The 1,153,433-nt window shown below is 47.0% G+C and overlaps 1 protein-coding gene and 1 long non-coding RNA gene across 3 annotated transcripts; one reads left to right on the forward strand and one right to left on the reverse strand.

The window, feature by feature from the left end:
- The first annotated feature begins 34,988 nt into the window (after positions 1–34,988).
- ANKFY1 (ankyrin repeat and FYVE domain containing 1) lies at positions 34,989–712,340 on the forward strand. 2 transcript variants are annotated; one of them, XM_078679681.1, is made up of 25 exons: positions 34,989–35,340; positions 139,632–139,824; positions 184,319–184,437; positions 255,541–255,676; positions 264,671–264,794; positions 287,226–287,375; positions 289,248–289,413; positions 294,453–294,657; positions 297,590–297,658; positions 345,703–345,902; positions 352,623–352,720; positions 387,854–388,079; positions 404,982–405,080; positions 408,618–408,771; positions 486,877–487,045; positions 498,352–498,470; positions 498,693–498,849; positions 544,824–545,024; positions 546,026–546,202; positions 584,303–584,450; positions 586,941–587,031; positions 587,792–587,916; positions 648,646–648,792; positions 661,577–661,667; positions 711,296–712,340. In XM_078679681.1, the coding sequence occupies exons 1-25, from the start codon at positions 35,331–35,333 to the stop codon at positions 711,426–711,428; spliced, it is 3,507 nt and encodes a 1,168-aa protein (XP_078535807.1). In that variant the 5' UTR covers positions 34,989–35,330; the 3' UTR covers positions 711,429–712,340. The 2 variants fall into 2 exon arrangements, with proteins under 2 accessions (XP_078535807.1, XP_078535808.1); XM_078679682.1 differs by having other exon boundaries at positions 35,287–35,385; positions 139,598–139,824.
- On the reverse strand, positions 668,876–869,976 carry LOC144822320 (uncharacterized). Its single transcript, XR_013608599.1, has 3 exons — positions 869,883–869,976; positions 714,395–714,479; positions 668,876–669,009 (listed from the first exon to the last, which is right to left on the reverse strand). It is a non-coding gene; the product is annotated as an uncharacterized LOC144822320 (long non-coding RNA).
- Between the last annotated feature and the right edge of the window lie 283,457 nt (positions 869,977–1,153,433).

Here is a 1,153,433-nt window from a genome sequence, read left to right on the forward strand (position 1 = left end):
TCAGGCGATTAAATCTGCTTGTAAAAAATTAGAGCGCGAATGGCGTGTCAACTTCTGCCCTACTATTAAAATACAATACAAAAAAGCGCAAAAGGAGTATAATAAAAAAATACGTACCTCCAAAGCCTTGCATTACAAAACCCGTATTGGTGAGGCAGAGAACTCTTCTAGAGAGCTTTTCAAAATCTTTAAAGAGATTTCTGTGCTTACAAATGATAATATGTCCTGCAACGATTCTGTGGAAACCTGCAATAAAATTGCAAAATACTTCTCTGGGAAAATCACTGACATATAGGCCAACTTCTCTGGCAACCTGACTTCTGGCCATGATTTTATGGAAAGCATGGAAGCTAGTCATACTGAGCCCTGTTTGCAATGCTTTTCGGTTCCCCCTCCTGAAATGCTGGTAAACATCTGTAAAAGTGTCAAATCGGGTTCCCCTCGTGATCCGGCCCCCCGAAAGTACTTAGAGCAAGTCTACAAGTACTGGAACCCATTTTTAGACACGTAATCCAATTATCCTTCTCCTCAGCCTCCCTCCCGGGAGATTGGAAGAAAGCAATAGTACTACCTATCAAAAAGAAACCCAATGTAAGCCAGGACATTTTGGAAAACCTACGTCCCATTTCTCTCCTACCTTACCTTGCGAAGGTGACCGAAAAAATAGCCAATACTCAACTTATGGACCACTTAGAATCTAATAAATCCCTGCATAGCTCCCAATCTGGCTTCCGGAAGAACTACTCCACCGAGACAGCCCTCCTGAGAGCGACCGAAACTCTGCGGGCCGGAGCTGATGAAGGTCACACAATGGCACTCATTATGCTGGACCTCAGTGCTGCGTTTGACACTGTAGCACACACCATCTTGCTACAGTGTCTAAGCAAAGCTGGGGTCACCAAGACGGCATTAGGATGGCTAAAAGCTTTCCTTACTGACCGCAGTTTCCAGGTTCAGAGAGGCACTTTTCTCTCAGACAGCATAGCCTTAGAACAGGGGGTGCCTCAGGGCTCTGCCCTGAGCCCCACCCTGTTCAACCTTTATATGGCCCCGCTGGCAGCCGCCGACGATACTCAACTGCTCATCTCCCTATCACAGGCACCCACCTTAGCAGCTGCCAATTTTAAAACCTGCATGCAGGAGCTTGCAGGCTGGATGAACCAACATTGCCTGAAGCTCAATGGCTCAAAAACTGAGGTTCTAGTGATAGGAGGTAATGATGCCAGCTGGACTCAGGAATGGTGGCCTCCCTGTCTGGGTCCCCTACCTATCCCCTGCAAGGAAGCTAAGAACCTGGGTGTCTGGGTTGATCCCAAACTCTCCTTTGAAAGCCATGTCCATAAAGTAGTAGGGAAATGCTTTGGGGTGTTGAAGACCCTAAACCGTACTCTGGACCTTCTTCCTTTAGAGGCCAGACGCACCATGACCCAAGCATTAGTCACCTCCCGTATTGATTACGGAAATGTGCTATTTCTGGGGACAACAGAAAAGAACATTAGAAGGTTGCAGGTTCTTCAAAACACGGCAGCACGACTAGTCCTTAGACTCCCCAAAAGAGCAGCCTCTAAACCCACCTTGGCCGCTCTTCATTGGCTTCCCATAAAAAAGAGGATCCTATTTAAAGCGCTTCTAATATGCTATAGGATAACCTCTCAGAAAGCCCCTGAATACTTGAAGGATCTTGCCATCCCCTACGAGCCCAACAGAGCACTTCGCTCCATGGGCAGGGGTCTTCTTAAAGTCCCCCGGATAAAGAAGGCCAGAATGGGAGGCCGCTCCTTTCGCGTGATGGCAGCCAACTACTGGAATTCCCTCCCTACGGACATCAGACTAGCAGAGACTGAAACAACATTTAGGAAACTTTTAAAAACCCATTTGTTCACCCTCTAGGCTCCTCACTCTACCTACTGCTCTCTCCACAGCGCGGGGACACGCCGGGATGGCGTCACCAGGCGCTTTATAAACCCCTTTATTATTATTATTATTATTATTTGGCTTTCTTCTAATGTCCTTTTATTTTCACTTGTTTGTGGCACTTCAATTTCTGTCTTCTCCCTTTCTGTCTGACTAGTCCCAGGTCTTGTATCTATTTCTTCTGCCTGGTTACTAAGCTGGCCTGGTTCAGGTATATTTTGCGTTTCGCTTTCAAATGTCTCTGTTTGTATGTCCTGAACATGTTCTCCTAGTTCTGTCTGATCCTGCTCGAGCACTTCGATCCCTTGTTTTTCTTCTGCTCGAACTATTACACTATGTCTAGTCTGTCCCTTTTCGATATCAGGAGTCCGTGGAGGAGTATCGATCACTTGTTCTGTCCCTGTCTGACCTTCTTCTCCGTCCTCAGATTTGATGTGAATCTCAATGATCTGAGGGTCTTCGCCTGTGCCTTGCTCGTCCTCTCTATTCCACTCTCTGTCTTCCCTTATTCGCTCTCTTGTTCTCAGTGGATCTCCAGTAAGATCGATTATGGGTATCCAATCTTCTGGCCAAATCCTCTGCAGCTCGTCATCAGCTACTTTCGGACCAACGTCTGTGGGATCCTCGGCAGTACTGGTGCTTGGCCGTACGTCATCGACTACCTCTGGACCACCGTCTAAAGGACCCTCAACAGGACTGGTGCTCGGCCGTCTGATATCAGCTACTTCAGGACCAACGTCTGTAGACCCCTCAGCTGGACAACCTTCAGCTCCAGGCTCCTCGTCTGGTATCACCTTCTTGGTATGGCTGGCATGGATCCACTTGGGAACGCCTGCACACTTCACTGCTGTCGTCGTTACCAGGATTACTTGGCGCTTTTTTCCCCACCTTGGCTCAAGGCAACTTGAACGAGTATGCTTCTTTATCTTAACCCAGTCACCAGGAACCAATTTGTGAACTGGAGTTGTCGGGTTGGCGACGGCGTCTGCCCCAATCTGGCGAGAGATAGAACGCACTTGGTCACCCAGTTGCTTGCAGTATTCAAGTACCAAATCATCAGAAATGCTTAACAGTTTGTATCCTGGTACCCATGCTTGTCTCATCACTCTTCCCATCAATATTTCATGGGGGCTCAGGCCTGTTCTTCGATCTGGAATGCTTCTGAGTCCCATCAGAACAAGAGGCAGGGCATTTATCCAGTTCAAGCCAGTAGAATCACATATTTTTGCCAATCTATTTTTTATAGTACCGTTTATCTGTTCTACCACTCCAGAAGCCTCTGGATGATATGCACAGTGCAGCTTTTGTGTGATCCCAAATGCTTTACAAAGCTGGGCCAAAATTTCATTCTGAAAATGTCAATAAAGACTGGAACCCCAAATCTAGGTATGAACTCTTTTAGTAGGAGCTTAGCTACTGTTATGGCGTCATTCTGTGTGGCAGGGTAAGCTTCCACCCATTTTGAAAATAAGCAGACAATGACAAGGACATATCTTTTTCCCTCACATCGTGGCATGGTAATGAAATCAATTTGTATTCTCACAAAGGGACCCCCTGATCTCCCAATTTTCATCAGTTCAACTTCTGTTTTCTTGCCAGCATTGAACTGCTGACATGTCAAGCACCTCTGGCAAAGGGACTCTGCTACCTTCCTGAATTTCTTGTTGTACCAAGTCTGTTGAAATACCAGAACCATGGCGTCCCTCCCAATGTGTGATCCCTCATGTATCAATCGAGCCATTGAGGCAAGCAGGTGTCTTGGTAACACAGGCATACCATTTGGGCCCACCATGACACCATCCTCACGTCTCGGTTTAAAACCTTGTTCTTTCCATTTCTCTTTCTCTTCCCAGGGCGTCACATGCTGCCATTCTCTCACTTCATCCCAAGTAGGCACTTCTTCAAACATTCTAAGTTGGCAGCTGTTTCCAACCCCACCCCGATTGGGATTTATTCTCAGTCGATCCATAGCACATTGTTTTGCCACCCGATCAGCGAAATCATTTCCCAAAGATACAGGGTCAAGGCCCTTCTTATGAGCAACACATTTGACCACTGCCAATTCCTCTGGTAATTGGATTGCCTCTAAAAGGTCTTGGACAACTTTTCCATTCCGAATGGGGGTACCTGAAGAAGTCAGGAATTCTCTTTGTAGCCATAATTGGCCAAAGTCATGCACAACCCCGTAACAGTACTGACTATCAGTATACACTGTTACTTTTTTGTCTTTTCCCAATTTGCAAGCTCTTATCAGGGCGATCAATTCAGCTACTTGTGCAGACTTTACTCCAAATAGATAAGATGCTTCTTCAATTTTGCCTAACGTGACCACAGCGTAGGCAGCACTTAGGCCTCCTAGTTCATGTCTTAGGCATGAACCATCCACGAACCATTCCACATCATGTACAGGCAAAGGAGTTTCTTTGATGTCTGGGCGAGGTTTGGTACTAAACTCTGTCAGGTCAATGCAGTCATGCTCATTATCTCCCTTATCTTCCATTACCATTGAGTCAGCGAGTAGAGTGGCAGGGTTTAAAATGTTACATCGGGTAATAACTATATTTGCAGCCCCCATGAGAATCCTCTCATATTTAGTCAGCCGACTAGGGGTGAGATACTGAGTTTTTGTACGAGTCAATAGTATCACAACTGCATGTGGAACATATACAGTTACAGGATGTCCCATAATGATAGACTCACTTTGTTCTAAACTGGTGCAAGTTGCAGCCACTGCTTTCAGACATCCAGGTAATCCAGCAGCCACTGGATCCAAAGTGGCAGAAAAATATGCCACAGGCCTTCTGGTCAACCCATGCTCCTGAGTCAGGACTGACAATGCACAATTGTCACGAGTGTCACAGAACAAACCAAACTCCTTGGAGTAATCAGGCATTCCCAGAGCAGGAGCTGTACACAGGCAATTTCGCAACTGTGTGAAAGCTGTTAAGCTCTCGTCATTCCATTCAACTGGGTCCTTTGCTCCTTTCTTTGTCATTTGTATCAAAGGCTTTGCAAGAACTGCAAATCCCACAATCCATTGCCTGCAATAACCTACAACTCCGAGGAACATTCTGATTTCTTTCTGAGTACGGGGTAACTGCATATTTTGAATTATTCTGACTCTCTCTGAGGTGACTTTTCTGATACCTTTTTCTATCTGGTGTCCCAGATATTTCACTGATTTCGAACAGAACTGTAATTTTTCAGGTGCCACTTTATGTCCCTTTTCACTCAGGTGATTCAGTAGGGCAATGGTGTCAACCACGCCACCAATAGGTCGTCAATGTACTGTACCAGAACAGATTTTCCAGGTAAGACTAAAGTTTCAAGGCATTTTTTCAAGATCTGATTAAAGATAGAGGGGCTTTCTGTGTACCCCTGGGGGACCCTGTTCCAGACATACACGTTACTGTTGAAAGCAAATGAGAAAAGAAATTTGCTATCTGGATGCAATGGGATCGAAAAGAAAGCATGACATAGGTCTATCACAGTGAACCATTCAGCATCCCAGGGAATCTGATACAGGATGACTGCTGGGTTTGGGACAATGGGACAGCAAGGAACCACAATTTTGTTTACCTTTCTCAGGTCCTGCACTACTCGGCACTTGCCACTAGGCTTCTTAATGCCCATAATGGGTGAATTACACGGGCTGCTCATTACTTCCTGTATGATGTTTGCTTCTAGCAATTTCTGTATTTCAATAGCAACACCTGCTCTCACTTCGGCACTCATTTTGTAAGGCTTAGTGTTAGGGTAAACTGCATTTTCTTTCATTGTTATCTGTATTGGATCTATATTTTTCATTAATCCCACATCCTTTCCAGTAAAGTCCCACACTTCTGACTTCACTGTCTGCTGGAGTTCTTCAGGCAAGTCCTGTATAGTCATTCGTTTTATTTCTGAGTCAGGTCTAATTAGCATTAGCTTGTAGATACCGTCTTCATCTGGGGTTTGAATTTCGACGCCCTTTGGTGTGCAAAAGATGGTACAATTCATTTTGCACAGCAAATCACGTCCCAGTAAATTTACCGGACTGGTATCACAGACAACAAATCTGTGCATTTGTTTAAAGTTTCCAATTGAGATCTCCATGGGTTCGGTAACAGGTGTACTAATTAATTGATTAGATACTCCTACTACTTGGATTGCTTCTCCCGAGAGGGGTAGGTTTTGAACGTCCACTGTTCTCACAGTAGAACGGGTAGCGCCAGTGTCCAATAGAAAGGTGACATCATTTCCATCAACCTTTCCTTCAATGTATGGCCCTGACTGGTCTACCGGCAAAGAGGCGCCAAGTACGCACTCCTCGTCCTCCCCTCTCAGGCCCCGTCAGTATTGGTCATCACAGAAAAAGGTGTTGTTCAACAAATACTGCGAAGTTGCTGTATTTCTATCCTCATTGCCTCCCCAGACTTCTACATCATCACCCTGTGGTGACTTCCCTTTAAATATAGGCTTTGGCGCTCGTGGCACTTGAATCGTTTTTACCTGCTGCTGGGTCTTTCTTTGCTTTTCATTCTGCGTCTGTGGAATTAAATCAGGTGTTTGGGCATTATCATTTTGTAAATACGAACACTCGTCTCGCCAATGTCCAATTTCGCCGCACTGATGGCAGGGAAATTTCTTTTTGGCTTCCTCCCTACTCATTTTAGGTCGGGGCTTTCCTCCATTCCCTCCCCCAGGACCTTGGTTCTGAGTAACTTTATTTAATTTACTCAGTTGCTTTTCTTGCTGTTCTGCAAGCTTTACTTGAGCCCACATCACCTTCTCCTTCAGGGCCTTTTTCTTTTCTGCCATTTCGTCCTCACAGTACTTTGCGTACCGTAGGACCTCATCTATCTTTTTGGTATGCCAACAGATTTTATTATCCTTTATCCACTGACAAATTTCGGGTCTTAAACCGTTTACAAACCTGTAAATGAAGTGGGTCATGTCCTTCATCTCGATGTTATCTATACCACTGTATGTTTTAAATACCTGCAACAGCCTTTCATAAAAGGAATGCACAGTCTCGTCCCTTTCCTGCGTTTTTCTATCTATCTTAGTCCAATCAGTTTCCTTTGCAGGTACTTTTATTTTCAAATGTTGAATTACTTGTTCATACTTCCTCATCACTTCCTTCGATGGTTCCCCTGTTTTGTCATCTCTCGGGTATTCCTCACTAGGCCAGGCAATGGCTATTTTACACTCAGTCCACAGATCTACAGGGACCACTATGTCGAAGAACCCATCCAGGTCTTTCCATAGGCATTTCTGCACTTTTACGAATCTCTCTACCTGCCGGTACCAGTCGACTGGTTTTTCTCGTAATTTTGGGAAGTCATTTGTGAAGGACACAATATCCTGACGGGACCATGGGACATGTACATATTTTCCCCCTGGTACTTCACGCATAGGGAATAACTGTTCTGGCTTTTCAGCTTCTCTTAGAGCGAATTCGGGAGTTACCTGCCTAGACCTGGCCTCATCTTTCTTCCTAGCCCATCTGGCTTTCCATTTTTCCACGTCTCCCCATTTCTGCAATACTGTCAATAGTTCCTTGACCTGTGCCTTTTTCCCTGACACATTCAGGTTTTCCAAATCTTTGTCTGAAAATTCTGCTCGGTAGGGTTTCTGCAAGGGTTTCGATTTTGAAATGTCTATTCCCATACTAGCAGCAGTATCGGTCAATTTTTCATGAAGTACTCGGACATTGCGGGTAAGACTTTTGCACATAAACAACAGCTCTTCTTCAGAGTAGGTATTTAATCTGTCTAATCCCACGTTTCCTGCCATTAATTCTTCTATTTCTACTCTCAGTTTGTAGAGGTCTAAAGGTTTCGTTTGCAAAGTTTGTTTCTCTAATTCTTGACTCCATCTTTCTATTTCCTCAGGTGTGACCAAAGTGACACTTCTAGTACCCGAAGTCGATTCCATTTGAATCTCCCTCGCATTGAAAGGATTATGTCTTTTCTGCATTCTTTTCCCTGTATTTCTAATGGGCAGATCCATCAGTGAGACTTCAGATTCACACTCACTCGTCTGTTCATCTACAATTAAGGGTTCTGGTCTGGATTGTGCTATTACAGGAGTAATGACTGGAGGTTTTGGACTTTCATGCCGATCCCCGTACAATGAAACTACGGGTCCGATTGTTACTGGGATTGTCAATGCTTCAGGACTGGTATTTAACTGGGTCATTTTCTGAATGATCTCAGCTCTCTGTTTTGCTAGAACCTCCCGCTCCTTTTCTTCCAGTAATCCCTCTATGGATTTGTCATGTAACACCTGCGGGGTTAGTGTGTGAGCATAACTTGGGGCAGTGGGATGAGTCTCACTAGGTCCTTCACCATAATTTGTTCTTGGGAATAAACTCCCTGTACCTAGGGATCTTCGTTCTTCCTCATACTGTGACTGTAATAGCGGCATTCCTGAACTTGAGGGTCTCATCTCGCCTCCGTAGGGAGGTCGAGAACAAAAATCTCCTTCACGGGAATATCCTGTCTCCCCACTAGCTGACATTCTGGGGTAAATGTTTCTGGTATCCACTGGTCCTAGACTCTCGGTATAGGGAGGAATGTGGTAACCCCCTCCTACACTTGCGGACCTAACTTCTTCCTGAGGAGGAAGTCTTCGGGAAATATCTCCTGTACTGGAAGGTCGATGTCCCTCATTATAAGGAGGCGGACTTCTTGTACATATGTCATCTAATAATTCATCATCCGACTCTCCGATGGGTACCCAATGTTTAGATTTTTCCAACCGTTTCTGTCCCCCAGAAGGATCATCTGCTGGCATCATGGGAAACAATCCCTCTACTATCATATTCTGCCTCCACTGTTTCATCTTTTTTGCTCGCGCTTCCTGCTTCAACTTTGGATAAAATTTAGTTAACCCTTTGTCCATCCGTGGCTTATCCCTTTCGAAAGCCTCGATTTCCCATTCCTCTAGCGCTTCATACTGCGTTAATCTAGGTCTGGGATGTAAATCATTCATTCGGGTTCTCAAATTAAATAGAATTCTGCTGTTAAATGTTCCCTCTAACGGAAAAGCCAATACTCCGTCATCTTTCGTGTATTTCACCCAATTCTCCAACCATACACATGTGTTGTACCCTTTATCGAACATCATGAAAGATGCGGGAGTGTTGGGTTGCGGTATGACAACACCTTCTCTAGTTTTAATCGGCTTGTCCTTTTTGAAATAATTCTTCACCTTATTTACAAGAGATACTTTTCTCTTAGTTCCGTACATAATGTCGTTTTTAACTCCTTTCCACTGATCGTTCTCAAATCCCATATAACGTGGATCAGGTCTGGTATGCGGTCTATACGAATGCCACATACGATTTTACGAGTGATTTTGTTTACAAAATCACTCCCAATCCGAGTGCGTCTTTTATTTTTGTGCGACCAATGAAATGCACGAGTTCAAATAATCTCGACCAATGGGTGCGCGGCCTTTTCGCGAGACAGTTCCCACGCTCTGGCGCTCGCCCCTCCTTTACAATTCCAGCTCCGCTACCAGCCCGCTGCGTCTACCAATCCCCGCGCGGCACAGAGTGACGTCAGAGCAGCTTCGCGACTGACTCCCTCCTTCACAAGGTAACGGAAACTTTCTTTCTTTTTAAAGTGCTTAGTGCTTGGTTATTTTACAACGAATACACATTCGCCACTGTGGTCAAGTGTCTAGACAAGAAAGATTTGTTTTACTGCAAGTAAACTACTTCCATTTACTTTTCACTTACTACGAGTAGATCTCTTCTGCCTACCCTTCACACTAGGAGAGATAACAATAGGGGGGGAGAGAGAGAGAGAAGTGAATTCAGTCCCTTCACACTAGCATTGGAGAACCTGTTACTCCCCTAGACTCATCCACCTTTCCGGGATATATCCGAGCCTAAAGTTTCCCTAGCGAACCCCTTTGATTTCACTCGAGCTCCGATGAACCTGCTACTCTTCCGGTGCGACCCTCACTAGGTTATGCCACAGTAGGAATTTTGCCAATGAACCTCGTCACTAACATTTATTCAATCATACATCAACAAAAACCCTAGTTAGTGCTTCCAGTTCTGCCTAACCTGCACCAACTTTCCTTGGGCCAGTGACCTCAAAGCAAGTGGATTCTATTCACCACTCACTATTCAATTCCCCGGGGATTCTTAACAACATGCAAGACGTTTTACGTACGAATGGATTAATACATATAACAGTATGATAAGAAGAATAACAATTTTAAAACATTTCATAATTTTTCAAAGTAAACGATTTTCAAGTGAGTGATCAATTTCCCTTGAAGCGCCTACTCTTATAGCAGCATCCGACTTGGCTAGACTAACTAGTCCTACCTATCCTTTAACTAGTCCCTAACCATCACTCTGCTACCAGAAAATTACTGCTAGAGATCGCCGGTCACCCGACCAATAATTTCGCCACTTCTGGCTTCGGGCCCATATACTTTACTTTATCATATACATTGATCAGATGACAACGCAATCTACTTCCAATAATTGTGATTTCCCTTTCGATTTATTTCCAGTGTACCCAACTTACCATCCACCGTTATGGGTACCTATGACAACGATGGGTCAGGGAGCTAGCTGTAAAAGGAAAAGGCAGCAAAATATACTATTCAACATATGACTTTACTTTTATGAAATGACCACGGACAACTGGAAATTTTGAAAGCTTTATCTTAAATTCAAATAAAGGGCAGTCATACAGCTTTATCAATAGAATACTAGTGCGACAGGGAACCCGCTAAGTGAGAGGAAAACTAAGATAAGGGGCAAAGTGAACACGCTATAAATCTGAGTTACTTTAGTCAGTTTTACGAGAGAAAAACCAAGATCATAACAAGAAGTTGCAAACTGCAATACAGAAATGATTTCTAAAAAGGTAGGGTAACATAGGAACACGCTATGAAATAAAAATGCAAACGATTTTATGAAATGCAATGGTTGCAGGAGAAAGCATGGAAAATTATTCACGTGCAAAGGTATGTCTTTATTAAAGCAAAGACAGAAAAATAGAAAGGTGCAGTTTAAGAACTCAGAGCGATATTTACCTAGACTGGTGTGAAAACCAACCCTGGCCACGGGTCAGTTTAAGGACAGGAAAACCCTCAAGGAAGGATAACCCTCAGTGGGACAGCAGGTGCAGAATGGACACCCCAGGACAGGACAGGAAACCCCAGATTCGGATCAGGACAGGACCACCAGGATACGACCAGCACCCGCAGTTCGTAAGCAACGCCTGCGCTCCACCCTCTCTGCAGCTATCAGTCAGGACCCCGATTGGGTCAGCGAATTCCCCAGCAAAGTGCTCCGCCAGCACTTAAGGTTCAGTAAAACCTTCAGAGTCTATGGTCAGATTTCGGACAGGGAGCTCCGCAGCACCTCTGTATCAAGTCACCTATTGAGTGCGTTGGGTCAGTGACAGGTCAGCTATTCAGACAAGTCGGACAATTTCTCTAGCTAAACCTAGGCTAGATATACTGTTTTGGGACAGGGTACCACCCCCCAAATGTTGCAAAGTGTCAGAATCCTCAATTTGGATTGGTCCTAAAGTAGGATTTGGTTAACACACCAATCAGAACAGACTATTTTAAGGCCTAATTTACATTTTTGGGTGCCGCCTAGCAAGATTGGGGTTCCCACGAGAAGTCGCACAGAATACAATGAAACTTATACATTTGTAACAATATAGGGACATTGGCTCCATCCTCCTGGGTCAGAGGTAATTCTCTCAGGAGCATCTCGACTGTGGCTGCCAGCTGGCTGAGTTCCACGGTCCAAGTTTGTCTGTGGCCTCGCATCTTGAGCATGCGCAGAAAGGACCTTCAAAATGGCTCACGACCCATTCGGACCCCCATTTCCCGTGATACATGAAAAGTAAGCGAAAACAAATTAAAACATAGAAATGAATGAATGTATTACATGTCATGATTTCACATTTCAGGTTTCATCATTATAAAAATATACTATGCATTAATGGTAAGTGCAACGAACAATGTCACAAGAGCAGCAGCACAAGGCTTCACCACGTTATCAAAGCATAGTCATCTTATTGCTTATTACGCATGCGCACCCTTTCCCTCCAAAACTATCTCTACACGAAGTCACGTGAGTGTGACTGACGCATGCGCAGAAGAGGAAAGTCAAGCAGCGGCCATTTTAGAATTACAAAAGTTATTCGTATTAATAAAACACATAAGCAAGCTTCTCTATCATACATATATATCGGAAATAAAAGATATTAGTAAAACGTACAATTCGTTACGAGGTTACAACGGTTTCGAGGTTCATGAATCGAGCAAGTCGCGATGCGAAATCTTGCTCTATCAGCTACGCTACATTGATGATTTATTCATCATTTGGGACGGAAGTCGGGAGGAATTTGAAGAGTACTTCAATGTACTGAATAACAAAGACTGTAATTTGAGATTCACTTATACTATAAGTGAGGAACAAACAATAATTTTGGACACAGAAATCTCTATACATGAAAATCAGGTCCACTCAACTCTGCACCGCAAAACTACGGCTACAAACGCAATTCTTCATGCGGATAGTTTCCATCAACCTAGTACCATCAGAAGTATCCCATACGGGGAATTACTTTTGGGTCAGAAGAATTTGCTCAGAAAAAGCGGAATGGAATAAAAACAGCAACGCTATGTGTGCTAGATTCAAAAAGCGGAAAAAAAACTAAAGTGATATATACAAGCCACCAGAAAACGGCAAAAACTACAAGAACTGAGTTACTGGAGCCAAAGAATAATCAAACCATTGAAGATAAGGATATCCGTCTGATAATAACTTTCTCCACAGAAAACAAACAGATCAAAAAAATCTTAAACAAACATTGGAACATATTACAATTGGATTCGACAGTGGCTGAAATTGTGGGAGCTGCCCCAAAAATAACATACAGAAGAGAATTGAATTTTAAAGACCAACTAGTTCACAGTCCCTTTGTCAACACATCTTTGAAAACATGGTTAAGAACAGTTGGATTTGTAAAATGTTCAAAATGTAAAGTCTGCGCAATCGCAAAAAACATGAAAGAGATAGAAATGGCAAATAATAAAAAATGGAAAATACATCAATCAATCACATGTGAAAGTCAATACGTAATTTACATTGTGGAATGCCCATGTGCTTTGAAATATGTGGGCAGTACTATTTGCGAGCTAAAACATGTTAGAGCAACAACCAATAATGACAGAAGTAATGCCATTGCAAAACATATGGAGAGATATCATAAAAGCAATTGGCATGATCTGAACATGTTATGCTGTGGAACAAGTCCCAATGAATATAAGGGGCGGTGATCGGGAAAAAAGTTTAAGACAGAAGGAATCAAAACACATCTTGATTTTCAGAACACTGACCCCGATGGGATTGAATCAGGATGAAGAATTGCATTATCATTTATGACATTATCTTCTTTCCTTTTCCCACTTCTACGGTTTTAGATTCCAGATATCATTACATGCTGACTGCTCTCAGATATAAATAAAGTGTAAATCAATTTAAGTAATGATTATCGAAGTTGAAATATTAGCCTAAAATTTAAAAATGAAATAAGTTCTAAAATGCTTTCCAAAATTAATATTAATTCTTTTTTTTTATATGAATACATTTTGATTAGTGATTATTTTATGTGTGCAGGTGCATAATTTTCTAAATATTGATATAGGTAATAAGGCCAAGTATAATTGAGTTAGGAAGAAATTATTGCCCAGTGGAGGGCGTGAATTAGATGAGACGGGAATTGTGATTTTCACTATTGATACAAAGATTGATAAGATGCTTAATCGTGGGCCCACTGGAGGGCTAGATTTGTTATTCCGTTTCAGAAAAACATGAAATATATCTTAACATTCGACTATGGATTGAACACAATGACATACAAATCGATATTTATAAATGTGATGAAATTCACAGTGATAAGAATGAAATGCACCGTGTAACCATTGATGATTTGGTTAGGAATAACAGAAATAAAATGTTTATTTTTATAAAAATTGTCTTTTACACTACCATGACCAGAATGCTTAGCGGCAGATCTAAAGGAAATTATGTCATTTGAAGTGTATACATAATGATATGGCCGCTAATGGGGTTTGTTTGTTTTTCCCCCGTGAGCAAGAGCTATACTGCCTCGAAACGCGTAAGGGTGCTGGTTTTGCTGCAAATAAATATGGAGTGAAAAGCGGATTTGGATTTCAGTGCCATTTTTGTTGCGAGTGCGAGGACTTTACTTCTGGCAAAGGAAGTGTTTTGGAAATATTGTCGGCAAGGCTCTGCCGTTTGTCTGTTGCACCACTACAAGAGCGCCCATTGACCGGAAAAGAGGGGCCAACTTGTGGAGATATATATATATTTATATATATATATATATATATATATATATGGTCCAGTTGAAGGCATTCGCCGAAACGCGTCGACCGTCCCATTTGTTTTTTGCACTTGGTGTCAGAGGAGAAAAAATGAAAAAATAAATATATTTTAAAACTTGACTTGCCGTGCTGTGGAATCCCTCTGTGCCATGGATACTCTGGTGGGGGACACTGCCAAGTTGTTCTGAAGATATATATATATATTACGCTTGAACTCTTCGTCATTCCAAGAAAAGATGCAGCACTCAAGGGGGGGTTGTGAAATCTCGGTAGGATTTATTGGGGGAAAGAACCGCACAGACGCGTTTCGGTGTAAGCCTTCGTCAGTGTATCAATTCTGACTCAAAATCAACATGTTAATAAAGTTTTCTTACAATCAATGACATCAACATAGGACTAACCCCTCAGACATCAACATGAACGCCATCTTGGAATGTCCGTGTCAGACATTATTCCACCTACGAAAATGATTTATCATCCACTGATCAACTTCGTATTCATGTAAAGAGGGTATGTTACTTTCAAAATTGTCACAAGATTTTGACAAAAAATAAAGCTGTGGATCGGCTAATGTCCTATGTTCAAGATGTCTCATCATGATTATAACATTTACTGCACTAAAAATAACACCACAATTCATCAAAAATCAACATTGATTGGATCAAGATATTCGAGCCATTACTGAAAGCATTGTTGAAATTACTTGCGCTAACTCAATTAGTAAATTCAATGTGCTCGACTAAAGAGTTTTCAATGTGCTTGACTTAAAAATTCTCATGCATAAGGTTCAGTTCAAATCACAGTAACATTATATTCAAATATTATTCTCCATGCCCTGCAATAACGTCATAGATGGTGGTTAGGTGCAGGGCAGACCTTAGACAAGGCAAAAGACAAAGCAAAACGGACCAAAGCAAAAGAAGGTATTTTACAGGTTGGAACAAAGACTCAGTGTCCCTTCTCTATCTACATGTATCTCTCATTTCTCCTATTCTATCCCTCACCCAGACAAAGATGGGAAATTATGGATACGATAGATCCAGTAGTGACATGATAATGGAAAGTCCCTATTCTATCCTTTAAAGGGATCCCTACCCGGATAATGGTCCACTTGTTACATTGTCACTTCCCTAGATGGAATGCCATTTCTTCTCCACTGTTAAGACTATGGCAACGCTTTGTACCTCGGCCTCCCAAAGAGTTCCATCAACCGTCTTCAGGTTATCCTGAATGATGCAGCACGCTTGATCTTTGGATTGCCGAGGAGGTCTCATGCCTCCCCTCTGCTCTATAGGCTACACTGGCTGCCTATAGCGCAGAGAGTCGAATTCAAGAGTATGTGTATCTGTCACAAAGCAGTCCACGGACAGGCGCCAGCCTATGTAAAAGAAAGGCTCAAGCTATACGAACCAAAGCGTGCCCTGCGATCGTCCGGATCTTTCCTGTTATCCTGTCCACGCTTCAAGTTAACAACTAAAGGAGGCAGATCTTTCTCAGTTCAGGCACCAACCATCTGGAACAAGTTACCGGAGGCGCTGCGCTTGGAACCTAACCTCCTTCACTTTAGAAAGTCCCTGAAAACCTTACTCTTCAGGGACGCTTTTCCATCCCAATAATCGGCCATTAGATCAGACACCCCCGTATTTTTATTCCATCTTTGTTGCTGTACTTGGTCAGTAGCGCTTTGAGACCTGTCGGTGAGTTGGCGCGATACAAAACACAGTTACAAATTACAAATTAAGTCCTCCAGGATATTTGGTGGAGAGGTCTATGATGTACCTTGACTCTAACCTGCGGAGTCTCCTCAGGCGGTCGCCTCCTCTAACATTAGGTGGGGCAATGTCCAACCCAAAGAATTGGAGTTTGTCCCGATTCTTTCCATGCTTTTCAGTGAAGTGCCGGGCAACCGGATAGGCGGGATCCGCCTTTTCGATTGCCCGCAGGTGCTCCAATATCCTCAGTTTGAGTTCCTTAATTGTACTGCCGATGTAGCGGAGGCCACACGGGCAGAGCAAACAGTACACTACAAACTGGGAGCTGCAGGTTATGAATCTCTTGATGGGAAGTGTTCTCCCTGTGTCGGGTATGGTGTACGACAGCACTCGTCTGCTGCCGGCACAGGCTTTACAGCGCCCGCAGGGAAAAAAATCCCATCATCTCTTTTAGGGTATTGGTTTTGGGTACGGGTTTCTCCAAGTGACTGGAGACCAACATGTCACCTAGTGATCTTGCTCTACTGAATGTTAATAGGGGATATGCAGGTAGATCTTCCTTCAATATGCTGTCTGTCTGCAATATGTGCCAGTTCTTATGTAGCATTGCTCTGAGATCATTGGCACCTGATGAGTATTTGAATTTAATTTGAATTTAAAAACATTTGTACAGCGCACGCTTACCCAACGGTTTCATGGCGCTAGTGAAAGATCAGTGGATGGCAGCGGCAACGGATTTAGGGGAAGGCTTGAGTGAACAGGAAAGTTTTAAGATTTTTACGGAACAGGGAATACGAAAGGGAGGTGCGTAGAGCGATTGGGAGGGAATTCCAAAACGTTGGGGCCAGGACAGCGAATCTCACTCCGCCCGACCTCTGCTTTTTAAAGCGAGGGATGGTAAGAAGGGCCAAGTGAGACGAGCGGAGTTCTCTGCCTGGGCAATAAGGTTTGATAAGAGAGCAGATGAATTTAGGAGCAGTGCCCGCTCTGGCTTGATAAGTAAGACAGCCGAGCTTAAACAGGGCGCGCTCTCTTATCGGGAGCCAATGCAGGGTCTTGAGTAGTGGGGTGACCCGATGATGTCTGGGAAGGCCATGGATCAGACGGGCCGCCTGGTTCTGCACCAGTTGCAGACGGTGGATCATATATGCAGGGGCTCCGTTATAGACTATGTTGCCGTAGTCTATCCGAGATAACACCATGGCCATCATGATGATTTTTAAGGCAGGGGGGGAAAAGAAGCGGGAGACCTTCCTAATCACTCTAAGGGAGAAGAAGGATGAGGAGACCACAGAGTTAACTTGAGGGAGAACCGAGAGCTGGGGGTTAAGAAAGATACCCAGGGTCTTCACTTTAGGAACCGGGAGTGGAGGGACACCAAGGGAAGGGGGCCAAAAGGAGGGAGACCAGGGACTGCAGCCACCTCCGGTCAAGACCAGTTCAGTCTTGTCCGGATTGAGTTTGAGGTGGCTGCAGTTCATCCAATCTTGGATAAGGGTCATGGTGGTTTGAACATTCAAAGCGGATGCAGATGAATGGGATAGATCGAAGATTAACTGGAGATCATCCGCATAATTAAATACGGTGACCTCCAGTTGCTGTAACATAAAAATGAGAGGGAAAATATAAAGGTTAAACAAAAGAGGGGAAAGTGATGAGCCTTGGGGGACCCCGCACTCTACCTTGCGGGTGGCTGCTGCAAAATCAGCCAAATGGACACTCTGTGTTCTCTCAGCCAGGAAGGACTGCAGCCAACGGAAGGCTAGGCCCTCAACCCCCGCCGCCCTGACACGGTTAAGAAGAATGGTGTGGTTCACCGTGTCAAAAGCGGCGGATAGGTCAAGGAGAATCAGAGCTTGCGGACGGTTGATGTCGATTCCGTCACGCAGCTTGTCCATGACTGAAATGACCACCTTTTCGGTAGAGTGCAGGGGGCGGAAACCAGCTTGACAGGGGGAAAGGCAGTGATTTGTCTCAATGTGAGTACTCAGCGTGGAGGTGATGTGAGTTTCGAGTACTTTAGCAAGGTAGGGGAGAAGTGAAATAGGACGGTAATTGGAAGCAGAGAGGGGATCGGCGTCCAACTTTTTCAAGATGGGGATGACAACCGCCGATTTATGTGAAATAGGAACGTGACCATGGATAAGGGAATCATTAAGGAGGGTCAAGGGGGGGGAAGGGCAGACTGAATAGATTTCCCTGAGTATGTTAGCGGGGGCAAAATCCTGAGGCGAGCCTGATTTGACCCGTTGAAGCAGGGGAACAAGGGTGTCAGTGGTAAGGAGTGGGAAGCTGGACAGTTTAGCAGAGGGGGGGGGGGGAGAAGGATCCATGAAAGTGGGGGAGGGGAGGGGAATGTTATGTTTAATCTTTTTAACTTTATCTATAAAAAACTCATTGAGCGAGTCACAGAGGAGTTGGGACGGGGGAGTGGTGGACGTGACTCTGGTGGAGGAGGCAAGCTCGTGAATAGTGGAGAAGATTTCTTTCGATTGAGACTCCGCAACCAGTATCCGGTGGGTGTAATATTCAGCCTTAGCTTCCAGAATGGTCTTTTTATAGGTATGCAGAGTGGCCAAATAGATGGTTTTTAAGGCAGGATCGTAAGTTCTACGCCAGACTCTTTCAGCCCTTCTAGCAGCAAGTTTTTTCTCTTTCAGATCGGGGGTGAACCAGCGGTTGGCTGCGTGGGCCCTTTTTACTGAAAGGCGCCTGAAGGGGGCGAGTTCATCTCCAGCCCTCGTAAGCCAGTTGTTAATCGCGGCAAGTTGAAGGCCAGCTGTCAGGCCAGTAAGGGCCGGGCAAGTCGTGGCCAGGGCCGAGCAGAGGGAGGGCATACTGACCTTGCCCCATTTCCGAACCCAGGTATTTTTAGGAAGGGGGGGCTTGATCGGGAGTGATAAACCAAGGGAGAAGGTGATAGTGAAATGATCTGACCAAGGGCAGGGTAAAATGGTGGGCAGAGTGGATGGAATGTTTAGTGTCCAAATTTGGTCTAACGTGTGGCCATGTTGGTGGGTGGGACTGTGGATAAGCTGTACAAAATTCAAATTTTCCATGAGGCTAGTGAATTCCTTGGACTGGGGGCTTTCGGCCGGGTCGGAGGGCCAGAAATTAAGATCCCCAAGGACAAGAACAGAGGAGTAATTTACTACCAGAGTGGCCAGCAGAGTCTGAATCTCAGGAAGGAACGAGGGAGTGAGCTGGGGGGGGCGGTATATGAGGACAAAAGTAAAAGGGGCTTGCTGGGAGGTTGAACGAGCTACAAGAAGGTCAACGTCAGCGATGGGGGGGGAGGGGAGGATATGAAAAGTGATGTCCGTGCGGGCTATTAGCGCCACTCCACCTCCCCGTTTGCCGTCAGAGCGATCCGCACGAATGGCGGAATAGGTAGATGGCAAGGCGGCAAGCACATTGGGGAGGGAGTCGGTCTTGAACCAGGTCTCCGTTAAAAACAGGAGGTCTGGTTCGTTGGTATCAAGATAATCAAATAGCTCATATTGATGATTTACAGCGGACCTGGTGTTGAGAAGGGTAGCCGAGGTGAAAGGTTGTTGAGTAGGAGGGGCAAGGAGTGACGAGGGAGCAGGAACGGGTATGGAGGCAGATGAAACAAAAAAGGAAGCAAAACTAGGGGGGTGGGATGGGGGGGAACAATATAAGCCAAGATGTTGTAGGGTAGTGGTCGTGGAAAAATTTAAACAGCCGGGGGACCATAAGAGGCAAAGCTGAGACGGGGTATAGGTGGTATAACCGACAGCGTCCCGTGCCCCTAGCCCCGGCTGGCCGCGGACGGGCGCAGACGGGCTTAACTCTGGCGCGACTCCGGCGCGCCTTCGTCGCGCCCGCTGCGCCCGTCCGCTGCGCTCCCGGAAGCACATTGCGTTTTGTAGCCTGCCTCCCCGAAAGCGCTGGACCGCTAACTCCGGCCAGGCTTCCCAAACAACACAGCCCAAGATGGCGCCTCGCCCTCCACTCAATCAGCACTGTCAGCTGCGGTGGAACGGGGCGAGGGAGGCCGCAGGAGGGGCAGTAAAGTGCACAAAATGCAGTGAGTACAGTCAAAATTTAAAATTGGTGCAACAGAAGTAAAAGTGACAGTTTTTAAAAAACGAAGGTGCCGGCATCTAAATCATGCCTGCGCACTCTGAGTAGGCAAACTTCCCTTTGTTGGCACCTGCTTTTTTCTCACGACCACCTCTTTGATTATCAGTAGTCAATAATGTTGCCCTATGTGTTTTTCTATCCTTCTTCAATGTTGTATTTAGAAGTTCTTCACCATAACCCCTAATAGAAAAGCGCGCCAAACATTCTGAGGCAGCCGCCTCGAAATCTGAATCCCTTGAGCAATTCCTTTGGAGCCTGAGAAGTTCTCCGTAAGGAATGCTCCTTATGAGCTGGGGAGGGTGGCTACTGCTGGCAAAGAGTGTTGAATTGCCAGCAGTTTCTTTCCTATAGAGGGTAGTATGCAGATGGTACCCCTCGACAAACACCCTCAGGTCCAAGTACTCCGCTGCCACCGGACTTATTGAACCTGAGAAATGCAAGTTTAGGTCATTGTTATTAAGTACCCTGATGAATTCTTCTGCTGTGTTTGTCCCACCGTTCCAGACGATAAATAAATCGTCGATGTAACGATGCCAGCATACTACCTCCCCTCGGTCTTGTCCAACCACACAGCTCCTGGGCACCTGCTCCTCCCACCAGCCCACAAACAAGTTTGCGTAGCTGGGAGCGAAGCAGGTGGCCATCGCCGTACCGGACCTTTGGATGTACAATTGGTCCTCACAAAGAAAAATGTTGTGAGTTAGACAAAATTCTGTGAATTCAAGAATCATTTCATTGTGTTTGGCAAATCTCATCTGGCGCTGATCTAAAAAGTATTTGACTGCCTCCAGGCCGTGCCCATGTTCTATACTTGTGTAAAGGCTGGTAATATCCAGCACCAACAGCAGATATTGTGGGCTCCATCCTAACTCCTGAATCTTGGTTAAAAAGTCCTTAGTGTCCTGTATGTAGGAGTCTAGTTTTACCACCAAGGGAAACAAAATGTTGTCCACAAAGCGGGACATATTCTCCGTCAAACTGCCAATGGACGAGATAATGGGGCGGCCGGGAGGACAGTCCATATTTTTGTGTAACTTGGGGAGGTGGTAGAAGGTGGGTATCATTGGGTTGTTGTTCCTTAAAAAGAGATGTTCATCTTTACCCAGCATCTGAAGACTGTACCACTTCTGGATTAGTGTCTCGTATTGTGTGATACTTTGTTGATATATTGCAGTGGTGCACTTCATGTAGAATTTCTCATCTGCAAGTTGCCTCATATATATATATATATATATATATATATATATATATATATATATATATATATATATATATATATATATAGAGTGTCGCTGGTGTTGAAAGTGCTCTACACTGGAGCTGCTTTCCAACTAAACTTGAGAACTACTCAGAGTTCTCTGCTTCTTTTTTTGCATATATATATAGCCTATAATCAAAACTAAATGTAAACATGCATAGAAACACAAAATTGTAAATAACAATGCGAAAATAATGCTAAACTGCATGTCCCACAATGCACCTGGATAAGCATTTTAAGCTATATAGTTGCAAGTGAAGTAGGACAACTGTTAACACTGCCGTGAGAAGGAACCATCTGGTTCGAAACGCGTAGGCTCTAACAGTGTCTGAATAAAACCTTAATTCCAAAGTGCGGAGTGCTGGTCTTCCTTTCGTGAACAATTATTCACGGGACCCGGTCCTGGTCCCGAACCAAGCACCAACTTGCCAAGCTGTTCCCTCTGCGACAGGATCGTTTGTGGAAATATATATATATATATATATATATATATATATATATACATTGAGGCATGGAAGTGGATGTTTGATATATATACACATTTACAAGGCTACGGAAAATTGGGACAGGCCAGACATAAGAGTAAGGCTAAAGGTTTTAGTCCTACTTGTATGTCTGGCCTGTCCCGGCTTCCCTTCTCAAAATCTGTCCACCCTACTGACAGGTTGGGGGAGCACAGCCTAGTAAGGGTGGATTATGGTCAGGGTTCTAGGGAATGGATTGAGGTATGGTGACAGGAGAGAGGGGGGATGTCAAGGTTGCATGTGTACTAGACAGGTTGTAGCAGGGCACAAGTCGGGGTACACGCAGGTACACAGCGTCCACCCACTATTTTCACAGGGTGGACACTGTCCCCCCCTGCTAAGAAGTTGGGCCCCACAAAAATATACTGAACTTGTCCAGGTGTAATTTTCAGACACCAGGACATGTTCAGCAGCGCCTGTATGTTGTCTGCTTTCTATTCACAGCAACAACATGCATGCAGCAAGGCAGCGTTTTTTCACCTCCAGCTGGGCCGAAGTTAGGGGTCATCAGACCTCTTTTTGTTTGAACATCCTGACAGGAGGCGGCCTGGAACCTCACACCTAAATGTAAATGCCACAGAGGGAAAACAAAGGCAAACAGCTAGTTATTTCTTTGCAGGGACTTGAGAGGCATGTTTTTGTCTTTGTTCAGTCCCTTACATATGAGATGCAGGCATTGTAAGGATGTCAGATGTGTTGGTCTGTCCTAGATTTTACACAAATAAGAATTTACAAAGCACTATTTTATTTCTTTTATAGCTCTACGCAACCCAATGCAGGGTGTCAGAGCTCTATACACATTATACATGGACAATAAATGTATATGTGTTAATCAATGTACAAGGTGAGTTACATGAGACAAGGTTACAAGGTGTAGAAGTTGCATGTACTTAATACCTCACTCACTGTGTATATTACAAGGATTACAATGTATTAACTGCAGGTAACAAAAGGAGCTCTATGTTAAAAGCAGTAATCTACTTTACTATCTACATAAAATCAAATTTGGTCATCTGCATGTTACATGATGTGCTTTGCAGGAGATGCATTAATCCGCTATGCTACCTTGATTCAAATCTGGGACTTCACAAAACACAGATTTCTCCAACAAAAGCGTTCACCTCCACAGTTATCTCACCATTATTACTATTCCCTGAGATTTACTGAGCACTGAAACAGCAGATGGTTTAACCCATAACATATTTTAAAATGCAGACTTTGCGACCAATTAAGCAGAACAGATCTATTGCCGCGTTTCTCCTTGTTGACAATTTCTCTGTGATATAGTTAAAAAATATATATATATTAGTTGAGGACCACATTTTGCATCGGGGTTGCACCATTTTTTTTGGCACAACCCCAAATCTCACTTGTTAAATCTCATAATGTGTGGAAACGTACTCATTATATACCTGATAAACATGTATGAGGTCTTAATATCTGATGTCACTTCTTGTCATGTCACATCCAGTGAGGTCACTTCCTGTTATGCCACGTGCAATGTCGCGTGTTGTGACATCATGCGCTGTGATGACATGCCTCATGATTTCACTTGCATACTGCCTAAGCTGGTTTGTCCCCCCACTTCTTTTTTAGGTCGTGCCTAGCACAGCGCGCATGCGCTGTTCTAGGAAAACAACCTTTTGGAATGGCTCTGGACTTTTCACACCCTTGTGTGTGTGAAAAGGCGGACAGCTTACGGTTACGAGCAGCGGCGCAGCCCCCAGTGTGCCATCTGTTGTGTCAGATTTCACACGAGCGTGCGCACCAATTGCGGGACGCTGCAGCTGCTTTCACTTTTGCCGCCACACGCTCGCGCCTGTTCCCGTTTGTTTTGGTCAATAAAACTGGGATCTAATGACACAGGAGTCTTTCTGCAGTTATTTCCCGAAAAAGTGGGAAGGCAATATATTACACTTTTTGAGTAATAGGCTTTTATTTATTTTTATGTAACACTTTTAAGAGAAAAAATGCAGTTGGACAATATGGAATGTAAAAAAAGCACAGTGAGTTAAAGCATCTACTGCAGACATCTATAGCACGTTGCTGGCATAAATTCTGACATCTTTAAATTTGAGTAATTTACAGGGGAGAAGAACCTCGATTAACGCAGCTTAAAGACGTGAATAGTGTGGTCATATTTTTTTGGGTCAAAATTTATTTTTATTGAGCATCAAACAGAGCATAACAAAAAGGGTAATGACTTCAAAGTCACCCGAGGGTGCGCAGGTTCCGGGGTTGCAATACAGTCAGCTATGATGGTTCAGCTTTATATGATCCAGAGGCCTGTTACAACCCCTTTTAAAATGAGTGATGCTAATTTAAAGGAAATATATCACAAGGAGGTGCCGCAAACCAAATACCCGACCTCTAACCACCCCCCCCCCCCTAAGAAACAAAACCCTCCCGGTGGTGACTAGATTATAATGGAAAAGTAAGAAAATAATACATATGAGGCAAGCTTTGACTTGGCATATTGACTAGTGGGGAGGTTAAGGCAGTCCCAAAGTATACCATAGAGGCCTCAGAATGTCAAAGTGTCGAAAGGGGAACCTATATTTGGAAGAGGTGCATGGCCCTCACTGTCGGAGGGCAAACCACAGAAGGCAGACCCTGAGACAGAAAGGCTACCAGAGGACCCCAGCTGAGCTCAAAGTCTTGGTAATTGTGCCAAAAATGTCCGCAAGACGTTCCATGGAAAGTATCCTCCACAGTCGGGCATGCCATAGCGATGTCGCCGGAGTATCCGCCTTCTTCCATGCAGCTGCAATAGTAAGCTTGGCTGCCCCCAAACACGTCCACATAATCGCCTTGTCGGTTTTAGATGGCCGAGCTAAGATGGGGTCTCTAACTCCAAGGATAGCAAAGTCTATGGATGCCGGAATTGGATAACCCAATATGTCTTTGATATGAGATAAAATCTCGACCCAGAATGCCCGAATCTTAGGGCAATCCCACCATATATGCCTGAAGTCCCCCTGAAGCCCACAACCCTGCCAGCAAAGATCCGAGGTGTCTGGGAAGATTTGTCGAAGCTTAGTGGGGTATAGGTACCAATCATGTAATGTTTTATAGTGAGCTTCTCGAAGAGCCATGGACTTGTGTGTTTGGCAATGTCCCTCCATATATTGTATTGTATTGTATTGTATTGTAATTGCATTTATATAGCGCTTACTACTCCTGACGAGGCGTCAAAGCACTTTTTCGGCGAGTAGTACGCTGCTCCAGGACCCATAGAGGATAAGTGTTGAATTATTATAGTGAAACATGCAAGTACATTTTAAGTGGTGTATAGGTTAGTCAGTTATTTGGATTTGGAATGATAGCAGAAGGATACAGGAGGGCAAAGGTTTGTATTTATATAGTACTTTTGACGCAGGCTATTCAGGAAGCCTACAAAGGATTAGAGGTGAATTAATATGGTGAAATATGAAGTAATTTCTGTGGTGGATATCAGTCAGTTACTTGGAGTGAGAAGGATAGCGGAGGGATAAAAGGGAAGAAAGATTTGCATTCATATAGCACTTGTTACCCCTGATGGGTGTTGAATCGCTTTTCTGGCGAGTAGCACGCCACTCCGGAACCCATAAAGGATTACTGTTGAAAATGAGTATAGTAAAAGAAATATGAAGTCATTTGAGTAGTGGATATATTATTCCGTTATTTGGGTAGTATATTAGAATAGTTTAATATGGAATTTGAGAAGTGAACATGTTAGTCTGTTAATTTCGAATGAAAAGGATAGTGGAGGGATAAAAGAGTGAAATATATATTTTTTTTAGGTCTCAGCAATAGGATGAGGCTTTGGATGAGTAAAAAGGAGTTTGGGAGGGGAGGGCTCAGAGGAAAGAGTTTAGAAAGGTTTGTTTTAGGGGATCGGTATAGAAAAAGAGGTTTCAGATGATACAAGGAGGGGTAGAGTAGGAGAGAGTCTAGAAAGGGTTATTTTGGCGATCATAGTAGTGGTATGGGGTTTGGGATAAATGAGAGAGTGGATGTAGAGGATATATTGATAGCAGTATAGGCTGAGAAATAGGGTAGTGCATTGGAAATGCTAAATTAGAAGAAAGTGATAAATATGTAGATCCATAATTACATTGAAAGTATATAGATACATAAATGTAGATTACAGATATTGATAGAGGCACAGGATGAGAAATAGGGTAGTGCATTGGATATGCTTTTTCAGGAGAAAAGTAACAGACACACAGATCCAAGTACATGGAAGGTACATAGATGCACAATGGAAGTATGTACATGTATACCAAATATGATTTTTATTTATTTATTTATATATATTTTTTCTCTCAACAACATAATTATTTTACATGTTTATACAACGTAATACACAAAGATAGGTACATATCTATAGTGGGAAAAAAAATGTTTGTATACAGAGGGATATGCTGTAAATTTCTGTTTGCGTATGGTGCTTATGTGGAGAAGAGCCAAATCTTGAGTAGTTTTCTGAAGATAAGGTGGTTGTCAGTGGACCTTATGTTGGGGGTAAAGTGTTCCATAGTTTGGCTGCTTGAACAGAGAAAGATGTGCCACCCGTGTTTTTTTCTTGTATGGTGGGATTTTGAGGCGAGATGCTCCTTTAGAGCGGAGGTTCCTTTATTGAATGTGTTTGGTGATTTTATTCCTGATGAAGAGCGGTCCCATTCCATGTATTGCTTTGTGGGTGATACAAAGCAGCTTGAACGTGGATCTTCTGGCAACCGGTAACCAATGCAGGGCTTTCAAGGCAGGGGAGAAGTGATCTCGCGGTTTGATATGCAAGAGTTGTCTGGCAGCCAAGTTCTGAATCCGTTGTAGTCTTTTCATGGTCGTTAAAGGTGATCCGTGGTAAAGGCTATTGGCGTAATCGAGTTTGAACAGACCAAGGGAGATGGTAGCTTGGACCTTGTGTGGAAATCCCAAATGAGGGAAAATTTGTTGCAGCGTTTTTATAGTAGCAAAGCTTAATCTTGCTAATTTATCCACTTGGGCATTCTTCGACAGCTTGGAGTCCATGGTCATTCCGAGGTTTCTTACTTCCTTCGATACTTTAGGCAGTGATCCCAGATCGTCAGGCCATGCAGCAAGCGGTTGTAATGTTTCCAATCGCCACACGTGAGTATTTCAGTTTTTGAAGCATTCAGTTTGAGATGGCTCCAGGTCATCCACTGATCCACGGCTCTGAGACAGCTGAAAATTGGTGATTTTCCAATGTCTTTGGGACATTCCAGTTGAAGGAGTATTTGCGTGTCATCTGCATAGTTATAGCACGTGAGGTGAAATGTATTGATCAGTACTGGTAATGACTTCATGTATATGTTGAAAAGCATGGGCGAGATGATAGAACCTTGAGGGACCCCTGCTTTTGTGGAGTATGGTTTGCACGAGAAAGGTGGGGTATGGATGATATTAGTTCTGTTTCAAAGGTAGGATGCTATCCAGTCTAAAGCAGTTCCCTCTATGCCGGCTTCATAGAGTCTTTGTTTCAGAGTGTCATGGTCAACAGTGTCAAAGGCAGCTGAGAGGTCCAAGAGGAGTAGTGCAGCAACCCCATTGCGGTCAACTGTATTCTTTAGGTCATCATAGATGGCAAGGAGGGCAGATTCAGTGCCTCTTCCCGGACGGAATCCTGTTTGGGAGCCTGAAAGTATGTCATTCTCTTCAATGAATTGTGACATCTGGGCAACGCTGCTCTTTCTATCAGTTTGCCCAGGAACGGTCCATTTGTAATGGGTCTGTCGTTGTCAGGGTTCAGCGAGTCCAAGTTTGTTTTCTTCAGTAAAGGGCGTATGTATGACTTTTTGAGTTCTTCTGGAAATATTCCAGTAGTTAAGGAATCGTTGATGATTCTTCTTACTGGAGTGGCAGCAGAGGTTGTTAAAAAAATTGTCTTGAAAGTTTGTGGCGGGCAGGGGTCAGCAGGGCTGCCGGCAGTTTTAAGTACGATTCCAATGTGTCTGCTTTGTCCATGTAATGAATTTCCAGTTTGTCTGTGAAATCTTGAGTAACAGGATGAGTTCCTTCTAGGCAATTTGGTTTGTGAAATTCATTGAGTATTTTATAGAAATCTTTATTTGCACATTTAGCTATTTGAATTCTGTCTGAATAGTACCTTTTCTTAGCTTTTTTGATGGCAGACTTGTATAATCTGTTAATTTTCTGTAGGTGAAGTTTGCCTTGTTTGGCGTTTGTTTTGAGCCAGGTACGTTGCAGGTTTCTAATTTATTGTTTTATGTCTTTTATTTCTATGTTTCTCCAAGGCGCATTTTTTCTTTTGTTATGTTGTGTGTATCAGGATGTCAAGGCTTCCTGTAGCCACTCATATAGATTTTGAACAGAATTTATGCTTTCCAGATTTGTACTGGATGTTAGTTGTGTTTCCAAGTGTTCCAAATTGAGTTTGTTCCACAGCCGATAGGTGGATGGATGTAAGGTAGTTTTGGTGAGTCGCTTAGCATTGTTTTATGTTGGAAGGCAAACAAGTGGTGGTCTCACGGAGTTATAGTTTGAAAGGTAACTAGTTCAGTATTAGCAAAAATGACATCTAGGATATGTCCAGCGGTGTGTGTCGAATTGTGGACAATCTGATGCAGGTTCAATGCGTCTAGGCCGGTGATTATAGTTTTTGGATGGGTCACATTGGGTTTATCAAACCAAATGTTAAGGTCACCCAGAACGCATAGGTTGGAGTGTATTGTTATCAGGTTTGAAACTGTGTCTAGAAGTGCGTCTGGGAATGTTGCCTTGCTAGGTGGAGGTCTGTAAAGGAGCAGGAAGTTACAGGAGGAAGACGGTGTAGGATTGCATCTTGTTAGAAGAGCCTCACAATTCTTTATGGAGATGTTGTCAATTTTAGTGATATGTATTGTTTGCCTGAATACAACAGCTAGACCACCTCCTTTTTTGGCTATACGATTTTGCGTGATTATTTGATAGCCTAGAGGAATGGCTTCATGCAGGACTGGAGCCATATCTTTTCCCAACCATGATTCAGTAATGAACAGTATGTCTAGTTTTGCATCGGTGAGAAGGTTTTTAGAGAGGGATCGAGCATTTATTAGTAGACAGTTTAGTGAGTGGCCTTTGGTGATAGTGGGACTTTATTTGGTAGAAGAGTGATCAGTATTGTGTGGGTTAGTAGCAGGTGTGTTTTTAGTGTGGGTATTAGCTGTATTAGGAAAGCAATTGTGTAGCTGTTCTGTATTGTGTTCCTCATCCAGCATGCTAAGAAGGCATTTTGATGGGTTTGCATGTGTATGTGTTGGAGATGGTGTTTGAGAGTGAGTTGGAGTGCTGTGTTGCTTTTGTGGTGTAACATTGTTGTGAAGCAGAAATGGGGAAGCAAAGTTGTGAGGTGTGGCATGTTGCTTATATTTTGTGTGTGTGTTTAAGGCGGATGGTGTATGAGTCAGGGGAGGTGGTGCAGCATGTGGGTCATGTAGTAATGTTCTAAATTGTCAAATGGATGAGAGGCGGTTAGAAGAGAGGTGCTGAATTGCTGTATCTGTGTTAGGTGGGGTGGAAGAGTGAGAGCTTGACATTGGAGTTTGTTCCTTTGTGTGGTTTGAAAGGTGGGTATATGTTTGTATTTTGTGATGGTAAGTATTATGAGGTGTTGCGCTTTGAATATCTTGTTGTGCTGGTGTGTGTGATATGTTTTGCTTTTGAGGAGTAGTGATAAGGGGTGCTGATGTATATGTTTCAAACTTGCTCCCAAAAGGTCATGTAGCGTGCCCGTGGAGAACGTATAGTATGGAGCAGCATGCCATAGAGAGCTGAGATAGTCCCTTTCATGGAGCCCGCCCTATGAACCACAAACTTCTCCATTTCCATAAGATCCCTAGTAGCCGCCTCTCTAATGTGAGGTGTCATGACCCAATGTTTAACCTGTAGATAGTGGTAGTGTTCACTCTGGGGGATCGCGAATTCCTTTTTACACTCATCAAACGTCAAGACCTTCCCATTACGAAACGTATCAGATATTTTGTGGCAGTCCCCCTCCCTCCAACAGTCAAAGGGCCCCTCATGTAGCGCCGGGAGGAATACCGGGTTAAAATGGATGGGCATGTAAGGGGATGGGAATGAAGTCCAACCCTCCCTGTGTGTAACCTTATCCCAAATGTTCAGAGTTGTGCGGGTGGGGATTCTAAGATATGCACTGGGAGGACGATCTCTCCTAGGCTTCCAAAGTACATCCCATATATATCGCCCCACAACGGCGCAGTCCATATGGAGCCAGTGCTTTTCTGATTCCCTTGCAGACCACTCAGCTGTCACCCGTAACTGAGCAGCCTGATAATATAAACTAAAGTCAGGCAGGGCCAATCCGCCCTTCTCTTGAGGGCATCTGAGCACATGATAGGGCAGGCGCGCCCTCCCTCCTTGCCAGATAAAGTTAGTGATCAGGGTGCGAAGGCTCGGCAACAAAGTACTCTCCAACTCGATAGGTAGCGCTTGGAATAAATATTAAAATGTTGGTAAAACCGTCATTTTGATTGCATTAATTCTCCCCAGCCACGAAATGTAGAGGGCGACCATCGTTTAAGGTCCTGCTGGAGTTGAGTCAGCAGAGGAGGATAATTCGCTTTGTACAGCTCACCCAGCTTAGCCGTGAGATGCACTCCCAAATAGAATAAAATTACTTTATTGTACAGTTAATTAAAACTCACAAGAATCATTTAAAGCTTGTTTTGCACATATATTATTAAAAGGAAGAAAGGTGTTTAAAAACCCTGTAAAGTCATCATTCTCGGTTGCATTGTCTGTGTGGTCCTTCTCCAAGTTTAAAAAGTGTGGGTCAGTGTGCTGGTACATGATTTTGGCTTGACCGGATCCATAGCAGATTGTTCCTTTATTTGATTAGCAAGCTGTTACATGCTGGTTTTCACTGTGCGATGTGGCTGCCTCTTCAGTCTTATGGCCACAATGTCAAAGAACTTTGTCAGTCTGCAGTTTAGCTGGACCTCTTCAGGTTTAAAGCATATCATCACAGCTTGCCTGCAGCTTGTTATGCCTTTTTGGTTCCATAATGTTCAAAGTAGGGCGCGCCTTATGTCCATCAGGTTCGGGCAGATGCAAATTATGTGTATTAAATCCTCTTTCCCTAATCTACAAAGACGGCAAAGGTGATCTTCTGATCCCCTTTTCCAAGGTGCCAAGTGAGGTAGAATTGGTAGGATGCCAAAGCGCAGATTTAGAAATGTATCTTTTGTCTTCCGCGTGAGACCCGTTTTCAGGTATTCCTGCGGTTTGGGAGCTTTGTAATCTTTCAGCAGAGTCCATCCATGTGCCCTCTTAGCCAAGGTTTCTTTATCTTCAATGGATGATATCAGTTTAGTTACTTTTGTTACCACCTTTTTGAAACTGTTGTTGTCAATCGATGACTCCCAGAGGTTTGTTAATTCCAGGTATTCCAATGATTCTCGTAGATAATTCTTGGCGGGTGAGTTTGATCGTGTTGACAGTTCGTTCCAGATGCGGGTGTTTAGAGATCCTTGCTCCGCGCCTTTGATTTTGCGCCAACTTTTTCCCAAATAGAGTTAAGAGTGTTTAGCCGATTGAAAAGACGTCTGGTTTTTCAAGCAAAGCACCTGTGTGGTCAAATTTTAAGCATAAAATTGTTCTAAATTTCAGTTTTGTGTATCTGGAGAGTAGCATCGCTGGGCCTCCTTTGAGAGGGTTGTTCAGAGAATTCTCCAATGAAAGTCACTGTAGTGTAGGTGACAACTGTTCTTCCTAAGCCTAAAAGGACGCTGAAGTCAATTTTGACTTGGATCAAAGTTGTATATTCGTGCATGAGATTCTAAATGAAACTAATGTCAGGACATCTTAATGTAGCAGCTGCTGTGTGGATTTATTGAATTGTTAATACTTTGAAGGCACTACATATTGCAGAGTTCTAATACAACAGGCTGCGATGAACTTTTGTGCAGGTTGACTGAATGAATGCCACTATATAGCAGCAAATGCCATATTTTCCACCTTACACATTCATATCCCACTCCAAGTGGTGTACCACTAGGATCTGTTCTCGCCTTCCCCTGCTGTTCAACCTATATACGTACCTTTGGAAGACCTCCTGAGCAATCTAGATACTGGCAAACACCAGTATACGTTTGACGTTGTACTTTATCTCAAAATAAACTCTTGTGCAGTTGCAGCCTTTGTTGCAAATTGCCCAAACCAATTCAAACTCGGTATCAACCCTGGCAATGATAAATTCTTACACCTTTTACCATCGGATGACCACTTCCCAGCACAAAACTGGCTTAAGCATCCCGCTCCTCTAGGGATCTTATTTGGTGGAGTAAAACATTTTTGAGTTTCACTCTATATAGTAATCTACTCGTTGACAGTCCCATCAAGAACATAGTGAGAAGGCCCAGTAAGATAAGAGCATTGAAACTGTTCCTTCGCCAGGAATACTCTAAAACTAGTGGTTCAGGCATTGATTCTCACCAGACTTGATTACAGAAACCTGCTCCTCACTGAACTCCCAGATCAAAGCAGTGCTGCATGCCGCCACCGCTTTGAGGCTGGAAATGGTCATACCACTGTGGTGTAAAATGACTTCTGGTCGCTAATCTGAAAGTTAGGATGTCAAGTTAGACTTGCTGGTTTAACGTATAAGGTTGTTCATTTAAACACTCCCACATACTTGGCACATATCCCGATCTGTGGAAGCACATACTCTTTCAGAATAATGGACTATTCCTGGAAAGCCCAAAAAGCCTGAAACAAGTGACCCGTAAACACGCTTTCTCTGGCCCTACTACTATACTCTGAACTTGCTCTGAGCGTAATTTCGACTTTGAGTATTTTAAACAAAGAACTCAAGAACCTTCCTAGGAAACCTATGATGCTGTTAATTAAACAGACTAACTCTGTTACAGAACACCTTCCTCGATATCCATTAAACCAGAATGTTCTTGATCTACCAGCATTATACTTTTGATGTGTTTTGCTTAGACCTTTAACAACCCAATTGGCAACAAACTTCTCACAGTGTATGGGCATGACTAATATTTCAAGGTTCCCTATGTCATGCTCAATTTATTGATGCTTCTAAATTATAGCTGTACCAAACGCATGCTCAGCACTCTGATGCCTGGTCCACACTATATAAAACACAAATATTAAAGGTATGTGAAGTTCATTCTCTTCATGCTCTGTGGACGCTTTCCTAATCGGAGGTCTGAAGCTCTTTCCTGAATTTAGCTATCGATATTCGTACTTGAGTACGGACCTGGCTTTGCTCATGGACTGCCTGCATGATAGCTAGTAGTCCTGCTGGATGTGCAGAGACAGGAGTACTAGGTGAACTAAGCCGGTCTTAGGGGATGGCTCAGTGTGCACTTCGGCAATCGCTGGTGCTCAAAGATCCAGGTTCACAAGGTGCCCCTTTTAGACAAGCTATATGCCATTTGGCACTGCATGGAAACGTTTGCTTAGTGTAGAGTACAAGAATGCGGTCTCTTGTCTGAGCTGTTCTTTAAAGCAGAAGACTCCAATGTATGGTGGCGAAAAATTGAGCAAGGAAATTGTCTCTTGCTCGATCTAAGACATGTTTCCTTGGCTAACACTGTTTCTCAATCTTGGCCAAACATTTGAGATATCTTATCTGCTTTGTGGTCGCAGCAAAACAGGAGAATGATGGAATAGAACTGTTTACGATCGATGTGTTCATTTTTCTATAGATGCGCATATAGTTTCTATGTAATACATTTAGTCGAGCCGGTTTCATATCACATATTTTAGATATTTGCTTTTTTTTGTTTATCCTGAGAGATTTGGTGGGTTCTTGGTAGTTTGTGTCAATTGAAGCATTTTGCGCTCCCTTTTCTGGATAGGCTGAGAGAGCTGTGGTGAATCGGAAATGTTTACAGATTGCAGGGGCCTATGAGTGCATGGAAAATGACTTTGGTACAGCGTTAATAGTGGTAATAGAGTTGTGCCATTGTCTCTAGGAAAGGCAAGGTAGATGTATATTAGGATCCTCACTAGGAACCATTGTGTGTTTTTAGTACGGATGTCCCACAATCTGTTATCATTATGGTTACTTTGAGGGTTGTTTGTGTCCAAATGCTATTTGGCCATCCTCCAGCCAGTGAGGTGCCACTTGTGCGAGTGGATCGATTGTAAAGATCCAGTGCTTGATATTTGAAGAACCCAGTCTGCATGTCCTGATACTAAGCTCTTATATGTGCACTCATTTATTTACCCGTTGCCACGAGAGTCGTGGTTCCTTAATATGCATGCTTTGCTTGTGAAGTAAAATTGGGTGATAGCACCGCATCATGTGTTATTGGAGTATTCAATATTGTTCACCGATGCACCTGAATCAGCTGCATCGCCAAGTTATGAATGACCTCGCAGGCGGAGAGGGCGCTTTTAATGCGCACAGACTGCTCCCAGCCTCGCAACTTTCCCCGTGCGTTCATGCATGATTACCCCGCAGAGGCGGGAGGCGCATGACAGGCCAAGTCGCTTTCAATTTGCGCAGGAAGAAGGAAACGAGGGGCTCTCTTGGGGGTGGGGAGTCTGCAGGGCAGGGTTGGATTGGGATTAAAAATTGTCCCGGGCACGCAAAAAAAACAAGCATTGGCATAGCCAATAGGTCTCGCCTTTTGGGACCTTATAAGTGTTTAGCCATGCAACAGTTGATGTTGTTGCACCAAGGATATTGTGCTGGATAACTAAACACTTATAAGATCCCAAAGGCGAGACCTATTGGCTATGCCAATGCTTGTTTAGGACGTATGCTCTGGGTTGTAGTGTGTGAAGGGTTAGGGGTAGGAGGGTATATGGAGGTGGACACAAGATTTTAGAAGAGGTGGTTGGTTTAAGGAAATAACTTTTTATTAGTTCGATTTATTTAGTTTTAAAGACGCTGAGCCTAGGGAATTTGTGATGTTTTGGGTTTTTCCATAACTTTTCTAGTAACTCGGCCTTTTACAGTTACAATAGTGCGCCGGCTTGCCCGATTCAAAGTCCAGTTAACTGCAGTTGTATTAATTAATATAAGCTGTTCGAGATAATATGTTGAATGCGAAAAAGATGCTCACCAAACAACATGCAAAGGTCAGCCTGCGAATAACATATTGGCTGCATGAGAGACTGCAGTACTTAATAAGGTAGGAAAAGAAATGCTAATTTCTGCTCGGCCGCCGGGTGGTGCTATACACACATTTGTGAGTCTGTCACATTTCATGTTCTAGTTTTCAAAATATTTAATCCTGAATCGAAGAGCGCTCACTAGCTTGCGTCGTGGAGCTGATATTGCACTCGTGCCACCTGCAGCAGCCCTGACCCTGTCCGGATGCGAGTATACACAGCAACCCGTCCACGCATCTCGCGAGAACCACTCTTCCTGTCGCTGCGCGCTGTAGGCTGCCCGCACAGCTCTCGCGAGAACAGCCCGGACCCATCATGGCGGAAGGTATTGCTTGCTTGTTCAGTGGGCGCCAGGGTCGGGTTTCAACGGGTGGTGGGAGGGCGCCTGTGGTTCTGTACATGCTCCCAGCCTCCTGGGGTCACCCGCGTACCGGTCCCGGGTGAGCGGCTGGGTTAAAAGCCCACCATCTTAAGTGTTCTGGTCCACGCCCTGCTGAGGCTGGAGCCGGCTCAGCTGTCATATCATAGATAGTGCCGCTGAAATTTGTGATCAAAATGTCCATTTCCCAACTTTTACACTTGTGCTTCCATCCTTTCGCCCAGCAAAATACAACTACTACTTTGCCTTCAGCAAAACCTGGACTTGCCAGTTACAAACCCTGAAGTCTCAGTAGATTATAGTATGGCTTTACTCTTCAAAGTCGCATCCCGATATTACTATATTTTTTGTACAACCCAGGAGGCATGTTTTGCCTCTGGAAACAGGAAGTATTGCTTTTCCTTTTTTATTTACTTGATTAGAGTTGGGGTTAGTTTAGAAATTGGAGAATAACTTGTTAAATATGGCAACGATCTGTGGCTTAGAGGGGTGGGAGTGCCTTTGTATGAGAAATGTCAATTTGTGGATTTGAACCTCTCTTAAGTGCTTGGAGTTAAACCTGGCTCAGCAAAAAGGGACAACTTACCAGCACTCGCAGACCGGCATCTCTGTAGGTGCTGCATAGAGGTTGTCCACGCCAGGCAATGCAAAGAAAACCCCTACGATTTCATCGATGAATCTTGGAAATGTCCCCACCGCAAACTGTTTTTTCTGTAGTACGTGGTCACCCCTAAAGGCCTGTGACGTAACACAAAGTGAACCCCTGCTAAATATGAAACTGGCTCCTCGAGTCTACGGAGTCATTGGACTTGGGCTGAATGACGTACTTTAACGGGTTGGGTTGGGAGGTTCTATTACCACGATTTTGTTCATGTTCTCTTTGACATGATTTTACTTGTATTGTTAAGACGATTCGCGAGTCCAACTCGCCTTTTTTTTCCTGTTGACATGAATGAAATTATGGATGTGTAGTAAGCTGGTTAAGAAAAAAACTACGTCAAACCGTGCACATGCGGTTCAAGTAAGGTCTATGTTTATCTAAAAAGCCTGAAGTTTTGTAGAAATGCGACATTCCCGAGTGTTTTAACCCTCGTGAAAGAAGCAAAGAAATATACTCGTTTAGACTGCTAAATGTTTCAGTACTTTTGATTAAAGTCGATGAAGCTAAAACAAATCTACTTCCCGCTGTTAGTCTTGGCCGGCCAGATACTGCAATTTGTGTCGATTCAGAGATGAAAGGGGCACCTGTTGGTTAAGGACTGCAGCAGGGTTTAGTTGTTTACTTAATCTTGAGTTTGTATGCTTTTACTGCACACTTCAGCTAGTTTTTCCCATTTCTTTCACATTGTAGTTTATTTGGTGCCAGAGACGCGATTTTATAGTTTATTTTTGGCATATTTCCGTGTAATAATTCATAGCATCTGGTAAGTGTACCTATTAGACAATCTACAGTGTGTTCCTTGTAAGTGCCCTCTTCTTAGATGGGCTTGCTTCATCTGTCAGTAATTCTGCCATATTTTTTCTGAGGGGCAGTGGAACTAGGCCGCTCTGGTGCTGTGGGCAAAATGCCACTCACTGAATGCAAACTAGGGAATTTCAGATTCTTTTGTATTTGCAGGCGGTCCCCTTCATTTTAATAGTTTTCGACGGTTGGTCTTTCTTGCAGAGCTGTAGCCCATTGCCTCAATATATAATATGAAATGATTTTCATGTCAACATTGTGCTGTTAGCAAGAACGTTGCAACCAAGGAGACCTTTTTGTTGCCTCTGTTTGATACTAACTGTTTGCTTGCAAAAAGTTCTTTATTAAAATAAATAATATGCCTTGCTTTTCTTATATGTATCATTTAGGGCTTCTCCTGAATCAGTCATGTTCTAGTCATTACAGTGAATGTTGTGATATAAAGTCGTGCTATTGTTTTCTGCATCTTTGACGCACAGAACTCTAGTCTCCTATAATTGGGTGCTATATACACACACTGCGGGGCACTTGTACCAAGATGTCAATCTCTTAATGTCCCATCGCCTGTACATTTAGTTAACCTACTCCTGTCTTTTTAAAACTGTAAGAAGTACCAATTTAAGTGGAAGTCCCAGCGGTCCCCTTTCCATGCCTCAGACAGGCCTCTGTTGGAGAGGATTCGATGCTTTTGCTACTCCGACCCAACAGAAAGCAATACGTTCAGACTCGTGATTAAATCGGAAATGAAAGTTTAAAAGTGCTGCGTCGTCAGAAATGTTGTCGAGTCATCTTTCCAGTGGAAAAGAAACCTACTTTCCAATAGTTCAACTGCTTTACAGTTTTCACGCAGTCTTTGTACATCTGTGTTCTCCGATTCCCTAGAGTGCATAGATTCGGCCTCTGCCGCTTTCTTTAACAGCGGTTTAACAGTGCACGCTATTTGGTGCCGATGCGAGCTGTGTTTAGCTCGGCAGTTCTGGAAGGGCGTTCCCTGTGCTTTTATGGAAACCAGATGCCTATATTTGCTTGATAAAAACCCGATTGTGCAACGTGTATATTTCATTCATTAAAAAACAGTTGGTGTATTATTCTCTGTGAGCTGTTTTTTTTAATTATTAAATAGAATTCAGGTTGCATAATCTTGTAATAGGACGCTTTAGTGTTGCTGCACCAAACACAAAGCCATTGTAGCGAGCAACACACGAAATATGAAGAAATAAATTACAAAGCTTGGTCTCATTTAGTTAATTTGTAGCTGCAAGTGGTGTGAACTTTTTTTTGGGCTGTAGATATCGTTATGTTTTATGACTGTACTTTTTAAGCACTGATTTAAAAAAAAAATGCACTACCATAAGCTAAAGCAAATGTCCAGCAAGAGCATAATACTTTAATTAAATATTTATGCATTTAGACATCTGTAACGCCCTGAACCAAATTCACAGGAATCAATCCAATGTCTGATATTGCGGATTAATGCAGAGAAGAGGACAATAAATGTAGAAACAGGCGTGCTAAAAATGTAATAGTGATCAATTGGTCTGTGTTAAAGCAAGGGTTAACCCAGGGGCTTCCATGAACATCAAGAAACATATGTATCCCGCATGTTAGTTGTATATATTTTCATGCATCGTTTCAATGAGACAGAAGTGTGTAATCCTCGCTTAAAACAAGGAACATTACTGGAGAGGTTAGGACTGTAGTGTAGGGTATGGCCCAGTCTTAACCCCTTCGGCGCGCATGACGAGCTGAGCTCGTCATGAGTCGTGCCGCTCGCACGCTGATGACTAGCTCAGCTCGTCATTTAACGCGGCTTTTGGAAAAAAGCCGCGTAGCGCAAAATTAACCGCCGCACGCATGCGGTTAACTGATCTAAATAAAAGTTGTGGAATGTGCGTCAACGTTTCGGTCTCCTGTTGTATGAATATGCGAAACCATCCTCAAACTAAGAGTAGTAGATGTTTACTGTAGATGACCCCTGAGAAAGTTCTTCCATTGGAGTGGATGATCGGAGTGGGCTTACTAATTATATATACTTCTGATATTAAAATAGTTGCAAAGAAAAGCAATCCAGAGAATTGGGGGATTTATTCAGAGCACCACAGCATACCGTCCTGAAGGCAGGACAGCAATCAATCAGGCGAATCAATAAGGTGATTTGTTTTATTACTCACCCGTAAGGGTCTCAAGGTGCTGGGGATACAGGTTCCAGTCCATCAAAGAGGGGGTCGGTCGAAGAGCCAGGTTTTGGGGTTTCTTGCGAAGATGCGAAGCAATGTTGTCTGTCGGAGATGGAGCAGATGGTGTTCCAGGCTCTGGCTGCGAGGAAGGAGAAGGAGCGGCCTCCCGATCTGGTCTTTCTGGTGTGGGGGACTATGGCGTAGGAGAGCTGGGCCGATCGTAGGGTCCTTTGGGGTGCGTGGAAATTGACTCGGCTGTTCAGGTATGCTGGTCCGGTGTTGTGGAGGGCCTTGAGTGCGTGGGTGAGCATCTTGAAGGTGACTCTGGCCTCGATGCGGAGCCAGTGGAGTGTGTGCAGGTGCTGGGAGATGTGGCAGTGTCTTGGCAGGTTGAGGACCAATTTTGCGGCGGCGTTCCGGATGTTCTGTAGCTTGCGGTGAGGTTTTTGTTTATTCCAGTGTAGTGTGTTGCCGTAGTGAGTCTGCTTGTGACCAGGGCATGAGTGACGGTCTTTCCGTGTTCGAGGGGGAGCCATTTGAAGGTTTTATGTAGGAGGCGAAGGGTGTGGAAGCAGGAGGACGAGACTTGAGTTGATCTGGCGGTCCATTTTGAGCTCTGAGTCCAGGATGATTCCCCGGTTGCGTCCCTGTGGGTGGGTGGGTTTCTGAGGACGGGGGGCCACCAGGTGTCGTTCCAGGAGTCTGGGTTTGGGCCCATGATGAGTACTTCTGTCTTGTTGGTGTTTAGTTATAGGCAGCTGTTTTTCAGCCATTTGGCGACTGCTTCCATGCCTTCTCGAAAGTTGTGTCTGGCGGAGTTGGGTTAGTTGATTAAGGAGATGAGTTTGGTGTCGTCTGCGTATGACACAATGCTGAGTCCGTATGTTCTGACGATGGGGGAGAGTGGAGCCATGTAGATGTTGAAGAGCGTAGGGCTGAGGGAGGACCCCTAAGGGACTCCGCAAGTGGTTGGTGTAGGGTCTGAGAGGAAAAGTGCAAAAGTCTCTTAAGTGCATTCAAGCACACCCAGGATAAACATTCTTGTGGAATGTAGAATGCACTACAGAGAATAACAAGACATGTGCTGGGGATGCATGCAATACATGTCTGTCAGACCACAATGCAACACATCCTCCCTCTTAGAAAACAACATTAATGAAATATAACATTATAAACATAAGATAAATATAAGCGATATTTACACAGTACTCTGTACATTTTTTATCTTTCAAAATCAGCAAACCTCCCAGGTAAATGTCTCATTCTGTCTGTCCTTTTAACTCTGGAAGACACATAATCGGCTAATACTTCTCCGGTGCCACTTGACTTTGGACTACCATTGTCATTGACACAATTGCAATCAAGTTGAGTTTTTTTGCCAGACTTTACCAGAAAATCTCTGCCTTTTCCCTCGTCATCAAGGTAATTTCGTCAATATTTATTCCCTTAACGGAACACTTTGCGACCTTCTTCACATTCCATACCTTTTATATCTTGAGTAATTACAGAATTGGGAAACACTTTCTGCACTTTTATGGCATTCCCAATCCTCGACAAACCTTTATTGACCATTCCAGGTCTTAGAAATCTCACCCAATGTCCAACCTTTATTATGTGAGATTTTACTTTCCACCTGGTATCATACCATTCCTTAGATTTCTTGTTTTCTCCTCACTCTTTCGGCAATGTCCCTCACACAGCATTCACCTTTCACACCTCCAAACTTCTCCTTAAACCACCAAGGACTCAGATTAGAGGCGAGATTCCTCCCTTTTAGCAACTTGAATGGACTGACTTCAGTAGTGTTATGAGGAGTTATGTGGTAAAGCCATAACTTTTCCCTCAAAGTGCTCTTCTAATTTCCACCTTGTCGATGCGCTTCTACTACATACTCCTTCAAAACACAGTTGAATATTTCCACTTGACCATTCTCATGTGGTTCGTATGAGGCAGTAGTTACATGTTTGATGCCACAAAGTCTGAGGAAAGACTCAATTTCCCCACTTGTGAGCTGAACATCATTGCCAGTAACCAGTACTGATGGGCATCCTCCGCAGGCAAATACCTTCTTTAAGAATTAAACCACTTCCTTTGTAGTAGTTTGTGACACCAATTTGTCCTCAGGCCATTTAGAATGGTAATCAATTAAGACTAATGCAAACCTAGCATCCGTAGGGAGAAAATTAAAAGGACCAGATATGGCAAATGCCACCTTTTGCCAAGGCAACTTGGGCCATGTACAACTTTAAAGAGAAGGTGTACTGAACTTCAACATCTTCCACTACCCGCACACACTTCACACACTCCTACTGTCCTATCAATCATCATATCCATTCCTGGCCATCAGAAATGTATGCAAACAAGTCGCTTTATTGCAGACATGTACCTTGTGAGCCAGCTTGAGAATATTTTCTCGTACATCCATGGGTGGAATACACTTTTCCCCTTTGAACAAAGTCTCCCTCAACCACCAATTCTTCACCCACATTATACATGGAGACACACTCCGGTTTTACTTCACTCTTCTTAGGCCATCCTTCTACTACACATTTGTTGTGGCCTGCCATACTTGTCGGACACTTCAGACTTTCCAGAATTTCCCAGAGATTTCTTCAAATTCATTGTTAGCTACATCCTTGATAGTGGCAACTATCTCATAATCCTCTCCTTTCTCACACGCTATCCTTCTACTCTTTCTTTCCACACTTCTGTGACAGAACACCTCCCACCCCATACATGCTGGCGTCAACAGTGATGATACACTTCTTTCCTATGCAACATTCTTCCACATAGGGGCCTGTACAACCTATTGCTTAATGTTTTCAAATTCTGCTTGTTGTCTGCCTGGCCACATATATGTAACCTCATGCCTCAACAGTTCCTTCAGCGTTTCCATTTTAGTTGCAAAGTTCTCTATAAACTTGGCAGTTGTATTTGCACATTTCAGCAAATGAAAGTAACTGCTCCCTATTAGTAGGTGCAGGTGCCTTGACAATTGCCTCAATATTGGACTTTTTTGGTACCATTCCATTATCTGACAAAGTGTGTCCCAGATATTCTCCGTATTTTTTGATCTTCTTGAATTTGTGACCCTTGAGCGTCAACCGTTTCTCTAACCTGGAACACACTTCAACCATGTGTTGTAAATGCTCTTCTTTGTCCCTTGAAAACATTTTGAATATTATCTTGGAAGCATTTTGCATATTTGTCTGAAAATGTGGAACATGGATCTCTGGAAGACCGAGGCTGCAGAGGCTAAGCCAAACTGCATTCTTGTAAACTGATATAAACCTTGTAGAATGATAAAAACGTCCAGATGCTTGGATTCTTCTGCCTGCACGACTTGATGATAAACTGACCGTAGATCTAGAGTGGAAAAAACCTTTGCTCCCTCCAACATAGGCACTGCCTTATTAATGTTGGGTTTACATTCAATGCCCTCAAGTCAACATACAGATGCAACTTTTGGTCAGACTTGCGGCTCAAAACAGTGGGAGAAACCAAATCAGCCGATTCAATCTCTTCAATGATCCCTTCCTTAACTAATTCATTGAGCATATCTCTCAACTCCTCTCTCACGATAATCGGCACACCCCTCAATTTTTGTCCTGACTGGAATAGCATTATTTCTCAGCCTAATTTTGTGTGAACATTTTTCCAACATCCCCAAATTTTCTGAAAATACTCTTTTGAAACGATCCTTAAGATAATCCTCTCCGTTATCTACCCCAGTGGATGCTACATGTTTCTCATAATCCTCCTCACATAACAATGCCGGGTCTTTGGCACGTGGATTAAGAATTATGCCCAATTTCCACTGGTCTATCTATCCTAACAAATTCACTCCTTTAACAGCAACATAGACCTTGATTTCTGCACTTCTGCCTTTGTACTCCACGATCACATTTATGTAACAGTCCATGACTATAGTTGAACCATCAAAACTTTCAGCCACTATGTCGGACTGGTGTAAACACTCCATGTCCCAAATGCCACCAAACCTTTCTTGGAAATATTTTCTACTAATGATGGTCCAAGTAGAACCTCAATCCGCCATAAGATCAAGCCTCACTCCTGAAATGCACACCTCACACTTTGGAGGATTTCCTACCATACTCTCCTTTAAACACTCTTCACTATCCTGAATGGATAACATTATACCTTTGGTGTCTGCACCCTTTCCACATTCGCACACAGATCTGGTCTTGTGTCTCAGCAGTATATGACACCTTACCTCTTGTTTGGCCCCAGTTTCTTCTAAAAATACTTGCATGCACGACAAAAATGGCCTACCCGCCCACATTTGACACACACACTGTTGACGGCAGGGCAACCATGAAATGATACTATGTGTTTACCACTCCCACACCTACAACATGCAGTAGATTTCTCTACCCTATCAATTGTTTTTCCACCTTACTTTTAACATGGACTATGATCTGATCCCAGATCATCTCATCTTTAATGTTGCCAAAATTAAGTGCATAGATAAAAAGCCCTTAACGCAGTCAAAAGGTAATGAAATGATTCATCATCTTTTTGCTCCCTAGTATAGAATTTGAACCTGTTTAAAGCCACGCTAGTGGTGGGATTAGATCTTAACTCCATCTGCAAAATAGCTTCTTTGTATGTATCTATTTAATTTTGTTCTTCAGGTGGCCTTATTTGAGGTAAAGGTTGTGAACACATCTTGCCCTTCTGGTCTAAGATAATGTCAAAAAAATGTTTTTTCTGTTCCGCTGTCATACGCTCACCATCTATAATTTTTATATATGTACAAAATTCCTCCTTCCACCTCATCCATGGAATGGGGGGGTTCTCCTTAAGATTGTAAAAATTTGGCTGGCAGATCCAGCTGCATGGTGTCTTAGTTGTAACCTGGACAGTACAGTGAGGTATGTTGCTAATATAATATCAAGATCTGGCAGGAATTTCCTCAAATCTGTCCCAGAACATTCAAGACAGAGTTCGTAACTGCAGTAATATAATGTGCAGAACATGTTTTAAAATGAAGGCTTTGCAATTAAATTGTAGCATATACTGATATTGATCTTGTCATTGTTGATAGTGCCTAGTAAAGTAATTAATCACGGGCAGCAGGTAGTAATATCGGCGTGAAACGTCCTTCACAAATATTTAACCATAACTAAAATGGCTGCCAAGCATTGTAATGACTGAAATACGTTATACAGACATAATGCGTTGATAGGTAGAGAACGCGTTGCCTTGGATCGCACTTGCTCACTTTGCCACTGGATTCAAGCAAGCCGGGCTGAAGACGGCTGGAATGCCAGAAACCGGTCCTCGGAAGCTTGTTTCCGGTCCAGGGAAGACATGGCTTGACATTTCGGGCTGGACTGTTCCCATGAGGCACAGGGTCAGACTGATTTGCATATAGCCATGTCTGCACTGGGGTGGCAGAGTGGGCTAAAGAACGGTGATGGATTAAACCCAGATCTTTTGACTGGGTGTGAGAGTTTGATTGATTCAGATGCTCCGTCCATCACTGCCCCCTTTTGGCCGCCAAAAGTGTGGCAGGGTATGCTCAGACGTGAGTCCCTTGCTCACTTTGCCACTGGATTCAAGCAAGCCGGGCTGAAGACGGCTGGAATGCCAGAAACCGGTCCTCGGAAGCTTGTTTCCGGTCCAGGGAAGACATGGCTTGGCATTTCGGGCTGGACTGTTCCCATGAGGCACAGGGTCAGACTGATTTGCATATAGCCATGTCTGCACTGGGGTGGCAGAGTGGGCTAAAGAACGGTGATGGATTAAACCCAGATCTTTTGACTAGGTGTGAGAGTTTGATTGATTCAGATGCTCCGTCCATCACCACCCCCTTTTGTACCGCTTTTGGCCGCCAAAAGTGTGGCAGGGTATGCTCAGACGTGAGTCCCTTGCTCACTTTGCCACTGGATTCAAGCAAGCCGGGCTGAAGACGGCTGGAATGCCAGAAACCGGTCCTCGGAAGCTTGTTTCCGGTCCAGGGAAGACATGGCTTGGCATTTCGGGCTGGACTGTTCCCATGAGGCACAGGGTCAGACTGATTTGCATATAGCCATGTCTGCACTGGGGTGGCAGAGTGGGCTAAAGAACGGTGATGGATTAAACCCAGATCTTTTGACTGGGTGTGAGAGTTTGATTGATTCAGATGCTCCGTCCATCACCACCCCCTTTTGTACCGCCCAGCGCGTTACTCTGCCGTCTGAGTTGTTGTTGAAATGGAATATGGCTACAGATTCCCTGGTGGCATGGCAAACGGTGAGAGCTGCAATCAAAGGTAAACACCCCCCACCGAGCAGCTCCTTGGAGTAAAAAGCTAAAAAAATTCCTTTTATACGAACCTCCGCAGCTTCATGCAATCCACTGGTTGCGATAGTACATCCAAATCCAATAAATGAGAATCCCAAAATGTGAAGAAAGTGTAAAACGACCAAAACTTTCAAATGTAAGGAAGGGTATGTGAGGTAGTCCACCCCTGTGCTGGCAGGGTACCTCAGTAACCCGTTGCTATTTTTGCAAAGAAAAGCAATCCACAGCATTAGGAGATTTATTCGAAGGAGCACAGCATACCATCCTGAAGGCATGACCGCAACAGTTTTTTAGATTTCGCCTGGCGTAGCACTGCGCAGCAGTGTTCGCGCAGGCGAAATCTTATGTTAGACAGTACTGGGCTTTGTCCCGCCTCTCTCTTCCATTGGCTAGCTTCATAAATGGAGGCTAGCCATTGGAAGAGAGATCTGTCAGTCATTGCCCGAGCAGATTCGTGGGCGTTCCGGCGATTTTTACTCACCCCGCCCCTTTTAGAACGCCATTGCGGTGGTGGGCTGTTTATTTTTTTTTTCTGCCAAGCTTTTTTTTTGTCATTCCTCCGAAGACGGCGGCCGGGCAGTAGCCTTCATGGCGTGGTCCGCTTGTTTTCAGAGGTAATTAATGCTACATCCCTTGCCTATTAGTAATCTATGAAAATCCACGTAACTCAAGCCAGAACTAAAAACCATTTGTTGTAAATGGGTTACACGTGGACATTTCCGCGTTGCGCTGTAGGTCTGCTGGGGTTTTTTGCCTGACTCAGTGTTTGCTGCTCTCCCGGGAGCTGGGGGTGTAACTCGGAAGCGGTCACGAGGTGGCGGGGGCATTACTCATGCAGTCTCCCACGGACTGGCGCAGTGTGTGCCGAGCCACGGACCCTCCTCCCCGCAGAAGTGAGGAGAGGCGGCGGCCGTCCTGCTCTCGCACCGCAGTCTCCTCGGCCTCCTCCCTCTCCCACCCCTGTGCCCCCACCCCCACTCTCCGTCACACCCTCTCGCTTCTGCCCAGCCCTGCTTCAGTGGCCTGGCGTCGGCATCTCCGTCTCGAGTAGTCAGCGCTCCACACGTGAGGCGCACTTCATCTAGAAATCCCCCAGGAGCGGGACACCCCCACCACCCCCGCCTGCATGGCTCCCGCCTTCACTCTCAAGAACAGCCGGAGGAATCCCCCGCTGCACTCCCGCTTACACTACGGCACGGATGCATGTCTTTACTTTGACTGAGAGATTTTTCCGGCAGTGCTTGTGGACTGGTGTGAGCTCGGCGGTGGGGGCCAGCCTGAGTGAGGCATTTCAGACTGTACGCGACTCGGGTGCCCCCAAGAGCACAGTTGCGCCCCCCTGCTTCCCGGGTGCATTATAGTAAATAAATGCTGTGGGGATGGTCGTCGCACGAATGCCACTTCCTGACCCTGTCTGCGCGTGTCTCTTTCTCCTGGTGTCTGCCGGTATCCTTCGCGTTGTGTTTTCACTGTAAGCCCCGTCCTTTTCGGATTGAGGGGCGTGATTTTGTTCGTTTCTTTAAAAACACACGCCCCCCAGTCTGAAAAGGACGGGGCTTACAGCGAAAACACAACGTCATGGCGAGTGCTTGCTCCGTTCCTCTCCAGCTTCACACTATGATGTCAGATCAGCCCTCTGGCACTATCCGATTTCCCCACAGGCCTGCCCGACCCTGTCTCACTTGGGGGCATAGTGTTCCTAGTGTATGAGAAACATACCTCTCTTGAGGCTTCGATGACCCCGTGTCCGAGAGATGCACCTCTCTAGCATAAGAGCATATCAGATGTGAGGGTGGCATCCCGTCACAAGGAACTAACCCACCTCACATGAGGGTGCAGGCACTCTGAGGCATAAAAGCAGCAGAGGCCTGATTGTGAACTACGTGTTCCAAGGGCACCGTGACTTCACAGGAGGTATCGGCAAACACAGCCTCGTTAGCCCTGATTTCACCTGGGCCAGTTGCTCCTTGGTATAGGTTCATTACTAATAATAGCCCTGATTTCACCTTGGCCAGTTGCTCCTTGGTATAGGTTCATTACTAATAGGGTGCTTGGCTTTTTTTTGCGCAAACTCGACCCGAAGGTATTGGAGTGCTTTACATGAGTACCAGTTACGTTACACAAGGACACATTTACTTTTGGTAGGCACATGGAGATTAAGTGATGTGCCCAAAACAACAGGATGTTGATACAACGCTGAGGCTCGAACATGGTTCTCCAGCTCCAAAGTTGGCAGCTCTGACCGTTAGGTCACATCCTCCCAGTCAGTGCTTCAAAAGCAGTGAATGCAAGCTCACACTACTTCAGAAAGCAATTCCATCACAAAGGAAGTCCTCCTACCAAAACTCTTCGGTTCACAGGGGGAGCTGGTTAAGAAATATCAGAGTGCCATTCCTCTACTTTTGGAAGCCAGGAGTCTACTTTACTGAAATTTGCTGTTACTGCACCTATTATTTCCTCAAATGGTTACAGTAATATGTGCTTTGTGGGGCTCGCAGTGTGTGGGGGGCTCTGTGGGTGTGTGGGGGGGGCTCGCAGTGTGAGGGGGGCTCGCAGTGTGTGGGGGGCTCTGTGTGGGTGTGTGGGGGGGCTCTGTGTGGGGGGGCTCTGTGTGGTTGTGTGTGTGGGGGGCTCTGTGTGGGTGTGTGTGTGGGGGGCTCCGTGTGTGTGTGGGGGGCTCTGTGTGGGGGGGCTCTCTGTGGAAGTGTGTGTGGCATTTGCGAGAGATTAAGCTATTGGCATTGTAAATGACAATGCCATTTATTTATCTGTTTTCAAAACCAACACATAAATATAAATGTTGTCATTTACAATGCCAATAGCTCTAACTTTTGCAAAGGCGAAACCGTTGCATTGTAAATGCTTGTCTGAAGTGCATTCAAGAACACCCAGGATCAACATTCTCCTGGAATGTAGAATGCACTGCAAAGAATAACAAGGCATGTGTATGGGATGCACCATCCTCAGAACGAAGAGTAAGAGTAAGAGATAGGTAATGTAGATGACTCCTGAAAAAGTTCTTCCATTGGGAGTGAGCTTACTTATTATGATACATGTGGTAGGAATATCCCAAGACTACCTGGGGGAAGGCTTTTTGAATTACTTTTCAACTAGTTACCTCAGCGTGGACCAGTGACTGTAACATGGGACTGCAGAATTAGTCTGACAGGCAACAGCATGCCTCAGACATACAACTCATATGTTTTTGTATAACCCCTTGCGTCGGCCAGCGGCCGTCGCGAGCACTACCTCGGTAGTGCTGCGCACGTCCGTTGGCCGACGCGGCCCCGCCCACCAAATAGAACTCCTGCGGCGGAATTTGCGCCGCGGTAAAGGAGTTAAGGATTGGCTACGAGCCGCACTCTCATCTGGCGGAATATCCTGCAATTTAATTTTTTGTTTCACTAGCAGCAACTGGCTGCTCAATTTTTTTTTTTTTTTACATTTTATTTTTGTAGAAAACACACAATTCAACTTATGAACTTTTACGAAAATCTCCAAATTGTTAATGGAAGCACCTCTATCTTTGTGAATTTTGAATAGATATAAACTTTAGAATGGAGTTGTGGCAATTTTAAAATTAAGAATTTAGCTGCATTCACATTGTGAGATTGGGGTTCAGCATGAGCAGGTTGCTTGGTATCTGAAGTAACTAGGACCCTGAAATTGAATTGCATTAATATTTAGTTAGATTTAATTAGTTAAACCTCTGCTCCCACTTGAATCAGTCTCCGTATTTAACGTTGAGGTGAAATTGGAAGAAAAAAACATTAAACATTCTTTTTCTTTTTTTCACCTCAGTACTACCTAACACTTTTTCTTTCATCTCCCCCCTTCAGTGTTAGAACTGTATTAATGTTAAACTGATTGGAGGAAATTGTATCCAGTGCCAAGTGTACTGCCATTACACAAGTACCTTTACTGGAGTACACTCTTAACCATTAAGAAGGAGTAACTGTTTTAGGGGCACTAACTACATAATCAATCTGATATTATTCTTGGGATATGGAAATGAAGGCTGCAAAGCCTAGAAATGTAGAAACCATTCTCACTGACCAGTGCTATATTCTTAATGAAAAATTTACATTTTATAAGAATTAACACCCAGCTCCAGCTCGTAGCAATCGTGGAAAACACTGGTCTCACATAGATTAATAAATAACCCAGCTGGTGGTACAAGTCGATAGAAACTGAGGTGAAGAAAAAGATGCCCAAATTGCCTTAAATCTCTGAAGAGCCCCTACCCGCTTGGCAAAGCCTTCTTCAAAAGCTTGAGTCCTGGTCCTTTTACTAAACTGTTGATGGTATGATGGAACCACAGCTTTTTTTCAGCACTTCAAGATCAGCGACCGAACCACTGTGAAAGCTTTCTATATAAAATACTGCTGATAGTTACGCAGGTGCGATGAGCCAAACAGTGCCAACATTGGTGTCTGGCAAATCATATTTTGGGTACTAGGACGAATTGTCAGAAATACATCCCTCCAAAATTGCTTTTACCTGGGGCAGTCGAAAAAAAGTGTGTACCCATCCGCCTCTACCGATTGCATTACACCTAAACCACTGGTTAGGAAGAGATGGAAATAACCTATGCAAACTGTGTGTAGTATGCTATCCATCTTGATAAGAACATCATTCTTTTAAAATTCGCAGCACCTAGTGATCTGTGCCCTAACTCCCGAAGAAACTGCCATTCTTTACTATTAACAAGGGGGAAGGGAGCACGCTGCCTCTCATCTCTGCACAGTTCACCCCATTGCATCCTGGTAAATGCAGTACGCTTAAAGTTGCTGTAGTCTTTCACCAAACTTGGTGCCAGTAGTGCTGTTATCGCTAGACAAGTGTTTCTGGGTTTAGCCCGTCATCAGTAGAGAGCAAAAGTAGTAAGGAGCAGAGAAACATCATCAGGGGTTGCTGACATGGTGCCCAAGTCTTCACAGGTCACAGTACCTTTCCACAGGCACACATGTGCATCCCAGGAGAGCTCGTCAGCTCGTTGGCTTAAACCTGCAATTAGTTTCCTGGAAAACCTTTTGCAACAGTTCTGGTAGTAGTCTTTCATTGGTGTGCTGGCATAGCAAATGGTACAAGTTTCTCACTTCTGACATGCTTGGTTTTATTTATACGATGGACTAACACTGATTGGCTTTGTTCATTACCACATATCTGTTTCTAAGAAAACGACTAATCTGATTAAAGCTAAAATGAAGTGACGAATTCTGGCTACCAATTTGTTGAATTGTAGAATCCCATGAAATCAGATTTTCACCATTGTAGAAATCCTCCAATATTTCCAACCACACAGCTTTCCATTACTGTAGAGTTCCTTTAGATCGTGTCAACCCACAGATCTTGCAATCTGGTATTGGGGTACAGGCATGGCAAACAGGGACACCCCAAGATTTAAAAGAATACTTGATGATAGAATGAGCACTACCTTATACCTTGTTTTCTTGGAAAGCTTTGCGGTTCACAAGAAAACCAGCAGTCTAATTTCACTTTCCGTAATCATTTGATCCTGTGGCATCAGGGGAATGATAGAGTAGGACCAGTACTCACTTACCAGCAAGGACACTAGAAACCCAGCTCCCTTGTGCAGTAGCAACTGTGGAACATGTGAGAATTCTGCTTTATTGATGGGCCATCTTGGTCATGAGGTTGGTCTAATCCCAGAGTCTGAAGGGGGAAGAGGAAAACTCGTTGACCTATCCCATCCTGCTCACTTGGAGATGTTAGATGTAGGAAATGTGGTTATTAGTTGAGGAGGTGACTAACCACCTCAAGTAGCAATCACAATCCTTGTTAGGGTGGATCCTTAAGTCACTAAATTAACCTGAGTTAATTTAGCCTGGAACAAAACACACATGCTTAATTTAGGGCAATGTGTAAAGTATTTACTTAGTATCAAAACAGTAATAAAGTCAAAATTCAGAACAATGAAAAAAATCCCAAACTGAATTAGAAACAAAGAGTAAAATCTAATAAACAAAACCACACCAAAATTGGCATAAAAACAATAAGGGGAACCAGAGACTTGAATTTTTAAAGTTTTATGTAGAGGTGGTGCTAAAATTCACAAACGCCAATAATCGGCGATTACCTTAACATGATCTAGGTGCAATTTGAGGCTGTCTGCGATGGTGCGTGGTTCGAATGCACCAACGAGGTTCGTCCTTATCAAAGATTTTGCCTTCTGACTTAGTCCTATAAGTCCCAATCCACCACAGGCATACACTTCCAAAGCCACTCAGGACTTCTGGTATGGCCCTTTGGAACTCGCAGGGTGTCAAACAGAGACCAATGGCAGGGTCCAATCCAGGTCCAGTTGCCAGTGGTTTGCTGGGCAGTTGCAGGAAAGGTCTCTTGTGGCTGGTTGTATCCCTGTGGTTTTAACAGGTCAGCCTATTAACCCCTGGAGTCCACTTCTTATGTCCTGTGTACATAAGAGATCCTCCCAGGTCACACACATCTGTTGTAGTCTTCTTCTGTTCTTTCTCAGGTCAAGAAAGTGTTCTGAAGTGGTTACCTGAAGCTGCTACATTTATGCCTGGAATGAACTAATGGGCTGAAAATGCCCGAAGTTGGTATGGTTGGTGCCAGAAACGCTTACCCTATTAGTTAGGGCATGCCCAGAAGTAATTTCTACCTACTAGTTCATTCCCTAACCAATGTAGTGAAAGTTTCCGGTGCCAACCTTATGCACTTTGGGCATTTCCAAGATAGTGAAAGTTTTCAGCCACACTAAACTTGGGCCGCAAGTGCTGATGATGTTTGTGGGGATTGCACTATTTTAATCCTTGTGCTCCCATATTTACCACTAAAATCCAGTTTGGGGCAGCAACCTCCAATACATTTTGAGACAGAAGTCTAATAGGATAAAAGCAGGGTTTTCCAGCAACCAGGCAGTGGATATGCAAGAATATTCTGACATCCTGTTTCTGACCTTTAAGTGTGTCTCAAATGTTAAATATAAAACCCAGACACAGAAGTCTGATGGGACAAAAGCAGGGTTGTCTAGCAACCAGAGAGTGGATACACAAAAACTGTCTTGACTCCCTGTTTTCTTCCTTTCAAGTGTGCCCTAGGTATTATATTTAAACCCCAAACAGGCCTGTCAAGCATGATTTGACACTGTAATGTCAAAAAGGATACCCATTGCGCCCACCATGAATATTCTGTGAGGTTCTGAGTCCTACTCTCTACTCGTTCAGGTTGACCTGTCAATCACAGTGACCTATTGTGAAGCTCCTGGGAAGAATTTTACGCCTCAATTTTTTAAAATGCTAATCACTGGCTTGGAGACGTTGAAGAGCAAATGCAAATTAGCAAACAGGGAAAAGGTAACTTTCTAAATGTTACTTTTTCTTATTATTTAATTCAAATCTGTTTTCACCATTGAATTTGATTTCTAATAACTAATGCAAATTAATACATTTTCTAGCTAGCTACATTCCTGAGATACAGTATTAAGGTTTTAATCTGGTTTTCTTCATAACACACATAGGACTGTCACAGTGAAAATAGCTTTTGGGTGCTAGTCACTGAATACATGTTCACATTACATTTCTATATGTCCTACTTTTAAATACAATGCACCCTGCTTTGTGGGCCACAATGCCTACATAAGTGTGACTTTAATATTTAAATGGGAGGTTTTGACCTTTCAAACAGGTTTATTTTGAGAGGATCAATTGCAATTTTTACACTTTTACAGTCAAGATACACTGGTAGGCCTGTTTGACACAGTCACTGTAGTGGATGACACAATAGGTGCTGTGGTTTAGTAGCAGGACTCGAAAAATCATAACAATTTTACTAATTTTAATAATCTACTCGACCTAACTGTAATGTACTTGACCTGTGAACATGTCTAAAATTGTGTGATCCTAGGCAAATATTTTGTGTTATGTAGCCGTCTTTTTCTTTATTATCACATAAGAGAGCACCTTTTAATATGCAAGTTCACTATTTCTGCTGTACAAAACTCTTTTTATTTACTAGACTAAATGTTTGCTCCATGTAAAACGAGAATGGAGCCCATATATAGGGTACACATGATTCCTGGCTTGCCTCTTAGTTCACCAATAGCATTGTTATCTGGGCAGGAGCAGTAATACTTCCCAGTTCATGCTTAAAAACTCACTTTTCATAAATATATTACCAAAGCATGATGTGGTAATGCACTGTCTTTTATAGATAGCATATTTTCCATTGAAATGGCCACAAAACATTCCCACTAACATATAGTTTTACTGATATTAGCCCATAAACAATTTTTGGAAATTGGGTTTCAGTAAAAATATTTAAAATGTGCACATCGCCATGTAAAGTGGTCCAATTTGTTTTGATCCTATAAAAATATTTTTTCACCACAGAATTACAAAAATGGGTCTTCATAATTAGTGAAATATATTTGAAATGTTTGAACAGTTCACTTAGCTATTTCAGTGTTATGTTAGAAAAAAGCCTGTCATCATACATTCTTTCATTTAACATGCCTTGCACAGTTCAGTTGTCACACAGTTCACTTAACAAAATCCTCTGACTTAAGTTGCAGAAAAAAAATAAATGTAACAAGATACGCTGACTTTTGACCTCTGTCTCTGAAAGCCAGCAAATGTGACAAAAGAACAAGATTTAATGGTATTTTTATTGCTCTTTCACTTTGTGAGCAATAAAGATGCCTTTAAATCTTGTTATCTTGTCACATTCACTCTGCTTTCAGTGAAAGAGGTCAAGTCAGTTTGTCTTTCCTGAAGTTAGAGGATTTTCCACTTGCCAGAAAGGGCAAGTAGTTCCTAAAAATAGCTTGCCCTGAATAAATCTTGCTGGACAATGTGAGTGGATTTTATAAGCCCTGAGTAGTGTTAACTAACAGGCCCTGGTGACAGTTTGTACCATATAGTAGGAACATATAGGTAAGATAAATATGGCAATTTGGAATGTACTAATTTCGTGAATCTTACTTTTCCACAAAAAGGAAAGTCTCTAGCCTTTTTCAAAATACAGTTTCCAAGTCCAGCACCCTAAGTTCAATCAGAAGTACTTTCCATAACTTGGCGGCAAGTATGGAGGGGACCACCGCCTAGCCTGGATATGTAGAATCTAGCAACCAGAAGAAGGCATTGGTTAGCAAAGAGAAGAGCTCTTGGGGGATGATAGATATGAAACCTATTTGTGGACACACAGAACTTTTTTTGTGAATTTTCTGGAACCAGATTACCAAAGCTTTGAACTGGATCATTCTTTAATAGGAAACCAGTGGAGGTGCTTGACAACAGCCCAAATTGATTGCGTCTTCCAACCTTAAATAAAGCTCTTGCTGCTTCATTTTTGGCCAGTTGAAGCTTCCTAATTAGGTAGTTTGAGGCACCCAAATACAGGGAGTTTGTGTAATCCATTTTAGAGTTGACCAAGGGCAGAATAATTGTTTTTCGAGTCTGGAGTGGTAAAAGATTCAAGATCTTTCTCAACAATTTCAAAGTACTAAAGCATATCTCTGTCAAAGCACTAATTTGGCCGTTAAAGGAGAGTTCCTGATCTAATTTTCCTCCTACATTCTTTTTTACCACGCTAGCCAGAGCTTGTATGGCTCACCAAAAGCTGTTGGCAACTATCGAAACAAGTCAAAGGGGTCGCATTTCCCAAAGAAAAGAAGCTCCTATTTGCTGGAATTAAGCTTCAAACGGTTATTTTGCATTCAGTTTGCCACCTCCGATAGATTACTCTGAAAGTTCTCTGTTCGATACTGTATCAATTTGCTCAAAAGAACAAATAGGTTTGAGTTTTGTCTGCATATGATAATATGTTGAAACACAAATGCGCCACAATTTTAGCCAGAGCAACCAAGTATATTTTAAATAGGGTTGCGCGCAATGCTGAACCTTGAGGACACCCGTGATTAAGGTTCTTTTTATAAACAGAACTAAATGGGGAGGGAAAAACCACCTCAACCTATGAGTTATGTGGGAGTTTAGCCAATTTCTGGCTTCCCAACTATTCGAGTTGACTCCAATTGGTCTACCAGAGTGTCATAGAAAACAGTATTGAAGGTGGATGATAAATCCCATAGAATTAAGATGGCCTTCATACTGAGATCCAGATTGGTTTTAATAAACTCTGAAACCTCAAGAAGATCTGTCGCCATACTGTGTCCCGAGTGGAAGCCTTATTGAGAGGGATCCAGTATGTAAATTTTTTTTTTTTTAAATCAACAAGCTTTTTTTTATCAACTTTTCCAGCATTTTACCTAATGCTGGAAGCCACAAAATCAGTCTGTAATTGCTCATCAGATTGTGGTCAGCATTAGGTTTTAATCCGCATAGGAAGCAATTTTTTGCAGAAAGGAAACTTCCACTGTCAAGTGACTGAATAAACAGCAATTTATTACAGGATTCACAGTGGCGGCCACTAGTTATAATACATGTGGGGGGACAAGGGTCCAAAGGTTAGACAGATGAAGCTGTTTAAATCGCTAATTCGGACTCCAATGCACTAGGGAGATGTTCTTAAATTCAGACAAGACCAGGCCATTTGGCATGCTCACGTTGCCTGTGGCAGAAAGTCCAGAGTTAGCTTTCGTCAGTTTTATAAAGGAGAGATAAATATTGGATACTTTTTTTGGGAAGTAATCAGAGAGGCTGTCACATAATGCTTGTGAGGGAGCACATTTCTGATGACTGGTAGCAGGTGATAAAAACTTACCATCTTACAGATGCTGCAGCTTTATACACTTTCTTGGCCTCCTCATCGTAGGAATTTCTCTACTTCCTTTCTATCCTCTTACATAATGCTTTTTCTTCCTGTTTGGTATGGAAGAAAATCATAAAGCGGATGGATGTTTTGTAAAGCTCTTTCTCAACTAATCCAACTTCTCTATGGCAAATGATAGGAAAGAGTTAAATAAGGTGACATCCATATCCACATCAGCCTTGGGGTTTAACCCCCTAAAATCTTCACCATATCTATCTCGGTGATTTTGTCATTGTTGTATTGGGCTAAGAGGCTTAAGATCATTCTGCAAGATACCTGAAAGTGTCACTAAGAAAGGTACCAAAGAGTGATCTTACCAGATGATGGGAAATGGGGCATCAACCTATAACTCGAAGCTGTTAGAAATGTTTTTTATCTAGCGTATGACACTCTTTATGGGTAAGGCCAGCAACTTTTTGCTGACGGATAATTTCCTCCATAGCCTTAAACAAATTAGATGTATCCTTACAGGAAGAATCATCCGCATCGACATTAAAACCTGCTAGAGTAGTAAAGTTGGAAAATTGAAGCAGGAGAGTGACCACTAACTTAGCAAGTAATTCTCCAAAATGTCCACCATAACCAGGCGGGTGATATATTAGCATTCCTGAGATTGAGTCACAATGAGACCGCTTGAAAGAAAAGTCTAGACCCTCCACTGCCTCCAACCCCTCAAGTTACCGCATTGAACAAGACAAGCGGACTGGTAAATCATATCCATCCCACCATTTCTCTGAGCATCGCAATCTAGATGGAAAATAGAGTAGCCATCCAGTACTTTTTCAGCAATGTCTGGCCCAGAGGAGTTCCCCAACTATGTCTCAGTGAGGAAGAGTACATGCCAATTATCTTCTACCAGTGTTCCAAATAAACTTGTGTTTAGGGAGAGATTTACTATTTAGCAGACCTGCTAAAATTTGTCCGTATCTTTGCTTGGGCTAGGTGGAGGTTGGAAGCACCTAGTTGACTGTACTTGGGGTCAATTTTGTAGTGGGAAACTTGGCATCGAAAAGTGAAGTAGTTTGCAGGGAGAAGATAACATTCACAATTGCTTTCCTCTCTTAACGGCAAAAGAGTATCCCTGCTATGGGTAAATATTACCTAGTTACATCCGTACAAACAGGCAGAATGGCTGGCACTGGTTATGATTCAGGTGCAGACGGGCTTGCCTTTCTTGCGCTAGCACTGCAGTGCTTATTATATGGGAGAAGCTGAATTATCTGGCCAGTCAGAGCCCAACTTCTAGAGTGCAACAAAACAAAATGTTGCCTCTATGTAGAACCGCCAACAAGGTAAACCAGCATTGGCAAAGCCAATCGGTCTTGGCAATGCGAGAGTTATTGACTTTGTCATTGTCAATGTGTTTCAGCATTGCTTGGCCAGCTGGCAAGTGTTCCCCAGTCAGATGCAGCACCCAAGTGCCCGCAGTTGATGCTCCATTACTCCTTTATGTAACCACAGACATAAATGAAAGAGGTATCCCAAATTAAATTTACCATTTGATAGAGAGCAAAACACAATAGGAAATGTGTTGAGTGCTGCCAAAATTACCTAGTGAAATCATGATACTTATTTTGTTTACCGCTCAAGAATAGAAGATACCATCTGCCTTAGTGCAATTCATACTTGTGATTTACATGTTACACACGCACACACTCATGTCTGCTTGAGCCACTCAACCCTCTGAGCTATCCGACTTGCTTGACGTATCGCGGCCAATATTGATCAAAATGCAGAGATCATTGCATGCGTATATTCAAATTCAGGAAACCAATATTAAATGTATTCCCTCTCTCTTCCTACTACATGGTGTTTTGTGAGTCACTGATGTGTCTATTCAGTGAACTGGATTTACAACGACCACCTAGACGTGAAGGCCATTACAAGAAAGTCGTAAGCCAGCTTATTAGGCGACTGTACTGTTATCATTGGGTCACGTGGCCGGATCCTGTCCGGGCTAACGTGGCCTTTGGACATTCTGAGGTAGATCAAATTAAAACTGTTAATTTGTGTAACAGTTACAAATTCTAATTTAGGAAAAAGGGCCTGAGCAGGGTAATGATACGGGAAACACCGGCTGAAAGATCTAGAACATGAATCACTTTACAACATGTGCACGAACGAACATGCAAAATGATATACATAAATATTATTGAATTATTTATTTTGTCATATTTTGTCATATATGTAAAAATCATTTGTTTTCTTCTCGTTTTTGTATATAACGGTATACAAAACTGTTAGGGATGGCTAAATGCAGGAAGAGGCATGACACGTGCATGCCTTGGACAAATGGGAAGAAAGATTAAGAGATAGACAAATGGGAAGTATATACAACTTGTCTCTTTCGAGAATGCTCAGAGACTTAAAAATGGTCACCAATCAATTTTGCTGTTTCATAAGATCATTTGTTCACGTAATAATTCATTTAAATTTAGTTGGCAATTGTTATTCCCTTCAATTACCAGAAAACAGTAAATCACAGGAGGAGGTGCAAAAGCTTTTTTCTACTGGTTAGCAGGAATATAGTGCATAGAGTTCTGAAGCCTGAAAAAATATAGGTTCCATTAAAAAGGCGTACAATTTGGGGTGACCACGTAGAAAAGGTGGATTTCCTACACCTACCATCTGAGGTAGAGTCCATCTGTACTAATATAATACGATTGTAAATTCAGGACCATCTTCAGAATGGTTTAGACTGCTGTTTTCTAGTAGAACCCTGCTACTGTGGAAAACCACAGGCTATCCATATCTGTGATACCTGCAAGATTGGAATAGTCACTGTTGCTTCTTGGAAAGCTGGTGAAAACTAGGAAGTTTAGTCCTGGTGTTTCAAGAAGAAGAAGAATGCTTCTTTTGACAAAGAGTCTATTCATTTTGTCTTTGAGTTCTGCTCCACCCAAAGACGCTGGTCCCCTCAGTGGGCAGGCAAAGAGCGGTTGATTTCTGGGTTACTTCTGCATGCCAGTCCTTTGGGAGAAGAGTACACCCGTCTGCTATTGAAACCCCAGTGGCTGAGGCATGCATCACATCAAATTGGACATTGGAAAGGGACTCGATCTTACCTTTCATCCCTTCCAAAAAAAGCAGCACCCTCTACTCTATCCTTCTGGTTTGACCAACTGTCCCTTAAATTAGTTGCAAGGGATTGTACTGTATATTCCCCATATATACGTGAGTCCCAGAGTGCACCATCGTTGAGTAAGAATCCATTCCGAACAGCATGTTCGGAAATAGATATGTGACCCACTAGACTGCCTACCAAGGAGTCCTAAGAAAAAGATTTCAGTATAAACTTAAAGCCTAGACACAAAACGAGGTAAAGTAGGGCCTGCCTAAGGTGAATGTTTGACTTGCTGGAGCAAAGAGGCAGAAGTAGTTAAGGAGATTCAGACTCTGTGAAACCATTATTCTTCTTCATAAAAGCTAAAATTCCAGGAAGGAAATCTTTGCCAATGTATTTATACATTGTTCTTTGGGGCAACAAATTCATCCCTTTCCACAGGCAGTTTGTCTTTGAAACCTGAGCTCCTGTCAGTGATATCCTCAGTGTGGTAGTAAACATGAGACTTGATTGACGTCAAATTAGCCACAGCCTACAAAATCATGCACTTTCGCCTCTCTTCCACCACTCTAGAGACATGATGTAACCTTTTTCTATGAGGAGGTGATTTAAAGTCAGGGGAGCCTAAGGGCGACACTGTATAATGCCTTTTATGTGAGTGTTTCTCTACAGTGTAGTACACAGCAAGATCAGGAAAGATACAGATTACTTCCAGAGTTTTTAGTTCTTCATAACAATGAGGAACGATTTACCTGGACCACAGCAGTTCAAGAAATAGTAAGTGCTTGTGTCTCACATCTCCCAGCAAAGGAACTTTCTGCATTTGTACTGGCCCCTCAGGATCTGTTGTTTGAACCGTTTACTACAGCCCCAACTGACCCAAACAAGAATTACCACATTGGGAGAGCCTGACTGGAATATAAGAAGCATTTGGGTGTCTTTTCCTTAAATGCTGATCTTTTCTGCGTTAGTCATTTGATTTTTTATGTTTTCCAAGTCTTTAATTTATAAAAATATGTTGATGTTACCCTGATCTGAAAGTTTCGGCACAAAATCTGACCTAAATTTGAAATCACTGTTACTAGTAAATAGGTAGTCTTTGTCTATTTTTTGGCTAGGTCTTCTAAGTTGACATCATCTTGTATTGAAATTAGATTTTGTAAGTCTTGTATCTCTTGCACTGTCATGTCTGTACTGCTTCTTCAATGATCTTATGATTCTTCTTTGACCTTTGCCTCAACGAATTTCTTTATTATTGGATCAGAAAGTACAATTGGTCAATTGGAATTCAGTAATGGTGTTTCCCTTTGAACTAGGATATACTTATATTATTTCTTTGTTGTTGCGTTTATTTTGTTTTGTCAACTATGCTCAGTATATCTTTGGATTTTGCACATTTGGGGTTTTCTTTTGTTCCAGTTCACATTTTAACTCTTGATTGCTCTTATAGAATGATGATGTAGCAACCTTGAAAGACATCTTGGCACATATGGAAAGTGTTCATTCAATTGAAGAATCAAACAATGTAAAATTTGTGATTTTTGGAAGAAACTTTTTTTATGAAATAAAATGTGTATGAATTGACATTTGTGATTTCAATACACAGAGGGGTATGCCAATATTGAAAATCTCTGGATGCCCCAAAATGACAGCAGCTGTGTAGTTTAGTTTCAATAGCCCTGTTTAATACCTCAAATCCGCATGTAATGCATTTATTGATTTCAGGCACATTCTCTCCCCTTTTGTCATTGGGCTTCTTCCGTAGGACCAGAGGGTATCTCCAACTGGCATACTCTATGTAGCTCCATATGGAGTGAAGAACTCCTCTTTCTTTTTTTGTTGCCATGATTCCCTAGCTGTAAAAATAGCAAATGAGTTGCTCCTGGCACGCTTATCCAATTTTGTATAAGGCCATTTCATGCAAAGTTGACTCACTCTGGTCTCAATCCGCTCCCATATAGGCCTGCATACATGGTGGCCTCTCATCCTCCTTACCCCCTGTACTTTGTGTTTCGACTCAGAAATACCCATGTCATAGGAGTGGTTCATTATCAGTCATCAGAACTAAATGTCTCTTTGGCGCATCTGCTACCCACACCATTTCCCCACAACTTATTCAGTACATTTGTGGTTCGGGTTATGCTGCAAGATCAGTGAAGAAATCGTCTCTTGGTGCCACTGGCCTGGGCACTTGGTGCTCCGATATACCCTGCACCGCTACCCATTCATTCATCTGGAGTAACAATGGGCTATAAGTGCCACCATCAGCGCAGGGTTAACTTGTGATAGATCACTCAATTGCAGGTAAAGTGGGCGGCCTTTGCAGTCAGATTTCACTGCCCTGAAGAGCACACCACCTTCTGATCCCTGCATAATGACGAGTGGGTGGTTAGTTAGAGCTTACCAAAGTTGTTGCCATTTTGGGGTTTGACCAGCCTGCCTCTCCTTACTGTGTGATTTAGAGCATACCTTAATAAAGAGTAAGAAGCATTGGCATAGCCAATAGGTTTCGCATTTGGGACCTTATAAGTCTTTAGACATGCAGCACATTAATTTTGAATTATATGGGATGCTTTCCCTCCCATTAGGAATAGGGACTTGCATATGGAGGGGCATTGTACGTGATCTCACCAAGATGGTATAATGGCATTTGTAAGCAGCAGCCTCAGTTGCTTGGTAGCAAGTGTGATCTTGCACAGATTGGCCACTTTAGAGGCCTCGCTGTAGATATCTTTATAAACCCGTTTAGCAGCAACGATGGGAACAGAGCGCTGCAGCTCAAATATCAGAAACATGAATATTCCACAGTGACAAACGGCCAGGTAGGAATACAAGCTGGTTTATTGATCTGTATAGGGCAGTTGCTCCTTGAAGAGACAGCCTACCTATGGGGTAGAAGCTGAGGCTTCTTGAGCTTTTGGGATTCCTTCCATCTAAAAAGCAATTACTACAGCTCGGCGGTTTTCATGCATCTGTCTGGGGCGAAAGGTGTCCATGGCCGGTGCTAAGGCTCCCCCGGCCTGGGGCTCCCTGGGAGCGTGAGTGCGCATCACAGGTGAAGCTTGGTTTGTGCGCGCTGCAGACAGTGCACACGTTGCTGGAGACACTGCATGGGAGCCTTTGTATAGAGTGATAAGAAGTGAACTGCTTTCAATCCTGGTGAGGGAGACTGCACAAGAATGCTCTGTTGATAAAAGAAATGCACACAGCTGCCATGGTAAAAGAAGAAGTGCAGCCCCAGTGCGCCTTTCAATTTTCAACATGGCACCAGTGAGAGAAGAAGTGTGGCGGCTGTGCGCCTTTCTGTTATCAACAAAGTGCCCGCTTCAGGCCGCCGCACTTCATGAAGCACAGGGCCATAAAGTGGGTGACCTGCTGATAAAATGAAAGTGTGCTGCCTTAAGCCAGCACCGCATTGTAACAAACTGAGGATGTGCAGCAACGGAGAATAAATGAAGGGTGAAACAAACTGGGACAAACCCCTGTGTCGTTGCTTTCCCTGTGCTGCCCGGACCAAGCCTTCTCTGCTGTTACCTGGGCTGAGTCAATGCTCCCCTACGAAAGGCAGAGGTGGTGGTTTTCCATCAGAGGCTGCTCCTCACAGTGGTGAGGAGGAATGTAAACTAAGCAGCTATGTTCCCCGCACCCTCTGCCAAGTGCCGGTGATGACAGAAGACGATGGCCTGTAGCATGGCGTCCCTGAAGCGGGTGCTGGGCTGAGAAAATAAAAGCTGCTTTGCGCTCTAAATCTTATTAATAAACAAAGTTTGTGCAATTTAAGCATGCTACACACATTTCCTTCTCTTTATTAAAAAAATATTTTAAAGAGGGCTCTCAAACACACGTTCACCTTAGAACTTTGCCTTCAGGCTGCCTGAGCAGGAAACTAATAAAATGAAAGATTTCCAGACATGTTTTCAGTTGCGCTGGAAATCGAAAGGCATGTGCAACCGCAGGCCAAACAAAAAAAGAGTGCTCAAAGTATTGTAAATAACCTGAAGAGTAAGAGCACGTGACCGGGGAAGCTGGCATTTACAAAGGATAGTAAGAGGAACTTATGAAAAACATGGGTGGTGCTTGAAGCCCATATTGTAGATAAAGCATGTCTCGAAGAAAGAGTGTGCATGCGCTGCCTAGGGGAAACCAAAAAAGGGTCAATGAATAGCATATATTTTGTTTTCACGCAAAAATTTAATTCTCTACTTAGATCATGTAACTAACCAAATTTATAAGAAATCCTTATGAATTCTCTAGGAAAAAAATATTCAAATGTTACCAAAAAGCACTGAAATTTGTCAGTTGCAATTATCTTGGCAGCTTTATTGTACCCAAGTGTAATGCGTATGATACAGGTAACAGCGCAAAAGTCTTGGTTAGAGCCCTGTGAGACCCTCACATGTGCTTTGCTGCATTTTTTAAATCATGATTGATTGGTTACTCAGCAACTCAACAATCCAAAATATAATTTTTACCAAATGTAGAAGAAAATATGCACTGCTGTTTCTGTCTTTATGGCAAGTATGTTGATTATTGTTTTTTTCTCTAGCTTTCACTAAATGTTACGTAACACCTTCGCTGCCACTGGCATTCCGCCGCAGTGGCGAAAAAAATTATGAGTGCGCGATTTGGAGGGCCCCCGGCCGTCCGAAGCACACGCCCACCGTGACGTCAGACGGCCGGGGGCTGTCCGACGCATGGAAGGGGTTGTGGAATATACAATGGGAAGTTGAACTTTTAGGGCTCCATAACTTTCTGTAAAAAGTTTTCCATCCTCAAGCTTGTATACAAGGATCCATTTTCTAGGCTAACACTAAAGAGCACAGCAGCCAGAAAATGCAGATTGAGATCATGGTTACTGCTAGGAATTGGAAGGTCTATTTTGAAAATACAGTGGTTCAAATTTAGATTTTGAATTTCACACTCCTACTTCTAGAGCTGGCAGGCTATTGGCGGGAGATGCTGTGTACATGTTCATAATTTCAGCTATTTTGGATCTTCCCTGTCGCACCTCTGTGCCTTTATCATTAAAGAGTCCTCCCCCCCACCCCCTCCCCCTCCCAAGAGTGTTACAAATAACATTATTTGGGAATTTATTAGCTTTCAAAGGTTCCTCATTATGTGATGTGGATAGGAACGGGCGCAGGTTACCAGTATGTAAGTTTGCAGTAAACTGTGTCACTGAAGGGGGGTTGAAGTTTCTTCATAATTAAAAAGCCTTAAGCTCAAAGGGGAGTCTGAGATTTACAAACACTGCTGCAACTTTGCTCCAGGCAATAAAAGCAGATTGTAAAGATCTAGGCCTGTTTCTAGAAATGGAAAGAAATGGACCTAAGACCATCATGGAAGAAGTGGGTTCAGGCAGTATGACAAATTGAAACATGACAATCTTACTACACTCTGGCATGCAATTTGCCCATTTCAGATGAAACCACTTCTTTACTATGAATAGGCTGTATTGGTCCAGGTGTCATGTAGAAGCTTCTAACTAGTACCCGAGATCTGAGGAACCTGAAGCAGGCCATGTACATTGGTATGTGTGTTCTCTTTCTGAGGTGACCCGGCTTTGCATTTCGGACTGGAGTCTTCCTTTACGAGCAGGACTCTGATGTGGAATTCCTATAGCTCAACGCCCAGGGCATATTGTTTTGGGTCCAGGGCAGCAAGTTTTCATCTTTATTTGGTCCTTGAGACAAGTAGGCCCAACCCCCTGCAGCATAAACCCTTTGGCTGCCAGTTCACAGTGGTATACACCCGTTACAACGGATCTTTTACTCCGCAGACCCATTACAACGCGACCATTACTCCGCATACCATTACAACGCATTGCGCTGGGGGGCGCTCTAGGATAGGGGATAAGTATAATTTACTATCCAACACCTTCCCTAGGGTCCACGGGGACTGGAGTTAGAATAGTAAATTATACTTACCACTATCCAGCGCCCCAAGGCGCTATGCGTTGTAACGGTATGCGGAGTAAAAGTCGCGTTGTAATGGTCTGCGGAGTAAAAGTATGCGTTATAACGTCATACATCCGTTCACAGTACCACATTGTGGATCAGGGAAGTGCACTGTCTGCAGTAAAGATAACATTTTTCTCAGTATGTTAATGCTCAAACTTGTATTTATGGTTCATTATCATTAATTGAAAGCCTTTATTATTAGGGCGAGCGCTCGAAGTAAATGTAAGCTCTGACTGCACTACTGACAGTGGCTCCAGTATAAAGATGTGTACACACGTTTTCAAAGTTTAGCAATATGAGGCTTTGTATAATGCTCCCAGAATGCGCTCTGATTTGATGCAAATATTTGCAGAAGCTTGAAAGCAAGATTGATGATTATTTGCTTACAAAATAAAATGTTGATAAAAAAAGATAGTAGGGAAAAAAAAAATTTGCCAAACTACCTCAAAATGTCAGCTACCATTTAGTAATATGTGTTGATGCATGCTAGTATTTACCTAAGATATTCATAATGGAAAATCAGCGGAACCTGTTTCAATAAGATTATTGTAAACAAATAAACAAGCATTGGCAAAGCCAGTCGGTCTGAAATTGGTGATCAGCTTTTTAGTTTTGTCAATGTGTGACTTGTTTGGCATGGTTTTTGTAAAACCTTTTTGGTGTGGGAGCTCCCGGACCCTCACCATTATAACAAACATTGGCAAAAGCAAAAAATGTTTATGGTCTCAAAAAAGCACACACTGCCACAGTAGTTACTGGCACTGAACACAACTACTTTGTGTGCCGATATGCTCCTTGTGATAGAGCAGAATGCTGTCACTCACAGTGAAGCCAGTCAATATAGAGATAGATAGAATATATATAAACGCAAATGGTCATGGTCCACGCCAGACCAAATTAGGGGCCCAATTATTAAAGAAAGTCTCAAAAGTGCACTCATGGTATATGTCCTTGCATTAAGTGCAGCTATACAGCTTTTGTGAATTCCCAATAATTTACAGAAGTAGGACAAGAAATAGTACTCCTAGAAAAAATGTGTGGACTGCATTTTAGCATGAGCAAATGTGCATGTGTAGATGTGCTCATGCAAAAATATGTGTTTGCAAGTTTACTTTCCCTCCAACCACTTTTTCCCCAACTCTGGAAGAAAGTTAAGGTCTGCCATTGTCGGGAGTACATTATCAACATTTCGCAGTATGGGAAAAGATTAGAGAAGAGTTGTTAAAACCCCTTAAAACATGCAAGTTTGTAGATTTGCACAGACTCAAAAGGGCATTCTAACCCTGGAACTATTGCTTACCATTACCGGTATGTAGATCTGTGGAAACGTGGCAACATAAGGGGATTGCAGGGGGATTGCAGGTATTCAAATATTACTTTGGTATGAGCCCTCGCATAATCTGAGAGGCTATATCCAAGCTCTTATATAAAGAGATTGCTGCCAAAATGTGTTGCCACACTACATGACACCAAGTGGACATGTGGATTTTGTTACAGGACAAGTAGATTTATGAAGCAACCTGCCCCATGGACAAGTAGATATTTTATTAAATTCCACACCCCTGAGGACTCTGCCACGAGTGGCATATTGACCGAAAAACAATGGTCTGCAATGAGGGTATTGCCTGTGGCTGAAAGTTTTTGCAAGCATTCCACTCATCACATTTGTGTTTTCCTCATATATGTACCTTCAGCAACTGCCCTAAGCTGGCTATTCTGGGGCTTTGTAACTAAGACTCTTAAGATCACTGGCAAAGGCATAGGTTTGAGCAATCATGCAAGTATGAGTGGAAAGTATTTAAACATGTGGACTGGGAGCAGAACTTGCTGAGCTTCTTGATGCTTGCCGCTCCAGTAAGCTCTGGCACAGCTCCCTACATAAGGGTTGGCAAGAGCAGGCAAAGGCAGCAGTAGAAAGTGGCATGGTACTTGTGGAGCAAATAACTTTCTGGTCCTGGAGACCCATGAATGCTGCCATATCCTGATAAATCTAGGGAAGTGCTTCCCATCAAGCCAAAAAAATATAATTCTATGATTTATTAAAATGCCACACAGCATAATTGTAGGATTAACTATGTTGGATCAATACCTTTCAAGACGACCATAATGTAATACTAAATAGGTGTTTAATGTCCACCGATTCGCTATTTTATTGCTTCCCATTCAGTACTTGCTGCAGTCATCCAATGTGCTCCAACTTCACTTAATCTAAACTGTACTTTTAAGTTGCATTTACTACTACCATATTTGGCTACATAAGAGGAAGACTAAAATGCAAATTATGCTTGAGATTTAGCATTTGCTACAATAGAGTACACAATAATAAAGTGCACCAGTGCCCAGACTTCATTAATTTGTATTTATACAACCGCCCTATAACTTAGACATACAAAAAATACGTTGTTAACTATAACTGCGCCTAATTTATTATTTATAAATGCCTGTATTTGCACTTAGCAAATCTAAGTATGTCACTTAAAAAAAATATAACATAGTGCTCAGACCTCTAAATGAAATGTATGTGTCCTATAGACATGAAAAGCCTACTACCTAATCTAGCTGTTGCAGATTAACTGTATTTTGTCTGTGAAAGGTTGTGTCAGCACATTGCTGCAGCCCAAAAGAGGTTTAAATATTTGTGTTTTGTATGGTTCACTACAGATAGTTAGCATATAGGACTGGTGAGAAAGTGCTATTGAGTATAAAGTACCACGGTTATTTAGGCTTTAGTTTGTGTTTTATATAGGACCACATGCCTCATGCGGGCTACTTCTGTTGTAATATGCATGGCGAGGGTGCCTGCGATGTGGTAATAATCAAAGAAGAGTATAGTTTGTTGACTGGTCAGTTATTCATTTAGAGTAATATAGTTTTCAACTTCTTGCTGACCTGGAGTCCCTGTTGACATCTGAGCTCGTAAATTAGAACGTTCCACGCTTCAGGGCCTTCGACTCTGCTGCCATTGCTGAGTCGGCTGTCTTTTGTAGAGTTTAGAGGTTTCCTTGTTAGGTTTGGTAGGGCCCCGCATGTGACAATAACCATTTTCAGGCATGTGTATTTAGCATGAACCTAACGTTAAGGGCAGCAGGGCGCTTGACATGCTGCAGAGAGCTGTTGCTTCTCTCAATACATCATGAAAGCAAGTGACATTTAGCAAGGAAGAGATCAGGTTCAGGATTGAGAACAAAGAAGAAAGTGCACTGACAGTATTCAGATTAGTTTTTGATGGGTTGAAAAGACATAGAACCAGTAAACGCAGAGCGTCATTTTTTGGGGGGTACCATACCAACAGAGTTTGAAGTGAGTTTTAAGGTCATCACACAAGTTACAAAAGTATGTTCCTTGGGTAGATGGAAGGCAGATAGATCTGTGCGATCTGATTAAAGGAATAGTGAACAAGTCAGAGTATCTATAATTTACCTCAATATAGTCATAAGCCTACATCATCTTAATAGCTGCACTAAAACATGTCCACAATATAGCGTTACCTTATGGACCATGCCATCCTCTTCCAGAAAATTTCACTAACCTCCCTTTTGCACATCCCAACCAAGAAAATGCCCTGGTCCTTCGCACTTACCATCTTATTTGCCTGAGAGCTTACAGTGGAGAAATGTGGGCCTATTCCCTGTGGTGCCATATTCATGCTCTGGTCCAGTGTTCTCCAGTCAGTCCCGAAGGGCCAGATCCATGCCAGATTTTTATTATATCCCCATTTAGATACATGTAGTGATCTTAAAAATTTGGCATGGATCTGGCCCTCCAGGACCGACTTTAAAGTACCCCGCTGTTGTCCCAAACATGTTCAAGTCATTCCATAGCGCTCACCTGAAATGCTTACATGGCAAGGTTGAACCTTAAAGGTCCACCATAACACATGGTTGCTCTCTACCAACCAGCCATTCACCTCAAGAAACACTTTTTGCGCATGACAAAACCCCCTTTACTTACTTACTTACTTACTTTACTTGATCTCGTTACGCAAATAGAGGGTGGAATCGGTCGGAGCATACCCCTTACATCTGCAGAATCTTGTAGGGGCACAAGCAGTGAAGAAAACGATCTCCAAATTAACAAAAGAATGATCTGAGAACGTCCTAGGAAGAATATTGCACAGTGATAAGTATCTAGATAGTTGTATGGTAATTAAGAAAATGTTAGTTGTGGAGCAAGTGGGGTTGCCTGACTTAGCGAGAGAAATGCCTGGAAGCATATTAAAATTACCACCCCAGATAGTATGATAATCCTGAGTCTGAATAATTTAGCCAACCATTTTATTAAAGAATTTAAGTGAGTCCATGTTAAGTGTCAAACTATTTATGAACAAAACCTTCTGCCCTCGTAGGACTCCAAACACATACACAGAGCTGCCCTCCTTGGCCGTCTATGGTTTATGAGCTGAAAATTTTAACTCAGAGTGTATCAAAATGCCAACACCTCAGAAATATGATTAAGCAAAGAAGCAATGTTTAGAGCTCCACCTGTTGGTAAAAAAGTGACTCGAAAAAGTGAAGCAAGTATTAAGTCCTCTAACATTCCAGTACATAAATGTCACTGAAACTGACCTGAAGACAGGAGTTAATCTGCCCAAGCTCCAGAGCAGTGACTTGTGGTAAATAAATAATTAATTACCGATACTATTTTTCTATACATTAACTATAACAGATAGCTCAATAAATAAGAGGCAGGATCCGTGATATCTGAGTCAGAATGGCTTTAATCGGATGGCTCGAGCCTAAAGACCATGATGTGGCATGCAATGGAATGGAATGGCAGCTGCAACGTCTCATTAACATTACATAGTATATATAGGAAAACATTACAATTGCATTGAATACAGTAGGCGTAACAAGTGACAAACGTAAGATAAGAACATATGGGCGTACAAAGAAGGCGTGCACAGGGCGTGCACAAAGACATGTGATGAAAACGTCACCGAAGTGTCATAAATGGGTGGATACATGGAGGGGGCTACCTGGGCAGCTGGAACCTTTAACCTACTGGTGCGCGCAAACGGGCCATGACGTGTAACCGGGGAGAGCTGGGGGCTCTGACTTCTAGTACTAGAAGAGGAGACTAAAATCTGGGATGTCAGGACGACATGTACCTATAGCATATCTGGTATCTTGTGTTTAGAGTACATGTTGATAGAATCTAAAAGTTATCAGGGCAAAGGCTACTTGACACTAAGGCTGGTGTATGCATATATTCTACATGTATTGCGTGTGCTATGAATCTTCTATGGATATTAATTCAGTAATTCTCTTGCATGGAGACAGGAAGACTAGACTATAGCTGAAGATGTTTATGCGGTTCGTTAGCTTAGGAATGTGAAGCCGGGGAGCTGAACTGATAACTAGAGGCATAACATATTCTTGGCAGACAGGCAGGCAGGCCAGGCCGGGCACCGCGCTGCTTGGCAGAAAGTAAGCGAAGGGTCAGGGATGCGGGAGGGGCTGCATCGCTCCTCGGAGTGGTTTCAGGAGACTGGAGCTTGAATCTGGTGTCCGGGCCCTATGAGGCCTAGAAACGGGGACAACTCGATGCATTAACGTGCACAATATAAAACATTGGCAACATAGGCCTAATACTTGTTGCTTTCACGAGGACTGGATAACTGGCATACTAACGTTGGACACAACTATAATTGCGTCTTTATTCGGTCAAGGGGGAACATATGCATATCGATCATGCACATATAACATATAATGGGGAACACGTAGTGACACATGACAGGGCAAAATTCAATTTTCCTCATTACCTCCTTGTTCCCTACGTTTCCTTCAGGAAACATCAATATTCATGAGACCATCTATCTGTTCATAGAGCATAATTTGCTCGTCTCGAATCTTCTTGGAATGGGACTTAGGACTAGGAATACAAGAGGTAGCGCACAAGCCGCAAATCGCAGGGCCACATTGTAAACATAGACAACAACTGAATATGATCATTACTACTATTCCTAGGAATGACAATACTTTCCATCCCCAGGCAGATATTATACTCCAGAGCCAACCGGACCATGTCCAGGTGCCTGGATTCTGGTGCAACTGATGGGCTATCTTGTGAAGTCTGGTTATAGCTGAATAAACAGACGGTGCGTTATTAGGAATGAAAATGCAACAACTAGATCCGATGACTCTACAAGCTCCGCCCCTATCGGCCAGTATGACGTCAAGAACAAGGCGGTTCTGAAGAACGACAAATCTCATAGCAGATTGCTCTTCTGTTAAGTTACCTAGAGCGGAAGTAGTCTCATTCACTACTGCTTCAAGGGTTCTGGTTAGCCTACGTATTAGCTTACTATTCTGGATAGGTCCTATGAAGAAAAAGAAACCTTTATTGAAGTCTTGATACTGTTCTAAGGCAGTTTCAGTTTGATCGCCAATAGGGGACTCGATCTCCCTTCTATGTCTGACGTGTACTAGATGTGTATTTCTGTGATAATCGGATGGGGCTAGGAAAACTGGTGGCAGTAGGAAGGCAATGTAACATGTTCCATCCCAATCTAGGGGCAGACGTACATATGCGGTCTGACCACATACAAAATATGAATGACGTGAAGCTTTGAAATTAGATTTCCCACTGTCACTATACTCGACCACAGTAGTACAATCACTATGTCCTAGATGTACTGAACCATTCTTTCTGACACATAATTCGCCTTTCAGTGGTAGGACTGTAATAGCAGGCAAATCTGGAGTAGTCTCGGACTGAACATTCAAAACCATGAAATTCGAGGAATAATTACCTAGATCATATACTTCATTTTCTAGATCTAACCCTGTCCTATGGGAAATACCTTCCTTGTCTGGGAAACATGTTCTATTCAGAAGGGACTTATCGTCTGAGGATGATGTTATCGTAAACCATGCTCCACACGAACCATTGTGTGAAAACGGATAGGGAAAGAGTGGCAGAACTCCCTTCGGTGTCTGGAAAGGGGGGAGTCGACCACACACCCAACAATTAGTGGCATTGCTAGTCTGGTGTGAATAGTGTAACATTCGTATGAAAGTATTGTTGTGCATGGCAAGTCTGTAGGATAACTCGTGAGGAGGTAGTTCACTAAAAGTGTGCTCTACTGTATCATTAGAAGACAAATGTACATGTGAATCAATAGGAGGAAAATATACATGTAAAACATAACTTATGCATGTAACCGTAAGACTCAGAAATAACATAAACAATAAAGTGGCGATACATCTGCTGCGCAGATTTTTACAGTAACGTATTTTCTTGGAGTTTCGTCTAACTCTCTCACTATGGGGGTCTATCTCATACATGTCAGGAACCTGTCTAACCGCTTCACCCGAGAGGGACTTAAACAATTAAACTGTCTGACTTGCTAGACCTTAACTTGATTTTATACTCCTGCTGCGGAGTTTTCTCTAACAGGGGGAGTTTAGAGTCAGTATCTGGGCAGTCCTTGAAAAAAGTCTTTGGACGGAGTCCATGAAAACGTTTAACGTGACTGGAGTGGAGCCATCCCTTGCGGCCCTCCACTTTGACGGCGGTCCTTGTGGTCATCAGTACGAGCTTCGGCTCTTTCCAGCGGGGCTCCAGCGGACTTGAACGATCAAAAGTCCGGATCAAAACCAGATCACCTGGAACGACCTTGTGCGGTTTCACCTGGGTGTTGTCTGGAAAGGCAGCCACGACCTGTGAACGACAAGAGAGTAGTGCAGATATCAAGGAAGCTAGGTAATCTGTCAGCATATTACTGTCAACATCAGTAATTTTACGTGGCATTGGTGTACCCCAAATGTTCGGGGGACGACCGAAAACAACTTCGAAAGGTGACAGACCTGAACGGGAGTGAGCGACCATTCTCATGTAAAAAAGGGCGACTGGCAGAGCTACCATCCAATCTACGCCTTTCTCGGCACAAACTTTTGCAATGCGGATTTTCAGAGTTTGATTATGTCTCTCGACGAGGCCAGCTGCCTCGGGGAGTCGTACACAATGGAACTTCCACTGGTACCCTAACAGAAGAGATACTTGTTTCATGAGTTCGGATGAGAATGGCTGGCCGTTGTCTGAATACACGACCCTAGGTAAACCATAGCGCGGGAAATACTCACGAACCAACTGCCTGGCAGTGGTCGCGGCAGTGTAATCTGGGACTGGATATGCTTCTGTCCATCTGGACAAAGCGCATACAACTACGAGGACATACTTGAAACCTCGACATCGATCCATCTGAATATAATCCATCTGGAGGACTTCAAAAGGGTGGTCAGGAGGATGGAATCCACCTTGTTCCACCGGAACACCTTTACCTGGATTGAACTGACAACATATCATACACGTACGTACTTTCTGTTTGGCTACTGTTCGTAAATGCTTGTTAAACCAAATATTCTGGATGCTGTCTAACATGGCTTTCTCTCCTAAATGTGCTGGACTATGTGCGGTATTAATAATGACTTGAACCATAGAGTCGGGGAGAAACCATGTGGCTTTTCCCTTCGTCAACCATCCCTGATCTGTCTGGACCCCTCCTTGTTCAGACCATTTCTTGATTTCGTCTGGGGTAGCATGTGACTGTATGTCTAATACATCTCGTGTAGGGTCCTTTACTGTCATACAAGTAGTCTGGTCTGGAACATCTGTCTTTGTCGTGTTAACTGGAATGTCTGGAGTCTGAGCTGTAAGCTTGGCTGTTTGATCTGCTAGATCGTTACCTTGGGAAATGGTGTCAGTGGCTTTCGTATGTGCTTTGCACTTCATAATAATTTACAACAAGGGGTGGTGATGGACAGAGTCTCTGAATTAAGCAGAGTACTCTCACCCAGTCATGAGATCAGGGCTAGATCCAACACCGTTTTTTAGCTCATTGCACCATCCCAGTTTCAGAACCTGGCTGTATGCAAATTAGTCTGTCCCTGGCCCAGTGCATCATGGGAACAGGGCAGACCAGACTACAAAAGCCAAGAGAACATTGTTCTGGAGGAGGAAAAGCTTTCTTGTAGTCTAGGCGTGTGTGTCTATCAGAAGGTCTCGTCCTACCTACATACGCTATTCTGGAGGGATTCTCGTTGTCTACCTCTTCGTCTGAAGAGTCATTCTCTTTCTCGGTTACTCTCATTGCTTCCTCCTTTTGGTGTATACTTATAATTTCTTTACGAATCTTCCTGTACATGGTTTCTATACTATTTTGTGTCTTGTGTTTTCCTTCTGCTATATTGTCACTCCATCTGGTCAGGACTCTCATCTCTTCTGGACTTTTATCAGGATGATCTTGTTCTCTTATTAAACAATTTATTAAAAATTGCAAAATCATGCCTTGAATCTCGACTTTTCTGTGTACCATAGCTTCGTGAATACTTTCTGGTTTCTCCCCTGTTCGGATGAAATGATATATTCTGTCTAGATGTTCTTTCATATTTGATATGGTAACCAAGAAGCTTGCAACTCGTCGTAAGCGTATGGAATATATTATCATACTATCTTCACCTGGTACTGGATCATATCTACAATCAGATCCGCACTCATTGAAATACTTTCTGAGGGCTTCGTACGTAGTCACTTTCGGCGTACGTTGTAACGCTGCATCTCTCAGCGTCAGGCGTTTTGTTTGAGGCGGGGTGATAGGAATACCTCCCCCTGCCCCTCCTGAACTGGAATTGTCAATTAATACTGAATGTGCGGCTACTGGTAACGTGACTGGTAAAGCAGGCGTACGTAAAGTGGGTTGGTCCTGGGGTACTGGCACATGGACAGGACCAACGACTGGAGGCACAGGAATTACATTATTAACAGGAGGCTGGACTTGAACTTGGACTAGCGGAGTAGAATCTGTATTAGCATATTCGGGGACAGTGTCATCTAAATAGGAAGAAAGGAAAATTTCGGCTGCCGTCGGTTTATGACGCAGCTTAGTCGGGACCAAGGGTGGCGGTAAATTACAGGACGTTTCCGGGGTCGCTTTAGGCAAACCCTCGGCGAGAAGAGGATACATACCCTTAATAAGGGCATTTCTCTGTCTGTCTGATTGTTCTGCTCTAACTCGTTCACCTTCTTCTAGTAACTCCCTTTCTTGGGCTTTTTCTGAGGATTCTCTACTTAATTCTGCTTTTCTGAATTCCTTCTCTGTTCTTTTATGCGATTCTTTACGCCATAATTCTATGGCATCTTTCTGGGATTGTCTGGCTTTCTTTTTCCATAATGCTTCTTCTACTCGCATGATGCACTCGGCATCCCATGTACCTGAAACAGGCCATCTATATTTCTCTTCGAGATGCTTGGTGTAATCAACCCATAAATCTAGATACAGTATGGCATCTAAGCCATGCTTATGATACATGAAATGTCCAGGACTGTCCCTGGGAGGGACAGGAACTGATTCTTCGAGTAACCCTTTTCTGGTTTTTATCTGACGTAACTTCGAAAACAGCGGCATATTTGAACCGTACTTGAACTTGAACACAATACACAATGAACACAGTAATGAATAGCAAAACAATCATTCATACCACGACATTAAGAACACATTAATAACAGTTCGAACAGAATACTACCTGATACATTGAAAACATAATACTTGAATTTCTCGAGAACAAACTTACTAGAATTACTGGATGCACTGCTAAAACAGTACAGAACATACCGGTCTCCTAAAGAGACACGTCATACCGTATCCACCTAGGTGAACACGTCGGACCGGATCTGTGTACCCAAACCCGTCGGACCGGGCACAAATTAATGAACACCCGTCTAGATACCCCCAGCAACGGTACTCACCGGGAAGCAAACTGAAGGCCTCGGACTGGACTGGACTGCTACGACGTCTGGTTACTGCTACGCACTACGCGTGCGCTTCGGGCTTCGGTTACAGGTGGGCCTCCGGATACCTCGGACCTTGCTCTCTCGGCTTGGGCTCTGGTCGGAACGACCCGCCTTCCTCACCGCCTCGTCTGGATGCCGGACCGCAGTCTCCGTCTCCTCCGTGGGCCTGAGGGAGACTTGAGCAGAAATATCTGCAGGTGCGCAGTAGAGGTCCGTCACGGCTGTAGAAGGGTCAGGGGGCCTGCGTTACATCGCCGGCGCGTGGGGAAGGGGCTCGTTCCTGTTCGGGCGCCATTTTATGGGGTAAATAATTAATTAATTACCGATACTATTTTTCTATACATTAACTATAACAGATAGCTCAATAAATAAGAGGCAGGATCCGTGATATCTGAGTCAGAATGGCTTTAATCGGATGGCTCGAGCCTAAAGACCATGATGTGGCATGCAATGGAATGGAATGGCAGCTGCAACGTCTCATTAACATTACATAGTATATATAGGAAAACATTACAATTGCATTGAATACAGTAGGCTTAACAAGTGACAAACGTAAGATAAGAACATATGGGCGTACAAAGAAGGCGTGCACAGGGCGTGCACAAAGACATGTGATGAAAACGTCACAGAAGTGTCATAAATGGGTGGATACATGGAGGGGGCTACCTGGGCAGCTGGAACCTTTAACCTACTTGTGCGCGCAAACGGGCCATGACGTGTAACCGGGGAGAGCTGGGGGCTCTGACTTCTAGTACTAGAAGAGGAGACTAAAGTCTGGGATGTCAGGACGACATGTACCTATAGCATATCTGGTATCTTGTGTTTAGAGTACATGTTGATAGAATCTAAAAGTTATCAGGGCAAAGGCTACTTGACACTAAGGCTGGTGTATGCATATATTCTACATGTATTGCGTGTGCTATGAATCTTCTATGGATATTAATTCAGTAATTCTCTTGCATGGAGACAGGAAGACTAGACTATAGCTGAAGATGTTTATGCGGTTCGTTAGCTTAGGAATGTGAAGCCGGGGAGCTGAACTGATAACTAGAGGCATAACATATTCTTGGCAGACAGGCAGGCAGGCCAGGCCGGGCACCGCGCTGCTTGGCAGAAAGTAAGCGAAGGGTCAGGGATGCGGGAGGGGCTGCATCGCTCCTCGGAGTGGTTTCAGGAGACTGGAGCTTGAATCTGGTGTCCGGGCCCTATGAGGCCTAGAAACGGGGACAACTCGATGCATTAACGTGCACAATATAAAACGTTGGCAACATAGGCCTAATACTTGTTGCTTTCACGAGGACTGGATAACTGGCATACTAACGTTGGACACAACTATAATTGCGTCTTTATTCGGTCAAGGGGGAACATATGCATATCGATCATGCACATATAACATATAATGGGGAACACGTAGGGACACATGACCGGGCAAAATTCAATTTTCCTCAGACTGAGTGGCAAGTGAGAAGGAGCATCAAAAATACTAAATGATGAAGGCTTTAGCAGCTGATGGCCAACGTCCAGAAAATATCAGGAAACTGACATGTAGGGAAATATTCAAGAGCCTTCTGGTTAAGGCAAAGTATGAATGACCCTTCAAAGGTCAGTAAGCCTCCTACTTCGTTTTTATTAAAAATAAAAAAGATAGTAACGTTCACCCACCATCTATGTGGTGCTTCAGTATTGGGTTCCTTCCTTCCATGACCTGATCATTGATATGTGGTTGGCTTCTGAAGAGCTTTTTACAAGGTTTTGTTTTGATGGGTTGTGTGGAATTTCACAACAAGGTGGATAGTATCACACATATGACATAGAAAGGGATAGGGTTGCTCAGTAACTTTTGAGTGGGTTGTGGGGAAGGTCAGGTGGATTTTATTTTAATGTTGGACCGTTCAATCGTATGGTAAAAGTTGTAGTCCACTGGGGATTGTATAATACAAACCCCCTAGAAATGTCAGTGTGTTTCTGATTGTAAGGCCCTACACTGGTGGGGAGCAGTCATAAGGACTCCTCCATAAACCAGCAATAAGCTGCGTTCAGTCACAGCCTCCCTCCCCCGTTGAAGTAAAACAGGGGAAACACGCCATAAAAGCACAGTTCCAAGCACAAATTACAGGTACAGGCGACACAACAATAGCTGGCAGAGAACAGTTGACACTTAAAAATCAGTCAAATATACATTAGAAACTGTTGAATACAGAAACGACAGCATGTAAGCGAAGAACCAGTTTCCAGTGTAGCATTGGAAATGCAATATGTTTAGCATGTAGTGATTCTTTAAGTGGGCTGAATTGCTTATGAGCTCATTGCATAGTTAAAATGGGGTAAACACTCACTTTGTGGCTTTGATAGAATAACTCTCCAGTTTCTGTGGTGGCATGCAAAATGGAGTCTCTATCCCTGCAATTTAAAATTCTTCTGATGATAGGCTTAGGGTTTTCCTTTAGTTTGGGGCCCAGGGAACAATTAACTCTTTTATTGAGGAAGGCCTCAGATATTGTTTCTCAAGTTATGAGGCCCTGCTTCAGTATCTTCACAAATGCTATATGTATCCTGATTTGGCCCTTTTAGGTACCCCAAAAAGGTGAATGTTATTCCGGTCTGGCACCCTTCCTGTTACTTCAGCCTATCTTGAGCTGCCTTGAGGTCCCTGGTTAGCATTTTGCACCCTTTTCTCCAATAGACGTTTTCCCAAGTACCTCTGTGAACCTTCTAGTCATTGAACAGTATCCATTTTGGAAGCTGAGATAAAATGTAGATTCTCCAAATGTTGTTATGTTATGTTAATAGTATCTTATAGAGCGCACGTACACCAAAAGGTTTCATGGCGCTGAGTCTAGCATGTGCCGGGGCCAGCAGAGGATTATACGTGGGCCTGTGTAAATAGCCACGTTTTGAGCAGCCTACTGAAATTTAGGAGGTTGTTGCAGGACCGAATCTCGAAGGGGAGGGAATTCCAAAGTCTGGGTGCCAGAGTCGCAAACCTGCGTCCTCCCTGGCGATTTAAGCTTGAAGGAGGGGGTGGTCAAGAGATGGAGGTTTGCGGAGCGGAGGTTGCAGGAGGGGATGTACCTGGGTAGGAGGTTGTTGATGAATTGGGGGCTGTGGAAGTGAAGGGATTTGAAGATGATACAGGCCGTCTTGAAGGTAATTCGTTGGGAAATTGGGAGCCAGTGGAGATTTTTCAACAGAGGCCTGGCTGATTGCCAACGTGGTTGCCGATGGATCAATCTGGCTGCCTGATTCTGGACCAGTTGGATACGCTTGATAAGGCAGAGTGGGAGGCCTAAGTAGATGGAATTGGCATAGTCCAAGTGTGATAATGCCAGGGCTAATACCACCTGGATCAAGGCCGATTGGGTAAGCATCCGACTGATCTTCCTGATCTTACGGAGCTGGAAGAAGCAGGAGGACACAACCATGCCTAATTGGGTTTTTAGGGAGAGATCCTTGTCGATGATCACTCCTAGGCTTTTTGCAGAGGGAGAGGGAGTAGGAGCAGGGCCGAGTTCTGGAGGCCAGTAGTGTGGGCCCCAGAGTGTCTGACTTTTACCGATAAGGACTAGCTCGGTTTTACCGGGGTTCAGCTTTAGATGGTTGAGATCCATCCATTGGCAGATATGAAGCAGAGTGCCCTGGAACTCCCGGATGGATTCAGGGGAGTTGTCTATAGTAAAGACCAGTTGAAGGTTATCGGCATAGTTGAACGTGGTGGCCCTGAATTCCTTCAGGGGAAACGGGTACAAATTGAACAATAAGGGGGACAGTGAGGATCCCTGAGGGACCCCACAGGATGTGGGGAGCTTGGGAGCATTGAAAGGGGCTAAGCGGACCGCTTGAGTGCAGTCACCGAGGAAGGACCTAATCCAACTATAAGCCGAGTTGCAGACGCCGGCCTGTTTGACACGGTCCAGTAGGATGGTATGATAGAAGAACATGGATTTCCTTAAAGACCCTGGGGTTAGCATTATACAACAAACTCCACGCAGTTCTTCAAAGTAATTCGTAACCATAGTCAAAGTTCCAGATTTAGGACATGACAGTCATTGAAAGCCCCAGCAAAGCAGATTTCATCCTATGAACAGGTGCTCCGAGGATCAAATAAAAAAAAATATTTCAACACCAACTTCAAAAATTAAAAATATTTGACTTCCACGGCTTCCTTTGTGATTACTGTATTTCTGTTAGCAAGACAATCAAAATACCTTTTAAATTTGAAACACAACAGATTAACAAAACACTGACATGTCTTATTAAATCTTTTCCCTTCTTCCTTTGTTTCTTTCTCAATATAAACCTCAATTAAAACAGCAAAAGAAAACCTTTCCCAAGGGAGGGATAATTGTAGCTTCTGTAACTAATGAAGTCCAGATTCTTGAAGCACTACATTTGGATAATTTATATTTTATGCCAAGACCAGAGGCTAGCATTATGTATGTTCAAAACTATGTAAAGCCACAAAGGGAACCTGTTCCAGTTGCTTCAAATAAAGCCTTGCAAATCCTCTAGCATTTGACCAATCAGCCGCTTTTTAAGTCTCCTCTAAGCGCCCTCCTGATGAAAACACTTTACTCACCATAGCGCCTCACACTGAATACGCTCTAAATTTACTTAAATCAACTTTGTCTTTCTTCATATACAATCTCACTTCCACCCTAGATTCATACTCTTTCAAATATATAACTACACATAGCATTAGGTGTTCATCAAACTGTGGATAAAATATTGAAGATGAAAATGTCCTCGCTCTATGAGTAATGTGAATCAAAACCTCATATGCATTATAAACAAGCGTTGGCATAGCCAATGGGTCTCGCCTTTGGGACCTTCTGTGTTTAGCCAAAACTTTTGGCTATGGGATAGAGCATTGTGGCTGCTGTGCATCATGTTGAAAAGATACAATAAATAGTGTTAAGCATTTTTGTTACCTTTTATACAAACCAAGATGACATTATATACAACTGAACAACCTGATTAAAAAAGATTTTAACATAAAAAATGTCTTCTATATTTTTTGTACTTGCACTGCTGGCAACTTCTTCCTGCCTGTTCTCATGCTTGTTAGTTATAATTGTTTTAGTTATGGGAGAGCAGGACATTAATAACGGGGAGTGGAGGTTGGAAAACAGTAATTTAATTGGAACATGAGCAGCGGACGGACACTAGGGGAGAATCAACAGATGCCCGATTCTGAGGGCAGAGTGACGTGATGCTTAGGTGATGCATAGGTGGTCCTCTTATGCAAAATGGTGGTGGTGGTGAATGATGTTTGATGCTCAGGTGGTGCCACTATATGGTGTGGATTGGAGGTATGTTGTGGATTGTGGAGTTGTGGAATTGAAATGTGTTGTTTGGTGTGTCATTTTGTGGTGTGTATTGGAAATGTGTGTTGAGTTGTGTGGCCTGGAACTGTGGTGTTGAGTGAAATTATGCTTGGTGAAATTGTGTCATGGTGTGGAGTACATTTATGTTGATTGGTGGTATGTGGCATAGAGTGCATTTATGTGGAGTGTATTCATGTTGCGTTGAATAGAGTGTAATTATGTGACATGTAATTATGTGGTGCTGAGTGATATTATGTGGAGTGAATTTATGTTGCATTGAGTAGAGTGTAAATATGTGGTGTGTAATTGTGGCACTGGGTGGTGATATATGGAGTGTATTTATGTTGCATTGAGTAGTGTGTAATTATCTGGTGTGTAATTACATGGCACGGAGTGGTATTATGTGGAGTGTATTTATGTTGCATTGAATAGAGTGTAATTATGTGGTAATGAGTGGTATTATGTGGAGTGTATTTATGTTGCATTGATTAGAGTGTAATTATGTGGTGTGTAATTATGTGGCACTGAGTGGTGTTAATGTGGAATGTATTTATGTTGCATTGAGTAAAGTATAATTAAGTGGTGTGAAATTATGTGGTTCTGAGTGATATTATGCAGAGTGTATTTATGTTGCTTTGAGTGGAGTGTAATTATGTGGCATGTAATTATGTGGCACTGAGTGGTATTATGTGGAGTGTATGTTGCATTCAGTAGTGTCATTATGTGGCGTGTAATTATGTGGCACTGAGTGGTATGTGGAGTGTCTTTATGTTGAATTGAGTCGCGTGTAATTATGTGGCTTGTAATTATGTGGTACTGAGTGGTATGTGGGGGTGTATTTATCTTGCATTGAGCAGAGTGTAATTATGTGCCGTGTAATTATGTGGCCCTGAGTGATATTTTGTGGAGTGTATTTATGTTGCATTGAGTGGAGTGTAATTATGTGGTACTGAGTGGTATTATGTGGAGTGTATCTATGTTGCCTTGGAAAGTAGGCCCCTAAAAATGAGTAGTCAAAGGATACAAGTCAATCAATCAAAAATCAAAAGGATGATAAAGAGGTTATGCTCCAGGCGAGGAACAATACAGGAAGAGGAAAGCAAACCACTGAGTAAGAAACTAGCAAATGAGAGTGACATACAGAGGGAAAACTTTAGACATGAGTGCATGGAAAAGTCGAGGGATTCAATTCCCAATACAACTAGAACTGGAAGGAACTCCACACACCTTCAACAACCTGAAAAAAGAACACAACCTACCAGACATAGAACTCTAAAACTTCTTAGCCATAAAAACAGCCCTAACGAAATCAAATCTACATAGACAAACCCCTTCTATCTTCCAGCTCATGGAGAACATAAAGAAGATAGGATACCAAGTCTCACTTCTGTACAAACTGCTCCGACCAACCATGACAAAGCTTAATGATAAAAAAACTGCCTACTGGGAAAGCCAAACTAAGACTAAACTGTCTGAACAAGAATTACAAACTCCGTGGGCTTCCCCATCTAAGAATAAACCAAATTCTGGTTACTACACCAAGCCTATTGGACACCAGCACGCATGGCATCTGTGGGTCTAAAAGACAATGACATCTGTTGGAACTGCGGATTAGAAAAAGGAGACCTCGAACATATCATCTTCAGCTGCACTGAAGTCAAAAACTTCTGGAAACAGGTGCTAGATTTTACAAACAAAACACTAGATTGCACCCCCAAAGAGTCATTCGCCACCATAGCTACAGGACATATCTCACAAGAAGTCCCGACCCAAGAAGACAAAAACCTCCTTGACTTTCTCCTCACTTCAGCAACACAAATTATACTCACAAACTGGAAAGACACCTCCAAGGCCACCTTCAAAAGTTGGCTCCACTGGGTGATCTTCCTAAGAGCCGCAGACATTACCGCCCTCAGAAACCCGCTAGGTAGACACCACTTCAGAGCGATGTGGTCCAAACTGGACAAACACATGGACACCTTCAAACTACCATAGTCAAAGCACACTCTACCTCCAATCGGTGGTACTTTTTTCATGCCCTGAGGGTCCAGCAGACCAAAGGAGAACTATATGTCAGGTGGGCCCCAAACCAAACAAACTCACAGTCTCTGTATAACAACTAGGGTCAAAGCACGACCCAACCTTCAAATGGAATTGCTTTTCGGTCAAATCAACATCATCACCACTAGATGGATTCTGTTCTATGTTCTATGTTTTATGTACAAGTCGGGGGCGAGAATTTAACCAAGAGCCTGTAACTATATGTCTGTCATTATATGTAATTTGTATCTTGTAAATGCCAATAAAAATATATTTTAAAGAAAAGAGTGACAAAGACAAACATGGATAAGCAATGGCAGGCTTTAAGGTCACTAAGTTTTTGGTAAGTTATCAAAAATCTTTTGCAACCAGACCTATCAACACTCTTCCAACCATACATCCCTACAAGGAGTATGGGTAAGCGCTTCAGCGCCACACAAATGGGTAGTAAGTTCTAAACAATTAGCTCAATACAAAGAATGGGGTCATTGAGAGCCCAGGTACTGCATGTAATTAAACGCTTCAATGACACCCACGGCTACAAAGCGCTATATAACTGATACAACAGGCTAGACACTTACTCATCAACCCAAAGCAGTGTTTTAAATTAAAATATAAAAGTGCTGGTACACACTATACAGAATACCTGTTTGCTCCTGAGAAGTGCCAGTAATCTCCCACATACCTGCCAACTTGAAGAACAACCTCACAGTGTGAGGAGGGGCTGTGGCCTTGAAGGGGGCGCGCCTCACGCTAAGAAATATTCAGGAGGCACTTTTGAACCCCACTCCTAAGCCCCCTCCTCCTAAAAAAAAAAAAGCTTAGGGAGACTGGTGCTGATGTCCTCCTGGGGTGTTTTCACACCCCTTAATGTATGTTGGAAGTTCAAAGCCTCCCAAGATGGAAAACCACTATTTATGGTGTTTTTCTGCTCCTTTTCCATGCCATAGCGTGGATATCGGCTCCTCGCCAGGTGATGGGAGCCGAGATCGTGTGTCACACTGTAGCCGTGTGAGTTGACAGGTATGCTCCCATTAAATGTAATGGAATTCTGCTGAGAAGTGCGGGCACTTTGTACCTGACAGCACCTACCCATTTTTAAAGCACTGTCTGAAAGCACTTCAGGCCTCGTTTGGGGTATGCAAATCGTATATAAATAACCATACATAACAATACAATGTCTTATTTACTTGCATATGGTGTTGTTTAAACGTATCCAGTGTATGCCTCTACGTAAAGTGATTTGCGCTATATAAAACTTCAAAAATAAAATAAAAATAAATGTGAGTAGGGCGGGCCAATTAGCATACTGTTTTCCTACAGCCCTGGGTTCTCACATATGCCCGCTTCATCCTGGTATTTAAAAGTTGCCCCATGCCATGGAGACGCCTCCGTGTGCACGCTGTAAGCCCGCTCGCACAACACTTACCACCTTTAGTAGGGGCAGCGCTGTGTTGCTGTAATGTGCTGTTTCAACTTGATATGTATCTTGATGTTGTATCTCTTCTGTGTTCATCTCTACTCTGGGCTAAACTCGCAGTCATTTATCTTTTTTTTTTCATCTATAAGTCCATCTAGCTCCTCTCTGTTCAGTTTGTTAAATGTATTAATCCAGAAGAGTTTTCTTTGTTAAGGAAATCTACGCCCCCCCCTTTCAATTTCTGATATCTGGGCTATCTGATTTTGGCTAGGAAGTTGGGCTACTGTGTAATTCAAATGATTAAAGTATGCTCCTGCTGTTGTTTTAAGGATCTTGTTTCTTAAGTTGCATTCTTAAGTTGCACCTGCGATCTTTTTCCCCCGTTTTGGTTGGCATACATATAGTTTACCAAATGGACATTTTAGGCAGTATATGCAATCCTCAGTATCACAGGTTATATATGCACTTTAAGGTTCCCCATGTAATTTAATCCTTTAGACTGGGTGTAGGAGAGATGCCTTATCTAAAATAGGGATGTTATAAAGCTCCTGCCAACACAGATGAACGTGGCAGGGTTGTGATTGTGACAAGTAACATAAAGGGATGATGCCATTTGTCAATTTAGACCTATGGTATTAGATCTTCAAGGAGCCTATCAGAACAAAGAGGCTCACGTTACCAGTTGCTGCTATGTAAGCGTCTAGGTCACAAAGCCCCAGGAGATGACTTGCATATGTTAGCCTTGATGTCACAAAGGCATTGGAGCTAACCAGTTTCAGGCTTGAAAGGCTGAGGTCAGTTAGTCGTGGGTGATATTTGTTTGGGAGGGCCAGTCCATCAGAGAAAGTGGAAAAGATATTTTTCTGCCATAAAATACTGAACACCTTCTACCATCGTTGGAGAAGACCTAGACTTCAGGACACCCAAGAGAATGTTTCCAGCAGCCAAGCTTTCCCCAGGCTCACCTTGAAGCCACCCAAAACAAAAGCAGAAGGTATGCACTGAGAGAGATAAAATAGAGAGTCCTACCCCGTAAAGGAATATGCTATCTCTGATGTATGCGTGCTGATATAGCCTTCAAAAGAATTGAAATAAATAACAATGTGTTTGCAGTTTCCATTTCTGCAGACCTTTTACATGGGTTCATTGTGAAGTATTCCGTTATTTGCAGTTTAGCGTTCAAGGAAATGGATAACTGTTGCAGCAACATATGGCATTCTAAACGTTTACCGTTTTACTTAGCAGTCCATAGGTCCTTCTGTATGCTGATTCATTTCTGTGCTCTACGAGTTCTGAAACATGCCCCTCTTGAATATTTTGATAGTGTTTGAGCACTAGCTTTTCATTCTTGTATACTACAGGCCCGTCAGGACTTATTTATATACCATTCTGCTGTGACGCCTTCACCAGCTGTTTAACAGGCCAATGTCTGCTTGTCGCTTGTGAGATATCCATTAATATAATGGGGCAACCCAGTGACCCTCAGAACCTGGGTGAATAATGACAAACAAGGATTGGTTCTGTCGGGGAACAATCCTTGTTTGTCGCTTGTGAGAGTCTGCGCCAGCACGTCCCTTAAGTCTGGCTTTTGAAAACCTAAGGTCATTTATAAAGCCGAAGCCTTTAGGTATTGAACTGTTTTCGAATAGACTGTTCTTTCATGACCGTGTACAGCTGATGTAGGCCCACAGAACCGAAGGATTTTCTCTGCTTAGGCATTGGGTGAAAGTGCCAAATATGTTTGCGTGCTTTCAATGCGCAAAATGTACAGTTGAATGAATGCTAGGAAACGAAAAAAATATTCAAAAACGTTTTTTTAACGTTCGTAAATACACAATCACTAGAGAACAGAAGTTTTCAAAATGTAAAGGAAAAGTATTTAACCGTTCTGAAAAAGGTGCTTTCAAGTGTCTAATCTGTGCCCATGTCACTCCAAACAAAGTAAATAAGAGAGTGAATCAACCTACAGGTAAGCATCGTACACTCATCATAAAATGAAGTATTTGTAGAGTTTGTACTGAAATGTCTTTCCTTTTTGCTATATGCCTCTATGCTGGAAAGCAACTTGAAAAGGGAACATAAGATTCTGAAGATGATTGTTATAAGGTAATTCCAACACCCTTCTGGTATATCCTGTGTCCCCAAGTTCCTTGCTGCTCCGCATGTGTGAGTGTGATGCAATAGAATATTCATGAGTGCATGGTTTGAATAAGTGGTCAGTTGGAATGAGTGGGGCTAAGCAGCAGGATGCTGTTCCCGGTGGTGCTGTACTATCTTACGTGTAACTGAATAAACCTACATAATTTACACTGCTGGCCTGATTACTTACAAGGACCATTATTCGTTTAGAAAAGTGACGAGATATGGATCCACGAGAAGTGGGGTTCAAGCCGTCAACCGTGTGCTCCGGAGGGCACGGGCCGCGGCATTGTCTGTGCATGGGAGTTTCCATGATGACCGCTTTCGTGAGCAGCATTCCGAAGTGGCAGCCCTCATCAGGAGCAGCATTCCGAAGTGGCAGTCATCGTCATGAGACATCGGCAACGTCATTGGTAGCAGTTCGCTGCAGCGGGGCTGAATTGATGCCTCGCATATGCTCCAGCCGCTGTGATTGGCTGTGTTGCATCCTTACGTTGAGTTGCTTTGTTTACTATTCCAGTGCATTAGTTCACGTCATTAAGTGCTGGTGTGGCAGCAGGAAGGAAGGTTTTTTTCTGGGGAATATGACTGAATGCAGACACTCTGGGATCATTCGTAAATACTCACCAGAGTGCTGAGACATGCATGTTGGTCCGACATTTAAGGTAAAGTCTTTCTAATACTGTTTGGGGTGGCCTTGGTGTGAGGTCTTTTGACTTTTGGACATTTTTTTTTTTACAGTGTCACATCCATTATAGTATTTTTTTCAACTTCATGCTTATGCCTGTGTAATTTGCCTCATTACTTCTGTTGCACTTACTGTTCACCATATTTAAATCGTTTGCGGTCTGCCGTATTGCTTATTAGACGGTGTTAGAGGTAGTGTTGCACCGGGTTATCCCATACAGTGTGGTCTACAGTGAGTTTCTATATGCATTGTGTGTGTTGGGTTAGGTCTTATGAGTGGGCTGTTTGGGCATGTGGGTTAGAATATATCCCCGGCGTGTGAGGATGGATAGGTGTGGGTTTTTATGTTGAGTCTATGGTTGGAAGATACGATAGTGTGCTGCAGTGGGAACGTTTGCGTTCCTTTCTCCAGCTATGAGTTCTGTAGTGGGGACATTTGCATTCCTTTGTCCAGCATGATGAGTGCTGTAGTGGGAACATTTGCGTTCCTTTGCCCAGCGAGATGGGTGCTGTAGTGGTCCTGCAGTGTGTGGAGTTGTGGGTCCTACAGTGTGTGCTTAAGTGATTTAATTAGTTGTATCCTATGATATATATATATATCTGGTGTTCTCTTTGGGAGCACAAGAAATAATTGATCCTTATATGGTGATCTTCCTTTACAATCTATGGGAGGTAATAATTCTTTATCTTATGTGATCTTAATATACAATTCAAGGGATGTAATGATTCTTCATTGTTACATCATTTTATAGCATCGTTTTTTAGGTCTCGGCAACGAGAACTATTGTCGCCGAGTAAGCTCGCAAGGGAGTACAGAGCGGTGCACGAGCCGACCAGGGTCTGTGGACGCGCACACACAAAGGCAGGCAGGCAGGCACACACCAGACACAGACAGACAGACACACGCACGCACACACACACACACACACACACACACACACACACACACCCTCCCTCTCTGCCCACTCCCTCTCTGCCGCCCCCCCCCCTCTACCCCCACTCACCGGGCTCTTTCCCTCTGCAGCGGGCCAGTCACGCAGCAGGCAGGCTCGGTGTCTTCTCTGGCGATCTTCAGCTGATGTGCACTCTCACGCTGCGTCTCCTGCGTGCCCACCATGCTATTTCGCGCCCGTTGATCCTCAGCTTGTGATTACTACTCCTTCTAACCCGGATTCTAAATTGCTATTTCTTGGTTCTCTAACTCCACTCTGTTGATTCGTAACAAACTGATATTCAGCACATTCCACAGTCTCGCTTTTGCTTCTCATAAATACAATAAGATTATTTTAAGCAATGTCTACCCTGGTTCTGTGCCTATTATGCGAATTATGCTTTGGACTATAGAGTTTTAGAAAGTGTGGTGGAAGATTCCATGATATCAGTGGTGTGCAGAGTGAGTGTGCAGAGTGCAGAGTAGTGAGTGCAGAGTAGTGAGTGCAGAGTAGTGAGTGCAGAGTAGTGAGTGCAGAGTGAGTGTGCAGAGTAGTGAGTGCGCAGAGTAGTGAGTGCGCAGAGTAGTGAGTGCGCAGAGTAGTGAGTGCGCAGAGTAGTGAGTGCGCAGAGTAGTGAGTGCGCAGAGTAGTGAGTGCAGAGTAGTGAGTAGTGAGTGCTGAGTAGTGAGTAGTGAGTGCAGGGTAGTGAGTAGTGAGTGCAGAGTAGTGAGTGCAGAGTAGTGAGTGCAGAGTAGTGAGTGCGCAGAGTAGTGAGTGCGCAGAGTAGTGAGTGCGCAGAGTAGTGAGTGCGCAGAGTAGTGAGTGCGCAGAGTAGTGAGTGCGCAGAGTAGTGAGTGCGCAGAGTAGTGAGTGCGCAGAGTAGTGAGTGCGCAGAGTAGTGAGTGCGCAGAGTAGTGAGTGCGCAGAGTAGTGAGTGTGCAGAGTAGTGAGTGCAGAGTAGTGAGTAGTGAGTGCAGAGTAGTGAGTGCAGAGTAGTGAGTGCAGAGTAGTGAGTGCAGAGTGCAGAGTAGTGAGTGCAGAGTAGTGAGTGCAGAGTAGTGAGTAGTGAGTGCAGAGTAGTGAGTGCAGAGTGCAGAGTAGTGAGTAGTGAGTGCAGAGTAGTGAGTGCAGAGTAGTGAGTGCAGAGTGCAGAGTAGTGAGTAGTGAGTGCAGAGTAGTGAGTGCAGAGTGCAGAGTAGTGAGTGCAGAGTAGTGAGTGCAGAGTGCAGAGTAGTGAGTGCAGAGTAGTGAGTGCAGAGTAGTGAGTAGTGAGTGCAGAGTAGTGAGTAGTGAGTGCAGAGTAGTGAGTGCAGAGTAGTGAGTGCAGAGTGCAGAGTAGTGAGTAGTGAGTGCAGAGTAGTGAGTAGTGAGTGCAGAGTAGTGAGTAGTGAGTGCAGAGTAGTGAGTAGTGAGTGCAGAGTAGTGAGTAGTGAGTGCAGAGTAGTGAGTAGTGAGTGCAGAGTAGTGAGTAGTGAGTGCAGAGTAGTGAGTGCAGAGTAGTGAGTGCAGAGTAGTGAGTGCAGAGTAGTGAGTGCAGAGTAGTGAGTGCAGAGTAGTGAGTGCAGAGTAGTGAGTGCAGAGTAGTGAGTAGTGAGTGCAGAGTAGTGAGTAGTGAGTGCAGAGTAGTGAGTGCAGAGTAGTGAGTAGTGAGTGCAGAGTAGTGAATAGTGAGTAGTGAGTGCAGAGTAGTGAGTAGTGAGTGCAGAGTAGTGAGTGCAGAGTAGTGAGTAGTGAGTGCAGAGTAGTGAATAGTGAGTAGTGAGTGCAGAGTAGTGAGTAGTGCATGCAGAGTGCAGAGTGCAGAGTAGTGAGTAGTGAGTGCAGAGTAGTGAGTAGTGAGTAGTGAGTGCAGAGTAGTGAGTAGTGAGTGCAGAGTAGTGAGTAGTGAGTGCAGAGTAGTGAGTGCAGAGTGTGAGTGCAGAGTGTGAGTGCAGAGTGAGTGGGCAGAGAAGTGAGTGCAGAGTGAGTGGGCAGAGTAGTGAGTGCAGAGGAGTGAGTGCAGAGGAGTGAGTGCAGAGGAGTGAGTGCGCAGAGTAGTGAGTGCGCAGAGTAGTGAGTGCGCAGAGTAGTGAGTGCGCAGAGTAGTGAGTGCGCAGAGTAGTGAGTGCGCAGAGTAGTGAGTGCGCAGAGTAGTGAGTGCGCAGAGTAGTGAGTGCGCAGAGTAGTGAGTGCAGAGTAGTGAGTGCAGAGTAGTGAGTGCAGAGTAGTGAGTGCAGAGTAGTGAGTGCAGAGTAGTGAGTGCAGAGTAGTGAGTGCAGAGTAGTGAGTGCAGAGTAGTGAGTGCAGAGTAGTGAGTGCAGAGTAGTGAGTGCAGAGTAGTGAGTGCAGAGTAGTGAGTGCAGAGTAGTGAGTGCAGAGTAGTGAGTGCAGAGTAGTGAGTGCAGAGTAGTGAGTGCAGAGTAGTGAGTGCAGAGTAGTGAGTGCAGAGTAGTGAGTGCAGAGTAGTGAGTGCAGAGTAGTGAGTGCAGAGTAGTGAGTGCAGAGTAGTGAGTGCAGAGTAGTGAGTGCAGAGTAGTGAGTGCAGAGTAGTGAGTGCAGAGTAGTGAGTGCAGAGTAGTGAGTGCAGAGTAGTGAGTGCAGAGTAGTGAGTGCAGAGTAGTGAGTGCAGAGTAGTGAGTGCAGAGTGCAGAGTAGTGAGTGCGCAGAGTAGTGAGTGCGCAGAGTAGTGAGTGCGCAGAGTAGTGAGTGCGCAGAGTAGTGAGTGCGCAGAGTAGTGAGTGCGCAGAGTAGTGAGCGCAGAGTAGTGAGTAGTGAGCGCAGAGTAGTGAGTAGTGAGTGCAGAGTAGTGAGTAGTGAGTGCAGAGTAGTGAGTAGTGAGTGCAGAGTAGTGAGTAGTGAGTGCAGAGTAGTGAGTGCAGAGTGTGAGTGCAGAGTGTGAGTGCAGAGTGTGAGTGGAGAGTGTGAGTGCAGAGTGTGAGTGGAGAGTGTGAGTGCAGAGTGTGAGTGCGCAGAGTAGTGAGTGTGCAGAGTAGTGAGTGCAGAGTAGTGAGTGCAGAGTAGTGAGTGCAGAGTAGTGAGTAGTGCATGCAGAGTGCAGAGTAGTGAGTGCAGAGTGCAGAGTAGTGAGTGCAGAGTAGTGAGTGCAGAGTAGTGAGCGCAGAGTAGTGAGCGCAGAGTAGTGAGCGCAGAGTAGTGAGCGCAGAGTAGTGAGCGCAGAGTAGTGAGCGCAGAGTAGTGAGCGCAGAGTAGTGAGCGCAGAGTAGTGAGCGCAGAGTAGTGAGCGCAGAGTAGTGAGCGCAGAGTAGTGAGCGCAGAGTAGTGAGCGCAGAGTAGTGAGCGCAGAGTAGTGAGTAGTGAGTGCAGAGTAGTGAGTGCAGAGTAGTGAGTGCAGAGTAGTGAGTGCAGAGTAGTGAGTGCAGAGTAGTGAGTGCAGAGTAGTGAGTGCAGAGTAGTGAGTAGTGAGTGCAGAGTAGTGAGTGCAGAGTAGTGAGTAGTGAGCGCAGAGTAGTGAGCGCAGAGTAGTGAGTGCAGAGTAGTGAGTGCAGAGTAGTGAGTGCAGAGTGCAGAGTAGTGAGTGCAGAGTGCAGAGTAGTGAGTGCAGAGTGCAGAGTAGTGAGTGCAGAGTGCAGAGTAGTGAGTGCAGAGTGCAGAGTAGTGAGTGCAGAGTAGTGAGTGCAGAGTAGTGAGTGCAGAGTAGTGAGTGCAGAGTAGTGAGTGCAGAGTAGTGAGTGCAGAGTAGTGAGTGCAGAGTAGTGAGTGCAGAGTAGTGAGTGCAGAGTAGGTATGTGCAGTGCAGTGCAGTGCAGGTATGTGCAGTGCAGTGCAGTGCAGTGCAGGTATGTGCAGTGCAGTGCAGTGCAGGTATGTGCAGTGCAGTGCAGGTATGTGCAGTGCAGTGCAGTGCAGGTATGTGCAGTGCAGGTATGTGCAGTGCAGTGCAGTGCAGGTATGTGCAGTGCAGTGCAGTGCAGGTATGTGCAGTGCAGTGCAGGCGAGTGCAGTGCAGGTGAGTGCAGGTGAGTGCAGTGCAGGTGAGTGCAGTGCAGGTGAGTGCAGTGCAGGCGAGTGCAGTGCAGGCGAGTGCAGTGCAGGCGAGTGCAGTGCAGGCGAGTGCAGTGCAGGCGAGTGCAGTGCAGGTGAGTGCAGTGCAGTGCAGTGCAGGTGAGTGCAGTGCAGGTGAGTGCAGTGCAGTGCAGGTGAGTGCAGTGCGTGCAGTGCAGGTGAGTGCAGTGCAGGTGAGTGCAGTGCAGTGCAGGTGAGTGCAGTGCAGTGCAGGTGAGTGCAGTGCAGGTGAGTGCAGTGCAGGTGAGTGCAATGCAGGTGAGTGCAGTGCAGGTGAGTGCAGTGCAGTGCAGGTGAGTGCAGTGCAGGTGAGTGCAGTGCAGGTGAGTGCAGGTGAGTGCAGTGCAGTGCAGGTGAGTGCAGGTGAGTGCAGTGCAGGTGAGTGCAGTGCAGGTGAGTGCAGTGCAGTGCAGGTGAGTGCAGTGCAGGTGAGTGCAGTGCAGTGCTGGTGAGTGCAGTTGAGTGCAGTGCAGGTGAGTGCAATTGAGTGCAGAGTGGTGTGTATTGACAATTTAAATGACAATGCCATTTATTTATGATTTAAAGAAAAAAAATGTCATGAGCAATGCCAATAGCTCTACCTTTAATGATGCCGAGACCATTGCATTGTAAATGCTTGTTAATTCTAGGTATGCAATGCTTCACGTATGTGATCATATGCGACCTGATTTTATTTTACCACCTAAGTAATGGAATAATGAATGTAATGTGATATTTTCTTGTGATTTAGGATAAGGAACTGATATTTACAAGAGGTGTGAAATGTTTATTTTTTTCTGTTTCCTAATGTTTTATTGTTTTCTGAAGGAAGGAGATGTATTATATCCTGTGTCGTCTAGTTCCTGGCTGCCTGTGTGAGTGTGATGCAATAGAATGTTCATGAGTGCACGGTTTGTATAAGTGGTCAGTTGGAATGGGTGGGGCCGAGGAGCAGGATGCTGTTCCCGGTGGGGCTGTACCATCTTACTGAACTGAATAAGCCTACATAATCTACACTACTGACTACTAAACTGATTACTTACTAGGGCCATTCTTCGTTTACAAAACCTTCCAACCGTGTCTAGTTTTCAGCCATTTCAAAACTGTGTACACCATTTAAAGTGTTGAGCCATACGAGCTGGCAAAAGGAGACAGGCTTAGTGAAGTATGATTAGAAATGCGTCCTTTTTGAGCTCCTTTGGTTGTGAATTTGGGCATTGTAGACTCATTAGATTGCAGATGGAGGTTAGGGATGTCAAATTATTTTAATTGTCTTTACATTTTCTGAAATATAGTTCAATAATTTCAATGTTTAGAAATTCCTGCTCCCTCTAGCCCGTAGTATGCGTCCCAAGGAGTGGATACCTGACACCAGCTCCAATAATGTCCAATTAAAACTTTCCTAGAGACACGTTCAACAACGCAGAACAAAAGCTGGTTTAAATTCAATTACCAAATGTTAGCTAGTTTGCTGCTTATTTTTTCACTGCTTTACATGCCTATTTACGTGGACTGTCTTTAAAGGGATTTATGTGTTGGTCTTCAGCTATTTTTTTGAAAATTTTCTTTATTACAGCAATAATTAGTGCAGTCATATGTATACGTCTTGTTCACAGGATCATACATTCGAAATTATACAGTCGACTGTGTATTTAACTTCACATTTCTTAGTTTTCTCATTTTATAGAACTCCCATACACTTGTAACTCCCCCCACCCCTTAACCCTTGCACTTTCAGTTCGTACACATCTATAATTTACATGACAAAGTCAAACTTTCCTATCGTATATATCTGCATAAAATGTTCCTCTCGTTAACGCCACCTTTCTCTGCTGACGTGGGTGTCCCCATACAGACGTATTCCGTACTCTGCCGGGCAGACTCACTGTGTTCCCTTACCCAGATGTTGACTATTTTGTAACGAAAACGTTCAGCTTCTTATGTGTAGACCCTCGCTCGATGTCATTATTCTAGAAATGAATCAGCACACATATCAAATTCCGCTAGCATTGTGTCCCATTCAAGTGAGATGTGTGTTTTCCTCATGCCTCTACGTTCCTCCCTGCGTAGTTCCATCCCTTCTGCCCTGCCCCAACGCAGCATCTCACTATACCAGCCCTCCACATCCGGAGGTCTGGGCGATTTCCATCGCATTGTTATCAGCCTTTTCCCTAGTAGCAATGCCAGATCAGTGAAGCGGGAAGCTGCACTCCTTTTCTTTTCCTTGTGGCCAAGTCACAGCAAGCAGTACTATGGCGACGTGTAGGGTCTGCCCGGGGCAATGGTCGCTAGAGTTTTTTGAATCGCTGCACAGTAACTGTCTAACTTGGGGCAATCCCACAACATATGCATCAATCTGGCATCATCCGCTTTACATCTAGGGCATGTGTGCGCTGCGTCCGGGAACATAACATGCAGTTTATGGGGAGTGAGATATGCCCAGTGTACCACCATCAACTGGATAAATTTGAACTTTGGGTTGCGGGACACTTTTTTGGGGAACTTAAGTATCTTTTCCCAATCCTTATCCTCAAGTACTTGTCCCATATCACCTTCCCACCATTCCCGAGTGGGTTGTAGTGTGATCGCCCTGCCTCCTCTAATGCCAGCCGTCAACCACCTCGTCAGGTGGCTTCCCGTCCCCATCAAATATTGCATTGTGAGGAGCGAGTTCGTGGGCGGCTCTGTCACATCTCGTGTCCAGGTCGACGTAATGTAGTGTGTGACTTGCGCGTGTAGTAGAAATAGCGTGTCAGGGGTGCGATGCAACTGTGCAAAGTCTGTGTGTGTCATGATGCAATCTGCGCAAAGAAGTCCCCTACCTGCAGAACGCCTGCTTGCTGCCACGTCCTAAGTTTCCGTTCCGTCAGTACACCGTCTCCCAACGTGTACATCACCCCTGTCCCTATCTATCTCTGTCATACCTATTTCATGTAGGTTACGTCCCGCTAGCCAGTAGGCCAGCCACTGGAGTTGGCAAGCGTAACCGTTGGCGATCAAATCTGGTACCCCCATGCCGCCCCTGTCTGTGGGCAGTTGCAGCTTGGCCAGACTGATACGGCGTCTGCCCGCACCCCATATCAATTCTGTTATCAATGTGTTCATGGTCTTGAAAAAGCTCATCGGAATCATAAGGGGCAAATTCGTGAAGAAATATAGCAGCCTAGGCAATACCACCATCTTCGTGATTGCCACCTCCCCCGCTATCGACAGGGGTAGCGTGTTCCAAAACTGTATTTGTGTCTTGAGCGCGGTGATCGCTTTTCCCAGGTTGCTGTCCAAAAGGTCCTGGGCGCTCCGGTACACCTGTATTCCTAAATATTTGAAAGTCGTGGGCGCCACCTGAATACAGTGCGGCTCAAACCCAATATGCGTGTTTTCTAACGGAGTGTTGAAGCAGTAACCGTAGGACTTCGATTTGTTGATCACTAGTCCTGATATGTCCTTGAAGTCGTTGAATATTTTTGGGAGTGGGTCCAGACCAGCCGTCATGTCTTTAATGTATAATATGATGTCGTTGGCATAGGCCGATATTATGTGAGGTATTGAGTGTCTCTGTATCCCTTTAGCGTACGCTAGCGTTCTCACTTTGATCAACAAAGGTTCCAGAGCGATTATGAACAGTAACGGCGACAGCGGGCACCCTTGCCGTGTGCCCTTCATTATGTCGAGTTGCTCAGAGATACACCTGTTAGTGCGGACACGTGCCGTGGGGTGTAGGTACATCAACTTTATCCAGTCAATGTATTCATGGGGGATGCCAAATTTGCTTAGTATCGCGAACATGTAGTCCCACCTTAAGGAATCAAAAGCCTGCCTTAAGTCCAGGGAGATGCACCCCTCGTTATTGTTTTTAGTACCCTCTAGTGACATTAACTGGCTCAGCCTCTGAAGGTTTAGTGCAGTACTCCTGCCCGGTACAAAGCCGCATTGATCTGGTCGTATTCGTGTCGGGATATATTGGGATAAGCGAGATGCTAAAATCTTACTAAGGATTTTGTAATCCGTGTTCAGTAATGACAAGGGTCTGTAATTCTCCAGTCTGAGAGCATTCCTGCCAGGTTTCAGGAGGGAGACTATTAACGCCTCTAGTGTTGTGGATGGTAATGTGCGGGATTCCATTGATGTGTTGTACAGGGTATGTAAATGCAGGGACACTGCGTCGATGTACATCATGTATAACTCGTCCGGCAGGCGGTCAGTCCCCGGTGCCTTGTTCTGTGGCAGCGCTTTGATGGCATTTCGGCCAGAGTTATCTTGGACACCAACACTGTCCGCTGTGCATCCGTAAGTCGCGGGATGTGTACGTCTGTCAGGAATAAATCCAAATCCGCGTCCGCTAATGGTGCATGCGGTCCATACAACTCGGTGTAGTATGCTTTAAACGTGTTGTTGATTTCCAGTTGTGTTTGTACTACCCTCCCCGACCCGTCCCTTACTTTCACTATTGGAGTGATCGGCGGAGCGTTGCGCACCAATCGGGCCAGTAGTGGACCAGATCTATCTGCCTGTATATGTTGCCTACATGTATATTCTCTGTGGTCAATGACACGTAGTTCCTCTAGCAGCTCCGCATGTTGTATGTGCGCTTCTTGGAGTTGCGTGAGACTGCCATGCGTGCCTGCTGCCTCACTTTCAAGCATAGCTAATTTACCCTCCACTTCCTTAAGCCGCTCCAACACTGAATATTTAATGCCCACTTTTGTACCCATCGTCACTCCACGAATGGTCCCCTTAATAGCGTCCCATTCAATTTGTCGGGACCCAGCTGTGTTTTTGTTCTCAGTAAAATATTTTGTAATCGCGTCTGACATTGTCGCCCCAAAGACAGGGTCTTCCAGTAATTCCGGGGTTAAGCGCCATGTCGGGATCGGAGTAGGGAGCCTCCCCCACTGCATCCCCAGCTCCACCGGGTTATGGTCTGATAGTGTTTTGCCCATGTGCATTACTGATTCAATGGATCCCGATAACGCAGTAGAGCAGAAAAAGCGGTCTAATCTCGTGTGCAGTTTGTGTGTCGGGGAGTAAAACGTGTATTCCCTATGGTTTGTGTATTTGCTACGCGTCTGTCAATTCCCAGCCATTCGCCCAACGTGCCAGCGCTTCCGCTTGTTTCTTGCTCTGTGCTTCATTCAAGGAAGGGTGAGACCTGTCAAGGTACAGGTCCAGCACCACATTACAGTCTCCGCCAATCACCCAGGCATGCTCCGAATCTGACACCACCCCACTGACAGTATCAAAAAATTTCGATTGCTCGGTATTGGGGGCATAGATACATCCCAACACCACTAAAGAGCCATCCAGCAACCTTTTTACGAACACGTATCTCCCCTCTCTGTCTGCCCTGTGCTCCAGCTTTTTAAACGGAACCGTGTTTTTTATCCAAATGGCCGTCCCTCGGGAGAACGCTGAGTAATCGGTGGCATAAAACTGGCCCTTCCATTTCCTGGCCAACTTGGAGCCCTCTGCACCATTTAAATGGGTCTCCTGTAGGCACGCTATTGCCACTTGACGCCTCTGTAGTTGAGCCAATATCCTGTGCCTTTTATGCACCGAGCCCATGCCTCTTACATTCCACGTGCAGAGTTTATATGTGTTAGTTGTGGCCATCACGGCGGATACTTGGTTCGTGTGACTTCGTCATCATCCTTAGTGCGTGTGATGTGTTGTGATACATTACGTGTACTACCTTAGTGCATTCCTTCCCAACTCTAAGGTCCCTTCCTCTTAACTGTCGAGGACCAAACAACAGTACTTAACCGAAGTAAAAACACATATCTATTTTGCCTACGCCGGGGGGGGTGTGCCCCTTCGTTCTGTCCCAGAATCTATTCACAAAAGTCTCTGTACCTTTCGCCCTGCTAGCTGTACAGAACCCATGCTGTATACCCCCTTCTCAGTAAATTCTCTAGGTATATACAAACATTATCACCCTGTGTGTCACAGGCAGCGCAGCAATATACATTACCACCCTGCTTCCTTGGGGCAGCACTTCAAAAATCGTTCGCCATCTGCGCCGTGATGCGCGGAAATAACTGCATACTAGTGTCCGACTCAGATGCCGCTGTACGCGAGCTGCCTTTACTGTTCGCTTCCAGGTCGATGCGGGCATCATGGGCCGCCAAAGCGTCCGTCGTCAGCAGCGCCGCTCCCGGTTGGTGTGCAGGATCCATCCAACGCAGACTCTCTCTCCGTGTCATCCTTCAGGTCCGGACGTACATCCGCTCTGTCAGTCGCGACCGCGCCTGTCTGCTTCATCAGCGGGTCCTGCGAGGAGTTTGGTGTTAGTGCTATTTCAATCCACTCGGAAGTTTCCTCCGGAGAGTCGAAAAAATAGGATTTATGCTCATGTATGACTTTTAGGCGTGCCGGGAAGAACGGGGCATATTTCAGATTGCGATCTCTCAGTGTTCGTTTCACCCCCAGAAAGGAGGATCTCGCCTTCTGGACAGCCGGGGTGAAATCCGTATACAGCGACACAGTTCTATTTTTGTATCTTATCGGGGCCTTCTCCCTTGCAGTTTTTAGAACAGCGTCCCTGTCTTTGTAGTGTAAGAGACGTGCTGTCAAGGGGCGTGGGGGACCCCGGTTTGGGCGGTCTCGAGGGCAGTCTATGAGCTCGTTCCACACTAAACATTGGAGTGAGTTCCTCGGTGGCCACAATTGTCTTCAGCCAGTTTTCCACAAACTGCGTCCGATTGGCACCCTCGCTGCGTTCCGGCACGCCCAGGATATACGTACGTTGTTGCGGCGGGAGCGCCCTTCCGCATCATCCACTCTATCACGCAATCCCTTAATCTGACGTTCCATGTCCTCCAGTTTTGAAGAGTGTTCGGTCGACTGTGGGATTAGGTCATCCAGAGCTAGTTTATGTTCAGTGACATTTTCAGCCAATTTTTTGTGGTCTGCCTTCAGGAGGGAAAACCTGGTAGACATCGCGTCCATGCGGGTTTCCAATGCTTCCCTTGAGGCCCTGATTTCAGTCAGTATCAAGTCCAGTTTTGCCTCCTGTGATTCCATGCCCGTTGGCGGGATAATGTCATTGTTGGAGGATGCCAACGGATCCTCAGAGCTAGCGGAGCGCAACGTGTCTTGTGTCGCCGGGTCCGGCTGCCGGTTTTTATTTCGCACCATGTTGTGTCTGGTGTCGCAAACGGGTCCCTCCACAGAATGTCCCTGCTGTCCTGTAGTGCCATACTCCGCCGTGTCCCCTCCGTATTCCACTACTCCGCCGCACCACGTTGGCCCTTGCACACTATATTGCTGCTTGCGTGAGTCCTTCTCCCAGCTTGGGGCCACCTCAGGCACTTTAGCAACAGGACTTGCTAGCAGTAATCAAGAAAAAATGTCACAGCCGCAGTGCCTGAGATTGGGATTTAACTTTTGGGTGAGCCGGTAAGTGGGCCGCAGATAGAGTCCCTGGTCTGCAGCCCGTTCCTCCGCTCGCTTACTTCCAAACGCACAAAATGGCGGCCGGGGACGCTCCCAGGTTCGCAGGGTAGCAAGTCCTTCGGTGTCTCAGTGCGCACTATCGTTGTTCTCCAGTCCGGTCGGCGCTACTCTGGACGGCTTCCCTTTGGGCTCGATGTTCTGGGCCGTGCACCCGCCTCGCGCCGCTCCGCCTCCTATCGCCTTCGTTCCCCACACATACCGGGCAGATCTCCTCCGCTTGGGAAGTCCTTTCGGCTCCCTCCGGCTACCTCCTCACTGTGACATGTTTGGCCCAGGCAGCCCCTTCCTTTTCCGTTCCTCCCCTGCCGCCCTCTCTCGTCGTCCGTATGCCTCTGATCCGGCCTTGGGTGCCATCCCGCTAGACAGCCGCGCCTGGCTGCACCTTTCACTGTGGGCAGCGGCTTCGGATGCGACACTAGTCCCTTACGCCGCAGGATGTCAGTAGCTGGCTTCCGTAGCCGTCGGGGTCCACCAACTTCGTCGCTCACTGCCTGGAGCCTTGTGCCTGTAATCGGGTGTATTTGTGTTAGTTTTTAGCTTCGGTTCCTAAAGGATAAATTGCTTATTTCCAGGACTTCAGACGGAGCAAGTTCAGCTCACGCCCGCTATGATCGGCTGGTAGCCTCGCCCCCCGTGTTGGTCTTCAGCTAGTGCTGGAAAGTGAACTGTTCCTTTTTAGGTCAAGCCTAGTGCAGCGCACAAGGAAAACAAACTCTTGGAATCGCTCTGGACTTTACACATGCTCGTGCGTGATTTCTTTGGAGCATTTTTTCTATTGGACTTTGCGTGCGTCTTTGTAAAAAGACAGCATGCAATTGGGCAAAGGCGGGTGCATGTCCCACCTTTCTCAGGAACTGTATCCGCCCAGGGCTTGCGGTTACAAGCAGCGGCGCACAGTGTGCCATCTGTTATGCGCACCTCTCGCGGGACCCTGCAGCTGCATTCCTCACATCCCACGGTGTTTTGCCTTCGGGAGCGAGCAGCTGCAGTGCCTTTTGAAGGTGTCTGTATTTATTGGAAAGGTGTCCGCATGTCTTGAAAGCACACAGCTTGGACACTGAGCTCAGATTACCCTCAGAACAGTTCTTGGCACCCCAGAAAGAGATCAGACCTTACCATTCAGTCCATGTCCTCTCCTGCCCCCTCAGTTTACCTTAAGTTATTTAAAAGAAATGTTACGTTGCCTCCTGGGGCACCCTCACAGAGATACTGGCACTATTTCCATATCTGTGAGAAAATACCGCAAGTCGTCCGTAGGGGGCGACACAGGCCTCATTCACGAAAAAACTCTATTCGCATCAAATGGGGTGCTGATGCTGAGATCTTGGCCTTGGGCAGTAAGAGCTTATGTATGTCTCCGCGTTCCCATGTCTGACGTGTCATATCTAGTTCTTGTAGGTTGCGACCTGCCACCCAATATGCTAGCCATTGTAGCTGGCTTGCATAACAGTACGCCTTCAGGTCCGGTACCCCCAACCCCCCTTGTTTTGTACTCACTTCCATATTCATGAGTCCAATACGTCTGCGTCCCGTTCCCCAGATCAACTCAATAACTAAGGAATTCAACAATTTAATACCCCCTGCCGGTACAATTATGGGCAGATTGGTGAAATAATGAAGCAACCTCGGAAGCAGCACCATCTTGGTTATGGCCGCCCTTCCCGCCACCGATATGGGCAGAGAGGTCCAAAATTTAATTTGGGTCTTGAGGGCAGTTATCACACGGGTTAGGTTGCTGTCCAATAAGTCTGTTGTGTCCCAGTATACCTGGATTCCCAGATATCGAAAGGTATCAGGTGCTATGTGAAATTTCCATGGCCCAAAGCATAGCTGTCCACTACGTGTACGGTCAGCAAAAAAATAGGCATAAGATTTATTGACCATAATCGAGAGGCCTGTTATTTTCTGGAATATAGCAAAGGTTGAGGGCAGAGGCTCAAAGTCCGCATCCATATTGTTAATGTATAGGATGAGGTCTTCTGCATATGCAGAGACAATGTGTGTCGTGGGTCCCCTCACTATTCCCTTGTGTCCCACTAGGGTCTGGAGTCTGTACAAAAGAGGCTCCAGCGCCAGTATGAACAATAACGGCGATAATGGGCAGCCCTGTCATGTACCTCTGGCAACACTGTACTGCTGTGAGATATGTCGCAGCGTACGTGCTCGTGCTGTGGGGTTCATGTACAGCAGTCGTATCCAGTTAACATATTCTATTGGTATACCAAACGTAGAGAGGGGCATCCTAACAGGGCAAATGCACTCCAACTTGCAGCAAAGCACCCCGTCTCTGTCCCCCGTGCATACACACAGTAGAATCAGGACCCAGTGGGACCTTGTATGTGCACAGTGGAGTACATGTACACTGACTTGCATCAGAGCCCCGTGTACTCAGATTTTCACGCGCACAGGGTGTGGGATCGGGGACTTGAGGCACCCTACCAGGGCGTGTGAAGAAAGATTGGCAGCAGAGCCCCGTAGCGCCCCCATTCCTGTTTGCACGCACACATGACTGACTCCGTCCCAGTTCTGCGCTGTTTTGAGAAGTGCCCCCTTGTGATGCATTCTCTTGAAATGAATTTCGCCTAAATTACGTCCGCAAACACATCTTGTCCGCAATAAAGTTAGCAATAACCAAATATTCACTCAGCATAACCTAACTTTATGCTGTCTACATCCTGTCGCTCTCCTTTCCCCACATGCCGTTTTTAGGTCGAGCCTAGCGGAAGCAAAAACATACTTCTCTGCGCTCTTCCGAGGTATGTGGTGCTATATTATTTAGGGCTTGCAGTGTGTGGGCATGCCAGTGGGGGGTAATGTACTGCATTGCACTCATAAGGTCCCAAAGGCGAGACCGATCGGCTATGCCAATGCTTGTTGACACTAGCTGTGAAATGCTCTTTGTAAAATCAAAATAGTGTTAGAAGTTGTTATTAAATAATAAGTTCGCTCATGGACACGCCTGCTTTCTCTGTTAGCAAAACCTTTACGTTTGAAAATCCTGTATAAGTTCTGCGTTGGGATGTACGCAAAGCAGAAATCCAGTTTCTTGAAAGTGTATTTCATAGGGGACTTGTCCAGTGTGACAAGGAAATTGATAGATCAAGTGTTAAGACCACTGACTGAGGTGAATGATTCTATCGGAGTCGAACCAGCTCCTTGCCCTGTCCTTCCTAACAGGATTTTTTAAGTGGAGCACTTTTTAGGTTTCGCCCTGGCGTTGCAACTGCGTAGCAGTTGCTCCGCCCAGGGCGAAATCTAATGTAATCTCAATAGTGGGGACTTGAAACCGCCCCTTCTTCCATTGGCTAGCTCCATAAATGGAGGCTAGCCATTGGAAGACACGGTTGTCCATCACTCTTTCCCGGTCAGAACGCGAATCGTGGGCGTTTCTGACTCTTTTTTTAAGTCCCGCCCCTTGTTGCCGTGTGTCCCGGGCCGCGCTGTGATTGGCTGCCGGCCTGGGACACCCCCGTGACGTCATTCCCCGGCCGCGTCGTGATTGGCTGCCGGCCCGGGACCTGACTTGTTTCATTCTCAAGTCAGATACTTTTGTTTTTGGTTATCGGATAACGTCTTTATATTGTCAATACACTCCACGGTCTTCGTGCATTGATTTATATTATGCTGACTAAAGTACTGCTATGATCGCCAAATGGGCCCTTCTCTGACTCAGATTCACCCTGAGAGTGTTCACGCCACTTGTCTTTTGTTGTGAGGACGGAAGCCTCTTTCCTCCCAGACTTTTCTTTAAAGACAACATACTACCGAAAAACATACTACATCTAGTATGCCGCCTGTCGCAGGCACCACAGCTCCACCTGCCCTTTCATAGGTTTTTCAAAAACGTGTAATTTGTATTCAGCTGAGAATAGGTCTGTGTGCTCTGCGCCTGCTGCCTGGGAGGTCAGGCAGCAGGTCACAGGTAGTAAGGAATCCCGAAGGGGCCCATTCAGAATGTCGCCCTTCCAAGATCGATAAAACTCAGAACTTTTGACGTGGGTTAATACTCCGAACCCTGTGCCCTGAAGCTATCTTTTGGTGCTGTATTTAACCGTCTGCTTTGCGCTTTTCCATAACCAACGAAGCTGACCGCGCTTTACAGCCCCGCAAGGTGTGGAAAGGATTGATTGGAGCTATCAGAACAAAGCAGGGACTGCTCCTCCTGCGCACAACGGAAATGCGTTTCTAATGGAAAGAGAGACGCTAGACCGGAAAAACTCCGCTCAAATGGCGCAGACTGCGCTGCCCCGAGCGGCCCCATTTACCGAGCAAGTCGAAAATGCTGCGCGCCTGTGAAGTGCACAGGGCACACACTAACCAACCCATATCCCGGACTGTAGCTACGCCCTCTATGCACACCTCATCAATCAATGAAAATGTACTTAGTTGGATATGGTTGTTGAAAAGATTATGCTGAACAGTGAAGTAAAGTGTTCTTTAGAATGTGGCCTTCAGTAAATTGAATGGAAACGAGTGACGAATCTCTGTGGGTAAGTGCACATTATTTTGTGCCAACGTTTTTTGTCTTCAAATAGCCGTTTTAAAAATGCGTTCATCTGCAAGATTGGGAATTTTAAAAAGCTGCTCGTTGTAATGTTTATCTATTAGTCGACAACTGCTTTTATTGGTGGACTTTGGAATGTCGCTAGAATTATGTAATATCAATCAAATATCCAAGAAACAAATCAAGGGTTTAAAGTGAAAGTAACCGCAAGTAAAACATTGCTCCGAGAATCCTGAATGTCTAATCTATGAGCATCGAGGTCTCGGTTTGCATAGATCGGGTTATAGCCATGTGTGTTCCATCACTTGGTTTAACATAGAATGAATATTCTAATGCTGCGCATTCGGAAATGGACTGACAGAGATGTCTGTTTTTGCAAAGTAAAGGATGTGCCGCATTTGCCACATAATCCAACATCTGCTGCATGCTTTGCAGATTTTAACAAAAAAGAATGTGTCACTCTTGCGTTCTCCCCGTTTTCAGACCCAGGGTTGGCCCAGTGCCATGCGTGCAGTGTCGTTCCAGCCCCCTAGGGTTGACCCAGTGCCAGTGCTGTGGTGGTCCTTCCTGTAGCCCCCAGAGTCTCAGAGATGACCCTTTGTATGAGTGGATGTCCCTCTTTCAGCCCAAAGGATATGCCCAATACCAGTTTTTCAAGGTCCCTCTCTTCAGCTGCTTTAGGGAACCAACACATAAATAAAAAGTTTGTCATTTACAATGCCAATAGCTCAAACTTTTGCAAAGGCGAAACTGTTGCATTGTAAATGCTTGTTATTTAAAGTTGTCTCATACACAGTAATAACTAGAGTGTGGAACCACAGTGAAATTCGTGGAAGCAAGCCACTGGGAGCTACAGTAGAAGGCTGATATGGAGCCTTCATGTGATTAGCTTACACTTTCAGTCTGATAGGGGTCTAAAGTAGGAATGGTTGCGATGTGTTTATTAGCATTGGGAGGCAGGAGTAGTGTTGTGGAATATATACCTTAAGTGACATGGGGTTTAATGGAGTTCAATGTTAATGGCTATCTGCCTCGGTCGTGTTGTGTCAGAATGTGTAATGTGATTTAATATGTCAGATAGCAGTTAGCTGCCACATCTGCTTAACTGTAGTAAGGGAATAAGGGCGGTGAGTTAAGCATATAAAAACACTAACATTGGATCCCGGAGCATTGTGCTGCTTGCCATAAAGTTCTTCAATGCTTCACCATGGATAGTAAGGAGTAGTTTCTGTCCTGTAACTCCAGTTCTGTAGTAGGGGTATCTCTGTTATAGTCATAATCTAGTGAATAGTCCCGCCCATGTGCGTGGACCCCGGAGCAATCAAAAATAATCTCTTACAGTGTCAAAAAATGCAGAAAATGCATAGACACTTAAGAGAGAATTTAAAGACAGATAATGCAGCCAAAAAGGCTACACTGTCCAGTACTTCAACTAGAAATTCCACCATAAAATCCACAAAACAGCAAAGCCTGTACAGATTTCCCTTGCTTAACAGCAAAATCCCTCAGGAATGATAGAGAGAAGAACCTGGACAGACAAGCCCCATAGGCTGCCATTATGTGGCTTAATTAGGATACTGTGCCTTTAAGGAACCTTCCAGAACCTTCTCTCAGTATCCCAGAATGCATAGCAGGTCCAACTTAGCCTCAGTTCTTTTCGAAGGCGTAGAAAACGCCAGACCTGTAGCATTATGATCATGAACAACACTCCACCGGGGAGGCGGGAGGGCGCTTATGACTATAACAGAGATACCCCTACTACAGAACTGGAGTTACAGGACAGAAACTACTCCTTCTGTAGTAGGGGATCTCTGTGTATAGTCATAATCTAGTGAATAGAATGGCAAGCCCATCCCCACACCAAGCGGCGGTGGAGAATAAAATAACGCCACTACTGTGCGAACAGATTCCGCAGCGAAGCCTGCCCAACCTGAGCGTCTGCCCTGGCATCAGTGTCCAGGCAGTAATGCTTAGCAAAGGTATGGACCGACTTCCAAGTGGCCGCCTTGCAGATCTCTGCAATGGGAACATTACGGAGCATAGCTGTCGTAGCAGCCTTGCCCCTGGTGGAATGAGCCTTAGGTTTGCCCCCTAAGGTCTTATTAGCTTTGCAGTAACACAACTGAATGCAGGACACAATCCACCTAGAGATGGACTGTTTAGAGGTAGCAAGACCCGTCCTGACTGAGCCATAATTGATGAACAATTGGTCTGACCTACGAATGTCTTTAGTCTTATCAAGATAAAACTTCAGCACCCTCCGCACATCCAGGGAATGTAAAGACCTTTCCGCCGGAGATGAAGGATTCTGAAAGAACGTAGGCAAAGTGATAGTCTGATTGATATGAAAATCAGAAACAACCTTGGGAAGAAACTTAGGGTGAGTACGCATAACAACTTTAGCATTATGAAATACAGTATAAGGTTCTTGGCAACACAATGCCTGAATCTCACTCACCCTGCGGGCCGATGTAATGGCCACGAGGAACGCCGCCTTCCAGAACAGGTGCTGCAACGAAGCCTTATGAATGGGTTCAAAAGGCTCCTTCATCAATCTGGACAGCACCACATTCAAGTCCCATGAAGGCGAAGGAAGCCTGACAGGAGGGAACACTTTCTTCAAGCCTTCCAAAAAATCTTTGATCACAGGGATCTGGAAAAAGGAAGCCTGTGAAGGTCCTTTCCTGTAGGCAGTCAAAGCAGCCAGATGAACCTTAATGGAATGGACATTAAGGCCCGACTGCGCCAGATGAAGCAGATATGGAAGGATGACATCTTCCTTGCATGACGTAGGGTCATAGTTCTTAGACTTGCACCAGATGCAAAACCTCTTCCACTTGTAAGCATAGGAAGTCCTAGTGGAAGGTCGCTTAGCCTCCTTCAGTATGCCCATACAATCCTCTGGGAGATTCAGATGGCCATATTGCACTATTTCAGGAGCCATGCCGCCAAACTCAAAGACGAGAGGTTGGGGTGCACCATCCGCCCCCCGAACTTCGTGAGAAGGTCCGGCCTGCACGGCAGCTTCATGTGAGGAAGGAGAGATCGGTGAAGTAGGTCCGTGAACCACCACTGTCTGGGCCATTCCGGGGCAATCAGAATCATCCTCGCCCTGGATTGAGACAGCTTGATGAGAACCGCCGGAATCAGGGGAATTGGTGGAAAAGCGTACAGAAAGCTGTTCGACCAGTTGATCCATAACGCGTTCCCCAGCGTCCCTGGCTGGTAGTACCTGGAGGCGAAGCCTCGGCATTTGCTGTTTTCGGCGGTGGCAAACAGATCTACGTCTGGAGTTCCCCACCTTGCGAAGACTTCTCCTAGTACTTCGTCGTTTATGACCCATTCGTGGTTTTCCTGCACGATTCTGCTCAGTTCGTCTGCCTGAACATTCTGCACACCTGGCAGATGGGTGGCCGTTATCGACAGTCCTCGAGCCAGAAGCCAGTGCCAGATCGCCTGCGCCTCCTGCGACAGAGTGCGCGATCTCGAGCCCCCCTGCTTGTTGAGGTAATACATCGTTGTCGTGTTGTCCGTCTGAACAAGCAGAGAGTTGGTCTGAAAGGACGGATGAAAGGCCTTCAGTGCCAAGTGAACAGCTCTCAGTTCCAGGAAATTGATGTGGTACGTGGACTCCGTCGGGGACCACTTCCCTTGAATTTGCAGGTCTCCGGAATGCGCCCCCCAACCTTGGAGAGACGCATCCGTCACGATGGTCTGTGTGGGAATGTCCTTGTGGAAGGGAACGCCTCTGAGGAGATTCTCCTTCGAGCACCACCACTTCAGAGACTGAAGAGCATGTAGAGACAGTCGTATCCTGTCGTCCCAAGAACCTCTCCTCTGGTCCCACTGATCCTCCAAGCACTCCTGCAGAGGTCTCATCTGTAGCCGTGCGTGAGGAGTGAGAAAGATGCAAGAGGCCATCGATCCCAGTAGAGAAGACACCGTCCTCACAGTCGTAGACGGAGTTTTCATGAGAGCCTGAGCCTTCCGAACGAGTGATAAACGTCGCTCTTCCGAAGGAGACACGCTTGCTGACAGCGTATTGATGGAGGCCCCCAAGTACTGGATGCACTGTACCGGAATCGGGACCGACTTGGACATGTTGATGTGCAACCCCAGCTTGTTCAAGAGAACGCACGTCTTCTGGAAGTGTGCTTGAGCTTCCGAGAAGGAGGAGGCTTTGATCAACCAATCGTCCAGGTACGGGTAGACAAACACCTTGTTCTTCCTCAGGTGTGCCGCTACCACTGCCATACATTTTGAGAATGTCCTGGGTGCAGACTTCAGTCCGAAGGGTAGCACCGTGTATTGATAATGATTGGTGCCGACTTGAAAGCGCAGAAATTTCCTGTGTTTGCATGCAATGGGCACGTGGAAGTATGCGTCCTGTAGATCTATGGCACACATCCAGTCTCCTCGTTGCAGCTGAGGGTAGATCTGATGCAACGACAGCATGCGAAACTTTTCTCTGCGAATCCACTCGTTTGCCTGCCGCAAATCCAGAATGGGCCTGAACTCGTTTCTGTCCTTCTTGCGGACAAGAAAGAACCGAGAGTACAGACCTCTTCCTCTTTGAGACAGAGGTACGTCTTCGATCGCCCTTTTCCTTAGCAGAATGTCCGCCTCCGTCTGAAGCTCGCGCAGTTGATACTGCGAGCTGACGGGAGGAATCGATGGAGGAGGGCTGGTGAAACGTAGACTGTATCCATTGCAAACAATATTCAGCACCCACTTGTCCTGAGTAATTTTTCTCCACTCTGCCGGAAAAAATTGAACGCTTCCCCCCACCGGAGCGGGTAACGGACGAGGGGGAAGTAACAGCTCAGGGACGGGACCCGGCCGGGCCCTTGGTCGCGGTAGAGGACTGTTGACGACCTCTACCACCCTGTCGCTTCTGGAAGGGCCGCCTGTACTGCTGCTGCTGCTGCTGCTGTTGATGTTGTCCAGCAGACTGCCCCCTTCCACGACCCTGCGACCCAAACCGACGATGGTACTGTCGGAAGGGTTTCTTTTCCTTGGGCTTCTCCAAGCCCACTGCCGTCAGGGTCTCCGCTTCGGCCTTCATCCTGGCCATCTCATCATCCGCGTGTTTCCCGAAGAGGGTATCTCCGGAAAACGGGAGATTCGCCACGCGTTGCTGTGCTTCCGGTTTCAATGACGTCAACCTGAGCCAAGCGTGGCGTCTCTGGTGAATCCCGTGGCAATATCCGTGCGCGGACAGCAATGATATGTCCGCTGCGGCGCCGATGGCCTGATTAGAGACCAGCATCCCCTCCTTGACGATCTCCACAAAGTCCTCCTTGCGGTCTCGAGGGACAAGGTCTGCGAACTGCTCCATCGAGTCCCACAGGGACCGGTCTTAACGTCCCAGCAAAGCCGAGTCACTGGCAGCCTTCATGGACGAGGCGGATGTCCCACACGCCTTGCGACCAGCAGAATCGATCCAACGGCTCTCCTTGTCCGGAGGCACCGTGGACGCAGGGGAGGTGGCATGAAGCTTCCGTGCAGCAGTCACGATGACCGAATCCGGTACCGGGTCCTTCCTCAAGAAGGCTGGGTCTGAGTCCGGAGCCCTGTACTTTTTTAGGATCCTGGAAGGTACAGACTTCACCGTTGCCGGCGTCAGGAATAGCTGTTCGGCGGGCTCAAGGAGCCCCGGCACCAGAGGTAACAGGGGGCGAGACAAGTGCCTTTTGTGTAATGTCTCAAATATCACCGAGGTAGAAGCCGTAGGTGCTTCAACCTCAATGCCCAACTTCGCCGCTCCACGCAGGAGAACCTCCTGAAATGTGCTTATATCGTCTATCGGAGACACCCTAGTCTCCGGCGAATCGGACAGCGTGGGCGAGTAGGAACGGGTCCCAGATGGAGAACGTGACCTGGACCGACGTCTCTTGTGATGACGCCTGGATCGTGAGGAAGATCCACGGCCACTCCTTGATCTGTCCCGTCTCCCCGAGCGAGACCTCGACCTCTTGGGCCTCGGACGCTCCTTCGGCCTCCCAGGGTCAGGAGTCCTAGGCTTCTTAGGAGTCTTCTTCGGAGGCGTCGGAAACTTAGGCATCGACACCGCCCTCGGTGGGACCGGGGGTGGAGGAGCAACCGGACGCGGGTTCTGCGGAGCCGGCTTCGGAGGTGGGGTAGGGGCCTTCGGAGGCGGACCCTTCGGCACAGCAGGCTGCGAAGGAGGTGTAGAAGGCTTCATAGGAGTATCCACCCCGGAATGCGCCGTTCCCGGCGAGCCACCATCTCTTCCGGAGCGTGGGGAGCCCCCCACAGTCCTGGGCCTGTCCTTAGGACCTCCAGACGTTGAAGACCGGTGTCCAGACGACGACCGATGTCCCCTCGACGTCGAACGGTCCTTCGGCGTCGACCGAATCACACTTCTCGACGTCGAACCGTGTCTCCGTCTCGACGTCGACCCCGACCAGATCGACGAGCCACGAAACCTCGACGACGGGCGATGGTGCCTCGACGGCGACCTCGACCTCTTCGCCGGCCTCGACGTCGACTTCTTGGATCGCTTCGACGTCGACCCTTTGGACCTTCTCGACGTCGACCTCTCTGACCTTCTCGACGTCGATCTCCTTGACCGTCTCGACGTCGGTCTTTTGGAATGCTTCGACGTCGACCTCTTCGGCGCCGGAGACGCCTTCCGTCTCGACGGCGACCTCGACGACGAGGATCCCCTCGACGACGATGTCCTCGACGGCGAACGGCGGTGTCGCCTCGACGGCGAGCGCCGACGCCGGGCCCTCCGATGTCGACCACTCGACGCCGACAGCGACGACGAGGATATCGACACCGGCTTCGACGGCGGCCGGAACACGTTCCTCGACGTCGACGGGCGACGTTTTCTCGACCCAGAGCCCTGGGGAGACCTGGAACTGGCCGTTGACCGTCCCCTCGACGTCGTGGTCAGCGCAACTGACCCAGACGGAGACCTTGGGCGAGGGCTGGTCTTCCTGCCCCTGGGGAGCCCCCCAGAGGCCTCAGCATGGGTAGAAGGAGCCCCTCCTGACCCACCTCGTGCCTTCAACTTTCTCTCCTCAAGTCCCTGAAGCCTGATCTTCTTCCTCTCCTTCAGGGTCCTTCCAGAGAAGCTTCTGCAGATCACACACTCCTCAGGAATGTGGGAAGAGGGAAGGCAGAGAATACAGACCTCATGGGAGTCTGACCTGGCCTTCTTTCTTGAGCACTCAGGGCATTTGTCGAATAATGCAGGCATTATGGACAAAAAAGAGTGCAGAAACACAGAAAGAAAGTCACCAAAGTACTTTAAAAGTACCAAAAATCGAAATCAGTGTAAAACACCAACAAAAACCCTTGAAAAGGGAGAGCTCAATGCTCCAGGGTCCTGCTTGCAGGAGCCGGAAAAAAGAACTGAGGCTAAGTTGGACCTGCTATGCATTCTGGGATACTGAGAGAAGGTTCTGGAAGGTTCCTTAAAGGCACAGTATCCTAATTAAGCCACATAATGGCAGCCTATGGGGCTTGTCTGTCCAGGTTCTTCTCTCTATCATTCCTGAGGGATTTTGCTGTTAAGCAAGGGAAATCTGTACAGGCTTTGCTGTTTTGTGGATTTTATGGTGGAATTTCTAGTTGAAGTACTGGACAGTGTAGCCTTTTTGGCTGCATTATCTGTCTTTAAATTCTCTCTTAAGTGTCTATGCATTTTCTGCATTTTTTGACACTGTAAGAGATTATTTTTGATTGCTCCGGGGTCCACGCACATGGGCGGGACTATTCACTAGATTATGACTATACACAGAGATCCCCTACTACAGAAATGCTACATACATGCAGTTACAATCTGATACAATAAGTAAACTTCCTAGCCTACGCTAATTGAAATACTATAAGTTTCAATGGTCAGGAAGTCAACTGTAGCTCACACAGGCTGCATAATAATGCCCACATACCGCTTGACACTCTTGCACTTACATAAGATAAAATTGCTATGAGTTCTGCCCAGTGCTGTACCAGTCAACAGCCTTTAGCTTACCCATCACCATCTGAACAGCCATGGACCAATTGGAGATCTGCCACATGCTGCGGGCCAATGGAGGACTTTAATTTAGTCCACCACTATAGGTCTCAACAACCTACATGCTGTGCCCGCTTCGTGACATCTCACTATGACAATTCGATATGGGATGATATTAACCAAGTCCATCTCCTCAGACCTCGCCACATTTTCTCCCTCAAACCTATGCCTTCTCAGGATCATAAAATTAAAAAATATCTCAGAACTGATCCCCGGGGAAAGCTGAGTGGACAGTGCCCACAAGAAATACCATGTAGGGATTTGGAGAACTGCTCAAAACTGCCAGTTTATTGAAAATCATAATCTGTGTGGCCTCTCTTTCACTCTTCATCCATGACATTGCTAAGTGCTGCGTCTCAAAACACGATAACTGCATCTCGTTGGTCATCTCGCAGGACATGAAATCACTGCTCACAAAGGATAAAAAAAAAAGACAGCACACTTCCATCTGTACACCCTACATGGTGTAGCGTACTACCCATGTAGGCAAGTGCTTCGGTGCTCCACATAATGGTAGTAAGCACTATATAAATGTTATTGTACAATACCATCTTGTGTGTTTGAGGTTGTGGTGTTTAACTAGCTCTGTGCTTGATTGACGTGATGAGAACATTCTGATGCATCGCTGATTGGAAAAATGCAGTGCTTTGGTTAAGGTGAATATCTGGTGTTGTGACTTTACTGTTGAATAACTCGTGGTTAATGGGTTGAAGCAAAGAATGGGTATAGCGAATTGCCACAAGAATGATGAAATGAGGGACACTAGGTCATTGTTAGAGTGGTGGTAATGTGCAAAAAATGTTGTTTACTAATGTTTAGCTGTGGGCTAATATGTCTAGAAAGGGGAGTCTGTGCTCAGTTGTAGTTTTCTAATTCTGGGTAAGTTGTATTTGTTGTGCTGATAATCGTAGTATGAGAACATGTGTTATGATTTGTGTAGTGTGTTATGAATGATATGAGTGGTGCAATGTTGTAGCGAGGCATTTGGATTGTGTTAAGGCATTCATGTTAGCTGCTGATCACCCTCTATCCCTCGTCCCCCCTGTGGCATCCATGCTTCTGTCTCTATTTTTTTGTCCCTTTTGTCCATGTGCCTGCATCCCTGTATGCCACACACATTTTGGTGAATGTATGTCAATACATCGCATAGTAATACCACGCATGCAATTACAACGCGGGTATTACTACGCGATGTCAATGACATCGCATACCATTACATCGCATACTTTACCTCGTATGCCATTACAACGCAAAGGCATGCGCAGTAAAGCCATACTTGTGGTAAAAGTATGCAATGTAAGTGACATCCCTACCCCTATACAACACACTACTCCCACCCCTACACTACCCCAACCCAAAAACACTACCACACTACACTACCCCCACCCCTACACTACCTTAAACCCTAAAACACTACTACGCTACCCACACTACTCCCACCCCATCTCTACCCTAAACCCTAAAACACTACTCTGCTACCCACACTACTCCCACCCCTACACTACCCTAAACCCTAAAACAGTACTACGCTACCCACACTACTCTCACCCCTACACTACCCTAAACCCTAAAACACTATTACGCTACCCACACTACTCCCACCCCTACACTACCCTAAACCCTAAAACAGTACTACGCTACCCACATTACTCTCACCCCTACACTACCCTAAACCCTAAAACACTATTACGCTACCCACACTACTCACACCCCTACACTACCCTAAACCCTAAAACACTACTACGCTACCCACACTACTCATATAGCCAGATTGTCATTGTCTTTCTGAAGGAGTTGTTGTCTGGAGTTGAAAGCAGGAGATGGAGAGATTCCACAGGTCCACAGTGGTGATAGGGAGCATGTACCTCCTTTCCTTTAATTATTAGGGTTGGTTTCTTGATAAGGTGTGTGCCTTTGACCCTGGGAGTATGTTGTTTACTATATTTAGGAAGATTGATCTGGAAGGACAAAGCCTTTTTGTCATAGTAAGCTTTAGCGTTGTATGCAGAGTTTTGAATTGAGCCTTAAGGTGACATGGGATCCATGGTGAGTTCTTGGAGTGGGTAGAAGTGTTCTATACGGGTTCATGTGGTACATTATTTTGGACTCTTTGAAGTCTTCTCAGCTGGGCCTGCAGGCCCATAAAGAATGCATTTGCATGCTTCAAGTGAGAGGAGTTAAGGGACAGTATTGCTGAAGTTTGTTTCGAGCATACCGAGTTGGAGAATATATTACAGTAGTTGTGGAGATGATGTTAAAATCTTTTAAGGTTACTTTGTTGACTTTCACTCTAAGTTGAGTTCCTACTTCATGGTTACCCCGAGGAGTTTTTGTACTGTTTTGGGGAGCGATGAGCTGGCGATGTTATAAGGCCTCAGGAGATGCAATTGTGCCGCATACAGTAATGTGCAGAATCGTCTACCAGAAAGTGGAAAATATTTTTTTGTATTAATATGTGCATTTTGTATTAGTCTTTTGAACTTAACTGCTTCACTACATGACAGAACTTCACTTAGCTTTAGAAATACACACATTCATTGTCCATGGATTTCTCTCATTTTTGTTTTTTGCTTACTATCGTTTCCCCGTATTAGCTTAGGTTTTAGAGTGTTGTGCCTTACCTACATCCATTTTCACCATTACTAAGACTGACTTATGATTGGTGTACCTAACCTTGTTCAACCCTGTGAAGTTCAGACTATTGGGTAGGAAGACACTTGCAGTAGATGTAGTAGGTATTATCCCTACTGATTCTTTACATGTATTTAACCCAAATGCAGGCTTCTCTTTTAAGTAGATCAAATAACCGCTTTTCTGATGAAGTAAGGTAAAGAAAATGGAGTCTATTATGCAGATTCTTTTCAGGTATAGCTACATCAATATTGTCTATCATCGGCCTGTTATTAAACGTCATAATTTTTGCGAATATATAGTTTTTTTTAGCTGAATACGGAATGATGGGCATTAAATGTAGCCTTTGTATAGCAATTGTGCTGAAATGGAAAGTGTCAGAATCTTTTGTAGTTAGGTTATGGGAAGTTCCAGTTGATGTGCAGCTGGTTTTGTTTGCTTGATTGTGTGCCTATGGAGTATTTCCAGTTTTAGTCTTCACCAGCCCATGGGACTAGTGTTCTTACAGGGTTCCCATGTGCCTTGTCACCTCATTACAAGGGCAAGCAGCTCTCTTCTCTGGTAGTTGCTTAGCATCTGTTGAGAAGCTTCCATTTCTGCACGTAATGAGCTTGGATGCAATTGCCTAGCCATGATGATGGTTAGCAAAAACACAAGCCGCCTAGCGCTGGAATATTTGATAGTAGCCTAGCAAGCTGTTAGTTTATTTATTCACAGTATATATTCATTCCTTCTCCCGTTATGCCTGTGATTTTTCCCTATGATTTTTTTTTTTGAGTGAGCAGCTCCAACTTCAAAGGTTTCTTTATTTTCTTACTGTTCTGACATATTTTCCTATTTGATAGTTTTTGTTTTGTTTAATCCATCATGTTACTGCAGTTTGGTATGTAAATAAAAATAGTTCTTATAATTTCAATCATGTTGTTCATTTTGTACAGTTATTTGCACATGTCATTTGACCATCGTTCGCTTAAGTAGTTGCATAGAGCTGAAAATGTTCATTCTTTGCTTCACTGGACAACAGTCCTGTTAAAATGACATGCTGTAAAGAAATGTAGTCCTTGATGTTGTTGGACTCTTAAAATTGGCTGTTTTGAAATAAAGCTTTTGTTTCTTCCAAAGACTGTGGCTTAAGTGTATTTTTCTGTGAATGAACACCTTATTTTTACACCATGGTCTCTCCAATTAACCGTGTCCTGCTGAGAACTGTTGCTGTCGAAGTGTTGAACCTCTCTTTATATCCGGATATTTGCACCTATTCTGGATAGTTCCCCCTTCAGGCCGTCAGCTTGCCGGTTCAAAATTATTTAGACAACCAACCCTCACTGTTCATTAACTTCAGTATTACATTGGATATTCCAGGCTTCGTGTTTCCTGTCAATTTCACTTTATTTTCACTCATGTTATTAACAAATCAAATTGAGCAATAGTTCCTCAGATCCTACAAGGTATAATATGTAGACAATTGTTATGTCATGGTTGCATTATAAAGCAACCTCATCACAGGGGGCTTACGGGGCAGTGCTCACATTTCAGTTTCTATTGTAATCGACCTGAGAGGTTCTTTAGCTACATGGGTATACCTTGGTATCCCGAGTACGTTATAATTATTAGGTTATAAAAAATACTTAATTTGGCTTGTTTCTATTGAGATTTATTCGCAGGTAGGAGACAATCATTAAATAGTTAGAAAGCTTTTACAAAGCTCATATCAGTCAGACATATAGTGTGCCTGCCACTTTGTATAATATATTATGAACGAGCATTGGCATAGCCAATAGGTCTCGCCTATGGGACCTTGTAAGTATTTAGTTATGCAGCAGTTCCCAAAGGCAAGACCTATTGGCTATGCCAAGGCTTGTTTTATTTGATTCTCGGTCACTTCAAATAGACAGCAGGTAGCCTTTAGTAAAAGCCACTAGGTGGCAGTATGGAGCTTTAGAGATCCAAACTCTTGGGTGTTCATTTGAGTTTCGCCAGTATTTACGGAGGCTTTAGTGTGTAGGGGTGGACTTACCAAAGAGGTGTGCAAGGTGTTTATTTGTATCAATAAAAGCAAACAATTTAGGGGGTGCGGTGCTATGCTATTTGAGGACTGGGTCTGCCCATGGCTTTTTCACACTTACACCGATTTCGGCAAAAACAATCTTGAAACAGTACTTTTCGGATTAAGACTCCTCTGTTGTTCAACTGCATATTAACATCCAGTCAAACAAGTAAGCTCAAAAACAAGACCGTTTCCTTGACTGCTACTCTGCTTTTCTAATTTGCAACACGGTCATCCCCTGGTGTGACATATGTTGAAGGCGCTGGGACAATGTAAAAGGAATGCTGGTCCGTGGAGCGCCCGATCCGAGATATGCTGCAACCAACCGTTCTGTGATTCTAATTACATAGTTACATAATTACACACCTCGTATGGTGGATGCCGTAAACATGGGCCACCCAGAATGTACAGACTCGTCCTGTAGATGCAAAAGACGAAAGTCCCTTGTTGGAACATTTGGCAATTTTCCCCCAAAACATTCGATATCCAATGTAAAATTCACAGTCAGTGAAACTTTGTACAGCTGCCACGCATCTCTATAAACTCACCCACCAGGACTATAGAATCACATCTGCTGCCGGCCAATTCCATAGCAAGTATTCTGCTTGTGAAAAAGATGTTGGACCTATGACAGTTTAAAACAAATCTCATTTTTTATAAAAACACAAGACTGCCCCACATCACCTGGCCGCCCCAGGACCTTTTTAAAATGCATGGGAGACTCGGCGAGGACAAGCGCTCAACATCTGTTTTCACTCAGCCGCTTGTTTATATTTACATCGCACTTTCACTTTCAGTGAAAGCGCCATGCAAAAGCAGATGGCCCCCATGAAGATAAGAAATTGCTTTGCGACAGCAGCAAAGCAGACAACCCTGTCCGGATCGGCGGGACTAAAGGGAGAAAGTGCAGTGGCCTAAAAACCTCATTTCCAATGGCAGGCCACCGTTTAGCATAAACGGTGTCACCAGCCAATGAAAATGAGGGGCGGGGCTTTAAGGCCCCTTCTCAAATTTACTCTCTTACAATATGCCTTGCCGAGCGAGCAGCGCTTTGTGCTGCAACGCGCCAGGCGAGACCTAAAAAGTTGGTCCTTGACTGACTTGAAGGAAGTATTTAAATAGGAAATATTAATGATCTTGGAGTTGCCAGGAGGGTCAACCACTGGTATTGAGTACAATACGCTTATGAACACACACCCTAGAAAAACAATTAATTCCTCAAATAATGCAAAAATGTATATACAAACTACACCCACATGTATTTCAATTGGTTAAGTTCATTGTTGTATATGTTTTTTCATAGTTCAGTACAAACATCAATCAATAGGTAATGTTAACCTCCACAAATTTGCATTCATGCCCTCGTGAGTAATGTAAATAGATTTAAATAAAGATTGTGGACAGGCCTGATAGTACTGGCTCTTATATAGACCAGTGATCCTTTGTAATAAGGAAACAGTGTGTATCTTCAAACTTCCTGATCTTCACTTTTTTCTCACTAGCACTTCTCTTTCCTTTCACTTGTGCAACCTTTTATCAACTCCATGTGGTAATAACATTACCTATTGATGATTGCACTAAACTATGAAAAAACATATAGAATAATGAACGTACCCAATTGAAATACATGTGGGTGTAGTTTGGATATACATTTTTGCATTATTTGAGGAATTAATTGTTTTTCTAGGATGTATATTCATACGTGTATTGTATTTATTACCAGTGGTTGACCCTCCTGGGAACTCCTATAGCATACATTTTTCCTATTTAGATACTTCCTTAAAGTCAGTCAAGGACCAACGTTTTCATAATATATTGTACCCAGGTCCTGTGACCCTTACTGGGTTACCCCATAATTTCATAATGGCACTTTGTATAAACATGTGTATCTTTATTTAGTGCTTTTCCTTGCAATAGCCTTCCCATGATGCATTGTCTTCTCTTCTGCTACAAAACTTTGAACAAGCAGAGAATCTCCTCTGCACACATATGGATTTGATGTATGTATATTGTGAATCTGGTTGCCTTTTGATGATTGATGTTTGATACTGATAATTTAAGCCCATGATATCAAATTAATCCGAGATGAATTGATTTGAGATTAATTGGTTTTCCTACATAAATAATGTCCTTTTTAAATAGCTTGTATGTCAGCAATGTTCTTGGATTCTTTTAGACAGTCAGAGACTGTCAATGGGACCACCTCATCTCCCCTGTTAATAGATCGTGGCAGTCTCTGTGTATAAGCCAGCACGGTTCTCTCTTTTACTTTCTTCTTTACTAGTCTCAAAGATGCACTGACAATCCACTTTGTTGTAGTTGTTGTCTCTGACAAGTTCTGAGCTTTAGTGTGTTGCATTTATTTTTTTGTGTAATGTTCTACACCATATTACAGCCATTGCAGAGCACTGTGAAGGAAGAGTTAGAAGGAGGAGGCAATGAGTTTTTTGAGTCTTTAGACATTCCACAAAGTTTTGAACAGTGATCTTTCTTTCAGCACAGACCAATGCAAAGTCTTAAAGGCGAGAATAATATGAACAATGCGCTTGAATCCAAGCATAAGTTTGGACTTCACAGTTTGTAGTCATGATGCACACACTTTTCGAGCAGTTGAAATACTCCATATTGGAGATCACAAAAGATAACACAAAGCCAGGTTTTGGGGCAAGCAACATCAAAGACAAGTTGCCTGGAAGATGACACATTTGAAGGAACGAAAGAGAGATCTTAGTTAAATTAGATATTCAGATTCTTCACTTGTGGAATTGGTTGCAGAGTGTGCTGAAGGAATCTGGCAGGCAAGGAAAAGGGCAAAGAGGAGTGTTGTCCACAGGTCCTATGTGCAGAATTTATTAATTCAGACTGAGACAATTTTGTTCAACCCAGAGTTTCCTTCATGGTGTTACAACGTGTGGCCTGTCTCCAGATATGTCTCCAGTTTAAGTTGATCTGGATACAAGTACCTGACAACACCCTACTCATCAAGGCTGTTGAAAATTGGCCATGTTGGTGTTGAAGAGGCAGAGTTCAAGGGATGCCTATTGAGGGATACTACGTAATGATGGTAGGTCTGATAGAACGCACTCTGCTAAATTTGGTGCCTGTTTACAGAGACATCCTGGTCAGTAGTGTACATATCCCCTCTTCTGTTGGTGTAAGAAAGAGGCCTCACCCGATTGGCGCTTTCCTCAGAGATTGCAGTCCATGTGTGTTGCTTTCACAGAGTATGTGAAGGTGCGTGTAAGGGAATCTTCTTTATTATCGCAGTGCTCAGGTGGTGTCTATTAGGAGATATGTTTGTGACAAGGCAAGTACACCATGTATTCAACTTGCTTCTTTAGTTTCCATGCTTTCTATATCATTTTAAGCTTGGATCCCTGTCTTGCATGTCCAGTATAATGGTGCATCTGCCACTTTGGACAGCAGCAGCATCATCCTGCTGGCCAAGACCCCAAACTGGACTTGTTTGACCCAGAAGGACAGTAGGGCTGCCCTTAACAGCCTTCACCATACAGATCTCATCAAAGTAGTGACATCTTTGTTATAGTAGCAATTATTTGAGGCATTTAAATGCGTACGTCTTTGTCTTAAGTTTGAGTTTACAGTTCTTTATGATGTTGTTTCATAATGTGCCTTATCCAAAAACGAGGGGAAAAGATGCTGCAGAGATGACTTCCATATCAGCACGTAGGTTTCCACAGTAGTCGTTGGAACAACTGATTTTTAAATTCTGACTCAAACCTCACTAGAAGCAGAGCTATGAAGGAAAATACTTTCATGATAGCTTATTTTTACCGAATATGTTTCCGTAGTCCAGTCTTGATAGTGTTGTCATACTCACAAAATTAAATTCAATTCCATTTGCGTTTTTTGGTACAATATGCAAAGATCAGTTGGAAAACGTACAAGAAAATCCGTGGTTCTGGTTAAATTTAATTGTAGGCCTGAATTGAGCCACTGCAGGATGATGCTCCTTTGGGGCTAGGAAGGACTTTTGTCAGCTACCATCCATGGTATCATCTCAGGTTTTCGTATATTAGATATCATCATATCACTACTTTAGTTTGCCCAAAAGTGGAAATGAGGTAATCTCTTAGCTAGGAGAGCCATCCATCGGGACCCACTTCTAGATGCTAAGATGCATTTTGATACAGAGAGCTGCTGAGAACTTAAAAAAACGCCCAAAAAGTTTTCTACGTGGCTTATCTTAATTTTAAGGTATTGTGTAGTGCATCACTTCAAGTTAAACATCCCTTTGATACTTTTAATATTGAAAACCAGTGCCGCATCTTAAAAGTAAGCTGTAAAATAGGTGCGTTTTAATGCTTCTGTGATACTAAGCTAGTTATAAGGATATGAGTGATGACGACAGTGTATTCCACGTACAAAGTTTGCCACAGAGGAAAGGTAGCCTCTCTTGACTGCTAGGCAGATTCTGGGTACACATGCAAGTGGATGAACTTCAAAGGTTTTGCTTATATGTACAAACCTTTGTTCTCAGTCAGGCAATGGTTAGTACATAGAGGTGTAGAAGCGTCCTGGACTTGGTAGTCACAAGAATAACCTATTTGATGCGGAGTTCTCAAGCGACCCTGCACGTTTGCAATATTTGCAAATCGTAGGTAAGCCATGAATGGAGGAAGTGAAATACAGATTCACTAGTGAATGCTGTAGTATGCTTTGATTTTTCCCCCGTGTATTTCTATTCCAGTTCGACTTGTATTCTTGCGTTTTCATATACGCCTGACAAAATGTATGGTAGATCTGTTTATTTATAATTGGAACATCAACTCATTAGTGGGATCGTATATGATTTGTTTGGGGTTCGGAAAGGCAATTACGAATGAAGAACATCTTTTATGAATTACCTATTTAACATTGGAGATAGGTGACTGCTCAACACAATACCTTACTCCGCTAATGTACATAACTGTAATTTATCTGTGTTTCAGCAATCGCTGGAGTTTCACTACGTGATCCCTGCCGAGACACCGGGATGTAGAAGCCATTTAGGAAGCTTTGAGTTCCCGTCTTACATTTCTCCATCTGTATTTTTTTAAGCACTTTTTTTGGAAGTATTTCTGCATAGTAGTGTTTTCAGTTGAGCTTTTAATTATATACACATATACTGAAGAAACTTAAGATTCCACAGTAATAACAATGAATAAATGGGTTGATTGTCAGGAAAATATGATTAGCATATAGACTTTTTTTGTGGAAGCATTGAGACAGAATTTGTTTTAATCTCCAGTGGGAACAGCAAAAGAGAAATACTTAAAAAGAGCACATAGTGGTTACAATTAATTGTGTGTGCGCAAAATAGCTATGAGAATAAACTTGACTATCATAGCTGGAAAACTGCCATTCCTTCCTCCACCGAATCACAGATCACTGCCTTTGAGTCGTTTTATCACACTGAAAAGCCCCTATAAACTCCATCGGAAGCAAGATGACACAATGACATTTGCATATAATGTGTTAAATGTGCAATGAACCTTTAGCTGACTTGGTAAAGGTGTGACTACATTTCATGCCTGCTGCGGGTTTGTACATTGAGGCCTCAAAGAAAAAGTGCTTCTATAAAATTGTTGTGTTGAAAAAAGATGGTGAGCGATGTAAATGTCTTCCCAAAGCATACCATTACTATTCTACATCGCTATTTGCTCAAATCATCATGTTTCTGACCAGTAAAGCATTCTTCAGGTTAGGTGTCTCGAACGTTTGTATCATTGGATTGCCTCTGGATAGTCCACAAAAGACACACAATTGATGAATGGAATGCAGAACAAATCAACACATTCACCCTCAATCAAGAGATCTGGGTTAAATCCATCATTCTTTTGCTCACCATGCCACCCCAGTTTAGACCTGGCAATATGCAAATCAGTCTTGACCCTGTGCCTCATGGGAACAGTCAAGCCCGAACTGGCCTGCCAGGTCCTCCCTGGACCGGAAACAAGAATCCTAGAACCGGTTTCGGGCACAGGGTCAAGACTGATTTGCATATGGCTAGGTTCAAATTGGAATGGCATGGTGAGCAAACAAACGATGGATTTAGGCCCAGATCTCTGTACTGGAGTAAATGTAGGACATTGTTCTGCATTCTGTCCATCAACTGTTGTTTTTGCACTTGTCACCCCGAGTGGGACGGGTATGCTCAGACGTGAGTCCCGTGCACTCCATGCCACTGGAATTGAGCTATCCTGGCTAATGAGGGCTGATAGCCCGAAACCGGTCCTTGGATGCTTGTTTACAGTCCGGGAAGGACCTGGCTTGGCAGTTCGGGCTGGACTGTTCCCATGGCGCACAGGGCCAAGACTGATTTGCATATGTCTAGGTTCAAACTGGAATGACATGGTGAGTAAAAAACGATGGATTTAGGCCCCGATCTCTGTACTGGGGTGAATGTATGACATTGTTCTGCATTCTGTCATACTGTTGTTTTTGCACTCTGGATAGTCCACAGCAGTGTCTACAGGGCATGCTGCTGTTCGTTTACTATTTCAGAGGTGATAACTGAAAATATTAGGAAAGCAACATAAAGCAGAAGTCAAGTGAAGCCATAAAGGGAGTACTGCTGAAGGAATTTCTTTCAGGGGTAAGATGGTAGAGGAGCATTTGCAAACACTGCCAATTTCATGGACTGAAGTGACGCAGTAAACCTTGTCCAAATTTAGGGAAAGGAATCCCATGAAGAAACATCATTGGCTTTCACACAAAAGGTAGACAATGGCTTTATTTAATGGACGGTTTCTTATGCCTTGACACATGTTCAGCACTTCATGAGAGAAAAAAGTTATGCTCATTCATTGTTAAAAAACAAGAGCGGTATAAAACCGAAATGGCTATATTTAAACACCGTTTCCCCTTAATTCCATTAACTCTTTTGGGCAGGTTGAGACCCCAGTGATTCGAGAAGGGCAGTAAGCATATTAGGTCTTTCTTGTATTACCCACACTTAGTTTTAAGATATGCCATCAATAAAGTATTTCACAAGCCATGCCACTTCTTTTGAATATGTGAGCCTCGCTTATTGTAAATCTAGGAAACCTGGCTTTTCTGCAGAGTCAAATCTGATTTTTCGCCTTTCGCTAGACCCTGTATTGTTGCTTGCTTTAGAGCTATGCTCAGTTTACCCGTGCTAACCAATAGTAGAGTACCTGTGCTCCTCTTTTAAACATGGTCGAATTGCATACTCCTAATTGGTATAGTCCGCTTGTATACATGTTCAGAGTGCAAAATATACCTAAGTGCTTGAAAGGTAAATTCCAGCAGTGGACTGCAGCACCTATCGTTCCATTTACTGCAGCATAACTGTATAATTGCAAAATATGCACTGCAGCCTGTCAAAATGAGCCCTTTTAGGCCAGTAAAGACCTCCCTTTTAAATATCAGTATGTCACCTCTCTGTAAGCCTTGTAGGTCACAAGGTAGGGTGCATGGTATTTAAAAGTGAAACACGTGGAAAGTTAATTTTACCAGGTCCTTGGAGTAATAAGGTTAATTTTACCAGGTCCCTAGAGTGATGATGCCCAAAAAGCAATTTTCACTGTAGCAGGTCTGTTATATGTAGAAAAGCGGAGTTCAGTTCAAAATACTAATACTTTATCTCATGAGTGGGGCAAGCTAGAAGAATAATTAAACCACTATTTTTATAGGTATTATGATTCTAATTCAATGGTGAAGTCAGATTTTAAGTAAATATTACGCAAAAGTAACTGGCTAACATAAGTCTAGGTCAGCTGTCAGTCTGTGCTCTTTCAAAAGAACAAAGGTCCTCAGCTTAGAACAATTTCAAAAAGAGCAAGATAACATAAAGACCACAATCGGACGATATGTACAATTCTTCTTCTACCCAGCCGGGCAAAGAATTTATTTTAGGAATGTTTGACAGGGAGTCAATTCAAATATTACAATATCATATCAAACATAATAGTGTTTGAAGTAAGACACAAGCCTGTGCCGTACTCATCAAGATAAAGAGAAGTTGTGAAAAAGGGTGCAGGAGAAAGAATAGTTTACATCAGGCAAAGGAAGAGTTGAGCAAAACAATGGTACTGCTTTCGGATTTAGATTTGCAGTATTCCCTTTAGTAGATCATACAATATTAATTCACAATACTAGAAATGTATGTCTACATAACAGTGTCGACGGCGTTTCGATCCTATGCTCTACAATAAAAGGATCATCATCAGGACTTAATATGTGCCTGGAATAACATAAAACAATCAAGCCTGTAAGGAAAAACAGGAGAAAACAGAGAGGCAAAAATATTTTTAGAACGCTACTCTGTGTTTTAGCATATAAGAGGTCAACTTAGTCACACTCTAAAAAAACATGCAATTCGAAATCGCAGTGCGGTGACGGTGTTTTCAATGCTGACGGTGATCAATTTTGTAAATTGTGGCTAGGATGTGCCTATTTCGTGAGAGGTAGTCATTTCTGTGAGAGTGAAGAAATGACCATTTGTGTTTGTAACAGTTATTCAGTCGGAGTAAATAAGGTGTGAGACAGTAGTGGAGGAGTGCAAGTCTTACAAATATTGGGCGTGGGAATGGCTAGAATAAAGTTGACTCGCCGACGTACCCAGGGGCGGGTTTGAAGAGGCACTTTCAGTAGTTACTGAACTCAATGCGGGGGTACACTGGGGGCGTTTGCAATGTGCTTCAGGAGGCTGTAAAAAATATAGTCGTTATAGGTGACTCGATCAAGCCCACATACGTGCTCATTTCTAGCCAGATATCAGTTACTGGCTCTTACCAGTATATTCTCAGTGTCCTGGGATGGCTGCCCAGTCTGGAGTACTCGATTTGCGGCAATTTATGAGTGAACGATCTGTTGGGGAGAGGTTGCACGATATTAACAAAAAGCGAAAGTAGTAAATTGTATCAAGGGGTAGAAGCGGGAGCCTGCTCACCTCGGAATGAGATAAGGTAATCCGTACAAGCATCAGATAGCTAAGTAAAGTTCGGTGAGCGCCTTGATTGGCGTTCTCACCCGGTTGACATGGGCTCCGTAGCGGCGGTCGGAAAAATACACGATCCGCTATGGTTGAAAGAGGGAGAATGAAATTAAGATTGCCCACATGCTTGCCGTGTTCTGGTTACGAACTAGGGCAGGGGCAGAGTCTTACCTCGTACTGGGCAGGATGACGGTGCATCTGTTCCACGCAAACGTTGTTGCATCCAAGTAGGGAGGAGTAGACTCAGGGCTTTGAAGGAGTGAGGTCATGTGACGTTAGTCATGTGATCGTTCTCGAATTGTGGCCGCCATATTGGAGTGGTGTTGTGGCGCTCTCAGTGCGTGTCTGGGGGTGAACATGCAAGTATACAGATCTATAACGGTAACATTCGCCTAACGCAGTGTAATAAATATTGAGTGGTTACAAACGTTTAAAAAGGCGCTTGGCAATTTCAAAATTGGCCGGACAGTGGTCATGTAGCAACCAGTAGATTGTGGGGGCCATCTTGGAGTGGTGGGGGAGTGAATTTCGGCGCTTTGGGTACGTGCCTGGCAGGTGAGCAAGCAAGCATGCAGTTTCAAAAACATAAACCTGCAAAGGCACAATATTATATACAGAATGGGTATGTACATCCATGCATGTTTTTAGCAGAAGCCTGGCAAATATTTGCACTACCAGTTTTGTTGCGTTCCAGTCAGAGCAGATTGGTCCAGTCCTCACTCCTATTCAGACCAGTCCTGATAGTGTTGAATTGGATGATGGACTTAAGTTCCTCTCTGTTCATAATTTGAGCCAAATTCCCACCTCTTTGTGGGAGTTTGATGGATTTCAAGATGGTCCACTTGATGTCATCAGCTGTGTGGTTCATCTCTGCGAAGTGTTCCACCATGGGAGCATTCGGCGTGTTGCATCTTATCCTACTCCGATGTTGGCTGATTCGTGTCTTGGCCTTTTGAACTGTCTGACCTATATACATTTTATTGCATGGGCAGAAAATCGCGTATACAACATTGCAGGAGTTACAGTTTGTGAACGATTTCATATCGAAATTTACACCATTGTGACTGATATTCCTGGTCTCAATTGTGAAATCGCAGACAATACAGTGTCCACATTTGACATGACCCCTCAACGGTGGCATCCCCCAAGTTGAATCAAGAGTGGTACGGGGAGTGGGGGTTGGTAGGGCTGCCCTCACCAGATGGTCTTTCAGATTCTTACTTTTTTTGAATGCGAAAAGGGGTCTCTCCAGGGTAAGTACTCCAGCATTTATGGTGGGCCAGTGCTTCAGGATTGATTTTCTAATTTTGTTAGACACGGGGCAAAATGTGGTCACACATGCAATTCTGTCTTTGTTTTCTTTTGGCTTTGGTGTCAGTAGGGCATCCCTTGGACAGTACCACGCCCTTTTTGAGGCTGTTTTAACTATTCTTCTCGGATAGCCACGCATTTTCAATTTGTTTGATAGGATTTTGGCCTCCCTGAAGTAGTCAGTTTTGTTGGAGCAATTACGCCTTATTCGGAGGAACTGCGAATAGGGTAATGAGTCTTTTAATGCTCTCGGGTGACAGCTCTTGTAACTGAGTAGAGTGTTACGCTCAGTTGGTTTCCTGAAGAGGCGCGTGAGTAATTCGCCTTCATGATGGTATATTGACAGGTCAAGAAACGCTATTTGTGATTTGTCATGGGTCATGGTGAAAGTTAAATCCGCACAATTGTTATTTAACCAGTGAAGAAACAGATTCAGTACATCAATGTCATGGTTCCAGATTAGAAAAATGTCGTCTATGTAACGACGCCAAATTGAAATTCCTGCAAAGAATGGATTGCTGTTGTGTAAGATGACACCAGTCTCTAGGGCATCCATGAATAGAATGGCTAGGTTGGGGACAAAAATGGCCCCCATGGATGTCCCCTTGATCTGCTGGTAGAATGAGCCTTCAAACGAGAAAAAGTTCTTTGAGAGACATACTTCAAGGAGTTGAAGAATAAACAGGCTTGGGACCCTGTGTGGACGGGGTCGTGTGTCTAGGATTTTTTGAATCACCAATAAGGCAGCTGTTTGCGGGATATTGGTGTAAAGAGACTCTACATCTAGGGTGCACAATGTATTAATGGCAGGATTGAAGGGATGATGCTCTATCAGATTGATCATTGCCATGCTGTCCCTAACGTAGCAAGCAGTGTTGGGAACAAATTCTTTGATGAAGAAATCCACGTACGCCCCTAGCGGTTCCAAGATCGACCCACAGGCTGACACAATGGGTCTACCCGGTGGGTGGTCAATGTTCTTGTGAACTTTGGGTAGGGTGTAGATTACAGGTATACGTGGACTTTTTACATTTAGGAAACTATATTCCTTTTTGCTGATGAACCCCTCATTTCTAGCCATGGTGGTAATTTCCATAATGGTGGCTTGGATCTCCTTGGTAGGGTTCCCTGGGAGGCGTTGGTAGTGGTCAGTGTTGCCAAGTTGTCTGAGAACCTCTGTTTTATATGCATCGATGTCTTGGAGGACAATCCCGCCTCCCTTATCCGCACTTTTGATTACTAGTGCGGGGTTTAGTTTTAATGTATCAATTGCTTCTTTTTCTGATTTGGAGATATTGTATGGAATGTAGAGTTTCTTTTTCTCTAGTTCTACCAGATCATTTATGACCAGTTTCTCAAAGGTCATAATTTCTGCGGGGATCATACTGGCAGTAGGTAAGAATGTGGAGGGGGGGTGAAAGGGGGTATTAGAGCTATTCACAGGTGAGGGGTGTAGCTGAAAAAAGGCTTTAAGGCGGATAAGCCTGAAGAATTTCAGTAATTCCGCCTGTAGGTCCATAAAGTTTGGACGAATAGTTGGTACGAATGAGAGACCCTTTTTAAGGAGTTCTAATTCTGGGCCACACAAATTGTGTTGAGACAAGTTGAAGATGGGGATTACCTCAGTTGGAGGTTCAATACTCAGCGCACCAACTACCATTGGTAGAAATTGTTGCGGGTCTTCCGCTCGCCGTGCGCGTTGAACCAACGCTGTGTTTTCTTCACCCTCCCTCCTCGGGGGGTGTTCGATTGGCCTCGAGATAAAAAATTTGATTGTGCCCCACCACCACGTCTGGAATTGCTTCCACCTTCCCCAGGGTCCGAACTGTCGGAGGAATCTCCCGACGTCTCTGAAAAACCCACAAGATTCTGTCGCTTATTATATCTACCCCAAGGTCTTGTGTTGGGGTTGAAATGGGGTTTGTTTGTATAGTAATCTTTTTGTAGATATGGGTAATTATTTTCTATACTGTAGGATTTTATATCCTTCTTTACTTTGGTTGATTTTTTATTTTGTTCAATTCTATGAAATTCGGCTACAGTTTTGTCCACTTGTTCCAATAGTTTTTTACACTCAGTGGATAAATCAGAGTCATTTATTTGCTTAAGAACCTCTGCTATTTCTTTCTCAAGGGATTCTAGTGTCTCTGTGGCAATATCGATTCCCAATGCGAGCCAATGTCGTGAGCATGTGGTTCCGATGTAGCTGAAATTTGTTGTGTACTTAGGGTTGTCAGTGAAGATTCCAGGGATATTACGGACCTGCAGGCCTAGGGGAATAACCTCTGCTTTTAGATAATCTGTGAGCATAAGAACCATTAGTTGTAGACAAACCTGTTTCTTCCTAAGCTTTTCCAATTGATCAGGAAGGGAATTGCTGGTGGAGGACGGAACATCTGGGGTTTCTGATAGCAAGGATGGTTTTGTACATAGGTGTTTAATATAGTCAGCAGTATAGAGTGGGACATGGGTTGACATTCCTTAGAAAGAAAGAGGTACAAGATATAGATAAGAAGAACAAAGAATGATAGGCGTACTTAAGGGCACTAGGGTGGCCTTCCTCGGAAACCGAGGTATAAAGATTTTGGAGAAAACCCTTGCAATCCAGCGATTGCGCTCAAGTATTTTAAAGTTAACAAGGGGAACCCACTTAGTGGCTTTGGACCATGGGTATCAGCTATTTCAAAAGAACAAAGGTCCTCAGCTTAGAACAATTTCAAAAAGAGCAAGATAACATAAAGACCACAATCGGACGATATGTACAATTCTTCTTCTACCCAGCCGGGCAAAGAATTTATTTTAGGAATGTTTGACAGGGAGTCAATTCAAATATTACAATATCATATCAAACATAATAGTGTTTGAAGTAAGACACAAGCCTGTGCCGTACTCATCAAGATAAAGAGAAGTTGTGAAAAAGGGTGCAGGAGAAAGAATAGTTTACATCAGGCAAAGGAAGAGTTGAGCAAAACAATGGTACTGCTTTCGGATTTAGATTTGCAGTATTCCCTTTAGTAGATCATACAATAATAATTCACAATACTAGAAATGTATGTCTACATAACAGTGTCGACGGCGTTTCGATCCTATGCTCTACAATAAAAGGATCATCATCAGGACTTAATATGTGCCTGGAATAACATAAAACAATCAAGCCTGTAAGGAAAAACAGGAGAAAACAGAGAGGCAAAAATATTTTTAGAACGCTACTCTGTGTTTTAGCATATAAGAGGTCAACTTAGTCACACTCTAAAAAAAACATGCAATTCGAAATCGCAGTGCGGTGACGGTGTTTTCAATGCTGACGGTGATCAATTTTGTAAATTGTGGCTAGGATGTGCCTATTTCGTGAGAGGTAGTCATTTCTGTGAGAGTGAAGAAATGACCATTTGTGTTTGTAACAGTTATTCAGTCGGAGTAAATAAGGTGTGAGACAGTAGTGGAGGAGTGCAAGTCTTACAAATATTGGGCGTGGGAATAGCTAGAATAAAGTTGACTCGCCGACGTACCCAGGGGCGGGTTTGAAGAGGCACTTTCAGTAGTTACTGAACTCAATGCGGGGGTACACTGGGGGCGTTTGCAATGTGCTTCAGGAGGCTGTAAAAAATATAGTCGTTATAGGTGACTCGATCAAGCCCACATACGTGCTCATTTCTAGCCAGATATCAGTTACTGGCTCTTACCAGTATATTCTCAGTGTCCTGGGATGGCTGCCCAGTCTGGAGTACTCGATTTGCGGCAATTTATGAGTGAACGATCTGTTGGGGAGAGGTTGCACGATATTAACAAAAAGCGAAAGTAGTAAATTGTATCAAGGGGTAGAAGCGGGAGCCTGCTCACCTCGGAATGAGATAAGGTAATCCGTACAAGCATCAGATAGCTAAGTAAAGTTCGGTGAGCGCCTTGATTGGCGTTCTCACCCGGTTGACATGGGCTCCGTAGCGGCGGTCGGAAAAATACATGATCCGCTATGGTTGAAAGAGGGAGAATGAAATTAAGATTGCCCACATGCTTGCCGTGTTCTGGTTACGAACTAGGGCAGGGGCAGAGTCTTACCTCGTACTGGGCAGGATGACGGTGCATCTGTTCCACGCAAACGTTGTTGCATCCAAGTAGGGAGGAGTAGACTCAGGGCTTTGAAGGAGTGAGGTCATGTGACGTTAGTCATGTGATCGTTCTCGAATTGTGGCCGCCATATTGGAGTGGTGTTGTGGCGCTCTCAGTGCGTGTCTGGGGGTGAACATGCAAGTATACAGATCTATAACGGTAACATTCGCCTAACGCAGTGTAATAAATATTGAGTGGTTACAAACGTTTAAAAAGGCGCTTGGCAATTTCAAAATTGGCCGGACAGTGGTCATGTAGCAACCAGTAGATTGTGGGGGCCATCTTGGAGTGGTGGGGGAGTGAATTTCGGCGCTTTGGGTACGTGCCTGGCAGGTGAGCAAGCAAGCATGCAGTTTCAAAAACATGCATGGATGTACATACCCATTCTGTATATAATATTGTGCCTTTGCAGGTTTATGTTTTTGAAACTGCATGCTTGCTTGCTCACCTGCCAGGCACGTACCCAAAGCGCCGAAATATTTGAATTGACTCCCTGTCAAACATTCCTAAAATAAATTCTTTGCCCGGCTGGGTAGAAGAAGAATTGTACATATCGTCCGATTGTGGTCTTTATGTTATCTTGCTCTTTTTGAAATTGTTCTAAGCTGAGGACCTTTGTTCTTTTGAAATAGCTGATACCCATGGTCCAAAGCCACTAAGTGGGTTCCCCTTGTTAACTTTAAAATACTTGAGCGCAATCGCTGGATTGCAAGGGTTTTCTCCAAAATCTTTATACCTCGGTTTCCGAGGAAGGCCACCCTAGTGCCCTTAAGTACGCCTATCATTCTTTGTTCTTCTTATCTATATCTTGTACCTCTTTCTTTCTAAGGAATGTCAACCCATGTCCCACTCTATACTGCTGACTATATTAAACACCTATGTACAAAACCATCCTTGCTATCAGAAACCCCAGATGTTCCGTCCTCCACCAGCAATTCCCTTCCTGATCAATTGGAAAAGCTTAGGTAGAAACAGGTTCGTCTACAACTAATGGTTCTTATGCTCACAGATTATCTAAAAGCAGAGGTTATTCCCCTAGGCCTGCAGGTCCGTAATATCCCTGGAATCTTCACTGACAACCCTAAGTACACAACAAATTTCAGCTACATCGGAACCACATGCTCACGACATTGGCTCGCATTGGGAATCGATATTGCCACAGAGACACTAGAATCCCTTGAGAAAGAAATAGCAGAGGTTCTTAAGCAAATAAATGACTCTGATTTATCCACTGAGTGTAAAAAACTATTGGAACAAGTGGACAAAACTGTAGCCGAATTTCATAGAATTGAACAAAATAAAAAATCAACCAAAGTAAAGAAGGATATAAAATCCTACAGTATAGAAAATAATTACCCATATCTACAAAAAGATTACTATACAAACAAACCCCATTTCAACCCCAACACAAGACCTTGGGGTAGATATAATAAGCGACAGAATCTTGTGGGTTTTTCAGAGACGTCGGGAGATTCCTCCGACAGTTCGGACCCTGGGGAAGGTGGAAGCAATTCCAGACGTGGTGGTGGGGCACAATCAAATTTTTTATCTCGAGGCCAATCGAACACCCCCCGAGGAGGGAGGGTGAAGAAAACACAGCGTTGGTTCAACGCGCACGGCGAGCGGAAGACCCGCAACAATTTCTACCAATGGTAGTTGGTGCGCTGAGTATTGAACCTCCAACTGAGGTAATCCCCATCTTCAACTTGTCTCAACACAATTTGTGTGGCCCAGAATTAGAACTCCTTAAAAAGGGTCTCTCATTCGTACCAACTATTCGTCCAAACTTTATGGACCTACAGGCGGAATTACTGAAATTCTTCAGGCTTATCCGCCTTAAAGCCTTTTTTCAGCTACACCCCTCACCTGTGAATAGCTCTAATACCCCCTTTCACCCCCCCTCCACATTCTTACCTACTGCCAGTATGATCCCCGCAGAAATTATGACCTTTGAGAAACTGGTCATAAATGATCTGGTAGAACTAGAGAAAAAGAAACTCTACATTCCATACAATATCTCCAAATCAGAAAAAGAAGCAATTGATACATTAAAACTAAACCCCGCACTAGTAATCAAAAGTGCGGATAAGGGAGGCGGGATTGTCCTCCAAGACATCGATGCATATAAAACAGAGGTTCTCAGACAACTTGGCAACACTGACCACTACCAACGCCTCCCAGGGAACCCTACCAAGGAGATCCAAGCCACCATTATGGAAATTACCACCATGGCTAGAAATGAGGGGTTCATCAGCAAAAAGGAATATAGTTTCCTAAATGTAAAAAGTCCACGTATACCTGTAATCTACACCCTACCCAAAGTTCACAAGAACATTGACCACCCACCGGGTAGACCCATTGTGCCAGCCTGTGGGTCGATCTTGGAACCGCTAGGGGCGTACGTGGATTTCTTCATCAAAGAATTTGTTCCCAACACTGCTTGCTACGTTAGGGACAGCATGGCAATGATCAATCTGATAGAGCATCATCCCTTCAATCCTGCCATTAATACATTGTGCACCCTAGATGTAGAGTCTCTTTACACCAATATCCCGCAAACAGCTGCCTTATTGGTGATTCAAAAAATCCTAGACACACGACCCCGTCCACACAGGGTCCCAAGCCTGTTTATTCTTCAACTCCTTGAAGTATGTCTCTCAAAGAACTTTTTCTCGTTTGAAGGCTCATTCTACCAGCAGATCAAGGGGACATCCATGGGGGCCATTTTTGCCCCCAACCTAGCCATTCTATTCATGGATGCCCTAGAGACTGGTGTCATCTTACACAACAGCAATCCATTCTTTGCAGGAATTTCAATTTGGCGTCGTTACATAGACGACATTTTTCTAATCTGGAACCATGACATTGATGTACTGAACCTGTTTCTTCACTGGTTAAATAACAATTGTGCGGATTTAACTTTCACCATGACCCATGACAAATCACAAATAGCGTTTCTTGACCTGTCAATATACCATCATGAAGGCGAATTACTCACGCGCCTCTTCAGGAAACCAACTGAGCGTAACACTCTACTCAGTTACAAGAGCTGTCACCCGAGAGCATTAAAAGACTCATTACCCTATTCGCAGTTCCTCCGAATAAGGCGTAATTGCTCCAACAAAACTGACTACTTCAGGGAGGCCAAAATCCTATCAAACAAATTGAAAATGCGTGGCTATCCGAGAAGAATAGTTAAAACAGCCTCAAAAAGGGCGTGGTACTGTCCAAGGGATGCCCTACTGACACCAAAGCCAAAAGAAAACAAAGACAGAATTGCATGTGTGACCACATTTTGCCCCGTGTCTAACAAAATTAGAAAATCAATCCTGAAGCACTGGCCCACCATAAATGCTGGAGTACTTACCCTGGAGAGACCCCTTTTCGCATTCAAAAAAAGTAAGAATCTGAAAGACCATCTGGTGAGGGCAGCCCTACCAACCCCCACTCCCCGTACCACTCTTGATTCAACTTGGGGGATGCCACCGTTGAGGGGTCATGTCAAATGTGGACACTGTATTGTCTGCGATTTCACAATTGAGACCAGGAATATCAGTCACAATGGTGTAAATTTCGATATGAAATCGTTCACAAACTGTAACTCCTGCAATGTTGTATACGCGATTTTCTGCCCATGCAATAAAATGTATATAGGTCAGACAGTTCAAAAGGCCAAGACACGAATCAGCCAACATCGGAGTAGGATAAGATGCAACACGCCGAATGCTCCCATGGTGGAACACTTCGCAGAGATGAACCACACAGCTGATGACATCAAGTGGACCATCTTGAAATCCATCAAACTCCCACAAAGAGGTGGGAATTTGGCTCAAATTATGAACAGAGAGGAACTTAAGTCCATCATCCAATTCAACACTATCAGGACTGGTCTGAATAGGAGTGAGGACTGGACCAATCTGCTCTGACTGGAACGCAACAAAACTGGTAGTGCAAATATTTGCCAGGCTTCTGCTAAAAACATGCATGGATGTACATACCCATTCTGTATATAATATTGTGCCTTTGCAGGTTTATGTTTTTGAAACTGCATGCTTGCTTGCTCACCTGCCAGGCACGTACCCAAAGCGCCGAAATTCACTCCCCCACCACTCCAAGATGGCCCCCACAATCTACTGGTTGCTACATGACCACTGTCCGGCCAATTTTGAAATTGCCAAGCGCCTTTTTAAACGTTTGTAACCACTCAATATTTATTACACTGCGTTAGGCGAATGTTACCGTTATAGATCTGTATACTTGCATGTTCACCCCCAGACACGCACTGAGAGCGCCACAACACCACTCCAATATGGCGGCCACAATTCGAGAACGATCACATGACTAACGTCACATGACCTCACTCCTTCAAAGCCCTGAGTCTACTCCTCCCTACTTGGATGCAACAACGTTTGCGTGGAACAGATGCACCGTCATCCTGCCCAGTACGAGGTAAGACTCTGCCCCTGCCCTAGTTCGTAACCAGAACACGGCAAGCATGTGGGCAATCTTAATTTCATTCTCCCTCTTTCAACCATAGCGGATCGTGTATTTTTCCGACCGCCGCTACGGAGCCCATGTCAACCGGGTGAGAACGCCAATCAAGGCGCTCACCGAACTTTACTTAGCTATCTGATGCTTGTACGGATTACCTTATCTCATTCCGAGGTGAGCAGGCTCCCGCTTCTACCCCTTGATACAATTTACTACTTTCGCTTTTTGTTAATATCGTGCAACCTCTCCCCAACAGATCGTTCACTCATAAATTGCCGCAAATCGAGTACTCCAGACTGGGCAGCCATCCCAGGACACTGAGAATATACTGGTGAGAGCCAGTAACTGATATCTGGCTAGAAATGAGCACGTATGTGGGCTTGATCGAGTCACCTATAACAACTATATTTTTTACAGCCTCCTGAAGCACATTGCAAACGCCCCCAGTGTACCCCCGCATTGAGTTCAGTAACTACTGAAAGTGCCTCTTCAAACCCGCCCCTGGGTACGTCGGCGAGTCAACTTTATTCTAGCCATTCCCACGCCCAATATTTGTAAGACTTGCACTCCTCCACTACTGTCTCACACCTTATTTACTCCGACTGAATAACTGTTACAAACACAAATGGTCATTTCTTCACTCTCACAGAAATGACTACCTCTCACGAAATAGGCACATCCTAGCCACAATTTACAAAATTGATCACCGTCAGCATTGAAAACACCGTCACCGCACTGCGATTTCGAATTGCATGTTTTTTTAGAGTGTGACTAAGTTGACCTCTTATATGCTAAAACACAGAGTAGCGTTCTAAAAATATTTTTGCCTCTCTGTTTTCTCGTGTTTTTCCTTACAGGCTTGATTGTTTTATGTTATTCCAGGCACATATTAAGTCCTGATGATGATCCTTTTATTGTAGAGCATAGGATCGAAACGCCGTCGACACTGTTATGTAGACATACATTTCTAGTATTGTGAATTATTATTGTATGATCTACTAAAGGGAATACTGCAAATCTAAATCCGAAAGCAGTACCATTGTTTTGCTCAACTCTTCCTTTGCCTGATGTAAACTATTCTTTCTCCTGCACCCTTTTTCACAACTTCTCTTTATCTTGATGAGTACGGCACAGGCTTGTGTCTTACTTCAAACACTATTATGTTTGATATGATATTGTAATATTTGAATTGACTCCCTGTCAAACATTCCTAAAATAAATTCTTTGCCCGGCTGGGTAGAAGAAGAATTGTACATATCGTCCGATTGTGGTCTTTATGTTATCTTGCTCTTTTTGAAATTGTTCTAAGCTGAGGACCTTTGTTCTTTTGAAATAGCTGATACCCATGGTCCAAAGCCACTAAGTGGGTTCCCCTTGTTAACTTTAAAATGTCAGTCTGTGCTCAGCATTGGAAAGGCAAAGAAAAGGAACGTCTCAAAAGTGCAGACAATAGGCTGACCTGAAAGGGAAGAGATGACTCTTCTGAACTTTACAGAATATGCAATGTGGGGGCTGTGGGCATCGTTTTTGACACTACACTGTGCTCGACTCTGGGCACACTTGGAAGGGAGAGAAGAGGCAAGACAATTCTTGTGTATCCACTGTCTGGTTGCTGGAGGAAGAACCTGCTTCTGTCCTATTAGACTTTTGTCTCTGAATTTGTTGTGTTATAGTCCCTGCTTTGAGCTGGATTTTGGTGTTCGCTAGTGTCTGGCATAAATGTCACCTCCGGACAACCACTTCAGAACACTTCCTGGACCTGGTGAAGATCAGTAGAAAACTGGTCCTTCTGTCTGAGACCGGAGAGGTGCCCTAAAGGACAGGGCCTGCTCCCTTGTGTAACCAGGACAAGGAAGTGGACTCCAAGGGTCTGTTTGCTGACCTTTTGTGTGGCCACAGGGAGTCAACAACCTGTAAGAAGCCTTTTCCTGGACTTACCCAGCTGACCAGTGGCAACTGTAGGTGGACTGGGCCCTACTATGACCCTCTGCCTGACACACTGTGAATCTCCAAGAGCCTCTCCTGCGGCCCAGGGCACCTGAGAAGTGTACCTTTATGGTTGGGAAATAAAAGACAGACAAACCTGGTGGGTGTATCCAAACTGCGCTCCAATGTGGTCAGCCTCAAATCTCACCCTGATCCTGGTTCACAACAACCATTGATTATCGGTGTGTTGCCCATTTTGGCACTGTTTCGACTAATGAGGGCTTGGGTACAGCATCCTGCTGGTTATACGTCTGGCAATGCGTTTCTTCGATCACCAGCTAAGAAACAATCACAAGATCTGCCTACAAAAATGCATGCATCACACACAAAGTCCTCCATCATAATGCAACACCTTACCTCGCCAATAAACTCTGCATAGCGGGCAGCACTCGACCCCTAAGAAGCACTAACGCTCTCCTCCTTGTCCCACCCCTGCTATAAAAGAAATCCACACAATCCCGCTCCTTCTCCGGAAATGGCCCTTACATCTAAAATGCCCTCCCTAAAAACCTATTATGCAACCCCTCCTACACAGCTTTAAAAAAGACCTCAAAATTCACCTTCTCAATAAATATTGGGGGTCTCTACCTGCGCCTTAAACTCGATCTTCCATATCTGATAGGTATTTAGCTCTTTTCTCTGACTATTTGATATGTATAATCCTGTAGCCTTTTTTTCTGTTATTCCATAATGTAATTTTGTTTTACCGTGTGTATCTTAGATGTGTTAAGCGCTCTGATGTTCTGTTATTCAATGATGCTGTAATTTGTCTCTTACTGTAACTAGCTCTATCATGTAAAGCGCTCTGATACCTCAGGGTCCAGCCAGCGCTATATAAAACCTCTAAAATAAATAAATGATATAAAAACTTCTGAAAGAATCTCAACTCCTGTTGAGTGAGAGTTGTTCTGATCTAAGTTCATGTCACTATTCACAAAAGTTCCTTGAAGATAATGCTGAAAAACGAGTAACAAACTCAGATTGATTAATCTTTAAAAGTAGGGGGAATACAAAAGATGAGCATGTATGATTGAGCAGGTGACACCTTAATAGCTACCAAGATCAGCTTTGACAAAGATGTGTATGTTATTATAAAGCGTATTTAAAAATGTCACTCACACCACCCTTGCTGCACAGTGTGATCCGCCCTTAAAATTCAGAAGACCTCTGGCCACAAAAGATTGTGCAAAGGGGTGTTGTGGTCTCAAAAAGCATGTAACTCGCTCTGTTAGAGTAGTTTTAGACATGTATTCAGTTGTATTGCGTGGAATTCTACTGAAAACCTTTGCGTTTTAATTGTTCGTATGATAGTGAATTGTGTGCAAAAACCGGCAATCCTTTTTAAAATTTTTTAATTATGTGTAATCTCGCTTTTCTCCTTGGGGTTTCTTTCTTTGAAGGAATGATCTGGCCATTACTAGAATGTTCTCCAAATTATATTGTTGCATTCACCCACGAGTGTGAAATGTATAGAAACAGTCAATAGAGGGCATTTATGTGACAGGAGTACCCGCGTATAATGGATGATGCCATTGCTGGTCTTTGTCTCTCCATATGTGAACATATCACCCAGAGAAAGAAGATACATTCATACTTATGTGGACTAAAGAAGGGCTTTCTAATCTAGTAGAAGTGCTGACAGTGTTTCTCTTCTTCAACAGAGGAAGTGGCCAAGTTACAGAAACATCTGGCGCTTCTCCGGCAGGAATATGTGAAGATGCAGCAGAAATTGGCAGAGACTGAGAAGAAATGTTCACTGCTTGCTGCTCAAGCCAATAAAGAGACCTCCAGTGATTCATTCATCAGTCGGCTTTTGACTATTGTAGCCGAACTCTACCAGCAGGCGCACTATAGGTGAGTCACAAATAAAACTGCAGCGTTCTCAGTTTCCTTTGTTTGATGAATGATAGCAGGTACCAACCAGTGTAACTGGGTCGGGAGCTAAGTTGCTGTTTTTGTAGCGCCTAAGTGGATGAATTAAACAGTAAGTGAATTCTTCGATGAATACCACAAGACCATAGCAAATTCTTCTTTTATTAGTTTTCGTGCTTTTGTATACTTACATGTAGGTACATAGTCAAGTCTTTTTCAAATACATTGCCTTTTATTTGGTTGCAGATTTTATTTACAGTATATGTTAATTTTAAAGGGAACAATCTGTCTGGTTTCACAGTCTAACGCACATGTTGACGCATTAGAGTTGGGCATATATTGAGTCTGGCAAGACTGTTTTAGAAACCATTGGCCCCTGGAGATGTGATCTCCTTCATGCTAGCACGGTGTTCTGTGGTGGGCTTGGAAGGGATAGTTCTGTGGTCTACTGTCTGTCCTCTGTTGTGTGGTTGCATTACAAAGAGGAAGGAAAGGGATTGATCTATGTCGTTTCCTCTGAACTGTTGTAGTGAGGAAATACATTTTAGGTAAATGATGTACACACAAGGCTGTAGCACAAGACCTGCTGAGGCAGCCTTTATTGATTTCCTCTTGCTTAATTGTGGGGTGTTCCCTTTTGGCAGGCATTTCTACAGAAATGCACTGGTAAATGACACCTATCAAATATACTGTCTTCAGTAACGTAACTAAGGATGCAGCACTGCATTCTGCACTTGTTTCACTGATACCTTTACGTAGTGTGCTTGATTTTTTTCTTAATCCCCAAATTTCAAAGCAAACTTCCGTTGCACCTCAAATGTGCATATCATTTCCACCGAAAACTGTTAATTTAATAGACACTTGTTGTTTTGGAAATTAAATCCTACTTGTGCGAGCCTTTTGAACTCGTTAAAAATTGTTTGTTTGGTTAACGCATGATCCCCCTTTACCTTCAGAGTTACTACCTATCACTAATCATCAAATGTAAATTATGAGTCTTAAGAAGGTCTTAAGTTGTAAGAAATGTGTGGAACTTAGAATACTAGTAAAAACTGCTTATAAAATCACCTTATTTGGAATGTCACTCTGTGGAGTGTGTGTGTAGAAGTATAGCTTGTCCAAGTTACTGTAATGTTCATACCACAAGGATCAACTGCTGCAGTTCAATGCATGTTCTGCAATGTCCTGTTGAAGTTGCTGTAACATCGTCCCTGTAGTATCACCTACCTACAGCTCTCTCGTGCAAAGCCCAGCCTCGCTCGTGACAGAAGCTATAGTAAAACTATCTAAACCATAGGTCTTCAAGCTCTCTTTGGCTCTGTGCCCCCCTCTTTAAAATAATGTTTAATTCGTGCCCCCTCTACAATTTTATGGCAAGGCTTGGAGGAGCGGGAGCAGGGCTGAGCACAGGGGGTGCGATTATGAGAGAATTTGAGAGGTGCTTTTTCTATAGCTCATAAGCCACACTTAAATGCCTGGCTTATAAAAGATCATCAAATCAATCAATCAATCAAGACATTTGTAGAGCGCACTACTTACCCGGAGGGTCTCAAGGCACTTGGGGGGGGGGGAGGGGGTGCTGCTACTGCTCGAACAGCCAGGTCTTGAGCTTCTTCCTGAAGGAGAGGTGGTCTTGGGTCAGGCGCAGGTCGGGAGGGAGGGAGTTCCAGGTCTTGGCGGCCAGGTAGGAGAAGGACCTTCCTCCTGTTGTCGTTCTTCGGATGCGGGGGACGGCGGCGAGGGCGTGACTGGCTGATCGGAGATGGCGTTTGGGAGCGTAGAAGTTGATGCGGTTGTTGAGGTAGCTCGGGCCTTGATCGTGTAGGGCTTTGTGTGCGTGGGTGAGGAGACGGAAGGTGATTCTTTTGTTGACGGGGAGCCAATGCAGGTCTCTCAGATGTCCGGAGATGTGGCTGTGTCGGGGGATGTCGAGGATGAGTCTGGCTGAGGGGTTCTGGATCCGCTGGAGTCTCTTCTGGAGCTTGGCGGTGGTTCCGGCGTAGAGGGCGTTGCCGTAGTCCAGTCGGCTGGTGACGAGGGCCTGGGTGACCGTCTTTCTGGTCTCGGTGGGGATCCACCGGAAGATCTTCCGTAGCATGCGCAGGATGTTGAATCACGACGAGGAGACGGCGTTGACTTGTCTGGTCATGGAGAGGGAAGAGTCCAGGATGAAGCCCAGGTTGCGTGCGTGGTCTGTCGGTTTGGGTGCGGTGCCCAGGGCGGGGGGCCACCAGGAGTCGTCCCAGGCGGAGGGCGAGGAGCCCAGGATGAGGACTTCCGTCTTGTCTGAGTTCAGTTTCAGGCGGCTGGTCGTCATCCACTCGGCTACGTCTTTCATCCCTTCGTGTAGGCTGGTTCTGGCGGTGGCGGGGTCGTTGGTCAGGGAGAGGATCAGCTGGGTGTCGTCAGCGTAGGAGATGATGTTGAGGTTGTGTTGGCGTGCGATGGCCGCGAGGGGGCTCATGTAGACGTTGAAGAGGGTGGGGCTCAGCGAGGATCCTTGCGGGACGCCGCAGATGACTTCGGTGGCCTCTGACTTGTACGGTGGTAGGCGGACTCTCTGTGTTCTTCCGTCGAGGAAGGAGATGATCCATTCCAGTGCCTTCTCCTGGATTCCGACGTTGCTGAGGCGCTGCACTAGGGTGCGGTGGCAGACAGTGTTGAATGCGGCGGAGAGGTCTAGGAGGATGAGGGCCGCTGTTTCTCCGTTGTCCATCAGGGCTCGGATGTCATCGGTGGCAGCGATGAGGGCGGTCTCGGTGCTGTGGTTGGTTCGGAAGCCAGACTGTGAGGGGTCGAGGGATCCATTCGTCTCGAGGAAGGCGGCCAGCTGTTTGTTGACGGTCTTCTCGATGACTTTGGCTGGAAACGGGAGGAGCGAGATGGGGCGGTAATTCTTGAGTTCGGTGGGGTCCGCTGTAGGTTTCTTTAGAAGAGCGCTAAGTTCGGCGTGCTTCCAGCTCTCCGGGAAGGTGGCGGTGTCGAAGAAGGTGTTGATGATGTCCCGCAGGTGGGGTGCGATGACGTCGTCGGCCTTGTTGAAGACGTGGTGAGGGCAGGGGTCGGTCGGAGATCCGGAGTGGATGGAGTTCATCATGCGGGCGGTGTCTTCGGTGCTGATTGGAGTCCAGGCGCGGAGGGTGGTGGTGGGGGGCGGTAGTTCGGTCGTGGCGTGCGACGGTTGAGTGCTGAAGCTGTTGTGTATGTCTGCGATCTTGTTGTGGAAGTAGGAGGCGAGGGAGTTGCAGAGGTCTTGCGATGGGGTGATGTCGTTGTTTCCGGCGTTGGGGTTGGAGAGCTCTTTCACGATGTTGAAGAGTTCCTTGCAGTTGTGTGCGTTGTTGTCCAGCCGGTCCTTGAATGCAGTTTTCTTGGTGGCGCGGATCAGTTGGTGGTGTTTCCGGGTGGCAAGCTTGAGGGTGGTCATGTTGTCCGGTGTTGGTTCCCTTCTCCAGGCTTTCTCGAGGGCTCGGCAGTTCTTCTTGGAGCTCTTGAGTTCGTCGGTGAACCATGGGGCCTTCTTGCTGCCGGGTCTGCTGGGCGGGGTCCTCAGTGGGGCGAGTTCGTCCGCGCAGTAGCTGATCCACTTCGTGAAGTTGTCGGCGGCCTGGCTGGGGTTCGCTGAGCTGGCGGGAGGGTGCTGGCTCAGGGAGGCGGCGAGCTGGTCGGCTGTGATCTTGTTCCAGCTTCTTCGAGCAACTTGTGGCTGGTGGTGGTGGATCGTCGTTCTTCTGAAGGTGAAGTGGACGCAGCTGTGGTCCGTCCAGTGGAGTCCAGTGGCGTGACTGAAGGCGATGTCTTTGCTGGATGAGAAGATGGCGTCGAGTGTGTGTCCGGCGAGGTGGGTGGGGGTGGTCACCAGCTGCTTGAGACCGAGGTTGGCGAGGTTGTCGAGCAGGGTGATGGTGTTGCGGTCGTTGTTGTTCTCCAGGTGGAAGTTGATGTCCCCCAGGAGGATGTAGTCAGCGGAGGGGAGGGCATGCAGGCTGATGAAGTCGGCGATGTCCTCGCTGAAATGTGTGCGTGGTCTCGGGGGTCGGTAGATCAGGGTGCCTCTGAGGGTGGTTTTGGGGTCCGTGTGGATCTGGAAGTGCAGGTGTTCGGCGGTTGTCAGGGTGTTGTCGGTGTTGGGCTTGATGCGGATGGTGTCCCTGTAGATGATGGCGATGCCTCCTCCAGTCTGGTTGTTGCGGTCTCTTCGGGTGATCTTGTAGCCCTCTGGGATGGCGATGTCGGGCGCTGAGGAGTCGTTCATCCAGGTTTCCGTGAGGAAGGCGACGTCAGGAGCTGTGGTGTCGAGGAGGTTCCAGAGTTCGATGGCGTGTCTGTGGACGGAGCGGGTGTTGAGCAGGATGCACTTCAGGTGGTTGCTGCTGGTGTTCGGCTTGGCGGGTGCTGGTTCGGGGCAGGACCGGATGCAGGTGAACTTGCAGGCGTGGCAGCTGAAGGGTCCGTGGGTTCGTCTCGGGGTGGCCCAGCAGCATCCCGGGAATCGGCCGGTGTTGAGTGCGAAGAGGGTGGCGGCGTCGTAGGTCCGGCGGGTGGGCTGGTGTCTGCGGGGGTCAGGGGTCCTGGCACTGGGCGCGGTCCAGGCGCGGACGGGCGCAGACGGGCTTACCTTTGGCGCGCCTTCGGCGCGCCCGCTGCGCGTGCACGCTGCGCGTTGGCCACTCTGCCATAAGAGGAGAGTGGAGGGGGCGGAGCGAGGGAGGGGCAGCTGGGAGGCGGGAGCGGGGCGGCGAATGGGAAGGCTCCAGGTGGAGGGGGACGGGGCCGCAGGGGATCAGCGGCGGGGAGCGAGGAGGTGGCGGGGGCACAGCGGGAAAAACGGCGGGAAAAACGGCGGACTGGGCAAGAGACTGACCAGAAGATAGAAAGGCTGGGCAAAGCGGGGGAAAGCAGCCCCAACACAGGGGGACAGACGAGAGTGCAGAGGCAGGAACAAAAAGGTCACGCAGGCAGCAGTAAGCGGCGCTGCGCTCCAGAAGCAGAGACCACGCCTCGTGGTCAGTGGCACAGCTGCGAGCAGCGGCGGGAACGGGGCAGCAAGGGCACACCCACGGGGAGTGTGCGCATTGCGTGGAGGAGTGACCGGCCCAGAGGCACAGAGGTCACAGATCACCACTGCGTGCACTCCTCCCTATATGCTCCAGTGGGAGGGAGGGGCAGCTGGGAGGCGGGAGCGGGGCGGCGAATGGGAAGGCTCCAGGTGGAGGGAGGCGGGGCCGCAGGGGATCAGCGGCGGGGAGCGGGGAGGTGGCGGGGGCACAGCGGGAAAAACGGCGGGAAAAACGGCGGACTGGGCAAGAGACTGACCAGAAGATAGAAAGGCTGGGCAAAGCGGGGGAAAGCAGCCCCAACACAGGGGGACAGACGAGAGTGCAGAGGCAGGAACAAAAAGGATTAGACAGCATAACTTCCCTTAACTGTTATGTTGCAAGATGCTCGCACTTCTGGGCCGGAATCCATATCCTTCTGCTGCACTAATGACAGCTGTGGCCTAAGTAGCAAGGTATCTCCTCCACCTGTTTTAGTCCTTCCCCACCATGTTTTTCAGTCCTTACCCACCATGTTTTTCAGCCCTTCTCCACCATGTCTGACCATCACTCCAACAGGCTTACAGTCCCTTTCCGAAACAAATGAGCTCCCACATATTGCCTGCCTTTTGCAGCAAGGGTGTCCTCGGCCCCAATCCTAGCAAGTAAAATGAAAAGGGAGGACTATGCCCCTTTTTTAACCCCTTCAGTGCTGCGCGAATTTCGCTGCAGTGCTGAAGGGTCATAAATCACATTGACTCATGACGGAAATGTTCCGTCATCAGCACCGGAGCACCGACGCTGATGACGGAACCGTTCCGTCATGAGCATGGAAGGGGTTAAAGTAAAGACAGTCATGACCCAGGGTTCCAGTGCTCTGGTGCACTTCCTTCACTAATGATAGCTACTGCCTTGCGTAGCAGGCTTTCTCCTTTCTCCTTTGGTGTCAATTGATGGGATACTATCTTTCCCTAACCCCCTCCCTGCCATCCTTTTCACCTCCAAACTAAAGTGTTTCCCTGTCTGTGCTTACTTTGTAAAAATAAGTAAAAATAAATGTGCCAGTCTCTCGTCCGGAGGCCACTGCAGCTTGCACCACACATTACCTCTCCCAGCGCCTCCAATGGCAGTATTAACACAATTACTAATCATCACACTCCAAGTGTGGCAGGTCAGCCTATTCCAGACCCCCAAAGCTATAAGAATGGCTTGGGCAGCAGTCAATAGTCATTGTTAATGTATATTAAATTAATATACAACTGTTGTTGAGCTCATCTTAAAATTAGCGACAGCACCACCATGTAGCAGACTGTTACAAGCCCCTGTGTTGACTATTAAGTGCTGGTGCCGAGCACCGCAGAACACCGGCTCAAATTAAGCTCTTTCTCTGTTTCAATTCTCCCCTCCCTTGGACCATTGCTCTGAGGCCCAGTTCAAGTTCAAGTTCGAGCATTTATATAGCGCACTACTCACCCAGAGGGTCTCAAGGCGCTTGGGGAGGGGGTTCATTATTTGTCGAATAGCCAGGTTTTAAGTTCTTTTCTGAAGGAGATGTGGTTTTGAGTAAGGCGGAGGTGAGAGGGGAGTGAGTTCCAGGTCTTGGCAGCCAGGAAGGAGAAGGATCTGCCACCCATGGTACATTTTCGGATGCGCGGGACTGCGGCGAGGGCTTGATTGGACGATCTTAGTTGGCGGGTGGGTTTGTAGAAGGACAGTCGAGTGTTGAGGCATTCGGGTCCTAGGTTGTAGAGGGCCTTGTGTGCGTGGGTGAGAAGACGGAACGTAATTCTTTTGTTGACGGGAAGCCAGTGGAGGTCTTTTAGGTGTCCGGTGATGTGATCTTGGCGAGGGATGTCCAATATGAGTCTCGCTGATGCGTTTTGGATGCGTTGGAGTTTTTTCTGTAATATTGCTGTGATTCCGGCGTATAGTGTGTTACCATAATCCAGTCGACTCGTGACCAGTGCGTGGGTGACAGTCTTTCTTGTTTCGAGGGGGATCCAGCGGAAGATCTTTTTGAGGATGCGAAGTACGTTGAAGCAGGAGGATGAGACTGCAGGGCAACACTAGCGCAGAAAGTGAGCACTGGTCCCTAATGCAAGCAAGGAAGAATAGTAAAACAGCCATAACTGAGGTTTAGTTGTCCCCTCATACCTCTGGGCCCTGCTGCCACTGCACCGGCAGCACTAATGAAAATAGCACCTCTCCTAAGTAGGCTGTGTTCTCTGCCAACTCCACAGGGCCACCACGCCTGGGTTTGAGACCCAAAGCAGACTTTTAGCCATTTTGTGTAAAAACTAGCCCCACATATCTCCCCCCTGCTGCTTGTGCAATGTTCGGAGCGCAATAAGGGTGAGCTGGGTCTTAATGCGAGAAATAAATATGAGCTCCCAGTCCCTTTATTCATAGTAAGACAATCAGAATTGTGGTACAATGGCCACTCACTCCCGACTCTCATGCCCAGCACCTCCTGCAGTAATGGGACTCTTAAAAAACATACACATTTTTAAAAAAAGACCCCAATTTATCAACTTTTTCCTCGCGGGCATCTCTCCAAGGAGGCTTTCACTGTCTATTTGAAAACAAATAATGGGCCGTACATAGGCCCCTTCTTCTGGAGCATCTCCTTGACAGTACTCTTGGCTTTTTGTTTTACAGAGTTTTATATAGCGCAAACTTGACCCGAAGGTATTGGGTATCAGAGCGCTTTACATAGCACCGGTTGCGTTACGAGGACACATTCATTTTTGTTAGGCACGGGAGATTACGTGATTTGCCCAGAATCACAGGATGTTCACCGTAATTGCCGAGACTCAAACCTGGTTCCCAAGATTCAAGGTCGACCGCTCTAGCCGTTAAGCCAACTCCTCTCCTTTCCTCTTTTTCCTGGGTCATTAATCTGAGGGCTCGGGTCTGAAAGATCAGGGCTCTGCGTCAGAATGCAACACTGCTGACAGCCTCCCTGGTACCGACTGGACTCGCCTATTTGCAAAAAAAACATCCCAACCACCTTGAGATGAAAGCAAAGAGAGATGTTGGGTCATAGGGGGATGGGGAGGCTACTTTGCTTCATGATTTGGTACATGTGCATTCCTATACAACCACCCTTGGATTTTGATGCAAATCCCTATCTATTTCCATTCGTAGATGGGTATGGGCCAAATCTTTACACCTCCTCAAGGCAGGCATAACAAATGGAAATGTTTTAATTTCTCCTTATTTTTCCAACTTTGCATGTATGCTGCTCTGTACTGCACACAAAGTGGGAAAAGTATCAAAGGATAGCTTTTTGTACTGTAAGCATTCCCTTCCAGTACAAAACCTATGCTTTAGAGATGCATACACCCTTGCACTATGGCGCAAAGGGTGTGATTGTTGGCACATGGTAGCCATCAGTACGCCACCGCGTGGGGAGAGAAAAAATGTGCCATATGTGCATTTGTTTTCTCTCACTTTGACAAATAATAGTCCATCTGGACCATGATCATTTTGAGAGGTAAATAAGAGTGGTATTAGAGTGCCTTTCATGCAGTTAGCTTCCTGCTCTGGTTGTTGACCACTGTTGCCCTGTGTGTGCCGTGCTCACTGGAGAGGTGTGAGCAAGGGCCCAAGTCTCTAAATTCACAGGAAGCCTCCCAGTGGCATCCCCCTGGATGTGGAGAGGCCACAACTTGCTTCTGAGGACAATGGGTAGAAGTGGGGACTAGACTGTTAACCCGAGCTTGTTCTGTGCGAGCCTGTTGTTTGTCTCCCACCTGAGGGATAATAAGCCTGTGATCGAGGTCCATGATTGAGGCGTGATGTGATTGGATGACAGGACGTAGTCTAGTAGAAGATAGCAGCCTCTACTGAGAGTGGGTAACCACGCCCACACTCATGGGGGAATTTGTTTGGCCTCAAGGTGGATGGGGCTGTGACAAAGAAGTGCCAACCTTTGACGGCTATTCAAAGCCAGAGGGGGGGCGTGGCCTGACTAGCAATGGAGTAGGACGTGTGTCGTGGGTGCTCCGGTCCTCCGCCAACGTTTTTAGCATTTTCAGCAGCTTGTTAGCGGCGAGGGGGGCTCCGATCGGGCCCCCCCCCGCATAGCGAAAGACTCTGGGAGTCCGAATTGACTCTCGTTGCCCCCCAGAGTTGTGTAGTGGTGAGCCTACTCGGGGCTTGCGGGCGAGTGTGCGGCCCTGACAGGACATGGTCGCCATCTTAAGCGCCTGGGGCCTACCTGAATCTGGTGTGAGACAGCATCTTCAGAACCCAGTAGGTGCGCCCGAAGGAGCAGAAGATCGCCAGCGGCAGTGTCGGAGCAGCACGGGAGTTGGGTGGCCTCGCGATCGGCAGTGAGGGGGCTGCTTCACCATCACCATCGTTGCTGGGATTGATCGCCCCCGGACGCCTCCGTGACGAGGGACCAGCGCTGCCGGAGGTAAGCGGGGGCCGCGGCCGGGCTGAGCACCGAGGCGCCCGGTCGCCACCGCGAGTAGCCTGCTTGTCTACATACTTCTGCAACCAGCCCGCCTGGGGCTGGGAGGTGCGGAGACGGAGGGCCCGTGGGCGGCCTTCCGGTGCCGCGCGGGCTGTGAGAGTCCCGGCTGCCTGTAGGCGCGCCTGCCATTTTTTCCCACCGGGCGGTGGCGGCCCGCCATTTTATTGCACTGAGCCGCGGCTGCTGCACAGAGGTGGTCATCATTCAGCAGATCCACAGGCGTCACGGGCTGTGTGGAGGTCGCTGGCAATCCCCCGGTATGTACTGTGTATGAGGCGCTGGGGGCAACCGGAGGCTGCTACTGCATATAGAGAGAGGCTGACTTTGCTGACTCGCTACCCACACGCCATTTGGGGCCTGTGTGGCTCTTCTTTGGCCCCTACATCGGCGGGGGCGCTGGAGGCGGGAGCGGAACCATTGGTCTTCTAACCCCATAGATTGGGTGTGTTGCGGGGCTCTCGGTGTGATCTCTCTTTGACCTTGCCCAGCTGGTCTTGGAGTAGGCCCTCTAAGTGAGTGGGGGCCGGCGCTGAGACCGGGGGGCATCAGTGGGAAGCGAGTGCCCCCGACCGCCCTCTAGTGTCTTTCATGCAGGGGGGGCTGCTGGACTAGTGGCGTCTCCTGCTTATCCACGCATAGAGGCTGCAGCTTGCATATGATAAAGGCTGCGACTGGGGAGAGTGGAGGCCCGAGAGGCAGCAGTTGTGGGAAGGTGGTGACTGGGACTCGTGGAGGGCTTCTTGCATCTAGGGAAGCTGCGCTGGGCTACAGCAGGGGCCAGGCCTTTGGCTCCGGTGTGACTGGTTGGACGGGGGGGAAGAGGACTGCCTTTGCCGGAGAAGAGTGGCTGGCGGGGTGCTGAAGGGGAGCACAGTGGATTGACTTGGAAGACAGCTTGGCCCTCTCTGGACTGGGGAAAGGCTGAGCTGCGGATGCGTCTCTCTCTGTGATGTGCATTGGGGTCCCTGGGTGACTGGATCTGGCCGCGGCGCCCCAACCTGCTACTTAAGTCCCCTGGGGGTTGGACGGTGGGTACCCTAGGATTGGGGGTAGGCCGCGCGCCCACTGGGCCACCGAACGCGGACCGTGCTCCCCCGGTAGTAACGGAGTGATAGCGCACCCGCCCAGGGCAGTGGAACCCCGGTACGATAGACTTTTTGGGCTTAGTGGGGATATTGGGGGGTGACTGTGGCGGAGGATGTGAATCCCCCTGGGGGACCCTATGGTGGATAACCTAAACCTTTTTTATTCGCTGCATGGTATTGTGCGTGCTGCTGCGAACCCTTACTGCTTTGGAAAGTTGGCACGCTGTGGGGAACTTCCCGCCTTAGAATGGCGCACTCTAAAGGGAGCAAGGATGCCCCGGGGGCGATTCCCAAGGACAACTCCGTGGTAGCCATGTGGGGCAAGACTAGCGCACCTGCTCCGATTTGAGGCTGGCCCTTCGCTTGGGGGGGACTGGCTGCCAGTCACGCAAGCGTTTATGACCTCCTTCATGTCTAAGTTAAAAATGGAAATTGCCTCCCTGCGCTCTGACGTGCACTCCTGCGTCAAGGAGCTGAGAAAGGAAGTAACGGACCTGGGTGACTGAGTAGATAGCCTGGAAAAGACTGTTGATGCCCGCACGGAGGACCAGGAGCAAATATGGCAGCGCTTGGCCACCTTGGAAGAGCAGCATATTGAACTGCAACTAAAGCAAGAAGATCTGGAGAATCTGAGTTGACGGAACAACCTCTGCATCCGGGGGGTGCCTCTTGGAGCGGAGGGGAAGGACATCCTGATGTACGTGTATCAGCCCCTGCATGAAGTCTGGGGGGACGATGACGCCTCGCCGCCGACCCTGGACCGGGCCAATCGGGTGTCGGGGCCTGCTGGGAGACCGGGAGATTTGCCGGACATCCTCACCAGTGTCCACTTTTTGTGGAAAAGGAAGCCATTCTCAAGGCGGCACGAGCCATTCAGGACCTCACATATGATGGACACAGGATCCAGATTTTTCAGGATTTGGCACGCAATACTTTGCGACAACGGCGAGCCTTTAAACCAGTCACCGACATGCTGAGGAGCATGGACATTCCTTATCAATGGGGGCACCCGTTTGCTCTCATATTTGCCTGGGAATCTAAGCGCAGCTTGATACGATCCTACAGGGAGGCGGCTCAGCTACTTCGAATCCCAGCCTCGCCGCCGACCATTCCCACCCGACCGCCAGCCACAACACGGATTCCTGTGCGTTGTCGCCGGCGATCTCCGCCCATTGATGAGCAAGCAGCATCACAGGCCAAGCAGGACATAATAGAACATATCAGGTCTCTAGAGGGAGATACAGCTGGGCCTACACAACACCGGAACACCCCTAGATTGAATCTCATGCAGCCGCATTATGTTGACTTCATGTCTCGGGGGCTGTTTCTTCCCCCTATTGGGTGGGGCTATTGAGTTACTGGCCTAGTCATTGTGTTAGCCACCTGTGGTTGCAATGTTGAGGGGGCCTGAGCTCCTACCCTGGATGTGCTGGTCAAGGGGTATCGCCCTCCTCTAGCTGTTCCTGTACGAGTGACATCTCTGGGACTATCCGAACCTTGGGTGTAGTATGTCCAGTTCCTGGAACAGGATTGCATGGTCCTGTTGGCAACTGTTGGGTTTTTCTCTTTTTTCTTTCTGTTTCTGCCTCTTCCAAGCTTTTCTTTCTCGCTCCCTCTGAGGAGGAGCCCGCTTTCACCCATGTGTTAGACCCCCGTAGGGGCACTCCGGACGTGTGGCCATCCGCCGAACCAGACAAGCGAGGGTTAACCTGAACTCCTCTTCCCTGCAGGGAAGAGCGTCGGCCAATGAGAGGCGGACCTGGCGGAAGAAAAACCAAACCCGGAAGACGCCGGGAGCCAAGAGGACGACACGCGGAACACTGGCGAGAAGAACATGACATACCCAAAGAAGACTACCGGACGCAACCCAAGGACAACGCCTTCACTGAAGTGGACGAGGACAACGCTGCCACCGGTGAAGCCGAGACCTGGTTTGAGGATTGGTGGACGCCCCCGGAGGACGCCTGTGTGCCGCTGTAACTCCGGAGAGTTGCGGCTTTCGCGGTACGTGATTCGGGCGAGGGTAGGGGGGAGGGTGGTAACATTGCTGGGAGGCTGGGCACGGGGATTTAAAGTGTTGGTTTGTTTTCCTTTCTTCTGTTTTTGGGGTGGAGAGCGGGCGCACCTTTGACTTCATTAGCCCTGCATTTGTTTAGAGGTCCCAATTGGTGTCTGTGGCCGTCAATGCCTCTTAGAATGTATTGGAAGTGTCGTATTCCCGCTCCTTAATATTTGAAACTCTGCATTTCGGCTCTCGGGTATTGGAAAGCCTGCATTTAAGTACTTTGGCATTTGAAGTCCCGCATGTAGTCTCGTGTCCTGAAACAAGGGCGAACTAAGCCTTCTACCCCACTTAACCCATAATTTTGAGCACCCTCTTTACTAACCTCTGCACAGCCCCAACTCCTCGTGCACCCGGGGTTCCTTACCACCTTGGTGATGGTCCTCTTCTACCCAACATAGACCCGTGATAGCCATACTTAACGCCTCTATTTCTTCTCTCTCCACGCTACCCGGGGGAACGTCATCACCACCCACCTGGAGAAGGAGACGTCGGCAGAGGAAATTCAGTGCCATCCAGAAAACCAACCCCAAGAAGACTCCCCTGTGTTTTTTTTTGTTTGTGCACTGTGATTTGAATAAATACGCCAAAATATATCCACGCATAAGACCTCCTAGCTTCTTTTTCCGCCCGTCCCTCTCACACTCCCTCTTGTTTCTTGAGTGTGACAGGCGGGGGATCCTGCGACTGCGGCACATTGCACTGGAGGGGATGGATAGGCCTTTCCGTGCTTGTGCGTCCTCCTTGAGATTGAGCAGGGGGCAGCCGAACGGATTAATTTGGACTTAATCAGGAGAACGACTCTACCTAGCCCTTTGAAGGTCTTAACGCTTAATGTAAGGGCCTAAATTATCCCAATAAGCGGCAGCAGGTGTGGCACTATCTTCTCCAGCATAGCCTGACATCATATTTCTCCAAGAAACTCACCTCTTACCAGCTGATGTGCAGCGCATGGCGCACCCTAGCTACCCCCACCAAAACCGCAGGAGTGGCGATTTTGTGCAGGAATGGAATCAGGCTGGGAAGGCTAAACCCTTTAGGAGCAGGGATGGACGCTTTATTAGAGTAAGTGCTAGGATTAGGAGGCGTCTCTTCACATTGTGTAATGTATACGCACCCAATCAGATGCAGGACGAATACCTCCGGACAATCCTGCGGGAGCACGTGCCGCAGGACGACCCCTCACTGCTCCTGGGGGGGGGGGTATTTTTATCTAGTATGGGACCCTCGAATGGATCACAGTGATGCCTAATTTAGTGGGATGGGAACTATGTCCTCAGCGCTACGCAAGCAGATAGCGGACCTAGGCCTGTTGGACACGTGGAGGTATCACTCCCCGGAGGTGAGGGACTATTCGTACTATACCCATGTCCACCAATTATTTATTTCTCTCCCATGCACTGATACGGGACATGCTAGGAGCTTCCATGTCTGACATCTTGCTCTCTGACCATGCCCATGTTGAACTGCTCCTGCAGGACCCGGCCGCTTGCCCCACCCGTGATATGCGATGGCGCCTGCCACAGAGTATTCTCCGGGACTCGGCAGATGTGGAAAGCATACGGGCCATTGACTCTTACTTTGCTAGTAATGACCTTCCGAGACGCCCTTCCCTGTGGTGTGGGACGCCTTCAAGGCCACTATCCGGGGACACATCATCTCTCTCTCGATGGCGTGGGAGGTCCGGCTTCTGGAATATAACCTCTCAAAGGATATAACACTGGCCGAAAAACGGGATCAGGACTGTTCCCCGCTGGCGCCTAGGCGGCGACTCGCTAACCTCTGGGAACAGCACCGACTACTGCGTATTAACAGGGCTGAAAAATCTTTGTTGGTTCTGAAGCAGCGGTAATTTGAAAGGGGGATAAGGTGGGCAGGTTGCTGGTGAGACGTCTGAGGGCGCGGGCAGCCAAGGCCCATATAGCTAATATCCAGCGAGACGAGAGTTACCTCGGAGAGAGATAAAAGCGAGGCGTTCAGAGCTTACTGCGCCGCACTCTATTCGGCGGAGGCACCGTCACTGTATCTGGTAGCGGAATTTCTGAACCGGTATACCGGGACGCCGATACACCCCCATCACGCCAAGACCCTGGAGGAGCTAACAGCAGCCATAAGGGACCTCCCTCTTGGGAAGACGCCGGGCCCGGGCGGCCTGCCCCTGTCCTTCTACTGCATGTTCCAAGCAGAACTTCGGCCCTATCTTTTGCGGCTGCACAACTCCTTCAACGACACGGACGGACCATTGTCCTCCATGGGTATGGCGGAGATAGCGCTCATACCTAAGCTGGGAAAGGACCCCACGCTTTGTGCTTCCTACCGACCCACAGCCTTGTTAAATACGGGCCTTAAAATGTATACTAAACTGCTTGTGAAACGCCTGGATCCCCACATGCCGGGACTGGTAGAGCCGATCAAATTGGCTTCATCCGCAATCGGCAGGGGGCAGATAACGTGCGCAGAATTGCACACTTAGTTGGGAACGCACACCACTGGAATATACCGGCCTGCCTCCTGTCGCTTGACGCAGGGAAGGCATCCGACCGGGTGAACTGGGCCTTCCTCCGGGTGGTTTTGCAAAAAGTCGGGCTCAGTCAGAACATGGTTTCTAGGATCATGGCGCCATATCTCGCTCCGCTGGCCAGGATTAGGGTAAATGGGCAGCTTACTGCGCCCTTCTCCATTCATAGGTGTACTAGGCAGGGGTGCCCTCTCTCACCCTTCTTGTTTGCCCTTGTGGTGGAGCCCTTAGCGGAGCTGATCCGGCAGGCAACGGATATCCACGGTATCTCCCTTGGACGTTACGAGAACAAGGTGGCGCTCTTTTTAGACAATCTTATCCTTACATTAACGCGCCCCAAAGCGTCCCTCCCAGCACTTCACTCTCTGCTGCGGCTTTTCGAGCGGGCTGAAGGCCTTAAAATTAATCACAACAATTCTTGGGCCCTCAATCTTACCATTCCGAAGGAGGAGATACCGTTCCTAGAGAAGCTTGAGCAGTATCAATGGGCCTCCAATCACATCCGCTATCTCGGCCTCCAGTTGACTTCCTCCTTAGATACATGGACTCAAGTAAACTGGCGGGAGTGTAGGAAGGCTGTCCTAGAAGAGCTACGGGGTGGAAACCCTTGACGATGTCATGGTTGGGCAAAATCAATGCCATTAAGATGTCGATCCTCCCTAAAATGTTATATCTATTTCAATGCCTCCCTACACCTATTCCGCAGCATCATATACAAGGCCTCCAACGCGAACGTACGGCCTTTATATGGGGCGGGAGTCGGCCACGTTTCTCTCATAAGCTTCTTATGTCACCGCGAGACGGAAGCGCAAGCTTCTCTAGGGCTGGCCTGTCCCAACCTTGTGGATTACTACTGGGCCTCGCACCTTCGCTTTGCGGTGGAATGAACGACGACTGAGAGCCAGAAGGCATGGCCTCATATGGACCGGATGGTGACTGGGCGAACCATCTGGGATCTCACGTGGCACCACCGGGCGGCGCGCTCTAGAAGCGCTTATATGGCGGCGCCCACTAAAACGGTCCTGGATATTTGGGACAAAGTGGCTGTACGCAGAGGTCTCACAAAGTTCTCTTCCCCGCATACTCCACTGGAAGGGAATACGTTATCCGCTCCGGTCCATCGCACGCGCCTTTGCTAAATGGGGGCAAGGGGGGTGCAGGGTGATCAGTGATTTGTATGAGGGGGGCACTCTCAAGACATTTGCCCAATGCAGAGAGGAGTTCCGCGTCCCATTGAAGGCAGGAATACAATACGCCCAGCTGTGGCACTGGGTATCTGGGCGGGAGATGAGATAGGCGGCTACCCGCGCCTTCACCCCATTCGAGAGGCTGATCCGTTCTTTTGACGAATCCAAGGGTCTGATAACTCGGATCTATCAGATCCTGCAGCACCCTCCTGCAACGCCTTCCCACCCGTACCAACGGCAATGGCAGTCTACGTCCAGCGCGGAAATCACGCCCTCGCAGTGGCACCAATATCCCCAAAATCTATCTCGGTATCCCGCAGAGGGAGAATGCATAGAAAATTATGCCTCAATGGTACTATACGCCCACGCATCTGCATAAGATGTTTCCTGCGTTCTCTCCCTTGTGTTGGAGGGGTCTGACTGCATCTGGAGATTTCATTCATGTTTGGTGGGCGTGTCCATCTCTGACCCTGTTCTGGAAGGAGGTCCTTAGCCCTATTAAAGGGGTCTTGGGGTTCCCTCCGCCTGAGACCACAAGCACGATCCTACTGGGCATCAAGCCTGCAAATCTGAAGGCACTCACCCGTAGTGACTGGATTCTGGCGCTTCACGTGCTAGGGGCTGCGAAACAGCTCATAGCGTTATACTGTAAATAAACCGAGGCCCCTCCAGTCGCTGCTTGGTTTGTGCGTTTATGGCATGTCATAGCTATGGAACGCGATGCCCGGTTTAAGGCTGTCTGGCAACCTCTGATTAAATATCTTTGTGCAATCGAGTGTGCGCTATATGCCTACAAAACTTAGGACGCTGCGCCTATTCAAAGATGCTATACTGCCACCTGACCCCGGGAGATTGCTGCAGCGGTCTGATTGCTTGCTTAAATAAGCCACTCCCTGGAAACCAGACTCCGCCTGACTGTGTTGGCATACGCTCCCCCCCACCCCCGCTCGCATACACTACTCTCGCTGCTCTGTCTTATCTCTTTTCCTATTCTTTCCTCTTCTCAAGTTCTCTTACCTGCCTACGTCTGACTGTTGCCTTTGGGCTCGTTGCCTGTGCGATAAAATTACAGTTTTTCAGAGGTCTTGCACAATCCCGCGCTTCGATGCTATAACCCTATATACTATGTTAGGCGGCGGGCCCCTCAGGGGTTGTAGGCTACATGCTATGTTCAAATCTGATTCTTGTGTTGGGTCCTTATATCGCCAGTGAAACACCAACAGACGCGGCCGGCTCTATATAGGGTTGTAGGCTTAACGCTGTGTACAACCGGACCTGTATTCTGTGTTTTCGCTTGAAAATAAAATAGATCTGAAACAAAAAAAGCCAGAGGGGGTTCATTCTATGTGCCTAACATGACTGGGGCTGTAACAAGGGAGAAAACAGATGAATCCAGCTGGAACAAAGGGAAAAAGCAATGTTCAAATACAATAGAAACTTCCACTGTTTATAACTGTTAAATAATGCACACCATTCTCGTTAATTCAAGGGGGTCATCTTTGTATCCTACTCTAAGTATAAGGCTGACTCTTATCTATTGCCCCACTGTTAGTGTTGATAAACCAAACCTCTGACCAGAATCCAGTGAAGGAAGGAGCACTGTACACTACACGTGCAAGCTGTGACAAACTGCCGGCTAGTGCATACGACTTAAGCAGTTAATATGAGTGCAGCACAGTGAGTACTGTCAACATTGCAAAATAAAATAAGGGAGCCTGCAGTGGTGCAACCCTGGTTCTTTCATACTATAAGAGAAGATTTGAGAAAGATAACCCAGTTAGCCAAGACTCCAATACAACTTCACACAACCCAATAAGTGAACCACATAGGGTTCAAACAAAGACTTACGCCAGCTAATCTTTATGCTAATAAGCACATTACTGAAACAATTGACACATTGGCCATTGCCATTAGGCTTTTACAACATTGATCACGGGACCAAGGTGCGGCTGCACCGAAACGCGTCGGGCGTTTGTGACCATTTTGCTTGAATAAAATCATCACGCTTAAGAATCTGAGGCTCGAGTTCCCTTCTTTGAAATCCAAAGGTTGGTGCGATATATATATATATATATATATATATATATATATATATATATATATATATATATATATATATATATATATATATATATATATATATATATATATATATATATATATATATATATATATATATATATATATATATATATATATATATATATATATATATATATATATATATATATATCCTGACTCCCCAGTCAAAAGTTATTATATTCATCTAGAACAACTTCATCACCCTTGTTGTGGGCAAATTTATCCTGAAAAGCGTCCAACAATGCAGCCCTGTCAACCGAGCCTCTGAGTGTTCCAGCTTTTATGCATCACCGGAGGGAGTCTCGGGTATTGGGGAATGGTCTCACACATTACTTCTTAGTGCGCATGGTCTGAGACGCAAATGACTGATAAATGCACGCTCTTTAGGTTTCTTAGCAACAAGTGATGGATAAGGACATAATCTATCATCTATTCTGGAGTGACAAGCATGGACATCTGAATAAAATAAGTAATCTCTCTGTTCATGTTGATGAGATCGCTTGGTGCTAATCAACCCCAAATTAGTTATATCTTTCTTTTGCCCTGCTGACGTTGCTCCCATGCTGGATAATCAATCTTTGCTCCCGTCTAATTACAGGTCCCAGACCCAAGTTAAAGTGTCCCCCTATAATGATGTCACCCCTCTCTGCTCCCAGGAGGTCTTTCACGGTTTGTTGCAAGCACAAGCCGTACTTAGGGGCCGATTAGGATGGCGGTTTTTCCGCATCCTCCGGGCCGGCGGAAGTGTCCGCCGGCCTGGAGGATGCGGAAAAACCGCGGCGGAGACTCCAAAGACCCACCGCCAAATTAGGATGGCTGGTGGGTCTGGAAATCCGTCCGCCGCTTTTCCGCCGCGGTCGGCTTCCGACCGCGGCGGAAAAGCTATAACATGGCAGGCGGTGTCTATGAGACACCGTCCGCCATATTATGATGTGTGTGTAAATATGCTTTTCCACGGCGGCATTGCCGCCATGGAAAAGCATACGGACCTTCCCTTCGGGGGCCCGTTGCGGGCCCCCTGGGTGAAGGGGTGGTGGTGGGTGCACATGGGGGGTACCTATGGTACCCCCCTGCATTTGCGTGCACAATGCAGCAGGCACCGCGCGGTGCCTGCCGCTTTGTGCACGCAAATGCTGTGCATGCATTTTTTACATTGGGGCGGGTGCAGCTTGAAGCTGCACCCGCCGCAATGTTAGAAATAGAGGATGTGACCGCCACCCTGGCGGTCACATCCTAATCAGATCGGAGGGAACGCCGCAGCCCATGCGGACGTTCCCTCCTCCTCAGGGGTCGCGGACGGACTCAAGTCCGTCCGCGATCCTAATCGACCCCTTAGTGTTGGGAATGTAAATGTTGAGGAGGGATGTCTGGGATCCTTGCAATGTTAAATGTACCTTAAGGTAACTTCCATCTTTATTTATTTATAAAGTTTTATATAGCGCGGACATGACCCACAGGGGTATCAGAGCCCTTTACAGTACATAATTATCACATGTTATACATACAATCGGGAATCGCATATAAATACAAATGAGGTAGACATTGCTGTTTGATTAAAAGCGGTGGCAAGTAGACTTCAGAGAGTTAAAGGTTTAAGATGTTAATTTGTTCATGAGAAACATTTTCGCTTCCTTTTTAAAGACCGTAAAAGAAGAGATTCTGCGTACGTCTGGGGGAAGGTTGTTCCAAATCTTCGGTGCGATACCTGAGAAAGCTCTGCACCCAGTTCTCTTTTTGTGGAAGAATTGAGGTTTTAGTAGTAGTGAACTTGCACTTCCCGAATGTCTTCAACCTCCCGACCGCTGTAGCTTTTGTGCTAAATAGCTGGGGGTGTTGCTATGTAAGGCTTTATGTGTCATGCAGGCGATCTTTAGTTGTATTCTCGACTCGTATGGTAGCCAGTTCAAGGCCTTCAGGGCGGGGTGATGTGGTTATTTCTTTTTATTCCGCAGACCAGCCTGGCCGCAGCGTTAAGCGATGCCCTGATCAGTGCTAGTTTGTATTTTGGAAGACCGCAAAGAGTGGTGCTTCCATAGACCATCCTTGGTAGTACTAGGGCTTCAACTGCCATTTTTAGATCACTCTGTGGGAGAAAGGGTTCAAGTTTCCTTAAGATACTCAGCTGAAAGTTGGCTCCTTTGGTGGTATTGTAGATTTGTTCCTGCAAATTTAAATGTTTGTCAAGGGTAACTCCCAGGGATTTTGCGTAGTCAATGATGTGAGGGGGACAATCAAAGGAAGTAAAATGCTTCAGCCATAAGTCTATCTTGGGTGTGTGATTGGTAGGGGAGATGTGGAGGAACTCAGTTTTCTTGTTATTAAGCATGAGGTGGTTGCCATTGAGCCACCTTTGGGTATTATGAAGAATGGCGTTGCGGGAGATAAGGTCATCAGGTGAGGACATTTTCAAATCTAGTTGTGTTGTCCGCGTATAGATGATATATATATTGTTTGCAGAACTAAGCGCATTAGCAAGGGGTTCCATGAGTAAATAAAAATTGTAAATTGAGTAGAATTGAGTAGATGAAAGAGTATAGGTGATAATGCTGATCCCTGTGGGAATCCTAGTGTGACCATGGAAGGTTGAGAGAATGATTGCTTCAACTGGATTCTTTGGGTTCTGTTGCTTAGGAAGGAGGTAAACCATGGTAACACTGGACCGGTTAGGCCCATCCTTCGTTCAAGTAGAGATAGTAGATTGTCGTGTTTAACCGTGTGGAAGGCGGAAGATAGGTCAAGAAGTATCAAAAGGCACGATTCGTTATGATCTAACATTTTTAAAATGTCATCCATTATGTGGGTGAGGGCTGATTCAGTACTGTGACCTTGACGGAAACCGGATTGGTGTTTATCTAGGAGGTTGAAGTTCTCAATGTGATTGCAAAGTTGAATCTGTACACATGTTTCCATTAACTTTGCCAGCGTGGGGATGCTGGATCTAGGGCGATAGTTGTTGAGGTCTGTGGAGAGGGATTTGGCTTTCTTTAGTATAGGTGTGACCTGCCCTATTTTCAGACAGTCCGGTATGGAACCTTGCTTAAGAGAGGCGCTGACAATTTTGCCCACAGTGGTAGAATAGAGGACTTTATCATTTGAATACAGATGGGGGTAGGGGATCGGAGAAATGATTGGCAGGGTTGATTGCTAGTTGGTGCTTCAGATTTCGTGTTCAGTGATGGGCGAGAAGGAGTGCCAGTTGGCATTGTTCTTTGGAACTCCTGTCGGCAGGCTGAAAAGGTCCTTGATCTGTGAGTAAAGAGTTTTTTCTTGGTCAGTAGATAGTTGGGGTTCTTTCTTGGATTGAATGTCCTTTTCAATGGTTCTAGTCTTTTCTAGGAAGAATTTGGCCAGCTCGTCGCAGTTAGGGGTAGCTGGGTTGCTTAGCTCCACTACGTTTGCAGAGTTACGCGATTGTTGTTTTACGATTTTGAATAGTTTTTTAGGGCGGTTAATGGCTTGGTTCAGCTGTGTTTTGAAGAAGTCTGTTTTAGCTTTTAAGATTTTTCTGTTGTACGTGTTTTTGAGTGCCTGAAGTTGGTGTAGATGATCAGTGGAGGGTGCTACTTTCCATGCTCGCTCAGCTAGTCTTAATTTGCGCCGGTCCGAGTTAAGATTCTCATTGAACCATGGTTTGGAGATTTTGGTAGAGACATTTTTTTCTTGAAGGGGCACTGTGGTATCCAGGATTTCAAGCATAGTGGTGTTGTAAAAGTCCGTAAGATCATGGACGTCGGCCATGTCTGCTGATGGTGTCAGGGCGGAATTGCAATGGGACACCAACGTGTTGGCATCAATATTCCGGATATCCCTTTTCCATTGTTTTCTTTTTGTGTAGGTTGGTTTCGTTTTGGAGTTACCTCACTGTTGATGAAGAAGAAGATACTGTCATGATCAGTCCAGTCACATGGGGAGATGGATTCTAGCGATATGATGTTTCTTTTTGCTATGATGAGGTCTAATGTCTCCCCCTTGTTATGGGTTGTGCTGTCACAGAATTTAAACAGTTCCTGGTGTGCCAGAAAGGATTTGAGACCGCTTACATCGTGATCGCCGGTATTGCTCCAATGGAGATTGAAGTCTCCCAGAAAGATCTGCAGCGCTTGTGAGTTGGTGTTGGCTGTAATGACTTCCATTAGCTCATCAATGAACTTTGGATTGTCAGTATATTATGTGAAGTTGGTAGATGATGCCCTTGTCGTCCGAGATGTTGGTGCAAAGATATACACAGGAGGATAAGGAGATGAAGTCTGCTTGTTTAACTGTGATAGTGTTTCGATAGATGCAGGCTATCCCCCCTCCGGGTTTCTTAGTTCTATCCATGCGAAGTATATCATGACTAGGGGGACCAGTAGGTCAAGGATGGGAGCAGAGGAACTCTTTAGCCATGTCTCGATGAGGATGATGATGTCCAGGTCATTCGCGAGAATTAGATCATAAATGACCGTGGCATGTTTGTTAGCCGATCTGCAATTGATTAGTGCACACTTTAATTTTCTAGTCGGGTGCGTGAAGGTTGATTGCATTATATTGACCTTTGTGAGATTTTCCATAATTATGCATCTTCAGTTGTGATTGGGTTCTCTATATGGGTTGGGTCGGATGGTGCCATCTAGGGACTGTTATTATGGCTTGTGTATGAGGTGAGAAAGGTTGTGTAAGTCGTTGTCAGGTAGATCATCCATAGTTCTCATTGGTCGATCCGGGTCATAGGGGGAAGGTATTTTACTCCGTGTTATGAAGTCTGGATGTGGATTCGTGGTGAAGTATTGGCTGGTGTGTTGACTAATTTGGTTCACTGTGGCGCTTGTGGCTTTATTAGAGTTTAGGAGTTCATTGGTGATTGATGATAGATTTTGCATTTCATCTTTGAGCTGGGCTAGACCTAGGGTTAACTCATTGAATCGAGCGGTCCAGTCATAGTTAGGGCACTCGGTTAAGTGTGTGGGCGTGTGTTCCCATATAGTGGTAGTCCCTCCATTGTGGTCTGATAGCGTAGAGATCTGGATATTGGATTGGGTGGGGATATCTTTGTTAGTTTTTGACGGGGTTGGATGAGTAAGGAGGGAAATAGGTGGGTCAGAGTGGATGTGGGGGATGGTCTTAAGAGGTGCTAACATGAGAGGGGGTGCTGCATGTAGAAGGGGTATAGTCGCTGGGGATCAAAGTAAGTGTCGGATCGGGGGGGGGGTTAACAGATAGCTCGCCTGCAAGTTGGGTGTATGCAATGTCAGGGATGTCATTTTGGAGGTCGTAATCAGAGTTTATGACTGTCCGAGTTGGACCTGTGTGCCCTGGTGTGGTTTAGACAGTTGTGAGGGACGTGTAGGTATCATAGGGGGTGTGGTGCTCGTTATTTATGCTCATGGCTGTCCGAGCTGGACCTGTGGGCCCTGGTGTGATAGGGTCAGTTGTAAGGGACTTGTAGGAGTCGTTGAGCAGGATATGGCGAGGGATAGGACCACTTGAAGTTGTTAGTGGATTGAGTTGTATAGATTGCATGTCTTCCAGGAAAATGGGAGGAGTTGTGTCATGGAGAGCATTTCTCTTGCTGTTCGCTGCTCTTTTAAGAATTCGTCTATGAGTGCTAGGTTACTATCAGAAGCTTGTAAGAGGATATTACCATTATTGTATATGGATATGGTGGCATTCGCCTTGCAGACATCCGAAGCTATAACCGTCATTTTGAGGGCATGAGGGGTTTTCCTGGTATTTGAGATTCGAAGCAAGAAGTAGAGGGTGTTCCTCCACTGTGCACGTTTTTTGGTGTGGAAGATGAGGTCATTCAATATTATGCCCTTGTTTGTGTAGAAATAGGGATCTGATATCAGTGTCTCCGGGTGCGATTTCAGTATTCTGTGTTTGTATTTCTTGGCTGCGTTTTTAGATAGCTTGGGGGGGTAGAAGATGATGAAGGCATGACAGCCTGATGGCTGTAAGCTTAATTCCATTTTATTTATTAATTTACTCTTTGCCTCTCACTTATCTTCCTTGTTCTCTTTACCCTAACACTTTTGTTCTTATTTCTTTATTTCAATGCACCTTCACTGCTTCCTACTTTCCTGCTTTCAGATATTTGCTGGTGGCTTACAACTGTACAAACACTGTTCTAAGATGTCAGCTGCTTTTTCCATACTATCGCTTTTCATTACTGTGATCCGTCCTCTTTGATCAGTCCTCTTTTTCTGCCTACTACATGGGAGCAGGGAGACCTTGAGGCAAAAAGGAACCCAAAATGGAGGGTTGGATCCGCGGACACCCAAATCCCCCTCCCCCCTGCAGTCAGAAGGAGCGGGGCTAGATCAGGTGAACCGTGATGTAAAACGAACTTTCACTAATGCCGGCACAACAATAGTGGATGCAGGAGGACTCGGGATGTGGGAGACTTCAGGCGGTCCGTGTGGTGTAGCCCTCGTGTGTTGCAGCCCTCGGCGGTGAATTGGTGCTCCCGGTACAGGGGAGAAGGGAGGGCTCATCCATCTAGCCACCGATGGCGACCCCCATACTGGGTACGGGACGGAGGGGAAAGCAACTCTCTGGCAGTGATTCACCCGGTTCTCGTTTCCTGAGGAGTTGGCTGCCATGCGTCAGCATTCAACCATCAACTTCCCCATTGTCCGTTGCACCGGGCTCGCTCCCCTGTAGATCCCTGTAGATTTAGACATCCGGTCTTCCGCAGCTTCAACCAGGCGTCCCTCCTTTATCAGCGCTCAACACTCCTCATCAAGATGGACCGAAATACAGTGAGTGGGGTCTGTGTGTTCCAGGGAGGTGCCTTGGGGTGGTTAGTGGGCAGCAGGGTGATGAGCTGGGTGAAGAGTGGCGGGGTTAAACAGGGATATCTACCGTTTTGGTGATTCCCCAACCCGGAGCTCACTCCAGGAGCTCCTGTCAATCAGCCATCTTTGTCGCTGAACCTTAACATCACCAACACCCAAATATGCTTTGCATAAAATTGCCTCTTCTGCAGTTTTGATAGATACGGGAGCCCAATATTTCAACTGGTATGCTCTGTGTGTCATAGAAAAACGTTTGTGGTTGAGAAGGTTAGTTTCTTGATGGACCATTATATGAGGATCAGCTTTAGTATGAGCTCCATATCTGGTGCGATTTATTGGGGTAAATTAGCCCTCTGTTATCCCAGCGGCAGGTTGAGGCTGGCATTGAGGACAATGCTCTGGCCTGGCTGGAATGCTATCTTATGGATCCATCACAGGCTGTAAGCCATGGGTGTTATCAGTCAGAATTTAAGGTGGTGGTCATGTAGTTCTCCAGAGCTCTGCATTGTGCCTGACACTTTTTAATCGTTTCTGCAGTCTTTGGCATGCTTAACTTTCTACTTTCCTCTCAAGTGTGCATGGTTTGCTGACAGTGCTCAATTGTTGATTTCCTTGGATATTAAGCAGAATAATAGTTTTGAAAACGCATAGTTTTCAAGCCTATGCGCATTGTGTTCCAGACTCTTCATTGGACAGTCCCTCGGTAGCTACAGGACAGTTTTCATCATTGTCTTCTAACCAGTATACTAAGATTTGCAGAAGCTCACTTGTGAACAGTTTCCAAAGTTTGTCAGGCCTGTGTATGAGATAGATCAATTCATACTTTGAAGCAACCAGAATATGCAATTCCCTGCATTTGCATCTTATGATGCATGATTCACTGCTACCTTTCTGCAATGCTCTGCAAACTTGTCTATTTCTCAAGTAAATGGCTTCTGTTTTCTTTTGGTTTAGTTAGCATAAGAAAACCACTCGGGTAAGTTGCAATTAAATTACATTAAATTACATTACAGCAATAATAATCTGAAGAGGTGTCCTTGAGTGGATTCGCTAGAGTGTGAAACCCTTTCCATCTTTTGTTATTTTCCTGACTGTGATGTGAATATGCTCCCTTTCTTGTTTTCAGCTCTACTGCACCCAAAACAGTAATAAAAACTCAAACATGGCGAAATGGGCTTACTCAAAAACTCCAACCATAGCCAAAGAGGTTCATGCATAAAGCGACCAGTGAGCCTGTCCCAGCTCATGTTTTAGTACTATTTCATTAGATCATGGAGAATGGGCCTGTAACTCTTTTATTTTCTCTTGGGATGCATCATCTGCTGCTTTCTGGTGTATTTGTGCAAGATATAGTCTCCCTCTTCACTCAGGAGTCTCAGATACTCGAGTATGTTATTCTTTTGTTTGATGTTTGTGTTACAGGGACGTCCAGGTTCCATTTTCTCCTGCACTGTACGGCATTCCGGACGTAGAGCTGATTGGTTTTTCAGGCCTTTCCTCTCATCTTCCTCTTCCATCTCCTCTGAATGGCCCTAGAGATCTCTGGCTTCTGACATGTCATATCAGAATTTGTTGTTTACCCTTTCAAATAAAAATCAGGTGAAAGGGGTGCCGCCATTGAAAAGTTATATTGTGGTCCTTCAGAAAGGCAGTGACAGGGTGAAAATCTCTCCTTTTCCTCACAGTGACAGCTGAAAGGTTTTGGTGAAACTAGATTTTGTAGCCTTAAAACTCAAGTCCCTTTTTCTCTTCCCTTAATTATTTATTCATTTTCCTCGAAGAAATGCTCTCTGGTGAGGATGTCAGGTAGGAAGTCCTTGTGGTCCAGGGTGATGAGTATCCTGTGTGTGTGATCAAGGCAAATTTGAGTGCACCTCTGGCTAGTTTCTGATGGACTCAAGGGGGTCCTAAACATATCCCTGGATATCTTCATCATCTGCTGCTGTGGGGACACCATGTATGCATATGTTGTTCTAGCAGCTGCAGTTCTTTAAGTCCTCCTCTTGTGTCTGAAGCCCAGTATTTTGCTCCTCAATAGCTAACATCTTTTTTGTCAAAGGAAATTATGATCTTTCGTCCGGGATGCGCTTCAGGTTGTTCACCATGTCCCCCTGCTGAGTGATTTTGCTCCTGCATGCAAGATTTCAGGTTTGTTTTGAATGGATCAGATCTAAGTAATAATCTCTCTGAGAACATGTTCCAGATATGGTTGGGTAATGTTAGGGGGAGAACTCTGTCACTTTCAGGGTTGGATGTAGTGCTTTGCTACTCCTGTGCAATAATCTCGCTGGGTGCATTGCCCTGAGATTCTGTCTGGGGCCACATGTCTAAATTCGATTTCTTATTTTGGCCTCTCCCCTGACCATCATAAGGCTGGAAAGACCAGCAGATTCAAAAGCTGTGAGGACTGTCCCATCTCAGTCAATGGAGGATTTTGCGGATTTAAGGCTGTCTCGGAGACTGTCAAGACATCTATCCTGGGTCTTAGTGGAGTTTTCTTCCTAGCATGGGTGTGATGATGGGGGTATCCGCTTTGAAAACACTCCATACCTGCGAAATCAGGAGGAACTAGATACTGATATAGTTTGTGGTATTACATTTTTTTATTGTCAGGTGTGATTTATGGGAGTGATTACCCCCCTCATGACCTTGAATGTGGCATGCAATCTGCTCTAGACAGTGATTTCAGTTGTAGTTATCATATGAATTCTTTTTATGCTTAGACTATGCCATTGCATATTGGACACTTGAGAGGTGTTGAATACCTTGCCAACGTGTTGAATTCCTTGACAGAGTGCTCCTGATCATGATTAGCTTAAATGACAGTGGGTGCCAGTAGTCATGTTGGCTCTGATTTCCATCTTGTCACACGGAATGCCACTTGGTATCTCTATTACTGTCCGACAGTAATAGAGATACCAAGTGGCATTCCGTGTACTTTGCTCACCACGCTTCAAACGTGCATATCCACACCTCCAAGTATTTGAGTTCTGCTTCGCTATACCTACTAAGGAAATTATCAATATCGCTCTGTTCAGTTGTATTGTACACACGTGCCTTTCAATTTTGGTTCATAACTACGAAGTGACGTATTGGAGAGTATCTCCTCACTCTCATTGACTCATCATTCAGCAATTATTGCCGAACTGACAAGATTTACAGGCAACTACGCTACATCCACCACGAGTCTAGGGCCCTGTCGGGTTGGAATTATCACCGACAGAGCGACTTCCACCATTTGTTCGCAACGCTTTTTAGCCCTGAGGAGTCGCGGGAAGACTGTCCCATAAATGCGACGAAACACGTGTCGGCTGGTTTATATGTTATGAACATTAAAGATACCACCTGCCAACAGAAAGACTTTAAAGATTTCAATCAGTATTACATAATTGATTGGCTTTGTCCTCTCCAAAGTCGACACCATTTGACTGTATACATGATTTAGAGTGTGCAGGGGTATTCAAGTTTTCTGTCTGACCACAGTCAGACAGCATCTACTAAATGTCTTAACTACTTAGCAAAGAACACTCTTGAAATACAAGGAACTTGTACTCTATGAATCCAAGATGCGCCAAAAGTCCAAGACATGGTATGACCTCCTGGGACGTGTCTTCCATCTTGACTCCACCTGCTTGTTTTGTGTGTTGTGAGCATTGCAGACCTGAAGCCTTGCATGAAGCTATGTGCACACTCTACTTCTACTACTGATCACCTGTGCTGTGAAAGACTTGTACACCAATGAAATTTAGAGGAACATACAAATGAGCGGTGACCGCATATCATGATGTTGCAGCCTCAGGTGACCACACAGAGCTCCAATATCCCAGGAGCGAAGCAAGTGTCTTTCCTCTCCTCTGAGATTCTACCACCCTCTAACATAACACTCAGAAGGGTAACGCAGTGTCCCATAGAGTGAAGAAAGAGTTGGACCACCGAGGAACTTCCTTACCCGTCCACAGGACTGAGGGACACAGCGAGAGGAAGAAGGAACCTGTAGTAATAGACAATAATAAAAGAAAACACTGGTTAGGGAGGGTCATATCACTATACCATAAATAGTATAAACTCTGTGATAAGCCAGGCTGTGTACCTTCTCATGCTCACAAAGAATTATAGACGGGAGAAGCGTAGAGATAAGTTCCTGATTAATCCACTCAGCAGGAAACAAAAATAAAAAATATTTGAAACCAGGATATCTTTAGACAAGATAATTGTAGTGGTCCACAGGCATACGTCTGCCAAGTTTCCACTGAATCAGCTTTAAAGTATGGTTAGAACAGACAGTATGATATCACACACACTATTACTGCATCGAGTGAAAACATCAGTTTTCGTAATTGACACAGCAGGAAATAGTTCCAAAAATACTCACAAGACCAGTCTTGGGAAAGTTTGTAGAATAAGCCTCATGATGAGTTCAAAGTAGTTTGTACTGCACAATCCTTCCGTGGAATATGAGCAGTATGTAGCTGGAGCAAGATGTTTTAAAACAAGCATTTGCAATGCAATAGGGCTCGCATTAGTAAAGTTAGAGGTATTAGTATTGTAAATGACACATTTTTTATTTGTTTTTGTTTTGAAAATAGCTAAAGGAATAACTGTCATTTACTATGCCAATAGTGTTAACTTTTGCAAACGAGACACCTATAGCATTCGTTATGCAATATGTGTTGTATTTACACGACTTAGATGTATTAATAACAATGGGTTGTATTTTTTTCAATATTTAATACTTAAATAAAAGTTATTGTAATTTATAATGGCAATAGCTTAAACTTTTGCAAATAACTTTTTGGAAGATTATGTTTAGTGTATTTTATTGGGAAATGCTAATGCAACCATGAGGCTCTCTACTTCAAGCCTGGTGAGACAGAAGTTTACCTGATAGATAGGGTACAGCCGCCGTATATGACTTTGCTCTAATTTAAAAGGCAGTCCTGTTAAGACTGCAAGTTTGTCATAAGGCATGTGGATGGCTTGATAATAGCCGGAGGGCTTGCTGGTAAAAACAAAGTTCTGCAACAGAAAAGAAAACGGAACACGGAGGGACTGCGAGGCAGGCGGCTGGGATGGAAAGCCCAATGAAAAGCAGGGCGTTGTAAAATGATTACCTGCGAGGTAGTAAGTGCCTCCTAGTAATCTTGCATCGCGCCGCTGGTGTGGGGCCGTAAACTTTAAGTGTCTGATAATACTGTAGTTCTGTGAAGGTGAGAAGCACAGAGCACAGTTAACTGCACGCAGGTGGCTGGAGTGAGAAGCCGGCATGGAAGCGATACGCTGCGAGGTCGTTACCTGGTGCAGTAGGTGCCTCCTGATGATCTCGCGCTTCGTGCTGATGTTGCGCAGCTGACGTATACTCGATGAGAAAACGAGAGACCAGGGGGTCTGGCCAATTTATATCTACTGCCACCTAATTGGTCAAGGGCAGGAGACTGGCTGTTCTTAAAGGTGCAGCTGGAGGCTGCTGATGCGCTGCAACGATGGAGCTGGGTATGTCGATATATTTAAAGACACAAAAAGGAGATTGCTAACATTGTATGTCACGCGTAAATAGTATATGACAAAACTGAAGGTAACTGACGCGCTGCATGGATGGAACAGGGATTGTCGATATAGTTACAGACACAGTGGGGAGGTTGCCAACATTCTGTGTCACGCGCAAATAGTAAATAGTATGGAGCTAATGAAATCGCGAATAGGGCAGTTCTCTGTAAATAAAGAATAAGATGACGATGAAATGAAATAAAAAAGCTCTTATAAATTGGACTAATATGGAAACATGGGGTACCTGGCTACCTGAAGATGGGAAAAGGGCAGAAATGGAAACACACCCATATAGTAACAATTCAGAGAATGACGTTTTTTACCATGGGAGCTAACTGTTACATAATCGTAGCTGAAAAACAAAGTTCGGGCAGATTTGAATACTGCTGTCATGCTAGTAAAGACAAGCCCTCGGCATTGCTGTGGTGGGGAGGGGGGGGGGGCGGGGAGAGGCAAGAAGGGAAGAATAGGTGAGAATAAGGGTGACGAGACGCACGGGGAGCAGCAGCCTTTGATGTGCCGGGCGGCCGTGGGCAGTGAATAATTAGGGGAGGAGAAATGCCAGAGCACACGCTGAGGAAAGCTTGTGAGAGGGAGGCTGGTGGCTTTGGTGCTGTGCACGCGCTTATTCACGGGCACAGCATCAAATCGGCCCTTTGGTTAAGCTCTGGATAAGCTCCAATATGTCTCGACATCTGCAATGCTTGCGCATTGGCAGAGGTCGAGCCCTAAAAAAAAAGGAGTAGAAACTAAAGCAAGTGTAAAGAACAAGGACCCCCTGGGTAATGCTATAATAGACTCCTAGGGCAGGGTGAAAAACCTGTGTGCAATATTTCCTAGGCAGTCAAGAGGCTTTTGGATAAAATAAACAAGTGAAAGACCCAACCCAAGGACAATTAATTAGCTGAAGGCTGATCTAAAATCATCAAATTTTAATAAAAATTAAACATATAATTGATATAAAAACAAGCCACCTATGGTGGTACAATAATAGTTGAAACAAGAATAACACAATAATTAAAATTACAGAAAAAAATTACATTTGAAGACAAGATACAATATAAAATTATGCCAGGACCACCAATAGTGAAGGTGTCTGACCGAATTAACAATGCATTACTCGACGCGCGTTTCGGCGATTTAACGCCTTCTTCAGGATATACCCAGATCCATTATTATATTCTATTTTATTCCTTTAGTCGTGTGTTAGATGGCTCCTTTTGGCGTTTACTCTAAGGGGGAGTAGCTTTAAATAATTTACAACTAATGACTCTATATATTGAGTCTCATGAGGATATCTTTATTGACCGTGATTAACTCCCCGTAGCAGGGTTAGAACTAAGTCTTTCGTTCATATCTATTATCATGCCAATAGTGAAGCTAGCCCCTCCCACGAAACCGTCCCTTTCTCATTAGGGATTCCATACATTCTTACCGCGATCGGTGTTAATAGTGGATCGAACGTGATAGAATTTCGTCCATTATACATATTCCTTTCATGCTAACACGCCAAGGTTGCATTCTTGGAATAATCACTATATATTGCATCAATATCTTGATTTCCACCATTCGAATAGAGACGACCACGTCACGAATCACGAAGTCTCTCATCCATGTTGAATGTTCCTCCGGGTGCAGCAAGCCCCGCCTAATAGGCAGCACTTTAGACGAGGGACTATATTTAAACTTCCGGCTATTCGGGTGTCAGTTGATCACTACCCGACACCCGACAAGCCGCATCATTCGCGTCACGGAAGACGCATCATTCGCGCAACGGAAGACGCTCTCATTTTTTATATTTTACATCAGCCAGGTGAGATCTCTCTCCCTTTCCGCGGCCCAAGTTTGACCATTACTGCTAGGTTCCCTGGCGGCTATGTATCAGCAAAGACGAGGTTACTTATTAACCGTCTTGTTTGATGCGTCCATACCGACGGGTTGTCTATTTATATTTTGCAGGTTCGATCCGCCTCCATAGATGTTGACACATTAGATGCCATATCGTTTGGATCTACATTAATTCGACCAAACTACATTACTCCATTGCGAGGTACATACTATTGTCAGCTCTTAAAGATCGTTACCCAAATAGCCTTCGAACAGTGAGACATTGTGCATGTTCTAACTAGGTGTACCATTACCACCAAATTGCATATGTTTTACGTTTGCATACCTCAGTCCACTTTTATATTACTCTCTCCATAAAGTCTCATGATCATGTGTACTATTCTCTTGCTATTTTCATGAATTAAACTACGATATTGCGACTTACATCTAGTAATGTGTAGATAATTGCCTCTAGGTTTTTCAAGTCCTTGGGTGTGAATGTCGTGAGTATCATTTTCGGCACCACCACAGAAGAAGCGTCTAGTTTTTAGAGATATCGCTCTAGAGGTAAACCGAAATTTTCTGCCACCTCTTTTTATGCCCTATTAATTTAGACACGACCATAGTAGATAGAATAATAGGGATGCACTTTTATTTTCTGCCAGACTCATTTCGAAACGGGTACTTCATATGAACGTCCACCAGACAACATAACCGACTTAATACCGCAGTACCGCAGTCTACGTGTATTCATATCAGGTATCAACATGTAGTGTTTATCTTTTTCCCTTAATTTTTTTCCCCTAAACGTGTTGAGGATTGAGCAGCCATTTTATTTATATGACCAGCTTGGGCAAGAATATGTGACTGTTTAGAACGCAACTACTGTTCTTGTATGCCTACATCGATGGCATCTCTTGTGCTCATTTGACTGACCTCTATCCAATTCCAATGACAACATTGGGATGATGCTATATATATTTTTTCCATCTAGATCCAATTCGACACATAATTTTTTCATTTACGAGCATTGCCTGAGCTAATCCCTGGTCTTTATAAAGTAAGTAGAGAATATTTTATAAGTCAAACTGGTTATATGGTTATATGATTGTAATGTTTATGAAACATGTGACATGCAATACATGATATCAACATCTTTTTTCAAATGCAAATGCGTGAGTTGTACTCTTGTATCATTAGCCTATATGTGTCTATCAATCAAAATAAAATAAACAAAGTGTTCCGCTCACAGACCCACCGCCTCCGTAGGCCACTTTACTAGCTGTTATGATGCAATAGTCCTTAAATTAAATCTCTTTAGGAGAACTTAAATACGCTAATTTTAGGTACTTTATTGTATTTCTATCCTTGTTAAATTCAGAAATGTGATGTGTACTGTATCTTATGTTATGTTTTATATAATTTCAGATTGCTTTTTGGCTCCTGAAGAAGGCGTTAAATCGCCGAAACGCGCGTCGAGTAATGCATTGTTAATTCGGTCAGACACCTTCACTATTGGTGGTCCTGGCATAATTTTATATTGTATCTTGTCTTCAAATGTAATTTTTTTCTGTAATTTTAATTATTGTGTTATTCTTGTTTCAACTATTATTGTACCACCATAGGTGGCTTGTTTTTATATCAATTATATGTTTAATTTTTATTAAAATTTGATGATTTTAGATCAGCCTTCAGCTAATTAATTGTCCTTGGGTTGGGTCTTTCACTTGTTTATTTTATCCAAAAGCCTCTTGACTGCCTAGGAAATATTGCACACAGGTAGAAACTAAAGCAACCTTTGCATACTGCAGGAAATGACTGAATGCAACCACAGCACCCGGGCGTTCAAGCGTGAAAGACTGTAATGAGCTCTCAGCGCGTCCTCACACAGGCAATCCAGTCGAGATAAGGATAAAAACAACTGAAGAATAAACAGCGCTACATCGCGCTGCCTCGCGCTAATCAGAGGGAGCTGCAAGTGATCAAAGAAGACACAGCGCGTCTACCGCGCGTGCAAAAAAAAAGGAAAAAAAAATAAAGTCTCTCAGCACATCCTCGCGCTAATTAGCGGGCGTTGTGAAAGTCCGTAGAGACACACGGAGCTCCTGATCGCGTGTTAGCGAAACTGACGAGAAGGATACACAGCTCTTCCTTGCGCTTAACAAAGGTAGAAGGCAGCCTGACTGAAGCGGATTTCCAGAACGCTGGAAACGAGGAAGAAGAGTCCGACGAGAAGCAGAGGCAAGGTCCAACTGGAAAGTAAAGCCAAGCACTCTGGGCTGGGCTATCACTGCTCATAAGCTGTGTGTTGATCAGCTGACAGGAAGCTTGTGCAGTATGGGAAGGCACACCAGACCCTACCTTTCTGCTGCATTATGGGAGGGGTAGTTCTGCATACAGCCTGATAGTTAACACATGACATGAGCAACTCTTAGCAAATTACTTATTTATTTTTTACTTTTTAGGAGATGCAAAGGTGTATATAAGGTGCAGGATAGCGCGGGGGCGTGAGGGGATAAAGGTAATGTTCCAGGCTAACAGAAGTGAGCAGGGAGCGGTGGGAAAGCAGTGGATTAGCAGAGGGGTAATGAACAAAAAATGAGAGTTGGAGGAGTTGTGGGGCACAACATACAATCTGGGTGGGAGAGCAATGTGAAGAGTGCAGGGAGCGAGAATATGAAGTGGGAAGCAGCTCACATTTTAGAAAGAGACGAAAACAAGAAAACGCATCTACTCCCAAAGAGTGTTGAAAGTAAAACAAACAATTCTTTCCCTAATGCAAGTAGTGGAAATATTCAAGCCATTCACATAGAAGGATGGTAAAGAAGTGATGATTCAGGGGAGGGAGCAACACAGCAAGAGGAAGGAAAGTTACTGAATAAGAAGCAAGCAAATGAGATTGAGGGGAAACATCATTTACCACGAAGGCATTACAACTACTAACGTTTACCACGTGACACTTACCACGCAGGGTGCCTTCCACGCAGGGTGCCTTCCACGACGTCTTTACCACGCGAGTGGTATTCCTTCCTGTCGTCGTTCTGCAAGTACGATCTGCGTTGGCTTTGGGGGGCTGGGGGGAGGGGGGGATTAAGGGGCTGGGAGGGGGACTGGGGGGAGGCTAGGGGGGGTTGGGGGGGGCTCCCCCCCCCCAAAAAAAACCAAGCGGATATTAATAAATAAATAAGAAGAACATTTCAAAAACGTAAAAAAAAAACGCTCTACAATGCCTCAAAACGCTGAAGGAAAAGAGCACGTCATAATAGAAGTCCGTTATCAGTTTTGATAGACGTGTTTTGACGCTTGTTTCCGTGGTCGGTGGAAGAAAGGGCTGATGGTGAAAGACGTACAGGGGTAAGATATAAATCAAAACTTTGTAAATTAGGGTATTAATTAAGCGCATTATGAAAAAAATAAAAATATAATGTAAGGGAATCTGTTTATTATTGTTTAAAACATCGATCTTTTCCTTCGTACTGCATGTAGCCTATCAGTATCATTATGTAAATGTAAATGGGACGTCAGATGTTTCGTAACGTTATGATTGCGGAGTAAAAACATGCGTTGTCAAATGCTGCGTGCAAAAGACACATGCGAAGTAAAATTCGCGTGGTAAAGGCATGCGTGGAACTTGAAATCGTTGAATAATCATATAAGAAAGCCGCTGTGATAAGCAATGGACTGAGCCAAGGTCGCAGTGATGAGCAATGAACTGACCCAAAGCCCGTTGTAAATATTGGTAAGTTACAGAGTAGGTCTTTTGACTTTGGCTAAAGCTGCCTGTAGGCGAGTTATACAAATACGAGGTCCTTGGTGTGAATGTTCTGTTATATAATTTCAGTGAGGGAGTTAAACCTGTCTGTATACTATATGAAGTGTGTTCAGGTGTGAGTACAAAGCAATGATTGCCCTGAGAACAAAGTGTAAAACTGATCTGTGGTGTACCTGAAAGACCGGCAATGTCCGTGTGCGCTCACTAAGTGAGGCTGTCTCCCAAAACAAAGTGTAAACTCATGTACTACAAATGTGTATACACGTGGCTTACATGACATCCCAACTATCACACACAATAAATTCAGAAAATAATATTTGGGATACAATTCTCAATGTGCTTAATTTACTATTGAATAAGCTTTCACCTAGATTTGAACTGCTAAAAATATAACGTTTTACATTGGTTTGACTTCAGTGAGTGCATCTTTGATATTAATCTATTATACCAGTTAATTGTGATTATATGCACAGAACTAGACATATATGTGGCGCACAACAAGGAATAGTGGTGAGAGGAGATCTTTTGCTTTATTAATGCATGTTAGGTCCTTGTTGTAAAATAAGATTTTAAGAAAAAGAATAATTTTGCCTTCCTCAGAGAAACTACAGCGTATATTTTGCCAAATATGCAAATGCATTTACATCTCTTTGTCCTACCTCATCCCTTTGACAAGTTATGAAGAACATTTTAATTTTTGCAAGAAGCTAAGTAGATTAAATGGTTAAATAATGAATCGGTTTTATATTCTGTAGGCGTGCCTCTCCAGGTCAAACTATGCAAATATCACATGTATACATACATACTACGAAGTCCATTTTGTAACAAAATCTCTGTTTCGAAAAACCGACCCTCCGCATCGTGCACCCCCTGTTTACGATGCTTTGCATGTACTGGTGGCATCCAAAGTTTTCTTGCAGCGTACTGATTGTTTTGAGCTGGCATCGTTAGACTAGTACAGTGAAGTGACGACGGCCCCATAATCCGAGACACTCCCGCCTTCCTCCTCGGACCTTGGGCTCCCCGCTGACCAACTTGCGGAGCTCGATGCGGATGCCTGCTGCCTGGAGCCGGCTGTGGACGACTGGTGTGCCTGGCGAGGTCGGTGGTTGCCTGCGGGACGTCGCTGAAGTGAACCTGGACCTGGACCATTGTTGGCGCCTGGAGTACGACGGACACGTCGTTGCGGAGTGGTGCTGCCCGCCTGTGGTTGCTGCCGGGACCTCCGGTGTCCTGCTCGCGCTGGGAGCTATGCGCCCTGTCTCGTCCGCTGGGCTCTGCGCCTAGCTGCTCGCTCCGGTCTGACTCCTGCGCCTCACGACGACATCGGAGGAGGTGGGCGCCCGGCGGTCGTGGAGGCAGAAGAGGCGTGGGACGTGGCGGACTGGCGGAGCGCGGGCGAGCGAGGGCTTCCCCGCCTGGCTGATCGCTGCGGGCTGAGTCCAGCGCATCCTGCCCTGCCTAGTGAGCTGTGTGCCTGGCTGCTCGTCCTCTGCCTGCAGCCACCGGCGGGACACTGGAGGAAGCTGGCGCCTTGCTGTCGGGGGGGGGGGCTCGCCGTTCACGCGTGCGCTCACGTTTTTGATGTGCTGCACAATTATAATACACAAGAGCAGAGGCGGCCCCCTTCGGCGCGAGGTGAGCCTGTCGATATGGGCGCCACTGCCACCGTGATCTGCAAACGCTGGCAAAGATCGTCTCTGCCCCTGAGGCTGGGACTGCAGAGCCCATGCTGAAGTGAAGACTGGAAAAGGTATTTACTTTGCCCCACTCGTTTTTGCTGGATAAGGTACTTCATTTGCCCCACTCGTTTTTGTTTTGGAAAAAAAAAAAAAACCTCTTGTGTTCAAAATGGCCGGGGCCATAAACTGAGCACTTAATCCCCTCCTGTACCGCCTGAACCCACGAGGCCCCTCAGCAGCTCCACTTAAGATAACAAAACTGAGATAAGACTCCCCATGGCATGCAAGATCCTGAGCCAGCCGGAATAGAATCTGAAACTGCTCTTCCCTGCTCTGAAAACAGCAACAACTAAAAGAGGACTAATGATTCTATCCCCCCTACTTGACGGCCATTTTTAGATTACTCTTTCTCTCTTTGGCGGCCATCATGGACTAGTCTTTCTGACTACTGTTTACTATCGGTACCACAGACTTTACATAGCTCTGTATTTAAATCTTTGTGTGCTTAAGTGTTTGCCTTTTACTGCAGTATTATATTACTATTGGTATTTTTACACTTTATGTAACCTACACCCATTTTCACTTTTCCTCACTGACCGTGCACTGATTGCTACCTCATATTCTACCGGTTTCTCACTAGTGTCATATTTGTTTATTGCAGTCATTTGTTTGCACCTATATTGGTTCTAGTAATTCATTAGTATTTAACCCTATTTGTATACTGTATATGTTGTAAGCTGCACCCATCTCACTTTTACCCCTATTATTCACTGATCGCTACCTTCAGCTCCCATCTCACTTTAACACTTTGATGCACTGATTACTACCTCATTTATTTCGTTTAGTCTTGTAAGCTGCACCCATTCACTTTCTATTCCTGGATTACACCGATGCTACCTCTTACATTCTGATGTGTCAATTTGGGTCCATTTAACTGATTGCTAACTCTCATATATTGTACATTTTGTAAGCTGCACCTGCGCACTGTTTGTTCCTGGATTGCACCGACTGCTACCTCTTATATTTTCTGCCTACTTTTTTGCCACTCACTAGTGTCACTCCTGTGCTTTGGAACCAACGGCTGATAGTTGTTCTTTGCATATGTGTATTATTATCGTTCTTCCTCCCACACCCACCGTTACAGCCATCCTAACATGGATCTCATCGGCAAGCACACATATAGAATCAACTACCCTTCCACTCTCAGCAAAAAAGCCGCTAAACGCTTTAAACACAACTTCATGAGGTCGCACCCTGAAACCCCCTTTGCCGACACCTACTTCTCACCGGGCAATGGAGCCCTGAACATTGATATCATCTTCCACACCTCACGCAGAGCTCAATGGAGAAAAGCGTCCTAACCCTACTCACCGTCTCCACCACCAGGAAAACCGCTCATGGCCTAACTCTCTCTATCACACCTTCCCAACTCTTCCCTGGCAGAACCACCATTACTATCTACAATAACGGGATTGTCCTAATTCAATCCACAGATAAGAACCTGGAACTACTAGACAACCTGTTCCCCAAGTTCAAAGAGCACCTTTCCAAGCTGCGGACCTCCACCCATAACTCCTCCAGCACTATCACTCCTGACGTCGCAGCCCCCAACCCACAACCCATCTAACATAGCTCAGCAGCGGATCCACACGCACCTCACCTCTACCCCCAGCACCCTAGTCAATAGCCCACCTGCTGTTACCACCCCACGCTCCCCAAGCGCAGTCACAAATATCTCCCCCTCATACACTAGCCGCCCCTCTAACACTATCCCCTTGATCCCCACGCATATCACTCCCATTCCTCTCTCCCCTGACATAACAACTCCCACCCACAACCCCTCTTACCTAGATCCGCACCAGAACGACACACATAACGACAAATCCCACCCTTTGTTCCCCCCCACTCTCAGTCCCCACGTGAGAACACCCCCCCCATACATCCTCGATACCCCCACATCCTCGATACCCCCACGCTCCCTTCCCCCCACCTTACACCCCCCACGAACGCCTCTGAACACACCACCGTCCGGAGCTTATCTCCCCCCTCCTTCCCCCCCCGTGACAGATCCTTCTCCCCCCCCTGCTCCACCCTCCCAACTAGACCCACAGAACATACCACCTCCCTTACCGTAGCATCCCCCCCTCTCTCCCCTCCCATTCTCAGCCCCCACTACCTTCCTGCCACCCACGTTGTCTTCAGCCTTCACTCACTCTTCAATTCATCGGCACCGTCTCCCACCAACGTCTCTACCTATGCCTCCCACCTTCCCCCTACCTCACCCACACCCCTCGCCCACAAATTCTCCCACACATCGAATGCCATCCCACCCAATATCACCGTAGAACCCTCGAATAACGCTAGCATATCCCCCCCCTCGGTACCCTGCTCGCTTTCCAGCTCACTACTCAACCACTCGCCAACGGCTCTCATCACCAACCCCATCCCCAATACACCTCTGGACTTGACTTTATCCACCCTCCAACAAGTCAAAGAGGATCTCCTACAAGTCAAAAAAGATCTCCACGCAATCAAAGAACTTCTCTTCTCACAGCCCAGTCAACCTCCCACCATTCCACTACCCTACAAACGACGCACCCTCCCCACATACCCTCGCCTTCAACGACCCCCGCGCTGGCCGACTATCCCCGCTTGCAATAGCTCCCACCGCCCCCGTCGTGTCCTCAACTCCCTGTCGGACCGCGACTTATGCTCCCTCCTTCGCTCTTATGGCCCAGGTCCGGTAAAACACATAGCCACCACACACATCCCCATACCCACAATTCTCACAAATCCCGAGGCTCCCAACCCTTAGCAACAGAGGTTCCGTCCCTAACAACCTCAGAAAAGTCCCCCTCTCTCTAGAAGGCTCGACCACCCTTCTCACTCCCAAACTCAAATGCATCCTACTCAATTGCAGATCGGCCCAGAGACACTCCTCCGACATCGCTGATCTCGTCTCAACAATGGATCTGGACCTAGCCATTCTGACTGAAACGTGGCTTACTGAAGCCTCTACACCGATAATGGACATACTAGTCCCCCCCCAATTATCACATCATTAGACTGGACAGGCCTCCTGGCAAGACGGGCGGGGGAATTGCATGCATTTTTAGGAGCAACCTCTCCGTTACTAAAGCCACCTCCCCCTCCCTTACTTCCTGTGAACTCCTCTGCCTCGATATCACCAGCGAGGGCAAACAAGTTTGTGCTTTACATCTCATCTATCACCCGCCTGGTGACAACCTCACATTCACTCAACAATTCATGGACACAATCACATCCAATGCCGGTCGGCAGACCACCCAAGTCTACCTGGGTGTCTTTAATCTCCACTGGAACGATCAGAAAGACGCAGTGGTGAATAGTCTCAAAACTTTCCTTAATGCGCTTGACCTCACCCAAATATGCGATAGACCAACACACGACAAAGGCTCGATACTCGATCTCATCATCGCCGAAGAGGACTCTATCCAACTGGAGGCGATCCAACCCTGTGACTGGTCAGACCACCACATTATCACCTTCTTTATCAATGAAAAAGTTAAACTTAACCCGGCTCAACCTACCAAATCCAAGACCTGGAAAAGGGACATGAAGAATCTTAACCCCAATACCCAGCCTCCCCACATCGGCAGTCTCCTCCTTCCCCCTTCAGGTGCCTCGGATGTTCTATCACTGACCAATCACTACCTTGACTCTATGAATTCAATAGTCAACGAAGTCGCCCCATTGCAACTGAAGAGAGTCTCCACCAAGATCTCTAACCCCTGGTATGACGGCAGACTCAATGATGACAGGCGTGCTATGCGAATGGCAGAGCCCACCTGGAGATCTGACCCCTCATCACTGCATCTCAAAACGCTTAAGAACAAGAGAAATGCCTACTTTAGGAAAATAAAGCGCGCAAAGTCTGACTTCTTTAGCCGCCAGCTGGACCAAGCTAAAAACAGGCCAAAAAAGCTGTTCGAACTAATCAAAACTCAAACAAAGACACAACCCTTACAATCAAACAGCACAACAAGCGACACCCCACACTGTGAAGCCTTCTCTGCTTTCTTTAAGCTAAAGACCGACAACATAAGAAATGACCTCATCATGGATGTAAGCCGATTCCCCAGCCACACCAGAATGTCTAACACTCAACTTAAAAATCATGCATCATGGTTGTCCTTCGACACCTACTCGGAAGAAGCAATACACAAACTGCTCTGCACCTTGAAGCCCTCTAATCACCTCATAGACCCCCTACCTGCTAATGCTGTAAAAGACTTCATCCCCCTGCTCCTCCCACTTTGGACCAAAATCATCAACAGCTCCCTTCAACAAGGTCTCATCCCAGACTCCCTCAAGGTGGGGCAAGTCACGCCTATTCTCAAGAAACCTACAGCTGACCCGTCTGACCTGAACAATTACCGCCCTATCACCAATATCCCCACCCTGGCCAAACTGCTGGAAAAATGTGTCCAACTCCAACTAACAAAACACATTGATCAATTTGACCTCCTCAACCCTCATCAATCAGGCTTCCGAGCGAAACATAGCACGGAAACAGCTATGACACACATTATTGGTGACGCCCTCCAAATCCTTGATCGCAATGAGTCCTGCCTCCTCATCCTTCTTGACCTCTCTTCAGCATTTGACACGGTCAAACACGAGAACTTACTGGAGCTGCTAAGCACTAGAATGGGTCTATCGGGAACTGTTCTCAAATGGTTTACTTCCTTCCTTCATAACCGGTCTCAGAAGCTCAAGATCGACAATGTGCCAGCAGATCTAGGTGTTCCACAAGGATCTTCCCTCTCCCCCACACTGTTCAACCTCGTCATGGAACCGCTCGCCGCCTTGCTCCAAGCATCCAATGTTCAATTCCATATGTACGCCGATGACACACAAATCTACCTAAAGCTACGATCCCCGGAAGATATCAAACTTCTGAATTCCACACTTAGTAACACTCAATCTTGGTTGGCCGATAATCACCTCAAACTAAACGCTCTGAAAACTGAGTTCCTACTCATCTCACCTCCGGCGAAAATTACCACCACCCAAACCTGGCTCAATAACCTAACAGCACTCCATGTCCAACCTACCATCGTGGATTCTGCGAAATCCTTAGGCATCACACTCGACGCCAAGCTCAACATGCAACAGCACGTTAGCAAAGCCACACAAGGAGCTAATTTCCAAATCAACCCACTGAGGAAACTTAAACCCTTCCTCCCAGCCAAAGACTTCCAAACTGCTGTACAAGCTTTAGTCATCCCTCGCATAGACTATGGAATTGTGGCCCTCAGCGGACTCCCGCGATCCACAACAGCACCCCTAAGAGCCTCCCTGAACGCTGCCGCGAGACTCATTACTGGCTCAAGAAAACATTCGCATATATCCCCAGACTTAAAATCTCTAAATTGGCTGCCTTTTGAAGCCAGAATACAGCTAAAAATTGCCGTTATGACACACTCGTCCGTGCACCACAAGGCACCCAACTACCTCGCTCAAAAGTTGTCTATACCAGGAGGTTCGAGATCCAATAGAAGTACAAAAAATCTACTCCTGAAACCTCGTAGATTCCGGAAAGAAAAAACATACAAGCGCTCCTTCTCAGGAATGGCACCCAGGATCTGGAATGCGCTCCCTCCTGAAACCAGGCTTATCTCCTCCACTGCACTCTTCAAGAAAGAGGTGAAAACCATCCTTCTGGCCAAGATCTCCTGAACTTTATAGGTGTTGGATCAGAGACTCTGCATCGCTTTGTATTATTGATCACCTGATTGTTTCTTGGCACTATATTCTTACTTGATTGTGACACTATTATGCTACTCCCCTACTATCGACCAATATATGATACACTTTAGTTTGTTGAATCACCCTCCCGATGCCCCCACCCCGTGTTCTCTCTATCCTAAGAAATTGGTATAAGTCATCCCTACATCCAAAGTTTACCTGAACTCTATTGTAGCGGGATCAATGACTTGCGCCGTCTTATATTATTTGTTACCTGATTGTATATCGGTATGTTTTCTTTACATTACTGTTATCCTATTATGTTAGTGACTATTATACTGCTCCCATTATGTCTGTTCAGTCCTGTTGCCCCTACCCCTGTCTCTGTGAAGCGCTCTGATATCTGTAAAGATCTTGTTCGCGCTATATAAAACTTTGAATAAATAAAATAAATAAATCAAGCATGAATATTTTTAGTGACTACATAAAATACATAGTTCATGGAAATTATTTTTTTTCTTTATCTTTCGTTAATCATGCTTTTTACCCCATTCGTTTAGCACTGATAACCAAAAAACAATGAAGTATTCTACCTTTTTCTATGTTCACTCTAGATTTGTGGGTAAAGCCTGCACTGTATTTGTCAATGATTTTTGAAGAGTGATTTTTTTTTCTGTTTTAATTTTCATTAGTGATTTGAAGATAAAGGTTGGTGACCAACATATAAATGCTCACAAGTTTGTTCTGGCAGCCCGCAGCGAGGCATGGAGCTTGGCAAATCTGGCATCAACTGAGGAACTGGATCTGTCAGGTTTGCTCCTATTTAAAATGTTACTTATGTGCAAGTCAGTACAGTTTTGTATTACAACAGGAAAACATTTTGGATTGCTATTTTAAAAAATCTTCCTGCTTCTAGACGCCCATTCATTTTTTCTGCTTCCCTTGCCCTAAATTTTGTAGAACGAAAGCAAGAGCTGAGCTGAGCTACAATTTACATTATCTTAGTAATTTTAAAACCGTGTCTAAACCTTTTTAACAATGAGGTTACAAAGATATTTAACTAGACTGTTATTTTTGCACTTCAGTCATAGTCTTCATATTGTGAGTAGGACATCGACACGTTAAATTTGTGTTTTCAAGAATATGTTAATGTAGGAATATTTATATAAAGCATTCTCCTCAATATTACCAAGCAACTTCCTTCCTCACCTTTTTGCTATTTCGCCTTGGCGGGCAGCAGTGCAGTATGTTATGCATTTGAAAAATCACTTCATCCATTAGATACTGCACATCTCCTTCGATGTTTCTACATCATTCCCCCAAGCCTATTTCCATTCATCTTCAGACTACACACAATGGAAATACCAGTATCTATACTCAAATAGATAGCTTACTTATTCCCCGGAAGAACACAACGAGCCAGGCTCTCGCTGTGCACTTCAGAACCCAAGGACCTCATCTGCATAGTCCTACAGGGATCATCACTCAGCCCCACACACTTCAACTTGTAAAGCGTGGCCAGTAGGATGAAAGTAATCTGCCTTAAGCTCAACGCCGACAAAATTGAAGTGCTGATCTTCGCGAATAAGCACTCACATAGGGACTCCAACTGGTGGCCCTCCGATCTTTTACCCACACCCACCCAACCAATCCCGCTTGGAACCAAGACCTCATGCTGGACACCAACCTTACCATGAAGTGCCAGGTCAATGTCAATACCTGTTCATGCTTCTACATCCTCCACATGTTAGACAAGATCTACAAGTGGCTCCCACTGGACAGCGGACATATCATCACACATGCCCTAATCACAAGCAGATTGGACTTCGGCAACACCCTCTATGCCTGCCTCCCAACAGATCTCCTTCATAGAGTTCAAAGCATCTAAAATGCCGCCACCAGACTCTGTTCGATCTCCTGCACCAAACCCACACCACTCCTCAGCTCCACTGAGTCCCCATCCAGAAGCGCTGCCAGTTAAAACTTCTCATGTACACATTCAAGTCACTACACAACATGGGACCCATCAGGCACCTTCGCTTAGCATCACTCTCCCTTGCGCACTCGATCATTCTAATACCAAGCCACCAAATCCTGGAATGACCTCCCCCAACACATCAGGGCCTTCCTCTCACTTCTTGAATTCCACAAGAAGCTGAAGACCTGGCTATTCAAATAGTCTTCTTGCGGGCCATCGAGATTGTCTATATTCTGGCCCAGCCTCACCACACACCTACACTGCGCCTGGGTACCCTCACGGGTGACAAGCATCGCTCTACAAGTCCACCTTTCATTACATTACATAGTATTTTTATGTTTCTATATTTTTATTGTTGTTACTGTTTATCAATCTGTACACTGGCACCAGAAACCATCAAAGGATGGGAGTCTGCTATAAGGCACTGCCAGGCCAGGCAAAAGGGGACAGAGAAATCTAGATCATGCATATGGGATCAGCAAAACAAAATGTATCTATAGCTTTTCTAAATTAGCTGGAATTGGCTGTGTGATAGATAGCTAATGGTAGCTTGTTCGAGAGCTGGGGCCTAGCAGACCTTTCTGATCTAGTTCTCTCCCACCGCTAGTGTATGATAAGCCCTCTTGGACTTTAGCTAGTTAACTCCTTTCAAACCTTTTGGTTATTTCATATTGGCTGACAGCAGCATAATTTGTTCACCTTCACTTTATTTCACTACATTCCTTCAGTTCTGCATGTCTCCCTCATGGTTCTACATTGTTTCTTTAAACCTTTCTTCAGTAGTATTTTCCAGTCTCTATACTTGTATTATTGTTTGTTTCTTTGACCAGCACCCTTGCCCAATGGTATTGTAGTGCAAGAGACCAGTGAACAAAGGGGAACAGCTAAAAGAGACCGTAATACTAGGAGAAACTTATCAGAGGAGATCAGCAAAATAAATGTCTACAGATCTTTCCTAATACATCTGGGAATGGTTTTCTGATGAAGACTTAGTGGTAGCTTTTTTTGAGAAATATTAAAAAATTATTAAATATTAAATAGTATATTTCTGATCATGTTCACACCCACCTCTAATGTATGATCAACCCTTTTAAATTATTATTGAGTTGTTACTCTCTACTTGAATTTATTTTATATCTCATTAGTTATTGTTTTAGTCACTTATTTGTCCCTACCACCACCAGCTGACTACGATCAGCATTAGTCTGAGGTGATCTGTCCAGTCTGCAATGTTTTTCTACACATTTATCTTCACAGCTGTAAGTAATCACTTGAATGTTATTCTGCAGGAGCATGGTTTTGTATTCCTGGTCCTGTTCTATTTTATGTTGCTCACCTTTTACAGTGGGATAAAACATGATGCTGATTGCGTGTTTACCATGTCTTGGGGAGAGGTTGCTTTATGGTTAGGAAAAGAGTAGGGGAATAACAAGATGGGCTGTCAAGAGGATTCTAAAAACTGGTTGGTTTTACAAGATGAGTTATTGGAAGAGCAAGGTTTTGTTGGTTGGCGCCTTAACTGGAAGATTACCCTTCAGTGAGATATTGTTTGAAGAGGAGGGTCTTAAATGCTTTAAAGAAGGGGAGGAGTACTTGTGTCTGGATGATTAGGATTGGTTTGAGATCCATACCGGAGGGCACAGCAAAAGGACTGGTGTTTGGTCTTCTGTATTTATTCCAAAGGCGGCAGTGCTTTGAACAGTTTATAGCATTCACTAATGTAGTTATTCACTGTGTTGTAGTTTCCCGCCATATAGATGATCAATGTAACATGGTATTCTTTCTACACACAAATGGACTTGTTTTACATTTTTGTTCCGCACAACCCTACTTTTCTTTGAGTTCTAGTTCAATTACTTGGTTTTCATAGCTGAAGCAATATCATGTTTTTTAACTCTGTTGCTATTTCAAACTGTTGGGAGTGTGTAGCTCACATAGTCAAGTCAAGTCAGGGGCATTTGTATAGCGCACAAATCACATCCTAGGAGTCTCATGGCGCTTGCAGCAGTCTCTGACAGAGAGGAGGAGCAGTTAGTTTGCAAAAAGCCAGGTCTTTATCCTTTTACGGAAACAGCCGTGTTCAGGGGGACACCATTTCTATACTTCGCCTCAGGTTACTGGAACCTGGTTGTTGGTCTTCGAACCAGTAAAGTTTGCCAGTGTCCTACTCCTACATTCTACGTACCGATGTTCACCAGATGGCAATTGTATCTTCTGATATTTTTGCTGTCCAACTGTCTGGTTTTGTTTTAGGGACCGATATTTTGGAAATCGGAATTGATCTGCTTATAATTTTGGACTCATTTTTCTGGGAAGGGTTTAGAATTTAAAGAATCCTTGTATTTGAATAAACAGTCAATTCAGAATATCTGTAAACCTGTGCATGCTTGCCGAAAAGAATTCATAGTGAAGTTTGGAATTACATCGGGTCTAGAGGACGTACCATAACACTGTTGCAGATTGGATTATGGCTGCATACTGCAGATTCAGGCAAGGGTTGTCGAAGGATTTATGACTCTCTATATGCTTTTGGGGGAATTGGCTGTTAAAGGAGTTTAGTCTCCATCAGGATCACGCCAACAATGGTTTTAAAGAATGCATGTGACGTTTCTTGACATACAGTTGTGTGCAGAAACATGTTGACATTGTAAGCATGAAGAGTCCTGCCCATGACTCTGGTATTTTTTTATCAAAAACCAGGGGTACATGAATACATATTTTTATTTTTTTAGTTGGGTCTTACTTTGTTGCACTACACACAAGATAATATTCTTCTCCTTTTTCTCACAGAAGTGTAGTGCAAAAAAAGGTGATTGGGGCATTGACGTAATAACGATGCCCTGCGCCTAAATAAAACTAGGTTACTGATTTAGGTTGATAACATAAATTATGTAACTTTGTTGGATGAGTGAACGACATGATGAAATAGGCCACATTATGTAGGTGACTGTTGTGTAACCTGAAAGACAAAGTAGATGTAAAGTTTATGATGTGGAAGTGGCATAGGCCTTACACACCAAGAAGACTGACATGTCTCAGTTACCATAAAGTCATTCTACTGCATTCTGTTTAGGAGAATGTGTGGTGATCTGTTTCAAATCAATCCATCCCACTACTGCCCCTTGAGTTGTTGCCTCTTGATTCAGAGCGAAAAGTGGCGCCGGGCAGCAGAGCTTCAGCATCACACAACCATCTGTGTGAGCAAAATTATAGGTCCTTGGCATACCACCATTATCTTAATGTGAGGGCATTAAGTTGCTGAGGTGCTGGGTTCAGATGCCCTGAATGAGTTTTAGTTCATTATGGTTCTCTGCTGCCACAAGAGGATCAGGATGAAGAACCATTGATGCAGAAACTATCTTGATGGAGCTGGTGTCCCTAGTGGAGCGCATATCTGTTACCTGCATACCTTACAAAATCTGGGGTGCAAAAATAATTTGTGTTACCAAATTTCAGTAGAACCCTCAAAACAAGAAACTGGAGCACGAGTGCATTACAAACATACTGTTGTCTGGTAACCAGCTATGGTCTGTGTTTGTGGTGGTGTGGCTACTCCTTTACTAACCCCTATATGGCCAGTAATTTTGTCTTGGGACTCGAATGGACGAGACTAGGTCAGATTCAGAGACCACCTTCAATATTCTTTACATGTTGGCTTGAAGAACCAATAAGATACACCCAATAGTAATTACAGTCACTTAGCCACACATTTAAGGACATGTTTTGTAGTGGTGCAGATTGTCAGTATTGAGTAGGAGGGTAGAAGGGCTTCTTGCAGACCTTTATTGTAGGCTAGCAGGTAGATAGCAGGTGTCTGTTAGGGCTTGATTTGAACTCTATAAAGAGAGGGCTAGTATATTGTTAGTTGGGTTGTAGCGTCAAGCTTCTTGTATATTTACACACAACAACATAAATTATGATAGGTCTTTCCTTATATTTAGGAATTTCAAATCGTACTGAAGCTTTTTCTCTCAGGCCATGCTGTACAATAATAAGTTAAATACTTTTGGTAACCATGTTTGTAAGGGTGACATCTCTACAGATTCTTAATCACGAGCACATCTTCGGTTACAGTTCTCATTATTTGATTGACATTGTCACGGTCTGTTGGCCTTGTGAGATGCCAGTGTGGCACTCAAAACTAAAGTGGCATCACCTAGTAATGTGACATCACGTTAAAACGGTTTCCACTGTCTCGGCATGAGGCTGGGATATTTCAGTGATTAAAAGTCTCCAGAGAGGATACAGCATAGGTCTGAACCAGTGTTACCAAAGGTTCATAAATATTTGTTGTCCTTCTGTTTAGTGCTCTCTCAAAGCCATTACTCTCTGACTGGAATCCCAAGGGAAACGCTATATGTTGGTCAAGCTGTGAATTTCAGGCAGGGATGGCTTCCTAACATAAAAGGAGGTGGTACGATTCCGCTGTGGAGATGGATGTGCATCTTACCCGTTTTGGGGGCGAGATCTTCTTGCATTTACTGGTCTTGATGACCATTAACCAGGACCTGTTAATTGTTGTTTATGGTTCATCCGCGCAGGCCCCCTTAGCCACCACCTCCTCTCTCAGACCCTTCTTACCTGGGGCCCATCTGGTACTTTACTGGATTGAGCATCATGACCTGGGGCCTATTGCCCTCCTGACTAGTCTTATCTGCCTGTGTTTTAACCTATGTTTGTGTTCGCTCCAGTATTATTGGGTCACACCCAGTAGGTCACCTTTTTAGGTCTCGCTGGAGACCTATTGCAGTTGAGTCGGCTCTCAACGGAGACAGGCCTGGGCACGAGCGCCGAGTGCATCTCGTGGACGCGCCCCCCCCCAGCCGTGCACATATCTTGCTCCACATTCACAGCGGCACACACACACACACACACACACACACGCGCACACACACACACACACACACACACACCACCCCCTTCCCCCCCCCACACCACACCCCACCCCACCCCACCCCACCACCCCCCCCCTTTACTTGAAGATAGTTAGATCTTACCTATTCAGGACTGCAATGGAAGTCCAAAGTGCAATCCCTGAGTGTAGCTTCTCGTTTTTTTGTAGCCCCATGCATCCAGAGTAAACTCCCTCTAGTCTCCGGGGTGAAATCTGGAGCTGCTTACAGGTTTCGGTCGAGCTGGCGATTCCTGTTGGGGTGGGGTGTAAAAAAAGGCATCAGGAGCTGGCCGCGCGCCGACAAGCGCTGTGAGCGCGTACGGCGCAGCATCAGCTTCCCTCGCGTTAGCACAGGACCTGTGCACGAGCCAGCCGACAAGCGCTGTGAACGCATGCGGTGGCGTGCGCTTGTTAAAAAGTGGTATAAAACTGAAGCACACTGCCCATCTGATCGAGCTCCGAGTTTGAAAGTCCAGCTGCGTGGTGGCCAGGCTCCTTACAGCTCCCTTCTTCCTCTTTGAAACCGAAGTCCCGGAGGCGGCTAAAGCGAGCGAGCGGCCGCCGCACATTCCGCGCGTTCCCCGGCCGTGACGTCACGAGGTTCGTTGTGCGCGCTAGGGCCCGGGACACAAAGTATTGCTTGCGCTTCCTGTGGACAGCGCTGTGCAGCGGAGCTTGGAGTCTCTCCTGGTGCTTCAGAGGACTGGACATTTCAACCCGGCAGAAGGCTTTCTCCGCCGCAAGAGCAGGGTTTGTTTAGGAGGTGGAATGTGAGGGGAGCTTCATTCAAACAGGTAAGCCCCGCTTTATTCGCACCAGTGGTCTCTTTTTCAGTGTGGTATGGCGCTGTGCTTGTTGTTTGAGAAACACCCTGCGCTGCCGGGTCTGTAGGGCCACCTGCCTCTTTGTTTGGGAGTCAGACTAGTGTCCCCTCGCTGGGCAGATCTGTGAACTGCTCCTGCAGCAGGGGATATACATCTACCCTTTCTGACTGGTGTCTGCACAACTGAGCACCTCACTCTGCTCCAGAAGTGTCCTTCTGTTGTGTCCCGGTGTTTCGCTTAGTTCTTGGCATTGCCAACGAGCACGGCTGTTTTTATATCACATTTTATTCCAAGTGCCACCAGTGCCTACGTAACATTTGTTCTTGTGCTTGAGTGTCCTCCTTATATTGCAGTATTATACCTCTGTTTATTTTGTACGCCTTTGTAACCGGCACACGTCACTTTTTCCTTCTGTAATGCACCGTTTGCTACCTCGTGTATTTTGTTGGCTCACGATTGTCATTTTTGCTTCATTTAATGTAACGTTTGCTTTTATATTTTGTTCACTTGTAATGTTCTCAGGTATCAGTTATGTTCCTACTGTGAAGCGCTCTGACACCTTCGGGTAAAGTCCGCGCTATATAAAAACGCATAAATAAAGACAATGTATGTGCACTGCCAATGCAGATACTTAGCAGGAGCAGTAGTGACGCATCTTAACGTTTTATTCTGTACTTTCTTCTTTTTCGGACTCTTCCCAAAACAACCCCGAGAGAATAGGGCCAAAGTCTTTTAAACGTTCAGAGTTTTATTTGGCACGTATTAAAATGTTGTTTTACCATCACCTTTAAATGCACAGTACTGAATGAGAAATGTCAGGCTCTTGTGTTAACCAGAGGGAGTGTAAAATGCAGATTGGACTCGTCAACCGAGGGGACGCTTGAGTTGTGGAAATCTGCTTTTCTCATTTGCCTGTTGGTCTTGTGTTTGCAGCAGGTTGGCTCAGCGTGTGTACCTGCACGCGTGCGTATTTAATGTCATCATGGCAAATAGTCCGTTTTTCCTGCGCACTGCAACCGTCCTCCTGTGCTCAGTTGCATTGCAGCGACAGAAGACGCTTTAATGTTTTTATTCTGTCACGGTATTAGCACGTGCTCTGCTGTAAACATCCCGCCATACCTTCCTGTCAGAGGACGGGTACATGGCCCAGTCGGATGCCAGATTGTTGTGTGTGAGTACATTTAGACAGCACGTTCCAACCAGACGTCGGTTGTTCGAAACTATGTCCACTTGTCTAGCAAAAGGACATATGTAACCATATTTTAAAACATGTATTCTGTGGATAAAATGTTTTGGATTTTTTAAATGCCAGAGTAATGTTTAGATCTTCAACAAAACAACCTCACCCAATGAATGATACTTTTGCTTTTCTTTCCAGTATAAAATATCCAAAAGAACATTCAACTTAAAAATAAGTTTGGGAATAAAGTTATGGTCATTTTGACATGACCCCAAAGTATTTGAGGCATTGATTTATGTATTTATTCTGATTAATCAAGTAAGCTGTGACGTAGCGGTACAAACCCAGCCGTGAGACTAGCGGCTTCTCTTGAGTTAGGCCTTATCCCATCTGCTTTAGACAGTTATTGTTGCTTGTGTTAGGTTTGATTGTTACTTAGGAGGCAGAGGGAGATTGTTGGGAACACACTACCTACCTGTTGACATCCACTCCAGCATTACATTCATAACCGCAAGAAAGCACGTGAACAGGGACACGTTATGACTTGTACCAGCCACTTTTTTCCAGGGAGGAAGGTGCTTGAGTCATTTTATGCCAAGGCGCTGTTCTAAACTCGCATTTGATTGATTGAGCTGCTTGTTGTCAAAACTTATACAATTCGTATTTTGTTGGAATATGGAGGTGGCATTCTCCTTGACTGTGTAAGTCTTGCACATTCTAAGCAGGTCTCACATGGCTACTTGGAAGACATTTTTTAAAGGCTGTTTTATTTTGAGTTTTTGTCATGTTTTGACACTGATTGCCCTACAGTGAATTGGTCTTCTGTTTTCTTAAGTATCTATTTTCACAACAACGAAAAGCACAGCAGATAAGCAGACGTGTATTTTTGACATCCTCAGGGGGTTTTGATTAGGTGTTTGCTGAAACTGGAGAGGGGGGTTCCAGTACTTCTATCCAAGCCTTCAGGATTCAGTATCCCCAGATTTGCACCAGCGTAGCTTAGTCACTAAAATTGGAGGGAGGAGTAAGTGTCATATTTTCCTGCTATCATGCTGGCATATATTAAAACATATTCTATAAGAAGCGGAGAATGGGGGGGGGCTTCTACTTAATAGATAATGTATTTATTGCCCCATGCTACGCTGCTGCAGATTTGCCATGGGTAGTCTTCTCCCTGTGTACATTTTTTTTTTTGTTTATTTATATAGCACACTGTTATCTCTTGTGTGGCCTTGAAGTGTTGCTAGCTCACCTTTGGTACCTTATGGGAGCATCCAACAGGAAGAGAGTAGGTTGGTTGGTCTATTGCTTTAGTCAGAATTGGGAGATTACAGTAGTGTTGTAGAAGGAACATTCAGTGTGGCGTGGCAGTTGCCTGTAACAGAAATGGTGTATAGTGGCATATCTGTGTGAAGAAGTGGGTATGTGTTGGTGCTTTGTGTGAGGAGGACCACAGAAGTATTCCGAGAAGTACACATTACTTAACAAGAAGCCTTCATTTGCTTCACTGAAGGCTTGTCACAAGTAGTGACTCTGGGCCCTACATTACTAATAACGGGGCTGACCTAAGGATGGCTAACAGGATAGAGAATGGATGAAGACTAAAAGCAAGGAAGCAGCCAATCACGGATAATATTTGCGTAAATCCAGGTCTGGAGAGAGTCTATACACCCAGTTGTAGAAGGAGACAAGTAAGTTTGCAGTAGGGACATAGAGCCCCCTCAGCTATTCACAGTTCTCTATACACACTGTACCTTGGTGTGGAATGAGTCCGTACACTGGATGTGCCAGGTGCACGAGACAGATGAGCAAGTGGCACTGCGTAGGTCGAACTGGGGTGTAGATTAGGACAGTAGTTCAGCACCAGGCCAGAGAGCTGGTGGCAAATCCAGACAGTATACAGATTATTACAGTATACCCTGGTGCTCAGTTGCAGTTCATTGTTAGAAATATCAAAAGCATTGGCATGCTTCCACGCTCTGCATGTGGGACCAATGCAGATTACACAATACCCATCGTAATGCAGTAGCTTTAAAGGCCATTTACTGGCTAAGGACACTGTTTATGGAAAGGTGTCTCCGGCAGACCTGCTACTGCATAGATGGTTTACGTTTACGCCAGCAAAGACTTGGTTGCTGGCCAGAGGACTCACTTAACCCCCAGGGAGTGGGGTTACTATACCATGTCGACATTCTTCATGATGGATTTATGATTTATACACACAAGATCCACACTTAAAAAAGAATTCTGGAATACACTAAATCTTGGACACAGTAATCTCGGTTGCCCTATACTGTGCAAATTTCACTGGAGTATTAACCCCTTAACTGCTGGGCCTTTTCCCCCCCAGTGCTGAGCCCTTTTTTGGCTATTTGTAGTAGTTCGCGATTAGGCCTCTGTAACTTTTTGACCACATAAGGGATCCATGTCATTTTTGCGTCCTTTTCTTCCAACATCATGGGGATTCTAAAGGTACCCAGGGTTTGTGGATTCCCTTGGAGGGGTCCCAGAAATTAACCAAAATATAGTGATTTTTTAGTTTTTTTCAGAAAAATGGGAAAAACGGGCTGCAAATGAAAGCCTCTGGGGTTTTCCCTGAAAAAGTTATCAAAAAAGGGGTTGTGGGGCTGAAATCTCCATTTTCTCAGCTTTTAGGGAATGACAGTCTTTTGTCAGAGAACCGACATTTTTCACACAGTTTTGGCATTTTTCTGGGACATAGCCTATTTTTGCTATTTTTAGAGCTTTCCACCTCCTTCCAGTTAATGGTAGAAATGAGTTCGAAAGCAATAATGGATCCTGGAAAGCTGTACATTTTCGAAAAGTAGACAAAATTCTGAATTCAGAAAGGGGTCATTTGTCTAAATCCATGAAGGTTTCTTTACAGAAACTAACAGGTAAATATTGGAATAATTGAAAATTTGTTGAAAAAAACAGCCTTTTGTCACGACGTTTTCACCTATAACTTTTTCTAATTTTGACAGCTCTTGGAAAGCAATATACTGTTACATCCGTTAGACCTTCCTGGTTGTGGGGATATATAGGACTTGTAGTTTCACCAAGAACCCGACGAACCCAGATCCAAAAACTGAGCAGCAACTTGCAATGGTATTTTTTTATTTACTGGGTATAGAGCACTTTGTCTTGGAAAATGTATACATGGAAAAATCTGTATGAAAGACACCTATGTATTTCTGAATTGGGTACAAATTATAGAGTTCAGAAACAGTATATAATTGCTAATTTTCAAAATTGGGAATACTCATACTAGCATGAGAATTATTGGTCATTTTTCAAAAATATTTTTTTTTTACACAATGTCTTTCATTGAAAGGGAGAAATGCATGAAAGCTCAATTGGTAATAACAGTTGATTTACAAATCTGAATTACCCCAAGTCTCCCGATAAAAACGGTACCTCACTTGTGTGGGTCGGCCTTGTGCCTGTGACAGGAAACAGTGCAAAATGCAACGTGGTCACACCTAAATTTTGCAGTTACAAATTGACCCTTTTTTGGCAAAGTGCCTACCTGTAGTTTTTGCACCCTAGCTCTGCCGGCACCTAGGGAAACCTAGCAAACCTATACATTTTTGAAAAGTAGACACCCAGGGGAATTCAGGATGGGGTGACTCGACTGCCTACCACCAGGTTTTGTTACCCAGAATCCCTTGCAAAGCTAAGAATTTGACAAAAAAAACACATTTTCTTCACATTTCTGTGGTGGAAAGTTCTGGAATCTGCGTGGATCAGCAAATTTCCACCCACCCAGCGTTCCCCCAGGTCTCCCGAAAAAAAAGGTACCTTACTTGCGTGGGTAGGCATAGTGGCTGCGACACGAAACAGCGCAAAACGCAACGTGGTAGCACCTCAATTTCCCAGTGAAATCTTGCGCTCTTTGGACAAAGATACTACCTTTTGTTTTTGAGCCCTAGCTCTGCCAGCACCTAGGGAAACCTAGCAAACCTATACATTTTTGAAAAGTAGACACCCAGGGGAATTCAGGATGGGGTGACTCGACTGCCTACCACCAGTTTTTGTTACCCAGAATCCCTTGCAAAGCTAAGAATTTGACAAAAAAAACACATTTTCTTCACATTTCTGTGGTGGAAAGTTCTGGAATCTGCGTGGATCAGCAAATTTCCACCCACCCAGCGTTCCCCCAGGTCTCCCGAAAAAAAAGGTACCTTACTTGCGTGGGTAGGCATAGTGGCTGCGACATGAAACAGCGCAAAACACAACATGGTTGCACCTCAATTTCCCAGTGAAATTTTGCGCTTTCTGGACAAAGAGACTACCTTTTGTTTTTGCGCCCTAGCTCTGCCAGCACCTAGGGAAACCTAGCAAACCTATACATTTTTGAAAACTAGACACCCAGGGGAATTCAGGATGGGGTGACTCGACTGCCTACCCCCAGGTTTTGTTACCCAGAATCCCTTGCAAAGTTAAGAATTTGACAAAAAAAACAAATTTTCCTCACATTTCTGTGGTGGAAAGTTCTGGAATCTGCGTGGATCAACAAATTTCCACCCACCCAGCGTTCCCCAAGGTCTCCCGAAAAAAAAGGTACCTCACTTGCGTGGGTAGGCTTAGTGGCTGCGACATGAAACAGCGCAAAACGCAACATGGTCGCACCTCAATTTCCAAGTGAAATTTTGCACTTTTTGGACAAAAAGACTACCTTTCCTTTTTGCACCCTAGCTCTGCCAGCACCTAGGGAAACCTAGCAAACCTATACTTTTTTGAAAAGTAGACACCCAGGGCAATTCAGGATGGGGTGACTCGCCTGCCTACCCCCAGGTTTTGTTACCCAGAATCCCTTGAAAACATAAAAATTTGACCAAAAAAACACATTTTCCTCACATTTCTGTGGTGGAAAGTTCTGGAATCTGCGTGGATCAACAAATTTCCACTCACCCAGCGTGCCCCCAGGTTTCCCGAAAAAAATGGTACCTCACTTGCGTGGGTAGGCATAGTGGCTGCGACATGAAACAGCGCAAAACGCAGCATGGTCGCACCTCAATTTCCCAGTGAAATTTAGCACGATTCGGACAAAAAGACTACCTTTTGTTTTTGCGCCGTAGCTCTGCCAGAACCTAGGGAAACCTAGCAAACCTATACATTTTTGAAAACTAGACACCCAGGGCAATTCAGGATGGGGTGACTCGCCTGCCTACCCCCAGGTTTTGTTACCCAGAATCCCTTGAAAACATAAAAATTTAACCAAAAAAACACATTTTCCTCACATTTCTGTGGTGGAAAGTTCTGGAATCTGCGTGGATCAACAAATTTCCACTCACCCAGCGTGCCCCCAGGTCTCCCGAAAAAAATGGTACCTCACTTGCGTGGGTAGGCATAGTGGCTGCGACATGAAACAGCGCAAAACGCAGCATGGTCGCACCTCAATTTCCCAGTGAAATTTAGCACGATTCGGACAAAAAGACTACCTTTTGTTTTTGCGCCGTAGCTCTGCCAGCACCTAGGGAAACCTAGCAAACCTATACATTTTTGAAAACTAGACACCCAGGGCAATTCAGGATGGGGTGACTTGCCTGCCTACCCCCAGGTTTTGTTACCCAGAATCCCTTGAAAACATAAAAATTTGACCAAAAAAACACATGTTCCTCACATTTCTGTGGTGGAAAGTTCTGGAATCTGCGTGGATCAACAAATTTCCACTCACCCAGCGTGCCCCCAGGTCTCCCAAAAAAAATGGTACCTCACTTGCGTGGGTAGGCATAGTGGCTGCGACATGAAACAGCGCAAAACGCAGCATGGTCGCACCTCAATTTCCCAGTGAAATTTAGCACGATTCGGACAAAAAGACTACCTTTTGTTTTTGCGCCGTAGCTCTGCCAGCACCTAGGGAAACCTAGCAAACCTATACATTTTTGAAAACTAGACACCCAGGGCAATTCAGGATGGGGTGACTCGCCTGCCTACCCCCAGGTTTTGTTACCCAGAATCCCTTGAAAACATAAAAATTTGACCAAAAAAACACATTTTCCTCACATTTCTGTGGTGGAAAGTTCTGGAATCTGCGTGGATCAACAAATTTCCACTCACCCAGCGTGCCCCCAGGTCTCCCGAAAAAAATGGTACCTCACTTGCGTGGGTAGGCATAGTGGCTGCGACATGAAACAGCGCAAAACGCAGCATGGTCGCACCTCAATTTCCCAGTGAAATTTAGCACGATTCGGACAAAAAGACTACCTTTTGTTTTTGCGCCGTAGCTCTGCCAGAACCTAGGGAAACCTAGCAAACCTATACATTTTTGAAAACTAGACACCCAGGGCAATTCAGGATGGGGTGACTCGCCTGCCTACCCCCAGGTTTTGTTACCCAGAATCCCTTGAAAACATAAAAATGTAACCAAAAAAACACATTTTCCTCACATTTCTGTGGTGGAAAGTTCTGGAATCTGCGTGGATCAACAAATTTCCACTCACCCAGCGTGCCCCCAGGTCTCCCGAAAAAAATGGTACCTCACTTGCGTGGGTAGGCATAGTGGCTGCGACATGAAACAGCGCAAAACGCAGCATGGTCGCACCTCAATTTCCCAGTGAAATTTAGCACGATTCGGACAAAAAGACTACCTTTTGTTTTTGCGCCGTAGCTCTGCCAGCACCTAGGGAAACCTAGCAAACCTATACATTTTTGAAAACTAGACACCCAGGGCAATTCAGGATGGGGTGACTTGCCTGCCTACCCCCAGGTTTTGTTACCCAGAATCCCTTGAAAACATAAAAATTTGACCAAAAAAACACATTTTCCTCACATTTCTGTGGTGGAAAGTTCTGGAATCTGCGTGGATCAACAAATTTCCACTCACCCAGCGTGCCCCCAGGTCTCCCGAAAAAAATGGTACCTCACTTGCGTGGGTAGGCATAGTGGCTGCGACATGAAACAGCGCAAAACGCAGCATGGTCGCACCTCAATTTCCCAGTGAAATTTAGCACGATTCGGACAAAAAGACTACCTTTTGTTTTTGCGCCGTAGCTCTGCCAGCACCTAGGGAAACCTAGCAAACCTATACATTTTTGAAAACTAGACACCCAGGGCAATTCAGGATGGGGTGACTTGCCTGCCTACCCCCAGGTTTTGTTACCCAGAATCCCTTGAAAACATAAAAATTTGACCAAAAAAACACATTTTCCTCACATTTCTGTGGTGGAAAGTTCTGGAATCTGCGTGGATCAACAAATTTCCACTCACCCAGCGTGCCCCCAGGTCTCCCGAAAAAAATGGTACCTCACTTGCGTGGGTAGGCATAGTGGCTGCGACATGAAACAGCGCAAAACGCAGCATGGTCGCACCTCAATTTCCCAGTGAAATTTAGCACGATTCGGACAAAAAGACTACCTTTTGTTTTTGCGCCGTAGCTCTGCCAGCACCTAGGGAAACCTAGCAAACCTATACATTTTTGAAAACTAGACACCCAGGGCAATTCAGGATGGGGTGACTTGCCTGCCTACCCCCAGGTTTTGTTACCCAGAATCCCTTGAAAACATAAACATTTGACCAAAAAAACACATTTTCCTCACATTTCTGTGGTGGAAAGTTCTGGAATCTGCGTGGATCAACAAATTTCCACTCACCCAGCGTGCCCCCAGGTCTCCCGAAAAAAATGGTACCTCACTTGCGTGGGTAGGCATAGTGGCTGCGACATGAAACAGCGCAAAACGCAGCATGGTCGCACCTCAATTTCCCAGTGAAATTTAGCACGATTCGGACAAAAAGACTACCTTTTGTTTTTGCGCCGTAGCTCTGCCAGCACCTAGGGAAACCTAGCAAACCTATACATTTTTGAAAACTAGACACCCAGGGCAATTCAGGATGGGGTGACTTGCCTGCCTACCCCCAGGTTTTGTTACCCAGAATCCCTTGAAAACATAAAAATTTGACCAAAAAAACACATTTTCCTCACATTTCTGTGGTGGAAAGTTCTGGAATCTGCGTGGATCAACAAATTTCCACTCACCCAGCGTGCCCCCAGGTCTCCCGAAAAAAATGGTACCTCACTTGCGTGGGTAGGCATAGTGGCTGCGACATGAAACAGCGCAAAACGCAGCATGGTCGCACCTCAATTTCCCAGTGAAATTTAGCACGATTCGGACAAAAAGACTACCTTTTGTTTTTGCGCCGTAGCTCTGCCAGCACCTAGGGAAACCTAGCAAACCTATACATTTTTGAAAACTAGACACCCAGGGCAATTCAGGATGGGGTGACTTGCCTGCCTACCCCCAGGTTTTGTTACCCAGAATCCCTTGAAAACATAAAAATTTGACCAAAAAAACACATTTTCCTCACATTTCTGTGGTGGAAAGTTCTGGAATCTGCGTGGATCAACAAATTTCCACTCACCCAGCGTGCCCCCAGGTCTCCCGAAAAAAATGGTACCTCACTTGCGTGGGTAGGCATAGTGGCTGCGACATGAAACAGCGCAAAACGCAGCATGGTCGCACCTCAATTTCCCAGTGAAATTTAGCACGATTCGGACAAAAAGACTACCTTTTGTTTTTGCGCCGTAGCTCTGCCAGCACCTAGGGAAACCTAGCAAACCTATACATTTGTGAAAACTAGACACCCAGGGCAATTCAGGATGGGGTGACTCGCCTGCCTACCCCCAGGTTTTGTTACCCAGAATCCCTTGAAAACATAAAAATGTGACCAAAAAAAACACATTTTCCTCACATTTCTGTGGTGGAAAGTTCTGGAATCTGCGTGGATCAACAAATTTCCACTCACCCAGCGTGCCCCCAGGTCTCCCGATAAAAACGGTACCTCACTTGCGTGGGTAGACATAGTGGCTGCAACAGGAAACGGTTCAAATCGTACAGTGGTGAATTTACATTACCTTATTGCAAAACTACCTTGATTTTGGGGGGGGGGGGCATCTGAATTTGTGGCCCGGGGCTCGGTGGTATTCTTTGCAAAGTAGCAAACCCAAACAGTTCTGAAAACTAGACACCCGGGGGAGTCCAGGGAGGTATGGCATGCATGGGTCCCCCAATGTTTTCCTACCCAGAACTCCCTGCAAACCTTAAAATTAGGTAAAAATTGCACTTTTCCAAACTTTTTGGCGTGGGATCGCCGTGCCGGCAAAAAAGTCGTACCACCCTGCATTCCCCTTGTTCTCCCGAGTAAAAGGATACCTCACTTGTGTGGGTGCCCCAAAGCAGAACACGCCAAAAATGAATTTTGAAAAAAGTAGTTTTTACTCATATTCACGTTTTACAAATTAAGCACCCCAGCCTAAGTCACATGCCTTTGGCCCACCGACACAAGTGAGGTATCATTTTACTCGGGAGAACAAGGGAAACGCTGGGTGGTAGGACATTTGTTCCGGCAGCGAGATCCCACCCAAAAAAGTATGGAAAAGTGGGTTTTTTGACCAAAATTTCAGGTTTGCAGGGGTTTCTGGGTAGGAAAACATTGGGGGACCCACGCATGCCATACCACCCTGGACTCCCCCGGGTGTCTAGTTCTCAGAACTGTTTGGGTTTGGTAGTTTCCAAAGATGCCTGCCAAGCCCCGGGCCAAAAGCTCAGGTGACCCCCTCAAAAAATAAGATTATTTGGCTAAAGGTAATGTTTTCGTCTCCACAGTATGAATTGGGCCTTTTCCTAAAGCAGCCGCTATGCCTACCCACGCAAGTGAGGTACCATTTTTATCGGGAGACCTTGGGGAACGCTGGGTGGGAGGTAATTTGTGTGAGCCCAGTGATGCCACGCTTTCCCAGACTAAAACGTGTGAAAAAACTGATTTTTTGCATGCAAAAAATGAGGTTTGCAAGGGATTCTGGGTAAAGGAACGTTGGAGGATCCACGCAAGCCATACCTCCTTAGAAGCCCCCGGGTGTCTACTTTTCAGAAATGTGTGGGATTGGTAGGTTTCCCTAGATGGCTGTCTCGCACGGGGCCAAAAACCCAGGTAACCCCTCTTGCAAAACCTGGTGGACTTAAGATTTTCACCATTGTTACATTCACCAGCTTTTGCAAGAGGGGTTACCTGGGTTTCTGGCCCCGTGCAAGACAGCCATCTATGGAAACCTACCAAACCCACACATTTCTGAAAAGTAGACACCCGGGGGCTTCCAAGGAGGTATGGCTTGCGTGGATCCGCCAACGTTTCTTTACCCAGAATCCCTTGCAAACCTCAATTTTAGCAGAAAAAAATCAATTTTTTCACACGTTCTAGTCTGGGAAAGCGTGGCATCACTGGGCTCACACAAATTACCTCCCACCCAGCGTTCCCCCAGGTCTCCCGATAAAAACGGTACCTCACTTGCGTGGGTAGACATAGTGGCTGCAACAGGAAACGGTTCAAATCGTACGGTGGTGAATTTACATTACCTTATTGCAAACCTACCTTGATTTTGGGGGGGGGCATCTGAATTTGTGGCCCGGGGCTCGGTGGTATTCTTTGCAAAGTAGCAAACCCAAACAGTTCTGAAAACTAGACACCCGGGGGAGTCCAGGGAGGTATGGCATGCATGGGTCCCCCAATGTTTTCCTACCCAGAACTCCCTGCAAACCTTAAAATTAGGTAAAAATTGCACTTTTCCAAACTTTTTGGCGTGGGATCGCCGTGCCGGCAAAAAAGTCGTACCACCCTGCATTCCCCTTGTTCTCCCGAGTAAAAGGATACCTCACTTGTGTGGGTGCCCCAAAGCAGAACACGCCAAAAATGAATTTTGAAAAAAGTAGTTTTTACTCATATTCACGTTTTACAAATTAAGCACCCCAGCCTAAGTCACATGCCTTTGGCCCACCGACACAAGTGAGGTATCATTTTACTCGGGAGAACAAGGGAAACGCTGGGTGGTAGGACATTTGTTCCGGCAGCGAGATCCCACCCAAAAAAGTATGGAAAAGTGGGTTTTTTGACCAAAATTTCAGGTTTGCAGGGGTTTCTGGGTAGGAAAACATTGGGGGACCCACGCATGCCATACCACCCTGGACTCCCCCGGGTGTCTAGTTCTCAGAACTGTTTGGGTTTGGTAGTTTCCAAAGATGCCTGCCAAGCCCCGGGCCAAAAGCTCAGGTGACCCCCTCAAAAAATAAGATTATTTGGCTAAAGGTAATGTTTTCGTCTCCACAGTATGAATTGGGCCTTTTCCTAAAGCAGCCGCTATGCCTACCCACGCAAGTGAGGTACCATTTTTATCGGGAGACCTTGGGGAACGCTGGGTGGGAGGTAATTTGTGTGAGCCCAGTGATGCCACGCTTTCCCAGACTAGAACGTGTGAAAAAATTGATTTTTTTCTGCTAAAATTGAGGTTTGCAAGGGATTCTGGGTAAAGAAACGTTGGCGGATCCACGCAAGCCATACCTCCTTGGAAGCCCCCGGGTGTCTACTTTTCAGAAATGTGTGGGTTTGGTAGGTTTCCATAGATGGCTGTCTCGCACGGGGCCAGAAACCCAGGTAACCCCTCTTGCAAAAGCTGGTGAATGTAACAATGGTGAAAATCTTAAGTCCACCAGGTTTTGCAAGAGGGGTTACCTGGGTTTTTGGCCCCGTGCGAGACAGCCATCTAGGGAAACCTACCAATCCCACACATTTCTGAAAAGTAGACACCCGGGGGCTTCTAAGGAGGTATGGCTTGCGTGGATCCTCCAACGTTCCTTTACCCAGAATCCCTTGCAAACCTCATTTTTTGCATGCAAAAAATCAGTTTTTTCACACGTTTTAGTCTGGGAAAGCGTGGCATCACTGGGCTCACACAAATTACCTCCCACCCAGCGTTCACCAAGGTCTCCCGATAAAAATGGTACCTCACTTGCGTGGGTAGGCATAGCGGCTGCTTCAGGAAAAGGCCCAATTCATACTGTGGAGACGAAAACATTACCTTTAGCCAAATAATCTTATTTTTTGAGGGGGTCACCTGAGCTTTTGGCCCGGGGCTTGGCAGGCATCTTTGGAAACTACCAAACCCAAACAGTTCTGAGAACTAGACACCCGGGGGAGTCCAGGGTGGTATGGCATGCGTGGGTCCCCCAATGTTTTCCTACCCAGAAACCCCTGCAAACCTGAAATTTTGGTCAAAAAACCCACTTTTCCATACTTTTTTGGGTGGGATCTCGCTGCCGGAACAAATGTCCTACCACCCAGCGTTTCCCTTGTTCTCCCGAGTAAAATGATACCTCACTTGTGTCGGTGGGCCAAAGGCATGTGACTTAGGCTGGGGTGCTTAATTTGTAAAACGTGAATATGAGTAAAAACTACTTTTTTCAAAATTCATTTTTGGCGTGTTCTGCTTTGGGGCACCCACACAAGTGAGGTATCCTTTTACTCGGGAGAACAAGGGGAATGCAGGGTGGTACGACTTTTTTGCCGGCACGGCGATCCCACGCCAAAAAGTTTGGAAAAGTGCAATTTTTACCTAATTTTAAGGTTTGCAGGGAGTTCTGGGTAGGAAAACATTGGGGGACCCATGCATGCCATACCTCCCTGGACTCCCCCGGGTGTCTAGTTTTCAGAACTGTTTGGGTTTGCTACTTTGCAAAGAATACCACCGAGCCCCGGGCCACAAATTCAGATGCCCCCCCCCAAAATCAAGGTAGGTTTGCAATAAGGTAATGTAAATTCACCACCGTACGATTTGAACCGTTTCCTGTTGCAGCCACTATGTCTACCCACGCAAGTGAGGTACCGTTTTTATCGGGAGACCTGGGGGAACGCTGGGTGGGAGGTAATTTGTGTGAGCCCAGTGATGCCACGCTTTCCCACACTAAAACGTGTGAAAAAACTGATTTTTTGCATGCAAAAAATGAGGTTTGCAAGGGATTCTGGGTAAAGGAACGTTGGAGGATCCACGTAAGCCATACCTCCTTGGAAGCCCCCGGGTGTCTACTTTTCAGAAATGTGTGGGTTTGCTAGGTTTCCCTAGATGGCCGTCTAGCACGGGGCCAAAAACCCAGGTAACCCCTCTTGCAAAAGCTGGTGGTTTTGACAATGGTTTTCCTACTACTCAAAAATGTAAAAGTTTGCCTATGTGAGGATTGAGGTGGGGCGGAAAGTCCCCTGCTACCCATTTTAACAAAAAAAAAAAAAACTCACAAAAGACCATTAAACCAACACAAATATAAATCTAACACTAATTTGATAAAGCAAATCCACCACTTACACAGATTGGTTTTAGCACCTCCAGAAACGATGGCTTCAAAAGACAAATACGTAAAATATTAAAATATTAAAGCCAAGCCTTCTGAAGGGGAGCCATAAAGCCACGTCACGGCACCAACCACTTTATGGTCCATTCACACGCCATTCACACACCACACACAAGACTTCCATACCGCCAGCCACGGGCCCAAACAACCATTTCACTTGCACTCACAGAAAAATACTGCCGCCATGCAAGGGCCCATCACATTCATATGCCACAAGACATAATGACTTTGACTGTATTTTACAAACCTGTTAAGTCTCAACGTCCTTCTACAGAAATGTTCCCAAACACATGCCCAGTGAACCGATACTAATGGCTTTCATGACAGCCACACAAGGCTCAGGAAGACATGACTTTCATGCACCTTTAGTGCACTCACTATGCTAAATCCAACTCCTTCCAGTTTGTGGATGCAAGTTGGGGGGTGCTCGAGTATTCCGCAAGGACATATCTCGAGCTGAGCAAGCATATCTACCTTTGAAACTAAGGCAAACATGCTGAAAATGTTCAAAACATATCATAAGTCATATGCCACAAGACATAATGACTTTTTACCAACCTGTCAAGTCTCTACCCCCACCTTCCAGAACGTTACCAAACGCATGCCCAGTGAACCTATACTAATGGCTTCCATGACAGCCACATGAGGCTCAGGAAGACATGTCTTTCATGCACCGTTAGTGCACTCACTATGCTAAATCCAACTCCTTCCAGTGTGTGGTTGCAAGTTGGGGGGTGCTCGAGTATTCCGCAAGGCCATATCTCGAGCTGAGCAAGCATATCTACCTTTGAAACTAAGACAAACATGCTGGAAATGTTCAAAAAATAACGATATAAACTATGAACGGAGTAATGTGAACCAAGGGTAGTCCGTGACAACGTAGCATATGTGCAATAAACCGTTATGTGCAGTGACTGTAATGCACTTATCATACAGCAAACTGACCATCTACTAAGTTCTAACGGAGGATGAACATGGCAAGCAGCATTGACCCATAAGTGCTACAGGAAATTCAGTGTGAATGTGGCAGCAATGGATTTCAATCCATGGGGAAGAAAAAAGACAGAACGTGTATCTATACTACCTTTACTATCTGCCTTCTACCGTTGCAATATCCATTGGAAAGCATACATACCGTAAGGTGTTCTAACCCGTTTGTGTGTCTGTCCTCAGAGTCCACACTAACCCTATCAAATTGTTAAGAACCTCTATACTAATGCCTTCAATCACTAGCAACTTGAAGCTTGAGTGATCATTTCTGCCACGAGCAATCAATGCTCTCACAATGCTCTATCCAACTCCTTCCAGTGTGTGGATGCAAGTTGGGGGGTGCCCGAGTATGCCGCAAGGCCATATCTCGAGCTGAGCAAGCATATCTACCTTTGAAACTAAGACAAACATGCTGGAATTTTCAAAAACTTCCTAAAGAGAACATCATAAACTACGATGAACGGTGGAATGGGAAACTCCATGACAACGTGGCATATGTTCTGTCCACCAGTATGAGCAGCATGGGAACTATAATGCACTTGTCAATTGGCGAACAGAACAACTACCAAGTTTTGAAAACAGATAAAGGTGTGGCCCACAGACAGTAGGTATCCATTCACACCAACTGAACGGTTAACCTATTGTCAGCTCCACCTCAGTCAATTTCCCAGTATTTTGCTTTAGTGTGATACAACATAAAGCAAGTAGGAAAACATAAGCTGGGCGTACTTGGGCACTGAGGACAGTAAACACGACTCTCCTGCCTTTTTCCCTGCATTGAGCACACTTTACAACGACGACATGGTCGCTCCTTTTTGGCTGTTGCAGGAAGTTTATCGGCAAAGTGTCGCTCCTGCAGCCTTGCCACGTCCTCCAGAACACATGAAGTAGAGGCCTCTGCTTCTGTTGCAGTAAGACTTTCAATCACGGACAACTGAAAGTCAAGGAAAGACATGAGAATTCCTGCGGTGGTCTGACGATAAACAACATACGCATTGTATGTTGACATCTGCATCAGGTGCGTAAACAGTTTCTTATACCAAGTGCGAGTTTTACGACTCGCATTGTATGGCTGAAGAACCTGGTCGTTCTTGTCCACTCCGCCCATGTACTTGTTGTAATCAAGTATACAGGTGGGCTTGTGGACTTCGGCCATTTGACCCCAAACCGTGACAGGGGAAGTGCTCTCATCATGAATTGTAGTGAGCAGATACACGTCACGCCTATCTGAGAACTTGACTGCGAGCAGTTCTTTGGAACGCAACGCAAGGCTCTGGCATTTCTGGAGCTTCTTGCAAACAAGCTCCTGCGGAAATCCTTTGCGGTGACAACGAACTGTACCGCAAGCCACGGTGCCAGCTTTGTAGAGCTCACTGAACAGCTCTACTCCTGTATAGAAATTGTCCACATAAAGGTTATAACCTTTGTGAAGGAGTGGCTGGACAAGCTCCCATACGATCTTTCCTGTGACCCCTAGCATAGGAGGGCAACCTACAGGGTTAAGAGATGTGTCCTTCCCTGTATACACTCTCAAGCTATACACATAGCCAGTCGTGCTCTCACACAGCATGTACAGCTTGATGCCATAGCGAGCACGTTTGCTCGGAATGTACTGCCTAAACAGCAGCCGCCCTTTATACAAGATCAAGGACTCATCGATGGCTATATTCTTTCCAGGAGTACAAACCTCTGGAAACCTGGCAGACAAATGATCCACAACAGGCCGAATTTTGAACAACCTGTCATGGTCTGGATGGTTCCGGGGCAATGCAGCAGAATTGTCATTGAAATGCAGCATGCGCTGCAAAAGCAAAAAACGATCTCTGCTCATGTATGCAGCGAAGATGGGGGTTAACCAAACCGTGCGAGTAGACCAGTAGGATACCAAGGTTGGTTTATGCACTATCCCCATTTTAAGCGTGAGGCCTAAAAATATCTTCAACTCCTCCACAGAAGTGGGAGTCCACTTGCGCACCCTAGAATGAGGCCCTAGAGTGCCTCCTTGCTCCCTCAGAAATTGTTCGGCACGCAAATTTGTTTGCTCCACAATTTTGTCTAGAAAGTCAACCCCAAAAAAGAGAAGGAAGTAGTCGATTGGCAAAAAATTTGCAGTATCAACTTTACATCCAGCATCGCCAGTGAAAGGCGGAATTTGGGGCTGAACTAAATTGGGAGGCTGCCAAGACAGCACACCGTCTGTGCGTGCAGCCGCACGTGCCTGCACTCTGGGTTGAGGTAACCGGTTACGGGTGTCCTGCTGCACAGACTGTGCTGGCAAAGGGACAGCACCACTGACATCGTCTCCTTCAGAATCGCTGGACGATGAGTCATCGGATTGAACTGCGCCGACTGAAAATTCACTCCCAGAATCGGCTCCGTTGTCCTCTCCCTCAGATGCTGTTTCAGTATCTGCTGTTTCAGTCTCTGATCCTGCCTCAGAGCTGGACTCCAGAACCAGATTTAGGGCCTGGGTGGCATTCATCCAACGATGGGCCATCTCTTTTAGTGCCTAAACTATCCTTTTAAAACACTAACCTATGTAGAAGGCAGATAGATTGTTGGTTTTAAAGTGTAAGTGGGTGTGTGCGAGAGTAAAGTGTTTCAATCAATAATGACGAAGTCACCTTACCTTTGCAAAATCAGTACGCTCTCCAAAAAGACTAAGAAAGAAAGAAACAAAAACGCAGTATTACTTTACCTTGCCACATACCCATCATCGCAGCCTTTTAGCGCTGGTGGGAGCCAGTGCGACCATCATTTTGGCACCAAGATGCCTACGGAGGAACGTGTGCTTTACAATTGCACATTATGACCACCTTTGATGCGCCCACTACCATTCTTGCAAACGTGCCCCTCATCTCTCCATAGCCCCTCTCTCACATACACTTAATCTGTTACAAAGTGTTTCTACTGTGTGGCTTTACTAATCCACCTACCTGACTACATAATACAGATCTTCAGCACTAAGAAATATCTCAGTAAATATATATATATATAAATATAACAATTCAAAATGTCAGCATGCTCAATACCTGGTGCAGGCAGCAACGGGTAGAAACCTTACCCAAGATTGAAATTCTGAAACACAAAGGATGCCGCACTACAGGTTTCATAGTTGCTTTATTTTCACCACCACCTGTTGTGGTGAAAATAAAACAACGCAGAAACCAATCTCTGGAGTGCAGCATCCTTTGTGTTTCTGAATTTATATATACCTATATATATATATATCCACATAAATAATTACAAGAAAAGGCGCCCTTCCAGGTGGACCAGTGTTTTGTTGCAATATCACCGCTTTACTATTCCAAATGAAAATCAAGCTATATTATAACTCAAAGGAAGCCCACCAATGACCACCTCTGCCATGGATTCCCTCACAAGCTCCATAGTGCCCCTCAAATTTCAATAACAACTGTGTCTCAGATTCTTTCACTTTTATAATAACACTCACACCAGTGTACCGTGTCAGAGCACTTTACAACACACACATTGCACAGAGACATTTGCACATCACTTTATAGGAAATGCTACATCATACAGGACATGATGTAGTCTAGCAGTAACATGCCATCTATACTGGTAGGCAATATAGTTTGAGTCCTTATACTGGGAAAGCACGAAAAACAAAAGGGCACAAAAGCAGTAACCCACTAACCTCTTCACATATGCACTTTGCTATGTGCATGCCTATGGCTCTCCTGGAAGCCAATGGTGAACCCAACAGAAATTCCAATATTTTCCGATATATATAGATTTTCAGCATTGCCCCCACAGGGGGTCAGCCACTGAGCAGAAGGACCAACCCCCTGCCAATATCACTACCATTTTTCATTACATTTTTCTTTCAATATTTGAAGGGCGATCTCGCCCCCAGTTAAATCCAGGCACATAAATGATCAAGTATGCCCCCATACTTGATTGCAGTCCCCCACAGGGGGTCGGCCACTGATCAGAAGGACCAACCCCCTGTCAATATCAGTACCATTTTTCATTTACTTTCAAAAAAAATTGAGAATCGGGAAGTCACTTCCGCCTCAGCGCCAGACCACCACCTCCTCCCAGGCACTCAAATCTGACCTCAAAATTCTCCTCCTTCAAAGACACTTCCAAATTCAATTCACGCCCTCTCTTTTATCTGAAGGAACCCCTTGCATTATAGAAAATTCTATTCTCCATGACTATGTAAGTGCCTCCTGTGTATTCTTGTGGTTTGAGTGTCTGCCATTTATTGCAGGATTATCCTTCTACTTGTCTTTGGTACTCTTTTGTAACATGCACACGTCACTTTTCTATTACACAGTTTTCTACTCTTACATTTTGTTTGCTTTAGATACTTACACAAGTGCCACCATGGCCTACGTAACGTTTGATCTTGTGTTTGAAAATCTGCCATTTATTGCAGTATTATACCTCTACTTGTACTTTGTATGCTTCTGTAACCTGCACACATATCACCTTTTCCATCCTGTAATAAACTGTTTGCTACCTCTTGCATGTGTTTGCTCACAATTGTCACTTATGCCTCATGTACCCTAATGTTTTGTAAATTGATCAGTTACAATTTTCACATCATGTATCAGTACTGATCCTATTGCGAAGCGCTCTTGACTTTTGTAACATGCACACGTCATTTTTTTTCAAATCTTACATTTTGATTGCTTTTGATACTTGCACAAGTGCCACCATTGCCTACGTAACGTTTGATCTTGAGTTACAGGTATAACACTGCAATGGCAGATACTCAACTTGTACTTTGTATGCTTCTGTAACCTGCACACACATCACCTTTTCCTCCTGCAATGTACTGTGTGCTACCTCTTGTATTTGTTTGCTCACAATTGGCACGTTTGCCTCATGTAATGTAATGTCAGGCGCTCAGAGACCTTTGGGTAAAGTCTGGGCTTCATAAATATACATAGAAAAAATAAATGTCCCCCAGAGGGGGTCGGCCACTGATCAAAAGGACCGACCCCCTGTAAATATCGCCGCCATTTTTTTTTTTTTATTTACTGCGTATTATCAACATTTTGGGGGGTCGATCGCACCCCCCCAGGGAAAGCAAAGACAAATAATTAAAAAATGTGCCCCCAGGGGGGGGGACGACCCGTCACCACAAAGGCCGACCCCCCCAAAAACATCCCTGGTGTCTAGTGGGGTTTCCTGGCCGTGTATCGCAGCGCTGCTGCGATCCACGGCCAGGAAACCCTCTCAGGAAGGCCTCGTTTGAAAGGGGAGATTCTCCCCTTTCAAACGAGGCCTCCCTGAAAGCTGGGGAGGCTGTTTTCACAAAGATCTCCCCCTCGGAGTCGAGCGCGGCCTTACCTGCTGCTGTCCTCGGCTCCGGTGGGGAACTCAGTGACGTCAGAGCGCCTCGTGGCGCGCTGACGTCACAGATGGGCGGGAGGGGGGGCGGGCGATGAAGCTAAAAGCCTTCCACGTCTCCCCCACGGAAAGAAATGATAAAAAAAAAAACAGGTGCGAGGCAGGAAATAATTAATTACAACCCTCCCTGGTGACGTCCAATGGACGTGCGCAGCACCAGGGAGGTAGTGCTTCTGACGGCCATTGGCCGACAGAAGCACTAAAGGGGTTAAAACCCATTCCGGGTCGCAAATACAACCTGAACTGAGGATCCATCCAAAGAGATTAGAGCCCTGAAGAAGTCGTTGCGCACCACAATTAAGTGCAACGTAACACGTGTTGGCTAAGGATCTCTAGATTAAACGGAAGTGACTGTTTCAACAGTGTTGTTTATTGTCGTCAATGATACATAATATAAACTGTCAGCTTGTTCAAGGGACTGTTGTTTTGGTTTATCAGTGGTTATCCACACATTGGGGAAGAGGGTGGCTCTCCCCACCCTTATGCACTGCAATCATAATTGTACACTAGTATATACTCGCTGCGTATATCCCAGGAGCACATTACCCTACACAGTCCACCACCAACCAAGAAGTCCCACTGCCCATTATAAAGATTTATGAGCTGCTTGAAAGGCAAACTGCAGTGGACTGGAGGTCAAAGAGACACCACTAGTAAATGTCACCTTATACTTGAAATCAAAAAGGTAAAGTCGTTGAGCCACTATTGTATTGTAATTGCATTTATATAGCACTTACTATCCCTGACGAGGCGTCTCCTACCGATCTCTGAGACCCAGTGACCATCTTCTGGATATTCAAAGCCTCAACACCATCTTGCTGTCTTTTGGGAAAGATGTAAACATGCACCTGTGTTGCTATTCTGCTGAAAGCTGGCAGTAATCCAAAGGGTTGTTTCATTGGTGTTGGTGATGTTTGCATGGGTAGGTAGCCCTAATAAAAGTTTGGTCATTTAAAATAGGCAATCAGAGTGATAGGCAGCAGAATGAGCGACATGCTTGAAAGTGAAGCGGAAGTGTGAAGTTTCTTTCGTTGATGGGTTGGCGCTGCTCCCACCCTCACTCGATTTGAATTATTAAACAAGTTGTTTACACATTACATACAGCTTCAGTGTGAAGCTGCTCTCTTAGCAAAACTGTTTCTTCTCTAGATCATTTTTTTCATTTCTGTGAAATATTTTTGGGGTGAAAAGTGAGGAATATATTGCGTATAATTGAATCAAGCACGTTCAGTGTTCAGACAGTAAAGCCTGTCCAAGTCGTGTCATTGTACCAACAGCCAGTGCCAATTCTCATTTATTGCCTGACTTAGGGTCTTTTGGCTCATAGAGCATATATATTGTTAAGGAAACTAAAGAATCAGCAAAATAATGAAAACATTGTTTATTGACAAAACGAATAAACTGAATAACCAAGGATATTAACACCTTAGGAGCTCGTAAACAAACCTCCCCAGTGCTGCGCTGTCCATTATCCAGTGCTGAACTGGACGTCCAGCGGTCGCACGCAGCACTGGGGAGGTAGTGCCCGTGACGACCGTTGGCCGACGGCAGCACCTAAAGGGTTAAAAACAAAACGTGCCAACTCTTAAATTCTTTGGAACATGGGTGAGTGTCTCTAAGCAAAAGGCAATGGTTCCTACAAATCCTTTTTTATAAATGATATTGTGATTATTTGGTCTGCAATGTATACTTATCTGGCCTGCATGCATAGTTGAAATGTGAGGGAAAAAATGGGCGTTCAAGATTAACATATGTCTTAGTACATTTCAGCAACAATTGTGGGTGAGACACAGAATGGCCCCTGGAGAAAGTTTAAGGTGCAAAGGTTTCATCAGTATTAACTTGTAAATGTCAACTATGGTTCATAGATCATAGTTATCTGTGGGACAGTTAAAGTAATGTAAGGGACTGCATTGCTACCATTATTTGAGGTCTGGAAAGTAGTTTAATAGAGGCCGTTACGCATGAGTTTTCTCAGTGCGATTGGATTAATGGAATAGCCTCTAAGCAGAGCTAAATTAGTGTAGGTGAAGAGAGTTCAGCTAGTGCATAAAAGGCTGCTCTGCTCCTATTAGTCTCTTCGAGCCTTGAATAGCCCTTGTCCTTTAGGAGACGCTTATAATCCAATTCCACATGCCATGCATGATAGCTCAGAAAAGCTCTGTGCCCAAACACTTGCCGAAACATAATATTGTCCACTCAGCTGCAGTGCACAGCTGAGTTCCTCTGTTACCTGTCTTAGCTGGCTTGTGAACCAGTGTTTATCATGAGACGAAGCCTTGCTGTTCAGGTATTTTTGAGTTCTCACCCAAGTATGTAAAATGCCATCAAAAATATGAATGCACCAAGTTTTATTTATCCAATCACAGGGCTAGGTTGATCTTTTACCTCTGCCCCTTTTTAGGGCTCGCCTGCTGATGCGCTTGCGCATAGCTGGCGAAGCTCTATAGTGGCTTATCCAGAGTTTAACCACTGACGATTCCATGCAGTGCATGTGCGCTTTTTAGGTCATTGCGCAAGCGCAAGCCCTAAAAAGCGCGTGCACAATGCCACCAGCCGCCTGCCTGCCTGGCATTACCTTCTCAGCGTGCACTCTGCATTTCTCCCAGCGCATTTCTCATCCCCTAAGTATTCACGGCCGGCCGGTCGTACTTTCAGTTTCACGGCCGCCAGGCCGTGTCTCCTTTTATGCTCTCTGATGCTTGTTTTTTTTTTAACTTGTTGTTAAATTCCATTCTGCGCCTGTAAACACTTTGCGGAAGAAATAATAACATTACTTGGATAATCTGATATAAACAAAGTAAAAAAAAGAACAGAAATAGCTCTGAGTTAAAAAAAAAAAAGAACAGGTTTGATTTATTCCAGTCTGTGAGAAAGAAATCCTGTCCTCTCGAAACTGAAAAATCTCTGATCAAGGGCTCAGCCGAACAAGAATGAATCCGTGATTTACGGCAAATAATGTCTTTTGTTGAGGTTTCATTCAGTAATTCATGCTGCTTTGAATCGTCTTGAATGTGTCAAACAGGAAGTGCGTTGCACTTGGCGCATGTGAGCCTGGCTTGCCCTTACCGTGGCGTGTGCTGGAAAGCTTGTGCAGCTGCGGTTCGATTCAGTGCTATAGGAAGCGTTGCGTGCTGGTTTCCTTTTTTGTCTGTTGGAGTGCTAAAGGTCATATTTTTTAATACGTGGATGGGCGTTTTGTTTTTAATATATGCAATCAGGGCAGTTGGTCTCCAAATTGTCGCTTTAGTTTTGATGCGCCTTGGATGTCTTTGTGTGGACTTCACATGTCCCCTGACTTTCCGATTTTTTCCTCAATAGCTACAGAAACTGCAAATTGTTTTCGACCAATACCCTTTCGCCAACTGCTTGATTGCTCTCAACGTGATAAAATGTCTTGCTCAATCACACCCTGTTTTTGTCAGGATTTTAAGAGGAAAAACGATGTTCTTTGATTACTTCCCATCTCTATGTTGAAGTACAGGGACATTTCTCCTCTGCAGCCGCGCACCTGGGTTCAGTCACCATTTTCGTACTCTAACATTTATAGTGCGGACACTTATACAGCCCAGGATGGTGGTAATGCTTACAAGACTCCACACCGACACCCCTTAAAGGCACCTTACGTGCTGCAACATGTCTCATCTAGGGACTAGGGCAGAACCCCCCCCCCTATACTGATGGAACTACATGAACTCGCCTTGCCAGCCCACACAATATTCAAAACCAGCTGCATCATTTATAAAATCATCATGACTTTCACCCGTTAACTCGTGGAAAAGCTCACCATCTCTGGTGGCTCTCGGTACACCCGTAGCCAGGCCACTATACCTCTCTCACTTTCCTTCACTTTCCTCTCCCTCTCTCCTCTCTCACCCTCTCCCTCTCTCCCCCTCTCTCTCCTCTCTCCCTCTCTTTACCTTCCCCCTGCTCTACTTTTTCTCCCTCTCCCCTCTCTCTCCCCCCCGTCCTTTGCTCTCACCCTCCCCCTCTCTTCTTACCCTCCCTCTCCCCCTCTCCCCCTCTCTCTCCCCCCTCTCTCTCCCCCCTCTCTCTCCCTCCTCTCCCTCCTCTCCCTCCTCTCCCTCCTCTCTCTCTCCCTCCTCTCTCTCTCCCTCCTCTCTCTCTCCCTCCTCTCTCTCTCCCTCCTCTCTCTCTCCCTCCTCTCTCTCTCCCTCTCTCTCCCCTCTCTCTCCCCTCTCTCTCCCCTCTCTCTCCCCTCTCTCTCCCCTCTCTCCCCTCTCTCTCCCCTCTCTCCCTCCTCTCTCCCTCTCTTTACCCTCTCCTTTTTCTCCCTCTCCCCATCTCCCACTCAGCACCACCACAGCATCACTCAGCACCACCACAGCATCACTCAGCACCACCACAGCACCACAACAGCACCACCACAGCACCACCACAGCATCACTCAGCACCACCACAGCATCACTCAGCACCACCACAGCATCACTCAGCACCACCACAGCATCACTCCGCATCACCACATCATCACTCCGCATCACCCCATCATCACTCAGCGCCACCCCAGCATCACTCAGCGCCACCCCAGCATCACTCAGCGCCACCCCAGCATCACTCAGCGCCACCCCAGCATCACTCAGCGCCACCCCAGCATCACTCAGCGCCACCCCAGCATCACTCAGCGCCACCCCAGCATCACTCAGCGCCACCCCAGCATCACTCAGCGCAACAACAGCATCACTCAGCGCAACAACAGCATCACTCAGCGCAACAACAGCATCACTCAGCGCAACAACAGCATCACTCAGCGCAACAACAGCATCACTCAGCGCAACAACAGCATCACTCAGCGCAACAACAGCATCACTCAGCGCAACAACAGCATCACTCAGCGCAACAACAGCATCACTCAGCGCAACAACAGCATCACTCAGCGCAACAACAGCATCACTCAGCGCAACAACAGCATCACTCAGCGCAACAACAGCATCACTCAGCGCCACCCCAGCATCACTCAGCGCCACCCCAGCATCACTCAGCGCCACCCCAGCATCACTCAGCGCCACCCCAGCATCACTCAGCGCCACCCCAGCATCACTCAGCGCCACTCCAGCATCACTCAGCGCCACCCCAGCATCACTCAGCGCCACCCCAGCATCACTCAGCGCCACCCCAGCATCACTCAGCGCCACCCCAGCATCACTCAGCGCCACCCCAGCATCACTCAGCGCCACCCCAGCATCACTCAGCGCCAACCACAGCATCACTCAGCGCCACCACAGCATCACTCAGCGCCACCACAGCATCACTCAGCGCCACCACAGCATCACTCAGCGCCACCACAGCATCACTCAGCGCCACCACAGCATCACTCAGCGCAACCACAGCATCACTCAGCGCCACCACAGCGTCACTCAGCGCCACCACAGCGTCACTCAGCGCCACCACAGCGTCACTCAGCGCCACCACAGCGTCACTCAGCGCCACCACAGCGTCACTCAGCGCCACCACAGCATCACTCAGCGCAACCACAGCATCACTCAGCGCAACCACAGCATCACTCAGCGCAACCACAGCATCACTCAGCGCAACCACGGCATCACTCAGCGCAACCACAGCACCACTCAGCACCACCACAGCTTCACTGGTTCAAATATGTTCTTTCAATTTTTCAAGCTGTTTTCAAGCTTTATTACAAATCACAAAAAGATGTTAATATTTCACTTCTGTTCTATGATTTTCGTCACAATAAAAAACACTGAACATAATCTTCACAAAAGTTATTTACAAACATTTATGCTATTGTCATTACAAATTAAATAAATTATTTAAGTATTAATTATTAAAAAAATTAAAAGCATTGTTATTTGTAATATCAATACATCTAAGTCACGTAAATATAAAACATGTTGCATTACAAATGCTATAGGTGTCACATTTGCGAAAGTTATAACTATTGCCATTGTAAATGATCAAGCTATTAATTTAACTATTTGAAAAAAATAACACATAAATAAAAAAAAACGTTTATAAGACCAATAGCTCAAACTTTCCTAATGCGAGCCCTATTGCATTTCCAATGCTTGTTCCGTGGAAGTGGCCCGTTTCCACAACGCTGCACTGTGCGTCCGAGGGACCAGAGAGTCTGCAGCCAAACGCCCTCACCAGATCTGACACCAGAACACCTCCTGGTACCGGAAACACACAAATCACCAGGTCCCGAGCCAGGTGGAATACAAAGAAATAGGAATAAACAAAGTTTTAGGACTTTCCATCATTAACACACTATCTAAGTCGCTCTCTATGTGCGCAGGTGCTAACGCGTCTTTAGCCCTTGAGCCCACGCAGGGAGCCCCCATAGTAGAGCTGCCACCACCTTAGTGCCACAGGAGGGCACACCCGACATGCTAGTGTTTGGACCCACTGGGGGTCCTGCGCTGTAAGGTTGAATTTTCCATGAAAAAGTCCCAGCTCTATCGCCCATCAAACTAATCAAGATCAGAAAACCTTCCTATAAGGGAAACTATAATTATGTGATTTTTTTCCCCCCAGCGTTTTCCACATAATTATGAATTTGGCGCATGGGCTATACAATCCATAATCTGCTGCATAATTTACAGATTTTGGGGAATTTTTTTTTTTAACTCAAACAAGTTACTTAATTTTTTTTAAAACAGCAACCCATGTTGCCTTGCAGTGGAAAGCCCTTCACAAAAGTTGATTGGTCATCTTTCAGTAGTTTATTGGTACTGAGGTGAGATCTTTGCTAAAACACTGATAAAAATAGTGAAAATGACAACATTTTGAAGTCATTCTATCACAAAATGTGCTGTATTATGCCACCTAATTTGCCTCTTCTTGCCGAATAATTTAGTCACCACGGCCGCTTAATTTGGTCATCTCCTGATGCTTACTTCCAGTGGCGCTGCCAATAAACTAGACCCCACTCCTAAACATGGTTCCCTATGTTCATTCTTTTATAGTCCCGTTTGTATTTTAAATGTGTTTTTCATGTGTTCTCGAATGCGGGCGCACTGAAGTTGCTTCAAAGTGGAAAAAGCACTGTAAATATGATCTAAGAAATATGTGTTTTTTCTTTTATGATGCAATGCATGATGAAAAGGCTGCGTCTTTGCACCATATGAGCGGCTTCGGTGTATTCCTGAAAATTCTGCATCGAGCTGTCGCCCTGAGTACTTGTGACTCCCAAAGGTCCCTCGAATTCTCTTCTTAAATTTTTCTCAGATAATACGTCCTTAAAATGACTTTGTATTTAATTCAAAAGGCTTGAAAGCCATCTACTGGGCCTGTGAATAGCAGAGGCAATTTGGTCCTTTTAAAGCTAAGCAGTGTTTGTTTCCCCTCCTCTCTCTCCCCCAGTTAATCTTTGATTGAGAGTCCTTATAAATCACAAAAAATATACACAAACGCTTCTTATGCAATCAGTGGGATTAGCAATGCTGACACACGACAGCCCGTGCACGTATTGGTACAGCATGGGCTGCGGCAGCGCACACTGCCCTACCACGGGGTCTCCCCAGTCCTGCCCTGAAGTGAACTAGCTATCTCATGCTCCATTCCCATTCAAGTCCTGGCCTCTCTTCTGAAACCACAGTGGCACAAGCCAAAGTGTGTAAAATCCGGTGAGGGCATAATACAAGCATTTGCAATGCAATACGTCTCGCATTTACACAAGTTTAAGCTATTGGTATTGTAAATGACAATGAATTTTATTTATGTTTTAAAAACCAAAATATAAATAAAAGGCATGGCCATTTACAATGCCAATAGCTCAAACTCGCGTAAATGCGAGACCTATTGCATTGCAAAGGAAATGCACCGCTTTTGTGGGAAAGGAGAACTGGCAGTTGTCTCGTACTCCCCTTCTACCGAGTTATGCACCTCTAGATAAAAAGTGTAAAGAGTCAGACAGAGTTGGGACAGGTATTCTGTTATCTACAGGTGGTGGTAAGTGCCTTCCTCTTTGTGCCCCCAAATCAGTGATCTATCTCTGTGATTGGTGTTTTACTATAATAGGATTTATTTTGCCAACTCTTTCACAAATCATGTATCAGAAAAAAATTGTTATAAACAACTCCACAGATAATATGCGTTACATGTATTAGATATTAAGAGTTCTGGGGTTTTACATTTACAGAACTAAACCCATTCATAAGACAAAGCAGCTCTGTGTTGTGTTCATGACCCCCATGTGGGAAATCCATCTTCCAAGGCTGGCCTTGTGAGGTTAGTTAAATGCAGTGAAGTGTGTTAAGCTCATACTACTAGGAAAAAGGAGGCTAAAATGGCAACATACCATTTGCACATATTTTTGAGGCTGCGTGCGACATGTTCAATTCCACACACATTGACTGGGTCTTATTGTGTGGATAGTCTTTTTTTAATAAATATTTTTTTATTAGCATTATAAACTAAGAAACTGTGGATACACGACAGAGCGAATAGAAAATATTATCAATTCTTTAGGACAGAGAGTACAGCGACGATGTTTGCTAAGGGAAACAGAACATTTTAATCAATCTTCATACATTTGCAGTTAATGAGGGTTACATATGAATTAACTTTACCTATCAACAACAGGTCTAGGATAGCATTTTTCATGAGTCTCTCTCAGATCTGTTTTATCAAATTCCGATCTCTCCACTCCGTCTACCATTTGTAGCCCATTGTATTCTATCCATGGAGCCCAGATTTATCGGAATTTTCGTGGGCATCCCCTTACTTTGTTATTTTTTCCGCCACCTTGTATAGATCTAAGCAGGCTCTCCATTCCTTAAGTGTGGGAAGTTGATGGACACTCCAATATCTGATAAAGATCAATTTACAATGGTCAGGCGATTTCAATAGTTGTTTCCTAAGTTGAATTTGCCCGGCGTAAAACGCCTCTAATACTATACGAAATTACTCAATAAAGAGGCAGGCGCTGGAGACTGGAAGACAGGAAACAAGTTTTATTCCGACGGAGTGGAACACATCAGATCGGACAACAAGGTATCGTCTCGAGGTGCTCTCTCAACTTCTCTGAGAGCTGGTCTTTTATACACTGGTTTTAGACATGTGAACGTCCTTTATTACAACAGGGACATTGTAGAGCATGAGAATGACATCAGAACGATATCCCTGTCACCCCCCAGTTCCGGCCCATTCCAACACATGACAACAGTAGAGACCCTTTCCCCTCATATGATTGGGAGGGGCTATCACGCAGCTGAGTGTTCTGCCGATCTCTTTGGAATGTGTGCGCCTGATCGAATCTCCGGGGGTGGGGATGTCATGATCAATAGTGGCCTCTTTCAGGAGAGGCGAGTGCATACAGTAGGGGGCAATAAACTGTATCCTCGGGCTAAAGGATGACCAGCGGTCAGTGCTGACGTTTAGGCTCAGAGGAAGAGGTTATCAAAGGAGGGGTATTCATGGAGGGACAGGAGGTGTTGGTCAGGCGTGGGGTGCGATTCTTAGGGACAGAGTCATGCGGGAGGGGAGGGCTTATGACTTGTGCATGAGAGAGCGGGGGCAGTTAGGGTGCATGGGGGTCGCTTGCAGGGTCAGGGAAGTGCGCTGATGAGCGATCGTGAACAGGGAGACCATGGTACCTAAAATGGCTGTCGTGTATGCTCGTACGTGGGTCTGCAAGATGGCGTAGATAATGTTTAGTACACGAACTAAATCTCCACAGTCCTCCCTTTAACATGTCTCGCCAGCTTGTCAGTTTGGATCAATCCCCATGAGACCACGCACCTCTACCTCGTATAGGGGACTCATGCGCTCAGGTTTAAAGTTCAAAGTCTTAGAGCACATACAGTTGGAAATAAGTGCACATAAAGGTGGTAAACATTGAATACCTAAACAACATCCACATAGTATCGTGATTGGTATCAATAAAAACGTGAACAGTCTCCATCCCCAGTTCTTTAAAGTGTCCCAGAACCAGCCTCCAAGCGACCATCCTTCCTGTTCCTGGCGAACCTCCGAGGACAGTCTGTGGAGGTGATCGATTGCTTTATAGACTGAAGGTGAGTTATCTGGCACGTAGGTGCAACAGCTGGAGCCGATGACACGGCATGCACCTCCACGGTCGGCCAGAACCACATCTAAAACAAGACGGTTTTGAAGAGCCACCAGGCGGACTGCCTGAAGCTCAGCCGTGTTGTTGGCGAGGACGCCAGCGGTGATGTTAATGGTTGTTTCTAATGCCTGAGTTAGGTGTCGGATAGCGCGGCTATTTGCCATTTGTCCCCACAGAGGAACGAGTCCCTTTGCTGCATCCAGGAACTGTGCTCCGGTGGAGTCGGCTTGTTCAACATCTCCAGCGCGCTTTTGCCGGTGGTGGTTGGCTGGGGCCACATACGTGGGAGGAAGAATGAAGGCGATGTAGCACGTACCCTTCCAGCCTTTTGGGAGCCACGTGTAAGCTTTGGTGCCACAAACAAAGTACATATTCGGGGAAGCAACAAAGGAAGGGGGGTCAGCTGAGGCCAATGGTTTGGTGATGCGGCAAGAACTGTGACCCACCAGCTGTGTTCCTTGCCCTTCGAGGCATACGAGTCCTATGACATTGATGACGGACAGGGCCGTAGTCAGGGTGGCAGCCGTTTGTTTCCGCAGGTGAGAGAAGGTGGATCTGGCTGGATTGTGGAGCACTTGCATTTCGACCCTTTCTTTGGCAGGGATGTTCGTAAGGAAGGTTGAACCTGAAATTGCAGGACAAAAGGGCTTTCCTGTGTTGTTCAACCAAAACCCATAGTGGAAGTGCGACACTGTCTGACCAGAAGCGGCGTTGTCCTTGTGGCTTTCTTGCATGAGGATCAACCAGGCGAGGCAAGAGCCGTGAACTGAGAAAGGTGAAGGAATAAAGGGGATGGAGTGTCCGGTAGCATGTGGGAGCAACCCACAGATCCAGCAGTTTGTGGCATTTGCAGCAAGGTTGTGCTGGTGCAACAGTTGTACAAAGGAATTGTTCCAGAATTCCCTACGCCTTTCTCGAAGCTGAGGTGAAAGGGTGATCAGGTGGTGCTCTTTCACGGTGGTTGGCTGGACAGTGGTCGGCAACATTTGGTGAGCGGGCGTGCTTTCCTCCAGGATCCAGAAGGAAGTCATGAGGAGGAGGCAGAACAGGGAGATAACGAAGAAAGCGATTGTCTTTGAGCTGTGCAATTTGTCAGTTTTTGGATTCCTATAGTGGGTATTTCCTGTTGCTTTCGATGTCTTCTTATCTGGCGCTTCCATCATCTTCTTATCTGGCGCTTCATCTTCATCTTCAAGGTGCTCGGTAGTGGGCAGAACCCCAGACTTAGTTTAGCTTCTCTCCAGGTAACCCTTGGTTGCTTTGGGTCACCGTTCTGAGACTTTTAACTTAGTCAGTGGCCTACTTAGCCGAAGCTCCCTCCTTTCGACGTAGGAAATACCCTTCTCGAGATGGCACAGTGGGATCAGAGTGTTTTGAAAGTTCAAGTGCCTCGGTATCAGGATAACAGTTCAGTGATGGTCGGTCTTTGTTCAGGAGCTCTTCTTGGGTGCTGACGTTGTCTGTCGTGGCCAGGGTTGAGGAGACCTTTTTGCAGTGATGGGCGTGCAGCCAGTGCTTCTTCCCCTCCACTCGAAGAGCCGTCAGAGTGGTGATCAGTACTTGCCAGGGGCCCGTCCACCGGGGTTCCAGACTCTTCGCTCGTTGGAAATTCCGGATTAGGACGTAGTCACCCGGTTGGATATCGTGACCGGGACCCCTGGAAGTATCGGGGATGGCCTGCTGCACCTGTTGATGAATTACAGACAATGTCTTAGTTAACTTGTACAAATAATCTGACAGCAGGACGTCGGGGACGTCATGAATGGAGGTTGGTTTGGGGGCAGTCCAGAGGTTCATAGGCCGCCCAAACACAACTTCGTAGGGGGTCAAGTGATGTTTAGTGGGGGTGGAGCGCATTGATAGTAATGCCAGTGGAAGGGCATCTGGCCACTTAAGCCCTGTGGTGGCCACTATTTTTGACAGTTTCAGCTTCAGTGTAGCGTTGTGTCGCTCAACCAGGCCAGCGGATTGGGGGTGAAAGACCGCATGGAACCTTTGTTTGACCCCCAACCCCTTCAGGATGAGTTGGATAACTTCAGCTATGAAGTGGGGGCCATTGTCGCTCCATAAAATTCGACAAAGGCCGTAGCGAGGGAAAAACTCCTTCAGTAGTACTTTGGCAGTAGTCATGGCAGTGTTATCACGGGTCGGATAGGCTTCCACCCATTTGCTGAAGGCACATACAATGACTAATACGTACTTCAAGCCTTGGCACCTCTCTAGCTGGATGTAATCCATCTGGAGGACCTCAAAGGGGTGGTCGGGGATCCCAAACCCTCCCCGGGGTACCACAGTTCCTTTCCCGGGGTTGTGTTGTAAGCAGATAAGGCACTGTTGGACTAGGCGTTTGGCTGAGTCGGGGATCTTGCCATTGTGCCAGACTTTGGAAATGAGTTCGATCATGGGGGCAGAACCTATGTGTGCAGGGGAATGTGCCATTGTCAGTATGGGGATCAAGTATGCATCAGGCAGCAACCATTTGTTTGTGTCCTTTGTCCGCCAGCAGCCTTCATCGTCCCTTAGACCCACCCGTGCCCACTCAGTCAGTTCGTGTGGTGTGCTGGTCGATTGGATATCCCTGATCGTTTCCCTAGCGTCGGTCCATTGTTCTGCCTGTGACCTGGTCACATATATGCGCGTCGTAGCCCTATTCTCAGCTGTGGTTCGGGCAGTGATGTCGGCTAGTGCGTTTCCCTGTCCAACTAAATCTGTCACCTTTTTGTGTGCCTGGCATTTAATTACTGCTAATCGTTTGGGGAGGAGAACTGCTTCAATCAGGGCGGAGACTAGATCTCCGTGAAGGATGGGTGTACCATGGGACGTCAGGAATCCCCTTTCCCTCCACAGGATCCCAAAATGATGAACCACTCCGAAGGCGTACTGGCTGTCCGTGTAAATGTTCGTCGTGGTTCCTTCTGCTATGATACATGCTCGTGTGAGGGCAATTAGTTCTGCTGCCTGTGCTGATCGTTGTATGATGCAAGCTGTTTCAACTACTGTTCGAGCAGTCGTTACCGCATAGGCAGCAGAAGTGGTGCCGTCTGGGAGTTTGATGCAAGAGCCATCTACCCATAGTTCTCCGTCAGGGTCTGTGAGAGCAACGTCTCGGAGGTCAATTCTACTCCTAGTCTGTTCGTCTGTGAGAGTCACGAAGTCGTGTATAGGGGGCACATCGGGGTCATTTTCGGGCAAGGGTAACAGTGTAGCAGGGTTCAATGTCGTGCATCTCTTCAGAGTGATGTGGGGCGCAAGCAAAGTCAATTCGTATCCTGTCAGTCGTGCACTAGTCAGATGTTGAGTCTTTGTCTGGTTCAAAAGTGTGTCAACTGCATGGGGTACTAGTACTGTGAGAGGGTTCGAAAGTACAATTCCCTCACTCTGTCGGATAGAGACAGCAGCAGCGGCTACTGCTCGAAGACAGGCTGGTAGAGCTCTGGCGACTGGATCAAGAGTGGCAGAGAAGTAGGCACAAGGGCGCTGTTTGGCGCCGATGGACTGAGTCAGAACGGACAATGCGCATCCCTCCCTTTCGTGAGTGTAGAGGGAGAAGGGCTTGGAGTAATCTGGTGTTCCCAGAACGGGTGCCGAGCAAAGGGCATCTCGCATCTCCTTAAAGGATGCTTGGCATTCGGGAGTCCACGGGAGTGGGAACGGAACATCTTTGGCCAACAGGGAAAGTAGGGGTTTTATAATGAGACTGAAATTTGGTAGCCATTGTCGGCAGAAAGAAGTAAGGCCTACTAATGAACGGACTTGCTTCTGTGTTTTTGGAATAGGGGTGTCTAGGATGGTTTGGATTCGGTCGGGTGTAAGTTTTCTCCCTTCTTTGGACAGGAGATGACCTAGGTATGTTACTTGGGACTGACAGAACTGCAGTTTCTTTTTGGAGACTTTGTGGCCATTCTCCGCAAGAAAGTGCAAGAGTTGGATAGTGGCTGTGATTGCAAGTGGAGTGGTGTCGGCCGCCAAAAGGATATCATCGACATATTGGATCAACACCACTCCATCTGGTAGCTGGATGGCGTCCAGCTGCCTTTTGAGGGCCTGGCTGTAAATGCTGGGACTTTCAGTGTAGCCCTGGGGGGCTCTACAAAATCGGTATGAACGGTTTTTTAAAGTGAAGCCGAAGAGATAACCGCTGTCTGGATGGATGGGGATAGAGAAAAATGCATTTTTAAGATCTATAACGGTGAAGGTGGTGGCAGTGGACAGGATGAGAGTCAGAATGGTGGCGATGTCCGAGACTACAGGGTACTGTGGCACCACCACTTTGTTGACTTCTCGTAGATCGATGATGAAGCGGTACGCTTTCTCATCCCCCTCACCTTGCTTCTTAACAATGGGTAGGATAGGACTATTGCAGACATTACTAACCACTTCCTCTACCACTCCTGCATCTACCAAGGACTAGATAATCGCCACCAATGCCTTCTCGCCTTCGGGCGATATCCGGTACTGTGGGAGTTTCGGGAGTATTGCATCTGGTCGAACAGTTATGTGTACAGGATCGATCATCATTCGTCCCACATCTGAGTCGTTTCTGGCCCATAGGTGCGGGGGTAGCGAATCGAGCAAGGATAGGTCAGCATCTGTTAAAATGTACATATGTCGTGCGGGGTAGGGTCCGGACATGTTCGGGTTGTCGTACAGGATGACTCGGACTCCTTCCGGGGAACACCTAATAGTAGCTCGGAAATGTTTCAGTAAATCAATACCCATAATAGCATCAGGGGAGTTGGAGGAGAGTAGAAACGTCGTGTCAGTGGGATTGTTTCCTAGGTCTAAGGAGATAGGTACAGACAGGGGGTTAGTGGAGGGCGTCCCATCGAAACCTATCGAGGTAATGTGTGAGCCAGACAAGGGTGCCCTTGGAATCAGTCGTTTTGATAATACACTACGTGTCGCTCCGGTGTCTACCAAAAATGGAGTCTTTGTACCCAGGACCTTAGCGGTGACATAAGGACCTTGCTGGTCTACACAGAGCTCGACTGGATCCCTCCCTTGCCCCTGGCAGTCCTATGCAGAGTCGTGATCATTGTAGTCATCGGACTGTTGGCACTGATTCTGTCGGGGGCGGTCAAATGTGTTTGGTCTACCAGATCGGTCATTGGTGGTGTCGTGGGTCTGTCCTCGTCCCTGCCCTCCAGTTTTGGGGCCATTTGCCATGTCCCTCGTCTCTTTATTTCTAATCAGTTCCCGAAGGGCTGGGCACTGAGACTTCCAATGTCCAAATTCTTTACAGAATGCACATTGGTTCTCATCAAGGTCGGTTCGTGAAGCGCCAGGGGCAGGGTTGCGGTCTCTAGGGGTCGAATTCCTAGGGGCATTCGACTGGTAGTTCCCCCTATACCGTTCCCTCCCTGTGGTCACTCCCTGTAGTTGTGCAATCATTACTCGTTCCTTTAGGTCCTTTTTCTTTTTCTCAGTTGCCCTTTCGTTCTCATTCTTTTGGTGTTCGTAATACTGAGCCATCTGAAGGATAGCTGCAGGTTTAGAGGCTCCCCAACTACTTTCGCTAGTCTGTAACTTTTGGGAGACCTCTTGCGATAGCCCTTTTACGTAGTTCTGCACGAATAGGTGTTGTCCGGTTGCGGTGGTCATGTCTTGGCCACTGTAGTCGGAGAACACTGTTTCAAATCGTGAGAAGTATTCTGATACGTCCTCCTGAGGTTTCTGGCGGCAGGCCGTGACTATCGACCAGTCTACCTTCTTTTCTGGGATCAACGTTTTTAGCTTCTGCACTATTTTGTCGGGGAGTTCCAGTATGTCTTTTAAAGGTTTCTTTCCGGGCTCTCGCTGCCTATCTAGTTCATCGAGTTTTGTCCAGGTGTGTCCGAACAGCTCTGCGTGGTCAGTTCTCCGGATTTGCTTCCACACATCAGCCGGCAGACACAACCCGAAAAATAAATCCATGTCCGCTAAAGTCATTATAGTTGAGCCCAAGGCTGTGCCTAATTCGGTATAGAATGCTGTAGGGTTTTTTCTTAAATCAGGCAGGGTTTGTCTAAAAGTTAAAATATCTTGCCGATCCCATGGTTGGTAAACCCAGTTGTACACAACCCTCCCTTTGGCGTCTGCATGGTTGATATCATCGTTTGTTCCCTGACCTCTCGGGGGAACCCAATAGGGGGCGGCTTCTCCGATAGGCATCATAGTGTTGGCTGCTCCTAGTGAGGGCTCAATCGTCTCAGGGACTGTGAGCTTGACCTCTGGTTTCTGCTCCGCGAGGTGGCGGAAGACCTCAAGCATTTGCATGAAGAGAGCCGTCATATCGCTTTCAGCCCCATCTCCGACATCAACCTTTCTATATAGGGCCGTCAATTTAGCAGGACCCTTAGTCTGGTACCTATCCTCATACGCGTTCAGGGTGTGGTAGCTGAACCGTAAAATAAAATGCCGTCTGTGACTACCGGCATGCGAGTTGTGCATATTCATCGTATATTCTTCACTCTCCCTCCGTTCTACCAGGGTTTTTGCTATTTGGTCGATTCCATCCCGCTCATCTTTGCTCAACCTATTTGGTCTGGCTGTTAATTGTTTGCCAGTCTCAAGTTCATCTGGTGTTGTTACCGATGCGGCTGGTGCGAAGACCGTAAGAGTCGGGGCACTAGCGCTAGGGTTACCCTCGACTGCACTCTGGACTGGTGAGTGTTGTGCTAGAGGCTGGCAGGGAGCATAAGGAGGAGGCATGTAGATCATTGGAGGACCGAGCAGTAACTCGTCATTTGCCCGTTGTTTGGAGGGAACCTCCGGGTAGAGCGTAGGAGTGGTCCTGACAGGGCATTGACCTGTCAGTCCTGATTCTTGCGATTGTTTAACTTCCTCTCTTCTTCTTATTTCTTCATCTAGTTCTTTTGCGGCCAGATGGGCTGCTTTTCGTAATTCTTTCACTGTTTTTGCTTCCTCTCTTTTCCTGCGATGCTCTGCTTCTCTGCGCCACATGCCGATACTATCGAGCATAGTGGGCGTTGCCTTATTTATTTTTACAGCTGTTTCTAGCGTTTTTATTTTATTTTCATCAAACGAACCTATCAGTGGCCACTGGCTTTCAGGATCCTTTTTTGTATATTTATGCCATAACCTACTATAAGCTATAGCGACTAGTCCTTGCTTAGTAAACATGTCCTTATTAGGGGTGCCCTCCAGTGGAGCTGGATGGTTCATCTCTAATAAGCGGTCCGGGTTGACCCAACTATGAACCAATGGGGAGAAGATAGGCATGACGAATTACCATAGGGGGCAAAAGCCTGCACTACCTATCTTTTCACTATTTGCAAAGGCTGGACAGAATATTCTATTCTACACTATTTGCAAACAGAGAATACCTCCCGAAAGACCCAATTCCAAACAGTCAATGTTTGGTCAAACAATCAATCAATGAGGAACGTAATAGGTACGACGTGTTAAAGGTTTGCGTTACCTACCCTTCACTTTCTGCAAAGGGAGAGAGAATATTCCTATTCTTCCCCGTTTGCAGGCAGAGAAGATTCCTAAGAGAACCAACTTCGAACAATTCAATGCTCGATTCAATCAATCAATCAATGGGGAGAAAAACAGAATAGGCACGACGTGTTAAAGTTTTGCGTTGCCTACTCTCCCCTATCTGCAAAGACTAAACAGAGTATGGCGATTCTGTGTTTGTTTGCAAATAGAGAATTTCTCAGAGACAAATAAGTAATACTAGTATTATCAAACAATCAATCAATCAATTTCGCAATTTTGTCGTGTGTCACGACCTTACCCGGACCGCGTGGACAGTTTCTCGTCTTCCGCTTCCAGCGCCCGATCGTCCTCTACTCTCTGTTGCTATCGCGGCACTCCTGGTGGTTCCCAGTCAGGACCGTAGATCACTCGGGAGAGGTCTGCTCGGAATCAGTGAAGTTCAGATGATCGGCTGTCAGACGAGGGTCTATCGGACAGGAGCTCTTCCGATCGTTGCAGTCGTTCACTCTGTCGTCGGGACCTCTCCCACTGGATCCACGTGTCGCTGATGGGCCCCGCGTTTGGGACGCCAATTGATAAAGATCAATTTACAATGGTCAGGCGATTTCAGTAGTTGTTTCCGAAGTTGAATTTGCCCGGCGTAAAACGCCTCTAATACCATACGAAATTACTCAATAAAGAGGCAGGCGCTGGAGACTGGAAGACAGGAAACAAGTTTTATTCCGACGGAGTGGAACACATCAGATCGGACAACAAGGTATCGTCTCGAGGTGCTCTCTCAACTTCTCTGAGAGCTGGTCTTTTATACACTGGTTTTAGACATGTGAACGTCCTTTATTACAACAGGGACATTGTAGAGCATGAGAATGACATCAGAACGATATCCCTGTCACCCTCCAGTTCCGGCCCATTCCAACACATGACAACAGTAGAGACCCTTTCCCCTCATATGATTGGGAGGGGCTATCACGCAGCTGAGTGTTCTGCCGATCTCTTTGGAATGTGTGCGCCTGATCGAATCTCCGGGGGTGGGGATGTCATGATCAATAGTGGCCTCTTTCAGGAGAGGCGAGTGCATACAGTAGGGGGCAATAAACTGTATCCTCGGGCTAAAGGATGACCAGCGGTCAGTGCTGACGTTTAGGCTCAGAGGAAGAGGTTATCAAAGGAGGGGTATTCATGGAGGGACAGGAGGTGTTGGTCAGGCGTGGGGTGCGATTCTTAGGGACAGAGTCATGCGGGAGGGGAGGGCTTATGACTTGTGCATGAGAGAGCGGGGGCAGTTAGGGTGCATGGGGGTCGCTTGCAGGGTCAGGGAAGTGCGCTGATGAGCGATCGTGAACAGGGAGACCATGGTACCTAAAATGGCTGTCGTGTATGCTCGTACGTGGGTCTGCAAGATGGCGTAGATAATGTTTAGTACACGAACTAAATTTCCACATATCGGGCTATGTCCCGCTTGGCTACTACTAGTCCCAGATTGGCTAACGTGAGTTTATTACGTAGTAAGTCTATCTTCGTGGGGATACTCAACAAGACCTATTTGGCTTCTAGCTCAATTTGTGCATCTAGTATGTTATTGAGGTCCCCCAGAATCTTGGCCCAATATATTTTAATCTTGTTGCACCCCCATGGGGTATGTATGAATGTGCCGCGATCTGTTCCAGATTTGAGACAGTCCGGGGTTTCTTTTCTCCCCATGTTGTGCAGTCTGACTCTGTCAAAGTAAGTCCTATATAGGATCTTTTATTGTATGAGGCGTAACCTTTGCTTTATTGCCACTACACGTGGATGCATGAGGGCCGCCTCCAATCAATGTCTTCCAGTGGGCCTGTAGTTAACTCCCATTTGGTCCTAAGTGATCCTAGTTTGTCGAGCTGATTATTAATCAGTGTTTTAGATATCAATGAAATGGCTTTGGTTAGAATTTCTTCCTGTAAAAGTCTGCCCTCTAGGGGTGAAAATTCTAGCAGCGTCGCAGCATCTAAGCCCTCCGCTCGCCAGGCATGTTGTAGTCTAAGATAGACGTAGGCTTGAGTGTCATGTAGTTGATCTGTAAGTTGAAGTTTGCTAAAGGGTGCAAGGTTGCCTTTCTTTATTATATCCCCCAGTTTGGAGATCCCTATCAAGTCCAACTTCCCAAAGCCTCTAAGCGTTCCAATCTCGGGTAGTCGCTTTCCTTCTCATAAGGTGAGCTCTCTCGTGGGTTTCATAACCCATTTCATCTGTTATTCAGCTCTCTTCCATGCCTCCAACACCCTTTGGGTAGCAGGTAGGAGTTGACTAATACCTTTGCCGCCGTAGATGTAGTGTAGTTGTGTATGTTCCCTGAACTGGAGTTTTTCTAGTACATATGTGGGGTGATCTCTTGCAACGTGATTCCACTCATAAACTACAATTAGGTGGGCTGCTCTATACTAGGCTCTAATATCCGGTAAGGCCAAACCCCCATTGTATGGGTTACGTTGCAGCATTTGCAATGCTGTTCTCGGGTGCGCTTCATCCCGCAAACGTATATGTAGTACATTGTTAAGAGTTGCAAAAAAGCTCTCTGGGATTTTACTATAGGTGTTTAGTAATATATAAAGTAACTTGGGGAGTGTGACCATCTTGTACATGGGAGCCCTTCCCATTATTGTCAGAGGGAGTTTCCTCCATCTCTTGACATCTTCCTGGAAATTTAAAAGAACTCATTTGATATTTTTTATTTATATAGCGCCTGAATCGACCCCCGGAGTGGAATCTCTTTGCTTCGGACAGGCACCAAAGAAGCTAAGAGCTAGAACATAATCCGAAACAGAAAAGGATGGTCTTAAGGTGTTTTCTAAATTGAAGCTGTTTAGGAAATTTTTCTCAAGTGTATGGGGAGCTGATTCCAGTAAAGAGTGCCAAGGTGGGAGAGTGCCTTCCCGCCCAGCCTGGCTTTCCTAATTCGGGGGACCACAAGAAGGAATTTTGATCGAGAGCGGAGGGACCTAGAGGGCATGTATGGCGTAACCTATGCGTTGGACTAGCTGTTTCATCCGTGGTGATGTAAAGGCCAAGTTAGTAGAACCCTTCATGAGACACCTGTAGGTATCTCTGGTAGTCCCGGGTCTCTATGGTGCCTCCTACTGAGTATAGGGTAGATTTACTCAAAATAATCCTGTACTCTGCATGACGACCATATTCTTCAAATATTTGCAGGACTTTTGGGAGTGTCGCGGCCGGGTCTGTAACATATAACAGAATATCCTCTGCATATAGGGATATGCGTTCTTCCTCTAAAAGTTGTTTCTCGTCTACAAAGCCGCCCAACCTCTAATGTTTTCTGACCACACACGCCAGAGGCTCCAGTATCAGGGCGAACAATAACCGGGACGAGGGATATCCTTGCCTAGTGCCCCACTGAACAGGCAAACTCGCCGAGGTCGCCCGTTAACTTGTACTTTGGCCTCAGGTGCTGTGTAAAGGAGTGTCAACCATTCCAGGAATACCGGTCCAAATCCAAATTTTCCAGGGTGTGTCTCATGAATGGCCAATGTACTGTATCAAATGCCTTTTCAGCGTCTAGCGAGACGAGAAAGTGTGGGCTGTTTCTGTTCTTAACCAAGTCCATCCAATTGGCCATCCTACGCATGTTGAAGCGTGTGGCTCGCTTAGGCATGAAGCCTGACTGGTCTCTATGAACCAGTAGGGTAATGACCGCCAGGAGGTGCATCGCCAGAATAGTGGCCAATATCTTTGTTTCTGTATTGAGCAGTGATATGGGTCGATAGGACCCACGTTCTACTGGAGTATTCCCCTCTTTATGGACCACCACCACCGTGGCAGTACGAAGATCAGGTGGGGAGTATCCCTTCCTCTTTTGATGCTAGGAACATATTTAGTAGATGCGGGCCTAGTAAACTAATGTTTTGCTTAAAAAAATTCCCTGGGTAATCCGTTAGGACCTGGAGTTTTCACCGATTTTTGGCATCCAATAGCCTTCACCACTTCTTCCAGAGTAAAATCGTTGTCTTACATGTCCCGTTCTTCCTGTGGGAGTTTGGAGACCTCAATTGCTGCCAGATAACTGGCTATTTGGGTCTCGTTCACCTGTGTTCTGGCTTTATAGAGTTCCGCATAATGCCGAGCGAAGGCCTCCGCTATGTCTTTAAGTGTTGTGTGCGTTTGCCCCTGCTTCTGAATAGACGACACCCATCTCGTCTCCATCTCCTTTCTACTCAACCAGGCCAGGAGTTTCCCCACTCTATCTCCTGTCTCATACAACCGATGTTGTCTGGCTAGCAGGCGAGCCTTTGTCTCTTGGGTTACCAATGCTTGATATTCCTTTTTTGTGATTTCTATCTGTCGGAGGGTGTGGTCATCTATTTTTGATGTCCCATTATTTTCAAGACCTAATAGTTAAAATGCCAGGGCCTCTATCTCCTGAGTTTCTTTTCTCTTTTTATGGGCAATTCTGTATTGCGCCCAATCTCTGATCACTGCCTTAAATGACTCCCATAAGGTGGTCAACGATGCCACTGAGCCTTTGTTTTCTTTAAAGTATAGTTCTGAATCAACACAGATTTCTTTGGCAATTGCTGTAACTCGCAAGGCCCATGCGTTCAATCTTCAGTTCGCTGCCTGTTCCCTCCCCCTACTGTCAACCAAAGTGGTGAATGATCAGAAATGCCCCTCGCTAGATATTCTACCTTTTCTATGGTCTCGACCTCTTCCGCCGGGGCAAAGAGGTAGTATAGCCTAGAAAACACCTTCTGGGTGTCCAAGAAATAGGAGTAAGCACGCATTTTTGGGTTGCTGTCGTCGCCATAAGTCAGTCCAAGTGCATCCTGAAAGTTGGCCAGGTGCGTGGGCCCATGTGTCCCGGAATTTACCTGCGCATGATCTAGAGGGGGGATCGATCACATCATTAAAGTCTCACCTTATAATGTGTGTGGCGGGTTCTGATTGCATGAGTATCTCTGCAAGTCTGTCTAGTGTGCGTTGTTGTAGTCGCAGGGGGCATAAACACTAATAAGCAGGAATTTCTTGCGATTCCAAATCCCCTGCACTGCCAATGCCCGCTCCCCAGGAAGGAGCAGTGGGAGCCCATCAGATGTGTCTCTTATAGGAAGACTGTCACGTTTGAGTCTTTTGAGATAATTAAATACTAGCCCTCTCAATTTTATTCCATAACCCATTGACATTCCATGTCATAACTGTGTATCGACCCTCAACCATTGTAGAGATGTTAACAAGTCACCATAATTCTGACTCTTTCCATCAGTGTTCCAGTCACCTCTCATTCCCATCCCAATCTCTGTATCGATTTAAGTTGGTTCAGAAGGCCCTGAGCAATGTTTCCTCGTGTTGTCCTCTTTCAAATCCGATATTTGTGACCTGCTCTTCCTGGAGTTTGCAGGATGCAGTGGCTTTCCGGTGGTGGTTCTCCATACCCTCGATGCCCGCCACAGATGTTTCAATCTGGGTCTCTCGTGACCCGCTCCTTATAGTTTGTCTGGTTTGAGCATTTCTGTTTGTGGCGTTCTGCGTCCCAGCGAGGGTTGTTCTTCGATCTAGGACCATGCCTCGTCCGGGGTCTGAAAGAACTGTGTAGTATCCTGGATGATGACTTTAAGTTTAGCCGGGAATAGTAGCATGTATTGGATCCCAAGTGTTCGGAGTTTCGCTTTGACTGGATCGAAAGTTAGTCTCTGCTTTTGCACGTCCTGTGAATAGTCAGGAAATACCATTACTCGTGTATTTGCATATTGAATCTCTCCTTTTTGCCTCAGGTCTCGGAGTATTAGGTCACGACCATGAAAATTTGGGAAACAAGCTATTAAGGCCCCTGGTGGAGGGCGAACATTTGGCCTCCGATGCGCCCTCTCTATAATGAAGCATGGCGAAACCTGGGTGTCCGGGAGGGCATCTTTGAAGAATGTCAGAAGGAATTGGCTTGGATCCGTTCTTTCAGCGCCCTCCGGAAATCCAATAAATCGGAGATTGTTCCTGCGGGCCCTATTTTCTGCGTCATCGACTCTCCAGATTACTTCTTTCATTGAGGCAAAGAGTCCTGTCACTTCTTTACGCATGGTATGAGTGGTATCCTCCACCTCTGAGATACGGTGTTCTGCTTCAGTGACTCTCTCAAACTTTTCTCAAGTCGTGACGTAGCAGTGTTACCTCAGAGCGAACCTCTACCATCTTCCCCTATAGGCTCTCTCTGGAAGCATGAATCGCCTGTAATATGGCTGCATTATCCGGAAGAGATACATTATCCCTTTCTGCTCCTGTTGTTGCAGGGAGCACTTTGACGAACTGATCCAGCTTCCCCTGCTTCGTTGACTTAGGTTCTTTGTCTTTTGCCATCGTGATTGATATTTGCAGGTATTTCGTTTGCGGCTTTCCCCTTCAACTTCTATCGGTATCTGCGGTCTACTGGTGGGTGGGTGTCCACGTTTCTTAGTTATCTGGTATTCTTCACATCGGTTTCTGGGTGCCAGGAGGGGTGCACAACTATGTCTCTTTTAGGGACTGCTAGGCTATCTCACTGGGATGCTTTGTGCACTGAACCGTTTCTCATCTAGTCAATAGAGACCTGGGCAGGGAGGCTCTTCTGGGGCCGCAAGTGCTTGGCAGCTGCCCTCCCCGCACTCCGTTATTCCACACCTGGAAGTTGGCAAATTGGCCGGGTTGTCGGTGGGCAGCTGTATACAAATTCTTATGGGGTTTTGTTGCTGCATCACTTGGGGCCCCCACCCCACCTCTGCGTGGTCTCTCTTGGAATTCTATCAGAGATCTTGCCTCCAGTTCGGGCTCCGTACTGGTGGTTCTAGCGTCACCCAGGCTGCCTAATCGGGTCCAGGTCTGTTATGGAACACCGTTATTTCACCCACTGAGCTTATCTCGTAGGAAGGGTTTAGAAACTCACGTCTCCAGCGAATGCTCCTTTTTTCTCACCTCGGGACTCTGAATAATGCGTTATCAGCTGGGCGGGAGAGTCCGGCTCTATGACTCCACGACGCTAATTACAGATATACCTCTCACCGCTTCCCACTTCACAGCAGGCTTGGCAGCCTCTGTCTGTCCCGACCACCTCCCGCAAAAACTTTCCTCGGGACAGACCGCCAAGAACTCTCCGGGAGTTTCAATGTCTAGGCTTCTCGAGGCCTCCGCAGCGGTTGTGACTGTGTATGATCAAATCCGGGATTGGGGTAGGCAAGTCCACAGGACCCCACCTCGTCCCCGTGCGTCGTCCATTGTCTGGGACCTCTTCTTGTGGTACTCCGTATCTTACTGTGCCCAGCGCCATGTCAGGGGGCTCCGCCCGGTCTTCTCACATGGCCGTCCGACACCAGGAGCACTCCACTACTGATTCACAATCTCGCCTCAGGCCCCACAGTTCTCCAAGGGTGCAGTCCACGCAGACTATACGCGTGGGAGTTTCCGCTCGCCTATAACTCGTTTTATGACGTCTTTTGATCCAGGCAGTCCCCCAGCACTCTAATCTTCCCTCGGCAATGGTTCTTTCCCGGAGATCAGCTCAGTCGGACGGCGCCATCTTGAACTACGCCGTCCGAGTTCACCACACAAAGGGCTTTTCTCCTTCCGAGTTTCTGGGCTGTCTCCCCACTTGTCTCGTCCTGGCTTCAGGGGGTGTTCCGATAGCTGTTTCTAGCCTTTTGCGGCGTCAAAGGACAGGATTATTGGCGGGATTAGTTTGGGGCCGGCAGAGCTGACGAGGAGCACAGCTACCCGGCCATGTTGCTGGCCACGCCCCCCTATTGTTTGGATAGTCAAGCTCAGCAGGAGGCTTGCGTGCTTAACGTTTTATTTCAAACTTCTGCTTCAGCTGGTTGCCAACCACCACCTTAGAGGGGAGTACACTGCTGTAGAGCCTCTACATTGCATGGGGTCCACAGCCGTACGTGCTACTGACGAAAAATTGTACTTATCATTTAAGTATAGTTTATAGCTTGTAATGCAGTAGATTCACATGCTCTTCCCCTGAAGTGAGCTCATGTGTCAGATGCACTCTCACATTCACAATGCACCTGAACGCTGTTGTTTTCGAGTTTTATATACTGCAAACTTGACACAAAGGTATCAGAGTGCTTTACATGAGCACCAGTTGTGTTACAGGACACATTCATTTTGGTAGACACGAGGAGATTGTGATTTGCCCAGAATCATAGGAGTTACTCAGGACTTTAAATGGGATGAAAAAACTTGGGAGGGTGGAGGGGGGTCTCTCAAAGGGGCATGGCCAATGTAATTAAGGGCATGGCTTAAAAATACGTATGCTAAAAATCTGTGCTTAGCATAGTGTGCCCCCAACTTATATTTTTCCTTTTCTGTAATTGCATCCAGATATATGATACAACAAGTAACATCATACCTACAACAAGTCAGGACTATTGGCTTTGTCAATGGTTGTTAGTTGCATAAGATAATTAAGCAACAACTATGGCTTGTATATAATATTGAAAAGGCTTCCACTTAGCCCTGGTGAGACCACGACAATGTTGCTGCTCCTGAGTTTCAAAAAGAGAAGGGAAATCCAGAGAGAAAATGACTCTCTTAAAGGAATTTCCTTCCCCACTACAATGCTCACCTGGCATGACGTCATACCGTAACTTCTCCACTAGTTAGAAGTGAGCACGCGCACATGATGTGCCTGCTGTTACCTCAGTCCGGAGAAAAACGGACCGCCGGGGCACAAAACAGCCGGATAGAGACCGGTTTCGAGGCCCCCTTTAAAAAAAACTGCTGGTGCTCAGCACCGGTGAGACCAGGCCCACTTAAAGCCCTGAAGTTACTATATTGCTTTACTCCACTTAGCCACACTCGCCTGCCTTGGCGGGCGTACAGTCTAAGGTGGAGTCTTTATCCTTGGACTTGAGGAAGGAGTCCTGAGATATATTGAGACGGAAAACTCCTTTGAAGAAAAGCAGTTTGCAGATAGTCACACCCAGCATTAAATGGCAGCAGTGTGCAGAGCATATAGATCCACGCCACTACAAACTACAAACCGATAGTTACAGAGTAAGATACATTTTGTCTCATCGCACATTCCAAATCTTTTTATTTCGCCCTGAAAATGCCCAAATGTTGTCAGCCTCACAGTTTATAAGGACACAAGTTACACTTACCTGTACGCCTGCCACCGCCTCTCAGTCCTCTTCGTGAGGAGCAGGAAGGAACCAGGAAGCTCACAGGCTCCCAGACTCCCCTGACCAATCACAACGCTGCCTTACAATAGCATTGTGATTGGTCTGAGCACTAAACAAGAGGGGACTGGGGTCCTGGGCATGTTTTTAACCCAGGCTGTACTACAGTCTCCCCACCTAGGCTGTGATACAGCCTGGGTGGAGAACATGCAACGTGCGTTTGACTGTTCGTCCGGCCAAACATTCATGCGCACCTAAGAGAGTGCCACCCTTGTTCCTGTGACATCCAGCCCCTTCCCCCTAACCAGAGAAGACATGGACGGAAAAATAAAACAATAATAAAGTTAGTTATTATCATTTTCTTTTTTCTTTTTCAACTGCTCAGTTGGCACAGAGACACATTTATTCGCCTCAGCAACTGTGGCATTGGAATGGCTGGAACAACAGGGTCACTTGCTGCCACCTGAGTGGGACAGAGAGCCTCCACTGGGAGACCGACACAGAGATCAAAATAACGCCCAAGTAGACATGCCAGGGAGACTCACACTAATTATTATTATTATTATTATTATTATTATGCGGTCTTATATAGCGCTCGATTACCCGTAGGCATCTCGGCGCTTGCCTTGGGAACCCGTCCTGGCTTTTTCCCTGTGAGATACCCGTAATGGGCATCCCCAAGGTGAAAGCCAGGCATCCCGCCGCGGGTGGGCCGTAGTGGAGATTAAGCAGGCTAATGCCCAGAGCTGCAGAGTGTGAACCGGTTATTCGAGTAGGCACTGAAACGAGAATTATCGAGTCCGTGGATATTTGGGCTCAAGACCCTGCCGCGTCGGGAATTGAACCCTGGTCCCGGGTCTGACCTCTGCTTCAGGGTCTGCCTCCTCTAACCAGTGAGCCACACTTCTCCACTTCTCCACTAAGGAGGAGGCATGTACGGAGAGGAGCAGGATAGTGGTGGAATTGCACCAAACCCTCGGCGGCCCACGGGAAACCGTTGGGAGGTCCTCAATAGAGACTCAGGGACTCTAGAAAATCCAACAGAAGCTCATCAGCCTCTGGAGAAGACGCAGAGGACCCAGGCCTGCCAGTGGTGACCCTCATGCTTGTTTGAGATGGGGATAGACTGGAGGAGACTGGACATGCAGGAGAAGGGCAAAGGCTGTTGATTTTATTTATTTATTTAAAGAGTTTTATATAGCGCTGGCTAGACCCGAAGGTATCAGAGCGCTTTACATTAGGTTCCACAATGTAACAGAAAATGATCACAATTACTCATTTCGTCAAAAAATTAGCAATACATTAAGAGAGGAGAGAAAGGAGAGGAAAACAATGGTGGTGGGGGGAAGGGGAGGTGAGAAGAGGGAGGATGAGGGAAGAGACGACAGGGAGACGAAAGGAAGTGTGTCTAAAGACCGACTGGGTAGGTGACGTCCAAAGAGGGAATCCATGGCCCGTGTCCCTCTTAGCTAAACCAGGTAACTCCATCGGGCATCAGAAAAAATAGCTAAGTCTCAAGTGGCGAGGGAAAACGTTCACAGAAAAACAGGGTGGGGACTAAGGGCAAGGACAGGTGAGGGCAAAGGTCAGGAGCTGGAAAGAGTAGAGTAGAGCGCAGAGGGGTGGGAGTGGGGGGGGTAGGGGAAGTGGGAGGGGGCGATGAGGTCAGGAGAGACGCAGGAGAGTTTGCCCAAAGTCCGGCTGGGTAGGTGATGGTCAAGGAGGGAATCCAAAGTCCATCTCCCCTTTAGCTTGCAAGGGAGCTCAACTGGGCATCAGTCAAAATAGCTAGGTCTCAGCTGTCAAGGGAAGTTCGCAGGGTAAAGGACCTGTTGGGTGGTCGCAAACGGGGACGGGTGAAGGCTGGTCGAGGTCCCGACGATGATCAATGATTATAGACCAGGGGAGGAAAGAGCATCGCAGAGAGTCTCACTGAGTCGGCCATCTAGAAATCAGGCTGGGGGGACGAGTCATACCAGCTTTGATTTAAAAAAGTAAGTGAAATGTCTTTATTATCATTTGTAAAAGTAAAACGAGGATAACTGGTTCTACCTGGTCAGCGTTAAGTCATGGTGATGGTATTACAAAGCTTTTTGATACTCATGCAAGTAAAAATAGGCATTGCCCATCTGGCTGTAAATGGCACTGAGCGTTTTCAAGCCTTCCGTTCCAACTTGAACTGCAGCTTCAAACAAGCATTGGAAATGCAATAGGTCTCGCATTAGAAAAGTTGGAGCTATTGGTCTTGTAAATGTAATAATTTTTTAAGTTATGTTTATGTTTTTATAATAGCAAATGTATCAATTTTGTTATTGTAAATGCCAATATTTATAGAATTTGAAATGTGACACCTATAGCATTATTTAACATCTTTTTGTGACATTTGTAATAAAGCTTGAAACATTGAGAGAACATATTTGAACAAGTGGTGCTGTGGTGGTGCTGAGTGATGCTGTGGTGGTGCTGAGTGATGCTGTGGTGGTGCTGAGTGATGCTGTGGTGGTGCTGAGTGGTGCTGTGATGGTGCTGAGTGATAATGTGGTGGTGCTGAGTGGTGCTGGGGTGGCGCTGAGTGATGCTGTGGTGGCGCTGAGTGATGCTGTGGTGGTGCTGAGTGATGCTGTGGTGGTGCTGAGTGGTGCTGTGGTGGTGCCGAGTGATGCTGTGGTGGTGCCGAGTGATGCTGTGGTGGTGCCGAGTGGTGCTGTGGTGGTGCTGAGTGATGCTGTGGTGGTGCTGAGTGATGCTGTGGTGGTGCTGAGTGATGCTCTGGTTGTGCTGAGTGATGCTGTGGTTGCGCTGAGTGATGATGTGGTGATGCAGAGGGCAGAAAGGCACAAAAAACGAGTCTAACAGAGGGCAGAAGGGCAGAAAAACAAGGGAAAAACGAGTGTAACAGAGGGCAGAAGGGCACAAAAAACGAGTCTAACAGGGGGCCGAAAGGCACAAAAAACGAGTCTAACAGAGGGCATGGAAATTCAATGAAGACTTTCCAGGTGGCATATGGACTCATAAGTACAGCACACAGAAAGTTAACAACGCAAAAGGGTTCCAGGGACCAGAACTCACAATATGGCACGAATGAGATACAAAAGTAGAGAAAAAGCACCCAACCACTTTGATGAAAGCAAATAGAGTATATGAATTAAATACACACGGGACATACAAATGGGAGGAATAGAAGTAAGAAAGCAAGCCCAAGTGAAGTATGTTTGTCTTGAAAGGGAATGGACAGAATTGTGATCCTTGTCCGCTGCTAAATTGCATGTTTCGTGGATGGGCTTGACAATGAGCACACAAGCGAATCGACAAGCAAACCGGATCACCCCCATGTCAACAGCCAGGTTAATAATAATAATAATAATAAAAAAACCATTCATAGAGCGCCTGGTTACACTAATGACAGTGTGTCCCCGCGCTTAGAAATGCTACAGTACCCTGAAGAGGCCGAGGATAGGGGCTAGTCCAGAACCTAGGCTACAGAAAACACCTATTGCTTTGGAAAAAGGTAAGTTTTTAGTTTAAGTCTAAATCTTGTTTCTGAGGGCTCCATGCGCAGGTCAAGAGGGAGATTGTTCCAGTGCTTACTTGCAAGAAAGCGAAAGGAGCTACCTCCCATCCTGGTCTTGTGTACGCGAGGGAGCTGAAACAACATCGCTCCAGCGGATCTAAGGTTCCGGGCGGGGCGATGGATGGTCAAAAGGTTACGCAGGTAACTAGGCCCTTTACCCTGGGCTATGCGGTGAGCAAAGCAAAGAGCTTTGAACTTAATGCGCTCCTCGATGGGGAGCCAGTGAAGTTTTCGTAATGCAGTTTTACCAGAAGCCCTGCGTGGAAGATTCAGTACCAGGCGGGCCGCGGCATTTTGAACACATTGTAGTTGATGTAAACCTTTTCTGCTTAGTCCCAGCAGAAGAGTGTTGCCGTAGTCCAAGTGTGGAGTAACCAGGGCATGAACAAGTGTCTTCCTGGCACTGATGGGGAGAAGATCTAGGACTTTTCGGAGTGTTTTTAATACTCCGAAACATTTACCCGTAATTTTGCTAATCTGTTTCTTAAAGGAGAGCTCCGCATCCAGCCATATACCTAGATTTTTAACAGAGTTAGCGGGGTGAGGAATGGTGCCTAATTCTGATGGCCACCAGTCCTGCGACCAGGCAGAGGAGGATTTACCAACTATCATCAATTCCGTTTTATCGCCATTAAGGCGTAGGCAGTTGTTGTTCATCCACTCTGCCACAGAACGCATGCAGTTGGAAAAATTAATAGCATCCTCTGCCTGATTGTGGGTCAGTTTTATTATCAGTTGGGTATCGTCAGTATATGTGACGATATCCACACCAAAAGTTTCCACGATATGGGCTAGGGGCTCCATATATAGATTAAATAGCGTGGGGCTCAGACTTGAGCCCTGTGGAACCCCATGTTTCAGTTTACGAAGAGATGATTTGTGAGGAGGGCAGAATACCTGAAAACTTCTGTTTTCTAAGAAGGATACTATCCATTTCAGGGCTGGCCCATCTACTCCCAGATCAGAGAGGCGAGACAGCAGCGTTGCGTGCAGCACGGTGTCGAAAGCTGCACTGAGATCTAATAAAACCAACGCTGCCGTCTGCCCCTCATCTGCGAGTTGTCTCAAACATTCTGTGGAGAAGAGAGCCGCCGACTCCGTAGAGTGGCCTGCTCTGAACCCTGACTGTGTAGAATGGAGAAGAGAGTTCTCCTCAGCAAATTTCATAAGTTGACTATTAACTATCTTCTCCACAACTTTCCCACAAAAAGGGAGGAGAGAGATAGGACGGAGATTTTGTAGCTGGGAAATATGAATATTCGCTTTTTTCTTCAGGGGTATTACTTGTGCCATTTTCCATGCATCAGGTACATGACATTCCTGAAAAGATAGGGTAATCAAATGTTCAAACTGCTCAATCATACAGTCCATGACTTCCTTGCAGCGATTGGGGGCAATCACATCAAGGGGAGAGCCGGACTGAATGCTGTTAACAATATTGAGCAGGTTTATCCTTTCAGGAACTGTGAAGTGAGACAGAAGGGCCTTCGTGGCAGGATTTCGTCTCACTCCCGAGTAGTTAGTCGCTATGCTCCCTGTGAAGGTGGCATGTATTGAATCCACTTTATTTATGAAAAAATCTGCGATATCATCGCATAATTCATTAGTATAAGTATCTTGGGCCTCAAGTCTAGTAGGGGCCGTGAGCTCTTTATAAATCACAAAGAGTTCTTTAGTCGGATTTTTGGCGGATTCAATACGACCTTTAAAATGAGCGCCTTTGGCTGCTCTGACAAGTTTGTGATAGATTTTTAATTCCCTCTTATAGTTCAACTTATCCTCTGAGTTATAATTTTTCCTCTAGCGCCGTTCAGTATTCTTACATTTGGCTTTGGCTTCTTTAAGTTCTTTAGTAAACCAGGGAGCAGTTTTGTTTTCCTGGCAGGGGGTTTGGATGTCCATGGAGCAACTGTATCAAGGGCCCTGGACACCCAATTCTCATAGTCATACCATGCCCCAAGCAGGGTGTCATTGGAAGGAGGAGGTTCTTTAATTAGGGCGAATTTAAAATTTTCTTGTGTGAACTTCTTCCAGTTTCTGTGTTTCGAAGGCTTTGTTTTAGTTATACTGCAGTCCTGATGGCCAACTTCAACTTCGAAAGAGATAACGAAATGGTCTGACCAGATAATTTGAAAAGGCGTGGTGATTTTGATTCCTTCCCAGTTGGCAAGAATGGGATCTAAAAGGTGGCCACGTTGATGCGACGGTGCCGTAGATTGAAGTTTAAGTGACCGAGAGTTCAGTGCATCTACCACATCCTGTGCCTCCTTACAATTAGGGTTATCAAAATGGAGATTGAGATCTCCTAATACAAGAAATTTCTTATACCGAAGAGTATACTGAGTTATCAGCTCTGTCAAATGATTGCAGAACTGCGAAGCCTTGCCTGGAGGCCGGTATAGAAGGAGTCCATTTATAATATTTCTGGGGTTAACTTTTATTGTGAAGAAGCCACCTTCACAATTGGGCAACGTGGTCTTTTCTAAGGACGTGGTCTTTTCTAAGGTGCACTGTAATTCGCTTCTATAGATCATTGCCAATCAGCCCCCCCCCCCTCCCTATTTGCCTTTCTCTGTCAATTCTAAGCAGGCTGTAACCTGCAGGGACAGCTTTGAGATTTACAGGGGTAGAAGCCTCATCTAACCATGTTTCTGTTAGGAAGAGCACTTCAAGATTGTCCTCTGATACCAGATCATGTATCTCTTGTTTGTGTTTTTTAAGGGATCTACAATTTAACAAGGTCATCTTCATATTTGTTAGTCTCCCCTCATCTTTCCTCCCCTCCCCAGTGTAGTAACCGCAAGTCGCACAATGTGACATAGGAAAGTCCATTGGCATAGTATGACGGCAGTTTTCATCAACATTGGGGCGGAGGGCAAATAGGTCACTGATAGTATACCTGATTTGAGTCTTGTGTCCAGCTTTAGCGAAAAAATGAGCAGGGGTGCTGGCCCCGTGCCCCGGTCTGCCGCGGACGGGCGCAGACGGGCTTGCCTTTGGCGCGCCCGCTGCGCCCGCCCGCTGCGCGGACGGGAAGGTGTCATCTTTTTATCCAGAGGGAGGTGGGTGGGAAGCGTCCAATTACTGGACCGCAGCCCTATTCCTTCCCCCAAGATGGCGACCGTCCTAGCCTGCCGGCGTCAGCCCTAAAATCGGCTGCACCGGTCAGGAAATGAGATCGAGGAGCCTCGGAGCAAAGCAGATCTTGCCCCGAGGGGTACTTAGTGCAAGCAGGTAAAAATGCACTGTTTAAAATATTTTACAAGTTTTAAAAATTATACTGCAAACACTCATGAAAGTGCCCGTAGGCAAGGGAAAGAAAGAGAAAGCCCCCGGCTTCCGCCTCAGGGATGAACAACAGCAAATCTGAGCCCTTTTGCAATCACCGTGTTTAAATACCTGGTCGGCCGGGCGGGAAGCGTCCTACTACTGGACCGCAGCCCTATTCCTTCCCCCAAGATGGAGACCGTCCTAGCCTGCCGGCGTCAGCCCCAAAATCGGCTGCACCGGTCAGGAAATGAGATCGAGGGGCCTCTGAGGAAAGCAGATCTTGCCCCGAGGGGTACTTAGTGCAAGCAGGTAAAAATGCACTGTTTAAAATATTTTACAAGTTTTAAAAATTATACTGCAAACACTCATGAAAGTGCCCGTAGGCAAGGGACAGAAAGAGAAAGCCCCCGGCTTCCGCCTCAGTAGGAAAAATTAATACTCTACTCCCAAGCCAGCATTGTAGGGCTAAAATCGAATCCCTGGCAAGGTGCACAGTGATGTAAGCAGATGGTAAAAAGACAAGCAAGTGTAAGTACAGGCTGATATCAGCTGGTAAATCCCTAGATGTTAATTACTCTTGCGTGCTGCTACTAGAGAGCATGCTCGTTGCTGTGGATGTCTGTTAACACGTCATCTGATGTTTGCAAGGCAAGCGTGGAGGCATAGAGAGAGGCTTTACACAAGGAGAGCCCTTGCCCCCATTAAAAGGTGCGGGATTCACAGGAATCCAACCATGGCAAGGTGCCTGAACAATATGACGGGGGCATAATACCACGTGCTCTGAGTTGCATTAAACAAATCAATGAATTCTGGGACTTGCAGTTTTTGTTGGCTTAAATTGAACCAACTTAACTAAGAAACATTATAACAATGATTTATACAGAAGGCGAGCGCTGCAACCGATGTCTTCCGAGCAACGAGTGATTTGATAATGCAGAACAAGGAATTATTTTAGTATCCAGTCAGGTGGGGGGTCATTTCAAACGAGCAAAGCCGAGAGGTTTGGCTTTTGTTGAAGAGATTGGTACAGTGCAAACGTGTAGAACGGATACAATTTGGGAACATTTTAACTTTATATCCTTGTTATGTTATGTTATTGTCATTTTTAATGCGCACAGATGCTCCAGCGAAGGAGCGTCCTGGCGCAGGGAAAGGTGGACATAACACAACACTAAAACCAGAAGCAAAAGAAGAAAACAGGAATTTTTAAAACAAGAAGGTTTTCAGAGCCCTACGAAATGTTAGTAAATCATCTAAGAGGCGGATTTCTAAGGGAAGAGCGTTCCAGAGAGTCGCGGCTCTCACTCGAAAGGAGCGTCCGCCCATCCGGCTGAGTCTGAAATGTGGGACAACAACGAGGGATTGACCAAGAGATCTGAGTGGGCGAGTTGGAACATAGGGAGATACCAGATTGTTAAGTATCTCTGGTGCCGACTTTTGTAGAATTTTAAAAGCCAGGCTAAGAGCCTTAAAATGGATTCTACTTTTGATCGGTAGCCAGTGCAAGGACCGAAGAGTATTAGAGGTAGGACAGGTCCGAGGCAAACCGACCACCGCCCTCGCCGCTGCATTCTGTACCCGTTGTAAACGAAGAATCTCAGCTTGGTTTGCTCCAAGAAGGAGAGAACTAGCGTAGTCCAACCGGGAGATAATCATCGCTTGGATGACCAGCTGTCTTGTCGGGGCATCAAAAAATTTGAGCACCGGTCTTAACCCGCGTAGTACACCAAAGCAGCCTGCCGCCACTCTCTTGGTATGGGTCGTAAAGCTTAGTGTGTGGTCAAGCCACACTCCCAAATTCCTGAGTTCCAAGACTGGTATAGGGGCCAGCCCCAGCTCAGGCGGCCACCAGCTGTCCCCCCAGCGGTCCGCATCTCTTCCAACGATCATCACCTCCGTTTTTTTCGCGTTCAGCTGGAGACAGTTGTTATTCATCCAGCTGGCCACCTCTCTCAGCCCGTTTCGGAACCTGGGGGCATCCTGCTCGGCATCCCCGCTGATCGTAACCGCTAGCTGAGTGTCGTCGGCATAAGAGACCATGGTTAGGCCCCACTGCCTGGCAACCTCAGCCAGCGGCTGCACGTACAGATTGAAAAGCGTGGGACTCAGCGAGGAGCCCTGGGGAACCCCCAGGTCCAAAGGATGGTACTTGGACTGAAAAGGAGGGGTGGCAACGCAGAAGGAGCGATCACTGAGGAAGGAGCGGAACCATTGCAGAGCAGGGCCACAGATGCCAATGACCTCTAAGCGGTGTAGAAGGATGCGATGGGACACGGTGTCGAAGGCAGCGCTAAGGTCTAATAGAATAAGCGCTGCCGTTTGACCTGCATCCAACACAATCCGCAGATGTTCAACCATTGCTAGAAGGGCCGTCTCCGTGCTGTGGCCAGCACGGAACCCATTCTGCATGGGGTCGAGGACATTGGCCCGGGTCATATGCTCCGCGAGGGCCTGATTGACATGGGCCTCCATGACTTTGGCCGGCCAGGGAAGCAAAGAGATAGGGCGGTAGTTTTCTGGTTTTAAGGGATCCAAAGATGGTTTTTTTAGGATCGGGGAAACCACCGCTTGCTTCCACTTGGCAGGAACGAGGCCTGAGGTCAGGGAGAGATTAATCAATGAGCACACTATCGTGCGCCCCTGGAAAGCAGGATCCCTGAAAAGGGCAGATCTTAGCGGGTCTGCAGGCGAGCCAGATTTGACTCGCTGTGCCCACTTGGCAAACTCATCACCAGAAAGAGTGGGGAGAGAGTGCAGCGACGGACAACTACTGGAGCCCCTCAAGGGGATCACGGGCAGCGTCGTACTTGGAAACGACTGGTAGATGTTTTTAACTTTGTCCAAGAAAAAAGCGGCTAAGGTTTCACAGTGGGAGATGGAACTATCCACTTGCGGGGCAGCTCTCTTAGCCATCAGATCTTTAATAGTTTTAAAGATGGTCTTAGATGGATTGCTACGAAATTCTGCCGCATATAACGCCGCCCGGGTTCTGCATATAGCTCGGTGGTAGAGCTTGACAGAAGCCGAGTACGCAGTTTTTTTAACGGCGTCATACGTCTTGCGCCACTCCCTCTCTGCAGTACATTGCAGAATACGAGAAGCAGTGTACGTAAAACGGTGTAAATATTTTAAAGAAACGTTAAGGCCAAAGATGCATGGCATGGATTTCGGGAACAAACTTCTCTATGTTCATCCTTCATTACTGACATGGACATATTATTGGACAACCAAGAAACAGCCTTGAAAACAAGCGTTCATGTGAAGCAGGTGAGGGGGAGAAATGCGAGACCGAAAGTACCGCTGCCCGGCCGTGGGTAGTGAATAATTAGGGGAGGAGACATGCCCGAGGCCGAGCGAGCGCATGCTGGGGGAAGCTTCAGAAGCCAGTGGGAGGGAGTCTGATTGCTTTGATGTGGACGCAGATGGTGCGTACAGCACACAGAAAGTTAACAACACAAAAGGGTTCCAGGGACCAGAACTCACAATATGGCACGAATGAGATACAAAAGTAGAGAAAAAGCACCCAACCACTTTGATGAAAGCAAATCGAGTATATGAATTAAATACACACAGGACATACAAATGGGAGGAATAGAAGTAAGAAAGCAAGCCCAAGTGGAGTATGTTTGTCTTGAAAGGTTAAGGGAATGGACAGAATTGTGATCCTTGTCTGCTGACAAATTGCATGTTTCGTGGATGGGCTTCACTATGAGCACACAAGCGAATCGACAAGCAAACCGGATCACCCCCATGTCAACAGCCAGGTTAATAGGAACAAGTTAAAAAAATAAAAGGAGAAACGCGAGACACGGCCTGGCGGCCGTGAAAGTGAAAGTTGGGAGGGGGGGAGGAGAAACGCGAAGTGAAGTGAATAATTAGGGGAGGAGAAATGCCTTCCTGAGGCCGAGCGCACTCTGGGGGAGGCGCGCGCTGGACAGGGAGAGGGTGGGAGGACTTAAAGTGAAGAGCCAATGAAAGAACTTAAAAAAAGTGCATGTGGCGAGAATGCGCGTCTTTGTGTTCACGTGAACTGCATGAAATCGTCCGATGGTTAAGCCCCAATATCTCTCGCAAGCTCGATGCGCAAGCGCATTGACCGGCGAGACCTAAAAAGACACTTCGGCTTGGCAGTTACCAGACTTGCACAGTCTTTCTCCTTCCAAGGCCAGCTCAAGGCATGATGCTTCCATTCTTCGTTCAGCAGCAGAGCAAACAGTCAGCTTCAAAAAGTAACGCTCGGGTGACCTGTGCCGCTTGCAAGTACTTCCAGCGGGATAGCGGGACAGTTCTGTGCATAAAAGAGTCCAACACCTCACTGGGGCCGTGCACGTACTCTCTTGTGATGTTACTTAGAGTCTTCCTGCCGCGATCGCGATCCTTCACATACAAAACACCCTGTTTAGTACGTAACTCCTCTCATGCCGCCTCGCGCTCACCCTGCTGCTTCTTAAACAGCAGCGCAGCCAGTTAACATTCGGAACATTTTCGGAAAAAGGTAATAAATGTTAATAAATGCCGCAATGAAGAGTTTCATATATGCAGGGCTGCCATTTTCTATCGGCCGAGTACGCAGGGTAATGTCAACAGACATGCATATTTTATATGGGCAGATCTAGGGGCATTCACCGATGAATGTCTTTACCGACGCGCGGCTCTACACTTCACAGGTGCCCTCACCCCTGTCCAAGCCATGATGAAGTCTCCGGTCTGCAATCTACGGCGCTGGTGCGCGATTAAAGGAGAGTGGTGGCCACCATTTTGATTTGCATAGCAGACTCCCTGTCCGTCAGCCACAAAGTTGATTTTAGGGTGATTTCAGGATCGGACCGCATAGATCACAGGATATTTCGGGGCCGGTAGTATTCCGATGCCTCTGCAAGTTCAAATAGCATGCCTGTAGGGTGCGGTTATTTTTTTTAGCTGATGTTTGTTCAGGTCCGGCGGAGCAGCACTACCGCACTGCCATCACGCTGTGCAACCTCTAGGGATCCGCTGGGATCCGGCTGTAAATGCTACCAGCGGGGCCCGGCTGCAATCTAATTCTAGTTTGAACCTTTGGACATTTTGGTAAGATATACAAAATGTTGGGGGGAGTGTGACCGACATCTTGCAAATTGGTGGCGCGGGTTGTTCTAAACTCGTAGCACGAGGTGACAAGGAGGTTGGGAAGGTGTGACATATTAGGAGGGGATCTAGACGCAATACAGGGTGACTAACATGACAAGACGGTAGGCACTCGACTCCCAGACCATGGTGTAGATGTAAATATCCAGCGGTTGGGGGGAAAGCACTTCTCTCTAGATCATTTCACGTAATGTGAATGTCCTTGGCAATAAATTAAAAAGAGGGTGGTGGTGATGAAAAGCCCGACGTGTCACTCCCAATATTTGATTTTACTACACTACTGATAGTAGGGGGGAGACTTCAGTCTCACACTACAGAAGGGCCTATTTAGGATGCTTCCGTCAGGGGCGATACCCAGGGACGACTCAAGGCTTTGCATTTTCCTGGGAGCGATGGCACTGGAGGACCTCTGGCAGGCCTCCCACTCAGGGTACATGCAATTCTACCATGCAGCCACTGTGAAGTGCTCCTCTGAGTGACTGGACTACTTCCAAGTACCTAGGGCCAAAAGGCACAGACAAAGGAACACCTCATTCTTGCTAACAGGCATCTCTCTCTGACCACTCCCCACTGTCCACGAAACTGTGGGCCCATGGGTCCCAGATCAATACTGATTAGCACCTAGACCGATGGGAGTTGATGGTTTGGGGGCACCCGGAGACATGTTCAACAAGTGGCCACCAGGTGCTCCAAGGAAAATGATCGGTTGGTGACTTCCAAGTGGTCCTCTGACAGGCATACAAGGTAGTCGCAGCGGGCCAACTCATCTCTCATGTGGCAGGCAAGAGAGCTTTGGAAATGGAGGAAGAGCTATTGGATGGTGAGCCTTGGTACACTGAGAGACCAGACCTGGATCTGGCTTCGACTCTGGCTCACCTTAGGGAGAGCTATAAGCGCCTCGTCCATCAGAAGGCTAGGACAGTCCATAGGACACTGTAGTCCCATTTACATGAGATGGGGAATAAGCTGGGAAAGATGCTAGCCTGGGTTACATAGAAAGATGAAGTCCAGAGTTAGTCCCAGCTGTTTGTACACACCGGGGGAGCCGACAGAGGCAGTAATACAGACATTTGCACGGTTCTTGCGAGAGGACTATGCATCCAGTCTCTCCCAGGAAGCGGTAGCTGATATACATAGATTCCTGGAGGACATCCCGGTACCTCTGCAGGAAAGGGAAGCTATTACGTAGTGGGAGATAGCAGAGGCACTGTTTCACATTACGAGCGGGTAAGCTCCAGGCACTAACAACTTTCCCCTGAGGTTTTCAAGTGTGCAAAGAGCAAGATGATAAAGCCCCTTAGGGAAATGTGCCTAGAGGCATATGCAGGGGGTATACTTCCTGGAGGGGTTATGCAGTCGACTGATGTCCTTATTCATTAGCCATGGAAGACTCCTGAAGAATACGCCTCCTAGAGACAAATTTCTTTCCTAAACATTAAAACGAAAATAGTTGTCAAAGTACTGACTAACCACTTACTGCCAGTGATGGAGTGTTTAGTGACCCTGGATCAGTCTGGCTTCATGCGCCACAGATCCACTTGACACGATTTCCGTTGCCTTTTTGTGTATTAGGGCCGTAGTGCTAATGTACGAGAACTGGCAATACTTCTAGCATGCTGATGCTGAAAAAGCATTCAACTCACCGGAATGGCTTTTCCTCTTAATGCGATTAGAGCGTATGGGCTTTGGACCAATCAATCGGAAGTGGGCGAGTCTTACCTACAGTATGACAACAGCAATGGTATGTGGGAACATAACGCTCTTGAAGGAATTTGAACTCAGCAATGCCACTCATCAGGGGTGTCCTCTGTCCCCACTGCTTTTTGCAACGGTGATGGAACGACTGGCAAATTAGTTGAGATGAGATGCGTTGCTCAGGGAACTCAGGTGTGAGGGACACTGCAAGGATGCTGATGACATTCTATTATGCCTCGTGGACCCAGAGCAATCACTCTCAAGGACTCTGGAAATCTTACTTGTCTTTTGGCTCTTCTCCGGTATTAAGATCAACTGTGGTAACTCCATTGCCTACCCATTGTCAGGGTGGACATCGCAGAAGGATTGGACCAGTCCCTTGATATGGGAGGACGATGGATTCACATACTTCGGTATATATGTGACCACAGATGGCATACTGCTATACAAACACAACCTAACGCGCATCGAAGCTAATTTATGTTGAGATGTGGTTCATTGGCGGAGGCTCCCCCATTCTCTGCTGGTGAGGGCAGCCCTTTATCAAATGATTTACTTGTCCAAGTTCATCTGTTTTTTGCAGAACTGTATGTTCGAGGTCCCAGATCAATTCATCTGAACGGTGAGGTTGAGGTCAGGACTCTTCTGTGGGACGGGGTTACAAAGCGGATAGCCTTCGGGACGCTGAGTAGATAACCAATTGACGGAGGCGTAGCCCTGCCGGACCTGCGCTCGTACTACTAAGAGGCCCAGCTACTGGTGGTTAATGACTGGTCCTTTACTGTGCACCGGGAGCTAGCTGTGATGGATATGTGGGCAATGGATCTGCTTGGCAACACTAGGTGGCTATATGGCGAGGGGGGCGTTTCGCCCTCACAGATCCAATGTCTGCAGTGATCCAGACCTGGAGACGCGATGCACAGGCTGGGCTGAACAGACAAACGGGTGCTGGAGATGCCATTGTGGGAATCAAAAGCTTTGGCGGAGCTCCGGGGAGTGTCGGTCAACTACAGTCTGATAGGATTGGTATCTCGAAGCTAGGGGTCCTAAGAAATGACAGGGGGTGGCTATCCCTCGAGGAATTAGAGACAAAACGACATGCCGGGTGGTCAGTTCCTCCAAGATCTACAACTTAAACTGATCCAGGTCAAAAAGATCATGCTACCTCGTGAGATAGAGGGTGAAAGCCCTGTCGGTAGAATCGAGAATGACCAGTGGGGTGTGTAGACCAGTGGCATATAGATATCCCTGGGAGGTGGCTATCGGATCTTTCCAGCTGATCCTGCTAAAGTTGTTACGCAGGGCGTACTTCACCCCCATGAGGCTGGATACTATAGGCAGGACAGATACAGACAGATGCCTGAGAGGGTGTGGTCGACCAGGGACATGACCAGGGACATTGTTGCACACAATTTGGGAGTGCCCACAAGTGAAGGGTTTCTGCAAGGGCGTTCAACAGAGGCTTGCAGAAGTGGTAAAAGATCCCTTTGTGCTCACTTCCCGGATAATACTCCTGGGCATCTGGCGAGAGGTGAACCTTGACAGATGCACACTCCTCCTTTGCAGCACAGCTCTGACTTTGCTCTACTGGTATCCTAAGAGTTGAGGGAGTCCGACACTTCCGTCAGTGAATAGCTGGATGTCCAGTGTTGAGTGCTGGTGACAAGCTGAGGAACCGATATAGCAGGCCAAGGGATGTCACAGAAGTTTGCAAAGGTGTGGGCCCAATGGACAGATGGTGGGGAGGAGTGATGGGCATGAGGGGAACACACCCAGGATCTGCATTCAGTGGGCTCACTCGACTATAGTGGGAAAAACCAATGGGCGTGGACACCCGGTAACGAGCAGTTGTATGGGGATTAATGTGGACATTTCTTCCCCTGTGTTAGCATGATTATTGCACTCCATGTCTATAGATGTCCTCGAAGTCGGTTTTCATTGATGCACGCTGCAGCGCCCGGGAGTTTGCTTGAAAAAAAAATTCTCAATCTGTTTCTGTTGTTGTGATATATACATAACAAAAATAATTTGTAAACCAACTCAATTACGCTCATAGAACTAAAAAGAAATAATATTGATAAAACTGGAACAATGGTAGAAAACTAATGGATGTACACAGGGTCGGCTTCAGCGCTTGTGGTGCCCAGTGCTACAGTGTTTGTTTGGCGCCCCTAAAAGACCAGCTCCACCTCGGATTCCCTCACTAGCACCAACAGTGTCTCTCAAGTCTCCATAACCCCTCTTCATCAGATGCATTTCATTTCTTTTAAAGCGCCACTCATACCAGTGTAGGGTGTCAGAGCACTTAGCGTCACACACAGAGACAATCAATCATACGTGTGTAAATCGGTGTATAGTAAGTGTTACATAAGACGGAAGACTACAAGGTGTAGGAGTCACATGCCGTCCATACCAGTAGACAGTCTAGTGTAAGAGGGCTTGGTCTGGAGAAGCACAGACTCCAAATTTAAAACGTAACACCATGGTTGCGGTTTCTCTTTAATAATAAGAATTGATCTCTATAAAAGAAGAACCATTTTTCCAACATTAGGATAATGAAAGACTGGGGGAAAAAATCATAACGCTCTAATTTATACCTTGCAGTTTGAATGCAGCACTTAGGTGATAGTTAATAGCTCACTGTCCTATGTTAGGATTTTAACTTACAAGTAACTAAAGGATCTCTGACAAAAGCAGTAACCTACTGGCCTTATTACTATTTAATGCAGTTTGTGATCTGAATGGTGCATGTTCTTTGTAGCAGGCACATTTACTCACTGCTCTACCTCCTCATGAGTCAACACTTCACTAGACAAACCTACGATCTCTCTTTAGGAAGAACATTAATCACATTTTTATTGTTGCCTGAAAATTGCTGGAGGTTAGAAACGCGGCAGCAGGTACTTTTAAAACCATAACTTGCAAACACGATGCCCCCACCCGATGTCACCGCCCGGTGCAGTCGCGCCGCCCTGGATGTTTAATACCTTCTCATGCTGTTTTTATTAATACCATTCAAGTAAGACCTATTACACTATAGGAATGGATAATGACTGGAGAGGTTCCCTATTAAATAATCTAGAGGAGTGAGTGATTCCATCCATACCCAAAATGTAGATTTATCCGAGGCAAGCATATCTGCTATTGTTACCATTATCATCTTTGCTGCTTTTTGTAAAGCTCGATTGTCTCGCTCTTGCCAGATGCTGACCCCGAGGTGACCATGTCCATGCTGCGCTGGACCTACACAGATGAGCTGGAGCTGAGAGAAGATGACGTCTACTTGACTGAGTTAATGAAGCTCGCTAACCGCTTTCAGCTGCAGCTGCTGCGGGAGAGGCAAGTGGTGTCGGTGTGCCCTGGATGATGATTAGTGCCCGGATGATGATTAGTGCCCGGATGATGATTAGTGCCCCAGAACTGGAGACACGTGTTACGGCCTTTCCTATTACTGCCCAGGCTGCAGTAGCTCGTTGGTGGCGGCGCACTGATGCAGCTGATTTGTAAATTTTTTTGTAAAGAATTTGCTTGTACTCCAATTGAATTTGTAGGATAGCCATGCTCAGTAGTTTCCCCCATCACTCCCTTTCAATGTGATTTTTTAGTGTAGTGTCTCATTTTATATATTATTATTTTTTTAATACTTTTGTGTGGGGTTATAGCTTATATGATGATGATCATTAACATAAATATATAGATATGTTTGCTTCTCGTTTTTCTGTGAACCCCATATTAGAGAAACATTTTGAAATGCAGTTACTCAAATAGGTTTATGACACTACTGAGAGGCTAAATAGAGCAATACAGCAGGACCCCCGCACTAAACAGTACACCTTTGTCCTAAAAAAAGTTATCTAAAGTGACTTAAATCAGCTCATTGCTGCTTCCCTAAAGGACAGGTGTGTGTCTGTCAATAACACACATCTATGTAGACTATTCCCGTTAGACATTGGGAAAGGTAATAGGTCATTGACCTTCGAGAACAGTGGATCTTACATATTTAGAATTCAGTGGCCCAAGATTAGTTCTTGCTACTGTGATGGGTTAACTCTCTTTGAAACCGAGGGCGCCCAAACGTAAATCACCATAGAGCAACCGAACAACATATTATTATGTTGTACTTGTAAAGCACCGCTGACCTGAATGGAAATCAGGGCACTAACATTGAAACTGCGAGTGAAGATACACAGAATCTCTAGCCCCATTAGATGCCACTCAAAGCAAATAAGGAGCAACCCCAACAGCTCCACAACATACATTTTGTTTAGTTTAAACCCAGATCATACATTATTAATATTTTGCTTTGACAGAGGAGCATCCTCCTAGGGTCACATTTTCAAAACCTAAATTGGCAAGAAATGTTTCTCTGCTGACTATTAAATGCTCTCAATAGATAATAATGTTATTTTCTATATGTTATCTGCTTGATTTCCTCCTCTTCAAACATCAATGTAGAATATCTTTGGGAGCACTCCGTGAATGCATCTATGCTCGTAAACTTTACAGGCTGTGCAGTTTTATCGGTGGTGAAGCCCTAAGAAAAGCAGTGTGTTCAGGGGTTTGTGTGTGTAACGTCTGCTTGTGATCCATGATCTCTGTAACTCTTACAGGGCAGTCACCCGCTGTATGACGGAGACCTTTGATCATCGCCTTTTCAGGCCTCTGAACTTTTAGCTTTCATGTTTATTTTCTGTTTTTACGTAACGTTTTTGTGTAATAGAATAGAAGGTTTGAGGAAATCACAGGTCTATCGCCATACACTGCTGATTTGGAAGAAGGAGCATGAACGTTTTTCAAAACAAGGCCGAAAATGAGTGAAGATGATGAACTGTAAGGATATGCCTTTCTTTTTTTATTTGGCAAGTTTCTCTCCGCCCATGAAACCCTTGACTAATTCAGTGTTGATACACTCTCCTTTCTTCAGGTCTGGCATAGACAGAGCCTCAGCTTTTTGGCGATCTCGTGTAATCAAACATTCATAAATATAAAAATTTATCCATTGGTCTGCTCATCTGTCGTTCACATTTTGATATCTTTAGTCATTGCATGGGGCAGTAGGTCAGCTCACTTCATCCTTTTCCGCACACACCTTGAGTGATGGCATTTTGCCTAAACAAAGCAAAACCAAAGGAAATGATGGACGGAGCGTTGACAATAAAAGCACTCACCCCCAGTCAACTGATCTGGGTTTAATCCATCACCATTCTTTAGCCCACTCCGCCACCCCAGTTCAGACATGGCCATATGCAAATCAGTCTGACCCTGTGCCTCATGGGAACAGTCCAGCCCAAACTGCCAAGCCATGCCTTCCCTGGACCGGAAACAAGCTTCCCAGGACCGGTGTCTGACATTGCAGCCGTCTTCAGCCAGGCTTGCTTGAATCCAGTGGCAAAGTGAGCAAGGGACTCGCGTCTGAGCATTTCCTTTGGTTTTTCTTTGTTCGCCATAAGTTGGCAGGGTATGCTCAGACGTGAGTCCCTTGCTCACTTTGCCACTGGATTCAAGCAAGCCGGGCTGAAGACGGCTGAAATGCCAGAAACCGGTCCTCGGTAGCTTGTTTCCGGTCCAGGGAAGGTATGGCTTGGCAGTTCGGATTGGACTGTTCCCATGAGGCACAGGGTCAGACTGATTTGCATATGGTCATGTCTGAACTGGGGTGGCAGAGTGGGCTAAAGAACGGTGATGGATTAAACCCAGATCAGTTGACTGGGGGTGAGTGCTTTTATGTAAGTGTGGAAGGAACCAGGAGGAAGAGGTCAATATGAATTTCAGTGGCACATGGGTCAAGACAGACCTAAGCACAGAGGACAAAAGGGCTGTAATATGGGATAGTACAAATTCCTAGCTATTGTAACAGAAAGCTATAGTTTTGCTAAGGACACGGAGGAGAGCATTATGCTTTACTTCGCTTTAATCAATAACATCCATTTTAAACATACAAAAGAACTACTATTCCCATGAACCCTTGGGATTCAAACAACAATTCAACAACCGATGGTGACTGAGTCCATGTAACAGCCAATCAGGGATCATCAGTCTCCAATATAGTCCTTCACTTACTCCCCAACGTCCTCTTTTGGTATGTGAGCCATGCCAATATCCTGGAATTATGCCTCCTGTTTATTCAACTCTGTCCCTACGATAAAAAAGAGCAAATGAGCCAAGTTGCCTTTAAACCGGCAAACAGCCATCAAGTCACCTTATCAAACTGAAATGACGGATAAGACTATCTTCAAATTAGTATGGTACTGTAGAAAACACATCAATTGACTATAAGAAAAATTCAGTACATACTAGTCACAGAGAGGGAAGCTGGATGGTAATATCCTGGGTGGGATAATCCTCGCCTCCGTGTCCTTAATAGAATTGAAACTTTCTGTTATGATGGGTAGGACATTTTAAATTCTGTCAGGACTGGAGACGAGGACTATGCTTGTTCAAAGCTTGCTCACCACCAACTGAGCCATAGCCAGCACTGGCTTGAAGTAGAATCTTTTGAAGGTCTAATCTGATGACCAGTCTGCTTCGTTCATGATATTTTCCAGACATGCACCCAAGCTGAAAGCTTTAGAGGCCATAGCATCTCGAATGGAGTGTACTCCAAAGATTTTCAAATCGATGCTAGCCTCCTTCATACCCACATTTCCCAGCGAGTAATAGTAGGAGATAAGACCGCCTTATGTGGCTTCCTAATGGCAATCAGAAGTTGACGTTCCCCTAGCGGTCAAAATTCCTCCAACATCTCCTCGTACGCTTTGAGACACTGTACCCACACACAGTTTTGGGGATATGGAAAAGCCGGGTAGGAAAAAACTCTGGAATGACATTTGGTTCTACTGACAGTAAAGGACATCCCATTAGGGAAAAAGACCTGCCAGAGATGTCCAAAGCTCGGACTTCAGACACCTGTCTGCAAGAGAAGAGGCATAACCACATTGCAAGTTTTGCAGAGAACTCCTTCCTGGGTTGCCAGGAAAAATAGAGGTTAAGAACCTGATTGACATCGCAAAGAGCAGAGCACCGGGGTTCTGGAGGAAGGGATAGGTGGATCCCTCGAAGAAGTAAGCAGACAAACAGGTGCTCCCCCTTCGGGGAACCATCTACTGGTGCGTCCCCTGCCGATATGGCTAAACAGAAATAGGTTATTAATGGAGCGATAAGCCAGACCTTCCGACGCCAGGGTAGTCAAGACGTTGAGGACTTGTACACCTCTGCGACCACAGGATCAAAACACCGTCGAACGCACCAACAGGTTTATCGCATCGAAGCAAACTTATATCGCTTGACATGGCTATTCGCCTACGCTTTTGAGTGGAGTTCCTGAGTTTTTCGCAAAAGGCCCGGGATGGAGCAGCAGCCCATGTATTCCGCCATGCCATCAGGGACACGGACCCCTCCAGGAGTATCCGGAGAGACCAATAGGAAGATCCCAGAAGAACCAGAAACCACACTTGGGATTTCCAAATGGGAGTGATCATCTCCACCTCTCCCTCCTGGCGACTTATCTGGGCGGAAGCCCGAGTGATCATCACGAATGGGGGATATGCGTAGCCCTTCTCCTGGCAACAGTCCTGGAGCAATGCTCCTGTAGCTACTGCCAGTGGGTCTGGTCTCCAACTGACAAACGTGGCAGTTGATGATCCAGCTTGGACGCAAAAAGTCAATCGAAAATGAAGCCCAAGTGCTCTTGATCTTAACAAAGATCTCTGGTTGGAGTGTCCAAAGAATTGAGTCCCAAAAGTGATGTGAGTGCTAGTCTGCCACCTGGTTCTCCTGACTCGGTAGATATTCGTCTGTGACCGAAATCTGATGAGATAAACAATATTGCCAGAAGCTGGTCGCCACCTCTGAGAGAATTTGGGATTGTGTGCCTCTCAAGTGGTTGATATACCGGACTGCCGATATGTTGTCCATCTTCAAGAGAACATACGACTGAATTCGGTCCCGGGGCCAATATTAGGCCACAAAGGACCCTGCAAGAAGCTCCGAACAGTTTATATGTAATTTCTGTTCTTGAGTAGACCACAAATCTCCTGTGCAATACTGTCCACATCCAGCGCCCCATTCTGATCTGCAAGCGTCTGACTCTATGATCAGGTCCTTTGGCAAAGATTGCCCTTCAGTTCCAAATGTCCATATGGGACAGCCACCAGTGAATCTCGTCTCTCGCTTTTGCTGAGAGGGAAACTTTTTGAGAGTAGGTTGAGACCCTTTAGTTAGCGTGCAACCTTCAGATGCTGTATGTAGGGGCCGGTAGTGCAAATGCCTGGAAAGATCGGTTGGATGGAAGACGAAAGTAGGCCCACCAGACGGGGGATTGGCCTTAGGGAAACATTCTTCCTCCCTAAAGTCCATCGCAATTCATGGCAGATCTTTGTCACCTTACGCGCTGGCAGACTCCGAGTGGCCTTGGTCGAGTTTATCACAAAACACAAGAAGGTAGAGGGAACCAACAGGGATTTCTTGTCGATGACGAAACCAAGATTTTGAAGAAGGGTAACCGCCATTTGCAGCTGGACCGACAATTGTCGTGTCACTGAGCCAACAGGAGCATGTCCTCGAGATGGACAATAAGTCGCATCACTTGCGCCAGCAGATACTCCACTGCCAGTTTGAGAACCTTTGTGAAGCACCAAGGGGCGAAGCAAAGCCTGAAGGGCAGAGTGGAAAATGTGTTTGTTTGGTGGCGCCAATTAAATTGGAGAAATTGCCTGTTAGGAGCTTAAATGGATTCATAGACTAAAAGGAGAAAGTAAGCAACTTTAGGCAAATGTAATAATCCTCCAATATAAGCTTCATTCGGTTCATATACAGCAGACCATAGCTCATAAAAGTGAAGGAATTTACGCTATAGAGAACTGTGCAGCAGAAGTTGCTGTGAAAACAACAGTGTAAACGATCAAGATAGCTGCTGTAACACAATCTGAAACCAAAATCAATGCAGATATTTTAATAGCTGTATAGGCACCAGTGGACGTCGTCTTCGTGCTCGTGTCAGGGAACAACGAGATACCGATTAGGCGTAGCGAAGCAAGGACTGACGTAAATTCGTAGCCCTTCTAATCACAACACGAAGACTGTGATTGATCCATCATAATAAGGTTGTGGTTATTCCATCACAATAATTGAATGTGGAAAACGGGAATATACAAACTGATTATGGTACGGAACACCTGATGGGAATAGTTTGCTGGACGAAATATGCTTTCAATATGCGGTGAATTGGATTGTGTCGTGTTGAGCATTGGCGAGTAGTTGAACCCTGGAGTGAGGGACTCATTGTTTTGCTGTGAGCTTGTATTGCATATGCCTGAAAAGTTTGCCCTAAAGAAGTCCTGTGAAACAGGGACGAAATACGTAGGCTGTGTTCTAGATGTCAATACAATAATGGCCTGGCTTTGAAGAGAGTAAATAATTTTTCTCTCAGGAAAGGCTTCCAACGTGGGGATATCTACCTTCAACCAATCTCTGGCGATATGTCCAGTTTAGGCCAATCCTAAAACCCCCAATTCAAATATCTTAAAAATGAACTGCAATCAGTCAATCCGCAAGTATATACCCTACCCCACAACATGGGAGTGAAATACACATACACATTTTTTTTAATGGAGTAAGTGGGCACCTCACGTATGCGGCACCAGGGATGCTACCTGCAGGTTCTCACCAGTATGCCATCATTGGTTCCCTACTCACTGGAAAAACAGAATTGTGTCCAGTATACAGACAGAAAGAGCAGAAAGGAAAGGAAAAAAAATACTGCCCCAAAACAAAGAACCCCGTCATTTACAAAGGACAACGTGTTCCATCAAATTAAAATTGAGATAAGACTCACCGTTAGATTTACCCTCTTTATTCACGTTCGTGAGCTTATTCAAGTTAAAAAGCACTGCATGTTGCAAACCTTATCAAAGTAGGCCAACATGTTTCATTGCCATTGCTACGTCGTGGCAAATTCGTCAAGGCGCGAGGTTCAATATTTGCCACACTGGACAATAAATTTTGTTTTGTAATGCGGATTGGCAGGTGTGAGCTAAGGGCACTCGTCCCAGATTCCACCATCCCACACGGGGTTGTATTTGTCACAATTCCCCTATTTGAATAGCAGTACTGTTGCTTATCGTTATACCACGTTTCTTTCCGTTAGGAGCGTTGTCTCATCCCCGCGAAAATAGTTTTCATATTGTCTCGCATGCAATATTGGCTTTGATTACAAGTGCATAATATACACTATGATAGTGCGAGCTCTTAGTTAGCATATTGTCGTTGTAGCTGAAAAAAGTTTTATTACTCTAAGTGAATGTGCTCCTCTAATTTTGTATTTCTGAAGTTAAATTTGGGGTTTTCACAACGGTTGACCCTGAGGGTGAGCATTGTTCAAAGTAATAGGACAAACAGTGTGAGGGCAATTTTAGGCCACAGCTGTTCTTGTAATTTTTGTATAGTGAAATGAGGAAAGCCCTCTTATAATTTTCTTTCCAATACTTCTTCATCTTCACTAAAGATAACAATCCAATGGTTTCTATGTATATATCCGGGATGGATATATTCCTAATGAGCCCACCAGGTTAGATTTGATTACAGCAGTTCACGAGGGATACTCTCTGCACATGCTGATTTGTGTTTCTGCAACAATATTGGGGGTCATATGTACAAAGCTTGCAAAAAATATGTGCAGCTATGCACTATTTTCCACACATAAAACACTCTATTGTCACAAAATTGGCCCTGTCTTTCCTTCCTACCTGGTAAACCCTTTGGCCTAATCTTCCTCAACCCCATTAGTCCAAACCGCAGTGTATACTGGTATAAATATATATCGGATGCTGTTGATTCATGCTCTAGATTGCGTTGGCCTTGGCCATAAAAGACTGCCACTATTCTAAGAGTTATTAAAGGCTTGCAATGGCTATTAGCAATGTGAGCAATTCTTACCTTTCTTTCAGTCAGTGGCGCTGCGTTCGCTGCTAAGGCGTTTATGGATGATATTTGCTCTGGAAATAGGCCTGCTATATTTGTACGCTTTCCGCCCAGAAAGTAACAAAGATGGTAAACTCACCAACGGTACGCTTAAATAAGTGTTCATCACTAGGGTATTGGATACAGGAGTGAGCTGGCTACATAATCTATATGGGGTCAATAGAGCAATAGAGCATTAAATACCTTGCCCAGAGGAATATTAGGTGGTCACACCCCATATGAAATGCTCTTCAGAAGGTGGCTCAGTCAAAACATTTGACCCACTGATACCATTAAGTTTATTACAGAATGTTCAAGAAACTAGAACCAAATGTGAAGAACTCTAACTCTGTTACCGTAGAAAATAAGGCTTCTGAAAGCTGTGATGGGTGGCTCCCCAAAATGGGATAGTTATTACAAGAAATAATCTGACAAACAAGTTTTCAGACCACCAGTTCCACTTTTTGTGGTGAAAGGCACTCAAACAGTAATCTTGCCTCCATTGTCTGGCTCAACAATAAACGGGAAGGTGTTGATCGATCACATTAAAAAGCATTGTGTATTCTATTCAGCAGACCTCCACTGGCATAGCAGTGCCTTTGGAGTAGATCAGCACATTCTGTCCCTACGCTGCAAAAGCAATCCCAAGAAGAGGACGTGAAGCCCTACATCCCATTCCGGGGATTGAGGAACCTGCTGTGTCTCCAGCTTTACACAAGGTACTAGATGAACCTGATGCTGTGATTTCAACAATCCCAACTATTTAAACTATTATTGTGGTTTAATATGAGCCACCAAAAGAGCCTACATCTCTTGAAATCATCATGTTATAAGAACCTGTGCTGTATGAGAATGATTCTTATGCAGGGTTTGAAAATAAAGACATAATCCTCTTCCAGTTAATCACCGTAACCAATGACTTGGTGTTTGCTGTTGGTTTCGCAACAAATACCTTCTTCCACCATGGTCATACATCTGGATTGTCCCTGGAGTCTTTTTCCGTTGAATCTGAATTCTAATGCTCATGCACTAGAATAGGGTTTTATTATTTTTAAAATATATCCCTCGTATTCTTGTGTTTTATTCCTTAATGAGAGCGAGTTTGGAGTTCCACTAACTATCCTTGTAATGTCTCATGGGATTGATTGTGCCCTGAAGCATTTTTCACTCAAGTATTGCTTGAGGTGGCATGTTGACTTGCTGCTTAGTGCCAGGGGTTCTAGAAAACTCAACTGTTTTTGTAGAATGATCTAGAAAACTTATTGGGAGCAATGTTATTCTGTCTGCATAAGGCTACAAAATTGTAGTCTTTGTCTTCACGAGAATCTTCCTATCTTGAGACTGTCCACACTAGCATATTGTTTTTTATTTTAATAGGTGTGAAAAGGGAGTGATGTCCTTGGTAAATGTCAGGAACTGCATACGTTTCTACCAGACGGCAGAGGAGTTGAATGCCAATACGCTGCTGAACTATTGTGCGGAAATCATTGCTAGTCACTGGGTAAGTGTTAGCTTTGTACAAAAAAGATGCATATGATGATCAAACAGTAAGCCTCAAGATCTTCTTCCTCACATACACCTACGCAAGCAGCATATGATGATCTAGCACTTGCATCCGTGCAAGCACACAGAGTCTTACAACCACAAATACCTTTTTCCGTGCTGCAGCCTTCCAAGTTCCATTGCATTATTAACTGAGTTTTGTTGATTTTATGGCTGTTCAATACTTGATTCAACACAAATACAATGGCCTTTCTTTAACAGTTTAAGTTGTAGAATGTTAAATGATCATTCCAAACTGTCATTTTTTAATTGTCATTATCTGATTTTCTATACATTTTTACCGAATACAGTATGGAATGCTTTGCTCGATGGCAGAGAGATTTGATGATTCAAAATTAGCAGTTATTGGGGAAAGTCTGTTAAAGATGAAAATCAATGGAAGAAATTGAATGGACATTTAAAATAAAAAATGAGTAGCAAATCGGGGAGACAAAAAATGATCAGCCTTACAATGAGGAGGGAATCGGAGAATCAATGAGTAGTTTACTGTTGCCTTAGACCATAATGTTTTGCAGGAATGGATTGAAGGCATAGAACATGAAGACCTGCATTATTGGATGCAGCACAGTTTAGCAGGGAACCCATAATTGCTCATGTCTCCATTGTCGGGTATAATGTTGTTTTGTCCAGCCTTAATTAAGGAAACCTGTTTTGCCATAGCTTTTCTTTAAAACATGGTAGCTCCTACATCTGGTAGAGTGCCGCATTTGTGTGCTTTTAAAAAAATAGTTGAAGGGGAGAGCCGTTCATACCCCTGCAAGTCTATAAGGACAGTAGACTTTCCATTGTGATCGCTGCATGTATCACCCTCTCCAGTACTGATAAACTATGACTGATTACCAATCATGCATGGCACATTCGATACAGTTGGTGAAGTTGTATAGCTGAGTTAATTCTTTATCTGCTGGTGCCATTTGTACAGGGGTTGGCTCCACAGTGAATAGACCAGACAGCTGACTTGTTCAACTCTCCCCTTGCTCAGCTGTGTGCCTTGCACAAGACTGGCTTTGAGGTATGTATCTAGGTGTGTTTCTGTGGCTGAAAAAGGGCTGACAGCAGAAGCAGTTCTGGCCATGAGGGGATGGCCCTTTGGAGCCCAGAGCTGCGTCGATTGGTGTCTTGGCAGCAGCTTTATATTCCTGAAATTCTTCCAGTGAAGTGCTGTGGCCTAGCTGAGACCGTTTGCTGACTGGATGCCGTGAACTAACCAGCTGAATTTTGGTGAAGGGAGATGAACAAGGAGAGGCAACTGACTTCAAACTTAATGAGCCTCACTGTTGTGGGGGGAGGGTGAAAGGGGAGCACTAGTCAGAGTGGGGACCCGATATGATACTGAACACTGGTGATACCCGATTCTGAATTGTGCTGCTGCAGTGGTATGCATTGCAAGCAGATACAGTGATCAGCACTTAGATTAACTGCAACCAATAGGGCAAGAAGTGACTGCTCCCTCCTGTGAAAATACACCTTTACCATTGAGGTTGGGTCTTGAACCAGAGACCGGAATTGTATACTGTTGGCCCCTGGTTGTGCACTAGACCTAAGCTGGATCTCCCTGTGTGCTGTGGATATGTAAATGTACCGGTATTTATAGAGCGCCCAGCTACTTCCCTGAAGTAGTGTCCCGACGCTGTCCGTATACCGCTTAGGAACCCTTCCTGGTTTTCCCTGTGAGTGTCCACTCCTGGGTACCCCCAGGGTGAAACCAGGCATCCCAGCGCTTTTGGGGCCGTTGTGGAGATTAAGCAAGCTATTGCCCAGAGTCGCAGAGTGGGACCCATGATTAGAATAGGCACCGAGGCGAGAATTATCAGGTCCGAGGAAATTGAGCCCATGACCCGCCGAGGCGGGTATTGAACCCTGGTCCCGGGCCAGACCTCTGCATCAGGGTATGCCGCTCTAACCATTTGAGCCACACTTCTCCACTATATGGTGCAGCAGTGGTACTGCTGAGCGGTCGCTAGGCAGAAAAGGTCAGTGGGATGTGGTGTATGTTTCCGAGGGCAAACGCAGAGCAGTTCATCATTGTCTAAAAAGTGGATCTGTGAGAGTTGAGTCACTGAGGACCCTCTGTAAATACAATGGCACAAGCATCAGGAGAGAGAGCTCAGCTTTAGTGATCCTGCGAGCCATTGAAGCTATGTGCCGAGGATTCAGATAGTAAGTATCAGCAAAACAACATACTTCTGGTGAGATTGGCAGAGAAAGTGGAAGGCCACAGCATGAAACGTTTTGTGGAGGACTGGAAATTATAATTTAATTTTTTAATTTTTTTTAAAGACGTAGTTTATTGGTTTTCTGCACAAAACATACATAAACATTTACATAACAATTGCCATCTCAACCTCATAGTCGATCGAAAACCCCCCATCAGTTATGCATTACATGTTATGTTGATATATCAGCTCTTTGCAAGCAGTGTACCAAATTAAACAAAGCCCTTTGAAATATAGCCCCTCTACTCACTTCTACCAGAACTTTACTCTCCCTCCCTCCTCCCTATCTCCCCATCACCGACGCGCACAACCGTATCTGTTCTCTTCATCATGCATTCACAGGAGTGAACATGTATTGATCTATTTAATGCACCTGTCATGTCTCGGGGCTATCTCCCAATCAATGATCTACTCCGCTCAGTCGACTTGCGGCTCGTACTCTCGCAGTGCCTGCACTAAGGTCTCCCATGCCGTCGCTGCTTCTAACGCTTTATCATTCTTTCGCCTTAAAGCGCTTTCACTGTTGGACCACTTTAGGAACTCGCCCCTCCACCTTTTGCTGCTGGGACCCACTGTTGCCTTCCAATGCTTCGTGATTTCTCGTTTTGCCAGTATAAGCCCCATATCCACAAATTTACTGGTGATCTTATTCTTGGATGTGTGGGGGAACCAGTGCAGAATGCTAATGGCCATATCAAACACCAGTTGCCTCTCCGTTATCGCATTTAGGGTATCTCCCACCTCCTTCCAATAGAGCCCCATCGCTGGGCAGGACCACAACATATGTTCTAATTCCACCCCAGCTCTCGTGCATCTGGGGCATGCCGCTTCTTCTACCTTAAAGTATTTCCGGATCTTCCCTGGCGTCAAGTACGCTCTGTGGAGTATATAGAAGTGTACCAGCTGGAACCTTGCGTTCCTCGTGCTCTTCCAGGCTCTTCGCACTATCTGCGTCCAGGCTGCCTCAGGGATATCTTTTCCTAAATCTATCTCCCACTTTCCTTTCAATGTGTCCAGGGGCGCTAATCCTTCATTGAGCATTCTGGAGTATAGACACGTGACCGCCTTGAAGGTCCCTGCCGCCATCATGGCATACTGGCAGGCCATCGATGTCTCAGGCTCCATCAGTCCTTCCCGCCAGTGCGCTTGTATCGCTCTTGTTAACGCTGCGTGTAACAAGAAACCTCCTCTCGGTAGGTCAAACCTCTCTTGGAGTGTCTGCTAGGGTAGCATAGCTCCATCCTCGTACAGGTCCCCCAACATTTGGAGACCCGCTTCCTCCCAAATCTGCAATTAAGACCAGTCTCTGCCGTGTGGTAGCGCCGTCACCATCCCAAGTGGTATTTCGGGTGCATACGGGTGCAATACTCCCTCCCTAATGGGAGCGGTTCCAACAAAGCCTGAGCGTTTTCTCCTCCGTTAGGAGGTCTAACTTCTGCTGCAACGCTATAAACGAGAGGACGTGGCGCGGTATTCCTCTACCCCTCTTATGTTCCGGTCCTCTAAATTCCCGTGCTATTTCTTGCATGAAGATCTGCAGTTGGGCTGCTAAATAATACAACTCAAAGTCTGGGACCGCCAGTCCTCCCTCGGTCTTAGGCCGTATGAGCGTCGCCTGTGCAACTCTACGCCTGCCCGCACCCCAGAGGAAAGACACTATTAGCGATTTCAGTAATTTAAACGTGGAGCTAGGTATCCACTCTGGCAACGTTCTAAAATAATATAAGAAGTGGGGAAGCGCTATCATTTATCAGAGGGCTATGCGGCCCGTCACCGACAACGGGAGGGTGGCCCAAAAGGCCATGCTGCTTTTCAACGCCCTCACGCCGCGATCCACATTCTCCTCCAGCATGTCCGCCGCCGTGTGATAAATGTGCACTCCCAGGTATTTCAAACAGGTGGGTTCCCACCTCACCGCTCGAACCATGCTGGGTCGGGTCTCCCCCTGCCTTGCCGGGAACAGACATGTCTTGGACCAGTTTACTCTCAGGCCCGAAACTTCCCCAAAGTCCGAGAGCAATCTTTCAGCTCCCGCCATTGCACTGTCAGGGTCTTCAAGGAAGAGCAGTAGGTTGTCCGCTTACAGCGATATGTACTGTTGACCTTCTCTGCTCCCCAGCCCCACATTGTGGTTTCTCGTCCGAATCGTAACCGCGAGGGTTCCACTGCCAAGGCGAACAGTAACGGGGACAGCGAGCACCCTTGTCTCGTCCCTCGTTTTACCGGGTATTGCGAGGATATCAGCGTGCCTACTCTCACTCTGGCCACCGCCGACGTGTACAATACCTTCGTCCATTGTAGATAATCCTCTCCCAAGCCAAAACGTCCTAGTACTTTGTATAAATACCCCCATTCTAAACTATCAAAAGCTTTCTCGATATCTACCGACAGTATCATTGGCTTTTACGCCTCTGGGTGGTCTTCCTCCAGCAGGCGCACCAATCGCCTGATGTTCGCGGTAGTGTTCCGCGTTGGTATGAAACCAGCTTGATCTTTGTGGACTAGCGTGGTCATGTATTGTAACAATTGGGTCGCCAGGATGCTGCTCAATATTTTGTAGTCGGTGGTTAACATCGACAATGGTCTGTAAGAGGCCGTATTCTTACTCTCCCTCCCTGGTTTTAACAGTGGGATCACTAGCGCTTCCCACATAGATTCGGGGAACTGCCCTAACTCTTTCGCCTCCTTGTAGACTTCCTGGAGTCTCGGTGCCAATAGGTCAACATTTTTCCCATAAAATTCAATGGGTAGCCCATGTAGTCCCGGGGTTTTGTTGCGGGCCATATGTTTGATGGCACCTCGAATTTCTCCTAGCTCTGTCTTTACCCAAATCTTTTGCCTGCTCCTGGTCTAGCCCTGGTAAGTGCAGTTCTTCCAGGAAGATATCGATGGCAGGGTCCCCGGCCATTAACTTGCTTTTGTAAAGTGCCTCATAGTAGCGCGTGAAACACTGCAGAATCTCATTTTGGGTATGAACCACCTCTTCTCCCTCCGTTTCTAAAGCTAAGATGTGGGAACTTCTTTTTGTGGGGTTGGCCAACCAGGCCACAGAGTCCCCGCCTTATCTCCCTCCGCATGGGTCCTCATCGTGTAAGCCTTATGGTCAAAACTACGTAAACGCTCCACTTCGTCGCCACCGCTTCCTTCGCTGTACTATCCTCTTCCTGTAGTTCAGGGTGGCCAGGCCTTAATAATTCTACCTCACGTAGCTTATTTTCAGCTTTGTCCAGATCACTTAAGAGTACTTTCCGTACTCCCGCATGTTTCCCTATGCAGAGCCCCCTGATAACCACCTTGAAGGCATCCCCTTCCGTCGCGGTCGTACCAGCATTTTCCACAAAATACTGAGTAATCCCCTCCTCCAGCGCGGCATGGAAAAGCGGGTCATCCAACGTTTTGGGGCGCAATTTCCAAGTAGGGATGCATGGTGACTAGCAAAGGAATATGATCAGATATCGTTCTGGTTAGATATTCAGTCCACACAATAGCCGGCATTACTGAAGGGGAGCACAACACCGCGTCCAATCTTACGTGTAACTCATGCATTCCAGAAAAATAGGAGTAGTCTCGGTCCCTTGGGTGTTGCACACACCAGGCGTCCACCAGCCCCCATCGTGACTGCCAATCTAGCCTACCTTTGGTCAAGCGATGTATCGGGGAATCGGCCAGGGGGAGATGCGATCTATCGATGGAGATGTCCGTAATGGAATTGAAGTCACCCCCCATCACCAGAGGACTCGCGAGATAATGCGCCAGAGACCCAGATACCCTCGCCAGAAAGCTCAACTGATCGACATTAGGTGCATATACACTACAGAAGGCAATGTCCCTACCTCTTAGTTTCCCTTCAATGGCCACAAACCTGCCCTCAGGGTCTATTGTCTGCCTAGTCATCTGAAAAGGGACCCCCGCTCTAATCCAGATCAATGCTCCTCTAGCAAACGCAGAGTATGTTGTGTTGTAAACTTGGCCCCTCCATCTACGCTGCAGCGCTATCCCTTCAGCCTTCGTTAAGTGTGTTTCCTGGAGTAGTGCAATATGTACTCCCCTGCAGACTAGATAGGCGTGAATCTTATGTCGTCTTGTCATAGTATGAAGTCCCCTCACATTCCAGGTTATACATCTCAAATTAGCTGAATCACCCATTCTCCCATAGTTTCCTGTGCAGTCGAAATCGTACCTCCGTTTCTGCATCGGTGATTATCCCTCCCCAACTCCCCCCCAAACGTCCCAACCCTCCCAATCCCCCAAGAACAGGACCTAGTAACTCCCATCTAGTTCCTATCCAAACCATGACATCTACCAAACAACTTCTAGGCCCAACAGCAGACACTGCGGGCATGCCTTAAGGGCAATGAGGGGGGACTGAATACCAACGGGCAGCCGCCACCACTCCTCTAGATCGCACTATCCAACTGAGCCCTCTATAAATGGGCCCCTCGGATACCCCCCCTCCCCCTCAACAGCACAGAGCCAGACCCTCCTGATAGTTCACGCCTGGGAGTCTATTCTGGTTCCAAGTCTGTTATCCGGCCAGCTCTCCATGTTCGTTTACCCCTCGTCCAGCATTCCCTCAGCTGCATCCCACCACCCCCCTTCCCCCACTCCCTGCGGCAATGAGTCCGGCAAGTCCATTACGTCTCGCCATGATTAACCCCACAGCTGCCTCAGCCTTTGTCCAATATCCCGTCTGCCGTTGTCGGCGTGACCTCCGGCAGGTATGCACTGTCCGCTTCAGACTGTTCAGCATCTGACCCATCCTTGTCCTTGTCGGAGTCTGTTCGTTCTGGAGACTGTCGTTCCTGCGAACTCGACCGCGCCATCACCGCATCAAGTGCATCTTTCCGCTCTGCCTCCGCTTCCCGCGGCAGTGGTCTCTTGGAAACTCGTCTGCCGACGTCGGAGCCTCCTTGACTTCCTCAGATGTAGAAGGTCTGTGGGAACCCGTGCTGTTTGCCCCGTCCTATCCTTCCCTGCTCTGTATAGTTCCAACAATGCACAGGCGTCCTCCGGGGTGTCATAGAAGTTTGATGAGCCATCCACAATGACTCGCAGCCTGGCCGGAAACAACAGTGAGTACTGGAGTCCTTCCTCCCTCAGTTCTCTCTTGACAGCCAAAAAGGAGGTCCGGCGCCGTTGGGTTTCATAGGTGTAATCTGGGAATAAGTTTACCTTGCTGTTCCCCACTTGGTAGGGACCGTCCACTCGCACTCTCTGGAGCAGGAGGTCTCTGTCGCGATAGTGTAACAGCCTCGCTACCACCGGTCGTGGGGGTCGTCCTTGTTGAGGCGGTCTGGCAGGCACCCTGTGAGCTCTCTCTAGCGTGTAGAAGGTCGATAGGCCCTCGAAAGCTACCACCGTCTTGAGCCAGGCCTCCAGGTACTTCACCATATCGTCCCCCTCCGTTTTTTCTGGTAATCCCACTATGCGGACATTGTTCCGGTGATTGCGCCCTTCCGCCTCCTCTGCCCTTTTCTCCAGCGCTCCAACTCGATCTAGAACATCAGACATAGTGGCCTTGAGGTCGTTTTCCATCGGTTCAATGGTCTGTAGCGTGCCCTCCACCGCTGCAACTCTGTCCACAAGTTTACCATGGTCCGCCCGCAAGAGACCCAGGCCCGTGGCTAACTGCGCTATATCCTGCTGTAGCGCCACCTTGGAGTCCGCTATCGCCGCCAAGATTTTGTCCAGTTGCAGCTGTATATGCGGGTCGCGTGGTTGTTCCTGCTCCTCCTGCTCGCCGCGTCCCGGTAGTTCAGTGTCCGACTGCTGTTGAGCCCCTTCTTTCCTGCCTTTAGGTTTCCCCATGGCGGGTTGTCGCAGGGGCAAGAACCCCCGTACGTCCAACACAAAGGTCTCCTAGGGTTCCACACCGATAGGGGCGCGCCCAATCTCCCTTCATTATCAGGCCGGTATTCAGCTCACCCCCTAGCAGATCATAATCAAGTGGGGCAGCCATGTGGACCCCGCTCAGGTTTTCCGGACCCTCCAGTCGTCACCCCTGCCTTAGTGCCAGTGCTGGCAGACTCCCCCAGCCTTCTCCCGGTGCCTCCTGTGTTTAGTCCTTCGTGGGACTACCAGATGTGTTCACTGGTGGTGCCTCCACCGCCTTCAATCGCCAGGGCAGCAATCAATTAGGCTGAGATGTGTGGGGCGCCACAAAGCTCAGCGGTCAAATACCTAAGGGGGGATCTGCCGGCTCATGTATGCCACCCCGAGAGCAAAGTCCAGCAGCCAGCCCCTAGCTATGTAGCACTGCCCAGCGGGGACGGAGCCCATCGCTGTCGCCACCAGCCGGCCTTCAAACCCTGGCCCGCAGTCTCCAGGCAGCGGCCGTCAACCCTCCGGTGCATCCAGGTCTCTCAGGGTTCCACCTCCCGGCACTGCATGCCACCTTTCTTCACCTCGGAGGCGGCAATGCTCCCCGGCCCCCAACCGGGCCCTCCGCTTATCACTCCAGCCCTTCTTCACAGTACGCTCCTGTGCAGGACCCAGGAGCACCGCCAGCAGTCACCGCAGTGGGGGTTCCGCAGGGGCTCCGCCTCAGTGCTCCACTGCTTCCCGCAGCTCCACTGCCGTCTTCTCAGGGCAGCTTCGAGGCCTCTGCTGTCCGGGGGAGGGGGGTTCCGCTCTACACTCACCCCTCTCTGGGATCCACACGCCTGTGCCGCGGCATCCACTGTCTCTCAGTCCGCCGCCCGCTAATAGCTCCAGCAGGGCGTCGGTATCCGATCGCTCCGAGTGTCCCTGGGTTTCGTTTTCTCCGTCAGGCCGCCATTTTTGGCCGCTCGTCTCCGTCCCCACCGGCCAAGCTCCCAGGCGCCAGAACTCAGTTTATCGGCTAGGCACATGCCCCAGTCCGGCGTCGAGTAGGCTCGGTCCCTTTGTCTACCACTTCAGTGGGTCACGGGGCCCGGAGAGTCGTATTCCAGGATAAATGCAGGCTCAGTTACGGAGCTCGCGAATTAGGCGGCTTCCATCCGCAGCTCCAAGCCACGCCCCTCGAGGACTGGAAATTATAATGTTTGAACCAGAGAGGCATCTCCACTTTTTTCTCTTTTGAAAGGGCACACATAGCACTGCTACCTTATCAATTGCAGTGGGAACTGCCTAAGGTAGTGATAGCGAGTGTGTTAAACTGCAGGGATAGAGACACTACACTGCAGGTAGCCAGGTGAATAGGCCCTATATTCTACAAAAATGTGGACATGGTCCTGTTTCCAAAGGGCACCTCATTGGTGCAGCAGCAAAAGCGCAGCTAAAATACAGGAAAGAAGCAGCTTCAGGCCATGAACTTCAAATACATGCTGCGGTTTCTGGGCAGACTTAGGGTAGTGGACAGTGACAGCTTTCACGTCACTACACCTGAATAGGCTTTAAACTGGGCAGAAAGCAGAGATTACCTCGAGCAGCGTGACACTGGACCAATCATTCAGAATAGATGCGCTCTGGAATGCTTGTGGTTGGGGGGGGGGGTAGGCAGGTATAACTTGCTCGTTGGCCTGGGAGGTTCAAATTGGATTTCACCAAGAATATGGAGGATCCAGAGAATCGTCTACAGTACTGGGTATGCCTACACTGTCAGTTGTTAGTGAAGTTGGAACATGAAAATCTTGTCTATAGGGTGCAAATTAGGGATGAATGACCGCCTCTTGTGTGGTTCGTTCTAAGGCAAACGTCTAACAGGTCATTGTGCTGGGGCACTTTGGGCATTAACCCAGTTTCTAGTGGGTGGAGCAGGAGCATAGGATATGTACGAGAGGTTGTATGCTTGGCACTGATGGTCAGAGGTGTGGCTGTCCCTGTGCCCTTATGAGATGTCTATCACTGAAATTCTAGCACCCAGACACAAGGCAAACAATGTATTATTATTTTGAGCAGTTGATTTCCTTGCTGCAATGCATCCACTGTCTGATGGCAGTGTGGAGTTTTTGGCCCATTGCTGTATGATGTGTAAGCTAAGCTGTATGTGATTTCTATATGCTCCCATTCCTCTGAGTGTGCCACTTGCCCCTTATATCTCCGTTCCCCTTTTTACCTCAGTGCCCTCTCTGTATCTGATTTTTGTCTGTGTCCCTCCTACCTCTGTGCACTTTGTATCTTGTGTGTTCTTTGCTTCATTTATTTCCTACCTCATGTTGTTATTTCTGTTTGTGCTCCTTGTTTCTGTCTCTCAGTGGCCTTTAAGTCTGTGCTCTATGTGTCTCAATGAGCTTCTGCAGTTTCTTTACTCTTTTTCTTTCTCTTAGAGCTCCTTTCCTAGTTTTAAGCAGGTTCATTCTCCCTGTGCCCTAGCATTTCTTCAGTAGGACCTGGAGGAAAGCTCTTACAGAAGAGGTGGGTGTGTGAAAACAATAGTTTGTATGGTCAGGAATGTTACAAGTCCGACCTGAGACAACACTGATTTATCAGTGTTTTTTCTAGAATAGCAAAAGGCCTACAGATCCAGATTGAGGTTCACTTACCAATGTGTTCATACGTCCTGCGGCTGGCATCACAGTAGTTGCTGTAAAATGAGGTGCATTAGCAGAGCTGTTACTGAGTCTTATACTGCTAATAATAATGCATATTGTGAGCTCAGGGTCGGAAAGGAGAAGCACTGGCAGAGCTTTGGGGCAGTTGGCCCACCCATAGAGCCACTCACACCGCCACTCACTCATACAGCCACTGACACACCCACTTACTCACCAATACCGCCACTCACACAGCATGTCACTAACCCACACAGCATGTCACTCACCCACTTATACACCCATGCACACAAGGATGCATAGTCACTCAACCACTCACTTAATATACATTAGAAGTAGTATCACTCAGTTCTAGTACACCTAGTATACTAATATAACTTTTGTTGTAGGTTAGTATATATTTAACACTCATGAACTCTTGAAAACACTTACTCACTTGATGATGTCCTCAGTGATGTCGTTTGCGATGTCATTCGTGATGTCACTGACCATGTCATGAGTGATGTAATATGTGAGGTCATAAGCAGTGCATTCAGAGGGCAAGATGGCCGCTGAGGGGTTGAGCTGAGCGGTCGCATCATTTTCCTCTCCTGCTCAGTATGACTCAACAGGTTAGGACGCCGTGCTTCCCCTGATGGCTATTGATGCATTGTGGCAAGGTGGAGTGAAAGAATACTGCCGATTTAAAAAAAACAGCTCCGATTGAATAGCGCGGCTGTGAACTGGGTGAAATCGTGCATCTGCAAGCTGGTGAGCGCGATTAGAGCATTCAGAGGTAAAGAGGGTCCAGCGATCGTGATGCCTCCCAGACCGCCGCGACAGGATAAGCCCAGAGAGGTGGCAGATCCAGGGATGAAAGGAACAGAGAATGGAGAGGCGCTGACGGGGAAAAATCTTGGAGCAATCCGTAAGGTGCCTGCTATGCCGCCAAAAAGAAAAATAGAAGTCCGCGGTAAGACCCCGGTGCTCCCAAAGAAGATACCGGATAATCACACAACATCTAAAAATATTAATACATCGGAACGAAGCCTGAAAGAAGACAAAGCGGGCAAATACAAAAAAGACAACGGGATGCGCCAGCCTACCATGGCGGAGGTTTTCTCAGTGACAGCTCCCGGACAGCCTGGGGAGATGCGGGAGACGTAGGCATCAGGAGAGAACGTCCGCGAGGACGCAGCGGAGGCGGCCGACGCCGCAGCTGAGAACCTGGTCGCCAGGCAACCAAACCAGAGCGCTGAGGTAGCAGGACTGAGCAGAGAGGCTACCGGAGCAGCAATGGAAGACGCAGCTCGAGCGCTGTTACAACTGGACCAGGAAACGGCAATAGATTCTACAGAGACTCGAATGGGGGAGTCAGTAGGTATAACGCCATCGCTGGTAAATATGACTCCAGAGAGAGACACGGGGAGGCCCCTTGGAAAAGCCGATATGCTGGGGGCTCTGATGTTGGTAGAGGCGGAGATGAAAGAAGGGAGTAGAACTGCCCAACACCAAAGAGTCAAAACCTGGGGTAGCACTGAGACCGTGGCAATTGAGAGTGGACAGGGGAAGAGCAACAACAGTAAGCAGATAACAGAAAAGCTAGAAGGGGGCTCTATAGAAGGCGAGCACTTTTATTCAGTAAATGAGGACTCAGAGTCAATAATTTCTTCTGAAGAGAGCCAAGAAGAGGAGGTTGATGACGAGATTACAGACTCCGGGTCCAGCACCTCTGGAAAAGCATCCACGCAAAGAAAAAGACTCTCAAAAGTAAGGAGGCGCACCTCAGAGTCTCCCCACCATCACGATAGACGATTACTATGGGATTATTCAGCTACATCCCAGGTCTATCAGGATAGTGGTAGTGGTAGCGGTGGTGGTAGGGGCCCTATTCCTGACACTGTACCCCAGCAAAAATCTCTCGAAGCTCTATTTGATACCCTGAAGGAGATGCAAGCAGAGGCAAGAACTGAAAGTCGGAGAGCAAGACAGGCCTCAAAAAAGATTCAGGGCTCACTGAGAAAAATAAATAAACTATACAAAGAAGTAGAGGAACGCACCGGCAGATTGGAGGATAACGTGGGAAATTGGCAGGCATTTAAGACTGAGCAAGAGAAACTGGCAGAAGACATGAACTGGAAGATGGAGGACTTTGAAAACAGGCAGAGACGTAACAATGTTAGACTCTTGGGTGTGGCAGAGGGGGCAGAAGGGCAAGATGTCAGGCAATTTGTCGTTAATCTCTTAAAAGGAGCTTTCCCGGAGTCCCAGTGGCAGTGGGAAAGGGAAAGGGAAGTACAGAGGGCACATAGATTCCCCTTTACAATAGGGAAAACCAGAGGCATGGGAGGTACAGGTGGTGAGACCCAGGGGAACCTACCCAGGGCAATCTTGGTAAATATAGGGAACTTTTTACTGAGAGAGGAGATAATTGGTAAGGCAAGGCCGGATAGCAGAAGGACCTTTGATGGTACTACTTTCTTCGCCAGGGCTGATTTCTGTCATGTCACCATAGAGAGGAGATGGAAGCTCAGACAGATGATTGCTCCATTTCAGGCTTTAGGCTGTGAAGCATATCTCCTCTTCCCCGCTAGACTCAAGGTAGTTGTAAGAGGGAAGGCCTGGATGTTCTCTTCAGAGATCAAAGCCCAGCAACTTCTGGAAGAGACGAGGAAACAGAAAGGCGGATAAATGAGGAGGGCCGGGGGTATTGGTATATAGCGTACTCCACAAGCTTGCTGAATATAAGTATAAGAAGGGGAGGTAACACAACACATTAAAGGGAGAAGCAGGAGAGGGATGCGATTGGCACAACTCAAGGCGGGCACTCATAGGTCGACTGACCTATTTGCCTGTAAAGGGGAAGGGAGGGTTCAGGGGAGGGGGAGCAGGGGGAGGGGGAGGGGGAGGGGGGGCAGGGGGAAGGGTAGGGAGGAGTAAGGGGGGGAAAGGGCACAAAGGTTTGTTTTTGTTTTGGCATTTCACACTTGTGGGAAAAATGTGATAGAATGTACACAACATGAGAATAGCAATGCATTAGAACCAGAATGTATACAGTACAAGAGGAAGATTGTATGGAATCAGCAGATATGGAATTTTCTCAAACAATTAGTAGGTTCACTGAAAGGACAAAGGGTGCTGCGGTATGGCGTGTAAAATTGCCTCGATAAATGTATGCGGACTTAATGAAATAAATAAAAGACATAGAGTAGCTGCTTTCCTTAAAACATTGCGCCTGGATTTAGTATGTCTGCAGGAGACCCATATAGAGGGTGTTAAAGGTCATCTACTGGAACACCTGGGTTTCTCGTTACTAGCAAACTCAAAGGAAGGGACTAAGACCAGAGGAGTGGCGGTTTTAGGGAGGAGTGGAGATGCAATAGTGCGAAGAAAGAAGGAAGATCAGTGGGGGAGATGGGTTATACTGGAACTAGTTTTTAAAGGGGATACTTTCACGTTGGTCACAATTTATGGGTCAACAGAGGATGACCCAGATATTTTTCAGTATCTGGATGTTGTTAGCTCAGTGGCCCGAGCCAATTGTCTGCTGCGGGGATCTCAATCTACATGACCTTAGTAGCTCATTTGTTCAACCTGGGGGACAATATACAGGGAGGAAAAAAAGGGTGTATAGAGCACTCTCAGATATGGTGTTTCATAATTCCCTGGAAGATCCCTGGACAAGGTGGCATCCACACTTAGATGGTAGTACATTCTATTCAGCTCCACACAAGGTGTTGGTTCGCTTGGACTACTTTTTAATCTCTAAGAACTTAATCACTGATTTAAAAATTGAGAAACTTCCACGGCTAGTTTCAGACCACAGTCCATTGGTAGTAACACTTAAGCTGGGCCAGAATCAAAAGAGAGAAGCTTCATGGACTTTTGAGCGAGCATTACTACAAGACAAGGCATATCGGGATTTTATGAGCATATGGATAAAGGATTTCTGGGACATAAATAGAGGGACAGCATCACCGGGGGTTGTTTGGGATTCATTTAAAGCGGGGGTAAGGAGGGAGACATTGAGTTTTGTGTTATTTAATCAAAAGAAGGAGAAATTAAGGGCTGATGAAATTCGTCAAAATCTTCTAAAACTTGAAGCAGATTTAGCAGTAGCTATAGCACAGAACTCTCCGCTCGACCAGCTTCTGCTTAGGATTACCATAACCAGAGCAGAAGCCCTTGACGGAATGGCTAAAAAAGTAGTGGAGAAGTATTTGACTCAAAGGGAAAAGGCGTATGAGCTTAGTGAAAGGGTGGGGCACATCTTAGCGGCGCGGAGCAGACAAAGGGCAGCAAATTCTGATGTCAAGCAGATTATTGATCCACAGGGTAATTCATTTACAGAGGCTGGGCAGGTAAGGGAAGTTTTTAGACAGTTTTATGTAGATCTTTATTCCTCTGATAACACAGGGGGTGTGGAAGAGATAGAGGGATATCTGAGGGGCGTTCTCCCTCCTGAAATTGAGGCAGAGGATAAAGAGGAGTTAGAAGCCACTCTCCAACTGGAGGAATTTCTCGTGGCCCTTGGTAGCCTACCCTCTGGGAAGGCAGCGGGTCCAGACCAGATCCCATTGGAATTTTTTTAAGTGTTTCAGACGGTATTAGTGGCTGATATGTTTAATGTTATGGTACTTGCCCAGAAGGGGGAATCAATACCCGACTCCTGGGGGGCGGCGGACATCATAGTGATTGCCAAGATGGGTAAACCAGCGCCGGCCCCAGGCTCGTATAGACCTATTACTTTAATGAACGCCGATGTGAAGGTGTTCTCTAAAATACTGGCTAAAAGACTATCAAGGGTTATCGAGAGATTGGTTAGCCCCTTCCAGCAAGGGTTCATCCCAGGTAAGGGTACAACGCAACATGTCAGGCAAGTGATTACGATGTTCGATGCAGCAGGTACTCTAGGAGACCCTATGGCAGCACTCTTCTTAGATGCCGAAAAAGCATTTGATAGGGTCTCCTGGAGTTATCTATGGGCTGTCATGAGATGGAGCGGTATAGGTGATGGATTTATAAAGGCTATACAAACACTTTATAAAGACCCAAAAGCTAAGATCAGGGTCAACAGAGGGCACTCCGCCTGGGTTAAAATCAGTAGGGGGACCCGGCAGGGTTGTCCTTCCTCTCCCTTATTATTTGCGCTGTATTTAGACCCTTTTCTCAGTCGACTAGAACAAAACCCGAAGATACCGGCAATGCTGATGAATGGCTGCTCGATAAAATCTTTGGCGTATGCAGACGACGTGGCCATTAGGACACCCAACCCGGCAGGGGCTATTAGGGAGGTGGAACTGGAAACCAAAAAGTTCGGCCGGGTATCGGGTTATAGTTTAAACTCCTCGAAAACACAAATAGTAGGGAATAGGTATGTAGATTGTAACGATGATAGGGTGGTTGAAGCTGCAGTATACTTGGGAATCGTGATCTCTGCAAATCTAGAAAGCATAGTAAAGAAAATATGACGCCCTTAATGACTCAAGTAAAAACAGACCTGGATAGATAAAACAATTTACATTTGTCACTAGACGGATGTACGAATATAATTAAGATGTTGATTCTCCCTAAGTTTCTCTTTCTTTTTAGATCTATCCCATTATTATTTGGAACTAGTTGGTTTAATGCACTAGAGGTGATTATGAATAGATTTATATGGGCGCAGGAGAAGACACGGAGGGCTTATAGGTTCATCTCCCTCCCTAGAGAGAAAGGTGGGTGGGGAGCACCAGATTTTAGATTGTATTATATGGCCGCATCCTTACAATATATGCAGGGATTAATCGGAGGGGCAAATCTTGATAGAAGAGTATCCAGCTTCTCCACGGAGGTATATGCAACAATACTTGGGGCAGAAGCGGGAAACTACTTGTTAAATAGCGTTGATTTTGGATACTTCAAAAGGACAAGGTTTAAAACAATAGCTGCTGCAGTGAATATTTGGAGTGCTTTTTTGAAAAAGTCTAAATTAGGTAGATACCACAGATATGTTATGATGTATAAAAACAAGTTGTTTCCCCCAGATGTATTTTCAGATATAGTAATGGCAGATTGGGTTGCAAGGGGGATCACACAGATTGGTGACATTGTTAATCCTGATGGAATGATGCAGTTTAGCGATATGAGGCATAGGTACGGTCTGGGCAATAGATGTTTTTTTAAGTATCTTCAAATTAGGAGTTTTCTGGGTAACAAGCAGGGTGGAGCTTCTGGGTTTAGTAGAAATTATATTCTTGAGAAAATAGAGATCTCCGGAGACTGTACAATACGATCCTTTTACGCAATTCTCGTAAAGGGAAAAAATGATGATTTGGAAAAACACAGTAATAAGTGGGCTGAGAAATTGGGTGGTGACCAGGGTTGGTTTCAAGAATCTCTGGAATTAGGTTGGACAGTTCTGTGTTCATCCCCTTTGCAATCACAACACTATAAAACCCTTTTCTCTTTATACTTCACGCCAGCGAGGATTGCAAAGTGGGGTGGTAATACGGGTGTTTGTTGTCCAAGATGTAATTCCTTAGAGGCAGACAGCGTCCATATTTTTGCCACCTGTCCTCAACTGCACACACTAGTGAGGGATATAGAGATGTTTTTACACAGGTCACTAGGAATACAAATTGTGCTCACCCCATCTTGGATAATTTTGGGGGTTGGTGCAGATGAGGAAGAAATACCACGGGATTTTTTGTTTGTAGCTATGGCAGTGTACAGATTAACCATAGCCAGGGCATGGCTTGATAAAAACCCTCCGGGAATGCAAACCTGGCTGGCCAACTTATTATCTGTATATAATTTGGAAAAGAATATCTATGCCCGGAAGGGTAAGAGGAAGAGGACCTTGGGCTTAAAAATATGGGACCCAGTAAACGAGTGGAAAGAAAGAATCGGTAATCACTAAATATTTGGGGTAAAATATTTGGTTTTTTTTTGTTGTTAAAACTGATAAAAGGTTAAATATACTTTGAGCATGTACTGTATACAGGTAAAAGCTTTGAAATGTGGAAATAATAAGTGAAACATTCATGGTGAATTGTAAAAAAAAAAAAAAAGTAAAAGTGTGTATAACTTGGAAAATAAAAACATATTTAAAAAAAAATAATAAGCAGTGCATTCTGGGGGTGTACGTTCTAGTTAGCTCAGGTAACTTTAACTTCTGAATTTATCTGGTTTTGTACGAGTGAAATCTCAGCTGAACTATAGCGTCCCTGTAACCTTTGTCTTTTTTCAGTGAATTTCTAAGGTTTTTCAAATTCTATTTCCTAACAATAACGTCCCTGTAACATTTGGTTTGTTAGAGGAATTTCTATGGTTGTTTAGTAGTCGCATTTGCAGAGTAGTGGAGAAAAGGGACGGTACATCTGATCAGCTCTCAGAAATCCTGCTGAAAGGGACTTTCTGCAGGTAACGGGAGGGCTTCTTGGCCCTCAACTTTTTTTTAAAGGGAGGTGGGCTGCATGGCCCCCCCTTTCCTGGGGACACCATCCTCCAGAGCCCGGCCTCTGCTTTTTTTAAATCATTTAAATGGACAGAGTCTGTGTGCCACCGCCCACCGCCCCCCGCCCCCCGCCCCCCACCCTCCTGGGTAATTTTCGGCCCCAGGGGCCCTATTCCCCAGGGTCTGGCTCGTTAAAAAAAAAAAGAATATAAAAGGTAGGGGGGCCACCAAAGCAGATTTTAACCCTGGAGTCCCCATCCCCTAGGACCCGGCCGCTAGTCTGGTTGCCCTGGTCCTACCCCGGGCACCCAGATACTATGTTGGGGACCGTGGGGAGAGCCTAAAGGCCCCCAGTGTCCCAGCCGGCTCCCTGCATCCTGCGGGAGCCGGCATTGCTTTTGGGCAGAGGGAGCTGCTGAACATGCAGCTCCCTCTGTCCAAAAGCAATTCTGCTCGGCTTGTAGTAAGCAAGAGCATTTTTTCTGCTCTCACTTACTAGAAGCTGAGCAGAGTTTATGGCTATGCAGGAGCAATGAAGCTCCCGCCAAGCCATATCAAACTGCAATCTCCCGGGGGTAGGCACCCTGGGACATTGCAGGGGCTAGCACTTGGGTGTAGCGGCCATCAGGGCATTCTTTGGCTCCAGGAGGGGGCTCCATTGACCCCTCTCATTTGTGTCATTTAGCCCTGGGGAGGTGGTGGTCCCCGGGGGTCCGCAACAGACTCCCCTCCATTATATAGTTTAAGTCTCACGGAGATCGCGGGCCCTGGGGCTGTGGAGGGGCCCTCATGGGGCACCCACATTTCTCAGGGGGAGGTTTCGGTCCCCTGGAGGGCCGCGCGCCCCGCCCCATTATTGAAAGTTAAACCCTGGGGAGGTGGTGGTCCCCCAAGTCGGGTGGGGGTATTTGCCCCAGCTTTTATTTTGAATTATTCCCTGGGGAGGTGGCTGTCACTGGGGCTGGGGGGGGTCCACGCAGCCCCCCCATTATTGAAAGTTAAAGCCCTGGCGATGTGGGGGTACATGCCCCCGCATTTATTTTGATTAAATCCCTAGAGAGGTGGCTGGGCCTTGGGGATGAGGGAGTTCCGCGCAGCACCCCTAATATTGAAAGTAAAAGCCCCGAGGCTTTGGGCATGTGGTGTGGAGGCACGTGCCTCGTCTTGAATTTTTAATAAATCCCTGGGGAGGAGGCGGTTCCAGTGGCTGTTTGTGTGTGTGGGAGGTTTCTACGCAGCCTCCCCACATTATTTAAGTTTCACGCCCCGGGGCGGTGGCGGTCCCCAGCGCTACGGGGAAGGCCATACAGGCCTCACCCCACCTCATCCCCTGCATCAGTTTACTTGTGGTGGTCCCTGGGGCACGTTACCCACATGGAGGCTTAATGAAAAAGACGCGCAGGGACCTGCAAATTTGCTGCAAACATTTTTCTTTTTTTAAAATGCTTTAAAACCCACCATATTTGGGGGTGTCGGGCATTCCTACCCTGCCTCTTTTCTTTATTGTTTAAAACGTTTTTTGTGGGAATCTGCCATTGAACGGATTTACACCAGATCACAATAAGCCCGCTTTCTGAACCAGCATCCAGCTTTCTGTCAAATTAGGTGTAATTCCGTTCATTGGTTCAGGCTGTAGACCTGTAAGAAAAATGAAAAATCCCCATAGACATAACACGGGAAATCGCATTTTGGTACCTCCTTTTATTTTGGGCCCTGCTTGACGTATCACTCCGAAACTTTCAACACAGCAGCTGAACCCAAAAAGGGAAGTTTCTTGAATATTTTATGAAGATCCCTCAAGCTATGCAAAAGTTATTGGCAAAACAAAAAACGCTTTTCCTATGGAAACTATGGTCTTAACTAGAACTACTTACTGGCTATTGCTAGTAGGTGATATATATATATATATATATATATATATATATATATATATATATATATATATATACACATACATACATACATACATACATACATACATACATACATACATACATACATACTGGATCCATAAAAAATTTTCTGACCAGTATTCCTGTGCACCAGTATTTGGCATTGTTCTGCTTTGTGTGGCGTCACCTGCGCCGGAAGTGACGTGTGCGGTCCCTATATGTGCACCACACCAGCACTGTTCCAGTTCTTTGCTTTCCATGCCAGTCAGTGCAGATCCGTAGAACAGCTTAAAGTAAAGTCCACATTTGTAAAGCGCACATCACCCGTAAGGGTCTCTAGGCGCTGGGGGCCGTCGGGAAGATTAAGCGAGCTATTGCCCAGAGTCACATGGTGCTGGGCTAACCTGCCGCCGGAGCCGGGGATCGAACCGTGGTCCCCAGATTCCAGTGTCAGTCGCCCTGGCCGCGGCGCCACACCTCTCCCACTGCTACCTGCAGTCACTTTTAGACTGACCCTTTTTTAAAACTTTTTGTCGAAGATTTTTGAGATTTTGTCTCCTGGTGTGGCAGGGATGTCCGTGATAAAGGTTGGTTTTAAGCCATGTGCTGTGGTTTATGAACAGGCCCAAGTCATCCTTGTAGCTCCACAGTGGGCTCGGAAGTTGTGTATCCCAAGCTGTTGAGCATGGCCATCGGTCCTCCAATCCGGCTGCCCCTTCGGTAGGATCTGCAGTCGCAGCAGATGGGGAGGGTTCTCCACCTGAACCTGTCAATGCTCAGTCTTCAAGCATGGAGATTGAGCAGCGACAGTTGACGGCTATCGACCTCTCGCCTGTGGTTTGTATTGTCCTCTTGGCAGCCAGGCACCCTTCCACAAAAAATGGTATATGCCTGCTGCTACGGCAAATTTAAGACCTGGTGTGCAGAAAAACAGGTTGACCCCTTTTCTGCCCCACTTTCTCAGATACTTCTGTTTATCCTTTCTCTCGTCCAACACGGCTCTGCTTTGGGTAGCGTTAAAGGCTATCTTTGCCAGAGTAGCAATCCCTTTTCAAGCCCCCTATTGCCAATAGGTTTCTGAAAAGTATTCAACATTTGTTCCCGCCTTCACCCTTCATCTTGTGTCAGTGGAACATAAATTTGGTTCTAACATTTTTTGTGTGCTCCTTCCGAGCTATTGCACAACTGTCCAATCAGGCTCCTTACTATCAAGTCAGCCTTTCTATTTGCAATATCATCTGCCCGGAAGGTCAGTGAGCTCCAGGCTTTGTCATCTAAATCTCCGTACCTCAACATCTTCCCACAGAAGGTGATCACTCACTTTCATTTAGCCCAGGCCATCCCCCTGCCGACCTTTTACGCTCTGCCTCACCCCTCCAAGGAGAAGGAGAGACTACATCGACTGTACCCAAAAAGAGCTTTGTCTTTCTACCTTTACGGCACAAGAGAGTTCCAGATGGATGATCTACTCTTCATGGGGTATGTCGGAGCCCAGAAAGAGAGCGGTACAGAATTGACTATCTCCTGAGAGATCGTGCTCTGTATCAAAATCTGTTAAGCATAGGCCACGTAGCAACCCCATGAGGAGTTGCATGCCCATTTCACCAGACCCAAGGCTGTGACCACTGCGTTAGCTTTGCTGCACACACAAGAATTACTGCCTGTACAGTCAGGTCTGTTGGGATGGGCACTTTGCCCAATTTGTCCTGCCGGAATTCCGGGTTTGAATTATGTTTGCAGATCCGCCACCGGGGAGCTATTGCTTTGGTATTTACTCTGAGGGATGGAATCTGCGGCTAGAAGCCTTTATCAGATGAACACGTTACTTACCTTTGGTGTAATGCCTTATCTGGGAGAGACTCTAGCTCCAGATTTCTTACCAACTCAACCATCGTCCCCTCTTTGCAAACAGATTTCTAGGTATAGGGCTGTTCCCTTTTGATGACCCTAGATCCACACACCAGTGGTCCTTTTTCTTTGTGGCTCTCCACTTCTACCTTGGAAAGTCACACAAATAAACTGGCATCTGCATGCTGGGGTGGCGCCTATATAGGCACCCCACAGGTTACTTCTAGTGCTCAGTGTACTATTCATGAAAAATGTCTAGATCCAGTCTGACTGACGCCTGGTGAATATTGTAAAGTAAGGAATCTGTGGCTAGATAGTCTATCAGATAAGGTGTTACCAAAGTTAAGTAACTTGTTCTTTAGGGAGGTATGTAATGGGAAAATGTGCCGAAATGCTGTTAACTAAGGCTTAATTGAATACAAGGTTATAAATAACTTAGGACTGATCCAAAACCTAACGTAGGTGTTTCGCTATAGTTTTCACCATTTCTTTGTTTCTTAATATTTGTTGTCAATTTATTCACAGGATGACCTGCGGAAAGAAGATTTCAGCAGCATGAGTGCACAACTTTTGTACAAAATGATCAAATCAAAGACCGAGTACCCGTTGCACAAAGCCATTAAAGTGGAAAGGGAAGATGTTGTATTTTTGTACTTGATAGAAATGGATTCACAGGTATGTTGAGTATTGAACTTTTTCACCACTACATCAAGCATTACCATTAGAATAAATATTTGATTATGCACACGTATAGGCCCATGTTATTTAACATATTGTCTTTTGCTGTATATATGTTACACATTAATTAATACTACTGGTGTGCTTCAAACAACCAGTACCTGTTCAGTTTTTACCAACTATGCTGGTCAGCAGTATGTATGTCCGCACTTATGTGGGAAGCCAGGGGAGTTGTACGCGATGGCTGTGGAATTTGTTTTACCCATGTCAGTGACGAGTGTAAGGTCACTTTGTCAGGTTTGCTGGTACCCTAGAAAGCGTGGTTGGTAGTAATAGTGTGCCAAGTTCGGGAAGCATTGGGTGAGATCCTCCTTGCATTGGAGATGATTATTGAATGTAGGTGATTCCATAGAGCTAAGAAATATATAGCATTCGTGTAGTGCTCAATAACAACTGAAGTGAATTGATACATCTGGCAGGCTAAAAGTGTGCCTTAACTTGCGTTTTTTAAGTGTTTATAAAGCTATGTAGCTCTTATTTACATAGACTCACATCCCATTACTTCAGATTTTATTGCTTAATTCAGTCAGCTATTCCAGTAGAGACAGATTCATGAAACGTTATCAGAATATCCATTCAGATACATATAAATACTATAATTTATCATCACAAATGTATATTTGTACTTACATTATGAGATGTACAATGAATCATGCCCAATTTGGGATTCCTATCAGTTCATAGAACTAACAATTTAATGATAGTTTACATGTTAAAAATCTAAGTCTAAAAAGCAAGAACAGCCAAGTTTATTAAAGGAAATGGACTACAGAAAGGTTTATGATGAAGGACAAATCTTGCATCATCTGAAGAACCTAATGAGTACGTAATTCTTTCTCAACAATCTGAGAATTTTGTTTAGAACATTAAAAATGAAAGAATATTCCTTTTCAAGCTGGTATTTATCTTGTAGAAAATGCTGAAGAGTTTGCCAGGTTACGTACAATATAGAATGACCCCATGGCCGCTAAAGCAGCACCGTGAGTTTATGACCAGTGCAGGTTATTTAATTGATTTCATGCAGAAACTGAACAGAAATCACCTTGGATCATCATCTAGGACTTGGATGACTCACAGTGTGCAGTTTCATCTCCATTAACAAATATAAATGGAATCATCTACAGTCAGTGGTTGTTTTGAAAACTTGGTTATAGATATGGCCCTCTTGGCTCTACATTAGACAAAGTAACGTCAGGTATTCTAGAACTTTATTTTATGCAGATTATGCACCAGACAAAATATAATGCTTGTATTCTAGGATTTAACACAAAGGCAATGAGTGTTATTGACTGTGTAAGAGGTGTCCCAGGCCTGTTTGCTTGCTTTCCTGCAGCACCCTTCACAATCTTTCAAGACACCATGATCTGTATCGCAAAAATAAATAGATTCCAGAATTGACTTTGTGAGAATATCTTTGATTTAAAATGGGGTTTATGTGTCTTGTATATTTTTATTGAATGTCGTGTAAAGAGGTAATTAATAGTGTGTTGCATATTGGCCGATTGTATGATTTCCAAATAACAAAGGCAAATATAAAAAAAACATTGCCATTATTGGATATACATTTTTATATAGATTTTGTGATTGTTTGAGGTTGTTTGAAGCAGCGTCTATAGTGGGTTTATTTGATGCTCATTATCTTAAACAATATAAAGAGGCGTTATGATTTACTCCTTGAATTTCCCACATGGCATGCAACAGCACTGGCTAGTCATTATTTACTTATGTTACCCTCGTGTATACTTCCAATCAATGAAGTAGGTTTTGCTTATTTGCAGTGAAATAATTGCGTACATTTTTGTTTTTAAGTTGCCTGGAAAACTAAATGAACTGGATAAGAATGGAGACCTGGCCTTGGATCTGGCCCTTTCAAGGAGGCTAGAGAGCATTGCGACTACCCTTGTGAATAATAAAGCAGATGTGGACATGGTCGATAATAAGGGCTGGAGTCTTCTTCATAAAGCAATACAACGAGGTGAGCGTGCTGCATAATAATCTTTCCCCTAGAAAGAGAAATCTTTATCAATTGTTGTGGTGTTCTGTGTTCTCTCAATGGCAGGCTCATTACCTTTCATTATTTGCAGTTTGGCTGCAAAACTTACCATTATTATTGATTGTATACCACTTAATTATTTAAAAAATAATGTAAGTAACCTAATTTATCGGAAAAGCAGATCTCCAGCCAGAATCTGATGTTCTAAAGGAGCAAGGGTTTTCTGTATGATGCAGTGGAGAAGCTCTTAATCAAAATTGCTATTGAAATCCTCAAAACGTCCTTATTTTGTTAACATTACCAGTGCTAATTATTCCATTTAAATACACCCAAGTGTGGTGTAAACTGCACTTTGAAGATCTTGTCATAATAGAGAGCCTACGGAGCTCTCCCATTATGTTTAAAAAAATAACTTGTCTATAAATTACCTCAATTTACAAAGTGTAATTACAAAGTGTAATGACAAATTCGTTTGCTAGCCAACATGCTCAGTCCTCTAATGACCAAACTGGTCCTTTCCTGGTAGAGCCACCTCTAACAACTTCCATCTTTTGGCTATGCTCCATTCATTATGTCAAAGGTTTGGACAGTCTTCGTGCTTCTTGACGCCAAGAAGACCTTTTACTCACATGAATGCCATTTTTTGGTTGCCATCATGCGCCAAATGGGGCTCTGGCAATATTTCAGCTGACTGACGTAACTACTGTATGATTCCCTAATGGTAAGGGTACAGGTAAATGGTTATCTATCCCTTACATTTGATGTGGGCAATGGCACATGACAGGTTGTCCCGTTTCACTATTACTGTTGGGCCTGGCAATTGATCCTCTTGTGTCAATGTTATGGGAGAGACATAGCCAGCGAGGTATTGTTTCCCACACAAAGATTCTTACTCTCCCCATACCCTACAACATCATCTTATTTTCGTATTTGTTAAAAACCAAAAGATAAACCTCAGCCCCATTTTCCATGACATCGTCTGATTTGGTAGTTGTACTAGTCTAAAAATTAACTGAGTAAAGTCCAAAGTATTTCTTCGAGAGTTCCCTCTGTCCTTTTGAGAGGACTCTGTCCGCTATTAGGCGATAGAGGTAAACGGAAATTAGGAATCCATCTGTGGGGAGGACTATGACCTAGTGCTTAATAAGCTTTCGTGTCGGTGGAGTGGTGGTTTGAACTTCCCTCTCCATATCAGGTAGGCGTGCATTATTAAAGATGCTGATGCTCCCTAATCTTTTCATTAATAGACCTATCACCCCAGGGAGAAATGTGTTCACCATTCTCCGCCCTCTTGTCTGGGGTAATAAGGTCCAGTGAGTGAACCGGGAAAGGTTTACACAATCATATGGGCAGGGTAGATTTGCTGTTTCTGATCGTCAACAATGTTTTCTTGGCAGCACAAGCAACGTATGCCATATACTGGGTGAACCCACAAGGAATGAAAGACATCAGCTTGACCCAGTGACCCTTGGAACTATATTGTCCAATAACGCACCTCGACCAAATAAAGATTGAGATTGTTTTTGTGTACAAAATGGACATTATGGTCCTTAGCTGGATGCACTGGCTACCCTTCTGTTTATTCCCCTAAAATGTCAATTGCAAAAAGCCACAAGTTATAGACCTGTTGCTTAATATAATGCTGTCTGCGTAATTACACCGAGCTTTTCCACTCTGCGATATCAACCAGGAAATGGTGAAGAAAATCTGAAGGGAACACAAAATCTCATGAATAACAATGCTTTTTAAGAAACGTGGGCCTCCTATGGGTAGCATTCAATCATTTAGTAGTCTGACTAATGTCATTGATTAAAAAGATAAACCATGTATATCAAGTTCAACACTGTCTTCTGCCTCAGAGAGTCCTCTTTAGCAACGATCTTTCCTGCATCCTACTCCTTTCTCATCCTCAGATAATGCAATACAAAGTCTGTGCTTGAAAAATGTAAATGCAAGTTTCCATTGTTATTAATCTGCCCCTTCCATGTCTCATTCTGAGGAAGATTAGAGACATTTATGGAAAAATGTGAAAACCCTTTATCAATTTTTTCCCCCAATGTTTTATTTATTTTAAATGAGAAAACTAACAGTTGCATTTACAAAACTTCAATGCAACTGCAGTGCCATCTCACCTCCGATATTGCTCGAATATGACTTATTTTAGTCTTGCAATTTGAACTACAAGCATCTTTTCTGAAATTTAGTTTCCTGCATCTTACCCTCTGACCCCTTTCTCCCCTCTGACCTACATTGTTTTTCTTCTCCTGTATTCTGAGGCAATGCTATGTCTGCAAGGTAGTTTTATAATTTGTCGGTATGCCAAACATTTTTGGGTGAAGACAAAGTCTCAGTCTAACCCCACTACTGGGCCACGCCTATTCTGTATAACATCAAATGAAATCCCAGATGCAGTTTGCCTATTTGTGCTTCATTGTTGAGGTACAGCTCGAGTTCCTAGGCACAGCAAACTCAGGCCAACATCTGAGCATACTTTCCCCATGAGAGAGATTTGCAGGAAAGGGTGGAAATGATTGAGACAGCGCTTTTTAGCATTTGGGATACTTCTCTATGTACCTTCCAGAAGGGGACAAACTGAATGCAAATCAATCTTGGCCTTGCCCTAACTAAGCACTCCAGCATGAACTGTTAGGCCACACCTCTTTTGAATCAGAACATAAACAACCTCAACATTTTACCCTCATTGTCGAGCGGAAGGTTGAGTCCCTTGCCTAAGCAAACCTTGGACCCATGTCTGGGTAAACCTTCTCACTCAGGAAGACCCATTTAGACAAAGTCAAAGTGATGACATGGGGAACTATTCACGGTAGGAAGGGCCTATTATGACACATTTCACTCATTCAGAGTAATAAACCAGTCTGCCATGTTGCAAACTATAAACCAATTTACCTGATTAAATACCTTTTTTGATCTTCATTGAGTACCCAATCTTACCTTCACACCGACATATGTTCACATGTTTATACAAAACAACTTACTCACATTTATCGTAATGGCTGCCAGACAGGAGAGTTTCAAGTCATTTGTCACTTCAAAAGGCCTTCTTTTATCTAGTTTCTCCTTTGAGTCCTGTTCAAGTCTGTGTTCAAAAGTTCTGTAAAGCCTCGCTTGGCCTGCCTGGGAAAAGCTCCTAAGCTACTTACAAAGGAAGGACAAAAGCAGGATTGACCCTTGCTAAGCAAGGCCAGATTACGCTTCTGGTGATATATTAGTACTCCCCTCTCACTGGATTCTTTAATCCTTCCCATAATGTAGTGTAGCCAAGAAAAGTACATTTTGATGAGTGAGGAATCCGAAGCCATATTGTTTACGCAGGGTGTTTCTGAAGAGATTTCAAAGTATCTATCAAACTTTGAGTCAGAGGTGATCTCACCTTTATATTGGAAGGAGTTCACAAAATAACTTATGGTTTGCACCACAGAAATAGTCTAGTTTCTCTGAAAAGTGCTAAGCTTTGCTACTTGGAACCTATTCCTTTTTGGGTGTTTTCACACATTGCAACAAAACACTGACCTACGCCAGGGCAAAGACAGAGTCTCTAACTTGTCCCTTTCATCATTGGGGCTCACGTTCTCCTTCAAGAGACCAGGGTCATACTATGCTGCTTTACCTCATGCCTTGATGCCCATCCCTGAAAACTGTGGAACCAGGGTAAGGGTATTAGAGACGGGAACTACAAAAGAGGAACCATTGAGTGTAGAAGCCATTCTTGAAGGACTTTAGCTTAGGAAGGATATACTGGCACATTGATTAAGAGACTCCCAGTGCTGTGCTTGGGACCTTGTCATGTGGTGACCAGTCCTGGAGAATTTTGCTTAATTACTGATTTAGCCTAGCGAGCTTGCCGGTATAAAATCCACCAAAATGACTTGTTTACTGTGCTTTATCGGAGTAACCAAAGCGATTCCATGAACCCAGAAATCGTACATTCATCCCAATCCAGTCCTTGTTTCAACCATTTCTGTTTGAAAATACATCCTTCACCTTTTCCACTGCCTTATTTGAGTTCCTACTCATGCAATATAGTTGAACCTTAGTTAGCTTAGCCCTTTAAACAACTGTCACCACACCTGCTGGGTTGATGCATGTCTTTTTTGTGTGTGTGTTCTTGCAATAGATTGTTGGCAGGCAGAAGCAATTACAAGAAATCTACCCTAAGTATTCAGCTTAGACAGAAGTCTTCTATACTTGATTCATTTGCTACTTCTTTGCCACCCAGCAACTTTCACAGGGAAACTTTAACTGACAACTTGAAGCTACATTAAAATATTTAACATAATTTGTTCTGTTATGTACTGAGATTATCAGTTCTTAGGAGGATGTGATTTATGATTTGTAAAGTAGCATTCTCTGCTGACTCGTGATCTGAAGCTGAATTAGTAGTAGTATAGGAGATAGTTGATTTTGGAGTCCAGCGTATAGTGCTTTTTTGATAACCTCACCATTGAAGGGCAGGTGAGTTATGGGCTGGTAGTGGTCCAATATGTTCTTCAGAAATGGACGTCTCTGGTCTTCTGCGATTATGCCTTGAGTTAGGGAAGTTCTGCTAATGATGAGTAGTGGTGAAAGAGCTTCTCAGTTGAGTGCTTCTGTAAGACTAAAGGAAGAGGTTTGATTTTACAAGTATTATAAATACAAGAGTGCCTAAGGTGAGTCGCTTTTACTACTTTTTCAAATTATCGTAGGGTGTAACCTGGAGACAGTTCGCTTTAACATACTTATTTCATAATATACCTAAAAGTCAAGTATTGTCTTCTCTTGAGAGATAACCATGGCTACTTAATTCCCAGTGTTGAGTATGAAGTACACATGTTCCCTGCGCATTTTAATTATAAGGGACCTTTCACTCCTACAGTCAAAAACTGTTTAGTGCACGAATAATTATAGAAGGTTTGTGCACAAATTTCAAACTTGTAAGCTAGTTCAGGCTTCCTGGAGTTTGACTACAATACATACTGTACTTTTCAAACTACTAATCAATTTTCTCTCTTCCTCTGTGAAAGATGACAGATTCTCTGCCAATTTCCTCATTAAAAATGGTGCCCTCGTAAATGCTGCCATTACGGGTGATCAGGAGACACCACTGCATCTTGTAGCATTAAAATGCCCCAAGAAATGCTCTGCTGATGTGATGACAGAAATGTCACAGATTGCTGAAGCACTTTTACAAGCAGGAGCCAATCCAAACATGCAGGACAGCAAGGGAAGGTGAGACACTCAGTTGTGTTTGTGTGATTTTAAACAGTCTTGGTTATTTAATACACAATTTCAACTTGCAGGTTTCTTTACTTTTACACCTTTACATACCTGCCCCAGTCGCAAAAGCATTTGCATGCTCTATTTTTGAAACCAATACCTTGTACAAGGAATTTTTTATGAGTTTGGTGAAACAAAAGACAGGTATTCCTAAGAATAGAATTGTGTTGGCAATAGGGCAAAAGAGGGGAAACAAAGTGTCTGTAGTTGCACAGTTGTGTACAGTGGCATTGGTCAGAAATGCAGCATATACTTGTGTTGTTGTAGGAATGATAATTCAGTAGGGGCAAATAATCGAAGAATCGTTCATAACTTTCCCTATTGAGAATCCAATTATTTTTACAGTTGTCACAATCTATGGCTAATTATTTATTCTTCCATCTTGTAAATCAAAAAACTGAGTACATGTGTTTGGTCCATTTGGGATAAGTAGAAGCTAGTCTTCATTGATGCAAGGATGAAAAAACAGGACCCTCACACAATCAGAAACCAAGCAATTTATGATCCACTTTGGTATGAGCATGAATGGAATTACAAAGCAATATGATAAACTGGTGTTCTGACAGTCATTAATATACATATGACCTTTCATAAAATCATGAGCTGACGAGATAGTTGGCTGTTTTGAAATTATGGAAGATGTAAGAATGATGACATTTTTTAATATAGCGTACAGATTGAAAATTATGTAATCTGGCATACCTCCTTATACAGCCTATAATTTGTGTTAAAGGGCTCACTGTTGGTTAACAGGATAATGGAGAGATACCTGTAAAAACGCATGTAAAGACAAAGAAGTAGAGAGTGATACAGAAAAGGGTATTCACCCTGCGGTTACACCATGTTGTCCTCTGCTAGACTCCTATTTTCTCTAGATTTATAAGCAAATAGTCTGCAATGTTATAATAGTTTTAAGCCGGTAAGGAGCGCCAATCTGCTAATGCTGAAACCACCCATCCTCAGGAAAAAGAAAACGTACAACAGAGCTTTCACAGGGGCAGCCCCCAGAATATGGAACTCGCTCCCGCCAAATATCAGAAAAATTACAAACACATCAACATTCAAACGAGAAACTAAGATCTTCCTAATGAGTAAGTTCCTGACATAATGAAGACACCACGAGAACTGGAGGTGATTGAGTCCCGGAACCGGGATGAAGAATACACTGTTTAAGAACAAAGTAGAACATTCTGAACAGGAATACAGACTATCCCTTACAAATCGTAGTATATATATATGCCAGGATATTTATTCGGTCTGTACCTCTGCATCCCAGCGGGAAAGACTTATTATAGAGCTCTACACTTATCTACCTCAATCAATATATTAAGTTGCAATGTTATGTTTAAGGGAATTAAGCCTCGACACTTCTACCTCACTCAATATATTATGAGGCAATGTCTACGTTATGTAAGTACATTACCACAGAACAGCATTATCTATTCTAGGTTTTTCCTTTGCTATACCTCGACGAACACCTAACCTAGCTCATGACAATGGGAAATATTTACTGTATAACTCGACACTTATCTACCACTCATTATAATATTGTAATACTATGTTATGTGAACTAAGCCACTCGACACTGATCTACCTCACTATGATATTATATGATAATGTTATGTTATGTGAATCTCATATCGACAGAATGTATAGTTGTCTGTGAAGCGCTCTGATACCCAAGGGTCAAGTTCGCGCTATATAAAACTCTCTAAATAAATAAATAAATAAGCATTTTTCTAAATTGAATTATTGCTTTAGTATTATTCACATATATATTTTAGATTTACTGTAGAAAGGTTTTGTATGTTTTATTCAGATTTTAAGTTAACTTTAGTCCACTAGTCAATAAGAAAGTCATAATATAGTCTGAATGTTCTGAATTACAGTCATACATTTTTTTAAGGAGGGGCACTGCTGGGTTATACTTGTTCTAAACTGTTTTGAAAAAAACTAATCAATGCGTGCTACTGAGGTTGGCACAATGTCCCAATCCCGCCTTGAACATGAAATAATACAACCAAGCAAAACCGCTTACCCTCTGTGCACTGTTGCTAATCCCAATTGGGGCAAAATTAATCAAATGTATTTCATAGTATTATACAAAGTGCTCAACATATAACTTTGTTCAATGCTTTTTTACTGAAAATTTATAATCCATCAGAACATTATTACATTTCATAATATTCAGTATGCATATACGATACAATCCTTTGTGAATCCACTACTTCTTTCAAGAAATGCCCAATGCATTTCGGGCCACACGGCCCTTCCTCAGGGGCTGTATCTGAAAAACACGAAACAATACATTCACAATACTAAAAAACCTCCAATAACATGGGTTACAGTCTAGAACTTCATCATTTCATGTGCAAAGGATTGTATCGTACATGCATACTGAATATTATGAAATGTAATAATGTTCTGATGGATTATAAATTTTCAGTAAAAAAGCATTGAACAAAGTTATATGTTGAGCACTTTGTATAATACTATGAAATACATTTGATTAATTTTGTCCCAATTGGGATTAGCAACAGTGCACAGAGGGCAAGCGGTTTCGCTTGGTTGTATTATTTCTGAATTAGTCATACCTATAAACACCCTGTGCTTCATCATGTTCGAAAACCTAACTAATACGTGTCTAGATTCCAGATGCTTGGAACTGGGTTACATTTTAAGATTTTCCAAGGACAGTAAACTACAGGGTGTTCCAAAGCTAACCGATTTTTCGCTGTTGGCTGTTCATTATCATTCAAAATGTGAACAGTTGTGGGATGTTTTATGCTTCAAATGCTCATGCCTATAGTAACTGATGTATGTTAATTCAAATCGTCTCCTTCCTTCATTCTTTCTTAATAGTTGTTTTTTTATTTTCTTAAAGAACACCATTACACGCTGCAATAAGTTCAAAAAATGAACAGGTTTTTCATCAGCTGCTCCAGTGCAAACAGTGAGTATGGAAAGAAGATTTAATCAATAGAAATATATTGATAGTTGATCCTTTTGGCTGCTTGGCAGCGTTGAAAATGTATTTAGCTTTAAACTGTGTCACAGCAGAGTAGGGTTCGGACATCTGTCCATAGATGAATGTTTTGGGTTTGACTGAACAAAATATAAAATGTAATCAACTTTTCCACTGAGGTGAATTGTTAATGCTTATAAGCAAATCTGTCTTATATATTTTTTCACCGAAAGAAAACCGTTAAAAAGTAAGATATGGTTCTGGCTCAAATGTAACCAATTATGGTTATCAACGTACTTAACCCACACCATATCTCATGTTACCTGCCATAGTGTTACATTTATATCTATTTTTTGTGCTGCATCGAAATTGGTGTTATGAGTGTGGTGTGAGTTATTTAATGTGCTGAGTGCATTGATAACCATAACTAGCGAATTCCAGTTGTTTTATACATTTGAGCAAAAATCAAAGCTCACTTTTTAACTATGTTTTTTAAATAAATTGAATAGTTCCTTTTTAGGTCTCGCCCGGCGTTAGCATCGCAGAGCGCTGCTCTCGCCATGCGCTGGCTTTTTGTAATGAAGTCAACATGTGCACGCGTACGGAAGGACAAATATGGCGTTGGGCTGTCTACATGCGCGTGCATGGTTTGTCCCTCCGTACTCGTGCACTTGTTCAATCGATTACAAATGTACGCACTTGTTGACAGCCCGACGCCAACTTTGTTTACCTTACATGAGAACAAAGCATGGGCTCTCGCTTGTTTTGTTTGCCTCAGTAATAATCGTTAAAGTCTGTCATGAGAATGCTTCTTTACTAATCACACGAGCATGGGCTCTCGCTTGTTTTGTTTGCCTCGGTAATAATCGTTAATGTCTGTCATGAGAATGCTTCTTTATTTATCACAAGAGGAGGCGCAAGCGCGGGCTGCGTGTAATCCTGTCTTCCATATAAGGATTTCAGCAGCATTTCTCTTTAAATTGGCTTTTTGCCCTGGGCATGTTTCTGCTTTGGGCGCACGGCCTTACTTGCCTAAGGTGTACTCCCTCGGTAAACAGAGCTAGACAGGAATGAAGGGTGTTCTCTGACGCTACAAAATAAAAGGTACTGCGGATTATTATTTCCCATAAACATTCCATAGTTTGCTTACACACTTCCTGATGACACACACATAGGTTTAAAAAACAGAAGTTTGCTTCTGTGGCAAGTTTAATGGAAAGGCCTATAGAAAGCCACAGATCGGTACTGTTGGACAGGCCACATGCAGGGCTCGCTCCCTCCCCGCAGGACAGGGCCCGGGCCACCGTCAGCACCATTGCCCGGCCCAGCCGCCATCTTGGACACGGCACCACGCGGCCGTGCGGCCTCAGCCCGACCCCAACCCTGGGCCTGGCCAGGCCCCGACATCCCGGCACCACCCTCCACCCAGGAGGTGAACGGCCCACTTGGCGGGTCAATGGGAGTACGAAGTGTCGATGGCTCTCCCCCGCCAGGTGCCGAGCACCCCCAGCCTCCTCGGGCGCTGGCTCCACCCCCCTGCTGGGTGTCTGGACTCCCTCATCCCGGACCTCCCGACCTCCAAGAGCGAGGGTCCGGACATCAAAGGGCGCCAGACCTATAACTGAGGCGGCCCCAGGACAGGAAGGCAGTTGTATCCTGGAGTCGAGAGACACCGCGACGAACTCATCCTTGACGGACTGTTGGCGCTGCCACAGCCCTGCCTTGTGAACTATTGTCCTGCCTGCTGGCGCTGCCGCGGCCCTCTGCAACCTTCATCCTCGTGGGACCTGCTGGCGCTGCCGCGGCCCTCTGCAACCGTCATCCTCGTGGGACCTGCTGGCGCTGCCGCGACCCTCTGCAACCTGCGTTCTCGTGGGACCTGCTGGCGCTGCCGCGGCCCGTTGTAACCTTCATCCTCGTGGGACCTGCTGGCGCTGCCGCGGCCCGTTGTAACCTGCCTTCTCGTGGGACCTGCTGGCGCTGCCGCGGCCCGTTGAAACCTTCATCCTCGTTGGGACCTGCTGGCGCTGCCGCGGCCCGTGCCACCTACTACCTCTTCGGGACCTGCTGGCGCTGCCACAGTCTGACCCATCCGAACACCGAGCTCGAGGATTGTGAGCTATCACCGTTACACACCCGTACCCGTGGGTACCAAGACTGTCCCGCTACCCCCTTCCCTTACTAGAGACTAGAATTGAGAGGATCATCGTGTCCTGATCGCCCTGTATCGTACCACTCTACTACCCGAAGTGCCTATAAAAGGTGTTACCATAAGCTTTGTGTGGTGTCCATCTGTGGGGGGGAAGTTACCTGTCTGTGCGATCACTCTGCTCGGCCGACCCTCCAGGTCCCCGTCTAACATTGGTGGCTAGCGGCGCGATCCGAACCAACGCGTACCGTACAGACAGTAACTCACCCTACGACTAAAACCACAATGACGACCAAAGAGAGCGGATCGGCGGAGAAGTTCCAGATGGAAAAGCTGGAAGAATACAACCACCGAGAGCTCAAACAATTTTGCATGGACTTAGGCATTGCTACCACCGGGCTAAGCACAAAAGAAGACTTCAAAAACGCCCTAGAGGCCTGGACAGAGACACATACCGCAACCCCCCGGGACCCCGCAGCCCCGGAAGTCAACACCACCCGGACGGAGGGACGGAGACCAGGCCCCTCCCATGAAGAGATCCAGGAGCGGGAAAAAAATAGATTACACGAGTTAGACTTGGCACGACTCAGATTAGACGGAGAGTTGAAACTGGCGGAACAAAAAATAAACTTAGAACACTTACGGCTCAGAGAAGAGCGAGAGGAAAAACAGAGACAGAGAGACCTCGAAGAAAAAAGACTGGCATACGAGCACGAGTGCAAACTAGCGGAGATAGAAATACGCAAACTGAACAAAAACCTAGGGGTGCCCGAGCAACCGCACTCCCCGGGTCCTACCGAGCAGAAGGTCCACATCCCCAAGGATGTGGTCCGAGAATATCACCGGAACGACGACATACAGCAGTGGTTCAAAGCCTATGAGATTGCCATGACCGCCCACCGGGTCGCTCGAAGTGACTGGGGGGCCGGTCTATGGGGGAGATTCATCAACGAGGGTCGTGATGCCCTGCTGCAGCTTCCGGACCATCAAATGACGTCCTATGACCATATGAAGGCCGCCCTCCTCAGTCGATATGGACTTACACCCGAAATGTACCGCCAGAGGTTCCGCAACTGCACCCGGATCCCAGGTACGACGTGGTTGGAATACGTGAACTATTTCAGCCGAGCCTTCGAGGGGTGGATCAAGGGTAACAACGTAACCACCTACGAACAACTCTTCAATCTCATTGTGTGGGAGCACCTCTCCAACAACTGTTTCGTCGAGCTCAGGCAGCACCTCCTCGACAGTAAATTGACTGAACCCCGGCAGCTCGCCACCGAGGCTGACCGGTGGGAGAGCACCCGAGTGGCCCGGAGTGGGCCGAATGAGCAGAACAGAACCAACCAAGGTCACCATCGTCCCCGAGGAGGAGGAGGAGGCCCGGGCCGGGGCAGAGACGCCGCCCCGGCCGCACCCCCGAACGCCACCCCGGCTCCAGCAGGCCGGGGAAACCCCCCCAGCGAGTCGGCCACTATGCCAGTGACCCGACCTGCCCGAAGAACCAGGTCCCCGGGCCCCGCCAGATGGCGGCCGCCGCCCTGGGAGAAGAACAAATCTCCGAAGACACGGAGACCTATGAGTCGGAGCAGTTCGAGTGGGAACCCGCCGCCATGACCCTGGCATGCCTGGGAGGAAGAGACATGGTCCCGCGGACTCCCCTGCCCGCCAACACTCGGAAGTACAGCCAATGGGTGAGCATCAATGGGCGCAAGGCCGAGGCCCTGCGTGACACCGGGGCCAGTGTGACGGCCGTCCGCTGTCACCTGGTGACCCCAGAACAAATCCTACCAAACGTACTTTGCCCCGTCCGATCGGCAGACAACTCGGAGAGCCTGTGTCGGATGGCCTGCGTCCCCTTCGAATGGGGAGGAGTGTCCGGCATGCTGAAAGTAACTGTCCGTGACGATGCCCCCGTAGACTGCCTCCTGGGGAACGATCTCGAGAGCTCCCCGTGGGCCGCCGTGGAAAGAAGAGAGCATCTGGGGATGTTGGGTCTCCCGGACTGGGCCTGCGTAACCACCCGGTCCATGGCCACCCGCACCATCCCTAGACCAGAAGAACCAGAATGGGCAGCGCCTCCGCCCTCGATCACTCCAGAAGAAGACTTCCCCCAGACCGACCACCCGGACCCCACCCCAGAGGGGTCCACACAGCCCCCCGAGCTTCCCGACCTGGCTCAGTGGCGTCAAGAAGGGGGGCCCACCCAGGAACAATTCCGGCAGGAGCAAAAGACCTGCCCCTCCCTCGAGGGATTGCGACAGCAAGCGCTCGCCCAGAGCCAAGGAGACACCACCGGGGCCCACTGGGTTTATTGGGACAATGATCTCTTGTACAGCGAACAGAAAATCGCAGAACTGGGGGCCGGGCGAGTGCTGGTGGTGCCCCTCCACTTCAGAGACTTCCTGTTGACCCTAGCCCACGATGTCCCCCTGGCCGGGCACCTGGGCCAAGACAAGACCTACCACCGCCTGGTGACTCACTTTTTTTGGCCCAAAATGAGGAACGATGTATCCAACCATTGCCGGTCCTGCCCGACCTGCCAGGCCAGTGGGAAGAGCAGCCGCAAACTCAAGGCACCCCTACAACCATTCCCCGTGGTGACCACCCCGTTCGAAAGGGTGGGAATAGACATTGTGGGGCCCCTGGACCCCCGAACAGCACAGGGACATCGCTTCATCCTGGTCCTGGTGGATCACGCTACCCGCTATCCTGAGGCGGTCCCCCTTCGTACGATAACAGCCCCAGTAGTGGGTCGAGCCTTGATGGGGATCTTCTCTCGAGTGGGCTTCCCCCGAGAAGTCGTCAGCGACAGGGGTACGAACTTTATCTCAAAATACATGAAGTCCCTCTGGCAACAGTGTGGGGTCACCTACCGATTCACGACCCCCTATCACCCTCAAGGGAACGGACTGGTTGAGCGGTTCAACCGCACGCTCAAAGGGATGATTGGGGGGTTGGAAGAGCCCCTCCGTCGCCAGTGGGATGTGCTACTACCGTGCCTTCTCTTTGCCTACCGAGAAGTCCCCCAGAAGTCCCTCGGCTTCAGCCCTTTCGAACTCTTGTATGGACACCCGGTGCGAGGCCCGCTCAGCCTAGTCAAAGAAGGCTGGGAAATGCCCCCTCTAAAGAACCCTCCAGATGTTTTCAAGTACCTCCTAACCCTCCGCAACCAGACCAGAAGGTTCAGAGAGATGGCAAAAGCAAACCTGGAGGCCAGTCAGGAGGACATGAAAAGGTGGTACGATAGAAATGCATCCTCCATCGAATTTGAACCTGGTCAACAAGTGTGGGTAATGTCTCCCACCGAACCATGCGCCCTGCAAGACAAATGGACGGGGCCCTTCAAAGTAATCGAGCGCAAGAGCCCTGTCACCTATCTCATCGATATGGAATCTTCCCGAAACCCTCTCCGGGTCCTCCACGCTAATAGACTGAAACCCCACTTTGTACGCTCCGAACTCAGCCTCCTGATGGCAACCGACAATGGAACCGAGGAGGACTCCGAACCCCTCCCTGACCTCCTACGGTCACGGGAGAAGGACGGCTCCGTGGACGGGGTCCGACTCTCGGAGGCCCTCACCCTGGAACAGCGCCAAGGCTGCCGAGTCCTCCTGCTACAGTTCTCCACCCTGTTCTCCCTCACCCCGGGGGTCACCCCCTGGTGCTTACACGACGTGGACACGGGAGACAGTCCCCCTATCCGCCATCGGGCCTACCGCGTACCAGATCGGGTACGGGCCTGCATCCAAGAGGAGGTGGCCAAGATGCTCACCCTCGGGATCATCGAGCCCTCAGACAGCCCCTGGGCCAGCCCAGTGGTACTGGTCCCCAAAGCGGCCGCCCCCGGCACCACGCCGGAGCTCCGGTTCTGCGTCGACTACCGGGGCTTGAATGCGGTCACCAGAACAGACGCACACCCCATCCCCCGAGCAGATGAACTAATCGACCGCATGGGAGCTGCCCGCTACCTCAGCATCTTCGACCTGACAGCGGGCTACTGGCAGATCGGTCTCACACCCCGGGCCCAAGAGCGATCGGCATTCTCTACCCCGGATGGCCACTATCACTTCAAGGTCATGCCATTCGGCATGAAGAATGCCCCAGCAACCTTTCAGCGGCTAGTAAACCAGGTCCTGGCAGGACTCGAAGGATTCAGCGCCGCCTACCTGGACGATATCGCTGTGTACAGCCACCACTGGTCCGACCACCTCCACCACCTCCGAGAGGTGCTACAGGCCCTCCAACGAGCTGGCCTCACGATCAAGGCCAGCAAATGCCAAATTGGCCAGGGGTCCGTGACCTACCTCGGGCACCAGGTGGGAAGCGGTCTGGTGGCCCCTCTGCAACTCAAGATCGCTGCCATCCAGTCGTGGCAGTCCCCCATCACCCAGACCGAGGTCCGCGCCTTCTTGGGACTCACCGGCTACTACCGACGGTTCGTGAGGGACTATGGCAGCATCGTAGGGCCCCTCACGGAACTCACCTCTAAAAACCAACCCAAGGAGGTCAACTGGACCCCAGACTGTCAAGCGGCCTTCGAGAAGCTGAAGGCCGCCATGTGCTCCGCCCCGGTGCTCCAGGCCCCCGACTACAGCCGGGAATTTATCGTCCAAACAGATGCCTCCGACCACGGCGTTGGGGCAGTCCTTTCCCAGCTGAACCCCGAAGGACTTGACCAGCCAGTGGCTTTCATCAGCAGACGGCTCCTGGCCCGAGAACGACGCTGGAGCACCATCGAGAGGGAGGCCTTCGCCGTGGTGTGGGCCCTCAAAAAGCTCCGGCCTTATCTCTTCGGCACCCACTTCCGGGTCCAGACCGATCATCGACCCCTGCAATGGCTCATGCAGATGCGGGGGGAAAACCCGAAACTACTACGTTGGTCCATCTCCCTGCAGGGGATGGACTTCACTGTGGAACATCGACCCGGCCAAGACCACGCCAACGCGGATGGCCTGTCCCGCTTTTTCCGCCTCGACGAGGAAAGTCCCCAAGAAGATGGGTGACTCTCCCCGCCTTCAGCTGGGGGGGACGCATGTTGGACAGGCCACATGCAGGGCTCGCTCCCTCCCCGCAGGACAGGGCCCGGGCCACCGTCAGCACCATTGCCCGGCCCAGCCGCCATCTTGGACACTGCACCACGCGGCCGTGCGGCCTCAGCCCGACCCCAACCCTGGGCCTGGCCAGGCCCCGACATCCCGGCACCACCCTCCACCCAGGAGGTGAACGGCCCACTTGGCGGGTCAATGGGAGTACGAAGTGTCGATGGCTCTCCCCCGCCAGGTGCCGAGCACCCCCAGCCTCCTCGGGCGCTGGCTCCACCCCCCTGCTGGGTGTCTGGACTCCCTCATCCCGGACCTCCCGACCTCCAAGAGCGAGGGTCCGGACATCAAAGGGCGCCAGACCTATAACTGAGGCGGCCCCAGGACAGGAAGGCAGTTGTATCCTGGAGTCGAGAGACACCGCGACGAACTCATCCTTGACGGACTGTTGGCGCTGCCACAGCCCTGCCTTGTGAACTATTGTCCTGCCTGCTGGCGCTGCCGCGGCCCTCTGCAACCTTCATCCTCGTGGGACCTGCTGGCGCTGCCGCGGCCCTCTGCAACCGTCATCCTCGTGGGACCTGCTGGCGCTGCCGCGGCCCTCTGCAACCTGCGTTCTCGTGGGACCTGCTGGCGCTGCCGCGGCCCGTTGTAACCTTCATCCTCGTGGGACCTGCTGGCGCTGCCGCGGCCCGTTGTAACCTGCCTTCTCGTGGGACCTGCTGGCGCTGCCGCGGCCCGTTGAAACCTTCATCCTCGTTGGGACCTGCTGGCGCTGCCGCGGCCCGTGCCACCTACTACCTCTTCGGGACCTGCTGGCGCTGCCACAGTCTGACCCATCCGAACACCGAGCTCGAGGATTGTGAGCTATCACCGTTACACACCCGTACCCGTGGGTACCAAGACTGTCCCGCTACCCCCTTCCCTTACTAGAGACTAGAATTGAGAGGATCATCGTGTCCTGATCGCCCTGTATCGTACCACTCTACTACCCGAAGTGCCTATAAAAGGTGTTACCATAAGCTTTGTGTGGTGTCCATCTGTGGGGGGGAAGTTACCTGTCTGTGCGATCACTCTGCTCGGCCGACCCTCCAGGTCCCCGTCTAACAGGTACGGTGGTCGGAGTTCGAAAATTTATGTGCGACAGTGGTACATTTTTAGACGGTTTATACTGTCTAACCCTAGGCCTCTGCTTTCATACAGCTGGCCCTCTAAGGCCACCAGTATGAGTTGCTCGGAGAAGTATCCCCAGAGCGAGCCCTCTATGAGCAACTAACTACAAGTTCCAGTATTTCAAGGCTCTCAATGGAGTGGTCTCCCTTCCAACCTCAAAATTACAGTCTTGCGCTCCTCTCTCAGAAAAAATTTGAAAAGATGGCTTTTTCGACTGCAACTGTAGGTTATTCATTTTTTCCGGTTTGATCGCTATCTGTTTTTTCCAGTCCCATGACACCCTTTTTGGGGAGCAGTCTGCTCTATAGAACTCTGCTCTGTCCCAGAGAGGGAAAGAGAGATGTGGTGACGTGCCTGCTGCAGAGTTGGTGCGTGTAACCCGTATGTCACCATTTCCGGTCCTTGCCAGGTAGCTCCTTCTCCACAATACACTTAGGCTCTCATTATGAGCTGGCTGGAATGTGGTGTGGGCAGGGCTTTAAGTGGGATAACAAAACTGGGGGGGTCTCTGAAAGGCGCGTGGTCAATGTAATTAAGAGCGTGGCTTACAAACAGGTAAACTAAAAATCTGTGTTTAGCACAGTGTGCCGCCGGACTTGTATTTTGCTGTTCCTGTCATTGCGTCCAGATATATGATACAACAAGTCACACATAACTACAAGTCAGAACTATTTGCTTTGTCAATGGTTGCAAGTTGCATAAGATAAATAAGCAGCAACAAAAGCTAGTGTATAATAATGAAAAAAACTTCCACTTAAAGCCAGGTGACACCACGACAATGTTGCTGCTCCTGAGTTTTAAAAAGAGATGGGAAATCCAGAGGGAAAATAACTCTCTTGAAGGGATTTCCCTTCCTGTACAACGCTCACCACGCGCACATCGATCTGCCTGCTGTCACTGCAGTCCGGGGGGAAAAGAAGCATTGAAAATGCAATAGGTCACACCTTTGATTAAGTTAAAGCCAATTGCTTTGCTAATGGTATTGTATACCAAAGCAAATGGCTTTAACTTAATCAAAGGCGAGACGTATTGCATTTTTAATGCTTGTTTATGTTGCGCTTGATTTCCAACCCCCGGCAGGTATTGATCCCAGCCCTGTGCCCAACCTTTTGTGAGTGTGCACACCCTGCTGCGCAAGCCCCCCAGCCATACATTACTGGGGTTTGGGGCAACCCCCAATGCGCACAGCCTTAATCGACCAGTACTTTGATGTCCCCTAAATGCCACTGTGCAAGGCTCCCAGGCTCTGGCCACAGTGGGTGTTGTGCTCTTGGCCGGGTCTAACCTGTTGTAAGAGGCTGTGCCCAAGGCACTGCCTTTAATACGCAGCAGGATTGGGTGTAGGACTTGTCCTGTGGCTAGGCCCTGCACCAACCCGCTGCAAGTGTCCAATCCCAGCTTTGCATGGCCTCTACGCGATCAGGTTGATGGTTAGCTGCTGGGCCTGGTCTACAACCAGGCCATGTGCCTAACCTCCCACTCTATGAAAACCCTCATTGCAGGATGTGTTGGTCTTTTTTTTTAAGGGACAAAAATGTTCCCATACATATTTCTTTTATACTCCTTGCACCTCCTGGTGTTGGACATCTCGGTGTTGCCCCCACCATGGGTGTGATTGTTTTTTTCTCAATAGCACAAAACATTTTAGTCAGTTATGTCTGACTCATGAGTTTTATGGTAGCCGAAAATACATTTAGTTATTCTCTAGACAATTCCATTTGTGGAAAAATTCAAATGGTGATAGATTGAAGTCATGACCCACAATTTAAAAAGGCATAAATATACCAGTGTTACCCATTTCAAACCTATTAAGAAACTTTTTTAAATGGTTATACTTCAAAGACTACTGAGCAGATTGTATTTCTAACCAGCGTCCCTAGAAAACCAGTTGATCTAGAAGTAATTAGAAGTACATTCTAGCCTTTTCATGACTTTACTACCAGTTCCACATCGATGTTGAGACCTCAGGTACATTGGTTTGCAACTAAATAATATATTTAGATTCTAACCTTCACAATTGACTCACTCTCTCTCCACCTCTCAGATTCTTTTTTTACTCTGTCATAAAATTGCAAGAGCTCCTTCTTACTGCTGTGTAATTCTCTGAAGTCGGTTGCTTCAAGATATGTGATCTCACAGTTTTTATGGCTCACCTATGAGCCAAAATTAGACGGGTTGAGACGTACTGCCTACTTGCTTTTTTTTTTCATGAACACTTCCAAAGGTATACAGTAAAGGCTGAATTGCAAGTCATATGATTTCTGATCTGTTTCAAGTCCTTGTCATATGGTACTTTATATTAGTCTATCTTCAGCATATTCGTGCAAGCCTTACACTTTGAAAAATGCCCCTTTCTTAATCTTCTTTTAGAACTTGTAAGTGACTGTGTGTCTGACGGTTTCTTAAGGATTCTAAAAAGGGTAACCCAATCAACCCTTGTAGGCTTGGGCAATGTTCAGTACAAGGTAAAGTCGTCTACAAGGGATTTGTTTGACCACTATCATTCACATTACTTGTTGAAACCCTAATCAGTGAGATTGTCGTACATGAACTATCTCGCAGGTGTCCACAGAACAACACTTCTGAATCTCTTAAAGCAAAAGTAACACACGCGAAAGCCTATTTATATGAAAAAATATATATTCTGTATTTAATTACTGGATTACAAATACATTAGAGGGGATGCATAAAGTCTTGAATCTAATGCAAAATGTCATGAAAGAGTGTATAAATTAATTCAACAAAACAATTCATTATATAACAACCACTCCTATTAATCAGTTGAGAGCAACTAAAAAGCATAGATCATTATTGCTCTTCCAGACATGAATTTCTTAAGAGATGGTGTGCAGGTTGACGTTTCGGTCTTTGTAGCTGTAGTCTCTAAGACCATCATCAGGAAAAATGTTTTATTGCAAAAAGGGTGCCCCCGTGTGTATACAATACGACCAGGTTATTGATCCATACATCAATTTGCTGAACATATAACAGTCACACTCTTCAGAACATATTTCATCATCATAATATATATAGGAACCGTGTGCTGGGATTGCTAACCCCATTGTTATAACAGACATATATCTAAATGAATAAACATGTCTCTCAGATATTTTCATTATAACCAGAGTGTTATACACCAGATATTACTAAACAAATATTTCAGATGTTTCAAAATTACATGTGCAACATAAATTATCCTAAGTATTTAGCAGTTACTCAGTTAACTACCATCACCCACTGCATCAATAAAACAACAACGCACTTACTTACAGGGTTATTGGGGTGAGCGTATCTATGGGGTTGTGAAGGAAGAATTGTCTCAAAATCTGTCAAAAAACATACGTTCGAGGCATGTGGGCTGCTAAATTCATATCCATAGCATACATCGCCGCCTAGTGTTGGGTCCGGATGATTGCACATTGTTGTCCTGGAAGAGTCTTCGAAGTATCACGAGATAGGTGGCTCCTCCCCTGGACTACAGTGCGCATGGGCATCGACTCCATCCCCAGATTGTTTTTTTCCGCCATTGGGTTCGGATGTGATTTCGACATCTCCTGTTCGGAATCGATATAAAAAACTTTTTCAAGGCCAGAAGGCCTCCTTTTACCCCGTCGGTATTGTTCGCGTTCGGTCTCGTGTATACTCCAACTCGTCGAGTCGGATATCTGAGGAGTCGGGTGACTCTTCGGTCATCGAGGCCCTGTCGACGCAGCAAGACTTTCGACGGCATGGAACGGAGTCCGTTCAAGAACTGTCCTGTGTGTGGTTCGAAGTACCCACACATCGACGTGCACCCTGTGTGCAATAAGTGCCTGTCGCCGGACCACGACGAGGCCAACTGTATGGCCTGTTCGAGATTTCGATCGAAGAAGACGATCAAGCTTCGGCGCGTGGCGCGCCTCGAGGCCCAGCGGTCGGCCCCGGCGCCGGACGACATCTTCGAAAACCCTGAAGCAGACGAGCTAGAGCATCACCTGCAAATTTCACCTACATCGGCGGAGGTCGAGTTCGACTACGGGGCAGACGTCGAAGGACTACACCTAGAGGAAAACGTCGATGAGGTAGGGGACGACGAAGAAGCATATGGGGCCATGGAAGATAGCTCGGAGGAAGAGCTATGCCCCGTTCTTACTCTTACATTGGCTCAGGTCACGGGATCGCCACACGGCCTTACCCACGACCTTACACCTCGTTCCACGGCCCCGCCTTCCGGCCCGGCTACGGACGCCTCAGCGGAGCCGCCATTACCTAAATCGAAACCGAAACTAACAACATCGGTGTCGACGAAAACAAAGATGGACGACGTGCCATCGAAACCAAAGACGTCTGCTCCGCCATCGACGCCGTCGTCTTCGGAGGCCCCAAAGTCTAAAAAGGCTATCGACCAGGCAAAGGTGCCGAAAGTGGTCAAGGAGCCAAGCTCGAAGAAAGTCGTCGAGCCGGTATCCAGCAAAGTGGTCGAATCGAAGTCAAAGAAGACTGTCGAGCCTACTGCGGGCAAGGCTGCCGAGCCAAAAGGGCCGTCGAGACAAAGTCGGCAAAGGGCACCGAGCCGAAGTCTGGAGTCCCGACGCAAAAGGCAAAGGTGGTCGATCCGAAGCTGTCGGCGTCGACGCATAAGACCTCGGATGTTGATCGTGGCGCTTCAGTCGGCGACGCGCCTGAGCCTCAGGCGGCAAAACCGAAGTCATCGGCGCTCGGATCTTCCCCTGGAAGTGGATCGAGGTCATCAATCGGGTCGACGAAACCATCCGCTTCCTTTACGAAGCAGGTCTCAGACTCCCTCAAGCGGATACGGGACAAGGCGTCGGCGTCGGAGCCGAAAACACCTTCAGCACCTAAGCCGTTGGCCCCACCGAAGAAGGCTTCAATGCCGATCCTCTACACTCTACCGCCTAAGGTGGCGCCGAACGCCTTTTCACCACGGATGGTGACCAAGGACTCTGCGGGGTCGACGCAAACTCACCCGAGTGGAAGTTTAAGTCATCGACAACCTGTGCTAGAAGAGCAGTCGGCGCATATCATCACGCCGACACTGGAAATCTCACGCTCTACAAGGGGAAAATCACATCCCAGCCCCTGGAATTGTTTGTTATTCCTCTAAAGTGGAAAAGACCAGCACCAGAGGCACCAGTACTGGTGGAGCAGCTTCTCCCTCACCCTAGGAGGAGTGCAACACCTTCACCCACTTGCTCAGATGGGGAAGAGGGTGAGCAAGATGAGGAGTATAGTTTTCCTGCAAACACTGACCCTGAGGACCAACAGGACTCGTGGATGGACACTGGTGATCAAGGAGACCAGCAGGTTGTCCATGACCCTCAGGTTTATAGCGTGAAAACGTCTCCCACTGAAGACTCTGTGGCATTTAATGCCTTGATTGAAAGGGCAGCTATGAACCATAAGGTGGAAATGCATGCTGACCCTGTGGAGGTTGACTTTTTATTTGACACTTTCTCTGCTGCAGAAAAGACAGTGAAAACTCTTCCTATGCTAAAAGGGGTCCTGAAGCATGCCACAGACATTTTCAAGGAACCCACTAGAGCGAGGGTTGTCAACCCCAGAATAGAGAAGAAATACAGAGCCGCACCTGGAGACCCAACTTACATACGGGGCCAGTTGCCTTTAGACTCTTTAGTAGTCTCTAATGCCCGCAAGAGGGCAAATTCTCAAACAACGGGTGAAGCTCCTCCCCCGGACAAAGAGTCAAAAGTGCTGGAGGCATCTGGGAAGAGGGTGGCAGCTCAGGCAGCCAACATATGGCGCATCTCAAACACTCAAGCTCTGTTGGCTAGATACGATAGGGCACATTATGACACCCTAGAACAACTGTTGCAACACCTTCCAGACCAGTTTAAAGAGGGAGCGGAGATGCTTATACAATAGGGCAAGCTCATCTCCAACGCTGCGATAAAATGTGCGCTCGACGTTGCGGACACAGCAGCTAGAGCGATCAACACTAGCGTGATGTTGAGGCGTCAAGCATGGCTCCGCATCTCAGGGTTCAAGCCAGAGATCCAGACTACTATCCTGAACCAGCCCGTTAACCCGGACAGGTTATTTGGCCCAGACGTTGACACCACCCTCGAAAAAATCAAAAAAGATACTGAGACGGCCAAATCCATGGGTGCTCTCCAGTCTCAGCAATTCAGAGGGGACACTTTTCGTCGCTCAGGCAATCGAGGTGTTACCAGAGGACACTTGGCACAGCAGACGCCATTCAATAAAGGTGGGGCTCAATCCTCGTACCCCAAGCAGGGTAGAGGAGGTTACCGTGGAAACAGCGCCAAGGGCAGAGGCAACAACAACTCCCGTTCCTCTGCCACCAACAAACAGTGACTCCCTGTCACTGCCCCCCGACCATCCAACACCTGTCGGGGGGAGACTCCAGCAGTTCCTGCCAGTCTGGAAGTCCATCACCACAGACAGGTGGGTAAGGAAACTTATCCAGTTCGGTTATTGTTTGGAGTTAACGTCCACTCCACCCAACATACCCCCAAGACAACGTCATATGTCAGCAGAGCACTTGCACTTATTGCAGCAGGAGGTTCTTGTGATGCTGCAAAAAGGCGCAATAGAGCTTGTGCCAGTGGAGGAGGAAGGCCCAGGGGTGTACTCCCTGTACTTTTTAATCCCCAAAAAGGACGGCTCACTCACACCAATCCTGGACCTCAGGCCTCTGAACCAGTACATTCTTTCAGAACACTTCCACATGTTGACACTGCAGCAGGTTCTTCCATTGCTAAACCAGGGAGACTTCCTCGCAACCTTGGACCTCACGGATGCTTATTTTCACATACCACTCCATCCATCCCACAGGAAATACCTCAGGTTCACCATACAAAACAGGCATTACCAGTTCAAGGTCCTACCCTTCGGAGTGACCACTGCCCCCAGAGTGTTCACCAAGTGTCTGGCGACAGTAGCAGCGCACCTCAGGAGACAGAACATACATGTCTACCCTTACCTAGACGACTGGCTCGTTCAAGCCAAGTCGGCACAGCAGTGCGCCGCAGACATGTCCCACACCATTCACCTCCTTCACGGTCTGGGATTTTCACTAAACTATCCAAAGTCGCACCTTCAGCCAGCCCATGTGCGGCAGTATTTGGGCGCGACGATAAATACTCTGGCTGCCACAGCTCAGCCAAACCCAGCGAGGATCGACAACATCCAGTCGCTCATCCAGAGGTTAAGACCGCAACACTCACTCCCAGCGAGAGTGTTCATGTAGTTGATAGGCATGATGGCCTCCTGCATCTTCATAGTCCCGCACGCACGGTTGCATATGCGTCCGCTCCAAGAATGCTTGGCGCATCAGTGGACTCAGGCTCAAGGACAGTTGAAAGGCCTAGTGTTGGTGACCGGTCGGGCATACAACTCTCTGCATTGGTGGAATCCACACAACCTTTGCAAGGGCCGACCGTTCCAAGAGCCTGTACCACAGATTTTCCTGACTACGGACGCATCTCTCCAAGGATGGGGAGCTCATGTGCTCCACTACACGGTGCAGGGTCTATGGACGACGCAGCAAAAGAGGATGCACATCAACTATCTAGAACTGATGGCAATCTTCATGGCACTCAAATCCTTCAAAGTACATCTGTGCAACAAAGTCGTGTTGATCCGGACGGACAACATAACAGCCATGTACTACATCCAAAAGCAGGGAGGTACACACTCTCCACAGTTGTCTCATCTGGCTCAGAGCATGTGGAAGTGGGCCATTCAGAGGAACGTCTTCCTCATGGCGGAACACCTCCCGGGCAAGGACAATCAGATTGCGGACCTGCTCAGCAGGTACAGCCACCAAATGCACGAGTGGGAGATACATCCATCAGTACTCCACCCGTACTTCCAGCAATGGGGTCATCCAGAGATAGACCTGTTTGCCACAAAGGAAAACGCAAAATGCCAAAGCTTTGCCGCCAGGTTCCCTCACCCACAGTCGCAGGGCAATGCGATATGGATGAACTGGTCAGGCAGATTTGCGTACGCTTTTCCCCCAGCACCTCTCATTCCGCTGGTGGCAAGAAAGCTAAAGCAACACTCGATGACGCTCATCCTGGTTGCTCCAACGTGGGCACGCCAACCATGGTACACTACGTTTCTAGAACTCTCCGTGGTACCGCATCAAAGGCTGCGCCTCACACCCAGGCTCTTGACGCAGAACCATGGCGACATTCAGCATCCAGATCCGCAACAGCTCAATCTGGCGATCTGGCTCCTGAGGTCTTAGAGTTTGGCTACCTTAATTTGCCTCCTGAATGCATGGACATCATCCGGGAGGCAAGAAAGCCCACTACCAGAGCTTGCTATGCAGCAAAATGGAAGCGGTTTGTCATTTACTGTACAGAACACAATATCAACCCGCTAGATGCATCCATCCCTAACATCATCTGCTATTTGTTACATCTCTACAAATGCAATCTAGCATATGCTTCCATTCGGATACACTTATCCGCCATAGCGGCTTATCTTCAGAACAGGCAGCATCTCTCTGTTTTCAGGGTGCCTGCCATTAAAGCCTTCCTGGAAGGACTGAAACGGGTCATTCCTCCCAGGACCCCACCAGCTCCGGTATGGAATCTCAATGTGGTCCTCACCAGGTTGATGGGCCCACCTTTTGAGCCTCTACGTTCATGTGAGATTCAGTTCTTGACATGGAAAGTGGCTTTTCTCATTGCCATCACGTCTCTAAGACGTGTTAGTGAGCTACAGGCGCTCACAATACAAGAGCCATTTATACAAATTCACTCAAACAGGGTGGTGCTCCGCACTAACCCCAAGTTCCTTCCTAAGGTGGTGTCGCAGTTTCATGTCAATCAAACAATTGAACTGCCAGCATTCTTTCCAAACCCAGAAACAGTAGCAGAAAGAATGCTCCATACGCTGGACGTCAAAAGGGCGTTAATGTACTATATTGACAGAACACAACCATTTAGAAACACACAGCAACTCTTTGTTGCCTTCTCAGCCCAGCACAAAGGCAACCCCATTTCCAAAGCAGGAATAGCCAGGTAGATCGTTAAGTGCATTCAGATTTGCTATCTGAAAGCTAAGCGCACTTTAACGGTCCCCCCCAGGGCACACTCCACACGCAAGTTGGGAGCCTCCATGGCATTCCTAGGTAACATTCCTTTGGAAGACATTTGTAGAGCAGCCACATGGTCTACACCACATACGTTTACCAAACATTACTGTGTAGATGTGCATTCCAAGCAGCAGGCAGCTGTAGGACAGGCTGTTCTTAAGACACTTTTTCAGACTTCTGCAGCTGGCACGGGCGGCCGCCGTTAATGGAGGGACTGCTATGTATTATATGCTATAGATATGAATTTAGCAGCCCACATGCCTCGAACTGAATATGCTACTTACCAGTATGCATCTGTTCTTGGCATGTAGGGCTGCTAACATTCATATCGCCCGCCCTCCTCCCCGGCGCCCGTAGCGGCTGCAGACTTTTCTTGCATTCAATCATTAGCCTGGACATCACTTACACTATTTCACTCCATCTCTGCCACAATGGCTAAAAACAATCTGGGGATGGAGTCGATGCCCATGCGCACTGTAGTCCAGGGGAGGAGCCACCTATCTCGTGATACTTCGAAGACTCTTCCAGGACAACAATGTGCAATCATCCGGACCCAACACTAGGCGGCGACCTATGCTATAGATATGAATGTTAGCAGCCCTACATGCCAAGAACAGATGCATACTGGTAAGTAGCATATTCAATACAGAAGACATGTATTTTCCTCTATGATATAAATGTAGACTCTCTGTATTAATGTCCAAGTTCATACCTCTTCTTGACTTGGAACTCATCTCAACCAATAAGACCTCAATATCCGGACAGCAGTTCCTGGATAGAGTCCAGAAAAATGAAAGACGTCTCTTCACTACAAATAAACCATATATCCTAATCAATACTGAACTTAAGTGATTCAATCGACACGGTGACATCTCCAACCATTGAGGAATTCCTAACACCTTTAAGTCTTCATGTGTCAAACTGCCCTAATTTATTTATATTATGTCTGACTTTGGAAGGCACATATTATCGACAAACAGCACTAACACGGCACTCCTATATGTTTACAATGCCATGGTTCCTCAAGGGGAAAGATATCTACCAGGCCTGTGGTGTACCAGAGTGCACAGTATATATGAAGCCATCGCCTTCACATCATTTAAATTAAGCCTTACTAAAAAGGACTCTCATTATCTGTACCAACCAAAACCTAAGCGCAACCACATGCTTGTTATGCCATGGTTGCACAGGAAGATCTATATACGCAAGCTATGGTGAACAAAGATACACAATATCTGTCCCAATCTATAGCTTTGGCTGCTCAGTCATGCCCAAATCTCAGAGAAACTAAGGCATGAACGTAAGTCAGCGTAACATACTAGTATTGAAAGAGAGATATAGACATTCACTCCTGATCACAATTGAGGTTCGTAACGGTGGACTGTATTCATTCACTACAACCATTACCACCCCCAAGCCCAAGTCTGTTTAAATAAACACCGTGCATCATACTATACAGCACAGTGTGGAAGAAAGTTCAATAAAGCTGAATTAGACTGAGGTATAAATGCCATTCAGTGCAGCGTGATCATTTAACTACATTCCTGAGAGTGGTTCCCTTGCGCTTCGGGAACAAAAAACGTTGTGGCAGGCAATCTTTAGTCGCATTTAGGCAGGCAATCTTTAGTCGCATTTAACCCACTAACGCCTAACTCAAATTACTTACATGTACGCTTGTTCAAGACGCAACCAACCAACTCGGCCAATAACGGTCCGGGAATGGAGCATGATTGCACGTCGGGTAGAGGCTCTCTTTTTACGTAGCTTGCCCCGGAAATGTTAAGATCGGGAAACATCAACAAAGGACTACTGAAAACGTCCTCATATCAACAACCTACTTCAAAAAACAAAACGGCGGTGCCGGACTAAACCTGTGCAAAGTTATGAGGCAACGCACCATCTTTAAATAGGGATCATTATTCAAGCTTGTTATTGTTTTCTGTGCAGTGATGCGATGGTGATGTTAACAACTGCTCCGCTTGACATATTGGTGCCCATCCTGTCATACATATCTCTACAACAGAGGTCTTTTCTATAATGCAGCTCATATTTCATAATTCACAAACACTGTTGGTTCTGCCTACACATTGTCATCTGTTGTTGCTCTAGTTAGTCTTACAATGCATCGGGGCTCTTATTGTCAAGACTTGATTATGACATAACATTAAAAGCTGTATAAACAGTGCAGTCATTCTATTAAGGTAAGCTACATGGAGTATGCTCTACGGAGTCACTCTTCATTCATATGTCAGTATATCCATATATCAAAATTCATTCGTACAATGCAGATCACATTACTTCAATTACAAAAAGCTGTAACAGCTGACTATACATCGTGTTCTATTATTGCTTTTGGATAGTTCAGATCTGCATCCGATGCTCATGTATTTACTGCTTGATTTAAAATACGATAGGAACTATCTTGCCACGTGTTGCCTCCTCATATATACATATACTTCAAAGAGTTGTGAGCGGCAAGAGTAACATATTGTCATCAACGATGTATATGCAGTCAGAACTTAGTCCATCGGGTAACTCTGAACCTCGACATGTGCTTACAGCAAATAAATCATGCCAAACAAGCTAGAGTGTACCATTCTGTAACAGAGTTTAACCCATTTTTGATGGAGTCCGCTAGACAGATCCATCGTTGTTCCTTGATGGTTAAAATTCGGTCAACATTTGGTTGTCTGATCGTGGATTTGACAGTCTACACTACCCACCCACAATAGTTCTTTTTCAGTATGTTTACTCATGGTAAAATGCTCCACTAAAGGAGCATTTTCAGTGCGGCACCGGATTCTGGACTGATGCTGCAAAATTCGTTTTTGCACTGGCTGCGTGGTATTGCCAATATATTTGAGTCCACAAGGACATGGGACACAGTAAACAACATTGGACGTGTTACAGTTAGAGAAACATTTCAAAGTTATGTTCTTGCCATTCTACTGAAAGCTTTTCAGATTGGTGGTGGTTGACTTGCCGTGCAGTGGTTGCATTTGAAATGGCCAACCACTGGACTCAGTTGTTGCATGTTCTTTATCAGAATGCTTTTAGTGTCCTTACAGGCATGAACAAGACTATCTCCTAAGTTTGACCCACTCTTAAAAGAAAACATTGGTTTCTCAACCATTTCAGGTAGATTAGACAGTATTGACCAATGTTTCAGGACTAGCTTCTTGACCATGTTTGTAGCTGTACCAAAAGTGGTGACACACACCAATTGTGTTGAGGCTGCTTTAGGTTTCACTTGCAATAACGCCTCTCGATCATTGTACCATGCGCGTTTAAGTGAGCGCTTCAGCAATTTATTCGGATAGCCACGGGCATGCAGTTTTTCTTTAAGTTTTCTGGCTTCGGAAAAATAGTCATCCCGCTTTGAGCAGTTCCTGTGAAGACGAAGGAACTGCCCAAAGGGGAGACCATCCTTCAGGGCTTGAGGGTGGTGACTGTTGTATTTCAACAGGGTATTCCTCGATGTTGCTTTCGTGAATAGTGTCGTATATAATATGTTATCGTCTCCAGCTTTTATAGAGATGTCGAGAAAATCCATGCTGGCTCTGTCATGGACTATCGTAAATTGAAGGTTGCAGTTGCGGGAATTAATCCACTCATGGAACTCCAAAAGATGTTCAGGGGTACCCACCCAGACAAAAAAGATGTAGTCGATGTAACGTAGCCAACATCTAATGTTGGCTACGTAAGGATTGCTGAGGGTATGTATATAGGTTTTTTTTCAATCTCTGACACATAAATATTCGCGATATCTCGGGCAAAAACTGCACCCATAGCAACTCCTTTCTGTTGCTGGAAGAATGTTCTCTCGCACAGAAAAAAGTTCTCACAAAGTGAAATTTGAATACACTCAAGTATAAAATTAGATGGTACTGCATGTGGCCTGGGTCTACTTTCAAGTAAATCTTCCAAGATCTGTAAAACATCTACTAGGGGGATGTTCGTATAGAGACTTTCGATGTCCATTGACACCAAAAGTTCATTCAACCCATCAAAGGGGAGGTTTTCCACTGCATTAATCACAGCTGTCGTGTCCCTGATGTAATTGGCTGCTTCAGTAGCGAACGGTCGAATAAAGAAGTCTGCATACTGGGCCAATGGCTTAAGTATGGAATTGCAGCCAGATACTATCGGTCGACCGGGGGGCATGATGAGTTCCTATGGACTTTCGGTAAAATATAGATTACCGGTACCGTTGGTGCTTTGTTTATGAGGAAAGCGGCAAACATCCTTTACAACGCAACTTTTACCACGCAGTGCCTTTACGACGCAACTTTTACAACGCAAACCATTACAACGCATTGCGCTGGGGGGTGCTCTAGGATAGGGAATACGTTTAATTTACTATCCAACACCTTCCCTAGTGTCGACGGGGACTGGAGTTGGAATAGTAAATTAAACTATTCACTATCCAGCACCCCAAAGCGCTATGCGTTGTAAAGGTTTTCGTTGTAAAAACTGCGTTGTAAAGGCATGCGTGGTAAAAGCATGCGTTGTAATGTCATACATCCGAGGAAAGCTGCTTCTTTGTCGCTCAGCCAGCCTCCATCAAAGCCTCTACGGCTCAGTTGCGCTATTTTTTTCTCAAGGCGAGAAGTAGGATTGCCTGGGAGCTTCTGGTAATGGGTGCTCACCGAAAGTTGTTTCTGCAATTCAGCGTTGTAGGCTGTTTGATCCCACAACAGGATCCCTCCCCCCTTGTCAGCTGGCTTTATTATTGTTTCGGGGAGAGACTGAAGGTGTGGCAAAGCCTGTTGTTGTTCCTTCGACAAATTGTAGTTGCCATATATAGGATTTTTAAATAAATTCTCAACCTCCGTAATCACAGCGTTCTCAAAGGTTATGATTTCTTTGGCCACCATGCCAGTCAATGGAAAAAAGGTTGAACTATGATGTAGCCCAGTGGTGTAATGTCGTTTTGGTGAGGGTTTATTCGCAAATAAATTCTTGAGTCCCATGGTTCTAAAGAATTTGTATAATTCTAACTTTGTCTGAAACAGATTAAAAATAGGAATAATTGTATAAAACAACTATTCTGTAGTAGGGGATCTCTGTGTATAGTCATAATCTAGTGAATAGTCCCGCCCATGTGCGTGGACCCCGGAGCAATCAAAAATAATCTCTTAGAGTGTCGAAAAATGCAGAATTGCACAGACACTTAAGAGAGAATTTAAAGACAGATAATGCAGCCTATAAAAGGCTACACTGTCCAGTACTTCAACTAGAAATTCCACCAAAAAAATCCACAAAACAGCAAAGCCTGTACAGATTTCCCTTGCTTTAACAGCAAAAACCCTCTGGAATGATCGAGAGGAGGACCTGGACAGACAAGCCCCATAGGCTGCCATTATGTGGCTCAGAACAGGATACTGTGCCTTTAAGAGAACTTTCCAGAACTTCACAGTATCCCAGAATGCCTTGCGGTTCCCAGTTACTTTCAGTTCTTTTTTCCGGCTCCTGCAAGCGGGACCCTGGAGCATTGAGCTCTCCCTTTTTCAAGGGTTTGTTGGTGTTTTTGCAATTTAAATTCGATTTGAGTGCTTTCAAAGTACTTTTGTGCTGTTCTTCTTGGTTTTTGCTCCCCTTGGATGTCAAATATGCCTGCATTATTTGACAAATGCCCGGAGTGCTCCAGGAAGAAGGCAAAATCAGACCCACATGAGGTGTGTATCCTCTGTCTCCCATCTTCCCACATCCCAGAGGAGTGTGAGATTTGTCAAGGCTTCTCTAGCAGGACCCTGAAGGACAGAATGAAGATCAGGCTTCAGGGCCTCGAGGAAAGAAGGCTGAAGGCGCAAGGTGGGTCTGGAGGGGCTTCATCTGCCTGTGCTGAGGCCTCTGGGGGGGCTCCCTAGGGGCGGATGTCCAGCAAACGTCCCCATTCTCCGTCAGGGTCGGTGGCACTGACCACGACGTCGAGAGGGAGGTCCACGGCCGGCTCCTCGTCTCCCCAGGGCTCTGGGTCGAAGAAACGTTGGGGAGTTACACAGGCCGCCGTCGAATCCTTTGACGGTTTCATCGTCGTCGTCGACGTCGAGTGATCGGCGTCGACGGGCCTGGCGTCGGCGCTCGCCCTCGAGGCGACACCGCCGTTCGCCGTCGACGGAGAGGACGCTATCGTCGTCGAGGCCGCCGTCGAGGCCGCCGTCGAGGCGGAAGAGATCGCCGTCGAGGCGGAAGAGGTCGCCGTCGAGGCGGAAGAGGTCGCCGTCGAGGCGGAAGAGGTCGAGGTCGCCGTCGAGGCGGTCGAGTTCGACGTCGAGGCGTAAGAGATCGCCGTCGAGACACAAGGGGTCGTCGTCGAGATGGTCGGGATCGACGTCGAGGCTTGGAAAACGGTCGACGCCGAAGCATGGCGGACGGTCGACGCCAAAGGGGCGCTCGACGTCGAGGGACCCACGCTCGCCGTCTGGTCACCGTTCTTCGGCGTCGAGGGATCGTGATACCAGGCCTAAGACCATGGGGGGCTCCCCTCGGTCTGGGAAGGATGGCGGGTCACCGGGATCGGTGTACTCCGAAGTGTATACTCCGAAGAAGACTGTTACACCTCCGCCTCTGTTGCCGAGAGGTCCACCTCCGAGGGCTCCAACCCCTCCTCCGTTGCCTCCTCTGCCCCCGCTTCCAGCGGGGCCACGAACTCCTGTGCCAGACAAACCGCCACCGGTTCCACCGAGGTCGGTCTCGTTGCCCAGGCTTCCGACCCCTCCTAAGAAGACGCCTAAGTCTAAGGAACCGCCCAAGCCCAGGACGTCCGCTCCGGGGAAACCGGCAGAACGTCCCAGACCTAGGAGATCGCGATCGCGCTCCGGACGGAGAGGAAGATCGAGGAGTAGACACAGGTCCTCCACTAGATCTCGGCATCGCCATAGGAGGCGTAGGTCCAGGTCCCGTACGGAGTCATCTAGGACTCGTTCCTATTCGCCTACCTTGTCGGACTCCCCGGAGACTAGGGTGTCTCCGATCGACGACATCGGAACGCTCCAGGAGGTTCTTCTGAGGGGGGCTGCGAAGTTGGGTATCACGGCGACGGCTCCTACACCTACGACGTCCGTGATATTCGAGACTCTGCACAAGAAGCACCTGTCTCACCCTCTGCTGCCATTGGTGCCAGGACTGGTCGGACCTGCGGAAGAGCTGTTCCTTACACCAGCGGTGGTGAAGGCCGCTCCCTCCAGACTTCTGAAGAAGTACAGGGCACCTGACTCGGACCCGGCCTTCCTGAGGATGGACCCAGTGCCCGATTCGGTGATAGTGACGGCGGCCAGGAAGTTGCATTCTACCTCCCCATCCTCCACCGTGCCTCCGGATAAAGAGAGCCGCTGGATTGATTCGGCTGGAAGGAAGGCGTGTGGGACTTCTTCCACTACTATGAAGGCCTCCAGCGATTCGGCGTTCCTGGGGCGGTACGACCGTGCGCTGTGGGACTCCCTGGAACAGTTCGCGGACCTTGTCCCACGCGACAGGAGGGAGGACTTCCTAGAAATTGTCAAGGAAGGGATGCTGGTCTCGAACCAGGCCATCAGCGCCGCTGCGGATATCGCACTGTTGGCCGCTCATGGCTACTGCCACGGTATCAACCAGCGCCGCCATGCGTGGCTCAGGCTGACGTCACTCAAGCCTGAGGCGCAACAGCGGGTGGCCAATCTGCCGTTTTCCGGTGAGACGCTATTCGGGAAACATGCCGACGATGAAATGGCCCGGATGAAGGCCGAGGCTGAAACCCTGACGGCTGTGGGCTTGGAGAAGCCCAAAGAAAAGAAACCCTACCGCCAGTTCCAACGGCAGTTCGGCTCGCAGGGGAAAGGACGAGGACAGTCTTCGGGACAACAGCAGCAGCAACAACAGCAGCAGTTCCGGAGACCCTTCCAGAAACGCCAGAGGGGTAGAGGTGGGCAGCAGTCCTCTACCGCGAACAAAGGCCCGGCCGGGTCTCGACCCTGAGCGGTTACTTCCCCTTCATCCGTTACCCGCTCCGGTGGGGGGAAGCGTTCAATTTTTTCTGGCAGAGTGGAGAAAAATTACTCAGTACAAGTGGGTGCTGAATATTGTTTGCAATGGATTCAGTCTTCGGTTCACCAGCCCTCCTCCATCGCTTCCTCCAGTCAGCTCGCGGGATCAGCTGCGCGAGCTCCAGGCGGAGGCCGATATCCTGTTACGGAAAAGGGCTATAGAAGACGTACCTCTGTCTCAAAGAGGAAGAGGTCTGTACTCCCGGTTCTTTCTGGTCCGCAAGAAGGACAAGAACGAGTTCAGGCCCATTCTGGACTTGCGACAGGCAAACAAGTGGATTCGCAGAGAAAAGTTTTGCATGCTGTCGTTGCATCAGATCTATCCTCAGTTGCAACGGGGAGACTGGCTTTGTGCCATAGACCTACAGGATGCATACTTCCATGTGCCCATTGCACACAAGCACAGGAAGTTCCTGCGATTCCAAGTCGGCGCCAATCATTATCAGTACACAGTACTGCCATTCGGACTGAAGTCTGCGCCCAGAACATTCTCGAAGTGCATGGCAGTGGTAGCCGCACACCTAAGGAAGAACAAGGTGTTTGTCTACCCGTACCTGGACGATTGGTTGATCAAGGCCTCCTCCTTCTCGGAAGCTCAAGCGCACTTCCAGAAAACGTGCGTTCTCTTGAACAAGCTGGGGTTGCACATCAACATGTCCAAGTCTGTGCTGACTCCGGTCCAGTGCATCCAGTACTTGGGAGCCTCCATCAATACGCTGTCAGCAAGCGTGTCTCCTTCGGAGGAGCGATGGTTATCACTCCTTCGCAAGGCTCAGGCTCTTTTGACAACTCCATCTATAACAGTGAGGGCGGTGTCTTCTCTACTGGGATCGATGGCTTCTTGTATCTTCCTGACGCCTCACGCGCGGCTGCACATGAGACCGCTACAGGAGTGCTTGGAGGATCAGTGGGACCAGAGGAGAGGGTCTTGGGATGACAGGATACGTCTGTCTCTACATGCTCTTCAGTCGCTGAAGTGGTGGTGTTCAGCGGAGAATCTCCTCGGAGGGGTTCCCTTCCACAAGGACATTCCCACTCAAACTATTGTGACGGATGCGTCTCTCCAGGGCTGGGGAGCGCATTCCGGAGACCTACAGATTCAAGGGACATGGTCCCCAACGGAGTCCACGTACCACTACAATTTCCTGGAACTCAGAGCTGTTCACTTGGCACTAAAGGCTTTTCATCCGTCTTTTCAGACCAACTCTCTGCTTGTACAGACGGACAATACGACCACGATGTATTACCTCAACAAGCAGGGGGGCTCGAGATCACGCACCTTGTCACAGGAGGCGCAGGCGATCTGGCGCTGGCTTCTGGCTCGAGGACTGACGATAACGGCCACCCATCTGCCAGGTGTGCAGAATGTTCAGGCAGACGCACTGAGCAGACTGATTCAGGAAAACCACGAATGGGTCATAAACGACGAGGTACTGGGAGAAGTCTTCGCAAGGTGGGGAACTCCAGACGTAGATCTGTTCGCCACCGCAGAAAATAGCAAATGCCGAGACTTCGCCTCCAGGTACTACCAGCCGGGGACGCTGGGGAATGTGTTATGGATCAACTGGTCGAACAGCTTTCTGTACGCTTTTCCACCCATTCCCCTGATTCCGACGGTTCTCATCAAGCTGTCCCAGTCCAGGGCGCGAATGATACTGATTGCCCCGGAATGGCCCAGACAGTGGTGGTTCACGGACCTGCTTCACCGGTCTCTCCTTCCTCACATGAAGCTGCCGTGCAGGCCGGACCTTCTCACGAAGTTCGGGGGGCGGATGTTGCACCCCAACCTCTCGTCTTTGAGTTTGGCGGCATGGCTCCTGAGATAGTGCAATATGGCCATCTGAATCTCCCAGAAGATTGCATGGACATACTGAAGGAGGCTAAGCGACCTTCCACTAGGACATCCTATGCGTACAAGTGGAAGAGATTCTGCATCTGGTGCAAGTCCAAGAACTTTGACCCTACGACATGCAAGGAGGATGTCATCCTTCCATATCTTCTTCATCTGGCGCAGTCTGGCCTTAATGTCCATTCCATTAAGGTTCATCTGGCTGCTTTGACTGCCTACAGGAAATGCCCTTCACAGACTTCCTTCTTCCAGATCCCTGTGATCACAGACTTTTTGGAAGGCTTGAAGAAAGTATTCCCTCCTGTCAGGCTTCCTTCGCCTTCTTGGGAACTGAACGTGGTGCTGTCGAGGTTGATGAAGGAGCCTTTTGAACCTATTCATAAGGCTTCGTTGCAGCACCTGTCCTGGAAGGCGGCGTTCCTCGTGGCCATTACATCGGCCCGCAGGGTGAGTGAGATTCAGGCGTTGTGTTGCCAAGAACCTTATACTGTATTTCATGCTGCTAAGGTTGTTATGCGTACTCACCCTAAATTCCTTCCCAAGGTTATTTCTGATTTTCATGTCAACCAGACTATAACTTTGCCTACGTTCTTTCAGAATCCTTCATCTCCAGCGGAAAGGTCTTTACATTCCCTGGATGTGAGGAGGGTGCTGAAATTTTATCTGGATAAGACCAAGGATATTCGTAGGTCAGACCAGTTGTTTATCAATTATGGATCAGTCAGGACGGGTCTTGCTACCTCTAAACAGTCCATTTCGAGGTGGATTGTGTCCTGCATACAATTGTGTTACTACAAAGCTAATAAGACCTTAGGGGGCAAACCTAAGGCTCATTCCACCAGGGGCAAAGCTGCCACGACAGTGTTGCTTCGTAATGTTCCCATTGCAGAGATCTGCAAGGCGGCCACTTGGAAGTCGGTCCATACCTTTGCTAAGCATTACTGCCTGGACGCTGATGCCAGGGCAGACGCTCAGGTTGGGCAGGCTTCGCTGCGGAATCTGTTCGCACAATAGTGGCGTAATTTCTTGTTTCTCCACCGCCGCTTGGTGTGGGGATGGGCTTGCCATTCTATTCACTAGATTATGACTATACACAGAGATACCCTACTACAGAAGGAGTAGTTTCTGTCCTGTAACTCCAGTTCTGTAGTAGGGGTATCTCTGTTATAGTCATAAGCGCCCGCCCTCCTCCCCGGTGGAGAGAGATATTCATGTACGGAATGCTACAGGTCTGCCGTGTTACGCCTTCAAAAAGAACTGAAAGTAACTGGGACCTGCAAGGCATTCTGGGATACTGTAAAGTTCTGGAAAGTTCTCTTAAAGGCACAGTATCCTGTTCTGAGCCACATAATGGCAGCCTATGGGGCTTGTCTGTCCAGGTCCTCCTCTCTATCATTCCAGAGGGTTTTTGCTGTTAAAGCAAGGGAAATCTGTACAGGCTTTGCTGTTTTGTGGATTTTTTTGGTGGAATTTCTAGTTGAAGTACTGGACAGTGTAGCCTTTTATAGGCTGCATTATCTGCCTTTAAATTCTCTCTTAAGTGTCTGTGCAATTCTGCATTTTTCGACACTCTAAGAGATTATTTTTGATTGCTCCGTGGTCCACGCACATGGGCGGGACTATTCACTAGATTATGACTATAACAGAGATACCCCTACTACAGAACTGGAGTTACAGGACAGAAACTACTCCTTCCTATTTTTAACCTTTCGAAGCACAATCTCTCTGAAACTGAAATCATGGTTCTATCAGAGGGACTTTCCTTTGTTCCCACTAACAGAAACGATCTGTTAGATATATGTCTGTTATTACAATGGGGTTAGCAATCCCAACACACAGTTCCTATATATATTATAATGATGAAATATGTTCTGAAGAGTGTGACTGTTATATGTTCAGCACATTGATGTATGGATCAATAACCTGGTTGTATTGTATCCACACAGGGGGCACCCTTTTTGCAATAAAACATTTTTCCTGATGATGGTCTTAAAGACTACAGCTACAAAGACCGAAACGTCGACCTGCACACCATCTCCTAAGAAATTCATATCTGGAAGAGCAATAATGATCTATGCTTTTTAGTTGCTCTCACCTGATTAATAGGAGTGTTTGTTATGTTATGAATTGTTTTGTTGAATTAATTTATACACTCTTTCATGACATTTTGCATTAAATTCAAGACTTTATGTATCCCCTCTAATGTATTTGCAATCCAGTAATTAAATACAGAATATATATTTTTTCATATAAATAGGCTTTCCCGTGTGTTACTTTTGCTTTAAGAGATTCATAAGTGTTGTTCTGTGGACACCTGCGCGATAGTTCATGTACGACAATCTCACTGATTAAGGTTTCAACAAGTAATGTGCATGATAGTGGTCAAACAAATCCCTTGTAGACGGTTTCTTAAGGATGGCAATTTTCTGTAAGTTGCTTGTAGATTCTCATTTAAATATTCCCTATCACTGTATCACTCTAAGATATTCCAGTTCTTTTTTGGGGGGGAATTTTCCTAATCTTGTGGAATCAGTTACTACAGGTAGTTACACACCTAACTGTTTTGTCTTGATTTTTGGTAAGATTTTTCTGGTTATCGAAAAATCAGATCTGTACGTGTTACACCTCCTAATCTATTCACAGGTTCGTCTAAGACTTTGTGGGGTAGCCTCTCTGTGTAAAACATATTAGCATTTGTTCTTTCTGTCTTGAACTTTCCAGTGCACTTCGGCAGTGCAACAAATATCCATTTTAGGTTGTTAGGATGTCCTGTATCAGTATGCAAACGACCTCCCACTGTGGATATTCTGAAAAAGGAAGTCTCAATCTTATTATGAATCAACAATTACATCCATGTTTTCTACTCTGATGGTTCTCAAATGAGTCATTTACTGTAAATTCTCTGTGTTTGCATTTAACATCTTTACAACATTCTCTGCACCTTTTTTCCAGATGAAGAACATAGATTGGCCTAGTGCTGAACTTGTGTGTTGCAGCACATAAAGCCCTGAACACCCAAAAGGATTGGACCTCCAAGTACATGCAATCTAAGGCGGATATAGACATCACTCAGTCACCACAACCTGATGTACGCTAGAGCACTATACACATTGCCCTAGGCACATGTCCTATTGTAGCAGTATCTTCACGCATCACCCAGCCACAACAAAAGAAACACAACAGAACTTTAAAGAAGAAATTCTGAGGAACTCTGGGCTTGTCTTGTACATAACAAAACACAGCAGCCACCACTACTGTACCAGCTCCACCAGAGCTTTCCTGCTCTCTACTCAAGTATAATGAGAACTATCCTCTGCCCACTGCTTCCTCTCAGTACCCTAGGGGGATGTGAAAAGCAGCAGGCTGTACAGCACATTTTTAATGTTGATGGCGAAGAGGAAGAGCAACTAAAGCGCTAACCTGTTTGTCTAGTTGATAACACTTAACCACACAACTCAGTTACATGAAGGACTGCACAGCGATACAATGTGTCTTTGTGAATAGATTAAAAAGGCAGCCTCATTAAAACAGAGAAACAGACCAGTTTACATCCATGGTCAAGATCTGGCTCAAAAACTGAGAAGAATTTCAAAGAACCAGTAACAAATGATGATGCTGAGGGTGAAATGAAAATTCAGCTGTACCTCTCCTGTTCCTTATCTTAGACAGGGACCCATTCTACCAGATTCCCTTGTCATACACACATCTAAATAGACATTTCTTGTGCATGGTAGAGGAGACAACCTGACTCATGATAAGGAAAGCAAGAAAATCGCACTGCTGATGGCATTTGGGTTAGCTAAGCAGTGGTGTATTGCTAACTTACTAGCCTTCTTAACAATTATGATAGGCACTAGTCGGAGGAAATGGAGGAACTACCTCAACATTTGCCTGAACCACAACTAAAAAGGACACAGGAGCCTGCTTAAGGGGCTCCAATGGCAGTATTAAGTATGCCTTGAATGCAGTAGAACACCAGCGTTTGTCAGCTATCATGCCTCTCTGCGAATTTCCTTGTTTTGAATGGAAGTCCTTCTGTTTCTCTTGCTTTTTGAGGAGGAACATGTATTCGGACCTCATGTACATGAGTTGCTCAAGAAAATCAGAAAGAACATCAACATGGCAAAGGTCATGGGTGTCTTAAGGCAAAAACAACAGAGGTTCAATTTTCACAGTTACTGATGTCCAGCTGCAAAGAGTAGCACAGGCAGTCTCAGGTAACCATTTCAAACGAAGCAAACTTTTCAAGCTGACAGTCAAACGCAGTACAAGCCAAGGAAGTACTTCAGGGGAATCTTCTGCTCTAAATGTTTCTCTAGGTGCAGAGGTGTCCAAGAAAGAAGGGGGTGCCACCAAACAATGACTTACCGACCATACCCCCGGAACATAAAATACCTGATTGGGAAGACTCGGGTTATGCATTCCATTATTATGGGAGAGCATAAACTGAGATCATTTGGTTCTCTCCACCATACCTATGGATATTGCTTTGAGTTCCATGCAATTCCTCCAATCATGCACCACTATAAATCTAGCAAGTTATCCAGTATTTGGGTGTCTTTCATAGATTCACATGCCTGAATCATTCCCCGTCGTCGAGACGGGAGCCTCCGGTATATAAAATTGTTAAACAGCCTTAAGATAAGAAGTACTGGGTGCAAATTTATCATCTTGCTTGGGCATGAGAAAGTACAGGGAGTACAGTACTAACTCAGTTGCTGGTGAGTAGTTAATGTCTTTATTACTTCTTCTGAGAGTAAAGTCATCACCTCTTCCAACAAAAGCGTGAGGTGTAAGAAATGCGTTACTTACCTGTAACTGCAGTTATCCAGTATTAGTGTCTTTCATAGATTCACATGCCAGAATCATTCCCCGTCGTCGAGACGGGAGCCTCCGGTATATAAAAAAGTAATGTCCTAGAGACATACATAGAAAAGAATAGGCCCAAAGGTCTCACCTTAGTAGCCTATCCACGTCCTTTTGCAGGAAGGACCAAACAGAGCAGGCCCCAAGGGTCCCACTTTGGTGGCCTATCTGGGTCCTTTTGTAAAAAGGACCAAATAAAGTAAAACAGCCAATCAGCTACTACCTCCTTCTAGAACCTTCCTGCCAGAAGCCCAAGTCTCTCAGATTTTCTACCGCACGTTGTGCTAGGGAGTCTCCACCTGAGTTCTCCTCAGGAATTTCTCTTTTTTTCTTCAAAAAACGAATTTAATTGTCTTCTACAGTTATGTCTGATAGTCAGAAGAAGGGTCTTTTCAGAGCTTGTTCCTCCTGCAGCAAGAAAAGACTTCATATTGAGGATAAACATGACAAATGTGTATATTGCCTCTACCCTCACCACCAGGCAAAGGACTGCAAAATATGTCGAACCTTCTCCAACAAGACCCTCAAGGACCGAGAAGGTAGACTTCTGCTGTGGCTCAACAGGCTCAAAACCAAGACTGATGACTTGGTGTCCGAAGGTGAGAGTGTGTCTGGCGCGTCGCATTTTTCGTTGAAGAGGCCAAGGGTTTCTTCCCCTAGCCCCACAGACACCCCTCCTATGAAGACTTCTAAACAGTCCTCAGAGGGCAAGCCATCTGTGTCTGGCAAGGTCCTTCCTGTCCCCAGGAAGCAGCCGCTGGTCCCGACGACGACGACAGCGTCGATGGTGCATTCAGCGCAGAAAACTGTCTCGACGACGACAGTGTCGACGACGACGGCATCGTCGGCTTCCTCCTCGACGACGAGGACGTCGCCTTCATCATCGGCGAGTAGACCTATGCCGTCGACCATCCCGGTCACTCCATCGACGACGAAGATATCGTCGTCGACGACGAGACCCTCGTCGAAGACACGACGACGACGACGCCGTCGACGAAGTCTTCTTCGTCGACGAGGATCATCCAGTCGACGGTGGGAAAGCCGTCGACGACGAGTACACCGTCGACGGTGGGGACCTTTCCGTCGACGAAAATGACGTAGATGAAAACACCGTCGTCGCAACCACCGTCGTCGACGAGTAAATTACCGTCGCCGAAAATACCTGCCATAACACCGTCGACTCCAGCGTCGACGTCTACAGGACCCTGGAAGGAGTCTGCACTCCTATCCCACGCCATGGATGCCTTTCCCCCGCAAGAGAGCCATGTCATGGTGAAAATTACTAAACGGCCTATTACGCCGTGTCAGACATCGCCCGGTAGGATAAAACAACTACCTCCGGCCTGTATACTACAAGGTCAGGAGTCGGACGAGGACTCCTTTACGCAGGCTACTAGTCCATCAGACCTAGTACTGAAGTGCCAAACCACAGACGAGGAGCCGGAAGAGGAAGAAGACCTTCTACAAAAACAGGTCCAACCTCCATCCCAGACACAGGTTACTCCTATGGTGTGTCTCCCCGCATCCATCGTCTCGGACCTGCAATTCCTCATAAAGGATTATAAGGAAAGGTTCCCGGAGAAACCCTCTGCGCCTGCACTTTCAGCTGCACAGGCGCCAGCTCCTTCATCTCGCCATAGACCAACTCCCCTGGTCATTGAAAGGACACAGGTACCCATTCAGGATGCTCCCTCATCTGACGAAGAGGAGAGGGAACAGGAGGAAGGGGAAGTCGATGACGACCAGTCGGACCCGGATGCAGACCAGGACTATGTGGCACATTCTCCAGCCTCTCCGGATCCACAGACCTCGGAGTCTCCACCCGCAGACATCTGTGGATTCCACAACATCATTGAGCGGGCAGCCAAGAGGTTCCATATGTCCATGGAAACTCAGGAAACTGAATGCTTCCTTTATGACTTCAAGGAGCCCACTAGGAAGACCACAAGGTCAATCCCAATTATTGACTATATCTGGAAGCAGGGCAAACAAATCATGCAAACTCCTGCTTCTATACAGGTGGTGGTGCCCAGGCTTGATAAGACTATTACTTCTTCAGGAAATAACTTCCATGCTGCAGAAGGGAGCGATAGAGAGAGTTCCACGGGTCCACAAGGGACAAGGTTTCTACTCTCACTTCTTCCTAATCCACCAAAAAGGAAAGAAGTGGCGACCAATCCTGGATCTCAGGGCTCTCAACGTCTTCCTAAAGAAACAATCGTTTCGTATGGTGACTCTGCAAGAAATCCTTGGTCTTCTGGAGAAAGGGGACTACATGACGTCCTTAGACCTTCAGGACGCCTACTACCATATACCTATTCTCAAAGGACACAGGAAGTTCCTCAGGTTTGCGGTGGCAGGACAGCACTACCAATTTCGTGTCCTTCCATTTGGCCTCAAATCGGCCCGAGGATATTTACCAAATGCCTATCACTCGTGGCAGCATTTCTTCGTCAGCAAGGCCACCAGGTATTTCCATACCTGGACAACTGGTTGGTGAAGGCACCAACAGCGGCCGCCGCAGCCTCATCCTCCAGTGCCTGTCTGGATATTTTCCACCGCCTGGGACTGACCCTCAACACCGCAAAGTCGGCTCTGGAACCCACCAAGGTCATCACGTTCCTTGGAGCGACTCTGGACACGGAGCGTGTCAAGGCTTTCCCCTCTCAGGAGAGAAAAATCAAACTCCTCTCTCTGGCCAAGGCAGTGGCTTCGCGGAAGACTCTTCCGGTACGCATGTTCAAGTCCCTCCTGGGCATGATGTCTTCATGCATACTGCTCATTCCCCACTGCCGCCTGAAAATGCGTCCACTCCAGGAGGCACTGACAAAGCAATGGACCCAAGCCACAGGCTCTTTCGAGGACCGCATACGAGTCACTCGACCCATTATCAACCACTTGCAATGGTGGACATCACTCCACCATCTGTCAAAGGGTCTACCGTTCCTGCTCCCAGCAGAGCCACACGTAATAACTACGGATGCGTCCCTGGAAGGTTGGGGCGCAGTCCTCCAGGAACTCCAGATCAACGGCAAATGGACGACACAGGAAACCAAGCTCCATATCAATCTGTTGGAGTTACGAGCGGTCTTCCTGGCTCTACAGGCGTTTCTTCCACGCATTCGTCACTCCCCAGTGCTCGTCAGGACGGACAACACCATGATGATGCACTACCTGAACAAACAGGGGGGTACACGTTCGATCTCGTTATCTCGAGAATCGCAAGAAATCTGGAACTGGCTTCTGGAACATGGCATAGCGTTGAAAGCAGAGTACGTCCCGGGCAAGGACAACGTCTTGGCGGACGCACTGAGCAGGGAGAGGTCTCCTTCCCACGAATGGGAACTGGACATGGAGGTGCTGGACCGTATCTTCGAGGAGTGGGGCACCCCGACCATAGACCTCTTTGCCACCAGAGAGATCGCCAAATGCCCAAGCTTCGCAAGCAGGCATCACCACTCAGGAACCCTCGGGAATGCATTTTCCATCGCATGGCGCAACGTCTTTGCGTACGCCTTTCCGCCATTCCCACTGATACCCAGGGTTCTCAGGAAGATGAAAGCGGAACCCTGCACTCTGATCCTCATTGCTCCGTCCTGGCCGAGGCAGCACTGGTTCACGGAGCTTCATCGCCTCTCTGCCCGGCCCCCTCTTCGCCTGCAGCAGTTTCCGGCCTTGATCTCGATGTTCCAAGGGCAGGTTATACACCCGAACCTGAGCTCTCTGAAGTTGTCAGCCTGGCTCCTGAATACCGCGAATTCAGCCACCTGAACATCCCGCAGGATTGCAGAGATGTCCTTGCGAAGGCTAGAGCTGTCAGCACTAACAAAACCTACTCACTAAAATGGAAACGTTTCTGTTCCTGGTGTGTGGATCATGGCTTGCACCCCTTCCATGCCACTCCACAGCAGCTGCTGCCATACTTGTTGCATCTTGCGCAATCAGGCCTTGCACATGCATCCATCAAAGTGCATCTAGCGGCGATTTCAAGGTTCACAAGGACGGCTACGGGCCCATCTTTGTGGGCGGACAGGCTCATCAAACCATTCCTAAAAGGACTATTCAGGTCCTTAGCACGACCAGTTCCTCCATCGTGGCACCTCAATGTGGTTCTTCATCAACTAATGAAGCATCCCTTCGAACCCATCCATAAGGCAGAGATCAAGTTCCTCTCTTGGAAAACGGCCCTCCTCCTGGCGCTAACCTCTGCCAGAAGGGTCAGTGAATTGCAGGCTCTATCCATCCAGGATCCTTTTCTTCAATTCAGGGAGGACAGAGTCATTCTGCGGACTAACCCTCGCTTCATTCCAAAAGTCCCCTCGGACTTTCATCTTAACGAACCAGTGGTGCTTCGATCGTTCTTTCCGAATCCTACCACGGCAGCCGAAAGAACTCTACATTCTCTAGATCTAAAGAGATGTCTCAAATTCTACATCGATAAGACACAACACTTTCGAAAGTCATCCCAGCTCTTTATTGCCTTTAGTAGACCACGGCTGGGCATGCCCCTGACGAAGCAGAGTATCTCAAGATGGATCTCTTCTGCGATCACCTTTTGTCACGACAAGGCCGGACGGCCTTTAGACTCACGAGTCAAAGCTCATTCGACTAGAGCCATGTCGACGTCTGCGGCGCTATTCGCTGGAGTGCCGATATTGGACATCTGCAGAGCGGCGACATGGAAGTCCCCGCACACCTTCACCAGGCACTACTGCCTGGATACTGAGCTGATGAAGGATGCAGCAGTGGGCCGAGCAGTGCTTCGCCATCTATTCCAGTGAGGTGAGCCCTACTAAATCCCTCCATCCTTTACTGGTATGCACATTCTCTTACTGTATTTATGTCATTGCATTTGTGCTTTATAGTCATGTGATATGTATTATCTACATAATCATACCTGATATTCATACAGAATGTGCATAAAATATTGCTCGCTACTCTGATTCAGGCATGTGAATCTATGAAAGACACCCAAATACTGGATAAGAAATGCGTTACTTACCTGTAACTGCAGTTATCCAGTATTAGTGTCTTTCATAGATTCACATGCACCCTCCCGCCTCCCCTGGCAGGGCTCACCTTTCTCTCTAATGAGTTTACGCCTAACTAGCTTGGTGCGTACGAAAATCTGAGAGACTTGGGCTTCTGGCAGGAAGGTTCTAGAAGGAGGTAGTAGCTGATTGGCTGTTTTACTTTATTTGGTCCTTTTTACAAAAGGACCCAGATAGGCCACCAAAGTGGGACTTGGGGCCTGCTCTGTTTGGTCCTTCCTGCAAAAGGACGTGGATAGGCTACTAAGGTGAGACCTTTGGGCCTATTCTTTTCTATGTATGTCTCTAGGACATTACTTTTTTATATACCGGAGGCTCCCGTCTCGACGACGGGGAATGATTCAGGCATGTGAATCTATGAAAGACACTAATACTGGATAACTGCAGTTACAGGTAAGTAACGCATTTCTTACACCTCATGCTTTTGTTGGAAGAGGTGATGACTTTACTCTCAGAAGAAGTAATAAAGACATTAACTACTCACCAGCAACTGAGTTAGTACTGTTCTCCCTGTACTTTCTCATGCCCAAGCAAGATGATAAATTTGCACCCAGTACTTCTTATCTTAAGGCTGTTTAACAATTACATCACATCCATCCACTTTAAAAACACCACACTACCAGAGGTCATGTAGCTGCTGAAGCTAGATGATGACATAATGGTAAAACTCAACTGCATGGTTGCCAACTTCCACATTCCAGTGTATCCAGCTCAGTACTTAACGTTTTTGCTAATCATACTGCATTACCAGCTCAAAGTCTTGCCTTATGGGGTTTACCAAGCATATAGCTGTAGTGGCTCCATATTTGTCACAGCCAGATTCATGTGTATCCATACCTTTAGATGACTGGCAGGTAAAGGCGATGACTGATTCAAAGTGTTTCACCAATACATAGCAAAGAGTTCACTTTGTGGATCGGTTAGACTGAACCATCAATGTGAAAAATCACACTTGCAGTTTTAACAAATTCAAATATTTTTAGGAGCCTCACTCAATTCAGTCACTGCCAAGTACTACCCAAGACAGGAATGGGTGATGGCATTTCAGAGATTGCTTTCACTTTACCAGACCTAGGGCCAACTCCATCTGTTGAGCCCAGTAATCAATAATACGTACTTGATAGAGGACTCGAAGAAATAGGTAAAAAAAGATGCCATTTTAAAAGGGACCGCAAGAGAGTTTTGGGTTTGTTTTTCTTGTCGATCAAAGTAAGCAAAGTTGTCTCATGAAAAGGAGGTAGTGGATGCCTCCTGAAAACCTACCGACACTGCTGTGGTCACTGACTGGCTTTAGGCAGCCTGCCACATACAAACATGTTTTTGGACCCCTGGCTGGAAAGCCTCTTCCCTCTGAGCCCAGACACAATGCACATCTTAGGCAGAGGTGTTACACTTCCTCTACCAGGATAGACCAGTGCTCGTAGGGCAAGCTTCAAAGGGCCTGCTGCCTTTGTAATGCGACGTCCAGCCTCTGCTGCTAGCAGCAGATGACAGCCCCCGGTTTACACCCCCACTTTGGGAGTCATACCCGGCAGGAAATGTTAGGAGAATAGGTGCTATGCCCACCTCTGCCTTCTCCACTTCTAAGGTGGGGAGGCGAGGAGAAGCCCATCTTTCTGTCCCCGCCACCTTGAAGATGGTGATACCCCTTCAATCAGGGCTTAGGTCTATGCCCCCTTCAACAGGTGGGAGAAAAAAATGCGGAGTTAGTCACCCCAGATAAGGTGCCCATTGGCCCTACACCCTAAAACGCCCCTAAATTTAGTATTTAGGTGGTTCCCCTAACCTTGAAAATCAAATCTGCGACGACCTAAGAACAAAGAAGACATCCCTGCAGAGAAGACTGAAGACGATGACTGCCTTGACCGCAGCCCTACTGGCCTGTCTCCAGCTTTGACGACCCTGGGACCTGTCATGCAGCCAGCGACCTCTGAAAACCCTGGGAAGACTGTTGCCTTTGAAAAATACTCCAATCTTCCGAGGACATCATCCCTGTCCAGAAGAAATCGACTACAAGGACTCTGAATCCAAGGTGATCCACTTCTCTCGGCCACTGAGCATCCGACGTCCCCGGCCTGAGCCTGAGTGGCTCACCTGTCCAGTGAAGTCTCACGATTGATCCTGACCTTGAATCCAGCATTGGCTCACCTCTCCTGTAATCCACGATAGCTCCTGCAGTGTGAATTCAGAAGCTCCCCCTGTCCACCCCTGCACCCAAAGCGCCTCGGCCTTGGTGAGCTGAACTGACAGTGCCCCTTCGACTCCCTACATCTCTACTTACCTCTGCTGTCGTTGATCGCCTTCCTGCAACCTCTGGTGCAACGCTTGCAGCCTGTTTGTCGAAAGCAGTATCCTCATTCAATCAATCAATCAAGGATTTGTGAAGCGCGCTACTCACCCTTGAGGGTCTCAAGGCGCCAGGCACCGACACAGAATTTGCACCCTGCACCGGGCCGCTGCTCATGTATGTTTGGTGCTGCTTTGTGGCCCCTCCTGTGCTGGTCCTGACCCCCAAAGCTTGGCCCCTGCAACCGACCAACTTACCAACAAACAAGCAATGTCATTCCAAGCACCCCCAGATTCCATTGAAACTCATTGGTCCGAATTGAACCTCTGCACCCGGCTGCCCTTGTGCCGCTGGTGGTGCAGTTTTGGTACTTACCTGACCCCTGCCTCTTGCTGCCCTTTGGTCCCGAAGCCTGGAACTCTAAGTGTAATACTTACCTGTTTAACCGCAGTATTGTTTTCCCCATAGGATAACATTGGACTGTTCAGAAATTGTTCTGTCGATTTTTGAAAGTCAAAAGTATTTATATTTAAAAACGTACTTACCTTATTGCAAAGATCTTGGTCTTAAAATAAAATACAAGAATAGCTAATTTTTCTAAAATTGATGTGGCTCTCCTTTTTAAGTCGTGTATCCATTATTGGTCAAAGTTGTGCAATAAATGTCTTACACTCCTCTGTGTTAAGCCTAAGGCTGCTCGCCCACACTACCACTAATAGAGCACTTTGGGTTTTACATTGTACCCTGTACACTTTCGGGTAACCCCTTGACTCTGTACACGGTATAACCACCTTGTGGCAATACCATATACACAGAAGCAGCTTCCTACACTCTCCTTCATTAGACCATTTTCTCCCCTAAGAACTGCGAGTCTTGGACATTCTTCCTCTAATAACTGTGAGTCCTGAACATTCAGACTATGATCCGGATGTTTCAGCATCGGTCCTAGATCTCCGTGAGGAAGCCTCTGAGGACGCTGGGACTGATGAACTCCAGCATCCTGTTGATCAAGCATGCCAGGTGGAATATGTGGGCTGAACAGTGTGATCTGAAGTCCCAGTGCTCTCTGATCACCTACAGATTTTGCAGTAGACTGCAAAAGGCCTGCAGTGCTGGATGCTGGACCCCAGTTGGGTCAGCTTCAGACCCCTCTCCCTACACCACCCAGAGCTAATAGTGGTGACTAATGCGTCACTTCTGGGTTGGGGTGGCCATTATGGAGAGGTGGAGATCAGGGGCATCTGATCTTCATCAGAGTCCCTGCTCCACATCAACCATTCAGAACTGTGGGTCATCCGTTTGCTGTTGGAGTACTTCCTACTATCAAAGGGAGGCTGGTGCAGGAGCTCAGGGACAACACAATCTCCATGTAGTATTGCAACAAATAGGATGAGGTGGGGCCGTGGACCATATGCCAGGAAGTACTACATCTCTGGAAGTGGCTGGTACACTAGGGGAACACCATTCGATGGGACCGCTGGTCACCAGGGCATACGATCTCCGTCACCAGGACATACTATCTCCGTCACCGAAACCTGGCGGATAACAAATGGCATTCGTACCCAGAGGTGGCTCAAGGTCTCTTCTATGAATTGTGAGAACCTTGGTTCGATCTTTTCACCACTGTCAAGAATTCGCAATGTTAGCCCTTTTGCACATTGCCTTTTCAAGCTGTTTCCCCCTCAAGGACCTGTTCTGCTTGGAGTGGAACTCAGGATGCCTTTATGCTTTCCCACTTATACATCTTGTTCCCTGGGTTCTGAGGAAGTTCAGGAACAACCTGGCCCAAGTCATCCTACTAGCACCAAGTTAGGTAAGGTGGTTGTATTATTCAGAGTTCCTGGGCATTAGCATCCGTTCTCCTATCAGACTGCCGCTTCATGACCCAGGCCTATGCAATCTTCACCTCCGTGCTTGGAGATGAAACTTTGACACCTGACTGCCTTAAATCTCCCTCTCTAAGTTGTAATTGTAGATGTTATTTTGTCATTGGGACAAGTTTGTGGTTTGGTTCGATACTCAGCAGATTGATTACTTCAAGCCAAGTTATCCCAGATTATTGCTTTTTGTGTTGTTCTTAGCCTAACAAGGACTTACTTTGGACACAGTTAAAGGGCTACCCCTTGGCTATTTCAGCCTCTCTTTGGTTGCTGGATCACCCCTTCGTTCTTTAAATTAACCATTATGAAACGTTTTTTGAAGGGGGTGCAACATTTGTTTCCACCCTTTATCATACCTCAGTGGGACTTTAACTTGGTCTTCACTTCCCTAATCAGTCAGGTTTCCTCATCGCTATACATCGGCGTGGCAGGTGAGGGAGCTGCAAGCCCTCTCCTTCAACCTGCAATACACTGCTTTCTTTTCAGACATGCTGGTCCTGAGTACCCGAGGTTCCTTTCTCCCAAAAGTGGTGACTCCTTTTCACGTTGGGCAAAACTCCGCACACTGAATAAAGCCAATTTTGTAGCTGGGCTCTGTCTGTGGGCATGGACAGCCTAGAAAGCAACTGACATCAAATCAGGTAAGTGGTGCCTATATGTGATTCTGGGAGTCACTTCTAGAGTGGAATGGCGTTGGTGCCTACCAGCACCCTGGGGTATTGCTGAAAAGTTTCCAGATCAAGTCTGATGCCTGAGTAATATTCAAAAGGTGATGAGTCTGCGGTTAGATAGAGTAGCTACTAGAAAGAGCATTACCGAAGATAAGTAACTCTTAATTTGGCTTTCAAGGTTACCTAACTCAGTTTTGTTTTCTTCCCTTTTATCAGCCTCTGCATGCATAGTGATTTCACTCTGATCCCAGTAGTGTTTCTGGAGATAGCAACAGCACTGACACTGTGACATGATACAGGACGATCTGCTTTAGCCAAGGGCACGAGTGGCTGTGTGTATCTGCTGCTCCATTAGGAACCAAGAAACGTGCCTTTCAACACTTACTGCGGAGATTGCTCACTATGCAAGAATAGCTGTTCGGATTCAAAAGAAGATAGAACACTTTATAGATAATTTCAAACCCTTGAACCTCTTTTGCTATTCCTTTTCCGTTGCCTTGTGCGTGTAACAGACAGACAGAGACCTATATAGATATATATATATATTTTTTTAATTCTTTTTATTGATCAGCTTGTAACACGTGAATACATATTTCCACAACAGGAACCAACCAGGTCCGCTTTAGCCATATAATAGTACAAGCATTTTGTGTCTGAGAAACACAACAACAAACATACCCTCAACCCACCCCCTCCCTTTCCCAGCACTGCAGTTTCGATTGTGAGATACAGAGCAAGGTATACATCATAATTATGACAACCCACATTTGCATATCTAACCTTTGCCATCATTTGCTACCCGCACATTTATGCATCATGCCTGCTGCAAGTCAGGGTTCTCAAGTAGGTACACAGTCAGCAGAGCCCAGAAGTCTTTCGGCCTCGAGGCCTCGAGTAGTTCCTCTGCATAAACCCCCAACTGTTCCCTGCAATATATTAGATCTTGGATCCACTTTTGCACAGTTGGGGTAGTTTTAGCGCCCCAGCTTTGTGCCACTGCCCGCTTGGCAAACCGGGTCGAGACAGCAACAATTCGCCGGTTGCATGGCTTAAGCATAACACGTTTTCTAATACGACCTCAGTGAGCACTCTTGTCACTTGATTCCAAAATGCAAATATTTTAGCGCAGCTCCATGCCAGGTGCATGACATGTGCATCATCTGCCCACATCTTACACAGCATGCATTCTCCCGTAGACCAAACTGTTGACTTGGTGTGTAATCTAACTGGTGCAGATATTCGAAGTGAATGATACAGAGATTGCAGTTTGCCGTCAGGCGGCCAGTCAGCTCGCAGCAGAACGGCCACTATTCCAGCGACAATGGGGACTCTAAGTACCTCATTCTATTTATTATATGAAGGGTGTTCACTGAGTTCACGCTCGCTCAGTGACGCATTGTACAGTTTAGTTATCAGACCCCTACCTTCTTCTCCTGCCAACACCGCCTGCAGCGCCATCAGTGTTTTTGTTCTGTGGATAGTCAGGAAAAATAGATATAACTGCCTGTCGCACCCTGACGTACGTACAGCCCAGCATTATTCCATGATCCCGCCCGCTTGCAGGTCCCGGAGTGACCAGAACTGGCCATTCTTATACAAATCTCCCATCTGTCTGATCCCTCCCGCCCGTAGTGCCCGCAAGGCCGCCTGCTCTTGGGTCGCGGAGATATCTTGGTGCGTAGCCAGCGGTAGCGCCGGGGCATATAAATAATCCTGCTAAACCCACTTAGCCAAAGTCTTCCATGCCCATGCAGTACATTTAACAGAGTTGATTTCAGGTCTCGGACCGCCCACCCCTCCCGACAGTGTCGCTGCCACCGGTGGGACTGGATGCACAGTGTCTGCCTCAATTGCGGTATGTGGCAAGTACCGCTGCGGGAAGTACCAATAGTGCACAGCCTGAGCACACAAATAGTATAACCTCATGTCAGGCGCCTCAAAACCTTCCCGATCAAATGGTTGTGTGAGCACGCCCCACCTGCATCTGGGTTTATTGCATCCCCAAACAAGAGTCAGTATGGCCGACTGGAGCGTATTGAATAGTGCAATGTTCAGCCAAATGGGGATATTGGCAAACATATAGAGAACTTTGGGAAATATCGTCATTTTTTTTTTATATTTCTTTTTATTAATAAAACATTCATCGGCATAAAATATACAGTACAGAGGAAACAAAGTACACCTTTTGGGTAGCAAAAACATCATCAAATAAAATTGCACAATAGTACATTGGGAATAAATGTTATAGGGTATGGGGCTCGTCCCAATCAATACTACGTGGTGGGTTGCAGATATTCCCTCAGTAGGCATTCCAGCGGCTCCATACCCCTGACCACTTTCTAGGGCACCCTTGCGCCACATAAACTGCCTTTTCTCTATACATACACCAATCTAGATCTGCTTCCCATGCCTCTACTCTAAGTGGATGTGGGCCTCCCACAATTGTGCAAAATTCTTTTTTGCTAGCATTAGTCCCAGCGTGACCCATTGTTTTTTTGCATAGTTGTTGAGGTCTGTAGGTTCCCACACGTTGAAAAGGCATCTCCATGCCTCCGGACGGAGGACAGACATGAGTAGCTCATTGAGAATGTTGTGTATTTTACTCACACATGTGGCCGCATTCCCATATTATGTGCTTAAATGTGCCCACCTGACCGCATTGCCGTTTGCAGTCTCCTCTCTCAACTCTTCCCATGCGCACCAAACCGGGTCCCGTGATATAAACTCTGTGGAGGATTTTTAGCTTGTACTAATCGGCGTCTCGCCGCGATCACCACCACCCTCGGGGAGGACACTGCCTCTTGCCACTCATCATCCAGCTAAATGCCGTCTCGCAGCCATTTTTCTCGGAGCGGCCGGAGAGGGTCAGTCATATTATTGATTAGTTTCTTGTAAATTAAAGATATAGTTTATTCGGGCAGGTGGCCGTCTAGCAGTCGATCCTCAAGTGGAGAGGATTCCGGGGGGTGAGGGGTGGGGGTGGGAGGGAGGAGGTGGGAGGGAGGAGCCTGTCGGCATATGTGAACGTAGGGCATGGCAAATCTGTGCATATCTAAAGCATTCCGAGTCTACTAGGTCATGCTGCTGTTGCAAGGAGGCGAACGTTATCCACAAGTTGCCCAACTACTCAGAGTCCTATAAGGGTTCGCCAGCATGAGAGTTTGGTCCCACCCCAATAATTTATTTGCAGCATGCCACACTTGGACCCAGTGTTTGGTGGCCTGGTGAAGGAGTGACGTTTGGGCTTCGAGTAGAGCGCCGTCTTATAATACCCTACCGGTAGGAGCCACCTATCCATGGCTTATCCCAGAACGTCCGGGTGGCCATAAGTGCGGTGGTTAATAGCCGCAAGGTGAGTTACCCAATAGTATTTTTTGATATCGGGGAGACTAATTCCCCCGTCGCACCAATTCAGTGTGAGTTTGGCTAAAGATATACGGGGCTTCCCGTCCCATAGTAAGTCCAGTTGCAGGCCCTCGATTTCTTTAAAGTACGACGCTGGAACAGGGTCCAGGGAGTTCTGTTGTGCGTATGGAAGGGGTGGCAGGGACATCATTTTAAAGAGGGCTGCTTTACCGAGAAGTGAGAGCGGGAGTGTTTTCCAGCTGGCAATATTGCGTTTCAATCTTTGCAGTGGAGGAAAAAGGTTGCGAAGGAAATGGAGTGTCTGATCCAGGGAAACAAAAATACCCAGGTAAGTAAAGCCAGTCGTGTTGATCTGGATGGGGCAGCCCTGTGGCGGGACAGGCGGGGTCGCCTTTGAGGACGTATAGGAGGGACTTCTTCCAGTTAATGGAAAACCCAGAGTATCTCCCAAATATCGCCAGGATGTCCAGAACTGCAATGAGTGATGCCTTCGGGGAGGCTAAATACAGAAGTAGATCGTCTGCGTATAGAGAAATACGGTCCTCCCATTCGAGGGACCAACGCAGACCTTGTGTCACTAGGTCTTTGCGGATCCATGCAACAAGCGGCTCCAGTGCAAGGGCGAGAGGGCATCCCTGGTGGGTCCCTTGACCCAGGCCAAACATGTCAGATTTCTTATTGTTAACAACGACCTGTGGCAGGGGTTCCGAATATAGGAGCCGCACCCACTGAGTGAAGCCCTGGCCAAATCACAGTTTTGCAAGGACTGCGAAAAGATACAGTCATTCAATAGTATCGAATGCCATGGTCGCATCCAATGATACGATTATTGCTGCTTCCTGAATCGTGGATGCTCTCCCCAACACCCCGTTTACCCTGCTCAGGTTCAAGGCGGTGTTTCGGTGCGTCATGAACCCTGACTGATCAGGGTGGACCAAGCTGCCGATCACCTTAATAAGGCGATTTGCTAGGAGCTTGGCGAGGATTTTGGGCTCTGCATCGAGTAGGGAAATTGGCCTATAAGAGGCACAGTCGTCTACGGTTGCCCTCCGTATGGATAGTGACTAATGTGGCAACTCTTTGATCCATTTGCAGGATACCCAGGTCCCTACTTTCTTTGAACATGCCCAGCAGATATGGGGCTATTTTATCGGGTTTAAGTATGCACAGCTCAATGCGGATGCCATTGGGGCCAAGAGCTTTTCCTGAGTGCAATGACCTAATGGCTTGTGCTATCTCGTCATTCGTCAACTCCCCTTCCAGAAAGTGACAGTTGTCCTCTGACAGGGATGGAGCTCTATATCTTGTAGTAGAGACTGGGAGTCCTCTTCGGGGAATAGCGCAGCGCTGCAGTATACAGCGCTATAGTGAGTTGCAAATTGGTTTACGATGTCTTGTGGGTCAGTCAGGGATTTACCATCCGCGCCTGTGAGCTCCAGCACCAGCCTACTAGCCCATTCCTTCTTGTCGAGCCATGTGATTAACTTACCTGCTTTGTCTCCCAGATCGTATATTCTACCCTGCTTTTCCCTCCCCAGACTTTTAGCCCTGTCCAAGGTCAATGCTTTGTAATAGTCTTGTTTAATTTGCAGTGTGTGGAGTTTTTTGTGCGTTAGCCCCCACTCACTGCACTATGCTTCTGCCACGACAGCTTCACTGCAGGGCTCTTAGCGGACTCCTGTAGGACGGCTCCGGCTGGCCTCCGCACGCCTCGATAGCCCCAAGGTGGGTATAATAGGTCTTCAGGGGCCCCTGCGCACACTCCCGGTAGATCTCGCAGCGATGTAGCCGGACAGGCTCTGCTGTTGTACGGGACTGTCCTCGGGATGCAGGCACAGTTCCACCCACTCACACCTTTTGCGCCTGCGGTTTCCGCCCTTCAGCCAGTTAGCCCTGCGACCAGCCTCACTGCAGGGCTATGGGTGCCTCCATCTTGCACTCTCACCATCGGGCTCCGTCCCAGCGATTATTGGCGATATGATCCTGTGGCTTCAGTATGCAATGTCACCTCTTTGAACCGGATGTCCCGCCGGGCCGGTCAGTCATTTTTGCCACCTAGATGCAGCCGATTTCAAGCAGATAATTGGCGGATTGTAGATCAGCCGGGCAGAGCTGCACTGCAGCACACCAATCTTGCCATGCACCCTCTAGCACCCCAGACCTATATAGATATTTGATGTGTGTTTACAAACTTATTTCCCTGTGCTTTACAGGTACTTAATGTAATTGCAGTGTCTGGTGCCACCTCAGTATTCTTAGACTTGTGTTCCTGTGCCCAGAGTTGCAATTCATGTAGCAATAAGAATGGGATCTACATATTATTTGTAGTTGAGCTAGTAAAATTAGTATAAGTCATAAAGAACTGCCAGCAGTTTTTTTTATGGGAATAAGATTATGTGATCAAATGTAATATTATGCATTACATTGTGTGATTGGACATAGACTTAAAATAAAATTGTATGACCCTTTGTACATTGACCCTGTTTATTTGAACCTTAGCAGGGTGAATTGCTGATGTTTCAACAACGAAAATATATACAGCCTACATATATGATTTACCAATTCATTATTCATTTGTGTTAGACTAGATTTAGAACTGAAGGATCATGAAGGAAGCACGGCTCTGTGGCTTGCAGTTCAGTATATCACAGTATCTTCTGACCAGTCTGTGAACCCCTTTGACGATGTCCCTGTAGTGAATGGAACCTCTTTTGATGAGAATAGCTTTGCAGCAAGACTTATCAAACGGGGCAGCAACACAGATGCACCTGACACAGTAACAGGTAAACTTGAGGTTTGTATTCATGTTAAGGCACATGATTTGCATGTTGTGATTACAGCGTAAATGGTACACTTGCGTTAATTTGCTTTTTCCAAGGTACAAATGCAAAATAAAAACCACTTCATATAGTTCTCTATAATCAGCTGGTTCTCATGATGTCTTACTGAATGAAAATAATGTTGAGTCCTCCTTCTGCAATACCCACACAGCGACTACCATCTAGAGCAAGTTTGGCAGAATGAACCCGTTGATAGTCTAGGTATTGTCATCCAGGGTTGTAGTTCTTGGTTTTCAGAGTATCCACCATTGACCTTTTCTACTGCATCTCACTGATTAACCTTGCTGACTGGACCTCATCTAGAAGTTTGCTCATGGTTTGTTACAAACTATGCCTCGTGTGCTTGGAAGACTGCATCAATAGTCCATGTAGTGTTGCTGGTAATAGCACACTGAACTTTAACATCCTGTTTAATAAAGTACTATTATAATTTCACTTTGTCAAGGTGGGATTCTGATGCGAGTCTTTAGTTACCAAGAAATTTCAGGCTTTTAATGTAATGTAAGGTGCACTTGTATAGCGCGGCTGTCACCCAAAGGGTATCCTGGCGCTTAGATTACTAAGCAGCGAGAAACGGACAGAGAAGGCACGGTCTACTCTCTAGGGAACAGCCTGTTTTTCAGTTCCTTCCTGGAGCAGGACAAGGTGTTCAATTGTCTAAGCTCCAGGGGAAGTGCGTTCCAGAGTCTAGATGCCGTGAAGCTAAAGGTTCTGCCTCCCATTCGCACTTTCTTAACATGGGGAACACAGACCAAATATGCAGAGGATGAGCGTAGGGATCTATCAGGTGAGTACCATACAAATTTCCTTTGAAGTACCTTAGGCCCGATTTTGTGTACTGCCCTATAGACAATACAAAGTGCCTTAAATTGTACCCTTTGTACAACAGGCAACCAGTGTAGATTCATAATGGCCAAAGAGGACAAGGCTCCCCTTGGCCGGTTTAGTGCTAACTTTGCCGCCATTTTCTGCACTCTCTGTAATTTCTTGATCAGAGAGGCTGGGGCGCCCAAAAGCAGTGCATTACAATAGTCTATTCTGCTTAAGACGATGCTCCGAACCACTTGAGATCTAGTGGCAGTGGGCAGAAACTGAAGAATCTTACACAAGGCTCGAAGTAGGGACAGACAGGTGTACACTGTTTTATTCACCTGGGAGTCCAGCTGGAGATTGCTGTCCATCAGTACTCCTAAATTGCGCACTGTATTAGTGGGCATTAAGGAGTTATTAGCCGGGCCAGGCCAGAAGTCTGTTGGAAGGGGATGCTGAATACGACCTGCCGTACAGCACAAGACTTCTGCTTTTTCCTCATTAAATTGTAAGGAATTCATTTTCAGCCAATCTGCCGTTTGATGCAAACAGTTATGGAACTTTTTCAGTGACACTGCATTGTTGCCCTCAAAATTGAAGACAAGCTGAGTGTCATCCGCATAATTGATGACATTGATTCCAAACGATTTTATTAAGACAATGAGAGGGCGAATGTATAAATGAAACAGGATAGGGCGGATCGCCGAGCTCTGAGGTACCCCCTGTTTAACATCTCTGTATTGAGAGAAAAAAAGGCGGCAGAGTCACTACCTGCTGCCTATTGGAGAGATAGGAATGTTTCCAGTCTCGTGCCTTGCCCACAACGCCCAGTTCCTCCAGGATCCGGTGGTTACCGGTGTCGAACGCGGCCGATACGTCAAGTAGCACTAAAAAGGCTGTCTGACCACTGTCGGCCCGCATTCTCATGTCATCCAGGAATGCCACCAAGGCAGTCACGGTCCCATGTGCGGGGCGAAACCCAAATTGGACTTCGTCCAGCAGCTGGTTATCCTCAACATACTTTGAGAGGGATTTGGTTACTACCCTTTCTAGAATCTTAATAGGGTAAGGTAATAGGGTAAGGTAACAAGGAAATGGGTCTATAGTGGAGTGGTGTGGCTCACTGGTTAGAGGCGGCAGACCCGGAAGCAGAGGACGGCCCGGGACCAGGGTTCAATTCCCGACGCGGCAGGGTCGTGGACCAGGGTCAGCGGACTCGATAATTCTCGCCTCGGTGCCTACTCTAACCAGGGATCACACTCGGCAACTCTGGGCATTAGCTTGCCTCATCTCCACAACGGCCCCCCACATACGCGGGGATGCCAGGTTTCACCTTGGAGATACCCAGTAGGGACCATCTCACAGGGAAAGCCAGGACGGGTTCCCCAGCGGTCTACAGCGCAGAGATACTCCTTCGGGAGTCGATTCTAGCGCTTTAGAAACCCGCAATTAAATTAAATTAAATAGTTGGAGGGACTATGGGGATCCAGTGTGGCCTTTTTTAATAAACGAGAGACCACTGCCTTTTTCCAGCAGTCCTGAACTACAGCTGTGGCTAGGGATTGACTGCAGATATGATATAAAAGCGGGAAGAGTTCACCTCCAAACAACCTCCAAAACTTATGAGGGAGTGGGTCTCTAGGGGAACCTGAGGAAACACCAGCAGCAATTACATGAAAATAGTCTCGTGAGGGCAAAGGGAAGTGGTCCAGAACTGTCATGTGTTCCTTATCAATTATACCATTGCTTAATGAGGTAACGTTATCTGTATGTAGGTACCCATCCTCATCAGCCGGGGATTTAAGTCTTGTTAAAATTTTACTGATTTTTTTTCTTCGAAAAAAAATTCCCAGGTTATCAGACAATTCTTGTGAAGCCGCGATAGTAGACTTGGCACAGTCGGGTTAGACAGTCCTCTAAGCTAAATAAAGTTTGTGATTTGTTAGAGGAGTGAAGAATAATCTCCTCAAGGCCTATTAATGCTTTATAGGTGTGGAGCAGATTTTACTTAAATGGCTTGCAAGCTCAAATGAAATAGGACAGTGCTTAAGGTTAAACTCTTTTGCATTAGTAGATATAAAGCATTTTTGTAATTATTACTTTATATTAAATTTTAATTTTGTATTGAAACTGAACGTCCCCTTCAAGAAATTTTCTTTGACAGTCACAAATATCTGAAAATCTCTACTTAGGTATGGGTTCTCGAGACACATTTTCATATATATAAATAATTTTCGTTTTTTTAAAATGATTTCATAATGAATGCATGCCCCATGAGCAGATTCATAGTTTAACACTGTCAAATGCTTTTAGCTGAAAGCTAACTTGAATTTTGCTTCAAGAATAGATAAGCGAGCAGGACAATTTCTCAAGTTAACATTCATCTTTTCAAGGGACAATGGAAGTAGGGAAAATAGGAGCTTTATTGTCTCAGAATGTATAGCAGCATTAGGTAAGCAGTTAATTTTAGTGTTTGGAGCAATGATTCTTAGACTCAAATCTTCCTTATTTAGCCTCTTTTTAGGTCACGTCTGAGCCAGCGCTTGCGATGCTCTGGCGATACATTTAGTGAGGGGGCTTTAAAAAGCTGACCACAGCTTTTTGGGTGGCATAGAGCGTGCGGTTACGCGCACAGTTAAGAGCAGAGGCGCCATCTGGCTTTCCTCTCGGTCTGTCAAGTGCACACACCATGCTCCGCCTACCTGCTTGCTTACGCTTCAATGCCCCTCCCCCTCCCTCATCACAGAGTGCGTCTCGCGGGTCTTGTTTTTTTCTTAGCTTAGCCTCCTCACTTAACCTCTCAATCTCCCTGTACCGTTACCCACACCACCTCACCCCTCCCACAACAATGCATGCCCGGAAACGTCACTTTTGGCATTTTGAAGGACCTGCCGTTCATTGCATGTTCTAGCTGCAAGCTTTCATCTCAAACACTCTGGGAGCTTATTTTGCAAGCACTGTGCATTTTCACACCTCCCCCAGTTCTTTCTGTGCACACATTTTTCAAACGACTAGCCCCAGGTTGCTCGCAGTCAGACGCATAATTTCACTTTGTCTGCAGAGGGGAGAATGCAGTGCCGTAGAAAGGTTATGCTAGATGATCCAATTCTCCCGCTCTCCCCCGCATTGACTTAATTGGGGTGCAGTTTACCCTTGTACCCCCAAATCCGGTACTACTGCACAGTCTACACCAATGATAGCTACACTCATGCTAGAAAGCTAATCTCACTTCCGAGCTGGTGCTGCAGAACCCCACGGAGTTCGAGTGAAATGTCACCGTCAGGTGCTACTCTAAACCCTGCTATCCTAGTGCCAAAACCACCTGCAAATTCTTTGTTGGCTGTGGTGTCTAGCCTGTAAGAACAGTTGCAGATGTTTTGTGCACGGACGCCTGTCAAACCAATGAGATGGAGACTCGAAAAGAAAGTCTGAATTTCTTATTTCTTGAGATTCTGTGATAGTCTTTCCTGTGCATTAGAGATTCAGTTGATCTTTTCCTGGGCGAGGAGAGCGGACATTTTAATCCGGTGTGCAAGCAATGGCAGACAGTGAAAGCATCTGTTGAAGCAGCAATTTTTCAGCCCTCATCCACAATAAATGGGCTCATTAGGATTTGGTTTAACCTCTTTGCAGACTTATTGCATATGGCTCAAAGAGAACATTGTAGAGAAAAAGATATTCACTATAGACCATTTCATCAGTTCTACACAATGCTAGGCGGACTCTCAGTTCATGGCTGTAGCTACAGCACAACTTTGAAGCATTTCTAAAGGTTGAAAGTCACATTGTGATCCTGATCACCAACAAAAAATTCAAATTTGCCTTTCTAGAACTTTTATCGTGAGTGCTTGGTTATGAGGCTGTCCTCAAGATTGAGACTCACTTGGGAGTCTTGATCACCGACATAAAATTCAGAATTTCACTTGCTGTGGAGTTCCTTCACATAAGTACATTCTGGAAGATGAAGATTGAAGCTTAAAGTGTATAATTAGTAGACCTGGTGAAGAAAAAAATAGTTTCTCATTGTTCTGGATAAGAGTATCTAGGATTGCAGAATATTAAATAAAGATAGATAAGTGCTAGATATTCTAAAAAATAAGTACACACTTCAGACATTGGAGCCATAGCACAATATCCAATCTAGAACATCAAAATATTTCTACTAAACTAGCTGGTTCAGGAAGTTCACCATTTAATTCAGAAACAGGTGGTGGGAAAGGCGTGACACCCACCTGTTAAACAAGTAGAGATGCTCAGTGATGGAAATTCAAGTTGCTTCTCTTCCCACAAAAACCTTTAATTGGGTTTAGGGATATATATATACTTATAGTGCAATTATTATTAAACACCAATGCTTTTGGATATCAGGAAGATACCCTCCTATGTATGGTCCCTGTGTTGGAGTGAACTCTGGACAGTTTAAACAAACAATCTCCAACAGTCCCTTCTGTGAGCCGACCTCCTCAACAAAAAGATTGCTGCATTTCTCAAATATTAATAGGGCTTTAAAATATTTTTTGACAGGACTAACAAAAGAAGCAAGACTGAACGGTATTTGCAGATTAAGTTGATCTTCTCTTGTTTTACTATCTTCAAAGAAGTTACCAGCCGTAAATAGGACATTGTGCATGTGCTAGTTATGAAAAGGCTAGCTGTCAAGCACAAAAAGGCCCATTCCACAAACATACTGTGGCTCTCACAATCCATTAACTGAGTTGCCACTTGGAGATCAGGTAACACCTTTACCAAACATTATTACGGTGTCTCTAAACACCATGACCAACACATTGATAGGTCAACCCTTCCTAACTTGTTTGCCTGATGTATCACTGTTTGGTTTGAGTTGAGGATGGAACTTTCTTAATAATTCTGTTGTTTATGAATATCATTGAAGATCCTACTATGGAAATAAGAAAGCTTCTTACTAGTAAAATTGTTTTTCCATCACGGATAACTAAGTTGAATTATTAAACAGCCCATATTAGAAGTGAAGCATAGCGTTAATTAGATCATTATTGATATCCTTCCATCAAAACGAACTGGCTAATTAACATTGTTCTGTAGCAGTCTAGGTTGAGCTCCCGGAGAGGAGCAGCCTTAAACTTTTCAAATAAAAGGGAAATGCATTTGTGCACCTTTTCCTACATTCTATTTTGTTTTAAATGTAATATTAACATACGTTTTCAGTCAAATATATTTTACAGTGCTAAACTTTAATCATAATTGGCTGTGTTTAAAAATAGGCCTTTGTATCAGCATGTATTCAAAAATGTTGTCTTGCAAATATGCTCTAGGTTCCTGCACATAGGTGAAGAATGCCGGAAAGCTTCTTAAATCAACAAATAGACTCAGTGGTGGAAAACTAGGATTTGTAGGAGACTTTTCCTTGTTTTATCCAAGACAAAAATCCGTGGTAGCGCCAAGGTGTTGAAAATAGGATGCCAGTATGTCTTATTTCTAGCTGTGAAGTTTAATACATTGTTCAGTTTAAAGATGTAGTCATAATCTTCATTGATATTTCGTGTGCAAGGCTGTTATATAATAATATTTTGCAAAAAAAGTTGGACAGAAAATACCAGACTACTTCCTAATATCAACATTATAAGTTATAAAATATTGATTGAATGGAGCACTAGTATTCACATTTTTAAACATCTGTAATTGGAGAGCCCCTTTGTACATGAAACTATTGAAACATTTAACAATTTTGAGCTGTTTCATCTTAAAATGCTCTGTTGACGTTTTAGTTTATATGGCATGAAGTATTAGTCTTAACATGATATTTATAGAATGTACAGAGCATGCATACTTTGTTCTTGCATAGTGATGTGTGTTATCACATTTTCTCCATAGGAAATTGTCTTCTTCAGAGGGCTGCTGGGGCAGGAAATGAGGCAGCTTCACTCTTTCTGGCAACCCATGGAGCAACGGTCAATCACAGAAACAAATGGGTAAGGATAAAGGATGTGAACGTTTGGCAAAACTAAAGCGTCCCAAATTGCATGCACAAGTGTGCGTGTGTTCTAGGCAAAATAACTTATTACACTAGAAATGACATTAACATTGTCCGGTGATATATAGCAAGAGAATCAAATCGTCAGCAAACACTAAATGATAAAAACCCGAAAAAATACAAGATATAAAAAACAATTTTTTTTTGTGAAAACTTTTTATTTTTCCTTTGTCAATAACTTGAGCTGATTTTGTACATAATAAATCTGTACATCTCCACTTTTCAACAATATATAGTTCCACATATAGTACATACACTTTGTTCTTCCAAGTAATCACAGTTTTAATTAGACTCCGTCCCTCCATCACCCAAAAAACAAATTTTCAATTTATTCCACAGAGTTTAAAAATTAGTTCATACAAAAAAACAAAATCAGCATTTCATGATTACACTTCAGAAAACAAAGTTGACGCTGCGTTTCGGTGATTCACAAAGATGTTCACCTTCTTCAGGACAGTTTTCTCACATTGCAATTAGGTTACGCCTACTGTCAGTTTAGCTTCAGGCCAATGTAGGCAGGATAAAATGGAGATAGAATTTCATAGAGATATCACCCAAGGTTAATACCAGTGAGTGAGAGACTCAAAGTTTGGAGACCTTCGTTGGAGCCTCCGTATAATATAATAAAAAGACTAATTAAAGCATCACAAGGAACCTTTAATTTGGTGTACTTGTGAGTCGCAACTGGATAACGACTGAGCCTAGGACCTCCCCATAGGTTTGCTCTTCTAGATCCAAGAATCTGGTCTTAGAGTGTAATATACTTGCTGCGCAGGTTATAGGTTCTTCATAGACCTTCGTGATACAAAACGGCCTCCCTGCGTCCAACGTGGTCTCTTCCTGTTGCGGAACTATTATTATTATATTATTATTATTATTATTATTCATGAAACAGTGAACAACAAAATAGCGTTTTTGATAACTTTTCTCCAGATTTATTGCACTTTAAGAAAAAGTGATTTGTGTTTCTTTGCATACAATTTAGTACTCAATCCTATATTCTGGCAAGGCGGACTGTTATGTAATTCTATTGTCCAATTTGAGCAGCTGTCACAAAACTTGTTAACCAGCCACATTGTTTTAGCATTTCCTAAAGTTTAGACTGTTTCTTTTAATACTCCCAGGCCTTTCTGTCCTCCTAGACCCGTTGTGAGGGCCAGCTAAATTACACATCTCACTCACAGATCCAATGCATTTTTAAAATATGGGCGGGTAGTGTGTTGTATTTTATTTCAAAATGCTATAGTGCGCTGGCAAGTTGTCTTCTCACCTGTTAATCTTTGAATGAAAGGTTCTTGGTGCAAAAAATTATGATGAGAATACTGTCAGAAAATGATGTCTGGCAGCAGGCCAGGCTATAAAATGCTATGATTTCTTCAGACTGTATGTTACATTGTGTTTGAATTTCATGATTGCCGGGGCACAGACCCTTATATTGTATGTGACCAGGTAGTCCAAAGGACGACTCAGTTGCTGGTAAAAAGTTGCTTAAAGAGTCATATTTTCTGGTCTTTTCTTTTTTTTAAATTCTTGTATCGGCATTTAAATTGAATGTTGGAACCTGGAAATGCATAGTTATATTTTCAAATCGTTAGTAGTCTCAATGAGATTCATATTTAATCATTTGGCTGGCTCAGTTGGGTCCCTTAAGTTAAACATCGACAATCTATTTATCTGAAATGGAGTGATATGCTGCTGGCGTTCCAAAATAAGCACAATTCTTCAGGATGAAAAAATAATTGAAAGCAGAATAGCCATCATAAGCATAGACCTTAAATAGTATAGCATTAAAAAAAGTAACTTGGTGCTATTTACTTGAGAGGAAGGAAATAACAATAGGATCCCTGAACAGGACCCAGTATTCATGTTGTTGAAACAACATAAGAAGACAGAATCGATAGGGCAAAAAATATAAGTAACAAATCTACAGCATTATAGCCCTGAGATATTCTTGTTTACACAAATAACATGTTTATGGCTGCAGTCTCCACATTCATGCAAGCATGGCAGAGGAGAATTCAACAGTGACTGCTCAGTCTACTACCAATATTCCAATCCTACTTTTCTTTGTGAAAGAGGTCTAGATTTTAGGAGTAAGAGGAGAAATATATTTAAATTGGGACTGGGCGCAAAGAGAAGAAGGGAAGACCAAATGACTTTGAGAAGAAAAGCAATATCGGAGGAAAGAGAATAGAATTGAACGAGACATGAAAGACAGGAAGCCAAACTTATGTTTCAATGATGTATGATACATGAGAACCAGAAGTAGAGGTTGGACATACCTGAAGCCAATTTGGAGAAACAACATGTGGATACAGGCCGGTAGTAGAGTCCGCAGGAGGCAAATAGCATTGTGCATAGAAGTGCATACAAGTAATCAAAGCAAGTAATAACCGTGAGAAACAGTCGAGTTTTGCTAGATGAAGGAAAGAGTGGAATCAAAGAGGATGCAGATTTTAGGCTGAAAAGGAAATCGTGAGACAGAAGAGAGGATTCAAGATGAAGTAAGATGGGAAAGTGATTTGTGGGTAAGCTGCAGGAAAATAGAGAATTTAAGTTTTGCAAGGGTTTATGTTCAGAGCGAGCATGGGAAGACGTATCAGCTTTCAGCTTTAATAGCTGAAAGATAGGAAGAGGTGTTCTGAAGTGTGGGGTGAAGGAGTTTAATAATTTAGTGATCAGCATAAGGTGAAAGAAGGCAATGGTATCAAAGTTGGAATGGTATAGCATAGAATTGTCAAGTTTTGGCGATATTCTTAGCCTGGTCTGTGGAAAGCTATGGAGCGTTACACATCAATTTGAATATAATCTCTAGTTTTTTTAAAGTCTGGTGGGATTATTTCAATGTTAAAGTGACCATTGAACAGTGTGCTTCTTTTAACCAAGCATTGTATCCCAGTCTCACACAGAGTTTCACAACTCTCCTCCTAAAGTATATTATGGGTTTCAAAACTGTGTTTCGGATCAATTCTGTTTATTACCAGTCCCCACATAAAGGACACAGCATGCCGCCTACAACCCGTCCAGCCGGAGAATGACTGGCTTCTCGGGGGATGTCCAGGCTTCCCTCATAGACATGCCCTTTGATGGCACTTATCTTTTTGGAGACAACGCAGAATAGGGGCTCAAGCTTTTTAAGGATTCTCATTCTACAGTCCGATCCTCAGGCCTCTCTGCGGACCCACGTCCACCCCAATCTGCCTTTCACGGCTTCTGAAGGGGCTGCCACCGGTGCCAATTCCAGCCCAGCCATCGCATAGGCTCCCCAGCCTCTGCGTGGTCCCACAGGTTTCGTTGGTTGGGTGGCCAGTGGTCCAGTCAGTCTGCCCCAACCGCCACTGCCACAACCTCCAAACCCTCTTAGTCTGACCCTTTACCACCATGGGCATCCAGTCGGCTGCAGGATTCGCCATCACCTGTCCCGCTGACCGTTCATAACATTGGATAGGTGGGTTTTGCAGATCATCCAAAGGGGCTACTTTCTTCCCTTTGAGACTACGGCACCCCCCATACCACAATCTCATGATCTTCTGACAGGGGATCATCTGACTCTGTGAGGAGGTCACAGCTCTCCTGGCCAATGGAGCCATAGAGAGGGTTCCGGGGTGTGAAGTAGACTGGTGGTTATTCCAGCTGTTTTCTCTTTTCCAAAAAAGGACAAGGGCCTTCGTCCTATCCTCGCTGTCCAAACTCTCAATCTCTTCCTCAAGAAGAAGACATTCAAAATGCTCACGTTTGCTCACATCTTGTCTGCCTTTGAGACTGGATAGTAGTATTAGAATTGCAGTATGCTCATTTTCACATACCCATCCTGCCTTTCCCATCGGCGCTATCTGCGGTTTACTGTAGGCCACAAAAATTTTTAGGTAAACATGCTCTCTTTTAGCCTAACCAGCGCCCATCTGGTGTTAACCAAGGTGAGGGCGGTGGTTGCAGCTCATTTGCGGAGATCTGGGGTGCCTGCCTTCCCCTATCTTGATGACAGGCTCTTGAAGGCGTGCTTGTCCTAGGCTGTCGTCTCCCACCTCCAGCCTACGGCAAAACCCCTGCACTCACTGGGGTTCACAATTAAAGTGCCCAAGTCAAACCTGACTCCCTCTGAAACGCTCCCTTTTATCGGAGCTGTTCTAGATAAAGTGCAGTTTCGGGCTTATCCTCCTGAGTGGCGAGTCCAGGATATTCGGTCTATGATACCAATATTTCAGCCACGCTCTTGTGTTTCGGAGAGGCTGACTATGAGACTGCTAAGCCTCATGGCCCGCTCTGTCCTGCTGGTGACACATGCCAGCTGGCATATACGGGCTCTCCAGTGGGACCTGAAGTTCCAGTGGGCGCAGCATCAAGTGAATTTCCTAGACATGGTCCAAATCTCTGAAGGAACTGCGACCGATCTGCAGTGGTGGATAACGAACACTGAATGGATAAGAGGCAGACCCCTCTATCTTCCCCAACCAGATCTCACAGTAGTGACAGATGAGTCACTTTTGGGATGGGGCGGATATGTGGGAGAAGTAGAGATCAGAAGACGCTGGTCTCTGGCGGAATCCGGGCTCCGCCTCAACCCGAGTGATCCGACTGGCATCTACAGCCTTTCTCCCCTCCATCAGGGGCAGGCTAGTGCAAGTGTTCACGGACAACACCACTACCATGTGGTAATGCGACAAACAGGGTGGAAGGGGTAGTTGACCCTTTGTCAAGAGGCGCTGGGCCTCTGGATGTGGCTGGAACTCCAGGGCGTTTCCTTGGTGGTTCAACATCTGTCCTGTTCTCTGAACACCATAGCGAAGAAACTCAACTGAAGATGTCTAGCGGATCACAAATGGCTTCTCCATCCGGAAGTGGTGCGAGGTCTCTTTCAGCAGTAGGAAGCGCCTTGGTTAAATCTGTTTGCCAATGCCGAGAGCACGCAGTGCCAGTTGTGGTGTGCGCTGAAGTTTCAAAGCGGCACGCACTCGGATGCTTTTTGCCTCTAGTGTATCACAGGTCTCCTGTACTCCTTCCTGCCCATACCAATTCCTTCCAATAGTTTTCAAGGCGATCAAAAACGACCGGGCCGAAGTCATCCTTGTGGCTCCGGACTGCTCATGTAGATTTTGGTATCCCAAGCTACTGAGCATGGACATCGATCCTCCAATCTGGCTGTCCCTTCGGGAGGATCTTCTGTTGCAGCAGCATGGGAGGGTTCTCCACCCAAACATGTGCACTCTCCGCCTTTTTGCGTGGAGATTGAGCAGAGACAGATGACAGCTTTTCACCTTCCTTCCGAAGTCTGTAACGTTATCTTGGCATCAGGCGTCCCGGTACCGAGATGGTGTATGCCTGCCGTTGGAAGAAATTTGTAGGATGTTGTGAAAAAAAACTGTTGATCCCCTTTCTGCCCCTCTTTCTGAGGTTCTGCCTTTTGTCTTGTCTCTTGCCCAGCAGGGCTCCTCCCTGGACACTGTTAAAGGCTATCTATCTGCCATTTCTGCCTTCTTGAGGTTGCCTGATCAACCTTCTTTGTACAAGTCCTCTATTGTACATAGGTTCCTTAAGGGTCTTACTTCTCTCTTCTCACCTTCACCATTCATTATGCCTCAGTGGGACCTTAATTTGGATTTGATTTTTTTTGTGTGCTCTTTTCGAGCCTCTATACAATTGTCCCCTCAAGCTTCTTACCTTGAAAACATCCTTGCTTGTAGCGATTACATCTGCCTGCGGAGTGAGTGAGCTGAAGGCCTTATCATCTAAGCCACCTTACTTCTCAGTCTATCCTGACAAAGTTGTGCTTTGCACTCTGGCCCCCTTTCTGCCGACAGTTATCACTCCTTTTCATGTAGGCATATTCATCACCTTGCCTACTTTTTTCGCTCCTCCACATCCCTCTAAAGAAGAGGAGCAACTCCACCATCTAGACCCAACAAGAGCATTGTCTTTCTACCTTGATCGCACAAAAGAGTTCCGGGTGGACGATCAACTCTGCGTACGGTGTGTTGATGCGAAGAAAGGTTGGGCAGTGCAGAAGTGGTACATCTCCAGATGGGTTGTACTCTGCATCAAAATCTGCTATGCACTGGCCAAGAAGCAACCTCATGTTGGTTTGCCTGCTCATTCCAACAGAGCTAAAGCGCTCACCACTGCGTTAGCATGCAGAGTTCCGGTCCTAGATATCTGCCAGCAAACAACGTGGCCTTGCTGAACATGTTCACCAAAGATTACTGTCTGGACAGTCGGGTCCGCAGGCATGGGCACTTTGCCCATTCGGTCCTGCCTGACTTTCTTGTTTGAAATTGGTTTGCAGACTCTCCTCCGGGGATCGTATTGCTTGGTTATCCATTCTAAGGTAAGGAATCTGCAGCTAGAAGTCTCTATTAGATGAACAACTTACCTTCGGTAATGCCTTATCTAGTATAGACTATGGTAATGCCTTATCTAGTATAGACTATATCTAGCTGCAGATTCCTTGCATACCCGCCTATCCTCCCCGCTCTGTCTCTTTCTAGGGACAGGGATGATCCCTTGCAGGGCCCTAGCTTTGACTCGCCAGTAAAGTGTTCTTCATTGCTCCGCGCTTCTGGTGTGGGAAGTCATGAAAAGAAACTGACGTCAGCGTGCCTGGCTGGCGCCTAAAGGTACTGCAACTTCACTTCCGGCATTGACGATGGTGAATACGGCTGTGGAGCTGATCGACTCTACCTACCGACACACATGGGTACTGCTCATGAAAACTCGTCTGGATCCAGTCTGCCGCCTGGGGGAAACTCTAAGATAAGGAATCTGCATCTAAATAGAGTGTCTACCAGATAAGGCGTTACTGAATGTAAGTAAATTGTTTGTTAAAATTCAAAAGTTGATGTTAAACTGAATTTTTTTTATTCTCACGCAAAACTTCATTAATGGGGCAAGTAAATTGGCTGAAAGCTAGACTATCCTTTAAAGAGTGGTACTTGTACTAGATAAGGGAGACTGCCCTGCCCTGTGTGACTCTTGCACAATGTAGGTTAGTCTGTGTTGCGAGATGCAAGTCTTCAACCTGAGTGAAACTGTGCTCTGTACTCTGTTTTACATTTATTCTATATACAGTATTCTGTACTACAGCTCTCCACTGGACAGATCAAAGCTGTGTTCACTTCAACTACAAAACCACCCTGACCCACAACCGTCCACAACCTATTCCCCGGAGAAACTGGAACAAAATCACCTCCGACCAACTCCTCACATCACTCAACCAAAACCCTCCCACCCTCTCAATGGACCGAAACCAAGCGCCACCAACCTCAGGCAATGGATTACCCACAGTGCTGACGAATTAGCACCCCTGAAAAAGCACCAGATGAAATCAGCCAGCAAAAAGGCTCCCTGGTTCAATGACGAACTTAAAAAATCCAAGAAGCTATGCCGCACCCTGGAGAAGATATGGAGAAAAAACCCAACCTCCGACAACATGGCCTCCCTCAAGACAACCACCCGCAAACACCACCAACTGATTCGTTCCGCCAAGAAATCAGCACTCAAGGATCGTCTCGACAACAACACCCATAACAGCAAGGAACTCTTCAACATCGTCAAAGAATTCACCAACCCCACCGCAGCATCTAACGACATCACTCCCTCCCAAGACCTCTGCGACGCATTATCCTCCTTCTTCTACAACAAAATTGCCGACATCCACAACAGCTTCGAGAACACTCCCAGCGATCAACCCGCCCCACCCCCCTCAGCTCCTACTCCGCCAACTAACAACCTCAGCGCCTGGAACCCAATCACCACTGAAGACACCATTCGCCTCATGAACTCAATCCACTCTGGCTCGCCTACAGACCCCTGCCCCCACCACATCTTCAACAAAGCTGACTCCATCATCGCACCCCATCTCCGTGATGTCATCAACTGCTCGTTCAACTCTGCCACCTTTCCAGAAAGCTGGAAACACGCCGAACTCAGCGCCCTTCTGAAGAAACCCTCAGCAGACCCCTCTGAACTTAAAAACTACCGACCCATATCCCTCCTCCCATTCCCGGCCAAAGTCATCGAGAAAGCCGTCAACAGCCAGCTTGCCGCCTTCCTTGAATCCAACAACTCCCTTGATCCATCCCAATCAGGCTTTCGAGCCAAACACAGCACCGAAACCGCCCTCATTGCAGCGACCGCCGACATCCGAACACTCCTGGACAACGGAGAAACAGTGGCCCTCATTCTACTCGACCTATCCGCCGCTTTCAACACAGTCTGCCACAGCACCCTTATACATCGCCTCAGCAACATAGGCATACAAGGAAAAGCCTTGAACTGGATCATCTCATTCCTCGCTGGGAGAACTCAAAGAGTCCGACTTCCCCCATTCTACTCAGAGGCCACCGAAGTCATCTGCGGCGTACCTCAAGGATCCTCACTCAGTCCCACCCTCTTCAACGTCTACATGAGTCCTCTTGCCTCCATCGCACGTCAACACAACCTCAACATCATCTCTTATGCCGACGACACCCAATTAATCCTTTCCCTCACCAAAGACCCCAACACCGCTAAAACCAATCTTCACGAAGGCATGAAAGAAGTAGCCGAATGGATGAAACATAGCCGCCTAAAACTCAACTCAGACAAAACGGAGGTGCTCATCCTAGGATCTTCCCCCTCAGCTTGGGACGACTCTTGGTGGCCTTCCGCTCTGGGCACAGCACCCACACCCACAGACCATGCACGTAACCTTGGCTTCATCCTAGACTCCTCTCTCTCGATGTCCAGACAAGTCAACGCAGTCCCGTCCTCCTGCTTCAACGTACTTCGCATTCTCAAAAAGATCTTCCGCTGGATCCCCCTCGAAACAAGAAAGACTGTCACCCACGCACTGGTCGCGAGTCGTCTGGATTATGGTAACACACTATACGCTGGAATCGCAGCAAAATTACAGAAAAAACTCCAGCGCATCCAAAACGCGTCAGCGAGACTCATATTAGACATCCCTCGCCAAGATCATATCACCGGACATCTAAAAGACCTCCACTGGCTTCCCGTCAACAAAAGAATTACTTTCCGCCTTCTCACCCACGCACACAAAGCCCTCTACAATCTAGGATCCGAATGCCTCAACACTCGACTGTCCTTCTACAAACCCACCCGCCAACTAAGATCGTCCAATCAAGCCCTCGCCGCAGTCCCGCGCATCCGTAAATCCACCATGGGTGGCAGATCCTTCTCCTTCCTGGCCGCCAAGACCTGGAACTCTCTCCCCACCCACCTCCGCCTTACTCAGAACCACATCTCCTTCAGAAAAGAACTTAAAACCTGGCTATTCGACAAATAACGACCCCTCCCCTAGCGCCTTTGAGACCCTCTGGGTGAGTAGTGCGCTATACAAATGACCGAACTTGAAATTGAACTGGAACTGTTTGGCGATTCACATTCAAGGTGTAAAACAGTGCTCTAAGGTGTGTGGCTTGCACGTCATGAGGGAGACTGCTTCAAAATGTGCCCCTCATGCTTAATAGCTGCGGTTGTGTAACTTGCACACATAAAGGAGGCTGTACATGTGACATAAAGTAAATGTAAAATGTATATCTCCTTAAAAGGTAATACATTTGCATGATCTCATGAGAGGAGGCTCCTGTTATGCTTTTTATTATTGCTGTAATTAAGAACCTGCTGGTTAAAGAGCAAACAAGTGTTTATTAGACTCCTTGGGAAGAAAACAACAACCAGTAGCAACAAAGCAACTTTGACCAGTCCCAAAGAGTAAGCACCTAACTGTATTCTGCTGCAAAATTCAGCTCCTCTTTTCTTGCTGCTGCGTGCAAGGTAAGGGCTCTATGCTCTTCTATTTTTGGCTTTGCTTACATAATCATTTAGTGTCCTTTTTCAATTAAATATAATCACATGGTGATTTTTGTTCCATGTGTTTTTGCACACGTTTTTGATGAGAATAATTTTTCACTCTGCTGCCTTTGGTGTTTTGCATGAGATATGCTTCTCCTAATGGCAAGCTGTCTTACTAGTCTTGACTACAGGCTACTTTTAGGATTGAATATTTGTGTACTACACCAATACTTCAAGTGGGCTTTAGCTCAGGCTTTGCTCACATTATTTTCCCATCTCTTTAGCTTGCTTCTTAGTCAATGGCTTTCCTAACTCCATTTGAGTTTATCTTTCCTGTGGACTATAGCTTTTTTTTTTTTTAATGGATGACTTGTATCCTTCCACAACTTACATTCAGTGAATTCCTTTTCCAATAGCATATCTGGCGGTACTGCTCACATCAGTTGAATAGAGGCGTCTTTTTTAAAGTAAAGTACCTGGTTGTTGCAGCACTAGGGCTGAGATGAAAGCTCAAGCAAATTGCATTACTGGACTTTGTGCTGTAGTGCATTGTCCCAGGGACTACTCCTATCTGTTGAGCAGCCATTAGTTGTTTACAGGTGATCAGTGTATACAGACACAAACCACATTTTCACACGTATGGTTGCTATATCTCCTTTCTTTACCTTGTCCCCAGCCCGCTGACAGTTCCCTCTTTTCTGCTTGTAATCGTCTTCCTTTTGCCCTACGATCAGCTAAAAAAAAGTACTGACATTTGATATTGTGCATTCTTTATGGATTTTCAATTTTGAAGGGGAGGAATAGGCACAAGAATTGGCTTTTGTGCACTATTTTTTATAGGTGTTCCCACATTTGTAGTCCGCCAAGGATTCACTAGTGAAAAGTATTAGAGGAAAATATCGAAAGTGCTGGATATTCCACATAATTCGCAACCCTGATTCATGCAGAAACTTCTGGTTCTGGTGGAACCACTCTGATGTAAGAATGAGGCTAAGAGCCATTGTCGCTGCACCCTACACATGTAATCTACCAACGGCTTTGTAGCCCTCTATGCTCTTATGTTTCCAGCCCTGCCTAATATGAAATACTGTACATGTGCTTGTGCTAAATGACACAGCATTTAATGATTGAGCAGTAATATATCATATTCTAGTTTGTGTGGTGCATATAGTCTGTTCTAAGCAGCCGTTTAAGGCTTTTTGCAATAGATGTATTGTTCAGACTTGAAAGAGGTGTATTATCACATTTGAAAAACTGTTTGCCCGATATACAGAATAAAGCAGTTATCGCATAGAAGGTGGAAACAGGAGTGGTACTAAGGGCAAGTATGAATCCCTGTGGTGAAAAATAAAGGACTCGTTTGCGTCTTTGTTTTCAATAAGCAGGTCTGGAAATCTCCTGTTTCTAACTTGGCAATCTGTCCAGTGGAACTACTGTCCTTACCATTTATTTTATTTTGTATTATTATTATCATTTTATTTCTCATCGGGATAAAGACACACAAACCAAACAGCAAATAACAAATTATGTTATATGCGCTTCATATTTAGGTCTAACATTAAGGGTATCAGAGTACTCCTCTGATACCCTTAATGTTAGACCTAAACATGAAGCGCACAGATCATTATGCCATTCTACGGCCACTATCCTTTTGGGTGAGGCTCTGGTGCACACCTGAGCTATTAGACTATAGAAATGGACTACAAGAAATAATGAGATTGGATTTGCTTAATACCAATGTTTGGTTAAAACATGTGCGCAGTTGGTTAAACAGAATTGGGTTGACTCAGTTTTGGGAAGATGGCTTAAGTTTGACAGAAAGCTCAAAATAATTGCTGAAAACAACTTTTTGGGGCTATATTACACATAGCTCGATCAACGAGCGTACTGGCGGAGCGTTGATAAGTAATTTTCTTGATTTTAAGGATATTCCCTGCTTCGAGGACTTCCTAGATGAGGTCCAACCACCCTTGGCTAAAAGTTTATACATGAAATTTAGGTATGGAATGTTGAAAACCAATTTAACTCTAGTCAGGTGGTCCAGGACAAGTGAAGCAAGGTCCAGTGTGTCAAAATTGTATAAAAGAGGATGAACAACACATCCTCTTTTTCTGTCCAGCTTACGAGATAGCCAGGAAAAAATGGATAAAGCCGCTGTGCAACATCTTAGGATTGCAATCATGCAAAGAGGCGTTGAGGATTATTAAGTCGGATACTAGACAAGTGATCGTATTTGGTGTTAGTAGATTCTTACTCGCAATAAGTTTTGTACGCAATAAGAAGGGTTTAAATCTATAAAAGCAATTTGAATCTAATGTGCTGTACTCTGATCCTATCAATTGGCTTGTATAGACTTATGAATTTTTTAGGGAATAGTATTTTAGAAATGGTGAAAGTAAATTTTATAAATTCCTTTTTTTAATTAAATTATAGGTTTTATTGATGATTTCCTAGCCGCACCAATAGCATCTGTAAAATCATTCGCTCCTCTATATACAAAACGAACTATGTATTGTTACTTATAAAATGTATCATGTATTGTTGTTTTATGCATCTTTTATGGCTCAAATTGTGCCAAAATAAAGATTATTATATATATGTATAACAAATTACATACTATATAAATTATAAATCGCAGAAAAGAATTCTCTCAAGAAATTATCCAATTACCATAAATCAAAATCAAACACAAAAACCGATTTCAAATTAAGCTTAACAAAAAAGAGAGGATTATTAACGATCGCAGTGATTGTGAGATTTTATTACACAATAGCACGTACATAAGACCACAGGAGGCAGTGACGGTCGGGGATTGATGAGAACGAACACTTCTGCTTTGTCCTATGTGTGTAATTAGCTGGTGCGTTAGATCTTTAAGTCTGAGCTTCGATGTAGTCACTATACAAACTCCCCAAAAATTTCGGGCGGCTTCTAGGAGAGAGCAGCTCGCTATATGCTTCTGTTTGCGTATTACAAAACACCATATCTCTAGACCATGAACAATGCATAGCTACTACTCTTTTCGCGACCAGTAGTCCCATGTCGAACAGGGGTCTAAGTTTTTTCCTCAATTTTTTAGAATAGCCCAATATGGCCAATAGCGGGTCAGGGCTTATCGTTTCTTTAGTGATATCGATTAGTTTAGCGATATCGCTTAGTTTAGCAAACACTTGTAACCAGAAGCTAGCAATAGGGGGACAAAGCCATGCCAAATGTAAGAAATCTGCTTCACTCACTCCACATCTCTACCAGTTATTTGTTTTGCGCAATTCAAATCTATGTAGGCGAACAGGTGTGTGGTAGATTCGGTTAAGGAATGTCAATTTTATGAGGCGGTGTCTGCCATTTATGGAAATGCGCTTATTCGACACGCACCCATATCGCCACATATCGTCATCTATCGTAAGTTCGAGTTCAGACTGCCAGTCTAATCTAGCTTTGACGTAGTGGTTGCGACGTAATTCCTGAGTCGTCTTATACATATGTGAGACCAGTCTGTATGGGGAGTCAGCGCACAGCATGGTGGATAATGGGAGTACTTCAGGAGGTTCGAGCAGCTATTCCCCAAGCAGATCGCCCGTAAATAATGGAAGGGTCATGGTGTAGGCGGTTATTCATTTGGCACCAGTTAATTCCAATCTTTACCCTGTCTGCCTCGAAAGAAGGTGCCGATAGTGTCTATTCCTAATATATGTAGGGCCTCTACCATTTTGGGCGTAGTAAGGACTGGGAGCCACGTGCACCATGCAGTAGTAGTAAGGGGGGGAGGAGTATAGTATGGAGAGTGCCTGGCGATTATAGAGGATCTCCTAAGCGTGCGTAGTAGCATTAATCAAATTAAGTATTCCGGTGGTGCGGTGCGCAGCACGGAACAATGCAGTTGCCAAATGAGCAGGAGACAGCGCAATGCATTCTATGTGGAGATGGGGGGGCTGTCTGTTGATGTAGCCAATAGTAGGCGTGAGAGGCTTGGGCAGCCCGATGGTAGAGGTCTAGGTCTGAAACGCCCAGTCCACCTATTGAGTGAGTATGGAAGTGTGAGGAGTTCCCAACTGGCACGCAGCTGTTCATGGGCCCAGGCCAGCTTTATTTGCAGCGTTTTGAGGTGTTTGAAGAAGTGTGCCGGGAGGACAATTGGGATATTGACAAACCGGTAAAGTAATCTGGGCAGGACTACCATTTTCATGATGGAGATTCTGCCTAAGAGTGAAAGGGGGAGACAAATCCATCTAGTAATCTCTTCTTCAAATATTGCAATGGCTCTGCCAAAATTTTCTTTGAAAACGAATTCAGAGTTTGTGTGTATCTGGATTCCCAGGTATCGTACTGGGTCTGTGAACCACATCAAAGGAAAATCTAGGGCTTCAGGAAGCGTCGCGGGGGTAAGAGGAAATGTAATGGATTACGCCCAATTCATTTTTAGTCCTGAAAATTCACCAAATTTCACCACTTCCCGTGGTACTGGGGATATGTTCTGAGCTGTGTCTCGAATGTATAGAAGAGTGTCATCCGCATAAGAGTATTATGCGGATATAAGGTTATACCCAGGAAATCGAATCCCCCTATGTCCATGGTATTCTCTCAGCGCGCAGGCCAAAGGCTCTGCATCAAGGGCATAAAGGAGCAGAATTGTGCTGAATTGCTCCAAATAATGTGAAGTTCTCTGAGAGGCCCAGCGTGATAGTCCACCAATCACCCCAGGCACAGTTGCAGCGACTCGCTGAGACTGCATTGCCAGGCGAGGTCCCAGGTCCAGCAGGCCAATTCAGCACGGGCCTCGATCGTCCCCGCTGCGCAGGCGTGCACCAGGTCGCCCTCCTAGGCCGCCTCCGCAGGATCGCCTCAGGCCGCGAGCAGCCCCAGCGGCATCCATAGCACCGGACAGCAGACAGGGTGCGGAAGCAGCAGAGGCAGTGACCCCGTCCCACAGAAGGGAGGGTCTATATGCACCAGTGAACTCTGATTGCCGTTGTAGAGAGTCTGCGCCTGGGAGCTCCGGTAGCGTGGCGGCCCCTCTCCCCCGTCGCAAAGGTCCGTAGCATGCTGCGCTCGTTCTAGGACAGTCTCCACATTAAAAAAAGGATGTTGGCAGGGAGGTCTTATGCTGCACAACCTGAAACTGTGTGAAACGTTCGGATAGCGGTGCCGATTGGCAGGATAACTGGTGTGTGGTGCTGATGGCTCGCAGAGCTCTGCAGTTACGCTGCCCCCTACTGTCCTTACCATTTGTAACTGCCTACTTCCTTGTCCATTTTCATCTCATATACAGCCTCCAGACCCTGTGAAATCAGATGTACAGGATCACCTAGAAGAATTGGTATCTTGATTAATTAATCCTCTTGTTACAAATGCATTTTTGTGTGATTTTGATCAGCAATGATGCAAGGCTGTTGTAGATTCCGTATACATTTCCCGATTCATGCCCTTATATAGGTATAAGCCACATTGCCCTTATATAGGCATAGCAATCCCGTCCTTATTTAGGCATAGTCCATGCTACTCAAATACAGGCATGGCTACTCCGTCCGTTCATCTACGTCAGAACGATTTCTTGGAAAATCAGATTCTTAAGCCGTTAGGGACTTCCCCTTGCTTGGATATTGATTTTCTCCAAGAACTCATTTATTATGCATGAATATCTATTCCTAAGGGGTTCATTCATGACGTTCATATGCCCGACTTTTAGGTCAATACTGGCATTCCTAAACCCCTTCAAGGTATAAATATACATTCACTTGCTATGGCAAAGCACAGTGTGGTTCAGTGCAGTTCGACTACCTACTTGCACGACGCAGCTCGCCACAGCAAGTACCAAAGGAAGCCAACTATCCAGCTGACGCACTGACTAGACGCTGTCATCCTCCTGCCGAAAATCCAGCTCCAGTGTTCGACTCCCCTTGCGGGGTGTTGGGAGATTGAGTCCAGGGATAGAGATACCAGCGTCTCTCATTCTAAGGTATGGAGCTGATTAGAACCTAGAGAAACCTTTGGCAATTCTTGGCAAAACTAAACCTATGCTAAAGCAGCACCTACTACTTCCCTAGTACTAGACTTAGGTTAGGTACAATGGGCTAGGCGTATTTTAGAAGCACCAGTTGAGTATTTTAGCCTGTGTTATTTATTTATGTATGTGTTTTTATATATGTCATAGCAACGGACAACGCTATTACAGTATTATTTTATATCTCTGTTTACACTGTACGCATTATACTTTGCATTCTTTCTAATGATTGTAGCAGTTCATATCTCTTGCATGAGAAAGAAGACTGTTCAATAAAACCCTTTTTATTGAAACGCCCGTCTCACTATTTCTGTGCAACTCTGTAGAAACTAAGCATGCACGATTGACTGAGTGAAATAGTTATCTATTGTTTCCGCGACTCTGAAGATATTGTTCCGGTTCTAGGGGAAACAAAGTTGTCATGTTTATGCGGCTGTCAGAGACTAATCCCTTCTTGTTTACTCGAGAAAGTTTCTAGTGACCTCTGAGTTAGCTGGCACACACAATTAGGTTTAATATACTTGATAGAGACATACTGACCTCAGTCCTATGTCAAATCTATAGTGTATATTATTCCAATGCGCAGAGCCTATTGGGAATATAGGAACTACACTACATGGCGTCCAACGGTTTGGTAAGGAACTAATTTAACGCTAGCTACTAAAGTAACTCAGTCGTGTTTTTCTCAGAGACCCCTTTTCCCGTAATACTCCAATAGATGTCTGGAGTGGGTAAAGGATAATATCTGCCATAGCTGAGTAGGACGATAAATCCTATGTATTAGTTTTTGGTTTGTTCAACGTTTAAGGATACAGTGTACCAAAATATTGTGCACCTTCTCTTTGTTCACTTGAAACTTGCTCTGCTAACTTTCAGTCAACAAAATGGCCGATGAAGATAATCCCGGGGCTAGTGGAGCTGCAGGCGAAAACACCGTACCAGCTTTCAACCTAACCGGTTTCCAAGAAACCAATGAGAATGCTATAATTATTCCTCAAAATTTAAGGAAAGCCATCACTATAAAGCTTATAAAGCATGACCTATCATCGAGTGGTGTTAGGGCAGTTTTTGTGATAAAGGCACATGAATATCACCAGACAGAGGTATTCTATTCATGGATAGTCTTCCCAGAAGCAAATCCAGTAACACTTATGTTTCACCTCTACAAAGAAGATGATCCACCAGAGGAATATATTCCTTTTGAGGATATTGAAATTCCACTAACTTACCAGGAGCATGAGCTCTGGTTTAACAGCGCCCTAAAACATTTAAATCACATTACCAGGCACAGTCCACTAGGTAGACCAGGAGCAACATGGTCGGCCTTAGCCGGCTACACACCTGACCCTGACATTGAATCAATGTTGGACGAGGACTTACTTCGTAACATACAAAATGTAATAGAATTATACAGTTAAAAAAAGTCTTTACTAAAAACACTCCTACTACTTCTAAAAATAAGTGGGAAAATAGCAAACAAACTTCCAAAGAGAAGCGTTCTCATTCCAGAGGTAGGTCTCCTCAAAAGGAGCCCTCTGAAAGGAGGTATAACCACAGGAATAGGGATAATTTGAAAAAAAAACCTGACAGATATCAAGATACTGATACACGTTCCTCTCGTACCTTTCAGACTTCGTCACAGAAATCCGAAAGAAGAGGACGGTCAGAAAACAAGTAAGAACGTGTGACGTCCAAAGACGATCAACACGTTCAGAAGAATAAAAAAACCTAATTTCACCAAAAAGAAGGTAGCAGGTCTAAAAATCAGACATGCCGAGAATGGGCTCAGACAATGTTGGACAGCGCAGCAGAAGTCACAATAGCTCACCAGAACCTGAAGGATCTTCTGGAGACAGTGGACTTGAATGATGACATTGAAGTTGAAACTACAGATACCAGGGTTAGCTCTCCACATAGGGTATATGAAATAACACTCCAGATAGAGGGAGACATACCAAGAAAAGTGAGAGCACTCTTTTGGGAGCGACTTTCTAAGGGCTATGATATTCTTCTAGCTGAACAAGACTGGCCACCAGAGTTTGTCAGGGAGTGCCCACATGGCTAAGACCTCATTATGCCAGCCTTCTCTAACTATATTCCAATACATTTAAAATATACTTATGCCAGGAAATGGGCAGTCGCCCAAGCTCCAGCACTATATAAAAATCATGTAGGATGGGATGAGGATTTTCCTCACCATAAAATCCAATTAAAAAATCAAACAACTGCACAAAGGCAGTACCCAGTTAAGCAAGAAGCTAAATAACAGGCCAGGGAGATCTTGGATCAACTTGAAAACCAAGGGGTGATTGAAACATGCACTTCATCAATGAACAATCCTTTGTTTCCCGTCTCCAAACCAGACAATACATATCGTCTAGTTTTGGATTACAGACTTCTAAAATCTTGTTGCAAAACATTTGCAGTGCAAAATGCACACAGTATAGCATTAACGAATAACATTGTGCATAAAACATATAAAACCACTTTAGATATTTCGAATGGTTTCTTTTGTCAAAACACTGTTCCAGAAAGTAGGTATTTGACAGCTTTCTCAATAATGGGGACACAGCGTCACTTATGTCGTCTCCCTCAAGGATTCAAGAATAGCCCTGGGTTATTTTCAGCAAGGGTAACCGAGTTACTACAAATCTATGATGATGAAGCATTGTCATATGTCGTTGATATATATCTGACAGACGATGACTTGGACAGGCACTTGAACAGGGTGAACACCATTATACTGGGCTTCGCCTCTGAGGGGTATAAATTCAATTTAAAAAAAAATCAAGAATTGTCAATCTCAACGTCCTTTTCCTAGGATATGAGTTATCAAGTGAAGGCAAAAGCCTGGCAGCTAACTTTTTAGAAAAGTGTGCGCTGCTCCAACCACCAAAAACGCTGAAAAACTTAGTTGAAACTAGGTTTTCTGAATTTCGGAAGAACTTACATTCTGAACTATGCAGAAAGGGGTAAACCTCTCTACGAATTAATCAAACCTGATTTTAAGACAGTAAATTGGACACAAAAACACACAGAAATTTTGCATTCACTCCAAACAGACATGTTAGCTACAAAACATTTGCAAACACGCTTAAACATACGTAACTTAGTGATCTGATTAATTCCAGGTCCATGCAAAGTCACCTACTTAACTTTTAATGAAGGTGAAAAAGTTCCAATAGCTTAGAAATCACATTTTTGTACACAGGCAGAAATGAAATTCACTTCTACAGAAAAAATTCTGACAGCTGTTCAAACCGCTGAAGCAAAAGCAAGAGCCCTAGCACAGGGAAAACGCATAATGGTCATAACTCCTGTACCTGCCTTAGAGGTAGTGACAAAAGCGAGCATTCCAAATGCTAAAGCTTTACATCCAAGATGGATCCAATAGGTTAACTCTCTTACTGCAACTGATGTTGAATACGTTTTCGATCCTTATTTGAAATCACAAGCATTTCTACAATGCGAACAAGAAAGTCCTCAGCCTACTGAAATTCTGCCTCTTGACGAGTATGAATGTATAATTTACACTGACTGTTCAGCACAACCCGTTACGGGAGGCAAACAAGCCTATAGTGCAGCATGTGCGATCGTTAAAGGTCATATGCGCGATGGCAAATTCAGACCTATGGTCACAAAAACGCTATCTCTAGGAGATTGTACAACTCAGCGAGCTGAACTAAAAGCATTCAAAATGGCACTTAAAAATACGGATCGCGAATTCCCCACACTCAAGGTGTGCGATTAGTTTTATTGTGTCCAATCCTACAGTGAATATTTACAGAATTGGCTTCAGAACGGGGTCAAAGATGCAAAAGGTGGCACAATCAAGCATTAAACGCTTTGGGAACAAGTAGTTCAGTTACGAGAAGGACTACAAAACACTCACGTGATACACACGCTGAGTCATCAACGTGATGGCATTCACGTTGAAGGGAATTCATTGGCTGATGAAGCCGAAAGGGGGCTGTGCAATCCAAATTCCGTAGCTGCAATCACAAACGAAAATAGCCAGTGAAATAATGCTGGCTGTCAATGCTACAGGCAAAGGCAGCGGGGCAGTGATAAAGGGTTTCCAGTCAAATACTCATATATAACTGATACAAATAATGTTCCGTTTGCTCATATCCCTGGAGTGGGGGATAGAGTAATTCCAAACATAGAACCTAGATTAGGACTAATCCTAGCAGTACATGAAGGGCTTGCCTCTGCTCATGCATGTGTTTCCGCCACAGTATCGTTATCAAAGCAGAGATACTAGTGGCCACGCATGAGGAAACAGACCAGAAACTACGTCTTGGATTGTGAAATATGCCAAAAGATGAAAGTCTCTACTGTGAAACGTCATGCACAGATGCCCCTGTTAATTTCTGATAAACCTTACAAAGGGATGGTAACTGTAAATATATCATGGTCGCAGTGGATTCGTGTTCAAGGTTCCTTTGGATGTGGCCTCAGCGCTCGGCTTACGCACGAACTGTTAGAAAAGATTTGCGAGTCTTTATCGGCTCATACGCAATCGGCACGCTACATTCTGAACCAGGGTCCTGCATTTAGCTCTCGAGCTTACAAAGAAGCCATGGACAGTTTGGGCGTTGCGGTATTCTAGTCCATTCCATCCTGAGGGAAATTCGGTTGTGGAGAGAAAAAAACGGGACATAAAGCAATCTATAACAGCTAGAGTATTAGGTTCGGGTGACGGGTGGGTCAAACATCTAATAAGTGTCCAAGGTAGTGTTAATAACTTGCCAAGAAGTTCTCTAGGGGGTATCACTCCTTATGAGGTCCTTTTTGAGACAAGAATGTTGGTCCCCGACCTTGATTGTCAGACATCAATGCTGGAACAAAATACATTTGATATCAAAGATCATTTGGCTGTTTTACAGGACTTAAATGAACTAAGAACAAAACAAAACAATGTGTTCCTGAAGCCAACCACCACTGGGGAAAAACCGACCATCCCAGCAAGGCCTGTCTGGATCCCAAAGCTTGGTGATCTAGTCAGAGAAAAGATCGCCGACTATGTTTAGAGCCTGTATCATCCCTGAGCAAATTATGTTTTTGAATGACACTGTCCAACAGATGTCTTGCCTTGGGTTAGCCAAGATCAAAGACATGAACAATCCGTTCATACCTACACCTACACCTGATAGTAGTATAGTAACACTTCGGAGGGGAGGTCGACGTACATACTATTTTGCATCACAACCGAACAGATCCAGATTGGAATAAATGGTTGATCTGACCCACAGACACAAACAACTGTCAAGATAGATTCCTGAACAAAACGCATGGTTTCACATTCAATAGCGATACAAAAGGGGATGATGGACGGAGCGTTTGAGCAAATCAAATTTGGGCCTTCTTACAACCAGTACCTGTCCTAGCAATCCACGGATCAAGAACAGTATTACTGCGCCCCTTGCTGGTAAAAAGGAGAACAGGTTTGTGTCCATCGACCTGATCAAACCACACTATGTGGCCGATACTAAGCAGTAGGCCATGTGGACTCCGACCAAGTAGCAGACATCCTGCTCTAGCTACTATCCAAGAGGTTCAAACTGAGAGATTCATCACAATTGAAGAATCTGCAGTGAGAAAAAAAGGACTACGCAACAAAGCTATGGAACTTATCCCTCTTGAGACCCAAATAACAGTTTGTCATGAAACACCTGTCTACAACGAAGTAACACCTGTCTACAGCGAAGTAACAAGTGATCGAGTGGTTCCAGCGATTTCAACAAATCCAGATGCAATCCCAACCATTGACAGAACTGCCGCTGGCTATTTCATTAACTTTGATACGTTTTCTGAGCATCCTAGCGAACCTGAAACCACGCCAGCAAAAAGAACTTTCAAAGAACAAGCAATTGACTTTTTTCATCACCTGGAAAAAACTTATTTGGTTTCACCATGGATTGAACTTCAGATTGTGTTGGGAATATTTTTTCATCTACTTTGGTTGACTCTGGTAATAACTCTGGGTATGCTGATAAATGGAAGATATATCAAAATGGACACAGCAAGTAAGAACATCAACGTACTCCTCAAGCCACACAAATCATCCCATCGTGAACAAAAAGACTTGGCAACAGTAAACATCACAGCCTTTCCTATACCTGATGGTATAGCCTGGGACAAAACAGAATATGACCTTTTTGGCCCGTCGGAGCTGCTGAAAATTCCACACTTATTCAAGATTTCATTAAGTGACTTTGTTTCATCTAGTACCTTTTCTGATGATTGGGACTTCAAGACTGGTAATATTATGATGTCAGACTTAGAAATGTCTGCAGTATTCACAAATCATGAATATTTAGAAGGTTCATCAGACTATGAACAAATGTATTGTTATAACCATTATGGTCATAATTTCTTTCCCAAATTTGCAAATCCTAGAAATGTATTAATGTATAACCAATGGGAACATTGTCCTACGCCACCAAAGGGTAGCTCAAACACATTTTTTTGAAAATTTCCGTACTATTCAGGGTTCAATGTATCCAATCCAGAATCATTTTACTTAAAAAATGTAAACAAAACAGGAATGAAAATTATGTTAACAAATACCAAGCAAATTTATTCTGCAGCCTTTTATGCCCAACTATCTAAACTAGGTTTCGGCTTTTGGAAAGACAACATTGAGACAAAAACTGAAAGATTGGCAAGTGCAGGGGGTAGAAGCTATGTTTATCATCCCTGAGCAAATTATGTTTTTGAATGACACTGTCCAACAGATGTCTTGCCTTGGGTTAGCCAAGATCAAAGACATGAACAATCCGTTCATACCTACACCTACACCTGATAGTAGTATAGTAACACTTCGGAGGGGAGGTCGACGTACATACTATTTTGCATCACAACCGAACAGATCCAGATTGGAATAAATGGTTGATCTGACCCACAGACACAAACAACTGTCAAGATAGATTCCTGAACAAAACGCATGGTTTCACATTCAATAGCGATACAAAAGGGGATGATGGACGGAGCGTTTGAGCAAATCAAATACTCACCCCCAGTCAACTGATCTGGGTTTAATCCATCACCATTCTTTAGCTCACTCTGCCACCCCAGTACAGACATGGCCATATGCAAGTCAGTCTGACCCTGTGCCTCATGGGAACAGTCCAGCCCGAACTGCCAAGCCATGTCTTCCCTGGACCGAAACAAGCATCCTGGGACCAGTTTCGGATTCATAATCCTCATCACATTCAATAGGCCAGAACCAAGATATGTTCAAAGACAGCACCCTGGAATAGTAATAACATACAGTGTAGGGAAGCTCTGCCTTGATTGGCTACAAAGATCTACACTTAAGGATGTAAAGCAACACTTATTTTCAGTTAAAGATGGCGCAGATCTTAGGGAATTCTTGCTGGGACCAAGAAAACCTGCGTCAAAAACATTTTATATATACCGGTATATATGCTGCATATAACGAAGCATGGAAGATTACGCAAGCAGAAACTGCAGAACGAATACTAGAAATGGATCGTATTAATTTAGAGAAATCTCTCTCTGTAGTCGACAATGGGTTAACGACTCTGTCGTCAGTCGCAATTACGTTCTATCGTGCTATTAGGCTGGACGTTACAAAACCTTCGTTCACGCTATGTGCCTTGGCATTTAATCAATACTACTTCACTGTTTTTAGAATTCAATCTCACTGATACACAGATCAAATTGGCACAAAGAGTTGCAGACTATACGGGGCTGAGCATTGAAAAACTTGAAAGATTACCATTTACGGTAGTAGAAAAACCAGCTACTGAATGGATTATACATGGAACAATCACTTACAATTTTCCATTTTCAGTATTGCCTAAAACACATACCAGCAGGCACATATGAAAGGTTGGGTAAAGAATACATCAAGACATCCTTGGAATTACCATACACACACACATGTTGGAGTGGGGGACGTGAAGTGTTTCTTAGCAGTTCAAACTGTTAAAATGCACTAATCTGTTCTCTCCTTTGTCAGGGTATAAACTTACACGGGGCCTGCGATGGTTCCTCTAACAATTTATCCTGCCACCTGCAAGGTTCACCAGCTGCGGTGATTGATCATATTTTTGGACAACTTTCAAATGGAAGTTACCTCATGTTGAACGATCACAGCTGCTGTGGCATGTTGCCAGGTATACCATATCTAGTAACTGTGTCATCCAGGGTCACTTGCTGTATGCTAGTATTGTTTCCAAAAACCAAGTTAGTCAGGGAGTCGCCACTATCGCCTTCACTGAACATCTCTTCTATACAAATTGATACTCGAGCAGAATGAAAGCCATTCTTTTGTAAAAAAACTGTGCCACTGACCTCTGCCAAAGAGACCTATGATCTACAAGTTGCAAGGACTTCTGCCGATATACATGCCTTTTTAAATACAAACTGCCCTATACATTTCTCAGAAATTTTAAGTCGTATCTTAAATATGTCTGATACGAGCGGTATTGTAAGTGTATTTAAGACCGTATTTTCAGGACTGTTAGCACCTTTTCAAGCAGTCCTCGGAATCCTTCCAAGCTTCGTGCACTCTGTGTTTGGCGGATTGCCCCTCCTTTTCGAACTCATTGCACTGATACTATTTTTGCTCCTACTGCTACGATATGGCAAGCCAAATCACCAGCTACACACAGTTCTCCATGGAGACAACTCTACTGGCGATGAAGTGTCGTGAGCGCATCGTCCACATTTTGGGATTAACTCGTCTACGAGAATTGAATACCACATGGTTTCTGTCATTCAGATCAATTTGGCATGATTGCATCTTACCTGTTCTACGCTGCCTGCTATGTGGAGGAGAATGCGTGCTAGACATCTGTCTCACACTCCCATCAGTCATGACAACCGATGTTGATACGTTGCTTGAACCAGTAACGGCCCATGCTCTGTGTTGTCCCAAGCGGCTACCAATTCTGATGACGGCATTCATTGAGATCTCACAGACGCACAATGCTGATGCTGAGGTGCGAGAGGAAACTACAGGTGTGCACAGGTGTGATACGAACATTGCTGATGCAACCAATGCTGAAGGCGATGCTTCACATCTATGTGCGGTTAATCTTCTAAACGAGGTAATCCAACTTTCACCTACAATGGTATGACTTTTTGTCAACAGACATAGAAGATGTCATGTTTTCTCCAAGCCCTAACACTGACTTTTGAGTTTGGCACACAGTGTTCTGAGAGGCTTTGAATTTAACCTTCATTTTTCAAAACAAGGTTCTAACTTTGGAACTTTTTCCTATGATTAATTTTTATTTTCCAAATTTGTATTTTTTCATTTTTTGGTACGAGTAATCTGCTTATAGTAGAATTAATCATAGAGAACAAGAATTCTTTGAAAACTTCCAGAGACAATATGTGACCTTGTCCACAAATGCAAACAGTTTTATGTAATACGACATGAAATGGTTTCGGCCTTTTCTCCTCTATATTTACGAGCCATTTCATAAATGTATATTTTAATGATTCATTCATTTAGCATTTTATAATATCAATATATGCTTAGAATGAAACATTGGTTTAATGTGTACAGCACCAATGCAATAGTTTGAATACAAATTGACAATGTAGTTTGAAACATGCTTTTAGCACTTCATGTGTAGATTTGATTTAGATAGGTTTAACCCCTTCGCTGCTAGGCCTTTTCCCCTCCTGTGCTAAGCCTTTTTTTGGCGATTTGGGGTAGTGTGCGCTTAGGCCCCTGTAACTTTTTGACCACATAAGGTATCCACGCCAAATTTGCGTCCTTTTCTTCCAACATCATGTGGATTCTAAAGGTGCCCAGGGTTTGTGGATTCCCTTGGAGGGGTCCCAGAAATTAAGCAAAATACAGTGAAAGTTTAGTTTTTTTCAGAAAAATGGGAAAAACGGGCTGCAAATGAAAGCCTCTGGGTTTTTCCCTGCAAATGTTATCAAAAAAGGGTTTGTGGGGCTGAAATCTCCATTTTTTCAGCATTTAGGGAATGACAGTCTTTTGTCAGAGAACCAACATTTTTCACACAGTTTTGGCATTTTGCTGGGACATAGCCTATTTTTGCCATTTTTAGAGCTTTCAACCTCCTTCCAGTTAATGGTAGAAATGAGTTTGAAAGCAATAATGGATCCTAGAAAGCTATACATTTTCAAAAAGTAGACAAAATTCTGAATTCAGAAAGGGGTCATTTGTCTAAATCCATGAAGGTTTCTTTATAGAAACTAACATTTAAATATTGGAATAATTGAAAATTAGTTGGAAAAAAACAGCCTTTTGTCTCAACGTTTTCACCTATAACTTCTTGTAATTTTGACAGCTCTTTGAAAGCAATATACCGTTACATCCGTGTGACCTTCCTGGTTGTGGGGATATATAGGACTTCTAGTTTCACCAAGAACCCGACAAACCCAGAGCCAAAAACTGAGCAGCAACTTTCAATGGTATTTTATTATTTACTGGGTATAGAACACTTATTCTTGGAAAATGTATACATGGAAAAATCGGTATGAAAGACACCTATGTATTTCTGAATTGGGTACAATTTATAGAGTTTAGAAACCGTATATATTTATACATTTTCAAAATTGGGAATACTCATACTAGCATTCGAATTATTAGTCATTTTTCAAAAAGATTTTTTTTTACACAATGTCTTTCATTGGGAAGGGAGAAATGCATGAAAACTCAATAGGTAATAACAGTTGATTTACAAATCTGAATTACCCTAAGTCTCCCGATGAAAACGGTACCTCACTTCTGTGGGTCGGCCTTGTGCCTGCGACAGGAAACGCCGCAAAATGCAACGTGGTCACACCTCAATTTTGCAGTTAAAAATTGACCCTTTTTTGCAAAGTGCCTAGCTGTAGTTTTTGCACCCTAGCTCTGCCGGCACCTAGGGAAACCTAGCAAATCTATACATTTTTGAAAAGTAGCCACCCAGGGGAATTCAGTATGGGGTGACTCGACTGCCTCCCACCAGGTTCTGTTACCCAGAATCCCTTGTAAAGCTAAAAAATTGCGAAAAAACGCATTTTCCTCACATTTCTGTGGTGGAAAGTACTGGAATCTGTGTGGATCAACAAATTTTCACGCACCCAGCGTTCCCCCAGGTCTCCCGAGAAAAATGGTACCTCACTTGCCTGGGTCTGCCTAGTGCCTTCGACAGGAAACGGCGCAAAACGCAACGTGTTTGCACCGCAATTTCGCAGTCAATACTGGTCCTTTTTTAGCTATGTGCCTACCTTTCGTTTTGACAGAAAAAATGCATTTTCCTCACATTTCTGTGGTGGAAAGTTCTGGAACCTGCGTGGATCAACAAATTTCCACCCACCTCGTGTTCCCCCAGGTCTCCCGAAAAAAATGGTACCTTACTTGCCTGGGTCTGCCTAGTGCCTGCGACTGGAAACAGCGCAAAACGCAACGTGTTCACACTGCAATTTCGCTGTGAAAACGGGCCCTTTTTTGGCAAAGTGTCTACCTTTTGTTTTTGAACCCTAGCTCTGCCGGCACCTAGGGAAACCTAGCAAACCTATACATTTCTGAAAACTAGACACCCAGGGGAATTCAGGATGGGGTGACTCAATTGCCTCCCACCAGGTTCTGTTCTCCAGAATCCCTTGCAAAGCTAAACAATTGTAAAAAAGCGCATTTTCCGCACATTTCTGTGGTGGAAAGTTCTGGAATCTGCGTGGATCAAGAAATTTTCACCCACCCCGCGTTCCCCCAGGTCTCCCGACAAAAATGGTACCTCACTTGCCTGGGTCTGCCGAGTGCCTGCGACAGGAAACAGCGCAAAACGCAACGTGTTCGCACTGCAATTTCGCTGTGAAAACGGGCCCTTTTTGGCAAAGTGTCTACCTTTTGTTTTTGAACCCTAGCTCTGCCTGCACCTAGGGAAACCTAGCAAACCTATACATTTCTGAAAACTAGACACCCAGGGGAATTCAGGATGGGGTGACTCAACTGCCTCCCACCAGGTTCTGTTACCCAGAATACCTTGCAAAGCTAAAAGATTGTCAAAAAAAACGCATTTTCCTCACATTTCTGTGGTGGAAAGTTCTGGAATCTGCGTGGATCAACAAATTTCCACCCACTCCGCGTTCCCCCAGGTCTCCCGAAAAATATGGTACCTCACTTGCCTGGGTAGGCATAGTGGCTGCAACAGGAAAAGGCCCAAATCGTACGGTGGTGAATTTAAAATAACCTATAGCAAAATTACCTTCTTTTTTGGGGGGGGACACCTGAGTTTTTGGCCCGGGCCTCGGCGGCAAACTTGTGAAACTACCAAACCCAAACCGTTCTGAAAACTAGACACTCGGAGGAGTCTAGGGAGGTATGGCATGCGTGGGTCCCCCAATGTTTTCCTACCCAGAATTCCTTGCAAACCTTAAATTTCAGTAAACAAATCACTTTTCTAAACTTTTTTGCGTGGGATCTCCGTGCCGGCACAAATGTCCTACCACCTAGCGTTCCCCTTGATCTCCCGAGTAAAATGATACCTCACTTGTGTGGGTGGGCCAAAGGCCTGTGACCAGGATGACCCCAAAACAGTTGAATTCTCTGTGCCTAATTTGTCAATCCTGAATGCTACAATTCCTTAAAAATACGTAAAAAAAAGGGAAACCTTGCGGCCCTAGGCAACAGCCCAGATGCCTCTTGGCCCACTACCGGCACATCAATGTCCTCCTCTACCATAGGCACTTCATCAGCACTAGAAAAAGATTCATCATCCGATGATTCCATGCGAAGAGAAAACTCACTACCTGAATCTTCTGCCCCTACCTCTGGGTCCGAATCGGAGTCAGTCTCTGAACCATGGTCAGAGGAAGACTCAAAAAGCAAACCAAGAACCTGCTGAGCAGTAATCCTGCGAATAGCCATTATCCTTACAAAGCAAGAAGACTGCACACACAAGTGAACAACAACCTACACTGTGCAAAGTAAGAAGTAAACAAGGTTATATTTTCACACAAAGATCTATACAATCCAAAACAATTTAACTCTTACCAAATATAGCTACACTCACCAGCACCTACTCTGCTGAGACACAGCAAAAAAAAATGGTATCCCACTAGAAAGAAAAAAAAAATTACAGATTAGACAACAAAGTACACATCAAGCACTAATGCTGAAAAAAATAAATAAACAAACAAAAAACACAGAGCCACACAAACTGCTAGAAGTACGCCTTTTACAAAAACACATTAATCTAGGGAAAGTAGTACAAAATACATTCACTTACCAAGCACATGCAACTACACAAGCTGCAAAACCATCAGTAACAGAACCGCAACCTACAACAATCCAAACAGCAAAAGCCTGGAACAAGACTTAAATAGAGAAGAAAAAAAAATTACTACTACATTTCGCAAACAATATAACAATTAAAAAAACAACGCACAAATTTGCCCCCCAAATTTACATTCACCCAGATGGGCCATCAAATAGGGCTTAGACCAATGAGGTTTAGGTGAGGTTTTCCATCAAGAGACTGGTTACATTTTTGGACGTTTTTTTCTGCCTACCCCCTTTGGTGCCAGTCGGTCTTTTGGTCCTAACTGTACCCCCCTCACACGGGGGCAGTAAGGACAAAAAAAAGAACGACTGGCACCAAGGGAGGCAGCCAGTAAAAAACATCCAAAAATATAACCACCTTTGGAAGCAAGCCTTCCCCAAGGGCTCATTTCCACACACTACAAAACACAATCCCTAGGGCCTAGGGGGCCAAAAAACAGAAAAGAAAAGGGCCAATTCGCCCCCAGGTGGGTGGGGGTAGAGCAGAAAAACATCCCTAAAACAAGTTGCCTCTAGGAAGCAAACCTTGCCCAAGGGGTCGCCGCCATTACAAACAAAAAAATCCCTGGTGCCTAGTGGCGTATTTCTGCCCGCCCAGGGGGCACAAAAGCTGAAAAAACAGACCTAAATGCCCCCAGGGGGGGGGGAGAAAATGTAAATCTACATTTGACCCCCACCTGTCAGTGACCCTTGCCCAAGGGGTCACTTCCATTGCAAAAAAAACAATCCCTGGTGCCTAGTGGCATTTTTGGCAAAGGGCAAATAAACAGGCCTATTTGCCCCCGGGGGGGTCACAAAATGTACATACAAAATTAAGCCCCCTCCTGGAAGTGACCATTGCACAAGGGGTCACTACTACCTTGCAAAAAAAATATCCCTGGTGCTAGTGGCGATTTTCTGCCCTCCCCCGGGCGCAAAACGGCCAAAAAACGGGCCGATTTGCCCCCAGGGGGGGGGCAGAAAATCAAATTCAAAATTATTATCCACCAGGAAGTGACCTTTGCCCAAGGGGTCGCTTCCAAAAAAAAAATAATGCCCCAAACCATATCCCTGGTGCTAGTGGGGAAGTTCTGCCCCCCCTGGGGTCAAAACGGCCGAAAAAACGGGCCAATTTGCCCCCGGGGGGGTCAGAAAATCGAAAACATATTCACAGCTCACCTGGAAGCGACCCTTGCCCAAGGGGTCGCTTCCTATAAACTAAATTTAAATCCCTGGTGCTAGTAGGGGCATTTCCGCCGCACAATCGTGACGCTGTGCGCGATCGTGAGGCAGGAATGCCCTGCAAAAAGACATCAGGGGAGAGGAAAATCTCTTTCCTCTCCCCTGATGCCTCCATGCGGCCCCAAACCTCCCCAGGCACGCAAAAACCGTACCTGACTCCTCGGCGCTCAGGAAGCAAATGGCTTCCTGAGCGCCGGGGACTCCCTGATGACGTCAGCGCGCGCTGTGCGCGCTGACGTCACAGGACTCCCATGGGTAGGGGCGGGGGGCAGCGGAAGCTCTTCCGCTGCCATCCCCATTATTACAAGCGCAATCGGGCACCCTCGGGGGAGCGCCAGCGCTTCCCCCAAGGGTGGGGCTTATGACGAGCTGGGCTCGTCATCAGCGCACGACCAGTGTGCACCATGACGAGCCCAGCTCGTCATGAGGGTGGAAAGGGTTAACATGTTTAGAACTTAGTAACGCCGTACATAAGAAAGTGGAGTGGGTGTTGTGTATCGATTTAGATTCTGTATTCATTTCCCGATTCATGCCCTTATATAGATATAATTCACACTGCCCTTATATAGGCATAGAAATCCAGTCCTTATTTAGGCATAGCCCATGCTACCCAAATACAGGCATGGCTACTTCCATCCGTTCATCTAAGTCATAACGATTTTTTGGAAACCCAGACTCTTAAGCCGTTAGTGACTTCCCCTTGCTTGGACATTGATTTCTCCAAGAACTCATTTATTATGCGTGAACATCTATTCCTTAGGGGTTCATTCATGATGTTCATATGCCCGACTTTTACGTCAATACTGGCATTCCTAAACACCTTCAAGGTATAAATATATCTTCACTTGCTATGGCAAAGAACGGTGTGGTTCGGTGCAGTACGACTACCTACTTGCACGACGCAGCTCGCCACAGCAAGTACCAAAGGAAGCCAACTCTCCAGCTGACGCACTGACTAGATGCTGCCATCCTCCTGCCGAGAATCCAGCTCCAGTGTTTCTGACTCCCCTTGTGGGGTGTTGGGAGTTCGAGTCCAGGGAAAGAGATACCATCCTCTCTCATTCTAAGGTATGGAGCGGATTAGAACCTAGACTTAAATTAGGTACACTGGGGTAGGCGTATTTTAGAAGCACCAGTTGAGTATTTTAGCCTGTGTTATTTATGTATGTATTTTTATATATGTCATAGCAACAGACAATGATATTACAGTATTATTTTATATTACTGTTTACGCTGTACGCATTATACCTTGCATTCTGTCTGATTGTAGCAGTTCATATCTCTTGCATGAGAAAGAAGACTGTTCAATAAAACCCTTTTTATTGAAATGCCCGTCTCACTATTTCTGTGCAACTCTGTTGGAACGAAGCATGCACGATTGACTGATTGAAATTATTATCTATTGTTTCCACGACTCTGAAGATATTGTTCTGGTTGTAGGGGAAACAAAGTTGTCATGTTTATGCGGTTGTCAGAGACTAATCCATTCTTGTTTACCCAAAAGTTTCTAGTGACCTCTGAGTTAGCTGGCACACACAATTAAGTTTAATATACTCGATAGAGACTTACTGACCTCAGTCCTATGTCAAATCTATAGTATATATTATTCCCATGCGCAGAGCCTATTGGGAATATAGGAACTACACTACACGGCGTCAAGGTCTCCTGCAGAGCATTAGAGTATTTTTTTTACATCCCTCGATCCAAGGTTTATCATCAGAATAACTAACCTGTTCATAAGCATCATTCACCAAAATTGTAAGTTCTTGCCTTATTTAGAATTTGGCAGTCTGGATACTCCGCCAAAATGTGCCTTATATCCTGTCCGCTATAACACAAGTGCCATAGACTATAATACACTTGTAACATGGCGGACGTGACATACTCAACATTTGTTTTTGTTTTTTAAAATTCTTTTTATGAACATAGCTTATAGGACCATACAATAACAGACAATATCCGAAAAGCATGTCAGGGAATAGCATTGAGTATAACAAATCGAAGCACATAAAGACACACAAGGGATACCCAATTTTTGTTGTTACTCCCCCGACTCTCCCTCCTGCCCCCTGTATTTTAACCAAGGCCCCCAAACTTTCCTCCATTTCTTAGGGGAACCCCTACTCCTGTATATAGTTTCTTCGGCCCTTTGACACCAATCAAGGTCCCGCCTCCACTACTCCCATTTCGGCGGTGCCTGTGACCCCCACACTCTGGCAATGTTTCTTTTCGCCACTCCCACAGCCAATGCCAGCCAGATCTCCACATACCTGGACCGTTCTGTGTCCCCTTTAATCATTAGCAACAGCCACTTTGACTCAATCGGGACCATGACGCCCACTACAGCAGACATAGTGTCCGTGACTCTGTCTCAGAAGGGAACCATCTCCGGGCACTCCCATAATATATGATAGAAGGTGCCCTCCCGTTGACAGCACCTCGCGCAGAGGGCCGACTGATTCCTGCCCCAAGCATATAGGTGTGTGCGAGGATCTTTAACTGCACCAACCTAAACCTTGAGCGGATTGCTATTTCATGTGGACTCTGTAAGGCATCCTGCCAGTAGTCGTCATCCAGGCTACCAATATCCCGGGCCCATGCTGCCCTAAGTGACGTCAAAGGGTCCGGCATATTGTTTGAGCGTGCGGTAGATGGTGGATGTGGGCTTTTCTATTATGTGGTCGAGGAGCAGTCTATCCTCCATGGGGGAGTATTCCGGGATTGTTGTGCCACTGCGTATTTGGGAGCGTATGGCATGTAAGAGACGTATGTGGTGGTAGCTTTGCGAGTCATGGAGGTCGTATTCCTTTTTGAGATGAGCAAAGGAGTGGGGGCCCCTTTCCAAACGTCTCCCAAGTATTCAATGCCGATTATACTTCCACCCTCTGAAACCGGTCAACTTTGTCACCTCTCCCAACTGGTCTCCGATCCATAGAGGGGTTCTACCAGTCAGTGTGTCAATCCACCCTAGGAACTTATTTGCCTCCCTCCAGCAATGAGCTACCACCCTGGTGTGTGCAGGCCACTCCATCCGTGACCTCCGGGCGTAGAGAAGGGACTTGAAGTTTCCCCCCGGCGTGACCATCCTATCCACTCTATAAGCAGGTTCAGAACTGGCCGTGAATACCCAGTCGTTGACCACCTGAAGCTGCAAGGCAAAATAATACAGATTGACGTCTGGAAGCGCCAGGCCACCATCGTACACCCCTCTGGTAAACTTGTGTAGCGCTATTCTCGGGGTCCCACCATCCCACAGCAACGTCCGTACCGCTTGCGATATTTGTTTGAATACACCCGGAGGACAGGATACTGTGTATTCTGCAGGATATATTGGAGATTCGGCAACGCAAGCATCTTAAATAATGCCGCTCGGCCCATGACATACTCCACATTTGCGACACAGTATCCCACCCATCGAATTCTAAATAAGGACTCTAACCTTTTGCATATCCTTTTTCTCCAACATTGATCTTCCCACATATTTTCGCAAATCTGAGATTATATCCTAATTCTGCAATTCCACTTAGACTACCTCTTTACTAATATTGAAATTCTTCCTCTAAATCTTGTAGGCCTCTCTCAAAACTACCAGCTGTGTTACTGTGATAACCTGCAAGAGAGGAAAAAGCGTGTACCAACATACATCAGTCGGTGTTTCTTGGAGAGTCTACGTCTCTCATCATCTTTATTGCATGTTAGCTCAAGCTTTGTATCTGCAGGCCAATCTCTTTGGTTCCTAATAGCCTTCTCAGACCAGAGGAACGCTTCTCTATAATTTAGCAAGGCATTCTTCTTGTTCCTCTTCCTATGATACTTCACTCTTCTGTCTATCTATATTCAGGATAGTCCATAGTTCCTTTCGGGCAAGATAACTTAAATGTTCCCTATTATTACTGAATAATACCCATTGTACTTTATTCTTGAATTTACTATAAGCTATCCAGTGGCATTCATTACAGTTCTCTTTTATTATCTTAGATCCTCATTGTATTTTCATGTCCCAGTTTTGCTTTATTCATCAAATAAATCTCACTTATAATGGTTCTACTTTTGATGCCTTTAATTCTCTTTTCCATAAACAAGGGGATTTTTCTAGAACACCGGAAAAACTCTGCTGTTATAAAGAAAATAAACTTCTCTTCCTCCTACAACCAGGTAAATCATTACCTGAACACAGGCATCTGCTTTCTAGAAACATCCATTCGTAAGTGTTTTGCCTTTCAGCTTTAATCATAACTATACTTTTTTTTGTTTTGCAATCTGATTTTTATGGTTAATACCTCAAAAAGACAAATCACATAACTATAACAGAGAATCGACAGCCCCCTGTGCCACTCCTCCTCAGTACCATCATTTCGTAAGACCCAGCAGTCAAATTCCCAATCACATCTGTTCTGTATGCTCTAACAATTGGTTTTCCCGTCCTGGTTGCATGCCAGACTAGTCTTTCAGATATGCAGGTCTACAGTTTTTCAAATATTATGGTGTGCATAGTAATCATTGTGCCTCAGATGTTTGTGTTAATCTACTGGTTGTTGCCACTGCATTAGCTTTCACATGCATATATGTATTTTGTCTGTATCGCACACATGCGGAAATAATGCAAATTTATAAAGTGTATATGGCACACAGTGCCCTACTACAGATTATCATCATTAAAATGTATTTTGTCTAAAATATTATGACAATATATAATAGTCTTGCAGAGTTGCTGCATCTGCTGGAATGTAAAACCACGTGATGTAAGAATTTATTAGAAAATTATTTTATTTGTTTAGGGTGAAACTCCCCTGCATACTGCTTGCCGACATGGCCTCGCAAACCTTACAGCAGAGTTGCTGCAGCAAGGCGCAAATCCAAACATTCAGACGGAAGAAGCACTGCCTGCCACTAAAGGCTCTAGTCATTCCAGTCCAGTAGATACTGTTTACTTACAGACTCCTCTTCACTTGGCCATTGCTTACAACCACCCAGACGTGGTAACAGTAATTCTGGAACAAAAAGGTAAGCATAGTGGCTTGCTTATCTAGTTTGAATTTGATGAAAGAACATACAGTGATACAAACAGATACGCAGTTCACATGCAGTCAAAGACATTTTGTGTAATGGATTTAGTAAACATTCCATGAATATATTGTATTCCTAAACTTCAAAATAGTGACAGTTACATTTTGTAGTTAAGATAAATGTTATCATGCAAGAGGAATCGCTTTAAAGTGTTTTCCAGTTACAGCCAATAAGTATCCTGTAGCTATATTTTTCATGTTTATAAAACAAATATTGGAAGATTGTATTTTATCAGAAAGAGACAATTTTTAAGAAAAGCAACAAATAAGTTAAGCAAAGGGGAAATTATCACTAAAACTTGAGCTGGAGGACAGGGATTTCAGGTTGCGAGTACAGGATAAAAAATATATATTTGAGTAGTGTTTTCACAATTTTTATATCTAGCTGCTGAAAGGTCTAGTTGTTTCCAAGTCATCATGTCATCAGATGTTTAAAAAAACTACATTAAGACGTTCAAAGGGATTTTGGTCAACCCCTTTTAGCCATTAATTTTCATAGGATTTTCATCGTTTGTTTGAATAGCTTAGGTTGGCTGTCCAAGGCCGTGGCATTTGGTGGAAGGTAACATTGTCCCATTTAGGTTCCAGTTGGGATTTGATGATGAGGCTTCATGTTGCAGATTTGACATGACATTTATTTGCTAGCCAGTTTGTTTTTATGAATATGTACTTTGCTTCCCAAAAAGGTTTTTAGGGTTCAGTCTGCGTAAGCCATGCGCATGCACTCTTGCTTGTAAGGCACTATTGTTTACAAACAAGGGTCTGGAGCCCACCCATTACATACCATTCGTTGTCATCAGTGGCGCTCTTCTTTACTGCCTCCGGCCAGATGTCACTTCCGGTTTCTACTCTGGAGCAAGGACCATGCACAGATTGATTCCTCCTGATTAATGTTCGGCTGCTGCTTGCTGATTGTGGTACTATTTCTTGCCCCAGTATTGGAACTTTCATAGATTCCCATGCTTTGTATCATTCCCCGTCGTCGGAATGGGAGTCTCGGTAATAACAAAATACCATAGTAGTAGGTACAAAAGAGAGAGGAAAGGCCTAGGCCTCATTCCCTTTTGTAGCATATCAGCCTCTTTTTGTAAAAGAGACCAAATATTAGGCATCAGCCAATCAGAAGAGCCTCACCCCTGGAACCTTCCTGAAGGAATCTCAGAGCCTCAGATTTTCTACCGCACGTTGTGCTAGGGAGTCTCCATTGAGCTCTGCTCTATTTTCAACTCTTTCAAGTAGATTTCTACAGTTTTTTCTTCAGGATTTCTTCAGTTCTACTTCAGAAATCTCTCCTTTTCATCAGGATGTCTGAAGTTGAGAAAAAAAAAGCTCTTTTCAAGCCCTGTTCCACCTGTGGGAAGAAAAGGCTGTTTGTGGAGGACAAACACAAGGACTGCATTTACTGCCTTTATCCGGATCACAAGGCAGAAGACTGCAAAATTTGCCGCACTCTCTCCACCAAGACCTTGAGAGATCGTGCTGGAAGACTGCTTACATGGCTACAGAGGCAAAAGGAGAGGAAACATGGAGTTTCCAGTGATGAGGAGGAATCGTCTTCATTTACTTCCTCAAAAAGGTCAGTGAAAAGGGGTAGAGGTTCCCCATCTTCCTCTGTAGGGCGCCCCTCAAAGGCTTCAAAAAAGACCCCCAGAGAGTCTGATAGCCGGGGTTCAGAAAGCCCCCCCCCCCACCGCAGTGGGAAGGATAAGGCAGAACTGGTTTCGCCTCCTCAGGGTGAGAAGACAGACCCAGCCTTCAAGAAACCCTCCTCACATTCTTCAGAGAGGAGTTCTAAGTCCTCTACGACGAAGACATCGTCGACGGTGGGTCCATCGACGAAGAAAACGAAACCCAAAATTCAATTGGTCCCGTCGACGGGCACGTCCGCGGGAGAATCGTCGACGAAAGCTTCGTCATCGTCGAAGAAGGTAGCGCCGACGGCAGCGTCGACGAGAGGTACGACGACGACATCGTCGACGAAGACGTCGTCGACGGCTTCATTACATCGTCGACGAAGAAACCATCATCGTCGACGGCAGTGACGACGACGGTATCGACGACGGTGGTGTCGTCGACGAGTGCATCGACGACGACAACAATATCTACACACGTCGGCGGGCTCGTCGACAGTGGTGTCGACCACATCTGCGATTCCAATATCGTCGACGAGAATATCTCCGGCGTCGACGGAACCATCGACGATACTGGCTACGGAGAGACGAGTGACGATTTCTTTAACGAGGATCACTCCGGAAATGACATCCCCGGGAAAGGTGACCACTTTACCGCCAACTTTGTTGTTGGAACAAGGAGAATCTGAGGAAGACGGACAGGATGCTTATGACTATGCCAGTAGCCCGTCTCAGCTGCTAATCAAGAGTCAAGAGACAGATTCGGATGGGGCATACGACCAAGGAGAAGGAGAATATCATCAAGTGGCCCACTCTAAGGGCTATGTGCCACAGGACATGGTTTCGGTACCTACAACATTCCTGCATGACCTCCACAAGATGCTGCAGGACTATAAGTCGAAAGCGGAAAGACCAACACCACGTAGGTCTGCTCCTTCGACACCAGTCAGAACCCCCTCTTCTGTAGTCCCTTTGGTACTTCCGGCACGGACGCCACCTCAGCCTCAGCGGCCGACACCTCAGCTCCGTCAGAGCCAGCCGATGACCCGGAGGGGGATGATGATGATGAATCATCCGATGGTAACCAAGACTCGGATCATGATAGGGATGAATATGATGACTACATCATCCCAGACCAAGCTTCACCTCATCAGGACTTGGTAGATTCACCTCCTGCTGACATCGGCAGTTTTCACCAGCTGATGGAACGTGCAGCGGGAAGATTTAAGCTGGCAATGCCCGCGGAAACCACGGAATGTTTCTTATATGACTTCAAAGAAACACACCGCAAAACAACAAGATCGATTCCAATTGTGGATCATTTGTGGGATGGTTTGAAAGCTATGAAAAACCCAGCGACGGTGGTCCCTGTGCTACCGCGTCTGGATAAAAAGTATAAAGCACCAGATGATGGACCTGCAGCGCTAACGGGCCATCCAAAACCTGACTCTGTCATCTCACAGGCAGCACAGAGGAAGTCGCGGAACCCCTCTGCTCCATTAACGGCCCCTCCTGATAAGGATGGGCGACGACTTGATGACACGGGCAAACGGTATTCATCGATGGCTAGCCTACTAATACGTGCCTCCAATGCTTTGGCGATATTAGGACGATATGATCGCCAATTATGGTGCGATGTAGCCCCATGTCTGAAACTCCTTCCACCGGAGTCACTGGCGGAAGCGAAGAAGACTTTACAAGAGGGTGAGGCGGTCTCTATGGAAATTATAGACGTGCCATGGACATCGCGACAACGTCCTTTCGGGCGTTAGCAGGAGCAGCAGTGTTAAGACGCCAAGGGTGGCTGAAGGCGACTTGGTTTAGACCGGAAATTCAGAACAAGGTCCTTGATCTGCCCTTTGATGGCGAGGCCTTATTTGGGAAATTAATAGATGATACTCTTCAAGAGATAAAAAAAGGACACGGAAACAGCCAGGTCGCTAGGTACCCTCCAGTATCGAAAATCTCCCTTCAGGGGTTCGAGAGGCAGAGGAGGTGGTTATAGAGGTTCATACCAGCAACAGCAGCAACGCTATTCTTCAAACAGCTCAGGATACCAACAAAACCGCCAGTCATACCAGCAAAGACAGGGCCAATCTTCGGGTTACTCGAGGCCTTACAACAAGGGCAAGCAGGCTGCCCGTGGACGGGACGCGTCCAAGCGCCAATAGCGGCCTCCTGGCTCTGCCTACTGTTCCCTCCTCCAAGAAATCATCAGTTGGAGGCAGGGTGTCAAAATTCCTTCAAAATTGGTCCAAAATAACATCGGACCGTTGGGTGATCAACATTATAAAACGAGGACATACCTTGGAATTTATGGAAGTCCCTCCACCCAGGCCCCCGGCAGCCATTCCATCCAAACATCTGCGTCTCCTAAAGATCGAGGTACAACATATGCTCCGCAAAGGGGCGATAGAGCCGGTCCCCTCCAAACAACGGGGCCAAGGTTTCTATTCCAGGTTCTTCCTGGTGAGAAAGACGCTGGAAAAGTGGCGCCCCATCTTAGACCTCAGGGAGCTAAATACCTATCTCGTCTCCCTATCCTTCCGGACGGTATCCCTACAGGACATATTGAAGATGATCAGCCCGGGGGATTTCATGGCCACGCTCGATCTGGAGGACGCGTACTTCCATGTCCCGATTCACCCAGCACACAGAAGGTTCCTACGCTTCACAGTAGCCAAGAGCCATTTTCAGTTCAGAGTTCTACCGTTCGGTCTTCGCTCTGCCCCAAGGATTTTCACGAAGGTGCTGGCACCGGTGGCAGCTTTTCTGCGAAAGAACCACTTCCAGGTCTTCCCTTATCTGGACGATTGGTTACTGAAGGCCCCGTCCAGAAGGTTAGCGCAGGACGCTGTGCAGGCGTGCACCAATCTGTTCAAGAATCTGGGACTCACTTTGAACAGAGAGAAATCCACGCTGTTGCCCTCAAGAAGAGCACGGTTCCTAGGAGCAATGTTAGATTCAAGGCTCTCGAGGGCGTTTCCTACTCAAGAGAGGATAGAGAAGCTGCAACGGTTGGCACGAAACCTTCGGGGAAAAAGGTGTCTTTCTGTACGCAGCTACAAGTCGCTGCTAGGGGTGATGTCATCATGTATTCCCCTAATTCCACACTGCAGGCTGCGGATGCGTCCCCTGCAGGAACAACTGGACCTCCAATGGAAACAAGTGCACGGATCGTTCGAGGACAAGGTGGTTGTCACTCGAGAGATGAAAGAGGCAGTGATTTGGTGGTCACATCACGACAATTTGTGCCAAGGTCTATCCTTCGCAAGCGTACCATCTCCTCAAATACTGACAACGGATGCGTCATTGGAGGGATGGGGAGCAGTGATGCAGGATCTGCAGGTCAGCGGCCATTGGTCTCCTCGCGAGCAAAAACTGCATATCAATCTGTTGGAGCTGAGAGCGATCAGGCTAGCTCTTCAAGCCTTTTTTCCGCGACTCCAGGGTTCACAAGTCCTCATCAGGACGGACAACACCACAGCTATGCATTATGTGAACAAAGAGGGAGGAACGAGATCACTCCTCTTGTCGCGGGAAGCTCAACAGATATGGGAATGGTCAATTCTTCAGAGAATTTCACTAAAGGCGGAGCACTTAACAGGAGTGCTGAACGAAGGCGCCGACAGACTGAGCAGGTTATCCTCAGTCAGTCACGAGTGGGAACTAAAACAGCAGGTTCTGGATCTACTATTTCAGACATGGGGCACACCGGAGGTGGACCTATTTGCAACGCCAACCAACAAGAAATGCTGGTCATACGCCAGCAGGTTCCACCATCAAGGCTCATTGGGCAATGCCCTGTCGTTAGCCTGGACAGGGAGGTTTCTCTATGCGTTTCCACCAATTCCCCTGATTCCACGCCTCATCAGGAAGATGAAAACGGAACCATGCAAAATAATCCTGATAGCCCCAGCATGGCCGCGACAATTTTGGTACACAGAACTACATCTGCTGTCGCTAGTTCCTCCATTGCGGCTGGAGGAGGTTCCGGATCTTCTGACCATGTCCGAAGGACAGGTTTGGCATCCAGACCCAAGATCATTACACCTGACTGCATGGCTCCTGAGCAGCGAGAATTCATGAATGTCCCTCTTTCCAAGGAGATCAAGGACATCCTTTCCCAGGCAAGAGCACCTTCAACAAACAAGACATACAGATTAAAATGGAAAAGGTTTTGTATTTGGTGTAAGAAGGAAAAGGTTGATCCTTTTACGTCAAAACCTCATCAGATCTTGCCTTATCTACTCTCGCTAGCAAAGTCTAATCTGACCCATTCTACGATCAAGGTCCATTTGGCGGCAATTTCCAGATTCAGGAGAGCTGACTCTGGTCCTTCATTGTGGTCTTCAAGAATTGTCAAGCAATTCCTCAAAGGCCTGTTCAGGGTCTATCCACCAGTGAGACCTCCTCCTCCTCCAACTTGGCATTTGAACTTGGTCCTGGCTCAACTGATGAAGGAACCATTTGAGCCAATTCACCCCTCAGACCTGAAATATTTGTTATGGAAATTGGCCCTACTCTTAGCCCTGACTTCGGCTAGGCGAGTGGGAGAGTTGCAGGCCCTTACTATCCAGGAGCCGTTTTTACAGTTCAAGAAGAACACGGTCATCTTGCGGACGAACCCAAGATTCATTCCTAAAATTCCTACAGACTTTCACTTGAACGAACCAGTAATTCTAAAGACATTTTTTCCAAACCCAGTCACTCCAGCGGAGAAGTCATTGCACACTCTGGATTTACAACGATGTCTTAAATTCTACTTGGACCGTAAAAAGGAATTTAGGAAGACTTCGCAATTGTTCATCGCCTTTGGTGGTCCAAGCAAAGGTCTCCCTCTGTCCAAACAGGGGATCTCCAGATGGATTTCAAGTGCTATTCTGCATTGCCACAACATAGCAGGAAAACCTCTGGTGGGCAGGATACGTGCTCACTCAACGAGATCAGTGGCATCCTCAACGGCCCTCTTTGCGGGGGTACCTATAAAAGACATTTGCAGGGCTGCTACCTGGAGCAGCGTGCACACTTTCACTAAGCATTACTGCTTAGTCATTGCAGCAGGATTATGCAGCAGTGGGCCAGGCTGTCCTGAGGAACCTCTTCAAGTGATTGGTGAGCTTTCCTTTCTATCCCACCTTCCAGTGGTAACACATTTTGTGATTTCATTTGTGATGATATACGGTACTTATTTACAAAATGTGTTTATGATGGTTTACTGCTTGCTATTCTGATACAAAGCATGGGAATCTATGAAAGTTCCAATACTGGGGCAAGAAAACAAGTTACTTACCTGTAACTTTGGTTCCCCCGTATTGGTAACTTTCATAGATTCCCATGCGCCCACCCACCTCCCCGGGGAAAGCTCAGCCTTCAGCAAGTAGGGTGTCTTTCACACAACGGCTACGAAAATCTGAGGCTCTGAGATTCCTTCAGGAAGGTTCCAGGGGTGAGGCTCTTCTGATTGGCTGATGCCTAATATTTGGTCTCTTTTACAAAAAGAGGCTGATATGCTACAAAAGGGAATGAGGCCTAGGCCTTTCCTCTCTCTTTTGTACCTACTACTATGGTATTTTGTTATAACCGAGACTCCCATTCCCACAACGGGGAATGATACAAAGCATGGGAATCTATGAAAGTTACCAATACTGGGGAACCAAAGTTACAGGTAAGTAACTTGTTTTCTTTTTTTCCCACTGTTGCTTTTTCAACCCTCCCATTTACCATGTTGAAAGTGTCACTGTGTACGTAGTTAATTCTCGGCCTTGAGCATATACTTATCGCTGAGCTTGTATTTAGCTCTGCGCGGTGCACAGCTCGACACTACTGTAAACGTTTAGCTGTGAATACACTCGCCTCTCTCACGTTCTTATCCCTGTAATGGAGTCTGCACTGCTCAACATGCATGCACACATCAAAGTGCATGCACTCTGGTCTGTGCAGTACTCATCTCAATAACGTGCATGCAGCTGGTAATACTTTCGGGCAGTCCTGACTCGACATGTACATATCACTGCGATTTAGTCCTCCTACGGCAATGTGCTTTGGAGCAGCATTGTCCCTGTGCTTGTATAGTGCGCAAGAACATGCAATCCGTCTCCTACCTTTTTAAGCCCCTGCAAGGCCATGGAAAGATGTTTCAGCTGCAACAGGTGTTGGTATACCTGCCTCTCAGAACTCAACTGAGAACACCGCAATTTAGTGCTTGCATGCTAATTCACACCACAATTAGCAGTGTGGTTTAATAGCACCTTTTTAGGTCTCGCCTGTCGATGCGCATGCGCATCGAGCAAGCGAGACTATAGGGGCTCATCCACTCTTTATCCACACTGCAAGGAATCGTGGCGATTCCTTGCAGTGCCCGTGACTTTTAAGGTCAATGCGCATGCGCATTAAGCTTATGCGCATGCGCATTGACCTTAAAAGTCACGGGCGCGTGCATGTCCGTCTTTGTTTACCCGCTCCGCCCCCTCCCGCCGTGTCGCCTTGCCTACTCTCTTCCACAGCCTCCCCCAGCTCCGCCCCCTCACTACTTGATTGCACGGCCGCTAGGCCGTGCCTCCCCTACTCTCCTCCCCCCTCCTCCTCTCCTCCCCTGCCTGCCTGCCTGCCGCTAGCCTTGCCTACTCTCTCTCGCACCCTCCCCCAGCTCCGCCCCCTCACTACTTGATTGCACGGCCGCTAGGCCGTGCCTCCCCTACTCTCCTCCCCCCTCCTCCTCTCCTCCCCTGCCTGCCTGCCGCTAGAAAGCAAACAAAATGTTAGCGGTAGCAAATAAAAGACAATATTACTGGGAAACACACAAAAAACCAGGCGCGCGTGATCGTGAGTTGTTGCTATTTTTCCTGATAGCACTCTGCAACTTGTATGAGGGATACAGTGCTCAAATTACTGTGCGGCTCGGATAGGATTACCGGGACTCTGCCATAAGCGCTTTCCTGCAAGCTGCAGCTCTCTGAAAGCTCGTCCAGGAAACCAGCACAGCAACCTTACATGACTTATTGCCAGGGGAGGGGGAAGGAAGGCAGTGCTTCCAACCGCGCTGCACTACTGCCACCTTCTGGCGCGCCGTCGCCCATCCCCCACCCCACGGCGGCAGACGCCAGCCCTCCCTGCCTCTTCACAGCCCTCCAGACAGCGGCGGCGACCGAACATGGAAATAAATCACTGATCTCTGAAAACCGGCGACAAGCGCGAAACCTTAGAAAGCAATAGGAAGGCAAGTAGCTACGCCACCCCCTAAAATTACATAAAGTGTAAAAGAGTAAATACAATCGTGTTATGTAATTAAAAATAAAAAAATAACGCTTTCTTTGTGTTGGATTCTGGACGGTAAATGAAACGGCGTAGGGCTCTCACATATGCATCACATGTTCGTTTCGCCACATAAAACGCCACTGAACTGACTGACTAAGAAAGAAGCGGGGGTTTTAGACGAGCACCGACCGTTCTCATTGGATGACAGGCATCTCTTCTGTAAATTATTAAAAAGAAAACAAAAAACCTCCCCAAAAAAAAAGGCTGCTCAGAAATTTTTTGACAGGTTCCTATTCCGTTCACGTCTTCACTGGACAGGCTCACCTTCAGATCTGCGGCTCCCAGAATATGTGTTCATTCGTTTAGGAGCCGTCATATTTCAATCAGAAATGTTGTCCTCACACACATCTTACCATATTGTGCCTCCTCATTCCAAATCTTTTTTTTGTGTGCAAAATATTTACTTTCTGTTCTGGTTTTATGTTTGTTAGCAATTTAAATATTGTTAACTAATGTTTGTCGCACGTGTACATCTGTACATTTGTAAGACTTTCTTCACAGGCTCATGATGGTAGCCTCTAGACTACCCGTGATTTCTCTATGCCCAGTGTCTTCTCTTTTTCGACTTTTTCCACAACTTTCCGTCTCACCCTCACTCACCCTCAACCCCTCACCCTCACACAGTGCAATAGGTCTCGGAGCATTTGAGTTAGAGCTTTTAGAAATGTTTATGGCTTTTTTTTTTAATTCTTTAGCATTGGCTACAGGAAACAAAAATGCTAAAGATTTACACAAAAACCCATAAACAATTCTAAAAGCACTAACTCTAATGCTGCGAGACCTATTGCATTTCCAATGCTTGTTCTTTAAATGCATTTATACTGAGGGTAATGAAAGAGCTTGAATACTAAGAATATTTACAATTACTTTGTATACAGTATTTCCAGCCTCTGTGGTATGATCATATATGTCCTGATCTTCTCGCTAAGTACCCCAGTTTGTGGACTAATTTTTGTCGCTCACATGGCCCGCATAATATGCATAAAAAACACATTAAGCTTAGAGTAATGTTAAACAAGCATTGGCAAAGTCAAAAAGTCTTGCAATTAGGAGATCTATTGGCTTTGTCTGGAGTGTGCTGGCAGACGCCAGAGCTTTAAGCTTCTATTTCTCGATTAAAAGTGGGGTCCCTGGCGAGAAATTGTAAATGCTCATTTTACCAGAGGTACCGGCAACCTTCCCTCTAGTAGGAGCCCTGAGATAGAAGTGTTAAAGCACCTGGAAGTTCCTGATTTGCGCACTGAGGGAGGGACAGTAGCTCAACTTAGTCATATAGAGAGCACCCTCAGACAATGCTCTATGGATACCTGTTGGAAAGAAGATCTTCAGTATCTGACAGTTAAGAGTTCAGTCATCCCTTTTTTTTTAGCTGTGCAGGAGAGCATGGATTTCTTCTCGTATCTATATGCATTTCCAGATAAGCCTTTACAGAACGAAATTCTGCGTCTTAGGTTGTTTATCGACCCGGGATGGTGAATATCGGGGTTAAAAACCAAAGTCGACGAGTGTCATGGCCAATGTCCCTGTAGGTGGGTTAGGCACTATTCAGTTATCCACCTTTTGATGGATTGTGTACTCTCCCTTGAGGAAAGGAAAAAGATTGTCTGACCTGTATTAAAATGTACAGGATACAGTCAAGAGAAATGGGCTTAAAATTGCTGTGTGATCTTCAATACGAGGATGTAGCCATAGCCACCAGTCAATACCTGTGAAAAATGAGAACATCTCAGGTTAGACTTTCGTCCTCTTAGTGTTTTAAGGTAAAGGTCGGCTCGCCCATAAGCTAACAGAGTGGGGGTTTGACCTGGCAAGCAGTGCGACGCAAACTGCTGGTTATTTTTTATTATCTATCTTTTTAAATGTTTTTAATATGTGCAGGACTGTTTCGAAGACTTTAAGTGAGTCCTGTTCGCATTAAGAGGATGATCTGGCAAGGCCTAGCTTGAGAAGGGAAATTCGACCTGTTAACAGTATTAAGAGAACCCATGTGATAATATGCTGCTATGCACACTGCACTTTACAGTGTAGTTCCTGAGCAACATAAGCTGCATGTTAATGGTTAATTCGGTTCCTTAATATATGTGGGCCTTTGGGTTGTCAACCATCTGCTTTTAGTGTAGGAAATATCTGCTACAGACAGCTAGCAGCAGATTACTTAACTTAGAATATCCCCAGGCATCAGACTGCATCCGGAAAACTTTCTGCAGCAGCACTTCTGCGCACTGGGCGCGGCTCCACATGCCTCCGCCCTGAAGTCGTCCACAGACATGACGTCAGCGGAGCCATATATGCCCCACCCCGGCACGCTGACGTCCGTTTTCTTCTTTTCCGTGTCCCAACGCGGATCCTGGAAAACCTGTGGTTCCTTAGCCTGTTTTTCCGGCCTTCCTGGCGCCTTCGGTGTCACAGAACAGTGTAAAATGCCTTCGGGCTTTAAGGCGTGTGAGACCTGTGCGCGTCAGATGTCGGTCACGGACCCGCACACTATATGTATGTGGTGCCTGGGAGTGCACCAAGACTCCAAAGAGTGCGACTCCTGTCAACACATGAAACTTAGGTCCTTGAGGGAACGTCGTATGAAATTGCTGGCCGCACGGCTGTCCGGTCCTGCACCTTCGCGTCGCCGCTCTCCCTCTCGTGATCAGGGCCATTCCAGAGGCCGTTCCTGCGGACTCGTTCAGAGGCTTGTAAGCACAAGCATAAGTCGCAGAGGTCTTCCTCCCATACGCGTGCTGCTGGCGCCCGTTCCTCTCGCTCCCTACCGGGCATGGGCGTCCGGCAGTCGCCTCCTCCGTACCCTCCCTTTCCGGGAGTTGGAGCGACGTGGGTCCAAATGGAGGCGTATGACAAAGCACTCCACTCTTACTTTGACTCAATCCCTCTCCCTGGTGCGTCGTCGGGGCCCACAGAGGTGAAAGGCACTCATGTCAGGTCCTCGCCGGTGGATTCGTCCTCGGCACCGGCAGTGTGCGTCGACTCCGGTTCAGGAGCTAGTACAACACCGACGGGACACAGCCCAGAGGGCCCTCCCAGTCGCCCGTCCAGCCCACCCCTTGTTGGAGGCAGCGCCGGCCTCATCGCCCTGTCGACGTTCCTCCCCCCGCATTTTGCTGTGGGATCGACGTCTGAAGGCGCCCAGTCCCCTCTGGAGGACGTTGATACGACTCCGACTCGTCGTCGGTTGACGCGGGTGCCGACGTCCACGCCTCCTCTTTTGCATGAGGTTGCTGTTCCGCCTGACTCCTCGGACTTCGATGTAACTCCCACACTGCGTCGGTCGACTCCGGTGCCGGCACCTCCTCTTTTGCAAGAGGTTGACGTTCCTCCGAACTCCCCAGATCTGAGGTAGTTTCAGTCCATGGTGCAGGTATATAGTGTTGCCTGGCCTTCGGATCAACCTCCTGATCCTCCACTTTTGCTGTCTAGTGTATGGGTTAGTCTCCAACCAGCGGTTTATTGTTGCCTCCCCGGATGACAACTGAGGCTAGTGCTGCCAATGCATGGGCTATTCACAGGGAGGCAGCTATTCTTCGATGTCAGCCCCCTGTGGTTTCCCTGGCCTCTGATCCTTTACAGGATCTTATCCACATGGAGCCTATTGAGGTGGAGCCTTTGCTGCCCCTTGGGGCCTCTCATGCTTGGCACATGGGTGAGGCCCCCCTCTGGTGACCCTGTTGATCAGGCCATTGCTCGTCCTACCCCCGGTGATCCACTATGCCTGTCCCTTCACCCTAGAGCTCAGGACCTGGTTTTTCAGGCGGCTTTTGACTTGCAGTCTTCCTCCGCCTCCCACCAGGGAGTCTAGGTGGGTGGACACATCTGGTCACCAGCTTTTCGCCTCTGCCAGTGCTGGCATCTGCGTATTAAATATGGCTTGCATGTTCGCACACGCATCCTCTGCCCTTTGGGACTTGGTCGAGAACCTTCTTCCTTCTGTTCCAGAAGGGCCGCGCGCAGAATTACTTAGACTTCTGCTTGATGGCAGAGGAATGGCGCAATTTTCCCATTGATCTTCCCTTGATGCAACGGACTCCATGAGACGGACTGTTTGGTCTGTGGCTTTGCACCGCCATGCATGGTTGCGCGACATTCATTTCCCAGACAATGTTCGGGATGCTCTTAGAGATCTGCCATTCAATGCCGTGGACCTTTTTGACCGCCTCGGGGATTTGGCTGTCTCCAGCCTCTTGTCTGGGTTACCGTAAATATTGCGACAAGACTTTCTGCCTTGTTATATGTTTTTCTTCTGCATAGGCGATGTTGCCTTGTTAGTTTGATTTCTCAAAAAAAAACCTGGGTTCAGGCATAGTGCCTGGATAGTGTAAGCGGTTGTTCCGCCATTTCAGTTTTGTGGGGTATTTACTGGGTATTTGGTAACTCCCTTGCCCTTGGTATGCTCCTATGGAGTCTTCCTCACGGACATCATTCTTGGAGTCCGGCTGTTCTATTTTTCAGCTGCGATCCTCATGTCTGCATCGCTCTGTTTCACTTCGGTTGCGTTTGGCACCAGTTGTCTGTAGTGCTTCTAGGCCTCGGCATGGGTTCCTTGCTGTGCGGCCTCTACCTCGCCTGCCTTGACGAGGCCTTTGTTTTTTCAGCGTTGCAATGATCCTCTTGTCTATGATGACTGCTCTTCTTTGAAGGCCACTGTCTCTCGGGGGCCCTTGTTCTCTTCAGCTCAGGGACAGTTCTTTCAAGGCTGACGCTCTGTCCATGTTTTGCCCCAGGGCCAAAAGCAGCTGTGCAGCACGCTTATTATTATTGACGCAAACTTGTGTGCCTAGCCCTTACTGGGCTTGTCTTTCAAGGTAGTGGTTTTACCATGTACGTCTCTGCTGTACATTCTTATGGCCTCGCTTTCTGGCCACTTTCCCTACAGGAGTTTTTCCACATTCCCTGCTGCTTCCACATAGGTGTTTTCCACGCTTCTGCTTTGGGTTCACACAGTAACACTCTCAAGGGGAGTGTTCTCTTCAGGATACTCGCTTCTTCGGGACCTTTAGGTTGGTCCTGACTGTTTCCACTATCGTGCCTAGCTCCATCTCCTCATCTGAGTTGCGGGGGACCGTTTTTCCTCCCGGGCGAGAGGCGGATGTCACTTACGGATCTGGACATTGTCCTATCCAGTTCTGCTTCCACATGACTGTTGGTACTGTTCGCGTATCCTAGTCTATTATTGTGTTACGCTTCATTTTTTAGCTTCTTTCTTCTAACTCCGTCTAGCCGCAGATTCCTTAAGGCCTGCCCATCCTCTCCGTTCTGCGAGGACCTTTTCCGGTTGGGCTTTCTCTACTTGCCTCCCTCTGGGTGGCATGACCCTTCTGCAGGGTGACAGTTTCTCTTCACTTCGACACAGAATGCTTCATTCTGTTTTCATTGCTCTACTCTGCCCATTCTCAGGATTGGGCGGTATGCTCCTGTGTCCTTTCCAACCCTATGCCTGGATTGTACGATGTGAAATCTATTCATGTTCCCCCCCCCCCCCCGCGCTCCCCTTCTCCCTCGCCTTTGGGTCTCTTACCACCCCTGCGAACCATTGATTCAAGTCTGTTGGCTGGCTCTACCACATTCTAAAGGTCTCTTATTGGGCTTACCTACGACGTCTCTTTCTGGTGACGTCTTGTTGTGAATTGTCCTTAGTCCTGTGTTCCAGACTTGTTGTCCTTCAAGGTTATACGTTATGGTTGCGGACATCTGTCAACTGCCATGCTGTTTTTTCACATACTCATCTCCCTGCAACGGTAATTTGGCCGTCACTTTTGTGGGGTTGCTTCTCGGAGCAGTGCTCTGTTCTTTCCTTTTTCTATTTTTCAAAATACAGTGCCTGGCACTGTCCTTTATGGTGCTGTTTTTCACCTTTCAATTTCTTTTTTCATCATTTTTGCACACTGTTCCCATATTCTCACAGTTTTTGGTGGTGGCTCCGCGTTGTTGCGCGAAAAAGTTACTGCGACGAAAACTGACGTCAGCGCAGCGGGGGGCATATATGGCTCTGCTGACATCATGTCTGTGGACGACGTCAGGGCAGAGACGTGCGGCGCTGCCCCCGGCACGCAAAGGTGCATCTGCGGAAAGTTTTCCGGATCCAGTCTGACGCCTGGGGATATTCTAAGTTAAGGAATCTGCGGCTAGATTGTGTCTCTGCCAGATACATCGTTACCGGAGGTAAGTAACTCGTTTTTTAAGTGTTTATACTGCTATTAGTTGAAGTCATGTGTTAAATTGATCTAAATGCGTTCTGCACACTATTAATTTTATAACATTCGAGTTTGTTTACTAATGAACAAGAGAATGTATTTTTGGTATTGGCTTTGTCAACATTTTGAGCCTTGAAAATAAAAGTGCTACAAAGGAAAATAAAAGCACTATGGCGCGGGCAGTGTTGATAGCGCTGCTGTACAACATGGCAAAAAAACATTGACAAAGCCAATAGTCTTGTATAAGAGAGACCTGTTGGCTTTACCAATGCTTGTTTATTTTGGAGATGCACGTCCTAGGATGCTAGTACCCTTTTCATAGTTCTTCATGTGAAATGCTTGTAAAGCGAAATAGTGAAACCTACTAGTAGAAACTTGAATATATCTATGGGAAGATTACTTCTTCTCTAATTACTCTTAATACATGAATGTTCAATAGTATGGCTTCACCGATCGGTTATTCCCTGTTTTTTTCTTTCCATTATGTTTTGTCAACCTAGTTTAAATGATATATAGCAATATCTTTGTAAAGAACAGACTCCAAGAGAAATGGAGAGTAGAGGTTACAGAGTTTGCAAGATCATTATCCTTATTTTATTTTGTTATTTTTTAAAGTAGGATTTTCACTGTAGAGGATGTACATTGAATAATATAGTTAGGGTACTAGATTGGAGAATTCAGTGTGTTCATGACCGGCATCACCATTTTATGGTTGTTTGTATACTTTAGTGTGCCAGGTTTACCATCACAAAAAGAGACGGGTAATTTGTAATTGATATCCATGCAAGTCTTGTACATCTATATTGAGTGTGTTCTATAGGCGATTCCCATTATTCATTCAGTTCAGTTCAAAGGATTTCAAAGGATTTCCGTGATGTGTGTTGCCCAACATCATACTGCGATATCTACTTGCTAACATACACATGACCACCAAACCCGTGCAGATGGTTTTTCAGTGTTTTTCTAACCACAAATGACTGCTTTTCATGCCAAGAGCTGACTGCACCCTAGAACAGGCAGATTCTTGGCAAAAGTTAGTGTTGGCTAGCCTATACCTTGGTTGTAATAGGGAAAGAAAAAGTCTCTCCATTCAAAAGATCTGTAATCGAAAGATTCATACATATTTCATGCATAATTTCCAAAATTAAGTTTACAGACCTGTTTTAAACCACTGTGATAGAGCATTGCTCTGCAGATCTGTCTTCATAGTCTTGTATCAGTATAAAAGGGACTTGGGGCTTACCTTCAGTGTCGAGAGAATTTATTGTGCTAGTTTTGGTTTCAATGTCTTAAGCTTGTGACATGTTGTCATCTCATTGAGTAAAAAGAGTTTTTTGGATGCCCAGTGTCCACCTCACTATCTCAGTGTGTGCCACCATGCTTTGTTTTTAGTCTTTCACAAGGCAAGAATAAACATGTTAAACCTCTTTTTACATTTTCTACTACTCCTGTGTTTCCTTCTTCAGATCTGACCTTAGGCATAGTTTCTGCCACTTTCACGGCTATGGCTGGAGCTATATGGCGTCACAAACTACACCATTTCCAGCTGAGTTGGCCTCCAGTCGCCACCTCAGTATGTGTGTCTTGAGTATGCTTTGCCATCTGACTTTTAAAACTAGATTCCCGGCTGCATGTGAGAAAGTGATACTGCTTAAGTTTTTTTTTGTAATATCAATTTTCTTTGACATTTCATAGCTAACGCACTTCATGCTACAAACAACTTGCAAATCATTCCTGACTTCAGTTTGAAGGACTCCCGAGACCAGACCGTGCTGGGATTGGCATTGTGGACAGGTATGTTTTCATAAGTACCAAACAGCCAAGCAAGCATAGCAAAAATGGAAGTTGTGAGAAGTGATAATTTTTGTTGTATATGTGAATCGTATGCGCCTTAAAAATATTGAAACCTCATACATAGGCAATAACTGAACAGTGCCATTAAACATGTTTAACACATACTATAAGCAGGCACACCCAACCGTGTTTGTTTCAATATAACACAGAATCCAGACTGCCATGAAAAGTATTTTATTTATCCTGATATGTTTAAGTGCTACTTTCAACCCAAACAGAAATGGGCTTTCTTGCAAAAACGCATGAAGTAAAAGACAATACTTAAATAGAAATCTAATTTAAAGGAGCTATAATAATGAAAATACAGTAGCAAAATAAAAGGAACCATGACGGCACGATCCACATTAGCATCCGAATTTCGCAACCTATCACTGACACAAAGCAGCTATAAAGGGACAATCAACCTAAGCTTGCCTCTGGAATCTAAAACCAACAACACTTGATACACACCTTCTCTCCAATTGACTCATAAGATCCCGCCAGATCTAATGCATCTCAAATCCAGCAACTACTACCAAGGGGCTATCCCTGCTGACACCACCAAATTCAATTTCAGCCTTTTTGTAGGAGCTTGGTGCTCTCTAGTGAACAGCTTTCTGCCCCAATGTACCTTTCCCATCTTCTAAAACTGGCCCAGATTTCCCCAATCTTGAAGAAATCAGACCTTGTAACCAACATTCTCTCAAGTTTCAGACCCCCTCTGAACCTGTGTTAGCTAGAAAAACTATAGAGCGGTGCCTGTCAAGTCAGTCACCCACATCGACAGGGAGCATCTTCTGATGATCTACTACCAGTCTGTCTTTCGCTCTGGATTTAGCACTGAAATAGATATCCTTAACTCCCTGGATGAGATACATTGTATCATGGATGATGCAGACTCTTTCTGCCTAAACATTTCGGCAGCCTTGGATAAAGTTCATCATGGTAGATTAATCCCCTCACCCTGGAGAGAAGCATGGCCTTTCAAAGTCCTGTACCAAATTATTAATAATTAATGGGACTCATTCCTGGTGAACTGCCATCATGTGTTTGAAATGTCGTTAATGTTGTGTGGAGATCCCAAGGTTCTATCTTGGCTCCTACCATCTTCAACCACACCCTTATCCCATGAACATATGCCTCAAAGAGCCAGCTGTTTCTTTTTATCTCTGGACAATTGTACATCAGAACTTGATCCTTACATGAGTTACACATCCTCCATCGGTGCTTAGCAAACTCAAGCATTAAATGTCTGACAATTGTCTGCAGCCAAGCCCTTCCAAATGGGAACCCAGGCTCTTCTCTCAGAAACACAGTAACATATTTTTATTAAACCTAATTGAAGAGCTAAAAGGGAATGTATCTGTTACAACTTTAGTTTCTCTTGTACAATTACCGGGATTCACCAATAGTTATGCTCTACCATCCACCCCATGAAAAACAAACTCAAAATCAACCAACTTCTTCGTGCTCCACCCCAAGAAATTCCTACCTATCCCCCCACCTACCCTGCCCCCCCCCACCCCCGCTGAAACACCACCAACAAACTCTCTCACCCATGATCATCCAGAATTAGGGAATTCTTGTTCAGTAGAGGGAAGACATTTCTTTCCTTGCTCACATCAGGAAGGAATCGTAAAGCTAGTGAAAAGTTCAACAGGGGAAATCCAAAAATGTAAGAAACACCAAGGAAATTTGTTTCACAAGGTAAGGTGGCACAGTCTCATTGGCGAAAGCATTTGTCTTCATTGACTAAAGTAAGGCCATAAAAGTTCTCTTCTAAGAGAAGGGCTAGTGAGTCCTACAGCGCTCTTAGCTTCACATTGATGAAAGTTTTAGTGTTAGTAAGTTAGTGGTCAGTGGGACCTTCATAAAGTTTCAGCACATTTCCAGCAAAAAAAGTAATTTAATTAAATAAACAAAATATATTTAAAAGAACATGGGGTTATTGTTTAGATACTGCCTCCCTCCCACAGTTTCCTGGTGGCAAGTGGAGCAGAATGCGGAGATTAGTACCCAGATACAATATTAGAATACAAGGGTTATGATTTGCTACCTGACGTTCTGGGTAGATGTCTTATGACTTGTTCTACAAACTTTAATGCCAAGATCTTCACTTTGTCTGCTGGTTATCACGCCTTCAACAGTTGCTAAGTGAGAGATGTTTCCCAGCATATTTATTCTACCATTTATTGTGCCCTGGTGCTATTCCCATTAGTTTCAATGCATGAATTTAGTTGGCCTCTCAGCACGTGTGCCCCAAACATTTTATGCAGGGTCGTTTAGTTTAACACTGGAAATAAGCCTCTAATTACATTGCACGTAATATATGTCTTTGATCACTTTTCGAACACTCATTTTGTACTGTTATTCTACCTGAAGCACAGGTTATGTGAATGTTATCATTTGCCTATAATAGGTGTATTGCAGTTAATATTTGATCGAAGGCCTGTCCTTTTAAATATCCAATGAGATGACTTGTTGCCTTCCCAATCAGAGGCTTTTCAGTGTCCCTCATCAGAAAGGGATGCATGCCTATATTACTGGCCTGATAATATTATGTGTCTGTAATTAAAGCTGCATTAGACGCTGTTCTAGTGCACGGTTGAACCAGCTAGATATATTCCATTATTCATTGCACCACCAAAAGATGTATACCAGTACTAAGCTGACAAAGACCTCCTGGTCGAAACGAGTCGTCTACCCCAATAAACTTTCTTTGGACTTACCTGGAGTGTGGGCACTTTCTTGTGGCGCGGCTGCCTCAGCAAAGACCTTCAAACCGATACTAAATAGTCTTACATAATGATTTATGACATAGTTCATTGACCATAATTTAAAACTTTTGCAAGTTTTTGTTGTCTCCTATTGCAGCATTTAAAGCATTGTTGATTGTCCATCACATACTATAAACCAGCATTCGTTGTCTCCAACAAAGGATGTTTTGTTATTAACTCTCCATCAAACGATTTATGCCTGTATTCATTGCTTCAGTTGTTGATTTGCACAGGCTTGTGTTGTCTCCATAAAAGATTTATGTTATTATTTAATGCATCAATCACATGATTTATTCTAGTATTCTGTCCCAACCTCAGAACACATAGTATTGAATGTCAATCAACCGATATATGCAGTTATATATTGCGTAATTGAATGGTAATAGTCGTAACGTCCTTAAGGGATTTATGCCAGTGCTTATTGCAATTATATAAGGATTTATGCAAGTGCCGTCAAAGGATGAATGCCAATACTAAATATCCCTAATACAGGATTAAGCCTTCATTCCAATTATCACATGATAGGACCGTTCAGTTTCTCATTCAAATGATTTGTTTAGCCACTGAATACGTTAAATAAAGGGACTGCGCAGGTAAGCTTATGCGCCAGGAGACATTTAATACAGGACAAACTAAAAAGTGCTATAGGACAGTCATTTAACCTGTTAACCTGCTGCACATAGAAAAGCTATGGTATTATTAATGATCCTTCATTTTTCAGGCATGCATACTATTGCTGCACAGTTGCTTGGATCTGGTGCTTCCATCAATGACACAATGTCAGATGGCCAGACGTTACTACACATGGCAATCCAGAGGCAAGATAGCAAAAGCGCTCTCTTTCTTTTGGAACATCAGGCTGATATAAATGTCAGGTAAGCTCTTTGGCAATTATTTTGTAACTTTAAAATTTATATTTAGGGATTCTCAATTTCAAGACTCAAAATGTGTACGTACATTTTTTTCCAAAAATGTTTTGAAGTTACATTTTCCGTTTGAAAATAAAGTGAGTATTGCAATGTTTCTTCCTCCTTACTAGATATTAACAGTCTATATGACATGAAGCTGTGCCTTTATGAAAAAGTGATTGCTAATTTATTATCTCAAAAGGTGACTACCCCTCAAGACATTCCGTTTCCGATTATGTCCAAGATAGCCTGCATTCTAAAGTGAGAGTGAATCTCTAGATCAGCAAGTCCATTAGAATTCCAGTATATTAGAACCTTTAATGTTATGAAGGTTTAACAGAAGGTGGATTTTCTGCTGTTGCTATTCTCTGGGTTAGTGTGTTTGTGCTTCATGTAGAGCAGTTTTGTGCTTCTTCCATGCTCCCCATTTTAAACAGAGTTCTTTTATTTATTTATTTAGCGAGTTTTATTACTCGCAAGCAACACTCAAGGGTAGCAATACACCATTACCTTTTACATGACTTGGACTTTAGAACATGAAGTTTCAAACATCAAAAACATAGAAGTAACATAAAGTGTGTAGAGTAACTTTAGGTTTTCCGTCCATGATCGCCCTTCTGGGGGTGTGACAGTAAAACTGGTGATAGATGCGGCTTGGCGAGAGGGTACCTAGAGTGTCAAGCGATCCAAGCGTCAAACCTTGACAAGATCAGTATGGTAGGTATCTGTTTAATAAAAACCTTTTTAGCTTTCCTTTTTTTTTTTTAAAGCAGTAATTCAGACAATTCTCTGACAGGGGAGAATTGAATATTCTTGGGGTAGATGCTTAGAAGGTGTGGGCATGTAGGAGGGAACTAGTATTCCGATGGGAGCGGCTACCTCCTGAGATAGTGAGCTTGTGTGCTAGGTACTTGGGTGCATCAGAGCGCATGGCTTTGTGTCATGCAAGCTATCTTCAGAAAGATCCTGACTTCGAATGAGAACCAGTGGAAATACTTGAGTGATGGTTTGATATGGTTGAAATGTCCCTTTCCTGTTATAAGCCTTCTAGCAGTATTGAGGGTCACCTTCAATGGTGCAATTGGTGATTATGGCAATCCCGTTAAGACACAGACACAGGATTCTTGATAAGCACAAGTATTTGTTCCAAAATCCGAACCTTGAAGATAAGTTATTCTACAGTTCTTCAATGATATTCCCCTCGCGAAGGTCAAACAATGTACTAAACTCGGGAACACACTGGATACTTTTGCTTTTTACCCTTCCAAAATTATGGTGAGTCTTTCATATTTGCAAAGGTGGGCAAATGTAAACAACTATTTTAAATATGAATGTCTAACATCTGTACTAACCACAAAACACTTGTACACGGAGTTTAAAGTTAACACTTTTAAATAACAAATAATAAGCATGCTACTGCAAAACTCCCTATAACCTTCTGTGTAAACACACATCAATTTTAGGCAGTGGCATGCATATAAAGGATGGCATCTTCTCTCAAGGAAGTCTTGGATAGAGCTAAGTGTACGGCCCACATTTCAATAAGTATTAAAGGAAAAATGGGCAGATTTGCTAGCATTAAGACACACTAGTACTAAAACACTCTCTAAGATCCGCATACACGTCTTGGGTGAATTAAAGAAAAAAGCCCCAAAACCCAATAAACACCAGGTTCAATAGGCTGGAAGCCGATTCAAGTGACACCCTGAAGAGGGTAAAAATATTCCTATGAACAGATTTGTCTACTTGTAATGTGATTTCCAAAGTAATGCTGTCTTAAATGTGTTTCTCTTGTACAAAACAATGACTTATAGCCTAGCACAAGGCACGTTTTGTTTCTCTTCTTTTTTCCTCATCTTTCAGCTGGGCTAATTTGTTTCAACAGGATTTAAGCCACAGATGTTTCATCACCATCCGTTTGCAGCAGTTGATCTGCCTAGCATCTATTTCTCATGCATAAGGTTTAGTTTGTGCTCTGTGTTCTATGAAGGCACATGTCTCCTGAACCACTAGTGGCTCATTCCTAGAGAGACATTAGATTTTATCTCCAAGAATAGGAAGTAAGAGGTCAGTTTGAGGGATTGAAAATGTAATTCATTAACAATCTGCATCCAGTCACTGTTGTAGTGAGACACCCTGTTCAAGATCCCTTGCTCTGCCACTTCCATGTCACCATCAGAAGTCATATGGTGTACATAAAGCATTAAACAATGTTGTTGAACTGAAGCATCTTTGTTTGATGCCTGTAGATATAGGGATTATTCGGGAATAACACCATTGGTTTCCACTTTTATGTATGAAGAGCATGAAGTCTATTAATACTTTAGAAGATTTATTTTCCCAAGCCACATGCAGTAATGCTCTTTTTCAAGAGTTTCCTTGCCTCTATGAATATATATTGTTTACTTTCTTGGCTAAATAGTTGCAACATTTGGAGTCATTATGGAACCCTCCTTCTCTTTTACAGTGGAAATCTAGCTATCTTTTAGCTGAAACAATGACCGTACCTTTGTATATTCTCTTTCTAGGAATCATTAGAGGCATGGCTAGTACTCATTAAAACACTGTGTGCTCTGAGCACAAATAACCAACATTTCTAAGATGTGCCAGTTGTACCTCTTTGGTAAGCACTAATGTTAACAAGCAATAATCATATTATGTGGACCTTACAGTGTGATAAATATCCATAAGATCTAGCTAATATCAAGTTCACATCAATGTACTTAATTTTATATTGAACAAAAGCGGAATGAGCCATTGATTTTTTTTCACTAACATGAAATGAACTTTGCCCAGTTACTCTGTGGCCAGTAATTATGGCAAACCACTGGACATCATACTTGTATCTATTTCTTTTCCCCGACTCCCCCCTCTGCACATACATATGCTTGCTTCCCATTAAATACACTCAACTAGGAATCACACCAACTGTACACTCCCGCTGGAATCAAATGCACATTCACCTATCCAACCAGAGAAAGTCCTGTATTCATGGAGTCCTAGAAAACTTTAACACTCTCATTTTGGCAAAATGATCTTGAATCTAAAACCTCTTCTCTTCCATTCAACCTTATTCCGTAGCCAAAGTAATAAGTTTGGTAAAAGTAAATAAGAATTCAATAGCTTTCTACTTCTTCAATGTTGCCTCTTTTGAGGAACACGCTTATCACACTCCACATGACCTCGCTTTCTCCTATCTGTCCAATTGGCTGTATCTCCATCGCTACACCAGCATGCTTATTCCAGTACACATGTCTGATACCTTCTGCTTTGCCTGCCTGCCTGACGGTTTTGTTCCCAAAATCATCAAACCTCTTGCATTCTTCTTCTGTGTTCTTTCTTGCCTCAATAAACTATTTAATTACTCCTTCGCTTTTAGTATCTACCTGCAATATATCAAAATAATCATGACACTCCTATTGCTCAATAAAGAGAATACAACCTCACCTCTTCTCCTAGCCATTATCATCTTATTTAACTCCCTACTTTTCTAGGAGACTCAATAGCTTAGTGTTCCTCCCGCCTACCCTTTGCATTTCCTCCCCGTCAATCTGAATTGCTATTGTCAAATGGAAATAATCCACATCTCCCCAACAGTTACGTGCCCAACCATTGTTAATACCATTGGGCCATATGTATGAAAGTTACTGTTTGTGATTTCCTAATGGCGAATCCATAGAAATCTCTATTCGGAAATCGCAAAATGAGATTTATGTTGGAGAGTATTCCACTAAATGCGATTTCAACAAATTTCTATTCACAAATAGGAAATATCCTATTTGGAAATCAGATAAGAAATCTAAATTAGGAAAAGTCACTTTCTGGATGCGGAATGATGATGTGAGAACCAAGAAGTGTAGAAATACAGGGTGTGGTCACAACCCAGAAGCCTAGAAAGGTGCTGGAAGCTAGTTGTGCTCATGTATGACTACTGGGAATGGAAATCCAATATCTGAGGTACACCATATCCAAGGAAGACTTGGTCAAGGACCCTGACAGGAGAAGGCGCATAGGCACATTTTCTGAAAAGGATCTGGAGCTGTTAACAGAGGAATGTGTGGCACACATGAACCAGCTTTTTCAGAAAGCATAATTTTCTGTCTCTGAGGCCCAGAAAGCAAAAATATAGAATAGCGTTTTGGCGAGAGTCAACTCACTTGGTCTCACCCTGAGAACCATACCTGAAATAAGGAAACACTGGTATGACCTAAGATTGCGCACCAAAGAGAAGGTGGCCAACATGATAGCTGAGGCTCTTGGCATAGGTGGTGGACCCTCCAGAAATCCTCCTCCCACTCCAGTTGAATCACTGATTGAGGGAACACTTGAACCTGAAAGTGTGGTGGGAGTGTCAGGCATTGACACCTCCAATCCTGCTGGATCCAGTCAAGGTAAGTCATTTTCCTGGTAATTTCTTACTATATCGTATTGTTTGTAAGTCCTCAAGTACAACATCTTAGCTAGCAAAACTCCATTGAGATGTTTTTGCTGTACTTGGGCAATCCATTATGGGAGTTGTAGTACAGCTTGGGTACATGGTGTACTGTGTGCTGATATTTAAACTATACAGATCTATACATGATTTCCATGTCACAAACACACAAATCACCTTTCCAACAATATTACACAAACTTGTTAACCCATTATGGAACAATAACCATATACATAGATTTCCACAGATCATCATCGCTGATGAAGCAATTGACACGTTGAAATGGAGGACAGTACAATAGCTACTCCTACACCCCTTACTCCTACTCCAGCTACTAGGAGAGAACATGTGTCCCCACTACTAGACTTTGAGGAAGGTGTTGAGGAGCTAACACAAAGCAGGAACACAACTTCCTCTGTGCGCAGGACACACAAACAACGTAGAGTCCAACAACACACAGTCCTCTATGATAATGTCTTAGATGACATGGCAGACAATCTTTCATTGTTTGGTGGCCTGGAGAAATCCATCATCACAGTACAGTGCCTGCAACCAAAACACACAAAAACTGTTAATAGGCATCTGCAATGCATGTCACGGTCATTGCTGCAATTGCAGTAACGACAAGATCGTTGGATTGTTGCCATGAAGAAGGAGCAATGTCTGCAAAGACGCAGGCACAAGCAGCGCATGGCACGTTATGCATTCACTAAATCGATCGATCAATCGATTGGCAGAAGCCATGACCACTTTCACCGGGAGAACGGTCAATATCCAGAATGACATGGGATACTACGAAGACACAAGTGTCTGGAATTACTGGTGATCCATTCCTAGAGAGACTTTAGATTTTATCACAAAGAAGAGGAAGCAAGAGGTGAGTTTGAGGGGTTGAAAATGTAATTAATTACCAAATTCCATCCAGTCACTGTGGTAATAAGGCACTCTGTTCAAGCACCCTTGCTCTGCCACTTCCATGTCACCATCATATGAGGAAGGTGTTAATAAGCCCTGGGTGGATTAATAATACCTTATTGCATGTGACCATTATTTAATCTGGTACATAACCATTTGTTTCAGCCACATTCTCTTACCAAGCTCCTAGAAAGAGCACCATATTCTTTGTGGATGTGGCCCCTTTGGAGACAAAAGCATTTCATGACAGAAGAAAACTGCATAGGCCAGTAGCTCCAAGGTTTATATGGAGTCCCAGGCCTCACCAAAATGCAAGAAACCATGAATAAACCCTCCTTATTGAGAGGCACTGGCCCCTGGTCCACCTTTTTGACTGGCCACTTGGTAAGTCCTGCTGGGATATAACTCCTCTTTCTGATGGATACTTCTGACTGCATAGTCCATACCTTTAGAATATCCCCAGGAGCCAGTTCTCATATCCAGCACTGCGTTCGCTTCTTACCACCCCAAAGTGTCCGAACAAAGCCACATATAAGCCGCACCTCTGCCTGCTGACATCGGTTCCGTCTTTCCATGCCTTCCGACGCGATTTAGAGCTCAGTTCCATTCTTTAAATATTTTTTTATATCTATCACACAAGGTGCTAGGGAATTGCACCCCCTGCAAAAACTACAAGCTTCAAACCATGCCAAGACTACAGGAAACAAATTTCGGCACAAGGTGTTTCTTTTGTGCTTGTGCTCCTGTCACAACTTGTAAATTGTTCAACATGTGCCCTCGTGCAGCTTAAGACGATCCTGGATGAGGAACAAAACTTTACAGTACCGAACACAAGAAGAGGCGGCAGTCAAAACCCAGGTCTCACTCCCATTCCGGGTCACTGGCCAGGTCTTGGTCCTGATCAAGGGGCTATTCTCATGAATGATCCACTTCCCACTCAGAGCAGGACTAGACCCTGTTCCGCAACTCTACTTCGAAAGAGAAGCTTCTATGTTGTCAAGATAAACCTCGCACACCTTTGTAGTCCCAATTTCAGATCGGATTGCTCAGCTGCTCCAGATTCATCCCAGCTCCTGTTGTCTACCCTGCAACAGATAGCGGCATTCAAGGAGGCCAAGTGCATATCTTTAATGTGATTCTACTCCATCTTGTGCGCCTTCTGGCTCCACGGAGCCTCGGGGTCTTCCAATCGGATTACTACCAGCGGGTCCTCCCCCAACTCCCTCTGTCCTACTGGGACCCATTTCTTGGCCTGTAACAGCTCCCATACAGACTTCTACACTGGTCTACATTTTAGAAAGCACTTGTTGTGAAATCTTTTAGCATTGCTATAATGTCTGTTTGTGTTGTGATCTACAGGCCCAATGCATCGACACACCATACATTGTCTGCTTTTAATGGTAAGGTGGCTGCGGAATTCCAGCTAATGGAAGAAACATTAATTTCTGTATTTTTACCACATGAACACTTTTTTTTCGAACTTTGTTTAAATTAGATGTCAGACTCCCTCTTCCATTCTAAGTTTACAGGGGCCTGGCTTTGCGTTCTTTAACTTTTTGTTTTGTTACTTGTGATAGAACTGATCCTGGTTGAGCTGCATTACTCCCCACTATCTGTGAATGAATCAATTGCTCAATCACAGTGTATTCTACTGAGGCATAAGCAACTTCAGTAACATTCTCTAGGCGCCTGCCTGTTAGATATCTACATGTCTACAGTTAATACTTTGCAAGTATTCTTCAAGCACTACTCTGAATAGGCTTTCTTCTGAAGTGATGTTCATTTTTAGCTGGCAGTTCTGAGAAACCTTTGGCTCAGCATTAACCTTCTGGTGCACACTCTTTTTTACTACTATTTATAGGGGCAGAGATAATCAATATGAATGTGCATGCAAATAAGAAGAGCAATAAAATGGCTTTGTCTTTTGTAGATGTATAGTTAGTATGGAGTTTTAACTATCAGAATGGCCTTAGATGTACAAAACACCATGAATTCTCCAGGAAAAATAACATCATGGACGATGGTCAGTGGCAAGCATCTTGAATTATAACTAGACATACCTTCAAATGGTCATGAGTGGTTATTGGTCTCATGTTGCCACCATCAGTATTTGTTAGTGAAATTAATCTTTTTGTGTTGCTGATCAGATATGTTATTGGGGGTTTGAGGGGCCAATCTCCAGTGAAGGATTGCTGATTTTTTTTTTTTTTTAAACCTTTATTTGCATCAATAGGATATACATGCGTGGGCCCACAACCAACCCGGCCGGCCACAGGTCAAAAATGATCAAAAGTCAAAATAAGCGATACAAGGCCAGCTGGCAGGCAGGCAAACATATTCAAAGCAGTGCTACGGAAAGGACAAGCGACATCAACGGCCCAATATCAGGAACAGTGAGGTCCATTTTATAATAAGGGGACAAGGCTCATGGCAGACTCATAAAAATACGGCAAAAATAATAAACAGAAATATACCCACGCCAAAATGGGAAGAGGGGGGGGGGGAGGCGGATGTGAAGACACAAGTCGATCGTAGCACAAAACAAGCGCAAAATATATTAAAGAAGCATACAAGTACTACCAGCATCTCATGCCCCCCACCCAATAGCACGCTAACAAATGCAAGGGGAGCGGATAAACTGCACGATCTATACCTACTCGCCATACTAGCCTGGGGAAAAAAAGGGGGGGGGAAGGGGAGGGGAGGGAAAGGGGGAAAAAACAGGGGGGAAACTGAGGGGAGGAAACCAATAAGGGCAAGAACGGGGAAAGGAGAAGAAGGAGAAACAAAAAAAAAGAAATATAAAAGGAGAAACACAATCGTGCAAGATGGGCGCCACCCCGGGCCAAGCGTCCCGCGGCCAATAATACAGAAGAAAGTGGAGAGCTGGCGAAAAGTAGGGTACGGCAGTCGCGACGGAAACACCGAAACTGATAAAAGTGGCAGAGCAACAGACCCCGACCCACTATGCCAGAGAAGCGAGGACAGAAGCGGCACCTCTATAAAGGGATAGAAAAGGGCCATAGAACCAAAAGGAAAACATCTGAAAGACCCCGCCCACCCGTCCCACCCCGCACCCCTGCAGAAGGCTACGGCCTACCCTCCAAACAGCGTGCCTGTCGCCCTAATCCGAAACCCGAAATATAGTAAAGAAAGAAGTAGAATGAGGAGATAAAAAGAAGGAGGAAAGGGAATATGAAACAAAAATAAGATGTGAGGGAGGAGCCAAAGGGTACGAACAAACACACTCGGCCACGACCCTCCCCGGACCATCAAATGAAGAACTATCAAATCAGTACTACACCTTCACATACAGCAATAACCCGCAGGGGGGGGGGGAGGGGGAAATTTGAACGTTTCACAATGTCGAGAGTACAAGCATCAGTGCAAAGGACAAGTAAACCAGCAGTCTATCAGTGTTGCGCAACTTACCCCCAGCCCTTCCTAACCACGAAACCAACCCAATAAAGGATAACATGGGGCGGACCACCCAGCACAGAATAATCGCAATGTTGACCAGGGTTACGGCAGTGATGTAGATTAGGGAGAGCCACCATACCAATGGAATACAAAAAGTCAATGAAGCAAGTCAATTGTAGCAGCAACAACAGGGCAAGCAAAGGCAAGCCGGAGTCCAGTTTCGCAGTTCGACAATGCAAAGGTACCCCTCCAGGGCAAAAGTTCGAATGCATCGAAGCGGGAGCAAACAGCGGTCCACCATAGTTCCAAGTTGTCCGGGATGGAGCAGATCTCCGCGTCGTGTGCAAGTCCTCGAAGTCCGGGCGGTGAAAAAGCGGAGGTTCAAAAGCCACCGGCCCATCAAGCGGCCGAAGAACAGCGGCAGCAACTCCTGGCGCAGCCGAAGGGGGCGAAGCAATGGAGGCATCAGGACGATAGGGGTGCATGAAAGAGCGGCGACCCAAAATGGCGGCGGGCCGCATAGGGTCGGTAGAAGCACCGGGGGCCAAGACAGCGTATAAGGACATCAAGGCGTCTAGGACATCTCTGAGCGTGGGCGCTCGAGCACACGCCCAGGCCCCCGCGCAATCCGGCCAGCAAAGTTCTTCGGTGCAGAGCGGAGCACCCCCCACGTTGTCGGTAGCCATTTTGTGAGTTTCGCCGCCCCGCACTCCACCGTGGGCCCCCAAACAGTTCCCAAATGTAGGACTTTACAGACCTCCGGAGGCTCCCAACAACGGTCTCACCGGCACAGAGCGGGTAGGTGCTCGATGGGGGGGGGTGCCCCCTCCGAACAGCGGCGGGCTCCACAAGCAGAGCCAGGCACGGGGTCCAGGGCTGCCGGACAGAACAAAGGCGAAGGGAACCCTTCACACAGTTAGCCCCCAACACATCTCGTCCCCCTCCAGCCGCACGGTCCACAAATCGGGGCCGGTTCAGGATCACCGGGGCATACACACAACGTCTCCCACCAGTGGCTCACTCTCGCGGCCGGGGCCGGCAATCTCAGCACCGCCGGTCGGGTCCCACAGGCGAGGTCCCGGTCTCGAGCGCCCGGAGGCCCCAATCCCACCGAGGGCACAGCTGCGGACCCATAGCACGCAGGAGCTTCCGGACCAGACGGTGAGTAAGAGTGGGTCGTTAAATTCCAAAATCTGTAGTGAAGTATCGTCGCAGTACAGGATATATAGCAGGATATTCGAGGTTGGCCGGAGGGCCGACGGAGCCGAGCTAAAAAGCGGCCATTACGCTCTCAGGCTAGGCTCCTCCCCAAGGATTGCTGATTTGATGACTGTAGCATCGTGGACTTGTTCTATTACTTTAAATGTTTGTCAGATTGTGAGAAAGTGGCTTTTTTCTGTCTGTAAGCCATCAGCTCTCCACTTTTCAGAAATGTGATGTTGTCCAGTTAAGGAGCCTTAAACACTTATTCACAGTTTGTTCAAAAGAGTTGGACCAATTTGGGCTAATATTGGGGACCCCTTAAGGAGTTGTTCATGGATGCAAATATTTTACTTATCCAGCAAAAAAATGACCGCCTGTTTGTTTAGTCTACCCACAACCGTGAATGGGTGAAACACAGAATTTATTTATTTGAAGAGTTTTATATAGCACTGGCAAGACCTGGCGCTATCAGTGCGCTTTACATGAGAACCGTTGTACAGAGTTATATCAGTTACCAAAAGCATGAAATAAAACAGCTATAGGTTACTTGGAGCATGGGGTAGGTGGGGGGGGGGTTATTGAGACAAAGGTGTAGGGAGAAAACAAACAAATGTCAGACAGGGCACGAAGGGGGAGGCAGCAACAGGATCACGGAGGGAGGGGGCATGGGAGGGAAAAGAAAACACAGTAGAGAGCGGAGGAAAAACCTTGTCCAAGGTCTAGCTAGGTAGGGTACGGCCAAGGGGGAAAACCAAAGCCAATCTCCTCTATAGCTGCCTAAACCGCTCCACCGGGCATCGGCCATATAATTGAATAGGGTAGCATTTAGTCATTCCTAATCCATAGTCCTTCTTTCATTCACAGCCTCTTCAGCTCTACATTTGGTTAGGTAAAATACAGTGATGGGCCTGTTTTTTTTTCCTTCTAAAAGATTGTGCATCTTTGAAAATCAGTTAAACAAAGTAGTATGATGGAAAAAGATCTAGGACCAATAGCAGTTATAGATACACAACAGCAAAATATCCCGGAATAGACAACCCTACGCCATTGGAGTCAAAAACAGAAGAGCTTTAGTATCCATAACCTTTCTATAGAAAAAGCAGTGCAATAAAAGATTCTCTTTGAACCACTCCTAAAGTTGTCTGGGACAACTTTGAATTATTCCAAAATGGCCAGCAACTAGCCACACACAAAAAAATGGTGTTAAAAAAACAAAGGTTTAGGATCTACCCCGCGGAAGCACCAGTTGGCTGGTCCATAATCAAGTTAGGGACTCCGTGTGGGCTTTTCATCATCTGTGTGCCCTAGGCTGTGGCAAGGGGCCGGTTAGGAAAGCTACTTGCCCTTGCCATACCCTACTGTTAAACCTAGCTAATGAACAGTGGGGTGCCACCTAAATGTTGGCCCTAAAAAGGATGTAGGTGCCACTAATAGGTTTAAGTAGGTGAACATAAAACAATGGGGAGACGTGTCTAAGCACACAAAGACGGCTTTAAACGTAGCATACAAGCACCAATTAAAACCAAGTAGCTTGTGAATAGGCTTTTTATTAACAGTCAACTTGTTTTGCTGTATTACTGAGTTCTTTAACGATTCTTCCCAACTAAAAACAGTATAAGCTAAAAACACACAAGAAAATATCAGAGGCAGGGCCGCAACCAGACCCAAATGCTGGAGGTCGAGCCAAATTCAGAGTTAGATTCAAAATTGTCTTGGCTATCCTGTCACTGAACTGGTTAAACTCACTGGAGTAATAATATTGAGCAATATGTGGCAAATAGCAGATTTTGAAGCACACTGTGCCACTTGCCTAGGTCTGATTATAACAAAGCTTAACAACTTTTACAGGACGTACAGGGTTCTCCTTCAAGCAATGTTAGCAGACCAAATAGTAAATGTTGCTCTTTATTATACATTAAAGACGTTTACTTTGTATCATTTGCTATTTCTGTTTGAATTCTAGTTTCTTGGGCAATTGGGGGCAAATGATGTGCTGAGAGACACTGGATTCAATTTAATAAGCTTCAAGATACTTTAAAAAGATATTTAGGCTCCCCCCCTCACCCTCCTTCCCTCCCCCCTTTCACTTCCTTAAGACTAGAAAATTAGGGGCACGAGATTCAGTTTAAGCACATTTCAGTAATCATTTTTCTGATGAATGAAATGAATGAATACAAATTTGTAAAGAGCTCTGCTGCTCTTACAAGGTACCCTTACACTAAGAGATAAATTATAAGAGAGGTAGAGATACATTAGTGTGGGAAAAGCTATGTTTTAATTGTGTTCACCAAGGACAGAAGACTGGAGTCGCACTGGAGTTCAGGAGTTAGTGTGTTCCAGTGCTTTGTAGCTAGAAAACAGAAAGATAGGCCTCCAGTATATTCCTAATTTTAGTAAGGCGTTGGAATTTGACTGTTGCATAGCGTAAGGTTCTGGAGGCAACATAGGAGTGATACAACGCTCAATCAAGCATTAGCAAAGCCAGTATGTCTTACTTTTGGGTCCTACTGTATTCGTCAATGCCTTTTAACCACTCTGTACAGCATCAGCAAAATGTTGTGCAGCATGGTGAAAAGCCAAAAAGATAATATGAAAAAAAGGCTAAATGACGAAGCTCTGTAATTTTGTAGGCATGCGGGCAACACTTTTGTATTTACTAATCTGAAATGGATCAGTAAATTGAAAAAATAAATAGAAGTAGCACAAAAGCTGTTTTAAGGAGGGCGGGTTGGCAGCAGTTTGCTTCCTGAAGCCCCTTACCCCCTCACCCCCCCTCCCCACCCCACCCCTAAATAATACATCTGAAAAAAGACCGGGAATGGGGGCATGGAGCTGCAATGAGCTGGGAAGGGTGCAGCACCTAGGAAAGTGCGGGAAGGAGCAGCAACTGGGAACAAAAGCGTCTGAGGGGCAGCAACAGAGGACTGACAGATAGGAGATAGGCAGCATGCAAGAAACACAACACAAAGGGGGTACTGGACAAGCAAACACAGTGCAGAGGAGGGAGGTGAAGAGAAGTACACATGGAGACAGCTGGAAAACACATGCACTCTCATGGAGTGCTATGTAAAAGAAAAACTCAGTTCCAGACAAATTAAGCAGTGGATGGACACAAGTGAAAAGGCTGTTCTATAGGGGAGGATAAGCAATGAGTGGGCTCTAAGGCCACACTAAGTTCACAATAGGTCTTTTTCTTCCAGAAAGCTTGAGCTGTCTGGTAGGCGAGGCCTAAAAAGAAGGGAACCTATTCTATGAGTGCAAAATGACAAACATTGCTTTCATGGTAAATCCTTTTGCCACTGTAATCCTTTGAACAGCAGGAAAATAAGAAGAAATGGCAGAGTGAGGGGCCAGCCCACAGATGAGGCACATCACCGTGTTTTGATTATGAAAGGCAGGAAGCCTAAAATAGGGATTCTATAATGTCATTGTGAGAAGATAATGAAAAATTTCCTAGCTAACGTACAGGAAAGTTTCAATTCTATTAAGGAGGCGGAGGCGAGGATTAGGCTGTAACTTTCTCGTTTATTCTACTCCAGCAGCCATTAAAAGATATCAACATTAGTAACAAAACCACATTTCCCATGAGCATCAGGGAAAATTGGAAACAGAAAATGTCCCGCTCGCTGACCAATCCCAGGCCAGGGTTCCTCATAACTTCCCCTCCTGGCGCTCTATCTTCCTCTTTCTTCCTGCGACACTGCCACAAGAGTTCATCCGTTATTCCTGCTTGCCCGCTTCTGCACCTACGGTACAAGTAGACTGCGTAAGGAGCCGTGAATTGAACCATGCACCACATGGTCAACATCATAGTGAACATCAGTCAACGTAAGAATTCGTAACAACAACTAATAAGTCAATTTGACATAAGAACGACCTTGCAAACACAATGGGTATGCTAAGCCGCACCAGAAAGATTTTACTTACCGACCCAACGTAGAACTTCTGGGAGGGTTCGAAGAAGATAGGGTGGGCTAATCCTCGCCTCCGCCTCCTTAATAGAATTGAAACTTTCCTGTACGTTAGCTAGGAAATTTTTCATTCTATGTCAGGAGCGGAGGCTTCTGATTAGGCTAGTTCAAAGCTTGTCAACCACCAGGGAAGCCAGAGAAGGGACTGGATTAAAGTAAAATCTTTTGAAAGAGGAGTCGGAAGACCAATCTGCTGCTTTCAGAATGTCTTCCAGACGAGCCCCCAGGGAAAAAGCCTTAGACGCCATTGCTCCCCTAACCGAATGGGCTCCAAACTGGGAAGTATCTATACCAGCTTCCTGCATAACCCAGCGCACCCAACGCGCAATAGTAGGGGATGAAACAGCCCTGTGCGGTTTGGTAAGAGCAATGAACAGTTGTCTGACACCCTGTGGGCGTATATCAACAGTAGCCACTTCGTAGGCCTTTAATGCCTTAACCACACATAACTTAGGGACATCTGGGAATGCAGGATACGAGATAGATCGAGAATCACACTTAGTACGCCTAGAAAGGTGGAAGGTCACCCCGTCCGGGGACAAAATGCGACCTGTAAGGTCCAAGGCTCTCACATCCGAGACCCTGCGGCACGAAATCAGACAAAGCAACATTGCTAATTTCGGTGAAATTTGTTTTCTGGACAAGTACTTATTGGATGGCCAACCTCGAAATAAGTTAAGAACTTTGACATCCCATAAAACTGAGTAGCGAGGTTCCGGAGGAACTGATAACCTTATCCCTCGCAGCAGTTTGCAGACCAGGGGATGTTCTCCTATTGGATGGTTGTCCAGCGGGACGTGACCCGCCGAGATGGCCGAACGGAAGGTATTGATTGACCTGTACGCCAGGCCCTCCTTCGCTAGGGAAGCTAAGAAGTTAAGGACGTGGACAATGTCTGCCCCCATTGGATAAATCTGTAATCGCAGACACCAACTACACCACCTAGACCATGCAGACCGGTATCTCTTGTTGGTACTATCTGCCCAGGATTTGGCCAACAATGCGGCAGCTTCTTCCGAAAGTCCCGGGACTTGCCAGCGTCTCCTGTAACCCGCCAGGCCATCAGGCACAAGCTGCCTGTGGACAGGAGGTGGTGAGGATCCCCTTGAGGATTCCTGAGGAGATCTGGAACGCGGAGTAGAGGGATTGGAGAATCCCAAGAAAGTTCCATCAGAGCTGGAAACCAAGCTTGCGATCTCCAGATCGGGGTGATTACCACCAGATCCGCCTGCTGTCTCCTCATCTGGGTGGACAGTCTCATGATCATCGCAAAGGGGGGAAACGCATAACCCCTCTCTTTGCTCCAATCCTGCAAGAACGCATCGGTCGCTGCTGCTTGCGGGTCCGGGCGCCAACTGAAGTAGCGGCTCAGTTGAGCGTCCAGGCGCGAAGCAAAAAGGTCCACTGAGAACGGACCCCACCTGTCCTTGATCGCCTCGAACACGTCTGGGCGAAGTCGCCAAAGGCTGGTGTCCCTCCAGTGACAAGACCACCAATCCGCCACTCGATTGGCGGAGCCTGGAAGGTGTTCCGCCGACAGGGATATCTCGTTGGACAGGCAGTACTCCCATAGAGACCGGGCCAGATCGGACAAAGCCCTGGACTTGGTTCCCCCTAGGTGATTGATGTAGCGCACTGCCGCCACGTTGTCCATCTTCAAGAGGACACAACACTGAAGTCTGTCTTTCGTCCAGCACCTCACTGCAAAATAACCTGCCATCAACTCCAGACAGTTGATGTGAAGATCTTTTTCCGCGGATGACCATGCTCCGCCTGTAGAAACAGCGCCGCAACGCGCTCCCCATCCCAGGCCGCTGGCATCGGACTCTATCACCAAATCCGGTTTCGAACCGAAAATGGCCCGCCCGTTCCAGGCGTCCATGTGTTCGATCCACCATCGAAGCTCCGTTCTCGCCTCCTCCGTGAGGGGAACGACCTGGGAATAGGTCAGACCCTTGCGAAGGTGCAGGGCCTTGAGGCGTTGAAGGGCCCGATAATGAAGGGGCCCCGGAAAGATTGCCTGAATGGACGACGATAGAAGGCCGACCACCCTGGCCAGATGTCGTAACTGGATCGTCGGACGGGCCAGAGTACGTCTCAGCTCGTGCCTGATCTTGGATAATTTCCGAGAAGGAAGGGACAAGGTGGCCTCCACTGAGTCTATCATAAAACCCAGGAACTGCATGCGACGTGCCGGGATAAGGTCCGATTTGACCTGGTTGATAACGAACCCCAAGGACTCCAAAAGAGTTACCGCTCTCTGAAGATGAGACAGCAGCGTCCGGGGACATTGATTCAGGAGGAGCATATCGTCCAGATATATTATGAGACGGATGCCCTCCATGCGTAAGCGCTCCACCACCGGCTTCAGTACCTTGGTGAAGCACCACGGAGCGGACGATAGTCCGAAAGGAAGGGAGACAAACTCGTAAATCCGGTGACCCCACTGAAACTGCAGAAAGCGTCTGTGGGGGGCAAAGATGGGAATCGTGAGGTAGGCATCTTTCAGGTCCAGCCGGACCATCCAATCCCCCTCCTGAAGTAAGTCTCTCAGAAGATGGATACCCTCCATCTTGAAATGGCGGTAGACGAGCCAGCCATTGAACTCCTTGAGGTTTATCACTGGGCGATAGCCGCCGTCCTGTTTCTCTACAAGGAAAAGGTTGCTGATGAAACCCCCGGGATGACATTGTGTCTGTACAACGGCCCCTTTCTGAAGAAGGTCCGCTACCTCCCTGTCTATGAGGGAAACTTGGTCCGGCGTAAAGCCGATGGGTTTGGGAAGGACGGGCTGCCTGGGGAGCCCCGAGTACTCTATGCGAAACCCCCCGACGGTCTGTAAGACCCAAGCGTCTGAGGTAATTGAAGACCATACCTGAAGAAAATATTTGAGTCTGCCCCCCACTCTCAGACCCTTCACATTCTGAAGTCTCACCTCTGGTATTACTGTAGCCGCCGTCTCCTCTTCCACCACGGCGGCGGGGGTAACCTCTTGTCTGGTAGAAGTTGCCGAACTTGTCGGGATCCTGGTATTGACCTCTATGGGAATCACCCTGCTTGTAGGAGCCTCTGGTATAGGGTCTGCCAGACGAGCGGCCCCTTCCTCGGCTGGCTGTGATAGAGATCGCAGGTCACCCGACCAATAATTTCATCACTAATGTTTCGGGCCCATATACTTCAATTTACCATATATACATTGATCAGATGACCTTACAATCTACTACCAATATTCTAGAGTCCTTTCTAATATTTCCAAAGTACCCGACTTACCATCCACCGTTACGGGTACCTAGGACCACGATGGGTCAGGGAGCTAGCTGTAAAAGGAAAGTCAGCAGAATACAAAACCCACTTTGATAAACTTTGATATTCATAAAATGACCCCGGACAACTGAGAAGTTTTATGTGTTTTATCTAGAAATCAGTTTCAGAAAGCATCAGATTCACTGTAATAAGACAATCAATAATCAAAATGATGAAAATCACATATCCATAAAGGAACAAAGTAAGGGTAACCATTTAGGCTTTCTAATGATAGAGTAACCGGAAAAACACGCTAAAAATGGAACTTAAGCATGGACATTTTAAAAGGGTCAGTTTATACAAGTATATATTTATAATTTGGGCATGAGAATGAATAGGAAATTAGAAATCCTAAACAACTATAACCAAGTGAAAAGTGAAATACACTATTTCTAGAGTTTTACTCCAATCAGTTTTATGTGAGAAAATTATAGACCACATCAACACATTACAAACTGCAATGGAGAAAATGATTTCTAAAGGTAGGGTAACATAGGAACACGCTATGAAATTTAAATGCAAAATGACTTTAGGATATGCAAATGGTTGCGGAAAGCATGGAAAATTATCATATGCAAAGGTATGTCTTTATTGAAGCAAAGACAGAACAATAGAAAGGTGCAGTTTAGAGTTTTCAGCAGTATATTTACCTAGACAGGTGTGAAAACCAACCCTGGCCACGGGTCAGTTAAGGACAGGAAATACCCCCAGGAAGGAGAGACATCAACGGGACAGCAGGTGCAGAATGGACAGGACAGGACAGGAAACCCAGATTAGGATCAGGACAGGACCACCAAGGCACGACCAGCACCCGCAGTTCGGAAGCAACGCCTGCGCTCCACCCTCTCTGCAGCTATCAGTCAGAACCCCGATTGGGTTAGCGAACTCCCCAGCAAAGTGCTCCGCCAGCACTTAAGGTTTAGTAAACCTTAGAGTCTATGGTCAAATTCGGACAGAGTGCTCCGCAGCGCTCTGTATTCAGTCACCTATTGAGTGCGTTGGGTCAGTGACAGGTCAGCTATTCGGACAAGTCGGACAATTTCTCTAGCTAAACCTAGGCTAGATATACTCTTTTTGGGTCAGTGGACCACCCCTAAATGTTGCAAAGTGTCAGAATCCCCAATTTCGATTGGTCCTAAGGTAGGATTTGGTTAACACACCAATCAGAACAGACTTATTCAAGTCCTGATTTACATTCTAAGGTACCGCCTAGCAAGATTGGGGTTCCCATGAGAGAATACACAGAATACAATAGCAGAGAATACATTTGTTGCAAGTGTAGTACAAATTCTGTTTCTCCGGCTGGGTGAAGGTGCATCTTCCTAGGCACATCTTGGCAGGGACCTCCAGTTGGCACTTAGTCAATGCCACCAGCCGCGTACCGGTCATGCGCAACAGGGACCTTCAAAATGGCTCTCGATAGATTTCAGACCCCCATTTCCCGTGATACATGAAAAGTAAGCGAAAACAAATTAACACATAGAAATAAATGAATGTATTACATATCATGATTTCGTACTTCAGTTTTATCATTATAAAAATATACTATGCTGTTAAGGGTTAGAGCAACACACAATAACACGAGAGCAACTGCACGAGCTTCACCACGTTATTACTTCGAGCCGCCACCTTATGGCTATTACGCATGCGCACCCTTTCCCTCCAAATCACAACTGCGTCATGTCACGTGAGTGTGACTAACGCATGCGCAGAAGCGACAAGTCAAGCAGCGGCCATTTTTAGAAACATAAATTAATCGTATTAGTAAAACACATAGGCAAGCATCCCTAAGATACATGCACATTCAAAAATAAAAGGGAAATTAGTACAACATACCAATTTTGTTACCGGGTTATGACAGATTTCGAGGTTCTTGACTCGAGCAAGTCGCGATGCGAAATCTTGCTCTATCAATCCCCTCTTTGATGATATTTACTATCATCACAAAATAACGGAACCAGATGCCAACTTTCTTTCACACCTTGTACATTTCTATCTCCTCCAACAGGCGATTCAGTTTCTCTTTCTCATTTTTGGTAGGGTGAGAATTCTTCACCCTTTTGTAAATCTGATTATTCATTTCTTCCAATTCAAGCTCATCCGCACTTCGTTTCACACCTCTCGCATTCACTTGATACTTCTTTGTGTGTTTGCGACATTTGCAACATACGAATATGAGAAAGAGAATAAGGCCTACAATTCCAATTGGCATCAGTACTTTAAAAAGTAAGCTTTTACCTAAGCTAGCAAACCAATGACCTACATTGGAGAGACCATCAACCAGTCTCTTCCAGGCACTGTCAACCTCGAGTGGTTTGAGTTCCTTTTCCAAATTAGTTATGTTTTTCACATATCTTTTGAGCTGCACACTTTTGTCCGGAATGTAAGTGCAACAATGTTGCGCCTTCAACATCCGGCAGACTCCGCCCTCTTTTGCTAATAAGGTATCAAGCGCAAGTCTGTTCTGCAAAACCATCGATCTGATCGCAACCATTTCGGTATTGACCAGCAGAAATCCAGGAGCCGTGTCAGTAGACAACACATCCACTACTGTGGATAATTTGCAAATTCTGTGAGTGTTCAGAACCACTCCCACTCCCACTCCAGGTATCAGTGCACTAAAAATACTACCCATAATTTCACCTACGCTTTCTCTTTTGCTACGCACTAAGCCATTAGTATTTTCATTGCTTCCAGCAATTTCATTCACATGGTATATTTTCGGGAAGACAATGCCAAAGTAGCAGCTTCCATACCAGTGATCCGGCAATTTGAAATAAGCCTTGTTTCCACATATATAATAAATTCCGGGAAACACAGGTTCTGACCCATTTTTGAAACCCCAACCTCCAATTACCTTGTAATTGTGTTCACATTGACTGGAACCAATGAAAATGTTATTATAATAACTAGTCTTCTCGCGGTGAAGACAGAGTTTCCCTTTCCTTTCGAAATCCAGCAACAAAGCAGGCCCTGCCCCGCCACTTGAGGTGCTTTCCATGTCCTCAGCCCATTTTGGGGTTTTCTGTCTTTTGTCATTTGCCTTTCTTTGGAAACTCTCCCTTCTTTTCTCTGCCATGTTCAAAAATATTTTCTCTTGTTCATGTAATGAACAGGTCAAGTTGTCCCTGTGTGCGTCGTTTAGGTCTATGGTACCTATAGTCAGAAAGTATTCCCCCATATAACGTGTAACGTCACTTTTAGTATGTACAGGATTCAGATTTCCACGTATAGGAAGTTCAGAAAATATCACGTCTGAATTAGAGTAATAGTACTGTAACGGTCCTCTTTTGTAAAATAATTCAGAAAAGGGGGTGGTGATGAACAGAGTGCCTGAATTAAGCAGACCACTCTTACCCAGTCCAAAGATCAGGGCTTGATCCATCACCGTTTTGTAAAATAAGCTTGCTAAAATACTACAAGAAATTCCGTAAGTCAAAGGTAAGTGGTGATAAGTAATGCCTTCAGCTACAGAAGTAGGTAGCTTCATGCAGACATAGCAGTCTTCTATTTCCATAGTTTCTACATAATGTACTAACAGGTTTGCGAAAACGTTTAAATGAGTCTGGTTCTTAATTCCATGATAATGTAGTCCTTCCTCATCTGATGCTTCTAAGTCTCGTTTTGTCTGTCTGAGTGCTTTTTCACGTCTTTCTACACTTCGTGTTGTCAGTTCTTCAGTGTCAGTAGTCTGAGTAGGGTCAATATTAGTATTTTTGCTTACCATAAAAGGAATGAAAACTTTTAGGCCTATCCAAACTAATATAACTATAACTATACTACATATACATACCTTGCAGCGTGTTTTGCAACAACTGCGGCTAGGTCTACCACTCACGTTTGAATCAGACATTTTGGCTCAGAAAAGAGATTTTCAACCCCTCTTTGTAGCCTCGCACTGGTATCTTTACTGAACAAATTCACGGCGGTTCGTCCTCTTCTTCTGCAGAGTATACAGCAATCGGTTCCCCGTCGCTTTCGTCAGTGATATCAAGTTCCTCAAAATTTTCCAAAATCAAGTAAGTCCACTCAGGATCTTGATATTTCTCGTTCAGTCTTTTTATTCGATCACTCCTTCGTTTGGAGCTTTCTCCAGTTTGTTCTGCTATTCGTATGCTTTTTCTTCTGTCAGCAAGTTTCTCATCTACTGTTTTTATTCTCAGCTTTATTCTCTTAATATATCTTGGTTCGATATTTTTCTTTTTCTTAAGTCTTTTGGCTGGCACTGTGTTTTGACTTCCTTCTAATGCTCTTTTGTTTTCACTTGTTTGTGGCACTTCTGTATCCATTTCTTCCCTTCCTATCTGACTAGTCCCAGGTCTTGAATGTATTTCTTCTGCCTGGTTACTAAGCTGGCCTGGTTCAGGTGAATTTTGGGTTTGGCTTTCGAATGTCTCTGTTTCTGTGTCCTGAACACGTTCTTCTAGTTCTTCTAGTTCTGTCTGATTCTGTTCAAGCACTTCGATCCCTTGATTTTCTTCTGCTCGAACTTTCACACTAGTTCTAGTCTGTCCCTTTTCAATTTCAGGAGTCAGTGGAGGAGTATCGATCACTTGTTCTGTCCCTGTCTGACCTTCTTCTTCGTCCTCAGACTTGATGTGAATCTCAATAATCTGAGGGTCTTCGCCTGTGCCTATCTCAACCTCTCTATTCTACTCTCTGTCTTCGTTGGTTCGCTCTCTTGTTCTGATTGGGTCTTCAGTGAGATTGATTACAGGTATCCAATCATCTGGGCTGGTGCTCGGCTGTTCGTCATCAGCTACCTCAGGACCGACATCCGCAGACCCCTCAGCTGGACAACCTTCAGCTCCAGGCTCCTTGTCTGGAATTACCTTCTGTGTATGACTGGCATGGATCCACTTGGGAACGCTTGCACACTTCACCGCAGTCGTGGTCACCAGTATTACTTGGCGTTTTTCTCCCCACCTCGGTGCAAGGCAACTCGAACGAGTGTGCTTCTTGATTCTAACCCAGTCACCAGGAACCAATTTGTGAACTGGAGTTGTCGGGTTGGCGACGGCGTCTTCCCCAATCTGGCGAGAGATAGAACGCACTTGGTCACCCAGTTGCCTGCAGTATTCAAGTACCAAATCATCAGTAATGCTTAACAGTTTGTTTCCTGGTACCCATGCTTGTCTCATCACTCTTCCCATTATTATTTCATGGGGGCTCAGGCCTGTTCTCCGGTCTGGAATACTTCTGAGTCCCATCAGAACAAGGGGCAATGCAGTAATCTAATTCATTCCAGTTGAGTCACACATTTTCGCCAATCTCGATTTTATTGTGCCATTTATTTGCTCTACCACTCCAGAAGCCTCTGGACGATGTGCACAGTGCAACTTTTGTGTGATTCCAAATGCTTTACAGAGTTGGTCCATTATCTCATTCTTAAAATGTCCGCCTCTATCTGATTCAATAGTGACTGGCACCCCGAACCTAGGTATCAGTTCTTTCAGTAACAATTTGGCTACAGTTAAGGCATCACTCTGTGGAGCAGGGTAAGCTTCCACCCATTTTGAAAATAGTCAGACATATCTTTTTCCCTCGCAACGAGGCATGGTGATGAAGTCAATTTGTATTCTCACAAAGGGACCCCCTGATTTTCCAATTTTCCCCAGTTCCACTACTGTTCTCTTGCCCGCGTTGAACTGTTGACAGGTCAAGCACCTCTGGCAAAGGGATTCTGCTACCTTCCTGAACTTCGGGTTATACCAGGTCTGCTGAAATACCAGAACCATGGCATCCCTACCAATGTGTGATCCTTGATGTATCAGTCTGGCCATAGGGGCAAGCAGGTGTCTAGGTAACACAGGCATACCATTTGGGCTCACAATGACACCATCCTCACGTCTTGCCCGACAACCGAGTTCCTTCCATTTCTCTTTCTCTTCCCAGGGCACAGCATGCTGCCATTCTCTCACTTCATCCCAGGTAGGCACTTCTTCAAACACCATAAGTTGGCAGCTGTTTCCAGTCCCACCCAGTCTGATATTCATTGACATGCGATCTCTAGCGCATTGTTTTGCTACCCGATCAGCAAAATCATTTCCCAATGATACAGGGTCAAGGCCCATCTTATGGGCAACACATTTGACCACTGCCAATTCCCTTGGTAATTGGATTGCCTCTAGAAGGTCTTGGATAACTTTTCCATTTCGAATGGGAGTACCTGATGAAGTCAGGAATTCTCTTTGTAGCCATAATTGGCCAAAGTCATGCACCACCCCATAACAGTACTGGCTGTCAGTATACACTGTTATTCTTTTGTCTTTTCCCAATTTGCAAGCTCTTATCAGGGCAATCAATTCGGCTACTTGTGCAGACTTTATTCCAAATAAACAGGATGCTTCTTTAACTCTGTCTAAGGCAACCACAGCGTAGGCAGCACTTAGGCCTATCAGTTCGTGTCTCATACACGAGCCATCCACAAACCATTCCTCATCATGTTCAGGCAAGGGTGTTTCTTTAATGTCTGGACGGGGTTTGGTACTGAATTCTGTCAGGTCAATGCAGTTATGCTCATTTTCTCCCCCATCTTCCATAATCATTGAGTCAGGGAGTAGAGTGGCTGGGTTCAAAGTATTACATCGAGTAATGGCCACATTTGCAGCACCCACGAGAAACCTCTCGTATTTAGTCAGCTGACTAGGGGTGAGGTACTGAGTCTTGGTTCGGGTCAGCAAAATTACAACTGCATGGGGAACATACACAGTTACAGGATGTCCCATGACAGTGGATTCACTCTGCTCTAAGCTTGTGCAAGTTGCAGCTACCGCTTTTAGACACCCAGGTAATCCAGCAGCCACTGGATCCAAAGTGGCAGAAAAGTATGCCACAGGTCGTCTGGTCAGGCCATGCTCCTGTGTTAAGACTGACAATGCGCAATTATCACGAGTGTCACAAAAAAGAGCAAACTCCTTGGAATAATCAGGCATCCCTAGAGCTGGTGCTGTACAGAGACAATCTCGTAATTTTGTGAATGCTGTTAAGCTTTCATCATCCCATTCCACAGGGTCCTGTGCTCCTTTCTTTGTCATCTTTATCAAAGGCTTTGCTAGGACTGCGAATCCCACAATCCATTGTCTGCAGTAACCTACAACTCCAAGGAACATTCTGATTTCTTTCTGAGTACGGGGTAACTGCATCTTTTGAATTATTCTGACTCTTTCTGCGGTGACTTTCCTGATTCCTTTTTCTATCTGGTGCCCCAGATATTTCACTGATTTGGAACAGAACTGCAATTTTTCAGGGGCCACTTTATGTCCCTTTTCACTTAGGTGGTTCAGTAGAGCAATGGTGTCAATTACACAGTCCCTATGACTTTTGGACGCCACCAAGAGGTCGTCGATATATTGCACCAAAACAGACTTTCCAAGTAAGACCAAAGTTTCAAGGAATTTTTTCAAGATCTGATTAAAGATAGAGGGGCTTTCTGTGTACCCCTGGGGGACACGATTCCAAACATACACGTGACTGTTGAAAGCAAATGAGAAAAGAAATTTGCTGTCTGGATGCAATGGAATCGAAAAGAATGCGTGACATAGGTCTATCACAGTGAACCACTCAGCCTCCCAAGGAATCTGATATAGGATTACTGCGGGGTTCGGGACAATAGGACAACAAGGAACAACAATTTTGATTACCTTTCTCAGGTCCTGCACTACTCTGTACTTGCCACTAGGCTTCTTGATTCCAATTATAGGGGAATTACACGGGCTGCTCATCACTTCTTGTATAATGTTTGCTTCTAACAATTTTTGTATTTCAATGGCAACTCCTGCTCTCACTTCAGCACTCATTCTGTAAGGCTTGGTATTGGGGTAAACTGCATTTTCTTTCATGGCTATTTGTATTGGGTCTACATTGGCCATTAATCCTACATCTTTTCCAGTAAAGTCCCATACTCCTGGCTTTACTGTCTGTTGGAGTTCTTCAGGTAAGTCTTGTATAGTCATTCTCTTAATTTCTGAGTCAGGTCTGATTAACATTAGCTTGTAAATACCATCCTCGTCTGGGGTTTGTATTTCGACGCCTTTTGGTGTGCAAAAGATAGTGCAGTTCATTTTGCACAGCAAATCACGTCCCAGTAAATTCACTGGACTAGTATCACAGACGACAAATCTGTGCATTTCTTTAAAGTTTCCAATTGAGATCTCCATTGGTTCTGTAACGGGGGTACTAATCAATTGATTAGATACACCCACTACTTGGATTGCTTCTCCCGAGAGGGGTAGGTTTGGAACGTCCGCTGTTCTCACAGTAGAACGGGTAGCACCAGTGTCCAATAGGAAGGTGACATCATTTCCATCAACCTTTCCTTCTATGTATGGCCCTGACTGGTCCACCGGCAAGTAGGCGCCAAGTACACACTCCTTGTCCTCCCCTCTCAGGCCCCGTCAGTACTGATCGTCACAGAAAAAGGTATCACTTAGTAAATACTGCGAAGTTGCTGTATTTCTGTTCTCAGTGCCCCCCAGATCTCTGTCATCCCCCTGCGGGGATTTTCCCTTAAAAGTGGGCTTGGGCGCTCGAGGTACCTGAATTGTTTTTACCTGTTGCTGGGTCTTTCTTGGCTTTTCATTCTGCGTCTGTGAAATTAAATCAGGGGTTTGGGTGTTATCACCTTGTAAATATGGACACTCGTCTCTCCAGTGCCCGATTTCTCCGCACTGGTGGCAGGGAAATTTCTTTTTGGCTTCCTCTCTACTCAATTTTGCTCGGGGCTTTCCTCCACTTCCACCCCCTGTTCCTTGATTTTGGGTATTTTTATTTATTTTATTCAATTCTTTTTCCTGCTGCTCTGTGAGCTTTACTTGTGCCCACATCACCTTTTCCTTGAGTGCCTTTTTCTTTTCTGCCATTTCGTCCTCACAGTATTTTGCATACCGTAGGACCTCGTCTATTTTCTTGGACTGCCAACAGATTTTGTTATCTTTGATCCACTGACAAATTTCGGGTCTTATACCATTTACAAACCTGTAAATGAAGTGAGTCATGTCCTTCATCTCGATTTTATCTATACCACTGTATGTTTTGAACACCTGTAACAGCCTTTCATAATAGGAATGCACAGTCTCGTCCCTTTCCTGCGTTGTTCTATCTATCTTGGTCCAATCAGTTTCCTTTGCTGGCACCTTTGACTTCAGATGCTGAATTACCTGATCATATTTTCTCATTACTTCTTTAGAGGGTTCTCCCGTTTTAGAATCCCTCGCGTATTCCTCACTAGGCCAGGCTATGGCTATCTTACACTCGGTCCATAAATCTACAGAGACCACAATATCAAAGAACCCATCCAAATCTTTCCACAGGCATTTCTGCACCTTTACAAATCTTTCTACCGGCCTGTACCAATCCACTGGTTTTTCTCGCAATTTCGGAAAGTCATTAGTAAAGGACACAATATCCTGCCTGGACCATGGAACGTGCACATATTTTCCACCTGGCACTTCGCGCATAGGATACAACTGCTCTGGCTTGTCAGCTTCTTTTAGAACAAATTCTGAGGTCGCCTGTCTGGATCTAGCCTCATCTTTCTTTCTGGCCCACTTGGCTTTCCATCTTTCTACATCTCCCCATTTCTGCAACACTGTCAATAGTTCCTTGACCTGCGCCTTCTTCCCTGACACATTCAGGTTTTCTAAATCTTTGTCTGAAAAATCTGCTCTGTACGGTTTCTGCAAGGGTTTAGATTTAGAAATATCTATTCCCATGCTAGCAGCAGTGTCTGTCAATTTATCGTGAAGTACTCGGGCATTTCGGGTAAGACTTTTGCAAATGAACAACAATTCCTCTTCAGAGTAGGTATTCAATCTGTCTAATCCTACATTTCCTGCCATCAATTCTTCTATCTCTACTCTCAACTTGTAGAGATCTAAAGGTTTCGTCTGCGGAGTTTGTTTTTCCAGTTCTTGACTCCATCTTTCGATTTCCTCAGGTGTAACTAGTGTGACACTTTTAGTACCCGAAGTTGATTCCATTTGAATCTCCCTCGTATTGAAAGGATTATGCCTTTTCTGCATCCTTTTCCCTGTATTCCTAATGGGCAGATCCAATAGTGAGACTTCAGATTCGCACTCACTCGTCTGTTCATCTACGATTAAGGGTTCAGGTCTAGGTTGTGCTATGACTGGGGTAATGACTGGAGGGTTTGGACTCTCTTGCCGGTCCCCATACAATGGAACCACTGGTCCAATAGTTACTGGGATTGTCAAGGCTTCAGGGCTTGTATTCAACTGGGAAATTTTCTGAACTATTTCCGCTCTCTGTTTTGCTAGAACCTCCCGCTCCTTTTCTTCCAATAATCTCTCTAAGGATTTGTCATGTAACACCTGCGGGGTCAGAGTGGGAGCATAACTCGGGGCAGTGGGATGTGTCTCACTTGGTCCTTCACCATAATTAGGTCTTGGGAACAAACTTCCTGCACCTAGGGATCTTGGATCCTTTTCATGTAGAGGCTGTAAGCACGGTATTCCTGACCCTGAGGGTCTCGCCTCACCTTCGTAGGGAGTTCTCGAGAAAAAGTCGCTTTCACGGAAGTATCTTGCATCCCCACTAGCTGGTAGTCTGGGATAAATATCTCTTGTATCTACAGGACCCAGACTCTCGGTATAGGGAGGTACGAGGCAACCCCCTCCTACACTGGCAGATCTGGCCTCATCCTGAAGATGAAGTCTTCGGGAATTATCCCCCTCACTGGAAGGTCTATTTCTTTCATTATAAGGAGGCGGACTTCGCATGAATAGATCATCTAATAATTCATCATCCGACTCTCCAATAGGCACCCAATGTTTACTTTTTTCTGTCTTCTTTTCCCCTGCAGGAGGATCATTTACTGGCATCATTGGAAACAATCCTTCTACAATCATACTTTGCCTCCACTGTTTCATCTTTTTGTCTCGGGCTTTCTGCTTCAACTTTGGATAAAATTTTGTCAAACCTTTATCCAGACGGGGCTTGTCTCTCTCAAAAGCTTCGATTTCCCATTCTTCTAAAGCTTCGTACTGCGTTAATCTAGGTCTGGGATGTAAATCATTTATTCGGGCTCTCAAATTAAATAAAATCCTGCCATTAAAAGTACCTTGCAACGGAAAAGCCAAAACTCCGTCATCCTTGGTGTATTTTGCCCAGTTTTCTAACCATACACACGTATTGTACCCTCGGTCAAACATCATGAAAGATGCGGGAGTATTTGGAGGTGGAATGACAACACCTTCTCTGGTTCTAATCGGTTTGTCCTTTTTGAAGTAATTCTTTACTTTATTCACAAGAGATAATTTCCTCTTGTTTCCGTACATAATGTCGTGCTTTATTCCTTTAAACTGATCTCTCTCAAATCCCATACAACGAGGATCAGGTCTGGTATGCGGTCTATACGAATGCCACATACAATTCCTACAAATGACCTTTGTTTACAAATTCAATCTCAAATCCAAGTGCGTCTTTTACTTTCGTGCAACCAATGAAGTGCACGGTTTCAAAGAATCTCGACCAATGGGTGCGCGGCCTTTTCGCGAGACAGTTCTCACGCTTCGGCACTCACCCCTCCTTTACAATTCCAGCTCCGCTACACACCCGCTGTGTCTACCAATCCCAGCGCGGCACAGAGTGACGTCAGAGCAGCTTCGCGACTGACTCCCTCCTTCACAAGGTAACGGAAACTTTCTTTCTAAAGTGCTAGTGCTTGGTTATTTCACAACGAATATACATTCGCCACTGTGCTCAAGTGTCTAGACAGGAAAGAGTTTTGTTTCACTGCAAGTAAACTACTTCCATTTACTTTTCACACACTACGGATAGATCTCTTCTGCCTACCCTTCACTCAAGCATTAGGGAACCTGCTACTTCCCTAGACTCATCCACTTTTCCGGGATATATCCAAGTCTAAAGTTTCACCAGCGAGCCCTTTTGCTTTCACCCAAGCTCCGATGAACCTGCTACTTTTCCGGTGTGACCCTCACTAGGTTATGCCACAATAGGAATTTTGCCAATGAACCTCGTTACTAACATTTATTCAAACATACATTCATAGAAACCCTAGTTAGTGCTTCCAGTTCTGCCTAACCTGCACCAACTTTCCTTAAAGCCAGTGACCTCAAAGCAAGTGGATTCTATTCACCACTCGCTATTCAATTTCCCCGGGGATTCCCACAACAAAAAAGACGTTTTACAAACGAATGGATTAATACATATAACAGTATAATAATAAGGATAACAATTTTAAAACTTTTCATGACTTTTCAATGTAAACATTTCAAGCGAGTGATCAAATCACCCGAACTGCCCACTCTCCTAGTCGTAACAACGTTTGTTACTTAGCAGCATCCAACTTATCTAATTTAACTAGTCCTACCTATCCTTTAACTATTCCCTAACCATCCTATATGCTACCAGTACAATACTGATAGAGATCGCAGGTCACCCGACCAATAATTTCATCACTAATTTTTCGGGCCCATATACTTCAATTTACCATATATACATTGATCAGATGACCTTACAATCTACTACCAATATTCTAGAGTCCTTTCTAATATTTCCAAAGTACCCGACTTACCATCCACCGTTACGGGTACCTAGGACCACGATGGGTCAGGGAGCTAGCTGTAAAAGGAAAGGCAGCAGAATACAAAACCCACTTTGATAAACTTTGATATTCATAAAATGACCACGGACAACTGAGAAGTTTTATGTGTTTTATCTAGAAATCAGTTTCAGAAAGCATCAGATTCACTGTAATAAGACAATCCATAATCAAAATGATGAAAATCACATATCCATAAAGGAACAAAGTAAGGGTAACCATTTAGGCTTTCTAATGATAGAGTAACCGGAAAAACACGCTAAAAATGGAACTTAAGCATGGACATTTTAAAAGGGTCAGTTTATACAAGTATATATTTATAATTTGGGCATGAGAATGAATAGGAAATTAGAAATCCTAAACGACTATAACCAAGTGAAAAGTGAAATACACTATTTCTAGAGTTTTACTCCAATCAGTTTTATGTGAGAAAATTATAGACCACATCAACAAATTACAAACTGCAATGGAGAAAATGATTTCTAAAGGTAGGGTAACATAGGAACACGCTATGAAATTTAAATGCAAAATAAATTTAGGATATGCAAATGGTTGCGGAAAGCATGGAAAATTATCATATGCAAAGGTATGTCTTTATTGAAGCAAAGACAGAACAATAGAAAGGTGCAATTTAGAGTTTTCAGCAGTATATTTACCTAGACTGGTGTGAAAACCAACCCTGGCCACGGGTCAGTTAAGGACAGGAAATACCCCCAGGAAGGAGAGACATCAACGGGACAGCAGGTGCAGAATGGACAACCCAGGACAGGACAGGAAACCCAGATTAGGATCAGGACAGGACCACCAAGGCACGACCAGCACCCGCAGTTCGGAAGCAACGCCTGCGCTCCACCCTCTCTGCAGCTATCAGTCAGAACCCCGATTGGGTTAGCGAACTCCCCAGCAAAGTGCTCCGCCAGCACTTAAGGTTTAGTAAACCTTAGAGTCTATGGTCAAATTTGGACAGAGTGCTCCGCAGCGCTCTGTATTCAGTCACCTATTGAGTGCGTTGGGTCAGTGACAGGTCAGCTACTCGGACAAGTCGGACAATTTCTCTAGCTAAACCTAGGCTAGATATACTCTTTTTGGGTCAGTGGACCACCCCTAAATGTTGCAAAGTGTCGGAATCCCCAATTTCGATTGGTCCTAGGGTAGGATTTGGTTAACACACCAATCAGAACAGACTTATTCAAGTCCTGATTTACATTCTAAGGTACCGCCTAGCAAGATTGGGGTTCCCATGAGAGAATACACAGAATACAATAGCAGAGTATACATTTGTTGCAAGTGTAGTACAAATTCTGTTTCTCCGGCTCGGTGAAGGTGCATCTTCCCAGGCACATCTTGGCAGGGACCTCCAGTTGGCACTTAGTCAATGCCACCAGCCGCGTACCGGTCATGCGCAACAGGGACCTTCAAAATGGCTCTCGATAGATTTCAGACCCCCATTTCCCGTGATACATGAAAAGTAAGCGAAAACAAATTAACACATAGAAATAAATGAATGTATTACATATCATGATTTCGTACTTCAGTTTTATCATTATAAAAATATACTATGCTGTTAAGGGTTAGAGCAACACACAATAACACGAGAGCAACTGCACGAGCTTCACCACGTTATTACTTCGAGCCGCCATCTTATGGCTATTACGCATGCGCACCCTTTCCCTCCAAATCACAACTGCGTCATGTCACGTGAGTGTGACTAACGCATGCGCAGAAGCGACAAGTCAAGCAGCGGCCATTTTTAGAAACATAAATTAATCGTATTAGTAAAACACATAGGCAAGCATCCCTAAGATACATGCACATTCAAAAATAAAAGGGAAATTAGTACAACATACCAATTTTGTTACCGGGTTATGACAGATTTCGAGGTTCTTGACTCGAGCAAGTCGCGATGCGAAATCTTACTCTATCAGCTGCCCCAAAAACACGAGGGGTGAAGATCCTTTTTACCGATGACTGTGCCTTGTCGAGGGAGTTAAACATATTTACGAATTTACCCAGTTCCTTGACGAACGGGTCTCCGAAAAGGTTCCCCTCCGCCATCGGACCTGCCTCAGATGTAGCCAGTTCCCCCAGTTTCGGGTCTATTTTAATAAGGATAGATCGTCTCCTTTCTGTGGAGAGGGCCACATTCGTGTTCCCCAGGAAAATAATCGCCCTTTGCGCCCAACCGGAAAGGGTTTCTGGAGAAATCAGGGATCCCGAGGCCTTGGCGTCCTCAGCCATGTCATGGATTTTTGCCAGCGGTCCCGCCGCGTCCAAGAGTTTATCTTGGCAGGACCTCCAAGATCGATCAATGCCCTTTTTGGGGTCCTTTACGAATTTAGTGAGGAAGGTAGACATTTTGGGGTCAATTTCCGGTGTAACGGTAACCTTGCCCTCCAAAGAGGGGCGCGGGCATTCGGCCCGAAGACAATTACGCACCTCTTGATCCAGGGGTTTACGCAGTCTGGCCGCCATGTAGGCGGCCACTTTGGGCGCGGGAACCCAGTGAGAAGAGCGCGGGTGGAGTAGCTCATCCGGGTTGAGCATGTCTGAACTGGGATCTGAGCTGGATGATTGGGTGGGATGTGCAGAGGCCCACGATTTGTCTGGTTCCCCATCTCCGTCCGAGGTTTGGCGAGACTCGTCCGGATCCACTGAATCCGCATCGCCTTGACCCCCTCCTAGACCTATAGTCGGAACCCCCTTAGAGGTTGAAGGGGCGTCAGAGGTCTTAGCTTCCAGAAAAGCCTTCTTGAGGCGCGAAAATGCGTCAGAATCCACCCCCGCTGTGATGTATTCCTATAGGTTCTGTATCGATCCCCCTATTCCTGACCCTATTCTGGTTAACAAGTTAACTAGCAGCCATCCCATGATGCAGAAACCGTTATCTCATTACGCCAGACCACGGCACAGGAGCGCGTTATCTGATTAGGTCATAACGCTTGCCATCTAATTAGGCAAAGCAATATTCCTCCAGCCCCTGATAAGGCATACGGAGTTCTCAAAACAAATCAAACCTATGACAACCTGGGAAAAACCCTGCGGCCATTGTTTTGATTTCACCGAGAACTTCAGCAAAAGAATGTGCTAACGACCAGTTCGTATGACATCCTTATTGACGTATCTATGTCCATCCTTACGTCAATCTCGGCACCTTACAAGTATAAATATTACCGGTATTGCCTTAAGCAAACACACGCGGTGGTGACGAGATCGGAGCAGCCAGACTTGCCGAAGCCCAGAGCAGAGCAGACCCCGCTGGCGCAGCCCCGCCTTCCTGACGCGCTGAGAACGAGACGCTGCTTTCTCCTGCCGAGAAATCCAGCTCCGGCGCTTCCGAGCAGCCCTTGCAGGCAGCCTGGAATATCGAGACCAAAGACGAGAGATACCATCCCTCAACCATCCTAGATTCCAGGTACAGAACTGAATAACCCCTTGCAGAGAATTCTTGAGTCAGTCACTTGGCAAAACAAACTTAACTTAAACTGCTACTTTCTATTCCCGCCCACGTATTAGGCTTAGGTCAGGTACACCGGGGTAGGCGTAGTTAGAAACACCAGTTGAGTACGATTAGTCAAATGTATATGTGTATGTATCTATTTTATCCATTTTAAACCACCATATGGCTTAGAAACCATATAAATGTTTTTACAGTATTATTTTATACTTCTGCTTTTATTGTATGCACTTTACTTAACCAGAAGTATTGCGATAATATCGATTCATTTCTCTTGTATGAGAAAAGAGACTGATAAATAACATCTTTTATTGAACACGCCCGTCTCTTCCTTTTCTCTACAATCTGGTGAGACTAAGAATGCACGTACTGACTGAGTAAAATAAGTTGTCTTTTGTTTTCACACGACTCTAGAGAAACACTCTTGATTAGGGGAGAGCAAAGTTGTCATGTTCTATGGTTGTCAGAAACGAAATCCCTTCTTGTCTATCCAGGGAGGTTCAACTCCTCCTTGCCTATTCGAGAAAGTTTCTAGTGAACTCTGAGCTAGCTGGCAAACCCAAAACTTTAAGTCTAATATCGACAATAGAAGACCTAGTTAACGTCTGGTCTAGGCCTATACTATTGAAGGTATTATTCCAATGCGCAGAGCCTATTGGGATAATAGGAACCACACTACGTGGCGCCCAAACGTTTGGAAAGGCGATAAAACTAACGCAAGACATTAGAGTAACTCAGTCGTGCTTTTTCACTCAGACCCCTTTTTTTCCCATAATACTCCAAAGACGTCTGGAGTGGGTGAAAGGTCATATCCGCCAAACCTCGCAGGAGGGAACTCCTATGTATGGTTCTTGGTTCAATCAACGTTGAAGGATACACTGTTCCAAAATATTGTGCATCTAATCTTTGTTTCCATAAGAAACCTGATCTGCAAACAAACGGAATAACCTTCTGGACAGTACAATGTCAGACAGTGAAGGAGAAAGAGAGGCAGTTAGAATAGCAGCTGAACTCGTAGCAGCTGATACTACTATGCAAGCAGCAGACCCGGAGATAATACTCATCCCGGTCAACATAAGAAAATCTATAACTTTAAAACTTATAGAAAATGGACTGACACCGAGAGGTGGCACAGTCATATTCGTAATTGAGGCACACGAATATCGGCAGACAGAGGTATTCTATTCATGGATAAACTTTCCAGCAGCTAATGCTGTAACAAAGGTCTTCCACTATTACAAAACAGAGGAACCTCCTGAAGAGTACACTCCTTTCGAGGAGGTGGAAGTACCACTTAAATTTCAAGAGCACCTGCTCTTGTTTAATGGCGCCCTAAAACATAATAATCACATCACCAGGCTCGGTCCATTAGGTAGACCAGGAGCAACGTGGCCGGTCCTAGCCGGATACACACCACATCCAGACATCGAAAGAATGTCTGCAGCAGATCTTTTAATACAACTAAAACAATTAATAAAAGTACATAGACAATTAGTCCAATATGTAATGCGGACTTCAACAATCCAACCAGCAATTAAAATTCCACAGCTGACCCCTCATCAGGGGAACACAAATAAAATTACACCACAGAACATACAGTCCTGCCTAGGTAAAGTACCAGCTAAACGGGAACAAATACCATTCTGGTTATCACAAAAAATCACCCAAATAGAGGCGGTGTTTCCAGACACCACCCCTGTGGATAAACACAGGATTCTGACTATCTGTCTTCCAATGGGAATCGCACCACACGTGGAGGACTGTGACACTTGGGGTACAGTCTTTGCTTCCATTTACACGAAAACGCATGGTGTTCCATCCATCTCGGTAATACCAGATGTGCTAAAACAAATTCAAGATGAATACGGTCCAGAACCCGCTTTAACTCTTGGTATGAAATTACTAAAAGACTTCAAGCAGGTCTCGGCAATACTACTAGCCAACATAAAGGGAGAAGCAGCAAACGTGGCGATCCGCCAAAGGTTGAAAGAGACAGATTTAGCAGACCAACCAGCTGAAATTGCCAGAATTATAGAAAAATCCTATGAGGAACTAGGTAGCGATAGTTTGGGTGGAATACCAGTGAAGCCCCAACTAATTGAAAGTCCAGAAAAAATATTTATAAAAAATAATCTAAACAGTCAGAAAAATAGCTGGGATGGAAACAAACAATCCAATCCTAAAGAAAAGAAATTCCAGTCCAGAGGAAGGTCTCCTCGGCGGAGAGAAAGATCTCCGAACCAAGGACGCAAGTCTCCCCAAAGGGAGCCCTCTGTGAAAAGATACGACCTTAGAAATAGGGATAACAAAGAAACCGGATAGATATCAAGATTTTGATACACGTCCCTCTCAATCTTTTCAGACTTCCTCGCAGAAATCGGAAAGAAGAGGACGATCGGAACCCAGGGAAGGGCACGTCAAGTCCAAAGACAAGGAACCTGCTCATCCAAATAAAAAATTACAGTTTCCCAAGAAGAAGGTAGCCAGCATTAAAGTATTCAACAATGCCGAGAATACTGAGGACACAGCTGAAAAACGGAGAGTGGGCTCAGACAATGCTAGACAGCGCAGCAGAAGTGAGCATAGCACGCAAAGTCCTTATGAATCATCTGGAGACAGTGGACACGAATGAATACCTTCAAGTGGAAACTGCAGACACCAGAGTTAGCAAACCTCACAAAATATATGAAATAACTTTACGTATAGAAGGGGATAAGACTAGAAAAATAAAGGGACTATTTTGGGATAATCTCTCCAAGGGCTATGACACCCTTCTAGCTGAAAAAGACTGGCCACCAGAGTTTGTCAGGGACTGCCCTCATGGCGAAGAAATAATTATGCCTGCCTTCTCAAATCATATCCCAATTCATAAAAAATATACACTTGCAAGAAAGTGGGCAGTAGCTCAAGCCCCTGCTTTATATAAAAATCATGTAGGATGGGATGAGGACTCTCCTCCTCACAAAATCCAGTTAAAATCACAACCTACTGCACAAAGGCAGTATCCAATCAAGCAAGAAGCTAAAAAACAGGTAAAAGAAATTCTAGATCAACTAGAATACCAGGGGGTGATTGAAACTTGCACCTCACAAATGAACAACCCTTTGTTTCCTGTCTCCAAACCAGACAATTCATATCGTCTAGTTTTGGATTACAGACACCTTAACTCATGTTGCAAAACTTTTGCAGTGCAAAACTTGCATAGTGCAGCACTAATGAATAACATAGAGCGCAAAAAATACAAAACAACATTAGACATCTCTAATGGATTCTTTTATCAAAATATAGCACCAGAGAGCAGATATTTGTCCGCGTTCTCAATAAATGGCGCTCAAAAACAATTCTGTCGGTTACCCCAGGGGTACAAGAATAGCCCAGGATTATTCTCAGCGAGAGTAACAGAGTTACTACAAACATATGATGACGAAGCATTATCGTATGTCGACGACATATACCTAACAGACGATGACTTGGATACTCACTTGAAGAGAGTGAACACCATAATACTTGGGTTCGCAGCAGAGGGTTACAAATTCAACTTTAAAAAATCTAGAATAGCCCATCTAACAGTCCTGTTCTTAGGATATGAATTATCAAGTGAAGGCAAAAGCCTGGCTGACAATTTCCTAGAGAAATGTGCCGTACTCCAAGCACCTAGAACACTAAAAAACTTACAGTCAATTCTAGGCTTCCTAAATTTCGGAAGAACATACATTGCAAATTACGCAGAAAGGGTCAAACCCCTTTATGATCTAATAAAACCAGATTTTAAAAGAACGAATTGGACTCAAATACACACAGAAATTCTGAGATCCTTACAAACAGACATGTTAATTAAAACAAAATTAGAAACACGTGATAACACACGCAATCTTGTGATTCGAGTCATCCCAGGAAGATGCGGATTCACATACCTAACCTCTAATGAGGGAGAAAAGGTACCAATTGCATTCAAATCACACTTGTACACTAAAGCTGAAATGAAATTTAGCCCAACGGAAAAAATTCTAACTGCAACACAGACAGCTATAGCAAAAGAACGAGCCCTGGCACAAGGTAAACGAATAATAATCGTGACACCGATACCAGCCCTAGAGGCTGTAACAAAAGCAAGCATTCCGAATGCTAAAGCGCTCCATCCGAGATGGATACAATGGGCTAATTCTCTTGCTGCAACAGACGTGGCATACGAATTTGATCCTAACTTAAAAACACAAGAATTTCTCCAATATGAATTCGAATGTCCCCCGCCGACCGAAATTCTGCCTCTAGAACATTACGGCTGTATAATATATACAGACGGATCAGCACAACCCGCAGTAGGGGGTAAACAAGCTTACAGTGCTGCGTGCGCGATTGTTAAAGGTCACTGGCACGAAGGGAAATTTAAACCAGCGATCACTAAAACACAATCTCTAGGAGATTGTACAGCTCAGCGAGCTGAACTACTGGCATTTAAGATGGCGCTTGAAAATACCGATCGAGAATTCCCCACACTCATAGTGTGCGATTCGTATTATTGCGTTCAGTCTTACAATGAATACTTGCAGATCTGGCTTCAGAATTGTTTTAAGGATGCAAAAGGAGGCACAATCAAGCATAAAATGCTTTGGGAACAAGTAGCTCTTTTACAAAAAGAACTACCAAAGACTCACGTGATACATACACTGAGTCATCAACGTGATGGCGTTCACGTTGCAGGGAATTCATTGGCTGATGAGGCCGCGAAGGCAGCTGTGCAAACGGCTTCCGTAGCTGCCATCACACGGTCAAAAACAAAAATAGACAGCGATATATTACAAGCTGTCAGCGCTACAGAAAAGGATTCGATAGAAACACTCCCGAAAGGCTTTCCAGTGAAGTACTCATACATAACTGATGCAAACAATGTTCCGGTTGCTCGAATCCCTGGAGTGGGGGTTCGGGCAATTCCAAACATGGAACATAGGTTAGGACTAATCATAGCGGCACACGAAGGGCTTGCTTCTGTACATGCTGGCGTCTCAGCCACAGTATCATTATTAAAACAGAGATACTGGTGGCCACAAATGAGAAGACAAACACGGAACTATGTTCTAGAATGTGAAATATGTCAAAGAATGAAAGTATCAACGGTGAGACGACCAGCACAGACGCCCCTTCTAATCTCAGATAAACCATTAGCCTGTGTTTATCTGGACCACTGTGGTCCCTTACAAAGGGATGGTAACTATAAATATATCCTGGTCGCAGTGGATTCATGCACGAGATTCATATGGATGTGGCCCCAGCGATCGGCTGACGCCAGAACTGTTATAAAAGATTTGCGAGTCTTTATCGGCACATACGCAATTGGCATGCTGCATTCTGACCAGGGTCCTGCTTTTAGCTCTCGAGCTTATAAGGAGGCCATGACCAGCATGGGCATTGCATTGCGGTACTCTTGTCCATTTCATCCCGAGGGAAACGGAATCGTAGAAAGAAAAAACCGTGACATAAAGCAATCTATAACAGCAAAGGTATTAGGTTCGGGAGCTGGGTGGGTCAAACATCTAATAAGTGTCCGACGTAGTCTAAACAACCTGCCAAGAAATTCTCTGAGGGGATTGAGTCCGTACGAATTATTGTTTGGAACTAGGATGTTGGTCTTAGATCTTGACAGTCAGACTTCAGTGGTGAAGGAAAAAAGCTTTGATATCAAAGATCGTTTGGCTATTTTGCAGGACTTAAACGAAACAAGAAAAGACCTGAGCAACATAAAGTTGAAACAACAGCCAACAACCACTGAAGAACCACCACCTGTCCCAGCAAGACCTGTCTGGATTCCAAAAGTCGGGGATCTAGTCAGAGAAAAGATCGCGGTAAAGAAGGAATTTGGGCCTTCTTACAGAAAAGCAGTTCCTGTCTTGTCTATCAACGGGACAAGATCAGTTGTACTACCGCCGCTTGCTGGTAAAAAGGAGAACCGAGTTGTATCCATCGACCTGGTAAAACCTCAATCATGTGGCCGATAACAAACAGTAGGCCAAGTGGACTCCCAATAAGTAGCAGAACACCAAGGTTTGCTACCAATACAGAGGTGCCAACTAAAAGGCTAATCACATTCGAAACGCCTACAGAACAACAACAAGGACTATGCAACAATGCAATGGAACTCACACCTCTGAAAACCCAAATAAAAACATTTAGTAGAGACACACCAACCTACAATGAAGTAACAAACGAATATGCAAGAAACAGTAATCCTGAAGCAATTGGAACAATTGACAGAACGGCATCCGGCTACTTCATAAACTTCGATGATTCCTCTGAAGACCTCAGTGAATCAAAGACACAGCCATCAACAAAAACCTTTAAAGATAAAGCTAAGGCACTTTTGAAACAACTGAAAGAAACATATCTGATTTCTCCATGGATTGAATTTTGGGTGGCCTTTGGTGCATTTATCCTCATACTTTGGCTCATCATGGTAATATGCTTGGGACGCTTCATTGAGGGAAAATATGCTAAAATGGACACAGCAAGCCAGAAAATCAACTTGATCCTCAAGCCACACACATCTTCACACGTCGAGAAAAGAGAACTTTCTTCAGTCAACTTCACAGCCAATCCTATACCGGGTGGGGTAGCATGGGACAATACTGACTATGAAATTTATGGTCCGGTCGAAATCCTCCAATATCCACACCAAATCAAGATCTCGTTGAGTGACTTTGTAAACCCAAGCTCATTTGCTGATGATTTGCTGATGATTCCTATTATTCCAATGCGCAGAGCCTATTGGGATAATAGGAACCACACTACGTGGCGCCCAAACGTTTGGAAAGGCGATAAAACTAACGCAAGACATTAGAGTAACTCAGTCGTGCTTTTTCACTCAGACCCCTTTTTTTCCCATAATACTCCAAAGACGTCTGGAGTGGGTGAAAGGTCATATCCGCCAAACCTCGCAGGAGGGAACTCCTATGTATGGTTCTTGGTTCAATCAACGTTGAAGGATACACTGTTCCAAAATATTGTGCATCTAATCTTTGTTTCCATAAGAAACCTGATCTGCAAACAAACGGAATAACCTTCTGGACAGTACAATGTCAGACAGTGAAGGAGAAAGAGAGGCAGTTAGAATAGCAGCTGAACTCGTAGCAGCTGATACTACTATGCAAGCAGCAGACCCGGAGATAATACTCATCCCGGTCAACATAAGAAAATCTATAACTTTAAAACTTATAGAAAATGGACTGACACCGAGAGGTGGCACAGTCATATTCGTAATTGAGGCACACGAATATCGGCAGACAGAGGTATTCTATTCATGGATAAACTTTCCAGCAGCTAATGCTGTAACAAAGGTCTTCCACTATTACAAAACAGAGGAACCTCCTGAAGAGTACACTCCTTTCGAGGAGGTGGAAGTACCACTTAAATTTCAAGAGCACCTGCTCTTGTTTAATGGCGCCCTAAAACATAATAATCACATCACCAGGCTCGGTCCATTAGGTAGACCAGGAGCAACGTGGCCGGTCCTAGCCGGATACACACCACATCCAGACATCGAAAGAATGTCTGCAGCAGATCTTTTAATACAACTAAAACAATTAATAAAAGTACATAGACAATTAGTCCAATATGTAATGCGGACTTCAACAATCCAACCAGCAATTAAAATTCCACAGCTGACCCCTCATCAGGGGAACACAAATAAAATTACACCACAGAACATACAGTCCTGCCTAGGTAAAGTACCAGCTAAACGGGAACAAATACCATTCTGGTTAGCACAAAAAATCACCCAAATAGAGGCGGTGTTTCCAGACACCACCCCTGTGGATAAACACAGGATTCTGACTATCTGTCTTCCAATGGGAATCGCACCACACGTGGAGGACTGTGACACTTGGGGTACAGTCTTTGCTTCCATTTACACGAAAACGCATGGTGTTCCATCCATCTCGGTAATACCAGATGTGCTAAAACAAATTCAAGATGAATACGGTCCAGAACCCGCTTTAACTCTTGGTATGAAATTACTAAAAGACTTCAAGCAGGTCTCGGCAATACTACTAGCCAACATAAAGGGAGAAGCAGCAAACGTGGCTATCCGCCAAAGGTTGAAAGAGACAGATTTAGCAGACCAACCAGCTGAAATTGCCAGAATTATAGAAAAATCCTATGAGGAACTAGGTAGCGATAGTTTGGGTGGAATACCAGTGAAGCCCCAACTAATTGAAAGTCCAGAAAAAATATTTATAAAAAATAATCTAAACAGTCAGAAAAATAGCTGGGATGGAAACAAACAATCCAATCCTAAAGAAAAGAAATTCCAGTCCAGAGGAAGGTCTCCTCGGCGGAGAGAAAGATCTCCGAACCAAGGACGCAAGTCTCCCCAAAGGGAGCCCTCTGTGAAAAGATACGACCTTAGAAATAGGGATAACAAAGAAACCGGATAGATATCAAGATTTTGATACACGTCCCTCTCAATCTTTTCAGACTTCCTCGCAGAAATCGGAAAGAAGAGGACGATCGGAACCCAGGGAAGGGCACGTCAAGTCCAAAGACAAGGAACCTGCTCATCCAAATAAAAAATTACAGTTTCCCAAGAAGAAGGTAGCCAGCATTAAAGTATTCAACAATGCCGAGAATACTGAGGACACAGCTGAAAAACGGAGAGTGGGCTCAGACAATGCTAGACAGCGCAGCAGAAGTGAGCATAGCACGCAAAGTCCTTATGAATCATCTGGAGACAGTGGACACGAATGAATACCTTCAAGTGGAAACTGCAGACACCAGAGTTAGCAAACCTCACAAAATATATGAAATAACTTTACGTATAGAAGGGGATAAGACTAGAAAAATAAGGGGACTATTTTGGGATAATCTCTCCAAGGGCTATGACACCCTTCTAGCTGAAAAAGACTGGCCACCAGAGTTTGTCAGGGACTGCCCTCATGGCGAAGAAATAATTATGCCTGCCTTCTCAAATCATATCCCAATTCATAAAAAATATACACTTGCAAGAAAGTGGGCAGTAGCTCAAGCCCCTGCTTTATATAAAAATCATGTAGGATGGGATGAGGACTCTCCTCCTCACAAAATCCAGTTAAAATCACAACCTACTGCACAAAGGCAGTATCCAATCAAGCAAGAAGCTAAAAAACAGGTAAAAGAAATTCTAGATCAACTAGAATACCAGGGGGTGATTGAAACTTGCACCTCACAAATGAACAACCCTTTGTTTCCTGTCTCCAAACCAGACAATTCATATCGTCTAGTTTTGGATTACAGACACCTTAACTCATGTTGCAAAACTTTTGCAGTGCAAAACTCGCATAGTGCAGCACTAATGAATAACATAGAGCGCAAAAAATACAAAACAACATTAGACATCTCTAATGGATTCTTTTATCAAAATATAGCACCAGAGAGCAGATATTTGTCCGCGTTCTCAATAAATGGCGCTCAAAAACAATTCTGTCGGTTACCCCAGGGGTACAAGAATAGCCCAGGATTATTCTCAGCGAGAGTAACAGAGTTACTACAAACATATGATGACGAAGCATTATCGTATGTCGACGACATATACCTAACAGACGATGACTTGGATACTCACTTGAAGAGAGTGAACACCATAATACTTGGGTTCGCAGCAGAGGGTTACAAATTCAACTTTAAAAAATCTAGAATAGCCCATCTAACAGTCCTGTTCTTAGGATATGAATTATCAAGTGAAGGCAAAAGCCTGGCTGACAATTTCCTAGAGAAATGTGCCGTACTCCAAGCACCTAGAACACTAAAAAACTTAGTCAATTCTAGGCTTCCTAAATTTCGGAAGAACATACATTGCAAATTACGCAGAAAGGGTCAAACCCCTTTATGATCTAATAAAACCAGATTTTAAAAGAACGAATTGGACTCAAATACACACAGAAATTCTGAGATCCTTACAAACAGACATGTTAATTAAAACAAAATTAGAAACACGTGATAACACACGCAATCTTGTGATTCGAGTCATCCCAGGAAGATGCGGATTCACATACCTAACCTCTAATGAGGGAGAAAAGGTACCAATTGCATTCAAATCACACTTGTACACTAAAGCTGAAATGAAATTTAGCCCAACGGAAAAAATTCTAACTGCAACACAGACAGCTATAGCAAAAGAACGAGCCCTGGCACAAGGTAAACGAATAATAATCGTGACACCGATACCAGCCCTAGAGGCTGTAACAAAAGCAAGCATTCCGAATGCTAAAGCGCTCCATCCGAGATGGATACAATGGGCTAATTCTCTTGCTGCAACAGACGTGGCATACGAATTTGATCCTAACTTAAAAACACAAGAATTTCTCCAATATGAATTCGAATGTCCCCCGCCGACCAAAATTCTGCCTCTAGAACATTACGGCTGTATAATATATACAGACTGATCAGCACAACCCGCAGTAGGGGGTAAACAAGCTTACAGTGCTGCGTGCGCGATTGTTAAAGGTCACTGGCACGAAGGGAAATTTAAACCAGCGATCACTAAAACACAATCTCTAGGAGATTGTACAGCTCAGCGAGCTGAACTACTGGCATTTAAGATGGCGCTTGAAAATACCGATCGAGAATTCCCCACACTCATAGTGTGCGATTCGTATTATTGCGTTCAGTCTTACAATGAATACCTGCAGATCTGGCTTCAGAATGGTTTTAAGGATGCAAAAGGAGGCACAATCAAGCATAAAATGCTTTGGGAACAAGTAGCTCTTTTACAAAAAGAACTACCAAAGACTCACGTGATACATACACTGAGTCATCAACGTGATGGCGTTCACGTTGCAGGGAATTCATTGGCTGATGAGGCCGCGAAGGCAGCTGTGCAAACGGCTTCCGTAGCTGCCATCACACGGTCAAAAACAAAAATAGACAGCGATATATTACAAGCTGTCAGCGCTACAGAAAAGGATTCGATAGAAACACTCCCGAAAGGCTTTCCAGTGAAGTACTCATACATAACTGATGCAAACAATGTTCCGGTTGCTCGAATCCCTGGAGTGGGGGTTCGGGCAATTCCAAACATGGAACATAGGTTAGGACTAATCATAGCGGCACACGAAGGGCTTGCTTCTGTACATGCTGGCGTCTCAGCCACAGTATCATTATTAAAACAGAGATACTGGTGGCCACAAATGAGAAGACAAACACGGAACTATGTTCTAGAATGTGAAATATGTCAAAGAATGAAAGTATCAACGGTGAGACGACCAGCACAGACGCCCCTTCTAATCTCAGATAAACCATTAGCCTGTGTTTATCTGGACCACTGTGGTCCCTTACAAAGGGATGGTAACTATAAATATATCCTGGTCGCAGTGGATTCATGCACGAGATTCATATGGATGTGGCCCCAGCGATCGGCTGACGCCAGAACTGTTATAAAAGATTTGCGAGTCTTTATCGGCACATACGCAATTGGCATGCTGCATTCTGACCAGGGTCCTGCTTTTAGCTCTCGAGCTTATAAGGAGGCCATGACCAGCATGGGCATTGCATTGCGGTACTCTTGTCCATTTCATCCCGAGGGAAACGGAATCGTAGAAAGAAAAAACCGTGACATAAAGCAATCTATAACAGCAAAGGTATTAGGTTCGGGAGCTGGGTGGGTCAAACATCTAATAAGTGTCCGACGTAGTCTAAACAACCTGCCAAGAAATTCTCTGAGGGGATTGAGTCCGTACGAATTATTGTTTGGAACTAGGATGTTGGTCTTAGATCTTGACAGTCAGACTTCAGTGGTGAAGGAAAAAAGCTTTGATATCAAAGATCGTTTGGCTATTTTGCAGGACTTAAACGAAACAAGAAAAGACCTGAGCAACATAAAGTTGAAACAACAGCCAACAACCACTGAAGAACCACCACCTGTCCCAGCAAGACCTGTCTGGATTCCAAAAGTCGGGGATCTAGTCAGAGAAAAGATCGCGGTAAAGAAGGAATTTGGGCCTTCTTACAGAAAAGCAGTTCCTGTCTTGTCTATCAACGGGACAAGATCAGTTGTACTACCGCCGCTTGCTGGTAAAAAGGAGAACCGAGTTGTATCCATCGACCTGGTAAAACCTCAATCATGTGGCCGATAACAAACAGTAGGCCAAGTGGACTCCCAATAAGTAGCAGAACACCAAGGTTTGCTACCAATACAGAGGTGCCAACTAAAAGGCTAATCACATTCGAAACGCCTACAGAACAACAACAAGGACTATGCAACAATGCAATGGAACTCACACCTCTGAAAACCCAAATAAAAACATTTAGTAGAGACACACCAACCTACAATGAAGTAACAAACGAATATGCAAGAAACAGTAATCCTGAAGCAATTGGAACAATTGACAGAACGGCATCCGGCTACTTCATAAACTTCGATGATTCCTCTGAAGACCTCAGTGAATCAAAGACACAGCCATCAACAAAAACCTTTAAAGATAAAGCTAAGGCACTTTTGAAACAACTGAAAGAAACATATCTGATTTCTCCATGGATTGAATTTTGGGTGGCCTTTGGTGCATTTATCCTCATACTTTGGCTCATCATGGTAATATGCTTGGGACGCTTCATTGAGGGAAAATATGCTAAAATGGACACAGCAAGCCAGAAAATCAACTTGATCCTCAAGCCACACACATCTTCACACGTCGAGAAAAGAGAACTTTCTTCAGTCAACTTCACAGCCAATCCTATACCGGGTGGGGTAGCATGGGACAATACTGACTATGAAATTTATGGTCCGGTCGAAATCCTCCAATATCCACACCAAATCAAGATCTCGTTGAGTGACTTTGTAAACCCAAGCTCATTTGCTGATGATTGGGACTTTGAAAGTATAAATAATATGATGTCTGACCTAGTGATGTCTGCTAAATTTACCAAACATGATTATTTGCAGGGTTCGTCTAATTATGATAGTATGTACTGTTACAACCACTATGGTAACCATTTTCTACATAAATCTGCACAACCTAGAAATGTTTTAAATTATAATCAATGGGAACATTGTGCAACCCCTCCAAAAGGAAGCTCAAGAACCTTTTATGACAAATATTCATACTTTTCAGGGTTCAACACAAGTAATGCTGAAACATTTTATTTCAAATTGTCAAATAAGACCGGGACAAAGACCATGCTTACAAATACGAAATTGATATATTCAGACTCGTTTTTTGAACAAATGAATACTTTTGGTTTTGATTATTGGGACAAAAATGTGGAAGTAAAAAGTGTTTGGGGTACAAAAGAATGGCAAGTACAAGGTATAGAATCATTGTTTAGAGCCTGCATGATCCCAGAACAAATTATATTTTGAATGACACTGTTCAACAAACTACCTGTCTTGGCCTAGCCAAAATCGAAGACTTAAATAAACCGTCTATTCCAAAGCCAACTATGAACAGCAATAGCTCTACAGATGAAGAGATAGACGTAAACTATGTATTAAACCAAAACAGAACACATCCTGATTGGAAACGATGGTTAATCTGGCCCACAGATACTAATAACTGTCAAGACAGATTCCTGAACAAAATACAGGGGTTCACATTGACCAGGCCAGATCCTAGATATTCCCAAAGACAACACCCAGGGATAATCACCACCTACAGTGTGGGCAAAAACTGCCTTCAATGGCTACAAACTTCCACACTAACAGAAATTAAGCAACACCTAACTTTACTTACTGATGGTGCTGACTTGCGTGATTTCATTATGGGACCGCGCAAACAGCGTCAAAAACGCTTCATAGCAGCCTCTGTATATGCAGCTTACAACGAGGCCTGGAAGGTAACTCAAATTGAGACAGCAGAAAGTATACGGGAAATTGACCGTATTAATTTGGAAAAATTGCTTTCTGTAGTGGACAATGGGTTAATGACTCTGTCCTCCAGAATTTTTTCTTTGGACAGCATTGTGTCTTCAGCAATCGACATAATATCGCAAGACTTACTGTTGTTACAACACGGTCAGTCTCAATTGCGTTCTATTGTACAGCTTGGCTGGACGTTACAAAACCTGCGTTCAGGCTATGTGCCCTGGCGTTTAATCAACACAACGTCACTATTCAATATCTTTAACCTTACTGATAAACAAATCAGTATGGCACAAAAGGGTGCTGATTATACAATCCTGAGCATTGAGAAACTCGAGAGATTACCAGTGACAATGTCAGAACGACCTGTCAGTGAATGGATAATACATGGGATAATTAATATTCCAATATCAACCTTCAGGTTTCAATACTGCCAAAAATATATACAGGCTGGCATGTACGAAAAATTGGGAAAAGGGTACATTAAGACAACATGAAACTTGCCCTATTCACATGCATGTGTCAGGAATAAAGGACAGAAAGTGTTTCTTAGTGGCAATAATTGTGCGATGTCACTAAGCGGTACACTTCTGTGTAATGGAATTAGTTTGCATGGAGCCTGTGAAGGGAACTCAAATAACCTTTCATGTCACCAGCTAGGCGCACCTGCAACAGAGATAGAACCATTCTTTAAAAGACTCTATAACGGGAGTTACATTCTAATTGTGGATCGCAGATGTTTTAGTTTACTGCCCGGGGTTCCTTATCTCATAAGTACGACTGCGAAGGTCATGTGCTGTGGACGCTTATTGTTCCCCAGCTCCTTTCCAGACAGGGAGGCAAGGGCATGGCCTAATTTGAAAATTACTTCTATTCGAATAGATACTTTAAGCAGAATGAAAACAGTGCTTCTTCAGACGCCGACCAGACTCACGTCATCAAAAGAAACGTATGATCTCCTAGTCGCAAGGACGGCTGCAGAGATTCACTCATTGTTATCAACTAATTCCCCCATACATTTCGCAGAAATCCTGAATGAAATCTTAAATATTTCTGATACCAGTGGGGTCTCAAAAGTATTTAAGACAGTATTTTCAATGGCATTAACACCATTCAAAGCCATACTGGGTATTTTTCCAGACTTCGTCCATTCGATTTTTGGCGGACTTCCCCTCATTTTAGGACTAATTGCAGGAATCCTATTCTTGGTCCTTATATTTCGTTATGGCAAACCATGTCACAGACAAAACACCTGCGACAAGGGAAGAAACAATCCGAGCCATTGGATACCGGGACCGGATATCAAAAATCCTGGGACTATCCCGGCTTAGAGACCTGAACATGACGTGGTTTCTTTCATTTCGACCAATGTGGCATCGATGTGTTTTACCTGTATTAAGGTGCTTGCTATGCGGAGAAGAATGCGTGTTGGACACCTGTCTGACGCTACAATCGGATGCGCCAATGGATGCAGAAGCATTGTTGGGTCCGGTAACGGCCCATGCATTGTGCTGCCCTCAACGGCTGCCAATCCTGATGACGGCATTCGTGGAAACTTCACCACTACGATTAAGGGGTAGTGAAGTTCAAGATGAAAGCAGCATCGATCAGGTACGACCTTCTGTCAGCAATACTAATCAAAACGTCAATAGAGACAATCATGCACACGAATGCATGGTTACACCTTTTTCCGAGTTAGTGGAACTTTCACAGGAAGCTGTTGACAGCTTTTTCGACAGTCTCAATGATATGATGTTCTCACCAGAGCAGAAATAACGACTTTTTGAGCAAGCTAGCACACGGCGTTCCCAACACCCTGAATTTGGCCTTCAACTTTAAATAATAAAGTAGCATGAACAATTTTCCCTCCAGTTCACGGACAGCAGTTTTTTTTCAGCAGCCCCAAAATATTTATACGATTTTCGGGACACTTCTCTTCTGCTTAAAGTAAGAACTATTCTTAGAGAACTAAAATTTCTACTTTTAGAAACTTTATAGACATTAGCTGCCCGCTGGTATGTTCATAATTATTTTATTCTGTGATGAAATGGTCTCGAACTTTTCTTCTGTATTAAGAGCCATTTCATGTGTAATTCTCATATTCAAATAGTAATTATGTATACATATGCGTGATTATTTTAGGATTATTCTACAGCTTGAGTGCATATAGTATATATGACTGTTTTTTCCGTATATTACATAATTTCGAAATGCATTATATGTATTTTGGGGTGGTAAGGTATACACGATACTCTACAGTATGTTTTACTATGCCTAGATTCGTAAACATGGCCATAGTTAGCGTGGAGTGGGTGTGATGTATTCCTATAGGTTCTGTATCGATCCCCCTATTCCTGACCCTATTCTGGTTAACAAGTTAACTAGCAGCCATCCCATGATGCAGAAACCGTTATCTGATTACGCCAGACCACGGCACAGGAGCGCGTTATCTGATTAGGTCATAACGCTTGCCATCTAATTAGGCAAAGCAATATTCCTCCAGCCCCTGATAAGGCATACGGAGTTCTCAAAACAAATCAAACCTATGACAACCTGGGAAAAACCCTGCGGCCATTGTTTTGAATTCACCGAGAACTTCAGCAAAAGAATGTGCTAACGACCAGTTCGTATGACATCCTTATTGACGTATCTATGTCCATCCTTACGTCAATCTCGGCACCTTACAGGTATAAATATTACCGGTATTGCCTTAAGCAAACACACGCGGTGGTGACGAGATCGGAGCAGCCAGACTTGCCGAAGCCCAGAGCAGAGCAGACCCCACTGGCGCAGCCCCGCCTTCCTGACGCGCTGAGAACGAGACGCTGCTTTCTCCTGCCGAGAAATCCAGCTCCGGCGCTTCCGAGCAGCCCTTGCAGGCAGCCTGGACTATCGAGACCAAAGACGAGAGATACCATCCCTCAACCATCCTAGATTCCAGGTACAGAACTAAATAACCCCTTGCAGAGAATTCTTGAGTCAGTCACTTGGCAAAACAAACTTAACTTAAACTGCTACTTTCTATTCCCGCCCACGTATTAGGCTTAGGTCAGGTACACCGGGGTAGGCGTAGTTAGAAACACCAGTTGAGTACGATTAGTCAAATGTATATGTGTATGTATCTATTTTATCCATTTTAAACCACCATATGGCTTAGAAACCATATAAATGTTTTTACAGTATTATTTTATACTTCTGCTTTTATTGTATGCACTTTACTTAACCATAAGTATTGCGATAATATCGATTCATTTCTCTTGTATGAGAAAAGAGACTGATCAATAAATAACATCTTTTATTGAACACGCCCGTCTCTTCCTTTTCTCTACAATCTGGTGAGACTAAGAATGCACGTACTGACTGAGTAAAATAAGTTGTCTTTTGTTTTCACACGACTCTAGAGATACACTCTTGATTAGGGGAGAGCAAAGTTGTCATGTTCTATGGTTGTCAGAAACTAAATCCTTCTTGTCTATCCAGGGAGGTTCAACTCCTCCTTGCCTATTCGAGAAAGTTTCTAGTGAACTCTGAGCTAGCTGGCAAACCCAAAACTTTAAGTCTAATATCGACAATAGAAGACCTAGTTAACGTCTGGTCTAGGCCTTTACTATTGAAGGTATTATTCCAATGCGCAGAGCCTATTGGGATAATAGGAACTACACTACACCGCGTCAGTAGAGCGCTTTCTCTTGGGCTCTGAGACATTCTGCGAAACTTGGCTCGGAGGCGTGGGGTCCTTTTGCCCCAAGGGGTCCGCTCCGTGTCCGAGGGGCTGGCACTGTGCCTGAAGTTGGTCAATTTTCTTCTCTAGGGTCTCCACCACCCGCGTCACAGCTTTCCACAAGGAGGAATCCATGACCTGACAGAAGTGGTCGTCCACCGGTAAATAGATAACCTGTTGCTCCTCCTCCTCCTCTGCATAGTATTCAGTATACTCCATTGCCTGTGCAACAGCAAGGCTCCGAGTTTCTCAGGGGTTAATGATGGGACAAAGCCCAAATAGAGAGGTCTTCCCACCGCAGCGGGGTCAATACAAAAGAACCGGGACCAACCAGCCTATGTTATGAGGCACGAAAGCCTGCCTGGGCCGGTCCCCAAATCGCGCAAACACCTTACCCGCAACGCGGGTGTTCTGGCTCCAGGCAGGGGCTCTGATTAACAATTAAGGCCTTAGCGCTGCAGAAATAACCCGCCGATCTTCCCCTGCGGCTTTCGAGACCGTTAAGCCGCTTCGCCGACGTAAGGCACGAAGCGTACTCGACGACTCGCGCTTCGCGGGGGGTTAAGCTCCTCAGAGCGGCAGCACAGGTGCGCGGTCCCCTAGCGGCCGGAGGCCGCCCGCGCACAGAGCCGAAAGAAAACACCACTGCGTAAGGAGCGGAGATCGCCCCCGCGGCGCACACACGCAGTCGCCTCACACAAATGCTAAGACGCGGCAGACTGCGTCACCCAAGCATAAAAGCCTAGCAATGCAATTCAGTCAGAAGTGAAAGAAGTATAGGAAAAACAAAACACTCATCTGTCTGCTGCTGGAGCAGCGAAGAAAGAGGAAGATAGAGCGCCAGGAGGGGAAGTTATGAGGAACCCTGGCCTGGGATTGGTCAGCGAGCGGGACATTTTCTGTTTCCAATTTTCCCTGATGCTCATGGGAAATGTGGTTTTGTTACTAATGTTGATATCTTTTAATGGCTGCTGGAGTAGAATAAACGAGAAAGTTACAGCCTAATCAGAAGCCTCCGCTCCTGACATAGAATTGAATTTACAACACTCTTGTAACTGTGAGATGGGAGTAAAGGGACAATTTTGCATAGCGTAAAGGTATAGTGTAAGCAAGTTGAAGAATCCATGACAGATCTGTTCTTAGAGGGAGCTAAGGTAGTCCACAGCAACTAAAGATAAGACCATGTCTTAGGAGGACCTATAAAGACGAGGGCCTCTGTATTGTCACTAGAGTTTTAATTAATCCGATCCTGTGATTGCCCATGTGCTGCATGCTCTCTTGCTTTAAAGGCCCTATTGTTTACCAAAAGGGCTTGCAGCCACCCATTGCTAACCATTTGTTGACTTAAGTGACATTCTGCTCTGCTGCCTCCTGAATGGCCAGCGCAGGCCAAGCATCACTTTTGTTCCTTTCTGTGGCGCATGAACCACGCACAGATTGATTCTTATGAATTGGTGTCCGTCCGCTACCCATGTCGTGATTGAGGTACTATTTTTACCCTGTGTTGCTACTTTCCCTCCTATCCACCACTTCTCAGTGTTTCTGGCCCTTTTCCCCCACCCCTCCCGGTCATCCTTGCATTGCCTATTTTGCTGTGTCCTGTGGTTGTTACCGGATGGTATTCATGGTAGATACTGATATTTACCGTTATTTAAAGTGCCAGTAGTGAAGGCTTACTCCAGGAGGCGATAAAAGGTTTGGCGCTCAAATACAGTATGATTAGAAATCACACTTCATTAGCTCTAGATCAGGCTGATCTATCACTTTTAAGATGGCCTGATTTGGAGGAGGGAGATATAGAATGAAACCCCAAAAATGTGATGTCCCCATCCCACAACAACGTGTCTTGCAAAGTGATAATGGAAAGGTGGAAACCTGTCTCTCCACTCAGACATAACTGCCAGCCTGATTTTGGTGTGAGCCTTCTGTAAGCGCCGGAACACCTCTGTAGGAGGGTGGATACCCGACTATGGTTACCCCAGATTATTTGCCTAGTGTTTAGCTGGTTTTCGACTTAGTTGGCCTGGGATCCTGCTAATCAGGGTCCCAGGCTATCTGCTCTCTCTTTAAATAGACTCCATGTACCCTAGGTACATCACCAATTTGGTACTGGACACCTTGTCAGCCCCTGTACCATGCACTATAGGTGCTCAGGGCATAGGTGCATCCAAGGCCTACCAGGGGCTGCAGCATATCTTTTGCCACCCCTGGCTGGTAGTTAAATCAACACAACTGGCTGATCCCTCAGCTGGGGCAAGGTGGTGTAATCACCCCTTGCTTAGATATAGTATACCTATATCTAAGCCTATTTCTCTTCCAGGGGATATTCATTAATAGTCATAAGCACTGAATTATCTCCACCCATGAGCGGGAACCCGGAACCCATAAACAATATACATATATATGTGTAAATATATCAAAAAGTACATAGTACTATACATGTATAATAACCATAATATGCAGCCTAACATATATACATAGGCTAATAAAGCCAAACTTACACACGTTCTGAAGCATGAAAATATGCTGTATATAAATGCAATAAACAGGCATGAGCCTAAAAGGCATTTCATAACCATGAAAACCTTTTATTTTCATCAAAGAACCTGTTGTAAACAGTTATTAGCCTAAAAGGCTGCATATGAAAAAATGTCTGTGTACAGAAAATCAGACTGGCACCCTGCCTTTAAGGCCCCAGAGAATCTGCACACTTTGCCTTTAAGGCCTCCAGGAGAACTCTGTTCCCATCATGCACCACAGGCGACAGTTAGGTCAGCTCTTTTGTACGGTACAGTAAACTTTAGCAGGAATCTGCACTTAAAAACTTCATAATACATATTGAAAAAACCTCAACGCTACTGCTCGCCCGGGGAGGCGGGAGGGTGCTTATGACTTTAATGAGTATACCCCTGGAAGAGAACTAGGATTACAGGTAAGTAACTAATCCTTCTCTTCCAGGGGAGACTCATTAATAGTCATAAGCACTGAATAGAGTAGCAAGCTCATACCCACCAGAAGCGGGCGAACAGATAAATGCATAGCCACACTTTTAAACCATAGTGTTTAGCTAGAATTAGCAAACAAATTTCTGAGGGATGCTTGTCCCACTTGTGCATCAACCTGCGCATCAGAATCTAGACAGTAATGGCGTGTAAACGTATGCACTGAATGCCAAGTAGCTGCTTTACATATCTCTGACATAGCCACATTCCTAAGGAGAGCTGTGGTAGAAGCTTTCCCCCTCGTAAAATGCGCCCTAGGTCTACCTGATAAAGACTTGTGGGCTAGCTGTTAGCCAGTAGGATACATGACACTATCCATCTAGAAATGGATCTCGTAGACGCTGCCAAACCAGTATTCGTAGGACCATAGTTCACAAACAGACGGTCCGTGTGCCTCAAAGACTTTGTTTTATCTAAGTTAAATTTCAAAACCCTTTTCAGATCTAACGAATGTAGAGCCCGTTCAGCCGGACTCGAAGGGGTTGGGAAGAAAGTAGGCAATGTTATGGTTTGATTAATATGAAAATCCGACACCACCTTGGGCAGGAAAGCAGGATGAGTTCTGAGCACCACTCTGTTTCCATGAAAAATAGTGTACGGTTCATTGCAACACTGAGCCTGGATTTCGCTCACCCTACGAGCAGAAGTGATGGCCACCAGGAACGCTACTTTCCAAGATAAGTGTTGTAAAGACGCTTTATGTATGGGGTCAAAGGGGGGACCCATTAACTTGGTCAACACCACATTAAGCTCCCAAGGTGGAGAAGGAGACCTGACTGGAGGATACACCTTCCTTAAACCTTCCAGAAAATCCTTCACCACAGGCATCCGAAAGAAAGATATCTGTCTTGGCGATTTTCTATAAGCAGTTATTGCAGCAAGATGGACTTTGATGGAACTAAACTGCAAACCAGATTCAGCAAGGTAAAGAAGATAAGGTAAGATCACCTGTTCTTGACCATGAATAGGGTCAAGACCCTTACTCTGACACCAAAGGTAAAAGCGTTTCCACTTAAATCCGTAGGATTGTCTTGTAGAAGGTCGCTTTGCCTCCTTAAGGATGTTCATACACTCCGGATTCAGCTGCAAGTGCCCGTACTGGATGACTTCAGGAGCCATGCTGCCAAGCCCAGGGAGGGCAGATTGGGATGAAACACTCGCCCCTCCTGTTTGGACAGAAGATCCAGGCGACAAGGCAATCTCCTGAGTGGCACTTCTGACAATTGGAGGAGATCTGGGAACCACCACTGGCGTGGCCACTCTGGGCAAATCAGTATCATTCTGGAGTCGGTCTTGTACATCCGGCTGATCACTGCCGGTATCAACGGTGTCGGTGGAAAGGCATACAGCAAGTTTTGACACAAGTCTATCAAAAGGGCATTCCCTTGAGACCCTTTCTGGGAGAACCTGGACGCGAAGACGGGGCATTTTGTGTTTGCCGCGTCTGCGAACAGATCGATGTCTGGTGTTCCCCAAGCCTGGAAAATGCTTTGCGCGACGTCTTCGTTGAGAACCCAGTCGTGCGCTTCAACGAAGTCTCTGCTGAGGTCGTCCGCCTGTGAGTTGAGACTCCCTGGCAGGTGAACAGCTGTTATTGACAGGTCTTGTGCTAGCAACCAATGCCAAATGGTCTGGGCTTCTATGGACAGAGTCCTAGCCCTGGTACCCCCCTGCTTGTTTAAGTAATACATTGTAGTTGTATTGTCTGTTTGCACCAGGAGGGACCGAGTCTGTAGAGATGGAGCCAGGGACTTGAGAGCAAGATGGACCGCTCTGAGTTCGAGTAGATTGATGTGATATCCTTTCTCGAAGTCTGACCATAGCCCTTGTACCTGCAGAGGGCCCATATGCGCCCCCCAACCTTGGAGAGAGGCGTCTGTGATCAGAGTCTGCGTTGGTGGGTCCTGATGAAAAGGAACTCCCTTCATCAAGTGTGTCTTCTTCATCCACCACCGGATGGAATCTCTTGCAGACTGTTGGAGATGAATTCGATCCTCCCAGCATCCCGTCCTCTGCTTCCACTGATCTTCCAGACACTGTTATAGAGGACGCATATGCAAACGTGCGTTTGGAACGATGAAGATGCACGATGCCATGGACCCCAGGAGAGAGGACACTTGCCGAACTGTCGGACGTGCAGACTGAAGGAGAAGAATACACTTCGCCTTGATGGATAACCACCTCTCCTCCGAAGGACACACGTTTTCTTTTTCCGTGTCCAGTTGAGCACCCAGGTAGTGGATCTTCTAGGTGGGGTTCATTATGGACTTCTTGTAATTGACTTGAAGACCCAACTTGCACATGAGTTGGAGGCATATCAATAGATGTTCTTCCAGTAGAGATGGGGATGAACTCTTCAGAAGCCAGTCGTCTAAGTACGGATATATGAAAATCCGTCTCTTTCGTAGACAAGCCGCAACTACCGCCATACATTTGGAAAATGTTCTGGGAGCTGATCTCAGGCCGAATGGGAGTACTGCGTACTGATAGTACGCAGCTACTTGAAACTTGAGAAACTTGCGATGTTTTCTGGATACCGGAGTATGAAAATAAGCATCCTTCAGATCGATGGAGCACATCCAATCCCCCTGATGTAACCGGGGGAAGATCTGATGAAGAGCCAGCATTCGAAACCTCTCCTTTCGAATGAATTTGTTCAACCGTCCAACTAGGCAATTTGTTCCGTAGCTGGACCTTTTTTCTTTACGAGAAAAAATCGAGAGTATAGGCCTTGACATCTCTGCTGAGATGGGACTAGTTCTATGGCCTTCTTCTTCAGAAGGATGTTCGCTTCCTGTTGTAAACGTTTTACATTCCACTGTAACATCTTTAGAGGATGCATGACAGGGGGTGGCTTCTTGAATCTCAAAAGGTACCCGTTCTGAATGATACCCAGCACCCATCTGTCCTTTGTGATCTGTTTCCACTCGTCCAGAAAACACACAATACTTCCTCCAACCGGAGTGGCACACGTTGTGGAGGAAGCCTCCATTCATTGTTTTTGAGGCTGTTTGGTAGTGGATGACTGCTGCCTATTTCCATTGCCTCTGCCTCGCCCAGGTCGCAGCTGTTGGAATTGCGACCTCTGTTGATTCTGGCCTTGGTTTTGCGAGGACCAATTCGTCTGTTGGCTCCTCTGCTGGAAAGATCTCTTGTCAAAGGGATGAAAATTACCCCGACGTTTAAATTCTTTCTTCTTTTCAAGACCTACAGCCTTAAGAGTGTCCAACCCCACTTTCATCTTGGACATCTCATCGTCAGCGTGAGATCCAAACAGAGTCGAACCATTAAACGGTAAATTCACTATTTTCCTCTGGGCCTCAGGCTTTAGCCCAGTAAGGCGAAGCCAAGCTGAACGCCTAGCACAAACACCATGTGCATAGCCATGCGCTGACAGATCCGCCGAATCAGCAGCCGCGCTAATGCTCTGGTTAGCCACCAGTCCGCCTTCTTTCACAATTTCCAGGAAATCCTTTGATCTTCCTTAGGGAGTTTATCCGCAAAACGAGCCACTGAGTCCCAGGGCAGACGATCATAGCGGCCCAGTAAGGCTGCCGCACTGGCCACTCTCATGACTGACCCCGAGGTGTTACACATTCTTCGCCCCAAGGAATCCATACTCTTGCTATCCTTTTCAGGTGGAGCAGAAGAGGTAGATGCTGCAGAATGCGCTTTTCTGACTGCCGCCACAATAAGTGAGTCTGGAGGTGGGTCAGAGCGCAAAAATAGTGGATCTTCTTCTGGAGCCTTGTACTTTTTTGCAATCCTAGACCCACCGTGGCCGGAGTCAAAAATGTTCTCATTGCTGGTTCTATCAAACCGGGCACTAACGGCAGAAGAGGCCTGCCAGTCGTCTTGTGATGCAGGGTTTCAAAGATGACTGACGTTGCCACTTGGGGAACTGCCATCTTGATGTTGAACTTATTCGCCCCACGACATAGCACATCATTAAATGTGCTCAAATCATCTACAGGAGACACTCTGGAAGGCGGAGTAGATGATATAGTGGGAGAATAGTTCTATATGAAGACCTTGAAGAAGACGAAGATGACATAGAAGATGGTGAAGGGGTTCTACGCCGTCTCTGAGGATTTGGCGATCGCTGCCTCCTACGCTCCCTTGAACGTGATCTCTCTCTCACTAGGGATTTCGAGCGTGATCTTCTATGCAGCTCCGGCTGAGGGACCGGAGCCCTCATCCCTATCAGTCCTGCATCTGGACGCATCTTCCAATGTTTCAGGCTTTCCAGCCACCTCGGTCACATGTTAAGAGGCCGTTCTGCACGCTCAGGTGAAGCCTCAGGTGAAACCTGCACAATATGCAGCCCTGCCGAAGACTTGGAGGCTCTGGATACTACACTGTGCTCAGGGTTCGATGAGCCAGATGGAGTCCGTTGTCTGGGCACCAATTGTCTGTCATCTGACACCTGCCCTGAGGTTGAGCCAGAATGCGCCACCACAGAGGAGTCCTGATGCACTGTCTCTTCACCCGCCACAGACCTGTCGTCTTGCTGACCCTGCGGTGAAGACGCCACTAAAAGTTGTGGGCTTATTTCTGACCTCGACAAAGACCTAAGTGAGGTCCGAGAGGCTGGTCTTGATAGTCTCGAAACCGACCTTTCATCAGGTGGGGGAGACCTAGACTCTGACACTCCATGCTTCGAGCCCGAAGCAAGTTTCGACGGTCGAATTTTTTGACGCCGATCTTCCTCTCGACGTCGACCTTTTCCTCGACGAGGACGTACGTCTCTCCTTCGACGTCGATCGATGATTCCCTCTCGACGTCGACACTGGATCCTTCGACGTTGACACTCGATCCTTCGACGTCGGACGCCTCTCTTCCCTCTACGTCGATCTCTTACGATCCTTCGACGTCGAACCTTGCGCCCCCGACGTCATCCTTACTGCAATCGACACCAGATGTCTCGACGTCGAAAAAGATTTCGACGGCGACTGTCGAGACGCTGAACCTTGCCTCAACGGCGAAGTCCTCGACGTCGATGGAGCCCTCTTCGACGCCGACAATGCTGACGGCGATCTGGATCTCGACGTCGAGCGCACCTTTTTTGACGGCGACGCTCCCTGGAGTCGATGTTTCTTAGTTCTACCTTCAGGAGAAGCTGTTCTTCGATGTTTGGGTTGAGAAGATGGCTTAGCAGATGATAACAAGCTCTTGGAGCCCTTCTCACCACGGCTTTCTCTCTCCAGAAGTCCCAGCAACCTAATTTTCTCCCTTTCTCTTAAAGTCCTACTAGAAAGGTTGAGGCAGTGATAATACTCTTCCACCTTATGAGAAGCTGGAAGACCAACCACACAAACAGAGTGTGGGTCCGTTTTTGACATCTTCTTCCCACAGGAAGGACATTTGTAAAATAAAGGTGGCATTCTGACTAAAACATCACCAACAGTTTAGTCAGAAAAAAGGTATTAAACCACCACCAGAGTAGTATATTGTCAAAAAGACAAGAAAAAACCAACTTCTGACAGAAAAACTGCAAAATTTAGCAGAGCTCAAGTTCCAGGTTCCTCACAGAACAAGCCGGAAAAAAGAACTGACCTAACTGTACTTACACATATATATGTATATTGTTTATGTGTTCCAGGTTCCCGCTCATGGGCGGAGATAATTCAGTGCTTATGACTTTAATGAGTATACCCCTGGAAGAGAACTAGGATTACAGGTAAGTAACTAATCCATCTGGACACATATATACCTATAAGTCACTCCTATGGCAGGCCTTAACAATCGTGGAGGCAGAGTGCTTGGTTTTATGTGAGATGGTGCTCTAGCATGAGCTGAGCCTGTCTGCAGCTTTCGGAACCATTTCCTTATAGCTGTTCTAGTGATACTGCCATACCATATACTCTTAAGTGCATTATAATCCTCGCGGTTATTGCTAACTTTGGTTTGGCTTTATCAAAACATGTCGTGTTTGGTGTCATACACTTTGGAAAACTACCCCCTCGCCCGAGTCTGACCTCCTGCTGCTGACCGAAACTTGGCAGGGGAGGCCTGGACAAAAGGTTTATTGTCACAGGGAGGTGTTACACCTCCCCAGACAGGAGATAGTGGATTGTAGCAGGGAGGGTTGAAAGAAACTAGACACTGCCTGGGGCGCACAAGGTGTCCCCAAGCAAATGCCAGTCAAACCTGTTCTGGGGCACTCCAGCCCCAGTCCTGGCGCGAAACTGGACAAAGGAAAAGGTGTGTAACCACCCCCTTCCTGGGTCCCACCCATAGGAGGGACCTAGCAGGTAATCCAGCCCCTTGATTTGGAATAAAGGTAGGAGCATGGGCAGATGCACATCAGATTATCCTGACAAACTTATGAAACGAAACTCTGGACCCTTCGACATCCCACTCGACGTGGAAGACTGAAGAATCTCCCTTGTGGTCAAGGAGTGACCACCCTGTGCAAACAGGTACCATCCAGCACCTCGACGTTTGCCTTGTTGCAGTTCCCGCCGGAACTCGAGCGACAGAGATCGACAAGACCCAGCTTTCCTGCCTTTCAACAGCCCGATCCACAGTCTATGCAAAGCTGAGACCCGTGGAGGCGACCTGAAGCGTGGGAGCGGCCGTCTTGGAAGAGCAACGAAGCGCTGACCGTGCAGCTCCCGAGGCTCCCTCGAAGCTGTGCATTGGAGTCTGAGAAGCTCCAGCCCTGAGCAGCTTTTGCACCGAAGCTCACCCCTCCACACTCACCGAGTGCTGCATGGGGCCCTTTTGCATTTTCCTGCTCAACACGTTGGTCCGGTCACTTGCCCGTTGGCTAGTGGCCCCAGAACCGACGAACCTAAGAATTTGCTCTGCTAGTCTGGTTGCTCCAGACTGGCCCTCGCTCCCCTGAAAAGGAGCACCCGCTCTGACCTTGCTGGTCCGAGTAAGAAGCGATCTTCGAATCCTGCGTGGGTTGCCCTTGCCAAGGCTTGTTAACTCCGATCCGGAAGCCGACACCGCCGACAGCGAGAGCCTTCGTGGGACAGCTCGTGATCCACTCCAGGACATCCTCTGTGCCCCTGAGTCCACGTGGCAGCGGAGACAAGCTTCGCGACAAGCACCTGATTGCGCCCGACATCGCCTGGTTCCTTCCTGGTCACTGGCTAGTGACCCAGGCTCTGTCCCCTCTTCTTTCAGGTACTCTACATCTTCGATCCACCCTTGGATCACACCGGACACTTCTCTTCTGGACGCCTGCAGCATCTTCATCTCCAGGCACCCTAGATCTTCGTGACGAAACCCGACACATCTTTGCACCTGTGCACCCGCTTCTTGTGGGTGAGCTAAATCTTGAACGCCGGTGCTACTGTAGTGGTTTACACCTCTAGTGTCTAAGTCTAAAGTTTTGTCCTTCTAGTCCAGTAGGAAGACTCTTAAAACTGTGACTCGATAACTTTTACGCACCATTGACTTTGCATTGGTGCATGCTTGTGCTTTAGGCACTGCACCCGAATCCCCGGGCTATTCCCGTCCTAACTGCTGTTAGTCCAGTGTAGTCCAAGCGATTCCCAAGGCCCTAGGCCTTACCACTGATCGATTAGTGATACTTCTACCACTTTTTTTGATATATGGTTTGAGTGGCCACCGGCCTCATCCATAAACGTGCAACTTTCATATGTTATGTTGTGCTTTTGTTTAAACACTTGTGCTTCATTACTCATAAAGAGTATTGGGGATTATTCTGAGAATAAATACATATATTTTTATAATATATAACTTGTGTGGTGTCCTTTCATTTGATATGACAGGATTGCATATGGTAAAACAGCTGGCTTCACATGCCCTATTGAGTTAAGCCTTTAAGGCTGCTTAGTCCATGCTACCCTTAGGATAGCTTGTCTATAAGGTTGACTTACAACCACCACCATAAGGGATTGTTTGGACTGATACAAGGTGCCCACAGAACTGTGGACATCATACATGAGGCCAACTTCTCACAACCTCCGTAGAGGTAGCCATGCGCTTTAGGAGGATTATGATACTTGCCCAGTAAGCATCAGTTATTGGGATTTAGAGCTGTAGATTCACATGCTTTGAATACTCCTGCCATCTACTGTTGGGTCTGGATGTTTACAAGTTGTTTTTCTTTGAAGAAGTCTTTCCAGTCACTAGGTAAGGTAACTCCTCCTTTCGGTGATAGTGCGTATGGGCATCATCTCCATTGTTAGATTGTTTTCCCTCAAGAGGGTGAGTATGGAGTAAGTGAGTGTAGTAAAGAGATACCCATGCGTATGCAATGTAAATAATGAGAACTGCCACAACTACATGGGTCCGGTGAGGTGGGAGGGCGCATGTGAATCTACAGTTCTACATGCCAAGAACAGATGCTTAAAGGGTAAGTAACCTAATCCGTTCGAGGCATGTGTGCTGTAGATACACATGCTTTGCATAGACTATATAGCAGTATTCTCCCAAAGCGGTGGCTAACCAGTAGATGTTGCAGTTGTCTAAAAAAGTGTCTTTAGCACTGCTTGCCCTACATTGGTTGGTGGTGTACTAATACCTCAACACAATATTGTTAGGAAAGTGTGTGTGGTGTAGACCATATGCTGCCTTACAGATGTCAGCTATATGAATGTTACCTAAAAAGGCCATAGATGCCCCTATTTTGTACTCTAGGGGTATAGATAAAGTTCTTTTAGCTTTTGCATAGCAAGTTCGAAGGCATTTAACTATTTATCTTGAAATGCCAGATTTAGAGATTGGATTGCTATTATTGATTGATGATTGATTGATTGATAGCTTTATTTCGATATGCGTATATCATAAAAGCATTACACAGAAATATATAAAAAACGACATATCAGAAACTCATAGACTGTACATAACATCAAATAGTAAAAGCAGAATAAATAAGTTATTTAAAAAAAAAGCATTAAATCGATAAAGACAGTCTTTTAAGACGTATCAACCAGGCCCATTCTAAAAATTTAGACACAGCACAGACAATAGGGGGGGCAGTGTTAGTCAGTAAAATGCGTAGAGCCACAGAATGCTTGCGGATACCCATCTCATTACAAAGCGGTTTAAGCCAAAAAGATCTTGGGCGCGCATAGTCTGGACAGTCAAGGAGAAAATGCGCCACAGTTTCACAACAGTCAGAACAGAGGGCACAGAAGCGTGATACCTGCTTTTGCGAGTTCCATCTGGAAAGGAGGTCAGCTAGGGGTAAAGTTCCTAGTCTGAACTTGATGTACAGAGCCCGGTCCATTGGAATGGTGATAATGTCCAAAAAGGGTTCAAAGGCAGTGACATCTTTAATCCTTAAATATGCTGCGGTGGAATTGCAGTGGTGTTGGTTGCTCATGAGTTTTGAGGACACCCAACCCCAGTATATTTTTTTCAGGATCTCCTTTGGGGGAGCAGAATGAGTAAGCCAGCAGGAGTCCAGACCTAGTTCCCCGAGCAGGTATTTAATGTCCCTGAGCCACTTATCTTTTGCCAGCCGACCGAATGCATTATCTCTGCCAGCCCGTCTGCATAGGATTTTAGTTCCGGGACTCTCCAGAGTCGGGCCCACAGTAGGAGGGGCCGGAGGCGGGCCAGGTCTTTAATTGGTTTACAGCCTGCGTCCATGAGCATCGGTACAGTCGGGGTGCTCATCGGGACTGCCATTAAATCTTTAATAAATTTGTTCTCTGCTTTAGACAAAGACTCCATGCCGCCCAGACCCCATAACTCTGCTCCATATAGCGATGCCGGTACCGCTCTAGCCTTGTATATATCAATGATTGGTGATACGCAATGTTTCGATGATGTGCTGTACTCCTTAAGCAAGGCTCCCCCCACCCTTTTATGAACCAGTGTCATTTTAGTGGTATGGGGTACCCAACTCATGCTGTCGCTCAGCCGAATTCCCAAATCGTCGAATTCTGCAACTTTTTCCAGCGGGATCGAATTCAGGATAGGGGGGCACCTCAGTTTTCTAGGGGGATTCATGACTAAATATTTAGTTTTTTGTACATTTATGACGAGACCTCTCATTACACAAAAATCCTGGAACCGGTTCAGGAGTTTTTGAAGGCCCTGGGGAGTTTTCGAGATGAGAAGGGTGTCGTCAGCAAACAACAAAGTTGGAATCTTAACATTACAGAGTGTGGGGGCGTCTGCTGGGTCTTCAAGCAAGTAGTCAACCACCCCATTCACGTAAAGCGAGAAGAGGGTGGGTGCTAGGACGCAGCCCTGCCGTACACCCCTCTCTACCTTGATCTTGTCAGTCTTCTCCCCATTCAAGCCCCATCTGACCTGGGCATAGTTAGCTTTATGCAATTTCATTAGGAGGTCCACAATGTATGGGGGCATCCCAAGGCCGTACAGCACCCTCCAGAGTTCCTCCCGGGGGACAAGGTCAAATGCAGTCTTTAGGTCTATAAAGGCCAGATAAAGGCTGCCCTTGCCCAGTACCACCACCTTCCAATACAGTAATAGGAGTCTGAAGACTTGTTCGAATGTTCCTGTGCCTGTGCGGAACCCGGCCTGCATCTCGGATAGTATATGGTTTTCGTCTACCCAAGAGAGGATCCTACCCAAAATTTCTTTTCCCGCCACCTTCTGAGTCGAGTCTATCAGGCTTATGGGCCTATAGTTTCCCGGTAGATCACGATTTCCCTTTTTAAATATTGGGACTACCTCGGCCCCTTTCCAGGACTCTGGAACAGACCCTCCCTCCATGATGGCATTGAGAAGAGCGGAGATCAACACCCCCCAGTCACCTGGATATGCACGAAGAAGATCCCCTGGTAGCCCATCCGGACCTGCTGCTTTTAGTGGAGTAAGGGTTTTAATTAAATTCGTAACTTCTTGGGCTAAAAAAAGAACCATATCTCTATCCATAGGATAGGAGGGGAGAATGAATTGGTCGTTGAGTGGCCCTTCAATAGCACAGTAGAGACCCGAAAAGTGATCAAACCATGCCTTGGCTGTGATAGTGCACGTCCTCAAGGTGTCATCAGGACGCTTCCTACTACCCACCAAGTTCCAAAAACTTCTCGCATCTCTCCCGCGACTAGCCGTCAGGAGTTCCTGCCAGAAGTTGTCTTCCCACTCCTTCTTTGCGACTTTTTGGCAAAATGAATATGACCTTCTGGCCTCCCTAATCCTTATTTGGGATTTAGATTTAACTGCGTCAATAAGCAGAGTCTTCGCCTCTCTGCACGTGCGGTTAAACCAGCCTTGTCTGGCCCAAGAACCTGGTCTCTTTCCCTTGGTGCTACCTGGGACAATAAAAAGGTCACTAAGAGCCAGGGTTAATTTGCAAAATCTTGCAGATACATCCCCCACCCCACTCCCCAGAGGATCAAGGTTACCTACAGCTCCCGCTAGGATCTGTGATATGGAAAATAGTTTCTCAGTTGAGAGTGACAGCTTGGCCCATTTTAGCCGACGACCGCAATTCGAAACTACTGACATATCCGGGACTGAGGAGCACAGATTTTTTCTGCCAGAATCATCTAAACACCTGTTGGACATGGTGAGTGAAAGGAGATTGTGGTCACTTTCTACGGTGGGTATAATGACCATATCCTTAACAAAACTCCATAAATGGATATGGAGAAAAAGATAATCTATTCTGGAGGAATGCGCAGGCCTGTGATAGGTATGAGCTCCCTTTTTGTCAGAGTTGGTCCTACCATTGAGTGCCCTCAGGTCAAACTCAGATGTTATAGAGTTGACCTGGAGCACCACTTCCGACCATTTCCTAATTGGTCTAAGCTCTAGAGCCGGTATGCCCCACCTATTGTCAACAACCTCTTGATCCTCTAGAACTTCAAGGCCAAGGGGCTCAAAAGTGCAATTAAAATCACCACCCACCAGGGTGCAGTGCTTGTATGGCGAGGATTGAAGCAAGGCTTCCAACCGTGCTATAATGGGGGATTCTCTGCCTCCCTTTACACCTCGGGCATAGATGTTAAATATATTGAGGATAACCTGGCCCTTAGGATTTTTTAGTGTGATATTAAGAAGGTCGGGACATTGGGTATCGTGCTCAACCACCCTACAATTGAGTGCGGTAGCTACCCATACAAGGAGGCCTCCCGAAGGGTGGCCTCGACCACACTAAGTTTGTACCGCTGGTATATGGTGTGACGAATATCCCGCCTTATGAGAAGGCTCCCTACACCAGGTTTCCTGGAACAGACATATGGAGTAGTCCTCCACCAGGGCGATCCAATCAGGCAGTGACAGTTTCCTATCCAGCCCGGCCACATTCCAACTGAGAACCCTAATAAGTGGATCCGTCACAGTCGGGATGCTACCGGCCTCGATGGTATTCACCAGATCTATAACTCCCACCAAGGGACAGGCGTTCGTGGGCTCAGTGGGAATCGGCACTATCCCTGGTTCCCTTGTGCCACCTAATACCATATGCTCCCTAGAAGCGAGCGGTGAGTTGGATTCTACAGAAGAATTTAAATTTCCGCAGTTAGGGGTACCAGTCACTCTGTTGGGTATTGGGCTCCTATTATTATCCTGGCAATCAGGGGATTGTCACCGTCCCTTCCCTAAATCGTTCCACCCGCCCACAACAGAGGTGAGCGGGGTGGTAGAGTAAATAAGATTCTGTGAGGAAGGGGCTGCTATCCCTGGCCACGGGCAATTTCCGGGGCCATTCACCTCATCGATCAAGGAGGATAAAACACTAGAGGGGCGTGGGTAGAAAAATGTGAGGTCAACAATGCCAATACCTCCCTTGCCCGTGCACCAGCCCTGTCTCGTTATCCACCCCACCACCCTTGGATCTTGAAAATTGACCACAATACAGTCCCCCCCCCAGGTTTTTAATGGTGGAACCTATCCAATCTATTCGCCTCACTCCCAGAATGAGTCCATCGACTTCCCCAGGTAGAGGCCGATTTACCCTTAACCAGTGCATGGCTTTTTTTTAAGCATCTGGAAGGTTTCTCTCTGTCCCGGTGGAAGTGGTGGGACATTTATCAGGACTGCTACATAGGGGAAAGAGTCAGGGGTGAGGTTCATGGGGGGTTTCTTGTGTGGAGGCTTTTTCAAGGGTGGTAGGGGCGGTCTGGGGACAGAAGGGGCAGGGCGGGGTATCGATTTGTTCGTTGATGACTGGTTTCCGATTCCAGGGGCAGGTGATACGGCAGTACCCTTTTTGGTGCCCTCCGCTCCTCCTCCCACTGCAATACCCAACCGATTAGTGCTAGGCATCGGCTGTAGCACAACAGACTGGCCAGTTAATGCACTAATGGGGGCATTTGCGACAGTCCCTAGTGGTGCCGAATTAAGCGACTTCGAAGGTCTCTTTACCGCTCCACTGTTAGTTTTTGCAGACAGGGGAGAGTTGGGATGTTCCCTTTGTCCCTTAGCATGTGGTGGGGCTTCGGCAGTGGTCTTGCAGATGCTGTTGCCATCCTGCCTTGACTGTGTTTTTATTAGTGCCTTAGTCGAGAAGAAATTGTCAAGTGTAGCCTGCTCGAAGTGGTTTAGGCGGTCAGTAAGCTTGGTAATGCGTTCCTCTAATGGAAGCAATAGAGACCGTAATATCCGTTCTACTTCGGGAAGCAAGCTAGTCAGCCACGGCTGTGTGTCAACTGTTACCGTCCCTGTATCTCTAGAAGTGGGTGGACTGGGATCTGTATTGCCAGAAGGTGTAGTTGCCCCCTCTTGCGTAGGTTCACCCCCTCGACTCTCTACAGTAGCTGCCTTGCTAAGATACATGCTTTTATTGACTTTCCTGAGTTTATGGGGTGGTTTAGGGGGAAGGCTTTTCCTAGATGTATTGTTACTTTTCCTTTTAAGACCCGGTTTTGATTTGGTCAATGGAGCACACACCACAGGTAGGGAGGTTGGGGTTGTGATGGGACTTGCACGGGGGAGGATCAAATCACCCACAGTACCCTGGTTGGCCCCATTCATACTTGCATCATGACCCAGATTGCAGAAGTCAGGTAGTTGGAGTGAGGACAATGGTGTTACTAAAGCGGGATAAATTTGGCCAGAGCGCTTGTCCCCCGAGTTCTTTAGCAGTTCAATTGATAGTCTGCGCTCTGCGCGCCTCTCAGCCAGCGATAGCTCTTTGTCAATAGGGTTGGCGGGGCGATTGAAAAACTTATCCAAAGGACCGACCACAGATTGGCCAGCATCGGCCGTTGGAGACCTCAGGACTGAATTGGGGTGGTCCGGCATACTGAAACGATGGGAACCCACTTAGCTGCTAACTAATAGATGTATGCGAATGTCAGCGGAATGGCCCAGCCCGGCCTCCAGCGGCCCCGGACGGCCACAGACGGTCCCGCCCTTGTCCCGGGCTTCTCCCGGGACGCTCCCGCGTAGCGGAAGCTCTGCGACCCTAAGTACAGTGGTTCCGTTTGGTCGTTGGCTGATAGGCAAGGGGGCGTGGCCAGCGGGGAGAGCAGCCCAGGTGTTGCAGGTTGGGCGCGCAGGGGCTCCTGGACGCTGGAGTCCCTGCCTTACAGCTCGCAGCCCCGCTGGTCCCAACACCACTCCCGCGCTCCTCCCAACAGTCACCTGCAGCCAACAGCCTCCTCGGACACAGACGTGCTGCGGGACCCGCGAAGCGGGTCCGGCGAGTCGTCAGGGAAGCCGCTTCAGCCCAGCAGAGGCACACCAGGTCACAGTGTGCAGCGTGGAATCCGGTAAGAGCAAACAATTATCCAACGAGGGTCCCAGCTAGTTGCGAGTGAATGCCGCTTATCACTCCGTCGGCAGGGGGGCGTGGCCAGCGGGGAGAGCAGCCCAGGTGTTGCAGGTTGGGCGCGCAGGGGCTCCTGGACGCTGGAGTCCCTGCCTTACAGCTCGCAGCCCCGCTGGTCCCAACACCACTCCCGCGCTCCTCCCAACAGTCACCTGCAGCCAACAGCCTCCTCGGACACAGACGCGCTGCGCGACCCGCGACGCGGGTCCGGCGAGTCGTCAGGGAAGCCGCTTCAGCCCAGCAGAGGCACACCAGGTCACAGTGTGCAGCGTGGAATCCGGTAAGAGCAAACAATTATCCAACGAGGGTCCCCTATTATTAGGTGGTGCAAATGCGACAAACAGTTGCTGTGTTTTACAAAAATCTTTTGTCCTTTCAATATAATACAATAATGCTTTTCTGACATCAAGTGTGTGAAGAGCTTGTTCTGCTACAGAATCAGTTGAGGAAAGAACACAGGTGGCGCAACTGATTGGTTAAGATGAAAAACATAAACTACTTTAGGTATGAATTTTGGGTTGGTGCGAGGAACTATCCTATCCTTATGAAGCTGAAAGAAGGGCTCTTCTAAGGTTAATGCCTGAAGCTCACCAACTCTTCTTAATGAACTCTAAAGGACAATTGTATAATTGTTCAAAGGGTGGACCCATGAGTCTTGTAAGTACTATGTTGCGATTCCATACCGGTGCCAACGGTATTCTGGATGGTAGTACTCTTTTTAAGCCTTCAATAAATGCTTTAATCACAGGAACTTTGAACAAGGATAAATGCTGTTTTTTTGCAAAAATGCAGCCACTGCTGCAAGGTGCAATCAAATAGATGTGTAAGCTAGATTAGTTTGTTGAAGGTGTCGAGGTAAACAATATTTTGAACAAAAGCATCTAGAGGATTAATAATGTTGTTATTACAATAAATAAATTGTTTCCAGTTTGCTGCATAAAAAGCTCTGGTAGTGGGCTTTCTTGGTTCTTTTAGAATAATCAGACTGCCTGGAGGCAGATTTAAGTATCCAAACTCTGATTTCAGGAGCCAAATCGCTAAGTTGAGCTCCTTGGGGTTTGGGTGTCTAATTTCTCCACGGTCCTGAGTGAGAAGGCTGGAATTGAGTTACAGTTTTTGATACGGAACTACTGAAAGTTCCAAAAGTGTGGTGTACCATGGTTGACGGGCCCATGCAGGAGCTACCAAAATCAGTGTGAGCGATGTTTGCCTGAGCTTTCGAACCAGAAATAGAAGGAGTGGGAGAGGTGGAAAAGCGTAGGGAAATATCTTTGACCAGTTGATCCATAAGGAATTGCCTTTGGACAGAGGGTCTGGGAACCTGGAGGCGAAGTTTGGATATTTTGTGTTGCCAACTGTGGCGAACAGATCTCTTTTTGGGAATCTGCATTGTTGAAAGTATAGAAGCAGAACTTGGGGATTAAGTTCCCACTCCTGTATTTTCTGCCTCCTTCTGCTGAGGAGGTTCGCAATTTGACTGTTGACTCCTGGAAGGTGTTCTGCCAGAAGATATATTTTGTGATGAATTGCCCAGCTCCAGATGGTCTGATACAGCCGTAAATTTTTGTACATAGTACATGGCTGTCAAGTTGTCCGGGCAGACTAGGACAACTTTGCCTATGAGTTTAGACTGAAAAGCTTTCAGCACTAGAAATACTGCTAGAAGCTCTAGATAGTTGGTGTGGAGACATTTGTACTTGTTGTCCCAGAGATCCTGAATTGTGTAATTGTGGAGATGGGCACCCCAACCTGTGAGAGATGCATCTGCTGTTAGCATGATCTGTGGAACAGGGTCGATGAAGGGCTGCCCTTTTGATCAATTTTGTGGGTTCCACCACTGCAGAGAGCAATGGGTGTAGCTGTCTACCAACACTAGGGGCCAGATGTAGGAAGCCTAATACCGGTCGGTAACGGCCGAAATTACCGAATTTCGGCCGTTACCGACCGGTATTAGGCATTTGAGATGTAGGGGCCAAATTTAAGGATTTGGTAATTTACCGAATCGGTAATTTGAGGAATCGGTAAATTACCGAATTCTTAAATACCTATTCGGTAAATTACCGAATCCTTAATGTGGGAAGCACTCAAGTGAGTACTTTTCACTTGTAAGGATTCGTTATTTACCACCAACTACAAGTTGGTGGTAAATAACAAAAACCGTTAAAGCAATTTTGTGCTTTTTTAACAGTGCCAAGTGGCAGACATACATGCCCTTAGGGCATGTATGTGTGCCACATGTGCACCCATGCACTATTCAGGGGTGAAACAGGGTGTCAATGTGACACCCTGCCACCTTTGTAGGTCTTCCCCCTCTTACCGATTCGGTATTTACTGATTCGGTAATTCCCATTCAATCCTATGTCGCCTCCAGGCCCATAGGAATGAATGGGGAATACCGAATCGGTAAATACCGAATCGGTAAAATTTGGTATTTTAGAGTCTGTAAATGGTATTTACCTACATCTGGCCCTAGATCTTCTAATTGCCCATGTGACTGATTCCAATTACATGCTACGCAATCGTGTAGAAGGAAGCATGTGTAGTCTTGCATGAGGCACTATTGCGATGCATGACGCCATCATTCCTAACAGTTGCATAAAAGCTTTGGCTGTTAAGGTTTGATTGGCTTGAAACTGTAATAACAGAGTTTGAATATTGCGAATTCTGGCGTGTGCGTTGCTCTCAAATAAGATTGTATTTGTAAAGGCTGTAAATGAGAATTTTACACATTGATCGTGAAGCCCAATCGGTGGAGTAAGTTTAGCGTGGTCCTCGTGGTGTGTGCTAGCTTTGATGAGCCAGTTGTCTAAGTATGGGAAGACGTGAATTTGTTGTCTTCTGAGATGAGCTGTTACTACTGTTAGACATGTGGTAAATACTCTGGGAGCAGTAGTTACTCCGAATGGGAGTACTTTGAACTGATACTGTTTGCCTGCTATCTGAAATCTGAGATATTTGTGATGAGCTGGATGGACCGGAATGTGAAGGTTTGCGTCTTTTAAGTCTAGTGTGGACATAAAATTGACTTTTTGTAGAAGTAGAAGCACCTGTTGGAGCGTTAACATATGGAAGTGTTCTGACAGTATGTACAGGTTTAACACTCTGAGATCTAAAATTGGTCTTAAGGAGCTGTCCTTTTTGGGGGATTAGAAAGTAGAGCGAATACGCTCCTGATCCTTGGCACTGTAATGGAACTGGTTCTATGGCTCTAGCTGTAAGTGGTCTGACAACAGTTTGTGAGTGCGAGGTGGACTATTTAGAGGATTGGTGGTCAGCTCCATGTATTAACCATGTCGGATAAGATCGATCACCCATTTTTCAGATGTAATGGATTGCCAATTAGGGAGAAACTGTTGAAGTCTTCCCCCGACAGGTGTTGAATAATAGGGGGGAATGTTGGCAAGTCACTGTTTGTTGGGAGAAGGGGAGTTACGTGCTGTGGCACCTCTACCCCTATCTTTGGAATTGTTTCCTCTATATCCTCCTCTATAAAAAACCTCTAGGGGGAGAGGATAGTGCACTGCCTTTATACAAGGAAGCATTTGGGTCAGTAGATGTGGTTTTGGACCCTCCTCTGTAAAAGGAGCGGCAAATGGAGCCTCTATTTGACGGAGACTGGAGCGCTCCCATGGACTTTGCTACCTCCTTGTCCTTTTTAATTTTTTCTAAAGCCTGATCGACTTCAAGACCAAACAGGAGTTGCTTGTCAAAAGGGGTGTTTAAAATGGATTGCTGAACCTCAGTTTTAAACCCCGAAATCCTAAGCCATGCATGCCTTCTGAGGAGAATGCTGGTATTTATCTCCCTGGCTGCGGTGTCATCGGCATCTAGAGCACATCTGATAGACGAATTAGAAATTAATTTGCCCTCCTGAACTAACTCTTGTGCCTTTCTATTGTGTTTGTCTGGGACATATTGGAGCAGTTGCTCCATTTCATCCCAGTGTGCCCTGTCATACCTAGCTAGTAGGCCCTGTGTGTTTGCGATGCACCAGTGGTTAGCTGTTTGAGCAGCCACTTGTTTCCAGAGCCATCTATAAGCTTAGATTCCTTATCTGGGGGAGGTGCATCACCAGATGTTTGTGAACTAGCCCTTTAGCGAGCATTGAACATTACCAGGGAATCGAGAGGTCATTGTCCTTTGATGAACACAGGATAAGATGGACAAGGTTTATATTTCTTATCTACTCTGGGAGTTAAAAAACGTTCTTGCACAGGTTCTTTGAAGATGCCATCTGAATGCCTCCTCATGCCCTTTAGCATAGGGAGTGTTTTACTTGACCTGTGTGTGGACCCAAGAGTTTAAAATAAAAAGTCTTCCTCAAAAGCCTCTTTCTGTAAGGCCACCCCATGGTACTCTGCTGCTCTAGCAATAAGTTCCTGATAAGCCACATTATCGTCCCGTAGTGGTGGTTTTGCATGGTAAAGGTCTGGCTCAGTATCTAATGGAGGGTCAATGGTGTAGTCACTCCATGGGTCCACAGACAAATAAGTGCCTTCTCCGTCAATATCATCCCCTTCAGGCAGTGATTGCGGGGCAGGATAAACAGAGGGATTTTATTTACCGGGTCCTCTGAAGGAAGTTTGCGTTTGACTGGTGTTATGGCAGAAATTTGTCCTGTAGCGGGATGGATATAAATCTTTTTCTAGCTTTAGGATCCAGTTTAGCCTTGAAAGCATCTAAAATTGGTTCGGGAGGCTTGGAGAGGCTGTCCTTTGATTTCGGCACCGAAATAGATTTGCTTTTGGGAGCAAAGGCTTCTGCTCCAAAGCATGTTTTTGTTTCGGAGCGGAGTGCTTCGACTTCGAAACGGAGGTCTTCAGATCCGAAGATGGTTTTGGCCGACTCTGTCCCGAGCAGGAAGGTTGACGGTTTGTTTTGGTGCCGAGCCAGAAGGCGGGCGTCAAAAACATTGTCTTGGTGCCGACCTGGGTGCCGTAGCCTTTTGTTTTATGGAAAAGGGTTTGGGGGGCAAGAGGTCTTCCATTCTCAGTGCACCCTGCCCGGAGGCACGTCTTCGTAGACTAAGTCAATCTTGAGTTCAGAATCGGACTCTGGGACGGAGATGGCCTCTTCTTCTTCTGCCACCGATGCTTCATCCTCGTCATGCTCAGAATCTTCACCGAAGATGTCCAGAGTGTGTTAAATGATTTGGTGAGCCTGACGATCACGTAGAGTCTTCTTCGACCTTAATGACTTACAGGCGTTGGTCTCCCTCCTTGTGCTCTGGTGATAGGCACAAGTTACAAACTTGTTGTAGGTCGGTACTTGACGCGGCACTAAGGACCGAATTGGATTGAAATTTGCTCCATCGGCGGAAGGGTGGCCCGACTCAGCCCGATCCGATGGCCGCCCCGATGCTTCCAACTGAAGATAGAGTTTCCCGATCGGGTTGATAACCGGAGAGCAGGGAAATGCGTCCAGAACAATACTGTCGAGGGTAGAGTGGATCGTGCACCATGGGCAACCCGAAGAACGGTTTTGAACCGGAGCACAGCAATATATGTCTGTACCGATAGCGGGAAAAAACAAACAATGAAGTCGATGCCCATGCGCACTATCACCGCAAGGAGGAGTCCCCTTACCTCGTGACTGGAAAGACTTCTTCGAAGAAAAATAACTTGCAAACAGCCGGACCCAAGACTCGATTGCAGGAGTATGCAAAGCATGTGTATCTACAGCACACATGCCTCAAACATGTTTATTACATTACAAAGTGGCCCCCTACACATCTCACTCTATCGCCTCCCTCCAACCCTGTACCTTTGCTTGTTTGTTCTGCCCCTTTTACACTCACATATGGTCTTCCTGTCGCTCTCTTAGGCTCTTACCTCTGTTGCTGGTTCTGAATCTTTCCTTTCCCATCCACCTCTGCCATACATACTCTGATCACACTCCCAGCCTCTTACCTTCCTTCACTGGTTCTGCCCCCTTACATTTACTTTTTGACATCCATACTATACTCCTCAATTCTCTGCTCTTTTCCAGACTTTTACTGTTGGTAATGTTGGTTCTGCCCATTACATCTATGTTTTTCCTTCCCCTTCTCTGTCTGCCTTCAGTTCCTTGCATTCTGTCCATCTTACCCTCACCTCTCCCCCTCAGCCTTGCCTTACTGCTGACTGTGGCCTTATTACAGCCACTTCCATACTCAATTCTCCTCTGGCCTATTATTGATTCTGCCATCTTATATCCACCTCGTTTTCTCATCTCACTCTTATATTCTTTCACTGTCTCTGCCTCTTCTACACTTCCTCTCCCCTTACCCTCTCACTCGCTCCGCCAGCTTCATAATTTCTCTTGCTGTTTCTGCTCCTTTTCTTCAACCTCTCCGCTCCATGCTCCACACACATCTCCTTCCTCCTTAACCTCTTACCTTTTCTAATTAGGTCTACTCCACACACATCCACTTTTCCTCCCCGTGCTGTACTCCTCCCAGAGGGCTGTCACCCGGCCAGTGTATTACCGACATGGCCAGTGTTTTTGAGTAAAGGTGGTCAAATAACTTAGAAACTCAGCCTAAGCTGTTTGTCCTGTTTGAAATATGATGTTTAAACTGTAAATGTAAATATAGAGCTTAGTAAAAATACTTCCAAGTTATAAATATAATTCTTGATGATTATTAAAGCTAACAGGGTGAGAATTGAAGTGCTAAAAAGATATGTAGCCGATTTTACCCAAATTATTATTCATGTATCGGCTCCATGCCCATCTAGACTCTTGAAATCCGCCAAAATGTCACCTATTTACCTGGAAAAGGTGGCAAACCTAACTTAGTCGATCATTTATTCCCATTTTGATTACCTTTTCTTTTATTGTGAGTGTTGCAGTATACCCTACTATTCGTTCCTGAATGGGGAAGGTTGATATGACTTTAGGACACTTTAGTGGCCCATCCCATTGCTGTTCTTGTGCAAAGGCAGCAATTAGCCACTTCATTCTGTGGGCGCGTACATGTATACGAATAAATAGATAGCTTCCAAAACAAAAGAGCACCATATTGAAAGAGACATAAATCTTTTATTTCATAATGCTCATTAGACAGACTGGATCAACAGCAAAATGTGAAATGGTCGCAGTCCCACAGGCGGACTGTAAAAGTAACGCAGACTGGATTTAAAATCTATAAATAGGTAATTTGTATTTTCGAATTAAAATAAATTAAAAAATAAATGGCTACCCCCCTAAGGTGACCATGTTGGAAAAGGATGGTAATGTCAAGAAAGGTATAAGTATGACACTAGCTTCACGGTATAAAACAAAATGAAGTAAATTAATAAAATGCCAAAATGGTGCTCAAAATATGTAGTGTGAGCTAAAGTTAAGAGTGAATGAAGTAGGAAAGAAATAGCGTAGTGAAATACAATTTTGCAGAATATAGTTGTAAAAAGAGAAAAGAACAGAATATTATTATTATTAAACTAAATTTGGTAAGACGCTCAGCTACCCCAAAAGGTTTCCAGGCACCAACCAGTAGGAAGAGAGAGCAGAATAGGGAATCAGAGAATAAACAGCCAAGTCTTTAGATTTTTCAGAAACTACCAAATCTGGTTTCCTCAGGTAAGGTAAGAGGCATGGAATTCCACAAAGTGGGGCCAAGATAAGAGAAGGAGCGGCCGCGCATGTGCGACCGTTTGCATTTGGGAATGGTGAACCTAGATTGATGGTCTGATCGTAAGAGTTGTGAAGGGAGCTACGATAGTACCAGCGATTGCAGATATGTTGGGGCCACTGCCATTTTGATTTTATGCATATAGCATAATGCTTTGAATCTGATGCGTTTCTCTATCTTCAACCAGTGTAAGTCGCGAAGATAGTCAGTAACAGAATACTCAACAGCTTTGTTTAACCGGTGAATAGGCCAAATCTGACCATGCATGACATCTGTCTTTGTACGTGCTTTCAGCCGGAGCATTAGATAAACACCTATGAGAAAGTTTCACAACCTAGTGGTACCGTACACATGGGGTCAGAATTGGAGAAAGCCTATACCACAAGGAGTAATGGAGTCACTGTAACTAGAATTCAACATTGCTCACTTTTTATGTGCCCGTGATTATGGAGTGCTACTTGTTTTCCTTGTCCTTTTAGATTTTTATTTTATACTGCCATTGGTGGCAAGTAAATCTTGATAATAGAGTGGATGAGGGTAACTTACTTCAGTAGACTAAAGAAAGCCATTGTTTTCTTTTCAGTATTATAAACAGGAACGGTGCATGCCTTCTGTGGTATCATCTTCATATAGTGGTTTCATCTCCATATAGGTTGGGACCTGGAGTTCTTCATCCTTCCAATTAGAACCACCTTGCTGCGTCTCGTGCTTTTCCAGTGCATGGTATTGCAACATATCTGATTACAAAAAAGTTTTTGAGCATGCAGTATGCGAATGAGTTCTAAAGGACAATATGCTTTTATTCATAACTGCAAGATTGTGCTTGTTTTTTCTATTTATGAAAAAGGGCCAAAAAGGTAACATATTGTTTTAGAAGTTGCCACGGATCTCGATAATAATCGAGAAGTTAAAAATAAGCTAGTGTTACAGCAAAGTACTTTTTCTTCTCAGTTCTTTCTCCTGTGAGATGTTACTTTTTCCATGCATCATTTATTAGTAGACAGATTATTTGTTTGATTTTTATTCATAAAAATGATGGTGCTTAATTTTGTAGTTACATTAGCACCCATTGGTTCAGTTCTTACTAAAGAGCATATTGTGCTGCTGACACATCCCCACGCAACACAAACACACACGTAGCCTTTCATTTAAGTAATTACCATTTCAGTTCCCTTTTTTTTTCATTTTAAGCACGAATATGTGTGCTCTACTTGAAACCAAGAAACATGAACGTGACTTCTCCAAACAGAAAAATGCTTCTTGCAATTATCGATTCAAAGGGGAACCTCTGTGTTGTAGAGTAGTGCATGGTCTTTAGAGTACTGAAGATTTTCCACAGCTTCATGAGTAAAAACTCAGAATTTTATTAAATACAGAATCTAATATTATGTAATATTCTTAATTGTGTAAGGATGCAATAATGGATACTGCATGATATTGACGACGGTGCTGTAGACATATTATGTTCACTTCCAGAAAACGAATCAGTCTTTATGGTTGTAGGGTTTATGTCAAACCATTATCTGAAAAATTATAAACTTGAAAATCGTTGACTCAGAAATCTCAACTTTGGTTAAACATCTCCAGACAAAACGTTCAACTCGTTTTAAACTTTCCACCTATTAAAGGTCTAGGTTAAGTTACTGTTACAAATTATCACATGTTTATTGACACTTGTTTAATAGTGGGCTAAGGTGGATGCCACATCTGTTGTACAAGGATATTTATGTAAATTTCAGATTTTTGCGGTCTGTTTCTTAAGACATTTTAACACTCTTGTTTTTTTAGTCTGTGTATTCACATGGTAATTCTTAGAGCGCTGCACCATTGACAGATAATCCCTCCATAGGGTTGGAGGTCGGAAACATCGTGCGTTGACTGTTTCAGCCTTATCATCTAGGTATTGAGTCTTGTACAGTGACTTACAGGATGTTCTAAATTTCCTTATCTCCATTCTTTTTAGGACTCGTGACAGAGAGACTGCTCTCCAGCTAGCTATCAAGAATCAGCTGCCTCTGGTTGTGGATGCTATTTGCACCCGTGGGGCTGACATGTCTGTACCGGATGAGAAAGGGAATCCACCATTATGGCTTGCTCTGGAAAACGAGCTTGAGGATATAGCATCGACTTTAGTGAGACATCTAAATAAAGTTTATTCTCTGATTTTCTTATTAAAAAAGAGTACATGTTGATTGCTTTGTGATGATCAAACCAAAGTGTGAAGCCCCAAAATAATTCATGATCTGTGGTATGAGCTGGCATTTCTTAAATAAAGACAATTGGAGCATTGTCTTTGTATGATCACTCATAAAAGGTTGTTTAAGGAACCCTGCCTATAAGAACTTCTTTCTGTTCAAAATTCAAAATGAGTATGTCAGGCGACATTATTTAAAAAAAGTTCTTGAAAGTGCTTGCTTCGAAACCGTATGCAAGTGGTAACCAATGTTCTTTTTATGTGAAGTATGCAGGACTAGACTTGGCCATTAGTTAACCCTATCTGATTTGTGTTACACAAACTTTATAAAAATACAGTCATTCCAGTTCCCTATTGATGAGGGGCGCATACCTATCCACAAACAGACCATTACAATTTTCCAACAATGACTCCAGCTCACATTCATTATCTTAGAATATTTTTTCCAGTCCTCAGTTCTGACTCAAAACACTTTTTAAAGTTGTTTTCATCCTGCTTATTTTTTATTTTTTATTTTAAACGTTCTACACATAAAAAAACAGAGGAAGCATGTTTCAAACTATATCACCCTAAACAGGGCTTTATATTAATTTACATTTTACTTTACATTACATATTCAAGTTATTTTTCCTCTCTGACAAAGAATGACATTAGGAATAAAAACTTGTGTTTCTGTAAACGTTTTCTTGTATGTATGGGTGAATGTGATATTGATAGTATTTATATATTGGGAACCTTTGCAAAAAAACAGTGCTGCACAGGGTCAAAAGTAAGCACAAAGTCAACGAGTGATAGAAGAGAAAGCTGCTAATTAGGCTAACTGCATTTTGATGTGTGTTTTTTTAAAGATGTGTGTCTAGAACACTGTCCTAAATTGGAGCAGAGTTGCAGTATTCTTATGGATACACAGCTGTTTCAGATCCTCGTTATATAGATGGAAAAGGGTCGCTGTCTTGTTTTTTTCTTTTTTATACTTCTTAGTTTGCAGTCTGATGGTGACCTGGCTGTGGGTTATGCTGACATCTTTCAGAGATGGTAAGCTTTTATACAAGATAAAATGGATTCTCGTTATAATGGCTTTGTAAATGACGTAGGTGGTTTCGAAGGTTGTGCAAACTGACAAGAGGAGCGAATGGACTTCTATCAGGATGGGGGTGATGTAATCAGATTTCTGGATGAGATTAACCGGAGCCTGTAGGATGCCCATAATCTGTGCCAGTGAGTGCAGTCTGGGAGGGCATGGAGCATAGCGTTACCACCATCCAGACACAATGGTATGAGAGCCTGACTACCAGTTCTGAAGTCACTTTATGGAAGAAACTAATTCACTTTCTCTAGAACAGGTGGTCTTTCTTTTCTTGGCAATGTATTCCTTGATGGTGAGCTTGGTGTCTAAGGTGAATCCAAGTGATGTATCCCATTCAAGACTCCAGAGTGTGAATTAGGGTTGGATGATCGAATATGTCGAAGGTAGATAAACTGTACAATAATATCAGCAAGCAGGGGTCTTCTTCATTTTTGATCAGGAAGGTTTTGTTTAAATTATGTCAGTTAACAATCTCTGTGCTGCAGCTTGACTTGACGCCAGATTGATAGTCATGCAGGAGATGGTTAACACTAATGTGATCTTAGAGTTGAGCGTAGGCTGCCTTTTTAGTGATCTTTCGAATGAGGGGTAGGTGAGTGATGGGGCAGTTGTTGGTTAAGCCATCTGGGGCGAATGTCAGTTTTGTTAAGAGCGCGAGCATCTGACCAGTCTTGAGAGCTTTTGGGAATATGCCGTGAGTGAGGGAGGCATTGTCAATGATGAGTATGGGTGGGAGAGCTTCTCCAGAGAGAACGTTGGTGAAGGACGAGGGTAAGACATAATCTTAATGGGAAGTGGATTTGAGGGAGTTGAATTTGTCAGCAGGATCTGTAAGACACAGGACTTTGTAGGCTGCCCACTGGGTGATTCTACTAGAAGGGATGAGCCTTAGAGGAGAAACAGGCATGTTATTGTTCAGCATCTTTATTTTTTCATAGAAGATTATGTTGAGGTCATTGTTTTTATTACTTTTTAAATTATGTTGCCCTTTTTTCACTTCTTGAAGAACATTTTTTTATTTTTATATTTGTTTCACTTCAAGTAAGGCAAGTTATCTTTCATGTTTTAGAGATTGAGCATCTTCAAATTCGGTTCACATTGTGATAGTAAGATGCTGGGTGAGGATGGATATCTTGCTGCTGACAAAGCCACTCCAGTTAGAATCTGGGATTTGCAGCACTTGTAGAAGTATTTGTTTATTCTCTCTTGACACTAGGCCTGTTTGTAGGTGGATATGACATTAACGGGTAGCAGATTTGTTTGTGCCTGGCACTATCTAGCTCCAGTCAGGAAGCGATAGAAAGAGCTCATAAACTACACAAAATGCAGCCTGTCACAAGAGAGGTGCATGCTTTCTTCCAATAGAAGATCAGCAAGGAGCCACCTTCAATGTTTTTTCTAGTCAGGGAGATACTTTTGATTGCAAGAGGAGCAAGATTTGTGTATTTTGAAACCTTGAGGACAAAGATGACCAGCGCACTGTGAGCTTTCATAGCTTCTTTGTCTGAGTCTTTGGAGAAGGAGAATGCTGTTTGTGGATCCTTTTGTCTTCTTGCAAATAAGTGCATGGTTCTGTCCTTTTTAGCTTGCTTGTGGTTGGCACGTTCTGGTCAGTATGTTGTGCTTGCTGAGCCTTTCTCATTGTAAGTGAAGGAATGTTCTCCATGCCATATCTGTTATGAGCTTGAAGAATTAGCATTCAAGTCGGACTTCTTCAGCCGCCAGTTGGACCAAGCGAAGAACAGGCCAAGAAAGCTGTTCGAGCTAATCAAGACCCAAACAAAGGCACAACCCACACAATCAAACAGCTCAACAAACGACACCCCACACTGTGAAGCCTTCTCTGCTTTCTTCAAACTAAAGACTGACAACATAAAAAATGACCTCATCATAGATGTAAGCCGATACCCCAGCCACACCAGAATGGCAGACACTCAACCTAAAAACAAGGCATCCTGGCAGTACTTCGATACCTATTCAGAAGAAGCAATATACAAACTGCTCTGCACCTTGAAGCCCTCTAATCACCTCACAGACCCCCTACCTGCTAATGCTGTAAAAGACTTTATCCCCTTGCTCCTCCCTCTCTGGACCAAGATCATCAACAGCTCTCTGCAACAAGGCCACATTCCAGACTCCCTTAAGGTGGGGCAAGTCACGCCCATACTCAAGAAACCTACAGCTGATCCGTCTGACCTAAACAACTATCGGCCCATCACCAATATCCCCACCCTGGCCAAACTGCTGGAGAAATGTGTCCAACTCCAACTAACAAAACACATTGATCAATTTGACCTCCTCAACCCTCATCAATCAGGCTTCAGAGCGAAACATAGCACGGAAACAGCTATGACACACATAATTGATGACGCCCTCCAAATTCTGGATCGCAATGAGTCCTGCCTCCTCATCCTTCTTGACCTCTCGTCAGCATTTGACACGGTCAAACATGAGAACTTGCTGGAGCTGCTAAGTACTAGAATGGGGCTATCGGGAACTGTTCTCAAGTGGTTTTCGTCTTTCCTTCACAATCGGTCTCAGAGGTTCAAGATCGACAATGTGCTATCTACACCTGTGCCTGCAGACCTAGGTGTCCCACAAGGGTCCACCCTCTCCCCTACACTGTTCAACCTCGTTATGGAACCGCTCGCCACCTTGCTTCAAGCATCCAATGTTCAATTCCATATGTACGCCGATGACACACAACTCTATCTAAAGTTACAATCCCCGGAAGATATCAAACATCTGAATTCCACGCTTATTAACACCCAATCTTGGCTGGCCGATAATCACCTCAAACTAAATGCTCTGAAAACTGAGTTCCTACTCATCACACCCCCGGCGAAAATCTCCACCACCCAAACCTGGCTCAACAACCTAACAGCACTCAATGTCCAACCTACCATTGTGGACTCGGCGAAATCCCTAGGCATCACACTCGACGCCAAGCTCAACATGCAGCAACACGTCAGCAAAGCCACAAAAGCAGCTAATTTTCAAATTAACACGCTGAGGAAAATTAAACCCTTTCTCCCGGCCAAAGACTTCCAAACTGCTGTACAAGCTTTAGTCATCCCTAGAATAGACTACGGAATTGCGGCCCTCAGCGGTCTCCCACTAGCCACAACAGCACCCTTAAGAGCCTCCCTGAACGCTGCCGCGAGACTCATTACTGGCTCTAGAAAGCATTCGCACATATCCCCAGACCTAAAGACTCTAAAATGGCTGCCTTTTGAGGCCAGAATACATCTAAAAATTGCAGTTATGACACACGCGGCCGTGCACCACAAGGCACCCAACTACCTCGCTCAAAAGCTGTCTATATCAGGAGGTTCGAGATCCAATAGGAGTACAAATAATCTACTCCTGAAACCTCGTAGATTCCGGAAAGTGAAAACCTACAAGCGCTCCTTCTCAGGAATGGCACCCAGGATCTGGAATGCGCTCCCTCCTGAAATCAGGCTGATCCCCTCCACTTCACTCTTCAAGAAAGAGGTGAAAACCATCCTTCTGGCCAAGATCTCCTGATCGTTATAGATGCTGGTTCAGAGACTCTTCATTGCTTGTATCACTGCGCAATATCCCCTGGCACTATACTCTACTTGTTGGGGGCGCCACTACGCTACTCTCTTACTACCGACCAAGATGTGATACACGTTGGTTTACTGATTCACCTGTACACCTCTGTAGTGGGATCAATGACCTGTGCTGTCCTATATTACTTCCTTATCTGACTGTATATGGATTGGTTTTATGTATGTTTTTATTAACCTTGTTATTACCATGCTATTGACTATTATGCTGTTCCCATTATCCCTGTTGACTCCTACTGCCCCTACCCTGTCTTTGTAAAGCGCTCTGATATCTGTAAGGATCCTGTTCGCGCTATATAAAACTTTGAATAAATAAATAAATAAAATAAATAAATAAGCACAAACAACTGCCAGAAAGACCTATTGCTTCCAGTATACAGAGAGAGAGATTTGAGTTTTTCTTATCAGTCACTGGCTTCTTTGTGTGATGCCCCTTAATTATTAGTTTGAGACATTGTTGGATGCATCTTCAATCAGTTTACTGTCCTGATTTTGGATATTAGGTGTATGATTCTCCCTCCTGGGGATTTGTTCCATTGGAATGTATGAGGGACTATTTTACATATGAAAAGTACACACAATTATTATTATTATTAGCTAGCTTGTAAAGCGCCTGGTTACTCCAACGGAGTGTCCCCGCACTAGAACATCAAATAAAAAACCCAGTGACAGTCCTGACCTAGTGCCCTTCCTGGGCATAGGACTGACATAACAGTAGAAGGCATGAATATTACTTCCGTCCACCAGAAGGTTGTCGGAAGAGTCAAGTTAAAAAAAAAAAAAACAGAGACTCCGACACGCAGGTCCTAAGATCTGCAGGCAGGTCATTCCATGCCTTAGCTGCCAAGAGATCTCCCTCCAGCTCGAACCTTACTCACCCTGGGCACAATCAGCCTCGCAGAGCCAAGCGTTCTCAGATCCCTTGCGGGCCGACAAACTGTAAGAAGGGGGGAGCAAGAATCACGGCCCCTTCTGACTAAGGATCCTATGTTCAAAGCATAAAGCCTTAAAAGTAACTCTGGCCTGAATTGGGAGCTAATGAAGTTTCTTCAAAGCTTCCCCCACCGAGACCCGCCAAGGGATGTTCAAGATCAGCCGGGCTGCAGCATTTTGGACCTTTTGCAAGAGGTTCAAATTTCTAGAAGTCACCCCTAGGTACAATATGTTGCAAAAATCAAGGCGAGATGTAACAAGAGCCTATACAATATTTCTTTTAGCGTCAAGGGTGAGCAGGTCCAACATTTTGCGTAGCATTTTGAGAATGCCAAAGCAGGCTCCGGCCACAGCTGTAATTTGCTCAGAGAAGGACAGATTTTCATCGAACCATACACCCAGATTCTTCACCTTGGCTTTCGGTGACGGAGAAGGTCCTAGTTCCTCAGGCCACCAATGCTGTGACTAGAGAGAGGGCTGTTTTCCAACAACCATCACCTTTGTCTTCCCTGCATTCAGCTGGAGGCAGCTGTATCTCATCCAGTCCGCAAGCTCCCCCAAGCAGACCTTAAAATCGGATGCCATCCCAGAGTCCTTTTGCTCCAGGGTCACAACCAGCTGAGTGTCATCAGCATATGACACCATCTTTATCCCATGCCTCAAAACGATATCAGCCAGAGGCCGCATATAGATATCATACAGGGTGGGGATAAGAGCCGAACCCTGCGGCACCCCCTGCGACAGAGGAATGACTTTGGAATTAAATGGATGTTGCATAACCTGGAATGATCTGTTCTGCAAGAAGTTTTTCATCCATTCTCATGTGCCACCGTCTACCCCGGCCTCCCGCAGCCTCTCAAGCAGGAGGCTGTGGGACACCGTGTCGAACGCAGCACTCAGGTACAAAAAGATCATAGCAGTAGTCCTTCCTTCATCGGCAGCAATTCTCAGAGCTTCTGCTGCCAGGGGAAGGGCCGACTCCGTGCTATGGAGTGGCCTAAAACCAGACTGGGCATTGTGAAGAACCCATCTCTCGTCCAGAAACATAAGACAGTTATCCATTAGGATGTTTCACTGCAATTTTTGCTACATAGGGGAGCAGAAAGATCGGTCTCAGATTTTCAAGAAAGCGGGATCCAAAGATGGTTTCTTCAGCAATGGGACCACCATAGCGTGTTTCCAATTACTGGGAACCTGCCCCGTGCTAAAGGACATGTTCATTAGTGAAGTGCGAACTGGGGCAATTGCTTTCTTCCCTTGCCGCAGAATCTTTGGGGAAACCGGGTCAACGGTGACCCTAATTTCACGACCGCCATCCGCTTTAGAAAAATCACTTTCCAGAGGAGAATGAAAAACAAACGTATCCTTGGTTCAGGAGGGAAAAACAAGCTTATCCTCGGTCCAGGGGGCCTCTACAACATGAGCGGAGACAAAATTCCTGCTACTTTCCGGGAAGGTGGCATATATTTGATCTATCTTGCCCATAAAATAGTCAGCGACCTTATTACAGTGATCCGTAGAAGCAGGAAGTGCAACAGTCAAACGTTCCAGAGAGGACAGTTGTTTCACAACCTGAAAGATGTTCTTAGTGGAATTTTTAGCTAACTCAATTTGTTCTGTATAATATTCCCTCCGCACTCTCCTAATCTGACTGTGGTAAAGCTTCAAAGGTCCTAGATACTTCTGCCTGTTTTCATCCAGGTAGCTCTTCCTCCACTGGTGTTCAAGGCGCTTACAACTGGATTTCAATTGCGCCAGTTCTTCTGAAAACCATTTCGCAGAAGCTGTCAAATGTGTGATTTTACATGGTTTCAGTGGTATCGGGGAGTCCACAGCCTCCGTGATGCAGCAGGATATTAAGTTATTAGCTATTTTGATATCGACACCTAAACCAGGGGTACTACAGGCCAGTGCCTCCTCACAGGAGTCCTGAGTTAAAGCGGCCCATTTCCGAACCATCATGGGCTCAGAGCACTTTCCCTGCTTGCAGAGGGCCTTTCCAGGGGTCAGAATCCTGAAAGTGAGTATATAATGGTCAGACCAGGCTACAGGGACTGGTAATGCGGCATCTACCTGAGTATAATTCGTAAAGATATTATCTAACGTATGGCCCCTATTGTGTGCGGGAGTATGGACCAATTGATTAAGGCCCATTGCCTGGAGTCCTAGGATCAGCTCCGCAGATGCTTTACTTTCCTTATCTTCTAAATGAAGTTAGTATCACCCGAGTGAATGAAATTAGGCTAGCGAATAGCATAGGTGATAGTATTTCCAAAAGCTCATCAATAAAAGCTCTGCCCGGGCCAGGGGGTCTATAGATAAGAAGCCCTACAATCGATTTTGTACTAGTGATAGTTAGATTAAAAAAGGCTGCTTCGCAGCTAGACATTGGTAGTTTATACATTTTAAGCTGAAATTCTTTCCCGAATATCACAGCAAGGCCCCGCCCCCCCTGACCAGTCCCATCCACCCTAAGGATTGCATAGCCTTTGGGTAGGGCATCCAGGATATCGGGGCGGACGTATCATTAGGCCAGGTTTCAACTAGAAATAGCCCAGCCAGTTTTGGGTCAATAAGAAAATTATAGATTTCTAAAGTGTGTTTGCTAAGCGATCTGCAATTAAGGGAAAGTCAGAGTAAGGGGACGCTAACAGTTCTCAATGGTTCCCTTCTACCCCTTGCTTCCCCACCTGATGTCAGCAGAAAGCCACAGGTCTTGCAGTCCCTTCGCCTGCTATCGGCTACCATAGAGTGTCCCCAAGACATCTAAGGGTCAACAATTCCTCAAATGAGTACACATTCCTAAGCTTGACAGAAGAACCCTGGCGCCATCCGGGCGCAGACAGGCTTGCCTTTGGCACGCCAGTGGTGTGCATTTGCTGCGCGCTGGAAGAACTAGACTGCTCCAGCAGCGCCACACTCCGCGCCGAAAATGAGGGTAGCGAAAATGGTGCCGAGGGTACATCACAGTGCCCTCTGCTCAATCGGCACAAGCCGTGGCGGACCAGGGCTAGTTAAATCTAGGTGCCAGCAAGCGGTGAGCAGCCCCACTCTCTTCCCCCACTGTACCAACAACTGTGCATCAAGAATATAAAAAGGTATTTTTAAAATCAGAGTTAAAACTAACAAAGCAACAAATAGGAGTTGTCAAATGCAACAGTGCTAGCGAGGACAGCGCGAAGGACTTGCAGATGTCCGCTGCACGCCCGCTTGAGCATGTGCCTAAATAGTGTGCGCTGGGAGCACTAGACCGCTCCAGCAGTGCCACACTCCGCGCCGGAAGGGAGGGTAGCAAAAAATGATGCCGCGGTTACGTCGCACAATGCAAAAGACATTTATTTATGTATCTCATAAACGCATTGTGTACAGAAAGCAAGCATTTTTTATTGCATTTTTCTGTGCACTGTTTTATTGTAATCTTTTTGTCTGTACTCAAGTGTGAGCCTTGCCTTAAATAGCCTAATTGCTTCTTTTTGTTTGTATATCGGGACAGCAGGACCCTGAAATGTCCACTCCCAAAGTCTTGCAATATCATGGCTCCTGCTGTGCCTTGCCCCACATGGATGCAGGTTATCATGGGACTCCTGGCTTCTGCTCTCCTCCACCCTCCGTGTCACTGTTAATATGCAGGTCAGCGATCCCAGTTGCTTTTTATGCAACCCTTTGCCCTGCCCAGTCCATGCCTGCCTGTCTGCCTGGTGGGCCACACATTTCTTTTTAATGGTGAGTACTTAGCAGTTTATTTAGTGCAGATGTCAAGCCGTTCATTTGATCTATGGAGTGCCTGGCAGCCATCCGTCATGGTAATGTTTACCAAAAGTGTATGAAGTGCGAACGCAAAACCTTTCGATGACTCGACACGTAGTCCTCACTAATACTACCTTATCTCCACCAACTTTATGACCAATACCATTGCCAACAAAAACATCATTAGAACAACCAAATTACTACTATCAGCCACTACTTGAACCATCAGAACATTCTTGTCTGAGTTTTGCAAGTTTGTTACTGAGGGGGATGGGTGTGCATGTGAGTAAGACAAAGGGTGGTATGGGTGTATGAGAGACATTGTGTGTGCTATGTTTAATATAACGGCATTACATTTGCAAAGACAATCAGTCTGTCTTTAATGCTGGAAAATCATACAAGCAGATGTTTTTGGATGGCATGCGTATATGTGCATGTATTATCACATTAAAGCCAGGCCAATTGGCTATAGAGCTATTGAGAAAAGTGTCAGCCCTTAGCATATGAACAAGTGACATACCAACGGTCCTCTTATTTAGACCAGAAAAGGCAGATAAAGTGTTTAGTGTAATTGTTCTTTTATTATTGCATGTGGCGTAGAATAGATGTTTTAAAGTAACATTTGTATGCATTATCAGAGAGTTGTTGGGGACTAAATTAATACTTTTTTTTGTCCAGCTCCTTTGACTTCAGGCATTTACATAGATGTGATTCATTCTTAAACTAATTCTTTAGTTTGATCCTTCCATGGGGTTAGCCATTTTATTGGTGTTTCTTGGTATTTTTGATGTCAGCACATGTTATGATAAAGTACCAATCAATCAATCAATCATATCATTTGTATAGCGCGCTACTCACCCGGAAGGGTCTCAAGGCGCTTGGGAGGGGGGAGGGGGGTTCTGCTACTGCTCGAACAGCCAGGTCTTGAGTTGTTTCCTGAAGGCGAGATGGTCCTGTGTCAGCCGGAGGTGGATGGGGAGGGAGTTCCATGTCTTGGCTGACAGGTAGGAGAAGGATCTTCCTCCGGCTCTATCTACCTTTGTACACAGTGTTATGGAAAGCAAGTTGCAACATGGCACTTGCTTTGTATACTTAATATCCAAATCAATGTTATATTTTATGTCAATTTATCCAAGGGAGATCTCATCCTGTTTTGGTCACTAGTCTATGCTTTTAAGCCAAAATGAAAGCTTCACAATCTGGATGTGATGTGTACTGTGAGATGGTTCATTAAAAGCATAAACCTTAGTATTACAACTCTGTTATGTGTGGGATGTAGTTGACAGTGTTCCCATTACAAACATAACTAAGGTTTCTTGTCATATTACATTTCCTTTCATATTATTAATCCAAATATCCTACATTATAAATTGAGAAGTGTTGTCGTGGAAGGATGCATGGGTGATATCCCTTCCACCAAAACAAATTCAACCTCTGTGGCTTTCCAGAAGTCGGTATCCATGAATGTGACTTTTAGTGCACTTAATTAATTTGCAGCACTGGCTCAAGCTGCAGCAGTGACCCATGTAACCACTGTCTGCAGGAGACTGTTTCATTCTGTTTTGTTCATCAGAATATCTTGTTGAGTGCTAAGCAGTGAACAGTTGAATTTGCTTTATAACCAAATTGTAGTTATTTTTAAATTTTATTTAAGTACTTATGGTATTTGCAGACCCCACAGATCCCAAAAGGTGTTTTGAAGCTAGCCTTTCTGTGAATGCTTGAAAACAGTCACACATCCAAAGCACTTAAACAAGTGGGTCTTAAATTTCTTCCAAAACAGTATTTGCCAGATTCTTGAGTATTGGGTGACAAAGATTTTCTCACTGTTTTTTTTGTATTTCTGTACATATTTGGATCCTCAGTTTTCTTGTTTTCATTCAGGTACGGCATGGATGTGATGCTACCTTCTGGAGTTCAGGACCAAATGGATGTTTGCAGACGCTTCTACATCGAGCTATTGATGAAAATAGTGAGCGCATTGCCTGCTTTCTTATCCGCAGGTGAGATGCTCCTCTAAGATTCTTTTTAAACCGCTTAATGGCTGTTTTCCGAACATGGAGGTAGTATTTGTGAATTTGATACCATTCTGGAGTCTCAAAACCTCCTAAGAGGGATTTTGTAAGTTTCGTTGACAGTTATGTGTGTGCTGAGAAAGGCTAAATGGAATATGTGAAATACATTGTAGTCCTTTCTCTTATAGTATTGCTTTCTTCTGTGCTCAGTGGCTGTGATGTAAATAGCTCCAGGAAGCCAGGCCCAAATGGGGAAGGGGAAGAGGAGGCCAGAGATGGGCAAACACCTCTACACTTAGCAGCATCTTGGGGTCTTGAAGAGGTTGTGCAGTGCCTTCTTGAATTCGGTGCGGATGTCAATGCTCAGGTATGTGCATTGTTAAATAGTTAGTTTAAAATGATGTAACACCTATAGTTTTGCATTAATTTCTATTCTCATGAAAGCCTATTTTGTTTATTTTGAAAAATCCTTAAAATGTGACCTGTGAATGATATATCTCCTATTCTGTGCCATCTTCATTTATGCTGCTCCCTTATCATCTTCAAATTACCTTGTTTGTCTCCCCTCTGCACTGAGCCGCCACACTGAGCCATTCCACATGCATTTTCATAATGTGCTGAAGTATTAGGGATAGGTTAAAATTACCTTATGTAAATAGGTGGTTGTGTTTAGATGCTGTAGTGATTGGACTACAGGAATAATTTGTAACCTGTAACTATTCTTTAGAAAGGTTATTCCTAGAACCCAAAAGGCCAAATTTCCCCATTGGTCAAGAAAAATAATTGTGCTTTGTGCATGTACTGCTGTAGATTCAAGCTATGAAACAGACCTGCTATCTACTGTTGGGCTCAGACATTACAAGGTCTTGCACCTGCGACACATCGCGAAGCGATGTCGCAGCGAGACCTATAGTCGGTGAGTCTGCTTTCAAGGAGACAGGAGATGGGCACGCGCAGCATGCCGGAATCGGATTAGGTCGCGCAGGCGTTCACCATCTCCTGTCTCCCTTGAAAGCCTCATGCACTTCTCGCATACACACACAGCCACACCCTCCCTGCTTTCATTTCGTGCATGCACACACACACACGTGCGCACACACAGAGAGACACACGCACGCACACACACGAGCGCACATACACACACACACACACACGCGCACACATACAGAGACACCCCGCCACCCCCAGTACAACTAAGCCCCACTCACCGCATCGGCGCCACTCCGGACTTCTGCAGCCTCCGCGGGGCTCTCCCTCGGGCATGGGAGGCCCGCGTCACCACTGCTCCTCTAGGTCAGCCACTCCGTGGGCGCGGGCTTCAGAAGACGGAAGTCCCGCCCCACGACAGGTTTCGGTTTCGGCAGTACACGCTCACGTCTTGTTTAACAGCTTTCTTCAGTGCTTGAAAAATACTTTTAGCGGAATGAACATTAGTAATATTTAGTTGTCGTGTGGTGCCAGCACCGGATGTATCAAAAATCTTATTTAATCTAGTATTTCCGCTTTCTCTGCGGTTGTCATAATTAGCCATATCTTTTCGATGAAAATCTTGTTCTTTAACCTGCCAATGTACCTTTTCCCTAAGAGATTTTCCCTGTTTGCTGACCTTATTCATATGCTTGCTAATTTATTTCCCTTTGATTACTTTTTAGGTCGAGCGTCAGCGAAAGACCTATTGTCAGCCGTATTTGGGAATGTAGACACGAGAGGGGGCACGAGCGCAGAGCGCAGATTTCAACTCATGGGCGCGCACGGCGCCGTGCCCCTCTCGTGCCTCATTCCCATGCGCAAACACACTCACACAGACACACTCACGCATGCGCACATACACAGCCACACGCATACACAGGCACACATACACTGCATACACACACGCACCCCCCCTTAAACAGACGCACGCACACACAGACACACGCACAGACACACTCGAACACACACAGACACACGCACGTACACCCCCCCTCCACTTACAGGGCTCTTTCTGCGTGTCCCACAGTCCGGGTGTTCTCTGCACAGCCGAGGGTACATAGCTCCCAAAACCCCCCTTCTAACAAAGCGCTATGCACAGCAGCGACCTGTGGACTTCCCCAGGTGATCCAAGGAAGGCATGCCCAGGCCAGCGGACTTCCCCAGCTGGTGCAGGACAGACATGCCATCAGGTGCCAGCGCGCCCGGCTTACCTTCGGCCCGCACTGCTCCGCTGCGCCCTTGCGGGGGATCGCAGCCGCCGCCTGGGACACCCTGCTGCGCAAACCCCATAAACCGAGGAGGACCAGGGAGCCGAGCTTCAGCAAAGGTGCCATGGTGCGCAGCCTTTCAGCAACCGCTGCGATCTGAGCACCTCAGGCGCTTGCGCGCGGACTGCATGCAACACTTCCAAACTACTTCTGCTTCTCCGCTGTCCGACACACCCCCAACTTTCGGGCACACCTCCTTTTCTTTAGGCTGCGCCTCCCAAACTTTTCGACATGGCCACTGTGCATGACTTCATTGTCTCCCCACCTTCTCAAAGTGCCATTAAAGCTCGATTCACGCCCTCCTCGTACATCAGGTGCCCCGCCTCACCTTTCTTTTTTGTTGCATATTTTATATAGCGCGAACTCGACCCAAAGGTATTGAAGCGCTTTACCTTTACGTGAGCACCGTATTATTTACATTACACATTCAGGCACAGGGAGATTAAATCCCCTCTGTAGGTTGAAAAAGGACCAGGCACGTCACACTTAAAATGTACGCGCCCTCACAATACACAGATTCAAATTCAGATTCAGATTCAAAACTTGAGCCTCCGAAGTTATTTTCATCCGTTTCATATTTAAGGCCGGAATCGGAACGTCGGCTTTTTTCACGTGGAGGAAGGTGATTTCATTTCCAGGTCCCAGCGGAAAATACTACAATTCACCAGTGCGGCAGCCGTGTGCTTCACTACGCAGCACTAAATATCCGCAAGAAAATGTCTAGAAAGTGCAGCGTTCATAATTATGCGCTTGTGATCGGATGTAGTAATTTGTAAAAAACCTGAGAAGAAAAAAATCATTCATGGAAAAATCCATACTGCAACTGGCGAAATCAGTGTCTGTGTATTATCCAATACAAAAGAGGCATCGATTGTGTGTATTATAGATGCTTTATGTACAGATGTCCCTATTGCAAACATTACTTCGTTACTGATTGGCCACGCTTTCGAAAAATAATAACTTTTTTTTTCTATGAAGCCTGATTCCGCCGTTTTTGCGTGAGGTGTAAAAGAGGATGTTGGTCAGGGGGCGTGGCTTGGATGGCAGCGCAGGCGGTTGCCTAAGTTCGCGAGCTCCGTGACCCCGGGCAAAAAACCAGCGAAAAGAACGGCGAAACGGATCGAACCCCCGCACAAAGCGGCAGGAGGGGTGTAGGAACACACTGCGCAACACAGGAGCGGCAAGTGCATCTGGGAACATCGCGCCCGAAGCAGAAACAGCCTGAATCCTCCAAGGCAGGGGATACGAAGGATGCTGCCCAAGATGGCGGAGTCGTAAAACCCGGTAACATCGCTACAGCGGAAGCAACAGCAATACCAAGCTTGAGTCAAGACAGCTCTGGGACGCAAGGTGTGGCGCCCCGTAGAAGAACAACTGAGGTCTGACCGAGACGGAAAAGAAAAAGAATAAAGACGGAGATGCAAGGAAACAGACAACAAGGGCGGCCATCTTGGGTGTCCACACAACAACAGTGGGCTACGGGGAGGTAGCACAGGAAGCGCGTCTAGACCGAAGAAACCTCCACATCCACATCCACAAGTGGGCAGCTACACAAAACGCAAGACACTGAGGTGGGGTAGCGGAGATGCGGAGAAGAGGCGCCAGAGCGATACACCTACCCTAGACGCGCACCAGCCAAGCGGAGGTAGCCAACAAGGCCAGGCGCCGCTCAAGGGAGTAACCGCAACCGCAGCCTCAGCAAGTAAGCCGCTGGCGTTTTCCCTTTAAAAGGAAATAAATCTGAAGCGCTGAGCATAAGCGGCATAGACAGTGCAAACAGACGTCTGGAAACAACGGCGGCCATCTTGGGAGGGGCAGAAGCGAGAACAGGCTCCGAGGCATAGCGCATGGAAGCAGAGCGCGAAGTTCTCGGGCCAAAGGGAAGCCAAGGGAAGCCAAGGGAAGCAGGCGCAGGTCCTCTGCGCACAACACCAAGTAAATGCCCAACACTGAACCCACAAGACACCTAAAAGAGAAGGAAATATAAACGGCGGCCATCTTGTGAGGGGCGGAAGCCAAGGAAGAACGGGCCTCGAGCGCACGTGCAGCACGCATGGGAGCAGAGCGCTAGGAACGATCCCAAAAGGAGCCAGGCAGAGAGCGGCAGGGAAAGCGAACACAGCAAGTACAGGTCCCATGCCCACAGTACCCAAGGTACCGAGCATCGACGGCGGCCATCTTGGAAGTGGGCGTACCACACAAAAATAAACGGTGTGGCACAAGCCAACGATCGCTGGAACAGGTACCCACAGCTGCCCCTAGATCACACAGTAAGGCACAAGCGAGGGGGCTGGGCAAACGACATGATATCAAGGCGGCCATCTAAGATAGAGTGAAGCAAAAGGGGCGAAGGCAACAACGTGGAAGCAGCCCTGGCGGCAGGGCGAACCAGAACAAGGACAATAAAGTGGCCCAGCAGGTTCACTTTTGGGAACACAGCAAAGACAGAGAAACCCACGAACCACACCATATCGAGCCCAACACAGTGCGCGCAACAAGCGGATCAGCACAAGAAGGGGTGGCCACCTGTGCATCAAGGAACAAAAGGGTTTGGCGGGATGACGACCAACGACATCAAAAAGATTAAAACGAATCAAGAGTCACCAATCAAGCTGAAGACCTTACAGAACACGGAGACAGCGATGGACCTGCTCCTAAAGAAAATAACAGAAGCCAACGACTTGGCAAAAGCCACAAAGATCTCCATGGACAATGTTCAACTAGAACGCACAGCCATACGGGCCGACCAGAGTAAAATAGCAGGCAGAGTAGGTGAAACGGAGAGGAGAATCAGTGATATGGAAGACAAATCAGACACCATGGAAAAAGATGTTCGCTACATATCCAAGATCTCCAGCGACTTGCAAAGAACGCTATCAGAACAAGAAGACAAAAACAGGAAAGGGAACATCAGACTCCTGGGCATACCGGAAGGAGAAGAGGAAGAAGCAGGCTCATGCGCAGCTCTACTCGAAGTTCTGATACCCAAGCTGACAGGGCTAAACTTCGAAAGAACATTCGAAATTAACAAAGCATACAGAGTGCCTGCCACAAGACAGCCACACATGAAGGGCCCGAGAACAATCATCTGCAAACCGCTGAGAGCCAACCACACGGAAGCCATTTTTGCCTATGCACGTAAAGGCCAACCCCTCAACTGGAAGGGCAAAAAGATTGTCATCACCCAAGACTTCTCTAAGGGCACAGTAGAGACAAGGAAGGCGTTCCTGGCACTAAGGGAGGCAATGAAGAGAGCCAGGATAACTTGCAGCTTTGTGGCCCCAGCAAGAATGAGGATAACAGACAGGAAGGGCACGCGAACGTTTGATGATCCGGCAGAGCTACGCAAATACCTTCGGGAACCAGACCAAGAGGAGATGGAACAAAGAAGTCCGGGAACGGCAAAAAGAAGAGCATCCTCAGACGGCTCGGAGACAGGCGAAAATGGCACAGCAGGTCGTGGCTGAAGGACACTGTCAAGAGACCGGGCAGATCGGACTATTACCCCAAATTGAACATTGCTACCTCAACTGGGAAAAAAGACACACCTACCTCAAGATAAAGGAGTATAGAACTAAGCTAAGACAAAAGAGAGTCGCCCCAGGGAACGGACACGAGACCCAGCCAAGACCACAGTTACACCCAGAACTCTTGAGCCAGACTGGGGAACAGAGACAGACAAGATATCCTTTTATCAACGCTTAATACTGAAGGGTGCGGGGGGGAGGATCTAATGTATCCGGGGGGCGGAGGGCAGTGAACGGCTGCTGTCGCACGTTTACAGTACTTTGACAGGGGGGAGGGGGGAGGAGGGGTGGAGGCAGGGGGGGTGGAGGCAGGGGGTGGGGCATGCAGCGCGGACAATCCATGATCGGTGGGGCTATAAACTCTTTTCTTCTTTCTTACTTCCCTTTCACCTACTTATACACACTTCCCTATCCCAACCCAGACCCCGGGGGGGGCCCACAGAGGGGGAGAAAGAGGTGAGTCTACACCGGAGGCAGAGATCACACAAAAGTCACAACCCAGAGAGCAGCTATCCTATAGGTATACCATGACTACTCGCAACACTCAAGGCCTAGCACAGATTACATCTGACATCAAGATTGTGTCACTGAACGTCAAAGGCCTCAACCACCCCGTCAAGCGACGGAAAACACTAGACTACCTGAATAGGCTCAAAGCCGACGTGTACGTGCTCCAAGAGACTAGAGTAACCACAGAGGATGCTAACAAACTTAAGGCAAACTGGATAAGCGACATAGCTTGCTCACCAGCAATCAACAAAAAAGGAGGGGTGATAACCATTATAAGCAAGAAAGGGAAATTCAAGACTCTGGGCAGTACAGCAGACACTGAAGGCAGGAGACTAGTCACAAGCATCAAAAGAGGAGAGGAAGTAATGCACATAGCTAACATCTATGGGCCGAATGCCTCAAAAAAAAAGTTCTGGGAGGAGGTAGAGAGCGAGCTCAGCAGGATACCACTGGGAGAACTGGTGATAATGGCAGGGGACATGAACGAGGCGATGGATAATGCCACAGACAGGCACCCGCACAGGCCGAGCCATGCCACACAAGAACAGAACATACTCAAAAACCTCTGCACCAAGCTCGCACTAGCGGACCCATGGAGACTACAACACCCCAGTGCCAGGGAATACTCATTCTATTCAGCACCACACAACTCATACAGCAGAATAGACTACATCCTCATGTCAAGCTCACACACACACTTGACGGACAGAACGGAAATAGGGTCGATAACAGTTTCAGACCATGCCCACATCTCCCTCTCCATTAGCTTGAAACACAATGAGCTACCGAGCAGGGGGTGGCACCTCAATAGCGATATACTTGAGGATCCCGCCAACACCGGGGAGATTGAGGAGGCGATCAAAGAATATCTCTTATTTAATGACACAAAAGACACAGAGGAGGGGACACTGTGGGACGCGCTCAAAGCCACAATAAGGGGGAAACTTATAAGTATTAAGGCAAGAATGAACAAAAAAAGGAACAAACACATTAAAGAACTGGAAGAACAGATAAAGGAACTAGAGAACAACCACATCGCAAACATACTAGACAGGAATACACTCACGGCACTAACAAAGAAAAAGTATGAACTCAACAGACTATTAAGCGAGAGAGCAACGACATGGATAAACAAATACAAATCCATAAACTTATGCTCAGCAAACAAAGCAGGAAGGGCACTTGCAGGGTACCTAAAAGCCAAACAGAGACAACACTCGGTCGCAGCGATCACCGACACAGACAACATAACGCACACAGGGAACAAACAAATCCTCGAAACCTTCAGGAGGTTTTACAAAGACCTATACACCGCAGACACAGCACTAAAAGCGGATGGAGGGGCGAACCTTCTCGAGAAACTTGACCTACCCAAACTAAGCCGCGAACAAAGTGAGGCGCTAGACCAAAACATAACAAAAGTAGAGGTAGGGAGGGCCATAGACACACTTAAACCCAACAAAGCCCCGGGGCCGGACGGATTTACAGTGACCTTTTACAAAAAGTTCCAAACACAGCTTAAGGACATATTAGTGAGAGTATTCCAGACGTGTGCAGAGAAAGGAAGCATGACAGACTCAATGGCAGAGGCAAACATTATTGTCATCCCCAAAGAAGGGAAGGACCCACAATTCCCACAAAACTATAGGCCAATATCCTTAATAAACGTAGACTGTAAAATCTACGCTAAAGTAATGGCAGCCAGAATAAACACATACCTACCCACCCTCATACACAAAACACAAGTGGGATACCTGAGAAATAGGCTCTCACAGGATAACACAAGACTGCTCTGCCACCTAATAAACCGCACGGCAAACAGCACAGAGAAGGGAGTAATGATCGCACTAGACGCAGAAAAAGCCTTCGACAGAGTCTCATGGCCATTCCTAAACGAATGCATGCGCAAATTCGGATTTGGAGATAGATACAGAGGAATGATAATGTCCCTATACAAAAACCCCCGAGCTCGAGTGGTAGTGAACGCAGCAACATCAGAAACCTTCACCCTAAGTAGAGGGACAAGACAAGGCTGCCCCCTGTTGCCAGGACTATTCCTGCTGGCAATAGAACCCCTCCTCCACATGATCAGAACTAACACGCAGATCGCAGGTGTGAAAGTGGAGGGTCAAGCCTTCAAACTCGCGGCCTATGCGGATGACATCCTGATCACCACAAGCAACCCACGGGAGTCAATCGAGGCACTGGTACAAACAATAGAGGAATATGCACACGTCTCAGGGTATAAACTCAACAGGGATAAATCAGAATGCAAACCAATGAACTGCCACACCACCAGAGCAGTACTAGGCAAGTCAGGCCTGGCGTGGCAAACGAAACCCCTAAAATATCTGGGACTCCTCTTTGGGAAGGACCTTAGATCAACACTAGAGCACAACGAGGAAGCAATGCTGAAAAAGATCAAAACGAAGCTAGACACATGGGGACCCAAATTCGTCAGCTGGTGGGGCAGAGTAGAGACAGTTAAGATGATGATCACCCCAATGCTCAACTACTTGCTGTCCATGCTACCGCTATCACTAACGACAGACTTCCACAAACAAATCGACAAAGCCATTAACTTGTTCCTATGGGGGGGTAAAAAACCTAGAATAAGTCTAGCAAAGCTAAGGCTGAAAAAAGAGCAGGGGGGACTGAACCTCACAAACTATAAGGCCTTCCAGACGGCATGCCTTGCCAAACAAGGGCTACACTGGTTAGCACCAACACCAGAATATATGCCAGTATGGCTGGAGCTAGAAAGGAGCATTTTAGGAGGAGCAGATCCAATCATGGCCCTCACGGCAAACAGACACCCAGAAGCCAAAAACTCAATAATACGGAACACAAAAATAGCACTACTGAGATTAGATAAAGAGCTAGAAGTAAGCATCAGAGGCACCAAATGGGAGTCATTATGGTACAACTCCAAAATCACATACAAAGGGAAAACGCTAGACAGCAAAGAATGGCTCATCAGGGGTATAACAACACCGGCACAACTAGAGGCAGGGGACAACCCACTCACCTACAAAATGATCCAACAAACAACTGGCCTACCAGACAAGGAATTCTACGAGTTCCTAAGAATCAAAGCAGCCATCACCAAAGCGAACCTCTCCAAACACAAACCAACCATCATACAATACGCACAGAGCCTTAACACAACAGGTCACCAAACAGCGCAGATCTACAAAATAATCATACCACGCACCACCACACTTAATGACAAAACAATAGCCTTCTGGGAAGAGACCATTCACAGACGGCTAAGTGAAGAAGAGAAGGCCAGACTATGGACATCTGCGTCCAAAAACAAGATCACACCACAGCTAGCACAAACAAAATACTGGATACTACACAGACTACACTGGACACCGGCGAAACTAGAGAGAGTGGGGGCTACCGACAACAGCGAGTGCTGGAACTGCCACAAAGCAAGGGGAGACCTAGCCCACATGATATACGACTGCCCCAAAGTCAGAGCGTTCTGGAGCAAAGTATATAACCTAATAGACTCGATCACGGGCTGCCAGATACAACGAGGGCTAGCAGGGATAATCACCGGATTCCTAGAGCCACAACTCCAATCCAAAGAAATACGAGATTTGGTAGACATGCTCCTAGCGGCAGCTGTTAAAAATATTCTGGGGTACTGGAAGAACTCCAGCAAAGCCACTTTCAAGCGCTGGTTCAACTGGGTAACATTCCTTCGAGCGGCAGACAACATAACCGCCAAACACAAGACGGCGAACCACACAGCCAAAGACGACATGTGGACAGCCCTAGACGAGTATCTGACGCAATAATCCCCCCCCCCCCACAACAACCCCCCCCCTCTCTTTTCTTCTTTCTCTCTCTCTTTGCTACCACTGAGCAGCATACATGTAAAGCAGCCCAAGAAAGTCAACTGTATACAATGTACATGTGAAACTTATTCAACTCAATAAAAAAAATTTGAAAAAAAAAAAAAAAAAAGAGGATGTTGGTCAGTTAATTGACCTCGGAAGGACGAACGGCTGAGTTGGCCCAGTTTCGATGTCAAAAAGGTTAGGCTCTGATGGCAGCAGCGGAAGTTTAACTTTTAGCCATTGCTCTGTTTGCATTTACCTTTAATATGCACTTTTGATTGTGAAAATTCACATGCAATGCACATTGTACGGAACTCAGAAGGAAAGTACTCAATCAAAGCGGTTATCTCTAACGAACCTAACCCTCAAAATATGTATTTCTAGATCTTTCCTTTTGTGTTGATACGCCACTCAGACCTTGCTATTTTGCATCAGGTCGCATGCTGTTTATTTCTTCTACATTATCACTCAGCACCACCACAGCAACACTCAGCACCACCACAGCATAACTCAGCGCTACCCCAGCATCACTCAGCACCACCACAGCATCACTCAGCACCACCCCAGCATCACTCAGCACCACCACAGCATCACTCAGCACCACCACAGCACCACCACAGCACCACTCAGCACCACTACAGCATCACTCAGCACCACCACAGCACCACCACAGCACCACCACAGCATCACTCAGCACCACCACAGCATTACTCAGCACCACCACAGCATCACTCTGCATCACCCAGCACCACCACTCAGCACCACCACAGCATCACTCAGCGCCACCCCAGCACCACTCAGCACCACCACAGCACCACTCAGCACCACCACAGCATCACTCAGCACCACCACAGCATCACTCAGCACCACCACAGCACCACTCAGCACCACCACATTATCACTCAGCACCACCACAGCATTACTCAGCACCACCACAGCATCACTCAGCACCACCACAGCATCACCCAGCACCACCACTCAGCACCACCACAGCATCACTCAGCGCCACCCCAGCACCACTCAGCACCACCACAGCACCACTCAGCACCACCACAGCATCACTCAGCGCCACCCTAGCATCACTCAGCGCCACCACAGCATCACTCAGCGCCACCACAGCATCACTCAGCGCCACCACAGCATCACTCAGCGCCACCACAGCATCACTCAGCGCCACCACAGCATCACTCAGCACCACCACAGCATCACTCAGCACCATCACTCTGCGCCACCCCAGCACCACTCAGCACCACCACAACACCACTCAGCACCACCACAACACCACTCAGCACCACCACAGCATCACTCAGCACCACCACAGCATAACTCAGCACCACCACATTATCACTCAGCACCACCACATTATCACTCAGCACCATCACATTATCACTCAGCACTACCACAGCATCACTCAGCACCACCACAGCATCACTCAGCACCACCACAGCATCACTCAGCACCACAACAGCACCACTCAGCACCACAACAGCACCACTCAGCACCACCACAGCACCACTCAGCACCACCACAGCACCACTCAGCACCACCACAGAATCACTCAGTACCACCACTCAGCACCACCACAGCATTACTCAGCACCACCACAGCATCACTCAGCACCACCACAGCATCACTCAGCACCACAACAGCACCACAACAGCACCACTCAGCACCACAACAGCACCACTCAGCACCACAACAGCACCACTCAGCACCACCACAGCACCACTCAGCACCACCACAGCATCACTCAGTACCACCACAGCACCACCACAGCACCACTCAGCACCACCACAGCACCACTCAGCACCACCACAGCATTACTCAGCACCACCACAGCATCACTCAGCACCACCACAGCACCACCACAGCATCACTCAGCATCACCACAGCACCATCACAGCATCACTCTGCACCACCCAGCACCACCACAGCACCACTCAGCACCACCACAGCATCACTCAGCGCCACCCCAGCATCACTCAGCATCACCACATTATCACTCAGCACCACCACTCAGCACCACCACATTATCTCTCAGCACCACCCCAGCACCACTACCACAGCATCACACAGCACCTTTCAGCACCACCACAGCACCTTTCAGCACCACCACAGCATCACTCAGCACCACCACATCACCACCACAGCATCACACAGCACCACTCAGCACCACCACAGCATCACTCAGCACCACCACAGCATCACTCAGCACCACCACACCACCACAGCACCACTCAGCACCACCACAGCACCACTCAGCACCACCACAGCATCACTCAGCACCACCACAGCATCACTCAGCACCACCACAGCATCACTCAGCGCCACCTCAGCATCACTCAGCGCTACCCCAGCATCGCTCAGCACCACCACAGCACCACTCAGCGCCACCACAGCACCACTCAGCGCCACCACATTATCACTCAGCACCACCCCAGCACAACTACAACAGCATCACACAGCACCTTTCAGCACCACCACAGCATCACTCAGCACCACCACAGCATCACTCAGCACCACCACAGCACTACCACAGCATCACACAGCACCACTCAGCACCACCACAGCATCACTCAGCACCACCACAGCATCACTCAGCACCACCACAGCACCACTCAGCACCACCACAGCACCACTCAGCACCACCACAGCACCACTCAGCACCACCACAGCACCACTCAGCACCACCACAGCACCACTCAGCGCCACCACAGCATCACTCAGCGCCACCACAGCATCACTCAGCGCCACCACAGCATCACTCAGCGCCACCACAGCACCACCACAGCACCACCACAGCATCACACAGCACCACTCAGCACCACCACAGCATCACTCAGCACCACCACAGCATCACTCAGCACCACCACAGCACCACCACAGCATCACACAGCACCACTCAGCACCACCACAGCATCACACAGCACCTTTCAGCACCACCACAGCATCACCCAGCACCACCACAGCATCACTCAGCACCACCACAGCACCACCACAGCACCACCACAGCATCACACAGCACCACTCAGCACCACCACAGCATCACTCATCACCACCACAGCATCACTCAGCACCACCACAGCACCACTCAGCACCACCACAGCACCACTCAGCATCACTCAGCACCACCACAGCATCACTCAGCACCACCACAGCACCACTCAGCACCACCACAGCACCACTCAGCGCCACCACAGCATCACTCAGCGCCACCACAGCATCACTCAGCGCCACCACAGCACCACCACAGCATCACACAGCACCACTCAGCACCACCACAGCATCACTCAGCACTACCACAGCATCACACAGCACCTTTCAGCACCACCACAGCATCACCCAGCACCACCACAGCATCACTCAGCACCACCACAGCACCACCACAGCACCACCACAGCATCACACAGCACCACTCAGCATCACTCAGCACCACCACAGCACCACTCAGCACCACCACAGCACCACTCAGCACCACCACGGCACCACTCAGCACCACCACAGCATCACTCAGCACCACGACAGCACCACTCAGCACCCCCACAACATCACTCAGCACCCCCACAACATCACTCAGCGCCATCCCAGCATCACTCAGCGCCACCCCAGCATCACTCAGCGCCACCCCAGCATCACTCAGCGCCACCCCAGCATCACTCAGCGCCACCCCAGCATCACTCAGCGCCACCCCAGCATCACTCAGCGCCACCCCAGCATCACTCAGCGCCACCCCAGCATCACTCAGCGCCACCCCAGCATCACTCAGCGCCACCCCAGCATCACTCAGCGCCACCCCAGCATCACTCAGCGCCACCACAGCATCACTCAGCGCCACCACAGCATCACTCAGCTCCACCACAGCATCACTCAGCTCCACCACAGCATCACTCAGCTCCACCACAGCATCACTCAGCTCCACCACAGCATCACTCAGCTCCACCACAGCATCACTCAGCTCCACCACAGCATCACTCAGCTCCACCACAGCATCACTCAGCTCCACCACAGCATCACTCAGCTCCACCACAGCATCACTCAGCTCCACCACAGCATCATTATGCGCCACCACAGCATCACTCAGGGCCATCACAGCATCACTCTGTGCAACCATTCAACAACAACTGGTTCTAATATGTTCTCTGAATGTTTCAAGCTTTATTACAAATGTCACAAAAAGATGTTAATATTTCACTTCTGTTCTTGGATTTTCGTCACAATAAAATACACTGAACATAATCTTCACACAAGTTATTTACAAACGTTTAAGCTATTGCCATTATAAATTACAATCACTTTTATTTAAGTATTAATTATGTAAAAAAAATTTAAAGCCAATGTTATTTGTAATATCAATACATCTAAGTCACGTAAATACAAAACATGTTGCATTACAAATGCTATAGGTGTCACATTTGCGAAAGTTATAACGATTGGCATTGTAAATGACAAAGCTATTAATCTAGCTATTTTCAAAACCAACACATAAATAAAAAAATTGTCATTTACAAGACCAATAGCTCAAACTTAACTAATGCGAGACCAATTGCATTGCAAATGCTTGTTTTCCTTTGCTAATCATTAAGCCATACTGGTCATGAGTCCAATTGGTTACTTGATATTGTGTCCCCATTATAATGGAACCAGTCTGACAAACTGTGCTTTTATTGCTTTTAATACCATCTGATTAGATCACTTCAGATGATACCCAGCTGTAATTTTCAGGCCATCTCGAGCTGCTACCAGATTTGAGACTTGATCGCTTTCAACTTCAATATTTGAGGCATCCAGTCTCAGCCCTCTGCCTGGACAGGACTCCTTAGGATCAGATCTGTACAAAATCTTCCTTAGCCAACACCCCTCTTTGAGCATATGGTGGGCTTATTTCTGTGTCTGTTGGTGCCGAGGTCAAGCTTCACCAAAGCTGTTGATGCTGAGGCGGTTGATCATTACTGCGGTACAAACTTGTGCTGGCAAGATCTGCTGTGGTGGACATTGGCAATATCTGCTGTGGTGAACATTCCTAAAACAGTACAAATTCAAGAAAAAAATGCAACTTGCCCCAGAAGGGGACCTACCGAAGGCAGATAAAGTGGCATATAATGTGGCAGGTTAGGGATAAAGTGACATTTAGAGACCTATGTTCTACTGCAGGAGTAGATGACTGGATTTGAAAGAAATATTAATTGAATAACTACTAAAAAAATATGTATAGAAAAACGATTAAAGTCACAGCAGAGAAAAATGGCATTTAACCATTTCATCACAAGTCTTTGGATACTCCGATTTTGCTGCGTGAATGTTGTCTTCTGGACTCGTATTTTGTGTGTTCTATTATTCTGCCGCCTAGTGGTGATGTCTGGAATAGTTTTTTTTTTTTTTTTTTTTTTGCGCTGGATGTCTGCCACCCTTTTGTATGTCCGTACTTTTATGACGTCAGACATGGACCCCGAAGCCATTGTACGTGGTTTCCATCATTTTCAAATTTTCTTTTGTGTTTTTGGGTCAATAAGCAAAGATCAGAAGTTTTTGACAAAGCAGCAAACAGAACCGCTGGAAAAACAAATGAAGGACTTAAGAATGACAGATAGCTACCAGATTTACCAGAATGTTGGCGAGTTGAGTGGGGAACCTGACCATAGGTTCTGAAAATGTATATCTGGGAGGCTGGAACAGTCTAGGGAAATGGTGCCCCAAATGCCAAAATAAGTTTGCTCAAAAGAACAATCTCAAAGTCTGCAACGTCGGTCTACCTAGAGCCACAGTGCTGAGGGCTGGGAGGTGTGTACCAAAATCCAGTTGAAGACAGTCAGAGCCAAGAAAAAGCAAAGGTGGGCCCAGTACACCATGATGCATACGCAGAAGAAACAGCTACTTTTCATCTTGTGCGTCAACGGAGATACCGAGGTGGGAGAGGTCCGACATATAGGACAGGTTTGCCAATCCTGAAAAGGAAGAGCCAGTGAAGAAGGTGCAAAGAGAAGGAACACAAGAGACCTACACAGGTAACCCCTCAAAGACAGTGGGCCTGAGACAAAGCATTCGAACTCGAGGAATCTTAAGATTCCCTTGAGCAAGACATGCCAACTCTGAAAAGACACATGGCACCCACCCTCGACCCTGAACAAAGAGCGCTCAAGAAGGAATGGAAGGAGAGCTGCCACCCTGCTGAATGTCTGCGATCTTCTAAAAGAAGAGGGATTTTGACTAATCCCTGAAGGAGTTTTCAATCTCTCCGAGACCTTTTGGAAGACAAAGGCAAGAAGAGGAGCAAGTAGAGATACAACCACCGACTACACCCGATCCACAAGAAGTGCATGAAGTATTCTGCGAGAAGGAAAAGTAAGAGAAGGGCTCTTTCCAGTACTTTAAGCACACAATACAGGATTGGAAATACCACAACCCCAATGGAGGATGTACTACATTCTTATAAAAAGAGCTGTCAGCACCAATGTGGATGCAACTAGAGGAAGAGCAATTACAAGCTTGTCTTCTGCTGAAGCCTCTAATACCATCACAAAAAAACTACCAATACCCACCATTGCTTCCAAGTATCCTGGATCAGGGTAAGGAGGTCTTTACGGAAACTCCTTTGTGTTAGGAAGGTCTCGGGTAGATAAATGGTTCAAATACTCATTTAAAGACCCCAAATATCTAAAGGGCAATGTAGTGGCAGACTGAATATTAGAGACCACTCCCAGGTTAAGAGCCAGTGCCCTGGCATTAGCATGTCGTCCACGGAGAAGGGAGACCAAAGAGAGGAGATGGATGGACGCATTGTTGAGTAAGTTGTTGCCACCCAATGGAGAACACCCAATTCTAATACACTCCTTTTCGCCACAGACATCAACAATGGGAGGGGATACGAGGGAGTTGATGCAGCTCCTCCTAGATCAGAATCAAAAGAGTGCAAACACCATAATCCAAAGAGGGCAAGACAATTCCTCACATATGGTCTAAAGTCATCCTTAGGAGCTGCGGACACTGCAAGTCTTTGTAAGGACATTATCGTCAGGAGAAACACTTGGTTACATGACTTAAGGTTTAAGCAGGTGGTGCAGTACGCTATGATAAACTCCTCCTTCACAGGAGAACATCTGTTTGCCACTGCAGTGCATGACCCTCTACAACAGATAACACGCATTTACAATGCAATAGGTCTCGCATTATTAAAGTTTGAGCTTTTGGCATTGTAAATGACAATGCCTTTTATTCATTTGTTTTTAAAACCTGCAATTGGTGAATGAACACGCACTTTGAACGTATAGTCCTTGCTTACGATGAGCAAGGCTGGCAGTAAAAGAGACTGCCAACCTTGCTTCTCATAAGCATGGACTATAAGTACAAAGAGCTTGTCTTCAAAGAAGTTTACATTTCAAGGTGACTCTTGAGCCCTTCTCAGATTCTCACAATGCACCAAGGCACAGGCTTCATCTCTAGTTTTCTGCCATCTGTTTTTGACACATTTCAACAGCTCGGTCACTGCTGCACACTGGGAAATAGTAATGTTTGTGGAGAACAACTGGAGCACATATATTGATCATTCAACAGAAAATATAAAGAAATTATCTCTACATTGATAGTATTGAGACTGAATTGCTTTATAAGTCTGAGGCCCGGTCATATAAGAACGACTAGCATGGGCAGTCGTTTATGTAGTACACACCATTTAAATAGTGCCCTTCTTACAACAGTAAATGACTTTGGTATTCCGCCATATAAAGCTGTGAAAACCTAAAAAGCTGTGCTTGCTTGATTCTAACATGGCCACAGCTCTGCTTATGCACTTACTGTCAGGGTAGTGCTGCAGTCTGGACCCTGTAGGGCCTTCGCGTGGCGCTGCCACTTGACCAGTGACCGCTCTGGGCTATGTGCAGAACAGGAGCGAGAGACACTGCCTGAGTTCAGACACATTAGCACGTACAGAATAGCTCTACAGGAAACATGAAGTTGTGCGATCACCCCTGGGCTCTATAGCTACTGTGTACACTTTTGTCTGCAGCCTACACTTTCTGGACCGCAACAGGGATTGTTACTGGTAAGTGTCATGACACCAGCCGAAAATCTGTTACGCTTCTCTGTCCCCTCATGATGATGTCAGACCATTATTATTTTGTGTGCTACCCAGTATGCTGCAACAAGATACACTTTCCCCCATTTTCAACTGTTGACAACGTATGCAGGTATGTGACTGACCCTGTGCACTGCATGCAACTTAAGCTTTGTGTACCTGTTAGGTTTACTACTATTAGATGGTACCTGCACTCCAGCCCTGAATGCGCTGACCTCCAAAGAGACTGCAAAAAACACTATATAAAGCAATAATTTTATAGTTAAAAACAGCTATTGTTCCCACAAGCATCTCAATCTCAGTGACCAGGCAAAGGAGTTTTGTACTAAATTAGGTAATAGTAACAACCGTTCTTTACAGCGCTTCTATTCTGCCTTATAAAGTTGCCATTATTATTGTTTAAAAGGTCTTCTTTCCCAAGCATAGAAAGCTCTCACTTGGTGAACACCCCACAGTCACCCGCTTACATAAATCTCTCTTTATGCCAAGCACAGAGAGGGTACAGAGACTAGGCGCACACATTTTCATCTCTCAATTATCTTTAAAGTATCTTTTAGCTCTGTTTCCCCCAGTTTAGACTCTAATTTTGCAGCAGAATGATTGATCAACCTTGGAGGAGGGACACTGATCTATATGTAATGCTCAGTTGCTACACTGGCATTTGCGTATGCTCCCTCTAGGCTACACTTACATGTGCACACACTGTTTTCCATGTACAAAGGATGCAGATGCACTTCTTTTTGTTTCAGATGAGTATACAGTTCACCACAATACTACTTTCCTGCGCACACTCGCTCTGAGACCGAAATTGTGCATTTGTGTTTATTTCCGTTCACTATCCAGAAATTGTAACTCGCGCACCAGAAAACACTAAATACAGCTTTCACTTAACAGAAGCTGCAATCAATCAGAGTACTTGTAAAGCGCACTACGTACCCGTGAGGGTCTCAAGGCGCTGGGGGGGGGTGGCCGCTACTGCTCGAACAGCCAGGTCTTGAGGAGTCTTCTGAAGGCAAGCAGGTCTTGGGTCTGCCGTAGGTGGGTAGGGAGGGTGTTCCAGGTCTTGGCGGCGAGGTAGGAGAAGGATCTGCCGCCGGAGGTTGTTCGTTGGATGCGGGGGACATCAGCGAGGCTGGCGGAGCTGGCGGGTAGGGGTGTAGAAGTTGAGTCTGATGTTCAGGTAGGCTGGTCCGGCGTTGTGGAGTGCTTTGTGTGTGTGGGTGAGGAGCTTGAAGGTGATCCTCTTGTCGACGGGAGCCAGTGTAGGTCTCTCAGGTGGGGGGGGATGTCTCTGGGGCGTAGGCGTTTTGGATGCGTTGTAATCGTCGTAGGTGTTTGGCTGGGATTCCTGCATAGAGTGCGTTGCCGTAGTCCAGTCTGCTGCTGACGAGGGCCTGTGTCACCGTTCTTCTTGTTTCTGTCGGGATCCACTTGTAGATCCTGCGGAGCATGCAGAGGGTGTTGTAGCAGGAGGAGGAGACGGCGTTGACTTGTTTAGACACGGAGAGGGAGGAGTCGAGGATGAATCCTAGGTTGCCTGCATGGTCGGTTGGTGTGGGTGCTGTTCCCAGTGTGGTCGGCCACCAGGAGTCGTTACAGGCTGAGGGGGTTGGTCCAAGGATGAGTACCTCCGTCTTGTCCGAGTTCAGCTTCAGACGGCTGTTCTGCATACAGTCGGCGATGGCCTTCATTCCCTCGTGGATGTTGGTTTTGGCGGTGTGCAGGTCCTTGGTGAGGGAGAGGATGAGCTGGGTGTCGTCGGCGTAGGAGATGATGTTGAGGTTGTGTTGGCAGGCCACTTGTGCGAGGGGGGCCATGTAGATGTTGAACAGCGTCGGGCTGAGGGATGAGCCCTGGGGGACACCTCAGATGATGTCGGTGGCCTCGGATCGGAAGGGCGGGAGGCGGACACTCTGGGTTCTGCCACAGAGGAAGGACGTGGTCCAGTCAAGAGCCTTCTCTTGGATTCCGGCTTCTAGGAGGCGTGTCTTTAGAGTGCGATGGCAGACCGTGTCGAAGGCGGCTGACAGGTCCAGGAGGATGAGGGCTGATGTTTCGCCGTTGTCTAGTTGGCGCCTGAAGTCGTCTGTGGCGGCGATAAGGGCTGTCTCGGCGCTGTGGTTTCGTCTGAACCCAGACTGGGACGGGTCCAAGATGTTGTTGTCTTCCAGGTGGCGGGACAGTTGCATGTTGACGATTTTCTCGATGACCTTCGCCGGGAACGGGAGCAGGGAGATGGGCCGGAAGTGGGGTCCGCCTTGGGCTTCTTGTGGAGGGCGTTGATTTCGGCGTGTTTCCAGCTTTCCGGGAATGTCGCTGTTTCAAAGGAGATGTTGATGACCTTCCGTAGTTGGGGTGCGATGGCAGCGTCACCTTTGTTGAATGCGTGATGTGGGCACGGGTCTGACGGAGATCCTGAGTGGATGGAGTTCATGACCTTGTGTGTCTCGTCGTTGACGTTGGTCCAGGAGGTCAGGCTGCTGGCGCTGGTCGTGTTCACAGGGGGGGTCGGGTCTGGTGTAGTCGGGGCAGTCATGGTGTTGAAGCTGTCATGGATGTCAGCGATCTTGCGGTGGAAGAAGATGGCTAGTGAGTTGCACAGTTCTTGTGAGGGTGGTATGTCGTTGGCGCTGGGGATGGAGAGTTCCTTTACGATGCTGAAGAGCTCTTTGCTGTCGTGTGCGTTGTTATCTAGGCGGTCTTTGAAGGAGGATCTCTTAGCTATTCTGATGAGGTGGTGATGTCTGCGAGTGGCGTCTTTGTGGGCAGCGTGGTTGTCCGGAGTGCGTTCGTGGAGCCATATCTTCTCCAGTTTCCGGCAGGTGCGTTTGGAGGTCTGCAGCTCGTCGGTGAACCAGGTGGCTCTCTTGCTGGCGTGGTTGTTGGAGGGCTTCTTGAGTGGGGCAAGGGTGTTGGCTCAGTCGTCGATCCACTGTCTGAGGTTGTGGGCTGCGGCGTCTGGGTTGGTGGGGTCGATGGGTGGGTTGTGGGCGATGATCAGCTGGTCTCCGGCTATGGAGTCGCTGATTTGTGCTCGGGGTCCGGGTGGTCTGTAGATGAGTATTCCGCCGAGGGTGGTGGTGGGGTCGTTGTGGATCCGGAAGTGCAGGTGTTAGGGGGTGATGAGGGTGTCGTCTGCGTGGGTGGCGACCTTGAGGGTGGACTTGTGGAAGATGGCTATTCCTCCTCCGATTCCGTTGGCGCGATCCCTGCTGGTGATCTTGTAGCCGTCCGGGATGGCTATGGCGATGTCGGGCGCCAAGGAGTCGTTCCACCAGGTCTCGGTCAGGAAGGCCACGTCTGGGGCGGAGGTGTCGAGCAGATCCCAGAGCTCAACGGCGTGTTTGCGTTCGGAGCGGGTGTTGAGGAGTATGCAGCGGAGGTGGTTGGGTCCAGTCCTTGGAGGTTTGGTGGTTCTGACGCAGGTGAAGCTGCAGGTGTGGCAGGTGAAAGGTCTGTTTCGGTGTGGCTTGGAAGCAGGTGTGGTTTTGGCCGGCATAGAGTGCGTAGAGGGTGCTGACGTCGTAGCGGAGTCTGGTGTTGTGGCGTTCGCGGGGTCCAGGGGTTCTGGCGTAGGGTGCGGTCCAGGCACAGACGGGCTTGTCTTTGGCGCGCCGCTGCGCGGCCTCCATAAGATAGGGAGGGAGGAGCAGCTGGGAGATGGGAGCGGGATGGCCAATGGGTATCAGGGGGGCAGGGACGCAGCGGCGAGAACGAAGGAGCGGGAGACAGCGGCAGCAGGAGCAACAAGGCAGCTGGCGGCTGTGTGGTGGTGTGGGGAGCGACCTGCCTGCGAGCAGGGTCAAAGGTCGCAACACTCAATCCAACAAGGTACATTGTAAACACGCCCTTCTAAGCGTTATGTTAATGCAGCCACAACCATACAAAGCAAGGTCTGGCACTTTGTGAAAGCTTCAGAGGCTTGCAGATCTGTCCTGGGTTGCAAATCACAAGTCTGTGTAAGCTGCCTGCCAAAAAGTGGATCTTCTCATCTCTATTTATATCATTCTGTAGATACTATTAACATTCCGCTCACCCTATACTCACACACTGCTTACCTTCTACAGGGTAACATTTCACCTTGACCACTCACACAATTCTAATTCTGCACTAAACAACATGCATTGAGGTACTTTCACCCTGCACTCTGACACTTATCAACCTTCATTCATGCACCACTCACCCTGCATAGAGCACTCATACCATTCTCCCTCCACTCGTACACTGCTCCCACACCTCTTAACTTCTCAATAATCCCATAGGCCAAGCCTAATGCATTTACCAAGGCTTGTTCTCTATTTATTTTTAAATCGTCCTAACCCAATTGCCCATTATATGAATTGTGGGACTTGTAGTTCATCCATAATGTTTTAGTACAGCCTTTTATTTTTTTTTTTGTTAATGAATACTTGCCTACGTAGGGTTTAATAATTCACATGATTAGCATGGTATAAGTAACATGGTAAACATAATTATGGGCACGCTCTAATAAATTTTGTGTATGTAACAAAAAATGAAAAAACTCAAATGTTTAAGAAAATGTAACCGAGCAAATAAAGTGAGTGACTCTGTCTTCTCGTGTTGGTGCAGCAAAATGGTTTTTATTGCCATCTGTATGAACTAATACCCACTGCGGGATAACCAACTCCATCGGCCTCCTTTCCTGCGATGACAGCGCTCAGTGAGACGAGATGCAAGAGTTAGTCAAGCATCTCCCAGACAAGTGGAGAAGTGTGGCTCACTGGTTAGAGGCGGCAGACCCGTAAGCAGAGAACGGCCTGGGACCAGGGTTCGATTCCCGACGCGGCAGGGTCGTGGACCAGGGTCAGCGGACTCGATAATTCTCGCCTCGGTGCCTACTCTAGTCAGAAACCACACTCGGCAACTCTGGGCATCAGCTTGCCTCATCTTCACAACGGCCCCCCCAGACCGCCGGGGATGCTTGGTCGCACCTTAGAGATACCCATCAGGGACCATCTCTCAGGGTGAGCCAGGACGGGTTCCCCAGCGGTCGAAGCGTGGAGATACTCCTCCGCGAGTTGATTCCTAGCGCTATATAAACCCGCAATTAAATTAAATTAAATTAAGTTCAGAAAAAGAAAAGGAGGAGATAGTCCCAGACTGTAAATTCTCCATTACTACCTTCTGCTTCTCCCTTGACACTGCGGACACCGCATCCTGGGGCTCTGTATCCCAGGCTTCAAGCCGGAGATCCAGCAATATTTGCTAAACCTGCCCTTCGATGGAGAGCACCTGTTCAGCCCTCAGGTTGATCCGATATTAGAGGAATCAAAAAGGACATTGATGCAGTAAAAGCTATGGGTGCCTTTCAGATACCATCACCTAACAGCTCCGTTTGGCGACAACACTGACTCCCTAGCTGCTTCCTCAGTCCCTGCCCCCTCATGCAGCTGCTTCCTCAGTCCCTGCCCCCTCATGCCAGAAGCAGTGGCAGTCATACTACTAGCAGACAGTATGAGGTAACACTAGAGGTGCCTATAGGGGCAGCAATAACAGAGTCAGGGGTATACGAGGTTCCAGCAAAGGGGCCTCCACCTCAAAACATTGACTCCCCTTCTCATCCCTATCACATAACACCTCATATACAGAAACTGTAGGATTTCCTTGTCTGCTGGTGGCAAATCACATCAAACAAGTGGGAGTTAGCGTGGTTTACTATGGCTACTGCTTAGAACTCATCACACACCAAACCACATCCCACTCTGCAGCTATACCCTCAGCAGCGACCATCTCACCCTTTTACAGGAAGAGATACAAGCGCTCCGACGAGAAGGGACAATAGAGCTGATGCCCCCTCACAAGCAGAGCAAGACAGTTATTCTGTTTACTTTCTCATCCTTAAGAAAGGTGGCTTCTCCAGGCCCATCCTGGACCTTCAGTCTCCTGAATCGCTACATTCTCTCTGAACATTTCTACTTCCTAACGCTGCAGGATGTCATCACTCTGCTTCAACCAGGCGATTACATGACTGCATTAGTCCTCATGACCACCTACTTCTTACATCCCCCTCCATTCTGCCCACCAGCGTTACCTCTACTTCATGGTATGTGGCCATCACTGTCAATGCAAGGTACTTTCCTTCGGCGTCATCACTGTTCCAAGGATCTTCACAAACTGCCTAGCAGTAGTAGCCGCCCACCTAAGATGGGGAAGCATCCACATTTTCCCCTACTTTGAGGATTGTCTGCAGCTACACAGCATCAGCTTCACTATAAATGCCAGCCATTTCCACCCCTTTAAGTTCAGCCCTTTCTAGGGACAGCACTAAACTCAGTTACAGGCAAAGCCTACCTAACCCAGTCCACTGAGGGTGTTAGCCTTTCATTCACTCTTTTCCTAATCGTCGACTCTTTGTCAGAAACTTTATCCACCTATTGGGCATGATGACTTTGTGCTTTGCCATAGTACTTCAGGCAAGGCTCCACATACTTCCGTACAACACTGCCTCTTGGTTTAGTAGTCACAAGCAGAGGGTCAATGGGAAGCTTTAGCATTCGTAAATATAGCACTCAATGCTCTAAGTAGTGGTGGAACAGCGACAATCTGTTGCAGGACAGGCCCTTCCTAGACACCCCATTCCACAAGTCACCATCACCGTGGACAGCTCTTATACTTGCTCAGGGTGCATCTTGACCACATGACCATACTAGCCATCTTGACTCCTCATTACGCATGGCATCACATCAATTGCCTCTAGCTCCTTGCCATACATCTCTCCCTCAAAGCTTTCTTTCTCCTCAGTCAGAGCAAGGTAATACTAACCAAAACATTACAGTCATGTGGCACTAAAGCAATTCCACGCCACAGAAAGAAGAAATCCCAGTGATTTCTAGAACATAAATATTTATTTTTTTACAAAATGTATTCTTTTCTGTTTCTAGATTTTTATATAAATATTGAATGATTGAAGTCTGGGTTTGTTGGAGTATGCCTGATTAGAGTATATGTGAGTTTGCCTGAGTTATCTTTCCTGAAGGATGCTTCCTGGCCTTTTGTGAATCTTGGCGTTTATTATTTGTATTATATAAGTATTTTTGTTAATGTATGTGTTATATTGTGGTCTGAATTGTATCATTGTTTTCCAAGTTAAGACACACTATTTATATAAAAAACAAGAAACAGAAAAGAATAAATGTTGTCAAAATTTCATTTTTGTGTTTTTTAAATCGCTGTAAGGGATTTCTTTCTACTGTGGCATTTTGAGCTATTATACACATTTTGCGCTCTTCATTGTATTATAATTTCATTCGAATTGTATTTATTAAGCAGGCAAGAATTGCTTTTGTGTAATGTTCCTTTTCCCTGGTCCTGCTGGTGTATCTGCTTTCAGGTTCCCTCTTCCTTTTTTGTTTGACTACTGGAACAAAAGATATGGATCTGGTCACTCCTCAACTGCATTCACCTCATGCTGGAGTGTGTTCCGAAAGGTGGACAACAACCTGGCCGACCTACTCAGCAGGATGCATCATCAAGCCCACAATGCTGAAATCAATCTGCAAGTCTTACTCCGTGACTTTCAGCATTAGGGCACACAGCGTATAGATCTATCCGCCACACCATGAAAACTCAAAGAAGTTCTTGAACAGGCCAGAACTACCTACCAGGAGTTGAGGCCAAATCCCGCATCCAGATCCTTAACAGCTGTATCAAAATGATTTGCCACTTGAGGTTCTAAAGTTTGGCTACCTATGTCTTCCACAAGAATGCGTGAACATCCTTTGAGAGTCTTGCAGACCTACGACATGAGCCTGCTACCCAGCAAAAGGAAGAAATGTGTCCACTCCTGCATCCTTAAACACCTGGACACCCAAAAATTGGCAGCCCAGCACATTATCTGCTACCTGCTGTACTTGCAAAAGTCAAGTCTCACCTACACATTCATATGGCTCAGTTTAGCAACAATAGTTGCTTATTAGCAAAACAGGGAACATTATTTCCTTTTCCTAATACCATTCGTTAAAGCCTTCGTGTAGGACCAAAAGAGTATTCCCCCTGAGAGTGCTTTCTGCACCAGTCTGGAATCTCAATTTAGTCCTCACTAGACTCCTGGGGCCCCACTTTTGAGCCTTTGCATTCTTGGCCTCTCTTGCACCTTTCCTGGAATATAGCTATTCTTGTGCCATAACCTCTTTTAAACCTATTAGTGAGCTGCAAGCCCTCAAACTACAAGAACCCTTTATTCAGGTTAATAAAGATAGAGTAGTACCCAGGATTTTTTACCTTGATGAAACCCTAGAGCTCCCAGTCTTTTTCCCTCAGCCAGATTCAGTAGCAGAAAGAGCCCTTCACACCTTAATGTCAAATTAGCTCTTGTGTACTACAATGACAGGACTAAGCCTTTGCAAAGCTGACCTATTGTTCATAGCCTCTGCTTAATTCCACAAAGGCCATGCCATAACCAAAGAAGGCATTGCAAGGTGGATAGTCAAATGCATCCAAGCTTGCTACTGATCCAGCGCTGCTCTCAAACAACCCTCCAAACCATCACGGAATACTCAGGAGCTATAACTCTTCACTCGTCGGTGGGGCCCATAGCAACGCGAGTCACCCATTCACACAATTCACAAAAGTTTTGGTTCTAGTGAGGAGATTTGTGAAATCTATGGAATCGTGCAAGGGTAGTTCGCATGGCAAATTCCCTATTTGATTCATGTACTGATCTGTTACCTTCATTTCCCTCAAATTGTAAAGCGCTCTGATATCCTTCGGGATCAAGTTTGCGCTATATAAAACTTTATAAAGAAACTGCTTTCAGACATCCTGGCAATGCCTTAGCAACTGGATCCAACACTGCCGAAAAATAGGCAATGGGTCTTCTCATTTTTCCATGTCTCTGAATTAGAACTGATAATGCACATCCCTCTCGCTCACTGCAATATAGTTCGAATTCATTCTCATAATCAGGCATACCTAGTGCTGGTGCTTCACACAGATTGGTCTTTAGCTGTTCAAATGCGGCCATTTCTTTCTCATTCAACACTATGGGGTCTTTCACATCTCCTCTGGTCAGTCTCTGTAAAGGCTTTGCAATCAATGAAAACCCACTTATCCATTGTCGATAGTACCCTACCATTCCTAGGAACATTCTCACCTGTTTCTGTGTTTTCCAGGGGTTTCATTCCTTGAATAATTCTGATTCTTTCTGTGGTATCTTGTCTTGTTTATTTTCCAATCTTGTGACCTAAATACTGCACTTCTTTCTGGCAAAATTGTAATTTTGATAGAGACACCTTGTGTCCTTCTCCTGCCAAATGATTTAACAATGCAATTGTGTCAGAAACACATGCATATTTGGTTCCTGAAGCAACCAGTAGGTCATCAATGTTTTGAACCAACACAGATTTTCCTGGCATATCTAGACTCTCTAGTGACTTCTTTAGCAACTGATGAAAGATAGAAGGACTTTCAGTATACCCTTGAGGAATTCGGCACCATGCCAAAATACCCTGAATGCAAATATTGGTTGGCTGTCAGGGTGTGATGGAACTGTGAAGAACGCATTACATAAATCAGTAACTATATACCATTCTGCATCATGTGGAATTTGATGTAATATTACTGCTGGGTTTGGTACAATGGGACAGCATGGGACAACAATTTTGTTTATCTTTCTCAAATCTTGCACTATTCTGAACATTCCATTTGGCTTCCTCAGTCCCATTATAGGTGAATTACATGGACTACTCATTATTTCTCTCAGAATTCCTTGCTCAATCATTTTGTCAATAACAGAAGTTATTCCTTCAATTATCTCTTGCGTCAATTTTAACTGGGGAATATTTGGATAAATAGCTCCTTCCTTTACAGATATTTTAACAGGACTCGCATCTCTCATTAACCCTATTTCTTCTCCTGTAAAATCCCATACTTCCTCTCTGAACGTTTCTTTTAGTTCACTAGGTATCTTCTCTGTTAAACATAGGAAACATTTCATTTCGTCTAATTCGATCATTGACATGGTCATTTTATACAACCTGTCTTCATCTGCAGTTTGAAATTCAATGCCATCTGTGTAGGAGAGTAGGGTCTGCTTTCCTATGGTCACCCCACTTTTTGCTTTTTGCTTCACTGGTTTTCGACTTTAATGTGGCTGTGGGCCTGCTAATCAGACCCACAGCCCTGCTGTTCTCTCTCTAAATTCACACCATGTACTTTAGGTACATCATTGTTAGACCTGTCAGCCCTAGGGTGGTCTTTCCCTATTTTTTTTTCGCCCTTGCCTTATTTTTCCCACTTTTTTTTTGTTTGGCCTTAGGTCTCCGGGCACCTTCCCTTTGCTAACCAATGCTATGGTGCAGGTGCTCTCTACTTCAAACATGGCTGCCACTGGCCTCTGCTACTGCAGCGTGGTCTTTTTGTGTAGCACCCTAGTTGCCAGGAGCTGGCTGGGACCCCAAACATTGTTGCAATACCAACCTTTCATTGCCTGCCCATCATTAGAGTGGAGAAGCTCCTGGAACCTTTCAGAATAGAGGCGGAGTCTATTTTTGCCGCCTCAGAGAGTGATCACCTGACCTGTGCATATATAAAGAAGGGATGGAAACTTTTTAGTCAGTTGGGACATCACTGACCTGGGGGACCCTACGCAGGAGACTTAGGCGGTGGTGGGTAGTCAGGAACCTATTCCACTGGGGGTGACAGGGTTTAGGCGCTGCCCACCAAGCTGTGTGAGGAACACTGAACTAGCCCACTGATCTGGCCCGGCGGGAGGGGAACCCAGGGACCACCTGAAGTGACCTGCTGAGGAAACTTGTCAAGCCTTCAACTCAACCCACCCCCACCCCCTCTTCAAGTAACTACCTACCAAGGGCGCAGGAACCATCTAGCGCCAAGAAGAAACCTCACTGCCACAGGACTGCTGGGGACAAGCCAGGTACTGGCGCTGTATTCACGCGCTCCATGCTAGACTGTGCCCCCCTGTGCTGCCCTGTCTCATCTCCTTGTTGACCTGCATAAACTGCTGTTGCCCCCGAGGTGCTGTGTTACCAGCGCTGTTGCCTGAACTGCCTAACTGTTTAAGCGCTTGCCCTTCCTAGCGCTGGGGCTCCAAGAACGGGGCACATTCTAGCGCTGTGCCCCGTAACTATTGTGGCCCCTAAGAAGCACTGCACCCGTCCGAGCCGTTGGGGCTCTTGAGAATGATGGGTCCCTGAAGAAAGCGCTGCGCCGCCAGAGACTACTGTCGAGCCCCCAAGCGCTGCATCAAAGGAAGCGCCGCATACCTGCTTCACCGCAGCAGCCCGGGTCGCCCCTAAGTCCCCTCCAGCGCCTCAGCCTGCAGTTCTGCCATCGGAGCGCCGTCCGCATTCCTGCCGCTGCTCGGCGCTAGGCTGTCCAGGGCCCACTGCTGCCCCCATCACCCCGGCGGCCCTCAGAGTCAGGGGAGGGCCGCCGCATCATACCAGAAGGCCGCGCTAGGCCCCAGGAGCCGCGCCATCGGCCGCACCCCCACAATTTGTCGCGCAACCATTGGCCTGGGCTGTCGCGCCCTATCTGCATGCCCCGCTATTGGCTGCCGTGGCCAGGCCCGGCCTCTATCAGCCCCCTTATTGGTTCCCGGGCCGGGGAAGCTACAGAAGGCCCGGGAACAGCCTGCAACCACTGAGGAAGAGCACCGGAACCCCAGCCTGCCACCGAAATCGCCAGAGGGCTCAGGAGGAGCTAGAGCCGAGTGGGCCTCCCTGGTTAGGCCCCCTTCCTCGAGGCCAGCTGGAATCGCCGCAAGGGCCCCGGAGGGCCGAAGATCAAAGGTAACCCCCCCCCGGGGGGGGAGGGAGCCCTCGAGATCGCCCCTTCCCTCACGGGGTAACTGTTGCTGGGCCCCGTTGGCCTTAATTAACTGCCGCAGAGTAAGCAAACCCCCAGGGAAGAGGGCGGAGGACCCCGGGAGGCCCGGAGCTCGCCCCTCCCTGGGGAAAATGGGTGACTATTGGGACCTGAAAGTAAACCCCTGCCTGGGGTAAAGTGGATTATTAGCGAGTACTAGGCCCAGACCCCGGGATTGTCCATATTTCGCCTAGTGACCTGCTCACCTTAGGCATGATTTACCTCCTGAAATGTTGATTCTTGATGCCTAGTGTATCTGTGCTCCTTTTATCTTAGGCACTGCTTATTCTTTCCTTACTGAAATTCTCCACATATGGTAAATGAAATGTTTATTCCTGCCTGACGCAATATTTTACCTTTACCTAATGAGATGTTGCCTGATCTGTGATGAAATGTTTATTCTGGATAAAGGAGGTGTTTAGTTCTATGCAAAGTGATTGCTGAAAGGTTTACTTCGGATTAATGAAATGTTTTACCTTCATTTAGTGACCTGCTGATTTCTGCAACTAGGAAATGTTATTGCTGAGTAATGCAGCGTTTATTCTTCTAATGAAATGAGTTATTGCTACTGTGACTATTGATTTGCTCTAAATGATTAACAGAACGTGACCTAGATAAAAGCTATTTGATTTTTTTAATCAACCTTACTGGTGGTCTTTGCGTGCATTTATTGTCTCAGTGGATGTGTGTGATGTGTAGTCACTTAACACCTGAGCTTTCGAGTGCCTACCAGCTCGTGCCAGGCTACCCCTGGGGAACTGGGGACCCCAGTTCCTACAATCATCAATTGGGAATTGGGTCACTCTTATGAGTCCCTGTACCTGGCTGGCCATCCAAACTGACACAACTAGCTTATGACTCAGCTGGGGCAAGGTTGTGTAATCACCCCTTGCTTAGGTATAGTATTCCTATATCTAACCTTCTATCTAGACACATATAAACCTATAAGTCCCTCCTATGGCAGGGCTTAACAATCCTGGCGGCAGAGTGCTTGGTTTTATGTGAGATGAGGCTCTAGCATGAGCTGAGCCTATCTGCAGCTTTCGGAAACATGTCCTTATAGCTGTTCTAGGATATAGCCATACCATATACTCTAAAGTGCATTATAATCCTCGCGGTTGAATGCCAAGTTTGGTTTGGCTTTATCAAAACATGTCGTGTAAGGTGTCATACGCTTTGGAATACTACCCCTCGCCACCCTTCTAGAGGGAGAAGACATGTTGTTCCTACTAATCCCGGTTAAAGTTAACCAGAGCCTCAGCATCACAAAATGGATGCTGCTGCCACAGACACAAGTCTGACCTCCTGCTGCTGGGAGTCCTTCCAGCGAGGGAGGCTTGGATAATAGGTTTCCTGTCTTGGGAGGTGCTAGCACCACCCCAGACAGGCCATAGTGTATTGGGGCAGGGAGGGCTGAATGAAATGAGACATTGCCTGGGGCACACAAGGTGTCCCATGCATAGTCTGGTTCAAACCGGTGCTGGGGCACTCCAGCCCCAGCTCTGGCGCGAAACTTGACAAAGGGAAAGGGGTATAACCAACCTCTTCCCTGGTCCCACCCATAGGAGGTACCTAGCAGGTAATCTAGCCCCTACATTTGGTATATAGGTAGGAGCTGAGTCCCAAGACTTTAGATTTATCCTGACTGAAACTTGAAACAAAGCTCTGGACCTTCGACGTTCTACTTGAAGACTGAAGAATCTCCCTTGTGGTCAAGGAGTGACCATCCTGTGTAAGCAGGCACCATCAAGCGATCAACGCTTTGCTTTGTCAACGCTCCCGCCGGACCCCGAGCACAGAGCCTGACAAGACCCGGACTTCCAGACTTCCAACAGCCCGATCCACAGTCACAGCAGAGCTGAGACCCGTGGAGGCGACAAGAGACGTGGGACCGGCCATCTTGGAAAGCCAGCAAATTGCTTTCCGTGCAACTTCTGAGGCACCCTCGAAGTTGTGCATTGGGGATTGAGAAGCCCCATCCCCGAGCACCAACTGCACCGAAGATCAGCCCTCCACACTCCACGAGTTCTGCGTGGGGCCCTTCTGCATTTTCCTGCTCGACGCGTCTGTCCGGTCACTTGCCCATTGGCTAGTGGCCTCTGTGACGACTAACCTTTTGAATCTACACCGCTGGTCTGGTTGCTCAAGAATGGCCCCTGCTTCCCTGCTTCCCTGAAAAGGAGAAGCCCATCAGACCTTGCTGGTCTGATCCGTAAGCCATCTTCGATTCCTGCATGGGTTGCCTTTGCCAAGGCTTGTTGACTCCAATCCGGAAGCCGACACCGCCAACAGCGAGAGCCTTCGTGGGACAGTCCGTATCCAGCTCCTGGTCATCGTCGACACCTCCTAGTCCACGTGGCTGCAGAGACGCGCTTCACGACATCACCTGATTGCTTCGCGACATCGCCTGGTTCCTTCGTGGTTCCTTCCTGGTCACTGGCTAGTGACCCAGACTCTGTCCCCTCTGCTTTCAGGTACTCTTCATCCTTGATCCGCCCTTGGATCCAACCGGACACTTCCCTCCTGGTCGCCTGCAGCATCTTTCTTCAAGGCTCCATAGGATTCAGCGACGAAACCTGACACACTTTGACACCTATGCACCCGCTTCCTGTGGGTGAGGTTACGCGAGCACTTCGGTGCTCCTGTTGGAATTTACTATCCTAGTGTCTAACTTTCAAGTAGCTTTCTCCTTGTCCATCCGGAAGTGACCTAAAAGAACTAGTTACCAATTCTTTCGTTCCTATTCTAACTCTATGGTAACTCGCGTGTGTGTAAAGACACTGCACGCACATCCCGTGGGCCTCCTGCTCCCTATCCTTTGGGAGTAAAGCGTAGCCCCAGCGATTCTCCCGGCCCTAGGCCTATCCTTTGTTCGTGACGTGGTTCTTATACCACTATTTTAGTATATGGTTTGAAGTTCCCCTAGGGCATTACTGTATTTTGTGCAACTTATTGTATGTTGATTAAGTATCTTGTTATGTGCTTGTGCCTCTGACCTCATAAAGAGTTCAGAGGATTAATTTAGTAATAAATACATATATATTGTATATATATATAACCTGTGTGTTGTCCTTTCATTTGGTATTAAAGGGGTTACATATGGTGAAACAGCTGGCTTCACATGCCCTCTTGAGTATAGCCTAAGACTGCTTTTGTCCATGCTACCACTAGGATAGCTGGTCTATAAGGTTGACTTTACAACCATCACCATAAGGATTGTTTGCACTGGTGCAAGGTGCTCACTAGAATAGTGAACATCATATACCAGGCCAACTTCTCACAATCTGGTGAACAGTAAATAGCATAGTTCATCTTACAAAGAATGTCTTGCCCGAGCAAATTAACAGGACTACTGTCACAGACCACAATTCGATGCATCTCTCTGAAATGACCAATTTCAACTTTTACTGGTTCAGTAAGGGGTGTTTTAATCTGCCTATTCGCTACTCCTACAACTTGGATATACTCACCTGAAAGAGGAAGGTTTTGAATTTCTACTGAACGGTAGAACGGGTAGCACCTGTATCTACTAGGATGGTAATATTTACACCATTCACCTTTCCATTCACACAAGGACCAGATTGATCTACCTCCAGAGTTGCGCCAAGCACGCACTCCACTTCCTGTCCTAGGCACCCTCAACAGCTTTCATCTGACTCATTTCCATCCGGCATCAACCAATACTGCGAGATTGCATTCACACGTGGTGATCTTGTTACCTGTTCTTCACCGTAGAATCCTGTCTCTGCACTGTATTTCTGCAGATTTACACTGTGTGGGACTGGTGGTTGTGGCACCTGACTTTGCTGGTCAACTACCTGTTGCTGTGGCGATGACTGTTGATTTACCTCATTATCCAGTATTGGGGTATCTTTCATAGATTCACATGCCTGAATCATTCCTCGTCGACGAGACGGGAGTCCCACGGTAAATAAAAAAGCAGTGCAAAAAGCACTTTGTAGTAGTAGTAGGCCCTCGGAATAGGCCTGAGGCCTAAATTATAGTAATTGAAGACAGCACTGGCACAGATTGTGCAAGTGTCACCTAGGGCACAGAAACTGAATGCTGCAAAATCCAGCTATTATCCTTCAAATTCGTTCATGGTGAAGAGTTTTTGCAAATAAGATTTCTTGCACTTTTATATCTTCTTTAGTATTTTATTCATACTATTGTTTTATGCGATATGATGTATTCTCCATATGGAATGATTATCCATTTCATCAACTTTCTTATTTTAAACAAATAGAAAACCACAATTTTTTCTTCCAATGCATTTCGGCCTAAAAGGCCTTCATCTGGGAAATGGCGGGAGCTGTCTTGTCAGAGAAGCGGTTGTTTCGTCGGGTGTCCTCCTGCAGCAGGAGGACACCCGACGAAACAACCGCTTCTCTGACAAAACAAAATAAGAAAGTTGATGAAATGGATAATCATTCCATATGGAGAATACATCATATCGCATAAAACAATAGTATGAATAAAATACTAAAGGAGATATAAAAGTGCAAGAAATCTTATTTGCAAAAACTCTTCACCATGAACGAATTTGAAGGATAATAGCTGGATTTTGCAGCATTCAGTTTCTGTGCCCTAGGTGACACTTGCACAATCTGTGCCAGTGCTGTCTTCAATTATTACATACACTCCTGAGCGGGGAGAATAACTTAGGAGCACGAAGTACGCCTTAAACTCAGCAGATAACCAGCAGTGCACAGCCACTTTCTAGTTGCCTAAATTATAGTAGCCTATCTACCTCATTATGTAAAAAAGACCAAAGTCTTTGCTCCAACCAATCAGCTCACAGCACCCTCTAGAACCCTCTCTGCAGAGCCAGCTCTCCTCAGATTTTCACCGCACGTCGTGGGTGAAGGGAGTCTCCCTGAGCTCTGCTCAGTTTTTTCTTCAGTTTTACTTCTTTTTGGATTACATACTTCATTTCTCTGACCCAGTTAAGGCGGTACTATTGCAGAATGGCAGTAACCAAGGTAATAGACTATGATTTATGTCTAACCTTTTCTTCAATAACTCACGTTCTGAGAGTTGAGGCCGTTTTGGGTCAGAGACTTTTACCTGCCACTTCTGAGGAGGATGAGGAAAGGTCGAAGGGAGAAGTCGCGCCAGGAGCCTACTGAGGGCGCGCATAAAAGCCATAAGATTCACCTTGAGTCTTTATAGGCATTTCTCACAGAGGATACAACTCCCTTTTTCAACCCTGACACTACATCAGGGAAGACCTCTTGACCGGACATTAGGAGTATATAACAAATATCTCCATGTTCTAATATTACTGCCTCACCAAACTGATCCTCATCTACGATGATCGTCGACGACGGCCTCTTCCTCCATGGTCGTCGACGATGGCCTCTTCTATGAGGGTTGTTGACGACCGCCTCATCTACGGTGGTCGTCGACGACAGCCTCGTCTACGACGGTCGTCGACGACTGCATCGTCTACGACGGTCGTCGTCGACAAGCCTCGTCTACGGCGGTCGTCGACGACGGGCCTCGTCTACGGCGGTCGTCGACGATGGGCCTCGTCTACGACGGTCGTCGACGACGGCCTCGTCTACGACGGTCGTCGCTGACGGTCCTCTTCTACGAGGGTCCTCGTCTACGACGGGCCTCGTCTACGACGGTAGTCGACGACGGGCCTCGTCTACGACGGTCGTCGACGACGGCCGCACATTGATGACGGCCTCATCTCTATAACTGATGATCTTTGATAGTGTCATCTACAATGGCAATGCCTAGCTTCGACGGACGTCTATGACAGCCTTATCAAGGTAGCTTCATATACATATGGCCTCATTTGTGCATGGTCTACACTACACATGGCACCATCTATGCATGGTATCATCTATGGCTGCCCATCATTCAATTGCCTCATCTATGAGTGCCTCATCTACGGAGGATATCACCTATTTTAACCTCATCTATGATGGTATTGCTATGACTGTCTTCTATGACAGCATCATTCTCTAACAATGGCCTCGTCTACCAATGGCCTCGTCTACCAATGGCTTCCTCTGTAAAGGGCTTGCTCGAATAATGGCCTTGTATGCCAATGGCCTTGTCTAACAATGGCCTCGTCTACCTATGACCTAGTCTATCAATGGCTCTGTCTATCAATGGTTTTATCTACCACTGGCCTCATCTCCTGATGATCTCATCTACCACTGGCCGCATCTACCGATGGCCTCATCTACGAAGAGCAAATGGCCCCATTTGTTACCCTCATCTACGGATGCCCTCACTTATGAATGCCTCATCTTCAATGGCATTGTATATGGCTATCATCTGACAGCCTCGTTTAGAAGGGTTGCTCATGACGGTCATCTATGACGTCGTGCTAGTCTGCAATTACCCCGCTTACATAACCATGTCTACGACAAAGTCTATGATGAGATTGGCTGAGATGGCTTCAGCGGTAAGAGCATCATATATATTCTTGATGTAGTGGGCAGCAGCTAGATTTTGACTGCCAGCTACAGGCAAACAGAATATATCCTTCATGGTTTCGAGGAGGTATGCATCACGAGTGTGGTACGTATAATAGACTACGTCTATTCCAGCAGTGTTTCTGCGCATAGAATAGAAATGATGTATACCTACTAGCAGCCCATCCGATCTGATAGGCCATCGTTCGACCAGATTAAGTAACTTCACAGACTGTTCATTAGCAATCTAAAATCCTGCAATATCTATCTCCGCACCGCCTTACAAAGAAGGATGTCGTCTGAACCTTATAAAAAATAAATAAAAAAAAATACTAATAATTTCTCTACTTTGGCAGTGGCCTTTAGTAGAGCTGACAATCTTTTATCCTTCATCGGTTTTTATGATCGTCCAATGTGGTTGGACATAGCGAATTTCAATGACCTCATTCCTGAGAACCGAAGGCGGGATGCAGGAAAGATTCTGTTGGAAGGTGCACGCCAGGAATGGCTTAAAGCCGCTACCTTCAGCCCTGAGCGAAGTTTCTAGGCATGGCCTATGATGAAGAGTTGTCGGTTTGCTAAACATTTGAATGAAGCCCCCTTAGTTATAAAACCGGGCACTGATAATGCACGATCATTAAGCACCCTTCAATATGGGCGCAGATCTTTCAGAGAAGCGTGATAAAGGGGTTTTCATCAAGAGGAAGATACCAAAACCAATCGGATGAACAGTATCAATCTCACTACAGCCTTGCAGCCAGGCATCTTTCCGTAGATAGTCTGTCTACTTTCTCCCGTCACGAACGAGATTTAAGTATCAAGACTGAGACACTAACAGGAGGCCATGATCCCCACAAGGTTCCAATCATTTTATCCTTTTCTCGCATGGTCCCGAAGGTTTCAGGTTTTTGTTTCCATGCAACAAGGAACTATATCGGACCAATGTGTTCTAAACCTAGTAACCAATGGCCACTCCCTGGAATTCATCAATCAGTCATATACTACTCCGCCCAGGGGTCCCCCTCCCCCTTGTTTTTCATAACAATTGTTATTTAAACAAAGGATATTTTATGGCTTCTCTGGATGGAGAGGGTGCGAATTTCCACATACTTGTCCACCCCAAACAGCAAGAATATTTTTGCTTTCACGCGGCTGCCGCCCATTATAGGTGCGTAGTGCTCCCGTTTGGGCTGAGATCGTCACCAGGAGCCTTTCACGAAGTACTTGGTACTAGTGGCAGCAACATTGAGATCTTGAGGAATGCAGGTGTTCCCCTGTCTAGACGATTGGCTGCTTAAAGGTCTTTCTGAACACGAGATCAGGATTGCCACAGTAGATGTCCCCATCTAATTTTTTCTCTGGGGCTGATTCTCAACGACAGCAAATTGCAGTTAGGTCCTCTCCAAGTAAATGTATTTTCTCGGAGCAGGTTTAGACACAATCCACAACAAAGCATTCTTGTCACACGACCACGAGTTGTGTTTTCAAAAATGGGCAAGGTTAACTTCATAAGGTCAGTTTCAGTTCAAATGTTTGTTTCGTTCCTGAAGATGTGCTCTTCAGCGATACATCTCATACCATTAGCATGGCTCAAAATGACACCTTTTCAGATAGAACTACAGTTTCAAGATCAATAACCAATGGGTTCGTTCGACGATACCATCAATGATCAATCCTGTACATTGCTGGTCGCAGACAGAGAATATAGCCCAGGGTCGCACGTTCCTGCAAACCATTCCAGGGTTAGTTTTAACGATTGATGCCTCCATGGAAGGATGGGGAGGTCATCAGCAGGATTTGCAGAATTCGAGGAACATAGTCTCAAAGACAACGACAACAGCAGATCAACAGGCTTGAGCTCCACAACGCTGTTCTGTCCCCCCAAGCATTCCTCTTGAGGATTGAGTGTTCGTCTGTGCCAGTACAGACCGCAAACACCATCCGCATGTATTATATCAATACCCAAGGAGAAACTAAATCTGCTATGCTCTCGCAAGAGGTTCAGGAATTGTGCAAAGGAGTTGCATTGCACAAGATGTCTTGAGAGCCGCACATGTCAGGGCTCTCCACAATGCTCTGAGCATGTCTCAGTCGGACTGTCACGAGTGGACGCCGGAAAAGGGACAGGTGAACCCAGTTTTTCCAAGTTTGGGTTAATCTGGCACGGGATCCATTTGCATTCAGAGAGAACAAGGACGGCCGATATTATGCCAGCAGGTTTCCTTAACAGGAATCAAGAGGGAATGCCCTGTCCATGCAAGGGTCAGGGGTTTGTGCGTATGAGTTTTCCCCCAATACCATTGGTTCCGAAGGTGTTCTGCAAGATGAAGCTGCAAGGTTACCATCTGATTCCGATTGCACCCCGTTGGCAAATATTGGTTCTCGGAACGTCTGCTATTGTTTATAGACAAGCCCATTCGGCTGCGGCTTGGGCCTACGATATTGTCAGGGGACGGAGATCAAGTGGTTCGTCCGGATCCACAGTCATTACTATTGCACGCACAGCTTATCATTTATTAGAGTTCAAGGGCATCAACGTTTCAAAGAACTGTTGTGAAATGTTGGCAAATTCTCGTGCCCGAGGCACAATCAAGGCTAATCGCCTCAAATGGAAGCGATTTTGCGGTTAGTGTGAGGTGATAGCCATTCACTCAATTACAGTTACTGCAGAACAAGTTCTCCATTATCTGCTCTTCTAGCCAAGTCTGGGCTTAGTTTTTCTTCAACAAACAAAATGCGTCTTGCTGCTCTTTCCAGAATTAGGAAATGTTAAAAAATTTCTTTTTTCTGCTCTTCGGCGCTTGTCAGACAGTTTATGAAAGGGCTTTTCCGAGCCTTTCTCTCTAGTGCGAGCACCCTCCCAGAGTGAGCACTCTGCATTGCTAGTGCAGTTAATGCAGTGTACATTTGAGCTGATCCATAAACCAGCTCTCAGATTCCTCACCTGGAAGGTTGCCCATTTACTGGCTCTTACTTCGGAAAAAAGGGTTCGTAAAATCTAAGCTTTCACTATAAGGAACACCTCACTTTTACATTTTCCTCGGAACTATGTCACCCTTTGGTCGAATCATGGGTTCATTTCTAGGGTACCGACACAATTTCACTCTAACGAACCGGTAAGATTAAGGACATGCATGTTTTCTTTCCAAATCCTTCAACCTCAGCGGACAGAACATTGCATTCTTTAGACATCAAAAGATGCTTAAACTTCTACTCCAGAGAACCAAGACTTTTAGAACATCAGATCATCTGTTTGTGACTTATGGCCAGATTACATTGGGTATAGTGGTCACTAAAGCTACGTTTTCTAGATGGATAGCCTCTGCCATCCAGTTCTGTCACATCAAGGCTAACCGACCATTGACAAGGTCTGTTCGATCTCATTCCACAAGAGCTGTGGCAGCGTCTGCAGCTTTGTTTGCAGGTGTGACGCTTGAAAACATTTGCCGTGCTGCGACATGGAAGAATGTCCACACGTTCACAAAACATTACTGCCTACAATCAGCAAATCAGAATGATGCTGCAGTGGGCCAAACCGTTTTTACGACACATGTTTCCATAGGAATACATTCAGGTTCTAACGTTGGCTTATTTCTGAAAAAGTACATACAATTCAAGTTGTTGTTTATGATATACAGACATATGTTATCATATACTGAGTTTCTATGTTACTAAGGTTCCTTTCCTGTAGGAAATTGCATGATTTCTATGTTGGTTCGGAAGATGACTTGTTAATAGGTCAATCTCTAGGTGATTGTTGGTTGTTAACGGTACATTCATGGGGGTGCACTACAATAAGTCTCCCACCATCCGCAACCGACTTTCCCAGGTTTACTGCTTGCTATTCTGATTCAGGCATGTGAATCTATGAAAGATACCCCAATACTGGATAAGAAAACAAGTTACTTACCTGTAACTACGGTTATCCAGTATTGGTATCTTTCATAGATTCACATGCACCCACCCTCCTCCCCGGAGAGTCAGTTCTCTAAGATTGGGATACTTGTTCCCACTTGTGCTACGAAAATCTGAGGAGAGCTGGCTCTGCAGAGAGGGTTCTAGAGGGTGCTGTGAGCTGATTGGTTGGAGCAAAGACTTTGGTCTTTTTTACATAATGAGGTAGATAGGCTACTATAATTTAGGCCTCAGGCCTATTCCTAGGGCCTACTACTACTACAAAGTGCTTTTTGCACTGCTTTTTTATTTACCGTGGGACTCCCGCCTCGTCGAAGGGGAATGATTCAGGCATGTGAATCTATGAAAGATACCAATACTGGATAACCGTAGTTACAGGTAAGTAACTTGTTTTCTTCTGCACCTGTGGATTCAATGATTTAGTTTCAGGATTAACCTTTTGAGGTAACTTACACTCATTCTTCCAATGCCCTAACGTGCTGCAGTTGTGACATGACATGGCCACTTCTTCTTTGCCTCATCTAAATTTAATTGTCCCTTTCCCTTATTTAGATTACCTTTCATTTTTGCTTGACTTGTCATTACTTTGGTTACCAAATTGAGCTCCTTGTTGTTCGTCCACTTTCCCTTGTGCCCACATAGCTTTCTCTTTAAGCCTTCTTTGTTTGGCATCAAGTTCATCACTACAATATTTTGAATACCTTAAAACTTCATCAACAGAGCTGGATTGCCAGCACACCATGTGGTGTTTTATCATGTCACCTATTTCTGGTCTTAAACCAAAGACAAATCTGTAGACAAAATGACTCGTTTCCTTTTCACTCAGTTCTTCATATCCACAATACTGTTTAAATACCAAAAGTAGTCTCTAATAATACGAATGTACAGATTATTTGGGTTCTTGCAATGTTCTGTCAATTTTTACCCAATCTGTTTCTTTTGGAGGAATTTTATTTTTCAAGAACGTTATTACCTGGTCATATTTACGCATCACTTCAGGCCCTGGAGCGCCTGTTTTAGTATCCCTTGGATATTCTGCTTTTGGCCAGTCAACCGTAATTTTACATTCAGACCATAAATCTGCTGGTAGAACTATGTCAAACAACCCATCCAAATCATCCCATATTTCTATTAAAACTTTCACAAATCGATCTACTTGTCTGTACCATTCTACTGGTTTCTCTCGTAATCTGGGAAAATCATAAGTAAATGACAATATATCGTGCCTAGTCCAAGGTACATGTACATAACCTCCTCCAGGTATTTCTCTCATGGGAAATTCATTCACTACAGGTTCCTTTTCTTTAACTGGAAATGCTAATGATGTTTTATCACTACTTTCTTGCCTTTTCTTTACCCATTTGCTTCTCCATCGTTCCACACCTCCCCACTTTCTCAGTAACACAATTCTTTTATTTATGTCAACCTTCCTGAAGTATTTAGGTTATCTATATCCTTCTCAGTAAAGTCGACTCTATAAGATTTTTGCAACATTTACATTTTTGCAAATTCTAGTCGATTTCATTTGCTGTTTCTTCCAGTGTGTCATGCAGATTTTAGCACTCCATGTAATGCTTTTACACATAAACATGAGTTCATCATCTTGGTAGGTTTTTAGCCTTTCAGTTCCAATCGTTCCAATAATTAACTCTTCCATGTCTATTTTTAGTCTAACCACATCTTAAAGTTTAGTTCCTGATCTTTTAATTGCAAAGTTTTAACCCAATCACTTAATTCTTCTGCTGTTGGTCCTATCTGAGTTTTTGTCAGATCAATTTTGTCTAAAGCTTTTTTCGGATGTTACGGATTCTGATTCCGCACCCAAAGGAATCCTATCCACAGCACTTTGATTTAAGTTAATTCAGGTGGTGTCATACAACTAGTATTCCTAACTTCAGACAAATCTGGGTAAACCATTTCTCTTACTTTTTGTAAACTTGGGTTTAAAGGGATTGTTAACTATGGTTTTTTTATCCTCTGATTTTCGAAAACGGGAAGTACGGGACCTATTGTTACAGGCACAGTCACAGCTTCTATGTTTTCAGTAAGTTCTTGTATTTTTTCAGTCATTTGTTTTGTGGATCGCATTAATTCAGAGGTACTTGGATTTTTTGCTCTCTTTTGTCAGAAATACTTCTAATTTCAGAGTATTGTTTTGGAGTACCAGTAAATCTAGTCTCCATTGGCGGAGCATTTGGGGTCACTACTACAGAATTTGGCTCCATCACCTCATCCTCTGTGTCACTGATCTCACAACTCTTTCTCTCTGTATCCACATTATTCCTTTTCTCCGTACATTTCCGTCCCACAATCTCATCAACTGTTCTCACCGGATACATTCCGTCCCACATGTCAGCATTTCTCCATCTTCTCATTCTACGCTCATGAGTTGTTCCCCGTAGACCTCTCAGATTACACCTTGGTTCTCTAAACCCATCAAATCTTTCTTGCGCTAACTCATGCATCTCATATTCCCATTCTGTCAATGCCTCAAATTGAGTCGGTTTAGGTTAAAGCTTTGTCATCTTTTCTCTCAAATTTCGCAAAACCGCTTTACTGAATGAACCTACTTCTGGAAATGCCAATATGCCATAGTTTTTAGTATATTTTGCCCAATTCTCTAACCAAATACAAGTGTGATAGCCATATTTTGTCTTCATGTATGATGCAGGCGTTTTTGGCGGCGGAAGCATTTTTCCCTCTTTGGTAACTATTTCCTTGTCTTTTTTAAACATGTTATTAATTTTCTTAAACCATGTAGGTTTCTCTCTGTTCGAGGCATGTGGGCTGCTGAATTCATATCTGTGCATAGATCGCCGCCTATTGTTGGGTCCGGGTGATTGCACATTGTTGTCCTGGAAGAGTCTTCGAAGTATCACGAGATAGGTGGCTCCTCCCTTGGACTACAATGCGCATGGGCATCCTCTCCATCCTCAGATTGTTTTTTTCTGCCATTGGGTTCGGATGTACTGGACCTATCCCAGCGCAACACTTTTGACATCAGCCCTGCTCCGGCATCTGCGGTCTCTGCTGATCCCTCCTTTACAAAATTTATCGGCACACTGTATTTATACTTTATACAACTAAAACCAGTTAGTAACCACATAAAACATTTCCATTCGTCTGTTTCGCTAAAACCAAAGTGATAGTTTGCCAAAAAATGCAACAATTCTGTATTTCTGGTAGACATCGCTTACCTCTTCTCTACCACAGAATTTTTGTTTCCCCAATAAATTAGCACTTTCCTTACCTTACTCTTCTCTCAAGCTTAGGTAACAACTCTGCTACTCTCTTAGGGCTAAGTTTTAGTCAAAGTACATTTGACTCCTGTGCTTAGAGCCAAGATTTTACAGGTGTCCTTCGCTATACATTCACCACTTTCACACGGAAAATGTCCCTAACTTGTAACACTCGACGATGTTACCACTTTGAAACAGACTATGTTATGTGCAACTTCACTTGCCACACGTTCCCATCGGCCTGCAGACAGAGTAACCAGCTTCCTACTTCCCAGAAGCCTCAAAATTCCGAGTACACATAACGTGATACAGACTCAACATATAATGTTAGTCATAATTCTGTACATTGGAACTCTATATACATTGATCTTGTCAAATCTATACATTGCTTATCCATATTAACCTATAGCAACCAGACTCCTGCTACCAATAAAACTGATCCAGCGCTGCTCTCAAACAACCCTCCAAACCATCACGGAATACTCAGGAGCTATCACACGTCACTCTTCAGTGGGGCCCACAGCACCGCGAGTCACTCATTCACACAATTCACACTGCTCCCAAGATCAATGAAACCTAGAGGACGAGCTGCTGGACAGCGGAGTACCCTAAATAATCTACACTTTTAAATTCTATACATTATATACATATGCATTCTCAAAGTCTTTTGCACCCAAAAATCATTGTCCGACAGCATGTCGTGGTGCGAAAATACATTCAGGAACAGCTGTTTTCTCTCTTCTGAACAGCCTCTTGTATACCCTTTTTCACTAACTATCTAACTAAAACTTGGGACTTTAGGGTCCATACTCATTTCTCATTGGTCCATTCGAGGGGTGGTGAAGATCACCTCATCTCCTCATTGTCCAAAATTTTGCACAGTCACTTCCATATTTCTCATGTGGTCATAATTGTTCATGTTTGAGACACATCATCCTGTCCTTAATGTCAATACTTCACACAATTTTCCCAGCCTCACAACTCGAGCGTCTCCTTTGGCACCATTCCTCTTTTCCGTGCCACGCTGACCTTGACATCAGTAGCCCAGGCACAGGCCGTTCATACATCTCTCGAGCACAGTCGCGCATGCGTAGAGTCATACTCTCTCGGAGTCTCGCAAAACCTCCATTTTATACTGGGCCGCATGGGCCCTAATGGGAACTAATACAGAAACAACACAATTAAATGTTAGATTTTGAAGTAAAGCCCATCTGTTTACCTCCCACAGTTCTAAGTTTTACCCTGTTAATGGTTACCTAGCAACAAGCAACGAAAATGCACTGTTTACTCACCAATTTTGTTCGTTTTGCTATGAAAATACTTATAATAAGCATACATGCATAGCTCTACTTACAAGCATTATTGCACTATATTAGTATGACGATTTCAAAATGATTAAGGTATTACGATTTGCAACACAAGCAATTAGGATCCCACGTGTACTTTTTTTGTATTTTTTTCTTTTTGTTGATTAGTTTAACATTCCACTCGATTAATACATGTTATAGTTATGAGAAATTAATTTCCCAAGAGCTACACAAACATTTTTGTCACTCCCTTGCTCCATCACTATCATAAGGCTAAAGGAGATCTCTCCTAGCTCAAGGGTGCACTTCCAACAGGCATCAACCATGGCTTTTCTGGGCAACATTCAATTAGCAGACATACGGAGCTACTTAGTCAAACCGACAGCTTTACTAAATAACATTATGTGGCTATCTTAGAAGGATAACAGGCAATGGTTGTCCAGACAGTCCTCTGCGCTCTATTTTAGACATCTCCATCATTGACACTATAGCCATCGCATGTAGAAGGTTACTACTATGCAGAGCATGTGTATTTACAGCTACGCATGGCATGAATGGAAAATGTTACTTATCCCATTAGCACCTATTGGTAGCTTACAGTGCTGTAGATTCACATGCAGTATGTTCCTCTGATCACAGATCTTGTCCTTTATTCAGTGACTTCATTTCCCAATGCTCATGCCCTCCATTTGTTTGTCATTCACCACTCTATACCACTTTCACCTGATGGGCAAAAAATTGTTTAACATGAGTCAGTGCCCATGCACGTTGCCAACTAAGGGAGGAGTCACAGTGCATTTTGTGACTCCATCACAGGAGTATCCAGAACACATAAATCTACAGCACTACATGCTACGAACAGATGCTTACAGGGAAAGTAGCATTTTCCTTTTTCAGGTATTTCACAGATGACCAAGTTGTCCAAACGGAGCTAAGCTTTAACTCCTTCGGCGCTTATGACGAGCTGAGCTCGTCATGAGGCACAGTGGAGCTGTGCTCATGACGAGCTGAGCTCGTCATAACTGCAGTGGAGCGCCCACGCTGGGATAATTCCCCTCCTGTGCGAGGCTCTCCATTAAGTGGGTGGAGTCATGACGAGCTCAGCTCGTCATGAGCACAGCTCCACTGTGCCTCATGACGAGCTGAGCTTATCACGAGCACCGTGGGGCCGCGCGGGGTCCCCTCTCCCCCGTGTGGGAATTTGCCCCGTGGTGAATGGGCTAATAGCTTGACATAAAAGCTAATTGTAATTTTATTAATATTAACTAAAACTGTCTATTAGAGGATACCTTTACAAGTGTTATACATGAGAACCTTTGGCTGCTTCACAAAGTGTGTAGTGTATGATTCCTATGCAAATTCGACTGTCTAATTTCTTCTGATTTGAATCTTCTTGACTGTTTTAGGATGCCGAAGGAAGAGCTTCGATCCATGTTGCTATAAGCAACCAGCATCGTGTTATTATTCAGTTATTGATCTCACACCCTGACATCAAACTGAATGTTCGTGATAGACAGGGCATGACTCCCTTTGCATGCGCTATGACGTACAAGAACAACAAGGCAGCTGAGGCAATCTTGAAACGGGAGTCTGGAGCTGCTGAGCAGGTGAGTTGGCAAACTAAAGGAGGCTGTTTATGTACTGTGTCATGAAATATATTTCCTGAAAGAGGCACCAAGCATACGTCTCGTGCACTATGAAGTGTTGAATATGAAAAGAGAATCAGGAAATCCTGGAAGATTTTTGGCCTTTTGCGCAAAACTATTTAGGACAATCTGTAGAATTTTCTGACCATGTTCAATTGAGAATTCTTAAATGTATTTGATGGTTGTGATAATTGGGATGATGATGATGAGACTGGTGGTCTGACATCCTGAATGCAGTTGGAAGTTCAGATTGAGAAACTGAACAAAACGTGTATATACAACTAAGGTTGAACTCCTGTAGCAGCATACCCTTGCTACTGCTTTATTGGATACCTGACAGTCGTGCTTGTGTGCTTTTTCTCTTTGATAATTGTCTGTGTCTAATTCAAGTCATATATTTTCTTCTGGCTCCTTTCTTTCAATGGCCTGCACTTGGTTATTTTTTCTACCGTATTATCGTGCTTACCTACAGTCGAAACAATTTCTCATTTCCTTTTTATTTTTTGTAGAATTAGCATCTTTTTGCAACTGGGAGGTATCTAGTCCTTACTATCACACTTCCATAGGCGAAAACAGTATTGTTTGTTCATTATCAATATAAAATCTTAGAAACCTCCCGCGTACTAGGCAAACAATATACATTTCATCTTTTGAAAAAATTAGATGTTGATATTGCATAAAAGGTGAACCAAAGTTGGATTTGAAATGTGCCCACTGATTTGATAAGTTATATTTGTATGTACAAAGCATGCAAAATAGGAGAATACATCACCTTCTGCCTTATTGTTTCTCAAACCAGATCTCTGGAAACCACTTCATGTATGACTGGAGTGTAGCTGCTTATTTCTGTTGTTTGCCACTACTTGTATTTGTTTTGCTCTCATATCCCTGTGAATTTTGAAATGTGAGAGTTTTCCTAAATGGAAGCAAGCCTGGTAAAGAGTATACTGTGTTTGATGTAGGTGGATAACAAAGGTCGGAACTTCCTCCACATAGCTGTCCAGAACTCGGATATTGAGAGTGTGCTTTTCTTGATCAGTGTCCAGGCCAATGTCAATTCAAGAGTCCAGGATGCCGCCAAGCTAACACCTCTTCACCTGGCTGTCCAAGCTGGCTCGGAAATTATTGTTCGCAATCTGGTATGTGAGATGATATGGAAGAAACCTATATAATTTTAGTTATGGTACCTGTTTACTTGAATAAAACTCATTAATCTTGGTTACTTGTGTATCTCATTAACTCCATGGGTTACTGAAAACAATAAAAAATAATTCATAATATTTGTAGTGCCCTTAATAACTTTTGTTGATTACTTGAATTTCTTACACAGCTGAGATCCTTGAATCTGAAAGAAACAAGTTAGTGTTAGATTCCTTACCTTAGAATTACCCCCAGACGTCAGACTGTATCCGGAAAGTTTTCGTCAGCAGTACCCTTGCGCGTTGTCTGCAGCTCCGCGTCCGTCGGCAGCGTCGTGATCGCCGGAATGACATCGTCGTAGTACTTAAACGCCGCCCTTGCGCGCTAACTTCGGATCTTCTTTTTTCCGCGCCAGCAAGCGCAGATCCAGGAAGAGCAGTACTCTAGTAATTTTTTGACTAACTTTTTTTAATCTCTTTTGATCACTTTTCGAGTCGACCTTCGACTCGCGGTGCCGTTAGGGATGCCTGGTTTTAAACATTGCGAGGTCTGTCACCGCCTGATGTTGGTGACCGCCGACCCCCACCGTCGGTGCCTTTACTGCCTCGGGGCCGACCATGATGACGTCATGCCCCGACTGCCGGGCCTTGACCTCGAAGGCTAGACGGGAGCGGTCCCATAAGCTGCTCGAGCTCCGGCAGTCGGCTCCGCGCCGTTAGAGGTCCCGGTCGAGGAGGAAGTCGAGGGACGGGTCGCGGAGCCGCAATCATCGCCGCTCGACGAGTCGCCACCACTCGTCTGGATCCAAGAGCTTAGGTAAGTCGAGGCATTCAAAAAAGAAGTCGAAGAAGCGTCATCGCTCTTCTGACTCTCCCTGGTGCTCGCGCGACGAGACCGTGGATTCGGGCGAGCCCCCCGCCCCCCCCCCCCTGTGGCGCAGGTGCTAGGTCCAGCTCCATACCCGCCGGTCCCTGGACTGCACGCGACGCCGGAGGATATAAGTGCTTTCCTCACGGCCATGAGGTCGCACTTCCCTCCGTCGGAACCTGCTGAGGCGCCTTTGGGCCCCGCGGGTCTGACTGGGAGCCCTAGCGGGCCGGTGGCTCCGGCGCCTTCGGGTGCTTCGGCCCTGGCGCCGACGTCGACTCTGGTCCCGACGCCACAGGGCCCCACGGGATCCAGGCCTGGATCCGGGTCGTCGCCAGTCAACCTTACGACTCCTCTGCTGGCGCTGACCCAGAGGGTGTCGCTCCCGGCGCCGTCCCCGGATGCCGCCGACCCCAGTTTCAGCGTCGGACCGGCGCAGCTCGGCACGTCTCAGGCGTCGATTGGTGAGGCCTTCGCCTATCGACCCGGCGACATCATTTTTGCCTGTTTATCAGGAGATGGATGACGAGGAGGACTGGGAGGGGTCTGAGGACCCTCTGGCACAGCAGTGCCAGTTGAGCTACGACTGGGCAGAAGAGCTGGGGGAGGCCAGAGGTCTGGACACTTCGCCCGACATTGGTTTCGTCGCTCCTCCCTCCGTGTCTTCGGAGGAGGGGGCTGCTTACAGCGTGGTGTTGAACAGGGCGGCCAAGGCCTTGGCTCTTGAGCTCCCTGTTGCGGCCGTGAGGACTAACCTCCTCACTGAGGTGCTCAAACCGCAGGCAAGCTCCTCGGAGCCTCTACTGCCGTTTAACGTAGCCCTCACCGACGTTCTGATGGACACCTGGTCCAAGCCCTCCACAGGCCTCCCTGTGGATCGGAACGTGGCCCGACGCCACAGCCCGGCTCAGGCCGACCCCTGCTTTCTGTCCGTTCACCCCACCCCCAAGAGCCTGGTGATCCAGGCTTCTACGTCCCTGACCTCATTCCCCACCGCTCCTCCGGATCGGGAATCCAAAAGGTATGATCAGTTTGGAAAGAAACTGTTCTCCTTCCTGAGTTTGGGGCTGTGGTCTATCAACACCGCCTGCCTTTTGGGCCGTTACACCCACTCTCTGTGGGACACGGTTGCGGAGGTGCTGCCACAATGCCCGGAGGAGGCCCGGACAAGGCTCGCCCAAGCCCTGGCGGAAGGGCGGGATGCAGCACGCTACTCGATCCAGTGTGGTTTTGACAGCACGGACTCGCTGGGGTGGGCGATTGCAACAACAGTAGCGATTCGCCGACATGCCTGGCTGAGGTCCGCCAACTTTTCTGGGGATGTCCAGGCCACGCTCATGGACATGCCCTTCGATGGCCGTGCCGTCGCCTTTTTGGTGACAAAGCGGACAGTGCAATTGAGCGTTTCAAGGACTACAGGGCTATGGCCAAGTCCTTGGGCCTAGGCCAACGCCAGCAAACTTCCACTTTTTGCCCCTTTTGTGGCCAAGGAAGGGGCGCCCCCACACAGCCAGCCACAGGCCGCAGAACCAGTCTCAACGCGGTTGCGGACGTGGTTACCGCCGTGGCGGTGCCGGGGGACAACGGCAGGGTCAGTCCACATCCGCTTCCGCCGCATCTGCCTTTAAGCTTTCCTAGTCTGACATTTCAGGCCCATTCAACGCCAGTCGGGGGCAGGGTCCGCCATCACCTCCCCCACTGGCGTACCATCACGTCGAACAGGTGGGTGCTGAAAATCGTCCGAAGGGTCTTCTCACTCCCCTTCGAGCCGACCCCTCCAGCCATGCCACCGCAGTACCACCGCATGTCGGGGGATCACTTGCACCTTCTTCAGGAGGAAATTACGGCCCTCTTGGCCAAGGGGGCCATCGAGCGCGTTCCTCGGCCAGAAGTAGGACATGGTTGCTATTCCCACTACTTTCTGGTACCCAAGAAGGGCTAAAGGAGGCCTACGCCCTATCTTGGATCTACGGAGCGTCAACGGCTTCCTCCGGAAGGAGAAGTTCAAGATGCTGACTTTGGCTCAGGTCCTAGCTGCCCTGGACCCAGAAGACTGGATGGTAGCGTTGGACTTTCAGGACGCGTATTTCCATATCCCCGTCCTGCCGTTCCACCAGCGTTCCCTGCGGTTCACGGTACGCCACGAGCACTTTCAGTTTACCATGCTCCCCTTCAGCCTTACCAGCGCCCCTCGGGTGTTCACGAAAGTGATGGCGGTGGTCGCAACTCATCTGCGCAGATCAGGGGTTTCAGTCTTCCCCTATCTCGACGATTGGTTGTTGACAGCGGGCTCGCCCCAAACAGTCGTCTCCCGCGTCCAGACAACAGCCGACCTCCTGCACTCGCTGGGGTTCTCCATCAACGTGCCGAAGTCACACCTGAGGTTTATCCCCCACGAACAGCGGGTTCGGGATATTCAGGCTCTGATTCCGATCTTTCAGCCTTTATCCCGAGTCTCTGTCAGGTTGACGCTGCGGCTTCTGGTGCTGATGGCCTCCTGCATCCTTCTGGTGCATCACGCCAGGTGGCGGATGCGAGCTCTGCAGTGGGACCTGAAGTTTCAGTGGGCAAAGCATCAGAGCAACCTGTCTGACCACGTCCTGATCTCGGAGGGCACTGCGAGCCAGTTGCAATGGTGGCTCACGAACTGCGATTGGGTCAGTGGCAGGTCTCTCTCAACCGGAGCACGTAGTGGTGACAGATGCGTCCCTCCTGGGATGGGGGGTCCACATGGGAGAGAGGGAAATCAGAGGCCTCTGGTCTCCGGCGGAGTCCCGGCTCCATATCAACCTTCTGGAGCTGCGGGCGATCCGTGTTGCACTGAAGGCATTCCTTCCCTCTGTCCCGGGAAGTGTAGTGCAGGTGTTCACGGACAACACAACCGCCATGTGGTACTGCAACAAACAGGGTGGGGTGGGGTCGTGGCAATGGCTGGAACACCAGTGCGTCACCCTGGTGGTTCAACACCTGGCCGGTTCCCTGAACGCCAGGGCGGACGAACGCAGCCGCCAGTGCATGATGGATCACGAATGGCATCTGAACTCAGACGTGGCGCACGGTCTCTTTCAGCAGTGGGGAGAGCCTTGGATAGATCTATTCGCCACTGAAGAGAATGCGCAATGTTATCAGTTCTGCGCGTTGGAACTTCCAAGGCGGTAATCGCTCAGCGACGCGTTTCGTCGCGATTGGAGCTGCGGTCTGTTGTATACCTTTCCGCCTATACGACTTTTGCCCAGAGTGCTGAAGAAGATCAGGAGAGACCGAGCCCAAGTCATCCTTGTGGCTCTGGACTGGGCACAAACATACTGGTATCCCAAGCTACTCAGCATGTCAGTCGATCCCCCAATTCTTCTGCCTCTTCAGGAGGATCTTCTGTCCCAGCAGCAGGGGACAGTCCTCCAACCGAACCTGTCCAGTCTCCACCTACATGCGTGGAGATTGAGCGGCGGCAGTTGAGGCCATTTGACTTGCCTCCTGAAATCTGTGATGTGATTCTGGCAGCCAGGCGTCCCTCCACAAAAACGGTATACGCCTGCAGGTGGAACACATTTGTAGCATGGTGCACAGCAAAGGCTGTGGATCCTCTCTCTGCCCCCCTTTCAGAGGTTCTCCTCTTCCTTCTTTCTCTTGCCCAGCAGGGCTCTGCTCTGGGCACTATCAAGGGCTACCTTTCGGCCATTTCAGCATTCTTAAGGCTTCCTGATCAGCCTTCTCTTTTCAAGTCCCCTGTTGTAAATAGATTCTTGAAAGGCATCACACACGTTTCCTCCTGTTCCCTTCGTGATGCCTCAGTGGGACTTGAATCTTGTTCTAACATATCACTGTGCGCTCCCTTTGAGCCACTTCATAACTGTCCTCTTCGTCTTCTGACTCTTAAAACTGCATTCCTGGTTGCCATCACCTCTGCCAGGAGAGTGAGTGAGCTCCATGCTCTATCTTCAAAACCTCCTGTTCGAGGCATATGAGCTGCAGATTACACACTCTGCATAGATGGCCACCTAGTGTAGGGCCCGGATGTTTGCAGTTTGTTTTTGTTCTAGAAAGTCTTTGGAAGTCACAGGATAGGTGACTCCTCCTTTGGATCACACTGAGCATGGGCATCGGCTCCATCCCCAGATTGTTTTTTTCCACCACCGGGCTCAGATGTGTTTCCATCGCTCTGTGTTGGAACAGATTTCCTTCGGTGCGCAATCCTCACCAGCTTCACCGGTATTGTTACGCACACGTTTACAGTCTATGCTACTCTTCAACTCCGAAGTCTTCGAATCGGATCGTCGACGAAGGCCTTTGGGCCTACCTAGGCCTCAACTTCCAGCTCATGGAAAGGACGCCATTTAAAAAGTGTCCTCAATGTGGGTCGAAGTTTCCCCACACAAACCTACATGAGGTGTGTAACTTTTGCCTCTCACCGGAGCACGAGGCCAAAGACTGTTCCGCTTGTGGCTCTTTCCACTCCAAGAAGACGATCCGGGACCGAAGAGCTAGGAGAACAATGGCTCGTTCATCAGCTCCGATTCCAGACGACATCTTCCGAGAGGGCGTCGACATCCCAAAACAACATCATGGCGTGGACAGCAACTCCGAGGCCGAAGATTCCGAAGTCGAGGACATCACTCCAGCACAGCGGGTCGTAAGTAAGACCGTCGACCCCGACCCTTCTTCGACACATTTAAAAAAGGCTTCGGTCACACCCTCACGCTCGGATGCACACCGGGACACTGCTTCCATTGCCCCACCTTCGGGCTCGGCTAAGAAGCTCACTAAACCTTCCGACAACTCGGGCTCGAATCTGCCTGCCCACGGTGCCGGCGCACACCTAACGGCACCGAAAAAGACATCATCATCGGCCTCCGCGCCGGCATCGAAACAATCTGCGCCGAAGCCCAGTGTTAGCCCCTTGGCACCGAAACCAAGATCGGATCCAAAAAACCCTTCGGAGTCGAAAAGCCCATCAGATCCGAAAAACCCATTGGATTTGAAAAAGCCATTGGAGCCGAAAAAATCATCGGAGCCAACAAAACCATTGGAGCCGAAGAAGGCACATACTTCTCCGGCTACAGACACTGCCAAACAACAAGCTTCAACGACAAAAGAAGCTCCCAGCTCGGTGCGGAGAAAGCCCTCCACACCAAAAGATCTTCCTCCTGCAGAGGACTTATTTCATCCAGACCCGGTACAAAAGACTTTTGTTAAGGATCCAACCACTGGTTGACTAACTCTTAGTTCAAAAAAACGACCACTGGATACACCTACACCAGCTTCTCATCCAAAGAAGAAGGACATTGCTACCTCTCCTCTAAGGATTCCTTCTCCTCATCCTCCCCATCCTCCATTACCGCCTCATCCGCTGCCACAGAACTTCCCTACATCTTCTATCATACCAGATGATGACAACAGGGATGATAGCTCTGACGACACAGGGGGTGGTGCAGATAGTGAGCCACTAGATCACTCTATTCCTCCGGGCTTTCCTGACCGTTGGAATGATTACAATACACCAGACGTCCCTAACGTCCCTCAAGACGACATATATCACGCTAGGCCTTCCCCACTAGAAGACACTATGGGATTTAATCAGCTAGTACACAGGGCTGCACAATACCATGGGGTTGACCTACATACTGACCCTGTAGAAGAAGACTTCTTAATGGATACCTTTGATAATGCACAAAGATCCTCGTCAATTTTATCCATGCTTAAGGGAGTTATTAAGGATGCTCCAGAAGTCTTCAAAGACCCAGTTAGAACTCAGGTCATCAACCCACGAATAGAGAAAAAATATAAAGCTGCCCCTTCAGATCCAGCATATATTAAAGGCCCAGCACCATTAGACTCTCTTGTGGTCTCTAATGCACGCAAATGAGCAAATTCACAAACATCAGTTGAAGCTCCCCCATCGGATAAAGAGTCTAAGCTCCTTGACGCATCCGGTAAAAGAACTGCCTCTCAGGCAGCAAACATGTGGCATATTGCCAATACACAAGCATTATTGGCAAGATATGACGGGGCACATTACGATGAATTAGAATCATTAATGCAGCACCTCCCCGATAAATATAAAGACAGAGCAAATGAGCTTATCCAAGAAGGGAAAAATATTACAAACACCTCTATTCGTTGTGCACTAGATGCAGCAGACACTGCCTCCAGAGCAATTAATACCAGTGTTCTGTTGCATGGCTACGCATTTCAGGGTTCAAACCTGAAGTCCAAAGTGACATACTTAACCAGCCCTTTGATGAGCAACACTTATTCGGACCTAATGTAGACGTATCCCTTGAAAAGATGAAAAAGGATATCAATACAGCCAAGAGGCGCCACCAGGGGCTACTGTTCAGATACACCCTCTACCTCTTACAACGCCCCCACACAGTCCACCTATAGTAGGGGCTACCAAAGGGGTGGTAACGGAGATAACAATAAGGGCAGAGGTAAAAACAACAACTCCCGATCTGCCTCCACCCCTGCCCAATGACTTCCCTCCCCTTCCCCCGCCCCATTCCACTCCTGTCGGGTGAAGACTATAACAATACCTACCAGCCTGGCAAACATCACATCAGACAGGTGGGTGCTACAAATAATTACTGTCTCGAACTAACTACCCCCCCAAACATACCACCCAAACAGCGTCCAATGTCATAAGAAAATTTGATACTGCTCAGACAGGAGGTTATATCCCTCCTGCAGAAAAATGCAATAGAAATAGTTCCACTGCATCAGCAAAACGAAGGAGTATACTCCCTGTATTTCTTAATTATAAAGAAGGACGGATCTCTAAGGCCTATTCTATACCTCAGACCCCTAAACCTGTACATACAATGAGACCACTTTCATATGGTCACACTCCAGCAGGTCCTTCCACTCCTTTTACAAAACGACTACCTTGTCACTCTAGATCTCAATGACGCCTACTTCCACATTCCTATCCACACAGTTCAACAAAATATCTCAGATTTGTACTAGACGGTCAGCACTACCAATTCAAGGTACTCCCATTCGGAGTCACAACAGCACCAAGGGTGTTTACCAAATGCCTAGCAGTAGTAGCAGCACATTTAAGAAGACAGCATATCCACGTCTTCCCATATCTAGACAACTGGCTCATAAAAGCCAGCTCATACAGCCAGTGTGTACAACACACTCACGCCACAATTCAACTGCTCCACGACTTGGGATTCACAGTAAATCACACCAAGTCAATTCTGCAACCGTCACATGTACAACAATATCTCAGCGCTGCAATAAATACCGAATTAACACTAGCCTATCCCTCTCCAGCCAGGTTAACAAGTGTACAAACTCTCCTAACAAAATTCAAACTGCAACACAACTCTTCCAGCTCGAGTGTTCATGCATCACATAGGAATGATGGCATCTTGCATATTCATAGTACGCAAGATTACAAATGCGTCCAATTCAAGAGTGCTTAACACGACAATGGAACAAGGCTCATTAACAGACCTAATGTTGGTAGACAGTCGGACTCATCGCTCTCTGCAATGGTGGAGCACCAAAAACCTTTCAAAAGGCCGACTGTTTCTAGCGCCAGTTCCTCAAATAGTCATAAAAGCTGACGCATCACTCTCCGGCTTGAGAGCTCACCTACTGTATCACACCATGCACGGCAGGTGGACCCCGCAAGAAAAGTTACTCCACATCATCCACTTGGAGTTACTAGCTGTATTTCTTGACCTAAAAGCATTCCAAAAGCAAGTATTAGGCAAAGCTGTCTTAGTCCGCACAGACTATATGACAGCCATGTACTACATAAACAAACAAGGGGGCACACTCTCTGCAGCTCTCTCAGTTAGCGCAGCAGATATGGAGATGGGCTATACCACTAAAGATCTTCCTCTTAGCCCAACCTGTTCCAGGAGTTCAAAACACCATAGCAGATCTGCTAAGTCGACAGACAGCAGATCCACGAGTGGGAACTTCATCCGCAAGTTCTTCAACCGTTCTTTCAAGTGTGGGGACATCCTCAGATAGACCTCTTCGCCACCCACGAAAACGCAAAATGCCCAAACTTCGCCGCCAGATATCCACACCCGCTGTCCAAAGGCAATGCGATATGGATGAACTGGTCCGGAAAATTTGCGTACGCTTTTCCTCCTCTCCCACTACTTCCGTTAGTAGTATGCAAACTACAGCAACATTCCCTAAGACTCATTCTAGTTGCTCCAACTGGGGCCAGACGACCTGGGTACACCACGCTGCTGCAACTCTCTGTGGTACCACACCAGAAACTAAGCCTATCTCCACGCTTATTAATGCAGAACCATGGAGAGATCAGACACCCGGACCCAGCTCAGCTCAAACTAACGATCTGGCTCCTGAAGTCATAGTTTGGTTACCTTAACCTCCCTCCAGAATGTATGAATGTTATTAAAGAAGCTAGACGTCCCACCACTAGAGAATGTTATGCAGCTAAGTGGAAACGGTTTGTAATATACTGTCAAAACAACCACATCAATCCTTTAGATGTGTCTATTCAACACATCATAGGATACCTATTACACCTTCAAAAGTGTAATTTAGCGTACACGTCTATCAGACTGCACCTTGCTGCCTTTGCAGCATACTTACAAAATAGACATCATCTGGCTCTTTTTAGAGTGCCTACCATAAAGGCTTTTATGGGAGGACTCAAAAGAATAATCCCTCCCAGAACACCACCTTCACCAGTGTGGAACTTAAACATTGTTCTCACATGGTTAATGGGACCTCCCTTTGAACCGTTACATAAATGTGAATTGCAATTCCTAACTTGGAAAGTAGCTTTCCTAGTAGCTATTACTTCTCTCAGAAGAGTTAGTGAACTACAAGCATTCACCATTCAAGAACGCTTTCTGCAAATTCACCATAATAAAGTGGTTTTCTGTCTGGACCCAAAACGTGCGCTCTCCTTCTATCTATATCACACACGCCAGTTCCGGGTGGACGACCTGCTCTTTATTGGTTACGTGGGAGCTAAGAAGGGACAGGCGGACCATCTCTCGGTGGGTCGTCTTGTGCATCAAGGTTTGCTATTCCTTGGCGAAAAAGGAGCCTCCTGTTGGACTGCGCGCCCATTCTACTCGGGCCACGGCTGCTACTAATCAATCAATCAAGAGTATTTGTAAAGCGCGCTACTCACCCGCTAGGGTCTCAAGGCGCTGTAGAGGGGGCCTGGGGGGGGCTGCTACTGCTCGAAAAGCCAGGTCTTGAGTTGCTTCCTGAAGGAGAGATGGTCCTGGGTGAGTCGTAGGTGGGTGGGGAGGGTGTTCCAGGTCTTGGCCGCCAGGTAGGTGAAGGATCTTTCTCCGGTGGTGGTTCTGCGGATCCGTGGGAAGGTGGCGAGGGCGAGGCGGTTGTTGAGGTATTCGGGGCCCAAGTCGTGGAGAGCCTTGTGTGCGTGGGTGAGTAGTCTGAACGTGATCCTCTTGCTGACCGGGAGCCAGTCAATGCCCTGGGTCGGGGGAGTCCCCTTCCAGGACATCTGTCAGGCAGCTACGTGGGCCTGGCTGCACACGTTTGCTAGGCACTTATGTCTGGACAGCCAAGTCCGGAGAGATGGCTTTTTCGGTCATTCCATTCTACAGGACTTTCTGGTGTGATCTTGGTTCGCAGACCCACCACCGGGGTTGGTATTGCTGGGGTATCTATTCTAAGGTAAGGAATCTAACACTAACGTGTTTCTTTCAGATGCACAAGTTACTTCCCTTCAGTAACGATATATCTGTAAGAAACATTAGTTAGTGTTAGATTCCTTACCGCCCCTCCCATCCTTCACGTTATGCAAACCGATATCTAGGGTTAACGACATCCCTTTCAGGGCCCTGGTTTCATGGCACCAGTGTCGGTTTCTATCATGGCTCTGCGTTACTGGCGCAGAAAGCTATGTACAGAACTGACGTCAGCACGCGAGGGCTGCGACAAAGTACTCCAGCGCCATTCCGGCGATCACGACGACAGACGCGGAGCCGCAGATGACGCCTACTGACGTGCAAGGGTACTGCTGACGAAAACTTTCCAGATCCAGTCTGACGCCTGGGGGAAATTCTAAGGTAAGGAATCTAACACTAACTAATGTTTCTTACAGATCTATCGTTACCGAAGGTAAGTAACGTGTGCATTAAATCCACAAAAAGAAGCCTTCTCTGCTTATTTAACAAGACTGGAGCTAAACCTCCCTTTAGGATACAATATATTAGGATAGCCTCACCTCTTCTCTTTATTCATACCACTCACAGACCGACTTGACCTTATATGCTGCTTCCCCCTTATGACATTTTTAGTTCTTTTCCCCTAAACCACCCACTGATACCCCAAATGTAACGTATAATTGTGCCTTTGTAAGTATGTAAATGTCTCTGGCTGCATGCTGTAACCATTCATGCCTGTCGTGTATTGCTAGTACCTTTATTGTACCTTTGTCCAGGACCACAACACAAGCATTCCTATCTATCCTCTTGCCCCGTACCCTTCGCATGCATGAGACTTTCAACTCTTTTATGGGCCTAAGGGCTTCATAGGGGGCACCACCTTCTTCTAGGAAGTGTTTTTGCCCAAACTCAAATCTGTTATCCGATCTACATTAAATCCAATTAGGAGCAGCGTGTGGCAGGACAACTTTGCTCCCTCTGAACTGAGGCATCTTCAAGTCTTCCATTTTCGAAGATCAATGTGCACTGAAATATAAATCCATGCTTTAAACCTTTCCCTGGTCTCTTGTGTTTCATCTGCAAAAGTCCAGACTTGATCTGTAGATCTTATACAGGAGACACTGTAACAACTTATAGTAGTTATTCACTTGGTTTATTATCAAAAGAAGGACCTAACATTTTGCTACAGGGTACATTGTCAGACTTCACACGTATTCTAGACCTGTATGACCTAAACACATTTCTCCTAATTGTCATATTTCACATAGTCACTGGATGAGGTCTGTTAAACTCCATGCTGCCTGCTTTCATACTCCCTTCACGAAAGAGCATTGCCAGTGTCCCTGTTTTTCAATAGATCACCATTACTTGTAATGCCCAGCTTCTAGGTGCAGCAAATAATAAATGCATCAGTTAAATAATTGAAAGGATCGCATTAGTAAACAGGAGAAACTGAGTTTAGTTCAGCGAAGGTTACAATAGCAGGACTAATATGCATGTGAAAAGCAAGTCAGGAACACAAATCTGTGTGCAGTGAGTTGGTAAAAGTAGATCTGGAGGAATGGGTAGTATGGAAGACTGGTACTATTAACTTTGTGTTCGCTACTCATGCTCATACCTTGACTAGTTGATATTTTAGCTGACGCTTAAAGCTCATAAAGTTGTTCACTAACCTCGTGTCTTTAAGGTTCTCTCAGTTTTTCCACTGTTAACAATTTACCTCCGTATTTGGACAGTTGCCATTTCAAGATGAGTCAGTTTTGGTTTCAGCAGGAGCACAGGTGCGTGACCGATCAGGGGAAGTTGAAACAATCGGACGTGTATTTTGGAGCTTTGCTATTGATCACTTGTCAAGCCAAGCATGCTACTCTTTTTTTGATATGGCCAAAACATTTGAGTCCTCATGGTGGACACATCATCGTTTTTCCTCAGACCATAATGATGCGACGATTGACAATTTTTTTTTGTTAGTTGTGTTTTTCTTAACAGATTTTTTGTGAAGACTTAAATATGCAGCCATGCCGTTTTGTAGTCTGAACTTTACAAAAACCTGCAATAGTACTTTGTTGCGTTCGATTTTTAACAAGAGGCTGATAATTCATAAATTATAATGGAGAAAATTGGCTGCTTTCATAGTGGCCGGAATCTTAGAGTCCAATGATAGCAAATAATCGCAGAGAACATGCTCCAATCCGGAAGTAATGAATAGAGCTGCATATAAATGCAACCCATGTGCAGATCTAAGTACCTTTCTTTCTGTGCACCAGACGAGGATCCAGAGCTACCCCTCATCTCCTTTGGGTCATTTGCTTTAAAATACTTTTTAAAAATCCAATACTCAATGGAAAATGTCACCTTCCAAGAAAATAGAGGATAAACCTTGTAGGGACTGTCGCAAGCAGATGTCTGAAACCGATCCAAATCGGCATCTAGTGACTGTGCCTCGATGAATCTCGATGCCATCTGGGGCCATGAGGAGAAGCTATCACCAACCCCTGAAAAGCACCGTGCCATGACCAGTCGAAGTCCAAGGTCCTACATCCACACCCAAAGTAATTCTAATGACTGATCTTCGTTGCGGTCGAAGTAAAAAACTCAAGTAGAACTCTAGTTCCTTCTCACCAATCTCTAACTCCAGAGAAGGTGCAAGGCCAGCAACGTGCGCTCTGGTTTCACTCACCAACTCCATACCGTTCTCAGCCAAAGAGTTCTGCAATGCCTCTTGTGCATGCTACCATCTCCATCTGGTTTAGTTTCTGGCCATAAGGTATCATGAAGGCCTCCTTCTGGCCCCTTGTCAGTGGGTTTGCCCTGGGTGCCAGCTGGATCCTCAGGACCTGCTACGGGTTCCACACTGGCTTCAATGCAGACTCTGATACTGGAAGAACAATCAATTTCAGACCATGGAGCATTGAACACTGATGTCAACACCAGATGACAAAGCACAACTGATTGTGCTTTACAACTCTGAGTCACTGTTGCTTCGATCAAGGCCACACTCTTATCCACAGGGGCCGCACTCTGATCCACTGCGCTACCCATCTGACTGCAATACTTTGCCCTAGCCTCAAGGCAGCGCTCAAACGCCCCACAGTCTATTTTACTTGCGCTGACAACTTATATGACGATGGAGATGAACTTGCCCAACCATAAACTGAAAGCAGTTGGTATGAAAAACTTAAGGGTGCCAGTGAACTAGACACTTTGCCAGACACGGGGCTAGTCCCGTCGCCAAGTCCTGCCACAGAGGAGAGTACCTCCTTTTCCCATTGGCATAACAAACCTTGAGTGGGCCCCTTGCAAACATCAAAGATGGGGCCCCTACACTCTGGACACAGTAAGGAGCCCTCAGGCCAGGGGCTCGTGCACAGTCCTGAAGGGGGCCCCCTTGAGTTTGGGCCCCGCAACGTGAGGGCTACGGGGGTTATTGTTAATCCACTGCCTTTGCCATACTTATGCAGAGGGCAGCATAGTTTCTCGACCCCCAGTAATCTATTCTGGAGGTAAAGACTAATGTCTCCACAGAGGTGCTTCAAGTTGGCAAGCAAATACTGAACCCCTCCTTCCATTCAGTTAGTCCCTCACAGAAATCCTTCCTGGGACTTGAGCAGAGCACTTTCATGGACACCTGGTAGACAGACAGCATTGCGTTCTCGTCCAGCCCCAGGTGATCAGCTTGACTCAGCATCCCATGCCTGAAAGCCTAGTTGTGCACGCCTCAACGAGGAAGGTCCATACTAATGCATTTCCTGACACACCTCCAAGCATGGAATCAAAGCGTATCAAAATCATTGGGAAGCACTTTTCCATTGACCAGTTTTGCACTATGTTCTGACAACACCAGCGGCCCCATGAGCATTATACCCATTCCCTTTGGGACCCGAGTGCACAGGTCTTTCCTGGTGTCCCTCTTGACTTGCACCCTGCCCTTATACAAGCCATTCAGGACGGTCGCGATGCGGCAGAGTTTACCATCTACTGTGGGTTGGACTTCACTGATTGCATGGCATGGCAATTGTCACCATTATGACACTAGGAGGCACACGTCGTTGAGGTCTGCGGGCTTCTCTGGCGACGATCAATCCACTTTAAAGGAGATGCATTTTGATGGCTCTAGCCTTTTTGGTGAGAAGCCAGTCTAGGCCCTCTAAGTACAATGGGGTCACGGCACACTTCTTGGGCCTGTCTTCCTCACCACATCAGCCACACCACCAGTTTCGCCCCTTCCGTGGACAGTAGGAGCTTCCTATATTGCAAACAAGTTCTGCCTGCCCAGCAACCCCTCCAGCTCTTTCATCCTCGAGACTGCGTTAACCACAGATCAGGTGGACAACAGGGACAGTGTACAGCCCAGTCTTACACCTCTCCAGCTGCTACAGCCACAAAACTCTTTAGCATTTACAATGGGACACACAGCCCACCTGTCTGAGGTAGGATCTGATATTTTCTGCCTGGGTGGCAGCAAGTTTCCTCTACAGATTGGCTATCAGGGTTATACTATATCTTTTCTTGTCAAACAACTGCACCTTCTCTCATCCTCAGAAAGGCTGACGGAGGGCCATCTTTTTCTTCCACTTTTAGTACAAAGTGCAGACCTTTCTAGCCAACGGAACTATAGAAGGCTTGCCAACATCAGACATAGGTTTTCGCTGTTACTCTTGCTACTTTCTGGTGCTGAAGGACAGAGGCCTCTCCATGCCTTCCTGTGGAAGAATAGGTTCAAAATACTCACCGTGGCCCAGGTCATGTCTGCCTTTTACCTTGGAGACTGCATGGTAGTACTGGATCTGCAGGATGCTGATTTCAGCACCCCCATCCTGCAGGTTCCCAAGGAGCGAATCGAGGTTCTTGGTGGGGAGGAGCTTTTTTAGTTTGCTTTGCACCCCTCCAGCCTTACCAGTGCCTCTTAGGTGTTCATGAATGTGATGGCGATGGTTGCTGTGCATCTTTGACAGCCAGGGGTTCCAATTTTTACTTATCTGAAAGTCGTCACCCACCACCAGACTACGGCAAACTTCCGAACATCATTGGGTTTCACTATCAATGGGCCAAAGTCACACCTGACTCCTTTGCAGATGCTCCCTTTCGTCAGAGCCATTCTGGACACTGAGCAGTTATGTGCCTTTCCAACGAAGCGCAGAGTCCAAGACATTTGAGCTATAATCTCGATGTTTCTGTCTCTTTTCTGGATCACCGTGAGGAGGATTTTGATGCTGCTGGGACTGATGTCCTCCTTCAACCTGCTAGTCAAGCACGGAAGGTGTCATATGTGGGCACTGCAGTGGAACCGGACGTCCCAGTGGGCACAGCATCATGGGTACCTCTCTGATCATGTTCTGATTTCAGATGAGACTACAAACTACCTGCCATGGTGGTGGTTGGATCGCGATTGGGCCAGGGGCAGACCCCTCTCCCACTTGGAGCTAACAGTGATGACCCATGCATCATTTCTATGCTGGGCGGCTACTTAAGAGAGGTGAAGATTAGAGGCATTTGGTCTCTAGCGAAGGACTAACGCCATGTGAACCTTCTGGAGCTACGAGCCATCTGTTTGGTGTTGTAAGCCTTCCTACTATCCATCAAAGGGAGGCGCGTTCAGGCGCTCACGGACAACACCACTGCCATGTGGCATTGCAACAGTGTGGGGTGGGTTCATGGACCTGTACCAGGAAGCACTACTTCTCTGGAGGTAGCTGGAATTATCAGGGGATATTCCTGAAGGCACAGCATCTGGTAGGATCTCTAAACAGTTCGGGCTGCACTGTTCCCATGAGGCACAGGGTCAGACTGATTTGCATATAGCCATGTCTGAACTGGGGTGGCTGAGTGAACTAAAGAATGGTGATGGATTAAACCCAGATCAGTTGACTGGGGGTGAGTGTTTGATTTGTTCAAACGCTCCGTCCATCATCCCCTTTTGTATTCCCCAGGATCTCTAAGCAATCAATTTTTTATTGGATTCTCTCGAGCAAAAAAAGCAAGACTGTGTAAAAGGAGACACTAGCGTTGTATTGTGCTTTGCATCAAAATCTACTATGCATTGGCTAAGAAGCAGCCCCTGGTAGGCTTGCAGGCTCATTCCACCAGAGCCAAGGCTGCTGCCACAACGTTAGCACATGGAGTCCCTTTTCTGGATATTTACTAGACTGCTATGCGAGCTTCATTCCACACGTTCACAAAGCACTACTGTCAGGACAGCCAGGTCTACTGAGAAGGGCATTTTGCCTGATTGGTCCTGCCGCACATATCACTCATCACATCACTGGTTTCCTACTCCGATAGAGGGATCGCTGTCTGATTTCAGACATTGAATACAGATACTTTAACCAGGCATTTCTTACTTATCCATTTATTTTCATATTTCCTTAAATATTCAAACACGGCTCCTATTCCACAGGTAGACTGATCATCTCAGGAATTGTCTCACCAACGATACAATTTCAGAGTACATATACCATTTTTAACAGACACATTACCAATCTACCTCCTTGTATACAAGATACCAGAGACATACTCAACAAAATAACAGATGTCATCTGGACTGTTGATATGACCCTTGTCACCTTAGATGTTAAAACCCCATGTATTGTATACTGAAAGATAAGGAATAGACCAGAATTAAACCCTTTTTATCTACTCTGCGTGAATACGCTGAAATGGGTAATGGAGATTATCAACTTGTAACTGGACAACAATGTATTTCTACATGACCAAAAGTGGTATCAACAAATACAGGGAGTGGCAACGGGGACTAAATTAAATGAACACCACTGATGGAAGAGCTGGCTGTCACCTACGGTCAACCGTATCTTTTACTGGGGAAGGTACATTGATGAAATCATCATCTGGACAGGAGAGGAAAGCACTTTCTGCATCTATTCACATATCTTCAAGAAGATCTTACCTCTTTTAAAACCAGAAGATCAAGAAGATCTTACCTTTTTTAAAACCTTCCTCAAACCCTATCACCAACAAATCAGAAAATAAATCTTACTTCACCAATTTACTTAAACAGGCAGACTCGGATCAAAAACAATTTTCAAAATCGTGACATCTTTTACACATCCCAAAGTACTTGAGCTAGAGATTCCGCCTTCACAGATTCTATGTGATCAAATTGCTTACTTTTTTTTTTTTTTTAAACTCACATTTTGAAAGAAGACTTTATGATGACCCCTCCTTTTAACACTGCATTACATGCAGAGGGCCTGGAGGAAAGACCAACCCTTCTTTCTTTTCAAGACATTAGTATGGAACAGTCACGCCAAGTAATCCTCTCCTGTAAGCAGGCCCGGACTGGCCGTTTTGGGCACCGGGCAATCCCCCGGTCGGCCGCAAGGGTGGGGGCCGGTTTTGGGCCCTGGGGGCCGTTTTTGTTGCAGAGCCGGTTTTGCAGCATAGCTGCAAAATCGTCCCTGTAACAAAATCGGCTGAAAAGCGGCCCTGGCAAAGCGCTCGCCCCCCTCCCGCCCGGGGGGCGGTGGGCCGGCCAAGCACTTTGCCAGGGCCGGTTTTGGTTCCCAGTCCGGCCCTGCCTGTAAGTCAGGATCTCTGTTCGACCCATGCCCCCCCGTCCCCCAGAGGTATTGCATGCTATTATCAACATCATCAACCCAACTACTAATAAGATAATGAATTCTTCACTTGCACGAGCAGAAGTACTGTCGACCTGGAAAATCTCAGCAGTCAAACCCCTCCAAAAAAGCCATTATCTATTATATAAAAGCCAAGATCCTATCTAACATCTGTCCCATTTCTCTTCTACCATGCCTCAGTAAAATCACTGAGAAACAAGTTAATAGCAACTGACTTCCTTCTAAGAAATGGCTAATATCTTGCATCCCAGCCAATCCGGTTTCAGGCCCATGCATCCCACAGAATCCCCATTACTACATACTACTAAAACCCTTAAATTTGCCTTAGCCCAGGGGAAAAATGCGGTGCTGATTTTAATAGACCTTTCGGCCGCATTCAACAAGGTCTCCCATGACATCTTGGGGGAAAGGCTTAAAACCTATGGTATATCTCCCACTTGGCCCTAGCATGGCTGAAATCCTTCCTTTCCAATCGAAGACAAGTGTTTACCCTTGGCCACGATCAATCATAAGAAAAACTCATAGCCTCCCAGGTGCCACAGGGCTAAGCTTTGAACCATGTACTTTTTACTATATACATGGCTCCCGTGATAAACCTGATATCATCTTTCAATGTTGAAACTATTTCCTACGCAGATGATAACTCAGTTAATTCTAGTATTAGATAAAAACTGTACCACAGCCGAAGAAAATCTGCAACACTGCCTCACAGCGGTATTCCATTGGATGAAATCTAACCATCTGAAGTGTAACACCCAAAAAAGACAGAGATCATGTTGCTTGGAAAAACTAACACTTTCTCACCCAGCTTTTGGTGGCCTAAAGATATTCCTCCTCCTCCCAATACAGTAGACGTAGTGAAGAATCTGGGAGTAAAATTTGACACCTCACTATCTTTTCATCAACCAGCGCTCTTGGTGGCCGGCATCTGTTTCCATCTCAAAGTCTCTAAAAAATGTTATGACTTACTACCCATTGTGGCGAGAAAGTCAGTAGCAGTGGCCCTCATTACATCTAAATTGGACTACTGTAACAGCCTTCATGCAGGGACCAACAAGTCGGTCCTGAAGAAACTACAGATAGTCCAAAACTGCTGCTCGCCTGGTTCTAAAACTGTTGAGAAGCTTTTCAGCCTCCCTAAAATCTACACTGGCTGTCTATTCACAAAGGAATCCTTTTCAAGATTCTAATAATCATCTACAGAGCATCTAGATCAGTTGGACCCAAGTATCTTAGGGCCAGAGTTAAACCTTATTTGATGCAGCGCCCCCTAAGATCTTCATCAGCCAACTTTCTCCCACCCCCCTGCTTCAGCTACATCTCTAATGTTGGTAAATCTGTAGCAGTTCTAGGAACTAAAGCTTGGAATTCTTAACCCACCCATTTACGGTTCTCCCAGACTGAACCAACTTTTTGGAAAACCTTGAAAAGTGTATTATCAGAGCCCCAGACGCTCTAGTTTTCTCACTCATCCGTAGATCTCCTGCTGTTTGTCTATGTACCGGCCTGATATATCGCCATGTTGCTCCTCCGAGTGACAGTTGCGCTCTACAAAACTATTATACATACATTTTAACCTTGAATAAATACATTATCAAATTCACTCATCAACCTAGTTGTGTCGAGATTGAATTTCTTGATGTCACAATATATTGTAAATATAATAATTTGGCTACTAGGATTTCTAGGAAACCCACAGCATACAACACCAGTTACATACTTCCAGTGCACATCCCAATTCACAGAAACAATTTATCCCCTATGGAAAGATACGATTATGACATAAATATAGTGCTGACTCCAATTTCTTCAGAAAACCTGACTACATGGAACAAAATATTTTAGCTAGGGGGCATAACATGGCCACAATAAATAAAGCAGAGCTCAAGATAGCATAGGTGTCTAGATCTAAATTACTTAAGACAAACACACCAGACAGGGATAGTTCAAACAAACCCAGACTGATCGCTAATTATAATAGGCTTCATAGTGACGTCTACAAGATTTTCCTAAAACATTGGCACATCCTGACAATGGATAATTGCGCACAACATTGTATATCTGACAAACCTATGGTAGCTTACAAAAAACGCACCACCTAGAGACACAACCTCTGCCACAGAATTCTGCAATCATTGGCCACCCCTACACAAATATTCTGGCTTAAGCCTAGACCTGAGGGTTTTTATAAATGTGTAACTGCAGTGCATACCAACATGCTTCAGACAAGACACACTTATTTCAGTGTAATGTTGACAAAAAATATCAAGTTCAAGACCTTATCAATTGTAACACTATTGTGTAATCTACATCATCATTTGTGACTGCTCATTCATATGTGGGCAGCACTATGAGGAGCTTAAAGGAACGAATGTAGGAACACGCGAGTCATAGACAATAAGGATGATGCATATCCATTGGCAGTTTACTGCACAGTGCGCACCCAAATTTAGAAAATCTGCAATTTAGGTATCATTCACTGGAGACCACCAAAAATATACCACGTGGTGACAATAGTTACTCTCACTACGACAGACGGAGGCTAAATTGATCATCAAACTCCAGGTAGTATATGTTTCAATCAGGATTGGGAACTGCACCATTTAAAATGGTGAACTAAAGCAGTAAGCATTATATGCATTGACTGTAGTGAACATTTTCATACTTTTACTTAAAAAAAATTATTTCCCTCCTTGATCTCTATATATCATGTTCCATGTTAATAGTGGCTGTGCTTTTTTGTCATTGTTTAATAACTGTTTCAAAGCTTTCACTCATCCAATCATTTCTTACATATACATATTTTATCAGGATTAACTATGATTCCAAGATTCTCAAAGGCCAATAATGTTGAATCAACTGTTATAATTTCTCTACTTATACATATATACTGTGATTCTGCTGTACTTACAACAATGACAATGCAAATGAACTATGGTTGCTATACTTTTACAAAACTTTGCTGAATGATGAATTGTTAGATCTATTATTACCTAAGCTCACAATTAGTCTCCTCCCACTGCTCTACGTCTTCTTCATATATACTTGAAATTTAATAATCAACTGCCATATTCATTCTTCTGATAATATAATATCACACCTTTTAACCTCACTTTACTCTTTGCCGTCTTCTTACCACAGTTATAAATTATACTTATACCAAGTCAGTTATAATTCCAACTATCAGATACGACTCCAAGATGGCGTTTGTACTTTTTTGTATGGACATCTCTACTCTGTCCCATTTCGATTTCCATAATTTGTGCACTTCATCAATGCTGGGTCACACGCTGTTTCATTGTTCTCTCCATTTCAGACGTGAAACTACAGTAAGTATTTACTCATTTGGATGGTTTTTATTTCATCCTGCAGGACCGATTTGCTTTGCTCAAGCTGTGTTCTATGCCTACCATTGATATTCAAAGTAACATGATCGGATGTCTGCAGGTCCTATTCCCTTATGGTCTAATTATATTAAAATTGTTATCAAATGTAGATTTTCATCATACTTGATAGACAGAGAATCCGGATTTTATTATTTATTAAAGAAATGGAGGCTAATATTATTGCAATCTTCCTTTATTGCGCCACCCACAGCAGCACCTTCAAAGAACAAGAATATTAACCAAAGTTCTAAGAATCCAACAAAGGGCCAGAACCACCAGCCATCATCATTCTTTTTTGAGCACTGCAACAAAACAAAAAATAAGTCCATAAAACAACAGCTTGAAAACTCAAAGCTGATGAAAATCTACATTTTATGACAAGACCGGAGGCTAAGATTATTGCAAGTTCAAAGCTTCTCTAACAAACAAGAACCTGCATTAATCACTGGTTTAAAATAAATTTTCAAAAAAGTCATTAGACCAATCAGCACATCTCAACATATCAGTCAAAGCACCACCCAGCATACAAGCTTTCGAAGCAGAGACACCTCTCAATGAATGTGCACCAAATCTGCTCACATCAACACCAGCATTCTTCATCACTTCTTTCCCCAATCCTGCTAGAGTTGGGCTAGACACAGCATTTTGTGGTTTTCTATAAGATATTAAAAGCTGGTTCTAATTTGAAGAACAAATACTGGAAGTTCTCCTTTCATACTCCTTCAAACAACGTACAACACATAAATCCCAACACATAAATCCAACCCACAGTTGTTTCCCAAATTCTCCAAATATGATAACACTTTCAACACATCTCAAACAGAAGAATATCTGTCCACAGGAGGCATAGAAACTCTTACACTTCTCATCAATCTTTTCACCAGAACATTCTCTCCCACAGATAGTCCATTAACCAGTTCATGACCAGCAGCAATGGCTGATCTATGTAGATTGATAGTACGGTAAGCTAAACCAGAAGCAAACAAGGTCGCTAAATTATTTACTACTTTGACCACATCCACTGAAACCCGATCAAAATCCCTCTCCACACTCCAGCGTAACCATTTCTATCACGCCAGTCTATACATTTTCCTGATTCCAGGAGCCCAGGATTCTCTAATACGATTAGAAGCCTCTTTTGAAAGTCCAGGCACTCGCCAGACTCACCTGAAATTCTCCATGCCATCAGTCTCAACTGATCCGATAACACCAAATTGTGATGTTCCCCCAACGAACCCATCAAAATGTCTTGGAACTACGAAAGCAGATACCAGACCTGAAACTTCCAAAGTGGAGTTACCAAGACAATTGTTTCCCTCCATTTCCGAACCAACAAGGTTACTCGCGTTATCACAAAAGGAGGGAAACCATAGGGACGAAGTCTGCTCCAATCCTGTCTTAAAGCATCTTTCCCCACTGAATCCGGGTCCGGATGGCAACTGAAAAATTACACCAACTGGGCATTCCACCTGTTTGCAAACAGATCCACATAGCAAAGTCCCCAAATTTCTATCAACCTCAAAAGCACTGACCTGCGGAGACTCCAATTGCTGGAATCCTTGTAATTCCTGGAGCACCAATTTACCTCCACATTCGACAAACCTGGGATATGTTCCGCCTGAATTAGGATGTCTTGACTCAAATAGTAATCCCAAAAAACTCTTGCCAGACCTGCCAGATCCTTTGATCTCGGTCCCCCTAGTTTGTTCACATATCTCACAGCTGTTGCATTGTCCATTCTCAAGAGGACCGAACACCTTACCTTGTCCTTTGTGAAGGCAATTTATATGCATTTTCTTCTTTTCCATAGTCCATATTCCGCCTGTCGATGTTGCACTATAACAAGCTCCCCAAACAGTTAAAACTCTTATCTGATTCTATAATTTATTGCGGAGTTACTCCGAAAATAGCTTTCCCATTCCATGCCTCCATATGTTTAAGCCACCAATGCAGTTCTAACTCTGCTTCCTCTGAAAGTGTAATTTCCTCTGAATACTTCAAACCATGCCTTAAATGACTGCTCTTCAACCTCTGAAGAGCACGATAATTCAAAGATCCTAGAAGAATAGTTGATGACAACATGCCTATAACCTTGCCAGCATTCTCAAAAGAAATCCCATCCAACAACAAATTTCTTTGATTTTACTTTATTTTCTTTTTTTTCCCCATAGGTAATCTCAATTGACCTTGAATTGTGTTTATCAAAACCCCCAAGAACTGAGTCTCTTGACATGGAACAAAACATGACTTTTCCCTGTTTACTACAAACCCACGACTCTCCAAGAGATTTCTGACCAACTCCGTATGATCCTCCACTCTTGATTTCTCTTGATCCATAATTAAAATACCGTCCAAGTAGATGATTACAAGAATTCCTCTCTCTCAAAAAGGCAACAACTGGAAGGAGCATTTTGGTGAAACACCACAGGGCTAAAGATAACCCAAAGGGGAGACAAACTTCCACAACCTTCCTCCCCATCTGAACCTTAGAAATCTCTGATGTTCTTTGCAAATTGGAATAGTTAAAGAAGCATCTTTCAAGCCTCAACGAATCATCCAGTCTCCTGTTTGCAACTCATCTCTCAGCATATACATTCCTTCCATCTTAAAATGATGGTATTCTACCCAGTTGTTTAATTTCCTCAAATGTATGACCGGTCTCATACCGTTGCCTTTCTTCTCCACCAGGAAGATATTGCTCACAAACCCAGAGTGATTTAATTCTTCCACAATCGCACCTTTTTTCACTAAATCTTTTACTTCTGCATTACACTAGTTCTATTTACTTTGAGTCAAATCTTATCATAACGGGGCATATTTGTTGAACTGGTTCCTCTATGAAGTGTCTGTGGTATCCCATAACTGTCTGAAGAACCCACAGGTTCTTTGATATCGCACACCAATTGTGATAAAATTGTGCAAGTCTGCCGCCCAACTTTACATGGATAACGGAAGGGTCAAGATTTACTTGTGCCTCTTGATCTCCTATTTCCTCTCGAGTTGGCCCTCTGTCTTTGAGGGTAAAAGTTCCCGGGTGATAGCCACCTTAAGTCTGGAACTGGTAACCTTTAAACCCTCTTGAAAACGAGGTCCTTGTAATACTCTGTTCATGGCTGGGGATACGACCTCTATTTTGCCCCGCCCCACCAAAAACACAACTTTCACCAAATATCATCCCATTGGTTTCCAAGCCACCTTCATTATTGGCTAATTCAGTCAGTTTCGGGTCAATTTTGAGAAGGATACTCTTCCTTCTTTCCACTGAGAGGGATGTGCTTGCATTGCCCAGCAAACAAACTGCTCTTTGTATCCATTCTCTCAGTTCTTCCACATCTAGGTCATTCTTTCCCACATAGACCTCTTTGGTCCACTTACAAAAATCTTTGATATGGCTGGTCAGATTTAAAAGCCTAGCCTGGCATATTCTTAAACCTTTATCTAGACCCTTCCTGGGGTCTTTTCCTCCTTTCCTAATAAACGCTATTATTTTAGCATCCTGGTCTGGTGTCATCCCAATTTGTTTAGCCAGGATGGGTTGTGGACACTCAGACCGTAAACTCAATCTCACAGCCTTTGGAATCTGTTTCCTCAAAAACAGTTCCACGTATTGTGCCACATGCGGAGCCGGGCTCCATTCAGGTGAAAGTGGATGTTTCAACAACATAGGGTCAAACATAGACTCCCCCAGAGGGTCCACGACCCCACTAAGGCCATCTGCCTTGTCTGATACCATTGTCTCAAAACCCTTATCTTTTTGCACAATTTCCACATCAGAGCCAAAATCAGAGGAGCAACTCAGCTCCATTTCTGCGCTGCCTGATGACTCATCACAGAGGATAATAGTATTTCTTCTACTACTTTTATCCTTATATTCTCTGTTGAGCTAACCTCTTCCAAGGTCCCCATGTGTGTCCTCGACACTACCTTGTTTCGTACGTTTACGAAATCCTACATCTGCATGCGCAGTTTTTGATCTCTTACTCTTAAAACCATCCTCATCTAGATTCTTACTTTTCCTAGATACATTTCCTCCCTGTGTTCGTACCTGCGCGGGGTCCTCACCTGCAGACCAAAAACGCTCATCTTGTGAAGAATTAGCTTTATTTATATATATGTATAAACGAATGTATGTCTGTCTGTCTGTTTGTCCTTTATGCATTACTACACCATTCATCCGATCGCCATGAAACTTTGGGAAGTTGCTGAGTACACTCCCGCAAAGGTTTCTGGCATACATTTTTTAAAAATATCAGCCCCTCAGGGGCCTCATAATCTTTCGAATACTGATGTACGCACCAGACGGAAAAACAACAAATCGTGTATCCACAAGCACTCGAATAAATAAATAGAATTAAAACACCATTCATCCGATCGCCATGAAACTTTGGGAAGTTGTTGAGTACACTCCAGCGAAGGTTTCTGGCATAACATTTTTTTAACCAGACAGAAAAACAACAAATCATGTATCCACAAGCACTCTAATAAATAAATAGAATTAAAACATCATTCATCCGGTCGCCATGAAACTTTGGGAAGTTGTTAAGTACACTCCGGCGAAGGTTTCTGCCATAATTCTTTTTTAAATATCGCCCCCCCCAGGGCCCTCATAATCTTTCGAATACTGATGTACGCACCAGACGGAAAAACAACAAATCGTGTATCCACAAGCACTCGAATAAATAAATAGAATAAAACACCATTCATCCGATCGCCAGGAAACTTTGGGAAGTTGTTGAGTACACTCCGGCGAAGGTTTCTGGCATAACATTTTTTTAAATATCGGCCCCCCAGGGCCCTCATAATCTTCCGAATACTGATGTACGCACCAGACAGAAAAACAAGCACTCGTATAAATAAATAGAATTTAAACAACACTTTGAAATGTTTTCCATATTAAAATGAATAAGTTTCAATAAAAATGACACCATGTAATTTGAATGTTATTATAACGAGTTTCTTTGAATTTCCTTTCTTCGGAGATCGCAGCAACGCGCGACGGGTAAGCTAGTTTGGAATACATTTTTCAAACTTCTTTTCAATCTAAGTTAGACACAAATTTACTTCGCAAATCGCTGATCTTATTTTCAAGGCTCATTTCGCTAATATTTGTTCTGACATAGTTCCCTAAAACAAATCTTATAGCCAATCAACCTCAAATTACCTCATAAAACAAAACCTTACACACAGACAGGTCCTATTCAAACAAATATAGTTTCCATCTACTGAAAAATGACTGTCACAAAATTAGCAATATGGAATAGTCTATTGAAGTCCATGCTACAAATTATTCATTAAAACTACCTCCAATAGGTGACACCTAAACTCCCATGACCCTGCCCCTTCTTCTAAATCAGAAACCACCTTGAAACTCCTGTCAGATACCTCTGAACGTTAACGATCTGCCTCGAGCGGTCGTGCACACCCAGCTCTACGTGTGCGTGAGCGTCATGCCGAAGACTGAAGCGCACACATCTTCTTCCGAAGCTCTCGGGAGGTCGACCAGCATTGTGACGTCCTACTGCCTCGGGCTTTGCAACCGTGAGTCTTCGCGTTTAACAAACATGTTAATTTCAAAATAAACATTCCCAAAATTATCCAGAGGGTTTAAGCATTGGGCGCGGGATTGAATACAAGTTAAAATAGAGGGCCTAAACTGCAAAGCAAGCTATTTCACGATCCCATACTCCTAAAGCACTAAATGGTTATAAACCACTCTGAAAAACCTTAACTGTCTAAAAAACAAGCACATAAACCAGGGACATAAGCGTTCCCTTATCATAGAGAAGTTTCCTATGTAAATAAAGGCTGTTTGAGCTATCGAGCAAGTGAGAGAAAGCTAATACAGATGTATTCAATGGTTCCAGGTACAACCTTAATTTAAATTTCTACGTATTAAATATTCTATGACACATTAAAAACTAAAACATTCATACAATCATAAGAGTGACGGCAGACAAGACTTATCTCTTTGGGCAGCAGCAAAAAAGAATAAAGATGGCAGGGTGTTCTAGCCCTTTGTTGGATTCTTAGAACTTTGGTTAATGTTCTTGTTCTTTTAAGGTGCTGCTGTGGGTGGGTCAATAAAGGAAGGTTGCAATAATCTTAGCCTCTGGTCTTGTCATAAAATCAAGTATGTATTTGTGACTTCCTTCCACTTAAAAGAAATAACAGTTTGCACAGTTATTGAGCATTGAGAGCAACCGCCTCCAGCTATACAGCTTCACATTTGCTATTCAATATAGTTTTTACTGTTTCCGGACTCAAGGAAGTATTTTCACAATATTTATTCCTACCTAATTTTAACAGGTTTTGGGCCTTATTACTCACTTATTACACACTACAAACTGGTGTACTTTAAGTTATCGTAATCTATTGTTACCTTTATTCACAGTAGGCTTTCCCCACTTTGTTACTGCAAATCTGCCTTACAATATGGTGTGGTTTAACTTTCAGTCCACCCCATTTCACTTGAAATTTTGACAGGCAATGAAAGCTTACCTTACAAAAGGCACAACCTACCTGCTGTAACACTCTTGTTTACAGATTCTTTCTATTCGGACTAAATCTTTTCAGTAACAGATTTCTGTTATCACATTTTCTGTTCCCTTGACTGACCATCAGCCACTCTTTACTCTTCTCTATTCTGTTTTTGGGGAAGACAATAAGTAAATTGCTTAAGATGATTTCCCTCGTGCTGAGGTTAAACGCCATTTTAGTTCATATACTTTCATCTCCTTCTAGACAAACCACTTCCCAATGAACTTTACAGCACAACACTATCTTGGAGACGGTTTTCTTTTTTCACACTATTTTAACATGTTCAACCTCATTAATAACGACCCCTCTCTGCCAACAGAACTGGTTCTGTCTGGAGATGGTATCTTTTTTCACCCTTTCCTTTAACACAATTTCACTCTTCCACTTGTTCAAGGGCACTATGCACCTTTTTTTAGTAACTTTTAACTATGCCCATTTTTAACCTTTATACAGCACGTGGATGCATTTTACAGCCTTGAAAACATTATTCAGAGGAAACACATCAACTGTATCACCCATTCAAGAAGACTGATTGTCCACAGAATGGACAATGAATTCGGTAACAAGTCTTTATTTGAATCCAACATGAAACCAATTCTTTGGGTTCCAAATATTATAATTTTTGGACATTACACTTTGGTGTGTGCCAGATATTTCTTCAGTCCTACTTTAGTTTCCTTTAAAAAGGTAAGAAATTTGCAGTTATAAGTATCTATCAGAAGAACAAGTTACTTACCTTCGGTTACTCCCTTTCTGGTACATACACTAACTGCAGATTCCTCACCTAACCTCCATCCTCTCCATTCTGTAAACGTGGCTCATTTTCAGTCTGTTAATGTCCCAAGTTTAGAGATCTGGCAGCAGCCAGTTTGCAATTGGCCTCTGCGGGCGCGGTTAGCCTAGAAAGCAACTGACATTAGTGCGCATGGGGTGTTTCTTTTATGTTGCACGGTTCGTCTGTTCTGGAGCAGAGCGTCACAACACCACTTACATGTGAGCAGTAGTCCTGCTTGAGATATTATGGAGCCATTCTGAAACCTGCGAAACATTCGAAAGGTGAGGAGTCTGTGGTAAGATATAGTATCTACTAGACAGAGCATTACTGAAGGTAAGTAACTTGTTCGTTTTACCCAAAGCACAATTGCCATTGTCCTCAGTTCATCTTGGGAAACAGCCATTACAATTCGGCTGTTTACCCGCAATGCCATTACATCGCAAACGTAACAACGCATGCCATGTAACAACGCGTAGCCATTACTACGCGTGTTATTACATCGCATGCGCTGTTACAACGCATGCGATGTAATACCGATCCACCTCGTTATGAGGAAACCGAGGTTCTTCTGTTTCCTCACAACGACGTGCACCGCCCCTCGACGTGAAGCAGGAACCGGTAGCAGAGACGGCAACGCTGGAGAGGAACCACGAGGAAAGAGAGATACAGGTGATTGTGCTTGGGTTGGGAGTAGTGTGGGTAGTGGTTTAGGGTAGTGTTGTAGTGTCATAGTGTTTTAGGTTTTAAGGTTGTGTAGGGGTGGGAGTAGTGTGGGTAGTGGTTTAGGGTAATGTTGTAGTGTTTGTGTCGTGGTTTAGTGTTGTAGTGTAGTGTTTTAGGGTAGTGCTGTAGTGTTTGTGTAGTCTTTTAGCGTATAGGGTAGTGTTGTAGTGTTTTTGTAGTGTAGGATTTTATGGTTTAGGGTACTGTTGTAGTGTTTGTGTAGTGCTTTAGGGTTTAGGGTACTATTGTAGTGTTGGTGTAGTGTTTAGGGTAGTGTTTTAGGTTTTAGGGTAGTGTTGTAGTGTTTGTGTAGTGGTTTAGGGTAGTGTTGTAGTGTTTGTGTAGTGTTTTAGGGTTTAGGGTAGTGTTGTAGTGTTTTAGGGTTTAGGGTAGTGTTGTAGGGTTTGTGTAGTGTAGGGGTTTAGGGTAGTGTAGTGTTTGTGTAGTGTAGTGTTTTAGGGAAGTGTTGTAGTGTTTCTGTAGTGTTTTAGGGTTTAGGGTAGAGTTGAAGGGTTTGTGTAGTGTAGGGTTTAGGGAGTGTAGTGTTTGGGTAGTGTAGAGTTTTAGGGTAGAGTTGTAGTGTTTGTGTAGTGTAGTGATTTAGGGTTTAGGATAGTGTTGTAGGGTTTGTGTAGTGTTTTAGGGTAATGTTGGGGGGGTCTTGCAGGGTAGTGTAATGTTATTGTAGGAAGAGGACTGGGGGTCAGTGGAGGGTTGTGCAGGGGTAGGGTGGAGTCACTTACCTTGCAAACTTTAACCATGAGTATAGTTGTAATGGCATGCGTGGTAAAAGCATTGTCGTGGTAAAATATTGCGATGTAATGGCATGTCGTTGTCATTGACATCGCGTAGTAATACATGCGTTGTAATGGCACGCGTGGTATTGGTATGCGATGTAATTACATACATCCATTCTTCTCGGACTGGGAACAAGAGACAATTGCCTGAGGAGATGCATTCGATATAAATTGGTTAAATACATTGCTCTGTTCCTTTGTTTCTCCTTGATCGCAGGACTCTTTCTAAAGTCAAGAACTCCAACAATTTAGAAATAATTCTTATTGATCTATTACGGCGGAGGCTGATTTAACATTCAGATCTGCTCCTATAGTGCCTCCAGTAAACTACACCTGAAGCTGGCTTAAGTTAGTTCCAAATCTCCATTTTCACCAGGCAGCATTGTTTCTTCATCCCTCTTTACTATTGCTGAGCCTGAGAACCTGGTACCTGAGAAACTAGCATTAACAGGCTTGTTTCTGTTGTGAGAAAACATTGTTGAGAACTCTTAGGACAGAGAAGACTCCACTGAGTGTCAATAGAAATGCAAATGGCTTTTCCTTGGCTCTTGAACATCACCTTGACTCTGTAAGGCCTCTTTAGGAGGTTGTCTTAATTTTTATGACATGTAACTGACTTCAGACTTTAGTAGAATCCTACAAATACCTACACTTAGACAGACTTCACAGTTTATCTCCTCTGGTCAGAGAGTGAGTTGAGTGGGGTGCCGCTCGTTAGAGGTGTTCCTGATCTGCCAGTTATCGCCCTTTGCTACAGGAGTAGCTTTCCAGCCTTTCTACAACCACAGAAACCTGCGCGAGGAACAGACCATCTCCGTGGCCGCAGAGGAGGTGAGAGGCGCGGCCCCCGGGACTGCGAGGACCAGCATTCACCATCAACAGCTGGTTCTTCTTCCCGCCCGAGCCGCGCCCCCTCCCAGTGCCACGCCTCTACTCCTCCTATGCGGATTTAAGCAAGTCCAATAACGCGCACCGCGGGACGCGCGCGGGTCGTAGCCCGGGGCGAAGCCTGGGCCAAGGGTGGGGCCGTCCTAGCCCGTCACAGACCGGAGAGGACTGGGCTGGGCCCACCCCCCAACAACTATTATAAGGTAAATTCCCAAGAAAGGAAAATTACGCTGCCCGGGGAGGTATTACACAGTACTCACGATTTATAACTTTGAGTAAACCGACATCTGTCATTTGCCCTGTCAATTTACACACAATGTCTTCAAGGGGCTCCCGGAGCAAAACACTTAAAAACATGGCGTGCTCAGTAGGCCCTATAGATCAATTCATTACGAAAGTGAACCAAACCATCGATCAAACAGTAATGTTGATTGACCGACGAGTCTCTTACGAATTAGACGCTCGTCAATGGGTCTGCTGGCACAGGTACGAACGCCAAATGCACAACCACAAAATATAACCATGTTGGAAACACACGCGGACATTCATGCAATTCCTAATTCAGTTGACCTCTCAGTATCATCACAATTATCAGACTCACAATTGACTCAGGGTCTTGAGCAAACCCCTGACATCTTTGCAAGCCCGCAGTTATTGCAAAATGAACTCACACAGAGTGAAATAAGAGGGATAAGGGAAGGAGCAATCCCGAAACAGCCGCAACATAAAGGAATACACTCAAAAAAAATTGAAAACAAAGATACCGCAAACTCTGAACGTAATTTACATTCAAAATTCTGTGAGTTAAATAAAGAGCAAAGTCAGATCAACACCAAATCTACCGAAGTCACTGAAAATAACAGCAATACTAACTCTGACGTAGTCATAGTGGAAAACCATAATGACGGTGCTAACTTCACCCAGACCCATAATGAAAATTCAGTTCCATCCTCAGTAAGAACTTTCAACAATGTCGATACACAATCCTCCCTGTTAAAAGAAATAGCTGAAATAGTCAAATACCAGCTACAACCTATTCAAAAAAGCCTAGAAATAATAGAGAAGCAAGTAGCGATATTAACTGCTACCTCAAAAATACCCCCAAATCTAAGAACCCAAGATCTCCCAAACCCGGTAGGACCTAAAAATGCATTTAACAACGGAAATTCTACTAATAACTCAAAACAACCAGCTAACAATAAGGCTAAAACAAATACTTTAATCGTAAAAACAGGAGATCCCGTGAAAAATTTAAATAATTCATCTTCCTTATTAAAAACTAAGACCCCCCAAGAACCCACCAAATTAGCTCCAGGCATACAAAATCAACCACTAGTAAATGCTCCCGCAGTAAATGTCCCCCCTAGGCCATTAGCACCAACCAGTCCCCAGCATGACCAGTCACAGAGGTATAACAACAAACCTGAACGTTTAAAAAAAGATGACCCAAACCAGTAAACCTCCCACCGGAGGCAGCCCCTTTCGTAGCTATCCTAACAGGGGTTCCAGAACTAAGTAATGACACAGACGAATCACTACGGTGAGAAGGGCCTCATGGATAGGTCACCAACCAAAAACAATTCCAGGTGACTGTATAATAGTCAACTTTGAAAATCCCCGTGCTGTGGATCACATATGCGCTTGGGACTCACTGGGAAATAGTGGAGGAATAAACGTAAAACGCCTATCCTTTTTCTACCCCCGACAAGGTCATCGTTTTGAGGACCCTAACTGGCCCTCAAACTGGTCTTGGAACCAGTCCGATTATGGGCAGAGAAGCTGGAACCAGGGTGATTGGGGTTATGGAAATAATCAAAGAGGCTGGTCCCAAGGAGAATGGGGGCATGATCACAAAGACCGGGGTGATTGGAATACCTATGGCAGGAGGGCTCAGCAATTACCATACAGAGAACCATGGGGAGGAATACCAACTTTCAACAGCTACAGTTGCTTAGAGATGGTCGATTGACCACCATCACAGAAGCACATCAAGATACAAGAGCCGAAATATCCTCTCAAGGCTCATACTAGACCCTCTACAGAGTTACAAATCGCCCCTAGGGCGCAGGTAAACGCTCTAAATTCGACATCTGAATTACAACCTATTCAATTTGAAGAAACTAGTGTTCTGAAAAAGATACCAGCCGCTACTGCAGAAAACCCTGACAAGAGGGTGCTATTTTGGAATGCTGCGGGGCTAGCGACTAAACATTCTGAAAAAAGCTTCCGCGAACTGGTTGACTTGAATGACGTAATTTGTCTTCAGGAGACGTGGCTTAATGACCCAATCCATCTCCTGGGTTACAAAACATACTTCTCCCAAGCAATAAGATCTAACTCGGGGAGAAGCAAAGGAGGCCTAACAATATACATTTCCAACCTTTGGCCTTGCTGTGAAACAACTCCTGTAATACTACATCAGAACTTTCAGATCATTAACATTCGAGGAACTAATCAAGAGGTTTATACTATCATAAATTTCTACAACAACATGAGCCCGACGGAGCTGATCAAGGTCATAAACGAAATTTCTAATCAGACCAACGATCTTAAAACAAAATACGCTAAGGACTCACATACAATAATTTGGGGAGGAGACTTCAACCTCCACTTATGTAATAGAAGCGACACCTCCATCTGTGGGATTACAGACGAAGAAGGAAATTGCTTAACTCATTTTACCCATACCACAGAAGGCAACAACATTCAGGCCATCATGACTGAACTAGATATAGGATTCGCCGACATGATAAAGATGCCCATAACCCAATTTACTCCAACCTTTCATGGCAGAGGTTTTGAAACTCTAATAGACTATATACTAGTATCCAATAATAAAGCTCAACGTATTAAGACCTTCGAGGTGCACAATAATGCATTAAGCGACCATTTTCCACTCAGTCTGACCTATCAAGAACTCGATCACCGAAGGAAAACAGACAAGGCTCATTCTAGCTTGCTCCATCAGGAAGCAATAACACTGGACAGATTAAACGGCTACACCTTAAAATGGGGCAAAATAGACCCGGAAATCATTAATACAAGAATAATCAAAATATGTAGAAATGAAATAGACAAGTGCCTAGACCCTTCCACTACTTCAACAGAGATTATGAACAATTATAATGAAATCGTGAAAAATATAAGAAACGAACTAACCAAGCCCAACAAACAAAATAAGACTATAAGAAAGGGATGGTTCAACACGGATTGCACAAAAACCTATTCGGACTTAAAGAGGGCTCTAGCCAAAAAAGAAAGAAATAGAGATGAAGTAATCAAATTAAGGAAGGTTTATATGCTGGCAATCAGACAAAGAAAAAAGGAACTACAAGCAAATCTTTGGACCGATCTATTAAAAAGCAGTACTTTAAAAGATAGTGCTATTTTTTGGCAGATAGTAAAAACTCCCTTTTTAACAGAAAATAATGACGATCCTTCTTTGGATGTCGCCATAAACGCAGAGGACTGGGTGCACCACTTCTCAGGGGTCTTTAGAGAGGACAAACTTACAGACTCAACTCCCCCGGACCCCCTTCCGCTGGTGAAATATCCACTAGCAATTCATTTTACAATCAACGAAACGACGAAGGCTATAAAGATTGCTAAATCTGGCAAAGCACCAGGACCAGACTCGGTTCCGATGGACTTATATAAATTCCTACCCGACCTTTGGTCCCCCCTCCTCACCAAAGTATTAAACGCGGCGAAGGAGACTGATCTCCCTGATTCTTGGTCTACCTCGACACTCGTCCCCATATTTAAGAAGGGTAATAGAGACAGCCCCTCCTGTTACCGTCCCATCTCCCTCCTGGACTCGATCGGTAAAATGGCAGAGCGCATACTTCTTGATCGACTCCAGGAGTGGTCAAAAGAACATGGGGCACTCTTAGACCTACAATATGGGTTTAGGACAGGACTGAGCACAGTGGACCAAGTCCTAAATTTAACACTACTGGCTGGAAAATACGTAAATGCAAAAAGATCTTGCCTACATATGGTTTACGTTGACCTCACAGCAGCGTTTGACTGTGTAGAACACTCAAAACTTTGGTCTATAATGCTGCAAATGGGGATTGAACCACCTATAGTCGACTTTCTCCGCAAATTATACACCGGAGCCACGGGTAGGGTTAGATTTGGGACAGGTGGACAATTAACTGACAGTTTTCCAATACAGAAGGGGGTCAGACAAGGCTGCGTGCTGGCCCCTTTCCTATTCACGCTTTACACTAACGGTCTAGAGGCTGCAATGTTAAAGGATGTAAAAGATTTCCCAGAAGCCGGTCGTCGGCAGATCCCAGCATTATTATATGCCGACGACGCAGTAATTCTTGCCCGAACTCCAGTCCAGCTTCAACGGGCTTTAAATAACTATTGCTCTTTTATGACCAGCCTGAATCTAAAAGTCAACATAAAGAAAACATACGTGATGCACGCCGGTACTAAGGGTAAAAAAGTAAAGAAAATCCATGTGGATAACTTACCGCTCGAAAGAACAAACACGTACCCTTGTTTAGGCATCACCATTGACGAGGCATTTAATTGGAAAGAAGCGGTTAATTCCCGAAAACTGGCCCTTATAAGAACAGTCGGTGCATTAAAGGCCTTCTCTCTTTGTCTCGGTAAAAGACCTCCGGCCGAGATGATTGATATACAATGCTAAATGCATTAGCACAGCCACCTTTGGAGCAGGGGTCTGGGGAATGACAAAAGTAGAACAGTTACAAAAAGTCGAAAATTCTTTCTTAAGATTTTTATTGGCTCTGCCAAAAAGCACAACCACAGTTGGATGTCACCTTGAACTCGGAGTGGATTATATTTCCGACATCATTAAAATCCAACCGATTATGTTATGGCGCAGAATCTGGGCAACGGACCAATGCCAGCTTACAAGAACAATAATTCTGGACTGTATGAAACTTGACAACATGATAAAGATAAAATGGCTGGTCTACGTGAAATCCTTTCTTACAGACATTGGTTTCGCGAGATTTTTTGATGACCCCTTATCAGTAACAGACATATCGAAAAAAGAACTAAAAACACTTTGTCTGTCACACTTATCTCAATTACGGTTGTTGAGTGAAATAGGGAAGCCATCAGTTCAACAATGTTTACTAATACAGCTTGTCCCCACCATCCAACCGTACTTGCAGTATGATTTAACCCAGTATGAAAAATATCTTCTTACTCGTTTCAGGTTTAACTTATACCATTATATGGTTTTATTTCCTAACCAGAATGACTGGTCACATAATATTTCTGTGTGCCCCTGTGATCAAATGTCCCTACAGTCTACAATTCACGTCCTACTTTTTTGTAAATGTCATACGCCACTACGCAGGCGGTGGATAATACGATTACTAAAAGTTTTTAAAATTCGCAAATGTCGCCCTGCCTACTTGGTATTACAATTTTTGGAAAATAATCTGATGACCAAATCTATTGCACAGTATCTTAAATTATGTATTAGGCACCGAATGAACTTATGAATTCCGATTGAGAAGCCTCTTTCGATATAAGATGGACTGCAAAAAATGCGCTCTCAAGACATTGTTTGATACAGAATGAATGTTTTTTAATATTTTTGTGTTTTTATGTACTTTTATGGCTTTAAAAAAAAAATGGAAACCGAATAAAGATGATTTGATTTGAGTGAGTTGATACTTTGTTGGATATCAGTGCGGTCCTTACCTTTTTAATGCACGTATCATTTCAGATTAATGCATTGTGTGATACTGAACTCATAGCACAGGAAGGATTGTGCAACATAAGCTTCCACTATCTAGTTTTCCATGAAGGAAACGTGAAATCGTACACAAATCTGTCCCATAAGGTTTTAATGGAATTTCATCTTAAGCAATAGATGTTTCTTTCAAACACGACCTCATGCTTATTCAACTGAGTAAAGTCTGCACAAATTGGATGCCCCTAGGATTCTGTTGAGAAAGAATTACAACCTTATTAAAGTCAGATCATCTTTTCATCACGTATGTTGCTCTCCCTCAGACAACAAAGTAGCAAAGGGTATTATTGCTAGGTGGTTAGTCTTCTCTGTATCCATGACAGAAGGCTTTTAACTTCCTTTTAGCTCTCATATTGATTCCACCAGAGCAGAGGAAGTATAAGTGGTGTCCAGAATGTGAGACTGGCAATTTGCTGAGCAGCTACATGTGCTATCCCAGATGGCTTTTGTGAGCAGTAGCCAGTAGATGAATCTTCAGGTAAAGATGCAACATTTGGTCCTGGACGTTCTAAGCAATCTATTTTCCCAAATCCTGATCGGTTATACGCTATCTTATACATCTCCTCACCCAGCATTTATGTGGCACCTATATCCGATTTAAACTAACTCTGAAAGGAGAAAGAGGTACTGACTCAGACAAAATTGCCTTTATTGGGATTCTATTGCTCTTCTCTCCTGCCTTTGCAATACCCACTCAGCAGATCACTGGGTAAGCACAGCACCTGTGCAACCTCACATAATAGAGAAAGCATGTGATTACTGTACTGTAATGGAGGCGTCAAATGGGCAGAGATGTGGCATGTAAGCAAGTTGGCCGCATTTACACTTGCAACTCTTGCAAACATTTAAAGCTGGAGCGTATCTAGGAAAAACTCTTTAGGGCAGTGTCTACAATCTTGGAATTCCCAATCATTTGCAAGGTAGTGAGAGCAACAACTAAGTGGACTGATATCACAATGAAGATAGATTTGCATTTCTCAAGCTAAGCTTTTTTGTTCTTGTTTCTATTTTTGTCATTTGGTTACTCAATCTTGTGGTAGATTGTTTCAGCCACTGGTCTGTCTACATTTGTGGTACATCACTATTGGGCAAAGTTTTCTATTGATGATTCTAACATTGTAAACCATTTTGATTACAGATTCTTGCAGGTGCCAAGGTGAATGAATTAACAAAGCATCGCCAAACTGCTCTGCATTTGGCAGCACAGCAGGACCTACAAACAATCTGCTCTGTTCTTTTGGAAAATGGGGTTGATTTTGGGGCCACAGATGAAAATGGAAATAATGGTAAACAATCACCATTTATTCTGGTACTGTCCACTGTTTTTGGGTTGTAAGGCAATGTTTAATGTATATAGTGCTGAAATATCACTGCAACAGCTCTGTGTTTTATCTCGAAGTACCTTCAGTGAATGGATTAAACAGTTGTGGGATTGGGGAAACAGACAGCAGCCCTTTCAATCCTGGCATAGAAACGAAGGTGGGATGCAGTGGTAAGATAGCTTTGGTAACCTCAGTGGTGTACTTATAGTCTCGCAAGCCTTCATGCGTAAAGCAGAGGGGATGGAGTCCACTCGAGCATGTATTTAGTAAAAATACAGATGTATGAAGTGTGGGAATAGGGCATGACTAGTGAGAGGCAAAGCCTGAAGGGGGTCATAATGCCCACTGCCCTCTCAAGATTTCTAATCAGTAATATGTTACGCTCTATAGATATGATACCATGCTTAGTTGTGTTGTGTAGTAGTTATAAACAAAGGTATTTAGGCACAAAAAGGATTCAAGTTATTAAATCTATTTACTGAGATAAAAGGACTGAATGTCTTGTCACTATTATCAGTTGTTTTGCTTTGTAAAGCCATCGTTAATACATTCTGTGAGACAGTGCGGTTTGTTTTATCGTATAAGTTAGACTGTAGTATGGGTAGAAAATAGAATTTGACATCTGCACTTGAATATTAAATGTGCATTTAACTATATTTCCTTTCCCGAAATAACGTATTATATGCCGCATTTGTTTCACTGGCATCACAAACAAACACATAAAACCTCACTGGGCAAATAGTCTCTTAGTGTGAATGCAAGAATTGAAATATGTTAATAAATAGACAGAAGGGGTCATGGACTGGGGTCATGCAGAAAGTCTGATGTAATGCCTCCATGTCAGTTGGAACATAACTTGTGTACAATACGGAGTATGCAGAGAGCAGCTGGTAGAAAACAGATTTTTGTTTGAATCTGCCAGGACCGGGCATTGCAACTAGGAAAAAGGAACCTGTGTTTGTTAGACATTGCAGCTAGGTTCAAGTAACCTTATGTTTTCCTTTGAGTTACCAAGAGCAGTTGGTGCAATTAGTAGAAAGGAACCATTTGTTCAAGTTCGCCTTAAAGGAGCATTTGTAAAGCCAATAGGTTGAGGTTTCATTTGCTAATGGATGCAAGCATAGCGTCAAGAAATTAAAGCCAGATTAATGTAAAAAATAAGTCAGTCTATGTTGAAAACACCTGTGTATTTAGTACAGTCCTATTTTTGTTCCTATGTAAAATAAAGGTTGGATGGCAAGGGAACCTTCAATAAAGTCCTCTCTTCAGCTCTGACATGCAAGCTAACTGCTGTGCTTAACCCAGCGGACATCTTTTTGGTCCGCTGGTTAACCAGATGCTAGAAACGATTAAGGACGACACTGGCACTGTCAAAGCAATAGGTGACCTTCAAACCTAGTCTCCTATAGGGTCCCTTAGGAGACACCAGTAAAGGGCTGACTCCAAAGACGACTCCTCTTACCCAACCCTTCCTACCAGAATCAGCAGCAGTTGTACCACCAGCAGGCACGTAGAGTAGAATCCTGGGGTCCCTATTAGAGCAACAACAGCCAGGGCGAGGAAAGTTCCAGAAGAGGAGCCTCCACCTCTAAGCACTGACTCTCCCCACCTAACACCATTCACATAACACCTGCCAGGGTGCAGACTGCTATTTACATTCCTTGTTCATAGGAAAACACAACAAACATGTAGGACATAGCTGTGATTAGCCTCAGCTACTGCTTAGAACTTCTCACACCTCACAAAATTCCACCCTGCAGCCATCCCCTCAGCAGAGAACATCTCAACCTTCTGTAGTAAGAGGTCCTAGAGCTCCTTCAAAAAGGGGCCATAGAACCAGTGGTCCCCAACAGTGGGGCAATAACGTTTACTCCCTCTTCTTCCTCACCTTCATGAAGTACACCTCCCTCAAGCCCCACAGCATTTTTATGGGGTGATTAGAATCTCCTTGAAGGTTTGTTGTGTAATCTGTAATACACTCTACTGAATACCTTGCTTCGAAACTCAAGTAGTCTCGTTGTTCCAGCACTACTTTGATCTTACCTCTTCATCAAAAACTTGACAAAAAGCACACTTTGTATTTGGACCAAGACTGTGAAGCAACCTCTCTTTGGACCTTATACTTGCTCCTTCATTGGTGCAATTCAGGAAGGGTCTCAAAACTCTCCACTTTATGATCTTCCTACATTCCTAGTCAGTAACCCTTTCATCTTCTATCTCTCGTCACTGTGATGGTGTTTTTTTAATATCTCTGTATTTTTATATACTTACTATCCTCAATTACCATTGTAAACCTACCTGCCTTTCTTTGTATCCTCACATGTTGAATACATATTCTGTTGTTATACACTGCACTTTGTTGCCCAATTGTTCTCTAGGTTTGTGCTTTATAAAGACACGTTAATGTTACCAGTAGTTTGTGCCAGTCATAACATAGTTTGCTTACTGTTACAGCTCTTCATCTAGCTGTAATGCATGGTCGTCTCAACAACATCCGTGTCCTACTGACGGAATGCACTATAGACGCTGAGTCCTTTAATCTAAGGTGAGTTGCATACCATTGTTGTTCTAGTCACTTGCAAGCTACATTTGTATAGCAATATATCGGTCTTGTTGCTATTCAGTGCAGTTTAAACATTTTGAATCCTCATTCTAACTGGCAAGCAGATGATTGAAAATTCGAGCAAAGTTCTAATAAAATAACTTTAGAAATATCTTAAAATAATTTAACTGAACTGAGCCATGATTGTCAGAAAATATAGAATTTTGTTCATTTAATAGTTGTAGTTAACTTTAAGGGTGTGTACTGCATTCTCAAGGAAAGTTAAGGCGTTCATCTTTTTAACAGACAAGGTCTATGCCCTAAAGACATTATTGTCCAAATAAAAGTTAATTGGGTGGATGAAAGATTTTTTACATAAAATCTGATCAAATTAAACTGTAATTGAATTGATATGTGCTGCTGCATAGTTGTGTGCTCTTATTTGTCTCTGGTCAAGAATCTAATACCTATTGGACCAGGTTTTAACTTACTAGCATAAGGAATGCCTCATATTTTCTAGATTCATTACTGCTGTTGAATTTATTTTCAGTACATAATGCTTCAAAACACACCTTGTTCATTAGCAAACTATGTAACTTCCATTGGTGATTGTGCTGAACATTCTTCAAATGTTCAGGCAAAAGAAGATTTCCATACTCATGACCATTGGATGTCAGTGGGCAGTTGATACAGACCATTAATTCTGAACAGCTAAAAAAAAACTCCACTCAAAGTAATTGGGTGTTTTTCTGATTTGTATTAGAGGTCAGTCACCATTACACATTCTGGGACAATACGGGAAGGAAAACGCTGCTGCCATATTTGAGCTGTTTTTAGAATGTATGCCGGAATACCCACTCAATAAACCGGATGCAGAAGGCAATACAGGTGAGACTATGCATACAGCTTTGTTTTCCGATATAAATGTATTAACCTATTTTTATACTATGTACATTCTAAATTGAAGAAGAGAGTATCCAGTACCATCTTTCATGCTTTAAAACAGTACATTAAGGAGTTTGTTAGATAATACAGAACTGTTTTCACCAAAGGAATTGGCAGTGTTTGGAATATGCCCCTCTGTTGCTAAAATGTAAACCATATGTGAATGCAGAGATACTGATGATCATCTTCCTTTTGCCGCAGAGAATGAGAAACCAGCATAATTTTTCCATAGAGGATTTCTTAAAAATTCCTAATTGTTTAGCATTTTTTTAAATGCCTGAGTGCTCCCAAAGAAAAATGGAGATATATTTTTTGACTTTTAATATATAAATTGGACTTGATATAAGGACATGTTTGTTTTATTCTACATATTGTCCAGCACATGGTATACTAATTTGGTTCACTAAGGCTGATCTGCGAAGGTTTTCAGACCATTGTAGACATTGCTGAGAATTGTGTTCATTTCTAGATGCCTCATCAACAGAAAACAGATGGGTCAGTTTAGAGATTATTTCTCTACTGCTTTCTGGTTTATACGTTCTATGGGGAGATTATACACAGTTGAAAGGCGTATGAATTGGATGAAAGGCAAGATATGAGTTATAACGCACACCTCAAATTACTAGTGGTGCTAAATAAAAGAAATGGTAAGCACCATTCTAGCTGAGGAGATGCTCCAGGAATTGTGGATCACTTGTTTCAGAGATACTGGAGTACAAAAATGTTTGTGACCCGCTTGAGAGTAGTGGTAGGTCTACTTTTAAGGCCCTGCTTGCCACCAGGAAACCAGTACTTCTCTCTCTGACACTACAGGAATCATCAAAAGCCTCCAGACTGCAGCTTGTTGACTAAGTGAGGTCTGTGTTGTGAGACATGCTTAATTCCCTCATCCCCCTTAGCAACAATATGATGAATGTATACTGGCAGTGCTACTCTAGAAAGTAAATGTTATTCTCAACTTAAAGATAAAGCATGGTGCAGTGAAGTGGGTAATTGTCTAAGCATAGTTTACAAAGCTCTTTCTTAAGGCCCAGGAGAGTCCTTTCTTGGCTTAATCCAGGATGAACTTCAAATTGTCTTCCAGTTTGATCACTTTCTTTCATTCGTCTTTCACCATCCTGTTGTTCACCTCTGACTCTTATTCGGGATCTTAAAGTATCATCTCATTCTGGCATTTCGTCAGTTGGTGAAGGCAAAATAGTCACTTTTAATATACTATATGTATGTTTTTCCGCATCCTTAGGGGCCTTAAAAGTTATTATATTTGTATTTGTTTTCAAGACTCTTTATATTTATCAAGCCATATATTGCTAAACATTACATTTAGTTCACCATTTTGAGTATGCTTTCTACTAAATTTGCTTGCTACTTTTCTCAGTTGGGAACTCAGTTGTATTTAGTGCTCGTTGAGGCATAGTTTCGTTGTGTTCCCAGTGAGTGCAAGCTTCATGGAGATAAAGAAAAAAAATGGGTCGCTGCTTATTACTACTGTAGGAAGCTGTCTCTTTATGTGATATATCAATAATCTGATGTACAGTGTAAAGAGTCCCGAGGTTTCCTTACTAGTGGACAGATCTTGCTATGGAATCCTAAAGTACTCTATTAGAGGGTAGTGTGGTCGAGCAGCTTTAGGCTTAACACAGAATCAGACATTTGCAAATACATACAATGATTAATAAAAAACAGCAAGACTTCGCCCCCACATAAACACACACTTTTTGTCTGGTATTAGATTTATATTTGACTTAAGTGTACTAGGTTCCTGCGAACCAGGTCCCCAGTACAAGTGTTCTTTCCTGAAAAAGTGTACACTTGTTCCCCCAATTGGCGAAACTTTTTAGCACCCTCTGTGAGTCCCCTAGTAAATGGTACTTTGATACTTGGGCCTGAGGTACTAAAGAGGGAACCTAAGAGTTGCGGCACGGATTGTGCCATCCTAAGGGACCCCTCATTAAGCGTATGCTTTACTGCCATTGCGGACTGCGTGTCTTGGTGCGGACTAAAGTGAAAACACACCATGTCACACATTCATATGTGCCATGTCCCTAAAACTGCATGTAATATTTGTAAGTCACCCTTACAGCAGGCCTGACAGACTTAGGCAGGGTGCTTAATTTTACGTGTGAGAGCATACCTGCATAAGCAGATATGCCCCTTTGCTGGTCAGAACTATTACTGCCAGTACAGGTGACCAGGGGAGCCATTTTAAAACATGTGCTGGAGGGGGGGTTGTGGCTTAGTAGTGCATGAAGTCAGAAGTGCGCCAAGAGGTCTCCGTGCCACGGCTGCCTACTAAAGCCATGTCTACAGCACAAAGGCATTGGGGCACCCCTTCCAATGGCACTTCATACATTCGAGGGGCAGTGAACAGATTGGGGACGTATTGAGGTCTCTGGCGGTCTCCGAGACGGATCCGACTACAGACTGAAGCAGCCATCTTAGGACCTGTAGCAGTGCCCCGCTGTCTAGCACTGGCGTGCTGCTCTGTTGCGACAGACTGCAGGAGAAAGAGCGACTTAGGCTACACAATCAGTGAAGGCGCTCTGGAGGAAACCCGGCGTCACCGTAGCTAAGAATTGAGACTTCCTGCCTGCGGCCCAGGTGCTGGAGGTGGCCTCAAGTGGAGCAAGAGGCCTTCTCCTGTAGGACTCCAGAACAGGGAGGACCACTTGCGGCGAGAGGCGACACCACACCCCAAAAAGACCACCTACCGACATCGCTGGGGCCCTGCGACGATTCAGCGGGCACGGCTTGGGGGAAGTGCCGAACTCCGAGACTACAGCGGGCACCTCCTAGGGTTCTAGGACTTGGAGCGGAGTCCAGAATCACGCCCTGACGTAAGGAGAACCAAGCGGATTGGGCCTGTAACCCCGCGAGACTGGGGCACTCTGCAGAACGTTGACCACACGGACATAGTAAGGGGCAATCAACTGCTAGTTTGCGCAGTAGTATCACAACCCCTGCCCACACACAGATAACTATCACCCTGGGCCAACCGGCAAGTCCATCAGCCTGGGCCATCGTGTAGTGGGGTATCCCTACCTGAGTGTGGATCTCTCCTCTGAACACGGGGGTTCGACTGAGAGTTCGCTTAATGGGCATTTTCCCCCCATGCTTCCCCCTTAGTATCTAAGGTGCGACGTAGCCTTCCACACTCTGCAACAGTCTGAAACTTGACCAACCCTACAGCCTCAGCAATGCTCTGGAACCCCCTGCCTGAGCCTGACCCACCTTGAACTACGCCAATGCATTGCTGACCTCAGTGGGGCTCCCCTCCTCGGTGTTGGACCCTGTCTAACTAGCGGGACATGGATCTCTACCCAGCCCTAAAGCATCCAGAACCAATCTGAGGTCCCCACAGCATCTGGCCATGACCTTCCTGGGAGCATCACACAGAGGACCACAACAAGCCCTGCTTGTCAGACATACGGGGATCGGAGACGTCATGAGGCAGCAAGCCCTGAAGAGTGACCTGGTTGTATTTGAAGGGGGACACAATCCATGAAATATGTCGCGCACCAAAGCGGGTATGGACACTGCCCGAGTCTGACAAAAGACAATGCAGTTACTTCCCTATAACATAAGTCTGGCACTCCAACTACTGTTCCCATGGCGTGTTTGGCAGAAGGGACGACTGAACCGCTCACACAAGCCTACATGAATACCTCCCTCCAAGAAATTAAATCCTAGATTGGCGTTTACAGCAGAACTGCTTCATGACATTGGAGGGGACGGTGACGCCTCCCCACCTGCTCTAGACAGGACACATTGAGTAGCCACACCCCTGGGACGCCCTGAACGTGTCCCAGATATCCTAGCAATGGTACACTTCACGGAAAAAGAAGCATACCTGAAGGCCTTACGAAATAAGACAGAACTAACACACAAGGGGTACACAATCCAACTCTATCAAGACATCACCCCAGTAAAGTTATGAAGACGCAGGGACTTTAAGCCAGTCACGGATAAGCTCCGTGATCTGGACATTAAATATCAATGGGGTCACCCCTTCGCCTTCATTTTCAACTAGGAGGGCAAACACGGAGTAATGCGATCCATGCAGGAAGCCAAGCAACTCTTGCAGCTCCCCATGCCTTCTATTATTTTTTTTTGTTTAAATTTGTTTATTGGGTTTTAGGTTGCTTTTACATGGATAATACGACAGTGTACATTCAAGGCTAAACGATCATTACAAAGATTGGAATGACATAACTACAATAGAGCTGCGGATCTTGTTAGGCATTTCACAGTGCAGGGTCGTTGTCATCCTTTTGTCCTTTCTGTGTGCTTTGGTGGCACGTATCTCGTGGATTCCCAGCCCAACGTCAGTGTTCACCATAAGCGGGATCGTTCTGTATATGTTAGACTGTCCGCTGCACCCGTGGGGGGGCGAGCTCATGTCGTGTCAGGTATTGTGAGAGTGACGCCATGGGCATCTGAAGCATGTGGGTGATAGGTGATATCACGTGGCCCCGTGTTGACTCTATGTGTGCAATCAATTGGTTAGTAATGTGTGCGAGCAGCATTCTGTCTAGTTCAAGCTTGCCTACTTTCGCAGTAACTATGGGGGTGAACTAGTAAACTCGGGGATGGGGTGAGAGTGAGGAGGGGGCGGGAGGTGGGGGTTTCCTAGGTCACTGCGTGGAAGTACAGTATATGTATTTGTAAGTCGTTAGGAATAGGTCTTTGGCGAGCGTCAGAGGTTTGCGACTGGATTTCGGGGGGCCAATGCTCGCAGTCACCTCCTGTTGGCGTGTAGAGTCCATGATATGTTTATGGAGGCAAGGGGGCCGGCGTCGTCAGTCGTGGCTGGGATTGAGTGGCAGTAGGGGACTCCTGCGGGCATGTCGTCTGTGTGAAGGTGTATAGTAGTTGGGCCCACTCCTGGGATATGGGAGTTTTACGATGTCCCCGCACCTCCTCTTCCCGTAGTATCTCCTCTTCCGCCTTACCCCATTTAAGTACCGCACCTATCCATGCTGCCTCCGGTGGCCCCGTGGGGGCTCTCCAGTGCATGGCGATACTGCGTTTTGCTAAGAGAATTGCTAGTGATAGGAATCGGTATTTTGTTTTCTCAGTTTTCCGTTTACGGAAAATTCCGAGTGCGCATGCCTCCCACGTGTTCATGACGGTAATGGTTGTGGTCTCTTCTAGGGCTTGGTGGATTGTGTCCCAATACTGGCGGAGAGAGGGGCAATCCCAAAACATGTGCTTGAAATCTGCGCCTGGGGTGTGGCAACGGGGACATTCAAAGTGAGTGTCCGGGAAGAATCGTTGAAGGCGGCTCGGTGTGAGATAGGCCCTGTGGAGGACGTTGAACTGTATATTGCGGAACCTCGCGTTCCTGGAGACTTTTTTTGGGTATTCCAGGGCAGACTTCCATTCCCCGTCATGGACCACTCTGCCTAGTTCCGTCTCCCACTTCTGACGTAGAGACTGGAGGGACTGGAGGATTAACAAGCGCACCGCCCTGTAGAGCCAAGTTACTAAGTGCCTCCCCACTCCCATGTGTAGAATCGAATGAATCACCGGATGTGTCGCTGGTTCGCCGGCCCCAAGGTTCCAGTGTGTCTCGCTACTGTCCAGTAATTGCCTGTGTTGCAAAAACTGTCCAGGGGGTATGTCGTAACGGTCCATCAGTTGCTCAAACGTCAGCAACTGTCCGTCGTCGAACAAAGATCCAATCACTGTGACCCCTAGATCCGTCCAGACTCGGAGTGTGCCCGGGGAGTAATACGATTCTCTGCGGGGGAAACCCACCAGTGGCAGCAAAGGCGAGTACGGTAGTTGTACTTTAGACATGCGGTGTATCCGCATCATGCACGTTCGGGCGACGGACACCTGTAGGGGACGAGTCCGCAGGGGTTTAGTGCCCGGTAACAGGAGTCTGACTATCGCGGCCTGCGAGAGAGGGCCGGTAGTTGTGTTGGTCTCTCCTGTGTGGCGCCCCGCCGTCCAGTAGGACAGCCACTGGAGTTGGGCCGCTAGAAAGTATGCCTCAAAGGCTGGTGCTCCCAGTCCCCCCTCCGTGGTAGGAAGGTAGAGCGTGGTGAGCGCCACTCGTTTCCAGCCCCCTCCCCATATCAGGTCTATCAGAAGAGTGTTCAGTTCCCCGAAGAATGATCGAGGTGGAATCACTGGGAGATTCGCAAAGCTGTATAGCAGGCGGGGGAGCATGATCATTTTTGCCAGTGCCACTCGGCCTATGGGCGCCAGTGGGAGTGTCTTCCAGAAGGTGACCGCTAACCTAAGACCGGCCAGTGTCCTGCGGTGATTCCCTGTGTATAGGTCTTCCGGGGTGTGGTACAGTCGTATTCCCAGGTATCGGGGGGCGTCGGCGTTCCAGGCGAGTGATTGAGCGCCCATTCGAATCTCGAATGGGGCCATATGGGGGCTTAGCGAGTATATGGACGATTTCCCCCAGTTGACTCTTAGGCCTGATACTGTCGCAAACTCCTCTAACGTTCTCCAGATGCTCGTCAGGTCGCTCGTGGCATCTCTAACGTAGATCAGGAGATCATCTGCGTACAGTGATACGCAGTGCCGCATATGCGCCAGGGGGATACCCCAGTCTTCCCCCTCACGTCTCAGGCGTATCGCCAAAGGTTCCACCGCTAGGGCAAACAAGAGGGGCGACAACGGGCACCCTTGTCTGGTCCCTCTGCTTACGGTGAATTCCGGGGAGATATAGGTGCCTATCCGGACCCTGGACCTGAGTTGGGTGTACAAGAGTTTAGTGTAAGTGATGAGGCGGGAGCCAAAGTTGTTCTTGGTGATGACTGCGAACAAATATGGCCATAGGAGGGTGTCAAACGCCTTCTCGAGGTCTAGTATGAGGCAAGCTGCATTCGGGAACTGGGTTCGGGTCATGTCCTGGACGTGGAAGAGTCTACGGAGATTTGGAGACGTGTTGCGGTTTGGTACGAATCCGTTTTGGTCGGGGTGGACCAGTTGGGGCACGACTTGGGCATACCTGGTCGCTAACAGTTTCCCTAGGATTTTACAGTCCGAGTTGAGTAAAGTGATCGGTCTGTAGGATGATGGGAGTCGGGGGTCCCTGTGTGGTTTTAAGAACGACACTATTAAGGATTCTCTGAGGGAGCGTGGGAGGATTCCCGTCTTGGAAGCGTCGTCGAGCATAGTCGTTAGCCGCGGGGCAAGGTGTGTCATAAACGTCTGGTAGTACTCGAGGGGGAAGCCGTCCATTCCTGGGGCCTTGTTTCTGGCAAGCATCCCTATCGCTGCCTTAATCTCTGTCTGCGTTAATTTTTTGTCTAGATCCTTGCGGAGTGCTGGCAGGATCTGGGGGATTGGTAGAGGGAGTAGGAAGTTGGACACCTCAAGGGCGTCGACTTGGCTGGAGGTTTGGTATATGTGCGAATAATATGTGTAGAAAACCTGCATAATCGCTACCTGGGAAGTTTGGAGGTGACCATTGTGGTCGGTGATTTCCATGATAGGTTTCAGATCGGGGTCTTGTCGAGCCGACCATGCTAACAACGTGCCGCCCCTCTTGCCCTCCCGGTGAACCCTGCTGGCATATTTTCTGAAATTATATTTTCGTAGGTCCCGTAATGTCTCGGCATATTTCGTCTTAGCTGCTGCTATTTGCAACTGGGTCACCTCGCCATGGTCCTCTGCTTGCGACATGGCTGCTAGTTCTGTTCTGTGGTATGTAGTGCGCCTTCTAGTACCTTTCGAACTCCTACCACTTGTTGAATGCAGTGCCCCCTCGCCACTACTTTGTGCGCGTCCCACTCCACAAGACTAGAGGACGCCGAGCCCGCATTGAGTCTGAAGTGTTCCTGCAGGTGTTCCCCGTGGTCATGTGTGAATGCCGGGTCAGTGAGGCACTCTCGAGGGAGCTTCCAGGTCGGTACTGGGGGGGTGGGGCGGTTTCCATCGGAGGGTCAGGACATGGGCGTCATGATCTGATAGCACTCTGCCTAGGTAGTCTGTGTGTCTGGCTTTGGCGTGTATAGTAGGGGAGCAGAGAAATCGGTCAAGTCGCACCCGAAGATCGTGTGGAACGGAGTGAAACGAATACAGTTTCGTTGTGGGGTTCAGTGATCTCCATGTGTCCGTCAGTGTCCAGTGTCGTACCCACTCCTTGAATATTTCCGTCTGTCTGTGGATTGGTGACCGTGGTGGCGGGGGTGGGACCGGTCGAGGGCCGTGTCTAGGACACTGTTATAATCCCCCCCTAGTAGCCATGGGGTGTGAGTGTAATGTGCCAGTGTATTCGTGAGCCGAGGCCAGAAGGCGTTTTGTTCCACATTAGGGGCATATATATACTACCTATCAGGATAGACTGTCCATCTAGTTGTCCTACCAGTAATACATAACGTCCCTCCTTGTCCACCACCCTGGATTGTTCCCGGAAGGGGACTCCCGGTCTGATACATATGTGTGCCCCTGGCAGATGCGGAGTACCCTGTGGCACAGATCGTGCCCCTCCATTTCCTCTGCAGCTTGCCGGCTTCAGTTGTCGTAAAGTGAGTCTCTTGGAGGAGGACTATATGAGCCTGTTGTCTCTTTAGGTATGCATAGACTGCATATCGTTTGCTTGCTGTGTGTAGCCCCCTGACATTTAGTGTGATAAAGGTAAAGTCCGAGTTAGGGGGTTTAGTCATGTAAGGATGTCTATCGTGTTAGTCGATGTACTCTCCCCCTCACAGTTATACTCAGCGTCAATCTCGCTTGCGTGACCTCCCTCTGTATGCGATAGCGCCGTGACCAAAGTACCACCTCCCGTGCAGGTATCAGGGTCAAAAGGGAAAGGACGTAACCTGGAAACAACATATGGGAAACAGTCCCAACTGAAGGGGCTCGCTGCAAAGCATGGTGAGCCCAAACTGTACATCTCGTACTGTCTCTAGTTCGTTTGGTGTGAGGGGGTGCTGAAGCGGTGGGACCCTGATCTCGGGTCGATACCACCCGCCGCATTGTGTCTCTGCGTGTGTGTATGCCACCACCCGTACCTTAGGGGTGCTTTCCCGACGTCCCCCGTCGGTAGGTTGCTCCAACAGGTCATTCTTACCACTAGTTGCTATCAGATGAGTGTATCCGCCGTTTGCGGGGTCACCAGCGGTGGGGAGGCTGAACCATCTCTGGAGGTGCGGATGTCGCTCTGGCCCTCGTCATCGGACGTGAAGATGTGAGGACCTCGGTCCATCTCCTGCTCGCCGTCCCGTTGGTTGACCTCCGTCGCTGCTTGGATGGCTTTCCGTCGGTCTGCTATGATTTGCTCCAGGTCCGGGACCCGCTTGGTTTTGGGCGACGGTGGTCGATTCATCTGCGTGAGAGTGACCTTCCTGGCGCGTAGTCGTCGTCGTTTGGTGGACTCAGAGCTTGACGGCGTGTCCTCACGGTCTGATCGGGGTTGACTGCGGTGATCCAACCAGTGTCTTGCCTCCTCGGGATCTGTGAAGAAGTGTGTTGTATCTTCATAGATGATTTTGAGGCGGGCCGGGAACAGGAGGGCATATTGAATCTTATGTTGTCGCAGGGCTTGCTTTACTGCCAGGAATGTAGCGCGTTGGCGTTGCACTGCTTGTGAATAGTCCGGGAACACAATCACATTCTTGTCTTCCACTCTAAGGACTTGCGCTTGTCTGGCCGCCCGTAGAATCGTGTCTCTGTCCTGATAGTGCAGGAGCTTCAGAATGAATGGTTTGGGTGGGAAGCCAGTACGAAGGCGGCCAGTCGGGACCCTGTGTGCCCTTTCTACTGAAAAGAACGGCGTTAGATCTTGAGTCCGGGTGAACGTTTTAATCCAGGTCTCTCTGAATCGGATAGGGTCTTCCTTCTCCACTCCCTCCGGCAGATTGATCAGACGTATGTTACTCCGTCTAGAGCGTCCTTCTAAGTCGTCCGTCTTGCGTTCGAGAAAAGCGACCTTCTCTTGCAGGTCCTTGATGGCTTTCTGATTGAGTTGGACTTGGGGTTTCAGTACTTGGATCATGTGGCTCTCTTGCTTCACCTTATCCGCCAGCTTCCTGTGATCGTCGCGTAGCAGGGTGATGTCCGAGGCCAGTTCCCCAAATTTAGTTTCCATGGAGACCCGGGAGTGCTCGATGGCCGCTAGGACTTTGTCTAGTTTTGTGGACATGTCCGATTCCTGTGGAGGACCTCCGGTCTTCGATCCACGTGAGGGGCCCGGGGACGGTGATCTTCTCTGAACAGGCGCCGGTGTCACGGGCACCGTCCGTTGTGTTCGCCCCATGGGTGTCGCTGGTGACCCGCCGGTCCGGTCCGACCGTTAGATGTGGTTCAGGCTCCTGTCCTCTGCAACGTTGTGTGAGCCGGGTCTCCAGGGTCTCCCCCTTTCGGTGTGAATCTATCAGGCTCCCCGCTTTTGGGGGTCTATGGTACGTCTTTGGTTGGGGGAACAGACTCTTCCCGTCTGTACTGTTGTGGTCACCTGATGCGTGCAGTCACCGGGGGTCAACACTCCCCAGAGGGTCTCGGGTCAGTCACCGGGGGTCATCGGTCAGGTATCAGAGCTCATCACTGGAACGCATATGGTAATGTCCCCTGATATTCCCCGGCGCGTAGTCCCCAGGTGGTATGCAGCGGCGCCGGCCCCTGAGCATCGGAATCAGAGCTCCGGAGTCCTCCTCAGATCGCCCCGGCGGCGCCATTTTGGGTTGGGGTCTTCTCAGGATCCTCCGCAGTGAGCCTCCTCGGTGTCCAGCGTCGTTCGGTTGGGTCCACGTCGGCTTCCCCGAGTATTTGCTGCGGTGGGTCAAGGGGGTAGTGCCTGTCTGGGTTCTCCCGCCTCAAAGGGAGCGCACTCGGCGCTCCGATTGCCGTGCGTCTGCTTCGAGTCCGGGGCTCACAGCTCACCATCGGATTCCGTTGTATCTTGTGATCGGGAGTCCGCCCTGGGTGTCTCAGCTTACCGGTGAGGTGCGTTGGTCACTCCCGGGTCCGACATTGGTGGGTACCGCTCTGGGTTCTCGGGACCTCCCGCGTCAGTCCCTGGGCGCCGCCATTTTGGGGGAGGATCCGACTAGGGCGTCAGGAGCCGGTGCGGGCACATCTCGGACTCGCCGTGTCTCTCCGAGATCTCTCAGGCTGTCCTGGGAGTCTCCCGCTGCAGTTGGTGGGGATATTTTTGCGGGATGGTGGCTTTCATTGTCGGTGCGACGGGTAGCCCTCTGGAGCTCTAAGGGAGCCCGTCCGCCATCTTGGCTAGGTTAGCCACGCCCCGCTCCCCATGCCTTCTAGGGAGGCCAGCACCTCTTCTCTGCACCCCTCAACTAGAGAACCTGCTGGACCCTAAGTGGTCCATGGTATTCAGGCCGCGACAGGGGATGCAGGCTAGGGAACAGTCCTCCGCCCAAACCAAGCAAGACATTATAAAACACTCCCGAACCATGGAAGGTGGGAAGGCGCCAACCCTTTCTTCAGCAACCTCTGAATAATATTGCATACTCACCGGATGTACCCGCAGCATGCATTCCTTGCGCATTCTGAAAGAGCCATTAGCATAACGCAGCCACTACAAATTCGGAGATACCTAGAACTTATACATCCGTGAACAATTAAACGGGCGAAACCCACATTTGAACTCTGACACCTACCACTGTATGCAGCCTTATCTTAGCCCAGAATCCAGCAGGCAATGAAAGATTGAATGTGATGAGGGGCCATCCCTCTTGCTCGGACACAGGCTGGCAGCGGGGCTGAGACCTTTGTGAACTGAGATGTATCCTTTCTTTTTAGCCCGCCAATCCTACCCCTAAAAGAATGACATCTCTGGAATGACCTGTGCATTGGCATTGGGTCCATTCTTGGACTGGAATGGTGCTTGTTGGCCCTGTTGGCCTCTTATTGTTATTTATTTTCCTTTTCTTCATCTCTCTTCTTCCCATTTCCAATCTAATGGGGGGGTCGGGAAGGGAAATAATTCGGGCAGCATTCATGACTGGAAACATGCAAAATGTGAAATCTAGTGAGGATCTTATCTACTGGAATGGGCCTAGCTTTTACTTTCATCGACCCATTTAGAACCTCAAGTGGTGGGGGCGGCCACTCCGTGGGATTGACCTCTAGATAGATCAGCACTACATCTCTAGTAATCACACACCACTCTAATATTGGGCCCCATCCCTTGTGTCAAAATCCTTTCTCTTAATGTAAAGGGCCTCAACACGCCCAATAAACCGAGCCAGATTTGGCGCTGGTAGAAATGGAATTTCTGGTTGGCTTGGGCATACACCTAAGCCAGGCATTAACCACCACTGTAATCAGGGCAAGGAAGTTACATGCTGAAGATAACTGCTCAACCCCTTGGTAGCTTGGCACGAGCAGTCAGGCTTATCCCAGAGGCAGTGTGTAAAGCGTTAGTTCAACACATTCATACAGCAGCAACACATTAGGCACACCACAAAAGGAACTCTACACAAGGTTATATAAAAAATAGCCTTTCTATTGTGCATAAAAACACATTAGAACGTAATCATATATATATCGTCCTTGTACTTAGTATGACTTTACAGGGATTATATACACCACAGGGCCAATCGGGCCACTGTTCTGACGTCACAACTCGCAGTTAGTGAAGACAACCAGTAACTACTGGTAAAGCTACACTTAGCAGGAACACATTAGGGTTCAACTAACTGCAACAGTGCACCCTGTAAATACTAGTAACTTACACACTCTAGCAAATCACCCTCACGCTTGGTGTAACCAGTAATTACTGAGGGAAATTGCACATGTGAAGACAACTTGTATGACCATAAACACCTGAGGAGGGAAAATGCCCAACTCACTTGGCCCCTCGACAATAGTCACCAACACACATTACAAGGGGACGTTCAGTCATTATAAAGCATAGAGCACAGCGCTTCCGTGTGTCTACTACTTAGCGCTCGTATGGCATTAGGCCTAGGAACTGGGGGCCTCTGTCGAGGTTCCACCCCGGTTTGTGAGCCAAGAAATGTCCTTTTCCACAGTCAGTGCTCATGCCAATGTGTATCCCTCAAGCAGCTGCCCATGATCTGGCGGTGCAGCTGCAAACACAGATTCTTGCTCAAAAACTCTGAGCAACACAAAGGCGGCTCTGGGCGGCCAACCTCAACGTCTGGGAACCACCCCTTTGCGGCAGATCCTCCTTGTCCCACTGACCTGGCGATGGCGTTTAGGGCCTTCTGTCCTGGCCTCGTGAACCACGGCTTCCCAAAACCATGCAATGCAGCCGCTGCAGCCCGGGGATGCAACAACAAAAAAAATAACTGATGGCAGGGCGCGGGGCGACACCTCAGTCAGCTCCGTAGTCATTGTCCGTATCTCCGGCCAGGCTTAGCAACACGCAGGGATCCCCTCTTCCTTACGGTAGCCCCATCCACAACTTGGCGTCCTTCGCCTGTCTCCCAGTGTCCTCCCTTGGGGTCACAGAGGCCGCGTGGCTCCATCTCAGTCGATCCTGCTGGACCCGCTCACAACCAGGCTACAGCCTCTGCCTGGCTTCTGGCCCCTCCACCGCGGGGCTGATTGCCAGGTAACAGCTCAGTAATGAGCGGCCGCTCTCGAACAGCAGCTCCTCACGGCGCGAACACACACTGCGCCCCCGTATCTTGGAAGTTTGAGCCTACTTTTTGGGCTCCTAGAAACAGAATTAGCCAGCGCCTTCCAATTTGTTGGGACAAAACAGTAGTAAACGGCCTCTGCGGCGATTTGGTGCACAGCGCTCACCACCCTCTGCGCTTAAGGGGACAGCAGGGCACTCAAAGCACGCTGATGGCTTGTGCCAGGGAAAATTAAGCGCTCACAACACGCTAAGTCCCAAAATCACCCAAAAAAGGGCTGGGCACAGGCAGGCCAGCATGCAGGGCCTCCCAGCAGAGGGCAGCCCCTCCAGCGCGCTCAGTCAGCAGCTGGGTCCCACGGCGGTTCCTCCCACGGTTAGGGCCCAGCAGTCCTCAAGTAGGCACCAGTTTTAACACGTACATACCCACACATGGGGCCAGAGACCCAATATTTATATCACTTCAAGTCTTTGTTCTGACCTAGTCCAAACCACTTCTGGGGGGCACTTATCAAGGGCACAACATTCCCCATTGTCAATGTAGGCTCTCGCCCAAGACATACCACAGGGGGGCGGAGCTAGCATTGTAGGAGGCAGGCACAGTCCTATTCAGGTTCAGGTGCTATTCCTCCCACTACAAATGCAGATCAGGCCTATTCAGCCTAGCGCTGACTCACCCAGGCCCTCTGGAGCCACTGCACCTCCCCAGCCCCTGTCATCCAGAGCCAGACATGCGATACAAAACAGGCAGGCACAAAGACACACAGAACACAGAAATGCCCACTTCTAAAAGTGGCATTTCTAAAATAGTGATAATAAATCTGCAAACACCATTACACAGCATTTATTGTCACTATTCCATACATACCAAACTTGATCACGCCACCTCTCTCCTATCAGGCATTACCACTGAAACACATATCAGGGAATTCCCAATGCATTCCTATGAGAGGGCAGCCTCACAGTAGTGAGAAAACAAATAGGCTGTTTGTCACTACCAGGGCATGCCACACAGTTAAGGCACATGTTTTACCCACGCTGCACCCTGCCCATAGAGCTAGCTAGGGTCTACCTTAAGGGTGACTGATGTGTAGTAAAAGGGTAGTCACAGACGTGGCAACCATTTTAAGTGCCATGTCACAGCAGCAGTAAACTGTGCGTGCAGACCCCGCAATTGCAGAGGCCTGAGACCGGTTTGAAAGGCTACTTGGGGTGAGTTTGATCTAACCACCACTGCAAGCCCACGAGTAGCATTTAGTTTATGGCACTGGGTATATGAGATATCACTTTACAAGGGACTGATAGGTAAATTAAATATGCCAAACAAGTGTAGACCAATCTTACTAAGTTTACCATAGAGAGCACATGCACTTTAACAATGAAAAGCAGTGATAAAGTGCCCAGAGTCCTAAAACCACTAACAACAGGTCCTAAAAAATACTGGAGGCAGGCAAAAGGTTCGGGGATGACCCTGCAAAAATTGCCAAGTCCAACTGGCGTGATCTGCTATATCAAGACCCGGATGTCATATTTCTACAGGAGACACATCTCCTGCATTCAGATACCAATTGCATGGCCCATCCCAGGTACCCAACACAATACTGGGCATCCTCCTCAACTAAGACTGCTGGGGTCGCAATACTATGCAAGGCAGAGATAGGTTGAGGTAAACCTAGGGTCGTGGAGAGTCAGGGAGGGTTGAAACATCAAAATTGACATCCAACTTAGGGCACAACCGCTCATTCTTCTTAACATATATGCACCCAACGAAGTGCAAGACCTTTCTTAGAAATCTACTGAGAGACCAAGTGATGCAGGAAGGGAACCAATAAACCCCTTCCGTGCGGGGCTGTTTCCCCCCGCTGTGCTGGGGGATGGGGGGGGGGTGCGCACATGACCACGCCCGTTCCAATGGAACGCTCAGCACAGCAGGGGAAATAGCCCAGCGTGCGAGTGTTCCGTTTAACAGGCGCGGTCATGACGAGCTCAGCTCGTAATGAGCACCGGAGCGCCGTGGCTCATGACGAGCTCAGCTCGTCATGAGCACTCTAGGGGTTAATACTAGGTGGTGATTTTAACTTAATATGGGACCCAGACCTGAACAGTAGCACTAGCTCCTTTCAGGGAGCTGGGACGATGTCTGCTGCATTGAAACAAGCTCTCGCAGACCTCTGCCTTATAGACGCTTGTCTCTACCACTCTCCAAACGCGCAAGATTACTCCTACTACTCGCAAAAACACCGTTCATATTCCTGCATGGATTATCTTTCCTCTCCCATTCACTTGCGCGGGACATAACTTCTGTCTCTATGTCCGACAACTCCATCTCAGACCTTGCCCACCTGAAGTTACTATTACAAAAACACGCACACCTAACCCGCCCGAGGCCCTAGCCCTCGCTGATGACTACCCCGTCCCCCCTCTCATATTGCAGGATCCTGTTGACGTGGCAGAGCTGCGGACAGCGATCTCAGATTACTTTACATCCAACAACCTCCCTGAAACCCCCTACCCTGTCCTATGGGATGCCTTCAAGGCAACCACCAGGGGAGTCATCACGCCCATTGCCATTGTGATGGTGCGCAGTGAGGAAGCTCGATTGGTAGAGGCTAACCTGGCTAGTGACATAAAAGCTCTGGAGAAATTGGACCATTTGGCACCGTCTCAAGCCTATAAACCACACCTTGCTACTATCCAGGGTCAATTGAGAGCACACAGGACAAACAGGGTAGAACAAACACTGCTGGCACTGAAGCAAAGGTATTACGATGTGGGGGGGACAAGGTGGGTTCTATCCTGGCTGAGACTGAGAGAGGCAAAGGCACACATCGCTAAAGTCAAAATAGCAGAAGACACTAAACAGGACAAGCAGAAAGCCTTTCACATGTTCTATTTTGCCCTATATGATAAAGGCCCCTCAAACCTGGGTGAGATACTTTGTATAATCTCTAATGGCCCTTGGACCCCCCCTAGACAAACCACGCTCACAACTCCTCAAGGAGCCAAACACACTAGAAGAGCTCCAACAAGCTCTGAAGGAGTTGCCAGTTATACACTGGGGCCAGATGGACTGCCGGTCCATTTTTACCGCATTTTACTCCTGCAAATACAGGACCTACTATTGTGACTCTTTAATTCACTTACGGACACTACCGGCCCAACATCTACAGTGGCAATGCCAGAAATAGCACTTATCCCCTAACCTCGCAAGGATCATACTCTATGCTCATCTAACCGGCCACTTGGTAGAAAAATCATAGTCAGGAGAACCCCGCCTGCCTACTATCGCTTGATGCTGAAAAAGCATTTGATCAGTGGACTGGGATTTCTTACAGGCGATTCTTCAGAAGATATGACTGGGGCCCTCTATGGTTTCCAGAATAATGGTGTCATACGCCTCTTCCCAAGCTCAGGTAAAGGTAAATGGTCAACTCACACAACAGATACACCTACGCACGGGCAGCAGCCAAGGCTACCCACTCTTCGCTCTTGCGGTAGTGCCATTAGCATAAGCCATTCAACAATTAGCAGATATCAGCGGTATCCCTTTTGGGGACACCGACCACAAGATAGCATTGTTTGCAGATGATCTACTAGTTACCTTGTCAGAACTCAAAACGTCATTGCCGACTCTTATAACAATCTTAGAAATACTAGTTTGGTCTCAGATTAAAAAGCTCTTTAAAGTTAACACTTCTTTCTCCATATCCAACGTTTTTCTAGGTTCCCTCTCCCCTCACTGGCCTCAACCACCAACTAATTCTAAGTTGTTAGACTTATTATTGGCTGTTGCTTTACAGCTGGTGCCCAAGCTAACGACCTACCAAAATTCAAACTCAAAAACAACGAAACTTTGTCCCACTTCAACACTTACAGTGACGATTCCATATTAAAGATGCTAACCGCTCTGAAACCCTCCAATCATTTCACAGACCCGCTCCCGACTAATTACTTAAATGTCATTCCTCTGTTACTACCTCTCTGGACCAAGATCATAAATACATCCATCCTTCAAGGATCCATTCCAGACATCCTGAAAACAGGTCAGGTGTCGCCTATCCTAAGGAAAACAACAGCTGACCCCTCGGACTTAAACAACTATTGTCTGATTTCTAACATACCTATGCTAGCCAAACTCCTGGAAAAATGCGTTAACATGCAGCTGAACAGTCACATTGATCAATTCAACCTGCTTAACCAATTTCAATCAGGCTTCCGAGCAGGTCACAGTACCGAATCAGCCATGACACATGTAATTGACGACGCTCTAAAAATCCTGGACCAAAACGAAGCTTGTTTACTTATCCTACTCGACATGTCATCAGCATTTGACACCGTCAAACACGGCAACCTGCTTGAACTCCTGAAACACAGAATGGGAATGTCTGGAACTGTATTTAACTGGTTCGCCTTTCCTCCAAAATAGATCCCAAAGATTCAAGGTCACCCAATCCCTGCCCACCCCATGCCAGTCACATTAGGAGTTCCACAAGGCTCCTCCCTCTCACCCACCCTTTTCAACCTTTTTATGGAACCTCTTACTGATCTTCTCAGCCTTGCCAAGATTCACTTCCATATGTATGCAGACGACACCCAAATCTACATCAAGATCGACTCACTTGATGACATTAAATCGCTCAACACCACACTACAACAAGACAGTGAAGGGGCAGGAGAGAGTGAGACAGAAATAGAGGAAGAGTGGAGAGGCCAAGTCAGTGAAGGGGCAGGAGAGAGTGAGACGGAAACAGAGGAAGAGTGGAGAGGCCAAGACAGGGAAGGGGCAGGAGAGAGTGAGACAGAAATAGAGGAAGAGTGGAGAGGCCAAGACAGTGAAGGGGCAGGAGAGAGTGAGACAGAAACAAAGGAAGAGTGGAGTGTCCAAGACAGTGAAGGGGCAGGAGAGAGTGAGACAGAAATAGAGGAAGAGTGGAGAGGCCAAGACAGTGAAGGGGTAGGAGAGAGTGAGACAGAAACGAAAGGCGCATGGCGAATTGCCAACAAATGTGAACATTAACAATGCAAAAATACAACAAAGCAAGGCGAAGTTGTGGTGTGCATGGACCTAAGAACAAACTGCAGGAAGAAGCTGCCTCAGCCATGTCTGGAGGATGTAAGAAGGGGTCGACAGAAGGCCATTCCTGGCGAGGCAGCCATTGTTCCAGTATCGTCCCCTTTACATGGTCAGTAGGAGCAAGTGGGAGGAGGGAGTGGGAGAGGGGTGTGAGATAGATCAAAGCCTTTACTGTGATCAGTGGCCGCAGGCTGCCAGTGGGAGGGAACGAGCATATGGCGAGCGGCGGGGGAGTCTGGTGCGAGGCGTGGGGGGAGGGGGAGCAGGCATATGGGGTGTGAGTGAGGCCAAGCGCGCGCCTTGGGAAGCTTTTACGCTCCAGTACACAACATGCATTGTAGGAAATCCGGCTTGTTCAAGAGAGTTTGGTCACATGTAATAGGTTTCGAGCAATAAATTGCTCGACCTAAAAACCCAAACATGGCTGGCCAAAAACTATTTGAAACTAAACTCCCTCAAAACGGAATTCCTCTTAATTGCTCCTCCTAACAAAACTCCCTCTGAATTGGCTGAAGCACTTAACAGATCTCAAAGGACAACCTCATCGTCGGCTCAGCGAAATCACTAGCTGTAACGCTTGACAGCAACCTAAAGATGCAGAAGCATATCAGCGCCTCCAGAAAAGGAGCTAACTTCCACTTGATGACCCTGCCAAAACTGAAACCCTTTCTGCCAGCCTACGATTTCAAACAAGCAGTTCAAGCCCTAGTAATCCCTAGAGTGGAATATGGGGCGATAACCTTATGCGGCCTCCCAAGGTCATCGACAGCCCCACTAAGAGCCACTATCAACTCAGCTGCGAGACTCATCACAGGTTTAAAGAGAAACTCTCACATATCCCCTGACCTGAGAGCCCTTAACTGGCTACCGTTTGAAGCTAGAATTCATCTGAAAATCGCTTGTATGACGCACAAGGCCTTACACCACAACTCCCCGCACTACATAGCTCAGAAATTGGAGCTCTCTGCAGGCATCAGAGCCTCCAGGAGTGCCAAGACACTTCTAAAACCACAAAGATTTGCCAAGAAAACAACCTATAACCGATCCTTCTCTGGTATGGCTCCTAGGATCTGGAACGCTTGCCCATTTAAACAAGAATGAACCCTTCCACTGCCTCCTTCAAAAAAGAAGTGAAAGTGAACTCTGTATTTTTATTGTATCTTATTACTAGTTCTGTTTTTGTGCTCCATAGTTGTCCTTTTGTTTTTGAGCTAGCTTACTTTTACGTGTATTAGCTTTGTATAGCTGTTTCACCTATATCTTTGTGTCCTATATCTTGTTTTCTACATATGACTTGTAAAGCGCTCTGATACTCGCAAGGGTCTTGTTCGCGCTATATAAAACCTTCAAAATAAATAAATCTAATAACCTCAAATTGGAAACAAGCTGACAAAGTTACTTTCAGAGCTTGGTGGAATGCTGTGTGCTTTCATTACAGGCTTGATACTAATTTTGTTAACCCTATTTCTTTAGCTATTTTATAGAGACCTTTTATGGCTCCCCCTCACTACATATTTATCCTGCTCCGCCTCTAATGCGGTAACTGTTGCTGCTGGTGTCCGAAAACTGCCTTAATTCCACCTTGTTGTCTTTTTTCCATAAAATAAGGATATTGTTACTCATGTTTATATACTAAAATTAGTGTTCGGGGCATATGAGCTACAGATTGTACACTATGCATAGATCACCATCTGGTGTTGGGCTCGGATGTTTGCATGTTGATTTTGTCTTCGAAGAAGTCTTGTAGTCGCGAGGTTGGTGACTTCTTCTTTGGTCGACAGTGCGCATGGGCTTTGGCTCCATCGTTTGATCGTTTTTTTCCGCCATCGGGTTCGGATGTACTTGCTGCGCTCCGGATTGGTATAGTTATCAAACCCCCTTTGACGCGCGATCACACTTAACCGACGGTTTTGTCTCGATCACGTGCCTTTGACGCGCACCCTCGACAACATTCGATTAAACTTCGACGCCTGCGATCCTCGACGCGGGCCGTTGGGCCTACCCGTGCTGATAGAGACAGACGTTAAAAGGAATCCATTTAATAAATGTCCACAGTGTGGTGCTAAGTTTCCACACTCTGACCTCCATCCTGTTTGCAATCTGTGCCTCTCTCCAGAACATCAAGAGGAAAATGGTGAAGCTTGCCTCTCATTCTCAAGTCGAAAAAGACCATCCGGGATCGTCGAGCTCGACGCCGCGACATGCAGCGAGGCACAGGTTCCATTCCGGTCATCTTCCATCCCGATAACCTACCGGAGCCAGAACAAGAAGAGATTCCGGACTCCGAAGTAGATGGCTCCGACGACGAAGATGAGATCACCCCGGCTCAAAGGGATGTGAGTACTGAGACCATAGCCCCCGACCAAGCCCTTACCAATGGCTCCGGTAACACCTTTACCTTCGGGTTCAGGTTCACACCGTACAAAAACTTCGAACACCCCAGGCCCGGTACCAAAGGACAAAGAAGAGCCATCCGGCTCAAGCCAACCACCCGGTACCAAGAAACCACCTTCGGCACCGAAAGCTCAGTCGTCTGAGTTGCCACGCCCTCTTCCACCGGCAAAGGGAAAACATTCGGCACCTAAATCTACAAAAGATCCCTCTGCACCGAAGCAGCCCGATAAAACATCGGCACCTAAGCGGCCGGATAAAGCATCGGCACCAAAGCAGCGGGATAAGCCACCAGCACCGAAACAGCTGGATAAAACCTCGGCCCCTAAGCACACAGGCAAAACTTCGGCACCGAAACACACAGAAAGGCTTTGCCACCTAAAACTTGAGAGCCAAGACCATTAAAGGACAAGGCACTGAAAGTTTCGGAACCAGGGAAGGATGCTGTTCCAGACAAAGTCCCAAAACGCCAAGCTAACGTATCGATCTCGAAGAGCTCTTCTTTCCCGATCCAAAACAGACTACCATCTTTATTCACCCAAAGATTGGTCACATAGTCACCAAGCTACCTACAGAGAGGAAACCAGAACATTTGCCATAGGCTCCAGTTCCTCTAAAGTTATTCATATAGCTACTAACACTTCACCACCACCTTCACCTCCACCACCACTTAACCCTCATTTAATCATTTCGCCACCACACACTCCACAATCGAAGGATAGTGTCAATTCACATGGGGATGGGCAACTGGATGAAGACGTAATGCCATTAGATCCGGATGATTCACCACAGGAACCAGACCCATGGCATGATTACAATCCTGATCTAACCAATGATCCGGATTTCTACCCCTCAAAACCATCCCCGCCTGATGACAATGTGGGTTTTGCCCTGCTAATCAATAGGGCAGCTACATAGCCCAAGGTGAAACTTCATTCAGACTCTGTAGAAGAGGATTTTCTGTTGGAGACTTTTGCCTACCACAAAAATCTACTCATGTCTTACCCATGTTACAAGGCCTTCTTAGGCACGCTCCTGAGGTGTTCATAGACCCAGTTAGAGCTAGGGTTCTTAACCCCAGAGTTGACAAAAAAAAACAAAGCAGCTCCCACAGACCCTATATATATCAAGGGCCAACTTCCCTTAGATTCACTAATGGTTGACAATGCACGTAAAAGGGCAAACTCCCAAGGGTCAGGTGACACACCCACTCCTGACAAAGAATCTAAATTATTAGACGCGTCAGGTAAACCTATAGCGTCTCAAGCTGCAAATTCTTGGAGAATAGCAAACACACAAGCCCTTCTAGCAAGATACAATAGGGCCCACTATGATGAGCTAGAAAAGGTCATTCAACATCTATCTCAAGAATATAAGGACAAAGCCAATGACCTTATACAAGAAGGGAAACTAATAACCAATTCTTCCATCAAATGTGCGCTTGACGTAGCAGACACTGTGTCGCGCAATAAATACCAGTGTTCTGCTACACAGACACGCCTGGCTAACGGTATCTAGGTTTAACCCCTTCACTGCGGCGGCTATTCCGCCGCAGTGCTAAGTGGGCGGGGCGGAAGAGCGGCGGGCGCATGCTGGTGACGGAACCGCTCCATCACCAGCGTCGGTTGCGCTGTGCTTATGACGGAGCGGTTCCGTCATGGCCCGCCCCGCTCAATAGAACGCTCAGCGCAGGCGCGGAATCCGCGACGGGCGGGCCATGTCGGAACCGCTCCATCATCAGCACAGCGCAACCGCGGCTGATGACGGAGCGGTTCCGTCATCAGCAGGGAAGGGGTTAAATAAGAGGTACAAAATACCATTCTAAATCAACCATTTGATCAAGAGCACCTCTTTGGCCCTGCGGTCGACGCATCTTTAGAAAAGAGAAAGAAAGACACGGAGACCGCAAAGTCTATGGAAGCCTTACAGTCACCAACTACCAGAGGCTCCTTTTGTCGCTCCTTTTATAGAGCAGGTTCCAAAACAAATACATCAGAACACCCGTCCTCATCCTATAAAAGTCCCAACCAGGGCTCCCTTTCTAGGGGATACAATAGCGGAGGCTACAGAGGTAACAAAAATAAGGGTAGAGGCAGAGGTAATAACACCCTCTACTCCCCTAATAACAAACAGTGACTTCTCTACGCTTTCCCCCGATCATCCCACTCCTGTCGAGGGACGCCTCTCACTGTTCCTACCTGTCTGGAATTCCATCACAACAGACCAGTGGCTAAAACAGATTATCCAGTATGGTTATTGCCTGGAACTCACTTCTACACCCCCCAACATTCCTCCAAGACAGCGTCCAATGTCATTAGAACAGCTGACGCTCCTCAAACAGGAGGTCTTCGCAATGTTACAAAAGGATACAATAGAGCCTGTTCCTCTGCTTCATCAGGGCACAGGAGTATATTCCCTTTATTTTCTAATCCTGAAAAAGGGCGCCTCTCTGAGGCCAATACTGGACTTCAGACCACTCAACTTTTACATTCAATCAGACCACTTCCACATGGTCACTTTACAACAAGTGCTTACACTACTACAGCAAGGCGACTTTATCTCCACTCTAGATTTAAAGGACGCTTACTTCTACTTTACCATACATCCTGCTCACAGGAAATATCTCAGGTTTGTGCTAGATGGTCAACACTACCAGTTCAAAGTGCTCCCATTCAGAGTCACTACAGCACCCAGGGTTTTCACCAAATGCCTTGCGGTGGTTGCAGCCCATCTCGGAAGACAACAAATTCATGTCTTCCCTTACCTAGACGATTGTCTCTTAAAAACAAACTCCCACAACAGCTGTGTTCAACACACACTCCGGACAATACAGTTGCTTCACTGTCTGGGATTCACAATAAACCTTAGCAAATCCTATCTCCAACCGTCCACAATGCAACAATATATAGGGGCTACAGGGAATACTTTCACAGCCCTAGCATATCCCAATCCCGTAAGGATAAATGCTATACAAAACCTAGTTCAAACATTTCCACCACAACACTTACTGCCAGCAAGAGTGTTCATGCAGCTAATAGGAATGATGGCCTCTTGCATTTTTCTCGTTCCTCATGCAGGATTGCAAAGGCGCCCATTACAAGAGTGTCTAGCACATCAGTGGAAGCAGGCTCAAGGTCAACTAACAGATCTAGTGTTGGTGGATGACCGCACCCATCGCTCTCTGCAGTGGAGGACCACAGAAAACCTTTCCAAAGTGCTGTCGTTCCTTAAGCCATTCCCACAGATAGTGCTAAAAACAGATGCATTGCTCACCATCTGGGGAGCACCTCTCCAAAACCATACCGTTCAAGGTTTATTGACCTCTCAACAAAAACAATTCCACATCAACTACCTGGAATTGTTGGCAATATCTCTAGCGGAGTCTTTTCAATCGCAACTGCTCGAAAAAGATGTCCTAATCCGTACAAAACAGCAATGTATTACATACAAAAACGGGTGGACACACTCTCTCCAGCTATCCCGTCTAGCACAGAGCATATGGAGATTGGCCATTCCACGGAAGATATACCTCCTAGCAGAACACCTACCAGGAGTACACAATCAAATAGCGGATCTGCTCAGCCGTCAAACACAACAGATCCACAAATAGGAACTTCATCCTCAAGTTCTTCTTCCATTCTTTCACATGTTGGGACATCCAGACATAGATCTGTTCGCCACACACCAAAACGCAAAATGCCCAAGCTTCGCATCCAGGTATCCACACCCATTGTCCAAAGGCAATGCGCTATGGATGAATTGGAGAAGCAAATTTGCTTACGCTTTTCCGCCTCTCTCACTCCTTCCATTACTAGTGAGAAAACTCCAACAGCATTCCCTCACAATGATCCTAGTTGCTCCAACATGGGCAAGGCAACCATGGTTCACAACTCTGTTGGAATTCAGTAGTGCCACATCAAAATATGCACCTCTCACCTAAGCTTCTCACTCAGAACCATGGAGAGATAAGACACCCAGATCCCAATCAGCTCAACCTTGCGATCTGGCTCCTCAAATCCTAGAGTTCGGCTACTTTAATCTTCTGCCAGACTGAATGAACATTATCAAAAAAGCTAGATGCCCTACAACAAGGGCATGCTATGCATCAAAATGGAAGAGGTTCGTCATGTATTGCTCACACAACAAAATTTACCCACTGGATGCTTCCATTTAAAACTTCATCTGTTACCTTTTGCATCAACAACAATGTAACCTAGCGTATACATCTATAAGATTACATCTAGCTGCAATAGTGGCCTACCTACAAAACGGACAACATTTGTCTTTGTTTAGAGTTCCCGCGATCAAAGCTTTTATGAAAGGACTTAAAAGAATAATTCCACCAAGAGCTCCACCCTCTCCAGTGTGGAATCTGTGTAGTCCTTATCAGAATAATGGGTCCTCCATTTAAACCTTTACACAAATGTGAACTCCAGTTCCTTATATGGAAAGTAGCATTTTTAGTCGCCAACAGATCTCTCAGAAGAGTGAGCGAACTCCAGGCATTAACCATACAAGAACCATTTTTACAAATCCATCATAACAATGTAGTTCTTAGAACAAACCCAACATTTTTACCCAAAGTGGTATATGCCTTCCATCTAAACCAGTCTGTTAAACTACCAGTATTCTTCCCTCAACCAGACTCAGTGGCAGAAAGAGCTCTACACACCCGAGATGTTAAAGGAGCATTACTTTACTACATTAAAAGAACAAAATCCTTTAGTAAAACCAAACAACTTTTCATAGCTTTCTCCGCACCTAATAAGGGCAATCCTATATCCAAAACAGGAATTGCAAGGTGGATTGTAAAATGCATACAAATATGCTGCCTGAAAGCCAACTGCACGTTAACCATTCTCCCTAAAGCTCATTCTACACGTAAACTAGGGGCATCTATGGCATTATTAGGGAACATCCCCCTAGATTACATATGTAAAGCAGCAACTTGGGCCACACCACACACCTTCACAAAACACTATTGTGTAGATGTGCAAGCAAAACAACAAGATAGTGTGGGCCAGGCTGTATTAAAAAAACTTTTTCAAACTACTGCAACATATACAGGTAGCCACTGCTAGGGAGGATACTGCTATTTAGTCTATGCATAGTGTACAATCTGCAGCTCAAAGCTCATATGCCTCGAACGGAAAATGTTACTCACCAGTATGCATCTGTTCTTGGCATGTAGAACTGCAGAGTTGTACACACCCACCCTCCTCCCCTGATACCTCTCTCTGATCCACTATTATCTTAATTAGATACATCACGCATGGACATCTTTCTCTTTCTCACTACTCCATCTAACCCTACCAGTAAAAACAATCTAACGATGGAGCATAAGCCCATGCACTGTCGACCCGAGGAGTCACCACCAACTTCATGACTACAAGACTTCTTCGAAGACAAAAACAACATGCAAACATCCGAGCCAAACACCAGAGGGCGATCTATGCGTAGTGTACAACTCTGCAGCTCTACATACCAAGAACAGATGCATACTGGTAAGTAGCATTTTCCTTATATTGTAATTCTCTTAATTCCTAGGTATTTTCCTTTTAGGCTTACAGTGTTTTAACTTTTTACCTTGTTGTTTCTTTCTCTAAAATGTTGATAGAATTAGATTGTTTTATCCCCCACTCTTTTTTTTTTCCCCCACTCTTTTATCTATACGGCATGATTGTTATAACGATGATTTTTTCTTATTACTTATCATTCCTTATATTAACTGTAATTCACTAAGCTTACTTTGTATAGGCTGTTCTTTTTCTTGTTTTCCAAATAAACTCAAACTTAAAAAAAAAAATCTTAAAATTATTTGCAGCAGCCTCAGGACTTAAAATCAACTTTATTATGTCATGGGCACTGAATTTGACCACCCCCAATGAAGATATCACGGAACTACAATCTCTCACCCCCTTCCAGTGGGCAAACACTTAATATGACATCTCTGGCTTAATCTAACTTCCACACTGTATACATGGACGCAGATTATAGGGGGGTAGTGCTCGAGGATTTGCGAACTTGGAAGTCGCTGCCGCTATCATGGCTGGGACGGCTCAATGCAATAAAAATGTCCGTCCTACCAAAAATATTATATTTATTTTAAACGCTCCCCACACCGATACCGCAAGCCTACATACTGATGCATCTCGGAGTAGGTAGTTTGTGAGAGTGAATTGCATTGGCTTCATATGGATTAGGCGGTGGCCTGCAGACCGCTGTGGGACTTAGCCTGGCTTCTGTGAGGATCTCGACCACGTAGCACATACATAGCCACCCCAACGAAGACCGTGCTAGAAATCTGGGATAAGGTCGCAGTTTCCAGGGGCCTCACCGCCTTTTCCTCCCCCAATACACCATTTGCAGGTAACCCAAACTTCTCTCTGGCCTAGCAACTGCACTCTTTCTCGACGTGGACTGAAGGGGAGTGTTGTATAATCCGAGATCTTTTGAAGGAGACAAGTTTAAAACATTTGAACAGTGTAAAAAATTTTTTCACATATCTGAAGAAGCTAGACTACAATATTTCCAGATCTGGCACTGACTACGCACACCATTGAATACACAGGTGGCGACTCCGCCTTTTACTCCCTTTGAGACACTAGTACACTCATATAATGGGTCTCAGGGTTTGATCTCTCGCACATACCAAGTCAAACCGCACACTTAACCAAACGCAGTGGCACACAGATATCGCAGATGAGATCACCCCTAAGCATTGGGAGCAACTCTGGGGAGACACACCGAAAATATTTAAAAGCATGCCACAGCAGGAAACCGCTTGCAAACTCATGACTAGATAGTACTAAACCCCGAACCCCCCCCCCCCCCAAGCCTACATAAAATGTTCTCCACCTCCTCACTCAACTGCTACCATTGTCGAACACGTGATTGGGGACTTTTTGCACACATGGTGGCCCTCCCCATTATTGACTCTTTATTGAAAAGAAATACGAAGTCATTTAAAAAACATTGTGGGTTACCCCATACCATCAACCCCGGCCGTCGTCATTCTAAGAGTTAGGCACTGAACTCTCCTCGCCATGATGCACGCAGACTGGCGCCTTATATCCCCTCTGCTCGGAATAGCCAAACAGTTAATAGCCCTCTATTTGAAGAAAGCATCTACACCACCTATCGCCATGTGGTTCACCCGCTTATGGCACACTATGGCGATGTAACCCCTTACTTCCGGAATAACATACACTAAACTTAAATTTATAAGCACATTGCAACCTCTAATAGATCAATTTTCCAAATTAGAAAACACATTCTTCACTCCACCTCAGTTTCAAGTCCTACAACTAATTAAGGACACCCTACCAATCTAGTACACTGACATATCGGCTGTGACGTACCAGCTGGACACTGCAGGGACCCCGCTACCTCGTCCTTAGCACTAGAAGGGAAACCCTGGCATCCGTTCACTAGCAGTATCTCACACCCCCTCCCTAGAATCTTCGTCTTTCTTGTTATTTCCTTTGCTCTTTACTGTTGTTTGCTCATTATCATCGTTACCTGTTGGTAGTAAAATATAATAATATGCATTACACTATGACTATAGGCAATGCAATACACAAGAATGATGTAGACAGCAATATATGTGACCTTCTAAAGCCAATTTGTAACATCAAATCTTGTTTAATGCCGATATATTGTCATATATCATTGAAAAACTCTTCTTAACAAACAGATTTGAAACAAAAACACCCTGGAGACTGGTAAAAATGGGTTCCCCAGCTACATGATGGCTTTACTGAAAATAGGGATGTTTGGTATCAAACATCTCGTATTGGTAAACCCACACTGATGCCAGTGATAGATTTATCAATACATGCACCCAGAGTGCACCTTTGAGGTGCCTCCCTGAAAACCTACCAGACTCAGGTGTGCTTGGTGACTGGATTCTGCCAGCCCACCACCGGAGGCACTGTTCTGACCCGAGGTGAGAACTTTGCTTTTAGGAGACCCAGAAAAAAAGGCTTGACCGGGAAGAGGGTGTAACACCCCATTCTACAGGATAACCTGCTGATTAGCCTCCTTGGGCTGGCAAGCTTCAACAAAGCCACGGCCTTTGGAATGTGAATCTGCCTCTCCTCACAGGAGAGGAATCCCCCTCCGTCCCAATCCAGAGCCCCTTGGCACCTATAAAATCAACTAGTCAGGTAGGCGTGCCACCTCCAGGTTAGGACCACCCCTAAGGTGGGCTACTGTGAGGTGAACACGATTTTTCAGAAGTAGCCATCTTTGTCATAGCATACTTGGGTATTCTGGGACAGGATTGTGCCCACTTCCCAGAGGAAGTAGTCCTAAAGGGAGTGTAGTGACCCCAAGGGTCAGTAGCCCATTGGCTTCTACTTACACTCCCCTAAGTCCCTTAAATTCAGTATTTAAGAGAGCTTGTGGCACCAGAGACTCAGACCCAATGACCTACGAAGAAGGACACAAAGAGCCGCGAAAGCAGAGAAGATCCTAACTTGGCCCCAACCCAGCTGACCTTTCTGCCGTTCTCCCTCTTCTTTGCTCCAAAGACATCTTGTCCTGCAGCTACCGAGCCTCCAAAAACCTGGTAGGCCTGTCTGCCTTCAATAAAGATCAAGAGCTCCAGAGAAAAGTAGACCACTTGCACAGAAACACCAAAGAAGAGACTCTGAGAACTCCTGTTCCGCAGAATACCTGACACCTGAAGCAACCACTGCACCCATTGCCTCAGGCCCTAGGTGAAGTGGGCCAATGGTGCCAGCAAGGTTCCCCAGCCCTCCAGAGCCAGAGTCCATCATTGGTTCACCTCTCCTGGACTCCTGAACGTTGCCTGCAGCCTCTGCACGCTGACCTCCTTAACCATGACTGCTCCGGTAAGATAAGCCTGACACTTTAAGACACCTCTTCACCCCGCATGGACCAAATGTGTCCCCTCGTACCCGAGCATGGCAAGGCCTGACGCCGCTTGTTGGTTTAGCCTGACTGGCTTTCTAGCCAGAGCCTGCAGTCACTTTTCGCAGTGACTGATCCCCATCTTTCTTTTGGTCACCCCCAGCATGCCTAGTCTTGGACACTCTAGTTTTTATCGAATGATCTGCCTTCCACCAGGTATTAATGCAACTTTTCAGAAATACAGTTACTTAACAGATGTTGTTTCATTTGCAATTTATAAAGTCCATCATAATGTTGCACCTGACTTCCCTTTAACCAACCACCTTGTGTTTTCACTGAAAAGTCTGTAAAATTAACCTAGGACTGACTCTGGGTTTTCGGAGTCTCCCTGATCCTGGATTCATTAGTGATGTGTCCAAAGCCCTCAATCAATAGTGAGGTCATAAGACTCAGCATCTGTCTCATTCAGTGTCAGGAGCCTAGCCCTATACGTTTCTGAGAACAGCTCCGAAAGAAGAGCCCCAATGCTTCTTGCTGACCTTCCTGGCTCTACGAGATCTCTAAACAGTTTCACTGTGGGACTTAACCAAGACCCTAACAGCTATTTTAAAACAATTTAGTAAAATCGAAAAAATGTTTTTACCGTTTTACTAATGAGAGGGGACAGCTCCCTTAAAACAAATAGTCTCTGATGTATAGTAGAGTGGATCTTTGCTTCAAAATGGAAAAGGTATCATTGGAAAGGGGAAAGTCTTGGGGAAAGTCTCCCCTTTCCAACAATACCTCTCTTGTCTGCTTTTGTACTCTGGGCTGAGAAATGCCCCAGAGCGTTGAAGCAGTGAAAATGAAATCCATGGATCGGTTCATTTCACATTATCTGAAATCACATCAGCGCACCATGAGTGCGTATCGTCATTTCTGAGGGGGGAAAAAAGTTTTTGGGGTGCTAGGGACGCTCTTCCCCAGCTCTTGAGAATAAAATAAATGAAAGTAAATCCCTCTGGTTCTAGCACAAGATGAATTTTCTGCCTGGAGTGTCAGGACATGCTGAAGCCGTCCTCCGCACCTGAGCACTGGTGTTTGGGACAGCTTCAGCACGTCCATAGCCTGCAAGAGGTTAATGCAACAAAATGTTTTTACTTCACTCTTGATTGATCACGTCCCCCAGTGGGGTACATGTTTACCAGTTTTTAAATTGCTGTGTTCCATCACTTTTGACCAATGGGGCCCTACAAGTGGTTCAGTTTGGATATGCTGTGCCCCCCTTCAGGGTCCTCATCTCCACATTCATCCTTATCGTCCATTACATTCCACATACCATTCTCGGATACTCTCCATAGAGGTGTTTACTTTTCTCCCGAAGGAAGAGATCGAGCTGGTGTCAGAAGCAAAATAGGTCAAAGCAGCCCACTATTTTCTAGTTCCCAAGCATACCCGCTCTGGTCCTCTGAAGGAGATGTTCAAGATGCTATCCCCCTGATGGTGTTGGATTAAGGGTACTGCAGTCACACAGGTGACCTGAGTTTTCTAATGGGCTCCCTCCACTACCACTATGCCTTACAACATGCGCCCAGTTGCGTTCTGTTGGGCGAACGGAAGTCTTTGAGTGGAACTTCAGTAGACTTAACATAACACTACTAGGGGTGTGTGTCAGACATGATTCACATCTCTTTGCAGATGCTCTGGATCTAAGTGGTGGATGTCCGACAGCAATCTGACTTGTGGTAGACCTTTCAGCCTTCCCCCTTTTGTTGTCACTGTGGTGTCTGATGCATCATTCCTTGGCTGAAGTGTAGATTCTATGTTGTTGATCTCCATCAGAGCATTGGTGCGCACAAATCTATTGGAGCTGTATGTGGTTCACCTAGCGCTGAAGGCATGCTATTGGTCAAGGGCAAGTCAGCCCAAGTCCTCATTACGAGATCACCAACATGTGGGACTGCAAAAGACATGGCAAGATCTACAGATCCTAATGCAGTAGAATGGGTAGAGAGGAATGAGACTTCACCGTCTGCAAGCCTTTTGGTGTGGTGCCCATTATAATGCCAGTATCTTCAGATGATGAGTGGGACCTTTCCCTGAAGGTGGCCTTTGGGATCTTCTCTCAGTTGGACACACTCCAAGTGGATTTCTTTGCCATGCTTAGTATCCTATGCTTTATGCCATGCAGTTTTTATTGACAAGGGGCACTTGTAGACCCAGTCCTCCTTTGCTTATTCCTCCCATTCCTTTTAAGCCAATGTGTTCTGCGGAAGGTGAGGTGGGACAAACTGCAGATGGTCCTCATAGCACTGGATTAGAATTGGTCTGGTACTTAGAAATGTCTGGTGTTGGGAATCTGCCTTCTGCTTCGGGAGGTTAAGCTGTCCCAGCAGCCAAGCAGAGTGCTCCATCCAAATCTCTGCAACCTGCATCTCCATGCCTTGAGACTGAGCGAGCCATTTGAGAGTTTTTGACCTGCCAGTTGATGTAGCAGAAATTATTCTAGTTGCACACTGCCCCTCTTTCAAGACCATGTATTTTCTTGGCTCGGTGCACTTTGTTCTTGGTTGGCAGACGAGCAGATTGACAATGTGCAAGCAAAGTTATATTGGATGTCCTTCCATTCCTTCTTTCTTGAGTATAGCAAGGCATTGAGCTAGGCCAGTTAAAGGTTACCTGTCGGCCTTTATTCTTTTGCTTGACCTACTCTTGTTCAATCAATCAAAAGATCTTGATTCAGTTTGTTTATAGCTCAACTAAGGTGTATGCTGAACATATTCCATATCCTGGCCACCCCTCTGGATCTTACTGTTATACCTACCCATCACATCATCTGTGAGCATTTCTTCTTTTGCTTGTTCTACAGTTAATCTCATTACCTTTTGTGAAGTGCTTCTTGAAAGGGTTGTTGCATTTGTTCCCACTAGTACCATTATTTTTTTATTTTTGGTCTTGACCTTCCTGATGTGTGTGCTGTTTGAGATGCTTCATGGTTGTACTCTGGGCTTTATACTTTATGAGCAGTGTTCCTTATTGCAGTCCTTTGAACTCACTGTGTTAGCAAGCTTCAGGCTCTCTTGTCTATCCTCCATAAACAGCCATCTTCTTTGACAAGCAGAATGCAGCATTTTTTTACGCATGTTTTTCCATCTCCTGCTTAATCAATCGGTGGTGTGGGAAATATATCAGACCTCGATGACACTAATCTTCATTACTCGAACATGGGGTAGATACATTCGGTATTTCTAGCAGATAAAGTTGTCCTTCTGGCCACTGCAAGCTTGTTGTATGCTGCTAAATGGAAATGTTACTCTGCTCAGTCCTATGTGGAACCCCACATGTTTCACAAGCTGGTATTATTCAATACCTACTTACACTAAAGAAAATACAGGGTGACCTTACTCTTCAATAGGTGTTCATCCGAATGCTGCAGCTGCGTGCCCCGAAAACAGAAAAATGATGTTCGTGGCATGTGCATACTTCCGCCATCTAGTGTTGGGCTTGGATGTGTACAACTCATTTTTCTCAAAATAAGTCTTTTTGAGTCACAGTATTTAGTGACTCCACCCTCTAGTGGTAATGCGTATGGGCATCTGCTCCATTGTTGGGTTCAGACATGTCGAGGTGCGCTCCGGTTCGACGCAATGTGATATTCTCGCCGGGCCTTACGGATACGTTCCTCTTTGGTTCTTCAAAACAATCACTGTCTTTGTCGGTATCCACGGTTGTGTTACGTCCAATCTGTGCCGATCAAAAGCCTCTCCACTCTTGTGATTTGAGTCGAGAATATAGTTGTAATGGAAAGGACTCCATTTCGGTTCTGCCACGCTAAGTACCCAAGAACTTATCTCTGTGAGGTGTGCAACCTTTGCTTGTATCCAGATCACTGTGAAGACTCCTGTTCGCATTTCTTGTGTTCGGAACAAGAAGACCTTTTCAAATGGGCGCACGCCTCGATTGCCTTCACCTCCCTTAGAAGAGAAGAGAGGCGAAAGATACCTCCGATCTTTTCGGTGAGCAAGCAGAGTTTGATGTTGAGCAACTGGATGCTCCAGGCGCCGAAGTCAAGGCAGCTTTTTTGCCGGAAAGCATCGACTTGATGTCAGACAACGAAACAGAAGAGTGTCCGCAAGGCCGGCATCCACCAAGGATCACAGTAAATACTGGTACCAAATGGAGACATAAGCCTTGAGCTCCCTTGCCACATCTGAGGCCTATGGTGCACCACTGTCTTCTGGCCATGATCAACACCGTCATTTTGAGATGGAACTGATGCCCATTCCACACTCAGCGCTGTGGTCCTCCTCGAGCATTGACTGCCGCTTTAGTACCAGACTCATAGATGCACACTTGCCCCCTTGAAACAGGTGGATCCGAAGCATCTAGAACCAAAACACACTGCCACAAGGCATTCATAGCTGAAGGACATAGATCTATAGTATTCGGAACTGAAATTCAGCTCGGGGTCATCTGGGCATAGACCTTCATCAGCTTCCTCCAGACCGCCTTCTACTGCTGCATCCTTTGCTGCCTCTGAGGACTTCGATCAACCAATCCTCCAGTGGCTGCAGCAACATCTCCACGCCAAGCAGCAGCGAATCCACATCCAGCCAGGCACAGGTCGGATCCTGGCAAAACCTCCATAGTCGCGGAAAGACTATGTTCCTCATAAGAGGAAATTGGCTTTGAGCCTCTTGTGCCTCCCACTACCAAAAGGCCTGAAAGGCATGACATGGCTACCTCTCCACTGCCTCCTGCTAGACCTTCTCCTCCACATCCACATCCCCCTCTCCATCTTTTCCTTTACTGCATGTGGATTCTCCTCAACACTCACCAAGGGGTGTCTTTACACTTGGAGGGGTGGGGACAGTCCGAGGCTCATCTATGCCCTTCATGACCCTCCTCATCGACACACATGACCCAGACCCCTGGGATGATTATGAGACAGAACCCCCAGCATACACAGATCCAAACCTGTACCTCCCAAGAAGTTCAGCTCCAGATGATCTCACCTCTTACTTTCCGCAATGTGGAGATGCATGTGCGACATGAAGATGATGATTGCCTCATGGAGACCCTTTCCTCCCCCCTCCGCTCCCTACAGTACCTTCCCTTCCTCAAAGGGGTTTTCTGACCGGCTAACCATATATTTACAGATCCAGTTAAAGCGAGAGTAGTTACACCTACGGTCGATAAGAAATGTAAAGCCTTCCCTAATGAATCCCCTATACATACTCGACCAGTTACCACCTTACTCTCTAGTTGAGCATACAGCTAGGAAATGAGCTAACACACAGGGCACAAGTGATACACCCCCTCCAGACTAGGAGAGCAAATAAATTAATGCAGGGGACACAAGAATGGCAGCACATGCTGCTACACATTGGCACATTGCCATCACCATCAGCTTACTATACCAGTACAACCTTGCCAGTTGGTGTCAGTGAGTGAACCTAGTCCAACATCTCCCAGAGTAGTACTGCAAGAAGGGACAAAAATTGGTGGCGGAGGAAAAACGTATATCTAATACCAACATCCGTTTTGCGCTGGATCCCACTGACACATGCTGGGATGCCTGGCCTCGTGTGTATGGTTTCAAACCAGGGGTCCAGCAGAACGCGCAGCGTTCTCGCGCAGCGTTTCGCCGGAGTGACGCCAGAGTCACGCCAGAGTCCAGCCCGTCTGCGCCCGTCAGCGTCCCGGAAGCGACTGGAGCGGCAGAGGGCTGGCTCTGCTGGGTTAATTCCATCAGGTGATATTATGGTCTGCTATACATCTGCAGAGCTGCGGTCGTTACAGAAAGTATCGTATGCCTGTTGTAAGGTCGTTATAGGGGCAAGAGGAGATGCCCGGGCTGCGGTTGGTCGCTAGGCAATGCGCCGCTTACACTGCCCAATCGAGAGGCGGATAATGCGAGGCATCACTGTATGCTTTTAAATACCAGGTCAGTACGCAGTCATGCTCAGGAACTTTTTGATCTCTTGACGGCGGAAAAACCGATGTGTCTGATGTTAACAGAAACCTGGTTAGGAGTCCTCTCTAATCCGGATATTGCTATAGCGATTCCCCCAGAATACAATATTCATAGGAATGACAGACTGGTTGGGAGGGGCGGAGGTGTAGCACTCGTAGTGAAGAAATCTGTTGCATGCTCTATTATTCCTTCGGAGCCCATCAATGGGTCTGAATCCCTGGCCTTCTCTTTATCATTGGCTCCGCATCAGTCGGTGAAAGGCCTGTTAGTGTACAGGCCCCCTGGTCCAGTTGGCTCTTTTTTTGATGAGCTTCAGTCTGTTATATCAACGCTGGTCCTGAGAGCTGACCATTGTATCTTGGCTGGTGATTTCAATTTTCATATGGGGGAGGCTTTGGACCCAGACGTGATTAAATTGTCCGATATTACGGTTCCCCTGGGCCTAGTCCCCTATTTTTTTGAACCAACGCATAATAAAGGCCACCCGTTGGATCAGGTTTTTTCTACGTCTCCCTTAGAGGTATCGGCACTTTTGCCGTTTCTCTGGTCAGACCATCGGTTGGCCAATTTTTACATACTGGGGAATAAGAAATCCTCGAGTAGTGCCCTCAGACAACAGGGATCAGCGTCGAGAGCATACCATCGGGTGACTCCTGAGATGCTGGCGCAGGCATCGTACGAACATCCATGCCCTCTCACGGGGAATTTGGATAGAGACCTGGAAGCTCTGCAGGCGTGGCTTGTGGACAGGCTGAATGATCTGGCTCCTTTGAGGGCTCCTCGGTCCCTATCTAAACGGGTCTCTGCCCCTTGGTTCACTGAAGCGCTGCTTGCCTCTCGCAGGCAGTGCAAGGTGGCTGAAAGAGCCTGGCGGACCCAGTACGACTCGGTGGCCAGGTGCGAATATAGAACCATGGTTAAGGCCTACCATCGTGATATCCTCCTTGAGAAGAAGGGTTACTTTGCTAGGAGGATTGAGGCTGCCTCTAACTCCTGCAAGGAGATCTTTACGATTGTTAGGGAATTCATTGCCCCACGATCAAATGCGACCCAGACCGGCTCTGCCGAGACGTGGGCTTCGGATCTCGCCAACTTCTTCGCCACTAAGATAAAGCTGATCCAGGACTCTTTTCCACCGAGGCCGGTTGTAGTCTCCCCTTGTCCTGAGGACGGACCCGATCCATCGGTCCCTCTAGGGCCAGTCCTGTCAGACTTTCCGCCCATTTCAGCATCTTTATCTTTAACACTCATGGCGAATCTTAAATCGGGCTCACCGCTTGACCCATGCCCAGCCAAATTCTTGGCAAGGATGGCGGCAGTGATAAACCCGCTGGCGAATCCCCTTCTGAATCTCTCGCTGAGTCTCGGAGAGGTTCCACTAGCCTGGAAACAGGCCATGGTCATCCCCCTCATTAAAAAGCCGGGTTTAGACCTTGAGGTTTTGGCCAATTATAGGCCTATTTCCCTCCTTCCCGCGCTGGCCAAGATCGTGAAGAAGCACGTGCACGTTGTGCTTTCTGATTTTTTGGAATCACACGACTTGCTTCACCCCACTCAATCGGGCTTTCGCCCTAATCTTAGCACTGAGACGGCGCTGCTGGAGGTGTCTGAGGTCATCAAGGAGACGCTGGATTCGGGTGGCAGAGCCATGTTGATAATGCTTGATTTGTCGGCGGCCTTTGACACCGTCCCCCACGAGGGTTTGCTCGTCAGACTTTTTGAGATCGGTCTGAGGGGGACGGTGCTTAGCTGGTTTAGATCTTTTCTGGCCGGCCGTCGACAAGCGGTCTGGGCCTCTCGCAGCTCTGCCGAGATGCCGCCATTGGGAGTCGGAGTCCTGCAGGGCTCTGTATTGAGCCCGACTCTATTTAACATCTTCATGACCCCTCTGGCGGCATTGGCGGAGTCTTTCGGGGCCCAGATCGTATCTTACGCCGACGATACCCAGCTTCTTTTTACCTGCGAGAAAGGAGAGGAGTTTGACGGAGAGAGTATTCGGGAGTGCCTTGGGGCTGTTTTTGAATGGCTTCAGCTGAACAGCCTCAAGTGTAACTCAGATAAATCTGAGATACTCTTTTTCGGCTGTCAATCTGACCCTGACTGGCAGGTATGGTGGCCCGCTGATATGTCTCCTCCGATGCGATCGTCTCAGGTGGCCAAGAATTTGGGGATTAAAATTGACAACGACTTGACCTTAAGATCTCAGATTCTTGCCTTGACCGGTACCTGTTTTGGGCTCCTCAGGATGCTTCGGAAGTTTTTCCCTTTGCTGTCCGAGGATCACAGGAGGACTACGGTACAGGCCTTAATTGGTTCAAGATTGGACTACGCCAACGTCTTGTATCTTGGCCTGCCGGAGTATCTCCTGCAACGGATGCAGGTAGTCCAGAATGCGGCAGCGCGTGCCATTTTTGGCCTGCACAGGCGAGTCAGAGTCTTCGGCCTATTGCAGTCTCTTCACTGGCTGCCTATCCGGAAGCGGATAGAATTCAAAGCCTTGACTCTTGTACACAAAGCCCTCTATGCCTCGGGGGCTAAATACCTTCAACGGAGGCTCGCCTTCTATCGTCCGACACGATCCCTGAGATCAGAGTCGTTGTTTCGTGTTACGGTTCCTCGTGTGAGGAAGGCCCGTATCGGAGGTCGCTCCTTTAGTTTGCGAGCTCCTCCGCTCTGGAACACTCTGCCCTTAACATTGCGCAGTACTTCAAACCTGTTAGCCTTCAGGAAGGGCTTGAAAACTTGGCTTTTTGCTTCTTAGACCCCTCTTTTATTTTCCCTGTCTCTGTTTTTAAATTTCGTGTTGTGTTTGTCTTTCTCAGGTTGTCATTAAAGCGCCGGGACACTCTTTTGAGTAGCCGTGCGCTATAAAAGACACAAATAACATAACATAACATAACCTTTTAAATATACCCTTCGATGGCCAGCATCTCTCATCTTGTTGACCTCAGGTCAACAAGATGCTAGAAAATATCAAGAAAGACACTGACACTGCAAAATCTTTGGCCGATCTACAGGCACCCACTCCCCGTGGCTCCTTTCAACACTCCCAATATTATGGAGTATCAAAAACTTCTACCATGGAAATCTTCCTGACATTAAATGGGAGAGCTGCGGTCTGGTACTCACTCATTCACCACCAAACAATGCTCGCCACCAACACATAATCTCCACAGAACATTTGCGACTCTTTCAGGAGAAGATTCACCAAAGGGTTTGGAGAATTGGTTCTGCAACAACACAGCAGTAAAGAGATCTTTTCCTCGATCTCAGGGCCCTCAACAAATACATTCAGTCGGAGCACTTCCACATGGTGACTTCAAGACGTCATACCACTACTCCAGAAAGGCGTCTTCATGACCGCCCTAGATCTGAAGGGAGCCTACTTCCACAAACCCATCCACCCCACGCATCGAAGATATCTGCGGTTTGCGGTGAGTGCATAACAGTACCAGTTCATAGTACTTCCATTCGAGGTTACCACAGCCCAAGGGTCCTTACCTAATGTCTGGTCATGGTAGCTGCTCGTCTCAGGAGAGGCAGCCACATATTTTCTTACCTTGACAATGGCCTTATCAAGAGCGCCATGTTATGTTATGTTACGTTATGTTACACTAGTTTATATAGCGCTCAGCTGCCCCAGCAAAGGGGCGTCCCGGCGCTTTATGGCAGAAGAGTGACTGACACCAAGGACGGAAACAGAGCGTACAATCAGACAGGCTTAATTTCGGGGAAAGAGGTGGGTTTTCACAGCCCTTCCGAAGTCCAAAAGGTTTTTCCGTTCACGTATGTGTGCTAGTAGTGAGTTCCACAGTTTAGCTGCTAAATAGCGGAAGGAACGTCCTCCCGCTCGGCAGCGCTTGATCTGGGGTACCAAGACCAGCTACTGGCCAGCAGAGCGTAGTACGCGGGTTGGAACATACGGGGTCAGGAGGTTGCCTAGCATTCTGGGAGTGCAAAGTTTTAAAATTTTGAAGGAAATACAGAGTGTCTTGAACGGAATACGCTGAGCCATGGGGAGCCAATGAAGTCTCCGGATGGTATCGGAGATGGAACAAAATCGGGGAAGGCCTACTAAGGCTCTAGCAGCCGCATTCTGGATGCGTTGCATCCGGGCAATCTCAGCTTGATTGGCTCCCAAAAGCAAGGAACAAGCGTAGTCCAGCCTAGAGAGCACCGTGGCCTGGACTATCAACTGTCTTGTGGAAGAATTAAAAAACTTAAGAATAGGTCTTAGGTCTCGTAAAATGACAAAACAAGTGGCAGCCACTTTTTTAGTCTGATGGCAAAAATTAAGGGAAGAGTCTAGCCACACACCCAAGTTTTTAAATTCTGATTTGGGTTCCGGGGCTTTAATCAGAGCAGTTGGCCACCAATGACCCCCCATAGATCGGCGTTCTTTCCAACCAGTAGGAGCTCTGTCTTATTTGCATTTAATTGCAGACAGTTAGATGACATCCACTGTGCCACAGCAGTAAGGCCACTTCTAAATCTGGAGACATTTGGGGCTGATGCCTCAGTCAGAGCAACCACCAGCTGAGTGTCGTCAGCATATGAGACAATGGTAAGGTCCCACTGTCTGGCGACATCAGCTAGTGGTTGGACATACAGATTAAATAGAGTGGGGCTTAGTGCCGAGCCCTGGGGGACACCCTGTTTAATCGGGTGTACCCGAGATAGAAATGGGGGAGTGGACACACAAAAGGATCTCTCGGCCAAAAAAGATCTGAACTAAGCGAGGGCCAGATCGGTAATCCCTGCCTCATCAAAGCCGGTGAAGCAGGATTTTATTGGAGACGGTGTCAAAGGCGGCACTGAGATTCAACAGGATCAGTGTCGCCGTTTGACCATGGTCAAGAATATCTCGAAGGTGTTCCGTCATGGCCAAGAGAGCAGTCTCGGTGCTATGACCGGCGCGGAACCCATGTTGCGTCTCGTTAAGGATGTTATTAAAACTCAGGGTGTTAGTGAGTATGATATTAACATGGGATTCTGCCACCTTCGTTATCCAGGGGAGAAGAGAGATAGGCCTAAAGTTCTCAGGCTTTGTGGGGTCCAAACTAGGTTTCTTAAGGATCGGAGAGACCCACGCCTGTTTCCATTTCACTGGGACAATGGCGGATGAAAAGGAGGCATTAATTAGCTGTTGTAGCGGAGTCATACAGGGCAGAGAAGATTCTCTGAACTGCGCAGGCTTGAGTGGGTCGGCCGGAGAGCCGGATTTGATTTTCACAGCCAACTTATTAAATTCTTCCCAGGAAATCTCGGGGATAGCTGTCAAGTTAGAGGTTAAAATAGGCCTAGTAGGAGGAGAGGGAATGGGCGTAGCTGTAGAAGGAAAAGATCGATAGATTTCCCGTATTTTTTCAACAAAAAAAGAGGCCAATTTCTCGCATTGGGGTTGCAACGCAGGTATGGCTGCAGAAGATTTTTTTGTACTGAGATCTTTGAGAATTTTAAAGATGATTTTTAGCAGGATTAGAACTCAGTTTGATCTCAGCAGCATAGTACTGCTCTAGCCCTACATACAGCTCTGTGGTATGCTTTAAGTTAGGCTAGATAACGCACTTTGTGTTCGGGGGCATAGTATTTCCTCCATTTGCGTGTCTTCTTCAAACGAGTCAAGGAGTCATTATACCAGGGGTTAGAATTTTGTGTACGACCTCTGGTCCAAGTTGCCGGAATAAGGGTGTCGAGAGCCCAAGTAATCCAGGCACAGAAAGAGTCGTATCCCATCTCGACGTCAGTAAAAGGGCCTAACGGGTCAGCTCCTAAAAGAGCGTGAAAGTCTTCCAATCGAAGCATACGCCACGATCTTTTATATAGCGAGTGTTGAGTGTTATTCTGTGGAGAAAGAGATATGGGAATGATCATTTCGACTAAGTGATGGTCAGACCAACCCATAGGAGTAGGTGTCAACGCAATAGCGCTCTCAATATTAGAAACAATGGGATACAGCAGATGGCCTCCTATATGTGTAGGGCTTTTAACTTTTTGATGTAGCTGAAATGAGGCTAAGTCTGCAAGCATGGTGCAAATCGTCTGGTCCTGGTCCAGATCAAAGTGGAAGTTCAGATCGCCAAAGATGTTAAAATTGTCCGACTCCACAGCAAATGCTCCAACAATTTCTAAAAGGGTAGTATTAAAACCAGGGGCAGGTCCGGGAGGTCTATATATTAATAGGCCAGAAAGGGAGAAGTGAGTGCTCACAGCGATACTAAAATGGGCACATTCGCATCCTTCCATTTTTATTTCCTCAAAGAGGCAGAGATAAGTCGACCTGGTAATTACAGCGATGCCGCTTCCCCTCGTCGCTCTGTGTACCAGGGAGATCGGGTAATCGGGGGGTAGCACTAAATTCGATACAGCCGTCATATCGTCGCTGAGCCAATTCTCGGTCAAAAAAAAGATGTCAGGAGATTTATCAGTAATCAGATCATATATTTCTGCATGATGTTTTGCTAGTCACCTTACATTTAATTGCAGTATTTTTAGCCGCTGTTGAGGAGGTGGGGTAGGGGGTACAGCTAATGGCATAGGTTTAGAGAGTACAAACGCGCCACACGGACAGCATAACGGGCCACTCAAGGGATGAAGCGGAAACATGTTACACTGGTAAGATTGAGGTCACAGCTTTAACAGTGCCTCCCTGGAGTAGGAATGCTTATCTGGCAGATTTTGACCAGCATACCTGGCGAGAGGCGACGTACTGGCGCGGACGGGCGCAGACGGGCTTGCCTTTGGCGCGCCGCCGGCGCGCCCGCTGCGCGCATCCGCTGCGCTCCTGCTCCATGTTGGAATAAATAGATGGCAGGGAGCGTGCAGCAACTAGAGCGCCGACCAAAATGGCGCGCTCCCGGAAGAGAGTGGTTCCGGTATAAGCTCTCTTGACAGTGCCCTCCACAACAATCAGCCACAGGGCTGCGGTGGACCGGGGCGTAAGAGTACGTGGTGAATCAGGTAGGTGTTCAGGGTGATGCAAATATTAAAAACAATGCCGCGTTTAAAGAGATTTCCCTCCACCCACTGAAACAGAGCCCAAATGCAGGAGATAACCTTCGCAAAGTTTCCCCTGTGTCAGCACAATCAGGGAGCTGCACAAACAATCAATCTGTTCGTAGCGTCTCAAGCTTTATGTAGTCACTGCGGCGTACAGCAACAAGAGCGCCCAACAAAATGGCGCGCTCCCGGAAGTGAGTGGTTCCGGTGTAAGCTCTCTTGACAGTGCCCTCCACAACAATCAGCCACAGGGCTGCTGTGAACCGGGGCGCAAGAGTACGTGGTGAATCAGGTAGGTGTTCAGGGTGTTGCAAATATTAAAAACAATGCCGCGTTTAAAAAGATTTCCCTCCACCCACTGAAATGCAGGAGATAACCTTCGCAAACTTTCCCCCGTGTCAGCACGATCAGTGAGCTGCACAAACAATCCCATGCACCAACTATGCTTAGCACACACCCATACCACCATCAAGCAACTATACAGTCTAGGTTTCACCATAAATCTAACAAGATCCCAACTCCTACAAGTGCAGCCCTTCTTCGGGGCAATCCTAGACTCGCGGGTGGGGAAGGTGTTCCCCCAAGCCCAGCAAGAGTGCAAGCCTTCCAAAATGTACTGCCTCATTTTCAGCCAGATCGGCAGGTGACAGAACTGCGATGTGCCTGCTCGGCATGATAGCATCTTGCATGGCCAGACTTCTCTCACGCTAGACTGCACATGTGTCTGTTACAGGAGTGCTTAGCCGCACAGTGGTCTCAAGCAAAGGGTCATTGAGAGGATCTAGTGTTGGGTTTGGGGCCGCACACATTGCTCTCTGGAGTTTTGGAACAAAAACAACTTGTTTAAGAGGCGGCCCTTCCTCAACCCATTTCCGCAAGAGACCTTCACCACGGATGCCTCACTTACCGGCTTAGGGCGCACATCTAAAACACATCACCATTCAGGGAAGGTGGACGTCTATCAAGCAATCCCTCCACATCAACCACCTGTAGCTACTGGCTATACAGCATGCTCTCTGGGCATTTCATGCTCTGAAATCAGTTAAAACAAACCAAGGACTCTACTTAATCTGAAGGGTAGGCAGTAAAGGAGGACTCAGTAGCTACATAATCAAGTAAGAAGGACCATTTGCCTCAGCATATACAATAGCGGCCCTCTTGTGGTTTTCTTTCCTGAGGTCTTCTATGGACTTCTCCTCTTAACATAAAAACCTGCTTGATATTGCCTGCACCTATTCTTTGCACCCCCTTTAAGACCTACCTCTTTGTAGACATTCATAAGACTGCATTTTCAGCATACCCAACCATTCTCTCACATATTCTCCCAACATATTAAATTCTATTGCTATCTCGCCTACATTTCATACTTATAGATGATCGCTACGCCTCAGAGCTGCTATTAAGCCACGACCCTCCTATGATTCTCGGGCAGAACCACAGCACCCCCACTCCCCCAAGACCTCACCGGCCAGCACCATCCTCTACATTCTACTCCGTATGATGCCTCCACTCTTTCTCTGCCCCCCTGCAGCTTGCAACGATGGAGGTGGGCTGACCCAAAGTTCCTTTTCTTCATGTTCATGACAACTTTTTCTGGCTTTTGCCAGAGCTAAGACCGGTATTCCATCCAGTTAAGTGTATTGTTGATTCAAATTGGAACAGTTTAAAGAGTAAATAGAACATTTTGTTTTTGGTATAAAGATATCTTTAAAATAAGTCCTGTTGGGGAGGAGGAGCTTAGCGCGCACCCAAGATGGTCGCGTGAGCTCAGAGCTCCCGGACCCTCGCCACCTCCACCGACTATCCTGCACCTTATCCTGATTTGGACGACGGGCTTTTGTGGTCGTGACCCTGCTGAACATTTCCCCGTTTTCGCATCTCGCTTTGGCTTCAGGGAACCGAAGATATGGACTTTTGAACATTTTCGGCCTGCTCCGTGGTACTGCCCCGGGCTTGATTTCCCTGCCAGCCGGGTGGTAATTGAATAACAACGGCACGTGCGAGTCTCCCCTGCCCGGTCTTCAACTTTCGGTTTCGATTCTTGTGCCTCCACCTCATGGACTCTGCCTTGGTCGCCTTGGTGGTTTGTTCCTTTCTACATTGCGCGCTATCGCTTGGCGATCTGGGTTTTCACTGCTTCTTGACTGGTGACTGGCCTTTAACCTATTCTCCGAATTGCTGAGGGCGCTTCGAGTGTAGCCATTTTTACTAGGTCTCAGAATACCCTCCGGGGCGCACGACCTAAAATGGCCACCAAGCCCGAGGGAGAAAGACGTAAGACCAGACCGGCAGCTCGAGGAGGCTCTGTGCAGTCCAACGTCATGGATCGATATACCCTCACTAAGGGCTCTCCAGGCGGACCGACCAAACCCCCGGCCAACCTTGGGGATGATTCCCTGTTGGATGGAGATCTGTCGCTGAAAGACATCATGGGCGCCATTACTGGGATGAAGGCCACGCTGGGACAGCAATATGAGGCCCTGACCCATAAATTGGACACAGTTGCCATAGATGTTACCCTGATCAGGGCACACCTTGCGAAGACTAACGAGAAGGTCAAATCCCTTGATCTGAAGACATCTAGTCTTATTACCGACGTCTCCGAATTACAGACTGAGGTTGGTAACCTGAGGTCCGCCCGTGACTACCTCTCTCGACGCCTGGACGATTTTGAAGGCCGCGCTCGACGGAACAACGTCCGACTGGTCGGAGTCCCGGAGACGACGGAATCGTCATCGGTGGACCTACTGGTGGAGGACCTTGTCCTGAATCACTTAGCGCCCAAGGGCCTTAGCAAGTTTTTTGCAGTAGAACGGGCCCACCGAATCCCGGGTGGCCCGCCTAAGCTTGGAGCTTCTCCGCGCCCCATCATCGCGCGGATCTTTAACTTTCGTGACAGAGATGTGATCCTGCAGGCTTCCCGCACGTCGAGCCCCACGGCATATGAGAACGCCGCAGTTAACTTCTACCCGGACTTCACCCAGCAGGTCCAGAAGCAGCGCCTTGGATTCCAGGGGATGAAGAGGAGACTGCGGGACAGAGACTTGAAATATGCCATGCTTTTCCCGGCTCGACTGCGTGTGGTCTACAATGATAGAACATTTTTCTTTGATCATCCTGGAGCCGCCAGCGACTGGCTGGACTCACTGCCCCCTCGAGAACAATTTGACCGTTCTGATCACTCCGGTGGTGCGGAGGGCGGCCCGGTGGAGCAGGAATGAGGAGCGAAATCGGCTCCCGGACCAACGTGTTGACTTTCGGCAGTGGTTTGATGCTATGCTACTATTGTTTGCTACTGTGTTGTCTGAACGGGGTGTGGGTGGGGGTCGGGTGAATCTTCCTCCTCTGGGGTTCTTTTCGTAGATTAGTTGTATACTAGGGCGACAGGCACACTGCAAGTTGGGGTGGCTTTTGAGTCTTACGCAGGGGTGCGGGGTGGGGGGTATGATGATGTTTTGGGAGGTTGAGGGGTTTCGGTTTGTGTTTCTTTGTTTTCTTCAAGGCATTGTACTGATGATCTTCTGTGTCTACGTGTCGCGTTTGGAGTGGGGGGGAACTTGGGGTGGTCTGTGGGATGGGGTATAGGGGGCTACGTATACTGTGTTGGAACGTCAATGGGTTGGGTGATAGAATTAAGCGGGGGTGGTTTTGCAGTTGCTGCGACGCCTATCCCCAGATGTGGTTTTGCTTCAGGAGACGCATCTGCTTGGCAATACGTGCCATGCAATGAATAGGCGTGGCTATCGTCTCATTGCACACTCAGGTTTCACTTCTGGCTCCAGGGGGGTGGGTATTCTGGTTCGGACCTCCCTCCCTCTTGCCGTTGATGACATTATACTTGATGATAGGGGGTGATACGCCGCCATTGTGGGGCGCTGGGAGGGGAGGGTGATCACTTTGTTTTCGGTCTATATACCGCCAGGCCTCCAAACTACGACCTATGCGGCTCTGGGAAGAGTGGTTCTGGGAGTCCCCGAAGGTCTGCTCGTAGTAAGGGGAGATTTCAACTCGGTAGTGTCTGGGATGTTTGATCGTTACCCTCCCCGTGTTATCGCAAAGTCTCAATCCTGGCTGGGGGACTTCCTGGAGGCGCTGGGGTTAGCCGATTGCTGGCGCTTACATCATCCTGGGCAACAACAATATACCTTCCACTCTGGGGCCCACGGCAGCCTTTCGAGACTTGATTATGTGCTGATGCCCTCCTCTCAGGCTTCCCTTATAGGGGAGGTAAAACATCTAGCCAGGGGTATCTCGGATCATTCCCCATTGTGGTTGGTTGTGAACGCGCACCTGGGCTCGGAGGGTCGTATCGCCCCGATCAATCCATGGTACCTCCGCGATCCTAAGATCAGGACGGAACTCCTTGCAGCGATCAATCACTACTTTGCTGAAAATGTGGGTTCAGTGACCTCTTCTGTTTCTTTATGGGAAGCGTACAAAACTGTAATTCGAGGCCAGGCCCTCTCATCGATTGGCAATGTTAAGAGATGTAGGCGGGAGGAGGTTGTCCGTCTTGAGACTGAAATTTCCGCTCTTGAGGGGGAGTTGGACTCTGGGGTCTCCCCTGAGAGGCTGCACCTTCTGGACCTGAAACAGCTTGAATATAGAGCGCTGGTGACTGATGCAGCGAAAGAGATGGGTCGTGAACGGCAGGGACGGCTGTATGATGTGGGAGATAAGGCTTGGAAATTGCTTGCTTGGTTGGATAGGAGAGAATGCGCGAGTCGGGTAGTTCCTGTTGTGGTTGATGTGAATGGTGTAGATATCACTGACCCTGCTGGAATCGTTACGCGCTTTGCTGATTATTTTCAGGTAGTGTACTCCCCTGTGTCTGACCGACCGGAGCAGGACTCCCACTTGCTTCTACGTGATATCTCGCTCCCATGCCTGTCTGATCCAGAGAGGGATCTGTTGGAAGATCCGCCCACGGCGGATGAAATTGCGACCGCTATCCGCTCGATTCGCTCGGGGAAGGCCTCAGGCCCTAATGGCTTTATAAGCTCTGTCCGGATGTACTGGCGCCGTATCTCCGATCGATGTTCTTGGAATCACTGGAGGAGGGGTCTCTTCCTCCTGACCAGAGATTGGCCTCCATAGTAGTTATCCATAAGGAGGGTAAGCCACGTGACCGTTGTGAATCCTTCAGACCTATTTCCCTGATAAATGCTGAACCTAAGATCCTGGCCAAAGTCCTCGCTAATCGTCTGGTATCTGTTATAGGCGATCTTGTTCACCCGGACCAGTCCGGATTTATACCACACCGAAACACGGCACTTAACCTTCGGCGACTGCATGGAGTCCTCGCGCGAGCGGGGACTCTGCGGGAGCCGGCCATCTTGGCGTCTTTAGACGCCACCATGGCGTTTGATACGCTCGAGTGGCCTTATCTTTGGGCGGTCCTCATTAAATTCGGTTTTGGACCCGCCTTTATCCGCTGGGTGCAATTGCTCTATGCTGAACCTTTAGCCCAGGTAGTGGTGAATGGGCGTGCCTCGACCTCCTTTGCTCTTGGTAGGGGGACGCGCCAGGGCTGTCCTCTATCCCCGCTCTTGTTTGCCCTTGCTCTAGAGCCACTGGCGGCTTGGTTCAGATGGGAACCGTCCTTGAAGGGCATTAGATGGTCCCCGGAATTTGAAGATCGTGTATCTCTGTATGCAGACGATATACTTTTGTACCTTACGTCACCTCGTAAGTCATTGATCGTCCTTTTTGACGTTTGACTTCTTTTCATAAAAATTCCGGTCTAGTTATCAACTGGTCAAAGTCCTGCATTTATGTTCTTTCCGGTGATGCTCACCTTCTGCCACGTGGATGTCCCATCTCGGTGGTACTGGAAGGTTTTAAGTATTTGGGAATCTTTATTACCCTGGACCCTGTGCTTCGATATGAACGCAATCTGCTGCCCCCTCTCCGACGCCTCCGTGCAGATGTTGGAACGTGGAGTAGGCTTCCTCTCTCTCCTCTGGGACGAGCGGCGTAGTTTAAGATGATGTCGCTCCCCCGATTTCTCTATGCGCTTCAAAACACGCTTGATGTTGTACCGGCCGGATATTTTCGGGAGATTGAAGGCCTCCAGCGGCAATTGCTATGGAGGGGCCGTTCTCGTATTGCCCTTTCGAAGCTCACGCTCCCGTGGTACGATGGCGGCATCGCTCTCCCTGACATCCGTCGCTATTATTGGGCCTCTCAGCTGGAGGCCATCAACCATGGCACATACGCTCATTCGCCAAACCCGGCCTTTGCGATGGATAAATGATTGCTTCCCGGCGGTGACTACAACAGGGCTCTATACGCGAAGTCGACCGTCGGGTCGCTTACGGGCTCCACTAAAACAGCCGTGCAGGTGTGGTATCGGGCTACAGCGGCTACAGGATGGGCTGACAAGCCGACCCATGCCACGCCGCTTTATGCTTCAGATAAACTTGGTTCCCTATGGCAGTCGAAGGGGTTCGATCGGTGGGACATGATTGGGATCAGCAGGGTTGATGATGTGTGGATCAAGGGTAGAGTCAAGTCGTTTGAGGAACTGAAAGTTGAATATGGGCTGAATGATAAGGAATCCTTTAGATATGCGCAGGTCCGACACGCGGTCCTGTCTGTTTTTCCCCTGGGCTCGGACGTTCCGGATGCGTCCCCGCTCGAAGACCGGATACTGGATGGGCATGTCCCTGATAGCACGATCTCGCTCATTTATAAAAAGTTAATCAATACCAGGATTGATCTACTGGATGGCCTTCGAGAGTTGTGGACTAGTGATGGTCTGGAGCTGGATGACGAGGATTGGCAGGCTGCGCTCTCTTCTCCGAAGGAGGTGGCTATTCCGGCGCGCCTTCGATTTGTCCAGCTCAAAATTCTTCATAGGGTGTATGTGACTGGTCCGCGTCTGGTGCGCATGGGATTTTCGACGGATGGATTGTGCAGACGTGGTTGCGGTATGGTGGCCACATTTCTACATATCATTTGGGAATGTCCTGCTGTACTGCGCTAATGGGCTCGCGTGCATGATGTTATGAGTGAGGTCACGGGTGTGCGGTTGATGCCTGAAGCGCGGAGATGCTTGTTAAATGTCTGGGAACCGAATGATTGTACACAGGCGCAGCTTCGATGGGTGACATTGGGTAACATGATAGCCAAGCGTGACCTTGCCCAGCTATGGGGCGCTCAGAGGCCTCCGACGATTCTGGTATGGCAACAGAACATGGACTGGTCCATGTTTCGAGAAAAGACTGTGTATGTCTCCCGAGGCAGGCCTGGCAAATGGGGGAAAATTTGGACTCAGTGGAACGCATACCGTGGAGATATATGTACCCCCCCCCCCATTTCGGAATTTGATACCAACCTGTCTTCCTCCCAACCTGATGTTTCCTCCGCAGGAATATAGATGTATTGCTTGCTTCTGGTCTCCTTCTCTTCCCCCCCCCCCACAGTATTTTTCGAATGCAATGATGTCTGCTTTACGTTTGTACCCCCCCACGAACCACGTGGTGACACGTTTGTACCGTACTGCCTTGTTTTCTTTTGTTTCTCTGTTTTCTTGTTCTTTAAATTCAATAAAAAGTTTAAAAAATAAATAAGTCCTGTTGGATCCTGCACTTTAGAGGAAGGACATATTCAATGTTAAGAATATATAATTATTGCTATGTTTAAGAAATAGGATTACATGAAAGTAAGAATACCTTACTAATTAAAAAGCAATAGCAAGCTCTGTAATTTGGACTTCTGTACTGTGAAAATATTTTCTCAACCTTCACGGGCTGAAACTGCAGAGCAAGGCCCCTTAATACACTGCACTTGCACAACCGGTACATCACATGCAGCAGTAAAGAAAACTTCCCTAACACGTGCTTACGCAGGTCCCCCATGTGTAAGAGCATTGCAAACCTATCTAACACATATAGAAGAGATATAGCACAGGCAGCAGTGTTGGCTTCACTCACTCACGTAAGCCTGGCTCATAACCTGCTATTCTTAAGATTTTGACACAATTCCATCTAACCAGGAAATAATTCTTCTAGTCTGACAGCCCAAACTTCAAGACTCTTTGTGTGAGGAAACTCCACACAACTCTGATTGCCCAGGAATCCTCAATTCTGCTTAAAACAAATATCTGATAGAGACTACTAGCCGCAGATTCCTTCATGTAGAATTATCCCCAGGCGTGAGACTGGATCTGGAAAACTTTTGGCCACAGCATCCCTGCATGCCGGGGGGGACGGCATCACAAAACTCGGCCCAGGCGTTGTCTGTATGCTTGATATCAGCAAGGTCACATAAGTCCCACCCCGGCGCGCTTACGTCAGTTTTTTCCTTTTCCGCATGCAACGCGGATCCGGATCGTGCGCTAGACCTGTTTAGGCCTTTGCCTTTCGCTATTGCATGTGTGTGGGAACAGTGAGCGAATGCCTTCGGGCATTGAACCGTGCTAGTCTTGTGGACGCCTGATGCCGGCGACGGATCCTCACCCCATCTGCATGTGGTGTTTGGGGGAACACCACAACTCCACTGATTGTGAGGCGTGCCAGCAGATGTAACCGAAGTCCCGGCGGGAGCGCCGGATGAAACTTCTCTCAGCCCGCATGTCCAGGTCGCCGTCATCTCGCCCGGCCCCTGTGGAAGGTTCTCGAAACCGCTGCCTCCCTCGTCGACATAGTCTTTCACCCAGGTCCCAAGAGCGTCGCTCACCTGTCGGTAAGTGTTGCAGTTTGTCCCCATAGGTCGGTTCACAGCCTGTTTGGGGCCTGGGCTCTCCGCAGGTGGTGTGGCCCGTGTGTCGTCCCCTTATCCGCTGTTTCCCCGTGTGGGGGCGACTAGATCCCAGATGGAGACATATGCGGCGGCTTTGCAGGCCTCGCTGGCTTCTCCTCCTCCTCCTTTCCCTCCTGGGACGTCAGCAGATCCCTTGCAGTGTGCTGGGCCCTCCATAGCGTCACCGGCGGCTCCGACCCCAGCGCCGACTGGCTCGGTTCCAGGTTCGGAGGATGTGGTGCTGTTGGGGTGCGGCCCTTTGGGGGTCCCTGTGGTGTCATGGGAGGGCGCCGGGGCTCGGTACGCACCCTCAAGCCCCTCTCGGTCCTCTGGATGGGCGGCGGTCTTGTCCGAGGCCGAAGTGGCGCTGCTTCGGCGGCTGCTGGCCCTGGCGGCGCACAGGGGTCGGCAGAGGGCCCCTCGCGTCCCGTCACGGGTTGAGGCTGGTGGGGGACTCCTCGACCCTCCCCGGGTCCTTCTCGTCCCTCCGCGGAGGCGGCTGTCTCGTCGGAGGTCAGGTCGGCGCCTTACCGGCGCTGCTTCTTCGCCGCCGCGGCTCTGGCCCCGATCTCCTACACCATGTGCTGTGACGGAGGCTGCCCCAGCGTCTCCGCCGGACGACGACTATGTCCTGCCTCAAATTGTGGACTCTACGGCGCCAGGCCGACGTCAGGTCGTTGACTCGTCTTCGGACCCCTCCTCTTCTCCAGAGGTTCGGCACTTGCTGGTTTCATCCTCGCCGGAGATGGGTCGCCTCGTTGTGGCTTTTTCCCCGACGTCGTCTAAGGGCTGCTCCTCGCCGTCTCCGGGGTCTTTGCCAGAGAAGCCGCTGATCCCCCACTCCTTGGTCCCTCTTCCTTCTTTCCGGACCTGGCCCTTCCTTCCTCCGGTTGGCTTTGGGGATGGTCGCCTTAGCTTGCAGCAGTTACTTACCGAGGAGCTGCTTTCCCCTCCGCGGGGCCCTACGGAGGCGGGTGCGGCCTTCGCTCGCGCTGTTTCAACAGCTGTGCGCATGGGTGATCCAGCTACCCATTTCCCCGCGGATCATCTTCTGGAGGTTCTCCATCTGGGCTCTGGTGGTAGGGAGCTGTTGCTTCCCATCGAGGGTTCATCCCATTCTTCTCTCTTGGGGACATGGGGCCGTCCCGCCATGGGGGACCTGGTGCCACCACCTTCTGCACCGCCGCCATCCGGCGCTGCGTGATACAGTGTGTCTTTCTCTGTACCAGAGGCCCCCCTTTTCAGAATGCCTTTCCTTCTCTGCCGCCACTATTGGCTCCCCCGTCACGGGAGGCCCACTGGTTGGACTCCTGGGGGCACAATCTGTTCGCCTCAACCAGTGCGGCTCTGCGGGCCTGTAACACGCTGTGTGTTTTGGCTAGGGCCAATTCTTGCTTGTGGGACTCTGCGGAGTCCCTTATGTCTACAGCTTCTCAGGAGGGTGCCCGTGTTGATTTGAGGCACCATGTGTTGGATGGCCGGGAGCTGGCAGCGTTTATTCTTCACTCCGCTCTGGACATCTCGGAGGTACTGGGTCGTGCCATGGCTTCTTCGGTTGCCCTTCATTGCCATGCCTGGCTTCGGGACAGTGTGTTTCTGGAGAATGTTTGAGAACAGCAGATGGACCTTCCTTTCGATGGTGCTCTATTGTTCCATGCCCCTGCAGACTCGGTCATCCAGAGGTTCTTGGCGGGGCTTTGTCCTCCGCCTCCCCCTTCTTCTCCCTCTTAGTGACCTGTGAGTTGATCTGGTTCTTGGAGGTGTTCTTCCGTTGGGGCGGGTCGCCCCAGTTGTCTGTTCGGTGTGCTTCGTGGCCACTCTGGTCCTCCTTGTTGGGACTTCGGTTCTGTTGGCCAGCCCTTTTAGACTGTGTGTTTTTGCTTTAGGTTTTCTACACCATGCTGGCCCTGAGACTGGGCCTTCTGTGTTTTTCCTCTTTGGCTGCATGGTGCCCGTCGCCCGGTGGAGCTGCTTGGCTCAGCTACTGAGGAGATCGGATTTGGTACTTCCCCTCGCCCATCACTTACCCAGCCGGACTTCGGGCTCAGTTTCTCCCCGCCTCCCTGTCTCTCACTTATCTCCTGCTTCCAATTTCGGTAATGCTGCCCTTTTCTTTCAACTCTGTCTTTTTTACTGCAGCGACTGTACACCCTTGACCGCTGCACAGTGGAGCTGTCCCATGCAGCTAAAGCGGAGTCTGGCTCTGGCTCACCCCTATGGCCGTCACCTACCCAGCCGGACTTCGGTCATCTTTTTATCACTGTTCTTCGTGGCTCCTCTATCTCTCCTCTTCAACTACTCGACTGCTTTGCTTCCACTGAGTACCTTTCCCCTTCTGACCCCCCCAATGCTAACCCCCCTGTCTCCATCCCGACTATCTCTCCCCTCTATCCTGACTGAGCTATTTTGTCTGAAGCCCGATGGAGCTACATGGTTTAGCTATAGGGGAGATGGGCCATGGATTCCCTCATTGGTCGTCACCTACCCAGTCGGTCTTTAGACAGACTTCCTTCCATCTCTCCTGTTGTTCTCTTCTCTTATCCCCCCCACCACCTTTCTCTCTCCTTTCTCTCCCCTCCTAATTTATTACCTATTTTTTTGATGCAATGTGTAATTGTTGATCTTGTCCTGTTACATTGTTGAACCTCATGTAAAGCGCTCTGATACCTTTGGGTCTAGCCAGCGCTATATAAAACTCTTTAAATAAATAAAATAAAAAATAAATAATTCTGCGGGGTTTTGCCGCAGCTCTTTTCTGTTGTCCTTTGCTGCAGAAGTTTTTTCCTAAGAGGTTCCCATGTCTTGGGACGTGAGATGCCCTATGTGAGGTAGTGGTGGCTGTTATATAGCCTGTCATGTGCTGGGGAGCTGTGGTCGCCTGCAGGCTTCTTACAGTATGTTGCAGATGCAAATCTCTTGCTGATGGCTTGGACTGGCTTGAGTTGCGCCCCATGGCGTTCTTCTCTGGGGTCGCTGCGCTGTTTGCCTGGTCTGGCCTGCTGTCCGTGGCCTGGCATCATGGTTCTGTCATGCTGTCTCCTCCCTGGGGCGTGTTCGGACTCTTCTTCGCCTTCTTGCTCTAAGTGCTTCGTTCTGTGGTGTCCTTCTGCACCATTGTACCTTCTTGGGGCTTTAGTGGGACTGTCATCCTTGCCTTGTCCGCCTCTTCCAGTGGGCTTTGCACTCAGTTCTACCTCTTCTCCCTGTGGGAGAAGATGGTTGCTGACTTCTTGTCCCTCTTGCGGGCGCAGTCTGTCCCTGCGGGGTGTTGTCCGGTTCTTCCTGGTTGACCTTGAGCTGCCCTTTTGTCTTCCTCCTGCTTATTGATGACGGCGCCGTTCTGTCTGGGCTTGCCTTTGCTCTGCTTCTTCTCCTTGGAGTCTCTTGTTTGCTCTTCTCCTTCGGTGCTCCTCTTCCTTGCGTTGGCCTTCGGCGGAGGTTTTGTTGCCTTGTATGGGCGTGGGGTGCTTGGCCTCCTTTCGCCTTGCCTTGTTTCCTCTGCTGAGTGAGGACAGGCTACCTCTTCTCTTTTTTCCGGATCCCCTTTGGGGTTGGTGGTCTTCAGCTGGCGGGGGTTCTCCTTGCCTGGGGGGACGAGCCTCCTCGTCCTTTCTTAGGACTCTGCCCCTGTGGGACCCAGGTGGGTGGGGTCCTCTCGCAGACCCTCCTTCCCCTTGGGTATGGCTAGGGTATCTATTCTACTTGAAGGAATCTGCGGCTAGTAGTCTCTATCAGATGTAAGAGTTACTTACCTTCAGTAACCATGTATCTGGTAGAGACGATTCTTGCCGCAGATTCCTTCACGGCCCGCCCTTCCTGCCCGTTCTGCGAGGACTTTTTGGTCTTCTGCACTCGCCTCCCTGTGGGCGGCTGTGTCTTCTATGAGTACATTCTTCCCTCTTTCTGACAGGATATTCGTCTAGTTAATTTGTTCCTTTTCCTCCCCTTTTGGAATATTGGAGGATAGGTTTATAGGTACTTCGGTGCCCTTATGCTCTGCTTGCTCCAGGTTGGGGCCTACCTTCCACCCGGCCCCCTTTTTAGGTCTCGTGGCGTTAACCGCGCGAAAGCGTGGTCTCGCCAGAGACCTACTGTCACTGACTCAGCTTTTTAGGAGACAGGACCTGGCCACGCGCATCTTCCAAAAGGCGATCGGAGCAGGCCGCGCGCGCGAGAACGCGCAAGCTGTGGCCATCTCCTGTCTCCTGGGAAGCTCCAACACACACACAGCCACACCTCCCTCTGCAGGCATGCGCACACAGAGACACACACACACGAGCGCACATACACGCACGCACACATACAGACACCCCCGCCGCCGCACACATACACACACACGCACACAGCGCACGCTGTGGCCATCTCCTGTCTCCTGGGAAGCTCCAACACACACACAGCCACACCTCCCTCTGCACGCATGCGCACACACAGAGACACAAACACGAGCGCACATACACGCACGCACACATACAGACCCCCCCGCCGCACACATACACACACAAGCGTACCGAGACCCCCCCCCTGCCAACCCCCCCTACAAGTAAGGCCCACTTATCGCCACTCGAACTTCTTCAGCCTCCGCAGGGCTCTCCCTCGGGCATTGGAGCCCCGCATCACCACCGCTCCTCTGGCCAGGCACTCTGTGGGCGCGGGCTTCAAAAGACGAAAGTCCCGCCCCACAATAGGTTTTGTTTTCTCTGATGTTGAAGTTCCGCCCCACGATAGGTTTTGTTTTCTCTGATGTTGAAGGTCAGACTCCTCCTGAGACATCGGTTTGCACCAGACACGAATGTGGTGGCCCGGCGCTGATCCTAGCGGCTTTCCTGTCTTCGGATTCACTCCTTCCCTCGAATTGACTTCACCACAGTAAGCATACTCTGAAACCCTTGTTTTTAACCTTAGAGTTAATGTTGTTTCCCTCGTTCGCCTTTCACGATTCTTGCAAGTAACTGGAATATTATCAAGTCAGGTCAATTTTAGAGCAGATTTTTCTAAACTGCTTTGAAAAAACCTCTAAAGTATTTACTTTACGTAAATTTTTGGAGACTCGATTGGCTGAAAGAAGGGTTGTGCAGTTTGTGAGTAACACAGATATAATGTTCAGTAACGATTGCACACTAGGCACCCACCCTTTTCCTCTCCAGTGAGGCATTTTAATTGCTCTCCTTCAACTTGTGTATCTGATGCTTACAGTGGGTCAATCATTTTGCTATTCCATGGCCATTTCCCTTTTGTGGCATGATTTCAGAACCTGTTTACCCTTATACATCTGTCAGCATGATTTGTATGAAGGGGGCCTACAGATGGCTAACTTCTATCTGTACTATTTAGCATCCACGATTAGTTCAGTGGAGGGTGGGTGGAACCCATCCTCCTGGTGGGAACGAGGTGCATCATCAGAGCTGTGTGAATAATAACTGTCAGCCCCGTGCGTGAGGTGCGTCATCAGAGCTGTGTGAACAATAACAGCTGTGAGCCCGTGCGTGAGGTGCATCATCAGAGCTGTGTGAATAATAACTGCGTCAGCCCGTGCCTGAGGTGCATCATCAGAGCTGTGTGAATAATAACAGCGTCAGCCCCGTGCGTGAGGTGCATCATCAGAGCTGTGTGAATAATAACAGCTGTGAGCCCGTGCGTGAGGTGCATCATCAGAGCTGTGTGAATAATAACTGCGTCAGCTCGTGCCTGAGGTGCATCATAAGAGCTGTGTGAATAATAACTGCGTCAGCCCCGTGCGTGAGGTGCATCATCAGAGCTGTGTGAACAATAACAGCTGTGAGCCCGTGCGTGAGGTGCATCATCAGAGCTGTGTGAATAATAACAGCTGTCAGCCCGTGCCTGAGGTGCATCATCAGAGCTGTATGAATAATAACAGCGTCAGCCCCATGCCTGAGGTGCATCATCAGAGCTGTGTGAATAATAACTGCAGGCAGCCCCATGCGTGAGGTGCATCATCAAAGCTGTGTGAATAATAACAGCTGTGAGCCCGTGCGTGAGGTGCATCATCAAAGCGTGAATAATTACAGCTGTGAACCCGTGCCGGAGGTGCATCATCAGAGCTGTGTGAATAATAACAGCTGTGAACCCGTGCCCGAGGTGCATCATCAGAACTGCGTGAATAATAACTGCGTCAGCCCCGTGAGTGAAGTGCATCATCAGAGCTGTGTGAATAATAACAGCTGTGAGCCCCGTGCCTGAGGTGCATCATCAGAGCTGTGTGAATAATAACAGCTGTGAGCCTGTGCCTGAGGTGCATCATCAGAGCTGTGTGAATAATAACAGCTGTGAGCCCCGTGCCTGAGGTGCATCATCAGAGCTGTGTGAATAATAACTGCGTCAGCCCCGTGCGTGAGGTGCATCATCAGAGCTGTGTGAATAATAACAGATGTGAGACCGTGCCTGAGGTGCATCATCAGAGCTGTGTGAATAATAACAGCTGTGAGCCCGTACCTGAGGTGCATCATCAGAGCTGTGTAAATAAAAACTGCGTCAGCCCCGTGCGTGAGCTGCATCATCAGAGCTGTGTGAATAATAACAGCTGTGAACCCGTGCCTGAGGTGCATCATGAAAGCTGTGTGAATAACTGCGTCAGCCCCGTGAGTGAGGTGCATCATCAGAGCTGTGTGAATAATAACAGCTGTGAACCCGTGCCTGAGGTGCATCATCAGAGCTGTGTGAATAATAACTGCGTCAGCCCCGTGCGTGAGGTGCATCATCAGAGCTGTGTGAATAATAACAGCTGTGAGCCCCGTGCCTGAGGTGCATCATCAGAGCTGTGTGAATAATAACAGCTGTGAACCCGTGCCTGAGGTGCATCATCAGAGCTGTGTGAATAATAACTGCGTCAGCCCCGTGCGTGAGGTGCATCATCAGAGCTGTGTGAATAATAACAGCTGTGAGCCCCGTGCCTGAGGTGCATCATCAGAGCTGTGTGAATAAGGACAGCTGTGCGCCCGTGCCTGAGGTGCATCATCAGAGCTGTGTGAATAATAACTGTCAGCCCCGTGCGTGAGGTGCAGCATCAGAGCTGTGTGAATAATAACAGCTGTGAGCCCGTGCCTGTGGTGCATCATCAGAGCTGTGTGAATAATAACAGCTGTGAGCCCGTGCCTGAGGTGCATCATCAGAGCTGTGTGAATAATAACTGCGTCAACCCCGTGCGTGAGGTGCATCATCAGAGCTGTGCGAATAATAACAGCTGTGAGCCCATGCCTGAGGTGCATCATCAGAGCTGTGTGAATAATAGCTGTGAGCCCATGCCTGAGGTGCATCATCAGAGCTGTGTGAATAATAACTGCGTCAGCCCCGTGCGTGAGGTGCATCATCCACATTGCTCAGGTCATCCAAATTTCTGCACTCTCTACCACACTGCTTTCAAGAACAGCATACTCTTGCACACACTCTCACTGCTCACCAATTCAAAGTTTGCTAAAACTTTTATGCAACGCATTGTCATACACAATGCCAATAACTCAAACTTTAATGCTGCGAGACCTATTGCATTGTAAATGCTTGTTTGCTAGTGTTCTGGGCCCTTAGCTATCCTCTAGGTTGGGGTCTTTTGGCTGTGCCTCTGCCCTTTGTTCCTTATGAGGGTGGTTACACTCTGTGATGGGGCTATCTTGGAGTTTTGCCGTTCCTGGTCTATCCCGGACTGGTTCCCATTCATTGTTTTTGGTTGAGGTTGTAGTCCTGCTGCATGTTATCATGAAATGTTTACGTATGTTCTTTGTCTCCAAGGGGGGCTATCTTCGTACTGGCAGGGTTGCTGCTCAGGGCTGGGCTCTGTTCTTTATTCTTTTCCCTGCCTTTGGGTAATTCAGTGCCTGGCACTTCTCTTTATGGTGGTGTTCCTCACCATTCCTTTTTCCACTTTTTCTGCTCTTTCGCACACTGTTCCTATACTCACAGTTTTGTCTGATGGCTCTGCGTTGTGGCGCGGAAAAGTTATCCAAAGAAAACTGACGTAGGCACGCCAGGGTGGGACTTATGTGACCTCGCTGACGTCATGTACGCAGACAACACCTGGGCGGAGTTGCCTGATGCCGTCCCCCCGGCGCACATAGATGCTGTGGCAAAAAGTTTTCCCGATCCAGTCTCACGCCTGGGGATAATTCTACATGAAGGAATCTGCGGCTAGAATAGTCTCTACCAGATACATTGTTACCGAAGGTAAGTAACTCGTACTACTGCCTTTCATAACTGATATCATCATTTGATCACCTGTGGAAATAAAATAGCACAGGCGATTGTCAGGTGAATAGTCTCCTGCTTATTCAAGGGCTAGAACATGAGGGGTTTCACCTCCACCAGCACTTCAAGCTCATCCCGTCAATAAAGCAACATTACCCGTACTAAGGTATTTTCCTATTAAGATACTTGTTGTGATGCTACATAGGCTGCCACATATTCTTTTTTAAGCTTTGCTCACTCGGTCCACCCTCGGATAAGCTTCATGCACTTACTCCGAAGATGAAGTATTTGGCAAGGAAGCTCTTTGCAGGCTGTGTGCTTGGAGCTTACTGTTGAATATGCTTGCTTATAATTTGCTTGCGTATGCTGTTTTACCCCTCCAAGCATTTTGGGGCCATCGAAATAGGTTCTTAACCAGCTGGAAAGTTACAGAGGGTCTCCCTCCTTCAAACCATACACACCTTTGTTCAGCCTGTGTTTACAAAACTGAAACAAATCATGTTCAACGTGGATTGGATGAATTGTGATAGATACCTGTGAGGGTGACCTTTTTACAAGGGGAGTGTGCAAATCAAAGCTGTCTTTTGGTCCCTTTGTATAGAGCTATGTGCACATTTAATAGTTACACCATGGCTTGAGCTGAGCTTCATTGGACAGCTTCTTTAGGAGAAGGTTCTGTTGGTCCCACTTGCAACAGAGACATTCTCAATCAGTTGGAAGGAGTTGGAGGTAGATCCAACAGTGCTAGCACCATCATAAAGGTAATATTTGCTGTCTGATTATGAAACTTTGGTCATTTACCATGTTGCAAAAATTTGAGATTACTGGGTTTATTTTGTAAAGAATAAGCTTCCAATAAAATTAAAGATTAAATTGTTCTACTTATGCCATTTTATTTAGTGATTCTTCTAGCCTACATGAAGGGGAATGCAAATCTCTGCCGAGCCATTGTAAGAGCGGGTGCGCGTCTTGGAGACAACAACAATCAAGGCATTAACATTTTCAACTACCAGGTCGCCACCAAACAACTTCTTTTCAGGCTTCTAGGTAAGAGATTGTTTTTAATATTACAAATTTCATATTGAATGTGCTGTAAATGTAGCAGATCAATTAAATATATATATTTATGTATATATTTTGACATGCATAATTATAACTTTTTGAGTCCTTCGAAGAGCCAAAATGGATCCAGAAAAGCTTCAGTAGTTCCAATTTACTTTAATAATTTATAGAGCTCCTGAATCAACTCTGCAGGGGTATCTCTGCACTAGAGCAGTACAAAAGCAGTACCAGCAAAGAGTTCAACAGCAAAAAGTTCAGTTCTAAGGAGTGTCCTAAAAAATTGTAGATTATCACATCTTCGAAGATTAAGGTGAAGTTGATTCCATAACAGGGGTGGAGGCATATAGGAAAAGGCTTTACCTCCTGTACAGGATTTCTTGAAGCGAGGAATGGTAAAGAGATATTTCTCTCTAGAGCGTAGGACTCGGCGGGTAAGGGATACGTTTGTCAGCTTGGTAGCTGGGTCCTTTGCAATTTAAGGGCTTATGTACAATACAACACATTTTAAACTTGATTCTCTGGCGAATGGGCAGGCAATGAAGCATGTGCAAGATGGGAAGGGAGGACGTTCTAGGGGGCATATAAGTGACAAGCCAAGCCACAGTATTCTGTACTGCCTGTAGTTTATTCAGTAATGATTCATTACCTGTGGCCAAAAGGGCATTGCAGTAGTCCTGACGACTGATAGTGGAAGGAGGGGGAATATTCTATGCAAAAGATACATTGCATGGAAGCAGGTACCCACAACTTGGTCCTTCATAGACAAGGTCTGATCTAAATGCACACCTAGGTTTTTACCACTGTTTTAAGGGTTGGGGCGATGCCCAAATCCGCAGGCCACCACTCTGTGGACCAGAATAAATTGCCATTACCAAACAGAATAATCTCAGTCTGAAGAGAGTTATCCGTCATCCATGAAGAAAAAGTTTTCATGCCCTCTGAAAACGAGATTTTGCGGTCAAAGAGTGTATATTAAAAGATTGGAGAAGTTGGGTATCATCCGCATAAGAAATGGGGATGAAACCAAATTCTCTAATAATCTTTGTAGGGGGGCCACATATATATTGAACAGCGTAGGGCCCAAACAACATCCCTCTGGCACGCCTTTGCTGAGGTCCATGTTGTGTGACTGGAAATGACCTAAATTGATGACCTGCATGGGGTGAGTTAGGAAACTTGTAAACCATTGTAAGGCCCGACCACTGATTCTGATCTCCTCCAATCTTGGCAGCAGAATTCGATGAGATACATTATCAAAAGCTACGGATAAATCCAACAGCACTCGTACCACAGCGTGGTTATTTTTAAGAGAACATCTAATGTATCTGCTAACGCTATCAGTGCCGACTCTGTGCATGTCTGAAACCCGACTGTGAGAGGTCTAAACAGCCAGTATACTCCGTGTTCTGTAAGTTTATTATTGATATATCCTTCCAATAATTTGCTCATCAGCGGGAGAATGGAAATAGGACGGTAATTAGACAGAACCGATGTCAAGAGTTTTGCCTTTTTGCAAATTGGTATTACCTGACCAGACTTCCACTCGATGAAATTGGCCCTCACTCAGCGAAAGATTTAGTATAGGGCAGATGGATGGAGCAAGCTGAGTGAATATCAGTGCAGCAATGTTAGCTTGTATAATATCAAGAGGAGACCCAGACTTAGCAGATTTCAGCATTTTTACCACTGCATCTACTTGTAAAGCGGTAAAACGTTCTGATTCTTTTGGAATGTCATTGGCTCCAGGTAGTTTGTCATAGATTGCATTTATTTTGTCCTCCGAGTAAGTAGCGATATTATCGCATAAGGCTTGAGAAGGAGGAGTGATATTAGCAGCTGCAGTTGGATTAGTAATGGATTTGAGAACTTTATAGAGCTCTTTAGAAGAATTCCTAGCTTGACTGGCAACATGCTGTGTGCGAGCTATTTAAATATTTCTGTGATAAAGTGCTAGAGCGACTTTATGGTTTAAATCTTTTTATTGGATTTGCAAAGACAAGCAATACAATAGCCGCCACCTACATCCACCGGCTGGTGAGGGTCATTCATTTTAACTAGAGAAAACAGCCTAGAAAGAAGAAAGTGAGAAAGAGGGGGAGCGGTAAGGAGATCCATTCCATATATGTGTGTGCTGTGGGCCAGGTAAGCTTCAGGTGAGTGATCTGGAAGGGTAAAGCCTGGTGGTGTCTAAATTCCTGGGAGGGGGGCACTAGTGAGGCGGAGCACATGGAGATATTTCGGGCAAGTGAGTTCCGTGATGTGTAATGCCTGTTGTAATCTTTTCCATTCCCAATAGTTCCCATAGGTTATATAGCCAATCTAAGCGGGGACGGTACCTCTGCCGTGCCCCATCTAGCCGATAGTACCTGCTTGGCCGCACCCAGCGCGATCACTCTACCACGGCAGGATCTGAGAGGGTACATCAAGGTGTTGGGAAGCCCTAGGAGTATGTGTGAGGGGAGTATGGGTAGATCCGTGTGGTATATATTGTCTGCGTCTCGAAGAATTACCTCCCAAAATTCCTGTATCTTCGGACATGACCAAAGAATATGGGTAAGCTTGTTCGGTTGACCACAGTGACGCCAACATTGCCCATTACCTCCCTTTTTCCATTTGAGTAGCCTTGCCGGCGTGTATTACCAATAATGTGTAATCTTTAAAAACATCTCCTTGCGCACTGTGCTGCATGTAGATGCTCTGGCCCTATGTACAATGTCACTCCATTGCTTGGGGAAGAACTTGTACTCCAATTCAGATTCCCACCTACGCTTTGCGGGGGATTTACTGTACTGCCTGGGAGTGTTTAAAAAGACGTATATGTCTGACAGCAGCGGTTTGTCTGACGTTCTAGTAATGTACCATTTCTCAATCTTTGTTAATCTGTGGCCAGCACGGGAGCATATCTGTGACAGGGTAACCCAATGTCATAGCGCCAAGTAATGCCAGTATGCCTTCTGGGGATCCCGAAGCATTCGGTGAGGCTAACGAACTCCATTACCCCATGTTCGTCAAAGAGATCACCAATGCGTTCACAGTTGGCCTCTTGCCAATAGAGGAAGCTATTCCCTGTGTGCTCCAGTGGAATTTCAGGGTTGCCTATAAATGGGGTCAGAGGAGACACCGGAGTCGATAGGCTGTATGGCACCTGTACTCTGTCCTCTACCCCTAGAGTGGCCCTCAAGACCGGTGACTCATATACTCTGCTGGTGCGGTACCTTCGAGGGAGCCACAGGACCGTACAGATGTGTATGCTTGCTATCGAGCGGTCTATAAAACACCAATGCTTCTCAGACTCCAACTTATACCATTTATGCATATATCTGAGTTGTGCTGCTTGAAAGTACCGTTCCAAACACGGGACCGCCAAACCCCCGTCTTCCTGTTTTAAATACATCAAATGTCTGGCCATTCTTGCCCCCCCAGAAAAAGTTACTGATGAGGTGTTGCATCTGTGATAGCATTTTGGGAGGGGGACTAAGCGGTAGCGTCTGCATCACATATAGAATACGCGGGAGGGTGGTCATTTTAACAGCAGCCAATTTGACCAACCAGGACAAGGTGTGCCTCTTCCAGTTTGTGAGCTCGCTCCTAATCCCAGCCAGTAGTCTAAAATAGTTCACTTGTGTTGTTTTGGCCAGAGTGGGGAACATCTGTAAACCCAAGTACTGGACGCCTTCCGATGCCCTCTTGAATGGGAACTTTGACTTTAGGGCCTGCTGTTCTGCTTGAGGGAGGGTCAGGCTCAGATTCTGAGTTTTATGGAGGATGACTTTGAAGCCTGATGCTAGACTGAATAGCTCCAGTTCCTCCATTAAGGGGGTCAACGAGAGTGCTGGCCGAGTTAAAAATAGGACCACATCGTCTGAATATAATGAAATCTTATGCTCCCTATCCACCACTCTGATCCCTAATATTCTCTGGTGTTGGCGGACCCCCTCAGCAAACGGCTACATAGATAACGCAAAAAGCAGGGACGACAGCGGGCACCCCTTTTGTGTACCTATCCGAATCTTAAATGGTCGGGATGTTATAACCATTCACCCTAATCCGCGCCTGCAGGTCTGTGTAAATACAGTCCACCCACTTCAGAAAGCAATCTTCCACCCCAAATTTGCGTAATGTCTGTTGCACGTACGGCCAATGAACCCTGTCGAATGCCTTCTCAGCATCAATCGATAGAAGCATCGTGGGTGTCTGGGTATGTTGGGGTTTATCCAGTAAATGGCACATCTGACGGGTCCCGTTGCTGAAGTTACGCTCCGGGATAAATCCCGACTGATCGGGATCAATCAACCCTTGCATGTGAGGCACCAACCGGGCAGCCAGGATGCTCATAAAAATCATAAGTCCACATTTAAAAATGAGATGGGACAATAAGAGGCACAGTCTGCTGGATCTTTACCAGGTTTAGGGATCACGACAAAGGCAGCTATGGTCATAGACTGAGTCACTCTGTCAGTGTCACTAAAGGAATTAAATAGGCGAACCAGTACAGGGGCCAGGTCATGGGCAAATGATTTATGAAACTCCTCCCCTGGTGCTTTACTGTAGGCGAGGCCCGATATAGCTTTCTGAACCTCTTCTAAGCGAATGTCCACATCCAGAATCATCGCCTCCAGGAGTGGGAGGGACGCCACTGGGACATCCCACACATAGTGTCTTGCGGCTTCTGGATCTAGGTGGTCTGCACTGTAAAGCTCACCCTGAGTGACTCTAATTTCCCCAATATGTCGGTCATCTGTGCTCGCAGCAGAGTCGCCAGGAGGTTCCCTGCTTTATTACCTCCAGTGTAGTAACGCTGTTTGGTCCGTAGAAGCGACTACTCCACCTTGTCATAATCCAGGGCTTTCAGCTGCTTTCTAGCGACAGTAAGCCGTCTCCTGACCTGAACGGTTCCAGTTCTACAATGGACCCCCTCCAGCTCCTTCACTTTGATTCAAGCTGTTCCCTTTTCTCTCCTGCTGCTGTCGCAATACATCGCCCACAAATGACGGCTTTTAGTGCGTCCCATAGAATGGCAGTCAAGGACACCCCTCTGTGTTAGTCTCAAGGTACGACTTAATGTCTCCGTATATCTTTAATATTGAGCCTCATAGCCGAACAGTGTATGATTAAGTCTCCACTGTTTGTGGTCCCGGGGGCCCCCTTGAATGCATAGTTCCAGTCTGATTGGGGCATGACCCGATAGGGCTGCAGTTCCTATCGAAGCGTCGCTGGTGGCTCTAGTTGCTCTAAGGGATGTAAAAAACCAGTCAATACGGGCATACGTTGAAAGGCATGTGTATTCCCTAGCTGTTGGGTTCAACATCCTCCACACATCCGTCAGACTCAAGTTATTCACTCTCTACCTCATGGAATAAGAAAGTGTTGCAGTGCGTCCCTGACTTTGTAGAGATTGATCCCACTGCGCCTTGTGTGTTATGTTAAAATCCCCCCCTATGACAAGGTCTTCATCTTGGGACTCCAGGATAACATACAAGGTGTCACTGAGGAAGTGTCCTGACACTCATTTGGACTGTATATGGATACAATTATGTATATGCGGTTCCCCATTGCTACTCTCACAGCTAACGGCATGTGTGCCTACTACCTTGCCCTGAAAATGTGTAGCGAGTAGGACCGCTACCCCGCCTGCTTATCCCCTCAAGAGAAGAAGTATTGCCTGTCAAACCACCTGGTGTGTAGACGTTTCCAGTCTGCTTGCAGTAAGTGAGTCTCTTGTAACAGGCAGATTTCACTACCAGTCTCTCTCAGGAGTGCTAGCAGTGCCCGTCTCTTCACTGGAGAGTTGAGGCCTACCCTTACCTCCTGGTTCCCAAGAAAGCTGGAGGCCTTTGACAATTACTAAATTTTAGAGTTTTGAACTTGTTCTTTGGAAATAGAAATTCAAAGTGATGGCTCTTGCTTAAGTCTTGTTGGCTGTGGACCACTAGGACTGGATGGTGTCCTTGAGAATGTAGGATGAAAACTTTCATGAGTTGATCCTGCACTCACACAGGAAATACCTGTATTTTGAGGTGGGTTACACTCCCATTCAATTCACCGTATTCTCTTTTGGCCTTACATCGACTATTCCAAACTTTATCATGGTTATGTTTGTGGTCCCAGCCCATTTTCACCAGTCACGTATACATTGGTTCCTATGGCTCGATGGCTGGCAGTTGAAGGCTTGTTCACCTCAGCTAGTCTTTGACCACCTGTTGAGCACAACGTCACTAATGTCAGCTTGGGATTCCCAATCCGAGTCAGAATCCAAACTCAAACCCATATATAGGTTACCCTTTATTGGGGCCATCATGGACAATGCTGCCTTCCTGCCCCTGCGACGAAACCAGAATATTCAGGCTTTGATTATATTCCAATGTTTCAGGGGAATTGTTTTGCCATAATCAACAGTTTGGAAGCTGGTTAGGCTTGTTAGCCTCCTGCATTCTGCTAGTACCCTTCGTTCAGTGGGACATGTTGACATTTCAGCGTGACGTGCTTCTACAGTAGGTACCAAAATAAGAGTGCATTTTGGACAAGATCCATAATTTCCAAGAAGTTATCTCAGGAAGTGCAGTGGTGGGTGACGAAAACCAATATGATGTACAGCAGGCTGTTCTGCTCTCCTTTGCCGATGGATACTCTGGTAATAGATGATGGATATCATTCCTGTCATGGCTGCCCTTCTACCAAGTACATATACTCAGGTCATTGGTCTTGCTTCGTCTCCTACTGTTAGGACAAACATGTTTATCCTTTACTGGCAAAACAATCTCATGTTTTGGTATGTGTCTGATCTCTTGTCCAACACGGTTTTGCCTTGGACACAGTTATAGATTGTGATGAGTTTCCTAACAGGGCTATCTGAAAGAAACACGTTGGTGATAGAATCCTTATCTTGGAATTACCCCCAGGCGTCTGACTGGATACGGAATTTTTCATCAGCAGTAACCCTGCGCGTTGGAAGGTGGCGTTATGCGGCTAGGCGCCCATCGTGGTCACCGAGATGACGTTGTGGCAGCTACTTTGACACCGCCTGCTGACTTTTTCGAGGCTTTTTGTCTCTATTTTTTTAGTTGATCGACTCCTGGTGCAGTAGGGATACCCGGCTTCAAGACCTGCGGGGACTGTCATCGCATGATATCGGTGGCGGACGCACACCATGTGTGTCTTTACTACCTGGATCGCGACCACAACCCCAAGTCGTGCTTCGACTGCTGGGCCATGGCGCCAAAGACTTTGTGGGAGTGGTCCCGAAAGTTGCTAGAAGTCCGGCAGCCGGCTCAGCGCCGCTCAAGGTCCCGGTCCCGTGGGAGATCGAGGGACAGGTCATTGAGCCACCACCACCGTTCATCGAGATCGAAGTCTTCGAACTTGGGGTCAGGTAAGAGGAAGCATTCCAAGAAGTTTCGCAGCTGAGGGTGCGTGTGGTGCCTCCCCTGCGGCTCCGCCGGCCTACCAGCCCTTCCCAGGTCTGTTGGCGACTCTGGTCCAGCTGCAGGAATTTCTGTCAGCCGTGGCTTGCCTCTTTAGGCTATCGGGCCCTGCCAGTGCACCTTCGGGCCCCACAGGCCCGACTGGGGATTCTAGCCCTTTACTGCCAGCGGCTCCGGCATCGCTGTCGGCCCCGGCGCCGCAGGACACCCACGGATCCGGGTCTGGATCCCGGTTGACCTTGTGACACCTCCACTGACTTCGATCACACCGGCACCACCTCCGACGTCGCCCGGCCCACCGGACGGCGTCGCCCCCGATGTGAATACGGTGCCAGACTGGCATCACTTGATGCCGATCCCAACGCCAATGGGGGATTTCTATTCCTATGTCCAATCTCCTTATTTTCGGACTGTTTATCAGCCTTCGGAGTAAGGGAAGAACTGGGAGGGGTCTGAGGACCCTCTGACCGCACAATGTTAGTTTGACCTGGACTGGGCAGAAGAGTTGGGGGATGCCAATGGTCTTGATACCTCTCCTGACCTTGCATGTCTCCTCCTACCGTGGCTACGAAGGAGGGTGCAATTTACGCAGTGGTGTTGCGTAGGGCGGCCGAGGCCCTCCACCTCGAGCTCCCTACAGTGGCCATCAGGACTAACCTCCTGACAGAAGTGCTTCAACTAGCAGCCACCTCTTCGGAGCCACTGCTGCCCTTTCGGATGTTCTTTTGGGCACCTGGTCCAGGCCCAACACAGGTTCCTGTGGATAGGAACGTGACCCGACTCCATCGCCTGGCCCCGGGCGACCCCCTTTTCCTTTCCCAACACCCCACCACTGAGAGGTTGGTTGTCCAAGCCTCTGCGTCCCCAAGCTCATTCCCTACTGCACAACCGGACAGGGAATCCAAAACCTGGAGAATTTTGGTAAGAAGAAGGGCTACTCCCTCCCCTTCGAGACTACCACTCCAGCCATGCCACCCCAGTACCACCGCATGTCTGGAGATCACTTGGCACTTCAACAGGAAGTCGCGGCCAAGGGGGCCATCGAGCGTGTTCCTGCCCAGAATTAGGACGTGGTTGGTACTCCCACTACTTTCTGGTGCCCAAGAAGGAGAAGGGCATGCGTCCTATCTTGGACCTCCGGGACGTCAATTGCTTCCTCTGGCTCTGGCTCAGGTCTTGTCTGCCCTCAACCCTGGAGACTGGATGGTAGCGTTGAACCTGCAGGATGCATATTTCCACATTCCCGTCCTGCCGGCCCACCGGCGTTACCTGCGGTTTACGCTAAGCCACAAGCACTTTGTTTACCATGCTCCCCTTTGGCCTTACCAGCACCCCTCGGGTGTTCACAAAAGTGATAGCTGTGGTCGCAGCTCATCTGGGCAGATCAGGGGTTCCAGTCTTCCCCTATCTTGAAGACTGGCTGTTGGAGGCAGGCTCGCCCTGGACAGTCGTCTCTCACCTCCAGACTACAGCCTGCCGCCTGCATTTGCTGGCGTTCTCCATCAATGTGCAGAAGTCGCACCTGATTCCCTTTCAGAAGCTCCTCTTCATTGGAGCGGTTCTGGATATGACGCACTTTCGGGTCTATCCTCCCGAACGGCGAGTCCAGGATATTCAGGCTCTGATTCAGATCTTTCAGCCTCCATCCTGGGTTTCGGTCTGGATGACCCTGAGGCTGCTGGGCCTCATGGCCTCCTGCATCCTGCTGGTTGATCATGCCAGATGGCATATGCGGGCGCTGCAGTGGGACCTGAAGTTCCAGTGGGCGCAACATCAGGGGAATCTGTCCGATTACGTCCAGATCTCAGAGGGCACTGCACAACAACTGCAGTGGCGGCTCACAAACCAGCATTGGGTCAATGGCAGATCCCTCTCCCTTCTCCAACCGGAACACACGGATGCGTCCTTCCTGGGATGGGGCGGCCACATGGGAGAGGCACATGGGAGAGGCATGTCCAGTCTCCACCTCCTTGCGGGGAGATTGAGCGGCGGCAGTTGATTCCTTTGACTTGCCTCCTGAAGTCTGTGATGTAATTCTGGCAGCCAGGCGTCCCCCTACTAAGTTGGTATACGCCTGCAGGTGGAATAAGTTTGTGGCATAGTGCACAGCAAAGGCTGTGGATCCCCTTTCTGCCCCTCTTTCAGAAGTCCTTCTGTTCCTTCTTTCTTTGGCCCAGCAGGGTTCTGCCGTGGGCACTATCAAGGGCTACCTTTCTGCTATTTCAGACTTTCTTAGGCTTCCTGATCAGCCCGCTCTTTTTAAGTCCCCTGTTGTAAATAGATTCCTCAGAGGCATTACTCATCTTTTCCCTCCTAGTCCCTTCGTAATGCCCTGAGCACTTTGGTACATGTGACGGTTATAAAAATATTAGCCAGATTCGTGCACTATACACACGGGGTGAAATGTCCATCGGAACTCCTCATGAGTAGTAACAAATATGGTAGACTTTGGTTTCCACGGATTCTTGAATCATACCACCAAACCCATTATGCACATCAGGATGGAAAGATGAATATGGCTATGAATTATTACTTCATGTATAATTATAGTGACACTATTTACGATGTGATAGAACAAGTCCTGTTCTGAACCTGAATTTTCTCCATGTTACAGCTACAGGGCCCTTGAAGAAGGGCTACCCGCTTGAAACGCATTGGGCAGAGATAAATGTCCAGCCATGAATGATGAATGTTACGACGGAATAACATATGATTAAATGTATTGGATGTGAATAATCAAGAAAGATTGGTAAACTGAATTACTGACAAATTAAAGGAATTTCTGAATAAACTCTTTAGGAGTATTTACATGATATACAACGATATTGAGTGCACAAGTGCATGCACATCTGGGACAGAGGCCAGCATTAACCTATATTCTAATTTCTATCCTCATACTCAGGAGGATCAACCTGACTGCACCAGTTACCTGGTTAACCAGCAACAACCATTTTTTGAACCATACAAAGGAGTGCGCCCCACTGGGCAAATTCTAAGTTCTTCTTATATTGGACATCAGCCAGACAACTACATCCATACTTTCATGAGTATCTATTGTATCTACTCTCAGGTTTGCAGACAGGGACATTTTGCCCTCCTGGTCCTGCAGGAATTCTGGAATAAGTCCACTAATCAGACCCACTTCTTTTCGGGAGGCACTGCTTTGGTACTAATTCAAAAATTGAGGCGCAAGAAGTATCCATTAGAAGAAAAACGTACTTACATTTGGTAACGCTCTGTCTGGTGGATACTTTAGTTATCTGCAGGTTCCTTATCACCTCCCCATTCAGTGGACTGAACTTTCAACAATCCAGAAGATTGCAAGCGCGATTCTTTCACTGCAAGCTGTTGCATCAGTTTTGTCAGTAAAATATCCGTTTATTAGGGTGTGCAAAAAAGGAGGAAAACTGACGTCAAACTGGAGGGAGGCCCCTATACGCTACTCTGTCATGTCTGTAGTTGGACGGGACTGAGGCGCTACAGAAGCTGAAGACGCCATCTACTGGTAAATAGGTGCTAAGGAAGCTTTTCCAGATCCATTGGCCTAAACAAAGTACCCGGTATGTGACCTTAACAATAATTCACATGGGCATACATTTACATCAACTTTTTTTACAATGCATGTCATTTACTTAGACTTACATTTACGTTGTGTTTTTTACAATACGTTGTAATAAAATTTTATTTAATGTTATAACTTATTTAATAAAGATTGTTGTTCATTTTAGAATCCGGTTAGAAAAGTGATATTAGGCAAATGGCGGGAAGTAATTTATTTAATTAAGTATTTCTAATTTACCTGAATTTGAGTTTGATTCTATTTATTATTAGATTTTTAAATTGATTTAGAGGAAAAGCGTGGGAATACATTTCTTAAGAAATGAAAGTGTTTTTTTTTTCTAAGTTAAGAATGGGTCAAATAAATAATATCAGGGAAAGGGTTGGCAAGTAATCTAATTAGCAACATTTAATTAATGTAAACAATTCATTTAAAGTATTATAAGATGATCATTCTACATTAGGAGCGTGTAATTAAATTGATGCAAAGGCAGGGTAATAATTTATATAGAAAGCTTGGTATAATAAAATTCAAATAACGTTCACATTTTAATTTACATTTATTTAATTTGTTTAATATATGTATTACATTGTATTCTATTTATGAATAGATTGCAGAGTGTGGGTAGTAATTTAAATGGAATACATTAATTATATTGTATTTTATAAATAGAATTCAACTTTCATTTCGATAACTATATTTTTTTTAAATCAATTTTTGAATGATCAATCGTGATATGGGGAAAAGGGTGGGTAGTAAATGATTTTATAATTAAATTACATTTTAATTCTAAAATAGAATTCTACAATTCTTTTTTTCTGTTAAAAAATATCAGTTTTAGATCAGGATAAAAATATATACCATCCAATACAAACCTGTTAAAACTAACATTGTATTTACAATAAAACTCGTAGATGGCAGTGTTTCTTACATTGTAAAAATGTACATCAAATCGATTTTAATGTTTGCAATTAAACTGTAATTTTCTTAGAGGTACATTACAATCACCTCCACTTTAGGAAACTCTTAAAGGCATAACTTTTCTGTAACTGATCGCTCAGACCCTGCTTTTCCCTCTCCTCTAGCACGAAGATACCCCTTCGGGGCAGATTACTGCGCTTTACAAATTCCTTCATCATCAAAACCGTCTGCTCTCGCCTTATTTTTCTGACTGCAAATTACCATAATAACTATCTAGCTGTGAGCAAGCTGGATGGCTGTGATTACCTATTAGGTTGATTCCTGTTATGTGCTTTGTACCCGTGAGCTCACTCTTTAACCTTTCCATATCCCCACCTCTCCTCACGGACTCCAAGCCGTCTGTCTGTCTGCCTCTCAACCCTGTCATACAGTCCCTCTTCACACTTACTGCATTCTAAAAGTCATAATCCCCGGTCCATACTCAAAGTATCATGTGCCCCATCCAGGGCTTGGTCCTTAAAGCTGCTTGGATCAGTCCACGGAAATTCCGTCCCCAGTGGTCTTGCAGCAAGTCTCCGCCTGATACCATTTGTTTTTACACTCAGCAGGTTGAAGGCCAACATGGCAGATAAAATGTACCAACTCATTCCACCAGTGTTGTCATGGACCACCTTGTCATACTGTACATCTTTCTGCTCAATATACTATGACGTAGACCAGAAACTAACATCTGCTGGTGAAGGCATACCGTTTTTTCGTCCTTTCTGTCTGAGTGTTTCTTCCATATTACAGTAAACTTTGCCATACGTGCTGGCAGAACTGCTAAGAGTTCAGTGTTTCTCCTTTAGCTCTACTTTGTGTTTTCCAGATATGCTTACAAAGGAACCCCCGTGGTGTGATGGCTCAAACTGTTACGAGTGTACTGCCAAATTTGGGGTCACAACGAGGAAACACCATTGGTAAATACAATTAAAATGTTTCACATTTCTATTAAATTAATTTTAGCTTGACATTATTCTGTTATAGTTTTGTTTGGTGCATTTTTTGCGTTTTATGTGCAGTAAGAGTTCCTAATAATTATAAGCGGCACTTTCTAATTATAATGAGTTGCAATTGAATTAAGCTGCTATTGTTGGTCTCGTGCTAAGGTGTGTTAATGCTCAGAGAGGGAGAATTTTAAAATTGTATTTAACTGAAACTTGCACCTTAAGAGGGGGATTTTTTTTAATTGTATTTTAAACTAAAACCTGCACTTTATTCACACTGTTGACCGTTGCACTGTAAGGAGCTGTGTTCAATACTCCGGTGGGCCTGGGTTGATAGAGCAGCACCATCTTAGGTCCGCATTCTAGCTTCCAATCGCTGACGCGCTCCACCCGGTCTTCAAAAGATGCCGATGACGTGACCGGGCAGCGGCACTTTCCAATTATAATCAGTTGCACTTGAATTAAGCTGTTATTGTTGGTCTCGTGCTAAGAGATGTGGTAATGCTCATAGAGGGGGAATTTTAAAATTTTATTTAACTGAAACTTGCACTTTAAGAGGGGGATTTTTTTTTAAATTTTATTTTAAACTAAAACCTGCACTTTATTCACGCTGTTGACCCTTGCATTGTAAGGAGCTGTGTTCAATGTTCAGGTGGGCCTGGGTTGATAGGTCGGCACCATCTTAGGTCAGCGTTCTAGCTTCCAAACGCTGACACGCTCCCCCCGGTCTTCAAAAGAAGCCGATGACACGACCGCATAGCGGACGCGCTCAGCGGGCACGCCTCTGGCGTGCCTAAGGCAAGCCCGACCGGGAATAGGGGCCACATCCCCTGCCGGTTTTCCCAGAGAATTAATGGCCTACACCAAAGATAAACTCACCTCCTTCAGAGGATCATTGAGCAGTAAGTGTTTACACACAATGTCCCCAATAATAATAAGCACTGTCATATCTGTGGTTTTAAACTTCGCCAATCACTTGAAACACCTTTACCCCTCCCAACCACAGAAACTATTAGAATGTTTCTATTGAATTGTAGTTCTTTAACCCCTTCAGTGCTGTGCGAATTCCGCTGCGGTGCTGAAGGTTCTAAAGAACCTATGGACTCATGACGGAACGGTTCCGTCATGAGCACAGGCCAACCGACGCTCATGACGGAACCGTTCCATCATGAGCACCGAAGGGGTTAACAAAACACTCATTAGAAATCTTCCTCTTACTTGAAGAAGAAAGCCCAGATGTTCTCTTTTTAACAGAGACTTGGCTGAATAAGGAAGCCGACCCCAAGATTGTTCAAGCCCTCCTCCAGGTTATGTAATATCAAGGCTGGATTGAGTTATGGGTAGCGGAGGTGGTCTAGCTATTATATACAAAAATACATTTTTTACTAATAACCCCCTTCCAGACTGTGAAAGCATCCATTTCATATTGACTATTTCCCATATTAAGACTTTTTCAGGAATTCTTATGTTCGAGGCATATGGGCTTCAGATGGTACATTTATGAATAGATCGCCATCTGGTGTTGGGCTTGGATGATTGCACTTGTTTTTCTCTTGGAGAAGTCTTTTGTAGTCACGAGGATGGTGGCTCCTCCCTTGGGTGATAGTGCGCATGGGCATCGGCTCCATCCTTAGATTGTTTTTTTCCGCCATCGGGTTCGGATGAGGATCGAAGCGCTCCGGATCGACTTCGAGAAAAGAGTTAAATTCGGCGCGTATTCCCTTTCCAATTTGACGGTATTGTTTATCGAGCGCAAATTCATTCACATTTCGAGGCGCTTCGACGTCAACAAGAAAAAATTCCAACTCTACGTCGACGAGACCGGGAGGCCTATCTCTGCGTAGTCCAGCCCCGAGTCCAAGGGAAGGACTCCATTCAAGAAATGTCCAACGTGTGGTGCTAAATTCCCACACAAGGACCTACACGAGGTGTGCAACCTCTGTTTATCACCTGACCACGAATCCAGCGACTGCGAAGCCTGTGCGGCTTTCTCCTCCAAGTCGACGATTAGAAACCGTCGAGCCCGAAGACACGAGATGTCGAGGTTGGAGTCAGATGCAATCCCAGAACTGTTCGAGGTCCAACACCCTGAGGAGGAAGAAGAAGATGATGACGGGTCGAGGTCGGAAGCGGACGAGTCTGAAGTCGAAGAAGTCGACGTTCATCAAACCGTGAGTGACGACGTCCCTTTACCGAAAAACCGACCCCGATTGGTGTCGACCCCGGCTTCGAGCCCAGTCAGACAACCGAAAAAAGTTTCCGACGCCCCGCCTTCCGGCTCGGCAGCGAAATCGAAACACTCGGCCTCCCACCATGTCGGATCCGAGAAACGGTCGACATCGACACCGAAGCTCCATACCAAAGAGAGCTTGCAGTCTAAACTTTCCATGTCAAAACCGAAACATGCTTCGACGTCGAAGACTCCCTCGACACCAAAAAAATCGGACTCGACTTCGGTGCCGAAAACACATCACACCGAGACGCAGAAGCAAAAGCACCTTTCGGACCCAAAAACTTCGGTACCGACACAAGAGCAACAAACAGATCCAAAACAAAAGACTTTGTTTATTGATCCACAAACTGGCAAGGTGGCGACAAAACTACCCAAAAAGAACAAGACTCAGCCGTTGGAGGACAAAATCCCTCCTCCTAAAAAGAGAACAATGACTCCTCCCCTTTCTCCTCAGCCTATGGACACGCCCTCTTCTCCTCTTCCTCATACTCTGCCAGCTATTCCTCCACCTTCTACACCACGCCCATCTACACCTCAAACAGATGTAGAAAGTGACACAGGGGATGGGGACCTTCCTAGGGATGATAACAATACTATCCCAGAAGACACAGACCCATGGGAGGATTATGACGCAGTGTCAGATAATGATAATGACCCTGACCTGTATCCCTCAAAACCCTCTCCTCCGGATGATAATTTGGGTTTTGCACAATTGATTAATAGAGCAGCAAAATACCACAAGGTAGATTTACATACGGAACCTCAGATAGAAGATTTCCTTTTAGAAACACTACCTGCTGCACAGAAATCTTCAGGGACCCTACCTATGCTTAAGGGTCTCCTCACTCACACATCGGACATATTCAAAGATCCTGTGAGAGCTAGGGTGTTAAATCCAAGAATTGACAAAATATATAAGGCAGCCCCAAAAGACCCAGTATTTATTAAGGGGCAAATACCTCTGGACTCGTTAGTAGTCTCAAACGCTCGTAAGAGGGCAAACTCACTAACAGCAGGAGAAGCTCCTCCTCCTGACAAAGAGTCCAAGTTAATAGATGCCTCTGGCAAAAGAGTAGCATCCCAAGCGGCAAACAGGTGGCGCATAGCAAATACTCAAGCGCTACTTGCACGTTATGATAGAGCTCATTATGATGAGTTAGAAAAACTCATTACACATCTCCCTAAGGAACACCAAAAGAGGGCAGATCAGCTGATACAAGAAGGGAAGATAATAACTAACACTTCCATTAAGTGCGCTTTAGACGCAGCAGACACTTTTTTTCACGCAGTTCTCTCCTACGCAGTTGGCAGTCTTGTATGCTGTGAGGAGGCGATCAGTTTGAAATCCGTGACACGACACGCGAAGATGCGCCCTTTCCACAGCCGGTCTTTCTTCATCCAGCGAGCGCCTAGAAGCGACAAATGGTTGTGCGCTCTACGTCCTCACACTCAGACAAAGGTGCATCCGCTCTGACGAGTGGGACGGGGCACACTCACTCAAGACTGCTTTTGCAAGGGCGGAGGGCGGAAAGTCTCAAAGTTCAGACGTTTGTTTGCAGCGTGTTCATGTAATCCTCGGCTGCTCTCTGGGTAAAATGCCCCACGCGCGCACTGAAAGAACAAGCATTTACAAGTGGACCAACGCTCTGATGCGGCAACTCCTCTCTGTTGGCGACCTCCCGCCCAGAGGCCCGCACAGCCGCCGGAGGAGCTGCATGACCCCCCTTCCACTCCGGCGGACACCAGCCCAAATACGGCCGTGGGGTGCCGGTAGGAGAGGGGGGGGTGCAGACTCACCGCGATAGCAGCTCCGGCCAGCAATGTCCCGAAGGCCGATTTTGATGCTGTGGAGACTCTGGTGTTCCGCGGCTGTGTGGTTTGTGCCTCTCAGCAGGAAGAAGGGAGCCATAAGGATGCTGCCGAAGACAGTTTCCTGGGGAGAACGGAACATCTCGAGCATCCGCTCAGCCCCAGCTCATTGAAAAAATGGCGGCCGCAAACATCAGGCCAAAAAAAAAAAGTCAACACCCACAATGGGCCCACCTCTTCGTGACGGCAAAAAAAGGGGCGGGATGAGTAAAAATGGCAGGAACGCCCACGAATCTGCTCCGGCAATGACGGACAGATCTCTCTTCCAATGGCTAGCCTCCATTTATGGAGCTAACCAATGGAAGAGAAGGCGGGACAAAGGGCCATACAAGGAAAAACATAAGATTTCGCCTGCGCGAACGCTGCTGCGTAGCGGATGCCAGGCGAAACCTAAAAAAGCAAGACAAAATATACATAGGGAAATTTTATGCAACAATTAAATATACAGTACATCTATTTCCTTTTCCTAGGTCATATTATCCCAGCACTAAATCTAGAACTTAAAAAAAAAACTAACGTTCTACAACATATTTATGCAAGATATTAAAATCCCCTAAAATCACTGAAATGTATATTCATACATTTATACCATTTTTTTAAAATGACAATTTGCATTAGAAAAAAAATGTGTGCAAAGATTAAATATGCAGTACACCCATTTTTTTCTCCTAGATCATCTTATCCCAGCACAGATTCTAAGAGTTTGAAGGAAGCCTCCTACCGTTCTATAACATATTTATATAAGATATTAAAACCCCCTAAAAATATAAGTTCATTATACGATTCATAACGTTTCCTGATTAAAAGTGCAGTTCTAATGAAATTGAGCTCAGCACTGCAGATGACTGCAGTAGATAATGACAGCAAATAATAAAAACCCTCCTGATAGAAGCAGGGACGGATTTCCTTTAAAATGAGCTTGATAAAACGTGCCCTTGGGTATTTATAAAGTGTGCAAAACAACATAAAGTGCATTGTGCTAGCTGGGCTAAATTATTACAAGGAAAAGGGGGCCAGTCTCTCACACCAACCTACCCAATTGGGTAAAGCAATAAGAAAGTGCAATGTGCAGAGACTGAATCTGGTCATTAGGAAACGTGATTGAACATGCATAGTAAAAGACAAGTAAAATTGCGGTTGGCTTGGAAACATACAATCTAGTAATCCATGATTCGGTTTATGCATACATATTTCAGTACGTAAAGCTTTTTTTTAACCTGTTTCGTGTTTTGTTGGATTCCCTCGGGGTTATCATAATAATTTTCCTGGCCAATTTTATAAAAGGTATCTTTAATAGAACGTAGCCAAGGGATTGACATTGCGTTATCAAGATTCATACAATCTTTTAGAATACTTCTTGAAAACAATAAGTTCTCTGAGGTCCAGAATTTCCCCCATAGAATCAATGGGGCAATATTTATCCTATCTTTTACATAATCCAGACCCACTTCAGAGCGACAAGAAAATGTTGAAGAACTGCTAGGAGTCATCAGTAACCTTTTTAAAAATGTGTTCTCTAGATTCTAGATCTGGGAACTTTTATGGTAGCCCCATACTCCTGCGCCAAAAGTGGCTACTGACAGACATTTCGATTTATATAATGTTAACATTTCTGCTACAGGCTTATATTCGAGTTTACCAGCAAAGCGAAAAAGGCCCTCTATTATTCTGCTGGTTTATTGACTCCTAGCCACAATTAGATTCTCCCAATTTAATTTATTATTAAAATCATTCCCCAAGTAGGGGAAAATTTGGCACCTTATCGATAGTTTTTTCCTTTACAGTAAATTTCCTGTTTTTTGTCGAATTGGGACCATATAACATAATAAATGATTAACTAAAATGTACCTTTAAATCCAATTCCATCATAAATTCGGTAAATGCGTTCAAACGCTTTTGGAGGCTATTGGCCGTTAAGGATATTAACACTGTATCATCTGTATAAGACAGCAATGGAACCTGTTTACCATCTAACCCTGCCGGCATTCAGGAGTGCACTCAAGACTTGGCTTTTCAACTGACCTGAGCTGCCCTACCCCACCCCTCAGCGCCTTGAGACCCTCACGGGTGAGTAGTGCGCTTTACCAACCCCTGATTGATTGATTGATATGCTTGGGAAGTCCAATTGCTGTTCTAACAGGAATGATTCCAATCCATTGGTATATATTAGGAATAAAAAAAGGGGCCGGAATGCATCCCTGTCGTACCTCCTCGATAGAAGCCTAGTCTTCTCTCCTCCAGGGCCAAAGCGAATGGCTACAGTAGTAGACGCATGTAGTCAACGCAACAGGGCAATGAGGGGTTCTTCAAAACCCATATTTTCCATCAGTGTCCACAACTTCCCACGGCTCACTGTGTCAAAAGCACTGGACAAGTCCATGAAGGCCAGGTGGATCGACCCCCTCCTGGCCTTTATGAACTTGTCCATATTAGAGTGTAAGGAGAAGAGGAAACCACAACTCCATTTAAAAAAAAAATAATAATCTTTTTGATTATATATTTTTTGTTTGTTTTGATAATACACAAACTCTTATCTATGAAAGTCTCACCTCACCTGCTGCACACATAACATGACTGTATGCTATGGAGGTTTGTTGGAGGACCTGGCCTTCAACCAGGCCCTGTGCCTAACCCACTACAGGCAGTAAAACCTCATTGTACATTCTTCGGCCACATGCAACAGGAGTTAGCAGCCAAAGCCGGCTTATGGTCAATAACATGCTCAAGAAGTCCCTGAACCAGACTCCGGCTCCACTGTATGCACTGTGCATGGTCTTTGCCATGCATAGTTGCACTGTGGTTTATTTTTATTTAAACTGTTTTGTATGATGAGCAAAAAAAAAAGCAGATTTTTTCACACTTGTCCTTGTCATTACTGTAAATTTGCAAATGTATGTACCCAAATATAGAATCCCGAGTTCCACAAGAAAAACTGAGCCTTTTTCTTACTTGTGGGGGTAGTATCTATGCCTCTAGGACCCCAACATTCTTCCTCAGGCCAGAGAATAGTCCAACAAATACCCCTTACCTGTTTTCAGGACATAGGTTTCAGTCCGATGCATCCTATACTGTCTGCCGCAACAAATATTTCCAGTTGCTCCCAGCCTGTCAGATTGCTCGTTCCACATTGTTCGAGGGAGAAAAAAGTCCCCTCTTCCAGTGGCAATTGTTTGTTTTACAAATGTTTCATCCTTTGAGGGTGTCATGAAGAATCTGCAAATAAATGCTTGTTATCTTTGAGTAGCTCTTAGAAATTCACCAGCACCTCTTTGTTACACTTGTCATATGGTTCCTACAAATTAAACAGGACTGTGTATCTGGACAACATAACTGTCAGAATATGGAACTGAGTCCGCACACCACATCATAATATGTTGGTCTAATTCCTAGTTAGCTCACAGTGCCCCATCTGAACCCCTAACTTTCCCAGGGTACCATATAGTATCTACAACCTCAGAATGTGACCACTGTAATTCCCCAGGACAGTCATGGAAACAGATCTACCCTTTTGTTGTTACTCAGCCATGCCCCAGGGAGATGCAAGAAAAATACAAATTGGCTTTTCAAATTTTATTGAAACAGTCTTATTTTTGTGTATAAACATGAGCTGCAATTATTTGTAGGAGCGAACATAGCATCTTAACCAGCATTACAAGAACGGTGAAATCGATACAGTTCAACCATTATAACATTATTGTGTGACTGTATGATTATATAAGTATATTTATACTCCTATCTAATATTACCTACACTAGCGAGACCATAGTGGGAATACCTCTGCCAAATCTCTTGGTACACCCCAACCTCCCATACCTGTGTATGATATATCTGTTAGCCAATCTGGTGTAGAACAGGCTATCATCCTTTGCATGATGCAGGTTAGAGTCAGCGGAGCTGCATCTCAGTCACAGTGCACAGTGTTCCAGGATAATCCCAGAAGAAGTGCTCCTCTACTGCAATGTGGCACAAAGGCAGTTTATGTAATAAAAGCGCTGTTCTAATCTCACTGTGTCAAAGGTGCAGAGCTGATGTGCTTGTTTGTCTTCAGACTTGAGCTGGCTCCAACCGGACAACCAAATGCAAGGGCATCACATTCAATGTTCCTATCCTTGGACAGGCAACCATGTTAATATGCCTACTAGGGAATGCACTGCATGTAGAATAAGTATGTCATTGTGTACGTTCAAAGCATATAGAAAGCCACTGTCAGGAATTTTGTTTAATGTTGAAACGTGTATTTTAAAATGAAGACTTTAGCGTTGGCCCTGTTGAACCTTACAACACATTAATTTCTGTTAAACACATTTTTACCAGACCAAACAGCAGCACACCTCTGAGTAAAGGTCTGGTTTAATAACAAGTTTAGTGTAGTTCAATTCGGTGGTTTTTAGTATAATAGAGAATAGTTACCAATTTGAAGTGATGTGGAAAAATGCAAAATGTGGTATCCGGCAAAATGCTTCCCCCCTTGCCTGGGAGACTCTTCATTTTATAATGCAGTTGCACACACATAATATACTGGGGCACAGATTACACCTCAGATTATTTATCTGCCATTGGGATTGAACATCTTTCTACTCCTCCATTACATCACATCGAAAGAAACCTTCAGTGCTGGAGGACCGGGAAAGCAGTGAATTCCAAGAAAGCATAGAGAAAATTTAAAGAACATTGACTACTTTAGAATCGTGCAAATTGAAGAGCCTATGGGTAAATTGAAAAATAATTACTTGTTTGGGGGAAGGCTTTGGAAAATATTCATTTTAAATGTTGTTGATTTTGCAATATCAAGAATGGTCAGACCAATATCTGGTCTGTGACCTCGGTCTATTGAGGGATCATGACTAAAGCATCTGTTTGGCGTACAGCGCATTCCATTGCAAGAAAACTAAAAGTCCCATGTGGACAAAAATGTGCGCACTATACAGTTATGCAGCATCAGGATTTTGCTTAGTCTCCATCTGGCACGCTTGCTGAGAATGTAGAAGGATTCAAGTCCGAAGACAATGTGGGTGGACCCAGGCCCAGGGTTTCAGGCCTAGACAATGAGGATTGGTCGCAGCACTCCTGGTCTTAAACAGATTTAGTCCCTGTTAGATTTGGGGGTCTCTGGTTGGCACAGGTAGGTACTTGTGACAAGCAGGCACCCTCTCCTCTAGTCAGGGAAAGGGCATTACACACCCAAGATAACCCCTGCTCACCCTCTAGGTTGTGTGGCGCGAGCAGTCAAGGCTTATTTCAGAGGCGTTGTAAGATAAGAAGTTGTGACCACATACAGTAACCCAGTGACAACACTACAAATGGACCCCACACAGGTTTTATATAAAAAATAAGTAGACTTTATATAGAGTTACCACAAGACCATAAACGACAAAAATACACACCATGATTACTTTAAGATAGATTTAAGCTTAGTTCAGTTCAGTTCTTAGATGCGACACTCTGCGTCAATGTACCTTAAGTTGCGTTGCGCTTCCACAACAAGCAATGTCGCAGCGATGGGAAACGTGGCAAAGTTCAGGTGCAAAGAAATAAAGACGTGAAGCTCTTCCAGATGCGGCACGCTTCTCAGGGGTGCGAGAAACTCTCGGTTCGATGCGTGGACTGCAGCAGCGACACCCTTACGATGCGACAGCAACAGCTCCAGCGGCGAAGCTCTTCTCCACGATTCGTGAAGCTTCCGCTCGATGCGACAACTACAGCGGTGACATTCAAGATGCGACGGCAGCAGCTTCGACAGAGGCGCGCTTCTCGGGGATGCGAGGTGCTCTTGGTCGATGCGGTGCAATGCAACGGTTCCAGCGGCGACACCCTCCTTTCTCCGGAGTTGCGACGGCAGGCACAGCGACGGCGACATGCCCCGACCTCGTTGCGAGATTCTTCTCCTGATGCGGTGCAGTGCGACAACCACAGCGGCGACACCCTCCTTCTTCGGAGTTGCGACGGCAGCAGCAGCGACGGCGACACTCTTCCTCTTCGTTGTGGCACGCTTCTCTCCGATGCGGTGCAGTGCAACAGTTTCAGTGGCGACACCCTCCTTTCTCTGGAGTTGCGACAGCAGGCACAGCGACGGCGACACGCTTCTTCTCGTTGAGTCTCGCATTTACAGCTCCTTGCGACATGCAGTTCCTCAGAAGGCCCAAAACAGCAGCAGGCACTTCCAAAAGAACTCTGGGGGGTGAAGTCTGTTGTCCCTGAGACTTCAGCAGGAGGCAAGCTCTTTTCCAAGCCGTGCCGCTTATAACATCACCCAGAGTAGATATCCTGATGCTATCACAATTGCGGAACCCGGAGAGACCCAACAATTGGGGAAAACGGACATTGTGCCACAGCGGGGTCTCTTTCGTCAGTCTGTTCCTCCAGCCCATCTTTCGCAATGCCTGCCTGCAAATCTGAAACACAATCCGCGTGGCAGGTGGAAGAGGGCGCCTCAGCGGGGCAGAGTAAAGGATGGTGTGCAGGGAGTGATCCCCCATGCAGCGCCGCTCCACGGCATATGCTGGAGCGGCCCTATCTCCATACCACCACTCGTAAAAAGCCAAGTAGATGTGATGCAGCATAGTAGGACCATATATCGGAGGTTGCCAGCCCCCCACAATAAGTAGAGAGGAAGCACGTCCGGACACCCATCTTATCCGCGCCACCCTCCCAAAGAAAATGTCCCAGAACCTGCCGAAACTACCGCTGGGGAATCGGATAGGGATGGTTTTGTAATTGATATAATAGTCAAGGGAGCGACACTATCTTGAAAATGGCTGACCGGCCGTAGATGGACAGGGGCATGTGGGACCAGATCTTAACATCCTCGCGCACCCACTCCCATACAGGCGCAAGATTACGCTCCCAGGCCGTGGCGAGAGAATCGGACAGGTATACCCCCAGATACTGCATGCACCCTTGTACCACCTGTACATACGACGCCCAAGAGCCGAGCTCGCCCTGACCTCCCAGTACCCACAGAGTGGGCTTCCGGGGGGTTCATGTATAAACCGGAAGTTTCCCCGAAATCCTGCATGATACGCAACAGCCGCGGCCCCGTTCGTTCCAGGTTGGTACAAAAGACAGAGAGGGACCCCTTATAAGTATCAAGGGAACTGAGGTACTTACAACCAGAAAAAGGACTAATCCCCTTGACCACACACTAATATCAATACACAATGTTTGACAATACATCGGAATTGTAAATACCATATTCAATTCATACATTTCAGACATTTTTATTAAAAAGCACAGAATTAAAAACAATTCTTTTAAAAAACATATGACATCACATTTATGATCTTAAAAATACAGTACATGTAATACAGAGAAAATTGATCAGCTCAAATTACAAAAAAACGTTATCACCAGCATAACAGAGACAACACCATATGTAAGACACAACACCTTGTTATTTTCTATTGCACATCGTATGGAACTGACACTTTTAAAACATAGTTAATGATACATTGATCTCATCAGTATCTACACATCTATGTTGGTCCTTAGATTGTGCCTGTAGAAGCGTTGACGCGTTTCAATGGTTTAATCTTATGATTCCATCTTTATCAAAGCAAAACCAAAGGAAATGATGGACGGAGCGTTGACAATACAAGCACTCACCCCCAGTCAACTGATCTGGGTTTAATCCATCATCATTCTTTAGCCCACTCTGCCACCCCAGTTCAGACATGGTAATATGCAAATCAGTCTGACCCTGTGCCTCATGGGAACAGTCCAGCCCGAACTGCCAAGCCATGCCTTCCCTGAACCAGAAACAAGCTTCCCAGGACCGGTTTCTGGCATTGCAGCCGTCTTCAGCCGGGCTTGCTTGAATCCAGTGGCAAAGTGAGCAAGGGACTCACGTCTGAGCATACACTGCCAACTTATGGCAAACAAAGCAAAACCAAAGGAAATGATGGACAGAGCATTGACAATACAAGCACTCACCCCCAGTCAACTGATCTGGGTTTAATCCATCATCATTCTTTAGCCCACTCTGCCACCCCAGTTCAGACGTGGTCATATGCATTTTCAAGCAAGCCGGGCTGAAGACTGCTGAAATGCCAGAAACCGGTCCTCGGAAGCTTGTTTCCGGTCCAGGGAAGGCATGGCTAGGCAGTTCGGGCTGGACTGTTCCCATGAGGCACAGGGTCAGACTAATTTGCATATGGCCATGTCTGAACTGGGGTGGCAGAGTGGGCTAAAGAACGGTGATGGATTAAACCCAGATCAGTTGACTGGGGGTGAGTGCTTGTATTGTCAACGCTCCGTCCATCATTTCCTTTGGTCCATCTTTATCAAGACACAGTGATAATGTTCTCTCATATGTCTATCCTGGTTTGACTCCCCTGTATAAGGCAAATATGTACAATCAAAATTTGAATTTGCACATTCTTATCATAATTTTGACAGTTTTCACCACATACTAACCTGCTTGTTTACTGTATACTATACAACCTTTGAGTGCTATATTTCTCTCTCAGCATGCATATTTACACCCTTCCTCTGTTACCTCAAATGAGTATGGGTGCCACCCTCCCCTTGTAAAGGTCGGTATGCTACTATGTTCTTGTTTTTGTGTAACAGAATGGTACTTAAAACAATATTTTTTTATTCAAGGGCGAGGTATACCTACAATTTAAGGGGACCAGTATGGGGGCTACTTGTGCCCCCAGTCTGGCCTGCCTTAATGTGGGTAACTTTGAGCAGCAGCATATTTTTAATGAAGTTGCCCCTTACTATGAGAATATAACTTACTGGCACCGTTTCATAGACGACATTGTATTTATATGGAACGGTGCCAGTGATGAACTAGAGTCGTTTCTAGAGGGGATTAATTTTGGGGACCCAAACCTGAAATTCACGGCGCCTTATAGTGACTCGAGTGACGAGTTCTTGGACATCAAAATCAAAAGCGGGAGTGAGGAACTTCATGTAGAGTTATATACGAAGCCTACAGACAAAAACACTTTGTTGCACTATGGAATCAATCACGCCACTCACAGAAAGATAATATACCCTTTGGGGAATTTTTAAGATTAAGAAGGAATTGTACTACTGTTTCAGATTTTTACCATTATGCAGAGCTTTTAAAGAAACAATTAAAAGCGAGAGGTTATCCCAACAAATTAATTAAAAACTCTCTTAAGAGAGCAAGATTTTATGATCGAGATTTGTTGCTTGAAACTAATAAAGAAAAAAGAAATGTAGCCCCAGGGAGAGTGGTTTTTGTTACACAATTTACCAATATGAGTAACCGAATAAAAAACATAGTGAACAGAATTTGGAAGATCTTGAATTATGGCACAACTAATCAACTGCAAAACCCATTATTCTCGTTCAGACGGAACAAAACTATTAGAAACTCCCTTGTGAGAACTTATAAAACTACCTCCGAAAAACAAACCACCTTAAGTGGCGAAAGAGCAATGGGTAACCACAAATGTGGAAACCTGTTCTATATGCCCACAATGTCTGGAAGAGAAAAGTATTATATTTGCGGGCAAAACACTTACTGCAGCTACATTAAATAATTGCCGCAGTAAAAACGTTGTTTACCTCCTAGTCTGCCCCTGCGGACTAGGGTATGTGGGAGAAACGAGTAGAGAACGCCGCATACGCCTTTTGGAGCACAAATCGGCAATCAGAACAAAAAAAGAAAATGCTCCATTTACAGACCATTTTCGCAGTATGAACCATCAGTGCAATGACCTCAAGTGGTTCATTCTTGAGAAAATTACTGTTGATCGAAGAGGAGGGTAGTTGATGCAAAAAGAAAAAAAAGAGAACGATGGTTCATGTGCCATCTTAATACAGTAAAAGTATGTCTGAATTCGAGAGACGATTGGATGAGACTCATAACTACATAAATAGAGAACAGTATGAAACTGATTATCTATACTGTTGGATCTAGATATTGAAGCTGCAAACTAGGTAATTCACCAGATATATGATAATAATAACCAAGGAAGAAACACATTTATTAGCAGCATGAATAGCCTCGGAGTAGAGGCAAGTGTAGTTAGGTTGAGTAACAGCCTGTCACGAGTAGAAGGGCAGAGGCGCAACAAGTTCGCCTCAATAAAGAATATTATAAAATTAACTATCTTCAATGTTTGATCGGGACATTTAAGCCCCAAACTATGCATATTGTTAGATACATGACAATTGTAAATGAGTCACCCTTACTAGCATCACAGACTGCCTCGGAGATGAGGTAAGCTTAGTAGGATAAAGCGTGAGTCTGCTTTTAGTGTATAAGGGCAGAGGCAGCACAAGTTCGCTGGAAATAATGATAGGAATGCGAGCGGTGACCTTCGCTCTTTAGATCACTTTCAATAGTAGCCGATGAGTTAATACCAATATTTAGAATGGATTACCATGAATAATATGAGGCGGATCAACATCAGGTTATCAGTTTCCGAATATTGCCCCGGGGATAACATTAGAGACGATGTTTAAATAAAACGTGATAAAAAAAATAGGTTCACCATGTGTGCACATCCACCAACCAGAGGGGGGCTCTGACGGGTGATGTCATGTGAGGGTAGTAACCTATTCGGTATTAGCAGACATTGTTTAAATAGAGACAATCGGGACTATTGATCGTGATATACTACAAAAAACGACACCTGTGTTCCCGGTAGCACGTTGCAGATCTATCGGTAAGGTTATTAGGAACAGCTAGACGGGCGGGGGTATGAGGATTTTTGAGACATAAGGACGCGGCATATCAAGCCGAGCCGCTTCGTTTAAACTGCCTCATGTTGTTTGCCCTGTATTAGGCTGCACGTTTGAGAAGCGGAGTGACCGCCTCGCTGGTCCGTCGTAGTTAAAGCAGAACACGGGGCCCAATACCTAACCGGGATCAAGGTAAAAATAAAGGAAGGCGTGACCCAAGAGCACCAGTTATAAATGTATTTCTTAAGAGGTAACAGCGTACCTTGTGGATATATGTTTTACAGACCCGAGGGGAGCGCTGTGGGTTTACAATATATACGTGGGATTTACAGAACACAACCGAGATCGAAGTGTATAAATAAGTGATAGCCACGAATGATCAAAGTGAGGGAGTTTATTTCAAGGTCAAATTAAGGTGACACCGTGTCAGACTTCAATAGAGGGAGAAACGGATCTAATTTCAATTATGAAAAAGCGGCATTATGCTGATGATGCATTTCTCTATTCTCTAACATAGGAAATGCTACGCATATGAAAAGAATGTGGTAAAGTAAAGAACAAGCCAACATATAATGCTACTTTTTGAGGTAAAAAGTCTTGCTTGTATATGTATTAGGAAATGAGTTTAGAGAAATAGGACCTAATGGATGGGATGATAACTCTCTAGAGTTAAAGTAAATATGCTTGAAATGTGGAAGGATTGAAAATCAAATTGAATGTCTCCCAATAGAAGGGTAACTGATAAGAATTACACAAAAACAAGAAGATAGTAGCATACCGACCTTTACAAGGGGAGGGTGGCACCCATACTCATTTGAGGTTACAGAAGATGGGTGTAAATATGCATGCTGAGAGAGAACTATGGCAATCAAAGGTTGTATACTATAGGGTAAACAAGCAGGTTGGTATGTGGTGAAAACTGTCAAAATTATGATAAGAATGTGCAAATTCAAATATTGATTGTACATATTTGCCTTATACAGGGGAGTCAAACTAGGATAGACATATGAGAGAACATTATCACTGTGTCTTGATTAAGATGGAATTATAAGCTTAAACCATCGAAACGTTTCAACGCTTCTACAGGCAATCTAAGGACCAACATAGATGTGTAGATACTAATGAGATCAATGTATCACTAACTATGTTTTAAAAGTGTCAGTTCCATGCGATGTGCAATAGTAAATGACAAGGTGTTACATATGGTGTTGTCTCTGTTATGCTAGTCATAACCTTTGATTTGTAATTTGAGCCGATCAATTTCCTCTGTATTACATGTACTGTATTTTTAAGTGTCTATTGGATCATAAATGTGATGTCATATGTTTTATAAAAGAATTGTTTTTAATTCTGTGCTTTTTAATAAAAAAAATCTGAAATGTATGAATTGAATATGGCATTTACAATTCCGATGTATTGTTAAACATTGTGTATTGATATTACTGTGTGGTCAAGGGGATTAGTCCTTTTTTAGGTAAGAAAGAACAACATATCGTCGGCGTAGGGGGCGATGCGGTCGGACAGGCCATGCGCCCATTCAAACCCAAACACCTGAGCGTCGATCCAAACCCAGGCATCCAAGGGTTTCATTGCTAAGGCAAAAAGATATGGGGATATTGGACACCCCTGCCTGGTGTCCCGCCCAAATGAGAACGCAGAAAAATGAAGCCCGCTACTCGCACTGATGCCGTCAAATCGGTATAGAGCTGGGTGTGGTGAGACAGGAAACGCGGTCTGAAATTCAGCTGCCGCAGGAGCGCAAATAGCCCCAGCTCAAGGAATCGAACGCCCTGACAATATCCGCCAAGAGAAGCGTAGCCCGTTGCCCCAGAGCCTGAATAGTCGAGACTGCCACATGTGCCCACCGAATATTGTCTGGTTGCATGCAGGGGCAAGATCCCAGCCTGGTCTGGGTGAACCAGCAAAGCTATATGAGGGCAAAGACGGTTCGCCAAAGCCTTAGCCAATATCTTGGCCTCCACATTCAGGAGGGAGATAGGGCGGTACGAGGCATGATGTTACGGTGGTCTGCCGGGCTTATGAAAAACTACTATCTTCGCGTGTCGCTAATCACTGGGCAAACGTCCCCGGTGCCTCCGCTCCTCTACCACCCTGCAATAGTGTGGCTCCAGCTGCAAAAAATATTTTTTAAAGAATTTGCATGGAAAGCCATTAGGACCTGGGGTCTAGCCAGAATTAAGATCACCCAGGGCTGCCCCCAGCTCCTCTTCAGTAAGCAGGCCTTCTAGTTCCTCCCTAACTGCATCCAAGAGTTTCCTCGGAGGGAGATCATCCCAAAAATGGTCAATGGCCTCCGCCGGAAAGCACTCCGTAGGGGCATACAGCGGAGCATAATATTCTGCAAAACTGCTCGCGATAGCCGACGCTCCTGACACCGGAAGCCCATCCAACCCCACCACCCCGGGATGACCTGGGGGCGAAGCGAACCATGACACAATCGGTGCAGAATTTTACCAGATTTGTCACCCCACTGATAAATCCTACTACGAGTAGCAAGCCAGGCCCGACGAGCCTCATCTAGAAGGATACGAGAATAATCCTAGTGCGCTAGCAGCAAAGACGAGCAACCTGCCCTCCCTCCTCCCTGCAGCGCACCTCCAACTCCAGAATAACTGCCTCTGCTCGAACCAGGGCCCCCTTACGCTGTCTTCGGGCCGCGGCACGGTACGAGATGTCCACCCCCCGAATGGTAGGCTTCAAAGCCTCTCATAGAGACTCAGCCTGTGAGACCGAGCCCACATTAATAGCCAGGTATTGATCTAGGGCATCTCCCATTCGTTCCCTGTAGTCCTCCTTCTGAAGATTCCAGACCGAGAGACGCCATCGGAATGGCCCACCGGCCCCCCTACTCGGATACTAAGTGCCACTTGGGAGTGATCAGGGAGTCTGCGCTGGAGTATTTCGTCCGTCACCACTGCTGTCAAAGACCTGCGGAATAAACAGATAATCCAGGCGAGAGAAGGAACCATGAACCGCCGAAAGATACGTGTAGCCCTGTGTACTACTATGCATCTTGCGCCGGGGTCGACCCAATCAAGACTCGTCACCAAGGAATGCAGCTTAGTAGGATGACGGACCTCAAACACTCATTTCGTGTAGTCCGGGAAGATCAAAATGCGAGACTTGTCAAACAGCAACGGCACCCTTGCTCGGGCCTGTTTGAGAACAACGTCCCTGTCATGGTAATTAAGGAGCTTGACAATTACAGGCATCGGGCGTGCTCCTGGCGGAGGCTTTTGCATCAGGGCCCTTTGAGCCTGTTCTATCGCGAAGCATGCCGAGAGCTCCTCAAGGGAGAGCCAGCCTCTGAGCCAGTCGGTAAGAAACTGCTCCGTGTTTCCATTTTTGCAACTCTCCGGAAAGCCAACAAAGCGCAGGTTGTTATGTTGCGCCCTCCCCGCCGCTGCGTAGTCTCCATGGACGATACCTTTTGCTGCAGTGTGGCGACCACGTCCTCTACACCCTAAATCCTTGTCTCCGTCTCAGTGATGCGGGCGGCCGCATTCCTATGATCTTGATGCAAGTGCACGACATCGGAGCCGACCACCACGTTCTTGGCCTCTAGTGCATCTCTGGACTGGGTGACTGGACTGGGTGATAGCGGCCAGGAGGGCCGCATTATTGGGCACAACACTCTGTGAAGCCCCGGGTGTAGCCGCAGGGGCCCCCTGGCCTGTGAATTTGTCCATCGTGCTCTGTTTGCCAGAGCAACTGCCTGGTTTGTCTGGTGTCATGATGTGTAGATGCTGATGATGGCCCAAGTGGGACAGGAGAACAGGATAGCGAATCAGTGGTCTCGTTCGCACTTCAGATAATTAAGTGCGCCCTTGCCTAGGATGAAGCCGGGGCCTCATACCCGACCACACCCAGGACCCAACAGGGCCCAAGCGGCTGAGCGGGCAAATCCGAGTCCCACCGAGATGTAGGCAGGCTGCCCCCTCCCCCCCAGCCGGCTACACAGTGCTCCCCAGAACACCACCAAGATGTGGACCCCCGCGGCCCGACCGGACCGCCAAACCTCCAAGAGATACACCCCCAGGGGGGGGACGAGGGGGAAGGAAAGGGGGGGAAAGAGATAAATACTGAGGCTTCAGAGACGGACCTGGGGGTGGCGCCAACCACGACCAGGCCACACACCCCTGCGGTACTTTCAACAAAGCCCCAACTTCACAGTGCTTCAGTGCGCAGCAGCAAGCCGCGGCCTCAGGAGCACCCCTGTGGACCGACCTTCAGAGTCCTCCCCCTCTTGCCACGGGCCCCCCGGATCCCTGCTGCGCCTCCAGTCCACAGATATTCGCCCCTCCTTCGGCCTGATACAACCTCCAAATCCCCAACAGGCACTGACTCAAAGAGGGGAGGGAGGAGGGGACAGCCAGCAGGCGCCCCCCAGCAGCGTGATGGTGCTCTCTGACCCCAGTCGGCCCTCAAGTCCTATGAGGCACCTGATGTCACGGACACCCCATGGATCCAGTGAGGCCGCCTCCCGGATCAATTTATGGCCCCAAGATTGCTGTCAGCCGGCCGTACCGCACCCACCCAATCGCTCCTCACCTCTGTAACCCGATCTGGTCACTAAACCTATCCGCAATGCAGCCGGGCCCCGCAAAAACAAGAGCCGCCAACAGTCCGAGAGACCCCCTGTGAGAAGTTGGCCTGATATATAATGTTCACTATTCTAGTGAGCACTTTGTATCAGTCCAAACAACCCTTATTGATGATTGGTTGTAAGTCAACCTTATAGACCAGCTATCCTAGTAGCATGGATACGAGCAGTCTAAGGCTAAGACTCTAGAGGGCGTGTTAAGCCAGCTGTTTTACCATCACATTACCCCTTGAACACCCAGTGAAAGGACACCACACAAGTTGTTATGAAAATAAAGTGTATTTATTTATAACAAGTCTACCCTGAACTCTTTATGAGTCAGGGAGCTAAGCACACAACAAAACTCTTACGAAAATACTTTAAGTCGCACAATTTACACAAATGCCCTAGGGGCACGAAAAACCATATACTACAAAAGTGGAATGCGAATTACTAGCAGGTAAGTAACGATTCTCAGAGGCTTTAGAAACGCTAGGCCTACAATACTGAACACTCAGGTTAGGAGCAGGAGGCCTAGGGACGCCACGTGCAGAGTGGGAACTCTCACGCGTAAGGCGGGAAAAAGTCTATGGAAGCTAGAATTCACAAAGTTACTGTTCTCGGGCGAACCCGACTAGCTGGGACGAAAACGGGAGTGGATCCGAACACTTGGAGTGTTGGACTATGCTGGGGCACCGGAGTGCTGGATTTACCTAGCCCAGGGGCTGCGGCTGCATAGGGTTCAAGTTGCGTCGGAAACCCACGTTGACGGACCAGGAGCCTGAAGAAGAAGTTGCTGGCAGGCGGCCAGTGAAGAAAAGTTCGAAGAGATCCAAGCCTGGATCAGGGAAGAAGAAAACCTGAAAGCAGAGGGGACCAAGTTCTGAATCACTAGCCAGTGATTAAGTGGGCACCAGGATGGCACCGGGCGAAGTCACCGCAGTCAGGTGAGTGGGCGCTGCTGGGCTCTGCAGTCTCTCGGACCAGGAGGCGTTGTCGGCGACCAGGATGGAGGTGCGAGCTGTCCCACGAAGGTTCTTGCTGTCGACGTCGCTGGACCCAGGATTGGGCAACAAGTCTTGGCAAATGCAAGGCCCACGCGGTGGACCTAAAATGGCGTCTTGAGTGGACCAGGAGGGTCCGGGGTGCTCCTCTTTTGGAGGGGAGCAAGGGCTAGTCTGGAGCAACCAGACCAGCAGTGTTAGTTGTCGTGGAGCGTCGTGAGGGGGCCACTAGCCAACGGGCAAGCGACCTGGACAACGCGGTGAGCAGCAAAAAGCAGAAGGGCCCCACGCCGCTCTCATGGATGCAGGGGGGATGGACTTCGGTGCTGGAGCTGCTCAGGGTCGGGGCTTCTCTTACCCCAAGGCACTCAGTCGAGGGTCACTCAGGCGTCGTGCTGGACAAGCGTCGTGCAGTTCTGAAGATGGCCGGTCCCTCGAGGTCTCGTCACACCCACGGATCACAGCTGGGCTGATGATGTAGGTTGAGGTCAGAGGTGCCAGGGAAGCCGGTTCTCGTCGTGCTGGAGCAGTCTTGATCCGAAAGAGAGACTGGCAACAAACCGCGATGCTTGGTTGGTGCCTGCTGCTGCAGGGTGACTACTCCTTAGTCACAAGGGAGAATCTTGGGAAGAAGTCTTGAGTTCCTTTCGTGGAAAGTAGTTTCAGGATTCAAAGATGATCTGATTTGGAAGGGGGCCAGGTCCTACCTTTATCCTGCAAAAAGGGGCTGGCACGCGACTAAGTCCTGCCCTATGGGTGGGACCAGGAGGGGGGTGGTTACACCCCTCTCCTTTGGCGGGCTTTCCCCAGCTCAGGGTCTGGTGTGCCCCTGGAACTGGTTCAAGCCGGCCTATGCACAGTGAGCACCGGGGTGCCACTTGCAGTCACCTTCCTCTAAAGCCCTGCCTACCTAGAATACACAAAACCCTGTCTGGGACGGTGCTGGCACCGCCCCTGGCAGGAAACCCTTTGTCCTTGCCTCCTGCTCTGGGAGGACTCCCAGCAGCAGGAGGGCAGACTTGTGTCTCGGTGGCAGCATCCATTTTGTGAAGCTAAGGCTCTGTTTGACTTTAACCGGGGTTATAGGTTACATACATGTCGTGTCCCTCTAGAAGGGTGGAATGCTAACCCCGTCGCCAGAATTGGCGAGGGGTTAGTATTCCAATTCGTATGACACCTTACTCGACATGTTTTGATAAAGCGATACCAGAGTTGGCATATAACCGAGAGGATTATAATGCACTTAAGAGTATATGGTATGCGATATCATGGAAACGGCTAAGGGATAGATCCCGAAAGCCGCAGACAGGCTCAGCTCATGCCAGAGCACTATCTCACACGATTCCAAGCACTCTGCCTTCAGGATTGTTAAGGCCTGCCATAGGAGTGACTGATAGGAGATCTGTGTGTCCATTTTAGGGTTAGATATAGGTATACTATATCTAAAGCAAAGGGTGATTACACCACCTTGCCCCAGCTGTCAAGCAGCCAGTTGTGTCATATTTGGATGGCCAGCCAGGGGTGGCATAATACATGCTGCAGCCCCTGGTAGGCCCTGGGTACACCTATGCCCTGGGTACCTAAGGTACACTGTACAGGGACTGATAAGGTGACTCAGTATCCAATTGGATATGTACCTAGGGTACATGGAATCCATTTTACAGAGAGAGCAGTAGGCCCCAGGTCAACTAAGTCAGAAAACCAGCAAAACACCAGGCAAAAAGTTGGGGGCAACCATAGTCAGGGATCTACCTTCCTACACCCCCGCTGCGACGTTGGTCCACAGATCCTCGCTCCTCCTGCGGCCCGATACAACCGCCGAAACCCCAGCAGGCACTGACTCAAGGAGGGGAGGGAAAGGGAGATGGCTGGCAGGCGCCTCCCAATAGTGTGATGATGCTCACGGGCTCCCAGTCGGCCCTCGGGTCCAATGAGGCCCCTGATGTCGCAGAGGGCCCACACACCCCCAGGAATCCAGTGAGGTCGCCTCCCGAAACAATTTTTGGCCCCAAGATGGCGACCAGCCGGCCACACCGCATCCCCTCAGCAGCTCCTCCTCCGAAACCCTATCTGGTAACCAAGCTGCTCCGCAATGCAGCCGTGCCCCGCCGGAACAGGGGCTGCCAACACTTCAAAGATGAGCCCCGCTTCACTGGCTCCAGTGCGGGCTCGCGTAGTCACCGATGCGCAGCACGCCCCCACCGCAGCTGCCGTGGTGGCACCTCGGCGCAGACAAGGAATAAAGCAGCTCCCATGCGCCTCACAAGTCACCCCTCCCGTAGGCCGCGTCTTCCTCCCGTGGCCGCAAAATCATCTGCGAACCTCTCGCAGAGTCAAGGCAGGCCCAGGAGCACGATGCCATATTCAGATTGCGGCGGGGCAGCTCAGGGACAGATTTATTGCCGAAGAAACAGGATAAATGAAGAAGATATTATGTGGCTGGACGGAGCGCGATCAACCCACGGCCGCTATGCTGGCTTGCCAAGCCCTCCATTATGTATTTTAACCAAGGGATACGCAGGGCCCCCTCAAGTGCGGTGCAATCTGCTATGACAAGTTGGTTTAAAGTGGCGGCTGGGCAGGACTAGATTCTTATCCAGCGCAGAAAGGGCGCTACAGCAATAAGATCATAGCCATATCCCATGCCAAGCTCTCCATGCAACTTAAAGGCTGGAGTGCAGGAGGGGCAGCGAGGAGCCTGCGCATAAATAGTTTTTCCACCCCCTGCATATCTCTCTCATCCTTGTATCCCCACTCATCACTACTATAAGTGGCCATAGGGATACATTTTTCTCTGTACACCTTTAGCACGGCGGGTATGGGCTTTGTCCCTTTTTGCAAAGTCCATGGTTCCCCCACTGCCTTATCCAGTATTCTTTTTGTTTGTTCTTTGCGCAGCCTTTGTCCCTTGGTCATCAAACAGCACACCCAGGTAAGGGAAGGTTGAACCTTTTGTTAGTTCTGCCCACTTACAAAAGAACTTACAGCTAGCAGCCTTCTGAGTACCAATCGTTATGGTGTTGGATTTAGAAAAACTTGTATCAAGATCAAGTGAATCCATAAAATCGATAAAAGCATTTAAAGCTTTTGAAGACCTACCGCGTCGTCTGTATATAAAAGTGTGGGAATCAGTTTGGAGTCAGTTCTGTGATGTCTTTACTGCTTGCTGAAAGAGTCCCCCTAAATTGTTAATGTAAAGCGTAAACAGCAAAGGAGCCAGTATACATCCCTGCCGGACCCCTCTCTTGACTTCCCAGGAAGCTGACATGCCACCATCCTTATTATATCTCACCACCGCAGTGGTGTTGTTATGGACGGAGTGTAAAAAAGCGTCCAGATCCAAAAGAATTGACCACAGTTTGGATCTGTTAACACACTCTCTCTTTTGGTAGTGGAGTATGGGTGTGCCATAGAAAGATGCTTCTCACAACCTAAACTTGGGAACTACCCAGAGGTACATGTTTCCTTTTTTTGCATAACTTATGCGGCACTCTAAGCCTGAAAGGGTATTGTCTTGAGTTATACCAGGTGCTCACTTGTGTTTAGACAAGGCTATAGCCCTCTGAAGAGCTCTAATAATAGGGAAACACACGTCAGGGGTTGTTTTTATTCATTCTAGATTGGCTTGGGTGGTATTTTACCAATCTAAAGCTCTAATACTTTGCCTGGGGTGGTAAAAAGTTTGTTATTCTTCAGCTCGGCGAAGATGACACTGGCTAACCATATGCTTTAAGACTTTTCTTTAAAATGGCAAAGCTGAAATGAGTCACGTAAAGTGTTCATGCAGGGAATCCAGCGTGCACAACCATTGACACTGTGCTTCGCCAGAGTGGTGAACAGACCTAGCCAGGACTCTCCACATTGATCGAACATACCTTGTGACACCTCGAGGTGCAGAGGCCGGTTGTTATCTGTCAAACAACGTCTGATCAGTTTGTCCACTCTGGCAGTCATGGTCCGTGCCATGTGGTTGGCTACTAGAAAGATGTTCTCCTCCTGTCACCTCCAGAGATGTAAAGCCTCTTGGCACCAGATCCAAGATCCTGTGCTCTGCTTATCGCAGTAGCACGTGGCAGTGGTGTTTTTCATGAGAACCGAGACCAGCCCTGAAAAATTGCATTAGAGCTTTTAGGGCCAAACTAATTTCCATAGTGTGCCCAGAGAGGGCTAGGTTCCTGGCAGCATCGCTGCGTGCTCACCCCTGCTTACTGTGTCTGAAGTGAGCATGAGGCAGCCAGGTAGCATGGGATTGCGCTCCAACACAGCCCTTTATGTTCCTGCAGTCCAGGTGCCCAACGGGAAGGGAAAAGCACCCACATTTATGACCCCAGGAGACTTGTCCAAGGTTTCAGGTGTCCTTGCAGCTGGGACTCTTGGTCTTAAAGCTCTGAGAAGCAGGAACCTTTATGTTTATGTCTTAAGACAGTTTTGTGGCAGTGTAAAATAGAAGAAAGACTTACAAGTTAGATATTTGATGGTTCAATGTTGTATTGACAATACTAACCGGTAATCATTTTCAGTTTATATTATAATTTCGATTTCTAATAGATGTATTGATACCCTGAAAAATCACCAGTAGGGGGCTATCTGAAAGAGACACGTTAGTGATAGATTCCTTACCTTAGAATATCCCCAGGCGTCCGACTGGATCCGGAAAATTTTGCGTAGCAATAGCCCTGTGCGCCGGCAGGCGTCGTCCGCGGCTCCGTGTCCGTCGTCAGCGTCGTTAGCGCCGGAATGACGTCGTCGGAGTACTTAGACGCCGCACATGCACGCTGACGTCCGTTCTTCTTTTTTTTCCGCGCCAGCTAGCGCAGATCCGGAGAAGCTCTAGCCCTTAGTCATTTTTTGACTAAACTTTTTGATCTTTTTGATCATTTCTCTACTCGAGTCTTCAACTCCGACGGTGCCGGGAGAGATGCCCGGGTTCAAACCCTGTTCCAAGTGCGACCGACTGATGTCGGTTACCGACCCCCATCGCCGGTGCCTGAAGTGTTTAGGCCTAGACCACGACGACCGCACCTGCTCCGACTGCCGGGCCCTGACGTCTAAAGCTAGGCGGGAGCAGTCCCGCAAGCGACTCGAGCTCCGGCAGTTGGCCCGCGCCGCTCCAGGTCCCGGTCCCACAGGAGGTCGAGGGACCGGTCGCGGGGTCAGAGTCCTCGCAGCTCCGGGAGTGAACATCGGTCGTCAGGATCCAAGTCCTCAGGTAAGAGGCATGTGAGGTCGGAGAGACGTCATCGTTCCTCCGACCCACCCCGACGCTCGCACGATGCGGCCGGGGGTTCGGGTGACACCACCCACAGGCGTCGCCGCCTGCCCCACACCTTCGGGTCCCTGGGCATGACGCGTCGCCAGAGGAGGTCGAGCGGTATCTCATGGCCATGAGGTCCCTCCCTCCTCAGTCGGGTCCCGTGGCGCCTCCGGGCCCAGCGGCCCCGGCTGGAGGGCCTGTCGGGTCGGGTGCTTCGGCTTCCGACGCCGTCGGGTGCTTCGGCTCCGACGCCGTCGGGTGCTTCGGCCCCGGCGCCGCCGGCGACTTCGGTCCCGGCGCCGCAGGACCTCACTGGATCCGCTTCCGGGTCGTCGCCGGTCGACCTCATGACCTCACCGGCGCCAGCCCTGTGGGTGTCGCCTCCGGCGCCCACTGTGGACGCCGTCCCCAATCCTCCCTTCGGTCCGGATCTGGCGCCGCTTCCGACGGCCTTTGGAGATTTCTATTTCCATGAGACGGCCCCGTCTGCTGACCCTGCTCTGCAGTAGATGGGTGACGAAGGTGATTGGGAGGGGTCTGTGGACCCTCTGGCACAAGACTGCCAGTCTCAACAGGACTGAACATATGAGCTTGGGGAGGCCAGTGGCATTGACACTTCGCCAGACACTGGATTTGTCTCCCCTCCCACCGTGGCTACAGAGGAGAGGGCTGCTTACAGCATAGTGTTGACGAGGGCGGCCAAGGCCTTAAACCTTGAGCTCCCCGTCGCGGCCGTGAGGACTAACCTCCTCACTGAGGTCCTTAAACCGCAGGCAAGCTCCAGTGAGCCTCTGCTGCCGTTTAATGAGGCCTTGTGTGACGTTCTTGTGGGCACTTGGTCGAAGGCCGCCACAGGTCCGCCTGTAAATAGGAACGTGGCCAGGCGCTACCGCCCGGCCCCGGGCGACCCTTGCTTTTTGTCCACCCATCCCACCCCCGAGAGCCTGGTTATCCAGGCCTCCACTTCCCAAACCGCATTCCCGACGGCTCCGCCCGATCGGGAATCCAAGAGGTATGAGCAATTCGGGAAGAAAGTGTTCTCGTCCCTGAGTTTGGGACTGCGGTCTGTTAATACCACATGCCTCTTGGGCCGCTACACCCACACCCTGTGGGACACGGTCGCGGACGTGCTGCCACAATGTCCGGAGGAGGTCCGGGCTAAACTCGCCCAAGCCCTTTGGAGGGCCAAGATGCAGCACGGTATTCCATCCGGTGTGGGCTGGTTACCACGGACTCACTGGGCAGGGCGATGGCAACGACGGTGGCGGTTCGACGCCACGCCTGGTTGAGGTCCGCCAACTTTATTCGCCGATGTCCAGGCCACTCTGCTGGACATGCCGTTCGATGGCTGTCGCCTCCTTGGCGACTAGGCAGACCATGCGCTTGAGCGTTTTAAGGACTCCAGGGCTACGGCCAAGTCCCTGGGCATCTCGGCCACACGCCAGCAATCGGGTGCCTTTCACTGATTTCGTGGCCACGGAAGGGGCGCCCCCACACATGCTGCCAGCCATGCACTGCAGAATGTTCAACAGCGCGGTGGCGGCCGTTGAAACCGCCGTGGCGGCGGTCGGGGACAATGGCGAGGCTAGTCCACACCTCCCTCCGCAGCACCTGCCTCAAAACCTTCCTAGTGCGTGTTTTCAGGCCCATGTGACGCCAGTGGGGGGCAGGGTTTGCCATCACCTCCTCCACTGGCGCACTGTCACATCGGACAGGTGCGTGCTGCAAATTGTCCGAAGGGGCTACTCCCTCCAGCCATGCCACCGCAAATCCACCGCGTGTCGGGGGATCACTTGCAACTTCTGCAAGAGGAAGTCACGGCCCTCTTGGCCAAGGGGGCCATCGAGCGCGTTCCTGGGCCAAAAGTAGGGTGTGGTTGTTACTCCCATTACTTTCTGGTACCCAAGAAGGGCAAAGGGGGCCTACCCCCTATCTTGGACCTACGGAATGTCAACGGCTTCCTCCGAAAGGAGAAGTTCAAGATGCTGACTTTGGCTCAGGTCTTAGCTTCCCTGGACCCTGGAGACTGGATGGTAGCGTTGGACTTGCAGGACGCTTATTTTCACATCCCCGTCCTGCCAGCCCACCAGCGTTACCTGCGGTTCACGGTAGGCCACGAGCACTCAGTTTACCGCGCTCCCCTTCGGCCTTATCAGCGCCCCACGGGTGTTCACGAAAGTGATGGCGGTGGTCGCAGCTCATCTGCGCAGGTTAGGGGTGTCAGTCTTCCCCTACCTCGACGACTGGTTGTTAAAGGCGGGCTTGCCCCAGACAGTCGTCAGCCACCTCCAGACTACGGCCGACCTCCTGCACTTGCTGGGGTTCTCCATCAACGTGCTGAAGTCGCACCTGTGTCCCTCTCAGAAGCTCCTCTTCATCGGAGCAGTTCTAGACTCGGCGCAGTTTCGGGTTTATCCTCCTGAACAGCGGGTTCGGGATATTCAGGCTCTGATTCCGATCTTTCAGCCTTTATCCCGAGTCTCGGTCAGGTTGACGGTGCGGCTTCTGGGGCTGATGGCCTCCTGCATCCTTCTGGTGCATCACGCCCGGTGGTGGATGCAGGCTCTGCAGTGGGACCTGAAGTTTCAGTGGGCCCAGCATCAGGGCAACTTGTCTGATCATGTCTTGATCTCGGAGGGCACTGCAAAACAGTTGCAGTGGTGGCTCATGGACCGCGATTGGGTCAGTGGCAGATCCCTCTCCCTACCCCACCCGGAGCACGTGGTTGTGACGGGCGCGTCCCTCCAGGGCTGGGGAGGCCACATGGGAGAGGCGGAGATCAGAGGCTTCTGGTCTCCGGCGGAGTCCCAGCTCCACATCAACCTTCTGGAGCTGCGGGCGATCCGACTTGCACTGAAGGCATTCCTCCCCTCTGTCCGGGGGAGTGTAGTGCAGGTGTTCACGGACAACACCACCGCCATGTGGTACTGCAACAAACAGGGCGGGGTGGGGTCGTGGACCCTATGCCAGGAGGCTCTGCGCCTTTGGCAGCGGCTGGAACATCAGGGCGTGACCCTGGTGGTTCAACACCTGGCAGGTTCTCTGAACGCCAGGGCGGACGAACTCAGCCATCAGTGCATGATGGATCACAAATGGCGTCTGAACTCTAATGTGGCGCAAGGCCTCTTTCAGCAGTGGGGAGAGCCTTGGTTAGATCTATTCGCCACAGAAGAGAATGCCCAATGTCATTGGTTCTGCGCGTTGGAATTTCCAAGGCGGCACTCGCTCGGCGACGCTTTTCGTCGCGAGGGGAGTGGCGGTCTTTTGTACGCCTATACCACTTCTGCCCAGAGTGCTGAAGAAGATCAGGCGCGTCCGGGCCCAGGTTATCCTTGTGGCTCCGGACTGGGCACGAAGATACTGGTATCCCGAGCTACTCAGCATGTCAGTTGATCCCCCGATTAGTCTGCCTCAACGGGAGGACCTTCTGTCGCAGCAGCACGGGACGGTTCTCCACCTGAACCTGTCCAGTCTCCACCTACAAGCTTGGAGATTGAGCGGCGGCAGTTGAGGCCATTTGACTTGCCTCCTAAAGTCTGTAATGTCATTCTGGCAGCCAGGCGTCCCTCCACAAAGTCGGTATACGCCTACAGGTGGAACAGATTTGTGGCATGGTGCACAGCAAAGGCTGTGGATCCACTCTCTGCACCCCTTTCTGAGGTTCTCCTCTTCTTTCTTTCTCTTGCCCAGCAGGGCTCTGCTCTGGGCACTATCAAGGGGTACCTCTCTGCCCTTTCCGCCTTCTTAAGGCTACCTGATCAGCCTTCCTTCTTCAAGTCCCCAATTGTAAATAGGTTTTTGAAGGGCATCACACACATGTTCCCTCCTGTTCCTTTCGTGATGCCCCAGTGGGACTTGAATCTTGTACTTACTTACCTAATGTGTGCTCCCTTTGAGCCGCTCCATAACTGTCCTCTCCGTCTTCTTACTTTGAAGACTGCTTTCCTGGTTGCCATCACCTCTGCTAGGAGAGTGAGTGAGCTCCAGGCTCTTTCTTCCTCACCTCCTTTCCTCTCTGTCCATCCGGACAAGATTGTGTTGCGGACAAGACCCTCTTTCCTGCCCAAGGTTGTCACGGCCTTCCACATCGGGCAGTCCATTACCTTGCCCACCTTCTTTCCGCCTCCGCATCCCTCGAAAGAGAAAGAGAGGCTCCACCGTCTGGACCCAACACGTGCGCTCTCTTTCTATCTGGATCGCACATGCCAGTTCCGGGTGGATGACCAACTCTTTGTTGGTTACGTGGGCGCTAAGAAGGGAAAGGCGGTGCACAAGCGGACCATCTCTCGGTGGATCATCTTGTGTATCCAGGCATGTTACTCCTCGGCTAAGAAGCAGCCCCCTGTTGGATTGAGGGCTCATTCCACTCGGGCACCGGCGACTACCACTGTCCTGGGCCGGAGTGTGCCCTTGCAGGACATTTGCCAGGCAGCTACGTGGGCCTCGCTGCACATGTTTGCAAAATACTACTGCCTGGACAGCCAAGTCCGGAGGGATGGCTTCTTTGGCCGTTCCGTCCTCCAGGACATTCTGGTGTGATTATTGGTTCGCAGACCCACCACCGGGGTTGGTATTGCTGGGGTATCTATTCCAAGGTAAGGAATCTATCACGAACGTTTCTCTTTCAGATGCCCAAGTTACTACTTGTGTAACAATATATCTGTAAGAGACATTAGTTAGTGATAGATTCCTTACCGACTCACCCATCCTCCCCGTTCTGCGAACCGATATCTAGGGTTAAGGTCATCCCCTTTCAGGGCCCTAGTTTCATGGCACCAGTGTTGGTTCTATCATGGCTTTGCGTATCTGGCGCGGAAAAGCTGTGTATCAGAACTGTCGTTAGCACACATGGGTGGCGTCTAAGTACTTCGACGTCATTCCGGCGCCGACGACGGAGGCGGAGCCGCGAACGACGCCTGCCGGCGCGCAGAGGTATTGCTACGCAAAATTTTCCGGATCCAGTCTGACGCCTGGGGATATTCTAAGGTAAGGAATCTATCATTAACTAATGTCTCTTACAGATATATCGTTACCAAGTAGTAACTTGTGCGTTAAAGGTATCTCCGTTTCGTGGGGGACAAGATACATTTAGGGGGTATTTTGTTTTCGCATTTTTGTGTGCCCCCTGAGGGTTTGGATTTCACCTTGGTTTTCCAGCTGCCACTGTGTATGTACATGTGAATTCGTGCATACCATTTATTAGTGTGTCTAATGATGTGCTTTACATTTTATAAGAATGATAACTGACCGGCCTTGCTTTATTAGGTGTTGTTTGCTGGGTTCTTAAGGGCTGCTTCTCTAGTCCACAGCACTGTTCATGAGTTAGCCTTCGGCTTGGAGTGCTCTGCATCACTAACCTGACATTTGATTGCGAAAAAGGGGTGCAAAGTTTCCAGACCTCTATTCATGGTTATGAAAAACCTGATACTCTGGGATCACTGAGGGATCTGAACATACTCGCCGTCATTCATTCAGTAACACACCAATGAAGTCAAAGGGACAATAACATAGTCAGAGTCACACATAAGGACATCTGTCTGCACACCGCCACACACTGAGGCACAGTGGGGGGGGACTTGAACATGCTGTTCCTCACTGACTAGGAGACAAATTAGTGAAGTCAAAAGCGCAGTCACGTAGTCAAAGGCACGCACAGGGACATGTTTGCTCACGTCCACTCACTCAGTGTTGCATGGAGGCTAGCTAAAAGTTTGATGCCCTGCCTAAACCTCTTCTTTGGGGCACACTGGGGGTTGCTGACCTGAAATGACATAAAAACAATGAAAAATTACTTTTAAAAAACACACAGTTAAAGGCCAAGGGGGTCATTACGATGGCGGAAGGACCGCCTGCCATGCAATCCTTCCGCCATCGGACCACGATTTCCCCCCGCCACATTACGATGGCGGGGGGATCCAGACCGCGACTGTGGCAGACGCAAATACCATCCGCCACGGAACTGCCACAGGCAATCGTTCTGGTTGCCTGGCTGAGTGGTCTGCATCAATAAAATGGTGGTGGTGCCTAGCAGGCGCCGTCTGCCAAATTAGGATGCTGTCTTCAGCCAGCCTTTCTGTGGTGGGTAAACCTCCAGTGAAAGGCTGGCGGAGATTGGTTTTGGGGGCCCCCCTTTGTGGGCCCCCCTCATGTCTGGGGGTGGTGTTTGTGCACTGGGGGGTACCCATGGTGCCCCCCTACATTTCACTGCACCAAGTTGTAGGCACCGTATGGTGCCTGCCACGTAGAGCAGTGAAATGCACAATACATTTTGGTCGATGCTGCAGTCAGCAGCACCTGCTGCTATGTTAAAGTGCATAATACGACCGCCATGGTGGCGGGATAATGACATCCAGACCAGGGTAGTGTTGTTAACCTTAACCAGGGTCGGATCCGTAAGACGGGCACTCGGGCAGTGTCGATGGGCCAGTATCTGAGTGCATGGGCATCCACAGGGGGGTGCAAGGAGGGGCGCTTGCCCCCCCCACCCCCTCCTGGAGCTCAGCTCCCTGATGGGGCCACCTTGCACTCCTCGAGCACAAGAGCTGCCCCACCCCGCCCATTGTTATTCTGTCTGCGGCTGATTGCCACATACAGAATGACATTGGGTCAGTCTGGGCTGGCACAGCATGTGGTGGCCTCCTCCAGCCTCGGTCCAGGGCAGGGCATTGGGTCACATGAAAGTGCAAAAACGCCCCTGCTGCTGCTAGGTGACAATCCAGTTAATGGAAGGAAGGCAGTGAGAGAAGTTCAAAGGAATATAGGTATAGTGTTGCAGCCATGGTTGCTGCTTTTTTATTTTGTGCAACTAACAACCATTGACAAAGCCAATAGTTCTGGCTTGTTGTAGGTGTAACGTTACTTGTTCCAAGTGTAAGGTTACTTGTTGTATTATTTAGCTGGATGCAATGACAGAAGCAACATAAATACCAGTCGGGCGGCACGTTATATTAACCCCTTCGACGCTCATGACGAGCTGGGCTCGTCATGAGGTAGCCTCCTCGCACGCTCATGACGAGCCCAGCTCGTCATGTAACATGCACTTTACAGATTCCCAGCGTACGGGCGGAATTCCGCCCGCACGCATCAGGTTAAGCACAGATTTTTAGCTTATGTGTTTTAAGCCATGCATTTTATTACATCAAACACCCTTTTGAAGAGACCCCCCTAGTGTTTTCATCCCACTTAAAGCTCTGGAAACAACACCATGTCACAGTCGCCCCACGTCAAGGCACTGTGCATCATGCATGACTCATGCCTTCCACTTTTTCAGATTGCCTATGTGCAGGGGCATAGTGAACCCTGCTCCACTTCACCCCTTGATTTAGGAACTACTGTGAGGGTGGAGTTCTTGATAGGTCTCATAATGAATGTGAAAAGGTGAGTGAGTAAGTGAAGGGATGGGTGGATGGATGGCTGGATAGATTAGTGAAATGGATGGATGGATGAGTGAAAGGGTGGATGACAGGCGAGTGAATGGGTGGATGGATGAGTGAAATGATTGATGGATTGATGAATTGATAAGTGAAAGGGTGGATTGATAAGTTGATAAGTGAAAGGGTGAATGGCTGGACGGATAAGTGAAAGGGTGGATATGAGGCTGGATGAGTGAGTGAAAGGGCGGGTAGATGAACAAAAGGATGGATCGATGAGTAAAGGAGTGAAAGGGTGAATGGATGAGTGAAAGGATGGATGAATGAATGATAGGTTCAATGGATGGATTCATGAGTGGATGAGTAGATGGATGGGTGGGTGGAAGGAAGGATGGATGGCTAAGTGAAAGGGGAATTGAAAGAGGAAGGGGGATGGATAAATGGATGACTGAACGGGTGATTGGCTGGATGGATGAGTTGATGGATGGGTGGAAGAGTGGATGGATGAGTGTATGGATGGATAGGGTGAAAGGGTGGATGGATGATTGAAGGGTGGATTGAGGGATAGATTAGTGAAATGACGGATGGAAGGAAACGGTGATCCTCTGCGTTCCGATGGAAGCAGGGGGCTACCAATGACAGAGGCGACAAGTGCAGGAGCCCTGCAACTCACTCATCACCACCACGTGAAGGAAGAAAAGAACCCGATCAGCTCTTTTCCCGATACACATGAGAGAGGGTCTATGTGAAGATGAGGGGCGCCATTGGAGGGTGGTATCAAGGCCAGACTGGCCGGACCTGGCATCAGGTGTTTTCTCTGGGAGCTGGAAAGGTGGGGGTGGTTATGTTACCACAAAAAGACCTGCACATTTGCTTAAAGCTGCCAAACCATGAAGTGCACAATTGTCTGAACCTAATATAAACTTATTTTCACTTTTACTTTAGTGGTTGTCTATTTATTTATATACTATTGCGCAACCTTCTCTGATGCGTATGTAAACCTTACCTTTTGTCCTGAATTTTGACCTGCTGTCCTGAATTTTTGTCCCGAATTTTGACCCTTTGTCCTGAATTTTTACACTCACTGTCCTGAATTTGCACCCATGCCAGTTGGTCACCCTGGATATCATGGTGACCCCTCCAGTTGGTGGTGGGGGGGGGAGGGAGAGGCGGTGATCCTCGGCGTTCAGATGGAAGCAGGGGTCTACCAATGACAGAGGCGACAAGTGCTGGAGCCCTGCAACTCACTCATCACCACCACATGAAGGAAGAAAAGAACCCGATCAGCTCGTCGACCCAACTTCCAGAAAAAAACTTTCAGACGCCGTGGAAAGGCAGCAGCATTTGCTGTCTGCGAGTCTGTCAAATTAGATTTGTCCAATAAACCCATTTGAAAAGGAAACTGCATTCAATGTCTGCCCCATCACTGTTACCACTCTGCGTCTTCAATCACTCATTCACCCCTCTTTTAAACCTCACGTCAGCTCATCTCCCTCAAATTTTGGGAGGGGGACTAATTAATCCAGCCAAAGCCCTGTGCTGAGTGGAGATGCAGGGGCTCTAAGAACGGGTGAAAACACAACAAAGCCTCATTACCAAGTAAATGGCCTTTTAAAGACCTGTGTGAAGTACTCTGGTGCGGCTGTGTGCCTGTCGGAGACAGCTTCCCAGCACAGCACACACATTCTTATAACATTCACACCCCTCAGAATGACAAATCACCACATTTAGCTGCCTCGCCATGGAGTGGGAGTGGGAGGATGTGCACTGCAGGGGGAAAGGGATGGCCAGTAAAGGTAACGCTTTTCCTTTGTATAGGAATTTCTGCTGGCATCGTAGCCCAGGATTTGCTGTCTGTGCACTTGTATAGATGTGTATTCCATACTAGTGCATAGATGTGTATTCCATACTAGTGCACAGACAGCACACCCTGGGCTATGACGCCAGCAGGAATTACGTTACAGAGGAAAAGTGTCACCTCTCACTGCCACCCCTTTCACCCTGCTGTCTGTTCACTTGTATGGAATACACATCCATGGCGCTGCTCACCAGATAAATGGTGAACACGGCCATGGATTTGTGTATTTTTGCATCCAAGGGCACCGATGAAGAAGCAGTGGAGGCCCAGGCAAGGAGAATCCAGGATACATTTGACCTACACCTATCTAGAAAGTGAGAACTTCGGGAGGGGCTGGATGCCAGGACGACAGTGCTGCTGATCAGCCCGACTACACTGAATAGTATCAGAAGAGCAGGCAGCAGTTTTTAAGTAAGTTCCAGTAACTTTAATGCATTCTACAGCATCACCTACTGGCTGGATATCTAGGTTATGGTGTTTTAGACTTACATGCATGGAAACGTCAAGGAGGACAGTCCCCTCCAAATATGCAAATGTAGTGTAAGCTTGTAGGGGAAGATTTACAAGCCCCTAGGGCCACTTTTGCGTCACTTTTCCCATGTTAAAAGTGACGCAAAAGTGGCGCATGGGGCTTGTAAATCTGCCCCGTAGCGTTCAGCTTTTGGGATGCCAGTGGGGTAATTTTAGGGTTCGGGTGGCAGTGATAATTTTAGGGTTCAAGGTGGGTATGAGTTTTGGGGTGCCAGGGGTAATTTTAGGGTTCAGGGCGGGTATGGGTTTGGGGTGCCAGGGGTAATGTTTAGGGTACAGGGTGGGTATGAGTTTTTGGGGGGCGGGGGTAATTTTAGGGTTCCGGGTGTGTATGGGTTTTGGGGTGCCAGGGGGGTAATTTTAGGGTTCAGGGCGGGTATGGGTTTTGGGGTGCCAGGGAGACAATTCTAGGGGTCAGAGCGGGTATGGGTTGTGGGGTGCCAGGGGGCTAATTGTAGCGATCAGGGAATGTATGAGTTTTAAGGGGCCAGGGGGGTAGTATTAGGGTTCATAAGTGTGCTATAATTGTTGTCCAGTTTCAAATACAGAATTCCCTAGGTTTTTTTTCTCAGCTTGGCCTGAGCATTACCCGATCCTGATTGTCTGCCATGTTAGCCCCGCCCCTATTGATTAACATTAGCCACGCCCCTTCGTTTGCCAGGTTAGGCCCCCCCCGGAAAACTTTATGCAGATGCCCATGTCTGAGTGGCAGCTCTGGGGCCCCTTTTTGGCCAGGCTGTTAGCCTTTTTGGGCTCTGTACAGTTCAGATGCTGCCTCCGGCCCAGTGTGGGCCTGGGCGGCCTTTCTAGAGGCAGATGGGCCTTTGTTTCCTCCCTTTTGCCAACAGGATGAAGGTGTCATTCTTAGTCTCTTGCTGGACCAGCCCATTCATGTATGCAGATTGAGCTGAGCCAGGGGCCCTGTGCAGAAGTGGCCTGACATATTCAGGTGTGGTTTACCAGTGTGAACTAATCTGTGCATCGAGTCCTTGCACCATTTGCAGTTTTTTCCCTCTTTGAAGTTAAGAAAACATGCCTCTTTTATAGATCCCTCCTGTCCCCCCCCTCCTGTTTTCATTCCACGTAAAACACTGAAGCAGTGTTTTGTGGAAAGGCGCAATCTAAAAATATGGGCCACTTTATTGGGGCGGGGCGGGGCCTGGCCTATTTTTTATCACAATCCAACCCTGACCTTAACTGTCAAGTTTTCGTGTTTTTATGCAGTTTCAGCCAGAAACATAAGTCAGTTTCTAACTGTTTTTCATTGATATACACACAAACATATGCGCGCACACACACACACTCTCTCGCTTTTGAAATTTGGCCTTGAGGGTAATTTTATCAATCAATCAATCATAGCATTTGTATAGCGCACTACTCACACGGAAGGGTCTGAAGGCGCTTGGGGGGAGGGGTCTGCTATTGCTCGAACAGCCAGGTCTTGAGTTGAGTTCTTGGGGAGACGCCATACGCTTTACCAGTTTTGGGAGAAGCCTTCTGCTCGCTGCTTTGCTCCTGACAACCTTGGAACCTCGCGGTACCCGCTCCGCGGGTCCCGCATCGCCCGTCTGCCTGGGCGCTTCACTTTGCTTTTGTGGGACGAGAGACCTGTGGGACTAGCAGTGCTGCGAACGCCAGGTGAGAGACAGGGACTCCATTTCCCAGGAGTCCCTGCGATGTCATCACCTGCACCTGGACGCTCTCCCTGTTTGACCCGCCCCCCGAGCACCGAGTGAAAGGTCCCTGCCTGCCCCTGCATTGTTGGGAGACGCCATACGCTTTACCTGGACGCTCTCCCTGTTTGACACGCCCCCCCGAACACCTCTCTCCTATAATAGGAGCTGTTATTGCCGCTCCGCGGGAGTGCGCCGGGAGAAGCCCGGGACAAGGGCGGGACCGTCTGTTGCCGTCAGGGGTCGAAAGATGCCGGGACGGGCCCCCCCTCTGTCATCTTGTAATTGTGACATTTGGGTCTCCTTTATCGTGTTCGTGCTTACAAAGATTGTGGGTATTATCACTTGTATAATATAGTACTTACATTATATACTTAGGTTACCAAATATGACAACAATTGTAACCGCCGCCACTTGTATCCCTTTTCAGGCTGAAGTGGGGCCAGCAACCTTGGGCCCTTTGGATAAATATTTTTGTCGGGTAGTCAATGATATCGACAAAGAGATTGCATTGGCGGAGAGACGCGCTGAGCGTAGGTTGTCTATCGAACTCCTTAAAATACCTATGGAAAAAACACAACCTCAGGTTTTCTCGGCATTGGTTCCCCCCCGGTCATCCTTAAATCTGCCAGTGGTAGCTGAAACTCCCTATGCTTTTCCCCCTACGATGGAGTTGTTGATTGATTCGCTTGTGGACTCTGATTTTTGCTCTCCCCTTATAAGTACACCTCCCTCACCCATCGATCCACCAATAGGGCAGCCGAACTCGGCCCAAAAGAGTGTGTTAAATCAAGTGGTAAGAGCAAAGTCATGCTCCAAAAGGAAAAGATGTCCTGCTCCAAAGAAGTGTTATCTGCCCAAACCCCCGAAAAAATCAAGGAAATTGGTAGCATGTTCCCGCTCCTCCCAGGAATCTATCGGGGTTGGCCCCAACGGGGAAATGACATGCGAGGAGGGGGCTGCTCCTGAGGCGGTTAGTTCTGGCTCGAATAGCATTCACCCATTAGTTACGGGATTGCCTGAGCTTCCACCAGCAGCTCCCCTCCTGCCTCTTGAGGAGGGTAATGTGCCAGTTAGCCCCAGCTCCAAGACCCAAATGGGAACGGTTGAGTCTCTACACGCCACCCCGACCCTGTTATTCGAGTTGGAGAAGTTAATGAAGTCTCTCTTGACTCCACTCGAGGAACAAGTTAAAAAAAATAGCGGATAGGCTAGACCACTTTGAGCAGTCAACCTTGGATAATTTTTTCACTACGAAATCATTAATCAAGTCCCACACAAGGATAGGGGAGTGTAGTTATAGTCACCAATCTGGTGGGCAGGGGAAAGGGGTGTCGGCTGTTGTATCCCTTATACCTGTGGATGGTACCCTAAGTAGGCCTCAGGAAAAAGGAAAAACGAAAAAGACCAATTTGGAGCTAACGAAGAACCCAAGCAGTAAGATCACCAAAGAAGCTAAGCTCCCTGTTAAAGTTGTTACGGGTACAAAAGATTGTTCTAGCAGTGTTAACCCTCCACCTAATGTCCCTCAAGCCTTATCGAATAACCTAATACCCGGTAATAGTACTGCAGTCAGCAGTAGTAGAACCATCTCTGGGAATAAAAACACCCCATTGAATAGCTCCCAACCACCACATGACATCCCTTTTCTTTCTCCTTCTTCTTCCGGATCTGTTGTTCTTGCCAATAGCCTGCTCAAACCATTACCGGTGAAGGCGCCGCGCAGGATACCTCCCATGAATCTCACCCCAGATTCTTTTCCCTACGTGGCTGTCCTTATAAATGTGCCACCGCTATTGGCTGGGCAAAAGGAATCCTTCCAAATGTTAAAAAATAAGGTAATGCATTGGCTAAGGGTAAATAGACCCTTGCCCGGGGAAGTTGATGGATTCATTATTGGAGTACGAAGGACAGAGTGGATAGGTTGTACTTCTAAGAAATTGGGGGGTGATTGTATAGTTGTCAATTTCCAAGATCCTAGGGTGGTAAATTTGATAACGAAACATGATGGGGGTACCAGCTGCGGGGGAATTGGTATTTTAGATCTTACTTTCTTTTATCCGAGACCAGCGGGTGTCGAATCTATTATGACAATGTACCCACGATCCTCAACCAGTGTCCCGCTTCAAGAGTTTGCTCCCTTCACTGTACCATTTCAACCGAATGGTTATTATGGTGGTACAAACACCAATTGTTTCGGATCATTGAGGAAGCCGGGGTGGGAGTATTGACAGATGCTTGAAAATTGTACGAACAAAGTAGAGGGTATTAATACCAGGAACCAATGTGGTAATTCTGTTAAACTTGTTAATGACCCAAATGTGGAACCATATGGTAGGAACACCGGTTTGGGGCTTGTGACTTTAGAGAATCTATGTGGGGAATGCAACCAAATATCTGGGGGTGAGGATTCAACTACTTTAAGTACCCCAAGTAATCAGGGGGTTGAGAATAACAATGTAGACCCTGTAGGACCAATGCCCAGGGTCGGCCCAAGTGTAGGGAAGTTCTTCTCGTGGAATGTCGCCGGGCTGACCGGCAAGCTGATGTCCCAGGATTGGATAGATTTTGTTAATGGTTTTGAAGTTTGTCTATTCCAGGAGACATGGGCATGTGATCCTATCTTCCACCACGGCTACCTAAACTTCTCAATCCCGGCAAGTAAAGGTGCTAGGGGTCGTCCAATGGGAGGCCTCACAATTTGGGTGAAACAAAGCTCACAAATTGAAGCAAAAATGGTTGATCTGGGCTGTAGGGATATCCAAATGCTAAGATTAGCTTCAGAAAAGGGGGGAGTGATAGATATTTATAATATATATGCTAGGGGCACCAACTCAGGAAGCTCCCCCATTCTAAAGGCCCTGTCCACTTTCCTAGATTCGCAGTCCTTGGGGAACAAAATGATAGTAGCTGGTGACCTGAATAGGACTTTCGAGCCACTTGATAGTATGGATGACCCCCTGGGGCAGGATGAGGACACTCAATGGGGTGTCCCGACCTTAACCTTGGCTCCTGTCAAACGGTGGACGAAAGATATCTTGTTAATGAATGCTATCTGCCTGGAACATGGGTTGAGAACTCTCAACAGGAGAACGAAAGGTGATAGGGAAGGTGTGTGTACCTTTGACAATGGTCTTAACCATAGTAGGATAGATTATGTTATTTGCAGCCTTAGTCTATGGCAGTGGGTATGGGACATGAAAGTTGAGGGTAGATTGGAAAGTGATCACAATCCCCTCTGTGTGACCCCCACAATTGGTGGTCAATCGTGTCTGGTAGTCAGCAATTGAATGATGATTTAATGCCCATAATGACTAATGATATGCGTAGACTTAATTGGCCAAGCGTTTTGGCGAATGCAGATTCAATGGACTTTATAAGTTCCGAGTTGGATGCTGCAATCGCTGCAATGGAATCTGAAAATTCCGTTAACCCAGGGTCTAGGGAAACAACGGATATACATAACAAATTCTTTACCCTTATAAGACCACATTTTATGAGAGCATGTAAGTCAAACAGGAAACAACCACCTAAACCAGCTAGGTGGTTCAACCATCAGTGCAGGGTAGCCAGGTTAGCCTTAGGTAGCGCTATTAGGAATAAGGACAGGGAAGCCATTAGTAAGGCTAGGAAGCACTACAAGGCTTGTATATTACTAGCGAAAAAAACGTGGGATGAAGAGTATTGGGCAGAATTGAAGGAAGCGTCAGGGGCTAAGGACTCCAGGTTATTCTGGAAATTATTAAAGTGGGGAAGAGGTGGCACTCCGAACAAACCCGGCAATAATGTCGCCGAGGGTGCCTGGGTAGAATACTTTAAACCCCAATATGCAGAGTCCAAGGAGGTTGGGTTTGCGAAAACGATTTCAGCTGTATTTGCAATGGGAAATTTATTCTCTTTTAAAGAATCAGAAGCGGCAATATGTGCTGCCCAAGGGGGAAGGGCCCCAGGTCTTGACGGGATACCCTCTGACGTTTTTAAAAATGACATGGGTCAGTGGGTCAGGTATGTTTCCCTTTTAGGAAATTCTATCGCCAAAGGAGCCGAAGTCCCGGAAGTATGGAAAGGGGCGATCATTATACCCATATGTAAAAAAGGGGATAGGTCCCTTCCGGCCAACTATAGGCCGATAAGCTTGATTGCCACCATTCAAAAAGTGGTGGGGAGAATGGTGGTAAACAAGCTAATGGACTGGGTTGAAGAGAATAGCGCATTGTCCCCTTACCAGGCAGGTTTTAGGCAGGCCACAAGTACGGTAGACCAGGTGTTTCGGTTTGCTTTACTCCAATGGGGAACGGTGGTGCTAGGCGAGGGCAGCCTGTATGACGCTTTTGTCGACTTGCGGGCTGCCTTCGACCTGGTCCCAAGGGGGAAGCTTTGGGCAGTCCTGAGTGAAATTGGCCTTCCGGCTGAGTTACTCACCCTGATTATGAGGCTGCATGAGGCTAATTTTGCCAGGGTCCAATGGGGCACGAACGGTGAATCTTCCGCCGACTTCCCCGTTGAACGTGGTGTTCGCCAGGGATGCGCAATGGCACCCTTGCTCTTTTCGTTATTTATTAACGGAATTGTGGCTCGGATGTTGGATGCCTGTGTCGATGCACCCTCGTTGGCTGGCCTCAGGGTCCCGATCCTGATGTTCGCCGACGACACTTTAATTTTGTCCAAAACACCGGGTGGCCTGCAGCGCGCCCTACATATCTTTGACCGCTTTTGCGGAGAACACGGCCTGGAAGTGAATGTGGGCAAGACCAAGCTGATGATTTTCTCGCCTAAGCGTAGAGCCCGCCCAAAAATACTTCTGAATAACAGTGAGCTAGAGGTAGTCAGTGTATTTACTTACCTTGGGGTCCAGATTTCTAATGATCTAAAGTGGTCCTACCATATAGAAAAGGCGGTCCTGAAACACCAACAGATCGCGGGAGCATTAAGGGTCGAACACAAAAAATCAAAATCCAAACCTATTAAACCAGTTCTGGCAGTTTATGACGCAAAGGCCATTGGGTCCGCCCTGTATGGGGCGGAACTATGGGGCTTTGACAAGGTTCTCCCCTTGCAGACATCAGAGAACAAGTTTATTCAGGGTATAACGGGACTCCCCCAGAGCACCCCTCTAATCCCGCTTGTTCTTGATCTTGGGAGAAGATCGGTCAGTGACCGAGTAAGATTGCGCCCAATCCTTTATTGGCGTCGCCTCTGGACCACCCCAGAGATACGGCACTATGCAGATGGGTTCCTTGCAGTAATTAAAGCGGATGTTTTCCACAAAATAACATGGCTCAAACACCTTAGGGCTGCTTTAGGTGACCTCTGCCTTTCCAATCTCTGGAATAATCCCTCTGGGGAAGTTTTTCCCAGTAAAAATACCATCAAAAGTTTATATTGGGGTAGGATTGATGGCAGACTCTGGAGTAGAACGAGATCTGACACGATGGGGGGGCGCTTCTTGGAAATTAAACAGCGTCCTCTGTTAGAACTATACTGGGACACTATCACCGTCCCAGGAGACAGGAAGCTAATGTTCCAGTTAAGATCTGGTTCTCTCCCTCTGAGATCTTTGACGGGCAGGTGGAGGAGTACGACCACCTCGTGCTGCCCGGTGTGTGGTGCAGCCAAGGAAACCATAGGCCACTTTTTATTTCTCTGTAAGGCATATGCAACCCCTCGAAGAGTATGGCTAGTACCCATTTGTAGGAACTTAGGGATATCTAGTGGTGTTGAGGCGCTAAGAATTATTTGTACCTCCACTGATTTGCCAATTGTTTTGGGAACAGCAAAATACCTGGGGTGGGCATGGTCTATTAGACGGAGGGCTATTTCTTTTAATGTATATTGACTTTTGTGTAAATGTGTATTTAACTGTTTTTATTCCTTTTGTCAAAGCTGCCACAACGGTTTTTATCATTGAATGTATAAAAGGGTTAATTTTAAGTTCTGTACCTTTTAAATGCATGTTTTGCTTTTATGAGTATTTTGCTCGAATAAAGCTATGAAATGAATGAAATGAGTTGTCTCCTGAAGGCGAGATGGTCCTGGGTCAGCCGAAGGTGGGTGGGGAGGGAGTTCCATGTCTTGGCTGCCAGGTAGGAGAAGGATCTTCCTCCGGCGGTGGCTCTTCGGATGCGTGGTACGGCGGCGAGGGCGAGGCTTGTCGAACGTAGCTGGCGGGTGGGCGTGTAGAAGGTCAGGCGGTCGTTGAGGTACTTGGGGCTCAGGTCGTGGAGAGACTTGTGTGCGTGGGTGAGGAGTCTGAACGTGATTCTCTTGCTGACGGGAAGCCAGTGCAGGTCCCTCAGGTGGCCGGAGATGTGGCTGCGTCGGGGATGTCCAGGATGAGTCGGGCGGAGGCGTTCTGGATGCGTTGGAGTCTTTTCTGTAGCTTGGCTGTGTTTCCGGCGTAGAGGGTGTTTCCGTAGTCCAGTCGGCTTGTGACGAGTGCCTGGGTGACCGTCTTCCTGGTTTCGGTCGGGATCCATCGGAAGATCTTGCGGAGCATGCGTAGGGTGTTGAAGCATGATGAGGAGACGGCGTTGACTTGTCTGGTCATCGAGAGGGAGGAGTCCAGGATGAAGCCCAGGTTGCGTGCGTGGTCTGTTGGCTTGGGAGTGATGCCCAGGGCGGAGAGCCACCAGGAGTCGTCCCAGGCGGAGGGCGATGGTCCCAGGATGAAGAGTTCCGTCTTGTCTGAGTTCAGTTTCAGGCGGCTGTTCTTCATCCACTCGGCGACGTCTTTCATCCCTTCGTGTAGGCTAGTTCTGGCGGTGGCGGGGTCTCTGGTGAGGGAGAGGATCAGTTGGGTGTCGTCGGCGTAGGAGATGATGTTGAGGTTGTGTTGGCGTGCGATGGCTGCAAGGGGTCTCATGTAGACGTTGAAGAGGGTGGGACTGAGTGATGATCCTTGCGGTACGCCGCAGATGACTTCGGTGGCCTCGGATCGAAACGGGGGGAGGTGGACTCTCTGTGTTCTTCCGGCGAGGAACGAGATGATCCATTCCAGTGCCTTCTCTTGGAGACCTGTATTGCTGAGGCGTTGAACTAGGGTGCGGTGGCAGACAGTGTTGAACGCTGCGGAGAGGTCCAGAAGGATGAGGGCCGCTGTTTCCCCGTTGTCGAGCAGGGTTCTTGTAGGAGAGTAGGGTCTGCAATCCTATGATCACCTAGATTTTTTGCTTTTTGCTGCACTGGTTTACGACTTTCCCTGGCTGTGGGCCTGCTAATCAGACCCACAGCCTAGCTGTTCTCTCTATCCAAATTGTACTCAGGTACTGAATTGGCACTGGGCCCTCTCTAAGTCCCTGTACCCAGGGCTGAGGTGTACCCAGAAGTCTCCCAGGGGCTGAAGCATGTATTATGCCACCCCTGGGCTGACTAACTAAACTGACACAACTGGCTGCACGACAGCTGGGGCAAGGTGGTGTACTCACCCTTTGCTTTAGATATAGTATGCCTGTATCTAACCCTAAAATGGACACACAGATCTCCTATCAGTCACTCCTATGGCAGGCCTTAACAATCCTGAAGGCAGAGTGCTTGGAATCGTGTGAGATGGTGCTCTGGCATGAGCTGAGCCTGTCTACGGCTTTAGGGATCCATCCCTTAGCCGTATCCATGATATCGCATACCATATACTCTTAAGTGCATTATAATCCTCGCGGTTATGTGCCAACTCTGGTATCGCTTTATCAAAACATGTCGAGTAAGGTGTCATACGAATTGGAATACTAACCCCTCGCCAATTCTGGCAACGGGGTTAGCATTCCACCCTTCTAGAGGGACACGACATGTATGTAACCCCAACCCCGGTTAAAGTCAGACAGAGCCTTAGCATCCACAAAATGGATGCTGCCACCGAGACACAAGTCTGCCCTCCTGCTGCTGGGAGTCCTCCCAGAGCAGGAGATAAGGACAAAGGGTTTCCTGCCAGGGGCGGTGCCAGCACCGTCCCAGACAGGGTTTTGTGTATTGTAGGTAGGCAGGGCTTCAGAGGAAGGTGACTGCACGTGGCACCCCGGTGCTCACTGTGCATAGGCTGGCTTGAACCAGTTCCAGGGTCACTCCAGACCCTGTGCTGGGGAAAAGCCCGCCAAGGAAGTGGGTGTAACCACCCCCCTCCTAGTCCCACCCATAGGGCAGGACTTAGTCGCGTGCCAGCCCCTTTTTACAGGATAAAGGTAGGAACTGGCCCCCTTCCAAATTAGATCATCTTTGAATCCTGAAACTACTTTCTACGAAAGGAACTCAAGACTTCTTCCTAAGATTTCTCCCTTGTGGCTAAGGAGTAGTCACCCTGCATCCGCAGGCACCATCTGAAGAACACTGCGGTCTGCTGCAAGTCCTTCCTCCGGAATCCGACTGCCCAGCTCGACGAGAACCGGCTTCCCTGGCACCTCTGACCTCTACCCACCTCTACAGCCCAGCTGAGAACCGTGGGTGCGACGAGACCTCGAGGGACCGGCCATCTGCAAGACTGCACGACTTCTGCACAGCAAGCCCGCCGAGTAATTTCCTGGTGAGTGCTTTGGGGTCCGAGAAGCCCCGACCCTGAGCAGCTCCAGCACCGAAGTGCAGCCTCCCAGCATCTCCACGATCTGCGTGGGGCCCTTCTGCTTTTTGCTGCTCACCGCGTTGTTTGGCTACTAGCCCGCTGGCTTGTGGCCTTCTGAACGACGCCCGACGACATCACTGCTGCTGGTCTGGTTGCTCCAGACTGGCTCTTGCTCCCTTCCCGAAGAGGAGCACCCCGGACCCTCCTGGTCCACTCAAGACGCCATTTTGAGTCCACCGCGTGGGCTTGAATTAGCCAAGGCTTGTTGCCCAATCCTGGGTAACTTCGACGCCGACAGCTTCATCCATCGTGGGACAGCTCGCCTCTCCATCCTGGTCACCGACAACGCCTCCTGGTCCGTGAGATCTGCAGAGCCAGCGTCGCCCACTCACCTAGTCGAGGTGACTGCCATCCGGTACCCTCCTGGTGCCCACTGACTACTGGCTAGTAGTCACGAACTTGGTCCCCTCTGCTTTCAGGTGTCATCCATCTTCCAGATCCAGGCTTGGATCAACTCGAACTATCTTCACTGGTCGCCTGCCAGCATCTTTCTTCCAGGCTCCTGGTCCGGCAACGAGGATTCCCGACGTCTTTTGAGACCTATGCAGCTGCAGCCCCTGGGCTAGGTAACTTCGGCATTTCGGTGCCCCAGCATAGCCTCACTATCCAAGGGTCAGGATCCACTGTCGTTTTCTTCCTACCAGGTCGGGTTCGCCCGTGAACACTAACTTTAACTTTGCTAGCTTCCATAGACTTTGTCCCGCATCCCGCGTGAGAGTGCACACTCTGCACCCGAGTCCCCTAGGTCTCCTAGAAGTAATCTAACGATTCTATAGTCAAGTCCTAGCGATTCCAAAGCCTATTAGTACTGTACTTACCTGCTAGTAATTTCGCATTCCACTTTTAAAGTATATGGTTTTTCGTGCCCCTCGGGCATTTGTGTATACCGTGCTAACTTAAGTATTTTCGTAAGAGTTTTGTTGTGTGCTTAGCACCCTATCCTCATAAAGAGTACAGGGTTGTTGTGATTCTAATAAATACATTGTTTATTTTCATAACACTTGTGTGGTGTCCTTTCACTGGGTGTTCAAGGGGTAATGTGATGGTAAAACAGCTGGCTTAACACGCCCTCTAGAGTCTTAGCCTTAGACTGCTCGTATCCATGCTACTAGGATAGCTGGTCTATAAGGTTGACTTACAACCAATCATCAATAGGGGTTGTTTGGACTGATATATAGTGATCACTAGAATAGTGAACACTGCACATCAGGCCAACTTCTCACAGTTCTGATGTCGTCGGTGGCTGCGATGAGGGCGTTCTCGGTGCTGTGGTTGGCTCGGAAACCGGACTGCGAGGGGTCGAGGGATCCGTTCGTCTCAAGGAAGGCGGCAAGCTGTCTGTTGACGGTCTTCTCGATGACTTTGGCAGGAAAAGGGAGGAGCGAGATGGGGCGGAAGTTCTTGAGGTCGGTGGGGTCCGTTGTGGGTTTCTTCAGTAGGGCGCTGAGCTCGGCATGCTTCCAGCTCTCCGGGAAGGTGGCGGTGTTGAAGGAGATGTTGATGATGTCCCGGAGTTGGGGTGCGATGATGGAGTCGGCCTTGTTGAAGACGTGGTGGGGGCAGGGGTCGGTTGGAGATCCGGAGTGGATGGTGTTCATCGTGCGGGCTGTGTCTTCGGTGGTCACCGTGGTCCAGGTGCGGAGGGTGGCGATGGGGGGCGTTGGTTCGTCGGTTGGGTGCGTGGATGGTGCGCCGAAGCTGTTGTGGATGTCGGCGATCTTGCGGTGGAAGAACGAGGCGAGAGAGTCGCAGAGGTCTTGTGAAGGAGTGATGTCGTTGTTGCAGGTGCTGGGGTTGGAGAACTCCTTGACGATGCTGAAGAGTTCCTTGCTGTCGTGGGCGTTGTTGTCCAGTCGTTCCTTCAGTGATTTCTTCTTGGTGGTGCGGATGAGCTGGTGGTGCTTGCGGGTGGCTTGTTTGAGGGTGGTCATGTTGTCTGTGGTCTGGTCGAGGAGCCAGGCTTTCTCGAGGGTGCGGCAGTTCTTCTTGGAGTCCTTGAGTTCGTCGGTGAACCAGGTGGCTTTCTTGCTTCTGGGTCTGCTGGGAGGGTTCTTCAGTGCGCGAGGTCGTCTGCGCAAGCGGTCAGCCACTGTGTAAAGTTGCGGGCTGCTTCGTTGGGGTCCGTTGTGCTGGCGGGCGGGTTCTGGCTGAGGGAGGTGGTGAGCTGCTCGGCGGTGATCTTGCTCCAGCTCCTGTGAGGAACCTCTTGCAGGTGGTGGTGGGTCATGGTTCTTCTGAAGCTGAAGTGGACGCAGCTGTGGTCGGTCCAGTGAAGTCCGGTGGAGTGGCTGAAGGTGATGTGCTTGCTGGATGAGAAGACGCGATCAAGCGTGTGGCCGGCGTAGTGGGTGGGGGTGTTGACCAGTTGCTTGAGTCCGAGGTTTGCGAGGTTGTCCAGCAGGGCGGTGGTGTTGCGGTCCTTGTTGTTCTCCAGGTGGAAGTTGAGGTCCCCTAGGAGGATGTAGTCAGCGGAGGGGAGGGCGTGCGGGCTGATGAAGTCCGTGATGTCTTCGCTGAATTGTGTGCGTGGTCCCGGGGGTCTGTAGACGAGAGTGCCTCTGAGGGTCATCTTTGGGTCGGTGTGTATCTGGAAGTGGAGGTGCTCGGCGGCGGAGAAGGTGTCGTTGGATTCGGTCGTGATGCGGATGGTGTTCTTGTGTACGATGGCAATGCCTCCTCCAGTCTGGTTGGCGCGGTCCCTCCTGGTGATCTTGTATCTGTCTGGGATGGCGATGGCGATGTCGGGTGCAGAGGAGGCGTTCATCCAGGTTTCTGTGAGGAAGGCGACGTCTGGTGAGGTTGTGTCGAGCAAGTTCCAAAGTTCGATAGCGTGTCTGTGGACGGAGCGGGTGTTGAGCAGGATGCACTTGAGGTGGTTGCTGCTGGTGCTCGGCTTGGCGGGTGCGGTGCAGGTCCGGAGGCAGGTGAATTTGCAGGCTTGGCAGGTGAAGGGTCCGTGGGTGCGTTTCTGTGTGGCTCGGTAGCAGGCGGGGGTTCGGCCGGCGTTGAGTGCGTTGAGGGTGGCGGCGTCGTAGGTCCGTCGCGTGGGCAGGCATCTTCGGGGGCCAGGGGTCCTGGCGCGGTCCAGGCGCGGACGGGCGCAGATGGGCTTGCCTTTGGCGCGCTTTCGGCGCGCCCGCTGCGCGCACGCGTGGTCTCCATATAAGGCGAAGTGGGCGGGAGGGGCAGCTGGGAGGCGGGAGCGGGGAGGGCACAGAAGAGAAGTGGGCGGGGCCGCGATCTCCGGCGGCGGGGAGCGGAGGTCACAGGGAACCGGGGCTGAAACACAAGAAAAAGTCACGGAGCAAAAGACAGGGGCAATACAGGTAACAAGTGGTGAAATACAAGTGGGGAAATAACACACAGAGCACTTGGCAGAAACGGCAACGATCAGCAGCGAGCAAGGGAGGGGGCACACAGACACAGCTGAAGGGCCGTGCGGCGCGGGGGTGTCCTGAGGACAGGTCATTTTACAGGTATATTTCCCTGTTTCAGACTCTCTGAGTTGGTAAACAGTTGTCTTGTTTGATGTACTTCGCATTGTTTCCATTTGAATAGCATGAAAAATGTATGTTTCAGCACAATGGCCTTGTTTTGATTGGGCTTTGAACAACATATGAAGTTTTAAATTCCTGTAAGATTTTAACCTTCTGTGTGTACATCTGTCCTGGTTAACCGCTACTTTGAAATCTAGGTTAACATGCTCGTCATATAAATTAAAGGATGTGGTGAACAGCAACTGTCAACTTTGTGAAGATGTGTTTTGATAGAATATTTTCACCAGAACGAATTTAGAGATCGCTCATTTAGCTGTAGTACCCACTGTACATTTGCATCGTATGTCACGATTCATGCCAATGTGTTGTCGGAGTACTCCGGCAATAATATTTCAATATGATATATGATAACCTGTGTTCCTTGGTGTGCTTGTCTCCGCAGCCGTCACTGTGGGCGTCTGCTCTGCCACCGGTGCTCAACCCGAGAGATCCCGATCATCAAGTTTGATTTAAACAAACCAGTTCGAGTTTGCAACATCTGCTTCGATGTCCTGACGCTGGGAGGAGTTTCTTAGTAAAACGCGAAAATCTCTTGTACTCTGAAAAACCAGCTCTGCCAGTGAGCGAGCGAGCGCGAAGAGGAAGGCTCTGCCGCCCTTCCTCACCAGAGCGACTTTATAAAGGACCATTCTATGATGTATTCCAAAATGAATCATTTGTACGATTGTAAATGTATCCAGCCGCGCTAGCTCTTGCGGAACGCTGCCTCGAGTGGGCTGGACCTTTTGATACAGAGAGCTGATCATGTATGTCCGGGCCCCCCATTTTGTCGGCCGAGGGTCCTGCGACACCCTCAGTAACAGGGTCACCTGCTGTCCTTCACTGCACTGAAGAAGAATGCGAGGCGTTCGTCATGTCCGGGTTAGTGGCCGAGTCTGTTCGTGCCGTCGTCACGAACATGTCCACCGGTTCGAGACTCTGCTACCCACCGAGTGAGGACATTTTTCAAACAGGGTTACGTCTTAAGGATAGTCGAAGAAATGTGGCCTTACAACAGAAAGCTTTATAACCGGACTAATGCATTTGACATTAAGGCATCAGAATCGCGGTTCCACATTTTGATACCTGCATAATAATTGCCGAGTCCCTTGCTTTCATTAGCATGATGGAAGACCCCTGTAGTAGCCCCTCCGCTAACCACCAGCAGGTAGTGTTACTGGTTGTCTTCGAAAATCACTGATGGATACAAATAACATTACCTTTTGCACTCTTTTACCTGCTTTTCTGTCTAGATTATTTCACCAAATGCAATTTTCTTTATATTCTGCTGCTTTTGTTTCCTTGTACGGAACACCAGTGCTATTGGTAGTACATTTCTATTTGCTCTTGTAAAACCATTTAAAACACTAAAATGTTAAATGAAATATGTGTAAGAATTAATAATTTGATATTTACATTAAATATTGGACCTACGATCATGTAAGAAAGTTGTTGTCACATGCTGTTCACTTTATCAACCGCTTCAGTACAGTACAGGTCCTTGACTTGTCACTTTGCATTTTTGGAAGTACTTGAGCTGCATTGTACCAGCAAAACACTGCACAACTTGTCCTTTGCAGCTGCACTCACACAATCATCTGCAATATATTGCTCTTTAAGCTAGGTGTGCACTGCATCCATCGACTGATTAACCGTTTATTTATATAGAATACAATTTTCCAATAACATCTCTTCCACAGGAGTGAACATAATTATTATTCAAATAAAAATACTCTTTATGCACAAACTATCACACACTGGATAGTACAAGGGACCGGTGCCACATGGATGTCAACATATGATTTATTCATTAAATTGCTAATCGTGCAACCTTTAGTTTATGTGCGAGTCGGCACAAGTAATGTAATTATTTTCCATTCTTCCTTGAAAAAAAGTAAAATTTGCATCAGATGGTCACAACAAATACACTAAAGATAAATAACAAATGTATTGCTAGAAATATCAGGCTGTGTGCAATTATGCCACCAAATCACTCATTTGATGGAGAAAAAATGTTTCCACAGTGCTAGCATGCTGCTTGCTCAGAGGGGTAGCAATGGTTAAAGCTAATGCGGTATGTGCAGTGCCTCTGCTTCCGCGGGTACTGAAAGGCTCACTGCACCACAATCACACGCATCTTTTAATATCCAAACAAGGGTCTGGGGAGCTGGCTTTGCTTGCGTAAGGACCCATGGCACCATTATTATGTAATTGCGCTTGCTAAAAGAATGTGAAGCCTGGTCATGCAAGTCTTGCCTCAGATTCTAAAAATACTAGGTTATATATAAAGAATTTTGATAAGATGCACAGTTTGCCCTCTCTGTGCCTAAATGTTTTTTTCCAGGTCAACTCATTTTAACTATGAAGACATGTAATACATGTATGTCTAATCAAAGCAATGACAACTGCTGGGAGAAAACCTACCAGAAATAAGGGTTCCCCTTTCACATGGTATTATAGTGATCCAATTGTGGTGAAACTAAATTACCTCCACTTTATTGTTAGAATTGATCTCAAGGCCTCTAACAAAGTTGGTCCATTACATTTCTAAGCGCCTATTTTGAACACTAGTCTCCTAATTTTACTCTCGGATTTTCCGCTGCTAACCCTCACAAGCTGCTTCACTTTCTCAAAACCCGGAGATTTTTCTGTTCTCGCTCTGTCCTCACATCTCAAGCCATAGCGGTTTTGTGTTTTTGCTCATATACTCATGTATCTTAAGTAGTTACTTTCCCCAAAAGATTTGAACCCACAAATATTCCGGGGGAGGGGTTGGGGGGTCGGGGGGAAGAGTCCTATCTTGTTAATGATATTTTATTGTTGTACTAGATCAGACATAGACTTTGGCCTTAATTCCTGCCCCTACAATCGAGTAAAACACAACTCAGTTATGATTAAGTGTAGCTTGTACTGTGAATATATATATATATATATATATATATATATATATATATATATTTTAATATATATAATTACACACATACATATAAACATGCACACACTTCTTTTGTCTAAGGAGGGATGGTCATGGCTTTACACTGCAAGAATCGATTTGTTGGTAGGCTTGTTTTGAGTTTCTGAGAGTAGGGATATAAAAACACAAATATATATTACCAGTGATTCAAGGGTTTCGAGGACCATGAACTCATAGTAAATTTTAAGTCATAGGAAGTCAATGTGGGCGACTGCAGAGTGACCCATATGCTTGCTCCAGTAACTGTGAAAATGTTTTTTGTGCACTATTTGACTCCAAAAACCCCAAATACCTTTTCGAAGCATTCTGGAACTTTTGGCCGGATTTGGAGGTTGACTGATGCCACATTTTTTTAATCTAGGCAACATTTTTTATATTTGAAATGCTTGTTTACTGCTGAATATACCCACATTGTACCAATTACTAGCGCAAATTATCTTTATTGTATCGTTGATCCCATGTTCCCCTGGTGGTACTGATTATATTTCTTTTTATATCTACAAAATTAAACACTACACTGTAACTTACCTGCAGCTGCCATGTTTGTTTTCAAAGTAGACGTTGTTTGTCCTTTCATTAGACCTTCCGCCTCAGTAGCAGGAAGGACCCTAACCTGAAAGTAGAATGAATCCAAGGTCAGTAAAACACAGATTACGAAGATCAGGATTTGCGTTTTGCCTTCAATGTGATTAAAATCATAAGGCCCTAGAGTAAAATCCTTAATCATTTTGCAATTTTGTTTTAATTTTTCTTCTATCCTTTTTAAAATCTGTTCAAGCCAGTGCTAGATGATATTCGGAAGCCACTTTTGCAAGCAAATGTGAATACAATACAGGGTCTTATTCTTTGTCTATTTCCAATATTGTAAGATTTGAAGAATGAAACACAGGAATGTGGTTTTCCCTTTGGCAGTAACACAAACACATCATCAGTTTGTTGCAGGCTATACAGACATTCCTGTAACAGTTAATACCTGGCTTTCTATGCTGTTCGTGACCAGAGAAGATTCTGGGAGAGCAGAGAATTTACTGGTGTGAAATATTTTTTGTTCTTCTCTTCTCCTGCTCCGCTTTGATAAAACAGGAATCATGACTCATGATATATATCGGTCTTGCAGGATTGAAGGAATCTTGTAAACCAAAGAGAGGAGATGTGGCCTAATGGCCAAAGCTGCAAACTTTGGAATTGGGGATCAGCATAATATCCTTTGATTTTGGGCAAACACTTCATCTCACCATGCCTAAAACAAAAAACTGAACATGCTCAACATAATCTGGTGCTTATGTGAAATTCTCTTACGGCATTGGGCCAATCTTGCGTTATAAAAAAATAAATAATAATTATCATGGATGTAACGGGTTTGCCAAGGTTCACAGTGTTGCTTAAAATGCGTGTTTACTTAACCTGGGGTCCGTGACTGTTTAGAAAATTAAATATCTAGTTTTTCTCTGTTGAAGTAAGTACTACTAGATCAGTGCATGGCTGTATTTTCCTTGCAGGAACCACCAGTAGTGAAAGATCTTTCAACAATTGCAAGGCAATGTGTAACCATTCCACAAATCTCACAGGATCTGTATGAATATGAAATCCTCAGCCCCATGATCTCACCGAATAATGCACCATTTGATCGTTATTGGGTTTTTACTTGCCTATTGGCAAGAATGCCAAAATCCGAGAGGGGTTATATCTCCATGTTGGGCAAATTAATTATACAAATTCACACATGATCTTGTGCAAGTGGATCACCGTAATGCGGACACCAGTGACGTTCTTAACAGTCGTGAGTCAATGGGCAAACTTTCATAGCTAGTGCTCCCTCCACACATCTCGAGGTCCATCTGTATATCAGCACTGTGGTACAGCTTCAGTGCATTTTGTCCATGGCTTCTGAAAACCATAACCCTCCTGAATTAAATGGGTGGTGACATGCATGCATTTTGCCTGTCCTGTGACTCTTGGCAACCCATTTTCTGTGAAGCCATAAATGGGCCCCTATATTCACGAGAACGCAATGCACATTACAGTACCTCGCCCATGTAAGACCAGATGAACACTTGCCACCACACTAAAGGGAAAAAAACATAAGCCCTCCAGCCAAAGTACCACCCCAGCAGTACAAGTCTTCCTTCATCCAAGACACGACTCCTCCATGAAAAACTACAGCAAACTCACAGTGAATGCTACAGCACAACGGTAAACTTCACTCCTACCTACAAGAAACCAGACCGAGCACAGTGTGCTCTCCAACAGTGATTCTGTATTTCTCTCCTCCACAAGAGTCACTGGAGGCAAAACGATAAATTATCCAGCAGCATTTGTTCTTTTACCCTCGCTAAGAGAAAGCTGGAGTAACATTTGTGCTCTTCTTTCTCCCCTGAGAAAAACTGGAAAGAAAAAAAGTAAGTACTCCACGCTGTTATACTCCTTAGGCCACAAAACATACAGAGGAAATATGTATGATGTGCATCTCTTTTCCGCTTCTCTATATGGGTGGGTGGGTAGGTGTGTGTGTGTGTATGTATATGTGTGTGTGTGTGTGCGTGTGTGTGTGTGTATATATATATATATATATATATATATATATTCTCTCCACTGGAAAGACCAAAGGTTAAAATGCTAAATAGTTGGGTATAATAATAAGATCTTCACTTAAGTTAAAAAAACAAAACTGAAATTCAGTGCAAAAATATTAAGTTTAAAATGAATTTATAGTTTGTTTTTTAAATGAGATAGAAACTAAGGTTTAAAAACCTCCAAAAATAAAATTCACAAGTTTACTTAGCTAACTATAACATCTGCTATAGGATGTTCATTGATATAGTCTTTAACACTTAAATAATTTCCAGCATTTGTATGGACCTCGAGACACCCTTACAACGTTTATTCTCTTGGAAATAGCTTCAAAGAATGTCATTATCCATAAATATTTGAACTGTATCTGTTGAATGGAAGTCTGCAAACAGGTGTCATTTTTCATGAATGTTTAGTTGGAAAAAAAACTCCCATTTCCGATATTTCACTGCATTGTCGAATCTTTCAATAGAAAATACAGCACAATGGCGCTATTAACCCCTTCCATGCTGATGACGAGCTCAGCTCGTCATCAGCATTACCTACCCTGTGCGGATGACAAGGTGAACTCGTCACTCAACATGTTGTTTTTGAAATTCCAGCGCACAGCGGGAAAACCGCTAGCGTGGAAGTGGTTAAGTGAAGAACATGAATATTAAAATGCTGCATGTAGGCTTACAATTAACAGAGACTGAAAAAAGATCCCATCCCTTTTAGATCCTGGGAGGCACCCCTGACCTCTCACTCGGTTCTTTTTTCTGGCTCATGTGAGAAGGATGCCATAATACTGCTGAGGCTTTTCAACTCAGAAAAAAACTTAATTTTTGAAAGAGTTCAGATTCTTTGACCTTCACTCAACATCTTTACACCTCTCTTTTTGAGCGAACTGGATTTTGAGTCCCAGTGCCTTTGCTTTTTTTTTAAGTGCCCTTCTTGTGGGAGAAAGAAAGCTGTGACTGAACCACATAAAGTGTGTGTCATTTGTCTCTCTCACTCTGTTTCTTATCAGATGTACGAGTTACTTACCTTCGGTAACGATGTATCTGGTAGAGACGATTCTAGCCGCAGATTCCCTCACGGCCCGCCCTTCCTCCCTGTTCTGTGAGGACCTTTGGCTTGGTCTTCTTCACTTACCTACCTATGTCTTCAGTGAATGCATTCTGCCGCTCTTTCTGACAGGATGTTTGTCCTGTTTGTTCCTTTACTCCCTTTTTGGCACTTGGGAGGTTAGGTTTATAGGTACTTCTGTGTTCTTGTGCTCTAGTTTCCCCAAGTTGGGGCATAGGGAGGTTCGGTTTATAGGTACTTCTGTGCCCTTGTGCTCTAGTTGCCCCATGTTGGGGCCTACCTTCTACCCCCTCCTTTCCCTTTCATTGCTGGGGGTTTTGACCCCGCCGCTATCCTCTAAGTAGGAATCTTTTGGCCGGGCCTCTGCCCTTGTTCCTTATGGCCTTATGGGGGTTATCACTCTCTGTGACGGGGCTGTTTTGGAGTCTTGCAGATCCTGTTTTGTCCCGGACTGCTTCCCCTTCATTGTTCTTGGTTGGGGTGGTAGTCCTGCTGTATGTTGTCGGGACATTCTTTCATATGTTCCTGTCCCCAGGGGGGGGGGGGCTATCTCCGTACTGACAGGGTTACTTTTCAGGGCTGTGCTCTGTTCTTTATTCTTTCCCTGCCTCTGGGTACTGCAGTGTCTGGCACTGCCCCTTATGGTGTTGTCCCTCACTGGGCCCTTTGTCCACTTTTTCTGCTTTTTGCACACTGTTCCTATACTCTCTAGAGTTTCGTCTGATGGCTCCGCGTTGTGGCGCGGAAAAGTTCTCCGGAGTAAACTGGCGTAGGCGCGCCGGGGCGGGACTTATGTGACCTCGCTGATGTAACGTACACGGACAACGCCAGGGCGAAGTCGCGTGATGCCGTCCCCCGGCACGCAGGGATGCTGTGGCAAAAAAAGATCCGGATCCAGTCATACAGCGTTACCAAAGGTAAGTAACTCATACGCTAGCTGTCCTGTAATAGGACCGGGTATCTGGGGTTACAGGGCATCTCTCTTATGTCAATTTAAAGCAATCCAGGGAGGTCGCTGATTCCAGATAGGTCCGTAGCTACGCGTTGAGATGGGTAAAAAAGGTTTCTGGAATGGGATATGGATAATTTTGTAGTTCGGAAACTAAGCAAGAGAGGGCCACTCTCTTGATGATGACCGATTGACCCAGAAAAAAGAGAGGGAGAGAGACCCAAAACTGAAAGTTCTTTGTTAGACTATCAAGTTGTGATTGTAGATTGAGAGCCCATAATTTCCAACAGTCTGCCATTATGTTCACCTCCAAGTACTTGAACTGGGTGGTGACAACACGGAGGTCCTTAGCCCACAGCATAATACGAGGGCTTTCCCCAACTGGGTAGACAGATGGATTTAGATCATTCAATTTGGAGACCTGAGTAGCTTCCGAACACTTTCAGAATTTTGCAGCACTTGTGGGCCTGACTTCAAAGGGTTTTCCATGAAAAGGAGTAAATCGTCCAAATGTAGTGCAACCCTGTCTTCCACCCAGGTGTCTGTTCGGGCCCCCTGGCCTGGGCATCTATTCTTACTCACTCTGCGAGTGGATGAGGGATGAGAACGGGCAGCCCAGCCTTGTTCCTCGATGGGGAAAGGCTGCATCATGCCCCCTGCCCTCACCGCCACCCAGACCCACGCCCGTTAAGGCAATTTCTAGCATAGCTAATTTATTGTGGGACCCAGGTTCATCTTAGAGAGCAAGTTAAAAAGATATTCCTAGTTCACTTAGTCAAAGGCCTTCCGGAAGTTTACAAGGAGCATCCCGTGCTTTTCTGAGAGTTTATCAGCCATGGCGGAAAAACATTGTGGACTCTGCGACTATTGTGTGGTCAAACGGTGAGGCATAAAACCTGACTGGTCTGCACTGACAATAAGATTTTATAACTATCATGTTTCTATTCGCCAGGACCTTAACCCAGATCTTTACTTCTAAGTGGAGGAGAGATGTGGGGTGGTAGGATGCACTGCGCCAGCCCGGTTGGCCTGGCTTGAGAATGACCACTATGTCAGCCTGTTTTAGGTCTGACGGGAGCTTCCCTTCTTTCAGGGCTTCCCGGAATACGACTTGCAAGTGTGTGCCTAACTGGGACCCTAAGGCCTTAAGGAATTCCACAGGAAATCTGTTGGGTCTGGGTATTTTGCCGGATTTTAATTAAGCTATGGACCTCGCTCAATGTTTCCGTCATCACTAAATCTAAAGACTCTCTCTCATCGGCTGATAGCACACAGGTTGGGAGATCGGTCACAAACAAATTAAAGTCTACCAGTGTTGTGATGCTAGAGCTGGCTTATAAGGCCCTATAGTTGGTCACAAAGTTCTGAGCTATAATGGTTTCGCTGCTGACTTCTCTGCTGTGTTCATCTGCAATAAGTGATGGGGTCTTTCCCGGAGCGATTGGAACTAAGCCAGTATAACTTTTTGGCAGTTTTGCAACCCTATTGGTAGGTTTGGCGCTGAGTGGCGAATCATTCTGTCTGTGCTTCTTGAAATGAGATCTGCTTGAAGATCTCTTGCATGTGGAGTAGAGTCATGAATGATGGATGGGTTAGGGGATGTGAGAGATTTGTTTTCTAATTCTAGGAAACGTGTCTCTAGGTCTATTTTCGAGACTTCCGCTTGATGTTCGCACAATAGCTGATAATGGTGCCCCTGAATGTGGCTTTGAAAGCCTCCCACAGGGTCCTCGTAGAGGCTACAGCTTGTGTGTTTGTGGCAAAATATCAGTCTCTGGCCTCCAGGATAAAGGAAAAAGCCCCAGAACTTTGACTGCAGCAGTCTCCATGCTACTAGACCCTATGCCAGGCCTAGCGTTGTAGTGTAGTTCCTATTATCCCAATAGGCTCTGCGCATTGGAATAATATCTTCAATAGTATAGACCTAGGGCAGAGGTTAACTAGGTCTTCTACCGACGATATTAGACTTAAAGTTTTGTGTTTGCCAGCTAGCTCAGAGTTCACTAGAAACTTTCTCGAATAGGCAAGGAGGATCTGAACCTCCCTGGATAGACAAGAAGGGATTTAGTTTCTGACAACCATAGAACATGACAACTTTGCTCTCCCCTAATCAAGAGTGTACCTCTAGAGTCGTGTGAAAACAAAAGACAACTTATTTTACTCAGTCAGTTCAGTGCATTCTTAGTTTCACCAGATTGTAGAGAAAGGAAGAGATGGGCGTGTTCAATAAAAGATGTTATTTATTGATCAGTCTCTTTTCTCGTACAAGAGAAATGGATCGCTATTATTGCAATACTTATAGTTAAGTAAAGTGCATACAGTAAAGACAGAATTATAAAATAATACTGTAAAAGCATTGATATGGTTTCTGAGCCATATGATACTTTAAAATGGATAAAATAGATACATACATATATACATTTGACTAATCGTACTCATCTGAAAGAAACAGGTTAGTATTAGATTCCTTACCTTAGAATATCCCCAGCCGTCCGTCTGGATCCGGAAACTTTTGCGTAGCAGTACCCCTGCGCGTCGGTAGGCGTTGTCTGCAGGCGTCCCCTGCGGCTCCGCGTCGTCGGCGTCGTGCGCCGTGATGACGTCGCTGGAGTATATAGACGCCGCCTCCGTGCGCTGACGTCAGTTCTTCTTTTTTCCGCGCCAGTTAGCGCAGATCCGAAGAGCAGTACTCCGGTCTTTTGACCAAGTTTTTTGATAACTCTAACTCTTTCGGTGCCGGTAGGATGCCCGGTTTTAAAAACTGTGACGGGTGCGACCGCCTGATGTCGGTCACCGACCACCATCGACTCTGCCTCCGGTGCCTGGGCGCGGACCACGTCGTCGAGTCCTGCGTCGACTGCCGGGCCTTGACGAGTAAGGCTAGGCGGGAGCGGTCCCGCAAGCTGCTCGAGCTCCGGATGTCGGCCCCGCGTCGAGAGCGGTCCCGGTCCGGCCGGAGGTCGAGGGAGCGGTCGAGAGAACGGTCGCGGAGCCGCCACGAGCGCTCCGGAAGTCGTCACCATTCCTCCGGTTCCTCAGGTAAGCGACACAAGAAGTCGGGGCGTCGTCATCGCACCCCCGACGCTCGCGCGATGCGGCCGCGGGTTCGGGTGGCCCCACCCCCGCGGCTCCGCGTGGGTCGCCGACGCTGCCTGCTCCATACCCGTCGGTCCCTGGGCAAGGCGCGTCGCGCGAGGAGATAGAGGAGTTCCTCATGGCCATGAGGGCGCTGTCTCCTCCGACGGGGCCTACGGCGCCTGCGGGCCCGGTGGTCCCGTCCGGGGGCCCGAGCGGTTCGGGTGCTCCTGCCCCGGCGACGTCGGGTGCTCCGGCCCCGGCGCCGCCGTCGGCTCCGGCCGCGGCGCCGCTGGGCCCTTCAGGGTCGTCGCCGGCTGGTCACCCGGCCTCTCCGGCGCCGATTCCATCGGGGCAACCCGTGGTGCCGCCTCCGCGCGGCGCCGTGACTCCGACGCCGGTTCCGGCTGGCGTCGGGGCTCCGGCGCCGGCTCCGGGCGGCGCCACCCCCATTCCCTCTCCAATTCCGGACGCGGAGTCGGACTGGCGGCGTCCGACGCCGAGTCCGGCGCCGATGGGGCCCATTGACCCCGAGGAGCCGGTCTACATCGTTGAATCCGAGTATGGTGATGATGAAGATTATGGAGAGGGTTGGGAGGGGTCTGAGGACCCTCTGTCACGCGAGTGTCAGTACGACGTGGACTGGACAGGTGACTTGGGTGATGCCAGTGGTCTGGACGAATCTCCTAACCCTGGTTTTGTCTCACCTCCCACTGTGGCGTCGGAGGCTGGGGCTGCCTACTCTGTGGTGCTGATGAGGGCTGCCAAGGCCTTGCACCTTGAGCTCCCCGTCGCAAAGGTGAAGCCTAACATCCTCACCGAGGTCTTCAAACCGCAGTCATGCCCACAGGAGCCTCTGCTGCCGTTTAATGAAGCTTTGACGGACGTTCTGTTGGGCACGTGGTCCAGGCCCGCTTCAGGTTCGCCTGTTGATAGGAACGTTGCCAGGCGCCACCGTCCGTGTCCGGACGACCCTAAGTTCCTGTCCACCCATCCCACCCCTGAGAGTCTGGTGATCCAGGCCTCAACATCCCAATCCGCATTCCCTTCGGCCCCGCCCGACCGGGAATCTAAGAGGTACGACCAGTATGGCAAGAAGGTCTTCTCGTCCCTGAGTGCGGGACTGCGGTCTTGCAATACCGCATGCCTCTTGGGCCGCTACACCCACTCTCTGTGGGATACGGTCGCGGAGTGTCTGCCGCAATGCCCGCAGGAGGTACGGGACAAGCTCGGCCAGGCTATGGTTGAAGGCCGAGACGCGGCGAGGTATTCCATCAGGTGTGGTCTTGATACGACCGACTCGCTGGGCAGAGCTATGTCTACGACGGTGGCGATTCGTCGCCACGCCTGGCTGAGATCCGCCAATTTTTCGACGGATGTCCAAAATGCCTTGATGGACATGCCGTTCGATGGCAGTCGCCTGTTTGGCGACAAAGCGGACAACGCGCTTGAGCGCTTCAAGGACTCCAGGGTCACGGCCAAGTCCTCTCGACCCAGCGCCAGCAAACGGGTTCGTTTCGCTCCTTTCGTGGCCACGGAAGGGGCGGTCCCACACGTGCTGCCAGCCACGCACCGCAGAACACTTCTCAACGCGGTGGCGGCCGTGGATTCCGCCGTGGTGGCGGTCGGGGACAGCGGCGAGGTCAGGCCACACCTCCCCATCCTCCTAGTCCGAGCTTTCAGGCCCATGTGACGCCAGTGGGTGGCAGGGTTCGCCATCACCACTCCCGCTGGCGCACTATCACATTGGACAGGTGGGTGCTGCAGCTTGTCCAAAGGGGCTACTCCCTCCCCTTCGAGACCACTCCTCCAGCCATGCCACCGCAGAACCACCGTGTGTCGGGGGACCACTTGACACTTCTGCAGGAGGAAGTTACGGCCCTCTTGGCCAAGGGGGCCATCGAGCGCGTTCCTGGGCCAGAAGTAGGGTGTGGTTGCTACTCCCACTACTTTCTGGTACCCAAGAAGGACAAGGGGGGCCTGCGTCCTATCTTGGATCTACGGAACGTCAACGGCTTCCTCCGGAAGGAGAAGTTCAAGATGTTGACTTTGGCTCAGGTCTTGGCTGCTCTAGACCCACTAGACTGGATGGTAGCGTTGGACTTGCAGGATGCGTATTTTCACATCCCCGTCCTGCCGGCTCACCGGCGTTACCTGCGGTTCACGGTAGGCCACGAGCACTTTCAGTTTATCGTGCTCCCATTCGGCCTTACCAGCGCCCCACGGGTGTTCACGAAGGTGATGGCGGTGGTCGCAGCTCATCTGCGCCGGTTAGGGGTTTCAGTCTTCCCCTACCTCGACGACTGGTTGTTGAAGGCGGGCTCGCCCCAGACAGTCGTCCACCACCTCCAGATGACGGCAGACCTCCTGCACGAGCTGGGGTTTTCCATCAACGTGCCGAAATCACACCTCTGCCCCTCTCAAAAGCTCCTTTTCATCGGAGCGGTTCTCGACTCGGCGCAGTTTCGGGTTTATCCTCCGGAACGGCGGGTCCGGGATATTCAGGCTTTGATTCCCATCTTTTAGCCATTATCCTGGGTCTCGGTCAGGTTGACGCTGTGGCTTCTGGGACTGATGGCCTCCAGCATCCTTCTGGTGCATCACGCCAGGTGGCGGATGCGGGCTCTGCAGTGGGACCTGAAGTTTCAGTGGGCCCAGCATCAGGGCAACCTATCCGACCACGTCCTGATCTCGGAGGGCACTGCGAGACAGTTGCAGTGGTGGCTTACGGACCGCGATTGGGTCAGGGGCAGATCCCTCTCCCTTCCCCAACCGGAGCACGTGGTTGTGACGGACGCGTCCCTCCAGGGCTGGGGAGGCCACTTGGGAGAGGCGGAGATCAGAGGCATCTGGTCTCCGGCGGAGTCCCGGCTCCATATCAACATGTTGGAGCTGCGGGCGATTCGCCTAGCACTGAAGGCATTCCTCCCCTTTGTCAACGGGAGTGTGGTGCAGGTGTTCACGGACAACACCACCGCCATGTGGTACTGCAACAAGCAGGGCGGAGTGGGGTCGTGGACCCTTTGCCAGGAGGCTCTGCGCCTCTGGCAATGGCTGGAACGTCAGGGCGTGACTCTGACGGTTCAACACCTGGCAGGTTCTCTGAACGCCAGGGCGGACGAACTCAGCCGTCGGTGCTCGGTGGATCACGAATGGCGTCTGAACTCTGACGTGGCGAAAGGCCTCTTTCTGCAATGGGGAGAGCCTTGGTTAGATCTATTCGCCACAGAAGAGAACGCGCAATGTCATCAGTTCTGCGCGTTGGGGTTTCCAAGACGGCACTCGCTCGGCGACGCCTTTCGGCGCGAGTGGAGCTGCGGTCTGTTGTACGCCTTTCCGCCTATACCACTTCTGCCCAGAGTGCTGAAGAAGATCAGGCGCGACCGGGCTCAAGTTATCCTTGTGGCTCCGGACTGGGCTCGAAGGTACTGGTATCCCGAGCTACTCAGCATGTCAGTCGGTCCCTCGATCCGCCTGCCCCTTCAGGAGGACCTTCTGTCGCAGCAGCAGGGGACGGTCCTCCACCCGAACCTGTCCAGTCTCCACCTCCATGCTTGGAGATTGAGCGGCGACAGTTGAGGCCATTTGACTTGCCTCCTGAAGTCTGTGATGTGATTCTGGCAGCCAGGCGTCCCTCCACAAAGTCGGTATACGCCTGCCGGTGGAACAGATTTGTGGCATGGTGCACAGCAAAGGCTGTGGATCCCCTTTCTGCCCCTCTCTCCGAGGTTCTCCTCTTTCTCCTCTCTCTTGCCCAGCAGGGCTCTGGGCACTATCAAGGGCTACCTTTCTGCCCTTTCCGCCTTCTTAAGGCTACCTGATCAGCCATCTTTGTTCAAGTCCCCTATTGTAACGAGATTCTTGAAGGGCATCACGCACATGTATCCACCTGTTCCGTTCGTGATGCCTCAGTGGGACTTGAACCTGGTTCTGACTTTCTTGATGTGCGCTCCCTTTGAGCCGCTTCATTCCTGTCCTCTCTGTCTCCTGACTTTAAAGACGGCCTTCCTGGTTGCCATCACCTCTGCCAGGAGAGTGAGTGAGCTCCAGGCTCTTTCTGTACAACCTCCTTTCTTGTCCATTCATCCAGACAAGGTGGTTCTTAGGACTAGACCTTCTTTCCTGCCCAAAGTGGTTTCTGCTTTTCACATCGGGCAGTCCATCACCTTACCCTCCTTCTTCCCGCCTCCGCATCCTTCAAAGGATGAAGAGCGACTCCATCGTCTGGACCCAAAACGTGCGCTTTCATTTTATATGGATCGCACACACCAGTTCCGGGTGGATGACCAACTGTTTGTTGGCTACGTGGGTGCGAAGAAGGGAAGGGCGGTGCATAAACGAACCATCTCTCGGTGGGTCGTCCTGTGCATCAAAGCGTGTTACTCTTTAGCTCGGAAGGAGCCTCCTGTTGGGCTGAGAGCCCATTCCACTCGGGCCACGGCGGCTACCACTGCCCTGGGCCGGGGAGTCCCCTTGCAGGACATTTGTCAGGCAGCTACGTGGGCCTCGCTGCACACGTTTGCAAGGCACTACTGCCTGGACAGTTTAGTCCGGAGGGATGGCTTCTTTGGCCGTTCTGTCCTCCAGGACTTTCTGGTGTGGGCTGTATTGGTTCGCAGACCCACCTCCGGGGTTGGTATTGCTGGGGTATCTATTCTAAGGTAAGGAATCTAATACTAACCTGTTTCTTTCAGATGAACAAGTTACTTACCTTCGGTAACGATATATCTGTAAGAAACAGTAGTTAGTATTAGATTCCTTACCGCCCCGCCCATCCTCCCCGTTCTGCGAACTGATACATAGGGTTAAGGTCATCCCCTTCAGGGCCCTAGTTTCGCATGGCACCAGTGTTGGTTCTTGTAGGAGAGTAGGGTCTGCAATCCTATGATCACCCAGATTTTTGCTTTTTGCTGCACTGGTTTACGACTTTCCCTGGCTGTGGGCCTGCTAATCAGACCCACAGCCTAGCTGTTCTCTCTATCCAAATTGTACTTAGGTACTGAATTGGCACTGGGCCCTCTCCAAGTCCCTGTACCCAGGGCTGAGGTGCACCCAGAAGTCTCCCAGGGGCTGAAGCATGTATTGTGCCACCCCTGGATTGACTAACTAAAACTGACACAACTGGCTGCACGACAGCTGGGGCAAGGTGGTGTACTCACCCTTTGCTTTAGATATAGTATACCTATATCTAACCCTAAAATGGACACACAGATCTCCTATCAGTCACTCCTATGGCAGGCCTTAACAATCCTGAAGGCAGAGTGCTTGGAATCGTGTGAGATAGTGCTCTGGCATGAGCTGAGCCTGTCTGCGGCTTTCGGGATCCATCCCTTAGCCGTTTCCATGATATCGCATACCATATACTCTTAAGTGCATTATAATCCTCGCGGTTATGTGCCAACTCTGGTATCGCTTTATCAAAACATGTCGAGTAAGGTGTCATACGAATTGGAATACTAACCCCTCGCCAATTCTGGCGACGGGGTTAGCATTCCACCCTTCTAGAGGGACACGACATGCATGTAACCTATAACCCGGTTAAAAGTCAGACAGAGCCTTAGCATCCACAAAATGGATGCTGCCACCGAGACACAAGTCTGCCCTCCTGCTGCTGGGAGTCCTCCCAGAGCAGGAGATAAGGACAAAGGGTTTCCTGCCAGGGGCGGTGCCAGCACCGTCCCAGACAGGGTTTTGTGTATTGTAGGTAGGCAGGGCTTTAGAGGAAGGTGACTGCACGTGGCACCCCGGTGCTCACTGTGCATAGGCTGGCTGGAACCAGTTCCAGGGTCACTCCAGACCCTGTGCTGGGGAAAAGCCCGCCAAGGAAGTGGGTGTAACCACCCCCCTCCTAGTCCCACCCATAGGGCAGGACTTAGTCGCGTGCCAGCCCCCTTTTACAGGATAAAGGTAGAGACTGGCCCCCTTCCAAATCAGATCATCTTTGAATCCTGAAACTACTTTCTGCGAAAGGAACTCAAGACTTCTTCCTAAGATTTCTCCCTTGTGACTAAGGAGTAGTCACCCTGCATCCGCAGGCACCATCTAAGAACACTGCGGTCTGCTGCAAGTCCTTCCTCCGGAATCCGACTGCCCAGCTCGACGAGAACCGGCTTCCCTGGCACCTCTGACCTCTACCCACCTCTACAGCCCAGCTGAGAACCGTGGGTGCGACGAGACCTCAAGGGACCGGCCATCTGCAAGACTGCACGACTTCTTTCCAGCAAGCCCGCCGAGTGAATTCCTGGTGAGTGCTTTGGGGTCCGAGAAGCCCCCACCCTGAGCAGCTCCAGCACCGAAGAGCAGCCCCCCAGCATCTCCACGATCTGCGTGGGGCCCTTCTGCTTTTTACTGCTCACCGCGTTGTTTGGCTACTAGCCCGCTGGCTTGTGGCCTTCCTGACGACGCCCGACGACATTTCTGCTGCTAGTCTGGTTGCTCCAGACTGGCCCTTGCTTCCCTCCATCGGAGAAGTACCCTGGACCCTCCTGGTCCACTCAAGACGCCATTTTAGGTCCACCGCGTGGGCCTTGCATTTGCCAAGACTTGTTGCCCAATCCTGGGTCCAGCGACGTCGACAGCAAGAACCTTCGTGGGACAGCTCGCACCTCCATCCTGGTCGCCGACAACCCCTCCTGGTCCGAGAGACTGCAGAGCCCAGCAGCGCCCACTCACCTGACTGCGGTGACTTCGCCCGGTGCCATCCTGGTGCCCACTTAATCACTGGCTAGTGATTCAAGAACTTGGTCCCCTCTGCTTTCAGGTTTTCTTCTTCCTTGATCCAGGCTTGGATCCATCGAACTTTTCTTCACTGGTCGCCTGCCAGCAACTTCTTCCTTCCAGGCTCCTGGTCCGGCAACGAGATCCCCGACGTCTTTTCAGACCTATGCAGCTGCAGCCCCTGGGCTAGGTAACTTCGGCACTTCGGTGTCCCAGCATAGCCTCACTATCCTAGGGTCAGGATCCACTGTCGTTTTCTTCCTACCAGGTCGGGTTCGCCCGTGAACACTAACTTTGCATTTACTAGCCTCCATAGACTTTGTCCCGCATCGCGCGTGAGAGTGCACACTCTGCACCCGAGTCCCCTGGGTCTCCTAGTAGTAATCTAACGATTCCCTAGTCCAGTCCTAGCGATTCCAAAGCCTATTAGAACTGTTACTTACCTGCTAGTAATTCGCATTCCACTTTTAAAGTATATGGTTTTTCGTGCCCCTCGGGCATTTGTGTATAACGTGCTAACTTAAGTATTTTCGTAAGAGTTTTGTTGTGTGCCTAGCACCCTGTCCTCATAAAGAGTACAGGGTTGTTGTGATTCTAATAAATACACTGTTTATTTTCATAACACTTGTGTGGTGTCCTTTCACTGGGTGTTCAAGGGGTAATGTGATGGTAAAACAGCTGGCTTAACACGCCCTCTAGAGTCTTAGCCTTAGACTGCTCGTATCCATGCTACTAGGATAGCTGGTCTATAAGGTTGACTTACAACCAATCATCAATAAGGGTTGTTTGGACTGATATATAGTGATCACTAGAATAGTGAGCACTGCACATCAGGCCAACTTCTCACATTGGTGAGCAGCGGTTGGGATTTGAGCTTGCTGTTGTTTTACCACACATGCCCTAAGAATATCTTGTGAAAGATCACATAAGTACTAAAGGTACATATAACTTAGCTTAAAATACTCTGAGTTCTACTGAACCAGCTGTTGTAGCTCCTAGGGCCTAGCACACCCTAAACTACAACTCTAGCAAGGGATCAGTAGGCAAACATATAGTGTAGGTAAGTGCACCACTTACACCTCACTAGAAAAGCATGTCGACTCAGGGGGACTCTACTGAGACTCCCCTGGTCAGTGTTGACCCTCCACAGGTCACTTCAAGATATGCAGCTCTCAGTTTTCAGGAGATGAGACAAATCTGTGTCTCCAGGAAACTGAAGCAGGGGTCTAACCCCACCATTCCCTTTCTGATAGGTCTCTTAGAGACATATGATGCCAGAAAGCTCTCTCAGTTACATGAGAGCATGCCAGCCTTAGAGGGAACCTCTGGGGATCCAGACCTCCCCAACACTGATTCAGCAGTTGAGGAGGAGGATCAGGAGGTACTCTCTGGGGATGAGGTAGACAAGGGTCTTGAGGTAGTCAGAAGGCTAACTAGGACCAACTTAGACTTACTTGGGCTAGGATCTGGGGGACCCCCAGTACTAACCCGAAGTGGGCCTAACCTTGGAGTTAGGAGAGATAGATCTCTTTCTAGGGACTCCAATAGATCTCTGCACTCTAATGCCTCTTCTCAGGGGAGAAGGAATCCTCCACAGAGGAGATTTACTTCCCCTCAGAGAAAAGAGCATGAAGCTAGAATGAGACAAGCTGAACTGAGGATTGAAAGGGAAGAACTTGCCCTGGCCAAAGAAAAGCTTGCCTTTGCTAGAGAGCAGCAGATGAGTGGGCTAGCTCCCACTGGTGGCAGCAATCTCCCAAGAGATAGAGAGAAGGGTTTAGATACTAAACACCTGACTAAAATAGTGCCCCCCTTTAAGCAAGGGGATGATATCCAGAAATGGATGGCTGCTCTGGAGAGGGCCTGCACTGTGCAGGGCATTCCCCAGAGTCAGTGGGCAGCTATACTGTGGCTCTCCTTTGATGGTAAAGGTAGAGATAAGCTCCTCACTACAAGAGTAGAGGATGCTAACAATTACCAGGTCCTGAAGAATACACTGGTTGATGGGTTTGGTTTAACCACTGAGCAGTACAGGTTGCTGTTCAGAGACACCCAGAAAACTCAGTCTCAGGACTGGTCTGATTTTGTGGATTGTGCCACTAAGGCTTTGGAGGGCTGGTTGCTGGGTAGCAAGGTTACAGATTACACAGGATTGTATAATCTAATGATGAGAGAACAAATTTTAAACAATTGTCAGAACCAGTTGCTGCACCAGCACCTTGTTGATTCAGATCTGACCTCTCCCCAAGAATTGGGAAAGAAGGCAGACAAATGGGTCAGGACAAGGATCAAGCAGAACCAGAACCAGAACCAGGGTGGTCAGAAGAAAGCAGACCAGAAGGGTAATGTTAAGAATGAGCAAAATGACCAGAAGTCTTCACCAGGTCCCCAACAAACCAAAGAGGGTGGGGGTCAGGCTTCCCAGAAGAAGAAGACTCAAGAAGGCCAGTCAAAAAGGTGGTGCCAGTACTGTAAAAGTAAATCTCACTGGTTTAGTGAGTGCACCAAAAGAGGAGGACAAACTCCTGCCACTACAGCCCCTAAGGCAACTGCACCCCCTAGTACAGTCAGTAGTGGTAGTGTACCTCCCAAGGCATTAGTTGGGTTAACCTTGGGTACTGAGGGGTCTGACAACTTAGTTGGCACACTCACTCAGGCGGTTCTTGTCTGTACAGGGGATATGGATATGTCCCCTGAGATAAGTCCCAATACTTTGGGCAAATACAGGCAGACACCTTTGATAAATGGCAAAATGGCTCAGGCCTATAGGGACACTTGTGCCAGTGTCACCATGGTGACACCTAACTTTGTGGACCCTGGACAGATCATGCCAGGTACTGATTTCCTGGTGACCAATGCCAGCAATGTCACTACTAGTCATAGTGTGGCAATTGTGGCTTTCTCCTGGGGTGGAGTGAAGGGACAAAAGAAAGTTGTAGTCAGTTCAGACCTCCCAGTTGATTGTTTGTTGGGCAATGATTTGGAGTCATCACAATGGTCAGAAGTGGAGCAGAGGACTCACATGGAGATGTTAGGCTTGCCAGCACATGTGCTTGCTGTGACTAGGTCACAGGCCAGAAGATGCCCCACTGAACAGGTGCTGGATCCTGAAATTATGGACCAGACACCTCCCAAGAAGAAGAGCAGTAAGGGTAAGGCTTTGCCTTCCCCCTTGCCCCAGGTTGAGGATCAAGTCTCTGAGGAGGCTGATCTAGAAGAGCTGAGGGAAACTGAGCCTAAAGAGCTTGAACTTGATCAAGTTGAGTTTCTGGGCTCAGGGGGACCCTCCAGAGCAGACCTGGGGAAGGAACAGTTGAGCTGCCCTTCCCTTGAACCCCTCAGACAGCAGGCTGCTGCTGAGGCTGCAGGGAATGCCACAGGTGCCCACAGGGTATACTGGGAAGATGGACTCCTGTACTCTGAGTCAAGAGACCCCAAGCCTGGTGCAACCAGGAGGCTGGTCATCCCCTTGTCTCTGAGAGGTTTCCTTCTCACCTTGGCCCATGAGATTCCCCTTGCAGGTCATTTAGGTCAGACAAAGACTTGGGACAGGCTTGTCTCACACTTTCACTGGCCCCATATGAATGAGAATACCAAGGAGTTTTGTCGCTCATGTGTCACTTGCCAAGCCAGTGGTAAGTCAGGTGGCACAACAAAGGCCCCCCTCATACCACTACCTGTGGTGGGGGTTCCCTTTGAAAGAGTGGGGATTGACATTGTTGGTCCAATGGAACCCCAGACAGCATCAGGACACAAGTTTATACTGGTGGTGGTGGACCATGCCACCAGGTATCCTGAGGCTATTCCCCTTAGGACCACTACAGCCCCTGTAGTGGCAAGAGCCCTAGTTGGAGTGTTCTCCAGAGTGGGTTTCCCTAAGGAGGTCGTTTCTGACAGAGGTACAAACTTCATGTCAGGATATCTGACTGCTATGTGGAAAGAGTGTGGTGTGAACTACAAGTTCACCACACCCTATCATCCACAATGCAATGGGCTTGTTGAGAGATTCAACAGGACCCTGGAAGGGATGATTCATGGACTACCTGAACCTCTTAGGAGAAGATGGGATGTTCTGATCCCCTGCCTTTTGTTTGCTTACAGAGAGGTCCCACAGAAGGGGGTTGGCTACAGCCCTTTTGAGCTTCTGTATAGGCATCCTGTAAGAGGACCCCTGTGTTTGGTGAAGGAAGGATGGGAGAGACCTCTCAAAAAGCCTGCAACCAACATTGTGGACTATGTACTTGGTCTCCGCTCCAGGATGGCTGAGTATATGGAGAACGCATCTAAAAACCTTGAGGCCAGCCAGGAACTTCAAAAAGCTTGGCATGACCAAAAGGCTGTACTGACTGTGTACCAGCCAGGACAGAAGGTGTGGGTGCTGGAGCCAGTGGCCCCAGCAGCTCTGAAAGACAAATGGTCTGGGCCCCACACCATCATTGAGCAAAAGGGAGAGGTTACCTACTTGGTGGACCTTGGAACTCCCAGGAGCCCTCTCAGAGTGCTCCATGTTAACAGGCTCAAGGCATATGTTGACAGGAAGGACATGAGCTTGCTCATGGCCACAGATGAGGGACAGGAGGAAGAGAGTGACCCTCTCCCAGACCTGCTCACTCAGAATCCTGATGATGGATCAGTTGATGGTGTTGTCTTTTGTGGCAGCCTCACTGAACATCAGCAACAGGATTGCAGGCAAGTCTTGCAATCCTTCAGACATATGTTCTCTCTGACACCCAGCCAAACTGATTGGTGTACCCATGATGTTGACACTGGAGACAGTCTGCCTTTCAAGAGTAAAATCTACAGACAGCCTGATCATGTTAGAGACTGCATCAAAACTGAAGTGCAGAAAATGTTGGAGCTGGGAGTCATTGAGCCCTCAGATAGCCCTTGGGCTAGCCCAGTAGTTCTAGTGCCAAAGCCTCACACCCAGGGTGGTAAGAGAGAGATGAGGTTTTGCGTAGACTACAGAGGCCTCAATGCAGTCACTAAGACTGATGCCCACCCAATACCAAGAGCAGATGAGCTTATAGATAGATTGGCTTCTGCCAACTTCTTAAGCACATTTGATTTGACAGCTGGGTATTGGCAAATCAGGTTAGCTGAGGAAGCCAAACCTAAGACAGCATTTTCTACCCCTGGAGGGCATTATCAATTTGTGGTAATGCCCTTTGGACTGAAAAATGCACCTGCCACCTTCCAAAGGTTGGTGAATCAAGTCCTCACTGGGCTGGATGACTTCTGTGCAGCTTATCTTGACGATATTGCTGTCTTTAGCTCCACCTGGGAGGATCACCTGGTCCACCTGAGGAAAGTGTTAGAGGCCCTGCAAAAGGCAGGCCTCACTATCAAGGCCACAAAGTGCCAGATAGGGCAGTCACAGGTTGTATACCTGGGCCACCTTGTAGGTGGAGGCCAGGTTCAGCCACTGGAGAGTAAGATACAGGCCATCAAGGACTGGACTCCTCCAATCACCCAGACTCAGGTTCGAGCTTTCTTGGGCCTGACTGGGTACTATAGGAAGTTTGTCAGAAATTATGGGTCCATAGTGACCCCCCTTAACCACTTGGCTGCTAAGGCACCTGAGGCACTTCCATTGACTTTCCATTGAAATCAATGGAAACTCCATGACGAGTTACCCTTGTCATTAGCACTGAAGGGGTTAATGACCTGACAAGCAAGAAGATGCCAAAGAAAGTTCAGTGGACAGCAAGCTGTCAGAAAGCATTCAATGACCTAAAGCAGGCCATGTGCACAGCACCTATCCTCAAGAGTCCAGATTACTCCAAGCCATTCATTGTCCAAACAGATGCTTCTGAGTTGGGTGTGGGGGCTGTTCTGTCTCAACTGAATTTTGATGGTAATGATCAGCCTATTGCTTTCATTAGTAGGAGGTTGACACCCAGAGAGAAAAATTGGTCAGCTATTGAGAGGGAGGCCTTTGCTGTGGTCTGGGCCCTGAAGAAGCTGAGGGCCTACTTGTTTGGCACTCACTTCACCATTCAGACAGACCATAAGCCCCTCTTGTGGCTAAATCAGATGAAGGGTGAAAACCCCAAACTGCTTAGGTGGTCCATTTCCCTACAGGGGATGGATTTTACAGTGGAGCATAGACCTGGTACTGATCACAGCAATGCTGATGGGCTCTCCAGGTATTTCCACTTAGAGCAAGAAGACTCACCTGGTCAAGGTTAGTTTATTGTCCCAAAGTTTGGGGGGGGGGTCATGTAGGAGAGTAGGGTCTGCAATCCTATGATCACCCAGATTTTTGCTTTTTGCTGCACTGGTTTACGACTTTCCCTGGCTGTGGGCCTGCTAATCAGACCCACAGCCTAGCTGTTCTCTCTATCCAAATTGTACTTAGGTACTGAATTGGCACTGGGCCCTCTCCAAGTCCCTGTACCCAGGGCTGAGGTGCACCCAGAAGTCTCCCAGGGGCTGAAGCATGTATTGTGCCACCCCTGGATTGACTAACTAAAACTGACACAACTGGCTGCACGACAGCTGGGGCAAGGTGGTGTACTCACCCTTTGCTTTAGATATAGTATACCTATATCTAACCCTAAAATGGACACACAGATCTCCTATCAGTCACTCCTATGGCAGGCCTTAACAATCCTGAAGGCAGAGTGCTTGGAATCGTGTGAGATAGTGCTCTGGCATGAGCTGAGCCTGTCTGCGGCTTTCGGGATCCATCCCTTAGCCGTTTCCATGATATCGCATACCATATACTCTTAAGTGCATTATAATCCTCGCGGTTATGTGCCAACTCTGGTATCGCTTTATCAAAACATGTCGAGTAAGGTGTCATACGAATTGGAATACTAACCCCTCGCCAATTCTGGCGACGGGGTTAGCATTCCACCCTTCTAGAGGGACACGACATGCATGTAACCTATAACCCGGTTAAAAGTCAGACAGAGCCTTAGCATCCACAAAATGGATGCTGCCACCGAGACACAAGTCTGCCCTCCTGCTGCTGGGAGTCCTCCCAGAGCAGGAGATAAGGACAAAGGGTTTCCTGCCAGGGGCGGTGCCAGCACCGTCCCAGACAGGGTTTTGTGTATTGTAGGTAGGCAGGGCTTTAGAGGAAGGTGACTGCACGTGGCACCCCGGTGCTCACTGTGCATAGGCTGGCTGGAACCAGTTCCAGGGTCACTCCAGACCCTGTGCTGGGGAAAAGCCCGCCAAGGAAGTGGGTGTAACCACCCCCCTCCTAGTCCCACCCATAGGGCAGGACTTAGTCGCGTGCCAGCCCCCTTTTACAGGATAAAGGTAGAGACTGGCCCCCTTCCAAATCAGATCATCTTTGAATCCTGAAACTACTTTCTGCGAAAGGAACTCAAGACTTCTTCCTAAGATTTCTCCCTTGTGACTAAGGAGTAGTCACCCTGCATCCGCAGGCACCATCTAAGAACACTGCGGTCTGCTGCAAGTCCTTCCTCCGGAATCCGACTGCCCAGCTCGACGAGAACTGGCTTCCCTGGCACCTCTGACCTCTACCCACCTCTACAGCCCAGCTGAGAACCGTGGGTGCGACGAGACCTCAAGGGACCGGCCATCTGCAAGACTGCACGACTTCTTTCCAGCAAGCCCGCCGAGTGAATTCCTGGTGAGTGCTTTGGGGTCCGAGAAGCCCCCACCCTGAGCAGCTCCAGCACCGAAGAGCAGCCCCCCAGCATCTCCACGATCTGCGTGGGGCCCTTCTGCTTTTTACTGCTCACCGCGTTGTTTGGCTACTAGCCCGCTGGCTTGTGGCCTTCCTGACGACGCCCGACGACATTTCTGCTGCTAGTCTGGTTGCTCCAGACTGGCCCTTGCTTCCCTCCATCGGAGAAGTACCCTGGACCCTCCTGGTCCACTCAAGACGCCATTTTAGGTCCACCGCGTGGGCCTTGCATTTGCCAAGACTTGTTGCCCAATCCTGGGTCCAGCGACGTCGACAGCAAGAACCTTCGTGGGACAGCTCGCACCTCCATCCTGGTCGCCGACAACGCCTCCTGGTCCGAGAGACTGCAGAGCCCAGCAGCGCCCACTCACCTGACTGCGGTGACTTCGCCCGGTGCCATCCTGGTGCCCACTTAATCACTGGCTAGTGATTCAAGAACTTGGTCCCCTCTGCTTTCAGGTTTTCTTCTTCCTTGATCCAGGCTTGGATCCATCGAACTTTTCTTCACTGGTCGCCTGCCAGCAACTTCTTCCTTCCAGGCTCCTGGTCCGGCAACGAGATCCCCGACGTCTTTTCAGACCTATGCAGCTGCAGCCCCTGGGCTAGGTAACTTCGGCACTTCGGTGTCCCAGCATAGCCTCACTATCCTAGGGTCAGGATCCACTGTCGTTTTCTTCCTACCAGGTCGGGTTCGCCCGTGAACACTAACTTTGCATTTACTAGCCTCCATAGACTTTGTCCCGCATCCCGCGTGAGAGTGCACACTCTGCACCCGAGTCCCCTGGGTCTCCTAGTAGTAATCTAACGATTCCCTAGTCCAGTCCTAGCGATTCCAAAGCCTATTAGAACTGTTACTTACCTGCTAGTAATTCGCATTCCACTTTTAAAGTATATGGTTTTTCGTGCCCCTCGGGCATTTGTGTATAACGTGCTAACTTAAGTATTTTCGTAAGAGTTTTGTTGTGTGCCTAGCACCCTGTCCTCATAAAGAGTACAGGGTTGTTGTGATTCTAATAAATACACTGTTTATTTTCATAACACTTGTGTGGTGTCCTTTCACTGGGTGTTCAAGGGGTAATGTGATGGTAAAACAGCTGGCTTAACACGCCCTCTAGAGTCTTAGCCTTAGACTGCTCGTATCCATGCTACTAGGATAGCTGGTCTATAAGGTTGACTTACAACCAATCATCAATAAGGGTTGTTTGGACTGATATATAGTGATCACTAGAATAGTGAGCACTGCACATCAGGCCAACTTCTCACAGTTCTTACATGGCTCTGCGTGTTCTGGCGCGGAAAAGCTGTGTGCAAAGAACTGACGTCAGCGCGCGGAGGCGGCGCCTATATACTCCAGCGACGTCATCACGGCGCACGACGCCGACGACGGACGCGGAGCCGCAGGGGACGCCTGCAGACGACGCCTACCGACGCGCAGGGGTACTGCTACGCAAAAGTTTCCGGATCCAGACTGACGCCTGGGGATATTCTAAGGTAAGGAATCTAATACTAACTACTGTTTCTTACAGATATATCGTTACCGAAGGTAAGTATCTTGTTCTTTAAGTTAAGTTTGTTTTGCCAAGGGACTGACTCAAGAATTCTCTGCAAGGGGTTATTCAGTCCTGTACCTGGGATCTAGAAGGTTGGAGGGCTGGTATCTCTTATCCCAGGTCTTGATATTCCAGCTGCCTGCGAGGGCGGCTTGGAAGCGCCGGAGCTGGATTTCTCGGCAGGAGAAAAGCAGCGTCTCTCTCTCTCAGCGCGTCAGGAAGGAGGGGCAGCGTCTGTGGGCTTCGCTCTCAGCTGGGCTCCTCGGCAAGTCTCGCTGCTCCAATCTCGTCACCACCGCATGTGTTTGCTTAAGGTAATGTCGGTAATATTTATACCTGAAAGGTGCCGAGATTGACGTAAGGATGGACATAAATACGTCAATAAGGATGTCATACGAACGGGTTCGTTCGCACATTCTTTACTGAAGTTTTCGATGAAATCAAAACAATGGCTGCGGGGATTTTCCCAGGTCGCTGTAGGTTTGATTTGTTTTGAGAACTCCGTATGCCTATCAGGGGGCTGGAGGAATATCGCTTGCCTAATTAGATGGCATGCGTTATGACTTAATCAGATAACGCGCTTCTGTGCCGTGGTGTGACTTAATCAGATAACGGGTTTTTGCGCCGTTAGACGGCTGCTAGTTAATTATTAACCAAACCAGGGTCAGGAATAGGGGGGTCGATACAGTACCCATAGGAAATACATCACAGCGTGTACTTCCAATGACATCTTGACCGGCAAGTGTTCCAATAGTCTAATGGCTAGGATGCGGACTTCGCCTACTCCTGAGTATTCACTATTTGGCACGAGGAAGTAATGTAGCTGCGTAAATGTTTTGAGTGCCCTGGAGAACATGTAACCTCTCTCATGTGGGTGTTGAAACCTCTACACATAGTGCAGGACCATGGCTTTGAGGAATTTAGCGAAGTGTGTCGATCCCTTCTCCTTGCCCACCTCCAGGAATGAGAGGGCTAGAGTGGGTTCTCCCACTTCAGCACCTAGAATACCGCTGGGAGCTGTAGAATCTCATCCTTAAGAGGCTACAGAAATTCACTGGACAGCGGGGGGAGGGGCACATATATACAGAATACGGGCAACAGTCTTTCCTGAAGGGATCTCGTAACTGAAACATATCTCCCCAGTTTATCATACCATGGCTCTCATCTTCTGTTTCACTTGGAGTAAGGTACGGCACCGTTGTATTCTTCGAAGGAACCTCACATCAGGTTGTCAATGTCTTGTGTTGCACTCAGGATCGAATTTCTGTCCGAGGATATGAGCGATGAATGGTCTGGGTGAAGCACTGGGTGGTGGCCTAGGGACCAAGGATCAGTGCTAATTCTACCTGAGGTAATGTCAATCTTTCCCAGTAAGAGGAATTCTGTAACTGTAATGTTGAAGCTCCTGGGGTCCCTGATATGCACCTTGAAGTGGGCGAAGTAGTACAAACTAGGCAATAAAAGAGTGCTAAGGCAATGTGCTTCCGAAACCAGCTGGAGTGAGGACATTTAGTATTTGAAGAACAAGAGCTCAGAAGTTTCCTTCCTAATTTTGCAGGAGAGTATGGACCCTTTCCCGTACTTAAATAATATCCAAGATAAATCTCTGCAGAATGAAATTCTGGGGCTGATGGTGGGAATTGATCCTAGATGGCGATTGTCAGGGCTGAAAGCAAAAATAGCTAAAAACTATCGTCTGTGTAAGCGGGGTAGAAAGTACTCAGTGATTCATCTTATTGATAGGTTGTGCACTCTTCCTAGAGGGAAGCAGATCCTTCCGCCTGTTTAAAAAAAAATATGGGGTATAGCCGAGAGACATGGGCCTAAACTTGCTATGTGACCTAGATTCCAGGATGTAGTCATTGCCATCGACCAATATCTGTGCTAAACCATAGCATTTTATGTCAGGTCTTCTCCTTCCTAAGTTGTCTCAGGTCTCCGATGGTATCCTCCTCAGGTCAGCAAGGATGTGTCTTGAATGACATTAGGCAGATTATTTTTTTTTTTGATTTTTTTTTTTTTTTTTATTTCAACATCTTTTTATTAAGTCTCAGATTGAGACACACATAAGAAAAGGGTCACATTGACACAGCGATAAGCCTACAACCCTCATGGGGCCGGCCGCGTGAAAGAACTCATGGTGCGAACTCTGCGTTGGCCGGTATCTCCAATCACACCCGTCGATCTGCACATCAAGATCAGTCCAGATCCCATTAAGTCGCTCAAGAAGGGGGTCCAATAGCGCAGTCCAGCACACCCCAGTGATACCCCGCCTTACATAGCGTCCCGCGAGGCGGGCAGGTACAAACAGAACAAACAGAAACAAACAATCGGCCCTAGGGGCCCAACACTCAACCAGAGGCCTAGTAGAAGGCAGCCAAAAGAGTAAAGCAGAGGTTAGAGGGAGCAGAGAGGAAGAGTAGAGGGAGCTAGGGGGGACAGTCACAGCGGCGAGGGCGTCACAGGGTGCGAGGGGTAAAGGGGAGCACCGCATCTTCCACCAATTGCAATGCTCGCAGCGCTGGTGGCATATTCCTAGCATATTCGCTCCTGCAAAGATAAGCCACTAGTGGTCACCAAACCTTTTCAAAGTGGGTCGTGCGAGACTGCAGCCTAGCCAAGAGCAATTCCATAGTGATGACCTGCCACAATCTGCCGAACCATACAGCTAGAGGGGGGGCCTCCACCTTCTTCCAATACAGAGCGATAAGTTGTCTGGCGGCACCCAACATTTGCATCGCTAAGGTCCAGTCACTGCGGGTCAGGGCCAGCAAGTCAACAGGTTTGAGTCCCAGCAGTATCGTGCTAGCGGCATCAGGCAGAGGAAATCCCAGCACCCCCCAAATGTGGCTCAACACCTCCTTCCAAAAGATAGCGATCACAGGGCAGGTCCACCAGATGTGCATGAAGTCACCAGGCACATGATGGCATCTCCAGCAACCGGGCGGTACAGAGGGGAACATCCTGTGCAGGCGTTGGGGCGTATAGTACCACTGCGTCATTACTTTATACGCGTTTTCTTGTTGCGGCACGCTGCGATACACCCTAGGAACATCCCTCCAGAGGCGGGTCCACTGCGCTTGATCAATATCAGCGCCCAGAGTCTCCTGCCAATGTCGCTGGTACGGGTGAGCAGGGGGAGTAAGAGGATGCTGTAGAATCTGATAAATTTTCGATATAAGGCCCTTCGTGCCCGCACCAGAGCGGGCCAGCCTCTCGAACGGGGTGAAGGCCCGAGTGGCCCCCGGGTACATCGCATCCGATAGGGCCCAGTGACGCAACTGCAGAAACTGCAATTCGGCCTCTGGGGGAAGATGGAACTCCTCCCGACAGTGGGCAAAGGACTTAATGGAGCTTCCGTCAAAGAGATCCGTAAGGACTTTGCAGTCTTCTCGTGTCCACCTGCGAAAGGCGGGAGTGTGGTTAGCCGGTGGGAACCATGGATTATCCTCTATGGGGGTGTGCGGTGAGGGGAAAGTCGTCAAGCCTTTCCGCACCGCCACCTTGTCCCACACGTCCAGGACCGTTCTTGTGGGAACCGCCAAATAGGCACTAGGGGATCGTCCCGCCCTATGGGTCCAAGCGAGGTTCCAGATTGTGCGACCCGTGACCGCCCGATCCAGATGTAGCCACCCCTTCTCACTCCGCCTAATACCCCACTCTATTACAAACCGCAAGTGAGCGGCCCAATAATAGTCCACCAGAGAATCGGGGTCTCTTGCCCCCCCAAATGAATTTAGTACAGTCCCTTTGCAAGGCTCTAATCTTCGGCAGAGGGATAGGTGTAGGAAGGCATTGAAACAGGTAGAGTAGTTTGGGTAGTATAGACATTTTGATCGCGTTCAGTCTACCCAGCCAAGAGGGGATAAGAGGCTTCCACCGTTGTAGATCAGTGAGGACGGATTTGCGACATTCCGCCCAATTGAGCGCCGACCAGTCTCCCAAAGAGGGAGTCAAGGAGAGGCCGAGGTATCGGATATGTTGGTCTGTCCACCGGTAGGGGCACAGCATTTCCAGGGGAGGAACATCGGCCTGAGGGATCGTGAGGTTAAGCACCCACGACTTATCGTGATTAATTTTCAAGCCAGAGGCGCTTTCGAAGGAGCAGAGCACCTCATGAAGCGCCGGCAAGGACTGTCGCGGTTCCATCAGAGTGAGAATGAGGTCGTCTGCGTATAACGCCACCTTATGAGTTTGCCCCCCCATCTGAACGCCGCAAATGTCCGGGTTTCGCCTGATCAGGTCCGCCAGCGGTTCAATCGCCAGGGCGAACAGCAATGGCGAAAGAGGGCAGCCCTGCCTTGTCCCTCTGCCAATGGCGAACGGGTCTGTCAACCTCCCATTCACCCTGACCCTCGCTCGAGGCGCCATGTAAGGTGCCATGATCCTGGCAATCATCCTCGGGCCGAGCCCCATCCTACAGAGGACCGCTCGGAGAAACCCCCAGTCCACGCGATCAAACGCTTTCTCAGCGTCTAACGACAGGAGGCACGCCGGAATGTGCCAGTGGTGTACCTTCCCTACCAAATGTGCCAGTCTCCGCACATTATCTGCCCCTTGACGGCCCCGGATGAAGCCCACCTGGTCAGGGTCAATGAGGTCCGGCATGTGGGGGTCAAGTCTCTTAGCCAGCACCTTCTTGTAAATTTTAAAATCAGTATTAAGCAACGCAATCGGGCGATATGACGAGCAAAGCGCCGGATCTTTCCCAGGCTTAGGGACTAGAGCTATTTCCGCCATTCCCATGTCCGGAGAGGGACCCTGGCCACCGTCGAAGGAGGCAAAGAGTCTAAGAAGATAAGGACCTAGCTGTTCCTGAAATAGGCGGTAAAAGGAAAGCGGTAAGCCGTCAGGGCCCGGCGTCTTCCCCAAGTTCAGATCCTTGACGGCCTCAGTCACCTCGGCAAGCGAGAGTGGCTCTTCTAACCTTTCCGCCACTTCGGAATGCAAGCGCATCCCGCCATAGTGCTCCAGAACCTCCTCCGGCGGGGTAGCGCCCGGCGGAGCCGCCGTGTATAAGGAGGCGTAATAGTCTCGGAACGCCTTCATTTTAGCCTCCATCGCCGTTGCTCGAGACCCGTCCGGGAGCGTCACATTCGCTATGTGGGACCTGGCCGCCTTGACCCTCAGTCGTCTCGCCAAAAGCTTCCCCACTTTGTCCCCACCGTCAAAATGCAAGCGCTTTAGCGCCAAGAGGGATTTCTCCGCACGATTCGCCCGCAGCATGCACAATTGCCCCCGCAGATTCGCTAGGCGCCTCCGCGTCTTCAGAGTGGATTCTTCTTGATTCTGCGCCTCCGCCCCCCGCAAATCCGCCACCAGGCCCTCCTCCACTGCCCTCCGTTCACGCGCTCTCGCAATCTCGAGGGAGGTGATGTGACCCCGAATTGTAGCCTTGAAGGCGTCCCATACCACCGGGAACGGCGTTTCCGGCAGATCGTTGAACTCAAAGTATGAGGTAATGGCCGTGCGGATGTCGTCAACCGACGCCGTATCCCTGAGGAGGTGTGGAGGCAGATGCCACTTCCGTTCCCTAGGAGGACCACTCCGCAGATCTCTAAGGAGCAACTCCACATGCGCATGGTCCGAGATGGATATGTCTGACATCTCCACATCTACCACATCACCAAGCAGGTCGTGCGATACGAACAGATGATCGATGCGGGAATAAGAGCGGTGAGCACTAGAATAAAAAGAATATTCCCTTTTGTCTGGGGAAAAGTAGCGCCACGCGTCGAAGAGACCCAAATCGCCTATCTGTTTGCGTAGCGCCGAGGACATCGCCCCTGCCCCATGAAAGGAGCCCGCACTCCGGTCCATCGTAGGGCACCATACCAGGTTAAGGTCGCCCCCCAGAACAATCGAGGGCCCACCCCTGAGGACATGAGCACGCAAAAGATCCCGAAGGAAGCGATCTTGCGCCAGGTTGGGCGCATACACATTGCACAACATAAGACGGCGGGGACATTAGGCTGATTTTGACCAAATTAGGCAAATGCCATGATTAGGACTCTGGTCTTGATACATGAAAATAGGTCCTGTTTGTGAAGATAGATTGAGCGGATTGCAATAATTTTTCTCTAGACGATGCGCTTTAAAATGTCCTTATGCCAACTAAATGAGTGGCTGTTGCTGGTTAAACTGCTGCTGTTCCAAAAATGTAATACATGTGGGTTAACGGACTGCTGACCAACTAATGAGTTTTAGCGGGAAGATATTTAAATTCTGATACATGCTGGTTGCATTGAATCATTTAAGTGCTACGTACTGCTGATTTTAAGATATTTGTAATTGTATATGCTAATGAATTGGGTATGTGCAATATTTCTGTAAGAATGTATTTCTTGGAAATAAAGAATTCTTGACTAGTTGGCGGACAGGCTTATGGCGCACTCTGAGTTGAGTTTGGTAAATGCCTTGCTTGTCCTTCGCCTTGGAGATCCAACTTCAGATTCCTTGACTCTGTCTGTGGTGTCTCGTGGGTCCTGGCGAAGCAGTAATGGGTCTAGACTAAGTTCTCTGATATTGCCATTCAGGGAATACCTCAAGTCCTGTATGGCTTGAAAAATCGAAGATGTGTGGGTCTTGGGAAAATCCACAGCCTGTGGCACTGGCTCAACGGGATGAGTATTCAGGGCCATCGTTAGTTTAGTGTATTTGTTGATATTATTCTGAAATAATGGAGGTTGAGGTTTGTCCTTCCCCATGGCAACCCAAAAGGTGACACACCATCAACGGTGTCAAAAAGAGAGGGTCTATAACTCCAGGATGGTCAGGCTATTTTCAGATCTCTTTTGTTCCAGGGGAGGCTACCTGCAGTGTGTCTCCCCTCGGGGCGAAATGCAACTCCTCCACTTTCTAGTGCACATGGAGGGTACAGGCTTATGGGAGTTCCAGTATCTCTGGTGTGGGCCGTGGCCTCACTCCAAATCCTCTCCAGGGCGCCACTGTCCTTGAATGTCCCTGGGGTGAGTCGGTTCAGATCTACGAGGGGGAGAGGTTCCCCAAGCTCTACTTTGTGAGGTCACCAGCTTATTAACCTCCTTCCCCAGACTGTCTCACTTAAGAGTCTGGGACCCAGTGTAACTCCACATCCCGGTTTAGTTGGTGGGCTGGTAGTAGGCTACTCCTCCTTGCTCTTTCTTCTTCTTTGTTCCGTGGCCCGATCTTGCCACCAAGGGTTCGGGTAGTGCACCCCGCTCACCTCCACCAGTCCTGCTGAGTTCGAGCCTTGGGACTCTCTGAGTTTCTGCAGAGGGTCCTTTGTGTATCTACAGGGGTCCACTTCTTTTTTTCCTAGCCCTTTCCTCTCAGCTTCATGTGATCCAAGTCAGCCGTCAACCTCATGGGCCCTGGCCTCATTGCCTGCGCCCACTTACCTCACCTCCTTTGACTGATGCAGTCTTTCGGCTGCTCTGGCTTAGTCATGCGGGCTGGCGGTAAGTCGCTACTCTCCACACTCTAATTCTTTGCTCCAAATGGAGGAGATTCTGTAAATGGTGTCAATCTAACAGCGATGATTCAAGTTTGTATCAAGGGGATGTCTTTCTTCCATATTTGTTACATTTAGCACATTTCAAACTGCTGCGAAGCCCAGCCACCACATGTGAGCCTATAAGGTGCCACTCTACATGCTGGTGTCACTTCAGGTTTTAGGTTTCTATGCCCTTCTAGATCTAGAGATCCCACTGTTTTGTTTGGTTGTTTAATTCTGCTCTGATCTTTTTCTGAACAGTGTACCTCTTGTTTTATGTACCCATTGACATATCTTCTCTGAAGGACTTGGGCTTCAAAGAATGCAAAACCTGCTGTAGGAAAAGATGAACATTTCCAGCCTTCACAGGGAATGTATCTAGTGCCTGCTGTGGCTAGCACAATCAGTGTTGGCTGTTTTTAGCAGGCACCTCACCCTAACTGAAGTGTTCGGGAGTTCCTTCCACCATAAAAACCACAGCAAGTAGCACAAAAGGAAGATTCTTCTCCAATTCGATGACGCAATCCAGTTTTCTGGATAGATCCAAGAACTGGTGTTGCTGTTCCCCAATTCCAGTCTACCTCATTTTCTGAACCAGTGCGTATATTTGAAAAACTCCATATTTTATTGCACCCTCTTCCAATAACATTGAATTCACCTGCAGGCACTGTGATTACGTTGCAGATGGTGCTGTTATGGAGATGTGTGGTGGCACCTCAGCAGCTTTTATGGATGGGACAGATTATTTCTTCTGTCTGGAATATAGTGTGAACTTCCTCTGATGATAAGACCCTTACTCAGCAGCTTCCAGGGGCACAGCAAATTGCCTTCATGGAAAGAGGCTTGTTTCAATTGCAGTGCACCGGCTATACGTCTCAGACATTCTCCACACTGAAGATGATGATTATGGGGCAGACAGTTTAATTCTTCAAATGTATGTTACTGCATCAGATCTCCTCCTACCCTTCATATTAGGCCATGCTGGGGCAAACTATTGATTGTCTGGGAGATATTAAGGCATGCATGCAACGTATCATGCGTTGCATGGGGCGGCCCCGCCCCCTATGCGTTCTGTATCCCGTCCCCCACGCCCATTGACCACCCAGCTCCCAGCTGCTCCTCCCTCCCACTTGGCCTCCTATGGAGGACGCCGCGCGACAGTGAGTGAGACCCCCTGACCCTGCTCGCAGGTTGGGTCGCTCCCCACGCCACACGGCTCCCCCTGTGCGCCCGTGACTCCTATCCCTGCTGCCGCTGCTGAGAGTTCGGGTGACTGCTTGTGCCTCTTACTGTAATTTCTTTTCTTATCTATTTTGCATTGTCCTTTCATTTTTAGCGCTGTTTTGTATTGTAGGCGCCCCTTGCCCGCTGTACCCCCCCGCTCCCCGCCGCTGCACCCCTGTGGCCCCACCCCCTTTGCCTTCTGTATCCCGCCCCGTCCCCCACTGGCCACCCCGCTCCCAGCTGCTCCTCCTTCCCATTTCGCCTCTTATGGAGGACGCCGCGCGGGAGTGCAACGGACGCGCCAAAGGCAAGCCTGTCTGCGCCCGTCCGCGCCCAGCGCCAGAACCCCGGGACCCCGAAGCCGCCACAACACCAGACTGCACTACGACTCCAGCACCCTCCACGCACTCAATCCCGGACAAGATCCCCCCTGCTACTGGGCCACCCCGAAGCGCACCCAAGGGCCCTTCACCTGCCGGAACTGCAGCTTCTCCAGCATCCGGCCCGCCAAACCATAAATCAGAGAACCCAACCACCTCCGATGCATCCTCCTCAACACCCGCTCCGCTCGCAAGCACGCCATCAAACTCTGGGACCTCCTAGACTCAACCAACCCCGACGTGACCTTCCTGACGGAGACCTGGCTGAACACCACCTCTGCACCAGACATCGCCATAGCCATGCCAGAAGGCTACAAGATCTCCTGCAGAGACCGCACCAGCGGAGTGAGAGGGGGAATCACCATCATCCACAAGGACACCCTCAGAGTCTCGACCTGCACCAACGATACCCTCACCACTGCCGAGCACATGCACTTCTAGATCCACACCGACCCCAACACCACACTCAGAGGAACACTCGTCTACAGACCACCCGGACCCCGGGCCACAGTTCAGCGACTCCATCGCCGACCTCATCAGCACCCACGTCCTCGCCTCCACGGACTACATCCTCCTCCGGGACCTGAACTTCCACCTCGAGAACAACGACGACGCCAACTCCACCGCCCTGATCGACAACCTCGCCAATCTCGGACTCAAACAGCTTGTGACGCCACCCACCGACGCCGCTGGACACACACTGGACCCATCTTTTCCGCAAGTCCCCACGTCTCCTTCAACCACAACACCGAACCCCACTGGACAGACCACAGATACGTCCACTTCACCTTCAGGAAACCACCACACACCACCGCACCCAACAGATGCCACGCCGCTGCTGGGGCAAGGTCACCGAGGACCAACTGACCACTGGAACCACCCACCGACCCAGACTCCGCCGCCATGAACCTCAAACAGTGAATCAACGACTGCGCCAACACCTTCGCCCCACGCAAGACCTCCGCCACCAATCACACCAACAACAAAGCCACCTGGTTCACCGAAGACCTCCAAGCGAACCTGTCGGAAGCTGAAAAAGATCTGGCTCCACGACGAACACCAGACAGCCACACAGCCCACAAGAACGCCACCCGCAGACACCACCAACTCATCAGGACCGCCAAGAGGACCGCCTACACAACAACGCACACAACAGCAAAGAGCTCTTCAACATCGTGAAAGAACTCTCCAACACCAACGACATTCCACCATCACAAGACCTGTGCAACTCACTGGCCACCTTCTTTCACCGCAAGATCACCGACATCCACGACAGCATCAACGACATCCACGACAGCTTCAACACCCCCACCTCCACCGCCGAGACCACCACTCCTGCGACCACCCCGCGCACCAGCCGCCTGACCACCTGATCCAACGTCAGCGACGAAGACACCGTCAAGACCATGAACTCCATCCACTCTGGGTCCCCATCTGACCCATGCCCTCACCACGTTTTCAACAAAGCCAGCACAGCCATCGCCCCCCACCTCCGGAAAACAATCAACATCTCCTTCGAGACAGCAACCTTCCCAGAGAGCTGGAAGCACGCCGAGATCAACGGCCTACTGAGAAACCCAAGGCGGACCTCAACGACCTCAAGAACTTCCGGCCCATCTCCCTGCTCCCTTTCCCGACAAAAGTCACGGAGAAGATAAGATCGTCAACAGGCAGCTGACCCGCTACCTCGAAGACAACAATATCCTGGACCCATCCCAGTCCGGCTTCCGCAGCAACCACAGCACCGAGACCGCCCTCATCGCCGCCACCGACATCAGGATCCTTATGGACAAAGGAGAAACAGCCGTCCTCATCCTTCTGGACCTATCAGCAGCCTTCGACACGGTCTGCCACCGCACCCTAACAGCACGCCTCCATGACGCCGGAATCCAAGAGAAGGCCCTGGCCTGGACCACATCCTTCCTCTCTGGCAGAACTCAGAGCGTCCGCCTCCCACCCTTCCACTCCAAGACTACCTAGATCATCTTCGGCGTTCCTCAGGGATCATCCCTCAGCCCGACGCTGTTCAATATCTACATGGCACCACTCGCCCACGTCGCACGACAACTTAGCCTCAACATCATCTCCTACGCCGATGACACCCAGCTGATAATCTCCCTCACCGAAGACCCTCACACCGCCAAAGCCAACCTCCACAGAGGAATGAAGGCCGTTGCCGAATGGATGAAAGACAGCAGGCTGAAGCTGAATTCAGACAAAACGGAGGTCCTCATCCTCTGCTCAACCCCCTCAGCCTGGGACGACTCCTGGTGGCCAACATCGTTAGGAACAGCGCCAGAACCCACTGACCACGCATGCAACCTGGGGGTCATCCTCGACTCCGCCCTCTCCATGACTGTAGGAGAGTGGGGTCTGCAATCCTATGGTCACCCCAGATTTTTGCTTTTTGCTTCACTGGTTTACGACTGTCCCTGGCTGTGGGCCTGCTAATCAGACCCACAGCCTAGCTGTTCGCTCTCTAAATTGACAACCATGTACTTTAGGTACATTTACCAATTGGTACTGGACCACCTTATCAGTCCCTGTACAGTATACCTTAGGTAACCAGGGCATAGGTGTACCCAGGGCCTACCAGGGGCTGAAGCATGTATTATGCCACCCCTGGCTGGCCATCTAAAACTGACACAACTGGCTGCACGACAGCTGGGGCAAGGTGGTGTAATCACCCTTTGCTGTAGATATAGTATACCTATATCTAACCCTAAAATGGACACATATCCTCCTATCAGTCACTCCTCTGGCAGGCCTTAACAATACTGAAGGCAGAGTGCTTGGAATTATGTGAGATGGTGCTCTGGCATGAGCTGAGCCCGTTTGCAGCTTGCTGAACCAAGTCCTAATAGCTGTTCCATGATAACGCTATACCATATACTCTTAAGTGCATTATCAACCTCGCGGTTAAATGCTAACTCTGGTATAACATTATCAAAACATGTCGAGTAAGGTGTCATACGAATTGGAATACTACCCCCTCGCCAATTCTGGCGACGGGGGTAGCATTCCACCCTTCTAGAGGGACACGACCTGTATGTAACTGTGAACCCCGGTTAAAGTTAACTCGAGCCTTGGCATCACAAAATGGATGCTGCCACCACAGACACAAGTCTGACCTCCTGCTGCTGGGAGTCCTTTCAGCGAGGGAGGCTTGGAAAAAGGGTTTCCTGCCTTGGGAGGTGCTAGCACCACCCCAGACAGGATTTTGTGTATTGGGTAGGATAGGCCTGAAAGGAATGAGACATGCCTGGGGCACACAAGGTGCCCTGTGCATACACCGGTTCAAACCAGTTGCTGGGGCATCCCTGCCCCAGCTCTGGCGGGAAACCAGACAAAGGATAGGGGGTGTAGCCACCCCCCTTCCTGGTCCCACCCAGGGGAGGGACCTAGTCAGTAGTGCAGCCCCCTTTAGCAGGATAAAGGTGGGAGCTGGTCCCATTCCAAATTAGATTAATCCTGAACTACTCTACAAGAAGAAACTCTGGACTTCAACGTTCTGCTTCACAGAAGACTGAAGAAATCTCCCTTGTGGGCAAGGAGTGTCCACCCTGCAACTGCAGGCACCATCAAGCGTCCAGCGGCTTCACTTTGTCGTCTTCCCTCGAGGATCCAGACTTCAGAGCCCGACGAGACCCGGATTCCCAGACCTCTCCGACCTCAACTCACATCTGCAGCAAAGCTGAGACCCGTGGGTGCGACGAGACACGTGGGACCTGCCATCTTGAAAGAAACTGCACTTCGCTTCCAGCACGACTCCCGAGGTAAACTCAACCAATTGCTTTGGGGACTGAGAAGCCCCAGCCCCGAGCAGCCCCTACACCGAAGATCAGCCCTCCAGCATCTACGAGATCTGCGTGGGCCCCTTCTGCTTGTTTGCTGCTCGACGCGTGGTCTGGTCACTTGCCGGCTGGCTAGTGGCCTCCTAGGCGACGAACCTTGAAATCTTTGCTGCTGGTCTGGTTGCTCCAGACTGGCCCTTGCTCCCTTCCAAAAGAGGGGCACCCCGGACTCTCTTAGTCCGCACCAGACGCTTTCTCCACTCATCGCGTGGGTTGCCTTTGCCAAGGCCTGTTGACTCCAATCCCGGATCCGACACCGCCGACAGCGAGAGCCTGCGTGGGACAGCTCGTGCCTCCATCCTGGTCGTCGAAGACACCTCCTGGTCCACGTGACTGCAGAGTCAAGCGTCCACTCTTCACCTGATCGCGACGACGACATCTGGTTCCTTCCTGGTTCCACTCCAGTCACTGTGAACATTGTCCCCTCTGCTTTCAGGTCCTCTTCTTCACCGATCCACCCTTGGATTGCACCGGACAGCTTCCTCCTGGTCGCCTGCAGCATCTTTTCTTTCAGGCTCCATAGACTTCAACGCGAGAACCCGACACACTTTGGCACCTATGCACCCGCAGCCCGTGGGTGAGGTAACGAGAGCATTTCGGTGCTCAAGGGTAGTTTAACTGTCCTAGTGTCCAGTTCCACAGTCGTTTTAGTCCTAACTAGTCAGGATTGTCCGTACTTACCTTTAACTTGAACTGTACTGTCCATAGACGTTGTTACGCATCTCGCGTGTGAGTTCACACTCTGCACACGCGTTCCGTGGGCCTCCTATTACTTACCTAGAGTTAGTGTAGCGTGGTCCCATCGATCCTACAGCCTCTGGACAGGTCCATTCCTTCTATCGACTCTCACATTCCACTTACTATATGGTTTGTCGTGCCCCTGGGGCACCATTGTAATTTTGTGCAACTTGTCGTATTTTTCTTAAGAGATTGTCATGTGCTTAACCCTCTGACCTCATAAAGAGTTCAGAGGTGTTGTTAATAATAAATATACTGTTTATTTTCATAACAACCTGTGTGGTGTCCTTTCATCTGGTATTCAAGGGGTTATATTGTGGTAAAACAGCTGGCTTCACATGCCAAAAGAGTTTAGCCTAAGACTGCTTTGTCCATGCTACCATTAGGATAGCTGGTCTATAAGGTTGACTTACAACCAATCACCATAAGGGTTGTTTGGACTGATACAAGGTGATCACTAGAACTAGTGAGCATCGTATATCAGGCCAACTTCTCACAATGACCAAGCAGGTCAACGCCGTCTCTGCTTCCTGCTTCAACACCCTCTGAATGCTCCACAGGATCTTCAAATGGATCACCTCCGACACGAGAAGAACCATCACCCAGGCTCTCGACACCAGCAGACTGGACTACGGGAATGCCCTCTACGCAGGAACAACAACCAAGCTCCTGAGACGACTGCAACGCATCCAGAACGCCTCGGCACGGCTGATCCTCGACGTCCCCCGACGCAGCCACATCACACCCCACCTGAGAGGCCTGCACTGGCTCCCCGTCAACAAGAGGATCACCTTTAGACTCCTCATCCACGCACACAAAGCCCTACACAATGCCGAACCAGCATACCTCAACGACCGACTCAGCTTCTACACCCCCACCCGCAGCCTCCGCTCTGCCAACCTCGCCCTCGCCACAGTTCCAGGCATCCGGAAAACCACCGCCGGCGGCAGATCCGTCTCCTACCTCGCCGCCAAGACTTGGAACACTCTCCCTACCGGCCTACGACAGACCCAGGACCTGCTGGCCTTCAGAGGAGTTCTCAAGACCTGGCTTTTCGATCAGTAGCAGTCCCCCCCCTACCCCACCGCCCAGCGCCTTGAGACCCTCACGGGTGTGTAGCGCACTTTACAAATGTAATGATTGATTGATTGATTGATTGAAACGTTGTGTCCCAGTGATATGGAAGCATCTGGTCACCCTATCCTCTTCAGTAATGCTAAGTACACCTTCTGCCTCAAAAATCATCTGAGTGCTGCAACCAGCCTCTCACCCAACTTGAAAAAAGCCTTTGTGTGCCAAGACCTCTGCATTTAAACAAACTGTAGAATGCATGAGATAAAGCCAAGACAACCCTTAAAATCTACTCTTTAGTCATACCAGCAAAAATATACCTGTTGCTGTGCATTTGCAGGCAACCTGGGAGTGATAGGGAGCAATACTAAGAACACTGTAGGATGAAGCAGCTTAAGGGTAGAGTCCAAAACACATCCACTCTTATGAAGGGCTGAGTGAAAAAGAAAAAAAGTCGTTTTTCTAACTGTAGATTAGGACGGATGCAAGTCAACTAATTCAAAGGATGATAAAGAGGCTATGCTTGAGGGGAGGAACATACACAAGCTGAGAAAGGAAAGCCATCAATAGGAAGTAAGCAAATGAGAGTGACAAGAAAGCCAACGAATGGTAAGCAAAAGAGGTCTGGTCAAAAAGACCTAAAAACGGAGAAGCTTGTGCCGAACATGCAGCTACCTTCCAAATGGGAACAGAGAGCATGGGCATGTATCAGGTAAGTTTGTTCAAATGGATTTTTGGGGTGACTGGTTCCGGTGAGGAGAAAGCTGGGTTTATCACAGCTGTGGTTCTTATGGATACACTCATTTACAGAGGACTTGTGTTATGATTTTCTTGAATCTGAATAGTCACCTGAATGAGAAGATGATACTTGCGACATTTTTATATTCAAATGTTTTTATTAACTTTTTCAGGTGCAACAGAGGAAATAACGGCCCCAACCCCTCTTGGGGCCAGGTTCCAGCATAAATGTAGTATGCAATAGGTGATCATATCAAGTATATCTGAAAGAAACAGGTTAGTGTTAGATTCCTTACCTTAGAATATCCCCAGGCGTCAGACTGGATCCGGAAAGTTTTGCGTAGCAGTACTCCTGCGCGTCGGTAGGCGTCGTCTGCGGCTCCGCGACCGTCGTCGGCGCCGGGATGAAGTCACCAGAGTACTTAGACGCCACCCTCGCGTGCTGACGTCAGTTCTTTTTTCCGCGCCAGCAAGCGCAGATCCGGAAAAAGTGGTACCCTTTAGTCATTTTTTTACTGAACTTTTTCGATCCTTTTGATCTGTTTTTCGAGTCGAACGACTCCATCGGTGCCGGTAGGGATGCCCGGGTTCAAGCCCTGTGCCGACTGCAGCCGATTCATGTTGGTTACCGACCCCTATCGCTGGTGCCTGTATTGCTTAGGGGCCGACCACGATGACAAGTCGTGCCCCGACTGCCGGGCCTTGACGTCGAAAGCTGGGCGGGAGCGGTCCTGTAAACGCCTCGAGCTCCGGCAGTCGGCCACGCGCCCGGTCCAGGAGGAGGTCGCGGGGCCGGAGTCATCACAGCTCGGCGAGTCAACACCACTCGTCGGGCTCCGAGTCTTCAGGTAAGAGGCACAAGAAGTTAAAGAGGCCCCCCCTGACGCTCGCACGACGCGGCTGGGGGTTCAAGTGACACCGCCCACGGGCGCCGCGGCCAGCTCCATACCCGCCGGTCCCTGGGCTGAACGCGACACCGGAGGAGATCGATGCATTCCTTGTGGCCATGAGGAATCGCTCTCCGACGAGCTCTTCGGAGGTGCCTTCGGGCCCCGGGGGTTAGTCTGGGGCCCTAGCGGGCCGGTGGCTTCGGCCCTGGCGCCGACTTTGGTCCCGACGCAGCAGGGCCCCACTGGATCCATCGGATCCGGGTCGCCGCTGGTCGATCTTACGACCCCTCCGCCGGCGCCGACCCCTAGGGTGTCGCCGTGACGCCCTCCCCGGACGACGTCGTCCCCGATTCTCTCCCCCCCGCCCCCCGATCCGTTTCCGACGTCGGAACAGCGTCCCTCGGCACCGCATTAGACGTCGAGAGAAGAGCAATTCTTCCTTGATCCGGCCCCATCATTTGAACCTGATTACCAGGAGATGGAGGGCGAGGCGGATTGGGAGGGGTCTGAGGACCCCCTGGCACGGGAGTGCCAGTCTTTTCAGGACTGGGCAGGTGAGCTAGGGGAGGCGGCCAGTGGTTTGGACACTTCGCCGACACTGGATTTGTCTCCCCTCCTACCGTGGCTACGGAGGAGGGGGCTGCCTATAGTGTGGTGTTGACGAGGGCAGCCAAGGCCTTGGCTCTTGAGCTCCCCATCGCGGCCGTGATGACTAACCTCCTCACTGAGGTCCTCAAACCGCAGGCAAGCTCTTCGGAGCCTCTACTGCCGTTCATTGAGGCCTTAACTGACGTTCTGTTGGGCACTTGGTCCAGGCCCGCTACAGGTTCCCCTGTAGACCGGAACGTGGCCAGACGCCACCGCCCGGCCCCGGGCGACCCTAGCTTCCTGTCCACCCCCCCACCCCGAGAGCCTGGTTATCCAGTCCTCTAACACCCAGACCGCATTCCCGACAGCTCCGCCTGATCGGGAATCCAAAAGGTATGAACAGTACGGGAAAAAGATGTTCTCCTCACTCAGTTCGGGGTTGCGGTCGGTCAACACCGCTTGCCTTTTGGGCCGTTATTCCCACTCTCTGTGGGACACGGTCACGGACGTGCTGCCACAATGCCCGGAGGAGGCCCGGGTTAAACTCGCCCAAGCCCTTGTGGAGGGGCGAGATGCGGCACGGTATTCCATTCGATGTGGGCTGGATACCACGGACTCGCTAGGCAGGGCAATTGCAACGACGGTGGCGGTTCGCCGCCACATCTGGCTGAGGTCTGCCAATTTTTTGGCTGATGCCCAGAACACCCTTATGGACATGCCGTTTGATGGCCGTTGCCTCTTTGGCAACAAGGCAGACAGTGCGCTTTAACGCTTTAAGGACTCCAGGGCTATGGCCAAGTCCTTGGGCCTGTCGGCCCCGCGCCAGCAATCTGCTGCCTTTCGCTCCTTTCGTGGCCAAGGAAGGGGCACCCCCACACGTCCTGCCAGCCACAGGCCGCAGACTAACATCCAGCGCAGTGGCGGACATGGTAACTGCCGTGGCGGTGCCAGGGGACAACGGCGAGGCCAGTCCACATCCACCCCCGCAGCATCCGCCTCAAAGCCAACCTAGTACGAGCTTTCAGGCCCATTTAACTCCAGTGGGGGGCAGGGTTCGCCGTCACCTCCTCCACTAGCACACCATCATATCGGACAGGTGGGTGCTGCAAATCGTCCGAAATGGCTACTCCCTCCCCTTCGAGGCGACCCCTCCAGCCATGCCACCACAGTACCACCGCGTGTCGGGGGATCACTTGAAACTTCTGCAAGAGGAAGTTATGGCCCTCTTGCCCAAGTGGGCCATCGAGCGCTTTCCTGGGCCAGAAGTAGGGTGTGGTTGTTACTCCCACTACTTTCTGGTTCCCAAGAAGGGCAAAGGGGGCCTACGCCCTATCTTGGACCTGCGGAACGGTTACGGCTTCCTCCGGAAGGAGAAGTTCAAGATGCTCACTCTGGCTCAGGTCTTAGCTGCCCTAGACCCTGGAGACTGGATGGTAGCGTTGGACTTGCAGGACGCATATTTTCACATCCCCGACCTGCCGGCCCACCGGCGTTACCTGCGGTTCACACTAGGCCACGAGCATTTTCAGTTTACCGTGCTCCCCTCACCAGCGCCCCTCGGGTGTTCACGAAAGTGATGGCGGTGGTCGCAGCTCATCTGCGCAGATTAGGGGTGTCAGTCTTCCCCTATCTCGACGACTGGTTTTTGAAGGCAGGCTCGCCCCAGACAGTCGTCTGCCACCTCCAGACTACGGCGACCTCCTGCACTTGCTGGGGTTCTCCATCAATGTGCCGAAGTCACACCTGTGTCCCTCTCAGAAGATCCTCTTTATCGGAGCGGTTCTGGACTCGGCGCAGTTTCGGGTTTATGCCCCCGAACAGCGGGTTCGGGATATTCAGGCTCTGATTCCGATCTTTTAGCCTTTATCCCGAATCTCGGTCAGGTTGAAGCTGCCGCTTCTGGGGCTGATGGCCTCCTGCATCCTTCTGGTGCATCACGCCCGGTGGCGGATGCGGGCTCTGCAGTGGGACCTGAAGTTTCAGTGTGCCCAGCATCAGGGCAACATGTCCGACCACGTCTTGATCTCAGAGGGTACTGCAAGACAGTTGCAGTGGTGGCTCACGGACCCTGATTGGGTCAGCGGCAGATCCCTCTCCCTACCCCAACCGAAGCACGTAGTTGTGACGGATGCGTCCCTCCTCGGCTGAGGGGGCCACATGGGAGAGGCGGAGATCAGAGGCCTCTGTTCTCCGGCGGAGTCCCGGCTCCACATCAACCTTCTGGAGCTGCAGGCGATCCGGCTTGCACTGAAAGCATTCCTCCCCTCTGTTCGGGGTAGTGTAGTGCAGGTGTTCATGGACAACGCCACCGCCATGTGGTACTCCAACAAACAGGGCGGGTGGGGTCGTGGACCCAGTGCCAGGAGGCTCTGCGCGTCTGGCAATGGCTGGAACATCAGGGCGTGACCCTGGTGGTACAACACCTGGCAGGTTCCCTGAACGCCAGGGCGGGCAAACTCAGCCGTCGATGACGGATCATGAATGGCGTCTGAACTCTGACGTGGCGCAAGGTCTCTTTCAGCAGTGGGGAGAGCCTTGGTTAGATCTATTCACCACCGAAGAGAACACACAATGTCATCAGTTCTGCGCATTGGAGTTTCCAAGGCAGCACTCGCTCTGAGATGCTTTTCGTTGCGAATGGAGCTGCGGTCTATTGTACGCCTTTCCGCCTATACCACTTCTGCCCGGAGTGCTGAAGAAGATCAGGCGCGGCCGGGCCCAAGTTATCCTTGTGGCTCCGGACTGGGCATGAAAATACTGGTATCCTGAGCTACTCAGCATGTCAGTTGATCCCCCGATTCATCTGCCTCTTCAGGAGGACCTTCTGTTACAGCAGCAGGGGACGGTCCTCCACCCGAACCTGTCCAGTCTCCACCTCCATGCGTGGAGATTGAGCGGCGACAGTTGAGGCCATTTGACTTGCCTCCTGAAGTCTGTGATGTGATTCTGGCAGCCAGGCGTCCGTCCACAAAATCGGTATACGCCTGCAGGTGGAACAAATTTGTGGCACGGTGCACAGCAAAGGCTGTGGATCCCCTTTCTGCCCCCCTTTAAGAGGTTCTCCTCTTTCTGCTTTCTCTTGCCCAGCAGGGCTCTGCTCTGGGCACTATCAAAGGCTACCTCTCTGCCATTTCAGCCTTCTTGAGGCTTCCTGATCAGCCTTCTCTTTTCAAATCCCCTGTTGTAAATAGATTCTTGAAGGGCATCATTCACATGTTTCCTCCTGTTCCTTTTGTGATGCCTCATTGGGACTTGAACCTTGTTCTGACTTATTTGATGTGCGCTCCTTTCGAGACACTTCACAATTGCCCTCTTCGTCTTCTAACTCTTAAGACTGCATTCCTGATTGCCACCACCTCTGCCAGGAGAGTGAGTGAGCTACAGGCTCTATCTTCTCTACCTCCTTTCCTCTCTGTCAATCCGGACAAAGTTGTCTTGAACGCGTCCCTCTTTCCTGCCCAAAGTTGTCACAGCCTTCCACATCGGGCAGTCCATCACCTTGCCCACCTTCTTTCCGCCTCCGCATCCCTCGAAAGAGGAAGAGAGGCTCTACCGTCTACACCCAAAGCGTGCACTCTTTTACTATCTGGACCGCACACGCCAGTTCCGGGTGGATGACCAACTCTTTGTTGGTTACGTGGGCGCTAAGAAGGGACGGGCGCTGCACAAGCGGACCATTTCTCGATGGGTCGTCTTGTGCATCAAGGCTTGTTATTCACTGGCTAAAAAGGAGCCTCCTGTGGGGCTACGTTCCCATTCCACTCTGGCCACGGCAGCTACTACTGCCCTAGGTCGGGGAGTCCCCTTGCAGGACATCTGTCAGGCAGCTACGTGGGCTTCGCTGCACACGTTCGCTAGACACTACTGCCTAGACAGCCAAGTCCGGAGAGATGGCTTTTTCGACCGTTCCGTTCTCCAGGACTTTCTGGTGTGATCATTGGTTCGCAGACCCACCACCGGGGTTGGGATTGCTGGGGTATCTATTCTAAGGTAAGGAATCTAACACTAACCTGTTTCTTTCAGATGCACAAGTTACTTAACTTCAGTAACAATATATCTGTAAGAAACAGTAATTAGTGTTAGATTCCTTACCGCCTCACCCATCCGCCCCGTTCTGCGAACCGATATCTAGGGTTAAGGTCATCCCTTTGAGGGCCCTAGTTTCATGGCACTAGTGTTGGTTTTTATCATGGCTCTGTGTTTCCGGCGTGGAATAGGTGTGTATAAGAACTGACGTCAGCGCGCGAGGGCTGTGTCTAAGTACTCCAGCGACGTCATCCCGGCGCCAACGACACCGGATGCGGAGCCGCAGACGACGTCTACCGACGTGCAGGGGTACAGCTACGCAAAACTTTCCGGATCCAGTCTGATGCCTGGGGATAAGGTAAGGAATCGAACACGAACTACTGTTTCTTACAGATATATCGCTACCGAAGGTAAGTGACTTGTGCGATAGTACAATTAAAAAAGAAAAACCTGTCAGAATTTCTCTACTACGAACTTCAGCCTGTACCCCTTTGACACCCCGGCCCTTTGCCAGACCCATATGCAGAAGGCACCCACCGCCACATAGTGCCCATCCTCCAGCACAAAACGACAAGATTCCCTCTCAAGACAGCTCAGTCAAAAGTGTTTCACCGTTGGTCTACACACGGACTGGATCATTTAATGGTCTATGAGTGTCCTTGCCTGAGTGGAAGAGTCCCTATTCTCTCCAGCATGGGGCCGGAGTTGGGTCTGAGAGGCTGCTGCTCAAGTGTTCATAGAGGGGCTTCCACTTGAGATCAAAAAGCAGATGTGTCCTGTGAGAAGTTGGCCTGATGTGCAGTGCTCACTATTCTAGTGATCACTATATATCAGTCCAAACAACCCTTATTGATGATTGGTTGTAAGTCAACCTTATAGACCAGCTATCCTAGTAGCATGGATACGAGCAGTCTAAGGCTAAGACTCTAGAGGGCGTGTTAAGCCAGCTGTTTTACCATCACATTACCCCTTGAACACACAGTGAAAGGACACCACACAAGTGTTATGAAAATAAACAGTGTATTTATTAGAATCACAACAACCCTGTACTCTTTATGAGGACAGGGTGCTAGGCACACAACAAAACTCTTACGAAAATACTTAAGTTAGCACGTTATACACAAATGCCCGAGGGGCACGAAAAACCATATACTTAAAAAGTGGAATGCGAAATTACTAGCAGGTAAGTACAATACTAATAGGCTTTGGAATCGCTAGGACTTGACTAAGGAATCGTTAGATTACTTCTAGGCGACCTAGGGGACTCGGGTGCAGAGTGTGCACTCTCACGCGGGATGCGGGACAAAGTCTATGGGAGCTAGTAAAGGCAAAGTTAGTGTTCACGGGCGAACCCGACCTGGTAGGAAGAAAACGACAGTGGATCCTGACCCTAGGATAGTGAGGCTATGCTGGGACACCGAAGTGCCGAAGTTACCTAGCCCAGGGGCTGCAGCTGCATAGGTCTGAAAAGACGTCGGGGATCTCGTTGCCGGACCAGGAGCCTGGAAGAAGGAAGTTGCTGGCAGGCGACCAGTGAAGGAAAGTTCGATGGATCCAAGCCTGGATCAAGGAAGAAGAAACCTGAAAGCAGAGGGGACCAAGTTCTTGAATCACTAGCCAGTGATTAAGTGGGCACCAGGATGGCACCGGGCGAAGTCACCTCGACTAGGTGAGTGGGCGACGCTGGCTCTGCAGATCTCACGGACCAGGAGGCGTTGTCGGCGACCAGGATGGAGAGGCGAGCTGTCCCACGATGGATGAAGCTTTCGGCGTCGAAGTTACCCAGGATTGGGCAACAAGCCTTGGCTAATTCAAGCCCACGCGGTGGACTCAAAATGGCGTCTTGAGTGGACCAGGAGGGTCCGGAGTGCTCCTCTTTTGGAAGGGAGCAAGGGCCAGCCTGGAGCAACCAGACCAGCAGCAGAAATGTCGTCGGGCGTCGTTCAGAAGGCCACAAGCCAGCGGGCTAGTAGCCAAACAACGCGGTGAGCAGCAAAAAGCAGAAGGGCCCCACGCAGATCGTGGAGATGCTGGGAGGCTGCACTTCGGTGCTGGAGCTGCTCAGGGTCGGGGCTTCTCGGACCCCAAAGCACTCACCAGGAAATTACTCGGCGGGCTTGCTGGAAAGAAGTCGTGCAGTCTTGAAGATGGCCGGTCCCTCGAGGTCTCGTCACACCCACGAATCTCAGCGTGACTGATGATGCAGGTAGAGGTCAGAGGTGCCAGGGAAGCCGGTTCTCGTCGAGCTGGGCAGTCTTGATCCGGAGGAGAGACTTGCAGCAGACCGCAGTGTTCTTAAGATGGTGTCTGCGGATGCAGGGTGACTACTCCTTAGTCACAAGGGAGAAATCTTAGTAAGAAGTCTTGAGTTCCTTTCGTGGAAAGTAGTTTCAGGATTCAAAGATGATCTGATTTGGAAGGGGGCCAGTTCCTACCTTTATCCTGTAAAAAGGGGCTGGCACGCGACTAAGTCCTGCCCTATGGGTGGGACTAGGAGGGGGGTGGTTACACCCACTTCCTTGGCGGGCTTTTCCCCAGCACAGGGTCTGGAGTGACCCTGGAACTGGTTCCAGCCAGCCTATGCACAGTGAGCACCGGGGTGCCACGTGCAGTCACCTTTCTCTAAAGCCCTGCCTACCTACAATACACAAAACCCTGTCTGGGACGGTGCTGGCACCGCCCCTGGCAGGAAACCCTTTGTCCTTATCTCCTGCTCTGGGAGGACTCCCAGCAGCAGGAGGGCAGACTTGTGTCTCGGTGGCAGCATCCATTTTGTGGAGCTGAGGCTCTGTTTGACTTTAACCGGGGTTAGGGGTTACATACATGTCGTGTCCCTCTAGAAGGGTGGAATGCTAACCCCGTCGCCAGAATTGGCGAGGGGTTAGTATTCCAATTCGTATGACACCTTACTCGACATGTTTTGATAAAGCGATACCAGAGTTGGCATATAACCGCGAGGATTATAATGCACTTAAGAGTATATGGTATGCGATATCATGGAAACGGCTAAGGGATGGATCCCGAAAGCCGCAGACAGGCTCAGCTCATGCCAGAGCACCATCTCACACGATTCCAAGCACTCTGCCTTCAGGATTGTTAAGGCCTGCCATAGGAGTGACTGATAGGAGATCTGTGTGTCCATTTTTAGGGTTAGATATAGGTATACCATATCTAAAGCAAAGGGTGAGTACACCACCTTGCCCCAGCTGTCGTGCAGCCAGTTGTGTCAGTTTAGTTAGTCAGCCCAGGGGTGGCATAATACATGCTTCAGCCCCTGGGAGACTTCTGGGTACACCTCAGCCCTGGGTACAGGGACTTGGAGAGGGCCCAGTGCCAATTCAGTACCTGAGTACAATTTGGATAGAGAGAACAGCTAGGCTGTGGGTCTGATTAGCAGGCCCACAGCCAGGGAAAGTCGTAAACCAGTGCAGCAAAAAGCAAAAATCTGGGTGATCATAGGATTGCAGACCCTACTCTCCTACATGACCCCCCCCAAACTTTGGGACAATAAACTAACCTTGACCAGGTGAGTCTTCTTGCTCTAAGTGGAAATACCTGGAGAGCCCATCAGCATTGCTGTGATCAGTACCAGGTCTATGCTCCGCTGTAAAATCCATCCCCTGTAGGGAAATGGACCACCTAAGCAGTTTGGGGTTTTCACCCTTCATCTGATTTAGCCACAAGAGGGGCTTATGGTCTGTCTGAATGGTGAAGTGAGTGCCAAACAAGTAGGCCCTCAGCTTCTTCAGGGCCCAGACCACAGCAAAGGCCTCCCTCTCAATAGCTGACCAATTTTTCTCTCTGGGTGTCAACCTCCTACTAATGAAAGCAATAGGCTGATCATTACCATCAAAATTCAGTTGAGACAGAACAGCCCCCACACCCAACTCAGAAGCATCTGTTTGGACAATGAATGGCTTGGAGTAATCTGGACTCTTTAGGATAGGTGCTGTGCACATGGCCTGTTTTAGGTCATCGAATGCTTTCTGACAGCTTGCTGTCCACTGAACTTTCTTTGGCATCTTTTTGCTTGTCAGGTCATTAAGAGGGGTCACTATGGACCCATAATTTCTGACAAACTTCCTATAGTACCCAGTCAGGCCCAAGGAAGCTCGAACCTGAGTCTGGGTGATTGGAGGAGTCCAGTCCTTGATGGCCTGTATCTTACTCTCCAGTGGCTGAACCTGGCCTCCACCCACAAGGTGGCCCAGGTATACAACCTGTGTCTGCCCTATCTGGCACTTTGTGGCCTTGATAGTGAGGCCTGCCTTTTGCAGGGCCTCTAACACTTTCCTCAGGTGGACCAGGTGATCCTCCCAGGTGGAGCTAAAGACAGCAATATCATCAAGATAAGCTGCACAGAAGTCATCCAGCCCAGTGAGGACTTGATTCACCAACCTTTGGAAGGTGGCAGGTGCATTTTTCAGTCCAAAGGGCATTACCACAAATTGATAATGCCCTCCAGGGGTAGAAAATGCTGTCTTGGGTTTGGCCTCCTCAGCTAACCTGATTTGCCAATACCCAGCTGTCAAATCAAATGTACTTAAGAAGTTGGCAGAAGCCAATTTATCTATAAGTTCATCTGCTCTTGGTATTGGGTGGGCATCAGTCTTAGTGACTGCATTGAGGCCTCTGTAGTCTACGCAAAACCTCATCTCTTTCTTACCACCCTGGGTGTGAGGCTTTGGCACTAGAACTACTGGGCTAGCCCAAGGGCTATCTGAGGGCTCAATGACTCCCAGCTCCAACATTTTCTGCACTTCAGTTTTGATGCAGTCTCTAACATGATCAGGCTGTCTGTATATTTTACTCTTGACAGGCAGACTGTCTCCAGTGTCAACATCATGGGTACACCAATCAGTTTGGCTGGGTGTCAGAGAGAACATATGTCTGAAGGATTGCAGAACTTGCCTGCAATCCTGTTGCTGATGTTCAGTGAGGCTGCCACAAAAGACAACACCATCAACTGATCCATCATCAGGATTCTGAGTGAGCAGGTCTGGGAGAGGGTCACTCTCTTCCTCCTGTCCCTCATCTGTGGCCATGAGCAAGCTCATGTCCTTCCTGTCAACATATGCCTTGAGCCTGTTAACATGGAGCACTCTGAGAGGGCTCCTGGGAGTTCCAAGGTCCACCAAGTAGGTAACCTCTCCCTTTTGCTCAATGATGGTGTGGGGCCCAGACCATTTGTCTTTCAGAGCTGCTGGGGCCACTGGCTCCAGCACCCACACCTTCCGCCCTGGCTGGTACACAGTCAGAACAGCCTTTTGGTCATGCCAAGCTTTTTGAAGTTCTTGGCTGGCCTCAAGGTTTTTAGATGCCTTTTCCATATACTCAGCCATCCTGGAGCGGAGACCAAGTACATAGTCCACTATGTTGGTTGCAGGCTTTTTGAGAGGTCTCTCCCATCCTTCCTTCACCAAACACAGGGGTCCTCTTACAGGATGCCCATACAGAAGCTCAAAAGGGCTGTAGCCAACCCCCTTCTGTGGGACCTCTCTGTAAGCAAACAAGAGGCAGGGGATCAGGACATCCCATCTTCTCCTAAGAGTTTCAGGTAGTCCATGAATCATCCCTTTCAGGGTCCTGTTGAATCTCTCAACAAGCCCATTGCATTGTGGGTGGTAGGGTGTGGTGAACTTGTAGTTCACACCACACTCCTTCCACATTGCAGTCAGATATCCTGACATGAAGTTTGTACCTCTGTCAGAAACGACCTCCTTAGGGAAACCCACTCTGGAGAACACTCCAACTAGGGCTCTTGCCACTACAGGTGCTGTAGTGGTCCTAAGGGGAATAGCTTCAGGATACCTGGTGGCATGATCCACCACCACCAGTATAAACTTGTGCCCTGATGCTGTCTGGGGTTCCATTGGACCAACAATGTCAATCCCCACTCTTTCAAAGGGAACCCCCACCACAGGTAGTGGTATGAGGGGGGCCTTTGTTGTGCAACCTGACTTACCACTGGCTTGGCAAGTGACACAGGAGCGACAAAACTCCTTGGTATTCTCATTCATATGGGGCCAGTGAAAGTGTGAGACAAGCCTGTCCCAAGTCTTTGTCTGACCTAAGTGACCTGCAAGGGGAATCTCATGGGCCAAGGTGAGAAGGAAACCTCTCAGAGACAAGGGGATGACCAGCCTCCTGGTTGCACCTGGCTTGGGGTCTCTTGACTCAGAGTACAGGAGTCCATCTTCCCAGTATACCCTGTGGGCACCTGTGGCATTCCCTGCAGCCTCAGCAGCAGCCTGCTGTCTGAGGGGTTCAAGGGAAGGGCAGCTCAACTGTTCCTTCCCCAGGTCTGCTCTGGAGGGTCCCCCTGAGCCCAGAAACTCAACTTGATCAAGTTCAAGCTCTTTAGGCTCAGTTTCCCTCAGTTCTCTCAGATCAGCCTCCTCAGAGACTTGATCCTCAACCTGGGGCAAGGGGGAAGGCAAAGCCTTACCCTTACTGCTCTTCTTCTTGGAAGGTGTCTGGTCCATAATTTCAGGATCCAGCACCTGTTCAGTGGGGCATTTTCTGGCCTGTGACCTAGTCACAGCAAGCACATGTGCTGGCAAGCCTAACATTTCCATGTGAGTCCTCTGCTCCACTTCTGACCATTGTGATGACTCCAAATCATTGCCCAACAAACAATCAACTGGGAGGTCTGAACTGACTACAACTTTCTTTTGTCCCTTCACTCCACCCCAGGAGAAAGCCACAATTGCCACACTATGACTAGTAGTGACATTGCTGGCATTGGTCACCAGGAAATCAGTACCTGGCATGATCTGTCCAGGGTCCACAAAGTTAGGTGTCACCATGGTGACACTGGCACAAGTGTCCCTATAGGCCTGAGCCATTTTGCCATTAATCAAAGGTGTCTGCCTGTATTTGCCCAAAGTATTGGGACTTATCTCAGGGGACATATCCATATCCCCTGAACAGACAAGGACAGCCTGAGTGAGTGTGCCAACTAAGTTGTCAGACCCCTCAGTACCCAAGGTTAACCCAACTAATGCCTTGGGAGGTACACTACCACTACTGACTGTACTAGGGGGTGCAGTTGCCTTAGGGGCTGTAGTGGCAGGAGTTTGTCCTCCTCTTTTGGTGCACTCACTAAACCAGTGAGATTTACTTTTACAGTACTGGCACCACCTTTTTGACTGGCCTTCTTGAGTCTTCTTCTTCTGGGTAGCCTGACCCCCACCCTCTTTGGTTTGTTGGGGACCTGGTGAAGACTTCTGGTCATTTTGCTCATTCTTAACATTACCCTTCTGGTCTGCTTTCTTCTGACCACCCTGGTTCTGGTTCTGGTTCTGCTTGATCCTTGTCCTGACCCATTTGTCTGCCTTCTTTCCCAATTCTTGGGGAGAGGTCAGATCTGAATCAACAAGGTGCTGGTGCAACAACTGGTTCTGACAATTGTTTAAAATTTGTTCTCTCATCATTAGATTATACAATCCTGTGTAATCTGTAACCTTGCTACCCAGCAACCAGCCCTCCAAAGCCTTAGTGGCACAATCCACAAAGTCAGACCAGTCCTGAGACTGAGTTTTCTGGGTATCTCTGAACAGCAACCTGTACTGCTCAGTGGTTAAACCAAACCCATCAACCAGTGTATTCTTCAGGACCTGGTAATTGTTAGCATCCTCTACTCTTGTAGTGAGGAGCTTATCTCTACCTTTACCATCAAAGGAGAGCCACAGTATAGCTGCCCACTGACTCTGGGGAATGCACTGCACAGTGCAGGCCCTCTCCAGAGCAGCCATCCATTTCTGGATATCATCCCCTTGCTTAAAGGGGGGCACTATCTTAGTCAGGTGTTTAGTATCTAAACCCTTCTCTCTATCTCTTGGGAGATTGCTGCCACCAGTGGGAGCTAGCCCACTCATCTGCTGCTCTCTAGCAAAGGCAAGCTTCTCTTTGGCCAGGGCAAGTTCTTCCCTTTCAATCCTCAGTTCAGCTTGTCTCATTCTAGCTTCATGCTCTTTTCTCTGAGGGGAAGTAAATCTCCTCTGTGTAGGATTCCTCCTCCCCTGAGAAGAGGCATTAGAGTGCAGAGATCTATTGGAGTCCCTAGAAAGAGATCTATCTCTCCTAACTCCAAGGTTAGGCCCACTTCGGGTTAGTACTGGGGGTCCCCCAGATCCTAGCCCAAGTAAGTCTAAGTTGGTCCTGGTTAGCCTTCTGACTACCTCAAGACCTTTGTCTACCTCATCCCCAGAGAGTTCCTCCTGATCCTCCTCCTCCTCAACTGCAGTAGCAGTGTTGGGGAGGTCTGGATCCCCAGAGGTTCCCTCTAAGGCTGGCATGTTCTCATGTAACTGAGAAAGCTTTCTGGCATCATATGTCTCTAAGAGACCTATCAGAAAGGGAATGGTGGGGTTAGACCCCTGCTTCAGTTTTCTGGAGACACAGATCTGTCTCATCTCCTGGAAACTGAGAGCTGCATATCTTGAAGTGACCTGTGGAGGGTCAACACTGACCAGGGGAGTCTCAGTAGAATCTCCCTGGGTAGACATGCTTTTCTAGTGAGGTGTAAGTGGTGCACTTACCTACACTATATGTTTGCCTACTGATCCCTTGCTAGAGTTGTAGTTTAGGGTGTGCTAGGCCCTAGGAGCTACAACAGCTGGTTCAGTAGAACTCAGAGTATTCTAAGCTAAGTTATATGTACCTTTAGTACTTATGTGATCTTTCACAAGATATTCTTAGGGCATGTGTGGTAAAACAACAGCAAGCTCAAATCCCCACCGCTGCTCACCAATGTGAGAAGTTGGCCTGATGTGCAGTGCTCACTATTCTAGTGATCACTATATATCAGTCCAAACAACCCTTATTGATGATTGGTTGTAAGTCAACCTTATAGACCAGCTATCCTAGTAGCATGGATACGAGCAGTCTAAGGCTAAGACTCTAGAGGGCGTGTTAAGCCAGCTGTTTTACCATCACATTACCCCTTGAACACCCAGTGAAAGGACACCACACAAGTGTTATGAAAATAAACAGTGTATTTATTAGAATCACAACAACCCTGTACTCTTTATGAGGACAGGGTGCTAGGCACACAACAAAACTCTTACGAAAATACTTAAGTTAGCACGTTATACACAAATGCCCGAGGGGCACGAAAAACCATATACTTAAAAAGTGGAATGCGAAATTACTAGCAGGTAAGTACAATACTAATAGGCTTTGGAATCGCTAGGACTTGACTAAGGAATCGTTAGATTACTTCTAGGCGACCTAGGGGACTCGGGTGCAGAGTGTGCACTCTCACGCGGGATGCGGGACAAAGTCTATGGGAGCTAGTAAAGGCAAAGTTAGTGTTCACGGGCGAACCCGACCTGGTAGGAAGAAAACGACAGTGGATCCTGACCCTAGGATAGTGAGGCTATGCTGGGACACCGAAGTGCCGAAGTTACCTAGCCCAGGGGCTGCAGCTGCATAGGTCTGAAAAGACGTCGGGGATCTCGTTGCCGGACCAGGAGCCTGGAAGAAGGAAGTTGCTGGCAGGCGACCAGTGAAGGAAAGTTCGATGGATCCAAGCCTGGATCAAGGAAGAAGAAACCTGAAAGCAGAGGGGACCAAGTTCTTGAATCACTAGCCAGTGATTAAGTGGGCACCAGGATGGCACCGGGCGAAGTCACCTCGACTAGGTGAGTGGGCGACGCTGGCTCTGCAGATCTCACGGACCAGGAGGCGTTGTCGGCGACCAGGATGGAGAGGCGAGCTGTCCCACGATGGATGAAGCTGTCGGCGTCGAAGTTACCCAGGATTGGGCAACAAGCCTTGGCTAATTCAAGCCCACGCGGTGGACTCAAAATGGCGTCTTGAGTGGACCAGGAGGGTCCGGAGTGCTCCTCTTTTGGAAGGGAGCAAGGGCCAGCCTGGAGCAACCAGACCAGCAGCAGAAATGTCGTCGGGCGTCGTTCAGAAGGCCACAAGCCAGCGGGCTAGTAGCCAAACAACGCGGTGAGCAGCAAAAAGCAGAAGGGCCCCACGCAGATCGTGGAGATGCTGGGAGGCTGCACTTCGGTGCTGGAGCTGCTCAGGGTCGGGGCTTCTCGGACCCCAAAGCACTCACCAGGAAATTACTCGGCGGGCTTGCTGGAAAGAAGTCGTGCAGTCTTGAAGATGGCCGGTCCCTCGAGGTCTCGTCACACCCACGAATCTCAGCGTGACTGATGATGCAGGTAGAGGTCAGAGGTGCCAGGGAAGCCGGTTCTCGTCGAGCTGGGCAGTCTTGATCCGGAGGAGAGACTTGCAGCAGACCGCAGTGTTCTTAAGATGGTGCCTGCGGATGCAGGGTGACTACTCCTTAGTCACAAGGGAGAAATCTTAGGAAGAAGTCTTGAGTTCCTTTCGTGGAAAGTAGTTTCAGGATTCAAAGATGATCTGATTTGGAAGGGGGCCAGTTCCTACCTTTATCCTGTAAAAAGGGGCTGGCACGCGACTAAGTCCTGCCCTATGGGTGGGACTAGGAGGGGGGTGGTTACACCCACTTCCTTGGCGGGCTTTTCCCCAGCACAGGGTCTGGAGTGACCCTGGAACTGGTTCCAGCCAGCCTATGCACAGTGAGCACCGGGGTGCCACGTGCAGTCACCTTCCTATAAAGCCCTGCCTACCTACAATACACAAAACCCTGTCTGGGACGGTGCTGGCACCGCCCCTGGCAGGAAACCCTTTGTCCTTATCTCCTGCTCTGGGAGGACTCCCAGCAGCAGGAGGGCAGACTTGTGTCTCGGTGGCAGCATCCATTTTGTGGAGCTGAGGCTCTGTTTGACTTTAACCGGGGTTAGGGGTTACATACATGTCGTGTCCCTCTAGAAGGGTGGAATGCTAACCCCGTCGCCAGAATTGGCGAGGGGTTAGTATTCCAATTCGTATGACACCTTACTCGACATGTTTTGATAAAGCGATACCAGAGTTGGCATATAACCGCGAGGATTATAATGCACTTAAGAGTATATGGTATGCGATATCATGGAAACGGCTAAGGGATGGATCCCGAAAGCCGCAGACAGGCTCAGCTCATGCCAGAGCACCATCTCACACGATTCCAAGCACTCTGCCTTCAGGATTGTTAAGGCCTGCCATAGGAGTGACTGATAGGAGATCTGTGTGTCCATTTTTAGGGTTAGATATAGGTATACCATATCTAAAGCAAAGGGTGAGTACACCACCTTGCCCCAGCTGTCGTGCAGCCAGTTGTGTCAGTTTAGTTAGTCAGCCCAGGGGTGGCATAATACATGCTTCAGCCCCTGGGAGACTTCTGGGTACACCTCAGCCCTGGGTACAGGGACTTGGAGAGGGCCCAGTGCCAATTCAGTACCTGAGTACAATTTGGATAGAGAGAACAGCTAGGCTGTGGGTCTGATTAGCAGGCCCACAGCCAGGGAAAGTCGTAAACCAGTGCAGCAAAAAGCAAAAATCTGGGTGATCATAGGATTGCAGACCCTACTCTCCTACATGTCCCATTCAAGTTACTAGTTAATTGTTCCATGGCGACTATAGTCCCTAATCTATGGTACCACTGAGTCAGTGCTGGACATTCTGATCTCCTTCAATTTTGTGCTATTGCTTATTTCGCTGCCCCCAGGCATTGGAGGCTCATATGCCATTCATAGTCTGTTGGTAAAAGACCCAGAAGCATCACCCCTTGTGTATGGAGCAATGCGTAAGACAGTACACTGTGGAAAAGCTTTTATGCCTCTTCCCAGAATGGTCATATGACTGGGCAGTCCAACCATAAAAGTAGTGCCTCGTCAAGGGCTCTGCAGCTCTTCCAGCATCTTAGAGAGGCATTATGGGACATCTAGCTTGTACCTGATTTTATACTGTATCTCCCTCTCTAAAATAGAAGCTGCTGAGAAGTTGATGTCTCTAGGCAGCCTATGTCAGCACTTGACCAAAAGTACTGTTCCCATTTCGTCAGACTTTCCAATCCATCTCGGACCACACTCCTTCCAAATTCTATCATATCTGTTATAAACAATAATTCCATGAATCTCATCTGCTGTATAATTAGTTGAACTGAAAAAGGGACAAAGAGTCAAGGCATTTTGATAATGACCCAGAACTGATAAGCCACTCAGTCTGGAACAAGTGTTCCCTTATCAATGTCAAGGCCATCAAAGAATCATCCCTAGATTCTCCAGTATTGGGGTGTCTTTCATAGATTCACATGCTTGAATATTCCCCGTCGTCGGAGTGGGAGTCCCACGGTAAATAAAATAGCTATAATATACTAAATATATATATATATACATATAAACATAGTCAAGTCTCTTTCGCAAAGGTTGACTCTGCCTCCTTGCGACGGCGGGCTTCCGGCTAGGTTGCGAGCCTAAATATTCCAGCACAGTGTCCTTAACGCTTCGTAAGAAAAGACGCCGAGCCCCAATTTTGATGAAGCAATTTTATTCTTCAAACAGCAGTGGCGAACATCACCCGACGCGTTTCGGAACCAGCCGGTTCCTTGGTCACGGGTCCTATATAAACATATACATAATCACAAGAAAAAACCTGAAATATGTATTAGAAAAAAGGTATAATCTGCCTACCCATAATTCTACATAGGAATGCAATGGAAAGGAGAAAACCATATGCAGCCTATCCGTGTCATTATGTTGGTCCAAACTGCAGCCAATCACGCGACAGCAACCCTCTAGAACCTTCTCCTCAGAGCTCAGCACCTCAGATTTTCTACCGGACGTCGTGTGTAAGGGAGTCTCCCTGAGCTCTGCTCAGTTTTCTCTTCTCTTCAGGTTTTTCCTGTTTCTACAACATGTCTACAAGTAAGAAGTCTCTTTTCAGAGCTTGTTCATCCTGTGGAAAGCTAAGACTTTTTTTCTGAGGACCCACACAGTAAGTGTATTTACTGTCTTTACCTGGACCATGAGGTGGGGAGCTGTAAGTTCTGTAGAACATTCTCCTTTAGACATTAAAGGACAGGGAAGGCCGTTTACTCCTCTGGCTACAGAGACTGAAAGATAAAGATAGTGTACTTTCTGATGCTGAAAGTCTTATTTCTGGCCATTCCCAAGCAGCCTCCAAGCGTGGTAGTGTGCAGGAGTTTCCCTCTCCATATTTAAAAAAGAAGAGTATGTCTCTTTCCTTGGCCCCTGCGGTGTCTTCACCACTTCCTACCACTTCTGGGCCCACGAGACCTGGCTCTCAGGATCCTGCTGGATCTTCCTCAAATTTTTCTGTGAAGAAAACTAATTTTCCGTCGACGACGGTGTTGTCTGCAGTTCCGTCGACGAGATTTGCTGTCTCTGGTTCAAAATCGACTACGACGGTCACGACGACGCTTGCTTCTGGATCGTCTACAGCCCCTTCGTCGACGTCTTTGTCATCGATGAAGGTAATTCTCAGTTCAAAGACTGTGTCGTCAATCATCCCAATTTCGTCGTCGTCGACAGTACGATCGTCGTCGGCGAAGGGTGTGAAGATGTTGGTTTCATCGACGCCTCCGACGACGAGTGTCCCGTCGACGACTGTCCCGTCGACGAAAAAGATAAAACAGAACGTTCCGTCGACATCTACGTCGATGAAGGTTCCGTCGTCGGCACCACTGCTGTCGACGACGTCCCAGTCGACGATAGCCTCGTCGACGACGGTTTCGATGAAGAAGACCGCAAAGACCATTACACAGTCTATGCCTCCGAAAGCTCCGTCGACGGAAGGATTGCCATCGACAACAAGGTCTCAAAATGTAGAAAAAACAATACCGTCTACATTTGCCTCGCTACCTTTGTTGCCACTGTCTTCCAGCAAATCAGACCAGGTTGCAACTTTTCCTGAAGGGGGTATGGCTCTACAATCCTCTCCTTTGTTTGCTACAGACTCAGATCAGGAGTCTGAAGATGATGTGCATGAAACTTTTACTGAGGCTCGGAGTCCGTCAGATTTAATTATAAAGTGTCAGGAATTTAGTAATGATGAGGAGGAGCAGTATGGCCAACATGATGAAGTTCAGACTGAAATGCCAGCTGCGATGTGGCCTTTGTCACTGATTTCAAACCTCCAAAATATGTTGGATGACTATAATCGGTGTTTCCCGCCATCACCACAAGTGCCTACTGTACCATCTGTATTAACCCCGATTACGGAGCAGTCAACTGCTCCTTCAGAACCTTCGCCGCCTGCTGCCATTCAGAGACGCACATCAATTCAAGTACACGCAACTGTGTATCCTTATGATGACGACGAGAACCCTCCGGAACGAGAGGATGGAGAAGTTACAGATGTGGATGGTGATGATCAGATGGCGGAGTGGGATGACTATCGGGCACAAACACCATCCCCATCTCAAGTGACGCCAGGGGATTCTCCTCCGGTGGATATTGCAAGTTTCCATCAATTGATGGATAGAGCGGCTCAGCGTTTCAAGTTACCACGAGTCCAAAGGGAGGAAGATTGTTTCCTTTATGACTTCAAGAGCCAGCCATTCAAACAGATTCATACTGTCCCAATTATTTCATCTGGGCTGAAGGGGTGAAACTCATGAAGACGCCAAACTCTTTGCCGGCACAATTGCCAAGGTTAGAGAAGAAATATAAGGCGCCGGTCGGATCTCCGGCATGCCTTACTGGCCAGCCGAAGCTAGATTCTGTTGATTCACAGGCAGCTCAGAGCGGATCCTGGAATCCTGCATCTACTATCACAGCTCCTCCGGACCGGGAGGGCCGTCGCCTTGATGCTATAGGGCGCAAGTTTTCATCAATGTCTTCCACTACTGTGCGGGTGGCTAATTCTATGGCCATCTTGGGTCGATATGACCGTCAAGTTTGGGCAGATATGTCCGCCTATGTGGCATTACTTCCAGATGCTTCCAAGGCGGAAGCGTTGCAGCTTCTTGAGGAAGGTGAAAGAACATCTGAAGAATTGATGGATTGTGCAGTGGATGTAGCCTGCACTGGATTCCGACAACTCGCTGGAGCGGCTGTCTTATGTAGGCAAGGTTGGTTGCGCTCGACCTCCTTCTGTCAGGAAGTTCAAGCAAAAATTCTTGATATGCCATATGATGGCAAATCACTCTTTGGAGCAAACATTGACGAGGCGTTGCAATCTATAAAGAAGGACACCGACACTGCACGTGCCTTAGGTACTCTTCAATTTAAGAAACCGCCCTTTCGGGGTGCTCGAGGACGAGGCACCAATTCCAATTTTCGAGGAGGAAGCAATCAATATCGCTCCTATAACCAAGGCAACCAGCGTTTCTCAGGAAACCGTCAGCAGTCGTCTCGTCAGCAGCCGGCCAAGAACTATAGAGGGAAGTCCTCTACAGGGGATCTGCCAATAAACGACAATGACTTGCCTTTAACTCTGCAAATTGGAGGTCGAATCTCTCTGTTTGGTTCTCAATGGTCCTCCATCACCACGGACCATTGTGGAAGAGGGCCATGCATTGGAATTCGTCGAAATCCCTCCTCCAACTCCACCTTCTGGGCCGCATCCTCCGCACCTCAAGGAACTTTTCCATCAGGTTCGCCTTCTGATTCAGAAGGGTGCAGTAGAGGTAGTGCCAAAGTCTCAAAGAGGAAAAGGGTTTTATTCCCGTTTTTCCTAATTGTCAAGAAGAACGGGGAATGGAGACCAATATTGGACTTGAGAGCGCTCAATCAATATCTCAAGAATCAATCCTTCCGCATGTTAACGCTTACAGAAATCTTGCGTTTGCTCTCAGTCGGAGATTTCATGGCTACTATCGACCTCCGAGACGCCTACTTACATGTCCCAATACTCCCAGGTCATCGGAAGTTCCTACGATTCCAGGTGGGGCAACAGCATTTCCAGTTCAGAGTACTGCCATTTGGCCTCCGTTACGCCCCTCGAGTCTTTACCAAGATATTGGCTCCGGTCATGGCCTTTCTTCGCCTCCAAGGTGTCCAGATATTCCCATATCTCGACGATTGCCTCCTGAAGTCGCAGTCCCGCTCACAACTGCTGCACCATACCTCCCTTTGTCAGAGGGTGTTTCGCTCCTTGGGTCTGTCTCTCAACCTAGAAAAGTCCCAATTACACCCTGCAACTTGCAAGGAATTCCTAGGGGCCACATTAGATACCACACTGGCAAAGGCGTTTGTATCCCTGGAACGTCAACAGAGGATTCTTCGTCTAGTCTTCCTTCTACTGTCAAAACAGTACGTTTCAGTTCGACTGCTGAAGTCATTTCTAGGGATGACATCATCGTGCATCGCTCTCATCCCACATTGCAGACTACGAACACGTCCTATTCAAGAAGAATTAGACGGACAGTGGCGTCAGGTCACCGGATCCTTCAACGATCTGATTTGTGTCACGACTCGCATGAAAGCAGCGCTCAAATGGTGGATACAGCCATTGCATCTTGCAGCAGGGATATCGTTCCTATCAGACACTCCAGATCTTACACTCACAACGGATGCATCTCTGGAGGGATGGGGGGCGCACCTCCAGGACCTGTCCATAAAAGGAAAATGAACTCTACATCAGAACGCCTGGCACATCAACAAATGGGAGCTCATGGCTATTTTTCTAGCGCTCAAGTAGTTTCAACCCGTGCTGCAAGGAGAGTCTGTCCTTATACAAACAGACAACAGAACCTGCATGCACTACATAAACAAGCAGGGCGGAACGAAATCTCTGGTACTGTCTCGCCTGGCGCAGGCAATTTGGGACTGGTCACTCAATCACCATATCACGATCATCGCAGTTCATCTCCCAGGGTTGTCCAACCTCCTGGCGGATTCCCTAAGCAGATCCCGATCATCCACCCACGAGTGGGAGCTACATCAACCAACACTCGACATGATCTTTCGTCGCTGGGGTTGCCCAACACTGGATCTCTTTGCAACGCCGGAGAACCGGAAATGCCCAGCTTACGCAAGTTGGCATCCCCACAAAGGGTCACAGGGCAATGCCCTTTTGATGTACTGGTCAAATCTGTTTGCTTACGCCGTTCCTCCAATCCCTCTGGTGCCTCGGGTGCTTTGGAAGATACGGAGAGAACCCTGCCACATCCTTCTCATTGCTCCCAGGTGGCCATGACAGGCATGGTTCTCGGAGTTGCTCCTTCTGTCCCAATGCGAGCCCATCCTTCTTCATCCTCGGATGGAACTTCTTTCCATAGACAGGGGTCTCATCTACCATCCGGACCCCTCTTCTCTGAGCTTATCAGCCTGGAACCTGAACACTGTGAATTTGCACATCTAACCATTCCTCAAGAATGTCGAGACATCCTTGCTCAGGCCAGAGCTCCTTCAACTATAAAGACTTACAAGTTGAAATGGAAACGTTTCTGCCATTGGTGTGCTGCTGCCGGTGTGCATCCCTTGCGTGCAACGCCTGCTCAGCTCCTCCCTTTCTTCTTTCAATTGGCTCAGTCAGGATTGTCTCATGCTACTTTAAGAGTTTTTCTGGCGGCAATTTCACGCTTCCGCCATGATGGCTCCACCTCCCTCTGTTCCTCTAGGATAATACGCCAATTTTTCAAGGGACTATTTCGTAAATTTCCACCAATTCGGCGCCCTCCTCTTGCGTGGCGCCTCAACATTGTTTTGGCACAATTAATGAATGCACCGTTTGAACCAATACATAGAGCTGACCTCAAGTACATCACCTGGAAGGTTGCTCTTCTTCTTGCATTGACATCTTCGCGTCGAGTGAGTGACATTCATGAATTTACGATCAAACCACCATTTCTTCAGTTTCAGTCGGATTGTGTGCTGCTACGCACTAACCCTACTTTTCTTCCTAAAGTACCTTCAGATTTCCACATCAATGAACCTGTTATTCTGAAGACTTTCTTTGCTAACCCGCAGTCTCCTGCTGAACAACGCTTGCACTCCTTAGACATTAAACGGTGCTTGAAGTTCTACATCAGCAGAACGGCCCAGTTCCGCAAACCTGACAAACTCTTCGTAGCTTATGGCCGTTTTCACAAGGGACGTCCAGTTACCAAACCTACGATAGCCCGTTGGGTGTCTTCGGCTATTGCTTTCTGCCATCAAAAGGCAGGCAAACCTTTGCAATCTTCGGTGAGGGCCCAATCTACCAGATCAATGGAGTCCTCTACTGCACTATTTGCCGGTGTCCCGCTGCATCAGATTTGCAGAGCAGCCACGTGGTCCAGCAGGCACACGTTCACGAAACACCGTATTATACCGTACCGTAGTAGGACAAGCTGTGCTTTGTAATCTTTTTCAATAAGGTGAGCCTCTGTCCTACCCTCCTCCTATTAGTTTCCAAGTACTTATTGACTGTTTGATATATATATATGTGCTCCATACATATGATTTTCAGTCTTTTATTATGCATTGTAACTATGGAAACTTTCTTTGGTACTGACTGCTATCTATTCTATATTCAAGCATGTGAATCTATGAAAGACACCCCAATACTGAAGAAGAACAATTGTTACTTACCTGTAAACAGGTGGTTCTCCAGTATTGGTGTCTTTCATAGATTCACATGCGACCCTCCTTCCTCCCCTCAGAGGCTCTCTTCTCCTCACAGACTCTTTGGTCACTCTTGTGCTCGAAAGTCTGAGGTGCTGAGCTCTGAGGAGAAGGTTCTAGAGGGTTGCTGTCCCCTGATTGGCTGCAGTTTGGACCAACATAATGACAAGGATAGGCTGTAAATGTTTTTTTCCATTCCCATGCATTCCTATGTAGAATTATGGGTAGGCAGGTTATACCTTTTTTCTAATACATATTTCAGGTTTTTTCTTGTGATTATATATGTTTATATGTATATATATATATATTTAGTATATTATTGCTATTTTATTTACCGTGGGACTCCCACTCCGACGACGGGGAATATTCAAGCATGTGAATCTATGAAAGACACCAACACTGGAGAACCACCTGTTTACAGGTAAGTTACAATTGTTCTAATTAATCAAGGAGGTGCAGTTCAAAGTGATGTCCCCTTGTCTCTCATCTTCTTAAGACCTTCCGTGCTCATGACAAGGTCAGTTCGTCATGAGGCACGGTGGCACTTTGCCCACCGCCACGGCGCTCACGCGGGGATAATTCCCCTGCTGTGCTGAACGTTCTGAAGAAACGGACGTGGTCATGATGAGCTCAGCTCGTCATGAGCACAGCTGCAGCGTGACGAGCCGAGCTCGTCACAAGCACTGTGGCGCTGCGATCGCCCCACCTCACCCCAGCGCCGTGGAGGAATTAGCCCCGCGGCGAAGGGGTTAAAGATCTGTCTAGAACCTCTTCTCTGGCAAATGTAATCTATACACCACATTCCAAAAGTCTTCACACCTGATAACATTTAGAATTTAAGGGTCACCACTCGTCCCCTTAGTAGAGAGGTCCTTCATGCCAGATTATCCTGCAACATACTGTCTGAGGATGATCTTGGATTTTGCCTGCTTTTTGAGAGGCTGGTGCATCCTGCCTGAAGCTGATAAGAGATAAGTACCCTAGGAGAGTTGCTACCGCAGCGTGTTTGCCTTTTGCAACACTTCCTCTATGGCTCTTCTGATAAACACAGCCTCTGCTGTCAACAAGGTATGCAGTGCGCCACTTCTTCCCCCAAAAACTCTTAATTCGCAAGTTGCTTCACTATATGCTCTCCTAGGGAATCGCATAGTAGTAGGATGTGGGTGTTACCTTTTAGATGACATTTTAAACATATCAGAAATGTTCATTTTATTCTTGAGGTTTGTTACGTGCCTTCTTGCTGTTTGTATGATATCCTTTGTGATTATTTTAGATGGTCTAAGAAACAGGTTCACCTTGTTGTACTAAATACGTTAAGTGTCTGTTCTTCTTAGTACTGTGAGTGCGTGAAGCTGTGAAGAACAAAATACATTTACTGTTACCTTGATTCCTCTGATCCCCTTTCAGGATTGTTAGTAACCCTAAAGCAATGATTTCGCTTCAACTATGTATTGAGGTAAAGAAGGCACAGAAGGATGTTCATTTTAATTGTATTATTGTGGCTCAGCCAGGACAGCATCAGTGTGTTCCAGATGTGAGGTTTTTCATAATATTAGCCACCAGCTGGGGGGTATTTGGCTTGAAAGACCTCTCCTATTGTACGCTTGAGCTTAGTCCCCAAATATGTGATAGAGGATTTAGCCCATCAGAGTGGGAACTGTGCAGCAAATATAGCTTGGTCCTCCGCACTAAGATGAAGATTGAGGAACTCCGATTACTCAAAATTAATCTTATAGGCCAAAGCTATCTCAAATGCGTGCAGAAAGGTCACCACCTGAGGTAAAGAAGTGCTTGGCCAACCTAGGGTGAGGAGGACATCGTCCGCATAAAGTGAGATCTTATTTTCTTGTGGCCAAACTGGATCCCAGTCACTGCATATGACTGTTGGATCAAACATGCAAGAGGTTCTATGAAAAGCGCAATTAACAGGGGGAGAGCGGACATTCCTGTCTTGTACCCCTCGAAAGGGGGAAGAGAGGTAGCCATTCAGGGTGATTCTGGATGTGGAGTGTGTAGTTGCAAAAACCATCTTTATGAACTTGGCTCCCAAGCCCATCTTGTATAGTGTGAGGCACAATCTACCCTATAAAAGGCTTTTTCTGCATCCAGAGAGAGGAAAATCAGTGGAATTTATTTTAGGGAAGCTTTCTCCATCAGGTCAATGGCCACTCTGAGGTTATCGTGTGCCTCGCGGCCCTGAATAAAAGCACTGTGGTCAGGGTGGACCAGAGTGTTTAGTTTTATTTAGCAGTTTGATATCTTGCCAATAAGGCAATACAAACATTTCATTGTAAACAATAAATCTGAAAGAGACACGTTAGTATTAGATTCCTTACCTTAGAATATCCTCAGGCGTCAGACTGGATCCGGAAACTTTTGCGTAGCAGTACCCTTGCGCGTCGGTAGGCATAGTCTGCGGCTCCGCGTCCGTCGTCGGCGTCGTGGGCGCCGTGATGACGTCGTCGGAGTACTTAGACGCCGCCTCCGCGTGCTGACGTCAGTTCTTCTTTTTTCCGCGCCAGCAAGCGCAGATCTGGAAAAAGCAGTAACCCTAGTCAATTTTTGACTAACTTTTTGATCGTTTTTTCATCATTTCTCGAAGTCTTTCGACTCCGATTGGTGCCGTAGGGATGCCTGGCTTTAAGCACTGCGAGGATTGCGACCGCACGATGTCGGTCACGGATCCTCATCACCTGTGTTTAACTTGTCTAGGCGTCGATCACGACGACAAGGCCTGGTCCGACTGCCGGGCCCTCTCTTCGAAAACCAGGCGGGAGCGGTCCCGTAGGCGACTCGAACTCCGACAGTCGGTCCCGCGCCACAAGAGGTCTCGGTCCCACGGGAGGTCGAGGGACAGGTCGCGGGCTCGGAGCCACCACAGCTCAGAGAGTAGGCCGCACTCCTCCGGTCGAAGTCGTTGTCAGGTAAGAAGCACAAGAAGTCCAAGAGGCATCATCGCTCTGCGGACTCCCTCCGACGCTCGCGCGATGCGGCCGGGGGTTCGGGTGACACCGCCCACGCAGCTCCGTCTGAGTCGCGGGTGCCGCGTTCAGCTCCACACCCTCCGTTCCCTGGGCTCAACGCGACGCCGGGGGAGATCAAGCGCTTCCTCATGGCCATGAGGAAACTCTCTCCTCCGACGGGCTCCGCGGCGCCTTCGGGCCTAGCGGACCTGTCTGGGGCCTCTAGCGGGTCGGGGGCTTCGGCCCCGACGCCGTCAGGTGCTTCGGGGCCGGCGCCGCAGGACCCCGCTAGACCTTCTTCGGGATCTGGATCGTCACCGGTGGCCCTTACGACCTCCCCGGCGTCGGACCATCAGGTGTCGCCTCCGGCGCCGTCCTCGGGCGGCGCCGTCCCCGATGCCCCCTTCATTCCTGTTCCGACGTCGGGACGGCCCCGATGGGCGCCGCTCCAGACGTCATTTGGGGAGTTTCACTTCTATGAGCAGGCCCCATTAGTTGAGAACCCTGAGTTTCAGGAGATGGGTGATGAAGGGGATTGGGAGGGGACTGAGGACCCTCTGACCCGTGAGTGTCAGTCTCATGAGGACTGGGCAGGAGACCTTGGGGAGGCCAGTGGCCTGGACACCTCTCTAGACACTGGTTTTGTCTCCCCTCCTACCGTGGCTTCGGAGGAGGGGGCAACCTACAGTGTGGTGTTGATGAGGGCTGCCAAGGCCTTGGGCCTTGAGCTCCCCGTCGCGGCCGTGAGGACTAATCTCCTCACTGAGGTCCTTAAACCGCAGTCAAGCTCGGCCGAGCCTCTGCTGCCCTTTAATGAGGCCTTGACCGACATTCTTCTGGGCACTTGGTCCAAGCCCGCTACGGGTTTGCCCGTAGATAGGAACGTGGCCAGACGCTACCGCCCAGCCCCAGGCGACCCATGTTTCCTGTCCACCCACCCTACTCCTGAGAGCCTGGTCATCCAGGCCTCCAATTCCCAGACCGCATTCCCGTCGGCACCGCCGGACAGGGAATCCAAGAGGTACGAGCAGTACAGCAAAAAGATCTTCTCGTCCCTTAGTCTGGGACTGCGGTCTTCCAACACCTCTTGGGCCGCTACACCCACTCTCTGTGGGATACGGTTGCGGAAGTGCTGCCAGAGTGTCCATTGGAGGTACGGGCCAAACTCGGCCAGGCCCTTGTGGAGGGCCGGGATGCAGCCAAATATTCTATACGGTGTGGGCTGGATACCACCGACTCACTGGGTAGAGCGATGGCAACGACGGTGGCGGTCAGACGTCACGCCTGGTTGAGGTCCGCCAACTTTTCGGCCGATGCCCAGAACACCTTGATTGACATGCCGGTTGATGGCCGTCGCCTCTTTGGCGACAAGGCAGACCATGCGCTCGAGCGCTTTAAGGACTCCAGGGCTACGGCCAAGTCCTTGGGCCTCTCGGCCCCGTGCCAGCGATCGGCTGCCTTTCATTCCTTTCGTGGCCACGGAAGAGGTGTACCCACACGTGCTGCCAGCCACGCTCCGCAGGGTAATATCCAACGCAGTGGCGGCTGTGGGAACCGCCGTCCCGGCGGTCGGGGACAACGGAGAGGTCAGTCCACACCTTCCCCCGCAGCATCCGCCTCTAAACCCTCCTAGTCCATGCTTTCAGGCCCATGTGACGCCAGTGGGGGGCAGGGTTCGCCATCACCACCTCCACTGGCGCACCGTCACTTCGGACAGGTGGGTGCTGCAGATCTTCCGAAGGGGCTACTTCCTCCCCTTCGAGGCGACTCCTCCAGCCATGCCACCGCAGAACCACCGTGTATCGGGGGATCATTCGCGACTTCTGCAGGAGGAAGTTACGGCCCTCTTGGCCAAGGGGGCCATCGAGCGCGTTCCTGGGCCAGAAGTAGGGTGTGGTTGCTACTCCCACTACTTTCTGGTACCCAAGAAGGGCAAAGGGGGCCTACGCCCTATCTTGGACCTAAGGAACGTCAACGGCTTCCTCCGGAAGGAGAAGTTCAAGATGCTGACACTGGCTCAGGTCCTAGCTGCCCTGGACCCAGGAGACTGGATGGTAGCGTTGGACTTGCAGGACGCTTATTTCCACATCCCCGTCCTGCCGGCCCACCGGCGCTACCTGCGGTTCACGGTTGGCCACGAGCACTTTCAGTATACCGTGCTCCCCTTCGGCCTTACCAGCCGACCGGGTGTTCACGAAGGTGATGGCGGTGGTCGCAGCTCATCTGCGCAGGTTAGGGGTTTGTCTTCCCCTACCTCGACGACTGGTTGTTGAAGGCGGGCTCGCCCCAGACAGTCGTCAGCCACCTCCAGACTACGGCAGATCTCCTGCACTGGCTGGGGTTCTCCATCAATGTGCCGAAGTCACACCTGTGCCCCTCTCAGAAGCTCCTTTTCATCGGAGCGGTTCTCGACTCGGCGCGGTTTCGGGTTTATCCACCCGAACAGCGGGTCTGGGATATTCAGGCTCTGATTCCCATCTTTCAGCCGTTATCCCGGGTCTCGGTCAGGTTGACGCTGCGGCTTCTGGGGCTGATGGCCTCCTGCATCCTGCTGGTGCATCACGCCAGGTGGCGGATGCGGGCTCTGCAGTGGGACCTGAAGTTTCAGTGGGCCCAGCATCAGGGCAACCTATCCGACCACGTCCTGATCTCGGAGGGCACTGCGAGACAGCTGCAGTGGTGGCTCACGGACCGCGATTGGGTCAGCGGCAGATCCCTCTCCCTTCCCCAACCGGAGCACGTAGTTGTGACGGACGCGTCCCTCCAGGGCTGGGGAGGCCACATGGGAGAGGCGGAGATCAGGGGCCTCTGGTCTCCGGCGGAGGCCCGGCTCCACATCAACCTTGTTGGAGTTACGGGCGATTCGTCTAGCACTGAAAGCATTCCTCCCCTCTGTCCGGGGGAGTGTAGTGCAGGTGTTCACGGACAACACCACCGCCATGTGGTACTGCAACAAACAGGGCAGGGTGGGGTCGTGGACCCTTTGCCAGGAGGCTCTGCGCCTCTGGCAATGGCTGGAACGCCAGGGCGTGACCCTGGTGGCTCAACACCTGGCAGGTTCTCTGAACGCCAGGGCGGACGAGCTCAGTCGTCGGTGCATGATGGATCACGAATGGTGTCTGAACTCGGACGTGGCGCAAGGCCTCTTTCAGCAATGGGGAAAGCCTTGGTTAGATCTATTCGCCACCGAAGAGAACGCGCAATGTCATCAGTTCTGCGCGTTGGAATTTCCAAGGCGGCACTCGCTCGGAGACGCTTTTCGTCGCGAGAGGAGTTGCGGTCTGTTGTACGCCTTTCCGCCTATACCACTTCTGCCCAGAGTGCTGAAGAAGATCAAGCGTGACCGGGCCAAAGTCATCCTTGTGGCTCCGGACTAGGCACGAAGGTACTGGTATCCAGAGCTACTCAGTATGTCAGTCGATCCCCCCGGTTCGTCTGCCTCTTCAGGAGGACCTTCTGTCGCAGCAGCAGGGGACGGTCCTCCACCCGAACCTGTCCAGTCTCCACCTCCATGCTTGGAAATTGAGCGGCGACAGTTGAGGCCATTTGACTTGCCTCCTGAAGTCTGTAACATCATTCTGGCAGCCAGGCGTCCCTCCACAAAGTCGGTATACGCCTGCAGGTGGAACAGATTTGTGGCATGGTGCACAGCAAAGGCCGTGGATCCTCTTGCTGCCCCTCTCTCTGAGGTTCTTCTCTTCCTTCTTTCTCTTGCCCAGCAGGGCTCTGCTCTGGGCACTATCAAGGGCTACCTTTCTGCCCTTTCAGCCTTACTGAGGCTCCCTGATCAACCTTCTTTGTTCAAGTCCCCTATTGTAAGTAGATTTCTAAAAGGCATCACACACACATTCCCTCCTGTTCCGTTTGTGATGCCTCAGTGGGACTTGAACCTGGTTCTTACGTTTCTGATGTGTGCTCCTTTTGAGCCACTTCACAACTGTCCTCTCCGCCTTCTTACTCTGAAGACGGCATTCCTGGTTGCCATCACCTCTGCCAGGAGAGTGAGTGAGCTCCAGGCTCTTTCTTGTACTCCACCTTTCCTTTCTGTCCATCCGGACAAAGTGGTGTTGCCTACTAAGCCATCTTTCCTACCCAAGGTTGTCACGGCCTTCCACATCGGGCAGTCTATCACCTTGCCAACCTTCTTCCCGCCACCGCATCCCTCTAAAGAGGAAGAGCGGCTCCACCGTCTGGACCCAAAACGTGCGCTCTCATTTTACTTGGATCGCACACGCCAGTTCCGGGTGGATGACCAACTCTTTGTTGGTTACGTGGGCGCTAAGAAGGGGAAAGCGTTGCACAAGAGGACCATCTCCCGGTGGATCATCTTGTGTATCCAGGCATGCTACTCCTTGGCTAGGAAGGAGCCCCCTGTTAGCTTACGGGCTCACTCCACCCGAGCCACGGCGACTACAACTGCCCTGGGCCGGGGAGTGCCCTTACAAGACATCTGCCAGGCAGCTATGTGGGCCTCGCTGCACACGTTTGCAAGACACTACTGCCTCGACAGCCAAGTCCGGAGGGATGGCTTCTTTGGCCGTTCTGTCCTCCAGGACTTTCTGGTGTGATTATTGGTTCGCAGACCCACCACCGGGGTTGGTATTGCTGGTGTATCTATTCTAAGGTAAGGAATCTAATACTAACGTGTCTCTTTCAGATGCACAAGTTACTACTTGTGTAACGATATATCTGTAAGAGACATTAGTTAGTATTAGATTCCTTACCGACCCACCCATCCTCCCCGTTCTGCGAACCAATATCTAGTGTTAGGGTTACCCCCTTTCAGGGCCCTAGTTTCAATGGCACCAGTGTTGATATTTAACATGGCTCTGCGTTTCTGGTGCGGAAAAGTTGTGTCTAAGAACTGACGTCAGCACGCGGAGGCGGCGTCTAAGTACTCAGACGACGTCATCACGGCGCCCACGACGCCGACGACGGACGCGGAGCCGCAGACGACGCCTACCGACGCGCAAGGGTACTGCTACGCAAAAGTTTCCGGATCCAGTCTGACACCTGGGGATATTCTAAGGTAAGGAATCTAATACTAACTAATGTCTCTTACAGATATATCGTTACACAAGTAGTAACTTGTGCAATACAACACATATCTTAAAAACCTCCATTCATCATACCTAACTTTTTTCACATTTCCCTCTATAATACACTGATCATAAGTACAAAAATATTCTAAAAACCACAAACATGAGTTTACCAATAGTAAAACAATATCTTTAGTTGTGCAAAATACATTTCTTTAGGTGCACAAATACGATTACAGCAGGACTTCAACTTCTTTAATACAGGGGAAACTCGGTTAAAGACAGAACGCAAATACACCAGCAAAGATTTACAGGTAATATAATAATATCCTTACTATTTGTTCAAAATACAATTGTTTAGATACTAAATACTATTATAGCAGGTTTCAACTTCTTTAAAAAAAGGTGGTTGCAATAGGAGACAGAGCACACAGATCATACGTACAAAATATTATTAAAAAAAACACTAACAAAGTTGTACCTATGGTATAGCAATATCATTAATTATTTGTGCGAAATGCCTTTTTAGCAGCGGGTAGCAGATATAACTATATAGGTATTATTTGTGCAAAATTCGATTGTGTTTGTGTGCAAAATGCAATTTTAGCAGCAAGTGACAGAAGGGAACAGAATGTTCCAGAGTGGGTAATACCACATTAAGGCGTGTGGCCAAGATTTTCAAAAACGGTTTTGCATCAAGATTTAACAGGTCTATCGGTTGATACGATGCGCAACTGCGGGGATTCTTGTTTGGTTTTTAGATAACCGTGACCATTGCTCCACCATTGTCCATGTAACCTCTCCATAGGTTGCACAGTAATTGAATCGATCTACCAGTTTCGGAGTGAGTTTGGCCACATAAGTGTTCTAAAAAGGGCTGTTATGTTGTCTGGGCCCGGAATTTTATTAAGTTTCAGGGATTTGATAGAGAGGCAGATTTCCTCAGGCATATTAGGGCCTTCCAAAGATCCCCAGAGTGTTGGAAGATAGACTTGGTCCAGGAATGCCTTCCCATGTATCGACGGGAGGGCGCGCTCTGTTATAATGTTTCATAGAATTGACAAAATTCTTCTATCTTTTTCAGATCCTCCCGTACAGGAAGTCAAGTACATCCAGTATCTCTTTCATGTATCTTTGCTGGTGGCCATGGATGATATGCTGTGGGATAGCTGGCGTATTTGAGTTTCCCCTGGTCTTTGTGCTGGTGACGAGTCTCCTGAAGACAAATAATGTCGGGATTGGTATCTCAGAGGCTCCGCCAGATCAGGCCCTATTTATTGGGCGATTTCAGGCCCCTAGCATAGTGTGAATATATGTAGCAGCACCATGTTTGTGCAGGTGGTGTGGATATGTGGGATATGGTGTGTGCAACAGTCCATTATGGCTTGGTGGACACTGAAGGAATTCTCAAAACAAAAGACCTACCCATAACAACAGAAAGAACATAACAAACTAAATAGTGTGTGAGATGGCTCCTTGCTACCCCAGAGATGAGATCTGGTGATTGTGGAAATCTTTGTGCTGATGCAGGTAGGGGCAAGGAGACTGTCTACCCTGGTGACTATCCTCCAAAGAGAATTATCAGGGTCTCCCTTCTGCTCTCCACAGGCCACACCAATGTCTCAGACAGGCTTTGGCCAGATCTACTGGAGCCAATTCATAACCAGGGACACAAAATATTTTTCCTCATCACTGGGGTATCCCTCGTCTGCCCTTGCTGTGCATTTAAGCAAAAAGGAGAGAAGCTGGCTTGCCAGGTCGGCCCCCAGGTCCTCGGGTCAGGAGAGACCTTGATCCAGGAGACGGTCTTGATAGCCCAGGTCGATCTATTCTCCATTTGGGTCAACCCTTGTGAGTGGCTCTGGATGTCCCAATCTGTGAGTTTCTCGCAAGATTCAATTAGGAACCAGCCTGATCTCTGTCTAGGCTGCGTTGTCTGCCGGACTGTGGGGGTGTTGCTGGCGCCATGGTACCAGACTATTGTCAACCTTCCTTTCCCATGCTCCTGGAGCTATTATCCAACTTGCTGTCTAGTAGGGCTGCAGCTTAGTGCACCTCGGTGACTGTATTTCATTCGCCCTCAATCTCGAAATAAAGGCCAAAGGGGTAGGTCTCCCCAGATCGGCTACTGGGAGGGAATGTTTGATTTGTTCAGCATTCCATTCATCATCTGTTCTTTTTGCATTTGTCTCCCTAAGAGGGAAGGGTATGTCTCTACGCGGGTCCCCTGATCGATATGCCACGGGATTCAGGCTAGCATGGCTGATGATGGGTGATCACCCGAAACCGGTCCCAGGATACTTATTTCCAGTGTAGGGCAGACCTGACCTGGCAGCTCAAGCTGGACTGATCCCATGGGGAGAATGGTCAAGACTGATTTGCATATGACTGGGTCCAAATTGGAATGGCGCGGTGAGCAAAAACGCGATGGATTTAACCCAGATCTGTAACTGGGGATGAATGTTTTATTTGTTCAGCATTCCATCATCTGTTCATTTTACTATCTTGGTTTGGACAGTCATTACACTTTCTTTAATTGTGAAACTACTTTTGAAGGGCAATTTCTGTGGAAATTACGTGAATTTGATTGTTAAGGCTTTCTTACAAGTGCATCAGCCTATGTTTATTTATGTTATCACCTGGATTCATTTTTTGCATCATCACTTGGATTCATATGTGCTGATTATTGCAACACAGCTTTAAAGGGCTTACTGATATTGAATTGCATGTTTTTCTGATGTTTATTTGGAACTATGGCTACTACAGTGTCTGCAAAATATTTTGTGCAAATTGTCCCATTCCTGGAGAACACTGGGAAGCCCGCAGTCACATGGAGCAAGTGGCTAAGGTCTTTTTAAAAGTATCTGATATCTGTTGGAGCTGATGAGTTTGATCCGAAGTGCAAAGCTGCTATTCTTTTTAGTCACTTGGGCCATGATGGCCAACAGATTTTTGATAATATACACAACGCTGTGTTACCTTCTGGTGAGTCTGGTGATTGGGATGAATTCCCTGAAACTGTTACCAGACTTGAGAAGACATTTGTGGAAGGACCTAGTGTATTACTTGAAAGTTAAATTTAATTAAAAAGAAATCATCTTCTGATGAATCTATAGAAGAATTTATCTCAGCGTTACGGTTTTTCGCTGCAGACTGTAATTTTGGCACTACCCTTGGCACTTATCTACGAGATCAGTTTGTTCACAGTTATTTTTCTTAGAAGATATAGGAGAGTCGCCTTAGCTGCAGGGATCCTTTATTAAGGGAAGTCCTGGATTTGGACAAAAGTATTAAACTCTCTATTGTGTTTACTCGCATGATGACTCCGGAGAGTGCCATACTTTCTTCCAGCTTTGTGAATGCTGTGGGAACTCCAGAACATGTTGATGCAATTCGCTTGATGGACAAAAGTTATAAACCTATGTCTTATCATTCTAACCATTTTTGTTTCAGGTGTGAGTGCAGGTCACATTTAAGTAATTTTGTCCAATGTCCTGCTGTTGGTAAGCATTGCATCAAATGCAAGAAACTTGGGCAATTTCAAAGTGTGTGTAAGATGGGTACGTTAACAGCATTGATGTGTCTGATAACGACAATGTGTTGGATTTCTCACATCTTGTGTTAAACCAAGAAGTGGATTCTGTGGTGGTTGGTAAAGTTAAGAATCCTGTTTGTTAGTTAACTTTGGTGCCCTCACTCCTGATATGATGTTTGACTTTGGGGCACCCATTACAATCATTTCTGATACCTTATTCAATTCGCATTGGGGTGCAAGTGCGAGTTTGAGAACCTCAGATGTTCACCTCAAGGCATATGTTGAACATACTGACCTGGTGCGTTTCTTTGAAGACCATGGCACGTTTAGATAGAAAAACCTTCACTAAGGTTTACGTAGCAGTCAAAAGTAAAGGTATTCACGTTGTAGAGTGGCAAGACCTGGCCAAACTAGGCCTTATGCTGGTTCCAGGTGCCCACCCACCAGTAAGAATTTCCAACGTGCCTATTGCTGTTGTTCAATTGAGTGAAAACAACCCGATTGATGAGATTGTCAAAGCTTTCCCTACAATTTTTTTTACATTTATGTTTTATTGAAAACAAGGCATGGCACATGCGTTATCAAGTTGTATACAGATTGGCAATGAGCGGCACATTTGCGAGTGGTACAATAAAACATTGTTAGCGCACAGTGATGTTGACATTTAGCAATTGAACACAATCCGGTCTCACCAAGAAGGTCCTCTCTCGATCTCGGAGGTTTAAAAATCCCACTCCTGTGGTCATTCCATTGCCCCCATATTTGCGTCCATTTATAAGGGCACCCCCTGGCCTCGTATATGGACTTTTCTGTGACCATACACCAGTCCATATGTTTGCTCCAATCTGCTACAGTTGGTGGGCTCTGCGCCCTCCACTTTCTTGCTACGTTTCTTTTCACCACCATCAGCCCCAAGGTAACCCATGTTCGCTCTCTGGAATTCAAGTCGGTAGGGCCCCACACATTCGGGAGAGCCAATTTAATATTTAATCAATCTGCTGTCCCATCGCTTCCTCCTGCAGGTGCACCACAGCCTCACAATATCTCTGGATAACTGAGCACTCCCAAAGGGTGTGAATAAAGGTGCCCTCCAGCCCACATTGTCTGACACAGCCACCCTCTGAACTATATCCCATGGTAACCAACAGGGGCCCAGACAGGTAGTGTCTATGGAGAAATTTTAGTTGCACCAGGTGGAGTCTGGAGGAGATGGCCACCTCCAGAGGAGAGGCCACCTCAGCCAGCCATTCCTCGTCATCAAGTCTCGCCACATCGTGGTCCCATTTTGCCCTCAAACAAGTTAGGGGATCTGTCATGTTGTTGATCAACTTTTAATAGATAAGCGCTATGGCCTTTTCGGGTAGGTGGCCATCTAAAACTCTGTCCTCGAGTGGGGAGGACGGGGGGAGTGTACTACCTTTAGGAAGAATCGCAAGCAGGGCATGTCTAATTTGTAGATACCTGAAGTGTTCAGATTGGGCTCATTCGTATTCCTGTTGCAGCCATGAAAATGGGACCACCTCACCCGACTTCCATAAGTCACCTACCGTGGATATGCCTATGTGGTCCAAACGGTTGAAGCCCCTCAAGTGAATCAGTCTGCCCAGTTGTTTACTGTGCCAGAGAGGTGTGGCCAGCGTGAGTCGCCCCTCCCATCCCAAGCTTTTGGTAGCCAGTCTCCACACCAGTGCCGTGTGACCGGTAGGACCCGTCAAACCGGGCTTCAACGACCGCAGTTAAGCAAAGAGGTGGGTCTGTAGGAGGAACACCTATTGGCTGGCTTACCCACTTTGTGAATGACCACAATATTCACGATCCTCTGATCCTCGGGCAGGGAACCCCCCCTCACTACTGTCGCAGAACATGTCAGTGAGATAGGGTACCGTCCTGCCCTCTGTGAGCTTGAACAGCTCGATAGGCAAGCCATTAGGGCCCGATGCTTCCCCCCCACATATGTCATGGATGGCTTTTTCAACCTCCGCAACTGTCAAGGTCAAGATCAAATGCTCCTCCTCAGTGAGTGATGGCATTGAGATGTCCCGTAGAAGTGAGGAGGCCTCGTCCTCTGTATGCGGTGTGCGATAAGCGTAAAGAGTCTGATAGTATTGACCAAACGCATCCGCTATGTCCTGGGGGGCAGTTGGAGTGGGAGTCAGTTTGATCTCAACCACGACTCGATGGGCCTGCTCCCTGCGATCTAGCCAAGCTAGCCGTTTTCCTGCATTTTCGCCAACGTCCTAAAAATTCTGCTAAGTGTGGCCCTGTAATGCATCTTAGCAGCCTCAGTAGCAAGATCAGGGAGCTCTTTGACTTTGATATGCAGCGTATGTCGCGCCTCAACCGAGTCGTGCGTCCATAGTGCACTCTCTAGGTCAGGATTTCCCCTCCAGGCAAACCATGTCTGCACCCCTCTCCTTATGCTGTACCGCAATCTGGGCCAAAGCCACCCCGTATAACAACCTTGTAAGCCTCCCAGAGTGTCAAGGGAGTCAGAGACAATAGAGTTAAAATCGCCTCCTATCGAGACTCTACCATCCGGCAAATCTGAGAGGAGATCCCCAAGGTCCGTGAAGGCCTGAGTGTGCAGTCCTTGCGGTATATACACCGAAAGGAGATTGAGTATGTGTCCCTCCCAGGTCTTGAAGGCAACTACAAATCTATCCAGGACATCAGTGCTGATCGAGTCAATCGTCATGGGGAATGATTTCCGGACCAGTATACCCACTCCCCGGGAACCTGAACCAAAAGCTGAATGTGCCACTGATTGGAAACCCCATCGCGACGTGGCCTTGCAGGCATTGCCAAGCAAATGTGTCTCCTGTAGGAACAGACAATAGCAACCAATCGAAGTATTATGTCTCCAGGGACCAGGCCCCAAACCCTGCTCCAGTCAGCAGGCCGACGCAGCCTCCCCGCGTGTGTCACCAGGAAGTAGCGATGGGGGCCAGGCTGCACCTGATTATGTAGTTTGCTTTAGTCCCCTCACCTGCCAGGAGCTCGATCCAGCCGCTAGGCCTCAAGGTGGCTGTCTGTGCCATCTTGTGGGGGGTGAGCTCATAGTTCGGCCATCACCTAGTTACCGCCGCCCTTGCCTTCCGCAGTGGCCTCTCATCAGGGCCAACAGTCGGTCAGGAGGCGATAGGTGGGCCCTGACGCCGAGGGACTATCGGGTGGTGTCTGTCTTTTTTTTTCCCCCACAGCAAGAGGCGGGTTGTGCCCAGGATTAACATTCGGAGAGTGCAGTTTCAAAAACTGGAGCACTACACCCCTCTTGATCTTGTCCCCAAGCCTATTAACATTCCACAACAGCAGCTTTAGCCCTTACCTACTCGTCCTGCTCATCAAATCTTGATTTGAATTTGCACGTTCGCAGGGGGAACCACCTGCGGGTGCCCCCAGGCGGAGACATCCCAGAAGACTAATTATGCTTCATAAACCACAAAACCAGATGCACACGGCCATTCACTGCCCTTCTGCGGATCAAGTAACATGCGTCGTACCCGTGAAACAAAGAAACAACAGTACAAATGAAAATAATCCCCCCCAACCCTCGCAAACACCCCAAACCCCTTAAACTGAACCCCCTCCCTACCTCCCTGCATGGCGGTGTCAGAACCTCCCGCCGACCCAAACGTGCAAAGTGCTTATCGCCCACCGCTCAAACTATGTGGATGCGTGTGACCAACCGGGCACACGTTCCAGAGGCGTGAATAACCGGCAGATATATATTTTTTATAGTATAATCAAAAATATATGTTAAACTATAGTTCAATGATCAGAGCCCAGTTTGTACATCACAAAGGAGTACCAGAATCACTACTCAATAGCGGTTCACTCACTAAGAGGGCATGAACCGCTTCACAGTCTAGCATCAAGCAATGAGTTCCACAACCCACAAATAGAGCAGAATACAGAGTAGTCATTCAGACCCTCCCGTCGCTGCTTCCTGCTCACTTGGCAGGGTGACACCATCAGTGTCTTTGGTGCCCTTCTCACCCCTTGCTCCCCGGGTGCGATTGTTGCTTTGGCCTGCAGTGCGCCATCTGTCCAACCAGTCCCAGGCCTCCTCGGGGGTAACAAAGAACCAAGCTTTCCGGTCCGATTCCACCCTCAGCTTGGCAGGGAAGAGCATGGCGGATTACACCTCTCTCGCGAAGTGCCTTTTTAACGTCGAGGAAGCTGCATTGTTGCCGCTGCACCTTGAGGGTGAAGTCTGGGAAAAAGGTGATTTGACTGTTCTGGAATTTCAGTGGGGGCGCAGATCTTGCTGTCTGCAGGATGATGTCCCTGAAATTAAAAATCCTAGTTAGTAAGGGCCGCGGAGGGGTCCCTGGCTTTGGCCGCCCCCCCGGCGCGCTCTCTCCGCAGAGATGAAGTTGGATAGTCCGCTTGGTTTGAGGTGAGTGGTAACCAGTTCCTCCACAAACAGGTCTGCTGCTGGCCCTTCCGCCCTCTCCGGAACCCCCAGTATGCTGACATTATTATGCCTTGAGCGCCCCTCATAATCGTCCAGCTGCACTTCTAGTTTGATAGTGTGGGCTTGAAGGTCCTCCACCCTGCGCTGCAGTTCAGAGGTGTCGTCGACCAAGGAGCTAGCTTTAATTTCTACGTCCTTCAGCCGTTTTTTCATAGAGCGCATGCCCGCCCAGATAAGGGAGACTTCAGTGGACACAGAGTCAATGCGCGCTCCAACGGTGTGCGGACAGTCGTGATGGCTGTGAGGCTATCCTGCAATGTTGGCTCCCTCGTTTCCTACCCGGATAGTTGCTTCTCCATTGCAGCCGCTCCCACTTTTGGCTTGTTCCAGGGGCCTTGTCCCACGCAAACTTGTTCAGCTTGGCCTGGACCGCCGTCCTGGTACCGCGACCCCCAGCCATGGTCAAGTCTTCTTGATCCACGTATGATCCGATGGAAAAGAGCAACTCAGTGCTGCGCAGTTGGTGAGCAACGCCAAGCGGAAATAGGGTTTTTGCCCCTGCAGGGCTGTGTATGAAGCTAGGTGTCATGGGCTGTTAGGGAACAGACAATAGCAACCAACCGAAGTATTACATCTCCAGTAACCAGGACCAAAATCTTCTTCCAGTCAGCAGGCCGACGCAGCCTCCCCGCATGTGTCACCAGGAAGTACCAATGGTGGTCAGGCTGCACCTGATTATGTTGTTTGCTTTAGTCCCCTCACCTGCCAGGAACTCGATCCCGCCGCTAGGCCTCCAGGTGGCTGTCTGTGCCGTCTCGGGGGGGTGAGCTCATAGTTCAGCCATCACCTAGTTACCGCCGCCCTTGCCTCCCGCAGCGGCCTCGCATCGGGCCCACAGTCGGTCAGGAGGCAATAGGCGGGCTCAAGCGCCGAGGGACTATCGGGACACGTCTGTCTTTTTTGGAAGGTTGGGCCTCACCCTCGAGTTCGTGGGGTGGCAGGCCTCAGTTTACCCCCAATGCAGGCGAGGATGCAGCGGCACTTGTTCTGGCGATGCTAAATGCTGTAGCGGGCACATCAAAGTGCAGCGCTGGACAAGCTGCGCAGTCCGAACCTCGATGCTCGTGTGACGTTTAATCAGGCAGCGGTGCGGCTTTCAGGCACCACACTGCCTGCGCTGCTTGACAGCCGCCCAATCTCCATAGTGTCCCCAAAGCCGCTATTAGGTGCAAACACGGCCTGCTCCTCCAGTTCCGGTTTCCTGGAGCGGGGCCGCAGTCAGCAGTCCAGATCGCTCACAGTTGCAGTCCTGGCGACGCCCTCTCTGGGCCGCGATGCGCACCTTCAAGGCGAAGGCTGGAGCCGTCGGCCGGACACAGCGATTTTAATGCTCTTTCGATCCACTGTGGGCTCCGGGCAGTCACGCTACACTCTACAGCCGGTTTATGGATGGAGTACTGGACGGATTCTTCCTGGAACTGGTGCGCTCGGTCGGATCCGCCTCAGGAAGCGGCCATATCTCTAGGCGGTTGGCCATGCCCCACCTTTCCCTGCAATTTTTAATGACAAAATTGGGTGCATTAAAAACTATGTACGTTCTATCAAGTTCAAAAGGAATCCATTGCCAGTTACTCACAAGGTCCGACCCGTGCTATTGAGTGTGAGACCAGAGTTGAAGAGTCTCCTTGAGAAAATGGTTAAAGATGGTATTACTAAGAATGTTGATTCCTCTGAATCGGTCAGTCCAATAGTTATTGGATACAAAAAGGATGATGCCATCAGACTATGTGCTGACTGTGCAGTTTGAACAAAAACATTGTAGTGGATTGCCACCCACTTCCCAAAGTACAAGACTTACTGGCCAATGTTGGTGATTTCAAAGTTTTTATTTTTATTTTGTTGGACCTCAAGTCGTTTTATCAGACTCCTAGCTGGCAAGAACTCGCCACCTTTGTTACCCTGTTTGGGGTGTATACATTTTCCCGGTTACCCTTTGGGTTGGCCTGCGTATTTCAATGATTGATGGAAACCATCTTGGAGGGTATTGATGGCATGCCGACCTTCCAAGAATATATTCTAAATTTTGCAAAGACGCCGGTTGAGCACAACCATATTTTGCCCACAGTATTTGTGAGGTTTAAAGTCCATGGCATTACACTCTGCACTGACAAGTGCAGATTCCTTGCACAGCAGTTTGATTATTTGGGGAATTCCATAGGTCCCGCTGGGATTTTTTCCAAAGCTTTCCCTCATAAAAGCCATTAAGGAACCCCAGCCACCAAGGAACAAAGTCACTCTGTTTATTCATGAGACTAAATGAGTACGTCTCATGTTTTGTCAATGTATATGCATAAAATGTGCAGCCTCTGAGAAATGTATGTAAAAGGGTGTCAAGAACATTTCATCAGATGAGGTTCATAAGCTTTCCAAATGGTAAAAAAGCTTGTGATGGCTGCCCCTGCGTTAAATCCATTTGTGGCTGGCAGAAGATATGTAATTACAGTTGACGCCATTCGGGTTGGTCTGGTGGCTGTGATTTCCCAATTCGTCCAGGAAAGGGAGTACACCATTGCTTTTGCCTCACTCTCTCTCAGTACTGCTGAGTCAAATTAAAGTACAACTGAGCAGGAGGCGTTGGCATGTTCCTGGGCAGCTGAGAGATTTAAATCTTTTATTTGGGGTACACATTTTGATATGTATACAGATCACAAATCATTGTTGCATTTACTCAATGGAAACACATCTGGGAAGGCGTCTGCATGCCTTGTCAAGTTGCTTTATAAATTACAAGAGTTCAATTTCACTTTAAAATACATTCCAGGTGGAAAGAATATCTGGGCAGCCTGCTCGTCCAGGTTGCCTGTGGATGATGGTTGCATAGGTTCAAGACTGATTTGCATATAGCTGTGTCTGAACTGGGGTGGCAAAGTGAGTCAAAGAATGATGATATATTCAACCTAGATCTGTGACTGGGGGTGAGTGTTTGAAAAAGTGTCCATCACCTCCTTGTGTTTGCATGGACTGTGTCCATGAGGAGGATTGTGTACTTGTGCTGGTTTATGACATTCTGGATAATTTAGTCGCACTCTCACACCAACTTTAGTTAGAGGCTGCCAGTCAGGACCCTATTCTGCAAACTGTTTGCACCTATATGAGGAATAGGTGGCCTAGAGAGAGGAATGTTGAATCTTCTCTGATACCGAAAGTGCAAGTTTCTTAGGGCCTTTCTCTCTTAGATGGTGTATTATAATGATCGGATGTTTATGTTCCAACAATGTCACCCAGAAAGGCTCTCATTAAGGAGGCCTAACAAGGTAATTTGGGTGTTTGCAACACCAGTAAGGCACTTAAACAATGTGTTCGAGGCATATGAGCTGTAGATTGTATACTTTAGCATAGATCGCCATCTGGTGTTGGGCTTGAATGTTTAAACTTAGTTTTTGTCAAAGAAGTCTTTGTAGTCCCGAGATAGGTGACTCCTCCTTATGGTGATAGTGCGCATGGGCATCGACTCCATCTTCAGATTGTTTTTTGCCATAAAGGGTGATGGAATTAGTAAGAGACTAGAAAAGGATGTCCATGTGATGTATCTAAATATGATAATACTGCAACAGATAAAGGTATCCGGGGAGGTGGGTGGGCGTATACAACTCTACAGCTTTACATGCCAAGAACAGATGCATACTGGTAAGTAGCATTTTCCGTTCGAGGCATATGAGCTGTAGATTGTATACTTTAGCATAGACTATAAAGCCTTTTTTCTTCCCTAGCGGTGGCAACCTGTATCCGTTGCAGTAGTTTGAAAGAGTGTTCTTAATACAGCCTGTCCCACAGTAACTTGTTGCTTTGCTTGCACATCTACACAATAGTGTTTAGTGAAAGTATGTGGTATAGACCAAGTTGCTGCTTAGCAGATGTCATCTAGGGGAATGTTCCCTAAGAATGCCATAAAAGCCTCTAGTTTGCCTGTGGAATGAGCTCTAGGGGGATTAGGTAATGTGCGTTTAGCTTTGAGATAGCATATTTGGATGCATTTAACAATCCACCTTGCAATTCCTGTTTTTGAAATGGGATTGCCTTTGTGAGGTGGGGACAAATTATCGATTCCGATCTGGGTCGGAAAGCTCTCCGACTGAGCCAGATCTGGAGTGTTTTCCGACCGAGCCAGAGTCCTGCAGTCCGGCTGATCGAGTACGATGAGGCCGCATGCTGCCGGACTCGGTACGGTCAGACTCCCATAGAAGTCAATGGGAGTCGGTCGTACGACACGTACTTGGGCTCTGATTGACTTATTTTGTACGTCTCCCTCAATGGCGCCCCCTACAGTGGGTACGTGTCAGTGCCACCCGCACCGTACATCCCTGTGTCCGAGTCGCACGGCGGCAGGTAAGAGGGGGTCCGACATGGATCCCCAAAAGCAACGTCCTGGACGCTTTGCCAGCCGGACACTTCGGCTCACACCGGCTGTCCGACGCGTGCATCGTACTGGCTTGGTCGTAAATCGCATCCATTGCACGCCACGGTTTACTTATGAACGAGACGTACGGAGCGGTTTGGACACGGAAACAACTCGGTCGGTGAATTTCACATTGCTCGCATCATACTTGCTCGCTCGTACAGCTGTACGAGTCGAGCAGAAAACACGCGTACGGCTCGTACATTTTCCGGCCGGATCGCGTTCGATGCCCTTCCGAGCAAATCGGAATCGGCCCCTTAATGAAACAAGTGTTTTGAAATGTGTACCTTTTTTGTATAGCGGTACGTTGTTAAATAGATAACACATTTTTATTTGTTTTGCAGTTAGATGTATTTAAACTTTGGTTAAACTGTAATATACTTTGGATGTGTTCATACATTATATTCCAAAGGATTTTGGCTCCAGATGGATTACATTTTTGGAATTTGGTGCGGTTTTTTCTATGTAAAGGAAAAATATATTTTTGCGATTATTTTTTTTTCTTGGGTTTCCTTATTTTGAATTTCTAGCGATATAGAAATGTTATTGGATTTCAATTAGAAGTGGATGGAAACGTTGGAACTTGTGTTTTTTTTCAGAAAAAATATATTTTTCAGGATTTTTTTTATTGGGGGTGTATTTTCACATGTGCACTAATTTTTGTGTGCATATTAATATATTTTTCATCCAGTGATTGATTTTTTTAAATGGATTCGCTGTTATTTACTATGGATAAAAGAAAAAAAGTACTCTTGGTGAAGTAATGGATGGAATGCAAGTCCAAGAGATGAAGATAGAAAACTTCTTAAGGTAGGAAGACCCTACTTTTATTTATAATTTTAATATTTTTTGAATATGATAAATTGAATTAGTAGGAGTTGTTATAGGGTAAAACAGACAAGTAAAATGAATGTGTTTAAAAGTGTAGGATGTGTGCAAGATTATCAAGGTAGTCTGAAGCCACTGTCAACGAAAATTGTTGAATTACACCCAATAGTCTTTGTGACATTTCCTTAGTTCTGGTAGAAATACGTGGGTCCAGACTACCTGTTAATGATTGCACCATTCTCATTTCTTGGAAACTGTGCTCCTTCTTCAAAATTTCCAAAAAATGATAGAAATTATGGTGAGGTTTGGCAATTGCTTTGTTGAAGGAGTTGTGCCATCTCTCTATGGCATTGTTTGTGTTTGCTCCTCCTTTTAAGCAGGTCGAGTAACAGTTCCACCAGTCCACATGGAAACGTGGTCTCCTTCTGTGACCTGACCTGCTTAGATGGCCAATCCATGAGTCTTCAAAATAATTTAGTATAGGTGCCAATTTATCTTCATTTGCTGTAAAATATTCAGATTCAGTAATTGAAGTGTAGTATTTGTCTACACTGTCAGGAGGAAAAAAGCAAAGTGGTTTGTTTTTTAGTTCTAACTGTAGTTTTCTGTATGATATATGATCCTCAACTAAGGATGTTTTTTGAAGTTTGCGCCAATATGCTGGAGAAAAGTGAAAGAAACATCCTTGAATTTGGGTTTCTTGATAGGTTTTTGTAATTGTATTAATCATAGATATTTCAAAGTCAATTATTACTTTTCTAGTTAGATCAGCTTGGTAGTGTTTTTTTATATAGGTTATACGGCTCCATTTAGAAATTCACACAGTATGATTAAATGCAATCCTTCTTAGATGGTGCTAAAGGGTAAAGAGGTCCACAATTCTTCTTTAAACCTGGCTGTTGCCTTATACAAGTAAAACACTCCCTAGCACACGTAGTGTTTAAATACAGTTCTAATGAACAAGTGTTTCCACCGTTTGTCACAAATACAGGAATAATTATTTATTTTCTTTGTTGTCCAATTTTATTCTTGTGTGGTTTATTCTGGAGATCTTCTCACAGCCGACACGTGTTTCGTCGTATTGGTAATGTAACACACGACTTTTTCAAGGCTAATTCCAGTTCTGATCTGTTGTATTTGTTATGCGGTGAAACGCATTTGCTTCGAGTGGACGGGGGATGTTACTGTGATTCCTAGAGTACGGCGAAAGCTACCTCTACCGATATTGAAGCCACATAAAGGCCACCTTCACCTAATAAGGAGTTTATATACAGACGCCCCCCAGAGAACCCCTATGCGGGTTGGAATTATCACCACATAACAAATACAACAGCGATAGAGCCCGAACCACCTACGGGGAGTTGGGGGGGGTTCTTTACTGCAACAATAGAGCAAAGCACCACGGAGCATACCATGCAAAGCGCCAAGAACACACCCAATCCATGCTCCTAGCAGCTCATACAACGTGCCCCCCAAGAGAGCATTAAAGCTACACATTCAGTGCACTAAACCAATAGAGCATCTGATGTCAAGTGCCAGCCTAATGCTGACAGGAGGGGAGGATGAGAACACCTCATGCACTGTACTTTAACATTTAAAAAATAAAACCTGAAAAAGCACAAATATTAGATCATAAAGAGGTATGTTGTTGTTTGAACAAGGGCCATATTAAATTGTTCAAAGTGTTCTACTGAAGAAACTGGATTAAAGAAAAGCGTTGCATTGTGCACTGCACCCAAATGCTTCATTCAAATGAACTCTTTTAAGGTATTCATTTTCTTCAGAGAGCTTTGATATTATTAAACGTGTTTATTGTTTTCTAAAAATTAATGAAGGAGTTTGGCTAGTCAGGCCTGTGATTTCCAAATTCTTTCTAGTCTTTGGCTCACTGAGCCCGGGGCCCTCAATGTACGATTGTCTCAAGGAGTAAAAACAGTGCTGCATGTGACAAACGTGAATTTCCATGATGATTGAACACAAATATTTGCATTTAGTGACGAGTGATATTTCCATATCAGAGTATAAAGTAACACCACATATCTGCACAGAAATGATGTGCCTGTGAGCATTGCGAACGGCCTACAGTCTTTAAGTGAGGGCCTGGCTGGAGACTAGGCAACAGTGCAGCTTGAGGCAGAGACAGTGCTGTGTTTAGTCCTGTGAGAGTGTGAGAGAGAACACGATTCTGGGTCCTCGGGAATCCTTCCCGTGGGGCCAAAAACGTGGGCTCTGCTGCTGTGCCCCGTGCCTGCCAACGCTCCCGCCTTCTGCAGACGGCTGTGAGAAAAGGAGTGCTCTGTACATACTTGCGTGACTAAAATATTTGCATTTATGTAATACATTTCTCCCTCTTCGGTCTTTACCGCTCTCTTTTTTAAGAAGGTAAACTCGCATTGAGTGTTTTTCTGTTCGCCCCGCCCCTGTACTATGATTCAAGCAGATACAACACTAATGTAAAGAAAGATAAAAACGGTAGTTGTTTTATTATGAAACATGGTTCGGCGTTAATAACACGGCCCTCCTACGTAGGACATTAGTAATACAGCACGAGTTGCACCTTGTTGGACATGTTCCCTTTTCAGTGATTCAATGCTACTCGTGCAAATGAAAAGTTGGGCTAAAGAAAATCTCCAAGCTTACACACTGTGCCACATTTCAAACGGGACTTCACTTCACAGGTCCTTACTGAGCTCTGTGGGACAGAAGGGTGCAGGTGCACGGATTTGCATATGCAAGCCACCGCTGTGCTATTTAATTGTGAATGCTTTCAGCCGCGGCCGGCATGCTCGGGGAGACAGAAGAGGGTGGGGGGGGGAGAGGTATTCGCGGGTGCCGGCCGGGTGGGGAATAGTAATAAAACGTTACCACCTACCTTACTCCCCTGGAGTCCTGGGTACCGTGCGGCCTGCGCTCATGGATGGTGTGTAAGAGGTGCGGATGTTATGAAGTGCTATCACCCTCGCGGGCACCCAAGCCAATATTCAGTTATTCCTGGACCTGCCCTCAGGCTCAGGCTTGCGGTGTCTCAACCAATCCTGGCGCTGCTTGCAGCGATAGGATTGGCTAAGAGCAGAGTGAGTCACCGCCCATTATGAGACCCGGAGGCTGCTCTGTGAAGCACCCTTGGGTCCCTCCTTCGCCAGTCGCTCTGCGGGAAGGTGGTGTGCTGCGCATGTTCGGGCTGGTCATAAAAATGGCCAGCCCAAAAGCGGGCATGCGCTCTAGTGGTGCCAGGCTGAGGCGCTGAGGCTGTCACTCAAGCTGCCGCAGCTCCACCCCCTCGACCGTCCGTGTCTGACTGCTTGCCTCGAGTCGGGCGTCAATCACAAGACTTTGTTTTTCATTCATATTCACTTAAGGAAATTGGTGGTGGTGGTGGTGGCGGTCGGTAGGGCAACGCCCCATCGCCCCAATGGACGCACCGCTACTGGTCTTTTCCCATTTGGCTCGGAGGGGGCCCAGGTTTTCCGGCATGTTATTAAGTAGCGTTTTATAGGTATATGAGATAGCTTTAGCTGGGCTCTCCTCCTGAAGGAGTCACCCCTCTAACGGCATATTCCGGTAATGTCGCCCTATCTAGCTCTTCCGTGATCCATGCATGCTTCAGACGGAGGTATGCATAAGCCTGGGTGTTGTGAAGCAGATATCGGACCTGGAACAAGCGAAAAGAGGTCAACACCCCTCTGTCTAAGACATCCCCCACTCTAGAAATACCAATTAAGTCCCATTGCTTAAACCCTTGCAGTTTTCTAATCTCCGTCAATCTATTTCTCTCCCATAGGGGTGTCTCTCTCGTAGGTTTGTGGTCCCATTGCATCTGTCGCTCAGCGCCTTTCCACGCCTCTATCGTTCTCTGGGTTGCTTGCAGCAAGCGGCCACCTCCTCTGCCCCTGTAGAGCTAATGCAAGTGCGTGTGTTTCCTAAATTGCAAGCACTCCAGCCTATATGTCGGGTGGTCCCCAGGTGCATGAGTCCATTCATTAATTACGATAAGATGGGAAGCTCTATAGTACGCCCTAATGTCTGGTAGGGCCAACCCCCCGTTGTAGGGGTTCCTCTGGAGTGTTTGTAGTGCAATGCAGGATGGGCCCCATCCCACAGGAGTATAAGCTGTTCGTTGTCTATGGTTTTAAACAGGGTTTCCGGTATTTTGGTGTAGGTGTTTTGCAGCATATAGAGCAATTGGGGAAGTGTGGCCATTTTATACATGGCGGCCTTGCCCATAATTGTCAGAAGGGGGCCTTCTCCACCGCTTGACATCCTCCTGGAAGTTGGAGATAACCCGCGAAGGTTGCGCGCTAAGCCTGCTACCACATCTGCGGTTATATATAGACCCAGATACATAAAGCCTTCCGTTGACCATCTCAAGCAGCTGGGGTATGGCTGAGGTGCCACCACACCTCCCACTGTGTACTGAGTGGATTTGCTCCAATTGATCCTATACCCAGCCTGGCACCCATATTCTTCGAATATCTGTAGCATGTGAGGGAGTGTCTCTGCCGGGTTTGTCACATAGAATAAAATATCATCTGCATACAGTGATATGCATTCCTCGTGTAGTAGACGGGCTTCATCAACAAACCCTCCCAGCCCGGGACAGCTCTGATGACACAGGCCAGGGGTTCAAGTATAAGGGCAAACAGTAAGGGGGAAAAGGGGCATCCCTGCCTAGTCCTTCTCTGGATCTGCCAGGTGCCTGAGAAAGCGCCATTCACCCGAACTCTAGCTTCTGGGGCTGTGTACAGTAGTGCCACCCAGTTCCTAAACTCCGGGCCAAAGCCAAACCTCTCTAATGCACATCCCAGAAAAGGCCAATGGACAGTGTCAAACACATTTTCAGCGTCCAGTGACCGGAGCAGGTGGGCCTCCTCCCGATCGCGGACAATGTCCATCCAGTTAGCCACTCTTCGCAGGTTATATCATGTGGCTCGTCTCAGCATAAAACGGGCTGGGCCACCATGTATCAGGGATGTGATGACAGTCAGGAGACGTGTCACAAGGATAGTAGCCGATATTTTGGTTTCTATATTTAACAATGATGTGGGACGGTAGGACCCACACTCAACATGGAGAAACGCAGGTAGCGCTTGGATACGGAATTGTACGATCCTCGTGATCTGTGTATTCCTTTTTAAAAATAACTAAACATAACCCCTAACCGAGTGTTTTAGATAGTGTGTCTGCACCATTTTAATTGTGTTTAGATTTACTTTTTAATGTTTGGGGGGGCATTACTGGTGAGAACTCTTTATACCAAGGGCATTTCCTCACTCTGCTTACTGGTTACTTGACTCACTTCGCTGTATGCTGATCTTCTAACCCCTGTCCACTGCAGCTGTAGAGTGCTGTTTGAGTGGAGGGAGTTTTTTTTCTAGACGCCACGGTTCTCCAGAATACTTACTTCCGCTGGGACACTTCACTCTGCCATTTTGTCTTGGGGCACGGTCTAGTTGTCCGCTATCTTAACGACCGCAGCTTCAAAAACAGCTGATTGCGTTGACGCGCCAAAGACAAGCCCATCTGCGTTCATCTGGGCGCCGGGGCCAAGACCCCTGGTCGGGTGCTGACTTATTCTGCGGATGAGCTTCGGGCACTTATGCCCAGTGAAAGTCAGATGGACATGGAGGTAAAAGCTGGGCTAATGGAGGGAAATCTCCTGGAAACCAGGGTGGGTGGCAGGACTAAGAAGACCTTGGGGTGTCTTCCCATGTAAGGCTGGAGCATGATGCCTTATCAGGACTTAAAGTAGCAGCCTTGAACACCAGGTCGCTACAAATATACTGCTTAGAGGTCTTCTCCCTCCTTCAGGTGGGAGATATAGGCATCCTAGCTGTCTCTGAAACCTGGTTGGAGGAGTAGCCTACCCTAGATGTCATTGCGGCTCTCCCAGGGGACTTTGACGTCTTTTGGCACAATAGACAGCCAAAAATGAGAGGGAGGTAGTCTTTTTTTACAACAAACAGCTTGTGGTAACAAAAATTTTGACTAAGAGTGTGGACTGTGAAGACATCTTAGGGGTAAAAATTGCCAATAAGTCCCTTTGTTTAGCCCTCGTGCTAGCTTACCGCCCCCACTGGTAACATCTAAGTTCAATGAGGCTTTTCAATGAAATTATTAGCGATCGTTGCTCCCGGTACCAACGCCTCCTAGTGGTTGGAGATTTTAATTACCAGTGTGATATCTTTCCAAGGGAGCTTTCAGATAGTTAATTTGATGGTGCAATGAGCGCGATGGGACTCTCCCAGCTGGTGGACCCCCCACATATGTCAAAGGTCATGTTTTGAACTGGTCTGGACCTCTGTGCCGTAGACGACCCTTACTGACATTAGCCCTTGCGCCTGATCAGACCATTGTTTAATTAGCTGTTGGGTCCCGCTGACCGGCCAACAGCTTTGTCCCCTTTCCGAGTGGAGAACGGTGCGCAGTTGGAATAAGATTGAATGCAGACAACCTAATTGGTGCTCTGTCCAATAGCCCCCCAAATGTAGCCTTATATGACAATCTTGATCAGGAGTGTGCAGTGCTTATGGGAAATTTATGTAGAGCTATAGATCAGGTGGTACCGGTCCGGACAGAAAGATTAAGAGATAAGGGCAAGGGAGCCCCCTGGTATAACGATGATCTGCGAAAGAGGAAACAAATCCCTCCACCAAGCTGAAAGATCATGGCGTAAATTATCCCACCCACTTGCACACTACAAAGCCCTGTTAACGCTATACAAAAAGGCCATAATTGCCAGGAAGGGCGAATACTATGAGGCCAGAATAGCGGAGGCCACCAACAAACAGAAGGAAACTTTTCGAATTCTCAAGGAGCTAAGCCAGAAGTCATAACAATAATTGGCAGCTGAGGCAACGAACTGCAATACATTTCACAACTTCTTCCTCCAGAAAGTCAGGGACATTCTCACTGAGATAGACAACAGCCCAATGTATCAGGCGGATCTGGATCAGACCCCTTTCTGTAATCCAGATGTGAGGCTCACCACCTTTCCTAACATAAATCTAGCCCGTGTATCATGTCTGATGAATGGGGTCAAATCAGAGTCCCCCGCCAACCCCTGCCCACCATGGATTTTTCGTATGGCCCTTCCTGGGCTAGAAAGTATGATTCTTTCGCTACTAAGTCACTCCTTGGAGACAGGCTATTTGCCCATTAGCATGAAGTAAGCCAGAGTCAACCATCTACTGAAAAAGCCAGGGGTGGATGTGGCCAACCTTAAAAACTATAGGCCCGGGGGGCATGGCCAAGGCGGCAAGCATGGCGGACGCAGCATAAACGAGCTCCGTCCCGCCGGCGAAATATCCTGGTAATTATCCTGCGTCGCCCCGACCCAAAGACGCCCAGGCTGGGTGGCTGACTGTCGGAGGCGGAGGGGAAGCCCCGGTGGCGATTTGGGCGACCTCGGAGCGCTACTCCTGGCGATCTGAGCCCCGTGACGGTGCGGCCTGCGCAGCACGCCGAAGCCGGGACCTCGAGTTTGGTGGAGTCCGGCCGGAAGTGCGGCGGTAATGGGGTCGGCGGAGTGAGGTGTGCCCGCTTCCATTTTTTGCCACAGACAACTTGGAGCCGGGGGGCCAGACTAAGTAACGACACACGGCGGAGGGATCCTGGCACCGCCCTGGAGTTGGGGCACCGGCGGATGTGGGGTAAGCTGCCATAGCGTGGCGAGCGGCTTTGGGTGGGGCGGGCCGTTTCCATTCGGCGGTCGAGTCGGACCGCGGGAGCCCAGTAGCCCCGGCCCTTGGGGGCTCCAGCCTTCTTCTTAAGCCCCCCCCCCGCTGCAGTGCTCATACGGGTGCCCTCGTTCGGCGGCTAAGTCGGGTCGCGGGGCGGGCCCCCTCCCCTTCGGGACTGAGCAGTGAATAGCCAGCTTCTGGGCCCGGACTGTGGTCTGGACGACAACGCTGGGAACGATAGAGGGGAGGTCGGATTGTCTCCTGTTGGCCCAATGCTTTGAACGGCTGCTGGCTCTTGGCCGGAGGCCGGGTGTGTGTCCGGCGCTGGAGGCTGCAGTGTTGGTGAAGGCGCCAAAAGTTGGAGGTGTCGCTGTGGTGGAGTGTGATGGTGAACCGCGGCGAATAGACACCCAGGCCCCCTGGGGCGCTAGGACGTGACTCCCCACAGAACTTGAGGGAGCGGAGGAGATCCTATAGGTGGTCCCCGCTCGGGGAGGGGGGGCACCTGCCTGGCGCCCCCACGGCCTGATTAGACTCTACACTCGCGCCCGAGGCTCACCATGACGAGGGGCGGCAACAGTGGCGGCACCACGAAACAGGGCCCTATTGACAAATTCACAGGGCCGAATGGTGGAGCGGGGGCCTCCGGAGGTCAACAGGGACTGGGACCGAATAATGCGGCCCTTATGACAGCTAGAACGCAATCTAGAGAAATGCTGGACGCAAAAATTGGGGCGGTTGGGGCAGATGTCACCTTGCTCCGACAGGATTTGCGTAATGCTGTTGCCCGTATCACTGAAACCGAAACCAGAATCACAGGGGTGGAAGACGACGTGGCGATTCTCAAGAAGAAGGTGGCCACCATGGAGGGGATTCAGAAGGGACTTGCGCTCGGGGTTGAGGACGCGGAAGGGCGGGCCCGGAGAAACAAACCTGCGGTTTGTGGGATTTCCGGAGGACAGTGAGAAAGGCAACATGGAGGCATTCCTGACCCAGTGGCTGGAGGGGTGTCTCCCCCCGGAGTCCTTCTCGCGCTGCTTTGTCATCGAGCACTTCTCCCGAGGCCGCCGGTGGGGGCTCGCCCTCGACCAGTGATTGCCAAACTGCTCAATTATCACGACCGGGACACTATCCTGCGACAAGCTCGCGCAAAGGAGCCCTTAATGTACGAGAACCACAAAATACTGATATTCCCAGACTATGCTAAGCTGGTGCAGCAGCAGCGACAATCCTTTACTGCAGCTAAGGCGTGACTGCGAGATCTTAAAATCCAGTACGCCCTGCTCTATCCGGCCCGCCTACGAGTGGTATTCCAGTCCCGGACCCAGTTCTTTAACTCTCAAGAGGAAGTCTTTGCATGGACAGATGAGACGGTCCGAATCAGAGTGCATACCCCTCCGGGCCGCGATTCTGACTCGTCATCCACGGCGGGACCCCCAAGGACTTCCCGACGGTCGCAAAGCAGGAGCAACTGGAGATCGCGTTCCCAGAAGCGCCCGCCTCCCCGTGAGGTGGCGACGGAGGACACTAACGCTGCTGACACTCAAATTCTGAAGTCCTGAGGCTCCGTGCTACTCTGTGACTTTCGGGCGCAGGGCCCTGGATGGCTGTTGACGGACCGCGATGGTGCCGGGGGCGAAGATAATTCTTGAGCCTAGCCACCAGAACCTTTGCTTAATAGTGATTATATAGAGGTGGACCATGGGTCGGGGGACGCCTGAGAGAGGGCGGACATACCCCCGAGGTTAGTTAGGTTAGTTGGGTAAGGAGTAGGCTAGGATTGGGTGGGTAGTTGGTGGGGATCCATTGGCGTAGTGGGTCTCTAGCCTCCCGTTGGAGGGTGGAGATAATCTATACCGCGACAGGTACTTCAATGTTGATGAGGTATGGGGAGGGGGGTGGTGGGGGAGTTGTGGGCATGGTTTGGGGCGAGGGACGGGTAGGGGGGCTGTTGGGAAGGAACGAGGGGGGGAGGGGGTTGGAGGGGAGTTGATGGGGTTGGGGTAGTTGGCATTGGCACAGTGTCCATTCGAGTCCGGTTGAAATTTCATGTCTGTGTGTGGCCTCGGACGCCTAGGGCCTTGAACCACTTGCCCATCGATGGCGGTTGACATTCACGAGACAGGCCTTCCACAGGCGTCACTGCGCGTTGTGAGTTGGAATGTGCGGGGGATGCTTGATAAAATAAAGAGAGGCGCGGTCTTGCGGCTGGGGAGGAGGGAAAAGGCGGACATGCTACTCTTACAAGAGACGCACCTTCTAGGAACCAAAACCCTCAGCCTACAACGGTATGGTTACCAGCAGGTATTTCATGCTGGCTTTGTGAGGGGGTCCCGGGGGGTCGCAGTTCTGATGCATCGTAGGTTGTCCTATGTACATGAGACGCAATGGATAGATACCCATGGCAGATTTGATTTCATTAAGGGAATGGTGGGGGATGAACCCATGGTTTTCGGTAGTGTGTATGCCCCGCCACCGCTGCAAGAGGCCCTTATAGAAAATCTGTTCGATATTTGGGCCGAAATCCCGCATGTGTTGGCGATAGTGGGTGGTGACTGGAATGATGTAATGAATGGGCGGATGGATCGTTGTAGACCCTGAGGGGGTCTAATAGCAGATACTCCCACTAAACTGAGCAGCATGGTGCAGGGAATGGGTTAGGTGGATACATGGCGATACCAACACACTCATAGCCGCGAATACACCTATGTCTCTGCAGTCCATAAGTCCTTTTCCAGATTAGACTACCTGTTTCTTCCCCAAACCTGGATAGGGAGGGTGACTTCTACTTCCATACTCCCGCGTGGCCTGTCGGATCATTCCCCAATAACGATGGACTTGAACCTAGATAGGAGGCGGCAGCCTTTTAGATGGCGCCTGCCCACGTGGCACTTGCAACAAGACAGTTATCAATTGCATATGAGGGAGGCCATAGCTCAGTATTGGGACAATAATGATAGGCCCGAAACTGATGACATAACCTTGTGGGAAGCACTGAAACCCGTGCTCCGTGGCGTCGATATTGCTTGGTGTGCCGCAGACCGTAAGACCCGTAGGGGGAAATAGAGGAGGCAGCGAATCGGGTCCCAGACCTGGAGGAGGAGTGCAACACAGGGGGGGATGTAGATGCTATAGGGCAGCTGCTACAGTTGCAACAATCATATACCTCTCTACTGCTAGATGAGGCTCGTCAACTGTGGTTGGCTACACAAAGTAGGATATACCAATGGGGAGATAAATCCAGCACAATGCTTTATAGGCTCTGTCAGGGTACCTTCCAGGCTCAGTCCCTACCGGGACTGCGGGATGAGGCGGGGGATTAGGTGACGGCCCCAGAGTATCTGGCTACTAGCTTTGTGCAGTATTATGCGGCCCAATATGCCCCCCGGGAGTCTATTCCAGAGGTGGATATTGATAAATTCCTTGCGGACCTTCCGCCCCGGGCGCTTTCAGATGAAGGACGTGCTCGGCTTGAACTCCCGCTGTCTGCTGAAGAGCTGGGCGCGGCGCTAGGAGAACTGAACACCGGTAAGGCCCCCGGGCCCAATGGCTTCCCATGTGAATTCATGAAAACCTTTCATCTCCAGTTAGGGATGCGCTACAGACTAGCACTGGAGGCGGCCAGAGAATGTGGCCGCCTTCCAGCGGACTGGCGACACGCTGAGGTCGTGGTCTTTTGTAAGCCTGGGAGGCCTCCTGAACGACATGAATCATATAGGCCGATATCGCTACTAAATGTTGAGGCGAAAATACTGGCGAAGGCCCTGGCCAATCGTCTCCTCCCGTATATTACAGACTTAGTCCACCCAGACCAGGCCGGGTTTATGCCCCATAGGGCAACGAGACACAATATCAGACGCGCGCAGGTGGTGGTGTAGGCGGCGCGTGCTGCCAAGATTCCGGCGGCACTCCTTCTGGCCGATATCGATAGAGCTTTCGACTCGCTGAGTTGGGTCTATCTCTGTGCGCTCCTGTCTCACCTGAACCTTGGACCCCATTTCCTTTCATACCTACAGTTGCTATATACGGATTTGACGGCATCGGTGAGAGTGGCGGGAGCAGTCTCCAGCCCCTTCCCTATAGGCCGGGGCTCTCGGCAGGGTTGCACCCTTTCACCCTATTTATTCGCCCTGGCCATGGAGCCGTTGGCGGCGTGGGTGCGGATGGACGCGCAGATGCGAGGCCTTGAGTGGGAGGCGGGACCGTCCGATAGAATCGCACTCTACGCTGACGACGTCCTTTTCTTCCTCACAGACCTAAGTAGATCGGGGCCCAGGGTCCTCGAAATAATGCGAATATTCGGTGAGGTGTCTGGCCTTCACTTAAATGTACGGAAATCTACGCTGTGGGTGCTGGGGGAGTACGGAAGCCTAAGGTCCTGGGCGTCAGCATTGCAAGAGGCGGCTGGAGGCATTAAATACCTGGGCGTATTCCTGACAGATGTCCCTGGAGTCTCTTGGGCACGCAATGTGTTGCCTGTTTGGGACCGCGTACGTTCCGATATGAAAACATGGTCTAGGATGCCCCTGAATATATATGGCCGTTCGGCCATATTCAAGATGGTGGCTCTCCCGCGTCTCCTCTACCAACTGCAAAATCATCCATATCCTATCTCACCACAGTGGTTTAAACAGGTGAACTCGGCGTTGAGCCAGTTCCTTTGGGCTGGTGGGGTGGAGAGAGTGGCGCTCCGCACTTGCTTCCTCTCCACTTACTGTGGGGGCTTGGCTACATCGGACGTTCTGTCTTATTACCAAGCGTCTCATCTCTTAGTACTGAACGAATGGTGGCCCGGCCTATGCCCTTGAGAGATATATGATGGATCCGGACATGCTGCACACCATTCTGTACTCGGCGGCCATACGAAAGAGGCTCCCGGTGGTTACCCAGGTGGTCTTCCGAGTGTGGCGTGGAGCTCTACGCCGAATGGGGTAGTGGAACAAATTGACGAGGGAAACCCCACTGTGGCAGAATGGGAGACTTCCGGCACTGGCGTCCTTACGGGGATTCCGGGGCTGGGACGCCATTGGAATATCGGCGTTGGGCCACGTCATGAAAGGCACGACCCTCAAATCGTTCCAAGCATTGAGAGAGGAATATGATATGCCCCAAACTCAGTTCTTTAAATACCTGCAGTTCCAACACGCCTTGTCCCCCGCCTTAGTCGGCTTGGAATCCTTACCCGAGTTTAGCCCCCTGGAAGCAAAGGTGTTCATGGGGGAATTGGAAACTAAGAAAATATCTAAAATATATCAGACACTAGTTACGCACTGTTCTTCCCCCCTAGACAGGTTACGGTCCGTATAGGAGCGAGACCTAGGAGAATTGGAGGAGGAGGACTGGAGAGAAGCCCTGGAGGCCCGAGGGGGGCGGCTGTTGCGGTGCGCCTGCGCTTTATTCAATTCAAGTACTTACATAGGGCCTATTATACTAGGGACCGATTGTGGCGGGCTGGTCTGATTGCCTCCCCTGATTGCCTGTGGTGTGGTCGTGCGGTGGGCACCTTCATACACACGGTGTGGGCGTGTGATAGGTTGATGAGGTTCTGGACCGGTGTGTGGGATTGCCTGTCTGAGGTGTTGGGCTGGGACCTCCCCCGCTCACCGAAGCTGGGCCTTCTTCATGTTATGGAACAGGTGGGAGGGAATATCTACAAACGCCATCTGCTGCTCCTGGGCCTTACAGCGGCCAAAAGAGATATTGCTCGGGCCTGGAAGGACCCCAGGGCTCCCTTGGTAGGGGTCTGGACTTTTATATGGGGCTGGAGCGCCCGGTATTCGAGGCCAGGGGTTGCCCCCGAAAACATTTTAAAATATGGAAGAGATGGGCAGACTATAGAGGACTGTGGCTGGAACCACCAGCGCAACGGGATGCTGATGCAGAACAATTGCTGGTTGACCCTGGGTGAAACGGTACACGCATTGATTGTGTTTTAATTATGCCTTTTACTTTTGGACCACGTAGACACTGTGCGGGGATTGGGGTTGGTTCCGGGTGGGGGGATATAGGGGAGGGAGTTGGGGGGAAGGGAGTTCGGGGAAGGTCATTTATATCACAATGTTGATTGAATTACTTGTATGTGATCGATATTTATCTGCACGCTGCTCCTCTGGTTCCTGGAGAGCAGTGCCCTCTTTATAATCCTTCAACAACAAGAAAATCTAATAAAATTTTGTTCTGAAAAGAAAAAAACTATAGGCCCATCTTCCCTTTTTGGCAAAGATTATGGAGCAACATGTCCTCACAATATTATCATTCTTCATTGAGGAACATAATCTACTCCAAGGGAGGCAGGCTGGCATCAGGGCCCATCACAGCACTGAACTTGTGATGGTGGCTGTGCTCAATTAGTTCAGAATTATAAATAATAAAGACATGAGCGTGCTGATTCTGTTAGATCTGTCGGCAGCGTTGAACACGATCAACCATGCACACCTCCTTCTGGGAATTGCTAACTTGGGCATCGGCGGGCTGGCTCTTCAGTGCATCAAGTCCTTTCTGTCAGGAAGGTCCCGGAGGATCTAACTGGGCGACCAAATATCAAAAAGGGGTGACCTTACCTGTAGAGTCCCTCAGGGCTCAGCTCTGTCTCCTTTTCTCTTTAACGTGTATCTGCAACCATTAGTGGCAGCACTAGCCGCTATGGACTGTCAAGTATTTAATTATGCAGATGACACCCAACTTATTCTGAAAATTAATAACTTCCCGGAGGCTCAGTCTAGCGCTCAAAACATCCTCAGATCCAAGGTGAATTGGATGACAGCCCATTCACTAAAGGTTAACCCGGACAAGACTGAGATCCTTGTAATCTCCCCTAAGGGGAACCCCTGGAGTGACCTTTTTTGGCCGCAGGAGCTTGGTATCACCCTGAGGCCAGCACATGTCGTTAAAAGTCTGGGCATTTAGATAGATGCCTACCTCCCCATGACCAATCCAGTGTCCTCGGTGGTTGGCACCTGCCTAGGTCTAATGCGACAGTTGTCCCTCCTGCTTTCACCTACCACTTTAAAAATGATCGTATCTGCCACAATTGCGTCCAGATTGGACTGTGGCAATGCTTTGTACATTGGCCTCCCTGAGAAATTATTCAGCAAGATGCAGGTGATCATGAACGATGCAGCCAGGCTAATTTTTAGGCTGCCTAGACGGGCTCATGCCACCCCTTTGCTGCACAGGTTACATAGGCTCTCTGTCAAACAGGGAGCCAAGTTTAAGGGCCTCTGTATCGCCCATAAAGCCATTTATGGCCAAGCCCCGGGCTATATCAATGAGCGCCTGTTGAACTATGTTCCGGAACGCACATTGCGATCATCCACGGCAGGCTTTATGGCCCTTCCAAGAGTTAAATTGGCATCGAAAGGTGGCGAGCATTTTCAGTTTTAATCCCTTGAATCTGGAATGAATTACCAGAGAACCTTCGGAAGGACTCTGCTCTCCTTTCCTTTAGGAAACGTCTTAAGACCTATCTGTTTAGGGAAGCCCTGGTTACGGTATAATTGGCTGGCCTGCATGTTCCTGGGATTCCGGTGGCTACCTGAGCTTTCTTTACAAGCGCTGAGAGACCTGCAGGTGATTATGCGCTATATAAGTTACAATTAACATAACATAACGTAACATAAATCTTCTGGCGGCTTCCCCACCTTGGGTATCACCACCACCGTTGTCAATCTGAGATCCGATGGGAGCATTCCATCCTCTTTCGAGGCCTGAAACATGTTGAGTAAGTGTGGAGCCAGTAGGGCACTGTGTGCCTTTTAAAAATTCCCCTGGGAGCCCATTCGGGCCTGCTGTTTTCCCCGCTTTCATGCGGCCGATGGCCTCGACGACCTCCGCCAGGGTAATATCTTCCTCTAGTCTATCCCTGTCAATTTGCGTGAGACTTGTGAGCTCAATCTGTTTGAGATATTGGACTATACTGGCATCACTTACCAGTGTCTGTGGTGCGTAAAGTGCCGAGTAATACCGGGCAAAAGCCCCTGCAATGTCTTTGGGTGTGGTAAGGGTCCGGCCGTGTTCCCTAATGGAGGTAACCTATCTTGACTCCTGTTCCTTCCTACCCAGCCAAGCCAACAGTTTACCGGCTCTATCTCCCGTCTCATATAATCTATGTTGAACCGCAAGCTGGTGTGCCCATGCCTCCTCAGTAACCAGTGCCTGGTATTCTCTTCTGGAAACGTCAATTTGGCAGAGGGTATGTTCAGTTGGTGCATACGGGCTACTATTTTCAAGGTCCACTAGCCTGCGCTCCAGTTCTAAAATCTCTTGGTTTTCCCGCTTCCTCTTGTGGGCAATATTATTTTGGACCCGATCTCGCAACACTGCCTTAAAGGCATCCCACAGAGTAACAGCTGACTGTACTGAGCCGACGTTTTCTCTAAAATAAAGCACAGTTTCCACCTCCAGTTCCTTGGCCACCGCATCATCTTTCAATGCCCAAGCATTTAGTTGCCACAAAGTACCCTGACCTACCCTGCGTGTGCCCACCCGCATGTGTAATGGTGAGTGGTCTGAAATGCCCCTAGCCCGATAGTCCACCTCTTCTATGTGTTCAACCTCTCCAGCTGGGGCAAAGAGGTAGTCCAACCGTGAAAACACCCTACGGGCCCCAGAAAAATAAGGGTATGCCCGTAATGAGGGATGATGGCGCCTCCAAAGGTCCGCGAGCCCCAGGGCCTCCTGAAATCACGCCAGGGCAGTGACCTCTTGCGACCAAGTTCGGGGTAATGTGCGATCCATAGTGGGGTCACTTACATCATTAAAGTCGCCCCCAATAATGTGTGTAGCTGGGCCAGAGTGCAACAGGATTTCCGCCAGTTTATCCAACGTACATTGTTGAAGGCGTGGGCGAGCATAGACACTAATGAGAACCCAAGTGTTGTGATTCCAGAAGCCCTGGACTGCTACATATGAGCCATCTGGGTCCTCCCACCGTTGGATAACACGAAAGGGTGATAACTTTCGGACCAGGATCGCCACGCCTCTCGAACTTTTGGAGAAGCCTGCATGTGCCAGGGTTGTGTAAAACCCCCTACCCAGAAATGAACAGTGGGGGCCCACAAGGTGTGTTTCTTGCAGAAATATTACATCTGGTTTGACCCTCTTAAGGTAATTGGAGACCAGCCCTCATTTAATCTTGTTCCCCAGCCCATTGACGTTCCACATCAGTACTCTGTAACCACCCGTTGCCATTGTGAAAGGAGAAGCAAAGCATCCCATAGTCTCCCTGGGTGCCCCACAATACCCAAATCGTGTCTTTTCAGCACAATGTTAATACCACTACCAGTGCATCGCCAGTCCACATCAATGTCAGTATTCATGCAAAAATTCAAAACTGAACAAACCTCCCCCACCTCCTCTGAACACGTAATTCAAAACAGTTGACAGAGTCCATTGTGTCACCCTCCCCACACTCTGCAGGTACCCCTACCACCCCCAAGCTCGTCAACTGGATAACACTGGTGTAGGTAAGCCACTCAGAGGTCTGTAACCCGCCCCCCTTTCCCCACCCACTCAACTATTGCACACTATACACTATAAAAACTACACTCTACTGTATATTCCCCTTTTCCACAGTAAAGGCAAACCCACTACAATCTACAACCCTCTGTATACGTCCCTTTATCTTGGCTAGAGTCCCAAAAGTTCACCAAGCCTCAGGAGTCGTGCAGTGTGGTTAGGTGGGCGTCTGGCCCCGAATTTACTTTCCTCCTCTCCCTCGCGTTGTGGCTGCAGTGCCCGGTCGTTGACCTCTGGGGGCCCTGACCCGTCGCCTCCAGATGTTGAATCTGTTCCAGGAGGCGATGTTCACTGTCTATGTTCATGAAGTCTTGCCTCTCCTATTGTTCCGATTCTTCATTTGTCTTTGCTTTCTGGGAAAAATTGAACATTGTTAATAATTTATGTTGATGATGTCTTTTGTATTTCTATGTTTCCTCATTTATTTGTTACTTCTTAGTTGGTTATATTTGGGAGAATTACCTTGGTATATGATTTTGCTGCTGTCCAGTGGATTTTGAGATTTTTTTGTTGATGTTTTGTTTTTGATGCTGTAATGTAGTAATCTGTTGATATAAAAAAATTAGAGTATAAATTGTAATTTTAACGTTTTAATATTATGCATGTTTATTGAAAGAAGCAGCTTTTGGAGTAAGAATATTTATTTTAATCATCATTATCTAGCATTTTCTGTGAGGCAAGCAGCTTCAGGAGTAGGAATAGTAATTTTAACATACTACTATCTTGCACATATCCTGAATCAAGCACCTTTTGGAGTTTGAATAGTTATTTTAACCTAAACACTATCCAGCATTTTTTCTTAGGCAAACACCTTTTGGAGTTGGAATAGTTATTTTAACTTAAACACTATCCAGCACTTTGATTTAGGCAAGCATCTTTTGGAGTTGGAATAGTTATTTTAACCTTAACCTAAACACTATCCAGCATTTTAATTTAGGCAAGCATCTTTTGGAGTTGGAATAGTAATTTTAACCTTAACCTAAACACTATCCAGCATTTTAATTTAGGCAAGCATCTTTTGGAGTTGGAATAGTAATTTTAACCTAAACACTATCCAGCATTTTCTGTGAGGCAAGCACCCTTTGGTGTAGGAATAGTAATTTTAACATACTACTATTCTGCACATTTTCTGAATCAAGAACCTTTTGGAGTTGGAATAGTTATTTTAACCTAAACACTATCCAGTATTTTTTATTAGGCAAGCATCTTTTGGAGTTGGAATAGTAAGTTAAATCTAAACACTATCCAGCATTTTCTGTCAGGCAAGCATTGTTTGGAGTAGAAATAGTAATTTTAATACACTATTGTCTTACATATAGTTTCTGAGTCAAACACCTTTTGGAGTTGGAAAATTAATTTTAACTTAAACACTATCCAGTATTTTCTCAGAGGGAAGCATACTTTGGAGTAGGAATAGTTACTTTAACCTAAACACTATTCAGCATTTTCTCACAGGCAAGAACGCTTTGGAGTAAGAATAGTAATTGTAATACATTATTATCATGCACATTTTCAGAATCAAGCAACTTCTGGAATTGGAATAGTAATTTTAACGTAAACATTATCCAGCGTTGTGTCACAGGCAGCACCCTTTTTTGCACATTTTCTGAATCAAACATGTTTTGGAGTTAGAATTGTTAATTTAACTTAAACACTGTCCAGCATTTTATCACAGGCAAGCACCCCTTGGAGTAAGACTAGTCATTTTAATACATTATTATCTTGTGCATTTTCAGAATCGAGTGTAAAACATTATTTTAACTCTGAATATATTTTGTAAAGTGAATAATAATTTTTTTTTGGGTGAAGCCTCCTTTGTTTTAGCGTTATTTACTATAAAACAACTATTTTACTTTTTGGTTTAAAAGATAATATGTTGTGACTTACTTTAGATATATATTGTCCTAAATAGAGTATTTAGTAAAGTTGGTTGGAGGTTGTAAAGTTTTGTAACAAACTGAAAAAAAAATAAGTTGGAATTTTGTTTATTTGCGTCTCTAAAAATTGTTAAGTAGCTATACATTTCTATTGTTTGTACTTCTAGTTTTAGCTGGCTATCTTCGACGAGTAGAATTTGCAAAGTGTATTCCCGCGTGAGGTGTCTGGTAATCAGGTAAGTACAATTTTAAAAATGGTGGATGGCTCCTTTTATACGTTTTGTTGTCTTGAACATTATTTGACGGTAAAATATGTTTTGCGTTTAATTTTTCTTTGTGTTTTTAATGGTGTGTGAGAATATAAATAATTATTTTGTTGTTACTTTTTGTATCTTTTTATTTTAGTAAGTTTTAACATCTGTTTTGGCTAATTCCGGGTCAAAGTAATTTCATTGAAAGAGTTGTAGGACTTTTTTTTCCGTATATTTAAAACTGAACTTTTCTTTTTGTTGTTGGTATTAGTTGTGTGTTATTCTGTTTTTGTTATGTGAAAATTTACGATTTATTAATAGTAGTTTAATTAGTGTTATTAAGTAGTGTTTTCATGTTTGTGTATTATTTTGTGTTTATATAATAACATTTTGAAAATGTTGGTTAAATGTGTGTTATGTTAAAATGTAAATACATTAGTTTATATTAATTTAAGTTTTATGTTTAATTTATATGTGTATTATGAATTTTGGAAATGTTTATAAAAGTAAAAAAAAAAATCCTGAAAAAAGTACTTGAGTATTAATTTTGTTACCCAAGTATATTTTTTTGCCATGGGTAATTTAATTAAATATTGTGTTAAAAAATAGTATGTGTTGTAGCAATTATTTTAATAAATTTATATAAATTGTATTATCTAAATTATTAATATTAACCTTGAGAATTAATTTTAATACTGGAATACTCATTTTAATGCTTGTGTATTTATTTGCATTATTTATGTTTTAATACACTTCCCCACCCAAAAGCCCTGTTTTACCTGCATTCCGCTAACGGGGTTTATTATACGAAAAAAATGTATATATTGCATTGTAAATGTGTGCGTTGTTGTAGTATGCGTTGTAATGGATCATTCCATTTATTATACTACATTTGAGTCGTAATGATATGCGTTGCAAAAACTTGCGATGTAATGGTAGTTGCGTTGTAAAAGTTGTGTTGAAAAGCATGCGTTGTATTTGTATGCGTTGTAACGTCATATATTCACTATGAAGGCCAGTCAGTGCCAGATAGGGTGGGAGTCTGTGGTGTATCATCTGGGGCACCAGGTAGGAAGCGGCCTGGTGGCGCCTCTAGAGCCCAAGATTGATACCATTCTGGCTTTGGCCCCTCCCAAGACCAGACAGAGGTGAGAGACTTCTTAGGTCTCTCTGGGTATTACTGCATATGGCACCATTGTTGCCCCCTTAACTGTACTGACTTTGAGGAAGCAGCCACATCAGGTGATCTGAACTGAGGCATGACAGACAGCTGTTGATGCCCTGTGCAAGGCAACCGTGTCAAGGCTCCTGAATTCTCCAAGGAGTTTGTGGTGCAGACTGATGCCTCAGATCATAGTGTGGGAGCTGTGCTTTTACAGCTAAATGAAGAGGGCTAGATCAACCTGTAGCTTTCATCCGTAAGAGGCTACGCCCCTGGGAACAGATCACAGGCCCCTCAGATGGTTAATGCAGATGATGGATGAGAATCCTAAACTGCTGAGGTGGTTCATCTCCCTACAGGGGATGGACTTTACAGCGGAACTCCGCCCTGGCTCCGTACATGCCAATGTTGATGGCCTGTCATGAAGAGAACATCCATGAGACTGGGTAGTTCTCCCCACTTTCAGCTTGGCGGGACACATGTTAAACCTGGCATCTTTGGCGTGTTTTTCCTCTGTATGTTTGCTTCTGACCTCCTGTTTTTGACCGTGTACTGCATTTTGTTTTTGTTGGTTTCTGAGCTCTGGGCACTTACCACTGCTGATTAGTGCTAAAGTGCTCCCCGTTTAAATTGTGATTATCATTGGTTATCCATGGTTTACTGGTAAGACCTTGTAAAGTGCCCTGTGCCTGTAAATCAAATGCTACTAGTGGGATTGCAGCACTGATTGTGCCACCCACGAGTAGCCCTGCAACCATGTCTCAGGCCTGCCACTGCAGTGACTGGGGTAGTGAACTGACATGTCGAACTGGCAAGTGCCCCCGCTTGCCATGCCCAACCCTTCCCTTTTTCTACAATTAAGGCATCTCTACGTTAAGCCAAGGTGGGTCTATGGGCAGTGTGCAGTGTATGTGAAAGGTAGCACATGTACTGGATTTGTTTTACGTATCCTGATAGTGAAATGATACCAATTTCTTTTGAAACTTTTTATTAACTTTGCTCGATGACTCCGAGATTACATAGCAGTGTTCAATTAGCATGGAATAAGATTGCAATTCATTGTACATTCAAAGGCATACTGTACAGTTTCGTAAAACCACAACCAGTGTCACTCCTATCCCGCAACCCCCTCCAATGCTCGGTACTTTCTCCAGGGACCCCAGATCCTTCTCCATTTCTTCGTACAACCCCTGGCCTTGTAGATTGTTTCCTCCGCCCTCTGGCACCAATCCAGATCTTCTTGCCACTGGTCCCATTGTGGGGCCTCCTGCGCCCCCCAACCCCTGGCTATATTCCTTTTTTCCACCCCAGCTGCCAAGGCCAGCCAGATCTCATTGTACCGTGACCAGTCAGTCGGCCCTTCAATCATTAATAGAAGCCACCTCGGTTCCACTGGGACCGGCGACACCACTACTGTCGCCATAGTACAGGCCATCCTGGTACAAAAAGGTACCACATTCGGACAATCTATGAATATGGAAGAAAGTTCCCTCCTCTTGGCAACCCCTTGAACACAAGGGAGACTGGCTCCTGCCCCACGAGAACAGGTGAGATCGCGGGTAATACACCCGGTGCAAGATTTTTAATTGGACAAGACGGAACCGAATCCGTATCGCGATTTTGCGGGGGCTCTGCAGGGCGTCCTGCCAATCAGCATCTTCCAGGCAGCCGATATCTTCTTCCCATCTCGCCCGCAGAGGCAACAGGGGGTCAGGCATGTTATTTATGAGTTTGCGATAGATAGTGGTTGTGTGCTTCTCTACGATGGGGTCAAGCAGGAGCCTGTCCTCCATCGGCGAGTACTCCGGGACTGAGGTGTCTATGTGGATATGGGTGCGTAGGGCGTGTGTGAGACGCAAGTAGTGGTAGTGTTGGGACTCGTGCATTTGATACTCTTTTTTTGAGGTAGTCGAAGGACCTAGAGGCGCCCCCCTTCCAAACATCACCCAGATATTCAATCCCAATCAGCTTCCAGCCCTTGAAACCGGTTAGCCTTTTTACCTTCCGTTAACTGGTCCCCTGGTACCCGTTATAGTGCTGGCCCACCCCAGGAATCTATTGGTCTCCCTCCAGCACTGCAGTACCACTCCTGTGAGCGAGGGTAAGTCCCTCCAGTTCTTTCGCAAGTATAGAAGAGGTTCACAATTGCCCCCCGGCATGGCATATCTATCCACCCTTTACGCCAGTTCCGACCCCGCTACCTACACCCATTCATTAATCACCTGTAGTTGAGACGCCCAATAATACTACTGGACGTCCAGTAAGGCCAGCCCTCCGTCATACACCCCCCTCGTGAGTTTACACAACGCGATTCTCTGGTTCCCACCCTCCCAGACCAGCGTTCGCAGAGGCTGGTATATGCGCTGGAACACCCCTCCCGGGACCTGATATGGCGTATTCTGTAGGATATAGAGGAGGCGCGGCAACGGCAACATTTTGAAGAGTGCGGCGCGTCCCATCAGAGTGAGAGGCAAGGACCGCCAGTGAGCGACATCCGATGCGAACCGCGCAAAGTGCGGCTCTAGATTTTTTGTGAAGAACTCCGCCCTGTCCCTAGTGACATACACCCCGAGGTATTTAAATCCCTCAGGGACTACCAAGGCTGGCGGAACCCGTGGGGGAGCACCTGAGAGCGGATAAATTAAGGATTTGGCCCAATTAATCTTGTAGCCGGAGTAACTACCAAATAATTCGAAGAGATGAAGCGCCTGCGCCAATGAATGGTAGGGTCTGGCCATGTAAAGGACAATATCATCGGCGTATAAAGATATACACTCCTGTCACTCATCCGTGAGCGCCAGGCCCCAGAAAGACCGGTCCCATCTAATCCAGTGGGCCAGCGGCTCTAGAGCCAAGGCAAAGAGGAGAGGGGACAAATGGCAGCCCTGCCTTGTACCCCGCCGCAGGGAAAACTCACAAGACATAACTCAGTTTACCCTCACCACCGCCGGCTGCTCATACAACAGACGCACCCAGCTGCGGAAGATCGGTCCAAAGCCCAAACGTTGCAGGACCATGAATAAGTATGGCCATTTGATGCTATCAAAGGCCATTGAGGCGTCCAGCGCCATCAACCCCGTTTGGGTGCCGCCCACGTCTTCAGTCCTATACAGCACCCCATAGAGCCTTCGTGAGTTATGCCGTGTACTCCTATGGGGATGAACCCTGACTGGTCCACATGTATCAAGTCAGGCATGACTGAGAGCTGTCGCGTCACCAAGGCTTCAGCCAGAACCTTGGCCTCCATGTTGAGGAGTGATATAGGTCGATAAGATGAACATTGGTCTGCCGGTTTCCCGGCCTTGTAAATGACTTTGATCGTGGCCTCCTGCTGATCAGGTGGGAGTCTCCCCACTTCTCTCGCTTCAAGGAGCATTCGCTTCAGGGGTTCAGTCACAACGTTGGCCTGTCTCTTGTAGATTTCAACTGGGAGCCTATTGGACCCCTGCGCTTTCCCGGACTGAAGTGCGTTAAGGGCTTCCCCCCAGTTACAGGACCGTGAGGTCCGCCGCTAGGCTGTCAGTCTGCTCCTGGGATAGCATGGGGAGGGCGAAATCCTGGAGGAATTCCTCAGTCAGATTCCGATCTGGTGCACACCGGGTTGTACACCTTCGCATAGTAAGACGCAAAGGCCTCCGCTATGTCGATCCCCGGACTTAGTATCGCTCCCGGGCCCTACGCTTGAGCCATGCTAATAGCTTCATGCTTTTATCCCCAGCATCATAAATCCGGTGTTGCATGGCAAAGGAATAGGCGCGCGCCTCGCCCTCCGCCAATGAGCGAAGTTCATGTTGTTTGAGGGCAAGCTCATGACTGCTCCACCGAGAGGGCTCCACCCACCCCCCGTTCCAGCTCCTCCTCTTCCCGCTCCAACTGCGGGATCTGAAGTGCTTCTTCCTTCTTTTGAGCGCCAATAAGCGCCTGGGGCTGGCCCCTCAAAACGGTCTTAAATGCTTCCCACAAGGTTAGCTGGGAATCCACCGAGCCCTGGTTCTCAGCGAAGTATAGTTGAGAGCCCTCCCGCAACTTATCAACTATAGAGTCGTCTTTGAGGCGCCATGGGTCTATCCGCGGGAAGGCCGCCCTTGACGTGAACGCCCCTTTGAGAGTGACACCAACCGGTGAATGATCTGAGATTCCCCGGGCCATAGTGCAGGAGTCCTCGAAGTCACCCAATTGGTCCACTCTGGTCAAGATGTGATCTATTCTGGAAGAGGACCCATGTCGTACAGAGTAAAAAAGAGTAGTGTCCCTTTCCGGTCCCTCTCACTTATTTTAAGTCCATAGACGCGGAAATCTCGACACTCTTATGGGACGGGAAACCAGCCCGTATAGCACACTCCAAATTAATCTGATCCTGGTATGACGGTGGGATCGCCCTACCCAGTGTTAAATTGTATTATTGGGCAGCACAACTAATAGCGGTAAATCAATGGCTACACGCCCCACAACTAGACCCAGCCTTCCGCCTTGACCGAACTGTCCTGCCACCTGACCAACTCATGAGGGCACTATACACGAACAAACAACGCCACACCTTTATAGGCCCAACAGCCCACACGATCAAGATTTGGCACGCGGCACAGAGAGCCCTGGGATGGGAGGGAGTGCTCACGCTCGCCACGCCACTTTGGGACACGCGGCGTCTGGGTACCCTAGCAAACACAAAGGGTTTCCGGCAGTGGGATTTAATTGGTATTTCCAAAATCGGGGACCTATGGAAAAGGGGTGAAGTTATCACTTTCCCAGCCCTCAAAGAAAAATACGGGATGGCAGACACCGAACATTATCGCTATGCACAAATCAAACATGCATTACAGGGGGCCATTCCGACGGGCACGCAGCTAGCTGAATCCTCCCCCCTGGAGGATAGACTACTCACCGAATGCCTAGATAAAAAAGCGATCTCCCTCACATATCGCAAACTTCTCAACAACATGCCCGACCCCACGGCGGTCCTGCGGAGCAAATGGGAAATAGAACTAGGGGACATAGAGGATGAGGATTGGCTACACGCTCTAGCATCTGCCAGGGAAGCCTCCATACCATCACGACTCAAGCTAGTGCAATTGAAAATGTTACTACTCCCGCACACTTCTACACCGGCTGGGCCGCATCCCGGAGCCTATCTGCCTGCGAGGGTGCGGTCTCCCGGGCACATTCTTTCACACAATATGGGACTGTCCCAGGATACAATCGTATTGGGTCCGAGTACTCTCCGAAATATCAGAAGCAAGTGGTGTTGGATTGCTAAGAGAACCTAGATGTTGTTTACTAAATATTTGGTCGCCCACTGACATGAATCGAGGATTGCAGACATGGGCAACATTAGGTCTAGCCCTTGCAAAACGGAACATTGCCAGGAACTGGGGCTCAGGTGTGACACCCACATGCGCACAGTGGGGGAGAGATATGGGCACAGCTATGCTGGCAGAAAAGGCGGTGTATGTTCATCGGACTGCCCCCAAAAAAGGACTAAGGTATGGGGGAAATGGAACGAATACAGGGGACAACTGTGCGACCCACCACAAGAACTGTCTGATCTTGAAAATAGTCCATGAAGGAGATAACATGAAACGCTAATGCTACGATGACCCTGTGGGTTGTTAGCCGGGGGAGGGATGGAGACCCTATGTAACTCTTGCTCTCGAGACGATGGAGGGAGAATGAGTGTCAACTATACGGGGGTACCACTCTGCTCAGAGGAGTTAACTTCAGAAGCACCCATAGCTCGATATGGTGGAGGCAATCTAGTTTTTTAATAGAAAATAATGAATATTACCTGATGTGTGAACCAGAAATGTATATTACAAAGAATATGTGCATGTATCCTATAATTGAACCTAAATGCCAAGTGTTGTGTGTAACATGTAAAAAGCCAATAAAATATACTAACAAAAAAAGCGGTCAAGGTCCGCGTCCATGACCGCGTAAGTGTCTCATCCCAGTACCAGAGTACGCCACGGAAGACCTGCCAGGTGGGTCCCAAGTTTTACATATGTCGGGGCATGCAATCCGGGTGGGATATAGCAGAAGCTAAACACTAGCGTGTGACCCTACCATTTGGCCGCCACCAGGCAACCCGAGTCCTCCTCCCACTTGTCCGTGACAATCAATGGAAGGGCTTTACGGACGAGAATCCCCACCCCCCTGGAGCCAGACGTGAACCCCGAATGGTCCACCATCTTGTAGCCAAACCGGTCCAGTGCCCTGCAAGCATTGCCCCGCAAATGAGTCTCCTGTAGGAGAACGACGTCCGGGGCATGCCGCTTCACATACTGCAGGACCAATGTACGCTTTATTTTATTGCCCAAACAGTTAACGTTCCACGACCAGATCCTTATCCGTGACTGGTCACCCATTGAAGTACAACAACATAGATTGTTTCGGATCACTCACATGCCACTGTTTGCTGCTGTAAGCTAACCTGCGTACATTTGAATTTGAAACACCATGAGCCAAACATGAACATTCCCACAAAGCCCTGCCCCCCTCAACCAGTACCTCCCTCCCTGCTAAGTGGGCCCCCAACCACCCACCTCTTGAACACGCAGAGTGCCTGTCGCCCCGTCAACCCCATACCAACATAATGAGGGAACATAAACCTAAATCTGCAGAAGAAGACATACTGAAGTGGCAGTGTCCACACCCCATGGCCTAAACCCGCTACACTGACCCTATCCCCCAGCTCCCTCCCCCAACACACTGAACGAATACCGGAGGCCTTAAATGGTGAACCATAAACACAATGTGGACCCAAACCTTACAGCTGGTGAAGAGTCCACAACCCCGGAGCCCCTCATCCGCCCACCTGTTGTAAACCAGGACACAGGAGGCACACCGCCTCTCTTATGTCCCTTAACCACAAAGCCCCATGTCCACATTACCACTACAGTCACTTGATTGGTGTCTGCTCAGTCTGCTGGGGCTCTCGAGATTGGCTGTCACTGATCTGGGTCCCTTGACCAGCACGGCTATGAGGGAAGCAGCGCAACCCGTTCTGGCGGCCCACGGTCCCCCAGCCCTCCATCCAGTCGCTCGCCTCAGTCGGTGAGTCATAGAAGAAAACTTTTTCCCTGTCCAGGATCTTGAGACGTGCAGGGTATAACATCATGTTCTTTATTCCTTGCTCCCTGAGGGCCCTCTTGACCCCTTCAAATGATTGGCGCTGTACATTGAGCGTAAAATCCGGGAAAAAACGAATCGTGGCATTGTCCAGATGAAGGTCCCCTGACACCCTTGATGCCTGCAGGATGGCATTCCGGTCGCTATAGTTCAGGATACGGGTGATAATGGTGCGTGGAGGGGCCCCTGGCCTGGGCTGTCCCCCCAGCGCACAGTGAGCTCTTTCCACTGAGAAGAAGTTGGACAGGCGCTTCGGCTTCAGGTGTTTGAGTATAAGATCCTCCACAAACCAATCTGTAGACGGGCCCTCCGGCACACCCACAATATGGATATTATTGTGCCGCGTCCGGCCTTCCTGATCCTCCAGGCGGGCGGCAATATCAGCTTTTTTTTTTTTTAGCGAGGCTACCTGCTCCTCGAGCCTCTTAGTTTTAGACTGCAAACTGCCAATGCCACTTTCAGCCTCCGCAACCTTATCCGGCATTTTCCCAAAATCAGCGCGGAGTAAAGTGACTTCTTCGTCACAGAGTCCAGTTTGGACTCCATGGTGCCCCGCATCTCCTTTATGGCGCCACGCATCTCCATAATAGCCAAAATGATGTCCTTTAATGATGGGTTTGGCCCATCATTCACTGCCTCGCTGCGCTGGCTCCCTCCTGAATGGTCATCCTCCCTTCCCATGCTGACCGTATATTTGTCTATGTGGTTAGCCTGTCCCTGTGCCAGCGGTCTGTTGCGGCCCATGGTCCTGAGATCCACCTCGGCAGTAAATTCCATCCGCTGTTCCACGTCCCCGGGCAAACCCCAGGACACTCACCGGGGTGTTGCCGTCACCCCTGGATTTAATGCGGTGCTCACTAGATACTGCGCCCCCCTTTCCGCGCTAAATGTCTCTAGTCCACTCTCGGTCCGTCCAGCCACTAGACCAGGCCACAATCCCAGCAGCTCACTTTGCGTCTCAGGCCGACACCTGCACGCGGGCCCAGGCCCAGATCCGGCTCAGAGATGCCAGCGGGGAGCACTAATGTGCAGCTGTAGGACCTCCACTTGTCCCAGGTATCAGCCGCCAAATATAAAGTGAAATACTAGCCAGTGCCTGCCTTACCGTGCCGCAATCTCTCCTGTTGCGCAACTTAGGGACCTGTGGGCGCTCCAAACACCACCTAGTCGCCGCGGCCGCCGCCTTTTCAGCCGCAGGGGGTCTAATGGTGCTGGCCCTTCCACACGTTCTATGTCATGCCTCACCCTGACACTGCAGGCCAGCTCAGCTACAGACCCTCGTGTCACTCTGGGCTGCACTGGTGCTTTCTACAGTGCTGAGCCCGGCCTGCCCCCAACTCCTTGGCCTCCACCTGGGCCACACTGCCCCTCCCTGTGCTCTTCAGGCACGTCATTCTCCAGGGCCACTAGGCCGTGCACTGACCTTCTCTCGCTGTCTTCCTGCATCTCCCACAAGCGCCGCAGACCGTCGCTGCCCAATTCTTTACCTGGGGCCAGCCGCGGCACTCCCGACCCCAGCCTTCACAACGCTCCTCCTGTCCACGATGTGCCCTGCCTTCCGGATCGGGACAGGCCACCCGGCTGCCCCCAGCGTCTACGAGCCCACCACCACCAGTGCCGGGGTCGTGCTTCCAGGTGGGGTGGAGCGCCCAACAGCGTCAGACTTTTGGGGTCCACACAGTGCTCGTCGGCCGCCGCCCGCCAACAGCCTCGTCTGGTCCCCGTACGGCAGCAGGCTTCAGTGACAGCTCACCGCGGCGGCAGGCGCCATTTTCACGCGGCCCGGGCCCCGGATCAACAGCCTGGAATTACCGCAGTATGCCGCCTGGCAGGGCCAAGAAGCCGTCCACAGTCTGCCCACAATGTCCGCTGGCTGCAGGTGCCGCTCAAATACTCAGAGGATGCCGGATGGTTTAATGACAGCTCCCAGCAGCGGCGGACGCCATTTCCTCACGGCCCGACTCACAGCCCGGGCCACGGATCAACAGCCTGGGAAGCCTGCAGTATGCAGCCTAGCATGGCCAAGATGCCGTCTACAGTCTCCCGCAATGTCCTCAGGCGGTAAGTGCCGCTCAAATGCTCGGATGGTGCCGGATGGTGGGTGTAATTGATGATCCTGCTAGAGCAGCTCCCCTAATGTGCGGCCATCTTCTTTGGCTGCAGGCCATGCCCCCACCAATTTCGTTTTTGACGATTGCAAGGACTATCTCTCGCATACGTTATCATTGCAGCCGCCTTGAAACCTCTTACAACTTCCAATTGGGAAGAGATAGAGATTTTAAGTCTGGGGTACTCGATCTCCCAATTTGAAAATACATCTTTTAGTGAAGTTGTTTTTTAAAGTGTTGTGTTTGTAAAAACAGCAAGGAATCAACGCATCGCCTCTCCTCCGCAGCAGTAAGGTATCAACGCATCACCTCCCCTGGCAGTAAGGAATTGACACATCACCTTCCCTGCGAGTAAGGAATCGACGCATTGCCTTGTTTCCCACTGCTTCATCTCCCCTGTGCCTGTTTTCGTCTTTGATTATGACGCATACCAGGTACTGTGTCATAAAAGTGATGCATCCATAGTTTCCTATGAACTGAACTGTTTTGAACCTTTTAAAAGAGATATATTTGATTGTGTATTTTGGACTATTATTGTTTTGGTCTTGTTTATTCAGATAAATATTGGTTATTTTTCTAAACTGGTGTGGTGGTTTTTTGTAGTGTTTTCACTATGTTTCTGTGTGTTTATGTACAAATGCTTTACACATTGCCTTTGAAATAACCCTGACTGCTCGTGCCAAGCTACCAAGGGGGCGAGCAGGGGTTATCTGAGCTGTGCAATCCCCTTATCTTGACTAGAATAAGGGTCCCTACAAGTGCAGGGTGCAAACCACTGCCAACTAGAGAACCCCATTTCTAACATTGGCAGTCAACGGTGAGGATAGGACTTGTGTTTGTACTTGACATACAGTGATTGGTGTACACTTCTACCAGAGTACAGAACATTACACAACCACATACAGTTTTTTTTCTTTTTACCTTCTTGTGTTTGGGTACTTTTTGAACTTCTACTACAAGCATATCCAAGTCTATAGAATCATCAGTTGCACCTGCAGATTTAATTGTTGAGGAAGACAGGTTGGAGTCCTACAATGTGAAGCAGAATAAGCAAATCTACAGGGACTGAAAGATCCAGTTCAAAGGTCTCACCAAAAAGGAGGAGCTACAAAAGGCACTTAGGGCCTGGGTAGCTGCCGGAAATGCCAGTGATTCAAAAGGGGGGTGGTGATGGACAGAGTATCTGAGTTAATCAGAACACTCCTACCCAGTCAACAGATCAGGGCTTGATCCATCACCGTTTTTTAGCTCACTGCACCATCCCAGTTCAGAACCTGGCTATATGCAAATTAGTCTGTCCCTGGCCCAGTGCATCATGGGAACAAGGCAGATCAAACTACCAAGCCAATTCTTCACTGGAAAGGAAACAAGCTTCCGGGGACCGGTTTCTGGCATTGCAGCCGTGTTCGGCCCGGCTTGCTTGAATCCTGATGGTGCAGTGAGCAAGGGACTCACATCTGAGCATACCCTTCCACACTTGTGGTGGCTAAAACGATTCAAAAGGGGGGTGGTGATGGACAGAGTATCTGAGTTAATCAGAACACTCCTACCCAGTCAACAGATCAGGGCTTGATCCATCAGCGTTTTTTAGCTCAAGCAAGCCGGGCCGAAGACGGCTGTAATGCCAGAAACCGGTCCCCGGAAGCTTGTTTCCTTTCCAGTGAAGAATTGGCTTGGTAGTTTGGTCTGCCCTGTTCCCATGATGCACTGGGCCAGGGACAGACTAATTTGCATATAGCCAGGTTCTGAACTGGGATGGTGCAGTGAGCTAAAAAACGGTGATGGATCAAGCCCTGATCTGTTGACTGGGTAGGAGTGTTCTGAATAACTCAGATACTCTGTCCATCACCACCCCCTTTTTGAAATGGGAATGCCAGTGGGCACTCTTAGGATTCTGTTGGGGAGGCAGTGGAACAAAATTTGCATCAAGATGTACTGATGGCTCATTATCTGTCTGGGGGGAAGGTGCCCTCCAGGGCAGGAAGCAGTGCCGCATCTAAGGGTCTCTCCCGAGGGGAGCTGGAGGACAGGCGGGAGGCCAGGAGGCATGAGTTGGAGCTCAAAATAGAAAGGTAGCTCCAGTTGGAGCTGACCAAGCCCAAAATAGAGGAGAAAAAGATCTAGAATCAGGAACTGAATTTAAGGGAGCTGTATTTAAAGTCCAAGTCCAGCACAGATGGTGGCAGCATTTCTTTAGTGCACTCAGAGGGAAAGGTACACTTAACTAAGGAGGTAGTTAAGCATTATGTTGTGGGGGATTGCATTGGCCATTATGGGCTATGTGGTAGCTTTAAGGGCATGCAGGGTCCCTGAGAGAGATTGAGGGGCAGGTCTGTGGAACCGCTTCACTTTTGAGGGAAGGGACACCTTGCAGGCCTTACTCAGAGAGGATCAGATGAAGTTCCCTAGGATGAAGCAAGCCATAGTGAGAGGTATGTTCTCACCCCAGAGAGTTACACAGTAAAGTTTAGGGAGAGTACTAAACTTGGTGCACGAACGTGGGTTGAGCATGTTGATTTCTACTGCAGAGCACTGGATGGTTGAGTGAAGTGCAGTGCAGGAGCAGATTATCGTGCGCTCTACAATTTGATTGCATGGGAGCACTTGTGTTTTCGTTGTTTTCCAGAGCTGCAGCAGAACTTGATTGACAGCAAGCTCACTGATCCCAGGTAGCCTTCTAAGGAATCAGACCAGTGGCTCAGCACCAGGGTCCAAAAGAAGTTGTACATGGGAGAATCCGCCACGGGTAGGCAAAGTCCCCATCACAAGAGTGGGAGAGGGGATACAAGGGTAAACTGCAGGAATCATCTAAAGGGCCCCAAATGAGTTCCCAGGGTCATGTTTTCTCATCCCCCAGGTGATAGGAAACTATGGAACTCCTCAGGGAAACCTAGATAAAGGATTCCCAGAAAATGGTATTCTAGTGATCAGGAGGGTCACATGATGGGAGGCCCCAAGCTTCCCAAGCGGGCCCAGCCCCTCACTGACCTTCGTAAGTCACGAAAACAAGCAGCGCACTCGGCTGCTGTTAAACGGATCTTCGAGGGTTTAACGGACCCTGGATGGAGCCATATTCAGCCTTTTTCTTCTTTTAACCACTTGGATGCTAAGGCACTGGAAGGGATTACATGCAATTTCCATTGAAATCAATGGAAACTCCATGACGAGCTGGGCTCGTCATGAGCGTCGAAGGGGTTAAGAGCCACGTGATACTATTACAATACTGAAAGCAAGTGGATCGTTTGATTGGATAGTTCCAATTTGGATTATCTTTGGGAGAGTATTTCCTTCTTACGCCATCCGGGACGGAAGTACAACTGGTGGAGTGATCGAATATTTTATTGTATTTTGCCATAGAGCCCTGAAGAAGTCGTGGGTTCACACCCTGACGAAACACGTGTTGGCTGGGCATTCGATCCTCATTAAACCATAAGAACACGATACACCTGGAGTGTTCTGTCATTTCACTTTTTTTGACGTGTGGATAGTAAAATGTTACTTGATTTATTGTGAATTGGGATTACGCAGTACTGTTTCTGCAATATACAAAAGAACGTGTGCATAGGCATTTGTAACATAAATCTGTCCGGCTGTCCCTGATGGGTAAGCTTACACTGGTGAAGATGATTATCCTACATCGCTGCCTATACATCTTCAAGGGAGCTACGTATGATAAACCTAGAAAATATTTTTCTTGAACTAGCTAGGGTAATTGTGAAGCTACTGTGGGCCTGGGGGAGGAAGAGGTTTGGCCTAACCATGCTCAAGCGAACCTGGTGGCAGGGGGGACTTTAAATACCTTGCCTGGAGATCTATTACATGGCGGCTCACCTGCAGCATGAAGCACACTGATTTGATGAAGTGTAAAATTGGGAGAAGCAGCTGCTGGAAGGAATGTATGGAAGGGTTTTATTACCGGAACTCCTGGTGCTGGGCGCCACGGCTTGTTGTGTGTATAAAATCCTAGGCAACAATATAACAATGTAAAGGACAAGGTTGCAAAAAGAGATTTACAATGAAACAAAACTATCATCAAAAAGGGTTCATATTTATTAAACACGTATGATAAAATTAACAGATCATATTTTGCATAATAATCATCAATGAATACAATACTCAGTTAAAAACATACACTAAATTATAAACAAATCAAATAACAAACAAATGAATAAAAAAGGAAGACAGATTAATATACTCGACGCGCGTTTCGGCGTTAAAAGAACGCCTTCGGGGAGGAGCCTAGCTCGAGAACGCAATGGCCGCCTTTTAGCTCGGCTCCGTTGGCCCTCCAGCTAACCTCGACTATCCTGTACTTTATCCTGCACTGTGACGAAACTTCAATACAGAATTCGAAATTTAAAGACCCACTCTTACTCACCGTCTGGTCCGGAGGGTCCTGTGTGCTGTGGATCCGCAGCTGTGCCCTCGGTGAGATTTGGGCCTCCGGGCGCTCGAGACCGGGTCCTCGCCTGAGGGACCCGACCGGCGGAGAAGAGATTGCCGGCCCCGGCCGCGAGAGTGAGCCACTGGTGAGAACCGTTGTGCGTGTGTCCCGGAGATCCTGAACCGGCCCCGACAACTGGACCCTGCGGCTGGAGGGGGACGAGATGTGTTGGGGGCTGACTATGTGAAGGGGTCCCTTCGCCTTTGTCCTGTCCGGCGGCCCGGAACCTCGCGCCTGGCTCTTGCTTGTGGGGCCTGCCTCTGCTCGGAGGGGGCCCCCTCCCCCGTCTGGCGCTTGCCCATCCTGTGCCGGTGAGGCCGTTGTTGGGAGCCTCCGGAGATCTGTAAAGTCCTACCTTTGGGGACTGTTTGGGGGCCCACGGTGGAGTGTGGGGCGGCGAAACTCACAAGATGGCTACCGATAACGTTGGGGGTGCTCCGCTCTGGGCCGACGCTCCTTACCGGCCGGATTGTGCAGAGGCCTGGGTGTGTACCCGAGCGCCCACGCCCGGAGATGTCCTGGATGCCTTGATGTCATTGTACGCTGTCTTGGCCCCCGGTGCCTCTACCGACTCCATGCGGCTCGCCGCCATTTTGGGCCGCCGCTCTTTCATGCACCCCTCTTGTCCTGATGGCGCCATTGCTTCGCCCCCTTCGGCTGCGCCAGGAGTTGCTGCTGTTGTTCTTCGGCCACTTGATGGGCCGGTGACTTTTGACCCTCTGCTTTTTCACCACCTGGATTTCGAGGGCTTCTACAAGACGCGGAGATCTGCTCCTTCCCGGGCGCCTGGGACTTATGGTGGGCCGCCGTTTGCTCCCGCCTCGTTGGATCCGAACTTTTGTCCTGGAGGGGAACCTTTGTGCTGTCGACCTGCACACCTGGACTCCGGCTTGCCTTTGACTGCCCTGTCGTTGCTGCTACAATTGACTTGCATTATTGACTTTCTGTATTTCCTCCGTACGAAGGCTCTCCCTGCTTTATCTCACTGCCGTGATTCTGGACAACATTACGATTCTTCTGTGCTGGGTGGTCCGCTCCACATTATCCTTTATTGGGTTGGGTCTGTGGTTAGGAAGGGTTGGGGGTGAGTTGCACGACATGATCATTTGCTGGTTTACCCGCCCGTTGCACTGATGCTTGTACTCCCGTCCCGGGGAAATGTTACAATCTCTTCCTCCTCCCCCTCCCTGTGGTTTTTGCTGTATGTGAAGGTGCAGTGCTGATTTGAAACTTATTCATTTGTTGGTTGGGGGAGGGTCGTAGCCGAATGTGTTTGTTCATATCCTCCGGCTCCTCCCTCACACTTTATTTTTTTGTTTCATATTTCCTTTCCTCCTCTTTTTGTCTCCTTCTTCTGCTTTCTTTCTTAACTATATTTCGGGTTTCGGATTAGGGCGACAGGCACGCTGTTTGGAGGGTAGGCCGTAGCCTTCTGCAGGGGTGCGGGGTGGGACGGGTGGGCGGGGTCTTTCAGATGTTTCTTTTGGTTCTATGGCCCTTTTCTATCCCTTTATAGCGGTGCCGCTTCTGTCCTCGCTTCTCAGGCATGAGTGGGTCGTGGTCTGTTGCTATGTCACTTTTCTTGGTTTCGATGCTTCGTTGCGAATACCACACCCTTTCTCTCGCCAGCTTCTACTTTCTTCTGTACTGTTGGCCGCGGGTTGCCTGGCCCGGGGTGGCGCCCATCTTACGCGATTGTGTTTCTCCTTTTATTTTTCTTCATCTGTTTTTCCTCTTTTCTTTCCCCTCTTTTGTCCCTTCTTGGTCTCCTCCCCTCTGTTTTCCCCCTTTTTTCCCCTTTTCCCTTCCTCCTTCCTTCCCCCCCCCCTTTCCCCCCCCCCTTTTCCCCCCCCCCCTCCCCCCCCTTTTTCCCAGGCTCGTATTGAGAGAAGTGGTTTTGTCAGTACAGTTTATCCGCTCCCCTTGCCTTTGCTAGCATGTTATTGGGTGGGGGACATGAGATCTTGGTAGCACTTGTATGCTTCTCAAATATGCTTTGCGTTTGTTTTGTGCTACGGGTGATTCGCGTCCTTACATCCTCCTCCCCCCCACCCCCCCCTCCTTTTGTTTAGGCATGGGTGTATTCCTGTTTATTGATTTTCCCGTATTTGTGACTTGACCATGAGCCTTGCCCCATTATTATAAAATTGACCTCATTGATCCTGATATTGGGCCGATATTGCCGCTTCTCCCATTTCTAGCACTGTTTCATTATGTCTGTCTGCCTGCCGACTGGCCTTGTGTCGCTTATTTTGACTTCTGATCGTCTTTGAATTGTGGCCGGCCGGATTGGTTGTAGGCCCATGCATGTTTATCCTAATAATGCCAATAAAGGTCTTCAAAAAAGAACGCCTTCAGGAGCCACAAAGTATTTTGAAATACATAATGAGGACAAAAAAGACAATAATAAATATATATAGGACTAGCTATGTTGTGTTTAGAGGAGACTCAGAAGGTATATCTGTAGGCAAACCCTTAGGTTTGGACATGAAGCCCTCACACACCAACCTAGTTGGTGTCATGCTTCATCATCGGGCCCACCACAGTGACACCGAATGTGTCCCGGGTGTGCTGCGACTCCAGATTACTGAGGAGCAGGTATTCTTACTGAGTGTGCAGTGCTGGTGAGAATGGAGGTGAAAGGTTTAAAAGCTATCCAGGTGGTCCCAGTTCCCGAGGGTAAAGGTAAATTTAATACCTGGGCCCCTGTTAGCAAGATAAAAAGGCTGTGGACGTTGTGGAGTATATTAGGGGCTCCTACGTCCTTGTGGTCTACATGTTTCAGCCAGGCCTTTTGATTAAAACTGGCTTTCCTCAGGACCAAATGAGTATGTGTGAGTGAAAATAAACTATATTAAGTGAAAGTGTATGGTAAAAAAGTGTTGCACTCGCTAAGGTGCCGTACGTGTAAGAGGGGGATTCCCTCTGCTTTACTGTACATAAAACACAAAACAGTACAGACATACAAAGAGAGTCATTGAGAATGGTATTAACCAAAACACAACAATTGCCGGCTTCTGGTGTGCGTGAGCGACCTAGAGCGGCAAAGAACTTAGCCATGAGTGTGCCATGGCTATAGTGAACTATGGCGGTAAATTATTAAACGCAGTGGCAGTGGTGGGCTACACAGCGAAACAGGCATAGCGTGAGGTACAGGTAAGTGTAGTACATAATTCCTCACACTTGCTACTTGCTGTTAAAGCCTCATGGGTCACTTGGCAGGGAGGGAAAGGAGACCCTAAACATTTGTAGAGGATTACAGTTAGGATATCACCTGTGGAGAGAAATTGCTTACCCAGAGCGTTGTGCAGAGATCAAGCTTACTCACGGTATTTCCGATCAGCGGTTCCTGCGACCTATCGTCCTGCTCCAGTGTCCCGAGTGAGCTTTGCCAGAGTCAGGTAAGGGCTTAAATAGCCGGTTTGATTGTTATCACCTGGAGAGGGGAGAGGGCGCGGTCGCGTTTTCTGTTTAGGGCGCAGGCGCTGGGAGCTAGCGGTTTTCACCTAGCGCATGCGCAATGTGAGGTTTCCAGCGCATGCGCGTTAGAGGTGAATGCGAGCGCTATGCAGTCGCGCATGCGCCATGGTACTGGGTTGGCAATGGTAGTGGCAAGTGCGCGCGGGTCCGTGCGCAACTGAAGGAAAAAGAAATGAATGAAGTAAAAGGCCCAAGTGGGTCCCTTATTATTTAAAAAGCAACAACAGGGATTACAAGGTATATATAGGTCAAGGAGGCAATTACAGAATAGGGACAGACCACGAGTCTGAGCGCAGACAGGGATACTGACCAATATCTTGCATATGAGTTTTTTATCTCGCCAGAGCATTCCACGGGATGGAATCATTGAGCCCCTCTATATGGGTAGAAAGGCGATAAATCCAGCGTTGCTCTTTGGTGAGCAGGGTCTTCTCATCACAACTTGAAAGTGCGAATTGTTCGATCACCGTCCAGGTGAAATCATTCGGGGTGTGATTTTGCACGATGAAGTGCTGGGTCAGTTTGCTGATGTTTTTACCACAGCGCATGGTGCTTCTGTGTTCAGTCATCCTAGTTCTGACCTTCCTAGTCGTCATGCCTACGTATCTCAAGCCACAGCGACAGGTGATTAGGTATACTAGGTTAGATGAATTACAGTTTGTGAATTGTCGTTGTGTCCAGGTTTTCCCAACTTCCAACGACAATGTCTTTGAAGGGGTAGTCAGGTGGCAGACGCTACAGTTGTAACACGGTTGGTGGCCTGTTAGTTCTGGTAGGCCCCAAGTGTTTAAAATTGTCTGGCTGGTTTGGTGTGTTTTTCTGGGTCTCGTAGTGACCAGCTGATCCTTCAGATTTTGTGCCCTTTTATATGCGAAGCGTGGGAGGTCCCAGTTCCTCGTGCCTGAATTGATGATTTTCCAATTTTTGCGAATTATACTGGAGACCTGATTGGAGGCGGTGTTATAGGTGGTCACACACGTCATGGTTGGTGTTTCTGGTGGTCTAACCACGGCCTCCAGAAGGGCCTCCCTATTCTGGTTGCGTGCTCGTTTACAGGATTTTGTGATGATTCTGGACGGGTAGCCACGATCTTCCAACTTGTGGACCAAGGCTTTGGACTGGTGTTTGAAGTCATGGAGGTTGCTGCAGTTCCGGCGAATACGGAGGAACTGGCCAAATGGCAGATTCTCCCTCAAAGGTCTGGGGTGGAAACTGTCAAAACGCAACAACGAGTTCCTGGAAGTTGGTTTGTAATGAGTCGTTGTGGTCAGACCCCCCTGATCAGCTTTTATGTTGAGGTCCAGGAACGCCAGTTCAGTAGAACTGCTAGTGCAGGTGAACTTCAGAAAAGGATCAAGGCTATTGATCCAGGTGAGAAAATCTCTCAGTGTCTCCTCATTGCCTTCCCAGACAATGAGGATATCGTCAATGTATCGACGCCAGATTGTTATATTTGCTGAGTAGGGGTTCGTGGGGGCTTCGATGTTTGTCTGCTCAAAGTGGTGGACGTATAGCCCCGCCACGCTCGGCGCAAAGACACTGCCCATCGAGGTACCATTCGTTTGTAAGAAGAATGTGTCCTCGTATTGGAAATAATTCTCTTTTAATGCCAACGTGGCGCAATCCAAGATGAAATGACGGGGTGTGCGATGTTGCCAGTCAATCTCCATCAAGACATCATGGAGTACCTTCAGTGTGGCATCCTGAGGGAGGCTCGTATATAAGCTCTCCACGTCTAATCCCACCAGGAGGTGCTTGTCACTATCGAAACTGACATCCTTAATGATGTTAAGGAGGTGCTTCGTGTCTTTGACGTAGGATGGAGTTTTTTGAACCAATGGGTTGAGGTAGTGATCACAGAACCGCGATAGCGGTTCTAGGAGGGACTTTATCCCAGATACTATGGGTCTGCCCGGTGGTGGGGTGACCCCTTTGTGCACCTTGGGCATGATGTAAAAGTAAGGTACTTTTGCATCACGTGTGTTAAGATATTCAGCTTCTTGTTTTGAGATGTATTCCGCGTCAGAAGCCTCCTGTACTAGTTCTGTGATCTTTTTCTGTAGATCTTTGGATGGGTCTCTCAGTAATTTCCTATAGTTACGAGTGTCACTTAATAGCCTGCGGCATTCGGTGTCGTAGTCGATCTTGTTCATGATGACTATCCCTCCACCTTTATCTGCTGGTTTGATGATGCGGGTAGGGTCATTTTGGAGTTTTTTGATGATTTCCCTATCCTGAAATGACAGATTGTTGAAATGGTTTTGGGGTTGTAATTTCTCAACTTCTGAGTATACTGCCAATTCGAAAGTACTAATCTCTACTGGCACGGTAGCCGGTGGTGGAGTGAAGTTGGATTTAAGTTTCAGCCCTGTTTCATTAGTGTTTTCTGAGTCAAGGGGTTTCTCCTTGTTTTCGAAAAACGCTTTTAGCTTGAGTTTTCTAAAAAACTCGGCCAGCTCGACATGGAGTTTGAAAGTATCTAGTCTGATGGTCGGGACAAATGACAGTCCTTTATTCAGGACATTGGTTTCTTCATTGGTGAGGGGTACGTCGGCGAGGTTGAATACCAGGGTGCCGGTATTGGTTGGTTCAGCTACTTGCTGGGGCCCGCTTGCTCTTTGGCTTTGTTCCTGGTGTTGGCACTGACCGGGTCCTCTTCTGTGGACCACTGTGCTGGTTGAGGCGCCCACTGTACTTGCTGTGGTGGATTCCTTCTCTTGCCGCGGGGTCTGCGGCCTTGGCCTAAAAAAGGATACCGTTGATTTGGGTTGTTCTGGTAGTATGGTACCTGGCCAGGCGGAAATAAAGGTGGATATCCATAATATGGAGGCATTGGGCCGAATGGCGGAGGCCCGAAGTTTTGGAATTGCGGGGGGCCTTGCCATAGTTGTGCTTGTTGTTTTCCTCCACGGCCTCTCCCTCTGGCTTTGTAGGATCCATTACTGGAGCCGCTAGAGATTGAACTAGTATCACCTGAGCTGTCCGTGTTCTGGCCTCTTGTGGGTGCAGTATACGTGTCGTCAGCATAGGGATAGGTTTTTAGATAGCTAAAGTTTTTTAGATCCTTTTCGAATTTCTTTATCTTGGTTTGGGTTAGGTATTCTTTATAATCGTTCATCTCCCGATTTTGATCTTCCAATTTCTTCTTGTATCCTGTCAGAGTGGTTTTGAAATGGGTCTCAGTCGCCTGGATCTCTATCATCACTGCGTCTGAAAGGCGTTTGGCAGTTTTTATTATCAAGATGAGCCAGTCCCTGGTGCAATGCCAGGCTATCTGAGCCCAGTCTTTCCTGAAGGTGACATCGTCAAGGAATATTCTAGGAGCGTTAGTGACCAGTAAGCCTTTAGGCGCTGTGTTGGTCCTCAGGTATTGTGCGAGGATAACGCCATGCAAAATAGTGCGTATCCTGTTACGCTTTTTCTCAGTGAGAGTGTCCCAATCTGTAGTTTGCGCTACTGTTGTTGCTGTGTTAAAATCTGCCAAGAGTGTGGGGTCATCGAGGATCTCAGTGACGTCATCCTCGGTGAATGTTAGGCCTGTGTTTTGTGCCATCTTGCATCAGTTAGGTTTCTCTCGCAGCTGCGCGCTGCCAATTATCAGCAAATCAAAAAGGAGAGAGAGGACTAGGTAAGCCAGTCCGGGTCCCAGGAACCGCTGATCGGAAATACCGTGAGTAAGCTTGATCTCTGCACAACGCTCTGGGTAAGCAATTTCTCTCCACAGGTGATATCCTAACTGTAATCCTCTACAAATGTTTAGGGTCTCCTTTCCCTCCCTGCCAAGTGACCCATGAGGCTTTAACAGCAAGTAGCAAGTGTGAGGAATTATGTACTACACTTACCTGTACCTCACGCTATGCCTGTTTCGCTGTGTAGCCCACCACTGCCACTGCGTTTAATAATTTACCGCCATAGTTCACTATAGCCATGGCACACTCATGGCTAAGTTCTTTGCCGCTCTAGGTCGCTCACGCACACCAGAAGCCGGCAATTGTTGTGTTTTGGTTAATACCATTCTCAATGACTCTCTTTGTATGTCTGTACTGTTTTGTGTTTTATGTACAGTAAAGCAGAGGGAATCCCCCTCTTACACGTACGGCACCTTAGCGAGTGCAACACTTTTTTACCATACACTTTCACTTAATATAGTTTATTTTCACTCACACATACTCATTTGGTCCTGAGGAAAGCCAGTTTTAATCAAAAGGCCTGGCTGAAACATGTAGACCACAAGGACGTAGGAGCCCCTAATATACTCCACAACGTCCACAGCCTTTTTATCTTGCTAACAGGGGCCCAGGTATTAAATTTACCTTTACCCTCGGGAACTGGGACCACCTGGATAGCTTTTAAACCTTTCACCTCCATTCTCACCAGCACTGCACACTCAGTAAGAATACCTGCTCCTCAGTAATCTGGAGTCGCAGCACACCCGGGACACATTCGGTGTCACTGTGGTGGGCCCGATGATGAAGCATGACACCAACTAGGTTGGTGTGTGAGGGCTTCATGTCCAAACCTAAGGGTTTGCCTACAGATATACCTTCTGAGTCTCCTCTAAACACAACATAGCTAGTCCTATATTGATATCTCTACATATAACCAGGGGACCCGGACTGGCTTACCTAGTCCTCTCTCTCCTTTTTGATTTGCTAATAATAAATATATAACATTTAGTTAAAATCTATACATTCATAAGGAAAACATACAATTCATAAAATTCATATACATGTAATATAAAATAGCAAAAAAATCTACTTTTAAAGCAAACCTTATCCCAAATTCATGTATAAAGAACATACATGACAATATAAGAGCAATTTATAATAAAATATCTGAGTAATCACACACATTGATTGTTCAACATAAGAGAAGGCCTAATGCGAGGACAATAAAAGTTACTTTGATAAAAGCAACAAAGTAATTATGACTACATTTGTAAACCATGATAGGGTTTCAAAGTTAAAAATCTTCACTTCTAGAAAGAGGGTTATAAAGCTGACATAAAGAACCAACCATTGTGCTCACCTTTCTAGAAAACTGTCTTAATATAACGATGATGATTTTCACTGTTATATAGTTACGGATTAACTGTAGGGATATATTTTGATAAAACGTATCTTGAGATTCTGCAGGTATAATTTCTAAAAAGAGAAGAAAATATCACATATTGCTAATGTCCCTATCTTTATGCATTCGCGAAGGAAAGTATTGTAAAGCTCAGATATGCTCACCGTATTTATAAAGTAGAACGACTACTATGGGGTGTCCAATTGAATTCCTTGGGACACATTCAGTCAACAAATGATCGATAGCGTATAGCTCAAGATGGCATATATGTTAAAATCTAAAAAGGATAAACATGCCCATAAAATTAGGGTAAGGACATCTATGAATGTCGAGCAAATTACTTTAGTGCCTAACTAATACTAACGCTTACCTAAAATACAACATACGAAGAAAGAAGGATTCTGTCAGAGTGATTAAGTCGCAAACTACACTTGTGTTTGTATAAGTTGATGAAATAATCGGAAATCGTCGTGTTCCTTGGATTAAAATCCTCGAATAAAAGACCCAAAATATCCGAGTCTGAAATAATAAATAAATAACACAGACATTATACTACACGAGTAGCTGCTCAGAATAAGTAGCCACCATCACCAAACTCTATCGTAGGTAATAAGGTGGATAACCAACGTGACACTCGAGGACACTTACCAAATTTAAAAGGAGACGCTGCAACAAGAGATGGCTGTTGTCGTCTCACGGTGGTAAAACAATGTAACCACAAAAAACGGCGTGCTACTTGATAATACAAGTCTGAAATAATAAATAAAATAAACCGAGAATTATACTCAGTTCTAGAGCACTCAGAAACTAAATGATTAACTCAATAAACATGGACAAAAATCACTTGCGCTGACTGCCGCTTACCAAATTACGGCCGCATATGTGTCCTAAAGAACGCGGCAGCAGAAGATGGCTGTTCGCGTCTCACGGCGGTTGAAAGGTGTATCACTTGAGTCAAGTGCAACGTGATTTTAAATACACCGCATAATTAGGTCATAGGTCATGTGATTGACCGAAAGTGGATTTTTAAAGGCATAAACACCGATTCGGCAAACTTGTTGCTCGATCGCGTGTTAAGTCATAAACGGATTAAAAAGAAGAAAAAAACAAAAACACTAATTAGGCTCACATATAGCTTTATACAACTCCTCGGGCCAAGAAGGTATAGACCCATATTTAACCGCAGATTTGTGACAATATAATTCATGCTGACACAAGGGCAGACTATTTAATGTATGATTTGAATGGAGCAATTATAATAGGGGAAAAAGAAGTAAATGTATTAATACATTTACACTCATCAAATGTATATAAATTATTTTGACATATTTTTTTAAAAACATTCGCAGACTACAGAATATATGAAAAGAGGAAAATGACAAGATAGTCAAAATATCGCATTTTCCCAAGGGATTTCACTATTCCATCCCCGTTTAAAAGTATCCAAAACAAAAATCCAGTATACTTCTTTTTTCTTGCGAATAGCGCAACCACCCTTGTTGTCAGGTGTTCTGATTTTTTCCAAAATGCGCCATTGAAAATCTTCGGGTTTATGTTTTTTTTCTGCAAAATGTTTCACCAAAGGGGCTGTGAGTTTTCCTGTCCTAACAGCAGACCTATGTTCAGTAAGGCGGACCTGAATAGATCTGGAGGTCTCGCCAACATAACCTAAACCACAAGGGCAAAGGATGAAGTATACAGTGTTCATGGTTTTGCAGTTCCAAATGTCACAAGCTTTCGTGGAAAATCCATTGTGGGAAAAATCCTCGCCACTTAAGATGTTAGAACAGGATTTACATGATGAACACTTAACAGTCCCCCGTACTGGGAGATTGCTCAGTAATGATCTCTGACTAAACCCGGAGATAGACATTTTCTTTTCATATCTTGAATGGACAATCCGATCCTTAATGTTTCTATTTCTTTTATGTGCGAATAAAGGTTTCGCCAGGTTGTTATTGGAAGTAGGATTACAATTAAGGATATGCCAATTAACATTGATGATCTGTTTGATTCGATCATCCAGGGTCGAGTGTCTAGTAACACAGACAAGTTGGTCAACGGTAACTGATTTCTTCGGTTTTAATAATGCATCCAGATCATAAAACCTAGCTCTTTTGTAGGAGTTTCTGACCAATCTGTGTGGATAACCTCTGTCCATGAATTTTTTCCTCATAAAAGAGGCCTGTTTGTCATAGTCACTAAGATTGGTGCAATTCCTATGGACTCTTAGGAACTGTGAAAAGGGCACACTTTGGCGTTGACTCCTAGGGTGAAAACTCCTATAGTGGAGCAACGTATTACGTGCCGTGGGCTTAACGTAAAGGTCAACCTCTAGTTTGTTATTTTGATTTATTATTAAGATATCGAGGAATTCAACCTGTTCTGTGGTATACTGTGCCGTAAACTTTAAATTAACATCAGTTAGGTAGATCCAAGACCGGAACTCAAGTAATGAGTCTTTCCCATTGGTCCAGATAAAAAAGATATCGTCGATATATCTGGACCAATGGGAAATGGACTCAAAAAAAGGAGCAATTTCATTGTCAATAAACTTACTCTCAAAATTCGACATATAAATGTTTGCTATAGATGGTGCAACCGATGCACCCATGCTTACTCCTTTAATCTGGCGGTATAGCAAGTCTCCAAATTCAAAAATATTCTCAGTCAAAACGATAAATAGACAATCAATGAGGAATCTCTTAGGGCAGACTATATTATGTTTGTCAATGAACCAATCAGTAGCCCGAATCGCTTCATTAAGGGGGATATTACTATATAGGGACTCAATGTCCATGGTAACTAAAATATCCCTACCTGACACAAACTCCAAATTCTCAACTACATTGATCATATGACCTGTATCTTTTATGTAGGATTTAATTTGAGGAATATAGGGTCTAAGATGATGATCTATGAATTTAGATAGAGGCTCTGTTATGGTTCCTATAGTAGACACAATGGGTCTATATGGTGGATTCTTGGTGTCCTTGTGTATTTTGGGCAGGCCATAAATACACGCTGTCTTACCCTTATTAGAAATCAGGAAATCGTGTTCCTTGGAACTAATTTCACCATTCAATAAGGCTTCATTAGTAAGGTGTTGAATCTTTTTTAAAATGGTATTAGAAGGATTGGAATTAATTTTAAGAGAAGTAGAGTTATCATTCAACATATTAACCATATTCCGTTCATATATATCTGTGTCGATGACAACAATCCCTCCACCTTTGTCACAACCTTTTATTACAAGATTTTTATCTTCTGCTAGTGCTTTTAAAGCTCAGATTGTAGAGAGGTTTAGGGATAAATCGAGTGTCCGTTCAAGTTTTTGGAGGACTACCAATTCAAATGCAGCTACCTCTGGGCCCAATTGGTCCAAAGAGGGGCTGAATGTTGAGGGTAGCGATAACTCTCTTTGCCTATCAGATACCATATCACTATTTTCATTAGTTTGGAAGAACTTTTTTAACCTGATTTTTTGAAAAAAGGAAATTATATCTTGATGCAATTCGAATATATTCACATTGGTATGAGGCACGTAAGACAGACCTTTGGAAAGAACGGTTTCGCTATGGCTATTTAGATAGGTAGAGGATAGATTAAATATAGGGATTAATTCCCCTGACCCCAATATTGCCGATTTCGGGTCTCTCTGATGCATTGGGGCTCTTGATGTTGATGTGTCTGCTGGTTCATATGAAAGTTCCCCCTGTGTTGGCCCTGAATCTCACTCTGGGGCATCCGCGGCGAGGCCCCCGGTTGGATAAAAAAGATTGTTGTGGTCTAGAACCAGAGTAGGAGTTATGAATTCCTTCTGATTCATAGTAATTACTTGGGCCTTCGCCTTCGGAGTCTGATGTTTCTGAAAAATTATTCACTCTCTGAGGGGCAGTCCTATTTTCATCAACATAATGATTTTGTTTGTAAAAAATCATTCCTTAAGTAGGGGTAAACTATCTCATCAGTATAGTATCTCTTATCTTTGGGGGCGTGGCTAGGCGCGCAATGGCGGAGGTCGCATCCGGGTAGAGCTCCGAGCCGAGCTCCCCTTCCCCGGGCCGATTCTCCGCCAATTATCCTCGTAGCAGCCTGAAATTGCAGGCGGACCACCACGGAGCCATTCTCAGCATTCTGGTAGATTTTCGAATCGGAGACCCGACCCAGCCAGCACCGGCCTTTCCTGTGGGCTTCTGGCGGGACTCGCCGCCACCCAGACGGCGAGGTTGACTACGGGAGACCGCGGCTTGGGCCTGACATCTAGGCCTCACCATGCGGCCCACGGCCTGGCCTACACGACCTCCCCGCGCACCGGGACCGTGACTTGGGGGCTATCTCGCCGATCTGACCCTGGCTCCCCCCTGCTCCTGGGAGACTACAAGAGGCCCACGCCGGGAGGGTGCGGAGACCTGGCCGGCGTGACTCAGCCCTTGCACTAGCGGCGGCCCAAACCAGGGGCGCGGCTGCCCGACTACCTGTTCGTGCTCGCGGAGGTGGCGCGACCCCTGAGGTACTGCTAGCGACACACAAGCGGAACTGGAGAGCCAGGTGAGAAGACCCTACACCCTGGACATTGCTGGACGGCCGTGGCCACCTGAATAGGCCCCCTCCCCACGCATGTGCGGCGATACTGTGGGGGGCAGATGCAAGCAGAGGCCTGAATTAGACGCCATAGCCCACGCGATAACGGCGCTGAGACCTCACCGAAGCCCCTCGCACATTGAGAGACACGCTCTGCTGGTGGAGACGATACGTGGTTCCGTGTACTATGGACTCCCCCCTGGGCTCCTTGAGGTTGGCAGGCCTGCGGGGCCCTGGCGGCGGCTGGCTGACAGCGCCTCTACCGAGGATTCGACGCCATCGGGGACACAGGTGGCGCGGTGCAGGGGCTCTGGGCCTAGTGAGGAGGGAAGAGCCACGCGCGCACTAAGAGACACTGCGGTACAGACGCCCACCACCGCATAGGCCTGGCTTCCCTGAAACACATGGAGGTGCATTGAGGCTGCGATCCAGTGCTTCTAGACTCTCCAACAAGCACACAGCGACACTCGGCCTACCCCACCTGCCCAGGGAAAATCTGCGGATCTCACAGACACAAGACACTTTGCTGCCGCGCGGTTGACTGCCTGCAGTGAGTACAAACCCATTTGGTACTGTTGCCAGACGCCTGCTCCGGCGTACTACTGTGTAGGCCTACCCCGCGGACCGGCACGGAGGATACGTGGGGGCCGGCTAACCAGCCGCACGACAACCGACGCAAGCGGTGACGCGCCGCGGACTGCAGGCATTGCCGGAGCCGCGCACCAGGAAACGCCTCATCCTCCGGCTACATTGGACTGCACTGTTGGCCGGGTCGCCTTGCACATGTCCGGAGGGGTGAGAACTCGCACTGGGACTGGAGGGGCCCCGCCGAAGGGAAAAACTGATAAATCACTACACAAGATGGCTGCTGATCAGGTAACCGTGAGGTTTGACAGCGTACTAGCCGCCATGGAACGCATGGAACAGTCGCTCCAACTGACCAGGACATCCTTAGAATCCAAAATAGACAGTGTTGCCATAGATCTCACCCACCTACGAGACGACCACAAGAAGCTGGCTGACCGGACCAAAACACTGGAGGGGACGGTGGCGGAACTTGGACCCAAAGCCACACAAACTGATAAACAAGTTCAGGACCTTCTGAACAGAGTGGAGTTCCTAGAAGACCGCGCTGAGGACGCGGAAGGAAGGGCGAGACGCAACAACATCAGACTCGTAGGGGTCCCGGAAAAATGGGAGGGCAACCGACCTGCCCAACGAGTGGAGGACTGGCTAAGAGATATGCTACCTGAAGACACACTATCGCCCCATTTTGTAGTGGAACGGGCACATCGCGTACCCACGAGACCTCACACCACGGGCTCTAATCAGAGGGCGCTACTCTTCAAGATACTGAACTATCGGGACAGAGACGCAATACTGAGAGAAACTAGACGACTTGGGGAAATTCGCATAGACAATGCTACCGTGATGTTCTTCCCGGACTACACCATTCAGGTGCAACGTCAGAGACACAACTTCTTGGACGTAAAGCGACGACTCTGCACCGCAGGCCTCAAGTACTCCCTGCTCTTTCCTGCAAAACTAAGAGTGGTGGCGCAAGACAAGACCCACTTCTTTAGCACTCCTGAAGAGGTAAGCAAATGGCTTGATAGCGGTACGGACACAGCACCCAGGCAGTCACAGAGCTATGAGACAAGACCTCGGGCCCGTGGGCCGCGACGTCGCCGCAGGAACAGGAACCAAAGGGCAGCCCGACCGGAGGAAGCGACGCGCCACTCCCCACCGACGGACCAAATGATCCAGGAGCAACGTGATGCACTCCGAAGAGTCTCCCAACTGAGCGCCTCACCAACTTCTGACGTCATTCAAGTCACCAGCCCACGGATGGTTCCGAGCGATGATGAAGCTATCTACGGGATACCAGACTCCCAGCTGTCCGTAGATCTGCCGGATATTACGCCACAAACGGCTGACATGCTCCATTGAAGCCACACATGCAAACCTAGCAGACCCTGCCCTGGAGACAGAGGGAGTGAACTTGACGCAGTGAGTACCCACCCAGCCATATACACACTGAGAGGGTGAAAAGGTGGTGGGGCCATACTGCAATGCTTCCCCTTCTCTCCTCCATGCCTGCTGCCCATAACGCCTGGGGACCTTCCTACTCCAGAAACTTGGGGAGTGGGGCATACTTTTCTCCCCTTTGCGTGATTAGTCAAACAAGTAACCCCACAACAAGAGACAGCGCTGCCTTCCTGAACACTGATTTTGGCCACATGGTGCACACGACATATGGCCCAGTGAAGGGCCAATGATCCCCTTTCTTTACTTGAATAAGTAAACCGCCAGAACTGTAACTAGCACATGTTACCCCCTAGACTTGAATACTGTTCTATTGCCTCTTTGGTGTGTTTGGACGCGACATGTTGCGTAGCCGACCTTTTGGTATCCAAATGTCACAAGCTTTCGTGGAAAATCCATTGTGGGAAAAATCCTCTCCACTTAAGATGTTAGAACAGGATTTATATGACGAACACTTAACAGTCCCCCGTACTGGGAGATTGCTCAGTAATGATCTCTGACTAAACCCGGAGATAGACATTTTCTTTTCATATCTTGAATGGACAATCCGATCCTTAATGTTTCTATTTATTTTTTGTGCGAATAAAGGTTTCGCCAGGTTGTTATTGGAAGTAGGATTACAATTAAGGATATGCCAATTAGCATTGATGACCTGTTTGATGCGATCATCCAGGGTCGAGTGTCTAGTAACACAGACAAGTTGGTCAACGGTAACTGATTTCTTCGGTTTTAATAATGCATCCCGATCATAAAACCTAGCTCTTTTGTAGGAGTTTCTGACCAATCTGTGTGGATAACGTCTGTCCATGAATTTTTTCCTCATAACAGAGGCCTGTTTGTCATAGTCACTAAGATTGGTGCAATTCCTACAGACTCTTAGGAACTGTGAAAAGGGTATACTTTGGCGTTGACTCCTAGGGTGAAAACTCCTATAGCGGAGCAACGTATTACGTGCCGTGGGCTTAACGTAAAGGTCAACCTCTAGTTTGTTATTTTGATTTATTATTAAGATATCGAGGAATTCATCCTGTTCTGTGCTATACTGTGCCGTAAACTTTAAATTACCAATGTATATGGCCCAGTGCTGTGAATCACTAGGACTCCAGTACGCACTACACAATTTATAGTATTCCTTTATATCATTCTGTTTATTTCAACATATCATAATACCACAAATTTATTGCATTTCCACAATATTCATCATCAATATCATTTGTAAATCAATGAAATGTTTATAACAATAGCATAAAATAATGCCTAACGCAACAGTTTTCAAAACACAGGTTTACAGAGAAAACAAACAAAAAATGAAAGAAAAAACCCAATGCATTTCGGGGCGCAATAGCCCCTTCGTCGGGGGTCTGAAAAAAGGGAAGATACAAACAAGGAGAATATTAATCATTCGTTCTAAGCAGTGTTGCACCTTTAAACCATCGAGATATACTATCAACGCTTACCTAAATAATAAGAAGTAGCGTATATCCTGTGTATAGTCTGTATGAATGTTTTGAGCAGTCGTCTGTAAAACCAAAGGTGTATAAACTCGTCAAGTTTCGTATATAGTGGCGACCTATTCAATATTAAAGTGGCTGAAAAAATGAACAAAAATAGCGCTTTACCTGTAGAGACGAGTTTAATAGCGTTTCTACATTATGGGAAACAAAATGAAAAAAGCGGGTTTGACACATATATGTAACCGGAAGGGGAGATACATATGCATTTAATTTAAATAAACAGAACTCTGGAGCTCACCTGCGTATTGTATGAGTCTCATGAATGTGTAGCGGAAACCTGAATCAAACAAACGACTTCCGTCAGTACACAAATATACATTTGTGTTTGAGCAATAGAATAGTCAAGAAATAATCGAGGCTCATTACCTGCGAGTCTACATTTCAAGCTTCGATCTCGCTGCTGTTTCCACTCGCGAAACTGGTGAAACAGAGAAATTGGGGCTGTAATGATTTCTCAACACGCTAAAAATGCGTCAGGGAGTAAATTTTAGAAACTCTGTATCAGGGCTTACCGTCCGATAACTAAATGTTGTTTTAAGGGAAGTGTCTCCGTCGTCTAGCTCACCGACCGGAACCTCAAACAGATACATGAGTCCTACTTTTATTTTTAGCTCTCATGTTGATAGAGAGTAGGTATAGATAACAGACTACCTAATCGCCATGTTTATAAGCTTTTGTAGTTATAAATATGTGGCGATAAGAACATTTGAACGTTGTCAAAAACGCGCTTTAGAAACAATTAAGAAGTAATTGAAAAATACGACCGAAAAAAATATATATGAGCAAATATAGCGTCCTAAGGAGAATACATAGTCTTTCCTTAGTCATACCTGTAAATTAAATATGCGTGTGTGTTATACCTTAACCTTGGTGTCCAGGGCAATTAATACACCATATTTGTGCAAATAACAATCTAAATTTCAACATTGCCAAATGAAATATCTGCATACAGTCGCTTCATAATATAACGTTATTAATTGATTTATGCGAATTTTCAGATCTGAAGGATCTTTTACCTATGGTCTTATCCCTGCCTATTTACAGTCTATATACAAGTTAGCAATATGCATTTAAACAAGCAATATCAATTTCTCTACATCTCATTATTCCTAAACTATATTCAAATGAAGCACAATGCCTATCTGGACAATCCCATGATCATTCAGTGTGTCCTTTGCTGTGTGAAAAGATGCTTTGAGCTCTAGGACTGTGTGAAAATTTTTTAATGTATATGTCTATGTGCATGCAGACGTCTCTTAACTTGAGCTTAAAGGAAACACGACATCTCCATTTTGTCATTCAATCCTAAGGGAACCATTGTCTGTAATTTCCGGATCCAAAAAGCTTCTCTTTGCAGAAGTATCTTAGCGTTGTCCATGCCCAGTCTCTGGGGTACTATTTCAATGATTTGAAAGCGAAGTTGAGCTATGTTGTGCTTTTTCTCAATCCAATGCTGTGTGAGCGGTGACGTTAAGTTATTATTGCGTATCCGACTCTTATGCTCAGTAAGTCTTAACTTCATTTTTCTATCGGTTTTACCGATGTACAGCAGCCCACATGGGCATTTAATTGAGTAAACAACATGCTCAGAATCACAATTTGTCGAATGTCTAAGCATGATTTTCTCTCCAGTCCGAGGATGCAGTAGAGTGTTACCTGTGATCACATTATTACAATTTTTGCAATTGAAGCACCGTGATGTCCCTTTGTGGACCAATTCTTGTTGCAATGGAGTTGGTTTATTAAGGAGTTCCTTTAAATTTTGTGCCCTTTTATATGCGAATAGTGGTCGTTCATCAAATAATGTACCAAAATCCTTTTCAGCCAATAGGATCTCCCATCTCCTTGAAATTGTCCTTTTTATGTCCCTAGATGCAGTCGAATATTTGGAAACAAAAAACATTCTGGTGCTTGAAGTTTTAGTTTTCCTTTTTAGAAGTTGTATTCTCGGTGTTGTTTTAATTTTTTCTAGATGTGCCTCAAGTAGTTTTTTCGGGTAACCTCTGTCGAGGTATTTCTGTTTTTGTTCTTGTAAGCTCTTGTCACATTGTTCTGAATTAGAAGAAATTGTTAATTAACAGTTTGAATCTTGTGGATCCGAGGATTCAATTTACTCACAACGTAAGCAGCACAGCATTACCATTCTTAGATGTTCTTGTAGAAATCAAAGACGACTCCATTCAGACAAGATTATACAAAAAGGAAACAGATAAAAACACAGCGTTACTATATACTAGCTTTCACCCAGCCAGCTTGATAAACAATTTGCCAGTATCGCAGTTCATGCGGATCAAACGAATTTCTTCTAATTCAGAACAATGTGACAAGAGCTTACAAGAACAAAAACAGAAATACCTCGACAGAGGTTACCCGAAAAAACTACTTGAGGCACATCTAGAAAAAATTAAAACAACACCGAGAATAGAACTTCTAAAAAGGAAAACTAAAACTTCAAGCACCAGAATGGTTTTTGTTTCCAAATATTCGACTGCATCTAGGGACATAAAAAGGACAATTTCAAGGAGATGGGAGATCCTATTGGCTGAAAAGGATTTTGGTACATTATTTGATGAACGACCACTATTCGCATATAAAAGGGCACAAAATTTAAAGGAACTCCTTAATAAACCAACTCCATTGCAACAAGAATTGGTCCACAAAGGGACATCACGGTGCTTCAATTGCAAAAATTGTAATAATGTGATCACAGGTAACACTCTACTGCATCCTCGGACTGGAGAGAAAATCATGCTTAGACATTCGACAAATTGTGATTCTGAGCATGTTGTTTACTCAATTAAATGCCCATGTGGGCTGCTGTACATCGGTAAAACCGATAGAAAAATGAAGTTAAGACTTACTGAGCATAAGAGTCGGATACGCAATAATAACTTAACGTCACCGCTCACACAGCATTGGATTGAGAAAAAGCACAATATAGCTCAACTTCGCTTTCAAATCATTGAAATAGTACCCCAGAGACTGGGCATGGACAACGCTAAGATACTTCTGCAAAGAGAAGCTTTTTGGATCCGGAAATTACAGACAATGGTTCCCTTAGGATTGAATGACAAAATGGAGATGTCGTGTTTCCTTTAAGCTCAAGTTAAGAGACGTCTGCATGCACATAGACATATACATTAAATTTTTTTCACACAGTCCTAGAGCTCAAAGCATCTTTTCACACAGCAAAGGACACACTGAATGATCATGGGATTGTCCAGATAGGCATTGTGCTTCATTTGAATATAGTTTAGGAATAATGAGATGTAGAGAAATTGATATTGCTTGTTTAAATGCATATTGCTAACTTGTATATAGACTGTAAATAGGCAGGGATAAGACCATAGGTAAAAGATCCTTCAGATCTGAAAATTCGCATAAATCAATTAATAACGTTATATTATGAAGCGACTGTATGCAGATATTTCATTTGGCAATGTTGAAATTTAGATTGTTATTTGCACAAATATGGTGTATTAATTGCCCTGGACACCAAGGTTAAGGTATAACACACACGCATATTTAATTTACAGGTATGACTAAGGAAAGACTATGTATTCTCCTTAGGACGCTATATTTGCTCATATATATTTTTTTCGGTCGTATTTTTCAATTACTTCTTAATTGTTTCTAAAGCGCGTTTTTTACAACGTTCAAATGTTATCGCCACATATTTATAACTACAAAAGCTTATAAACATGGCGATTAGGTAGTCTGTTGTCTATACCTACTCTCTATCAACATGAGAGCTAAAAATAAAAGTAGGACTCATGTATCTGTTTGAGGTTCCGGTCGGTGAGCTAGACGACGGAGACACTTCCCTTAAAACAACATTTAGTTATCGGACGGTAAGCCCTGATACAGAGTTTCTAAAATTTACTCCGACGCATTTTTAGCGTGTTGAGAAATCATTACAGCCCCAATTTCTCTGTTTCACCAGTTTCGCGAGTGGAAACAGCAGCGAGATCGAAGCTTGAAATGTAGACTCGCAGGTAATGAGCCTCGATTATTTCTTGACTATTCTATTGCTCAAACACAAATGTATATTTGTGTACTGACGGAAGTCGTTTGTTTGATTCAGGTTTCCGCTACACATTCATGAGACTCATACAATACGCAGGTGAGCTCCAGAGTTCTGTTTATTTAAATTAAATGCATATGTATCTCCCCTTCCGGTTACATATATGTGTCAAACCCGCTTTTTTCATTTTGTTTCCCATAATGTAGAAACGCTATTAAACTCGTCTCTACAGGTAAAGCGCTATTTTTGTTCATTTTTTCAACCACTTTAATATTGAATAGGTCGCCACTATATACGAAACTTGACGAGTTTATACACCTTTGGTTTTACAGACGACTGCTCAAAACATTCATACAGACTATACACAGGATATACGCTACTTCTTATTATTTAGGTAAGCGTTGATAGTATATCTCGATGGTTTAAAGGTGCAACACTGCTTAGAACGAATGATTAATATTCTCCTTGTTTGTATCTTCCCTTTTTTCAGACCCCCGACGAAGGGGCTATTGCGCCCCGAAATGCATTGGGTTTTTTCTTTCATTTTTTGTTTGTTTTCTCTGTAAACCTGTGTTTTGAAAACTGTTGCGTTAGGCATTATTTTATGCTATTGTTATAAACATTTCATTGATTTACAAATGATATTGATGATGAATATTGTGGAAATGCAATAAATTTGTGGTATTATGATATGTTGAAATAAACAGAATGATATAAAGGAATACTATAAATTGTGTAGTGCGTGCTGGAGTCCTAGTGATTCACAGCACTGGGCCATATACATTGTTATTTTACTAGTGGGCAGGCACTAATCTGGTACAGCACACTTATCGCTTTAAACGCTTTGAACAGAACAGAAATCTGAGTGCAGCACCCTTCCTCGTTCATTGTAAACTTTAAATTAACATCAGTTAGGTTGATCCAAGACAGGAACTCAAGTAATGAGTCTTTCCCATTGGTCCAGATAAAAAAGATATCGTCTACATATCTGGACCAATGGGAAATGGACTCAAAAAAAGCAGCAATTTCATTGTCAATAAACTTACTCTCAAAATTCGACATATAAATTTTTTTGCAATAGATGGTGCAACCGATGCACCCATGCTTACTCCTTTAATCTCACGGCTACAGATTCTGTCCCATTTGCCAATCTAGTGTGTTGTGTTTGGTTGCGAGGGAGTGCTCTGCCCTGTGAACCTGGATGCTGAGTCCCTTTACACAGATCTCACTGGCGATGTCAGTGGACAAGTGGTGCATGGGGGTTTGTGACACACTGCGGGAGCTCTATATCAAAGATGAATGTATTACCTTGGCAGTGGCTGCTAAGATAGCGGCCACATCACCAGGGATGTAACAACGGCCCCCGCAATATGGGGCTCCCTGAGCTCGTGGGGACACTGTTCTTTTAATACATAATCCAAGTTGTTTTATTAATTTATTAGTGCTTCCTTAGTGTTCACCTATATTCTGTTTCAATACCCATTAGGGTTTAGCCTACATTATGATGTAAAATCATGGAACACCACTACGGTATTTACATGCTGTCATGGAATGTTACAGTCAGATTTGCATGTTTTCTCTCAGGATCAGCACGCCTGTATTCCACCTACGTGTGGGCCTTTTGATTGTTATTTACTTAATAAATAACTTCTTCTACAGACTGGTCTCCTGTCTTAACAATTTGGTGACGAGTAGTAAAGGAAGGCCCACAGCGGAACAACAGCTGTACTTCGAGATTGAAGATGGAACTCATCAATTAATCCACGTCATTGCCAGTATCAAGAATATCATAGTTTACATTTATTTGAAAATGATTGTTCAAGGTACAGTTTGAGAGCGCATTTAAAGGGAAATTTATTTCAGATAAAAGAGTTTATCTTTTAAAAGATATTTAAGAATTTTAATTATTACAGTTATTTGAACTGCTGTTGGAGGCACGTGAAGCTGTACACAAGATGTCTACGAGTGTGCGCGCTGCCTTGTGAGGTAACAGTGCTTCATCTGTGGATACCAAAGAGCATTTGAGCTTAATGGGACCCTGTAAGCACGCTACGTAAGTGAAACGCAGGAAGGTGCCACCATTTTGAAAGCATATTAGGCTAAACGTGAAGCAAATCTACATGTTCAAGAGTTTAATGAATATTGAACATTGCGCAGGAGAAATTAAGAAATCTGTAAGAGGAATAACTTGCAACTGAAATAAACCGAGTGGAAAGTACAGGACTTTAGATTAAAATTATTTAAAAAAGAAGAAACTTACAAGAATAATAAACTATAAATATCTAGCTATTTGTACATGAGTGAAGTAAAAGGGAACATCTTTAAAGAATAAAAAACAAGTGCAATCGCTAGGAGCATTGCAATTTGTGTTCCAGTATTTTTCTGACAGGAGCCAGGGAACCCACCTATGCGCTAGAAAAATTGGCATGGAGCATTTGAAAACTATTTAATAGCAATAGACATCAAGGAATATAATGCAGAGAGGAAAAAAGCGATAATGTTCTTTTTGCTAGGCAATGCAGGGCAAGAAATGTTTGACAGTTTGCCTGAATTTGAATATGCACCAGGACAGTTTATTCCTATGAATGGATATCAGTAGGTGGTTAAATGTATGGAAAAGCAGTTTTCTGAAGAACCAAACATAATAGCTGGCAGACATAAATGTGTCATTCGCAAACAATTAGAAGGTGAAAACATTGATGAATATATTACTGCATTAAGAGTTCTTGCCATGATATGTGAATTTTTTTGAAAAAAATATTTTTATTAACTTTGCAAGAAAAAGTGGTGATCGTCACAGTCATACAGTTCAAGACTTACAATTGTACCTTAGAGAAGTCAATCAAAGGAAAAGGGTTGTGTACCATTGATATTACTCATTACAGTTTAGCATTATACATTCATCAACATGGTTTGTCCATCAGCCCGGGTAGTTTGGGGGAGTTCGCAAATATGACCCCTATACTCATTCCAGTTGGACCATGTTAGACGGGGACCCTGAGGGTCGGCCGGGTACTGAGGGAGAGATCCCCGAGGGGGACCGTCTCCGGCGATCGTACAGACAAGTTACCTCCCTCCCCACAAACAGGCACCACACCAAGTTGAGTTCAATACTTTATATAAGGTTCGTAAGGCAAGGATATCAGCGATACAGGATATCTCGGACCCGGGGGTCCTCCCACTTCTAGTCTTTGTAGGGAAAGGGGGTAGCGGGACAGTCTTGGTACCGGATCGGTACAGGTAGTGGTAAGAGGCGAGCTCACAATCCTCGAGCTGGAGTGTCTGTGGATCGGGCCGCGGCAGCGCCAGCAGGCCAAGATGATAGTCTCACAAGGCAGAGGGCCGCGGCAGCGCCAGCAGGCCAAGACGATGGTTTCACGAGGCAGAGGGCCGCGGCAGCGCCAGCAGGCCAAGACGATGGCTTCACGAGGCAGAGGGCCGCGGCAGCGCCAGCAGGCCAAGACGATGGTTTCACGAGGCAGAGGGCCGCGGCAGTGCCAGCAGGCCAAGACGATGGTTTCACGAGGCAGAGGGCCGCGGCAGCGCCAGCAGGCCAAGACGATGGTTTCACGAGGCAGAGGGCCGCGGCAGCGCCAGCAGGCCAGTCACAGATGAGTTCTTCTCGGGTCTCTCGACTCCAGGATACAACTGGCTTCCTGGTCTGGCCCTGCCCCAGTTATAGGTCTGGTCCCCTTTGATGTCCGGACCCTCGCGCCTGGGGGGCCGGGAGGTCCGGGATGAGGGAGTCCAGACACCCAGCAGGGGGGTGGAGCCAGGGCCCAGGGCGGCCTGGGGTGATCGACACCTGGCGGAGGAGAGCCGTTGACGATTCCTTTCTCCCATTGACTCGCCAAGTGGTCACTCTGCCTCCTGGGGGGAGGTTGGTGCCTCGATGTCGGGCCCGGCCGGGCCCAGGGTGAGGGTCGAGTTGAGGCCACGCGGCCTCGTGCTGCAGTGCCCCAAGATGGCGGCTGGGCCGAGGCCGTGGTGTGGATGGTGACCCGGGCCAGCTGGGTCCGGAGCTGGTGTCTTGTGGGTGAGGGATTGCAGTGTACTTCGGGTGGTCGTCGGGGACTCTGGCTGGGGATGCAGGGGGAGCCAGGGTCCAGGTCCCATTGCGGGGAGGGGGGCAGCCCGACCATGCGGCCTGTCCAACATGCGTCCCCCCCCAGCTGAAGGCGGGGAGAGTCAGCCATCTTCCTGGGGACTCTCCTCGCTGAGGCGGAAAAAGCGTGACAGGCCGTCGGCGTTGGCGTGGTTCTGGCCTGGACGATGTTCTACCGTGAAGTCCATCCCCTGCAGGGAGATGGACCAGCGCAACAGCTTCGGGTTCTCCCCCCGCATTTGCATCAGCCATTGCAGGGGTCGGTGGTCTGTTTGCACCCGGAAGTGGGTGCCGAAGAGGTAGGGCCGGAGCTTCTTGAGTGCCCAGACTACGGCGAAGGCCTCCCTCTCAATGGTGCTCCAGCGCTGTTCTCGGGGCAGCAGGCGTCTGCTGATGTAGGCCACTGGTTGGTCGACCCCTTCGGCGTTGAGTTGGGAGAGGACGGCCCCCACACCATGATCGGAGGCGTCCGTCTGCACAATGAATTCCCGGCTGTAGTCGGGAGCCTGGAGCACGGGGGCCGTGCACATGGCGGCCTTCAGTCTCTCGAAGGCCGATTGGCAGTCCGGGGTCCAGTTGACGGTTTTGGGGCCCTTCTTGGAGGTGAGCTCTGTGAGGGGCCCCATGATGCTGCCATAGTCCTTCACGAACCGCCGGTAGTATCCGGTGAGCCCCAGGAAGGCCCGGACCTCCGTTTGGGTCGTAGGGGGTCGCCAGGCCTGGATGGCAGCAATCTTGAGTTGGAGAGGGGCCACCAGCCCGCTTCCCACTTGGTGTCCCAGGTAGGTCACGGACCCTTGGCCAACCTGGCACTTGCTGGCCTTGATGGTGAGCCCGGCTTGCTGGAGGGCGTGTAGAACCTCCCGCAGGTGGCGGAGGTGGTCGGTCCACTGGTGGCTGTACACAGCAATGTCGTCCAGGTAGGCGGCGCTGAAGTCTTCCAGGCCCGCCAGTACCTGGTTTACCAGCCGTTGGAACGTTGCCGGGGCGTTTTTCATGCCGAAGGGCATTACTTTAAAGTGGTAGTGCCCGTCCGGGGTAGAGAAGGCGGAACGTTCTTGGGCCCTAGGGGTGAGGGCGATCTGCCAGTAGCCCGCTGTTAGGTCGAAGATGCTCAGGTAGCGGGCGGCCCCCATCCGGTCAATTAGCTCATCTGCCCGGGGGATGGGATGAGCGTCGGTCCTGGTAACTGCATTCAGCCCCCGATAGTCCACGCAGAACCGGAGCTCAGGGGCAACGCCCGGGGCGGCTGCTTTGGGAACCAGGACGACTGGGCTCGCCCAGGGGCTGTCTGAGGGTTCGATCACTCCCAGGGTCAGCATTTTGGACACCTCGGTCTGGATGCAGTTGCGCACCCGATCGGGTACGCGGTATGCCCGGTGTCGAATAGGAGGGCTGTCCCCGGTGTCCACATCGTGAAGGCACCAGGGGGTGACTCCGGGGGTGAGGGAGAACAGGGAGGCGAACCGCCTCAGGAGCGTTTGGCAGTCTTGCCGTTGCTCCGGGGACAGGGCCTCGGAGAGCTGGACCCCTTCCACTGAGCCATCCCGTTCGAGGACCCTCAGTAAGTCCGGAAGGGGTTCGGAGTCTTCTTCTGTCCCATTATCGGTAGCCATCAGGAGGCTGAGTTCGGATCGCACAAAATGGGGTTTGAGCCTGTTGGCATGGAGGACCCGTAGGGGGTTCCGGGCAGTCTCCATGTCGATTAAATAGGTGACGGGCCCCTTGCGTTCGATCACCTTGAAGGGCCCGGACCATCTGTCTTGGAGTGCACAGGGTTCAACCGGGGACATCACCCAGACCTGTTGTCCTGGTTCGAACTCAATGGAGGACGTGTGCTGATCGTACCACCTCTTCATGTCCTCCTGACTGGCCTCGAGATTGGCTTTGGCGGTGTCTCGGAACCGCCGGGTCTGGTTGCGGAGAGCCAGGAGGTACCTGTAGATGTCCGGGGGAGTTTTCTGGGGGGGCTGCTCCCAACCTTCCTTGACTAGGCTGAGGGGGCCCCGGACGGGGTGCCCGTACAGGAGTTCAAATGGGCTGAAACCGAGGGATTTCTGCGGGACCTCCCGATAGGCAAACAGGAGGCATGGAAGTAGCACGTCCCACTGGCGTCGAAGGGGTTCTTCTAGGCCCATAATCATTCCTTTGAGGGTGCGGTTGAACCTCTCAACCAGTCCGTTTCCTTGCGGGTGATAGGGGGTCGTGAATTTGTAGGTGACCCCGCATTGTTGCCAGAGAGACTTCATATATTTGGAGATAAAGTTCGTGCCCCTGTCACTGACGACCTCCCGGGGGAACCCCACCCGGGAGAAGATCCCCATCAGAGCTCGGCCCACCACGGGGGCCGTCACAGTCCGAAGAGGGATGGCCTCGGGGTAGCGGGTGGCGTGGTCTACTAGGACCAGGATGAACCGGTGTCCTTGGGCTGTTCGAGGGTCGAGGGGCCCCACAATGTCTATTCCCACTCGTTCAAACGGGGTGGTGACGACCGGAAAGGGTTGTAAAGGTGCTTTGATTTTTCGGCCACTTTTTCCGCTGGCCTGGCAGGTGGGGCAGGCCTTGCAGTGGTTGGTGACATCCTTTCGCATTTGGGGCCAGAAAAAATGGGTCACCAGGCGGTCGTAGGTTTTATCCTGTCCCAGGTGTCCGGCAAGGGGGACATCGTGGGCTAAGTTCAGGAGGAAGTCTCGGAAGCGAAGGGGCACCACCAGCACCCGACTGGCTCCTAGTTCTGCAATTTTCTGCTCGCTGTAGAGCAGGTCTTGGTCCCAGTAGATCCAGTGGGCCCCCGAGGTATCCCCTGTGCTCTGGGCCAGGGCTTGCTGCCGGAGTCCTTCGAGAGAGGGACATGTTTTCTGTTCGGCCCGGAATTGTTCCTGAGTGGGGCCTCCCTCCTGACGCCATTGTGCCAGGTCAGGGACGTCCCGAAGCTGGTCGGATCCTTCTTCTGTTTGGGTCAAGGGACTGGCTTCTGGGGCGGCCTCCTCTGGGATGAGCGCGGGAGGAGGTTCCGGCCACTCGGGCTCTTCTAGACTGGGGACCGCGCGGGCGGTCATGGACCGGGTCGTGACGCAGACCCATTCGGGGAGGCCGAGCATCCCCAGGTGTTCCCTCCGTTCGACAGCTGCCCAGGGAGAGCTTTCGAGGTCGTTTCCTAGGAGGCAATCCACGGGGGCATCATCGCGGACCGTCACCTTTAACATCCCCGTTACTCCTCCCCACTCGAAGGGGACGCAGGCCATGTGGCACAGGCTTTCGGAATTGTCTGCTGAGCGGACAGGGCAGAGAATGTTCGGCAGGATTTGGTCTGGAGTGACGAGATGGCGTCGGACCGCCGTTACACTGGCCCCGGTGTCGCGGAGGGCTCCCGCCCGGCGGCCATTAATGTTGACCCATTGACTGTACTTCTGCGTGTTGGCGGGAAGGGGGGCCCGCGGAATCATCTCTCTCTCCCCTAAGCAGGCCAGTGCCATGGCGGCGGGAGCCCATTCAGAGGGGTCGGTCTCGTACTCTTCTTGGTCTTCCGGGACTAGTTCTTCCCCTAGGGCGGCCGCTGCGACCTGGCGGGGGGTAGTGTTCGGATTCTTTGGGCAGTTGGGATCACTGGCGTAGTGGCCGGGTCGCAGGCATCTGTGGCACATAACGTGGGCCCGAAAACCGGCCCGGATGGCAGGGCTTCCTCGGCCGACCGGGGTCGAGGGGCTCCTGGGGGGTGACGAGGGACCGGGGTCTCTCCCCCGACTCTGGCCTCCTCCTCCTCCTCGGGGGCGATGGGGCCCTGGGTACGGTCTGGATGATTCGCTGGGTCCGTTCCGGCCAACTCGGGTGCTTTCCCACCGGTCGGCTTCGGCGGCGAGTTGTCGAGGTTCGGTTAGCTTACTGTCCAAGAGGTGTTGGCGGAGCTCCACGAAGCAGTTGTTCGACAGGTGCTCCCATACGATAAGGTCAAAGAGTTGTTCGTAGGTGGTCACTTTGTTGCCCTTGATCCACCCCTCGAAGGCTCGGCTAAAGAAGTTCACGTACTCCACCCAGGTTGTACCCGGAATCCGTTTGCAGTCGCGGAACCGTTGGCGGTACATCTCAGGTGTGAGCCCGTATCGAGTGAGGAGGGCGGCCTTCATGTGGTCGTAGGATGTCATCAGCTGGTCCGGGAGTTGCAGCAGGGCGTCCCGCCCTTCGTTGACAAACCTCCCCCATAATCCGGCTCCCCAGTCGCTTCGGGGAATCCGGTGGGAGGTCATTGCCACCTCATAGGCTTTAAACCACTGCTGTATATCATCGTTCTTGTGGTATTCCCGGATGACATCTTTGGGGATGTGAACCTTGGGCTCGGTAGAGGCAGGCAGGGTCGGTCGTTCGGGGAGCCCGAGGTCTTTATTCTGTTTCTGGATCTCCAGTTCTTTGAGATTGCGCTCATGTTCGTACGCTAGTTTCTTTTCCTCTAGCTCTCTCTGTTTTTGCTTCTCTTCTCGCTCCTCTCGGAGCCGTAAGTGTTCCAGAGTTATTTTTTGTTCCGCCAGCTTGAGTTCCCCATCCAAGCGAAGTCGGGCTAGTTCTAACTCGTGGAGTCTGCTTTTTTCTCTTTCTCGGATCTCTTCCAGGGAGAGACCCGCTCTTCTTTCTTCAGTTGGTGCGGGGCTCGTCTCGGTTGTTTGTGTTCGGGGTACGGCCGTACCCGTTTCCGCCCAAGCTTCTAGGGCTCGTTTGAAGTCTTCCTTCGTGCTCAGACCTGTGGTTGGGAGACCAAGTTCTATGCAATATTGCTTCAGTTCTCGGTGGTTGTAGTCTTCCAATTTTTCCATCTGGAATTTCTCCGTTGTTCCGCTCTCTGTTGTCATGGTGGTCGTGTGCCGTGGGTCGAGTGACTTTCTGTACGATTATGCGTAGGTTCGGATCCCGTCGCTGGCCACCAATGTTAGACGGGGACCCTGAGGGTCGGCCGGGTACTGAGGGAGAGATCCCCGAGGGGGACCGTCTCCGGCGATCGTACAGACAAGTTACCTCCCTCCCCACAAACAGGCACCACACCAAGTTGAGTTCAATACTTTATATAAGGTTCGTAAGGCAAGGATATCAGCGATACAGGATATCTCGGACCCGGGGGTCCTCCCACTTCTAGTCTTTGTAGGGAAAGGGGGTAGCGGGACAGTCTTGGTACCGGATCGGTACAGGTAGTGGTAAGAGGCGAGCTCACAATCCTCGAGCTGGAGTGTCTGTGGATCGGGCCGCGGCAGCGCCAGCAGGCCAAGATGATAGTCTCACAAGGCAGAGGGCCGCGGCAGCGCCAGCAGGCCAAGACGATGGTTTCACGAGGCAGAGGGCCGCGGCAGCGCCAGCAGGCCAAGACGATGGCTTCACGAGGCAGAGGGCCGCGGCAGCGCCAGCAGGCCAAGACGATGGTTTCACGAGGCAGAGGGCCGCGGCAGTGCCAGCAGGCCAAGACGATGGTTTCACGAGGCAGAGGGCCGCGGCAGCGCCAGCAGGCCAAGACGATGGTTTCACGAGGCAGAGGGCCGCGGCAGCGCCAGCAGGCCAGTCACAGATGAGTTCTTCTCGGGTCTCTCGACTCCAGGATACAACTGGCTTCCTGGTCTGGCCCTGCCCCAGTTATAGGTCTGGTCCCCTTTGATGTCCGGACCCTCGCGCCTGGGGGGCCGGGAGGTCCGGGATGAGGGAGTCCAGACACCCAGCAGGGGGGTGGAGCCAGGGCCCAGGGCGGCCTGGGGTGATCGACACCTGGCGGAGGAGAGCCGTTGACGATTCCTTTCTCCCATTGACTCGCCAAGTGGTCACTCTGCCTCCTGGGGGGAGGTTGGTGCCTCGATGTCGGGCCCGGCCGGGCCCAGGGTGAGGGTCGAGTTGAGGCCACGCGGCCTCGTGCTGCAGTGCCCCAAGATGGCGGCTGGGCCGAGGCCGTGGTGTGGATGGTGACCCGGGCCAGCTGGGTCCGGAGCTGGTGTCTTGGGGGTGAGGGATTGCAGTGTACTTCGGGTGGTCGTCGGGGACTCTGGCTGGGGATGCAGGGGGAGCCAGGGTCCAGGTCCCATTGCGGGGAGGGGGGCAGCCCGACCATGCGGCCTGTCCAACAGACCATATACCAACCCATTTCTGTGGGCATCCCCTGGCATGATATGTGAATTTAATGATATGGTGGACATCTTCATCAGAGACCAATTTGTGTTTCATTGTTATTCGAAAACTGTACAGGAACGGTTGTTGGCATGTAGGAATCCAATGTTACAGGAAGTGATAGACATTGCCAAAGGGATAGAACGCTCTTTACTGTCAACAATAGAAATTACAAAAGAAAGTATGCATACTACTAATTTGCATTACAGGACAAGAAACGATATTAACAGAGGACTGGTGATAGAAACAAAGGTGGAAGGTAAAACTTGCAAGTGTTACAGATGTGGTTCAAAAAAACACTTAGCAGACTTTCAGGGATGTTCGACTATCGGAAAGAGATGTGTTAAATGTCGTAAAATGGGTCATTTTGCTTCATTGTGTAAAAACTCCAAAAATAGTTCTACTAACAAGGTAAAGGTAAACTCTATTGAGTAGTATGATGAAGAAATATGCTCAAACATAGTAATAACTGTAGATGCTCCAGAAGGCAGTATTAAAGCACCTCTAGGAAAAGTGTTTATTGGTAAAATTTTATTACAAATAATGGCGGATTCTGGTTCACCCATAACTATTATTTCAGACACAACTTAACAAGTTGTGGCATAATTTGGAACTGCAAGAGACAGATGTGAACACAAAAGCTTTTGGGGATTTTTAAATCAAAATGGTTTGGTTTTTTAAAGATACACTTAATTTCAAAGTAAGAATTATTGAAACAAAAATATATGTGGCAAAAAAGGTCGCAATATAGGGGGATGGAAAGACTTAGCCAAACTTGGTGTTATTCGTATTGTATTGGACGAAAACTTATGTAGATTGCATAGGTTTGTCAGATGATCAGTTGCCATTAGGCGTTGTTTTGAGCAAAAATAAAGACGTTTTTCAAGAGCACATAGGGTGTGTTAAAGGCTTAGAACATAAAATCAAGCTAAAGGAAAGTGCTTTTCCAGTAACACATAAAGTCAGCCCAGTTCCATTAATGGTGAAGAAGGAACATAATATTTTGTTGGAAAGACTTTGTGAGGAAGGTGTCATTGAGGCCACAGAGTCTTCTGAATAGGTTTCTGCCATCGTCGTCACAAAAAAAAAAAATGGGGACATCAGGTTGTGTGCTAACTTAAGATCTTTAAATAAAAATATTGTGGTAGATTGCCATCCTTTGCCCAAGATACAAGAGATTTTAGCATCTACGTCAGCATCAAAAAGTTTCTCTTTGATATATCTCAAGTCAACATATCACCAAATTAAGTTAGCGGAAGAATCTAAGGATCTCACTACTTTTGTGACTCTATTTGGAGCTTACAGGTATGTGAGATTACCATTTGGTCTAGCTTCTGCTGCTAGCGTCTTTCAAAAATTAATGGACATAATTTTTAAAGACACAAAAGGTGTGGGAAAAGTTTCTAGACAACATTTTAGTGCATGCAGAAACTGTTAAGGAACATAATGAAATATTAGATGTTGTTTTGACCATTCTCAAAGAGAAAGGAATGAGAGAAGCATCAAAACCTAGAGACAAAGAAACATTAAAGTCATCAAAGTCATTCATGGGTCTAAGTGAATATTATTCTTGCATCATTGCGGGATATGTAGATATAGTTGAACCATTGCGCAACTGAGTGGAATAAAGAGCAATATTGTACTTTTGAGGCATCTAAAAAAGATATAGTTGAGGCCCCAACACTGATGCAAATAAGAAAAATATAATAACTGTGGATGCCAGTGCAGTAGGCATTGGAGCAGTTTTCAACCAAAAAAAAAAGAGACAAGGAGTATACTATTGGGTACATTTCGAGAAGACTTACACATACACAAAGATTTTACAGCACTATTGAATGTGAAGCTCTAGGTTACATTTGGGCTGTGGAAAAGCTTAAAATGTGTTTGTGGGGTAAGGAGTTTGAAATCATAATGGACCATAAACCTTTAATTTACATGATGGATGGATGTGGAAGAGGTAATGGTAAAGCGTCATCTAGGTTGGTAAGACTCATGGCAAAATTACAAGAGTTTAATCAAAATGAAACCCATTCCATGAAGCTTAAACTGCTGTGCAGACTGTCTTTCGAGATTACAATTCATTGATTGTGAGGAAGAGAGTATAGAAGACATGGAGTGTGTAGTAGCACCTATTGATGCTACCATTCTGAATGAGGGAACGATTACAGAAAGTTAACGAGTAGAAACACAAAATAAGGATCGCACATTACAAAATGTGAAAGAATATGTAACTGGTAAATGGCCACCATTCAAAAACTTAAACCAAGAACTGAAATGTTATCAACAAGTGTCTAACTGTTGAAAAGGATTTATTAATGAGGCATGTTTTTTTTTTACCACCATATCTACTAAGCAAAAATGATTATCTTTGGTTCTTAGAGGACATTCAGGATCTTCTGCTACTAAGAACATTTTAAGGAATTATTATTGGTGGCCAGGGATCAATGCCAATGCTAATTTACATGTAGACTACTGGGTTGAATGCTTAAACGCAGATAAACACTAGAAGATAAGCAAAAATGAAATGCAATTGGTTGAAATACCCAAGGGACCTTGGTCCACAGTTGCTATTGATGTTTTAGGCCCATTCAAAATTTTAGATAGCGATTGTGAATTTTTGGCTGTCCTACAAGACTATTATTCAAAATGGATTCATTAAGATTGTATACCAAATATAACCACAGAGATCAACATTGAATTTTTAAAAATATTTTTTACAATAGAAGCACAACCCAAAATAATTGTATCAGACAATGGTACACAGTTGGTTTCTACTAAAATGTGCACATTTCTAAAAATGTTGGGAAGTAGACAAGAAAAAACACCTTTGTATAGTCCATCTTCAAATGGACAAGTAGAACGTGTCAACAGATTTCTGAAGGAAGGTGTACAATTAGCCATTGTATCACATTTACCTGTAAAAGAACATATATACGAGAAAGTAAATAGTTTCAATAATACAGGAAATAGTATCACAGGTAATACACCCTTTTATTTAATGCGTGGAAGGATGTGTAACACTATTCTCACAGCTAAGAATGACGGAGTGTACTGTATTAAGGATAAAGATGTTAATGTTCAGGGAAAGATCATTAAAAGACAGAAGTTAACAAAAAGATATCATGATGTGAGTCACAAAGCGAAAAACAAATCTATTGGGAAAGGTGACTGGGTTATCATTAAAAAACCAGTGAAAGTACAGAAAGGTGAATCAAAATTCCCCAAACCGTTCAGAGTGATTGAAGTATCAAGTGGAGCTGTCAATTTAGGGGTCAAGGGATGGTGGTGTAAAACTGATGTAATAAGTTTAAAATCAAGGCCAAGAAGAAATTCCCCTGTCTAATAAGTTTGATGGAGATGTTGAAAATGAACTTAATGTATGGGATTGTTATGAACAATGATTGAACAATAGTAATTCATGCTCAGAAGAAGAACAGAGTAATGTCAATAATGGATTCTTCGGAAGCATCATTTGCACGGTGCTTAACTTCTTCAGTTGAGGTTTCAGAAGAATCTGATTCGTTTTCACATTCTCAGAATATTACTCTTGTAAAGGAAAATTTAGAGAATTGTAGAACGGGATTGATTGACAATGAGTCTTTACAAACTACAACACATTTAAACAGTTTGATTTCAGGAAAAAGGGAAATTAAACCACCCAAACGATTTGAAGATTGTCTGATATTGACATTGTTTTATTTAAATGGAAAAGGATGGAGATGTTGTACATTTGTCTTTTAAAACATTATCCAAGTTGCATGTTTTGCATGTTTTCTCTAAGGATCAGCACGCCTGTATTCCACCTGCGTGTGGGCCTTTTGTTTGTTATTTACATAATAAATAACATCTTCTTCATACCGGTCTCCTGTCTTAATAGACACCCTCTGGCACTGTGCACAGGCATCTGGAAGCTGGCCTGAGACAGGCCCAGACTGGCAGTACCAGGCACTTGCCTGAGAGGCAGGAAGGGTGGGGGGGCGGTTCTGTTACAGGGGGGCTGATTTTGTTATTTCTGGATCTATTTTACAGCAGGTCACCCAGGCCATCACTCAATTCCAGCCTCTAGAGGGTGTTTGCCCACAGCGTCAATGCAGGCTTTAGCTGTAGTGGCACTGGGGTCAAACTAAGCACCGTCGTCCCTCTTTTATTTCCAAGTCAGTCTTCACGGTAATAAAAAAGAGACAACGTCAGTCGCTCTGTGCTCACTTATGCAGTAGCAGATGGAACAAACTGTAGCGGAGCAGATGTCCAGTCTGACGCTGAAGAAGGTAATTGGATTTGCTTGTTTTGCAGCTTGAAAGGTACTCGTTCAGTAGGCTGCCTGAGTAGAAGTTCTTGCGTCTGGCTTAATGAACGGGTACGCACAACAAGGCAAGTTCGAGCACCAGGATGGCCGGATCCTGTGTTGTGTCATACCAGCAAAAGGTTATCAGTCACAATTATTTATACTGAGGAGCTTAGCGTGCCTCCACACCGAGTTAGCCCGGCTAAGTGTTACAAACACACTTGTAAGGCCAGGAGAGAACTCAGATGCAGCCTGATCACCTCTGTTTCCTCCTTCAAAAATAAATTAAACATGGTAATATTTACATGGGTGTTTTTCAAAGGCCGCACAAAGTCGGCCGGCATCTTATGTTGTGTCGCAACAATTGGCAGGCGTGCTTCTTCCGGTAAAAACTCTGCACACCTTTCTGGATAATAAAGGGGACTTCATGCTAAGGACGGCAGGTTGAAGTAAGTGGTGGAAATGTTTAACTTTTTGAACAACACCACTGCTTCACAGGCCATAACATTGAGCCAAATACAGATTCAGGTGCAAACCACTAGTCAATAAGTGCATCATGTAAGGTACGAGTTGGGTGTGTTTGCTTTTCCAGCCATTGGTGTGTGCCTTTAGTGGTGAGAGCCTACCTGCTGCCTCCTTTCACTGAACTGGTTCTGGCTGGATCATCTAACTAAATTTTCAAAAGCTCAGGTGGGAGATGAACCTGGGGTCGAGGCCCCTTGTTCTGCACTTCTGCCGCTCTGCAGTACAGCATGAGCCTTCATCCAAAACCTGGCCATACTATTCCAAGTGCCACGTCCAAGTGTTGACAGCTCAGTGTTAAGGAGCCGAGTCACAAGAGCCTGTCTACTTGTCCAGGAGTACTCTCTGCGACTCTGCTGTCCTGCCTGTACACACCCTTCACCACGTTTCCTAATTTCTATCTGCCTTCGTCAGACTGCCCAGTAATGCACACACTTCAAATGAAAAATGCAAACATAAGCAATTTATACTAGTCTTTACACTGCAGGAGACCTTCTCCTATCAACCTGAGAAAACTCAAGGTCATCATTAACAGTAGAGGAACGGTTATTTTTTTTAACAAAAAGTATGGAAACTGTTTTGATAAAATAAAAAAGCTTTGGAACATCCTTCGAGTTAGATCCCTATCCCCCACTTCGATTCTGAAATGAAAAAATATACTTGGATTATACAAAAGGAGGAAGATCTACAAGAAAGTGCTGCAGTGCACAGATACAGTGAGAAAAGTGATCCCAGCACGCATATATTCAAACAAGAAACAAAATAGTAGGTTAAATCATGGAAACATAAACAATTGATGATGTACACTGTTATTTAATCACAATGAACCCACAGAAACATAATTCATACAAATGGTATCACTTATTCTAATAGCATTAGTGCCCCAAATGGGTGAAGGGGGAAGTGAAGGAGAGAGGGAGTGCGCTGGGGATTTAAAGTGCAAATAGATAGGTAATATACAGTGTAGGTCATGTAATCCTCATCAGACGGAATCAATATACGGCTTCTCTGTGAGCCAAGGCAAATGCAATTAATGCAACAGATGACATCAGTTAACATAACCATGCTTAGAAAGCCTTCGTAAACATATTGTGCTGAAGCGCAAGCTGGCCGGTTTAAAAGCTGTCGACGTTTCGACCCCATGGCATCATCGGTAGCTGAGAAACCTTGGAGGGTGTCTTCCTCAGGACAAAAGGGTGATGAGGAGGTGGGGGGCATCTAAGACATGAAACAAAAGGGACTTAGTGGTCTGGACAAAGAAAATGAATTTCAGGAAATAGGCAGAGAGGAAAAAAATGGTTTACCGTGGAATGGATTCACGGCGGGATTACCATGGTCACATGGGCACGTGGGCTCCACAGTGGAAAGGACGAATTTGCATACAAATGACCAGTAGCAGAAAAATTCATCAAAATTACAAGTGGTGGCGGGCTCAGCAGCCTCGAGCGTTGTATCATAACGAGGGCTGAACTGTCAAGAAAGAGCATGAGCTTACGTAGGGGGAATAACTGACTGGTCCCCTCGTGGAAAATTCAAACAAATGGCCTCCGAAGTTGGCCTGCCCAAACGCATCAATCTAAGAATAAAACCAAAATAAAAACAAGACCCAGTGTGTTAGGGAACTAACAACTTCCCGGTTGGCGCAGCAGAAGCTGTCAAACCGGTGGGGTGTCAAGGAATTACCTGAGGGCGGAAATCAGGGTCGTCTGATAAATTCGGTCGTTACTGTGGGTAGAAGGAAAAAGTTGCATCAAGTCAGGCTGAGTGGCCGGGATGCACGGTATGTCAAAAAAGCAGGGGGAGTGTGTCAGAGGTGAAGCGGATTAATAAATTGCTCTTACCGTGTCACCAGAATCCATGAAATGGGGAAAGGACCGGATGGAAACACACAGGCGGCTTATAACATCCAAGCGATCCGCGTGTGCACGTAGTACCACGTAGGTTGAAGACGTGCCGCAGTGTAAGGTGTGTAAGTGAGGAAAGACTTCTGGCCGCAGCTCGTGGGAAGCGACCGAAGCAAGACAAAAGAAAAGCATCAATTGGGAGAAACATCCCAAGTATGTTGCAAAGGTGGAATAAAGGATGAATCCAAACTCGCATAAAAGACGGCAGGTGGGGGGAGCCAGGGTGCATCTTGCAAATAAACATGGACGCTTTCGAAGTGAGCACCAGGCCTGATTCAATGGGAGAGGATATCTTGTGGGGATAAAAACTATGAGTCACATGGAGACGCGGCGAATACTTAGAGGACAATAATAACAAGCATTTACAATGCAACGGTTTTGCCTTTGGAAAAGTTAGAGCTATTGGCATTGTAAATGACAATTTTTTTATTTATGTTTTCTTTTTGAAAACGATAAATAAATTGCATTGTCATTTACAATGCCAATAGCTTAATCTCTCGCAAATGCCACACACACCCACACCCACAGAGCCCCCCACACACACACACACACAGAGCCCCCCCACACACCCACACAGAGCCCTCACACACACTGTGAGCCTCCCCACACACTCAGACAGAGCCCTCCACACACCCACACAGAGCCCCCCCACACACCCACACAGAGCCCCCCCACACAGAGTCCCCCCACACAAGTCGGTACTATGTAGCTGCCTTTATACTTTAGTTCCTCTATCCCCAAAGTGCACTACCTCTACCTGCTAATGTAAACCACCCAGTTTGATCTCTGCCTCGTTTCCCCTCATTCATTCCACTACTCTCTTCCATCCACAAGCCCTCCACCCAGACTCTCAAAATTTTAAAGCGATTGACACCATCTCTGGCGTTCAGTAACAACTCTTTTTGATCTTCCTTATCTGACAAAAACGTTTCCAATCCTACAAGCTTGAAATATGTTCAGAATTACATTTTTCCCCTACTATTGTAGCGCCACAAACATCACAACAGTAAACCTCTACAGTTCTTACAGGGCACCGTTGAGGCATACTCCGTCAGTATATGTGGTGAAGCTTCAGATACTACGGGCGTGCTGCCAGGTGTATGAGATTTTTACTGGCACCGTGGGGAGGGAGGTTACAGAGTACACATTTAGGAACATTGTGCTCTGAGACTGTACACCAATGCAGCTGAAGAAGGGCGCACGTTGTATCAGTCGACTCACTGACGTGACCTTTAGCACTCTAAGCTCCATGGAGACAGAAGAAGGACAATGTGAGCAACCTGTGTGTGCAGTTTCTAAACTGCCACTATGGCCTGGCAAAATAAACCTTTTGCCAGGCACTTATCTTCCTTCTTAATACATAGAAGTCAAGCCCAGGGTAAGACCTTGACAGCCCCGAGGATGGATTGTGTGGCAACTGTGGCAAATCCATAATTATGTGAAAAATGCGGCTGCCACCTAAATACATAATTCCAGTAGCCCTGCCTATAATATTCTAGTTCTTGACTTTATTAATAAAAATAAGTTACACAAAGTGAATGTCTGGTTTCAGTACATCTTTCAATGCTGGTGCCTTCTCTGTTTCTGAAAGTGACCTATTCTCATAATATACTAGAAATGAATCCAGAAAAATTAGCCCAATTGCACAGTATCACACAATGAGTGATTTTTACAGAAACTGGGTTATGAACTTCGGTTTCTCTGCCCAATATGATCTAATATGAATATGGCAACAATGTGCTAACATATTATTTTGGGGATTTTGGCTCACTTTTGGGGTTCACAAAAACACAAGCCAAACAATTGTGTGGTGACGCGTTTGTGTCCTGTGCTATTTTTTTTAATTTTTTGCCTGTTACTGTTTTGCATCAGAAAAGAAACATTGTTTGCATTTTCCAGATGCAGAACAGCATCGGTAACAAGCGTGGCATAGTCAAAAGGTCGGGTAATGTTTCTGAAAGACGGGACACATTGGCTTTGCCAATTCTTGTTTTAAAAGATGCTAAAGCCGCTGCCCTTTGTCAAGAAAGAAGAGTAAAACGTCAGTAGGTATGCAGAGTGTAATACGATCTGACGCTTGACTATAGAGGAGTGAAATCCACCAAAAAGGCAACAGACAGGCATTCCCTTGATCCCTCGTCTGACTTTGCGGACGTGGAAAAAATGAAGAAAACATATATTCCAATAGAAAATCGTCAAAAATAAGGTTTTGTGAGTGACATTTAAGTTTCCGGAGGCACACGTCGGCACATTGATTGATGTATTTAAGTGTTTTGTGCAGTACCGAATCTTGTCCTCTTTCGGTTGTCGTGTCTTAGTCTACGGACTGAACCTGGCGGTGCCGCGGCGCCGTTTGTCGATGTTATTGAGTTTGACGAGTCCGGGCAGGAGTTGGCATACCCTGCTGGAGTGTAAGTTGCGCAGCTGCTTGGTTTGGTGTCGGGGGTGTGAAGTGAGATGTGCCGCCACGGAGCAGTGGTGCGGGTGTTAGGGTGGCCCAGTTTTTGGGCCAGTGAGCCCAGTTCATCTGTCTGCCAATCAGGGTGTATGGAGCGGGACCGGGACGAAGAAGGACTGCGGGCGGAGGGAGGGGGGAAGAGCAGGACGGAAGGAGCTGCGGGCGGAGGGGGGGGGGAGCGGGACCGGGACCTGGAACAAAATAATTTTTAAAACTGGCAGATGACGGGAGAGCGGGAGGGGGGCGGGAACGGCCACGGGAGAGCGGGAGGGGGGCGGGAACGGCCACGGGAGAGCGGGAGGGGGGCGGGAACGGCCACACACTGACGGGAGAGCGGGAGGGGGGCGGGAACGGCCACACACTGACGGGGGGGGGCGGGAAACGAACCAACAGCGGGAGGGGGGGACAGGAAAGGGAAGACTCACCTGGACTTCCTCGGCCGGCGAAACAAACCTCGACGAGCCCGCAAAAACGCCCCGCCCACCGAGTGAACACGTCTACATGACGTGAGCAGAAAGGGAAAAATTCTCGGGAACGCCCCCGAATCTGGTCCGGCCTTTGACGGACAGATCCGGCTCCCAATGGCTAGCCTCCATTTATGGAGCTAGCCAATGGGAGGAGGGGGCGGATACCCGACCCCACATAGAGGATTAGAGGATATCATTAGATTTTGCTAGCGCATGCGTACTTCGTACGCATGCATCGCTAGTCAAAACCTAATAAATGTGTGCCCCTCGAACAAGCCGATAAAGCGCCTAGGTGACCTTGAGATTGACACAGGATGATAGCTGGTGCGTACCTCTCGCATAGGAGGGTAAGGCATCAGTGCAATACATTATGAGAACATGCCTAACATTGCAGCGTCAGTGGATGGTACTTCTCACACAGGAGGGTATAGCACCCGTGAGAAGTAGTAAAATGACATTGGATGGCATGGGAAGGCTGCCCTATGTACAAAATGTGAATGCTGGTAAAACAACTGGGTGACCTTAAGATAGACAACGGATGGTGCGTACCTCTCACATAGGAGGGTAAGGCATCCGTGCGATACATTATGAGAACATGCTTAGCTTTGCAGCGACAGTGGATGGTACCTCTCACACAGGAGGGTATAGCAACTATGCGAGATAGTAAAAAGGCATTTGATTGCATGTGAATGGTGTTCTATGTGTAGATTGCGAAGACTGGCGCGGGGGGGGTGTCGATGTGCATGGATGCCTTAAGACTGACGCTTACCTCTCAACACAGGAGGGTAAAGCGTACTGGTGTATCAGTTATATGTTGGCCCAGACTCACCCTGGGTAGAGTGTTGCTAATTGTGCATGGCTATTGTCCACTTCGTTCAGCCCATTGTTTATCCAGTCCAGGAGGGATATCCGTTTTGATTCTCTTGTGTTCAGGATCAGATTCATGTTACCACCCACTGGTCCCAGCATCGTCTTCTCAAGACCAACCATTGGAAACTCTCAGGGGCATGTTTTAGTGTCTTGAAATGCTCAACTAGGGGTGCACCAGGCACCTCACAACGTATGCTACTGCAATCCTCAAGTATCCTTGCTTTAATTTTCTGTTGGGTTTGGCCAATGTAGATCAGGCCGCAAGGGCACAGGATCCCGTAAATGACATTACTCTTGTTACAGTTAGTGTATGATTTTAAAGTGATCTGTCTGTAGTCAAATTGTTTGGTCTGGATGGTGGTGGCACATGCCTTGCATGTGCCACATTATTGGTGCCCAAGGATAGGTGGTAGATTCCACAGGGATTGAAGTGTTGCTGGGTCTGGAGAATCCAAGAAAGAACGGACAATGTGATCCTTGATGCTTTTAGCCTTTCTTTACGAATGCATTGGTGGTGATTCCTGTTGTATATCATCTGAAATCAAACTCCAATGCTTGTTCCTCACCTTTTTGATGGCGTTACTCTTGGTCGAGAATGTCGTGGCACAGATCATTCTTTTTCCAACCGAATCCGTTTCCTCTTCGGGCTGTAGTAAAGTTTCCCGGGGGGCTATACCATGCCCTCTTCCTGGCCTTCTTGGTTAGTCTGTGTGGGTACCCTCGTTCAATGAGGCAGTAGGTTAGATCCTCAGATTCCGAAATGTAGTCCGATTTCTTAGAGCAGTTCCTGCGGATACACAGGAACTGGCTGATAGGCAGATTGTCCCTGAGGCCTCTCGGGTGGTAGCTGTTATATTGAACGAGTGAATTACGCTCCGCTGGTTTGCGGTAGAGTGTGGTATACAGCTTCTCATCTTCAACGCTTATGGTAATATCCAAAAAATCTACTAGTTGGGCGTCTGATTGAAGGGTGAATTGAATGTCAGGTGTTCTCAGGTTCAACCAAGCGTGGAAAGATAGTAGTTCGGATGCGTTGCCAGTCCAGATCATCAGAATATCATCAATGTAGCGCATCCACATTTCCACATTATTACCAAATGGATTGGAGTCATTGAAAATATGGGTCCTTTCAAAACTGTACATGAAAATGATAGCTAGATCAGGTGCACAGGTGGCCCCCATCGCTACACCCTTGGTCTGCAGGTAGAAATTGTTTTGAAAAATGAAGAAATTCTTCATCATGGCGATCCGTAGGAGTGCAATTATGAATTCGGTGGGTACAGTCACCGGTGCTGTCCTTTTGTTGAGTGCTGCTTTAGCAACCTTCAATGGAGGTTGCTGAGGGATACTTGTGTACAAGGACACTATATCACAAGTTGGTCCACAATGTTGATAGTCTGCATAGTATCACGTAGATATGCCTGTGTTTTCACAGCGATGGGCTTAAGAATGAAATCAATGTATCTCCATAACGGCTCCAACATTGAACTGCAGCCCGACACTATAGGGCGTCCGGGTCGATTCGTCATGCCCTTGTGTATTTTAGGTAAGGTATATATCGTTGGTAATCTAGGATGTTTCTGGTTCAGATACTGAAACTCAAGGTCAGTGAGAAAACCCTGCTCGAGGCCATGTTGGGTGAGGGAGAGTATTTCAAGTGCCAGTTATTTAGAAGGGTCAGACCATCTTATCTCTTCCACTACACTGTTTAAGAAAGAAGTAAAAGCTATCCTCATGGCTAAATACACTTGAAGTGCTATTCTGAACTTTGTTAAGACTCCGCACTGATCTGTACTCCTTGTTCGACCCTGTGGATTATTTGTTTTATATGTATTAATGATTTATGTGATTTTTCTAGGCTACCACATGCTTGTACTACTAGCATTTTTACTTACCTGTTTGACTATGTTCCCTCATGCTCCCCCTTTCTATGTGAAGCGCTCTGATATCTGCAAAGATCTTGTTCGCGCTATACTAACTTTCAAAATAAATACATAAATAAATAGTTTCCTGGAGCTGACTCCGTCTTGTAGTTGGCTGAGTATCTCACTCTTGTACTTGGACACATCTTGTATTACGATGGCGCCCCCTTTGTCAACAGGTTTGGTTATAATTTCTTTGTTCTGTTTCAGTGCAGAGAGTGCCGCGTTTTCAGTCTTGCTGATATTGAACTTCGTATATTTCCTCTCCTTCAGTATTTTGTTCACATCCCTCAGAACCACACTCTCGTAGGCCAGAATCTTGTTGGTCATGGCGTAAGTAGGTAGAACAAATGTTGAGGGGATCCTCAGTCCTGTGCAGGATGTTCGGTTCTGGACTGTTGCTTGTCTGAAGTGGTAGCGGAGCCGGATTTTGCGGAAGAATCTGTGCAGTTCGGTCTTGATGGCGAAGTTATTGGGGAGGGGTGTGGATACAAATGATAACCCTTTGCTTAAAGAAACCTGTATCTCCTCTTCTTTAAGCATATAGGTGGAAATGTTAACAACCGGGTTCGGTGGAGGTCTTACCACCTGTATACCTTCCGTCTGGTCGATATCTCCCCGTGTTCCTCCAGTTTGAAGCGTACTTGCTTCTGTGTTCTGCTTCTGCCTGTTTCCCAGGTCATGTTGTTCAATGGTTGGCCACATGGGGGGCCTCTGGGCCAATTGTTGCCGCGGCCTCGCGGTGGTCTCATTTGGCCCTGTCCTAAAAAAGGAGATGGGCCCTGTGGTGGATATCTGTAATCTTGGTATCTGTAACCCGAGCTTTGGCCTGCTTGCTCGTTATCGCTATCAGAGCTGTACGAAGACTCCAAGAAGGTGGTGAAATTGCGTCGGCCTCAGAAACCTCCTCAGCCTCGGTTGGTGAAGCGTCCCTGGTTATCTTGTTTAAAATAGTCCTCCTGCAGGTACGGGTAGGTGTACTTTTTATCGTAGTCGCGGACGTCACACGCTAACTTCTCAAGTTTGCTTATCTGAGTATTGGTCTCAAAGTCTTTCAGAGTGGCTTCAAAACGTGTCAGTGCGTCTTTGGCGTTGGTAAGGGTAGGATCACCTGCGATCTCGGCTTTCAGGGTCGCAATTTCCCTCATGAGAACCTGCACTTGTCCTGCCGTTGTTTCTACTCCCAGCACCATCCAGTGCCGGGAGCGGTTGTTTGCAACAAAGCTGTAGCCCTCCTTAAATTTAGGGACATCCACGAAGATGGCTGGTTCGATTTTTATTTGCAGGCCCACTGGAATTACATTTGCTTGAAGATATCTAGTCAGCAAATGGCCATGCAGTCTTGTGCGTATCAATTTCTTCTCCAGGCGGGCTACCTAGTTCTTTAGTGTAAAATCAATGTTAGGAGTATTGGAGGAAAGGAAGTTGTTGGTGGGGTCTTGTAATAATTGATTGATTGTATTCTTCAGTGTATGATAGAAGCTCATTCTCTACCGTGTTGAGTGGTTGAATGTATCAATTGGATACCTTGCAGGTGTGCACCTGCTCTGAATACGTTACTGAAAAAGGGTAAACCCAAATAGTGTCACTGGGACCTGGGTATATAGCGATACAGTGAGAAAAGGGGTCCCAGTACGCATATATTCACACAAGAAACAAAATAGTAAGTTAAATTATGGAACATAAACAATAGATGATGGTACGCGGTTATTTAATCACAGTGAACCCACAGAAACATAATTCATACAAATGGTATCACTTATTCTAATAGCATTAGTGCCCCAAATGGGTGAAGGGGGAAGTGAAAGAGAGAGGGAGTGCGCTGGGAATTTAAAGTGCAAATAGCTAGGTAATATACAGTGTAGGTCTCCTGATCCTCATCAGACGGAATCAATATACGGCTTCTCTGTGAGCCAAGGCAAATGCAATTAATGCAACAGATGACATCAGTTCACATAACCATGCTTAGAAAGCCTTCGTAAACATATTGTGCTGAAGCGCAGCCGGTTTAAAAGCTGTCAACGTTTCGACCCCATGGTGTCATAGGTAGCTGAGTGCACAGAAGCACAAGAATGCAACATATTTACAATAATATGTCATATTCCTGTGCTCTCCCCTGCGCTGGCGCACGGACAGCTGCCATGCCCCGGGGCTGACACCCTTGCACCATGGTGCAAGGATGCCTGTGTCATGGGAAGATTGCTTTTGTGCAGGAAGTGGCACCTTCCTGTTCAAAAGCAATCACTACAGGCATGTTCCTCTTTCTATGAGTGCTTGTAGAATGCAACAAGCTTTGATGGAGGAAAAAACGAGGAGAAATGAAAACATTTCTCCTTGTTGTGCCTCGCTATGCCCCCCCACCCCCTCCCCAGGGCGTAGTAGCATTCCAACCCATTTCTAGGTTTACGATTCCTCGTAAATCTGGAAATGTCAGGTTTCATGGGTGTTGCGTGTGAATACAGACAGCAACACCCATGGAACGCCCCTTTCCTGCAAAGTTTTGCATGCATAGGGGCTGACTTGTAAATATGGGGCAGTGAAATGCGCTGCCGGTGCGTCACGAAAAGTGACGCACTGGTGGCGCAAGGGGCTTGTAAATCTGCCCCAAAGAGTGTATCTGCAGGCTGAAAAGCACCCCCTGCACTTTCCACTAACGTTTGTGTAGACAGCCATTGTAATAACAAATTTCTCCATATGTGTTGGTGCTTCTGTCAGTCACCAGGTCATTACTTACCACATCCTTTCTCAGTTCCAGAAAGACACCACATTTCACAATACTTACCCAAGAAAGGAATAAACACTGACAACATATAAGACCATTGCTGAGGAGCTCGCAAATAACAACAAGTCACAACACCTCCCTTTACAAGAGGGTAAACAACGCATGCTCCTCCTGGCAATGTAATTTAGACATCCCTGATGGGAGGCACTTTCCCTTCCGTATCAACAAATACCCATTAGAGGGGAATCGCCCATCCCTCTGTAAGTACTTGGTAAAAAAGGGTCTCAACCTTCCCTCACAAGGAATGCAAACAAATTATATGCTCTAGGGTTTCTTTATTACATGATAATAGGATGACAAAAGAAAGAAATAACTAAACATCACAGTAAACATTAGTGGCAATCATCAACACATACATATACATAGAGCCTGTAAATAAAAGCATAGTTAGATAAAGTGAGATATACATAGAACACCTCACCATAATCTTAGGCATCTTGTCATCTGAAGAAGGGTCCGTCTCTCTTTCCCTCTCTCTCTGGTTGTGTCCGGACTCTCTGTTGCACACACACGACTGCACGTCTGCAACGTGATGTATCATCAGACCGCCAAAACACCAGACCAGCATCTCAGCTCAGCATATCAGCATCTCTCAGCATCTCAGAAGCTCTCTGCCTCTCAGAAACTCTCTCTGCATCTCTCTGCCGCTCAGAAAACTCTCTCTGCCACTCAGAAAAACTCTCTCTCGGACCCCCTTTCTCTAATATAGAACTCTATCCTCTATCGAAGCTTCTGGAAGAACCCGCCTACCTTTCTCACAAGATTCCTGTACTTTTCCACACCAAGCACCCAACAGCAGCTGGCCAAGCTTTTGTTCTGGTGCCAATGCGAAGAAGGCACATTCCTCCTGATAAGAACTGGTCTGCTCTGGTTCACTGCCGGTGAACAACACATGTAATCTCAAATATCACCTCTCACCTACAGAGGCTCAGAAGATGGCTGCAGTTTAGAATATGGAGTTGCTCAAGCATAGGCCTCTACTACTTGGAAAGCAGAATGCTATTTTACCACGTCAAAGCCAATAGGCTAAAGTCATAATTCACCTAACTCAAATAACACTATGCACTTAATCCCTCAGTATCCACCATGGAGCACATGTGTGCACCATCACCAACAACTCTGCACCTCGACATCCCATACCTTCTGTTCTTTGGCAAGATTATTGTAATGCAAGACCATCCTACATTAAGGCTAAAGTAACATAGCACACTAAAATCAGTACACAATGGTGGTGATCGAGGGTCATCACAGATCATCAGACCACTAAAGTGGCTCAGTCACTACATTACACCCTTGACCCTTGAACATCACCATTCACATATATCAAAAAATAAAATCACTGAACTAAAGACACAGCTATGACTGCATCTTTTAACTGCAAAATAGGCATGATTGCAAAGTAACTAGAAAAACAAAACTATCATTGGGACACTGTATCTGTGAACTTTAAAAGCAGTATCAATGCATAATAACCAGCTCCGACTCGTGGTGCCACGAAGGCGCTGCTGGAGTGGGCCGAACAATGGGACCTCCATGACGTTTGGAGATCACACAACCCTGGGACACGGGTCTACTCCTACTACTCGGGTGCACATGACTTGCATGTACGCCTAGACCGTTTCATGGCGTCTACCGAACTCTTACCCCTTGCAACTAATGCACTCTACATGGGCCGCACGCACTCAGACCATAACCCGCACTTCTTGACCATAAACTGGGACCAGCCGCGCCCCCCCATACCCACCTGGCGACTGCAGCCGACATTGCTCCTTGACGCGGCCTTCCGCGACTCCCTCCTTACACGCATTGCTCAGTATTTTGAAGACAACGCGGGTACGGCGTCCTCCCCCCAGGTAGAATGGGACGCCTTCAAAGTGGTGATTCGGGGACACTGTTTGAGGACACAGGGCCACATGAGACAGCAACTCGAGAGTGAACTGACCAGGCTAGAAAATACTCTACTAGACAGGGAGGGGGAGGCCGTTCAAGGCGGTGCTGACTCGCTGCAGGGGGCGCGCGCAGACCACACGCGCCTACTGGAGAGACTTCGCGACATTAACTATGCAGCACACTCGGCGAGGACGCATCACCTGAGTGACAGGCCTGGCAAGTTACTGGTCTGGTTGACTTCACAGGAGACGCGTTCGACCCCAGTGGTAGCGATACACGTGGAGGGGAGGGGCCTATTGTACACCCAACGCCAGATCCATGACGCGTTCACCTCTCACTATACTGCATTATATCGCTCTCGCTTGCAGCACCCACACCCGGACATTGCTGACTACCTCGCTCCTCTACAGCTGCCACACCTGACTACTGTACAACAAGACGAACTGGGAGCCTCGCTTGCGCCCGATGAGGTCCGGGGTGCAATTTTCAATCTGTCTAACGGCAAATCTCCGGGCCCGGATTGTCTCCCAGCCGAATTTTACAAAGCAGGCTCGGATATACTTATCCCGAAGCTTCTGAAAATGTACGCCGCGGCATTGGAGGACGCAGCCTTACCCACAACGCTAAATGAAGCAACCCTGATTTCCATCCCCAAACCTGATAAGGACTGCACGCGGGTGGGCTCTTACCGCCCCCTGGCGCTGCTAAATGCAGACTACAAGATACTGGCCTCAACGCTAGCCCGGAGGCTGGCCCCCTATGTGCCTGACCTGGTGCATCAGGACCAGAACGGCTTTGTCCCGACCCGCCATACCTCTCACAATATCCGCCGCCTTTTCCGCGTCCAGGAGTATGCTACCCGACAGTGGCCCAGAGCTGGGTGCCTGATCTTGGACCTGGAGAAGGCCTTCGATTTGGTAGAGTGGCCGTACCTGGGGGCGGTTATGGAGAAATTCCAACTAGGTGGGGGCTATGAAGCTATGGTGGGCCTGCTATACGACAAACCGACAGTCCGGGTCCGCACGGGCGTATTGCTTTCGGACACCATTCGGGTGCGACGAGGCACCAGGCAGGGCTGCCCCCTGTCGCCTCTACTATTCTCCCTGGCCATGGAACCACTGGCTACAATCCTCAGGGCGCAAGGACCTGCATGGGGGATTCCACTGGCTGATGGCCTGCACACAGTGTCACGATACGCTGACGACTTACTGCTGTACGTCAGGGACATAACTAACATCCCTGCCTCCCTAGCCGACGTTTTTCGGACCTTCGAGGAAATGTCGGGACTACGAGTTAACTGGGCCAAATCGGGGGCTTATTCCTTTGGCCCGGACACGCCCGAGTGCGATGTGAGCTTGGGCGGAGGCAGATTGCAATGGTACCCCACTACGTTCCGCTATCTGGGGATAAGAATATATCGAAACCCGGCGGATGTGCTGGAGGGGAACCTCCTGCGGGCCGTTGCCTCGATTCGGGCGCAGATTGGATTCTGGAACACCTTGCCCCTCAACGTGCCGAGCCGAGTAGCACTTACCAAAATGGTAGTGCTGCCTAGACTACTGTACTATTTCGCCAATATACCCACTTACGTGCCGAATAAGCTATTCCGAGACTTGGAGATCCTGCTGGGTAGCCTCATATGGAACAAGGGCCGACCCCGAGTAGCGCTGACCAAGCTCTACATGCCAACCGAGTCAGGAGGTCTGGCGGTTCCCAATATGGAGCTGTACTACCTCTCGGCGCAGATGCAATGGGTGGCGGGGTGGCTCAGCGGCAAGCACCTAGAGGACACCGCCTCGGACGCTGCTGCCTGGACGCAACCGCAAATCTGCACGCTATTTCACCCGATGACCCGGACTCCCTGCCCCACACAGCTGCACCTAGCGGTAGCGCGCAAGTGCTTCCTACGCTGTCTGCGACTCACCCGAGCAACGACACCATATGCTCCAATACTACCCATACTGGGCACTCCAGGGCTGATGGACGCACTGACCGTGCCCCGCTTAGCTAGCTGGACACAAGCAGGGGTGGACACCTTGGGCGATCTGTACACTGACGGCGCGCTACTCACCTTTGCAGACCTGGCAGCTACCACGGAACTCCCAGTTGGTCAGTTCCTGCTCCACGCGGCTCTCTTACGCACGCTTGCAGCCTCCTGGGGCGATGTAACCGCAGAATTGCCGATACACAACTTCATGCAATACCTGCATGTCATGGGAAATGGCTCGCACGTCATCCACTGGCTGGCGCAGGCCCTACAGGCACACTCGCAGCCATCTACATTGCCGCTGCGGGAGAAGTGGGCGGCAGATAGAGGACGGGACGGGACTGGACTGAAGGAGAATGGGCGTTGATTCTGGCCGGACCGACGTATGTCCCACGCAACCCCCGCTTCAAAATCATTCAGTTCTACATCTTACACCGCGCTTACCTCACACCCGACAAAATAAATACATACTTCACGACCACTGATGCTGCCTGTCCACGCTGCTCTCTGACTGGAGCAGACCTCTTACACATGTTGTGGCATTGTCCAGATATACAAGCATATTGGGACGAAGTCGTTACACTCCTCACACGCAGCACTGGCGAACAAATGGCGCGCACGTGGGAAACATGTATCTTGGGGCTGTACAAACGCACAAAACTTAATATAGTGAGGACACGCTTTTGGGATATGGGGCTTATAACAGCCAAACGCCTGCTCACAAAACATTGGAAGGCCACGACCCCCCCTCACACTCAGCACTGGCGCGCCTCCTTTACCAACTGGGCACGAGCAGAGGGCACGGTGCTCCGCCGGGAGGAAACGGCAGGACTCCGTAAATTCCCTATTGCCCAGCTCTGGAACGACTACCTTCAGGCATTCCAGCACACCTGCCGGGAATGGGGGATCACTTGAGACACCAGGCAGCTGCTTTAGCGCTGCCCCTTACCTCGGAGAGCGGACACGGCCCAGCGCCCCCTTTCCCCCACCCCCTCACCTCTTCTGACCTCATGACCTGCGCTATCGGATGCAGACACTTGTGGTTCTCCGCACCACACCAGACGACTCTACACATGCATTCCTGCCCTTGCCTTAGACTGCCCATGCTGACTATAGATGCTGACAGAACGGCGCCTCCCCCTTCTATTCTCCCCCCCCTACAGACGGACTGCGCTAATGCCCCATGGAACGCCGACCTGCGCTGCCTATGCACCACGGGCAACGCCTAACAGCCCCTACCCGGAGCACAGGCCCCCCCCCGCTTCTCCCTCTCCATTGCAGAACGCCCTGCCGGGCCCCGCTTCATGCTTACTACCGCATGTGTGAACCCGTGACGATCTCCCCCCCACCCCCTCCTCTCTGCCCTCCGACCCCCTCCTCTCTGCCCTCCGGACCCCAGGTTTTTTTTCCTCGCCATTGTATAGGCGTAGGGAACAGTTTGTTTGCTGGTCAAGTTCCCTGACCAGGCCCCCTTTTTTTACTTGCAAAGTGGATATTAGATGCATCATGACATTACCAGAAAGCAACACCCTGTTGACTTCATGCTACCCACGAAGGACGGAGACATGAAGGCACCTACATGCTATGAAGGGTACGATCTAGCATTCAACTTCGCACGTATTAGCCAAAAATTCGCAGCGCTGTACATTAGCCACTGACGCGCCCTACGCAACCTCTCAACACCGAAACTGGGAAGGCACACAGGCACCGCACTAATGGATACCTGAGTCCTGTTTGGAATGGCTGCTGACTACCCCCGCCGCACACACCCGCTTGCTCCTATGCCTCAGTGAGCTATACTAACACACATTACGCCATTTCACGGACAGCATTAAAGACACAGACTCGGTAACCCACTTACCGCTGATCCCCCCCCCCCTCCCACCAGCGACCAACCATAGCTGTCTCTCTGGATATTTGTGGGGACTTGGGTGATTACTAACATGGCACCAATGCTGGGTGGATACTGCAATGATACTGTTGATGAAGAAAAGATAAAATCATGAGATCTGTCACTTGTATAACTAGATATCAGATGGCTATCACTGCAGACTCATGAGACTCGCCGCCGGACCCCCGGGTTGCCGGCTAAATGGCTGTGTTACTCAGTTAATATCTACCTGATCATCCACGACGCAGCCAGCCCCTGTGGCTGTAAATTGTAACTTGTATGATGTCACCCTTATGCAAAATAAAGATCTTTTTAAAAACCAAAAAAAAAAAAATCAATGCATAATAACCAGCACCTGAACAAAACCTAACTGAAGATACGAGTGTCATTGAAACATTACATATCTCATTTAAAGGCAAAACCTTAAAAACTAAATTGTCAGAGTGAAACATTCAAGACTGTAGGCCATATTTGAAAGAGTAAAAACTGCACCACAGAATCAAATACAGAAGCAATAACTCTTGTGTTAAAGTGACTACTCAAAAACATTGAATTCAAAGCAGATCATAATTAACTGGTTTTCTCTTGTTGTTCTTTTTAAACTTATTGCATTACCTAAAACAAGAACTCAGGTGAAATATCTAAAAATAATTCAGCTTGTGTCATTTGAACCTCTAATAAGGAAACTGCAAATTCTACTGCCAAGGCAGCCAATTGTAGCTCAGAAAATATCTACTCCAAGTGCAGCACAAAGTCTCTATGGGAAAAAAGTGTTCTTTTCTGTGAAAAAAAGCAAAACAAAAAACACCACTGTCTCTTGTCAGGGTGCACAAGCAGTTCTCCTGTGCGAAAGACACACAGCTCTCATTCTTTTAAAGTCAGCCTCACTCGAAGGGGACAGTTCTAATTGTAGAACACTCTGCTGAACCCTTTTTCGCTTAGAAAGAAGCAGTCCATCTATGTAGAAGACAGCTCTCTGGCATCCATCTTCATCAGTATCCCCTCGGCAAGGAAGAACCCCATCTGATCTGGTTCTCCATAGATCATCAGCTCTGGTCTGCCATCAGCCACAGGACATCACCGTCCGCTCCGGTCGGGCTCCAGGCTTTGGAGAGTTCCACTTTAAAAAAAAAATAAACTAAAATAACAAAAATAAAAAAGACAAAAAAACAAACAGGGCGGGGCAAGGAATCACTCGCAGCCCATCCCAGCAACCTGAAACGATAAACAAGTATCACATGTCTTGCAAAAAACTTCAATACAAAAGCACATAATTTTCTTTTTACATCTCTCAAAGTCCAATATTTTAATTTTGGTCTGCAAAGCTCTCCTCTAGACCTGGGGAATAGCTTAAGAATGCTACCTGCATTATATTCTCTAAGTTTATTTGGGCAAAATCTAATTTTTTATTACACAAGTCAGAAGGGTTGGGCAGCTAACTTCACTACTTTCTCACTCCTTGCTAGCATACCCCTCCCTTCAGAAATGTCCGCGTCCCAGGGCTGGCTCAGTATCAACCATAACAAGTAGGAGACGGGCTGCTCTCATCCTCGCAACCCCTCCTTTCCCTGCAGCTCTCCGCGATCTAAAACTGAGTCGCTGCCAATTTCTGTCTGCTCTGCCTACCTCCTCATAGGGATGGGGCATGATGGTGATGAAGCCTGCACCTTTGTGCAAGCCTCCCTATCTTTCCAATTAAAGGAAGCTTCACAGCCTTTACACAGAGCTCTTCCGTGGACACAATTTGGGTGCTCGCCAAACATAACAAACCGAGAAGAGACTGCTCCTGCGATTGCCCCCCTCCCTTACAAAGAGCCCGGGGAAGAGGAGGCTCTGTGGAATGCATGTTATCTCCTCAAGGTCAAAGCATGGCAGTTCCCAGCTGTTCACAATCCAAAGGCTGTGAAATTTTCCATTCTTAAATGGAACAGCATGATGTAAAAAAAAACGTACTTTCGTCTAATACACAAAAACAGACTCAACCTCTGTTGACTCCCATTAAACTCCTGGGTTCTATTTCTAAATGCTCTGCTCTTCTGTTTAGCTAATTCAAGCAAATTTAAACTATCATGTATAAAACATTGACAACCTTAAAAAGTTGCATAACAACATCACATTACATTTCTGTACTATCTGGGATAGCATCAGTCAAAGAAGGTCTATGTTTGTTTAATCTGTAACAGTCAACTATCATGGGCAAAGAATTATCACATTTGCGCACCAGCTACATAAAATCATTTTAAACATTAGTTGTTGGGGTCACCAACCCTGCTTCTGTGAAATCATCCCCAACTGCTATTCTGTCTATAAGGGCCATTTTACCACTAGTGCGACCTCCCATAAGCAAATCACATTTCCTCTCACGCTGTTTTGTCCAGTATCTTTTAGTGTGCCAAAGCACATAGTCAAGGGCCTTTGTGCAGCATCTGAATTAAAAAGTCCTTGCAGTCCACTGTAGCTAAAATGGGCACATTGCTTGTGGTTAAAATCACAAAATACATTTTTAAAACCTGGAAGTAGCCAGTCATACTCAATTCGCTGTTGTACACTTTCAAAATCATATGCCTGCATTTTTCTTTTAAAGCAAAATGTATCGTGCACTGCTAGGTCTGATTTATTTCCACCACTGGTGATTAATTCTAAAACACGGGTCTTCTTATCTGACTGAAAACTCTCTTCGGAAGAATTAATTAAAACAGCCTGTGCAATTGGCAACCTGACTAGATTTTCTGTAACATTTTTCACATGTAAATCATGCACGTTTAAGTCTGTTGTCAAAGGAATATTTTCACACTGGACATCAATTAACATTTCCTTCAGCTCTTTTGGCAAATGCTCAAATTGTGGCTGCACGTTAAACAACACATTAAAAATAATCCCACTATCTCTGTCTGAAACATCATCCCACCTTTCAGGGTTATATTCTGAGATGTTACATTCACGTTGCAGCTGCGCACATTTTAAATGCATTTCTTTTTACTGAACACTGTAAAGGGATCCCGCCCTTTCTGCCTAACGTAAAAAAGCTATTCACAAGTCCTTTATACAAAACACATTTAAACACACAGCAATTCTCATTCAACCCAACACAATTAGCTCACTCCTGAGCCAGAAAACCATATGGGCTATCCCCATGCAAATAAATCAACTGATATCTGAGAGTCTGCTTTCAATTGCAAAAAAATATATATATATATTTTCCCCTTTTAAAATCAACGTTCATATCCTGCAACCGACTACGCCAATTTGTAATGACAAATTTCTCCATATGTTTTGGTGCTTCTGTCAGTCACCAGGTCATTACTTACCACATCCTTTCTCAGTTCCAGAAAGACACCACATTTCACAATACTTACCCAAGAAAGGAATAAACACTGACAACATATAAGACCATTGCTGAGGAGCTCGCAAATAACAACAAGTCACAACACCTCCCTTTCCAAGAGGGTAAACAACGCATGCTCCTCCTGGCAATGTAATTTAGACATCCCTGATGGGAGGCACTTTCCCTTCCGTATCAACAATTACCCATTAGAGGGGAATCGCCCATCCCTCTGTAAGTACTTGGTAAAAAAGGGTCTCAACCTTCCCTCACAAGGAATGCAAACAAATTATATGCTCTAGGGTTTCTTTATTACATGATAATAGGATGACAAAAGAAAGAAATAACTAAACATCACAGTAAACATTAGTGGCAATCATCAACACATACATTTACATAGAGCCTGTAAATAGAAGCATAGTTAGATAAAGTGAGATATACATAGAACACCTCACCATAATCTTAGGCATCTTGTCATCTGAAGAAGGGTCCGTCTCTCTTTCCCTCTCTCTCTGGTTGTGTCCGGACTCTCTGTTGCACACACACGACTGCACGTCTGCAAAGTGATGTATCATCAGACCGCCAAAACACCAGACCAGCATCTCAGCTCAGCATATCAGCATCTCTCAGCATCTCAGAAGCTCTCTGCCGCTCAGAAACTCTCTCTGCATCTCTCTGCCGCTCAGAAAACTCTCTCTGCCTCTCTCTGCCGCTCAGAAAAACTCTCTCTCGGACCCCCTTTCTCTAATATAGAACTCTATCCTCTATCGAAGCTTCTGGAAGAACCCGCCTGTGAGAAGTTGGCCTGATATGCAGTGCTCACTATTCTAGTGATCACTATGTATCATTCCAAACAACCCTTATTGATGATTGGTTGTAAGTCAACCTGATAGACCAGCTATCCTAGTAGCATGGACAAGAGCAGTCTTTAGGCTAAACTCTAGAGGGCGTGTTAAGCCAGCTGTTTTACCATCACATTTACCCCTTGAACACCAAGTGAAAGGACACCACACAAGTTGTTATGAAAATAAATGGATATTTATTTATAACACAACAACCCTGGACTATTTATGAGGACAGGGTGCTAAGCACACAACAAAACTCTTACGAAAATACTGAAAGTCGCACAATTTACACAAATGCCCGAGGGGCACGGAAAACCATATACTACAAAAGTGGAATGCGAAATACTAGCAGGTAAGTAACTAATCTCAGAGGCTTTGGGATCGCTAGGACTGTACTACTGAACCTTTAGATTACTAGCAGGAGGCCTAGGGGGATCGGGTGCAGAGTGTGCACTCTCACGCGGGATGCGGAACAAAGTCTATGGATGCTAGATTTCGTAAAGTTAGTGTTATCGGACGAATCCGACTAGATAGAGCTGAAACGAAAAGGGATCTGGACACTTAGATAGTTAAGCTATGCTGGAGCACCGAAATGCTCAGGTTACCTAGCCCAGGGGCTGCGGCTGCATAGGTCTGATTAGACATCGGCAATCCTCGTTGCAGTCTATGGAGCCTGAAAGAAGAAGTTGCTGGCAGGCGACCAGTGAAGAGATTCGGAGGGATCCAAGCCTGGATTGGTGAAGAAGGAGACCTGTAAGCAGAGGGGACCAAGTTCTGAATCACTAGCCAGTGATTAGGTGGGCACCAGGATGGCACCGGACGAAGTCACCTCGACCAGGTGAGTGGGCGACGCTGGGCTCTGCAGTCTCTCGGACCAGGAGGTGTTGTTGGCGACCAGGATGGAGGTGCGAGCTGTCCCACGAAGGTATCTGCTGTCGACGTCGCTGGACCCAGGATTGGGGCAAAAAACTCTTGGCAAATGCAAGCCCACGCGGTGGACTCAAAATGGTGTCTGGAGTGGACCAGGAGGGTCAGGGGTGCTCCTCTGTTGGAGGGGAGCAAGGGCCAGTCTGGAGCAACCAGACCAGCGGTGTTGTCGTCGTGGTGCGTCGTCAAGAGGGCCACAAGCCAGCAGGCAAGTAGCCGGACAACGCGGTGAGCAGCAAAGAGCAGAAGGGCCCCACGCAGATCTCGTGGATGCTGGGGGGCTGGACTTCGGTGCTGGAGCTGCTCAGGGTTAGGGCTTCTCAACCCCTAAAGCACTCACTCGAGGATCCCTCGGCGGTCGTGCTGGGCAAGTGTCGTGCAGTCCTGAAGATGGCCGGTCCCTCGAGGTCTCGTCACACCCACGAATCTCAGCTGGGCTGATGATGCAGGTAGAGGTCAGAGGTGCCAGGGAAGCCGGTTCTCATCGAGCTGGGCAGTCTTGATCCGGAGGAGAGACTTACAGCAAACCGCAATGCTTGGATGGTGCCTGCGGGTGCAGGGTGACTACTCCTTAGTCACAAGGGAGAAATCTTAGGAAGAAGTCTTGAGTTCCTTTCGTAGAAAGTAGTTTCAGGATTCAAAGATGATCTAGTTTGGAAGGGGGCCTGCTCCTACCTTTATCCTGAGAAAAGGGGCTGGCACGCGACTAAGTCCTGCTCTATGGGTGGGACTAGGAGGGGGGTGGTTACACCCCTCTCCTTTGTCCGGTCTCTCCCCAGCTCAGGGGCTGGTGTGCCCCCAGAACTGGTTTGAGCCGGCCTACGCACAGTGAGCACCGGGGTGCCACTTGCAGTCACCTTCCTCTAAAGCCCTGCCTACCTGGGATACACAAAATCCTGTCTGGGATGGTGCTGGCACCGCCCCTGACAGGAAACCCTTTGTCCAGGCCTCCGTTGCTGGAAGGACTCCCAGCAGCAGGAGGGCAGACTTGTGTCTCGGTGGCAGCATCCATTTTGTGGAGCTGAGGCTTGAGTTGACTTTAACCGGGGTTCACAGTTACATACATGTCGTGTCCCTCTAGAAGGGTGGAATGCTAACCCCGTCGCCAGAATTGGCGAGGGGTTAGTATTCCAATTCGTATGACACCTTACTCGACATGTTTTGATAATGCTATACCAAAGTTAGCATATGACCGCGAGGTACATAATGCACTTAAGAGTATATGGTATAGCGTTATCATGGAACAGCTATTAGGACTTGGTTCCGCAAGCTGCAAACGGGCTCAGCTCATGCCAGAGCACCATTTCACATTATTCCAAGCACTCTGCCTTCAGGATTGATAAGGCCTGCCATAGGAGTGACTGATAGGAATATATGTGTCCATTTTAGGGTTAGATATAGGAATACTATATCTAAAGCAAAGGGTGATTACACCACCTTGCCCCAGCTGTCAAGCAGCCAGTTGTGTCATTTTTGGATGGCCAGCCAGGGGTGGCATAATACATGCTTCAGCCCCTGGTAGGCCCTGGGTACACCTATGCCCTGGATACCTAAGGTACACTGTACAGGGACTGATAAGGTGACTCAGTATCCAATCAGATATGTACCTAGGGTACATGGAATCCATTTTAACAGGGAGAGCAGTGGGCCTGGGGTCCTGAATAGCAGGGCCCCAGGTCAACTAAGTCAGAAAACCAGCAAACACCAGGCAAAAAGTTGGGGGCAACCATAGTCCGGGATCTACCTTCCTACACCGCCTACCTTTCTCACAAGATTCCTGTACTTTTCCACACCAAGCACCCAACAGCAGCTGGCCAAGCTTTTGTTCTGGTGCCAATGCGAAGAAGGCACATTCCTCCTGATAAGAACTGGTCTGCTCTGGTTCACTGCCGGTGAACAACACATGTAATCTCAAATATCACCTCTCACCTACAGAGGCTCAGAAGATGGCTGCAGTTTAGAATATGGAGTTGCTCAAGCATAGGCCTCTACTACTTGGAAAGCAGAATGCTATTTTACCACGTCAAAGCCAGTAGGCTAAAGTCATAATTCACCTAAATCAAATAACACTATGCACTTAATCCCTCAGTATCCACCATGGAGCACATGTGTGCACCATCACCAACAACTCTGCACCTCGACATCCCATACCTTCTGTTCTTTGGCAAGATTATTGTAATGCAAGACCATCCTACATTAAGGCTAAAGTAACATAGCACACTAAAATCAGTACACAATGGTGGTGATCGAGGGTCATCACAGATCATCAGACCACTTAAGTGGCTCAGTCACTACAGCCATCTCCACTAATTACTTTTTTTATCCACTCGGTCTGCTCTCCCCTTGTGCTGGCTGGCTTACATATGTCCTGCATCTTCTTTCCAGCTTGGGTTGTCTGTGTGTCCCTTCATGTGTGGTCATTTAGTACAATGGCTGATGTGCTTTTACAACTACAAGCTCTAAAATCAACAGTTTTTAAAATTCAGCAGCCACTTGAAATATGAAACATCTTGAAAACCTTAAGAGGCTCTCAGGAATGTCCAACATTGGTCCAGGAGACCCGGAACCTTGCAAGATAAGCGATCCACGCACTATCTAAACATATGCAATTTAGAGCATTTTGTTTGGCTGTCTTCTGTTTAGATATCCACAATATTTGGCAAGAGTACGGCCCTCCTTGGAGACCCCTGCCTTTTTATCATAACGCATTCTTGAAATGGTCCTTGTCTTTGAAAAGGATTTTTTTTTAAACACAATGTACCTATTTTGAGAACAACTGACTAAGATGCTATGGTTTATCAGTTACAGGAAGTTTGGGTGGGCATATTTATAATATAGTTTTATAGTGCTTATTCATAATTATGTCATAATAGAATGAAGCATATTAGTAAGATGAATCTCCTTAACAGCATTTTAGATTAAAATAAAATATGTAACCATTTTTCAGAAAAGCTGTTTTTTCAAAACCCTGACTGTAATGTCCTGGGTTGCATAGACGAGACTGGACAGGGCTTTGTGGATGGCTGATTTCTTGGATAACCCTATAAGGGGCAGCATTCAATATCTGAGTGCATGCCTCAGACCGGCCCTGTTTTGAGGTTACACCATTGTTGTTTTTTAATACGAGACAGAGTGTAGTACATTGTTTGACAAAAATGTCCCTCTAAAGATGATCTTGAAAATGTTAAAAATCTGTGCTCCTCCTGTTTTAAATAAAAGGTTATAATAAACATAAAACTATTATAGCAACATTGTGAGAATCGGACCACCTTATAAGAGCTGCTGTCATGTATGTTGGGTTATTATGGTATAATGAAATTGCATGCTATGTTATGCTGTTCTGTAGTATGGTGTGCCAAGTTATTATATGTGTTACGTTGTTATGCTTTTATATTGTGTTCTGCTACTGTGCTGTGATATGGTATACTGTTGCTGATTTAAAGAGTGCTGCAGGCAGAAAGAGGTCTACTTAAGTCCACTAAGACACACCAGGGAAGTGGGGTGGGCAAAAGAAGGTTTATACAGCCAGCTCCCTGATGTGGAAGAAGGGCACCATCCGGCGGTTTTCCAGCTGCATCCCCTCAGTCTTCATGGGCAGTGCCAGCTCCTCCGAGGCAGAGTTTCACCTGAGCAGGAAGTGGTCCCAGAACCTCCAGGCATTCTTCCTGTTTGTAGGGTTTGTATTTCTCTTCTCAGGCAGAGGTGGTGAGAAAGCGTTACTGAGATCCTCTGCTGGGATATTTTCGGTGCCTGGCAGCCCTAGTTGCGCAGCCTGCTTTCCAAATGAAGCTTGATGGAAGGTAGGTTCAGCCTGGTCTTTTTCCTCTCTTCTGGTATCTTGCTTCCTGATGGGTGTTGAGACTTGCCCAGCTCCGGCACAGCAGCTAGAGCGGACCCTCTGTGCAAATGATTGCTCTGGCACAGCTCCTCTTGGTCGGAAGACTAAAGTGAGCCGAACTTCCATGTTGCTTCTGTCTGACACCCACTGTGATGAGTTGGCCTGGCATATGCTGTCCACTATTCTAGTGGGCACCTTGCACCAGTCGGAATGACCCTTATTGATGGTAGGTTAAAGACAACCTTAATAGAAATCTATCCTAGTGGTAGCTGTGGAGAGCAGCCTTCAGGCTAAGTCTTGGAGGAATGTAAAGCAGCTTGTTTTACCAGTCTATAATCTCATGAATGACCAAATGAAAGGAGAACCACACCAGGTATATATATAAAATATATGTATTTATTCTAAACACCGCCCTCTAGTCCCTTTATGAGGCTAGAGGCAAAAGTACATTCAGTAAACTCAATAACACACAGTAAATTAGCACAATATACTTTGAGCCCTAGGGCGTACCAAACCATATATTTAGAAAGTGGTATAAGAACCACCACTTGCATAGACACAAGGCCTAGAGCCTTTAGAACTGCTGGGGCCACCAGGAACTACCCAAGGTAGTGACATAGGGGACCCACGGGGGACTCGTGCAGTGTGTGAACACAGCCTTGAATCACCATTAACTTCTATGGGGAAAGTCGCGGTTGGAAATTTTAAGATAAAGGACACTTAGTAGAGAACTTTGAGCAAACCCCTTTAGACTTAAGAGGTTCTAGAGCCAACACCCATGGGAGCACTGGAGTACTCGAGTTACCTCACCCAGGGAAGCCGGGTGCATAGGAGTCTTTTGGTGTCGGGTTTCGTTGTCATTTTCAATGGCGATCCGCTGCAAAGTGCTGCTGCTGTCGTAGAGGAAAGTGTCCAGTGTGATCCAAGCCTGGATCGAAGATGAGAAGAACCTGAAAGCCGAGGGGACAGAGTCTGGGTCACTTGCCAGTGACCAGGGGGACAATAGTCGAATGCCCACCGATGTCGGGGGCTTTCAAGTGAAGAAGGTGAAGCTTGACTTCAGCCACGAGGATCAGGAGGTCTCGACGACAACCAGGATCTGGAATCGAGCTGTCCCACAAAGGATGTCAAGTGCTGCGGTGTCGGTTTCCAGATTGGACCCAACAAGTCTTGGCAACAGCAACCCACGCAGGAATCAAAGAAATTCTTCGGTGTGGACTAGCAAGGCCTGAGGGACTCACCACTTAGTAGGGAGTCAGGGCACGTCTGGAGCAACCAGGGAAGCCCAAGGAAAATCAGAATGGCTTTCGTGGGGACCAACCAGTCAACGGACCAGGGATTGCGAAGCAACCTTGAGTGGAAATGCAAGAAGCGGGCTCACAGAACACTCGTGGAGTGTAGGCCCACAATCTTTGGTGCAGATGGTGCTCGGGGCTTGGGCTACAAGTAACCCAACGCACAATTTCAGGAAAGCTCGGGAGGTCAATGGACTAGCAAATGTGCATGGTGTCCAGGGGTTCCGGTTCCACGTCACTCGTGAGGGCTATGGGTCTCCCCTTTGCTGGGAACTCTGGTCGACCTTCGAGAAGTTTGGAAATCCTCTTCCTGGGCTGCAAGTACTTCGGAGTCCGGCGAGAGCTTCGGAGATGCAGACCGGTAAATGCTTAGTTGGTGCCTGCTTGAGCAGAGGAGTCACTCCTTGACTCCAAGGGAGATTCTTACGTCCTCTGGTCTTTAGTAGAGCGTTGAAGTTCCAGGATTCAGTTTCAGAGTTTCGTCCAGGTTTAATCTAAAGTCCTGTTGCCAGGGTTCCCTTACTTATACTAAGAAAAGGGGTTGTACATACTCTGGGGATCCACCTATTTGAGGGTCTGGAAAGAGGGGTGGCTACACCCATTCCCTTTGTCCAGTTTCGTGCCAGAGCAGGGGCTGGTAGCCCCTGCAACCGGTTTGAACTGGGCTATGCACAAGGACACCAAATGTGCCCCCAGTGCTGACTGCAAAAGCACTGGGGGCTCCCACCCAGCCCCAATACACAAAAGCCTGTCTGGGAGGTGGTTACACCTCTCTGTGACAGGAAACCTATTGTCCAGGCCTCCTCTGCCGGAGTTTCAGTCAGCAGCAGGAGGCCAGACTCGTGTCTGTGGCTGCAGCATCCATTTTGTGATGTGAGGGCTCTTTTAAACTATTACCGGTTAGACCATTGTGTACATGTCTCTCCCTCTAGAATGGTGGAATTCTACCACCACTGCCAGGACTGGCGGGTAGGATTCCAAAGTGTTTGACACCAAACACGACATGTTTCAATGCAGCCATTCCAAAGTTAGCATTTACTGCGAGGTTATAATGCACTTAAGAGTATATGGTCTGGCTGCATCACAGAACAGCCTCAGAGAATAGGCTCCAAAAGCTGCAGAGAGGCCTAGCTCATGCATGGGCACCCTCTCACACAAAACCAAGCACTCTGCCTTCAGGATTGATAAGGCCTGCCATAGGAGTGACTGATAGGCTTATATGTGTCAGTGATTAAAGGTAGATATAGGCAACCTATATCTTAGTAAGCGGTGCATGCACCACCTTACCCAGGCAGCAGTAGCAGTCCTGTGTTACCATTTGAGAAGGCTTCCCAGTGGTGGTATAATACATGCTCTAAAACAGACTTGGGCGTCCCCTCAACAAAGAAACCACACAGGTTGAGTATTTTACCCAAAAACTAGCATGCCGTTATTTCGGCGGGAAAGGTAAAGTTACAAAATTCTGGATAATAATCTCTAAGAGCAAACTTCAACTGGGGAGGCAAAGTCTATAGATCAACAATCTTATATTCCGGCAGTGACCAAGTTTTCAGTGAATTGCGTATATAGGGGAGTATTTCATAAAAACATTTTTAAACATAAGCATTTTATGAAATGTATAATGATGTTTTTTTTAAAAAATTTGTATATTGTATGAAGATAAATTTTGAATATGTAATAAAGGTATAACAGAGGTTAACGAAATTCATGGTGTGGAAAATATCCTTTTAAATCACTACAAATTGTTCTGTCTGTGTCATTCATTCTCGTAGAAATTAATGCTTATGTTTGAATTTTAAAATGCTTATGTTTAAAAATGTTTTTATGAAATACTCCCCTATATATGCAATTCACTGAAAACTTGGTCACTGCCGGAATATAAGATTGTTGATCTATAGACTTTGCCTCCCCAGTTGAAGTTTGCTCTTAGAGATTATTATCCAGAATTTTGTAACTTTACCTTTCCCGCCGAAATAACGGCATGCTAGTTTTTGGGTAAAATACTCAACCTGTGTGGTTTCTTTGTTGAGGGGACGCCCAAGTCTGTTTTAGAGTCACTATCCCCCCAGTCCCCAATTAACTTGTGTGGGGTCCTCCTTTCATTTCTTAGGTATAATACATGCTTCAGTCCCTGGTAGGCCTCTGGGGTACCTATGTCCTTAGTACCTACTGTACCATATACTAGGGTCTCACAAGGGTACCTCAGTAACCAAACTGGAGTGTACCTATTGTACATGCAATCAATTTAGAGAGGAAGCAGCTAGGTTGGGGTCCTGGATAGCAGGGCCCCAGCCAGACGTAAGTCGAAAAAACGTGAAACACCAGCAAAAAGTGGGTGTAACCATAGTAAGCAGATCCTACTCTCCTACGCCCACTTCCTACGCTCAGGTGCAAAACATCACAGGCAAAGCAGTGACCTTTAATGTAAAATATGCAAGAGAAAGAGATACAGATTTAATGGTGCTTCTCTGGTCTCTTTTGTGTTCTCTGTAAGAATGTGGGCATCCCGGTTGCTCTGTAAGGTCATTGTTTACTATGTTTTTAACAGTTAATACATTTTATTATATAATGAAAAATATGTTGTAGAATGCAAAGCTTTTGCCATTTAGAAAAAAACTATTGGGGGAGAACCCCCTCAAGCCATTTTGCAGGAGCCAGGCTGGCTCGCTAAGCTCCACAATGGGGCTGGTCTGAAAAAATTTGCCAGGGCAGCTTTGGGTTCCCAGTCAACCCTAGCATGGGAGCTCCTGACTGGGTCCGGAGCATGGGGTTCTCTTCAATTTACTTTGTAGGGGGGGGGCCTTAAGGTGTGTTACAACACTGGCACACTTGCTATGTCAGTGTGGGTTTCAGCCTTCGAACAATGGTTCAAGGGAGGGGAAAATTGAAGCAGAGGAGGCAACCTAGTTTAGCCTCAGAGAGATGGCAGAGAGGGGGATGTGGCAAGATGGGAGGCCTGTTTTTAACAGTCAAACACAACAAGATGATGCACGGAGTGATGAAACTTTTCCCCCAGTCAAGAGATCTGGGTTTAATCCATTGTTCTTTTGCTCACTATGCCACCCCCGTTTGGATCGAGCCATATGCAAATCAGTCTTGACCCTGCTCCTCATGGGAACAGTCCAGCCCGAACTGCCAGGCCAGGTCCTCCCTGGACCAGAAACAAGCATCCTAGGACTAGCCAGGTAGATCACCTACAAGAGGTAATTCCCCATGAAACCACTACATATGCTGTTGAAAATGTATTGAGAGCTCCTAATTGGGCATATACCTGGCAATACGTATATATTCATTCCTCCCAATGTGTTTAGTAGCTTGTTATTCTGGCTCAAACTCTGCTCAGGAGTAAACATTTTCTGTCAGATTTCTAGAACTGGCAGTAGGTATTAGGATCACTTCCCCTCGTATTGTAGGGAACTCTTGTGTCTTAAAATGATCAGTCAGCAGATCCCGTACATTAGCCCTTATTGTCAAATGTACTTCTGCCATGTTATGACTGATTCAAATTATGCTTCAAAACGCAGTCAGACACTGGAGTTTGTTTTAATGATTAATTAATTAAACCCTTAATAGCTAAATGAAGCCTTGGTCACAAGAGGGGGCTCCTGACTTATCTGAGGGAGAAATGTACTACATATACAATCTAGTCATCGTGTTATTGGTACTGTGTTTGGCTTCTCAGGATAATCAGTGTAAAGGGCTCATGTTTAATGGCACCATGTTGTGTTGCATAACAATCTTGGTAATACTTTTTTCTTGATCCCTATGCACCGCAGGTGCCAAATTACCAACGTACCATTTGCAATGGGGACAACAGATGGGGGTCCTGTGAACCTCACCCACAACTTACCTGGAGTGGGCGTGGCCAGGCAAGATGGCTGCTAGAGACGTTTTTCCCCTAGGTCAAGCTAACCCATACACAATCCTGAAATATCCTACATACCTGCCTACTGCCCTGAGAACAGAGTAACCTCGGCATCAGCACCCACCCGGCAGCAGAGCTCATTTGTGACTGGATCACCGCGGGGGATCTGAGGAGGAAGCGGCATACATCGGGGGTCTTACGCTCCACGAGGAGTGCTCACTGTGTGACGGAGATGCTGCGGGGCCGCGGCCCTCCGACAGAGGGTCAGCGGTGGGCCCCTCTGTCGATCGAGGACTTGGCATGCGAGGGCAGGAGAGGAGGGATCAGCGGCAGACACATTAGGCGGTGCGCTGGAGTGGAGCCCGCCAAGGAAGAGGGACCGCTAGGCTCGTTAATCCACAGTGTAGAGAGCCATCCGGGCTTTCTCTTACAATGTAGCCAATTTCACACACGCATACGCCCCTCGGGGAGGGCTCGACCCGAGGGGATAAATAAACAGTCGGAGACCAATCGGGGTCTTCCGGCCAAGAGAGTGAAAGTAACTGGTTGTGCCCATTTCTTTAAGCGCTGCTGCGGCCTAGTTACCACGTGGCCCCGCCGCACTACATTGGCGATGAGGGCGGTCACACCCCACGCGTGTATGTCCAACGCTTGGCTACCTGCTGTGAGCTCGCGAAGCCCACCCACATCGCTCTGCTCCGTGTGCCGTCTAGTGCTGCTGGTGAGCCTGAGCGGTGTCTGCGGCCGCATCGCCTGCACCGGCGGGAAGTGCCTCTGTGCCTGTGCCCGCCCATGCGTCTCCCTGTCAAGCGGGAGCGCGTTCAGCCGGCGGCGCTCGCTGAGGTCACGGTGTTCCCTGGGGTGAGTGCTCGCCACGCAAGCGTGTTCCCGCCGTGCGCTTCACGGCGGCAGGGGCGCCCCTCCTTATTGCAGCGCATTGAGCACGCCTGCCCAGGACTCTATGGTCCTGCCTCCAGTCTTCCCCCGACGCCGCATACATGAGGTTGGGCCTGTCTACACGGCCCCATCACCCGCAACGGCCTGACCTGCTACGAGGCCCCAAAAGTGCTGCCCTGCCGACTGCCTGCTCACACCCGAAGGACAGGGTTGAGGAGGGGGAAAAGTATCCCCCTGGCATCTGAAGGAAGGAGAGACTACCAAGAGGGAGGAGAGCACACTGGGACATTTAGCAAAGCGGCTGAGCACAGACAGGGGTCTGATACCCGCGCTATTCCCCTGCCAGTCAGCGTCAAGGTGCAGAACACCTCCTCTACGCCATCAAGGCCTAGGAACAGTCCAGTGCACGTGGCCACGCAATAGCTCACATGCCCACCAATGGACTTCCAGCGCCTAAGCCACACCCTCACACCCTCACACCTGCGCGCAGACGCACGGTCACGATGAGCAACCCACCGACGACTGGTGCTGCCAGCCAGCAAGCCGGAGGAAGCAATCCAGATTGGGGTGCCAATGCACCACCCCCACGGCACAACCACACGGCTGTTGCACCTCTACCTCCGTTCAGTGAAGCCTCAGACACTGCCACAGCTGCACCAAGATGGAAAGACTAGGTCGGACGGCTCAACCACTACTTCAAAGGAACAAAGGAAACTGATGGCACTGTGAAACGGTCACTTCTTATCTACTAAGGAGGCTCCGAAATCTCTGACCGCTTCAAAACGCTCCCAAACACGAGCAACGACGACGACAATGAGGCATCGGTAGCCGCGCTCAACAGGCACTTTGACCCCCAACTCAACTCCGACTATGAGAAGTTCAAGTTCCGGAGGGCATCGCAGATGGACTCGGAGTCTGTCGACATGTTTTACGCACGGCTGCGCCGGCTGGCCAGCACGTGCACCTTCACGGACCACCGGGAGGGGGTACAGGACCAAATCATCTTGGGATGCCGCTCCAAACTCCTGCGGAAGCTGATCATCAACCTGAAATCTCGCTGGACGAGATCCTTGTCCTGGCCTGCTCCCACGAGCTGTCGGACGTCCGAGCTGAGGAAATGGAGGCTGCCTTACACATGCCAGTTGCCGCCTCGCATGCATCCAGGCACCCGCCGATCAAAGAAGAGAGGGTTGAGGCAATCCAAAGACGCCCCAACACAGCTCGTCAAGCACCAAGGCCGCTACCGGGAGGGTCATGGGGAGAAGACCACTCAGCGACAGCTGTCTGTGGGGCGAAGGGGAAAACATGCTCCAGTTGCGGTAAACTCAATCACTCCGCCAAGGTGTGCCGCGGTGGACGGTTCAGACAGACTCCATCGAAGCCAAGAGGCATGTCACAACGCATTCGCCAGATCTCTCTCGACCATTCGCCGTCAACCACGGAGGCTCAGCAGCAGGAACGATGTCTGATGTCTTGCATTTGAAGACGATGACGGCGAGGTGTTTGTGGTGTCGTATGTCAGCAGGACGGACCGTCGTCCCAGGCCACCTCCAATGTGCTCCGTCTCAGTGAAAGGCACGGCTGTGCAAGCCCTCATCGACACCTGCACCTCTGTCAACGTGATGGACTCGAAGCAATACGACCGCCTGTCACCTCGACCCCAGCTTGCGCCCTCTAGGGCCCAGATCTATACTTACAGAGGGACCGATCCACTTCCTCTCCGAGGAGTCATCCAGGCCAAAGTCGCCAGCGGAAAATACACCACGGAAACCAGGTTCCACATCACAGAGGGAAGAAAAGGGACACTACGCTCAGTTGCCACACAGGTGTAGACCTGGGACTCGTCTTTTTTGCCAACCAGATCCACGACTCACACGCCGAAGCCATCTTGAAGGAGTTCCTGGCTCTATTCATAGGGCTAGTGAAACTCGAGGGCAAGAAATTCAAGCTCCACATTGACCCCTCTGTGAGACCAGTCGGCCCTCAGGCACCGGTGAGTGCCATTCAATATTCGCCCGCAGGTGGAAGAAGAGCTGAGAAAACTCGAAGATCTCGACGTGATTGAGAAAGTCTCAGGCCCAACCCCATGGGTGTCCCCACTGGTCATGGCTCCCAAACCCAAGCAGCCCGGAGCCATACGGCTCTGCGTGGACATAAGGCTACCAAACACGGCCGTCAAAAGAGAACGCCACATTACTCCAACCATGGACGACATAGTGGCAGACCTGAACGGAGCCAAATGGTTCTCTAAGCTGGAGATGAGTGGTTGCCTCTATGGATGGGTTGGGCCATGGTAACTGAGTGTTGACCATATTGGGGTGGGCCTTCAAGTTTGTACTCATAGCGTGTGGGTGGGGGGAGTTTCCCCCTGCTCAGGGCACTGGCAGTTCTTTTTGGGGAGCGATAAGATCAGGCTCCATGATGTTGACTATGAATATGAATTGCAGTGCAAGTTTGGGGGGGCGCAGTTGTGGAATGCACAGTGGGATGTTGGTGCAGAAGATCGTAGGAATTCATAACTCCTGACTGGGAACTTATAGCCTTGAATGACAGGGGATTGGGTGAACCCAATAAACAGCAAAGGGTGTATTCCTACCTCCGTCGATATAGGGTTTCAGTGGCCTTCCTTCAGGAGAACCACACCTTGGGGTCCTGTATACCACACCTGCGTCACAGGTGGCGGGGGCTAGTATTCCCTAAATTAGAGTCCCATTATGCCATGGGAGCTTTGATTTGGGTGGTGCCTAAGGTTCACTTTGTGGCAAAAGAGGTGAAAATAGACCCAGATAGTCGCTAGATGATAGTCTCTGGGACATAGGACTCTCGGAATGCATGCCTGGTGAACGTGCAAGCTCCCACTGTGGATGATTCCAATTTTTTTGTGGCCGTGCTGCGTACGGCCATGGAGTATGTGAGTCCAGTAATAAGTTTGACTGGTTACCTGAATTGTGTGCTAAACGCGAGATTGATCATCTCCCCCCTAAGGTAGATACTAAACCAGCAATGATGAGTGCTGTTTGGGAATTGATATGGGGATTGGGACTGCAATATATATGGAGAGTGCGTTATCCACAAAGCAGAACCTATTCATGCTGTGTACCTGCTACCGGGAAGCACAGTTGCATTCATTACTGCTTACTATCAGATATTTTACTTCAATGGGTGGAAAATGCTTCCTGCTTAACGCGTTACTTGTCAGACCACTCGTCTCTCTCTTTCCGAATGCATAGGCAGGCGCCTGAGGTGCCGTTATGGAAAATGAGTGTGGGTGGGTTGTCCGACCTTGTGTTCACGGGAAAAGTGGCGAAGGTGATGGATCATTATAATGGTGAGAATTGGGGTAGCATGTTCATGAGAGCTGTGGAATGGGATGCAATGAAGGTGGTGCTGCGTGATGAATGTAGGAAAGTCACATATGGGGTTAAGCAACAGCTAAGTCTCTGGATGGACTTGAGAAACAGCTTTGTACCCTGGAACAAGAGATAGTTGTACTACCCATCAGATTGCCTGCATTGAAGGAATGTAAACAGGAGCTGCTTGGGACAGATTAGACAAATTTGTTTGCACTAATCATAGGAAGCAACTCCATAAGGAAGGGGACAAGGCTAGCAGGATGCTTGCCACGTTTATCCAGGGCGAAACCAGATGCACACCAATAGCGGGACTTTTGAGCAGGCATGGGCGTATGGTGAACTTGCAATGGGGCAGGAGGTGTATAAAGCACCACTGACTGGAGGCAATCAAGATAGGATTACATATTTAGCTGCCATTTGAATGTCCTCTGTGTCCCAGGAGGTAAGGGACAGTCTGGATGCCCCCATTACTAAAGGAGAAATTATGGCAGCAATAAAGGCATTGAAGACGCCCAAGACCCCCAGTGGGGGCGGCTTGCCAGCTGAATTTGATCAAAGTATGGTGGCGGTAATGGCAGATCGCCTACTGAAGGTTTACACTGACTCCTATGACAGGGGGTTGCTCCTAGCGTACATGAGGGAGGCGCCTATAGTAATGCTGCCCAAGCCCGACTGAAATAGCACAGTGGTGTCCTCCTACCGTTTATCCCTCACAGAAGCACATTATAATAGAAAAATGAATTTAAAATAAAATGTTACCTGGAGCTTCTTCCCGCCTCCGGTGTCGTATGGTCACAGCAAGCACTGGGGCTGTGCCACGGACTCCCTGCAATCCCCGCACAGCTCTCACGCGAGAGCTGCGCAGGGATTGGTCTGAGCAGGCAGGAAAGACGCCCTGCTCAGACCAGGGAATCTAAGTGCGTATGTGTGATTTGGTCAGCCTGAGATGGCCGGCCAAAACACACATGTGCACTTATGGAGTGAAGAGCACATCGAATTCCTCCTCCCAATGCCCTGCCTCTCCCTTCACAAGCTGGCTCAGAGCTGGAAAATGTAAAATAAAATTATGCCATTTTTTTTATTTTGCATTTACTGGCTCTGTGCCAGGCAGTGGGGCAACACTCCTCCGCCATTGCAGAGGAGCTGCCGCTGATTGGTTGGACGACCAAGAGAATTAGGAATGCAGACTGTTGAGGGGCACCTGCAGTGGGATTTTATTGCCAGAGTTATTAATGATTGGGACAAAGACCCTGACCATATCTGAACAGACTGGTGTGCGGGGCATGGGAGCAGGTGGTTAAGGTCATACTGAAGAGGGCTCCCTTTGTGTCAGATATGAGCATCTGGGAATTGCACCTGTTTAAACTTATAGAATGCTCTATGTCTCTACACAAATGGAGGGAGGGTGGCTGTGACACTTTAGGAGATCTATACCTTAATGACGGATTTATTACACTGGCAACACCATAGAAGTGTTCCAACTTGGCAATTTTTACAGTTTACTAAAATAGTGGCTACTGCACGCAAGATTTGGCCGTCATTGCCTGAGGTTCCGCGCGCCTCCCATACACTGGAAACCCTGTTAGCAATGTCTGTGGGCAGAAGGTTGATCTCTCATATATACAGGGGATTGAGAGAGGATGCTCCTTTAACTGAACTCTCCATGCAACGTAAATGGCAGGAGAACCTAGAGGCGCCCCTGTTGAGGAAAGACTGGTAGGGGATACTTGAGGGAGTGAAAGCCACGTCTGCCAACGAACGGTTTAAATTGCTGTAATACAATGTGACATACAAGGTTTACCTTTTCCCCCAGTGGACTTCATGCAGTGGGGTAACAAAACTTGAAGGGCCCCCCTCCAGACTCACTCGGGAGCTCTCAGGCCAGGGTACTGTACTGAGGGGGCCCCCTGGAGCTCGGCCCCCCGCACTGCGGGGGCCTATGTTACGCCAAAGGCTACATGCTATAAACCAGGTGCGCTCCTCTGGGTGTGCCCGATTCAGGGGATTTCCTACATATAATCTGGAGGTGTCCAAACATAGATGAATTCCGGCAGCCCGCTCTGGTGAAGCTGAACACGCCCACGGGGTGACAGATTCCCAAAGATTTGGGCCCATTCCTGTTGGGACACATCCCTATTAGGAAAAAGAAGACATGTAGTAGAAACTTCCTTATTCTGGGGCTGGTGCTACAAAGCGTAGAATAGTAACGGGGTGGCTGTAGTCGCAAGCACCAAAGGTTGATGATTGGCTGAGTGCACGTATGCTGAAGGGAGCCACATGAGTGAGACAGGCTGGGATGATAAACTGGCAGATGACGTGCGGGCTTGGGCAGCGATGCTCCCTAAGCTGCTGACACCGCCAGATGAGCTGCCCCCATAGAAAAAGTGAGCGACATAGGACAAGGGGTATATATGGTTACAATAGAAACTCTGCCTTCCCCTTGGGGTCTGTGTATGATCTGCTTCCATTGTTGCCCTTTGATCCATCACAGAAAAACGTTGATACAGCACTGTGCGTATTTATCCTACAGAGAATGTATTAGGAGGGGGATGGGGTGGAGGAGGCACTTAAAGTGAAGTTATGTTTGATAGCGAAATTGTGTTGCGATGCAAATTGTCAATGTTGGTAATGCACTTTTGGAAATGCAAATAAAAATCTATACTTGAAAAACTTACCTGGAAAGAAGCCAGGTTAGTTAAATTCAAACTTGCCGGACATAACCGGTCATATTTTTCTGGTTCCCTTCACACTTACCCCAGAGTTTGCCATGCACACAAGACACCAGAGTTATTACAGGCTTTTATTAGAAGCCAATCTAGTGCAGAACATATAAGAAACAATATTAGCATCTTACAGTCATTGTGGCAAGAGAATATATAAAGAACGTTAACATTCTGAACAGTGATAAGGAGGTATTGTTGGTGTTTGCCTTTCCTACTGAGTCTCTGCTACATAGTATTAGCAGATGAAAGGTCTGCCACTGTGAGATGTAGAAACAGCAATCACCTCCCTGCTGCCAATGTCAAGCCACCCTAGGCTCACACTGCCCATGGCCTATAATAGTCTGTACTGGCCAGAGAGGCCCTGGAGGTGATCCTCCCTGGAAAGACAAAATGCCCTCTCTGCTTGAAACTGTGCCCTCGTGATACTGATGTGGCTTGTGAAGGATTCCAGGGGAATTCATATAGGGCCAGATGTATGAAGGCCCTGTTGTGCAATTTCCCAATTGCAAATTTTTGCATTTCGCAACAGAAAATTGCAAAGCGGAATGCATGTAAGTGTGTTGAACACTTTTAGCGATTCTTAGGGGATCGCAAATGACCTACCTCATGAATATTGAGGTAGGACGTAATTTGCAACCCCCTAGGATTCACAAGAATCACAGGGATGGTGGCCTGCTGGGCTCAGCAGACCACCATGTCTGTGATTGCTTTTAAATAAAGCATTCTTTTTTTAATTAAATGCAGCCCGTTTTCCTTAAAGGAAAACGGTATGCGTTTAAAAAAATTTTTTTATTCTTTTCTTTTTTTTAAGAGCAGGCAGTGGTCCGTGGTACCACTGCCTGCACTTAAACAAGCATTGGAAATTCAATAGGTCTCAGATTTATTTGAGTTAGAGCTAATGGCATTGTAAATGGCAATGTCTTTTAGCCATGTGTTATGGAGTGTATGCATGTGGTGTGTAGTGGAATTATGTGGTTTGGATTGGAATTGTTAGTTGTGGAATTGTGTGGCGGGAAATTGTGTGGAGTGTATTTGTGCAGTGAAATGATGTGGCATGGTAGAATGTTGTGGGTAGTATTTGTGGTATTGAGTTTACTGGAATTGTGTGGAGTGGGCTTGTGTGTTATTGAGTGTAATTATGTGTAATGGTATTTTGTGTTGTGGAAAGGTATGTGGTGGAGTTTAATTATGTGGTGTGCTGTAGAATTTTGTGGCATGATGTGGAATTCTGTAGTGTGGATTAGATGTATGTGGTGTGTTGTGTTATTGTGTCGTTGAGTTGAATTATGTGGATTGATGTCAAATTATGTGGAGTGGATTTGAAACAAGCCCTGTGGTGGTGCCTTAATCTGCTCTTCTTAAAGTGGATTCATTAATGAGCTGCAGTGCACCACTAAACCCGCAACGCCTACAGCACCACTCAATCCCCACCGCATACATCACCACTCAACCCGCACCGCATACATCACCACTCAACCCGCAACACCTATATCCCCACTCAACGCCTACAGCACCACTCTATCCCCCCCGCCTACAGCACCACTCAACCTGCAACGCCTATAGCACCACTCAATCCCCACCGCGTATGGCACCATTCAACCTGCAACGCCTACATCACCATGCACTGATGGTGTTGTTGTGGTTGTGGTTGTGTGTGTGGTTGTATGTGTGGTTGTGGTTGTGAGTGTGGTTGTATGTGTGGTTGTGTGTGTAGTTGTGTGTGGTTGTGTGTGTGGTGCGTTGTGGTTGTGTGTGTGTATGTGGTTGTGTGTGTTGTTGGTTGTGGGTGTTGGGTGTGGTTGTGTGTGTTTATGTGTGTTTATGTGTGTTTGTGTGTGTTTATGTGTGTGTGGTTATTTGTGTGTGGTTGTGAAAGACAAAAACGGTGATAAAATATGAGAGAGAATAATAAGAAAACACTACAAAGGAAAAATGCAATCAATTCTACGACGCAGTGCTGAAAAGGAGGAGAAGAACAAGGAGAGACTAGTAAGTCTATTCACGAATGAAAAGCAATGATTTTGAAAGGACTGTAACAGGAGACAATTCAAAAGATGGGCTGGAAATGGACGAAGCTTTTATTCCATTCGTCAATACAGCATGCCTCGCAGAGCAGCCCATGTAGTGCCCAGGCTCGACCAAAAAAGGTGCATTTACCAGGGAGGGACGGACAAACAAACAAACAAACAACTCTCTCTAGGTCTTCTAAGACAAGGCATTGCTTCTCCCTACTCAAAGGAACTAGTTCTGTACTCCAAGTCAGTAAACCCCACAAGAATTTCCTAAAATATGATACTCAAAAAGTGCTAAAAATCCAGCCAAGATATTATAATTTTTTTAAGAGAAGTTGAAGCAATTTATTGTTGAAAGGAGAGGAGCATAGGATTTCTCTGACCACAATATACAAAAGGGTTTACAATGGTGGATTTTCTCTCTCTAACTTACAGCACTACAATTGATCGGCAAATACATCTGGTGGGTTAAGGGAGCACTAAAGCACAGGACGAGCTCTAAGGCACAGGATGAACTCACTGCATCTGGACAGATACAGAATGGGAGAAATCAGATATGGGTCATTAGGTCAGCACACTTCAACCAATAGCTCTGGCATGGGTCAATAGGTCAGCACACTTCAACCTGATCACACGTGCGTTGCATAAAAAGAAGTGGCCTTCAATCGCAGAACTAGTGGCCCAATGTTTGCTTTTCTTTGCATTTATTAGCCTTTATTTTTCTAGTCACTCAGGTTAGAATAATTCAAAGACAACGGTGCATTTACTTAGCACCAATAAAAATACTTTCCTCTGATGTGTACTACAACTAGTTCTAGATGCGCCTGCTTGATAGAAAGCTCCTGTCACTCCTATCCCTGTTCTTGTGTGGTTTGAATAAAAAATATTTTAAGAGGGTTTTGCAAGCTTTTATTCGCATCAAACCGCGTTATAGGCTTTTCGTTGAATTACCATTCTGCAGATGCAAACTTTTTCCAATGAATTCTTACAGAAAAGAGACACACGTTCTGGCCTGCACTGCAATTCAGCCACGGCCTCTCCTGAATGTGCCTCCGTAGGAATGTAGCTATACCTTACACAGAGGCACTGTAGCTATTTGTTGTCACGGCGTACACGAATGAATGAATGTATTTATTAATCATGATAAGAGAACGTGTAAACAGCAAATATAACAAATAAAGAGTGTACGCTATGAAATAACTCTTTAAACATGTTTAAGAAAAAGCTATATGTTATCTGTGCCATCCAGACCCTACCAGTTCACTGGTACATTTCAACACTGTCCTTAATGGTACAAGAACGTGCAAGGTAAAAGTGGCATTGTTAAAAAAGTGCAGCGTTAAAAAAGTGCAGCTAAGCCTACGAGAAGGTCCCTGCAGGAACACAGCATTAAAATGATGTGACACGACAATATCGCTGTACCACGGACATTTATTATCGTACTTTTTGTTTACTTTTTTTTATTTTTTACCAAGTGCTTACATTCACACTGAACTCTTTTCTTCTGCGCAGCAATGAAGTTTCAATTTTAAGCCCCCACATTTTGTCATTTTGTGTGTTTTTATTATCGTCAATTCAAATCCGAATGCCTCCAGGCACCCGCGGTTCTAGACATCTGAATGTGAGCAGAGGACATTGCAAAGAACACTGGTATGCCATGCAGTGTCAAGGTGAGAATAAAATAGCAGGGGTGGCGCTTTGTCCTTGAAGCCAGACTTTAAAAGCAATGTTGCTCCGAGTCAAATGCGTATCTAAGTCGTTCATGTGCATTCCAATATGCATCAGACTAAACAAGCAATGCCGTAGGCGAGACCTAAAAAGTGGTGCCAAAGCACACACTGGAGCTACAAACACTCCGTGCCATGAAAAGAGGGGAGAGCCTCACACAGAAAAGCTGCACCAAACTCTCACCCTAATATCCTCGCTTCACGAAATAGTGTGATCCTGGGCATGTCGCCTTATCTCTCTGTTCGCCGGTTCCATTATTTGCTCAATTGAAAAGAAATAATAATACAAGCCACAAAACTAACGGAAGGTATGTAAGAGAGTCTTACCAAGCGCCATCTGTCGACCTCAAGGAGCTAGTAGAGCCAGATCTTGGCTTCATAACAATGCGCATTTTGTAATCGAACTCCAAAGGGTTTGGGCACAGAAAGTTTCACTGATCCTGCCGCTCGCATGTCACATGCTCCAAGGAGGACAGAGCGCCTTGTCGAGGTCCGACGGCACCGGAATGCTCGCACTGTGCTAGCGGGATTCCAGCATGGCTCTAACCCACTTTTGTCTGTGCGAATACAGGCTTCTAGGAGCGTTAGTGTCCTGTCTACAAATGCAAGCACTTATGTGGACTGACGAGCCCCTTTCTTTCTGAGCTTGTCCCAGCCGCGTGTGGCTAAGAAGCGGCGGCGCTGCCCTCCCCAGTCTCGCATTGCCAGGGGAGGAAGATCAGAGTGAGTGGCTTCTCCATCGGGGTCACATGAGACCCTCAGCTGCTGAGGAAGCGCCTCTGTCTCTTGCGCGCGCTTTCCAAGAGAAACTGTCTCGAGGTTGCCTTGATTCCTCCCAACTCCAGTTGCAGCAAGAGAGCGCAAATGTAAGGAAGCACCTATGAGGCTTCCGTAGAGTAGAGGTGAGCCAGAGCCTGTCAGGAAGGCTGTATTAGGTCACCGCGAGGGATGGAACAATATCTTCCTTCACCTCGGGCTGCTCACGAGCACAGCCTCCTGTAATCCCCAAGACGACACAGGCAGCATTTGTGAATGAAACAGAACGCTTCCTGTGGTGAACTCTGACGTCAGCCGAAGAGGAGCCCGAGCACCTCAAGGAGCCTAATGGAAAATGCAAGTCCGCAGCAATTACTTACAGCTTAACCTAACACGACAAGGGGTTAAGTGCACTGTAAAAAATCCAGCTGCAGTATTGAAAGAAAAGCAGCACTGAAAGCGATCGCTATTGTAAACAATTTAAAAAAAAGCCAGCGAGTTGTGCGCGCTCCCGCGCCACTGCAGGCATATGTCTTCAATTATCGCGCCCGTGTCGGCACGATAATTGAAGACATATGGCCTTTGGTGCGCGTAACAGACACCAATAGGCCATGGGCGGGGCTACGCGACTGCCTATGTTATGTTATGTTAACTTTGTTTTGTGTAGCGCGCGGCTACTCCAACGGAGTGTCCCGGCGCTTTATAGTGGCAGCTCATAAAAAACATAACAAACACAGATATTCAGAAAACAACAAGACCGCACGACTAGAGAGTAAAAAGCCAGGTTTTTAGGCCTCTCCTTAAAGACAGCAGATTGGAGGTGCAGCGTAAGGCCAATGGCAGAGTGTTCCAGAGCTGGGGCGCTCTCATGGCCTTTGGCGTGTTCTGTTTTAAAAGTACACGCACGCAAAGGCCAATGAAAATGGACCTAGGATATAACACGCACAAGCTGCGTGGAATTTCCAGGTCCATTTTGAAAACCCCCGAGAAAAGGACTCTGGATGTGCGACACTGCTGTGCAGTGTACGCTAGGCCGAGACCTAAAAATGATTTTACTAACATTCACAAAGGGGAAGGGGTCCCTTTGGAACCCCTTCCAATATATGAATGGGTTACCTCCTACTTGAAGTAGGTGGTAAAATGTGAATGTTTTGCGACCACCTTCACTGTCACAAAACATTCATGCATACCGTTAGGATTCGCTATTTGGAAGGGACGCCCTAAACACCCCCCTTCCAAATAACGAATCGCCACCCCATTTTGAGATTCGGTAACAGGTTACCGAATTGCAAAATTGGGTTTGCTGCATCAGAAATGCAGTTTTTGTAATCGTAAATGGCCTGATTCCACGAATTGGCTCATTTGGGAGGAGCAAAATGCATGATGCATCTGGCCTATAGTCTAGTGTACCAGCATATATGCAAAGCAACACTAGGCCTGAATAAATGACTATACCACATTACATATATGAATTAGATTAAATTTGTAGATTTATATAGCGCAGCTTATCGCATGTGAGGGTATCCAAGCGCTGTCCATGGTGACGGGGCGATTAAGTGATTTGACCCAGAATCACAGGTTAAGCCAACGCCTACACTCGAACCCGGAACCCCAGTTCCCGAGCTGGCAGCTCTGACCATGGCGCCACATCCTCTCCCTTAATGAAAGGTACACTTATCATATTATTAAAAAAAGAAACAATATACTATCAGGCAGGGCACAAGTACTAAAAAAGTAGTGGGGGGACGCTGATGTCAAGACAGGAAGTAACGTCACGAAAGGTGGCTTGCACCACCAGACTCATTGCCTCCCCTCGCTCACCCCTTAGATGCGATTGCATCAGAGAAGCCGGCGCTTGAGCAGCATTCTGAATTAGCTCGATCTCGCCGAAGAGAGGCCAAAGAGTAAATGTGTGGCTCCATTTGCTCCAGTAATCAAGCTCCTGGTAAAATAAGTGGGTGAACGCCGTCCACCCGCGTGGTACCCTGACTTGAGCCCTGCTATCAGGTCCATAATGCGATACAAAAGAGAGAATGAAGGCACTAACACATCATATTTCATACATGCAAAACACTACATTAATTAACCAGACGTTCTTTTAAATAGGTGAAGCTTCAGGACTACCTATCCAAACATCCGGCGAAAGAGCCCCAATTCTGCACGATGTATCTTGAAATCCTGTCAAATAGAACAAATTCAACTCTGTTTACACCAATGTACCTTCAAACACCCAAGGTAGAAAAAGAATCAGATGATGTCAACCACACTCAAAAACTAAAAAAGGTTAAAACAGGAAGAGGGAGAACTATGTAAAGAAGTGCAGCTAAGCCTACGAGAAGGTCCCTGCAGGAACACAGCATTAAAATGATGTGACACGACAATATCGCTGTACCACGGACATTTATTAACGTACTTTTTGTTTACTTTTTTTTTTTTTTTTACCAAGTGCTTACATTCACACTGAACTCTTTTCTTCTGCGCAGCAATGAAGTTTCAATTTTAAGCCCCCACATTTTGTCATTTTGTGTGTTTTTATTATCGTCAATTCAAATCCGAATGCCTCCAGGCACCCGCGGTTCTAGACATCTGAATGTGAGCAGAGGACATTGCAAAGAACACTGGTATGCCATGCAGTGTCAAGGTGAGAATAAAATAGCAGGGGTGGCGCTTTGTCCTTGAAGCCAGACTTTAAAAGCAATGTTGCTCCGAGTCAAATGCGTATCTAAGTCGTTCATGTGCATTCCAATATGCATCAGACTAAACAAGCAATGCCGTAGGCGAGACCTAAAAAGTGGTGCCAAAGCACACACTGGAGCTACAAACACTCCGTGCCATGAAAAGAGGGCAGAGCCTCACACAGAAAAGCTGCACTAAACTCTCACCCTAATATCCTCGCTTCACGAAATAGTGTGATCCTGGGCATGTCGCCTTATCTCTCTGTTCGCCGGTTCCATTATTTGCTCAATTGAAAAGAAATAATAATACAAGCCACAAAACTAACGGAAGGTATGTAAGAGAGTCTTACCAAGCGCCATCTGTCGACCTCAAGGAGCTAGTAGAGCCAGATCTTGGCTTCATAACAAGGCGCATTTTGTAATCGAATTCCAAAGGGTTTGGGCACAGAAAGTTTCACTGATCCTGCCGCTCGCATGTCACATGCTCCAAGGAGGACAGAGCGCCTTGTCGAGGTCCGACGGCACCGGAATGCTCGCACTGTGCTAGCGGGATTCCGGCATGGTTCTAACCCACTTTTGTCAGTGCGAAGACGGGCTTCTAGGAGCGTTAGTATCCTGTCTACAAATGCAAGCACTTATGTGGACTGACGAGCCCCTTTCTTTCTGAGCTTGTCCCAGCCGCGTGCGGCTAAGAAGCGGCGGCGCTGCCCTCCCCAGCCTCGCATTGCCAGGGGAGGAAGAGCAGACTGAGTGGCTTCTCCATCGGGGTCACATGAGACCCTCAGCTGCTGAGGAAGCGCCTCTGTCTCTTGCGCGTGCTTTCCAAGGGAAGCTGTCTCGAGGTTGCCTTGATTCCTCCCAACTCCAGTTGCAGCAAGAGAGCGCAGATGTAAGGAAGCACCTATGAGGCTTCCGTAGAGTAGAGGTGAGCCTGTCAGGAAGGCTGTATTAGGTCACCGCGAGGGATGGAACAATATCTTCCTTCACCTCGGGCTGCTCACGAGCACAGCCTCCTGTCATCCCCAAGACGACACAGGCAGCATTTGTGAATGAAACAGAACGCTTCCTGGGGTGAACTCTGACGTGAGCCGAAGAGGAGCCCGAGCACCTTAAGGAGCCTAATGGAAAATGCAAGTCCGCAGCAATTACTTACAGCTTAGCCTAACACGACAAGGGGTTAAGTGCACTGTAAAAAATCCAGCTGCATTATTGAAAGAAAAGCAGCACTGAAAGCGATCGCTATTGTAAACAATTTTAAAAAAAGCCCGCGAGTTGTGCGCGCTCGCGCGCCACTGCAGGCATATGTCTTCAATTATCGCGCCCGTGTCGGCACGATAATTGAAGACATATGGCCTTTGGTGCGCGTAACAAACACCAATAGGCCATGGGCGGGGCTACGCGACCGCCCATGGCCTTTGGCGTGTTCTGTTTTAAAAGTACACGCACGCAAAGGCCAATGAAAATGGACCTAGGAAATAACACGCACAAGCTGCGTGGAATTTACAGGTCCATTTTGAAAACCCCCGAGAAAAGGACTCTGGATGCGCGACACTGCTGTGCAGTGTACGCTAGGCCGAGACCTAAAAATTATTTTACTAACATTCACAAAGGGGAAGGGGTCCCTTTGGAACCCCTTCCAATATATGAATGGGTTACCTCCTACTTGAAGTAGGTGGTAAAATGTGAATGTTTTGCGACCACCTTCACTGTCACAAAACATTCATGCATACCGTTAGGATTCGCTATTTGGAAGGGACGCCCTAAACACGCCCCTTCCAAATAACGAATCGCAAACCCATTTTGAGATTCGGTAACAGGTTACCGAATTGCAAAATTGGGTTTGCTGCATCAGAAATGCAGTTTTTGTGATCGTAAATGGCCTGATTCCACGAATTGGCTCATTTGGGAGGAGCAAAATGCATGATGCATCTGGCCTATAGTCTAGTGTACCAGCATATATGCAAAGCAACACTAGGCCTGAATAAATGACTATACCACAATACATATATGAATTAGATTAAATTTGTAGATTTATATAGCGCAGCTTATCGCATGTGAGGGTATCCACCGCTGTCCATGGTGACGGGGCGATTAAGTGATTTGACCCAGAATCACAGGTTGTTAAGCCGACGCCTACACTCAAACCCGGAACCCCAGTTCCCGAGCTGGCAGCTCTAACCGTGGCGCCACATCCTCTCCCTTAATGAAAGGTACACTATCATATTATTAAAAACAGAAACAATATACTATCAGGCAGGGCACAAGTCCTAAACAAGTAGTGGGGGGACGCTGACGTCAAGACAGGAAGTAACGTCACTAAAGGTGGCTTGCACCACCAGACTCATTGCCTCCCCTCGCTCACCCCTTAGATGCGATTGCATCAGAGAAGCCAGCGCTTGAGCAGCATTCTGAATTAGCTCAATCTCGCCGAAGAGAGGCCAAAGAGTAAATGTGTGGCTCCATTTGCTCCAGTAATCAAGCTCCTGGTAAAATAAGTGGGTGGACGCCGTCCACCCGCGTGGTACCCTGACTTGAGCCCTGCTATCAGGTCCATAATGCGATACAAAAGATAGAATGAAGGCACTAACACATCATATTTCATACATGCAAAACACTACATTAATTAACCAGACGTTCTTTTAAATAGGTGAAGCTTCAGGACTACCTATCCAAACATCCGGCGAAAGAGCCCCAATTCTGCACGATGTATCTTGAAATCCTGTCAAATAGAACAAATTCAACTCTGTTTACACCAATGTACCTTCAAACACCCAAGGTAGAAAAAGAATCAGATGATGTCAACCACACTAAAAAATTAAAAAAGGTTAAAACAGGAAGAGGGAGAACTATGCTTTTAGTTAAATAAAGTTGTTTTTCTAAAAACAATCCGTTTTCTAATATCATTGAGGAAAAATGGCTAAGACAAGAGGAAGTCTTGTTATTGACTTTATTGTGACCATAAGAGAAGTTTAGATGTACTTTGTTATGTTACATTTTGATAATGAAGCGCTACGGTTCAGTGTGTTAAGGGTAGTACAAGCCAAAGAATCGAACCATCAATAATCCACCAGAAAATCACAGTAACAGTCAGATGGTCTTAAAGTTTATTCCTAAACAAGGTAACGTTCGTTGACATCTTCGTTCTGGAGGGAGAGAGACTAACGCTAGCTGCATAACAGACTAAGAGAATCTAGGGGATGTGAGGTGCATTATCATGCAAGACACTTGATTAACCAAAGCACAACACCAAGGCTCCTCCTGACAAGAAGTGCAAACAGTTCTAACAGGACAGGGCAGCAAACACCAGTCCAAGAGGAAAGACTCAGAACAGAGTTTTGATTGCAGTCATAGCTTGAAGGCATTTATAAAGTGACACACAGTCATCGTTTGTCAAGTAATTATTTAATGATGGTTAACGTTTCATTTTAGAATAACTTGCTTTCCAATAAGCGGTCCATACTACTGTTCTTGCCTTTTCTACATTCTGTAAATAACAGGTTATCACTATTACGGCACGTAATGATACTTGATTATTTGTGTCCCCCTGGGCAAGAGGAGAAGCCAAGTTGTCTTTGCCTGGATTTAAAAACGTGACTTGAAGGTCAAAGGAAGGGTTAGCACAGAAAATCTGCAGTGGTGCAAAAATAACAGTGCAAATGTATTTTACAATATCCATTAAGCTGTTTGTGTGATACAGTGTAGCGTAAACGAATTTTGCACCAGTTTATATTACAAATACTTTTGCACACCCGCAGAATTAAAACCGTGGAATGAGGATCTACTGCTAACAATACTGAAACACGTTTTCCTTATAAATAATTGTGTTTCTTATATTTATTTTAACAAAAACATCTGAATACATATATAACCTTAAAAATAAAGTCAACTGATTTTCTTTACTATATGTTCAATTTATGTCTAATTTACTGATTTTGTCTCAAACATAGCTATCATTTCACAACTGAAAAGAGGCAAATATATTTTTTCTCCAACTCCTTTTACGTAAGCACAGGAAATTTAGCAAGAAATCTGTCCGGAAATGTTTCGCCCTGTTGGTCATAACGTTTTTCCTGTTCCCGCACTACACACTACTAGAAGCAAAATAGTGCACATCGATGTTCTAATTTTTGTGTTCTGTGTACGAACGCAGAGTTTATATATACAGCGTGTCATTGTCAGCAGCAAGCTCTTGTGTTAACCTTCACATTAATCAGCAACAAATCACGTAGCACCCGCCTTAACATTACGGGTTATTTAAAACGTGTTTCGAGACAGTGGAAGATCGAGAAATGAAACCCAGACAGCTGAGAAGAAAAAAATTGCTAAGCGCGAGAAACAAAACTCACTTTTCCGAGAATTGCAAGGCGGGGCACCACCAATCACCTCCCAACCTTTTACTTCACCACTAACACATGCCAAAGGCTGCCAAGTAACACAGTGCTCCATTCTGGGCGTTAGTTCTTCGTCACAATGTTTTCTGGGAGTTGTAGTCCGAATTCACTTCAGTTAGTCCAAACGGAATATTTATTTATTTATTTATTTATTTATTTTAACGACTTGTAGAGCGCCTGGTGACCCGAAGGCATCCCCGCGCTGTAATGATTTTGAATAACAGCCTGTCCAAAAAGATATGAAAAGATAAAGCCTAGAATCTGGATGCTACATAGGTACTTCAACCCGAAAACATATGTAATAACACTGGGCCACTCGCTTTTGACATTAGCAGGTACAACTGGCAAGTCATTCTCTCTTTAGAAAATGTCCTGGTCGTTTATTAAGGACAAGTCAAACCAAAACAATCATAAAGTAGCTGTCGAGTATGTGCGGAGTTGTTTTTCTTCGGGGTGGCTTTGGAGAAGCACCATCATGTTGCAGACTGAGTCAAAGGTTAGGTCCAGGTCTGCCTGTCTCCCTTCGAGCCTCAGGGAATGTGTGCACCTTCAGCCAGCCTGCCTTAGGCTGGTCTGTGGGTGCTGATGTCTGCCAGGACACGCTTAATGAGTTCTGGCTTGGAAGGGTTGTCCAAGGAGTAGATGCCTGCCTGTGACCGGTACCTTTTTAGAACATCTGCAGTCACTCCCTTCTTCCTCAGCAGCCACTTCACTTCCGGAATGCGACACAGTATTTCCTCCGTCATTCCCAGTCTCGGTGGGACAGGCGTCCTCCCAGGATAGAGTTCATTCCAGTACTTTTTTAAAACCTCCCTGTCTAACAGCTTTAGAATCTTCTTACACTCTTCCCCCTCGTATTTTTTTAGCCTGCTTGTCTTTGTCTGTGATGCTTTGTCACAGCACCAGAATCGCAGGATGGACTGGGCCATTTGCTTCTTGCTGTTTTGAAATGGCGTCTCCAGCCTCATGGTTTGGCAGTAGTACCAGAGGACCTGCGAGGTGATGTACTTGCGCCTGAGCAGCTGCTCGGAGGAGGTGGTTGAGCGCACAATCTCATCAATAAGCACAGCTTTGTTTCTTTGATGAGCCGGCGCCCTTGGATTGATGGAGGAGGCTATTTTCTTCAGCTGCTCCGGTGGACAGGGTTCCAGCAGCAGCTTCCATTGCTGTCTTTCATCAGCAGTTGTCATCGTTTGTGGTCTGAATCTGCTGAAAGACACACAGCCCTCGAAACCTGCTTTCGTCCTCAGCCCTGGGAGAAATTGTGTTTGTTTGCCAAGAGGTCTCACGCTTTTAGTTCAGAAAATGAATAACAGGAAACTCAACACTGAATGACGAGGCAGTTTTTAAACCATGACAAAAGGTTCTCTGTAGAAAGAAAAAAACTGCACCTACAAGAGTTTCTTCCTTCTGAACATACCCAGCATCTTGTGTAAAGAAAGGACTCGCAGTTTCGGATAACACCAGGACTGCGAAGACGCATAGGCCAGGAAGTAGGGGCGGCCCTGGGCAGTGAGCGTAGGTAGCGTGCCCCGGAAGAGGTGGCTCGGGCGGGGCGGCGCACGGAGGCCAGTGAAGAGGGGGGGTCAGGGTGTTTGGAAGTGGAACAGAGGAGGCCACCAAATCCCTGTCAGGGGCTGCCACGCAAATATGTATCCATCCTCAGAAGATTATTATATTAAGGATATATATTGGTGTGGTGGCCCCTGGGGTTTGATGGTCCTGTGTAGGTGCACAGCTTGCACATGCCCAAGTCTGCCCCTGCAGGAAGCAACAATGAGCCAAGGGTTTTGAAGATCAGGGTTCATAGTATCTCCATCGGTACGCCGTTGCCCACAGCCCCCAAACCAAAATAACACACAGACACCAGTTATTGGAATGAAGAAGCTGTAGGTTTATTTGTTGTACAAATAAAAGGTGGGTTATCTTACAGGCGACCCCGTCCGCCCCGCAACCCCTTGTTGCAGGGTACCTGAAGTTGAGCCAAAGAAACACCAACGGCCATAGCCCGGTGTGGTACCTGGGAGGATAAATTCCTCCCACCGGTGGACCTATCGTCCACCCACTGCTCCCTCTGAACAAGGGAGAGTTAACTCACACCTTCCCCAGCTGGGCGGAGCGCTATATGGCTCAGGCTTACAACCGCCCTAAGGACTAACGGGGCGCCGTCGTACCCCAAGTTCCCAAGAAGGACCCCTTGGAGTATGTATGACTCTGCACGGTGTGCTTTGCACTGGAGGCTTCAGGTCCTGTTCCTGCGCCTGTCTTGTATAGGGATCGCCCTGTAACTCCTCCACAGCCCTCGGCGTGGCGACCGCTGCGCCCAGAGCCCCCACCACTTAGCTCCCTAGTTCTCATCTATTTGCCCCCGCTGTTTCCAGAGCTTCCCCCAGTCTGGTAAGAATATCGCCATGCCCACCTTGGACCAGTGTAGCTTTGGCAAAGGCTTTCACATGCAGAAGGCCGTGCCTCATGAAACCCAACCCCGCATCTCCGTGAATTTACGCTTGGCTGCGTTTGCGCGCTTGCGGGCAACTACCAACGCCTCCTGGGATCTCGCCCCATGCCATAAGGGTCTAGGAGTTCTCTGACCACCAGAGGCCACGCAATCCCGGCTCACTGTGTTTGCAGGGCCAGCTGTGTTTGTTTACCTATGTGTTACTCGCTTGGTGTTGGGTACATGCACGGGGTTCTAAAATGATTTTAGCATGTATGAGTGTTGAATTGAGCGGACTCTGGTGAATGGGATGAATGCCGGCTGAGAGGCAGCACTTGTCAATCTTGCTGATACTCATCCGAGGGGCGAGTTTCTTTGTAACTAATAGACGAAAAACCCTCGTACTGGCATCTTATTTTTGGGCTGTGCTTGCTTTTTTCACTGCCCCTTTCAGTACATTGTTAGTTAATTCATTCTTTACTTGCAGCAAGTTCCAGTTCACTAATATCCGCCAGATCTATGTGACAGGCAAACCAGAACAGTGAGACAAGCCAATCGACCTCCGGCCCTATCAATGCAAAGGTGTTCGGCTTCAATACAAGTGCCTAAATAATCTTTATGTTAGGGAGACCCGGCCGAGGCCGTAATCATCAAGATAACCGGCCCGGGGTCCAAAGGCATGAACTGTGTGAGTGAAAATTGGCAAGCCCTATTCCTAAGGCAGCATAAGCAGTGAACTAAAGACGAGAACATTGTTTTACCTCTTCTTATGCTCCTCCTGTGCAAAATCAGATTTGTGCTGACATGAATCGACATCGTACTGTCTTAAAATGTATAAGACTTTGCGATACACCGCATAGTTGTTGTAGCCTCCCTCTCCTAATTGTTTTTTTTTTTCATGGAACGAATGAAGATTTCCTAGTCTTTGTAACTAAGACGCCCCTAACCAAGGACCCACCTATCAGTCTCAAGGGGCTCTGTAACGGTGTTGCAATTCACGTCACCTGGATACTTTCTGGGGACCTCTAAATCCCATGCAAAATAAAATTGTTTCTTGGCGCCTGTTCATGGCACTTTACCTATGATATATTTTATGTACATTGCCTTACTAATCTTTAAATAAGCCCTTGAAACTGTAGCAAGTGGCTATCCTTCATACTGATAATGTTCCAGTATAAACTAATTACCAGCACTTCTAAAATTGTTGGGACGGGATCATTCGAGGGCACCAGAATCTGTATAGAGGCTACATTCCTCCTGGTACGAACCTTTGGCCCGCTCTGAATACGCTTAAGTGCGACAGATATGTACACCGACACCGTTGTAAAGTTGCGCATGTAATCTGGATCTGTAACCCACCTTGATCTAATCTAAGTGACCTACATCTTCTAACTTTAAAGTTCCCGTTTGACATTGCATTGGAACCCGCATGTGTCTGAAGGCACTGAACGCACCTACTGTAGTCGTCCTACTTCTTATATTGTTAGATCAGTATAGCCCCAGCCATTCCCTGGGCCCTAGGCCTTCCCTTTCTTCGTGACTTAGTACTTAGACCCCTTTCTTAATATATGGTTTGCTTGGCCCCCGGGCCTAACCGTGTCTTGTTATGTGCTTGCACTTCCGACCTCATAAAGAGTTCCGAGGGATAGTGATAAAATTAAATGCATCTATATTTTATATATATCCTGTGTGGTGTCCTTTCATTTGGTATTCAAAGCGTTACATATGGTCAAACAGCTGGCTTTGCACGCCCTCCAGGGTCTTTCACTCTAAGACTGCTCTGTACATGCTACCTCTAGGATAGCAGGTCCCTAAGGTTGACTTACAACCATCAGCATAAGTGTTGTTTGGACTGGTGCAAGGTGTTTACCAGAATAGTGTGTTAAAGTTCCCAAACTAATGGGAGGTGGGGAATATGCCTCCAACAGAGGTTGGCAAAGCTTTGCTTGGAGTCTTTTGTTATCGTGGGTGTCCCACAAAGGAAAGTCAGGTTCTAAAAGTTATGAAAGGAGAAAACCCCATCTAATGTACAAAGTTGAGAGCTCCCTTTCCCAGACTCTTTGTGGCTGTGGTCACTCTGTGCGGCTATCCTTTGAAGTTGTCACTGAAGCCTGGCCTCACGTTGACTTCAACTGAGCTTTTAACTTGTTTTTAAATATACATGATCTCCTCACTAGATAGGTAAAAGCAAGTTCCAAGACATCACTTATTGCTAGTCAGCGCATCCTTGCTCGACCCATCACTCCCTGTCAATGCCCTGCCACAGATGGACCTAGTGGGCCAAGGATGGTCCTCATTGTCTGGTCAGACCTACATGAAGACCTAGAGATGAGTTGTTTGTTTTTTTTACACATACTTGTGACGACGTCAGGTGAGTCTCTGAGATACTTTTTCTGGAATTCTTGGGGTGGAGTTTCTTTTCTTTCTTCTCCTTCCAGTTAAGGGCCTCGCCAATTCTCATTTCATAAAGTGCTCTTTTTGTAGATTTTAAGTGCCCATCCAGTGAACACGTTGGCGCCAGTCACTTAAGACAAGCCAACATCATGAAAGGCACATTCTAGAATATCTATTGATAATTGCTTGTTGCTGGTAAATACGCGATTGGGTGTTATTTAATACTGTCTTCGTGTCTATAGTGTTTGGCGACTTCCGGTGTGGTCCGCGCTATCTGGGAAAGGGTGACATCACTCTGGGCTCCACATGAACGAGCAGAGATTTGATGTCTATGATGGGGGAAGGGAGGATGGCATGCATTGTCCCTGGGGTGCCATCGTAGGCCGACCTCATACTCCTGATATGACGACATCGTCAGAGGGTGTTCCTGTTTTTGTAGCGATATTATAGTACCACGTCAGTCTCCGGGAGTGATACCAGACGGTTATTCCTTGAGTAATCCCCCAACTGACCTCCGTCTATTGGGCGATGCCCGATGGCAGCATTAAGGAGTGATGTCCTATGACCCCCCCCCCCCCGCTGCCTTGCCGCCCGACGCCGTCCATCCGGCCCGTCCCGAGCTCTGACGCAGACAGGGTAAATACATACTCCTTGTAGGCGCACGGGAGTGCCCGGGGCGAACCAAAAGGCCGTACTGGCGGAGTGAGCGCAGATCGTTTCTCGTAAGTCATGGGCGCGGCGAAGCTATGCAGTGAAATGCACATGAATGAATTACGCAGCGCCCAACAAGCGCGGGCCGCACGCGAACGCTGCTCCTTGACGGAAGGCCCCCCAGTGGCCCGTCACAATCATGCCTGGTGTGAGGCCTAAGCCATCCATATATAACAGCCGTCGTTCCTCAGAGGCCTGTAAAATGAGTACTACCGAGATGGGTGACATTAAACATCAGTTTTCTTGCCAGCGAGCTAAGAAACCTCCTTCATGGAGCTAGAAATCCACGTAACATTAAGTTTCTTTCAACCAATAACATCTAAAAGGTTGCTTTGATGTAACTAGTCCTCTCACGGACTAAAGGCAGACCAAAGCAGTAACCCTGAAAGGAGATTGCCTGCAAAAGGCTGGATCTAATGCACCTGTTCAAAGATGGAAACAATTCTTATACAGCACACTTGCCATCCTTCTGGCACCCAGTAGAGAAGTGTTACTTCACCCACCGATGACGCTACTGAAGAAGCGACGGATAGCAATTGTTTTGGCAGGATGAACGTCTTAAATACCTTTACAGAAATACGTTTCGACATATTTCATCTGACGGCTTATATTGTCAGAGAAATATGGGTTCCCACATGACGGAGCGCCGGAATGATTGCGTTCTCTAAAGCGAATTGGCTGTCTACTGTGTAACCTGCCAAATATTTTACGATCGCTTTCACGATTTGTGTGACCCTGTGCAAATCCCTTCCTGTGGCCAAAAGAAGAGAATGAGTGCCCCATATTAATTTGTAATGCTTCGACCTAGCAGTGCCGCTCATGAAACACAAGGAGGCCCTTTTAAATAACACCTCGGTAACCAGCTTCCTATCAGCCCCCAGAGTAAACCCTGGTCTGCAGAGCTGGCGAGGCACCGCACTGCCAAGATGAGTCCCGGAGCTTCTCCCGCAATGTTGAAGTTTTGAGGGTCTATGACTTAATTACTTGCTTCCGCTGAGAATACAAATGTCGAACCTCCGCGTTATCCGTCTTGTTGCCGGCACTTATTAAAGCTGGCCTCTTTATTGCACGCATGGCCGGGCAAGCTCTCTCGCTCCTACCCCGCCTCGCGTCTACCTGTCCCCGGGGGTGTATGTTTATCGGGAGGGGAACAGCCCCCGCACCTCCGAGTGCAGCCTGCGCCGTGAGGAGGCTGCTTTTCCTTGATCCTATGACCCCAAAACCCGGCGGTGCCAAGACACCCTTTGGCCCATAACTTTAATTTAATTATGCGCGGGGTGTCGAGCTGTGGGCGCATCCCCAGCCGACTCAGAGCGGTCTCTGTAACCGTGTGTTAGTGCGATCGGAGTTGTGCGGGGGGAGGGTTCGGCCGGGCATTGCGGGAAGTCCCGCGGTACACGCCTGACCGCAATCCCTATGGTGCCCCTCCCCCCGTACACATTCCCGCATGCCGCCCACTGGGGGGAGGCGAGTGGGGAGGAATCAGCGCACGCGGGCCCAAACACCAGGCCTATGCAGCCTGCCCGGGTGCTCTGCACTTGCGACGTGGGTCACCGATCCGCCACAACGGATGTGGTGGGGCGAGGCACAGTTCGGGCCCCAACTCCCCCGATACCATTTGTAGAACCTAACCTACTTGGGTAACAGAGCGCCTTACCTATCACCACTCATTCCCTTTCGTCGGCTCGGGGAGGACAATTGAATTGGCCAGAGTCACAGGATGTGCGAGCGACACTCCCGAGGCTCGAACCGGGCTCTTCCAGGTTCGAGGTCCAGCGCCCTAGCCGTTAGGCCACATCCTACCTGACAATTTTAGCATATAAAGTAAATACAGGCCGCCCGACATGATAAAGTAGTTACGGGCATGATCACCGTGAAATTCAACAGTATCACAGCCCTAAACCCCCGGCGCAAAATTGCTAAAGGCAGGGGCCCCGTGGCGGAAAGGACAATAATTGATGTCACTAATTATACTCGTTGCCAGTCTGGTAATCGAACCTTGGTCTGCCTGCCTTCGGAGTGTACTGCCGGGCTCCTAAACCCATGTGCTCCCCACTCATCAATTGCACCACGCGCTTAAACCGGCTCGGTACACATTAAACACTCTATTGCGACCCACCAACCCGCGAGCGCAATGATAGGCTGGGGGGGTCTGGTGTTAACCGACACCCCCCTCTGCCCGCACCCAAGAAGAGGGCGCTGTGAGCCATCTTGTGCCGACCGGCATGGCGAGCTAGCCTGCATGCCCTACTTTCCCGAGCCATTCCGGGATATTTTAGCCGTTTTCCTGCATAAATCTTTATGGCTAGATAAGAGGCTCGAACCATGTTGGCAGCACCGAGGTCGGCCGCGCTAGCTAACCGCCACAACCAGCCACACATAACGCATATCCTAGCCGCCAATTGAGCCTATCAGTAAATACAGGCAGTCCCGGGCATTATCTCCGTGATCCTTTAAAGGGTATTAAGACCCTCAAGACTGGCGCAAAATTGCTAAACGGCGGGGCCCCATGACGGAGGGCACAATGAAGGCTTAATTTAAATGTAACCATTGCATGCGGTTCGCTTTCAATAACTGCCGGGCTCACAATCCCTGGTGAAGGGGTGTTAGGAGTTCACAAGTGTGTAGATGCCGGGGGGTTGAACCCCGAGCCTCATACATGCCGAGCATTTGCGAGCTAGATTCCCACCTAGGGTCACCCTTCGTACACGCCCGCGCCGCGGCTGGATGGCCAGCGCGGTCGACCCGCGGCGCCGGCAACAAAGCCCGAACCCCCGCCCTATCTACAAAGACCCCCGCAGGCAGCCTGCGCGACGAGGGCGGACCGACATGCGAGCACGGGGGGGGGGTCCGGCCCCTGCCTATCACCACAATACTTACAAAGACGGCCCCCGGCCAACTGTCTGGCCTCCCGACACCCTGAGCATCGGAGCACCGCACCGTCCGGTAGTGCTCCGCGGCCCGGGGCCGTCCCGCATCCGCCGCCGGGTGGAGCGCCCAACACCGCAGCAGACAGCAAGCAGAACCCCCCCATAGTTACGAGGCATGTCTGGCGGCTGGTGAGTAACAGACCGCCATTTCGCAGGGGGGGGTGTGGTCGGACTGTTGGCGCGGCCATTTAGGGGCGATGCTCCGGCCCAGTCCACGGCGGCACCATGCACCCGACCCCACGACAATGCAGTAAGGGCCCCCCCAACACGAGAAAGCCCCGTGCCGCGGAGGAAAGCCGTTTATTAATTACCCCGTTGTGTCTGCGGGTGCCCGCCCCACTGTATGGTCGCCATCCACTTCATGAAGTGTGCGAAGACCCCTTGTGTCATCGATAATCGTATGTTATGGATCCTTCACTGCCCATTATTTGTGCGACCCGACCATCGAAGATAAGGGGGGGGGTGCATTAACGCTGGCCAGTGTGGTGATGGGGTCAGGGCCTTGGCACTTGGGGCATTGGGATACAATGACTGGACAGACACTCTGAGATGGGGTTGCCGGGAAGACCACGAGCGATCTTCCCCGGGGTTTATTATACCCTCGGGTCGTGCCCGCCCTGAGGGGTGAAGTGGATGCATGGATATTGATACATTGTATGGTAGAGCCCGCCTGGCTCTCTACATCCCTCCTTCATTTCAGTCTGCTTCATCACCAGTTCTTGGTCTTCAGGGGGAGGTACACACAAAGTCCCGTAACTTGTGGCTTGGGCCAGGGTTTGGCCGAAGGTTGTATCTTTGGCTTCGGCCCTTTGGTGATTGAGTGTCCCCAGCCGGGGACACCTCTTCTTGCGCTCCGCAGGTCGGGGAAATGTCGGCCCATGCGCCCGGCAACGGCAATGGATCTTGGTTTCTCCTCTGGTCTTCGACCGACATTGGATCATCAGATCCTCTCACCGATGACGAGGCTGTTGGAGACAGACCGGCTTGTCGTGGCCCGACCTCTTCTTCCTCGCCCTGGTCATCTGTTCCTCCCCTTGCTGGTTTAAAGCATGACACATTTCGCGTGACTCTTTGTTCGCCTTTCTTGACGGTCACCATGGTTCCTTTGATCCTTTCAACGGTCCACAAGTCTGGTTCATAGGGGGTCCTATACTTCCATCCGGGGTGTCGGTCATGGACCACTACGGTGTCACCTTCCTGTAGATTTGATGTCTTCGCACGTCTGGCCGCACTGGCCTTCTGGTTAGTTACATCTCTTCTGGACTGAATGGCATCCCCATCTCGCTCAGGTGGTGTCCACGTGCTTGCGGACGGGATGATGTCCCTGGGGGCCCTTTTGAACAGTAAATGGGCCGGGGCACACTTGGTTGTGCTGTGGGGCGTTTGTCGGTAGGCTCCCAGGAACCGGTCTAGGGCTGATTCCGGATCTTCTCCTTGACTTACGGCAATCCTCAGGGCTCTATTAATGGTCCTCATAAGTCTCTCAACCTCTCCATTGGCCTGCGGCCACAAGGGGGTGATTTTCCGATGCTTGATTTGGAGGGCGTCCAAGTAGGCTTGGAAGTCTCGGTATTGAAAGGGAGGACCGTTGTCCGTTTTAATTTCCACCGGCAATCCCATGGTCGCGAAGATCTTGTCTAGATTCCGTTTAACATGGGGAAAAGCCGTGGAGGGGATCACCTCCACCACCGGGAACTTGGAGAAAGAGTCCACTAGAACCAGGGTATGGCGACCATCCGGGAAACTCCCGAAGTCCAGGCTTAGGTTGGTCCAGGGCAGCGTCGGGGAGGGCTCCGTTATAACGGGGGCCGGGGCGGGATCTCCTCCGGTGATTAGACACACGTGGCAGGCCCTCACCATCTCTTCTACTTTGAGGTCCATCGCCGGGAACCAGACTCGGCATCGCAGCCTTGCCTTTGTTTTGGCCATTCCCTGATGCCCAACGTGAGCGAGGGACAGAATCCTGGGATGGAGGTTTTCCGGTATCACAATTAGATGCCCTCGTAGAACCACATCTTCATCCCCGATGCTCAGTTCATTCTTGATCTGCCATATCTGCTGGCGGGCATGACTGACTTCCGGCCTGAGTCCATGTATTCCATCCAGGAAATGTGCCCATTGGTTTCCCCTGAGTGCGTGCTTGACTCGGCATAGTGTTTCGTCTCTTTCCGTTGCTTCCCCAATTTCTTTCAGAGTCATTGTCTCTGGACACGCGTTTTCTGAGATCAAGCGCACAAAAGCGTCTGCATCTTGACTTTCCTCAAGTCTAGTGGCTGGTTTGGTGCAGTCCGGGTGTCTTGACAGATAGTCCGCCGGGTTGTTGACCCCCGGGCGGAAGATGACTTTGAAGTTATAGCCCTGTAGCTGGACGGCCCACCTTTCGATCCTTGGAGGGGCCAGCCTCGCTGATCCTGCAAAGAGGGGCACAAGGGGCTTGTGGTCCGTTATCACCCGGAATTCCTGGCCGCATAGGTACAAGTGAAAATGTTGACACGCCCATTTGATGGCCAGGGCTTCTCTTTCGATCTGTGCATAGCGGGTCTCGGTGTCCGATAGAGCCTTGCTGGCGTACGCCACCGGTTTCCAGACATCAGCTCCGTATTCTTGAAGGAGCACCGCTCCCAGGCCCACCGGGCTCGCGTCGACCACTAGTTCAGTCTTCCTCTTTGGCTGGAAATACGCCATCACGGTGGTGTCCAGGAGGCTGTTCTTGATAGCTTGGAATGCCACGTTCGCCGCCACGGTCCAGTCCCACTTTTGATCATGGCGGGTGAGTAGCCTCAGTGGCTCGGCCAGGTCTGCAAGGTTGGGGATGAACCTCCCGCAATACGTTGCCATCCCGAGGAAACTCCTGACTTCTGTGGGGTTTTGCGGGGTGCTGGCAGCCCGGATGGCTTCGGCCTTCCTGGGGTCAACCTTCAGGCCTTCTCGGGTGAAGATGTAGCCGAAGAAGTCCACCGAGTCCTGGTAGAAAGCACATTTGGATTTGTGGAGTGTCAGGCCTTGTTCTGATAGCCTTTTGAGGGCCGCTCTCAGGTGTACGTGGTGTTCTTCAAGCGATCCAGAGTACACCAGGATGTCGTCACTCAAGTTGATGACCCCACTCAGTCCGGATAGCACCTCTCTGATCGCATTCTGAAATACTTCGGCTGCCGAGGACACTCCGAAGCTTAGTCGTTTATACCTCCTTAGCCCGACGTGTGTGGAGAAGGTTGTAATGTAGCGGCTGTCTGGCTCAAGCTCCAGCTGGTGGTAACCTGCATTTAAATCGAGTTTGGAGAACCATTTGGCACCGTTGAGGTCCGCTATGATGTCATCCATGGTAGGGGTGATATGCCTTTCCCTCCTCACCGCTACATTTGGCAGACGCATGTCCACACACAGCCGTATCGCACCAGGTTGCTTGGGCTTGGGCGCCACGACGAGTGGAGAGACCCACGGTGTGGGCCCGGTCACCTTCTCGATTACACCGAGTTCTTCAAGCTTCCTCAGCTCCTCCTCCACCTGCGGCCGCAGGTTGAACGGGACACGCCGGTGCCTTAGGGCTGTCGGTCGCACAGACTTGTCTATGTGTAGTTTGAACTTCTTGTTCTTCAGTTTCCCTAGTCCTCGGAACAGTTCTGGAAACTCCTCCATCAAGAACTCTGCATGTGATTGGTGCACCTGATTAGCGAAAAAAACTAATCCGAGGTCCTCGGCGGTGTGGCAGCTTAGTAGCGTGCCTTTCTTTCCTTCCGTGACGTGGAACTTAGCTACCGTGGAGTATTCCCCTTGTCTGATTGTTGTCGTGATCACTCCGCGCAGCGGCATGGGCTCCGTTCCTCCATACGTGTATATTCTCGCTTGGGACGGTACCAGTTCGGGCCTCGGCATCATTTGGTTGTACTGCTCCGAGCCCATAACATTTACGGATGCCCCCGTGTCTATGAGTGCTTGTACTGTCGTGCCATCCACCTTGACTGAACACATCGGTGGGGGTCTTCTCCTCGTGGACGCTGCGGATGCTCTGCCCACGTATGAGACGACGTAGACTTCATCGTCTTCATCATCCTCGTACCACTGAGGCCGTTCTTGAGCATGGCTGTCTGGTGGCGGGTTGGCATCTTCTTCAAGTGACATATGATGCACTCTCCTCTGTATGTTTCTCGGCCTTGACCCTGCTGGCCTGTATTTTCCGCCTCGGCATACCTTTGCGAAGTGGTTCATTCTGCCGCATTTGGAGCACGTGCGCCCTTTTGCTGCACACACTGCAGTGGCGGAGTGGGCCTCCCCACAGTACCCGCACAGATTCCTTGTCGTTGGCACCTGATGCGGCCGACTCGCCGCAGGTTTCCGGTGGATTGCTTCCACTCTCTCCGCTTTTATCTGCACTGGTTTGGTTTGTGCGGGGGTAGCTACCGGGGTGTATAGCGCCGCCTCCATCTCTTCAGCCCTCACGTCTGACAGCTCATGCGACCTTGCGAGGATCAGGATCTCATCGAGCGAAATCCCTGGTTGGCGCAGGATTAGTTTCCTGAGCAGCTTAGAACGGCACCCCACAATGATTTGATCCCGAATTTCCTCACGCGGGTCTGTGAACGGGCAGGTGTTCGCCAGTCGGCGTAGCCGTGCGTAGAACATGTCTACCGACTCGGAGCCCGTTTGCCACGCCCGTTTGAATTTAAACTTTTCGAAATCATTGTTTAGCTGGGGGTCAAAGTGTTTGTTTAGCGCGGCCACCGCGGCCTCGTAGTCGCCGTCACCTCCTGTGTTGGGGAGCGTCTCAAAAAGCTCGTCTATCTCTGCTCCACCGTATAGGATCAAAAGGGACCTCTTGACCTCGCCATCTGTCTCCCGGGTGCCCTTGAAATAATGATTCAGCCTGCGGACCCACGCCTTCCATCTCACCGCCGCAGTGGCCGGGTCAGACGCTTCACTGAACGGCGGCAACGGCGCCGCTCCTGCATGGGTATGATGGCCAGTCTGCGGGCCTGGTGTTGCAGCTGGGGCCTGTGCTGGGATGGGTCCTGCTTGGACAGGTGGTGGAGGCTGTGCAGCCTGTGCTAGAGCATCATCCTGCAACACTGGGGCTCCCTCATTCAGGGACATGGTGCGTCCTTTATTTATTTCCAACTATGAATTGAATTATTTATTTATTTATTTTTATTTTAAAACCCAGTATGCTGATAGGAGCTTTATTTCAGTATGCTGATAGGAGCTTATTTGTAAATTGCGACACCCATTGGGGCTCAGTGTGCACCTTGTGAGGGAGTTGACAAGCACGGTCGCGCTCCTCAGACAAAATCAAGTGCAGACGAAGGCGCGTGCAGTACCACTGGCAGCCACTGGGGGCCGCCACACGCACGATCTCGTTCTTCGCGCTCTCCGCGCAGGGCCCAGGGCAGCTGACAGGAAGAGAGACTCCAGAGGAGAGCGTTGCCTGAGGGAGAGGCTCAGGAGTCTGTTGAGCGTCTTAATACAGCGGGAAGCACATGAGGCGGGAGAGCGTCGCCTGAGGGAGAGACTCCTGAGGGAGCTTGGCGAGCGTCGTCTGACGCACTCACTGGAGCAAGGTGCGCATGAGGCGGGAGAGCGTCGCCTGACGCACTCACAGGTGCGAGGTGTCCAAAAGGCGGGTCGGAGGCGTGACACGGAGCCTCACCGACCTCAGCAGCCGGATTCTCGGTCCGGCGTATGCCTCGACACAGGCAGCCGTCGCCCGGACAACCAACAAGGTAACCAAGAGGCGCTCGCAGGGGGGGGCAATGATCGCGCACTCACCCTGGGCGCTCCGCGGTCCCGGCCCTGCCAGCTGAAAGCGCTTCCGACGGGAAGGCGCGTGGGCAGGCCGCGGACCGGAGCAGAGCGGGAGCGGGCACCGTGATAAGACGCCACTCCTAGACGTATCCAGCACGCGCAGGGCAGTCCGGCCTCGTCGCCAATGTGGTGATGGGGTCAGGGCCTTGGCACTTGGGGCATTGGGATACAATGACTGGACAGACACTCTGAGATGGGGTTGCCGGGAAGACCACGAGCGATCTTCCCCGGGGTTTATTATACCCTCGGGTCGTGCCCGCCCTGAGGGGTGAAGTGGATGCATGGATATTGATACATTGTATGGTAGAGCCCGCCTGGCTCTCTACAGCCAGCTCTAACCAAGCCTATGGGCGGACGCGGCGCGAACCAGACCCAATAGCCCCATCCGGACGGCATAAACATACTGGCTGGCCTAAAACAATCTACACTAAAAGCTCCCAGCTCGTGCTGCCACCCAAACCTCACACGACAAGCTCCACATGACCGCCGCGAACCCGGACCTCGTGCCTCCCCGTGGACATAGCCACGGGGCCCAGGGGGAGGCAATGGTGGTCCGCTTACCTTGTCCTCGAGATGAAAATGGGTCTAGAGTCCGGGCGGGGAAGGGGGGCTGCCTAACGGCCGGACTGCTGAGGGGAGCAGCCAGGGATGCAACCTATCTATGGAGGGGGGCAGCAGCAAAGAGGGCGCGCGATAGGAAGGGCCACCCATATAAACCCTCCCTAGGACCCACCCCTTATCCCGCCCCCTATAGCTCGCGCCGCACCACCCCCCCTCCTGCCCCCCTCCCCCCCGAGGATGGGCTGCCCACGGCCATACTACGGGGCCTGCCCTCCTATGGGGTCCCCTGCAGGGACCACGGGCATCCTGCAGGTTTACTACTTTTTGACACAATGAAGAGCCGCAGCCAAATTTGCTGCATTACGCTGTGTTTAGGACGAAGTTTACAGCCAAATTTACTAAGATTGGCCTGCTGCTCTCATTCCCATTGCAGCCGCACAAACAGGCTGTTTTGCGTCATGCGTAGTCTCGCACCATGGTACAGAGGTTAGCGCGAGCTGATTCACATAGGATCTGTAGTGGAAACATACTCTTCCTAGGGGCGTAAATTCGGGGGAGTGTAAATCATACATTTCCCAGCTGAAAAATAGTATGCTAAAGGCTGGAGGAATGACCAAGGTTTGGGATACACTGTTCTGACGAGCAACAGGTTCAATGCTGATTTGCAGTAGGTCGTACCTGTATACATTTGTGAGAAAAACAAAAATAATAAGTTAATACCTTTCAGTTAAAACGTTTTAGTAAAACAAGGACCAACAAAAGCATAGGAGACCAGACTGATGGAAAATGAAAAGATCACAGTATTGACAAACAAAACTTGAGACAATGAAATAACATATGGTGTCTATTGTCCAAAGATTCACATTCAGATATCCTTAGATCTTGTCCAAAGATTTACATTCAGATATCCTTAGATCTTCGTTTCCTATCATAGGATAGCTGACTTAGGACCTAGAACAGTATCGCTGACGTTTCAACCCTATGATCATGTGTTAATAGCTATGCATCATACCAGGACTTCCTCAGTACTAAAAAGATACTATAACCAGAAGACAGTCTGGAAATATTTCCTAGAATAGGAGCAGCAGCCTGCTTGCCCACAATGCTTCTTTTAGTTCACAAACCTGAAAGAAGCAACGTGAGCAAGCAGGCAGCATCTTCTATTCTATGTAATATTTCCAGACATTTATAAATCCAATTTTGGGATTTCATTACCAAGGGTGATACAAATTAGAAGATTTATAAGGGGATGCACACCCCTTTTATATACCGAATAAACCCCGGCTGGAGTCCTTAGAGTCATGAAATATATTTGATAGGACACAATCTGTGTGTTCCTGATTACATCTGTTGAAGGCTGTCCTCTGGTTATGTTATCTTTTTAGTACAGTGGCCAACATGGACAGTGACCAGAGGTTGTCGGGATAGGACATGGGTGCAGATCATGGCCCATGTTTAGAGCCCACTCGACACAGTTACAGGTTGAACCCAATGGGTCCTGAGAGCAGGCCAGTGTGCACAGGGTGTGGACATGGGCATGGGCTGCCCTGTGCCTGCTAGGCATAGCCATGCGAGATATTACATCAGTTATGTGCATTTTGGCTGCAAGGATACCCGAAGTGCTTGTGCTACGAACTGCGAGATGCTACAGTATCAAACCTGAAAAACAATGTTTTGTAGGTTTTGTATCATAATTATAATGTCCTTGCTGCATTAAATTAAACGCCTGTATTTCCAAGGAATTATATCATAACTGAATTTTCTATATTTTGTGGGAATTACGGTTTTAAATATGCATTTTCCTGTTCATTATAAATACGTAATATATATGCTATGGAACTCTGATGACATTTACAAACTACTTTGCTTCAATGTTTTTCATTATATCGTGAGAAACCGGCATTGATATTATAGAAATAAGAGTGTGCAAATATTACACTTCTCCTTTGTAAGATTGAGACTGATTCCTATCCTATTTCTTGCAGTTGGAAGTCCAGTGGGACATCTGACTGTAGGGAGTTATTTTCATCTCTGTCATTTAGGGCTACCTGCCAAATAACAACAGTTGGGAGCACAATGGCCACCTTCTATGTGTGTGTGCAGGCGATGTGGGTTTGTGTGGGGAGATCCAGGATGAGTCTGGCTGCAGCATTCTGTATGGTTCTGTAGTCTTCTGAGGAGCTGGATGGAGATCCTGGCATAGAGGGTGTTTCCATAGTCGAAGCGGCTGGTGATGAGGGCCTGAGGGATGGTCTTTCTAGTGTTGGTTGGAATCCATCTGAAGATTCTGCAGAGCATGTGCAGTGTGTGGAAGCAGGAGGAGGCGACTGCGTTAACTTGTCATTTCATGTCAGTTGGCTCTCTAGGATGATGCTGAGGTTGCGTGTATGGTCGGTTGATGTGGGTCCGGGTTTTGCATGCCACCAGATGTAGACCCATGTGGAGATGTTTATCCTGAAGATCAGTACTTCAGTTGAGTTGGAGGCAGTTGTCTCTCATCCATTCGGCCCCGTTGGTCATAACATTGCAGAAGTTAGTTTTGGCGTTTGCAGGGTTCTTGGTGGGTGTGAGGATCAGTTGAGTGTTGTCTGCATTGGAAATTATGTTGAGTCCGTGAGATCTGACGTCTTCTGCGAGGGGGGTGATGTAGATGTTGAACAGGGTGGGGCTGCGGGATGATCCTTGTGGTACACCGCATATGATGTCTTTGGGTGCATAGGTGAAGGGAGGCAGTCAGATGCCTTGTGTGCATCCTGTAAGGAAGGAGATGATCCACTTGAGGGCGTCTTGCTGTACGCCTATGTTGTGGAGTCTGTTGAGGAGGGTGTTGTGGGAGACTGTGTCGAACACCACTGAGAGGTCAAGAAGGAGGATCAGGGCCGCCGTTTCTCTACAGTCCAGGAGTGTTCTGAAGTTATCTGCGGTGGCAATCAGCGCAGTCTCAGTGCTGTGATTGGCATGAAATCCTGATTGAGAAGCATCTAGTTGGAGCTTTTCTTCCAGGAGTACTGTGATCTGCTGGTAGATGGCTTTCTAGGGAACTTTGGACAAGTAGGGAGCAGGGAGATTAGAAGATACATTTTGAGAGTGTTTGGGTCAGCTGACTCTCTCTTTAGGAGGGGTCTGATGTCTGTCTGCGTGTTTCCATCTGTCAGCAAAGGTTGCTGTGGAGATGGAGGTGTTTAATATACCAGTGATTTGCATGCTATTTGGGTCCATTGCGTGGTTGAAAAGGTGGTGGAGGCAGGGGTCAGTGGGTGTGCCCTGGAGTGGATTGAAGACATGATGGCTGAGGTGGTCAGGGCAGTGATTGGTGACAAGGTGGTGATGGTGTTCACTGGTTGGTTGAGCTTGTCTGGGTTGATGATGGCTGGTTGGATGTTGAAATTGTTGCAGATGTTGGTGATCTTACTGTGAAAGTAGTCTCAGAGGGTGTTGCAGAGTTCTTGGGAGGGGTGGATGGTGCTCTCAGTGGCTATTGGGTTGGAGAATGACTTTTTTGAAGAGTTCCTTTGTGTGGTTGGCAGTTGAGTCGATGCGGGAGGTGATGGCTGCTTTCTTGGCTACTTTGATGTGCTGGTAATTGTCACTGAGGGCTGTTTTGTGAGCTGCTCTGTCAGAGTGTTCTTGGTGGCATACCAGCGTTTCTCTAGTTGGTGGCAGTTGCCCCTGGTGGTCCTGACGTCTGGCATGTTTGGGACTCTTGTTGGTTTTAGTAGGTTTCAGCAGGCGACTCTTTTGGCGCAGTTGGTGCTCCAGGCAGCGAAGTTCTGGACAGCCTGGTTGAGGTCTGTTGAGGATCAGGTTGGGAGGTGGTGAGGGTCTGTGACTACTGAGTTTTGGTGACCTTGCTCCAGCTGCAGTGGGAGGAGATCTGATGCCTGGCGAAGGAGTGCTGGGTTACGGTGATGGTGAAGTGTACAATGGTGTGGTCAGGTGAGTTCTGTGGTGTGGCTGAATTTGATTCTGTCACTGGAGGTGAAGATGGGGTCGAGTGTGTGTCTGGCTTTGTGCGTGGGTTTGGTGACCAGTTGGGTGAGGCTGATGTTGGTCAGATTCTCAGGGAGGGTGATGGATTTGACCTCCTTGGGGTCATTGATGTGGAAGTTGAGGTCACCCAGTAGGATGTAGTGGTGTGAGTTGATTGCTAGGGGGCGATGAGGTTGGGGATGGTGTCGCAGACTGTTGCTCAAGGTCCCGGGTGTCTGTAGACAAGGGGCCCCCTTATAATGGTCTTCGCATCTATTTGTAGTAGGAAGTTGAGGTGTTTCATGAGAGGTGTGGGGTTGTCGTTGGTAATGGTGCACCTGTAGATGATGGTGATGCCACCACCTTGTATGTTGGCGCGGTCATGATGTATCATATTGTACCCTTCGGGAGAGGCGGTGGTTATGTTGGGGTTCAAGGAAGGATTTTCAGTAATGAAGGCAATGTCCGTGGAAAGGGTGGTAATGGTGTCCCAGATTTCCATGGCGTATTTGTAGAGTGAGCGGGCGTAGAGCAGGATGAAATGGAGCAGTCGCAGGTAGGACTTGTGGACAGGAGTGGTGCGGTATCTTCCGTTGGTTGCGTTGCAGGAGAAGGGGTAGTGTCTGCAGATGAATGCTCCTTTGGTGGAGGAGGAGACACAGCTGTTTCGATATCCGGGGTGGCAGGAGGGCGAGGGGTCATGACACTGGGCATTGTACATCCTGTGGAGCATTTGGCAGCACGCTCAATGAGCGGTCATGCTGCAGCCTCTATTGGTAGTCCTGGTGGTGGTCCTAGTGCAGGTGGCCCAGGGTCAGCAGGGACAGAAGGCGGCACAGGGACAGAAGGTGACACAGGGACAGAAGGCGACCCAGGGACAGAAGGCTGCTCAGGGACAGCAGGCAGTGCAGGGACAGCAGGTGGCACAGGCACAGCAGGCGGCACTGGGACAGCAGGTGGCAATGGGACAGCAGGCTGCACAGGGACTGCACGTGGCACAGGGACAACAGGGCGCAGGGACAGCAGGAAGGGCAGGGATAGCAGGCAGCGCAAGGACAGCAGGCGGTGCAGTGATAGCAGGTAGCACTGGGACAGCAGGCAGCACAGGGACAGCAGGCAGCGCAGGGACAGCACTGAGTTGGGTAAGAATAAGCATCTGTTATTCAGGGCCAAGATGCCTATGGATGAACGTGTGCTCTACAAATACACGTTGTGTCTTGTGGTGCAGCAGGTGACGCAGACACAGCAGTGCTTAATTTGTAAAAAAAAGAAATAAGTGTGAGGGCTCTCATCAGGACGCCATGCAGCTTGCAACACACATTGCCCCTGCCAGCGCTGCCAATAATATTACCATAACTACTAACCATCACACTCTTACAAGTGTGAGAATTCAGACTATTGCAGGCCCCCAAAGCTATAAGAATAGCTTGGGTGACAGGTAATAGTCATTTTTAGGTCGAGCCTAGAACCAGTGTGCATGCACTAGTCTGTAAGACTTATTGTACAGGAATAGGGAATAGAAGCCCCTCCCACTCTCTGTCCATATTTGCCATTGGCTTGTCATTGTTCACCCTAAATGCTGGCTTCTGATTCATCAAAAGGCTTGTTTGTCCCTCCTTAGTACTGCCTCCTCTTCATTTATCACCTCCCATGGCGACTGGCCCCTTTACTTCGGTTGCTACACGGTATGTGTTATTTAGACTGTGAGCACTATTTGCTTTAATGAGGTTCTCCTTCTGCAGGCTTTGGTGCCTCCTCTACTACCCCCCATCCCTCCCGTTGTCGTGCCTTCTCCCCCTGCCCTCCCTCCCATTGTTGTGCCTACTCCCCCCGCCCTCCCTCCTGTTGTCCATGCCTTACTCCCTACCTGCCCTCCCATTGTCCGTGCCTTCTCGCCTGCTCCACCGCCCTCCTGTTGTCCGTGCCTTCTCCCTCCCTTGTTCGCGCCTTCTTGCCTGCCCCGCCTGCCCTCTTGTTGTCTGTGCCTTCTCCCCCCGCCTGCCCTCCCGCCGGTTGTCCGTGCCTTCTACCCCCCGCCCGCCCTACCTCGCTTTGTCTGTGATGCCTACCATTTGCAATGCAATAGGTCTCTCGTAAATACGAGATCTATTACATTGCAAATGCTTGTTAATGAATATGCGATTAATAATTAACTGTTGTTTTGGTCATCTCTAAATTAGCTAGACCGCGCCACCGGCTGTCTCAAACCGTAGGGGATAATAATTTAGTGCCGGTGCAGAGCACTGGAAAGCACCGGTTCAAATTAAGCGCTGAGGGATGGATGGGTACAATGCCTCCAGCTAGGGTCAGGCAAAAGAGGGGTGGCCTAGCCCAGCCTCTTCTGGGCTCAGACGGGCCTGCCCTTGGCCTGGGCTTTGCCCAGGTGCCGTCCGCATGTATCTCACAATGTGGGAGCCGCAAGCTCACTAAATCGTGTTCAGGGAAGAGGGAATAGGTAATCCCAGCTGGCCCCGCCTCTGCGGCTGCTGGTTGGTCACGGTTGGCCGGCGTGGTCGGGAAGAGGGAGGGAGGGGGACTTGACGATGCAGGGAGACAGGAAGGCATCAACCTCCTCCAAGAGTGCAGAAGGCAGCTTCACCGTAGTATATCAGATTATATCAGTGCATTGAGTATTTTTTTTAAAGTGAGAGTTTTCAAACATGAATTTAGAAAAGCTCTTCCCCCACCCTGACAACAATGCCATTAGGGAACCAAGAGGCAAGTCAGTTGTTATGTGCACTCTTCGGGTGATCTGGGTTCCTATTATACTTGAACAATATTATAGTTTATTAAACACAGGACATGGTGTTGTACAGCGCAAATCCCAAAATCATATATTTGAATGTTTTCTTATTTGTGAATGAAGTAAAAGGATGGAAAGTGCCTAGGATCACACAATTTGGTTAAGTGTGGAAGTTGTACGTAATCACAAGTTTTCTGGTTTCACATTGTGCAATTAAGCCACTAGATGTATATGCTTCGACTCCCCCACACACACATCACTGTCAATACACTCTCCCAAACCCCTGACCGCCACCCTGGCTGGCACCAATGCTCCCCTCGGTCACGTCACTGACCACATTTTTGGGCCTCTGAGAAAATCTTTGCAAGTACTTATGCTCCAGAAACTCATACAGCCATAGGAAGACAGCATCACTACAGGACCGCTGTAACCGAAGATACTTTGCACTTTCCATGGTGTACTCAAAATTCTTTTTGGGCTAAACTATGTACATCTTTAAGTAAGGGTCCACAAATTTCAAATGACCTCATGGGATGCACATGTGGCTTCATATATACAGTCTTGTGAGTAGTGATAAAGGATGTCACTACTGTTCTCCAGGCACACAGAAATGATTTGAGGTTGTGGTTTCAATTGTCTTTTTATTCCTTTATTGGTTATACGAGCCCCTTTGCCAACACGTGTTTCGTCTCAAGCTGTTGGTGTCACAGCAGACTTCCTCAGGGCAAGATTTCGGTCTCTCCAGGTGGACTTTATCTTATAGTCTCGGTCAAGTTCTACCAGTGGTTGTCACGTAAGACTCCAGCTGTTCTATCGCTGTGCATGAAGTTGTTTATTTGTTACTAGGTGTGTACGTTCTCTCAGGTAACCGGTCCGCCGCGAGTGTCGGCAAAACCATGACCTGAAATCATTTCTGTGTGCCTGGAGAAGAGTAGAGATAATTCCAGAACCTTTTCTGATTGGGGAAGAATGGATGGCTCTTCCTCCTCCCGAGCACCAGATAACTTTTGGACATTGGCTTAAATTTGTTTGTGATATCCTATCTATACATTCGGTTGAGTGCGCCAACCTCCCAGCCATTGCTTGGTTTGTTCTACTGATCATATAAGACTATGATCTGCTCCTGCACCTTGTTTCTTTTGAGTGTCTAACTCTCATTGAAACTTTTGCTTTGTTTATGAAATACAAATATACACTTGTTTTTTATGTTCGGTTACTGCAGCCCGGAGAAATGCCAGCGCTCTAAACTAATTACTTTGGGCCATATGTATCAAGATACCCATTTGCGATTCTCAAAAAGCGATTTTTAAGAAATTGCTATTTGAGAATCGCAAATGGGTATGTATGTACAAAATCGAATTTTTTTTGCGATTCCTTAAAATTCCTTAATTGCGATGAGCAAATTGCGAATCGCAATTAAGGAATACTTTCCCATTCATTTCTATGGGCCAGGAGGCCCATAGGAATGAATGGGAAGTTATTCTCAATTTGCGATTCGCAATTTGCTAATCGCAAATTGAGATTTATTTCAAGGGTGCAGGGGTGTCCAAAGGACACCCTGTTGCACCCCTGAAATATGCATGGGTGCACATGTGGCGCACATACATGCATGGCACTTTGAAAAATGCAAAAATGTGCATTTTTCAAGGATTTCGCAACTTACCACCAACTAGAAGTTGGTGGTAATTTGCGATTCCTTAAGGGCATTTTGCAAATTGTTTTTGCTACATACATAGCATTTAAGGAATCACAAAATTTGCGATTCCTTAAATGCAATTGCAAAATAAGGAATCGCAAATTTTGCGATTCCTTATTTTGCACCAAATTATTCTTAATACATTCCATGGCCCTTACTCATTTGCAGCCTTGAGATCTAAAATGGCTTTAAATCTTATTTTTGATCGTTTTTTTCTGTACACGTGAATAGTGTGAACAGGATAATCGCTTGCACATGTAGATGAAAACTGATTTATTTAAAAAAAGCAAGTAGCATGAAGATCCGACTCATTCCTAAAAATACATGTGAGGCCTACACATTCGGGAAGGGATGGGGAGGAGCTGCTGTCGGTCAGGCCTCTGAAGAGTGTTTTCCTAAAGCGAGTCATGTAGAAGAACCAGGTGTCAAAGCTCACCTTTCTCTGCCGTGTTGATTCCTTAGAGCAGCAGCCAGTTAAATACCATAGATCTAGATCTGGGCTAATGCATTCGAATGCTGGACTTCGCATCATCACTCAAGAAGCATTTACAATGCAATGGTCTCGGCATCATTAAAGGTAGAGCTATTGGCATTGCTCATGACATTTCATTTTTTTTCTTTAAGTCATAAATAAATGGCATTGTCATTTACATTGCCAATAGCTTAATCGTTAAATAAATGGCATTGTCATTTACAATGGGCAACTGCAAGACTTTGTTTGTAATGTAAGCCATGCTTTTGCAGTACTGTTGAATTTCATTATCCTCGCCTTGTGCTATTTTTCAGCCGTATATATGGAAATCCTTATAATTAAAAATTTACCACAATTAATTTAAAGTGATTAATATATGTAGTCAGTGGCATTGATCCAGCCCTTCTAGACCTTCTTTGGACATATATAAACAAATCAACTACCCAGGAGCGTGGCCATGTAGGGATTACTGAGTTAAGCATACTGTAGCGCTTTAAAATCTGAGTTCAGTTTGATGAGGATCCAGAGCCCTACGGTCCCTCGACCTAAAAAGGACGTTTTAGAGGTTTTTTACATCCATTGCTCGCTTGTTTGTTTTTTGTGGTGAAGCTGTAAGCTATTGTGTTAGGAAACCCCCGGCCTGGTCTTGAAGATGTGGTCATAGACTGGAGTCTGTAGCAATTCTTTGTAAATCCTTACATTTTGCACAGCAGTACGTGATCTACAACTGGTGTTAAAAATTTCAGAGACTCTTTGCTTTAAGCGGATGTGAAATGTAAACCTCTCACTAGGTAGTACCTGGGGCCTTGGTAAAGGGGTGCCAGAGAAGTGGATCTGGTGGTGTTTACATGTTAACTCAGCCACCTGGCCATTTCCTAGGCCACCACCGCCCCCTCTCACCTCCACACAGCAGTAAATTTACTATTCTAAGCAGAGCTTTTAAACTTTCATGGTCCATGGTCCATTAGTGGAGAAGTGTGGCTCACTGGTTAGAGGAGGCAGACCTGGAAGCAGAGGTCAGCCCGGGACCAGGGTTCGATTCCCGGCTCGGCGGGGTCTTGAGTCCTAAAATGTCCATATACTCGACAATTCTCGCTCCGGTGCCTACTCGATTCACGGGTTCAGACTCTGGGCAATAGCTTGCTTAATCTCCACAACGGCCCCTCGCAGCGGGATGCCTGGCTTTCACCCTGCGGATACCCTGCCGGGGTTATCTTACAGGGGAATACCAGGACGGGTTCCCTAAGCAAGCGCTTAGAAACCGCTCGGTGATTTGCGCTATATAAATTCCTGTACATTTACATTTACATTTACATGCGTGAGGATCCCATTCAGTCTAGGTTTTTCCTTTGCATTCTGGATCTTGGAGTAATGTTACAGAGTGCAGGGAAAAACTCTAGATTGCTTTAGGTACTTTCGCATGGGCAACGCAAGAGCTCTGTTGTAACTCCAACCCAGACTACCTGTAGACCAAGCGCATGATTAGTTGAACTTCTAGGGAGAAATTTATGTGAGGTCAAGGCTTTGGCAGTCTGGTTTGGAAGATGTTTTCAGTGCATATTTTCACGTTCCGACATGAGCATGATGATTTTTTTTTAAAGGACAACCAGGACAGGGTAATATGGCTCCCACTAACATGTAGCAATATGGTAACCATTTCCTGCTTTTAGCTTTTTTGTAGAAGGCACTCACAGTGACCACTCAGTGAACGTTCACGAAAGCCTACAGAAACATAACAAAATAAAAGAAACATCATTTCGGCAGCAGCAAGCTTGTGCATTTTGCTACGTGTTGAGCCCTCGTGAACCAGGGAACTGGATTTGTGACACACCACACACAATGATGTAAAATAAATTAATGAAATGATTTTTGGGCTTGCCTGGATACTCTGTTGTTAGAGACCTGATCTAACATTCCACCACCGAGCACTGTCTCTCGCGCGCAGACCCAGATCAGCATTCATTCAGCGCGAAGGCTCGCGCCCCTTCCGCGCGATCTCCATTATGTAACCACTGCCGCCTTTGTTCCTCTGTGTGTGTGTGGGGGGGGGGGGGGAGCTGGGATGCCTTTTTAGGTTTCGCCTCGGTGCGCAGCTTTTTCGGCGCAGGCGAAATCTAATGAGAACAGTATGTGGCTTGGGAATCCGCCCTCTGTTCCATTGGCTAGCTCCATAAATGGAGGCTAGCCATTGGAACAGAGATCTGTCCGTCAATTGCGGAGCAGATTCGGGGGTGTTCCCGAGAATTTTAGGCTTTCTGCTCACGTCATGCGGCTGTGGGCGTGTTTTTTTTTTTTCTTCAAAGCTTTGTTTCGCCATTCTCCTGGGTGCCTCCACGGAGCTGGTGTCTCGCTGGCCCCTCTGCGAGTGCCGCCAGTCCCTGCTGTGTTCCGTTTGTCGGCTGGCTCTCTAGTCCTAGCTGCCAGAGGTCTCTTAACTGCGTCGCACGTTCGCGGGGTGTCCCCGGGAGGCCCCCAGTTGGCTCAGTGGCCCCACGTCTCTGACTCGCTCTCGACTGTGCCCCCCCTCTAGTGGGGAACTCCATGCAGATGCCTCTTGGATGCAGCCTCCCTGACACTCTCTGGATGACCGTCCTAGGTGCTGTCCCTGACGGCCTCTACTAAGGGTCCGCCTCTCTGATCCTACTTCCCCGTCGCTCTCTCTACAGCACTGAGTGCTGTCTCGCGCGTCCGCGGCCGTCTGCCTCCTCAATGCTCTCTCGGCAGTGCTGCCAGTCCTAGGTGCTGTCTCCTGGGTGGCAGGGACGGACCTCCACACTCTCCATAGTGGTCTTTGCGCCCAGTCCTTCGGTGCCACGTGGCACGGGTGGTCTCGGGCGCCTCGGCAGCCGGGGTACAGAGCTGATGCAGGGAAGCCTTGGCAGGCACCGCTGGGTGGGCAGGCGGGAGGGAGCTGCTGATGCCGGCCTCGGGATGTTCTCCCCCTCCTCCCCCTCCCATCCACCCATCCCGGCACACAGCTGTTTAATCCATAGGCAGGGCACGCGCGCACCTCCTCGTACGGAGAGGGAGGGGGAGAGCCGAGGAGAGAACACTTCACAGGCTGCAGCCTTACCTGCAGTATCATCGCCGGCTACAGGACCAGTGGCCAGGGACGGAGGGGACGCTGCGTGCTATGGGAGAGCGCCAAGACATGCTGCGGAGGGGAGAGGTGGAGGTATCCCTCACGCCTCGGCTATCCTCGCGGCCAGGGGACCTCTCATTTCTCCCAGGGGAGGTATCGCGCCCTTTCTTTTTTCTGCCCAGCCCGTGACCCTGACCTAAGCACCATCCCAGGAGACCTTGGCACCTGCCACCAGGGGTACTGTCTCTCCTCCTTATCTTTTTTTCCTTCTCGCCCCTCATGCTCAACCTCGTTGTCCCTTGTCCTACCCCTCTCATCTTTTTCTTCATTTCTAATTTATTGAGTGCCCTCCCCGCTGTCATGTTTTATAATTATATCTATCAGAGCCCAGGCCTCTTCTTTTACGTCCTCCCTCCTCTTGCCTCTACCCTCCTTTCCTCATCTCGCTTTCCCTGCAACATTCGTCTACCCTCTTCATTCTTCCTCATTTATTTTGTCTCCCATTTCCCAGTCTTTCCCTTCTTTACTGTCTTTCACTATTCTCTTCTCCTATTCGGTTTTCTCAATTCTTTTCTCCCGTATCATTCCCATTCACTTTCTTTTTCTCTCCATTCTTTCTCACACTTACCCTTTCTCCGCTTTTTTTCCTTCTCACCATCGAATTCTTCTGAATATTTCGCTCCTCTTTTCTTTTTCCCTTCTCTCGGACTGTATTTTCTGCACTCAATCCCCTCCTTTCTTCCTCTCTTCTCTCTCTATTCCTCATTTTTTGTGCTCCCTTCTCCATTCACTCGTCCTCATTCACATCCACTTTCTTTTTCTCTCCATTCTTTCTCACACCTACCCTCTCTCTCTCCAAATTTTCCAGTTTCTTTTGATATCCCTTCTTCATCCTCTCAATTTTTCTCTTCTATTCTCTTTCTCTCTCTCTCCTTAACCCTCCCCTCCGGTCGTTTCTCCTAGCACCTCTCGTCACATTGTCTGCCGCTGTCTTTTCTCCCTGCTTATTTCTCTACAATTAGCACAGCCGTAAAAAACACAGTCATTGTGTCATCAGCAACGTGCCACCATACAGCAAATACCAGCTACCACACTTCACCTCACTGTAATGCACAAATAACCACAGTTAAAGCACATCGAACACTGTGTCAAGGTGCCCCTCCACTCCCTCAGCAGAGGGTGTTTACTGCAGCCACATCCACCACACATTCTGCAAACACATCGCATGAACTTAACACGCAGGAAACAATTTACACATACACTCAGTGTTCACACAGGATCACCCATGCACAATATGGCTAAGATACAGTCAACACATATTCGATGCACGACCCTTGATACCGCCAGCACAAGGCCACCACGCACCGGATGGAGTACACATATATTACACAACAGCACACACAACAAACACACATGCAACACAACAAAAAGATACTAATTTCTGAAAACACACAGAAAGTATACAGCAAACTCACACGAAACAGCCTGCACACCAACTAAACAATCAGGGTACAACCATGTGCAACCAATATACAGCTATCATATGCAGTTAGAAGCGAGCAATGGCATTACAAGCAGGCAACGCACACATGCAGTACAGAGGCAAAACTCAGCCATTGCACAACCAGCACTAGCTAGAATGCAGCCAGCAGTTAACCAACAAACAACCTACATGCAGCGAGCGCCCGCGTGCACACAAACACACCCACATAATACAGAGTCAACTGACACACAAACAGACATCCAGCAAAGACTCAAAACACAACCCAACACACCCGGCACAGAACCGGCAACAGACCAATAGTTTTAAATACATTCGGCTTTTGGTGAGTGATTGGGGCATCATTTGGAAATGGTAATCTACAATGGGGTACCAGCATTTAATAATTAACGGTGCACTGCGTGTGTGGGTGTGGAGGGGTGCTACCACGGAAAGTGGGCACATTAAGTTGCTTTCTCTCATAACGACATATTCGAAGGAGTGGTGAGCTTTTAGAAATTCACATGAAACTCAGATCAAAGAGAGATGGGAGCGATGGCTGAGGGAGGAGGGCGAGGGGAAAATGAGAAGAGGAGGGGGTGAGCCGCGGGGGAGGGGAGGGGAAGGAAACACGTCAGAGGACATGGTGGGGAAGCACAGCAAGTGAGAGGAGCAGGGGAGAGAGTGGGGTGACAAGGGAAGAGTGAGGCGAGTGATGGAATGGGGTTACAAGTAGAAAGACATTGTCGAGGAGAGGGAAAGAGAAACCAAAGAGAAACGTAGTGAGGGGAGGAGGGAGCAGATATAGGGAGACAGAAAAGAGCAGAGGGTTGAAGGGAGGCACTGTTTGCATGAGCAGGGGTGGTGAGCGGGAGCCTAATGGTAAGGAGAAGAACCAGAGCGAGAAAGGTAGCTAGAGAGTTTTTCCAGCTTCTCAGCCACCTGGCTGTATTTAAGGTGGCTTTCTGAACAGCTTCCTGGATGCCGAGCCTGACATAACAAGCTGGATCTCAAAAGCTTACTTGACTTCCTGAAGAAGCTTCCCCGATCCTTCAAGGCCTAGCTAAGCTGCAGTGCTGTGTAGGTTGGGACCTGACATACCACAATAGGTTTTTGCAGATCAGGTTATCGTTTGTTATGTGCCCTGTGCGGAAACACCTCCCTCAGGATGAAGAGACTCTTGGAAATTTTAATACAGCAGTAGCCTGTTTTTCACAGTCCTCCTGGTTATTTATGCTTTTTTTGGTTGTACTTCTGGAGTATTCAGACACTCAGATTGTCTGTACGCTTTAACTACCATCAGTCCTCGGGACATCTGGAGTTACTGAATCCTTTTGAACAAACCGGAGCGCTACAAAATATTCTGAAATTAAATTCTTCCATATCTGAGATCTTAAGTTGTGAAGTGTGGTAAACATATGACCCAACTGCAGCCTGGCTTAAGCAGATGGTATCCCCTACCACTTTGACAAAGTAAATAACTTTTGGGTTGATACATGCTACAAACTCACACCCAAAAGACAGAGCAACAATGTGATGAAAAGCATTTTCTGATATGAGAACATTACAATACTTATCTACTGAGGCTTTAAGTCTCAGCATCCTAGGTGCTGTTATGCTTGGAGAAAGCAATGTGTGTGGGTCTGTGTGTTTTTGTGTGGCATTTGCCAGAGATTAAACTATTGGCATTGTAAATGACAATACCATTTATTTATCTGTTTTCAAAACCAGCACACAAATACAAATTTTGTCATTTACAATGCCAATAGCTCAAACTTTTCAAAAGGCGAAACCAATGCATTGTAAATGCTTGTTTTTTCTCTCCCAGCACAGGTGCAAAGATGACTTGCATAAATACAAACAGATAGCGCATGAGGGATTTGGAACGAATTCCCCTTCCATCTGTTAGCTGCAGACTGCGCTCTAAAGCTGGCTAACCACCCATCCGCTCATCCACACACCCACTCGCTGACAATAAAAAAAATATGAAAAAAAGACGAGATTACCGCAGAATTGGAAAAACTGGCAGCTGTTAAAAGAATTGCTCTTTAGTATAAATTGGAAAGCGCCGAGCAAAGCAGGAAGAGGCGACAGAGCGCGAGTCTGTGTTTTCAGATGAGCAATATTTCTGCAATATATGCCTGGCATGTAGTTGTTAAACATTTATTTTGGACATAAAATATGCTTATTTAGTTGTGTTACCAGGTGGCTTTATGTCACTGGGATCCAGTATGTTTCCAGACAGAGTCTTTCATTGGTCTACCAAATGCATTCTGTGACTTGTAGTCCTGGCACTCGTTCATTTAATTTGAGCCAAGCTGACTTTTCTTGTGCACTTGCCTTGTAAAACCCTATGCGCGACCTTCTAAGATAGATTTTATGAGGGTTACTTGATGACTCAATGTCACTGGGAAATTTACCTCCTCAACCTTACCTTTCTGCAGAACGTCGAGCCGGGCATAGTAAGAGACATTGGGAGCAGGCACCTAGCGCCGAACCAGGGCGGGAAACATACACGGACAGTTCACGGCTCCCCATGGCCCGTCTCGCTTCCCAGCAGCCTGGGCTCTCAGCCCTGGCGACCTCATCAGCAGGAGGGGGCGGGAAAAAGACACGGACAGCGGGAGGGGGGCGGGAAACATACACGGACAGCGGGGCAGAAGGCAGGGGGAAGAAGGCAGGGGGAAGAAGGCAGGGGGAAGAAGGCAAGAGGACAGCGAGGAACGGCTCACCTTCACTGCGAAGGAAACAAAATGGCGGCCTCAAACTTCCGATATTTTTCGGATTCGGGGGCGTGTTTTGCTGTTTTGAGTGACAGACAACGTCACTGTCTAAAGAACAGCAAACTTACGCCCCCAAATCCGAAAAAGACGGAGCCTATTCGGAGGGACAGCTCTCTCCTCCAATGGCTGGCCTTCGTTTAGGAAGCCAGCCAATGGGAGAGAGGCAAAAACAGAGGCGGGACAAATAGTCCACACTAAGAAACATTAAATCTCGGTACTTCCGGTTCTGCCTTCGGCAGACCGGATATTACCTCGACCTAAAAAGCCTTTGCCACTCATCATAAACTAAGAGGTGCTAACTCGGACATGCGTGACGGCACTGCAGCTCAGAGCAGTGGCTGCAGGTTTTGTCATCAGCCTGCCACTGTGGGAGTGTGTGAGCCTGGCCCAGGTCGAGACATGACTGGTGTCTGTGGAGATCTCACCCTGGGCCCAGCTAAGTTTACTTTATTTTGCTACCAAACAGTAACATTAAACTTCCTCCAGAGCGAGGGCAGTCCTCACCTCCTCAAGTCATTCCTCAGGAAATAACCCAGGCATCCTCTGCTCTGTTCCAGATGGCCCCTGTGCTGACGGGGCTTTAAAGATTACCCCGACCAAGATCTAATTTCTCAGGATGCTTTTACTGGCAGTCAGTGGGGCCGGGGATGTCGCTTGCCGGTGCCCTCTTGTTCTGGATCAGAAAGCAGTGAAGGTCAGAAGTAGTTTATCGTCCACTCAGCATGTCTGGCTGACATGGAGTTAAACAAGCATAGGCAGAGGCAAAGGGTCTCACCTTTGTGACCTATTGAGTTTGCCAATGGTTTTTAGCCATGCAGCACAGCATTATCGATACTATGCAGCGCAGCTAAACTAAAACAAACAAAATGTTTACGGACCCATGCATTAGCATGCCTACAAAATGATGCTGCCCCCTTTTTTGTTTTGTAAATCCCAGTTTGTGTCAGATCGATAACTCAAAACAAAACATGCAAAAGCGTTTTTTTTCTTTCTTTCTTTACGTGGCGGGGAGTGGAACCAACGGGAAGCAGAAGCAACCACGGGTGAAGAGAAAATGCAACAAGAAGAAGCAAACAGGCAAGCACCACAGTTAGGGGCAGGGCTGGCTTTAACAATGGTGGCGCCCTGTGCGACAGGGCTTGTTAGCGCCCCTGCCCCCGATGACCACCTCTGCCACGTATCCCCTCACTAGCACCCTTTAACAGTGCCCCTCAAGTCTCCATAACCACTGTCTCTCAGATTCATTTAGTTTTAAAGCACCACTCATACCAGTGTAAGGTGTCAGAGAACTTTACATCACACACACATTGCACAGAGACAATCATATGTGTGTAATCAGTGTATAGGAAATGTTACATCAGACAGGACTACAAGGTGTAATGTAGGAGTGACAAGTCATTGATACTAGTAAGCAATATAGTTTGATTCCTTATTCTTTAAAGCACAAATTCTGAATTTAAAACGTAACAGCATTGTTTGGGGTTCTCTTTAATATTTAGAATTATTTTCTACCCAAATGAACACTATTGGCAAGATTGGGATAATGAAAGACTGGGCAAAAAACATATAGTTCTAACATATACCTTGCAGTTTGCATGAAGCTCTTTGATGAAGTTTAATTTTCTATATTAAGATTTTGACTTATAAACGACAAGTAACAAAAGGAGCTTTACAGAAGCAGTTGTGTGGTACACGTTCTTAGCAGCAGGCATTTTAACCCTCTGCATTACCTTAAGATTAGTCAAAATTTCCACTAATCAAACCTCTGGTCTCTTTCCACGAAGACTATTAATCACTGGAGTTATCTTGACATTTTATTTGACGCCTGAAATTTTCTGGAGGCCAGGAACGAGGCAGCAGGTGCTCTTAAAACGATAGTATACTTGCAAAAATGATGCTCCCACCCCAAGTTAGTGCCAAGTGAGGTGGCATCGATTGCACCGCCCTAAAGACGGCCCTGGTTAGGGGGGTGTGCAGAAGCAAATGTGGACAGGCAGCAGCACAAGGAGGGGAGGGACGTGCACAAGGGAGACAGCTCAAAAACACATATAACCTCTTTGAGTGCTAATAGAAAAAGTAAAAAGTAGTTACCCAACATCGAACACAGACACCAGGTAAACAACACACATGGTAAAGGCAAAGCTCCATGGTAGGAACAAACACCAGGTTGAGAAGCTTGGACAAGAATAAGAATCAGGGAAATGTGAGTGACAAGGAAATCCAGACAATGGTAAGCAATGGGCGAGCTTCAAGCCCCTCTATCTTCGCGCTGAGCTACAATATACCTCACAACAGACTGACCTGTTTCAGCACAAGTCAAGTATAAGTCATGTATCTGTCCCTGTATAACTGTTGGATGTTTTTAAACTGCCCTGCACAAACAATGCCCTGAAGAAAAGAAAAAAAAAGCTTACTCTCACAGCTGCAGTGCTATGCACTGTTCTTTGACAGGGCTCTGCTCTGCACTGCATCGTTTGCGTGATTCACAGTTTATCCCTATAGATAATTTATTATCTATTTATATCTCTTCCTCATTAATTATAGACCATAATAACTGTACAAATAAAAATGCTCGAAATGCACAAACTATCTATACATTGGATGGTACAAGAGTCCAGGTGCTACATGGACAGAACCCATGTTATCAGTTGGTTTATTAATTACATTGATAATCATGTCATCTTTAGTCTCAGTGTGAGAGGAAGTCTCTTAATTATTTTCCATACTTCCTTGAGAAAGGTACATTTTATGTCAGATGGTGACAACAAATACACTAAATATAAATAAATTTTTTTTTAAAAATGTCAGGTTGTGTGCAGTTATACTATCAAATCACTCATTTGATGGACAAAAGGCTTCCCCAGGAAAACAATGCATTAACACAGCACTTTCTGAGAGTCGTAGCAATGGTTACTATATTTGTTTCATTTTTCAGTAAGGTGAAACTCCCACGGGACCAACCTTCGGTTTCACCCCTTTATGCCCAAGTTGAGATCCTCTTTAAATGCAAATTTCTCAAAAACAGCTGAACAGATTGACACCAAATCACAGAAAGCATGCTTTCTGAGTAAGGTTCTAACTTTTTCGTAACTTTGATTTACTTCTGTGCTTTGAAAAAGTTAATCCACCTCACTTCCATAAAATAGGCGAGGTGGATGAACTTTTTTATCGAAAGTGTTGTGCTGATACAGCTCTAAAGTTATTAGCAAAACAAAAAAAGCCTTCCTACGGAATTCCTAACCTAAACAGTGGTTACCAATACTGTATTATATATACACATTGACGAAGGCCGTCATGGCCGAAAACACGTTTGTTCAGCCACGGGGCTTAAATAAAATAACTTCAAGGAATTGCCTCGAGTGTGCGCCATCCTGTTTTTTACAGACTACTTGGATGAATATATATATATATATATATATATATATATATATATATATATATATATATTACCTACTGGCGATAGCCAGTAGGTATATATAGTTAGGATTTTTTTCCTATGGGATTTTTGAAAATTCTATGTCGAATAACTTTGGCGTTTGAGGACAGAATTGGCTGAAATTGTCAGGAAAATGGAACATTTTGTTTCTGAGCAGCCCCTGAAAATGTGGGGGGGGTTTCGTCAAGGGGGGGCCGAGAAAAAAGGGGGGTCCCAAAACGTGTTTTTCCCATGCAATTTTCCATAGGGCGGTTGGCCTCACTTTTAGCCTGAACGGCTGAATGGATTTACACCAAACTTGGCAAAATTGTAGGGACTGGTAGCCCGATGTGCCTTTGCTATGTCTCAAGATATAGGCTCCAGTGGTTTTTACGAAAATTAACTTTGAAAAATATATATTGGGCTACATTGGGCTATATATATGTTGGAGCCCAAATGTAGCCCAATGTAGCCCAATGTAGCCCAAAGATGGCCACCAGAGACAAAAAAAAACAAATGTAGCCCAAATATCAGCCAGATGTAGCCCAACTATAGCCCAATGACAGAATGTCCCAGAGTGTTCTAAAGAACAACTAGAGTGCTAACAGTCCTACTTATTACAAAGGTATGGCACACCTGAAGCCATCTTGATTGGAATAAAGTGGTAACTCTTAAAACATTTAATTTAAAAAGGAACAAAATGAGGGGGTTCATTTTGCCATAGAAAGTATGATTAGCGAATATATGACGAAATCCCGCATACCATCAGTCCGCAAAAAAAATCCCGCATGTACTATTAGGCCGCAAATTAAAATAACGAAAACTTTTAGAACGAATATGCCTTTAGCATACACTAAACAACTAAACTACCCTAAACCCTAAAACACTACCCCCAGCATGACCCTACACTACACAAACAGTACAACACTACCCTAAACCCTAAAACACTACCCCCAGCATGACCCTACACTACACAAACACTACAACACTACCATAAACCCTAAAACACTACCCCCAGCATGACCCTACACTACGCAAACACTACAACACTACCCAAAACCCTAAAACACTACACCCCAGCATGACCCTACACTACGCAAACACTACAACACTACCCTAAACCCTAAAACACTACCCCCAGCATGACCCTACACTACACAAACACTACAACACAACCCTAAACCCTAAAACACTACCCCCAGCATGACCCTACACTACGCAAACACTACAACACAACCCTAAACCCTAAAACACTACCCCCAGCATGACCCTACACTACGCAAACACTACAACACTACCCTAAACCCTAAAACACTACCCCCAGCATGACCCTACACTACGCAAACACTACAACACTACCCAAAACCCTAAAACACTACACCCCAGCATGACCCTACACTACGCAAACACTACAACACTACCCTAAACCCTAAAACACTACCCCCAGCATGACCCTTCACTACGCAAACACTACAACACTACCCAAAACCCTAAAACGCTACACCCCAGCATGACCCTACACTACGCAAACACTACAACACTACACTAAACCCTAAAACACTACCCCCAGCATGACCCTACACTACGCAAACACTACAACACTACCCTAAACCCTAAAACACTACCCCCAGCATGACCCTACACTACGCAAACACTACAACACTACCCTAAACCCTAAAACACTACCCCCAGCATGTCCCTACACTACGCAAACACTACAACACTACCCTAAACCCTAAAACACTACCCCCAGCATGACCCTACACTACGCAAACACTACAACACTACCCTAAACCCTAAAACACTACCCCCAGCATGACCCTACACAACGCAAACACTACAACACTACCCAAAACCCTAAAACACTACCCCCAGCATGACCCTACACTACGCAAACACTACAACACTACCCAAAACCCTAAAACACTACCCCCCCAGCATGACCCTACACTACGCAAACACTACAACACTACCCAAAACCCTAAAACACTACCCCCAGCATGACCCTACACTACGCAAACACTACAACACTACCCAAAACCCTAAAACACTACACCCCAGCATGACCCTACACTACGCAAACACTACAACACTACCCTAAACCCTAAAACACTACCCCCAGCATGACCCTTCACTACGCAAACACTACAACACTACCCTAAACCCTAAAACACTACCCCCAGCATGACCCTTCACTACGCAAACACTACAACACTACCCAAAACCCTAAAACGCTACACCCCAGCATGACCCTACACTACGCAAACACTACAACACTACACTAAACCCTAAAACACTACCCCCAGCATGACCCTACACTACGCAAACACTACAACACTACCCTAAACCCTAAAACACTACCCCCAGCATGACCCTACACTACGCAAACACTACAACACTACCCTAAACCCTAAAACACTACCCCCAGCATGTCCCTACACTACGCAAACACTACAACACTACCCTAAACCCTAAAACACTACCCCCAGCATGACCCTACACTACGCAAACACTACAACACTACCCTAAACCCTAAAACACTACCCCCAGCATGACCCTACACAACGCAAACACTACAACACTACCCAAAACCCTAAAACACTACCCCCAGCATGACCCTACACTACGCAAACACTACAACACTACCCAAAACCCTAAAACACTACCCCCCCAGCATGACCCTACACTACGCAAACACTACAACACTACCCAAAACCCTAAAACACTACCCCCAGCATGACCCTACACTACGCAAACACTACAACACTACCCAAAACCCTAAAACACTACCCCCAGCATGACCCTACACTACGCAAACACTACAACACTACCCAAAACCCTAAAACACTACCCCCAGCATGACCCTACACTACGCAAACACTACAACACTACCCAAAACCCTAAAACACTACCCCCAGCATGACCCTACACTACGCAAACACTACAACACTACCCTAAACCCTAAAACACTACACCCCAGCATGACCCTACACTACGCAAACACTACAACACTACCCAAAACCCTAAAACACTACCCCCAGCATGACCCTACACTACGCAAACACTACAACACTATCCTAAACCCTAAAACACTACGCCCAGCATGGCCCTACACTACGCAAACACTACAACACTACCCTAAACCCTAAAACACTAGCCCCAGCATGACCCTACACTACGCAAACACTACAACACAACCCTAAACCCTAAAACACTACCCCCAGCATGACCCTACACTACGCAAACACTACAACACTACCCTAAACCCTAAAACACTACCCCCAGCATGACCCTACACTACGCAAACACTACAACACAACCCTAAACCCTAAAACACTACACCCAGCATGACCCTACACTAAACAACCACCACAACTCTACACTACACTAACACAACACTACACTACACAACACTGCACTACACTACACAATCACTAACCCACGAAAAAATGAACACAAACCCACTTACCTCTCTCGTCATCGTGGTTTTCACAACGCAAATGCATTTACCATACATGCCTTTAAAACGTAATTCTTTGTAAAGGCATGCGCGATAAATGCACATGCGTTTTGAAAAAATGCGGGATAATGGTATGCGAGGTCAATGACCTTGCGGGATAATGGTATGCGGACTGAAAGTCTGCGGGATAAGAAATGCGGGAAAATGGCTGCAAACCATGATTAGCAGCAGACTTCCCTGGTGATCACTAGCTTTACTACAGTGATCTAATGAGCAACTAGAGTGCTAACATTCAGAATTTATGGCAAATGTGTGACACATCTGAATGCCTTCTTGATAGAACCAAAGTAAACAAGCATTGAAAATGCAATAGATCTCGCCCTCGTTTAAGTTAAAGCCATTCTGTTTGTAATGAGGTGGCTTTTTAGCTTTGCTTTTATTAGTGTTTTTAAAACTTTCATGTAAATAACATGCATATGTATGCATATATGTATATGTATGCATGCATTTATATTTATATAGATATGCAGATTATATATGTTTATATATGTATATTACCTACTGGCGATAGCCAGTGGGTATATATAGTTAGGATTTTTTCTCTATGGGATTTCTGAAAATTCTATGTCTAATAACTTTGGCGTTTGTGGACGGAATTGGCTGAAATTTTGGGGGGGTTTCGTCAAGGGGGGGCCGAGAAAAAGTGGGGGTCCCAAAACGCGTTTTTCCCATTCATTTTTCCATAGGGCGGTTGGACTCACTTTTAGCTCGAACGGCTGAATAGATTTACATGAAACTTGGCAAAATTGTAGATATGGTTTGCCCGACGTGCCTTTGCTATGTCTCAATATATGTGCTCCAGTGGATTTTGAGAAATTAACGTTTAAAAAAATATATATATCTGTGACAGCGCTCCGGTTAGCGCCCCGGTTCGCGTACCTGACGCGTAACGGAAATTCGCGAAGCGAAGCTGATTGGCTCTCCGGTGTCTGTCAACATTCTAAACAGTCCGGAGCGGCCGCCATCTTGTCTCTCGGTACGATCGAGAGACAAGATGTGGTGAAAAACGAAGGGGGAAATGAAGGAAAGGGGGCAAGGTAGACCACTCCTGACCCCCTAGGATTGATGAGGGGGATATTAAAGTGCCCCGCGGGGCAAAAAAATAATAATAATAATTTGCGATTTTACGCCGTAGAGGCGCGTCCCGGTACGCGAACCGGGCAGCTCACCGGGCAGCTCACCGGGCAGCTCACCGGGCAGCTAACCGGCAGCGTAGCTGTCAACATTGTAAACAGTCCGGAGCGGCCGCCATCTTGTCTCTCGGTAGGTTCGAGAGACAAGATGTGGTGAAAAAAGAAGGGGGAAATGAAGGAAAGGGGGCAAGGTAAACCCCTCCTGACCCCCTAGGATTGATGAGGGGGATATTAAAGTCCCCCGCGATTTTTCGCGGTAGAGGCGCTTCCCGGTACGCGAACCGGGCAGCTAACCGGCAGCGTAACGGGAGTCCGCCATCTTGTGTTTTTGGAGCGTCCGGTTCGCGTACCGGGTAGCGTCCCGGTAAGCGTAACAAGGGGAAAACCAAGAGAAACAGTAAAAAAAAAAATTAAGGGAATAGATTTCCAGCAAACTTGGCAAAATTGTAGGGACTGTTTGTTTGATGTGCCTTTGCAAGGCCTCAAGATATGTGCACATGTGGATTTTGTCTAATTAAGGTTAAAAAAAATATATATATCTGTAAGCGTGCTCCGGCACGCTTACGTTACGGGTTTTGTTTGCGCTGCAGAGCCGATACGTCACGGTTATGGGACGCGTCATGAGGCGTCTCACGTGGCTACGTGATACGTCACGTAATAAAGAATATATTTTACAGCTATAGATATTAGCTTTTAAAAAACCAATGAAATTCACTGAAAAAACCATAGGTTATAGACCATATATAGTTAGGAATTTGCATTTACAAAACCTTGAAAATTCACTGAAAAAACCATAGGTTAGAGACCATATATAGTTAGCTGGACATTTTATTGACATAAAACCAATGAAATTCCATATATAGTTAGTTGCACTAACTATATATCGCGCACCCGCAATCCACTGCTGATGATGTCACATATTACATCATTCATGACATGGTCAGTGACATCACTGATGACATCACTGATGACATCTCAAATGACATCACTGATGACATCACTGATGACATCTCAAATGACATCACTGATGACATCATGACACACCAATACCAGTTACTACATACGCACTCACTGATTCCTACGTCTACACACACATTCACTCATTCACCCATACAATCACTCATACATACAGTCACTCATTATTACAACACTATCATATGCACTCATACACCTATGCAGACACTCACACACTGACACTCATCCATGGAGTTACTCACACACCTAGTCAGTCCTGTAAAGAATCAATCACACTTCCATTTCCTCATCTATACAGTTAAACACAGAACACCATACTTCAGTGACATCACTGATGACATCACTGATGACATCTCAAATGACATCACTGATGACATCTCAAATGACATCACTGATGACATCATGACACACCAATACCAGTTACTACATACGCACTCACTGATTCCTACGTCTACACACACATTCACTCATTCACCCATACAATCACTCATACATACAGTCACTCATTATTACAACACTATCATATGCACTCATACACCTAGTCAGTCCTGTGAAGAATCAATCACACTTCGATTTCCTCATCTATACAGTTAAACACAGAACACCATACTTTTCACACATATACTAACACATACTTACTCTCTTATACAATCACTGATACAAGTACACATTGATATGCACAGAGTCACACACCTCCCAGCCAGCCACACACACACTCAGTCTTCCATACATCCACTCATTCTTCAATATGTAAAACATATTTAAACTTTACAAAAACACACAGACACTAGATGATGTCATCAGTGATGTCATTTGAGATGTCATCAGTGATGTCATCAGTGATGTCATTTGAGATGTCATCAGTGATGTCACTGACCATGTCATGAATGATGTAATATGTGACATCATCAGCAGTGGATTGCGGGTGCGCGATATATAGTTAGTGCAACTAACTATATATGGAATTTCATTGGTTTTATGTCAATAAAATGTCCAGCTAACTATATATGGTCTCTAACCTATGGTTTTTTCAGTGAATATATATATATATGTGTGTGTGTGTGTGTATATATATATATATGTGTATATATATATATATATATATATCTATATATATATGTGTATATATATATATGTGTATATATATATATATATATATATATATATATATATATATATATACACAACCATATTTGTGACCCAATTTCCGTTGCTCTTGAACCGAAAGTGGTTCAAGAGTGTCGCGAACACATAAGTCATATTTTTGATGCCACTTTGTGTGGCTTTGGGAAATATGCTTATTTCTCCTAGTCTTTTCCTTTTTCTATGTGTGCTGTATTCTGCACCATGGTGCTAGGGTGCCAAAATGGTGCAAGGGAAAAGGACAGGTGACTTGCTGTGCCTACCTGTGCCGTTAAAGTCAACCATATGGCTCATAGTGTCTGCTGAATACTTCCTTCTGCCGATTCCTCATCTTTTGAATCTCCGTAGGTGCCAGACTCCATCCAGAAAGTCTTTGCATATCATTAGATCTCAGCACCATTAGGTAGCACAACAGTGGGTTCAACCGCTGCTATGCCCAGCCAACCTACATGACAATACAGATCCATCATGAGATTCTTGTGTCACGTTTCCATCACGCAAAGTGGTACATGCGTGACGCAAGCCTCTAAGACAAATTTATTAAGCCACGCAAAGCCACTTTAAATGGCTTAAAAAATCTGGAGTAAAGCAACGCAGTGCAAATCGCTGCTTTGCCTCACTCTGCACAAGAGAGGCGTTCCATGGGCATTGCAGTAAGTGTTCCCACACAACTCCCATGGTTTTTGACGCATTGCTAGATTTACAAGGTCATGTAAACCAGAGAATGCACCAAAGTCTTTCGCCTTCCCAGATGAGGCATAACGAAGAGTAATATGTTTATTTTGCCTTGTTTTTCCCTCTTTCTTTGTGACCTACATTCTGCAGAACACATAGAAAGAGGTAAAAGACTCACAGGATTGTTTTTGTGGAGAAATGTACCCCTTGCTGTGCAAAACAATCCTGCATGCAGCAGAGGCACCCTTGCACCATGGTACAATGGTGGCTGCATTGGCGCTAAGCTGCCAAAACAGTGCCAGAGCAAGGGGAAAGGACAGGAATGCTATGTATTGGATAAATATGGTTCATTCCTGCCCTTTCCCAATGACGCAGGGCAGCACAGCAAGGTGACTTACTGCACTGCGCCACTAATTTCATAAATATGCCCCTGAGTCTCTGGCTCAGCTTTACAAGGCTTGTCTTCACACCCATGGGTGACATGAGTGAACTGGATTCAATGCGTCAATACTTGAATTTGAAAGACAGGTTTTTGTAGCCCGCAGAACCACATCCAAAACATAGTAACCTAAAAACATTGACACCACGTGAACTAACAGTCCCTAAATAGGGATCCAGGAACACAGTGGTGATTATAAGCAAACCTATCAGTTTTCTCAATACCAGAAATGCAAACTGCACTAAGAAGAAGACACTTTAACTATAAACGCATTTTTATTTCAACAGGTGCACCCTGTTGCTCAGTACATCCAAAATACCCACACATAATATGATTAAAACAGCACAAATGCATTCTGCAAACAACAAGAACAAAATGAACATTTCTACTATGTTTAAAATGTCATCCTACTTCTATGCGCTATTCTAGGAGAGCATGGATAGGAATAACATGCATCTAGTTTTTCTTAGGGAGAATGAGTGCACTGCATACCTGATCTGAAAGACACACGTTAGTGATAGATTCCTTACCTTAGAATATCCCCAGGCGTCAGACTGGATCTGGAAAATTTTGCGTAGCAATACCCCTGCGCGCCGGCAGGCGTCGTCCGCGGCTCCACATCCGTCGTCGGCGTCATTAGCGCCGGAATGATGTCGTCGGAGTACTTAGACGCCGCCCATGCGCGCTGATGTCAGTTCCTCTTTTTTCCGCACCAGCTAGCGCAGATCCGGAGAAGCTCTACCCCTTAGTCATTTTTTTGATAAACTTTTTTGATCTTTTGATCATTGCTCTTTTCGAGTCTTCGACTCCGATGGTGCCGGTAGGGATGCCCGGGTTTAATCCTGTTCCAAGTGCGACCGACTGATGTCGGTTACCGACCCCCATCGCCGGTGCCTGAAGTGTTTAGGCCTCGACAACGATGACCGCACCTGCTCCGACTGCCGGGCCCTGACGTCGAAGGCTAGGTGAGAGCGGTCCCGCAAGCGGCTCGAGCTCCGGCAGTCGGCCCCGCGCCGCTCAAGGTCCCGGTCCCACGGCAGGTCGAGGGACCGGTCGCGGGGTCGGAGTCCTCGCAGCTCCGGGAGTAGACATCGGTCGTCGGGATCCAAGTCCTCAGGTAAGAGGCATGAGAGGTCGGAGAGACATCATCGTTCCTCCGACCCACCCAGACGCTCACACGATGCGGCCGGGGGTTCAGGTGGCATCACCCGTGCGGCTCCGACTGAGTCGCAGGCGTCGCCGTCTGCCCCACACCTTCGGGTCCCTGGGCATGACGCGACGCCGGAGGAGGTCGAGCGGTACCTCATGGCCATGAGGTCCCTCCCTTCTCAGCCGGGTCCCGTGGTGCCTCCGGGCCCAACGGCTCCGGCAGGAGGCCCTAGCGGGTCGGGAGCTCCGGCCCGACGCTGTCGGGTGCTTCGGACCCAGCGCCGCCGGCGACTTCGGTCCCGGTGCCGCAGGACCTCACCGGATCCGCTTCCGGATCCGGGTCCTCGCCGGTCGACCTCACGACCTCACCGGCGCCGGCCCCACGGGTGTCGCCCCCGGCGCCCCCTGTGGACGCCGTCCCCAATGTTCCCTTCGGTCCGACTCTGGCGCCGCTTCCGACTGCCTTTGGAGATTTTTATTTCCGTGAGGAGGCCCCGTCTGTTGACCCTGTTCTACAGGAGATGGGTGACGAGGGTGATTGGGAGGGGTCTGAGGACCCTCTGGCACAGGAGTGCCAGTCTCAAGGACTGGGCATATGAGCTTGGGGAGTCCAGTGGTATTGACACTTCGCCAGACACTGGATTTGTCTCCCCTCCCACCGTGGCTATGGAGGAGGGGGCTGCTTACAGTGTAGTGTTGACGAGGGCGGCCAAGGCCTTAAACCTTGAGCTCCCCTTCGCGGCCATGAGGACTAACCTCCTCACTTAGGTCCTTAAACCGCAGGCAAGCTCCAGTGAGCCTCTGCTGCCGTTTAATGAGGCCTTGTGTGACGTTCTGGTGGGCACTTGGTCCAAGCCCGCCACAGGTCCGCCTGTGGATAGGAACGTGGCCAGACGCTACCGCCCGGCTCCGGGCGACCCTTGCTTTTTGTCCACCCATCCCACCCCCGAGAGTCTGGTCATCCAGGCCTCTACTTCCCAGACTGCATTCCCGACGGCCCCGCCCTATCGGGAATCCAAGAGGTACGAACAGTTCAGGAAGAAGGTGTTCTCGTCCCTGAGTTTGGGACTGCGGTCTGTCAATACCGCATGCCTCTTGGGCCGCTACACCCACACCCTGTGGGACACGGTCGCGGACGTGCTGCCACAATGTCCGGAGGAGGTCCGGGCTAAACTCGCCCAAGCCCTTGCGGAGGGTCGAGATGCAGCACGATATTCCATCCGGTGTGGGCTGGATACCACGGACTCACCGTCGGTTCGACGCCAGGCCTGGTTGAGGACCGCCAACTTTTCGGCCGATGTCCAGTCCACTCTTCTGGACATGCCGTTCGATAGCCGTCACCTCTTTGGCGACAAGGCAGACCATGCACTTGAGCATTTTAAGGACTCCAGGGCTACGGCCAAGTCCTTGGGCCTCTCGGCCACATGCCAGCAACCGGCTGCCTTTCGCTCCTTTCGTGGGCACGGAAGGGGCGCCCCCACACGAGCTGCCAGCAACGCACCGCAGAATGTTCAACAGCGCGGTGGCGGCCGTGGAAACCGCCGTAGCCACGGTCGGGGACAACGGCGAGGCCAGTCCACACCTCCCTCCGCAGCACCTGCCTCAAAACCTTCCTAGTCCGTGTTTTCAGGCCCATGTGACGCCAGTGGGTGGCAGGGTTCGCCATCACCTCCTCCACTAGCGCAGTGTCACGTCGGACAGGTGGGTGCTGCAAATCGTCCGAAGGGGCTACTCCCTCCCCTTCGAGGGGTCCCCTCCAGCCATGCCACCGCAATTCCACCGCGTGTCGGGGGATCACTTGCAACTTCTGCAAGAGGAAGTCACGGCCCTCTTGGCCAAGGGGGCCATCGAGCGCGTTCCTGGGCCAGAAGTAGGGTGTGGTTGTTACTCCCACTACTTTCTGGTACCCAAGAAGGGCAAAGGGGGCCTACGCCCTATCGTGGACCTACGGAACGTCAACGGCTTCCTCCGGAAGGAGAAGTTCAAGATGCTGACTTTGGCTCAGGTCTTAGCTGCCCTGGACCCCGGAGACTGGATGGTAGCGTTGGACTTGAAGGATGCTTACTTTCACATCCCCGTCCTGCCGGCCCACCGGCGTTACCTGCGGTTCACGGTAGGCCACGAGCACTTTCAGTTTACCGTGCTCCCCTTTGGCCTGACAAGCACCCCACGGGTGTTCACGAAGGTGATGGCGGTGGTCGCAGCTCATCTGCGCAGGTTAGGGGTGCCAGTCTTCCCCTACCTCGACGACTGATTGTTGAAGGCGGGCTCGCCCCAGACAGTCGTCAGCCACCTCCAGACTACGGCCGACCTCCTGCACTTGCTGGGGTTCTCCATCAATGTGCCGAAGTCGCACCTGTGTCCCTCTCAGAAGCTCCTCTTCATCGGAGCGGTTCTAGACTCGCCGCAGTTTCGGGTTTATCCTCCCGAACAGCGGGTTCGGGATATTCAGGCTCTGATTCCAATCTTTCAGCCTTTATCCCGAGTCTCGGTCAGGTTGACGCTGCGGCTTCTGGGGCTGATGGCCTCCTGCATCCTTCTGGTGCATCACGCCCGGTGGCGGATGCGGGCTCTGCAGTGGGACCTGAAGTTTCAGTGGGCCCAGCATCAGGGAACCTGTCCGATCATGTCTTGATCTCGGAGGGCACTGCGAGACAGTTGCAGTGGTGGCTCACGGACCGCGATTGGGTCAGTGGCAGATCCCTCTCCCTACCCGGAGCACGTGGTAGTGACGGACGCGTCCCTCCAGGGTTGGGGAGGCCACATGGGAGAGGCGGAGATCAGAGGCCTCTGGTCTCCGGCGGAGTCCCAGCTCCATATCAACTTTTTGGAGCTGCGGGCGATCCATCTAGCACTCAAAGCATTCCCTCCCTCTGTCCGGGGGAGTGTAGTGCAGGTGTTCACGGACAACACCACCGCCATGTGGTACTGCAACAAACAGGGCGGGGTGGGGTCGTGGACCCTATGCCAGGAGGCTCTGCACCTCTGGCAGTGGCTGGTACATCAGGGCGTGACCCTGGTGGTTCAACACCTGGCAGGTTCGCTGAACGCCAGGGCGGACGAACTCAGCCGTCGTTGCATGAAGGGATCACGAATGGCGTCTGAACTCAGCAATGGGGAGAGCCTTGGTTAGATCTATTCGCCACAGAAGAGAACGCGCAATGTCATCAGTTCTGCACGTTGGAATTTCCAAGGCGGCACTCGCTTGGAGACGCTTTTCGTCGCGAGTGGAGTTGCGGTCTATTGTACGCCTTTCCGCCTATACCACTTCTGCCCAGAGTGCTGAAGAAGATCAGGCGCGACCGGGCCCAGGTTATCCTTGTGGCTCCGGACTGGGCACGAAGATACTGGTATCCCGAGCTACTCAGCATGTCAGTCGATCCCCCGATTCGTCTGCCTCTTCGGGAGGACCTTCTGTCGCAGCAGCAGGGGACGGTTCTCCACCCGAACCTGTCCAGTCTCCACCTACAAGCTTGGAGATTGAGCAGCGGCAGTTGAGGCCATTTGACTTGCCTCCCGAAGTCTGTAATGTCATTCTGGCAGCCAGGCGTCCCTCCACAAAGTCGGTATACGCCTGCAGGTGGAACAGATTTGTGGCATGGTGCACAGCAAAGGCTGTGGATCCACTCTCTGCCCCTCTTTCTGAGGTTCTCCTCTTCCTTCTCTCTCTTGCCCAGCAGGGCTCTGCTCTGGGCACTATCAAGGACTACCTTTCTGCTCTTTCCGCCTTCTTAAGGCTACCTGATCAGCCTTCTTTGTTCAAGTCCCCTATTGTAAATAGGTTTTTGAAGGGCATCACACACATGTTCCCTCCTGGTCCTTTTGTGATGCCCCAGTGGGACTTGAACCTTGTTCTTACTTACCTTATGTGTGCTCCCTTTGAGTCGCTCCATAACTGTCCTCTCCGTCTTCTTACTTTGAAGACTGCTTTCCTGGTTGCCATCACCTCTGCCCGGAGAGTGAGTGAGCTCCAGGCTCTTTCTTCTACACCTCCTTTCCTCTCTGTTCATCCGGACAAGGTTGTGTTGCGGACGAGACCTTCTTTCCTGCCCAAGGTTGTCACGGCCTTCCACATCGGGCAGTCCATTACTTTGCCCACCTTCTTTCCGCCTCCGCATCCCTCGAAAGAGGAAGAGAGGCTCCACCGTCTGGACCCAAAACGTGCGCTCTCTTACTATCTAGATCGCACACGCCAATTCCGGGTGAATGACCAACTCTTTGTTGGTTACGTGGGCGCTAAGAAGGGAAAGGCGGTGCACAAGCGGACCATCTCCCGGTGGATCATCTTGTGTATCCAGGCATGTTACTCCTTGGCTAAGAAGGAGCCCCCAGTTGGATTGAGGGCTCATTCCACTCGGGCCACAGCGACTACCACTGCCCTGGGCCGGGGAGTGCCCTTGCAGGACATTTGCCAGGCAGCTACGTGGCCCTTGCTGCACACGTTTGCACGACAGTACTGCCTGGACAGCCAAGTCCGGAGGGATGGCTTCTTTGGCTGTTCCGTCCTCCACGACTTTCTGGTGTGATTATTGGTTTGCAGACCCACCACCGGGGTTGGTATTTCTGGGGTATCTATTCTAAGGTAAGGAATCTATCACTAACGTGTCTCTTTCAGATGCACAAGTTACTACTTGTGTAACGATATATCTGTAAGAGACATTAGTTAGTGATAGATTCCTTACCGACCCACCCATCCTCCCCGTTCTGCGAACCGATATCTAGGGTTAAGGTCATCCCCTTTCAGGGCCCTAGTTTCATGTCACCGGTGTTGGTTCTATCATGGCTCTGCGTATCTGGCGCGGAAAAGCTGTGTATCAGAACTGACGTCAGCGCACATGGGCGGCGTCTAAGTACTCCAACGACGTCATTCCGGTGCTAACGACGTCGACGACGGACGCGGAGCCGCGGACGACGCCTGCCGGCGCGCAGGGGTATTGCTACGCAAAATTTTACGGATCCAGTCTGACGCCTGGGGATATTCTAAGGTAAGGAATCTATCACTAACTAATGTCTCTTACAGATATATCGTTACACAAGTAGTAACTTGTGCTTTACAGCAAAAAGCTGTAATTATCAGGAGTCAGGGAGGCTGGGTTCCCTGCGAAAGACAAACACTTGTTGCATCATCATCAGCTCCTCCCGGATTCAGGCTCAATATCAGCTTTCGGTAGAAAATGCGATACAGCACCATCTCTAGCAGGCAGGATCTTCTGTGGCAGTATCTTACTCGAGATAATTTGGGGTAAAGGACCTCTCCCGACAAGTGGTCAAGTGGCAGTCCTTTTATACTAAATCTTATCCAAGATGGAATTGCTAACATCACCTAAGGAATATTTGATAGAACCAATGAGCATCAAACATGCTAGTCAAAGATGCATTCTTTTAAACAAATAAGGTAAAAATATGACAATTGAGACATTATTTCGGCTATTTTTCTTATCTGACCTTGAAATTGAGGTAACACGGCTTTTGTTACAGACTGAAGTCGCATCCGGTGTCTGGTCGATGTCTACATCACAGTAACTTAACAATTATGAATTATGATGTCATATGGGTAGAGACATATATGGATATTTATCTAATTTATAGGGAAATCCATGCATTCATAGCATTGAAATATAGAAATTCTATTTTCAAAATAATCTTATAATGTCTGTTATATACATATACAATAGGCAGTTCTGGCTGTCTGCAGGTTGTAAGTTTCTACCATTGAAGTCAAAGGAACTTCTTTATGTAATAATATTGCAACTAATTTGCTAATTTCATCAAAAAGCATGCCTAGCCTCTCAATACTAGGCCAAGGGACATTGTTGATCACATGTTGAGGCGGTGGGTACAAGGTCCTTCCACAACACTGTATTGTTTTAGAAAACATAATAAGGTAGGGTTGGCCTGGTTTCAAGCCGCAACAAGTAACATTAGTTGGTAATAAATAGGAGCCATAGTACAGTAGTTCATGTTGTGTGGGGATGGATGTAATAGGAGTGACTAATAAAACACAACCCTGGCATCAAAATGCGACACTTTACATGCAAGGAAATGTTAGCACACAGAAGGGAGATTCCCAAAGGGTTTCTACAGCTGGATGTACTAATAAACACAGGGTAATTTTCATTCAATCACATGTAAGTAAAAGGAAATTTCCACAAATGAAATAGATGTGAATGGTGCATTTTTCTGTACCAGCCTAATGCATTGTTATCTGGAAATCATGAAAGTGAAAGGTTGTGATTGGCAGAGAAATAATGCCATATATTGCCTAGGTGATAGGTGGATGGTCACTAATTGAAAATGATGCTTCACCCACTTGCTCACCAGTCAGAAAAATTTAGACTTTTTTATTCATGTTTTTCTGTGTTAGAGTCAAATTATAAGAGTAAACAATTTCTGTTTCATTGAGAAGTTGCCAGGGCACAAAACCTGATCTGAGTGTTTGTAAAACCCAATGTAGTTGTATACTAGCACTCAACTAAGCCTGGCTGTGCTGTAAAAGACCTAAGTTTCCTTTGAGGAGGTTTAAGGCTAAGGAGAGAATGTGTTTCAAATAGTACACTCTCTTAGAGAACGTATGCATGCTATAGTCAATAACTTTAAAGATTGTTTGCAGGTTTTCCTGATCTATTTGCCTAATTCTTTCTGCAGCTTCTTTTTCTGAATATTTAGTCCACTTATTATAAATGGCATATATTCCTGTCACTATGAATTGTTTATTTCTAGTGGGATGTGGTCCCAGCAGGAAGTCTGAAAAATCCATGTTTTCTTTGATAAAGGATAAGTGTTCTTTCACACCCAGAAGACTGGAATATGCTAATCAAAATTGGCACAGTTGCCCACACTGTATGTGGTAACTACTGCAGGTGTTTATGTACTAAAGCGTTTATTAGGTTGTTTAACTTTAGGACCATGGGCGTTGGAAAGAAAATGATGCATGCACGTATAGGAATCTTAGGGCCATAAGGCTAAACCTTTAGGAGGGAACTAAGTGGAATGATATGTTCCATCCTGAATCAGAACATTTACATAGGAGTCAGAAACATTAATTTGTGATTGCCAATTATTTTTTTTTAAACCTTTATCAGTTTTCATGGAACATACATAGTCACAGTGGTTACAATCATACCAGAACCATTCATTTGACAAGTTAAGAGGTACATTGTCCGAGGCTAAGGGTTCAAACAAATTTGGAAATGCGAGTGTGCTCTTTCTCGCTGCATCCACAGAGAGGCTGTACAAAGTCACATATCTGAGATCTCAGGGCAAAAAAAACAATATTACAAATGAGCATAAAGAGCATCCTTCAATAATCACGTCTTTACATCGGTAATATCACATAACATCAGACAGGTAAGTGGAGTAGTTACATGTCTACAGCATCGCCATGAGACAGAATCCTTAGAGTGTGGTATCTGTACCTCATCACCCCGGTTGTCATCCTCTGACCCTTCTTGTGCCTCTGTATTTCTCATCAGATACATCTGCAGAGGACCCCATATATCTTTCGGCTTGTTACGGACCGGTAGTAAATCGACATAGATATTGTGTTGATCCTGACAGTAGATTACATCATCTAGCCATTCCTTAAACTTCGGGGCTCTTCCCGTACCCCACCGACATGCAACCCTCCTTTTGGCAAGCAGTAGAGCAGTGTCCACAAATCTTCTAATGGGCTTAGGTACACTCTGCCTACATCCCAATAACATAACCAGAGGGTCCCTATCCAGTACCCCCTCCGTCATAATTTGCAATGCTTTGTGCACCCGAGTCCAATAGCTATACACCCCCGGACACTCCCATGCCAGATGAAGGAATCCCGCCCCCTCCGCATGGTATCTAGCACATCTATCATCATCTGCCAACTGGAATCGCAGTTTCCGAACCGGGGTATAGTAGAATCTCTGCAAGAACTTGTAGTGTATGATTTTGAGCCTACAGCTAGAAGATATATTGGCTGTGATAGTACAACAATAATTCATTGATCGTCAGTAATTTCCTTGCCTATATCCAAACCCCACTGCTGTCGCGCTGCACCTTCCAGCCCCACGCGTTGTAGCCTGATATTATTATACAATCTAGAAACAAGATGGCGGCCATCCGACAGCAACATAGCATGCAGCAGTAACACTACTTCCGGTTCATTCGGAAATTGTATCAGCACTTCCTTCAGCCCCTGACGCAATCTGATGTAATAAAACACCTCAAGGGGGGTTGGTTGCAGTCCCTGAAACAGTTACTCCCTAGTGCGAAATTGCCCGTTGAGGAACAAATCTCCCCACGTGGCAACCTTAATACGTCTACACATTAGTTGAAATCCCGTCTCTTGCAGTAGCGATAATTGGGGGTGATATGTGAGTGGCATTACTGGGGAGTACATCAGCGACGTTTGAAGGATCTTCGTTAATCTACACCACGCATCGACCGTGCACATCACCGTAGTGGCTGGTGTTTCTATAACTGCCACCGTTCCCTGAATCATCCCGCTGAGAGGAAGAGGACGTGCGATCCAATCCTCTGCCGCCAGTTGTGGCATAAAGGGTGTAGGATTCATCCAATGGTACGCATATTGCGCCTGAGCGCTTATGTAATAGATCTCGAAATCTGGCACATCAAAGCCCCCCTTCTCGTGGGGCTGAGTCAGAATTGACCACCGTACCCTTGGTTGTTTACCCCCCAAAATAGCCGAAGGAGTTCCGATCGTAGCCTAGTAAAAAAATATGCACCAGGATAATAAGGGATATTTTGAAATAGATAAAGAAAGCGAGGTAGCACCACCATTTTTATTAGTGACGCTCTGCCCGCCATAGACAAGGGCAGCGACTTCCATCGTGAGACATTGTCGGCCAATTTAGTAATGGCAACACCATAATTAAGTCTAAGTGTCTCCTCCTTATTTAGAGATATAACAATACCCAAATAGCGGAGATCAGCGTCGCACCATTCAAGTGGGTAGTCCAACTGGAATCTCGTAACTGCACGCGTAAGCGGAAAAAATTGTGATTTCTTCCAGTTAATAAGCACACCCGATATCCCTCCAAAGACTATGAACTCGCGCAAAATTGGGTTAAGGTTGAGTTGCGGTTCTTTGACATACAATGTAATATCGTCCGCATATAGTGATACCCCTATCTGGCGCTGGAAACACTTGAAAGCACTATCCCCATGCAGTTGACGAATGCGGCATGCTAACGGTTCTATTGCTATAGCAAATAGCAACGGGGAGAGAGGGCACCCCTGCCTGGTACCTCTCGTTATGGGCATCTGAGGTGATAGCACTCCATTAATCAGCACTCTCACAACCGGCTTGGTATAGAGCAGTTCCACTCATTCCACAAATATCTTGGGGAACCCCATCCTATGCAGTATAGCAAAAAGGTATTTCCATTCCACAGAATCGAACGCTTTCGTCGCATCAAGAAATATGGCTGCAACTGGGATCTCGGGGGCTATGGTAGGGAGTAGCGAGAACAATGTACGAAGATTATGAGTAGTGGCCCGCCCGGGTACAAAGCCAGCCTGGTCCGGCAGTACTATCTTAGTCAAAGACAGACGTGTCGCCAAGACTTTAGCAAGTATCTTTGCGTCACAATTAATAAGAGACAGCGGGCGATAGGAATCAGTGTCCACCGGGTCCTTGCCTGGTTTCAACAGGGAAGTTATCACCACCTCCCTCATCGATCCCGGCAACTCCCCAACTTCCAAAGACTCCTCAAATACTTCCTTCAGGACTGGTGCCATAACATCAATGTAACATTTATAGAATTCGGCAGGCAGTCCATCTAGTCCCGCCGCCTTGCCGTTAGACAGCGACATAATCGCCTCCCGTATCTCGTCCAATTCAAGGGGCGCGCCTAGGAACTGCCTATGGACATCACTTAACCAACACTTAACCAACACAGCGCAATATCGTCTAGGAAACTCCCTAAGTCTATGTCTTCTGTCTGGTGTGAGATGTAAAGCTTCCCCTAGTGCACCAGGAATTCCTCCTGTATCTCCTGTGTATTCTGACAGCACTTGCCCTCCGGTGTAGTGATATCCAATATATTAGTACTGAACCGCGGTTTCCTTGTGAGTGCTGCCAGTACCTTTCCCGGTCTGTCCCCTTCACAGTATCTACGCGCTGTCCAGTGTTTCTCCATATATCTAACTTCTCTAGTTGCCTCTTCCTCATACTCTGAAAGCTTGTCCCTAAAGCGCTTATGTACCTCTGGGTCTCCACCTCTCGTCATCTCAATTTCCAACTCTTTCAGTTCCCTGTCCAACTTCCCTATTGTTCTTCTGATGTCCCTCAAAACCCCGCAGCTTTTGGATATACAGAAACCACGCACCGTGACTTTAAACGCCTCCCATACCATTTCCACACTGTCCACCGATCCCTTGTTTCTGGGGAAGAATGCCTCTATTTCCTCTCCCAACTCAGTTTTGAAAACCGTATCCAGTAATACGGAGGGGAATAGTCGCCATGGGGGCCGTCATTTGTCATGTCCCGGCATGGCCAACTGCAGCCACACTGGGCAATGATCCGAGTATGTCCTTGACAAATGTGTCACTTGTCCTATACCCAAGGCCAATCTTCAGGACACTAAGCAATAATCTAGCCGAGCCCACGTATTGGTGAGTGTGGTAAAATGGGTCCCCTCTCTGCGCCCTGGATAAACAAACCGCCAGCTATCCACCAAACCAGCTTCCTCAATTATGCCCAGCAGCGCATCCCTAGCCTGTCTGTTATACTGACCACAGCCATCCGACCTATCCATTCCAGGGACTAGTGCCACATTAAAGTCTCCTCCCCAGATAATATGATTAGCGCCCACTCCCATCACATGCCCCCAGAGTGTCGTGAAAAATTCCGGGGTGTCTACATTCGGTGCATAGCAACTCACTAATACAACTGTATCAGTACCCAATCTGCCCCACAATATCACATATCGTCCTTGAGGGTCCATGATCCCCCCCTAACAGGTGCAGGTTAAGTGATTTCTTGACGAGCACTGCAGTCCCCCTTGCATAAGATGAATATGATGCAAACTTCCTAATCACCGCCCACTTACTTGCAAATGTGGGTTCAGAGCGCGGGCGTAGGTGGGTTTCCTGCAACAGGGCTATTTGCACATTATGCCTGTCTAAATAAGCAATCACATTCCTACCCTTCCCGGCGTCATTGAGGCCCCGCACATTCCAAGATAATATTGATACTTTACTCAACCCTGTATCAGCCATAATCCGTGATAAGGACTGTGCTAAGAGCTGCACCACTATGTCTGGACTCCAGCCCGGTTGTACCACTACCCATCTGACAATAAATTCTGAATCGCACTCGCAACCACACTGTACTGTAACCGTCTCCCTGTCCCCCCCCCCACCCACTGACAGCCCCCAACTATGTCAGGCATTCTCCACTCCTCCCTCACCCACCCCTGCCCAATACAGATATCAACACACCCACAGACCTTACACCATCTTACAAAAACTAAAGTTAGCACAGTCTGCACGTATATCCCTACCTCCAGACAGATCCCAGTTTCATTAGCCCATCCCCCCGTACCTCCAACCCCATCACCATTGAACGATTGGGGATAAAAAGCATACTTCATCTCCTTTCTCTTGTTAGCATTGAGAGGTAGTGCAGTCCTAGCTCCATCAAGTAAGCCTCTGGCAACATAGAATACTAACATTATCACCAGGTAATTTCCAACTCCTCCCCCCACCCACTGAAGCATCCCGAACTTGCCAGCATCTCCATCCCACCCCCCTCCCTCCACTGTCAGCAAACAACCCAACAGCCGCAGTGTAAACAACATTGTGTATGGGGTATTCCCTCTCAGGGACATTAGAGGTGCACACATTACCACCCCCTGCTCCTCGCCCTATGTTCTGAACCACCCTCTTAGGGCCTTACGAGGTGAGGGGATGGTGCCTGGCATACATTACCACCCATTGTCCAATACCCGTCCATGGTATAGTCGAACATTCCCTGTGTCAGCGCTCCACCGGCACCTCTCCACAGTCTTCATGAAGGAGCCCTCCAGCATCGATACAGCTCCCAGACGAATGGGACATTGTCTTCACTGTTCGTCAGGTAGATGTTGATCCTCTCTACATCATCGTCTCTATGGCGTACATCACGCTCACGCCGCAGTTTCTTCAGGAAGTCTTCCACCTGCTGAGGATTTAGGAAAAAATGTTGCTTCGCCTGATGAGTCACCCTGAGTTTTGCTGGGTACAATAGTGCATAATCAATTTGCAACGCACGCAATTTCTTTTTGACATCCAGAAATTTGCGTCGCTGCTCCTGCACAATAGGTGTGAAGTCCGGGTATATGGAAAAACTAACGCCGTCAAATGACATTTTCTGGGTGTTCCGTGCTGCACGTAGCGCTGTATCCCTGTCACGATAATTTAGGAGCCTCGCAATGATCGGTCGAGGCAGGGCACCAGGTTTAGGCTGCGGGCCCAAGGAGCGGTGTGCTCGCTCAACTATGAACTGTTTGGAGAAGGCCTCCACACCTATCGCCGTCTGAAGAATCCTCTCCACATACTCCTCCATCCGGCCGGTATTGGTAGACTCCGGCACACCAACCACGCGAATGTTGTTGCGTCTGCTGCGCGCCTCCAACTCCTCGTTCTTTGCAGCGATCACTCTAAGGATATTGTCCATCCTCGAAAGTCTGGTGGCGTGGGATGCAGTGGTATCATCAGCATCTGACACACGCCTCTCCACTTCGGTAAGCCGCTCCTCATGGACATCCATCTTCTGCGCAATTGCATCCATCCTGGAGGATAGCCGATCCACCTTATCCACCACTGTTGCAAAACCCTGCTTCATTTCTTGGAGAATCAATTGCATGTCCGGGGCACTCGAACTGGAACCCGCCCCCACTGTTGACGGGCTGTGAGCCCCTCCATTGTCCGGCGTCGTACGTACCGCCTTTCTCGGTGCCGAAGCAGAGTCAAAGGATATTTTGGGCTGTTTATTGTCTTGGCGACCCATTAGTGACCGTGAAAGGGGCGCCACGCCTCTGAAGATGTCACCTCAATTCCACTGCCACATGACCGCCAGGGGCCGTTGTAAATGGACCGGACCAATGGTGTGGGGCGGGTCTGTACGTGCTCCACCAGTCCCCCAAATCCCACTAGCGTCCGTGACAACCCGTCACAGTAACCCCCGCTAGGGTAGGCGAGTTGCACTCTTTCACTGCAGTTCAGGACAGCAATTTATGCAACAACCAGCATGTTCCCAGCAGCAACAAACGAAAGTCAGCGTAGAGGGAAGTTGAAGTAGTGTGTCTCAATCCACCTTATTCCGCTATCAATCCAAGTGTGCTCAAGCCCGCACAGTGTCCCCCTATTTTGCCAAGCACGAGGCCCGCCACTGTTCCAAGCTCCTCTCGTGGCACAATGTCTGATTAGCAAAAACAGGGACAAGCTTTTCCAGCCCTCAGTGGTCTGATCCTTCGCTGCACTCAGGTAGCCGCCTGTCCCGGCCAGAGGGCAAGTCGAGCAAACCGCCCTCCCACCGCTGCCAGGGCCGTGTCGGTGTCGCACCAGTCCGCCTACTATCCCCGTGCCGCTGCAAAGTCAACGCACCCGCCTCTGCCAGTAAGACGGCTCAGCCCGCTCCGCTCTCCAACACCTCCACAAGGCGCCTCACAGCGTGTCTCACCTTCGGTATGCCCCCGGGTGCAGCAGACGTCAGGAGCGGGAGCAGGGGGTCCGCAGCACCACACGGTCTCCGCACCGCAGCACAGCCACTGCAGGATCCCGGCAGCAGGATAATTGCGCTCTCCTCGCGAGTCAACGTTAAAACGCCCTGACTCGACGCCGTGTCCCTCGCCGCTCTGCCTCCGCTGCAGGCCTTGAGCCCATGCTCACGGGTCTGCCCCTCAGAGGCCCGTCCGCGTCGTGGCCGCACCGGACTTGCGTAGAGAGCAGTCCCCGGTCGCACTGACAGGCGGGCTTCGCATTTGCTCACGGGCATACACTCCGGCGCCGATATCTCGGGAGCCCAAGGACCTTTCTCACCCAAATTTCAGCCGGAGATGCACACAGGTGTCCTCTGCAGTCGTGCCGCGTTTGATCGGGTTTGGAGGTGATATCACAGGATAAATAACGGATGTTCAGCTCAGGCAGCAGGAGCCTCACAGAAGTGCGGCCATACTGCGTGTGCGCCCTCTAGCGCCCCCCCCCCTGTGATTGCCAATTATTACACAGGGTGAAATTAACATTCGGCATTGAAGTCTTTCATAGTAGCAAATCCCAGACAAGTGGCCTGCTGGATAGTTTTGTTCAAGGAAATCTTTTTTTTTTTAGGTATAATGAATGTCCAAAATAAGGCCGCTTTGAATTGAATCTGCTAAAATATTGTTCCTAACATGTTTTTTTCCTTCAACCTTTTCTTTCCAATACTCATAGCGTTGGACGACCAGTTTCTGACTTAATTCATTTGAATAGATCTGCTGTTAGTGGTGAATAGTTTCTTCGAAAGCTGTTGTGGACTTTGAGAAAAATAGAAAGCTGAGGAATATGATCTGTCATCACTCTGGAAGGAAGGACATTTCTTTAAGCAATTCGGCTGACTATTAGGAGGTGGAGATTCACAATGCTCCCACTGTGTGTAATTGTATATTTCTCTAGTATAGCTAGTTTTATGTGTGTAATAGTGTGCATACTGATGATAGCAATACATTTCTTTGTAATTGACCAAATTCAAATAAAGATCTTCATTGTTCAAAGTGGCATACATATGTCTGTAAGTATCAGACATCATTCATTTTACAGTCTCTGTATCCCAGTAACCTGAAACAGAAACAGACATTATTACATCGCTCATTGAAACTTTCAAAAGATAAGGTAATTGCAATGTATTACTATACCCCATTATTTGATAATGAACCTTTTCTCAAGCTATGGCCTCAGGCACAGGATAAGCTGTGATGTTTGCAGCATCGAAATGTCTTCAGGCTCTGTGAGACGATAAATGCGGCTGTAGTTCATGAACCACAGGATATACAATTGTTCTTTCAGGGTTGTATGGTACATTCACTAGTAGTAGAACTGTAATAATTTTTGACAGTCATATTATGAGAGGAAACACTCCTAAAGCACAAATGGCTGGAAGGGTATGCACGCTCTCAAAACACTATAAAGTCAGATGCCACATAAGTTAGGAACATATAGCCACTTAGGACACAGCACACACAGTACATGCAGTGATCACGCTTTCCCCATGCCACACGGTATCCACGCAAGGACGAGGCCCACCTGGATTCCCTATCAAATAAATGAATTTACGACTCCAAAGTCAGCAACTTACATTCCTTACCGTACAAGGAACAGCGGGAACCATTTATGGCACTCAATGCCATAATCGATTGTGAGTTGAGACAGTACTCAGACCCTCTGCCTGCAACTGTTCTCCCAGCTGCATTGTTTAATTAAATAAACTGTTCCTGTTTTGCCAAATGCCTCCTGTCTCTTGTTTTTTCAAGGTATTTAATGTTAAGACAACATTTTGCGAGCCAGCCAGGAGATGGTTGGTAACTTGAACCCAACTGCAGCCAAAAGAAGGAGACCTCACCTGGACGTAATTGATTGAAAGTTCTGCTAAATCTGCAGGAAAGTCCATCCTGAAGCAGCCGTCACTGAAGGTAAGAGACTACATCAGAACCTTAGTAACGCATTTGGCGTATGGCAAACTAGGGGGAATCATAAAAGGTTAACATGAGTGCTCTGCCACTGACAGAACCTGGCTTATTACCTATATTATATGTCCTAGCTGAGAAAGCGAAGAGCTTTTTGCAGAAGTAATCATTTTTCTCTGGCAGTTTTTGTTAGGATTGATGTAATGTTTATGCCATATTATGGTGGTATAATTTATAGAAAACTGTATTTTGTACAAATGTTAATAAAAATTGTCCTAAATATTGCATTTTTTGTCGATGACTCAATGTTTCATATAAGGGTGCTGTTATTTCTCACAAACTATATTTGACGCCAAAAGTTGATATCATTCAGATACTATTTTTGTTGACAATTGCACTCTTTACCCATGTTGCAACCCTTAACATGCATTGCTATTTTGATTGATGAAATGTTCATATTGAATTGTTTGATGCATCTGTAGATAGTGCTGAGCTCCTAGTATGTAATTATAAGAAGTGCACCACATAGATTTTCCCCCAAGATTAGATCAGAACTTAAGATTCCCCAACAAAGAGCTGTTATACTTTGTCCACTAAAACTACCAGACTTATCATGTATCTCCCATTAAAACATCAACAGCAGATAATGGTAACGGTTAATAGGAGCGCACAGCAAAGTATAGGTAAATAATCAGTAACAGGAATGAAAAGTACAGTCGGTGCTCAGGAAGAGATTAGAGATCGGTTACCACAACCTCTGAAGGAACCATTGGTCAACAGATAGGTGATCCTCCGAGCACTCTGTAAATTAATGTCTTGGTCATATACAGTCTTCAATCACCAAATTAATGTCTTTATCGTATGTAGTCTTCAATCACCAGTACTGATCCGAACTTCAATCCAAATACAAGATCAAGTGTCTTTAGAAAATCGATTTATTCAAAAGCGCAGCCAACACGTGTTTCGTCAGTCAGTAAGACAATGACTTCTTCAGGGCTGCAACCCAAAACAATTATAATCAATTCCAAATGCAATAACATATCGAAATGTCAACACTTGCTTCAACATGCGTCTATAAGAGAAGCAATTTTGTTACACAGTAGTAAAGGGGATACACCCTCAAACCAAAATTCAAATCCACAGCTAATCAATGTAAAAAGGAAAGAAAAGACATATTCGCCAAATTCGTGCTTCTGTATTCATAAAGTAATCAACATTATCTGTTGATACTGGTTAAATCATAATAAATGGTTTTTGGTCACCATATGATACATGGTCAGCTGGATCACGCATTACATGCTACATATCGGACAAAGTAAATAACTCACCAATAACTATGTGAGTTCTCTAGTGTTGTGGTCAATAAAAGTGTCGCTAATCAATAATTCTTCAGCATCAATAACAATCCAATTCGATTTCGAGTTGATACAAGTGAGATCCTACAAGTGAATTGAAGTGGAATAACTACACAAATGAATCCAACAAGGAATTGCAGTCCCTCATATATCAATCACCAGAACGTAATACACACTTACCAAATCAATGCTTGATTGTCTTATTCCAAACCAACATCTGGATCATATAACTTTCATTGGATCCAGGTACAAAATTAATTATTATTGTATATCCTCAGGCGAGTATGGAGCGTATGCACACCTAAAATAATATATTCAATAGATGTATCACATGTTTAAATTCAGTAATAGCCAACTGTAAATGACAAGTTGGTATTAAGCACCTTATATCCCATATCTATAATGCAATCTCACCTAATGAGTCACGTGTCTAAATTCAGTGATAACCAACTTTCAAATACCAAGTTGGTGTGAGCACCTTATATCCCATACCAATAATACAATCTCACCTAATGTAATGTGTGAGACGAAAAGACTCTCCACTGTGTTCTAATTCTCACTATCCAAATCTCTGTTCATTACGAGTACGTATCTGCAAATCGAAGCATACATTAGTAAATATGTCCGTGTAATACTTGCTCTCACAGTATCTACTTCGTTCCAAACTCACCAAGTAGTATTCACAAAGTCGCGTGTTCCGTGGCGTTCAGCGTCCGCGCCATCTTGTAATGGCTTTATATAGATGTCTTAACAGCACGAAAAGTATCGTTTATTGAGGGCGCCATCTTGTAATGGTATTAATCGCCCTACTTTTGATCGTATAGCAACATAACAATAACTGAGGATACATAATCCCCTCTAGTCAGGGTAACGTAATCATAGAATGAGGTTCTGCAAGATGTATCTACCATCACTAGTGTATTGAGAGAATTGTATAAGTCACGTAAGTAAAATGAACTATGGCGGTTGAATTCAATAACCGCGCCATTTTGTAATGGCTAAATGTAGATTAACTGCTGCATGTAGAGGCACCAATTCTAAGAGCGCCATCTTGAAATGGTGTAGTCCGCGCTAATATCAATAATAAATCTACACTTAATATCTTAATCGGTATAATCCTCTATTGATGGGGTACTCTAAATTATATGTAACATCAATAATATATCTGAGTACTATGTTATACCTATGACCGCATTGCTACATTTTAACGGTTAAATTCACTCGCAGCATCAACATAAGTAATGTAAGAAACTTGCGCCCAAATCCTAACTAATGTAAAAAGTATCAAGAACAATAATTCAAAGATATCATTGAAAATAGTCTACTTTGAATATATCTCATTAATGTAATGTATGACGTGTACTTGATGCAATGCGTTAACCAAGCAGCTCACGCTGCACATGGGTCGCAAAAAACATTCTATATCAATTCAAATTCACAATTCTCGTACATACAAGTGAGAGGCAGCTGGAAAACAGGTATCCATCACGCCAAAATATTAATTCAAATATTGTACAGACATTAATAGCATCTAGTAACATAGAAACAACACAGTCTCAACAATTCTATGTAATACATTGTGTACATTGAATATTGTGTATGTCCTTGGGGCGACAAAACAATATCTAAACATGTCAATCAAACATGCTCAAGCTCTTCATTCATAATTTTAATGTACATAATATTCCAACTTCAATTGCCCAGATAAAATTTGTATTCATGATCCACATTGAGACCGCATTCCACGGCCTTCAGTTTAATCAACCATTGAACCTCACGTCTTCTCAACATCAAAAGTCTATTCCCCCCACAAGGGTCTGCTCTAATATGGTCGATCCCATGATACGTGAAACAATGTTGGTCTTTGTTAGCAAAATTTTGTACTAGGTGGGATGCAATCGGATAGCGTGTATCACCATTTTTTAAGGCTCTATAATGTTCTGCAATTCTGTCCCTAAGTCTCCTAATTGTGCTCCCACATAAATCTTTCCACAGGAGCATGATATCACGTAAACCACAAAAGTGGTGTCGCAGTTAATAAACATTCCAATTGTATACATTCCAGAGTTATTATATTCAAAAGTTAATACCTTCTTTTTGGCCCATCTACAAGACACACACCGACCACATTTGTAAAAGCCCTTGAAACTATTAAGCCAATCAGTTTTATTCAATCTGCTTGGGTAACTCGGACTTAATAAATTCCTCAATGTAGTCCCTCTCCTGAAGGTTAGGCTTGGTCTATCATATAGGTGAGGTCTTAAATCATTGTCCATCATTGATGAAAAATTAAATGATCTCCAAATGGATATTAAGAGAAGAAAGGCACACAAATTGAAACGTGATGAGAAAGATTATAGAATGGGACGAGTGTACACATTCGCCAAAAGATTTGATTATTTGATGAAGAAAAGTTCCTCTAATATTATTAGTGGCAGCACCCCCTTGATGAGTGATACAGATGCTTCTTCATTAATATCGAGCAGTGAGAATGAAGATGCACCAGATACAGCTACGGCCGTTACTACTAACAATTTTTTAGAGGAAGTTCAGAGATTGAGGAGAGGGAATCGGGACTCAGAACTGAGGAGTCGAGAGTCGACAGTAAAAAGACACGGAGAGGCAGCAGGGGCGGTAGGAGATCCAGGCGCAAGAATAAGAACTCTAAGATCTTGGAAACAATAATAACTAATGATGTTACCACAGCATGTGACATAGAGGTGATCAATTTATCTTCTTGTGATTTGTCTGATAACATGTTATCTGTACTCAAAAAGGGTTTGGGTTTTTGTCCTGCAACTCGAATGGATTGGTGTATGGCTAAAATTGATTTGTTTAAATTTACTAGAACTCTGAAGTTAAAGAAGTTCTTTGCAAATGTACCAGAGAAAGACAAACAATCTTCTAATAAAGTATTGAGTGAATTGACTATCCAGGAATTGAAAGATACTCAACTCTTATTGTCACTAACTGAAAGAGAAGATGACCCTATAACTATGTTGCAACTTATGGAAGACTTGGAAATTACTAGGTTTCAAAGGGAAGGGAGTGGACTTAAGACTATCAGACCAGGCGTGCACGCTGACCACGCCCACTTAGGCCACGCCCCCCCCCGAGTGATCTATATAAGCGCTGACCACTAGCGCTTCTGTATTCACCTTGACCCAGCTCCTGAGGCGGAAAGCCGGGAGCTGGAGGTACTTTTGTATTTGCAGGCATTTTAGAATTTTAACAAAACGAAGCTTTTTAAAATTTGCGTGGTGTCACTTACTTGTTGTTCTTAAATCCAGCACCACTGCCAGAATCTGCTCCCTGTTGAAACGCACAGCCGATCTTATCGCTGTGACGCTTCTGACCATCCCCAGCGGCCGCCATCAGACCAGGCGTGCACGCTGACCACGCCCACTTAGGCCACGCCCCCCTCCGGGTTAAATATGTGCATTTACAGGAAGCGCAGCGGACAAGCGCAGCGGGAGCGCCGTTTGCGCGCCGAAGGCGCGCCTAAGGCAAGCCCGTCTGCGCCCGTCCGCGACCAGCCGGGACCCGGGGCCACAACCCCTGACTCTCGCACCACCCAGAGCGTGACCTACAGCACAGCGGTCCTATACAACATCGGTAAGACTTCCACACCCCAGTGCTCCCATAGCTACGCTCCAACAGAGCTACCCGCCCAATGTTCAGGCTGCAAACACGTCTTCCGCAAATCCCCGCCGGCCGCGGCACAAACGTACCATATGTACGCGCTAAACTGCCGCTCCTTACCTAAACACAGCTTACAGATTGCTGTGCTGCTCGAGGAGATAAAGCCAGACGCAGTTTTCCTGACAGAAACGTGGCTCACTGCTCACTCTGGACCAGAGGTGGTGCAAGCCTTACCTGTAGGCTACCATATCACAAGAGTAGACAGACCGACAGGGAGAGGCGGAGGTCTGGCGATTATTCTGAAGAACCAGTACTGATGCCGTACAACAGCGGAAACTATCCCTGAGTGCGAGAGTGTAGCATTCTGCATAGAGTTCAATGCAAATAGCTCCTTCTCCGGCACCCTGATCTACCGCCCCCCAGAGCCTGCAAAACGGTTCCATAGGTCCCTTCCAGAAATTATAGCAGAAAGAATTCTTTCGTCCACCAACCATACGATTCTGGGGGACCTAAATCTCCACTTCAACTCCCCCTCTGACCACATTGCCCAGGAATTACTAAATGACCTGGAAGCCCTCCAACTGTCCCAACTGGTTACAGCCCCAACACACGAAAAGGGCAATTTACTTGACCCTATATTCAGTAACTGTCGGGATTTAACTGTTGATCAACCCACCCCCCTTCCATGGTCGGACCATTTTTTGGTCCCTTTTACCTGGGCTAATCACAAAACTCCCCAGACACCGCCCCAAGTCACTACCAGGAGAAACTGGTCAAAACTCCCATTTGAGTCCTGGCTGCTTAACCTGGACTCCACTCGCCCGTCACCCTGCCAAGACCCCAATGTGGCAAACGCCCACTATGAAAGTTGGATCACCCACTCATTAGATTCGATCCTCCCGCTTCGTAGATCCTCCTCGAAGAGACTACAGAAATCAGCTCCCTGGTTTTCTGACTCTCTAAGACAGCTAAAACGCCTCTGCAGGCAACGAGAGAGAGCCTGGCGCCTAGACTTCCTCCCAGATAAAAAGGCCGCCTACAAAGAGGCGATCAAAACCTACAAAGAAGGGATCAGAACGGCCCAGGCAACCCATTACTCTGAGAAAATACTAGAGGCAAAATCCAAGCCTAAAGAAATTTTCCGAATTATAAAGCAATGCTCCAGTGCCAACACGGCACCCCCGCCTATCAAAACCCAGGATCAATGCAATGAGCTTGCGGACTTTTTCCACAACAAAGTCCTAAAAATTCACTCTACCTTTTCAACAGCAGCCACCAACCCAGATGCAACTAATTTACCTCCCCCCAGACCACTTCCTCACCTAGACCAGCCTTCCCTCGAGCACTTCCCCCCTCTGGATCTCGACACTCTAAGCAAGGTGGCACGACAAGTCAAGTCGGGCTCCCCTTGTGACCCTGCTCCCCCAGAAATCCTGATGCAGGCAAGCGAAGCCACCCTGCCTGTAATCCTGGATCTTCTAAATACATCCATATCCACTTGCTCAGTCCCCACTGCCTGGAAGCGGGCTATGGTACGGGCACTGTTGAAGAAACCCAGCCTGGACCCTAATGACCACTCCAGCTACCGCCCTATCTCACTTCTCCCTTGGGTGAGTAAGGTGTTAGAGAAATACATAAACGCTCAGCTGGCTCAGTTCCTGGAAGACCATTCGCTATTACATACATCCCAGACAGGCTTCAGACCGAAGCATGGTACAGAAACCGCCCTGTTAGCGGTCACCGAAGAAACTAGAAGGATACTAGACCAGGGAGGATCAGTGGCAGTGATCCTCCTTGATCTAAGTGCCGCCTTCGATACGGTCAGCTACACCATCTTGCTGGACCGTCTCTGTAACATCGGAGTTTCTGGTGACGCTTTAAGGTGGTTTGACTCCTTTCTGTCTGGGAGGTCGTTTCAGATCTTCGACGGAGAGATGAGGTCCTCGAGCAAACCCCTGACCTGCGGAGTACCTCAGGGCTCCTCCCTGAGACCTGTACTGTTCAACGTGTACATGGGGCCGCTGGCAGGTGTTGTCGAACCATATGGCATCAAAATCGTGTCATATGCCGACGACACCCAGCTTGTGGTCTCACTGGCCACAGAGAACAACGGTCACTCCCCAGCCGACCTGCTAAAATGCCTAGAGGACGTCAGGGATTGGATGACCAACTCCTCCCTAAAACTAAATGGAGAAAAGACGGAGCTTATGCTCCTAGGCCCAACCTCTCCTGTGCCTTTCACTTCCTTATGGCCCAGTACACTAGGCCCGCCCCCCATCCCTAAGGAAAGTGTTAAAAGTCTGGGAGTGTGGTTGGACAACAAACTCTCCTTCTCCACCCAGGCCACCAAACTGTCCGCCACCTGTTTTGGTCTACTTAGGATCCTGAGAAAGGTCCTCCCGCTACTCCCCTTAGAGGCCAAAAGGGTGGCGATACAGGGTCTCATCCAGTCTCGGCTGGACTCAAACAATGCCCTATACGTGGGGGCACCGGAGATGACCCTCCGAAAACTGCAGGTTGTTCAAAACTGTGCAGCACGCACCCTGCTGAGCATCCCACGCACCCAGTCAGCCAGACCTGCCCTAAAAAGCCTTCACTGGCTTCCAGTGAGGCAGAGAGTGGCCTTCAAGGCGCTATGCCTGGCGCACCGCGCCTTCTGGAAAACAGGTCCAGCCATCAACACCGACCTGGTTACCCCCTACCACCCTAGCAGGAACCTACGGTCGATGGAGGCGTTCCTCGCCACTGTCCCCAGAGTGAAGCGAGCCAGATCTGGGGGTAGGCTGTTCTCTTTGAACACCGCCAGGCTCTGGAATGCGCTCCCCATCTCACTCCGATCCAACCCAGACCTCCTCTCCTTTCGGAAAAATCTAAAGACATTGCTGTTTGCAAAATCCGAAGTACCTTAGCCTCCCGTGCTTCCTTGCCTCAACCCAGCGCTTGGACGCCTACGGGCAGCAACCGCGCTTAATAAATATCGTTACAATACAATACAATACAATACAAGACTAAGTCCAAGTGGACCCCTCAACTTATACCAGGTAACACTATAGATGTGTTTTTCAAAATGGTCAGTACTGAAATAGATAGAGAAATTGACACATCACGTAGGATGGGCAAGAGAGGATTTCATGACAATCTTACTTTTGGTGAAAGAGAGGCACTACAAGAACTTATTAATAACAAATCTATTACAATACGCAGTGCCGACAAGGGTGGGAACGTTGTTGTTCTAGACACCCTTGACTATAACAATGAAGTTTACTCCCAGCTCAATGATACTGTGTACTATGAGAAGCTTACCACCAATCCTCTACCAGAACTTATTGTTAAGATTAATGGGGAAATTAAGACATGGTATGACCTAGCACTTTTGGATCATGATGAATTCCTATACCTGACTTTGAGTAGTCCCAAGGCACCCTGCCTGTATACTCTTCCTAAGGTCCACAAATGCCGGGACAATCCGCCAGGGCGGCCAATTGTCTCCGGCATAGGTGGTCCAACGGAACGTTTATCAGAATTCATAGACTGTTTCCTGAGACAATATGTATATAACCTTCCGTCTTTTATTGAAGATACAAAACACGTTCTAAATTTACTTGAAGATATAACTTGGGATGATGGCATGTTACTAGTTACACTAGACGTGGTATCCTTATATACCATTATTGATCACAGTCTAGGTATACGTGCTCTGGACCACTTTCTTAGTCAAAGACCAGTGGAAATGTTTGACCATACTCAAATGCTATTAAGAATGACTAAATTAGTCTTAGAGAACAATGTGTTTTTATTTGACGGAAAGTGGTTTAGACAGCGCCTTGGGACCGCGATGGGCTCACGATTTGCTCCGTCTTTCGCCAACCTATTCATGGGTTGGTTCGAGGCGGAGCGAATCTGGGGCCCGGCGGGAAGTGAGTGGACCCAATATATACATTATTGGGGACGCTTTATCGATGATTGCCTGTTGATATGGACAGGCACAGTTGACTCATTAAAAGGTTTCTTTGAATACCTTAATGATAATGCATATAATTTGAAATTTACAACGTCCTATGACAAACAGAGTATTACTTTTTTGGATGTTGAGCTGTTCATTGAGGGTGACAGAATTAAGAGTAGGATGTTTAGGAAACCGACTAGCTGCAACGCAATTCTTCATGCAGAAAGCAGTCATCCTAGCTGTCAGAAAAGAGCCATACCCTATGGCGAATTTACTAGAGCCCGTCGCAACTGTGTGAATGACAAAGATTTCGAGAGTAACTTGATGGACATGTCCAATAGATTTCGTAACAGAGGTTACAAGGAGGAGACAATCAAGGTAGCTGTATCTAGAGTGAAGAAATTGAAAAGGGAATCCACCCTGAAGAGACAAAAGAAGGATGGCAAAATTAGTGATCAGAAAGTTAGACTAATTACGAATTATGGTGTTGACAGTTCTAAACTATTTACAATTTTGAACAAACACTGGCACCTTCTTGTGATGGACAATGATTTAAGACCTCACCTATATGATAGACCAAGCCTAACCTTCAGGAGAGGGACTACATTGAGGAATTTATTAAGTCCGAGTTACCCAAGCAGATTGAATAAAACTGATTGGCTTAATAGTTTCAAGGGCTTTTACAAATGTGGTCGGTGTGTGTCTTGTAGATGGGCCAAAAAGAAGGTATTAACTTTTGAATATAATAACTCTGGAATGTATACAATTGGAATGTTTATTAACTGCGACACCACTTTATGGTTTACGTGATATCATGCTCCTGTGGAAAGATTTATGTGGGGAGCACAATTAGGAGACTTAGGGACAGAATTGCAGAACATTATAGAGCCTTAAAAAATGGTGATACACGCTATCCGATTGCATCCCACCTAGTACAAAATGTTGCTAACAAAGACCAACATTGTTTCACGTATCATGGGATCGACCATATTAGAGCAGACCCTCGTGGGGGGAATAGACTTTTGATGTTGAGAAGACGTGAGGTTCAATGGTTGATTAAACTGAAGGCCGTGGAATGCGGTCTCAATGTGGATCATGAATACGAATTTTATCTGGGCAATTGAAGTTGGAATATTATGTACATTAATATTATGAATGAAGAGCTTGAGCATATTTGATTGACATGTTTAGATATTGTTTTGTCGCCCCAAGGACATACACAATATTCAATGTACACAATGTATTACATAGAATTGTTGAGACTGTGTTGTTTCTATGTTACTAGATGCTATTAATGTCTGTACAATATTTGAATTAATATTTTGGCGTGATGGATACCTGTTTTCCAGCTGCCTCTCACTTGTATGTACGAGAATTGTGAATTTGAATTGATATAGAATGTTTTTTGCGACCCATGTGCAGCGTGGGCTGCTTGGTTAACGCATTGCATCAAGTACACGTCATACATTACATTAATGAGATATATTCAAAGTAGACTATTTTCAATGATATCTTTGAATTATTGTTCTTGATACTTTTTACATTAGTTAGGATTTGGGCGCAAGTTTCTTACATTACTTATGTTGATGCTGCGAGTGAATTTAACCGTTAAAATGTAGCAATGCGGTCATAGGTATAACATAGTACTCAGATATATTATTGATGTTACATATAATTTAGAGTACCCCATCAATAGAGGATTATACCGATTAAGATATTAAGTGTAGATTTATTATTGATATTAGCGCGGACTACACCATTTCAAGATGGCGCTCTTAGAATTGGTGCCTCTACATGCAGCAGTTAATCTACATTTAGCCATTACAAAATGGCGCGGTTATTGAATTCAACCGCCATAGTTCATTTTACTTACGTGACTTATACAATTCTCTCAATACACTAGTGATGGTAGATACATCTTGCAGAACCTCATTCTATGATTACGTTACCCTGACTAGAGGGGATTATGTATCCTCAGTTATTGTTATGTTGCTATACGATCAAAAGTAGGGCGATTAATACCATTACAAGATGGCGCCCTCAATAAACGATACTTTTCGTGCTGTTAAGACATCTATATAAAGCCATTACAAGATGGCGCGGACGCTGAACGCCACGGAACACGCGACTTTGTGAATACTACTTGGTGAGTTTGGAACGAAGTAGATACTGTGAGAGCAAGTATTACACGGACATATTTACTAATGTATGCTTCGATTTGCAGATACGTACTCGTAATGAACAGAGATTTGGATAGTGAGAATTAGAACACAGTGGAGAGTCTTTTCGTCTCACACATTACATTAGGTGAGATTGTATTATTGGTATGGGATATAAGGTGCTCACACCAACTTGGTATTTGAAAGTTGGTTATCACTGAATTTAGACACGTGACTCATTAGGTGAGATTGCATTATAGATATGGGATATAAGGTGCTTAATACCAACTTGTCATTTACAGTTGGCTATTACTGAATTTAAACATGTGATACATCTATTGAATATATTATTTTAGGTGTGCATACGCTCCATACTCGCCTGAGGATATACAATAATAATTAATTTTGTACCTGGATCCAATGAAAGTTATATGATCCAGATGTTGGTTTGGAATAAGACAATCAAGCATTGATTTGGTAAGTGTGTATTACGTTCTGGTGATTGATATATGAGGGACTGCAATTCCTTGTTGGATTCATTTGTGTAGTTATTCCACTTCAATTCACTTGTAGGATCTCACTTGTATCAACTCGAAATCGAATTGGATTGTTATTGATGCTGAAGAATTATTGATTAGCGACACTTTTATTGACCACAACACTAGAGAACTCACATAGTTATTGGTGAGTTATTTACTTTGTCCGATATGTAGCATGTAATGCGTGATCCAGCTGACCATGTATCATATGGTGACCAAAAACCATTTATTATGATTTAACCAGTATCAACAGATAATGTTGATTACTTTATGAATACAGAAGCACGAATTTGGCGAATATGTCTTTTCTTTCCTTTTTACATTGATTAGCTGTGGATTTGAATTTTGGTTTGAGGGTGTATCCCCTTTACTACTGTGTAACAAAATTGCTTCTCTTATAGACGCATGTTGAAGCAAGTGTTGACATTTCGATATGTTATTGCATTTGGAATTGATTATAATTGTTTTGGGTTGCAGCCCTGAAGAAGTCATTGTCTTACTGACTGACGAAACACGTGTTGGCTGCGCTTTTGAATAAATCGATTTTCTAAAGACACTTGATCTTGTATTTGGATTGAAGTTCGGATCAGTACTGGTGATTGAAGACTACATACGATAAAGACATTAATTTGGTGATTGAAGACTGTATATGACCAAGACATTAATTTACAGAGTGCTCGGAGGATCACCTATCCCATTAAAACATATGCAAGCCAGGTTCCCTTCACAGGCTAAAAAACCTAATAAGTTTTTCCAAAAATGGCATGCACACACATTTCCCTGGCCAAAGGAGGGAACTTTTGACACTAAAGCAAATGAACATTTGGTAACACCCATACAAACTAAATGCACAGGTTGAAAGAAAGACAGGAGACAGGCATTATTAGAACTATGGGCTGCCTTCGAGGAGCCCAAGATTGATAGATAATACTACACCACAAATAGAAAGGATGGCATCAGCATCTCCCCCACCATATGCAAGTAGGGAGGCGCTCACACCAGTACCCCCCAAATTAGGATATTCCAGTCTGACAATAGCAAAAGCCGGCAGTCCCCACACTGAACGATGAATGGTTAGGCTCAAGCATTAAAAACTAACAGGCCAGCCGGCCCAGACAATTCCAGCACAACCCAAGTCTGGTGAAAAGGCCCCCAGAAGCTCGACTCCCACAGCCCCCATCCATCGCGTTGGACACATAGAACCCCGGCAGGATGGTGAACACTCACTCCCACGGGTTTAGGCAAACATGCACGAGTGAAAGGGCGATTTGTGGCAGTTGCAGACAGTGATACAGCAAGTAGGGGTGAGGAAGGGAGCCCCAGTTCTTCAGGAACTGATGACGAGAGTGAGGCTACAGGATTTGCCCAGGTAGCCAAGGAAACAGAGAGCAAATTTGAGGACGAAGCCCAAACAAAAAGAACAACGCATATCTCAGAGTGAAGGAGGCAAACTAGATAGGATGAGGAAGAAAGGCGAGAGCTAAGGCGAGAGAGAGAGAAAGAGTTCGCACCCAGGAAGCACAGTGAGAAAACAGACCAGCCCACCACCCATATAAGAAAAGCGGGGGTAGGTACAGGGCACCAATCAGGGAAGAATCAGAGGTAGAATTAGATGAGGGGCTTCTGGCAGGGATTTGAGCCTCACCAATCATTCAACCTAAGAGAGGTGCTGACCGGTAAATAAGAGACCAAGGCAACCTGGTACTGACCCAACCAAGATGCAGGAAAAACAAGATGGCACCTTTATATGCACACGAGGGGAGCAGCAACGAGGATGTACGCTGTCCACCTGAAGACACTTGAAGGACCAAGTGACCCCAAGGGAGATACAAGAGAGGAAGGCAAGATCTTTGCGTGCACATTCTGCAACCTGTTAGCCTGCTGGACCGAGGAAAGAGACCAGTAAGATAGATCTTGACTGGGGGAAGGATCCTTTGAACCAGAGGACATGGCTATAATTGAAGATTGCATCCGAAATGGCGGAGGAGATCCCAAGTGAAGCTTCTCTACATGCAGGAATGCCTAAAAAGATGGGAATACCATGTCAGAGAGAAAGCCGTAGAGTTACCCAAAGCAAGAATGTACCCATTACTACAGAAGCATCACAGAGACCATATATGTGCCCTGGGCTCAGATGGAAAAACAGGGGTTAAAGACAAAGATGCCGGCCTCGCTGGTTAGAGCGGGGAAATGGATCTCATGGTGATAGAAGATAGTAAGTGTTCTAAGTAGTCTTATCAGGGAACAGACTAACGCAGTGTTCGCCCAAGCTTGCATCCCAGCAATTACGCTGACAGACACCAAGAATGTTGGGCTGCATTCAATTCATACAGGCACTGAATATGGCCAGCTCTTAGGGATATGATCCCTGACCGCCCAGATGTGGGAGCGTTAACGGCAGAGACTATGAAGCCATGGGAAAGTATAACCGATTTTCTTGATAGAATGAGGCAATTATATGGATAAGAGACAGGACAGCCGTGGCCTGATATGCGCCCACAAGTTGCATTCTTTTACAATAAACTAAAAAAGGGGGCTGCCCACCAAGATACAAAGTGGACTGAACAGTGTGGTTGTGTTAGACACCAACCCCTGGTGGGAGATACAAGCCCATATATTACATTACCACAAAAAAAGCAAGAAAAGGGTAGAAAAAACAGGAGCAAGCCCAGAGAGACACTGCCTGATTGGTCCAACACAAATTGAAAAAGACTTCCCTCGAGGGGACCACGTTGGCTGCAAGCATGCAAATAGCACCAGTCTTAAAGGGAACTCCACTGCAAAACCCCAGAGGGTTTCAACCTAGCTATGGCGGCAGAGGCCAGGGAGGTTGCATTCAACTAGACATTAGGGAATGCTATTATTGCCACAGGATGGGCCACCTGGCAGACAGATGCCAGCTAAAGGCACACATGGAGCAGAGATCGATGGGCCAGGGCCTGCCACCACAAAACCTTACAAATGTTAATCCACAAAGCCAGGCTCAGGGAACCCGAATACACCCTACATTCAGCCACAGGAAGGTCCGACAGCCGCCGCACTCCTGCAGCAGGGATTAGGTAGTTGGATAAACATATAGTAGCAGTAACCACAGACAGGGAATTCAGTCCAACAGGTACCGGCGCCACAGACTTGGCAGAAAGGGATAACTGTCTGAGGAGGTAATGCCTTCACACAAACACAGAGTTCAAATGTGCAATAAGCTAAACCTCCAGAACAAATAGCACCCCTTTACCCACAGCCCCAAAAAATGTTCCCAAACCAAAAGAAGGACTAATGAAACAACGGCAGGAGTCCAGGTTTTTACTTGAGTTAAGGCATTGAGGGCTTCTGTAAGTGTTTTTCCGACCAGGTATCCTCACTAAAGTTCGCCATCAAGGGTGCCTGCGGGAGCCAAGGCCCCACTTTGCTGCTGAGATCCTAGGGAGGGGTTGCCTGGTCACACCCAGGAAGAACGCAATATGACGAGAGGGCGGCGGCTCCCAGATAATTTCCAAAGCTTTAATAAGGACTGGATCCATATCACTAAGTTGAAAGGTCCCCATTATCAGACATTCGTCCCGGGACCAAAGTTTCCTTCATGTCGTATAACCCCAATAGTGCCTCAAAAAATTAGAGGTCTCCACGCAATCGAGGCCTCCTTTCAGTTCTAAAAGGAAGCTGTCCTCCATTTGCGGGAGCCAGGATTCTCATATGCCTGGGATAGTGAAGACCCTACAACCTCCACAGCACATGCACAAGAGCCAATAAGAGGCGAGGTATCCAAACAATATCGAGTTCAAGCCCTTAGGTGTGGGGAGTAGCCAGGCTTTCAAGAATTGCTGGGGCAGTCCTGGTTCAACATCATCACTCAGTAGACTCCGGTGAAAGTTTTTTGGGTCGAAGCCTTGGGCTCTTCACGTTCTTATGTTCCCAGTAATGTTTCCTTCCTCTTTTTTTTACTCAAGTTTTTCCGATTTCCAAAGTCTGACCACCGTACTATACCCCTCCAAAATAGTGACGTAAGCATGCCCATTTGTCAGAAGTCCCGAGCCGCAAGCGTGGAAGAGCAGGAGAATGGGGATCCCCAGTGTCCACCACAGATTGAGGTGTGACTAGAACCCCAAATGCGCTCATCCCCATACCAGGCTTAGTAACTAACTAGCACACCAAGCCTCACATGCATTCTGGAAAAGGCAGTAGGCCCTCACCTTGGACACCACAAGAAGGCATAGTCTTACATGAGGTTCACGAAAAACAATTCCGACCATCTCCGCCTCGTGATAAATGAGATAGCAGATCGCACGTAACCTAGGTAAACACACTAAAAATTAACAAAAGAAGCCCAAAGATAGCCCAAAAGAAGTCTCTGAAGAAAGGGCAGAGTTGAGATATCGGGCACCACTAGGGAGGGCCACATTACACACTGCATGCCAGGACCTGAGAAGATACACAGTCGAGATCTCGGGGCACATTCCAACCGCCAACAACACTCAACAGTGCCACACCTCCTTCCTACACAGTCCCACACATGTGTAGGTTGAAAGTCACATCCCTCATCAATGGGGTCACACACCAGGAGAGATACGTTCTTGGAAAGCTGGTAGTGCCCCTAAAACCCTAGCTAAAAACTGATGTGATCCATCTCTATGGTCACGAGACCACTCCATAAATGTTTTTTGCACTAGTCTAAGCACCCAGTTATGTACGGAGAGGGGGGGGGGTCAAAGGCTCATAAAATAGATGAATCCGTCTGATTATCAATAAGCCACCCTTAATTTTAAACTATCAAAAAGATACACTGACAGGGGCCACCTTCCGGTGCCTCACTAAAATTGCAACGAGTGGAGTGTGGAGTACAGCACCCCCCCCTAAAAATCATTGACTATGGCACACATGTATTATTTCTGAATTAAAAAAATGTATCGAATGGTTATCCAACAGGTCTACAACAGAATCTCCAACTGCACCACCTCTCAGCTGCCACATCAGCACCCCAGCATGGATCCACAGTGTACGAATCAAGATTACAGACTAACACTGCAAACTTTTTGTTTGAACTGATAGAAGGAAAACCCCAGTCACCAGAGGCCCTTGGACACCTTCCCTAGATCCATTCCAAGACCAGCAATGTTCAATAACAAGTTATGTATTATTGCACTTCTATTTTCCTCTGGCTAATATGGGTGCTGCAGCATCTATTCCTTGCTAAACAACTGCCTTGCCAAATGGAATCCATTCAAAACTTTCACAGTGCTTGTGCAGGGATCTCTTCCATGTCACTTACAGTTACATCAAACCAAACACTAGCATCCCCCATGCACTACACAGTGCCCTTTTGCCCAACACATGGTATCAGCACATGGCCATAGTGGGCTCCCAGACATCAGCCAGGTCATGTTATGTCTGTTCACTGTTAACACATGCAGTAGGTGCAGTCGGACTTTACTTATCCCAAGAGGTAGCCCCCGAAAAAGCAAAATTCCTCCTTTACTTATACTTATGTGGAATTAGGGCCAAAAATCAAACAAAACAAAGAATACACTCTATAGGGTAGTGAATCTGGCCCAATACAAAACCAGACCATCGGCTCTAGACCAAGCCGAGCGTTATCCAAACTGAGCTGAACAAGATGCTCAGAAAGGGCAACATAGGGTAGGATACTGTTTGGGCCCCAAGACTTCCCAGAGAAGAAATTCTTGGAAGTAACAAAACCCCCAACTCAATCCACAAACACGTCCTCTCCTACTTCCATTTGTGATCCAAGGGTGGCGATCTTCTTCAACAACAAGTGGACCCCCGACATGGAGTTCCTGTGTAGGGCCATCCAACTCGAGGATTTAAAGGGGAATACTTCATAGGAGGGGAGCTCTAATAACAATATGACCACCCCATGTCAGGAAATCTGGGAAACTGAGGTGGGTGGATACATTTGAAGGGAAGGGACAACCCCTTGCTGTATGGAAACTTACACTGTATTACTTTTGTTTCGGAGGTAAAGGAATGCTTTCACTGGGCACGAATTAGAACTTTCTGTCTTTTCAAGCGTTAGCAGTTTTTGCAGTAGTGCTGTCTAAAGAAGTATGGAAAATACATGGGAAAATTTGCTTCTGGGACACCCCTTTTTTCTCAGCCCCTGCTTGACGAATCACCTGAAACTTTACAGCAACAAGCTGAAAAGAAAACTACTGAAAGCCTGTTTGGAAATTCTTGCAAGGGTCTGGACTAAGGGACATAGTTCAACACCTTTGCATCAGGGGTGCTGGCACAATTTTCAGAGTGGGGGTAATGACATCAATGTCACATGACTAAAGAGAGGAACTGTGAAAAATACTAGTTTCACACAACGTGTAGCACATGTATTCAGCAGGTGAGTGATAAGGGTATAGTATGTAGTTGGTGATGCACTTTGGCGAAACACTGTCACAAATATATTACTAAAGAATCTTTTGGTAGCTTACTGTCATTTTACAAACAGCACATATTCCATTGAAAACACCACTAAATCCGTAGGGACAAAAAGTTTTACTGATAAAACTATACAATACACAAATGATAATGTGAGGATATGGGGTTTCAGTGAATATTTATCATTTGTGTATCATTGTTTTATTAGATCCTGTTAAAATCTTTGTTTCCATCACACTTCAGAATTGAAAAAAATATTTGCTTCATTTTTGCTTTCCTATCTTCTGTTATAATCAGAATTTTACAGGTATTTACATGTTGCTCTTTGTTACAAAAAATGACACCCTACAGTCTTTCTTTTCATCCTAGCAAGTTTGTCACATGGGGGCATATTTGCAAAAAACTGTTGGAGCGTGGTTTGGCAACACCGTGCTCCAACATGTTTAAATGTAGGGAAGCACAGTATTAACAAATTCTATTTAAAATTAAGCGAGGTATGAATTTTATTTTATTTATTACACAGTTACTTAAAACCATTAGCAATATATCACAATTTAAAATACAAAAGATGCCTCTATTCTTTCTATGGCAAACATAAAACAGTATAAGAGTTAAAAAGTTAATTAAGTCTAAAAAGGTCTTATTACCACAATGTCACTTCTCTATTACTGATCGAGAGTCTTTTTGTGAAATTGTCTGATTCATCAGCTTTCTCCAGTCTAGAGCGAACTTCCTGCATATATCTCCCAATTCTGGCCAGATCCGTTGTTAATGTGCAAGCGAATATGGCTGTAACTGCATCTTTTGTCGTTCGAACACCTTTGCGTAACCATATAGGTGTTAGTAGCTTCCGCCGGGATTGTAGGAGGCCCGTGCAACAACACATCAAATGTGGCAGTGATTCTGTTTTAAAATCGCATATTCTACATCGAGTTTTATTTTCCAAGGTTTTCCAGCCCGGATTTAGCTCTTTTATTGGGAGCGATACCAGTCTAGCCCACTGAATGTTTTTTAGGGCCTTTCTCCCTAGTGCTTCATCAAGATAGGGCTGAAATGTGTAATCCTTGTAGGTTGCTATCACCCCAGATTGACATCTTCCTTTTTCCAGAATTATTAGATCGATTTCTCTTGACAGTTGATAGCAAAGTTTGTTTATTGCCTTTTTAACAATCGGATAAGTTATGCCTTCCTGGTTCCAGTTTTGTATTGCCAGGCCCAAAACTTCTACAGCTTCCTGCAGATAAGCCTGCTATGGATTAGATGAACCATCATAAATGGGTTTTAGCGTGCTCTTCAAGCTCCCTTCCGGCGCTTTAAGTACAGAAAAGTAATATTTTGCATGCGCTCCTAGGCATTCTTTGCTCTGGTGCACCAGGTCAAATTCCAGGTGAATCCCGCTGTTGCGTGTGTATTTCGGTAGTTTGACGACACGTTTATATGCACGGCACTGTGCTTTATCCATCATTGTGCTCATTTTACCTGGGAAGGCCTGGTGGGCGTATACCACCACTGCCCTTATTTTTGCTTGTAATACCTTCCTAATTGGAGTGGTAGTGGGGCTCTGCCTTTTCTCTTGTAATTTGCACAAAGCATATATTGTTGATTCCACTTTGGATTCCATTTTATGTAAGTGCATATTAGCTTTTCCTGTGTTGCTCAACCAACACCCAAGGTAGTTGTAGAACTTTGAGACCGTTATTGCCTCCTTTCCCACATGCCATTTTACTGCATTTATCTTTAATTCATTGTTCAGGTTGTAATCATTTAGAGCAATGAGGGCCTTTTGTAAACCTTTTTTCATGTGGTCCATCACCACAAGGTCATCCACGTATTGTAGGATTTGCATTTTGCTGCCCCAAATTTTTGGGACTGCTAAATTTGCACTTTGTATCGTCTTGCCCAGGTCTGCTGTATATAAATTAAGAAGAGTTAGGGCAAGAACGCATCCCTGATTTAAGACCCGATTTGTAAAGCACTTTTTTGTTGTGATGTTATTTACCAGTTTAACTCTGATCCAAGTGTTGCTATATAGAGATATAATTGCATTAGGGAGGTCAGAAGGAATTTGCCAGTTGCGCAATTCAGACCAAAGCTTATCAAGTGGTACTCCATCCAACGCTGCTGAATAGTCTGTGAAACAAGCATAGACTGGTTTCTTTTCCCTGCGATTGGCTTGCTGACCCAAATGGGATATTGCCGTAATGTTGTCAATAGTCGAGCAGCCTTTGCGAAACCCTGTTTGATAGAAAGGGAGGATAACATTTTCCTCGACCCATCTGGTTAATTCTGTCAGCAGGGTATTGACATAGGCTTTCCCTTCGATGTCCAGCAGGGCGATTAATCTATAGTTTTTTGGTTCTGTGTTGTCGCCCTTCTTGAATATAGGTTGAAGGATTGACCCACGCCACGAGTCTGGCACCTTGCCGTGTAATCGGCATTCGTTGAATAGGCCGGATAGGACTCTCCCCCAATAATTTGGATCTTCCTTGAACATCGCAGCCAGGAGACCTTTGGATCCTGGTGCCCCGTCTTTCCTTATCTTTTTTATCACTTTTTCCACTGCCCTTACGTCCTGGTCTTTAACGATGGCTATGTTTGTGGAGTTTATGGCTTCTGCCTTGTTGTTAGTGCTCTTTGTGTGCACTATGGTGCTTCCACGTTTAGTGCTTTCTTCTTTGTCCGCATATGTTGCGTCTACGTGTCTAACCCATGCGTCAGCGTGAACGTCATTACTCCGAACAACCCTATTATTATCCAGCTTTGCTATATATTGCCAGAGTTGTCGTTGTTTGTAGGGCTTTGTTATTCATGGATTTTAATTCACTCTTCTTCAAGCCTGTTTTGCTTGATTGTCCAGAGCAGTTGTTTCTGTTCTTTGTGCAGTTTGTTGTACTTGTCCCATGTGTTTTTCGAGCCAGCAATCTTATATGCTCTTTTTGCCCTTCTTAAATTGCGAGTTATATCCGCCAAATGATTATTATTGTCCGTGGTTTGTGAAGGCTTCTTCTCCTTAGGATTGGCTCAGCTGTCTTCAGGCATGTTTTCAGATCGTTTGTCCACTTTGTCCAATTTTCCCTATTGGGCCCTGGGTTGTTACCGGTTTGTTCTTGTTTTTCTTTCCAATGTTTCAGAGCTGTCACCTGATGCGAGTTCCATTTTATTCGCCTCACCAGGGCGTGTTCTTCGGCGCCTGTAGATTGAAAGACCGTTATAATTCTTTCCCGTTCTTTGATATTGGCATTAAGTTCTACCATGAGTAATGCATGGTCGCTTGCATCAACCGTTTTTATTCCGAAATCTTCAAATTTCGGGGCTAGCTGGTCGCATAGAAAAATATAGTCAATTGTGGAGCTGTTCTTGAATGTAGTTCTCCTTTGGATGTTTAGGTCCGGCTTTTTTTATAAATGCTCAGCTGAAGTTAATTCGTATTCTAGTAGAAAGTTATTGAAAATTCTTTCAGCACCAGTTAGGTAAATCCTTTCGGACTGTTTTGTTCCTAGATGGTGCAAATTAAAGTCACCCACAGGCAGTTTCGCCAGAGATCGATATGTTGATTGGATAGGATTTCCTGCAGCGTTGTAATCACATATTGTGTAACCTTTAATTTCCATTGGCCTGGTTTATTTAAATATACATTGATCAAAAGAAAAGAGGCAATGTTTTCCTTTGCACTTTTTCCTTCTATTAGCAGTGCTTGTAACATATTTGAATTGGTATTAATATTCCTGACAGTAAATTGTTTTGCGTGTTTGACATAGATCAAGATTCCACCTGATGGCCTTCCATAACGATTATGTTTGGTGGCAAGTTGGTGGAAGCCCGCGTACCCCTCCAAGTGTACCGGTTCAGTTGCCCAGGTTTCCTGTAGGCATAAAATATCGCACTCTAGCAATTTATTTTTTGCTGTCACTTGTCTAAGGGTTTTTTGTAAGCCAGCCACATTCCAGGAGACAAGTTTGAGACTTTTGTATGTTTTTTGACCTGGTTTACTAATGTTTCCATCTGTTAGCAAGTTTGTTCTGGGTTTGGAATTAAGATCCCCTGAAAAGTCTTCCTTGTACTCTTTAGCGTCAGGTATGACGGGTGGAACTCTGAGTGTCACTGTAATTCCTATTATGATTCTCCCTCCATGGTGTTTTTTGAGGTGCTTCTTCTTTTATTGTTCTTTGTGCGATCGCTTCCCCCTGGGAGTTTACAATGATACTTAGGTTACTATAATTCTTTTCTGATTGTTTATTCGAGGTGCTTTTCAGTATGCTACGCGTGTTTTGCTTTACTTTCTTTAGATCGTTTGATAGCTTCAGTAAAATTTGCGGATATTTTTCTTGCTCAGGTGTCGTAACTACTATACCCCAATTTTTGAAATATTCTGTTTCTAAGAGCACGGCTTCTGCAATGTAATGGTTTATCCAGGTCACTACCGTGTTTTCCTGGTTGGGGTTTTCTTCCCTTGGTTCGAAGTGAACACTCTCCATGTCTGCGCTTGTTATGCTAGACAATGATGGAATATGTTGTAGGAGCCTTAATAGGTTACCCCTATTTATGATGTCATGTCTGCCCCTTGATTTATACGATGGGCGGAAGACGCTTAGTCGTGCTTCTCTTATATCAGCCAGATAAGAATTGTTGGAAGTTGCGTTGTGCAGGAATTTATTTGCCTCGGGCTTAGTCTCCCCCAAAGGCTTAGATATTACCCATGAAGTTCGGTCTTTCTTTCCCCCATTTTACTTTTGGGGTATTCATTTGAAGTTTTGTCCAGGCTAGTAGTTATTATGTCCGTAAGAGCCCTATTTGTTGCCTCCGCTTGCTCAGGTTTCTTCTGAGTTTCTCTAAAGGCCAGATGTTCCATTGTCTTCTGCTTTTCTCTGGTGGTTAATTCAAGTGAACTGTTTACTGTCGCTTGCTCATCTCCTGATTGTTTATTTGCTTTTGTCTGTTTAGTAAAAATTGGGTATGGTTTTATGTTTAAATGCTGATCCTGTTTCTGTTTTAATGTTATTTCTGGTTCGTTTGAGCCATATGTTGGCTGTCCCCAACTTCTTCTCAGCTGTGTTGTTTTCTCAGCTTTTTTTGTTTTTTTAGTTTGTTCTTCATACGTCTGGTCATGAATGATTGTGTTGAATGTGTTAAAGCTCCCTGTTTTTCCTCCAGATTTAGTACTTCGATAATATCTGTCGATTGATTGGCCAGGGCTGATTCAGAAACTACGCTTAATTGCTTAATTTATTTGGTTCCTCTTCTCTGTTGGTGTTCGGAATATTGTTAGGCTTGTTGTCATCAATTACCCTGATCTTTAAGTCCTCAATAAGGGTAGTCCGGACTTCCGGAATTGTTGCCAATTTGTCCATTGTTGGGCAACAATCACATTCCGTGTTTAATGTGGTTGCGTAGGCCTGTGCTCGCGTGATTAAAGAGTTGAGATCAGCCCGTTTTTGGTCAATCCTGAGATTGCTTTTGCCATGATGTTTATCAGGTCAACTTGTACATCCATCTTGTTTGAATGATAGTTTAATGCCTCCAAAGTGAGTTGTGATGTTTTGAAGAAGATATCCCATACTGTCCCTGGGTCAGTAGGTGACGCTATTTTAGTTGTTTGTGCTGGCGCATGAGTACCAAAGCTTTGGTTCAGATTTGCTCCTTTGGGCGATTTTGTTGTTGGTGATGATTTTACAAATTGGGCGGACTCCTCTAGTGTATTGGTGTTCTGATCAGCTTCCTCATAGTATACTTGCATTGGTGTTTGATTGAGAATTTTTACCTGAACCTCTATTGGTTGTTGAGCCTTGTTGCTCAAGCAATGATCTTTTGCTTTTTGCCCAAGTGATCTGTCAGGATCCTCATGTGGACCTTTTGTCACATGCGGAGATTGTTCTCTAGATGTGATTAGCTCCAGATATATTATGGGTCCCCATGAGTTATCTTGAAGTTCCATTGATTCTTGGTGTAGCGTATGCTCGATTAGGCCCGTAGCATTTCTTATGCCATTTAAGTTATCCAAAACCATTATATCGTGTTCTCCAGTTGTGTGTCCCTAATGTTCTTATTTATTGGTGTAATTGGTGGGGGTAGTTGGTTATCTCCCTCTTGTTTGGTAGGCATTATCCCTGCTGGGTCTTTTAAGAATTCCATCTTACTTGGTCCATTATTTGTTCTTATGAAAGCTCGTTTTTGCTTTGTTGTTGTTTGCCGGTAATCCTTGCGCTTTTCCCGACCTCATGTTTTATTAAGTTGTGTTGTGTTGTGTAGTTTTATATTGTATATTGTATTGTACGCTACACAACACCTCCACCCGGGCTATAGGCCCTGAAGTCAAAGAACTACAATTCATGTGAGGTTTTGTATTCTGCACTACACAGCGCCTCAAACCGGGGCTGGAGACCCTGAAGACAAAGAGATACAATCCCAGCCGTGTGGCAGGCCAAGCAGCCTATCGGACCAGCTGGAGCTGACCTCGCCTGGTCTAGGTAGGGTGACACAAGCCTAGAGCCAAGGCTCAATCGATGATTCAAGCGCTTTAGCCAATTGCAAAGACCTTTCTCGCTCTGCTCTGCTCTGCTCAATAATTCTCAATAATTCTGAATAGGCTACGGCGGAGACTGTTTGAAAGGAGAAAAGATGCTAAAGTTGATGTATCTTTTCAGCAATAAGACCACTGTGCATGAGTGCCTCCATTTTAGAGTGCCCAATGCATAATGCCGTTGAAAAAAACTCAAGTACTTCAGCTGTTATGCGTTTTGGTTGTTGTGCGCTATTGTGCGCCAAGTGTGTCAAGGAGCTAGCTGTGATTATGCAGTGATTATGCCTTTTCAATTCAAATCAAATCAGTAACCACCTTCAGTCTCAGCCTTCGCGAAGAAAGTTCGGCTTTACCCCGCTTTACCTCTTCTCACCTTCATCTTCAGCCGTCAGGTCTGGGCCTGATGATAACCACAGTGACGTAAGATGGCACAACGCCTAAGCTCCGACCTGCTCACGCCGGCAGATCAATTCAGATGTCAGCAACGTTACCAAGGGGGCCCAGAGTTCGTGAAAGGAAGCCTCGGGGTTAGTCAAAGAGAGAGAAATGTTTCCATCCCCAAGATAAACCACAGTTTGTGTAGCCAGCCTAACCTAGTAGGAAGTACTGCGGACCCCCAGTGAGTCAGGATGTTCTGTACTGCTGCTCCCACCGTCAGTGCTATTTTTTTACCTCTCCGAGAATGAAGCGGGAAGGTGATGGCGTTGGGGAGGCCAAGAAGGATATAGGCTAGGAATCTCGGGATATGTGTCTCAAAATGGGAATCGATCTCGTCTAGTATTTGTGACCAGTACGTCCCTAGAGAGGGGCAATCCCAGAGCAGGTGAGTGAGGGTGCTGTGCGCGCCGCACCCTCTCCAGCAGAGCGGGCTGCGCGAGGGGTTGCCTTTATGGAGCCTTACAGGCGTCAAGTACCAGTAGGTGGCCAATTTGGTGGCCATTTCAATAGACGCCACATTACGAGCCGTACGGCCGGCCCGATGGTGAATGTCCTTCCATTCTTTCAGGGAAAGTTCCCTTCCCAGTTCACCCTCCCACCGCAATTGCCCCGCCGTCTTCGCAGTGTCCGGGGGGACCCTCAGGAATTTATACAGATCCGACGTCAGGCGCGCATCACTGTGCCTCGAAATCGGCCACTTCTCAAACGGCGTTAGCAACCGCTACGCTCCCTCCCGCACCCTCTCCTGGAGCACCCAGTGTCTGATTTGAAAATAATGGAATAGCTCCGTTTCCGGAAGCCCAAGATCAATACGAAATTCCTAAAAACGGGCGCAGGCCAGAAAGATCAAAGAAATGCCCGATGGAACGGGTAGCCTCGGTACCCCCCAAAGAGTACAAGCTGCAAGAGCCCTGTCCATAAACAACCAATGCTTCTCGGACTCTGGCCGAGTCCACTCCACCAGAGCCCGCAGCTGAGCCGCCCGCCAATATGTCAAAAGATCTGGGATACCTAGTCCTCCCTCCAACGGATCCCTGTAGGTGAAATCGCGGCGCATCCTGGCTCTTTGGTCCTGCCAAATAAATCGCTCTATGTCCCTCTGCAAGGCTCGTAGAACCCCAGTGGGGGGCATCAGCGGGAGTGCATGAAAAAGGTAAAGACGTTGAGGCAACAGCACCATCTTCACCGCCGCTATGCGTCCGAGCCATGAGAGGGAGTAAGGCCTCCACTTACGAAGTGAAGTGCGCACTTGTTTCAGTAGGAGCGAGTAATTAACTTGTCGGGTAAGAGAAACGGTGGGTGCCACTCGGAGCCCTAGATATGAAATGGCGTCCTGGGCCCACTGAATCTGAAAGTTCTGCCAGAGGAGCGCCAGCATCTCAGGCTCCAGGGATAGGTTAAGAGCTTGCGACTTATGCACGTTGATCTGAAAGCCCAAGGCTAAGGCGAAGTGAGCTAGTTCGTCCTGAAAAGCCGGTAGGGAATCACGAGGACGCTCCAGAGTCGCCACCACATCATCAGCATAAAGACATAGCTTATGACCAGACCCCCCGAAGAGCATCCCTCGAATCGATGGGTCATCTCGAATGCGTTGGGGTAAGGGATCCATGTACAAGGCAAAAAGTAGTGGCAACAGCGGACACTCCTGCCTAGTCCCCCTTCATATCGGAAAGGCCGCTGACGCCACCCCGTTAACCCATACTGTGGCTGTGGGATTCGCATAACACTGGAAGATCCAGGCTATGAAACGCACGGGAAGGCCAAAATGAAGCAGGGTTGCTCGGAGATACGGCCAATGAACCCTATCGAACGCCTTCTCGGCGTCGACAGAGAGGACCATGCGTTCCGCCGGGAATGAGCACGGAACGGTCCATAAGATGGAGAAGGCGATTAGTATGATCCGAACACTGCCGCCCGGGGACAAAACCGGATTGATCCGGGTCTATCAAACCAGGAAGACATTTAGAGAGCCGCAACGTCAAAATGCTAGTAAAACTCTTCAAGTCCACATTAAGAAGCAATATAGGGAGGTATGAGCCACAGAGACGGTGATCTTTCCCCGGCTTAGGTATAACAGTTATTAAAGCTTCCAGCATAGAGGAAGGGAGGGGAGAAGACTCAGTCGCCCAACGGAATTAAAAACACGCGCGAGAATAGGGGCCAGCTTCCCACAAAATTTCTTATATAAACCCAAAGAGAACCCATCGGGACCGGGAGATTTGTTATGCTTAAGACAGGCAATCGAGGAGATAACCTCCTCCACTCGGATGGGGGCTCCTAGTTCCTCCGCCTGGTACGACATCAACGCAGAGGTGGCCTCTTTCTGGAGATACTGAGACGGGGCAGCGTCGGGCAGTACTTGTGCCGAATATAATGATGCATAGAATTGTCGAAACGTCTCATCGTCCCTAAATTCCAGCCCCCCAGCATCTTGTATCAATGTCACCTTTTGCGCTTGTCGCTGGGCATGGAGTCTGTTAGCAAGTAGGCAACCACAGCGATCGCCACCAACATAAAAAGAATGCATAAGGCGTAATGTGGCATACTCCGCCCGGTCAAAATCTAGCCCAGCGAGTTGTACGCGAGCGGCTTTCAACTGTTGCCAGACCCTCGGCGCTCCCGTGCGCTGGGGAATACGCTCTAGCTCCTCTACTTTGGCTGACAGGTATGCGCGCTTCTCCCTCCTGTCTTTATTGTCCGCAGATGCAATGCCAATAAAGACCCCCCTGAGAACCACCTTCATCGCCTCCCAGAGGGACGTCATAGAAACGTCCGGTGTATCGTTTAAAGCCAAGTAATCCGCTATGTTCTCCTCAATCTGTCGCACAACTGAGGGACGTTGGAGCATGCTCTCCCGCAGACGCCAAAATCATCAATTAGCTCGCCTTGGGGGAAAGGACAGAGAGAGTCGCAACGCGGAATGGCCGGACAATGGGCAGGGGAGAATCTCAACCTCGCTAGCGCGCTGTGTGAGCAAGTCGGAGGTGAAAATGTAGTCGATGCGGTTGTAAGTTTTGTGAGGGTGCGAATAAAACGTGCAAGCCCGTGTGTTTGGATGTTTATGTCTCCATAGGTCAGTGAGCCCGGCTTCAGTCAAAAGGCGTTTCCCAGTGTTGGATAATGTCCCCGTCTGACCCCAGCACTGACCCGAGTGGTCCATGTCCCCATCTAAGACCAAGTTAATGTCCCCTCCTAGTAAGGCAGTCCGATCTGGCATCCCTGCAATGTCCTGATTGCCCGTTTTAAGAAATCTCTCCTGACCAGTGTTGGGGGGTAAACTGAGGCCAGCACAAACGAGTGAGTGTCTAGTGTAAAAGCATGGGCCAGGAACCTCCCCTTGATTTCAGCTTGTTTGCCCCCCACCCGGCCCGGGAAACGGGAGGAGACCAAGAGGGCCACCCCTGCAGTTTTGGACGTAGCAGATGAGAACAGTTGAATCGGAAATGCCCGTGATCTAAGGCGAGGGGTATCAGCAGAGAGGAGGTGTGTCTCTTGAAGTAAGCATATATGGGCATCAGTATTCTCCAAATAAGACAGCAGCGCCCATCGTTTAGTAGGGCTGTTAAGGCCTTTCACATTCAAGGACACAATACGAATATCAAAAACCATATGGATGGTAGGGTACGGCTACAGCAGTGAGTCCCACTTGGCGGGGGTACCCGGGCAGGTACAGGGCCCCAAGCTAAGGGCATGGCGCAACATCGGAGGAGGAGGAGAGTACCCCATATAGAAAACCGAAAAGACCCCATTAGGAAACTACCCCAAACCAACAAACCTAAAAGAACAATCATATGTGGAGTTCACAAAAGTCCCAGGCAACCGCCTGTGGTGAGACGTGGGATGGATAGCAGGGGTGCCCGCCGCCCCCCCCCCCCCCCAAACCCATCCCAAGTTGCTAGATCAGCCCCACCAGAGTTCGAACTAAGAAGGCAGAGGTGGACAACAGGACAACAGAGACCAGCTATATCAGTCAGCGGAGGTGAGGGCAGAGACCTCCGACAAGGAGCGAAGAACTGCTGATCGTTCCTTGGCCATAGTTTAGGTATCCGCACGAGGAATCTGCCGCGAGCCCTCCACTTTCCTCCAGCGGCCACTGTCCTCCCGTGGAGTGGGGCTTACAGGCTTCTCAGGATTGCCACTGGTCGCCCCGGGATGCGTAGGAGAGAAGATGCTTCTTCCACAGTGCAGACTTGACGGAGCTTAGCCTCCCATTTGAAAATGAGCCTGAATGGATGCCCCCAAGAGTAGGCGACGTCTTTGGAGCGGAGAAATGCGGTGACAGGCCGGAAGTCGCGCCTCTTCTGAAGTGTAGAGGCAGCCAAATCTTGATAGAGAAGCGGCTGACAGGAGCGGAACTCGATAGGATGCTTTGACCGTGCATCTCGCAGGATACGTTCTTTAAGCTTAAAATCATGAAAGCATGTCAAGATGTCAGGCGGGGGGGCTGTTGCTGACCTCCTGAGGCCCACTCGGTGCGTGCGATCCAGCCGGATCTCCAAGTCAGGAGGACCTCCAAGAACATTGCGAAACAGGTCTACCACAAAAGCTTCTGTGTCCGGAGCCTCCAGACCCTGTGGAACTGCTCGGATCCGGATGTTGTTTCGACGTGAGCGGTTCTCTAGGTCTTCCGTGTGGTGTTGGAGATCTAAGTGTTGCTCACAGATGCGCAGCACCTCTTGTTGAAGCTGGGATAGTTCTTCATCCCTGGCTGCAGTCTGGTTCTCGAGATCGTCCACCCTCCCACCCACAGAATCAAGATCCCTGCGCATTTCCCATATCTCAGACGTTCGGTCCCTTTTCATGGTATGAAACTCCTTAGTGAGGCCTGCAAAGAGTGACTCCAAGACAGAGCGCGTGACAGGGCCATCAGTCTCCGTCGGAATCTGCTTATCAGTTACCTCGCCGGTCTGCGGCAGGGGGTCTGCACCTCCCATGCCAGATTTATTTATTTTTTTAATTTATTTTTATTGCAGATTCATAGGAAGCCATAAGCAAATCAATCAGATATTCCAGTTATGCAGTGCAGGTGGCGCATCTCACCATAGGTAAAGGGATACACGGCCATTCAGCCCACATCCCGGGGGCTGGGCGGCAAGTATCAGGAGAGCGCTGTAGGTACAATTTCCACGAAAAAGCAGGCATGCAAAGGGCATTCCAAGAGTCCGCTTTTTTCTGTATTCTATTACAAAACCCCTCCCCCCACCCTCCTAAGGAACAATAAAACATAAGTTTCGTACTCCCAGCATTGCATACACAAAGAACAGCAGCAGTTACATTTCTAAGTCCTCCCTCGTCCCTCTAGTGCCATTGTAGTCTTCCACAGTCCTAAGCCATAAGTGGTAGGAGTATCATGTCCCCTGCAAGTTCGGCGCGTTTCATCCCACCCATGGATCGTGGTCCCGATTGTGCTCATGTTCTGACCCAAGGTCTATTCTAAGTATCCCCCCCTCAGAGCCCTCCGTCCAGTCCATGGTATCGTCTCCACTTAGACCAAACTTTTCGAAATTTTTTCGGACATCCCCTCGCCTTATAGGTTACCCTTTCGGCTACCATATACAGATCTAGCCCTCTCCTCCATTCCTCTAGATCCGGGGGTTCCGGCGCCCTCCAGTGCCTTGCGATGTCTCTTTTCGCTACCACCAGCGCAAGGACCAGGAATATGAGGAGTGGACGAGTCAGGTCTACCTCGGTAGTCATGCCCAGCAGTGCCAGCCTGAGATCCCGTGGGATTGGAGTCTCTAGGACCTCGTCTAGTTCTTGAAATATCTGTGTCCAGTAGGTTTGTATTATGTCGCACCCCCATAGTGTATGATAGAAGTCCCCCACTTCCTGTCGGCACCTAAGGCAGCTCGGGTCCTCTATCTTCCCCATTCTGCTGAGGCGTCGTCTGTCATAGTATGTTCTATGTAATATATTAAATTGAATGAGCCGTAGTCTTGACCTGATAGCCACCTCCCGGGGGTGCATCAAGACTATTTCCCAGTCCAGGTCCTCCATTACTCCCACTTCAGCCTCCCATGTGGTCCTGAGGTTTGCCAGATCTCCCAACATATGATTGGTCAATGTTTTGTACGTCAGGGAGACCGCCTTTCCTGTAAGTCGGTCTTGAAGGAGCCTCCCCTCCAGTGGTGCGTATTCCGGTATGTCTGAGAGTGTGATGTTTTGTGCGCTCCAAGCGTGGCGTAGCTGAATATATTTGAAGTGTTGTGTATTATGTAGCCCAAACTCTGTTTTAAGTACTTGAAAAGATTTTAGTTCCCCCTTGGCTACCACGTCTCCGATAGTTGATATGCCTATATCGTCCCACCTTTGAAAGCCTCGTAATTTGTTAAGTTCCGCCAGCCATTGGCAGTGCCACAGCGGTGTCTGCCTCGTGGGCCTCTTATCCCAACCCATACATCTTGCGGCCTTTGTCCATGTCTAATTAAAGAGAGAGGGACCCCGAAACCAAAGGGATGGGGTTCCACAGTTGACGTTAGTCAGAAAGAAATTCCCTTTGGGTAAGGTAACAATAGTACAAAAATACTTACAAACAACCATTTAAGTCACCCACATATCACACGGAAGCAATGTAGACAGATGAAACTAATATATGTGAAAACACTCTAAAAATATTTTCTAAAAACAATTTATTCAGGATGCATTACATTAAATAAAAACAGAATCAGAAAATGGGAAACACACAAAAGACGATGCATTAAACAATAAAAACCACATTCAAGTAAAAAGGAGTATACGGGGAAAAGGATAGAACTCAATCAAAAAGACAACAATTTTGAATTCCTCCTTAGTTTGTATTCCCAGATTCACTCCTTAGGCGTCGACGCGTTTCGGCGGTGTATTCATTTAAATCCGCCTTCATCAGGACAGTAATAACGTTTCCCAAATAAATTCTGAAATTAAATAAAACCAATCTTGAGCTTACTCGCTAAAGATGAAATATCCACTTAATATACAGAAACCTCGAAACACTTTTTAAAAAACGTAATGCTTCCAACTAATTATGCTACCACAAATATATATACATTGCTTCCAAACCAAAACACATAGTGCATCATTCATGCTCATATAAGTATACAGAATTCATAATCTGACAGTAATAATTCAACACTTTTGATGATAGTCACAGCATTAAAGGCATTAGAATATATCTTTTCAAGCCTTAGAAAGAATCCAGGAACATTTGATTTTCCATGAGTATTGGTACGCTACAATTACCAAAGCTTAATATACTAGAGGTGGCACGAAAAGAGAGCAATGATACAGCACCTACCTCAGACACAAGACAAGTCTGACAGATATTGTTAGGGGTATTCAGCCTCCTTCGTATCACCACAACTTATTCGTCCAGCGAATTCGTTATTCTTTTATACATAAAAACCTATTTAGAAAAAAACCTATTTAGGAAAAATGAAGTGGTGGTTGGCCCTCTATATTCCATAACTCACGATTTACAAGGAATTTGACTTATGTGTCTCCATTTGTATCTAACTATTCAGCACTCTCCGCTATTTTCCTATGCTAATACATTAGGAAGTTGGACTTTTTTTTAATTTTTCAAATACTTACTGGTTAAAAATTGATGGTATGAGGCGTAAATACGTCTTTTTGACTCATGGAGATCTCCAGCTGACTGACTGGTAGCTGAGGAAATACACAGTAATAGGCTATTATTTAACTGACTGCCACGCTGTAAGTACTAGTTACTATGCCGAATTCTAGAGGCATACTTACAAATAATTAAAAAACTAGTGCCTAAGCACGCAGTAGTCAGGTATTCAATTCCAACTTCGGTCTTTTTAATCAGGCTTTTGCATGGGTTCTGGAGGTATGTTCCAAAGATACCCGCTGTACAAGGGAAGCCTCCTTGTCAACCCTACATATTATGACAAGAAAGGGGGCAAATACAATCGTTAAACGCGTGTTCGTAGAACGCTAACGCAGTATCATCCAAACCCCCATTCAGTGCATTTACCTTCTTTTGCTCTTCTTTATCAGGCTATTGCGCGTTTGGTCACAGCATGGGTTCGGGGAGTATAATCCACATATACCCGCTGTACGAGGGAAGCCTCTCGGTAAGCCCTGCATATTATAACAGGAAAAGGGCAAATATACTCGTTACGAGCGTGTTCGAGAGGATGCTAACGCACTATCATCTAGAGCCCCCATTCAATGCAGTTACCTTGAGCGCTGTATTCGCGGACGTCCTGCGTGCTTCTGTTCGTCTTCCCGGCTAGCAACGTCTTTTGTGTGTTTCCCATTTTCTGATTCTGTTTTTATTTAATGTAATGCATCCTGAATAAATTGTTTTTAGAAAATATTTTTAGAGTGTTTTCACATATATTAGTTTCATCTGTCTACATTGCTTCCGTGTGATATGTGGGTGACTTAAATGGTTGTTTGTAAGTATTTTTGCCTTTGTCCATGTGCCAAGTGTGATAGACGTGGCCGGGAGGAGGTGTGTCCCTCCAGGGCTCCCATATAGGTAGCACAATAGGTTCCTCGAAGACATTTTTCGTCTCTCTAAGGCATAGGTCGGGTGGTCCACCGGAGCGTGGAGCCAATCATTGATCGGTGTTAGATGTTCAGCCCAGTAGTAGGCCTCCAGGTTGGGAAGTGAGATCCCTCCGCTATACTGGTGTCTCTGAAGCGTGGATAGAGCCACCCTGGCATGTTTGCCCAACCAAATGAAGGACCGCAGATCCGCATGTATCATGCGGAAGACCGCTACGGGTATCGGGTAGTATTCGTTTTGTAGGGCGTAGAGAAATTTCGGCAAAGTGACCATTTTATACATGGCCGCCCTACCCAAGAGTGTCAATGGGAGCTGTCTCCACCTGGCCATGTCCGCCACCGCATTAGTTATAATCCGTTCCAGGTTTCTGTGGAAGGAGAGGGTCGTACTGGTGGTTACATAGATCCCCAGATATTGGAAACCTTCCGTGGTTGTCAAGAGTTCGTCTGGCAGTCTCCCCCACTGGTCACAACCCCTAGGGTCGTAGAGTATGGATTTATTCCAGTTAATTCTGTGTCCCGCCATTCCACCATACTTCTCTAGTTCTCGGAAGAGCGCCGGGACGGTGATCGCTGGCACAGTAATGTATAGCAAGACATCGTCCGCATATAGCGATATCTTTTCTGATGTCGTATCCGTGTGTTTGCTCATGAAGCCATGAATGTCGTTATTTTGCCGGATCCTGGCAGAGAGCACCTCTATGGTGAGCGTAAAGAGGAGGGGAGACAGGGGGCAGCCCTGTCGGGTGCCTCTTTGAATTGGGAACTCGCGTGACAGCTCCCCATTCACCCTCACCCTGGCCCTCGGGGCAGTATAGAGAAGCTGGATCCATCAGATAAAATTGGGCCCAAAGCCAGACTTACGGAGCACTGCAAACAGGAAGGGCCAGTGTACCGCGTCAAACGCCTTCTCGGCATCCAGGGAGAGGAACCAATGTGGGTCGCTTCGCCCCTTTACCTCCTGCAGCCAATTATGGGTTCTTCTAAGATTTAATTTGGTTGCTCTGTCTGGCAGAAAGCCTGACTGGTCCAAATGAACTAAACTTGGAATGACTGCCCTCAAGCGGGTCGCCAATATGGTTGCTAACAATTTGACCTCCGTGTTTAGCAAGGAGATAGGCCGGTATGAGGCACAATTCTCCCGCGGTTTGCCTTCCTTATATATGGGAATGATCGTGGCCATGGCAAGATCCAGGGGGAGCACTCCCTCCTCGAATGCCCCGGTAAAGAGGCCTTTAAGATGGCGGGTCAAAAGGTCCGCAGCACGTTTGAAAAACTCCGCGGGGAAACCATTCGGGCCCGGGGTTTTGCCTGGTCTCAGCCTGGCTATGGCTGCTGTAATGTCATCAGACGTTATGTCTGCCTCCAGGGCCCCCATGGTCTCAGGAGGCAGGACCGGTAATAGCGTAGTGTCCAAATATTGGAAGGCCTCGTCGTGAGGTGCAAGATCACGGGCCGCATAAAACATTTCATAGTACGTGGCAAATGCTTCTGCTATCTCAGCGTCGGTGCTACCAGCGGTCCCATCTGCGGTGTCTATACTGTCTATCCATCTTGCCGCACGCTCCTTTTTGCCGAGCCACGCCAAGAGTTTCCCTGACTTGTCCCCCACATCGTATAACCTATGTAGAGTGGCAAGGGATTGAGTCTTTGCCTCGTCAGTTGCCAATGCTCTATATTGTGTCTGGGTATCAAGTAGATGTCTGAGAGTCCCGCTATCCTTTTGGGTCAGATAGTCCCTTTCTCTTTCCAGGACATCCTGTTCAAGGGCAGCTATCTCGGCCTGGAGCCTCCTTCTTTCCTCTCCCAGTCTGGAGTTTATCCTATCTCGCAGTACTGGCTTTAGGGCCTCCCACAGGGTGACACTCGAGTCTGTCGTACCCTCATTTTCAGCAATATACACCTTAATGTCTGCTCGAACGCCCCTTAGTATGGTGGCATTATGGAGATCCCAGGCCGACACTCGCCAGGAACCCCTGCCCTTGCCCTGGTTGTGACCTACCCTCACATACAGTGGCGAGTGATCTGATATGCCCCTGGCCTTATATTCTGCAATATTACTTGATCTCAAACACTGGCGGGACATGAATATATAATCAAGTCGCGAGAACACTTTGTGCGCCCCGGAGTAGTATGAGTAGGTTTGCTGATTCGGGTGGAGCCACCGCCATACATCTGTGAGTCCAATTGTGGACATCTGAGTAAACAAAGCGGTGTGGTGCGTAGCTCTCACGGTGTTTCCAGATCTATCAAGCATTGTGTTCATGACATCATTAAAATCGCCACCCACCACTTGTATAGTGTCTGCAGTGTCCAGAAGTATGTTGGCAAGAGCTGTGAGTGTACGATACTGTAGTTTGGGCGGTGCATAGACCGAGAGCAGTGTATAAATGCGTCTATTCCAGATGCCCTGCACTCCCGCGTAGGTCCCCTGTGTGTCAACCCAGGTGCGGGTGATGCAGAATGGTGAGGACTTTTTAACAATGATTGCTACCCCTCTGGAGTCAGATGTGTATCCCGCATGGGCCAGGACTCTGTATCGGCCTCTGGCGATGAAGGCACACTGGGTACCCTTGAGGTGTGTTTCCTGTAAGAAGGTAATGTCAGGGGCTACCCTTTTAATATAGGCGTTCACTAGGCCCCTCTTTATCTTAGAGCCTAGGCCATTGACGTTCCATGTCAGGACGCTCAGTCTGTGGTCTCCCTCCTGCGGGGTTACTACAGTACCTGCCATGGGAAGACGTAAAGGGCTATGTGGTTAGACTTTGGCATGTGTAGGCGCCGTAAAGGCTCAGTGTACGCTGTTGCACATTAACATCTGTCTTCTCCCTTCCCCAACTGTTCCCACCCTTTCCCCCACTTGGATAAACTTGAACTGGAACACCCCCACTTCCTCCCCCCTCCCCACCTCCCTCTCCGTCCGGTCTCATCCTAACACAGGACACAACTTTCCGTAAGAGTAGGCCTGTCGCCCACCCACAGATCCCTCCCTTCATAGAAGCAAAGAACAGTAGAACGTATAAAACAGGGAAGCAGGTCAACTTGCGTGCTCTCCTCTGTCGGGCTGCCATTCCTAATTTCCACGTGCACCATCCTTCAGCGATCGTGCCAGCGTGAGGATAGCTGTATCTCAGTGTCTGCTCAGTAGCCCAGATCTTCACGATTCATGATTTAGAGTCTTGAGTCTCTGATTCGGGTGCACTTTGATGTCCAGAAAGGTCCTGTTCCAACACTCGAATCTCCTCCACCAACGGGTGGGCGGATGTACTCCCTGCCACCTCCTCCTCTGCTTCAGACTCGCGGCCATCCAGGCCCTCCTCATCGTCGCCCTCTGAACGAGCAGTGGATCGTAGAGCATCAAATCTTGAGCCAGTCCCAACAGCACTCCCCGGGGAGGCCGAACGGCCCCCCCGTCCATTTCCCGAGTTCCGGCCTCTGTAAGGTGTCGTCAGGATTTGCCTCCTAGATCTCCTTGAAAGTCTTTGTGCTTTCGGCAGTTCCCACTGGGTTGTATTTCGTAGGGACTTATCCAGGAAATCTCAGCCGGCGGTGTCTCTGCTGTTGAGGATCGGGCGTTCCTCCAGCTATTGCCAGGCTTCTTCCGGATGGGTGAAGAAAAGTGACTGCTCCTTGTATATCACCTTAAGTTTCGCCGGGAAGAGGAGCATGTAGGAGAGTCTCAAATCTCTGAGTTTCGCCTTCACAGAGTCAAAAGCGCGGCGTTGTTTCTGAACCTCCTGACTATAGTCCGGAAAGACCATGATGTGGGCATTCTCCAGACGGATCTCGCCCAGTTTCCTCGCCTCTCTCAGGATAAGGTCTCTGTCAGCGAAGTTCAGAAAACGCGCTATGACTGGTCGCGGTCTTGCCCCCTCCGGAGGTTTTGCCAGGAGGGCCCTGTGTGCCCTCTCGATGATGAAACAGGGTGAGAATTGCACCGCTGGGAAAGTTTCCATGAGCCACGTGCGTAGGAAGGAGACCATATCTGCTTTCTCAATCCCCTCCCTAAAACCAACAAAGCGGAGGTTGTTGCGTCGCGCTCTATTCTCGGCATCGTTGACCTTCCATAGAAGTTGACGATGTGACGCTTGGAGCTCCGCCATGTCCTTTCGGAGGGTAGTGATCGAGTCTTCTGCCTCGCCCATCCGCGTCTCCGCAGAGGTGACCCTGTCGGATAGGTTCCGGAAGTCTTGGCGCAGGAGTGTCACCTCCGAGCACACTTCTCCAATCTTCACCTCCAGGCTGCTCTGGACTCCTGAATATCCGTCCGTGAGGCCTGGATGGCCGCCATCAGCAACTCAGTGTCTGAGCGCACGCTTGACGCGTTATGGGGGCCCTCCGCTCCCGTACGCGGGGCGGTAAAATTGTCCATGGTCCCCTGTTTGGATCCTTTCGGAGGTAAATCTCTCTTCCCCATGGCTCGCTGGGTCCGCGTGGCTGGCACTCTGGGAAGAGGGCGAGTCATCCTGGGTCCCGGGCGCAGCTCACAGCCCGGAGGGCGGTTCGCTGGTTCCGCGTCTTTTCAGGGGTGTCGGTGTTGAAGCCGCTCCCCGTGGGTCGCGCCGGGCACCGTCGTCCTCCCCGTCGTCCGTCACGCAGGCCGGGGCACAGGCAGGCGGCGTCAGGGGGCCGTTAATCCTATCTTCTCCGTCGGTTTATCCAGGGAGGGCAGCAGTACAGGCAGGCAGGAGCACAATGGAGAACCTCATCTGCAGGGCCCCCCTCCAGGTGAATGTCAGTGCGTGGCACAAAGCACCACCATAGCCCCTCCAACAGTACACTCTCGGGGATGCGCCAGAAGGGATGCCGTGGCGCCTGCAAGGGTCCCGGGGGCCGGCCAGTCACTTTGACCCAACCACAGGCGGGCGTTGCCTGCCGATTTCTTTCTCCTACCTCGTGTTGCTGCCGGGGCCGGATCCGCGCAGTGGCCCGATCACAGGGGAGGGGGGCGTCAGCGTCCCTTAGCCCGGAGACTTTGTGCTGGGTAGGCTTGGTCCCTCGCAGCCAGGTTGGTCCGTCGCCGGTGGGAGGTTGACTGGGAGCGCTACCCAGTATTGCAGCGGCACTTCGCTAGATCAACCTCCGCCACCACCCCCCCGGCACCAGCACCTCAGTCGCAGCCCACCAGTGCAGCCAGGAGACGTTGCAATGTCTCCCGCTCCTGACTGCTGCCAAATGCCGCCACCATCGGGAGCTCCCCCGATGGCTTCAGCACAGCTGCCGCAGATCCCGGGCGCTGAAACCAGGTGTCTGCTCGTCTACCAGCGATTCCAAAGATCAGGTAGGGATCGCGGAGTGGACCCAAGGCAATATCCACCGAGAGGGACACGCTGGGCAGTGCTATTTGGGGAAGGCCTCGGTCACGGGCAGGAGCGGCGAGTAGAAACGTCCTACTCGTCCGCCATCTTGAACACGCCAACAGCCCCAACATTTTTAAAGATATGTCATTTCTGCTTCCAAGGCAAGTCAAATTTATCATCGTCTAAAACAGCAGATCTGGGGTATGTTTGTGTGTGCCATGCTGCAGCTTGGTACTTAGCGGACCCAGGGGGACTTCTTTGTCTAAAGAATTCTCAGGGTATCAGAACCTATGCTGCAAGCTGTGTGAATTACAGCGGCTGAACACAAACATCAGATGGTAGGACGCAATAAAGTTTTGTCTCTCTATCTGAGTGTTCTTAATACCAAAATGGTGGCTGCACCCATTTGAGAAGAAAAAAAGGAACAAAAAGCACCAGTGGCATGACAGCCAGCACCGTGCTATGATGGAACTGCTCTAAAAGAGGCGAATCGCCATGAGCCCAAAGGATGCTCTCTTTTTCACATTGGACAGCGGTCTCTGGATTGGCCGTGATCAGGACTGACAGAGTCACTCATATCTCTGAGGATATGCAATTCTGCTCGTCCCAAAAGGCATGCGTGTCTTTCAGTTGGTAGAGTCTGTGTCACAATGGGCTTTTTGGACGAGTGGAGGTGTGTATTATATCAGTTATCAAACTGGGCTGGTGGTCCTGGTTATTGCTTGACTTAATAAATGAGTTTCCTCCAGAGATGTGCTTTAACCCAAAGATGGATTGAGGGCCCTCACACACATGAATCGTTACTGTCGGACGAGCCTTCAAGCGCCTAGTGAATGACTGAATATGGAAGACACTGAAAGGAACAGAGGGGCCAAAATGACTTTAAAAAAGAAGGCCTTAATATGCTCATTCAAGAGCCTCCTCAAGAAGGTGGATGCTGGGGAGTGGCCTGGGAGCTGAGCAAGATGGCGGCACTCTAGCGGAGCTCCGACAGAGACAGTGTGGCGCAGCTCGGTGGGAATCAAGGTGAGCCAGCAGGCACAATCAACAGCGCAGGAGCCCAATATATATCTTATTTGTGGCGGCTGTTTCAGTGATACCCATGCTGCATTGACCCAATGGTGCTGTGAGCCCCCCCCCCCAATGTTATAAGTTTGAGCTGAGAGAACTGTCGATCAGCAGGGTAAGTGGCAGTGGTGGTCGCCGGGGTCCCGAAGGTGGAGGCCAACCTCTGTGGGGTGTACCAGGGGCCCTGTGACGGCTGCTTTAAGGTCCTGTGAGAAACACTACTACCTGCAGTGTCTGTGCCCAGGGAGCGAGAGAGACGGTGTGGCCTAGGCTGAGGTGTGCCACAACAAACAACTTCTGCACTCTGGCGTGCTACTGGTACATGCCGCACATTGACAGTGGTAGAAGAGCCAGCACACACGGTGCCCACTCATAAGTGAGAGGACGAATGTGGTGCACAGAGCCTCGAGTCTTTTGCAGAGGGCATGCAACAGATGTTGTGAACCCACAGTGAGAAGCCGCGCCTGGGGGGTGCACCAGGTCAGGAGCCCCTGAGTGATAGTCCAGAGCATGATCCCGAGTGGTGCCAATGCTTACTGGGCGAAACAGAATTCAACTACAGTACTGACCCCCTATGGCCCGGCTTGGCGAGGATTAATTAGAACTGGGTTGGGAGACACCTAAAGCACCTCAACTCGAGGGCATCACCAGCGAGGGAATTGGCGGTGTCACAGAGCCCTCAGATGAAGTCCAAGGGACAATCCGGTAAGCAGATTATTCACAAAACACCTTGAGGAGCAAGTTCAGTCCGTCATGAAACAACAAGCGGAGAAGGTGGCTGAGCTAGAGTATCAGGAGGGGCTGGCACAAAGGAGCAATATCAGAGTGGTGGGGGTCCCAGAAGGTATAGCGGGAGTGAGTGTTGACCTGTTCCCAGAAGACTTAATCCCCAATCGCTTAAAGCCTCCACAGCTTTCCACCTACTTTACTATTGAGAGTGCGCATAGGGCGCCCATCCCCAAGCCAAAGCCTGGTGTCCCAACCAGAACAATCATAGCACGGCTCCTTAACTACTGTGACAGAGATGCTATCCTGCAGGCAGCGCAGGCACAGAGGGATCTACACCAGGAGAATGCTGTGATATTCCTCTTCTTGGATTTCACGCTGCAAGTCCAATGGCAAAGGAGGACATTTGAGGGAGTCAAAAGAGAACTGTGCAGCAAAGAGATTAAATACTCAATATTATTTCCAGCAAAGTTAAGAGTGGTCGCCGAAGGGAAAACGTGGTAGTTCAACACTGCTACGGAAACCTGGCAATGGCTGGAAGGCTGGCGCATGGTGAGCCTCACCTCCCAAGGTGAAAGAAGACGGGGACCACTGAAGGACAAACATGGTGAACCGGCGGCAGACAGATCCCAGGTTTCGGACTTGTCATGTTCAGCAGGGGGGTCCAGCCCAAAAAGGTAATGCGAATATGCAACATTGATAACTAGAAACGTCAGGTTGGACACCCAACACACGCAACTGGAGAGGGGATAGCAGGAGCATTCTCGGAGTATTATGAGGAGGTATACGCCTCCAACCCTGTCCGAACAGAAGCAGAATGTCGGGAACTGCTAGTTGATGTTTGACTACCCACGCTGTCTGATGCAGATAGGGAGGCCATGGAGAAAGACATTAGAGTCAAAGAGATTGAGGGGTCTATCCAGCTTTTGCAGACAGGTAAGGCTAAATGCTCTACTCACGCAGCTATACAAGTGCACAACAAGCATTCTGGCACCACATATTATGAATATGTTTGAGGAGGCTAGAGACGTGGGTTGCCTGCCATTGGATCAATGGACAGCCACCATAGTGGTATACCCAAGACAGGCAAGCGACTGGACCAATGTAGTTCTTACAGGCCTATATCCTTATTATGTCTAAACAGTGCTGTCAATTGAAAATTGATGGCATCCCTTAGGGCACACTAATGTTGGGGTAATTATCCTCCTTGTAATCTTGTAAGAATAAATGTTTCATCTTTTCTGCTTGAAATAAAGTTTTATTCCATTATGTTCATTGATGCATATTTCTCCACATAATCAATGTAATTAATAAAGTTTTCACTTTTCAACAATGGCATTTTCCAGCTCCAATGCATTTCGGGTTGAGACCCTTCTTCTGGGAGCATCTACAAAAAAACGACATATATTGTATGCTTTTCCAGTCTATTTGCTTAAAAGATGAGTGTAGTTAATGTCATGCTGGTGGTGCTGGGGGTGCTTTGTGGGTAAGTATTATGCTCGATGTGCCGGGACGTGGTGTTAGTGATCTTAATGAAAGTTAGTTATATAATCTCGTGTATGTACAAAAGCGGTAAGGATATGGGTTATTAGATGGGCGTGCGCCATAAAACTTAAGTTGTGTGCTAAGTCAGGATAATCGGGTTATAGTGGGGGGTGGTAGCGTGTTCAGTGGTAATTACAAGTTGCGGCCTTGATAAACATTAGGTTTTAGTATGGTGGACGAAATGTTAGTAGTTTATAAAAAAACGCCGTGCGGCATTCGTTATTGCCAAAGACCAAACATTCTATTAGTCACCTTTATCGTTAATAAGTAAAAGAGTGCAGTACGCGTGAACTTACATGAATAAACGCTGTGTTGTCTATCCAGCTTTTGCAGGCAGGTAAGGCCCTGAGGCTAAATGCTCTACTCACGCAGCTATACGAGTGCACAACAAGCATTCTGGCACCACATATTATGCATATGTTTGAGGAGGCTAGAGACATGGGTTGCCTGCCATTGGATCAATGGACGGCCACCATAGTGGTATACCCAAGACAGGCAAGCCACTGGACAGCCCTATATCCTTATTAAACATGGAAGTTAAAATCCTGGCTAAAATCCTGGTGAACCGCCTTTTGGTAGTGATCGCGTATCTGATACACACCGGCCAGTCCGGATTAATGCCACGCCAGAGCACCAGACTAAACCTACGTGGTCTGTATGGCGTGATGCATCTAACTAAATCTCGCCTGAGCGACGAAGCAGCGCTACTGTCATTAGACGCATGTATGGCATTCAACAGTATTGAATGGCGCTACCTGTTTGCAGTGTTGGATAGATTCGGGTTTGGACCCCGGTTCCAGTCCTGGATTAGACTACTCTATAAAAACCCATTAGCTAGAGTATTGGTGAATGGCTCTGTCTCCCTCTCATTTGCTTTGCACAGGGTGACGAGACAAGGGTGTCCACTGTCCCCCGTGTTGTTCACGTTGGCTCTGGAGCCGCTAGCGGCATGTGTGAGAGGAGACCCGGTGGCCTCTGGCATCGTAGGCGGTGGACAGCTGCAAGAGAAAATATCCTTATATACCGATGATGTCCTCCTACATGCAACTAGGCCTCGTTTTACAATTAGCAGACTCTTACACATTTTTTATCTATTTGTGAGATATTCAGGTTATCAAATTAATTGGAATAAGTCCCTAATTTTTATGCTCTCTGTTGGCCTGCCGCCCGCTCTTCCCCAGGAGATAAAGCTCCAATTGAAAGACAGATTAAAATATCTGGGTATTACTATCACTGAAACGGAAACAGGATTTATAGAATGTCATTTGATGCCTCAACTAGAACGCCTGAGAAGAGATGTGGCGCATCGGAGGACGTTGCCGATCTCCCTGATGGGGAGAACGTTTATGTTCAAAATGATGTCACTGCCGCGTCTGTTTAATGTCCTCCAGAACACCCCGTATAAGATATTTGATAGATTCTTCAGGGAAGTGGATAGTGAGTTACAGAAATTACTGTGGGATGGGGGAGGTGCAGGAAAAGCATTGGTCAAACTCCGAGGCGTTTATGAGGGTGGCCTGGCTGTACCAGACCATAGCAAATAGTATTGGGCATCACAGCTGATAACTATTAACGACTAGATCTTTGGGGATAGAAATGACCTGGCATACCGAGTAGAACACCTCCTGATAGGCCCCAGAGGCTATCCAGGTGCACTGTATCGCCAACAAGCTGGGAAACACATGCCCTCACACACAAAGACTGTGCTGGACGCATGGCATGGGGCTAATAAGTTTCTCGGTGGGATAATAAACTGACAGAAGGTACCCCACTATGAAATAGTGATATGCTGCAGGAGGTTGGCAAATTGCAGGGTTTCTGTAAATGGCAACTGCTAGATATAGCCCATCTAGGAGACGTATGGAAGGGCACAGCGATAATCCCGTTCACAGATCTACAGAAGTAGTTTCAGCTAGCGGAAACAGGAAGATATAGATATATGCAATTGGGGCATGCACTCCGTATGCATATTAGAGAGGTGGACACATTCAGGAATTTAGCCCTTTGGAAGACCGACTCTTAGTAGATCCGATATCAGAAAAGGCACCATCCCTTACATACAGGAAGATTGTTAACAACTCACCTGATCTGATGGGGGTGCTCCGGGAGGCCTGGGAGACTAATATAGGCCTACTGGAAGATGATGATTGGGCAGAGGCCATACAAAGTGCAAGAGAAGTTGCTGTCAGAGCGAGAATCAGATTAGTACAGTTAAGAATTCTCCACAGATCTTACTCTACGAGTACGCTCATGCACAAACTTGGGTGTATCCCCACGGGTAGCTGCATGAGGGGCTGCAACCTCAGGGGCGCCTTCTTCCACATCATTTGGGAGTGTCCAGTTAATCAACAATATTGGGGGAAGGTGATACGTGGGATGTCAGCTGTCCTGGGGCAAGACATTCCTATAGACGCCAGGTGGCACATACTGTGTGAAATGGGGTAACAGATATGGCTGAAATACCAGAAAATTTGGCTAATGGTGCTGCAATGGTGGGTATTGCCAGGGCGTGGGGAGCCACCATCCCACCGAAGGTGGGTCAGTGGAAGGCCGACCTAGATTGGTGCTGTGCCGCTGAGAAAGTAGTATATGAGAGTAGGGGTTTCCCTAGGAAAGGTGATAAAATATGGCACCAATGGGAGACATATAGGGGACTGTAAGGTTGGGAGGGGAGGAAAGGAGGATAGCGGGCTTGATACCAGATTGTAAATGTGCTATTACAATAAATATGTCAGAGACGTGAGATACGATATGTCTGACGCACCAATGGACCAAGATACTGCAAATGTATGCTTTGATGTTTATCTCATCAATTGTCCGTAATATTGTACTGTATACTGCAAACGATACATGTTTAATAAAAAGATTTATTAAAAAGAAGGTGGACGCTATTGAGAACAAAGTGATGGCGGCAGAGAACAGATTAGTTAGTGTCCCTGAGGATTAGAGTGCCAGGCGTGGAAGTGTCCAACTGCATACTGGAAGACAGGATGTGAACCCTGGAGTCCTTTTTGTTGGATTAAGTAGAGAACAATCCATCTTTTGCTGATTTTTAATGGTGTGCAGTCTCTTCTATTGTAAGTGTGGAAGACTGTCTGGAGTATGCATGAAGAACAGCAAACATAAGATTATTGGGATGGGATGAAGAGGATGATCTTTGTGCGTCGATCAAGGGGTTCTTGAAGGGGGCATGACATGTGGGCAGCTGTACATCCACCACAGTCACCCACAAGAGGCAGGTAGGCCAGTTGTTGTTTTGAACCAGGGCACTGTACTGTCCATTATGCAGGAGGCTGTACAATGAGATGTGGTGTTGAATGGGCTACTGGAAAGGGAAAGGGTGTGGAACAGTAAGACATTTTTCCAATGTTAACCCCACCACACTCAGAATGAGGAGTTAATTGCAGTCCTTGAGGAAGGAATTCTTCTCTGTAGCCCAAAACTTTAGTCTTTACCCGACTCGTTTGAAAATTGTTATTAATAGTAAGGTTTCCGAGTTTACCCGTGTTGATCTGGCATTTCTAGATTCTATGAGCGCTTCTAATACTGTAACTTAGTGACCACCATTCATTATACCTTTCTGTTTGCCTGATGCCCTTCTCTCCTCTAAAACAGTTGCAGTCTTAGTATTATACAGACTAGTTCACTGTGATGAACCTTCATCACTCTGACCATGTCCTCTTGACTAGGGAAATTAACCAACAATAAAGTATTTTCTATTTTCTCTTATAAAACCACCATCACTATATGTTCTCCACATGAAGTTATACATACTTGTCTTATTCCCAGTTGCCAACAGTTGTTTATTGTGAAATTACTCTAATGCTTTCCTTGATCTGCATTTTTGTCTCATTATCTTGGTAACTACTGCTGATTCAGTCGTGTACAGGCTATGTGACTTTGTAAAATACTAAAAGAAATTCTTACAAAAATAATAAATCAGTAGGGCCCAGGTTTTCTAAAGCTTTGTGCTGGCTCAAAGTGGCTAAGTCTTGGAAGGGTATTTACTATCCAGAGCAAAAGGTGTTTTCCAATAGAACGGTGCCCTATTTCAACACTAAAAGCACCTTTGTGCTGCTTTGTGTCATTTTGCATCAAGCAGTTAACACTGGGGCAGATATGCACAAATAGCCACAGATTTTTTATGACAAACCTAATCAACTAAGATAGCAAGACCTAGCATTGCAGCAAAAAATGAATGCTTCCATGAAGCAGGCATTAACAAAGCGAAATGCGTTTATTTCTCGAAAAATCCCATGCTTTGCATTGCAAGCATGGTCCAGTGCAAAGCAAACATTCTATACGAGGGATTCCTTTAAGTTTGTCGAGGCATTGGAAGGTATACCAGAGTATATATGCTTCCAATACAGATCCTCACGTTCCCTTCTGCACCATGGTGTGAGACTGTGTGTCGCTCAAGGCAGCTTATGTGTGCACCAGCAAAGGGAATGTGAGCAGCAGCAGGCCAATCTTAGTAGGCATGGATGTGCAGTGCATTTCCCTGGTTGTACAACAAGGCTCAGCAAAAATGGTTGCTGTTCTGCCTCGTTTGAAAAATTAGAAAATCTGGCCCCTGATCTCAAAACCCCTTGGTTGATTTTTGCTTCCTGCCCCATGCGTCTTCACGGCACTCCTGTACTCCGTCCGGGTCACTTTGAAACTGTGCACTCTTTACCTGTCCATATAAAAAGTTTTTTAGGTTTCGTTTAGCGAAGGCTGCGCTTGCACAGCTCTCGCTGGTTTAGGTTTCGCCTAGCGAAGGCTGCGCTTGCACAGCTCTCGCTGGGAGAAAACTGATGTTTCAGAGAGTGGGCTTGAACCTGCCCCTCTTCTCCATTAGCTGGCTTCCTAAACGGAGGCCAGCCATTGGAGGAGAGGGGCGTCACTCCATTCAAGCCCCGTCTTTTTGGGATTCGGTGTGTTTTTAACTTTCTTTCTCTTTTCTTTCTCTCCTCTTCCCATTGGCTGGAATTTTACCTTCCAGCCAATGGGAAGAGGAGAGAAAGAAAAACACGCCCCCAAATGCCAAAATGAGGCTGCTTTTCTCCGAGGCATTTCTGCATCGCCTCGGAGAAATGTGGTGTACCTTTTGCTACCTCTTGTATTTTGTTTGCTCACAATGGTCACTTTTGCCTCATGTAACTTAACGTTTGCTTTTGTAATTTGTTCACTCGTGCACCGTCAACGAGCTGCACAACCTTTTCGAGTCCTACGGCAGGATGGTGGAATGCGATATCGTTAAAGGTGAAGGAGTATTGCTCTCGAGGAGCACAAGATGGCCGCATTGAAGTGAGGCTCTGAGCCTCAGTTAACTAATTTTCCCCCAAATCCGACAAAAATATCTGCATAGCCCGTAAAGAACAACGGTTTGGGTGCCCACTGTGCTGCAGAGTCACCCGGTCGAACAAGGGATACGTTTCGGTATCTCTGCCCTGTGATAGACGGCAATGACTTTGGACCGGGAGCAGGATGAAGTCTGAGCCGCGTCATCGTCCGGATTCGCACTACGCGACTACCGCTACTGCTGCGGGGCCTGCGACCACAGGAAACTGTTTGTCAGCGCCCCTGCCTCGGAGAGCCCCCAGGCCGCTCACTACCTGTGGTGCCTGGGATGAACGCTGCGCTGTGCCGGTGAGCTTTAAATCAGTAGCGGAACATATTGTTGCGGCCGTGCGGGCTTGTGAGTGCGGGGCGGTGTTTCTCCCCTGGTGCCGCGGCCTGCAGAACTTGGCGACATGCTACGCATGTAAAAGAGCCTGGACGCAGGACACGTGAACCCGAGCGCGCTCGGCATGCAGTCTCCCCGTGAGCCGCGGGCCGGTCTGCTCGGAGCAGCTGGACGCAGTAATCTGATCCGAGACAAAGGCATGCCCTGCCGGTGCCGGCCAGGTAAACAGCTCCCTTTCTCATGGAGATCAGGGTCGGGCAGATAATCTGCGATCCTTTTTCTCCCCACTCTTTGTTGGGAAATCTAAAGCTCCCACTCGGCCCCCCCATGTTACCGACCAAGCGACCCCCATGTTACTGACCAAGCGACCCCCTCCCCCCCAGGGCATTGTCTTTGGTACCCCTAGTCCCAGGGCTCAACAACAAGTCTTAGAGTGTAGAAAGGGCGCTAACAGCCCTCATTCATATCTGTCGTTTTCACTCCTTGTCCTTTCCCCTTGCACCTTGTAACCCACAGGGCCTAAATGGTGGGGCAGCCCCGTGATGTCTCCGGGATTATAGGGTTCGTGATCTCAATATCTGAGGGCAGTGGGTGGGAGGCAGCATAACTAGGGTGGGGCCTAAGAATGATGACGGTAAATGGTGGAAAAAACGTGTGAGGGGTACAATGGGGGAGCACATTATACAATGGGCTGTATTCCACAGGGATAAGACTGAGATGGATCGCAAGTTACTAAGTAAGGTTAAAGTTCACCATCCTGACTGTTTCTGCTGGTGGTACCTTGTTAGGGATATTTTATATCCTTAAGAAAGAAGGACAAGGTTTTTCGTCCTTCAACTGCATCATCGTAGTACAAGGTTGCCGATAGGCACAGTGGTGAATCCCGGACTAGCTACTTATAAGGACCATTATAAACATGGACGTGTTTGTTGCCTTCAGAGTCCGGACCCGATTTAACACTTGTTAAGTTCTCTTATGTAGCTTTCAGCACCCACCAAGCATGCATCTTTTCGATAAATGCAATGTTTAGATGCAGTATCTCACTTTGTTTGCCCTTGCTATGTAACTTGTGCTTGCTTTTCTGCCCCCTGTTCCCTCTTTGTGCTTGCTTCTCTGCCCCCCCGCTGTTCCCTCGTTGTGCTTTCTTCTCTGCCACCCCTGTTCCCTCGTTGTGCTTGCTTTTCTGCCCCCCCTGTTCCCTCGTTGTGCTTGCTTTTCTGCCACCCCCGTTCCCTCGTTGTGCTTGCTTTTCTGCCCCCCCTGTCCCTCGTTTTGCTTACTTTTGGCGCTCTTTTGTGTGTGTGTGTGTGTGGCGCTCTTGTGTGTTTGTGTGTGGCGCTCTTGTGTGTGTGTGTGTGTGGCGCTCTTGTGTGTGTGTGGGGTGCTCTTGTGTGTGTGGCACTCTTGTGTGTGTGCGTGTGTGTGGTGCTCTTGTGTGTGTGTGGAGCTCTGTGTGGGTGCAAATGCAATAGGTCTCGCATTTGCGAGAGATTAAGCTATTGACATTGTAAATGGCAATGCCATTTATTTATCTGTTTTCAAAACCAACACATAAATAAAAAATGTGTCATTTACAATGCCAATAGCTCTAACTTTGGCAAAGGCGAGACCGTTGCATTGTAAATGCTTGTCTTCTGTTGCACACGTTTTTGGACGTGGTCAGAAGGAAGGAGCTGGGGGAAAGGTAGTTTTTTTCTTTCTACAGAGAACCCTCGTCAGATGCTTTTAAGAACTGCCTCGTCTTTGAGTGTTGAGTTTCCTATCAATCCTGTTCTGAGCTAAAAGCGTGAGCCCTCTTGGCCAACAAACACAAATTTTCCCAGAGCTGAGGATGAAAGCAGATTTTAAGGGCTGTCTTTCGGCAAATTCAGATCAAAAGCGATGAAAACTGCTTTTGAAAGACAGCAGTTTAAGGCGCCTGGAAGATACTAGAGCGCTTAGACAAGAAGGTTGTGACAAGGTACTGGAATGACCTGTATAATGGATGGAGGTCTATCCCAACGAGCCCCAGGAAGATGAAGGGCATTCTATGTGAGTCCGAAAGTGAGGTGGCTGCTGAGGCAGAAGGGGGCGTCCACACATGTTCTAAAAGAGTATCTGAGGCAGGCAGGCAGGCAGCTACCCCTGGGGCAATGCTTCCAAGCCAGGACTCATTGAGCGTGTCCTAGCTCACATCGGCACCCACAGACCCGCCTAATTCCTCTTGGGAGGGCTCAGACTGGCAGACGGTGCAAGAATTCCCTGATGCTCTAAGGGAGACAGGCAGAACTGGATCTAACCTTTGAACCATTGTGGGTTTTTCTGTAATTCACCTGGTGGGGGCATTTTCAGAAGCTGCCCGGGAAAAAAAACCAATAACACATACCCTACAGCTACTTCATGATTGTTTTGACTTGTCTTTGATAAACTATTAGGACATTTCCTAAAGAGAGAATGACTTGCCAGTTGTATATGCTAATGACAAAAGCAGGTGCCTCCGGACCCAATTTCCATGTTATTACAGATGTGTTTTCTGGGTGAGTTACCTACCAGATGACTTCATGAAGTCACAAAGTAGATTCTGGGATTTTTCTTTTCAAATCTTTCTGGTCAGGAGTGTTATCTGTGATTGGACTAACTAAAGTGAATTCTGACTACAGCTACCAGAAGGTCTTAAGGTGATAAACGAACGCCAAGAATGGAGCCCAGTGAAATTTGTCAACCATAGGCATGTATTGTTGGTGAAGTAATAGGCTGGGAGGTGATTGGCAGTGCCCTACCTTGAATTCCACTGCTCTGAAAATTGACTCTTGTTTCAGGTACTTAGCAATTATCTTTCTTCTTCTGAGCTGCCTGGGTTTCATTTCTCGATCTTTTGCAGTTTCATAACATGCTGAAAAGAGAGTTTCGTTTCAGGTACTCAGCAACGACCTTTCTTCTGAGCCATCTAGGATTTATATGCGGCTCTTTTGTAGTTTCAAAACAAGTTTTTTAAAATCTGAAATGTTAGAGTGGATGGAAGGCTGGAGAACCAGTTTTGTTAGTGGGGGCCGATTTTGTAGCAGTGAAGCGTATTTAAACAAGCATTGCATAGCCAATAGGTCTAGCGTTTGAGACCTATGTGTTTAGCAAGAGCTACTGGTTTTGCTAATGTTATGAACTATGTTTTTGAGTATTTGGGCTGCTGTGCAGCATGTTTATAAGTTATAATAAAAAAAATTATAAGCATTTTTGTGACTATATATATCAGCAAGAAGATATAGTATACAGCTGAACGATGTTATTAAAACATATTTTTTTCTAAAAAATGTTTTCTATATTTTTCGTCTTTGCAATAGTGGCAACTTCATTCTGACTGCTGTAATGCCTGTTTGTTATAGTTTTTCTTTGGTATGAGGGTATATAAATAATGGGAGGATGGGGTTCTGGAAATAGTTTCTAAATTATAATGCAAGCAGCAGACGGACAGTAGAGGAGAATTAATAGATGTCATGTTTTGAGGGCAGATTGAGGTGGTGCATTGTGATGTTGAGGTGGTGGTGTGCTGGTGCTGAGGTGGTGGTGTGCTGGTACGGAGGTGAGGCACAGGTGATGCTGAATGATACTCCGGTGGTGGTGAGTGAGTTTGAGGTGGTACGCAGATAGAGAGAGAGAGAGTGAGATGGGATAGAGAGACAGAGACAACTGAGAGGCAGAGTGAGCAGAGAGATAGACAAGGCACAGCGAGAAAAGATATATATATGTGTGTATATGTGTGCATATATATATGTATACATATATATATATATATATATATATATATATATAAATATATAGAGAGAGAGAGAGAGAGAGAGAGAGAGAGAGAGAGAGAGAAAGAGAGAGAGAGAGAGAGAGAAAAGGAAAAAGGCAGAGAGTCCGAACACATCACCGACACTTTTTTTTAATAAACAATTTGTTTTTTAAGCTACAAAGTGAACAGTGCATCACTGAGACATATAACATATTTCAGTGCATTTTCAGGTTTTTCCCCCATCTGGTAATTTGATGGACAAGACCTGCATTGCCCCCCACTTCTCCGCCAACCCAGCGATCCCATCCATTTGCCCCAAAAGCTTTCGTGTTTGTCCGGACAGCCTCTTGACTCTTATACATCTTTTTCTTAGATGGCACCCCAGTCTACTCCTTTATGCCATTTTGTAATAGAGGGAGATGCTGAGTCCCAGGCCTCTGCAATGTCTATTTTTGCTATCAAGATGGCAGTCCCTAAACAATTGATCAGCACGGGAGCCATCCATCTCCTCCATCACCCCCAGAAGAAGAGCAAGAGGACTAAGAGGGACCACCCAACCCAGTAACTCACTCTGTTCAGCCACAATCGATGCCCAGTATTTTGCGAGGATGGCACAGGGCCAGACCATATGATAGAAATCGTCTGGCTCCGTCTCACAACGCAGGCACTTTGGAGTTGGGAGGAATCCCGCTTTGTGCAGCCGCATTGCGGTAAGATATGCGCAGTGGAGATAATAGATGTGGATGAGGCAGAGCCTGGCCGATATGGTGAGCACTCTTGGGGCCATCAGTGCATCCCTCCAGTCCTCCTCCTCCAGAGGGCCTATCCATAGTTCCCAGCGGGTCCTGAGTGGTTCTAATATGGACGGGGTATTGTTTATCAGAGATCAGTAAATTTGGGATATTCCCCCCTTCCCCAGGTTCCAAATGAGAAGCTTTGCCTCCAGTGGACTAAATTCAGGGATTGCCAAGTGGTCAGGAATGTGGAGGGCGAGGGCGTGCCACAGTTGGAGGTATTTGAATAATTGAGTAGAGTTTAAGGAGTATGTTTGCTACAAATCTCGGAAGGAAGACAAGTGCGCTCCCCGCCACACGTCTCCCAAACTAGTTATGCCTATCAGGTCCCACTTCTGGAAGCCAGCTAATGTCCCAAACTCCTGCAGTGAAGTACTGTGCCAGAGGGGCGTTTGTAGTGTGATTTATAGCGTCCCAGTGAGTGGGACGCAGTGCAGCGCGGCATGCCAGAAGAGCTGTATGGGTAACTGCTGGTAAAGTGTGAGGAATTGGGGACCCATAGAGCATGGCCTGGACCTGGGAGAACCTGAAGCTCTCCAGTTCCAGTCAGTAAGCCGGATACAACCAACCACCATTAAAGCAGCCATGGATCACCAGAAGGTGGGTGGCCAAATAATACAGGACGGGATGAAGGCCAGTCACGATCTCGAGCCACCCCAGAGTAAAGTTATGATCACCCCATCCAGTCCACAGAACCAACTGCGAAGAAGGTGGAGCAGGAGATTTTGGATTACGTATAAGAGACGGGGCAAACCCATCATTTTGAACAGGGAACCCACCCAAGGGGGTTAAGTGGGAGTAACTGACACCGACGAAGGTCGCCTTTTGTACATTTAAGCAGTGGATTGGCGTTGAAGGACCAGGTCAGCTCCAGAAGAAGCGATACTGAGATATTTGAATAAGAGTCTTCGAAAGGGAATGGTTGCTTGTCAGTCTACACATTCTCTTGAAGTGTGGAGGGGCACCAAAGTGGATTTGGCCAGATTGTGGAGTAACCCCAACGCTCTCTCGAAGGAGTGGAGGATCTGAAGGCATCTTGGTCCGGACCGGCACAGGTTGGCTAGATAGAGCAGGATGTCATCTGCATATAGGGTGATCTGGTCTTCGTAGGAGCCCTGCCATCACCATCCCTGCACCTGGTCATCAGTCTGTATAAGACAAGCCGGGTTCCCCTCCTGACAGGGAATGCTTCAGATAGTGCTCTGTTTATGAGGACCCTGGCTGATGGGTTGGAGTAAAGCACTCACACAGTTTCCGGTAGTGGGGTCCGAAGACTGCCTTCTCCATCACACTCCCCAGGTAGTGACAGTCGACCGTGTCAAAGGCCTTTTCAAAGTCAAGCAACACTAAGGCTAAGTATTGCGAGAGGAAGTTACGGTGAGAAAGGGCCACATGGAGGCATCTTAGACAGTACCATGTGCTATGGTGCGACATGAAGCCGGATTGGTCAGGGTATATGAGGGCATGGAGCACCCGCTTCAGACGAGTGTCAAGAATTATTGCATAGATTTTGATCTCAGTATTATTCAGTGAGATTGGGCGGGATTTCGAGCATGAAGTCGGGGGTGGATCCACCTTGGGTATAACCACGACAGTGGCTGTGGCTGTGTTTGTGTCAAGGGGAAGGGTCCCGCTTTATATAACTTCCTCAAACAGGGCATGGAGTCTTGGGAACAGGATTTCACGAAATGTCGCATAGTATTCCGCAGGGAAACCATCCTGACCAGGAGTCTTGTGGGTAGTGAGTGATGAGATCATTTTGCCGATTTCTTGTGCCGTGATAGGCTCATCATGCTTTAACTTCTTGTAACTGTCAGCGTTCCACCTCCCCCTTTGCCGAGGCCGCAGTTATTTCCAGACGGAGGACCCTGGCCTCAAGCCAAAAGAGCTGGCGATCTTGGACCTGCCGTATGTGTTTGAGGAACCCCCAAATCATGGCTTTGCCCGCCTCCCATAACGTACCATGAAGTTGCACTGTGCCCTCGTTGGAGTGAAAGTAGTTTTTCAGATCTTCCTCAATTCCCTGTCTATATTCTTGGTCCTGAAGGAACCAGGCATTTAGTCGCCATAGGGGACGTAAAGCTCCCGTGGAGCCCCCTACCTGCAGAGGAGTGGCAGTGGTCTAAAACTCCACGCGCCAGGATTTGGACTTCAGTAACTGCCCCGCAGTCTGGGTCAGGCATGATGATGAGGTCAATTGAAATTGAAAAGTAGCTCTTCTTTAGCACAATTACCACTCCTAACGAAGTCTCCTGGCGATGCGAGTAACAACAGATCAGCTATACAGGGCAAAAATTAAATAAGGTTCGGGCATTCCGAAAATCCACGTCTTTAACAATTTCCTGAACTGCCCCTCTTGTTCAATAATTCTAAGTTCCCTAGGCATACTATTTCAGGCCTTTACTCCTAGAACTGTAACTGATCTTCCACCTCTGGTAGCTAATTTGAATGCCGGAACTCTGAGGAAACTTGCGGTAGTGGACCTCAGTGTTCTTACAGTGGTATGAGGCCTGAATCTTACTGAAAGGTATCTTGGGCTCAGATGACGATGGGCTCTAAAAGTCATCAGTAAGAGTTTAAACTTTTATGGACCAGGAGCCAATGAAGAGCCTTCAATGCAGCCGAGGCTGATGCCCTACGCAGCAAACCTAGAACCAATCTGACTGCCGCGTGTTGGACCACCTGTAGTCTCCTCAGGATAGTTTTGTTAATTCCTGCAAGGAGACTATTGCAGTAGTCCAGCCTCGATAGTATGAGAACCACTGCCGCTGTCTTCTTGGCGGCCAGAGGGATCAGATTAAAAAACGTTCTCAAAGTTTTTATAAGCCCGAAACAGGTCCCGGTCATTTTCAGAAGATGGGGTTTAAATGAAAGAGCAGAGTCAAACCACACGCCTATATTCTTTGACACTTCCACCTTCGTCAATGCGAGAGTGGGTGTGGTATGCAGCTGATGTGTGTGTATAATGTAGTGTTCTAGGGTGCCAGGTACACCAGGCATCACAGAAGCCCAGTCTGGAAGCACAATCTCCGAGGGGCTTGGCACCTAGTCTTCTGTTAGAGGATGGTGCACCTGTGTTATCCCTGGCAGGCTCTAGGACAGCGTTAAAGTCTACACCGATCAAAGTAAGACCCTGAGTAGGGAGGATATTATCTCCACCACAGCTCGGAGAGCAGACTCTAGGTTTGCCGGGGGCGAACAACAACATCAGATTGACGGTGGAATCCCCGAGGGTACCTCTGATGGTGAACAATGAACATGAAGGGGAGGGAGCGCCACAAAAGGATCACTGTTCCTCAAGCCCCGATAGTAAGCCCAGAATGCCATACCCTATCGAATCCCTGAGGCGCTAAAAAGGGGCATCGATTTCCCATCAGGTGCGTCCCCTGCAATAGCAGGACATCTAGGTTGATCCTCCGTGCGTATTTTAAAATCTCTGTCCGTTTGATTTTATCGAAGAGGCCATTAACGTTCCATTAGAGGTCTCTATGGGGTTCACACCCATTGTAAGTCCATGACATTGTAACAGAGTGGTGGTGCATGGGGCCAGCAGTCTGTGAAGCAGAAATGGTATAAGTGGTCGGGCCCTGGGAGCAGCTGGGTGTTTTTAGGTTTGCTACTTGGGCTGCCCGGGGCTGTATCTTGGATTTGTACACAGTGTTGCAGAAAAACAAGGTAACCCAAGCCAGAGCAGGGAGATCAGTCCCTTTCTAAAACCCCAACCAAACCCCCTCCCCATACCTCCCCAATTGAAGCATCTGTCGCCCAGTGAACAAAGGCTTGGAGTGTAAAGAAACTAGCTATGGAGCATAGTGTAGGACCAGCACGTTGGGTCCCTCAGCATTTAAGGATTAGCCTTCCTCTAGTTCGAGTTATTTATTGTGGCAGTACTAGGACTCAGATTTGGGGGCTGCGTGAAAGATCGGTGTCATCAGAGCTATGAAATGAAATGAAATACCAGCATTTGTAAAGCGCATAGCTACCTCAGGAGAGGTGTCCCGGCGCTGGGGGCCGTCGGGAAGATTAAGCGAGCTATTGCAAAAAGTCACAAGGTGCTGGGCTAACCTGCCGTCTGGGATCGAACCGTGAACCCCGTGGTCTGGAGTCAGGCACCCTGGCCACTGCGCCACACAGCTAAGCTTTGGAGAGTCAATGGGCCCCGCTTCAGGAGTTGGGTCTGATCCACCAGAGTTCTCTCGAAACTGCAATCCTCAACATCATGGACGACATCTTCAACTCCCTCGACTCAGACCACTGCTGTCTACTCATCCTCCTAGACTTGTCAGCAGCCTTTGAAACTGTAGACCATAGTCTTCTCATCAAAGCACTCAAAGAGCGGGTAGGTGCAGACGAAGTGGTCCTCCAACGGTTCTCCTCCTTCTTCCAAAACCGCTCCCAAAGAGTAAAAATCAGGTGGGGCGTGGCTTGAGGTGTCAAGATGGCGTCGCACTCTAAGAGTGCTCCGGACTCCCTTCTTCATCCGCCTCGCAACGGCCCACTTATACCTGCCATTGACGCCCCAGAGTCTCAGGGGCGACTCCTGTACCCTGCTTCCATCGCTCTGACCCCTCTTGTGGCCTGCCTGGTGCCCGTGTGCATTCGCTGGCCCTCTTCTCCGGGCGGCCTTCCTCCCTCAAGATGGCGGCCCCCTCGCTGCCTGCTCTTTGGGCCTGATGTCTCGGCCGGGCGCCCCGGCTTCTCCCTCCCGCCCTGCCCACCTGGGATCCTCCTGGCGCCGGCGGTCTGTACCGGAGGCGGAGGGTCGGGCAGGAGCCTGGATTCGTGGGGTGCCTTCCTGCCCGGGTGCCTGAGGTTCGGAGAGGGCCGGCTCCGAGAAGTATTGGCGGCGCTCGGAGGGGAGGAGAGGCGCCCCGGTCTTCCAGAGGTGGAGGTGGTCGGGAGAGGCACGCCGCGCCGCATCTACACACGCGTCAACCTGGGACAGCGGATCAGGGCCTTACCACTCCGCTGGCCCTGCCCCAGGGCGTCCCGGTGGTGAGTGGCTGTCGGGCTTTGGGGGACACGGCCGCCGGGGCGGCTGTGGAGCTGCCTGGAACCGGGTGCGGCCTGAGCCATTCAATTGAGGAGGTGAGGAGGCAGGGGCTTTGCTGTGCGTGTCGCCTCGCCCCCCCCGCCCCCGAACTCTTCGGCAGCCATTCCGGGCCACGCGGACACAGAGCAGAGGGACTGTGGCAGATGCGGGCAGAGGGACTGTGCGCTGCGGTGCTGCCTGGCTGGCTGTGCCGCCCCTGGGGCCTGGGTTTGATTCACTACCTGCTTGAGACGCCGGTGAGCCCCATTGGAACCCTGTGTGCGACTCCCCCTGGAGCACTCCTTCCCCCCTCTGGCCTGCTGTAACTATTCATGCCCTCCGCCATCTTGGGGTGCAGGGAGGAGACATGTGCTGGTGGAACCGCCGGAGGAGCGGGGCGGCTGACTCGAGACGGTCCTGTGTCCCCCGGGGCAGGCGGCATGGTATGCAGTGAAGTGTGACACCTCCTTTGTCTGCCCTGATACCGGAGAGGTGGGGTGCCCGACTCCCAGGGCCCGGCGGGTTCCCTGGCCTACCTCGGACTTGCGGCATGGGAGGCCCGCTTTTCCCCACTATCTGCGGGCTGTGAGGTGTACTGTGATTTGGTGTGGGGCAGATCGGCTACTGTGTCGGGTGGCGCACGTGTGTGCCTGCCCCCCCCCCTTCTCTTCCCCTGGAGGCCTGGGACCTTGCTGCGGAGGCCTGTGGACGGGGCCCTGGGGTCTGGGGCCCGCCAGAATTGCCTTGAGGGCCGCCACTGACGGGAAGAGTTGAGTTCCCCTAGAGAGCGGCCTCCCTCCTTCATCGTAGGGGAGCGGGTGAGGGATCAGCCACCAGACCGAGTGGCGGGGGCTGCGGGTGAGGTGGCGAAGCGCCCGCCCTTTCCCCTTTCGATCACCTCCACCTGACTCTTTGGGAACATGGGCAGAAACCGCGCTACTCAAGCCACCATTCCCCCAACCAAACAAAAATGGACCAATTCACCAAGCCTGATCGTGACCCAGTAGGTGGGTCTCTGGTTGCGCCTGGGGCGGCCGGAGGTGACCTCTCCACTATCCTGCAGGCGATTAGCACATCATAGGCCTCGGTGGAAAACAAGATTGGTGAGGGTAAACGTGGCACTGATTTGGCAAGACCTCCGTAATGCCACGGCCCATAGTACAGAGGCGGAGTCCCGTATTTCCAAGGTGTGTCACATTGATTTACCTAGCGGGTATCCTTCTGCAAATTCACGCCCAGCCAGATGTGTGTAGATCCCACTGTTCCTGAATATGTAGGAGTCATGGGTACTCCCTGGAAATTTGGCCACAATGTGAGTGATGATGTGGTCCGCATCACATATCACCTGCACGTTGATGGAATGCGTAGATTTGAGGATCCGGTATATATACTCTGTGGCTGCAGGTGGGCAGATTGGTATGTGTGTCCCATCAGTGCACCCTATTACATGGGGGAACTGTGCCTTTTGGTAAAAATCCAGCTTTCTCTTCTGCAGTTCCGCTTGTGTGCTGGGGAAGCATATGTAGTGATGCATTCTTTGGTTCATGGCATTCAAGAAAGAGTTGAAGAAATGGGACAGGCAACTCTGTGACATACCGCCTGCCACAGCTACCACCCCCTGGTAACTTCCTGATGCAAGTAGGTGCAGGCTACAGCGCACCAGAACATGTGTTGGTATAGCGTGCGCTCTTGGTGTCTGATGCTCCAGGAGTGGGTGCAGGGCCCGTATCAGGTCTAGGATGGTTTGGGGGTGTAGCCTGTACTTCTCATGGATTTCAGCCTCAGTGTAACGCGCAGTCTATACACGTGCTCCTCCCGTCTTCAGATCCTCAGTCCTGCTGCTTGCAAATGGAGCCGCCTTGCAATTTCGTAGAGGGACGCCATTGGGTTCACACGTGCATTTTCGGGCTGTTTAAATGCAGTGCACCTGATTACCACCTGCTTTGAGTCAGTGGTAATTAGCGACTCGTAAATAGCGAAAATTCAAATCTTCGGTATTACCGATTTTTGGTACATCGGATTTGCGATTATTTAAGGATTTCTTATTTACCGATTCGGTATTTAGGGGTTTCGGTGTCTGCTAATCGCAAATTAATTAATTGATAACTGGTTTCACTTATTTTTACCGATTCCTTATTTGCGATGGCGTTCGGTGTTACCTACATTGCACATGGCTTAATACCGGTCGGTAACGCTGAAATTCTGCAAAAATCGACGATCGACCCTCCTCAAAATCGACCCCCAGCTCACTGAGCTTGCATCATCTGATTCAGAGACAATAGCTCAAAGCCTTTTTTTTCGGACCCCTTTCTTGAAGGACCTTTGTAATTTTGTGGCTGCTTATAGCAAACAGAACAAAGGTCATGGATCCCTTAAAAAGTGTTCAGACCACTTTTTGGCATGGCTGGCAGTGTAGAGGGCTTGCGTTCGGCCGGGGCTACCACCAAGGCAACAACGAGACTTCTACCAACGAGGTAGGGGAGAAGCTCAGGAATACTCCTATATTTCCACCTTTTACCCCTCCCATCCCCATGCAAAGCGGAATTACTTGAGTAAAGGGGGATACAGAAGTTTGCATGGATCATTACAAGGTCTGGTTCCACAGATGAGAAGTATTTCACTTTCCAAAGTCTTACCAGGGGTCAAAACAAAGTTCTTTCTTCACACCTGGCAGAGTCAAGCACAGGACCCTTGGATTCTCGAATCCATACAGGGATATAAGTTAGAGTTTTACAACACCCGAGGCCAGACCTGTCTTCAACGTAGTTTTCCCAATAGGAGCAAGATTTAATCTCCTCAGAAATCCAAGCTCTATTAGAAAAGGGAGCTATAAAACTGTTATCTCTCCACCCGAACAGGTTTCTAAGTTGTATCTTTCAGGTGGAAAAGAATTAAACCTGAAAGACTTCAATGGTTGGATGGTCTTTGTTACGAATTCAGTGTTTTCCCTTTTGGCGTATCCTCCACACCATGGTGTTTCCCAAAGATCATGAAGCCTGTCATGGAATCCCTGCAGTCCTCAGTTAGCTCTGACGTGTCTGGAATGGTAGATGCTTCTTCTTCAGGATCTGGGTTTCTGCATAAATGCTCATAAATCGATCCTGATCCCTTCCCAGCATCTGGAATTCCTGTGTTTTAAGGTGGATTCTCTACTATCTCAACTGGTCGTACAAGCCCAGAAAGTCTGGAACATCAGGAAAGAGTTGAGGTCAGCTGTGAGCAAACAGACTGTATCCTTGAGGCCGATAGCCTGCCTTGTGGGACTGTTGGCCTCATCGATCCAGGCTATTTTTCCTGATCCGTTCCATTACTATTCCCTTCAATGACTCAAAATTCAACACCTCTGCAAGGGTCTCCGCTATTTGGAACACGTAATTTTATCAGAGGAAGCCAAGACGGAAATGTTTTGGTGGCTAGACCACATGGAAGCCTTGAATGGCAAGCCAATTTTTGGCTTGATTCCAGAGATGATATTAGAATCATACGTCACCCGTTGGGGTGCTTGCTGTGATCCAATCTCCAATGGAGGTTGCTGGTCCAGAGCCGAACTGGATCTCCATATCAATTGTTTGGAACTCCTATTGGGTTCTTTTAGCCATTCGGAGTGTCTCTTTCCGGAGTAGATGGATTGTTGCATTCTCCATTGAATGGACGTTTCTGTGGTCAGGCATGTGTACAAATTGGGAATGACTACAGGAAGCTGGCTTTTTATGTAGTATACTAAAAAAAGGTATATTATGTAGAAATCTCAGATGATCCTTATTGGCTTACAGGGCTTAAATTAATGATCCCAAATGCTCTCTATTGTGGTAGTGTGGGCGAGCAGTTTAGGCTTATCAGGGTAGAGTTGAACACACAGTGTCAATAAATGCAACATAAGAAGAAACTTGTGACCAATGTAGAAAAATAACAAGTATTTTTATATTTATTTTAACACCAAGAACTCCATAAATGGGTACTTTTTGTAATTGCAGTTTTAGCGGGTAAGTAAAATGTTCACTCAAATGTGTTTTTACGTGGTAACGCTTTCTTATAGAGAAAAAGGCATATACTGCATACAGTTATTTACAAACAGTTCTCAGAGGTCCCTTTTTGGACTTAAGGTGCTATGTGGCCAAGGTCCAAGTACCACCAGCAGTTTGAGTTTTCTTGCCCTGGAGTGTCCAGCTGCAGATGTGTAGCCTTGCACACCACACCGTAGGCAATGGGGGGGGGGACCACCGAGAAAAATGCTACAGAGGGGGACATCTGGACCAGTCTGGGAGCTCCCAATGGGGAGCTCGGTTTGTGGGGGTCCTGGGAGCAGGGGAACACCACCGGTTCAGTGGACCTGGGCTGGTGCCCGTGCGTCAAAGGTACCCATGTGTCTCGCATAGACCTACAAAGGGGGACAAATGGGGACAGCTGGGCCACTCTATCTGCTGGCCTCTGCGATGCTGATGTCCCTTGTCGGCTGCTCGGTCTTTGCAATGTTGACCTTCAGATTGCCTCAAACAAGCTTTGGTTACTGCAAAGGATCCGATACTTTTTGAATGCCGGAACTCTGAGGAAACTTGCGGTAGTGGACCTCAGTGTTCTTACAGTGGTATGAGGCCTGAATCTTACTGAAAGGTATCTTGGGCTCAGATGACGATGGGCTCTAAAAGTCATCAGTAAGAGTTTAAACTTTTATGGACCAGGAGCCAATGAAGAGCCTTCAATGCAGCCGAGGCTGATGCCCTACGCCGCAAACCTAGAACCAATCTGGCTGCCGCGTGTTGGACCACCTGTAGTCTCCTCAGGATAGTTTTGTTAATTCCTGCAAGGAGACTATTGCAGTAGTCCAGCCTCGATAGTATGAGAACCACTGCCGCTGTCTTCTTGGCGGCCAGAGGGATCAGATTAAAAAACTTTCTCAAAGTTTTTAGAAGCCCGAAACAGGTCCCGGTCATTTTCAGAAGATGGGGTTTAAATGAAAGAGCAGAGTCAAACCACACGCCTATATTCTTTGACACTTCCACCTTCGTCAATGCGAGAGTGGGTGTGGTATGCAGCTGATGTGTGTGTATAATGTAGTGTTCTAGGGTGCCAGGTACACCAGGCATCACAGAAGCCCAGTCTGGAAGCACAATCTCCGAGGGGCTTGGCACCTAGTCTTCTGTTAGAGGATGGTGCACCTGTGTTATCCCTGGCAGGCTCTAGGACAGGGTTAAAGTCTACACCGATCAAAGTAAGACCCTGAGTAGGGAGGATATTATCTCCACCACAGCTCGGAGAGCAGACTCTAGGTTTGCCGGGGGCGAACAACAACATCAGATTGACGGTGGAATCCCCGAGGGTACCTCTGATGGTGAACAATGAACATGAAGGGGAGGGAGCGCCACAAAAGGATCACTGTTCCTCAAGCCCCGATAGTAAGCCCAGAATGCCATACCCTATCGAATCCCTGAGGCGCTAAAAAGGGGCATCGATTTCCCATCAGGTGCGTCCCCTGCAATAGCAGGACATCTAGGTTGATCCTCCGTGCGTATTTTAAAATCTCTGTCCGTTTGATTTTATCGAAGAGGCCATTAACGTTCCATTAGAGGTCTCTATGGGGTTCACACCCATTGTAAGTCCATGACATTGTAACAGAGTGGTGGTGCATGGGGCCAGCAGTCTGTGAAGCAGAAATGGTATAAGTGGTCGGGCCCTGGGAGCAGCTGGGTGTTTTTAGGTTTGCTACTTGGGCTGCCCGGGGGTGTATCTTGGATTTGTACACAGTGTTGCAGAAAAACAAGGTAACCCTAGCCAGAGCAGGGAGATCAGTCCCTTTCGAAAACCCCAACCAAACCCCCTCCCCATACCTCCCCAATTGAAGCATCTGTCGCCCAGTGAACAAAGGCTTGGAGTGTAAAGAAACTAGCTATGGAGCATAGTGTAGGACCAGCACGTTGGGTCCTTCAGCATTTAAGGATTAGCCTTCCTCTAGTTCGAGTTATTTATTGTGGCAGTACTAGGACTCAGATTTGGGGGCTGCGTGAAAGATCGGTGTCATCAGAGCTATGAAATGAAATGAAATACCAGCATTTGTAAAGCGCACAGCTACCTCAGGAGAGGTGTCCCGGCGCTGGGGGCCGTCGGGAAGATTAAGCGAGCTATTGCAAAAAGTCACAAGGTGCTGGGCTAACCTGCCGTCGGGGATCGAACCGTGAACCCCGTGGTCTGGAGTCAGGCACCCTGGCCACTGCGCCACACAGCTCAGCTTTGGAGAGTCAATGGGCCCCGCTTCAGAAGTTGGGTCTGATCCACCAGAGTTCTCTCGAAACTGCAATCCTCAACATCATGGATGACATCTTCAACTCCCTCGACTCAGACCACTGCTGTCTACTCATCCTCCTAGACTTGTCAGCAGCCTTTGAAACTGTAGACCATAGTCTTCTCATCAAAGTACTCAAAGAGCGGGTAGGTGCAGACGAAGTGGTCCTCCAATGGTTCTCCTCCTTCTTCCAAAACCGCTCCAAAAGAGTAAAAATCAGGTGGGGCGTGGCTTGAGGTGTCAAGATGGCGTCGCACTCTAAGAGTGCTCCGGACTCCCTCCTTCATCCGCCTCGCAACGGCCCACTTATACCTGCCATTGACGCCCCAGAGTCTCAGGGGCGACTCCTGTACCCTGCTTGCATCGCTCTGACCCCTTTGTGGCCTGCCTGGTGCCCGTGTGCATTCGCTGGCCCTCTTCTCCGGGCGGCCTTCCTCCCTCAAGATGGCGGCCCCCTCACTGCCTGCTCTTTGGGCCTGATGTCTCGGCCGGGCGCCCCAGCTTCTCCCTCCCGCCCTGCCCACCTGGGATCCTCCTGGCGCCGGCGGTCTGTACCGGAGGCGGAGGGTCGGGCAGGAGCCTGGATTCGTGGGGTGCCTTCCTGCCCGGGTGCCTGAGGTTCGGAGAGGGCCGGCTCCGAGAAGTATTGGCGGCGCTCGGAGGGGAGGAGAGGCGCCCCGGTCTTCCAGAGGTGGAGGTGGTCGGGAGAGGCACGCCGCGCCGCATCTACACACGCGTCAACCCGGGACAGCGGATCAGGGCCTTACCACTCCGCTGGCCCTGCCCCAGGGCGTCCCGGTGGTGAGTGGCTGTCGGGCTTTGGGGGACGCGGCCGCCGGGGCGGCTGTGGAGCTGCCTGGAACCGGGTGCGGCCTGAGCCATTCAAATGAGGAGGTGAGGAGGCAGGGGCTTTGCTGTGCGTGTCGCCTCGCCCCCCCCGCCCCCGAACTCTTCTGCAGCCATTCCGGGCCACGCGGACACAGAGCAGAGGGACTGTGGCAGATGCGGGCAGAGGGACTGTGCGCTGCGGTGCTGCCTGGCTGGCTGTGCCGCCCCTGGGGCCTGGGTTTGATTCACTACCTGCTTGAGACGCCGGTGAGCCCCATTGGAACCCTGTGTGCGACTCCCCCTGGAGCACTCCTTCCCCCCTCTGGCCTGCTGTAACTATTCATGCCCTCCGCCATCTTGGGGTGCAGGGAGGAGACATGTGCTGGTGGAACCGCCGAAGGAGCGGGGCGGCTGACTCGAGACGGTCCTGTGTCCCCCGGGGCAGGCGGCATGGTATGCAGTGAAGTGTGACACCTCCTTTGTCTGCCCTGATACCGGAGAGGTGGGGTGTCCAACTCCCAGGGCCCGGCGGGTTCCCTGGCCTACCTCGGACTTGCGGCATGGGAGGCCCGCTTTTCCCCACTATCTGCGGGCTGTGAGGTGTGCTGTGATTTGGTGTGGGGCAGATCGGCTACTGTGTCGGGTGGCGCACGTGTGTGCCTGCCCCCCCCTTCTCTTCCCCTGGAGGCCTGGGACCTTGCTGCGGAGGCCTGTGGACGGGGGTCTGGGGCCCGCCAGAATTGCCTTGAGGGCCGCCACTGACGGGAAGAGTTGAGTTCCCCTAGAGAGCGGCCTTCCTCCTTCATCGTAGGGGAGCGGGTGAGGGATCAGCCACCAGACCTAGTGGCGGGGGCTGCGGGTGAGGTGGCGATGCGTCCGCCCTTTCCCCCTGTCGATCACCTCCACCTGACTCTTTGGGAACATGGGCAGAAACCGCGCTACTCAAGCCACCATTCCCCCAACCAAACAAAAATGGACCAATTCACCAAGCCTGATCGTGACCCAGTAGGTGGGTCTCTGGTTGCGCCTGGGGCGGCCGGAGGTGACCTCTCCACTATCCTGCAGGCGATTAGCACATCACAGGCTTCGGTGGAAAACAAGATTGGTGAGGTGAGGGTAAACGTGGCACTGATTTGGCAAGACCTCCGTAATGCCACGGCCCATAGTACAGAGGCGGAGTCCCGTATTTCCAAGGTGTGTCACATTGATTTACCTAGCGGGTATCCTTCTGCAAATTCACCCCCAGCCAGATGTGTGTAGATCCCACTGTTCCTGAATATGTAGGAGTCATGGGTACTCCCTGGAAATTTGGCCACAATGTGAGTGATGATGTGGTCCGTATCACATATCACCTGCACGTTGATGGAATGCGTAGATTTGAGGTTCCGGTATATATACTCTGTGGCTGCAGGTGGGCAGATTGGTATGTGTGTCCCATCAGTGCACCCTATTACATGGGGGAACTGTGCCTTTTGGTAAAAATCCAGCTTTGTCTTCTGCAGTTCCGCTTGTGTGCTGGGGAAGCATATGTAGTGATGCATTCTTTGGTTCATGGCATTCAAGAAAGAGTTGAAGAAATGGGACAGGCAACTCTGTGACATACCGCCTGCCACAGCTACCACCCCCCTGGTAACTTCCTGATGCAAGTAGGTGCAGGCTACAGAGCACCTGAACATGTGTTGGTATAGCGTGCGCTCTTGGTGTCTGATGCTCCAGGAGTGGGTGCAGGGCCCGTATCAGGTCTAGGATGGTTTGGGGGTGTAGCCTGTACTTCTCATGGATTTCAGCCTCAGTGTAACGCGCAGTCTATACACGTGCTCCTCCCGTCTTCAGATCCTCAGTCCTGCTGCTTGCAAATGGAGCCGCCTTGCAATTTCGTAGAGGGACGCCATTGGGTTCACACGTGCATTTTCGGGCTGTTTAAATGCAGTGCACCTGATTACCACCTGCTTTGAGTCAGTGGTAATTAGCGACTCCTAAATAGCGAAAATTCAAATCTTCGGTATTACCGATTTTTGGTACATCGGATTTGCGATTATTTAAGGATTTCTTATTTACCGATTCGGTATTTAGGGGTTTCGGTGTCTGCTAATCGCAAATTAATTAATTGATAACTGGTTTCACTTATTTTTACCGATTCCTTATTTGCGATGGCGTTCGGTGTTACCTACATTGCACATGGCTTAATACCGGTCGGTAACGCTGAAATTCTGCAAAAATCGACGATCGACCCTCCTCAAAATCGACCCCCAGCTCACTGAGCTTGCATCATCTGATTCAGAGACAATAGCTCAAAGCCTTTTTTTTCGGACCCCTTTCTTGAAGGACCTTTGTAATTTTGTGGCTGCTTATAGCAAACAGAACAAAGGTCATGGATCCCTTAAAAAGTGTTCAGACCACTTTTTGGCATGGCTGGCAGTGTAGAGGGCTTGCGTTCGGCCGGGGCTACCACCAAGGCAACAACGAGACTTCTACCAACGAGGTAGGGGAGAAGCTCAGGAATACTCCTATATTTCCACCTTTTACCCCTCCCATCCCCATGCAAAGCGGAATTACTTGAGTAAAGGGGGATACAGAAGTTTGCATGGATCATTACAAGGTCTGGTTCCACAGATGAGAAGTATTTCACTTTCCAAAGTCTTACCAGGGGTCAAAACAAAGTTCTTTCTTCACACCTGGCAGAGTCAAGCACAGGACCCTTGGATTCTCGAATCCATACAGGGATATAAGTTAGAGTTTTACAACACCCGAGGCCAGACCTGTCTTCAACGTAGTTTTCCCAATAAGAGCAAGATTTAATCTCCTCAGAAATCCAAGCTCTATTAGAAAAGGGAGCTATAAAACTGTTATCTCTCCACCCGAACAGGTTTCTAAGTTGTATCTTTCAGGTGGAAAAGAATTAAACCTGAAAGACTTCAATGGTTGGATGGTCTACCATCATTTCAAGATTGAGGAATCCACCTTTTAAGGGATATCTTCCAGGAGGGAGATTGGACGGTCTGATAAGATTTAAAGAACGCCTTCTCAACCGTCCCCATTTTTTCTCCCTGTTGAAATTTTTCAGCAGTTTCTTTGCCAAGGTCTTTGTTACGAATTCAGTGTTTTCCCTTTTGGCGTATCCTCCACACCATGGTGTTTCCCAAAGATCATGAAGCCTGTCATGGAATCCCTGCAGTCCTCAGTTAGCTCTGACGTGTCTGGAATGGTAGATGCTTCTTCTTCAGGATCTGGGTTTCTGCATAAATGCTCATAAATCGATCCTGATCCCTTCCAAGCATCTGGAATTCCTGTGTTTTAAGGTGGATTCTCTACTATCTCAACTGGTCGTACAAGCCCAGAAAGTCTGGAACATCAGGAAAGAGTTGAGGTCAGCTGTGAGCAAACAGACTGTATCCTTGAGGCCGATAGCCTGCCTTGTGGGACTGTTGGCCTCATCGATCCAGGCTATTTTTCCTGATCCGTTCCATTACTATTCCCTTCAATGACTCAAAATTCAACACCTCTGCAAGGGTCTCCGCTATTTGGAACACGTAATTTTATCAGAGGAAGCCAAGACGGAAATGTTTTGGTGGCTAGACCACATGGAAGCCTTGAATGGCAAGCCAATTTTTGGCTTGATTCCAGAGATGATATTAGAATCATACGTCACCCGTTGGGGTGCTTGCTGTGATCCAATCTCCAATGGAGGTTGCTGGTCCAGAGCCGAACTGGATCTCCATATCAATTGTTTGGAACTCCTATTGGGTTCTTTTAGCCATTCGGAGTGTCTCTTTCCGGAGTAGATGGATTGTTGCATTCTCCATTGAATGGACGTTTCTGTGGTCAGGCATGTGTACAAATTGGGAATGACTACAGGAAGCTGGCTTTTTATGTAGTATACTAAAAAAAGGTATATTATGTAGAAATCTCAGATGATCCTTATTGGCTTACAGGGCTTAAATTAATTATCCCAAATGCTCTCTGTTGTGGTAGTGTGGGCGAGCAGTTTAGGCTTATCAGGGTAGAGTTGAACACACAGTGTCAATAAATGCAACATAAGAAGAAACTTGTGACCAATGTACAAAAATAACAAGTATTTTTATATTTATTTTAACACCAAGAACTCCATAAATGGGTACTTTTTGTAATTGCAGTTTTAGCGGGTAAGTAAAATGTTCACTCAAATGTGTTTTTACGTGGTAACGCTTTCTTATAGAGAAAAAGGCATATACTGCATACAGTTATTTACAAACAGTTCTCAGAGGTCCCTTTTTGGACTTAAGGTGCTATGTGGCCAAGGTCCAAGTACCACCAGCAGTTTGAGTTTTCTTGCCCTGGAGTGTCCAGCTGCAGATGTGTAGCCTTGCACACCACACCGTAGGCAATGGGGGGGGACCACCAAGAAAAATGCTACAGAGGGGGACATCTGGACCAGTCTGGGAGCTCCCAATGGGGAGCTCGGTTTGTGGGGGTCCTGGGAGCAGGGGAACACCACCGGTTCAGTGGACCTGGGCTGGTGCCCGTGCGTCAAAGGTACCCATGTGTCTCGCATAGACCTACAAAGGGGGACAAATGGGGACAGCTGGGCCACTCTATGTGCTGGCCTCTGCGATGCTGATGTCCCTTGTCGGCTGCTCGGTCTTTGCAATGTTGACCTTCAGATTGCCTCAAACAAGCTTTGGTTACTGCAAAGGATCCGATACTAATTTGAATGCCGGAACTCTGAGGAAACTTGCGGTAGTGGACCTCAGTGTTCTTACAGTGGTATGAGGCCTGAATCTTACTGAAAGGTATCTTGGGCTCAGATGACGATGGGCTCTAAAAGTCATCAGTAAGAGTTTAAACTTTTATGGACCAGGAGCCAATGAAGAGCCTTCAATGCAGCCGAGGCTGATGCCCTACGCAGCAAACCTAGAACCAATCTGGCTGCCGCGTGTTGGACCACCTGTAGTCTCCTCAGGATAGTTTTGTTAATTCCTGCAAGGAGACTATTGCAGTAGTCCAGCCTCGATAGTATGAGAACCACTGCCGCTGTCTTCTTGGCGGCCAGAGGGATCAGACTAAAAAACGTTCTCAAAGTTTTTATAAGCCCGAAACAGGTCCCGGTCATTTTCAGAAGATGGGGTTTAAATGAAAGAGCAGAGTCAAACCACACGCCTATATTCTTTGACACTTCCACCTTCGTCAATGCGAGAGTGGGTGTGGTATGCAGCTGATGTGTGTGTATAATGTAGTGTTCTAGGGTGCCAGGTACACCAGGCATCACAGAAGCCCAGTCTGGAAGCACAATCTCCGAGGGGCTTGGCACCTAGTCTTCTGTTAGAGGATGGTGCACCTGTGTTATCCCTGGCAGGCTCTAGGACAGGGTTAAAGTCTACACCGATCAAAGTAAGACCCTGAGTAGGGAGGATATTATCTCCACCACAGCTCGGAGAGCAGACTCTAGGTTTGCCGGGGGCGAACAACAACATCAGATTGACGGTGGAATCCCCGAGGGTACCTCTGATGGTGAACAATGAACATGAAGGGGAGGGAGCGCCACAAAAGGATCACTGTTCCTCAAGCCCCGATAGTAAGCCCAGAATGCCATACCCTATCGAATCCCTGAGGCGCTAAAAAGGGGCATCGATTTCCCATCAGGTGCGTCCCCTGCAATAGCAGGACATCTAGGTTGATCCTCCGTGCGTATTTTAAAATCTCTGTCCGTTTGATTTTATCGAAGAGGCCATTAACGTTCCATTAGAGGTCTCTATGGGGTTCACACCCATTGTAAGTCCATGACATTGTAACAGAGTGGTGGTGCATGGGGCCAGCAGTCTGTGAAGCAGAAATGGTATAAGTGGTCGGGCCCTGGGAGCAGCTGGGTGTTTTTAGGTTTGCTACTTGGGCTGCCCGGGGGTGCATCTTGGATTTGTACACAGTGTTGCAGAAAAACAAGGTAACCCAAGCCAGAGCAGGGAGATCAGTCCCTTTCGAAAACCCCAACCAAACCCCCTCCCCATACCTCCCCAATTGAAGCATCTGTCGCCCAGTGAACAAAGGCTTGGAGTGTAAAGAAACTAGCTATGGAGCATAGTGTAGGACCAGCACGTTGGGTCCCTCAGCATTTAAGGATTAGCCTTCCTCTAGTTCGAGTTATTTATTGTGGCAGTACTAGGACTCAGATTTGGGGGCTGCGTGAAAGATCGGTGTCATCAGAGCTATGAAATGAAATGAAATACCAGCATTTGTAAAGCGCACAGCTACCTCAGGAGAGGTGTCCCGGCGCCTGGGGGCCGTCGGGAAGATTAAGCGAGCTATTGCAAAAAGTCACAAGGTGCTGGGCTAACCTGCCGTCGGGGATCGAACCGTGAACCCCGTGGTCTGGAGTCAGGCACCCTGGCCACTGCGCCACACAGCTAAGCTTTGGAGAGTCAATGGGCCCCGCTTCAGGAGTTGGGTCTGATCTACCAGAGTTCTCTCGAAACTGCAATCCTCAACATCATGGACGACATCTTCAACTCCCTCGACTCAGACCACTGCTGTCTACTCATCCTCCTAGACTTGTCAGCAGCCTTTGAAACTGTAGACCATAGTCTTCTCATCAAAGCACTCAAAGAGCGGGTAGGTGCAGACGAAGTGGTCCTCCAACGGTTCTCCTCCTTCTTCAAAAACCGCTCCAAAAGAGTAAAAATCAGGTGGGGCGTGGCTTGAGGTGTCAAGATGGCGTCGCACTCTAAGAGTGCTCCGGACTCCCTCCTTCATCCGCCTCGCAACGGCCCACTTATACCTGCCATTGACGCCCCAGAGTCTCAGGGGCGACTCCTGTACCCTGCTTGCATCGCTCTGACCCCTCTTGTGGCCTGCCTGGTGCCCGTGTGCATTCGCTGGCCCTCTTCTCCGGGCGGCCTTCCTCCCTCAAGATGGCGGCCCCCTCGCTGCCTGCTCTTTGGGCCTGATGTCTCGGCCGGGCGCCCCGGCTTCTCCCTCCCGCCCTGCCCACCTGGGATCCTCCTGGCGCCGGCGGTCTGTACCGGAGGCGGAGAGTCGGGCAGGAGCCTGGATTCGTGGGGTGCCTTCCTGCCCGGGTGCCTGAGGTTCGGAGAGGGCCGGCTCCGAGAAGTATTGGCGGCGCTCGGAGGGGAGGAGAGGCGCCCCGGTCTTCCAGAGGTGGAGGTGGTCGGGAGAGGCACGCCGCGCCGCATCTACACACGCGTCAACCCGGCACAGCGGATCAGGGTCTTACCACTCCGCTGGCCCTGCCCCAGGGCGTCCCGGTGGTGAGTGGCTGTCGGGCTTTGGGGGACGCGGCCGCCGGGGCGGCTGTGGAGCTGCCTGGAACCGGGTGCGGCCTGAGCCATTCAATTGAGGAGGTGAGGAGGCAGGGGCTTTGCTGTACGTGTCGCCTCGCCCCCCCCCCCGCCCCCGAACTCTTCTGCAGCCATTCCGGGCCACGCGGACACAGAGCAGAGGGACTGTGGCAGATGCGGGCAGAGGGACTGTGCGCTGCGGTGCTGCCTGGCTGGCTGTGCCGCCCCTGGGGCCTGGGTTTGATTCACTACCTGCTTGAGACGCCGGTGAGCCCCATTGGAACCCTGTGTGCGACTCCCCCTGGAGCACTCCTTCCCCCCTCTGGCCTGCTGTAACTATTCATGCCCTCTGCCATCTTGGGGTGCAGGGAGGAGACATGTGCTGGTGGAACCGCCGGAGGAGCGGGGCGGCTGACTCGAGACGGTCCTGTGTCCCCCGGGGCAGGCGGCATGGTATGCAGTGAAGTGTGACACCTCCTTTGTCTGCCCTGATACCGGAGAGGTGGGGTGCACGACTCCCAGGGCCCGGCGGGTTCCCTGGCCTACCTCGGACTTGCGGCATGGGAGGCCCGCTTTTCCCCACTATCTGCGGGCTGCGAGGTGTGCTGTGATTTGGTGTGGGGCAGATCGGCTACTGTGTCGGGTGGCGTACGTGTGTGCCTGCCCCCCCCCTTTTCTTCCCCTGGAGGCCTGGGACCTTGCTGCGGAGGCCTGTGGACGGGGCCCTGGGGTCTGGGGCCCGCCAGAATTGCCTTGAGGGCCGCCACTGACGGGAAGAGTTGAGTTCCCCTAGAGAGCGGCCTTCCTCCTTCATCGTAGGGGAGCGGGTGAGGGATCAGCCACCAGACCGAGTGGCGGGGGCTGCGGGTGAGGTGGCGATGCGCCCGCCCTTTCCCCCTGTCGATCACCTCCACCTGACTCTTTGGGAACATGGGCAGAAACCGCGCTACTCAAGCCACCATTCCCCCAACCAAACAAAAATGGACCAATTCACCAAGCCTGATCGTGACCCAGTAGGTGGGTCTCTGGTTGCGCCTGGGGCGGCCGGAGGTGACCTCTCCACAATCCTGCAGGCGATTAGCACATCACAGGCCTCAGTGGAAAACAAGATTGGTGAGGTGAGGGTAAACGTGGCACTGATTTGGCAAGACCTCCGTAATGCCACGGCCCATAGTACAGAGGCGGAGTCCCGTATTTCCAAGGTGTGTCACATTGATTTACCTAGCGGGTATCCTTCTGCAAATTCACCCCCAGCCAGATGTGTGTAGATCCCACTGTTCCTGAATATGTAGGAGTCATGGGACTCCCTGGAAATTTGGCCACAATGTGAGTGATGATGTGGTCCGCATCACATATCACCTGCACGTTGATGGAATGCGTAGATTTGAGGTTCCGGTATATATACTCTGTGGCTGCAGGTGGGCAGATTGGTATGTGTGTCCCATCAGTGCACCCTATTACATGGGGGAACTGTGCCTTTTGGTAAAAATCCTACTTTGTCTTCTGCAGTTCCGCTTGTGTGCTGGGGAAGCATATGTAGTGATGCATTCTTTGGTTCATGGCATTCAAGAAAGAGTTGAAGAAATGGGACAGGCAACTCTGTGACATACCGCCTGCCACAGCTACCACCCCCCTGGTAACTTCCTGATGCAAGTAGGTGCAGGCTACAGAGCACCTGAACATGTGTTGGTATAGCGTGCGCTCTTGGTGTCTGATGCTCCAGGAGTGGGTGCAGGGCCCGTATCAGGTCTAGGATGGTTTGGGGGTGTAGCCTGTACTTCTCATGGATTTCAGCCTCAGTGTAACGACCAGTCTATACACGTGCTCCTCCCGTCTTCAGATCCTCAGTCCTGCTGCTTGCAAATGCCTTGCAATTTCGTAGAGGGACGCCATTGGGTTCACACGTGCATTTTCGGGCTGTTTAAATGCAGTGCACCTGATTACCACCTGCTTTGAGTCAGTGGTAATTAGCGACTCCTAAATAGCGAAAATTCAAATCTTCGGTATTACCGATTTTTGGTACATCGGATTTGCGATTATTTAAGGATTTCTTATTTACCGATTCGGTATTTATGGGTTTCGGTGTCTGCTAATCGCAAATTAATTAATTGATAACTGGTTTCACTTATTTTTACCGATTCCTTATTTGCGATGGCGTTCGGTGTTACCTACATTGCACATGGCTTAATATCGGTCGGTAACGCTGAAATTCTGCAAAAATCGACGATCGACCCTCCTCAAAATCGACCCCCAGCTCACTGAGCTTGCATCATCTGATTCAGAGACAATAGCTCAAAGCCTTTTTTTTCGGACCCCTTTCTTGAAGGACCTTTGTAATTTTGTGGCTGCTTATAGCAAACAGAACAAAGGTCATGGATCCCTTAAAAAGTGTTCAGACCACTTTTTGGCATGGCTGGCAGTGTAGAGGGCTTGCGTTCGGCCGGGGCTACCACCAAGGCAACAACGAGACTTCTACCAACGAGGTAGGGGAGAAGCTCAGGAATACTCCTATATTTCCACCTTTTACCCCTCCCATCCCCATGCAAAGCGGAATTACTTGAGTAAAGGGGGATACAGAAGTTTGCATGGATCATTACAAGGTCTGGTTCCACAGATGAGAAGTATTTCACTTTCCAAAGTCTTACCAGGGGTCAAAACAAAGTTCTTTCTTCACACCTGGCAGAGTCAAGCACACGACCCTTGGATTCTCGAATCCATACAGGGATATAAGTTAGAGTTTTACAACACCCGAGGCCAGACCTGTCTTCAACGTAGTTTTCCCAATAGGAGCAAGATTTAATCTCCTCAGAAATCCAAGCTCTATTAGAAAAGGGAGCTATAAAACTGTTATCTCTCTACCCGAACAGGTTTCTAAGTTGTATCTTTCAGGTGGAAAAGAATTAAACCTGAAAGACTTCAATGGTTGGATGGTCTACCATCATTTCAAGATTGAGGAATCCACCTTTTAAGGGATATCCTCCAGGAGGGAGATTGGACGGTCTGATAAGATTTAAAGGACGCCTTCTCAACCGTCCCCATTTTTTCTCCCTGTTGAAATTTTTCAGCAGTTTCTTTGGCAAGGTCTTTGTTACGAATTCAGTGTTTTCCCTTTTGGCGTATCCTCCACACCATGGTGTTTCCCAAAGATCATGAAGCCTGTCATGGAATCCCTGCAGTCCTCAGTTAGCTCTGACGTGTCTGGAATGGTAGATGCTTCTTCTTCAGGATCTGGGTTTCTGCATAAATGCTCATAAATCGATCCTGATCCCTTCCCAGCATCTGGAATTCCTGTGTTTTAAGGTGGATTCTCTACTATCTCAACTGGTCGTACAAGCCCAGAAAGTCTGGAACATCAGGAAAGAGTTGAGGTCAGCTGTGAGCAAACAGACTGTATCCTTGAGGCCGATAGCCTGCCTTGTGGGACTGTTGGCCTCATCGATCCCGGCTATTTTTCCTGATCCGTTCCATTACTATTCCCTTCAATGACTCAAAAGTCAACACCTCTGCAAGGGTCTCCGCTATTTGGAACACGTAATTTTATCAGAGGAAGCCAAGACGGAAATGTTTTGGTGGCTAGACCACATGGAAGCCTTGAATGGCAAGCCAATTTTTGGCTTGATTCCAGAGATGATATTAGAATCATACGTCACCCGTTGGGGTGCTTGCTGTGATCCAATCTCCAATGGAGGTTGCTGGTCCAGAGCCGAACTGGATCTCCATATCAATTGTTTGGAACTCCTATTGGGTTCTTTTAGCCATTCGGAGTGTCTCTTTCCGGAGTAGATGGATTGTTGCATTCTCCATTGAATGGACGTTTCTGTGGTCAGGCATGTGTACAAATTGGGAATGACTACAGGAAGCTGGCTTTTTATGTAGTATACTAAAAAAAGGTATATTATGTAGAAATCTCAGATGATCCTTATTGGCTTACAGGGCTTAAATTAATGATCCCAAATGCTCTCTATTGTGGTAGTGTGGGCGAGCAGTTTAGGCTTATCAGGGTAGAGTTGAACACACAGTGTCAATAAATGCAACATAAGAAGAAACTTGTGACCAATGTAGAAAAATAACAAGTATTTTTATATTTATTTTAACACCAAGAACTCCATAAATGGGTACTTTTTGTAATTGCAGTGTTAGCGGGTAAGTAAAATGTTCACTCAAATGTGTTTTTACGTGGTAACGCTTTCTTATAGAGAAAAAGGCATATACTGCATACAGTTATTTACAAACAGTTCTCAGAGGTCCCTTTTTGGACTTAAGGTGCTATGTGGCCAAGGTCCAAGTACCACCAGCAGTTTGAGTTTTCTTGCCCTGGAGTGTCCAGCTGCAGATGTGTAGCCTTGCACACAACACCGTAGGCAATGGGGGGGGGACCACCAAGAAAAATGCTACAGAGGGGGACATCTGGACCAGTCTGGGAGCTCCCAATGGGGAGCTCGGTTTGTGGGGGTCCTGGGAGCAGGGGAACACCACCGGTTCAGTGGACCTGGGCTGGTGCCCGTGCGTCAAAGGTACCCATGTGTCTCGCATAGACCTACAAAGGGGGACAAATGGGGACAGCTGGGCCACTCTATGTGCTGGCCTCTGCGATGCTGATGTCCCTTGTCGGCTGCTCGGTCTTTGCAATGTTGACCTTCAGATTGCCTCAAACAAGCTTTGGTTACTGCAAAGGATCCGATACTCTAGGTATTGGTGCAGGTGGCTCCCTTTGGTCCTCGCTTCCTCTCACTTGGTGGGGAGATGGATCTGACCTCTAGGAGTACTGTGACCTCTTGAACCAAACGTTGCAGTCGGTGTCTGCATGCTGCAGGGAAGTGGCTCCTCCACTTCAAAGTAGATGCTGATGGGTTGGCGAAGTACTGGAGACCTGCCAAGGCTTTTGGAGGATGCACAACTGCAGAACGAGTCGGGTTGTTGCAATTGTTGGGACTGGAGCAGGTAGGCAGGCAGAGTTTGGTGTCAAAGTCCACCAGCAGTCTGCAGTTCTTGCTTCTTCTGCTCTTCTTTGTCGTCTTCTTTCTTCAGTCAGATGAATCTGAGTTCCTGGTGTCAGGGGGCCACCTATAAACTCCAATTCAATAACAATAGGCTTCAGTGAAGTCATCATAAAGCTGGGGAACTCGTAATGACCAGAGTCCAGTTATTATACTTAAGATGGCTTCCCTGTTCACTTGTACTATCTAGCAATTGAACTAGACAGGACAGGGGCATGCCTGCACATTGTGATATGTCCTCTCATATATAACACACATACATTCAATATAATGCAACCTATACAATATACTGCACCCGCCCTTAGGGATATAAAGCCTGCTGTATGGGTGACTAACATATATTGCATGCAGTGTCTGTGGGCATGGTATACAGTGTGTATGCCATGTCGTGTTTTCACTTTTGTCTGCCATATTTCACGCAGCCTGTAATGGCAGTCTGCATGAGTTTAGTGGTGGGTCCCTTAGGGTGTCACATTACATGCTGAAGGGATGTATGACGTTACAACGCATGCTTTTACCACGCATGCTGTTACAACGCGGTTTTTACATCGCATACCATTACAACGCATAGCGCTTTTGGGTGCTGGATAGTGAATAGTTTAATTTACTATTCCAACTCCAGTCCCTGTGGACACTAGGGAAGGTTATTGGATAGTAAATTAACCTATTCCCCATCCTAGAGCGCCCCCCAGCGCAATGCGTTGTAATGGTTTGCGTTGTAATGACCGCGTTGTAATGGTAGTGCGTTGTAAAAGTTTCGTTGTAAGTGATGTTTACCATGCTGAAGCCCTTAAGGACCCTCTTTAGCACCTACACCCTAGGTACCAGGGGGACAATTTACAAGGGACTTACAGGGGTGCTAAAGATCTTGCCAATTGGGGAACAATTGCACGGTCACTTTGTTTTAAGGAAAGCACACAGGCACTAGGGAACTGTTTAGCAGGAACCTAGTGTACTTTAGTTAAAACTGCGTCAAATACCAGGCAAAAAAAAAGGGATGACCATGTCAAAAAGCGGCACTTTCCTACTGGGACCAAGTCATGCTTCCTGGCAGAGATAGCCAAAGATTTTTGGCATTTTTGCCTTCAACTTTGAATCTCAGTAGTGGCAGAATATCTCTTGGGTCAACACAATACGTTTACAGACTGGAACGCTCGCCTTCTGTGAGATTTCAGCAACTGGAGGCTTTGCACCAATGGTCTTCCATGCAGTTCACCACCGTTGGGGGCCATGCTCAGAACACCTTATTTTTCATCTTGCCTCAATCATGATCTTCGAGCCGTTTTCAGTTGGCGCCCAGACCTGGTACTGACTTGTGCTTGCTCAGTGCTAATCCCCTTTCTTTGAAATCTCTTTGTGGATCCAGTGGGTCATCCACATACACTGATCCTGTTGGAGCATCTTTCTCTAGTGGCTTGTAGGATTTCCAGGATGGATGGAATTTCCCAGGCTTATCACAGGAAGCTAATGCTTTCATAAGTTAAGCATGGTCTAGAGGAACACACAAGAGTAATGCTTCAGCATGGAGGAAATGGTGTAATTGGTGCAGTGAATGGAGTGCAAATCCCATTGGAGTGGATTGTAGTTTGGTCATACATTTTATGTTGTCACTGACCTCAGCGGGCATGGCTTATCGCTCCGTGAACAAATTCAGATCAGCCATTTTGGCAGGTCATTTGCCAGTTGATGGTAATTCCATTGGTGAGCACCCGGTGGTGTTTAAGTTATTGCGAGGGATTTGGATGGTGAAAACACCTTAACTGAAGTATGCTGTTCAATGGGATGTTAACGTAGTTCTACAATTCTTAAAATCATGGCTTGATAATAAATATCTATCGAGGAAACATTTGTCTGCCAAATTGAATGTGCTCTTGTACCTAATTTCTTGTAAAAGTGTCTGAGGTGTGGCCCCCAGATGTGACTAGGAGAGCTTTTTCCCGCAGAAGGGTGTTATCCTTTCTATTTTCAGACAGACGAAATGTAGTATCAGGACGGTATCCTACCCGGAATTTCCAAATAACTCCAAGCTTTGTGCAGTGAAATGTCTGAAAGCGTATGAGGTGTGTACTACTCTGTTTTGTCCTGATATCAGAGGTTAATTGTTGATTGCTTTACGGAAGCCGGTTAGACCTGTATCAGATGCAACATTAGCTAGATGGATGTGTTTGTTCTTGTCTCAAGCAGGCATTGATACCTCTGTTTTTGGCGCTGACTACGCTAAAGGGGAAATGTCTTCAAAATCATTTACTTTAGAGTCAATCAATCAATCTATCAATCAGGCGTTTGTTAAGCACGACTACTCACCCGTAAGAGTCTCAAGGCGCTGGGGCTAGGAGGGTTGGGGGTGCAGGTTCCAGTCCATCAAGGAGGGGGTCTGTCGAAGAGCCAGTTTTGAGGTTTCTTGCAAAGATGGGAAGCGACGTTGTCTGTCGGAGGTGGAGCAGAAGGGCGTTCCAGGCTCCGCCCGTGAGGAAGGAGAAGGAGTGGCATTCCGATCTAGTCTTTCTGGTGCGGGGGACCACGGTGTAGGAGAGCTGCGCTTATCGTAGGGTCCTTTGGGGTGTGTGGAAATTGAGTCGGCTGTTCAGGTATGCTGGTCCGGTGTCGTGGAGGGCCTTGTGTGCTTGGGTGAACATTTTGAAGGTGACTCTGGCCTCGATGGGGAGCCAGTGGAGAGTGCGCAGGTGCTGGGAGATGTGGCAGTTTCTTGGCAGGTTGAGGACCAGTCTTGCAGCGGCGTTCTGGATGTTCTGAAGCTTGCTGGTGAGGTTTTTGTTTATTCGCGAGTGAGGTTTAGGGTCGCGCTTGGATGACATCTTAAGAACAGCAGTTGGTCATCAGAATCTACATTTAAGTCATTCTGTTATAAGATGATTGTTGATATCACTTCTGTGGTGGTGGCTCAGCTTTAAACAAATATAACGACCTCCGGTCCTTACAAAGAATAAAACAAATCCTAGTATTTGTGACATGAATTTTCAATTTTATTAAGAACACATAGGTGAGGATTACCCCACCCAGTCATTTGCACATATAAGTATTTGAATACATTATTTGATGTATGTAATTTTTCTGATTATTTCATGATCTTTTTAATATATGGGCCAGTGTTTACGGCTTTGGTGTTTAATTTTTTCTAGGAAAAGAGGACAAGTGATATGTATCAAGTAGATGTTCAGTCTTTCCGGAAGAGCTCTTCTATTGTGACTGAGTTCTTCATGGGATGATCTTCTTCCTACTGTCGCAAGCAGAGGACTTAAAATTCCTTGGACCCAGGACTTTGGGGTCGGGCTCCCATTAAACCAGTTTTTGGTTGTAGTTGTTTGTGATCCTTCATTTTAGGGTCTCAGACTGTTTAACTGTTTTGCTGATATTTTAGACAAAGAAAGAGGAAGCTGTATAGCAACATGAAAGTTTAAAGAGAGCTGCGGCTCTGTGGTTTGGACATATGACTATGGTGGTCATGGGAAATGTAGTGCTTTGAAAGTATTTACATGTGATTGGCTGCTGAAAATTTAAGAATAAGGCAAGATAAGCATTATCCACGCCTCCATGTCCTTAATAGAATTGAAAATTCTTGTTGCGAATGCTAGAAAAAAAATATTTTGACCTCCTGTGATGAGGATTTCAGTTTTCAGTTTTGACTTTGTCAGACAATTACAGTGTGAAAAAAAGACATTGAAGCAGGCGGGCGTCTTGTTCTTGTTAGCTGGTCTTTTTTTCAAGCTGATAAAGGCTTACAGTGTCATCGGAATTCATTTGGAGGGTTACTTCATGTAAGTTTGAAATTAGACTTTTGCCTGAAGTGCAGTGCTTCACTGTGAAAAACCAGAGTGAATGAACTTTGGGGAAAACCAGTCATTTACTGCCCTCTAGTGGCAACTTCTAAACACAATAATTTGGAACATATTCTTATTTTGCAACGGTCAAATTATATGATTTTATAGTTTGTGTACTTGAAGAATAGTTGGGATCTTTCTGATTAGTATTTAAAACAAGTATATTTATAACACTGCAGTTTGTATTCTCTGGCGAAAGAGGCAACTTATGTTTAGTCTCTTGAAATACCATTTATTCTTTACTTACTCCCACCTTGATATCTTATTTATTAGGTCTAGTAGAGCATCAGAGAAACCTGATTTGTTAATCCTAAACATAGGAAACTGTACAGTATTTCGGTACACTAATGACTAATCTCCCCATGAGATGACAAGAGCAAGAAATACATGGTCTATATGCATAAATCCATCTTAAATATAGATTAAGATGGAAAAATACATATTATCAATAGCACAAATCTTGAACATAAGTGAGATGTCAGTTGATGGAAGACTCCAGGGTTCTGGAGTAGGTGTAACAGAGATGATAATAAATGGGACCAATCAAGCTTCAGAAGCAACCACAGCACCAAGACTGCACTCCTTGCTGCAACAGATGGCATACGCACTCTCCTCAAAAGAGGCAAAACCGCAGCCCTCATCCTCCTGGACCTCTCTGCCACCTTCGACACTGTCTCCCCCACACCCTCTGCACATGACTCCATAACGCTAGCATCTGAGCAAAAGCCTCAGAGTGGATCCTCTCCTTCCTCACTGGCCGAACCCTGAGTGTCAGGCTCCCACCGTTCGCCTTAGAACCTATAGATATCAGCTATGGAGTCCCCCAGGGCTCATCTCTGAGCTCCACCCTCTTCGAAATCTACATGGTCTCACTTGCAGCCATCGTCAGAAACCACAGACTCAACATTTTCTTCTACACCGACAACACCCTGCTGCTTCTCTCCCTCACCGATAAACCTACTGCCGCCAAGATCAACTTCAACAACTGGTTGGAGGTAGTAGGTGCCTGTTTGAAGGACAGCTGCCTTAACCTCAACTCGAATCAAACTGAAGTCTTCATCCTGGGCGCCACTCCCTCTGCCTGGGACAACTCCTGGTGGCCCGCAGCGCTTGGAACCCCCTCACACCCACTGACCACGGATGCAACCTGGGCATCATCCTCGACTCCTCGCTCTCAATGAACCTCCAAATCAACACCGTCACTTTCTCCTGCTTACACACACTCCACCGCCTTCGTAAGAGTTTCAACCAGATCCCCACCAAGTCCAGGAGCAGTCAGCCAGGCGCTCATCAGCAGTAAGCTCAACTACGGTAACGCACTGTATGCCGGCACTATCCAAAAACTCCAAAAGAAATTGCAGACCATCCAAAACACCTCAGCCAGACTTATCCTGGACATCCCCAACCACAGCCACATCTCCGCTCACTGGCTTCCGATCAACAAAATAATCACCATCAAGCTCCTCACACACGCCTAGAAGGCGCTCCACAACACCGGACCTGTATACCTCAAACACTGCCTGTCCTTCTACAAACCCACCAGACATTTCAGCTCCACCCACCTGGCCCAGTTAACTATCCCACGTATCTGCAAGACCTCGGCTGGAGGAAGATCTTTCTCCTATCTCACTGTGAAGACTTGGAACTCTCAACCTCTACATATCAATAAATTACCATCATTGCCTCAATTCAGGAAGGATCTTAAGACCTGGCTCTTCGACTGAAGTTGCAGAACCCCCCCTCCTTACCCCATGCGCTTTGAGACCCCGAGTGAGTTGCCGCACTATATAAGAACCCTGATTGATTGATTGATTGACAATCCATATCCCTGGTAGAATTCCCATAATATAAAAGAGAGGGGGAAAGGGTGTATGCCAAACATCTAGTTCACAGGTTACTGGCAAGAAATCTTCAGAGCAACAAATGCAGTTAATGTTAGGGCAAGATGGGTTAGCCCCTAATATAGTGTGGCCAGCACCCGAATTTGCAATAGAAACTTTATCTCAGACTGTAGATAGTCATTGTAGCAAGGGTTCTGGGCAAGGAAACAATGTTCAGTACAATAGCTGCTTTATCAGCATAAAGATCGAAATATGTCAGTCACAGAACTCATAACTGAGCTTGATCACTCAATGTTCTCATTACCAGGTTATAAACTCATAATTACTGGAAACTTTAGCCTAATCTTATGAGCATATCTATGATAGGGAGAGGTGGGGCGCCGCGGCCAGGGTGACTGACTCCGGAATCTGGGGATCATGGTTTGATCCCTGGGGCCGGCGGCAGATTAGCCCAGCACCATGTGACTCTGGGCAATAGCTTGCTTAATCTTCCCGACGGCCCCCAGCGCCTAGAGACCCTAACAGGTGATGGTTCGCGCTTTACAAATGTGAATTATTATTATTATTGACACTCAGCAATGCGCTCTCACAAAAGCCGAAACAAGATCCATTAGGAAAATTAATGCACTCTTCTTCTTTAATATTCAGGTAACACCTCTGACTGGTTGTAGCAAATACAGCTCTGATGGACATATCACCCATTCCTCGCATGGCAGATGCAACATCCTTGATTATATTTACATTTCTAGATTTCTCTGCTCAATATACCTGGATTATTCATTTATTGATAGATATGATAGTAACCACCTCCCTGTGCTGCTGCAACAAATGATGGGCGGAATGGTGAATAAATTAAGCATTCACCGCCCAGTCAAAAGATCTGGGTTAATTCCATTGTTCTTTTGCTCACTACGCCACCCCTGTTTGAACCCAGCTACATGCAAATCAGCCTTAAACCTGCTCCTTACGGGAACAGTCCAGCCTGAACTGCCAAGCCAGGTCCGTCCTGGCGAGCAAGGGACCCATGTCTGGGCATACCCATCCCACTTAGGGCAAAAAGTGCTTCAGCAATAAATGATGGATGGAATGATGAATAAATCAAACATTCACTCTGTAGAAGGCTAGCTTAGTATATGGTGCACACTTATTTTAGTGAAGCACCCTGCACTATCCCAGACATCCCTTATGGTGATTTTAGTGGTCTTAGATAACCATAGAAATCTCTCTAAGCTGTGGAGAGCAGCCTTCAGGCTAAGTCTAGAAGGAGCGTTAAGAACTAATCATACAGTGTAGGTTAAATGAAAAAGAACTGCACAGTGTAATTATATAAATAAGTACATTTATTATACACACTTTCAAACACATTGGTATATCTCCTACCCAGAGATTTCAACACAATACTTCAATTGTAAACAGGTAAGTAAGCACAAATACACAGTGGCCTTCAGGGAGAGACCAAACCATATACTAAAGAAGTGGGATGTGAACTGAGACAAAAGTCAGGACTTAGACCAGGAGACTCAGAAGAGCTGGGGACACAAGCAACCACCTGAGGTAAGTACCGAGGAACCCCACAGAGGCTTTGTGCAGAGTGGAAACACAGCAGCGTACTCAATGCAAGTCAATGGGAAAGTCACAGTTGCAGTTTTCAAGAAGAAGGACCCTTCCCAGTGGACCCTGAAGAAACCCCGTGGAGGACAGAAGGTTGGAGAGTCATTCCATTTGTGAAGCCCACAGTGGAGAACTTCAGGAAAGATGCTGCTGGTGAAGAAGGTGAAACAGTCAGGTGGAATTCAAGGGTGGATTCTTGAAGTGAAGAACCTGCAAGCAGATGGGTCAGAGTCTATGCCACTTGGAGGGCACCAGGAGGCATGAAAGAGCAATAACCACAGATGAGGGAAGATACAAGAGTGACTGTGACCATGCCACAGCAGCTGTCCTCACAGGCAATGCTGTGGAAGACCAGGAGCCATTCATGACCTGTCCCACATCTAAAGTCGAGAACCAGGGGGTCGGTGTATGTCGGGAGCACCAACAAGCCTTGGCACAGCAACAGATGTGATCAAAGAAAAAGGAGCAATGTTGGTACCAAAAGAGGTCCAAGGGACTCACTAATTGCTGGAGAGTCAGAGCAGGCCCGAGCAAGCAGGAAGTCGCAAGAGGACTCTGAGCAGCTCACCAAAGATGCAGCCCCATGGTGCAGAGGATGCGGTGAGGCAAGCTTCTTGGTAGGAAGAGATGCTGGAGGCTGGAACTTCTTGTAGCTCGAAGATCTCTGGAGTACTCAGTCAACAAGCCTTACCAACTGCAAGTTGACCTGATGCACAGAGTTTCTGTTCCAGCAGTTGCAACGAGGTATACGTGCCTCAGACTTGCTCAGAGGACAGGTCAGGATCCGAAGGAGTTGCAGAACCACCACCTGTGTTGCTGAGCCTTTCGGAGTCCGTGGGAGATCAGGAGCAGCAAACCGTTCAGCTTTGTTGCGGTGTCTGCAGATGCAGGGGAGTGACTCCTTCACTCCAAGGGAGGTTCCTTCTGGTGTCTTTCATGCCCACAGGCTTGGAAGGGAACCTGGATGAAGCACAGGCACAGACGATGAAGAAGACTTGCAGAAAAGCAAGACCAGGAGCAGCAGGAGTCTTCCTTGGCGAAGTCCAGGCGAATTTCAAGATGCTCAGATGGTCGAAGTTGAAGTGGTTTCAGGTTTGAATCTTGTCCCACGACAAATCTGAAGAGCAACCCACAGGTAAGCCCTTAAGTATCCTAGAGAAAGGGCTGGGATGATTCAAAGGTCCTTCCAGGAGGAGGGTCTGAACAAAGTGGAGGATTCTCCCATGTCCTTTGTGCAGTTTTGCAACAAAGCAGGAGTCAAGTGCTCCCTGAACTGGCTCAAACTGGAGTAAGCAAGGAGGGCACTAAATGTGCCTTTCAAAGCAGTCTGGTGGCATTGGCAAGCGCCCCCAGCCCAATATACTAAGTCCTGTCTGGGAGGTGGCCACACCTCTCTGTGACTGGAAACCTATTGTTCTACATTCCCCTGCTCGAGGTCAGCTCAGCAGCAGGAGGGCAGAATCATGTCTGGGGTCGGCAGCAGCACTAGCTTGCTGGCAGACCCTGGAAGCCTGTTACCGGGAGTACTGGGGGATCTCCGGAGGAGCCCCCACTGTATGGAATCATATCTCCCACACCAGTAATGGTGTTGGGGTATGATTCCACCATGTTTGGTACCAATATATAGTTAGCCATCGTGTAATGATGCATGGCCACTATATGTATGAAAATGGCTGACCGCACTTACAAACCCTGCAGAATCGACTCCGGGGTTTGTAGGGGGTGCCCTGATCATGCATGGCATCCTCACACTTATAACCTAGCATCCTGCCGTCAGGAATGAAAGGCCTACCTTAGAGGTGACTTATAGGTTTTTAGTGCAGTGACCTCAGATACAAGGATACCTATATCTGTTGTAAGTGGTGCTAGAACCAACTCACATAGGCTGCAATGGCAGGCCTGTAGTCACAGTTTGAGTGGTCTCTCATGGGTGGCATAGTTATTATGCGTTCTTATATAGCGCTCGATTACCCGTAGGCATCTCGGCGCTTGCCTTGGGAACCCATCCTGGCTTCATTCCTGTAAGATACCCATACTGGGCATCCCCAAGGTGAAAGTCAGGCATCCCGCCAAGGGGGGGCCGTAGTGGAGATTAAGCAGGCTGATGCCCAGAGCTGCAGAGTGTGAACCCGTGATTCGAGTTGGCACCGAAACGAGAATTATCGAGTCCGTGGATATTTTGGGCTCAAGACCCTGCCGCGTCGGGAATTGAACCCTGGTCCCGGGTCTGACCTCTGCTTCAGGGTCTACCTCCTCTAGCCAGTGAGTCCAGTACACGCTGCAACTCATGGGAGACCCCTGGTGTACCTATGCCCTGAGTACCTCAGTACCATATACTAGGGACTTACATAGGTACACCAGTAGCCAATTGGGAAGGTACAAAAGTACTTACCATAGTCACCTTTAGGGAGGCAGCACAGTGAATGGAGTCCTGATTAGCAGCATCCCAGTCAGACTAGTCATAAAACAGAATAACACCAGCAAAAAGGGGGGGTAACCATGAAAGCAGATCCTACTTTCCTACGCACTCCTAGTCAAACGATCTGGATTAAATCCATTGTTCTTTTGCTCACTACGCCACCCCAGTTCAGACCCAGCCATATGCAAATCAGTCTTGACCCTGTTCCTCAAGGGAACAGTCCATCCCGAACTACCAAGCGGGGTTCTCCCTGGACCAGGAAAAAAAGCATCCTGGGACCGGTTTCGGAGTATCGACCCTCATCAGCCAGGCTAGCTATAATCCAGTCAGCAAAGATGCATGGATTTGGGCCCATAACTCTCTGTTTTTGGGTGAATGCTTGACATTGTTCAGCATTCTGTCCATCAATTGGTTTTTTTGCATGTCATCCCAAGTGCGACCAGTATGCTCAGATGTGGGTCTAGTGCTCTTCATGCCACTGGAGTCAAGCTAGCTTGGCTGATATGGGGTGATACCCTAAAATCGATCCCAAGATGCTTGTTTCCGGACCATGGAGGACCTGGCAGTTTAGGCTGGACTGTTCCCATGGGGAGCAGGGTCTGGACTGATTTGCATATGGCTGGGTTTAAACTGGACTGGCCTGGGGGGCAAATAAACGACGAATTTAGGCCTAGATCTCTGTACTGGGGTGAATGTTTGACATTGTTCGGCAATATGTCGACCAATTGTCCTTTTTGCAAGTGACCACCACCCAGCAGTTATTTGTTTGTCCTTTCTAACCTCATGCACGGCGCAACTACCAATAATTGAGGAAAGCTTTACATCGCTCACTTTTAAAAGGGTCCTGTGGAAGGCCCCAGGTATGGAGAAGCTAAATCAATGGCAAAGTTGTCCTGAGTGCTTGAAACTCGTAAATTAGTGTCTAGTAGATAGCATGCCCCTGAATGAAAACATCTCAAAAGAGACATTAGCTCAAAATGGCCTGGGATCGTGATTGAAACAGCAGGTGATCACCCTACAAGCAGAATATAAGCAAAAGATCTGGGAGGAAAAAATAAACTACTCTCGATCACAGTCAGTGGCAAATCCTGTACAAGATATCTGGGTCTAAAGACCAAGGCAAATTCTGTCATTTTATTAACAAATTAGATTCCAGCCACAGCCCGACAGTATAAAATGGAGTTACCGCTGAGATTTGGAGGATTCATGTCATTCAATTATATTCAGATGATTACCAAAAAGTGTCTGCTCCGAACACAACACAATATCACATTTTAAAGTAGGCGGGAGACTACATCAATCCTCAAAGCACAACATTTGCCTTAAAGCAGACAAAATCAAGGAGAAGTGTGGCTCAATGGTTAGAGCAGCAGACCCTGATGCAGAGGTCTAGCCCGGGACCAGGGCTAGACCTCGGTGGGTCTTGGGCTCAATTTCCTCGGACTTGATAATTCTCGCCTCGGTGCCTATTCTAATCATGGGTCCCACTCTGCAACTCTGGGCAATAGCCTCCTTAATCTCCACAACGGCCCCAACAACGCTAGGATGCCTGGCTTCACCTTGGGGTTGCCCAGGAGTGGGCACTTCACAGGGAAAAGCCAGGAAGGGTTCCACAGCGGTATGCGTACAAGCGCCTGAGATACCCCTTCGGGGGTCGATTCGGGCGCTATTGAAGTACTACTGCATTTACATTTACAAGGGGAGCAAGGCCCAAAGGCTTACCAAATGCAGTGTTAAAAGCAGACGTGGACTTTTTGACAACCTGGCTTACGCCCTTATATGAGGAATCATTTCAACTGTCCTCAGTTAAAAACTCCTGGTGAGGTTCCATTCTCTGTCCACTATTTAAACAGCGCAATTGCAGTGATCCATTTTGCTACTGCCTTATTGCCCTATTAGATGTAGAAGAAGAAGGCATATGAAAGAATTTTATTAAAAGAATGGATCGAGGAAAGGCAAATCTTTCCTTTTTACCAGTTAGGTTTCAGTAGAGGATGTTGCACTGTAAATAATATAGTGACAATGCCAGTTTTGGCCCAAGAGGCTATCTTTAAGAAGAGCCTACCACTTTGTCTGCTTTATAGACTACTCAGCCACTTTTGACATAGTTGAAAGACATATTCTTTGGAAAAAACTACATTCCAAATGCCCTATTAGGGGCTTTAATATCACTTGACCCAGATATTTGGGTAGAGATAAAAATCTGTGAGGTTGTGGGGTGTAAACGAAAATACCTACTAATAAGGTTTAAAACAGAGCAGTATCTTGGCCTCTGTTCGTTTTAATCGTTATACGGCGGACATTAGTAATATATTAGGTACAGTTAGACAATTTCCTCCCAAAATACATAGCAACTACATCCAATTTTTGCAATATGTTGATGATATTAGATTTATTGGTCTCCAGGGGGCACTTTATAAGCTGCATGAATTCAATTTTAAAATAGGTTGTCCCTCAAGGAAAAAAATCCAAGGTTTTTGGAAGATATGCCAACGAAGCTTCAAAACAATGGTACGCAGCCTTGCCACCCTGAGTTGCATTGCCGTGTATAACAACTTTGGTGTCTGGTGAACCAAGAAAGGGTCTCCTAGACTTCAGTTGGCAAACTTACGGAACAGATGAGCTAGTCATATCTAAGGACTATGCAGATTGAAGCGCACTCTACAGTCCATCAGCCTCTCCAATTTTAACGGTAACCAGAGCACAACTATTGCCAGATTTGACCTACGACCATAAAGGGTTTTCAGACAAAATAGCCTCTACTCTTGACCAGGTCCAATGTAAGGCATATAGGAGAAAGTTTCAGCCGCCAAATAGCACTTCTAGGGCTCAGCTGCACTTGGATTTAGGCCTCCTGAAGCAAGACATCGCCTGCCCAGAAGACTCTGTAAGATACTGCAATCAGGTGCTCGGTGCAAAACATGGCAGCTTGAAGTCTATAATTGGCTCACGTTTAGATGGGGAAAAAAACTGCAACCCGTGAACTACTTAAATGAAGCAATTCAATCACTAGAGATCGGCCATATGTGAAGTAAAAACCAACTAAACTGATCCTTAAATCTGCACTGAAAATTCATATATTGCTCATGAGCCAAGCAGAAGAAAGTGTAGAGTTTGCCAGTAAAACATTTATAGCATTAATTCTGGAATCGTACAATATAATAAATGACCATTATTATTTACTAAATAGTGTGGTTAAAATTCCTGCTATTTCCAATAAAAGATACAGAGCAACTTGGGCTTCTGAATCCTTCTCTACTTTAGGATGTAGGCTGCACCCCTAAAATCATAAATCACGTGTTCATCTCCTATGCTGGTGTCCAGTGGTTTTTAGAGAACGAAAAATGTATATCATTCAGATTATGCTCTTGAACAATCTGCCCACCTGCAAAGAAGCAGCTTGGCATAGCCTGAACACTAAGGGGATTATTTATGAGAGCCTTGCATGGCATTTGCACCACGTAAAGTGGTACATGTGTGATGCAGGGCCTGAATCAGATTAACATAGCCTCGCAAAGCCACCCTTGAGTAAGGTGACGCAGCGCAATTCACTTCATCGCCTTACTCTGCGCTCAGGAGGCATTCCAGGGGCATTGCGGTGGGTGCTCCACACAACATCCATGGATTTTGACGCTGCCCCAGAATCACAAAGCATGTAAACCTGGAGAAGCACCAAATCCTTACACCTCTCAAGGTGAGGCATAACTAGAAGAAATATCTTAATCCACTTTCTATGTGTGCTACATTCTGCAGCACACATAGAAAGAGGAAAACGCCTCTTAGGATTGTTTCTGGGGTGAAGGTGCCCCTTCCTGCACAAAAGAAATCCTGAATACAACAAAGGCCCTCTTGCACCATAGTGCAAGGGGGCCTACGCTGGCGGTAGGCTTTTGAAACGGTGCCGGCATAGGAAGAAAGGACAGGAGTGCACTGTATTGCATAAATACGGTGCATTCTTGCCCTTTCACTTTGACGAGGGGTAATGCAGCAATATTTCTCCTTGATGTGCTGCCCTACACCAAAATCCTGTAAATGAGGGCCTATGGGTATAACTGAACCCTGAACCCTACAGTAGTCTGCAGCAGTTTCTTACCTTATTTTAATTGTTTAACTTTAAATTTTTATGTCAATTGTACCGTACTGTAATTTTTTTATAGTCATGAATGTTGAGTTTTAATTAATCATAATAACATTTACTTTACTGCTACCAATTCTATTAATCAGTAGAGACATCCTCATTTGTTTGTGGTCAACCCATCATCTCAGATGTGTGCCCACAGTACTGGATGTAAGCCCAGTGTCAGGCGCTAAGGATATCGTGGCACATACTTACGAAGTACAGTGTAGGTTGAAAGTGCAGAGTGTTGTGGGAGGTCATTTGTTGAAAGCTAAAGATTAGTTTTAGAGACATATGAGTACATTTACACTTATGTGAGGCGCTTACACATCGTGCAAATTGTGCCGCAGGTACAATTACAAACGCTTAAACTGCCTCTGAATGGATGTCATTATTAATTCACAAAACCTTTTTAGGAGAACTCTTTGAAACTGGTCTGGACACAGGTAGATAGTTGAGGTTCTGTTTATTAAGTAAATGGTATACAATGTGTGTTCTTCCAATGGAGCACTACTGACCAGCAGCACAGTTGGATTGACAATGCCAGGTTAAAGTAAAACAATGTAATACAGTGGTCGAGAAACCATTCGCACTACAGAGGAGAAATAACCTCAAAGGTAAACGAGGCAACATTAAATACTTCTACAAAAAATTCCCAGAAACCCATACTACAATACCCACTCCTCCCTGTAGGTAAAAAAGACGGTAAAAAAACAAAGTAATAGCAAATAAAATCCCAAAGACACCTTAGCACCCCTCATAGTCCAGTTTGTCTATACTGCCACCTTCATTACCAGGCACCACAACACTACAACATCACACATCTCAAGCAAAACAGCCTCGGAACTTAATCCACCCTTCACAGATTACCTTGATGCATAATTTTTACTATCAACAGAAAATCCACCAGCATAAGGTACCCCCTTCAGATTCATCCTGTCAGCAGTCTGCATATATGAAATTACAACACTACTATCATTACCCTCTGTATCAACAAAATAACTAGACACACACCTGCTGCACCCAAGCTCACGCAAACAACCACCATTTCACTCCAACGCTACATTCCACTTCCTAAGCTAGCATACATTTTCCACCTGTACTGACACTTTTGCTACTCTAACCATTTTCATGGATGAATAAAACTTATAGGGACAGATGTATCAAGCATTTTGCCGTTCACAAACGGAGAATGGGAAAAAGCCTTTTGGGATGTTTCATCCCAAAAGGCAGTCGCAAAATAGCGAATTGCAATTTTTGCGATTACCGATTTTGCGAATGCAATTCCTTATGCAGGAAGCAAAAAAAAATTGTGACCTGGCTTTAAGTAATCGCAAATTACCACCAACTTCAAGTAGCCATTACTTATTTGCGACATGCAATTTGCGAGTCGCAAATAAGGAATATGTAGGAATCGCAATTATTATTGCGAAACGTACATACATTGCATTTTGCGATTCAATAATAGCGAATCGGTAAAATTCACTATTATGGAATTGCAAAATCCAGTATTGATACATCTGGCCCATAGATCCCCTTCTTCACCAGCACTACTACTTCTGCAACACTGATATGGTTGTCAGTCTCTGGGTGTATTCCCTTGGTCACACTGTGGGGGCCGTACCCCAATAATTTTCTAAACGTCAATATCTTGCGTACCTCAATTTTTACCTTATGCAGTTCAGCTCCGGATAGCTCATTGATCTAGCAGCAAGAGACTATTCTCCCCATCAATGACTCAATAATTTAGCAGAGTAGAACTCAAATAAAAACTGTGACCACTCAATAACTGAGTACTAGTTCGAAATTCCATTTAAAAGGTTTAATACATAATTATTAATAAAACAATACCAAAGAAAATGGAAAACTTTTTATAAGGGCTCAAATACAGAATACAAAAGTCGTGAAGTCATAGCAAAACCCCTAGTTAGGCAAGTGAATCTCTCCAAATTCTGTCAGACATATAAAGAGTACTGACAGCATCCTGAGTGAGGACAAGTAAGTTTTCAAAAAAATCGGGCAGAGTCTCTGGAGGAAAATGAGAAGTCTCCACCAATCCCTTCAAAACCAGGGATTTTTGTGTACACTATTTATGCATAACTATTAACAAAAATGCAGATTCAACATGGTATAATCATGTTTTCATTGCATTGGCAAATCAAAAACAGCTTCGTATTCATAAATCACCTTAACACTAACCCACTTCTTAAGGTAAGAGAAATCTTCTGCTTGCTTCCTCAGCAACTGTACTCCGGAGATGTACAACATAATATGAAACATGTCTCAAACAATACTTCCAGTGGAAATCCTTCAAAATGATACATTAGGTACACAATGGAAAGTTATATTCCCAATACATGCTTTCTAATACAACTTTCTTATCCTGTCAGCACACTGTGCTCACAGGAAACTGTGGGGAGAGAAGACTCACAGCAGACCACAGATTGGGAGGGGTGAATGAGCAGGTGCAATAAACTGCATCCATTTGAAATAAAATGATATCTCACACAAAAATGTGGTCTAACTACACATTATTAATCACACTTCTAAGCAAAATTATCAATTCGTTTTAAGTGGAACATCATTAGCTCTGCAATTATGACCATATGCAACATTAAAATATCTAATTTGCACACATAGTTTGTCACCAAAAATTGCACAAATTACAAAACATCACCTCAAGATATTGTGATCTTGTCTCACCAAATGTACCTCGCTGCACACTTATCTCCCTTAAATCTCAATGGTTGTTTCAAAATAACCAATCTACTTAATCGTTTTACCATTACACACTGTGGTAAAAATATCAGAAACCTGCAAACAATCATATATGAATGTAACGGATGAACCTGTCCTCCATTACTTGCATGTCTTCCCCCACAATTATGATAATTAAAAGCTGATATTTTACTCTGCTCCAAGGTGTAGTATTTTTACTGCATGATAAAAGTTGCAGGATTTTCTAGTGACACCCCCCTTCCCGAAGCTACCCGAACACCACTCTAAGGTTCTGACCTCTTCCCTACGTGGTGTCATTTCTACTCTCCACATCAGGGGCCTACCTGACGTGCAGGTTAACAAATGGCCCTTATACCACCCCTTCCTGGCCCTGTTCTGCCACAAAAGAGCTACTTACCCACCCTTGGAACTGACATCAGGGTCTTTGCTAAAACCTCTTGTGCACACAATAAGGCCAATACCATCCTTACCACGAGCGACGGGGTAGTCCTCCACAACATGGCCCTGAAATTGACACTGGGGCAACCGTAGTTATTCTAGGCCCTACATACAAACGGGAGGCTCCCCGTTAATTTCACTCACGGGGTTGCTCTCACCCTTCATAGCGCCATGAACCCCCGACATCTTGGCCTTTCACCACTAGCCAAAGTGGTTAACTAACCCCAGGAGCCAGTGTTCCAATTAGACCCTTGACCACTCTAAGATGGCCGCCGGTCAACAAGGGAGCTATTTCGCGACCATACAGAGATGAACACACCGGGTCTATCACTGAGGAGGTGGTCCTCAATCTCCTTAATCCCTTTTTCCAAAACCCCTTCACCATACAAACATAGGGGATAACTAACACCAGCAGCCAACGCTCGAACGGGCACTTTGACCATTTAAAGATGGCCGCCAGAGTACAGGGTGTTATCACATGACCTGGCAGAATAGGCATTACCACGTCCCGGACTGCGCGCCCAGTTTCCGGGATAAAACACACCGACCGCCGAGCTCCCTCATCTACTCGAGCTCGGCGGACAAGGGTAGGTCTCCCCACGCGGACACTTGAGATTGGAGGTGAGTGGCTGAGCCTTATAGCAGGATAGAGGGAGCGCTGTTACCATGCCCATACCAGTGTTTGCTCTTCTAATCCTGTGGCACCTTCCTGATGCTCGCTCTCTCTCTCTCCTCCGTCTGCCTTCCAGCTATACTTAATGGGCTCATCCCTGTTGTTCGACCCCGCCGATCCCTCATGTGGTAATTAACCCTTAACCATTAGGTAAGAAGGGGACATGCGCTGTACCTTTACAGCGCTAATAACAGTCACGGCATGAGTGAGTGGTTTGGATGTTAATCTTTGTTTATGTTTATGTTTAGCTTTATCTTTATGGAGTGTGTGTAGCCATAATTAGCCTGACCTGGTGTCCCCACCAACAGAATTGCTGTCCAAATGTTGATTGAGGGGAGTCCTACTGCTCCCAGTTTGCTGCAATTTTAAATCCTTTTAAATCCTGGTTTTTAACATCATTCCTTCACACCACAGTTCCATTCACATATACAGTGGTTTGTGTGCACTCAATATAGCACTCTGCACGCTCCACGTATATAGGTATGCAGTAGTTGTGCACTGTAGTTCACAACAGCGCCAGCATGCCACCATTTTTCCAATGATCTGGCAACAATGTGACTTATGTTGGTTTTATGCAATAATGCTTTAACCCTTGTTTCATTATATCTTTTTCTCTATGTATAGGCATAGGAATATCCACAGAGGTAACCTACACCACATACATGATACTAGCATGTTTTTCACGTTCCTCCCTTTTTTCATCTTTATTTAAGGTCCTGATGAATCGCGTGTAACTAGACACAGTGCGAGAAACATGTCGACCACCTTCACTTCTAGTCTCCTCTAGGATCACAAGCATTGATCTGTTGACACCTAGCGAGCTAGTCCCACCTTTTAACCGCAGCCAGGGGACCCCCAGAATAAAGTGAATTCCGGTACCCCTTGCTACATTTTAACCTCCTTAGCACATCACTATACTATTTTGCCCACACACCCCCACTTCACCAAAAGGCTGTCGGATAAAAAGATCTCCGCCAAAGCGCCCCTCTTTGAGGTGAGCCCGTCGGGGATTGCACCGCCTCCCCGACGAGGAGCATACGCCGATGATGAAGCATGACACCCTTCTGGGTGTGTGAGGCAAATCCATCCGACATAATGGATGCCCCAGGGTGTCGCACGAACACCATTGGTCACGCCAGTTAAAACTCGTCTATCCCTCCATAGGAACAGTTCAGCAGCCCCCTCTTTGCTTGCCTATCACTTGATACGGACACAAGCTGTTACTGGACCTTCCACCCTTCCGGGTTGGTAAATTGTGTCTGTTGATCTAATTGATCACTTTTTCTCCCTCCTCTTTGTTAAAAGCAAAACCTTATGACCTGATCTCATATATATTAATCCACCAACAGAACAAAGTTGCATGCAGATGGCAAGGCACTCTGGGCAGCCACATATCCATCTAATGGCTTGTGTGACAGTGGGTTTGTGTAAACAACCTTATGTCTTTCCACATCTGCCTGTTCTGAAAACGGTTCACTGTGTATTTGGTCCATCTCACAATATCACATTCATCAGGAATGATTTCAGGAAGATGATCGAACACATTTATCCCAAACTGTTACACAGTAATTCAAACTTCCTTCTGGAAGATTAACCTTCCCCATCAATGGCTACAAAATAGTTTTCCAAAGAATGAGAGCTGTTTCCAGGACATGCTGTGTCTCCCAGGATTGGAAAGAAAGTCCAAAGGCAAGTCTGTTTTTTGTAATTTCTATCTCCTTTCCACCAAGAGGTTAAACAATAACAGCAATACATTAAGTAGATTGATAGTCAATGAAAGAAGGAATATGCAGAATGTTCAAGCTTTGACAATGCAATTCCCCTATCCTGTGACTGGAAGTCTCCCTAAAACTTGCGCTTTTGCTCCAGACAAGAACTCACATCAAAGGTAATCAAGGTAACATTAATGGCCAGCTTGACTTTTCTTTTACGCCCCGCATTGTGTGAAAGGGAAATAATGGAAATGCGCCATACCCACCAAGATATAGCACACTTCAGTTCTCTAGTCTCTGCGCTGACACACTGTGTGCTGCCCAGCGCTAATGCAGACACACTTGCACCGTGCTGCAAGGGTGCCTGTTTTACAGGCAGGTTTGTTTTTGCGCAGTAAGGACAGGTTATTGTCCAAAAACAATCCTAGAGGCAATTTCCTCTTTCTATCTGTGATGCCGAATGTAGAGGAAGTAACGAGGAGAAATAAGGATATTTCTCTTTGTTACTCTTCTGTCGGGTAGGAGCACCATTGCAGTAACAAGTCTTTGAAATCTGGGTTTGAGCCAAAATATATGAGTGGATGCATAGGAATGCTAATCCTCTATCCATGTAATGACTACCTAATGTAAAGTAACCCAGGGCAGCACTATGCACTGCGTTGTGTTACTTTACATTTATCAAACCACGCAAAACGACTTTGTGGAGCTTAGTAAATGCCAAAATAGATTTTACGTTGGGGCTGTTCCATGGGAGTGAAGCACCCTTAGTGCACAAGCTTAGTACATTTTGGCCCCAATAGTTAAATTAACCATTTAGAAAAAGCCACACTCCAATAGTCATTCCCATATTATGCATGTAGAGTATCATGTGATACAAAAAGGGATGATGGACGGAGCGTTTGAGCAAATCAAACACTCACCCCCAGTCAACTGATCTGGGTTTAATCCATCACCATTCTTTAGCTCACTCGGCCACCCCAGTTCAGACATGGCTATATGCAAATCAGTCTGACTCTGTGCCTCATGGGAACAGTCCAGCCCGAACTGCCAAGCCATGTCTTCCCTGGACCGGAAACAAGCATCCTGGGACCGGTTTCGGATTCATAATCCTCATCAGCCAGGCTATCTTGAATCCAGTGGCCAAGTGAGCAAGGGACTCACGTCTGAGCATACCCTGCCACACTTAGGGCGAACAAAGCGATACAAAAAGGGATGATGGACGGAGCGTTTGAGCAAATCAAACACTCAGCCCCAGTCAACTGATCTGGGTTTAATCCATCATCACCACCCCCTTTTGTACCGCTGTAGAGTATCATGTGACAGATGACTGGATGGATCCACCTAGGCAAAATGATGAAAGTCTTCAAATGAAGAGGACTTACAGAGTTTCTGGTACAGTATACACTCTCCCAAGTAATACCAATATTAATCAAGTATACGATTCTGCTAGGGGTTATAGATAGTACATTAGCTATATAGATCTAAATAGGTCAATGGAATCCTTAGCTTTGTTCAGCGCAAGCCCCCACCTACCCAAAGGTGGCATGCTTCATCATCGGGCCAATATCCTCTTTGGGCCAGTGGTGCAGTGCCCAACGGGCCACTCTGGGGGGGGGGGGCTCTTTGCCAAAGATTTTATTCCTGCCTCTCGGGTTACAAGTGTGCAACTCAAATGCTTCCAATGTAAAAGGACACAGAAGACTATGGTGAGGAGGGATGAAAACTAAAATTAACTATAGAACACCTACTGCCCTAATTTATTTGTTCCTGGAGTCTTTGTGAAAGGTTAAAAACAAATCCGAGAAGCTCTGAAGAAAGAATTTGCCTCCCGAGGACTAATAGACGCATGAAGGAAAATGCACCATAACGAACGGAACTACACTTTTTCCTCACAATACTAGCCTCCTTATTCCATGCTTGACTATATATTCATTAATGAAGCCCTCGCGTCCGCCCTGCAAACAGCGGCATCCCATCCGATTACTATCTCCGATCATGTGCCGGTCATGCTGACTCTAAGGTGGGATTTGGGGCCTCCAAAATACCAACATTTTTTTAAACCGTTTTTATTTGCTTTTTCACCAAACCTGTACAGTGCAGTCATATCCATACTAGTGTACACAGTTACCCCCCCCACTCCCGCCATCCCCCCAATCATCACCCATTTCGAGGCATAGATGTCACATATGTACATGACCACAAGGCGGGCCCCCCACAATATTATCCACAGGACCGACATCTCTAAACCTCTCTGTTCTCCAGTGCGTACCCTACATGGCGACTCACTGTAGACCAGCATCCAACCCGTGATAGCTTCTCCACTTCCCCCACACTTTTCGAAATTTCCTGGGACACCCCCTTGCTTTATAAGTGACTCTTTCAGCCGCCATATACATATCGAGCCCTCTCCTCCAGTCTTCCAGACGCGGTGACTCTGGCGCCCCCCAGTATTTCGCTATGTCTCTCTTGGCCACTACTAGGGCCAGCACCAGGAAGGTCAGCAGAGGGCGTGGAAGATCCACATCAATTGTCATACCCAATAGAGCCAGCTTGGGGTCCACCTGTAATTGGCTCTCCAGGACTGCAGACAGTTTCGTAAAGACATCCGACCAGTACCCCTGTATTTTAGAGCATGACCACAAGATATGAAAGAAGTCCCCCCTGGGGTCCTGACATCGTAAGCACTTAGCATCTTCTGTCTTTCCCATTTTCTGGAGCCTCACCCTATCAAAGTAGGTTCTATGTAATATGTTAAATTGGATAAGGCGGAGTCGAGATTTAACTGCCACCTCTCTGGGATGTGTCAAGACTAACTCCCAATCAATGTCCTCCATGACTCCCACATCCGCCTCCCATTGTCGCCTAAGCTTAGCTAGGTCACCTAACATGTTGTTCGTAAGTGTCTTATAGGTGAGAGAGACCGCTTTCTGTTGGATGTGTTCCTGTAGGAGCCTGCCTTCGAGCGGGGCGAATTCTGCTAGGTCTGTGGTTTCGATATTCTGGGCCCCCCATGCATGTTTCAATCTAGCATATTTGTATGCCTGAGTGTGGTGCAGGCCAAATTCCGTTGTCAAGGCCGTAAACGATTTAAGTTGCCCTTTAGTGATTATATCCCCCAGTGTAGATATCCCTATGTCGTCCCAGCCCCTATAGCCCGTCAGTTTGTGAAGTTCCGCCAGCCACGCGCAGTGCCAGATTGGCGTTTGTCTCGATGTTTTCCTGTCCCACCCCATACGTTTCGTGGATGCCCTCCAGGCAAGAAGTGTGATTTCAGTAGCCGGTAGAACACATCTCCGTCCATTCCCCCCATATAAATAGGAGAGAATATGTCTGGGTGATAGTTTGTGGCGCTCAAGTGCGTATGAGGGATGGTCTGCCTGCGCGTGTATCCATTCGTTTATCGGGACCAAGTGTTCCGCCCAGTAATATGCCTCCAGATTCGGGAGTGAAATCCCTCCACTATACTGATGCCTCTGTAAGGTGGTCAGTGCCACCCTAGGTTGCTTACCCAGCCATACAAATGCCCTCAAGTCCGCATGTATCCTGGGGAGGACCTTTGGTGGGAGGGGATAATATTCATTTTGAAGGGCATATAGGTATTTTGGGAGAACAATCATCTTATACATTGCCGCTCGGCCTAGAAGAGTGAGAGGGAGGAGTCTCCAGCGGTCCATATCCGCAACGGAGTTTACCATAATGCGCTCAATGTTACGGGTGTATGATTCATGTCTATCCAAGGTGAGATACACCCCCAGATATTGAAAGCCCTCTGTGGTGGTGAGCAGCCTTCCCGTAAGGTTTGACCAGGTGCCCCTTCCCGTAGGGTCATACAAGACCGACTTATGCCAGTTTATTCGATAACCGGCATGGTCACCGTAGCGTTCCAGTTCATAAAACAACTGCGGGATCGACGACTCCGGTGAGGTGACATACAAAAGTACGTCGTCCGCATAAAGCGAGATTTTTTCCTCGTATGCGTCGCCTTCAGTCCGCTGAAACCCCCTGATGACTGGATTATGGCGTATCTTAGCAGCCTGGATCTCTATCGTTAAGGCGAACAAGAGTGGAGAGAGGGGGCACCCCTGCCTGGTCCCCCTCCGTACCTGGAATTCTCGCGATAGGACCCCGTTGACTCTCACTCTGGCCCTTGGTTCGGTGTACAGCAGTTTCTCCCACTCTTGGAACTTCGGTCCAAAGCCGAATTTTTGTAGAACGCCCTCAAGGAACGGCCAATGCACTGCGTCGAAGGCTTTTTCTGCATCGAGGGACAGGAACCAGTGTGGGTCCTCCCTATCCCGGACCTCCTGCAGCCAGATATGGGTGCGCCTGAGGTTTAGTCTGGTGGCCCTATCAGGTATAAAGCCAGTCTGATCAAGGTGTATCAGCTGCGATATCACCGAACGCAGTCTCATTGCCAGAATAGTGGCCAGCAACTTCATTTCCGTGTTTAATAATGATATCGGACGATAGGACTCGCAATTTTCGTTAGGTTTGCCCTCCTTGTGGATAGGGACAATGGTAGCTAGCGTCAGGTCAGGGGGGAGCGTCCCGTCCTGCAGGGCATCCTCATAGAGGCCCTTTAAGTGTGTCGTTACGAGATCAGCCGTACGCTTAAAGAATTCGGCTGGGAAACCATTGGGTCCTGGCGTTTTCCCCGGCCGGAGTTTGGCCAGAGCATCAGAGATATCGTCAAGGGTGACCTCAGAGTCCAACATTTTCGCGTCTTCCACGAACAGAGTCGGGAGGTCTGTTTGGTCCATGTATTGCAATGCCTCCTCCCGCGACCCCAAGGTCCTAGCCTCATAAAAGTGTTCATAGTGGTCCACAAACGCTTCAGCTATATGCGTGTCTGAGTCAAAATACCAACATTGGTTCTTTCCTAATTCCCTGGCACACAATAGTAAGTTGAGGGATGAATAATGCTAAGACATGAATAACGCTAATAATTGGGACTCCTTCAAACTATACTAAGGGGCAAATGCATAGTATTAATGTCCACCCTAAACAAAGAGAGAACTAAAGATAGGATTGTCCAAGAAACTGAACTTCAACAGGCAGAGCAGGCACACAAGAAACATCCGACTCTCCCTTTACATAGAAAGGTCACAGTCCTTAGAGGCAAGCTCAATGCCATATACACCAATAGAGCTTAACTCTCGCTTCTGCGACTTAAACACACTAACTACAAACACTGTAACAAAGTAGGAGCCCAGTTAGCCAGACAACTATGTTCAACAAGGGAAAGCAAGTACATTGGCCCCATGAAGTTAGAATTAAGGAGGGTGATTGCAGAGGATGGAATGAATACTCATGCCTTCGGGTCTTTTATTAAACTCTTTATACATCAGAACCCCACAATGAGATAAACCAAACAGAATATCTGGAGGTGATTACACTCCTACAACTAACAGCGAAACAAAATGAAATGCTGCAACAACCTATAGAAGAAGAGGAAGTCTGTACTGCTCTTAAAGAACTCAAGCTTCACAAATCCCTGGGCCCTGGTGGTTTAACAGCTCACTTTTACGGAACCTTCTGTTCAGAGCTCATACCTCACCTTGTTACCCTTTTTAATTCAATGGAGTACTCTGGCTGTGACTCAATTAATGGGTGAAGAACTGATTTCAGTGATCCACAAAAAGCAATGCGGCTCATACTGACCGATAGTATTACTTAACTTAGACACCAAACTATACACAAAGATTTTAGCCACTAGACTGGAATATATGAAAAGGCAGTTAAGAAATCGGTCCCGTGGATCCTTCTTGCGCTGGACGCGGAAAATGCGTTCGACTGAGTGGATTGACAATTTCTGTTTTACAACCTACAACTCTTTGGACTCAGTCAGAAATGTATTACCATGCTTAAGCCAACTAAGCACAGCCCTGTGCCCGAGTTTTTGTAAACGGAGTGGGATCAGAGCCCATCCATCTAGAGAGGGGAAAGAGACAAGGATGCCCCCTCTCGCCTTTACTGTTCAATCTTAGCATCAAGCCCTTTGCGGCGAGAATATGCGAGAACTCCTTCATCCAAGGCATCCCCTTTGGTTCAGACGAGCACAAGAGCTACCTTTTCGCTGACGATGTATTGACACTGACCGCTCCTAGCTCGACTCTGACCGCAGTACAGTCAGATTTACAAGCCTTTGAACGAGTATCTGGCTTCTGAGTCAATCTATCCAAGTTTTCTCTCGTCAATCTCATCATGCGGTGAGAGGAGATGGAGAGAGTGGTAGAGTCAACACCCTTCTGCAAAGCCAGAAAAAACATTTCGTACCTTGGCGTCAAGATTACACCTCAGACCTCAGAGCTAACTACCCCCCTCCAAAGACTTAAAAAGTACTATCATAGGTGCAGTTGCTGCTTCTGTCTGTTGGCAGAGGAAAAGGACTGACTCTTTTTACCCTGTTATGGTATCCTGCTTGAGAAGATCTCCAAGGGCTTGTGTGTGTTTGCCTCCTGTTATGGAAGACTCAGGGACAACAAAGTCTTCCAGCGCTCATCCTGAAGATTTACCAGGTCTGCTCTTACCCCTCTCACCGCTGCAAACGAGGCACTGAGAGAGTGTGTGCCGTTTTGGGAGCGGAGCTGCTGCACCACCGTGTGCGGTGTCAGACGTTGAGCCTTAGCACACGTGTGTGCCATGTTAAAAGCACATTGTCGGCATGGGCTGCAACCTATAAAGAGCCTCGAGCGGGTTTTCCCCGAGTTGCTGAGTAACCATGTGGACTGAAGAGGGAGCCCAGAACCCGGAAGAACCTGAGGGCGTCCTGGCGTTACCAAAGCAACCACCGCGCAGGCCAAGGAGGGAGACAAACCCCACGCTGCCTGCCCCAATCTGAGAAAGACATGCATAGTCGTTGAAGCAACCGCCATTAGGGATGACAGCCACGCACCTGGTCTTAACACCGCCTGCCGGTGCTGTGTGTCCGAGTGGAGCGGGAGGCCGGAGACACACCTCTGCTCCCACGCTGCATTTGTCTTGCCCGAAATCGGAATGGGAGGTTGGAGACACGCCTCTGTTCCCATAGCTCGAGCCAGAGCCCAGCACCAGTGAATGAGAGGTGCTCTTGGGGTACAGCTACAATGGGCTGCCCTGGGAGTTGTGGGGCCACCATGAGACGGCCCATGGACCGTATACCAGCCCTCGGAGTGAGTAATCGGTGCTCTCTCCCCTATGAACGGGACCCCTCTTTGCCACTAACATTTCCTTTCAAATGTGATATTGTAATACATGTATGGTGGAATTTTGTTGTTTTGGTCTTGTTTGGTTTAGATAAAGATACCTTATACCTAAACTGGTGTGGTGTCCATTTGTAATGTTTTCACTGTGTTCCTGTGGGTTTGGGTGCAAATACTTAACACATTGCCTTTGGGATAAGCCTATCTGCTCATGCCAAGCTACCAATGGGGTAAGCAGGGGTTATCTAAAGTGTGTTACCCCCTTATCCTGACTAAGGGTGCCTACTTCTGCCAACAAGACACTCCCATTTCCAATAGTAACAACATGAACACCCTCTTCGAATGGAGCAAAGAAGATCATTAACAAACTGTGGAATATACTCACCAGTGGAGGTCTAATGGTCGATAGACTTTTTGTGCCTTTAAATGTCAAGTAATTTGCGAAATCTCTAGGTCCACATGAGATCTAGAAAATCTAAACCAACAGAGAGCTTAACTACATGTTGGAGCCTTCCACCCACCATGGGACACTATCCATGTGGACAATGCAATGTGTGTCACCTATCTACCCCTAAAAAAGAGGTAGATTTGGGGCCATAAGAAGTGTGAAAATTACTGAAACACACTAAATGTAATTCTAAAAAGAATATTTATCTCATCAAGTGTCCACGGGAAAATGCCATGTATGAAAACCAGACCAATAAAAATCTGCATTAATAGACACATGAGTAATGCGAGAAGTTACAGTACTACAATAAAAATGAGTGCCCATTATGTAACATCCAAACATACTCCTTGTGATATGCATTGGGTAATTTTGGAGATTCTGTAGTTAACATATTTTTCAACAGAGGGCAGATATCCCCGATTTTTCCAGATAGTTTACCACTACCTTTCAAGATGGCAGCTCCCCAGGCCGGTCTTATCAGAGTGGATGCATGAGTCACTACGTGATTACACCACCGCGCATGCGACACACTTTGACCTCAGTAGCAGCAAACATAAGGGAGTTAGTCTTCCAGCTTTCCCACACTCAGAATCGTGGGAGACAGGCAAGTGCAGCAGCCTAGATCCCCCCTCTGGGAAGTAATTACAGGTTCCCTTGAGGGAACATCGGCAACAAGGTAGGATGTGGGTACACTGACTAATTTGATTAATTGCTTACCTTGAAAAAGATGATAGAGGAATGGACCGATCTCCACCTATCCACATATCCTAAGGAAATTAGGGTGATATATAAAGATCTGAGGTCATTGGTGCCGGTACAAGTGTGTCACTTTATACAAACAAGGAGTGCAAACCACACTATCTCATTCTCCTTCTGCGTGAGCATGGTGCACGTGTTTCCAAGTGATAATTGGGATGCCAATATGAGCAACCATGGTGTCTTGAACACCATTTTCCTACTTATTCTCAGATTTTTTTTAACCTTTAACATAGACTCCAAGAAAAAATAAACTAGGACAGTATGAGTTCTACAGTTAATTTAAATTTGCATCACTCCTCACCAGTCTTCTTAGATAGTCTTAGGTGTCCTTTTACATTGGAGGCATCATGGCGCATTCGCAGTCCTGGTGAGGAATGCGCATGCTCCCGCGCATGCGCAGTTTCCAGATAAAGCCGCGATGGGCAAGGATGCGGCCGCAATAAGGTAAGTTTTATTTAAGTTTAATTTTAGGCTTCTAAATATAATTTAATAAGGCGGGTGTGATGCGGGAGGCGGGCGGGCGGGAGTTGTGTAACGGAAATATGCTGAGAGGCACGTAGATTGGTTCAATCTCCGTGCTTCTCCACGAAACTCCCTTACGCGACTTCCGCCCACCCCTAATCTTCACCCCCACAACTATCCCCTCTCCCTACACTTCCCCTTGGAAGCATCTGTTGCCCATTAAACATTGCTGATTATTCTCCATAACCATCAAACTGTATAACATGGAGTGTGCCTAGATTATCAATCACTGTTGCCCCGCCTCTTTGCCTGATGATGCTGTTCCAATCCATCAGTCAAGGTTTGTGTGCATTTCCTGCTGACATCCGAGTCCGGTGTGCGCCATGTCTTCCGAGCCTCATGGCATATCGGGACCAAGCGGAACTGCCACCTCCCTTGGTGCGCTATCTCCACCTGTTTGTGATAAGGAGAGGCCCATACACAGGGTGTTCCTCAATCCACTCCCAGACTCTATCCAAGTAATCAAAAAAGATGGTTTCCCCCTGAAAGAGCACCTTTAGTTTCCTTTGGGCTTAGACTGACCTAGTGTAGTCTGGAAATATGAGGATTTTTGAGGAGTCCAACGGAATTTCTCCCTTAAGGTGCTCCAAAAGTAGGACCAAGTCCCTATCTCAGTAATTTAGAAGTCTGGCAATGATGGCTTCCTAAAGAATGCCTTATAGGTGCATTTCACAATAACGCAAGAGGATAGCTGGTCGGCAGGTAGGAAGCTCCAAAGCCAAGTTTTGAAGAATTTCCCTGGATTAGACCCCTCGGCCCCCTTAGGGAAGCACACAAATTGTAGGTTATTTCATCTGGCATGTCCCTCAGTGTCGTTTATCTGCAGCGCCATGTCAGAGCTTGTGGTCCTCAGTTTGTGGACCGTCTGTTGCAGCACCCGCACTGTATCCTCAAGAGCCGAGATGCAACCTGTCATATTTTGCAAATCCTGTCTGAGGAGCGACACATCCGTCCCGACCACTGTTTCCTCTAAAGTGCGCACCAGCGCAGCCGCACACATTCTCATTTATGTCCGTGAAGAGTGCCCTCCAGGAGCGCGCACTATACAGGGTTCTTCTGCTGATCAGCAGAAGAGCTCTTTATAGGTTAATTAAGTGGTGATAGCCCATCAGAAAATAAACAAATACACGGGCGGTGACAGCAATAAAAGAAACAACATAAGGCAAGATTAACTGGCTTTTTCTTAAAACACTGCAGAATTCACACTATTTAACCTTGGGAGGCAGTTTACTATGAGCTGTTATTGTTGTGGTGTTAGTCTGTTGTGCTACACACAAGACCCTAATCAAATTATTAGGGTACTATGAAACCGATAAGTGTAAATATACTAGAAAGAGTGACAGTCTATGCTAAAAACGGAAAACTATTTTCTGTTTCTACCTTCTACATTTTACAGCATTTGGCTCTAAACAGGAGCTGACGAGCTTTCAACCGTCAGTGCAGTTTATTTATGTGCTTTGTAAGTCCAATATAGAGTCTAAAGGCAAATATTAATCACTTTTACTAAATATCTTGTTTTTGTTAGCACTTTATGACTTCAGTGACCACAGTTTGCAACTCATGTATATCACAACAATATGTTGAAAGTTGAATTTCCCTTAAAAACACTGTGCAGTCTGGGTGTTGTGATCCTGGTTCACATAGGTTGAACCATTTGAACTAACACACCTGGATATTTTTTGTGATTTTATATAGCACAAACCGACATCAGTACTGGAATATGGCACTCCTATTTTAAGACTGAGAGATGAAGGCTCTAAATAGGATGTCGGTCGGAGTTGTCTCCGACTGACATACCTGTGGTTTCTAAACCGACCGACCTCATGTCGGCGGTCCGAAACCGCAATTGATGCGACCGTACCATGATCGCAAACTCCCATTTCCCTATGTGAGCTTGTGAGGCAGTCGGAAACCTGCCACAGCACAAGCTCCCATAGGGTAATGGGGAGAGTAATGGGGGCTACTGTAAATCCCTGCGCCTTGTGGCAGCCATCTTTCCATGTCGGACTGTCCGACACGGAAAGCCTGTCTGAAACCGGTATCATACTTCCGAAGGCAGAATCGATGTCTGTAAGGGATTATGTTTGGTTTCCGACTGGCTGACAGGCTCCTTGAGTATGTCGGTCGGTAAGCCTCCAACGAGCGGTCAGAGGCTTACCGACTGACATCCTAATTAGGGCCTAAGTGATTTTCCAAAATCACAGGATATTGAGCTGAGGCTGGGTTTTTAATCTGGTTTCCCACAGTTCCAAAGTGGGTAGCTCTACATGCACGGCCACATCTGCCATGATTTATATAATAAAAGCCCAAGTTGAAGTATAGCATTTTGTTAACATGCAGTCATATGGTGTAGAAAAGTACCATTTTTGGATGGTCACGCCCCACATTTTTCTTTAGATGCTATGGTATGAGAACTGAAAGTGCTCTGGGACCTGCTAACTAGGCCCCCTTGCTAGTGCTTATTTCCCTCAAAAGGTAATGTGAATTGGTACACCTAATTGGCAAGATACTTTAACCTTCCTTATAAGTCCATGGCATATGGTACCTGTCGTACCCAGGGCTAGGGAATTAAAGGTGTCACTAGGGCTGCAGCCCTATTTGTGCCACCCTGAGTGACCTGAGTAAAAGTAAAGTCTGAAGGTCTGCTACTGAACCTGCACAAGCAGCTCTGCTCGAGGGCGACACTGCACACACCATGTGTGACAGAGTCCCCTTACTGCCTTATTATATTTAAGTCACTTCTAAGGTAGGCCTCCTAAACCTAGGAAGCAGGGTGGATTATATTAAAAGTGCAGTTATATATATTTACATACATATATACCTCTACAGTAACCTCGCAATTCAAGTTTACTGTAAGTGACTGGCAGTCCATAGGTTAACGTGGGCTGGCTACCAGACAAATCCGCGATAGCCAGCTCCACGATGATACAACCAAATTTAGTCATGTTTAGTATTGAACACCGTGCTTTTTCACCCCTGTCATGATTCTCATGCCATGGGTGAGCTAGCGTTCACCCAGGTGCCACCCTTAGAGGGAGCCCACCAAAATATCATGTTCCCCTCTGCCTTGGTAGGCTTTCCAAGTCATTTGCTGCCAAGACAGAAGTCTGACCATCTACTGGGAAGTGCTGTCACTCCCAGAGTAAATAGACAAAAGGCCTGGGCAGGAGGGAGGTCACCCCTCCACCGTCCCAAGATAGCTAGTGAGGTACTGGGTTTTTAAGAACCGGCACAGAACCGGCAAGCCAGCGGTGTCAGGGTACACCCAGAGACCTCGAGTCCTTCCTGATTCAGACCACAGAAACTCAGAGTCTTCTAGGTGAAGTCAAGGATCGATTTTATTGGCTGCAACCAAGGTAACAAGAGTCCTAGAAGTACAACACACGGGATGTATGTTCTCAGGAGACTGCTCGAATTCATAAAACCAGGCTTCTCTTTTTATACAAAATATTCAGCTTCAGGCAAACATTCTTGAATTTACAATACACTATTAACATTTTTCGAGTACAAGGGAAAAGCAGAGTCATGATGACATGTCCATATTTCACTTCGTCCAGCCAAAAATAAATCACCCGGCAAGGTCCGGTATTTCCATCAGATATCAGTGGATCCCCAATAAAACAGGCACCTCCCGATCATAAAACAAGTGAGAGAAATGAGCAGGAAAGATGTGAGCAAGATTCGGCAGGGTGTGTGTGCGATCAGAAGGTTTTATGGCTTGTTGAGCCTTGATGCTATCTTGTTCGGCCACTGGAGAGGAACTGACCTAACAGGTTTGGCCTGGGGCAATGGTTCCAACTTGCACAGGTCATAGGAAAGTCGATTAAGGTGTACGTGTCCTTTTGGAATCGAATCCAGCTGGATTAGGGCCTATGTAAAGGGCAACTCACAAAATGGCTGGCATACACAAAATGGAAGCCAAGGGTTCAGAACGAAAATGACGATTTCGGGGTGAAATCGTCACTCGAATATGCTGAAAATGCTTGTACATGGTGTACTCGTCATTCTCGGTCTTTTGATACTGAATTCGTCATGTTACGATGAAGTTTTATTCTCGAGTCTGAATTACTACACGAGTTCAGAATTTTCAGAACCACAAACCCTCCTTTTGCCCTTACATAGGCAATTATCTATCCTCATGCTAATCTGAGTCCAGATCTATATTCCTAAAGTCATTGAGATGTTGCTGTAACATCATTCTAGTACTTAGTTCATCTCTTGATACAGGCTTCCTTACACATGATGTAACACAGAGGCCACATATTGCAGGAGCACACTGTATGCACAGACAGAACAGGAAAAGAATGGTGAAGACCATCCCAATGACCATCAGAATTTTCCATCCCCAGGCGGATACCAGTTCCCAGAACCATCCCATCAGCGACCAATCTCCTTTATCTACATGAATGGATTAGGAAATCTTATGCAGTTTGGAGATGGCCTGGTACACTGTTGGAGCGTTATCTGGGATGAAAACACAGCAACTCGATTGGATCAATCTACATACTCCACCTCGGTCTGCAAGTATGACATCTAAAGCGACCCTGTTCTGAAGGGTCATAAGACGATCCGACTGGAGCTCAGCAGTCAAGTTACTAAGGGCACCAGCAGTTTCAATCACGGTGGACTCAACTACCCTTGTCAATTGCCTTATGTTCCTGCTGTTAGCCATGGATCCCCAGAACGGCAGAAAACCCTTTGCAAAGTCCCCAAATTCTTGACCTGCAGTGTCCTCTTCACTCAAGACACCTCTAACTACCCTTGTCTTGTGGTAATCTGCCGCTGCTGTGTAGGTGGGAGGAAACAGGAAAGAAACAAAACATGAGCCCGAAAAGTCAGGGGGCAACCATGTATAGGCTCTATCATGGCAGATGAAATAGGTACCCTTAGCTGCTAAAAACGAAGGGGAAGTCTGGGCTGCAAAAACATACGTTTTAGTGCAGATACTCTTCCCTAACTGAGCTCTGGGATTCGTGCCATTACCTTGCAGACACAGATGACCCTTATGGGGTACAATCCAAATCGGGGAAGAACTCTTAGCTTGCTGTTTCTCACTCAGAGTAGCTCCATATCCGGTTAAGTTCCATCCTATGTATACTAGTGTCTCATCTCTCGGGATAGTCTCATAAGAAATACCTTCCTTAATCATGTCTACTATACCCTTAACCAGAGCACTATTTTTAGGATTGTCTGTTACAGAACGTAGGGGGTAGACTTCATGTGCGTATATGAACATTGTTCTGTATGCCCACACAGAACCATTGTGACTGAAGGGCAGGACCAGATAGGGAATACCTTTATCCGTTGTGTGAGGCATTAGACCACACACCCAACAGTTAGTCGTGTTCATTACAAGTTGGTGTTGGTGCAAGAGCTGAACAAAGGAGTTATTAATAAATTCTAGTCTCCTAGCTGATTCGTGTTCAGGAAGGGGTTGAAAATAGTGTGGGGAAACAGTAGAAGGAGGGGGTATAGGCGATGTAGTGGGTGCAAATGTTACTCGAAAAGAGAATAACACATAACTCATCAAAAATATCATCACACTGAATAGCATAAAAATGCACAATATCAAGAAGCTTTTCCTTGTCATAATTTTACATAATCTGTGTTTAAAGTTCATGTCCTTGGCAGGTCTCTCCATCTCGGAAAACTCCATCCTCTCTAAAGTGCTGCCCGCGACGGGAGGTTGATTCTGCTAAGAAATGCTTCTGTCAGTCCAGGGCAACTCCCTTAGACCAACCAGAACTGCCGACCTAACGTCGTCAGCTGCACCCCAAAGACTTTAAGAGATCGCGGCCCTAGCAGCGGAACCCGGATGGCGGTTCGAAAAACAAAAATAAGCAAGTTTTCTCAGATGGGAGAGCTGCACCTAAAAAAATAGTACTTGGAGGGAAAAAATATATTTTATTTGTCCATAGGTCTCGGTCTCAAATTGTAACGTGTTCTTCCAGGTACTGTCTGATCCTGGAACAAAAGTTCCGGCTCCAAAGTGTTCAATCGCTTGGATGGTGGCACAGCCTCTTGTAAAATGTTCTCAATTTCACGTTCAGAGTTAGTTCCTTTTATACGTGCATCACTGAAAGGTAGGAAACGTGGCACTGTGTTTGTTTCTGAGTCAGCGACACCCTTCTGGACCCACTGGTCATAAGGCAGAGGTAAAGGAATCCTTTTACAGTGGACCCCGTGGATCCAGTTGGCCTTCCCCTCCACTCGGACTGCTGTTCTTGGGGAAAGAAGGACGAGGTGCGGTCCGGTCCACCTGGGCTGGTCGTTCTTCGTTCTCTGGAAGTTTTTGACCAACACCCAGGATCCAGGGTCGATCCGATGTCCTGGAGTCTCAGAGACCGGAGGCAGGGTGTCGTGAACCTGTTGATGCAAAATACGCAATTTAGCCGTCAATTCATACAGATAATCAAGCAAAACAGGGTGTTCGAGTTCACTGAACTTAGTGGGTCTAGGCACTCCCCATATGTTGGCCGGGCGGCCAAAGACTATCTCGTAGGGGCTAAGCTTCACTCGTGAATGCACAGTCATTCTGGTGGACAGGAGTGCTAAGGGTAGAGCGTCAGGCCATTTAAGACCCGTGCTCGCTTGGATTTTGGCCAATTTAAGTTTTAATGGGCCGTTGTAACATTCTACTAATCCAGCTGATTGGGGGTGATTTGCAGCGTGGAACCTCTGTTAAATACCTAGCCCTTCACACACTCTCTTCATCACACGACCCACAAATTCACTTCCGTTATCAGTCCAGACCATTCTAGGCATTCCAAATCTGGGGAAGTACTCTTTCACAAGGGCTTTTGCTGTGGATAAGGCAGTATTGTCTTTTAGGGGGTATGCTTCTATCCATCTTGAGAAGGCACAAACAACAACGAGTACATATTTTAAATTGTTGCACCTCTCCATGTGAATGAAATCTAGCTGCAAAACCTCGAACGGGTACGTAGGAGGTGCAAAATGACCAGCTGGAGTTGGGGTTCCCCTACCAGGATTGTGTTTCAGACACACCATGCAATTCTTGACGACATTCTCTGCACACTTGGGAATGCCTGAATTCTGCCATACTGGAGCCAACAACTTGCAAATCCCTTTCACGCTGATATGAGCCATTCCATGAGCCATTGTAGCCACTGCAAGCACATATGCATCGGGTAACAACCATCTCTGATGCTCTGACAATTCAACCCAACAGCCATTTGCATCCATTTTACCCGTACTTTCTCTCCACATGCTCAACTCTTTCTCTGTGGCCTCAGCTTGAATGGACTTCACACTCTCTATCGTGTCTTCACACATTCCAACATCACCAACCCATCTTGCAGGGCCTGCAACATACATTCGGCTCATCACATTCCTTGCAGTTTCTTTCGCGATTTCGTCAGCAAATGCATTTCCACGACCAACATCATCAGTCACCTTCTTGTGAGCACTACATTTCACAATCGCCACTTGCAGAGGCATGGTCAGTGATTCAAGAAGCTCATTCACCAACTGACCATGCTGAATCTTAGCTCCATGCGAAGTCAGGAACCCACGTTCTCTACACAATCGCCCAAAACTGTGAGCCACACCAAATGCATACTGGCTATCGGTATAGATAGTTACTTTCATTCCTTTAGACAACACACATGCTCTTGTAGGTGCAATCAATTCTGCTGCTTGAGCTGAATTATGTGGAATACGTGCAGCTTCAACAATTGTATGCAAAGTCGTGACAGCATATGCTGCAGTCGTGTCACCATTCGGAAGCTTGAAGCATGAACCATCCACCCATAATGTACCATCACATTCAGCGAGAGGAGTGTCCCTAAGATCTATTCTCCCTTTCGTTTCTTCTTCTGTTCTAAGAAAACAATCATGCTGTTCTGAAGCATCTAATTCCTCTATAATTGGTAACAACGTAGCTGGGTTTAATGTGCTGCATCTTTTTATGTGCACATGACTCGCTAACAATGTTAATTCGTAACCTGACAATCGAGCACTAGTTAAGTGCTGTGTCTTTGTTCTATTTAACAATGTTTCTACTGCATGTGGGACCATCACGACTAGTGTATTGTTCATTACCAGACCAGCAGACTGTCAAATAGAAACAGCCGCTGCCGCTGTGGCTCTTAAACAACTTGGCAACGCTCTAGCTACTGGATCCAAAGTCGACGAAAAATATGCACATGGACGCTGTTTGTCCCCAAACAACTGAATCAAAACCGACAATGCACACCCTTCCTTCTCATGGACATATAATGTAAAGGGCTTACTGTAGTTGGGGGTACCCAACACAGGAGCCGAACATAATGCTGTGCGCAATTCAGAAAAACTTTTCTGACACTCTTCAGACCAAGGAACGGGATTGAGTGTATGCCACCAAAGGTTTGGCCAATAACGAAAAATTTGGAATCCACTGTCTACAGTACGATGTAATGCCCAAGAAAGCACGCACTTCTCTCTGTGTTTTTGGCACACTCAATTTCGCTATTGCCTGAATTCTTTCTGGGGTCAGTTTCCTTCCCTCCTTCGATAAGAGGTGACCTAAGTAGGTCACTTCTTGTCGACAGTATTGCAGTTTGGAAAGTGACACCTTGTGATGCAAATCACACAAATGACGCAATAATGACAATGTGGCTTCTTTACAGATTTCATCAGTATCTGCAGCAATGAGCAAGTCATCCACATACTGAATAAGGGTAGCACCTTCAGGTAAAACAATGGTATCAAGCTGTGTCTATAGAGCTTGACTATATACTGATGGACTTTCACAGTAGCCCTGAGGAGCGCGTTTAAAGCGGAAACTGCGTCCTGAAGGAAAAAATATCCCTGCTCTCCTCAGCAATCGGGATGCTGAAGAAAGCATTCTTCAAGTCAATCACCGAAAACCAGGTGGCAGAAGCTGGAATCATAGTCAATAATGCAGTAATGTCGGGGACAACTGGAAATTGTGGTACAACTATTTTATTGACCTCTCTAAGATCGATCACAAATCTGTACACAGGTGGCTGAGAGGGATCAGTTCATTTTAAAACAGGCAGCACAGGACAATTGCAGACGTTGCCTCTTGTCTCTTCAATCACATTCTTTTCAATCAGTTCGTAAACAATCGCTAGTAAAGCTTTTTCACCTTCACTAGAAATTCTATATTGGGGAATTCGTGGCATTTTAACATTGGCTTTCAATGTTACAACATATGGTGGTATTTCCAAAAGACCTACATCATTGGGACCAGTAGCCCAAAGAATATTAGGGAGAGATGACAATTCTGTTGGAAGTTTGTCTCTCGATAAATACATTGGAGAAACCACTTTCTTACCCAGTGTAAGTTGTACTCCAGAAGAAGAACAGTACAAAGTCGCATACAATCTTTTCAGCAAATCTAATCCTAGCAAGTTTTCACCACAACCTGTTGTCAGAATAAGGGGTGCTTCGAATTCACAGGGTCCAACAGAAAGGGACAAAGGGTCAGAAATCGGATTTCTAACTGGGGCGCCAGAAAAACCTACAGATACATTCATTTCGCCAGACAAAGGTGCGCCAGGGAGTTTGGAGTGCATAATAGAACTCTTTGTAGCACCAGTATCCAACAGAAAAGGCTCTGACACACCTGATGTAATCACCTCAACGTAAGGTCCACTCTGATCTACTGGAACTGAAACAACTCCCTCTCTTTGTCTATGGCTGTCCTAGCAATCATTACCTTCCCAGTGCTCATCTTCTGCATAGTAATCATCCACATAATACTGCGCTGTCCTACCAGATGCGTTATTCTGCTGATCAAACCTATTCATCGAATTTTGAGGTGGAAGAGACTGTGTGTTCTGGGGGAAATTTCCACGTCCTCTACCTCTAGACGCTTGCTGAACACCTCTACCTCTTACACCAGAAGCACCATTTGCCCGCTGTAATAAAATAGGACATCTATACTTGAAATGACCCTCTTCTTTGCAATATGAACACTGATTGGGGCCTACAGGGACACGTGGTTGAGTATACTCGACTCTTTGCGAGTTCCTCTGATACTGTTGAGCTGCTGATAATTATTTTGATAGTTACTCTGACCATTATTATTTTGACCACCACTATTCTGGCCACCACCACGTGGCGGATATGCTTGTTGTAACAAAACCTTCGTTTTCAACTCTTTAGTTTTCTTTTCTGCTCTATCTTTCTCGTCCTTGTCTCAATTTTCGTAATACTGTGCAGTAGCCAATATCTGTGCTGAGGAGGAAACTGCCCATGAACTCTCTGAATCTTTTAACTTTTTACATAACTCTGGAAGCAGATTGTGCACTAATTTATCGACGAACAAACGCTGACCACCTTCTGTGCTCATATCTTGACCACTGTGGTAGACAAAAGTCTATTCAAATCTGGTGAAGAAATCTGAGACCGTTTCATCTTTCTTCTGCTTGCATGCAGACAACATATCCCAATTTACACGTATTGCAGGCATTATCGTTTTCATATATTCAATTATTTTACCAGGAAGTTCAGCTACTAAAGGCTCAGGCTTAGCACCACCAACTTGTCGGGCATCTGCAGCAGTAATATTAGCCCACGAGTCACCTAATTGCTGATCATGATCTACATGACGAATCTTACCCCATAAAGGCTGTGGAACAACGTTCCCAAATAACATATCGATATCGGCTAAATTCATTATACATGACCCAGCAGTTTGTGACAACTCTTTGTAATACCCTGCAGGATTTTTACGGGGATCAGGTAATGTCTGTTTAAGGGCTAAAACTTCAGCTCGCCTCCATGGAACATGTACCCACACACGCTGAAAATGTGGCAGAACAGGTGGGTGAGCATTTGCGTCACCCTCTCTCCATTGTGGGGGAACCTCTCTCATGGGGTACTGTCGCGCCTTTTTCCTACCATGCTCAAATAGCGACTGAGAAGGGCCCCCTTTACTCCGATATGACAACAATACCTCAACTGCTCTCTTGACATCGCGACCTACAATCATGCCCTCTGCGAAATTGAACCGCACACGGCATAATTCTTGTGGGTTGTATTCCAGATCATTGTCTTCCAAATCCTCACAGAGAAAAACACACATTTGTTCAAAAACGTATCTCTGCGTCGGTGCTTCCCATTGACGGAAGACTTCCATGACTGAGTCTACATCATACTTTACAGTGTCCATAACCCATTTATGCGCTAAACGATTCAGTGAATCTCTCTCTTGATAGTCAGGCAGTTGACTTCGCAACTGTCTTCGTCCCATGTTAGGGGTCGTAGTAGGCGACCCGAAAAGAGGTGAGAGAAGATTAGTAACAGTGTTGGCCATTCCCTGCCGAACGGAAGGAGAAACTGAAGGAATAACGGGTGGGAAAACAGGGTGAGGTAAGGCAGGGGCAGAAGTAATAGCAGCGGGAGGATCAGGAGAAACAGAAGGTGCACTAGGCAAAGTAGTAGAAAGCACAGGTGAAGCAGGTGTGATCGGTGGGCCTTGAGGAGGCTGCACCAAAGGAGCAGGAGCCAGCTGAAGAACAGCTGGTGGGTGCTGTGGGGGAACAGGAGGCACAGGTTGCACAACTAAAGGTTGCGGAGGTGCTGTGGCATTTTGCGCATGGGGGGTGGCAAACTTAATAAATGCGACATTAAGGGATCTTTTTCACGCTCTTTTGCTGCCTCTTGCTGGAGAGACGGCAAAACTGGATAGCATTTATCTATTACCATTTTACGTTGCCTGTGCCACTGTTCACTAATCTGTTCTTCTTCATTGTCTTTAAACTGCATAGCAGCTTGCATTATCGAAATTCCTCCTTCTCTCTTATTTTTCTTTGCTAATTTAATTTCCTTTCTTTTGGCCTCCTTACGCCATAGGCGGAAAGAGTCAAACATCGCCGGCCGGGCTTTCTTCTTGAAAAGTTTAATTTCGAGGTTATCTAAGATTTCTGTATCAAAGCTACCATATTGGGGCCATTTTAAAACACCATCTTTTCTGGTGTATTTGATCCACACTTCGTTATATGTGATGGGGCCTACCCCATGTTTCACATATAATTCGTAAGTTGGAGTTCCAACCGGAGGAACCGGACACGAATCCTCCAATCGGGAGTCCCTATTATTACAACCAAGACAAAACAAATTTCCAAGTCTAAGACCAGGCATCTTCTCTCTCTAGTCTAGCTCCAAACTTCAAAGGATTATCGATTACGATATTTCTCGTGAATACACTAGTCCTTTGGCTTTGGCACTTGCAAGTTCCAACTAGATCCCAAAGGGATACCCAAGACTAAGAACCAACTAAGGACTGGGAGACGCTCCACTTATACTTAACTGAAATATCGATGACGTCACCAGAAGACTCGTCTTAGTGTTTCGCTGTACCAAACTTCAAGGGTCCAAATCAGGGCGATAGCCAGGGCAGCAGTCCTTCGTAGCAGTCGGGAAGCGGGGAACCTCGCAGCAAAGACTTTCGGACCACGTCGACATGCAGGGGTCGATGAAGTGGCAGGCCTTCCTCCAGAATATCCTCACGAAGCTCCTCACGAACCTCTGGCTGGACTGGTATCGCTGGTATCGCCCCAAACGTTGGGCGCCAAACTGAGGTACTAGGTTTTTAAGAACCGGCAACCCAGCGGTGTCAGGGTACACCCAGAGACCTCGAGTCCTTCCTGATTCAGACCACAGAAACTCAGAGTCTTCTAGGTGAAGTCAAGGATCGATTTTATTGGCTGCAACCAAGGTAACAAGAGTCCTAGAAGTACAACACACGGGATGTATGTTCTCAGGAGACTGCTCAAATTCACAAAACCAGGCTTCTCTTTTTATACAAAATATTCAGCTTCAGGCAAACATTCTTGAATTTACAATACACTATTAACATTTTTCGAGTACAAGGGAAAAGCAGAGTCATGATGACATGTCCATATTTCACTTCGTCCAGCCAAAAATAAATCACCCGGCAAGGTCCGGTATTTCCATCAGATATCAGTGGACCCCCAATAAAACAGGCACCTCCCCATCATAAAACAAGTGAGAGAAATGAGCAGGAAAGATGTGAGCAAGATTCGGCAGGGTGTGTGTGCGATCAGAAGGTTTTATGGCTTGTTGAGCCTTGATGCTATCTTGTTCGGCCACTGGAGAGGAACTGACCTAACAGGTTTGGCCTGGGGCAATGGTTCCAACTTGCACAGGTCATAGGAAAGTCGATTAAGGTGTACGTGTCCTTTTGGAATCGAATCCAGCTGGATTAGGGCCTATGTAAAGGGCAACTCACAAAATGGCTGGCATACACAAAATGGAAGCCAAGGGTTCAGATCGAAAATGACGATTTTGGGGTGAAATCGTCACTCGAATATGCTGAAAATGCTTGTACATGGTGTACTCGTCATTCTCGGTCTTTTGATACTAAATTTGTCATGTTACGATGAAGTTTTATTCTCGAGTCTGAATTACTACACGAGTTCAGAATTTTCAGAACCACACTAGTGAATAGCACATCAGAACGGTGAGCTTCTAAGGCTTACACTGCTTCTGATATGCATGAGACTTGTTCCTCAGCCAAGGACAAAGACCCACCTACCCCCAGGTACCAGTGTTTGCAGGCAGGCAGGAAAATTATCCAGTCAGGCGGAGTAACCTCCGCCCCTCAAAAGCCTAGCCACAGCTTCAGCATGGGCTACCTGAACTGTACAGCCGAAGATGGGTAGTGCCATTCTGAAAAATTCCAAAACTAGTGGGCTCCGGAAAGAAAAGTAACCTACTCCCACCATATGTAGTCACTTCAGGGGCAGATTAGCCACAAGACCAGTAGCCCCTTGGGTGCTAGCCTTCACACCCCTAAACACTCCATAAATCCAGGATTTAAGGGGCACCCTGACACCAGAGACCCAGATCTGCTCTGAAGAAGAAAAGGACAAGGAAGAGGCCCTTGTCAGCATAAGGCAGGAGTCCACAAAGAAGAGGCGCAAAGTACTTCACCTGTGGCAGCACCAGCTAAACTGCGACTCATCCAGGATCAGGGGCCGGTTAAAAAAAAGAAGGCAAACCCCTGTGCGACCCAAAGACTTCACTAGGACTCCCTAGGACTAGAGGTACCAGTTCCATGCAGTCAGCAGGCACAAACCGCACTTCCATACTCCAGAGAAGGACGATCCGCTCAGCTCTGTGGATGACCCGCCCAAGAGTGACCAGCCAGGTGCCTTCTGGGAAGCGTTTTCCTGAACCTCAGTGAGTATCAGACCTCTAAAGTATTCCTAGGACTTATGGAAGATGATTTGCTTCAACGCTGCATTTGCTGAGGCCAAGGTTCGATGGTTTTGCTGACTACTGACTACTTTACTTAACCCTCCAAGAAGAGGGAATCTCTTGACCCATCGCCCTTCTCCTTCTGTGACATAGTTGTTGAGTACTTACATCCCAAACCTATCTGCGTTGGCACGCCTGGTAAAGTCCGCTCCAGCAGTCCCGTTCATCACCAAGGATAGTGAGGTACACCTGTGCACTTGAGATGCCCGAGCTAGGTAGAGCAGTTCTGTCTGGTGACTCCTTGTCCAGGGGCCCCTCCGAAGCCTAACCTCCTATGGGCTCCCATGAACTCGACCTGTAAGTATCTTTTTGACAGCTCCTGCAGCTCCTGTTCAAAACCAAGGACAGCTAAGTCACCTCTGTACCTGGACTTCCTGGGCAAGGTAAAATTGTTCTGACTGTTGAAGCTTGGTCTGTGGACCCGCAAGACCTTAACTCCAAGTGGGTTCAGTTGAACTCAACCCGCAAGTGACTGAGTGTCACCTTGTGTTTTTCCAATTGACCGCAATGATAAAGTTTGACAGCTCTGCAAAGTATTGATTTAATTATCAATGTTAATTCTATAACCCTGGTTATACGAACTATACATGCTTCATTCTGGTGTCTAAATTTATATGAAAATAAGTTCTATTTTTATAAATTGGTGTTGGATTTACTTTGAGTCGTGTCACTTACTTATCATCAATGTTGGTACTGTAAAATGCTTTACACATGTTCCTTTAAGTATGCACGTCTGCCATTTGTCGCTCTACCGGAACTGAGAAAAGGATTACTAGTTTAAATCTGAGGTCCACTTCTGTGTTAATATTACATGGTAAGGCCTCGAAGCCATACCACATAACATTTCCACTTTGCTACATATTTGATAGGAAATACTTTTGCCATTACATCCGTGTGCAGTGTCTACTGTAGCAAAAGCAGATTTGGCGATTATTATTATTTTATTTTAGCAAGTATTTATTTTCTAGCAGTAGTCTTTCGCACATTTATAACCAACTAAGTTTCATGTTTTGGTATTGTACCAGTATTTATATAGCATTTTCCATACCCTTTGCAAAGCCTAAAGTGCTTTCACAATTATTGAGGAAGTTGCTAATCCATAGGCATGATTTATAAAGTGTGTTGTAGCCCTGATAAAGGTCACTTAGCACTCTGGGTTTCATCAGCTTCCTGGGTGCCTGTCTGGCACTTGATTGAATTGTGATGGTAGCTGCTGGGCCTATCTGGAAAAGTTGGGTTCTCTGTGTGTGGTTTAGATGCAGGGAAGAGTAGTTGCACAAGACTTTAACAGCACATAAGCATGGGTGTGGCAGAAGATGTGAGAAGTAAATGCAGCTGACAGGCAAGTGCTTACCCTCTAAACATTGTTATATATAGCTTACTTTTATTGATCCTTGTATAATTAGGACACCACATTGGGCCTTACCTGGAATTCAGGTCCATCCTCTATCTGCATTGTCATTACACAATACTGCATTGATAGACCAGCTTTTAAGCCTTTTAATCTACCTCACATTGCTGTGGGTTTCTCCGTGGTCTATACCAATTGCTTTGAAAATTATTATTGTGGCAGGTAGTCAGTGCAGGGAGCTTTCGATCTTCAGTGGAGTTTATGTATGTGCTTAGTAAGTCCAATATAGAGTCTAAAGGCAATTATTAAGGTGGCAGGGAGGTTGAGGCATGGGTCCTGTAGGGGTAGCCTAAGCAGAAGAAGATCAATTGTCATGTTCTAATGCTGTTGAAGACACTTTGTTAAAACATTGTTGGTTTGTCTTTTCAGTCAGAAGTTGAAGTCCATGTAATTTACTTCTGTTGATGTGGTTAGATGAGTTCCAGCCTTGGTAGGCAAGTCTGAGGTTACACATACATTTCCCAAGTTCTATAAGTTAAGATTTCAGTTTTAGAGAGATTTTGTTTCAGATTTTGTTAGCATCCAATAGCATGTAGGCATTTTCATTAATCCAACCACTCAAGGACGGATAGTCCTTACAGTTTAAGGATAATCTGGGTGTTATTATCATACTTGTAACAAGTATGGTCAATAATGTTTATAGACTCAGAGTGTGAAGTTGAGAAGATGTTCACTAGTAAAGGGGTGATCCTTTAGGTTTTGGGGACAGCTCCCTTTTGCAAGAAGGGTGCTGATTGGTATGGAAGTAAGGACGCCACTTGGGTTCTATTTGAATCCAGTTGTGGGCCATACTCTGTATTCCTGTATTATTTAGTATGTAATGTTAGAGTAGGTGGCCTTGGTTTAAAAGCTTTGGAGAAGTCAAATAAGAGGAGTGTGCTTCATGTTTTCAGGTGCATAAATGTGTTTCAGACTTAAATGCCACTTTGTATGTTTTTGAATCTCATTGATAACCAACACTGAATAAGGTTCATGATCTATTAAAAGAAGTAGGCGTGTGATTGTTCATCTTCAAGCATGTCTAAGGAGAGTTGCAAGTTTACCCCTTTCACATTGGTATGGTCCTGAAAGGTTATCAAGGGCATTAGAACCAGGACAACTCCTGCCACTCTGGGAATGCTTGAAATTGCTCTTGGGATTTGACCTGTAAATTCCAACATGATTGATCCATCTGTGGAGCTAGTCACTCTTTTCTCACTTGCTACAAGGCCATTCTGAGGTATAGCAAGCACAATCTTTTCACCATGCAACGTAATGCACACTCACAGACCAAAGGTCCCTCCCCATCAAAGACTAATGCATTTTTTACTATCCTGATTGTGTACCCTAAGACTTTGGATGGCGAAATTTCATTACAAAGGATTTACAAAAGGCTTTGAAATCCTCTGCTGTGGCTCCATGACTGGTAAGATAGCCTCCCAGCCCTGCTGTGCCAGGGAACTACCTAGTGCAGTTGCCATAAAATCCAGAGGGAATACATAAAGATGTTTTCTGGGTGGAGAGGTGGCAGCTCTTATTCAGAGCTTTCTCTGAAATCTATTTCTATTTTAGACAATATAATTTGGATAATACTTATAATTAACCATTTAGCCATTTTGTCCAAAAATGGAAGAGGTGTTGCCTTTCAGTCACCCTTTTTAGCGGCAACATAGTGACTCCTGTTACTACTGGGTTGCACACACACCCCAGAAACGTGTGCACACAGACACTAAATTCCCTCATACCCCAAAAAATAATTAGAGGGAACTTTGGTCCCGACCTCTCCAATTTTGGTCTCCAGGTCTAGCCTGAATTATTGGATAGCAAGCAGTAAGGCTGCATTATCCACAGGAGGCCCCTGCCCCATATTCTCCATGGTTGACATTAGGCGATCTGGCAGTTGCACTGTCTGTGTGCAGCAAGGGTTTAGCTTTAGCTTAGTGATCTAGTTTACTTTGCCTCATAGCAGACTTGTCCTTTGCCATCGTAGGGGTGTGATGTGATCTGGCCCGCCACTCTCCCAACAGGGGCGGCAAGAGGAGCACCAAGTCTTTCCGTGATACTTGGGTCTGTCTCCACTGCCATGCTGGAGGCCCACAAACCTGACACTGGGGATGTCAGTCCCTTGCTAGGAGCCAGCACGCGCGGCCCAGGCATGTTCAGTATATCAAATGCATCAACGGATCTCACTGCCGGCGGGGGACACACTCCAACAACTGGCCCGCTAAGTGGCTTCCATCCCGGCAAGGGTAGGTATTGTGTGGGGGTCCGGTGGCACTCGGGCCTTGGTCACAAGGGCCCCAGAGACAATGGCGTGAGGTGCAACTGCTCCAACGACTGAAGGCACACCATCAGGAGTGCGCCGTCAGGGGAAACATAAGTGGATGGTCTAGGCCGGATCACCCACCCCCAGGCCAGTGTGACCTGTGGCTGTCTAGGCCCGATCCCCACCTCAAGACAGTCGATCAGTCTGTCCCAATCCAGCGGGCCAGTGTCTCGGCTTACCTATCTTCGGCACTCTCTCCTCTCCTTCACAGAGGAGTGCCCGCACTTCACCAGGAAGCCGCGGTAGGACTCCGCGCAGCCCCTTCTATAGCCACCGATTCAGACTGTATAGCTGGTCCACCTCCTGGCCTTTACCACCACATGCTCCCTGAAGCCAGAATAGTCGGGTGATAGCACATGAGACAGCCCTGGTAGCGAGGCAGACACCTTCTCACTGCATGTGCCAGAACAGGAGCGGACAGCAGAATGCCGCCGGGTAAGGCCAGAGCACGTTGATAGTTCCTCTTGCCTTCACCCTCCAGCACCTCTTACCTCCAAACCCCTCTCCGGCACCATCAGGTGTTATATTTGGGGCTTACTAGCAGGGGAACTCTTAGATGGGACCAGGATGGTGCAGCATATTAGACGCAGACTGGGCGCCCATTCAAACTGCATCCGCCATCTTGCTGCTCTGGCCACGCCCCCCTCGGCATCTGGATTCTTAAGTGGCGAACAAGCTCTGACTTTACTCAAACCCCTCACCTGAGAAGGCACATAAGTACGACCTCACATAACCAGCTACAAGGTATTGGCTTATGTTCTGAAGACTCCCATAGGGTCAGTGTATCATATAGGCTGGTTAGGGATTTTTAATCCATTTGTAATCAGTGGAAGATGGGGTTGGAGACCCAGCTGTTGTTTTGCCATATTAAAACATGACACAACGTGCATTGCCAAAGTTTAAGTACTGAGTAACATGCAGCTTGAAATGAAACTGGATCGGAAAGGTATGATATTAAAACAGGCAAAACGCGCCACAATAATTGACCCCTTCTTCCAGAGGCAAACAAGTACAGTTAGTGGTCGACCTTAAAAGGAACAGGATTTCAGGCTTTAATAGGGGTAAACAGATGTTGTCTTCTGTTATAAAAGTGCATGGCAAACTTGATTCCATGGAGCAATGGATGCTGCTCTCAAGACCAGCCTACAGCAGAAGGAACCACTCCTGATGGACAATAAGAGGGAAAGAAAAAGGGAAAGTGCTTCAATGAAAACAATTAATTTCCACTTGAGGCTTTGATGACATAATATTAACATACAAAATATTGTTAAATAAATATCAACAACACAAAAAGTGTTACTGGAGAGGCTACCACTGCTGGATAGTGTCACTCTGCCTGACTGAAGCTACAACTTGAAAGGGTGCTGCACAGTTCAGAAATAAAACTCCTACATTTACAAAATACCAAAATATAATATAACATACATACCTACAAAAACCACAGAAAATATCTGAATACACACAAATAAATAATAATAATTTAAAAATTATATCTCCAAAACACAAGAACCAAGGCTGCTAAAACACGGCACCAAACAATGCAAATAGAAAACCTAGCCATGAACTATTGAGAAATGATATTACAAGAAAGTCAAAATGAAATGTGTAATAGTAAAAGAAATAAAACTTAACCACTAAAATTAATAAACCTTTTTTAATTTAGTAATTAATTGCTACTGAAATTGTTTGAACAAAAACAAAAAATAAACATCAATAACTTAAACATTTCTCTTTCCCAACAGTAAAATTAAAGAGAAAGAATATGGAAAAAGAGAAAAAGAAAAGCCGTCCAAATAACACAGAACTAACCAACCCCCCAAAAAACATGAAATGCCAAAACTATACCAAAACTATACATAAATAGTGAAAAATGTAACAGAGTTTAAACACCATATATTATATCAGAAAAATAACATATTTTTTATATTTCTGTAATCCACAGATGTAATGTCAGAAACTGCAATATTGATCAAATCATAAAAGGGGAAACTACTATTAAATTATAGAAAATTCACATAAAGCAAAGAAAGCACTTCTAGTGAAATAACTAATTGGAAATGCAATTAATATATTCTAATGCTTTCTGTGACAAAGCCACCACCAAAGAAGATATTGTTGAAAGTGTTAGGGAACACTATCACCCTCCAAACATCACTGAATTTCAAGTATGGATTGTCCTACTGGACACAGCCCACAGGAACTAAACTAAAAATATAATTTGTCATGTTCCTGAATCAAGCTACTAGCCAACTACCTGCCATAGAATATCAAGAAAGGCTAATAACGAGATACCGGTCGCAGCACCGGGTTTTCGATATCTTGGCATCTTCGTCTCCCCAGATGTCGGTCTCTTTTATGAACGAAACCTTCTTGGACCACTTCAGCGCCTCAAGTCTGTTGACCTCAACTGGCGGTCTCTCCCTCTCCTGGGACGGACGTCATTGTTTAACCCCTTCCATGCTCATTACGAGCTCAGCTCGTCATGCAGTACACTGCTTGTGTGCTCATGACGAGCTGAGCTCGTCATGAACAATGGAAATCATGGATCTGCAGCACAGAGGATAAATTGCTGTAGCATTCATGTGGTTAAGAAGCTTGCGGTCCCGTGCTTTCTCTATGTGTTGCAAAATACTCCCAATCCTATTCCAGATTCCTACTTTGCCCAAATCGATGGCATTATATGGGGCCTCTTATGGGAAGACCAAGCTCAGCGCATTGCATTGTCCAAGCTTACGATGGGATGGTACGAGGGGTGCATAGGATTACCAGATCTCTGACTTTATCACCAGGCTTCCCAGTTGATCGCGATCAACAGTTGGGTGTTCGGCCCCCATGAAGACCCCAATTTCCGCACGGACCGTTGGCTTCTCCGGACAGGTGGCTATAACAGGGCGCAATACACAAATCCCCGCAAACTTAAGTTAACTGCCCCCACCGCCCGTACGGTTGAGACATGGCACAAAGTCACAAGAAACCTGGGCAGGTATAAGTGCATAACTAAGGCGACTCCGCTGTGGGAACCTGAGATCCTGGGTCGCCTTAGTCAATGCCCGGGGTTCGATAAATGGGACACAATCGGAATTTCTACAGTGGGCGACATGTGGGTGAAGGGGAGGATAGCCGCATTTAGTGACCTCCAGACAAAATATCAACCAGCACCATTTGAGGCATTTAGATACCTACAGATTAGTCATGCTATTTCGGCAACTTTGCCAAAGGAGATCCCTCTCCCTAACTCTTCCCCCTTAGAGGACAGGCTGCTACTAGATCCCATGGACCGCAAGGCAATATCACTGACATATAAAAAGCTTGTCAACAATCGTGCAGTACCATAGAGGACGAGGACTGGCGTGATGCACTGGCCTCCCCTAGAGAGGTCGCCATTCCCATGCGACTATGGCTCATCCAGTTGAAAATCTTCCATAGAGTCTACTTTGATGACAAACTTCTATTCAGACTGGGGAGGTGCCCTGACCCCCTTTGTCTCCGACACTGTAACCAAATGGGTACTTTTATCCACATTCTATGGGAATGCCCGCAAATACAGCACTACTTAGAAGCAGTCACCCGTCAACTTGAGAGAACATGTGATAGGCCCCTTGGGCTATCTCCCCAGCTTTGCCTTCTTAATATCTGGCATGCCACTGGCCTCTCCTGGGCTGAACAAGATTGGGCCTCAATGGGCTTTACCATCGCAAAACGTAATATTGAACAGAAGTGGGGTGTGAACGGTGTCCCGTTGTTAAGAGACTGGGCTAAGGATATGGACTCGGCCATGACTGCAAAGAAAAAAGTATTCAAGGGACGGGAATGCCCTAGGAAATGGGATCACTAATGGGGGAGGTGGAAGAGGTACAGAGGGGGCATTTGTATCTCCCCTACGATAGAGCTCTGGCGCAAAAGACAAACACTGTTGGACCAGTTACCATCTGAGGTTGTATCCTCTCCCGTTTGCACGTAGAGAGTACACGGCTCACAGACTTACATTAGCAATGGTGTTAGCTAAAATGTTCATGCTCAGTAATGTATCCCGAGGATGGCTGCTCTCTGGTCAGAAACGTAAAAGGGTCCAAGTTAATGTTCAAATGTGTGTGGAGGCGAAATTCCGGATACATTGGGGGGGAGCGTAATCAATGCAAAGATGGTTGATGTATACAGATACTATGTTGTTGAAAAAATAAAAATTGTTTAAAAAGAAAAGGAAAGGCTAATAAGTAGAACAGGGAGAATCACTAGTGAAACACCAAGAGCACTTAGGATATATGATGAAATACAAATCCCCAACACTTAAAAATAACACATAATAAAAAAGATTTCTTCCTGCTTACGAAAATAAGGACAAAGAATCATTGTCTATGCAACTAACAATAACTTGCTCGTCCTAACACAGTGCAACACATGATGGACGGGACATTTAAATTGTGCGCACCACCATTTTCACAAACATATGCTATACCTGGGCAATACCATAACCATATGTCCCTTTAATGTAGCACTACTGCCAAACGAGAAACCTATATGAACTCTTACCGCTAATTAAACAAAAAACAAGTAATCAAAATAATCACAATCCTTGAATAAGATTGATTTCTATTATACTAAACGTTTGCATACACACAGTAATACATGTACATGTGTGCTACTACCACTTCAACCAAAGTATACCGAGGGACCTACACATGAATGACAGTGAAGGAGATAGGAAGTGCACTACCATCCCAACAGGACTTTTGGTGTTCATGACAGACCATCCACATAAAAACAAAAGCATAACTAGTTTTGGAAAAGCCACATTATTTGGTGCTTACCGAAGTCCAATTTCATGAGCAGTTAAGAGAACAAAAATGTATAATAAGTATGGAATACACACAGATGTAAGGCCGATGAAGTTTTAAAAAATGTATAGCATTTGCCTACGTCCCTGTCACAAAAGTAAACAGACATGCTAATGGAGTCCCCATACTACCAAAAACTAAAACAAACTCTCACCAATAATAGACTATTTATTTCGAAGACACTTGGGTTGGTCCCCTGTACCTATCGAGATATAGGCGCTAACCAAAACATTCAAATTCCCTGGTGGAATATTCACATCGTCATCCTTCATGAAGCAAAGACTAACAATGCAGTAAAGGGTAGGGCAATTCCTTTCAAGAAACACTTGGGAAAAGCTACCCAATATTCTACTAATGTCTAGAAATGTTTAAATAAGAATAAAGCTGCCATCACGAGGGTGGAGGGGGGGAGTGGGAGCAGGATTGGAGAGGGGATTTAATTCCCTAGTTGGGACGATTATTAGTGTTGTTTATTTGTTATGTAGAGTATAAGTCCTATGAACCTAAAAATATAAACTGCATTTGCACTGTTATAATAGATAAATACTGCTCTCGGTATGGTGAGACTGTCTGTGAACACAATGTAATGTGTGGACACCATAGACTGTATAATGCATATAAGATTTCTAATTGTATGTGCATGTCCTTTGTACCTGGTGCAATGGAAGTGGTTTGTAATAAAAACTTTAAAAAAATCCCTAAACACAACTGACACCAAAAATATAAAAAAGAAACTAAGCAAATACAGAAAACAGTAGCAAGCAAAAAGTGACTATTTAATACAATCCAACGAATACTCTACCTTGACACAATAGCCTGGAGACAACTGTACAAAATCACAACAATAGAAATCAAATTAAAAACTGAAATAAATTAAACAACAAAAACCTGCACAATTTTAAAAATAATACATTATTAAAGATTTATATCACTCTGAATACAAATATAAGTTTTAAAAGACATGATTTCTGAATGATAAAAACACAATAATTGCTAATAATAAAAATACTTTCTCCATTTAAAAACTAACAAACAAAAATATAAAGCTCAACTGGATCAGAAAGAGTACATAGTATAACACAATAATATTATACATAATTACAAAATAGCAAAATGTAAGAAAACAAAATACAATCACACCCAACAAATTAATATTTTAAACAATGGAATTACTTATGATTTGTAGCTGATGTCATCCATAGGTAATATGATATCTAAAACAAAACATAATCCAACAAAACTCTGTAAAAAATATAGTCCAACAAAATGCAAAACAAATACATAGAAATATAATCCATCTAAAACAACTATATAAAATCCAGGGAACACTCACACTCAAACCATGGAGCGCCTTCCCAGGGTAGAGTAACACAAGGCAGCAACTTGCGCTGCCTGCGTTACTCCAGATTTAACAAGCAAAACAGGGCCACCCAAAGGGAACTTGTGTTGCTTGGAAATCTGACTTTAGCTTTGCATTGTCCTTGTGAAATATTGTGTGACACAAGGGCAAAGCAATATCATGATAAATCAGGACCTAAGAATCTACCACCTGCCCCCAGATATATCAGGTATAGAAAACAGATCAAATAAAACTTACTTTTATAGGAGAATGGCGAAAAGGCACCGCAACCCTGCAGAGCCTGTGGTGTCCAAAAGCAATGAAAATAGACAAAAGCTGTAAAAGAAATGGCAGAATCATAGGAAAATAAAATATTCCTATAAAAGACAATGCAATAAATACATACGATTTTGTTAAATGACAAATTATGTGAAAGTTAATATATGTAAAAACGGTATTGAAAATAATCTTATAAAAAATTAATTATGCCATTAAATCAATGAACAACAATGTATTAAAAGTATTTTTAATATATAAAAACCACAACACATATAATATGAATTGAAAACATGTGTAACTTTCATTTAAAGTATGTGAACAACAATATTCATGTAAATGTGTATAAAAATGTGTATGAAAATGTATATGAAAATAAATATGTATTTTTCATGATTCTGAACTAAAAAATAAAGCATATAAAATTGTTACAATAAACCATGTTATTATCTTGTTTACAAAAAAAATTTTAATGGTGCAGGTACACATAAAAAAGACTAGAAAAGAAAATGTAAATTGTTGTTAAATAAAATATAAATACTATTAACTCCATAATTACCAATTTATCCAAATTAAATACTACTTTTGTAACTTAAGTATTCTCATTCCAAACTTAACCACATTGGGAGGCGTGTTTGACTTTGGAGGGGTTAGATTTAATACTCCAAATCTAACCACATTGGGGCAAGTGTTGGACTTTTAGAGAGTTAGATTTAATATTCCCACTCCAAACTAAGTCAGATTGGAAAACATGTTTAACTTTGGGGGAGTTAGATTGAGTATTCCCAAACTAATCTTAATGCTGGAACTTGAAACCACTAACCTGATGCTTGGCTTCAGGCGGGAGTAATGAGTAATCTCTCCAAACCCCTGTTTAACAACAACTTTCCCATCTGAGAACTGAAATCATTCAACCGCATAGGGGGTTTGGGGTTGGAAAGAGAGAGAGGAGATATGAGGGTCAATGTAAGTTCGGCTGGTGTCTCTGGGTTCAACTTACTTGGATCTGGTTGGGGTCTTCCAAGGCTGGTGGTTTGGACTCGAGTAGTTCTCTCATAACCATCAAAGTCACCTGTTTAAGCAAAACATACACTATTACTTATTGGCTTAATTTCAAAACAATCACAATTACAAGTTCTTTGAAAACTTCCCCAATGTCATATCATAACATTAGTATCTTATTATACTTTAGAGAAGATAAGATGGAGTTTTTACTTCCTCTCTTCCACAGTTTTGGTGTGTTGAGTATCAAGGACAGTTTTTAACCAGTTATAATCTTCTTTAGAGTTTTTTGTTTAAAAAAATGATTGCCTATGTTTTTCGCAATCTACCTGATCATGGATTAATGTCATATACCTTCTTTCTTTCAGGTGATTCAAGCTACGTCCTTTACCTTTAATTGCACACAAGGTGAGAATTATTCTTTTTGTGGTTACATTTTTAATCTAAAGTATTTTTAGGCTATGCACCTTGTGTTTTTTAGGGTTTTTATTAAACTTTGACATGTGCTATAATGTCATTTTTACACAGTGATTCTTTAAACCTAGACTAACTTGAATTATTGTATTACAGCATCTGGTATCTTGAATGGAGTCCTTCAGTGTACACAGTGTCTTGGCGTCGAATAAGATAAATATTCATTGCTTGCTTGTCATACTATTAAATATAACTTGTTCCTACCTGAAATTTTCGCCTTTTTATAAAACGGAGGGTAAGAATTTTGGGGTTGAGTCTGCTAAGAATGATGATCAAGGACTGGTAGGTGAAACACACAAGAGGGGATGAAAAATGCTTGCAATTTCTCCAACCACTGGCAGTCATTTGGGTAGCATCTGTTATGTTATGTTATGTTAAAATCATTTATACCGCGCACGGTCACCAAACGGTTTCATGGCGCTCACAAACCATTGTGGAGGGACAGAACAACAGGATTACTCATAAGCTAATTGAAAAAGATGAGTTTTAAGTAGATTACGAAAACAGGTATAGTTGGAACAGAGTCGAAGTGAGATCGGGAGGGAATTCCACAGTGATGGGGCAAGAAAAGAGAAACACGAGCCTCCATGCTTTTTGCGTTTATACCTAAGGACAATTAGCAGGTTGTGGGCAGTGGACCGGAGAACTCTTGAGGGAATGTGACGCTTAAGGCTGGAAGTAGTGAAAGCCGGGGCAACAGCAATGAGGGCCTTAAAGACAGTGCAGCCCAATTTAAACATGCAGCGAGAAGCCACTGGGAGCCAGTGCAGCCTCCTCAACAGGGGGGAGACATGTTGGTGTTTGGGCTGTTGGAAGACCAGTCTGGCCGCCTGATTTTGAACCAGCTGAAGCCGATGGAGATGGTAAGCAGGTATCCCAACATAGAGGGAGTTAGCGTAGTTAATACGGGAGGTGACAAGAGCCATGATGACAAGTATGAGAGCTTCAGTAGTAAGGAACCTACGAATTTTGCAGATCCTGCGTAGATGGAAAAAGCAGGAAGATGTAACAGCATTGATTTGAGGCCTCATAGACAAGTCACTGGGTATAATTACACCAAGGCTCTTCACCGAGTTGACGGGACAGGGCGGAGGTCCGAGAGAGGGGTGCCAAAAGCTGGAACTCCAAGGGTTAGCTGACCCTCCTATCAATACTAACTCTGTCTTGTTGGGATTAAGCTTCAGCTGGCTAAAATGCATCCACTCAGAGATGGCAAGCATGGTGGATTGGAAATTGACACAGGAGGAGGGAGAGGGATCAACAGGAAAAACCAACTGTAGATCATCCGCGTAGTTAAAGATAGTAACTGGGGTGTGACGGAGAGAAACTATAAGAGGTTGCATGTAAAGATTAAATAAATGGGGAAAAAGAGCAGAGCCTTGAGGGACACCACAAGAAAGAGTAAGGGGCTGAGAAAGTAGACAGATGAACTGACTGGGAGCGCTGGTGCAGAAAAGACCTGATCCAAGTTAGAGCCATGCCCTGAATGCCCGCGTTATTGACACAGTCGATCAAAATAGCATGATCGACCGTGTAAAAAGCGGCTGACAGATCTAGTAGAACAAGTGCCTGGGCAATGTTCTTATCGGCGCCTTGCCTCAGCACATCCATAACGGCCTTGATGACAGCTTCGGTGAAGTGAGCCGGTCTAAAACCGGCTTGCTGGTTGTCTAAGAAGGAAGACCCCTCAATGAATGCGCTGAGGCAACGGGTAACATAGGACTCCAACATTTTCCCCAAATAGGGGAGAAGGGAGATCGGCCGATAGTTACTCAGGACAGAGGGATCAGCACCAGGCTTTTTAAGTATAGGGGCTACAACCGCCTGTTTAAAAGAATCCGGGACAATGCCTGTGGCAAGCGAGTTGTTAAGAAGTGCCAGCGGAGGATCAGGGCATGCCAGGAAAGCGGCTTTGAGGATTTGAGGGGGACAGCAGTCATTAGGGGAGCCCGAGCTTACCGTGTGTAACAGGGAAATAAACTCGGTCGGGGAAATGGGAGGGAAAACATCGAAACGACAAGGGTTCATAGGTGTAAAGAAGAGGGAGTAGGCGAAGAAGGAAGAGGGATACTGTTTTTAATGGTGATGATTTTGTAAAAAAAAAATGCACTAAGGGAATCACAGAGGCCTTGTGTAGGTTAGGGTTGGGCAGTGACACGGTCTGGCAAAGTGAGTTCCTCCACAATTGAGAAAATATCCTTAGTCTTAGAGGCGGAATCCAGGATTTTCTGAGAAAAGTAACAGGTTTTGCTCACCATGCCCCCTTAGTTTGGACCCAACCATATGCAACCCAGTCTTGATCCTGCTCCTCAAGTGAACAGCCCAGCTCTAACTGCCAGGCCAGATCGTCCCTGAACTGGAACACAAGCAATCCAGGACTGGTTTCACTCTAGATATGGGCATATCAGCCAAGTACAGCTTGGTTACAGTGACACACTGAGCATGGGGCCCACATCTGGGCATACCCATGCCACTTAGGTTGGTGCTTGAAATACACAGAAGTTGAAGGGAGGAATGCTTGCAATTTGTCTAACCACTGGCAATCGCTTGGGTAGCATCCCAAGCCACCATTCTTTTGCTCACCATGCCACCTCAGTTTGGACCCAGCTATATGCAAATCAGCCTTGGCCCTGCTCCTCGTGGGAACAGTCCAACCCGGACTGCAAGGCCAGATCCTCTATGAACCATAAAACAAGCAACCCAGAACTGGTTATGCCCTAGTTATGGGCTTATTAGCCGGGTACAGCTTGGATCAAGTAACACAGTGAAAACGGGACACACATCTGGGCATACCCATGCCACTTAGGGTGTTACATGAAACACAGAAAAGGTGATGGGAGGGATGCTTGCAAGGACAGGCAGGGTCAAGATTCAATTCAGTTAAGTGATTGTGATGCTTTGCAAGGACTCAGTTAAGTACCATTGCAGCGTTGCGAAGTCTAAAGTCTCTGGAGCTTGATTGTGATGCTGCTGGTGTAAGAGTGCGATAGAACTGGCTAATGGTTATTGATTGGGCGACCTCTGACCCTACTCTCAGGCTAGGTTGCCCCCACGCCGCTGCTGCCTGCCAGTCTCTGGGCTCCCTACCTGGCTCCCAGCGCTGCTCCAGCGCTCGCTCTCTCTTCCTCCTGCCTTCTCCTCGCCGCACTTTCCCGCTGCTGCCTCCCTGCAGCCCCGCCCCACCATGCCCATTCGCCGCCCCGCTTCCGCCACCCAGCTGCTCCTTCATCCCCGTTTCCCTCTTAAGGGGGCGGCGCGGCGGCGCAGGAAGTGACCTCTGACCCTGCTCTCAGGCTAGGTAGCCCCCACGCCGCTGCTGCCTGCCAGTCTCTGGGCTCCCTTCCTGGCTCCCAGCGCTGCTCCAGCGCTCACTCTCTCTTCCTCCTGCCTGCTCCTCGCCGCACTTTCCCACCGCTTCCTCCCTGAGGCCCCGCCCCCACCAAGCCCATTCGCCGCCCAGCTCCCGCCACCCAGCTGCTCCTCCCTCTCGGTTCCCCTTATGGAGACCGTGAAGCGGCCCAAAGGCGCGCCAAAGGCAAGCCCGTCTGCGCCCATCCGCGCCTGGACAGCGCCCAGCACCAGAACCCCTGGCCCCAGCCGATGCCAGGGCACCCGACTGAGGTACGACAGCGCCACCCTCACCGCACTCAACACCAGACGACCTGCCGCCTGCCACCGAGCTACCCCGAGGCGCACTCACGGACCCTTCACCTGTCAAGCCTGCAAATTCACCTGCCTCCGAACCTGCACCCCACCCACTGAACACAGCAACGACAACAACAACCACCTCAAGTGCATCCTGCTCAACACCCGCTCCGTCCACAAACACGCCGTCGAACTCTGGGAACTCCTTGATACTACAGCACCAGACGTCGCCTTCCTCACGGAAACCTGGATAAACGCCTCCTCGGTCCCCGACATCGCCATAGCCATCCCGGACGGCTACAAAATCACCCGGAAGGACCGCATCAACAAACCTGGAGGAGGAATCGCCATCATCTACAGGAGCACCATCAGCGTCACGACCAACTCCAAAGACACTCTCACCGCCGCCGAACACCTACACTTCCAGATCCACACCGACCCCTAGACCACCCTCAGAGGAACACCCATCTACAGACCCCCGGGCCCACGGACACAATTCAGCGAAACCATCGCCGACTTCATCAGCCCGCATGCCCTAGCCTCACCAGAGTACATCCTCACTGGACCAACCACAGCTGCATCCACTTCACCTTCAAGAAGACCACCTCCCACCACCAGACGCCACAGATCCCCCGGTAGATGCTGGAGCAAAGTCACTGCAGACCAACTGACCACATCGCTGAGCCAGAACCCACCTGTAGACACCCCCGACACCAACGACGCAGCACTCAACCTCGCACAGTGGATCACCAACTGCGCCAACGACCTCGCTCCTCTGAAGAAACCCCCAGTCAAAACTAGCAACAGAAAAACCGCATGGTTTACAGACGCCCTCAGAGTCGCAAAGAAATCATGCTGAACCCTCGAGAAAGCTTGGCGCCACGAACGGACATCAGAAAACATGACAGCCCTCAAGAGCGCCACCCGCGAATACCACCAGATGATCCGCACCACCAAAAGGACATCGTTCAAAGAGCGGCTGGACAACAACGCCCACAACAGCAAGGAACTCTTCAGCATCGTCAAAGAGCTCTCCAACCCCAGCGCCAGCAACAACGACATCACACCGTCGCAAGACCTCTGCAACTCCCTCGCCACATTCTTCCACCGCAAGATCGCAGATATACACGACAGCTTTGGACCCCAGACTCCGCCTCCAGCCACCATACCAACGACCCCCACCACCAGCCTCAGCGCATGGACCCCCATCCGCACTGAAGACACCACCGCGTCATGAACACCATCCACTCCGGCTCCCCATTTGACCCATGCCCTCATCATATCTTCAACAAAGCCGACACCATCATCGCACCCCACCTCCGGAACATCATCAACAGTTCCTTCACGTCAGCCACCTTCCCTGGAAGCTGGAAACACGCAGAAATCAACGCCCTTCTAAAGAAACCAACACCGGACCCCAAAGACCTCAAGAACTTCCGCCCCATCTCTCTTCTCCCCTTCCCGGCTAAAGTCATCGAGAAGACCATCAATAAACAGCTGACTGCATTCCTCGAAGAAAACAACTCGCGGCCTTTGATACCATCTGCCACCGCACCCTAATAACCCACCTCTACAGCACTGGAATCCAGGGAAAGGCCCTAGACTGGATCACATCGTTCCTCTCTGACAGAACCCAGAGAGTCGCCTCCCTCCCTTCCGCTCCAAAGCCACCAAGATCATCTGCCACCTACCCCAGGGCTCCTCGCTCAGCCCAACCCTCTTCAATATCTACATGAGCCCCCTCGCCACCATCGCACGCAAACACAGCATCAACATCGTCTCAGACGCCGACGACACCCAGCTGATACTCTCCCTCACCAAAGACCCTCTCATCGCCAAGGCCAACTTCCAGGACGGAATGAAAGATGTCGCAGAATGGATGAAGCACAGCCGTCTGAAGCTCAACTCGGACAAGACGGAGGTCCTCATCCTCGGACAATCCCCTTCCGCCTGGGACGACTCTTGGTGGCCCACGACGCTGGGCACCGCACCGACATCCACGGACCACGCACGCAACCTGGGATTCATCCTGGACTCTTCCCTCACAATGACCAAGCAAGTCAACGCAGTCTCGTCCTCATGTTTCAACACCCTGCGCATGCTCCGAAAGATCTTCCGGTGGATCCCCACCGAAACCAGAAAGACGGTCACCCAGGCCCTCGTCACCAGCCGACTGGACTACGGGAACGCCCTATACGCAGGAACCACAGCCAAACTTCAGAAACTCCTTCAACGCATACAGAACACCTCCGCACAACTCATCCTCGACATCCCTCGCCACAGCCACATATCCGCCCACCTGAGAAACCTGCACTGGCTCCCCGTCAGCAAGAGGATCACGTTCAGGCTGCTCACCCACGCACACAAAGCGCTCCACAACATGGGCCCCGAATACCTCAACAACCGCCTCTTGTTCTACCCCCCCACCCGCCAGCTCCGCTCCACCAGCCTCGCCCTCGCCACTGTCCCACGGATTCGCAGAACCACCACCGGAGGAAGATCGTTCTTCTACCTGGTAGCCAAGACATGGAACACCCTCCCCGCGCACCTACGACTGACCAAGGACCATCTCACCTTCAGGAAACACCTCAAGACCTGGTTATTCGAGCAGTAGCGGCACCCTCCCAGCCCCCCAGCGCCTTGAGACCCTCACGGGTGAGTAGCGCGCTCTACAAATGTACTGATTGATTGATTGATTGAGTCTTCATGCAGGCCCATGACTTGCCAATTGTGGCATGAGATAGTTCTGGTGAGTTTTGCTCTAAAATGCGAATTCAGTGCTTGTTGTGTTCTCTGTGCTGAACCACTGACTGTGCTCCTTTAATAAGCAGGCACCGGCTGGTAATTTCTTATGGTTGAGAGGAAGCAGGGACCAGTATGGTGGGAGAGGGGGCTTATACTTAACCATGTTAAGGAAAGTGTTAGACTTTGGAGGGGTTAGATGTTCTATTCTTACTCCAACCTTACACTTGGGAAAGTGCTGGACTTTAAGGGGGTTACAGTTACTATTACCACTCCAAGCATAAGCACATTGGGAAAGTGTTAGACTTTGGAGGGGCTAGATTTCCTATTCTCACTTCAAATGCAGCCACATTGGGGAAAGTATGTACTTTGAGGTTGAGGGAGTTACATTTACTATTCGATTTGCATACTAAGCCACATTGGTGAAAGTGTACGATTTTTAAGGGGGCCCTTATTTTAATATTCACACTCCAAACTTAAGCAAGTTTATAGAGTTGTATAAAATTAAATGGAACCATTTACACTACAAACTTAACCTCTTTCTTAAATTAAGAACATCTAAAATACTAACAGGATACTAACAAACACATAATATAAAAAAAAGTCTAAATTGCATTAAAGCAACAAAATTATCAATTTAATACAAAACATTATAAAAATGTATTACAAATTTAAAAAAAAAAAAAAACAAGCAGAGTTTAAGTACACTAAAATTAGAAAATTTAAATTAATAAAAGATTCAACATTATTCCAAAAACTGAATAAAAAATAAAAAACAACATTAAAAACAAATTTTTACCTTTTGCCACAAACATATAAACGTATTAAGTCAAAAATGAGCAAAATAAAACAAGCTAAAAAAATAAACAATATCAATTAAGAATATTTCAAAAATCTACTACAATATTTTAAATCAGTTTTAAATTAATATAAACACAAATTAAGTACATAAAATTCTAAAATAAAAGTATTAACATATCATTAAAAAAATTATAAAAAAATTAAACTCTTCTCACTCAATTACCCAATTAATCCTACAAACCACTCCTAAAATATTTATATTCAAAATACTATACATAATAAAGCAGGACAAAAATGGCTTGGAGATTTTTGTGTTCTTGTCTGGGAGTACCTGGCCTGGCAGTTTGGACTGGCTCTTCTTATTGGACAAGGGCCAAGATTCATTTGCATTTGGCTGGTATCTGTTTAGAATGGCAAACCTGGTGAAGTATAGTAGTCTGGAATGTGGTCCTGAATGACTGCAAGTGGAGGAGGGTAATTCAGGCATTCCTTCCATCACTTTGTTGTTGCAGTAGGAGCCAACCTTGGTCAACCAATGCTGAGAACTTATTATGGAAACTTCTTTAGAATCTTCACTCTTGCATAACAAGGCCAACAGCACTGGCGGTGGCTTTTATACTAGAGCCCTTCAAATTGGTCATTGAGTTTGAATTTAGTCTCGGAAAATAACTATGAGATTTGGAGATAGTGAGAGGTCACACTAAGGGGTCGAGTACGATCCCATCAGGAAGGCCTTCCAAGAGCCGTCCGGAGCCTCCGACAGACTCGTACTGGAAGCTGCCTCTTCCAAACGACGAAGCACGATGCTCAAAATCCCTTACTTACCGAACGACTCGGTCTCTTTGAATCCGTCTTCATTTTCCCAACGAGAAGCCTCCGTAAACGCTGAATAGAGTCCTACAGAGGCATATTCCCAGCCTGATTACGACCGGCCAAGTACGATATGTACTTCCCATGCCCCGGATCCGTCACCACTACCCACACGTCGCAGCATCCGTAAGGGGAGTATTTCAACTCCGAAGCGAGCCAAAACATGATTCCTATGAACGAGACGGTGCAGCCATATATCCTATCACTCATGTCATTGCCATACTCTACACCTACGGCCAATACTACTACCCCAACCGATTCATTTGCCGCAGACGGTAAGTCAGTCACCTACCACACACAAAAACGCCACAACCCCGTGAAAGGCAACATTACACATAGCTTGTCAGAAACCTGTCACCATTGTGGTGCGGGAATACTTGCAGCATTGTCTACCCTATAGGTGGGTGGATGACAAACACCACCAGCAATCTAATCCCCATAGGGGGGTGGATGGCTAACACCACCAGCACTGTCTACCCTATAGGAGGATAGACTCCCAACATTGTCTACCCCACAAGGGCGTGGATGGCTAACACTACCAGCAATGTGGAGACAATATGGGTTTTGGGGGGTCAAACCCCACCCCACCAGCATGGCATACTCATAAGGATTTTGGGGGCAAACCCACATTTAGAGAGAATTTGGGTGGGTTTTTTTGGCATGGCCAATGCTTGTTTTCCTAATATTTTACATTTTCCAGTAGCATTTTCTGTCACAAGCAGACACGTTTCGTGGGCCGAACCGAGTCTGATTAATGTCCGCAATGCTATGTTTCAGCGTTCCAAAACGAGTCGGTCGGATCAGGCTTGTTACCGGACAGATCGGACTCCGAATGAGCCAGCATGAGTTTACATGCATTGCATCGTACTCCTTCGTTCAGACAGCTAGCGGTTAACTCGTTCGCAAAGCATTCCGGAACAGATTCGGTAGGAATGCTTTCTGAACGAGATCGTACTCCGGCCCTAAGTTGAAAAGCACTTGCAGGTCCATGGGGATCTAAAAAATACTTGGAAGTCTAAACACTGCAGCGCTCCACAGTCCTATTATGCTGAGTGTGCCTTAGTTCTTTAGTTTGCTGATTATTCAAAGTCTGTGGAGGGCAACGAGACAGTTAGCCATTCAGTCATGTCCACACTGTGAATGTCAATACCCACATTTCTTGTTTTGCCTAAGGGTGGAATCAAGGAACATCACCATTCATAGGCCTAGCAAATAACTCACCAGTATTAAGTAACCTCCATATACCCCACTGCCATCAATACAGTCCAATATATTGTGTTCCAGTATGGTTTTGTGCACAATGTCGGTATTTTGTGCAATACTCAATGTCTGGCAGGCCACCTTGCCTCCCTAAAGCGGGCAGCGTGCAGAGTCAACAGCTTTTTCATGCATGAAAATCTGCAGGGTTCAGTGGTCAAGGTGATTGGGATCTATGGGGGTCAATGTGCCCATACTTTCTTATTATTACAAAAACAGTTTCTATATTTTTTGTTTAAAAAATCTATCCCTCTATCCCTGAATGGTTATTGCCAACCTTGAGATACACTGCCGGAAGCAAAGGAAGGGGGTTTGTCTGTACTGTTAAGCCAATGAATGGAAAGAGAGCTGAACAAAAAAAATCCTCCTTACCAGGGCACCTGATGCCTAAATGACATGTAAACGGCTGCAACTGATTGATAAACAAATCTGAAGGCTGCTCGGAAGCCATTAAAGGATTTAATTTATGGGGTCACGCGAAGATTCTCAAGACAAAGATTTATTCTTTTATGGTTTAAATCTTTTATTGAATTTTCAGAATAGACAAAACAGTAAGACCTCTTTCTTTTCATCAAGCATATCAAGACAAGCTCCAATGCAGTAAAAACAAGCATATTCGGTGCGATGGGGAGCTGATCAGCGATACAGGTCAAATCAAACACCCTTAAACAGAGCAATGTAGCCCTCCCCCCACTCTCCCCCCTCTGTCCACAAATCAGAAGAAGAACATCACCAAAAAAAGAGAAGGGAGAAGGTGATCGATTCAGCAGCGCGTGGCTTTCTGTTTGTGTGCGGGTTCCCTTTGTTCCGGGATTGGTGTATCTGCTACACGAAGAAGGCGCAGACAGCGTGGGCAACTCAGTTCACTGAACTCCCCTGTGAGCAGTGTCAAGAAGGGCCTACACAATTCCGGGAATTCCTCCCCCCTCCCAGCCTGTACAAGCGATAGCTTCTCCATGCCGAGCACCATCCACAACCTGTGCAGCCAGCCTGTGTGTGGGGGGGGGCTGTGGAGTCCTCCAATGAGCTAAATGCTCCAATGAGAAATGTTTCGTGTGGCTGCCCCCAATGCAATAGCGATGAGGCGGCCCCTCCGTGATTTCAAGAGATACAACCCCAGAAGGATATATGCTGGGAACCTGGGTAGTTGGGTGTCTAGATTTATTTATTTGCGGGTTTATAACGCGCTTGAATCACTCCTGCCGGAGTATCTCTGCGCCCATAACACCAGAAGCATGATCAAGCGGTCAGTAGATAGCAGATTAGTTCTGAAAAAGGAAAGTTTTGAGCTTCTTTCTGAAGCTCAGATGTTCAGAGCATTGCCTCAGCTCAAGGGGGAGCTTATTCCATAAAGTAGGACCAACTACAGATAAAGCTTTACCACCTTGTCTGGTCTTTCTTACAGCAGGCACTCTCAGGAGAAGCTGCTTGCTGGACCTAAGGGACCGAACCGGGTTGTATGGAATGAATTTATCTCTCCAGTGCAATGGCCTGAGTCCGTTTAGGCTTTTATGTATTAAACAACAGGTCTTAAATTTTACCCTGTTACGGACTGAGAGCCAGTGCAATTTATCCAAGAGAGGTTTAGACGGTGTTCTGGGGGGGCATTTAGTACCAGGCATTTAGAATCATCTGGAGTTTGGCTAGTACTCCCTCATTGACTGATAGCAAAAGGCCATTACAATAGTCAAAACGACTAAGTATTAGAGCTTGCACCAAGGTTTTCCTGGTGAAATCCGCTAGCAGGGGAAAGACCTTTCGCAACAATCTGATGACATGGAAGCAGGAACCCACAGTGATGTTACAGTGCTGCTTAAAAGAGAGTTCACAATCCAAGCGCACTCCTAGATTCTTCACAACCAGTTTGGGGTCTGGGACCGGGCCAAGGTCTTGCAGCCACCAGTCCGGGGTCCACAGAATCTTTGCTTCCCCAAAGAGCATAACCTCCGTTTTACCTACGTTGCACTGTAGGCAGTTAGAAGTCATCCAATTTGCCACCGCCTTCATGCCACTGCAGAAAGAAGTTTTCACTTCGTCGGTAAGGGTTTTAAAAGGAAACAGGAGCTGGGTATCATCCGCGTATGATACTGGGATGATACCGAACTCTCTCAAGATTTTAGCTAGGGGGGCCACATAGATATTAAAAAGAGTTGGGCTCAGACAAGAGCCCTGTGGCACCCCCTTGGTAATCTCAGTTTCCACCGAACGAAATGGGCCCATGCTAACTGATTGAGTCCGGTTAGATAGGAAACTTCTCAGCCAGGCCAGTGCTGTACTCACAAGACCGATCTTAGCAAGTCGTTCGAGCAGAATATTATGGGATATAGTGTTGAACGCTGACGACAGATCTAACAGCACCAGGACTACTGAATGACCCCTGTCCTGGTGCATGTGTAGATCATCCGTTACTGACAGTAGTGCCGACTCAGTACTATGCTTCGGCCTAAAGCCAAATTGCGAATGATCTAGACTGCCGGCCCGTTCGATATAGCTCGAAAGGTGCTTGTTTACATGTCTTTCAGTGAGCTTTCCCATGAATGGAAGTAGGGCTATCGGTCTAAGATTTGACAGATCCGTCCAAGGGATTGTAGTATTCTTCCTAATAGGTCTTACCGACGCCTTTTTCCACGCCATGGGCACTCGGCCTTCAGTCAGTGATAGATTCACCAGGCGTTGAATCCCTGTGTCCAGTGTCTTAACCACAACCGGCATCATTCTAGCTGGAATAGAGTCCAAAGGCTACCACTCTTGGTTTGACTCACCAGGCATTGAACCTCGTCCAACGAAATAGGAGGGAATGCACTGAGAGTGGCTAGGCATGTTTCTTCTTCAACTAGTGGGGATGGTATTTCTCCCATAGAAAACCGGTTGGTATTAATGATGGTTTCATGGATCTTATCTATCTTTGTTGTAAAAAATTGCGATATTTCATCGCATAGCTCTTGTGAGGAAAGTTCAACACTCTCACAAGCCACTGGTTTCACAAAGGATTGAAGAATTTGGTATAGTGCCCTGGGAGCATTACCTGCGGCTGAAAGAAGGGACGCAATGGGATTCTTGCGAGCGATCCGAATAGCCTTATGATACAGAGTAAGAGCTGACCAATAGTTTTTTCTGTCATCCACTCTGTGTGATGTTCTCCAGACCTTTTCCAGCTTTCTGGCGGCCTGTTTTAATGAGCATAAGTGTTCCGAAAATCACACTTCCTGTTTGTGTGCAGGACGTGGATGAAACACTCTCATAGGGGCAATAGTATCTACCACTGTACAAATGGCTTGATCGTATTTAGCCAATGCCGCTTCAATTCCCTCTTTAGGATTTGGAGAGGGCTCAACAAACTTCTCTTGAAAATCTTCAGAGGTCACCTTGTGCCATTGTCTCCGTCTATTGGGCAATGCTACAGGTCGAGGGAGCATTTTACCTAGATTTAGTGTATTGAATTCCACTATAAAATGGTCTGTCCATTTTACCTGGGTAGGAATGAGGCAATTGATGTTTGGAGTATTCGAGAATATAAGATCCAGGGTATGCCCTGCCTGATGTGTTGGGCCTATATTTTTCTGTGTAAGACCAAGTAAAGCTGGGATCTGATGTCATCTAGGATTGTGCTCCAATACCCCTGTAGTCTGTCACAACTCCAAAGCAGATGTTCCAGCGTGCCACACTCCCCACACCCTCTCCAGCAGCGGTCGCTAATGCGGGGGTCGAATTGATGAAGACGCTCAGGTGTGTGGTACCAGTAAGTGGCCACTTTGGTCAGGGTTTCAGTCAGGCCTGCATGGTATGCGGAGTGCCTGGCCCTGTGGTATATACCACTCCATTCTTTGGGTGTGAGGGCCCTCCCAAGCTCCCGCTCCCACCGACACCTACCAGCATTGTATGTGTAAATGTTCGTAGTGAGGAGGTGTTGGTACAGGTCAGAAATTAATTTTTTGTACGACGTGCGCGTGACAAGCCACTTCTGGTAGGGAGTGAGATGACGTTGCGCTCCCGGCCTAATCTGTGGGTGAAGGGCCCAATGACGTACCTGCATATAGGGTAACCTATCCCCCTCTCTCATCTGTTGGAAAGAGAGGATTCCATTCAGATTAAAAAGATGTCCCAGGGCCCAGCACGGGGAACGCCGCCACGCCATAAACGCCTTAGGGTCGAGGCCCGGGGTGAAATCGGGGTTGGCGAATAGCGGTGTCATAGGGGATGGGAAGGATGTTAACTCGTGTTTAGTGGCGACCCGATCCCACACCTCCATGATAGTGCCAGTGATCTGGGACGCATAGAGGTTAGGCGGCCGATGATGCTTGGGAAGAAAAGGAATCCCCTGTAAGGGCATGCCCGCCACCGCCTGGTCCTGGAAGAGCCAATTCTTGCCAGACTCCAGCTGGTGCCATTCCACAAGGCTTCGGAGCTGTGTCGCGTAGAAATAGAGTTGTAGATCGGGTACTCCTATGCCACCATGTTCAGGCGAGAGAATTGCAATAGCATGTTACAAGCGCGGGCGGCGACCCTGCCAAATGCAATGCACCAGTTCGGACTGTGTCTGTTGGATCCAGCCTGTCGGTGGGCCTAAGGGAAGAGTCTGAAACAGGTAAAGTATCTGTGGCAGGAGCGTCATTTTGGTGGCGGCTATCCTCTACAGCCAAGAGAGGGAATGGTGCTTCCATCTCTGGAGTTCTCCGCTAAGCTGTGTGTGGAGTCTAGCGTAATTCGCTTCTGCGGTTATTGGGATGGTGGGGCCCAGGAGGACCCCCAGGTACGGGACCGTAGTGCCAGACCACTGCACTGAGTGCTCCTCCTGCACTTCTGCCAACGTCTCAGGCGATAGGGAGATGTTGAGGGCGATTGATTTATCAGTGTTAATTTTGAACCCGGAGGCGAGCGCGAAACTATGTAGTTCAATAAAAAGCGCACGAAGGGATTGGACGGGGTCGGTGAGAGAAAGTAAAATATCATCAGCGTATAGGCGGATCTTGTGTGTGTCTCCTCCGAATTTGATTCCTTTGATGAGGGCGTGTTGCCTAATCCTTAGTGCCAACGGCTCCATATAAAGGGCGAACAATATTGGGGAGAGGGGGCACCCTTGTCTGGTCCCTCTGCCAATCGGGAAGCGTGAGAAGGTGTGCACTGCAGCGTTTGGCAGCCTGTAGCAGTTCAAGAAACGGGTACAGAAAACGTCCCCCAGGCCAAAGAGGTGCAAGACCTGTTCTAGATAGGGCCAATGCACCCTATCGAAGGCCTTTTCTGCATCTATGTCCAGAAGCATGCAGTCTGGTCGTACGCGAAACCACGCTTCAATGAGGTGGAGGACCCGCCTAGTGCTATCGCTGGTTTGGCGCTGAGGTATGAATCCGGCCTGATCCGGCTCCACCAGCTGTGGCATGTAAGGTGCTAACCGGCTTGCCAGAATGCCTGTGTACAATTTAAAGTCCATGTTTAAGAGCGAGATTGGTCGATACGAGCTACATCGGGTTGCGTCCCGGCCAGGTTTCGGTATGACCGAGATTGCTGCTTCTAGAAGTTCTGCCGGGATCGCGCCAGGCTGGGCAAAGGATTTAAAGAGATCCCGTAACAGAGGGGCCACCTGGTGGCAGAACGTTTTGTAAAAGGTCGCAGGGTACCCGTCGGGGCCGGGGGATTTCCCAAGTTTCAGACGTGAGATCGCCGACACCACCTCCTCGAGGCCGATGGGCCTGTCTAGAAAGTCTGCCTGGGCCGGGTTCAGGGAGGGGAGGCGCGCCCCCTGCAGGTATCCCTGCCCTGCCTGCAGGTCAAGGGCATCACCGGTGTAGAGGGACTCATAAAATGCCCTGAAGGCCTCCGCTATAGCAGCTTCATCTGATACTAAGTCACCTTGGGCGGTTCGTATGGCCTGTACCCCCTGTCTCTGGCGTTCCCGCAGCTTGTTCGCTAGTAGGCGTCCGCTTCTGTCACCCCCTGCATAATAGGCCTGTCGAAGACGGAGGGCCGCATATTCCGCTTTATCTGGATCTAAAGCAGCTAATATTTTCCTCTCAGCGCATAGTTGACGACAGGCACCCGCTGCTCCCGTACGCTGGTGCATTTGCTCCAGCTGGGTTACCTACTGTGCAATTTCGGCTAGTTTCTTCGCTCGCTCTTTGTTGTTGGCCGTGGCGACAGATATAAATTCGCCCCGCAAGACAGCTTTGAGGGCAGCCCATTGCGTTGCCCGTGTAGTGTCAGCGTTGTCATTGTGTGTCAGGAAGTGTGTAATGGCGGATTTGATCTGGGCCACCGTCAAAGGGGTATGGAGGAGAGCTTCTCTAAGGCGCCAGTGTCGCTGCGGTGTCAGTGTGGCTGGAAAAAGGAAGGTGGCTACTATCGGGGAATGTTCAGATAATGAGGCCGGCAGGATGTCTACTGCCTGTGCTCGTGGCACCAGTGGGGAGGCGCAGAGAAAATAATCGAGCCTAGCATAGGACTTATGGGTGGTAGGTGTAGGAGGTACTGCGTGGGTGTAGGTGTCTCCACAGATCAATAAGACCTAGATCCCGGAGGTGCGCATGTCCGGACTTAGTAAGAGCTCCCACCTGGCCAACCTCTGGCAGGAGCGATCTGCCGCGTTATGGAAGACTAAGTTAAGGTCGCCTCCCAGTAGTAAATGTCGTTCAGTGTTGGTTGTGGCCGCTGCTAGTGCTTTCTGGAGAAAAGTTTCCTGCCCCTCGTTGGGTGCGAACCCACCACTATTGTCTGGCCTGCTATTAAGAAGCGGTACACCAGTAGTCTCCCTTTTATCTCTTCTTCTCGTTGGAGGACCTTTCCCGGGAATGATCTGGACACCAGTATTGTTACCCCTGCCACTTTCTTGGGGGAGGACGAGAAAAGTTGCGTGGGGAATGCACGGGATTTAAGACGGTGCTGATCTTTGGGAAGTAAGTGAGTTACCTGGAGGAGGCAGATATCGGCTGAGGAGTGCTTTAACAGGGACAGGACCGCCCGCCTCTTGATGGGGTTGTTTAGCCCTCGTACATTAAGGGAGAGAATTTTAAGTCTGGAGTGTGTCATCATCTCCCAATGTTAGCGTAGGGGTTCTGTGTAACTTATGGGGAACAAAACAGAAAGAAAATCCGAAATAAAGGAGCACATAGGGGTACCCACCCCGCAAACAATCCCTCACCCAAAGAACAGCAAGAACTCCCCCCCTCCAACCCCCAACTCTCCCCTTCAACCATCTCACCCCCACCTGGCCCCCCTGCCCCCACCACCCCCACCACCCTCCTCCCCAACCCCAACAAGAAACATCCCCTTGCAAGTCATAGTCCCAAACCTGTCCAGATACTGTTCAGGTCTGTGGTAATCTTACATTGAGGTGCGCATGGCTGTGGCGACCCTGACGGCCCCCCACCCGAAACCCCATTGGACCCACTTGTTACCAGTGTAATGTCGTAACCCCCTTTCTTGCTGCATCAGTGCGGCGACGCTGTGTCCTTGGACACTTCCTGGACTGCCAACGCTTGTTCCTGCGCCATTGTTGCTGGGTCTGGTTTAAGATGGGTCTTGGGCGAATGTCTGCGGCCTACTCGTTGCCAGCCGTCGCGTGAGGCGAAGAAGGAAGAGGGATATTGTTTTTAATGGTGATGATTTTGTCAAAAAAATGAATTAAGGGAATCACAGAGGGCTTGTGTAGGTTGGGGTTGGGCAGTGACACGGTCTGGCAAAGTGAGTACCTCCACAATTGAGAAAATATCCTTAGTCTTAGAGGCGGAATCCAAGATTTTCTGAGAAAACTAACAGGTTTTGCTCACCATGCCCCCTCAGTTTGGACCCAACCATATGCAACCCAGTCTTGATCCTGCTCCTCAAGTGAACAGCCCGGCTCTAACTGCCAGGCCAGATCATCCCTGAACTGGAACACAAGCAATCCAGGACTGGTTTCACTCTAGATATGGGCATATCAGCCAAGTACAGCTTGGTTACAGTGACAAACTGAGCATGGGGCCCACATCTGGGCATACCCATGCCACTTAGGTTGGTGCTTGAAACACACAGAAGTTGAAGGGAGGAATGCTTGCAATTTGTCTAACCACTGGCAATCGCTTGGGTAGCATCCGAAGCCACCATTCTTTTGCTCACCATGCCACCTCAGTTTGGACCCAGCTATATGCAAATCAGCCTTGGCCCTGCTCCTCGTGGGAACAGTCCAACCCGGACTGCAAGGCCAGATCCTCTCTGAACCATAACACAAGCAACCCAGAACTGGTTATGCCCTAGTTTCAGTTTTACTGTTTTTAGTTACAGTGAAAACGGGACCCACATCTGGGCATACCCATGCCACTTAGGGTGTTACATGAAACACAGAAAAGGTGATGGGAGGGATGCTTGCAAGGACAGGCAGGGTCAAGATTCCATTCAGTTAAGTGATTGTGATGCTTTGCAAGGACTCAGTTAAGTACCATTGCAGCGTTGCGAAGTCTAAAGTCTCTGGAGCTTGATTGTGATGCTGCTGGTGTAAGAGTGCGATAGAACTGGCTAATGGTTATTGATTGGGCGACCTCTGACCCTACTCTCAGGCTAGGTTGCCCCCACGCCGCTGCTGCCTGCCAGTCTCTGGGCTCCCTACCTGGCTCCCAGCGCTGCTCCAGCGCTCGCTCTCTCTTCCTCCTGCCTTCTCCTCGCCGCACTTTCCCGCTGCTGCCTCCCTGCAGCCCAGCCCCCACCAAGCCCATTCGCCGCCCCGCTCCCGCCACCCAGCTGCTCCTTCCTCCCCGTTTCCCTCTTAAGGGGGCGGCGCGGGCGCGCAGGGAGTGACCTCTTACCCTGCTCTCAGGCTAGGTAGCCCCCACGCTGCTGCTGCCTGCCAGTCTCTGGGCTCCCTACCTGGCTCCCAGCGCTGCTCCAGCGCTCGCTCTCTCTTCCTCCTGCCTGCTCCTCGCCGCACTTTCCCACCACTTCCTCCCTGCGGCCCCGCCCCCACCAAGCCCATTCGCCGCCCCGCCCCCGCCACCCAGCTGCTCCTCCCTCTCGCTTCCCCTTATGGAGACCGCGAAGCGGCCCAAAGGCGCGCCAAAGGCAAGCCCGTCTGCGCCCATCCGCGCCTGGACCGCGCCCAGCACCAGAACCCCTGGCCCCAGCCGATGCCAGGGCACCCGACTGAGGTATGACAGCGCCACCCTCACCGCACTCAACACCGGACGACCTGCCGCCTGCCACCGAGCTACCCCGAGGCGCACTCACGGACCCTTCACCTGTCAAGCCTGCAAATTCACCTGCCTCCGAACCTGCACCCCACCCACCGAACACAGAAACGACAACAACAACCACCTCAAGTGCATCCTGCTCAACACCCGCTCCGTCCACAAACACGCCGTCGAACTCTGGGAACTCCTTGATACTACAGCACCAGACGTCGCCTTCCTCACGGAAACCTGGATAAACGCCTCCTCGGCCCCCGACATCGCCATAGCCATCCCAGACGGCTACAAAATCACCCGGAAGGACCGCATCAACAAACCTGGAGGAGGAATCGCCATCATCTACAGGAACACCATCAGCGTCACGACCAACTCCAAAGACACTCTCACCGCCGCCGAACACCTACACTTCCAGATCCACACCGACCCCCAGACCACCCTCAGAGGAACACCCATCTACAGACCCCCGGGCCCACGGACACAATTCAGCGAAACCATCGCCGACTTCATCAGCCCGCATGCCCTAGCCTCACCAGAGTACATCCTCCCTGGATCAACCACAGCTGCATCCACTTCACCTTAAAGAAGACCACCTCCCACCACCAGACGCCACAGATCCCCCGGTAGATGCTGGAGCAAAGTCACTGCAGACCAACTGACCACATCGCTGAGCCAGAACCCGCCTGTAGACACCCCCGACACCAACGACGCAGCACACAACCTCGCACAGTGGATCACCAACTGCGCCAACGACCTCGCTCCTCTGAAGAAACCCCCAGTCAAGACTAGCAACAGAAAAACCGCATGGGCCACAGACGCCCTTAGAGTCGCAAAGAAATCATGCTGAACCCTCGAGAAAGCTTGGCGCCACGAACGGACATCAGAAAACATCACAGCCCTCAAGAGCGCCACCCGGGAATACCACCAGATGATCCGCACCACCAAAAGGACATCGTTCAAAGAGCGGTTGGACAACAACGCCCACAACAGCAAGGAACTCTTCAGCATCGTCAAAGAGCTCTCCAACTCCAGCGCCAGCAACAACGACATCACACCGTCGCAAGACCTCTGCAACTCCCTCGCCACATTCTTCCACCGCAAGATCGCAGATATACACGACAGCTTTGGACCCCAGACTCCGCCTCCAGCCACCATACCAACGACCCCCACCACCAGCCTCAGCGCATGGACCCCCATCAGCACTGAAGACACCACCGCGTCATGAACACCATCCACTCCGGCTCCCCATCTGACCCATGCCCTCATCAAATCTTCAACAAAGCCGACACCATCATCGCACCCCACCTCCGGAACATCATCAACAGCTCCTTCACGTCAGCCACCTTCCCTGGAAGCTGGAAACACGCAGAAATCAACGCCCTTCTAAAGAAACCAACACCGGACCCCAAAGACCTCAAGAACTTCCGCCCCATCTCTCTTCTCCCCTTCCCGGCTAAAGTCATCGAGAAGACCATCAATAAACAGCTGACTGCATTCCTCGAAGAAAACAACTCATGGCCTTTGATACCATCTGCCACCGCACCCTAATAACCCACCTCTACAGCACTGGAATCCAAGGAAAGGCCCTAGACTGGATCACATCGTTCCTCTCCGATAGAACCCAGAGAGCCGCCTCCCTCCCTTCCGCTCCGAAGCCACCAAGATCATCTGCCACCTACTGTCATGTATTCCTATAGGTTCTGAATCGATCCCCCTATTCCTGACCCTATTCTAGTTAAACAAATCAACAAGTTAACTAGCAGTCAGCCCATGAGGCAAAAAACCCCCATGATGCAGATACCGTTATCTGACGCAGTCACACTACGGCACAGGAACGTGTTATCTGATTAGGTCATAACGCTTGCGATCTAATTAGACAAGCGATATTCCTCCAGCCCCTGATAAGGCATACGGAGTTCTCATAACAAATCAAACCTATGACAACCTGGGCAAAACCCTGCGGCCATTGTTTTGATTTCACCGAGAACTTTAGTAAAAGAATGTGCTAACGAGCAAATCGTATGACATCTTTATTGACGTATCTATGTCCATCCTTACGTCAATCTCGGCACCTTAAAGGTATAAATATTACCGATCTTGCCATATGCAAACACACGCGTGGTGACGAGACGGAGCAGCCATACTTGCCGAAGCCGAGAGCAGAGCAGACCCCGCTGGCAGCAGCCCCGCCTTCCTGACGCGCTGAGAGATGCGCTGCTTTCTCCTGCCGAGAATCCAGCACCGGCGTTTCTGGGCAGCCCTCGCAGGCCGCCTGGAATATCGAGACCAGAGAGAGAGATACCATTCCTCATTCATCCTAACTTCCAGGTACAGAACTGAATAACCCCTCACAGAGAATTCTTTAGTTATTCACTTGGCAAAAACAAACTTAACTTAAACTGTAACTTTCTATTCCCGCCCACGTATTAGGCTTAGGTCAGGTACATGGGGTAGGCGTATCTAGAAACACCAGTTGAGTACGTTTAGTCAAATGTATATGTGTATGTAATATATTTTATTCAGTTTAAAACATCATATGGCTTAGAAACCATATCAATGTTTTTACAGTATTACTTTATACTATTGCTTTTAATGTATGCACTTTACTTAACTATAAGTATTGCAATAATATCGATCCATTTCTCTTGTATGAGAAAAGAGACTGATCAATAAATAACATCTTTTATTGAACACGCCCGTCTCTTCCTTTTCTCTACATTCTGATGAGACTAAGAATGCACGTACTGACTGAGTAAAATAATTTGCCTTTTGTTCACACGACTCTCGAGATTGACTCTTGATTAGGGGAGAGCAAAGTTGTCATGTTCTATGGTTGTCAGAAACTAAATCCCTTCTTGTCTAATCAGGGAAGTTAATTCCTCCTTGAACATTCGAGAAAGTTTCTAGCGAACTCTGAGCTACGCTGGCAAACCCAAAACTTAAGTCTAGTATCGACAATAGTAGACCTAGTTAACGTCTGGCCTAGGCCTTTACTGCTGTAGGTATTATTCCAATGCGCAGAGCCTATTGGGAAGATAGGAACTACACTACATGGCGCCCAACGCGTTTGGAAAGGGCGATAAAACTAACGTAAGACATTTAGAGTAACTCAGTCGTGCTTTCTCACTCAGACCCCTTTTCCCAAATACTCCAAAGACGTCTGGAGTGGGTGAAAGGTAATATCCTCCAAGACCTCGCAGGAGGGAACTCCTATGTATGGTTCTTGGTATAGTCAACGTTGAAGGATAAACAGTTCCAAAATATTGTGTATCTAATCTTTGTTCCATAAGAAACCTGATCTGCAAACAAACAAAAAAAACCTTATTGACAGTAAAATGTCTGACAATGAGGATGAAAGAGAGGCAGTTAGATTAGCAGCTGAAATAGCAGCAGCTGATACTGCAGCACTAGATGCGGACGGGGATATAATACTCATCCCGGTCACCAAAAGGAAATCTATAACCTTAAAACTTATAGAAAATGGACTGACACCTAGAGGTGGCACAGTCATATTCGTAATTGAGGCACACGAATATCGGCAGACAGAGGTATACTATACATGGATACATTTTCCAGCAGCAAATGCTGTAACAAAGTACTTCCACTATTACAAAATAGAGGTACCACCCGACATTTACACTCCTTTCGAGGAGGTGGAAGTACCACTCAAATTCCAAGAGCATTTGCTCTTATTTGATGGCGCCCTAATACATAATAATCACATCACCAGGCTCGGTCCTTTAGGAAGACCAGGAGCAACGTGGCCGGTCTTAGCCGGATACACACCACACCCAGACATCGAAGGGATGTCTACAGGAGAGCTGTTAATACAGCTAAAACAATTACTAAAAATTCACAGACAATTAGTCCAGTATGTAATGCGGACTTCAACAATTCAGCCAGCGATTAAACTTCCACAGCTGACCCCTCACCAGGGGAACACAAATAAAATCACACCACAGAACATCCAATCCTGCCTAGGTAAAGTACCGGCTAAACGGGAACAAATACCATTCTGGTTGGCACAGAAAATTACCCAAATAGAGGCGGTGTTTCCTGACACCACCCCGCTAGAAAAACACAGGATTCTGACTATCTGTCTTCCTATGGGAATCGCACCACACATAGAGGACTGTGACACTTGGGGTACAGTCTTTGCTTCCATCTACACAAAAACGCACGGTGTTCCATCCATTTCGGTAATACCTGATGTGCTAAAACAAATTCAAGACGAATACGGTCCAGAACCTGCTTTAACTCTTGGTATGAAATTACTGAAAGACTTCAAGCAGGTCTCGGCTATATTATTAGCCAATATAAAAGGTGAAGCAGCAAACGTGGCGATCCGCCAGAGGTTAAAAGAGACAGATATAGCAGACCAACCAGCTGAAATTGCCAGAATCATAGAAAAATCATATGAGGAACTAGGTAGAGATAGTTTAGGTGGAATACCAGTAAAACCGCAACTGACTGAGAGTCCAGAAAAAATATTTTTTAATAATAATTCACCAAAAAAGAACTGGGATGGAAACAAACAATCCAATCCTAAAGAAAAGAAATTCCAGTCCAGAGGAAGGTCTCCTAGGCGAAGAGAAAAATCTCCAAACCGAAGACAGAGGTCACCGCAGAGTGACCCCTCTGGGAATAGATATAACCTTAGAAACAGGGATAATATTAAAAAACCTGATAGATATCAAGACATTGATATACGACCCTCTCAATCTTTTCAGACTTCCTCGCAGAAATCGGAAAGAAGAGGACGATCAGAACAAAGAGAAGAGCACACCAAGTCCAAAGACAAGGAACCTGCTCAGCTAAAAAAGAAATTACAATTTCCAAAAAAGAAGGTAGCCACTATCAAGGTAGTTAACAATGCCGAGAATACTGAGGACACAACTGAAAAACGGAGAGTGTGCTCAGACAATGCTAGACAGCGCAGCAGAAGTGAGCATAGCTCGCAAAGTCCTTATGAATCATCTGGAGACAGTGGACACGAATGAATATCTTCAAGTGGAAACTGCAGACACCAGGGTTAGCAACCCCCACAAGATATACGAGATAACATTGCGTATAGAGGGTGATAAGACTAGGAAAATAAGGGGACTATTTTGGGATAATCTCTCCAAGGGCTATGATATCCTTCTAGCTGAAAAAGACTGGCCACCAGAGTTTGTCAGGGAGTGCCCTCATGGCGAAGAAGTAATTATGCCTGCCTTCTCAAATCAAATTCCAATTCATAAAAAATACACACTTGCTAGAAAGTGGGCAGTGGCTCTAGCACCTGCTTTATATAAAAATCACGTAGGATGGGATGAGGATTCTCCTCCTCACAAAATCCAGTTAAAATCACAACCTACTGCACAAAGGCAGTACCCAATTAAGCAAGAAGCTAAAAAACAGGTAAATGAAATACTAGATCAGCTAGAATACCAGGGGGTGATTGAAACTTGCACCTCACAAATGAACAACCCTTTGTTTCCGGTCTCCAAACCAGACAATTCATATCGCCTAGTTTTGGATTACCGACACCTTAACACATGTTGCAAAACTTTTGCAGTGCAAAACTCACACAGTGCTGCACTAATGAATAACATAGTGCGCAAAAAATACAAAACAACCTTGGACATCTCCAATGGATTCTTTTGTCAAAACATAGCACCAGAGAGCAGATATTTAACTGCATTCTCAGTAAATGGCACTCAAAAACAATTCTGTCGGTTAGCCCAGGGGTACAAGAACAGCCCAGGGGTATTCTCAGCGAGAGTAACAGAATTACTTCATCTATATGATGATGAAGCATTATCTTATGTCGATGACATTTACTTAACAGATGATGACTTGGAGACTCACTTGAAGAGAGTGAACACCATAATACTTGGGTTCGCAGCAGAGGGTTACAAATTCAACTTTAAAAAATCCAGAATTGCCCATCTGACAGTCCTGTTCTTAGGATATGAATTATCAAGTGAAGGCAAAAGCCTGGCTGACAATTTCCTAGAGAAATGTGCCGTACTCCAAGCACCTAGAACACTAAAAAACTTACAGTCGATTCTAGGATTCCTAAATTTCGGAAGAACATACATTGCAAATTAAGCAGAAAGGGTCAAACCCCTTTATGATCTAATTAAACCAGACTTTAAAAGATCCAGTTGGACTCAAATACACACAGAAATTTTGAGATCCTTACAAACAGACATGCTAATTAAAACAAAATTAGAAACACGTGATAACACACGCAATCTTGTGATTCGAGTCATCCCAGGGAGATGCGGATTCACATACCTGACCTCTAATGAGGGAGAAAAGGTACCAATTGCATTCAAATCACACTTGTACACAGAAGCTGAACAGAAATTCAGCAACAAAGAAAAAATTGTTCATGCAGTTCAAACCGCAATAGCTAGAGAAAAAGATCAAGCGGACGGTAGACATATCACAGTCAGAACAGCAAAATCAGCCTTTGAGGCACTAACAAAACCGTGTAATTTACCAACAACAGCATTGAATCCAGAATGGTTACAATGGGTAAATTCTATCACAACGGACAAAGTATACTACTACTTTGATCCAGAACTAGAAGAATTAAAAAATCTAGCATATGAAGAAACATATCCTCTGCCAATCGACATTCTGCCTTTACGACATTACGCCTGTGTAATCTATACAGACGGACATGCTCAACCCTCCGTTTGGGGAGAACAAGCATACAACCCCACATGTGAGATTACAAAAGAAGTGTGGCGCGGAGGTAAACTAAGACCTTTATTAACAAAATCACACTCAGTAGAAACTAATTCAGAACTACAAACTGAAATAATAGCATTGAAAATGGCGCTAGATAATGCGGATCGCGAATTCCCGACACTTATAGTGTCAGATTCATATTACTGCGTCAAATCATACAACAAGGATTTGCAGACATGGATTCAAAACGGTTACAAAGATGACACAGATGCACCAATAAAGCAGAAACTGCTCTGGGAACAAATAGCTCTTTTACAAAAAGAACTACCAAAGACTCACGTGACTCACTCACTGAGTCATCAGCGTGATGGCGTTCACGTTGTAGGGAATTCATTGGCTGAAACAGCCGCAGCGGCAGCCACTAACTCGGCTCCCGTAGTTCGAAAAAAGCGTACATTAAAATACATTGACGGTGAAACAGTGCTGGCGGTGAAAACGTCTTCAAAAGGCGACTGCTCAGCGTTACCGATCAACTATCCACTCAATTATACATACATAATCGATGCAAACTCCGTCCCTTTTGCTCGAATCCCTGGAGTGGGGGATAGAGTGATTCCAAACATGGACAGGAGAAATATGTTAATCGCAGACGCACACATGGGCGAGGGTCTCAGACACCTTAAATTAAAAGATTCTCTGGAAGAATTACAATCACAGTACTGGTGGCCAGGCATGAGCCTGCGTCACACCATGTTTGTAAAACGCTGCCCAAACTGCAATAGAGATCGCAGTGGGGAGAGAAAGAGTTTGATACCTCGTCGTATTACGGCGGATAATATCACCAGTAAAAAGAATGGCTTGCGATTAACATATACAGGCTAGTTTCCACTTATAATGTAGATCACCAGCACTCGGCTGACGTCCGGACTGTTATACAAAGATTTGCGAGTCTAAATGGCATATACGCTAAGAGCATGCTACGTTCGACCATTGTTTTCACTCAGGCCCACCAGCCTGGGGGGAAACATGGCCAAATGAGCACAGCCCAGCGGGAATCTTCTCACTTCCTTCCTGAGGGTACGGGATGGTGTAAAGAAAAAACCAAGGCATAAAACAATCTATAGCGGAAAGGATATTAGGTTCGGGAGCTGGGTGGGTCAAACATCTAATAAGTGTCCAACGTAGTCTCAATAACTTGCCAAGAAATTCTCTGAAGGGATTCAGTCCGTACGAATTATTATTTGGAACTAGGATGTTGATCTCTGACCTTGATAGTCAGACTTCAGTGGTGAAAGAAAAAAGCTTTGATATCAAAGACCGTTTGGCTATTTTGCAGGACTTAAACAAAACAAGAAAAGACCTGAGCAACATAAAGTTGAAACAACAGCCAACAACCACTGAAGAACCACCACCTGTCCCAGCAAGACCTGTCTGGATTCCAAAAGTCGGGGATCTAGTCAGGGAAAAGATCGCGGTAAAGAAGGAATTTGGGCCTTCTTACAGAAAAGCAGTTCCTGTCTTGTCTGTCAACGGGACAAGATCAGTTGTACTACCGCCACTTGCTGGTAAAAAGGAGAACCGAGTTGTATCCATCGACCTGGTAAAACCACAACATGTGGCCGATAACAAACAGTAGGCCAAGTGGACTCCCAATAAGTAGCAGAACACCAAGGTTTGCTACCAGTACAGAGGTCCTAACGAAGAGGCTCATCACATTCGAAACGCCTACAGAAGAACAACAAGCACTATGCAACAATGCAATAGAACTCAGACCTCTGAAAACCCAAATAAAAACATTTAGCAGAGACACACCAATCTATAATGAAGTACCAAGTGAAAATGCAAGAAACAGAAATCCTGAAGCAATTGGAACAATTGACAGAACTGCATCCGGCTACTTCATCAACTTCGATGATTCCTCTGAAGGCTTCAGTGAATCAAAGACACAGCCATCATCAAAATCCTTTAAAGACAAAGCTAAGGAACTTTTGAATCAACTGAAAGAAACATATCTGATTTCTCCATGGATTGAATTTTGGGTGGGTTTTGGTGCATTTATCCTCATACTTTGGCTCATCATGGTACTTACTTTGGGACGCTTCATTGAGGGAAATTATGCTAAAATGGACACAGCAAGTCAGAACATCAACTTGATCCTCAAACCACACACATCTTCACACGTCGAGAAAAGAGAACTTTCTTCAGCCAACTTCACAGCCAATCCGATACCTGGTGGGGTAGCCTGGGACAACACTGACTATGAAATTTATGGTCCGGTCGAGATCCTGAAATATCCACACCAAATTAAGATCTCATTGAGTGACTTTGCAAAACCAAACTCATTTGCTGATGATTGGGACTTCGAAAATATTAATAATATGATGTCTGACTTAGTAATGTCTGCTAAATTTACCAAACATGATTATTTGCAGGGTTCTACAAATTATGACAGTATGTATTGCTATAACCACTATGGTAATCACTTTTTACATAGATCTGCACAACCTAGAAATGTTTTAAATTATAATCAATGGGAACATTGTGCAACACCTCCAAAAGGGAGCTCAAGAACCGTATACGACAAATATTCATATTTTTCAGGTTTCAACACAAGTAATGCTGAAACATTTTATTTTAAATTGTCGAACAAGACAGGAACCAAAACCATGATAACCAACACAAAATTGTTATATTCAGACTCATTTTTTGAACAAATGAATACTTTTGGATTTGATTATTGGGACAAAAATGTTGAATTGAAAAGTGTTTGGGGTACAAAAGAATGGCAAGTACAGGGTATAGAAGCTTTGTTTAGAGCCTGCATGATCCCAGAACAAATGATATTTTTAAATGACACTGTTCAACAGACCACCTGTCTTGGCTTAGCCAAAATCAAAGATTTAAATAAACCGTCTATTCCAAAGCCAATAATGTTTAGCAATAACTCTGATACAGATGAAGAGATAGACGTAAACCATATATTAAACCAAAACAGAACACATCCTGATTGGAAACAGTGGTTGATCTGGCCCACAGATACTAATAACTGTCAAGACAGATTCCTGAACAAAACACAGGGTTTCAAAATGACCAGGCCAGACCCTAGATATCCTCAAAGACATCACCCAGGGATAATAACCACCTACAGTGTGGGCAAATTATGCCTTCAATGGCTACAAACTTCCACACTGACAGAAATTAAGCAACACCTAACTTTACTTACTGATGGTGCTGACTTGCGTGATTTCACTTTGGGACCACGCAAACAGCGTCAAAAGCGTTTCATAGCAGCCTCTGTATATGCAGCATACAATGAGGCCTGGAAGGTTAATCAAATTGAAACAGCAGAGAGAATACGGGAAATTGACCGTATTAATTTGGAAAAATCACTTTCTGTAGTGGACAATGGGTTAATGACTCTGTCCTCCAGAATTTTTTCATTGGACAGCATTGTGTCTTCAGCAATCGACATATTATCGCAAGACTTACTGTTATTACAACATGGTCAGTCACAATTGCGTTCTATTGTACAGCTTGGCTGGACGTTACAAAATCTGCGTTCAGGCTATGTGCCTTGGCGTTTAATCAACACAACGTCACTATTCCAAATCTTTAACCTTACTGATAGACAAATCGGTATGGCGCAAAAGGGTGCTGATTATACAATCTTGAGCATTGAAAAACTAGAAAGATTACCAATGACAATGTCAGAACGACCTGTCAGTGAATGGATAATACACGGAATCATAAATATTCCAATCTCAACCTTCAGGTTTCAATACTGCCAAAAATATATACAGGCTGGCATGTACGAGAAATTGGGAAAGGGGTACCTTAAAACAACATGGAACCTGCCCTATTCACATGCATGTGTCAGTAATAAAGGACAGAAAGTGTTTCTTAGTGGCAACAATTGTGCGATGTCACTAAGCGGCACGCTTCTGTGTAACGGAATTAGTTTGCATGGAGCCTGTGAAGGGAATTCATACAACCTTTCATGTCACCAGCAAGGCGCACCTGCAACAGAAATAGAACCATTCTTTCAAAGACTCTATAATGGGAGTTACATTCTTATTGTAGACCGCAGATGTTGTAGTCTTATGCCCGGGACTCCTTATCTAGTCACTACGACTGCGAAGGTCAAGTGCTGTGGACGCTCATTGTTCCCCAGCTCCTTCCCAGACAGGGAGGCAAGGGCATGGCCCGATTTGAAAATTACTTCTATTCGAATAGATACTTTAAGCAGAATGAAAACAGTCCTTCTTCAGACGCCTACCAGGCTCTCGTCATCAAAAGAAACGTATGATCTACAAGTCGCAAGGACGACTGCAGAGATACATACATTATTATCAACTAATTCCCCCGTACATTTCGCGGAAATCCTGAGTGAAATCTTAAATATTTCTGATACCAATGGGGTCTCAAATGTATTTAAGACAGTATTTTCGATGGCATTAACACCATTCAAAGCCATACTGGGTATTTTTCCAGATTTCGTCCATTCGATTTTTGGCGGACTTCCCCTGATCCTGGGACTAATTGCAGGAATCCTATTCTTAGTCCTTATTTTTCGTTATGGCAACCCATGTCACAGACAAAACTCTTGCGACAAGGGAAGAAACAATCCTAGCCATTGGATACCGGGACCGGATATCAAAAATCCTGGGACTCTCCCGGCTTAGAGACCTGAACATGACTTGGTTTCTATCATTTCGACCAATGTGGCAAAGACGTGTTTTACCTGTATTGAGGTGTCTGCTATGCGGAGAAGAATGCGTGTTAGACACCTGTCTGACGCTACAATCGGATGCGCCAATGGATGCAGAAACATTGTTGAGCCCGATCAAGGTTCATGCTTTGTGCTGCCCTCAAAGGCTACCAATCCTGATGACGGCATTCGTGGAAGCTTCACCACTACGATTGATGGGTAGTGAAGTTCAAGATGAAAGCAGCATCGAACAGGTACGACCTTCTGTCAGTAATGTAAATCAGAATGTCAATGGAGACAATCATGCGCAAGAATGCATGATTACACCTATTTCCGAGTTAGTGGAACTTTCCCAGGAAGCTGTTGACAGTTTTTTCGAAAGCCTAAATGATATGATGTTCTCACCCGAACAGAAATAGAGACTTTTGAGCAAGCTCGCACACGGCGTTCCCTGAATTCGGCCTTCAACTTTAAAAATAAAGTCACATGAACATTTTCGCTCCAGTTCACGGACAGCAGTTTTTTCAGCAGCCCCAAAATATTTTTGCATATTTTTCGGGACACTATCTTCTGCTTAAAGTAAGAACTATTCTTAGAGAACTAAGGTTTCTAAATTTTAGATAGCTTATAGACATTAGCTGCCCGCTGGCATGTTCATAAAGATATTTTATTCTGTGATGGAATGGTCTCGAAACTTTTTTCTGTAAGACATCATTTCATGTGTAATTCTCATATACCAAATAAGCAATAATGTATACAAATGCAATTACTTTGGCATTTTTCTACAGCTTGAGTGCATACTATATATATATGTCTGCAATTTTTCAGTATATTTGAAAGTTTCAAAATGCATTTATGTATTTTGGGGTGGTAAGGTATACACACTACTCTATAGTATGTTGTACTATGTTATACTATGCCTAGATTAGTAAATATGTCCATAGTTAGCGTGGAGTGGGTGTCATGTATTCCTATAGGTTCTGAATCGATCCCCCTATTCCTGACCCTATTCTAGTTAAACAAATCAACAAGTTAACTAGCAGTCAGCCCATGAGGCAAAAAACCCCCATGATGCAGATACCGTTATCTGACGCAGTCACACTACGGCACAGGAACGTGTTATCTGATTAGGTCATAACGCTTGCGATCTAATTAGACAAGCGATATTCCTCCAGCCCCTGATAAGGCATACGGAGTTCTCATAACAAATCAAACCTATGACAACCTGGGCAAAACCCTGCGGCCATTGTTTTGATTTCACCGAGAACTTTAGTAAAAGAATGTGCTAACGAGCAAATCGTATGACATCTTTATTGACGTATCTATGTCCATCCTTACGTCAATCTCGGCACCTTAAAGGTATAAATATTACCGATCTTGCCATATGCAAACACACGCGTGGTGACGAGACGGAGCAGCCATACTTGCCGAAGCCGAGAGCAGAGCAGACCCCGCTGGCAGCAGCCCCGCCTTCCTGATGCGCTGAGAGACGCGCTGCTTTCTCCTGCCGAGAATCCAGCACCGGCGTTTCTGGGCAGCCCTCGCAGGCCGCCTGGAATATCGAGACCAGAGAGAGAGATACCATTCCTCATTCATCCTAACTTCCAGGTACAGAACTGAATAACCCCTCACAGAGAATTCTTTAGTTATTCACTTGGCAAAAACAAACTTAACTTAAACTGTAACTTTCTATTCCCGCCCACGTATTAGGCTTAGGTCAGGTACACGGGGTAGGCGTATCTAGAAACACCAGTTGAGTACGTTTAGTCAAATGTATATGTGTATGTAATATATTTTATTCAGTTTAAAACATCATATGGCTTAGAAACCATATCAATGTTTTTACAGTATTACTTTATACTATTGCTTTTAATGTATGCACTTTACTTAACTATAAGTATTGCAATAATATCGATCCATTTCTCTTGTATGAGAAAAGAGACTGATCAATAAATAACATCTTTTATTGAACACGCCCGTCTCTTCCTTTTCTCTACATTCTGATGAGACTAAGAATGCACGTACTGACTGAGTAAAATAATTTGCCTTTTGTTCACACGACTCTCGAGATTGACTCTTGATTAGGGGAGAGCAAAGTTGTCATGTTCTATGGTTGTCAGAAACTAAATCCCTTCTTGTCTAATCAGGGAAGTTAATTCCTCCTTGAACATTCGAGAAAGTTTCTAGCGAACTCTGAGCTACGCTGGCAAACCCAAAACTTAAGTCTAGTATCGACAATAGTAGACCTAGTTAACGTCTGGCCTAGGCCTTTACTGCTGTAGGTATTATTCCAATGCGCAGAGCCTATTGGGAAGATAGGAACTACACTACACTACCCCAGGGCTCCTCGCTCAGCCCAACCCTCTTCAATATCTACATGAGCCCCCTCGCCACCATCGCACGCAAACACAGCATCAACATCGTCTCAGACGTCGACGACACCCAGCTGATACTCTCCCTCACCAAAGACCCTCTCACCGCCAAGGCCAACTTCCAGGACGGGATGAAAGATGTCACAGAATGGATGAAGCACAGCCGTCTGAAGCTCAACTCGGACAAGACGGAGGTCCTCATCCTCGGACAATCCCCTTCCGCCTGGGACGACTCTTGGTGGCCCACGACGCTGGGCACCGTACCGACATCCACGGACCACGCACGCAACCTGGGATTCATCCTGGACTCCTCCCTCACAATGACCAAGCAAGTCAACGCAGTCTCGTCCTCATGTTTCAACACCCTGCGCATGCTCCGAAAGATCTTCCGGTGGATCCCCACTGAAACCAGAAAGACGGTCACCCAGGCCCTCGTCACCAGCCGACTGGACTACGGGAACGCCCTATACGCAGGAACCACAGCCAAACTTCGGAAACGCCTTCAACGCATACAGAACACCTCCGCACAACTCATCCTCGACATCCCTCGCCACAGCCACATATCCGCCCACCTGAGAAACCTGCACTGGCTCCCCGTCAGCAAGAGGATCACGTTCAGGCTGCTCACCCATGCACACAAAGCGCTCCACAACATGGGCTCCGAATACCTCAACAACCACCTCTCGTTCTACACCCCCACCCGCCAGCTCCGCTCCACCAGCCTCGCCCTCGCCACTGTCCCACGGATTCGCAGAACCACCACCGGAGGAAGATCGTTCTTCTACCTGGCAGCCAAGACATGGAACACACTCCCCGCGCACCTACGACTGACCCAGGACCATCTCACCTTCAGGAAACACCTCAAGACCTGGTTATTCGAGCAGTAGTGGCACCTTCCCAGCCCCCCAGCGCCTTGAGACCCTCATGGGTGAGTAGTGCGCTCTACAAATGTACTGATTGATTGATTGATTGAGTCTTCATGCAGGCCCATGACTTGCCAATTGTGGCATGAGTTAGTTCTGGTGAGTTTTGCTCTAAAATGCGAATTCAGTGCTTGTTGTGTTCTCTGTGCTGAACCACTGACTGTGCTCCTTTAATAAGCAGGCACCAGCCGGTAATTTCTTATGGTTGAGAGGAAGCAGGGACCAGTATGGTGGGAGAGGGGGCTTATACTTAACCATGTTAAGGAAAGTGTTGGACTTTGGAGGGATTAGATGTTCTATTCTTACTCCAACCTTACACTTGGGAAAGTGCTGGACTATAAGGGGGTTACGGTTACTATTACCACTCCAAGCATAAGCACATTGGGAAAGTGTTAGACTTTGGAGGGGCTAGATTTCCTATTCTCACTTCAAATGTAGCCACATTGGGGAAAGTATGTACTTTGAGGTTGAGGGAGTTACATTTACTATTCGATTTGCATACTAAGCCGCATTGGTGAAAGTGTACGATTTTTAAGGGGCCCTTAATTTAATATTCACACTCCAAACTTAACCAAGTTTATAGAGTTGTATAAAATTAAATGGAACCATTTACACTACAAACGTAACCTCTTTCTTAAATTAAGAACATCTAAAATACTAACAGGATACTAATAAACACATAATATAAAAAAAAAGTCTAAATTACATTAAAGCAACAAAATTATCAATTTAATACAAAACATTATAAAAATGTATTACACATTTAAAAAAAGTACAAAACCAAGCAGAGTTTAAGTACACTAAAATTAGAAAATTAAAATTAATAAAAGATTCAACATTATTCCAAAAACTGAATTAAAAATAAAAAACAACATTAAAAACACATTTTTAACTTTTGCCACAAACATATAAACGTATTAAGTCAAAAATGATCAAAATAAAACAAGCTAAAAAAATAAACGATATCAATTAAGAATATTTCAAAAATCTACTACAATATTTTAAATCAGTTTTAAATTAATAAAAACACAAATTAAGTACATAAAATTCTAAAATAAAAGTATTAACATATCATTAAAAAAATTATAAAAAAAGTAAACTCTTCTCACTCAATTACCCAATTAATCCTACAAACCACTCCTAAAATATTTATATTCAAAATACTATACATAATAAAGCAGGACAAAAATGGCTTGGGGATTTTTGTGTTCTTGTCTGGGAGTACCTGGCCTGGCAGTTTGGACTGGCTCTTCTTATTGGACAAGGGCCAAGATTCATTTGCATTTGGCTGGTATCTGTTTAGAATGGCAAACCTGGTGAAATATAGTAGTCTGGAATGCGGTCCTGAATGACTGCAAGTGGAGGAGGGTAATTCAGGCATTCCTTCCATCACTTTGTTGTTGCAGTAGGAGCCAACCTTGGTCAACCAATGCTGAGAACTTATTATGGAAACTTCTTTAGAATCTTCACTCTTGCATAACAAGGCCAACAGCACTGGCGGTGGCGTTTATACTAGAGCCCTTCAAATTGGTCTCTGAGTTTGAATTTAGTCTCGGAAAATAACTATGAGATTTGGAGATAGTGAGAGGTCACACTAAGGGGTCGAGTACGATCCCATCAGAAAGGCCTTCCAAGAGCCATCCGGAGCCTCCGACAGACTCGTACTGGAAGCTGCCTCTTCCAAACGACGAAGCACGATGCTCAAAATCCCTTACTTACCGAACGACTCGGTCTATTTGAATCCGTCTTCATTTTCCCAACGAGAAGCCTCTGTAAACGCTGAATAGAGTCCTACAGAGGCATATTCCCAGCCTGATTACGACCGGCCAAGTACGATATGTACTTCCCATGCCCCGGATCCGTCACCACTACCCACACGTCGCAGCATCCGTAAGGGGAGTATTTCAACTCCGAAGCGAGCCAAAACATGATTCCTATGAACGAGACGGTGCAGCCATATATCCTATCACTCATGTCATTGCCATACTCTACACCTACGGCCAATACTACTACCCCAACCGATTCATTTGCCGCAGACGGTAAGTCAGTCACCTACCACACACAAAAACGCCACAACCCCGTGAAAGGCAACATTACACATAGCTTGTCAGAAACCTGTCACCATTGTGGTGCGGGAATACTTGCAGCATTGTCTACCCTATAGGTGGGTGGATGACAAACACCACCAGCAATCTAATCCCCATAGGGGGGTGGATGGCTAACACCACCAGCACTGTCTACCCTATAGGAGGATAGACTCCCAACATTGTCTACCCCACAAGGGCGTGGATGGCTAACACTACCAGCAATGTGGAGACAATATGGGTTTTGGGGGGTCAAACCCCACCCCACCAGCATGGCATACTCATAAGGATTTTGGGGGCAAACCCACATTTAGAGAGAATTTGGGTGGGTTTTTTTGGCATGGCCAATGCTTGTTTTCCTAATATTTTACATTTTCCAGTAGCATTTTCTGTCACAAGCAGACACGTTTCGTGGGCCGAACCGAGTCTGATTAATGTCCGCAATGCTATGTTTCAGCGTTCCAAAACGAGTCGGTCGGATCAGGCTTGTTACCGGACAGATCGGACTCCGAATGAGCCAGCATGAGTTTACATGCATTGCATCGTACTCCTTCGTTCAGACAGCTAGCGGTTAACTCGTTCGCAAAGCATTCCGGAACAGATTCGGTAGGAATGCTTTCTGAACGAGATCGTACTCCGGCCCTAAGTTGAAAAGCACTTGCAGGTCCATGGGGATCTAAAAAATACTTGGAAGTCTAAACACTGCAGCGCTCCACAGTCCTATTATGCTGAGTGTGCCTTAGTTCTTTAGTTTGCTGATTATTCAAAGTCTGTGGAGGGCAACGAGACAGTTAGCCATTCAGTCATGTCCACACTGTGAATGTCAATACCCACATTTCTTGTTTTGCCTAAGGGTGGAATCAAGGAACATCACCATTCATAGGCCTAGCAAATAACTCACCAGTATTAAGTAACCTCCATATACCCCACTGCCATCAATACAGTCCAATATATTGTGTTCCAGTATGGTTTTGTGCACAATGTCGGTATTTTGTGCAATACTCAATGTCTGGCAGGCCACCTTGCCTCCCTAAAGCGGGCAGCGTGCAGAGTCAACAGCTTTTTCATGCATGAAAATCTGCAGGGTTCAGTGGTCAAGGTGATTGGGATCTATGGGGGTCAATGTGCCCATACTTTCTTATTATTACAAAAACAGTTTCTATATTTTTTGTTTAAAAAATCTATCCCTCTATCCCTGAATGGTTATTGCCAACCTTGAGATACACTGCCGGAAGCAAAGGAAGGGGGTTTGTCTGTACTGTTAAGCCAATGAATGGAAAGAGAGCTGAACAAAAAAAATCCTCCTTACCAGGGCACCTGATGCCTAAATGACATGTAAACGGCTGCAACTGATTGATAAACAAATCTGAAGGCTGCTCGGAAGCCATTAAAGGATTTAATTTATGGGGTCACGCGAAGATTCTCAAGACAAAGATTTATTCTTTTATGGTTTAAATCTTTTATTGAATTTTCAGAATAGACAACACAGTAAGTCCTCTTTCTTTTCATCAAGCATATCAAGACAAGCTCCAATGCAGTAAAAACAAGCATATTCGGTGCGATGGGGAGCTGATCAGCGATACAGGTCAAATCAAACACCCTTAAACAGAGCAATGTAGCCCTCCCCCCACTCTCCCCCCTCTGTCCACAAATCAGAAGAAGAACATCACCAAAAAAAGAGAAGGGAGAAGGTGATCGATTCAGCAGCGTGTGGCTTTCTGTTTGTGTGCGGGTTCCCTTTGTTCCGGGATTGGTGTATCTGCTACACGAAGAAGGCGCAGACAGCGTGGGCAACTCAGTTCACTGAACTCCCCTGTGAGCAGTGTCAAGAAGGGCCTACACAATTCCGGGAATTCCTCCCCCCTCCCAGCCTGTACAAGCGATAGCTTCTCCATGCCGAGCACCATCCACAACCTGTGCAGCCAGCCTGTGTGTGGGGGGGGCTGTGGAGTCCTCCAATGAGCTAAATGCTCCAATGAGAAATGTTTCGTGTGGCTGCCCCCAATGCAATAGCGATGAGGCGGCCCCTCCGTGATTTCAAGAGATACAACCCCAGAAGGATATATGCTGGGAACCTGGGTAGTTGGGTGTCTAGATTTATTTATTTGCGGGTTTATAACGCGCTTGAATCACTCCTGCCGGAGTATCTCTGCGCCCATAACACCAGAAGCATGATCAAGCGGTCAGTAGATAGCAGATTAGTTCTGAAAAAGGAAAGTTTTGAGCTTCTTTCTGAAGCTCAGATGTTCAGAGCATTGCCTCAGCTCAAGGGGGAGCTTATTCCATAAAGTAGGACCAACTACAGATAAAGCTTTACCACCTTGTCTGGTCTTTCTTACAGCAGGCACTCTCAGGAGAAGCTGCTTGCTGGACCTAAGGGACCGAACCGGGTTGTATGGAATGAATTTATCTCTCCAGTGCAATGGCCTGAGTCCGTTTAGGCTTTTATGTATTAAACAACAGGTCTTAAATTTTACCCTGTTACGGACTGAGAGCCAGTGCAATTTATCCAAGAGAGGTTTAGACGTGTTCTAGGGGGGGCATTTAGTACCAGGCATTTAGAATCATCTGGAGTTTGGCTAGTACTCCCTCATTGACTGATAGCAAAAGGCCATTACAATAGTCAAAACGACTAAGTATTAGAGCTTGCACCAAGGTTTTCCTGGTGAAATCCGCTAGCAGGGGAAAGACCTTTCGCAACAATCTGATGACATGGAAGCAGGAACCCACAGTGATGTTACAGTGCTGCTTAAAAGAGAGTTCACAATCCAAGCGCACTCCTAGATTCTTCACAACCAGTTTGGGGTCTGGGACCGGGCCAAGGTCTTGCAGCCACCAGTCCGGGGTCCACAGAATCTTTGCTTCCCCAAAGAGCATAACCTCCGTTTTACCTACGTTGCACTGTAGGCAGTTAGAAGTCATCCAATTTGCCACCGCCTTCATGCCACTGCAGAAAGAAGTTTTCACTTCGTCGGTAAGGGTTTTAAAAGGAAACAGGAGCTGGGTATCATCCGCGTATGATACTGGGATGATACCGAACTCTCTCAAGATTTTAGCTAGGGGGGCCACATAGATATTAAAAAGAGTTGGGCTCAGACAAGAGCCCTGTGGCACCCCCTTGGTAATCTCAGTTTCCACCGAACGAAATGGGCCCATGCTAACTGATTGAGTCCGGTTAGATAGGAAACTTCTCAGCCAGGCCAGTGCTGTACTCACAAGACCGATCTTAGCAAGTCGTTCGAGCAGAATATTATGGGATATAGTGTTGAACGCTGACGACAGATCTAACAGCACCAGGACTACTGAATGACCCCTGTCCTGGTGCATGTGTAGATCATCCGTTACTGACAGTAGTGCCGACTCAGTACTATGCTTCGGCCTAAAGCCAAATTGCGAATGATCTAGACTGCCGGCCCGTTCGATATAGCTCGAAAGGTGCTTGTTTACATGTCTTTCAGTGAGGTTTCCCATGAATGGAAGTAGGGCTATCGGTCTAAGATTTGACAGATCCGTCCAAGGGATTGTAGTATTCTTCCTAATAGGTCTTACCGACGCCTTTTTCCACGCCATGGGCACTCGGCCTTCAGTCAGTGATAGATTCACCAGGCGTTGAATCCCTGTGTCCAGTGTCTTAACCACAACCGGCATCATTCTAGCTGGAATATAGTCCAAAGGACTACCACTCTTGGTTTGACTCACCAGGCATTGAACCTCGTCCAACGAAATAGGAGGGAATGCACTGAGAGTGGCTAGGCATGTTTCTTCTTCAACTAGTGGGGATGGTATTTCTCCCATAGTAAACCGGTTGGTATTAATGATGGTATCATAGATCTTATCTATCTTTGTTGTAAAAAATTGCGATATTTCATCGCGTAGCTCTTGTGAGGAAAGTTCAACACTCTCACAAGCCACTGGTTTCACAAAGGATTGAAGAATTTGGTATAGTGCCCTGAGTGCATTACCTGCGGCTGAAAGAAGGGACGCAATGTGATTCTTGCGAGCGATCCGAATAGCCTTATGATACAGAGTAAGAGCTGACCAATAGTTTTTTCTGTCATCCACTCTGTGTGATGTTCTCCAGACCTTTTCCAGCTTTCTGGCGGCCTGTTTTAATGAGCGTAAGTGTTCCGAAAACCACACTTCCTGTTTGTGTGCAGGACGTGGATGAAACACTCTCATAGGGGCAATAGTATCTACCGCTGTACAAATGGCTTGATCGTATTTAGCCAATGCCGCTTCAATTCCCTCTTTAGGATTTGGAGAGGGCTCAACAAACTTCTCTTGAAAAACTTCAGAGGTCACCTTGTGCCATTGTCTCCGTCTATTGGGCAATGCTACAGGTCGAGGGAGCATTTTACCTAGATTTAGTGTATTGAATTCCACTATAAAATGGTCTGTCCATTTTACCTGGGTAGGAATGAGGCAATTGATGTTTGGAGTATTCGAGAATATAAGATCCAGGGTATGCCCTGCCTGATGTGTTGGGCCTATATTTTTCTGTGTAAGACCAAGTAAAGCTGGGATCTGATGTCTTCTAGGATTGTACTCCAGTACCCCTGTAGTCTGTCGCAACTCCAAAGCAGATGTTCCAGCGTGCCACACTCCCCACACCCTCTCCAGCAGCGGTCGCTAATGCGGGGGTCGAATTGATGAAGACGCTCAGGTGTGTGGTACCAGTAAGTGGCCACTTTGGTCAGGGTTTCAGTCAGGCCTGCATGGTATGCGGAGTGCCTGGCCCTGTGGTATATACCACTCCATTCTTTGGGTGTGAGGGCCCTCCCAAGCTCCCGCTCCCACCGACACCTACCAGCATTGTATGTGCAAATGTTCGTAGTGAGGAGGTGTTGGTACAGGTCAGAAATTAATTTTTTGTACGACGTGCGCGTGACAAGCCACTTCTGGTAGGGAGTGAGATGACGTTGCGCTCCCGGCCTAATCTGTGGGTGAAGGGCCCAATGACGTACCTGCATATAGGGTAACCTATCCCCCTCTCTCATCTGTTGGAAAGAGAGGATACCATTCAGATTAAAAAGATGTCCCAGGGCCCTGCACGGGGAACGCCGCCACGCCGTAAACGCCTTAGGGTCGAGGCCCGGGGTGAAATCGGGGTTGGCGAATAGCGGTGTCATAGGGGATGGGAAGGATGTTAACTCGTGTTTAGTGGCGACCCGATCCCACACCTCCATGATAGTGCCAGTGATCTGGGACGCATAGAGGTTAGGCGGCCGATGATGCTTGGGAAGAAAAGGAATCCCCTGTAAGGGCATGCCCGCCACCGCCTGGTCCTGGAAGAGCCAATTCTTGCCAGACTCCAGCTGGTGCCATTCCACAAGGCTTCGGAGCTGTGTCGCGTAGAAATAGAGTTGTAGATCGGGTACTCCTATGCCACCATGTTCAGGCGAGAGAATTGCAACGGCGTGTTACAAGCGCGGGTGGCGACACTGCCAAATGAAATGCACCAGTTCGGACTGTGTCTGTTGGATCCAGCCTGTTGGTGGGCGTAAGGGAAGAGTCTGAAACAGGTAAAGTATCTGTGGCAGGAGCGTCATTTTGGTGGCGGCTATCCTCTCCAGCCAAGAGAGGGAATGGTGCTTCCATCTCTGGAATTCTCCGCTAAGCTGTGTGCGGAGTCTAGCGTAATTCGCTTCTGCGGTTATTGGGATGGTGGGGCCCAGGAGGACCCCCAGGTACGGGACCGTAGTGCCAGACCACTGCACTGAGTGCTCCTCCTGCACTTCTGCCAACGTCTCAGGCGATAGGGAGATGTTGAGGGCGATTGATTTATCGGTGTTAATTTTGAACCTGGAAGCGAGCGCGAAACTATGTAGTTCAATAAAAAGCGCACGAAGGGATTGGACGGGGTCGGTGAGAGAAAGTAAAATATCATCAGCGTATAGGCTGATCTTGTGTGTGTCTCCTCCGAATTTGATTCCTTTGATGAGGGCGTGTTGCCTAATCCTTAGTGCCAACGGCTCCATATAAAGGGCGAACAATATTGGGGAGAGGGGGCACCCTTGTCTGGTCCCTCTGCCAATCGGGAAGCGTGAGAAGATGTGCACTGCGGCATTTGGCAGCCTTTAGCAGTTCAAGATACGGGTACAGAAAACGTCCCCCAGGCCAAAGAGGTGCAAGACCTGTTCTAGATAGGGCCAATGCACCCTATCAAAGGCCTTTTCTGCATCTATGTCCAGAAGCATGCAGTCTGGTCGTACGCGAAACCACGCTTCAATGAGGTGGAGGACCCGCCTAGTGTTATCGCTGGTTTGGCGCTGAGGTATGAATCCGGCCTGATCCGGCTCCACCAGCTGTGGCATGTAAGGTGCTAACCGGCTTGCCAGAATGCCTGTGTACAATTTGAAGTCGATGTTTGAGAGCGAGATTGGTCGATACGAGCTACATCGGGTTGCGTCCCGGCCGGGTTTCGGTATGACCGAGATTGCTGCTTCTAGAAGTTCTGCCGGGATCGCGCCAGGCTGGGCAAAGGAGTTAAAGAGATCCCGTAACAGAGGGGCCACCTGGTGGCAGAACGTTTTGTAAAAGGTCGCAGGGTACCCGTCGGGCCGGGGGATTTCCCAAGTTTCAGACGTGAGATCGCCGACACCACCTCCTAGAGGCCGATGGGCCTGTCTAGAAAGTCTGCCTGGGCCGGGTTCAGGGAGGGGAGGTGCGCCCCCTGCAGGTATCCCTGCCCTGCCTGCAGGTCAAGGGCGTCACCGGTGTAGAGGGACTCATACAATGCCCTGAAGGCCTCCGCTATAGCAGCTTCATCTGATACTAAGTCACCTTGGGCGGTTCGTATGGCCTGTACCCCCTGTCTCTGGCGTTCCCGCAGCTTGTTCGCTAGTAGGCGTCCGCTTCTGTCCCTCCCTGCATAATAGGCCTGTCGAATATGGAGGGACGCATATTCCGCTTTATCTGGATCTAAAGCAGCTAATATTTTCTTCTCAGCGCATAGTTGACGACAGGCCCGCGCTGCTCCCGTACGCTGGTGCATTTGCTCCAGCTGGGTTACCTACTGTGCAATTTCGGCTAGTTTCTTCGCTCGCTCTTTGTTGTTGGCCGTGGCGACAGATATAAATTCGCCCCGCAAGACAGCTTTTGAGGGCAGCCCATTGCGTTGCCCGTGTAGTGTCAGCGTTGTCATTGTGTGTCAGGAAGTGTGTAATGGCGGATTTGATCTGGGCCACCGTCGAAGGGGTATGGAGGAGAGCTTCTCTAAGGCGCCAGTGTCGCTGCGGTGTCAGTGTGGCTGGAAAAAGGAAGGTGGCTACTATCGGGGAATGATCAGATAATGAGGCCGGCAGGATGTCTACTGCCTGTGCTCGTGGCACCAGTGGGGAGGCGTAGAGAAAATAATCAAGCCTAGCATAGGACTTATGGGTGGTAGGTGTAGGAGGTACTGCATGGGTGTAGGTGTCTCCACAGATCAATAAGACCTAGATCCCGGAGGTGCGCATGTCCGGACTTAGTAAGAGCTCCCACCTGGCCAACCTCTGGCAGGAGCGATCTGCCGCGTTATGGAAGACTAAGTTAAGGTCGCCTCCCAGTAGTAAATGTCGTTCAGTGTTGGCTGTGGCCGCTGCTAGTGCTTTCTGGAGAAAAGTTTCCTGCCCCTCGTTGGGTGCGTATACCGAACCCACCACTATTGTCTGGCCTGCTATTAAGAAGCGGTACACCAGTAGTCTCCCTTTTATCTCTTCTTCTCGTTGGAGGACCTTTCCCGGGAATGATCTGGACACCAGTATTGCTACCCCTGCCACTTTCTTGGGGGAGGACGAGAAAAGTTGCGTGGGGAATGCACGGGATTTAAGACGGTGCTGATCTTTGGGCAGTAAGTGAGTTACCTGGAGGAGGCAGATATCGGCTGAGGAGTGCTCTAACAGGGACAGGACCGCCCGCCTCTTGATGGGGTTGTTTAGCCCTCGTACATTAAGGGAGAGAATTTTAAGTCTGGAGTGTGTCATCATCTCCCAATCTTAGCGTAGGGGTTCTGTGTAACTTATGGGGAACAAAACAGAAAGAAAATCTGAAATAAAGGAGGACAGAGGGGTGCCCACCCCGCAAACAATCCCTCACCCAAAGAACAGCAAGAACTCCCCCCCTCCAACCCCCAACTCTCCCCTTCAACCATCTCACCCCCCGCCTGGCCCACCCGCCCCCACCACCCTCCTCCCCAACCCCAACAAGAAACATCCCCTTGCAAGTCATAGTCCCAAACCTGTCCAGATACTGTTCAGGTCTGTGGTAATCTTACGTTGAGGTGTGCATGGCTGTGGCGACCCTGACGGCCCCCCACCCGAACCCCCATTGGACCCACTTGTTACCAGTGTAATGTCGTAATCCCCTTTCTTGCTGCATCAGTGCGGCGACGCTGTGTCCTTGGACACTTCCTGGACTGCCAGCGCTTGTTCCTGCGCCATTGTTGCTGGGTCTGGTTTAAGATGGGTCTTGGGCGAATGTCGTTGCCAGCCGTCGCGTGAGGCGAAGAAGGAAGAGGGATATTGTTTTTAATGGTGATGATTTTGTCCAAAAAAATGAATTAAGGGAATCACAGAGGGCTTGTGTAGGTTGGGGTTGGGCTTCACGTACATCGATCAGAACCCCGTTCCTCGCAATCGGACGTTTGAAGAAATTTACTAATTTTTATTCAGAGAACTCCCCATATCAGGAGGTCTTCTCTAGAAATTCAAAATATCGTTGAATTTTAAAGATTTTAAAACGTCAGCGTCCGCATTGCGAGTGAGGCTGCATTTTATAGCCAATCAGAGTTTCATCTATATGACATATCTTCGTTACCGTTGCCATAATTGAGATATCTTTGGCGCAAAGAGTATAAAGCCCATGCTTTTGGAACGGAATCATCAGTACATTTATAAGTTCCATATTATTAATTTTATAATAGAATGCCCTCCATTTAAATCCTTTCGTGTGAAATCAATTGAAGGCATTGACCCAAGTGATAACCCAAATATATTGTGGCTACTCCAGAAGAAGGCGGTGGTCGCCGAAACGCGCGTCGAGAAAAGCATTAATCTTGCCACTCTTTCACCCTTTTTTGTTATAAATTGTGAATTTTGTAATAATAACTGTCATTTTTTGATATGTGTAATTTTTGTATAAATTGAAACTATTATGTATTGATAATTGATTCATTATTTTATGTATTGTGTTGTATTTGTACTGGAATTTTTTAAGTCATATGCATTCATTGGAAGTCTTGTCTGTTTTTTTAAAATGAATATTATTAAATGTTAGATACTGATCCTGTGCAGTCTCACCTCTTTGTTATCTTTGATAGTTTGACAATTTACAAATACCATATTGCCTAGGTTGTTTTTTCTCAATAATAGTCCCAAACCTGTCCAGATACTGTTCAGGTCTGTGGTAATCTTACGTTGAGGTGTGCATGGCTGTGGCGACCCTGACGGCCCCCCACCCGAACCCCCATTGGACCCACTTGTTACCAGTGTAATGTCGTAACCCCCTTTCTTGCTGCATCAGTGCGGCGACGCTGTGTCCTTGGACACTTCCTGGACTGCCAGCGCTTGTTCCTGTGCCATTGTTGCTGGGTCTGGTTTAAGATGGGTCTTGGGCGAATGTCTGCGGCCTACTCGTTGCCAGCCGTCGCATGAGGGCCACGGTGTTTTCTCATGAGAAGACCTCCTGCGACTATGGGTCCTCCTCTGAAACAATGCCCAGCAGGGCACAAGTCTCTTGCAGCGACCGGAGTTGATGTAGGGCCCCATAGGGCCCCATTCCATTAAAAAATTAACCGAAAGGGGTGTCTCCAAGAATAAGGGACCCCCTTGTCACGCAGGAACGAAGTGGCTCTCTCGAAGGACTTCCTTTTGTGTAGGGTAATAGCTGATAGGTCCTGGAATAGCGCCACCTGATAACCATGATGGTGGAGAGGCTGTTTCTGGCGAGCCTCCCTCAGAATTCGCTCCTTAAGAGGAAAGTCCGGTAGGAAGCCCAGGATGTCAGGTGGGGGGGGGGACAGGTGCGCGGCGCATCAGGCCTACCCTGTGCGCCCTGTCAATGCGTATCTCAAAGTCATCTGTGTCCCCCAGGAACTCCGGGAACATACCCTGGAGGTAGCTGGTGATGTTGTCTCCTTCTGCTTTGGATGGCACTCCCCGTACCCTTATGTTGTTCCTCCGAGAGCGATTTTCGGGGTCCTCCGCATGTGTCTGAAGGTCCACCTGTTGTTCACGAAGGAGGAGGACCTTTTGCTGCAAGTGTTCCATCTCCTCGCTCCGGTTTTGTTCCGTATCCTCCATCGCCGCCACACGTTCCCCCAGGCCATCCACGTCGCGGCGCAGTTCTCGGTGCTCCCCGGCCATATCCTGTTTAAGTGTCAGGAAGTCCTCCCGCAGGGAGTTAAACAGGGTTTCCATAAAGGATTTAGTGATGGGGGCCTCTCCGTCATCTTGACCCGTGGTTTCTTTCGTCGCTACTGGGGAAGGGGGACCCTTCTCTCCCTTGGGGGCACTCTTGACCAGCATATCTGTAATGGTGCGCCCTCCCCTGCGCCCTGCATTGGCCATGTTGTGTTGCCTGGCCCGACCTGGGGAGGCTCGGAATGTTTGGCTTCTCGGGGGCGGCGGGTAAATGCGCTCCGGTGCTTGCGGGCCCCTTAGAGACGCAGGGACTGCACTTCAATGCCTAGACTGTCCAGCTATCCACCCCGCCTCACCAGCGCAGGGTAAATCCCGTCGTCGTATTCACTGTGTTGGGGACTGTGCGTTGCGGATGCCCATCCAAGCTCCACTCACCAGCTAGGTAGTGTCGACCAGGGTCTCCTCCTGCACTGCTCCTGCAGGACTTGTCTGGTGCAGGGCTCCGTGCAACCTCGGTGCCTGGACTCCCCACCAGGGAAGCGCTGTTAGTGCCAGCCAAGCACCCCTGCACTTTCTGCACCTCTCCTCACCCTCTGGTCCCTTCTCGCCGGGCCGATGCGGGCAGACGGCAGGCCTGTCCCACAGGTGCGTCAAATTGGTGCCTCCTTGCTGCTCCAGGTCGGTCTCCCCTGTCTCCCATCAGTGGCTCGGCCGTGGGCCAGCCGTTTGATGTAGGCCCCAAAGCCTGAGGCTAAATTTTCGGCCTGCCCCACCGCAGCAGACCGCTCCCCTGCAGCTCTGTGGCTTCACAAGTTTCGGCTGTCCCAGCGCTCCGTACTGTGCAGGGGCCTCTGTGTGGTTGACCCCTGGTGCCACAGCGAGCCAATCCCTTCCCTGCTAGCAAAGGACCTGGTGGGGCCGGGCGCGTCCGCCT

The sequence above is a fragment of the Lissotriton helveticus genome, chromosome 3_1 (genome assembly GCF_964261635.1).
Source record: "Lissotriton helveticus chromosome 3_1, aLisHel1.1, whole genome shotgun sequence".
NCBI lineage: Eukaryota > Metazoa > Chordata > Amphibia > Caudata > Salamandridae > Lissotriton > Lissotriton helveticus.

What these genes read in the sequence shown, in the direction of transcription:
- ANKFY1 (XM_078679681.1), top strand. An exon ending in GGGATTGGCATTGTGGACAG is followed by an intron (nt 405,081 to 408,617) that starts GTATGTTTTCAT and finishes TTCATTTTTCAG; the next exon opens with GCATGCATACTATTGCTGCA. An exon ending in AAATTATTGTTCGCAATCTG is followed by an intron (nt 546,203 to 584,302) that starts GTATGTGAGATG and finishes TTTTGATTACAG; the next exon opens with ATTCTTGCAGGTGCCAAGGT.